This window comes from Pleurodeles waltl, chromosome 9 (genome assembly GCF_031143425.1).
Source record: "Pleurodeles waltl isolate 20211129_DDA chromosome 9, aPleWal1.hap1.20221129, whole genome shotgun sequence".
Taxonomy (NCBI): Eukaryota; Metazoa; Chordata; class Amphibia; order Caudata; family Salamandridae; genus Pleurodeles; species Pleurodeles waltl.
Genome location: NC_090448.1, coordinates 1,181,522,457 through 1,182,675,889, shown reverse-complemented (window position 1 = coordinate 1,182,675,889; position 1,153,433 = coordinate 1,181,522,457). Strand labels below are relative to the sequence as shown.

Genomic DNA, 1,153,433 nt, shown 5'->3' with positions numbered 1-1,153,433 from the left:
GTAGGGAAAAATAGAGGGTCTCTTGAGTTGATTACAGTAGAAGGTATGCAGACACAAGTTCTATTTGATTCTGGGGCGAAAATCACTATAGTCTCCTGTGATTTTTTTTCTCGTTGTTTGAGAGAGAAGGTTACCCTTTAAAAACCTGATATAAAACCCTGTGCATATGGGGGTGAGGTAATACCTTTACTTGGCTACTTCATAGGTTTAATTGAATTCAGAGGCTGTTTTACATCAGGGAAAATTTATATCTCAAAAAAGGGCGATAGCATCATTAGTTGGTGGCATCAGAAAGACCTTGGAGTCATGTTGGACCCCAATAGTATGGACCCCATCTTATTAAAAGACATTTCCCAAGTTGAGTCAGTGCCCTCACAGCATTCCGATGTGGGCCTTCATCAGACACTGTTTCAAGAATTCCCGAGGGTTTTCAGAAGTGAGGTGGGTTGTTTAAAAGATTATTGCCATGACATTAAAATTGCTCCAGGTTCTGTCCCTTTTTGTAGCAAAGTTAGGAACGTTCCAGTCAATGCCAGAGAGGACTTGCTGAATGAATTAAATAAATTAAAGTCACAAGGCATCATTGAAGAAGTAGCAGGCACCCCTTGGTTGGCCCCAGTAGTCATCGTTAGGAAGCCCAATGGATCTATCAGGCTATGTGTGGACCTCAGACAGCTGAACAAATGTGTCATTGTGGACAGATACCCGTTACCAAATATTAATCAATTGTTAATGATGATAGGAGATGCAAAAGTCTTTAGCACTATTGATCTGGCTTCAGCCTACCACCAAATCCGACTCACGGAAGTGTCCATGGATCTCACTGCTTTTATTACACCTTATGGCACTTTCAGATACACCATAATTACTTTTGGTCTAATCTCAGCGGCATCCGTGTTCCAGAGGTTCATAGAAAAAATTCTGAATGATCTAGATTGTGTCTGTGTGTATCAAGATGATGTACTGGTCTATGGAAAAGATCATGCAGAACATGGCTACAGAGTCAGGCAAGTACTAAGGAGGATAGATGATCATAATCTGACAGTCAAGCTAGAAAAATGTAAATTTGGCACTAAAACAATTGAGTATCTAGGGCACACCATTACAGGTGAAGGGGTATCTCCAAACGCCGATCTTGTTAGTACAATTCAGACAATGGTTTCGCCTTCCACAAAAGAAGAACTTTTGAGGTTCTTAGGAATGGTTGAATAATACCATAAGTTCATCAAATATTTTCCTGATATTACCTACAATATGAGAGGTCTTCTCAGAAAGGGAGTTGACTTTGTATGGAATGAGATGTGTGAAAGAGAATTCAAGGTGATCAAAGAAAACTTAACATTGGCCCCATGTCTTAAGAACTTTGATCCCAACAAAAGTTCCATTGTCACAACCGATGCCAGTTTAAAGGGATTGGGTGCTGTATTACAACAGGGAGGATGTTGTCCCCAGAACACCATGATGTTTCTTTTCGAGGAGCCTAAAAGGGGCTGAAAGCAAGCATTCTGTGATAGAGAGGGAGGCACTAGCAGTCCACTGAGCCTTAAAGAAATTGAGGAATTTATTGTGGGGATCCTCATTCTTGGTAAGAACAGATCATAAACCTTTATGTGAGGTATTCAATAAGAAAGGGGTCAATGCCATTTCTTCCAGGATATCTAGATGGGTGATTGACCTTCAAGAGTTCAATTTCGAGGTGAGCTATGTCCCTGGAGTTGAAAATGTTATAGCAGACACATTATCCAGGTTGGTTACAGAAGACTCCTCGGATTCAGTTAAGGAGGATGAGGAGACGTTAGATTTGGTGTGTGAGATTAATCAGGCATCAATATCAGAAGAAAAATGGCGGTAAGAGCTAGCAGAAGATTCCACCCTGCAAAAGGTAATTGACCTCATCACAACTGGCTGGAAATTTAAACAGCAAGGTGGTGAGTTATGCAAGGATTATTGGCTAGTAAAAGACCAGTTAGCTACCAGGATCGGGCTGTTATTACGAGGTACAAGACTGGTGCCCCCAACCAATTTGAGAAAAGAGCTGTTGAAAATTGCACATGAAGGACACTCAGGGATTTCTAAGACCAAAGAAAGGTTGAGGTCTAATTACTGGTGGCCTGGCTTAGACATCCAAGGTGAACGTGTAGTGAGAGAGTGTGTGCAGTGTTCTGTTAGTGAAAAGTGCAACAAACTACAAATCCAGCCCATGTTAGTAAGGAATCAACCAGAGAAGCTGTGGAAATACATTGCATTAGACATTCTTGGTCCCTTACATGGCAGTGGTCATCAATGGTTTATCATGGTTGTTATTGATATGTTTTCACAATGGCCAGAAATGTATTTCTCTAAAGGTGTTGAAACTGCTTCAGTAATACACTTTCTCAAAGATTTAATTTTGAGGGAGGTTTTACCTGAAACACTGCTCACAGACAATGGCTTTCAATTAGTTTCTAAAGAGATGGAAGATTTCCTCCAGTTATGTGGTATCAAGCACAAAAAATGTGCCTTGTATCATCCAGAGGCCAATGGTATGGTTGAAAGGTTTAATAGAACATTGAAGGAAACCATAGCATTGGCCAAGAATGATAATAAGGATTGGAAGGAGGAAGTTATTAAAAGAGTGGGTATATATAGATTGACACCACCCACAACCACCGCGGTATCTCCTTTTGCTTTATTTCGTGGTAGATGTCCCAATTCCATTCTTGATCCTGGCTGGGTAAACCAATTCCTGGAGAATACAATGAGTGCTAAGAAGGATGCTTATGAGAAAGTGAGAGAGCTGTCCAAGGTAAGGAAGAGCAAGATTCAGTTTGATTGCAATCACGCCGTTAAGGTGACTAAGGTTAAGGTTGGAGATTTGGTCATGATAAAACGCCCAAGTTTGTCCTTTGCTGGCATTAAGCTGTCTAAACCATTGAGAGTTATCAAGATTTTCACCAATGCTGTCAAAACCTGTGATCATCAGGTGTGGAATCTCAGTAGAGTAGATCTATATAAGGGAAGTGCTGTACAGGAACATCAGTGTAACAATGAGAAGTTCTCTGGCAATGTGGGAGACAATGTGGTGACTCGTAACTTGGCTAAAGATGGAGACGACTGCAAGCACAGAGAGGATGGTAACGACATGTTGCGGAGGAAATCCACCAGGAAGACAGAGTCCAGCCTACCTTCAGGATTTTGTATAGACCTTCTCCCTCTTACCAATAGTTGTTATGTTTGTTCTTGTTTATATTCTTTCTTTCCCATAGGTAATGCAGGAGTTCCTTTTTGTTTCGTATACATGCATATATTTTTTTTATTGTTGTTGTTTTGTTGTAAAGGGGAAGATGTGTTGTATTCATTCTGGAATGGAGAATTTAGAATTCTGGGGAGGAGTGTGAATTGCGCAGTTGAGGTGAGAGCCGGACGGAGAGGACACTGCTGTGTGGATGGGTGCTATCCTTACAACTGTAACTTATTTAAATAAAGGAGTTTTGCTTGAGAAAACCAGAAGCGTGCTTTGTAACAAGTGCTTCTTTTATGAATCACCTACAAGTCCCTGCTCTGGTCCAGGGTAGCCTCCCCCCTCCTCTCGCGAACCCCCACCCCCAGTGCCAGCTCCCTGCGCCTGCTGTCAATCAAGGCCCATAATGTCCTCTGGAGCGGAGCTTGTCTCTCGGAGACACCGCTCGGGAGGTGATCTCAGCACTTAAGGACGCGTCCCGAGGATGCTGGGAATGCAGGTACCCGGGGACTTCAAAGGGGAGCCCGAGGAGCCACGAAGTGGTGTTCAAAGAAAAGATGTTTACTCGCACAAACAGGGAGGTCATTGACAAGATGAGGGGAGCTCTAGAAAACTAACAAAGCACCGAGCATGCGTGCAGGGTCTGCGCAAGCACGCGCACACACACACACACACACCCCCTGACCTATAAACACATACACACTGACCTATAAACACAACACACACACGGACCTACACAGACACACACACACACACACAAACACGCACTGACCTATATATACACACACACTGACCTATATACACACACAATGACTTACACACACCTACACACACACACACTGACCTACACACACACTGACCTATAAACACAACACACACACTGACCTATGCACACACACACCGACCTACAGACACACACCGACCTAGACACACACACACTGACCTACACACACACACACACGGACCTAAACACACACACACACACTGACCTATATACACAAACACACACACACATACACACACTGACCTATAAACACAACACACACACGGACCTACACACACACACACAAACACGCACTGACCTATATACACACACACACACACCGACCTATAGACACACACACTGACCTACACACACACCCACACACACACACACTGACCTACACACACACTGACCTATACGCACAACACATACACACACACACTGACCTATATACACACACACACACACACACACACACACACTGACCTATATACACACACACACCGCCCTATAGACACACACACTGACCTACACACACACCCACACACACACTGACCTACAAACACACACTGACCTATATACACACACACTGACCAACACGCACACACAAACACACACTGACCTATATACACACACACACACACTGACCTATACACACACACACACTGACCTATGAACACAACACAAACAGACCTACACACACACACACACAAACACACACTGACCTAAATATACACAAACACACACACACACACACTGACCTATATACACACACACACTGACCTATAAACACAACACACACACAGACCTACACATACATACACACACACACACACAAATACACACTGACCTATATACACACACACACACACTGACCTATATACACACACACACACGAACCTACACACACACACACACACAAACACACACTGGCCTATGTACACACACACACACACACACAGACCTACACACACACACACACACACACTGACCTACACACACACACAAACACAAACTGACCTATATACACACACACACCCACACACAAACTGACCTACACACAAACACACACTGACCTATGCATACACACACACACACACTGACCTATATACACACACACACACTGACCTATAAACACAACACACACGGACCTACACACACACACACAAACACACACTGACCTATATACACACACACACTGACCTATAAACACAACACACACACACGGACCAACACATACACACACACACACACAAACACACACTGACTTATACACACACACACACACACACACACTGACCTATATATACACACACACAGACCTACACACACACAAACACACACTGGCCTATATACACACACACAAACACGGACCTACACACACACACACAAACCCACACTGGCCTATATACACACACACTGACCTACACACACACCCACTCACACTGACCTACACACACACTGACATACACTGACCTATAAACACAACACACACTGACCTACAGGCACACACTGACCTAGACACACACACACACACTGACCTACACACACAAACACACACACACACTGACCTATAAGCACAACACACACATGGACCTACACACACACACACACACAAACATGCACTGACCTATATATACACACACACACACACACACACACCGACCTATAGACACACACACTGACCTACACACACACCCACACACACACACTGACCTACACACACACTGACCTATACGCACAACACATACACACACACACAAACACACACTGACCTATATACACACACACACACACACACGCACACTGACCTATATACACACACACCGACCTATAGACACACACACTGACCTACACACACACCCACGCACACACTGACCTTTATACAGACACACACACTGACCAACACGCACACACAAACACACACTGACCTATATACACACACACACACACACACACTGACCTATACACACACACACACACACACACACAGAGACCTATAAACACAACACAAACAGACCTACACACACACACACACAAACACACACTGACCTAAATACACACAAACACACGCACACACACTGACCTATATACACACACACACACGCACACACACACTGACCTACAAACACAACACACACACGGACCTACACATACATACACACACACACACAAATACACACTGACCTATATACACACACACACACACACTGACCTATATACACACACACACACGAACCTACACACACACACACACACACACAAACGCACACTGGCCTATGTACACACACACAGACACACACAGACCCACACACACACACACACTGACCTACACACACACACAAACACAAACTGACCTATATACACACACACACAAACACACAAACTGAGCTACACACACACACAAACACACACTGACCTATGCATACACACACACACTGACCTATATACACACACACACTGACCTATAAACACAACACACACGGACCTACACACACACACAAACACACACTGACCTATATACACACACACACACACACACTGACCTATAAAAACAACACACACACGGACCTACACATACACACACACAAACACACACTGACCTATATACACACACACACACACACTGACCTATATATACACACACACAGACCTACACACACACACACACACACACACACACAAACACACACTGGCCTATATACACACACACTGACCTACACACACACACACACACACTGACCTACACACACACTGACATACACTGACCTATAAACACAACACACACTGACCTACAGGCACACACTGACCTAGACACACACACTGACCTACAGGCACACACTGACCTAGACACACACACTGACCTACACACACAAACACACACACACACTGACCTATAAGCACAACACACACATGGACCTACACACACACACACACAAACATGCACTGACCTATATACACACACACACACACAGCAATCTATAGACACACACACTGACCTACACAAACACCCACACACACACACACTAACCTACACACCCACCCACACACACACACTGACCCACACACACACTGACCTATAAACACAACACACACATTGACCTATGCACACACACACTGACCTACAGACACACACTGACCTAGACACACACACACTGACCTATAAACACACACAAACACACTGACCTATAAACACAACACACACTGACCTATACACACACACAAGGACCTACACACACACACATACACACACACACTGACATATAAACACAGCACACACACACTGACCTATACACACACACACACACACACTGATATACAAACACACACACTGACCTACACACACACACACACACTGACCTACACACACACACACTGACCTATACACACACACCAACCTACAGACACACACACTGATCTACACACACACACACAAACACATACACACACTGACCTATAAACACAAGACACACACACACACTCTGACCTATAGACACACACACCGACCTACACACACACACACACACACAAACACAAACTGACCTATACACACACCGACCTATAGACACACACACGGACCTACACCCACATCCACAGACACACTGACCTACACACACACACACACACACACACACACTGACCTACACTGACCTATAAACACACACACACTGACCTATATGCACACACCGACCTAGACACATACTGACCTATACACACACACACTGACATACACACACACACACCAGCCTGCACACACACACTGACCTACACACACACTGACTGTAGGAGGCTGGACTGGCTTGTAGTGAGTACCAAGGGGTACTTACACTTTGCACCAGGCCCAGGTATCCCTTACTAGTGTATAGGGGTGTCTAGCAGCTTAGGCTGATAGAAAAGGTAGCTTAGCAGAGCAGCTTAGGCTGAACTAGGAGACGAGTGAAGCTCCTACAGTACCACTAGTGTCATATGCACAATATCATAAGAAAACACAATACACAGATATACTAAAAATAAAGGTACTTTATTTTTATGACAATATGCCAAAGTATCTCAGTGAGTACCCTCAGTATGAGGATAGCAAATATTCACAAGATATATGTACAAACTACCAAAATATGCAGTAATAGCAATAGAAAACAGTGCAAACAATGTATAGTCAAAATAGAATGCAATGGGGGCACATAGGGATAGGGGCAATACAAACCATATACTCTAGAAGTGGAATGCGAACCACGAATGGACCCCAAACCTATGTGACCTCGTACAGGGTCGCTGGGACTGTAAGAAAACAGTGAGGGTTAGAAAAATAGCCCACCCCAAGACCCTGAAATGTGGGTGCAAAGTGCACCTAAGTTCCCCAAAGAGCACAGAAGTCGTGATAGGGGAGTTCTGCAGGAAAGACCAACACCAGCAATGCAACAATGATGGATTTCCAGACGAGAGTACCTGTGGAACAAGGGGACCAAGTCCAAAAGTCACGATCAAGTCGGGAGTGGGCAGATGCCCAGGAAATGCCAGCTGTGGGTGCAAAGAAGCTGCCACCGGATGGTAGAAGCTGAGGATTCTGCACGAACGACAAGGGCTAGAAACATCCCCTTTGGAGGATGGATGTCCCACGTCGTGAAGAGTCATGCAGAAGTGTTTTCCCGCAGAAAGATCGCAAACAAGCCTTGCTAGCTGCAAGGGTCGCGGTCAGGGTTTTTGGATGCTGCTGTGGCCCAGGAGGGACCAGGATGTCGCCAACTGCGTGAGGAGACAGAGGGGGCGCCCAGCAAGACAAGGAGCTCACTCAGAAGCAAGCAACACCCGCAGAAGTGCCAGAACAGGCACTACGAAGTGGAGTGAATCGGTGCTCACCCGAAGTTGCACAAGAGAGTCCCACGCCGCTGGAGGACAACTCAGGAGGTTGTGCAATGCAGGTTAGAGTGCCGGGGACCCAGGCTTGGCTGTGCACAAAGGAAATCCTCGGTGAGTGCACAGGAGCCGGAGTAGCTGCAAAACACGCGGTTCTCAGCAATGCAGTCTGGCGTGGGGAGGCAAGGACTTACCTCCACCAAACTTGGACTGAAGAGTCACTGGACTGTGGGAGTCACTTGGACAGAGTTGCTGAGTTCAAGGGACCTCGCTTGTCGTGCTGAGAGGAGACCCAGAGGACCGGTGATGCAGTTCTTTGGTGCCTGCGGTTGCAGGGGGAAGATTCCTTCGACCCACGGGAGATTTCTTCGGAGCTTCTAGTGCAGAGAGGAGGCAGACTACCCCCACAGCATGCACCACCAGGAAAACAGTCGAGAAGGCGGCTGGATCAGCGTTACAGTGTCGCAGTAGTCGTCGTTGCTACTTTGTTGCAGTTTTGCAGGCTTCCAGCGCGGTCAGCAGTCGATTCCTTGGTAGAAGGTGAAGAGAGAGATGCAGAGGAACTCTGATGAGCTCTTTCATTCGTTATCTAAGGAATTCCCCAAAGCAGAGACCCTAAATAGCCAGAAAATGAGGTTTGGCTACTTAGGAGAGAGGATAGGCTAGCAAACACCTGAAGGAGCCTATCAGAAGGAGTCTCTGACGTCACCTGCTGGCCCTGGCCACTCAGAGCAGTCCAGTGTGCCAGCAGCACCTCTGTTTCCAAGATGGCAAAGGTCTGGAGCACACTGGAGGAGCTCTGGGCACCTCCCAGGGGAGGTGCAGGTCAGGGGAGTGGTCACTCCCCTTTCCTTTGTCCAGTTTCACGCCAGAGCAGGGCTAAGGGGTCCCTGAACCGGTGTAGACTGGCTTATGCAGAGATGGGCACCATCTGTGCCCATCAAAGCATTTCCAGAGGCTGGGGGAGGCTACTCCTCCCTAGCCCTGACACCTTATTCCAAAGGGAGAGGGTGTAACACCCTCTCTCTGAGGAAGTCCTTTGTTCTACCTTCCTGGGCCAAGCCTGGCTGGACCCCAGGAGGGCAGAAACCTGTCTGAGGGGTTGGCAGCAGCAGCTGCAGTGAAACCCCGGGAAAGGCAGTTTGGCAGTACCCGGGTCTGTGCTAGAGACTCGGGGGATCATGGAATTGTCTCCCCAATACCAGGATGGCATTGGTGGGGCAATTCCATGATCTTAGACATGTTACATGGCCATATTTGGAGTTACCATTGTGAAGCTACACATAGGTAGTGACCTATATGTAGTGCACGCGTGCAATGGTGTCCCCGCACTCACAAAGTCCGGGAAATTGGCCCTGAACAATGTGGGGGCACCTTGGCTAGTGCCAGGGTGCCCACACACTAAGTAACTTAGCACCCAACCTTTACCAGGTAGACATATAGGTGGCTTATAAGTTACTTAAGTGCAGTGAAAAATGTCTGTGAAATAACGTGGACGTTATTTCACTCAGGCTGCAGTGGCAGGCCTGTGTAAGAATTGTCAGAGCTCCCTATGGGTGGCAAACGAAATGCTGCAGCCCATAGGGATCTCCTGGAACCCCAATACCCTGGGTACCTCAGTACCGTATACTAGGGAATTATAAGGGTGTTCCAGTAAGCCAATGTAAATTGGTAAAATTGGTCACTAGCCTGTTAGTGACAATTTGAAAGAAATGAGAGAGCATAGCCACTGAGGTTCTGATTAGCAGAGCCTCAGTGAGACAGTTAGTCACTACACAGGTAACACATTCAGGCACACTTATGAGCACTGGGGCCCTGGGTGACAGGGTCCTAGTGACACATACAACTAAAACAACATATATACAGTGAAAAATGGGGGTAACATGCCAGGCAAGATGGTACTTTCCTACAACGAGCCATTGTCTCTTACAGACCGAGGTCACAGCAGCACTTGCAGTGTAGGTCCTCTCCTGTTGAAAATCAGGTATCGAGTGATTGAACAGCTAATAAGTGGCAGTCATGTCTGCGGCGGTGCGTAGCATCACCGCCGGCGTATATCGTCATTGGCTCCTGGGACCCATAGGGTCTAATGTTAACCAATGCAGCATTGCGCTGCGGTCTTCGACCGCCTATCGCAACGGTGTACAACGCCAGCGCAGTTACCTCACATCCCATTGTCCCGCTTTAGAGGTCAGGCAGCCGCCATTTCAGGGGCCCACATGGCCTAATTACCAACTGCGTCACACATACCTAGGCCTAGTCTCAACACACATACAGGCTACATTTTGTGTATGAATGGTGTTCTGTGTAGACTGTGGGTACATACCTCTGAGTTGTTTGACTCTGTGGTCGCTGTTGTCCTTCCTAGGCACCGTCCGCTGAGGTTCTGGATAGCAGAGCCTCAGTGAGACAGTTAGTCATAACACAGGTAACACATACAGGGCACACTTATGAGCACTGGGGCCCTGGCTGGCAGGGTCCCAGTGACACATACAACTAAAACAACATATATACAGTGAAATATGGGGGTAACATGCCAGGCAAGATGGTACTTTCCTACACTGACCTATACACAAACACACACTGACTTACAGACACACACCCACACATACATACTACACACTGACCTACACTAACCAATAAACACACACACACACACACTGACCTACACTGACCTATAAACACACACACACCACACCGACCTATAAACCCACACACAACACAAACTGACCTACACTGACCTATAAATACACACTACATACACCGACCTACAGACAGACGCACACACACACTGACCTACACACACACACCGACAGACAGACAGACACACACAGGCATTGACCTACACACACACACACCGACCTATAGACACACACACTGACCTACACATACACCCACACACACTGACATACACTGACCTATAAACACAACATACACACTGACCTATGCACACACACACCGACCTAGACACATACTGACCCATACACACACACACTGACATACACACACACTGAACTACACACACACAGCAACCTGCACACACACACTGACCTACACACACCCTGACCTATACACAAACACACACTGACCTACAGACACAGACCCACACACTGGCCTATAAACACAACATGCACACACACACACTGACCTATACACACACACTGACCTACACACACACACACACACACACAACCCTACACTGACCTATAAACACACACACACACACTGACCTATATGCACACACCGACCTAGACACATACTGACCTATACATACACACACTGACATACACACACACACACCAACCTGCACACACACACTGACCTATACACAAACACACACTGTCCTACAGGCATACACCCACACATACATACTGCACACTGACCAACACTGACCTATAAACACACACACACATACACTGACCTACACTGACCTATAAACACACACACACTGACCTATACACACACACACACCAACCTACAGACACACACAATGATCTACACACACACACACACTGACCTATAAACACAAGACACACACACACACTGACCTATAGACACACACCGACCTACACACACACACACACAAACACAAACTGACCTATACACACACACCGACCTATAGACACACACACGGACCTACACCCACAGACACACTGACCTACACACACACACACACACACACACTGACCTACACTGACCTATAAACACACACACACACACTGACCTATATGCACACACCGACCTAGACACATACTGACCTATACACACACACACTGACATACACACACACACACCAACCTGCACACACACACTGACCTACACACACACACACTGACCTATACACAAACACACACTGACCTACAGACACACACCCACACATACATACTACACACTGACCTATAAACACACACACACACTGACCTACACTGACCTATAAACACACACACACCACACTGACCTATAAACCCACACACAACACACACTGACCTACACTGACCTATAAGTACACACACTACATACACCGACCTACAGACAGACGCACGCACACACTGACCTACACACACACACCGACAGACAGACAGACAGACACACACAGGCATTGACCTACACACCTACACACACGGACCTATAGACACACACACTGACCTACACACACACCCACACACACTGACATACACTGACCTATAAACACAACACACACACTGACCTATGCACACACACACCGACCTAGACACATACTGACCCATACACACACACACTGACATACACACACACACACTGAACTACACACACACACAGCAACCTTCACACACACCCACTGACCTACACACACCCTGACCTATGCACAAACACACACTGACCTACACACACACACACACACACTGGCCTATAATCACAACACGCACACACACACTGACCTATACACACACACCGACCTACAGACACACACACTGACCTACACACACACCTACAGACACACTGACCTACACACACACACACACTGACCTACACTGACCTATAAACCCACCACACACACACTGACGTATATGCACACACCAACCTAGACACATACTGACCCATACACACACACACACTGAACTACACACACCAACCTGCGCACACACACTGACCTATACACAAACACACACTGACCTACAGACACACACCCACACATACATACTACACACTGACCTATAAACACACACACACACTGACCTATAAACACAACACACCACACTGACCTATAAACCCACACACTGACCTATAAATACACACACTACATACACAGACCTACAGACAGACGCACACACTGACCTACACACACACACACACACCGACAGACAGACAGACACACACAGGCATTGACCTATACACACACACACACACACACACACCGACCTATAGACACACACACTGACCTACACACACATCCCCACGCACACTGACCTACACACACACTGACATACAGTGACCTATAAACACAACACACACACTGACCTATGCACACACCGACCTACAGACACACACTGACCTAGACACACACACACTCTGACCTACACACACACACTGACCTATAAACACACACAAACACACACACACTGACCTATAAACACAACACACACTGACCTATACACACACACACACACAGACCTACACACACACACACACACACACTGACCTACACACACACCCACAGACACACTGACCTACACACACACACACTGACCTACACTGACCTATAAACACACACACACACACTGATCTAAATGCACACACTGACCTAGACACATACTGACCCATACACACACACACTGACATACACACACACTGAACTACACACGCACACAGCAACCTGCACACACACACTGACCTACACACACACACTGACCTATACACAAACACACACTAACCTACACACACACTGACCACACATACATACTACACACTGACCTACACTGACCTGTAAACACACACACACACTGATCTAGACTGACCTATAAACACACACACCACACTGACCTATAAACCCACATACAACACACACTGACCTATAAACACACACACTACATACACCGCCCTTCAGACAGACGCACACACACACACCGACAGACAGAGACACACACACAGGCATACACACCCACCTACACACACACTGACCTACATGCATCAGTGTACAACCTACACACACACACACACTGACCTACAAACACACACACACTGACCTATACACAGAGAAACACACACACACTAACCTACAGACACACACACTGACCTATACACTTAGACACACACACACCAACAGGCACACAACGACCTACAGACACACACACTGACCTACACACACCAACGCACACACACATGCACACCAACACACACACACTGGCCTTCACACACACACACTGACCTACACACATCTGTGCATTACCTACACACACACCAACCTACACAGACACTGACCTACAGACACACACACACACAGATCAATACACCCACGCACACACTGACCTACACACACAACCCTACAGACACAGACACACTGAGCTACAGACACACACACACACTCACTGACCTATACACACACACACACAGACGCTGACACGTGCCCAGGGCCCTGCACTCATCCCACCAACCTCGGGCCCCACACCCCTTCCTGTGGTTCAGTGTCACCAGCAGTCATGTATGTTGTGTCCCCTGTCCCAATGTCCCTTCAAAGGCCTAATGTCCCACATTTTGGGCCAGATTCAGATTTCAGGGGAGGGTTACTCTGTCAGAACGGTGACCGATGTCCCACCCGCCCAGATATAGATCCCACAGGCACAGGGAATAACTGGATTTATATTTCAGCGGATTGGGTATCCGTCCCGTTGTGACTGTGTAACCCATCCGCCGAAATCGAAATCAGGCCCTATGACTTTCCAGCTGATTGTACCTTGTCAGAGGACAAGCAAGTCTCATACTTTCAGCCTTTTATGAGCTGTTGAAGAGTTGCTCATCAGCGGCTGGAAGGTAGGGGCAACATAGGAGGCACTCTGCACAAACCAGCTTCAGGCAGTGGCATAACATTAGCTCCCGCAGCCCCGAGGACCCCTTCAGCCAAGTACCCTGTTCTGAGAAGTCCTGACGGAGTCTGGGAGGGGCCTCTCCATGTACTTTGCAGAGGGCGCCCTCAGTTTCGGCCAGACTCTTAGCAAAGGCCCACAGTGGCACGAGGCATGGGGGCCCACCCTTCATAAAGCAGTGGAGTACCCTGCCCATCAAACGCTCGGTCTGCACTTCAGGGAGACCCCTATGGGCAAACTTGAATGTATCTAAGCCAGTGCTTGGTTTGTACTTGTTGTTTCTGGTGCAGCACTTACTTTTGAGGCCCGGGGCTTATTCTTCTGCCTCAAGCATTTGTTGTGAACAAAAGACACATATGGGAACGACGGAGGAAGGGAAAAACGAAAAAGTGTCACAAAGGGAGAAAGCAGAAAGCTGCAAGAGTGAGCTGAAGGGGCAGGGAGTGGCTTTATAAGGATTGAAGAGGCCCGAAATGGCTTCGGGATTACACTGCCTCAGTATTCCATGCTTGCACATTTAAATGCAGCAGCTGTGTGTTTAAGTGGAGGGCTTTGGGCACCGGCACGTTTTTATTTACAAATTAAGCACTGATCTAAGCTTTAGGGACACCTCGTCACAGTGTGCAGGGGGCCATCATCTTGACTTATGCCACTGCCTTCACCAAAACAGCCCTAATGATCACCTAGTATGCCCTAGCGGATATTTCTTCCATTCTGCCCCCTTCAGAGAGGTGACATTCTCAGATTGGTAGACAGAGGCCCCGAGCTGGTATTATTTGCCCAGGATCAAGCAGTTTGTTAAATTAGCAGCACACTACTACTTGCTGTAAAACCTGCACATTTAGCGCCATATTGCATGTAGGTGAACAAACCCTGTGCACTGTTCCCATTTCCAGGTAATATCGTAGGGTGCGCAAAATTTGTATACTTTACTTTCATGCAATCATGTGAATTATCTCCAAAAACATAAAATTATGCATAATTACGCAAATGTAAATCTACCATTAAACGCTATCTTTTAGCGCAAAATGCACTCTTGCATACATTTTTGATGTCAGGACTCATTTCATGTAAAAAAAAAAGTGCAAAAAACCAAAAGGATCGCAAAAGTAATTGTTCCTGGGCAACTGCAGTAAATTTTGACCGCAAATGTCGTGTCCACTGTTCCGTTTCACCATGAATTGTTTAAGATTAAACAAAGTATCATCATTTTGGGAATTCTGCGTAACTCGAAATCCCTGAAATTCTATAAATCACTCTGGCATAATTTACATTTAACCAAGGCCTAGTAACATTAAGCCCAGTTTTAAATACACTTCGTCTTACCTTTTCCGTTGTTTACAGATACTCTCAGGCTTTCCAAGAGGGAGCAGTGAAGACGGTCACAAAAGTGATTGCCCAAGTGCACACAGTTCATCCAAATGTGAGGCTGAGATTGAAAACTCACCCCTGGCTCAGCGTTTCCTGGTTCCGCTTTAGTGAGCCGGGCTTGGGGCATCATTTATTCACATTCTGACGTGTGCTTTCCAGGTACACTGCAGAACTGGGATGAAGGGGGATTTACCTGAAGATTGTTGGCTGAATCTGCACTTTACCAATTTGCAAAAGGAAACGTGCTCTGGGCCCTCCAAAGCCTGGACGAACAACCAGTGCCAGGAATGTTAAAAGCAGTAGGCACAATTGTAGGGCTTCGTGGCCTTGGCTGAGGGCACGTGGCATTACCCTCAGCTCACACCTCAGTGCACTCGAGTACTTCCTAGGTGTTTGCAATGACTTGAGTGCTGTGTCGTGCCTTCGGTGAAAGTTGAGTTATTTTAAACTCTTTTGCTCAAACATCTTGTGCCCCACTCCCCTTGTCTTGCGCGGGAATGTGGGAAACCATCTTGGAATTGTAATCCACAGGGGTCCTTCTTAACGACCTCATTAGGGAATACCTAGGTAGGACCACATCACTCCGCCCTGGTGGAGCTCCACGGGGCACACTCGCCAGTGCCACCATCTTCCAAACCAGTCGTTTTGTCGATAAAGCCATCGTGGATGCTTGTCACAATGTGCTAAGAGGCCACAAACGCCAGTTCCTCTCTCACTCACTGATGGTACGCGCACTGAGCTGCTCTTGGCCAGCATCGATATAGAATCAGCAGATGCATGGAATGCCCCCCGCCGCCCTCCGGGAGAACAAGCTCTTCACCGCTGGTGGTGGTCTCTGTACCCCCGCAGCAAGGCCACCTTCAGATGGAAGACGAAGTGCAAAAGAGGGCACAAAACAAGGGAAAAGGGGAGGTCCCATCTGTGCACCAAGGATCTGGAACAATATCCCCATATCCATGTGGACATTCCCAACCCAGCGCCAATTTAGGAAGCAACTGAACCCTCTGCTGTTTAAACAGCAGGTAGGGCCTGAATTAGATATTGATGGCTGAGGCCCTTCGTCACCACGGTGGCAGATATCTTGTCTGCTGACATCTAAATCCCATTTCTGCTGAAATCTAAATCCCATTTCTGCCGAAATCTAAATCCCATTTCTGCCGAAATCTAAATCCCACTATGTCCTGTGGGATTTAGGTTTGGCGGATGGGATATCCGGCACCGTCGTGACGCAGTAACTCGGGCGCCAACATTCAAGTCAGGCCCCGGTCATGATCCAGTAACAGTTACCTAGCCAGCGACGTCTCCTAACACACGTTGTCTCGGTGTTTGGCTTTGACCCTGCACGGCTCTCCACTGCCTGTCAGCGGGGTCTATGGTATATTAGCACCATATATATACAGACATAGGTGGTCATTACAAACCTGGCGGACGGTTTCAAAGGGAAAACGCTCACCTCTACACACTCCACGAGGAAGGAGGGCACCATGGAGCCTGAACTCCATATTCTTCCTGCACTAGTCTTCCTGCTCCTATACGACGATCATCAACGCCGGCGCCGAAGACAACAGTGAGTACTGCACCTACGACATAGGGGAGGGGGAGGCAAAAGACAGAGACACACACATGCAACACCCCCACCCCTACCCCCACCCTCACCCACTACAACACACACACCAATGCATATCCAAACATTACAGTAACAACCCCCAACCCCCCCCCGGAAGAATGCAAAGACAAAAGGAAATGATTGGAACCATTGTAATATATCAAAATACAGTAACCAAATATATACATATATATATATATATATATGCACATTAAACAAAATATACACCACGATTAGTAGTGCAGGTAATGCACAAGTCATTGTCCGTGGACCACTAGGCCCAAAATGCATGGGCGAGGCCCACACTAGATATCTGATCAAAACGGAGAGAACACCACAGGGGCATCAGATAGAAATACAACAGGTACCTCAGGGGGAAGGGAACGGGGGGCACCTCAGCCGGATGAGTGCACTACGCCAGATCCACGAGGGGGCTCCATGCCCATTGATGTATCCTGGGGAGTGCAAAGCCACAGTCTCTCAAGTCTCACAAGTGGGTGGTTTGCCCATTGCTGCATCCTGGGGAGTGCAAAGCCACAGTCTCTCAAGTGGATAACAGTCTCCACTGGTTCTGGAGGGAGACTGGTGCCCAGAGTGCTTCATCCTGTCAAGGACAGACGGAGTGGATGCAGGTCTCCACTGGTTCTGGAGGGGGAATGGTGCCCAGAATGCTTCATCCTGTCAAGGACAGAGGTAGTGGATGCATGTCTCCACTGGTTCTGGAGGGGGACTGGTGCCCAGAGTGCTTCATCCTGCCAAGGACTGAGGTAGTGGATGCATGTCTCCACTGGTTCTGGAGGGGGAATGGTGCCCAGAGTGCATCACTCACCCCGTGACGGTCCCAGTTGCGTCACTGCCCCTGCCACTCATGGGCTAGCGGTGCTTGAGTTGGCGGTCCTTGCCCTGTTCAGCGGTGCTTGTCCTGTTCAGCGGTGCTTGACTTGGCGGTGCTTGCTCTGTTCAGCGGTGCTTGCCCTGTTCAGCGGTGCTTGACATGGCGGTCCTTGCCCTGTTCAGCGGTGCTTGAGTTGGCGGTCCTTGCCCTGTTCGGCGGTGCTTGACTTGGCGGTGCTTGCTCTGTTCAGCGGTGCTTGCCCTGTTCAGCGGTGCTTGACTTGGCGGTCCTTGCCCTGTTCAGCGGTGCTTGCCCTGTTCATCGGTGCTTGAGTTGGTGGTCCTTGCCCTGTTCAGCGGTGCTTGACTTGGCGGTGCTTGCCCTGTTCAGCAGTGCTTGCCCTGTTCAGCGGTGGTTGACTTGGCGGTCCTTGCCCTGTTCAGCGGTGCTTGCCCTGTTCAGCGGAGCTTGCCATGGCGGTCTTTGCCCTGTTCAGCGGTGCATGAGTTTGCAGTTTCTGACCTGTTCAGCGGTGCTTGCCCTGTTCAGCGGTGCTTGCCATCGCGGTCTTTGCCCTGTTCAGCGGAGCTTGAGTTTGCAGTTTCTGACCTGTTCAGCGGTGTTTGCCCGGTTCAGCGGTGCTTGCCATCGCGGTCTTTTCCCTGTTCAGTGGAGCTTGCCATGGCGGTCCTTCATTGCCCTGCTGGGCTGGGGCTGGCGGTCCTTCATTGGGCAGCTGGGCTGTGGCTGCCGGGGCCCTCCTGGGCAGCTGGGCTGTGGCTGGCGGTGGCCTCCTGGGCATTGACTCTGGCGGTGGCCTCCTGGCCAGTGACGATCGGGCTGCCCTCCTGAGCACTGACTCTGGCGGTGGCCTCCTGGCCAGTGACGATTGGGCTGCCCTCGTGGGCAGTGACTCTGGCGGTGGCCTCCTGGCCAGTGACGATCGGGCTGCCCTCCTGGGCACTGACTCTGGCGGTGGCCTCCTGGCCAGTGACGATCGGGCTGCCCTCCTGGGCACTGACTCTGGCCAGTGACGATTGGGCTGGCGGTGGCCTCCTGGGCAGCGGGGATGATGGTGGTCTTCTCCACCGTGCTGCTCCTCCCAAACTTTGGGGATTTCTTCTGCCCGTTCTCCACCTTGGGAGGAGTCACAGCTGAGTCGACACTCTCCCCGGGACCCTTGTGAGCGGCTTTGCTGGCTGGAGTCTTCCCCCTCTCCTGCCGGGCACTGTCCAACTTCTGGTGCTTCACAGGGGGGGGGACTGGCTCTGCTGTGGCTCCGTGTCACACTGGCTGCCCTGGTGCCCGGTGCACTTCACATACCTGTAACAACAAGCACCACTGGTCCCGGAGATTTTTTGGCTGAGGTGCTAGTACGGGACCTATGAATTGGAGGTGGTGGAGGGGTGGGAAAGAGGTCAAGCTTGGTCAGGAAAAGTTTCTTAGGAACACTGGGACGGGTGGCTGGAGGGGGTTTGGGAGTGGAGAAAGAGGAGGTGGTTGTAGGAGGTGTAACTTTTGTGGCTTTGGGTGCAGGTGCAGGTGCATGCGCTGGAGGCTGTCGTGAGGTGGATGGCTGTTGGGTGGGTGTGTGCCTGCGTTTGTGTACTTTGGGACGGGGTGTCACAGACACACTGGGAGAGGACACAGGGGATGTGTAAATGGTAGTGGGGGTGGTGAGTGCAGGTGAGCGGGTGTGGTGGTGGGTGTGCTGGTGCGGGACCTAGTGGCTGTAGTGATAGTGCATGCAGGTGAGAGTGTAGACGACACTGGGAGGGAGGAGGGAGACGACGAGGAGGGGGACACAGTGGAGGCAGTGGATGTTGCTGTGTCTGTATGTGTGTGATGCTTGCGTGAGTGCCTGTGGGTTGTGTGGTGCTTATGTTTGCCTGAGCTTCCCTTGTGTGGTGAGGTGTGTGCATGCTGGTCTGATGGTTTGCTTGGGATAGGCTGGGGTACAGGGGATTGGGTCTGGGTGGAGGAAGTTGGAGGGGGGAGGCTAGACACAGGGACAATGGCTGCCATCAGTGCTGAGGCCAGAGTTTGCAGGGTTCGATGAATGGCAGCCTGACCAGAATGAATGCCCTCCAGGAATGCATTTGTGTGTTGCAATTCCCTTTCTACACCCTGGATGGCATTCAAAATGGTAGACTGCCCAACAGTGAGGGACCTGAGGAGGTCAATGGCCTCCTCACTGAGGGCAGCAGAGGTGACAGGGGCAGGGGCTGAGGTGCCTGGGGCGAAGGTGATGCCCACCCTTCTGGGTGAGCGGGCACGGGGCGAAGGCTAAGGGGCTGCTGGGAGGACGGTGCTGGTAGGGGGGGGTGGCGGCTGTACCTGTAGCAGTGGGGGGAACAGATTTTGCCACCGCCACAAGGGAGCTCCCATCGGAGGACGAGTCTGTGTCGCTGGTTGCAGATCCTGTGACCGCCGTCAAGCTCCCTTCGCCCTCCGTCCCACTGGTGTATTCCGAGTCCGTGGTGTGGCCCTCCATGGCCATGTGGGATGTAGCTCCCTCGTGCTCCGGTGCCACTGAAGCTCCACCTGATGATGCTGATGCACACAAGAACAGGGAGACCACAAAAAGGGGGGGGGACGACAGAAGAAAGACAGGTTGAGTGCATGGCTTACCACTACCGTTGGCGGACAAAACAGACACAGCAGCCCCCTGCACTACGCCGCATTGTTGGGCTCTACAGATGCAGTTCCTGGGATATGGCCTAGATGTCTATGGTCGACATCTGCACACATAGATGACACAGGGGCATGTATACCTGTACTTGGCACTCTACAGAGGTGGGGTGGAGTGCCACATGGCCTGCATTACTGAGGGGCCTAGCCTACGGAACTCGCCCTGGCCTAGGGAAACCCACAGCCCTCCTCCCCCACCCGGAAACCTTCACTACGCGCAAAGTCCGCAGAATGATGTTGTACTCACCCCCTTGTGTCTGCTGTGATGCCCTCAAGCGCCCATCCAACTCAGGGTAGGCCACCGTCAGGATCCGGAACATCAGGGGTCATTGGTTCGACGGGCCCCCCTCCCACATTGGGAGGCCATCCCCAGCTGAGCCTCCGCCGTCTTCTTGCTCCAGCGGCGAATGTCCTCCCATCTTTTATGGCAGTGGGTGCTCCGTCTGTGGTGGACACCCAGGGTCCGGACGTCCTTGGCGATGGCACGCCAAATATTCTTCTTCTGGTGGGCGCTGACCTACATGAAATGTACAGGGGAAGAAGAGAAGTCATTAGCAACTGCACTGTCGAAGTGAGTGGCCCACATCCCTAGGCTTGCCATGTGGCACATGCATTCACAGTCCTTCATGCACGCAGAACTGTGCCCCCTTCCTTCTTACAACCAGCCCTCTCCACACAGGCATAGCCCATACAACGTGCTCCCTGTGTACTTACCTGTTGGTCTGGAGGACCGTAGAATAGCGTGTACTGGGGGAGGACCCCGTCCACGAGCTTCTCCAACTCCTCTGCAGTGAAGGCAGGGGCCCTTTCCCCAGACGCACGAGTGTAGGAGGCTGGACTGGCTTGTAGTGAGTACCTAGGGGTACTTGCACCTTGCACCAGGCCCAGTTATCCCTTATTAGTGTATAGGGTGTCTAGCAGCATAGGCTGATAGATAATGGTAGCTTAGCAGAGCAGCTTAGGCTGAACTAGGAGACGAGTGAAGCTCCTACAGTACCACTTAGTGTCATATGCACAATATCATAAGAAAACACAATACACAGTTATACTAAAAATAAAGGTACTTTATTTTTATGACAATATGCCAAAGTATCTTAGAGTGTACCCTCTGTGAGAGGATAGGAAATATACACAAGATATATATACACAATACCAAAATATGCAGTAATAGTCTTAGAAAACAGTGTAAACAATGTATAGTTACAATAGGATGCAATGGGGACACATAGGGGCAACACAAACCATATACTCCAAAAGTGGAATGCGAACCACGAATGGACCCCAAACCTATGTGACCTTGTAGAGGGTCGCTGGGACTATTAGAAAATAGTGAGGGTTAGAAAAATAGCCCACCCCAAGACCCTGAAAAGTGAGTGCAAAGTGCACTAAAGTGCCCCAAAGGACAAAGAAGTCGTGATAGGGGAATAATGCAGGAAAGACACAAACCAACAATGCAACAACGATGGATTTCCAATCTAGGGTACCTGTGGAACAAGGGGACCAAGTCCAAAAGTCACAAGCAAGTCGGAGATGGGCAGATGCCCAGGAAATGCCAGCTGTGGGTGCAAAGAAGCTTCTACTAGACAGAAGAAGCTGAGGTTTCTGCAGGAACGCAAAGGGCTAGAGACTTCCCCTTTGGAGGACGGATCCCACTCACCTTGGAGAGTTGTGCAGAAGTGTTTTCCTGCCGAAACAATGCCAACAAGCCTTGCTAGCTGCAAATTGTGCGGTAAGCGTTTTTGGATGCTGCTGTGGGCCAGGAAGGACCAGGATGTCACAAATTGCGTCAGGAGAGAGAGGGGACGTCGAGCAAGACAAGGAGCCCTCTCAGCAGCAGGTAGCACCTGGAGAAGTGCCAGAAACAGGCACTACGAGGATGCGTGAAACGGTGCTCACCCGAAGTCACACAAAGAAGTCCCACGTCGCCGGAGAACAACTTAGGAGGTCGTGCAATGCAGGTTAGAGTGCTGTGGACCCAGGCTGGACTGTGCACAAAGGATTTCCGCCGGAAGTGCACGGAGGCTGGAGTAGCTGCAAAAGTCGCGGTTTCCAACAATGCAGTCTGGCGTGGGGAGGCAAGGACTTACCTCCACCAAACTTGGACTGAAGAGTCACTGGACTGTGGGAGTCACTTGGACAGAGTTGCTGGATTCAAGGGACCTCGCTCGTCGTGCTGAGAGGAGACCCAAGGTACCGGTGATGCAGTTCTTTGGTGCCTGCGGTTGCAGGGGGACGATTCCGTCGACCCACGGGAGATTTCTTCGGAGCTTCTAGTGCAGAGAGGAGGCAGACTACCCCCACAGCATGCACCACCAGGAAAACAGTCGAGAAGGCGGCAGGATCAGCGTTACAGAGTTGCAGTAGTCGTCTTTGCTACTATGTTGCAGTTTTGCAGGCTTCCAGCACGGTCAGCAGTCGATTCCTTGGCAGAAGGTGAAGAGAGAGATGCAGAGGAACTCGGATGAGCTCTTGCATTCGTTATCTAAGGAATCCCAAGAGACAGAGACCCTAAATAGCCAGAAAAGAGGGTTTGGCTACCTAGGAGAGAGGATAGGCTAGCAACACCTGAAGGAGCCTATCACAAGGAGTCTCTGACGTCACCTGGTGGCACTGGCCACTCAGAGCAGTCCAGTGTGCCAGCAGCACCTCTGTTTCCAAGATGGCAGAGGTCTGGAGCACACTGGAGGAGCTCTGGGCACCTCCCAGGGCAGGTACAGGTCAGGGGAGTGGTTACGCCCCTTTCCTTTGTCAAGTTTCGCGCCAGAGCAGGGCTAAGGGGTCCCTGAACCGGTGTAGACTGGCTTATGCAGAAATGGGCACCAAATGTGCCCATGAAAGCATTTCCTGAGGCTGGGGGAGGCTACTCCTCCCCTGTCTTCACACCATTTTCCAAAGGGGGAGGGTGTAACACCCTCTCTCAGAGGAAGTCCTTTGTTCTGCCATCCTGGGCCAGGCCTGGCTGGACCCCAGGAGGGAGGGCAGATGCCTGTCTGAGGGGTTGGCAGCAGCAGCAGCTGCAGTGAAACCCCGGGAAAGGCAGTTTGGCAGTACCAGGGTCTGTGCTACAGACCACTGGGATCATGGGATTGTGCCAACTATGCCAGGATGGTATAGAGGGGGCAATTCCATGATCATAGACATATTACATGGCCATATTCGGAGTTACCATTGTGAAGCTACATATAGGTAGTGACCTATATGTAGTGCACGCATGTAATGGTGTCCCCGCACTCACAAAGTCCTGGGAATTGGCCCTGAACAATGTGGGGGCACCTTGGCTAGTGCCAGGGTGCCCTCACACTAAGTAACTTAGCACCTAACCTTTACCAGGTAAAGGTTAGACATATAGGTGACTTATAAGTTACTTAAGTGCAGTGTAAAATGGCTGTGAAATAACGTGGACGTTATTTCACTCAGGCTGCAGTGGCAGGCCTGTGTAAGAATTGTCAGAGCTCCCTATGGGTGGCAAAAGAAATGCTGCAGCCCATAGGGATCTCCTGGAACCCCAATACCCTGGGTACCTCAGTACCATATACTAGGGAATTATAAGGGTGTTCCAGTAAGCCAATGTAAATTGGTAAAATTGGTCACTAGCCTGTTAGTGACAATTTGAAAGAAATGAGAGAGCATAACCACTGAGGTTCTGATTAGCAGAGCCTCAGTGAGACAGTTAGTCACTACACAGGTAACACATTCAGGCACACTTATGAGCACTGGGGCCCTGGGTGACAGGGTCCCAGTGACACATACAACTAAAACAACATATATACAGTGAAAAATGGGGGTAACATGCCAGGCAAGATGGTACTTTCCTACACAACCCCCCCCCCCCCAAACGAAGGACAATAAGACTAGCCATGACCTCATGAGTCTTCATTGTCTAAGTGGAAATATCTGGAGAGTCCATCTGCATTGGAGTGGCTACTCCCAGGTCTATGTTCCACTGTATAGTCCATTCCCTGTAGGGATATGGACCACCTCAACAATTTAGGATTTTCACCTTTCATTTGTTTTAGCCAAAGTAGAGGTTTGTGGTCTGTCTGAACAATGAAGTGAGTGCCAAACAGGTATGGCCTCAACTTCTTCAGAGCCCAGACCACAGCAAAGGCCTCCCTCTCTATGGCAGACCAACGCTTTTCTCTAGGGGTCAACCTCCTACTAATAAAAGCAACAGGTTGATCCTGGCCCTCAGAATTAGGTTGTGATAGGACTGCCCCTACTCCTAATTCAGATGCATCAGTTTGGACATAGAGGTGGTCATTCCGACCTAGGCGGGCGGCGGTTGCCGCCCGCCCGTCGGAAGCTGCCTGAATACCGCCCCGCGGTCAATAGACCGCGAGGGGTATTCTGACTTTCCCGCTGGGCCGGCGGGCGATCTGATTCAGATCGCCCGCCGGCCCAGCGGGAAAGCGCCTTCCACAAGGAAGCCGGCTCGGAATCGAGCCGGCGGAGTGGAAGGCGTGCGACGGGTGCAGCAGCACCCGTCGCGCTTTTCAGTGTCTGCATCGCAGACACTGAAAAGCCTAGTTGGGCCCTGTTAGGGGGCCCCTGCCGTGCCCATGCCATGGGCATGGGCACGGCAGGGGCCCCCAGGGGCCCGCGACCCCCCCTACCGCCATCCTGTTCATGGCGGCTTTCCCGCCATGAACAGGATGGCGGTAGGGGGGGTCAGAATCCCCTCGGCGGCGCAGCGAGCTGCGCCGCCTTGGAGGATTCTAAGGGGCAGTGGAAAACCGGCGGGAGACCACCGGTTTTCCCGTTCTGACCGCGGCCAAAGCGCCGCGGTCAGAATGACCAAGGGAGCACCGCCGGCCTGTCGGCGGTGCTCCCGCCCCCGTTGGCCCTGGCAGTAGAGAACCGCCAGGGTCAGAATGAGGGCCAGAATGTTTTAGAGTAACAAGGTCTTTTCAGGACAGGTGCAGAGCACATGGCCTGCTTCAGCTCCTCAAAAGCTTTCTGACAGCTAGCTGTCCACAATACCTTTTTAGGCATCTTTTTGGATGTGAGGTCATTAAGAGGGGCTGCAATGGAGCCATAGTTCTTAATGAACCTCCTGTAATACCCAGTGAGGCCTAGGAAGGCTCTCACCTGAGTCTGAGTAGTAGGGGGAACCCAATCTATAATAGTTTGGATTTTCCCCTGTAGTGGTGCAATTTGTTCCCCACCAACAAGGTGTCCCAGATAAACCACCTTCCCCTGCCCTATCTGGCACTTTGAAGCCTTGATAGTGAGGCCTGCCTTTTGCAGGGCCTCTAAAACTTTCCATAGGTGGACCAGGTGATCATCCCTACTGGAGCTAAAGACAGCTATATCGTCCAAATATGCTGCACTAAAAGCTTCCAGCCCTTGCAGGACTGTGTTCACCAACCTCTGAAAAGTGGCAGGTGCATTTTTCAATCCAAAAGGCATTACTGTGAATTGGTAATGTCCTCCAATGGTTGAAAATGCAGTTTTAGGTTTAGCATCTTCTGATAATTTGATCTGCCAATACCCTGCAGTCAAATCAAAAGTGCTTAGATACTTGGCAGATGCCAGTGTATCTATGAGCTCATCTGCCCTGGGCATAGGGTGAGCATCAGTTTTGGTTACCAGGTTGAGACCTCTGTAGTCTACACAAAACCGCATTTCTTTCTTTCCATCTTTAGAATGGGGTTTTGGTACAAGTACCACAGGAGAAGCCCATGGACTTTCAGAGTGTTCAACCACTCCTAGTTCTAACATTTTCTGCACCTCTTGCTTTATGCAGTCCCTGACATGGTCAGGCTGCCTATAGATCTTACTTTTGACAGGCAAGCTGTCTCCAGTATCTATAGTGTGCTCACGCCAAGAAGTGGTACCTGGCACAGTAGAGAAGAGTTCAGAGAATTGATCTAGGAGATTTATGCAATGGTCTTTCTGCTCAGCAGTAAGACAATCAGCCAAAACTACACCTTCCACAAGAGCATCTTGTTCTGTGGAAGAGAAGAGATCAGGTAGAGGATCACTGTCTTCTTCCTGTCCCTCATCAGTTGCCATGAGCAGGGTGAGATCAGCCCTGTCATAGTAGGGTTTTAGGCGATTGACATGGAGCACCCTAAGGGGACTCTTGGCAGTGCCTAAGTCAACTAAGTAGGTGACTTCACCCTTCTTTTCAACAATTATGTGGGGTCCACTCCATTTATCTTGGAGTGCTCTTGGGGCCACAGGCTCCAAGACCCACACTTTCTGCCCTGGTTTGTACTGAACCAAAACAGCCTTCTGATCATGCCTTTGCTTCTGGAGCTCTTGGCTGGCCTGAAGGTTTTTACTGGCCTTTTTCATATACTCAGCCATCCTTGATCTGAGGCCAAGTACATAATCCACAATATCTTGCTTTGGAGCTTTTAAAGGTTGTTCCCAACCCTCCTTGACAAGTGTTAGTGGACCCCTAACAGGGTGTCCAAAGAGGAGTTCAAAGGGGCTGACGCCCACTCCTTTCTGGGGTACTTCCCTGTAGGCAAAAAGGAGGCATGGTAAAAGGATATCCCATCTCCTGCGGAGTTTTTCTGGGAGTCCCATAATCATGCCTTTGAGAGTTTTGTTAAATCTCTCCACCAGTCCATTTGTTTGTGGATGATAGGGTGTAGTGAACTTGTAAGTCACACCACACTCCTTCCACATGGCATTTAAGTAAGCAGACATGAAATTGCTTCCCCTGTCTGATACTACTTCCTTTGGGAAGCCCAACCTGGAAAATATTCCCAGGAGGACCTTTGCCACTGCAGGTGCTGTAGTGGTCCTTAAAGGAATAGCTTCAGGATATCTTGTGGCATGGTCCACTACCACCAAGATAAACCTATTGCCTGAAGCAGTAGTAGAGTCAAGGGGGCCAACTATGTCAACCCCTACCCTTTCAAAGGGAACCCCAACCACAGGCAGTGGAATAAGGGGAGCCTTTGGAGTGCCACCTGTTTTGCCACTGGCTTGACAGGTTTCACAGGACTTACAAAGTTCCTTTGTGTCCTCAGACATCCTAGGCCAATGAAACAGGGGAACAAGTCTGTCCCAAGTTTTCATTTGCCCCAGATGTCCAGCTAAGGGAATGTTGTGGGCTAGAGTTAGGAGGAACTTTCTGTACTCCTGAGGAATCACTAACCTCCTGGCAGTTCCAGGTTTTGGATCCCTTGCTTCAGTGTACAAGAGGTTGTCCTCCCAGTAAACTCTGTGAGAGTCACTGACATCCCCATTAGCCTGTTTGACAGCTTGCTGTCTTAGACCCTCTAGTGTGGGACAGGTATGCTGTGCCACACTCAGCTCCTCCCTGGCAGGCCCCCCTTCACCCAAAAGCTCAGCAGTGTCTGCTTCCAGCTCCTCTGGTGTAGGTTCTGCACAGGGTGGAAATTCTTCTTCCTCAGAAGTAGAATCCACTGTAGAGGGAGGGATAGTAGGAAGTGGTTTGCTTCTACTAGCCCTAGCTTTAGGGAGCACTTGGTCCATTGTTCCAGGATCCAAGCTTCCCTGTCCTTTTTGCTTTTTGGCCTGAGCCCTGGTTAAAGCAAAAATATGCCCTGGGATGCCCAGCATTGCTGCATGGACCTCCAACTCCACATCTGACCAAGCTGATGTTTCCAAATCATTTCCTAGTAGACAGTCTACAGGTAAATCTGTGGCTACCACAACTTTCTTTGGACCAGTAACCCCCCCCAGTTGAGATTTACAACAGCCATGGGGTGGCTTAGTGTGTTGTTGTGAGCATCGGTTACTTGGTACTGGTGACCAAGTAGGTGTTGTTCAGGGTGGACAAGTTTCTCTATGACCATAGTCACACTGGCTCCAGTGTCCCTGTAGGCCTGAACCTCAACACCATTTATTAGGGGTAGCTGCTTGTACTTATCCATATTAAGGGGACAAGCAACTAAGGTGGCTAAATCAATAGCCCCCTCAGAGACTAATATAGCCTCTGTGGTCTCCCTAACCAGACCAACCCGAACTAAGTTACCAATAGTGAGCCCAGCTACTCCCTTGGATTGGTTATTAGTAGGTTTGCTCCCACCACCACTGCTATTAGTAGGGACACTAGGTGTAGCAGTAGGGGTTGTAGTGGTAGGAGGTTTGGTGCTTTTCTTTGGACAACTGGGATCTGTAGTCCAATGGCCTTTTATTTTACATAAATAGCACCATGGTTTCTTTTCCTTGTTTTGATTAGAAGAGGATTTGGGCCCACCACCCCCACCAGAGTGTTTTTGTGGGCCTGATGAAGACTCATTTTTAGATTTGTCCCCACCCTTGTCAGAAGACTTACCATCCTTCTTCTTGTTGCCATCTTTGTCACCCCCTGTATGAACCTTTCTGTTCACCCTTGTTCTGACCCATTTGTCTGCCTTCTTTCCCAATTCTTGGGGAGAGGTCAGACCAGAGTCCACCAAGTACTGGTGCAACAAACCAGACACACAATTATTAAGAATATGCTCTCTCAGGATCAAGTTATACAGGCTGTCATAATCAGTAACTTTACTGCCATGTAACCACCCCTCCAAGGCCTTCACTGAATGGTCAATGAAATCAACCCAGTCTTGTGAAGACTCCTTTTTGGTCTCTCTGAACTTTATCCTGTATTGTTCAGTGGTTAAGCCATAACCATCCAGGAGTGCATTCTTAAGAACTTTGTAATCATTAGCTTCATTTTCTTTTACAGTAAGGAGCCTATCCCTACCTTTTCCACTAAATGATAGCCATAGGATAGCAGCCCACTGCCTTTGAGGGACATCCTGTACAGCACAGGCCCTCTCAAGTGCAGCAAACCACTTGTTAATGTCATCCCCCTCCTTATAAGGGGGAACTATCTTGTGCAGATTCCTGGAATCATGCTCTTTTGCAGGATGACTATGGGGAATACTGCTGCTGCCACCATGGGTTTCTAAACCCAGTTTCTGTCTCTCCTTCTCTACTTCTAAAGTCTGTCTATCCAAATCCAGCTGTTGCTTCTTGAGCTTCAGTCTGGTTTGTTCCACTCTCAATCTATTGAGCTCCCTTTCTAACAATCTGTCATCAGGGTGGGTGGGAGGGACATGTCTTGAAACAGAAGTATGATGAGAATGGACAGAAGGAGACCTGTCCCTTACAGAGGGCAGCCTAACAGCTTGGCTAACAGAAACATCATTTCTACTGTGATGAGAATGAATGCTCTTGCTATGATGTGAGACAACACTATCTGTATGGTGTGACTCAACATCAGTACCAACTATGCTAGACTGTCTAGTAATGGGCAGGCTTGGAAGTTTCTTTCCTGAATCTTTTCCTGGGGGAGTCCCTGGATCAGATTGGGAACCATTAGCTACTTTTTCAACAGATGGGGCACTTTTAGCCTTATCTTGTTCTCTAAGCATGTTAAGTAACAATTCCAAGGAAGGATTCTTCCCTACACTCAAACCTCTTTCTACACAGAGACTCCTTGCTCCTTTCCAGCTAAGGTGGTCATATGCAAGTTTGGACAGATCAACATTTTGGCCTGTGCCAGACATTTTTAGAAAGAGTTAAAGTGATAGAAAAAGGATAAAAAGTTTGTCAGAGCTTTTAGAAAGACAGAGAAAAAAAACTTTAAAAACTTTTTAGAACTTTTAAGAAAGTTAGAAGTACTTTTCAGCACTTAGAAAAGAGTGAAAAGAGGAAATGCAAAACTTTTTGGCTATGTGTATATACACTGAACTTGTTTTGAATATTTTTCTCTTATGAAAAGTAGCAAAAAGTTTTCAGAACTTTTTAGAAAGACAGAAAAAAACTTTTAAAACTTTTTAGAACTTTTTAGAAAGTTAGAAGTACTTTTCAGCACTTAGAAAAGAGTGAAGAGAGGAAATGCAAAACTTTTTGGCTATGTGTACATACACTGAACTTGTTTTGTATATTTTTCTCTTATGAAAAGTACAATGACAAGAGTGGTAAGTAGTCTCAAAGCACTTATCCCACCGCTGCACAACCAATGTAGGAGGCTGGACTGGCTTGTAGTGAGTACCTAGGGGTACTTGCACCTTGCACCAGGCCCAGTTATCCCTTATTAGTGTATAGGGTGTCTAGCAGCATAGGCTGATAGATAATGGTAGCTTAGCAGAGCAGCTTAGGCTGAACTAGGAGACGAGTGAAGCTCCTACAGTACCACTTAGTGTCATATGCACAATATCATAAGAAAACACAATACACAGTTATACTAAAAATAAAGGTACTTTATTTTTATGACAATATGCCAAAGTATCTCAGAGTGTACCCTCAGTGAGAGGATAGGAAATATACACAAGATATATATACACAATACCAAAAATATGCAGTATAGTCTTAGAAAACAGTGCAAACAATGTATAGTTACAATAGGATGCAATGGGGACACATAGGGATAGGGGCAACACAAACCATATACTCCAAAAGTGGAATGCGAACCACGAATGGACCCCAAACCTATGTGACCTTGTAGAGCATGGGTACTCACAAACTTTTTCTCGGGGGCCAAAATTGCAGTATGGTTTGCGGCCGAGGGCCGCACTGAAGTGACAGCGGGGGGCGGGGCTTAGAGGGGGAACAACCACCCCACCCCCTTTTTCAAAACAATGCCCCTACCCCAGTAACACACACAGCGCGCACACATACAGCGCCATCTGCTCTCACCCCTACCCCAGTAACACACACAGCGCGCACACATACAGCGCCATCTGCTCTCACCCCTACCCCAGTAACACACACAGCGCCATCTGCTCTCACCCCTACCCCAGTAACACACACAGCGCCATCTGCTCTCACCCCTACCAAAGTAACACACACAGCGCCATCTGCTCTCACCCCTACCCCAGTAACACACACAGCGCCATCTGCTCCCACCCCTACCCCAGTAACACACACAGCGCAATCTGCTCTCACCCCTACCCCAGTAACACACACAGCGCCATCTGCTCTCACCCCTACCCCAGTAACACACACAGCGCCATCTGCTCTCACCCCTACCCCAGTAACACACACAGCGCCATCTGCTCTCACCCCTACCCCAGTAACACACACTGCGCCATCTGCACACAGCGCCATCTGCTCTCACCCCACCCCAGTAACACACACACACAGCACACACACACAGCGCCATCTGCTCTCACCCCTACCCCAGTAACACACAGCGCGCACACACACAGCGCCATCTGCTCTCACCCCTACCCCAGTAACACACACACACAGCGCACACACACAGCGCAATCTGCTCTCACCCCTACCCCAGTAACACACACTACATTAAAAACAAATAAATAAATAACCAAAGAGCCTTACCTGACTCAAAGCACTGTAAAGATGCCACAAATGTGGAACAGCAGGCAGGCAGGCGGGCAGCAGACGTGGAGCCGGTGACAGGAAGCAGACGACCAAAGCCCCATAAAAGTTAGCTGCAAGCACTGACTTTTATGGGGCTTTGGCTTCCAGGATCGTCAGGGCAACGCCATAAACAATGGCCGCAGTATGTAAACATAGAGGAGGGCCGCGGGAGCATGCTCCCGCGGCCCTCTTCTATGTTTACATACTGCTGCCATTATGATGTGGCGTTTGGTGTGCGTCTCGCGGGCCGCCAAGCTAGGTCCGTGGGGCCGCTGGCGGCCCGCGGGCCGTACTTTGAGTACCGTTGTTGTAGAGGGTCGCTGGGACTATTAGAAAATAATGAGAGTTAGAAAAATAACCCTCCCCAAGACCCTGAAAAGTGAGTGCAAAGTGGACTAAAGTTCCCTTAAGGACAAAGAAGTCGTGTTAGAGGAATAATGCAAGAAAGACACAAACCAACAATGCAACAACGATGGATTTCCAATCTTGGGTACCTGTGGAACAAGGGGACCAAGTCCAAAAGTCACAAGCAAGTCGGAGATGGGCAGATGCCCAGGAAATGCCAGCTGTGGGTGCAAAGAAGCTTCTACTGGACAGAAGAAGCTGAGGTTTCTGCAGGAACAAAAAGGGCTAGAGACTTCCCCTTTGGTGGACGGATCCCTCTCGCCGTGGAGAGTCGTCCAGAAGTGTTTTCCCGCCGAAAGAACGCCAACAAGCCTTGCTAGCTGCAAATCGTGCGGTTAGCGTTTTTGGATGCTACTGTAGCCCAGGAGGGACCAGGAGGTAGAGGGGTCGCAAATTGGACCAGGAGGCAGCAGCAGTATTCCCCATAGTCATCCTGCAAAAGAGCATGATTCCAGGAATCTGCACAAGATAGTTCCCCCTTATAAGGAGGGGGATGACAGTAACAAGTGGTTTGCTGCACTTGAGAGGGCCTGTGTTGTACAGGATGTCCCTCAAAGGCAGTGGGCTGCTATCCTATGGCTATCATTTAGTGGAAAAGGTAGGGATAGGCTCCTTACTGTGAAAGGAAATGATGCTAATAATTTCCTAGTTCTTAAGAATGCACTCCTGGATGGTTATGGCTTAACCACTGAACAATACAGGATAAAGTTCAGAGAGACCAAAAAGGAGTCTTCACAAGACTGGGTTGATTTCATTGACCATTCAGTGAAGGTCTTCGAGGGGTGGTTACATGGCAGTAAAGTTACTGATTATGACAGCCTGTATAACTTGATCCTGAGAGAGCATATTCTTAATAATTGTGTGTCTGATTTGTTGCACCAGTACTTGGTGGACTCTGATCTGACCTCTCCCCAAGAATTGGGAAAGAAGGCAGACAAATGGGTCAGAACAAGGGTGAACAGAAAAGTTCATACAGGGGGTGACAAAGATGGCAACAAAAAGAAGGATGGTAAGTCTTCTGACAAGGGTGGGGACAAATCTAAAAATGAGTCTTCATCAGGCCCTCAAAAACACTCTGGTGGGGGTGGTGGGCCCAAATCCTCTTTTAATCAGAACAAGGAAAAGAAACCATGGTGCTATTTATGTAAAATAAAAGGCCATTGGACAACAGATCCCAGTTGTCCAAAGAAAGGCACCAAGCCTCCTACCACTACAACCCCTACTGCTACACCTAGTGTCCCTACTAATAGCAGTGGTGGTGGGAGCAAACCTACTAATAGCCAATCCAAGGGAGTAGCTGGGCTCACTATTGGTAACTTAGTTGGGGTTGGCCTTGTTAGGGAGGCCACAGAGGCTGTGTTAGTCTCTGAGGGGGCTCTTGATTTAGCCACCTTAGTTGCTTGTCCCCTTAATATGGATAAGTACAAGCAGCTACCCCTAATAAATGGTGTTGAGGTTCAGGCCTACCGGGACACCGGTGCCAGTGTGACTATGGTCATAGAGAAACTGGTCCACCCTGAACAACACCTACTTGGTCACCAGTACCAAGTAACCGATGCTCACAACAACACACTTAGCCACCCCATGGCTGTTGTAAATCTCAACTGGGGGGGGGGTTACTGGTCCAGAGAAAGTTGTGGTAGCTTCAGATTTACCTGTAGACTGTCTATTAGGGAATGATTTGGAGACATCAGCTTGGTCAGATGTGGAGTTGGAGGCCCATGCAGCAATGCTGGGCATCCCAGGGCATATTTTTGCTTTGACAAGGGCTCAGGCCAAAAAGCAAAAAGGACAGGGAAGCTTGGATCCTGGAACAATGGACCAAGTGCTCCCTAAAGCTAGGGCTAGTAGAAGCAAACCACTTCCTACTATCCCTCCCTCTACAGTGGATTCAACTTCTGAGGAAGAAGAATTCCCTCCCTGTGCAGAACCTACACCAGAGGAGCTGGAAGCAGACACTGCTGAGCTTTTGGGTGAAGGGGGGCCTGCCAGAGAGGAGCTGAGTGTGGCACAGCAAACCTGTCCCACATTAGAGGGTCTCAGACAGCAAGCTGTCAAACAGGCTAATGGGGATGTCAGTGACTCACACAGAGTTTACTGGGAGGACAACCTCTTGTACACTGAGCATAGGGATCCTAAACCTGGAGCTGCCAGGAGATTAGTGATTCCTCAGGAGTACAGAAAGTTCCTCCTAACCCTGGCACATGACATTCCCCTAGCTGGGCACCTGGGTCAAATGAAAACTTGGGACAGACTGGTTCCATTGTTTCATTGGCCTAGGATGTCTGAGGACACAAAGGAATTTTGTAAGTCCTGTGAAACCTGTCAAGCCAGTGGCAAGGCAGGTGGCACACCAAAGGCACCCCTTATTCCACTGCCTGTGGTTGGGGTTCCCTTTGAAAGGGTAGGGGTTGACATAGTTGGCCCCCTTGACCCTCCTACTGCTTCAGGCAATAGATTCATCTTAGTGGTAGTGGACCATGCCACAAGATATCCTGAAGCTATTCCTTTAAGGACCACTACAGCTCCTGCAGTGGCAAAGGCCCTCATGGGAATATTTTCCAGGGTGGGCTTCCCAAAGGAAGTAGTATCAGACAGGGGAAGAAATTTCATGTCTGCATACTTAAAGGCCATGTGGAAGGAGTGTGGTGTAACTTACAAGTTCACAACACCCTATCATCCACAAACAAATGGACTGGTGGAGAGATTTAATAAAACTCTCAAAGGCATGATTATGGGTCTCCCTGAAAAACTCCGCAGGAGATGGGATATCCTTCTACCATGCCTCCTTTTTGCCTACAGGGAGGTACCCCAGAAAGGAGTGGGCTTCAGCCCCTTTGAACTTCTTTTTGGACACCCTGTTAGGGGTCCACTCACACTTGTAAAGGAGGGTTGGGAACAACCTTTAAAAGCTCCTAAGCAGGATATTGTGGATTATGTACTTGGCCTCAGATCAAGGATGGCTGAGTACATGAAAAAGGCCAGTAAAAACCTTCAGGCCAGCCAAGAGCTCCAGAAGCAATGGCATGATCAGAAGGCTGTTTTGGTTCAGTACCAACCAGGGCAGAAAGTGTGGGTCTTGGAGCCTGTGGCCCCAAGAGCACTCCAAGATAAATGGAGTGGTCCCCACACAATTGTTGAAAAGAAGGGGGAAGTCACCTTTTTAGTTGACTTAGGCACTGCCAGGAGTCCCCTTAGGGTGCTCCATGTCAACCGCCTGAAACCCTACTATGACAGGGCTGATCTCACCCTGCTCATGGCAACTGATGAGGGACAGGAAGAAGACAGTGATCCTCTACCTGATCTCTTCTCTTCCACAGAACAAGATGCTCTTGTGGAAGGTGTAGTTTTGGCTGATTGTCTTACTGCTGAGCAGAAAGATAATTGCATAAATCTCCTAGATCAATTCTCTGAACTCTTCTCTACTGTGCCAGGTACCACTTCTTGGTGTGAGCACACTATAGATACTGGAGACAGTTTACCTGCAAAAGTAAGATCTATAGGCAGCCTGACCATGTCAGGGACTGCATAAAGCAAGAGGTCCAGAAAATGTTAGAACTAGGAGTAGTTGAGCACTCTGACAGTCCATGGGCTTCTCCTGTGGTACTGGTACCAAAACCCCATTCCAAAGATGGAAAGAAGGAAATGCGGTTTTGTGTAGACTATAGAGGTCTCAACTTGGTAACCAAAACTGATGCTCACCCTATACCCAGGGCAGATGAGCTCATAGATACACTGGCATCTGCCAAGTATCTAAGCACTTTTGATTTGACTGCAGGGTATTGGCAGATCAAATTGTCAGAAGATGCTAAACCTAAGACTGCATTTTCTACCATTGGAGGCCATTACCAGTTTACTGTAATGCCTTTTGGTTTAAAAAATGCACCTGCCACTTTTCAAAGGTTGGTGAACACAGTCCTGCAAGGGCTGGAAGCTTTCAGTGCAGCTTTTTGGACGATATAGCTGTCTTTAGCTCCAGCTGGGATGATCACCTGGTCCACCTATGGAAAGTTTTGGAGGCCCTGCAAAAGGCAGGCCTCACTATCAAGGCTTCAAAGTGCCAGATAGGGCAGGGTAAGGTGGTTTATCTGGGACACCTTGTTGGTGGGGAACAGATTGCACCACTTCAGGGGAAAATCCAAACAATTATTGATTGGATTCCCCCTACCACTCAGACTCAGGTGAGAGCCTTCCTAGGCCTCACTGGGTATTACAGGAGGTTCATTAAGAACTATGGCTCCATTGCAGCCCCTCTTAATGACCTCACATCCAAGAAAATGCCTAAAAAGGTATTATGGACAGCAAACTGTCAGAAAGCTTTTGAGGAGCTGAAGCAGGCCATGTGCTCTGCACCTGTCCTGAAAAGCCCTTGTTACTCTAAAAAATTCTATGTCCAAACTGATGCATCTGAATTAGGAGTAGGGGCAGTCCTATCACAACTTAATTCTGAGGGCCATGATCAACCTGTTGCTTTTATTAGTAGGAGGTTGACCCCTAGAGAAAAGCGTTGGTCTGCCATAGAGAGGGAGGCCTTTGCTGTGGTCTGGGCTCTGAAGAAGTTGAGGCCATACCTGTTTGGCACTCACTTCATTGTTCAGACAGACCACAAACCTCTACTTTGGCTAAAACAAATGAAAGGTGAAAATCCTAAATTGTTGAGGTGGTCCATATCCCTACAGGGAATGGACTATACAGTGGAACATAGACCTGGGAGTAGCCACTCCAATGCAGATGGACTCTCCAGATATTTCCACTTAGACAATGAAGACTCATCAGGTCATGGCTAGTCTTATTGTCCTTCGTTTGGGGGGGGGGTTGTGTAGGAAAGTACCATCTTGCCTGGCATGTTACCCCCATTTTTCACTGTATATATGTTGTTTTAGTTGTATGTGTCACTGGGACCCTGGTAACCCAGGGCCCCAGTGCCCATAAGTGTGCCTGAATGTGTTACCTGTGTAGTGACTAACTGTCTCACTGAGGCTCTGCTAATCAGAACCTCAGTGGTTATGCTCTTTCATTTCTTTCCAAATTGTCACTAACAGGCTAGTGACCATTTTTACCAATTTACATTGGCTTACTGGAACACCCTTATAATTCCCTAGTATATGGTACTGAGGTACCCAGGGTATTGGGGTTCCAGGAGATCCCTATGGGCTGCAGCATTTCTTTTGCCACCCATAGGGAGCTCTGACAATTCTTACACAGGCCTGCCACTGCAGCCTGAGTGAAATAACGTCCACGTTATTTCACAGCCATTTTTCACTGCACTTAAGTAACTTATAAGTCACCTATATGTCTAACCTTTACCTGGTAAAGGTTAGGTGCAAAGTTACTTAGTGTGAGGGCACCCTGGCACTAGCCAAGGTGCCCCCACATTGTTCAGAGCCAATTCCCTGAACTTTGTGAGTGCGGGGACACCATTACACGCGTGCACTACATATAGGTCACTACCTATATGTAGCTTCACAAAGGTAACTCCGAATATGGCCATGTAACATGTCTATGATCATGGAATTGCCCCCTCTATGCCATCCTGGCATAGTTGGCACAATCCCATGATCCCAGTGGTCTGTAGCACAGACCCTGGTACTGCCAAACTGCCCTTCCTGGGGTTTCACTGCAGCTGCTGCTGCTGCCAACCCCTCAGACAGGCATCTGCCCTCCTGGGGTCCAGCCAGGCCTGGCCCAGGATGGCAGAACAAAGAACTTCCTCTGAGAGAGGGTGTGACACCCTCTACCTTTGGAAAATGGTGTGAAGGCAGGGGAGGAGTAGCCTCCCCCAGCCTCTGGAAATGCTTTGTTGGGCACAGAGGTGCCCAATTCTGCATAAGCCAGTCTACACCGGTTCAGGGGACCCCTTAGCCCTACTCTGGCGCGAAACTGGACAAAGGAAAGGGGAGTGACCACTCCCCTGACCTGCACCTCCCCTGGGAGGTGTCCAGAGCTCCTCCAGTGTGCTCCAGACCTCTGCCATCTTGGAAACAGAGCTGCTGCTGGCACACTGGACTGCTCTGAGTGGCCAGTGCCACCAGGTGACGTCAGAGACTCCTTGTGATAGGCTCCTTCAGGTGTTGCTAGCCTATCCTCTCTCCTAGGTAGCCAAACCCTCTTTTCTGGCTATTTAGGGTCTCTGTCTCTGGGGAAACTTTAGATAACGAATGCAAGAGCTCATCCGAGTTCCTCTGCATCTCTCTCTTCACCTTCTGCCAAGGAATCGACTGCTGACCGCGCTGGAAGCCTGCAAACCTGCAACATAGTAGCAAAGACGACTACTGCAACTCTGTAACGCTGATCCTGCCGCCTTCTCGACTGTTTTCCTGCTTGTGCATGCTGTGGGGGTAGTCTGCCTCCTCTCTGCACCAGAAGCTCCGAAGAAATCTCCCGTGGGTCGACGGAATCTTCCCCCTGCAACCGCAGGCACCAAAAAGCTGCATTACCGGTCCCTTGGGTCTCCTCTCAGCACGACGAGCGAGGTCCCTCGAATCCAGCGACTCTGTCCAAGTGACCCCCACAGTCCAGTGACTCTTCAGTCCAAGTTTGGTGGAGGTAAGTCCTTGCCTCACCTCGCTGGGCTGCATTGCTGGGAACCGCGACTTTTGCAGCTACTCCGGCCCCTGTGCACTTCCGGTGGAAATCCTTTGTGCAAAGCCAAGCCTGGGTCCACGGCACTCTAACCTGCATTGCACGATTTTCTAAGTTGGTCTCCGGCGACGTGGGACTCCTTTGTGCGACTTCGGGTGAGCACCGTTTCACGCATCCTTGTAGTGCCTGTTTCTGGCACTTCTCCGGGTGCTACCTGCTGCTGAGAGGGCTCCTTGTCTTGCTCGACGTCCCTACTCTCTCCTGGTCCAATTTGCGACCTCCTGGTCCCTTCAGGGCCACAGCAGCGTCCAAAAATGCTAACCGCACGATTTGCTGCTAGCAAGGCTTGTTGGCGTTCTTTCGGCGGGAAAACACTTCTGCACGACTCTCCACGGCGAGAGGGATCCGTCCACCGAAGGGGAAGTCCGTAGCCCTTTTCGTTCCTGCAGAAACCTCAGCTTCTTCTGTCCAGTGGAAGCTTCTTTGCACCCGCAGCTGGCATTTCCTGGGCATCTGCCCATCTCCGACTTGCTTGTGACTTTTGGACTTGGTCCCCTTGTTCCACAGGTACCCTAGATTGGAAATCCACAGTTGTTGCATTGTTGGTTTGTGTCTTTCCTGCATTATTCCTCTAACACGACTTCTTTGTCCTTAGGGGAACTTAGGTGCACTTGGCACCCACATTTCAGGGTCTTGGGGTGGGCTATTTTTCTAACCCTCACTATTTTCTAATAGTCCCAGCGACCCTCTACGAGGTCACATAGGTTTGGGGTCCATTCGTGGTTCGCATTCCACTTTTGGAGTATATGGTTTGTGTTGCCCCTATCCCTATGTGCCCCCATTGCATTCTATTGTGACTATACATTGTTTGCACTGTTTTCTATTGCTATTACTGCATATTTTGGTATTGTGTACATATATCTTGTGTATATTTGCTATCCTCATACTGAGGGTACTCACTGAGATACTTTGGCATATTGTCATAAAAATAAAGTACCTTTATTTTTAGTATATCTGTGTATTGTGTTTTCTTATGATATTGTGCATATGACACTAAGTGGTACTGTAGTAGCTTCACACGTCTCCTAGTTCAGCCTAAGCTGCTCTGCTAAGCTACCATTATCTATCAGCCTAAGCTGCTAGACACCCTATACACTAATAAGGGATAACTGGGCCTGGTGCAAGGTGCAAGTACCCCTAGGTACTCACTACAAGCCAGTCCAACCTCCTACACATAGGGATAGGGGCAACACAAACCATATACGCTAGAAGTGGAATGCGAACCACGAATGGACCCCAAACCTATGTGACCTCATAGAGGGTCGCTGGGACTGTAAGGAAACAGTGAGGGTTAGAAAAATAGCCCACCCCAGGACCCTGAAAAGTGGGTGCCAAGTGCACCTAAGTTCCCCAAAGAGCACAGAAGTCGTGATAGGGGAATTCTACAGGAAAGACCAACACCAGCAATACAACAACAATGGATTTCCAGACGAGAGTACCTGTGGAACAAGGGGACCAAGTCCAAAAGTCACGATCAAGTCGGGAGTGGGCAGATGCCCAGGAAATGCCAGCTGTGGATGCAAAGAAGCTGCCACCGGATGGTAGAAGCTGAGGATTCTGCACGAACGACAAGGGCTAGAAACTTCCCCTTTGGAGGATGGATGTCCCACGTCGTGAAGAGTTGTGCAGAAGTGTTTTCCCGCAGAAAGACCGCAAACAAACCTTGCTAGCTGCAAGGGTCGCGGTTAGGGTTTTTGGATGCTGCTGTGGCCCAGGAGGAATCAGGATGTCACCAATTGCGTCAGGGGACAGAAGGGGCGCCCAGCAAGACAAAGTGCCCTCTCAGAAGCAGGCAGCACCCGCAGAAGTGCCAGAACAGGCACTACAAAGTGGAGTGAAACAGTGCTCACCCGAAGTTGCACAAGAGAGTCCCACGCTGCCGGAGGACAACTCAGGAGGTCGTGCAATGCAGGTTAGAGTGCCGGGGACCCAGGCCTGGCTGTGCACAAAGGAAATCTTTGTGGAGTGCACAGGAGCCGGAGTAGCTGCAAAACACGCGGTTCCCAGCAATGCAGTCTGGCGTGGGGAGGCAAGGACTTACCTCCACCAAACTTGGACTGAAGAGTCACTGGACTATGGGAGTCACTTGGACAGAGTTGCTGAGTTCAAGGGACCTCGCTCGTCGTGCTGAGAGGAGACCCAGAGGACCGGTGATGCAGTTCTTTGGTGCCTGCGGTTTCAGGGGGAAGATTCCGTCGACCCACGGGAGATTTCTTCGGAGCTTCTAGTGCAGAGAGGAGGCAGACTACCCCCACAGCATGCACCACCAGGAAAACAGTCGAGAAGGCGGCTGGATCAGCGTTACAGTGTTGCAGTAGTCGTCGTTGCTACTTTGTTGCAGTTTTGCAGGCTTCCAGTGTGGTCAGTAGTCAATTCCTTGGCAGAAGGTGAAGAGAGAGATGCAGAGGAACTCTGATGAGCTCTTGCATTCGTTATCTAAGGAATTCCCCAAAGCAGAGACCCTAAATAGCCAGAAAAGGAGGTTTGGCTACTTAGGATAGAGGATAGGCTAGCAACACCTGAAGGAGCCTATCAGAAGGAGTCTCTGACGTCACCTGCTGGCACTGGCCACTCAGAGCAGTCCAGTGTGCCAGCAGCACCTCTGTTTCCAAGATGGCAGAGGTCTTTAGCACACTGGAGGAGCTCTGGGCACCTCCCAGGGGAGGTGCAGGTCAGGGGAGTGGTCACTCCCCTTTCCTTTGTCCAGTTTCGCGCCAGAGCAGGGCTGAGGGATCCCTGAACCGGTGTAGACTGGCTTATGCAGAGATGGGCACCATCTGTGCCCATCAAAGCATTTCCAGAGGCTAGGGGAGGCTACTCCTCCCCAGCCCTGACACCTTATTCCAAAGGGAGAGGGTGTAACACCCTCTCTCTGAGGAAGTTCTTTGTTCTGCCTTCCTGGGCCAAGCCTGGCTGGACCCCAGGAGGGCAGAAACCTGTCTGAGGGGTTGGCAGCAGCAGCAGCTGCAGTGAAACCCCGGGAAAGGCAGTTTGGCAGTACCCGGGTCTGTGCTAGAGACCCGGGGAATCATGGGATTGTCTCCCCAATACCAGGATGGCATTGGGGGGGCAATTCCATGATCTTAGACATGTTACATGGCCATGTGCGGAGTTACCATTGTGAAGCTACACATAGGTAGTGACCTATGTGTAGTGCACGCGTGTAATGGTGTCCCCGCACTCACAAAGTCCGGGGAATTTGCCCTGAACAATGTGGGAGCACCTTGGCTAGTGCCAGGGTGCCCACACACTAAGTAACTTAGCACCCAACCTTTACCAGGTAAAGGTTAGACATATAGGTGACTTATAAGTTACTTAAGTGCAGTGGTAAATGGCTGTGAAATAACGTGGACGTTATTTCACTCAGGCTGCAGTGGCAGGCCTGTGTAAGAATTGTCAGATCTCCCTGTGGGTGGCACAAGAAATGCTGCAGCCCATAGGGATCTCCTGGAACCCCAATATCCTGGGTACCTCAGTACCACATACTAGGGAATTATAAGGGTGTTCCAGTATGCCAATGTAAATTGGTAAAATTGGTCACTAGCCTGTTAGTGACAATTTGTACAGAGAAAGCATAACCACTGAGGTTCTGGTTAGCAGAGCCTCGGTGAGACAGTTAGGCACCATACAGGGAACACATACATATAGGCCACAAACTTATGAGCACTGGGGTCCTGGTTAGCAGGGTCCCAGTGACACATAACAAACATACTGAAAACATAGGGTTTTCACTATGAGCACTTGGCCCTGGCTAGCAGGATCCCAGTGAGACAGTGAAAACACCCTGACATACACTCACAAACAGGCCAAAAGTGGGGGTAACAAGGCTAGAAAGAGGCTACTTTCTCAGAACTCCACTCTACACCACTCCATTCTGTGACACTATTCAATTCTACGCCACTCTATGCCACTACACTCCTGCAACTTTATGCCACTCCACTCTATGCCACTCAACTCCACTCTATTCCACTGTATACTACTCCACTCTAAGCTACTCTACTCCACTCTATAATGCTCTTCAACACTCCATTCTATAATGCTCCACTTTACACCACTGTATGGCACTTCACTCTAAGCCACTCTACTACACTCTACTACACTCTACACTGGTCTACCCCATGACACTCTACTCCCCATAATGCACTCTGCTCCACTCTACACCAGTCCATGACACTCTACAACAATCCACTCTATAATCTCCACTCTACTCCACTGCATGCCACTTCACTATAAGCCACTCTAATCCACCCTGCAACAGTTAACTCCACGCCACTCTACACCACTCCGTTCTGTGACACTATTCCATTCTACACCACTCTATTCCACTACATTCTATACCACTTTATGCCACTCCACTCTATGCCACTCAAGTCCACTTTACTCCACTGTATGCACCTCCACTCTAAGCTACTCTACTCCACTCTACAACACTCTTCACCACTCCACCCCATGACACTCTACTCCCCCACTTCACTCTACTCCACTCTACACCACTCCATTCTGTGACACTATTCCATTCTACACCACTCTATGCCACTTCACTCCATGCCACTCTACTCCACTCAGTGCCACTCAACTCCTCTCTATACCACTCCACTCTATGCCACTCCACTTTATAATACTCCACTCTATGCCACTCTACTTTATAATACTCCACTCCACTCTATGCCACTCCACTCTATGCCACTCTACTTTATAATACTCCACTCCACTGTATGCCACTCTACTCTATGCCACTCTATTCCACTCTATGTCAATCAACTCCACTCTACGCCACTCCACTCTATGCCACACCGCTCTACACCACTCCACTCTATGACATTCGGCTTCACTCTACGCAGCACTACTTCACTCCACTCTATGCCACTCCATGATACTCTACTCCCCTCCTCGAATCGCTATGTCGCTCTGTCACATCACTCCACACCACTTTTACTCCACTCTACTCCTCCCCATGACACTCTATGAGTCTCCACTCTACAATGCTCCACTGTACTGTACTGTATATGACTCTCCTCCAACCACTCTACTCCCCTCTACAACACTCCACACCAGTCCACTCCACCTAACTCCACTCTACGCCACTCCATTCTATGACACTATTTTATCCTACATCACGGTATGCCACTCTATGCCACTCTACACCACTTCACTCTAAGACACTCTGCCCCACTTTACTCTGCAGCACTCTACTCCACTTCATGCCACTCCACTCTACACCACTCGACTCTATGCTACTCCGTGCCATTCTACACCACTCTACTTCAGTGTATGCCACCCCGCTGTGCGCTACTCTACTCTACGGCACTACCCTCTACTCCATGACTCTGCACTCCATGCCACTTTCCTCTGCACCACTAACTTTTAGCCAGCAGTGATGCTGGTTTTTTGACATGGCTAAAATACATTGCCAAACCTAATAGCTCTCCCATTGGCGAGACCTATTGGCTTTGCCAATGCTTGTAAATTGGGTCACATAATGAATATCACTAACTATCAGGAACCGAGTTGCTATCATTACAATTTCTGTATAATGGAGATAAAAGCTGTGTCAGTGTAGGGATGCTGGCCTTGGATACTGCTGTCAGAGTTTCATGTGGTCCCAACCTCTATCACTACAGATGGATGCCTGTGCCATATGTAGCTTTACTCCTGCACCAACTGCGGTTCTCTCGATAGAGGTGTTCATTTCAAATACCCACCTGTACCCTGGAAGACTATCTGTCCCCTATATGCAGGGCCATGGGAATTTTGTGCAGGAGAGGGCCAAATTATGTGCAGGGTTGAGTAAATGATGTGGCAAGAAAAGCAAATTACGCGGTATACTGCGGCACATTTTGTGACAGTATTACTTCATTCGTTTGTCATTGTTAGAGTTGGTAACACTGGCTGGCCATCGATTGCCCCTTGTTAGCAGCAGTTTTACTCACACACATACTAATAAGCAACAGAAAGGTGAGCAGTCCAGCTTTGCAAAGGGCCTTCCAATGAGTGGCAACACGTGTCGCTGCATTTTTAGTAACTTTTGAACCTTTTGAACTAAACACATTTGTTTTTGTTAAAATCTGCAGATTATGCAGGTGCTCCTGGATTATGTGGCAAATGCAGCCAAATTGAAATAATGCACAAATTGCCTTGGCCACACAATCGCATAATTTTAGTGGCACGCGATAGAGTTTTTTTATGTGGTTAGATCACTGTAGAGGGGGAACGCAGTTCGCACCACCTCTCTTGGCTTCAGATAGAGTTTGATTTTACAACTCTCTAACATTTTGGGGTATCTCTAGATTTGCTGCTTCGTACAATATAACCAAGCTTTGCTACTCCCTTGCGCGCTTTGCATTTGCTAATTCGGGAGGTCAATCCTTTTCTTACTTGGGATTTAAATACTGGAACACTCCAGGCCTCTGAAACTGAGGACCACGAAGAACCAGACTTCTTTCAGGAAACAGCTTAAAACATGGATGCTCCAACCAGTGACCTAGGGTCTGGATGGGAAACGTGTCATCAGAAGGTATTTCATGTTTTTTTAAAAGCATCATTTTTATTGTGCGGGTGTCTGCTCATTGCCTTGTTGAGTTGTTGAGTTTGAGCTTTAAATCCCTCCTAAGCTTTGCATGTGGTATCTCAGTTCTGGTCCCAAGGGAGAGGTCCTTTCAGTTCTACCACTGATGGCCATGTCTGCACATTCTTCATTATTTGTGGATTTCTAATTTGACTTCCTACGTCTAGGGTAGACCATGGGTGATTAGTTAAAGTACTTGATTTCCTTATTTCCTCTTTCACTCCCTGAGACGTTCTTTGACCCTACCTGCAGGGCACAAGTCGAGGGTACAAGATGGGTAAACACCGTCTACCCTGCCAAGTGATTGGGCCCCACAGAAAGACGCTAAACTTGTCCCCCTGTCATTATCAGATAACAAAGGCCGACGCTAAGGGGCCACCAGCCCAGAATAATGTGGCTGGGAGCTAACAGGAGCCTCACACCTCGTCCACTTTTAAACTTGGTACCACAAACCTGTCATTCAAAAACAAAAGCACACACCTCATCACTTCACACCTACTTACAAGAGGCTGCTTTTGACTTTATTCAGTCCCTTCATATAAAAGATGGCCACGCGGTTTAGGAATGTCAGAAGTGCTGGTCTGTCCCAGTATTTACAAAAACAACAAGTTAAACACCACTATTTTGTTTTTATTTCTTTTATAGCGCTATAGCGCTCCTCATCTCAATGAGGATGTCAGAGCGCTTTACAGCACATGTGCACATTAAACATTGACAATTGTGTATATCAGTGTGCAGGAGGTGTTACACGAGGCAGTGACGATTCATGAACTGCAAGTAACAAAACAACCTCTGTGTTAACAGTAACCCACTGACATCAAATACAAATCTGTCCTCTGGTTCATACACAATGTGCTGTGCAAGAGACGTATTAACCCTCAATGGTGCTCTGATTCAAAACTGGGGCAGACAAAACACAGATCTCTCCAGCAGAAATGTGACCCTCCAGAGTTAACTCACCATTATTATTACTCCCTGAGATTTTTTTGGGCACACAAAGATCTCTTCAGCAGGTGACAACACCATAGGATGTTTTAAAATGCTGAGTTTGCAACCAGTTAAGCAGAACAGATTTACCGCTGTGTTTCTCCTTGCTGCCAAAATCTTTGTGTCTGGGTTTCAAAAAGTAATTGCATAAGTTGAGGCCCAGTTTTTGAGTCACTTTTTTGGCAGAACCCAAATGCAAAATCTGCTCCAATGTACTCATGATAGACCTGCTAAACATACGTGTGAGGTCTTAAGATCCGTCACCTTTTGTAATGTGGAGTGGAGTGGAGTGGAGTCGTGTGTCAGACTAAAGTGGAGTAAAGTGGTATGGAGTGACACAGAGGGAGCTGAGTGGAGGGGAGTAGTGTAGAGTGGAGTGGCATAGAGGAGTAGAGTGGAGTGTTATAGAGTGAAGTGGCATGGAGTAGTGTCATAGAGTGGCATGGCATTGAGTGTTGTAGAGTGGAGTGGCATAGAGTAAAGTGGCGTAGTGGAGTAGAGTGGAGTCGTGTGTCAGAATCAAGTGGAGTGACATAGAGGGAGTTGCATAGAGTGAGTATTGTAGAGTGGAGAAGAGTAAAGTGTTGTAGAGTGACGTGGAGTAGTGTCATAGAGTGGCACGGCATCGAGTGTTGTAGAGTGGAGTGACATAGAGGGAGATGCATGGAGTGGAGGGGAGTAGTGTAGAGTGGAGTGACATAGAGGGAGTTGCGTGGAGGGGAGTAGTGCAGAGTGGAGTGACATAGAGGGTGTTGCATGGAGTGTAGGGGAGTAGTGTAGAGTGGAGTGACATAGAGGGAGTTGCATGGAGTGGAGGGGAGTAGTGTAGAGTGGAGTGACATAGAGGGAGTTGCATGGAATGGAGGGGAGTAGTGTAGAGGTGAGTGACATAGAGTGAGTTGCATGGAGTGGAGGGGAGTAGTGTAGAGTGGAGTGACATAGAGGGAGTTGCATGGAGTGGAGGGGAGTAGTGTAGGGTGGAGTGACATAGAGGGTGTTGCATGGAGTGGAGGGGAGTAGTGCAGAGTGGAGTGACATAGAGGGAGTTGCATGGAGTGGAGGGGAGTAGTGCAGAGTGGAGTGGCATAGAGGGAGTTGCATGGAGTGGAGGGGAGTAGTGCAGAGTGGAGTGACATAGAGGGAGTTGCATGGAGTGGAGTGGAGTAGTGTAGGGTGGAGTGACATAGAGGGTGTTGCATGGAGTGGAGGGGAGTAGTGTAGAGTGGAGTGACATAGAGGGAGTTGCATGGAGTGTAGGGGAGTAGTGTAGGGTGGAGTGACATAGAGGGAGCTGCATGGAGTGTGGGGGAGTAGTGCATACTGGAGTGACAAAGAGGGTGTTGCAAGGAGTGGAGGGGAGCAGTGTAGAGTGGAGTGACATAGAGGGAGTTGCATGGAGTGGAGGGGAGTAGTGCAGAGTGGAGTGGCATAGAGGGAGTTGCATGGAGTGGAGGGGAGTAGTGTAGAGTGGAGTCACATAGAGGGAGTTGCATGGAGTGGGGGGAGAAGTGTAGAATGGAGTGACATAGAGAGAGTTGCATGGAGTGGAGGGGAATAGTGTAGAGTGGAGTGACATAGAGGGTGTTGCATGGAGTGAAGGGGAGTAGTGTAGAGTGGAGTGACATAGAGGGAGTTGCATGGAGTGAGTAGTGTAGAGTGGAGTGACATAGAGGGAGTTGCATGGAGTGAGTAGTGTAGAGTGGAGTGGCATAGAGTAGAGTGGAGTGTTGAAGGATGAAGGGACACAGAGTGTCGTAGAGTAGAGCAGTAAAGCATAAAGTGCAGTGGTGCGGCATGTCATAGAGTGGAGTTGTGTGTAGTAGAGTGTAGTGGAATGTTTTAGAATGGAGTGGCGTGTCATAGAGTGTTGTCAAATGGGGGGCACAGGATGGAGTAGAGTGGGGTTGTGTAGAGTGGAACGGCGTTGTGTGGCATATGCATGGTGTGGTAACACGCTGCCAGTACAGACAACATATTTCTAATTGAAATCACCATTACATTTTCACATACAGTTTTACTGATAAAAGTACACACCACACAAACAATAATGTGTGCAATAGGCATCACCCCACGTATTGATTTCTTTTGTATTAAAATATTTATTTCCACCACACTTCAGAATTACAAAAAAATGAGCTTCATTTGTGTGTTTCAAATTCAGATATATTTTAAAATATCTGCACAGTTGAATTACAGGCATCTAAAATTGTAGGTGCTAAAAAAACATTTCCTTTCACAGCAAGAGTGTCACATAAATCCTCTCACTTTGAAGTCAGTGAATGGAAGGTAAACACCAAGCTCCAAAGACAGAGCCTGACATTTGACCACTGTCTTTGAATGCACAGCAATGTGACAAGATAAGAACAAGATTTAAAGGCCTGTTTACAGAAAGGGAGCACTTGTAAAAGGATACAGTAAACAGGGTTGCTTCACAGGTGGGAGAAACAGCCTAAAACAAATAAAGCGATCAAATAGAAAACAAGCAAATGTGAGTTAAAGCCAATGGTAAACAATGGGGAGAATGTATTCTCAGGGAAGTTTTCCGAGTGTCCCCAGGATGTCTTTAGCAAACCAGACAGCAGTGCTGTCTGGTAGGCTTCGACCTAAACACAGCAGTGGCAGAGACGTGCATGTGTGTGCATGCACTTAAACGCACAGTCTCAAAGGTAAAGAACGAGACAGAGATGTACACATGCATGCACGCACTCACACACAGACTGAAAGGTAAATAGAGAGACAGAGGCATACATGTGCGTGCACACTCACATGCACAGTCTCAGAGATAAACATAAAGAGAGACCTATACCTAAGTGCAGGCACACACATGCACAGTCTCAAAGATCCACACAGACACGTGCACACACTCACTTGCCCAGTCTCAGAGGTAAACACAGAGACGTGCACGCTCTCACGCGCACAGTCTCAGCAGTAAACAGAGTCGTACAAGGGGAAGCTGGGACCGGAGGCACACACTGCACGGAGGCGCTGGCGCCTCACTCGTGAAGTCTTGAGAGGGTGCCTGGAGATGGAGAGTGCGGTGAGAGTGCAGTGAGAGCGGGGGCCTGCCCCACCCCCACCCTCTCATCCCTGCCCTTTCTCCAGCCGGATCAGGCCTGGTTGCTATGGCTCCTCTAAGAGGCCCTTCACTCAGCTCTCTGGCTGTTGCTGCACCTCTGCCGGCAGGCTGAGGGAGGGGGAGGGGTGCACCTGGCTTTACCCCCTCCCGGCTGCTGAGAGCCCCCCCTCCTACCAGCACAAGTGCTCAGCAGTTCCTACCCATCTCTGGGTTTTGGGTCAGGTTTCCTGATGTGACTGTCCACCCTGGCCAGGTCTGTGTATGTGTGTTTGCCTGAGTGTTAGAGTGACCAGATCTTGAGAAACAAAAACTGAGACATTTTGCAAAAATAGAAGGAGTACAATTTTACATCAAGGCAGCAGCACAGAATGACAGCCCTCATCAACATAAGAACACCGAATGTAATTTTTAAAACCAGCATCATATCTATTTTTTAATGTGCAGAGACTGCGCGCTCGTAAAGATACTACTCGTAAATCCCTTTGTGAATAGCAAACAATCGTAAACTTACACAAAAGTGTACATTAACCTTAGTGAATCAGGCCCTCCGGTCCCCCTGCAGGAAGGGTGCATGAGACATGCGTTCTCGGGTTGCGCAACAAGGCCTTGGCGCGCCCGCTCACCAGCCCTTCGCACCACGCCTTCTCTGCTCACATTCAGAGGGGAGCTCAAACCCCTCTGACTTGAGTGACTATGGTTAAGGGGGAGATCACTCTTCACATGTTGTCCTCTGATGAGGTGATCTGTCTATCCTCTTACAAGGTTTGTGCTGTCTCATCTACCAGGGTTCATTATGGTTGTTAAGGAACTGTTTGTTCTTTTGTTTTCCTGATGCAAATATGTTGTTTTACGACATTGGTCAAGGAGAACATACCTCCTCCTCTCTTGTAAAGCACTTTAAAGCCTTTGGGCTACATCCGCCCATATCAAATCACAAATAAATGGCTAAAGATAAATGAATTAATAAACGTGCCCCATGTATAAGGTATCTACGGGAAGTGAATAAGTGTCTGGTGTATAAACTGCTTAACGGCTGTGAGCAGTCAGTACATGGGCAGTCAGTCTCGCTGCGTATGGTTCTCTCTTTGAGGTGGTGAGTAGTCTGTATACAGGAGTGTAGCTTTGGGGTGGGGGGTATTCGGGGTGTTACACCCCCCTAATTGTGAATGGTCGGGCGCAGGTGCTTTCAGTCGGCTAATTTCAGTTGTCTGTGAGATTTCACCTGGGATTTTTGCATGCACACAGACTGTCTCTATATAGGGGCAGTCTCTGTGGTGTATTCCACTGGCAGGAGGTGAGCTGTCTCTATATATAGGGGCAGTCTCTGTGGTGTATTCCACTTGCAGGGGGTGAGCTGTCTCTCTATGTAGGGGCAGTCTCTGTGGTGTATTCCACTAGTAGGCAGTGAGCTGTCTCTATATATAGGGGCAGTCTCTGTGGTGTATTCCACTTGCAGGAGGTGAGCTGTCTCTATATATTGGGACAGTCTCTGTGGTGTGTTACACTTGCAGGAGGTGAGCTGTCTCTATATATAGGGGCAGTCTCTGTGGTGTATCCTACTTTCAGGCGGTGAGCTGTCTCTATATATAGGTACAGGCTCTGTTGTGTATTCCACTTGCAGGAGGTGAGCTGTCTCTATATATAGGGGCAGTCTCAGTGGTGTATTCCACTTGCAGGAGGTGAGCTGTCTATATAGGGGCAGTCTCTGTGGTGTGTTACACTTGCAGGCGGTGAGCTGTCTCTATATATAGGGGCAGTCTCAGTGGTGTATTCCACTTGCAGGAGGTGAGCTGTCTATATAGGGGCAGTCTCTGTGGTGTGTTACACTTGCAGGCGGTGAGCTGTCTCTATATATTGGGGCAGTCTCTGTGGTGTATTCCACTTGCAGGAGGTGAGCTGTCTCTATATATAGGGGCAGTCTCTGTGGTGTATTCCACTTGCAGGTGGTGAGCTGTCTCTATATATAGGGGCAGTCTCTGTGGTGTATTCCATTTACAGTGGTAGAGCTGTCTCCATATATAGGTACAGGCTCTGTTGTGTATTCCACTTGCAGGAGGTGAGTTGTCTCTATATAGGGGCAGTCTCTGTGGTGTATTCCACTTGCAGGCGGTGAGCTGTCTCTATATATAGGGGCAGTCTCTGTGGTGCTTTCCACTGGCAGGCAGTGAGCTGTGTCTATATATACTGTAGGGGCAGTCTCTGTGGTGTATTCCACTAGCAGTGGTAGAGCTGTGTCTATATATAGGGGCAGTCCCTGTAGTGTATTCCACTAGCAGGCAGTGAGCTGTCTCTATATATAGGGGCAGTCTCTGCGGTGTATTCCACTTGCAGGAGGTGAGCTGTCTATATAGGGGCAGTCTCTGTGGTGTATCCTACTTTCAGGCGGTGAGCTGTCTCTATATATAGGGGCAGTCTCTGTGGTGTATCCTACTTTCAGGCGGTGAGCTGTCTCTATATATAGGGGCAGTCTCTGTGGTGTATCCTACTTTCAGGCGGTGAGCTGTCTCTATATATAGGGGCAGTCTCTGTGGTGTATTCCACTTGCAGGAGGTGAGCTGTCTCTATATATAGGGGCAGTCTATGTGGTGCTTTCCACTGGCAGGGGTGAGCTGTCTCTATATATAGGGGCAGTCTATGTGGTGTATTCCACTTGCAGGAGGTGAGCTGTCTCTATATATAGGGGCAGTCTCTGTGGTGCTTTCCACTGGCAAGGGTGAGCTGTCTCTATATATAGGGGCAGTCTCTGTGGTGTATCCTACTTTCAGGCGGTGAGCTGTCTCTATATATAGGGGCAGTCTCTGTGGTGTATTCCACTTGCAGGAGGTGAGCTGTCTCTATATATAGGGGCAGTCTCTGTGGTGCGTTCCACTGGCAGGGGGTGAGCTGTCTCTTATGGACAGCCCTGAAAGCCGCCTTACTCTTCCCTTCGCTGCCAAGGCTTGGAAAGACTTCTGCTTTAATTTAATTTCCGAGGTTGATCAACGTGCCACGGTTTCCCTCTGCCGGTCAGTTCGGGCATTGCGCTCTTGCCTGTGAGAGCCGGAAGTCCATCTGTAGAGTGGAGGCAGCACAGAACCTACAGGGCGAGCCGAGCCAAGAGTCGGGCCAGGCTCTGAGAGCCGGGACACGAGCTATAGAAAGATGGGGCATGGAAAGGACACCAAAAGGCGATAAAGATTCCTTCAAATGAAAACATTTTTTATTTCTTAATCGCTTGTGTTTCGCTTTAATATACAAGTGACATTTATACACCTTACGATCCCCGCAAAACAAGCATTGGTAAATCTAATGGACCGCGGCTATAAGAGATCTATTGGCTTTGTCAACTTTTTTTTTTTTAACTCATTTTATTAGGTATTATAATGAAGAAAGCAGATCGACACAGTGTTACTCGTCCAACACAACACTTACATGGATACCAAGGTTATCATGATACGGCATCTCCAGGCACCTAAGTAACAGGCACCCCCAAGATAATTGCAAATGCAAGGCGATTACAAGCCATAACTTTCCTAAATGTAGCCAACTTTTCCACTGTGCTGTTAATTAAATGTTTATATTTATTTCATAAATGTTTAACGAACAGAATATAGAGGTTTAAAATGTTAAACGTATACTGTATTTTGTGTTAAACATTGCAATGATGTTAATCTGCAATAAAGAATTACCAACTTACTTACACGTTTTACATGCACAATATCATTATCCGTTTAAGTGCCCCGGCAGCTGTGCCAGTTGGCCCACACCTTTCCCTCTTTTTGAGGGCAGCCACCGCTGAGGTACACGGGGAGCCCCGCCCGCTGACGCCCATCAAGGGCTGTTTTCCAATCTTCCATGCGGGGCGGGGGGGGGGAGGTGGTTGGGGGGGGCTCAGTGCTTATTTTGTGCTTGTTGTTTCCGGTGCTGAGCACCGGCACTTATTTTTGAGGGCCGGGGCTTATTCTTCTGCCTCAAGCACTTGCTGCGAGCAAAAGACACATATGGGAAAGACGGAAGAAGGAAAAACTAAAAAGCGTCATAAAGGGAGAAAGTAGAAAGTTGCAGGATGAGCTGAAGGGGCAGGGAGTGGCTGTAAATGGATTGAAGAGGCCCGAGGTGGCTTCAAGATTACACTGCCTCAGTATTCAGTGCTGGCAGTTTTAATTACAGCAGTCTCGTGTTTAAGAGAAGGGCTTTGAGCACCGGCACCTCTTTATTTACAAATTAAGCACGGGGGGTGGGGGGCTGCCCCGCACGTCCGCGCAATATCGCGTTTGGCAGCTGCCAGTGCCAGCCAGATCCTATGATACCCGGCCCATCTCCGGTAATGCTGAGTAGGTGCCATGTGGCCACCACTGGGATCTCTAGTTCTGTGACTGGGCCATTCTTCAGTCACGCCCGCCTCGAAGCGCTGGATTATGGGGCAGCTCCATAGTACGTGGACGAAGATTCCCTCTCCCCACAATCCCTCGGGCAGAGAGAAGTTTCAGACCTCCCCTTCAGAGTAATAATGTTCTAGAGAAGTTTGTCCTGTGTGATACCTTCAGCTGCACTGAGCAAAAGCGGGTTTGTAGCGCCTCTCCCCGGGGCTCTGTGTGGCCCCAGCCCAGTCCTCATCTGAGGGCTCATATCCTGTTCCCATGCTGCTCTCGGCGCTATCTGAGGGGCTGGGGGTTACATATCATCTTTCTGTGGGTATTTGAGATGACTTTCTCAGCGGGTCTAATAGGAGACAGTTTTCCAAAGGTGCCGCCTCGGGCAATTGCCCCCCCTGCAAGATATGGCCTCGCAGAGCGGGTCTCAACTGCAAATATCAGAATCCCCCATTTCATACTCTTGTTGTAGAACCTACGACACTGACGCCTGTCCTCCCCACACACCACCCAAATGTTGTAGCACGACCACTGCCCACTTTGTGAAGCCTTCAAGGCCACCCACTTGAGACTAGCGCTTTGAGACCCAAATGGGTGATTAGCCGTGCTCTAGAAGAACGCATTGATTCATTGATTGACCCACTTCACACAAAAGTTCACTGTCCCATAATGGGGTCCTGCCCGTCAGCCACCCTCCCATCCCAAGAGCTTGGTGGCCCCTCTCCATATTCTCATCACAGTTTGAGTATGGGTAGGCAAGTACCGTTCTAGCCTTGTGACACCAGCAAATAAATATTCTCCTCCCTTCCATACAAAACCACGATAGGCCATACTGTACCGTACCATACTGTACCGTACCATACCAGCCTGTACAATACCATACCGTACCACACCAGCCCATACCACACCAGCCCATACCTTACCATACCAGCCCATACCATACGTTACCATACCATTCCATACCATACCAGCCTATACCATACCATATCATACCATACCATTCCATAGCTTACCAGCCCATACCATACCAGCTGATACCATACCGTACCATACCATACCAGCCCTTACCATACTATACCAGCCCGTACAAATACCATACCATACCATCCCATCCCATACCATACCATACCATACCATACAATACCATACCACACCAGCCCATACCTTACCATACCAGTCCATACCATACGTTACCATACCATTCCATACCATACCAGCCTATACCATACCATATCATACCATACATACCATTCCATAGCTTACCAGCCCATACCATACCATACCAGCTGATACCATACCGTACCATACCGTACCATACCAGCCCGAACCATACCAGCCCTTACCATGCCATACCCTACCGTACCATACTGTACCGTACCATACAGTACCATACCATACCAGCCCATACCATACCATATCATACCATACCAGCCCTTACCATACCATACTGTACCGTACCATACCAGCCAGTAAAATACCATACCGTACCTTATCATGCCATTCCATAGCTTACCAGCCCATACCATACCAGCCCGTACCACACCAGCCCATACCATACCAGCCCATACCATACCTAACCATACCAGCCCATACCATACCTTACCATACCATTCCATACCATACCAGCCTATACCATACCATATCATACCATACCATTCCATAGCTTACCAACCCTTACCTACCATACCAGCCCGTACAATACCATATCGTACCTTACCATACCATTCCATAGCTTACCAGCCCATACCATACCGTACCATACCAGCCCATGCCATACCATACCAGCCTAGCCCTTACCATACCATACCAGCCCTTACCATACCATACCCTACCATGCCAGCCCATACCATACCGTACCATACCATACCATATCATAACATACCAGCCCTTACCTACCATACCCTACCATACCAGCCCATACCATACTGTACCATACCATACCAGCCCATACCATACCATATCATACCATATCAGCCCTTACCTACCATACCCTACCATACCAGCCCATTCCATACCGTACCATACCATACCAGCCCATACCATACCATACCATACCATACCAGCCCTTACCTACCATACCAGCCTGCACAATACCATACCATACCGAACCATACCTTACCTTACCATACAATACCATACATACCAGCCCATACCTTACCACACCTTACCACACCATACCATACCATACCGTACCATACCATACCATACCAGCCCTTACCATACCGTACTTTACTATTCCATACCATACCGGACCTTACTATACCATACCAGCCCATACCGTACCATACAATACCATACATACCAGCCCATACCATTGCATACCATACCATACCATACAATACCATACATACCAACCCATACCATACCATACCATACCAAACCAGCCCATACAGTACCTTACCTTACCATACCATACCATACCCACCTATACCATACCTTACCATACCATTCCACACCATACCAGCCTATACCATACCAGCCCATACCATACCATATAAACATACCATACCAGCCCATACCACACCATACCATACCATACCAGCCGATACCATACCATACCAGGCCTTACCATACCAAACCCTACCATACCGTACCATACCTTACCAGCCCATACCATACCATATCATACCATACCATACCATACCATACCATACCAGCCCTTACCATACTATACCAGCCTGTACAAATATCATACCATACCATACCATACCATCCCATCCCATACCATACCTTACCATACAATACCATACATACCAGCCCATACCATACCATACCTCACCATACCATACCATACCATACCGTACCATACCAGCCCTTACCATATCATACCATACCATACCAGCCCATATCATACCATACCATACCAGCCCTTACCATACCATACCATACCGTACCTTACTATACCATACCATACCATACCAGCCCATACCATACCATACCACACCTTACCATACAATACCATACATACCAGCCCATACCATACCTTACCATACCAAACCAGCCCATACAGTAACTTACCTTACCATACCATACCAGCCCATACCATACCATTCCATACCATACCAGCCTTTACCATACCATACCCTACCAGCCCATATCATACCATATCATACCATACCATACCAGCCCATATCATACCATACCATACCATACCAGCCCGTACCATACCATACCTTACCATACCATACCCACCCATACCATATCATACCATACAATACCAGCCCTTAGCACACTGTGCCATACCAGCCCATACTGTACCATATCATACCATACCGTGCCATACCAGCCCATACTGTACCATACATACCATACCAAACCAGCTTATACCATACCAGCCCATACCATACCTTACCATCCCATACCATACTGTGCCATACCAGCCCATACTGTACCATATCATACAATACCATGATACCATGCTATACCAGCCCATACCGTACCATACCAGCCCGTACCATACCATACCCACCCATACCATATCATACCATACTATACCAGCCATTACCGTACCATACCATACCTTACCATACCAAACCAGCCCATACAGTACCTTACTTTACCATAGCATACCATACCATACCATACCAGGCCATACCATACCATACCTTACCATACCATTCCATACCATACCAGCCTATACCATACCATACCATACCAGCCTATATCATACCATATCATACCATACCATACCATACCTTACCATGCCTTACCATACCATTCCATACCATTCCATACCATACCCACCCATAGCATATCATACCATACCAGCCCTTAGCATATTGTGCCATACCAGCCCATACTGTACCATATCGATCAATCAATCAATCAAAAAAATTTATAGAGCGTGCTACTCACCCGTGAGAGTCTCAAGGCGCTATTGGGGGGGGGGGTTACTGTTCGAACAGCCATGTTTTGAGTTTTTTTCTGAAGAGCAGGAGGTCTTTGGTTTTGCGGAGGTTGGTGGGGAAGGAGCTCCAGGTTGTGGTGGCGAGGTAGGAGAAGGCCCTGCCTCCTGTGGTGGTGCGTTGGATGCGGGGGACTGCAGCTAGTGCAAGGTTGGCTAATCGGAGGTTGCGGGTGGGAGTGTGGAAGTTCACTTTTTCATTGAGATAGGCCGGGCCGGTGTTGTGGAGGGATTTGTGTGTGTGGATGAGGATCTTGAAAATGATTCTCTTGTCTATGGGGAGCCAGTGAAGAGATTTGAGATGTGGTGAGATTCGTTCGTGGCGGGGGAGGCCAAGGACGAGGCGTGCGGCTGTGTTCTGGATTCTCTGGAGTTTGCGTTTATCATACCATACCGTGCCATACCAGCCCATACTGTACCATACATACCATACCAGCTCATACCATACCAGCCCATACCATACCTTACCATACCATACCAGCCTATACCACACTGTGCCACACCAGCCTATACGGTACCATATCATAACATACCATGCCATACCAGCCCATACTGTACCATACATACCATACCATACCAGCCCATACCGTACCTTACCATACCAGCCCATACTGTACCATAGCTAACCGTACCATACCGTACCACACCAGTCCATACCATATCATACCATACCATGCTATACCAGCCCATACTGTACCTTACACACCATACCATAGCAGCTCATACCATACCAGCCCATACCATACCTTACCATACCATACCAGCCTATACTGTCCTATATCATAACATACCATACCATACCAGCCCATACCGTACCTTAACATACCAGCCCATACTGTTCCATAGCTTACCGTACCATTCCGTATCACACCAGTCCATACCATATCATACCATACCATGCTATACCAGCCCATACTGTACCATACACACCATACCAGCCCATACCATACCATACCATACCATACCATACCATACTTTACCATACCATTCCATACAATACCATACCAGCCCGTACCATAGCATTCCATACCATATCATACCATACCAGCCCTTACCATACTGTGCCATACCAGCCCATACCCTACCTTACCATACCAGCTCATACTGTACCATACCAGTCCATATCATATCATACCATACCATACCAGCTCATACTGTACCATACCAGTCCATATCATATCATACCATACCATACCAGCTCATACTGTACCATACCAGTCCATACCATATCATACCATACCCTACCAGCCCTTACCATACTGTGCCATACCAGCCTATACTGTACCATATCATACCATACCGTACCATACATACCAAAACATACCATACCATACCATACCAGCCCATACAGTACCATACCTTACCGTACCATAACGGGGGCTCCAAATGATCCCGGGAGGGGGGGCGTCAGGCTCTAGCCAAAATAAGCATCATGCTGATAACAGGGCTTTGTTTAACCTAAAAAAATGAGCAGCAGTAAATCGCTGTGTAAGGGGCCATCACTAATATGTTTTGTCATTTATATCCAAGCTGAGGGTGTGTGTCAAAAGAGGGAAGACTCCCAGTACTCTTCAAACCCCCCCCCCCCCCACTCCTAATAATCTCACTGTGGAGTAAAATATTTTAACTGCAATGTTTAAACACGTCTAGATATAATTAAACATTGCCAATTTATTAGATTCATTGTGAAAAATTCAGAGGGGGGCGATTATTTTTTTTTCCTACTGGGGGGGCGCAGCAATAAAAAGTTTGAAGACCATTGCCATAGACACATCTCATCTGTACCTTCCCCTTTTTTACATAGGAGGGCTCTAGAATAACATTCTCTATGTAATATTTTAAATTGTATCATGCGATAAGGGGCCTTGATCGCCACTTTTCTGGGCCATTGCCAGTGGCGGCCGGGAATTTTAGGAGGGAGGGGGTGGGAGGGAAGCACACTCACACTCATTCATTCACACATGGACACACGCACATCCATTCACAACACGCATCAACATTCAAACATACACGCATGCACTAAACATTAATTTAGAAAACACACACTTACCCTCAGCTCGGAGATCCCAGGAGGGTTGGGACTGCTGCCTTCCCTCTCTGGCTGACCTTAGGTCAGCCAATGAGGAAAGGCAGCAGACCCAACTTCATCACAGAGTGGGATGGGCTCAGTGAGAGTTCTGACCCCATCCCACTCTGTGACGAGGTGTCACTGATTGACACTCGCCTTGGGTGCTTCAGGGCTTAAACCTGAAGTACCCAGGTTGAAGTCAATCAGTGACTCTTCCCCTTGTCACCGAGGGGAAGGGCCTTGAGGCACCTTTACTGAGCTGAGGAGGTCACGGCCACAGGAGCTGTGACCTCTTCAGCCCAGCAAAGTTCAGCTCATGGAGCCAGGTGTCTGCACAAATGCCTGATCTGAACATGAAGAGTGTCTGTGAGGCTGACCTTTGCTCAGCCTGACGGACACTCTTCATGTGAGGCAAAAGGTGGGGGCGTGGCCCCTCCACCCTAAAGGACGGGCTGCGGCTGGTCATTGCAATGCTTCCTCCCAATCCTCGTCCTCTGTTACTCCCATGTACTTTAGCTATCAAAGTTTTCATTACCCTTGGTCTCTTTGTGTGTTCTTTGCAACATTTGGTACGTGAGGGACATCGCCCGGGTGGTGATATGGCCGTCCAGTAGTGTGTTCTTCAGGGGACGTCCTCTGTCATCTCCTGGCCCTGCCGCACCACCACTCTCCGCGCATGGCACAGTTGCAGGTACTTAAACTTTGGAGGTCCGCGTGTTGTATTCTGTCCTGAGATGGCCAAACAATACCATTCGTGTCCCATCCCTTGTCCAGGGTGGAGATACCACTATTGTCTCACTTTTGAAATCCAGGTAATCTCATTACTGTGCCAAGCTTTGTGCCCAGCCATGGAGGGAGCTTTGTGTGAGCCGCCTGTGCCATCCCAGTTCTCTGTTCAGGGCATGCCAGGCAGTAAGTATGGTGATTATTGTTGGAGGGGCATCTGTGGACCATCTCCCTCGGTATATTACATGTATGCTCCCTTTTTTCCCCAGATTCACCCGATCGAGTCAGAAAGCTGGATCTTCTAACGGGGCATATGTCCGTTCCTTAGTTACGCCAACCTGCGCTGCCTCGTAATACTTTTGTATATTCAGGAGTGCTATGCCCCCTCAGAATATGAGCACCGAAGAATTGATAGTGCTATCCTCGGTGGGCCTTTGTGCCAATGTAGTTTTCTTAAGGATACATTTATGGGCTGAAAGAACAACTTAGGTACGACGGGCTGTTTTGGAGTATATACATAAATCTTGGTAGGGCAAACATTTTTTAAATTGCAGCTCTTCCCTTCAAAGGGTGTGGCATCATCTTCCAATGGTTTACATCTGTCTCCAGCCTCTGACATAACAAGAGTAAGTTGTCTTCATAGTGGGATTTCTCCCCTCTGGAGATCCTCAGTCCCAGATGTTTGCCGTGCTAGGGTTTGACCCTTACTCGTACGGGGAGTCGTGAGTTTGCCTTCCATGTGCCCACCAGGAATATCAATGACTTCTCCCTATTCATTTTCAACCCCGTGTACCTTCCAAAGATCACCAACTGTTTCCCCTAGTCGTACCAGGCATTGGTCAGGGTTTGTTAAGTACAAGACATCATCTGCATATAGCGCTATGCGGTCTTCCCATGTGGGGCCCCATCTCAGTCTTCTATTTGGGCATTCAGTGAGCTGTTTTATCGCCAACACAAACGACATTGGCGATAGACGGCAGCCCTCTCTCATTCCTCACTGTATTGGGAAGTCTGAGGAGAGAGTCCTGTTTACTTTGAACCTCACTCAGGATTGGACAGTAATTGGCAGACCCAGGCTAGGAATTTTGACCTGAATCCATTTTCTCTAAGATTGCGAACAGGAAGGGCCCCTCCACTGCATCAAAAGCCTTATGGCTGCCGCAGTAGACCATGGCCAACGGCACCTCCAGCCCTTTCGACGCTGCTATATTATTATAGAGTCTACGAAGATTGAGCCTTGTTCACCTTCAAGACATAAACCCATTTTGGTCTGGGTGGACCACGTCCAGTCTCACACCCCTCAGTCTGTTAGGCAGAGCCTTAGCTAGGATGTTGGTGTCTATATTTAGCAGGGAGATGGGCCTATATGAGTTCCATCTGTTGTAGGAGGCTGGACTGGCTTGTAGTGAGTACCAAGGGGTACTTGCACCTTGCACCAGGCCCAGTTATCCCTTATTAGTGTATAGGGTGTCTAGCAGCTTAGGCTGATAGATAATGGTAGCTTAGCAGAGCAGCTTAGGCTGAACTAGGAGACGTGTGAAGCTACTACAGTACCACTTAGTGTCATATGCACAATATCATAAGAAAACACAATACACAGTTATACTAAAAATAAAGGTACTTTATTTTTATGACAATATGCCAAAGTATCTTAGAGTGTACCCTCAGTGAGAGGATAGGAAATATACACAAGATATATATACACAATAGCAAAAATATGCAGTATAGTCTTAGAAAACAGTGCAAACAATGTATAGTTACAATAGGATGCAATGGGGAAACATAGGGATAGGGGCAACACAAACCATATACTCCAAAAGTGGAATGCGAACCACGAATGGACCCCAAACCTATGTGACCTTGTAGAGGGTCGCTGGGACTATTAGAAAATAGTGAGAGTTAGAAAAATAACCCTCCCCAAGACCCTGAAAAGTGAGTGCAAAGTGCACCAAAGTTCCCCTAAGGACAAAATAGTCGTGTTAGAGGGAAAATGCAAGGAAAACACAAATCAGCAATGCAACAACGATGGATTCCTGACTGAGGGTACCTGTGGAACAAGGGGACCAAGTCCAAAAGTCACAAGCAGCTCGGAGATGGGCAGATGCCCAAGAAATGCCAGCGGTTGGTGCAAAGAAGCTCTTACTAGGCTGAAGAACTGTGAATACTGCAGGAACGACAAGGGCTAGAGACTTCCCCTTTGGAGGATGGATCCCCCACGCCTTGGAGAGTCGTGCAGAAGTGTTTTCCCGCCGGATGGACGCCAACAAGCCTTGCTACACGCAAATCGTGCGTTTGGCGTTTTTGGACGCTGCTGGGGCCCAGGAGGGATCAGGAGGTCGCAAATTGGACCTGCAGAGAGAGGGGACGTCGAGCAAGACAAAGAGCCCTCACTGAAGCAGGTAGCACCCGGAGAAGTGCCAGAAACAGGCACTACGGGGATGCGTGAAACGGTGCTCGCCGAAGTTGCACAAAGGAGTCCCACATCGCCGGAGACCAACTTAGAAAGTCGTGCAATGCAGGTTAGAGTGCCGTGGACCCAGGCTTGGCTGTGCACACAGGATTTCCGCCGGAAGTGCACAGGGGCCGGAGAAGCTTGCAAAGTCGCGGTTCCCAGCAATGCAGCCCAGCGAGGTGAGGCAAGGACTTACCTCCACCAAACTTGGGCTGAAGAGTCACTGGACTGTGGGGGTCACTTGGACGGTGTCGCTGGATTCGAGGGACCTCGCTCGTCGTGCTGAGAGGAGACCCAAGGGACCGGAGATGCAGCTTTTTGGTGCCTGCGGTTGCAGGGGGAAGATTCCGTCGACCCACGGGAGATTTCTTCGGAGCTTCTGGTGCAGAGAGGAGGCAGACTACCCCCACAGCATGCACAAGCAGGAAAACAGTCGAGAAGGCGGCAGGATCAGCGTTACAGAGTTGCAGTAGTCGTCTTTGCTACTATGTTGCAGGTTTGCAGGCTTCCAGCGCGGTCAGCGGTCGATTCCTTATCAGAAGGTGAAGAGGGAGATGCAGAGGAACTCGGCTGAGCTCATGCATTCGTTATCTGAAGTTTCCCCAGAGACAGAGACCCTAAATAGCCAGAAAAGAGGGTTTGGCTACCTAGGAGAGAGGAAAGGCTACTAACACCTGAAGGAGCCTATCACAAGGAGTCTCTGACGTCACCTGGTGGCACTGGCCACTCAGAGCAGTCCAGTGTGCCAGCAGCACCTCTGTTTCCAAGATGGCAGAGGTCTGGAGCACACTGGAGGAGCTCTGGACACCTCCCAGGGGAGGTGCAGGTCAGGGGAGTGGTCACTCCCCTTTCCTTTGTCCAGTTTCGCGCCAGAGCAGGGGCTAAGGGGTCCCTGAACCGGTGTAGACTGGCTTATGCAGAATTGGGCACATCTGTGCCCAACAAAGCATTTCCAGAGGCTGGGGGAGGCTACTCCTCCCCTGCCTTCACACCATTTTCCAAAGGGAGAGGGTGTCACACCCTCTCTCAGAGGAAGTTCTTTGTTCTGCCATCCTGGGCCAGGCCTGGCTGGACCCCAGGAGGGCAGCTGCCTGTCTGAGGGGTTGGCAGCAGCAGCAGCTGCAGAGAAACCCCAGGAAGGGCAGTCTGGCAGTACCAGGGTCTGTGCTACAGACCACTGGGATCATGGAATTGTACCAACAATGCCAGGATGGCATAGAGGGGGCAATTCCATGATCATAGACATGTTACATGGCCATATTCGGAGTTACCATGGTGAAGCTACATATAGGTAGTGACCTATATGTAGTGCACGCGTGTAATGGTGTCCCCGCACTCACAAAGTTCAGTGAATTGGCTCTGAACAATGTGGGGGCACCTTGGCTAGTGCCAGGGTGCCCACACACTAAGTAACTTTGCACCTAACCTTTACCAGGTAAAGGTTAGACATATAGGTGACTTATAAGTTACTTAAGTGCAGTGTAAAATGGCTGTGAAATAACGTGGACGTTATTTCACTCAGGCTGCAGTGGCAGGCCTGTGTAAGAATTGTCAGAGCTCCCTATGGGTGGCAAAAGAAATGCTGCAGCCCATAGGGATCTCCTGGAACCCCAATACCCTGGGTACCTCAGTACCATATACTAGGGAATTATAAGGGTGTTCCAGTAAGCCAATGTAAATTGGTAAAATTGGTCACTAGCCTGTTAGTGACAATTTGAAAGTAATGAGAGAGCATAACCACTGAGGTTCTGGTTAGCAGAGCCTCAGTGAGACAGTTAGGCACCACACAGGGAACATATACATGCACACCTATGAGCACTGGGGCCCTGTGTGACAGGGTCCCAGTGACACATACATATAGGCCACAAACCTATGAGCACTGGGGTCCTGACTAGCAGGATCCCAGTGACACATAACAACCATACTGAAAACATGGTGTTTTCACTATGAGCACTGAGGCCTGGCTATCAGGATCCCAGTGAGACAGTGAAAACAGTGACAAACACCCTGACATACACTCACAAACAGGCCAAAAGTGGAGGTAACAAGGCTAGAAAGATGCTACCTTATCACACAACCCCCCCCCAAACGAAGGACAATAAGGCTAACCTTGGCCAGTTGAGACTTTATTGTCTAAGTGGTGATAAGTAGAGAGTAGCTCTGCAATAGACTGGTTACTCCCTTTATCATCCACTATATGGTTACTTCCCTGTGGGGATGTAAACCACCCTGTTTGAAGTTTTTTAGCTAACCAACAATGTGAAGATGTATTTTCAGAGTTTCTATCAGTAAGTTTTAGTTTAGAGCAGTGGGAATTATCCACTGAACCTATTTGTAATGATGGAAATGGCAGACAGGGATGCTGTCTCAGTAAAGCCATAGCTGGGCAAAAACTTTGTCCATTTGGCTGGAAGAGGGAACAGGGATGCTGTTTCTCTTGAGTTGGAGCAGGGCAGGGATGCTGTCCTATGAGCTCCACACTAGGGCAGGGATGCTGTCCTAAGTGTTGTGAGGCAGTACAGGGTTTCTGCACTAAAGTTTCTCTGGGAGGGTTGGAGGGATGCTCCATGTTAACTAAAATGGTGTTCTTTTTGTCACCAATGTTAGTTATCCCACAGAGAGGTACTTCTACCTCAGGGAGTCCAGCTATGCCAGCTGATGATTCCCTTGGAACAGGTGCCACCCCAGGAGAGGTTTCTCCCACCACAGGAATGGTATCCTGAATGGTAGGGTGGTTAGGGGATACTGTGATACCCTTTTTACCTGTTGATGGAGAGGGATCCTGAGTTTTCAGGCCTTCTCTCCTTTGCTTTTTCATTTCAGTAGAAATGAGAGGGAACAATTCCTCAGGGATGCCCAGCATGGCTGCATGGGCATAAAACTCTACATCAGCCCAACCTGAGGCCTCTAGGTCATTACCTAAGAGACAGTCTACAGGTAAGCTAGGTGATACCACCACCTGCTTAGGGCCAGTAACTCCACCCCAACTAAACTGAATTATAGCTAAGGGAAGAAACTTAGTGGAGTTATGGACATCAATAATCTTATACTGTTGTCCAATGATGTGTTGTTCAGGAGGCACTAGGTTTTCAGTCACCAAAGTGAAACTGGCACCTGTGTCCCTGTAGGCCAAGGCCTCAACACCATTTATTGCAACTGTCTGCCTGTACTTATCCATTGTAAGGGGACAAGCAGCCAGTGTGGCAAGGCCAGTGCCACTAGGTGTGACAGAAACTGTCTTGGGACTGATTACATCAGTTTCCACTATGGACCCATAAGTGAACCCAACTACACCCTTTGCTTGACTGTTGCCAGCAGTCCCACCACTAGTACCACTACTGCTAGGGGCACTAGAGCTTGATGTATTAGTGGTGGTAGGCTCAGGGGGTTTACCTGGACAGGACTTATCCCCTGGCCTATGGCCTCTGTTTTTACACACAAAGCACCAAGGCTTTTTAATGTGTGCAGGTTGGGAAGAAGAGGAAGACTTTGTTTTATCCCCACCCTCTGAAGAGTGTTTAAGATTTGAAGTGGGATCTTTGGTTTTACCCTTATCCCCATGCTTATCTTGAGATTTTTCACCATCTTTCTTCTTATTGCCATCTTTGTCACCCCCTGTATGAACTTTTCTGTTCACTCTTGTTCTGACCCATTTGTCTGCCTTCTTTCCCAATTCTTGGGGAGAGGTCAGATCAGAGTCCACCAAGTACTGGTGCAACAAATCAGACACACAATTATTAAGAATATGCTCTCTCAGGATCAAGTTATACAGGCTGTCATAATCAGTAACTTTACTGCCATGTAACCACCCCTCCAAGGCCTTCACTGCCTGGTCAATGAAATCAACCCAGTCTTGTGAAGACTCCTTTTTGGTATCTCTGAACTTTATCCTGTACTGTTCAGTGGTTAAGCCATAACCATCCAGGAGTGCATTCTTAAGAACTTGGAAATTGTTAGCATCATTTTCTTTTACAGTAAGGAGCCTATCCCTACCTTTTCCAGTAAATGATAGCCATAGGATAGCAGCCCACTGCTTTTGAGGGACATCCTGTACAACACAGGCCCTCTCAAGTGCAGCAAACCACTTGTTAATGTCATCCCCCTCCTTGTAAGGGGGAACTATCTTATGCAGATTCCTGGAATCATGCTCTTTTGCAGGATGACTATGGGGAATACTGCTGCTGCCACCATGGGTATCTAAACCCATTTTCTGTCTTTCCCTCTCTATTTCTAAAGACTGTCTATCCAAATCCAGCTGTTGCTTCTTGAGCTTCAGTCTGGTTTGCTCCACTCTCAATCTATTGAGCTCCCTTTCTAACAATCTGTCATCAGGGTGGGTGGGAGGGACATTTCTAGATACAGAGGTATGATGGGAATGAACAGAAGGAGACCTGTCCCTTACAGAGGGCACCCTAACAGCTTGGCTACCAGTATAATGTGAGAGCACACCATCAGTATGGTGTGATTCAACCTCTGTACCAACTATGCTAGACTGTCTAGTAATGGGCAGGCTGAGAAGTTTCTTTCCTGAACCTTTTCCTGGGGGAGTCCCTGGATCAGATTGAGAACCATTAGCTACTTTTTCTACAGATTGGGCACTTATGGCCTTATCCTGTACTCTAAGCATATTAATTAACAGTTCTAAGGAAGGATTCTTCCCTACACTCAAACCTCTCTCTATGCAGAGACTCCTTGCTCCTTTCCAGCTAAGGTGATCATATGCAAGTTTGGACAGTTCAACTTTTTGGCCTGTGCCAGACATTTTTTAGAGAGAGTTAAAGTGATAGACAAAGAGAAAAAAAGTTTTCAGAACTTTTTGGAAAGACAGAAAAAACTTTTTAAACTTTTAAGAACTTTTTGAAAGTTTAGTAGTACTTTTCAGCACTTAGAAAAGAGTGAAAAGAGGAAATGCAAAACTTTTTGGCTATGTGTATATACACTGACCTTGTTTTGTATATTTTTCTCTTATGAAAAGTACAATGACAAGAGTGGTAAGTAGTCTCAAAGCACCTATCCCACCACTGCACAACCAATGTAGGAGGCTGGACTGGCTTGTAGTGAGTACCAAGGGGTACTTGCACCTTGCACCAGGCCCAGTTATCCCTTATTAGTGTATAGGGTGTCTAGCAGCTTAGGCTGATAGATAATGGTAGCTTAGCAGAGCAGCTTAGGCTGAACTAGGAGACGTGTGAAGCTACTACAGTACCACTTAGTGTCATATGCACAATATCATAAGAAAACACAATACACAGTTATACTAAAAATAAAGGTACTTTATTTTTATGACAATATGCCAAAGTATCTTAGAGTGTACCCTCAGTGAGAGGATAGGAAATATACACAAGATATATATACACAATAGCAAAAATATGCAGTATAGTCTTAGAAAACAGTGCAAACAATGTATAGTTACAATAGGATGCAATGGGGAAACATAGGGATAGGGGCAACACAAACCATATACTCCAAAAGTGGAATGCGAACCACGAATGGACCCCAAACCTATGTGACCTTGTAGAGGGTCGCTGGGACTATTAGAAAATAGTGAGAGTTAGAAAAATAACCCTCCCCAAGACCCTGAAAAGTGAGTGCAAAGTGCACCAAAGTTCCCCTAAGGACAAAATAGTCGTGTTAGAGGGAAAATGCAAGGAAAACACAAATCAGCAATGCAACAACGATGGATTCCTGACTGAGGGTACCTGTGGAACAAGGGGACCAAGTCCAAAAGTCACAAGCAGCTCGGAGATGGGCAGATGCCCAAGAAATGCCAGCGGTTGGTGCAAAGAAGCTCTTACTAGGCTGAAGAACTGTGAATACTGCAGGAACGACAAGGGCTAGAGACTTCCCCTTTGGAGGATGGATCCCCCACGCCTTGGAGAGTCGTGCAGAAGTGTTTTCCCGCCGGATGGACGCCAACAAGCCTTGCTACACGCAAATCGTGCGTTTGGCGTTTTTGGACGCTGCTGGGGCCCAGGAGGGATCAGGAGGTCGCAAATTGGACCTGCAGAGAGAGGGGACGTCGAGCAAGACAAAGAGGCCTCACTGAAGCAGGTAGCACCCGGAGAAGTGCCAGAAACAGGCACTACGGGGATGCGTGAAACGGTGCTCGCCGAAGTTGCACAAAGGAGTCCCACGTCGCCGGAGACCAACTTAGAAAGTCGTGCAATGCAGGTTAGAGTGCCGTGGACCCAGGCTTGGCTGTGCACACAGGATTTCCGCCGGAAGTGCACAGGGGCCGGAGAAGCTTGCAAAGTCGCGGTTCCCAGCAATGCAGCCCAGCGAGGTGAGGCAAGGACTTACCTCCACCAAACTTGGGCTGAAGAGTCACTGGACTGTGGGGGTCACTTGGACGGTGTCGCTGGATTCGAGGGACCTCGCTCGTCGTGCTGAGAGGAGACCCAAGGGACCGGAGATGCAGCTTTTTGGTGCCTGCGGTTGCAGGGGGAAGATTCCGTCGACCCACGGGAGATTTCTTCGGAGCTTCTGGTGCAGAGAGGAGGCAGACTACCCCCACAGCATGCACAAGCAGGAAAACAGTCGAGAAGGCGGCAGGATCAGCGTTACAGAGTTGCAGTAGTCGTCTTTGCTACTATGTTGCAGGTTTGCAGGCTTCCAGCGCGGTCAGCGGTCGATTCCTTATCAGAAGGTGAAGAGGGAGATGCAGAGGAACTCGGCTGAGCTCATGCATTCGTTATCTGAAGTTTCCCCAGAGACAGAGACCCTAAATAGCCAGAAAAGAGGGTTTGGCTACCTAGGAGAGAGGAAAGGCTACTAACACCTGAAGGAGCCTATCACAAGGAGTCTCTGACATCACCTGGTGGCACTGGCCACTCAGAGCAGTCCAGTGTGCCAGCAGCACCTCTGTTTCCAAGATGGCAGAGGTCTGGAGCACACTGGAGGAGCTCTGGACACCTCCCAGGGGAGGTGCAGGTCAGGGGAGTGGTCACTCCCCTTTCCTTTGTCCAGTTTCGCGCCAGAGCAGGGGCTAAGGGGTCCCTGAACCGGTGTAGACTGGCTTATGCAGAATTGGGCACATCTGTGCCCAACAAAGCATTTCCAGAGGCTGGGGGAGGCTACTCCTCCCCTGCCTTCACACCATTTTCCAAAGGGAGAGGGTGTCACACCCTCTCTCAGAGGAAGTTCTTTGTTCTGCCATCCTGGGCCAGGCCTGGCTGGACCCCAGGAGGGCAGCTGCCTGTCTGAGGGGTTGGCAGCAGCAGCAGCTGCAGAGAAACCCCAGGAAGGGCAGTCTGGCAGTACCAGGGTCTGTGCTACAGACCACTGGGATCATGGAATTGTACCAACAATGCCAGGATGGCATAGAGGGGGCAATTCCATGATCATAGACATGTTACATGGCCATATTCGGAGTTACCATGGTGAAGCTACATATAGGTAGTGACCTATATGTAGTGCACGCGTGTAATGGTGTCCCCGCACTCACAAAGTTCAGTGAATTGGCTCTGAACAATGTGGGGGCACCTTGGCTAGTGCCAGGGTGCCCACACACTAAGTAACTTTGCACCTAACCTTTACCAGGTAAAGGTTAGACATATAGGTGACTTATAAGTTACTTAAGTGCAGTGTAAAATGGCTGTGAAATAACGTGGACGTTATTTCACTCAGGCTGCAGTGGCAGGCCTGTGTAAGAATTGTCAGAGCTCCCTATGGGTGGCAAAAGAAATGCTGCAGCCCATAGGGATCTCCTGGAACCCCAATACCCTGGGTACCTCAGTACCATATACTAGGGAATTATAAGGGTGTTCCAGTAAGCCAATGTAAATTGGTAAAATTGGTCACTAGCCTGTTAGTGACAATTTGAAAGTAATGAGAGAGCATAACCACTGAGGTTCTGGTTAGCAGAGCCTCAGTGAGACAGTTCGGCACCACACAGGGAACACATACATGCACACCTATGAGCACTGGGGCCCTGTGTGACAGGGTCCCAGTGACACATACATATAGGCCACAAACCTATGAGCACTGGGGTCCTGACTAGCAGGATCCCAGTGACACATAACAACCATACTGAAAACATGGTGTTTTCACTATGAGCACTGAGGCCTGGCTATCAGGATCCCAGTGAGACAGTGAAAACAGTGACAAACACCCTGACATACACTCACAAACAGGCCAAAAGTGGGGGTAACAAGGCTAGAAAGAGGCTACCTTCTCACATCTGTCCACCGGTTTCCCTTACTCAAGTATTGGTACGACAGTCGCCATTCTTAAATCTCTGGGGGCTTCACCTGTCCAGTGGTCCTCCACATATAACTTGTGTAGTGGGGCCACAATTGTGTTGGCCAGTTTCTACATGAGTCCCACTGGGAAACCAGTTGAATGACGAGCTTTCACGGCTTGCAGCTGAGAGAGCGCAATCTGTATTTCGCACTCGGTCACATCTCCTTCCAGCTCTAGCACCTTCTGGGACTCCAGCTGTCTGCATGAGCAGTCTCAGGCAAAGTCCCTGATAAAACACATTATAGACTGACACTTCCTTTGAGGCGCAAGGGGGCCATCGACCCTAATAAAAAGTTTAGAGTCATAAGCATAGTTGTGAGTTCTTGAGTTGAAGAGATCGAAAGCCTGAATAAAAGGTGTAATATAAATATTGAACCTGTGGGGAGAAAGAGAAGAACCCTGGGGGACCCCACACTCCAGCCCAGAGCCATGAGATTCAAAAGGAGCCAGACAGACGGATAGCCTTCAGTCACTCAAAAAAGATTCATTCAGTCAAGAGCAAACCCCTGAAGCCTGCAGCTTCCATCCTGTCTGTCGGCAACTCATGATTGGCCATATCGAAGGCTGCGGACAGACCTCCAGCACGGTGCCCCTGCATAGCACCCACTACTGCCAGCAGAACAGACTCGGCGCTGGATGCACGGGAAAGAACTGCCAGGTTTCAAGGGGGCACAGACAGCTTGTGCCACATGGGGGGGTAATAACGTAGCCTGAAAAGGCAGCACAGAGATTGGACTGTAGTCTTTAGCAGGGGCCATACCCTTGTTTTCTCTGCAGAGGGATTACCACAGCTTCTTTAAAGGTATGTTTCCCTGCAAGAGAGAGGATCTTAATAGGGACAGAAACGGGCCAGAGAATTCAAAGGTAAAATGTTTCAACATTTTGGGGGGCAGGGGTCATTAGATGGGCTCAATTCTACTCTGGACATAACCTACGGAAATGGCTCTTCAGTAATAACAGGAAAGCTTTAAAGTGAACAAGAATTCCTGTCCAAAGCAGAGGACAACTCCCTATAATCTGGCACAACATTGTCTCTGATAATCTTTGTTTTGTTGCTAAAAAAAACTGTTAAGCGTATTACAAAATTCTTGTGAAGGGGCAATATTCAGAGATAGAGCCTCGTTACAAGTTCGCTGGACGGGTCTTCCCGTCCGCCAAACTTTCAACAGGGAGGTTGGCGCCACACTGGTACCTGCCCGCGGGACCCATTACGAGTTTCCCGCTCAGCTGATGGGGGAAGCCTCGCCTAGCGGGAAAGTGGCGGCAGCATTGTCTCCGGCTCCTAAGCAAGCCGACAGCAGTGCTGTCGCCTGCAGGGAGCACCAGCGCCCTCGCAATGTTCACTGTCTGACAGTGAACATTGCGAGGGTGCTGGGCATGGGGACCACTGCACTGCCCATGCCAAATGCATGGGCAGTGCAGGTGCCTCTCTGTGGCCCCCTGAATCTGTTTTCCACCAACCTTTTCATGGCGGTAAAACCACCATGAAAAGGCTGGCGGAGCACCTGCCTGTAATCAGCAGGGCCGCACTGCATGCAGCATCGCCCGGCTGATTCCGATCTGCACCCGCCGTCAGCCCGTCAGGATCACCAATCCTGGCGGAGACGGCAGAACCCTGGCGGTCTGACCGCCGGGGTCATAATGTGGTGGTCGGACCGACACAGCAGCGGCGGTCCTGACTCAAGACCGCCGGGGTCGTAATGAGGCACAGTCTTGTAGGTCTAGATAGCTCAATCACTATTTTAAAAAGATCCCTAGGATTATTACCAGATTGTAAAGTGTTATGGGTGAAAGAATGTGTTTTAGTGTTGAGCACTGAGGCTTTATAACCCCTCGGAGGTTCCTTATAGAGGATTCTCTTATCAGGAGAATAACTTCTGCACCGTAGATCCGTAGATGGTCCCTCTGCCCGCTCAGGGAGTCCCGCCATCTGGATGTTGTTGCATCATTGACCTCTATCAATGCGATCATCTCTTTCAATGCGATCATCTCTTTCAATGCGATCATCTCTATCAATGCGATCATCTCTTTCAATGCGATCATCTCTATCAATGCGATCATCTCTTTCAATGCGATCATCTCTTTCAATGCGATCATCTCTTTCAATGCGATCATCTCTATCAATGCGATCATCTCTATCAATGCGATCATCTCTATCAATGCGATCATCTCTTTCAATGCGATCATCTCTTTCAATGCGATCATCTCTTTCAATGCGATCATCTCTATCTCTTTCAATGCGATCATCTCTTTCAATGCGATCATCTCTTTCAATGCGATCATCTCTATCTCTTTCAATGCGATCATCTCTATCTCTTTCAATGCGATAATCTCTATCAATGTGATCATCTCTTTCAATGCGATCATCTCTATCTCTTTCAATGCGATCATCTCTTTCAATGCGATCATCTCTTTCAATGCGATCATCTCTATCAATGCGATCATCTCTATCAATGCGATCATCTCTTTCAATGCGATCATCTCTTTTTGCAGCAGTTATGCCGATCTTGTGCTCCAGTTCTGTTGACCAGGTTTGAGGCAGGGTGGATTGTGTGTTTGTTACCCTGTTGTGAGAAAGTAGCCTCTTTCTAGCCTTGTTACCCCCAGCTTTGGCCTGCTTGCCAGGGCCCAGTGCTCATAGTGAAAACCCTATGTTTTCAGTATGTTTGTTATGTGTCACTGGGACCCTGCTAGTCAGGGCCCCAGTGCTCATAAGTTTGTGGCCTATATGTATGTGTTACCTGTGTAGTGACTAACTGTCTCACTGAGGCTCTGCTAACCAGAACCTCAGTGGTTATGCTCTCTCATTTCTTTCAAATTGTCACTAACAGGCTAGTGACCAATTTTACCAATTTACATTGGCTTACTGGAACACCCTTATAATTCCCTAGTATATGGTACTAAGGTACCCAGGGTTTGGGGTTCCAGGAGAACCCTATGGGCTGCAGCATTTCTTTTGCCACCCATAGGGAGCTCTGACAATTCTTACACAGGCCTGCCACTGCAGCCTGAGTAAAATAACGTCCACGTTATTTCACAGCCATTTTACACTGCACTTAAGTAACTTATAAGTCACCTATATGTCTAACCTTCACCTAGTGAAGGTTGGGTGCAAAGTTACTTAGTGTGTGGGCACCCTGGCACTATCCAAGGTGCCCCGACATCGTTCAGGGCAAATTCCCCGGACTTTGTGAGTGCAGGGACACCATTACACTTGTGCACTATACATAGGTCACTACCTATGTATGGCGTCACAATGGTAACTCCGAACATGGCCATGTAACCTGTCTAAGATCATGGAATTGTCACCCCAAGGCCATTCTGGCATAGTTGGCACAATCCCATGATCCCAGTGGTCTGTAGCACAGACCCTGGTACTGCCAAACTGCCTTTCCTGGGGTTTCACTGCAGATGCTGCTGCTGCCAACCCCTCAGACAGGTTTCTGCCCCCCTGGGGTCCAGCCAGGCTTGTCCCAGGATGGCAGAACAAAGGACTTCCTCTGAGAGAGGGTGTTACACCCTCTCTCTTTGGAAAATGGTGTGAAGGCAGAGGAGGAGTAGCCTCCCCCAGCCTCTGGAAATGCTTTCATGGGCACACATGGTGCCCATTTCTGCATAAGCCAGTCTACACCGGTTCAGGGACCCCTTAGCCCTGCTCTGGCGCGAAACTGGACAAAGGAAAGGGGAGTGACCACTCCCCTGACCTGCACCTCCCCTGGGAGGTGTCCAGAGCTCCTCCAGTGTGCTCCAGACCTCTGCCATCTTGGAAACAGAGGTGCTGCCGGCACACTGGACTGCTCTGAGTGGCCAGTGCCACCAGGTGACGTCAGAGACTCCTTCTGATAGGCTCCTTCAGGTGTTGCTAGCCTATCCTCTCTCCTAGGTAGCCAAGCCCTCTTTTCTGGCTATTTAGGGTCTCTGTCTCTGGGGAAACTTTAGATAACGAATGCAAGAGCTCATCCGAGTTCCTCTGCATCTCTCTCTTCACCTTCTGCCAAGGAATCGACTGCTGACCGCGCTGGAAGCCTGCAAAACTGCAACATAGTAGCAAAGATGACTACTGCAACTCTGTAACGCTGATCCTGCCGCCTTCTCGACTGTTTTCCTGGTGGTGCATGCTGTGGGGGTAGTCTGCCTCCTCTCTGCACTAGAAGCTCCGAAGAAATCTCCGTGGGCCGACGGAATCGTCCCCCTGCAACCGCAGGCACCAAAGAACTGCATCACCGGTACCCTGGGTTTCCTCTCAGCACGACGAGCGAGGTCCCTTGAATCCAGCAACTCTGTCCAAGTGACTCCCACAGTCCAGTGACTCTTCAGTCCAAGTTTGGTGGAGGTAAGTCCTTGCCTCCCCACGCCAGACTGCATTGCTGGGAACCGCGACTTTTGCAGCTACTCCGGCCTCCGTGCACTTCCGGCGGAAATCCTTTGTGCACAGTCCAGCCTGGGTCCACGGCACTCTAACCTGCATTGCACGACCTCCTAAGTTGTTCTCTGGCGACGTGGGACTCCTTTGTGCGACTTCGGGTGAGCCCTGTTTCACGCATCCTTGTAGTGCCTGTTTCTGGCACTTCTCCGGGTGCTACCTGCTGCTGAGAGGGCTCCTTGTCTTGCTTGACGTCCCCTCTGTCTCCTGACGCAATTTGCGACATCCTGGTCCCTCCTGGGCCACAGCAGCATCCAAAAACGCTTACCGCAGGATTTGCAGCTAGCAAGGCTTGTTGGCGGTCTTTCGGCGGGAAAACACTTCTGCACAACTCTCCACGGCGTGAGGGATCCGTCCTCCAAAGGGGAAGTCTCTACCCCTTGTCGTTCCTGCAGAAACCTAAGCTTCTTCTGTCCAGTAGAAGCTTCTTTGCACCCACAGCTGGCATTTCCTGGGCATCTGCCCATCTCCGACTTGCTTGTGACTTTTGGACTTGGTCCCCTTGTCTCACAGGTACCCTCGACTGGAAATCCATTGTTGTAGCATTGCTGGTTTGTGTCGTTCCTGCAGAATTCCCCTATCACGACTTCTATGTCCTTTGGGGAACTTTAGTGCACTTTGCACTCACTTTTCAGGGTCTTGGGGTGGGCTATTTTTCTAACCCTTACTATTTTCTAATAGTCCCAGCGACCCTCTACAAGGTCACATAGGTTTGGGGTCCATTCGTGGTTCGCATTCCACTTTTGGAGTATATGGTTTGTGTTGCCCCTATCCCTATGTGTCCCCATTGCATCCTATTGTAACTATACATTGTTTGCACTGTTTTCTAAGACTATACTGCATATTTTTGGTATTGTGTACATATATCTTGTGTATATTTCCTATCCTCTCACTGAGGGTACACTCTAAGATACTTTGGCATATTGTCATAAAAATAAAGTACCTTTATTTTTAGTATAACTGTGTATTGTGTTTTCTTATGATATTGTGCATATGACACTAAGTGGTACTGTAGGAGCTTCACTCGTCTCCTAGTTCAGCCTAAGCTGCTCTGCTAAGCTACCATTATCTATCAGCCTATGCTGCTAGACACCCTATACACTAATAAGGGATAACTGGGCCTGGTGCAAGGTGTAAGTACCCCTTGGTACTCACTACAAGCCAGTCCAGCCTCCTACACCTGTCCACAAGTTTCCTGTGGTCATCCCACAGGTTCACATCATGTGTCAATGCTTCAGTCATTTGTTCCAGTGCCACTTTGGGGTCTTTAATGTCCACTAGTATAGTCGCCGTGTGTGATTCCGATCCGTGGTCCATTGTCATTGGCGGTTGTAGAGCAGTTGCCGCACTGTGCGCAGCGTGATGTCCATTTTTTTCCGCTTGACTGGTTTACTGCACACATCACAGCCTCCCCGAACATTGTGCATATCTTTTTCCTCAGTTGGCCCCACTGGGTAGTGGGGAGGGGGAGAATGGTGCCCTTTCAGACAATCTGCCCTTTTTGTTGTCTGGGCACAGCCAAAGGATGTGTGCAGCGTGGGGTTAACTGCCCCAAGGAGTTGAAAGTATGACCTGTCTGCAAAACAGACCCTGCAGCTAACCCCATGCTGCACATGACCAAAGGCCGCGTGTGGTGTGGGGTTGGCTGCCTCCAGATGGCTGCCTGCAGGGAGTTGGACGCCTGGCCTGGCTGCAAGCCAGGCACTGTGGCCAACCCCAGGCTGCGGGTGACAAAAGGCTGTTCGTATTGTTTGCACTTTGAGTTATGAGTCATGTTCAGTGATCTGGATTTATACCTCCTCCTATAGGAGCCTTGACTGCTCAACCACAGCTACCACTGAGAGTCAGGTGCAGGAGGGTACATGGCCCAGCTGAGTGGGCTCCATACTATGTCGGGCTCTGGGACATCAGGAGTAAAAGCCCCCAACTCCCACGGTTGGGCCCAGTAACTCCTGCCTGTCTCTGGCAGTCTGAAAGGGGTTCAGGCAGCATTATTTAGTTTGATTAATTGTTCTGATTTCAGAGTTTACTGTGGGTGTTCTTGCTGGAGGGTTTGCTCACTTAAAGGATTCACTGACTACCTTCATGCACAGCCTGGGTGCTGAGTATTTCCCCTGATACAATGAAAGGGGTGATCTGTATATTCCTGATATACAGTGGCACATGGCTTCCATGCTTGACCACCAGCATTCCCAGTGTGGGGTAAATGTATCCCTTTGAGCCCTTGCCTTCCCCAGGACATTGCCATGTCAGTGTCTGTGGCGGTGAGGGGTCTCCTGAAACCATAAACAGGTGACTCCTGCTCCTCGAAGCACTTCCTAGAAAGGGGAGAGGAATATGTGCGCCATGAGGCTCCAGTACCATGGCGGCTGCACGGCTTCTCCCATCCCAAGCAGGCGCTGAGGATGCCTGACGCCAGGCACTTGGAGGATTGCAGACTTCAGTGATAGTGCGCATACACACAACCTCACCCACCCTCCGAGGAGGCCGACAACCCATCCTGTGGGGACCTTTAGCTTTACATTATTTGAAAAACAAACCACTGCTTTGCAAGTTTGTTTTTGAGAAATGTTCAACTTTTGAAAAGTTTGAGTGGCGTGCGTCATGTTTGACACCACCGTGACGGAGGTTCCTGCCAATGTGTAGAGATGCCCACAGGGCCAGCGGACATTTCTCAGTTTGGTTGACGGTACTTCTGTCAGACCGACGGACACAGAGTGTGCGCCAAGATCTAAACCGGGCCCTCTGCGTCCTCTTCCTGCCTGAGCGCGAAGCGGGAACAGGATTGAAGCCGGGATGACCAGGGAGATGTGAAAAAGAGCAGGGGCAGCAGAACCTCCGTGGTTTATGGCCTGTGTGTGGTAGAGATTGGTGGACTGTACTTTTCTCATTTAAAGGTAGTGTTCATGGGAAATGTAGTTTAAATGGCGTTACGGTTATGACTTGGTGACCCGCTGCGGAGCAAATAAGACAATGCGTGATGCCCCACCACCACCACCACCACCACCACCACCACCACCACAGTGCTGTTAATAGAACTGAACATTTCCTTCTCAGTAGCTAGCAAGTCTTACCTTTGTTAGACCTGAGCCGGTGATGTCACAACCGTGTGACCTTGAGCGGAAGCAGATGAGAGGCGGAAGCCACTGCAGGGCCCTTCATGTAGAAATGCGCTTCACTTCTGTTTTCTAATAATGCTAGAGACAATGTCGCTAATTAGTGTTGTTGAGGCTCTCTCTACAGTGCAGTGCTTTATTCACCAGCCTCAGTGCAGAGCGGGCACTTTCCCTGAGCTGTAGAAGTGTTTGTTGTGTTTGTCAGTTGCAGAGTTGCACAGCATTAGATTGGGACACATTGCTTCCAGCAGTGTTTAACACACCAGACACTCATCTAATGTAACTGCAGTAATCATTTGGAGCCATTTACAATTCTTTACAAGCTTCTTTAAGTTAATAATTAGCAACAACATAGCACAAATTCACAAAATATGCTCACACAAGTGATACTGCCACAAGGGATGACCAATTTACCTGGAGTAATTTGTGCCAAGCTCATGCGTGATAACGAAGTGCGTTTTATGCCCATATGTAGGAGCTGGAAATGCATAATGCATGCAATAAATGCACAACGTTTGCATATGTGATTCATGACGTGTTGGATGCTTCCAATGGAGGGCCCAGGGAGTGACCAGACACTGCTGAACACAAACCGAGGGGCAAATTCCACAAAAGAACCCACATGGTTAGCAGTGCAGCACAAGGAACCTGTTTTAGGTCTCGCCTAAGATAGCGCACGCGCTGTCTGTTGCAAGAGACATTGTTGGCTCACAGCGGGTTTAGACCCCGCCCATTGCATGGCTTTATTTTCACTCTCATTTGCTTGCTTCTTATTCATCAGCTTCCATAAGCTTTCCATCTTACTCTGGTGTTTGTCTCTCCCCTGGTGCACGCACCTTAGGTGCTTTCTCCCACTGCTCCCTTTTCAGGCGCTATGCTTTACTTTTTGGTGAAGCACTCCAGGAGAATACGTGTTCCTCAGTTGTCTCCGTAGTGTACTTTGTGTACCTCGTGCTCGCCAATGTGTTTCTCTCCTCGCCCTCCCTCATCAGTTGTTATTCTTGCTTCCTCCCTACCCAACCTGCTTCTATTGCTGTTCTTGCTTCCCCAACTTCCTCTGTTGGGTGTGTGCGTCCCATCCCCAACTGTCCATCCTCTGTTGTCCATGTGCGTCCCACCCCCAACCGTCCACCCTCTGTTGTCCATGTGCGTCCCACCCCCAACCATCCACCCTCTGTTGTCCATGTGCGTCCCACACCCAACCATCCACCCTCTGTTGTGCCTGTGCTTTCCCACCCCAACCATCCACCTTCTGTTGTCCATGTGCGTCCCACCCCCAACCGTCCACCCTCTGTTGTCCATGTGCTTCCCACCCCAAACCGTCCACCCTCTGTTGTGCATGTGCTTCCCACCCCCAACCATCCACCCTCAATTGACCATGTGCGTCCCACCCCAACCATCCACCCTCTGTTGTCCATGTGCTTCCCCAAACCCTGCCTGACCACCCTCTCTTGACCATGTGCTTCCCACCCCCAACTGTCCACCCTCTGTTGTCCATGTGCTTCCCATCCCCAACCATCCACCCTCTGTTGTCCATGTGCTTCCCCACCTCCAACCGTCCACCCTCTGTTGTCCATGTGCTTCCCATCCCCAACCGTCCACCCTTTGTTGTCCATGTGCGTCCCATCCCCAACCGTCCACCCTCTGTTGTCCATGTGCTTCCCCACCTCCAACCATCCACCCTCTGTTGCCCATGTGCTTCCCCACCCCCAACCGTCCACCTTCTGTTGTCCATGTGCTTCCAATCCTTGCCTGACCACACTCTGTTGACGGCGTGAGTCCCACCTCCAACCGTCCACCCTCTGTTGTCCATGTGCTTCCCCACCCTTGCCTCACCACACTCTATTGCCATGTGTTTCCCCACCCCTTCCCTCCCGTATCTGTGTGCTTCGCCCTTGTTCTCTCTAATTCATCTTTCTCTTCCTCAACCCACATCCTTCTCTCCTGCCTTCTGTGTTGCCCCAACTCCTGCCTGGTCCCCACCCCAAACTAATCCTTCATTTTTTTAAATGCATAAGTGCTATATTTAGAAAGTACAATGTGCAAAATTAGGGCCATATTTATGACCCCCAGTTGCGTCACACTTGCATGACATGACGTGGTGGATGTGAAATGCAACTTAAAATTGAGATTTATGAAGCCGCACAAGGGCAGCTTGCATGGCCCTGAGTGGCTTCATAAACCTCGAATAAAGCAACGCGGCGCAAATCGATGTGTTGTATTACACTGTCCCAAGAAGGCATTCCATGGGTGTTGCATCGGTGTTCTTACACAAGATCCATGCTTTTTGATGCATCCCAGACTTACCAGAAGTGGTAGTCCTGGGAATGCACCAAAAGCCTACGCCTCTCCTGGTAGGAAATATCTTTATTTCTCCTTGTTTTTTCCTCTTTCTATGTGCCCTGCGTTCTGAAGCACACAATCAAAGAAGAAAAAGACTCAGTGGATTGTTTTTGTGCAGGAAAGTGCCCCTTCCCACATAAAAACAATCCTGCATGCAATGGGGGCGCCCTTACACAGCAGCGGCTCGGGGCCGCGGAAGGGGTGGGGAGGCGTTGGTGGGAGCCTATGCCAGCTGTCTCCAGCCCAGCAGCTGGGTTGCTGGGCTGGAGAGAGCACAGTGCGCATGTGTGATTGGCCAGCCCCAGACAGCCGGCCAAACACACACGCGCTGTGAAGGGGGAGTGCTGAGGTTTTGCCGCTGCTGGTGGGGGGGGGAGGTGACACTCCTTTGCCCAAACGGAGGAGTCACCACAGCCCTTACGCCGTGGTACAATGGTACCAGTGTTGGCGCTAGGCAGCCCATTGTGCACCTACACTGGGCAAAGGACATGTCTGTGGACTTGCTGCACCACGTGGCCATAAATAAGGCACTTTGTGTTTGTTGTCTATCATGGATTGATAAATAAAAGGAAACAATATCCGCCTATTGTGTGGGAGCGCACATCCCTGTTGGCACACGCCTACAAAATTGTGCAATGGCCTCGTGTGAGAAAGTACCATCCTGCCTGGCATGTTACCCCCATATTTCACTGTACATATGTTGTTTTAGTCTATGTGTTACTGGGACCCTGCCAGCCAGGGCCCCAGTGCTCATAAGTGTGCCCTATATGTGTTCCCTGTGTGATGACTAACTGTCTCACTGAGGCTCTGCTAATCAGAACCTCAGTGGTTATGCTCTCTTTGCTTTCCGAATTGTCACTAACAGGCTAGTGACCAATTTCACCAATTCACATTGGCATACTGGAACACCCTTATAATCCCCTAGTGTGAGAAAGTAGCCTCTTTCTAGCCTTGTTACCCCCACTTTTGGCCTGTTTGTGAGTATATGTCAGGGTGTTTTCACTGTCTCACTGGGATCCTGCTAGCCAGGGCCCAGTGCTCATAGTGAAAACCCTATGTTTTCAGTATGTTTGTTATGTGTCACTGGGACCCTGCTAGCCAGGACCCCAGTGCTCATAAGTTTGTGGCCTATATGTATGTGTTCCCTGTGTGATGCCTAACTGTCTCACTGAGGCTCTGCTAACCAGAACCTCAGTGGTTATGCTCTCTCTGCTTTCTAAATTGTCACTAACAGGCTAGTAACCAATTTCACCAATTCACATTGGCATACTGGAACACCCTTATAATTCCCTAGTATGTGGTACTGAGGTACCCAGGGTATGGGGTTCCAGGAGATCCCTATGGGCTGCAGCATTTCTTTTGCCACCCATAGGGAGCTCTGACAATTCTTACACAGGCCTGCCACTGCAGCCTGAGTGAAATAACGTCCACGTTATTTCACAGCCATTTACCACTGCACTTAAGTAACTTATAAGTCACCTATATGTCTAATCTTTACCTGGTAAAGGTTGGGTGCTAAGTTACTTAGTGTGTGGGCACCCTGGCACTAGCCAAGGTGCCCCCACATCGTTCAGGGCAAATTCCCCAGACTTTGTGAGTGCGGGGACACCATTACACGTGTGCACTGGACATAGGTCACTACCTATGTACAACGTCACAATGGTAACTCCGAACATGGCCATGTAACATGTCTAAGATCATGGAATTGTCACCCCAATGCCATCCTGGCATTGGGGAGACAATTCCATGATCCCATGGGTCTCTAGCACAGACCTGGGTACTGCCAAACTACCTTTCCTGGGGTTTCACTGCAGCTGCTGCTGCTGCCAACCCCTCAGACAGGTTTCTGCCCTCCTGGGGTCCAGCCAGGCTTGGCCCAGGAAGGCAGAACAAAGGACTTCCTCAGAGAGAGGGTGTTACACCCTCTCCCTTTGGAAAAAGGTGTCAGGGCTGGGGAGGAGTAGCCTCCCCCAGCCTCTGGAAATGCTTTGATGTGCACAAATGGTGCCCATCTCTGCATAGGCCAGTCTACACCGGTTCAGGGATCCCGCAGCCCTGCTCTGGCGCGAAACTGGACAAAGGAAAGGGGAGTGACCACTCCCCTGACCTGCACCTCCCAGGGGAGGTGCCCAGAGCTCCTCCAGTGTGCTCCAGACCTCTGCCATCTTGGAAACAGAGGTGCTGCTGGCACACTGGACTGCTCTGAGTGGCCAGTGCCAGCAGGTGACGTCAGAGACTTCTTCTGATAGGCTCTTACCTGTGTTGCTAGCCTATCCTCCTTCCTAGGTAGCCAAACCTCCTTTTCTGGCTATTTAGGGTCTCTGCTGTGGGGAATTCTTTAGATAACGAATGCAAGAGCTCATCAGAGTTCCTCTGCATCTCTCTCTTCACCTTCTGCCAAGGAATTGACCGCTGACTGCTCAGGACTCCTGCAAAACCGCAACAAAGTAGCAAAGACGACTACTGCAACCTTGTATCGCTGATCCTGCCGCCTTCTCGACTGTTTTCCTGGTGGTGCATGCTGTGGGGGTAGTCTGCCTCCTCTCTGCACTAGAAGCTCTGAAGAAATCTCCTGTGGGTCGACGGAATCTTCCTCCTGCAACCGCAGGTAAAAAAAAGACTGCATCACCGGTCCTCTGGGTCCCCTCTCAGCACAACAAGCGTGGTCCCTGGAACTCAGCAACTCTGTCCAAGTGACTCCCACAGTCCAGTGACTCTTCAGTCCAAGTTTGGTGGAGGTAAGTCCTTGCCTCCCCACGCTAGACTGCATTGCTGGGTACCTCGTGATTTGCAGCTGCTCCGGCTCCTGTGCACTCTTCCAGGATTTCCTTTGTGCACAGCCAAGCCTGGGTCCCCGACACTCTAACCTGCAGTGCACAACCCCCTGAGTTGTCCTCCGGCGTCGTGGGATCTCCTTTTGTGACTTCGGGTGAGCTCCGGTTCACTCCTCTTCGTAGTGCCTGTTTCGGCACCTCTGCGGGGGCTGCCTGCTTCTGTGAGGGCTCCCTGTCTTGCTGGGCTCCTGTCTGTCTCCTCACGCAATTGGCGACATCCTGGTCCCTCCTGGGCCACAGCAGCATCCAAAAACCCTAACCGCGACCCTTGCAGCTAGCAAGGCTTGTTTGCGGTCTTTCTGCGTGGGAACACCTCTGCAAGCTTCTTCACGACGTGGGACATCCATCCTCCAAAGGGGAAGTTCCTAGTCCTCTTTGTTCTTGCATAATCCACAGCTTCTACCATCCGGTGGCAGCTTCTTTGCACCCTCAGCTGGTATTTCTTGGGCGTCTGCCCAATCTCGACTTTGTCGCGACTCTTGGACTTGGTCCCCTTGTTCCACAGGTACTCTCGTCCGGAAATCCACTTTGGTTGCATTGCTGGTGTTGTTCTTTCTTGCAGAATTCCCCTATCATGACTTCTGTGCTCTCTGGGGAACATAGGTGCACTTTACACCTACTTTTCAGGGTCTTGGGGTGGGCTATTTTTCTAACCCTCACTGTTTTCTTACAGTCCCAGCAACCCTCTACAAGCTCACATAGGTTTGGGGTCCATACGTTATTCGCATTCCACTTTTGGAGTATATGGTTTGTGTTGCCCCTATACCTATGTGCTCTCATTGCAATCTATTGTGACTATACATTGCTTGCATTACTTCCTTTTGCTATTACTGCATATTTTTGGTATTGTGTACATATATCTTGTGTATATTTGGCATCCTCATACTGAGGGTACTCACTGAGATACTTTTGGCATATTGTCATAAAAATAAAGTACCTTTATTTTTAGTATATCTGTGTATTGTGTTTTCTTATGATATTGTGCATGTGACACCAGTGGTATAGTAGGATCTTTGCATGTCTCCTAGTTCAGCCTAAGCTGCTCTGCTATAGCTACCTTCTATCAGCCTAAGCTGCTAGAAACACCTCTTCTACACTAATAAGGGATAACTGGACCTGGTACAGAGTGTAAGTACCCCTTGGTACCCACTACAAGCCAGGCCAGCCTCCTACACCTAGTATATGGTACTGAGGTACCCAGGGTATTGGGGTTCCAGGAGATCCCTCTGGGCTGCAGCATTTCTTTTGCCACCCATAGGGAGCTCTGACAATTCTTACACAGGCCTGCCACTACAGCCTGAGTGAAATAACGTCCACGTTATTTCACAGCCATTTACCACTGCACTTAAGTAACTTATAAGTCACCTATATGTCTAAGCTTTACCTGGTAAAGGTTGGGTGCTAAGTTACATAGTGTGTGGGCACCCTGGCACTAGCCAAGGTGCCCCCACATTGTTCAGGGCAAATTCCCTGGACTTTGTGAGTGCGGGGACACCATTACACGCGTGCACTATACATAGGTCACTACCTATGTATAGCGTCACAATGGTAACTCCGAACATGGCCATGTAACATGTCTAAGATCATGGAATTGTCACCCCAATGCCATTCTGGCATTGGGGAGACAATTCCATGATCCCCCGAGTCTCTAGCACAGACCCGGGTACTGCCAAACTGCTTTTGCTGGGGTTTCACTGCAGCTGCTGCTGCTGCCAACCCCTCAGACAGGTTTCTGCCCTCCTGGGGTCCAGCCAGGCTTGGCCCAGGATGGCAGAACAAAGGACTTCCTCAGAGAGAGGGTGTTACACCCTCTCCCTTTGGAAAAAGATGTCAGGGCTGGGGAGGAGTAGCCTCCCCCAGCCTCTGGAAATGCTTTGATGGGCACAGATGGTGCCCATCTCTGCATAAGCCAGTCTACACCGGTTCAGGGATCCCCCAGCCCTGCTCTGGCGAGAAACTGGACGAAGGAAAGGGGAGTGACCACTCCCCTGACCTGCACCTCCCAGGGGAGGTGCCCAGAGCTCCTCCAGTGTGCTCCAGACCTCTGCCATCTTGGAAACAGAGGTGCTGCTGGCACACTGGACTGCTCTGAGTGGCCAGTGCCAGCAGGTGACGTCAGACACTCCTTCTGATAGGCTCTTACCTGTGTTGCTAGCCTATCCTCCTTCCTAGGTAGCCAAACCTCCTTTTCTGGCTATTTAGGGTCTCTGCTTTGGGGAATTCTTTAGATAACGAATGCAAGAGCTCATCAGAGTTCCTCTGCATCTCTCTCTTCACTTTCTGCCAAGGAATCGACTGCTGACTGCTCAGGACGTCTGCAAAACCGCAACAAAGTAGCAAAGACGACTACTGCAACTTTGTATCGCTGATCCTGCCGCCTTCTCGACTGTTTTCCTGGTGGTGCATGCTGTGGTGGTAGTCTGCCTCCTCTCTGCACTATAAGCTCCGAAGAAATCTCCCGTGGGTCGACGGAATCTTCCCCCTGCAACCGCAGGCAACAAAAGACTGCATCACCGGTCCTCTGGGTCCCCTCTCAGCACGACGAGCGTGGTCCCTGGAACTCAGCAACTCTGTCCAAGTGACTCCCACAGTCCAGTGACTCTTCAGTCCAAGTTTGGTGGAGGTAAGTCCTTGCCTCCCCACGCTAGACTGCATTGCTGGGTACCGCGTGATTTGCAGCTGCTCCTGCTCCTGTGCACACTTCCAGGATTTCCTTTGTGCACAGCCAAGCCTGGGTCCCCGACACTCTAACCTGTAGTGCACAACCTCCTGAGTTGTCCTCCGGCGTCGTGGGATCTCCTTTTGTGACTTCGGGTGAGCTCCGGTTCACTCCTCTTTGTAGTGCCTGTTCCGGCACTTCTGCGGGTGCTGCCTGCTTCTGTGAGGGCTCTCTATCTTGCTGGGCGCCCCCTCTGTCTCCTCACACAGTTGGCGACATCCTGGTCCCTCCTGGGCCACAGCAGCATCCAAAAACCCTAACTACAACTCTTGCAGCTAGAAAGGCTTGTTTGCGGTCTTTCTGCGTGGGAACACCTCTGCAAGCTTCTTCACGACGTGGGACATCCATCCTCCAAAGGGGAAGTTTCTAGCCCTCTTCGTTCTTGCAGAATCTACAGCTTCTACCATCCGGTGGCAGCTTCTTTGCACCCTCAGCTGGCATTTCCTGGGCATCTGCCCAATCTTGACTTTGTCGCGACTCTTGGACTTGGTCCCCTTGTTCCACAGGTACTCTCATCCGGAAATCCACTTTGGTTGCATTGCTGGTGTTGGTCTTCCTTGCAGAATTCCCCTATCACGACTTCTGTGCTCTCTGGGGAATATAGGTGCACTTTACACCTACTTTTCAGGGTCTTGGGGTGGGCTATTTTTCTAACCCCCACTGTTTCTTACAGTCCCAGCGACCCTCTACGAGCTCACAAAGGTTTGGGGTCCATACGTTATTCGCATTCCACTTTTGGAGTATATGGTTTGTGTTGCCCCTATACCTATGTGCTCCTATTGCAATCTATTGTAACTATACACTGCTTGCATTACTTCCTTTTGCTATTACTGCATATTTTTGGTATTGTGTACATATATCTTGTGTATATTTGGCATCCTCATACTGAGGGTACTCACTGAGATGCTTTTGGCATATTGACATAAAAATAAAGTACCTTTATTTTTAGTATATCTGTGTATTGTGTTTTCTTATGATATTGTGCATATGACACCAGTGGTATAGTAGGAGCTTTGCATGTCTCCTAGTTCAGCTTCAGCTGCTCTGTTATAGCTACCTTCTATCAGCCCAAGCTGCTAGAAACACCTCTTCTACACTAATAAGGGATAACTGGACCTGGTACAGAGTGTAAGTACCTCTGGTACCCACTACAAGCCAGGCCAGCCTCCTACACCTCGTTACACCACTTTATTTCTTTTTTTTTAACATATTTTCAGCCATGCTACTGTACAGCATGGCTAAACATTCAGTGCCAAAGCCAATAGGTCTCATAGGTGCTTTGCCAAAGCTTGTTTACATTTGCAGTGTTTAAGACACAGAATAATTTTTCAATTTCTGTAGGTGAATGTATGAACTGCAGACAGTCTAAGCATTAGGTTGGAGAACTTCGGAGTTATACGAATGTGCTTTAGAGAGCCAGGTTCATGAAAACAGGCCCCTGCCCTCTCTGGGGTTGGTATAATGATGGGCACCACGAGGGGCCCTCAGTCTCACATATCTCATCAGGCCCTGCCCTCTCTGCCCTCAGTCTCACATATCTCACCAGGCCCTGCCCTCTCTGGGGTTGGTATAATGATGGGCCCCACGAGGGGCCCTCAGTCTGACATATCTCACCAGCCCCTGCCCTCTGTGGGCCCTCAGTCTCACATATCTCACCAGCCCCTGCCCTCTCTGGGGTGTGGTATAATGATGGGCACCACGAGGGGCCCTCAGTCTCACATATCTCACAAGCCCCTGCCCTCTGTGGGCCCTCAGTCTCACATATCTCACCAGCCCCTGCCCTCTGTGGGGTTGGTATAATGATGGGCACCACGAGAGGCCCTCAGTCTGACATATCTCACCAGCCCCTGCCCTCTGTGGGGTGTGGTATAATGATGGGCACCACGAGGGGCCCTCAGTCTGACATATCTCACCAGCCCCTGCCCTCTGTGGGGTTGGTATAATGATGGGCACCACGAGGGGCCCTCAGTCTCACATATCTCACCAGCCCCTGCCCTCTGTGGGGTTGGTATAATGATGGGGCACCACGAGGGGCCCTCAGTCTCACATATCTCACCAGGCCCTGCCCTCTCTGGGGTGTGGTATAATGATGGGCACCACGAGGGGCCCTCAGTCTCACATATCTCACAAGCCCCTGCCCTCTGTGGGCCCTCAGTCTCACATATCTCACCAGCCCCTGCCCTCTGTGGGGTTGGTATAATGATGGGCACCACGAGAGGCCCTCAGTCTGACATATCTCACCAGCCCCTGCCCTCTGTGGGGTGTGGTATAATGATGGGCACCACGAGGGGCCCTCAGTCTGACATATCTCACCAGCCCCTGCCCTCTCTGGGGTTGGTATAATGATGGGCACCACGAGGGGCCCTCAGTCTCACATATCTCACCAGCCCCTGCCCTCTGTGGGGTTGGTATAATGATGGGGCACCACGAGGGGCCCTCAGTCTCACATATCTCACCAGCCCCTGCCCTCTCTGGGGTTGGTATAATGATGGGGCACCGCGAGGGGCCCTCAGTCTGACATATCTCACCAGCCCCTGCCCTCTCTGGGCCCTCAGCCTCACATATCTCACCAGGCCCTGCCCTCTCTGGGGTGTGGTATAATGATGGGGCACCACGAGGGGCCCTCAGTCTCACATATCTCACCAGCCCCTGCCCTCTCTGGGGTTGGTATAATGATGGGGCACCGCGAGGGGCCCTCAGTCTGACATATCTCACCAGCCCCTGCCCTCTCTGGGCCCTCAGCCTCACATATCTCACCAGGCCCTGCCCTCTCTGGGGTGTGGTATAATGATGGGGCACCACGAGGGGCCCTCAGTCTCACATATCTCACCAGGCCCTGCCCTCTCTGCCCTCAGTCTCACATATCTCACCAGGCCCTGCCCTCTCTGCCCTCAGTCTCACATGCCTCACATGTATTATTTGGTCTTGGGAGCAATGGGGGCCCCGTGAAGGGTTGGGGCCCTCTAATGGTTTAGGGCCCGCAGGGGTATGTGTTATGGCTCTGACTACCCCGGTTGGCTCAGTGGTTACTTTCTGAATAAAAAGGTGCCGGTGCCCAAAGCCCTCCTCTGAAACTCGCGGCTGCTGCAGTTAAATGTGGGCGCAGCGAACACTGAGGCCGCGGGACCCTGAAGCCATCTCGGGCCCCTTTAATCCATTTACAGCCAAGTGAAAAAATTAAGTTGCAGCAGGAGAAATAGATGGAACTAAATTCACGAGGAGAGGAGTGGGTGTTCATAGACGGACATTTACCATCATTTGTAATATATTGATTACCGCTGCTCACAAAAGGGATGTTTTGTAATATTGCCTTCACATAGGCAAAATCTGGGGCTGACTCCCAGCATGCATGGGGTGCCCTGTCCTTGAGGTGACTGGAATACTGCGCCATGGAAATATATGCACAATGTCCACAATGAAACACCAAGAAGCAACTCCATTCTGAAGACAGAAAGATGGGCATCTCACAAACCCCACCCCCTGGACCGTGTGCCACCCCCCCCCCCCCCCCCCCCCCCCCAGCGGAGGGCTGACCCAGACCGCGAGGATGGAGACCCTCCAAGGGAAAGAGACATTTCACAAAGATGGTCTCATGTCCAACACTTGCCGCATGCACCGGTCCAAGGGATAGAGACAGCAAACATCCTTGGGGGGCCCAGGCCCCCTCACTGAGCCAGGAAGGTGTAGATCCGGGCTGCACACAGTAAATGTTCTTTTAAAACACCCTTGAGGGGCCCAGGCCCCCTCCCTGAGCCAAGAAGGGGTGCATCCGGGCTACACACAGTAAATGTGCTTTACAAACACCCTTGAGGGGCCCAGGCCCCCTCCCTGAGCCAAGAAGGGGTGCATCCGGGCTACACACAGTAAATGTGCTTTACAAACACCCTTGAGGGGCCCAGGCCCTCACTGAGCCAGGACGGTGTAGGTAGGGGTTACACACAGTAAATGTGCTTTACAAACACCCTTGAGGGGCCCAGGCCCCCTCCCTGAGCCAAGAAGGGGTGCATCCGGGCTACACACAGTAAATGTGCTTTACAAACACCCTTGAGGGGCCCAGGCCCTCACTGAGCCAGGACGGTGTAGGTAGGGGTTACACACAGTAAATGTGCTTTACAAACACCCTTGAGGGGCCCAGGCCCCCTCCCTGAGCCAAGAAGGGGTGCATCCGGGCTACACACAGTAAATGTGCTTTACAAACACCCTTGAGGGGCCCAGGCCCCTCACTGAGCCAGGACGGTGTAGGTAGGGGTTGCACACAGTAAAAGTGGTTTCCAAACTCCTTGGGGGGGGCAGGCCCCGTCACTGACCAGGAAGGTATAGATCCGGGCTGCACACAGTAAATGTTCTTTTAAAACACCCTTGAGGGGCCCAGGCCCCTCACTGAGCCAGGACGGTGTAGGTAGGGGTTACACACAGTAAATGTGCTTTACAAACTCCTTGGGGGGCCCAGGCCCCCTCACTGAGCCAGGACGGTGTAGGTAGGGGTTACACACAGTAAATGTGCTTTACAAACTCCTTGGGGGGCCCAGGCCCCCTCACTGAGCCAGGACGGTGTAGGTAGGCGTTGCACACAGTAAAAGTGCTTTAAGAACATCCTTGGGGTGGGGGGTAGCCCCCTCCCTGAGCCAGGATGGGGTAGATCAGAGCTAGAACCAATATCAAAATACTGTGACACATCACTCAGGCTCTTCGTTCCGGAAGCAAAACCCTCCACTCAGGACCCCACGGATGTCATCAGCGGCGCTGCCGGCAGCTCTACGCAAACAGCGGAAGCACTGGACCTCACAGCGCTTTACACGAATATTCCTAGGAGGAAGAATTAGCAGCGCTGAACTCTATTTGGATAGATTCCCAAGATCACACCGGCAACAAACTGAATCTATAGTCGCCCTGACCACCTGCGCTCTCTAAAATACTTGTTCCTCTTTGAGGATGAAAGCTGTTGGCAGGTACAAGCAACGGCATAAGTGTTTCCTTGCCCCAAAGGCAGCCATCCCCTTTATACAAAGACACATTCACAAACACACAGTGATCGCTTTGCTGACAATATCAACTGATGGCTGAGATCCATCAACAATGTTTTTTTTGCATATAGTGAGGGACAAAGGAAGAACTCAAATCTTGTAGGAATGGTGAACTGGGCCAGACTGGGAGTTTAAAACAGCCCTGGCAAAAATGATACATTCAGCCCCCATGTGCAGACGTGCTAATGTGCTGCTGGGATGGTGTAACGGGCAACAACACTCCTGGAGGCCGACACCGGTCTCCAAGGGTCAAACCCGGCCTCCTGGAGCTCCAGCGCCCTGGGCCGCTCGCCCGGCTGCCGGTCTCGCCATGTTGGTGAACAATTAAAAAATTTCTAGCTATCGCGTCAAGAATTTTAGATTCTATTAAGGACACGGAGGCGAGGATGATGCTTCTCTTAACTTTACTGACAAACACAGCAGCCAATAAAATGTAACAATTTCCAAAAACTACAAGTCCCATGAGCCCCAGTCCACCAATCATGGCTCAATACTGTCCATAAATAGCCTGAACGCTATAGTCCTTCCTCTTTCTTTGCGAAAACAGTTCATACATGCATTAACTTGCAAAACTTGGTAGCGAACTCTCTCCGGGTCCTTTGAAACGATCCCAAGACGGTGGAGAATTTATCTGCACCAGCGGTGATCCATTGGAGAATTTCACAAAGTCGTGTTGGATGTTCCTGAGTGAGACAAAAAATCTAACTAATATCGAGGTATACCATGGGAGGGTATTTCATCCACATTTTATGTTATAACAATTTAACATTTATAACACCATTGCAATAAAATGTGCATAATGGGTGGGATAATGCTCGCCTCCGTGTCCTTAATAGAATCTAAAATTCTTGACGCGATAGCTAGAAATTTTTTAATTCTATGTCAGGACCGGAGGCTTCGGATTATGCTAGTTTAAAGTCTATTTACCACTTCTGACACTACATCAACAATGGGTTTGTGATAAAAAACCTTGAACGTGGAATAATTTGACCAGTCTGCTGCTGCCATGATGTCCTCTAGCCTGGCTCCAGTAGCAAAGGCTTTCGAGGCCATGGCTCCTCTAACCGAGTGGGCTCCAAAAACACTTATATCAATACCAGCTTCGGCCAATAACCACTTGACCCAACGGGCCAATGTTGCTGCAGTGACTGGACTAAAAGGTTTTTGTAACTAAATCAATAATTGCCCAGAAACATTCTCTCTGAATTCTCTTGTGACATCTTCATAACTTTTCAAACACTGAACAACACACAGTTTCTTATTGTGCGGGAAAGAGGGGTATGAAATGTATTTAGATGAGGTTTTTGTATGTCTAGAAATGGAAAAGGATACTCCATTTGGAGTAAATACTCTACCTGATAAATCCAGAGCTTTAACATCTGAGACTCTTCTGCAGGAAAGCAGACATAATAGTATTGTCAATTTTGCAGATAGTTGTTTGCGAGATAAGCCTTCATTATCCGGCCAGTTTCTAAGGAAACGTAAGATAATGTTGACGTCCCATAAGGAGGTATATTTCGGTTGAGGGGGTTTTACCATACGGATACCCCTAAGCAATTTGCAAATCAAGGGGTGCTCCCCTACCGGTTTCCCTTGGATATGAGGATGACCCGCAGAAAGAGCTGAGCGACAATTATTAATTGTCCTATATGCCAAACCCTGGGAGGCCAACTCCGAAAGAAAATTGGCTATGACATGAATCTCTGACCCCAGGGGATTCACACTCCTTGTATCGCACCAACGTACCCACCTCCCCCAGGCTTGCTCGTATCTTTTCTGAGTGGAGGGGGCCCAAGATTGGGATAAGAAAAACATTGCCGAGTCCGAAACTCCAGGCACTTGCCATCGTCGCCTGAAAGTCTCCAGGCCATCAGGGTTAACAGTCCCTGCAGAATTAGAGGGTGAAAACTGTTCAACGGGTCTGAGAGAAGATCCACAGACCATGGAATCTTCACCGGAAAGTCGCATGACTGGTTCATTGCGGAAGGGAACCAGGGTTGAGCACTCCACAAGGGAGTTACTAGAATGATTTCCGAGCGTTGGCGACGCACTTGTGCCAGGACGCGAGGAATAATCACAAAAGGAGGGAAGGCATAAAGAAGTTTCTTCGGCCAGAACTGTAGGAAGGCATCCGTCCCTTTTGCCTGAGGGTCCGGCCTCCAACTGAAGAAACAAGGAACCTGACTGTTCAATCGGGAGGCAAATAAATCCATCAGACATGTCCCCCAACGAAGTTGGAGAGCTTGAAAAATGTTCGGATTGACCTTCCAGTCTCTGCCATCTCGAAGGAATCAAGAGTTCCAATCCGCTGTTGTATTGGTAATGCCCGGAATGTATTCCGCCACCACCGAAATCTTCTGACTGAGGCAAAAGTGCCAGAATTCCTTCGCTATCTCTGCTAGGAGACGAGACCTGGTCCCCCCTAGGCGACTGATGTACCTGACTGCAGAGACATTGTCCATCCGCAGAAGGATACAACAATGAGCCCGTCGAGGAGCAAGGGATTTGATGGCAAACGATCCTGCAAGGAGTTCCAGGCAGTTGATGTGGTAGGATAGTTCCCCCGGGGACCAACGACCCCCGGTCTCCACAGGGCCGCAACATGCCCCCCAGCCGCAACGGCTGGCATCTGACTCTATCACCACACATCTGAATTGGAAGGAAAAATCGCTCTGCCATTCCATGCATCCAAGTGGTCTAGCCACCATGATATCTCTGTCTTGGCTTCTTCCAACAGGGGAATTAGCTCTGAGTATTGAAGGCCTTTCTGAAGGTGAAGAATCTTCAATCTCTGAAGGTCTCTGTAATGTAGGGGGCCCGGGAAAATCGCCTGAATGGACGATGCTAGGAGGCCGACAAGGCAAGCTAATGTCCTCAATGATAAAGTCGGAGAGGCAAGCGCTCTCCTCAACTCTTTCTTGATCAAGTTCCGCTTGTTGATCGGAAGAATTAGTAAGGATGGCAAGGAGTCCATCTGGAACCCCAGGAAGTCTACATTCTGTGATGGGGTTAGGCAGGACTTCTTGGAGTTTATGATAAACCCGAGGTCTTGGAGTAACTGCATTGTCCAATTTAGGTGAGTCAGAACAAGATCTCTGTCTTGGGCCATAATAAGAATGTCGTCCAAGTAAATAATTAGGCGCACTCCTCGTTCTCTTAAAAGCTGTCCCACTGGGCGTAAGAGTTTGGTGAAACACCAGGGCGCTGAGGAGAGGCCGAAGGGAAGAACCTTGAACTCGAACCACTGGGAACCCCATTGGAATTGTAGGAAACGTCTGTGAGGTGCAAAAATTGGAACTGAGAGGTTGAGGTCCAGACGTACCATCCAGTCCTTGTCTCTTAAAAGATCTCTGAGGAGGTGGATGCCCTCCATCTTGAAGTGGCGAGACACCATCCAAGAGTTGAAATGCTTGAGATTTAGGACCAATCTGGAGCCGCCGCCGTTCTTTTGGACTAAGAAGATAGTGCTGGCGAAACCTCGAGGATGAGGAGAGGATTTTACCACTGCTCCCTTTTGAATGAGGGAGAGAATCTCTTCTTCTATAAATTTGCGATCTGCGAGGAAAAAAAGGAGAGGCATAGGGGGGTTCATTTGCCTCGGAGGGGCGTAAAACTCTAGTTGGAAGCCCTGGACTGATTGAAGAACCCAAGGGTCCTGAGTAATTGACTTCCAGGCCGGAAGAAAGTGCTGTATCCTGCCCCCCAATATGACCTCCGAAGGAGGAATAATCCTCACCTGAGTTTGCGTTGTCTTGGTTGGAGTTACCTCCACGATATCCTCTGGAGGCTCGACCACGTCCCCTGTAGCGATTGGGGTAGAAATTGCTTTGGTTTGAATAACTCCCACGGTTACCCTGAGAGGCGTATCTGGGAGCCTGGTATCTTCGGCCTGGCGCTCGGCCCCTGAAATGTCCGGCCCGGATAAAAAGAGCGTTGTTGAATACCTTTTTGATGTTGGACTGGGCTTTGTCGAGGGCTGTAAAGGTAGCAACGTATTTGCTCAAATTGGAAATAAATTTATCTGCAAAGAGCATACCATTGGCTGATGATCCTGCCTCATTAGTGGCCAACTCCGCGAGTTTTGGATACAATAGAATGAGAAATGATCGTCTGCGCTCCGTTGACATGGCGCAGTTTGCATTGCCAAGCAGGCAGATTGCTCTCTGAGCCCATTGAAGTATCGCCTCCGTATCCAACGGGGTCTCTGTTTCTTTAGATTGTATGGCTAAATCTAATATTTTTGTTAGAGGACAGGACACGTCCAATAACTTGTCCTGGCATCTTCTCCAGGCAAGGTCTAGACCCTTCTTCGGGTCTTTGGCGAATTTCCGGAGAAAGGTCGCTATGATAGGGTCTAATTCAGGCGTGTCTGCCACTTTGCCGAGGAGGGAGGGGTGAGGGCATTCTGACCTAAGGGTGTTGCGTACCTCCTTTTCAAAACTTCTGCGCAGCCTATCCTGGACGTAATTGGCAACCTCCTGGTTAGGAATCCACTCAGTGGAGCGAGGGTGGATAATATCTTCTGGTGAGAATAAAAGATTCTTGCCTTGAGGGGGGTTACCCTCAGGCATATTATGCTGCGTCTTGCGCTGCTTTTTGCACGGTTGGGGATCAGCCTGCGAATCCTCTGAATCCGATTTTGAGGAGGAAGGATCATGATAACTGGAATGAGAGGATTGCAGAAGGTTAGATGATGAATCTTGAGGAGGGGGAAAACCTCCATATGCATGGTCACGCAACATGGAGGTTGCCATCTGCGACAAAATTTTTGCAGAAGAACTGCCACCTGAACGTTGCAGGTTGAAGCCCACCGTTTCGCCGGGGTCCCCGGACTGTAAGCGAGGTTGTTGACTACTCTCGCCCAAAAATTCCCTTTTGGCGAAGTTAGATAGAGGTTGGGTAAAGGGTTTGAGGGCCTGAATTAGCGCCCAATTCACGGAGTCTTGCACGTGATAACCAAGTGCTTCCACCAGTCTTTCCGCCATTTGATGCTCTGAGGGCATCTCCTGCAGTTCGCCATACTGCTCATCATCATTGGCGTAGTACGCCATCTTAAAGTATCTGGCAATGGAGGAGTTAACAGGGGGGGGGGCAAAGACACTGCACAGGTGAGTACCATTTATAGAACAGCTATAGCTGAACAGCCGGTAATTTTTTACTGTGAAGTCCAGTTCACTGACCAGCCACTGACCAACGAACCAGACAAAGCAGCCTGACCAAATTCCACACGATGGACCCGGAGGACAACCCCTGCCAGTGTGCCAAGTTTGGTGGCACTGCGACCTCCAGTGGCTGAGATGTGCCATGGCCCGGGGCACTGGACTCCCAACGTCAGACACCCAGAAGAAAAGTCCACTCCAGACTCTTCGAAGACAAGAAGCAAACTCCAGTCAAGGGACTTCAGGACACCCAAGACCCATTCCCCCAAGAGTGGCCCTGCTGACCTGCAATCCACCCTCAAAGTGACCTCCACCTGGCTCCAAGGACCTTAGGATGCATGACCTTTGGCTGACATATCTGCACTGCACCCACTCTCCCTAGCCCCTGCATCAGAAAAAACAGCTGTGCTCTAGGGGTCCCCAACCCCATGTGACCTCTACACTCCAAGGGGATCTACCGGACTTACCCTGAAGTCCACCTGTGCAGTGTGTTTCCAAGTAGTCCCCATCTCCATTCTGCACCAGCTCTGAGACTTTCAGCCGCTGCTCCCCCTTGAACAGGAAACCACCCAACTTTCTGCAGCTGGCCCACAGGAGATCTCGATGACCTCGACCTAAAAATAGAAGATGACCCTTGCTAGTGTATTGCTTGATTTTATGTGCATTTTAAAATGTTTTCCAATTGATTTAAATGGTGGGAAATTATGCACAAAAAGAATATTTTTGCTTAACTTTGAAAAATCATAACTTCAGAAGTACTCACCAGATTTTGCTGATCTTGCTCTTAATAATTTTATAAAATTCTGAATTCTTTTTGTAAATTGGTCTTGAGTTATTCTTTTGAGTGTGTGTCCACTTTTATTGATACTGTGAGTACAACAAGTGCTTAGCACATCTCCAAGAGTAGCCTAACTGCTCGACCAAGCGACCACAAGAAACAGAGCATTAGTTGGTCTAATAATACCTCGGGATACCACGGTGGCGTTGCATGGACCCTCTGCACAGTTTTGTACACTATGTAGAGAGGCATCCTCCTACAGAATGAGGCATGAGGAGTGAGTGATGTTGCATGAGGAGAGAGGGTTAGTCAAGAGGAATGAGAAGGAACATGAGCGAGGGATGAGGAGTGAGTGATGAGGAACAAGGACTGAGGGATGAGGCTTGAAGAGTGAGTGATGTGGAACAAGGGATGAGGCTTTAGGAGTGAAGTTGCATGAGGACTGAGCGGTTACTCAAGAGGAATGAGGAGGAACATGAGCGAGGAACGAGGAGTGAGTGATGAGGAACAAGGACTGAGGGATGACGCACGAGGAGTGAGTGATGAGGAACAAGGACTGAGTGATAAGGAACAAGGAGTGAGGAGTGAGTAATGAGTAACAAGGAGTGGGGCATGAGGAGAGAGTAATAAGGAACAAAGAGTGAGGGACAATGCATGAGGAGAGAGTGAGGAGGAACAAGGACTGAGGGATGAGGCTTGAGGAGTGAGTGATGAGGAACAAGGAGTGAGGCACAAGGTGTGAGTAATGAGAAACAAGGCGTGAGGGCTGAAAAGTGAGATATGAGTAATGGGGATTGAGGGATGAGGTATGGGTGACAATGAGTGAGAGAAGAGGAATAAACAATGAAGAGTGGGGGATGAGGAGTGAGTCAATAAATGATGCTGTGTTTATTTTGAGCTGGTGGTTTCCGGTGCTCGGCACCAGGATTTAATTGTCCAACACCGGCACTTATGACAGTCTGCCACCTGGTGGCGATGTCTGTCCAAGTTAGAGACGTGCACAACAAGTACTGTTTATTCATTCTGACGAGGGCCCGGCAACTATTTTTTTTTTTACAAATTAAGCACTAATGAAGAGTGAGGGATAAGGAATGAGTGTGGAAGGAGGAGTGATGGATGAGGAACAAGGAATGTGGATGAGGAATGACCAACGAGGCAGTGGTGTGAGTTGTGAGGAATGAGTTACAGGGAGTTATGGATGAGGAACAAGAAGAGAAGTGAGAGATAGGGACTAAGAAGTGAGGCATGATGAAGAGGAGTGAGGACTGAGGGACAGTGCCGCATGTGGAATAAAGAGCAAGGGATGAGGTCTGAGGACTGAGGCATGAGGATGTCCTGAGTACAGAACAGTCCATGAGGGAGAGTGCACTGAGCTCTGTTGCCGACCAGTGAGGGGATCCAGGGACCCCCCAGCGCAGGCTCCGGGGGCAGGGGAAGTATCTCACTCCTCCCACAGCCCTGTGAGGGGATCCAGGGACCCCCCAGCACAGGCTCCAGAAGACAGCCAGGGGAGTATCTCACTCCTCCCACAGCCCTGTGAGGGGATCCAGGGACCCTCCAGCGCAGGCTCCAGAAGACTGCAGGGGGGGTGGGGGGAATCTCACTCCTCCCACAGCCCTGTGAGGGGATCCAGGGATCCCCAGCGCCGGCTCCGGGGGTGGTACCTCACTCCTCCCACAGCCTTGTGAGGGGATCCAGGGACGCCCCAGCGCAGACTCCAGAAGTCTGCAGGGGGGGGAGGTATCTCATTCCCCCCCCCAACAGCCCTGTGAGGGGATCCAGGGACCCCCATTGCAGGCTGCAGGGGCGGGGGTGGTACCTCACTCCTCCCACAGCCCTGTGAGGGGATCCAGGGACCCCCAGTGCAGGCTCCGGGGGCGGGGGTTGGTACCTCACTCCTCCCACAGCCCTCTGAGGGGATCCAGATGCCTCCCTAGTGCAGGCTGCCGGGGGGGGTATCTCACTCCTCCCACAGCCCTGTGAGGGGATCCAGGACCCCCAGTGCAGGCTCCGGGGGTGGGGGTTGGTACCTCACTCCTCCCACAGCCCTGTGAGGGGATTCAGGGACCCCCCAGCGCAGGCTCCAGAAGTCTGCCCGGGGGGGGGGGTATCTCACTCCCCCCACAGCCCTGTGAGGGGATCCAGGGACCCCCCCAGTGCAGGTTCCGGGGGCGAGGGGTGGTACCTCACTCCTCCCACAAACCTGTGAGGGGATCCAGGTACCCTCCAGTGTAGGCTCCTGGGAGTGGGGGGGTACCTCACTACTCCTACAGCCCTGTGAGGGGATCTAGGGACCCCCATTGCAGGCTCCGGGGGCAGGGGGTGGTACCTCACTCCTCCACACAGCCATGTTAGGGGATCCAGGTACCATCCAGTGTAGGCTCTTGGGAGTGTGGGGGGGGGTGTGGTATCTCACTCCCCCCACAGCCCTGTGAGGGGATCCAGGGACCCCCCCAGTGCAGGCTCCGGGGGCGGGGGTGGTACCTCACTCCTCCCACAAACCTGTGAGGGGATCCAGGTACCCTCCAGTGTAGGCTCCTGGGAGTGGGGGGGGGGGGTACCTCACTACTCCTACAGCCCTGTGAGGGGATCTAGGGACCCCCATTGCAGGCTCCGGGGGCGGGGGGTGGTACCTCACTCCTCCACACAGCCATGTTAGGGGATCCAGGTACCATCCAGTGTAGGCTCTTGGGAGTGTGGGGGGGGGGTGGTACCTCACTCCTCCCGCAGCCCTGTGAGGGGATCCAGGTACCCTCCTCCCCCCCACCAGTGCAGATACCAAGTGTAGACTCCGGGGGAAGGGGGTACTTCACTCATCCTACAGCGCTGTGAGAGGATCCTTTTAACAACCGCCCCACCCTCCTCCCAGTGAAGGCTCCGGGGGGGGGGAGGGAGGATCCAGGTACCTCCCAGTGTAGGCTCCAGGGGGGGACCTCATTCCTCCCAAAGTCCTGTTAGGGGATCAAGGTACACCCAGTGCAGGCTCCTGGTGGGGTGGGGGTACCTCAGACATCACACAGCCCTATGAGGGGATCCAGGTACCCCCAGTGCAGACTCCTTGGGGGGGGGGGGTATCTCACAACTCCCACAGCCCTCTGAGGGGATCCAGGGACCCTCCAGCGCAGGCTCCAGAAGATTGCCGGGGGGAGGTATCTCACTCCTCCCACAGTCCTATGAGGGGATCCAGGTACCCCCCAGTGTAGGCTCCTGGGGTGGTACCTCACTCCTCCCACAGCCCTGTGAGGGGATCCAGGGACTCCCAGTGCAGGCTCCTGGGGCGGGGGGTGGTACCTCACTCCTCCCACAGCCCTGTGAGGGGATCCAGGGACCCCCATTGCAGGCTCCAGGGGCGGGGGTGGTACCTTACTCCTCCCACAGCCCTGTGAGGGGATCCAGGGACCCTCCAGTGCAGGCTCCTGGGAGTGGGGGTGGGGGGGACCTCACTCCTCCCACATCCCTGTGAGGGGATCCAGGGACCCCCATTGCAGGCTCCAGGGGCGGGGGGTGGTACCTCACTCCTCCCACAGCCCTGTGAGAGGATCCAGGGACCCTCCAGCGCAGGCTCCAGAAGATTGCCGGGGGGGAGGTATCTCACTCCTCCCACAGCCCTATGAGGGGATCCAGGTACCCCCCAGTGTAGGCTCCAGAAGACTGCTGGGGGGGAGGTATCTCACTCCTCCCACAGCCCTCTGAGGGGATCCAGGGACTCCCAGTGCAGGCTCCTGGGGTGGGGGGTGGTACCTCACTCCTCCCACAGCCCTCTGAGGGGATCCAGGGACCCTCCAGTGCAGGCTCCTGGGAGTGGGGGGGGACCTCACTCCTCCCACATCCCTGTGAGGGGATCCAGGGACCCCCATTTTTATTTATTTAATGCATTTTTATATAGCGCGGACTTTACCCGAAGGTGTCAGAGCGCTTCACAATAGGCAAAGTAAAGATACAAGAGGAGAGGAATTACAAGTGAGCCTGTTACAAACGCAAACGTTACATTACATGAGGCAATACGAAAGGAGAAAGTGACGTGTGCAGGTTACAAGAGCAAATAAAGTACGAGAAGAGGAAAAAAAAAAAAAAAAAAAATAGCAATAAATGGTAGACACTCAAAACACTAAAACAATAGTTACGTTACATGAGGCAGTGGTGGCCGTTGTGCATGTATCAAAAGCAAACAAGATAAAAGAGGTAGCAAATGATACGTTGTAAAAGGAAAGGTGCTGTGTGCATGATACAAAAGAGTACAAAATACATGTAGAGGTATAAAACTGCACTAAATGGCAGACACTCAAAACACAAAAACACCCTGGGAAGGCACTTCTATAGGCATGGAGAACAGAATTTCCTATAATGGAAGGACTTCCTTCAGAAAATAGAGGGCTTGAATTAAATTTGGAAGTGTCTTTGAAGGAGGAGAGCTTTGAGGTCAGTTTTGAAGGCCTGGGAAGAGGTGGTGGTCCGAAGCTGAGGCGGAAGTGAGTTCCAGATTCTCACCGCGTTACCTGAAAAGGATTGGGCCATCGATCTTTCCTTCTTGAAAATGGGAGGTTCAAGCAGTAACTTTTCTGCATTACATGATGGTCTGGAGCCCCCAGAGAGTTTCAGTTTATTCACCAGGTAGCGAGGGGAGGAGGAGTGTAAGGCTTTGTGGGTGATACATGCAGTTTTGTAGATAGATCTTGCCTCTATGGGAAGCCAACGGAGGGTGGATAAAATGGGTGTAATGTGGTCGCTTCTTTTGGCCCCATATATGAAACGAGCTGCTGAATGGAGAATACACTTCAGGGGGGAAAGGTGGGATTTGGGAAGGCCAGTAAGAAGAGAATTGCAGTAGTCCAATCTGGAGAGAACCAGCGATTTGACCAGGGTTTGAAGGTCGTGCTCCGGGAAGAAGCGACGAATCCCCCAAAGAAGGCGCAGTTGGTGTCGAGCAGACTTTGCAATGGAGTCGATGTGGGAGAGTAGATTGAGTTTTTTGTCGAGTATGACACCAAGGGATTTTGCGCTCTCGACAATGATGGGCTTATTGTTCATTAGATTGATCTGATCCATCCATGATTGCACTGGGGGATGAGAAAGTGAGGAGGAGAGGAGGAGGAATTCTGTTTTGGAGGGATTCAGGATCAGTTGATGAGTTAACATCCAGTTTTGAATGGAGTCGAGAGTAGAGCTAAGGAAGGAGAGATCGTGATTGGAGGCCACCTTAAGGTAAATCTGAGTGTCATCCGCATATAGATGATAGTGGATCCCGGATTTACTCAGGAGATTTCCCAACGGTTCTAAATAGAGATTGAACAGTGTGGGTGCAAGTATGGAGCCTTGAGGAACACCTTGACTGACCGCTAAAGGAGCTGAGAGACTGTTCGCTATTTTGATCATTTGGGATCTATCAGAGAGGAAGGAGGCAAACCATTTGAGCACAGTGCCCTCCATGCCCATTCTCTGTTGAAGAGTGTTAAGGAGAGTGTTGTGATTGACAGTGTCAAAGGCTGCAGAAAGGTCAAGAAGAATTAGAAGACAAGACTCCCCTGAATCGAGTATCCGCAGCGCGTCATCAATCACTAGCAGCAGGGCTGTTTCAGTGCTGCAGTTTTGAATGAAGCCGGACTAGAAATTGTCAAGAAGATTATTATCCTTGATATGGCGAGAAAGTTGTTTCGCGACACATTTTTCTGTGATTTTCGCAAGAAAGGGTAGGTTAGTGATGGGATGGTAGTTGTTGAGGTCGTTCGCATCAGCGGTGGGCTTTTTAAGCAGAGGGGTGACCTGTCCAGTTTTGAAGGAAACAGGAAGGGAGCCTTGACTGAGGGAGAGGTTGACCAAAGTGGTCCAATAGGAAAGAGAGTTAGTATAGAAGTCAATGGCAATGGCACTAGGGATGGGGTCAAGAGAATGGTTAGAGGGCTTTGTATCGAGGATGCATTTAAGGAGAGCATCGTCAGAGATGGGGTCAAAGTTTTGCCAAATGGTTAAGGATTTGCGCTCCTCTGTATGGGTAGGATGAATGACCTGATCTACAAGTGATTTTACCTTTTCGTCAAAGAATACAACGAATTTCGCTGCTTTCTTTGTGGAATCTTCCAATTTGGAGGTTGGGGGAGAGCTGCTTGGGTTCTTGATGAGGTCAAATAGTTTTTTGGGTCTATTTTTGGCTGAGTCAAGGAGGGATTTGTAGTGTGACGCTTTTCCAAGGAAGATGAGCTTGTGGTACTTGGATCTTGCTGAACGAAGCGTGGCCAAATTTTCAGTGGAGGGCGCTTGTCTCCATTGTTTCTCAAGGGCTCTTAGGAACTTCCTTTCTTCATAGAGGGATTTGTTGAACCAAGGTGCTGAGGGAGTGGGCCTTTTCTTTTTGCTTTGGAGAGGAGCGACATTATTGATTTCGACTGCAAGGACTGTGAGGCATTGGGAGGTGAGTTCGTTAACATCTAGGTCCGGGTCTAGCCTTGGAAGTGATAGCAAAGCAGAATCACAGAGGGTACTGAGGTCAATATTTTTCGTGTCACAGAACCAGGAAGTAGCCCTCTTAGGCTGGCCAAGAGTTATAGAGTGTGATAGGTGAAGAGAGAATGGGATGAGGAGGTGGTCCGACCAGTCTACATGAATAGGGGTAGCAATAGTCAGCAAGCCTGCTTTAGAAATAACAAGGTCCAGGATTGCAGGCTCCAGGGGCGGGGGGTGGTACCTCACTCCTCCCACAGCCCTGTGAGGGGATCCAGGGACCCTCCAGTGCAGACTCATTGGGGGGGTAATCTCACTCATCCCACAGCCTTGTATTGTACGCCCCCCACTAACAGCGCCATTAACCTGAGCCCGCGCCCCACCCACGAGGGACAGCCTTTTAATTGAGTTAACTCTGCTTATAGCCCGTGTGTGTGGGGGGGAGGAGCCCCCCCTTGTTTCCGCGGCTTCTTTAATTGGTGGGTTTTCCTCTGCCCTTGTTGTTCTCTCAGACAGTTTATCTCATTAGAGCTGGTGTCTCGCTCCCTTTCATTGCTGCGTTACAGACGGCACCGGCTCATTATAATCAACCCTGAGGGGGAGGGGCTGAGGAGCGGGAAACGGGGAACGCTGCCTCGCACCCCTTATTACAGTGGAGTCACTGGTCTCATGCAGTGCAGTCCCGTACACTCCCATCACACATCATATACTTCAATAGTCTCACACACTCCCCATCACACCTCATATACTTCAATACAGTCTCACACACTCCCCATCACACCTCATATACTTCAATACAGTCTCACACACTCCCCATCCGTCTCCTGTACTTCAATGCAGTCTCACACACTCCCCATCCATCTCATGTACATCAGTGAAGTCTCGCACACTCCCCATCAGTCTCACACACTCCCCATCACACCTCCTATACTTAGAGTCTCACACACTCCCCATCACACCTCATATACTTCAATACAGTCTCACACACACCCCCATCCGTCTCTTGTACTTCAGTGTAGTCTCACACACAACCCCATCCGTCTCTTGTACTTCAGTGTAGTCTCACACACTTCCCATCACACCTCATATACTTCAATACAGTCTCACACACTATCCCAACCGTCTCCTGTACTTCAGTGCAGTCTCACACACTCCCCATCCATCTCTTGTACTTCAGTGCAGTCTCACACACTCCCCATCCGTCTCTTGTACTTCAGTGCAGTCTCACACACTCCCCATCACACCTCATATACTTCAATAGAGTCTCACACACTCCCCATCCGTCTCCTGAACGTCAGTGCAGTCTCACACACTCCCCATCCGTCTCCTGTACTTCAGTGCAGTCTCACACACTCCCCATCACACCTCATATAATTCACTACAGTCTCACACACTCCACATCTTTCTCCTGTGCTTCAATGCAGTCTCACACACTCCTCATCTGTCTCATATACTTCAATAGAGTCTCAAACACTCCCCATCACACCTCATATACTTCAATACAGTCTCACACACTCACACCTCATATACTTCAAGAGTCCCACACACTCCCCATCACACCTCATATACTTCAATACAGTCTCACACACTCCCCATCACACCTCATGTACTTCAATACAGTCTCACACACTCCCCATCTGTCTCATATACTTCAATAGAGTCTAGTGTCTCACACACTCCCCATCACACCTCATATACTTCAATAGAGTCTCATACACTCCCCATCACACCTCATATACTTCAATAGAGTCTAGTGTCTCACACACTCCCCATCACGCCTCATATACTTCAACAGAGTCTCACACACTCCCCATCACACCTCATATACTTCAATAGTCTCACACACTCCCCATCATATACTTCAATACAGTCTCTCACACTCCACATCCGTCTCCTGTACTTCAGTGTAGTCTCACAAACTCCCCATCACACCACACATACTTCAATAGAGTCTCACACACTCCCCACCCCTCTCCTGTACTTCAGTGCAGTCTCACACACTCCCCATAACACCTAATATACTTCAATAGAGCAGGTGTCTCCAACGAGTAGCTCGTGAGCTACCAGTAGCTCTCAGCTACCTGTAAGTAGCTCTCCTGTGGTCAGCCCAGCCCACTAATATAGAAGCATTTGCTAGGTTGAATTAATATGTGTAAGGCAAAATTAAATACTGGATATATGAGACAGAAATGTGTGTATTTTTTAGAACTCAAAAACTGATGTTTGGAGAAGAATGGTTGAATGTTCAAAATGTATTCAAGTTATTATTTGAGTGATAAATCATGTGGTGTTGGAGAAACACATCGTTTCTATAATTACTTTGGGGTGCTACTCGGATTACAGCTATGGCTGTTATGTATTACCCATGTAGAGGCATTTCAAATTGCTAATTCTTTTGTTACTTTAGTGCTGACAACCCTGCCAGATGCACTAATGTGATCACCACTGACAATCTGGGATGGGGTGGTCACTATCAAATCACCAATAGTAGTAGCTCTGTGTGATTTTCATTGAACATAAGTTTCTCTTATAGCAGAAAAGGTTGGAGACCCCTGCAATTGAGTCTCAAACACTCCTCATCCGTCTCCTGTGCTTCAATAGAGACTCACACACTCCCCATCTGTCTCATATACTTCAATACAGTCTCACACACTCCCCATTCGTCTCATATACTTCAATACAGTCTCACACACTCCCCAACCGTCTCCTGTACTTCAGTGCAGTCTTACATACTTCCCATCCCTCTCCTGTGCTTCAATAGAGTCTCACACACTCCCCATCCCTCTCCTGTGCTTCAATAGAGTCTCACACACTCCCCATCCTTCTCCTGTGCTTTAATAGAGTCTCACACACTCCCTATGCATCTCCTGTACTTCAATAGAGTCTCACGCACTCCCCATCCCTCTCCTGTGCTTCAATAGAGTCTCACACACTCCCCATCCCTCTCCTGTGCTTCAATAGAGTCTCATGCACTCCCCATCCCTCTCCTGTGCTTCAATAGAGTCTCACACACTCCCCATCCGTCTCCTGTACTTCAATAGTCTCACACACTCCCCATCTGTCTCCCAAACTTCAATACAGTCTCACGCACTCCCCATCGCTCTCCTGTGCTTCAATAGAGTCTCACGCACTCCTGTACTTCAATACAGTCTCACGCACTCCCCATCCCTCTCCTGTACTTCAATACAGTCTCACACACTTCTGTACTTCAATACAGTCTCACGCACTCCCCAACCCCCTCTCCTGTGCGTCAATAGAGTCTCACACACTGCCCATCCCTCTCTTATGCTTCAATACAGTCTCACACACTCCCCATCTGTCTCCTGTGCTTCCATAGAGACTCACACACTCCCTATCCGTCTCCTGTACTTCAATACAGTCTCACGCACTCCCCATCTTTCTCCTGTGCTTCAATACAGTCTCACACACTCCCCATCCGTCTCCTGTGCTTCAATACAGTCTCACACACTCCGGTACTTCAAGACAGTCTCACGCACTCCCCGTCCCTCTCATGTGCTTCAATACAGTCTCACACACTCCCCATCACACCTCATACACTTCAATAGAGCCTCACACACACCCTGTCTCATATACTTCACTGGATTCATACACTTCAGTGCAGTCTCACACACTCCTCTTCTATGTCATGCTCTCTTATACAGTCTCACATACTCCCCATCCAGCTCCTGCTGGCCTTACACACTTCAGTGGTGTCTCACACACTCCCCATCCCTCTCATGTACTTCAGTGAAGTTTCACACACTCCCCATCCCTCTCATGTACTTCAGTGAAGTTTCACACACTCTCCATCCCTCTCAAGTACTTCAGTGAAGTTTCACACACTCTCCATCCCTCTCAAGTGAAGTTTCACACACTCCCCATTCCTTTCATGTACTTCAGTGGAGTTTCACACACTCCCCATCCCTCTCATGTACCTCAGTGCAGTCTTGCACACTCCTCATCTATGTCATGCTCTCTTATACAGTCTCACATACTCCCCATCCAGCTCATGCTGGCCTTACACACTTCAGTGGAGTCTCACACACTCCCCATCCCTCTCATGTACTTCAGTGAAGTTTCACACACTCCCCATCCCTCTCATGTACTTCAGTGGAGTCTCACACACTCTCCATCACTGGCTTCATACTCTTCAGTACAGTCTCACACACTCCTCACCTGTGTCATGCCCTCTCATACAGTCTCACATACTCCCCATCCAGCTCCTGCTGGCCTTACACACTTCAGTGGTGTCTCACACACTCCCCATCCCTCTCATGTACTTCAGTGAAGTTTCACACACTCTCCATCCCTCTCAAGTGAAGTTTCACACACTCCCCATTCCTTTCATGTACTTCAGTGGAGTTCCACACACTCCCCATCCCTCTCATGTACCTCAGTGCAGTCTCGCACACTCCTCATCTATGTCATGCTCTCTTATACAGTCTCACACACTCCCCATCCAGCTCATGCTGGCCTTGCACACTTCAGTGGAGTCTCACACACTCTCCTTCACTGGCTTCATACTCTTCAGTACAGTCTCACACACTCCTCATCTGTGCCATGCCCTCTCATAAACTCTCACTTGTTTGCAGTCAACGTCTCATGCACTTACATTGTATCACACATCTCATCGAGGTGTCAAGCAATTCAATGGAGTCTCACTGGCCCTATACACCTCACTGGAGGGTCACACACTTCCCACCACTTCATGCACGTCAGTACAGTCTCACCACCCAGCCACTCCTTGCACTCCAGTCCCACACCTCCTTTGCAGGCCTCATACACCTCAGTGGAAGCACATTCAAGCCTGTTATTGGCTCGCGTACGCTTCGGACAAACCCCGGGCTTAATTTGAGCCGGTGGTTCACTGCCACTCATTACTGGGGACTGGCACTTATTTTTCAGCATCAGACGTTGCCCAAGACCCAGCAGGAAAGGAGACGGAAGAGAAAGAACAACAAAGGGAGAAAACATGGACGAAAGGGAACCTGTAAGAGTGAGCTAAAGCCGCCGGGGTGTCCGGGGGGGGAGGGGGCGGGCTACAAAAAAGCACCCCCGCAGAAGACCGTGCTGCAGGCCTGCCCCACTTATCATCATAGAGTGAGCTAAAGCGGGGGGGACTATCCGGGGTTGTGTACAAAGAAACATCACCCCACTGAAGACTGTGCTGCAGGCCGGCCCCACTTATCATCACAGAGTGAGCTAAAGTGAGGGGGGGGGGGGAGGTGTCCGGTCGGGTGTACAGAGAAGCATCTCCACACAATACTGCTGCAGGCCGGCCCCAGTTAATATCATACCTGCTTACCCTGAGAAACTGTAGGAGGCACAGCTCTCTCGGTAACAGCTGCCACACTCTGGAACTCACTAGGAGCCAGCATTAGAGGCACCCAGCAGCATGTACACTTGAAAACATGGCTAGTTCTTAGGTAATTGCACCACCCCACATCCTGGCAACAGAGCCCAGAAAACAGTGGCACCTTCAAGATCAGCCCTGATCTTACAGCCCACAAATTGCAAACTCAACCATGGCATTATATAGGTATGCACTTCCACATATAACAGTTATGCCCACAATAATACTAAAACCATAAAATGCAGCCTTTAACCAAAACAATGATCTTGTACCTCTTATATTCGCATGACATTTCTGCTACAAGGGCTGTCCGTCACCAGCACTGTGCAGCCAAAAAAGCAAACACCACCAAATGAACAGGCATGGAGCGGATGAAGACATCTGTCACACATCACTGGACAGGTTTGTAGGACTTCAATATAGTCCATTCACTGCAGGACCCAAATAGCTATATAATCTGATCTCTTCCTTACATCTCATGTAGACACTCAGATATTGGATGAGAATAAAACTATCCATCCCAACAGAGCTACTCTCTGCCCTGAACCATGCCCACTAAGAACCACAACTGGACACAGACATCAGCCTGGACAACCCCGTGCAGTAACAAGATATGCAGACTATGGCGGTCATTATGAACATGGCGGGAAAGGCCGCCGACCGCCGTGTCGGCGGTGAACAGAATCCCGCTGGTGGCGGCGAATGGAAACCCGCCATATAATGACTGAAAAACCCAACCCCGCCAAAAAATCCCAGACCACCACTCCCGCCAGGACCCTGTCGACGGGAATCCCGGCCCACCCTAACCCGCCACCACCAATCACACCCACATCCCGCCCTCCAAATAATGATGCGCAAATCACCTCGGCGGACAGTGGAGGCCGGACGACCATTGGCGGCTGCAACCGCCACGGGCGGCAAGTGGACTCAAAAGCAACAAGTGCACACATTGGCTAGGCCTATCACCCACACACCTGACACATATCCAGAACCCCATAAAACACACCCAGACACACCCCACAATCCCTTGCAACGAAACCAGAAGACGGAGAGCACCAGAGCCAGACAGCAAACACCAGAATACAGGACACGCATATCGACCCACACAGGAACACCCATACCCTGTCCCCAGTCCCGACGCCATCCACCACCCTCACCATGTCCCACCTAAAAAATCCACAATTCACCGAAAGGGAGCTAAGGACCATGGTGGACGAAATCCTGAAGGTGGACCCACAAATATTTGGGTCCGAGGTGCAGCACACACCCATCGCGTGGAAATTGGAGCTGTGGCAGACCATTGTCAACAGGGTGAATGCAGTGAGACGACATCCACGCACCAGGGACGACATCCGCAAAGGATGGAACGACATGCGGGGGAAGGTCCGTGGCATGGCATCCAGGCACCACATCGCAGTGCAGAAGACTGGGGGAGGACTGCCACCAACACCACCCGACTACACCGACTGGGAGGAGAAGGTACTCGCCATCCTGCACCCAGAGGGACTCACTGGACTCACTGGAGGAATGGACTCGGGTAAGTCACCTACAATTACCCCATATACAACACATCTGCAATGCATGCACCACCCCACCCACACCCACCTCGAGCCACACCCCACCCAGCCATTACCCACCACATCCACTATCCTGCATTACCCACAACTCACTACCAGGCCCACATTACTCCCGCTGTGCACAGCCACCCACCCCTGCACGTACCCACAATGGAATAATATCCCCCACCACAATGTAACCCCACCACTGCCACTAAATGCAATATCCATCCCACAAAGGCACCCTGGAAGGCCACTGAAAGGCACACCAGCACAAAACTGCACAGTTCAGTACACCTCAAACCCTCAGGCATATGTAACAGACATGTCTATGTCCCCCAACAGGCACCACCACCCATGCAACTCTAATGGTGGGGACAAGGAGTGCCACAGCACTCCAGGGAGACAGAGGCACATCACATGGTGCCCTTCCTCGCCACAAGGGTTGCTACCTATGAGGGGTTACAAAAAGGAGTGATGTGCACACATACATTGGCATATTTGCTATATACATGCAGTGCATTGTTCATAGTATTGTCTGTACAATAACTGCAATCTGACAGATGTACATGTACATCACTAGGAGGGAATAGAGTAAATCATGTGTGCTACTATACGCAATGGATAGAGACTTAGGTGCTTCATGTGGCTAGTAGGCCCTGCATTGTGAGTAGAATGAATTTCAAGACGCGTAGGTAATGGCAAAATGTCTGCCCACTGTAGTTCTGTCCCTTCGTTGTGGAAGTGACCTAATACCGCTAGCGGTTGACGTCACAGCGTACGGCGGTGTTGACCGCTGTTCGCACCCTCATTGGCTAACATGGATGCCAATGGGGAATCCTGGCGTATCATGATCGCCGCTAGCGGTGACGGTGCATACCGCCGCGGAACGTACGTGCATTCGTCATCGTTTGATCACTTGACTCCCTGATCTCGTGCGGACAGGTACTCCACTGTGTGTACTGCTGTCGCCTGCCTCTGGCTATGGATGTTCCACATGGTGCAGGGGAAAGGGCCCCGGCCTTCACCCAGGAAGAACTGGAGAAGCTAGTGGAAGGGGTCCTGCCCCTATATGACAGACTACGGACGGCCAGAGGTACAGCTGAGTCCGGGTTTGGGGGGCACTGTGTGAGTAATGGATGGAGTGGATTGCACATATGTGTGCTCCCGTGAGCCTGGATGGGCCATGGTGCATGGAATGCTGCGTGCCACTGTCCTGCATGTCTGGGAGTACTGTCAGTCCTATATTTGACAATCTGCCAGCTGTTCCCATCGTGCAAGTGCCTGACCTCTGTGTTCCATTCTGTGTCACCCTACTAGGTCAGCGCCCACCAGAAGAGGGCACATTGGCATGCCATCTCCAAGGAGGTACGGACCGTGGGGGTCTACAACCGGCAGAGCACCCACTGTCGAAAGAGGTGGGAGGACCTGCGGCGCTGGGCGCGAAAGATCACTGAGGCCCAGCTGGGGAAGTCCTCCCAACGTGGAAGGGGTGCCCGTCGGCCATTGTGTATCAGCATTCAGCTATTTACAACTGATCTCTTGTGTTGGTATGGTACAGCATCAACATCAGGCGAGGGAGATGAGGCATCGGCAAGTAGGGAGGTAGCGGCCCACGGATCCTCCGAGGAAGAGACAACGGACGCCCAGGGGACCAGTGGGTGGGAGGGCGAGGGGACTTCCACGGGGGAGGCTACTACCACAGGAGGTGTTGACTCTGAGACCTCCTCCGATGGGGGTCCTCGGGCAGTGGCGGACCCTAGTGGACATACCATCACCGCCCTCCCTTCTGCTCCCCACTGAGGTGCCTGTGCCCGCCCACCTAGAAAGGTGGGCGTCTCCTTCGCCCCAGGCACCTTCTCGCCTGCCCCAGTCAGCCCTGCTGCCCTCACAGAGGAAGCTATTGACCTCCTGAGAAGCATCTCTGCAGACAACCATCGTCAATGCCATGCAGGGTCTGGCATCAGAGGTGCAGCAGACCAATGCCTATCTGGATGACATTCATGGTGCCGTGTCTGCCCTACAGAGATCTTCTCAGGCCCTGGCCTCCTCTTGGACAGCAGCCAGTTTCCCTGGCCATTCCGTCCCCCCACCCGCCTCCTCTACCCCTTCCAGCACCCCACTCCCTTCACCCATCGAAAGCACACAATCAGACCGCTTACCGGCACATCAACACACAAGAAGCACACTTCCAAACACAAGCACCACACCTCCCACCACAAGCATTCACACAGCCAACAGACACCTGCAAACAAAACAACGTCCACTTCCCCCAGTGTGCCCGCCTCTTCCGCCTCCCTGTCTGTCCCCTCTACATCCACACCCTCATGCACCGCACCTTGACTCACTGTTGCTGCTCCTCTTCCTGCATTCACCACGATAGCAGGCAGCCATACATGCACCTCACACCACACCTGCACTTACCACCTCTACTGTAGTTGACACATGCAGCACACTCACCAGACTTGCAGACTCCCACACAACATACATCCACACTAGCTGTCTGTCTTCTCCCACTGTGTCCACCCCCCACCTCCCAAAACACACCAACGCACTAAGACACCCACCCATCAGACATCCACCACAGCATACTGAGCAGTCACCTGCACCCACTACACGCACCCCTATACCCCATACATCCACTCCCTCTGCCTCCACTCCCATGCCCTCATCCACACCCACCCCAATTGCTCCCAAGAAACATTTCCTCTCCCGTGCAGACCTGTTCCAACCCACTGGCCCACCCCGTCTTGTCCCCAAACGTGCCCACCTCCTTGCCCTTTCCACTCCTTCCACATCACAGCCCACTCTGGTCCAGCCTTCCCATTCCCGTGCCTCTTCCCCGGTGAAGAAGAAGGCCCGCTCAGAGCCTAGGCCATCCAGCTCCACCCAAGCCAAACAGCCCCCACCCCGTTCAAAGGAGAAGCCCGGCCCCCCCCCCAACCTCCTCACGCAAGTCAAAGTCCCACCCCCATCGAAATTCCCCACCCCACCACCCCCCTTCTGTGAGGTGCTTGGATCCCCATATGGTGCCCCGTTCTGTGGAGTACCCAGCACTTGTGGGAGTCATGTGTGGCCAGTTGTGGCCAAGGGCAATGTGAATTTTATGGACTGGCCATTGGCTCTGTTGGCACTGTTTAGCTCAGTGAGCTACTAATTAAAGTTTCTGTGTGGCCTGTGTTTGGGCTGCACGCAGTTCCACCCTGGTGTTTGTTTTAATTTTTTATGGGTGTGGGGCTATTGTATGTATTATGGTCAAGTTGCAGTGGCCTTCGGTCGGGTACATACCTCTTGGTGTGGGGTGTATGACTTGTGCTGCTGGGAAGGGTTGGGGGGCATTGCAGAGTGGGTGGGTATGTAACTGTGCCCTTTCCTCCCTTGTGTCGTAGGTTGCGGTACTTACCGTCGTCGTCTTCGTCGGCAGTCTCGGTCGTGTAGGTATATGGCAAGGGGCAAGGCTGGCATGATCATCAGCTCTTTGTCCATGGCTGCCGCTGCACGTTTTGGGGAACTCCAGTGAGTCTTTCCTTCTATTTGTTTCATTTCTGCCTGGCTTTGTGTAGTGGGGGTTCCCGCCCCGGAACTGGCGGCGCAATGGTGGTTCATAATTTGATGGGCGGGTTGGGCCTTTCCGACGGCCTGTGGGCGAACTCTGCCTTCGTCAGCGGGACTTCTTTCCTGGCAGTGGGTGTTGCGCAGGATGCATGTGTTTTGTTTGGATCATTATTTGGCAGTCCGGCCCGCTCATCTGTTGGCGGAGCGGAACGGACCGCCATGTTCATAATGAGGGCCCATATCATATGAAATACCATAAAGGGACCTGCAGAGCTGTTCAATGGTGCCAGCTAACTGAAAACCAGAAAAACTTGTGTCTGCCTCTTACACTTCAACATCCAACACACTGCTATGCGCTGAGTTCAATCACACCGATAATCGATAACCGCACTTTGGTGGCCGTCACGTACAACATGGAAACACTTCCCACATAGGATGAAAGCAAAGAAGGATCCACCTGACCTCACACCCTACACGGATTAGCATGCTACTCATGTAGGCAAGCGCTTCAGCACCCCGCAAAGGGATAGCACGCGCTATATAAATGCTGCCAGATAATACATTACAGTGCAATTAGCCTCACATTTTCCCTTTGGCATGTTTTCGATTTCCAGTACTTCTGTGCTTGGAGAAAATGGAAGAGCACGGAGGTGTGTTCCCTTCCAGATGTGTGGCTCCACGCCCTGATTCTCCTACTCCCAGCTGTGGGCTCTGCATGGGCGGGGGCTCCGGCAGGGGTCTCTTCTTCTTTTCATCTGTGCAGCTCCTTTTTTTAGCCCTGTTGTACAACAAGCAGCTGCTGAGCAGCATGGCGGAAAGTAAAAATAAAAGTGTTATGATGTGGTCAGCGCTTTTTGTTTTTTAAACATGAATAGCTAAATGGCTAAAAAAACACATTGACAAAGCCAAATAGCTGTCAAGTACGCAAGAACCTTTTTGCCTTGTTGGTGGTTTTTTGTGGTAGGATGAGAGAGGAAAGCAACATGGCTAATAAACCACTGACAAAGCCACATTGGTGTCACAAGAGGTATTTTGCTTTGTCAAGTGTTTTTTGTGGTGGGATGGGAGGGGCAAGCAATCTGGGTCGAGGCAAGAGCATTAGAGTGGGCATGCAACAATGAAGGACAGGGCAGGATGGGGCAAGCAACAACTTGACAGAGCACCACATCTTAAAAAATAAAAAACAAACCTAAAAGTTTGGGGTAAAAAAAGCTATGATGTGTCATAGTGCTGTTTTAGTTATGACAGGTGGGTGTGGGCCAGCACAAGCAGTGGGGGGACAAAGCAAGCAACCCTAGGTACAGCTGGAGGAGGTTGGAAGTGGGCTAGGAACATGGGAAAAGGAGCAGGAGGTGGGAAAGATGAGAGAAGCAACGCAACACGGGGTTGAGAGGGATGGGGGAGCAACACAATGCGGAAAGGAGAGGGCGAAATGGGGAAACAGCAAAAACTCAGGTTCAGGGAAAGGAATGATGACAGGACAATCAACAATGGGGCAAGCAATGACGACGGCAAGCAACCCCGGGGCAACCAACAACAACAGCAAGCAACAACAACAGGGCAAGCAACAATGACAGCAAGCAACAACGGGGCAAGCAATGATGACAGCAAGCAACAATGGGGCAAGCAATGATGACAGCAAGCAACAACAACGGGGCAAGCAAGGATGATGGCAAGCAACAACGGGGCAAGCAACAGCAAGCAACAACAATGGGGCAACCAACGACAACAGCAAGCAACAACAACGGGGCAAGCAACAACGACAGCAAGCATCAACAATGGGGCAAGCAATGACAACTGCAAGCAACAACAACAGGGCAAGCAACAACGATGGTAAGCAACAACAATGGGGCAAGCAACAACAACGGCAAACAACAACAACAGGGCAAGCAACGACGACGGCAAGCAACAACAACGAGGCAAACAACGACGACGGCAAGCAACAACAATGGGGCAAGCAACGATGATGGCAAGCAACAACAACGGGGCAAGCAACGACGATGGCAAGCAACAACAACGAGGCAAGCAAAGACGACGGCAAGCAACAACAATGGGGCAAGCAACGATGATGGCAAGCAACAACAACGGGGCAAGCAACGACGAAGGCAAGCAACAAAAACGAGGCAAGCAACGATGACTGGGCAAGCGACTGAAAAAAAGCACAAGCACATGAAGAGAAAGTATAGCCGGCACCAGCTGACTTCAAAGCAGCAAAGAAATGAGAGTTACTGTGAAGCCAACCAATGGTATGCAGTGGGTGGGCTCTCAGCCCCCTGTAGGCTAACAAAATGCCTCGCAAGCAACAGTGCATGCACTGTCTCAAGCAAGGCCTAAAAAAAAACCTCAGGTCTGCTCATCAAAAAAACTGAGAGCTCATTGGTCCACATCCTCTGTTTTCTTCTCAGGGAAACTGTATCTAAGAAAACCACAAAATGACTTAGCTACTAGGGATTCTGAACTGATGTATTGTAACGGACATAACAGCAGACAAAAATATGCAAAAAGTAGTGACTATCCACAGAAAAACAAGATAGTTTGTTGCAAAAGTTCCATTTTTATGCTGCAACATTACCAGTTTCATATGGCACTATCCTGGGGGTGTGGTCGTCAACGGAGTCTCACACACTTCCCATAGCTAGCTTTGTACACATGAATGACGTCTCACACACCCCTACACTACACTCATACACTTCAGTGTTGTCTCACACACTCCCCATCACTGTGCTTAGACATTGTAATGGGGTCTCACACATACCTACACTACCCTCATACACTTGAGTAGAGTATCATACAGTCCTCTTCACTGTGCTTAGACATTGTAATGGAGTCTCACACACCCCTACACTACCCTCATACACCTCAGTGTTGTCTCACACGCTCCCCATCACTGTGCTTAGTCATTGTAATGGGGTCTCACACATACCTACACTACCCTCATACACTTGAGTAGAGTATCATACAGTCCTCTTCACTGTGCTTAGACATTGTAATGGAGTCTCACACACCCCTACACTACCCTCATACACTTCAGTGTTGTCTCACACACTCCCCATCACTGTGCTAAGACATTGTAATGGGGTCTCACACACCCCTACACTACCCTCATACACTTCAGTGTTGTCTCACACACTCCCCATCACTGTGCTTAGACATTGTAATGAGGTCTCACACACCCCTACACTACCCTCATACACCTCAGTGTTGTCTCACACGCTCCCCATCACTGTGCTTAGACATTGTAATGAGGTCTCACACACCCCTACACTACCCTCATACACCTCAGTGTTGTCTCACACGCTCCCCATCACTGTGCTTAGTCATTGTAATGGGGTCTCACACATACCTACACTACCCTCATACACTTGAGTAGAGTATCATACAGTCCTCTTCACTGTGCTTAGACATTGTAATGGAGTCTCACACACCCCTACACTACCCTCATACACCTCAGTGTTGTCTCACACGCTCCCCATCACTGTGCTTAGTCATTGTAATGGGGTCTCACACATACCTACACTACCCTCATACACTTGAGTAGAGTATCATACAGTCCTCTTCACTGTGCTTAGACATTGTAATGGAGTCTCACACACCCCTACACTACCCTCATACACTTCAGTGTTGTCTCACACACTCCCCATCACTGTGCTAAGACATTGTAATGGGGTCTCACACACCCCTACACTACCCTCATACACTTCAGTGTTGTCTCACACGCTCCCCATCACTGTGCTTAGACATTGTAATGAGGTCTCACACACCCCTACACTACCCTCATACACCTCAGTGTTGTCTCACACGCTCCCCATCACTGTGCTTAGACATTGTAATGAGGTCTCACACACCCCTACACTACCCTCATACACCTCAGTGTTGTCTCACACGCTCCCCATCACTGTGCTTAGTCATTGTAATGGGGTCTCACACACACCTACACTACCCTCATACACCTCAGTGTTGTCTCACACGCTCCCCATCACTGTGCTTAGACATTGTAATGAGGTCTCACACACCCCTACACTACCCTCATACACTTGAGTAGAGTCTCACACAGTCCCCATCACCAGCCTCAGACATTTCACTGGAACCTTCTACTCTCTATCATTGGCCTAAAGGCACTAATATGGAGTCTCACACTGCCCATCACTGGACTTATATACTTAAGTGGAGTCTAACACACCCGCCCAACATCACCTCAGACATTTCAATAGAATCTCACAAACTCTGCATCACTGGCCCCAGACATTTCAATGGAGTTCTACACGTTCCCCATCATTGGCCCCAGACATTTCAGTGGAGTCTCACACACTCCCCATCATTGGCACTAGACATTTCTAAGGACTCTCATACACTCCCCATCACTGGCATCAGACATTTCAATGGAGTCCTACACACCCCTCATCATTGGGTCTCACCCCGCCCTCCCATCATTGGCCCCAGACATTTCAATGGAGTCCTACACATTCCCCATCATTGGCCCCAGACATTTCAATGGAGTCTCATACACTCCCCATTACTGGCACCAGACATTTCGATAGAGCCTGACACACCCTCCATCATTGGCCCCAGACATTTCAATGTAATCTCACAAACTCTGCATCATTGGCCCCAGACATTTCAAAGGAGTCTCACACACTCCCCATCATTGGCATCAGACATTTCAATGGAGTCTCACACACTCCCCATCATTGGCCCCAGATATTTCAATGGAGTCTCACACACTCCCCATAATTGGCCCCAGACATTTCAAAGGAGTTTCACACACCACCCATCATTGGCCCCAGACATTTGAAAGGAGTCTCATACACTCCCCATCATTGGTCCTAGGCATTTCAATGGAGTATTACACACTCCCCATCACTGGCATCAGACATTTCAATGGAGTATTACACACTCCCCATCACTGGCATCAGACATTTCAATTGAGTCTTACCCACTCCCCATCAGTGGCCCCAGACATTTCAATAGAGCCTCATACACTCCACATTACTGGCACCAGACATTTCGATAGAGCCTGACACACACCCCATCATTAGCACCAGGCATTTCAGTGGAGTCTCACACACTCCCCATCATTGGCACTAGACATTTCTAAGGACTCTCATACACTCCCCATCACTGGCATCAGACATTTCAATGGAGTCCTACACACCCCTCATCATTGGGTCTCACCCCGCCCTCCCATCATTGGCCCCAGACATTTCAATTGAGTCCTACACATTCCCCATCATTGGCCCCAGACATTTCAATGGAGTCTCATACACTCCCCATTACTGGCACCAGACATTTCGATAGAGCCTAACACACCCTCCATCATTGGCCCCAGACATTTCAATGTAATCTCACAAACTCTGCATCATTGGCCCCAGACATTTCAAAGGAGTCTCACACACTCCCCATCATTGGCCCCAGATATTTCAATGGAGTCTCACACACTCCCCATCATTGGACCTAGACATTTCAAAGGAGTTTCACACACCACCCATCATTGGCCCCAGACATTTGAAAGGAGTCTCATACACTCCCCATCATTGGTCCTAGGCATTTCAAAGGAGTCTCACACGCTCCCCATCATTGGCCCTAGGCATTTCAAAGGAGTCTCACACACCACCCATTATTGGCCCCAGACATTTCAAAGGAGTTTCACACACCACCCATCATTGGCCCCAGACATTTCAAAGGAGTCTCATACACTCGCCATCACTGGCCCCAGACATTTCAATGGAGTCTTACCCACTCCCCATCATTGGCCCCAGACATTTCAATAGAGCCTCATACACTCCACATTACTGGCACCAGACATTTCGATAGAGCCTGACACACACCCCATCATTGGCCCCAGATATTTTTATGGAGTCTCACACACAACCCATCATTGGCCCCAGACATTTCAAAGGAGTCTCATACGCTCGCCATCACTGGCACCAGACATTTCAATGGAGTCTCACACACTCCCCATCATTGGCACTAGACATTTCTAAGGACTCTCATACACTCCCCATCACTGGCATCAGACATTTCAATGGAGTCCTACACACCCCTCATCATTGGGTCTCACCCCGCCCTCCCATCATTGGCCCCAGACATTTCAAAGGAGTCTCACACTCTCCCCATCATTAGCACCAGGCATCTCAGTGGAGTCTCACACACTCCCCATCATTGGCACTAGACATTTCTAAGGACTCTCATACACTCCCCATCACTGGCATCAGACATTTCAATGGAGTCCTACACACCCCTCATCATTGGGTCTCACCCCGCCCTCCCATCATTGGCCCCAGACATTTCAATGGAGTCTCACACACTCCCCATCATTGGCCCCAGATATTTCAATGGAGTCTCACACACTCCCCATAATTGGCCCCAGACATTTCAAAGGAGTTTCACACACCACCCATCATTGGCCCCAGACATTTGAAAGGAGTCTCATACACTCCCCATCATTGGTCCTAGGCATTTCAATGGAGTATTACACACTCCCCATCACTGGCATCAGACATTTCAATGGAGTATTACACACTCCCCATCACTGGCATCAGACATTTCAATTGAGTCTTACCCACTCCCCATCATTGGCCCCAGACATTTCAATAGAGCCTCATACACTCCACATTACTGGCACCAGACATTTCGATAGAGCCTGACACACACCCCATCATTGGCCCCAGATATTTTTATGGAGTCTCACACACCACCCATCATTGGCACCATACATTTCAAAGGAGTCTCACACTCTCCCCATCATTAGCACCAGGCATTTCAGTGGAGTCTCACACACTCCCCATCATTGGCACTAGACATTTCTAAGGACTCTCATACACTCCCCATCACTGGCATCAGACATTTCAATGGAGTCCTACACACCCCTCATCATTGGGTCTCACCCCGCCCTCCCATCATTGGCCCCAGACATTTCAATGGAGTCCTACACATTCCCCATCATTGGCCCCAGACATTTCAATGGAGTCTCATACACTCCCCATTACTGGCACCAGACATTTCGATAGAGCCTGACACACCCTCCATCATTGGCCCCAGACATTTCAATGTAATCTCACAAACTCTGCATCATTGGCCCCAGACATTTCAAAGGAGTCTCACACACTCCCCATCATTGGCATCAGACATTTCAATGGAGTCTCACACACTCCCCATCATTGGCCCCAGATATTTCAATGGAGTCTCACACACTCCCCATAATTGGCCCCAGACATTTCAAAGGAGTTTCACACACCACCCATCATTGGCCCCAGACATTTGAAAGGAGTCTCATACACTCCCCATCATTGGTCCTAGGCATTTCAATGGAGTATTACACACTCCCCATCACTGGCATCAGACATTTCAATTGAGTCTTACCCACTCCCCATCATTGGCCCCAGACATTTCAATAGAGCCTCATACACTCCACATTACTGGCACCAGACATTTCGATAGAGCCTGACACACACCCCATCATTGGCCCCAGATATTTTTATGGAGTCTCACACACCACCCATCATTGGCACCATACATTTCAAAGGAGTCTCACACTCTCCCCATCATTAGCACCAGGCATTTCAGTGGAGTCTCACACACTCCCCATCATTGGCACTAGACATTTCTAAGGACTCTCATACACTCCCCATCACTGGCATCAGACATTTCAATGGAGTCCTACACGCCCCTCATCATTGGGTCTCACCCCGCCCTCCCATCATTGGCCCCAGACATTTCAATTGAGTCCTACACATTCCCCATCATTGGCCCCAGACATTTCAATGGAGTCTCATACACTCCCCATTACTGGCACCAGACATTTCGATAGAGCCTGACACACCCTCCATCATTGGCCCCAGACATTTCAATGTAATCTCACAAACTCTGCATCATTGGCCCCAGACATTTCAAAGGAGTCTCACACACTCCCCATCATTGGCCCCAGATATTTCAATGGAGTCTCACACACTCCCCATCATTGGACCTAGACATTTCAAAGGAGTTTCACACACCACCCATCATTGGCCCCAGACATTTGAAAGGAGTCTCATACACTCCCCATCATTGGTCCTAGGCATTTCAAAGGAGTCTCACACGCTCCCCATCATTGGCCCTAGGCATTTCAAAGGAGTCTCACACACCACCCATTATTGGCCCCAGACATTTCAAAGGAGTTTCACACACCACCCATCATTGGCCCCAGACATTTCAAAGGAGTCTCATACACTCGCCATCACTGGCCCCAGACATTTCAATGGAGTCTTACCCACTCCCCATCATTGGCCCCAGACATTTCAATAGAGCCTCATACACTCCACATTACTGGCACCAGACATTTCGATAGAGCCTGACACACACCCCATCATTGGCCCCAGATATTTTTATGGAGTCTCACACACCACCCATCATTGGCCCCAGACATTTCAAAGGAGTCTCATACGCTCGCCATCACTGGCACCAGACATTTCAATGGAGTCTCACACACTCCCCATCATTGGCACTAGACATTTCTAAGGACTCTCATACACTCCCCATCACTGGCATCAGACATTTCAATGGAGTCCTACACACCCCTCATCATTGGGTCTCACCCCGCCCTCCCATCATTGGCCCCAGACATTTCAAAGGAGTCTCACACTCTCCCCATCATTAGCACCAGGCATTTCAGTGGAGTCTCACACACTCCCCATCATTGGCACTAGACATTTCTAAGGACTCTCATACACTCCCCATCACTGGCATCAGACATTTCAATGGAGTCCTACACACCCCTCATCATTGGGTCTCACCCCGCCCTCCCATCATTGGCCCCAGACATTTCAATTGAGTCTCAGTCACACCAATCACTGGTCTCACACACTCCCCATCACTGACCTCAAATGCTTCAATGGGTCTCATACGGTCTCCATCACCAGTCTCTTACTCTTCAAGGGTCCCTGGGCAAGTCATATTACAGAGCCCTGCATAGAAAAGTTTAATTTATCACCTATTTTCAGACAATTTTGAATTATGTATTACCATTTTCAGTAACGGGGCAGGCAAAAAAGGCAAACGCTCAGGCTGCCTGATGTCTGCCAGCCAAATAGTTCCAAATGGAAGCTTGAACAAGCATTGATAAACAATTAGTTTTGAACATGGATTTGCATGAACAAAGTTTTACTGGGAATTCATGGTCTGATTTAGAACTCAGCAGATGGGTTACTCCATCTCTACGGTGATGGATATCCCGTCCGCCAAAATCAAAATCCCATTATTTTCTATGGGATTTAGATTTCGTCAGACGGGATATCTGTCTCCATTATGACAGAGTAACCCACCCGCTGAGTTCTAAATCAAACCTTAAGTGGCTAACCGGCCTGTTCCTCCTATTGTAATATAATATCAAAACAAGACATAAGCATGTGGTGCTTGAAATTCTAACTTTAGTTGCAGGATATTTGTAATCACAGATAAATCCCCTTTTACTTCTGGCATTGTTGCTGCAACAGTGAGAATGGGAGCACTGCTCTAAGGTGAGGAGCACCGCTCTAAGATGACGAGCACCGCTCTAAGGTGAGGAGCACCGCTCTAAGGTGAGGAGCACTTCTCTAAGGTGAGGAGCACCGCCCTAAGATGACGAGCACCGCTCTAAGGTGAGGAGCACTGCTCTAAGGTGAGGAGCACCGCTCTAAGGTGAGGAGCACCGCTCTAAGATGAGGAGCACCGCTCTAAGATGACGAGCACCGCTCTAAGGTGAGGAGCACCGCTCTAAGGTGAGGAGCACCGCTCTAAGGTGAGGAGCACCGCTCTAAGATGACGAGCACCGCTCTAAGGTGAGGAGCACCGCTCTAAGGTGAGGAGCACCGCTCTAAGATGACGAGCACCGCTCTAAGGTGAGGAGCACTGCTCTAAGGTGAGGAGCACCGCTCTAAGGTGAGGAGCACTGCTCTAAGGTGAGGAGCACCGCTCTAAGGTGACGAGCACTTCTCTAAGGTGAGGAGCACCGCTCTAAGATGACGAGCACCGCTCTAAGGTGAGGAGCACCGCTCTAAGGTGAGGAGCACCGCTCTAAGGTGAGGAGCACCGCTCTAAGATGACGAGCACCGCTCTAAAGTGAGGAGCACCGCTCTAAGGTGAGGAGCACCGCTCTAAGGTGAGGAGCACCGCTCTAAGGTGAGGAGCACCGCTCTAAGATGACGAGCACCGCTCTAAGGTGAGGAGCACCGCTCTAAGGTGAGGAGCACCGCTCTAAGGTGACGAGCACCGCTCTAAGGTGAGGAGCACCGCTCTAAGGTGAGGAGCACCGCTCTAAGGTGAGGAGCACCTCTCTAAGGTGAGGAGCACCGCTCTAAGGTGAGGAGCACCGCTCTAAGGTGAGGAGCACCGCTCTAAGGTGAGGAGCACCGCTCTAAGGTGAGGAGCACCGCTCTAAGGTGTGGAGCACCGCTCTAAGGTGAGGAGCACCGCTCTAAGGTGAGGAGCACCGCTCTAAGGTGTGGAGCACCGCTCTAAGGTGAGGAGCACCGCTCTAAGGTGAGGAGCACCGCTCTAAGGTGAGGAGCACTTCTCTAAGGTGAGGAGCACTGCTCTAAGGTGAGGAGCACCGCTCTAAGGTGAAATCTGGGTTTGTTTTCATTATTTCTCTTCCCGGCCATGTCCCTCTTCTCTTTCTATGAATAGTACTTTCTGGCTAGAGATTTACTTCCGTCTCTGGTGAGCCCCTCGGGACCTCTGGAGTGGCATTTAGAGATTCACAGAGTGTTAGTAAGATGCCCACCAGGGTCTACCCAGGATCAGTTGCCACTGATCAGCTGGGCAGTTGCAGGAGAAATATCCTTTGTAACTTGTTGCATCCATGTGGCTTTAACAGGAGGTCAGCCTTATGACCCTTGGAGTCTACGTCCTTTTTCCTAGTTACAAGAGGAAGATCAGGTCCAGTTTTTTAGGCTCTTCTTAGGTCTCAGACAGCAGGTCCAGTCCTCATCTGATCTCCGACAGGTCCAGCAGTGTTCTGAGGTGGGTGCCTGAAGATGCAACATTTGCCTGACACGAGATAGTGGGTGGGAATGACCCCGGGGATGCCCTAACTTATGGCCATAAGGTTCCCATGGCTAACCCTACCCACTTTGGTCATTTTGAAGATGGCCAATTAAACTGAGGGCTGGGGGTGTTTGCGGGGAGTGTACTATAGTAATTCCAGTGTCCTCCCACATCTAACACTAAAATCCAGGTTTCAGCAGTCCCTAACGCCCTCCCCAACAGTCTCAGAGATAGAAGTTTGATAGGTCAACGTTGAGCTTTTATCAAACAGACAGTGAATACAGACAAGTTGCTTTGGCATTCTGTTTCACTCCTTTGAAGGCACCTCTAATGCCATATAAAAAAATCCAGCAAAGCTCTCCAGGGAGTCTTGACACTTCAGCAAGATCTGACACTGTGATGTCAACAAGAGGGACACTGTGATGAGGCTGGTCTGGCTGGAGGGCAAACGAAGGTGTAGGCCTGGGTGTTAGCTACATCTGCTCGTGACAGGATAGGCCTCTTAGGAGGGATTCAAGTCCTTGAATCCATCCTGCAAGCCATCCAGTGAAGAGCACAACACCTCCCCACACCCAAGGCCCTTTGTCCTGTCCTCGGAATGAGTTCACATCTCATTCATGTCTGTTGAAATGCTAATTAATGGCTGGTAGACGGGAGAGAGCAACATGCAGATTTAGCTATCTGGGACTTCAGACAGGGCAAAGGTGACTTTTTAAAAGTCACCTTTCCAAAATATTTATTACAAATCCAACTACGCCAGTGAATTGAGCTTGTAACAGATATTTCAGAAACTCCAAATATTTAAGTTGTAGATGTTTCCTAGGCAGAGATAACATTTATTAAACTTAATATTGTATCCCAATACACAATATTCCATATCCTGTCACAGCCCTGGAGGATTGGGCTGCTGGGGCCCTTTTAGGCTCAGGGAGGGTGGGGGGCATGCCCCCTCCACTTAAATTGTTTTATGGCCCTGGGAGATGGGATCCCCGTGGCCTTTTTAATAAACTATCAGGAAGGGGTCCCCTGGCATCTTATAGGCTTGGGAAGGAGGGCCATCTGCTCCCCTCCCTCCAACATATGCACCGCACCTCCTGAGCCCTGGCCCACCCTGGGGTGTATTTAATGGAAACACTTGTGCCCGATGGTAACTATAATGCACAACCCTGCCATACACAGACTTGTTATCAATGATGTCATTTCAAATGTTTTCCATGATGCCACTTGACCTGGACTTTATTTTGCTTGGAAGCTTATGCTTACCTGTGTATGCTGAGTTGCAATTATCATTTGGTACAGGCACACAATTTTGGATCCCAATTGTTAAGTTGGGGCAGACGTTTTTTATGCTGCGCTTTTAAATCTGGCTGATGCATTTGTATTATTGTGACTAGCACGTAGGCATGGGAACAGAATTGGCTGCCCCCCCAGCCTACAGCTGGCAGCCCACTACCCCTTAATCAGCAAGTGTATCTGCTACTATTTCCCTGCCCTCTTGGTGGCTAATTTTAAGTTCCCACTAGCACTTTACTATAGACATTAGCACTGTCTGAGGTTTTGGCATGATTATATAATTTTATCTATTGACATTTGAAATGTTTTTTAGTTATTCTACAAATATGGATTTTATAAAAAAGGTCTTTAATTGTTATGGCATATTTGCTGACACAATAAAGTGATTGATTGATTGATTGATTGGTTGATTGATTGATTGAATGTTATGTCAAGCTCTTAAGGCCGGCTTTTGGTACTGCAACAAGCTCTGGAGTATTATCTGGAAAGTTGTGATTAATTTTTTCGGTCGCCCCTGTAGTAGTGTGTTCAGCCCCTCACTATAGCCAAACACATTCTGGCACCCTGAACTATTAATGACATAGTAAAAGGACTATGATGGGATACTTGTTTCCGCTCCCTTTGCAAGTCATGGGGTTCCTGGTTTAACAGGCAGCCTTGATTTCCCTAAAACGGGATCACTACACCATGCTTACATCTATCTGCAATGCCAGATGATCCTCAGCAACAAACACACACTACCGGCAGTTAGCAAACAGGATGTACGCCAGGTTTCTCCAACGAGTAGCTTGTGAGCTACTGGTATCTCTCCATCTACCGACGAGTAGCTCTCCTCCGCGGAGCCGAGCATACTAAGTTCCAAGCTTTTGCTTGGTTGAAATAATATACACATAAAACATAGAGTGTATATTGCAGAAAAAAAATAGGTTTATTTTCAGAACTCATAAGCGGATATTTGGAGAAAAATTGATAAATTTCCAAAATATATATGAATCTGATATTTGAGTGACACATCATGTGGCAGTGGGGAGACGTGCTACAAATGTTATTAACTTGGTACCAGAGGCATTGCTGCTACGGCTGTTATGTATTACCCATTTTGAGGCACTCCTTACTGGCAAAGGTGGACAATAACATTGGGCCTGATTTAGATATTGATGAAGGGGTTACTCCATCAGAACGGTGACGGATATCTCGGCCACCAAATATCTAAATCCCATTATATCCAATGGGGTTTAGATTTCAGCGGACGGGATATCTGTCACCTTTGTGACAGAATAACCCGTCCACTAATATCTCATTTGTGTCTGGCTTGATGTGGTCACTATTTAAACACTAATATTAGTAGCTCTCAATGAGTTTCATTGAACAGAAGTAGCTCGTATTCCAGAAATGGTTTGAGACCCCTGGCGTATGCTGCCATACTGGCATAGTGCCCACTTTTGTGATATTAATGTCAATGTTTTCTCCCGAGTGGCTCTCACCACTACTATTCTAAGAACCACAAAAATTAATAGCAATTGTGATTGTAAATTGTTTTTATGTAGCACTTACTACCCTGGATGAGGCATGGAAGGGATGTTGCATCAGGCGATGGCCAGGCCTGTAACAGGAATTAAAAATGAGTCTAGACAATTTGGGCCTGATTTAGATATTGGCGGACAGCTTACTCCGTCATAACGTTGACGGATAACCCGTCCGCCAAAATCTCAATCTAAATCCCATACTACATAATCGAAGTTATGTTTCGGCGGACGGGATATCCACCACAGTTGTGATTGAGTAATCCATCCGCCATTATCTAAATCAGGCCCTAAACTGCTCTGAGGGGAGAGTAGGAAAGGCAACATGGGAGAGCTGTTGCAGAACCAGTGTCTTCTACAGAGAGGGGAAGTGTTCATTACAGGGCAGTGTCCCCCAGGGGCAGTCACTCCCTGATGCTGTGAGACATGGCCTTCTGATGGAATGTTCCACCTGCAGGCTGCAGCTCTGCAGAGATGCTCTTACCTCTGAATGTTCTCATAACAGGAATTATGAAACACTAAGGATGAAGGGCTAATGGCAGAGGAGGAGTAACAAAGGGCAAACGTGGAGAGTCATTACTGAGCCAGTGCTTGTCGCAGTCAAGTGCAGAGCCAGGAACTCACTGTCCTCAGCAGAAACCTGCACTTTCCAAAGAGAGTGAAGTGACTGAGCTGAGCACATACAAAGGCCCTGTGAGGGAGAGGAGAGGAGGGAAGGGGAGGGGAGGGGATGAGAGGAGAGGAGGTGGGGAAGGGAGAGGAAAGGAGAGAGAGGGAAGGAGAGGGGAGAGGAGGAGGGAGGGGAGGGGATGAGAGGAGAGGAGAGGAGAAAAGAGGAGAGAAGAGGAGAGGAGGTGGTGAAGGGAAGGGAAGGGAAGGGAGGGGAGAGGAGAGGAAAGGAGAGAGAGGGGAGGAGAGGAGAGGGGAGGAGGGAAGGGGGAGGGGAAGAGAGGAGAAGAAGGAAGGGGAGGATGGGAGAGGTGAGGAGATGAAGGGAGGAGAGGAGAAGGGAAAGGAGGAGAGGGGAGGAGTGGAGGGGAGCGGGATGGGGAGGAGAGGAGACAAGTTGAGAGGAGACAATAGAGTGGCGGAGAGAAGAAGAGAGGAGAGAAGAGGAGGAGGGAGAAGGAGAGGAGGGGGGTGGGAGGGGAGGGGGCAGGGGTGAGGGAGAGTGACCCTTCTTCTACTCTTGGATGTTGTCATACTGGAGCACACTTGGTTTGGGTGAAAAGTGCTTTTTGAATTGTCTGTATAATGTTTGTGTTGCTGCCCACGCCCTCATGAGCGCCTTGTGAGAGAGGCCTGTGTGTTAGGATACCCGCAGGCAGGTTGACAGAATGCAAACTTTGCTAACAAGTCCCAGGATGAGTTTAACACAAGGGCCCTTCCATGACAGCTCTTGTTCCGCGGTGATGTGGCCGCGCTCCTTCGGAGCCGCCCTGCGGGAGTAGCCCTGTCCTCGGGCTGCATGGAGCTGGATTACCGTCGGCTTCTGGAGGTCACTCATACAGGCCAGGCTCCAGGCTGGATCGTGGGAGTCCATTGGCACCCGTTGTACCACCTCTAATATATGTTTATTAAACAGACTTCAGAATCACCCTTAAGTGTTTCCTGAAGGCGATCTTTGCGTCCTTTGAGAGATGCATCTTTGGGGTTTGGGCTGATGCTGGTCTGCGTGGAGCTCATTTAGGCTTCTGCTGGGGTAGCTCTGGACTAGGGATGGACGCAGAAGGGGGAAGGCTGGCACTCTGACGCCGCCCGGTGGATGGTGACCAGAGGTGCACACACTGCTTGATCTGGGCCGCTCTCTGTGCACCGGAAGATCCCAATGTCAGTGCCGAGCCAACCTGTGTCTGGGGTCAGCACAGATACAACACGAGCTGGAGACACTCCAGTGACTCGGATTAAAGCACGCATTCCAGCCTTTCTTTACTGTGAGTTCAGCTCATACCCTAAGAGAGGTGTGCCAGGATCACTGCCCCACAAGGAGTCGCACTGCACCGCCCCGTGGGGACCAGCGAGGCCGAGACACCCTGCCCTTGTCTGCTCCCATTCAAGGTATGTGACCTAGCAGTCAGGGTTGGACGCCCCCTGGTGCCGGACCACTGTTCATTTGCATGGATTGCACCCCTCTGTAATGGCACGGACAAGCTAAAAATGAATGGAATGGAATTCTACTTTCAGCCTGTCCCAGGGATGGATATGCATTCCCTCTATTTGCCTACGTAAGGAGCAATGCTAGGCCACAGCCATAGTTCACGGCGCCTTCGATACTTAAGGTAATGTGAAATGCGTCTGGACCAATTCATCGACATATTGTCTGTTGTCGAGAGACCTGTTTTGGACAATCCCAATAATTTCTTGTCAATCTTATTTGATTGCTTCTTACTCAATGACTTTGTTTCCTCTTTAGGTCTCACCTTCTACACGGTGCATGCACTGGTCTTTGCAATGCGTATTGTTCGCTTACAGTTGGCCTAGAGCCCGCATGTTGTATACTATTGGTTGGCTTCATTGTCACTTTCCTTTGATTAAATCTTATTGGTTAGTGTGTGAACTTTCCTTCCTCTTCTGTTTGTCCCTACTCTGCTACTTTTTTCTTTTTGCTTAAACACTCTATGAGAATGCATGTGTTTTCCAGCTGTCTCTCTACGGATACCTGACAGGGTATCCAGGTGCTTGGAGGGTTTGATGTGTTGAGGGACGTAGTTCCATGTCTTGGGTGTGTTGTAGGAGAATGAGCGGCCTCCAGTTTTGGAATGTGCAACTGAGAGTGAACCAGAGCATACGTGTCTGGTGGGTTGGTGAAAGTGTATGTGGCTGTTAAGATATTCTGGTCCTGTGGTGTGTCAGGCTTTGTATGAGTGCGTGAGAAGTTTGAGCTGGCTGCGCTTGTAGATGGGGAGCCGGTGAAGCGTCCTGAGGTGCGTATGATGTGGGTGCGTAATGGAAGGTCGAGTATGAGTCTTGCAGAGGTGTTCTGGATGGGTCTGGTAGGAGCTTTTTAGAGATTCCAGTGTAGAGTGTTAGTCCATCCTGCCGGTGATGAGTGTTTGTGTGACAGTCTGTGGGGTGTTCTGAGGCAGCCATTTAAACATCGTCCGTCGCATGCATAGGATGGGGAAGCAGGAGGTTCGCACGGCGTTGACTTGAGCCATCATGTTGAGTTTGCCATCTAGGATAATCCCCAGATTTCTTGCGTGGTCTGTGGGTGTTGGTCTTAGCTCCGACTGTCGCTGGGGGAGTTTCATGGGGAGTTCTGGTTGCTGAAGCTCAGTACTTTTGTCTAGTCGTTGTTGTCCTGCAGGCACTTGGTTCCCATCCGGTTTGCTTCCGTGGTCATGAGGCTCGTGAAGTTGGCCCTGGTGGCGATTGTCTTGTCCGTCATGGTGGGGAGTTGGGACTTAGGAGATAGCGGTGATGTCTTGTGATCGGAAGATGGTGCCGAGCGTGTCATGTATATATTTGGAAAAGGGCGGTGCTGAGGGGCGATCCCTGTACCACTCTGCATATCAGTCTCTTGGCCTCTGAGGTGAAGGGTGGCAGCCTGGCCCTTTGGGTTCTGCCTGTTCCTCTGGGTTCCAGTTTACAATAGCATAGAAGCACTAAAAATGATGCAATTGAATCCCAAATGGTTTACAGTGGTTATGGCTGTCTGAGTTATCTACATTTTTCATTTTTCACTTGACTAGTTAAGTTTACTAAGGTCATGTTCACATATCCTTTGACTCTCAGGGCCTGACCCTCAGTGTCAGGTGTGCTTCCTATCTTCATGCACGTTAGCTCTCAGGGTCTGCCCTCAGTCTCAGGTGTGCTACCTATCTTCATGCACGTTAGTTCTAAGGGTCTGACCCTCAGTGTCAGGTGTGCTTCCTATCTTCATGCACGTTAGCTCTCAGGGTCTGCCCTCAGTCTCAGGTGTGCTTCCTATCTTCATGCACGTTAGTTCTAAGGGTCTGACCCTCAGTGTCAGGTGTGCTTCCTATCTTCATGCACGTTAGCTCTCAGGGTCTGACCCTCAGTCTCAGGTGTGCTTCCTATCTTCATGCACGTTAGCTCCCAGGGTCTGACCTCAGTCTCAGGTGTGCTTTCCTATCTTCCTGCACGTTAGCTCTCAGGGTCTGCCCTCAGTCTCAGGTGCGCTTTCCTATCTTCATGCACGTTAGCTCTCAGGGTCTGCCCTCAGTTTTAGGTATTCTTTCCTATCTTCATGCATGTTAGCTCTCAGGGTCTGACCCTCAGTCTCAGGTGTGCTTCCTATCTTCATGCATGTTACCTCTCAGGGTCTGACCCTCCTTCTCAGGTGTGCTTCCTATCTTCATGCATGTTAACTTTCAGGGTCTCACCCTTGACCACAAAGTGTGATTTCCTACCGTCATGCATGTTACCTCTTAGGGTCTGCCCTCAGTCTTAGGTGTGCTTTCCTACCTTCATGCATCTTAGCTCTCAGGGTCTGCCCTCAGTCTCAGGGCGCAGCCATAGTTCATGGCGCCATTTAATATGTAAGAACAAACAAGAAAAGTTTTTTACATACATTTTATAGTGCAAGGCACAAAACAATATTTATATACAGTTGTGATTTATGTCCCAATGGAAAGAAACAATTTTTTATATTTGCCATAATTCCATGTAAAAGTCAAACTCGAGTTATAAGTATAGAAAAGAACCGGCAAGGACCATAAGAACTGTGGTAAGTAGAATAATTTAGTGAACCCTAAACGAAAAAGTGCCAGCATTACCATACCAGTGTGTTTAGAGAATATCATTGTGCATGCAATAATGAAAAGCCCTAAAAGAGAGCTGAAAAGTAAGATATTTTAAGTGAAACTAAAGTGAGACAGAAGTAGGATAAATGAAAAAATATATAAATTGGTATAACCAACAAACCACCTACCAAATGGTAAGTTCCAAACTGTATTGAAAAGTTGTTTGCAAAATATGATTGAGCACAACCAAGTTTCAGAGTGCTAAAAATAAATAAGAGAAGACAAAAAGAAAAATGATTCATATATCCACTTAAAATATCTTACTTTTCAGCTCTCTTTTAGGGCTTTTCATTATTGCATGCACAATGATATTCTCTAAACACACTGGTATGGTAATGCTGGCACTTTTTCGTTTAGGGTTCACTAAATTATTCTACTTACCACAGTTCTTATGGTCCTTGCCGGTTCTTTTCTATACTTATAACTCGAGTTTGACTTTTACACGGAATTATGGCAAATATAAAAAATCGTTTCTTTCCATTGGGACATAAATCACAACTGTATATAAATATTGTTTTGTGCCTTGCACTATAAAATTTATGTAAAAAACTTTTCTTGTTTGTTCTTACATATTAAATGATATCAGGAATACCACTATCATTCAACTTTTTTTATGGTTATATGTTACTCTTGCAGCCCTAAAGAAGCCCAAGTGTATAGGGCGAAACACGTTGGCTGCTTGCTTTCATCAACTTACTGTTATAAAAAGTATTCTTGATCAAATAAAAATAATTTTTGGAAGAAAAAGAACAGAAACCGTGTATCATCACCTGTTTAATTATCTGGGACTCTTCTACAATTAGTATATAAAGAATATGTCTACAACTTAAAGTGGTGCACCACCCAATCTTTTCTTCTTTAACAATTGGGGTGTTTTTTTCACCCCTGTGGTTCCTTAGTGCAGCAGGAATTTTTGTGGAGGTGCACACTACATTCTACTTTTTAATATTATTTGTGTTTATTGTGATTACTTGGAAACTATTAGGGATTGATGCGTCTCTTTATGAGCTTGCTGCACTCTGTTTAATTAATATAGTTCATGGCGCCTTCGATACATAAGGTAATGTGAATGGTCTGGCCCTCTTTCCTTTTATTAGAAGTATTATTGGTATTGTGGCCAGAGCGGCCTAGTAGGGATCAGGAGCACCAGGTTGGAGACGGCTACCTGGCAGTGCTTTAAGCAATGCGCGCCTGCATCTCCAAACCTGCTGGGCGGGGCCTCCATCAGGGCAACAGAGGAATTGTGCCATAGAAAAATGCAAGTGTCCTTGTGTAACGTAACTGGCGCTACAAACCCTCCTGGGTGAGTTTGCACTATATAAACTGCGGTAAATAGGCCCCATGGTACCCTTGCTCGGCTGCTGCCACCAGCAAGCCTTTGAGCCTGAATGACATCTTGGCAGACAAGTCCATCCATCACAGCGGTGACGGGTATCCCGTCCCTAGAGGTATAAATCCCATAGGATACAATAAGATGTAGATTTCGGCAGACGGGATCTCCGTCACCATTGCGACAGACGGACTCATCCGCCCAGAACCGCGATCATGCCCTTTCTGGCACATCTACAGATGCATCCATGGAGTTTCCCACATACTTCATTCAATCATTCATGTATTTACACATTCATCCTTCCAGGAAGAGCTGCACAGCGGTAATACTCAGGTGGAAGATGTCGATAGTACAGGGTCTTACTAGAGAGACGCCCCCCCCAGTCAGAGGGGGGGTTGAGCTGCATGGAGCTAATGCAAGGAAATGGAGGTCAGCAATGTTTAGCTCCCTGGCCCACAGAGCCCCCAGGCTCCTCATTTACACCAATGCAGGGGCACTTGTGTGGTGTTACACACCCAGGTGCCCCCACTGCCACAGATGAGCCCCCCCCCCACCCCAGTCTCTGTCTTCTCTTCCAGCTCTGAGCACACACAGCCTCCTGCAAATAACGTTCTCCCTTAAGTGCTTCAAGGAGCTTTGTTACCCCCACAAGCCCTCCTGGGCGTGGGTGGTGCTCTACCTTCAGAATCTGAGTGCAGGTGGAAAAAACCCCACCCTCCAAGCCTGGGGAGCTCTCCAAAACCATCAGCAGGCCCTGGGACAGCCCCTTCTTGGGAAGGGAACAGTATAGACTCACAGTGCAGTCCTCGGTCCCTCTTCAGCCTAACATCTGAGGAACATCCACCCCAATATTCGCTCTGGGAGCTCCTCCTGCCCCCAGGGGCGTAGCTTAGGCAGTGAGATTATTAGAGGGGGTAAAGCTTGAGGGCTGGCTTCATGTTTGATGGAGCTGTCTGTCAAACGTTTCCTACACTGGCAGGAACTGGCATGCGGGTGGTTCCTCTCACTGTAAGGAGATAGCAGCGGGCTAGTGGGCATCTCGACATTTGTTGGCAGAGTAAGGCATGGTGGCAGATGTAAAGTCCTGTGCCACCCTGCCAAACTCTTAACAAGGCCCTCTGCCCACTGTGGCACTGTTGGTGGAAAGCGGTGCAACGCTGCCCAGCGAGAGTGCCAGTGGTTAGACCATTGGGAAGTATTCAGCCTATCGCCCTTGGGTGTCTGATTGCCAGCGGTGCCTGGAAACCTTACACTGGCCCAGCTTTCCAAGCCTACCACTGCCCATGCTTGTGAATTCCAATTCAGAAAATTAACTGAATCCGTCCATTCAACCAGAATAGCTACAGGTGCAGATCCCAAAAATGAACAAGTTCAAACCTTTTAGTGAAATCACGACAACAAGAAAAAACAACAGACATAGCAGACCCGCCTCAGTGCCCCCAGAACCAACTATCAAGCTAAGAAAGCAGGTATTTGGGGGGTTTCACACTCCAAACACTTCCTGAAGCTAGCCTCTGCCTGCGTCTGGGACCAGGGGTGTAGCATGGACTCCTGGGCCATGGAGTAACCAAGGGCAAAGGGCCTCCCCGCCACTGGATACTAAAATAGAGACATCATTTGGGTGACGTATGCCCCTAGCACCCCTGGGCACCAGTGCCACTGCACCTGTGGCACCACTGACAACTACACCCCTGCTGGGGACCCCCTCCCTCCATACTAACTCTCCTCTGCATATCTGGGGGCTCTCCATCCATTGCATGAATTCCATGCAGCTCTCTCTCTGTCTGGGGGATCCACCCTCTGCACCTCCAGAGATCACCTTAACCCCAGTGTTACCTATATGCAACTTCCCTCATGTCTAGTGAACCCGCTCCCCAATCTTAACTCTATGCAGCTCTCCCAGTATTTGGGGGTCCCCTTCCCTCAGTCGTAACTCTATGCTGCTCTCCCAGTATTTGGGAGTCCCCCTTCTCTCAGTCATAACTCTATGCTGCTCTCCCAGTATTTGGGGGTCCCCTTCTCCCAATCTTAACTCTATGCAGCTCTCCCAGTATTTGGGGGTCCCCCTTCCCTCAGTCGTAACTCTATGCAGCTCTCCCAGTATTTGGGGGTCCCTCTTCTCTCAGTCGTAACTCTATGCTGGTCTCCCAGTTTCCCCCCCGCCATCTCCCAGTCTTAAGTCTATGCAGCTCCCTCAATGTTTGGGGTTCGCCCTTCCCCCAATCTTAACTCTATGTAGTTCTCCAGATTTGAGGGGTCCGCTCTTCCCGCAGTCTTAACTCTATGCAGCTCCCTCAGTGTTGGGGGTCCCCGTTTCCTCAGTCTTAACTCTACGTAGCTCACCCAGTGTTTGGGGGTCCTCCCTTCCCGCAGCCTTAACTCTATGTAGCTCTCCCAGTGTATGGGGGTCCACCCTTCCCTCAGGCTTAACTCTATGCAGCCCCCACTTTGTCGGAGGACTCCCTCCCAGTATTCACTCTGCTCAGCTTCTCCTGTGCCTCCCGTACCCCCAGTATTCACTCTATGTAGCACTTCCCATATCTGGGGGCCCCTCTGAGTGAATCTTTGGCACTGTCCCCCCAACCACTACCTCATCAGCCTTTACCTCTTCAGCATCACTGCACGGGGTAGTGACACATCATCTAACAACACCCTCACCTCATTCCTAATGTTCGCTCATCTAATGTGTTCTCCTATCCCTTACCTCTATCTTAATTACCTTCCCAATTTTACCCTAAACCTAAACCTATCCCTTAACCCTATCAACTATTACCCTAATCTACAAATATCCCGTAACCCTGTTCACTTTTACCCTAATCCGAAACCTACCCCTTAACCCTGTTCACCCTTACCCTAATCCGAAATCTAGCCCTTAACCCTGTTCACCCTTACCCTAATCTGAAGTCTATCCCTTAACCCTATCAACTATTACCCTAATCCTAAAAATAACCCTTAACCCTGTTTACTTTTACCCTAATCCGAAACCTATCCCTTAACCCTGTTCACCTTTACCCTAATCCGAACTCTATCCCTTAACCCTGTTCACCCTTACCCTAATCCCAAACCTATCCCTTAACCCTGTTCACCCTTACCCTAATCCCAAACCTATCCCTTAACCCTATCAACTATTACCCTAGTCCCAAACCTATCTCTTAACCCTATCCACTTTTATCCTAATCCCAAACCTATCCCTTAAATGTATCCACTTTTATCCTAATCCGAAACCTATCCCTTAACCCTGTTCACTTTTACCCTAATCCCAAACCTATCTCTTAACCCTATCAACTATTACCCAAATCCTAAACCTATCTCTTAACCCTATCCACTTTTATCCTAATCCGAAACCTATCCCTTAACCATATCCCTTTTATCCTAATCCGAAACCTATCCCTTAACCCTGTTCACTGTTACCCTAATCCAAAATCTATCCCATAACCCTGTTCATCCTTACCCTAATCCCAAACCTATCCCTTAACCCTGTTCACCCTTACCCTAATCCCAAACCTATCCCTTAACCCTATCCACTTTCACCCTAATCCCAAACCTATCCCTTAACCCTATCTACTTCTATGCTAATCCAAAACCTATCCCTTAACCTTATCAATTTTTACCCTAATCCCAAACCTATCCCTTAACCCCGGTCACTTTTACCCTAATCCCAAACCTATCCCTTAACTCTATCCACTTTTGCTCTAATCCCAAACGCATCCCTTAATCTTAATCCTAAACCTATCCCTTAACTCTATTCACTTTTTCTCTAATCCCAAATGCATCCCTTAACCCTGTTCACCTTTACCCTAATCCGAACTCTATCCCTTAACCCTGTTCACCCTTACCCTAATCCCAAACCTATCCCTTAACCCTGTTCACCCTTACCCTAATCCCAAACCTATCCCTTAACCCTATCAACTATTACCCTAGTCCCAAACCTATCTCTTAACCCTATCCACTTTTATCCTAATCCCAAACCTATCCCTTAAATTTATCCACTTTTATCCTAATCCGAAACCTATCCCTTAACCCTGTTCACTTTTACCCTAATCCCAAACCTATCTCTTAACCCTATCAACTATTACCCAAATCCTAAACCTATCTCTTAACCCTATCCACTTTTATCCTAATCCGAAACCTATCCCTTAACCATATCCATTTTATCCTAATCCGAAACCTATCCCTTAACCCTGTTCACTGTTACCCTAATCCAAAATCTATCCCATAACCCTGTTCATCCTTACCCTAATCCCAAACCTATCCCTTAACCCTGTTCACCCTTACCCTAATCCCAAACCTATCCCTTAACCCTATCCACTTTCACCCTAATCCCAAACCTATCCCTTAACCCTATCCACTTCTATCCTAATCCAAAACCTATCCCTTAACCCTATCCATTTTTACCCTAATCCCAAACCTATCCCTTAACCCCGGTCACTTTTACCCTAATCCCAAACCTATCCCTTAACTCTATCCACTTTTGCTCTAATCCCAAACGCATCCCTTAATCCTAATCCTAAACCTATCCCTTAACTCTATTCACTTTTTCTCTAATCCCAAATGCATCCATTAACCCTGTTCACTCTTACCCTAATCCTAGACCTATCACTTAACCCTATCCACTATTGCCCTAACCCCAAACATATCGGTTAACCCTGTTCACCTCTACATGAATCCTGTCACTCTTTTATCATAATCTCAAACCTATCCCTTAACCCTGTTCACTCTTACCCTAATCCGAAATCTATACCTTAACCCTGTTCACCCTTACCCTAATCCAAAACCTATCCCTTAACCCTATCCACTTTTATCCTACTCGGAAACCTATCCATCAAACCTATCCACTTTTACCCTAATCCCAAACGTATCCCTCAACCCTGTTCACTTTTACCATAATCCTAAACCTATCCCTTAACCCTATCAACTATTACCCTAATCCTAAACCTATCCCTTAACCCTATCAACTATTACCCTAATCCCAAACCTATCCCTTAACTCTATCAACTATTACCCTAATCCTAAAAATATCCCTTGATCATATTTACTCTCACCCTAATCTGAAACCTATCCCATAACCCTATCCACGTTTACCCTAATCCTAGCCCTATCCCTTAACCATGTTCACTTATACCCTAATCCTAACCCTATCCCTTAACCCTATCTCCATTTTTATCGTAATCCTAACCCTAACACTTAGCCGTGTTCACTCTTACCCTAATCCTAAACCTATCACTTAAACCTATCTCCACTTTTACCCTAATCCTAACCCTATCACTTAACCCTATCCACTATTGCCCTAATCCCAAACGCATCCCTTAACCCAGTTCACTTTTACCCTAATCCTAAATCTATCACTTAACTCTATCTACTTTTATCCTAATCCTAACCCTATCTCTTAACCCTGTTCATTTTTACCCTAATCCTAAACCTGTCACTTAACCCTATCACCACTTCTACCCTAATCCCAAACCTATCACTTAACCCTATCCACTATTACCCTAATCCCAAACATATCCGTTAATCCTGTTCACCTTTCCCTTAATCCTGTCCTCTTTTACCCTAATCCCAAACCTACCCCTTAACCCTATCCACTTTTACTCTAATCCTAGCCCTATCACTTAACCCTGTTCACTCTTACCCTAATCCTAACCCTATCCCTTAACCCTATCTACTTTTACCCTAATCCAAAACCTACTCCTTAACCCTATCCACTTTTACCCTAATCCGAAACCTATCCCTGAACCCTATCTCCAATGTTACCCTAATCCTAAACCTATCCCTTAACCCTATCCACTTTTACCCTAATCCTAAACCTATCCCTTAACCCTGTATATGCTTACACTAATCCTAACCTATCCCTAAACCCTGTTGACTCTTACCCTAATCCTAAACCTATTCCTTAACCCTAGCTCCAATTTTTACCCTAATCCTAACCCTATCCCTTAACCCTATCCCTTAACCCTATCTCCACTTTTACCCTAATCCTAAACCTATCCCTCAACCCTGTTAACTTTTACCCAAATCCTAAACCTATCCCTTAAAATCTGGAAAGGGCCAGCGCCAGGAAGAATGCTCCAGGTGGGTTGGTTCCAGACAGCATAGTCTGGAACCAACCCACTCCAGGTAAAATGATCTGGAAAGGACCAGTTCCAGGCAACATAATCTGGAACAACCTCACTCTAGCCAGAATAATCCAAAAAGGTTTGGCTCAAGGTAAAATAGTCTGGAAACAACCATAAAGAATGATCGAAAACTTGCCATGTATAGAAAGCGTGACCTTCCAGGCAGAATGATCTAGAACTGGAGAACACCTGGCACTGTGAGGTGGGATGAGCCCGCTCCAGGCAGAATGATCTGGAAATCGTTGTCTCTGGAAGAATCATCTGGAATTGTCTGACTACAGGCAGAATGATCCTGCACCTTCAGACACAGGAAGAATATTCTGGAAACAGCCAACTCCAAGCAGAATGATCTGGAACAGGGTTGTTGGAGGAAAACTTATCCGGAAATGGGAAACTCCAGTAAGAATGCTCTAGAATGAGCTAGCTCTAGGCAAAATGATCTGGAAGGAGCCTGCTTCAGGCAAAATGGTTTAGAAATGGCAGGATCCAACCAAAATAATCTAGAATGGGCTAACTTTAGGCAGAATAATCTGGAAAGGGCTGGCTCAAGGCAGAATTGTCTGAAAACAGCTATTTCCATTAAGAAAGATCTGGAACCTGACAGTTCTAGAAAGCATGACCTGGAATGAGACATATCCAGGAAGCATGATCTGGAACTGTCAGTGACAAGCAGAAAAATCGAGAAGGGCCAGCTCCTCAAAGATTGGTCAGGGTGCGCTGGTTCCAGACAGGATGGTCTAGAAAACAACCCGCTCCAATCAAAATGATCTGGAAAGGACCAGTTCCAGGTAAAATAATCTGGAACAGCCTCACTCTAGACCGAATAATCCAAAAAGGTTTGGCTCAAGGCAGAATAGTCTGAATACCACTATAAAGAATGGTCTGAAACTCTCCATCTTCAAGACAGAATGATCTAGAACTGGAGTACACCTGGCACTGTGACGTAGGATGAGCCAGCTCCAGGCAGAATTATCTGGAACTCATTGGCTCAGGAAGAATCACGTGGACTCATCTACATACAGGCAGAATGGTCTGAAACATTAGGGTCCAGGAACCATTCTCTGGAATGGGCCAGCTCCAAGTAGAATGATCTAGAACAGGTCAGTTACAGGCAAAATGATCTGGAAAGTTCCAGATTAGGAAAGAAAGCTCTGGAACAGATTCACTCGAGGCAGAACCATTTCAAAAGGCCTGGTTCAAGGCAGAAAAGTGTGGAACAAGCCAGCTCCACAAACAATTATCTGGAACCTCCTGACTCTAGAAAGCATTATCTGCAGCCGGCCAGATCCGAGCACAATAAACTGCAATGGTTGTCTCTGGGGGCATCATCTGTAAATGGCCAACTCCAGGAGGAATGCTCAGAAACCAGCCAGCTCCGTGCAGAATAACCTGGTACCGGCCAGCTCCAGAAAGAATCCTCTAGAAAGTGAGGCTGCAGGCAGAATGATCTGGATCTGCCGTACTCTACAGAGAAGGACCAGGAACTGTCAATGCAGAGAATGCACTGGAATGAGTCAGCTCCAGGCAGAAGTGTCTCGAATGAGTCAGCTCCTGACAGAATATCCTAGAATGCTCTAGAACGAGTCAGCTCCTGGCAGAATACCCTAGAATGCTCTCGAACCAGTCAGTTCCTGAAAGAATCCTCTAGAATTAGTCATCTCCTGACAGAATGCCCTAGCATGCTCTAGAAAGAGTAGACCCTGACAGAATCCTCTAGAATGAGTCAGCCCCTCACAGAATGATCTTGGATGCTCTAGAACGAGCCAACTCTTGAGATGATACCCTAGAATGCTGTAGAACAAGTCAGCTCCAGGAAAAAGAATCTGGAATAAGTCAGCTCCTGACAGAATGCTCTAGAATGAGTCAGCTCCTGCGAGAATGCTCTAGAACGAGTCGGTTCCTGATAGAATGCCATAGAATGTTCTAGAAAGAGTGGGCTCCTGACAAAATGGTCTAGAACGAGTCAGCACATGATACTTTAGGACGACTCAGCTTCTGCCAGAATGATCTAGGATGCTGTAGAATGAGTCAGCTCCTGACAGAATGATCTAGACTGGCCGGCTGCAGACAGCATGCTCTGGAATGAGTCACCTCCAGGCACAATAATCTAGAATAGTCAGCTTCTATGAGAAGGCTCTGGCACGAGCCTTTCAAGAACTAATGCCCTGGCTGAATGCTGTAGAACGAGTCCGTTCCTTACAGAATGTTCTAGGATGTGCTAGAACGAGTCAGCTCCTGTCAGAATGTTTCTAAATTCTGGTTAGAAAATTATCACTTTGAAAAAATATATTTCTTCAATGCAGTGATATAACCTGGTGTACTAAGGTGAAGTTTCTGTGTGTTAATGAAATACAGTTTTTGAATTTTGAGCAGACTTGATCATGCTTTTACATTTTTGCTTCGAATATGTCTTTAAAAATGAAGGTGTTTCTGATATTACGTTGTACAGAACACCCTCTATTATCTCTTTTCTTTACCTTCAACTCACATTAAATAAATGCTTGCCTGTTCATTTACATTTTTTAAATGTTAGTGCTGATTCTATTTAAGAGCAGCCCAGTGCCGCTGGGCCGCATGTAAAGGTCAGGAGGGCCGCATGCGGCCCCCGGGCCGTACTATGAGTATCACTGAACAAGTCGGCTTCTGACAGAATGCCCTAGAATGCTCCAGAACGAGTCAGCTCCTGGGAGAATGCCCTAGGGTACTCTAGAGCGAGTCACCTCATGATAGATTGTTCTAGAACGAATCAGCTATAAAGTGTGCACTACGGTGCTCTATAACGAGTCAGCTCCTGATAAAATCCTCCAGAACGAGTCAGCTTCTGACAAAATGCTCTTGAATGCGCTAGAACCAGTCAACTCCTGGCAGAATCCTCTAGGATGCTCTATAAGGAATCGGCTTCTGAGAGAATGCCATAGAACGCCCTAGAACGAGTCAGTTCCTGATAGAATGCCCTAGAAGGCTCTATAACAAGTCAGCTCCTAACAGAATGTTGTAAAACGAGTCAGCTCGTGCCAGAATGTTCTAGAACGAGTCACCTCTTGACAGAATGTACTAGAACGCGTCAGCCCCTGGCAATGCCCTAGAATGCTCTAGAATGCGTCAGCTCCTGTCAATGCTCTTCCTGACAGAAGGCCTAGGATGCTCTAGAACGCGTCAGCTCCTGGCAGAAGGCCCAGGGTGCTCTAGGACGCGTCAGCTCCAGACAGAACGTCTATGATGCTCTAGAACGCGTCAGCTCCAGACAGAACGGCTATGATGCTCTAGAACGTGTCAGCTCCTGGCAATGCCCTAGAATGCGTCAGCTCCTGACAATGCTCTTCCTAACAGAAGGCCTAGGATGCTCTAGAATGCGTCAGCTCCAGACAACGCTCTAGAACGCGTCAGCTCCAGACAGAACGCCTATGATTGCTCTAGAACGCGTCAGCTCCAGACAGAACGCCTATGATGCTCTAGAATGCGTCAGCTCCAGACAGAACGCTCTAGAACGCGTCAGCTCCAGACAGAACGCCTATGATGCTCTAGAATGCGTCAGTTCCAGACAGAACGCTCTAGAATGCGTCAGCTCGAGACAGGAAGCTCTAGAAAGCGTCAGCTCAGACAGAAGGCCCAGGATGCTCTAGAACGCGTCAGCTCCAGACAGAAGGCCCAGGATGCTATAGAACGCGTCAGCTCCAGACAGAACGCTCTAGAACGCGTCAGCTCCAGACAGAACGCCTATGATGCTCTAGAACGTGACAGCTCCAGACAGAACGCCTATGATGCTCTAGAAGGCGTCAGCTCCAGACAGAACGCTCTAGAACGCGTCAGCTCCAGACAGAACGCTCTAGAACGCGTCAGCTCAGACAGAAGGCCCAGGATGCTCTAGAACGCGCCAGCTACAGACAGAACGCCTATGATGCTCTAGAACGCGTCAGCTACAGACAGAACGCTCTAGAACGCGCCAGCTCCAGACAGAACGCTCTAGAACGCGTCAGCTCCAGACAGAACACTCTAGAACGCGCCAGGTCCAGACAGAACGCTCTAGAATGCGTCAGCTCGAGACAGGAAGCTCTAGAAAGCGTCAGCTCAGACAGAAGGCCCAGGATGCTCTAGAACGCGTCAGCTACAGACAGAACGCCTATGATGCTCTAGAAAGCGTCAGCTCAGACAGAAGGCCCAGGATGCTCTAGAACGCGTCAGCTCCTGACAGAAGGCCCAGGATGCTCTAGAACGCGTCAGCTCCAGACAGAACGCTCTACAACGCGCCAGCTCCAGACAGAACGCTCTAGAACGCGCCAGCTCCAGACAGAACGCTCTAGAAGGCGTCAGCTCCAGACAGAACGCTCTAGAACGCGTCAGCTCCAGACAGAACGCTCTAGAACGCGCCAGCTCCAGACAGAACGCTCTAGAACGCGCCAGCTCCAGACAGAACGCTCTAGAACGCGCCAGCTCCAGACAGAACGCCCCGGAACGCACCGGGTCCAGACAGAACGCACGCCCCGGAACGCACCGGGTCCGGGCCCTTCAGCTTTCCCCCGGCGTCAGGCCCGCCCTCCCGTCCCTCTCTGCAGCCTGTATAATCGAAAAGCGCTGGGCGGGTCCGGCCGCCGCTCGCCCAGGTAATTGCCACCTTGGCCGGGAGCTGGGATGAGATGCCGGGCTCCATTAATTCCTCGGACGCACGAGGCGCCCAGACCCCTAATCTGCAGCCGCCGTGTCTGATTGAGATGCAGGAGGCATGGGCCGGCATCAGAGCAGGCAATCTGGGCAGGACTGAGCAGAACGGATCGGGCCCGGCCAGGAGAGGGGTCTGAGGGCCCTGGGGACTCGGGGGCGCCCTGAGAGGTCTCAGAGAGAGACTGTGAGGGGCCCTGGGAGGGGCTGGAGAGACTCTGTGAGGTCTCAGAGAGAGACTGTGAGGGGCCCTGGGAGGGGCTGGAGAGACTCTGTGAGGTCTCAGAGAGAGACTGTGAGGGGCCCTGGGAGGGGCTGGAGAGACTCTGTGAGGTCTCAGAGAGAGACTGCGAGGGGCCCTGGTAGGGGCTGGAGAGACTCTGTGAGGTCTCAGAGAGAGACTGCGAGGGGCCCTGGGAGGGGCTGGAGAGACTCTGTGAGGTCTCAGAGAGAGACTGCGAGGGGCCCTGGGAGGGGCTGGAGAGACTCTGTGAGGTCTCAGAGAGAGACTGCGAGGGGCCCTGGGAGGGGCTGGAGAGACTCTGTGAGGTCTCAGAGAGAGACTGCGAGGGGCCCTGGGAGGGGCTGGAGAGACTCTGTGAGGTCTCAGAGAGAGACTGCGAGGGGCCCTGGGAGGGGCTGGAGAGACTCTGTGAGGTCTCAGAGAGAGACTGCGAGGGGCCCTGGGAGGGGCTGGAGAGACTCTGTGAGGTCTCAGAGAGAGACTGCGAGGGGCCCTGGGAGGGGCTGGAGAGACTCTGTGAGGTCTCAGAGAGAGACTGCGAGGGGCCCTGAGAGGGGCTGGAGAGACTCTGTGAGGGCCTCTGAGAGGAGCTGGAGACTGACTGTGAGGGTCTCTGAGAAGGGCTGGAGAGACTCTGTTAGGTCTCCGAGTGGTACTGAAGGCTGTGAGGGCCCCTGAGAGGGGCTGTAGGCTGTAGGAGGGCATCTGAGATGGACTGGAGAATGTGAGGGCCCCTGAGAGGGGCTGGGGACTCTGTGAGGTCCCTGAGAGGGGCTGGAGAATGTGAGAGGCCATGGGCCTTTGAGAGGGGCTGGAGGGTCTGTGAGGGCCTGTGGAGGGGCTAGAGACTGTGAGGGCCTCTGAGAGGGGCTGGAGTCGGGGAGGGTCCTTGAGAGGGGCTGGAGACTGTGAGAGGCCATGGGCCTTTGAGAGGGGCTGGAGGGTCTGTGAGGGCCTCTGGAGGGGCTAGAGACTGTGAGGGCCTCTGAGAGGGGCTGGAGTCGGGGAGGGTCCCTGAGAGGGGCTGGAGAATGTGAGAGGCCATGGGCCTTTGAGAGGGGCTGGGGGGTCTGTGAGGGCCTCTGGAGGGGCTAGAGACTGTGAGGGCCTCTGAGAGGGGCTGGAGTCGGGGAGGGTCCCTGGGAGGGGCTGGAGACTGTGAGAGGCCATAGGCCTTTGAGAGGGGCTGTGAGGGCCTCTGGAGGGGCTAGACACTGTGAGGGCCTCTGAGAGGGGCTGGAGTCGGGGAGGGTCCCTGAGAAGGGCAGGAGACTGTGAGAGGCCATGGGCCTTTGAGAGGGGCTGGAGGGGCTGTGAGGGCCTCTGGAGGGGCTAGAGACTGTGAGGGCCCCCGAGAGGGGCTGGAGTCGGGGAGGGTCCCTGGGACGGGCTGGAGACTGTGAGAGGCCATGGGCTTTTGAGAGGGGCTGGAGGGTCTGTGAGGGCCTCTGGAGGGGCTAGAGACTGTGAGGGCCTCCGAGAGGGGCTGGAGTCGGGGATGGTCCCTGAGAGGGGCTGGAGACTGTGAGAGGCCATGGGTCTTTGAGAGGGGCTGGAGGGTCTGTGAGGGCCTGTGGAGGGGCTAGAGACTGTGAGGGCCTCCGAGAGGGGCTGGAGTCGGGGAGGATCCCTGAGAGGGGCTGGAGAATGTGAGAGGCCATGGGCCTTTGAGAGGGGCTGGAGGGTCTGTGAGGGCCTCTGGAGGGGCTAGAGACTGTGAGGGCCTCCGAGAGGGGCTGGAGTCGGGGAGGGTCCCTGAGAGGGGCTGGTGACTGTGAGAGGCCATGGGCCTTTGAGAGGGGCTGGAAGGTCTGTGAGGGCCTCTGGAGGGGCTAGAGACTGTGAGGGCCTCCGAGAGGGGATGGAGTCGGGGAGGGTCCCTGAGAGGGGCTGGAGACTGTGAGAGGCCATGAGCCTTTGAGAGGGGCTGGAGGGGCTGTGAGGGCCTCTGGAGGGGCTAGAGACTGTGAGGGCCCCCGAGAGGGGCTGGAGTCGGGGAGGGTCCCTGGGACGGGCTGGAGACTGTGAGAGGCCATGGGCTTTTGAGAGGGGCTGGAGGGTCTGTGAGGGCCTGTGGAGGGGCTAGAGACTGTGAGGGCCTCCGAGAGGGGCTGGAGTCGGGGATGGTCCCTGAGAGGGGCTGGAGACTGTGAGAGGCCATGGGTCTTTGAGAGGGGCTGGAGGGTCTGTGAGGGCCTGTGGAGGGGCTAGAGACTGTGAGGGCCTCCGAGAGGGGCTGGAGTCGGGGAGGATCCCTGAGAGGGGCTGGAGAATGTGAGAGGCCATGGGCCTTTGAGAGGGGCTGGAGGGTCTGTGAGGGCCTCTGGAGGGGCTAGAGACTGTGAGGGCCTCTGGAGGGGCTAGAGACTGTGAGAGGCCATGGGCCTTTGAGAGGAGCTGGAGACTCTGTGAGGACTGCTGCCTTCTTTCCTCCCTTCCCTTCCTCTCTCTTCCCTGCACCTCTCATTCTCTCCTCCCCTCGTCCCTCTTTCCTCGATGCACCTCTCATTCTCTCCGCCCTTCCCTCCCTCTCTCTTCCCTACACCTCTCCTCTCCCCACCTCTTTCTTGCACCTAACCTTCTCCCCTCCTTCTCTCTTCCCTGCAGCTCTCCTCCTCTCTTCTCTCCTCCCTTCCCTCCCTCTCTTCCCTGCAGCTCACCTCCTCTCTTCTCTCCTCCCTTCCCTCCCTCTCTCTTCCCTGCACCTCTCCCCTCCCCGTCCCTCCCTCTCTCTTCCCTGCACCTCTCCCCTCCCCGTCCCTCGCTCCCTCTTCCCTGCACCTCTCCTCCCTCCCTTCCCTCCCTCTCTCTTCCCTGTACCACTCCTCTCCTTCCTCCCTTCCCTCCCTCTCTCTTCCCTGCACCTCTCCTCTCCTCCCTCCCTTCCCTCTCTCTTCCCTGTACCTCTCCTCTCCTCCCTCTCTTCCCTCCCTCTCTTCCCTGCACCTCTCCTCCCTCCCTTCCCTCACTCTCTCTTCCCTGCACCTCTCCTCCCTCCCTCCCTCTCTTCCCTCCCTCTCTCTTCCCTGCACCTCTCCTCCCTCCCTTCCTTCCCTCCACCTCTCTTCCCTGCACCTCTCCTCTCCTCCCCCTTCCCTCTCTCTTCCCTGCACCTCTCCCCTCCTCCCTCCCTCCCTCTTTCTTCCCTGCACCTCTCCTGCCCTCCCTCTCTCTTCCCTGCACCTACCTCTTCTCTCCTCCCTTCCCTCCCTCTCTCTTCCCTGCACCTACCTCTTCTCTCCTCCCTTCCCTCCCTCTCTCCTCCCTACACCTCTACTCTCCTCCCTCCCTTCCTTCCCTCCCTTTCTCTTCCTTGCACCTCTCCTCTCCTCCCTTCCCTCCCTCTCTCCGTCATGCAGCTCTCCCGGTCACTCCTCTCCCCCTCTCCACCATTACCTCTGTATCCTCTTCTCACCTGTGGCCGGCCCTTGGCGCACCTCTCCCCAGACACACCTTAACCACCTTTCCCTTCTCGGCTGGAACAAAGCCATAATCCATAAAAAAAAAGTAAAGGAGCCCCCCCTAAACCCCGCCCACCTCCTCTGCAGGGGTCCCCAGAGCCCCAGCAACATTCTCTTTTGCCTTTTGGGGTCTCTCTAATCTGGCGCCAGCGGACAGGCCCACCTTGGGCTATTTGTTGCAGTGGGGCGCCCTCTCGTGGCCCGCTGTGGTAGCACTGCTCGTCCTCGCTTTAGTGTGGTGCCTACTCTTGGTCACAGACATGGCAGCCATGGGCCTCAACCTCCCTGAGATACCAGCCCGCCTGGCGATGCTTCCACTTCTCACCTTATCACTTCCGGTCCCACAGTGGGGCACCCCCGGGGGGCAGCAGCCACCCTGGCAGCAAGTGGGTGCGCCTCCAGCCTGCCACACAGCGCACCCTCCTGTTTCTAGGACCTGCTTCAGTGCAGGTGGCACCTGGGGCGACAATCTTGTTGGCAACCCCCACCTCCCAACCCCCATTACCTGCTCATCGGATTCCCTCACTGCCACCCAGCAAACAAGCCCTTCGTCTCTCCATAGCCTCTCTCTCACATACAGTGGTGGTAAAGGCTGCCTTTACTAATCCACTCAGCTACCCACATAAAATACAGATCTCCTCTTTGCAGCAGGCACATTAACCCTCGGAGCTACTTTATGGTGAGTCACAACTGCAACTAGATACACTCTGATCTCTCTCTCTCTAGCAGGAACATTAATCCCAAGAGTTTTCCTAATATTTTTATTGCTGCATGAGAGCTGGACACACAAGCACCTCTGCAGCAGGTGCCTTTAAATCTTGTTATTGCAAAACACAGCCACCACCCCCAGTCGGTGTCCAGTGGGGCCGCATAAATCAGACACCCCTAAAGCCTGCCCTGCCTATTTCAATATTATGTTCTGTATTAGGACTTACCAATTCCCTCAGTCCTGAAAGGGAGCACGCTTGTAATTGTACCCCAGGAGTCTGGCTTACAGCTCTCCCAGTACACCCCAGCTCTGTCCTGAAGCACCCCAAGATACTCCCTCGCTGAAAGCCTCATGCGGTTCTCCCAATTCACCCCAGCTCTGTCCTGAAGCACCCCAAGCTATTCCTTTCTGAAACCCTCACGTGGCTCTCCCAATGCACTTCAGCTCTGTCCTGAAGCTCTCCCAATGCACCTCAGCTCTGTCCTGAAGCTCTCCCAATGCACCTCAGCTCTGTCCTGAAGCACCCCAAGATACTCCTTTCCTGAAACCCTCACAAAGCTCTCCCAATCCACCTCAACTGTGTTCTGAAGCACCCCAAGCTACTACTTTCTGAAACCCTCACTCGGCTCTCCCAATGCACCTTAGCTCTGTCCTGAATTTCCCCAGGATACTCCTTTCCTGATACCCTCACCCGGCTCTCCCAGTGCACCTCAGCTCTGTCCTGAAGCACCCCAAGATACTCTTTCCTGAAACCCTCACTCTGCTTTCCCTGTGAACCTCAGCTCTGACCGGAAGCACCCCCAGATACTCTCTCCCTGAAACTCTCACTAAACTCTCCCAGTTCACCTCAGCTGTGTCCTGAAGCACCCCAAGGTACTCCTTCCCTGAAACTCTCACGCAGCTTTCCCAATGCACCTCAGCTCTGTCCTGAAGCAACCCAAGGTACATCTTTACTGAGATCCTCACACGGCTCTGGCAATGCACCTCAGCTCTGACCTGAAGCAACCCAAGGTACTCCCTCGCTGAAAGCCTCACGCGGCTCTCCCAATGCACTTCAACTCTGTCCTGAAGCACCCCCAGGTACTCCCTCCCTGAAAGCCTCACCCAGCTCTCCCAATGCACCTCAGCTCTGACCTGAAGCACCCCAAGGTACTCTTCCCTGAAACCCTAATGTGGCTCTCCCAATGCATCTCAGCTCTGTCCTGAAGAACCCCAAGCTACTCCTTTCCTGAAACCCTCACAAAACTCTCCCAATTCACCTCAGCTCTGTTTTGACGCACCCAAAGCTACTCCTTTACTGAACCCTCATGCAGCTCTCCCAATGCACCTCAGACCTGTCCTGAAGCAACCCAAGGTACTCCCTCGCTGAAAGCCTCGCGTGGCTCTCCCAATGCACCTCAGCTCTGTCCTGAAGCAACCCAAGGTACTCCCTCGCTGAAAGCCTCACGCGGCTCTCCCAATGCACCTCAGCCCTGTCCTGAAGCAACCCAAGGTACTCCCTCGCTGAAAGCCTCACGCGGCTCTCCCAATGCATCTCAGCTCTGTCCTGAAGAACCCCAAGCTACTCCTAACCTGAAACCCTCACGAAACTCTCCCAATTCACCTCAGCTCTGTCCTGAAGCAACCCAAGCTACATCTTCACTGGGACCCTCACATGGCTCTGCCAATGCACCTCAGCCCTGTCCTGAAGCAACCCCAAGCTATGTCTTCACTAAAACCCTTGCATGATTCTCCCAATGCACCTCAGCTCTGTCCTGAAGCACCCCAAGGTACTCCCTCGCTGAAAGCCTCAAGCGGCTCTCCCAATGCACTTCAACTCTGTCCTGAAGCACCCCAAGGTACTCCCTCGCTGAAAGCCTCAAGCGGCTCTCCCAATGCACTTCAATTCTGTCCTGAAGCACCACTGTTGTGAGAAACCACTCCAAATGCACATCAGCAATTTTTGTTTCAAGTTTATTTGGAAAAACACAACCTGGCGTCAAACCATCCCAGAGGTTACTGACCAACTGCCCCCTCTGGAATGGTGAACGCTTTACATTCTAGATTACATTACGTTCACACCATAACACATCCTCCCCTGTTCATCAACAAAACAACTAAGGAAAACAAAATGAAACAAACAAGAAAATAGAAATCAGCAATATTAACCAATAAAATAAAATTTGCTACAACAAGTACATCATCTAACATAAGTTCTCAAATAAATAATAAGTACATTATCTGACATAATCTCTCAAATAAGAAGGTGGCTTCCTAATCCTCCTTCCTGAAACAGGACCATTCCCATACTCATTCCCACACACACCGCTCTGATCCTCAAAATCTGTATGCGAAGCACCGCTACACATCCTACTAACCACTTCATCATCACTCATAAACATCAACTCTGAACAACTGTCCTCAACACTCTCCTCTGACATACCTCCCTTTTGATACAAAGCTACATTCCGAAAATTCCACCTTTCCACATTCACCAAAACCACAAAAAACTTACCAACCCGCTGAACCCTAAAAGAGCCCCTGAACTTGGCCAAACCACCTTGGATCCTTCCCAATTTCATCTTGACCCAGTCCCCCACTCGTATCTTGGAATGAACATCCACTTCATTAAGAGATAGAACACCACCATGTCTGTCTGTGAACTTCTGCATGAGCATTCAACACACCCTTCAACCAAGCTGGAACTAAGTACCCGGTAATTGTCCCCGCATAGACACAAACTGAATTTTATTTGTGACACTATGTGGTGTGGTACAATGCACCCACACCATAATAGAAATGATTTCCTTGACATCATAGCGATTAGCTAAGGCAAGTTGAATGGTTCCCATAAGGAGTCTAACGGCTCTTTCAGCCATCCCATTGCCTCTAAGATTATACAGTGAGGTGCAAGAATGTTTAACTCCCCACGCCTGCAAACATTTTACCACCTCATGTGATGTAAGCTGCATCCCGTTATCCATGATAAGCACAACCGGAGCCCCCTCTTTTTTGAAAATATCCTTCAAGACTGCAATCGTGCTTCTTGTAGTGATATCCCTCAAAAACTCCACTACCAACCACTTTAGTGCACACCCACCACCACCACGGCAAATCTCATATCAAATGACAATTCATTCAACGGTCCAACAAAATCCAGACAAACCGAGTGCGAAGGCCTCCCCGGATCCTCTAAGTGTCCCCCCACACTCTTCTCAAGGACCAACCTCTTCTCACTTGCTTTACACAATTCACAATTTTGTACCCATTCTCTGATTTGATTACTCATCCCCGGCCACCAAAATTTTTCCCTCACTCTTTTGGTGGTCCAACCTTGCCCCAGATGTCCCTCATGTGCTAACTGAAAAATCTGGAACCTCAACCCTACCGGGGGTATAAAACAATCACCCTTCATAATCACACCATCACTGCAAACAGACAACTCATCAAGCACCTTCAAATAAGGTCTCACTGGCGAGAGTGCTCTCTCTCATCTTCCCATACTGTATTAATCTAAGCACATCTTTCATGACCACATCCCCATCCTTTTTATCCCTCCATTGCATCAACGAGAAGGAACCGGTCCTACTGTTCACTGCATCACAAACAGTGGCAACAGCACCCTCCTTGTCAGCATCTCTCACCCCAACACCATCAACCTCTTCCCAATCCAATGACAACCTCGACAAGCAATCAGCGTGAACATTCTTCCAACCCTGCAAAAATTCAACAGTATAATTATACTCCTGAAGCCTAGCCGCTAGTCTGGCCAATCTAGCCGATCCTTTTCATGTTCCTCATGCAGACAAGATTTTTATCAGTGGTTTGTGATCCATCCGTATGACAAAAGGCAACCCCCAAAAATACACCCGAAAATACTCAACACCCCATGCTGCTGTAGCTTCATGCTCAATGACCGAGTGATTTCTTTCAGCCGGCGTTAGAGTACGAGAGGCAAATGCTACCATCTTTTCTTCTCCATCATGATACTGTGAAAGAACTACACCCAAACCAGATGCACTGGCGTCCACTGTGAGTGCAGACTTCAAATCCTTATCAAACACTCCAGCTCGACATATCTCCTTTTTAAAGCCTTCAAAACACAATTGTTGTTCCTCCTCCCACTCAAACCTACTGCCCTTACGGAACAATTTTTTAAGATTCTCTGTCTTCTCTGCAAATGTTTCCACAAACTTAGCATAGTTCTCCGCCAGCCCCAAAAACAACCTCAACTGAACCCTATCCCTCGGAACGGGAGCCTTTCTCATAGCATTTAACAAGGAGCATTTAGGCCTAACAGACTCCATAGCCCAAATACTCTACTTGCTCAGTTAAAAAAACACATTTCTCCTGATTCAGTGTAAGATCAAACTCTTCCAATTTCTTTAACACCAACCTCAGAGTAACATTGTGATCAGTCACTGTCTTTCCCATGACTAAGATGTCATCTTGGAAATAGATCACATCATCTACACCGTCCAAAACCTTGGCCATTGCCCTTTGAAAAACACTTGCGGCAGAGGCCAATCCAAACGGTAAACGTTTAATTGAAACGTCCCTTCTGTAGTGACGAAAGCTGTGAGTGATTTGGAGTTCTTAGGCAATCTGATCTGATGATAGGCACTCCTCAAATCGAGTTTGGAAAAATACCTCTGGTCTTTCACCAGAATCAACAACTCATTAATGTTGGGAAGAGGGAACATATCCACTACTATATTCTGATTCACTGAGCACAAATCAACACAAAATCTCAAACGTCAATCCGCCTTCTGAGTAATCACCACTGGTGAAACCCACTCCGAAGCCTCAACAGGCTCAATAACTCCTTCTTCCAACATCTCCCCCAATAAACACTTCAATCCATCACGAACCTCAATCTATGTTGAGTAGGAATGGCATTCAGTTTCACTCGCACCCTATGAACGTAACCCCTGGACATCCTAACTTTTTAATCAAACACATTCCTCGCACCCGCCAACACATCATCCAAAGTGGGATCTTCTACAACTAACACCTGATTGGGGTCCCTAGGGTGTATCATAATGTTCAGATCAAATTGATGCATCCACCCCAGAATTGCCAGTCCATCTGTTGAAACATAAACCTTGCCCCTGACACACCTGGAGCCATATTGAATGTCACCTTCCGTGTACCCTAATATGTCTATAGACTCACCCTGGTACCCACCCGGATTGATATCTTTAGGTAAAAGTTTAACACTCATCCAATGCTTCTTAACTAGTTGTTGCAGAATAATAGTGTACATGGATCCAGAGTTGATCATAAGTTCCACATTCTTCCCACACACGGTAAAGGTGGCAGAAGGTCTAAACATTCTACCCCTATGCTCAGAAATGCCCGTACCCAAGGATTTGGAATCGTCATTCACTACAAGAACTCTGTCCTCACACAAATCTGCAACTGTATCCCCAACCACCCCCACACTAGAATATTTATTCCCTTTGCTGGGTTCTTTACAAACTCTTGCATAGTGGTCCTTGCTCACCGGCTGTCTGGGACGTTGCTGCGGTGTTCCCTGGAGAAGCTGAAGAGGCCGTGTGCGCTACTTTCGGTACGCTGCACTTGTTGCTATAGTGTCCGAGTGCTGCTTTGTACCCCGCAGCATCTTGGAGTGAGGGGAGTGTGTGCGCTACCTTTGGGGACCGCTGCTCGCAGTTGGACTGCTCCCGTTTAGTGACTCTGTAGGAGGGAAGTCGCTCTGAAGCGGGGGCTCCTGCTCACGGCTTCGGTGAGTGACGTGTGCCTCCCAAACAGGTACGCACCGGGCGTGTGTTTGGGCAGAATCCCGGGAGGTGAAGGGGCCCTCCCGCTGTTTGCCTTGGCACATGCATGTGCTCGTGTGCTTCTCGCGCACATGTGCTTGTGCGCAGCAGCTGGCTGTTCTTCTCCGGATTTTCTCTGACCGGCATCTCGTCATAGTCGACACTTCCTCGTTGGAAGAAGAAAAGAGTAGACCGCTCGCTTTGGGGAGTCGCAGCCATCTTTGGACATCGCTTCACACTCAACACTTCCTCGTTGGAAGAGGAAAAGACTAGACTGCTCGCTTTGTCAATTTTAACCCTTTGTAGTGTTCAACAGAAGCGAAGGTCTGGACTGTTTCTTTTTTTTTTTGTTGGTTTTGTGTGTCTGTCATGGCTGCATTGGCAAACATTATTACACCACCCTTCTTTTTACAACAGGCTGGTCAACCAGATATTTGTTGGGAGGATTGGATAGAGATTTTAGAAAACTACATTATAGCTTTGGATGGGCAACATTTTTCTCCAGCTAGGAAAAAGGACATTTTGCTAAGTGCCCTTGGGAATGAAGGCCAAAGGTAACTCGTCGCCAAAATGTGAGAAACCACTCTAAATGCACATCAGCAATCTCCGTTTCAAGTTTATTTGGAGAAACACAACCTGGCGTCCAACCATCCCAGAGATTACTGACCAACTGCCTCCTCTGGAATGGTGAACGCTTTACATTCTAGATTATGTTCACATCATAACACACCCCAAGCTACTCTTTCCCTGAAACCCTCACAAAACTCTCCCAGTGCACCTCAGCCCTGTCCTGAAGCAACCCAAGGTACTCCCTCGCTGAAAGCCTCGCGCGGCTCTCCCAATGCACCTCAGCCCTGTCCTGAAGCAACCCAAGGTACTCCCTCGCTGAAAGCCTCGCGCGGCTCTCCCAATGCACCTCAGCCCTGTCCTGAAGCAACCCAAGGTACTCCCTCGCTGAAAGCCTCGCGCGGCTCTCCCAATGCACCTCAGCTCTGTCCTGAAGCAACCCAAGGTACTCCCTCGCTGAAAGCCTCGCGCGGCTCTCCCAATGCATCTCAGCCCTGTCCTGAAGCAACCCAAGGTACTCCCTCGCTGAAAGCCTCGCGCGGCTCTCCCAATGCATCTCAGCCCTGTCCTGAAGCAACCCAAGGTACTCCCTCGCTGAAAGCCTCGCGCGGCTCTCCCAATGCATCTCAGCCCTGTCCTGAAGCAACCCAAGGTACTCCCTCGCTGAAAGCCTCGCGCGGCTCTCCCAATGCATCTCAGCCCTGTCCTGAAGCAACCCAAGGTACTCCCTCGCTGAAAGCCTCACGCGGCTCTCCCAATGCACCTCAGCTCTGTCCTGAAGCAACCCAAGCTACATCTTTACTGCGACCCTCACACGGCTCTGGCAATACACATCAATTCCGACCTGATATACAATATTTACATTTATAACAATCTCAAACTGTAACCTTTTACACTGTAGATTGATAATGCACATTTTGCAGTGATAAACACCATTTTAAGCCTTCTCTCTCCTCCTCCCCTGACACACCTGTCCTGCACCCCTCCTGCCAGCGGCCTCCTGTGCATCTTGTCTAGGGCACACCTCCCTTCCGGGCTCCTGCTAAGCTCCTGCAGTCCTTGCACACAGCAGGTCTCCAGGAGGCAGGATGCCGTGCTTTGATTAGAGGAAGCGGTGAGACCGCAGCAGCCTGTAAACTGTGCTCATTCTACAGAGAGGGCTCTGCAAGCCCTGGGCGAGGACCTGCAGTGACTAAAGGGCTCTTTGATGATGATGTGAGGTTGGTGGTCAGCGAGCTGAGACTGAAAATATAGCGCCTTGGGGGGCAACAAGGACTGACATACTTGGCCAGTGCCCCGAAGGCAGTAAGAACTCTGACTCTCTGTCAGTGCATGGGGGCAGTAAGATTCTCTGTCATTGGCTGGGGGACAGTAACAGATGCTCTGTCAGTGCAAGGGGACATTAAAAGATTCTCTGTAATTCCCTGGGGGCAGTAAGAGATTCTCTGTCATTGGCTGGGGGACAGTAACAGATGCTCTGTCAGTGCAAGGGGACATTAAAAGATTCTCTGTAATTCCCTGGGGGCAGTATGAGATTCTCTGTCATTGCCTGGGGGAGGTAAGAGATTCTCTGTCATTGCCTGGGGGCAGTAAGAGATTCTCTGTCATTTCCTGGGGGCGGTAAGAGATTCTCTGTCAGTGCTTGGGGGCAGTAAGAGATTCTCTGTCATTGCCTGGGGCAGTAAGAGATTCTCTGTCAGTGCTTGGGGGCAGTAAGAGATTCTCTGTCATTGCCTGGTGGCGGTAAGAGATTCTCTGTCATTGCCTGGGGGCAATAAGAGATTCCCTGTCATTGCCTGGGGGCGGTAAGAGATTCTGTGTCATTGCCTGGGGGGCAGTAAGAGATTCTCTGTCATTGCCTGGGGGCGGTAAGAGATTCTCTGTCATTGCCTGGGGGCAGTAAGAGATTCTGTGTCATTGCCTGGGGGCAGTAAGAGATTCTGTGTCATTGCCTGGGGGGCAGTAAGAGATTCTCTGTCAGTGCCTGGGGGCGGTAAGAGGTTCTCTGTCAGTGCCGGGAGGCAGTCATAACCTGGGGGCAGTAAGAGATTATCTGTCATTTCCTGGGGGCAGTAAGAGATTCTCTGTCGGTGCCTGGCGGCAGTAAGAGATTCTATGTCAGTGCCTGGGGGCAGTAAGAGCTTCTCTGTCATTTCCTGGAGGTAGTAAGAGATTCTCTGTCATTGCCTGGGGGCAGTAAGAGATTCTCTGTCATTGCCTGGGGGCAGTAAAAGATTCTCTGTCATTGCCTGGGGCAGTAAGAGATTCTCTGTCAGTGCCTGGGGGCAGTAAGAGATTCTCTGTCATTTCCTGGGGGCAGTAAGAGATTCTGTGTCATTGCCTAGGGGGCAGTAAGAGATTCTCTGTCAGTGCCTGGGGGCGGTAAGAGATTCTCTGTCAGTGCCTGTGGGGCAGTAAGATTCTCTGTCATTGCCTGGGGGGGGGCAGTAAGAGATTCTCTGTCAGTGCCTGGGGGCAGTAAAAGATTATCTGTCATTTCCTGGGGGCAGTAAGATTCTCTGTCATTTCCTGGGGGCAGTAAGATTCTCTGTCATTGCCTGGGGGCGGTAAGAGATTCTCTGTCAGTGCCTATGGGGCAGTAAGATTTCTTGTCAGTGCCTGGGGGCAGTAAAAGATTCTCTGTCATTTCCTGGGGGCGGTAAGATTCTCTGTCATTGTCTGGGGCCGGTAAGAGATTCTCTGTCAGTGCCTGGGGGCAGGAAGAGATTCTCTTTCGGTGCCTGGGGGTAGTAAGAGCTGTTCTGCCATTGCGTGTGGGACAGTAAGAGAACATCTGTCAGTGCCTGGGGGGCAGTTAAAGATTCCTTGCCAGTGCCTGGGGGACAGTGAGGAAAACACTAAACATAAATCCCAGGTCACTGGTGTGAGGATTTCTCCTTAATCGTGTTCAGGGAACACACACCAGGGTCTCGAAGAAGATTTCTGAATGTCAAGGCTGGTGCACTTGTCATGCAGGGAAGACATGAACATGAAGTCCTGCACCCTGTCATAAGTGCTATCTGAATATATAGTGAAGGGAGTGGGGAACCCCCCACCCCCCCCATGTTGTGCAGAAGTGGGTACCGGAAGTGCCCCTGCAAAATTAAGTTGTCTAGAAGAGAGACTCCAAAGGCCAGCTGCCTGGCGCGAGGAGCTGTGCTGGAAGGAATAGAAATCTACAGCACCAGGCAGTGTGTATAGCCCAGAGGAAGGATGGCCCTGCCTGGAGTTGTAGTAAGCCCCCTTCGTCCCTGATCCCTCATCCTTGCATGGTTGGTCACATTGGCACCATTAAAGTCCAGGTTCCTCTTCTGCCATGAAGGTGTGTCGCTGAGGAGCCAAGAGTTGGTTCAGCACAGTAGTCATGACGGAATTACTAATGGAGGCCCATATTTATGGATGGTTAGCGTTGATTTAACGCCATTAATTTTGGCACTAAAACTGCGCTAACCTAACTCCATATTTATATTCTGACCCCAGACCCATCTAGCGTCAAAGTATTGCAGCTAGCGCCATGTTTAGGATGTGCAAAACCGCCTTGCGTCAATGAGATGCAAAGTAGGCGTTCCCATCCTAAATACGATGCTAACCCCTAGCGCCATATTTATCTCCAGGCACAGAAACGATGCGCAAGGAGGAGGCGGACCTTATTAATGGTGCTAAGACCAGTTAGCGCCATTATTTAGTGCCTGGGTCAGATCAGGCGTTAGGGTGCAGGTAGGCCCATTTCCATGGTGCAACACCATGGAATGGGCACAAAGATGCCATCCGAAGCCCCAGGAACACCACCACCCACAGGGGCACTACAGGAGGGGGACCCCATCCCAGGAAAGTATACATTGTTTTTTTTAAGTACCATTGGGGGCCCCTTACATGGGGCCCCCTGCCTGGCACAGAGTATGTTGAGCCTGCCCATGGGACACTATTCCCCTGTGGTGGTAATGACTCCTGTCTACACTTAGACAGGAGTCATTTTTTGGCTCCTGGGCATCATAAGATGACGCTAGGCCGGTTAGCAGCATATTTTTTGCCGCTAACCAGTTTAACATCATTTCAGACCCTCTAGTGCCATTTTCCCTAACACCATCCCTGACCGGCTAGTATTTTTTTTAGACGCTAGCCATTTCTTCGCGCCATCTTGCGTCATTTACTAAATATGGAGCTAAGATGGCTGTAAGGAATGGCATTAGCCGGCATTGAGAAAAATGACGCAAAACTGCGTTTGCACAGTTTTGCGTCATTTTTCATAAATATGCCCCTGAATTTTGAGTGCAAGTCCTGGTAAGTTCCCCTGTGCCACGTTTGATAAAAGGGGGTTGGGGCCACATGAGTCTTCGAGCTGGTGACACACCTTCTTCCCACACAGGAGCAGATGTTGTGAACAAAAAGTAGGTGACCTAGAAACAGGAACCTCTGAAACAGACATGGACTACACTCCCCATGATACACTGGGGCACTTATTTGTGCTCCAGTGACCAACACAGTAGGAAAGTCCCACACAATTAGCAGGATTAACAGAGAAGGTCAGGACCTTGGTGCTATGAAGTGTTGATGGGGATTTTCTCATGTCATATTGATAGGTGGAGACTGAACACAGGCAGGCCTGATTTCCTCGGATTTTCACAAGGAATAGATATAGGGCCTGATTCACAAAGGTAAACTTAGACCTGGAGTCTAAGTTAGACCTGAAGTCTTTTAGATCTGAAGTTTAAGTTAGACCTGAAGTCTAACTTTATACCTGAAGTAAATTAGACCTGAAGTCTTTTAGATCTGAAGTCTAAGATAGACCTGAAGTCTAACTTTAGATCTGAAGTCTAAGTTAGACCTGAAGTCTTAACTTAGGGCTCAATTCACAAAGGTAAACTTAGACGTTTGGTCTAAACTTAGACAAAAAGTGTAAGTGTATGATTTGGGAATTCACAAAGGGCATTTACGAGTGCTATCTTTAAGTGTGCACTCAGTGCAGATCTCCGCCCCCAGTGCGGGCCTAAAGATAATACTTGTTAATGTCCTTTGTGAATTCCCAAAGTCGTAAACTTACACTTTTGGTCTCAGTTTAGACCAAACGTCTAAGTTTACCTTTGTGAATCGAGCCCTAAATGTACTTTCAGGAACATATAGAAACAAGCAATGGTTTTCAGTGATGGTTTCCCTGCTGCCAAGAATGAAATAGTGTGGAACTAAGGAGGAGTTCACGTCCCCTTTGGTACTGTCACGGTTACAAAACTCAGATGATGTGAGGCAGGATGGCCCAATATCCAAGTGACTGACACTAAAGGTAATCAACATCCTTGGAACACAACAACCTGCTAAACCCAGAGTCTCATATAGCCCTGAAGGGCAGGGCCTCCTTGTTTTCAAGGGTTTAACACCATCTTCTCGGTCAAGTACAACAGTAATTGGGGTCACATCAAGCGATATTATCTGAAGGGTGGTGACAACCACAACCCCATCAGGTGTGGGATGCCACAGAAAGAGGAAGAATCAGAGATCCCCAGACTCAACAAGTTGCCCTAGAAATCTGCAACATCAGAAAGTGGAGATGGGAAAGAGTCAACTATGCATATCTCAGGGCATGGCTAGGAGGTGAAGAGGTGGTCCCGCCTAAGAACACACTCCTGACCCACGTGGCAACTGGAAACTTCATGGATGAGCCAGGCTGCATTGTCCACCTCGAAGCAGTAGAGTCAAGTGGAGGGACATCAGGGGCTGGCAAAAAAAGCAAAACTGTGTAGAAAGGAAAGAAAAAAAAACAAAGAAAAGAAAGAAAGAAAGCATCTCCTATAGACAAGGTTCACTGAGGAGTGTGTACATGTGAAAAACATACTAACATAACCTATAGAAAAGAGCACTGGGAAGGAAGGTGGTGGTAGAGATGACAAGAGGAGCCTATGAAATCCTCTTAAGGAGGAGGAGAGAGCGTGGTGAAACCTACTGAGCAGGGAAGAGGATTTAAAGAGTTTCTGGTGATCACAGCTGATGGCTAAAGTCCATCCAGAACAGCCCTATAAATATAATTGTAGACTGGGTGGCATCTTACAGGGGTCTTCTTCGGTGCCACCTTTTCAAGAGGGTAGCCCTTGGAGAGAAACTGACCTGGAACTCAAGAAGAGATGGAGTCCTCCTCAAAACTGCACAGAAACAAATGTTCCTTTCCCTGAAGAGCTCAGGAATGAAAGGGCTCTGCTACACCATCCCCTCAACTGTACAAAAGAAAGTGCCAACTGATGGGCAACTTCAGGAGAGCTGTAGGACATGGTTTATGCTCATAACCCACCTTCAGTGTGGAACAATCCAGCCGGGGTCCCCTTTATAAAAAGAATAGGACACACCCAGAAGGAAATAATCTACAGACCGCTCAAGGAAGAAAAAACATTTGAAAATACTGCTAACAAAGTAAATAACAAGCTAAAAGCTGAGGCAGTAGCCCCCTTCAAACCCCTTTCAAGGAGAATTCTCACTCAACTTAGGTGCAATAAAAACGCCAAAGGCCGGAGATCCTTCAGTGACCCGAGAGTCTGGAGGAGCTTTAGGAGAGCCTCTAGGAACTAGGGTTGAGCTGGAGCCTCAGGTAAGTAAGAGTGAGGCTGGATCCTTAGGGACCCAAACGTAAGCCGTAGCCTTGAGGGCCTACATTGAGCAGGGCCTTGGCCTGGGACGTAAGAGTGAGAAGGAGTCTGTGGGACTTGGAAGCTTCAGAAATCTGTTGGTGAGCGGAAACCTCAGGGCCATGGTGCATGCAAAGCACCAGGAGAGTAAAGGAAGCCTCAGGGAACCTCAGGGTGAAAATGATCTTCACTGACCTGGGGTGGGGAGAGCAGGAGTCTGTGGGAACCTCAGGGTGAGCAGGTGCCTCAGGGATCTGAGCCTGAGAAGTTTAAAGATACCTCAGGGCCATGGTGTGTGCAAAGCACCTGGAGAGTAAAGGAAGCCTCAGGGAACCTCAGGGTGAAAATGATCTTCCTGACCTGGGGTGGGGAGAGCAGGAGCTGTGGGAACCTCAGTGTAAGCAAGTGCCTCAGGGATGTGAGTCTGAGAAGCCTCGGAGAACCAGGGAGCAGAGCAGCGTATGCGTCCTGAGGGTGAGAGGATGGTCTTAGGGTCACTGATGATTAGCAGGAGCCACACTGTCATAGGGTGAGAGGTGCTTGAGAGTTAATATAGAAGCCACAAGTAAGGGTAAGCATGAGCCTCTGAGGACTGATGGTCAGTGGAAACTGAGGATCCATACAAATGAGCGGGAGCTTTAAGGCCTGCTGTCAGTGATGGACTCAGGGACATTCGTGGACCTGGACACGGCATCAGGAGACCAGTGGAAGAGCTGAGGTAGAATAATGTAGTTACCAGTCTCGACCAATGTTACTGGCCTCAAAGTTCTTCCAAAATTATCACCCTCATACTCAACAACCAATACCTCATTAAAGGTCACAATCCACTAACCTGGGCCTCTTCTTTTCATGCCCGAGACTATTTTTGGTTCCAGTCTGACTCCAAAAGAGATGAGCGTCGCAAAGTACCTTGATACTGGAGACACTGACATCAAGAGGGAGGCAGAAAAGGTCAGCATCCCCAGACCTTGTCACCCCTACATCTAAAATCAGCAGCCCCGGTGTCGGAAAGTGCCTCTTTTTGGCATGGTTAGCCCCTACTTTTTGCCTGGTATCTGATGTAATTTCGACTGAAAGTGCACTGGGTCCCTGCTAACCAGACCCCCAGTGCTAGATCTCTTTCCCCAAAACTGCACAGTTTTGCCAATTGGCAAAACCTTTAGCACACTCTGTAAGTCCCTACTAAATGTATCCCTGGTACCTAGGGCCTGGGATACTAAAGAGGGTCGCTAAGGGCTGCAGCGTGAATTGTGCCACCCTGAGGAACCCCTCACCAAGCACATGACAGGCTGCCACTGCAGGCTGTATGTCTTGGTGCAGACAAAAGTTAAAACATGACATGTCATACAGCCTGTGTGCCATGTCCCCTAAACACTGCAAACAATATAGCAAGCCTTCTAGCAGGCCTTACAAACCTAAGGCAGCATGCATTACATTACATGTGAGGGCATATCTGCACAAGCAGTTATGCCCTTTGTCGGTTCTCAGACATAGTATGTGACCAGGGAAGCCATTTTAAATACATGTGCTGGACACTGGTCACTGTCACTGTAAGTTCCCCAGCTACATGATGGTTTCACGAAAGATAAGGATTTGTGGTATCAAGCATCTTGTATTGTTGAACCCACACTGATGCCAGTGTTGGATTTACCAATACATGCACCCAGAAGGCACCTTAGAGGTGCCCCCTGAAAACTACCACTACTAGTGTGTTAACTGACTGGCCCTGGCCATCTTAGCCACCTTAGCCATGTGTTTGACCCCCAAAAGTGAGAGCCAGCACTCTCAGGGGCCAGAGACAAAAGCCTGCACTGGGTGGGGGTGTTAACACCTCCTCCAGGCAGGATGGACATTTCAGGGCGGGAAGTTTTAAAGGCCTGGCTGCCTTTGTAATGTGACCCAGGTCTCTCCAAATGGCGGGGATGACCAACCCCCCTGTCCTGACCCCACTTTTTGGCAGCAAGACAGGTGGGAAAATTAGTCAGATTAGGAGGTGTGCCCACTTCATGCCAGTCCCACCCATAAGGTGGATGAGCTGGAGGGGACACCTCTTGTTTTTGGTGGAATGAGACTTCTATGGTCAGGGTTATGCCCACATCCCAACGGAAGTGGTCATAAAGAGGGTACAGTCACCCTAAAGGTAGACAACCCATTAGCTGCCACCTGGCACTCCCTGTAACACCCCTAAATTGAGTATTTAGGTGGCACCTCTGAACCCCAGAACTCAGATCCTGATGATCTAAGAAGACCAAGGACAAAGAAGAGTCTGACCTGCAGAGCACGAGAAGTCAAGCAGCTGACCTGGTACCAACCCCGCCGGCCTGTCTGCAACCCTCAATGGAGTCTGCATCAAAAGGCGGCTCACCCTACAGTTGAACCTTCAGAAATCTGGAAGGACTGCCTGCTTTTGAAAGACTCAAGTCTCCCATGAACAGAGGACCTGCTCCCCAACCAACTCTAACAAAAAAGGACTCAGCAGCCTCTGGAACTGCAAGGACCCGACACCGGAAATCACCACTGCACCCACTGTCACCTACCTTAGTGGGAGTGGAGCTCCGGTGCCAAGAAGGTTCCCCAGCTCCACAGGGTCTAAGTCTATCATGGTTTTACCCCTCCTGGACTCCCCAAAGTCACTTGCAGCCTCTACACGCAGAGCCCCTCTCCTGCAGCCTTTGTGGTACGAGAAGCCCAACACCTAAAGCAACCACTGCACCCATCGCCACTGATCCGAGTTGAAGTGCTCCCCTGGTGTCAACGACTTCCCCCAGCTCTCCTGAGCTCGAGCCTACTGTTGTTTCACCCCCCTAGACTCCACGACGATGCCTGCAGCCTCAGACAATGGAACCCCCAACTGCAAGTGCTCCTAGACAAGGAAACCTGGCGCCAAAGGACCCTCCTGCATCTGTCGCCCCTGGGACCAAAGGTGCACCTACGTCCCCGAGGACCCCACGTTTGCGGCCTACCAGTTGGTTGTCCCCAACTGGCCTCCCAGCCAGAGCCTGCAGCCTAAATCCATGGAGACCAATCCCCATCAAAATACATTGGGCTTCCAATGCCGTACTACACCTCTGACCTCAGCCGCCCAAGTGCTGCACGCAGTGACCTGTTGGTGTGGTCCTGACCCTTGTCCAGTACTCACCTTAAGTCTACAAGATTGGTCCTGTGAGTCATCGTAAAGTGCTTGTTTCTGAATGTGTTTTCCTTCCATAGGTTAACATTAAAGAACTCTGAAAAGTGCACTGTCGATTTTTGCAAGTGAAAAGAATTTATGCTTAAAAACTTACTTACCTTGTAACAAAAGGCTTGGTTTCAAAGTATCTATAAAAAAAAAGTGTTGTTTTCCTAAATTGGTCTCGGGTTTATTCTTTAAATGTATGTCTTATTTATTGCCTCTCTGACTACAACAAATGCTTAGCACTGCCCTCGGATAAGCCCAACTGCTCGCCCACACTACCACAAAATAGAGCGTTAGTACTATCTACTTTAGCCTCTGCAAACCAATTGGGGGTCCACTAGACTTTCTGCATGGTGTACTACATTTTAGTGCACCATATAGAGAGTCAGTATCCTACCCCTGGGTACCTCGTCACCCCTACATCTGACACCAGCATCCCGGAGGGCCTCGTCACCTCTACATCTGACATCAACATCCGAGGGACCTCGTCACCCCTACATCTGAAACCAGCATCCCTGAGGGCCTTGTCACCCGTACATGACATCAGCATCCCTGAGGGCCTTGTCACCCCTACATCTGACATCAGCATCCCCAGGGACCTTGTCACACCTACATCTGACATCAACATCCAAGGGATCTCGTCACCCCTACATGTGACACCAGCATCCCTGAGGGCCTTGTCACCTCTGCATATGACATCAACATCCGAGGGACCACGTCACCTCTACATCTGACATCAGCATCCCTGAGGGCCTTGTCACCCGTACATGACATCAACATACGAGGGACCTCGTCACCCCTACATCTGAAACCAGCATCCCTGAGGGCCTTGTCACCCCTACATCTGACATCAGCATCCCCAGGGACCTTGTCACACCTACATCTGACATCAAGATCCAAGGGATCTCGTCACCCCTACATCTGACACCAGCATCCCTGAGGGCCTTGTCACCCCTACATCTGACACCAGCATCCCCGAGGGCCTCATCACCCCTACATCTGACACCAGCATCCCCAGGGACCTTGTCACCCCTACATCTGACACCAGCATCCCTGAGGGCCTTGTCACCTCTACATCTGACATCAACATCCGAGGGACCTCGTCACCCCTACATCTGACACCAGCATCCCTGAGGGCCTTGTCACCGCTACATCTGACATCAACATACGAGGGACCTCGTCACCCCTACATCTGAAACCAACATCCCTGAGGGCCTTGTCACCCCTACATCTGACATCAGCATCCCCAGGGACCTTGTCACACCTACATCTGACATCAACATCCAAGGGATCTAGTCACCCCTACATATGACACCAGCATCCCTGAGGGCCTTGTCACCTCTGCATATGACATCAACATCCGAGGGACCACATCACCCCTACATCTGACATCAGAATCCCTGAGGGCCTTGTCGCCCCTACATCTGACACCAGCATCCCGGAGGGCCTCGTCACCTCTGCATATGACATCAACATCCGAGGGACCACGTCACCTCTACATCTGACACCAGCATCCCTGAGGGCCTTGTCACCTCTGCATATGACATCAACATCCGAGGGACCACATCACCCCTACATCTGACATCAGAATCCCTGAGGGCCTTGTCGCCCCTACATCTGACACCAGCATCCCGGAGGGCCTCGTCACCTCTGCATATGACATCAACATCCGAGGGACCACGTCACCTCTACATCTGACATCAGCATCCCGGAGGGCCTTGTCGCCCCTACATCTGACACCAGCATCCCTGAGGGCCTTTTCACCCCTACATGACATCAGCATCCCCAGGGACCTCGTCACCCCTACATCTGACACCAGCATTCCTGAGGACCTCGTCACCTCTGCATATGACATCAACATCCGAGGGACCACGTCACCCCTACATCTGACACCAGCATCCCTGAGGGCCTTGTCACCCGTACATGACATCAGCATCCCTGAGGGCCTTGTCACCTCTACATCTGACATCAACATCCGAGGGACCTCGTCACCCCTACATCTGAAATCTGTTTCCCCAGGGAATTTGTCACCCCTACATCTGACATCAGCATTCTCAATGAACTTGCCACCCCTACATCTGACACCAGCATCCCCAGGGACCTCGTCACCCCTACATCTGAAATCAGTATCCCAAAGGACCTTGTCACCCCTACACCTGGCACAAAGAGGGAGTAAAAAAAGGTCAAGAGAAGTCCAGGATACCCGGGGACGTGGTCACTGTACCATGACATAAGATGGAAGCAGAGGTCAGCATCGAAGGGACCTTGTCACCACACCTGCTGACAGCATGAGGGAAGGTTAGGAAAATAGCTCCCAAGGACCACATCATCGTCTGACATCAAGAGAGGATCAGAGGAGGTCAGCATCCCAAGGCATCTTGTCACTTCACCAGCTGACATACATTGCGAATCAGAGAAGGTCAGCATCCATGGGACCACATCACTGCTACATCTGACATCAAGAGGGAGCAGAGAAGGTCCTGTGCTAGGCATGGGCCTGCTAATAAGTGAGCAGCTTCACACCTCCTGTTAAAAAACCTTGAAAGTGTTGAGGCTCAGGGAGCAGCAGTGGTTCAGCCCTGGGAGGCCCAAAGGAGGAGGCCCCTGGGCCTCACAGTCATGGGCCGAAAGGGCATCAGAAATCTAATGGCTGCACCTGCATAACAACAGCCATTAGATGGGCCCTTGGGCGTGACGTCAGCCCTGCCCTTGCGTGAATGAAAAGCAAAGTGTCTGGCAGGGCTCACAACTAAAGAAATACAAATGTCCAATTACTTAGGATGGAGGGAAGTCCAGCATTGTCAAATTAAAAAAAACACACACTTTAACACACAGAAGCATTTTCCCTTGGTTAATGGGACTATATCACTGTGTTGAGGTGTATTTAGTAAAAGTGGAGCCGCCGTCAATACCTCTGTGCAGCGGGTGCAGCTGCACCCATTGTGCAGATCACTGCCGGTAAATCGGGCAGTGACCTGCGCGATGAGGCACTGCACACGGTGCCCTGCACTGCCCATGCCAAGTGCATGGGCAGTGCAGGGGCGCCCCAAATCGCCCCAAGATACCCATTCCGCCAGCCTTTCCCTGGCAGTGTGAACCACCGGGAAAAGGCTGGCAGAATTGGTATCATTATCCGGAGGGCAGCGCTGCTTGCAGCGCTGCCCTGTCGGATAGGAATGCACCGCCCCCGGCAGAATTGCCACTGGCAGTGTCTTCCGCCGTGGGGTTTAGGGCGGGTCATTATATGGCGGTCCGGGCCGCCATGCCGGATGGTGGTATTTACCGCCACCGCCGGCATGGCAGCCCAGACCGCCATGTACATAATGAGCCCCTAAGTGTTGTTCAGCACATACCCTGACTGCATGTATTTCAATGTGTTCTGCTGTCTGGTAATGAACCGAAATAGAGATTGGTGAAATAAAGCATTTGCCTGGGATCACACAATTTGGTCAAGCAGAGAAGCCGGGATTGATTGTAGATTTTCTAGATTCTCAATGTGCAATTCAGCCACCACATAGGCTTCTGTTTATGGCATTAAAACTTAACGTTTCATCTTTAATTCTTAAAGGGTGAGACTAGAGTCTGGATGACAGGAAGAGTCGACAGTCTTACGGAGCACAAACATTGGCAATGGACATAAGAACACTTCACAACAGACACAGACTACAGTAACAGTTTTCCAGCACAGAGATTTGCCTGAATTCACAGGATGCTGAACTGTGACAGGGACTGAAGCCTTGCCCCCGTGATGCAGGGTGGGCAGCTGTGGGCACTAGGCCATATCGCCTCCTGTGAAAGCTCAGCTCATTTTGGGTTCGGGTTACAAGAGGACAGTGAACTGGGCAGAGCCAGGCCTCTTGCTCGAGTTTTCAGTGGCTTGCCCACCTATAATAGCATGCAAAAGAAATTAATGTTAAGGGGGGCAGAATACATGCAAAAATGTAAAACAAGCATTCAGAGAGTGTGAGGGTGGAATGGGAGAGATCAGCTGAAGTACGGTAAGATGCGAGCGGGAGAAGAGTGGCAAACAGCAGCACGTGGGGACAAGATGGGGATGTAAAGGGGGCAGAACCAGCAAAAAAGTTGAGGCAAGAGAAGATGAAAGGTTTGGTGAAAAGATGAGAGGAAACGAGTAGAGCAGAGAGGGGAAAGATGAATGCAAGAGAGTCAGAATTAGAGTGAATGCAAGATGCTTGTGGAGAGCTACGTGAACAGGAGATAATGCAGGGGTGAAGTGGATCTGAGAGGGCTGAAGCATCAAGAGTAGGAAACATGCTGAGCAAGAGATGAGTGAAAAGTAGAGCATGGAGGGCTGAAAAAATGTAAAGAACAATAATGTATTCGTTTTGAGAGGCGAGTGATGTCCTTCACGAAGGGTTGTGATCTTGAACCATCCTGAGTGTGTCTTCTGAAGTCCAGCCGCTCTTCGTCTACTCTATTACTGCTCTTGACCTTTCTATTAAATCTCACTCCCAAGGCCTCATTTACAAGAATGTGACGCATCGGCTCCGATGTGTCAGATTTCTTGTGCTGCCCGACACCCTAAAAACGCCATGGATGCGCTGTATTTAAAATACAGAGCTCCTTGGTGCACACTTTCACAGATGCATCAGAAATCCTGACAATCTGTGCTGCTAAACTGACGCATTGCTGGATTAGTGTTAAAAAAAATGACACTACTCCAGCATTTCCAGGAGGTGCCCATGGAGAAAAGCCCTGCATCAGTTTTACGCCTGCTCTGAGCAGGCAATACAGTTCTGATGCAGTGAAGTCGCAGAATGACGCAGTAAAATGTAAATTTCACTGCATCAGTTCTACGTGGCTTTTCCCATTAGCCTGCCTACCTTGCATACATTATACCTTACACAGGTATAATGTGACGCAAGGCTTTACAAATTGACGCATTGGTCCCAATGCGTCAGTTTGTAAATGTGAAGCAGTATAGAGCACTGCTTGTGCCACCATTGCAAAAAAAAAAAAAATGACGCAACGGTGACGTAAAGGCCTTGTAAATGAGGCCCCCAGTATGAGCCTTTCCTCTACATGTCCTGACCGGAGATCTAGAAATCATAGTTCCTGCCGTCACCTCCCCATGCAATAACTTGATACCTTGTCATACGTTCTTACCAACGTAAAAACTAAACAAGCTGTGGTTGTTTCTCTGCTCAAAAAGCCTTCAGCTGGCTCAAAACGTATCCACCTTGTCTAACATTTCTTTGGTACTTTTTTCTCAAATGTCCCACAATATTGTTCTGTAAAAGTAAAAAAGCTGAAGCATATTGTGAGACCTTTTCTTTACGTCAGGGGTAATAGGTGATTCCTTTGCAGCATCTGTGCTGGATACTGTTGTTTGTGACTGCTGTTTTAGAACCTGAGACTATTTCATTTCAAATGTTTACGTTATTCCTTTTGGAAACTTGTCTCTTCAACGGTGGCAATAGCGAGCAGTCAAAGCTCACTCCAAGATGTGATGATGATATTGGAACTCAAATATGTACGTCATATTTATCGTACTAGCTAGATTAGCACCTTACCCAGCCAGCCTAGCTATGTCTCTTAAAAGGGACTGATTTAGACCAGTTGATAATGGAATAAAACAACAAAGATTGTGTTCTATGACTAAGAGTCCCCAAGTACCAAACAACCATCTTACAATATCTCTATGTGTGCGCAGTGTCCTGCAAAGTGATAATGGACAGCTGTCACCCTACAAGACTTAAGTGCTGTGAGGCCCAAAAAAGGTGCTAGATTCAAGTAGTAAAGGCAGAGAATCAACAGTTGACTATCGGGCCTATGACCAGATGTTTTTATTACTGTGGATAAACTCCTTCCTTGGGCTAACGTAGCTGCTGGTGCACAGAGTCAGTCTGACTATGCTCACAAGGACACCTGGCTCATTGTAATGTGCAAAATGGGTCTGGGCAAGCATATTATGATGTGAGCCTCTTCCCACAACAAATAATCCCAAAATTCAAGGAGTGACAGCGAGGCTTGCAGAAGTGACTGCTTTTCAGGAACACAGTTCGAATTGGCCTCCTGTGGGAGGTGAGGGGAAGAAAGAGCAGAGTACCGGAGATGGGGGCTGTGGAGGAGGAGAGCAGCTGAAAAATGAGGGGCATTCCAAGGACTACATCATTACACACTGAGGTGGTCATTATGACATTGGCGGTGAGTGATAAAGTGGCAGTAATACCGCCAACAGACTGGCGGTAATTACTGCCAAATTATGACCATGGCGGTAATAACTCCCATTGACAGCCAATGTACCACACCAACCGCCAGGGTGTAAACACCCTTGACCACGGCGGTAGACATCAACAGTCAGGCGGAAACAAAACACAGAAGACGAAATACTCACCCTCTGAGACACAGAGAAGATCAAGGCTGCCATGCTCCACCTGGAACCCCAACGCCGAAGAGGATGACAATGGTGAGTACAGCCGCCTAGCACACAAGGGAGGGAGGAGGAAAAGGAGAGTGACACACACACACACAACACACACACCATGCACACAACCAGCTGCAGTGGAAAAACAATGTCACTGGACCCACGTAATAATAATGCAAGGACTACAGCATTCCAGAACTGAAAGTGTAATTGGATGAAAACAGCCACCATATTGTCCATGTGACAAGATACACGAGTCACTGTGCAGAAAGGGCCAATGGCCAATCCAAAGTACAAAAGGCTCACATGGCCACAGGGCACAGTCCAAGCCTCAATTCTTTCCCTGATGTAATCCTTACTACACTGTTCAGGGGCATCATGGTGGGAATGGCCAGGCACCTCAGGGGGAAGGGAGGTGGGGGGCACTGCAGCTGAAGTGGGGAACTTGCCTACTGGTTCTGGAGGGGGCTCCTTGCCCATTTCACTTTGCTCGGGAGTGCAAGGTCACAGTCTCTGAAGTGGGGAACTGCCACTGGTTCTGAAGGGGGCCCATTGCACTTTGCTGTGGAGCGCAAGGTCACAGTCTCTGAAGTGGGGAACATGCCCACTGATCCTGGAGGGGGCTCCTTGCCCATTGCACTTTGCTGGGGAGTGCAAGGTCACAGTCTCTGAAGTGGGGAACTTGCCCACTGGTTATGGAGGGGGATCCTTGCCCATTTCCCAGTGCTGGGGAGTGCAAGGTCACAGTCTCTGAGGTGGGGAACGTACCCACTGATCTTGGAGGGGGTTCCATGCCCATTTTCCTATGCTGGGAAGTGCAAGGTCACAGTCTCTGGAGTGGGTGACTTACCCACTGATCCTGGAGGGGGCTCCATGCCCATTTCTCTATGCTGGGAAGTGCACGGTCATAGTCTCTGAAGTGGGGAACTTGCCCACTGGTTCTGGAGGGGGCTCCTTGCCCATTTCCCAGTGCTGGGGAGTGCAAGGTCACAGTCGCTGAGGTGGGGAACGTGCCCACTGATCTTGGAGGGGGCTCCATGCCCATTTTCATTTGCTGGGGAGCGCAAGGTCACAGTCTCTGAAGTGGGGAACCTGACCACTGGTTCTGGAGGGGGCTCCCTGTACAACAGTCCCAGAGGGTGACCTACATGTCCTCTGCTGGCGGTGAGGGCTGGTGTGTCCCAGCTGGCGGTGAGGGCTGGTGTGTCCCAGCTGGCGGTGAGGGCTGGTGTGTCCCAGCCTGAGGTGAGGGCTGCTGTGTCCCAGCTGGGGGTGAGGGCTGCAGTGTCCCAGCCTGGGGTGAGGGCTGCTGTGTCCCAGCCTGAGGCGAGGGCTGCTGTGTCCCACCCTGAGGCGAGGGCTGCTGTGTCCCAGCTAAAGGTGAGGGGTGCTGTGTCCCAGCTAAAGGTGAGGGGTGCTGTGTCCTAGCCTGAGGTGGGGACTGCTGTGTCCCAGCTGGAGGTGAGGGCACCTTGACCACTACTGTTGGGGGGGGGCTCTTGCCCCTCTTAATTGGTGGAGTGGGAGCCTTCCCTTTCCTAGGTGGTGGAGTAGGATCCTTCCCTCTCTTGGGTGGTGGAGTGGGATCCTTCCCTCGCTTGCCTCCACGACTAGGAGGTGCCTATACTGTCCCTGTGGAATGTTTGGCTGAGGTGCTGGGCTGGGTCGTTGGGACCCTGCTCATATGTGCAGGACGGGGGGGGAAGGGGGAGGGAAGAGGTCAAGATGTGCAAGAAAAAGCATTTTAGCGATGATGGGGCTGGATGAGGGAGGAGGGATGCGAGTGGAGGTTGAGGGAGTGGTTGTTGGAGGTGTACGTCTGCTGGACTTTGGTGCAGGTTCATGGGCAGTGTGCGGATGTGAGGAGGATGGCTGTTGGGTGTCTGTGTGTGTGCATTCGTGTCTCTTAGGAGGTGGGGACAAACAGGGTGGGAGCAAACAGGGTGGGAGAGGACACAGGGGACGCGTGGATGGATGTTGTGAAGGTGTCTGCAAGTGAGGTATGTGTGCTGCTTGGTGTGGTGATGGTGGTGGTGGCTGTTGATGTAGTGCATGCAGGTGTGAGTGTGGATGTGACAGTGAGGGAGGAAGAGGAGGAGGAGGTTGGAGACAGTGGAGGCAGTGGATGTTTTTGTGTGTGCAACTGTCTGTTGTTTGTGTGAGTGCTTGTGGACTGAAGTGTGTTGCTTGTGTTTGTCTGTGCCACTCTTGTGTGATGGTTTGTGTGCATGCGTGTCTGTATGTGTGCATGGGATGGGTTGGGGTTGAGGAGAGTGGGACTGGGAAGTGGTAGATGGAGGGGGGACGGTAGGTACAGGGACAATGGCTGCCATCAGAGAGGAGGTCAGAGCCTGGAACGATCTCTGTTGGGCCGCCAATACACAGTGAATGCCCTCCAGGAATGCATTGCATTGCTGCATCTGATATCCCAGCCCCTGGATGGCATTCACAATGGTTGACTGCCCAACAGAGATGGTTCTCAGGAGGTCAATAGCCTCCTCACTGAGGGCAGCAGGGCTGACTGGGGCAGGGCATGAGGTGCCTGGGGTGAAGGAGATGTTCACCCTCCTGAGTGAGCGGGCACGGGCAACTCAGTGAGGGACTACTGGGAGGGCGGTGCTAGTACGGGAGTGGCAGCTGTACCTGTAGCTGGGGTGGTCCCAGAGGTGTCCGCCACCACCAGGGAGGGTCCATCGGAGGAGGTATCAGAGTCAGTGTTGTCACCTCCTGTCTCTGCCGTGGTGCTCCTCTCGCCCTCTGTCCCTCTGGTCCCTTCGGCATCGGTGGACTCTGCCTCCTGGGTCCTCTGGGATGCAGCTCCCTCTGTCACCAGTGCCCCTGCTCCTCCGTCAAATGATGCTAATGCACTCATGGACAGGATGACAGAAGAAAAAAGGGGGGTAGAGAGAAAGGGAGCACTGGGTCAATTACAGCACCAACACCACATATGGCATACAAATTACCGTCACACACAGGCATCAGGATTGTGTCCCATGCATCGCACTGGCATTACACTGGCTAGGTACCACAGCAAGATGAGAGCCAAACACCGCCAACTGCACCCCGCCTGGGACACCCTACGCCCTGTCTGACATGGTATGCAACCTAGCTATGTTACTAGCTATGTTACCAGATATAGCAATACACCCATTACCCTTGAGCTGGATCACGCTGCGTTCTCTGAGCTGGCATTAAGGGGCACCCACTAACTGACACCCACCACCACGTTCCCATGCCACCTACCAATCATAGTTGTAACGCACACTGTACTCACCCCCTTGTGGCTGCTGTGATGCCCTCAAGTGCCCATCCAGCTCTGGGTAGGCCACCACCAGTATGTGGGCCATCACAGGGGGTCAGGCTCCAACGGGCACCCCGCCATCGTTGGGAGGCCATCCCCAGCTGGGCCGCCGTGGTCTTCCAGGCCCAGCATCTCTGGTCCTCCCACTTCTTCCTACAGTGGGTGCTCCGCCTGCTGTAGACCCCCAGGGTCCGCACGTCCTTGGTGATGGCACGCCACAATCCCTTCTTTTGATGGGCGCTGACCTGCAGAGAAAACACAGACATGAGGACACCATTACACATACAATCCAACCTGTCACACACATGGCCCACAAATCCCCTTCCATCCCTATTGGCGCACACATTACTCAGCGCCCACCATGTACACTACCACCAGACATACGACCCCCCCAAACGACTCAATGCTTGCACACACATCTCCATGCAACCCTGTCACATGCCTCGTGCCCAAGGTATACTCACCTGTTGGTCTGGAGGCCTATACAGCTGCCCATACTGGGGTAGGACCCCATCCACCAAATGCTCCAACTCCTCCGAAGTGAAGGCAGGGACCCTTTCCCCGGTCACACGGGCCATGGCAGGATCCAGACACAGGTCACAGCAGCACACACAGTGTAGGTGTTGTCCAGTGGGAAGGAATCGAGTGAGGTTATGGACCGAAAATGGCGGTCACGTCTGCGGCGGTGTACACCGTCATGCCGCTGGTGATCCCCATTGGCCACTGTACTCCATAGAGTCCTATGTTATCCAATGAGGAATAGCACGGCGGTGCAAGACCGCCTTCCGCCATGATGCGCAACGCTGGCGGAGTTACCTTACTTCCACCTGTCCCTACATACAGGACAGGCGGTCGACATTTTATGGTGGTGGACAATATTCAGATAATCGAGAAAAGCGTTGTTTCCATTTTTTGCACATACACTGCCATTCCCAATGTCCCATCACGTTCTTGCTCTATGTACACTGGAGTGGTGGATCCATTGTTTAAATTTTGACAGCCTACTCACTCTTGTGTCCTTTAGAAACCTACCGCTGCGGAGGAATCGGAGGACGAGACAAGCCCCTGTGTACAGACCCCATGTGGACTTGTCTACTCTGGAGGAGAGGCACATAATACTCACCTGTAGACTGGACAGGGCCACAATCACAGAGCTATGTGCTCAGTTGGAGCCTGATCTGATATCAGCTATCCGTCATCCCACTGGGATCCCCCCTCTAGTGCAGGTTCTATCAGTGCTCCATTTCCTGGCAACTGGTTCATTCCAAGTGACAGTGGGCTTGGCAGCTGGAATGTCACAGCCAATGTTCTCAATCGTGCTGGCAAGGGTTTTGTCTGCCCTGGTCAAACACGTGCAGCTACATTGCTTTCCCCCAGGTGGAAGATTTGTCCACTGTGAAGGCAGGATTCCATGCAATGCGACATATACCCAACATAATTGGGGCGATTGATGGTACACATGTTGCGTTTGTCCCTTCCCCCCTGCCAGAATGAACAGGTGTTCAGGAATCAGAAGAGTGTCTCACTCACTCAATGTGCAAATGGTGTGCCTGGCTGACCAGTACATCTCCCACGTCACTGCCAAGTATCCTGGGGCGGTGCATGATGCCTTCGTCCTGCGGAATAGCAGCATTCCACATGTGATGGAACAACTACAGAGGCACAGGGTGTGGCTAATTGGTGAGGCTGAGTCCCCACCCAATGTATGTCAGTGTATGCCTTCTGGTGTTGACCCCATACCATTGTGTAAGGCTAATGTTTGTCCCTCAATACTTGCAGGTGGTTCTGGCTACCCAAACCTACTGTGGGTCCAGACCCCTTTGAGGAATGCCAGGACAGGGGCTGAGAATTGTTATAATGATGCACATGGGCGAACCAGGAGAATTATTGAGAGGACCTTCGGCCTCCTGAAAGGGCAGGTTCAGATGCCTCCATCTAACCGGTGGATCCCTGTGCTGCTCACCCGAGGAGGTCTGCCAGACAGCAGTGGCATGCTGCATGTTGCACAACCTGGCCCTCAGATGACATGTGCCTTATCTGCAGGAGGAGGAGACTGGAAACAGAGGATGAGGATGTGGACAACAGAACATCAGTTATACGTCAATACTCCCAATGACACAGGTGAGACAGTGGAACTGATTACTGATGCGTTCTGTGTGGCTGTAGCAGGATGGCATTCGCAACCTTTGCATCTCTACTTACTGTCAACTATGACTTCTCATTTTGCGGATATGACAACAGTGTACTGATGTGATGACTACAGACAGATACAGGTCTTAAAATGTATGTTATCACAGAGTACAGATCATTTGCACAAGATGTAACTGTTTCCATATGTGCACATGTTCATCACATAAAACACTTTCACTTAGATTTTGTTCAAGGGTGTTTATTGTAGTGCAAATAATTGACTGAATAATTGACTGAAAAGTGCAATGGAATTGGGTGATGGAGAGTCCAGGGTATTGTTCCAGTCTCTTTGTAGCACAGGTCCAGTGTCCAAGGGGCCGTGGGAAGGGGAGCAAAGGCAGTTCAAAGTGGACAAGGTGACAGGGTGGGACACAAGGGGGACATTCAGGAGGGTCTCATTCCCTGGCAGTGGTCTTGGTCTTGGCAAGGTGTCTCTGGCTTCTGTCTGGGTAGTAGGGAATGTTTGCAGGGTGGTTCACCTTCTACAGGAGGGGTGCTGGTGGCCTGTGGGTCCTGTGGCAGGGCTTACTGCCCACTAGCTACAAAGGAAGTGGTGGGCTGGTCAGTAGACTGGCTAGTTGTGGCGGCCCACTGGTGTGCTGTCTATTCCCTCATGATGTTGGCCATATCTGCCAGCACCCCTGCTATGGAGACCATGGTGGTGTTGAAGGCCTCCCTGATCTCCTGATGGTGTACCTCCTGCAGCTGTTTGTTCTTCTGCATGTGGGTAAGGATCTGGCCCATCTTGTGCTGGGATTGTTGGTAAGCCCCTAGGACATTAGTGAGTGCCTCCTGAAGAGTCAGTTCCCTGGCCCTGTCCTCCCCCTGGCGCACAGCGGTACTCCCAGTGTCCCTGTTCCCCTGTGCCTCTGTCCCCTGAATGGTGTGCCCACTGCCACTGTCCCCAGGTCCCAGATTGTCTTGGGTGTGAGGTGTGGACTGGGGTCCCTGTACAGGTGGGCACACATTGACGTGTCCTGGGGACAGAGGTCCGAGGGCGTTCGGTGGCTGCTGTGGTGTTGGATACTGATGGGGGAAGCTCTGTGGTGGACTGTGAGTGGGCTGGGGTGGCCGACTGACCAGTGGTCCCTGATGGGCCAGGTAGTTCATTCAGATCCTGAAGTCCAGAGTTACTGTCATCACTGGGGGCGTCTTCTGTTGGGGAACTGGTCTGTCGTGGCACCTCCTCGCCGCTGAGATGGTCTGGGGCACCTGTTGGGATGTAAGTGATGCATTATGCTTTATGTCTGTGACATATTGTACATCCCTGGCTTCCCCTCTATTGTTGCTGTTGCCCTGCCACCTTTGTTTGTGTATGGTGATGGATTGTGGGACTGTTAGTTCTCTGTGCTGTGAAAGCTTTGGTGAGGGCTGTCCATGCATTGGTATAGCATGCAGGGCTTGGCATTGGGGTTAGTTAGATGTGTAGGGGCAGTGGAGTGATGGGAGTGAGGGTGAGGGGGTGTGATGGCATGCAGGTATAAAGGGTGATGAGTAGTTAATATTGACTTACCAGTGTCCAGTCCTCCGGCTACTCCAGTGAGTCCCTCAGGATGCAGTATTGCCAAGACTTGCTCCTCCCATGCTGTGAGCTGTGGGGGAGGGTAGAGTCCACCACCAGTCCTCTTGATGGCGAGCTGGTGCCTTGCTGCCATGGGACGTACCTTCCCCCTTAGGTCGTTCCACCTCTTCCTAATGTCGTCCCTTGTTCTTGGATGCTGTCCCACGGCGTTCACCCTGTCCATGAATCTCCTCCATAACTCCATCTTCCTGGCAATGGATATTTACTGAACCTGTGCTCCAAACAGCTGTGGCTCTACCCTGACTATTTCCTCTACCATCACCCGCAACTCCTCATCTGTGAAAAGGGGGTGCCTTTGTGGGGACATGGGTGTTGTATGGTGTGTGTTGTGCAGAGGGTGTTAAGTGATGTGGTGGGGTGTGGGATGTGGGGAGCGTGACGGATGTATGGGTGTTTATGGTGTGTGTCTGTAGTTGTCTCAGTGGTCTTCGTGTTAGTCTTGTGGCACTTATTGGTATACATAAAGGGTGGTGTGTGATGTGGGTGTGTGTTTTATAGTGCTATGGGTGGCTGTGGTGCCTGAATGAGTGTCAGGTGTATGTGTTTAGTTTTGGCCAATGTTGTTTTATTTTGTATTAGGGTGGCCATTCTGAGCGCGCTGGTGTGCACCGCCAATGGTTTACCGCCACTGAATGTCTGCTATGGTGATTCGTGGGTCATAATATGGTGGGTGTTTTTTTGTTGGCGTAAGGGTATGGGTGTTCGTATCACCACTTTAGCACTGACCTTTGGGCCGGCGGATTTGTGTTTGTGGCAGTATTCTGTCGGTTTAGTGTGTGTGGTTTAATATGGCTAACGGATATTTGCCACCGCGGCGGTATATTGGCGGCCGTCACGACGGCGGTAAGAGTGATCTTCTAAACACTGAACCTATGCAAGCAGTTAGTCAGTAGTTTCAGGGAGAGATATTTTGCGTTAGAGGTTGGAATACCAACAGTGTTTTGATTAGATACCTGGGAGTGATTTCTGGATAATGGGAATGGTCTTGCATTCAGTTATCTCTTTAACCAAGATTCCCTGGAGGTACCTGAGGGCAGCACAATTTTGTTATTCCTTCTAAGGCTAAATATGAATCGAATGGCGTGGTTCTTTCCCTTTGGATTTGCCAAATTAAGGAGATTTATGGCCAGATTTAAGAAAAGTGGCGCTCCATTACATGTAGCTCCACTTTTCTTGCGGCCCCCTGCCACCATGTGTGCGCTGTATTTAAAATACGACACACCATGGCAGAAAGTAGGGGGCAATAGTGTCAGAATTTCGGACACTATTGATGTACTGTTCAGGGTTAGCACCAAAATTATGGGGCTAACCCTGAACAGTACATAGGGGCCCATCGAAAACAATGGCATGCCCCCTTTTAATGCCTGCTCTGAGCAGGCGTTAAAAATGACGAAAAAAATAATGCAAGGGAATCTTTTAGAATTCTTTGCACCATTTTTTAGGTCACCCCTAACGGGGGAACGCCCCCATTGCATATTTGATGACTGGCGTAGTCATAATGTGGCGCAAGGGGTTACAAAGTTGCGCAATGCATGCATTGCGCCACTTTGTAAGTTTAGCGTGGCGATTTTGGCCTCGTTGAGCCCCATTAGCGTAAAAAACGCTAATGTGGCGCAAGGAGGACCTAGGGGCTCTTAAATATGCCCCTTAATTTGTTTTAAACTGTAAGGCCCATATTTATACTTGCTTTGCGCAGAATTTGCATCATTGTTTTACGCAAATTCAGCGCAAACCTAACTCCATATTTATACTTTGGCGCTAGACCCTTCCAGCGCCAAAGTTTTGGAGTTAGCGTCATTTTTGCTTGCGGGAAACTACCTTGCGTCAATCAGATGCAAGGTAGGTGTTCCCGTGCAAAAAATGACAATATGGCCTTAGCTCCATATTTATCCCCCGTGCTAAAATCATGCACGGGGGAAGGGGGTCTTAAATAATGGTACTAAGCTTGCTTAGCACCATTATTTAACGCCTGAGTTAGGGCAGGCGTTAGGGGACATGTGGGCCTATTTCCATGCCCTTCCCTAGCCCCAGGGATACCCCCACCCACACCAGAGGGACACCACAGGATGGGGGGACCCCATCCCAAGTAAGTAAGATAAGTACAGGTAAGTATTTTATGTATTTTTTTAAAGTGCCATAGGTGGGCCTAACTTGGGCCTTCCTACATGGCACTGAGCTCAATGGCCATGCCCAGGGCCCAGGGGCATGGCCATTGGGATGGTGGGCATGACTCCTGTCTTTACTAAGACAGGAGTCATGTCCTTGGGGGGTTTACGTCAAAAAGTGACACTTTTCTGGTTAGAGGCATTTTTATGCGTCTGACCATACTAGCGCCATCCTTTGACGCACAACCCCCTGTTCCCCCTACGTTTCCCCCACCCAGCTAGCGTCCTTTTTCAAGACGCTAGCCGGGCCTTACCGCCTGCTACCGTCATTCCATAAATATGATGCCTGTGCGGCATCTTGGAATGGTGCTAGCCAGCGGTATACTTTTTCACACAAAACTGCGTTAGCGCAGTTTTGCATGAAAAAGTATAAATCTGGGCCTAAGTCTCTGGTATTACTTTGGCGCTAGTCTGCAAGTCACACACCACCTCCTCCAATCTCCCTATTTTACGCTGCTACATTTCCTTTCCAACTGTATAAAGTCTACTTCAGTAGGCCCTTTTTGTTTTGCTGCTTTAATGTACCTCTTTAGTGACTGGCTTCCACTATAGCTTTAGAAGTCTTTTTATCTCAGGTCACAAACTGTTTTCCCTTTAAGCCATCCATTATATATATATTGTTATTTCAGTTCTTTGCATTTTTTAAAAATGGAGGACCTCATTTACAAGTCCCTTGTGGTGCTGCTGCGTCATTTTTTTATTGACGCAGCGGTGGCGTTAGCAGTACACTGCACTGCTCCATATTTCCAAACTGACGCATTGCTCCCAATGCGTCCGTTTGTAAAACCATGCATCATATTATACCTGCACCAGTTACAACGTATGCAGGGTAGCGGTGCCCATGGAAAAAGACACATAGAACTGATGCATTGAAACTTACAACTTTTCACTGCGTCACCGTAAGAAAATGCCTTCCTTGGCAGGGTTACCCTCTAACTTTTTGCCTTTTGTTGATGCCAGTTATGATTGAAAGTGTACAGTTAAGTCCCTTGTAAAAGGTACCCCTGGTACCAAGAGCCCTGTGGCCAGGGAAGGTCCTTACTGGCTGCAGCATGTATTGTGGCACCCTGGGGACCCCTCACTCAGCACATGCACACTGCCTCACAGCTTGTGTGTGCTGGTGGGGAGAAAATGACTAAGTCGACATGGAACTCCCCTCAGAGTGCCATGCCAACCTCACGCTGCTTGTGGCATAGGTAAGTCACCCCTCTAGCAGGCCTTACAGCCCTAAGGCAGGGTGCACTATACCACAGGTGAGGGCATATGTGCAAGAGCACTATGCCCCTACAGTGTCTAAGCAAAACCTTAGACAAGTGCAGGGTAGCCATAAGAGTATATGGTCTGGGAGTTTGTCAAACATGAACTCCACAGTTCCATAATGGCTACACTGAAATCTGGTAAGTTTGGTATCAAACATATCAGCACAATAAATGCACACTGATGTCAGTGTGGGCTTTACTGAAAAATGCACACAGAGGGCATCTTAGAGATGCCCCCTGTATTCCAGTCAAACTACTAGCGTTAGGCTGACCAGTTTCTGCCAGCCTGCCACATCTAGACATGTTGCTGGCCACATGGGGAGAGTGCCCTTGTCACTCTGTGGCTAGGAACAAAGCCTGCACTGGGTGGAGGTGCTTCTCACCCCCCCCTGCAGGAACTGTAACACCTGGTGGTGAGCCTCAAAGACTCCTGCCTGTGGTTACAGCACCCCAGGGCATCCCAGCTAGTGGAGATGTCTGCCCCTACGGACACAGCTCCACTTTTGGCGGCAAGTCCGGAGGAGATAATGAGAAAAATAGCCCCTGAGGTGCCCTGAGCTGAGGTGACCCCTTCCTTTAGAAATCCTTCATCTTGAGTTTGGAGGATCCCCCCAATAGGAGTAGGGATGTGCCCCCCTCCCCTCAGGGAGGAGGCACAAGGAGGGTGTAGCCACCCTCAAGGACAGTAGTCATTGGCTACTGCCCCCCCAGACCTAAACACACCCCTAAATTTAGTATTTAAGGGCAACCCTGAACCCAGGAAATCAGATTCCTGCAACCTGAAGAAAGACGAAGGACTGCTGATCTGAAAGCCCCGCAGAAACGACGGAGAGACACACGTACTTGGCCCCAGCCCTACTGGCCTGTCTCCAGACTCAATGAACCTGCACAGCGAAGAATCCAATGGGACCAGCGACCTCTGAGGACTTAGAGGACTGACCTGCACACAAAGGATCAAGAAACTCCCGAGAACAGCGGCACTGTTCAGAAACTGCAACAACTTTCCAACTTTGAAACAACTTTAAAGAGACTCTCACTTCCAGCCAGAAGCGTGAGTCTTCCCACTCTGCACCAGATGCCACCGGCTCGAGTACAGAACAACAAACACCGCAGAGAGGACTCCCAGGCGACTCCAACGACGTGGACACCCTGAGTCGACCCCCCGCAACCCCACAGCGACGCCTGCAGAGAGGATCCAGAGGCTCCCCCTGACCGCGACTGCCTGGTAACAAAGGAACCCGATGCCTGGTCCAAGCACTGCACCCGCAGCCCCCAGGACCGATAGGAACCATCTACCAGTGTAGGAGTGGCCCGCAGGTGGCCTTCATCCTAGCCCAGTTAGTGGCTGGCCCGAGAAGCCCCCCTGTGCCCTGCCTGCATCGCCAGAGTGACCCCCAGTTCCCTCCATTGTTTTCTATAGCAAACCAGACGCCTGCTTTGCACACTGCACCCAGCCGCCCCTGTGCTGCTGAGGGTGTGTTTTGCAGGCTTGTGTGTGCCCCACCCAGTGCTCTACAAAACCCCCCTCGTCTGTCCTCCCAAGACGCAGGTACTTACCTGTTGGCAGACCGGAACCGGAGCACCCCTGTTCTCCATAGGCACCTATGTGTTTTGGGCCCTCCTTTGACCTCTGCACCTGACCAGCCCTGTGTTGCTGGTGCGGTGGCTTTGGGGTTGCCTTGAACCCCCAACGGTGGGCTGCCTATGCCCAGGAGACTGTGTAAGTGTTTTACTTACCTGAGAATCCTAACCAAACTTACCTCCCCCAGAAACTGTTGATTTTTGCAGTGTCCACTTTTAAAATAGCTTATTGCCATTTTAACCAAAACTGTGTGTACTACTGCTTTAATTCAAAGTTCTATACTTACCTGTGTGAAGTACCTTGCATTTTATGTTCTTACCTCAAATCTTGAGTCTTGTGGTTCTAAAATAAATTAAGAAAAGTAATTTTTCTATATAAAACCTATTGGCCTGGAGTTAAGTCTTTGAGTGTGTGTTCTCATTTACTACCCACTGATAAGCCTACTGCTCGACCACACTACCACAAAATAGAGCATTAGTATTATCTTATTTTGCCACTATCACCCTTTAAGGGGAACCCTTGGACTCTGTGCACACTATCCCTCACTTTGAGATAGTATATACAGAGCCAAATTCCTACAGTCACTCTATGATTTCACTGCATCAAAATGTTAACATGTGCTCAGATGTAAAACTGACGCAGGGCTTTATCCAATAGGACTCCCCTTGTATTGCTGGAGTTGCATTTGTTTAATGACGCTACTTCAGCAATGCATCACTTTAGGACCAACAGATGCATCGGAATGTTTGATGCATCTGTGAAAACGTGCGCCATGGGGCTCTGTATTGTAAATACAGCACATTCGTGGTATCATTAGGGGACGTGCGGCAGACACAAGAAATCTGACGCACCCATGACAATGCATCTGTTTCTTCTGAGGCCCGGAGTCTGAAAGTACTTGCTATGTTTAAGTGCTCTGTGAGCAGCCGTGGGGCAGCGTTTGGTGCTTCTGCCCGCCAGTATATATTAGCTACCCCACCTGGGTATGACATTTTTGCACTTTCCTCTCCTTATATTCTTTCTGCTGCAGTTCTTGCAGGTCATTTACCCCATCCAGCATGCAGCTGTTTGTGTTGATCCCTCAAAGCCTTACCTGGAACTTCTTTAGCATAAAGTGGGGCTGGGGAGTCACTTGAAGTCCCGCTGTGTGGTTCTGGGACAGTCTGACTTGAAATTCTGATCACGCCCTAATGTGGAAGCAATTAGTGAACACTGTAGCAATCATATCAGTTTCGGAGAGACCGAGGCCTGGCTTTTTCAGCCCATTTGATGAATGTTATGTATTTCCATGTGACACAGCTATAAAAACTGAATACATTTTTTAATTAGGCTTAGTATTTAAATTTTAGCCATTTTAGGGATACCCGCTCTAGGTAGGTAGTTTCTTGCAAAGCTGCTTCAACAATTCCAGTTGTAATGTTCAGTTGAAGTGCCTTCCTGTGATGTGGCATCTGGCAGGGGTCTCGCATGTTCCTATCCTGCCCGGGACCCCACAAACCCTAGGACCGGCACTGAGGAGGTCAGCATCTGCAGAACCATGTCACTGCTACCTCTGATGTCAAGAAGTGGGCAGAGGAAGTCAGGATTTGAGGACATCTGACGTCAAGAGAGAAACGTGTCCAGCATCTGAGGGACCTTATACCTCTAAAAAGCCAGAGTACGCATGCGTCTGTGTCTGGGCGTCTCTATAGGCCCGGAGCAGCGATTTGCTGCAGGGTGTCTCGAAAAGTCACGGATAAGATGCCAAGAGCAGGCTGTTTCCATTGGGGGGTGGGGGGTTCTCTAAAAGTCTGAGATAAGCCCGTGTCTATATCTAGGGACCTCATACCAGGCCTGGAGCAGCCTATTTCCATACAGGGGGGTCTTTAAAAGTCTGTGATAAACTTGTGTGTATATCTGGGGGTCTCTAACTGGCCTGGAGCAGTCTGTTTCCAAAGGGGGGTGGTCTCTAAAAGTCTGCAATAAGCTTGTGTGTATATCTGGGGTCTATAACAGGCCTGGAACAGTCTGTTTCCATGGGGGGGGGGGGGGCTTTAAAAGTCTGTGAAAAGCCTGCATGTATATCTGGGGCATCTCTCAGGCCTGGAGCTGTCTGTTTACAATGGAGGGTCTTTAAAAGTCTGTGATAAGCCTGTGTTTCCGGGGGGCTCTCACAGGCCTGGTGCTGTCTGTTTACGATATCTGGGGGTCTCTAACAGTCTTGGAGATGTTTGTTTCCATTGGAGAGGGGGGTCTCTAAAAGTATGCGATAAGCCTGTGTGTCTATTTGGGGATCTCTAAGAGGCCTCGACCCGTCTGCTTCCATTGGGGGGGGGGGTCTCTAAAAGTCTGAGATAAGCCTGTATGTTTATCTGGGGGTCTCTAACACGCCTTGAGCAGCCTGTTTCCATTGGGGGGGTTGGGGGGGGCTTTAAAAGTCTGCGATAAGCCTGTGTGTATATCTGGGGGTCTCTCAGAGGCCCAGAGCTGTCCGTTTCCATTGAGGGGGGTCTCTAACAGTCTGAGATAAGCCTGTGTGTATATCTTGGGGTCTCTCACAGTCCTGGAGCTGGCTGTTTCCATTGGGGGGGGGGGGTCATAAAAGTCTGGGATAAGCTTGTGTGTGTGTATGTGGGGGCCTCTAACAGGCCTGGAGCTGTCTGTTTCCATCTTTAAAACTCTGCCATAAGCCTGTTTCTATGCCTAGGGGTCTCTAACAGGCCTTGAGCTGTGTGTTCCATGGGGGGAGGGGAGGTCTTTAAAAGACTGCGATAAGCCAGTGTGTGTATCTGGGATCTCTAACAGGTCTGGAGATGTCTATTTCCATTGGGGGGTCTTTAACAGTCTGTAATTAGCTCGTGTGTATATCTGGGGTCTCTAACAGGCCTGGAGCTGTCTGTTTCCATTTGGGGGTGTTTAATAGTCTGCAATACGCCTGTGTCTATATCTGAGGGTCTGTAACAGGCCTGGAGCTGTCTGTTTCCATTTGGGGGTGTCTTTAAAAGTCTGAGATAAGCCTGTGTCTATATCTGGGGGTCTGTCACAGGCCCGGAGATGTCTGTTTCCATTGGAGGGTCTCTTAAAGTCTGCGATAAGCCTGTGTCTGTGCCTGGAGGTCTGTCACAGGCCCGGAGATGTCTGTTTCCATTGGTGGGTCTCTTAAAGTCTGCGATAAGCCTGTGTCTGTGCCTGGGGGTCTGTCACAGGCCCGGAGATGTCTGTTTCCATTGGAGGGTCTCTTAAAGTCTGCGATAAGCCTGTGTCTGTGCCTGGGGGTCTCTCACAGGCCCGGAGATGTCTGTTTCCATTGGAGGGTCTCTTAAAGTCTGCGATAAGCCTGTGTCTGTGCCTGGGGGTCTGTCACAGGCCCAGAGATGTCTGTTTCCATTGGAGGGTCTTTACAAGTCTGCCATAAGCCTGTGTCTGTGCCTGGGGGTCTCACACAGGCTTGGAGATGTCTGTTTCCATTGGAGGGTCTCTTAAAGTCTGCGATAAGCCTGTGTCTGTGGGTCTGTCACAGGCCTGGAGATGTCTGTTTCCATTGGAGGGTCTTTTAAAGCCTGCCATAAGCCTATGTCTGTGCCTGGGGGTCTCTCATAGGCCCGGGGATGTCTGTCTCCTTTGGAGGGTCTCTTAAAGCCTGCCATAAGCCTGTGTCTGTGCCTGGGTGTCTGTCACAAGCCCGGAGATGTCTGTCTCCTTTGGAGGGTCTCTTAAAGCCTGCCATAAGCCTGTGTCTGTTCCTGGGGTCCCTAGCAGGCCCGAGGCAGCCGGTTCCACGGGGGTCTCGGTAAGCTGGGGGCGGGGGGCTCTGCACAGCTGAACGCAGGGATCACATAATGAGGGCATTATTGTGCATTTCATGCGCCGACTCTGACGATAATTGTAGCCGCTCAATCTATTAAAGTTAAGTGAATATAAGAGGATAAGGGACTGGGGGCGGGGGTGGAAGGGAGAGGGGGTGAGAAGCCCGTGAAAAGAGAGAGGGAGGGTAGGGGAGACGGTAGAGGAGAAGAGAGGAAGAGTGAACACAACCCACCAGGGAAAGACATTACCAAGTACTTCCTGCTTCACCAGCCTGGAGTCTGTGCCTTACCAGCACCCCTGGGTGTCCACACATTCCCAGAAGTGGGGGACCTGCGAATGCGCCAAAACCTTACGCCTCCCCCGGTGAGGCGTAACAAGGAGAAATGTGTTTAGTTTCCCAATTTTTCATTTTTCCATGGAGTAGAACACATTCCCAGAATTACCAGAAGCGGTGGACATGCGAATGCGCAAAACCTTACGCCTCCGGCGTAACAAGGAGAAATAACTTGATTACTCCACTTCTTTCCTCTTTCTGTGTGTGCTGCGTTCTGCAGTACACATTGAAAGAGAAAAAAGCCTCCGGGAATTGTTTTAATGCAGGAAAGTGCTCCTTCCTGCACAAAAACAATCCTGCCTGCAACATAGCGCCCTGGTGCCAGGGGCCTGTGTTGGCGCTAGGCAGCTCATTGTGCACCAGCGCTGGGAAATAACAGGGATGCGCCATATATTGTTAAGTAGGGCACATTCCTATCTGTTCCTATCACTTCCGGCTCTGCAAGACAATTTCATAAATAAGCCCCTCAATTCCCTGACCAAAATCAGCCCCCCCAGCCCCTCACTTCACTCACACTGGGGTGTTTTCAAAAAGCCTGGGATGGGGAGTTTCCTTCTAAGAATGAGATTGGGCGGCGCCCCCATGGGTTCCCCGGGCCACTGCCTGCTGTCCCCCAGGCCTCCCACCACAGTCACCATGAGTGCCCCGGACCACTGCTTGCTGTCCCCCAGACCTCCCACCACAGTCACCATGAGTTCCCCGGGCCACTGCCTGCTGTCCCCCAGACCTCCCACCACAGTCACCATGAGTGCCCCGGACCACTGCCTGCTGTCCCCCAGACCTCCCACCACAGTCACCATGAGTGCCCCGGACCACTGCTTGCTGTCCCCCAGACCTCCCACCACAGTCACCAGGAGTTCCACGGACCACTGCCTGCTGACCCCCAGACCTCCCACCACAGTCACCAGGAGTGCCCCGGACCACTGCTTGCTGACACCAGGGCCTCTCACCACAATCACCATGAGTGCCCCGGACCACTGCTTGCTGTCCCACAGACCTCCCACCACAGTCACCATGAGTGCCCTGGACCACTGCCTGCTGACACCAGGGCCTCTCACCACAATCACCATGAGTTCCCTGAGTGACCATGAGTTCCCCGGGCCACTGCGTGCTGTCCCTGAGGCCTCTCACCATAGTCACCATGAGTTCCCCGGACCACTGCCTGCTATGCCCCAGACTTTCCCCCACAGTCACCATGAGTTCCCCGGACCACTACTTGCTGTCCCACAGACCTCCCATCACAGTCACCATGAGTGCCCCGGACCACTGCCTGCTGTCCCCCAGGCCTCCCACCACAGTCACCATGAGTTCCCCGGACCACTGCCTGCTGTCCCACAGACCTCCCACCACAGTCACCATGAGTGCCCCGGACCACTGCCTGCTGTCCCCCAGACCTCCCACCACAGTCACCATGAGTTCCCCGGACCACTGCCTGCTGTCCCACAGACCTCCCACCACAGTCACCATGAGTGCCCCGGACCACTGCCTGCTGTCCCCCAGGCCTCTCACCACAGTCACCATGAGTTCCCCGGACCACTGCCTGCTGTCCCCCAGGCCTCTCACCACAGTCACCATGAGTTCCCCGGACCACTGCCTGCTGTCCCACAGACCTCCCACCACAGTCACCATGAGTGTCCCGGACCACTGCCTGCTGACACCAGGGCCTCTCACCACAATCACCATGAGTTCCCCGGACCACTGCCTGCTGTCCCACAGACCTCCCACCACAGTCACCATGAGTGCCCCGGACCACTGCCTGCTGACACCAGGGCCTCTCACCACAATCACCATGAGTTCCCTGAGTGACCATGAGTTCCCGGGCCACTACGTGCTGTCCCTGAGGCCTCTCACCACAGTCACAATGAGCGCCCAGGACCACTGCTTGCTGTCCCACAGACCTCCCACCACAGTCACCATGAGTTCCCCGGACCACTGCCTGCTGTCCCCCAGGCCTCCCACCACAGTCACCATGAGTGCCCCGGACCACTGCCTGCTCCGCCCCAGGCCTCCCACCACAGTCACCATGAGTGCCCCGGACCACTCCCTGCTGTCCCCCAGGCCTCTCACCACAGTCACCATGAGTTCCCCGGACCACTGCCTGCTGTCCCCCAGGCCTCCCACCACAGTCACCATGAGTGCCCCGGACCACTGCCTGCTCCGCCCCAGGCCTCCCACCACAGTCACAATGAGCGCCCAGGACCACTGCTTGCTGTCCCACAGACCTCCCACCACAGTCACCATGAGTTCCCCGGACCACTGCCTGCTGTCCCCCAGGCCTCCCACCACAGTCACCATGAGTGCCCCGGACCACTGCCTGCTCCGCCCCAGGCCTCCCACCACAGTCACCATGAGTGCCCCGGACCACTCCCTGCTGTCCCCCAGGCCTCTCACCACAGTCACCATGAGTTCCCCGGACCACTGCCTGCTGTCCCCCAGACCTTTTACCCCAGTCACCATGAGTGTCCCGGACCACTGCCTGCTGACACCAGGGCCTCTCACCACAATCACCATGAGTTCCCTGAGTGACCATGAGTTCCCCGGGCCACTGCGTGCTGTCCCTGAGGCCTCTCACCACAGTCACCATGAGTGTCCCGGACCACTGCCTGCTGTCCCCCAGGCCTCCCACCACAGTCACCATGAGTTCCCCGGACCACTGCCTGCTGTCCCCCAGGCCTCCCACCACAGTCACCATGAGTGCCCCGGACCACTACCTGCTGTCCCCCAGACCTTTCACCACAGTCACCATGAGTGCCCCGGACCACTGCCTGCTGTCCCCCAGGCCTCCCACCACAGTCACCAGGAGTTCCCCGGACCACTGCCTTCTGTCCCACAGACCCCCCACCACAGTCACCATGAGTGCCCCGGACCACTGCCTGCTGTTCCCCAGACCTTTTACCCCAGTCACCATGAGTGTCCCGGACCACTGCCTGCTGACACCAGGGCCTCTCACCACAATCACCATGAGTTCCCTGAGTGACCATGAGTTCCCCGGGCCACTGCGTGCTGTCCCTGAGGCCTCTCACCACAGTCACCATGAGTGTCCCGGACCACTGCCTGCTGTCCCCCAGGCCTCCCACCACAGTCACCATGAGTTCCCCGGACCACTGCCTGCTGTCCCCCAGGCCTCCCACCACAGTCACCATGAGTGCCCCGGACCACTGCCTGCTGTCCCCCAGGCCTCCCACCACAGTCACCATGAGTTCCCCGGGCCACTGCCTGCTGTCCCCCAGACCTCTCACCACACTCACCATAAGTTCCCTGAGTGACCATGAGTTCCCCGGGCCACTGCGTGCTGTCCCTGAGGCCTCTCACCACAGTCACCATGAGTTCCCCAGACCACTGCCTGCTATGCCCCAGACCTTTCACCACAGTCACCATGAGGGCCCCGGGCCACTGCTTGCTGTCCCTGAGGCCTCTCACCACAGTCACCATGAGTTCCCCGGACCACTGCCTGCTATGCCCCAGACCTTTCACCACAGTCACCATGAGGGCCCCGGACCACTGCTTGCTGTCCCCCAGGCCTCTCGCCACAGTCACCATGAGTTCCCTGGGCCACTGCCTGCTGACACCAGGGCCTCTCATCACAATCACCATGAGTTCCCTGAGTGACCATGAGTTCCCCGGGCCACTGCGTGCTGTCCCTGAGGCCTCTCACCACAGTCACCATGAGTTCCCCGGACCACTGCCTGCTATGTCCCAGACCTTTCACCACAGTCACCATGAGTGCCCCAGACCACGGCCTGCTGTCCCCCAGACCTTTTACCCCAGTCACCATGAGTGTCCCGGACCACTGCCTTCTGTCCCCCAGACCTCTCGCCACAGTCACCATGAGTTCCCTGGGCCACTGCCGGCTATCCCCCACACCTTCCACCACTATTCACCATAAGTTCCACGGACCACTGCCTGCTCTGCCCCAGACCTCTCACCACAGTCACCATGAGTGCCCCGGACCACTGCCTGCTGTCCTCGAGACCTCTCACCACAGTCACCATGAGTTCCCCAGACCACTGCCTGCTGTCCTCGAGACCTCTCACCACAGTCACCATGAGTTGCCCGGACCACTGCCTGCTGTCCTCGAGACCTTCCACCACAGTCACCATAAGTTCCCCGAACCACTGCCTGCTATCCTCCAGTCCTCTCACAACAGTCACTATGAGTTCCCCGGACCACTGCCTGCTATCCCCCAGACCTCTCACCACAGTCACCATGAGTTCCCCAGTCCACTGCCTGCTCCGCCCCAGGCCTCCCACCACAGTGACCATAAGTGCCCCGAACCACTGCCTGCTGTCCCCCAGGCTTCTCACCACAGTTACCATGAGTTCCCTGGGCCACTGCCTACTGTCCCCCAGGCTTCTCACCACAGTTACCATGAGTTCCCTGGGCCACTGCCTGCTGTCTCCCAGACCTCCCACCACAGTCACCAAGAGTGCCCCGGACCACTGCCTGCTGTCCCCCAGACCTCTCACCATCAGTCACCAGGAGTTCCCTGAGTCACCATGAGTTCCTTGAGTCACCATGAGTTCCCTAGGCCATTCCCTGCTGTCCCAGAGCTCTTACCACAGTCACCATGAGTTCCACGGGCCAATCCCTTCTGTCCCCCAGACCTCTCACCACAGTCACCATGAGTGCCCCGGACCACTGCCTGCTGTCCCCCAGGCCTCTCACCGCAGTCACCATGAGTTCCCCAGGCCACTCCCTGCTGTCCCCCAGGCCTCTCACCACAGTCACCATGAGTGCCCCATACCACTGCCTGCTGTCCCCTAGGCCTCCCACCACAGTCATCATGAGTTCCCCATACCACTGCCTGCTGTCCCCCAGGCCTCCCACCACAGTCACCATGAGTGCCCAGGACCACTGCCTGCTGTCACCCAGGCCTCTCACCACAGTCACCATGAGTGTCCAGGACCACTGCCTGCTGTCCCCCAGACCTCTCACCACAGTCATCATGTGTGCCCCGGACCACTGCCTGCTGTCCCCCAGACCTTTCACCACAGTCACCATGAGTTCCCCAGGCCACTGCCTGCTCCGCCCCAGGCCTCCCACCACAGTCACCATGAGTTCCCTGGACCACTGCCTGCTGTCCCCCAGGCCTCTCACCACAGTCACCATGAGTTCCCTGGACCACTGCCTGCTGTCCCCATGAGTGCCCCGGACCACTGCCTGCTGTCCCCCAGGCCTCTCACCACAGTGCTGAGTGGCCTAGAGTGGTGCAGAGTGGAGTGGTGTAGAGTGCACTGGCACTGAATTTAGTGGCATACAATACAGCACCGTAAAATGGGGTAGATTAGAGTGGTGCACAGGAGACTGCATTGGTGCACAGTGCAGTGGTGCAGAGTGCAGTGGCACAGAGTAGAGTGGTACATAGTAGAGTATTGTAGAGTGTAGTGGCATGGTGTAGAGTGGTGCAGAGTGCAGTGGCATAGAGTTGAGTGATGCAGAGGGCAATGGCATAGAGTGCAGAGTAGAGTAGCAAAGTGGTGCAGAGTAGAGTGCTGTGGCATAGAGTGCTGTGGTACAGAGTGGTGCAGAGTAGAGTATTGTGCCACAAAGTGCTGTGGCATTGAGTGCTGTGGTGTGGAGTAGAGTGGTGCAGAGTGGAGTGGCACAGAGTAGAGTAGTGTAGCACAGAATGCAGTTGCGTGGGGTGGCGTAGAGTGGAGTGGCGTAGAGTGGAGTGGCGTAGAGTTGAGTGATGCAGAGTGCAGTGGCACAGAGTAGAGTAGAGTGGCTCAGAATACAGTGGCATAGAGTAGTATAGAGTTGTGCAGAATAGAGTGTAGTGGCATACAGTGCTGTGATGTAGAGTGCAGTGGTGCAGAGTGGAGTGGCGTAGAGTGGTGCAGAGTGGAGTGGCGTAGAGTGGTGCAGAGTGGAGTGGCATAGAGTTGAGTGATGCAGAGGACAGTGGCACAGAGTAGAGATGAGTGGCACAGAGTGCAGTGGCATAGAGTGCAGAGTAGAGTAGCAAAGAGTGGTGCAGAGTAGAGTGCTGAGGCATAGAGTGCAGTGGTGCAGACTGGAGTGGTGCAGAGTAGAGTGTTGTGCCATAGAGTGCTGTGGTATGGAGTGCAGTGGTGTAGAGTAGAGCGGTGCAGAGCGGAGTGGCGTAGAGTTGAATGATGCAGAGGGCAGTGGCGCAGAGTAGAGTTGAGTGGCACAGAGTGCAGTGGCATAGAGTGCTGTGGCATAGAGAGCAGTGGCATAGAGAGCAGTGGTGCAGAGTAGAGTGTTGTGGCATAGAGTGCTGTGGCGTAGAGTGGAGTAGCGTAGAGTGGAGTGGCGTAGAGTTGAGTGATGCAGAGTGCAGTGGCACAGAGTAGAGTAGAGTTGCACAGAATGCAGTGGCGAAGAGTAGCATAGAGTTGTACAGAGTAGAATGTTGTGGCATAGAGTGCAGTAGTGCAGAGTGGAGTGGCGTAGAGTGGAGTAGCGTAAAGTTTAGTGATGCAGAGTGCAGTGGCAAGGAGTAGAGTAGAGTGACAGAATGCAGTGGCAGAGAGTGCAGAGTAGAGTAGCAAAGAGTGGTGCAGAGTAGAGTGCTGTGGCATAGAGTGCAGTGGTGCAGACTGGAGTGGAGCATAGTAGAGTATCGTAAAATGATGCAGAGTACAGTATAGTGCCATAGAGTGCTGTGGCATAGAGTGCTGTGCCATAGACTAGATTGGTGTAGATTAGAGTGCCATATAGTTCAGTGATGGAGAGTGCAGTGTTGCACAGCAGTGTCAGAGTGCAGTGGTGTAGAGTAGATTGCAGTGGAGTAGAGTACAGTGATGCAGAGTTGAGTGCAGTGGCAAAGAGTGCTGGGACAGAGTGCTGTTGTACAGAGTGTAGTGGTGTAGAGTGCAGTGGTTAAGAGTAGAGTGGCATAGAGTGCAGTGGCATAGACTGGAGTGGCGCAAAGTGGAGCAGATTGCATTAGAGTGAAGTGGAGTAGAGTAGATTGCTTCAAAGTAGAGTGAAGTGATATAGAGTGGAGAGATGCAGAGTGGAGAGCAGTTGCATAAAGTGGTGTAGAATGTAATGCCATAGAGTAAAGTATAGAATGTAGATATATGTGGTATAGAATGCAATGATGTAGAGTGTAGTGGTGCAGAGTAGATTAGAGTGCAGTGCATAGAGTGGAGTGGTGCAAAGTACAGTGGCGTGGTGCAGAAGGAGTGGAGTGGCATAGAGTGGTGCAGAGAAGAGTGGAGTGGTGTAGTGTGGTGCAGAGTAGAGTGCAGTGGTGTGGAGTGGTGTAGTGTGGAGTGGTGCAATGTACAGTGGCGTGGTGCAGAAGGAGTGGAGTGGCATAGAGTGGTGCAGAGAAGAGTGGAGTGCCGTAGAGTGGTGCAGAGTAGAGTGCAGTGGTGTGGAGTGGTGCAGAGTAGAGTGCAGTGGTGTGGAGTGGTGTAGTGTGGAGTGGTGCAATGTACAGTGGCGTGGTGCAGAAGGAGTGGAGTGGCATAGAGTGGTGCAGAGAAGAGTGGAGTGCCGTAGAGTGGTGCAGAGTAGAGTGCAGTGGTGTGGAGTGGTGCAGAGTAGAGTGCAGTGGTGTGGAGTGGTGTAGTGTGGAGTGGTGCAATGTACAGTGGCGTGGTGCAGAAGGAGTGGAGTGGCATAGAGTGGTGCAGAGAAGAGTGGAGTGGCGTAGAGAAGTGCAGAGTAGAGTGCAGTGGTGTGGAGTGGTGCTGAGTGCAGTGGTGTGGAGTGGTGCAGAGTAGAGTGCAGTGGTGTGGAGTGGTGTAGAGTGGAGTGGCGTGGAGTGGTGCAGAAAAGAGTGGAGCGGCGTAGAGTGGTGAAGAGAAGAGTGCTGTAGATTGGTGCAGAGTAGAGTGCAGTGGTGCACAGTGGCATAGAGTGGAGTGGTGCAGTGTGGAGTGGCATAAAGTGGTGCAGAGAAGAGTGGAGTGCTGTAGAGTGGTTCAGGGTAGAGTGCAGTGGTATGGAGTGGTGTAGAATGTAGTGGCGTGGAGCGGTACAGAGTAGAGTGGAGTGGCGTGGAGTAGTGCAGAGTAGAGTGGAGCGGCGTAGAGTGGTGCAGAGTAGCGTGGAGTGGTGCAGAGTAGAGTGGAGTGGCGTGGAGTGGTGCAGAGTAGAGTGGAGTGGCGTGGAGTGGTGCAGAGTAGAGTGGAGCGGCCTAGAGTGGTACAGAGTAGAGTGGAGTGGCGTGGAGTGGTGCAGAGTAGAGTGCAGTGGCGTGGAGCGGTACAGAGCAGAGTGGAGTGGCGTGGAGCGGTACAGAGCAGAGTGGAGTGACGTGGAGCGGTACAGAGTAGAGTGGAGTGGTGCAGAGTAGAGTGCAGTGGTGTGGAGTAGTGCAGTGGTGTGGAGTGGCGTGGAGCGGTACAGAGTAGAGTGCAGTGTCGTAGAGTGGTGCAGAGTAGAGTGGAGCGGCGTAGAGTGTAATATGCAAGGTGTGGTAACACACTGCCATTACAGACAACACATCAATTGAAATTACCATATCATTTTCATAGACATACAGTTCTACGAGTAAAACAGTGTACAGATGAAAATGTGTCGAAATTGCATCACCTAGTTTAATGATTTGTTCCGATTATATTCATGTACTTGTTCCCAAAACACTTCAGAAATAACTAAAAATGTGCTTCATTTTGTGCATTCTTAAATCTACTATATTCTGAAATACTTACACAGTTCATTTAAATTCTGTCATGTCCTAGAAAAATAATTATTCCCTTCCCCCAGTATCCAGCAGGATTGTCACATAAATCCCCTCACTTTGAAGTCAGAGTATGAAAAGTAAACTAGAGCACTTGAAAGGTAGAGCCTGACATTTGACCTCAGAATCTGAATGCACAGCACATGTGACGAGATAAGAACACGATTTAAAAGGCCTGCTAACAGAAAGCGAGTTTGTTGAAGGATACAGAAAACATGGTTTAGGCAATGGGAGGGACAAATTGAACTTCGAGAACCCAAAGGAAATAAAGCCAGAAAATGTGTTTCAGACCACAAATCCAATGGTAATCAACGAGCGGAATGCATACCGAGGTCAACTTTCTGAAAGTCCCCAAGATGTATTTAGCAACCCAGACAGCTTCTCACTCTGCCTGGTAGGCTGCTACCTAGATAGTGGCCTTTAGGTCAGCCTCTTGCTTGTGATTGGATGGCTTTCCTGTCAGTCTCAGTTTTCTGCTTCTTACCTGATGGCTTCCTCTCTGGTCTTGTGTTTGCCCCACCCCTGGAGCACTGCTTCCCTACAGTGTTTCTAATTACACGAGGTGTGTCCTTTTATGGGGAGATTTGTTTTGACAGTTTTCGTACCCCACCCTTCTTCTGAGAGCACAGCTCTGCCTTTAGGAACCTGTTTTATGGAAACACATTTCTGGCCTCATTTTGTTTTGTTTTGTGCTTTATGAGAGTAGATCTCAAGACCAGAGAGCAGCCTCAAAGGACGTGTGTGCTGAATGCACTTTATTCAACTCTTCCACTCCCTGCTCCGTACTTTCTTGGGTGTTCCCTCCCCCACCGCTCTCTCCTCCTGCCCTCTTCTCTCCCCCCTTGCTACTCCATGCACTTCTGCAACTTTAAAATGTTATATGTATATATGTGTGTGTGCATGGGTGTGTCTGCAATATGTATATATGTAAAACACGAATAGGGAACCATGGGTAGATCCCAGTATTTAGGCGGTGAGATGGTTCTTTAAAAGGGAAACTCTACAGCTAGACACTGTTGTCCTAGCTGTGCCACGCTCTTCTGGTACCCGCGGCAATGCACTCTCTGCCACACCCTCCAGCTGCACACTGCAATGCCCTTCAGTTTATTGTTGTCCTGCATGCTCCATCACTCTGCCATGCCCTGCACATTCTACCATGGTCTGCACACTCTGCCATGCCCTACACACTCTGCCATGCCCTGCACACTCTGCCATGCCCTGCACACTCCGCCATGCCCTGCACACTCCGCCATGCCCTGCACACTCTGCCATGCTCTACACACTCTGCCATTCTCTGCACACTCTGCCATGCCCTGGACACTTTGCCATGCTCTACACACTCTGCCATGCCCTACACACTCTGCAATGCCCTACACACTCTGCCATGCCCTGCACACTCTGCCATGCCCTGCACACTCTGTCATGCTCTACACACTCTGCCATGCCCTGCACACTCTGCCATGCTCTACACACTCCGCCATGCTCTACACACTCTGCCATGCCCTACACACTCTGCCATGCCCTGCACACTCTGCCATGCCCTACACAGTCAGCCATGCACAACACACTCTGCCATGCTCTGCACACTCTGCCATGCTCTACACACTCTGCCATGCCCTACACACTCTGCCATGCCCTGCACACTCTGCCATGCCCTACACACTCTGCCAAGCCCTACACACTTTGCCATGCCCTGGACTCTCTGCCATGCCCTACACACTCTGACATGCCCTGCACACTCTGCCATGCCCTGCACAGTCTGCCATGCCCTGGACACTCTGCCATGCCATGGACACTCTGCCATGCTCAGCACACTCTGCCATGCCCTGCACAGTCAGCCATGCACAACACACTCTGCCATGCCATGGACACTCTGCCATGCCCTGCAAACCCTGCCATGCCCTACACACTCTGCCATGCCCTGCACACTCTGCCATGCTCTACACACTCCGCCATGCTCTACACACTCTGCCATGCTCTGCACACTCTGCCATGCCCTACACACTCTGACATGCCCTGCACACTCTGCCATGCCCTGCACAGTCTGCCATGCCCTGGACACTCTGCCATGCCCTACATACTCTGCCATGCCCTGCACACTCTGCCATGCCCTGCACAGTCAGCCATGCACAACACACTCTGCCAATCCCTACACACTTTGCCATGCCCTGGACTCTCTGCCATGCCCTTCACACTCTGCCATGCCATGGACACTCTGCCATGCCCTGCACACTCTGCCATGCCCTGCACAGTCAGCCATGCACAACACACTCTGCCAAGCCCTACACACTTTGCCTTGCCCTGGACTCTCTGCCATGCCCTTCACACTCTGCCATGCCCTGCACACTCTGCCATGCTCTACACAGTCTGCCATGCCCTACACTCTCTGCCATGCCCTGCACACTCTGCCATGCCCTACACACTCTGCCATGCTCTGCACACTCTGCCATGCTCTACACACTCTGCCATGCCCTGCACACTCTGCCATGCCCTGCACACTCTGCCTTGCCCTGGACACTGTGTCATGCCCATCACACTCTGCCAAGTCCTACACACTCTGCCATGCTCTGCACACTCTGCCATGCCTTGCACACTCTGCCATGCGCTGCACACTCTGCCATGCCCTGCAAACCCTGCCATGCCCTGCACACTCTGCCATGCCCTGCACACTCTGCCATGCTCTACACACTCTGCCATGCTCTACACACTCTGCCATGCCATGGACACTCTGCCATGCCCTGCACACTCTGCCATGTCCTGCACATTCTGCCATGCCCGGCACACTCTGCCATGCTCTACACAGTCTGCCATGCTCTACACAGTCTGCCATGCCCTGCACACTGTACCATGCCCTCCTGGCACCAGCTATCCGCAACTTCTGCCATCCCTGCATACTCTGTCTTATCCTTCTGGCACCAGCTCTTCTGCACCCTCTGCCATCTGTGTACCCTCTGGCATGCCCTCGTGGCACCAGCTGTCCCGCACACTCTGCCATCCCTGCACTCTCTACTGTGACTGTGCCCTTCTAGCACCAGCTGACCTGCACCATCTGTCATTCCTACTTACTGTGTCATGCCTCCCTGGCACCAGCTTCCCCGCAACGTCTGCTACCCGTGCACACTCTGCCACGACCTACTGGCCCCAGCTGCTCTGGTCCCTCTGCCATCCCTGCGCAAACTTCCAAGCCCTCCTGGCACCACCTGTCCCGCACACACTGCCATCCCTGCACTCTCTGCTGTGGGTGTGCCCTTCTGGCACCAGCTGGCCTGCGCTCTTTGCACCCTCTCACTGCCATGCCAAGCTAGTGCCCACTGCTCTGCACCCCCTCTATGCCAGCCTCTTCTTGGTAACGCTGCGATGCCTCTGTGCCGCCCTCCTGTGTATTTCACCCCCTGCCAAGCACTCCAGGTGCAGGCGAGCCCCATTCCAAAGTTATCACAAGATGACTAATCGGCGATTTATGAAACACGCCAATGAATAAATCCCTGGTCCCTGTGCTTCATGGGGATGCGGTTGCCATGGCGACGCGGTTCGGGGATAACTCGGTCCTCCACTTTGTTCTGAACAGAGGGAGATTGAGCCAACGAGCCGCTGCCAAAGGTGACAGCGTTAAATTCGAAAATGAAAATATTTCTCCCAGGGTTCAAGGGGTGCCCTGTGACTGCCGAGATAGCGGCTAGAGGCGGGAGGGAGCACATGGATGTGACCCAGAATCCTATCAGCATCCCTGGCGGGCCTTCCCTGCGGCACTGTGGAGTGTGCTTGTCTGTGGTAACACTACAGCCTGGGGCACTGAGCCTTGGGGAGTAGATGGGAACAGCATCCGATGCCTTGTCCCTTTACTGCCCAGCTCCCCTGCTCACAACCACTGCTCTGCCCCTCTGTGCCCTCTCCCGTCCTGCTCTTCCCTGCCCTCCCTTGACCCTCGGTGCTGTCCCTTTACTGCCCAGCTCCCCTACTCACAACCACTGCTCTGCCCCTCTGTGCCCTCTCCCGTCCTGCTCTTCCCTGCCCTCCCTTGACCCCCTGCGCTGTCCCTTTACTGCCCAGCTCCCCTACTCACAACCACTGCTCTGCCCCTCTGTGCCCTCTCCCGTCCTGCTCTTCCCTGCCCTCCCTTGACCCCCTGTGCTGTCCCTTTACTGCCCAGCTCCCCTACTCACAACCACTGCTCTGCCCCTCTGTGCCCTCTCCCGTCCTGCTCTTCCCTGCCCTCCCTTGACCCCCTGTGCTGTCCCTTTACTGCCCAGCTCCCCTACTCACAACCACTGCTCTGCCCCTCTGTGCCCTCTCCTGCTCCTCTGTGCCCTCTCCTGCTCCCCTGTGCCCTCTCCTGCTCCCCTGTGCCCTCTCCTGCTCCCCTGTGCTATCTCCTCTCCTGCTCCCCTGTGCCCTCTGCTGCCCCTCTGTGTCCTCTCCCGTCCTGCTCTTCTCTGCCCTCGATTGACCCCCTGTGCTGTCCCTTTACTGCCCAGCTCCCCTACTCACAACCACTGCTCTGCCCCTCTGTGCCCTCTCCTGCTCCTCTGTGCCCTCTCCTGCTCTCCTGTGCCCTCTCCTACTCCTCTGTGCCCTCTCCTGCTCCCCTGTGCCCTCTGCTGCCCCTCTGTGCCCTCTCCTGCTCCTCTGTGCCCTCTCCCGTCCTGCTCTTCTCTGCCCTCCCTTGACCCTCTGTGCTGTCCCTTTACTGCCCAGCTCCCCTACTCACAACCACTGCTCTGCCCCTCTGTGCCCTCTCCTGCTCCTCTGTGCCCTCTCCTGCTCCCCTGTGCTATCTCCTCTCCTGCTCCCCTGTGCCCTCTGCTGCCCCTCTGTGTCCTCTCCTACTCCTCTGTGCCCTCTCCCGTCCTGCTCTTTCCTGCCCTCCCTTGACCCCCTGTGCTGTCCCTTTACTGCCCAGCTCCCCTACTCAAAACCACTGCTCTGCCCCTCTGTGCCCTCTCCCGTCCTGATCTTCCCTGCCCTCCCTTGACCCTCTGTGCTGTCCCTTTACTGCCCAGCTCCCCTACTCACAACCACTGCTCTGCCCCTCTGTGCCCTCTCCCGTCCTGCTCTTCCCTGCCCTCCCTTGACCCCCTGTGCTGTCCCTTTACTGCCCAGCTCCCCTACTCACAACCACTGCTCTGCCCCTCTGTGCCCTCTCCTGCTCCTCTGTGCCCTCTCCTGCTCCTCTGTGCCCTCTCCACCTCCCCTGTGCCCTCTGCTGCTCCTCTGTGCCCTCTCCCGTCCTGCTCTTCCCTGCCCTCCCTTGACCCTCTGTGCTGTCCCTTTACTGCCCAGCTCCCCTACTCACAACCACTGCTCTGCCCCTCTGTGCCCTCTCCCGTCCTGCTCTTCCCTGCCCTCCCTTGACCCTCTGTGCTGTCCCTTTACTGCCCAGCTCCCCTACTCACAACCACTGCTCTGCCCCTCTGTGCCCTCTCCCGTCCTGCTCTTCCCTGCCCTCCCTTGACCCTCTGTGCTGTCCCTTTACTGCCCAGCTCCCCTACTCACAACCACTGCTCTGCCCCTCTGTGCCCTCTCCCGTCCTGCTCTTCTCTGCCCTCCCTTGACCCCCTGTGCCGTCCCTTTACTGCCCAGCTCCCCTACTCACAACCACTGCTCTGCCCCTCTGTGCCCTCTCCCGTCCTGCTCTTCCCTGCCCTCCCTTGACCCCCTGTGCTGTCCCTTTACTGCCCAGCTCCCCTACTCACAACCACTGCTCTGCCCCTCTGTGCCCTCTCCCGTCCTGCTCTTCCCTGCCCTCCCTTGACCCCCTGTGCTGTCCCTTTACTGCCCAGCTCCCCTACTCACAACCACTGCTCTGCCCCTCTGTGCCCTCTACCGTCCTGCTCTTCCCTGCCCTCCCTTGACCCTCTGTGCTGTCCCTTTACTGCCCAGCTCCCCTACTCACAACCACTGCTCTGCCCCTCTGTGCCCTCTACCGTCCTGCTCTTCCCTGCCCTCCCTTGACCCTGTGCTGTACCTTTACTGCCCAGCTCCCCTACTCACAACCACTGCTCTGCCCCTCTGTGCCCTCTCCCGTCCTGCTCTTCCCTGCCCTCCCTTGACCCCCTGTGCTGTACCTTTACTGCCCAGCTCCCCTACTCACAACCACTGCTCTGCCCCTCTGTGCCCTCTCCCGTCCTGCTCTTCCCTGCCCTCCCTTGACCCCCTGTGCTGTACCTTTACTGCCCAGCTCCCCTACTCACAACCACTGCTCCGCCCCTCTGTGCCCTCTCCCGTCCTGCTCTTCCCTGCCCTCCCTTGACCCCCTGTGCTGTACTTTTACTGCCCAGCTCCCCTACTCACAACCACTGCTCTGCCCCTCTGTGCCCTCTCCCGCCCTGCTCTTCCCTGCCCTCCCTTGACCCCCTGTGCTGTCCCTTTACTGCCCAGCTCCCCTACTCACAACCACTGCTCTGCCCCTCTGTGCCCTCTCCCGTCCTGCTCTTCCCTGCCCTCCCTTGACCCCCTGTGCTGTCCCTTTACTGCCCAGCTCCCCTACTCACAACCACTGCTCTGCCCCTCTGTGCCCTCTCCCGCCCTGCTCTTCCCTGCCCTCCCTTGACCCCCTGTGCTGTCCCTTTACTGCCCAGCTCCCCTACTCACAACCACTGCTCTGCCCCTCTGTGCCCTCTCCCGCCCTGCTCTTCCCTGCCCTCCCTTGACCCCCTGTGCTGTCCCTTTACTGCCCAGCTCCCCTACTCACAACCACTGCTCTGCCCCTCTGTGCCCTCTCCCGTCCTGCTCTTCCCTGCCCTCCCTTGACCCCCTGTGCTGTCCCTTTACTGCCCAGCTCCCCTACTCACAACCACTGCTCTGCCCCTCTGTGCCCTCTCCCGTCCTGCTCTTCCCTGCCCTCCCTTGACCCCCTGTGCTGTCCCTTTACTGCCCAGCTCCCCTACTCACACCACTGCTCTGCCCCTCTGTGCCCTCTCCCGTCCTGCTCTTCCCTGCCCTCCCTTGACCCCCTGTGCTGTCCCTTTACTGCCCAGCTCCCCTACTCACAACCACTGCTCTGCCCCTCTGTGCCCTCTCCCGTCCTGCTCTTCCCTGCCCTCCCTTGACCCTCTGTGCTGTCCCTTTACTGCCCAGCTCCCCTACTCACAACCACTGCTCTGCCCCTCTGTGCCCTCTCCCGTACTGCTCCTCCCTGCCCTCCCTTGACCCCCTGTGCTGTCCCTTTACTGCCCAGCTCCCCTACTCACAAACCACTGCTCTGCCCCTCTGTGCCCTCTCCCGTACTGCTCTTCTCTGCCCTCCCTTGACCCTCTGTGCTGTCCCTTTACTGCCCAGCTCCCCTACTCACAACCACTGCTCTGCCCCTCTGTGTCCTCTCCGTACTGCTCTTCCCTGAACTCCCTTGACCCCCGGTGCTGTCCCTTTACTGCCCAGCTCCCCTACTCACAACCACTGCTCTGCCCCTCTGTGCCCTCTCCCGTCCTGCTCTTCCCTGCCCTCCCTTGACCCCCTGCGCTGTCCCTTTACTGCCCAGCTCCCCTACTCACAACCACTGCTCTGCCCCTCTGTGCCCTCTCCCGTCCTGCTCTTCCCTGCCCCCCCTTGACCCCCTGCGCTGTCCCTTTACTGCCCAGCTCCCCTACTCACAACCACTGCTCTGCCCCTCTGTGCCCTCTCCCGTCCTGCTCTTCCCTGCCCTCCCTTGACCCCCTGCGCTGTCCCTTTACTGCCCAGCTCCCCTACTCACAACCACTGCTCTGCCCCTCTGTGCCCTCTCCCGTCCTGCTCTTCCCTGCCCTCCCTTGACCCCCTGTGCTGTCCCTTTACTGCCCAGCTCCCCTACTCACAACCACTGCTCTGCCCCTCTGTGCCCTCTCCCGTCCTGCTCTTCCCTGCCCTCCCTTGACCCCCTGTGCTGTCCCTTTACTGCCCAGCTCCCCTACTCACAACCACTGCTCTGCCCCTCTGTGCCCTCTCCCGTCCTGCTCTTCCCTGCCCTCCCTTGACCCCCTGTGCTGTCCCTTTACTGCCCAGCTCCCCTACTCACAACCACTGCTCTGCCCCTCTGTGCCCTCTCCCGTCCTGCTCTTCCCTGCCCTCCCTTGACCCCCTGTGCTGTCCCTTTACTGCCCTGCTCCCCTACTCACAACCACTGCTCTGCCCCTCTGTGCCCTCTCCCGTCCTGCTCTTCCCTGCCCTCCCTTGACCCCCTGTGCTGTCCCTTTACTGCCCTGCTCCCCTACTCACAACCACTGCTCTGCCCCTCTGTGCCTTCTCCCGTCCTGCTCTTCCCTGCCTTCCCTTGACCCCCTGTGCTGTCCCTTTACTGCCCAGCTCCCCTACTCACAACCACTGCTCTGCCCCTCTGTGCCCTCTCCCGTCCTGCTCTTCCCTGCCCTCCCTTGACCCTGTGCTGTCCCTTTACTGCCCAGCTCCCCTACTCACAACCACTGCTCTGCCCCTCTGTGCCCTCTCCCGTCCTGCTCTTCCCTGCCCTCCCTTGACCCTGTGCTGTACCTTTACTGCCCAGCTCCCCTACTCACAACCACTGCTGTGCCCCTCTGTGCCCTCTCCCGTCCTGCTCTTCCCTGCCCTCCCTTGACCCCCTGTGCTGTACTTTTACTGCCCAGCTCCCCTACTCACAACCACTGCTCTGCCCCTCTGTGCCCTCTCCCGCCCTGCTCTTCCCTGCCCTCCCTTGACCCCCTGTGCTGTACTTTTACTGCCCAGCTCCCCTACTCACAACCACTGCTCTGCCCCTCTGTGCCCTCTCCCGCCCTGCTCTTCCCTGCCCTCCCTTGACCCCCTGTGCTGTCCCTTTACTGCCCAGCTCCCCTACTCACAACCACTGCTCTGCCCCTCTGTGCCCTCTCACGCCCTGCTCTTCCCTGCCCTCCCTTGACCCCCTGTGCTGTCCCTTTACTGCCCAGCTCCCCTACTCACAACCACTGCTCTGCCCCTCTGTGCCCTCTCACGCCCTGCTCTTCCCTGCCCTCCCTTGACCCCCTGTGCTGTCCCTTTACTGCCCAGCTCCCCTACTCACAACCACTGCTCTGCCCCTCTGTGCCCTCTCCCGTCCTGCTCTTCCCTGCCCTCCCTTGACCCCCTGTGCTGTCCCTTTACTGCCCAGCTCCCCTACTCACAACCACTGCTCTGCCCCTCTGTGCCCTCTCCCGTCCTGCTCTTCCCTGCCCTCCCTTGACCCCCTGTGCAGTCCCTTTACTGCCCAGCTCCCCTACTCACAACCACTGCTCTGCCCCTCTGTGCCCTCTCCCGTCCTGCTCTTCCCTGCCCTCCCTTGACCCCCTGTGCTGTCCCTTTACTGCCCAGCTCCCCTACTCACAACCACTGCTCTGCCCCTCTGTGCCCTCTCCCGTCCTGCTCTTCCCTGCCCTCCCTTGACCCTCTGTGCTGTCCCTTTACTGCCCAGCTCCCCTACTCACAACCACTGCTCTGCCCCTCTGTGCCCTCTCCCGTCCTGCTCCTCCCTGCCCTCCCTTGACCCCCTGTGCTGTCCCTTTACTGCCCAGCTCCCCTACTCACAAACCACTGCTCTGCCCCTCTGTGCCCTCTCCCGTACTGCTCTTCTCTGCCCTCCCTTGACCCTCTGTGCTGTCCCTTTACTGCCCAGCTCCCCTACTCACAACCACTGCTCTGCCCCTCTGTGTCCTCTCCCGTACTGCTCTTCCCTGAACTCCCTTGACCCCCGGTGCTGTCCCTTTACTGCCCAGCTCCCCTACTCACAACCACTGCTCTGCCCCTCTGTGCCCTCTCCCGTCCTGCTCTTCCCTGCCCTCCCTTGACCCCCTGCGCTGTCCCTTTACTGCCCAGCTCCCCTACTCACAACCACTGCTCTGCCCCTCTGTGCCCTCTCCCGTCCTGCTCTTCCCTGCCCCCCCTTGACCCCCTGCGCTGTCCCTTTACTGCCCAGCTCCCCTACTCACAACCACTGCTCTGCCCCTCTGTGCCCTCTCCCGTCCTGCTCTTCCCTGCCCTCCCTTGACCCCCTGCGCTGTCCCTTTACTGCCCAGCTCCCCTACTCACAACCACTGCTCTGCCCCTCTGTGCCCTCTCCCGTCCTGCTCTTCCCTGCCCTCCCTTGACCCCCTGTGCTGTCCCTTTACTGCCCTGCTCCCCTACTCACAACCACTGCTCTGCCCCTCTGTGCCCTCTCCCGTCCTGCTCTTCCCTGCCCTCCCTTGACCCCCTGTGCTGTCCCTTTACTGCCCTGCTCCCCTACTCACAACCACTGCTCTGCCCCTCTGTGCCCTCTCCCGTCCTGCTCTTCCCTGCCCTCCCTTGACCCCCTGTGCTGTCCCTTTACTGCCCTGCTCCCCTACTCACAACCACTGCTCTGCCCCTCTGTGCCCTCTCCCGTCCTGCTCTTCCCTGCCCTCCCTTGACCCCCTGTGCTGTCCCTTTACTGCCCTGCTCCCCTACTCACAACCACTGCTCTGCCCCTCTGTGCCCTCTCCCGTCCTGCTCTTCCCTGCCCTCCCTTGACCCCCTGTGCTGTCCCTTTACTGCCCTGCTCCCCTACTCACAACCACTGCTCTGCCCCTCTGTGCCCTCTACCGTCCTGCTCTTCCCTGCCTTCCCTTGACCCCCTGTGCTGTCCCTTTACTGCCCAGCTCCCCTACTCACAACCACTGCTCTGCCCCTCTGTGCCCTCTACCGTCCTGCTCTTCCCTGCCCTCCCTTGACCCTCTGTGCTGTCCCTTTACTGCCCAGCTCCCCTACTCACAACCACTGCTCTGCCCCTCTGTGCCCTCTACCGTCCTGCTCTTCCCTGCCCTCCCTTGACCCAGTGCTGTCCCTTTACTGCCTAGCTCCCCTACTCACAACCAATGCTCTGCCCCTCTGTGCCCTCTCCCGTCCTGCTCTTCCCTGCCCTCCCTTGACCCCCTGTGCTGTCCCTTTACTGCCCAGCTCCCCTACTCACAACCACTGCTCTGCCCCTCTGTGCCCTCTCCCGTCCTGCTCTTCCCTGCCCTCCCTTGACCCCCTGTGCTGTCCCTTTACTGCCCAGCTCCCCTACTCACAACCACTGCTCTGCCCCTCTGTGCCCTCTACCGTCCTGCTCTTCCCTGCCCTCCCTTGACCCTCTGTGCTGTCCCTTTACTGCCCAGCTCCCCTACTCACAACCACTGCTCTGCCCCTCTGTGCCCTCTCCCGTCCTGCTCTTCCCTGCCCTCCCTTGACCCCCTGTGCTGTACCTTTACTGCCCAGCTCCCCTACTCACAACCACTGCTCTGCCCCTCTGTGCCCTCTCCCGTCCTGCTCTTCCCTGCCCTCCCTTGACCCCCTGTGCTGTACCTTTACTGCCCAGCTCCCCTACTCACAACCACTGCTCCGCCCCTCTGTGCCCTCTCCCGTCCTGCTCTTCCCTGCCCTCCCTTGACCCCCTGTGCTGTACTTTTACTGCCCAGCTCCCCTACTCACAACCACTGCTCTGCCCCTCTGTGCCCTCTCCCGCCCTGCTCTTCCCTGCCCTCCCTTGACCCCCTGTGCTGTCCCTTTACTGCCCAGCTCCCCTACTCACAACCACTGCTCTGCCCCTCTGTGCCCTCTCCCGTCCTGCTCTTCCCTGCCCTCCCTTGACCCCCTGTGCTGTCCCTTTACTGCCCAGCTCCCCTACTCACAACCACTGCTCTGCCCCTCTGTGCCCTCTCCCGCCCTGCTCTTCCCTGCCCTCCCTTGACCCCCTGTGCTGTCCCTTTACTGCCCAGCTCCCCTACTCACAACCACTGCTCTGCCCCTCTGTGCCCTCTCCCGCCCTGCTCTTCCCTGCCCTCCCTTGACCCCCTGTGCTGTCCCTTTACTGCCCAGCTCCCCTACTCACAACCACTGCTCTGCCCCTCTGTGCCCTCTCCCGTCCTGCTCTTCCCTGCCCTCCCTTGACCCCCTGTGCTGTCCCTTTACTGCCCAGCTCCCCTACTCACAAACCACTGCTCTGCCCCTCTGTGCCCTCTCCCGTACTGCTCTTCTCTGCCCTCCCTTGACCCTCTGTGCTGTCCCTTTACTGCCCAGCTCCCCTACTCACAACCACTGCTCTGCCCCTCTGTGTCCTCTCCCGTACTGCTCTTCCCTGAACTCCCTTGACCCCCGGTGCTGTCCCTTTACTGCCCAGCTCCCCTACTCACAACCACTGCTCTGCCCCTCTGTGCCCTCTCCCGTCCTGCTCTTCCCTGCCCTCCCTTGACCCCCTGCGCTGTCCCTTTACTGCCCAGCTCCCCTACTCACAACCACTGCTCTGCCCCTCTGTGCCCTCTCCCGTCCTGCTCTTCCCTGCCCCCCCTTGACCCCCTGCGCTGTCCCTTTACTGCCCAGCTCCCCTACTCACAACCACTGCTCTGCCCCTCTGTGCCCTCTCCCGTCCTGCTCTTCCCTGCCCTCCCTTGACCCCCTGCGCTGTCCCTTTACTGCCCAGCTCCCCTACTCACAACCACTGCTCTGCCCCTCTGTGCCCTCTCCCGTCCTGCTCTTCCCTGCCCTCCCTTGACCCCCTGCGCTGTCCCTTTACTGCCCAGCTCCCCTACTCACAACCACTGCTCTGCCCCTCTGTGCCCTCTCCCGTCCTGCTCTTCCCTGCCCTCCCTTGACCCCCTGTGCTGTCCCTTTACTGCCCAGCTCCCCTACTCACAACCACTGCTCTGCCCCTCTGTGCCCTCTCCCGTCCTGCTCTTCCCTGCCCTCCCTTGACCCCCTGTGCTGTCCCTTTACTGCCCAGCTCCCCTACTCACAACCACTGCTCTGCCCCTCTGTGCCCTCTCCCGTCCTGCTCTTCCCTGCCCTCCCTTGACCCCCTGTGCTGTCCCTTTACTGCCCAGCTCCCCTACTCACAACCACTGCTCTGCCCCTCTGTGCCCTCTCCCGTACTGCTCTTCCCTGCCCTCCCTTGACCCCCTGTGCTGTCCCTTTACTGCCCAGCTCCCCTACTCACAACCACTGCTCTGCCCCTCTGTGCCCTCTCCCGTACTGCTCTTCCCTGCCCTTCCTTGACCCCCTGTGCTGTCCCTTTACTGCCCAGCTCCCCTACTCACAACCACTGCTCTGCCCCTCTGTGCCCTCTCCCGTACTGCTCTTCCCTGCCCTCCCTTGACCCCCTGTGCTGTCCCTTTACTGCCCAGCTCCCCTACTCACAACCCACTGCTCTGCCCCTCTGTGCCCTCTCCCGTACTGCTCTTCTCTGCCCTCCCTTGACCCCCTGTGCTGTCCCTTTACTGCCCAGCTCCCCTACTCACAACCACTGCTCTGCCCCTCTGTAACCTCTCCCGTACTGCTCTTCTCTGCCCTCCCTTGACCCCCTGCGCTGTCCCTTTACTGCCCAGCTCCCCTACTCACAACCACTGCTCTGCCCCTCTGTAACCTCTCCCGTACTGCTCTTCCCTGCCCTCCCTTGACCCTCTGCGCTGTACCTTTACTGCCCAGCTCCCCTACTCACAACCACTGCTCTGCCCCTCTGTGCCCTCTCCCGTACTGCTCTTCCCTGCCCTCCCTTGACCCTCTGCGCTGTACCTTTACTGCCCAGCTCCCCTACTCACAACCACTGCTCTGCCCCTCTGTGCCCTCTCCCGTCCTGCTCTTCCCTGCCCTCCCTTGACCCCCGGTGCTGTACCTTTACTGCCCAGCTCCCCTACTCACAAACCACTGCTCTGCCCCTCTGTGCCCTCTCCCGTACTGCTCTTCCCTGCCCTCCCTTGACCCCCTGTGCTGTCCCTTTACTGCCCAGCTCCCCTACTCACAAACCACTGCTCTGCCCCTCTGTGTCCTCTCCCGTACTGCTCTTCTCTGCCCTCCCTTGACCCTCTGTGCTGTCCCTTTACTGCCCAGCTCCCCTACTCACAACCACTGCTCTGCCCCTCTGTGTCCTCTCCCGTACTGCTCTTCCCTGAACTCCCTTGACCCCCGGTGCTGTCCCTTTACTGCCCAGCTCCCCTACTCACAACCACTGCTCTGCCCCTCTGTGCCCTCTCCCGTCCTGCTCTTCCCTGCCCTCCCTTGACCCCCTGCGCTGTCCCTTTACTGCCCAGCTCCCCTACTCACAACCACTGCTCTGCCCCTCTGTGCCCTCTCCCGTCCTGCTCTTCCCTGCCCCCCCTTGACCCCCTGCGCTGTCCCTTTACTGCCCAGCTCCCCTACTCACAACCACTGCTCTGCCCCTCTGTGCCCTCTCCCGTCCTGCTCTTCCCTGCCCTCCCTTGACCCCCTGCGCTGTCCCTTTACTGCCCAGCTCCCCTACTCACAACCACTGCTCTGCCCCTCTGTGCCCTCTCCCGTCCTGCTCTTCCCTGCCCTCCCTTGACCCCCTGTGCTGTCCCTTTACTGCCCAGCTCCCCTACTCACAACCACTGCTCTGCCCCTCTGTGCCCTCTCCCGTCCTGCTCTTCCCTGCCCTCCCTTGACCCCCTGTGCTGTCCCTTTACTGCCCAGCTCCCCTACTCACAACCACTGCTCTGCCCCTCTGTGCCCTCTCCCGTCCTGCTCTTCCCTGCCCTCCCTTGACCCCCTGTGCTGTCCCTTTACGGCCCAGCTCCCCTACTCACAACCACTGCTCTGCCCCTCTGTGCCCTCTCCCGTCCTGCTCTTCCCTGCCCTCCCTTGACCCCCTGTGCTGTCCCTTTACTGCCCTGCTCCCCTACTCACAACCACTGCTCTGCCCCTCTGTGCCCTCTCCCGTCCTGCTCTTCCCTGCCCTCCCTTGACCCCCTGTGCTGTCCCTTTACTGCCCTGCTCCCCTACTCACAACCACTGCTCTGCCCCTCTGTGCCCTCTCCCGTCCTGCTCTTCCCTGCCTTCCCTTGACCCCCTGTGCTGTCCCTTTACTGCCCTGCTCCCCTACTCACAACCACTGCTCTGCCCCTCTGTGCCCTCTCCCGTCCTGCTCTTCCCTGCCCTCCCTTGACCCCCTGTGCTGTCCCTTTACTGCCCAGCTCCCCTACTCACAACCACTGCTCTGCCCCTCTGTGCCCTCTCCCGTCCTGCTCTTCCCTGCCCTCCCTTGACCCCCTGTGCTGTCCCTTTACTGCCCAGCTCCCCTACTCACAACCCACTGCTCTGCCCCTCTGTGCCCTCTCCCGTCCTGCTCTTCTCTGCCCTCCCTTGACCCCCTGTGCTGTCCCTTTACTGCCCAGCTCCCCTACTCACAACCACTGCTCTGCCCCTCTGTGCCCTCTCCCGTACTGCTCTTCTCTGCCCTCCCTTGACCCCCTGCGCTGTCCCTTTACTGCCCAGATCCCCTACTCACAACCACTGCTCTGCCCCTCTGTGCCCTCTCCCGTACTGCTCTTCTCTGCCCTCCCTTGACCCCCTGCGCTGTCCCTTTACTGCCCAGATCCCCTACTCACAACCACTGCTCTGCCCCTCTGTGCCCTCTCCCGTACTGCTCTTCCCTGCCCTCCCTTGACCCTCTGCGCTGTCCCTTTACTGCCCAGATCCCCTACTCACAACCACTGCTCTGCCCCTCTGTGCCCTCTCCCGTCCTGCTCTTCCCTGCCCTCCCTTGACGCCCGGTGCTGTACCTTTACTGCCCAGCTCCCCTACTCACAACCACTGCTCTGCCCCTCTGTGCCCTCTCCCGTCCTGCTCTTCCCTGCCCTCCCTTGACCCCCTGTGCTGTACCTTTACTGCCCAGCTCCCCTACTCACAACCACTGCTCTGCCCCTCTGTGCCCTCTCCCGTCCTGCTCTTGCCTGCCCTCCCTTGACCCCCTGTGCTGTCCCTTTACTGCCCAGCTCCCCTACTCACAACCACTGCTCTGCCCCTCTGTGCCCTCTCCCGTCCTGCTCTTGCCTGCCCTCCCTTGACCCTCTGTGCTGTCCCTTTACTGCCCAGCTCCCCTACTCACAACCACTGCTCTGCCCCTCTGTGCCCTCTCCCGTCCTGCTCTTCCCTGAACTCCCTTGACCCCCGGTGCTGTCCCTTTACTGCCCAGCTCCCCTACTCACAACCACTGCTCTGCCCCTCTGTGCCCTCTCCCGTCCTGCTCTTCCCTGCCCTCCCTTGACCCCCTGCGCTGTCCCTTTACTGCCCAGCTCCCCTACTCACAACCACTGCTCTGCCCCTCTGTGCCCTCTCCCGTCCTGCTCTTCCCTGCCCCCCCTTGACCCCCTGCGCTGTCCCTTTACTGCCCAGCTCCCCTACTCACAACCACTGCTCTGCCCCTCTGTGCCCTCTCCCGTCCTGCTCTTCCCTGCCCTCCCTTGACCCCCTGCGCTGTCCCTTTACTGCCCAGCTCCCCTACTCACAACCACTGCTCTGCCCCTCTGTGCCCTCCCCCGTCCTGCTCTTCCCTGCCCTCCCTTGACCCCCTGCGCTGTCCCTTTACTGCCCAGCTCCCCTACTCACAACCACTGCTCTGCCCCTCTGTGCCCTCCCCCGTCCTGCTCTTCCCTGCCCTCCCTTGACCCCCTGTGCTGTCCCTTTACTGCCCAGCTCCCCTACTCACAACCACTGCTCTGCCCCTCTGTGCCCTCTCCCGTCCTGCTCTTCCCTGCCCTCCCTTGACCCCCTGTGCTGTCCCTTTACTGCCCAGCTCCCCTACTCACAACCACTGCTCTGCCCCTCTGTGCCCTCTCCCGTCCTGCTCTTCCCTGCCCTCCCTTGACCCCCTGTGCTGTCCCTTTACTGCCCTGCTCCCCTACTCACAACCACTGCTCTGCCCCTCTGTGCCCTCTCCCGTCCTGCTCTTCCCTGCCTTCCCTTGACCCCCTGTGCTGTCCCTTTACTGCCCTGCTCCCCTACTCACAACCACTGCTCTGCCCCTCTGTGCCCTCTCCCGTCCTGCTCTTCCCTGCCTTCCCTTGACCCCCTGTGCTGTCCCTTTACTGCCCTGCTCCCCTACTCACAACCACTGCTCTGCCCCTCTGTGCCCTCTCCCGTCCTGCTCTTCCCTGCCCTCCCTTGACCCCCTGTGCTGTCCCTTTACTGCCCAGCTCCCCTACTCACAACCACTGCTCTGCCCCTCTGTGCCCTCTCCCGTCCTGCTCTTCCCTGCCCTTCCTTGACCCCCTGTGCTGTCCCTTTACTGCCCAGCTCCCCTACTCACAACCACTGCTCTGCCCCTCTGTGCCCTCTCCCGTCCTGCTCTTCCCTGCCCTCCCTTGACCCCCTGTGCTGTCCCTTTACTGCCCAGCTCCCCTACTCACAACCCACTGCTCTGCCCCTCTGTGCCCTCTCCCGTACTGCTCTTCTCTGCCCTCCCTTGACCCCCTGTGCTGTCCCTTTACTGCCCAGCTCCCCTACTCACAACCACTGCTCTGCCCCTCTGTAACCTCTCCCGTACTGCTCTTCTCTGCCCTCCCTTGACCCCCTGCGCTGTCCCTTTACTGCCCAGCTCCCCTACTCACAACCACTGCTCTGCCCCTCTGTAACCTCTCCCGTACTGCTCTTCTCTGCCCTCCCTTGACCCTCTGCGCTGTCCCTTTACTGCCCAGATCCCCTACTCACAACCACTGCTCTGCCCCTCTGTGCCCTCTCCCGTACTGCTCTTCCCTGCCCTCCCTTGACCCTCTGCGCTGTCCCTTTACTGCCCAGATCCCCTACTCACAACCACTGCTCTGCCCCTCTGTGCCCTCTCCCGTCCTGCTCTTCCCTGCCCTCCCTTGACGCCCGGTGCTGTACCTTTACTGCCCAGATCCCCTACTCACAACCACTGCTCTGCCCCTCTGTGCCCTCTCCCGTCCTGCTCTTCCCTGCCCTCCCTTGACCCCCTGTGCTGTACCTTTACTGCCCAGCTCCCCTACTCACAACCACTGCTCTGCCCCTCTGTGCCCTCTCCCGTCCTGCTCTTCCCTGCCCTCCCTTGACCCCCTGTGCTGTACCTTTACTGCCCAGCTCCCCTACTCACAACCACTGCTCTGCCCCTCTGTGCCCTCTCCTGTCCTGACCTTCCCTGCCCTCCCTTGACCCTCTGTGCTGTCCCTTTACTGCCCAGCTCCCCTACTCACAACCACTGCTCTGCCCCTCTGTGCCCTCTCCCGTCCTGCTCTTGCCTGCCCTCCCTTGACCCTCTGCGCTGTCCCTTTACTGCCCAGCTCCCCTACTCACAACCACTGCTCTGCCCCTCTGTGCCCTCTCCCGTCCTGCTCTTCCCTGCCCTCCCTTGACCCCCTGCGCTGTCCCTTTACTGCCCAGCTCCTGCTCTTCCCTGCCCTCCCTTGACCCCCTGCGCTGTCCCTTTACTGCCCAGCTCCCCTACTCACAACCACTGCTCTGCCCTCTGTGTCCTATCCCGTCCTGCTCTTCCCTGCCCTCCCTTGACCCCCTGTGCTGTCCCTTTACTGCCCAGCTCCCCCACTCACAACCACTGCTCTGCCCCTCTGTGCCCTCTCCCGTCCTGCTCTTCCCTGCGCTCCCTTGACCCCCTGTGCTGTCCCTTTACTGCCCAGCTCCCCTACTCACAACCACTGCTCTGCCCCTCTGTGCCCTCTCCCGTCCTCCTCTTCCCTGCCCTCCCTTGACCCCCTGTGCTGTCCCTTTACTGCCGAGCTCCCCTACTCACAACCACTGCTCTGCCCCTCTGTGCCCTCTCCCGTCCTGCTCTTCTCTGCCCTCCCTTGACCCCCTGTGCTGTCCCTTTACTGCCCAGCTCCCCTACTCACAACCACTGCTCTGCCCCTCTGTGCCCTCTCCCGTCCTGCTCTTCCCTGCCCTCCCTTGACCCCCTGTGCTGTCCCTTTACTGCCCAGCTCCCCTACTCACAACCACTGCTCTGCCCCTCTGTGCCCTCTCCCGTCCTGCTCTTCCCTGCCCTCCCTTGACCCCCTGTGCTGTCCCTTTGCTGCCCAGCTCCACTACTCACAACCACTGCTCTGCCCCTCTGTGCCCTCTCCCGTCCTGCTCTTCTCTGCCCTCCCTTGACCCCCTGTGCTGTCCCTTTGCTGCCCAGCTCCCCTACTCACAACCACTGCTCTGCCCCTCTGTGCCCTCTCCCGTCCTGCTCTTCCCTGCCCTCCCTTGACCCCCTGTGCTGTCCCTTTGCTGCCCAGCTCCCCTACTCACAACCACTGCTCTGCCCCTCTGTGCCCTCTCCCGTCCTGCTCTTCCCTGCCCTCCCTTGACCCCCTGTGCTGTCCCTTTGCTGCCCAGCTCCCCTACTCACAACCACTGCTCTGCCCCTCTGTGCCCTCTCCCGTCCTGCTCTTCCCTGCCCTCCCTTGACCCCCTGTGCTGTCCCTTTGCTGCCCAGCTCCCCTACTCACAACCACTGCTCTGCCCCTCTGTGCCCTCTCCCGTCCTGCTCTTCCCTGCCCTCCCTTGACCCTCTGTGCTGTCCCTTTGCTGCCCAGCTCCCCTACTCACAACCACTGCTCTGCCCCTCTGTGCCCTCTCCCGTCCTGCTCTTCCCTGCCCTCCCTTGACCCCCTGCGCTGTCCCTTTACTGCCCAGCTCCCCTACTCACAACCACTGCTCTGCCCCTCTGTGCCCTCTCCTGCTCCTCTGTGCCCTCTCCTGCTCCTCTGTGCCCTCTCCTGCTCCCCTGTGCCCTCTGCTGCCCCTCTGTGCCCTCTCCCGTCCTGCTCTTCCCTGCCCTCCCTTGACCCTCTGTGCTCTCCCTTTACTGCCCAGCTCCCCTACTCACAACCACTGCTCTGCCCCTCTGTGCCCTCTCCCGTCCTGCTCTTCCCTGCCCTCCCTTGACCCTCTGTGCTGTCCCTTTACTGCCCAGCTCCCCTACTCACAACCACTGCTCTGCCCCTCTGTGCCCTCTCCTGCTCCTCTGTGCCCTCTCCTGCTCCCCTGTGCTATCTCCTCTCCTGCTCCCCTGTGCCCTCTGCTGCCCCTCTGTGCCCTCTGTGCCCTCTCCCGTCCTGCTCTTCCCTGCCCTCCCTTGACCCTCTGTGCTGTCCCTTTACTGCCCAGCTCCCCTACTCACAACCACTGCTCTGCCCCTCTGTGCCCTCTCCCGTCCTGCTCTTCCCTGCCCTCCCTTGACCCTCTGTGCTGTCCCTTTACTGCCCAGCTCCCCTACTCACAACCACTGCTCTGCCCCTCTGTGCCCTCTCCCGTCCTGCTCTTCCCTGCCCTCCCTTGACCCCCTGTGCTGTCCCTTTACTGCCCAGCTCCCCTACTCACAACCACTGCTCTGCCCCTCTGTGCCCTCTCCCGTCCTGCTCTTCCCTGCCCTCCCTTGACCCCCTGAGCTGTCCCTTTACTGCCCAGCTCCCCTACTCACAACCACTGCTCTGCCCCTCTGTGCCCTCTACCGTCCTGCTCTTCCCTGCCCTCCCTTGACCCTCTGTGCTGTCCCTTTACTGCCCAGCTCCCCTACTCACAACCACTGCTCTGCCCCTCTGTGCCCTCTACCGTCCTGCTCTTCCCTGCCCTCCCTTGACCCCCTGTGCTGTCCCTTTACTGCCCAGCTCCCCTACTCACAACCACTGCTCTGCCCCTCTGTGCCCTCTCCCGTCCTGCTCTTCCCTGCCCTCCCTTGACCCCCTGTGCTGTCCCTTTACTGCCCAGCTCCCCTACTCACAACCACTGCTCTGCCCCTCTGTGCCCTCTCCCGTACTGCTCTTCCCTGCCCTCCCTTGACCCCCTGTGCTGTACCTTTACTGCCCAGCTCCCCTACTCACAACCACTGCTCCGCCCCTCTGTGCCCTCTCCCGTACTGCTCTTCCCTGCCCTCCCTTGACCCCCTGTGCTGTACCTTTACTGCCCAGCTCCCCTACTCACAACCACTGCTCCGCCCCTCTGTGCCCTCTCCCGTACTGCTCTTCCCTGCCCTCCCTTGACCCCCTGTGCTGTACCTTTACTGCCCAGCTCCCCTACTCACAACCACTGCTCCGCCCCTCTGTGCCCTCTCCCGTACTGCTCTTCCCTGCCCTCCCTTGACCCCCTGTGCTGTACCTTTACTGCCCAGCTCCCCTACTCACAACCAATGTCCTGCTCCTCTGTGCCCTCTCCTCTCCTGCTCCCCTGTGCCCTCTGCTGCCCCTCTGTGTCCTCTCCTGCTCCTCTGTGCCCTCTCCTGCTCCCCTGTGCCCTCTCCTTTCCTGTCCAAGTGCCCTCTCCTGTCCTGATCCCGTGCCCTCTCCTGTACTGCTCCCCTGTGCTATCTCCTCTCCTGCTCCCCTGTGCCCTCTGCTGCCCCTCTGGGTCCTCTCCTGCTCCGCTGTGCCCTCTCCTCTCCTGCTCCCCTGTGCCCTCTGCTGCCCTCTCCTGCTCCTCTGTGCCCTCTCCGTCTCCCCTGTGCCCTCTCCTGTCCTGCTTCTCTGTGCCCTCTCCTCTCCTGCTCCCTTGTGCCCTCTGCTGCCCCTCTGTGTCCTCTCCTGCTCCTCTGCGCCCTCTCCTGCTCCTCTGTGCCCTCTCCTCTCCTGCTCCCCTGTGCCCTCTGCTGCCCCTCTGTGCCCTCTGCTGCCCCTCTGTGCCCTCTCCTCTCCTGCTCCCCTGTGCCCTCTGCTGCCCCTCTGTGCCCTCTGCTGCCCCTCTGTGCCCTCTCCTGTACTGCTCCCCTGTGCCCTCTCTTCTCCTGTTCCTGTGCCCTCTCCTGCTCCGCTGTGCCCTCTCCTCTCCTGCTCTCCTGTGCCCTCTCCTGCTCCTCTATGCCCTCTCCTGTCCTGCTCCCCTGTGCCCTCTCCTGCTCTCCTGTGCCCTCTCCTGTCCTGCTACCCTGTGCCCTCTCCTCTCCTGCTCCTCTATGCCCTCTCCTGTTCTGCTCCCCTGTGCCCTCTCCTGCTCTCCTGTGCCCTGTCCTGCTCCTCTGTGCCCTCTGCTGTCCTGCTCCTCTATGCTACCTCCAGTCCTGCTCCTCTAAGCCCTCTCCTGTCCTGCTCCCCTGTGCCCTCTCCTGCTCCTCTGTGCCCTCTCCTGTCCTGCTCCTCTATGCTCCCTCCAGTCCTGCTCCTCTATGCCCTCTCCTGTCCTGCTCCCCTGTGCCCTCTCCTGCTCCTCTGTGCCCTCTCCTGTCCTGCTCCTCTATGCTCCCTCCAGTCCTGCTCCTCTGTGCCCTCTCCTGTACTGCTCCCCTGTGCCCTCTCCTGTCCTGCTCCTCTGTGCCCTCTCCTGTACTGCTCCCCTGTGCCCTCTCCTGTCCTGCTCCTCTGTGCCCTCTCCTGTCCTGCTCCCCTGTGCCCTATGCTGCCCCTCTGTGCCCTCTGCTGCCCCTCTGTGCCCTCTCCTGTACTGCTCCCCTGTGCCCTCTCTTCTCCTGTTCCTGTGCCCTCTCCTGCTCCGCTGTGCCCTCTCCTCTCCTGCTCTCCTGTGCCCTCTCCTGCTCCTCTATGCCCTCTCCTGTCCTGCTCCCCTGTGCCCTCTCCTGCTCTCCTGTGCCCTCTCCTGTCCTGCTACCCTGTGCCCTCTCCTCTCCTGCTCCTCTATGCCCTCTCCTGTTCTGCTCCCCTGTGCCCTCTCCTGCTCTCCTGTGCCCTGTCCTGCTCCTCTGTGCCCTCTGCTGTCCTGCTCCTCTATGCTCCCTCCAGTCCTGCTCCTCTAAGCCCTCTCCTGTCCTGCTCCCCTGTGCCCTCTCCTGCTCCTCTGTGCCCTCTCCTGACCTGCTCCTCTATGCTCCCTCCAGTCCTGCTCCTCTATGCCCTCTCCTGTCCTGCTCCCCTGTGCCCTCTCCTGCTCCTCTGTGCCCTCTCCTGTCCTGCTCCTCTATGCTCCCTCCAGTCCTGCTCCTCTGTGCCCTCTCCTGTACTGCTCCCCTGTGCCCTCTCCTGTCCTGCTCCTCTGTGCCCTCTCCTGTACTGCTCCCCTGTGCCCTCTCCTGTCCTGCTCCTCTGTGCCCTCTCCTGTCCTGCTCCCCTGTGCCCTCTCCTCTCCTGCTCCTCTATGCCCTCTCCTGCTCCTCTATGCCCTCTTCTGTTCTGCTCCCCTGTGCCCTCTCCTCTCCTGCTCCTCTATGCCCTCTCCTGCTCCTCTATGCCCTCTCCTGCTCCTCTGTGCCCTCCCCTCTCCTGCTCTCCTGTGCCCTCTGCTGTCCTGCTCCTCTATGCTCCCTCCTGTCCTGCTCCTCTATGCTCCCTCCTGTCCTGCTCCTCTATGCCCTCTCCTGCTCGCCTATGCCCTCTCCTGCTCCTCTGTGCCCTCTCCTCTCCTGCTTTCCTTTGCCCTATCCTATCCAGTGCCCTCTCCTGTCCTGCTCCTCTGTGCCCTCTCCTGTCCTGCTTCCCTGTGCCCTCTCCTGTCCAGCTCCCCTGTGCCATCTCCTCTCCTGCTCTCCTGTGCCATCTCCTGCTCCTCTGTGCCCTCTGCTGTCCTGCTCCTCTATGCTCCCTCCTGTCCTGCTCCTCTATGCCCTCTCCTGTCCTGATCGCCTATGCCCTCTCCTCCTCTGTGCCCTCTCCTCTCCTGCTCTCCTTTGCCCTCACCTGTCCAGTGCCCTCTCCTCTCCAGCTTCTCTGTGCCCTCTACTCTCCTGCTCTCCTGTGCCCTCCCCTGTCCTGCTCCTCTGTGCCCTCTCCAGTCCTGCTCCCCTTTGCCCTCCCCTGTCCTGCTCCTCTGTGCCCTCTCCAGTCCTGCTCCCCTTTGCCCTCTCCTGTCCTGCTCTCCTGTGCACTATCCTGTCCAGTGCCCTCTCCTGTCCTGCTCCTCTGTGCCCTCCCCTCTCCTGCTCTCCTGTGCCCTCGCCTGTCCTGCTCCTCTGTGCCCTCTCCAGTCCTGCTCCCTCTGCAGTCCTGCTCCCCCTGCCCTCTTCTGTCCTCCTCCTCTGTGCCCCTTCCTAGTCCTGCTCCCCTTCTGTGCCCTCTCCTCTCCTGCTCCTCTGTGCCCTCTCCTGCTCCTCTGTGCCCTCTCCAGTCCTGCTCCCTCTCCAGTCCTGCTCCCCCTGCCCTCTTCTGTCCTCCTCCTCTGTGCCCCTTCCTAGTCCTGCTCCCCTTCTGTGCCCTCTCCTCTCCTGCTCCTCTGTGCCCTCTCCTGCTCCTCTGTGCCCTCTCCTGTCCTGCTCCCCTGTGCCCTCTCCTGTCCTGCTCCCCTGTGCCCTCTCCTCTCCTGCTCCCCTGTGCCTTCTCCTGTCCTGCTCCCCTGTGCCTTCTCCTGTCCTGCTCCCCTGTGCCTTCTTCTTTCCTGCTCCTCTGTGCCCTCTCCTGCGCCCTCTCTACTGCTCCCGTGCCCCCTCCTGTCCTACTCCCCTGTGCCCTCTCCTGTCCTTCGCCCCTGTGCCCCCACATGTCCTGCTCCTCTGTGCCCTCTCCTGCGCCCTCTCCTCTACTGCTCCCCTGTGCCATCTCCTCTCCTGCTCCCCTGTGCCCTCTCCTGTCCTGCTCCCCTGTGCCCTCTCCTCTCCTCTGTGCCCTCTCCTCTCCTGCTCCTCTGTGCCCTCTCCTCTACTTCTCCCCTGTGCCCTCTCCTGTCCTCTGTGCCCTCTACTGCTCCACTGTGCCCTCTCCTGTCCTCTGTGCCCTCTACTGCTCCACTGTGCCCTCGCCTGCGCCCTCTCCTCTACTGCTCCCCAGTAATACAGAGAACTCAAGATTGTTGCGTAAGTTCATTCATAAGCAGTGGCATATTTTGTCACAAGATGATACTTTGAAAGGTATTATTGGCACCAAACCTGAAATCACGCACCGGAGATGTAAATCCCTGAAATGCATTTTCAGTCCGAGTTATCCCTCAAATCATAATAAGGAGGATTGGCTTTCTGCCCTTACAATTGGCTTTTGCAATTGTGGACATTGTGGACTATGTAAATGGGCAAGTCGAAAATGAATGGAATTCACAGACAACTCGGGCAAGATATTCAAGATTAGAACAAACACTAATTGTGGTACCTCCTATGTGGTATATATTGTCTCTTGCAAATGTAATCGTTATTATGTTGGGAGTACAATCCGTCCATTAAGAATAAGGATTGGAGAGCATGCGAGGGCACTTGCACATGAAGATTACAGATACCCACTGGTAGCACACATGATGTCGTGTGAGTTGCAAGGACCTCGTAAATCCTTTGAATTTTTTGGCATTGACCATAGAGGAATGGATCCAAGGGGGGGTAACAGAGAGTTGGCCTTAAGAAGAAAAGAGGCATTATGGATATTACACTTGAGAGCGGTAGAAACAGGTCTTAATACGGACAGGGAACTTGAATATTTTCTAGGTGACTAGGATGAGTAATGCAGAATATTAGCTGTTGTATGGACAGGAGCACTTTTGGTGTTTCTAAACTATTCAATATTCATTGCATTGATTGGATGGGTCTACGTTCATTTTATGTAGATAGTATTTGTATAATGACTTAACATGTATTACATGATTATGATGAATATGGACTAATGTGTTACTAATGCTTATAAGTACTTGCTTAAATGGATAACTGGCACATGAAAACAATATGTAAAAAACTTATATTTTTTGAAGTTCTGTACAAAATGCCAGATGATATGTTTGCTGCGCATGACAACTATGGTTTAATTTTCGTTTCCTTCAATTTTGGCATGTCTATTCTTTTGTCATTTTTCTAAGCAAATAACCCATCTTTATCCACACGGAGGTTCTATATTTTAAACTCTTGGATTCAGGATTATCAGTGTACACTACTAATCTTTTGATATTATAAAATAACATTTAACATTTAATATTATAGTAAGAAAGAAGAATGGAGCACACTATTACTAATTTACTTCAAAATAATAATTGAAACCCTGGATCCTTTAGTTCTATTTAGACTTCAATAGACAACCATAGTACAGTTCAAATAAATAATAGTTCTACATACTGGCTACACTATTTGAAATTCACATTTAATGCAAACAAAAATACACATATATATATATACAGATAAAACTAATAATCAAAATAGCAACATAAGATTAAAGAAATGAATGTCACAAATTTGACACAACTCGTCTGGAAAGTCCATATCATTGAACTCCAGAGACTCAAAAGTCAAAAAACACCCAAGTCCAAATAGTCCATGGCAAGGGTGTATGCTGTCCAATATGTTGACTTGAGGCAATGCAGTTTCTTAGTATCCAATACGAAACAATTCGCTGCAGAATCCGAACCAAATTCAGCCGACACGTGTTTCGTCCCCGAAGGGACTTTCTCAAGGCTCGTCCCTTTGTATTTGGTATGAACTGTTCAGGTTCTGTTTATCCAGTAGGGTGCAGGGGTACTACACATCTGTGCTTATTTCATTCCCAGTGGAGAAATTCCAGATGAAACGCAATTTATTAACATGGCAAGAAATGACATACATTCTAAAGAGGTCGCTCTGTAATCCAGACACTGTTTGATCTTACTACAGGCAATCCCATCATGGAAAAGCGTCTTATCGTGGCACGAGTCTCTGGAGTTCAATGATATGGACTTTCCAGACGAGTTGTGTCAAATTTGTGACATTCATTTCTTTAATCTTATGTTGCTATTTTGATTATTAGTTTTATCTGTATATATATATATGTGTATTTTTGTTTGCATTAAATGTGAATTTCAAATAGTGTAGCCAGTATGTAGAACTATTATTTATTTGAACTGTACTATGGTTGTCTATTGAAGTCTAAATAGAACTAAAGGATCCAGGGTTTCAATTATTATTTTGAAGTAAATTAGTAATAGTGTGCTCCATTCTTCTTTCTTACTATAATATTAAATGTTAAATGTTATTTTATAATATCAAAAGATTAGTAGTGTACACTGATAATCCTGAATCCAAGAGTTTAAAATATAGAACCTCAGTGTGCTCCATTCTTCTTTCTTACTATAGTTTGTTGGTGCAAGTTTCTTGCCCCGCAATACATGTTTGACAACGGGCATGTTTAGGATGTACTGAGCACCTTTGTTTACACTCTATATCAAAGGAAAGTGCGGCCTTTCTGTAGGGTTTTCTGTTGTCAAACATTTAATATTAACCTGTATCTGGTTTTTTTTCTCGTTGTTAATTAACTTTTTCTATAATATTCTTACTCAATAACCATCACGATTCAGTGACCCTTTCCTTTCTGGGCACCTGGCATCTGTACTTTGATTATTTTTCTTAGGGGGTTTTCCCCTTAGTGAGATCGCATAACTTTTACTCTTAAAATGGCCGCCGTCAACATAGTCCTTTGTTTATTTTTATGGTAAACATACTCCTAAGTAGCGCGATATTTATTAGAACCAGACGAGCGTTCAGCCTGTCTTCTATTTGCAATTTGTGGAGATACTGCCTAAGGCGAAAGGACAGCCAGGAGTCCAACGCGTACTCGCGCTCGGGACGCTATATTTTAAATTTGAACTCCTTAACCGTGTTTACAATCGGGTGAGTCATTGGGGCAAATGCTGCAATGTAGCGATGCGCATACAATTCTTCGAGTATCATAGATAACTTGATTGGTGTTCTTAATATAGTATAAACTGAACACTCATATTGGAAGCAAGTGTTTTAGTCAGTTTGAAACACGTGTTATAGATAATTGTAGTGCTTTGTGATTATCATATGTGTGGTCTCAGGAGTCTAGTGTGGTTAGAGTTAGATGATATATAATGGCAAAGCCACTTAGCTTACATTGTTGTACTTCTTTGACAGAAGTTATCAATATCAGGACGGGCGTGCTTAGGAAGCAGAATATGTTTGGCCTTAGTAATAAAGTATTCATTCTCAACATTTTGAATTACCGCAAAAGTACGGCAATTGCAACATACAGGTAAGATTCTGGGTTTGGTTTTTAAATATCAGGGAATATAAGATTGCACACAGTTAGGGCTCAGGGGTGGGGTCCTTCAAGAGTGCACCGTTTGAGGATATTGTCTCCATTTGAAATTCACCTCATTGCCTCAAGCGCCAATTTTCTCTCACTAGAGTAGACCTGCACGGAGATAGAGTACAGGTTGGTGCATATGCTGGGCCTTAGAGATCCTCCCCGAGTCCCACACTTCTACAGGTTGTGACGTATGCTGGCCCACAGAGATCCTCCCCGAGTCCCACACTTCTACAGGTTGGTGCGTATGCAGGCCCTCAGAGATCCTCCCCGAGTCCCACACTTCTACAGGTTGGTGCGTATGCAGGCCCTCAGAGATCCTCCCTGAGTCCCACACTTCTACAGGTTGGTGCGTATGCTGGCCCACAGAGATCCTCCCAGAGTCCCACACTTCTACTGGTTGGTGCGTATGCTGGCCCTCAGAGATCCTCCCCGAGTCCCACACTTCTACAGGTTGGGGCGTATGCTGGCCCACAGAGATCCTCCCAGAGGCCCACACTTCTAGAGGTTGGTGCAGATGCTGACCCTCAGAGATCCTCCCAGAGTCCCACAATTCTACTGGTTGGTGCATATGCTGGCCCTCAGAGATCCTCCCCGAGTCCCACACTTCTACAGGTTGTGACGTATGCTGGCTCTCAGAGATCCTCCCCGAGTCCCACACTTCTACAGGTTGTGACATGTGATTGCCTTCCCGAGTCCCACACTTCTACAGGATGGTGCGTATGCTGGCCCTCAGGAAACATCCTCCACAAGTCCCACACTTCTACCGGTTGTGACGTATGCTGGCCCTCAGAGATCCTCCCCGAGTCCCACACTTCTACAGGTTGTGACGTATGCTGGCCCTCAGAGATCCTCCCAGATTCCCACACTTCTACAGGTTGTGACATGTGCTTGCCTCCCCAAGTCCCACACTTCTACCGGTTGTGACGTATGCTGGCCCTCAGGGATCCTCCCCGAGTCCCAAACTTCTACAGGTTGTTACGTATGCTGGCCCTCAGAGATCCTCCCCGAGTCCCACACTTCTACAGGTTGTGGCATGTGCTGGCCCTTAGCGATCCTCCGAGTTCCACACTTCTACAGGTTGTGACATATGCTGACCCTCAGACATCCTCCCCGAGTCCCAGAGATCCTCCCCGAGTCCCACACTTCTACAGGTTGTGACGTATGCTGGCCCTCAGAGATCTACCCCGAGTCCCAAACTTCTACAGGTCGGCGCGTATGCTGGCTGTAGGAGGCTGGACTGGCTTGTAGTGAGTACCTAGGGGTACTTGCACCTTGCACCAGGCCCAGTTATCCCTTATTAGTGTATAGGGTGTCTAGCAGCTTAGGCTGATAGATAATGGTAGCTTAGCAGAGCAGCTTAGGCTGAACTAGGAGACGAGTGAAGCTCCTACAGTACCACTAGTGTCATATGCACAATATCATAAGAAAACACAATACACAGATATACTAAAAATAAAGGTACTTTATTTTTATGACAATATGCCAAAAGTATCTCAGTGAGTACCCTCAGTATGAGGATAGCAAATATACACAAGATATATGTACACAATACCAAAATATGCAGTAATAGTATTAGAAAACAGTGCACACAATGTATAGTTACAATAGGATGCAATGGGGACACATAGGGATAGGGGCAACACAAACCATATACTCCAAAAGTGGAATGCGAACCACGAATGGACCCCAAACCTATGTGACCTTGTAGAGGGTCGCTGGGACTATTAGACAATAGTAAGGGTTAGAAAAATAGCCCACCCCAAGACCCTGAAAAGTGAGTGCAAAGTGCACTAAAGTTCCCCAAAGGACATAGAAGTCGTGATAGGGGAATTCTGCAGGAAAGACACAAACCAGCAATGCAACAACAATGGATTTCCAGTCGAGGGTACCTGTGGAACAAGGGGACCAAGTCCAAAAGTCACAAGCAAGTCGGAGATGGGCAGATGCCCAGGAAATGCCAGCTGTGGGTGCAAAGAAGCTGCTACTGGACAGTAGAAGCTGAGGTTTCTGCAGGAACGGGAAGGGCTAGGAACTTCCCCTTTGGAGGACGGATCCCTCACGCCGTGGAGAGTCGTGCAGAAGTGTTTTCCTGAAGAAAGACCGCCAACAAGCCTTGCTAGCTGCAAGTCGTGCGGTTAGGGTTTTTGGATGCTGCTGTGGCCCAGGAGGGACCAGGATGTCGCCAATTGCTTCTGGGGACAGAGGGGGCGTCGAGCAAGACAAGGAGCCCTCTCAGCAGCAGGCAGCACCCGCAGAAATGCCGGAACAGGCACTACAAAGATGCGTGAAACAGTGCTCACCCGAAGTCGCACAAAGGAGTCGCCGGAGGACAACTTAGGAAGTCGTGCAATGCAGGTTAGAGTGCCGTGGACCCAGGCTGGACTGTGCACAAAGGATTTCCGCCGGAAGTGCACGGAGGCCGGAGTAGCTGCAAAAGTCGCGGTTCCCAGCAATGCAGTCTGGCGTGGGGAGGCAAGGACTTACCTCCACCAAACTTGGACTGAAGAGTCACTGGACTGTGGGAGTCACTTGGACAGAGTTGCTGGATTCAAGGGACCTCGCTCGTCGTGCTGAGAGGAGACCCAGGGTACGGGTGATGCAGTTCTTTGGTGCCTGCGGTTGCAGGGGAACGATTCCGTCGACCCATGGGAGATTTCTTCAGAGCTTCTAGTGCAGAGAGGAGGCAGACTACCCCCACAGCATGCACCACCAGGAAAGCAGTCGAGAAGGCGTCAGGATCAGCGTTACAGAGTTGCAGTAGTCGTCTTTGCTACTTTGTTGCAGTTTTGCAGGCTTCCAGCGCGGTCAGCAGTCGATTCCTTGGCAGAAGGTGAAGAGAGAGATGCAGAGGAACTCGGATGAGCTCTTGCATTCGTTATCTAAGGAAATCCCCAAAGCAGAGACCCTAAATAGCCAGAAAAGAGGGTTTGGCTACTTAGGAGAGAAGATAGGCTAGCAACACCTGAAGGAGCCTATCAGAAGGAGTCTCTGACGTCACCTGCTGGCCCTGGCCACTCAGAGCAGTCCAGTGTGCCAGCAGCACCTCTGTTTGCAAGATGGCAGAGGTCTGGAGCACACTGGAGGAGCTCTGGGCACCTCCCAGGGGAGGTGCAGGTCAGGGGAGTGGTCACTCCCCTTCCCTTTGTCTAGTTTCACGCCAGAGCAGGGCTGAGGGGTCCCTGAACCGGTGTAGACTGGCTTATGCAGAAATGGGCACCATGTGTGCCCATGAAAGCATTTCCAGAGGCTGGGGGAGGCTACTCCTCCCCTGCCTTCACACCATTTTCCAAAGGGAGAGGGTGTAACACCCTCTCTCAGAGGAAGTCCTTTGTTCTGCCATCCTGGGCCAGGCCTGGCTGGACCCCAGGAGGGCAGAAGCCTGTCTGAGGGGTTGGCAGCAGCAGCAGCTGCAGTGAAACCCCGGGAAAGGCAGTTTGGCAGTGCCAGGGTCTGTGCTAGAGACCCGTGGGATCATGGGATTGCACCAACAATGCCAGGATGGCATAGAGGGGGCAATTCCATGATCTTAGACATGTTACATGGCCATATTCGGAGTTACCATTGTGAAGCTACACATAGGTAGTGACCTATATGTAGTGCACACGTGTAATGGTGTCCCCGCACTCACAAAGTCTGGGGAATTGGCCCTGAACAATGTGGGGGCACCTTGGCTAGTGCCAGGGTGCCCACACACTAAGTAACTAAGCACCCAACCTTTACCAGGTAAAGGTTAGACATATAGGTGACTTATAAGTTACTTAAGTGCAGTGAAAAATGGCTGTGAAATAACGTGGACGTTATTTCACTCAGGCTGCAGTGGCAGGCCTGTGTAAGAATTGTCATAGCTCCCTATGGGTGGCAAAAGAAATGCTGCAGCCCATAGGGATCTCCTGGAACCCCAATACCCTGGGTACCTCAGTACCATGTACTAGGGAATTATAAGGGTGTTCCAGTAAGCCAATGTAAATTGGTAAAATTGGTCCCTAGCCTGTTAGTGACAATTTGAAAGAAATGAGAGAGCATAACCACTGAGGTTCTGATTAGCAGAGCCTCAGTGAGACAGTTAGTCATAACACAGGTAACACATTCAGGCACACTTATGAGCACTGGGGCGCTGGCTGGCAGGGTCCCAGTGACACATACAACTAAAACAACATATATACAGTGAAAAATGGGGGTAACATGCCAGGCAAGATGGTACTTTCCTACACAACCCCCCCCCAAACGAAGGACAATAAGACTAGCCATGACCTGATGAGTCTTCATTGTCTAAGTGGAAATATCTGGAGAGTCCATCTGCATTGGAGTGGCTACTCCCAGGTCTATGTTCCACTGTATAGTCAATTCCCTGTAGGGATATGGACACCTCAATAATTTAGGATTTTCACCTTTCATTTGTTTTAGCCAAAGTAGAGGTTTGTGGTCTGTCTGAACAATGAAGTGAGTGCCAAACAAGTATGGCCTCAACTTCTTCAGTGCCCAGACCACAGCAAAGGCCTCCCTCTCAATGGCAGACCAACGCTTTTCTCTAGGGGTCAACCTCCTACTAATAAAAGCAACAGGTTGATCCTGGCCCTCAGAATTAAGTTGTGATAGGACTGCCCCTACTCCTAATTCAGATGCATCAGTTTGGACATAGAATGTTTTAGAGTAACAAGGGCTTTTCAGGACAGGTGCAGAGCACATGGCCTGCTTCAGCTCCTCAAAAGCTTTCTGACAGCTAGCTGTCCACAATACCTTCTTAGGCATTTTCTTGGATGTGAGGTCATTAAGAGGGGCTGCAATGGAGCCATAGTTCTTAATGGACCTCCTGTAATACCCAGTGAGGCCTAAAAAGGCTCTCACCTGGGTCTGAGTAGTAGGGGGAACCCAATCTATAATAGCTTGGATTTTCCCCTGAAGTGGTGCAATCCGGTCTCCACCAACCAGGTGTCCCAGATAAACCACTTTCCCCTGCCCTATCTGGCACTTTGGTAGCCTTGATAGTGAGGCCTGCCTTTTGCAGGGCCTCCAAAACTTTCCATAGGTGGACCAGGTGATCATCCCAACTGGAGCTAAAGACAGCTATATCGTCCAGATATGCTGCACTAAAAGATTCCAGCCCTTGCAGGACTGTATTCACCAACCTCTGAAAAGTGGCAGGTGCATTTTTCAATCCAAAAGGCATTACTGTGAATTGGTAATGGCCTCCAATGGTTGAAAATGCACTTTTAGCTTTTGCATCTTCTGATAATTTGATCTGCCAATACCCTGCAGTCAAGTCAAAAGTGCTTAGATGCTTGGCAGATGCCAGTGTATCTATGAGCTCATCTGCCCTGGGTATAGGGTGAGCATCAGTTTTGGTTACCTGGTTGAGACCTCTGTAGTCAACACAAAACCGCATTTCCTTCTTTCCATCTTTGGAATGAGGTTTTGGTACAAGTACCACAGGAGAAGCCCATGGACTTTCAGAGTGCTCAACCACTCCCAGTTCCAACATTTTCTGCACCTCTTGCTTTATGCAGTCTCTGACATGGTCAGGCTGCCTATAGATCTTCCTTTTGACAGGCAAGCTGTCTCCAGTATTTATAGTGTGCTCACACCAAGAAGTGGTACCTGGCACAGTAGAGAAGAGTTCAGAAAACTGACCCAGGAGATTTTTGCAATGGTCTCTGCTCAGCAGTGAGACAATCAGCCAAAACTACACCTTCCACTAGAGCATCTTGCTCTGTGGAAGAGAAGAGATCAGGGAGAGGGTCACTCTCTTCTTCCTGTCCCTCATCAGTTGCCATGAGCAGGGTGAGATCCGCCCTGTCATAGTAGGGTTTCAGGCAATTGACATGGAGCACCCTAAGGGGACTCCTGGCAGTGCCTAAGTCAACTAAGTAGGTGACTTCACCCTTCTTTTCAACAATTATGTGGGGTCCACTCCATTTATCTTGGAGTGCTCTTGGGGCCACAGGCTCCAAGACCCACACTTTCTGCCCTGGTTGGTACTGAACCAAAACAGCCTTCTGGTCATGCCATTGCTTTTGGAGCTCTTGGCTGGCCTGAAGGTTTTTACTGGCCTTTTTCATGTACTCAGCCATCCTTGATCTGAGGCCAAGTACATAATCCACAATATCTTGCTTTGGAGCTTTTAAAGGTTGTTCCCAACCCTCCTTGACAAGTGTTAGTGGACCCCTAACAGGGTGTCCAAAGAGGAGTTCAAAGGGGCTGAAGCCCACTCCTTTCTGGGGTACCTCCCTGTAGGCAAAAAGGAGGCATGGTAACAGGATATCCCATCTCCTGCGGAGTTTTTCAGGGAGTCCCATAATCATGCCTTTGAGAGTTTTGTTAAATCTCTCTACCAGTCCATTTGTTTGTGGATGTTAGGGTGTAGTGAACTTGTATGTCACACCACACTCCTTCCACATGGCCTTTAAGTAAGCAGACATGAAATTGCTTCCCCTGTCTGATACAACCTCTTTTGGGAAGCCCACCCTGGAAAATATTCCCAGGAGGGCCTTTGCCACTGCAGGTGCTGTAGTGGTCCTTAGAGGAATAGCTTCAGGATATCTTGTGGCATGGTCCACTACCACCAAGATAAACCTATTGCCTGAAGCAGTAGGAGGGTCAAGGGGGCCAACTATGTCAACCCCTACCCTTTCAAAGGGAACCCCAACCACAGGCAGTGGAATAAGGGGTGCCTTTGGGGTGCCACCTGTCTTGCCACTGGCTTGACAGGTTTCACAGGACTTACAAAATTCTTTTGTGTCTTCAGACATTCTAGGCCAATGAAACAAGGGAACAAGCCTAGCCCAAGTTTTCATTTGTCCCAGATGTCCAGCTAAGGGAATGTCGTGGGCTAGAGTTAGGAGGAACTTTCTGTACTCCTGAGGAATCACTAACCTCCTGGCAGTTCCAGGTTTAGGATCCCTTGCTTCAGTGTACAAGAGGTTGTCCTCCCAGTAAACTCTGTGAGAGTCACTGACATCCCCATTAGCTTGTTTGACAGCTTGCTGTCTTAGACCCTCTAGTGTGGGACAGGTATGCTGTGCCACACTCAGCTCCTCCCTGGCAGGCCCCCCTTCACCCAAAAGCTCAGCAGTGTCTGCTTCCAGCTCCTCTGGTGTAGGTTCTGCACAGGGTGGAAATTCTTCTTCCTCAGAAGTAGAATCCACTGTAGAGGGAGGGGTAGTAGGAAGTGCTTTACTTCTACTAGCCCTAGCTTTAGGGAGCACTTGGTCCATTGTTCCAGGATCCAAGTCACCCTGTCCTTTTTGCTTTTTGACCTGAGCCCTGGTTAAAGCAAAAATATGCCCTGGGATGCCCAGCATTGCTGCATGGGCCTCCAACTCCACATCCGACCAAGCTGATGTCTCCAAATCATTTCCTAGTAGACAGTCTACAGGTAAATCTGAGGCTACCACAACTTTCTTTGGACCAGTAACCCCCCCCCCCAGTTGAGATTTACAACAGCTATGGGGTGGCTAAGTGTGTTGTTGTGAGCATCGGTTACTTGGTACTGGTGACCAAGTAGGTGTTGTTCAGGGTGGACCAGTTTCTCTATTACCATAGTAACACTGGCACCAGTGTCCCTGTAGGCCTGAACCTCAACACCATTTATTAGGGGTAGTTGCTTGTACTTATCCAGGTTAAGGGGACAAGCAACCAAGGTGGCTAAATCAATAGCCCCCTCAGAGACTAACACAGCCTCTGTGGTCTCCCTAATCAGACCAACTCCAACTAAGTTACCAAAAGTGAGCCCAGCTACTCCCTTGGATTGGCTCTTAGTAGGTTTGCTCCCACCACCACTGCTATTAGTAGGGACACTAGGTGTAGCAGTAGGGGTTGTAGTGGTAGGAGGCTTGGTGCTTTTCTTTGGACAACTGGGATCTGTTGTCCAATGGCCTTTTATTTTACATAAATAGCACCATGGTTTCTTTTCTTTGTTTTGATTAGAAGAGGATTTGGGCCCACCACCCCCACCAGAGTGTTTTTGTGGGCCTGATGAAGACTCATTTTTAGATTTGTCCCCACCCTTGTCAGAAGACTTACCATCCTTCTTCTTGTTGCCATCTTTGTCACCCCCTGTATGAACATTTCTGTTCACCCTTGTTCTGACCCATTTGTCTGCCTTCTTTCCCTATTCTTGGGGAGAGGTCAGATCAGAGTCCACCAGGTACTGGTGCAACAAATCAGACACACAGTTATTAAGTATATGCTCTCTCAGGATCAAGTTATACAGGCTGTCATAATCAGTAACTTTACTGCCATGTAACCACCCCTCCAAGGCCTTCACTGAATGGTCAATGAAATCAACCCAGTCTTGTGAAGACTCCTTTTTGGTTTCTCTGAACTTTATCCTGTACTGTTCAGTGGTTAGGCCATAACCATCCAGGAGTGCATTCTTAAGAACTGTAAATTTATTGGCATCACTTTCTTTCACAGTAATGAGCCTATCCCTACCCTTTCCACTAAATGATAGCCATAGGATAGCAGCCCACTGCCTTTGAGGGACATCCTGTACAACACAGGCCCTCTCAAGTGCAGCAAACCACTTGTTAATGTCATCCCCCTCCTTATAAGGGGGAACTATCTTGTGCAGATTCCTGGAATCATGCTCTTTTGCAGGATGACTATGGGGAATACTGCTGCTGCCACCATGGGTTTCAAAACCCAACTTCTGTCTTTCCTTCTCTAGTTCTAAGGACTGTCTATCCAAATCCAGCTGTTGCTTCTTAAGCTTCAGTCTGGTTTGTTCCACTCTCAACTTATTGAGCTCCCTTTCTAACAATCTGTCATCAGGGTGGGTGGGAGGGACCTGTCTTGAAACAGAGGTATGATGAGAATTGACAGAAGGAGACGTATCCCTTACAGAAGGCACCCTAACAGCTTGGTTAACAGAAACATCACTTCTACTGTGGTGAGAAACAATACTCTTGCTATGATGTGAGATAACACTATCTGTATGGTGTACCTCTACATCAGTACCAACTATGCTAGACTGTCTACTAATGGGCAGGCTCAGAAGTTTCTTTCCTGAATCTTTTCCTAGGGGAGTCCCTGGATCAGATTGGGAACCATTAGCTACTTTTTCAACAGATGGGGCCCTTCTGGCCTTATCTTGTTCATTAAGCATGTTAAGCAATAATTCCAAGGAAGGATTCTTCCCTACACTCAAACCTCTTTCTATGCAGAGACTCCTTGCTCCTTTCCAGCTAAGGTGATCATATGCAAGTTTGGACAGATCAACATTTTGGCCTGTGCCAGACATTTTTAGAAAGAGTTTAAGTGACAGACAAAGAGAAAAAAGTTTTCAGAACTTTTAGAAAGACAGAAACGTTTTTTTAAAAAACTTTTAAGAACTTTTTAGAAAGTTAGAGGTAATTTTCAGCACTTTAGAAAAGAGGTGAGAAAAGAAATGCAAAACTTTTTGGTTAGGTGTACATACACTGAACTTGTTTTGTATATTTTTCTCTTATGAAAAGTACAATGACAAAAGTGGTAAGTAGTTACAGAGCACTTATCCCACCACTGCACAACCAATGTAAGAGGCTGGACTGGCTTGTAGTGAGTACCTAGGGGTACTTGCACCTTGCACCAGGCCCAGTTATCCCTTATTAGCGTATAGGGTGTCTAGCAGCTTAGGCTGATAGATAATGGTAGCTTAGCAAAGCAGCTTAGGCTGAACTAGGAGACGAGTGAAGCTCCTACAGTATCACTAGTGTCATATGCGCAATATCATAAGAAAACACAATACACAGATATACTAAAAATAAAGGTACTTTATTTTTATGACAATATGCCAAAAGTATCTCAGTGAGTACCCTCAGTATGAGGATAGCAAATATACACAAGATATATGTACACAATACCAAAATATGCAGTAATAGTATTAGAAAACAGTGCAAACAATGTATAGTTACAATAGGATGCAATGGGGACACATAGGGATAGGAGCAACACAAACCATATACTCCAAAAGTGGAATGCGAACCACGAATAGACCCCAAACCTATGTGACCTTGTAGAGGGTCGCTGGGACTATTAGAAAATAGTAAGGGTTAGAAAAATAGCCCACCCCAAGAAGGACATAGAAGTCGTGATAGGGGAATTCTGCAGGAAAGACACAAACCAGCAATGCAACAACAATGGATTTCCAGTCGAGGGTACCTGTGGAACAAGGGGACCAAGTCCAAAAGTCACAAGCAAGTCGGAGATGGGCAGATGCCCAGGAAATGCCAGCAGTGGGTGCAAAGAAGCTGCTACTGGACAGTAGAAGCTGAGGTTTCTGCAGGAACGACAAGGGCTAGGAACTTCCCCTTTGGAGGACGGATCCCTCACGCCGTGGAGAATCGTGCAGAAGTGTTTTCCTGAAGAAAAACCGCCAACAAGCCTTGCTAGCTGCAAGTCGTGCGGTTAGGGTTTTTGGATGCTGCTGTGGCCCAGGAGGGACCAGGATGTCGCCAATTGCGTCTGGGGACAGAGGGGGCGTCGAGCAAGACAAGGAGCCCTCTCAGCAGCAGGCAGCACCCGCAGAAGTGCCGGAACAGGCACTACGAAGATGCGTGAAACGGTGCTCACCCGAAGTCGCACAAAGGAGTCCCACGTCGCCGGAGGACAACTTAGGAAGTCGTGCAATGCAGGTTAGAGTGCCGTGGACCCAGGCTGGACTGTGCACAAAGGATTTCCGCCGGAAGTGCACGGAGGCCGGAGTAGCTGCAAAAGTCGTGGTTCCCAGCAATGCATTCTGGCGTGGGGAGGCAAGGACTTACCTCCATCAAACTTGGACTGAAGAGTCACTGGACTGTGGGAGTCACTTGGACAGAGTTGCTGGATTCAAGGGACCTCGCTCGTCGTGCTGAGAGGAGACATAGGGTACCGGTGATGCAGTTGTTTGGTGCCTGCGGTTGCAGGGGGACGATTCCGTCGACCCACGGGAGATTTCTTTGGAGCTTCTAGTGCAGAGAGGAGGCAGACTACCCCCACAGCATGCACCACCAGGAAAGCAGTCGAGAAGGCGACAGGATCAGCGTTTACAGAGTTGCAGTAGTCGTCTTTGCTACTTTGTTGCAGTTTTGCAGGCTTCCAGCGCGGTCAGCAGTCGATTCCTTGGCAGAAGGTGAAGAGAGAGATGCAGAGGAACTCGGATGAGCTCTTGCATTCGTTATCTAAGTAAACCCCCAAAGCAGAGACCCTAAATAGCCAGAAAAGAGGGTTTGGCTACTTAGGAGAGAAGATAGGCTAGCAACACCTGAAGGAGCCTATCAGAAGGACTCTCTGACGTCACCTGCTGGCCCTGGCCACTCAGAGCAGTCCAGTGTGCCAGCAGCACCTCTGTTTGCAAGATGGCAGACGTCTGGAGCACCCTGGAGGAGCTCTGGGCACCTCCCAGGGGAGGTGCAGTTCAGGGGAGTGGTCACTCCCCTTCCCTTTGTCCAGTTTCGCGCCAGAGCAGGGCTGAGGGGTCCCTGAACGGGTGTAGACTGGCTTATGCAGAAATGGGCACCATGTGTGCCCATGAAAGCATTTCCAGAGGCTGGGGGAGGCTACTCCTCCCCTGCCTTCACACCATTTTCCAAAGGGAGAGGGTGTAACACCCTCTCTCAGAGGAAGTCCTTTGTTCTGCCATCCTGGGCCAGGCCTGGCTGGACCCCAAGAGGGCAGAAGCCTGTCTGAGGGGTTGGCAGCAGCAGCAGCTGCAGTGAAACCCGGGGAAAGGCAGTTTGGCAGTGCCAGGGTCTGTGCTAGAGACCCGTGGGATCATGGGATTGCACCAACAATGCCAGGATGGCATAGAGGGGGCAATTCCATGATCTTAAGACATGTTACATGGAAATATTCGGAGTTACCATTGTGAAGCTACACATAGGTAGTGAGCTATATGTAGTGCACACGTGTAATGGTGTCCCGCACTCACAAAGTCCGGGGAATTGGCCCTGAACAATGTGGGGGCACCTTGGCTAGTGCCAGGGTGCCCACACACTAAGTAACTTAGCACCCAACCTTTACCAGGTAAAGGTTAGACATATAGGTGACTTATAAGTTACTTAAGTGCAGTGAAAAATGGCTGTGAAATAACGTGGACGTTATTTCACTCAGGCTGCAGTGGCAGGCCTGTGTAATAATTGTCATAGCTCCCTATGGGTGGCAAAAGAAATGCTGCAGCCCATAGGGATCTCCTGGAACCCCAATACCCTGGGTACCTCAGTACCATATACTAGGGAATTATAAGGGTGTTCCAGTAAGCCAATGTAAATTTGTAAAATTGGTCACTAGCCTGTTAGTGACAATTTGAAAGAAATGAGAGAGCATAACCACTGAGGTTCTGATTAGCAGAGCCTCAGTGAGACAGTTAGTCATAACACAGGTAACACATTCAGGCACACTTATGAGCACTGGGGTCCTGGATGGCAGGGTCCCAGTGGCACATACAACTAAAATAACATATATACAGTGAAAAATGGGGGTAACATGCCAGGCAAGATGGTACTTTCCTACACTGGCCCTCAGCGATCCTCCCCGAGTCCCACACTTCTACAGGTTGTGACATATGCTGGCCCTCAGAGATCCTCCCTGAGTCCCACACTTCTACAGGTTGTGGTAGTATGCTGGCCCTCAGAGATCATCCCCGAGTCCCACACTTCGACAGGTTGTGTCGTACGCTGGCCCACAGACATCATCCCCGATTCCCACACTTCTACAGGTTGATGCGTATGCTGGCCCTCTGAGATCCTCCCCGAGTCCCACAGTTCTACAGGTTGGTGCGTATGCTCACCCTCAGAGATCCTCCGAGTCCCACACTTCTACAGGTTGTGACATGTGCTGGCCCTCAGAGATCCTCCCCGAGTTCCACACTTCTACAGGTTGTGACATGTGTAGGACCTCAGCGATCCTCCAAGTCCCACAGTTCTACAGGTTGTGACGTATGCTGGCCCTCAGAGATCCTCCCCGAGTCTCAGAGATGCTCCCTGAGTCCCACACTTCTACAGGTTGTGGCATGTGCTGGCCCTTAGCGATCCTCCGAGTTCCACACTTCTACAGGTTGTGACGTATGCTGACCCTCAGACATCCTCCCCGAGTCCCAGAGATCCTCCCTGAGTCCCACACTTCTACAGGTTGTGACGTATGCTGGCCCTCAGAGATCCACCCCGAGTCCCACACTTCTACAGGTCGGCGCGTATGCTGGCCCTCAGCGATCCTCCCCGAGTCCCACACTTCTACAGGTTGTGACATATGCTGGCCATCAGAGATCCTCCCTGAGTCCCACACTTCTACAGGTTGTGACATGTGCTGGCCCTTAGCGATCCTCCGAGTCCCACACTTCTACAGGTTGTGATGTATGCTGACCCTCAGAGATCCTCCCCGAGTCTCACACATCCTCCCCGGGTCCCACACTTCTACAGGTTGTGACGTATGCTGGCCCTCAAGAGATCCATCCCGAGTCCCACACTTCTACAGGTCAGCGCATATGCTGGCCCTCAGCAATCCTCCCCGAGTCCCACACTTCTACAGGTTGTGGCATGTGCTGGCCCTTAGCGATCCTCAGAGTTCCACACTTCTACAGGTTGTGACGTATGCTGACCCTCAGAGATCCTCCCCGAGTCCCACACTTCTACAGGTTGTGACGTATGCTGGCCCTCAGAGATCCACCCAGAGTCCCACACTTCTACAGGTCGGCGCGTATGCTGGCCCCCAGCGATCCTTCCCGAGTCCCACACTTCTACAGGTTGTGACATATGCTGGCCCTCAGAGATGCTCCCTGAGTCCCACACTTCTACAGGATGTAGTAGTATGCTGGCCCTCAGAGATCATCCCCGAGTCCCACACTTCCACAGGTTGTGTCGTACGCTGGCCCACAGACATCATCCCCGATTCCCACACTTCTACAGGTTGGTGCGTATGCTGGCCCTCTGAGATCCTCCCAGAATCCCACAGTTCTACAGGTTTGTGCGCATGCTCACCCTCAGAGATCCTCCAAGTCCCACTCTTCTACAGGTTGTGACATGTGCTGGCCCTCGGAGATCCTCCCCGAGTCCCACATTTCTACAGGTTGTGACATGTGTGGGACCTCAGCGATCCTTCAAGTCCCACAGTTCTACAGGTTGTGACGTATGCTGGCCCTCAGAGATCCTCCCTGAGTCTCAGAGATGCTCCCTGAATCCCACACTTCTACAGGTTGGTGCATATACTGGCCCTCAAGAGATCCTCCCTGAGTCCCACACTTCTACAGGTTGTGACATGTGCTGGCCCTTAGCGATCCTCCGAGTCCAACACTTCTACAGGTTGTGACGTATGCTGACCCTCAGAGATCCTCCCCGAGTCCTACACTTCTACAGGTTGTGATGTATGCTGGCCCTCAGAGATCCATACCGAGTCCCACACTTCTACAGGTCGGCGCATATGCTGGCCTTCAGCGATCCTCCCCGAGTCCCACACTTCTACAGGTTGGTGCGTATGCTGGCCCTCTGAGATCATCCCCGAGTCCCACACTTCTACAGGTTGGTGCGTATGCTGACCCTCAGAGATCCTCTGAGACCCACACTTCTACAGGTTGTGACATTTGCTGGCCCTCAGAGATCCTCCCTGAGTCCCACACTTCTACTGGTTGGTGCGTATGTTGGCCCTCAGAGATTCTCCCCGAGTCCCACACTTCTACAGGTTGTGACATGTGCGGGACCTCAGCGATCCTACAAGTCCCACAGTTCTACAGGTTGTGACGAATGCTGGCCCCCAGAGATCCTCCCTGAGTCTCAGAGATGCTCCCCGAGTCCCATACTTCTACAGGTTGGTGCGTATGCTGGCCCTCAAGAGATCCTCCCCGAGTCCCACACTTCTACAGGTTGTGCAGTATGCTGGCCCTCAGATATCCTCCCCGAGTCCCACACTTCTACAGGTTGGTGCGAACGCTGGCCCACAGAGATCCTCCCCGAGTCTCACACTTATACAGGTTGTGACGTATGCTGGCCCTCAGAGATCCTCCGAGTCCCATACTTCTACAGGTTGGTGGGTATGCTGACCCTCAGAGAGCCTCCCCGAGTGCCACACTTTTACAGGTTGTGACATATGCTGGCCCTCAGAGATCCTCCCCGAGTCCCATACTTCCACAGGTTGTGAAGTATGCTGGCCCTCAGAGATCCTCCCCGAGTCCCACACATCTACTGGTTGTATAGTATGCTGGCCCTCAGAGATCCTCCCCGAGTCCTACATTTCTACAGGATGTGACGTGTGCTGACCCTCAGAGATCCTCCCCAAGGCCCACACTTCTACAGGTTGTGACGTGCTGGCCCTCAGAGATCCTCCCGAGTGCCACACTTCTACAGGTTGTGTCGTAGGCTGGCCCTCAGAGATCCTTCCCAAGTCACACACTTCTACAGGTTGTGACGTATGCTGGCCCTCAGAGATCCTACCTGAGTCCCTCACTTCTACAGGTTGTGCCGTGGACCCAGGCTGGACTGTGCAGAAAGGATTTCCGCCGGAAGTGCACGGAGGCCGGAGTAGCTGCAAAAGTTGCGGTTCCCAGCAATGCATTCTGGCGTGGGGAGGCAAGGACTTACCTCCATCAAACTTGGACTGAAGAGTCACTGGACTGTGGGAGTCACTTGGACAGAGTTGCTGGATTCAAGGGACCTCGCTCGTCGTGCTGAGAGGAGACATAGGGTACCGGTGATGCAGTTCTTTGGTGCCTGCGGTTGCAGGGGGACGATTCCGTCGACCCACGGGAGATTTCTTTGGAGCTTCTAGTGCAGAGAGGAGGCAGACTACCCCCACAGCATGCACCACCAGGAAAGCAGTCGAGAAGGCGGCAGGATCAGCGTTTACAGAGTTGCAGTAGTCGTCTTTGCTACTTTGTTGCAGTTTTGCAGGCTTCCAGCGCGGTCAGCAGTCGATTCCTTGGCAGAAGGTGAAGAGAGAGATGCAGAGGAACTCGGATGAGCTCTTGCATTCGTTATCTAAGTAAACCCCCAAAGCAGAGACCCTAAATAGCCAGAAAAGAGGGTTTGGCTACTTAGGAGAGAAGATAGGCTAGCAACACCTGAAGGAGCCTATCAGAAGGAGTTTCTGACGTCACCTGCTGGCCTTGGCCACTCAGAGCAGTCCAGTGCGCCAGCAGCACCTCTGTTTGCAAGATGGCAGACGTCTGGAGCACCCTGGAGGAGCTCTGGGCACCTCCCAGGGGAGGTGCAGTTCAGGGGAGTGGTCACTCCCCTTCCCTTTGTCCAGTTTCGCGCCAGAGCAGGGCTGAGGGGTCCCTGAACCGGTGTAGACTGGCTTATGCAGAAATGGGCACCATGTGTGCCCATGAAAGCATTTCCAGAGGCTGGGGGAGGCTACTCCTCCCCTGCCTTCACACCATTTTCCAAAGGGAGAGGGTGTAACACCCTCTCTCAGAGGAAGTCCTTTGTTCTGCCATCCTGGGCCAGGCCTGGCTGGACCCCAGGAGGGCAGAAGCCTGTCTGAGGGGTTGGCAGCAGCAGCAGCTGCAGTGAAACCCCGGGAAAGGCAGTTTGGCAGTGCCAGGGTCTGTGCTAGAGACCCGTGGGATCATGGGATTGCACCAACAATGCCAGGATGGCATAGAGGGGGCAATTCCATGATCTTAAGACATGTTACATGGAAATATTCGGAGTTACCATTGTGAAGCTACACATAGGTAGTGACCTATATGTAGTGCACACGTGTAATGGTGTCCCGCACTCACAAAGTCCGGGGAATTGGCCCTGAACAATGTGGGGGCACCTTGGCTAGTGCCAGGGTGCCCACACACTAAGTAACTTAGCACCCAACCTTTACCAGGTAAAGGTTAGACATATAGGTGACTTATAAGTTACGTAAGTGCAGTGAAAAATGGCTGTGAAATAACGTGGACGTTATTTCACTCAGGCAGCAGTGGCAGGCCTGTGTAATAATTGTCATAGCTCCCTATGGTTGGCAAAAGAAATGCTGCAGCCCATAGGGATCTCCTGGAACCCCAATACCCTGGGTACCTCAGTACCATATACTAGGGAATTATAAGGGTGTTCCAGTAAGCCAATGTAAATTTGTAAAATTGGTCACTAGCCTGTTAGTGACAATTTGAAAGAAATGAGAGAGCATAACCACTGAGGTTCTGATTAGCAGAGCCTCAGTGAGACAGTTAGTCATAACACAGGTAACACATTCAGGCACACTTATGAGCACTGGGGTCCTGGATGGCAGGGTCCCAGTGGCACATACAACTAAAATAACATATATACAGTGAAAAATGGGGGTAACATGCCAGGCAAGATGGTACTTTCCTACACTGGCCCTCAGCGATCCTCCCCGAGTCCCACACTTCTACAGGTTGTGACATATGCTGGCCCTCAGAGATCCTCCCTGAGTCCCACACTTCTACAGGTTGTGGTAGTATGCTGGCCCTCAGAGATCATCCCCGAGTCCCACACTTCGACAGGTTGTGTCGTACGCTGGCCCACAGACATCCTCCCCGATTCCTTCTACAGGTTGGTGCGTATGCTGGCCCTCTGAGATCCTCCCCGAGTCCCACAGTTCTACAGGTTGGTGCGTATGCTCACCCTCAGAGATCCTCCGAGTCCCACACTTCTACAGGTTGTGACATGTGCTGGCCCTCAGAGATCCTCCCCGAGTTCCACACTTCTACAGGTTGTGACATGTGTAGGACCTCAGCGATCCTCCAAGTCCCACAGTTCTACAGGTTGTGACGTATGCTGGCCCTCAGAGATCCTCCCCGAGTCTCAGAGATGCTCCCTGAGTCCCACACTTCTACAGGTTGTGGCATGTGCTGGCCCTTAGCGATCCTCCGAGTTCCACACTTCTACAGGTTGTGACGTATGCTGACCCTCAGACATCCTCCCCGAGTCCCAGAGATCCTCCCTGAGTCCAACACTTCTACAGGTTGTGACGTATGCTGGCCCTCAGAGATCCACCCCGAGTCCCACACTTCTACAGGTCGGCGCGTATGCTGGCCCTCAGCGATCCTCCCCGAGTCCCACACTTCTACAGGTTGTGACATATGCTGGCCATCAGAGATCCTCCCTGAGTCCCACACTTCTACAGGTTGTGACATGTGCTGGCCCTTAGCGATCCTCCGAGTCCCACACTTCTACAGGTTGTGATGTATGCTGACCCTCAGAGATCCTCCCCGAGTCTCACAGATCCTCCCCGGGTCCCACACTTCTACAGGTTGTGACGTATGCTGGCCCTCAAGAGATCCATCCCGAGTCCCACACTTCTACAGGTCAGCGCATATGCTGGCCCTCAGCAATCCTCCCCGAGTCCCACACTTCTACAGGTTGGTGCGTATGCTGGCCCTCTGAGATCCTCCCGGAGTACCACACTTCTACAGGTTATGACATGTGCTGGCCCTTAGCGATCCTCCGAGTCCCACACTTCTACAGGTTGTGACGTATGCTGGCCCTCAGAGATCCATCCCGAGTCCCACACTTCTACAGGTCGGTGCATATGCTGGCCCTCAGCGATCCTCCTCGAGTCCCACACTTCTACATGTTGGGTCATATGCTGGCCCACAGAGATCCTCCCAGAGGCCCACACTTCTAGAGGTTGGTGCAGATGCTGACCTACAGAGATCCTCCCAGAGTCCCACACTTCTACTGGTTGGTGCATATGCTGGCCCTCAGAGATCCTCCCCGAGTCCCACACTTCTACAGGTTGTGACGTATGCTGGCCCTCAGAGATCCTCCCCGAGTCCCACACTTCTACAGGTTGTGACATGTGCTTGCCTTCCCGAGTCCCACACTTCTACAGGATGGTGCGTATGCTGGCCCTCAGACATCCTCCCCGAGTCCCACACTTCTACAGGTTGTGACGTATGCTGGCCCTCAGAGATCCTCCCAGATTCCCACACTTCTACAGGTTGTGACATGTGCTTGCCTCCCCAAGTCCCACACTTCTACCGGTTGTGACGTATGCTGGCCCTCAGAGATCCTCCCCGAGTCCCACACTTCTATAGGTTGTGACGTATGCTGGCCCTCAGGGATCCTCCCAGAGTCCCAAACTTCTACAGGTTATTACGTATGCTGGCCCTCAGAGATCCTCCCCGAGTCCCACACTTCTACAGGTTGTGGCATGTGCTGGCCCTTAGCGATCCTCCGAGTTCCACACTTCTACAGGTTGTGACGTATGCTGACCCTCAGAGATCCTCCCAGAGTCCCACACTTCTACAGGTTGTGACGTATGCTGGCCCTCAGAGATCCACCCCGAGTCCCACACTTCTACAGGTCGGCGCGTATGCTGGCCCCCAGCGATCCTTCCCGAGTCCCACACTTCTACAGGTTGTGACATATGCTGGCCCTCAGAGATGCTCCCTGAGTCCCACACTTCTACAGGATGTAGTAGTATGCTGGCCCTCAGAGATCATCCCCGAGTCCCACACTTCCACAGGTTGTGTCATACGCTGGCCCACAGACATCATCCCCGATTCCCACACTTCTACAGGTTGGTGCGTATGCTGGCCCTCTGAGATCCTCCCAGAATCCCACAGTTCTACAGGTTGGTGCGCATGCTCACCCTCAGAGATCCTCCAAGTCCCACTCTTCTACAGGTTGTGACATGTGCTGGCCCTCGGAGATCCTCCCCGAGTCCCACATTTCTACAGGTTGTGACATGTGTGGGACCTCAGCGATCCTTCAAGTCCCACAGTTCTACAGGTTGTGACGTATGCTGGCCCTCAGAGATCCTCCCTGAGTCTCAGAGATGCCTGAATCCCACACTTCTACAGGTTGGTGCATATACTGGCCCTCAAGAGATCCTCCCCGAGTCCCACACTTCTACAGGTTGTGACATGTGCTGGCCCTTAGCGATCCTCCGAGTCCAACACTTCTACAGGTTGTGACGTATGCTGACCCTCAGAGATCCTCCCCGAGTCCTACACTTCTACAGGTTGTGACGTATGCTGGCCCTCAGAGATCCATCCCGAGTCCCACACTTCTACAGGTCGGCGAATATGCTGGCCTTCAGCGATCCTCCCCGAGTCCCACACTTCTACAGGTTGGTGCGTATGCTGGCCCTCTGAGATCATCCCCGAGTCCCACACTTCTACAGGTTGGTGCGTATGCTGACCCTCAGAGATCCTCTGAGACCCACACTTCTACAGGTTGTGACATTTGCTGGCCCTCAGAGATCCTCCCTGAGTCCCACACTTCTACTGGTTGGTGCGTATGTTGGCCCTGAGAGATCCTCCCCGAGTCCCACACTTCTACAGGTTGTGACATGTGCGGGACCTCAGCGATCCTCCAAGTCCCACAGTTCTACAGGTTGTGACGAATGCTGGCCCCCAGAGATCCTCCCTGAGTCTCAGAGATGCTCCCCGAGTCCCATACTTCTACAGGTTGGTGCGTATGCTGGCCCTCAAGAGATCCTCCCCGAGTCCCACACTTCTACAGGTTGTGCAGTATGCTGGCCCTCAGATATCCTCCCCGAGTCCCACACTTCTACAGGTTGGTGCGAACGCTGGCCCACAGAGATCCTCCCCGAGTCTCACACTTATACAGGTTGTGACGTATGCTGGCACTCAGAGATCCTCCGAGTCCCATACTTCTACAGGTTGGTGGGTATGCTGACCCTCAGAGAGCCTCCCCGAGTGCCACACTTTTACAGGTTGTGACATATGCTGGCCCTCAGAGATCCTCCCCGAGTCCCATACTTCCACAGGTTGTGAAGTATGCTGGCCCTCAGAGATCCTCCCCGAGTCCCACACATCTACTGGTTGTATAGTATGCTGGCCCTCAGAGATCCTCCCCGAGTCCTACATTTCTACAGGATGTGACGTGTGCTGACCCTCAGAGATCCTCCCCAAGGCCCACACTTCTACAGGTTGTGACGTGCTGGCCCTCAGAGATCCTCCCGAGTGCCACACTTCTACAGGTTGTGTCGTAGGCTGGCCCTCAGAGATCCTTCCCAAGTCACACACTTCTACAGGTTGTGACGTATGCTGGCCCTCAGAGATCCTACCTGAGTCCCACACTTCTACAGGTTGTGACGTATGTTGGCCCTCAGCGATCCTCCACAAGTCCCACCGTTCTACAGGTTGTGACATATGCTGGCCCTCAGAGATTGTCCCCGAGTCCCACACTTCTACAGGTTGTGACATCTGCTGGACCTCAGAGATCCTTCCCGAGTGCCACACTTCTACAGGTTGTGACATGTGCTGGCCCTCAGAGATCCTCCCCGAGTCCCACACTTCTACAAGTTGTGATGTATGCTGGCCCTCAGGGATCCTCCCCGAGTCCCAAACTTCTACAGGTTATTACGTATGCTGGCCCTCAGAGATCCTCCCCGAGTCCCACACTTCTACAGGTTGTGGCATGTGCTGGCCCTTAGCGATCCTCCGAGTTCCACACTTCAACAGGTTGTGACGTATGCTGACCCTCAGAGATCCTCCCTGAGTCCCACACTTCTATAGGTTGTGACGTATGCTGGCCCTCAGAGATCCACTCGAGTCCCACAATTCTACAGGTCGGCGTGTATGCTGGCCCTCAGAGATCCTTCCCGAGTCCCACACTTCTACAGATTGTGACATATGCTGGCCCTCAGAGATCATCCCCGAGTCCCACACTTCCACCGGTTGTGTCGTACGCTGGCCCACAGCCATCATCCCCGATTCCCACACTTCTACAGGTTGGTGCGTATGCTGGCCCTCTGAGATCCTCCCAGAGTCCCACAGTTCTACAGGTTGGTGCGCATGCTCACCCTCAGAGATCCTCCGAGTCCCACACTTCTACAGGTTGTGACATGTGCTGGCCCTCAGAGATCCTCCCCGAGTCCCACATTTCTACAGGTTGTGACATGTGTGGGACCTCAGCGATCCTCCAAGTCCAGCAGTTCTACAGGTTAGTGCATATGCTGGCCCTCAAGAGATCCTCCCCGAGTCCCACACTTCTACAGGTTGTGACGTATGCTGGCCCTCAGAGATCCTCCCCGAGTCCCACACTTCTACAGGTTGTGACATGTGCTTGCCTTCCCGAGTCCCACACTTCTACAGGATGGTGCGTATGCTGGCCCTCAGACATCCTCCCCGAGTCCCACACTTCTACAGGTTGTGACGTATGCTGGCCCTCAGAGATCCTCCCAGATTCCCACACTTCTACAGGTTGTGACATGTGCTTGCCTCCCCAAGTCCCACACTTCTACCGGTTGTGACATATGCTGGCCCTCAGAGATCCTCCCCGAGTCCCACACTTCTATAGGTTGTGACGTATGCTGGCCCTCAGGGATCCTCCCCGAGTCCCAAACTTCTACAGGTTATTATGTATGCTGGCCCTCAGAGATCCTCCCCGAGTCCCACACTTCTACAGGTTGTGGCATGTGCTGGCCCTTAGCGATCCTCCGAGTTCCACACTTCTACAGGTCGGCGCGTATGCTGACCCTCAGAGATCCTCCCCGAGTCCCACACTTCTACAGGTTGTGACATATGCTGGCCCTCAGAGATGCTCCCTGAGTCCCACACTTCTACAGGATGTAGTAGTATGCTGGCCCTCAGAGATCATCCCCGAGTCCCACACTTCCACAGGTTGTGTCGTACGCTGGCCCACAGACATCATCCCCGATTCCCACACTTCTACAGGTTGGTGCGTATGCTGGCCCTCTGAGATCCTCCCAGAGTCCCACAGTTCTACAGGTTGGTGCGCATGCTCACCCTCAGAGATCCTCCAAGTCCCACACTTCTACAGGTTGTGACATGTGCTGGCCCTCGGAGATCCTACCCGAGTCCCACATTTCTACAGGTTGTGACATGTGTGGGACCTCAGCGATCCTCCAAGTCCCACAGTTCTACAGGTTGTGACGTATGCTGGCCCTCAGAGATCCTCCCTGAGTCTCAGAGATGCTCCCTGAATCCCACACTTCTACAGGTTGGTGCATATACTGGCCCTCAAGAGATCCTCCCAGAGTCCCACACTTCTACAGGTTGTGACATGTGCTGGCCCTTAGCGATCCTCCGAGTCCAACACTTCTACAGGTTGTGACGTATGCTGACCCTCAGAGATCCTCCCCGTGTCCTACACTTCTACAGGTTGTGACGTATGCTGGCCCTCAGAGATCCATCCCGAGTCCCACACTTCTACAGGTCGGCGCATATGCTGGCCTTCAGCGATCCTCCCCGAGTCCCACACTTCTACAGGTTGGTGCATATGCTGGCCCTCTGAGGTCATCCCCGAGTCCCACACTTCTACAGGTTGGTGCGTATGCTGACCCTCAGAGATCCTCTGAGACCCACACTCCTACAGGTTGTGACATTTGCTGGCCCTCAGAGATCCTCCCTGAGTCCCACACTTCTACTGGTTGGTGCGTATGTTGGCCCTCAGAGATCCTCCCCGAGTCCCACACTTCTACAGGTTGTGACATGTGCGGGATCTCAGCGATCCTCCAAGTCCCACAGTTCTACAGGTTGTGACGAATGCTGGCCCCCAGAGATCCTCCCTGAGTCTCAGAGATGCTCCCCGAGTCCCATACTTCTACAGGTTGGTGCGTATGCTGGCCCTCAAGAGATCCTCCCCGAGTCCCACACTTCTACAGGTTGTGCAGTATGCTGGCCCTCAGATATCCTCCCCGAGTCCCACACTTCTACAGGTTGGTGCGAACGCTGGCCCACAGAGATCCTCCCCGAGTCTCACACTTCTACAGGTTGTGACGTATGCTGGCCCTCAGAGATCCTCCCTGAGTCTCAGAGAGCCTCCCCGAGTGCCACACATTTACAGGTTGTGACATATGCTGGCCCTCAGAGATCCTCCCCGAGTCCCATACTTCCACAGGTTGTGAAGTATGCTGGCCCTCAGAGATCCTCCCCAAGTCCCACACATCTACTGGTTGTATAGTATGCTGGCCCTCAGAGATCCTCCCCGAGTCCTACATTTCTACAGGATGTGACGTGTGCTGACCCTCAGAGATCCTCCCCAAGGCCCACACTTCTACAGGTTGTGACGTGCTGGCCCTCAGAGATCCTCCCGAGTGCCACACTTCTACAGGTTGTGTCGTAGGCTGGCCCTCAGAGATCCTTCCCAAGTCACACACTTCTACAGGTTGTGACGAATGCTGGCCCTCAGAGATCCTACCCGAGTCCCACACTTCTACAGGTTGTGACGTATGTTGGCCCTCAGCGATCCTCCACAAGTCCCACCGTTCTACAGGCTGTGACATATGCTGGCCCTCAGAGATTGTCCCCGAGTCCCACACTTCTACAGGTTGTGACATGTGCTGGCCCTCAGAGATCCTTCCCGAGTGCCACACTTCTACAGGTTGTGACATGTGCTGGCCCTCTGAGATCCTCCCCGAGTCCCACACTTCTACAAGTTGTGATGTATGCTGGCCCTCAGGGATCCTCCCCGAGTCCCAAACTTCTACAGGTTATTACGTATGCTGGCCCTCAGAGATCCTCCCCGAGTCCCACACTTCTACAGGTTGTGGCATGTGCTGGCCCTTAGCGATCCTCCGAGTTCCACACTTCAACAGGTTGTGACGTATGCTGACCCTCAGAGATCCTCCCTGAGTCCCACACTTCTATAGGTTGTGACGTATGCTGGCCCTCAGAGATCCACCCGAGTCCCACAATTCTACAGGTCGGCGTGTATGCTGGCCCTCAGAGATCCTTCCCGAGTCCCACACTTCTACAGATTGTGACATATGCTGGCCCTCAGAGATCATCCCCGAGTCCCACACTTCCACCGGTTGTGTCGTACGCTGGCCCACAGCCATCATCCCCGATTCCCACACTTCTACAGGTTGGTGCGTATGCTGGCCCTCTGAGATCCTCCCAGAGTCCCACAGTTCTACAGGTTGGTGCGCATGCTCACCCTCAGAGATCCTCCGAGTCCCACACTTCTACAGGTTGTGACATGTGCTGGCCCTCAGAGATCCTCCCCGAGTCCCACATTTCTACAGGTTGTGACATGTGTGGGACCTCAGCGATCCTCCAAGTCCAGCAGTTCTACAGGTTGGTGCATATGCTGGCCCTCAAGAGATCCTCCCCGAGTACCACACTTCTACAGGTTGTGACATGTGCTGGCCCTTAGCGATCCTCAGAGTCCCACACTTCTATAGGTTGTGACGTATGCTGACCCTCAGAGATCCTCCCCGAGTCTCAGAAATCCTCCCTGAGTCCTACACTTCTACAGGTTGTGTCGTATGCTGGCCCTCAGAGATCCATCCCGAGTCCCACACTTCTACAGGTCGGCGCATATGCTGGCCTTCAGCGATCCTCCCCGAGTCCCACACTTCTACAGGTTGGTGCGTATGCTGGCCCTCTGAGATCATCCCCGAGTCCCACACTTCTACAGGTTGTGCAGTATGCTGGCCCTCAGATATCCTCCCCTAGTCCCACACTTCTACAGGTTGGTGCGAACGCTGGCCCTCAGAGATCCTCCCCGAGTCTCACACTTCTACAGGTTGTGACGTATGCTGGCCCTCAGAGATCCTCCGAGTCCCATACTTCTACAGGTTGGTGCGTATGCTGACCCTCAGAGAGCCTCCCCGAGTGCCACACTTTTACAGGTTGTATAGTATGCTGGCCTTCAGAGATCCTCCCCGAGTCCTACATTTCTACAGGATGTGACGTGTGCTGACCCTCAGAGATCCTCCCCAAGGCCCACACTTCTACAGGTTGTGACGTTCTGGCCCTCAGAGATCCTCCCGAGTGCCACACTTCTACAGGTTGTGTCGTAGGCTGGCCCTCAGAGATCCTTCCCAAGTCACACACTTCTACAGGTTGTGACGTATGCTGGCCCTCAGAGATCCTACCTGAGTCCCACACTTCTACAGGTTGTGACATGTGCTGGCCCTCAGAGATCCTTCCCGAGTCCCACACTTCTACAGGTTGTGACATGTGCTGGCCCTCAGAGATCCTTCCCGAGTGCCACACTTCTACAGGTTGTGACATGTGCTGGCCCTCATAGAACCTCCCCGAGTCCCACAGTTCCACAGGTTGTGATGTATGCTGGCCCTCAGGGATGCTCCCTGAGTACCACACTTCTAATGGTTGGTGCGTATGCTGGCCCTCAGACATCCTCCCAGAGTCCTACATTTCTACAGGTTGTGACGTGTGCTGACCCTCAGAGATCCTCCCTGAGACCCACACTTCTACAGGTTGTGACATGTGTGGGACCTCAGCGATCCTCCGAGTCCCACACTTCTATAGGTTGTGACGTATGCTGACCCTCAGAGATCCTCCCCGAGTCTCAGAAATCCTCCCTGAGTCCTACACTTCTACAGGTTGTGACGTATGCTGGCCCTCAGAGATCCATCCCGAGTCCCACACTTCTACAGGTCGGCGCATATGCTGGCTGTGAGAAGGTAGCCTCTTTCTAGCCTTGTTACCCCCACTTTTGGCCTGTTTGTGAGTGTATGTCAGGGTGTTTGTCACTGTTTTCACTGTCTCACTGGGATCCTGATAGCCAGGCCTCAGTGCTCATAGTGAAAACACTATGTTTTCAGTATGTTTGTTATGTGTCACTGGGATCCTGCTGGTCAGGACCCCAGTGCTCATAAGTTTGTGGCCTATATGTATGTGTCACTGGGACCCTGTCACACAGGGCCCCAGTGCTCATAGGTGTGCATGTATATGTTCCCTGTGTGGTGCCTAACTGTCTCACTGAGGCTCTGCTAACCAGAACCTCAGTGGTTGTGCTCTCTCATTACTTTCAAATTGTCACTAACAGGCTAGTGACCAATTTTACCAATTTACATTGGCTTACTGGAACACCCTTATAATTCCCTAGTATATGGTACTGAGGTACCCAGGGTATTGGGGTTCCAGGAGATCCCTATGGGCTGCAGCATTTCTTTTGCCACCCATAGGGAGCTCTGACAATCCTTACACAGGCCTGCCACTGCAGCCTGAGTGAAATAACGTCCACGTTATTTCACAGCCATTTTACACTGCACTTAAGTAACTTATAAGTCACCTATATGTCTAACCTTTACCTGGTAAAGCTTAGGTGCAAAGTTACTTAGTGTGAGGGCACCCTGGCACTAGCCAAGGTGCCCCCACATTGTTCAGAGCCAATTCCCTGAACTTTGTGAGTGCGGGGACACCATTACACGCGTGCACTACATATAGGTCACTACCTATATGTGGCTTCACAATGGTAACTCCGAATATGGCCATGTAACATGTCTATGATCATGGAATTGCCCCCTCTATGCCATCCTGGCATAGTTGGCACAATCCCATGATCCCAGTGGTCTGTAGCACAGACCCTGGTACTGCCAAACTGCCCTTCCTGGGGTTTCACTGCAGCTGCTGCTGCTGCCAACCCCTCAGACAGGCATCTGCCCTCCTGGGGTCCAGCCAGGCCTGGCCCAGGATGGCAGAACAAAGAACTTCCTCTGAGAGAGGGTGTGACACCCTCTCCCTTTGGAAAATGGTGTGAAGGCAGGGGAGGAGTAGCCTCCCCCAGCCTCTGGAAATGCTTTCTTGGGCACAGATGTGCCCAATTCTGCATAAGCCAGTCTACACCGGTTCAGGGACCCCTTAGCCCCTGCTCTGGCGCGAAACTGGACAAAGGAAAGGGGAGTGACCACTCCCCTGACCTGCACCTCCCCTGGGAGGTGTCCAGAGCTCCTCCAGTGTGCTCCAGACCTCTGCCATCTTGGAAACAGAGGTGCTGCTGGCACACTGGACTGCTCTGAGTGGCCAGTGCCACCAGGTGACGTCAGAGACTCCTGCTGATAGGCTCCTTCAGGTGTTAGTAGCCTATCCTCTCTCCTAGGTAGCCAAACCCTCTTTTCTGGCTATTTAGGGTCTCTGTCTCTGGGGAAACTTCAGATAACGAATGTGTTAGAAATGGGGTCTTTGGTTGACAGTCAGGTTACCCCCTGTTCAAGCAAGGACCCTCACTCTAGTTAGGATAAAAGAGAATCACCCTCAGCTAACCCCTGCTTACCCCCTTGGTAGCTTGGCAGAGCAGTAGGCTTAACCTCAGAGTGCTGGGCGTAAAGTATTTGTACCAACACACACAGTAACTTAATGAAAACACTACAAAATGACACAACACCAGTTTAGAAAAATAGGAAATATTTATCTAGACAAAACAAGACCAAAACGACAAAAATCCAACATACACAAGTCAAGTTATGATTTTTTAAAGGTTTAAAATAAAAAGAGTCTTTAGGTAGTTGTAACACCACACTAGCGCTGCTAGCGTGAAAATGTACCTGGTTTGCGGCAAAAATAACCCCGCACGGGCGGTGTGCGTCGAAAATAACCCTGCACGGGTATATGCGTCGAAAACAGCTCGGCACGGCGAGGCGCGTCGAAAAAGCCAGCCACGCGACGGTCCGAAAGTCCCGCGGCGCTGGTTGCGATCTCTCAGCCTTCGTCAGCGATGCTGCGCGTCGTTTCTCCTGCTCCGGGCGTCGATTCTCCGGTCGCGTTTCCTGCGGCGTCGTTTCTCAGCTGCGGAGTCGGCGTCGCGTCGTTTTCTCAGCCGCGATCGGGTTCGCGTCGATCTTTTCTCCGCACGGCGCTCGGTGCGTGTATTTTTGTCCTTAGGCTGCCAGCCTCTCCTTTCAGGGTCCCAGGAACTGGAAGGGCACCACAGAGCAGAGTAGGGGTCTCTCCAGAGACTCCAGGTGCTGGCAGGAAGAAGTCTTTGCTATCCCTGAGACTTCAACAACAGGAGGCAAGCTCTACATCAAGCCCTTGGAGATTTCTTCTTCAAGATGGAAGGCACACAAAGTCCAGTCTTTGCCCTCTTACTCAGGCAGAAGCAGCACTGCAGGAAAGCTCCACAAAGCACAGTCACAGGCAGGGCAGCACTTGTTCCTCAGCGATCAGCTCTTCTCCAGGCAGAGGTTCCTCTTGATTCCAGAAGTGTTTCTAAAGTTTGTAAGTTTGGGTGCCCTTCTTATACCCATTTTAGTCTTTGAAGTCACCTTTCTTCAAAGGGGACTCACACCTTCTTGTGAAATCCTGCCTTGCCCAGGCAAGGCCTCAGACACACACCAGGGGGCTGGAGACAGCATTGTCAGAGGCAGGCACAGTCCTTTCAGATGAGAGTGACCACTCCACCCCTCCCTCCTAGCAGAGATGGCTAATCAGGAAATGCAGATCACACCCCAGCTCCCTTTGTGTCACTGTCTGGTGTGAGGTGAAAAACAACCCAACTGTCAAACTGACCCAGACAGGGAATCCACAAACCAGGCAGAGTCACAGAATGGTTTAAGCAAGAAAATGCTCACTTTCTAAAAGTGGCATTCCCAAACGCACAATCTTAAAATCAACTTTACTAAAAGATGTATTTTTAAATTGTGAGTTCAGGGATCCCAAACTCCACATGTCCATCTACTCTCTAGGGGAATCTACACTTTAATCATATTTAAAGGTAGCCCCCATATTATCCTATGAGAGAGAGACAGACCTTGCAACAGTGAAAACGAAATTGGCAGTATTTCACTGTCAGGACATATAAACCACATTACTATATGTCCTACCTTATCCATACACTGCACCCTGCCCTTGGGGCTACCTAGGGCCTACCTTAGGGGTGCCTTACATGTAAGGAAAGGGAAGGTTTAGGCCTGGCAAGTGGGTACACTTGCCAAGTCGAATTTACAGTGTAAAAATACACATACAGACACTGCAGGGGCAGGTCTGAGACATGATTACAGAGCTACTTATGTGGGTGGCACAACCAGTGCTGCAGGCCCACTAGTAGCATTTGATTTACAGGCCCTGGCACCTCTAGTGCACATTACTAGGGACTTACTAGTAATTCAAATATGCCAATCATGGATGAACCACTTACATACAATTTAAACAGGAGAGCATATGCACTTTAGCACTGGTTAGCAGTGGTAAAGTGCTCAGAGTTGAAAAGCCAACAGCAACATGTCAGAAAAATATGGGAGGCAGGAGGCAAAAAAGTCTGGGGATGACCCTGCATAAGCAAAAGTCCAACAGAATGCATGAGCTCAGCCGAGTTCCTCTGCATCTCTCTCTTCACCTTCTGATAAGGAATCGACTGCTGACCGCGCTGGAAGCCTGCAAACCTGCAACATAGTAGCAAAGACGACTACTGCAACTCTGTAACGCTGATCCTGCCGCCTTCTCGACTGTTTTCCTGCTTGTGCATGCTGTGGGGGTAGTCTGCCTCCTCTCTGCACCAGAAGCTCCGAAGAAATCTCCCGTGGGTCGACGGAATCTTCCCCCTGCAACCGCAGGCACCAAAAAGCTGCATTACCGGTCCCTTGGGTCTCCTCTCAGCAGGACGAGCGAGGTCCCTCGAATCCAGCGACTCTGTCCAAGTGACCCCCACAGTCCAGTGACTCTTCAGTCCAAGTTTGGTGGAGGTAAGTCCTTGCCTCACCTCGCTGGGCTGCATTGCTGGGAACCGCGACTTTGCAGCTACTCCGGCCCCTGTGCACTTCCGGCGGAAATCCTTTGTGCACAGCCAAGCCTGGGTCCACGGCACTCTAACCTGCATTGCACGACTTTCTAAGTTGGTCTCCGGCGACGTGGGACTCCTTTGTGCAACTTCGGCGAGCACCGTTTCACGCATCCCCGTAGTGCCTGTTTCTGGCACTTCTCCGGATGCTACCTGCTTCAGTGAGGGCTCTTTGTCTTGATCGACGTCCCCTCTCTCTTCAGGTCCAAAAATGCCAAACGCACGATTTGCGACTAGCAAGGCTTGTTGGCGTCCTTTCAGCGGGAAAACACTTCTGCACGACTCTCCAAGGCGAGAGGGATCCGTCCACCAAAGGGGAAGTCTCTAGCCCTTTTCGTTCCTGCAGACACCTCAGCTTCTTCTGTCCAGTAGAAGCTTCTTTGCACCCGCAGCTGGCATTTCCTGGGCATCTGCCGATCTCCGACTTGCTTGTGACTTTTGGACTTGGTCCCCTTGTTCCACAGGTACCCTAGATTGGAAATCCACAGTTGTTGCATTGCTGGTTTGTGTCTTTCCTGCATTATTCCTCTAACACGACTTCTTTGTCCTTAGGGGAACTTTAGTGCACTTTGCACTCACTTTTCAGGGTCTTGGGGAGGGTTATTTTTCTAACTCTCACTATTTTCTAATAGTCCCAGCGACCCTCTACAAGGTCACATAGGTTTGGGGTCCATTCGTGGTTCGCATTCCACTTTTGGAGTATATGGTTTGTGTTGCCCCTATCCCTATGTTTCCCCATTGCATCCTATTGTAACTATACATTGTTTGCACTGTTTTCTAAGACTATACTGCATATTTTTGCTATTGTGTATATATATCTTGTGTATATTTCCTATCCTCTCACTGAGGGTACACTCTAAGATACTTTGGCATATTGTCATAAAAATAAAGTACCTTTATTTTTAGTATAACTGTGTATTGTGTTTTCTTATGATATTGTGCATATGACACTAGGTGGTACTGTGGTAGCTTCACACGTCTCCTAGTTCAGCCTAAGCTGCTCTGCTAAGCTACCATTATCTATCAGCCTAAGCTGCTAGACACCCTATACACTAATAAGGGATAACTGGGCCTGGTGCAAGGTGCAAGTACCCCTTGGTACTCACTACAAGCCAGTCCAGCCCCCTACACTGGCCTTCAGCGATCCTCCCCGAGTCCCACACTTCTACAGGTTGGTGCGTATGCTGGCCCTCTGAGATCATCCCCGAGTCCCACACTTCTACAGGTTGGTGCGTATGCTGACCCTCAGAGATCCTCTGAGACCCACACTTCTACAGGTTGTGACATGTGCTGGCCCTCTGAGATCCTCCCTGAGTCCCACACTTCTACAGGTTGGTGCGTATGTTGGCCCTCAGAGATCCTCCCCGAGTCCCACACTTCTACAGGTTGTGCATGTACGGGACCTCAGCGATCCTCCAAGTCCCACACTTCTACAGGTTGTGACGTATGCTGCCCCCAGAGATCCTTCCCGAGTCTCAGAGATGCTCCCCGAGTCCCATACTTCTACAGGTTGGTGCGTATGCTGGCCCTCAAGAGATCCTCCCCGAGTCCCACACTTCTACAGATTGTGCAGTATGCTGGCCCTCAGATATCCTCCCCTAGTCCCACACTTCTACAGGTTGGTGCGAACGCTGGCCCTCAGAGATCCTCCCCGAGTCTCACACTTCTACAGGTTGTGACGTATGCTGGCCCTCAGAGATCCTCCGAGTCCCATACTTCTACAGGTTGGTGCGTATGCTGACCCTCAGAGAGCCTCCCCGAGTGCCACACTTTTACAGGTTGTATAGTATGCTGGCCCTCAGAGATCCTCCCCGAGTCCTACATTTCTACAGGATGTGACGTGTGCTGACCCTCAGAGATCCTCCCCAAGGCCCACACTTCTACAGGTTGTGACGTTCTGGCCCTCAGAGATCCTCCCGAGTGCCACACTTCTACAGGTTGTGTCGTAGGCTGGCCCTCAGAGATCCTTCCAAGTCACACACTTCTACAGGTTGTGACGTATGCTGGCCCTCAGAGATCCTACCCGAGTCCCACACTTCTACAGGTTGTGACGTAAGTTGGCCCTCAGCGATCCTCCGAGTCCCACACTTCTATAGGTTGTGACGTATGCTGACCCTCAGAGATCCTCCCCGAGTCTCAGAAATCCTCCCTGAGTCCTACACTTCTACAGGTTGTGACGTATGCTGGCCCTCAGAGATCCATCCCGAGTCCCACACTTCTACAGGTCGGCGCATATGCTGGCTGTGAGAAGGTAGCCTCTTTCTAGCCTTGTTACCCCCACTTTTGGCCTGTTTGTGAGTGTATGTCAGGGTGTGTGTCACTGTTTTCACTGTCTCACTGGGATCCTGATAGCCAGGCCTCAGTGCTCATAGTGAAAACACTATGTTTTCAGTATGTTTGTTATGTGTCACTGGGATCCTGCTGGTCAGGACCCCAGTGCTCATAAGTTTGTGGCCTATATGTATGTGTCACTGGGACCCTGTCACACAGGGCCCCAGTGCTCATAGGTGTGCATGTATATGTTCCCTGTGTGGTGCCTAACTGTCTCACTGAGGCTCTGCTAACCAGAACCTCAGTGGTTGTGCTCTCTCATTACTTTCAAATTGTCACTAACAGGCTAGTGACCAATTTTACCAATTTACATTGGCTTACTGGAACACCCTTATAATTCCCTAGTATATGGTACTGAGGTACCCAGGGTATTGGGGTTCCAGGAGATCCCTATGGGCTGCAGCATTTCTTTTGCCACCCATAGGGAGCTCTGACAATCCTTACACAGGCCTGCCACTGCAGCCTGAGTGAAATAACGTCCACGTTATTTCACAGCCATTTTACACTGCACTTAAGTAACTTATAAGTCACCTATATGTCTAACCTTTACCTGGTAAAGCTTAGGTGCAAAGTTACTTAGTGTGAGGGCACCCTGGCACTAGCCAAGGTGCCCCCACATTGTTCAGAGCCAATTCCCTGAACTTTGTGAGTGCGGGGACACCATTACACGCGTGCACTACATATAGGTCACTACCTATATGTGGCTTCACAATGGTAACTCCGAATATGGCCATGTAACATGTCTATGATCATGGAATTGCCCCCTCTATGCCATCCTGGCATAGTTGGCACAATCCCATGATCCCAGTGGTCTGTAGCACAGACCCTGGTACTGCCAAACTGCCCTTCCTGGGGTTTCACTGCAGCTGCTGCTGCTGCCAACCCCTCAGACAGGCATCTGCCCTCCTGGGGTCCAGCCAGGCCTGGCCCAGGATGGCAGAACAAAGAACTTCCTCTGAGAGAGGGTGTGACACCCTCTCCCTTTGGAAAATGGTGTGAAGGCAGGGGAGGAGTAGCCTCCCCCAGCCTGTGGAAATGCTTTCTTGGGCACAGATGTGCCCAATTCTGCATAAGCCAGTCTACACCGGTTCAGGGACCCCTTAGCCCCTGCTCTGGCGCGAAACTGGACAAAGGAAAGGGGAGTGACCACTCCCCTGACCTGCACCTCCCCTGGGAGGTGTCCAGAGCTCCTCCAGTGTGCTCCAGACCTCTGCCATCTTGGAAACAGAGGTGCTGCTGGCACACTGGACTGCTCTGAGTGGCCAGTGCCACCAGGTGACGTCAGAGACTCCTGCTGATAGGCTCCTTCAGGTGTTAGTAGCCTATCCTCTCTCCTAGGTAGCCAAACCCTCTTTTCTGGCTATTTAGGGTCTCTGTCTCTGGGGAAACTTCAGATAACGAATGCATGAGCTCAGCCGAGTTCCTCTGCATCTCTCTCTTCACCTTCTGATAAGGAATCGACTGCTGACCGCGCTGGAAGCCTGCAAACCTGCAACATAGTAGCAAAGACGACTACTGCAACTCTGTAACGCTGATCCTGCCGCCTTCTCGACTGTTTTCCTGCTTGTGCATGCTGTGGGGGTAGTCTGCCTCCTCTCTGCACCAGAAGCTCCGAAGAAATCTCCCGTGGGTCGACGGAATCTTCCCCCTGCAACCGCAGGCACCAAAAAGCTGCATTACCGGTCCCTTGGGTCTCCTCTCAGCACGACGAGCGAGGTCCCTCGAATCCAGCGACTCTGTCCAAGTGACCCCCACAGTCCAGTGACTCTTCAGTCCAAGTTTGGTGGAGGTAAGTCCTTGCCTCACCTCGCTGGGCTGCATTGCTGGGAACCGCGACTTTGCAGCTACTCCGGCCCCTGTGCACTTCCGGCGGAAATCCTTTGTGCACAGCCAAGCCTGGGTCCACGGCACTCTAACCTGCAATGCACGACTTTCTAAGTTGGTCTCCGGCGACGTGGGACTCCTTTGTGCAACTTCGGCGAGCACCGTTTCACGCATCCCCGTAGTGCCTGTTTCTGGCACTTCTCCGGGTGCTACCTGCTTCAGTGAGGGCTCTTTGTCTTGATCGACGTCCCCTCTCTCTTCAGGTCCAAAAATGCCAAACGCACGATTTGCGACTAGCAAGGCTTGTTGGCGTCCTTTCAGCGGGAAAACACTTCTGCACGACTCTCCAAGGCGAGAGGGATCCGTCCACCAAAGGGGAAGTCTCTAGCCCTTTTCGTTCCTGCAGACACCTCAGCTTCTTTTGTCCAGTAGAAGCTTCTTTGCACCCGCAGCTGGCATTTCCTGGGCATCTGCCGATCTCCGACTTGCTTGTGACTTTTGGACTTGGTCCCCTTGTTCCACAGGTACCCTAGATTGGAAATCCACAGTTGTTGCATTGCTGGTTTGTGTCTTTCCTGCATTATTCCTCTAACACGACTTCTTTGTCCTTAGGGGAACTTTAGTGCACTTTGCACTCACTTTTCAGGGTCTTGGGGAGGGTTATTTTTCTAACTCTCACTATTTTCTAATAGTCCCAGCGACCCTCTACAAGGTCACATAGGTTTGGGGTCCATTCGTGGTTCGCATTCCACTTTTGGAGTATATGGTTTGTGTTGCCCCTATCCCTATGTTTCCCCATTGCATCCTATTGTAACTATACATTGTTTGCACTGTTTTCTAAGACTATACTGCATATTTTTGCTATTGTGTATATATATCTTGTGTATATTTCCTATCCTCTCACTGAGGGTACACTCTAAGATACTTTGGCATATTGTCATAAAAATAAAGTACCTTTGTTTTTAGTATAACTGTGTATTGTGTTTTCTTATGATATTGTGCATATGACACTAGGTGGTACTGTGGTAGCTTCACACGTCTCCTAGTTCAGCCTAAGCTGCTCTGCTAAGCTACCATTATCTATCAGCCTAAGCTGCTAGACACCCTATACACTAATAAGGGATAACTGGGCCTGGTGCAAGGTGCAAGTACCCCTTGGTACTCACTACAAGCCAGTCCAGCCCCCTACACTGGCCTTCAGCGATCCTCCCCGAGTCCCACACTTCTACAGGTTGGTGCGTATGCTGGCCCTCTGAGATCATCCCCGAGTCCCACACTTCTACAGGTTGGTGCGTATGCTGACCCTCAGAGATCCTCTGAGACCCACACTTCTACAGGTTGTGACATGTGCTGGCCCTCAGAGATCCTCCCTGAGTCCCACACTTCTACAGGTTGGTGCGTATGTTGGCCCTCAGAGATCCTCCCCGAGTCCCACACTTCTACAGGTTGTGCATGTACGGGACCTCAGCGATCCTCCAAGTCCCACACTTCTACAGGTTGTGACGTATGCTGCCCCCAGAGATCCTTACCGAGTCTCAGAGATGCTCCCCGAGTCCCATACTTCTACAGGTTGGTGCGTATGCTGGCCCTCAAGAGATCCTCCCCGAGTCCCACACTTCTACAGATTGTGCAGTATGCTGGCCCTCAGATATCCTCCCCTAGTCCCACACTTCTACAGGTTGGTGCGAACGCTGGCCCTCAGAGATCCTCCCCGAGTCTCACACTTCTACAGGTTGTGACGTATGCTGGCCCTCAGAGATCCTCCGAGTCCCATACTTCTACAGGTTGGTGCGTATGCTGACCCTCAGAGAGCCTCCCCGAGTGCCACACTTTTACAGGTTGTATAGTATGCTGGCCCTCAGAGATCCTCCCCGAGTCCTACATTTCTACAGGATGTGACGTGTGCTGACCCTCAGAGATCCTCCCCAAGGCCCACACTTCTACAGGTTGTGACGTTCTGGCCCTCAGAGATCCTCCCGAGTGCCACACTTCTACAGGTTGTGTCGTAGGCTGGCCCTCAGAGATCCTTCCAAGTCACACACTTCTACAGGTTGTGACGTATGCTGGCCCTCAGAGATCCTACCCGAGTCCCACACTTCTACAGGTTGTGACGTAAGTTGGCCCTCAGCGATCCTCCGAGTCCCACACTTCTATAGGTTGTGACGTATGCTGACCCTCAGAGATCCTCCCCGAGTCTCAGAAATCCTCCCTGAGTCCTACACTTCTACAGGTTGTGACGTATGCTGGCCCTCAGAGATCCATCCCGAGTCCCACACTTCTACAGGTCGGCGCATATGCTGGCTGTGAGAAGGTAGCCTCTTTCTAGCCTTGTTACCCCCACTTTTGGCCTGTTTGTGAGTGTATGTCAGGGTGTGTGTCACTGTTTTCACTGTCTCACTGGGATCCTGATAGCCAGGCCTCAGTGCTCATAGTGAAAACACTATGTTTTCAGTATGTTTGTTATGTGTCACTGGGATCCTGCTGGTCAGGACCCCAGTGCTCATAAGTTTGTGGCCTATATGTATGTGTCACTGGGACCCTGTCACACAGGGCCCCAGTGCTCATAGGTGTGCATGTATATGTTCCCTGTGTGGTGCCTAACTGTCTCACTGAGGCTCTGCTAACCAGAACCTCAGTGGTTGTGCTCTCTCATTACTTTCAAATTGTCACTAACAGGCTAGTGACCAATTTTACCAATTTACATTGGCTTACTGGAACACCCTTATAATTCCCTAGTATATGGTACTGAGGTACCCAGGGTATTGGGGTTCCAGGAGATCCCTATGGGCTGCAGCATTTCTTTTGCCACCCATAGGGAGCTCTGACAATCCTTACACAGGCCTGCCACTGCAGCCTGAGTGAAATAACGTCCACGTTATTTCACAGCCATTTTACACTGCACTTAAGTAACTTATAAGTCACCTATATGTCTAACCTTTACCTGGTAAAGCTTAGGTGCAAAGTTACTTAGTGTGAGGGCACCCTGGCACTAGCCAAGGTGCCCCCACATTGTTCAGAGCCAATTCCCTGAACTTTGTGAGTGCGGGGACACCATTACACGCGTGCACTACATATAGGTCACTACCTATATGTGGCTTCACAATGGTAACTCCGAATATGGCCATGTAACATGTCTATGATCATGGAATTGCCCCCTCTATGCCATCCTGGCATAGTTGGCACAATCCCATGATCCCAGTGGTCTGTAGCACAGACCCTGGTACTGCCAAACTGCCCTTCCTGGGGTTTCACTGCAGCTGCTGCTGCTGCCAACCCCTCAGACAGGCATCTGCCCTCCTGGGGTCCAGCCAGGCCTGGCCCAGGATGGCAGAACAAAGAACTTCCTCTGAGAGAGGGTGTGACACCCTCTCCCTTTGGAAAATGGTGTGAAGGCAGGGGAGGAGTAGCCTCCCCCAGCCTGTGGAAATGCTTTCTTGGGCACAGATGTGCCCAATTCTGCATAAGCCAGTCTACACCGGTTCAGGGACCCCTTAGCCCCTGCTCTGGCGCGAAACTGGACAAAGGAAAGGGGAGTGACCACTCCCCTGACCTGCACCTCCCCTGGGAGGTGTCCAGAGCTCCTCCAGTGTGCTCCAGACCTCTGCCATCTTGGAAACAGAGGTGCTGCTGGCACACTGGACTGCTCTGAGTGGCCAGTGCCACCAGGTGACGTCAGAGACTCCTGCTGATAGGCTCCTTCAGGTGTTAGTAGCCTATCCTCTCTCCTAGGTAGCCAAACCCTCTTTTCTGGCTATTTAGGGTCTCTGTCTCTGGGGAAACTTCAGATAACGAATGCATGAGCTCAGCCGAGTTCCTCTGCATCTCTCTCTTCACCTTCTGATAAGGAATCGACTGCTGACCGCGCTGGAAGCCTGCAAACCTGCAACATAGTAGCAAAGACGACTACTGCAACTCTGTAACGCTGATCCTGCCGCCTTCTCGACTGTTTTCCTGCTTGTGCATGCTGTGGGGGTAGTCTGCCTCCTCTCTGCACCAGAAGCTCCGAAGAAATCTCCCGTGGGTCGACGGAATCTTCCCCCTGCAACCGCAGGCACCAAAAAGCTGCATTACCGGTCCCTTGGGTCTCCTCTCAGCACGACGAGCGAGGTCCCTCGAATCCAGCGACTCTGTCCAAGTGACCCCCACAGTCCAGTGACTCTTCAGTCCAAGTTTGGTGGAGGTAAGTCCTTGCCTCACCTCGCTGGGCTGCATTGCTGGGAACCGCGACTTTGCAGCTACTCCGGCCCCTGTGCACTTCCGGCGGAAATCCTTTGTGCACAGCCAAGCCTGGGTCCACGGCACTCTAACCTGCAATGCACGACTTTCTAAGTTGGTCTCCGGCGACGTGGGACTCCTTTGTGCAACTTCGGCGAGCACCGTTTCACGCATCCCCGTAGTGCCTGTTTCTGGCACTTCTCCGGGTGCTACCTGCTTCAGTGAGGGCTCTTTGTCTTGATCGACGTCCCCTCTCTCTTCAGGTCCAAAAATGCCAAACGCACGATTTGCGACTAGCAAGGCTTGTTGGCGTCCTTTCAGCGGGAAAACACTTCTGCACGACTCTCCAAGGCGAGAGGGATCCGTCCACCAAAGGGGAAGTCTCTAGCCCTTTTCGTTCCTGCAGACACCTCAGCTTCTTTTGTCCAGTAGAAGCTTCTTTGCACCCGCAGCTGGCATTTCCTGGGCATCTGCCGATCTCCGACTTGCTTGTGACTTTTGGACTTGGTCCCCTTGTTCCACAGGTACCCTAGATTGGAAATCCACAGTTGTTGCATTGCTGGTTTGTGTCTTTCCTGCATTATTCCTCTAACACGACTTCTTTGTCCTTAGGGGAACTTTAGTGCACTTTGCACTCACTTTTCAGGGTCTTGGGGAGGGTTATTTTTCTAACTCTCACTATTTTCTAATAGTCCCAGCGACCCTCTACAAGGTCACATAGGTTTGGGGTCCATTCGTGGTTCGCATTCCACTTTTGGAGTATATGGTTTGTGTTGCCCCTATCCCTATGTTTCCCCATTGCATCCTATTGTAACTATACATTGTTTGCACTGTTTTCTAAGACTATACTGCATATTTTTGCTATTGTGTATATATATCTTGTGTATATTTCCTATCCTCTCACTGAGGGTACACTCTAAGATACTTTGGCATATTGTCATAAAAATAAAGTACCTTTGTTTTTAGTATAACTGTGTATTGTGTTTTCTTATGATATTGTGCATATGACACTAGGTGGTACTGTGGTAGCTTCACACGTCTCCTAGTTCAGCCTAAGCTGCTCTGCTAAGCTACCATTATCTATCAGCCTAAGCTGCTAGACACCCTATACACTAATAAGGGATAACTGGGCCTGGTGCAAGGTGCAAGTACCCCTTGGTACTCACTACAAGCCAGTCCAGCCCCCTACACTGGCCTTCAGCGATCCTCCCCGAGTCCCACACTTCTACAGGTTGGTGCGTATGCTGGCCCTCTGAGATCATCCCCGAGTCCCACACTTCTACAGGTTGGTGCGTATGCTGACCCTCAGAGATCCTCTGAGACCCACACTTCTACAGGTTGTGACATGTGCTGGCCCTCAGAGATCCTCCCTGAGTCCCACACTTCTACAGGTTGGTGCGTATGTTGGCCCTCAGAGATCCTCCCCGAGTCCCACACTTCTACAGGTTGTGCATGTACGGGACCTCAGCGATCCTCCAAGTCCCACACTTCTACAGGTTGTGACGTATGCTGCCCCCAGAGATCCTTACCGAGTCTCAGAGATGCTCCCCGAGTCCCATACTTCTACAGGTTGGTGCGTATGCTGGCCCTCAAGAGATCCTCCCCGAGTCCCACACTTCTACAGATTGTGCAGTATGCTGGCCCTCAGATATCCTCCCCTAGTCCCACACTTCTACAGGTTGGTGCGAATGCTGGCCCTCAGAGATCCTCCCCGAGTCTCACACTTCTACAGGTTGTGACGTATGCTGGCCCTCAGAGATCCTCCGAGTCCCATACTTCTACAGGTTGGTGCGTATGCTGACCCTCAGAGAGCCTCCCCGAGTGCCACACTTTTACAGGTTGTATAGTATGCTGGCCCTCAGAGATCCTCCCCGAGTCCTACATTTCTACAGGATGTGACGTGTGCTGACCCTCAGAGATCCTCCCCAAGGCCCACACTTCTACAGGTTGTGACGTTCTGGCCCTCAGAGATCCTCCCGAGTGCCACACTTCTACAGGTTGTGTCGTAGGCTGGCCCTCAGAGATCCTTCCAAGTCACACACTTCTACAGGTTGTGACGTATGCTGGCCCTCAGAGATCCTACCCGAGTCCCACACTTCTACAGGTTGTGACGTAAGTTGGCCCTCAGCGATCCTCCGAGTCCCACACTTCTATAGGTTGTGACGTATGCTGACCCTCAGAGATCCTCCCCGAGTCTCAGAAATCCTCCCTGAGTCCTACACTTCTACAGGTTGTGACGTATGCTGGCCCTCAGAGATCCATCCCGAGTCCCACACTTCTACAGGTCGGCGCATATGCTGGCTGTGAGAAGGTAGCCTCTTTCTAGCCTTGTTACCCCCACTTTTGGCCTGTTTGTGAGTGTATGTCAGGGTGTTTGTCACTGTTTTCACTGTCTCACTGGGATCCTGATAGCCAGGCCTCAGTGCTCATAGTGAAAACACTATGGTGGTCATTCTGACCTCGGCGGTAAAAGGCGCCTACCGCCGGTCAGAAATCCTCCATAATCCCGCCGCGGTCGCGGAAACCCGCCACGGTCATTCTGACCCGCAGAAGGCAAACCTCCGAAAATCCGACCGCCACAACAGACCGCCAGACCAGCGGTCGGCGGAAAGGTGGAGGTGACCAAACCTCCACCGCCACGCCACCAGAAATACGCCCATCCCATTACGACCCACGAATCCACGCGGCGGTCATTCAAACGCGGTATTCCATTGGCGGGACACACCGGCGCGGTCAGAATACCCACCAACGAACAAAACTCACCCACATTGGACGATTTGAATCCCACACACCTGATACACATACACACACCACTCCCACACACACAATACAATATAAAACACCCACCCACATCACCCACAAACCCCTACGCTTACAAAATCGTAAAGAAGGCAAGAGCGAGACACCAGCATCCAAAACATAACAGCCACAGCCACTCAACACCATCACCCACACACTATCCACACACAAAACAACACACACCACCACACTCAACTCACTTAAATACACATACTCCACCCCACACATCATACACACCACCCCATGGCACCCCAAAGACAACCCCGCTTCACAGACGAAGAACTCAGGGTTATGGTGGAGGAAATCGTTCGTGTAGAGCCCCAGCTGTTCGGCACACAGGTCCAATACACCAGCATTGCCCGGAGGACGGAGCTATGGCAGAGGATTGTCGACAGGGTGAACGCAGTAGACAGCACCCCAGAAATCGGGAAGACATCAGGAAGCGATGGAACGACCTACGGGGGACGGTGCGTTCCATGGTATCCAGGCACAACATCGCCGTGCAGAAGACTGGCGGAGGACCCCCACCTCAACCCCCACAATTCACATCATGGGAGGAGGAAGTCTTGAACATCCTGCATCCTGACGGCCTCGCAGGAGTCGGCGGAGGAATGGATACTGGTAAGTTGAAGCTTCAATACTGCTTCCCCCCCACCTGCATGCCAAATCAGACCCCAACCCTCACCCCCATCCTCGAACCCCACCCTCACCCCCACCCCCATCCTCACCCCCACCCTCACCCCCACCACCATCCTCACCCCCACCCTCACCCCCACCACCATCCTCACCCCCACCACCATCCTCACCCCCACCCCCAGCACACCTATTCCCCGCCAATGTCTCACCATCACAACCCACACATCCCAAAACCTAGGCCTGCATGCGTCCACTAAGCATGGACACCCATCACCAAAGCATGCCCAATGCATATACACATCCCCCCCACAAGCCACCCTCACCAAAGCCCCCACACACGAATGCCAGCACTTGGGGACACGGGAACCCACAGATACACCCATATGCCACACATTGAAACTATAACCATACCTCTATACCCCTGCAGGACCCGACCGTCAACACACCGCGGCGGAGGGGCCAGAATTATCCACACCCCCCACCCAAGAGGCCGTCAGCGATGACAGCAGCTCTGTCGATCTGGACACCGATGACCAGCCCGGACCATCGGGGACCTCTGGACAGTCGGTTCCCCTCACACAGGCACAGGCCACTATAGACCCTAACCCCTCTGGGAACACCAGCACAGCTCCCACCCAGCGGGCCCATGCCTCTGTCTCCAGGGCGCGTCAATCTGCGGTGTGTCTACCACTACAGGGCACCCAGGATAACCCACCACCCCAACAACAACAGGGACCTGGGGGCAGTGGTAGTGGGCACACCGGCCAGGGGGCAGAGGCCCAGGGAAACAGGGCAACTCGGCGGGCAGCTGTGCGACAGGGGGGGGAGGAGAGGCCCAGGGAACCCACTCTCCACGAGGTCCTCACCACCATCATGGGAGCATACAACCGCTCCCAGGAGACGATGGCGACGGTACTGGCCCGGTTCCAGGAGATCCAGGTGCTGCAGGAGGAACACTATCGGGGGTACAGGGAGGACATCCGAGCCATCAACACCACCCTGGTTACCATGGTAGGGCTGCTGCAGGACCTCGTAAACAGCAGGGCGGACACTGAACAACACCCAAGGGCCCCTGCCACTAGCCGGGACCAAGAACAGCCATCCACCTCCGCCGGCGCTAGTGGACAGGAGGCCCCCGCACAGCAGCAGCCCACCAGACCCCCACCTCCTGCAGGAGAAGAACCACCCCGCAAGAGGGCCCTGAGATCTCGCAAGACAGAGTAGGATGTCAAGACCCCCGCCAGCAATGGATACCACCTGATGTCATCCCACTGTCCCACATTGTCACCCTGTCCATCCTCGAACTGCCCATGCTCCATCTCTCCACAGGCCTCTGGACAATGCACCTGTGTGACTGTTACTCTGGACTCTGCCATGGACATTCCTTCACCATAGCCCCCACCCACTTGAAACCACCCATCCCATTTTGAGCACTTCAATAAACACCTATTTTGCACCAAAATATCAGGAGTCTGGCTGTGATTTCAATAGATTGTAATTGACATGACAGTGCAAATATGTCCTTGTACATGGTGAAGTCAACAAACAGCTGCCACAAAGCTGTAGTCCATGGGGAAACGAAGCACAGGACTCGTAGTGGGGACCCCAGATCTGAAATAGGGAGGGAAAAGCCAAAACTCAGTCATCATACACTGGGGCAAATAGACAGGCAGCAGAGATGCTGCAGAGTAGTTAACTTTTACTAAATTATCTTTGAAATGTTACCTGTGTCCTATTGGAAGTACTGTTCAATGATTCTGTCCCTGTTGTCTGTTTCAGCCCCGTCGTCTTCCTCCTCGTCACTCTCCTCAGGTTCCACCGCTGCCACAACACCACCGTCTCGACCATCCTCCTGCAGGAAAGGCACCTGGCGGCGCAAAGCCAGGTTGTGAAGCATGCAGCAGGCCACGATGATGTGACACACCTTCTTAGGTGAGTACATTAGGGATCCACCGGTCATATGCAGGCAGCGAAACCTGGCCTTTAGGAGGCCAAAGGTGCGTTCGATCACCCTCCTAGTACGCCCATGGGCCTCATTGTACCGTTCCTCTGCCCTGGTCCGGGGATTCCTTACTGGGGTCAGTAGCCACGACAGGTTGGGGTACCCAGAGTCCCCCACTAGCCATACACGGTGTCTCTGTAGCTGTTCCATCACGTAAGGGATGCTGCTATTCCTGAGGATGTAGGCGTCATGCACTGACCCTGGGAATTTGGCATTTACATGCGAGATGTACTGGTCAGCCAAACACACCACCTGGATGTTCATTGAATGGTAACTTTTTCTGTTCCTGTACACCTGCTCCCTGTCTCTTGGGGGAACCAAAGCCACATGGGTCCCATCAATGGCACCAATTACGTTGGGAATATGTCCAAGGGCGTAGAAATCACCCTTCACTGTAGCCAGTTCGCCCACCTCAGGGAAAATGATGTAGTTCCTCACGGATTTCATCAGGGCAGACAACACTCTGGATAACACCTTTGAAAACATGGTCTGAGACATCCCAGAAGCAATTCCCACGGTTGTCTGAAATGACCCACTTGCCAAGAAATGGAGTACTGACATGACCTGCACCAGAGGGGGAATCCCTGTGGGTTGGCGGATGGGGGACATCAGGTCGGGCTCCAGCCGGGCACACAGTTCATGGATAGTGGCACGGTTAAGACGGTAGGTCAGGATAATGTGGCGTTCTTCCATTGTCGACAGGTCCACCAGCGGTCGGTACACGGGAGGATTCATCCGTCTCCTCGCCCAACCCAGCGGACGGTGCCTAGGAAGGACAACATGGAGCACACAGTCAGGCAACCCACAGGTACGTACTCACAGCTAGCACAGTATACGATTCTCTATGCAGTGAATGGCGTGTATGAGTGGCTATGCAAGGCCTAGGCCTGTGTGACGCAGTTGAAATTGAGCCATGTGGGCCCTGGAAATGGCGGCTGCCTGACCTGTGAAGTGTGACAATGGGATGTGAGGTCAATGCGCTGGCGTGGCACACCGCGGCGGGCGGCGGGCCAAGACCGCGGCGCAAAGCCGCATTGGTTAACATTGAAGCCTATGGGTTTCAGGAGCCAATGGCGAAGGGCGCCGGCGGTGGCGGGACGCACCGCCGCGGTACGCACCGCCGCGGACGTGACCGCCATTTTCTATCTACTTATCCACTTGCGACTTGAACTTTCACAGGAGAGGACCTATACTGCAAGTGTTGCTGTGACCTCGGTCTGGAAGGGACAATGGCTGCTGCGACTGGGGAAAGGGCCCCTGCCTTCACTGGAGAGGAGTTGGAGAAACTTGTGGATGGGGTCCTCCCCCAGTATGCGCTACTCTACGGTCCTCCAGACCAACAAGTGAGTTTAATTCTATCTGGATTTGGGGCCACTGGCTGGCTTGGGGGCCTGGCGGGGATGGGGGGCATGTTGGGGCTGGCGGGGGGCCTGGCGGGGATGGGGTGCATGTTGGGCATGGCGGGGGGCCTGGCGGGGGGCCTGGCGGGGATGGGGTGCATGTTGGGCATGGCGGGGGGCCTGGCGGGGGGCCTGGCGGGGATGGGGGGCATGTTGGGCATGGCAGGGGGCCTGGCGGGGGGCCTGGCGGGGATGGGGGGCATGTTGGGCATGGCGGGGGGCCTGGCGGGGGGCCTGGCGGGGATGGGGTGCATGTTGGGGCTGGCGGGGGGCCTGGCGTGGGGCCTGGCGGGGATGGGGGGCATGTTGGGCATGGCGGGGGGCCTGGCGGGGGGCCTGGCGGGGATGGGGTGCATGTTGGGGCTGGCGGGGGGCCTGGCGGGGATGGGGTGCATGTTGGGGCTGGCGGGGGGCCTGGCGGGGGGCCTGGCGGGGATGGGGGGCATGTTGGGCATGGCGGGGGGCCTGGCGGGGGGCCTGGCGGGGATGGGGTGCATGTTGGGGCTGGCGGGGGGCCTGGCGGGGATGGGGTGCATGTTGGGCATGGCGGGGGGCCTGGCGGGGGGCCTGGCGGGGATGGGGGGCATGTTGGGCATGGCGGGGGGCCTGGCGGGGATGGGGGGCATGTTGGGCATGGCGGGGGGCCTGGCGGGGATGGGGTGCATGTTGGGGCTGGCGGGGGGCCTGGCGGGGATGGGGGGCATGTTGGGCATGGCGGGGGGCCTGGCGGGGGGCCTGGCGGGGATGGGGGGCGTTGGGCCACTGGAAAGGAAAATGCTGAGTAACTTGAACGTGGTATTTCTCCCTCCCTGTACGTGTCACATAGGTCCGCGCCCATGAGAAGATCGGGATTTGGCGTGCCATCGCCAAGGAAGTCCGGGGCCTGGGGGTCCACCATCGACGGGGCACCCACTGCCGCAAGAGGTGGGAGGACATCCGCCGCGGGACCAAGAAGACCGCCGAGTCTCTGCTGGGGATGGCCTCCCAACGTAGGCGGGGTGCCTGCCGTCAACTGAGCCCCCTGATGTTCCGGATCCTGGCGGTGGCCTACCCTGATTTGGATGGGCGCGTGAGGGCAGCACAGCAGACACAAGGGGGTGAGTACAAGCATCATCTACTCTGTTGTCGTGCAGTGGAGGTGTCTGGGTGGGGGAGGAGGGCTGTGGGTCCCCCTAGGCCAGGGCGATATCTGTAGGCTGGGCACCCCCGTAAGCCCCTGTGTCCCCAGCCACCACCCTCAGTAGTGTGTCAGTACAGCCATCCCTGGGCCGTGTCATCCATGGGTGCAGTTGACAACTCTAGGCGTGTAGGGCATGTTCCACGGAATGCGTAGCGTACCCCAAGTGCGCAACTTAGTGCAGGGGGCATCTGTGTCTGTCATGTCCGCTAACTGTACCGGAGATCCATGTACTCAATATCCCTTTATTTCTCTCTCCCCCCCCCTTTTTGTTTGTCTTTCTGTGCTTGTGTGCATCAGCATCATCAGGCGGAGGAGAAGTGGCATCGGGGCAGGAGGGAGCTGTATCTCACATGGCCCAGGAGGGCCATGCCACAGAGTCAGACTGGACCAGTGAGACGGAGGGCGAGGGGAGCTCCACGACGGGGACGACTGGAGCCTGCAGCGACACGGACACGTCCTCGGAAGGGGGCTCCCTTGCGGGGGTGGCACCATCCGTGCCCCCCGCCATTACAGGTACAGCCGCCACCCAGCGCACCATCTCCGCCCTCCCAGCAGCCCCTCCGCGTTCGCCCCGTGCCCGCTCTGCCAGGAAGCCGGGCATCTCCTTCGCCCCAGGCACCTCAGGCCCTGCCCCTGTTACCCCTGCTGCCCTCAGTGAGGAGGTCATTGACCTCCTCCGAACGCTCATTGTTGGGCAGACTACCCTTTTGAATGCCATCCAGGGGGTGGAGAGGGAGGTTCATCGCAGCAATGCGTACCTGGAGGGCATTCATTCGGGTCAGGCTGCCCATCAGCGATCGTTCCAGGCTCTGGCCTCAGCACTGACGGCAGCCATTGTCCCTGTCTCCTGCCTGCCTCTACTAACTCCCTCCTCCCAGTCTCCTGTTCCTCTGCCTGTCCCACCCACACCATCAGACCAGCCTGCACACACCTCAACACCCAAGAGAAGCTCATCCAAACATAAGCACCACAGATCACCCAGACATTCACACACGCAAGATTCCGATGCAGACATGCCAACAGTCACTACCACCTCTGTGACCCCCACCTCCTCGTCTCCCTCCTCCCTCCCTGTGACGTCTACACTCACACCTCCATTCACCTCACCATCAGCCAGTGTTTCCATCACCAGCACACCCTCCACTCCAGTCCGCACACGTGCAGTCACCATCCCCACTGCCATTTACACGTCCCCTGTGTCCTCTCCCACTGTGTCTGTCACCCCCTCTTCCACACCACACAAACGCAGCCACCCACCCACCCAACAGCCATCCACCTCACGACAGCCTATCCCTCCTGCACCTGCACCCAAAGACAGCAAACGTGACTCACCTACAACCACATCCTCTCCCTCCACTCCCATTCCCACTGTACCTACCACTCTCCATTGTCCCAAGAAGCTCTTCCTCGCCACTACTAACTTCTTTCCTGACCCTGAGCCCCCCCCTCCTTCTCGTCGGGGTAAGAAGAGCACCTCAGCCACCACCAGCCCTGCAGCCCCCTTGACAAGGGTGCAGGGGTATTGGAGCCCGCCAGCCCGCATGTCTGGATCTTCGCCCAGCAGCAAGGGGACAGCCAGCCCACCCCCTGGGAAGAGGAGCAGAAGGCGGAAGGGGCGCCGCAGGAGCCCGCCTTCTACATCCCCCCCGGACACCACCCAGAGACAGTCACCAGCCACAGCTCCAAAGGGAGGCAAGGGCCACAGGCCGACGACTAAGGAGGGCAAGGGCAGCAAGTTGGAGAGATCAGGCAGCAGGCCTGCTGCCCAGGAGGAGCCCACAACCCCCATAGCCGCTGCCCCGGGAGGAACCGGCACAGCTGCCCCGGGAGAGCCCACCACCCCCATAGCCGCTGCCCAGGGAGGACCCAGCCCAGCTGGCCAGGAGGGCCCCACCACCCACAGCCCAGGTGGGCAGTGAAGGAGCACCATCCCCGCTGCCCAGGAGGGCACCACCAGGCAATTAGCAGTTGGCCATAGACCGTCCGCCGTCTCAAGAACCGCTGAACTGGGCCCCGCCGTCTCAAGAACCGCTGAACTGGGCCCTTCAAGGCAAGAAGCGCTGAACTGGGCCCCGCCGTCTCAAGAACCGCTGAACTGGGCCCTTCAAGGCAAGAACCGCTGAACTGGGCCCTTCAAGGCAAGAAGCGCTGAACTGGGCCCCGCCGTCTCAAGAACCGCTGAACTGGGCCCTTCAAGGCAAGAAGCGCTGAACTGGGCCCCGCCGTCTCAAGAACCGCTGAACTGGGCCCCGCCGTCTCCAGAACCGCTGAACTGGGCCCCGCCGTCTCAAGAACCGCTGAACTGGGCCCTTCAAGGCAAGAAGCGCTGAACTGGGCCCCGCCGTCTCAAGAACCGCTGAACTGGGCCCCGCCGTCTCAAGAACCGCTGAACTGGGCCCCGCCGTCTCAAGAACCGCTGAACTGGGCCCTTCAAGGCAAGAAGCGCTGAACTGGGCCCCGCCGTCTCAAGAACCGCTGAACTGGGCCCGCCGTCTCCAGAACCGCTGAACTGGGCCCCGCCGTCTCAAGAACCGCTGAACTGGGCCCTTCAAGGCAAGAACCGCTGAACTGGGCCCCGCCGTCTCAAGAACCGCTGAACTGGGCCCTTCAAGGCAAGAACCGCTGAACTGGGCCCTTCAAGGCAAGAAGCGCTGAACTGGGCCCCGCCGTCTCAAGAACCGCTGAACTGGGCCCCGCCGTCTCCAGAACCGCTGAACTGGGCCCCGCCGTCTCAAGAACCGCTGAACTGGGCCCTTCAAGGCAAGAAGCGCTGAACTGGGCCCCGCCGTCTCAAGAACCGCTGAACTGGGCCCCGCCGTCTCAAGAACCGCTGAACTGGGCCCCGCCGTCTCAAGAACCGCTGAACTGGGCCCTTCAAGGCAAGAAGCGCTGAACTGGGCCCCGCCGTCTCAAGAACCGCTGAACTGGGCCCCGCCGTCTCCAGAACCGCTGAACTGGGCCCCGCCGTCTCAAGAACCGCTGAACTGGGCCCTTCAAGGCAAGAACCGCTGAACTGGGCCCCGCCGTCTCAAGAACCGCTGAACTGGGCCCTTCAAGGCAAGAACCGCTGAACTGGGCCCTTCAAGGCAAGAAGCGCTGAACTGGGCCCCGCCGTCTCAAGAACCGCTGAACTGGGCCCTTCAAGGCAAGAAGCGCTGAACTGGGCCCCGCCGTCTCAAGAACCGCTGAACTGGGCCCCGCCGTCTCCAGAACCGCTGAACTGGGCCCCGCCGTCTCAAGAACCGCTGAACTGGGCCCTTCAAGGCAAGAACCGCTGAACTGGGCCCCGCCGTCTCAAGAACCGCTGAACTGGGCCCTTCAAGGCAAGAACCGCTGAACTGGGCCCTTCAAGGCAAGAACCGCTGAACTGGGCCCCGCCGTCTCAAGAACCGCTGAACTGGGCCCTTCAAGGCAAGAAGCGCTGAACTGGGCCCCGCCGTCTCAAGAACCGCTGAACTGGGCCCCGCCGTCTCAAGAACCGCTGAACTGGGCCCCGCCGTCTCCAGAACCGCTGAACTGGGCCCCGCCGTCTCAAGAACCGCTGAACTGGGCCCTTCAGGGCAAGAACCGCTGGCCCTTTGGCAGACGTGGCAGGGCAGGATCTATCTCGGGCAGGGCTGCAGGATGTCCTCTGGCCAACTTGCCTCCTCCAGTGGCAGTGGGGTCTGTTATGGACTGTATGGACTGTGGCTTTGCTCTCCCCAGGATGGCCCAGTGGGCAGGCCACCCACTGTATGGACTGTATGGACTGTGGCTTTGCTCTCCCCAGGATGGCCCAGTGGGCAGGCCACCCACTGTATGGACTGTATGGACTGTGGCTTTGCACTCCCCAGGATGGCCCAGTGGGCAGGCCACCCACTGTATGGACTGTATGGACTGTGGCTTTGCACTCCCCAGGATGGCCCAGTGGGCAGGCCACCCACTGTATGGACTGTATGGACTGTGGCTTTGCACTCCCCAGGATGGCCCAGTGGGCAGGCCACCCACTGTATGGACTGTATGGACTGTGGCTTTGCACTCCCCAGGATGGCCCAGTGGGCAGGCCACCCACTGTATGGACTGTATGGACTGTGGCTTTGCTCTCCCCAGGATGGGCCAGTGGGCAGGCCACCCACTGTATGGACTGTATGGACTGTGGCTTTGCTCTCCCCAGGATGGCCCAGTGGGCAGGCCACCCACTGTATGGACTGTTTGGACTGTGGCTTTGCTCTCCCCAGGATGGCCCAGTGGGCAGGCCACCCACTGTATGGACTGTATGGACTGTGGCTTTGCTCTCCCCAGGATGGCCCAGTGGGCAGGCCACCCACTGTATGGACTGTATGGACTGTGGCTTTGCACTCCCCAGGATGGCCCAGTGGGCAGGCCACCCACTGTATGGACTGTATGGACTGTGGCTTTGCACTCCCCAGGATGGGCCAGTGGTCATGGAGTCCCCTCGTGGATCTGGCGTCGTGTACTCAAGTGGCTGAGGTGCCCCCCCTTCCCTTCCCCCTGAGGTGCCTGTCCTATTTTCTTTCTGATGCCCCTGCAGTGTTCTCTCCGTGGAGTTCTTGTCGTGGGACTGGGCCTTGCCCCTTTGCACAGGACCCCTGTGATCCACGGACAGTGGTTGGACTACATTTAGTAGCTGTATATATTTTGTACATAGTTTATTTATTTATTTGGATTACTGGTGTCCATATTTCAATATATCTGGCCGTTTATGATCTCTTCTTTTGGTCTTTGCATTATTTCGGAGGGGGGTGGTTTGTGGGTTGTGACAGTGATCTGTGGGAATGCATTGATGTGTGTGTTGTAGTGGGTGTGGGTGGGTGGGTGTGTGCCGGTAATCTTTTCCCTCCCCTGTGTCGTAGGTGCAGTACTCACCGATGTCTTCCGCGCCGCCGGGCGTGCTCCTGGTATATGAGGAGGAATAGGAGTGCGGGGATGACCTGTAACTCTGGCTCCATACTGCCGGAATCTCGCGTGGAGTGCGTAGAGGTGAGCGTTTTCCCGTTCGTAGTCTGTTTCCGCCGTGTTCTTATCGGCGGTGCTCCCGCCCCGGAAAAGGTGGCAGATTGGTGGGTCGTAATAGGGTGGGCGGTACTTTGTCTGCCGCCGGGCTGTTGGCGGGAACCGCCGCGCTGTTTGTTTGTACCGCTGTGGCGGTCGGAGTGTTAAGTTGGCGGGCTGTGTTGGCGGTTCCCGCCAGGGTCAGAATGCCATTTTTAATACCGCCGGTCTGTTCGCGGTCCGACCGCCGCCTCTCCGCCGACCGCCAAGGTCAGAATGAGGGCCTATGTTTTCAGTATGTTTGTTATGTGTCACTGGGATCCTGCTGGTCAGGACCCCAGTGCTCATAAGTTTGTGGCCTATATGTATGTGTCACTGGGACCCTGTCACACAGGGCCCCAGTGCTCATAGGTGTGCATGTATATGTTCCCTGTGTGGTGCCTAACTGTCTCACTGAGGCTCTGCTAACCAGAACCTCAGTGGTTGTGCTCTCTCATTACTTTCAAATTGTCACTAACAGGCTAGTGACCAATTTTACCAATTTACATTGGCTTACTGGAACACCCTTATAATTCCCTAGTATATGGTACTGAGGTACCCAGGGTATTGGGGTTCCAGGAGATCCCTATGGGCTGCAGCATTTCTTTTGCCACCCATAGGGAGCTCTGACAATCCTTACACAGGCCTGCCACTGCAGCCTGAGTGAAATAACGTCCACGTTATTTCACAGCCATTTTACACTGCACTTAAGTAACTTATAAGTCACCTATATGTCTAACCTTTACCTGGTAAAGCTTAGGTGCAAAGTTACTTAGTGTGAGGGCACCCTGGCACTAGCCAAGGTGCCCCCACATTGTTCAGAGCCAATTCCCTGAACTTTGTGAGTGCGGGGACACCATTACACGCGTGCACTACATATAGGTCACTACCTATATGTGGCTTCACAATGGTAACTCCGAAAATAGCCATGTAACATGTCTATGATCATGGAATTGCCCCCTCTATGCCATCCTGGCATAGTTGGCACAATCCCATGATCCCAGTGGTCTGTAGCACAGACCCTGGTACTGCCAAACTGCCCTTCCTGGGGTTTCACTGCAGCTGCTGCTGCTGCCAACCCCTCAGACAGGCATCTGCCCTCCTGGGGTCCAGCCAGGCCTGGCCCAGGATGGCAGAACAAAGAACTTCCTCTGAGAGAGGGTGTGACAACCTCTCCCTTTGGAAAATGGTGTGAAGGCAGGGGAGGAGTAGCCTCCCCCAGCCTCTGGAAATGCTTTCTTGGGCACAGATGTGCCCAATTCTGCATAAGCCAGTCTACACCGGTTCAGGGACCCCTTAGCCCCTGCTCTGGCGCGAAACTGGACAAAGGAAAGGGGAGTGACCACTCCCCTGACCTGCACCTCCCCTGGGAGGTGTCCAGAGCTCCTCCAGTGTGCTCCAGACCTCTGCCATCTTGGAAACAGAGGTGCTGCTGGCACACTGGACTGCTCTGAGTGGCCAGTGCCACCAGGTGACGTCAGAGACTCCTGCTGATAGGCTCCTTCAGGTGTTAGTAGCCTATCCTCTCTCCTAGGTAGCCAAACCCTCTTTTTCTGGCTATTTAGGGTCTCTGTCTCTGGGGAAACTTCAGATAACGAATGCATGAGCTCAGCCGAGTTCCTCTGCATCTCTCTCTTCACCTTCTGATAAGGAATCGACTGCTGACCGCGCTGGAAGCCTGCAAACCTGCAACATAGTAGCAAAGACGACTACTGCAACTCTGTAACGCTGATCCTGCCGCCTTCTCGACTGTTTTCCTGCTTGTGCATGCTGTGGGGGTAGTCTGCCTCCTCTCTGCACCAGAAGCTCCGAAGAAATCTCCCGTGGGTCGACGGAATCTTCCCCCTGCAACCGCAGGCACCAAAAAGCTGCATTACCGGTCCCTTGGGTCTCCTCTCAGCACGACGAGTGAGGTCCCTCGAATCCAGCGACTCTGTCCAAGTGACCCCCACAGTCCAGTGACTCTTCAGTCCAAGTTTGGTGGAGGTAAGTCCTTGCCTCACCTCGCTGGGCTGCATTGCTGGGAACCGCGACTTTGCAGCTACTCCGGCCCCTGTGCACTTCCGGCGGAAATCCTTTGTGCACAGCCAAGCCTGGGTCCACGGCACTCTAACCTGCATTGCACGACTTTCTAAGTTGGTCTCCGGCGACGTGGGACTCCTTTGTGCAACTTCGGCGAGCACCGTTTCACGCATCCCCGTAGTGCCTGTTTCTGGCACTTCTCCGGGTGCTACCTGCTTCAGTGAGGGCTCTTTGTCTTGATCGACGTCCCCTCTCTCTTCAGGTCCAAAAATGCCAAACGCACGATTTGCGACTAGCAAGGCTTGTTGGCGTCCTTTCAGCGGGAAAACACTTCTGCACGACTCTCCAAGGCGAGAGGGATCCGTCCACCAAAGGGGAAGTCTCTAGCCCTTTTCGTTCCTGCAGAAACCTCAGCTTCTTCTGTCCAGTAGAAGCTTCTTTGCACCCGCAGCTGGCATTTCCTGGGCATCTGCCGATCTCCGACTTGCTTGTGACTTTTGGACTTGGTCCCCTTGTTCCACAGGTACCCTAGATTGGAAATCCACAGTTGTTGCATTGCTGGTTTGTGTCTTTCCTGCATTATTCCTCTAACACGACTTCTTTGTCCTTAGGGGAACTTTAGTGCACTTTGCACTCACTTTTCAGGGTCTTGGGGAGGGTTATTTTTCTAACTCTCACTATTTTCTAATAGTCCCAGCGACCCTCTACAAGGTCACATAGGTTTGGGGTCCATTCGTGGTTCGCATTCCACTTTTGGAGTATATGGTTTGTGTTGCCCCTATCCCTATGTTTCCCCATTGCATCCTATTGTAACTATACATTGTTTGCACTGTTTTCTAAGACTATACTGCATATTTTTGCTATTGTGTATATATATCTTGTGTATATTTCCTATCCTCTCACTGAGGGTACACTCTAAGATACTTTGGCATATTGTCATAAAAATAAAGTACCTTTATTTTTAGTATAACTGTGTATTGTGTTTTCTTATGATATTGTGCATATGACACTAGGTGGTACTGTGGTAGCTTCACACATCTCCTAGTTCAGCCTAAGCTGCTCTGCTAAGCTACCATTATCTATCAGCCTAAGCTGCTAGACACCCTATACACTAATAAGGGATAACTGGGCCTGGTGCAAGGTGCAAGTACCCCTTGGTACTCACTACAAGCCAGTCCAGCCCCCTACACTGGCCTTCAGCGATCCTCCCCGAGTCCCACACTTCTACAGGTTGGTGCGTATGCTGGCCCTCTGAGATCATCCCCGAGTCCCACACTTCTACAGGTTGGTGCGTATGCTGACCCTCAGAGATCCTCTGAGACCCACACTTCTACAGGTTGTGACATGTGCTGGCCCTCAGAGATCCTCCCTGAGTCCCACACTTCTACAGGTTGGTGCGTATGTTGGCCCTCAGAGATCCTCCCCGAGTCCCACACTTCTACAGGTTGTGCATGTACGGGACCTCAGCGATCCTCCAAGTCCCACACTTCTACAGGTTGTGACGTATGCTGCCCCCAGAGATCCTTCCCGAGTCTCAGAGATGCTCCCCGAGTCCCATACTTCTACAGGTTGGTGCGTATGCTGGCCCTCAAGAGATGCTCCCCGAGTCCCACACTTCTACAGATTGTGCAGTATGCTGGCCCTCAGATATCCTCCCCTAGTCCCACACTTCTACAGGTTGGTGCGAACGCTGGCCCTCAGAGATCCTCCCCGAGTCTCACACTTCTACAGGTTGTGACGTATGCTGGCCCTCAGAGATCCTCCGAGTCCCATACTTCTACAGGTTGGTGCGTATGCTGACCCTCAGAGAGCCTCCCCGAGTGCCACACTTTTACAGGTTGTATAGTATGCTGGCCCTCAGATATCCTCCCCGAGTCCTACATTTCTACAGGATGTGACGTGTGCTGACCCTCAGAGATCCTCCCCAAGGCCCACACTTCTACAGGTTGTGACGTTCTGGCCCTCAGAGATCCTCCCGAGTGCCACACTTCTACAGGTTGTGTCGTAGGCTGGCCCTCAGACATCCTTCCAAGTCACACACTTCTACAGGTTGTGACGTATGCTGGCCCTCCGAGATCCTACCCGAGTCCCACACTTCTACAGGTTGTGACGTAAGTTGGCCCTCAGCAATCCTCCACGAGTCCCACCGTTCTACAGGTTGTGACATATGCTGGCCCTCAGAGATCGTCCCTGAGTCCCACACTTCTACAGGTTGTGACATGTGCTGGCCCTCAGAGATCCTTCCCGAATCCCACACTTCTACAGGTTGTGACATGTGCTGGCCCTCAGAGATCCTTCCCGAGTGCCACACTTCTACAGGTTGTGACATGTGCTGGCCCTCATAGAACCTCCCCGAGTCCCACAGTTCTACAGGTTGTGATGTATGCTGGCCCTCAGGAATGCTCCCTGAGTACCACACTTCTACTGGTTGGTGCGTATGCTGGCCCTCAGACATCCTCCCAGAGTCCTACATTTCTACAGGTTGTGACGTGTGCTGACCCTCAGAGATCCTCCCTGAGACCCACACTTCTACAGGTTGTGACATGTGCTGGCCCTCATAGAACCTCCCCGAGTCCCACACTTCTACAGGTTGTGACGTATGCTGGCCCTCAGAGATCCTCCCCGAGTACCACACTTCTACAGGTTGGATGGAGCGTATGCTGGCCCTCAGCGATCCTCCCCGAATCCCACACTTATACAGGTTGCGATGTATGCTGGCCCTCAGAGATCCTTCCTGAGTCCCACACTTCTACAGGTTGGTGCATTTGCTGGCCCTCAGAGATCCTCCCCGAGTGCCACACTTCTACAGATTTGTGCGTATGCGGGCCCTCAGCGATCCTCCCCGAGTCCCACACTTCTACAGGTTGGTGCATTTGCTGGCCCTCAGAGATCCTCCCCGAGTGCCACACTTCTACAGATTGGTGCGTATGCGGGCCCTCAGCGATCCTCCCCGAGTCCCACACTTCTACAGGTTGTGATGTATGCTGGCCCTCAGAGATCCTACCCAAGTCCCACACTTCTACAGGTTGGTGCGTATGCTCGCCCTCAGAGATCCTCCCCGAGTTCCACACTGATCCCCACACTTCTACATGTTGTGACATATGCTGGCCCTCAGATTTCCTCCCCGAGGCCCACACTTCTACAGGTTGTGACGTGCTGGCCCTCAGAGATCCTCCCTGAGTCCCACACTTCTACAGGTTGTGACGCAGGCTGGCCGAGATCCTTCCCGAGTCCTACACTTCTACAGGTTGGTGCGTATGCTGGCCCTTAGAGATCCTCCCCGAGTCCCATACTTCTACAGGTTGTGACGTTTGCTGGCCCTCAAAGATCCTATGTGAGTCCCACACTTTTACAGGTTGTAACGTATGCTGGCCCTCAGAGATCCTCCCCGACTGCCACACTTCTACAGGTTGTGACGTATGCTGGCCCTCAGAGATCCTCCCCGAGTCCCACACTTCTACAGATTGGTGCGTATGCTGGCCCTCAGAGATCCTCCCCGAGTCCCACACTTCTACAGGTTGTGACGTATGCTTGCCCTCAGAGATCCTCCCGAGTACCACACTTATACAGGGTGTGACATAGGTTGGCCCTCAGAGATCCTCCCCGAGTCCCACACCTCTACAGGTTGTGACATGCGCTGGACCTCAGAGATCCTCCCCGAGTCCCACACATCTACAGGTTGTGACGTATGCTGGCCCTCAGAGATCCTCCCCGAGTCCCACACTTCTACAGGTTGGTGCGTATGCTGGCCCTCAGAGATCCTCCCCGAGTCCTACACTTCTACAGGTTGTGACGTATGCTGGCCCTCAGCGATCCTATCCCGAGTTCCACACTTCTACAGGTTGGTGCGTAGGCTGGCCCTCAGAGATCCTCCCTGAGCCCCACACTTCTACAGGTTGTGACGTATGCTGGCCCTCAGAGATCCTCCCTGAGTCCCACACTTCCACAGGTTGGTGCATAGGCTGGCCCTCAGAAATCCTCCCCGAGTCCCACACTTCTACAGGTTGTGACATATGCTGGACCTCAGAGAGCCTCCCCGAGTCTCAGACATCCTCCCCAAGTCCCACACTTCTACAGGTTGGTGCATATGCTGGCCCTCAGAGATCCTCCCCGAGTCCCACACTTCTACAAGTTGGTGCGCAGGCTGGCCCTCAGAGGTCCTCCCTGAGTCCTACACCTCTACAGGTTGTGACGTATGCTTGCCCTCAGAGATCCTCCCCGAGTTCCACACTTCTACAGGTTGTGACGTATGCTGGCCCTCAGAGATCCTCCCCGAGTCCCACACTTCTATAGGTTGTGACATGTGCTGGCCCTCAGAGATCCTTCCTGAGTCCCACACTTCTACAGGTTGGTGCGTATGCTGGCCCTTAGAGATCCTCCCCGAGTCCCATACTTCTACAGGTTGTGACGTTTGCTGGCCCTCAAAGATCCTATGTGAGTCCCACACTTTTACAGGTTGTAACGTATGCTGGCCCTCAGAGATCCTCCCCGACTGCCACACTTCTACAGGTTGTGACATATGCTGGCCCTCAGAGATCCTCCCCGAGTCCCACACTTCTACAGATTGGTGCGTATGCTGGCCCTCAGAGATCCTCCCTGAGTCCCACACTTCTACAGGTTGTGACGTATGCTTGCCCTCAGAGATCCTCCCGAGTACCACACTTATACAGGGTGTGACGTAGGTTGGCCCTCAGAGATCCTCCCCGAGTCCCACACCTCTACAGGTTGTGACATGCGCTGGACCTCAGAGATCCTCCCCGAGTCCCACACATCTACAGGTTGTGATGTATGCTGGCCCTCAGAGATCCTTCCTGAGTCCCACACTTCTACAGGTTGGTGCATTTGCTGGCCCTCAGAGATCCTCCCCGAGTGCCACACTTCTACAGATTTGTGCGTATGCGGGCCCTCAGCGATCCTCCCCGAGTCCCACACTTCTACAGGTTGGTGCATTTGCTGGCCCTCAGAGATCCTCCCCGAGTGCCACACTTCTACAGATTGGTGCGTATGCGGGCCCTCAGCGATCCTCCCCGAGTCCCACACTTCTACAGGTTGTGATGTATGCTGGCCCTCAGAGATCCTACCCAAGTCCCACACTTCTACAGGTTGGTGCGTATGCTCGCCCTCAGAGATCCTCCCCGAGTTCCACACTGATCCCCACACTTCTACATGTTGTGACATATGCTGGCCCTCAGATTTCCTCCCCGAGGCCCACACTTCTACAGGTTGTGACGTGCTGGCCCTCAGAGATCCTCCCTGAGTCCCACACTTCTACAGGTTGTGACGCAGGCTGGCCGAGATCCTTCCCGAGTCCTACACTTCTACAGGTTGGTGCGTATGCTGGCCCTTAGAGATCCTCCCCGAGTCCCATACTTCTACAGGTTGTGACGTTTGCTGGCCCTCAAAGATCCTATGTGAGTCCCACACTTTTACAGGTTGTAACGTATGCTGGCCCTCAGAGATCCTCCCCGACTGCCACACTTCTACAGGTTGTGACGTATGCTGGCCCTCAGAGATCCTCCCCGAGTCCCACACTTCTACAGATTGGTGCGTATGCTGGCCCTCAGAGATCCTCCCCGAGTCCCACACTTCTACAGGTTGTGACGTATGCTTGCCCTCAGAGATCCTCCCGAGTACCACACTTATACAGGGTGTGACATAGGTTGGCCCTCAGAGATCCTGCCCGAGTCCCACACCTCTACAGGTTGTGACATGCGCTGGACCTCAGAGATCCTCCCCGAGTCCCACACATCTACAGGTTGTGACGTATGCTGGCCCTCAGAGATCCTCCCCGAGTCCCACACTTCTACAGGTTGGTGCGTATGCTGGCCCTCAGAGATCCTCCCCGAGTCCTACACTTCTACAGGTTGTGACGTATGCTGGCCCTCAGCGATCCTATCCCGAGTTCCACACTTCTACAGGTTGGTGCGTAGGCTGGCCCTCAGAGATCCTCCCTGAGCCCCACACTTCTACAGGTTGTGACGTATGCTGGCCCTCAGAGATCCTCCCTGAGTCCCACACTTCCACAGGTTGGTGCATAGGCTGGCCCTCAGAAATCCTCCCCGAGTCCCACACTTCTACAGGTTGTGACATATGCTGGACCTCAGAGAGCCTCCCCGAGTCTCAGACATCCTCCCCAAGTCCCACACTTCTACAGGTTGGTGCATATGCTGGCCCTCAGAGATCCTCCCCGAGTCCCACACTTCTACAAGTTGGTGCGCAGGCTGGCCCTCAGAGGTCCTCCCTGAGTCCTACACCTCTACAGGTTGTGACGTATGCTTGCCCTCAGAGATCCTCCCCGAGTTCCACACTTCTACAGGTTGTGACGTATGCTGGCCCTCAGAGATCCTCCCCGAGTCCCACACTTCTATAGGTTGTGACATGTGCTGGCCCTCAGAGATCCTTCCTGAGTCCCACACTTCTACAGGTTGGTGCGTATGCTGGCCCTTAGAGATCCTCCCCGAGTCCCATACTTCTACAGGTTGTGACGTTTGCTGGCCCTCAAAGATCCTATGTGAGTCCCACACTTTTACAGGTTGTAACGTATGCTGGCCCTCAGAGATCCTCCCCGACTGCCACACTTCTACAGGTTGTGACATATGCTGGCCCTCAGAGATCCTCCACGAGTCCCACACTTCTACAGATTGGTGCGTATGCTGGCCCTCAGAGATCCTCCCTGAGTCCCACACTTCTACAGGTTGTGACGTATGCTTGCCCTCAGAGATCCTCCCGAGTACCACACTTATACAGGGTGTGACGTAGGTTGGCCCTCAGAGATCCTCCCCGAGTCCCACACCTCTACAGGTTGTGACATGCGCTGGACCTCAGAGATCCTCCCCGAGTCCCACACATCTACAGGTTGTGACGTATGCTGGCCCTCAGAGATCCTCCCCGAGTCCCACACTTCTACAGGTTGGTGCGTATGCTGGCCCTCAGAGATCCTCCCCGAGTCCTACACTTCTACAGGTTGTGACGTATGCTGGCCCTCAGCGATCCTCCCCGAGTTCCACACTTCTACAGGTTGGTGCGTAGGCTGGCCCTCAGAGATCCTCCCAGAGCCCCACACTACTACAGGTTGTGACGTATGCTGGCCCTCAGAGATCCTCCCTGAGTCCCACACTTCCACAGGTTGGTGCATAGGCTGGCCCTCAGAAATCCTCCCCGAGTCCCACACTTCTACAGGTTGTGACATATGCTGGACCTCAGAGAGCCTCCCCGAGTCTCAGACATCCTCCCCAAGTCCCACACTTCTACAGGTTGGTGCATATGCTGGCCCTCAGAGATCCTCCCCGAGTCCCACACTTCTACAAGTTGGTGCGCAGGCTGGCCCTCAGAGGTCCTCCCTGAGTCCTACACTTCTACAGGTTGTGACGTATGCTTGCCCTCAGAGGTCCTCCCCGAGTTCCACACTTCTACAGGTTGTGACGTATGCTGGCCCTCAGAGATCCTCCCCGAGTCCCACACTTCTATAGGTTGTGACATGTGCTGGCCCTCAGAGATCCTTCCTGAGTCCCACACTTCTACAGGTTGGTGCGTATGCTGGCCCTCAGAGATCCTCCCAAGCCCCACGCTTCTACAGGTTGTGACATATGCTGACCCTCAGAGATCCTTCCAGAATCCCACACTTCTACAGGTTGGTGCGTTTGCTTGCCCTCAGAGATCCTCCCAGAGTGCCACACTTCTACAGGTTGTGACGTATGCTGCCCCTCAGAGATCCTCCACGAGTCCCATACTTCTACAGGTTGTGACGTATGCTGGCCCTCAGAGATCCTCCCCGAGTCCCGCACTTCTACAGGTTGGTGTGTATGCTGGCCCTCAGCGATCCTCCCTGAGTCCCACACTTCTACAGGTTGTGACGTATGCTGGCCCTCAGAGATCCTCCCCGAGTCCCACCCTTCTACAGGTTGGTGCGTATGCTCGCCCTCAGAGATCCTCCCCGAGTTCCACACTTCTACAGGTTGTGACGTATGCTGGCCCTCAGAGATCCTTCCCGAGTGCCACACTTCTACACATGGTGCGTTTGCTGGCCCTCAGAGATCCTCCCTGTGTCCCACACTTCTACAGGTTGTGACATATGCTGGCCCTCAGAGATCCTCCCCAAGTCCCACACCTCTACAGGTTGTGACATGTGCTGGCCCTCAGAGATCCTCCCCGAGTCCCACACTTCTACAGGATGTGACGTATGCTGGCCCTCAGAGATCCTCCCCGAGTCCCACACTTCTACAGGTTGGTGCGTATGCTGGCCCTCCGAGATCCTCCCCGAGTCCTACACTTCTACAAGTTGGTGCGCAGGCTGGCCCTCAGAGGTCCTCCCTGAGTCCTACACTTCTAGAGGTTGTGACGTATGCTTGCCCTCAGAGATCCTCCCAGAGTTCCACACTTCTACAGGTTGTGACGTATGCTGGCCCTCAGAGATCCTCCCCGAGTCCCACACTTCTATAGGTTGTGACAGGTGCTGGCCCTCAGAGATCCTTCCCGAGTCCCACACTTCTACAGGTTGGTGCGTATGCTGGCCCTCAGAGATCCTCCCAAGTCCCACATTTCTACAGGTTGTGACATATGCTGACCCTCAGAGATCCTTTCAGAATCCCACACTTCTACAGGTTGGTGCGTTTGCTGGCCCTCAGAGATCCTCCCCGAGTCCCACACTTCTACAGATTGTGACGTATGCTGGCCCTCAGCGATCCTCCCCGAGTTCCACACTTCTACAAGTTGGTGCGCAGGCTGGCCCTTAGAGGTCCTCCCTGAGTCCTACACTTCTACAGGTTGTGACGTATGCTTGCCCTCAGAGATCCTCCCCGAGTTCCACACTTCTACAGGTTGTGACGTATGCTGGCCCTCAGCGATCCTCCCCGAGTTCCACACTTCTACAAGTTGGTGCGCAGGCTGGCCCTCAGAGGTCCTCCCTGAGTCCTACACTTCTACAGGTTGTGACGTATGCTTGCCCTCAGAGATCCTCCCCGAGTTCCACACTTCTACAGGTTGTGACGTATGCTGGCCCTCAGAGATCCTCCCCGAGTCCCACACTTGTATAGGTTGTGACCAATGTTCCCTCAAATTTTTTTCCACTGTGTGCGGCAGTGTAAGATCTCTGTGCGCTGCAGCCAAGGATATGTGCGCCAAGAAATTGACAATTCACGCGAGCGCAGCGCATAACTACCAAGATCTTTGGCATTTGCCGCTCCATTGCTTTGTTTTACCACTAAAGCAAAAAGGGGATATTTGTATGAACATTGCTCCATATAATAGGCCATTAAGTTAGTATGGTGACCTGATGGCACACCCCAAGGACATGACCTGTTATGTGCCACCTACACCCCAGTTAGAGAAAACAGAGATTGAACCATTGTGAAACTTTAATGAATACTCTCAGGGTGCTTCAGGGGGCCATGCACATCAAATAAAGGATGTTGTACAATTAGTTAACATTTACAGTTTGATGAACACACTACTGATGAATGCCATGAAGCCCCTGCCTAGAGACAGGATGAGAAATGTTCTTACCCAACCCACACATGGACTGTAGGAGAAGCTGCATCAAAGTTTAGACAAGTAAGGTGCCAAGATTAGATGTCTGACATGTTTGTTTTTCTCGCCGGTCCTTGCCATTCTTCCAGTGCTGATAAACTCGTTCTAAGTCAACTTTCCCATTTGAGAGGTAGGCCTTTGTCCTCATGAGCATATCTAGGTGACTCTCTTCAAGTCTGTTTCTTAATTTGTTCTTCATTGAGTTCATGAGGCTGAATCCTCGTTCACTGTCTGCACTTGAAGCCTGGAAAGTTGCACAGACATCAATAAGCTGAGATACAACACTATACTGTGCAGCATTCCGCAGAGTGAAATTCACCATGTCTTGAAAGGTCCTAAACAATCCGCTTTTTATATGTTCTGCCACCACATATTTATAATCTCGGTATTGCTGAACAACATCATCAGGGGTGTCACAATCACCCAGGACCAAGACCTTCTTATACTTTTCAACAAGTCTTTGTACATTCTCAGTCCCAAAATCAAACTGTGATTGTGTTGTTACTGCATGGAAATCAAAGCTTGTCCATTCCTTCAACTCATCTTCTGGGAACCTTCTTTCCATGTGCTCACAAAGGAGTTTAATGAAAGATAACATCGGCTCACTATCATACTCTCTGTCCTCACTGTACAAAGCCATCAGATCTCTTACTGTGTTGCTCCAAAAGACAGTGTTGCCCAAGTACTGTCCCTTTACTTGGCCAAGTTTTGCTCTTGCATACTGTACAGCTTCAACAGTGGTCAAAGAGCTTTTTTGAAACAACTTGCACAAAGATGCAAGTTCACCCAGAATGTCGTTCAGTGCTGCAAAGGAAATATGGTAGTTTGAGTCAGATAGTTTTTTGTAGCAATATTTAGCAATTGGGTCATTCTCCTCAACTCTTTCATGATCAAAGTATTTGAGAGCAACCTCATAGTTACGCAAGAGTGCACCAACAGCAAAATGCCTTGAAAGCCACCGCACTTCATTGAGTGGCCGAAAGGAGACCGCTTCACATTCAGTGACCAAAGCAAGTTCGTCCAGCTTGGACTTCTTTACAGGTGAGCGGGAGAACACAGTGTAGATAGTCCTCAGTAATGTTTCCATTTCCCTGATCATCGGCACTTTTTTCCAGGCATCATCAACTCACAAATCTTCTCTGTGTGCAACACAGTGCTGCTCAACTAGATGGGGAATGGATTGTTTGAGGCGGGTAGCAACACCATTGTTCTTTCCCAGCATCACTGATGCACCATCTGTTTGTGAACATTAACATTTTCATAAGGTCCAGTTTATTGGCAGTGTAGAACTCTTTTACAGCTATAGTGATAGCCTCCGCATTGCATGCACTCAGAGTTACAATTCCCCCAAACACTGTTTTGTGCTCTGTTGATGTTACAGATCGGAACTTGAAGTATAGGATGAGCATTTTTGTAACTGAAATATCTGTGCTCTCATCAATTATCAATGTGTGATACCGAGCACCGCGAAGTTCTGCCATGAAGTCAGAGCGTATCACACTGTTGATGGCCTCTAAAAACTCAAAGGCATACTTCTTGCTCCTCCAGCTGTCTGGTATCTTCACATACAATGCGACGTGGTCATTGATGTCTGGAACAGATAACATTGACGTGTTCATTTTGACTGCTAGCAACACATTGTTGATGAGAATCTTTATCTCCTCAGGCTGGGATCTTTGCCGTTCAACCACTTCTAGTCTGTTTGCTCTGTCACTGGCGGTTTCCGTTAGCATGGTGCGCACTCCAAAACCCAGCCTGGAAGCAGCACTTTTATTTCTCAGTGTCACCAAAGCAGATTCATGAACTTTGCTACATAGATGGCGTTTCAAGTAGTCCAGCTTCCATCCATCACTCCATTTCTTCCCAGTCGAAAAGTCTCCTGCAATCTTTGCTTCTGCACATACTTTGCAGATCAGGCCTACTTCTGGATTGTATAGAAATAGCTCTCCCAGTTGTATGCGAACCTTGCTCCGGGACTTCTGTGTCTCAGTCTCCACAATTTCTTTCAGCCATTCTTCTTTGAACACAAGACTGCATTTCTTCCTTTGTGGTGAAGCACTGCTCTCTGCAGAAGTCAATGCTTTGCGCTTGAACATTTTGGTGGTAGTCAGTCTGAGCCTTCTGTGCCGCAAAACCTGCAAAAAAAGACGGACATTATTTAAAGTGAGGAACATTACTTAAAGTTGTTTTTTATGATATTGAATGCAGTCTTCCAGACAAGACTGAGCTATCTCTTGGAAAATGTTGCAACTAGCGATAGTAGCGACTAGCGAGTAATTACCTGGGGTTTTCTCTTTGATCTCACACCTGCCTGTATATGTAACACTGTCTAAGATCCCTGCAATAGAAGAACAAAATGGTTACAGAACATGCTTGTGTTCCAGTATTTCAGATGTACTACAAGGACAAACTACTAAATAATTACCTGGTCTTTCTGCTTGTAGTCACGTCTGCCTTTTCCAACCAATGTTAGCACTGTCTGAGATGCCTGCAGCAAAAGAAAAGATGGTTAACAGTTGGTTACAACATGTTGTCATATTATAATGTGCCAGGTGACCCAGATGGGGTACCTACCAAATAATTACCTGGTCCTTATGCTTCTACACATGTCGGTCCATTCAAATCTATTACTTGCTCGCTCCGACAAACCTGTAATAGAAGCAAAGGTGTGGATTATGAACGTGATTTATGTAGAGACCCTTAATCCCGCCTGGAACGTCTACAGAATTACCTGGTCTTCTTTGGTACTCACGCCTGCCCGTTCAAATCCAAATGTTGGCCGGCTGTAATTGGAAAGAAGATATTTAGCATAGGTTGTAAAAACATTATAGGAGTTGCAAAAACATTATGCATGACAGTTTCAGAGCAAGTGAGTAGTTACCTTGGCTTTCAGTTTAGATGAACTCTGGTTCCATATTATCATCCATTTGGAAACCTGCATCACACGTTAGACATTCGATGATGCAGCCTTTACAGGGCTCAAGTTATCTGCTTGGCCACTCGCTATGACTAATCGGATTTTTAAGGGTGAGACATTTTTAGGCCTACTGGCTCGTTCTGGCAAGCTGACAAAAGAAAAGTGTTCTGTTCATTCGGACAGTGAATGAGCAATGAAGGTGCCTTTAAGTCTTGTTGTCTTGTCATGTTTGCTGTGGGTTCAACGACAGAAGTCCAGTGCCAGCTTATGTCTCCATACAATTTGCTGCTTATTTTATCCTGAAGATTAATGGTTACTTTTATGCTCTGACTGCAAAGTTAGAGGATTTAATAAAGTGTGCTGTGGAGTTCAGTTTGCAAGGGGGCAAATTAGGCAGAGCATTACACCATAAAAAGGACTGTAAAACTATTCCTGAAGATAGCTTTTGAATGCATCAACATGCTAATACTATGTGTAAAACAGTTTTCCTGCTTTCCATTTGCTGGTTGTTTTAGGCTGTCCACTTGCAGTTTGTACCCTCCCCAAACCTTATTTGAATCCACCTTCTGAGTCCTTTCTGTAAACAGACCGGTAGATCGTGTTCTTATCGCATCACATTTGCTGTGCAATGAATGGTCTTTCAAGGTTGCTTGTTTACTTCTCTCTTTGGCTTCAAAGTGAGGATTTACACTGCCAATCTTGCTAGATAGTTGCATACAAAAGTTTTTTTTAGCACAGCAACTTTTAAAATGAACCATGCAAGTATTTTACAATACTTGCATTAGGAACACAAATGTAGCACATGGTTATTTCTGAAGTGCAGTGAAAAAACTTGATCAAAACAAGGCATTATACTGGGTGAGGCAGGTTACACTTCACTGTGAAGATTTAAAAAATGGGCTAATAGACTGAAAGCATGTTGACTATTGGCGCTTCACACCACTGCACTCAAGTGCACACCACTACATGCTACACCTGTGCCAATGCTCTCTTCACCACTACATCAGTCCCGGCCACACAACTCTGCACAACTCCACTACACCCCTGCACTATACACCATTCCACTGTGCTCCACTCTAATATACTGACACTGAATTCTACAACACTGCATTGTACTCCACTTAATTCAACACCATACTCTACAAAAGTGGTGTCACAGACTCTGGTAGATGTTGCCCAGGGAGAAAATGGTCAGCACCCTCTCGAGGAGTCCCGCACCTCTGCCCAAGAACTATGGAAATGTTATTATGTTATTTGTCAGAGGGTGTCCTTGCAATAGTGCACCCAAGATGGAGCTCTTTCCAAGTTTTTGCCTGAAATTAGAGACTTATTTGGTGCAGAAGTACAGGATATACGCTAACTGTAATTTGAGAGCTTGAAGTAGCAGTTGTTCATGGGACTGGGGGTCGGTCAGGATTGGTTCGGCCAAACTCCAGAAAAAACTGCAACGCATACAGAACGCCTCCGCACGCCTCATCCTGAACATCTCTCATCACTACCACCTCACAGCCTACCCAAGAGATCGACACTGGCTCCCCGTCAACAAGAAAATCACGTTCAAACTCCTCAGCCACGCTCACAAGGCACTGCACAACACTGGACCAGAATACCTCAACAGACGGCTCTCCTTCTACACCCCGCCCCAACAGCTTCCTCCGCCGACCTTGCCCTCGCCACCGTCCCACGCATCCACAGAACGACCGCCAGCGGCAGATCGTTCTCCCACCTCACTGCCAAGACGTGGAACATTCTTCCTACCCACCTGCGTCAGACACTGGACCTAGGGCTGTTCGACCAGTAGCAGCCCCCCCTCCCCTCAGCGCCTTGAGACCCTCACAGGTGAGTAATGCGCTATACAAATACTCAGATTGATTGATTGATGGGGGTTGGTAGTTTCTAGGTTCCTCCCTTTTTTCTGTGTAAACCGTGGTGTTTGTTGCACATAGTTCACATGCTGTGATGTTTACATGTTTCTTTCCTTTACGGATAAAAGATGAATAAAACTTATTTGGATTAAAAATATAATGCATAACACTAGCAAACTACACTTTTGCTATAAGCCTAATTATGCGAAACTTTCAGAGGGGAAGTTACGCATATTCGCGCACACCCACGTGCTTCAACTGAGGAGCTCTGTAGGCTTTCGCATGTGTTCTTCCCCTGCCAGGGATCGGGCTTAAACTGACATCCGTGCTGTAGCTAACCGCGTTATAATGCCGTTTTACAGACGGTAATAAGATATGGAGCTCATTATGAGCGTGCATGTGGCGCCGAGAACTCTGCCTGCTATTTGTCTCGCGCGCGCGTGCTGGCGTAGTTAAAGTATACCGCATGTCTCCCATTTCATGTGAGAGCCAGGCTTCGTGACGCAGCTGAGACAGCCGCAGTCCCGGCGTGACCGCGGCGAAAGTGAGGAATCCGTCGTTTGACGTCACAGATGAAACCATTACGCAAACTGCGTGAAACCGTGCTCGGCTGCAGAATTGAGGTTACCAGAGGACACCAGTGAAGTAGCAAGGGCATCGCAAGCCCTAATGCAAGCCAGCACAAGAACTGGCAATGACGGGTGTAGTTTTTAACTAAAAGTGCCTCTTCATTGATTGATAAGCTTATGCATTCAATCACTCATCACCCTGTCACTCGTCCTTGAATTTATAGATCCGTTCATCCGCCCATACACTCTCATTAAGAGTTTCATATTACTTAAACTACTTTAACTGTGCAACAATATACCTATACCGTTGACTCGATCACACCTGATAACACTTGCCTAGGCGGTTGGGAGGGTAAAACCTAACACTACATTACAAAAGAGGGGACCTTGCGACCCCCGATTTTGAACTCGACTATCTGGATGTGCAGGCGCACTTCACATATTTCTGGCATATCTAAAAAAAAATTAAAGAAAATACACGTACCTGTTGAATGGAAGAAGCCAGCTTTGTCCGTCCTGCTCGCGAAGTGACCCTGTTTTCACGCTGCTTCAGTTTTTTAAACGCAGCGCTGACGTCCTCTCCCGCATATGCAAGCAGCGACGTAACGTTGCATAAACGTTGCATAAACGTGCGCGCTTTAAAAAGCGGCCTGCGCGGTGGGGGAATGAAGGGTGCGCGCGCGCCCACGCGCGCACCTTATGGGGAACATTGGTTGTGACATGTGCTGGCCCTCAGAGATCCTTCCCGAGTCCCACACTTCTACAGGTTGGTGCGTATGCTGGCCCTCAGAGATCCTCCCAAGTCCCACATTTCTACAGGTTGTGACATATGCTGACCCTCAGGGATCCTTTCAGAATCCCACACTTCTACAGGTTGGTGCGTTTGCTGGCCCTCAGAGATCCTCCCCAAGTGCCACACTTCTACAGGTTGGTGCGTATGCTGGCCCTCAGTAATCCTCTCCGAGTCCCACACTTCTACAGGTTGTGATGTATGCTGGCCCTCTGAGATCCTCCCTGATCCCCACACTTCTACACGTTGTGACATATGTTGGCCCTCAGAGATCCTCCCCGAGTCCCACACTTCTACAGGTTGTGACGTGCTGGCCCTCAGAGATCCTCCCCAAGTGCCACACTTCTACAGGTTGGTGCGTATGCTGGCCCTCAGTAATCCTCTCCGAGTCCCACACTTCTACAGGTTGTGATGTATGCTGGCCCTCTGAGATCCTCCCTGATCCCCACACTTCTACACGTTGTGACATATGTTGGCCCTCAGAGATCCTCCCCGAGTCCCACACTTCTACAGGTTGTGACGTGCTGGCCCTCAGAGATCCTCCCAGAGTGCCACACTTCTACAGGTTGTGACGTATGCTGCCCCTCAGAGATCCTCCACGAGTCCCATACTTCTTCAGGTTGTGACGTATGCTGGCCCTCAGAGATCCTACCTGAGTCCCACACTTCTACAGGTTGTGACGTATGCTGGCCCTCAGAGATCCTCCACGAGTCCCACACTTCTACAGGTTGTGACGTATGCTGGCCCTCAGAGATCCTCCCCGACTCCCACACTTCTACAGCTTGTGACGTGCTGGCCCTCAGAGATCCTTCCCGAGTGCCACACTTCTACAGGTTGTGACGTAGGCTGGCCCTCTAAGATCCTCCCTAAGTCCCACACTTCTACAGGTTGTGACGTATGCTTGCCCTCAGAGATCCTCCGAGTCCAACACTTCTATAGGTTGTGACGTAGGCTAGCCCTCAGAGATCCTCCCTGAGTCCCCACACTTCTACAGGTTGGTGCGTATGCTCGCCCTCAGAGATCCTCCCCGAGTCCCACACTTCTACAGGTTGTGACGTATGCTGGCCCTCAGAGATCCTTCCCGAGTGCCACACTTCTACAGGTTGGTGCGTAGGCTGGCCCTCAGAGATCCTCCCTGAGCCCCACACTTCTACAGGTTGTGACGTATGCTGGCCCTCAGAGATCCTCCCCGAGTCTCAGAGATCCTCCCCGACTCCCACACTTCTACAGGTTGGTGCGTATGCTGGCCGTCAGAGATCCTCCCCGAGTCCCACACTTCTACAGGTTGCGACGTATGCTGGCCCTCAGAGATCCTCTTTGAGTCCCACACTTCTACAGGTTGTGACGTATGCTGGCCCTCAGAGATCCTCCCCGAGTCCAGCACTTCTACAGGTTGGTGAGTATGCTGGCCCTCAGCGATCCTCCCCGAGTCCCACACTTCTACAGGTTGTGACGTATGCTGGCCCTCAGAGATCCTCCCCGAGTCCCGCACTTCTACAGGTTGGTGTGTATGCTGGCCCTCAGCGATCCTCACTGAGTCCCACACTTCTCCAGGTTGTGACGCATGCTGGCCCTCAGAGATCCTCCCCGAGTCCCACACTTCTACAGGTTGGTGCATATGCTCGCCCTCAGAGATCCTCCACGAGTCCCACACTTCTACAGGTTGTGACGTATGCTGGCCCTCAGAGATCCTTCCTGAGTGCCACACTTCTACACATGGTGCGTTTGCTGGCCCTCAGAGATCCTCCCTGAGTCCCACACTTCTACAGGTTGTGACGTATGCTGGCCCTCAGAGATCCTTCCGAGTCCCACACTTCTACAGGTTGGTGCGTATGCTCGCCCTCAGAGATCCTCCCCGAGTCCCACACTTCTACAGGTTGTGACGTATGCTGGCCCTCAGAGATCCTTCCCGAGTGCCACACTTCTACAGGTTGGTGCGTAGGCTGGCACTCAGAGATCCTCCCTGAGCCCCACACTTCTACAGGTTGTGACGTATGCTGGCCCTCAGAGATCCTCCCCGAGTCTCAGAGATCCTCCCCGAGTCCCACACTTCTAGAGGTTGGTGCGTATGCTGGCCCTCAGAGATCCTCCCCGAGTCCCACACTTCTACAGGTTGCGACGTATGTTGGCCCTCAGAGATCCTCCTTGAGTCCCACACTTCTACAGGTTGTGACGTATGCTGGCCCTCAGAGATCCTCCCCGAGTCCAGCACTTCTACAGGTTGGTGAGTATGCTGGCCCTCAGCAATCCTCCCCGAGTCCCACACTTCTACAGATTGTGACGTATGCTGGCCCTCAGAGATCCTCCCCGAGTCCCACATTTCTACAGGTTGTGACATATGCTGACCCTCAGAGATCCTTCCAGAATCCCACACTTCTACAGGTTGGTGCGTATGCTGGCCCTCAGTAATCCTCTCCGAGTACCACACTTCTACAGGTTGTGATGTATGCTGGCCCTCTGAGATCCTCCCTGATCCCCACACTTCTAAACGTTGTGACATATGCTGGCCCTCAGAGATCCTCCCCGACTCCCACACTTCTACAGGTTGGTGCGTATGCTGGCCCTCAGAGATCCTCCCAAGCCCCACACTTCTACAGGTTGTGACATATGCTGACCCTCAGAGATCCTTCCAGAATCCCACACTTCTACAGGTTGGTGCGTTTGCTTGCCCTCAGAGATCCTCCCAGAGTGCCACACCTCTACAGGTTGTGACGTATGCTGACCCTCAGATATCCTCCACGAGTCCCATACTTCTACAGGTTGTGACGTATGCTGGCCCTCAGAGATCCTCCCCGAGTCCCGCACTTCTACAGGTTGGAGTGTATGCTGGCCCTCAGCGATCCTCCCTGAGTCCCACACTTCTACAGGTTGTGACGTATGCTGGCCCTCAGAGATCCTCCCCGAGTCCCACCCTTCTACAGGTTGGTGCGTATGCTCGCCCTCAGAGATCCTCCCCGAGTTCCACACTTCTACAGGTTGTGACGTATGCTGGCCCTCAGAGATCCTTCCCGAGTGCCACACTTCTACACATGGTGCGTTTGCTGGCCCTGAGAGATCCTCCCTGAGTCCCACACTTCTACAGGTTGTGACATATGCTGGCCCTCAGAGATCCTCCCCAAGTCCCACACCTCTACAGGTTGTGACATGTGCTGGCCCTCAGAGATCCTCCCCGAGTCCCACACTTCTACAGGTTGTGACGTATGCTGGCCCTCAGAGATCCTCCCCGAGTCCCACACTTCTACAGGTTGGTGCGTATGCTGGCCCTCAGAGATCCTCCCCGAGTCCTACACTTCTACAGGTTGTGACGTATACTGGCCCTCAGCGATCCTCCCCGAGTTCCACACTTCTACAAGTTGGTGCGCAGGCTGGCCCTCAGAGGTCCTCCCTGAGTCCTACACTTCTACAGGTTGTGACTTATGCTTGCCCTCAGAGATCCTCCCCGAGTTCCACACTTCTACAGGTTGTGACGTATGCTGGCCCTCAGAGATCCTCCCCGAGTCCCACACTTCTATAGGTTGTGACATGTGCTGGCCCTCAGAGATCCTTCCCGAGTCCCACACTTCTACAGGTTGGTGCGTATGCTGGCCCTCAGAGATCCTCCCAAGTCCCACATTTCTACAGGTTGTGACATATGCTGACCCTCAGAGATCCTTCCAGAATCCCACACTTCTACAGGTTGGTGCGTTTGCTGGCCCTCAGAGATCCTCCCCGAGTGCCACACTTCTACAGGTTGGTGCGTATGCTGGCCCTCAGTAATCCTCTCCGAGTCCCACACTTCTACAGGTTGTGAAGTATGCTGGCCCACTGAGATCCTCCCTGATCCCCACACTTCTACACGTTGTGACATATGCTGGCCCTCAGAGATCCTCCCCGAGTCCCACACTTCTACAGGTTGTGACGTGCTGGCCCTCAGAGATCCTCCCAGAGTGCCACACTTCTACAGGTTGTGACGTATGCTGCCCCTCAGAGATCCTCCACGAGTCCCATACTTCTTCAGGTTGTGACGTATGCTGGCCCTCAGAGATCCTACCTGAGTCCCACACTTCTACAGGTTGTGACGTATGCTGGCCCTCAGAGGTCCTCCACGAGTCCCACACTTCTACAGGTTGTGACGTATGCTGGCCCTCAGAGATCCTCCCGGACTCCCACACTTCTACAGCTTGTGACGTGCTGGCCCTCAGAGATCCTTCCCGAGTGCCACACTTCTACAGGTTGTGACGTAAGCTGGCCCTCTGAGATCCTCCCCAAGTCCCACACTTCTACAGGTTGTGACGTATGCTTGCCCTCAGAGATCCTCCGAGTCCAACACTTCTATAGGTTGTGACGTAGGCTAGCCCTCAGAGATCCTCCCTGAGTCCCCACACTTCTACAGGTTGGTGCGTATGCTCGCCCTCAGAGATCCTCCCCGAGTCCCACACTTCTACAGGTTGGTGTGTATGCTGGCCCTCAGAGATCCATTCCCGAGTGCCACACTTCTACAGGTTGGTGCGTAGGCTGGCCCTCAGAGATCCTCCCTGAGCCCCACACTTCTACAGGTTGTGACGTATGCTGGCCCTCAGAGATCCTCCCCGAGTCTCAGAGATCTTCCCCAAGTCCCACACTTCACGAGTATGGGACTCGTGGAGGATATCTGAGGGTCAGCATACGTCACAACCTGTAGAGGTGTTTGGGGTCCATTCGTGGTTCGCATTCCACTTTTGGAGTATATGGTTTGTGTTGCCCCTATCCCTATGTGTCCCCATTGCATCCTATTGTAACTATACATTGTTTGCACTGTTTTCTAAGACTATACTGCATATTTCTGGTATTATGTATATATATCTTGTGTATATTTCCTATCCTCTCACTGAGGGTACACTCTGAGATACTTTGGCATATTGTCATAAAAATAAAGTACCTTTATTTTTAGTATAACTGTGTATTGTGTTTTCTTATGATATTGTGCATATGACACTAAGTGGTACTGTAGGAGCTTCACTCGTCTCCTAGTTCAGCCTAAGCTGCTCTGCTAAGCTACCATTATCTATCAGCCTATGCTGCTAGACACCCTATACACTAATAAGGGATAACTGGGCCTGGTGCAAGGTGCAAGGTGCAAGTACCCCTAGGTACTCACTACAAGCCAATCCAGCCTCCTACAATGCCTCAGTGTGAGGTGCACTTGGTGTCAGTTTCTAGGAGGATGCCTCAGTGTGAGGTGCACTTGGCGTCAGTTTCTAGGAGGATGTCTCAGTGTGAGTTGCACTTGGCGTCAGTTTCTAGGAGGATGCCTCAGTGTGAGGTGCACTTGGCGTCAGTTTCTAGGAGGATGCGAGCATACGCTTCTACAGGTTGTGACGTGCTGGCCCTCAGAGATCCTCCCACAGTGCCACACTTCTACAGGTTGTGACGTATGCTGCCCCTCAGAGATCCTCCACGAGTCCCATACTTCTTCAGGTTGTGACGTATGCTGGCCCTCAGAGATCCTACCTGAGTCCCACACTTCTACAGGTTGTGACGTATGCTGGCCCTCAGAGATCCTCCACGAGTCCCACACTTCTACAGGTTGTGACGTATGCTGGCCCTCAGAGATCCTCCCGGACTCCCACACTTCTACAGCTTGTGACGTGCTGGCCCTCAGAGATCCTTCCCGAGTGCCACACTTCTACAGGTTGTGACGTAAGCTGGCCCTCTGAGATCCTCCCCAAGTCCCACACTTCTACAGGTTGTGACGTATGCTTGCCCTCAGAGATCCTCCGAGTCCAACACTTCTATAGGTTGTGACGTAGGCTAGCCCTCAGAGATCCTCCCTGAGTCCCCACACTTCTACAGGTTGGTGCGTATGCTCGCCCTCAGAGATCCTCCCCGAGTCCCACACTTCTACAGGTTGAGAAGTATGCTGGCCCTCAGAGATCCTTCCCGAGTGCCACACTTCTACAGGTTGGTGCATAGGCTGGCCCTCAGAGATCCTCCCTGAGCCCCACACTTCTACAGGTTGTGACGTATGCTGGCCCTCAGAGATCCTCCCCGAGTCTCAGAGATCCTCCCCGAGTCCCACACTTCTACAGGTTGGGGCGTATGCTGGCCCTCAGAGATCCTCCCTGAGTCCCACACTTCTACAGGTTGCGACGTATGCTGGCCCTCAGAGATCCTCCTTGAGTCCCACACTTCTACAGGTTGTGACGTATGCTGGCCCTCAGAGATCCTCCCCGAGTCCAGCACTTCTACAGGTTGGTGAGAATGCTGGCCCTCAGCGATCCTCCCCGAGTCCCACACTTCTACAGGTTGTGACGTATGCTGGCCCTCAGAGATCCTCCCCGAGTCCCGCACTTCTACAGGTTGGTGTGTATGCTGGCCCTCAGCGATCCTCCCTGAGTCCCACACTTCTACAGGTTGTGACGTATGCTGGCCCTCAGAGATCCTCCCCGAGTCCCACACTTCTACAGGTTGGTGCGTATGCTCGCCCTCAGAGATCCTCCCCGAGTCCCACACTTCTACAGGTTGTGACGTATGCTGGCCCTCAGAGATCCTTCCTGAGTGCCACACTTCTACACATGGTGCGTTTGCTGGCCCTCAGAGATCCTCCCTGAGTCCCACACTTCTACAGGTTGTGACGTATGCTGGCCCTCTGAGATCCTTCCCGAGTCCCACACTTCTACAGGTTGGTGCGTATGCTCGCCCTCAGAGATCCTCCCCGAGTCCCACACTTCTACAGGTTGTGACGTATGCTGGCCCTCAGAGATCCTTCCCGAGTGCCACACTTCTACAGGTTGGGACGTAGGCTGGCCCTCTGAGATCCTCCCCAAGTCCCACACTTCTACAGGTTGTGACGTATGCTTGCCCTCAGAGATCCTTCCCGAGTGCCACACTTCTACAGGTTGTGACGTAGGCTGGCCCTCTGAGATCCTCCCCAAGTCCCACACTTCTACAGGTTGTGACGTATGCTTGCCCTCAGAGATCCTCCGAGTCCAACACTTCTATAGGTTGTGACGTAGGCTAGCCCTCAGAGATCCTCCCTGAGTCCCCACACTTCTACAGGTTGGTGCGTATGCTCGCCCTCAGAGATCCTCCCCGAGTCCCACACTTCTACAGGTTGAGACGTATGCTGGCCCTCAGAGATCCTTCCCGAGTGCCACACTTCTACAGGTTGGTGCGTAGGCTGGCCCTCAGAGATCCTCCCTGAGCCCCACACTTCTACAGGTTGTGACGTTTGCTGGCCCTCAGAGATCCTCCCCGAGTCTCAGAGATCCTCCCCGAGTCCCACACTTCTACAGGTTGGTGCGTATGCTGGCCCTCAGAGATCCTCCCCGAGTCCCACACTTCTACAGGTTGCGACGTATGCTGGCCCTCAGAGATCCTCCTTGAGTCCCACACTTCTACAGGTTGTGACGTATGCTGGCCCTCAGAGATCCTCCCAGAGTCCAGCACTTCTACAAGTTGGTGAGAATGCTGGCCCTCAGCGATCCTCCCCGAGTCCCACACTTCTACAGGTTGTGACGTATGCTGGCCCTCAGAGATCCTCCCCGAGTCCCGCACTTCTACAGGTTGGTGTGTATGCTGGCCCTCAGCGATCCTCCCTGAGTCACACACTTCTACAGGTTGTGACGTATGCTGGCCCTCAGAGATCCTTCCCGAGTCCCACACTTCTACAGGTTGGTGCGTATGCTCGCCCTCAGAGATCCTCCCAGAGTCCCACACTTCTACAGGTTGTGACATATGCTGGCCCTCAGAGATCCTTCCAGAGTGCCACACTTCTACAGGTTGGTGCGTAGGCTGGCACTCAGAGATCCTCCCTGAGCCCCACACTTCTACAGGTTGTGAGGTATGCTGGCCCTCAGAGATCCTTCCTGAGTGCCACACTTCTACACATGGTGTGTTTGCTGGCCCTCAGAGATCCTCCCCGAGTCCCACACTTCTACAGGTTGTGACGTATGCTGAGCCTCAGAGATCCTCCCCGAGTCCCACACTTCTACAGGTTGTGACGTATGCTGGCCCTCAGAGATCCTCCCCGAGTCCCACACTTCTACAGGTTGTGACATGTGCTGACCCTCAGAGATCCTCCCCGAGTCCCACACTTCTACAGGTTGGTGCGTATGCTGGCCCTCAGAGTTCCTCCCCAAGTCCCACACTTCTACAGGTTGGTGCGTTTGCTGGCCCTCAGAGATCCTCCCCGAGAGCCACATTTCTACAGGTTGGTGCGTATGCTGGCCCTTAGTAATCCTCTCCGAGTCCCACACTTCTACAGGTCGTGATGTATGCTGGCCCTCTGAGATCCTCCCTGATCTCCACACTTCTACACGTTGTGACATATGCTGGCCCTCAGAGATCCTCCCCGAGTCCCACACTTCTACAGGTTGTGACGTATGCTGCCCCTCAGAGATCCTCCACGAATCCCATACTTCTTCAGGTTGTGACGTATGCTGGCCCTCAGAGATCCTCCACCAGTCCCACACTATTACAGGTTGTGACGTATGCTGGCCCTCAGAGATCCTCCCCGAGTCCCACACTTCTACAGCTTGTGACATGTGCTGGCCCTCAGAGATCCTTCCCGAGTGCCACACTTCTACAGGTTGTGACGTAGGCTGGCCCTCTGAGATCCTCCCCAAGTCCCACACTTCTACAGGTTGTGACGTATGCTTGCCCTCAGAGATCCTCCGAGTCCAACACTTCTATAGGTTGTGACGTAGGCTAGCACTCAGAGATCCTCCCTGAGTCCCCACACTTCTACAGGTTGTGACGTATGCTTGCCTTCAGAGATCCTCCCCGATTTCCACACTTCTATAGGTTGGTGCGTATGCTGGCCCTCAGAGATCCTCCCCGAGTCTTACACTTCTACAGGTTGTGACGTAGGCTGGCCCTCATCGATCCTCCCCGAGTCCCATACTTCTACAGGTTGGTGCGTAGGCTGGCCCTCAGAGATCCTTCCTGAGTGCCACACTTCTACACATGGTGTGTTTGCTGGCCCTCAGAGATCCTCCCTGAGTCCCACACTTCTACAGGTTGTGACGTATGCTGGCCCTCAGAGATCCTCCCCGAGTCCCACACTTCTACAGGTTGTGACATGTGCTGACCCTCAGAGATCCTCCCCGAGTCCCACACTTCTACAGGTTGGTGCGTAGGCTGGCCCTCAGAGATCCTCCCTGAGTCCCACACTTCTACAGGTTGTGACGTATGCTGGCCCTCAGAGATCCTCCCCGAGTCCCACACTTCTACAGGTTGTGACATGTGCTGACCCTCAGAGATCCTCCCCGAGTCCCACACTTCTACAGGTTGGTGCGTATGCTGGCCCTCAGAGTTCCTCCCCGAGTCCCACACTTCTACAGGTTGTGACGTATGCTGGCCCTCAGAGATCCTCCCCGAGTCGCACACTTCTACAGGTTGGTGCGTATGCTGGCCCTCAGAGATCCTCCCCGAGTCCCACACTTCTACAGGTTGTGACGTATGTTGGCCCTCAGCAATCCTTCCAGAGTCCCACACTTCTACAGGTTTGACGTATGCTGACCCTCAGAGATCCTCCCCGAGTCCCACACTTCTACAGGTTGGTGCGTATGCTGGCCCTCAGAGATCCTCCCCGAGTCCCACACTTCTACAGGTTGTGATGTATGCTCGCCCTCAGAGATGCTCCCCGAGTCCCGCACTTCTACAGGTTGGTGCGTATGCTGATCCTCAGCGATCCTCCGAGTCCCACACTTCTACAGGTTGTGACGTATGCTGGCCCTCAGAGATCCTCCCCGAGTCCCACACTTCTACAGGTTGTGACATGTGCTGGCCCTCAGAGATCCTTCCTGAGTCCCACACTTCTACAGGTTGGTGCGTATGCTCGCCCTCAGAGATCCTCCCCGAGTCCCACACTTCTACAGGTTGTGATGTATGCTGGCCCTCAGAGATCCTTCCGAGTGCCACACTTCTACAGGTTGGTGCGTAGGCTGGCCCTCAGAGATCCTCCCTGAGCCCCACACTTCTACAGGTTGGTGCGTATGCTGGCCCTCAGAGATCCTCCCCGAGTCCCACACTTCTACAGGTTGCGACGTATGCTGGCCCTCAGAGATCCTCCTTGAGTCCCACACTTATACAGGTTGTGACGTATGCTGGCCCTCAGAGATCCTCCCCGAGTTCAGCACTTCTACAGGTTGGTGAGTATGCTGGCCCTCAGAGATCCTCCCCGAGTTCAGCACTTCTACAGGTTGGTGAGTATGCTGGCCCTCAGCGATCCTCCCCGAGTCCCACACTTCTACAGGTTGTGACGTATGCTGGCCCTCAAAGATCCTCCCCGAGTCCCGCACTTCTACAAGTTGGTGTGTATGCTGGCCCTCAGCAATCCTCCCTGAGTCCCACACTTCTACAGGTTGTGACGTATGCTGGCCCTCAGAGATCCTCCCCGAGTCCCACACTTCTACAGGTTGGTACGTATGCTCGCCCTCAGAGATCCTCCCCGAGTCTCACACTTCTACAGGTTGTGACGTATGCTGGCCCTCAGAGATCCTTCCTGAGTGCCACACTTCTACACATTGGTGCGTAGGCTGGCCCTCAGCGATCCTCCCCGAGTCCCACACTTCTACAGGTTGGTGCATATGCTGGCCCTCAGAGATCCTCCCCGAGTCCCACACTTCTACAGGTTGTGACATGTGCTGGCCCTCTGAGATCCTTGCCGAGTGCCACACTTCTACAGGTTGTGATGTATGCTGGCCCTCAGGGATCCTCCCCGAGTCCCAAACTTCTACAGGTTATTACGTATGCTGGCCCTCAGAGATCCTCCCCGAGTCCCACACTTCTACAGGTTGTGACATGTGCTGGCCCTCAGAGATCCTCCCCGAGTCCCACACTTCTACAGGTTGTGACATGTGCTGGCCCTCAGAGATCCTCCCCGAGTCCCACACTTCTACAGGTTGTGATGTATGCTGGCCCTCAGGGATCCTCCCCGAGTCCCAAACTTCTACAGGTTATTACGTATGCTGGCCCTCAGAGATCCTCCCCGAGTCCCACACTTCTACAGGTTGTGACGTTTGCTGGCCCTTAGAGATCCTCCCCGAGTCCTGCACTTCTACAGGTTGTGACGTATGCTGGCCCTCAGAGATCCTCCCCGAGTCCCGCACTTCTACAGGTTGTGACGTATGCTGGCCCTCAGCGTTCCTCCCAGAGTCCCACACTTCTACAGGTTGTGACGTATGCTGGCCCTCAGAGATCCTCCCCGAGTCCCACACTTCTACAGGTTGTGACGTATGCTGGCCCTTAGAGGTCCTCCCCGAGTCCCGCACTTCTACAAGTTGGTGCGTATGCTGGCCCTCAGCGATCCTCCCCGAGTCCCACACTTCTACAGGTTGTGACGTATGCTGGCCCTTAGAGATCCTCCCCGAGTCCTGCACTTCTACAGGTTGGTGCGTATGCTGGCCCTCAGCGATCCTCCCCGAGTCCCACACTTCTACAGGTTGTGAGGTATGGTGGCCAAGCTTGCAGACATCCCCAAATGTAAGTCAGTCTCTAAAGGAGTGTGTGAACTCCACTGGCTCCCTGTACAATAGAGGGTCACCTTCAAGGCAATGTGCAGTGTTCACAAAGCACTTTACAGTGCTAGCTTGTTGGGTGGAGGTGAGGGGGGGGGGAATGAAATCCATGTTTCGATGAAGACTTCTCTGATCGGCAGCGCACGACATAGTGGTTATCCCCAGGGTGCGGGGAGGCAGAGCGTTCTCAGTGGCGGCTGCCACGCTCTGGAATACCCTCCCTCTCCACCTGACCAGTAAGAAGTTGCATATGCCCTTTAAAGAGGCCTTAGAACCTGCCTCTTCTCCTTGTAATATTGCTGTTTCATTCTTTGTGATTTGTTCTTGGGAGGGTTACTCTTGGAATTGGCTTTCAGCACCTTGACGCCGTTGGGCAAATTTCTGTGCTGCATAAATTGATATCATTCATTCAAGAAAATAGAGTGATAGACTGTGCATAAGAAACGTATTGATCAAATCTCTAACAAACAAGGTTTAGTGGATCTGACAATGTATAGAGGCTACAGACCTCCGAGATCTTTAAAAACGGGAATCAGTTTTTGCAATGTTATTCCAAGATGACAACCCTTTGTGCCAACTCTCCTGCATGGTGTTGATAAAAGGTGCATTTCTCTCTCTGCTCTTGAGGACACTGCAGCTTAAGCTTGTTTGAGGCCACTCGGGCACAGATCTCAGAATATTCAGCTTAGTGGGTTAACACTTAATTTTGGGATGTGTCACTGGCAAGACTGGAGTTTGATTCTTGACGCATTTTACATTCCTCTTGAGATGGAATAAGTGAGTGGCAATCTATTGGCAATATTCCACCTGTTCATTACTCTGAGAGGATTCTGTGCTGCTCTAAATCAAAACCAAATAGATGTTGGCATTGAGCAGGTCCCATATGAGATGACTGACTCCACCCATGGAGGAAACCACCAGCCTCGAGGCACTGGCCTAAAAGGAAGCAGGCTTGAAATAACTTTGTAACAAAAGGAGTCCTGGCATGCAAAGGCCACAAATAAACTTGTGAGCTGCAGAACACAAGCGATGCGTGGCTGATGCGCAGTGTCCTGCATTGCAGCCAGTGCACCGCAGACACGCAGAGTGAAACTTAATGAGACATGTTATAGCAGCAAGCATGCTTCCAACTTTCTTCAAAGCCCCTGTGCATACAAGGTGAAATTCGCTAAAACTGTAATGTTTTTTTAAAATCCTACAGGGCTAATTTGCATTATACACATTTATGAATTTCCCCAAAGTTCCTTTGAGCACAATGACCATATTTGCTACAAGGGCCACCCCAAAATGTCTGCACCGATGCAGCTTTTCGCTGGCTTGGGTGGAGGACGCACAACGTTCAATGCACAACGAGGCACAACACAAAGACACAGTGACCAGTTTGTGACGGCAACACTGAATCAAGGCGCGCACAAACCAGTGTTTTCATTCTGAACTGTGTGGGTGACCATTTATATGCAATATCAGAAGATGCTGCTGCCTTTGACAGAACCAGGCTTAGCTTCACAGCAGAATAGTGTTTCCCACTCACCTTGCTGCACAAGTACACTAGTGTGAAGAGACAGGTGAGAGTGGTAAAAAGCCCACACAAGGAGAGTGCTGGGGACCACATGTGCTCAATGGGACTGTACATCTGTGAAACTGATCATGCATGTGCCTCGGGTGTGCCTCTGGGTACTCCTGCATTACATGTTCGGCTTCACATAACCGGGCCGTCTCTCAGACTCCCTGTAGCTCAGGTGACCCGCACCTGAGCTATCCCTCTGGCTCCAAAGGATGATCCATCGTCTGTGCCTCGTCTTCCAAGATGTCTGCAGTTAATGTGGGAGGACACTCACAAAATATTTTGAATATCAATGCCTTTAAGAGTTGAGCTGATTTGTTACTTATACAAATCAGGAAATGCCGTCAGCCGTCTTAGCATCCAAGTAACATCAGAAACGCTATGAACATATTAATTAAAAAATGACTTTTAAGAGCCTTCCTAAACATAGAAAACTCCTCTATGTTATGCGGACCAAGGCTGCGCGCATCCCAAATAAAGGAAAAACCGAAAGAGAAGTAACACCCCCTCAACCTACCCGTGAAGTCTTTTCTAAATAGGGGGGCTGGTAGCAGCAGGGAAGAGCCAAGACGAGGGGATCACTCATACAGACAGGGGGAGCCCGGGGCCTCTTTCTGCATAGGCCCTGAGGGAAAGCAGAGCACCTTACAATGCACCCTCCTAGAAACTGACGCCAAGTGCACCTCACACTGACACATCCTCCTAGAAACTGACGCCAAGTGCAACTCACACTGAGGCATCCTCCTAGAAACTGACGCCAAGTGCACCTCACACTGAGGCATCCTCCTAGAAACTGACGCCAAGTGCACCTCACACTGAGGCATTATAGGAGGCTGGATTGGCTTGTAGTGAGTACCTAGGGGTACTTGCACCTTGCACCAGGCCCAGTTATCCCTTATTAGTGTATAGGGTGTCTAGCAGCATAGGCTGATAGATAATGGTAGCTTAGCAGAGAAGCTTAGGCTGAACTAGGAGACGAGTGAAGCTACTACAGTACCACTTAGTGTCATATGCACAATATCATAAGAAAACACAATACACAGTTATACTAAAAATAAAAGTACTTTATTTTTATGACAATATGCCAAAGTATCTCAGAGTGTACCCTCAGTGAGAGGATAGGAAATATACACAAGATATATATACACAATAGTAAAAATATGCAGTATAGTCTTAGAAAACAGTGCAAACAATGTATAATTACAATAGGATGCAATGGGGAAACATAGGGATAGGGGCAACACAAACCATATACTCCAGAAGTGGAATGCGAACCACGAATGGACCCCAAACCTATGTGACCTTGTAGAGGGTCGCTGGGACTATTAGAAAACAGTGAGAGTTAGAAAAATAACCCTCCCCAAGACCCTGAAAAGTGAGTGCAAAGTGCACTAAAGTTCCCCTAAGGACAAAATAGTCGTGTTAGAGGGAAAATGCAAGGAAAACACAAATCAGCAATGCAACAACGATGGATTCCTGACTGAGGGTACCTGTGGAACAAGGGGACCAAGTCCAAAAGTCACAAGCAACTCGGAGATGGGCAGATGCCCAAGAAATGCCAGCGGTTGGTGCAAAGAAGCTCTTACTAGGCTGAAGAACTGTAAATACTGCAGGAACGACAAGGGCTAGAGACTTCCCCTTTGGAGAATGGATCCCCCACGCCTTGGAGAGTCGTGCAGAAGTGTTTTCCCGCCGGATGGACGCCAACAAGCCTTGCTACACGCAAATCGTGCGTTTGGCGTTTTTGGACGCTGCTGGGGCCCAGGAGGGACCAGGAGGTCGCAAATTGGACCTGCAGAGAGAGGGGACGTCGAGCAAGACAAAGAGCCCTCACTGAAGCAGGTAGCACCCGGAGAAGTGCCAGAAACAGGCACTACGAGGATGCGTGAAACGGTGCTCGCCGAAGTTGCACAAAGGAGTCCCACGTCGCCGGAGACCAACTTAGAAAGTCGTGCAATGCAGGTTAGAGTGCCGTGGACCCAAGCTTGGCTGTGCACGAAGGATTTCCGCCGGAAGTGCACAGGGGCCGGAGTAGCTTGCAAAGTCGCGGTTCCCAGCAATGCAGCCCAGCGAGGTGAGGCAAGGACTTACCTCCACCAAACTTGGGCTGAAGAGTCACTGGACTGTGGGGGTCACTTGGACAGTGTCGCTGGATTCGAGGGACCTCGCTCGTCGTGCTGAGAGGAGACCCAAGGGACCGGTAATGCAGCTTTTTGGTGCCTGCGGTTGCAGGGGGAAGATTCCGTCGACCCACGGGAGATTTCTTCGGAGCTTCTGGTGCAGAGAGGAGGCAGACTACCCCCACAGCATGCACAAGCAGGAAAACAGTCGAGAAGGCGGCAGGATCAGCGTTACAGAGTTGCAGTAGTCGTCTTTGCTACTATGTTGCAGGTTTGCAGGCTTCCAGCGCGGTCAGCGGTCGATTCCTTATCAGAAGGTGAAGAGGGAGATGCAGAGGAACTCGGCTGAGCTCATGCATTCGTTATCTAAAGTTTCCCCAGAGACAGAGACCCTAAATAGCCAGAAAAGAGGGTTTGGCTACCTAGGAGAGAGGAAAGGCTACTAACACCTGAAGGAGCCTATCAGCAGGAGTCTCTGACGTCACCTGGTGGCACTGGCCACTCAGAGAAGTCCAGTGTGCCAGCAGCACCTCTGTTTCCAAGATGGCAGAGGTCTGGAGCACACTGGAGGAGCTCTGGACACCTCCCAGGGGAGGTGCAGGTCAGGGGAGTGGTCACTCCCCTTTCCTTTGTCCAGTTTCGCGCCAGAGCAGGGGCTAAGGGGTCCCTGAACCGGTGTAGACTGGCTTATGCAGAATTGGGCACATCTGTGCCCAACAAAGCATTTCCAGAGGCTGGGGGAGGCTACTCCTCCCCTGCCTTCACACCATTTTCCAAAGGGAGAGGGTGTCACACCCTCTCTCAGAGGAAGTTCTTTGTTCTGCCATCCTGGGCCAGGCCTGGCTGGACCCCAGGAGGGCAGCTGCCTGTCTGAGGGGTTGGCAGCAGCAGCAGCTGCAGTGAAACCCCAGGAAGGGCAGTCTGGCAGTACCAGGGTCTGTGCTACAGACCACTGGGATCATGGAATTGTACCAACAATGCCAGGATGGCATAGAGGGGGCAATTCCATGATCATAGACATGTTACATGGCCATATTCGGAGTTACCATGGTGAAGCTACATATAGGTAGTGACCTATATGTACTGCACGCGTGTAATGGTGTCCCCGCACTCACAAAGTTCAGTGAATTGGCTCTGAACAATGTGGGGGCACCTTGGCTAGTGCCAGGGTGCCCTCACACTAAGTAACTTTGCACCTAACCTTTACCAGGTAAAGGTTAGACATATAGGTGACTTATAAGTTACTTAAGTGCAGTGTAAAATGGCTGTGAAATAACGTGGACGTTATTTCACTCAGGCTGCAGTGGCAGGCCTGTGTAAGAATTGTCAGAGCTCCCTATGGGTGGCAAAAGAATTGCTGCAGCCCATAGGGATCTCCTGGAACCCCAATACCCTGGGTACCTCAGTACCATATACTAGGGAATTATAAGGGTGTTCCAGTAAGCCAATGTAAATTGGTAAAATTGGTCACTAGCCTGTTAGTGACAATTTGAAAGTAACGAGAGAGCATAACCACTGAGGTTCTGGTTAGCAGAGCCTCAGTGAGACAGTTAGGCACCACACAGGGAACATATACATGCACACCTATGAGCACTGGGGCCCTGTGTGACAGGGTCCCAGTGACACATACATATAGGCCACAAACCTATGAGCACTGGGGTCCTGACCAGCAGGATCCCAGTGACACATAACAAACATACTGAAAACATAGTGTTTTCACTATGAGCACTGAGGCCTGGCTATCAGGATCCCAGTGAGACAGTGAAAACAGTGACAAACACCCTGACATACACTCACAAACAGGCCAAAAGTGGGGGTAACAAGGCTAGAAAGAGGCTACCTTCTCACACAACCCCCCCCCAAACGAAGGACAATAAGGCTAACCTTGGCCAGTTGAGACTTTATTGTCTAAGTGGTGATAAGTAGAGAGTAGCTCTGCAATAGACTGGTTACTCCCTTTATCATCCACTATATGGTTACTTCCCTGTGGGGATGTAAACCACCCTGTTTGAAGTTTTTTAGCTAAGCAACAATGTGAAGATGTATTTTCAGAGTTTCTATCAGTAAGTTTTAGTTTAGAGCAGTGGGAATTGTCCACTGAACCTATTTGTAGTGATGGAAATGCCAGACAGGGATGCTGTCTCAGAAAAGCCATAGCTGGGCAAAAACTTTGTCCATCTGGCTGGAAGAGAGAACAGGGATGCTGTTTCTCTTGAGTTGGAGCAGGGCAGGGATGCTGTCCTATGAGCTCCACACTAGGGCAGGGATGCTGTCCTAAGTGTTGTGAGGTAGTGCAGGGTTTCTGCCCTAAAGTTTCTCTGGGAGGGCTGGAGGGATACTCCATGTTAACTAAAATGGTGCTGTTTTTCTCACCAATGTTAGTTATCCCACAGAGAGGTACTTCCACCTCAGGGAGTCCAGCTTTGCCAGCTGATGATTCCCTTGGAACAGGTGCCACCCCAGGAGAGGTTTCTCCCACCACAGGAATAGTATCCTGAATGGTAGGGTGGTTAGGGGATACTGTGATACCCTTTTTACCTGTTGATGGAGAGGGATCCTGAGTTTTCAGGCCTTCTCTCCTTTGCTTTTTCATTTCACTTGAAATGAGAGGGAACAATTCCTCAGGGATGCCCAGCATGGCTGCATGGGCATAAAACTCTACATCAGCCCAACCTGAGGCCTCTAGGTCATTACCTAAGAGACAGTCTACAGGTAAGCTAGGTGATACCACCACCTGCTTAGGGCCAGTAACTCCACCCCAACTAAACTGAATTATAGCTAAGGGAAGAAACTTAGTGGAGTTATGGACATCAATAATCTTATACTGTTGTCCAATGATGTGTTGTTCAGAAGGCACTAGGTTTTCAGTCACCAAAGTGAAACTGGCACCTGTGTCCCTGTAGGCCAAGGCCTCAACACCATTTATTGAAACTGTCTGCCTGTACTTATCCATTGTAAGGGGACAAGCAGCCAGTGTGGCAAGGCCAATGCCACTAGGTGTGACAGAAACTGTCTTGGGACTGATTACATCAGTTTCCACTATGGACCCATAAGTGAACCCAACTACACCCTTTGCTTGACTGTTGCCAGCAGTCCCACCACTAGTACCACTACTGCTAGGGGCACTAGAGCTTGATGTATTAGTGGTGGTAGGCTCAGGGGGTTTACCTGGACAGGACTTATCCCCTGGCCTATGGCCTCTGTTTTTACACACAAAGCACCAAGGCTTTTTAATGTGTGCAGGTTTGGAAGAAGAGGAAGAATTTGTTTTATCCCCACCCTCTGAAGAGTGTTTAAGATTTGAAGTGGGATCTTTGGTTTTACCCTTATCCCCATGCTTATCTTGAGATTTTTCACCATCTTTCTTCTTATTGCCATCTTTGTCACCCCCTGTATGAACTTTTCTGTTCACCCTTGTTCTGACCCATTTGTCTGCCTTCTTTCCCAATTCTTGGGGAGAGGTCAGATCAGAGTCTACCAGGTACTGGTGCAACAAATCAGACACACAATTATTAAGTATATGCTCTCTCAGGATTGTGTTATACAGGCTTTCATAATCAGTAACTTTACTGCCATGTAACCACCCCTCCAAGGCCTTCACTGAATGGTCAATGAAATCAACCCAGTCTTGTGAAGACTCCTTTTTGGTCTCTCTGAACTTTATCCTGTACTGTTCAGTGGTTAAGCCATAACCATCCAGGAGTGCATTCTTAAGAACTGTAAAATTATTGGCATCATTTTCTTTCACAGTAAGGAGCCTATCCCTACCTTTTCCACTAAATGATAGCCATAGGATAGCAGCCCACTGCCTTTGAGGGACATCCTGTACAACACAGGCCCTCTCAAGTGCAGCAAACCACTTGTTAATGTCATCCCCCTCCTTATAAGGGGGAACTATCTTGTGCAGATTCCTGGAATCATGCTCTTTTGCAGGATGACTATGGGGAATACTACTGCTGCCACCATGGGTATGTAAACCCAACTTCTGTCTTTCCCTCTCTACTTCTAAAGACTGTCTATCCAAATCCAGCTGTTGCTTCTTGAGCTTCAGTCTGGTTTGTTCCACTCTCAATCTATTGAGCTCCCTTTCTAACAATCTGTCATCAGGGTGGGTGGGAGGGACATTTCTAGATACAGAGGTATGATGGGAATGAACAGAAGGAGACCTGTCCCTTACAGAGGGCACCCTAACAGCTTGGCTACCAGTATAATGTGAGAGCACACCATTAGTATGGTGTGATTCAACCTCTGTACCAACTATGCTAGACTGTCTAGTAATGGGCAGGCTGAGAAGTTTATTTCCTGAACCTTTTCCTGGGGGAGTCCCTGGATCAGATTGAGAACCATTAGCTACTTTTTCTACAGATTGGGCACTTATGGCCTTATCCTGTACTCTAAGCATATTAATTAACAGTTCTAAGGAAGGATTCTTCCCTACACTCAAACCTCTCTCTATGCAGAGACTCCTTGCTCCTTTCCAGCTAAGGTGATCATATGCAAGTTTGGACAGTTCAACATTTTTTCCTGTGCCAGACATTTTTTTGAGAGAGTTAAAGTGATAGAAAAAGAGAAAAAAGTTTCCAGAACTTTTTGGAAAGACAGAAAAAAACTTTTTAAACTTTTAAGAACTTTTTGAAAGTTTAGAAGTACTTTTCAGCACTTAGAAAAGAGTGAAAAGAGGAAATGCAAAACTTTTTGGCTATGTGTATATACACTGACCTTGTTTTGTATATTTTTCTCTTATGAAAAGTACAATGACAAGAGTGGTAAGTAGTCTCAAGCACTTATCCCACCGCTGCACAACCAATGTAGGAGGCTGGACTGGCTTGTAGTGAGTACCAAGGGGTACTTGCACCTTGCACCAGGCCCAGTTATCCCTTATTAGTGTATAGGGTGTCTAGCAGCTTAGGCTGATAGATAATGGTAGCTTAGCAGAGCAGCTTAGGTTGAACTAGGAGACGTGTGAAGCTACTACAGTACCACTTAGTGTCATATGCACAATATCATAAGAAAACACTATACACAGTTATACTAAAAATAAAGGTACTTTATTTTTATGACAATATGCCAAAGTATCTTAGAGTGTACCCTCAGTGAGAGGATAGGAAATATACACAAGATATATATACACAATAGTAAAAATATGCAGTATAGTCTTAGAAAACAGTGCAAACAATGTATAATTACAATAGGATGCAATGGGGAAACATAGGGATAGGGGCAACACAAACCATATACTCCAGAAGTGGAATGCGAACCACGAATGGACCCCAAACCTATGTGACCTTGTAGAGGGTCGCTGGGACTATTAGAAAACAGTGAGAGTTAGAAAAATAACCCTCCCCAAGACCCTGAAAAGTGAGTGCAAAGTGCACTAAAGTTCCCCTAAGGACAAAATAGTCGTGTTAGAGGGAAAATGCAAGGAAAACACAAATCAGCAATGCAACAACGATGGATTCCTGACTGAGGGTACCTGTGGAACAAGAGGACCAAGTCCAAAAGTCACAAGCAACTCGGAGATGGGCAGATGCCCAAGAAATGCCAGCGGTTGGTGCAAAGAAGCTCTTACTAGGCTGAAGAACTGTAAATACTGCAGGAACGACAAGGGCTAGAGACTTCCCCTTTGGAGAATGGATCCCCCACGCCTTGGAGAGTCGTGCAGAAGTGTTTTCCCGCCGGATGGACGCCAACAAGCCTTGCTACACGCAAATCGTGCGTTTGGCGTTTTTGGACGCTGCTGGGGCCCAGGAGGGACCAGGAGGTCGCAAATTGGACCTGCAGAGAGAGGGGACGTCGAGCAAGACAAAGAGCCCTCACTGAAGCAGGTAGCACCCGGAGAAGTGCCAGAAACAGGCACTACGAGGATGCGTGAAACGGTGCTCGCCGAAGTTGCACAAAGGAGTCCCACGTCGCCGGAGACCAACTTAGAAAGTCGTGCAATGCAGGTTAGAGTGCCGTGGACCCAGGCTTGGCTGTGCACAAAGGATTTCCGCCGGAAGTGCACAGGGGCCGGAGTAGCTTGCAAAGTCGCGGTTCCCAGCAATGCAGCCCAGCGAGGTGAGGCAAGGACTTACCTCCACCAAACTTGGGCTGAAGAGTCACTGGACTGTGGGGGTCACTTGGACAGTGTCGCTGGATTCGAGGGACCTCGCTCGTCGTGCTGAGAGGAGACCCAAGGGACCGGTAATGCAGCTTTTTGGTGCCTGCGGTTGCAGGGGGAAGATTCCGTCGACCCACGGGAGATTTCTTCGGAGCTTCTGGTGCAGAGAGGAGGCAGACTACCCCCACAGCATGCACAAGCAGGAAAACAGTCGAGAAGGCGGCAGGATCAGCGTTACAGAGTTGCAGTAGTCGTCTTTGCTACTATGTTGCAGGTTTGCAGGCTTCCAGCGCGGTCAGCGGTCGATTCCTTATCAGAAGGTGAAGAGGGAGATGCAGAGGAACTCGGCTGAGCTCATGCATTCGTTATCTAAAGTTTCCCCAGAGACAGAGACCCTAAATAGCCAGAAAAGAGGGTTTGGCTACCTAGGAGAGAGGAAAGGCTACTAACACCTGAAGGAGCCTATCAGCAGGAGTCTCTGACGTCACCTGGTGGCACTGGCCACTCAGAGCAGTCCAGTGTGCCAGCAGCACCTCTGTTTCCAAGATGGCAGAGGTCTGGAGCACACTGGAGGAGCTCTGGACACCTCCCAGGGGAGGTGCAGGTCAGGGGAGTGGTCACTCCCCTTTCCTTTGTCCAGTTTCACGCCAGAGCAGGGGCTAAGGGGTCCCTGAACCGGTGTAGACTGGCTTATGCAGAATTGGGCACATCTGTGCCCAACAAAGCATTTCCAGAGGCTGGGGGAGGCTACTCCTCCCCTGCCTTCACACCATTTTCCAAAGGGAGAGGGTGTCACACCCTCTCTCAGAGGAAGTTCTTTGTTCTGCCATCCTGGGCCAGGCCTGGCTGGACCCCAGGAGGGCAGCTGCCTGTCTGAGGGGTTGGCAGCAGCAGCAGCAGCTGCAGTGAAACCCCAGGAAGGGCAGTCTGGCAGTACCAGGGTCTGTGCTACAGACCACTGGGATCATGGAATTGTACCAACAATGCCAGGATGGCATAGAGGGGGCAATTCCATGATCATAGACATGTTACATGGCCATATTCGGAGTTACCATGGTGAAGCTACATATAGGTAGTGACCTATATGTAGTGCACACGTGTAATGGTGTCCCCGCACTCACAAAGTTCAGTGAATTGGCTCTGAACAATGTGGGGGCACCTTGGCTAGTGCCAGGGTGCCCTCACACTAAGTAACTTTGCACCTAACCTTTACCAGGTAAAGGTTAGACATATAGGTGACTTATAAGTTACTTAAGTGCAGTGTAAAATGGCTGTGAAATAACGTGGACGTTATTTCACTCAGGCTGCAGTGGCAGGCCTGTGTAAGAATTGTCAGAGCTCCCTATGGGTGGCAAAAGAATTGCTGCAGCCCATAGGGATCTCCTGGAACCCCAATACCCTGGGTACCTCAGTACCATATACTAGGGAATTATAAGGGTGTTCCAGTAAGCCAATGTAAATTGGTAAAATTGGTCACTAGCCTGTTAGTGACAATTTGAAAGTAACGAGAGAGCATAACCACTGAGGTTCTGGTTAGCAGAGCCTCAGTGAGACAGTTAGGCACCACACAGGGAACATATACATGCACACCTATGAGCACTGGGGCCCTGTGTGACAGGGTCCCAGTGACACATACATATAGGCCACAAACCTATGAGCACTGGGGTCCTGACCAGCAGGATCCCAGTGACACATAACAAACATACTGAAAACATAGTGTTTTCACTATGAGCACTGAGGCCTGGCTATCAGGATCCCAGTGAGACAGTGAAAACAGTGACAAACACCCTGACATACACTCACAAACAGGCCAAAAGTGGGGGTAACAAGGCTAGAAAGAGGCTACCTTCTCACACCGAGGCATCCTCCTAGAAACTGACGCCAAGTGCATCTCACACTGAGACATCCTCCTAGAAACTGACGCCAAAGGCACCTCACACTGAGGCACCCTCCTAGAAACTGACGCCAAGTGCACCTCACACCGAGGCATCCTCCTAGAAACTGACGCTAAGTGCACCTCACACTGAGGCATCCTCCTAGAAACTGACGCCAAGTGCACCTCACACTGAGACATCCTCCTAGAAACTGACGCCAAAGGCAACTCACACTGAGACATCCTTCTAGAAACTGACGCCAAGGGCACCTCACACTGAGGCATCCTCCTAGAAACTGACGCCAAGGACACCTCACACTGAGGCATTCTCCTAGAAACGGACGCCAAGTGCACCTCACACTGAGGCATCCTCCTAGAAACTGACGCCAAGTGCACCTCACACTGAGACATCCTCCTAGAAACTGACGCCAAAGGCAACTCACACTGAGACATCCTCCTAGAAACTGACGCCAAGTGCACCTCACACTGAGACATCCTTCTAGAAACTGACGCCAAGTGCACCTCACACTGAGACATCCTCCTAGAAACTGACGCCAAAGGCAACTCACACTGAGACATCCTTCTAGAAACTGACGCCAAGTGCACCTCACACTGAGACATCCTTCTAGAAACTGACGCCAAGTGCACCTCACACTGAGCCATCCTCCTAGAAACTGACGCCAAGTGCACCTCACACTGAGGCATCCTCCTAGAAACTGACGCCAAAGGCAACTCACACTGAGACATCCTCCTAGAAACTGACGCCAAAGGCACCTCACACTGAGGCACCCTCCTAGAAACTGACGCCAAGTGCACCTTACACTGAGGCATCCTCCTAAAAACTGACGCCAAGTGCACCTCACACCGAGGCATCCTCCTAGAAACTGACGCCAAGTGCAACTCACACCGAGGCATCCTCCTAGAAACTGACGCCAAGTGCACCTCACACAGAGGCATCCTCCTAGAAACTGACGCCAAAGGCAACTCACACGGAGACATCCTCCTAGAAACTGACGCCAAAGGCACCTCACACTGAGGCACCCTCCTAGAAACTGATGCCAAGTGCACCTTACACTGAGGCATCCTCCTAGAAACTGACGCCAAGTGCACCTCACACCGAGGCATCCTCCTAGAAACTGACGCCAAGTGCACCTCACACCAAGGCATCCTCCTAGAAACTGACGCGAAGTGCACCTCACACTGAGGCATCCTCCTAGAAACTGACGCCAAGTGCAACTCACACTGAGACATCCTTCTAGAAACTGACGCCAAGTGCACCTCACACTGAGACATCCTTCTAGAAACTGACGGCAAGTGCACCTCACACTGAGCCATCCTCCTAGAAACTGACGCCAAGTGCACCTCACACTGAGCCATCCTCCTAGAAACTGACGCCAAGTGCACCTCACACTGAGGAATCCTCCTAGAAACTGACGCCAAGTGCACCTCACACTGAGGCATCCTCCTAGAAACTGACGCCAAGTGCACCTCACACTGAGGCATCCTCCTAGAAACTGACGCCAAGTGCACCTCACACTGAGACATCCTTCTAGAAACAGACGCCAAGTGCACCTCACACTGAGGCATCCTCCTAGAAACTGACGCCAAGTGCACCTCACACTGAGGCATCCTCCTAGAAACTGACGCCAAGTGCACCTCACACTGAGACATCCTCCTAGAAACTGACGCCAAGTGCACCTTACACTGAGACATCCTCCTAGAAACTGACGCCAAGTGCACCTTACACTGAGACATCCTCCTAGAAACTGACGCCAAAGGCAACTCACACTGAGACATCCTCCTAGAAACTGACGCCAAGTGCACCTTACACTGAGACATCCTTCTAGAAACTGACGCCAAGTGCAACTCACACTGAGACATCCTCCTAGAAACTGACGCCAAGTGCACCTTACACTGAGACATCCTCCTAGAAACTGACGCCAAGTGCACCTTACACTGAGACATCCTTCTAGAAACTGACGCCAAGTGTAACTCACACTGAGACATCCTCCTAGAAACTGACGCCAAGTGCACCTTACACTGAGACATCCTTCTAGAAACTGACGCCAAGTGCAACTCACACTGAGACATCCTCCTAGAAACTGACGCCAAGTGCACCTTACACTGAGACATCCTCCTAGAAACTGACGCCAAGTGCACCTTACACTGAGACATCCTCCTAGAAACTGACGCCAAAGGCAACTCACACTGAGACATCCTCCTAGAAACTGACGCCAAAGGCAACTCACACTGAGACATCCTTCTAGAAATGGACTCCAAGTGCACATTACACTGAGACTCCCAGATGATTCCCTTCTAGAAACTGACGCCAAGTGCACATTATGCTGAGACTTGGAGAAGATTCCCTTCTAGCAACTGACACCAAGTGTACATTACACTGAGACATCCTTCTAGAAACTGACGCCAAGTGCACATTACACTGAGACTCCCAGATGATTCCCTTCTAGAAACTGACGCCAAGTGCACATTTCACTGAGACTCAGAGATGATTTCCTGAAAATTCATGACAACTCACACCACCATATTCTCAACACTCTGGCGCTTGTCTCCAGCAGACTCAGGAAGACCAACATAACAAGCACTGGCATAGTTTAGTCTAAAATTATGGTGATGGCAGCATTAACAATACAAGCTTTCAGTGGCTCGAAAAGAAGGTTTTTCTTCAATATCCATTGCGATGGAATCTTGCAATCTATGTTTGTTTGTCTGATATTAGAGTGTCGTCAAGTGCCCCTCCTGGGTATTTGGAGATGTGCTGGAATGTAATAACCAGGCCATTCATCCACCCTTATCTATCCTCAGGCACCTTAAGCAGCCCACCATGGCTTCCATTACAAGCTTAACAGTACTGGCAGGGGGCAAACTACACAACAGTAATTACCAGTCCCATGTGAACATTCCACAGGTACCGTGCAATTACAAGCCAAACCCCACAGATAGGGGATTACTGTAGACTCACTCGACTCTGAAACAATCTACTGTACGTCACTGAACTCTACACCACTGTACTCCGTTCTGCACAGCACCACTCTGTCACTGCACTCTACTCTTAACCACTGCACTACACCACTGGGCTCTATGGTACTCTACACTACTGTACTCCATCTGCACAACTCCACTCTATGTCACTGCACTCTACACCACTCTACTCTTAACCACTACACTCTACACAACGGCACTCTATGTCACTGCCCTCTACGCCACCACACTGAACTCTACACCACTGTACTCCGTTCTGCACAGCACCACTCTGTCACTGCACTCTACTCTTAACCACTACACTCTACACCACCACACTGAACTCTACACCACTGTACTCCATCTGCACAACGGCACTCTATGTCACTGCACTCTACACCACTCTACTCTTAACCACTACACTCTATACAACGGCACTCTATGTCACTGCTCTCTACGCCACCACAGTGAACTCTACGCCACTGTACTCCATTCTGCACAACACCACTCTGTCACTGCACTCTACTCTTAACCACTACACTACACCACTGGGCTCTATGGTACTCTACACTACTGTACTCCATCTGCACAACTCCACTCTATGTCACTGCACTCTACACTACTCTACTCTTAACCACTACACTCTACACAACGGCACTATGTCACTGCCCTCTACGCCACCACACTGAACTCTACACCACTGTACTCCATTCTGCACAACCAACTACACTCTACTCAACGGCACTCTATGTCACTGCTCTCTACGCCACCACACTGAACTCTACGCCACTGTGCTTTATGGCACTCTACACCACTGTACTCCATTCTGCACAACTCCACTCTATGTCACTGCACTCTACTCTTAACCACTGCACTCTACACCACCACACTGTACTCTACGCCACTGGGCTCTATGGTACTCTACACTACTGTACTCCATCTGCACAACTCCACTCTATGTCACTGCACTCTACACCACTCTACTCTTAACCACTACACTTTACACAACAGCACTCTACGCCACTGTGCTTTATGGCACTCTACACCACTGTACTCCATTCTGCACAACCCACTACACTCTACTCAACAGCACTCTATGTCACTGCTCTCTACGCCACAACACTGAACTCTACACCACTGTGCTTTATGGCACTCTACACCACTGCACTGACACTCTACTCTGCAACACTTCACTCTCCACCAGTGAACTCTATGCCACTCTAATCTGCAATACTCCACTCTACACCACCACTCTCTATGCACCTCAGCTATACTCTGCACCACTGCAGTCTATGCACCTCAGCTATACTCTGCACCACCGCACTCTATGCACCTCAGCTATACCCTGCATCACCGCACTCTATGCACCTCAGCTATACCCTGCATCACCGCACTCTATGCACCACAGCTAGACCCTGCACCACCGCACTCTATGCACCACAGCTAGACCCTGCACCACCGCACTCTATGCACCTCAGCTAGACCCTGCACCACCGCACTCTATGCACCTCAGCTATACCCTGCACCACCGCACTCTATGCACCTCAGCTATACCCTGCACCACCGCACTCTATGTACCTCAGCTATACCCTGCAACACCGCACTCTATGTACCACAGCTATACTCTGCACCACCGCACTCCATGCACCACAGCTATACTCTGCACCACCGCACTCCATGCACCACAGCTATACTCTGCACCACCGCACTCTATGCACCTCAGCTATACTCTGCACCACCGCACTCTATGCACCTCAGCTAGACCCTGCACCACCGCACTCTATGCACCACAGCTATACCCTGCACCACCGCACTCTATGCACCTCAGCTATACTCTGCACCACCGCACTCTATGCACCACAGCTAGACCCTGCACCACCGCACTCTATGCACCTCAGCTAGACCCTGCACCACCGCACTCTATGCACCACAGCTATACCCTGCACCACCGCACTCTATGCACCACAGCTATACCCTGCACCACCGCACTCTATGCACCACAGCTATACCCTGCACCACCGCACTCTATGCACCATAGCTATACCCTGCACCACCGCACTCTATGCACCTCAGCTATACCCTGCACCACCACACTCTATGCACCTCAGCTATACCCTGCACCACCGCACTCTATGTACCTCAGCTATACCCTGCACCACCGCACTCTATGCACCACAGCTAGACCCTGCACCACCGCACTCTATGCACCACAGCTATACCCTGCACCACCGCACTCTATGCACCTCAGCTATACTCTGCACCACCGCACTCTATGCACCACAGCTAGACCCTGCACCACCGCACTCTATGCACCTCAGCTAGACCCTGCACCACCGCACTCTATGCACCACAGCTATACCCTGCACCACCGCACTCTATGCACCACAGCTATACCCTGCACCACCGCACTCTATGCACCACAGCTATACCCTGCACCACCGCACTCTATGCACCATAGCTATACCCTGCACCAACGCACTCTATGCACCACAGCTATACCCTGCACCACCGCACTCTATCCACCTCAGCTATACCCTGCACCACCGCACTCTATCCACCTCAGCTATACCCTGCACCACCGCACTCCATGCACCTCAGCTATACCCTGCACCACCGCACTCCATGCACCTCAGCTATACCCTGCACCACCGCACTCTATGCACCTCAGCTATACTCTGCACCACCGCACTCTATGCACCTCAGCTATACTCTGCACCACTGCACTCTATGCACCTCAGCTATACTCTGCACCACCGCATTCTATGCACCTCAGCTATACTCTGCACCACCGCACTCTATGCACATTGCGCTCTATGGCACTATACTCTGCACTACTTCACTCTACGCTGCTGCAGTCTGCAGCCTATGACACTATACTCTGTACTACTCCACTCTACACTGCTGCAGTCTGCGCCACTGCGCTCTGTGGCACTATACTCTGCACTACTCCACTCTACACTGCTGCACTCTGTGCCACTGCACTCTATGGCATTGTACTCTGCACTACTCCGCTCTACCCCGCTGCAGTCTGGACTGCACTATATGGCAGTGCACTCTGCACGACTCCACTCTACACTGCTGCAGTCTGTGCCACTGCACTCTATGGCATTGTACTCTGCACTACTCCGCTCTACTGCACTGCAGTCTGGACGACTGCACTATATGGCAGTGCACTCTGCATTACTCCACTCTACACTGCTGCAGTCTGAGGCACTGCATTCTGTGGCACTATAATCTGCAGTACTCCAGTCTTGGTCACTGCAGTCTGTGCCATTGCGCTCTATGGCACTATACTCTGCAGTACTCCAGACTATGTCACTGCTGTTTGCGCCACTGCGCTCTATGGCACTATACTCTGCACTACTCCACTCTACACTGCTTCAGTCTGTGCCACTGCACTCTATGGCATTGTACTCTGCACTACTCCGCTCTACCGCGCTGCAGTCTGGACGACTGCACTATATGGCAGTGCACTCTGCATTACTCCACTCTACACTGCTGCAGTCTGTGCCATTGCACTATACTCTGCATTACTCCACTCTACACTGCTGCAGTCTGCGCCACTGCGCTCTGTGGCACTATACTCTGCACTACTCCACTCTAGACTGCTGCAGTCTGTGCCACTGCACTCTATGGCATTGTACTCTGCACTACTCCGCTCTACCCCGCTGCAGTCTGGACTGCACTATATGGCAGTGCACTCTGCATTACTCCACTCTACACTGCTGCAGTCTGTGCCATTGCACTATACTCTGCATTACTCCACTCTACACTGCTGCAGTCTGCGCCACTGCGCTCTGTGGCACTATACTCTGCACGACTCCACTCTACACTGCCACTGCATTCTGTGGCATTGTACTCTGCACTACTCCGCTCTACCGCACTGCAGTCTGGATGACTGCACTATATGGCAGTGCACTCTGCATTACTCCACTCTACACTGCTGCAGTCTGTGCCATTGCACTATACTCTGCATTACTCCACTCTACACTGCTGCAGTCTGCACCACTGCACTCTGTGGTACTATACTCTGCACTACTCCACTCTACACTGCTTCAGTCTGCGCCACTGCGCTCTGTGGCACTATACTCTGCACTACTCCACTCTACACTGCTGCAGTCTGCGCCACTGCACTCTGTGGCACGATACTCTGCACTACTCCACTCTATGCTGCTTCAGTCTGCGCAACTGCAATCTATGGCACTATACACTGCATTACTCCACTCTACGCATCTAAATTTACTTGCTAGGCATGGAACTCTCCTTTTACCACATATAAGTCACCCCTAAGCTAAGTGGTCTTCCTGGGCAAGGGAAAAGTAGAGGCGGGGCACACTATCTGTAAAGGCTGTGCCCTGGCCTCACACAAAGGGCTTGCTTACCCCCACTAATGTCTGGAGCCACTGTTGGAGAAGGGGACATTCCTGGAACTGGTTAGAATTGGTTGAAGCCCCCTCACCCCCTTTGCGGAAACTGTGCAAAAAGATTAAAAGTACAGGGGGTTGTCCCCCACATTTTTAGACACTGCGTGGACCTGCCAGAGAAACCTGTTATGCTATGAGGAACCGCCCTCAGAACTGACCTGTGGCCTGCTGGGTCACAAGGACCTTCCCCGTGATCTCCAGGGAATGGGTGGTGTGCTCCTCTTCTCTCCTGTTTTATTACTTCAATGCGTAAGGAGGGCTTCGGATGCTCCTTGCTTCAGCGCATGAAGACTGCTTTGTGTTTTCCTGCCCCTGCCCCAGCACAAGCAGAGCGCTTGGTGTTTCCCTGCTTCAGCGCATGAGTGCTTTGTGTTTCCCTGCTTCAGCGCATGAGCGTTTTGTTTCCCCTTGCTTCAGCGGGTGAACACCGATTTGTGTTTCCCTGCTTCAGCACAAAAGCACTTTGTGTTTCTCTGCTTCAGCGCATGAACTCCACATTGTGTTTTCCTGCTTCAGTGCAAGAGTGCTTTGTGTTTCCCTGCTTCAGCGCGAGGAGAGCGTTTTGTGTTTCCCTGCTTCAGTGTGAGGAGAGCGCTTTGTTTCCCTGCTTCAGCCCGAGGAAAGCTCTTTGTGTTTCCCTGCTTCAGCGCAAGAGCGCTTTGTGTTTCCTCGCTTCAGCGGGTGAACACTGATTTGTGTTTCCCTGCTTCAGCGTGAGCTTTGTTTCACTGCTTCAGCACAAAAGTACTTTGTGTTTCTCTGCTTCAGCGCATGAACTCCACTTTGTGTTTTCCTGCTTCAGTGCAAGAGCGCTTTGTGTTTCCCTGCTTCAGCGCGAGGAGAGTGCTTTGTGTTTCCCTGCTTCAGCGCTAGACCGCTTTTTTTCCCTGTCTCAGCGTAAGATCGCTTTGTGTTTCCCTGCTTCCGTGCAAGGAGAGTGCTTTGTGTTTCCCTGCTTCAGCGCGAAGAGAGTGCTTTGTGTTTCCCTGCTTCAGCACAAGTGTTTTGTTTCCCTGCATCGACGCACGAACTCCGCTTTGTTTCCCTGCTTCAACATGTGAACTCCGCTTTGTGTTTCCCTGCTTCAGCATGAGCCGAGCGCTTTGTTTCCCTGCCTCAGCGCCAGAGCGCTTTGTGTTTCCCTGCTTCAGCGCGTGAACTCCGCTTTGTGTTTCCCTGCTTCAGCGCGAGGAGAGCGCTTGGTTTCCCTGCTTCAGCGCAACAAGAGTGCTTTGTTTCCCTGCTTCAGCGCGAGGAGAGCGCTTTATGTTTCCCTGCTTCAGTGCGTGAACTCTGCTTTGTATGTCTCTGCTTCAGTGCGAGAAGAGCGCTTTGTGTTTTCCCTGCTTCCGCATGAGGAGAGCGTTTTGTGTTTTGCAGCTCTAGCGCGAATGAGGTGTTCGCGCTCTGTGGTACCCCGGGGGCACAAGCAGGCCCCTGCTCTGAAGGCTGTTCCCCCCAGGTCCGGGAGCAGAGAGGACATGTGGCCTGCTTTGGGTGAGCAGTGGTGCGCCGATCTAGCCTCAGGAGAGGGGGAGAGACACAACTCTGCCTCCAGGCCCTGCAAGGGTCAGGGAAGGAATCCAGAGGCCGGCAGTGGCTGCGGACAGCTGCCTTGTACTTTCCCCACCAGGAGAGGAGGATGCGGGACCTGATGCAGCATCAGGGCATCGCCAAAGGGTGAGAGCCACCCTAGTCAGTGACTGCCCCGTGAACTCTGGGGTAGCCGCCTTCTGTTCGTTTCACACGGGACACCCAGCGAGGGTGTCCTGGGCTTCTCTGCAGGGAGTTCCCTTACCTCCCCCCACATCCATCACTGCACAACTAAGGCACAAGGCAGTGGTTCTAGGCAAAAGTACAGAAAGGGGAGCATGTATCCAACCTGGCAGAAGTCGGCACCAGGAATGTGTTCGGAGAACGCAGTGGAGGGTAAAGTGGCTTAAGGACTAAGGACACAAATGCCCTCTGGAGCATCTTTCTTTGCTAAATCATCACTGATCTAGAAACAGAGGATAATCCGGTGTGAAATGGTGCTCTTGGTCATTGAGTAGCCATTCTCCGCTCCAGAGAAGACATAAAGGACCACTGCACATCAGCTCAAATGGGGATAACATCAATTAAGTCAAAATGAAATTCAAATCCCATTAAGGAAGAATAAACAAACAGATTAGGAAGGAACACACACAGCAAACCCTTTAGAAAACACTCCACTAATGAAGATCTAAACAGGGAAGGTTGATGAAGACGACGGAGGGTCTCCAGGTGGCCCTTAACCGTAACCACCGCCAGACCCTTCTGTGTAAGGGAACAATGCAAATCAAAAGCGGTCAGAAAGGTGAGATTTTAATGTTAGCGGCTCCTAATTCATACAAATGAATGATCTGATGCCCTCGACCTGAGAGAAGGATCTGGTAGCCGGGCAGACGGCTACAAACTGAAGAGTGGCAGTTCGCTCTTTTGTGCTTAATCTACACATGGGTAGCCACATTTAGAGATTGGAGAGAGGACCAGACCACCCCGCTGCAGCAGCAAGTAGTTCTCAGACTGGAGGAAGGGGCAGATTTAGGCTAAGTGTCAAAACATTGGCTTACCAATGTAACAGACTCCTGGTGCTCAATTCTCCAGCACCTTCTGGAGTACTTGTAACGGAACTGAGATCAGCAGAAGTGCGTAAGTAGGTCTTGAGCCCAGCTGAATTTGAAAGCATCCCCAGGACACCATTCACAGGAAATGTATGGCACTAACCTTCCTGTATTGGGCCGCGGCTAAGAGATCCATATACAGACACGCCAAGATCACCTATGATGCTTATTTTACCACTCGTGATCTTCCAGTGAGAGGCAACAGAGAATCCACTCTCACATTGAGGGATCTTGCAATAACAGCCACTAGGTTTTGACACAGTAGAGCCAGCACTAGATGGCAGAGACTGCATCAGCAGTTATTTCACTCCCCTAGATTTGGCCCTGTCACACAATTGTAAAGATGTAGCTGCTTGGGTGTCCAGGGAGGCTGAGTTGGACTCTCCTAGGATTGTTCCAGCCTATAGGAGCTTCACAACCTGTAGACTGATCATGGAAATGTAGGGGAATGCAAGCTTGGCCCAAGCGTGAGCTTTAGCTCAGTTTTTGAAGTACTCCAGCATGAAGCCCACTGTCTCTCTTAACACTTAATCGCCATTGAACGGCATGTCCATGAGCACGGCTAGCACATCACCAGACAAGCCAGTGAAATGCATCCAACAGAACCAACGCTCATCATTGAGTGCCCACAGAAAAAGCAATGGTGTCCGAATAGCCCAGGTCATTCTTTAACATCTGCTGGAATTCATCCAATCTTTGACCAGATCCTTAAACAGATGTTTTGTGTGTTATGGCTATCCTATTACATTTTGCCAATTCTCACAAGGCATGAACAAATCAACGAATACCGATGGCATTACCAAAGAAGGGGGCCCAGGCTGCTGGAAGCAAAGACTTTTCAGCCAAGAAGGCTTCATCTCTCTCTCACGAGTGACCATACAGAAGGCTTCCAGGTTGGGCATCCAAGAGGTTATTCCAATGTGACAGGTGGGGCACAAAACTTTAAGGTGGGGAAATCACCTACAGCCAGCTTATGACTTCTGCCAGTCTACGGACTGCCAGATCTGAGATGGGTATCTCCCACGGAGCCATGACAAGATGTAATATGGCTTGACTTTATGGAAGCAAAGGCTGCACCAATGAGAAGGTTTACAAAATCTGACTGAAGATGTTACCTTCTTTTTGAAGTCCAGATATAAGCCAGAATCAGTATTACAATGTGACAGTCAATCCTCAGCCTCCAAATCATCACCCTTTGTACAGCCATAGTCTTTACCAAGCACTGCAAGGGCTTGGAATCTGAGCTGAAAACTGCCTCTATCGGGACAAACCTAAGCCCTAAGGAGGTGCTCTGCTAAGGAGACATCATTAAATGCACCTTAATCTATTCCATCTCCACACAGGTAACAGTCTTACACAGATGGCTTCAATACAAGACCTCCTGACAGCTCCATGGGTGGAGTCCGTCAGTGCTGAAGGTGGCTTCAATGGCTAAGGTCTCAGACCTCATGGAGGTGCAGTTTTGGGAGGCTTTAAAGTCGGCCATCAGAGTCACCAAGCCCACAGGAACGTGCTCCACGAAGGGGCAGCACAGAGGGAGGAGGAACAAATCCATCATAGCCGTCATTAGACCACAACGTGCACAGGATCAGCCAATGGACCTGGGAACTTTGGTCTCATCTTCTTCAATATCAGGTTCTTATGCAAGTCTGGCGTAGGGAATGGTGTTGAAATAAAAAAATAAATAAAAAAAACAATGAAGGTTTTGAATTTGTGGCCGTTTTTTAGGGAAAATCCCTAAGGAGATAATTCCCTTACAGGTGATTTAGCTGTGAGTGAAGGAGATCACTTGATCTTCTAGCTGCAGACATTAACCAGAAGAAAGAAAAAAACATGGCTTCCCACTCACTGATGACCTTTGGGTGCAAGAACTGCCCCCCACAACTTTAAAATCTGATCACAAGCACCACAAGAAGTTGTTAAGTAGATCCAGAAAGGCATGTTATCTTGCAGCATCTGTGACCAGGCTGGAGACCTTAACGTTTTGGAGGAGACACTGGGCGTACTCACTTTCTAAATGCAAATGAATTTCACAAGTGAGACTAAGAGTTCTGGATCTATGATAAGGCACAGAGAAACAGAAACTGATGCAAGTGGACATGGTGGGGTATACCTAATCTGGGCCATGGCACCACCTGGAAGCTCTAGAGAGTTACTGCTGGAGAAAAGCGTTTTCAGACCAGTCTGAATCCTGGAAGCATAATTCATGCTGTTAGGAATCTACAGGAAAATGTATCCATCACAAGAACAAATTACTTACCTTCAGTAGCACTCTTTCTAGAACAGCCTATATAGTCGCAGACTAAATTTGATGCCAGGAAAATATTCAGAGTAGATCCAGAAAGATTTTAGCAGTACGTCTGCATGCCAGTAGGTGGCGCGATGCAGCTCCACATCAATACCATTTTACTCCAGAAATTACAGGCAAAGGCTATGTAAGCACCACTCCTCCCACAAGCTGATGTCAGGTGCTTTCAAGACTGTCTGAGCCCCCAGATGCAAAGCCTCAAAAGTGAACTGGGAGATCAGTGTGCAGATTCCTACACTTCGGGATCTTAATATTTGATTGAGTCCAGTCACAGAACAAAGAAAATGTGAGGGTCAGTGGAGAACCTGCAGCTAGAGTTTCTACCAGAAAGAGCGTAACTGAAGGTACATAACTTGTTTTTCTGATACACATGTCCAACACAGACTTCTCACCTTTTGAAAATATATCAGGGCAATACCTAACTGAAGGTAAGTTGTGAACGGCCTCAAACCAGAAAGTCCTATAAAACTGAGCAGGCAAACTGTCCTTCTCAGATACCAGACTGTGTACACAATAGTACTTCTTGAATGTATGGTCACCAAGGCACCCGCCTGGCACGTCTGGGCCAGGACTATCAGGTGCTAACGCATTGATAGTAGCTTTGTCCCCAGTAGAACGAGCATGCGGTTATTCCAGAGGCTGCTTTTCAGCCTGAGTGTAGCAGATCTTAATATGGAGCACAAAGCAGCAGAAGCTAGTTCTCTTCTGCACATCCTCACCTTTTTTTCGCTCTAGTGAATCTTACAATGAGCCGATCGTCCACCCAGTGGTCTTTGGTATGATCTATGCAGAAGGCCAGCGCACTCTTGGGATCCAAGCAATGGAGACTCTCCTCAGAGGCATGAGGTGGAACATAGAACTCTGGCAGGACGATGTTTTGACAGACGTGAAATGGCATCGCAACTTTTGGCAAAAAGCATGCCAGAGTCTGCAGAACCTGTTTGTCTGGAAAGAAGGTGTTTATGGCTGGTTGACAGAGCTAAAAGTTCACTCACGTGCACTATTATGGCAACGAGGAATACTGTCTTGAGGGTTAGGAGCCGCAATGGACAGCTGCAAAGTCACTTAAATGGAGTGCACATTACAAAGGTGAGGACCAAGTCAAGGTCCCTTTCTGCTATGACAAAGGGGAGGGAGGAAGCAAATGTTGCAACCCTTTCGATAGTCTCATAAAAAGAGCTTAAACAAGGAGGGCTGATCTGGCAAACACCCTTTAAATGTGCCTCAGGCAATGCCTTGCAGATATAGGGATAATAAACTTTTAAAAAAAAGAAAAAAAAGAAAAAATAAAATAAAAATAAAAACTATAAAACATAATTAACTTGGCCTGAAGAGGATCAATCTGTCAGGTATCCCACCAAGCCACAAAATTGTCCCCAAAGGCATAGATTTTAGTTGAGGGACTCCTGCCAAGATGACAACCACCACCTCTGGAGGAAGGCCAAAGGTGTTCATCTCTCACTCAATCACCACGCAAGAAGATGAATATTGTGAAGGTCCAGCTGCAGAATCCTGCACTGCCCAGCTGCGACAGCAGGGCTCCCAAAGGAGCAGCCTGATGAGAGGACAGATAATCAAGCCCGGGAGTTCTAGATTACATACGGTCTGTGCCCAATCCTGGGCCACTAGGATTACTTGCACCCAGTCAGTTCTGATCTACTTGAGAACTCCAGGCAGGAGTGGTATTGGCATAAAGGCATATAGAAGTCGAGATGCCTACTTGATGCACCTTGGAAAGCCCAACAATCAAGTGCTGACATTGTGTGTTCTCGGTGGTGGCAAATAGATCGAGCCAAGTTTCTCCCCATGTGCGGAAGAGACCCTGAACCATCTCCTGTTGCAAGTGCCATTCGTGATCTACTAGGCACCAACAGCAGAGCTCATCTGCACCAGCATTCAATGATCCTGCCACATAGTAAACTTCCTTGGTGGCCCACCCACTTCCAGAGGTGCGCACAGCTTCCTGGCACAGGGTCAGTGACCCCATCCTAGCCTGTACCACATGGCGGTGGTGTTGAACGTGAACGTGTGTTCGGGCCTCCCATTGATGGATGGAAGGGCTTTCAGTGTCAAGCGGATGGCACTCTACTCCAGAAGGTTGATATGGAGCCAGGTCTCACCCAGAGAGGAGATGCCTATGATTTCCACCTCCCCAGGTGAGCACCCTAGCCCAGAAGTGAAACATTGGTCACCACTGTCAGCTCTAGGTGGGAAAGGGGGCCGCTGCTGACCCAGTTGTGGTCCAACAATCACCACTGCTGATCTTTTGCAATTTCTGATGAAATCAGAACATGGTCAGAGAGCTCCCCTTTGTTGTTGGACCAACTAGGACTTCAGATCCCACTGCAGAGCCCACATATGGCACGTGGTGTGCTCGACCAGCAGGATGCAAAAGACATCCAGTGTCAATAGCCTCAGAGTCAATATCACTGACATCCAGGGCCGAAGGTGAAAGATGGGGATCACAGTTTGAATGTACTAGACACCCTTTCAGGGTGGAAAGGCACAAAACCAAACCGTTTCTAGGATGGCTCAGATGAAGGGGAGAGGAGGCAGGTGTGAGTTTTGCTAATTGATAGTGATCCCAAAAATTAGGTTTGTCATAGTTTGAAGGTGGTTGACGACTACCAGGGGTGAGCCCTCCTTCAACAACCAGCTGATGAGGTGGGGAAGACTAGCATACCTAACCTCCAAAGATGTGCTGTCATCACCAGTAACAATTTTGTGAACACTAGAGGGGTATTGGTGAGACCAAAGGGGAGTACAGCAAATAAAACACGCTCCTGTTCCACCACAAACCGCAGGCAACGCAGGTAAGCGGTCAGGGCAGGTATATGGAAATAGGAGTCCTGCAGGTCTAACACTACCATCCAGTCTCCAGGGACTAAGGCAGACAAGACCTGGGCTAAGGTGAGCATTCTGAATTTGTCCCTTCCGGAGGAATGGGTTGAGGGCAGAGGTCTAACAAAGGCTAGGGGCTTCAGTCCTTTTAGGGCACTTGGAAGTAGCAGGAGTAACAACCACGTCCTACCTCTGGCGCAGGCACCCTCGCGATAGCCACACTGGACAAAAGGGCTTGCAGCTCCTGATGCAAAATGGAAAGACTGTCCTCAGTCATTGGGTAGACAGCGGAAGGTGCAGCGTAGCAGAAAGGAGGGGGCGGGCATAGCCCTTTCAAACAGTTTGCAGGACCCACCTGTGTGATGTTATGGCCTGCCAACCCGGCAAGATTTATCAGATCCTGCCTCCCATCAGGTGTCAGTGCTCCACTAAGGGCTGCAGGGGCTAGTGGACTGGGCAACCCATTGACCTTGGCTGCAGGGATGGTGGGCACTACTGCTGGACGCCATGCTGGGGTTTGATTGGCTGATGGTATGGGGTACCTCTGCCGAAACCCCTAAAGCGGTAGTAGTGCTGATGCAGCTATCAAGATGGGGCAGCTCGTCACCAGGAGCGTGCCGAGGCCCTGCTCTCCTTGAACTAGTCGAAAGTCATGTCTGCCTTGTTCCCAAACAGTCAAGTCCCACTGAGCATCACATCCATGCGGGAAACAAGCATCATGTATATGAGGGAAACGGGGCATTGTCTCAAAAAACGGTGGACCGCAGCCAGGTGTGGTGGCGAATGGCAACACTGGTGCTGATGGCCCACCCGAAGGTACCTGTGGTGTCCAAGCCACAATGAATCAGGAAATAGGCAGCATCCCAGCCATACTGAATAGCTTGGGCAAGGACAGGTCAGATATCTTCAGTCACACCTGGGAGGAATTGAGCAGAGTCCCAAAAGGCATTGAAGTAGCACCCCAGCAGGCAGCTGGCATTCACTGACCCGAGCACCAGGCTGGTAGATGAAAATACAGGTTTGCCTAAGGTACTGACACATTTTGACTGTCTGGAGTAGTTCGGAACATGTTGCAATTGGTCTCACTTGCAGACACCAGCATCACTTAGCTTTCAAGGTTGGGTGATGACTCTGTGATGTTTGCTGGCTGACTGGTGGACCAGAGCAAGGTTTGTCCCATGTCCCATTAAGGTGTCCGTGAAGGCCTTGTTAAATGGCAGCGGGAGCTCAGAAGATGTTTGCCCCTGCTGGAGAACTTCTGGCAAGGCGGGAAGATGGAGGTTAAGTACTACACATTAGCATGGCTTAGGAAGAGGACTCCTCTGTGGCAGGGAGATAGACCACTGCCCCCTGCAAGTCACAATACCAACAGTCTTCTTGATAGGACTGAACGAACTCATCACCTGCAGCAATCACTGTCCAAGTCTGTGCCAAAAAGCGAAGGTATGGTGCGTTTCCCTGTGGAGGCGGCGGAGCAAGCAGCAGCCCAGCTGTTCTTGTGCACGGACGTGGGGGCAGACCAGCGCAGTCTTGGGATCTGACTGGACTACAGGAAGCTCCTTTTCTAGTGCTGATGAATTTGGTGTTAAGGCCTCTGGACCGATATGGACCGCAGTGCAGAAGAAGGGCCCAGACTGGGGCCAGTGGCATCTGAATGGAGTCAGAGGGTCCAGCTGGCACAGAGGGCATCTCGGCTCCTTTGGGTCCAAAGGCACGCCAGAAGGAGTCTGCAAAGAGCCAGAGCAAGGCTGTGCAGAGCTATTCAAGGAGTTACTTCCTGCAAGACTGCCCCAGAAACTCAGGTTGTGCCAGAACCAGTTACGCGATTGGCTCTGAAATCAGCTGACTCCGGGAGCGAGATCTAAACCAATGGAGACACCCCTGCGACTGCTTAGGCATATGTGAGTGGGGGTTTAAAGTCCCACTTTGATTTCTTATATTTCTCAGACTTGCTGGACAGCTTGTATTACGGCGAAGACAGGCCTCATGAGCTGCTTTGGTGACTCTCTCAGCAAGAATAGGACCAGTGCGAACCTTGGACTTGGGTTGCGACGTACTGCAGTCTCAGCAAGGAGCTACTTTATGCTTGCAGATGTAAAGCTTTGCCTTGCGGTCCTGGATGGCCTTGGGGTTCATCAACGTGCAGCCACTGTAGGCCTTGGAGTCGTGGTTGGACCCTAGACCCCATAGGCACACCTGATGGGGATCTAGCAAACATTTGCTAGCAGCAGTACCTACAGTGCTTAAAACCGGTCATATTTTGGAGGGCGGGTGGGATCTAGACATCCCCTGCTCACTGCAGCAATCTGGAAAAAATAAATGTTGTGGTAAAGTGTCTGAGATGAGAGGGTGTTTCAGATTCACATCAAGATGTGAGGACAGAAAGGAACTGACAGCGCATGGGAGTGGCAACTATACAGGTTTCGCATGCCACCTCTGGATTGGAACTGTAACACTGTGGATTTGCAGGGTGCTACCTATTGGCGCACAGAAGTACTGCTGAAAAGTTTCCAGATCCAGTCTGACACTTGAAGAATATTCAAAAGGCAAAAAATCTGCAGGTATTAGAAATGCTTGGCTTGGAATATGTTGCAAAATTAAGAGAGAGCTAGTGAGGAGTTTGTCTTTCACAAACTTTAGGTGTTGCTGTTTTAGTGCTTTGCTGCCATTGCTTGGTTTTGAACACTAAAAAACAGACCGATTGGTTCTCGGTAGTGGACTAGCAATGGATACAGGAGGTCTGGACTGAGGTGCACTGTCAGCTGTATGATGTGCGTCTTCGCATTGGAACACTGGTTACATGGTGCAAAGGTCTCTGTACCAGACTAAGCAGCACAAACCGGTGAGGTGATCCCACTAAATTGAACATTTAATAACATCTACTGCTTGTTGTTCTGTTAATTCCATATGTTTAGCCAGCTCTCTTCACATAAACTCAAGGAAGTATTTAAAAAACAAACAAAATAGACTCAGGGGCACAAAGAGCAAATATTTATTCCAAACATGGTACAGTTTTGCGGATTGATGTGCAAGACACTTTGGGGGGGGGAGGGGGGTTGTGGTTGATGAAACAAACCAATGTGAAGTGCCCCCCCCCCCTTCAAGGGATTGTAGAAACATTTCAACTAAACACCATTCTACATCCTGCAAAAACCACCAGGCAACGGGAGCAAAAGTGGTTAGACAAAAAAAGGTCTGCCCCACAGAAATCAGAATCACTTTTACCAGAAAAAACAAACAGTCAACAAACACAAGAGATCTTCCACCCAAGTCTATTCCCAAAGGACACTGCATCTTAAATCTTAAATGAATAACTCGCATTATTTCACGTCCTACTTCAACATCGATATAGTGTTCAACACTTGGTTAGAGAGATGATCCAACCAAGAGAGGCTGTAGAAAGGTGATCGGCTTTCACGCCCACAAGGGAACAGATTCTGGTGGTGTAACCAGCCAACTGGCCCTATGTCACCGACCTGACTGCTCAGACTTACCAAGGCAACTGCTTTAAAACGGAAGTCACTAGCCACCCCACCTTCACCAAGACCTATCCGGGCATCAGTCTGCACCCCCCCCAGGGCCCCCGCTACGTGACAGGATACCTGAAACTAAGCGTCAATCCCAGGCTTCAGTTTAGGTTTGAAAATGGTGACAGAAAACACTACTTCTTGAATGAGGGAGCCCTTAAACCCCATTTACTGAAATGCAGTTGTTTTTTTCCAAGTCCACAACTGAGGGTTCGAGGACTCTTCAGTGTTTTACATTACTTGAGCAGATGATAAAGCCGTTCTACAAGCCTTTCACTGATCGGGCTCTCGTGTAGTAGATGTACATTATGGAGATCTAGGAGATGCACGTTCCCTGGATCTGCAACCACAAGAGTGAAACCATATCCGTGAACAACTGGAATACTGTGAATATATACTTGTTATATGCTTATTTCATAGCCTGATGGCAAGGAAGCTGGGTAGGAAAATGCAGTTCAGTCTGAAACGCTTTCTCCAACCAGCTCTCCATCCAAACCCCAGCGAAGAGTCCGATTCCAACCCTCCCAAAATACTTAAAGGCAATACTCCCGCTTGATTCACAGATTAAGAAACAGCCCTCGCACTATTAGTAAGAGGGGCGCACCACTTGAAATGTAACTCTCCACCAAAGATGCTCAACAACCAATCCTACAAAAATGTTGCTGCAAGCAACCCGCCTCCCCTGCACAAAGTCTCCCCACTTTCACTAGCACCCAAGGGGAATTTGGTTTCGATTGTTGCTGGGGTTCCTCTGTAGGGTCTCCGTTTCAAACCAGCGAACTCTGACAGGGCAACCCTGACCTCTAAGGCTGATGCTCCTGAAGTCAACAATCAGTCACAATCCCAAGAAAAAGGGCTTCCTTTTTTAGCTTAATATTTTAATTCAGCCGTGCAGAGATATCAGTTAAGCTAGAATGTAAATTATGCCCCACTGCACCAGCAGGCAATGACTGAAGAATCTTTATTCACCAAACACCTGAAATGTGAAGCCACTGGGACATCAAGGAAAGAAGACACTCTATAGTTTCATGTTAAAACGACAACAGATGCATAAACGTCTCGCAGAAGACAGATTTGAAGCACTTTTTTTTAGTAAGATGCAGACAAAATGTAAATCTCTTTATAAAGCAGCAGACAGTGGGTAAACATTTGTTCACACTAGCAACTGTCTTCCAATACTTAATCACTGGCACCAACCAGAACACCTACCACATTTCCAGCAAGTCTCCAGCACCTTTTTGAAGTAAAGCATGAAGCCAGACGCTGCTTAGGTCAGGCTGAAGACCTGTGCCCACTTCGGCCTACGGTAGAGGGAAATACTGCCAACCCCAATGACTGGACATACCAGAAATGTACATGCCTTAGGCACAGAATCAATGCAGGGCAGTCAGTGCTGTGCCACACTGCCCCATGTCTACTTTCAGGGCCGCACTAGCATTTCTTACCCATTGGACTGGGGGTGGTTCATGTTTTGCCAACATTTTCCAGTAGAGACCCACGCTCTGCGGGCCAGGTGGTCTAACTGCTGTAGCCCCACTCACCGTCAAAGGCATCTTGGGCGCTCTCTAAGTTGGCTATGGGACTAATATGTTGGAAACTGACTAGGTTTAGGGGCACACCGCCCAGTTGTGAACCTACCAGGCTTCTATGACAGGACCCTTATTTCATCCAAGTTGAGGGAAGGGTGAGGACCAGATGGGAATTTATTATGTATAGCTGAAAGAACAATAGGGAATAGTGTCCATGAGACTGCAAAGGCCTGATCAAGTCTCCAGTCCAGCAACAGTATCCATGACCCCTCCCCTTCGGTCTGTGTGGCATTGGAGGAGCAGACAGGGCGCGTCCGTCAGCCTCAACTTGGAATGATCAGAATAAATCTGCAAAAGCCTGAGGTGGAAGTCTACAAAGATTCACTTGACTGGGTTTAGACTGGAAAACCCACCAGTATCCCCATAAAGGAAACACTTCTCCCAAGGCATTAACTCAAACATCAAGTCGATGTGAAAGTTTGCCAGATGTTTCCAAGGCTTTGGACAGGCCTTAGGCGGTTGAAAAAGCTCTGCTCCTGTGATCTGACCTGGAAAATACGGCGTCTGGAATGGCCAGCATGAAGAGCTGGACTTTTTCACAATGACCAACAGTAAGGTCCTATAAACTGAAATGCACACGAAGGTCATCTCAGGAAGCGAGTAACCCAGGTCACAAGAACACTGACTCAGCTGGCCAGAATCATCTTAATTGTCTCTACAGACCTGCAGGGTTTGAACCAAGACTTCAAACAAGGTGAGGCTGCATCACCCTACATCTTGCTTTTAGAAAAGAGCAACTTGACCTATCTCAGTAAAAGAGCAGACAGAGGGCCTTACTTTTCACCCTTTGTCTTAAGGTGATGTTCCTGCTGGCAAAGGTCAGCCTCATCACCCTACATCTTAAAGTTATGCTCCTGCTTGCAGAAGACAGTCCACAGCACATTATGCTCTACGATGATTTTCATAGTGCCTGAGATCAGATCTCAGAAACCTACATCTAGGGCTTATGATCCTGCTGGCTGAGGACAGTCCGCACAACACTACACCCAACAATGATTCTGGTAGTGGATGTCAGTCTGCACAAATCTACAGCTTAGGGTGATGCTCCTGCTGGCTGAGGTCAGTCACTACCATAAGACCAGAGTGTAATCTTTCCCCTTTCCTTAGCGCTTGAAAAGCAATGTGTATAAAGCCCACACTCATTCAGCCCTAAACCACTACTATGATTTTTTGGTGCTGGTCTGGTGCATTTAATCCTACAGCAGGTCACAGGCCTACCTGTGCTGGAATCACCCAATCACTACACGAAGAGCCATGTGCTTCCCAGGAATCTGCAGAAGAAATAACAGCTTAAAGAATCAAATGTCTGTAACAAGTTCCCCAGCTTAAGTCAGCCTGTAAACAATCTGGCCCTTGAGAGAGCCCTTAGAAGACCTCTCTGAACCAGGCCTGTAAGTAAGATTACCCAAGTCACCCAATAAAACATTACCCATGCCCGCCGAGGGGTCAAGCCTGAAGGGAAGCTTTGTGCGAGCTCTGAAACTCGCCAGTCGCAGTCTGGCTGCAGGGGCAGCAATGAAAAGTAAGGCAATGAAACCCAGCAAGGAGTGCCCATACAATTGTTAGTGCTAATAATGCACACTGCTCTGAGCCAGGTGTTACACGTGTGAGGTTTACTTTAACAAATGTTGGTGATCTTCAACTGGATTGTTCGATTGACAAGGCAAAGAAATGCTGTTCACCAACCCAACAAATCCCCCCCCCCCCCCCCCCCCCCCAACAACAACCTGTCAAACTGGTTGCAGGAGCTGCTACACAGTCCACATTTCATTACCCCTTGGGCACACTGCACACATTTACCTAAAAATATTTTTTAAATTGCTAAATTTCCCAGACTTATGGAAGTAAATTACAGCGGACGACCACCCAACCCCACACCTATTCCCAAGGTAAAGAAAAAGTCAGTCAGTGTTGGGCACAGTAAACAATGGTGTTTCTTATCCATTCATCACATCACAGCTATACTGAAAACAAAGATGAACATTTCACGATAGCAGCAAGTACAACATGTGTGGGTGCTTTAAATACACAACTGCACCCGCTGGTCAAGAAACGAGGAAGCTCCAGAAATTGGCACACTGATGTAGAGCCACGACCGCTCCACTAGTGGACATAGCAGCTCAGGGGTGAGCAGATGCTCGGAGACTGACAGGCCCAGTTATCTGCAGAACTGGCTGATCAGGCAGAATCAATTGGCACAGAGTAGACAGACTTTCACCTCAGGATTGGCACACAGAGAGCCGTACACATCTAGGACTGTATGCCACAAGGGACTGAGACGGACGGGCATAAGGGGCTTGTCTCCTCTAGGACTGGATGGGCTCATAAATACAGAACACACAATCCAGGGACTGAAGTAAAAAAAACTCAGGCGGGGAGTTACTAGGTGCCTGGTACTAAGTTAGCAGGGTATTAAGTCAATCAACTCAAAGGAATAACCAGAACAATGAAGGATGTTGAACATGGGATGCGAAGACGACACTGGGTAGCAAAGCTGTGCCGACAACATTGATACAAAAAATATAAATTATAGCAGCATGCGTAGCAGCAGTCAGAAATGCACCCAGTGATCAAGAAATATGGAAACTGAAAATTGGCAACAGCTGGACCCAGAAGCTCATTCCCTGCCCTTCAGGACTAAGCAGCTCAAAAGGGATCGGATAGGTCAGGCGGAAACGTAGCAACTCCTGGGAGATGGGGCTGCTTAGGGAATAGCGACGAGCCAAGCAATTTTAAGAATGCAAGGAAGGATTCAGATCTTTGCTTCCAGTCCAGGACTGGGGATAGGGCAGGAATGGGACAGTCAGTCACCGCCAGTGGATGTTTACTCCAAGGATCTCACTTTCAGGGGATTGGAACAGTCATCTCTTGGGGCAATTTACTCCAAACCTGTTACTTCAAGGAGACTTGGAAGTGGAACGCATAGTCCATCATGGCAAAAGAGAGCGGGCGATCCATTTCAGACAGACTATGTTAATTACTCATTTTTATTAAATCATATGTAAAACTCATGTGTCTATTCTAAAAATCTTCCCCGTGTCTCTGTCCCCAGCACCCCCCTAGTCTACTGTTAGAAACCCTACCCTACGAGTGACCCTAATGATAAAAACTCACGACCTGCCGAGAGGGCATGCCGGGGCAGAAGAGGCCTCTTTTAAAACACTGCCCCAAAGTCCATAAACTGCTGGCGGAGCTGCCTAGGCCATGCCCTCCTGGTGAAATCACGTTTTCTTGCACAGCTGACCTAACAAGGACAGAGGTAGACAAGCTGCTGCCAGCTCACAGGAATGGAACTTAATCTCAAGTCTAGACCACAAAACAGATTTTGCTATCCAGGCGCTATGTTGAAGCACTTCGGGTAGTGTTGCTTTTCTATGTAGCTCCCACACGGGATGGAAAAATGCTGGGTTTTGGAATACAAAGAGATTATCTTTAACGGAAGGGCGATTGTATGAGGCAACAAATTCTCCAATGTCCATACTTTCCATTGAAGAAGCCACTGTTAAAACGGAAAGACAATGAACCATAGACTGAGGTGGGTCTCTACTGGGGAGGATAGGGCCTGGAGGCTGAGAAGACAGTGGAAAGAAATTAATGCCACCAACCACATGCCACTTCATTCAAGACTGAACTATACAGTTCACAGGGTCACTTAGTGCCTTTCAGAAACATTAAAATTGTTAGAAACCAATTTATGTACAAAAGAGCATTAAATAATACAAAACATAATACAAGACAACTTAAGAAAAAGAACACAGGCAATGCAATAACCAGGGATAGAACAGTGAAACGGAAGCAGAGGTAGAAAGACTTCTTGTGATCAAAACACTCCCCATAGCCTCTGCGCCATCCGGACACTGCGGCAGCCACCCCATCGCCAACCCTCCCACCCCCTTGCAACACTTACAATACCAGGCACTGTGCCACCGCAAGGAATACTGTGTGACGGGCACTGCTGTTTAACAGCTTCATAAACTACTTGAGATCACAGAAAGCAGATTACGGTGCCCCTGTGAAATCCATTTCTCAGCCAGTGCCTCTCGCAGTACGTACCTTGCCACTTAAGCTGTGCCATACTGCACATGCTCTGCTAGGACATCACCCACAGACAATGAATTCTACAAACCAAGAATCACTATTGAAAACAGGCGCTTGGCGAGAGCTTCCTTACAAGAGTGGTACCGTCCCAACCTTGCAGAGAACGCCCAGTAAGAGAGCCGTCTAGGAGGCTTTACAGGAGCCCGTAGAGTGCGCAACACCAGTAAGAGAGCCGTCTAGGAGGCTTTACAGGAGCCCGTAGAGTGCGCAACACCAGTAAGAGAGCCGTCTAGGAGGCTTTACAGGAGCCCGTAGAGGGCGCACGCCAGTAAGGGAGCAGTCTAGGAGGCTTTACAGGAGCCCGCAGAGTGCGCAACACCAGTAAGAGAGCCGTCTAGGAGGCTTTACAGGAGCCCGTAGAGTGCGCAACACCAGTAAGGGAGCAGTCTAGGAGGCTTTACAGGAGCCCGTAGAGGGCGCAACACCAGTAAGGGAGCCGTCTAGGAGGCTTTACAGGAGCCCGTAGAGGGCGCAACGCCAGTAAGGGAGCAGTCTAGGAGGCTTTACAGGAGCCCGTAGAGGGCGCAACGCCAGTAAGGGAGCAGTCTAGGAGGCTTTACAGGAGCCCGTAGAGGGCGCAACGCCAGTAAGGGAGCAGTCTAGGAGGCTTTACAGGAGCCCGTAGAGGGCGCAACGCCAGTAAGGGAGCAGTCTAGGAGGCTTTACAGGAGCCCGTAGAGGGCGCAACGCCAGTAAGGGAGCAGTCTAGGAGGCTTTACAGGAGCCCGTAGAGGGCGCAACGCCAGTAAGGGAGCAGTCTAGGAGGCTTTACAGGAGCCCGTAGAGGGCGCAACGCCAGTAAGGAAGCAGTCTAGGAGGCTTTACAGGAGCCCGCAGATGCGCAACGCCAGTAAGGAAGCAGTCTAGGAGGCTTTACAGGAGCCCGTAGAGTGCGCAACGCCAGTAAGGGAGCAGTCTAGGAGGCTTTACAGGAGCCTGTAGAGTGCGCAACGCCAGTAAGGGAGCAGTCTAGGAGGCTTTACAGGAGCCCGTAGAGTGCGCAACACCCAACAGTGTGGAGTACAACTGGTGATCCCCTTGCTCAGCACCTGGCACTCTGGAGCCCAGTTTCAGAGGAAGAGACTGAATCAGGCAGGTCTCTCACCAGGTAGTACTTCCCTTTACATGCAGTTTATTTAATCTAAACCCAGCCCATGTTAAATCAACAGTCACCTTACGGCAAGAGACCAAGAGCAATCGCAATGGAGCAGAACCAGCTGCGGTGAGATCACGACAGACCCTGGGACTGGCAATCAAGACATCAGTCCCTGCACCTCACAGGCCACTCACTATGAAGAGAGACTCCTCAGGCTCACCCGCAATACAATCCTGGCTTCTGTTCCTGGCTCTCTGGTAAATGGACCATTTAACACCATAAAATTCAACGTTAAGTAGAGGATAAAACATCCCCTTACTGCAGCAGCAAACCCAACGCAGCACCAACCATCCTCCCAGGGGGTTTACGATTAACAAGGAATCCACATGCCTGTTTAGGGCAAAGCTGTTAAGACAGATATTTACAAGATGACTTGGCACAGGGAAACCTTGGCAGCGTTACAAGTATACACGAGCTGCAGTCCGTGGTTAATAGCAGCAATCCTTCTCGGGCAGAGCGCGTGCAGGTTCCTTGTTCAAGTTGCTTGTTCACTAGTCCCATTCACTCAGACGCCTGCGGCTAAACACATCCAGGAGGGACTGAGTACCCACTTTCAAAGTCCTTCTACCAGGATTAAAGTCTGGTCATTTATCTGAATTGTCCTCTGCTTCCTGCATAGTGGCCATCTGCCAGGGGCTGCAATACCATGCTGCACACCAACAGCTAGCGCTCAGCGATGAATTTAAGAAACCATGAGAGGTCTTTCAACAGGAGGGAGGATGCGGCCGTTTAAAAGGAGAAGTGACTCATCCGCACCTTCCAAGGAGTGAGCATCTAGCGTTGTTGGGCTGGCGTGACATTGAACCAAATGCAGTGTTCCAACAGGATTTTCCCTGATTTCACATTGAAAAGAAGTCCTTCGGTGAGGTGTGACCCCTCGAAAGGAGTGGTAAACACAGTCTTTCCATAGGACGGTAGTGGAGGGAATGGTTGCTCCAGCAACAGCTTCCCTGAAAGACTTGTTCAAGCCATGAGATGTTCAGAGGGCGCTACCGAACAACTCACACAATATATACCGACACACAGGGATCTGCACATAACAAGGACAATCATGGCACAAGCCGTGCAGCATGTAACAGTGAAGGGAAGCCGCGTGTCTGGGGCATGTTCTGCAGCCAAGACCTCATCGATCCGCCAAGAGCAGGCAACTGATCCAGTAGCCACCAGATGGCTATCACATGTGCTTGATCGTGTACTTCCCCTTCTGCAGCTGTGAGATGTACAGCTTCGATTTGCTCCCATCCTGCCTCTTGAACCAAACCTCGTCATGGTTGATGGTGGTGATGACGGCACTGCATGGAGAAGAATTGTGTTAAAAGAATCCAGCAACACAAACACAAAAGAAGAAATAGATTTAATATGCATATTTCCAAGAACAGTCTGTCCCTTAGGGGAGTAGTTCGGAGTCGTGATCACGGCCCTGTAAACCCCCAATGTACAATGGAGCAGTGTTTGCTAATGTCGGTCATCAGACTTCATGAGTTTGAAGTGAACTTCCATCACCTGAAGTGCAACATGACAACAGAAGGAGGAGAGGAAAGGATCACAACAGCAACAGATTCCACCCTCCCCAGTGTCATGAGCAAAACATGGTACCCAAAGGAGGATAGAAAAATGCCTAAATGGAACCTTAGCAAAAGGCAGAGTTCAAAGACCATAGGTAAAACCAACATTTCAGCTCAACATTCAGCAAAGGGGCTTGAAAAGAGGCTTAGGCAAATAGAACACGTGATAGGGAAGGAGACTATGTCAAGAAGAGGAAAATGTTACTTGTCCTGTGACCATCTGTTCACAGTGTGTAGTGCTGAAGATTCACATGTTCTGCATACTCCTGCCATCTAGTACTGGGCCCGGAGGTTGGCAGCTTTCTTTGCTTTGAAGTTGAGTAACAGAACTCCTACGCTTGGCAGACAATGCCCCCGGACAAGGGCTGCCCTTCAGATTATTTTGCACTCGGTAGGTGGGTACTGTACGTGGAATATCGAAGAAAAGTGCACTGTGAACTGCAAGCAGAAGAGAGGTAAAGATCTGATCATCGCCAGCCTCCACGGAGGAGGGGGTGTGAATGTGAATCTACAGCACTACACACTACCAACAGATATTACTTACAGGGTAAACTTTTTCACTCATTCAAGAGCATGTGCTGCCGTAAGTACAAATTATCTGCAAAGACTGTAAAGCAGTTATGCTCTAAAGCAGTGGCTAGTGAGCAGACGATGCAGATGTTCTTGAAGTTTTTAAACACACCGTGATCACATACAGAAAGTAGTGTGTAGTGAACGCATGTGCACTGACCAGGTGGCAGCTTTACAGATGTTTGCTAAAGCGATACTACTTAAGAATGCCCTGAGGCTCCCTTTATGTGCATAGAATGCGTTTTACGAGGCACAGACAGCGAGTGTTTGGCATAACTGGTTTGTATGCATTTAACAATTTATCTTGCAATGCCCGACTTGCAGAAAGAGAACGTCAACTGAAATATTAGTAAAGACTAACAAGAAAAAAAGTTTTGTCTTACCAGAAGATTTAGGCCCTCATTATGAACTCGGAGGGAAAACCCGCAGAGATCGGCGCTGGTGGTCAACAAAAGACCACCAGCGCACAGAACCCTCCGCGGTCCACATAATGATCATTCAACTGGGCCAATGGGCAGAAACAGTGTTTCCGCCAGCCGGCCCAGCTGAATGAAGGGCCTGAACATTGACGCCGGCTCCAAAAGGAGCCGGCAGCAATGTAGTAGTGCAGCGGGCTCAGCAGCACCCGTCAAGCATTTCACTGCCCGTAAATCGCCGTGACGGGGCTGTGCTTGGGGGCCCTGAGGGACTCATTCCGCCAGCCTTTCCTTGGTGGGGTAAACCGCCAGGGAAAGGCTGGTGGAACCTGACTCATTATCCGGTGGGCAGCGTTGCTTGCAGCGCTGCCTTGTCAGACAGGTAACTCTGCCATCGCCAGGCTGCCTGGTGGCGGAAGCCTGGCGGAGTTACAAAAGTGGCAGTCATGCCATGAACATTATATGGCGGTCTGGACCGCCATGCGAGTGGCAGTAATTACCGCCACCACCAGCATGGCGGTCCGGATCGCCATGTTCATAATGACCGCCTTAGTTCTGTCAATGAATTAACATGTATGTCCATTTAACATCTCGTATGTGTAAAGCCCTTTGCAGAACAGTGTCTGGGTGTGGGGAGAGGACAGACAACTAGGCAGTCTGATAACCCTGAAGAGAAGCGACTAGCTTCAGACAGGAATTTTGGATTGGTGGTAAGGACCACCCTGACCTAATGAGCCTCGATGAAATATATTTCTGTGGTTAAAGCCTATAACTCAATGATGCTTTTGAAGGAGGTGACTGCTATCGGGAAGTCCCCTTCCAAGACAAGCACTCCAGCCCTGCCAACGGAGTGAAATGGTTCAAAGGGTGGACCATCAGCTGCGAGAGCTACATTTAAGTTCCACAAAGGGCTGGAGGCGTAACTTGAGGCTCTCCATAAAAGATGGAAAAAGAGGGATTTTTAAAAGGGATGTATGTTTCCTATTTTGCATGCAAGTTGCAACTTCAGCTAGGTATAGACTGATGAAGGTGCATACCAACACAGACGTTTGGAAATGGAAGCAGATGTTTGCAGAGACTTTGGGGGGTGTTTTTACATAGCAGTAGTGGACAAACCTTTTCCACTCTGCTGCTTAGCAGGAGTGTGTAGTCAAGCATGGGCACTTCATGCAGAATGAGCATACAGTCCTCTCATGCTTGAGATACCCAAACATTAGTTGGAGCTTTTTGGGGTCTGAGCTGACCCTAATGCCTGGAACAATAAAAGGCGCAGATGTTGTGCAACTGGCTCACTTTTGCTTCTGCTGTTGCACCGATCCAAACTCAAGACATTGGGAATCTGTGCTGAACAGTATAGATGAGACGCTGAACTGTATGATTCTGATTTCCAGGGTACCTAGTTCTAGGAGATGACAAGTCATTCACCCTCTAAAGTCCCCTTAGAGGAACCTTATTAAGACCGGTGTGCAGCCAAGCAGGTGACTGTGGCAGTGTGGGGGACAAACAGGTCACTCGACCTCAATCAGAGGCCACATACAGTAAGGGAGATAACAGGCGTGGAAAAGATCGCATTGACATTAGAGCACAAAGCACTTTGAAAAGCTCCATGGCCCATGTCTTGTTCTTGTCGAGGAGTTCAAGGCGCTTACACGTTGCCCTAGGTGTCTCAGAGAGCTGCGTGTCACTGGGCCATACTCGGAAACTGCAGAACTTTAGGGGAAGGCTGTGTCGGAAACGAGCCTCCGTCAATGTCCAGGTCACACGGTACACATCTTTGCATATTTTCCAGGGTAATGAACCGGACCTGGTCGAGGTGGGTAGGGGTGGGGAAGGGTGCAGAATTAATTTCCCTGTTCGTTGTGTCTAGCTTTTTCTTTTTTTTTTAAACTTTTTATTATTATATCATTAATATACTGAAAAGCTTTGCACCAGAAACAGAGCATCAACAGGTGACGAGATGGTATATTTGGCAGTTACCCTTTCCATCTCCTGGGCTCACAACAATCAGGAAAGAGGAGACAAGGAAGCAAAGAACAGATCGTTTACTTGGATCCCCATATTGGGTAAGAGACGCGTCACGTCCTTGTGCCTGAAGGAGACAAATACCCAATCTTTCTTAAATATCCCTTCTCTCCCCCAGGTTTCCTTCTCATGGGCAGTTTTTGGTTCGCCTCACCATTAATAGCAACGGCCATCCTCTCTCTACAGGTTCTGCATTTCCCAGGCGCCCCATATTCTCTTAAATTTGTTCAGGCATCCCCTTCCCATTATACATCTTTTCCCAATATTTTACTACGCTCCACCCCAGTCTCCAATTTATCATATTTGAGAGGCGCACAAAGCGCCTTCTGCTCATTTTTCAAAAACCCCGGAGCAATGTACAATCGGTGATCTGGACTGTTTGATGCACATTTCTAGAGTCATTAGCACTAATGCACTCCAATACCACACGCCGCTTCTCATACCGCACCACTACTTCAGGAATACACCTGCCTTATGGCACGAGCACCTAGGAAGAGGGAAGTGAACTGCAGGAGGATGCAAATATTCTCCGAAAAGCAGATGGACAACATAAAACTTGAGCTTAACTTGATTCATGCAGAATGAAACAAGAACAGCGCAAGGCACTACATGTCAGTACTGCATTGTACTCAGGTCTATAAAGATGAGCTCAGCCCTTGGAAAGGCCATGGATAAATTATTTAGTCCAAATAAAGAGCCTGCAGGGAGTTCATCCACAGGAAAGCCATGTGCTTCAAACGGCAAAGAAACAAGTGGGAAAAGCATTTTTCACAATGGAGCCTGAACGGTTACCTTACACAGATGGCCAACGAAATCAGCTTCCTGCTCAGTACAGGACTGGAGAGGGCATCTTTGTCATTAATGAACCTTGAGCTCTTTCCACAATGACATGGTCACCTGTGTCGCCACCTGTCATGAATAAGCCACTAGCTCTGGGTTTCAACCGTATTCCAATAGTGAAAATGGCTTTTAATAACCCTGGATTCCAGACTGTCGAAGCTCAATGGACCTGCTTGTGCCGTGTAATTGTACTGGCTCGCATGAATATACAAGCATTTCAATGTACCGCGGTCCATGACTCGGACAGTCCACAGAGCCTGGCCTGCATAGTTCCTTTCACCAAGTAACCAGAACCTGTGTAGTTCAGGACACACATCAGTGCTCCTCCAGCATTGGCATGAAGGCTCCAGGAGCCGACAGCCAACCCTGCCAAGTGCCACACATCTTCAATTCAGTTAACACATTTCAGAACCTCCCGCACCTCCCGAGACTGTCACACAAATAGCATTCGGTCTCAGAGTGTGGGGTACCAATCCGGTCTCATTCACTGCGCAACCTTGAGAGTGCAGCTGTCTCAGGAGGCCGCTGCTGACGCCATGGGTTCTCGAGCACCAACAAGGTACTATTTTGTACTCCTTAATGAAGTTACGCCACTAGGCTCCTATCCAGTCTGAGATGTAGAGCATACTTGGTCTGAGACAGATGAGATGCCAGCCAACAGGCGGGCAGCCGCCCAGGGAATAACAGCCCTGTCTGCAATTGTATTACAATAAGCTTTATAAGGAAAAGATTGCATACCCTGTAAGCATCTGTTTGTAAAGTGTAGTGCTGTAGATTCACATGCTCTGCATATCCTGCCATCTAGTGTTTGGCTCGGATTTTTTCAAACTGTTTTTCTTCAAAATGTCTGTTTAGTCACAAGAAGCAGTGGGTCCTCCCTCAATTGGCAAACCGCATGGGCACCAACTGCATTATTTTTCATACAGAGGGTGAGAGTAGTATGGGGTGGTGAATAACAAACATATGAGTCACATGCTTCCAAGGAGGTTGGGTGCCTTTGGATCCACAACACTACATGCTACGAGTAGAGGCTTACAGGGTAAGTGGCCCTTTATGCTTGCAGCATGTTACTGTAAAAGCAGAACCCTTCTACACGCAATGCTAAGTGTGTGGTTGATGTAGATGTCTGAAAGAGGCCTGGCTAAGACATCCACACAATGTTCAGCCGAGGTGTGTAGGGTGGACCAAGTAGCTGCTCTGCAAACATTAGCCAATCAACACTGGGCAGAAAGGCCATGGTTGCTGCCTTTTTGCATCTAGCCTGGAGGGATTGCGGGGGTAACAGGTCTTTTAGCTTTATGATCACAAGTCTGGAAACATCGGACAATCCACCTGGTGAAACCAGATTTGGAAATGGCTTGGCCCTTGAGGGGGTTTAGTGAAGTCTACAAACAATTGGGCAGCTTTGCAAAAGGGCTTCGTCCAGTCACAAGAGAGCCTGTCTAAGGTATAGAGTGTGAAGGGCTCTTTCTGCTACAGAGTCTGGCAGAGGGAAAAAGACTGGGAGTTCTATGGAAACCATCTTCGGAAGGAACTTTGGGTTAGTGCAGAGTATCACTATCTTTATGAGCCTGAATACAAGTTTCCTGTAGCATGAATCTTGCAATTCACCAATGCGTCTAAGATGTTTTGGCCACTAAAATGCAATCTTCAATGAACCGTACTGGAGAGTGCAAGAGGCTTAAACGAGGCCCAGTGAGTCTAATGACGACTTTATTAAGATTCCACACCAGTGCATGGGGAATTCTCAGAGGGAGGATGAAGACTAACTACTGATATGTGGAAAAGAGAGAATGGTTTCCTGTTTTGCATGCAAGCGGCTATGGCTGCGAAATGGAGCTGTTTAGAAGTGTAAGCAAGAGCTGACATTTACAGGTGAAGCAAGTTGCAGGTAATGTGCTGGACTGTGCTTTTCAGGAGTCCAAGTGACGAGGATGCAGTAATGGACAAATCTTTTCTACTTTGCTGCGTAACAGGCTTGTGTATTAGGCTTGCAAGAATCTTAAGATGTCCATCCATTCTTGTAACAGACGCAGGTAGCCAAACTCTAGGAACGAACAAAGGTGCCAAATTGCTAGATTAAGCTTTTTTTGCAGTTTGATATAACGCAAACAGGATCCAAAGTTATCGGAGTGCATTACATAAGTACTAGTAACATTACATACACGAGGACACATCCATTTTTTGTAGGCACACAGATTAAGTGATTTGCCCAGAACCACAGGATGCGGAGTCAATGCAGACTCAAACCTGGTTCCCCAGCTCCAAAGTCAGCAGCTCTGGCTGTTATATCACATTCTATGGGGTCTGGCTGTATGGTGTGGCCTGGACATCTGATGAGAAGGTCCAGTCTGTTGAGAGTATCTTGTGGGGGCTGACTCGCATCTCGAGGAGTGCTGAGTACCAGGGTTGTCTAGTGCAGGTTGGGTCTACGAGGATGAGACTAAGATGTCAGACATCTTCCGGACCACAAATGGAAAGTGTGCGAGAGGAGTCCCTGATAAGTCCATCCACAGTGCATTGCCCATAGACCGAGTATGAGCACTTGGAAGCAAGATTTGGGCATTTTGGAGGATGGCAAAAATGTCTGTGGAGTGCCCCAGCACTGGAGGTAATGAGTAGGTCTTGCAAGTTCTGCTCTCACTCATGCAGAGGTTGTCATCTGCTGAGGTCAGCCAGGTTGTTGTCCACTCCTGGAAGGTTCTCAGACATAAGGTGAATGTGGTGTCAGTGTCCAATGCAATCTATGTCTTTGGTGCCAGCAGGGACAGGGGAAGAGAGTGATTATTGCTCTGTTTTTGGAGATGGTACACGGCTGACTTGTTGGTTTTGAGTAGTACTACCTTGCTCTAAATGAGCAGCAAGATGTTTGGCAAGGAGCTTGAGGTAATTCATGTAGTGCCCCTGGTGAGGAGAAGCCCACACGGTTTATATTGCCATGTGGTCTACAGGCAAACTCCCTCCCAGCTGGTTTGAGAGATGTCCATGGTGATTTGCAGATAGGGGTTTAGGACAGACTTTCCCTGCAACTGATTGTCGCTGTTCCACCACTGCAGAAGGTGATGGGCGCTGATGTTTACCAACACTAGATCCTTCACCTGACCCTCCACTTGTGACCAGGGAGGCGACAGGCACTGTTGTAGGGGCTGCATGTGGAGCTGGCCCTCGGGAACCACAGGGACGCAGGAAGCCATAATGCACAGTAGGCGCATAAAGGTTCTGACAGAGCTGATGACGTGGCTGTAAAAGAGGTAATAGCTGCTGGGAAGCAAACAGGCTGGAAGGGCGCAGGCTTAGCCTTTGACTCAGTTGAGCATCTCCCCGAAGGCTGCACTCATAAGGGCTGGAGTGGAGGGGGCTGTATCCTTTTTAACTGTACCTAGTATCTGATCAACCTGCGGGACAAACAGATGTTCTCCTTAAAATGGCAGACTGAGCAGATGCCGCTAGACCTCCGACTTGAACCCTGAGGTACAAAGTGAAGCAGGTCGTCTGATACGGATACTGAAGTTGAGGCCTGAGATGTGGTGTCCGCGACATTAAGGGACCAGCAGATGGTGGCACCAAAGATACTTTCCCCTCTGCTAATATCTTTTCCCCCTCCTCTCTCTGAACCCGTCTGGGAGAGGCTTGACTAGCTCTTGCAACTCATTCCAGTGAACCCGGTCATAGCAGAATAGGAGTCCGACTGAGTTAGCCATCCTCTAGTGGGTATTGGTTCCTACTGGTACCCTCCTTCTGGCAGCACACAGCCTTTTACTCTCCTTATTGGGGATGAGAGCATCACACATGGCCTGGGACACAAATCCTTATGTAGGCTGTGCCATTAATAGAAGGTTTGCATTCGATCAGTGGTGTTACCACCAAGGCCTTGATGGGCTCCTTAAAAGGTACTGGGTGGACTTTAGCATATGGAGGACTTGTACTGGTCTCTCAGACTGTCTCTGAACAAGGAAACAGATTTCCACATGGAGGACATGCATGTCTACTCTGTGAAAAGTGGCCGTCTATTAAATCAAGTCCTGGTATGCCATGGTGTTGTCCAGGGGAGATGCCCTTACTAGAGTATTATCCAAACCTGGATCACCAAGGGGAAAATCAAAGTTGCAGTAATCCCACGGGTCACCTGTGGGCGCTGGTTCAATTGGTGCTTCATAATGGTCAAGAAGGCTGGAGGGGCTTCCGTCCCCATAAAGGATTGGGGGATGACTCCGGCAAGTATAAAGGCAACAGAGGTGGTGATGCGGGTGGTAGTTGTGGTGGGCGGGGTGGAGGAGAGGTGGAAGTGATAGCTATGGAGGAAGAGGAAGTTAAACGTAGGGGAGAGTAATTGTAACCCTGTGTTTTTGAGGCATGAGAGTTGGACGAGGCTCCAAAGCCAACAGTTGCTTGAATATTAGTTGCAGTGTTCTGACGCAAAGTCTCATAAGCTGCTGCTGAAGGAAGCTTGGTTGAGATGGGTCCTGTTTGGAGATGGACGAAAATTCGTTTTTACTTGGCATCCAACCCCACCCGCACTCTCTGCAGGACAGGTTGCTCCGAATCAGCGCCAGCTCACAATGGAATCCACGGAGCCGATAGGGGCTTTGAAGCCAATGACGGCCACTCGGTCACCAGAGACCTCTGGATCAAGGTTGGTCTCGGTGTCTTAGGCTTCAAAGGACCTCAGGGCTTATGTGGGATCTTAGGGCTCGATGACCTAACAGGGTCAGTGCCTGAGTGGAGCACTGTTGGCTCCAGAGCCTTTGATCAGTGCCAACCGGAGCCAGAATGCAGTGGAGGACCCAAAGTCTGCGTGGAAGTCACAGGGCTTGATGCCCGACCCCTTTGGAGTGGTGTTCTGCTTTCGGAGGCTGTGATGCAAGTGTTGGTGCCGACCTCACTTGCAACCCTTGCAGAGGTCTTCACTCGAGAGCTGGAGGACTCTGTGGTGAAGGTACCTCTTCTTGTTTTTCCTCCTGGTCTGAGAAGGAGGGAAAAAAAAAAAAAAAAAAAACACCTGTGAGCTGGGCACTAGTTGATGGGGTGGAAAGCCTGCAGGTCAGGCGCCTAACCTTAGACATCAAGGGGTCTGCTCTACAAAGGTATTGGAAGGATCCCCAGAGGGCCGTCCTTCCATCTTCGGATGTGTCCACCTTCTCACTCGCCCACAATGGAAGGTCGTCTTTGAGCGGAAGGTAAGGCAGGCCTGACTCGCAGTGCTGATATGGTTGGGGGAGACACCAATGTCAAGATCTCATGGTGGTCGGAATACAAATAACTGGTGTAGCAGCGGAGACAATGTGGGAATAGTGTCCGTTCCATGACCCTGCACGCAATCCTTGCAGAGAAACAGATGGTGGGGAAGGTTAAAAAACAATCTAACATGAAGTCTGTGCCCACTGCGGAAGGGGTTAGACCATCTGCAATACATACTACTAACAGTTATGATATCCCTGGCCCCCAACCTTTGCCTCCAAGGACACCCCACAGCAAATCCTCGACTTCCAACTATACTAGGTGCTACATGCACGCCCCAGAGCACAGACTGAAGAGGTAAAGCCAGCCCTGCTCAACAACCACATGTGCACCCCTGGCACGCAGACTGGCAAGGCCACCTAAGGGCTTAGGGGCCCAGTCTTGAGAAGGGGTGGGCGGCCCATACACAAGAGGCCTAGCTGTCTGGGGTTGAAACGCAACAGCCATTTGTCTGTAGTTGTCAAACACCTAATGATGGAGGAAGCACCATAAGTTGTACTGCAGTTTCTGGCTTTCAAGTAGTTTTTCAAAGGTTGAATTTTAAACATTCAGAGTAAGATTAGAAAGATTTGGGACCACATGAGACAGAGGGCGTTACATGTGTCTAAACACATGCTTCATCCAGACACACGTCATGAAAAGACGGGAAGGAGATAGTGTCTCTCTCTCTCTCTAAGTGGCAAAGACGAAGGGAGAGAGCACAGGAGGAATGGAAGGAAACCTAGATAAGTAGATAAAGGAGGGGACAAAGGAAGGAAGAGAACAATAAATTGGAAAAGAGAGAGAGAGAGAGAGAGAGAGAGATCAGGGTGGAAAGTGAAATTCCAGATCAGGGAATTAAGAAAGCAATAGAAAAGCTGATACAAAAGGAAGGCAAGGGAGAGAGACCACTGAGCCTGTGGGGCAGGCGACATCTGCAGTCGCTGGGCTCCACCGCAGGACAGTTAGGGGCCGACGCTATTCAGCTTGTTCTGCTCACGACGGTCACACGCAGTCTATCCTGGTCCAAAATCTTCCATTAACAAAGGGCCAAGGATTTACAGGGCCCTCTGTCGAGACAGAAAAGGGGTGATTTAGAGACCCTCCGTTAGGAATCCAGGGGCGATGCAGCTGTTTTAAGGCACTGTCTAGATCATTACAGACCATTAAAGGGATCAATTGTGATCTCTCCCTAAATCACTTTGTTCTACTCGTCCTAAAGAGTGACAAGTGTCACACAAACATCGAAAAGTCAAGTTCCGCTGGTGACACGGAAATGTCGCAGGTAAGCTAGGTACAGCGATTGACGTAATTGACTTTGAAAAGTGCTTTAATAATACAGAACAGGATTTCTTAAATTTGCCAGCCTCCACTGCATGAACTTAGGGCCTCTCTTTAAGGTTTATGCTTACGTATCATGCCTAGGGCCCTTTCCCCATCTGGCATGATACTGAACAGGGCTGGCCCCTCTAACCGGTTGTGTGTGCCTGCACCTCTAGCACAGAGGATTCACATGGAACAGGATCTTCAATGGGAATCCCAATCAGAATTCTTTCGGTACTTACAAATCAGAGCTCTACTGTTGCCATACCCGAGGGACACAGACTGATTCAACGCTGTCAGAGCAGGCATACGCCAGACATTTCCCGCTTGAGGGAGACCTGGGAGTCCGAGTTACATCATTCTGTCCACAGGCCCTCATGGCGCTGCAATCTCTTTCAGGACACAGGCTCATAAAATGCATCTATCTAGATGTTAACTGCTTTGGCAGAACTAAGTTCAAACTCTCTACTAGGTCTGTAATGTGTGATAAAGAAGAGGAATTTCCTTCTTGTGGTGTGGGGCTTCCGGGTCAGCTACCCGCTTTAAAGATTTAGATGTGCAGGAGCGCCATATCACTCGACTTCCCCCCACCACCACCCGCCCCTCAAATAAAATAACAAAACAAAAAAAAAGAAACACACACCTGAATATACGGAAAGAATAAGATACCAGCAACGATGGACAGACGTTCACTGGACTGGGTCAGGTAATAGCCCAGAATTGCAGCTCTACTGCGTTGCGGCATATGGCCACATCACGCCATAATGCTGGCACTGTTTATTGAAGAGGCAAAGGTGCGCCTTGAAAGCTTAAGATGGCACCGGGAGCTCCCATGCATCCTGCAACAAGTCTGCTGTCTTTCTGTAATGCTGGGCAGATTCACACTTCGCAATGGAATGCTTGAATAGCTTGTGTTTTCATGCTCCAAGAAGCACCACTCTTTAGTTGCTTGCTGTCATAGTCTTAGAAAATGGCAATAAATGGTTGTATAAAACAAATAAAAGGAGGATCTGACATCACACTGCCAAGAGAGTTAATGGAAACGAGACAGGAAAATAATGTCACTGAAGTGAGAAGCAATGCAGACCCGGGAGTCATGAGAGGCGGTGCACAGCTCAGACTGAAGGCTTGAATATCACTCCCCTCCAGGAGGATGCAAGGAGCAGAAATGTTTCTATCGCTGCACATGGGGCGTGCATGTTTCGGCAACAAGGACAGCTAAAACCAGGCTGAGATCCATGTGTGGCAGAGTCAGACGGTGAGGAGTGAGTGCATCAGCCCTTGGAAGCGGAATCTTGTACCATCAGTGGATAAGGCCATCGATTGCCACCAGATCTGTGCCCATCCAACAGACGGACGTCTCTTCTCTAGCAACTCGCCCTCAGTGTCACGTGCAGCATGCTTGGCACATCCAGTGAGCCCTCAGTTATCCCACGCAGCCCACTTTGTTAATCAGCATTTGCCATCTCATCTACCCATAGAAAGGCCAACCTCCTACCACTAACAGGTCACTTTCCACGGTGAAGGACTCACCTGGTAGGGTACTCGTCCTTTTTATCGATACAGATGGTGTGTCCTCGGCCGTACCACTCTCCATCATAGTGCAGGCGTCCGTCCTCCGACCGGGCACTGTGCGGGAATTTCTCCAGCTTCGCAGGAACTATAGGAAACAAAGAATGAGCAGCTGCTGCAAGGAATTACTACTCACCCCAGTAAACCAAAGAGGTCCAGAAAGCAGGGACAGGCTCTCTGCGCTAATGCGTCTTAGCTCGTCTCGTCTGATTACGTGCGCTCTCTTACCAAGAGGGAGGATTTCAGTCATGTGCAGATGCTCATGTGTGTAAAAGGTGTGCGCCTGGCTGCTTACACTGCGAACAGTCACAGATGGCCTCACATGATCACATGTATGAGGATACTCACAGATCCGAGACGTTCCGTCTGAGTGGCGGCTCCTGAACTGCCCCTTAGGGATGCTCAGATTAGACAGGGCTGTTCTCACACGGCCTAGTGAGATTACACTAAACGTGAAGCTGCACTACTGTGAATAAAACCGCCGTTCTAAGATATCCGGGGGTGAATTACACGGCGGCTGCTCCGAGTGCCTGAACGGGGGGCACTGATGAGAAGCAGGTGCTCAATGCGGATACGGATCGTCACTTAAGCCTGATTACTACACAGAAGTGGGCTCAACTGCAGGCCATCAGGGCCACCAAAGGGTGGTTGAAGGAAAAGGTTAGATTCACATGCTCTGCATACTTCTGCCATCTAGTGTTGGCTAGGACGATTGCATGCTTTTTTTCTTCAGAGAAAGGCTTTGGAGTTACAGTAGGAACTGGGACTCATCACCCCCTCCCCCATCTCCGGTTAGGATCATACGGCATCAACTTCATGTTATAGACTTTTTCACACAGCAAATAAAAGTTGCATTGAGTAGTGACAGTTTCAAGTTTAGTTATTTAAAACATTTGCACTTAAAATATTAAAACAGATACATTCATTTAAAAACGTTCAAATGATAGAAGTTGATTTTGCAAAGTAGAAATGATTAAAATGTGCAATATTCTGTATAAAACAAGATATAATTACAAATTCAATACTGTATCGGTTTTAGTGCAAAAGGTTATAAATAACTTAAAATAAACTTGATAAGTGAGCAACGTAGAACACAGTGCTGTGCACATGTGTATTATGAAAGGAAGTTCATAAATCAGGAAGATATCTGCAAGTAAAGCTACTCATTCTTGGGAAGGAGGGCACAAGTGAATCTACAGCATTACGAACAAATTCTTACAGGCTAAGAAAACGTTTACGTTCATAGCACGTGTTGCTGTAGGTAGACATGCTCTGCATAGACTGTAAAGCAGTACTCCCCTTCAGGCGGTGGTTCCTTGTGGATGATGTACACGTCTAAAACAGAGTCCTTAGGGCGGTTTGGCCAAGCATCACCTGTTGGCAGGTTAAGGTATCTACAAAGTAGTGCTTAGTGGAGGAGTGTGGGGTCGAGCAAGTGGCTGCTTTACATGTGTCAGCTGCAAAGACATTATTAAGGAAGGCTATGGTTGCTCTTTCTTACGTGTAGAGTTCGCCCCGGGGGTGACCGGAATGGCTCTTTTGACTTTATGACAGCAACTTTGGATGCACTTGACGACCTACGTGACATTACCACCCTTACAAACAGGTTGATTGTGGGGTCTGCCACAATCGACCTGTTTGCCACAGGCTACTAACTGCTCAGCTTTTGCGGAAGGACTTGGTCCCGTCGATGTAATAAATGAAAGCCGGTTTGACATCTGGGATGGGGAGGGCTCTCTTTGCTAGAGTCTGGGTGAGGGAAGAACACTGGTAGTGCTACAGTTTGGCTGAAGTGGAAACGTGAAGCTACTTGGGGGAGGAACTTTGGATTGGTTCTGAGAATGACCCTGTCTTTGTGGACGCAAATGAAAGGTTCTTGTATCGCAAGGGCATGCAAGGGCATGCCACTCATGGCTACGAGGAAAACTACTTTCAGGAAAGGAACTGCAGAACGCAAGGGATTATATGCGAGGCCTAATCTCTTCAGATGAAGAAATTTTAAATGTTCTGGGCAGTAGGCAGGGGTGGGGCCCCAGATATTTGGAGATGCAACAGCAGACAAATCTCTTCTATTATGATGCATAATCGGCTCATGTGGTAAACCTGAGAACTCACACAAGATGCCCATGCACCTCAGGTGCCAGGTTACTAGAGCGAGGTGTCTGAATTCACCCTGGTTCTGCATGAGAAGGCTGGGCCTAAATGGTGAGCTTCTCATGGGGCCTTAATGCCACTTCAATGAGTGTTGAATACCAGGGCTCTCCAACCAAATTGGCTGGCTACCAGGATTAGGGTTTGGGATGTGTCCCACATCTGCTGAACCAACGATGGAATGAGTTTAAGAGACAAAGATTCCCTGGCCAATGCACTGCCCTTGGGCTGTGGGCATGGATATCTGGAGGCGTTGTTTCGCCATCTTGAATGTGAGGCGCTGTAAGTGATGGAGTAGGTAGAGTTCCCACTCATGGACTTGTTGATGCCTCCAGCTGAGCTGGTCTGCCAAGTCGTCATTCACCCCTGGAAAGTAGACCATCAGAGGTGCATGCACTGGCAGAGCGCCCACTGCCAGATCTGCTGCACTAGTGATGAAAGTTAAGAAAAGTTAGTGACTTTGTTTTTGGGGATAACATATGGAGGTCATGCAGTCTGTTTTGAGAAAGACCACTTTGCTTTGACTGAAAGGAAATCTTTGAAAGCAAGGCGTACAGCAAGTAGCTTAAGACACTTGATGGTACGCCGGTGATGAGGAGACAAGATCCCCTGCATGTTCATATGAGGGGTGCGCACCAGCAGATGAGGGCGGTGTCTGTGGTGTTGGTGACTTGTGGAATGGAGTCTGGGAAACGCTTGCCCTGCAACAGGTTTTTGCCATTTCATCACTGCAGAGAGCGATGGGATGCTGGCCTTCAACACCAGATCTTCCCACTGACCCTGCTGCTTCAGATCATTGAGCCAAAAGGCATTCTTGCAGCAAACACATGTGGAGCTGCACATGGGGTACCATAATGATGCAGGAGGTCATCATGCCTAGCAGGCGCATGAAAGTTATGACTGCGAGTTTTGGACCTGCTGGGATGACAACACCCTCTGCGGACTGAGGAAGGCTTTCCCTGAAACCGCGCTGAGTATACACGTATACACCATAGGAAGGTTTAAATTTGGTGGGGTTGGATTTCGTGGCATTTATCGTGCACCCTAGGTTGTGGACCAAGGAAATGATAATCTCCGAATGTGCTAGATATTGGAGCTTGCACTCGATCTGGATCACCCAATCGCAGAGGTAGAAGAAAGTGTGGATGACTAGGTGTAGGAAGCTGACCCTTTATGTGGTATGTTAATACTGTGTAAAAGGTCCAGGGGTTCACCAGGCTTGGAAACAGTCCCACAGTGCTCTATTTAGGGGTAGTGCGGTCGAGCAGCCTTTGGCTTAACACAGAGGAGTGCAAGACATCCACACAATTGTCAATAAATGAGACACCCGACTCAAAAAGGACATACACACCAATTTATAGCAAGTATCTTAATATAGGTTTAGGCAGCAGAGAAAATCTCTCAGGTAATTACACATTTAAATAGGAATTCTTTTCACAGTGAAAAAATGGACAGTGCAACTTCTGAATTCTGCAAAGTTATCCTATGGGAGGAAAAACAAGTTCTGCAAAGAGGTAGAGTACAGCCACTTACAAGACCAATCTCTAGGAGTTAAGGTGAGTGATGGGCAAGGTCCGAGGCAGCACCAGCAGTACATCACCAGCGGCATGGGGGCAGCCGAGTGCATGGTGCAAAACAGTGTCAGGTGCCCGATACGTTTCAACAGAGATCAGTCGCTGCGAACAGTGGCTGCAGGCTCCGGCCAAGAGGCCATTCGGACTGAACCAACAGCAGGGTTCGGGCCTCACGATGCTAGGCCCAGGTGGGCACCTTTGGTCTTCTTCTCGACGGCTCAGGGGCGATGGGTGCATAGGCATCAGGTTTTTCTGACCGGAGCAGTCGCAGTAGAGTGGGGCTGCATGCAGAGGGGGCAGGCATTGGTGGGGGGTCCAGGAGGGGTGAAACCACAACGGACTCGGACTCTGGAGGGCTGGAGAGCCTTGTTGGCACCGGTCGACCACTTCAACTCGGGTCAGAGACAGCAGGTGCAATGGTGACTTCAGGTGTTGGGTTTTGGTGGTTCCAGAGGATTCAGAGTCCCTTCTTTGGAGTTTGCTGGAGAACAGGCCCTCTGTTCACAGGAGGTCTGGAGTCTTTTTCAAAGGCAGACAGTCCTCCCATGTTTCTGGAGTCATAGATGCAGGACGAGTGAACTTTGGTGCAGATTTTGACGAGAGATGCAGACAGGCTGGCGGGGTTGGTACCAGGTTCCTCTCCTGTGAGGGGAGCCAGATTTGCATTCCAAAGGCGGCAGCTTCTTTGAAGCTCACTGGCCCAAGGAGGCTATTCAGCAGGTCTTCCTGTGGGCGGGTGTGTTACAATCTCTTCCCAGACAGGCTTTTGTTCTGGGCCTTCTGAGAGCAAAGGGTTCTCACAATAAGAGGACAGACTCTTGTTTGGTGGTGGAAGGCTGGCTCCAAGTGGTCAGCAAGCACACCAGAGGCTGGTAGGTTTTCATGGGGCACCCCTAAGGCGCCCTCTGGGTACATGCATTGATAAATCAATCACTGGCATCAGTGTGGATTTATCAATACAAGATGTTTGATATCAAACATCCCGATCTTCAGTGAGGCCATCATGCAGCTGGGGAAACTCGTATTGACCAGTGTCCAGCACATCGATTTAAAATGGCTTCCCTGCACCCTTAGCAAGCCTAAGAATCGACAAACCAGAGGCATATCTGTTCTTGCAGTTATGCCCTTACATGTAAAATAATGCGCCCAGCCTTCGGGCTGTAAGGCCTGCTGCAGGGGTGACTTACATAGACTGCATGCAGTGTTAGGAGACATGACACACCGGGATGTCTGCCATGTCGTGTTTTCACTTTTGCCTGCAGTGGTAGCTTGGTATGTGCTTGGTGAGGGGTCTCTTAAGATTGCACAATTCGTTCTGCAGCCCTTGGTGACCCTCCTCAGTAACCCAAGCAACAGGGGCACCATTTACTAGGGACTTGCAGAGGGTGCTAATAGATTTGCCAATTGGACAGTTCTGGAGGAAAGAACACTGGTACTGAGGAGCTGGTTGGCAGCGACCCAGAGCACTTCAGAAAGTTCCATCATACCGTGCAAAAAGTGTGTTTGTGGGGGTGCTATTGAAACAAAAACCCAGCTCCCTACACTAACTCCTTAAGGGAGTGGTCACAAAAGTCTGACGCTTTCTGACAAACAGTGGTAACCTCGGGAAAAAAAATATGCTGCTTTGTGGTGAGTGGCCTTCATTACCAAGTGAAAGGTAGCACTGATGGGTTGGATGAATGGGGGATATGAAAGGAGGTCTCCTTCAGGTCTAGCACAGTCATACAATCACCTTGTTGAAGTAAGAGGGCATGACATCCTGTGGCGTTGCCATGTGGAAATGTTCCGAAATGATGTGGCGATTGAGGTGTCCAAAGTCCAGGGCTGGCCTGAGGGAGACGTCCTTCTTGGGAATGAGACAGTAAAGAATAAACTCCATTGCGCTCCCACTGGGGAGGGGATACTGGTTCTTTGGCCCCTTTTTGAAAGAACACTTGCACCTCCTCCTCCAGAAGGTAGAGATATTCTTTGCTGAGGGTTGGGAGCTCTGGGCAGTAGCCGTGGCAAAGCACTGCTAGTACCCATCAAGTTGATGAGATCAAATTCCTTCCAGTGAGACAGAAACGGCTACAGTCTTCTGCACTGTGCCTGGGGTGGAAGGCGGGAGAGTCAGTGCTTGGAGGTGGAAGTCTCCTTGCTAGAGCACCTCTATCCATGGCTTTATCATTGCCCTTGTCGCCTGGTGTACCCTCTTCCTGCCAGCAGGTAAAAAGGCTACTGCGAGTCCCATCCCGTCGTCCATGGGGTCTTAGACATCAACTGCGTCCTGGGCATTGGCGTCAAAGGGGCCTTTGGCTTAAAGTCGAATCTAGGTGCATGCAGGAACAATTGCGACATTTCAATGCTCTTAGGCGGGAGCTTTGTCGACTCAGAGGCCTACAGGAGACTGAAGGTGGTGGCGGCCCTCAAAACTGAGGATTTTGGCACAGAGCTGGACTCCCCAACCCCCCTCCGGCACAGTGTTCTACCTGTGTGAGGCATCTTAACAGGCTAAGCATATGTATCAGCCATACTCACAACTCTGATAAAGGATTTTGTTTGAGGGCTGCTGTTTGTGGTTTGGGAAACCTTTTCCTCCTGGTCTGAGCAGCTGAAGACTGCTTCTGGACATGGTGGTATTTGGTGGGGCAGAGTGTCCTGCAAAAATGTGAGGTGTCTTACCAGGGGATTGCTGGTGCACCCAAAATCTCTCCATTTCTCTATCAGAACATGTTTTTGACTGAAAGGGGAGGCAAGGCAGTTTTCATACACAACACTGTTGTGGTTAGGTAAGAGGCAGAGGTTACAGACCTGGTGACGGTCGGACCATGGATACTTGGCACTGGGGACAGTATAGGAAGGGAGACCATTCCAACACTCTGTGTGCATTCTCTTTGCAGAAGACAAAACGGCACACAGCTCTCGAATTACCAGAGGCCCTGGCAGTTGTGAAACTATTTAATGGCGTCAGTCTCTGAAAGCTGTTGTGGAGAAGAGCGCAGACAAAGAGGTTCTCCAGTTCCGGGTGTTGAGTTTAACTGAAACTCCACATCCAGGCCTATGAAAATGAGGACACACGCAGTCTCAGAGCCCATCCGTACACTTCCTGACGCAGTGGTGGGGGAAAAAAAATAAAATCTAACCAGGAGTCCCTGACCATGCACATTCCCAACTAGACAACCGGCAAACATCTGAGACCAACACTAGATGGCAGAAGTATGCAGAGCATGCTACATCAACACAGGTTACAAAAAAGTTATGCCATTAGAATTCTACTCCCAATGAAGCACCAATACACCCATGTTCACACCTCTGGTACTGTAAATGCAACAATCCTCCCTCAGCCAGTATTCTCACCTACAGATACAGCAAGGCCACGCACGGAACAGTGACGTGGTGAAGCACCTGGGGAGCGGAGTGAAGCTTCTACCAGATCTGAGGAAAGAAGAGATAATTATCAGGTTATTATTGCCAACAGCCCTCCCCAAACCGCTCCTAGAAAACATACCAGCTACAATACTGAGAAGCTGTGACGTGCACCCTGTCCCAAGTGGCGTTAAACTACAGCACAATGTCTGCTCTTCCCAGGGACTCCAAACTCCCATCTCTTTTCCCTCCCAAAACACACACCAAGTCACACATCTCTCTCCGCTCCTGAAACACATCTGCCATGCCTACCTCTACGCCTGCAAGACCATGCACCAAGACCCCTATTACAAGCCTCCACTTCCACTAACTACCACAACTGCAGTGCCAAGGAAATTAGGAAATAGGTTATGTTCCTCTATACCACTGCTACAAGCTGTTCTAATTAGGGTCATATTGGCACCCTTTGGCCCTCGGAAGGAGCAGATATCGTCTCAACACTGCAGTTGTGGCATGTGGGGCTGAAGCAATCCTGACAAAATGTTGTCTTGACAAGAAGTTATTAGAAAGTCAAAATACTGACACAGAAAAGTTTAATGTCTGCAGGTCCAGTTGGGATTTTAACTCACAAGCAGTAGGTGAAACCAGATGTAAGCAGCGAGAACTCAACTCGCAGCCATCTTGTAAGCAGCAATATGAAAAGGATGGCTACTGGCTCTAAAACAAGACTTATCATAGCAGAAATCAGCTCTGGCATGGCAAACTGACACAGGGAACGTGGGCTATGATGGGGAGGGGGCGGTTTAAAAAAGGCCTTTGTTAAAAGTGGTGTTGTGTCCAAATGTATGGCTGAACAGGACAAAATCTCCATGGCTACGAATGCATGCATAGAGGGAAGCCTGAAGAGTATTTGTAAGGGAGTGAGAATGACAATTTTACAAACCACTGGCAGATATGTTCTCATCTCAGACCTGCAGTACAAAAATGCCTTAAGACTGACAGAAGGGAGTGGATGAGCAGACCAAAGATAGCAGGACAAAGATTGCATGCCAATTATCATGTTTGCACTTCCTTGTAATTGCAGCATTGTCTCTGCCCTCCACGGGTATATCACCAGCTTTAGAAGCTCCAGCAAACAGTTCGACTAGCTGCTGTACTGAGAGACCTGCCTCCACCCCATCTTTAATGCTGCAGTACTCTACTCCATGGCTGAATATCTGAAAGGATTCTTGGTGACTTACCTTCTGCCTTTACTCTGTGAGGTCCAAGTGTCGCCATTGCCTGAGAGGAGAACAGAGTTTGGAAACATCTGTTAGGGCACCAGACAAGGAGGCCAGAGAACAATCATGCAGCAGTACTAGAGCGGAGCACCTCTTTCTCACCAACACCCCTTCTACACCACGTACAAAAGCAGATGCTGAACCCTTCAAAGGTTCCAATGTTGCAGGACAGAAGCAGAACACTCTCCAGTGGTTTCTTGTGCTATAGCCAGTTGCTCCAGACACCCCCATCCCCAAGCTGGCACACTCAATGCTCCAAGCAATGCCCAGTGCTGCCTTCCAGTATCCTTTACTGCTGAGATGTAAAATGGGCTAAGCCCAGTGGAACGAAAGGGCTCTAAGAAGCAGTATAGGAGCAGGTCTTCTCCTACAGATGCAACCACATCCTGTCACAGCACGGCAGGATATTCAGTGTCTGCTTGTACAAGGTCAGATTGCTTCCTTCCATTCCACCCTTCCGACACACTTCATGAAACGAGAGCTGCCCGTCTAATCTAGGGTGCACAACATTAGACTTCCTAAATTTCAAGTGCTCTTCGTGGCCAGCATTTACAGGAAGTTGCAAAGAGCTGCGGCCTAAAACAGCAGTTCTGAACCTTTTGACTTTTGCCCCCACCCCCGAATCATTACTGGAATCTGGGGGATCTAAACCCAGTCATTACTGGAAGCCGGGATCAACCACCCTAGGAAGTTTGTATGATTTGGACCTCAAACCAAACACAAAAAAGTATACACCATACAAATGCTCACATATTAAAATATTTTGTATAATTCACAATCAAATATGGTAAAAGTTTTCAAATGTTCATTGTTTTATTGCTAAATATTTATTAATTTTAAAGTTATTCGATTTAATATAACAGTTGTGGACCCTCAAGGGGTCCTCAGACCATAGGTTACGAACCCCTTGTTAAAAGTAGAAAAAACAGCAGCACTGTTCAGCTTTCACGCAACTCAAAGGCAGAGCACGACAAACTCATAAGAATGGAGTCTGGATACAAGTGACGTCTGAATTTATTCACTAGTAGGTTTGTGAAGGGATAAGGTTTTGTGAATAATAAAGGGTGCCATGAACTGAAATTCCTTGCCTGTAGGTAGCCACTGAGGATACTCCAAGAGGGTGCGAGGTGGAAGAGATCACTCGGAACAGAAGACACACTGGTGTGAAATGCAGCTGACCAAGTTAGCCAAACTCAGGTACTGCCATCATCTCCTACTCATCTCAAGTCGGAGAAACCAGACAGACACCAGCAGCAGCAGCCGCTGGTCTCTAGTGGGAGAAAAAGGAATGACGCTGCCCCAGCAACACCTGCTGCTAGCCTCAGGTAGAAGAAAGCAGAGTGACACCACCATCCCTGCTGCTAGTATGTGCGAAAACCACAGTGATGTTGGTAGCAGGGGCTGTAGGGATGGTCCAGCTAGCAGGCCTGCTACGGACTCCCAGATCCTGAGGAATCAGTCAGCAAGGAGCGAGCGTTTTAAGGGAACCTCAATACGTGAATTGTTCAGAGATTCTCCAAAGCAGGTGGAGGGATAATGAAAATTATAGGCGCGTAGGAGAGGGTCACCAGAGACTTGAGATGTTCGAGGCTTTATTCCCTCACTGCTATCTTGTGGTTGGTAAAGTCTGCTGCCAGTGATGCTTTAAATGCACATATTTAGGACTTATGAGGGTGTACTAATACACTGTGTGTGCACAGTGGAGCTAATTCAATGGCGGCCAGCTCAGAAAGTATGTTCGCTTTCATCCTTCTTACCACGTCACAGGCTTGTGACACAGGAAAAGCAATTGCAGTACATGAGCTGGAAGGGATGACTGCCTCCCAGCCCTCATGCAGCAGGACAACTAGCAGTGTTGTGTGACTGCTGAGAGAACTTCAAAGTGCTGAGCAGTCCAGCAGCCATGGGCTTCACAGAAGAAACGAGAAACAGCACTGCAGCTAAGGGATACAGTCCTGATACACAAGTACAAAGCAGCTGTACAATGAGGCCACCATCAGAAGCCGACAGTAACATAATTAAAACAAGCAATAGAATTAAAATTCACTCAAGTAGACACACATTTCCCGCACTCCTGTGCCAGATTTTCAATATCATCAGTTTGCACTCACAAATGCAGCATTAGGCGGGCCACAACGCAAAGTCAGACTCTAGAAGTCAGAAGACGCTGAACATCTCAATCTAGACATGCGACCATGTGAGGAACAGATAAACAACGTTCAGATATGGGGCACTGTCGACAGGGACTAGCTGGAAATCTGTGTGAGTAGTAGACTCGGGTTCAGTTAGTCTTCCTAATCACGCAAAGCACAACAACCGTACAAAAAATAATTCCCGCAAGGGATTGAACTATTTATTCCATGAGTGCTTTACTATGGAGCATAGAAGTTCCTACCTTCCTGATCGACGTCCAGTCCTCAAGTATGTCCAGGTCCTGCAGCATGTACACTATATATGGGCGTTTGAAAGTTAAGGACACTTGGATTTACACATTTTTTCTGAACAGAAATTAATTATAGCCTGCACCCTCATCCTTTTAAGTTCAGATTTCCTTTGCCTCTTGTGCCCTGTCTCCTTCCTCACCCCCCTCCCCCAGCGCCACAACATTCAGCACTGCCCCCTCCCCTGCTCAAACAACGGATTAACTTTTTTTAAAGGCCGCACCTGCCCAACTTAACATACACACAGTTAAATGCTTAAATCAGACATGGTACAACGAATGGGAGTAGACAGGCCTGCTAAACTTACTTTAAAGTGATGGAAATTAGCAAAGGGTACAAGACTCCCCACCCCACTGCTGTTCTAGTCATTTAAACGTTCCAGGAACCCAGGGAGAAACTTGAAAAAACAGCTAATTTGCCACCCTCAAGCCATCTGAAAATGTGATTAATTCCTTGGATGTAATGTCTGGGATAAAGCAAGCACTGCAAAAAGCCCCCACCCCCACTGCTAAGCTCCCTTCCCTGGCAAAGGGAAAGAGCCTCAAACGAATAAGGTGGCATGGCACCTCATCTGGGCTCAAGAGAAGTCTCTACAGAGAAGTGTAAAAGCAGGTTTCCAAGCCTAGAAGCCAGGTCTGTGACCAGTCAATGAGTGGATGGATCTTAAAATGTGGGTCTAAAAGCCGTTTTTCTACAGACTAAACTTAGCAGGTGGGTCTTAGCAGAGGGCAAACATTTGACTGTCGGACCAATTAATGCTTCTGTTTCAGAATGGGTGTCAACACCGTAATGGTTTATGAACAGGCCCATGAAATGTCCCTACACAGCCTATCTGCAAGGGCATAAGAAACGGGACTTCATCTGGCTATGCCTCCCTTGGAAATGGGTTTCCAAAAGCGTGGCTGCAAACAAGACAACTGCTTTACACAAAGGTCTAGCCCATGCAGTACATGAGAGCTGGTTCACGTCAAATGTCCTGCTTAAAGGATCTGGAAAGTATGCTGGAAGCTCAAGGTGATGACATCTTAAAAAGACAGCATGCATGTGTGCTTACGTCGACTTTGTCCTTGTCGACCTGCATGAATGGTTCCCCTCCTGACAGCTAGAGTTCATTTGGGCAAGAAGTAACTACTACCAGAGAGAAGCAACATTCCACGACAACACCTAAAACAAGCAGGAGTGCAGTAGCTCAGACGGCGATCCTACAACCCGGGTTAGTGCAGGCATGCATAGAGGGTAACCTAGGTGAATAAGTCTTCCCAGCCATTCCATTAAGGCTGTGGTAACAAAACAGAAATGAATTACTCGTTTCGAAAGTAGGTAGCCACTCCTGACAAAACAATTACAACAGAATTGATTTCTAGACCAGCTTCCTTTAGGGAGAAAGATATCAGACTATGTGCTGTGGTAAGTGCTTTGTTCTACTGAGCTGCACAGCGAGTCCATGCTTTCCCTGTGACCAGGGCAGTGGATATCTGAACGCAGACAGTGGGCATATTCTGTGATGAGCAGTGGCACCTGGTGTGTACTGTGTCCGCCACTTTGAATTGAAAATATTGCGATTCATCTCACACTGGTGCATTTCCTGACTGTAGTGATGCAAAGACCTGTGCCTGGCTCGTGCTTTACCAAAAGATGCATGTGGTGGCGTTTGAGAACCCTGTGGCCTATCTTGTGTTCAATCTGCAAGACTTGTGGAGCGTGTTCCTCACAGTTACCAATTATAGTACATAGTGGGTACATATATTCTCAGCTAGTGGCTCTGGAATGCTTTGAATGCAGTAAACCTACTGGTTTGAATGAAAAGTGTACAGAGTACAGCCTGGCCAAAGTTAGCTTGTTGGCTTGGTAAGACATACACACAGCAATGCTTTGTGAACGTGTGTTGAGTGGACAAGGTAGCTGCCTTGAAAATGGCAGCTATAGGGATGTTACCCAAGAAAGCCCTAGAGGTTTTCTTTTTTGCAGGTAGAGGCGAGTCTGGGAGGGGTTGGCAAAGGCCTCTTGACTTCTGCTCAACAGGTTTTAATTCACCCAACAGGCTTTGCCCGCTATAAGAGAGTGGGTGTCCCTTGTGTGGTTTGGCGAAAGAGAAAAATAGTTGTGGTTTACAGAAAGGTTTTGTCCTACCAAACAAGAGGGCTCTCAACATTTAATGTGCAAAGAGCCCCCTCTTCTACTGAATCTGGTTGTGGAACAAGCACCAGAAGCTCAATCGTTGGAGTTGAAAGAGAACCACTTTAGGGAGAAATCTGGGGTTTGTTCTAAGGACTACCGTATCTTTATGAACCTGAAACAACGGTTCCTCCAAGGTCAGAGCTTGAAGCTCGCTTTCAGGCCCGCGTGAGGTGATGGCTACTAGGAAGGCTACTTTGCAGGAAAGAAACTATAAAGGGCGCAAGTGAAGTGGCTCGAAAGGAGGACCAATGAGCCTTGTGATAATGTTGAGGTTCCGTACGGGGCACGTGGTACCCTAGGTGGAATAACCCTATATTCCTTTGAGAAGGCCTTAAAGGCTTGAACTCTGAAAAGGGAAGCGTGCTCATTATTCTGAACATAAAAAGCAACTGCAGCTAGAAGAAGTCTGATGGGTGTATAAGTGAGATCTGACTTCTGCAAGTGACACAGACAGACAATGCCTTGGAGGAGCTGCCTTGAGAGGGTTGATGTGCTTTGGAAGGTAGTAGTGGACAAACCTCTTCCATTTGGCTGCATAGAGGCCCGCACTGTAGGTGTCTCCTTTGGTCTTGCACTCCAGAGGAAGGTTGAGGTATCCAAACCCTAGGACTATAGCAGCCAAATTGCAAGATTGAACTGTTTGGGGTTCAGGTGCACGACTGTACCCTGGTTCTGCGCCAGAAGATCTGGTCAGATGGGCAGTTTCTTGTGTGGGATTAGAGATCGCTTGAGAAGGGTGGTGAACCATGGCAGTCGTCTGCCCAGGCGGGAGCCACCAGCATGAGACTGAGTGATGTTTGCCAAAGCTTCAGAACCACAAACAGAGTAAGTGGGAAAGGCAAAAAAGCACAGAGGGACATCCTTGACCAGTTTTCTATAGTTCATTCCCAGGGAATGTGGATCTCTTTAGGCAAAGTTTAGTCATTTGGCATTCCTACTGGCATCTACGTCAGGAGACCCCAATAGCGGCTGGGGCTCCCACTTTTAGACTTGTTGCTGCATCCAGCTGAGCAGGTCTGCAGAGTTGTTGTCCGCTCCCAGTAAGTACTCCGCCAGAAGATGGACACTATGAGAGTTTCACTCACCAAACGCGCTGTGCTAACACTGATAACTGGAGTGTGTGTTCTGCCCTGTTTATGAAGGCAGCAAAGGGCAGTCATTGTCTGTACGGATAAGGACTTCTTTGTGCTGAATGTAGCAGAAGGAGGCCACATTCACCACAAGGAAGGAACAGACAAACTCCAGGTGGTTTATGTGGAGACCCAGGTGGCGCAGTGTCCACGTGCCCTGAACAGTCAGATTCTGCAAATGTGCCCACCACGTGGTTAAGGAACATCTGTGGTCACTTGCAGTACTGGGTCACTAAGGGGCCAGCCCTCTAACAGATTGGTGCTGTTCCCCCACTGCAGCGAGCGATGAGTGCGGACCCGAATAAACACGAGCTCTTCCTAGTGACTCTCTGCTTGTGACCACTGTGCCGCTAGGCACTCATGAAGGAGCTGTGTGTCATCTGGCACTGTAGGAGGCCATCATGCTGAGGAGGTGCATGAACCTTCCAGACCATTATTCAGTGATCGGGCTGAAACAGGGTCAGTAATGAACCGAAGGCTTGGATGTTTGCTGGCCTGGAACAAGCTCTTCTGGTGACTGAACTGAGAACTGGCCCTAGAAAGGGCTGGACCTGAAAGAGCTGAAGGTGCACTTCGCTGTGTTGATGGTGAACACGAAACTGTACAAGAGGTCTATGGTGACTTGGGTATGAGCGAGGCATTGGCGCTCTCGATCAACCAGCTGTCTAAGTAAGGGGATTTGTGGATGCTGCTCCTACTCCTTAGGTGGGTGGCTATCAACCATGGCAAGACACTGTAAGCATCCTTGGGGCCATGGTGAACCCACAATGAAAGCCCCTTGAATTTAAAATGACAGCCACTTACCATGAACTGGGGGTACCAGCAATGTACAGGGTGGAGCAGGATGTGAAAGTCGGCCTTCTTCAGGTCAACAGACCCATACAGTCACCCTGCTGTAGTGCGGGGATGACATCCTGAAGCGTGACCATGTGGAAGTGCTCTGACAATGTATTTGTTGAGGGGCCGGAAAAAGATAGGGCAAAGGGCCAAGTCCTTTTCTGAGGATTAGGAAGAATAGGGAGTACAGCCCTTTAATGTATTGATTTGGCGGCAGGGGTTCTATAGCCCCTTTCCCAATGAGGGCATTTACTTTTTTCTGAAGGAGACACTGATGTTCTAGGGAAAGGGTGTGTCTGCATGGGGAAATGTGACGAGAGGATGCAGCGCGTTCTAGACGCAGTCTTACAGCAAGATGGAGAGAACTCACCGGTCAGAGGTAATGTGCGGCCACCGTCCAGGAACCCCCTGGAATCTTCCGCTAACAGGTGAAGTGTGATATGGGGAGGGGGAGGAAACGTGAGTCACAGCTTGCCACACCTTCTCTCTTCCCTTGGAATTGTTCCCCCTTTAGCCTCCCCTTGAATACCATTATGAAGGTGTTTGTTAGGCTGTGGCCTCTGATGGGAGAGAAGGGGGTGGGGGTTGATTTTGGAGCCTCCTCTAAATTGAGGCCTGCAAAAGCCACCCTGGAGAGAAGCAGCCTAAAGGGCCCGCATGATTTTTTGCTGTGTCTGTTCCCTTCATTTTTTGAAGCATCTTGTGGTCCAAAGAAGCTCCCATGGAAGGGCATGTTGAGCAGATACTGCTGTACTTCTGGGATGAAGCCAGGCACATGCAGCCAGGCGTAGCACTGTATGAGGACACTGGAATGCTGCACACTGCAGGGTCAGCAGCATCCAGGGCACACACCTAATGGCGGTATTGGATTTTACTTTCCTCTCCGCAACAAGCTCTTGGAGATTTTGGAGGAGCGCCTCCATTCCATACCAGTGTGCCCAATCCTACCTGGAGAGCAGGCTGGCCGAGTGGGTGACGAGTTGGTGAGCCACTGACTGAGCAGCGACCCACTTACTTCACTTCTCTCTCTTCCTGCTCTCTCTTTCTGACGGAGGTGCATCACCGGTGTCCGGGGCGCTGGCACACTCCCAGACCATGGATTACCAGTGTGTCTGAAGAGACTTGTTCCCTAATGTATGTGGGGGATCTAAGGGTGAGGCTTTGGATTGTTTGTCCACCCTCGGGGTGAGTGCCCTGGCCTTGAACCGCTCCTTACTTCAGGAGTGGCTTTCAGCATTCTCTTAAACACAGGGAGGAATATTCCAGTCATGGCTGCCGTGGGACGAACACCATTCCACTGACAGCTTCGCTGATCCGGACATCGACTCTAACACCCCAAAGGGACTGGCATTCAGACAACAGGCAGATCCTTGACAACCTCTGAGTATAGGGTCAGGATCCTGCTCTTAGATCGGGACAGGCAGAAGTGTTACCACCGCTACACACTCAAATTTTAGACACAGGGTGGAGGGAGGACTCTTTAGGATCGTACCAAGACTGTGGGGTTGTTTATCTTCTTCACACTGGTTGTAACGATGATCACTGTATTATGATCCAGGTGCCTAATTATCGCAGCTCCTGCTTTTTATAATAGGATGCAACTGTTTCAACAAATGCATTGAAATCTATTCTGCATCTCTTAATCTGCCTTGGCATGTGTGAGTAACTCAGTGTAAGGAAATGCCTCCTTGGCATGGTTGCCCCCTGACTTTTTGCCTTTGCTGATGCTATGTTTACAATTGAAAGTGTGCTGAGGCCTGCTAACCAGGCCCCAGCACCAGTGTTCTTTCCCTAACCTGTACTTTTGTATCCACAATTGGCAGACCCTGGCATCCAGATAAGTCCCTTGTAACTGGTACTTCTAGTACCAAGGGCCCTGATGCCAAGGAAGGTCTCTAAGGGCTGCAGCATGTCTTATGCCACCCTAGAGACCTCTCACTCAGCACAGACACACTGCTTGCCAGCTTGTGTGTGCTAGTGAGGACAAAACGAGTAAGTCGACATGGCACTCCCCTCAGGGTGCCATGCCAGCCTCTCACTGCCTATGCAGTATAGGTAAGACACCCCTCTAGCAGGCCTTACAGCCCTAAGGCAGGGTGCACTATACCATAGGTGAGGGTACCAGTGCATGAGCATGGTACCCCTACAGTGTCTAAACAAAATCTTAGACATTGTAAGTGCAGGGTAGCCATAAGAGTATATGGTCTGGGAGTTTGTCAAACACGAACTCCACAGCCCCATAATGGCTACACTGAAAACTGGGAAGTTTGGTATCAAACTTCTCAGCACAATAAATGCACACTGATGCCAGTGTACATTTTATTGTAAAATACACCACAGAGGGCACCTTAGAGGTGCCCCCTGAAACTTAACCGACTATCTGTGTAGGCTGACTAGTTTTAGCAGCCTGCCACAAACCGAGACATGTTGCTGGCCCCATGGGGAGAGTGCCTTTGTCACTCTGAGGCCAGTAACAAAGCCTGCACTGGGTGGAGATGCTAACACCTCTCCCAGGCAGGAATTGTCACACCTGGCGGTGAGCCTCAAAGGCTCACCTCCTTTGTGCCAACCCAGCAGGACACTCCAGCTAGTGGAGTTGCCCGCCCCCTCCGGCCAGGCCCCACTTTTGGCGGCAAGGCCGGAGAAAATAATGAGAATAACAAGGAGGAGTCACTGGCCAGGCAGGACAGCCCCTAAGGTGTCCTGAGCTGAGGTGACTAACTTTTAGAAATCCTCCATCTTGCAGATGGAGGATTCCCCCAATAGGGTTAGGATTGTGACCCCCTCCCCTTGGGAGGAGGCACAAAGAGGGTGTACCCACCCTCAGGGCTAGTAGCCATTGGCTACTAACCCCCCAGACCTAAACACGCCCTTAAATTTAGTATTTAAGGGCTGCCCTGAACCCTAGAAAATTAGATTCCTGCAACTACAAGAAGAAGGACTGCCTAGCTGAAAACCCCTGCAGAGGAAGACCAGAAGACGACAACTGCCTTGGCTCCAGAAACTCACCGGCCTGTCTCCTGCCTTCCAAAGATCCTGCTCCAGCGACGCCTTCCAAAGGGACCAGCGACCTCGACATCCTCTGAGGACTGCCCCTGCTTCGAAAAGACAAGAAACTCCCGAGGACAGCGGACCTGCTCCAAGACAAGCTGCAACTGTGTTTCCAGCAGCTTTAAAGAACCCTGCAAGCTCCCCGCAAGAAGCGTGAGACTTGCAACACTGCACCCGGCGACCCCGACTCGGCTGGTGGCGATCCAACACCTCAGGAGGGACCCCAGGACTACTCTGATACTGTGAGTACCAAAACCTGTCCCCCCTGAGCCCCCACAGCGCCGCCTGCAGAGGGAATCCCGAGGCTTCCCCTGACCGCGACTCTTTGAACCTAAAGTCCCGACGCCTGGGAGAGACCCTGCACCCGCAGCCCCCAGGACCTGAAGGACCGGACTTTCACTGGAGAAGTGACCCCCAGGAGTCCCTCGCCCTTGCCCAAGTGGAGGTTTCCCCGAGGAATCCCCCCCTTGCCTGCCTGCAGCGCTGAAGAGATCCCGAGATCTCTCATAGACTAACATTGCGAACCCGACGCCTGTTCCTACACTGCACCCGGCCGCCCCCGCGCTGCTGAGGGTGACATTTCTGTGTGGACTTGTGTCCCCCCCCGGTGCCCTACAAAACCCCCCTGGTCTGCCCTCCGAAAACGCGGGTACTTACCTGCAAGCAGACCGGAACCGGGGCACCCCCTTCTCTCCATTCTAGCCTATGTGTTTTGGGCACCACTTTGAACTCTGCACCTGACCGGCCCGGAGCTGCTGGTGTGGTGACTTTGGGGTTGCTCTGAACCCCCAACGGTGGGCTACCTTGGACCAAGAACTAAGCCCTGTAAGTGTCTTACTTACCTGGTTAACCTAACAAATACTTACCTCCCCTAGGAACTGTGAAAATTGCACTAAGTGTCCACTTTTAAAACAGCTATTTGCGAATAACTTGAAAAGTATACATGCAATTTTGATGATTTGAAGTTCCTAAAGTACTTACCTGCAATACCTTTCGAATGAGATATTACATGTAGAATTTGAACCTGTGGTTCTTAAAATAAACTAAGAAAAGATATTTTTCTATATAAAAACCTATTGGCTGGATTTGTCTCTGAGTGTGTGTACCTCATTTATTGTCTATGTGTATGTACAACAAATGCTTAACACTACTCCTTGGATAAGCCTACTGCTCGACCACACTACCACAAAATAGAGCATTAGTATTATCTATTTTTACCACTACTTTACCTCTAAGGGGAACCCTTGGACTCTGTGCATGCTATTCCTTACTTTGAAATAGCACATACAGAGCCAACTTCCTACACTCAGCGACTGTGTGGGACCGACTCAGTCACTCACACTTGGTGCTGCTGCCACCCTACAATACACAGACTTATTATCATAATAGGAACCCACAACAGGAGAAGCAGAGGACTCTTTATTTTGGCTGGTAGCTCATGCCGCAGCTCAACAGTGGCCTCAAAAGTCAACTTTTCTTTTAGGAGGAACTGGGTCTTAGGGAATGAGGATCCTGCCCAATTGTGGATAGACCAGGATTCGCTTTTACTCAAAGTGTTGCAGGAAAGATTGGTACCAGAGTCATCGACATCTAGGGTGCTGTTGGCACCAGGAGAGGCTTCAGTATATGCCTTCACGTGGAAGCTGGCTTGGCACCAAATCCAAAGTGTTTTTTTTTGGTGCAGACCAGGGCCTTCAGGCCGTGGTGGACCAGAAGCCTGACACTGGGCTTCAGAGCTCAATGCCTGACCAACTCGAGGACAGTGCTCATCCTTCCATTTGATTACAGCAGGGCTGGGACAGGAAGGGGTGTCACACTCACTGCAGATGTTTTCCTTGTCAGATCCATGAATGAATTGGGGGCCTTCAGTTTTAGAGTCCAAGTGGGAGCTAGCCTCAGGACTGAAATGCAGACAGGTTTGGCCAGAGACGGGGCCTGTAGTTCTTGTTCTACCTCCTGGTACAAAAAAAATACAAATAATAACTACTACAGGAGTGACCCCCCCCCCCCGTTTGTTGCAGCACCATGGGCAGTCGAGCTAAGGGGTCTCAGTAATAATGCAGTGCCTTTTTTTAACAGAAGGCAAGACAGGTGGAACAGAAGGCCTTGCTATGGTCAGGCGACAAAGAGATTACACACCAGGCAGCAGTCTGTCCAGGGATATCGGGCTCGACACTGGAGAGTTCTGAAATGAAGTCCTTTCCATTATGGATTAGACATTCTCTGTGCAGAAGGCAATGGAGTAGGCCCCAACGGCATCAAAGAGTGCCGGTTGCCGAGACAGAATGGAGCGACAACTCCGAAAGGGCAGTATGTGTGATGATTGCTTTACCAATGGGTCTGGAGAATAAGAACGGGCCCAAAGACGATCCAGACAGCTGAGGAAAAACAATCTAACATTGGAGCCGATGCCCAGGCACAGTACCAGCAATAGGTGGAGTCACTATATCTCACATATCCAAGGTTTCTTCAAAGAAAAACAAGGTGCACACGTCCAAACCCAACACTAGATGACAGGAGTATGTTCAGCATGTGTATCTACAGCTACACGTGCCACAAAAAATAATTTTTGTTTCAACTTCAGACTATCCTTTGTATCCACGTATGCAAGTGGGTACATGTTCCGCCGTGTCAAATATGTTTTCATTTTACAGATTTTGTTACTTCCAAAGCATCACCTGGTGTGGTGCCTTCTATAATACCCTTGTGAAGTCGATTTGCCACTATATATTTGCAGTAGGCCAGAGTGGGGGTCCTGGTGGGTCTGCTCTATTCTTCATTCGAGGCATATGGTCTTAACGCCCCGCTTCCAGCAGCAGCAGTTCTGTAACATGAGGTCGAGTCTCGGCACTTCGGTCATTGTATTGTGACAACTTCTACTTTCCTTCCTTCTTCAGGGTCACTAACCCTGAATGACTTCAATACCTCGTCAGCACCAATATTCTCATATACCCTCCTAAAACAACTGCATCATTCAACTTCATAGCGGCCACCCTATGATCATGCCAGTTAGGGGCGTTTTTTTTTTTACACTTCAAATGCTGACCTGCCAAACAGCTATCTTCATCATGGTCAAGGGAGACACAGATTACAAGCCTGATGCCAATCAGATTGTGCCCACCGCCTAGGACAGAGGACAGAACAGAAATTGTACATTCCGTATACCTCACCCTCTCAACTACACCCAAAGGAGGCATTCTCACACAGGAAAGTGAGCATGCAGGATTCGACTGATATCGAGCGAGTGTTCAATCAATCTTTATAAAACACGGCTTATCACCCATGGGGTCTTAAAGCGCTAGTATTTTATGACCAGTGCGTGGTAGATGAAGATAATCTTTGGTACAGCCTACTTTCTATTGTGGTGCACAAAACCCAGTTTTTCTGGTCACAATACAGCTTCAAGCAACAACTTTAGCGGTCTCTGGTAAAGAGTAGAATACATTATGGATATCAACTGTGTTTACTGGGGATATCAATTGTGTTGAAATTATGGATTAATGCATTATGGCTATCAACTGTGTGGTCACAAGTCATTTTCGAAACAAACTTAAATTTTGAAGTAAGCAACCTGTAGTGTTCTAAACCTAGATGGCAGGTTCGTGCAGCTCATGTGGCCTTCGGCGTATGCGGAAAACATTCTCTCATGGTAAAGCTAGCAGACCCGCTTCTATTAGAAAGAGTACAGAAGTAATGCACCCGAGTGATAGCAGCAACATATCTTTTGCTCTCACCTCCTCTCTGAAACATACGTAAGAGCAGCACACCTGGTCAAGACATTCCTTTTCTACCTCTGTGCACTCAGTAGTAGAGCTTAAAGACGACAAAGTATGGTGGCATTAAGAAACCTCAAGCAAAATGGGCATCAATACCAAGATACGTAAAGTAATTGGGTATTGCCATCAGTCATTTTATACGCAATACACACACCCCTCACTGGAGGCATATGCATTCCTAGGCCATTTTAACAATTAAGTAGGAAGTTGCAAAATTTTTCTTGATGTAACTCCATATTCTTTTAGCACCCCAAGTGTGAAGTCCTGAAGCCACTTTCACAATTTTCAGCATCATAATGTTTACTTTAAATGAATGATTCACCGCTATACCACCACGAAACACTACAATCCTGGCATCCATGAACAGACATTCCTCTAGCCGAATGTCACTAAACTTTTAAAGGGATATTAAACTAAAAGTGTCTACGAGTGGAAGACTGCTGTGGTATTGTAAGGTATGTGGTCCTCTGCCTGGCAACAGAGGACATTCAGTGCATCTATAGAAGAAATAGGCGTGTAATTTACATTACAGGGTGGTGATGCAGCTCTTGAAAAATCCACTTGACACTCGCATTGGCGAGTCTTATTTGATCAGGTTGAGCTATTTTTAATACTTCTTGTCCCTTCTGGCGAGTTGACACTGAACAGATGTTCTGTTCAGTTGAAAAGTGGAGGGACAATAAAAGATGCCTTTAAATCTTGTTCTTATGTCACATTTGCTCTGTGTTCACAGACAGAGGTCAAAAGTCAGTTTTTCTTACAATTAATTCTACTTCTGACTGCCGAGTCCCAGGACTTCGTAAGGTGAACTGTGTGACCTGCTGCTTAGAATGTAAAATAAAAGGATATAGTGTCAGGTTTTTCCTAACACAACATTTAAATGACTAAGTCAACTGTGCAAACATTTCAAAATATATTTCAGTAGTTGTGAAAGCCCTTTTTTTATTTATTTCTGTGTGATGAAAAAATATTTTAATAGGATAAAAACAAATCAGAATACTTTACATGTTGATGTGCAAAGCATATTTGTTCTGAAACCCAATTTTCACAGATTGTTAATTCACTATATAGTTTGTCAGTAAAGTTGCAAGTTAGTGGAGAGGTTTTTGGACTTTTTTTGGAAAGTTACTGTGTGTAAATGACAATTTGTTACCTCTTCATGGTTTAGTAATATATTTATTGAAACTGAGTGTTTAAACAAACTGAGGAACACTCCTGCCCGAATGGCAATGTTGTTAGTAAACTAAAAGAATTTGTAGGTTATGTGGGCTAGATCTCATGGGTATGTGGGCTAGATTCTTGGGATGCATGCAGCAAACTTTAGTCTACTTAATCAAACAAAAGAGGTTTTTTGTACTGCAGAAATGCTGAGCTCAATTATATGCGAGAATGAAGACAAAGGCGACTAAACTATTTGCCTAGGATCGCACAATTTGAGACCTGTTTTCGGGTCAAGTACATTTGAGTTAGGTCGAGTAGATTATTTAAGTTATTCGACCTGCAGGACTAGTAACATTTTTATGATTTCTGAGCCCTGTGATGGGGTGGATATTTTTTGTTGCAAGAAGAGATGCCCTTCATTGCTGAGGAAGAAAAGAAAGAAGTGATTAACTGCTGGTCGACGAAAGAGATTACAACAGATTTTACCCAAACAAATTTTAAGGATGGCTTGATCAATTAGTAATGTCTAAAGGGGGTGTTAAATGATCACCACTGAGCTAGTTCCGTTCTTAGCAAGAGAGATGGCACCAAAAGATCTTACTGCGTCAGCCTTGCCTCATACGGAGCAGCCCGGGGACACAGCCAATCGTACAGTTAGGGTTTCCTCCAGCAGAAGAGCCCACATGCGGAAGAAGGATCAGGCAGTAAGCAAATAGGAGCGGAAACACGTTTCACATGTTAGTTCGGATCCATTCATTACAGCGAAAGGTGGATGAAGTGTCAGGATTCAAACTTATGCGCTTCAGATCACACATCAATCTCAGCTGCTAGCTCTATTCAACCATTCATCTTACAAGCAGCAATGAACCCTTCACACTGCAAGGTTAGTCAATGTGATCAAGAAAGCATAACGGCTAAAGTTAGAGCTGTCAGGAACATGTTTCAGCTCCACAAGGTGACGGCAGGGTGAGTGCAGCCCACACACTGCCTGTGCTCACAGTCCCCTCCGAGAGAGAAGGGCTCGCCACCTTCTACCGGGAGGGATCCAGCACACTGTAGGACAAAGGATATCAGACACAACCATCGGCTTCTTCTTCTTGTCGGGGCTGAAAGGATCCCGCCGCTTCTTCCTCGACTGGATCTCATCATTCCACAATTCTAAGGCAGCCAAAGGCAAGAGAAGAGCTGTCAATGCTGAATGCTGTGCACGTGGCGTGAAATGCACTAGGAACAGAAAGTGGGGGTGGAGCTCACTTCCTAGGTCTGGGATGGGGTGCAAGTATTAAGACAAGAGTCCTTTGTAAGAAGAGCTTTAAGAGACGCGAGAAAGGAAAGGATGGAGGGTGCACGGCTTGTGCCACAATGCAAGAGCGGACAGATCTGTAAACTAGACTGCGGTAAACATTTGTATACCTACATGGGTCTCTGGGCAGAAAGCACACCGTCAGACCTGACCTGACAGGCAATGCTGCCAACCCGGTTAAGGCTGAAGGCAAAAGAGCTAGCCTCTTGTGAGAATGGGGATGAACAACAGAATCATCATGCCATCAATACCTATGTGGGGATGTACCCCTCAGCCTACCGTTTCACCTAGTAATTAAGACAGTATTCACCACGTTTTCTAAACGGGGCCCAACACCAGTACAGTTAGCGCACGGTCTGAGTAACAGTGGGCACAAGTCCTAGAACCACGCTTACTTACCAGAGGTGATGTCTATGCTGTGGCGATCCTCCTCCAGCCTCCGGATCTTCTCCTCCAGCTCACTCTGTACTGTGTCGAAGAGAAGCAGCTTCTCACTCTGGAGGTAAGGAGCACAGAAGTTAATCATGTGCATAGCGAGGGTGAGTAGGGTATGTGGAAACAAAGAGAAACAGGTCTAAACTCAATTACATCTACCCTCACTGTCTTTACGCCTAGGTGCTCCCAAAGTGGTCATTCATAAAATACATGTTGTGCAGAATGCAGCTGCGTGTATGCTGTTGGATATTCCCAGACACGAATCTGCCAGACAAGGCCTGGTGGACCTCCACTGGCTACCAGTGGCCCAAAGAAATAACCGTAAAGCCTTGTGCATAGCTCACAGAGCATTACATGCACGGGTCTGCCCATTCCACGCAGCTGGGTACCACCTCTACCCCCAAAACTTACTCAGATGTACCTACTCACACTTGGCCACTGTTCCCATCATCAGAAGAGCCAGAAGCGGAGGGCGGCTTTCTGCCTTAACAAGGCCAAACTTTGGAACCGCCTCCCTTTACTATCTGATCCATAGACACTGAGCTGCGCTTCCGTAAACAACTTAAGATCTGATCTACTAGGTGCACCTCTCGCCTGAGCGGTTTGCCCGCTCTCCATAAGTGCTGGGATGTATACGGTTCGCCATTCGCGTTATAAATCCCATAGGACAGCATAACAATTAGTCTTATTATGGTACCAACTACAGAGCACAAAAAAAAGACTTCACTGGGAAAGGTTTGTTTAGCTGTGGTCAAATACTTCAGTCAGAGGGAGCACCCACTGAGGACCCTGAGAAATGAAATCTTAGTAACGGAACAGAGGGATTAGGGTGGTTTACAAATTGGAGTACAACAGCAGTAATTCCTGTAACGAGAAGGGGTAAGGGCAAATGTTGCGTACCTCACAGTGCTGACGAGCAGCCTGTATCTCACAGTCATACTTGTTCTTCACGGACTCCAGACACAGCTCTCTGTAGATTCCTGCAGAGAGAGGGAGGCGTGAAACCGGCACCATCACTTGAAACTTCAGCCAGGTACTTAAACATTTCATATTGTTCCTCACGTTTCATAGACAAGAACAGCACAGACCCACAGTGCCACCCAACCCCCTCTTCAGAAGTCCACACAAAGTGAACTGAACGCTTTCCTTCAGCCATATCCACAACTTTGCATCTCTTTATCAGAACAGGAATAGCTCTGTCCACTCCTTAGGTCACACAAACAGGAATCTGACAGAATCAATGGCAAAGAACCAGAGAAAACCGATTGCAAAGTGTTCATTCTTCCCTAACATTGAGCAATGGAAGCCTGCACTGCCCTCACTGTGACCTTGCAGAATAAGCAGTGCTTAATTTGCAACACTTCTTCCCATGAAAACTAGAACCACGGCTTGCCACTGAGCAGCCCTCACCACTCGCAGCAAAAATCTATGAAGTTCCACTGCAGGCATTGCACCATCAGGGTCAACAACATCTGACAGCACCTGCCCAATTCACCTTAGAACAAGCATGTGTGCCCTCCTGCTGCAGGCAGTATGGGATACATACACGAGATCCCACAAACTCCCCCCTTCAGAGCAATCAGGTATGCTCTCCCACCACAGGCGGTGTGCTCTACTTGCAATGAGGACCCCCCCCCCAACACAGTGGCCTCTCTGCCGGTTACACGGAACAGTCATGCCTTCCCACTACAGATGCTCTGGTCCCCCCTCACAAAGAGCAGGAACAATCACAAGCTCTAAAAGTATCTCAACACTTTCACAGCTGGTTTTATGGCTGCTACTGCAGCGACCTCCGTCCAACTAGCACCATAGCCCCAGTGCATCTGCATTAAAAAGAGCACGTTGGAGACCTACTGCAGGCAGTGCCCTTTCCTCTGACACGCGCACTCAACTTCCTGTCACAGAAGCCCCTCCCTTCCGTCCAATGAGCTCCACAACATCCAGCCACAGCAGTCTTAGCAGCTACGACTTCCAGATACAACAAAGGGCCCCCCACAAGCTCCTGCCACAACCAACGTGCCCCACTTCCCAGGCAGAGCCTCTTCTCCTGGTCAAAAGCCACTTGGTGCCTCGTATCAGAACCCAGCAAACGGACACCATGGACCTCATGGTCTTGTAATGTGGGCAAACAGATGGAACCCAGAGCGGAAAACGTGGTTATTCTTTTCATGGAAGGCCTGCTCCGCACTCCTAATTAACACCCTACGTCTTCACCACAGCACCCAGTTCCCAACATTAGACAGAAGCATGCCCCGAGCAAACCTGTTCTTCTCCATACCTGCAACTTTTGTTCGGATTTGCATGTTGTCCTGTAGTGTGGCCAGTGGTTCCAGGTACTCCGGACCCTTCCCAGCGCTCACCTCCTGAAGCTTGAAGTCCACCTGGTTCAGGCGCTCCTTGTAAAGTCTAACAGAGACGAGAGTGCATTACCAGCCGTCCTTCTAAACTCCAGGCAGAGCAACTGAGGCACAAAAAAAGTAACAATGGACCCAACTCAGGGTACAAGTGCACCAACACAGGAGATGTGAGAAGGTTGTAAGAGGATCCCAATGAATTTGGAACGCTGGCATCTGGCAGCTGTTTGGGAGATGCTTGGGTGCAGTATAGGAGACCAGCAGAAGGCTGGCAATTTCAACAGGTCCGAGGGCACAGGAAGAATGCACACCTGGCCAAGAATAGGCACAAGACTTCATGCCAGAATGCCACATTCAATGTAACAGTGCTGCAAAACTACCCTCTTAAGATAGTTTGTTAAAGTAACTTTTCACCATGCCCATGGTTTTATCGAACATATTTTCCAATTTATTTAGCTAAAAAAAAAAAAAAAAAATTTTTTTTTTTTTTTAAACATAGGTATCTGAGAGGCATGGTTAAGCGATATCTCACAATGTGACTGAAAAATAAATAAAGACTGCAAGTTTAGCCATATACACTTCATGGTGTCAACTTGCAGTGAATACTCCCATTTAGGTGTTACATTTTTACACAAATATTTGTGGGTTCAGGAAGACTGTGCTCACCTGTATGGATCCTAGGTCAGCTGTAGAGGATTGTGTTTAGCTCTAAAGGTGTTGGGACTGGTCTGTATTGCAAAAGGTAGCTGCTAGGTCCTCATTTCACATGGGGATATGTCAGCACCCAATTATTGACTAAGATGACCTGTGACACCAGGGAACAGGGAACGCCAAAAGGAAAAAGACCAACTCAACCTGAAGATTGCATAGTCGATCTCTGTATTACATACTTCCGGCTGTAGTACACCCAAGAGAGGACACAAAGCAACATCTACCACCTACTTCCCATTATTTAAAGCTACGCTAGAGTGGGGAGCAGCCACCCTCCCACCCAAACACCATTTGGGACCTTCACCCTCAACCAAGCTTTCGGAGCGCATTGGAACAGATGCAGGGCAGATTCATGAAAGTGGGTTAAGTGTGAAGGCACCATGTGGTGGTGTGCAGACTTACCCGACAGCCCGTTCTTCAGACTGGGTCGCCTCTGCACTACAAGGAGAATATAAACGGAAAGCCTTAGAGAACGAACACATGCTCCAGAGAGGTCACCCTAGATCTGCAAAAAGGTTCAAAATGGGAGCACTGGTCAAAATCAAGAACCCCCACCAACCCGCCCACAGGGAAACTTAAAGACCACCAGGGTATCAAATTCTCAGAATTCATGAGCACTTACAAAAAGGATAGATTCTAGTCTAAAGAAACCAGCTATGTGCCCATCACAATCCGCCCTGCCACATACACACACCCTTTAAGCCCAGTGTATTGTGAAAGTTTTGCTCAAAAAAAAAAAAAATACACACAGGGTCTTAACGTTAAAAATGACAGATACATGTTCATTATCAACAAGGAGTATTACCCCAGAGACTTTAATGCTTTCTATCGAAATAATTTCACTGTCAAAAGACCAATTTGGGGAAAAAAGGACTTTCAGTTTAATATCTGCGTACAAAAGGGCAAGAGGGAAATAAACTGACCTTTTGTGCTCATGAAAAAGCTGCATGCAGAGGCCTTTCTGTAAGAGACCTTCTGTGACTTACCACTCCAAAAGGCAGCCGAAGGGGTGGGTTATAAATTATTTAAACTATGAAACCGAGAAGGGATGGCCAATATTTAAAATGCATACAGTGAAGCAAGAGAAAGTACTCCATCTTAAGATTCCATTGTTTTACGTCTAATAACGTATACGAAAGTCCATCTAGTCCTCACCACAGCAAGACTTTAGGCACACGAATTCAGGTGATAAACTATTCAGACAAGATTGCCCTCTTTATGGTATGTGGGTGTGTTCTCCTGCTCTATGTGACCGACTGCAAGAGTATCTGGTATCCTGGCTTTTATGTTGGCTCTGGCTTCATACTAGTCTAGCGTGTGCATAGAGAGAGAGATAGTTCCCTCACTAAAAAGATCTTGTGATCTGTGTGGAGATTGTTTTACCAGTCCTTTTTTAACCTTTTATCTGTGTCAATGAGAGCAGGACCTACTGACCCTTTCGTGTAAAGATCCACTGTTACGTGAATACCCTGGACCGTGCTTTGCTATCCTATCTTCATGGCAGGTGCATGTAATGTGCGGGTGGCGCATGTGCGGTCGTAGGACTGTTCGTAGTGTTTTAAGACAATGGCACTGTATTGCCTCAAATCCTCGAGTGGAGATTCAGAGACTAAAGTTAAGTCTGTTAGCAAGGGTTGCAGTTTAGTTGTTCCTGAAGAGTAGGACTACAATTTCTGTTGTTTAATGTAAGAAGAGTTGAGCCAGGCCCACCTTTTTGTTTATAACGGATTACTGCATCAGAGAGACTGATAGCCGGATGCAGACACCTCATACTTCGCTGTGCCCCATGTTGCAGGTGCTCCAATCTCGTGAAAGCCCTGGTGCTTCATGCTGCGAGAAGCATCACTTTACACAAAGCCAGTGTTGGGAGAGCAGCCTGAAAAAGGAGACGTCAATATGAACCATCCCAAACTGATTCTAAAGTTTGAGAAAGTAGATGCACATCCAATGTCAAGAATGTGTATAAATACGGGACTTAGACACCAAACTTTGCCCCATTTCCAAGTTCTTAAAGACTAAGCAAATGTGAAGTGCAGAGTAGTAGAAGGGCTGATGCGAGACATGGGCTGGTGTCCGCTCTGCAGGCACTCTCACATGCTTGACAGGACACCCTCTGAAGTCTGCACTTTCTGCTGGAGGATCCTTGGGTCTGCCTAGTGCATTAACGTCTGCCTCCTCAGAGAGGGAAGGAGCCGGGCTGGCCCTAAAGGAGGAGAAACTGTCCAGTAGAAGTCCAGTGTGTTCCTGGTAGAAGAAACACCCAGAAAAAGCACACTGCCCGAGCGGATCCAGGGGTGACTCACGCTGCAGAGGGTCTCCCATTCCTGATGTGGTTCCAGGCAAGAACCACAAGGTGTATTCGCTTATGCACATCTACCCAGTCATTACAGCAACTGCCTTGGGGTTCGCATCAGTTCAGTTGGGGCACAATCTGCTTTGGTGTTCACTTTGGCCTAGTTAGGGCTACAACATTGCGCCAGCCGGGACTGTGACTCCCATGGTGTTCCCATCATCCTAGTTAGGAGATGGGCCAGCCATGATGTGCCACGGCTGCGTGTTGCCGGGACGACCAACGTCACCAAAATAATCAGGAAACATTGTATCGACAAGTGTGGACTGTGCTGAGCCTCCTCAGCAGCCTCTGAGTAATTGTACCCGATAACCGCTACTGAGTTTGTACTAGTCTAGAGGGAAAGACTTGGAGACTGAATTCCTACTGATTCACTTCCAGGGGTATTAAGATGAGCAAAGAATTGAAATGACCACAGAGAGGACTTGTGGGGCAATAAATCCGCACCTGTGCCTTATTGATGCTTACAGGGTAACAAGCTCATCTAGAGTCACAGGGGTGAAGGAAAGGGGTCCGATGCAATAAAAGTCGTCCTCAGGCTCTCTATGCTGTGCAATTCACGGAGTTGCTTAATATTGAGCACGGCTGGTACAAAGCACTTTCCTTTCTAAAAAGACCAGCACTAGGCTGGGCACTGGAGTTACTGCGTCTCTTGGTTGATTACCGAGTTCTGAGTTTGTGCTCCCCTCCCCACACTATGTCCCCGAGATGCCTGTACTGCGAACACTCATGACCCTGCGCCAAGTGCAGAAAGAGGTGTACTTGGCCCAGTTTGCAGAGACCCAGGACACCAGTGGCACACTACTTCAAACACCAAAGTTCAGTCCCAGTAGCCCCTGAATGGAGTCAGGCAGAAAACCACCACTGAGAAGTGCAACTTAACTGCCTCGATGTCAGCTAAGGCGGCAATTAGAATCAGGTGTTGCTATACAAATGCAACATATTACTTGATTGGGAAGTGCTACAACCTTTCTACTAAAATAAGAATCTACGCCAGTTGGGTCTGGGGCATTCAGGTTTGTGCTAGCATGTGGCCTGGATCGAAGGGCAGCTGCGAGGGACTCCGAGAAAGAATAGTTTTTGCTCATCAGTGTGGGAGGTGTCAAAGAAATGTCTAAGCAACATTAATTCCATCACTCCAGAGTCAGAACTCTTTACAGATGGTGAAACTTCACAACTGCTGACAATTTATCCAGTTGGCAATACATCAAAATGCCAGTCTACCCGGGTGTGGAGGCATCACAAAAATTCACATAACGGCTTAACTTTAAGATGCTTGTAGACATCATAAGGAACCCCAAATCTAAAGCTGGACAGTCCTGGGTCAACATTGTAAATGTTAAAGTTTAAGATTCTACCATGGCCGCCATTAGGTGATTGAATAAGTACAGCTTTCACAGAAGGGCACCCATGTGAAAACCATTAAGGATTACAAAAAGCATCCAAGTGAACAAAAAGATTTGCGGAACAATGTCCTCTGAAAAGAGGAGACAGCAGTGGAGTTTTCTGGCTGGAACACAAATGTACATTTGGCGAACATCAAACACTGTACCACCACAATAACCTCACACCAACTGCCAAGCACGGGGGTGGAGGGGGCGATATTAAGGTCCACTTTACAGCCATGGGATTAGGACATCTCACAATCATTGAGGGCACCTTGACCACCTCTCTCTCTACCAGAGCCTGCAATACTTCAAGCTTAGCCAAAATTGGATCAAGCAACAATCCAAAACACACCGGAAATCTACCATCAACTGGCTGAAAAATAAAAGAATCGGCGTTCTGGAATGACCAAGTCAAAGTCCAGATCTCAACTTCACTGAGATATTGCGGTGGCAAGTAAAGAGTTTAATACATAAACGAATGCCCTCGAACAACAGCAGCTTAAGTAGTTTTCTAAGCCACAACGGGTCACAGTTTCTCTCAGGTGATGTGACATATTGATAAACTCTGTTAATTCAAATCAACAGAAGGTTTATAGTTCACGGGGTGTTCTCCTGCCCCAAGTGCCGAACTGCATCTAAATCTGGCATCCGGACGTTTACTCTGGTCCTGGTGTCACAGAAGGTAGGACGTTTTTACTTAATCAATGAAAAAGGGAATTGTGCGCATTATGTTACATGAGATTAGGACTTGGTGAGAGCCAGATGGTCACATATCTCTTAATAATAAAACAACGGAATCTTAAACGCACATGTTTTCACTTTTAGTTCATTAAAGCAAGAATAAAACAAACGGATAAACGCTACAGCGGGCTGCAGGTGGAAGGAAACTTCTTCTAGACCCACAAGTCACAGTATGATAGAGAGGGTCAGCAGTGACAGCAGTATTTTCACTGCAGTTTCATAAAGTCACCTCTCAGCAGGTGTTGTGGAAATAAAAAAAAGAGTAACAGCAACAAGGAGTAAAGCCGATTACCACGTCAAGTCTACTTCAAGTCTGCAGTAAAGGAGCACAGCTTCCTTTTACACAACTTCTGTATGTAAACCATTTCAACAACTGCAGGACTAAGCATGTGACCAATTTTATATTTACACGTGGGTTAACCCTTTTTTATTTTTTTTATAAGTACCAGCAAGAAAGGGCTGATCAGAAGTCAACAACATGACCTTTAAAGGTGACAAAAGGGATTTTCAGCAACCGCTTACAACATTACTGGGAATGTAAATACAGTTTTTTCTAAAGGGGTGAATGCAAAAGCCCTCCTCACAACACCTTTCCAACCAAAGCCTGAAAAGCTGCACCATGATAACACCCGTCTGGCTGTTCACCTGCAAATACTCAAACTCCGTTCCCACCACCAGCCCCCCACCCCCCGCCGCCACCACCAACACCACCACCACCACCACCACCCATCCACATCAGCTACATCCGGCCAGGACTCACTGATCTTTGAGGTCTGTGAACTGCTTCTCAAGGTTGGACATTTCATCCAAGCATTCCATCCTCCGCCTCTCACAGTCTTCATCATCCATCTCTGTTGGGAAAGATGTTCAAATCAGCAAAGTGCGCAGAAGCATTCATCATAAAATCAACTAAAGGACCCCACCCCCCACACACAAAAAAAGGGACACTGAGGGACACAGGAAAATAAGGCAGTGCATAACGAGACTGGGTGCCAGCAGCTAGGGCAGAGTAAGAGAAGAAGGCCCAGTAAACTAAAACCTTAGGCTAGTGAAGGGAGACAGGTAAAGGGTGGGAAGATATAGGAAAACCAGGGAGAGGTAAGAGGATGAATTTCCAGGAAAAGGAGGGCTTGGGAGCATTGAACATGGAGAACACTGCAATCATTCTCCAGGATGATAAATGGATGGGAGGAGAGTCCAAGAATATTGGGCAAGATAAATGAGACAATATGTCAAAAACTAGACCAAGCTGAGAAATGTCAGAGCATCTGGGAAAGCTACAGTAAAGGAAGGGGCACTGGTACCAAACAAAGAAGCCTGGGTGGGCCTGTAGGTGTGCTAAAAACAGTGTATGCCAAACAAGATTGTTTGAGACTAGGGCGAGACAAGTGGATAAGTGTGGCACAATGGTTAGAGCGGCAGACCCTGATGCAGAGATCTGGCCCGGGACGGGTGAGTAGTGCGCTATACAAGTGCAAAGTTTACAGTTTTTACAAGGGAAACAGGGTGCATTAAGCAATGGTAAAACTGAGTGCCAACCTCTTGACTCAACATTGTGGGTGACCCTGTTAAAGTCTGTAGAGTCATTTTTATTGGTCAGGTGGGTGAATCCCAGAAAAAAAAACAGGTTAACATCCACAAAATGTGGCTGACTTGACAGATATCCCGTGTGTCCAACATGTGGTTAAAGTTTATGTCCACCACGTGACTGGTAATAAAATGCTGGCCACAGATGCAGTGTTGAATTACTTTAAGTCCACAAACCCTATAGGGCCCTGTCACAATCACAATGATTGGATGAAGTCGGTGAGGTCATCAATAATATTATTTAACGCCATGGGTAATGTGTGAGGTCATAAGCAATGCACAGCAGGGGGACAAGTTATAGTTAGCTCAGTATATTACAACTTGTGAGTTTCAGTTTTCTTAAATTTTAGTTTTTGTCTCTCTTCAAACCCAAGCTACGTTTCTAACCTTCATATTAGTGAGTTTTTTGTTGTTGTTAAAAAGTAAGGTAAATGCTCATTGCCATACCCAACTATATCATCATGGTAACCTTAAGTTTTTTTATCCACCAAAATAGTTTGTTTTTATTATCATATTCAAGTTGAGCGTGAACACAAGTGTCTCGGGCACCCTGCAGCCAGCGCACACATGCTCCTCAGGCTTTCACTTGTCATTGTTTCGCCACCATGGTATTTCCATAGTACTCGCCACGCAGGCTTCCACCCCATGCTATGGCGCTGCTGTGCAAGCTTCTTCGGGGTATGGATGGTACCCCGGGATGAAGGTTGTGCCGCTGCTCTAGCTGGAGTATCCCAATACCTTCTGGGAGGGACGCGCTGAGTTCTGGGAGAGCATATGGTACCCACAGCTTAAAATCCCTACTTCATTTTAATGAAATTCCCTCACTACCCCCTTTCAACTCCCCGCTCCTTCTCCCACCCATGACAAGGGCTGGGGCGGGGTCAAGATGTCCCTACCTGCCCCAAATGACCATTTTCTAAAACTTTTCACTGACACAGGAATCAAGTCTGTCAGTTCTGTAATCTTGGCCACAACTTCTGGTTCCGAATGCAGCCAACGAATCAGATCCCCTGATGCTGGCACTGAAATGACTGAGGCAGAAAAAGCTACCTTGACCAACCATCAGGCCATTTCTGTCTTTTTTTGTTTTTTCTTTTTTCAGTACCGCTGGAATACGGTAGCAGGAACCTTCAACCTATACCTAAACTATTTCTGAGCGTTACACCCTTCATGCCCCACCCAAGCCCCTCTTTAAATGCTAAGCACGGTGAAATAAAGCGATTGTAGAAGAACTCTGGGATTGGACAACACAAAACATAGATGAAGCATGAACTGGATTTTAGGTATAAAATCACCCTCAATGTCCTCGCAGGGCAAATGAGCGTACCCGACCTCACCTCTTCTCACCATCTCTACCCTCACCTCAAGGTGCCTGTTCCCTCTTCTCTCCCTACAACACTGCCAGACCCGCAGCTGGTAACTCGCTCCCTACAAATGTGACTGTCAGAAGCCGCTGCTCGTCCCCCAAAGGCGTTGTCTAAACTGGCACTTACAGGCCAATCTCTACAGGGGGCAGCGGAACCACTGGGCCTAGTGCTGGGAAAACCTCCAGTGACATGAAGACTTGTGCAAGCTCTGCTCACCCACCTCACTTTCAAGTCTCAATTCCTATTAGCTCCTCCACCCTTTCTCACTAATGCCCCCTCTCAGCCCATGCCACCCCCTTATCCCAGCACCGTGAACCATGGGGGGCTTATGTTCCAGCAGGGAGGGGCCTGACCTGCAGCTCAGGCTCCACTGCTCACAATGCAGCAGGATGAAGGTTCAGGCTAGAGCAGCATGATTCAAACATCCTTTGTTGCCTATGAGTGGCCCATCCATGACCACCCCCCACTCTCCCTCTTAAACCTCCCCATAGAAGTACCTGAGGGCCGTCAATCTCCCACGCCTACTTCATCTGTGCTTCCAGCTGCCCTTTAACTCTCTCTGTCCCACCGACTACACCCGTGCCCCCCTCTATCCCTCCCCTCCTGGTCCAGAGTCACCCTGTGCCTTCCCTTTGGTTCCTACCAACATACCAGCCTCTCACCGACTGTGATATGCCTCCTCTACTCTCACTGTGTCCACCCTCTAACCCCCTCACTGTCACTAACTCACCCCAGCTTCATCCTCTACCTGCCCCACCCTCCCCTACTCCCTCTCCTGACTCTTACCCCTCACTGTCACTACCTCATCCTCTACCTGCTCCACCCTCACCTACCCTCCTCCCGGCTCTTACCCCTTACTGTCACTAACTCATCCCTGCTTCATCCTCTACCTGCCCCCACCCTCCCCTACCCTCCTCCCTCTCCTGGCTCTTACCCCTCACTGTCACTACCTCATCCCAGCTTAATCCTCTACCTGCCCCCACCCTCGCCTACCCTCCTCCCTCTCCTGGCTCTTACCCCTCACTGTCACTACCTCATCCCTGCTTCATCCTCTACCAGCCCCACCCTCCCCTACCCTCCTCCCTCTCCTGGCTCTTACCCCTCACAGTCACTACCTCATCCCTGCTTCATACTCTACCTGCCCCACCCTCACCTACCCTCCTCCCTCTCCTGGCTCTTACCCCTCAGTGTCACTACCTCATCCCTGCTTCATACTCTACCAGCCCCACCCTCCCCTACCCTCCTCCCTCTCCTGGCTCTTACACCTCACTGTCACTACCTCATCCCTGCTTCATCCTCTACCAGCCCTACCCTCCTCCCTCTCCTGGCTCTTACCCCTCACTGTCACTACCTCATCCCAGCTTCATCCTCCTCCTGGCCCCACCCTCCCCTACCCTCCTCCCTCTCCTGGCTCTTACCCCTCACTGTCACTACCTCATCCCTGCTTCATCCTCTACCTGCCCCCACCCTCACCTACCCTCCTCCCTCTCCTGGCTCTTACCCCTCACTGTCACTACCACATCCCTGCTTAATCCTCTACCTGCCCCACCCTCACCTACCCTCCTCCCTCTCCTGGCTCTTACCCCTCACTGTCACTACCTCATCCCTGCTTCATCCTCTACTGCCCCCACCCTCCCCTACCCTCCTCCCTCTCCTGGCTCTTACCCCTCACTGTCACTACCTCATCCCTGCTTCATCCTCTACCTGCCCCCACCCTCACCTACCCTCCTCCCTCTCCTGGCTCTTACCTCTCACTGTCACTACCTCATCCCTGCTTCATCCTCTACCAGCCCCACCCTCCCCTACCCTCCTCCCTCTCCTGGCTCTTACCCCTCACTGTCACTACTTCATCCCTGCTTCATCCTCTACCTGCCCCACCCTCCCCTACCCTCCTACCTCTCCTGGCTCTTACCCCTCACTGTCACTACCTCATCCCTGCTTCATCCTCCTCCTGTCCCCATCCTCACCTACCCTCCTCCCTCTCCTAGCTCTTACCCCTCACTGTCACTACCTCATCCCTGCTTCATGCTCTACCTGCCCCCACCCTCACCTACCCTCCTCCCTCTCCTGGCTCTTACCTCTCACTGTCACTACCTCATCCCTGCTTCATCCTCTACCAGCCCCACCCTCCCCTACCCTCCTCCCTCTCCTGGCTCTTACCCCTCACTGTCACTACCTCATCCCTGCTTCATGCTCTACCTGCCCCCACCCTCACCTACCCTCCTCCCTCTCCTGGCTCTTACCCCTCACTGTCACTACCTCATCCCTGCTTCATCCTCTACCTGCCCCACCCTCCCCTACCCTCCTCCCTCTCCTGGCTCTTACCCCTCACTGTCACTACTTCATCCCTGCTTCATCCTCTACCTGCCCCACCCTCCCCTACCCTCCTCCCTCTCCTGGCTCTTACCCCTCACTGTCACTATCTCATCCCTGCTTCATCCTCCTCCTGCCCCCATCCTCACCTACCCTCCTCCCTCTCCTAGCTCTTACCCCTCACTGTCACTACCTCATCCTTGCTTAATCCTCTACCTGCCCCCACCCTCACCTACCCTCCTCCCTCTCCTGGCTCTTACCCCTCACTGTCACTACCTCATCCCTGCTTCATCCTCTACCTGCCCCACCCTCCCCTACCCTCCTCCCTCTCCTGGCTCTTACCTCTCACTGTCACTACCTCATCCCTGCTTCATCCTCTACCAGCCCCCACCCTCTCCTACCCTCCTCCCTCTCCTGGCTCTTACCCCTCACTGTCACTACCTCATCCCTGCTTCATCCTCTACCTGCCCCCACCCTCACCTACCCTCCTCCCTCTCCTGGCTCTTACCCCTCACTGTCACTACCTCATCCCTGCTTCATACTCTACCTGCCCCACCCTCACCTACCCTCCTCCCTCTCCTAGCTCTTACCCCTCACTGTCACTACCTCATCCCTGCTTAATCCTCTACCTGCCCCACCCTCACCTACCCTCCTCCCTCTCCTGGCTCTTACACCTCACTGTCACTACCTCATCCCTGCTTCATCCTCTACCAGCCCCACCCTCCCCTACCCTCCTCCCTCTCCTGGCTCTTACCCCTCACTGTCACTACCTCATCCCTGCTTCATCCTTCTCCTGCCCCACCCTCGCCTACCCTCCTCCCTATCCTGGCTCTTACCCCTCACTGTCACTACCTCATCCCTGCTTCATCCTCTACCTGCCCCACCCTCCCCTACCCTCCTCCCTCTCCTGGCTCTTACCCCTCACTGTCACTACTTCATCCCTGCTTCATCCTCTACCTGCCCCACCCTCCCCTACCCTCCTCCCTCTCCTGGCTCTTACCCCTCACTGTCACTATCTCATCCCTGCTTCATCCTCCTCCTGCCCCCATCCTCACCTACCCTCTTCCCTCTCCTAGCTCTTACCCCTCACTGTCACTACCTCATCCTTGCTTAATCCTCTACCTGCCCCCACCCTCACCTACCCTCCTCCCTTTCCTGGCTCTTACCCCTCACTGTCACTACCTCATCCCTGCTTCATCCTCTACCTGCCCCACCCTCCCCCACCCTCCTCCCTCTCCTGGCTCTTACCCCTCACTGTCACTACCTCATCCCTGCTTCATCCTCTACCAGCCCCCACCCTCACCTACCCTCCTCCCTCTCCTGGCTCTTACCCCTCACTGTCACTACCTCATCCCTGCTTCATCCTCTACCTGCCCCCACCCTCACCTACCCTCCTCCCTCTCCTGGCTCTTACCCCTCACTGTCACTACCTCATCCCTGCTTCATACTCTACCTGCCCCACCCTCACCTACCCTCCTCCCTCTCCTAGCTCTTACCCCTCACTGTCACTACCTCATCCCTGCTTCATGCTCTACCTGCCCCCACCCTCACCTACCCTCCTCCCTCTCCTGGCTCTTACCCCTCACTGTCACTACCTCATCCCTGCTTAATCCTCTACCTGCCCCACCCTCACCTACCCTCCTCCCTCTCCTGGCTCTTACACCTCACTGTCACTACCTCATCCCTGCTTCATCCTCTACCAGCCCCACCCTCCCCTACCCTCCTCCCTCTCCTGGCTCTTACCCCTCACTGTCACTACCTCATCCCTGCTTCATCCTCCTCCTGCCCCACCCTCCTCCCTCTCCTGGCTCTTACCCCTCACTGTCACTACCTCATCCCTGCTTCATCCTCCTCCTGCCCCACCCTCCCCTACCCTCCTCCCTCTCCTGGCTCTTACCCCTCACTGTCACTACCTCATCCCTGCTTCATCCTCTACCTGCCCCCACCCTCACCTACCCTCCTCCCTCTCCTGGCTCTTACCCCTCACAGTCACTACCTCATCCCTGCTCCATCCTCTACCTGCCCCACCCTCCCCTACCCTCCTCCCTCTCCTGGCTCTTACCCCTCACTGTCACTACCTCATCCCTGCTTCATCCTCTACCAGCCCCCACCCTCCCCTACCCTCCTCCCTCTCCTGGCTCTTACCCCTCACTGTCACTACCTCATCCCTGCTTCATGCTCTACCTGCCCCACCCTCCCCTACCCTCCTCCCTCTCCTGGCTCTTACCCCTCACTGTCACTACCTCATCCCTGCTTCATGCTCTACCTGCCCCCACCATCACCTACCCTCCTCCCTCTCCTGGCTCTTACCCCTCACTGTCACTACCTCATCCCTGCTTAATCCTCTACCTGCCCCACCCTCACCTACCCTCCTCCCTCTCCTGGCTGTTACCCCTCACTGTCACTACCTCATCCCTGCTTCATCCTCTACCAGCCCCATCCTCACCTACCCTCCTCCCTCTCCTGGCTCTTACCCCTCACTGTCACTACCTCATCCCTGCTTCATCCTCCTCCTGCCCCCATCCTCACCTACCCTCCTCCCTCTCCTAGCTCTTACCCCTCACTGTCACTACCTCATCCCTGCTTCATGCTCTACCTGCCCCACCCTCCCCTACCCTCCTCCCTCTCCTGGCTCTTACCCCTCACTGTCACTACCTCATCCCTGCTTCATCCTCTACCAGCCCCACCCTCCCCTACCCTCCTCCCTCTCCTGGCTCTTACCCCTCACAGTCACTACCTCATCCCTGCTTCATCCTCTACCTGCCCCACCCTCCCCTACCCTCCTCCCTCTCCTGGCTCTTACCCCTCACTGTCACTATCTCATCCCTGCTTCATCCTCCTCCTGCCCCCATCCTCACCTACCCTCCTCCCTCTCCTAGCGCTTACCCCTCACTGTCACTACCTCATCCTTGCTTAATCCTCTACCTGCCCCCACCCTCACCTACCCTCCTCCCTCTCCTGGCTCTTACCCCTCACTGTCACTACCTCATCCCTGCTTCATCCTCTACCTGCCCCACCCTCCCCTACCCTCCTCCCTCTCCTGGCTCTTACCTCTCACTGTCACTACCTCATCCCTGCTTCATCCTCTACCAGCCCCCACCCTCTCCTACCCTCCTCCCTCTCCTGGCTCTTACCCCTCACTGTCACTACCTCATCCCTGCTTCATCCTCTACCTGCCCCCACCCTCACCTACCCTCCTCCCTCTCCTGGCTCTTACCCCTCACTGTCACTACCTCATCCCTGCTTCATACTCTACCTGCCCCACCCTCACCTACCCTCCTCCCTCTCCTAGCTCTTACCCCTCACTGTCACTACCTCATCCCTGCTTAATCCTCTACCTGCCCCACCCTCACCTACCCTCCTCCCTCTCCTGGCTCTTACACCTCACTGTCACTACCTCATCCCTGCTTCATCCTCTACCAGCCCCACCCTCCCCTACCCTCCTCCCTCTCCTGGCTCTTACCCCTCACTGTCACTACCTCATCCCTGCTTCATCCTCCACCTGCCCCCACCCTCACCTACCCTCCTCCCTCTCCTGGCTCTTACCCCTCACTGTCACTACCTCATCCCTGCTTAATCCTCTACCTGCCCCCACCCTCCCCTACCCTCCTCCCTCTCCTAGCTCTTACCCCTCACTGTCACTACCTCATCCCTGCTTCATCCTCCTCCTGCCCCCACCCTCCCCTACCCTCCTCCCTCTCCTAGCTCTTACCCCTCACTGTCACTACCTCATCCCTGCTTCATCCTCCACCTGCCCCCACCCTCACCTACCCTCCTCCCTCTCCTGGCTCTTACCCCTCACTGTCACTACCTCATCCCTGCTTAATCCTCTACCTGCCCCCACCCTCCCCTACCCTCCTCCCTCTCCTAGCTCTTACCCCTCACAGTCACTACCTCATCCCTGCTTCATCCTCCTCCTGCCCCACCCTCCCCTACCCTCCTCCCTCTCCTAGCTCTTACCCCTCACTGTCACTACCTCATCCCTGCTTCATCCTCCTCCTGCCCCACCCTCACCTACCCTCCTCCCTCTCCTAGCTCTTACCCCTCACTGTCACTACCTCATCCCTGCTTCATCCTCCTCCTGCCCCCACCCTCCCTACCCTCCTCCCTCTCCTGACTCTTACCCCTCACTGTCACTACCTCATCCCTGCTTCATCCTCTACCTGCCCCCACCCTCCCCTACCCTCCTCCCTCTCCTGGCTCTTATCCCTCACTGTCACTACCTCATCCCTGCTTCATCCTCCTCCTGCCCCCACCCTCCCCTACCCTCCTCCCTCTCCTAGCTCTTACCCCTCACTGTCACTACCTCATCCCTGCTTCATCCTCCTCCTGCCCCCACCCTCCCCTACCCTCCTCCCTCTCCTGGCTCTTACCCCTCACCGTCACTACCTCATCCCTGCTTCATACTCTACCTGCTCCACCCTCACCTACCCTCCTCCCGGCTCTTACCCCTTACTGTCACTACCTCATCCCTGCTTCATACTCTACCAGCCCCACCCTCACCTACCCTCCTCCCTCTCCTGGCTCTTACCCCTCACTGTCACTACCTCATCCCAGCTTCATCCTCCTCCTGCCCCCACCCTCACCTACCCTCCTCCCTCTCCTGGCTCTTACCCCTCACTGTCACTACCTCATCCCTGCTTCATCCTCTACCTGCCCCACCCTCCCCTACCCTCCTCTCTCTCCTGGCTCTCACCCCTCACTGTCACAACCTCATCCCTGCTTCATCCTCTACCTGCCCCACCCTCCCCTACCCTCCTCCCTCTCCTGGCTCTTACCCATCACTGTCACTACCTCATCCCTGCTTCATCCTCTACCAGCCCCCACCCTCACCTACCCTCCTCCCTCTCCTGGCTCTTACCCCTCACTGTCACTACCTCATCCCTGCTTCATCCTCCTCCTGCCCCCACCCTCCCCTACCCTCCTCCCTCTCCTAGCTCTTACCCCTCACTGTCACTACCTCATCCCTGCTTCATCCTCCTCCTGCCCCACCCTCACCTACCCTCCTCCCTCTCCTGGCTCTTCCACCTCACTGTCACTACCTCATCCCTGCTTCATCCTCTACCTGCCCCACCCTCCCCTACCCTCCTCCCTCTCCTGGCTCTTACCCCTCACTGTCACTACCTCATCCCTGCTTCATCCTCCTCCTGCCCCACCCTCCCCTACTCTCCTCCCTCTCCTAGCTCTTACCCCTCACTGTCACTACCTCATCCCTGCTTCATGCTCTACCAGCCCCACCCTCACCTACCCTCCTCCCTCTCCTGGCTCTTACCCCTCACTGTCACTACCTCATCCCTGCTTCATCCTCCTCCTGCCCCACCCTCCCCTACCCTCCTCCCTCTCCTGGCTCTTACCCCTCACTGTCACTACTTCATCCCTGCTTCATCCTCTACCTGCCCCCACCCTCCCCTACCCTCCTCCCTCTCCTGGCTCTTACCCCTCACTGTCACTACCTCATCCCTGCTTCATCCTCTACCTGCCCAACCCTGCCCTACCCTCCTCCCTCTCCTGGCTCTTACCCCTCACTGTCACTACCTCATCCCTGCTTCATCCCCTACCTGCCCCCACCCTCCCCTACCCTCCTCCCTCTCCTGGCTCTTACCCCTCACAGTCACTACCTCATCCCTGCTTCATCCTCCTCCTGCCCCACCCTCCCCTACCCTCCTCCCTCTCCTGGCTCTTACCCCTCACTGTCACTACCTCATCCCTGCTTCATCCTCTACCTGCCCCCACCCTCCCCTACCCTCCTCCCTCTCCTGGCTCTTACCCCTCACTGTCACTACCTCATCCCTGCTTCATCCTCTACCTGCCCCCACCCTCCCCTACCCTCCTCCCTCTCCTGGCTCTTACCCCTCACTGTCACTACCTCATCCCTGCTTCATCCTCTACCTGCCCCCACCCTCCCCTACCCTCCTCCCTCTCCTGGCTCTTACCCCTCACTGTCACTACCTCATCCCTGCTTCATCCTCTACCTGCCCCCACCCTCCCCTACCCTCCTCCCTCTCCTGGCTCTTACCCCTCACAGTCACTACCTCATCCCTGCTTCATCCTCCTCCTGCCCCACCCTCACCTACCCTCCTCCCTCTCCTGGCTCTTACCCCTCACTGTCACTACCTCATCCCTGCTTCATGCTCTACCTGCCCCACCCTCCCCTACCCTCCTCCCTCTCCTGGCTCTTACCCCTCACTGTCACTACCTCATCCCTGCTTCATCCTCTACCTGCCCCACCCTCCCCTACCCTCCTCCCTCTCCTGGCTCTTACCCCTCACTGTCACTACCTCATCCCTGCTTCATCCTCTACCAGCCCCCACCCTCCCCTACCCTCCTCCCTCTCCTGGCTCTTACCCCTCACCGTCACTACCTCATCCCTGCTTCATACTCTACCTGCTCCACCCTCACCTACCCTCCTCCCGGCTCTTACCCCTTACTGTCACTACCTCATCCCTGCTTCATGCTCTACCTGCCCCACCCTCCCCTACCCTCCTCCCTCTCCTGGCTCTTACCCCTCACTGTCACTACCTCATCCCTGCTTCATCCTCTACCTGCCCCACCCTCCCCTACCCTCCTCCCTCTCCTGGCTCTTACCCCTCACTGTCACTACCTCATCCCTGCTTCATCCTCTACCTGCCCCACCCTCCCCTACCCTCCTCCCTCTCCTGGCTCTTACCCCTCACTGTCACTACCTCATCCCTGCTTCATCCTCCTCCTGCCCCACCCTCCCCTACCCTCCTCCCTCTCCTGGCTCTTACCCCTCACTGTCACTACTTCATCCCTGCTTCATCCTCTACCTGCCCCCACCCTCCCCTACCCTCCTCCCTCTCCTGGCTCTTACCCCTCACTGTCACTACCTCATCCCTGCTTCATCCTCTACCTGCACCCACTCTCCCCTACCCTCCTCCCTCTCCTGGCTCTTATCCCTCACTGTCACTACTTCATCCCTGCTTCATCCTCTACCTGCCCCACCCTCCCCTACCCTCCTCCCTCTCCTGGCTCTTACCCCTCACTGTCACTACCTCATCCCTGCTTCATCCTCTACCTGCACCCACTCTCCCCTACCCTCCTCCCTCTCCTGGCTCTTACCCCTCACTGTCACTACTTCATCCCTGCTTCATCCTCTACCTGCCCCCACCCTCCCCTACCCTCCTCCCTCTCCTGGCTCTTACCCCTCACTGTCACTACCTCATCCCTGCTTCATCCTCTACCTGCACCCACTCTCCCCTACCCTCCTCCCTCTCCTGGCTCTTATCCCTCACTGTCACTACCTCATCCCTGCTTCATCCTCTACCTGCCCCACCCTCCCCTACCCTCCTCCCTCTCCTGGCTCTTACCCCTCACTGTCACTATCTCATCCCTGCTTCATCCTCTACCAGCCCCACTCTCCCCTACCCTCCTCCCTCTCCTGGCTCTTACCCCTCACCGTCACTACCTCATCCCTGCTTCATGCTCTACCAGCCCCACTCTCCCCTACCCTCCTCCCTCTCCTGGCTCTTACCCCTCACTGTCACTACCTCATCCCTGCTTCATGCTCTACCTGCCCCCACCCTCCCCTACCCTCCTCCCTCTCCTGGCTCTCACCCCTCACTGTCACAACCTCATCCCTGCTTCATCCTCTACCAGCCCCCACCCTCCCCTACCCTCCTCCCTCTCCTGGCTCTTACCCCTCACTGTCACTACCTCATCCCTGCTTCATCCTCTACCTGCCCCACCCTCCCCTACCCTCCTCCCTCTCCTGGCTCTTACCCCTCACTGTCACTACCTCATCCCTGCTTCATCCTCTACCAGCCCCCACTCTCCCCTACCCTCCTCCCTCTCCTGGCTCTTACCCCTCAGTGTCACTACCTCATCCCTGCTTCATCCTCTACCTGCCCCACCCTCCCCTACCCTCCTCCCTCTCCTGGCTCTTACCCCTCACTGTCACTACCTCATCCCTGCTTCATCCTCTACCTGCCCCACCCTCCCCTACCCTCCTCCCTCTCCTGGCTCTTACCCCTCACTGTCACTACCTCATCCCTGCTTCATCCTCCTCCTGCCCCACCCTCCCCTACCCTCCTCCCTCTCCTGGCTCTTACCCCTCACTGTCACTACTTCATCCCTGCTTCATCCTCTACCTGCCCCCACCCTCCCCTACCCTCCTCCCTCTCCTGGCTCTTACCCCTCACTGTCACTACCTCATCCCTGCTTCATCCTCTACCTGCACCCACTCTCCCCTACCCTCCTCCCTCTCCTGGCTCTTATCCCTCACTGTCACTACTTCATCCCTGCTTCATCCTCTACCTGCCCCACCCTCCCCTACCCTCCTCCCTCTCCTGGCTCTTACCCCTCACTGTCACTACCTCATCCCTGCTTCATCCTCTACCTGCACCCACTCTCCCCTACCCTCCTCCCTCTCCTGGCTCTTACCCCTCACTGTCACTACTTCATCCCTGCTTCATCCTCTACCTGCCCCCACCCTCCCCTACCCTCCTCCCTCTCCTGGCTCTTACCCCTCACTGTCACTACCTCATCCCTGCTTCATCCTCTACCTGCACCCACTCTCCCCTACCCTCCTCCCTCTCCTGGCTCTTATCCCTCACTGTCACTACCTCATCCCTGCTTCATCCTCTACCTGCCCCACCCTCCCCTACCCTCCTCCCTCTCCTGGCTCTTACCCCTCACTGTCACTATCTCATCCCTGCTTCATCCTCTACCAGCCCCACTCTCCCCTACCCTCCTCCCTCTCCTGGCTCTTACCCCTCACCGTCACTACCTCATCCCTGCTTCATGCTCTACCAGCCCCACTCTCCCCTACCCTCCTCCCTCTCCTGGCTCTTACCCCTCACTGTCACTACCTCATCCCTGCTTCATGCTCTACCTGCCCCCACCCTCCCCTACCCTCCTCCCTCTCCTGGCTCTCACCCCTCACTGTCACAACCTCATCCCTGCTTCATCCTCTACCAGCCCCCACCCTCCCCTACCCTCCTCCCTCTCCTGGCTCTTACCCCTCACTGTCACTACCTCATCCCTGCTTCATCCTCTACCTGCCCCACCCTCCCCTACCCTCCTCCCTCTCCTGGCTCTTACCCCTCACTGTCACTACCTCATCCCTGCTTCATCCTCTACCAGCCCCCACTCTCCCCTACCCTCCTCCCTCTCCTGGCTCTTACCCCTCAGTGTCACTACCTCATCCCTGCTTCATCCTCTACCTGCCCCACCCTCCCCTACCCTCCTCCCTCTCCTGGCTCTTACCCCTCACTGTCACTACCTCATCCCTGCTTCATCCTCTACCTGCCCCACCCTCCCCTACCCTCCTCCCTCTCCTGGCTCTTACCCCTCACTGTCACTACCTCATCCCTGCTTCATCCTCTACCAGCCCCCACTCTCCCCTACCCTCCTCCCTCTCCTGGCTCTTACACCTCACTGTCACTACCTCATCCCTGCTTCATGCTCTACCTGCCCCACCCTCCCCTACCCTCCTCCCTCTCCTGGCTCTTACCCCTCACAGTCACTACCTCATCCCTGCTTCATCCTCTACCTGCCCCACCCTCCCCTACCCTCCTCCCTCTCCTGGCTCTTACCCCTCACTGTCACTACCTCATCCCTGCTTCATCCTCTACCAGCCCCCACCCTCCCCTACCCTCCTCCCTCTCCTGGCTCTTACCCCTCACAGTCACTACCTCATCCCTGCTTCATGCTCTACCTGCCCCACCCTCCCCTACCCTCCTCCCTCTCCTGGCTCTTTCCGCCGCACTCTCCATTGTCACCCTCGTGTCCTTAGGCTACCCCTAGTTCTGACCCCACTCCCTTCCCAGCCTCCCCGTCACTGCTCCAGCCCCGTGACCCGCATCCATCCACCTGTTCAGCACCCCAGCCCCTTCCTCAAGCCCTTCTGACCTCTGACCCCCCCAACCTGTCTCCGCCCTGACCCTCCCTCTATCCCGGGGTGGGTAACAAGGACACCGTCCGCATCCTCTCTAGAGCCTGGGGGGGGGCAGAAGGGTCCAGCCCCCCCCTCCAGGGCCGCGCCCCCTGACGCCCCGCCCCCTCCCGGGCCACGCCCCCTACAGCCCCACCTCCCCCCCTCCCCCGGGACACGCCCCATAACGCCCCCCAGAGCCCCCCTCCCCCGGCCAGTCCCCCCCCGGGGCCTCTCACCCTCGCTCTCCCCCCCGTCGCTGCCGCTGCTCCCCGGGCTCTCCTCGTCCTCATCTTCCTCCTCCTCGCTGCCGCTGCTGCCCTCGGGCTCCCCGAACTCCAGCTCCATGTCCTCCCGCCCCGGGGGGCCGCCGCCCGCCTCCTTCTTGTCCCGCGCGTGGACCGGCATCGCGCCCGGAGCCCGCACCGCGGCACACTGCGCCCGCCCAGCGCGCCGCCCACCGGAAGCGCCTATTGGACGGCCAGCACCCGGGCCGAGCGCCCATTGGGCAGCACCCTACGCCTAATGCCCTATGCCAGGGTCCGATTGGACAGATCACTTCTCATTCTTTATCCTGCGGCCGCACATTGGTAATCTGATGGACTTCATGGTTGGTCACTCCTCACTTCTGTCACGAGTTCTCCTTCTGTCTCATTGGTTACTTTTCTCCGCCTTTTCTACGTACGACCTATCCGATGATAAAAGTGTAGAAACGAACTGAGAGGCCATATTGGAAGTACAGAGGTACCCCACAGAGGTGACATGGACATCAAAGAAGGACTTGCAAGCTAACTGACTCACAGCTGTCATTCACGAATGAGAACACTACTGACTGACAGCTGTCATTCAGGATTAAGAAACACTGTGGCATTTACTGGGGCAGGGATAGGACTGAAGCTCTACCAGCTGTCCCATACACTGCTCATTGCATCAATGCACATGCTTCTATCGTCTAAAAACAACTGAGTTCTGGAATGCACCCTTTAGCAAATATTATTAATTTCCACCGCTGTCCTTTTTTGTGGGTACCATTGGTCCCTGCCTGAATCCTAAGCTCTCCTTAGGTTTACAGAAGGACAAATCCATTCTCAGATGAACCGTAGGGAAATACATGGTCCATATTTCACATAAACCAGTATCTTTTCAGAAATAACATTCCCATTACTCCAAGGGCTTACAATAAGGTTGATAAGTCCTTGTACTACTTTTCAAACACTCTCTTATTTACACAGAATAGACACAGTTTACTAAAGCAAGAATTATATTTTTTGACATTTCTTCCAGTTAAACCCCCCTTTTCAATGCAAGTAAATGGGAAATTAAGTTCCCCATTTTTTCATCTCCCTCTTATCTATTCCCAAATGTTGGCATGTATGTATTAAGAATTTAAACAATGCTCGTAAGCCAAAAAATGAAACTACAAACAACATGACTGACATAAGCTGGCAACAATCAGAGACTTTTTTTGAATTAAATGTTTGGATTAACACAATATTGACAACTAGACGTTCTAGTGGTATTTCTAAAGAGGAATTATGTTAAATCACGTTTAGATTGACTATAGTTAATGTAGGCTTGAATTTTAAATTGGCTAACAATGGTTGCCGCCTTTGCTCTGTGACACTTGAATATTTTATTTCTAGGCAAGCTGGAGCTCTAATTGTTGACTGTGATGTTCTTTTTCCTTCTTTCCCATGTGAAAAAATGTTTAATTTTCTTTGAGATATTCATGGATTTTTTCATGAATAGCACATTCAACAAGACACAAGCAGTGTGCAGCCTAATCCATCTGTCTAATCCTGTTACAGATAGTTTGAAGGAAGCAGAGAGAAGCTTGCACTGTGAGAAAATTTCTGAATGTAACAAGTTTGTAACAGTACCATCTTGCTTTAACCTGAATGACAGTTTTATGGGAATTGCGTGTGTATGAAGCTGGCCTGGCTTATAGTGGGTACCTGATGGTACTTACACCTTGTGCCAGGTCCAGTTATCCTTTATTAGTAGATTAGTAGTGTTCTAGCAGTTTAGGCTGATAGAGGTAGCTATACCGGAGAAGCTTAGGCTGAACTAGGAGACATGCAAAGCTCCTACTATACCACTTATATCATATAGCACTATGGTGGTCATTACAACCCTGGCGTACGATGTTAAAGCGGCGGTAAAACCGGCAACAGGCCGGCGGTAAAAAAATTGCAATTACGACCGTGGCGGAAACCGCCAGCAAAGACAGCCACTTTAACACTCCGACCGCCACGGCGGTACAAACAAACAGTGCGGCGGTCACCGCCAACAGACAGGCGGGAGACAATATACCGCCCACACTATTATGACAGGCCAATCCGCCACCTTTTCCGGGGCGGATTCACCACGGATAAAAACACGGCGGAAACAGGAATTTCGAAGGGAAAACGCTCACCTCTACACACCCCACGAGGAACGAGGACACCATGGACCCGGAACTCCAAATTCTCCCTGCGATAGTCTTCCTGCACCTCTACCAGGAGCACCAACGCCGGCGGCAAAGACCACAGTGAGTACTGCACCTACAACACAGGGGAGGGGGGAGGCAAAAAACAGGGACACACACACGCAACACCCCCACCCTCACCCACTACAACACACACAAATGCATATCAATACATCACAGTAACACCCCCCAAGCCCCCTGGAAGAATGCAAAGACAATAGAAAATTAGTGTAACCATTGTAATATATTAAAAACAAGTAGGCAGAAATATATATATACACCATGTACAAAATAAATACCAAGCATAGTAGTCCAGGTTGTGCACTAAGATAGTCCGTGGAACACTGGGACCACACAGTATGGGCGAGGCCCACACAAGATCCCCAACCATGACGGAGAGAACACTGCAGGGGCATCAGATACCAAGAAAACAGGCACCTCAGGGTGAGGGAAAGGGGGGGCACCTCAGCCACTTGAGTGCACGACGCCAAATCCACGAGGGGGCCACATGCCCACTGTTCCATCCTGGGGAGTGCAAAGCCACAGTCACTCAAGTCTCTACAGTGGGTGGTCTGCCCACTGTTCAATCCTGGGGAGTGCAAAGCCACAGTCTCTCAAGTCTCTACAGTGGGTGGTCTGCCCACTGTTCAATCCTGGGGAGTGCAAAGCCACAGTCTCATAAGTCTCTACAGTGGGTGGTCTGCCCACTGTTCAATCCTTGGGAGTGTAAAGCCACAGTCTCTCAAGTGGATGTCAGTCTCCACTGGTTCTGGAGGGGGCATGGTGCCCAGAGTGCTTCATCCTGTTAAGGACAGAGGTAGTGGATGTCAGTCTCCACTGGTTCTGGAGGGGGCATGGTGCCCAGAGTGCTTCATCCTGTTAAGGACAGAGGTAGTGGATGACAGTCTCCACTGGTTCTGGAGGGGGCATGATGCCCAGAGTGCATCATTCACCCCGTGACGGACTCAGTTGCGTCAGTGCCCCTGCCGCTCATGGGCTAGCGGTGCTTCAGATGGCGGTGCCCAGTTCAGCGGTGCTTCAGATGGCGGTGCCCTGTTCAGCGGTGCTTGAGATGGCGGTGCCCTGTTCAGCGGTGCTTGAGATGGTGGTGCCCTGTTCAGCGGTGCTTGAGATTGCGGTGCCCTGTTCAGCGGTGCTTCAGATGGCGGTGCCCTGTTCAGTGGTGCTTCAGATGGCGGTCTCCATTGCAGGGTCTCTGCTGCTGGCGGTCCTTCATGGCCCAACAGGCCTTTTGCTGGCGGTCCTTCATGGCCCAGCAGGCCTTTTGCTGGCGGTCCTTCATGGCCCAGCTGGGCTTGTGCTGGCGGTGGCCTCCTGGGCAGCTGGGCTTGTGCTGGCGGTGGCCTCCTGGGCAGCTGGGCTGGTGCTGGCCTCCTGGGCAGCTGGGCTGGTGCTGGCGGTGGCCTCCTGGGCAGCTGGGCTGGTGCTGGCCTCCTGGGAAGCAGGGATGATGGCGGTCTTCTCCGCCGTGCAGCTCTTCCCAGACTTGCCGGGTTTCTTGTGGCCCTTCCCCACCTTGGAAGGTGTCACAGCTGACTCCACACTCCCAACGGGACCCCTGGGAGCGGCTTTGGTGGCTGGAGTCTTCACCCTCTCCCGCCGGGCACTGGCCAACTTCTGATGCTTCACAGGTGGGGGACTGTCTGTGCTGTGGCTCCGTGCCACACTGGCTGCCCTGGTGGCCGGTGCACTCCAGATTCCGGTGACTACAGGCACCACTGGTCCCGGAGATGTTGTGGCTGAGGTGCTAGTTTGGGACCTAGGAGACGGACGGGGTGGGGGAGGTGTGGGAAAGAGGTCAAGGTTGGACAGGAAAACCTTTTGGGACACACTGGGACGGATAGCTGGAGGGGGCTTGGGAGTGGAGGAAGAGGTGGTGGTTGTAGGAGGTGTACGTTTGGTGACTTTGGGTGAAGGTGCATGCGCTGGAGGCTGTTGTGAGGTGGATGACTGTTGGGTGGGTGTGTGCCTGCGTTTGTGTATCTTGGCAGGGGGCGTCACAGACACACTGGGAGAGGACACAGGGGACGTGTGAATGGTAGTGGGGGTGGTGACTGCACGTGAGCGGGGTGTGATGGTGGGTGTGCTGGAGAGGGACATAGTGGCTGTAGAGGTAGTGCATGCAGGTGTGAGTGTAGACGAGACTGGGAGGGAGGAGGGAGACGAGCAGGAGGGGGACACAGTGGAGGCAGTGGATGTTGGTGTGTCTGCATGTGTGTGATGCTTGCGTGAGTGCCTGTGGGATGTGTGGTGCTTATGTTTGCCTGAGCTTCCCTTGGGTGTGGACGTGTGTGCATGTTGGTCTGTAGGTGTGCTTGGGATAGGCTGAGGTACAGGGGATTGGGTCGGGGTTGAGGAAGTTGGAGGGAGGAGGGAGGAGGCTAGAAACGGGGACAATGGCTGCCATCAGTGCTGAGGCCAGAGTCTGAAAAGCTCGGTGAAGGGCCGCCTGACCAGAATGAATGCCCTCCAGGAATGCATTGGTTTGTTGCAACTGCCTCTCTACACCCTGGATGGCATTCAAAATGGTAGACTGCCCAACAGTGAGGGACCTGAGGAGGTCAATGGCCTCCTTACTGAGGGCAGCAGGGGTGACTGGGGCAGGGGCTGAGGTGCCTGGGGCAAAGGTGATGCCCACCCTCCTGGGTGAGCGGGCACGGGGCAAAGGCTGAGGGGCTGCTGGGAGGGCGGTGCTGGTGGTGGGGGTGGCGGCTGTACCTGTAGATGCAGGGGGCACAAATGTTGCCGCCACCACAAGGGAGCTCCCATCAGAGGACGAGTCCGTGTCGCTGGTGTCAGCTCCTGTCCCCGCCGTGGAGCTCCCCTCGCCCTCCGTCCCACTGGTGAATTCAGACTCCGTAGTGTCGTCCTCCAGGGCCATATGGGATGCAGCTCCCTCATGCTCTGTTGCCACTGCTCCTCCGCCTGATGATGCTAATGCACACAAGAACAGGGAGACCACAAAAAGGGGGGGGAACGACAGAAGAAATACTTGTTGAGTGCATGCATTACCGCTACAGTTGGTGGACACGACAGACACAGAAGCCCCCTGCACTACGCCGCGCTCTTGGGCTCCACTGTTCAATTTATGGGAAATGGCCTACAAGGCTATGGACGACATCTGCACACATAGATGACACAGGGGCATGACTAGCTGTACTTGGCACTCTACAGAGGTGGGCTGGGGTGCCACATGGCCTGACATACGGAGGGGCCTTGCCTATGGAACTCGCCCTGGCCTAGGGAAACCCACAGCCCTCCTCCCCCACCCAGACACCTCCTATGCGCGCAAAGTCAGCAGAATGAGAGTGTACTCACCCCCTTGTGGCTGCTGTGATGCCCTCAAGCCCCCATCCAACTCCGGGTAGGCCACTGCCAGGATCCTGAACATCAGGGGTGTCATGGTGCGACGGGCACCCCTCCCACGTTGGGAGGCCATCCCCTGCTGAGCCTCAGCCGTCTTCTTGCTCCAGCGGCGAATGTCCTCCCATCTTTTCCGGCAGTGGGTTCTCCGTCTGTGGTAGACCCCCCAGGGTCCGGACGTCCTTGGCGATGGCATGCCAAATATCTTTCTTCTGGTGGACGCTGACCTACACGAAATGTACAGGGGAAAAAGAGAAGTTATTACCAACTGCACCGTCAAAGTGATTGGCCCCCATCCCTATCCTTGCCATGTGGCACATGCATTCACTGTCTTTCATGCACGCAGCACTCTCCCCCCTTCCTTCTTACATCCAGCCCTCTCCACACAGGCATAGCCCATACAGCATGCTCCCAGTGTACTTACCTGTTTGTCTGGAGGACCGTAGAGTAGTGTGTACTGGGGGAGGACCCCATCCACGAGTTTCTCCAACTCCTCCGATGTGAAGGCAGGGGCCCTTTCCCCAGACACTCGAGCCATTGTCTTCTCCAGACCGAGGTCACAGCAACACTTGCAGTGTAGGTCCTCTCCTGTCGAAGATCAGATATCGAGTGATTGAAGTGATAGAAAATGGCGGTCACGTCCGCGGCGGTGCGTACCGTCACCGCCGGCGTACATCGCCATTGGCTCCTGGGATCCATAGGGTCCAATGTTAACCAATGCAGAATTGCGCCGCGGTCTTCGACCGCCTACCGCGACGGTGTACAACGCCAGCGCAGTTACCTCACATCCCATTGTCCCACTTTACAGGTCAGGCAGCCGCCATTTCAGGGGCCCACATGGCTTCATTTCCAACTGTGTCACTCATACCTGGGCCTAGACTCAACACACATACAGGCCACTTTTTAGATTATGATTGGTGTTCTGTGTAAGCTGTGGGTACGTACCTCTGAGTTGTTTGACTCTGTGCTCGCTGTTGTCCTTCATAGGCACCGTCCACTGGGACATGTGAGGAGATGGCGGCATCCTCCGGTGTACAGACCGCTGGTGGACCTGTCGACAATGGAGGAGCGACATGTAATTATCACATACAGGCTTGACCGTGCCACAATCCAGGAACTATGTACCCAGTTGGAGCCAGACCTGATGTCAGCAATCCGCCATCCCACCGGAATCCCCCCTCAAGTGCAGGTACTGTCAGTGCTCCATTTCCTTGAAAGTCGTTCCTTTCAGACAACAGTGGCCATAGCATCAGGGATGTCCCAGCCTATGTTTTCCAACGTATTGTCCAGAGTGTTGTCTGCCCTGCTGAAACACATGCAGAGCTACATCGTTTTCCCTCAGGTGGAGGATTTGCCTACAGTGAAAGGGGATGTGGCTTTGGTCCCCCCCCACAGGAGTGAACAGGTGTACAGAAACCGGAAGAGTTATCATTCGATGAATGTACAGATGGTATGTTTGGCAGACCAGTACATCTCCCATGTGAATGCCATGTTCCCTGGCTCTGTGCATGACGCCTACATCCTGCGGAATAGCAGCATCCCTTATGTGATGGGTCAACTCCAGAGGCACCATGTGTGGCTATTAGGTGAGCACCTGGAAGCAAGACAGTGGGAATGGTTGTCTGGGTCTGGGGTTATCCCTCCAGGTTAGTGTGTGTCTAACAGTTGTCCCTCACCATTTGCAGGTGAATCTGGTTACCCCAACCTGCCATGGCTACTGACCCCAGTGAGGAATCCCAGGACAAGGGCAGAGGAACGCTACAATGAGGCCCATGGGCGAACTCAGCGGATAATAGAGCGGACCTTCGGCCTCCTGAAGGCCAGGTTCAGGTGCCTCCATATGACAGGTGGATCCCTATTCTACTCACCAAAGAAGGTGTGCCAGATCATCGTGGCCTGCTGTATGCTTCATAACTTGGCTTTGCGACAACAGGTGCCTTTTCTGCAGGAGGATGGTCCAGATGGCAGTGTTGTTGCAGCTGTGGAGCCTGTGGACAGTGAAGACGAGGAAGCAGGGGAAGAAGACATGCACAACAGGGACTCAGTGATCCAGCAATATTTCCAGTGAGACACAGGTAAGAATACAAACCTGCCTACTACATGTACTTTAACACTACTACCTCTCTACTGTGTGTCGTTTTCACCTAGTGTATGGTCACTGAGTTGTCACTTTCCCTTACGATTTCACAGATGTGGGTCCCACTGTGTGACATCTGCTTAGATTCCTCATGGACTAGAGCTGTGTGACATAGGTATGTTGACATTAAACTTTAAAGAGCATTTTGTCACTGTAATTGCTAATACACTATTTCGAAATCACAGACAGACTCCAGATTGTTTTGTGCTTTAAGTGTGTTTATTTAAGTGCTCAATATTGGAGGGGGTAGTGAAATGATGAGGGGTGATGGCGAAGGAATGTCCATGGCAGAGTCCAGTCTATTAGTCTCACAGGTACATTGCCCATATGGGCATAGGAAGTGGAGCTGGGGCAGTTTCAGTATGGACAGGGTGACAAAGTGGGACAGTAGGATGACAATCAGGGTGGTCTCATTTCTTGGTGGGGGTCTTGGCATCGTGCTCTGTCTTTGTCCTGGATCTCAAGGACCGTTTGTGGGGTGGTTCTCCCTCTGCAGGGGGTGGGGTGCTGGTGTGGTGGTCCTGTGGCGGGGCGTCCTGTCCACTAGCGCCGGCAGAGGTGGTGGGCAGTTCATCGTCCATGCTAGTGTCAGGGGCCCCTTGTAGTGCCACAGTGTCCCTCCTGGTGTTCACAAGTTCCTTCAGCACCCCTACGATGGTGCCCAGGGTGGAGCTGATGGTTCTGAGTTCCTCCCTGAAGCCCATATACTGTTCCTCCTGCAGGCGCTGGGTCTCCTGAAACTTGGCCTGTACCGTTGCCATCGTCTCCTGGGAGTGGTGGTAGGCTCCCATGATGGAGGAGAGGGCCTCGTGGAGAGTGGGTTCCCTTGGCCTGTCCGCCCCCTGTCGCACATTAGCCCTCCCAGTTCCCCTGTGTTCCTGGGCCTCCGTCCCCTGGACCGTGTGCCCATTGCCACTGCCCCCAGGTCCCTGTTGTTGTTGGGGTGGTGGGTTATCCTGGGTTCCCTGTAGTGGTGGACACACTGCTGATTGACATGTCCTGGGGACGGAGGTATGGGCCCACTGGGTGGGTGCTGTGCTGGTGTTTCCAGAGGGTGGAAGGTCTGTAGTGGCCTGTGACTGGGTGAAGGGAACCGACTGTCCCGAGGTCCCCGATGGGCCGGGCTGGTCATCTAGATCCAGTTGGACAGAGGTGCTCTCATCACTGTGGGCCTCTTCTGTTGGTGGTGTGGACATGTGTGGACCCTCCTGTCCGGTGACGTTGGGTAGGGGTCCTGCAGGGGTATAAAAGAATGGTTATTACATCTGTGTGTGTCATGGTGTGCAATGGGTGGGTGACCGTGTACCGCAGTGCTTGCATTCCTGTGTGAGACCTTGTGTGAGGATGGTTAAGGGGGTTGTATGGGTATGTGCAGTGGCCATGCTTTAGTGATGGGTGTCCATGCTTTGTTGTTGCATGCAGGGCTTGGTGTTGGGATGGGTGGTTTGTGATATTGGGACATATGTGAGGAGTTGGGGTGCTGGGGGTGAGGGTGAGGGTAGGGGTATGTGATAGCATGCAGGTAGGGTGGGGGTTGTAATAGTTAAGATTTGACTTACCAGAGTCCATTCCTCCACCTACTCCTGCGAGGCCCTCACGATGCAGAATCTCCAAGACCTGCTCCTCCCATGTAGTTAGTTGTGGGGGAGGAGGTGGGGGTCCGCCGCCAGTCCGCTGAACCGCCAGGTGGTGTCTTGAGACCACGGAACGCACCTTCCCCCGTAGGTCGTTCCACCTCTTCCTGATGTCCTCCCGATTTCTTGGGTGCTGTCTCACTGCGTTGACCCTGTCCACTATTCTTCGCCATAGCTCCATCTTCCTTGCAATGGAGGTGTGCTGCACCTGTGATCCGAATAGCTGTGGCTCTACCCGGACGATTTCCTCCACCATGACCCTGAGCTCCTCCTCCGAGAACCTAGGGTGTCTTTTCCGTGCCATGGGGTGGTGTAGGTGATATGTGGGGTGGAGTGTGTGGTGATATATGTGCTGATATGTAGTGGTGTGTTGTGTGAGGTGCGTGGAAGTTCTGTGGGTAATGGTGTTGTGTGCCTGTGGTTGCTGTTGTTCTTGCTGGTGCTCTCTCTCTGGCCTTCTTTCGGAATTTTTTGTCGTGGGGGTTTGTGGGTGTGTGTTTTATATTGTATTGGGTGTGTGGGAGTGGTGTGTGTATGTGTATCAGGTGTGTGTATTTGGAATTGTCCAATGTGGTAGTGTTTTGTAAATGTGTGTGTATTTTGAGCGCGGCGGTGTGTACCGCCAATGGAATACCGCGGTTGAAAGACCGCCGCGTGGATTAGTGTGTCGTGATAGTGTGGGCGTATTTTTGTTAGCGTGACGGTGGAGGTTTTGTTTTCGCCAGTTTATCACTGACCTTTGGTGTGGCGGACTTGTGTGGGTGTCTGAATTTTGGCGGATTCTGAACTGTGGGTCATAATAGCTGTGGCGGAATTCCGCAGCCACGGTGGTGTGTTGGCGGTCTTCTGCACGGCGGTAAGCGGCTTTTACCGCCAATGTTGTAATGACCGCCTATATCATAAGAATCATAATACTCAGAGTTACTAAAAATAAAGGTACTTTATTTTAGTGACAATGGCGGTGATTCTAACCGCCAAATGACCGCACCGCGGTCACAAGACCGCAGCGGCCATTCTGTCTTTCCCGCTGTGCTGGCGGGCGACCGCCAAAAGGCCGCCCGCCAGCACAGCGGGAAAGACCCAGCAACGATGAAGCCGGCTCCGAATGGAGCCGGCGGAGTTGCTGGAGTGCGACGGGTGCAGTAGCACCCGTCGCGAATTTCAGTGTCTGCTAGGCAGACACTGAAATTCTTTTTGGGGCCCTCTTACGGGGGCCCCGCGGCACCCCCTACCGCCATCCTGTTCCTGGCGGGAGACCCGCCAGGAACAGGATGGCGGTAGGGGGTGTCAGAATCCCCATGGCGGCGGAGCGCGCTCCGCCGCCATGGAGGATTCTGTAGGGCAGCGGAAAACCGGCGGGAGACCGCCGGTTTTCCTAGTCTGACCGCGGCTGAACCGCTGCGGTCAGAATGCCCTGCGGGGCACCGCCGGACTGTCGGCGGTGCTCCCGCCGACCCTGGCCCCGGCGGTCTCAATGACCCCCAATGTGCCAAAAATATCTCAGAGGATATACTCCCTTAGGAGGTAAGTAAAATACACAAAATATACATACAAATCAAAATCAGGTAAGTAAACAGTTAGAAAAGTAGTGCAAACACTGTAGAATACAATAGGATGCAATAGGCCTAGGCCTAGGGGCAACACAAACCACATGCTAAGAAAGTGGAATGCGAACCACTTAAGGACCCCAGGCCTAGTGTAGTGTGTAGAGGGTCGCTGGGAGTGTAAGAAAACACTAAGGGTGTCCAAGATACCCCACCCCAAGACCCTTAAAAGTAGGAGTAAAGTTACCCTACTTCCCCAGAAACACACTAAAGTCGTGATAGGAGATTCTGCAAAGACCACAACTGACTGCAAAGCACTGAAGACTGATTCCTGGACCTGACGACCTGTAAAGGAAGAGGACCAATTCCAAGAGTCACGAAAGTGTCCAGGTGGGGCAGAAGCCCACTAAACCCCAGATGAAGGTGCAAAATGTCTGCCTCTGGGTGGAAGAAGCTGAAGATTCTGCAACAACGGAAGATACCAGGAACTTTTCCTTGGCACAAAAGATGTCCCACGGCATGCTGGAGGATGCAGAGTTGTTTCTATGCAGAAAGACCGCAAACAAGCCTTGCTAGCTGCAAAGGCGGCGGTTGAAGAAAAAGGGTGCTGCTCGGGCCCAGGAAGGACCAGGAGGTCACCACTTGGAAGAGGAGACAGAGGGGGGCCTCTGCAACACAGAGAGCCCACGCACAAGAAGGCAGCACCCACAGAAGTACTTGAACACAGGTTCAAGAAAACTGAGCACGGCGGTCATCTCAACACTACAAAGGAGGGTCATACGAAGCCGGTGGTCAACTCAGCGAGTTGAGCAATGCAGGACGGAGTGCTGAGGACCTGGGCTGTGCTGTGTATGAAGGATTCCTTGCAAAAGTGCACAGAAGCCCGAGCAGCTGCAGTTCACGTGGTACACAGGATTACTGTCTGGCATGGGGAGGCAAGGACTTACCTCCACCAAATTTGGACAGATGGACCACTGGACTGTCGGGATCACTTGGATCCAGCTCCTGTGTTCCAGGGACCCCGCTCGTCACGCTGAGAGGGGACCCAGAGGACCGGTGAAGCAGAAGTTTGGTGCCTGCGTTAGCAGGGGGAAGATTCAGTCGACCCAACGGAGATTTCTTCTTGGCTTCCAGTGCAGGGTGAAGGCAGACAGCCCCCAGACCATGCACCACCAGGAAACAGTGAAAAAGCTGGCAGGATTAGGTGCTACAATGTCACTGGTAGGCTTCTTGCTACTTTGTTGCAGTTTTGAAGGTGTCCTGGAGCAGTCAGCGGTCGATCCTTGGCAGAAGTTGAGGCGGGAGATCTGGTGAGCTCTTGCATTTGTTATCTGAAGAGAAGCCCACAGGAGAGACCCTAATTAGCCCTCAGAGGAGGATTGGCCATCTAGTCAGGTAAGCACCTATTAGAAGGGGTCTCTGACGTCACCTGCTGACACTGGCCACTTAGAGGCCTCCATTGTGCCCTCATACCTCTGGATTCAAGATGGCAGAGGTCTGGGACAAACTGGAGGAGCTCTGGACACCACCCCTGGGGTGGTGATGGACAGGGGAGTGGTCACTCCCCTTTCCTTTATCCAGTTTCGCGCCAGAGCAGGGGATGGGGGATCCCTGAACCGGAGTAGACTGGCTTATGCAAGGAGGGCACCATCTGTGCCTTTCAAAGCATTTCCAGAGGCTGGGGGAGGCTACTCCACCCCAGCCCTTAACATCTATTTCCAAAGGGAATCCTTTGTTCTGCCTTCCTGGGACTGAGCTGCCCAGACCCCTGGAGGGCAGAAGCCTGTCTGCGGGTTGGCAGCAGCGGTAGCTGCAGTGAAAACCCCAGAGAGCTGGTTTGGCAGTACCCGGGATCCATGCTGGAGCCCCGGGGATGCATGGGATTGGCACCCCAATACCAGATTTGGCAAGGGGGGACAATTCCATGATCTTAGACATGTTACATGGCCATATTCGGAGTTACCATTGTGAAGCTGCATATAGGTATTGACATATATGTAGTGCACGTGTGTAATGGTGTCCCCGCACTCACAAAGTCTGGGGAAATTGCCCTGAACTATGTGGAGGCACCTTGGCTAGTGCCAGGGTGCCCTCACACTTAGTAACTTTGCACCTAACCTTAACTAATTGAGGGTTAGACATATAGGTGACTTATACGTTACTTCAGTGCAGTGTAAAATGGCTGTGAAATAACATGGATGTTATTTCACTCAGGCTGCAGTGGCAGTCCTGTGTAAGAATTGTCTGAGCTCCCTATGGGTGGCAAAAGAAATGCTGCAGCCCAAAGGGAGCTCCTGGAACCCCAATACCCTGGGTACCTAGGTACCATATACTAGGGAATTATAAGGGTGTTCCAGTGTGCCAATCAGAATTGGTAAAAATGGTCACTAGCCTACAGTGACAATTTTAACGACAGAGAGAGCATAAGCACTGAGGTTCTGGTTAGCAAAGCCTCAGTGGCACAGTTAGGCACCACACAAGGAACACATTCAGGCCACAAACTATGAGCACTGGCCTCCTGGCTAGCAGGATCCCAGTGAGACAGGCAAAAACAACATGACACACAAGTAAAAATGGGGGTAACATGCCAGGCAAGATGGTACTTTCCTACAGTGTGTAGGTGTGAAAAATGTTACAGATTGTGTATTTCCGTTTTAGGCTAGAGCAGAGTAGAGTGGGAGATTTAGAGTACACTTTCATAGAGAGGGTTAATTTTCCTTTGTTTTTCCTTTTTGAGGTGATCCATGCTGGTTTCTCCTCTGATTTATGTGATTTTGATTTCATTTGTATTGTATATTATTCAAAGCATATTCATTTTCATTAATAATTTTTGCTAAGCTGATTTTTACTTTCTGTAAACTATTAACTTTAATATACCATCATGGCTTGACAACAAGCTACTCTCAGTCTTTCTTGTGGAGACTAATATGCTTCACATGCTATTGCATGTACTGATGTGTTGATTAGACCCAAGCATGGAGCATCAAATTTCCTAGGGGATTAACACCGCTCTTGGTCCATCTGATAGCGCTTTATGGTCCCAGAATGTGTCACTCAGAAAAGAGCTAATACAATCATGTCTGCACAACACAATGCATGACAACACAATGCATGTCCTCTTGTCTGTTAAACTTTTTCTTTGTACAAAATGAAGTCAATTCTGTCACTCTCTTGATCCCCCCACAAGCTGCTGTCAAGCTTATTTCTTCTCCGACACTGCAAATCCAACAAAATATGATAGACTTCTTCAACCCTCCCAAGAGGTCACATTCTGCATTTAGCGTCATTCCAATTATTTGTAGTCAATATATGTTTAAATAATTCCAGTGTAACACATATTAAGAACAAATTAAAATGTCATACTAAATCACTGACTACACAGGTGGATAAGCTCCATCTCCTTGTCCTTAATACAACTAAAACTTTCCCTTCACACTAACTAGGAAATTGTCCATTCTGCGTCTGGACGGAAGGATCTGATTATGCTCTGTCTAAGCATCTCTACAACCAGTGCTGCAAAATCTGAGGCTAGTGTGAATTAAAACCTTTTAAATGTTGAGTCTGCTGGTTTTAAAATAGCCTCTACTCTTGATCCGAAGGAGAATGCCTTAGAAGCCGTCTCACCTCCAGGCAAGTGTGCTCCAAAACTGGACACCTCAATGGTTGCTTCCTGCATAATCCATTTGGCCCAATGTGCCAAAGTGCCAAAGTGGGAAAGGAAACTGTGTTGAAGAGTTTATTGAAATATAAACAACACCCTTCTAGGTTTCATTTTCATACTTCTGCAGGCATCAGCTCACACAATTTAGGATTTAAGTAATGTTGTTTAGGACACAATCTGAGTGCTGGACTTGTTCCTCTGAAGACTGTGAACAGTACTTCATCAGGGGTAAGTGACTGTTCAATCGAATCCAATATTCACACATCAGAAACTCTCTTACACAAAATAAGGTGTAGTGACATGGTCAGCTTTGCAAACATTTGCTCCCTTGACAGGTGCAAGGAAATGAGTTGTATTTTATGGTGTGATTGTGCAACCTCACTATGTAATACACTTACCAACCTCATTAGGACCAGTGGATTTCATCTGGAAAACCCTCAACTCAACCTTGGGTAACGTGGCACTGAGCATCAAGGCTTACACAGAGGAACAAGTGTTAAGTATTTAAACAACACCAAAACAATTGAAAAGAAATTGACACAACACTCAAGAAATCCAACATCAGTTTATTACAATAGAATGTATTTTTGTAGGAGTTTAGGCACTAGAACGAAAAAGATCCACCAGAGAGATCCGGAGATATTGATTTTGCAAACAATAATTAATCAAAGCAATTTTACTCAACTGCAACTAAGCCTTGCCAAAATCAATGAATTGGACACTTCTTCAAGGAAAAATTAGATAAGTGTCAATGTGGTCAGTTAGAACCACTTGAGGCAACCAACTATCAGAGAGCTAGTCAGGGGGACCAGCAAGGTCCTCAAGAACAGTCACCTTCAAAGGAGAAGCAGTCTTTCAGCATTTCCAGGCTTTATCCTCATTGCAATGGATTCCAATGCACTGGTCCGGATGCAAGGGATGAAGGATGCTGAAGAAGCTCTAAGGATTGTGTGGATGCGATGTGGTCAACAGAGGTCCTCCTGCAGGGATTCTTCTGTCCACGAAGATAGCGAAGGTGTCCTGATTACAGTGTCGACATCCTATGAAGTCCTCTTTGGTCTGGTTGCTTGTCTCCCATTCTTGTGTGGTCACAGGCCAATACTTCCTAGGTATAACTTCCCTTCTGTGAGTCCCAACAACTCCCTGACAGCACTCCTGGGCTCAGCGAACTAGGGTGCAATTCTGTGCATCTGGTCTTGGTCCTCGGTGCTGCAGGAGGGGAGGGTAATTGCAAAAATCTTCAAAGAAAACAAAAGGTCAGTTTTCTCACATAAAACTTCCAGGAAGTGAATGCCTAACATTCTCTCTGGAATTCTCAGCTACTTTTACCTTCTCAGGAATTTTACTATATCTTTCCCCAGGCCCCGCCACTATATTTAGCTCAGCATTCCTCAAATAAACTGCAAAACTTAGGGCCCGATTACGACTTCGGCGGAGGGGCTCACTCCATCCCAAATGTGACGGATATCCCGCCCGCCGAATTACGAGTCTGTTATATCCTATGGAAGTCGTAATACGGCGGGAGGGATATCTGTCACATTTGGGACAGAGTAATCCCCTCCGCCAAAGTTGTAATCAGGGCCTTAGTTTGGAAAAATCTAATTTTACAATATTAGGTGAACTGAACATCCATATTGATAAGGATAACATCGAAAGTATAAAGAACTTGATACAAGATATGGCAGCAATCTTGATGACTCAAGTAGTAAAACATCCCACCCATAAACGTGGTCATATACTGGATCCTATCATCTCCAATATTAAAGATCTCATTATAGATACTCTGATCCCTATGTGCTGGTCCAATCACTACCTAGCACCCTTCTCCCTTAACATCACTAGGGAAACAATTGTATTCAGCAAAATTAAAGCAATGTTGGTCTAGATTAGATGATAAAAGCTGGGAAAATGCCTTAGTAAAGTCAACATTAACAAGAGAAGACGGAGTGGGTGAGAGACACGAAAAGTTTGAGAGCTGGCTTAGAGGCTCTCTGGATGCTGTGATCCCTATGAAAATTACAGGAGTAGGCCGCCATACAAACCGCGTGTAATCCACCAACCTTAGTGAATTAAAGAGAGAAGCAAAAAAAGCTGAAAAGCAGTCGAGAAAAAGGTATGATGGGCCAAGTAAGTCATCATACAAAAGAACAACAAAAAAATATCAGAATGCCATCAGAGAAGCAAGGATAACATACTTTAGCAATAAAATGGAAAATGCCCCAAGCACTTCAAAGGAACTGTTTAAATTAGTGAACAGTTTTATGAAGCCAGCAAAAACTCAAAGTGGACCCACACCCTCAGTCAAGTAACACACTAGCTGAATTATTTTTAGGAAAGGTGAATAACATCCCGCTTACCCTTCCTACAAACACTAAATACCATCCTACATGCTATCCACCCAGCGGGTGCTTCAGCCAGTCATACATTTAAGGCTAAATGACTAAACAACTAAAGAGATCATCAACACAATTAAATCAGGATCTTCTCTGGTTACTGCTCCTCCTGACATCCTAAGAAAAGGAGGGAACATAATACTACATGAACTGACACATCTCATCTACTCACTAGAAAGTGGCATGGATCTTTGAGCATGGAAACATGCAGTAGTAAAACCTCTCTTGAAAAAGCCTACCGCCAGTCCTTTGATGGTGGAAAACTATTGTCCCATATCTCCTCTCCTTGGCATAATTAAGGTTCTCGAAAAATATGTAAACAAACTCCTCTCCTCCCACCTGGAAACTCATTCAATGCTGCACCCTTCCCAAAGAGGGTTCAGACCAGGTAATAGTACTGAAACAGCCCTTTTAGTCACAACTGAAGAATTAAGATCAGTCTTGTATCAAGGGGGCTCAGCAGCATTGATCTTGATGGATCTGAGTGCCGCCTTTGATACACTCTCCCACCCAGTCCTCATTCAGAGAATGAAGAAGGCAGGAATAAATGGAAATGCCCTCAAATGGCTGACCAACTTTTTGTTTGAAATCTCTTTATTGGTATAAACATCACATAGGGAGACACAGCTATACGCTGAGGACAAACAGCACTGTACATCGGGAGAGTTTTCGATTTTGACACTTAAGAAAATGTGAACAGTAATCAATTGGTATGTTCATAGGCGAGTACAAAAGCAATGCAAGGATCATTGAACAAAGCAGTGAGTCATCCCATGCATTCAGAGAGAGGCGGGGGAGTGGAAGAGAAGTAGGTTTAGGTGTAGGGAGTGTATCAACTTTAAATAACCAACCATAATAGTCTGCTCAGGCCTAAAATCAGTGACTGCGGGATGGTAGTGATCAAGAAGGCAATGCACTGTTGTGGGGGCGGTCATACACTGCTGGGGGCTCAAAGCCATAAATGGGCAAGGGACCCCTTGTTAGGATATTAGAGGAATAATTGCAGCGCTCGCAGTTTCGGTGCATGGAAGCAGGTAAATTCAATGCAGACCAATAATGTATCGGTGGTTGCCAAGTTGCCTGAAATTTGGCGTTAGTGAAAGCTAAGTTGTGGGCGATCTGTTCCACTACCATCACGTGCAGCAGGCGAGTAAACCATTGAGCCATGGAGGGTACAGGTTTCTGTTTCCAAGATATTAACTGCCTGACTGTGCGCATCATGTAACTGATGAGGGTCCATTCACCAATGGCATAGCTTTCAGGTTCAGGGGCCGTAACCCAAGGATTACTGTGTGGTATGTTGCTGGAAGTGGGCATCCGACCATGGCTTTTAAATGGCTGACGACTTCCTTACAAAAGTTAGTGATTAGCGTTCAGGACCACCATATGTGGTGGAAGTCCCCATGGTCTAGGCTGCAGTGCCAGCAGAGGTCAGTGGTACCAGGTACATAACAGACAAGCAGGAGGGTGTATAGTACCACTGATACATGAGTTTTTATGCAGTTTCCCTAAGGGAGAGACTGCAATAGATTTTGGGCATGTCTTGCCAAAGCTTCTCCGATTGATTGGGCATTATGGCCCTCATTACAACCCTGGCGGTCGGTGTTAAATCGGCGGCAACACCGCCAACAGGCTGGTGGTAAAAAAAATGGGATCACGACCACGGCCGAAACCACCATCATAGACAGACACTTTAACACTGCGACCGCCAAGGCGGGAGCAACCAACACCGCGGCGGTCACCGCCAACAGACAGGCGGTAGACAATGTACCGTCCACTGTATTATGACAGGCCAATCGCCAGCTTTTCCGGGGCGATACCAACAACATCAAAAGCCTGGCGGAAACACTACCCGAAGGGGAAGCACTCACCTTTCGACACTCCACAAAGAACCAGCACGCCATGGAGCCCGAACTTCAGGTCCTCCCCATGTTGGTGTATTTACTAATACACCAGGAATTTGAAAGAAGGCGGCGGCGACAACGACGGTGAGTACTGCACCTAGCACACAGGGGAGGGGGGGAGGCAAAAGAGAGTTACACACACACGTGTCACGCAACACCCCCACTCCCCACTCTCACCCACAACACCATACACACCAACACATCCAACAACATTACAGATACACCCCGTCACCCACTGGAAGAACGCAAAGACAAAAGGAAATGAGTTTAACCAGTGATATATTGGAACATTTAGATATAGCAATATAATTTAATGTAACCAGTATATACAAATATTTACATCATGTACAGAAGGCTGTACACTGTTCCTTGTAAAGTCCGTGGACCAGTGGTCCCAAAAATCATGGGTGAAGACCAAACATGACACCTGCCTCAAAACGGAGAGAACACTGCAGGGGCATCAGGTCAAAAAAACACAGGCACCTTAGGGGGAAGGGGAGGGGGGCACCTCAGCCGGAAAATGGTACAACACCACTGCTCCTGGAGGGGGCTCCATGCCCACAGCGATGTCCTGGGGAGTGCAAGACCACAGTCTCTCAAGTCTCTCAAGTGGGTGGTGTGCCCACTGCTTGGTCCTGGGGAGTGCAAAGCCACAGTCTCTCAAGTCTCTCAAGTGGGTAGTGTGCCCACTGCTTGGTCCGGGGGAGTGCAAGGCCACAGTCTCTCAAGTGGGTGCTCTGCCCACTGCTTCGTCCTGGGGAGTGCAAGGCCACAGTCTCTCAAGTGGGTGGTTTGCCCACTGCTTGGTCCAGGGGAGTGCAAGGCCACAGTCTCTGTAGTGGATGGCTTCTTCCACTGGTTCTGGAGGGGGCTTTGTGCCCAGTGTGCTTCATCCTGCCAAGGATTGGGTGAGTGGATGCATCTCTCCACTGGTTCTGGAGGGGGAATTGTGCCCAGTGTGCTTCATCCTGCCAAGGATTGGGTGAGTGGATGCATCTCTCCACTGGTTTTGGAGGGTGCATTGTGCCTAGTGTGCTTCATCCTGCCAAGGATTGGGTGAGTGGATGCATCTCTCCACTGGTTCTGGAGGGAGCATTGTGCCCAGTGTGCTTCATCCTGCCAACGATTGGGTGTGCTTCATCCTGCCAAGGATTGGGTGAGTGGATGCATCTCTCCACTGGTTCTGGAGTGGGCATTGTGCCCAGTGTGCTTCATCCTGCCAAGGATTGGGTGAGTGGATGCATCTCTCCACTGGTTCTGGAGGGGGCATTGTGCCCAGTGATGCTGCACCGGTGGTGTGGCAGTTCACATTCTCTTACCTGGGTGTCTGCGGACCGAGATGTTCACAGAACAGGTAGCATGATACTCCATGGAGGCAGAGCCACACTCCATCCTGCGGCGACTTAGGCTGCAAACTGCTGGTAGTGTCAGTGCTGGTGGTGGTGCCTCATGTGGTGTGTCCTGGGTCCAGGACGTCATCTGCAGCCTTGGAAGGCTGCCCACTGGGGATGCTGCTGGTGTCCGATGTAGTGGCACCGGCTGGGCACGTGGCAGTGCAGGTGGCGGTGGCTGCGACGGAGATGCTGCCGGTGCTGGCCGCGGTGCAGGTGTCTGTAGTGGTGGAGGGAGACACCAGACCGTCTCCCGCAACCTCGGACGGCTGATCACTGGGGAGGATGCTGCTGACTGACGTTGTGGCAGCAGCGGTGCAGGTGGTGTGCAGGTGACGGTCGTTGTGGCGGTGGTGACCGTGGTACAGGTCGCTGGCATGTCTGGGAAAATGGTTGTCACCAGCCCCTCATCAGGAGGCCTCGTTCCCAGAGGTGACTTGGCCTTGCTCTTGTGTCCCTTCCCCACCTTGGTAGTCGCTGCTGTGACCATGGCACTGTCCTCTTTGGGTTTGGATGAGGCCTTGCTGGGTGGGGATTGCGACTTTCCCCTGCTGCATGCCCCCCTTCTTGATCTTGGCAGGTGGCGCAATCGGGTGGTCCTTCCCATCTGTAGGTGGCACACTGACAGCTCTGACGGGTGCCCCCTTCGATCCACGCCGACTTGCAGGGACCAAAGCGGATGCAGATTTGGTGGCTGAGGTGCTGGCCTGGGATCTAGACATCCTGGCCCCTCTGGAAGGTTGGGGGGTGGGGAGGTGTAGGGAAGAGGTTGATGTTAGTTAGGAAAAGTTTCTAGGGTGTGGGAGTGGAGGAAGAGGTAATGGTTGTAGGAGGTGTACGTCTGCTTGCTGAGTTTGGGTGAAGGTGCATGGGCTGGAGGCTGTTGTGAGGTGGATGGCTGTTGAGTGGGTGTGTGCTGCGTTTGTGTACTTTGGGAGGAGGGCCCACAGGCACACTGGGAGAGGACACAGGGGACGTGTGAATGGTTGTGGGGGTGGTGATTGCTCGTGAGCGGTGTGTTGTGATGGGCGTGCTGGTGATGGAGGCAGTGGCTGATGATGAGGTGCATGCAGGTGTGAGTGGAGACGAGACAGGGAGGGAGGTGGAGGAGGAGGGGGACACAGTGGAGGCAGTGGATGTTGGTATGTGTGCATGGGTATGGTGCTTGTGTGAGTGCCTTTGTGATGATGTGTTGTGCTTATGTTTTCCTGAGCCACTTTTGTGTGCATGCTGGTCTGAAGGTGTGCTTGGGATAGGCTGAGGTTGAGGGGATTGGGTCTGGGTAGTGGAAGTTGGAGGGGGGAGGCTGGACACAGGGACAATGACTGCCATCAGTGCTGAGGCCAGAGCCTGAAATGCTCTCTGTTGGGCCGCCACGCCAGAATGAATGCCCTCCAGGTATGCATTTGTTTGTTGCAAATGCCACTCGACACCCTGGATGGCATTCAGAATGGTTGACTGCTCAACAGTGAGGGATCTCAGAAGGTCAATAGCCTCCTCACTGAGGGCAGCAGGGCTGACTGGGGCAGGGCCTGAGGGGCTTGAGTCGAAGGGGATGCCCACCCTCCTGGTTGAGCGAGCACAGGAAACACGCTGAGGGGCTGCTGGGAGGGTGGTGCTGATAGGGGGGGTGGCGGCTGTACTTGTTGTTGGGGTGGGCACAGACGTGTCCGCCACTGCCAGGGAGCTTCTATCAGAGGAGGAGTCGCTGTCACTGGTATCTCCTCCTGTCCCCGCCGTAGAGCTCCCCTCGCCCTCTGTCTCACTGGTGCCTTTACCCTCCGTTGGATTCACCCTCATGGGCCATGTGGGATGCAGCTCCCTCCGTCGCTGGTGCCTCTGCTCCTCCGCCAGATGATGCTAATGCACACAAGGACAGGGTGACAAAACAAAAAGGGGGGGGGAAGACAGAGGACACACATGGTCAATGTCAGCAACACCACTACTGTTGGCGTACACAACACACACTGAGCTGCCCTATGCACTAGGCCATGCCCAACCATTTACAAAGACAGTCATCAGCCCATGGGGTACAATGCCTAACGCCAGCATCTGCACACCTGACACCCACAGGACCCTGCCCAGTAGTAGTTGGCCACTTGTACCATTGGGGGAGGAGTGCTTCAGAGCCTGCAAACAAGGGACCTACCCTGCCATGATCGCCCTGGCCTCAGAGCACCCACAGCCCACATCCCCCACCCAGCTAGTTCCTAAAGCGCGCAAAGTCAGCTTTCTGAATCTGTACTCACCCTGTTGTGGCTTGTGTGATGCCCTCAAGAGCCCATCCAATTCCGGATAGGCCACCACAAGGATGCTGAATATCAGGAGGGTCTTGGTGCGACGGGCACCTCTTCCACGTTGGGAGGCCAGCCCCAGCTGGGCCTCCGCCGTCTTCTTGGTCCAGTGACGCAGGTCCTCCCATCTCTTGCGGCAGTGGGTGCCCCACCTGTGATAGACCCCCGGGGTCCGCACCTCCTTGGTGATGGCATGCCAAATACCCTTTTTCTGGTGGGCGCTGACCTGCAGGGAATAGACAGCAGAAAAGGGAATTAGTCACCCGTCCGGACAATCATACCCATTGCCCACCAGTTACCAGCCATGCCCTGACGCACATACACTGACCACCTCACATGCAGCACTCAGGCCACTCCCCAACATGTGGCTTACATCCACACCACTCCAAACAGGCATCGCCCATGTATCATGCTCGCAGTGTACTCACCTGTTTGTCTGGAGGACCGTAGAGTAGCGTGTACTGGGGGAGGACCCCATCCTCCAGTTTCCCCAACTCCTCTGCAGTGAAGGCAGGGGCCGTTTCCCCAGACACTCTAGCCATTGTCGCTTCCAGACTCAGATCACTGCAGCACTCCTGTTGATGATCAGGTATCAAGTGAGTGAATGGGTAGAAAATGGCGGTGACGTCTGTGGTGGTGCGTACCGTCACCGCGGGCGTACATTGCCATTGGCTCCTAGGACCCATAGGGCACAATGATAAACAATGCGGAGTTGCAGGGCGGTCTTCGACCACCTACCGCGATGCTGCACAACACCAGCGCAGTTACCTCATTTCCCCTTGTCCCTCCTCACAAGTTAGGCAGCCGCCTTTTCAGGGGGGCACATGGCATGGCAGTTAACTGAGTCACAGCACATATTGGCACATATACAGACTCATGCTTTAACACACGGCTTCTGTAACATTCATTCGGACACAGTTGTGCATTCTATGTGGAAATATGACCTTCTGCTCAGCGTTCTCCTCCATAGGCTACAACCGCTGAGGAAGATAATGAGATGGTGTCATCCTCCAATGTACAGACCCCTGGTGGACCTGCCGACAATGGAGGACAGACATATTATAATCACATACAGACTTGATCGTGCCACAATCCAAGAACTGTGTGCCCAATTGGAGCCCGACCTGATGTCAGCTATCCGCCAGCCCACAGGAATCCCCCCTCTAGTGCAGGTCCTGTTAATGTTCCATTTCCTGGCAAGTGGCTCCTTCCAAACTACAGTGGCCATGGCATCAGGGATGCCTCAGCCAATGTTCTCAAATGTGTTGAGCAGGGTGTTGTCTACCCTGCTGAAACATAAGTGCAGCTACATAGTTTTCCCCCAGGTAGAGGATATGGCCACAGTGAAAGCTGACTTCTATGCCCTGGGACATATCCCCAACATCATTGGTGCCATTGATGGGACACATGTGGCATTTGTCTCCCTCGCAGAAATGAACAGGTGTACAGAAATAGAAAACGCTACCACTCGATGAATTTTCAAATGGTGTGTTTGGCAGATCAGTACATCTCCCATGTGAATGCCAAGTATCCTGGCTCTGTGCATGACGCCTATATCTTGCGCAATAGCAGTATCCCTTATGTGATGGGCCAACTCCAGAGGCACCGGGTGTGGCTAAAAGGTGAGCCCAAGGTCCCCACAGTGTATGAGTAGGTGTCTGGGTATAGGGTTGTCCCTAAGGGTAAGTGTGTGTCTCACTATTGTCCCTCGATATTTGCAGGTGACTCTGGTTACCCCAACCTCTCATGGCTACTGACCCAAGTGCAGAATCCCAGGACAAGGGCAGAGGAACGTTACAATGAGGCACATGGGCAGACTAGGCGGATCATTGAGAGGACATTCGGCCTCCTGAAAGCCAGATTCCGGTGCCTCCATCTGACAGGTGGCACCCTGTACTACTCACCGAAGAAGGTGTGCCAGATCATCGTGGCATGTTGTATGTTGCACAACCTGGCATTGAGATGCCAGGTGCCTTTTCTGCTGGAGGATGAGCCTGGTGATGGTCTTGTGGCAGCGGTGGAGCCTCTGGACAATGAGGCAGAGGAAGAAGATGTTGACAACAGAACAAACATTATCCTGCAGTACTTCCAGTGACACACAGGTAAGACACTGTAACTCCTCTTGACATTTCAGTTTACTTTGGACATTGTACATGGCAGCCTCTTACCTCCTGTTTATGGACACTGACTGTTCCCTTTGGATTCCCTTTTTTCAGATCTGCGTACCCCATTCTGGCTTCTGCTATGTGTACTGCTGCCCAACAACTGTCACATATACGTTGCAATGCTTTGCTAAATACATTTGTGAATCATCAGACTGACTCCAGATTGGTATTTGTTTCAAGGGTGTTAATTTAGGTGCCAATAAGTATAGGGGTATGTGCGAAGAGCTGGGGTGATGGTGGAGGAAGGTCCATGGTAGAGTCCAGTTTCATGGCATCACAGGTGCATTGTCCAAGGGGGCATAGGAAGTGGAGCAATGGCAGTTCAAGGTGGACAGGGTAACAGAGTGGGACAGGAGGGTGACTATCAAGAGGGTCCTATTTCCTATCGGGGGTCTTGGCAATGTTCTCTGTCTTATGCCTGGATCGCAGGGACTGTTCGCGGGGTGGTTCTCCTTCTGCAGGGGGTGGGGTGCTGGTGGCCTGATGTTCGTGTTGCGGGGTCTCCTGTCCACTAGCACCGGCGGAGGTGGAAGGCTGTTCCTCGGTGTGGCTAGTGTCAGGGGCCCTTTGTTGAGCCACTGCCTCCCTCATGGTCTTGCCCATATCAGCCTGCACCCCTGCTATGGTGACCAAGATGGTGTAGATTTTGGTGTGGTACTCCCTGAACCCCACGTACTGTCCCTCCTGCAGCCGCTGGGTCTCCTGAAACGTGGCCAGTACCGTGCCCATGGTCTCCTGAGAATGATGGTATGCTCCCATGATGTTGGAGAGTGCCTCGTGGAGGGTCGGTTCCCTGGGCCTGTCCTCCCCATGTCGCACAGCAATCCTCCCAGTTTCCCTGTTGTCCTGTGCCTCTGTCCCCTGAACCGAGTGCCCACGGCCACTGACCCCAGGTCCCTGATCGTCCTGTGTTAGTGGGGTTGTCTGGGGTCCCTGTTGTGGTAGACACACTGCTGATTGACGTGTCCTGGGGACAGTGGCATGGGCCCACTGGGTGGGTGCTGTGGTGGTGTATTCTGAGGGGGGAGGCTCTGGGGTGGGTTGGGACTGTGGCAGGGTAACCGACTGTCCAGAGGTCCCTGATGGGCCAGGTTGGCCATCGTGATCCAGGCGTGCAGAGCTGCTGTCATCACTGTGTGCCTCTTCTGTAGGGAGACTGGATGTAGCTGGCATCTCCTGTCCGGTGACGTTGGGTAGGGGTCCTGTTGGGATGCAAATGCATTGTTATTGTATCTGTGTGTGCCATCTTGTGCAATGGGTGTGTTTCCCTTATAGAATTGTGCTTTCCCTATCGACTTGGACTTGTGTGATTGCTGATTGTGTGGGCTGGGTGAGTCTCTCTACTGGGAATGGTGTGATGATGGGTGTCCATGCAGATCTGCGATGGGTGTCCATGCACTGGTGTTGCATGCAGGGCTTGGTATTGGGATGGGTGGGTTGTGATAGTGGGGTATATGTGAGGTGTTGGAGTGATGGGGTTCAGGGTAAGGGTAGGGGTATGTGATGGCATGCAGGTAGGGGGGTGATATTAGTAAAGATTTGACTTACCAGAGTCCAGTCCCCCTGCTACTCCTGCGAGGCCCTCAGTATGTATTAATGCCAAGACTTGCTCCTCCCATGTTGTTAGTTGCAGGGGAGGAGGGGGGGGTCCACCGCCAGTCCTCTGTACAGCAATCTGGTGTCCTGATACCACGGAACGCACCTTCCCCCGTAGGTCGTTCCACTTCTTCCTGATATCATCCCTGGTTCTTGGATGCTGTCCCACGGCGTTGACCCTGTCGACAATTCTCCGCCATAGCTCCATCTTCCTAGCAATGGATGTCTGCTGCCCCTGTGATCCAAATAGCTGTGGCTCTACCCGGATGATTTCCTCCACCATGACCCTTAGCTCCTCCTCAGAAAAACTGGGGTGTTTTTGAGGTGCCATGATGTGGTGTGAGTGATATGTGTGAGGTGATGTGTGGGGTGATGTGTTGTGATGTTTTATGTGATGTGCATGGATGGTGTATGAGTGATGGTGTTCTGTGCCTCTGAGTGTATGTGTGCTCTTTGCTTGTCTCTCTGTGCTTGTTCAATTTTTTTAGTTGTAAGGGGTTGTGGGTAATGTGGGTGTGTGTTTTATAGTGTTGTGAGTGTGTGGGTTTAGTGTATGTATGTGTGTCAGGTGTGTGCAGTTTGAATTGTCCAATGTGGTGTAGTATTGTAAGTGTGTGTGCATTTTCAGCACGGCGGTGTGTACTGCCAATGGTTTACCGTGGTTGAAAGACCGCTGCGTTGATTCGTCGGTCGTGATACTGTGGGCGTATTCCTGTTGCAGTAACGTTGTGGGTTTTGGTACTGCCAGTTTATCACTGACCTTGATGTGGCGGACTTGTGTGGGTGTCTGTATAGTGGTGGTATTCTCTGTGTGGGTCATAATACCTGTGGCGGATTACCGCCGCGGTCACGGTATGTTGGCGTCCGTCAGCACGGCGGTAGGCGCCATTTACTGCCAAGGTTGTAATGAGGGCCTATGTCTACTTCAGGTGTGGTCTCTCAATGAGGTTGGTATGGATGTGTGTAAGGGGTGTGGAATGTTGGAGGGTACGATACGTGTTTGAGATAAGCCCTAGTGAGCCATTGTAGGCTCGGACCAGTGCCTCAAAGTGAGTGTGCAGGCAGACAACTTCAGGATATACAGAGGGGTGAAGTGCCCAATGATGCAACTGAAGGTATTCCAATCAGGCAGTTTCAGGTAAGTGGTATTCTGTCTTGCACTGGTCAAATGTTTTTATGTTATTCCCCTGGGAAAGATCTCGCAATGTTCTACAGTCTTTGTTCGTCCAGTCGTTAAAGACCTGCGGAGACATTGCAGGTGCAAAGGCAGGGTTGCGGGCTGTTGGAGTATTCAGTGAGGGGAAGGTAGTTAAACCCTTCGTCAGTGCCAACCTATCCCATATATCCAGGACCGCCTTGGTCAGCGTGGCGAGGTAAGCACTACGCAGCCTATCATGGCAGAGGAACCAGGCCAGATCACACATAGGATGGCACACCACTGCCATGTCCATATAGAACCAGTGCCTTTCACTCTCCCTCGCAACCCACGCCAAAATGTACCTTGAGTATGCAGCCCAGTATTATTCCAAGAGATTGGGGCAACCCAGACCACCCCTATCTTGGAGCTGCATTAGAATAGTGGTAGAGAGGCAAGGTATCTTTCCATTCCAAATTAAGGTTCAAAGATCCTGTTGCAGGCACACAATGTCGTTGGGATCAGCGTAGGGAGGGACTGAAACAGGTAAACAACTTGCGGGAAGGTATTCATTTTGATTACATTTAGCCGTTCCAGCCATGAAAGGTGAAGAGATCTCCATCTCTGTATGTCTTCTAGAAGCGCACGCCAGAGTGCCGGCCAATATGCAGTCTTCTAGGTTTCCAATGTGGGCGTGAGATTAAGGTCCAAGTATATGATGGCTTTGGGGGCCCATTGGAAGAGTGCCCGGACCTGTAGGGCAGGGACCTCTAACATTGGTATCAAAATATTAAGGACGTTTGATGTGGACATATTCACTTTAAAGCCTGAGACAGCAGCAAAAGCATCAAGACAAGAGACCACTGCCGGAATAGAGGTAGAGGGGTGTGGCAAAGTAAGGAGCAGGTTATCTCCGAACAGGTTGATGTCTAGCCTCCGAAGAGTATGCTCTCGATCTGCTTGGAACTGTGAACAATGATGGCAAGTGGCTCCAGTGCCAGGGCAAATAAAAGAGGTGACAGGGGGCAGCCCTGTCTTGTACCATGGCTAATGGTGATAGAATCCGTGAGATGTCTGTTAACCCAGACTGAGGCCCCAGGGGACACATGGGGGGCCATTATTTAAGATATCATGTTGGGGCCTAGCCCTATTTCGGCTAAGACAGAGCGGAGAAAGAGCCAATCGACCCTGTCAAACGCCTTCTCCGCATCTAGCGAGAGAAAGCATGCTGGAATGTTGTAAAGGTGGTCCTTTTCAATCAGGTGAGCTACTTTGTGTATATTATCAGCTCCCTGTTGATTATGAATAAATCCCACTTTGTCTCGGTCTATGAGGCCCGGAAGGTAGTGGTGGAGCCTGGACCCAGTATCTTGGTGTAGATCTTAGTGTCAGTATTCAGCAGGGCGATGGGGCGGTAGGAAGAGCAGAGAGTTGGGTCTTTGCCCGGTTTGGGGATGAGGGAGATTTCTGCCTTTGCCATCAATGGAGTGAGCCCTGCAGTATTGGGGAAGAGTTAAACAGGTTGAGCAGGTGGATTCCCAGAAACAATCAGGGAGAAATATTGTGTAGAAGCCAACCGGAAGGCCATCTGGCCCAGGTGTCTTGCCAAGAGGGAGTGCGCAAATTGCAAGGTGGATTTCATCTAAAGAGATGGGTGACTCTAACTTTTCCATGGAGAGAGTGGCAGCGGGCCCCTGTCGCAGGCATTTTGATATGCATCAATGTTTGCTTGCAATGTCTCTTCACAGCTATAGCACGCCTGATAATGGGTGTGGAATTCCTTCTGCTTGTCTCGTTCTATGATTGCCTAGGTCCCATCTGATCTCTGGATCCTGTGGATGTGTGCTTTAGCCTGCTGTTGGCTCAGTTTGTGAGCCAGTAGCGTGCTCACCTTATTTTCATAATAATGTTGTTTAAGTGCTAAGAGGGCTTGCACGGCTCTGTTTGACCTATGAACTCACAACTGTCTCAAAATAGCTAGTTGTTTTTTAGTATGCCATGTGGGGTTCACCTTGTCCTGCTGCTCTAAGGTTTTAATCTCAGTTGTCAGATTGGTATCTATTATCAGTGCCTCTCGAATTTGCGCAATAGCAGTAGAGGAAATCACCCCGTGAATGGTGGCCTTAAAGCCAACCCACAGAGAGTGCAGGAGTACATCTCATTCTGTGTCATGGGCGAATTAGTCAGTGATTCCTTTACGGATTGCTGCCACATCAACCGGGTTGCGAAGAAGCCAAGGGGGTTGTCCCCATCGGGGTATATCGCCCGATGCTGCGCTGGTGGGGAGCCATGTAGACTCGATACGGGCATGATCTGAGATGGAGATGTCTGATATCTCAGTCCTATCAAGAGTATGGAGAAGAGTGTGTGATATAAAGAAATAGTTAATTCGAGGGTGGCATGGACGTGGGAATCAGAAGAAGAATCCTGGGAGTCCGGATGTTTATAGCACCAAGCATCAGTGAGGCCTGTGTCTAGTATTCCCTGCTTCAGCTGCACCAACATGGCCCCTGGACCCTGATATTTGGAAGTGTGCCTATCTAATGCAGGGTCCCACACCAAGTTTAGGTCTCCCCCCCACTACGACGTCCCCCTCAATCCCATACAGTGGGTCCCTCAGTGTGCGTCAGATATATGTATCCTGTGCATAATTGGGGGCATAAAGGTTTAGCAGGATAAGATGGTGTTTGCCACTCTGCAGGTGGAGAGCCAGATATCGTCCCTCTATCTCTAACCACTCTGGAAATGAGCAGGCCAAATCATGGTTTGCATAGCATTCCAACCACTAGGGTTTTGGAGTAAGTGTAAGCCCAATGTGTAAGGCATCCTATGCCTATATACCCCACAGAGGTGGGTTTCTTGAAGAAACACGATATCGGGGTTATGACGTATAATGTATCCCAAAACATGTTTTTGTTTATTTAGAGAGTTAAGGCTGGCTTTTAGTGAGAGTGTAAATCGCCCACCCAAATTTACAAATAGCAGGTCTGTTATTATTGTCCGCTTGTGACCCTCATGGCCCATGGCATTCAGGGCAGACCTGGAAGGAAAAAAATGAGCACACAACTAGGAACAATTACAGGCCAACAGGGCTAAACTTGTGTTTCTGTCATCTTCAGAGATCGGTATCGAAGCACCTGCAACTGAGCAGAGGAGCTACCCTCCCAGAGGACACCACAAGGGCCAGGTTGGCAGGTGTGATCATCGTTGCATCTTCAAACAAGTCCAGGGGAGCCTCAGCAGGCCCCTGAGCCTTGGCGCCATTGCCAAGGCCGGCATCATCAGAATGAGTCACAGTGATATAGAAGAAATTAGCACAAAATTGTCGTTATATCAATCATTGCAAGTGGAGCCAGTGGACGGTGCTGGTGATATGCGCTTATCCATATTACAAAAGTGTTGAATAATGTCCCGCTTTGTCTCCTGGGATGATGGGATGATGTAGTCAACGTTTCGGGTGTGTCTTATTGTGGCCAAGTGGGTTTCAGAGCAGCCCTGAGGGGGGGGTTACTAGGTGGGGAGGATCTCTCAGGCTTGACAGATGTGACAAAGCAGGTGTTTTGCTTCAATCAGAGAGCGTAGCAATGGTCGTCTGCCCTCCCAGTCAAATAACAGGGCAAATGGGTATTCCCACTGGTATTTAATGTCAATTGTATGCAGCTTACCCATTATTGGTTTGAATTCCCTTCTTCCTCTCAGAGTGATTGCCAAGTTATCTTGCTATAGCTGGATCTTCATCGCGCTGCCCGGAGGATAGCTTCCTTCTCCGTGAAGAAATTGACATGAGTCAAGATGTCTGGGGTGCGTTCGGGCAGCCAGGGGCTGCTGTTACTCAGCGTGCCCTGTCAAGGACTGGTGGCGTTTGATCAACAGCTCCCCTGGTGGACTGTAGAAGTGGAACAGTAAAGGTCATAATATCATGACCTTCTGCTCCCCTGGGGATCCCCCTGAGTATGAATGTTATTTCGGCAACTTCGGTTTTCAAGGTCTTCCTGCTTGGTTTGTAGTTGGAAATGTTGTTCTGTCAGAGCTGTCATACATCTCCAAAGCATTACTGGGTCTTCTGACCTCACCTCGACAGTACACTCGAGATCATCCACCCGCTAACCAATTTCAGTCACCTCTTTCTGGACATCTTGGATGCAGGTCTTAAGATCCCTTTAGAGGAAGTTGAGTTCAGTATGTATTTCTTGGAGGAATTGATTTGTGTAGTCCTGTGTAATAGGGACGGAGAGGCTTGCATTCTCTGGCTGTTGTTGGTGCTGTTCATTCTTGTCCATTGTCTTACCAGGGGATTTGGCCCACAGGGAGGTTACAGTGGCTTCCTTCGAGTATTTGTTGCATGGCATAGCCGAAGTGAGGGGTCAGAAGGCAGTGCTTGGCCCCCATGCTGGAGTCAAAATTCCCTCTGATTTATTATTGTGGGCTAGCTCTCAACTAGCGGCCTAATGGACTCCCTCAGCAAGATCGATAGCATGCAGGGCACACTGTCAGGGGGTCGCGGGGTGGTCTCCAGTTGTGCGCAGTGGAAGGTATCACCGGTTGATGTGACTAGGCGGAGAGTGAGGGCCAATGCAGTCGGCTCCGGTAAAGGCAAGTATTTTTCAAAGTCTCCAACAGGCAGGGGGCAACTTGTTGCATGAAGGTCCTCAGTGATGGCAGGCAAGGGGAACATTCATTCAGAGTGTCTAATAATGTCCAGAGAGTGTTAGGGGAGTCTTGGGGCACCAACCATCATAGTATGCTCTTCCAGGTGCCAAATAGCCAGCCGTCTTGCTTTTAGCGTAAGCTGGTGTCCAGTCACCAGTTGGTCGCAACGTCCCAAGGGAGTCTCTCCACTCCCAGTGTTGTAATTTAGCAGTGATTAGATTAAGCATTAGCAGAAGACATCTTGTATTTAGTAACTATTGTGAACATTTTGCGGAATCCATTTTGTATTCATGGCAGCCATTTTCTCTGCTACATGCTGCCATGTGCTCACCATGTGCTCTGTACTACCTTTCTGTTAACTGCTCTTGAAATCTGCCTAGTGAGAAGTTATATTTAGCATCTCTTACTTTCGCACATGCTCAGTAAGGTCTGCAGCTGTTAGTCCTTGGAAACTGTTAGCTCCTCCTACCTGTCGACTGTGCATTTTCCACATGACCTTACATGTATACAAGTCTTGTTTCCATAATTGTACCATCTCCTTTTAGCCCCTGTGTGGGTATAAAAGGACCATGCTCTCTCAGTTCAGTGTGCTACTTCAGACATTACCCAAGGGTGCTGTCTGAACTGTAGTACCACCTCATGAGGTTAATAAACTTTTGTCTTTTATTCCAGTTTCTGTGCCAACTTCTTCCTACATGGTCTGAGGACTTTGTGCAGAGAAAAGTGAACCCCTTGCACTAGTAGGCCTTGCTGAGGCTTACTACAACAAATTGGCGCCCGAACAGGGACTCATCGGCGACTCGGATGCCCAACGGATTGGTCGCGACAAAGGATTGGAATCTCGCTGCGGACGATCAATGCCTGAGGAGACCTGAGTCTTGGCAACCACAGCGTTTTTCCCTTCTTTCTGATTTGACCATCCAGGTGGCGCCGGTCCTCGACTGAGATCCTTTTTGTTCATTCGTCATGCAGTGACCATTTGGTCGATTTTAGAACTTGGCAGTTGGAACCTGGACACCCTGTGATTGGTAAGAGCCGTTTTACGGCACTTACTGTGGGTTTTGATGCCTGTGTTTGGTAATGTAGTTTAGCACTACTTACTGTGGCTCTCGTGATTTGGGTGACTAGTCAATTTGTATTCTTTGGATTTGATATATAAATTGCAATTTATATAGGCAGGTAATGAGGAGAATTTTCTCCAATTTAATTTTGATTTGAACGGCACCTTAAGTGCTACTTTGATTATAATATTGCATATTCTGCACTATTTTTGGCATGCCTGTTTTTAGCACACTTCGTAGGATGTGTTGCTTTTGTAATGGTACCAATTTGAGATTGGAAGAATCGCAACCGGCACCCCCAGAGGGGACGCCAAATAGAGATATGTATGTTAAACATGGTCTTTCTTCTATAATGTACAGCACATTATGGAATAAATACACCCGCGCGGATCCTGAGTTACGTTGGCCTATGCATGGGTCATTTGATTTGCGAAAGATTGAGTATGTGGAACAGTGTATGTGTAAGTGAAAGTCTAGGCAAGATATGTTTGACTGTGTACGAATGTGGGAGAAAGAAGCGCGTGGACGAGTGAAGCGTGAGCAAGCCTTGCTTGAGAAAGAGCAGCGGAAGAATGTATATGTGAAAGCATTGGAAATAAGAAAGAAAGAAAGAAATGACTTAAAGGAGCTAGAAGAGAAAGAACGTAAGCTACAGGTAACTGGCCAATATACTGTTAGGCAACCTCTCTATCCTATCCTTAATAAACCACATGATGATTTATTCTTACTAGATCGCCCTCCACCTCCGTATGTCGTCCCTTCTGCCCCTCATGAGTTACCTAAAGTCTCCAGTTCGGAGCAACAGAAGATGCGGGACAGTCGCTCTATGCTGCCTGCTGACCGTGCGTCTGAGCTTAGATCTATTGCTGGTAAAACAATTTGTAGCGTTGTTTCTGCTTCTGAACTTTTAGACAACATGAAAGGGTGGACGGAAAAGGAGCAGCTATATTTTACTGAGGCATTTGGCTCAAAAGTTATTGAACTATATCGGAAATATTCTGATGAGTTAGAGCCCGATGACTTAGCAGCTGATCATAAGCAAATGCGTGATAATCTTTTTGTTTTCTCCCAGGTGGCTGATGCAATCAGGCGTTTAATGAAATTACGTATTGTGGCAGTCCGTTTGCAAGAAGAGAAAACGGCTGCGGACGCAGTTGCACGAGCATCTCAGACCGAAGGGGCGCAAGCTTCCATCTTTGAAACAGATAAGACTATGATAGTTCACGCGAAACCAATTCGGGAGGCCGCGCCTTTGTATGTTCCTCCTAAAGGATTGGGTACAAATGATGATAAAACTTCTGTTGATGCTAAGGGTTATTTTATTTATAATTGGGTGTATACTCCTTGGAATAGGGCAGATGTAATGGCACTTAAAACAGCATTACCTGACCCGCGGAAAAATCCAGCCGCCTTTTATGAGGAAGTTGAGGGAGCAATTAGTTCTTGTACTATGACTTTGGCTGACATTGATTTATTTTTCGGATTGATATTATCGCCAGATATGTGGAGAACTGTTCGTAAAATTGATGATCGTATAGTTTTTGGGGCATCATGGAAAGAAATAGAACAGATGGACGGGGATAGGGAACCTGCGAAAAAGCCATATCAGTTGATTCTAGATCTTCCTGCAGCCATATTAGTTAAGTTGAAAATGATTATTCCCCCTAAAAAGATAGATTGGACTGTTTTAGCGTCTTGTAAACAAAAGGCAGATGAATCGGTCTCTGATTTCTTTACACGCTTTGAAGAAGCATTTCATGATTTTAGCGGTCAGTCATTGTCAGATGATACGGGCAGACATTTGTTCGTCGATAAATATGTTGCAAATCTGTTACCAGGAATAGCTAGTCGTCTAAAAGCTAGTGAAAGTTCATGGACTACCTCTACTCCGGTTTCTCTTTTGACTATGGCTCAGTATTATGAACGACAGGAATTAGAAGCAAAAGGTAGCGAGGAGAAAAAGATTAAAGAATTAAAGACGAAGGTTATGTTGGCTCAAGCTTATGGTCCGCCTTTTAGAGGTAGTGATAGAGGTGGACGTGGATCTTATGGTTCTTCTTACACTCGTTCGAATTTGTCTGATGATCAGTGTGCGTATTGTAAGAAATTTGGGCACTGGGCTGCCGATTGTCTAGCACTACATGTTCAGCAGTGTTCACGTGGTCGGGGACAAATGAGAAATCGCTCAGGATATTCAGGACCTAGAAGAAGCACAAATGATCATGCTAGGGTTGATACTAATACACGAGGGCAGGATGGGTTTAACACTTTTGATAGACGGAACCAATACCAGATGTCTGATCATGTGCAGCCTGATTTCCAAGATTCTGCTTATGCATAGGATTGCCTAGGATGGGGTAAGGAATCAGTTGAAGTTCCAGTAGATCAGAGGGGTCCCTATGTTACAGCACATGTTTTGGGTCTTACTAATCAGTTTCTGGTTGATACAGGAGCTACTCGTAGCGCCTTGTCTAAACAATTGATTCCAAGGGCTCCCCTGTCTGGCTTAACCATTACATCGATAGGTTTCGATGGAACACCTTCCCCTAGCCCATTGTCACAACCACTTGCATTCCATGTTGATAAATTTACTGCTCCATGTCCATTTTTGCTTTCTCCAAATACACCAGACAATGTTGTGGGTCTTGATATGCTCAAGTATTTCAGGGCTACAATACGATGCTCTCCTGAAGGGGTGCGTGTTATTTTAAATGATAATCATCCTGTGATGGAAAGAGTTTGTCTTGTTAAAGAGGATGTTGCATTAGCTTCACTCCCTAGTACTTTGTGGGCTACTTCAGATACTGATGTGGGACAAATGATTATTCCACCGGTACATATTAGTGTCAAGGAGGGAGCTGTATTGCCACGTTTGCCTCAATACAAAATTTCACAGGAGGGCGAAGAAGCACTCACACGAATTGTGCATGATCTTATTGCAGTTGGAGTTGTTGAGGAAGTTCTGTATAATGTTTGTAACAGTCCGATTCTTCCTATTCTGAAAAAGGATACTGATACTAGGATTTACCGATTCATTATTGATTTACGAGAAGTCAATAAGATTGTGATACCACAATATCCTGTGGTATCTGACATCACGACACTCCTTACTTTGGTTCCCCGGACAGCAACTACGTTCTCTGTGATAGACTTGAAGAATGCTTTCTTTTTGATCCCTATTCATCCTGACAGCCGATATTTGTTTGGTTTTACTTTGAATAAACGATCATATAGATTTTGCAGAGTTCCTCAAGGCTATACGGAGAGTCCAAGTATTTATAGTCAGGCGTTAAAACGACAACTTGATTCTTTTGTTTTGCCTGAAGGTGTGGCTCTCATATAATATGCTGATGATATTTTGTTGGCAGCTGATAGCCGGGAGCAATGTGAAAAGTGCACTTTGTCCTTACTTTCTTTTCTTGCTTCACACCATCATAAAGTGTCACGAAAGAAATTGCAATATTGTAGACCAAAGGTAACCTATTTAGGTCACCTTTTGTCTAAGGAGGGCCGTGCACTTACATCAGATCGTATTCAAGCAATTTTAGACACACCAGTACCCTCTACTCAGAAAGATGTTCGTGCATTCCTTGGTCTTTCTTCTTTTTGTAGGCAATGGATATTAGGGTTTTCACACATTGCCAAACCTTTGCTAGCACTTTTGACTAAAGATACTCCAATGCCCCTCCCATGGACAGATGAATGTGAGACTGCTTTCCGGCAGCTGCAACAAGCCCTTTGTTCTGCACCAGTGTTAGGTACTCCAGATTACATGAAGCCTTTTGCACTTTACGTACACGAGAAAGATGGATGTGCATTGTCAGTTTTAGTACAGACACATGGCGATAAGCAGCGTCCCTGTGCATATTTTTCAGCAGTACTTGATCCTGTCGCTCGAGCGTTGCCCGGGTGTTTTCGTTCAGTTGCCGCAACAGCTGTCTCAATACGTCAGAGTGAAGGGATAGTTTTGTCACATAAGCTGTTGGTGCTAGTACCCCATGCGGTTGATGCTCTTTTAAATCAAACAAAGACACAACATTTAACTAGTGCCCGTATGACAGGTTATGAGTTGACATTGTTGGCTCCTCACATTACACTGAAGAGATGTGCAACACTAAATCCAGCTACTTTGTTGCCATATCCGGTGACTCAGCCTCAGTCACAAGAAACACATGATTGTATATTCCTTACCGAAGAACAGACAAAGGGTTGTGTTGATTTACAAGATACGCCCCTTTTAGATGTAGACGGGGAACTGTGGGTTGATGGGTCTTGTTTGAAGTTGCCAGATGGTACGACCTCAGCTGAATATGCAATCACCACAATACACACGGTAGTGGAGGCAGCTCGTATACCACAGAAGTCAGCTCAAGCAGCTGAACTAATAGCTTTGACACAAGCATGTGAGCTTAGTACTGATTTAAGTGTGAACATTTACACAGACAGCCGCTATGCTTTTGGAGTGGCTCATGATTTTGGTTTGCTTTGGAAGGAGAGAGGTTTTCTCACATCCCACGGGATGCAGATAATGCACGGAGAATTAGTGCATAACCTCTTGACTGCATTGACATATCCAAATAAACTAGCTATTGTGAAATGTAGTGCACATAAGAAAGTGACCGATAAGATAGGGCAAGGTAATGCTCTTGCAGACCGTGTAGCACGTGAGACTGCGATGCAGCGAAGTACTACTTCTATGTATGTAGTGAAGTCACAAGCTGAACGTTGGCATAATGCTAGACAAGACGTATTAGATATACAGAAATCTGCTTCTGTGAAAGAATGTGAGCAATGGTCTAAAGATGGAGAATTGGATGATGAGGGCTGTTGGTGGAATAAGCAGATGGATAAATGGAAATTGCCTATAGCTTTTGTACAACCTATGGTTCAGATGTCACATGGGCTGGCACATGTTGGAGCTTCAACAATAACAAAGTTGCTTACGAAAGTTTGGGAGCATCCAGAAATTTCCAGTACAGCTAAGAGAGTAGTACAGTCTTGTTTGATCTGCTTACAATACAATCCTGGAAAAGGGACACGTACTCCTGCAGGAGGGTTTGCTACACCAACTGCACCTTTTGAAGTTCTACAAATGGATTATATTCAGCTTGAACGCTGCAACAATTTAAAGTATGTCTTGGTGGTGGTTTGTGCCTTCAGTAAATGGATAGAGGCGTACCCCACAAACGATAATACTGCCATTACCACAACAAAGGTGCTTTTGAAAGAATTTTTCCCTAGGTTTGGTGTTTGCAGACTTTTATGGAGTGATAACGGACCTCATTTTGTTGGGGAAGTTATTAAGTATGTCCTGAAAGGATTAGGGATCAAACAGAAGTTCCATGCGGTTTTCCACCCACAATCAGCAGGGTTGGTGGAAAGGTATAATGCTACATTGAAGCTGAAATTAGCGAAGATACAGGCTTCCACATCCTTAACTTGGCCGGATGCATTACCATTGGCATTATTGTCTATTAGGTCAGTGCCACACTCCCGACTTGGCCTTAGCCCCTATGAAGTAGTATTTGGGAGACCAATTAATATTTGGGGAGTTCCTAAACCAAAATCTGTATATGATGTACCTTGTGTCCTGATGAATGATTATTTGGCACAGTTAACCGACAATTTGGTTTCTATTCATCAACAGGTTCGAGAAGCACTTCCTGACAGATCTACAGGTGAAGGCCATGAACTCCGACCTGGTGACCAGGTGATGATTAAGTCTTTTGAAAGATCAAGCAGCTTGGAACCAAGGTGGCGAGGCCCAGAACAGGTGCTCCTTGCGACAAGGACAGCAGTTCGAGTGACGAACCGAAAGAATTGGGTCCATAGTACTCACTGCAAGAGAGTGCTACCTACCTTGGTGGAACCTGCTGTGCTGACCGATCATCGAGAGATTTTAACTATGGAGAAAGGCCGTGCTATATCACCTGACGAATCTGCAGAGGTCTTCCCGGACCATACGACTTCTGGAGTGTCGCGATATAATTTGAGACCAAGGAAAGAATCTGAAAATTGTTTTGAAAAGACTGGTTGAGCTACCGCCCAGGGTTAGTGAAACGGAGAGCCAATGTGGCAAGGGGGGTGGATCAGCCATGCATTAGAGTAGTGACACCCGTCTTGGCCCGTGGTGAAGAAATCAGCGGCTGCCCAGGGATAAGAGCTCCAACGATTGTTTTTAATTCATTTCTGAAAGGGTCGATTATCACTGTTGCTAAAATGAATAACAAATTGATCATTAGTATTATGGGGTTTGTTGTTGTTTTGGTGGTTACAGCAACAATCACCTGGTTTATTGAAAAGAAGTCTCCTGCTCGTGAGTTTTTTGTTGCCACTACTCCAGTACCAGAGGATCACTATTACTTTACGCTTCCCTATCAGGAGCAGAAGCACCGTCAATCGTACTTCAATAATACTTTCATTCAGATGTTGCATCATACTCATAATGCTACAAATACTACTAACTGTTGGGTATGTGGAATGATACCTGCGCATCAAAAGAAAGGAGGAACACCTTTCATTCCTCTTCCTTTTTCACACAATGGTTCTTGTCAAGCTTGGTACATGCTTTTGTTTGCATCTGGAAAACGTACAGAGGGCGGACTTCTTTTTCGCCTTAATAAAGTATGCTACCAAGACAAAGATGGGTATCCCCAAGCTAAAGGAACTAAATGGGAATCGGAAGAGTATCAACCGGACAATGTTTCAATACCATATGTCTTCACAAATATACGAGACTCAGACAAGAAAGAACAATTTGTGATTTCTGTTATAAAAACTAAAGCAGATTTATGTATACGAAGCATTGGACGAATTCCAGTAGGGATAAGCGATTGTACCTTGATTTTAACTATTGAGAGTGTAAATAATAGTAGTTTTACAGCTTCACATAATACATATTTTGTTTGTGCTAACTATGGATATTACCAACTACCTGTTGGGTGGTCAGGTGTGTGTTATGTATCTTTTCTATTACCCCCTGTGTTTTTGGCTCCTGCATCATATCACCGAGATTTAAAACTGTTCAATGACATCATTAACAATAGATATAAAAGGGAAATAAGTACAAATGAGGTAGACCAAACGGATACTAGCCTGCAACAATATGTTGATTGTAATTTAGGATTGTTCCCCTTTGTAGGTGTTGCGTTAAACAGTAGGAAAGTGAGACAATTGACTAGGGTTGTGGAAGCTGTTACCAATCAGGCAGCTCTGGCACTTGGGAATATTACTGAGGAGCTCCAAGTTGCGAGGATTGTAGCGCTCCAAAATCGTATGGTACTAGATGTGATATTAGCTGATCGAGGTGGTGCATGTCGAATCATCGGTAGTAGTTGTTGTGTTTTTATCCCAGATCACTCACCTTCAGTATATGATGCAATATCTAAATTGCATAAAATTGCTGCAGAAATCCATACAGAGACTGGTACTTGGACTTTTTCTGGATGGTTTTGGGCTCTTGTTTCCGCCTGGGGCTGGAAACTACTGACTATCCTGTGTGTAATAATTGCAATATTTTTTACATGCTGTATCTGTATTCAGTGTGGTCCAATGTTCTGCTCCATGTGTATTACTGCTTGTATGCCTACCAAAAGAAATATTACAGAAATTAAGTCACAACATATGTTAGATAAGGAAATAGCTGAAATGATGAGCATAAATATACAGGATGAATATTTAGATTATCCCAGAAAGACGAATGTCTTCAGCTAATGCTGAAAGGGTCGTCTGTTGTAATTTAGCAGTGATTAGATTAAGCATTAGCAGAAGACATCTTGTATTTCGTAACTATTGTGAACATTTTGCGGAATCCATTTTGTATTCATGGCAGCCATTTTCTCTGCTACATGCTGCCATGTGCTCACCATGTGCTCTGTCCTACCTTTCTGTTAACTGCTCTTGAAATCTGCCTAGTGACAAGTTATATTTAGCATCTCTTACTTTCGCACATGCTCAGTAAGGTCTGCAGCTGTTAGTCCTTGGAAACTGTTAGCTCCTCCTACCTGTCGACTGTGCATTTTCCACATGACCTTACATGTATACAAGTCTTGTTTCCATAATTGTACCATCTCCTTTTAGCCCCTGTGTGGGTATAAAAGGACCATGCTCTCTCAGTTCAGTGGGCTACTTCAGACATTACCCAAGGGTGCTGTCTGAACTGTAGTACCACCTCATGAGGTTAATAAACTTTTGTCTTTTATTCCAGTTTCTGTGCCAACTTCTTCCTACATGGTCTGAGGACTTTGTGCAGAGAAAGGTGAACCCCTTGCACTAGTATGCCTTGCTGAGGCTTACTACAACACCAGGTCCCCACTTTATTCCTCTGTGTATGCTTGTTAGATAAAAAGAAGGGTGGAGAAGGTAAGAAGAAATCCAGATCCCCCAAGGCCACTTGTAGTTTCAAGAGGCCAATAGGGGGTCACACGTGGGCCTGCCAAAACACCCCAGTCCCGCTGTAGTGTTGGGTATTATTTCAAGGGGCCCCCAAGTGAAGCTCATGAAAGAACGGGCAGGGGTGCCACTCCCCAGCAGCGTGCGTATAGCAACAGTCTCAGTGTAGGCCCTAGGCACGCTCTGCTCACCTCTACAATGGGCCCCCCTCAGCAGTACCATCACACTCCGTCCAGTCTGTGATAGGCCCAGGCAAGATCTCCTCAAGGTCGGGGGTCACGTAGTGAATGGCACTTTGTCAGTGTCTGGAAGCAGTCCCAGCCCCCACAGGCAATCCCAGCTCATGCTGCATGGAGGCTGCAGTGGGAGGGGTGAGTTCTTAGGATGGCAGCTCCAGATGTCCCAGTCCGCTGTGGTAAACACTGCAGTTCAGCCGGTGTTATAGCGGGGTCCCAGTTAGGAAGCAGCGTAAATAGCAGCAGCAGTCTTAGTGTTGGCCCCAGGAGTGCCCTGCTCACCTCTACGATGGGCCTCCCCCAGTAGCGCCACTGCCATCCATCCTTGCAGCTGGCGTACTCCTCCGGACCACAGTAGGACCAGACAAGATCTCCTTGGGGCCAGGGGATGCGCATAAGTTTGCAGCAGTCGATGGGGGAGAGGCACCTGCTCCAGTGTCAGTATCTGGAGGCAGGCACAGCCCTTGCGGGTAGCCCAGGCTCACGCTGCAGAGAGGCCGCAGTGGGAGAGCATACAAGATGACGGCTACAGGTGGCCTTGGTCGCGATGGTGAAACACTGTGGCTCCCCCGATGTTGCAATGGGGCCCCAGCTAGGAAGCGGCTCAGATGCTGGGGAATAAGTCGCTGGGCTGCTGTAGGTCCCATCCTGGCACCGATGCACTGGATGGCACCAAGCAAGATATATGATAGAGGACCGGAGCTCCCCCGGGACATGTCTTACTCCATGCTCGTTCTGGCCACACCCTCCTGACCAACTTTTTAAAGTCGCAAAGCTTCCAAGTCCAGGTAGACACCTTCTTATCTACAACCTTTGCATTAAACTGTAGAGTTGCCGAAGGATCTTCGTTGAGTCCCACCCTTTTTACCCTTTATGTACACCCTCTGGCACAAATTGTGCAAGCATATGGGTTCACACTTTTTTTTGTATGCAGACAACACTCAGGTTGTTGTTTCGCTTTCTACAGATATTAAGAACATCTTGCAGCAGATAAACGCTTGTCTCAAGCATGTTACTAGCTGGATGTGGGATAGTCATCTAAAATTGAATGGAGACAAAACAGAGGTGTTGGTGGTAGGAAACAACCCCTCCCTATGGAATTAACTTAGCTGGCCGAATGTGCTAGGGATGCCTTTGGTACCTGCTTCATCTGTGAGGAGTTTAGGTTTCTGGGTTGATGAAAGGCTCACTATAGAAATCCAGGCGAAAAATTGGCAGCATGATGCTTTGGACTTCTTTGTGGCTTAAGAAAGTTCTTGAGCTGGCTTCCGCTCAACCCGCGCAGATAGTAGTTCAGGGCCTTATCACCTCGCATTTGGACTATGGGAACCCCCTCTACTTAGGCAGCCTAAAAGATGTTACCAACCGACTGCAGATAACACAGAATGCAGCACCCTGCCCGCTTTTTAGAATCCACGAGCACACCTCAGCTGCCTCACTGGCTGCCAGTCCGGAAAATAAGACAATTCAAGTCCTTGTGTCTGGTCCATCGAGCCGTACAGAGAAAAGGACCCTTACCCATTCAACGTCTAACTTCTCCCTATGTCCCCAAACAGACCTTACACTCCAAGGGTCAAAGCATTCTCTGGGTGAATATGATCATGAAGGAAAGGAGGGGTGGAAGCGCGTTTAGACTACTGGCTCTCAAGCTCTGGAACAAGCTCCCTTCCCACATCAGACAGGAGAAATAAGACATCTCTTTTAGGAGACTACTGAAAGCCTATTTATTTTAGTGGCTCATAGATATTTTTATCCAGAGCGAATGTCTTGCCAGCGCTGGGAGGCCGGTTGGGTAGCCAGGCGCTATATAAATTCTGGAAAATAGAAACAGAATCTATGAACGCAATTGGTCCATAACAACCAGATTGTAATCTATTGCTCTTCTTAAAAATAGGAACTATGATTGCTGACAACCGTGACCTCAGTATCTCATATGTCTAATTCTGTTAAAAATATTAGGAAATAAGGTTGCCCATAATTCAGTGTTATATTTAAATAAATCTATGGGCAACCCATCAGGCCCAGGCGCCGTACCAGAGGGACTTTCTTGCGGAGCACATATTACCTCCCAGAGCTCAACTGACAAGCTGTTATTAGAGTGATGAGAATTAAAACCATACCTGCTGCCCTCCAGACGAGGACTAAAGCAAAAGATATTTGAAAAGTGAGCAACCCACTGTTCTGATGTACTATGCATACTAAAAGTAGGCAGGGTACTGTCACTAGCTCTGAAATCTCTAACTAAGCAACAAAAAACTTTAGAATCCTTCTTTGCACAGGCAAACATTAATTGATCCCATTTTTGCTTTTTAGTTGAATTCTCACCTGTTTTTAATAGATGCTTTGTCATGCTTTCAATCTCTTTCCTAATTCTTTTTTTTTTTCAAATATATTTTTATTAACAATTCGCTGTCTTACACTTGCAAGTCAATTTATGGCAACATCTTGTTCTCATCATATACATCGTTTAAGAGATACGTATTGAATCTAAACGTTACAAATACTTTGTTTCTCAACTTATTATTCATTATGACTGCTATGTAGTATTCGCCAATCACATAATGTGGTACACTAACGTTTCTGCATTAGGGAGTCATGCACTCGGTGGTTCTGTGTTACCATTTTGGGTTTTGTGGCCACATAACAGACTTAACTCAACTTTAAACTATATTTAATCATGATGGCATTGTGTGGGTGGGTCTTTGCGGCTGTTGGGGGAAGTCTCTCCTGGGGCACTCCATTGTTTGGGGGATAGCTAGCCACCTCCTCTCCCCGTCTTCCAACAAATATGTGACAATTCGTGCCCGACCCGTCCCTGTCCGTTGTAACTCGGTGTGGTCTGTTAGTGCATTCGTCCCTATCACACCTCTGGTTTCAGGGTCTTTCCCTAGGGCCCTGTTCTGTTAGGCGTATTGTCGGCCATCTCATCCTTATGAACTCTCAGGGTTCTATTACTGCTGGTTCCACATTGGCAGCTACCGGCCCCTTTATCAGGTCGTCCCAGTTTGTCACTAAGTCCTCCCACTCTGGGGCAATAGGGGTTTGACAGATGCCTCTGGCCTCTTTGGCCTTCAGGACCTGTAGTTCAGCCCTGGTCCATCTCGTAACGTTGCTTCTCCATTCAGTCAGCGAGGGGTGGTTTGGGGCCTTCCAACCCCTCGTAATCAATCGTCTATAAAGGGCCAGGGCCAGGTCTAGGAAGCGACCCCTAACTTTCCCCTGCAGGGAACCAGTCTTGAGGCCCAGTACGCATATAGCGGGGGCTGGCGGCAGTTCCGTCCTAAATAGTCTTGACAGGACCGCCATCATCGCCCCCCAGCCAGCCTGGAGCACTGGGCATCTCCAATCTCTTTCCTAATTCTTGGTTTAGTTTTCAAAGCTGCCCACAAGCGTCTCTTCGTAGAGGAACAAGCGGCGTCAAACCACATAGGAGAGGAATGTTCTAAATTACATACTGGTTTATGCAGCTAGAAATGAATTACTCTAAACAGATCAACAAAAGTAGCTACTGTTAGATCATCATTATCACTCTCAGATAAACAAAGATCAAATATATCTATATGACGAGGAATGAATGACTTGCGAAAACCACATGGGTCATATAGGGCCAGATGTGCAACAAGTTTAGCAGTCGCAAACAGAGATTCAGCCAGTCTGCAACCACTAAAACAGCCTCTGGCATGTACAAACCCTATTTTGCGAGTCGGTAACCTATTACTGACTCCCAAACTAGGGTTTGCGAGTCACTATTAGGATGGGGCGTGCCAAAGGCACCCCTTCCTAATGGCGAATCGCAGGGGGATGTACAATTGTTTTACACCCGGAATGTGGTTGCAAAACAATTGCAGTTTACCGCCTACTTCAAGAAGTTAGTAAGCCAGTTGCAAACGGTAAGGGGTCCCATGGGGACTCCTTCCCTTTTGTGAATGGTAGCAAAAATGTTTTTTAAGAGCAGGCAGTGGTCCCACGGACCACTTTCGATCCTTAAAAAATGAAACAGAAACATTTCATTTTTCTTTTTGAAATGCATCCCATTTTCTTTTCAGAAAAACTGGATGCATTAAAAAAAAAGGTTTTTTTATTTAAAAGCAAGCACAGACATGGTGGTCTGCTGTCCCCAGCAGGCCACCATCCCTGCGGTATTGTCCATTCCCAGTGGGTAACAAATTGCAACCTGCCTCATGAATACTGATGAGGTAGGTCAATAGCGGCCCCATTAGGAATCGCTAAATGTGTCTATGACATTTCCATTTCCTTTTGTGACTCGCAAATTGTGAGTCGCACTAATTCGCAATATGCGAGTCGCAAAAGGAAATGGTCGTATATCTGACTATTGGCTCCATACCAGTCTTTGACCAGCATTGGTTGCTGCATAAGAAAGATTATCACTCTGTGAATAGTGCACATTTGACATTCAACACAGAAAATAGATAATACAAAGACATTTTCAAGCACGGGCATTTTTACTTTTTAATTTTACAACCCCAGGAATTCCATTCTCTTCTTGGGGATCAGATCTGATTACTCCTGGTTTATCAGAAATGCCACATCCTACAGCAGCCAAATGGCCGTCTGTACCTGGGAGAAAAGAGCGTATCTGTCCTGGGCCATAAGGAGGTCCACCCCAGCTATATAATTCATCCTATTCTGCAGCTCAGTAACTAGGTGTCTACAGGATTGAGCAGCTTGAAGATAATTAGGGGTGCACGAAGTTTGTGGGAATTCTATGAAGAATTACACATAATTATATGAAATGCAAATCCGTCACTTAGCGCTATATTTTCAATGAAAATACTTCCTTACGTCAATTTTTGATGCAAGGGCACATTTTTGCACAAACAAAGCATGAAAAAAACAATTGCTATGAAGGGCAGTCACTTGTGTTCTGGCTGCTCTTGCTATTTCCGCACTCCTGCGCTATATGTGTGACCTCAAGTAGCAGTGTAATTACGCTGCCCACCTAACAGAGTGATTTCAGGTGTTTCACCTAACGAGAAATTCCCAAAATTAAGCAAATTTCACTGACATAATTAAAAGAAAACCTGGGCCTAAACTTAATCTGAACAGAAAAACCCTTAGCTATTCTCCCCACTGGAACTGCAGGAAACAGTGGTGGGGACAGGATGGCCACTGATTGTAGGCATCCTTTAGCTGTAGCCAGACAACCCTCAGTAGGTCCCTCAGAAGAAGTATCTCCCCCTCCCATCCTGAAATGTCTGCAGACCAGCCAGCTGTTTGTTGAATTTATTTAAATTTATGACTTGGTCTGACACCCCCTCCCTTTTTGTTTTTAACCAGGAAGAGGTTTGCTGAGAAATACCCTCGCGTATAAGAACGACCGCTGGATCGACTCTTTGGCCTCCAAACTCTGAGGCATCTGGTCCATTGGAGACTTCAAGTCCTACAGAAACATAATGGGGTGTGGTCATACCATCTGTACTGGGGTGCTCCAAAATTATTTTCTGAACCCCATGAACAGTCCTGAGAACCCAGGTTTCTGTAGGTATCCCTTACCGCTTGTCCAGGCACTCTGCTATTCTGTCCCCCATCCTTGGAAGGGAAGACAACAGAAACCTGACATGCATCTTTTGTTGCCTTTGCTGCCAACTCCATAAACTCTGCCAGTGGTGTAGACAAACCAAGCAGTTTGCAGTGGGTTGCCTGCAGGATCTGTCTATTTCCCTCTTCGTGTCCATTGAACTAAGAGGGTCACCATTCTAGTCTGGAGTGCCTGGCACCTTTCCATCTATGGGCGGGGGGATCTTCAGGGTTTTGTCCTCAGGCAGCTACGCACCTCCCTCTCCAAAGGTTGTCTCAGCCTGTGCTAGACTTAGAGGCTACTTTGGGACAGGTACCCACTCCAGCGAGCAGGAGTTTCAGTAATCTTTGGGATTAAAGTGGCCACATGAGAGATCCTGGCCTTAAGAGAGGTTTGCTGGCTCCTTTTGAGCTTTCTATCAGCCTCTGAGAAGGAGGACAATCTTTCACCCTCTCGGACCCAAGGCCCACATCTTCGGGCATTGCTCACCCGTGTTTCGTGGGTCTTGGGCTGAGTCCCAATCCTGTCCGTTGTTGTTCCAGGGAGAAAGAACACTGCTGTGTCCAGCCCTCTCCTCCACAAACTGCTTGCCAGTCCAGGGAAGGAACTCTTTACAGACTTTCTCAAAGGGCCCACCTTTCGGTTCGGCTCCTTGGACCCATGGTACAGCGAGGGACTCACTGCACTGCCAGGGTGCATGTTTTCAGGACCACCTTCCATATCCTGGGGGATGGTACAGGAACGTTCTGCATGTTCTTTAGAGCCGTAGCCCTGGCTGTCTTCAATGACCTTCTGAAAGCCATGTCTGGCATGACTCCATAATCGGGGTCCCTTCCATAGTTCTCCTCGCACCTCCCGCCTGCACACACTAACTATGAACTTCAGTCACTGCACAATGTAATCCACCTGCTCCTGGTTTGGATTACTGAAGAGGGAGTAGAAAATCTATCTGTATGCACCTTCCCTGTCATAGTGCTCTGGGTCACCCAGGAAACAAAACACAATCTAAATATTGCAGGATTTACAAAAAAAAGTTCAGGAGTATGAGAATGCGCTCTGTTGCACCCTCATCTGAAAAGCGTGTCATGCGTAACGGAACATGGCCGGTGCGCATGAGCGGGGAGGCACAGGGAAGAGGAATGGAAGAGGATTGCTAGATGTAGGAGGCTGGACTGGCTTGTAGTGAGTACCAAGGGGTACTTGCACCTTGCACCAGGCCCAGTTATCCCTTATTAGTGTATAGGGTGTCTAGCAGCTTAGGCTGATAGATAATGGTAGCTTAGCAGAGCAGCTTAGGCTGAACTAGGAGACGTGTGAAGCTACTACAGTACCACTTAGTATCATATGCACAATATCATAAGAAAACACAATACACAGTTCTACTAAAAATAAAGGTACTTTATTTTTATGACAATATGCCAAAGTATCTTAGAGTGTACCCTCAGTGAGAGGATAGGAAATATACACAAGATATATATACACAATAGCAAAAATATGCAGTATAATCTTAGAAAACAGTGCAAACAATGTATAGTTACAATAGGATGCAATGGGGAAACATAGGGATAGGGGCAACACAAACCATATACTCCAAAAGTGGAATGCGAACCACGAATGGACCCCAAACCTATGTGACATTGTAGAGGGTCGCTGGGACTATTAGAAAATAGTGAGAGTTAGAAAAATAACCCTCCCCAAGACCCTGAAAAGTGAGTGCAAAGTGCACTAAAGTTCCCCTAAGGACAAAGAAGTCGTGTTAGAGGAATAATGCAGGAAAGACACAAACCAGCAATGCAACAACTGTGGATTTCCAATCTAGGGTACCTGTGGAACAAGGGGACCAAGTCCAAAAGTCACAAGCAAGTCGGAGATGGGCAGATGCCCAGGAAATGCCAGCTGCGGGTGCAAAGAAGCTTCTACTGGACAGAAGAAGCTGAGGTTTCTGCAGGAACGAAAAGGGCTAGAGACTTCCCCTTTGGTGGACGGATCCCTCTCGCCGTGGAGAATCGTGCAGAAGTGTTTTTCCGCCGAAAGAATGCCAACAAGCCTTGCTAGCTGCAAATCGTGCAGTTAGCGTTTTTGGACGCTGCTGAGGCCCAGGAGGGACCAGGAGGTCGCAAATTGGACCAGCAGAGAGAGGGGACGTCGAGCAAGACAAGGAGCCCTCTCTGAAGCAGGTAGCACCCGGAGAAGTGCCAGAAGCAGGCACTACGAGGATGCGTGAAACGGTGCTCGCCGAAGTTGCACAAAGGAGTCCCACGTCGCCGGAGACCAACTTAGAAAGTCGTGCAATGCAGGTTAGAGTGCCGTGGACCCAGGCTTGGCTGTGCACAAAGGATTTCCGCCGGAAGTGCACAGGGGCCGGAGTAGCTGCGAAGTCGCGGTTCCCAGCAATGCAGCCCAGCGAGGTGAGGCAAGGACTTACCTCCACCAAACTTGGACTGAAGAGTCACTGGACTGTGGGGGTCACTTGGACAGAGTCGCTGGATTCGAGGGACCTCGCTCGTTGTGCTGAGAGGAGACCCAAGGGACCGGTAATGCAGCTTTTTGGTGCCTGCGGTTGCAGGGGGAAGATTCCGTCGACCCACTGGAGATTTCTTCGGAGCTTCTGGTGCAGAGAGGAGGCAGGCTACCCCCACAGCATGCACAAGCAGGAAAACAGTCGAGAAGGCGGCAGGATCAGCGTTACAGAGTTGCAGTAGTCGTCTTTGCTACTATGTTGCAGGTTTGCAGGCTTCCAGCGCGGTCAGCAGTCGATTCCTTATCAGAAGGTGAAGAGAGAGATGCAGAGGAACTCGGATGAGCTCTTGCATTCGTTATCTAAAGTTTCCCCAGAGACAGAGACCCTAAATAGCCAGAAAAGAGGGTTTGGCTACCTAGGAGAGAGGATAGGCTACTAACACCTGAAGGAGCCTATCAGCAGGAGTCTCTGACGTCACCTGGTGGCACTGGCCAATCAGAGCAGTCCAGTGTGCCAGCAGCACCTCTGTTTCCAAGATGGCAGAGGTCTGGAGCACACTGGAGGAGCTCTGGACACCTCCCAGGGGAGGTGCAGGTCAGGGGAGTGGTCACTCCCCTTTCCTTTGTCCAGTTTCGCGCCAGAGCAGGGGCTAAGGGGTCCCTGAACCGGTGTAGACTGGCTTATGCAGAATTGGGCACATCTGTGCCCAAGAAAGCATTTCCAGAGGCTGGGGGAGGCTACTCCTCCCCTGCCTTCACACCATTTTCCAAAGGGAGAGGGTGTCACACCCTCTCTCAGAGGAAGTTCTTTGTTCTGCCATCCTGGGCCAGGCCTGGCTGGACCCCAGGAGGGCAGATGCCTGTCTGAGGGGTTGGCAGCAGCAGCAGCTGCAGTGAAACCCCAGGAAGGGCAGTTTGGCAGTACCAGGGTCTGTGCTACAGACCACTGGGATCATGGAATTGACCAACAATGCCAGGATGGCATAGAGGGGGCAATTCCATGATCATAGACATGTTACATGGCCATATTCGGAGTTACCATGGTGAAGCTACATGTAGGTAGTGACCTATATGTAGTGCACGCGTGTAATGGTGTCCCCGCACTCACAAAGTTCAGGGAATTGGCTCTGAACAATGTGGGGGCACCTTGGCTAGTGCCAGGGTGCCCTCACACTAAGTAACTTTGCACCTAACCTTTACCAGGTAAAGGTTAGACATATAGGTGACTTATAAGTTACTTAAGTGCAGTGTAAAATGGCTGTGAAATAACATGGACGTTATTTCACTCAGGCTGCAGTGGCAGGCCTGTGTAAGAATTGTCAGAGCTCCCTATGGGTGGCAAAAGAAATGCTGCAGCCCATAGGGATCTCCTGGAACCCCAATACCCTGGGTACCTCAGTACCATATACTAGGGAATTATAAGGGTGTTCCAGTAAGCCAATGTAAATTGGTAAAAATGGTCACTAGCCTGTCAGTGACAATTTGGAAAGAAATGAGAGAGCATAACCACTGAGGTTCTGATTAGCAGAGCCTCAGTGAGACAGTTAGTCACTACACAGGTAACACATTCAGGCACACTTATGAGCACTGGGGCCCTGGGTTACCAGGGTCCCAGTGACACATACAACTAAAACAACATATATACAGTGAAAAATGGGGGTAACATGCCAGGCAAGATGGTACTTTCCTACACAACCCCCCCCCCCCACACGAAGGACAATAAGACTAGCCATGACCTGATGAGTCTTCATTGTCTAAGTGGAAATATCTGGAGAGTCCATCTGCATTGGAGTGGCTACTCCCAGGTCTATGTTGCACTGTATAGTCCATTCCCTGTAGGGATATGGACCACCTCAACAATTTAGGATTTTCACCTTTCATTTGTTTTAGCCAAAGTAGAGGTTTGTGGTCTGTCTGAACAATGAAGTGAGTGCCAAACAGGTATGGCCTCAACTTCTTCAGAGCCCAGACCACAGCAAAGGCCTCCCTCTCAATGGCAGACCAACGCTTTTCTCTAGGGGTCAACCTTCTACTAATAAAAGCAACAGGTTGATCCTGGCCCTCAGAATTAAGTTGTGATAGGACTGCCCCTACTCCTAATTCAGATGCATCAGTTTGGACATAGAATTTTTTAGAGTAACAAGGGCTTTTCAGGACAGGTGCAGAGCACATGGCCTGCTTCAGCTCCTCAAAAGCTTTCTGACAGTTTGCTGTCCATAATACCTTTTTAGGCATTTTCTTGGATGTGAGGTCATTAAGAGGGGCTGCAATGGAGCCATAGTTCTTAATGAACCTCCTGTAATACCCAGTGAGGCCTAGGAAGGCTCTCACCTGAGTCTGAGTGGTAGGGGGAACCCAATCAATGATTGTTTGGATTTTCCCCTGAAGTGGTGCAATCTGTTCCCCACCAACAAGGTGTCCCAGATAAACCACCTTACCCTGCCCTATCTGGCACTTTGAAGCCTTGATAGTGAGGCCTGCCTTTTGCAGGGCCTCCAAAACTTTCCATAGGTGGACCAGGTGATCATCCCAGCTGGAGCTAAAGACAGCTATATCGTCCAAATATGCTGCACTGAAAGCTTCCAGCCCTTGCAGGACTGTGTTCACCAACCTCTGAAAAGTGGCAGGTGCATTTTTCAAACCAAAAGGCATTACAGTAAACTGGTAATGTCCTCCAATGGTAGAAAATGCAGTCTTAGGTTTAGCATCTTCTGATAATTTGATCTGCCAATACCCTGCAGTCAAATCAAAAGTGCTTAGATACTTGGCAGATGCCAGTGTATCTATAAGCTCATCTGCCCTGGGTATAGGGTGAGCATCAGTTTTGGTTACCAAGTTGAGACCTCTATAGTCTACACAAAACCGCATTTCCTTCTTTCCATCTTTGGAATGGGGTTTTGGTACCAGTACCACAGGAGAAGCCCATGGACTGTCAGAGTGCTCAACCACTCCTAGTTCTAACATTTTCTGGACCTCTTGCTTTATGCAGTCCCTGACATGGTCAGGCTGCCTATAGATCTTACTTTTGACAGGTAAACTGTCTCCAGTATCTATAGTGTGCTCACACCAAGAAGTGGTACCTGGCACAGTAGAGAAGAGTTCAGAGAATTGATCTAGGAGATTTATGCAATTATCTTTCTGCTCAGCAGTAAGACAATCAGCCAAAACTACACCTTCCACAAGAGCATCTTGTTCTGTGGAAGAGAAGAGATCAGGTAGAGGATCACTATCTTCTTCCTGTCCCTCATCTGTTGCCATGAGCAGGGTGAGATCAGCCCTGTCATAGTAGGGTTTCAGGCGGTTGACATGGAGCACCCTAAGGGGACTCCTGGCAGTGCCTAAGTCAACTAAATAGGTGACTTCTCCCTTCTTTTCAACAATTGTGTGGGGACCACTCCATTTATCTTGGAGTGCTCTTGGGGCCACAGGCTCCAAGACCCACACTTTCTGCCCTGGTTGGTACTGAACCAAAACAGCCTTCTAATCATGCCATTGCTTCTGGAGTTCTTGGCTGGCCTGAAGGTTTTTACTGGCCTTTTTCATGTACTCAGCCATCCTTGATCTGAGGCCAAGTACATAATCCACAATATCCTGCTTAGGAGCTTTTAAAGGTTGTTCCCAACCCTCCTTTACAAGTGTGAGTGGACCCCTAACAGGGTGTCCAAAAAGAAGTTCAAAGGGGCTGAAGCCCACTCCTTTCTGGGGTACCTCCCTGTAGGCAAAAAGGAGGCATGGTAGAAGGATATCCCATCTCCTGCGGAGTTTTTCAGGGAGACCCATAATCATGCCTTTGAGAGTTTTATTAAATCTCTCCACCAGTCCATTTGTTTGTGGATGATAGGGTGTTGTGAACTTGTACGTTACACCACACTCCTTCCACATGGCCTTTAAGTATGCAGACATGAAATTGCTTCCTCTGTCTGATACTACTTCCTTTGGGAAGCCCACCCTGGAAAATATTCCCAGGAGGGCCTTTGCCACTGCAGGTGCTGTAGTGGTCCTTAAAGGAAGAGCTTCAGGATATCTTGTGGCATGGTCCACTACCACTAAGATAAACCTATTGCCTGAAGCAGTAGGAGGGTCAAGGGGGCCAACTATGTCAACCCCTACCCTTTCAAAGGGAACCCCAACCACAGGCAGTGGGATAAGGGGTGCCTTTGGGGTGCCACCTGTCTTGCCACTGGCTTGACAGGTTTCACAGGACTTACAAAATTCCTTTGTGTCCTCAGACATCCTAGGCCAATGAAACAGGGGAACAAGCCTGTCCCAAGTTTTCATTTGTCCTAGATGCCCAGCTAAGGGAATGTCATGTGCCAGTGTTAGGAGGAACTTTCTGTACTCCTGAGGAATCACTAATCTCCTGGCAGCTCCAGGTTTAGGATCCCTATGCTCAGTGTACAAGAGGTTGTCCTCCCAGTAAACTCTGTGAGAGTCACTGACATCCCCATTAGCCTGTTTGACAGCTTGCTGTCTGAGACCCTCTAATGTGGGACAGGTTTGCTGTGCCACACTCAGCTCCTCTCTGGCAGGCCCCCCTTCACCCAAAAGCTCAGCAGTGTCTGCTTCCAGCTCCTCTGGTGTAGGTTCTGCACAGGGAGGGAATTATTCTTCCTCAGAAGTAGAATCCACTGTAGAGGGAGGGATAGTAGGAAGTGGTTTGCTTCTACTAGCCCTAGCTTTAGGGAGCACTTGGTCCATTGTTCCAGGATCCAAGCTTCCCTGTCCTTTTTGCTTTTTGGCCTGAGCCCTTGTCAAAGCAAAAATATGCCCTGGGATGCCCAGCATTGCTGCATGGGCCTCCAACTCCACATCTGACCAAGCTGATGTCTCCAAATCATTCCCTAATAGACAGTCTACAGGTAAATCTGAAGCTACCACAACTTTCTTTGGACCAGTTACCCCCCCCCAGTTGAGATTTACAACAGCCATGGGGTGGCTTTGTGTTATGTTGTGAGCATCGGTTACTTGGTACTGGTGTCCAAGTATGTGTTGTTCAGGGTGCACCAGTTTCTCAATCACCATTGTGACACTGGCACCTGTGTCCCTGTAGGCCTGGACCTCAACACCATTTATTAGGGTTAGTTGCTTGTACTTCTCCAAGTTATGGGGGAAAGCAACCAAAGTGGCTAAATCAATAGCCCCTTCAGAGACTAAAGTAGCCTCTGTGGTCTCCCTAATCAGACCAACCCCAACTAAATTACCAAAAGTGAGCCTTGGATTGGCTATTAGTAGGTTTGCTCCCACCACCACTGCTATTAGTAGGGACACTAGGTGTAGCAGTAGGGGTTGTAGTGGTAGGAGCTGTGGTGCCTTTCTTTGGACAACTGGGATCTGTTGTCCAATGGCCTTTTATTTTACATAAATAGCACCATGGTTTCTTTTCCTTGTTCTGATTAAAGGAGGATTTGGACCCACCACCCCCACCAGAGTGTTTTTGTGGGCCTGATGAAGACTCATTTTTAGATTTGTCCCCACCCTTGTCAGAAGACTTACCATACTTCTTTTTGTTGCCATCTTTGTCACCCCCTGTATGAACTTTTCTGTTCACTCTTGTTCTGACCCATTTGTCTGCCTTCTTTCCCAATTCTTGGGGAGAGGTCAGATCAGAGTCCACCAAGTACTGGTGCAACAAATCAGACACACAATTATTAAGAATATGCTCTCTCAGGATCAAGTTATACAGGCTGTCATAATCAGTAACTTTACTGCCATGTAACCACCCCTCCAAGGCCTTCACTGAATGGTCAATGAAATCAACCCAGTCTTGTGAAGACTCCTTTTTGGTCTCTCTGAACTTTATCCTGTACTGTTCAGTGGTTAAGCCATAACCATCCAGGAGTGCATTCTTAAGAACTTGGAAATTATTAGCATCATTTTCTTTCACAGTAAGGAGCCTATCCCTACCTTTTCCACTAAATGATAGCCATAGGATAGCAGCCCACTGCCGTTGAGGGACATCCTGTACAACACAGGCCCTCTCAAGTGCAGCAAACCACTTGTTAATGTCATCCCCCTCCTTATAAGGGGGAACTATCTTGTGAAGATTCCTGGAATCATGCTCTTTTGCAGGATGACTATGGGGAATACTGCTGCTGCCACCATGGGTATCTAAACCCAACTTCTGTCTTTCCTTCTCTAATTCAAAAGACTGTCTATCCAAATCCAGCTGTTGCTTTTTAAGCTTCAGTCTGGTTTGTTCCACCCTCAACTTATTGAGTTCCCTCTCTAACATTCTGTCATCAGGGTTGGTGGGAGGGGCATTTCTAGAAACAGAGCTATGATGGGAATGAACAGAAGGAGACCTGTCCCTTACAGAAGGCACCCTAACAGCTTGGTTTACAGAAACATTACTACCAGTATGGTGAGAATAAATGCTTTTGCTATGATGTGAGACAACACTATTTATTTGGTGTGGCTCATCATCATTACCATCTATGCTAGATTGTCTAGTAATGGGCAGGCTAGGAAGTTCCTTTCCTGAATCTTTTCCTGGGGGAGTCCCTGAATCAGATTGAGAACTATTAGGTACTTTTTCAACAGATGGGGCACCTATGGCCTTATCCTGTTCTCTAAGCATGTTAAGTAACAGTTCCAAGGAAGGATTCTTCCCTACACTCAAACCTCTCTCTATACAGAGACTCCTTGCTCTTTTCCAGCTAAGGTTGTCATATGCAAGTTTGGACAGATCAACACTTTGGCCTGTGCCAGACATTTTTTAGAGAGAGTTAAAGTGATAGAAAAAGAGAAAAAAGTTTTCAGAACTTTTTGGAAAGACAGAAAAAACTTTTTTAAACTTTTAAGAACTTTTTGAAAGTTTAGAGGTACTTTTCAGCACTTAGAAAAGAGTGAAAAGAGGAAATGCAAAACTTTTTGGCTATGTGTATATACACTGACCTTGTTTTGTATATTTTTCTCTTATGAAAAGTACAATGACAAGAGTGGTAAGTAGTCTCAAGCACTTATCCCACCACTGCACAACCAATGTAGGAGGCTGGACTGGCTTGTAGTGAGTACCAAGGGGTACTTGCACCTTGCACCAGGCCCAGTTATCCCTTATTAGTGTATAGGGTGTCTAGCAGCTTAGGCTGATAGATAATGGTAGCTTAGCAGAGCAGCTTAGGCTGAACTAGGAGACGTGTGAAGCTACTACAGTACCACTTAGTGTCATATGCACAATATCATAAGAAAACACGATACACAGTTCTACTAAAAATAAAGGTACTTTATTTTTATGACAATATGCCAAAGTATCTTAGAGTGTACCCTCAGTGAGAGGATAGGAAATATACACAAGATATATATACACAATAGCAAAAATATGCAGTATAGTCTTAGAAAACAGTGCAAACAATGTATAGTTACAATAGGATGCAATGGGGAAACATAGGGATAGGGGCAACACAAACCATATACTCCAAAAGTGGAATGCGAACCACGAATGGACCCCAAACCTATGTGACCTTGTAGAGGGTCGCTGGGACTATTAGAAAATAGTTAGAGTTAGAAAAATAACCCTCCCCAAGACCCTGAAAAGTGAGTGCAAAGTGCACTAAAGTTCCCCTAAGGACAAAGAAGTCGTGTTAGAGGAATAATGCAGGAAAGACACAAACCAGCAATGCAACAACTGTGGATTTCCAATCTAGGGTACCTGTGGAACAAGGGGACCAAGTCCAAAAGTCACAAGCAAGTCGGAGATGGGCAGATGCCCAGGAAATGCCAGCTGCGGGTGCAAAGAAGCTTCTACTGGACAGAAGAAGCTGAGGTTTCTGCAGGAACGAAAAGGGCTAGAGACTTCCCCTTTGGTGGACGGATCCCTCTCGCCGTGGAGAGTCATGCAGAAGTGTTTTCCCGCCGAAAGAACGCCAACAAGCCTTGCTAGCTGCAAATCGTGCAGTTAGCGTTTTTGGATGCTGCTGAGGCCCAGGAGGGACCAGGAGGTCGCAAATTGGACCAGCAGAGAGAGGGGACGTCGAGCAAGACAAGGAGCCCTCTCTGAAGCAGGTAGCACCCGGGGAAGTGCCAGAAACAGGCACTACGAGGATGCGTGAAACGGTGCTCGCCGAAGTTGCACAAAGGAGTCCCACGTCGCCGGAGACCAACTTAGAAAGTCGTGCAATGCAGGTTAGAGTGCCGTGGACCCAGGCTTGGCTGTGCACAAAGGATTTCCGCCGGAAGTGCACAGGGGCCGGAGTAGCTGCGAAGTCGCGGTTCCCAGCAATGCAGCCCAGCGAGGTGAGGCAAGGACTTACCTCCACCAAACTTGGACTGAAGAGTCACTGGACTGTGGGGGTCACTTGGACAGAGTCGCTGGATTCGAGGGACCTCGCTCGTCGTGCTGAGAGGAGACCCAAGGGACCGGTAATGCAGCTTTTTGGTGCCTGCGGTTGCAGGGGGAAGATTCCGTCGACCCACGGGAGATTTCTTCGGAGCTTCTGGTGCAGAGAGGAGGCAGGCTACCCCCACAGCATGCACAAGCAGGAAAACAGTCGAGAAGGCGGCAGGATCAGCGTTACAGAGTTGCAGTAGTCGTCTTTGCTACTATGTTGCAGGTTTGCAGGCTTCCAGCGCGGTCAGCAGTCGATTCCTTATCAGAAGGTGAAGAGAGAGATGCAGAGGAACTCGGATGAGCTCTTGCATTCGTTATCTAAAGTTTCCCCAGAGACAGAGACCCTAAATAGCCAGAAAAGAGGGTTTGGCTACCTAGGAGAGAGGATAGGCTACTAACACCTGAAGGAGCCTATCAGCAGGAGTCTCTGACGTCACCTGGTGGCACTGGCCTCTCAGAGCAGTCCAGTGTGCCAGCAGCACCTCTGTTTCCAAGATGGCAGAGGTCTGGAGCACACTGGAGGAGCTCTGGACACCTCCCAGGGGAGGTGCAGGTCAGGGGAGTGGTCACTCCCCTTTCATTTGTCCAGTTTCGCGCCAGAGCAGGGGCTAAGGGGTCCCTGAACTGGTGTAGACTGGCTTATGCAGAATTGGGCACATCTGTGCCCAAGAAAGCATTTCCAGAGGCTGGGGGAGGCTACTCCTCCCCTGCCTTCACACCATTTTCCAAAGGGAGAGGGTGTCACACCCTCTGTCAGAGGAAGTTCTTTGTTCTGCCATCCTGGGCCAGGCCTGGCTGGACCCCAGGAGGGCAGATGCCTGTCTGAGGGGTTGGCAGCAGCAGCAGCTGCAGTGAAACCCCAGGAAGGGCAGTTTGGCAGTACCAGGGTCTGTGCTACAGACCACTGGGATCATGGAATTGTACCAACAATGCCAGGATGGCATAGAGGGGGCAATTCCATGATCATAGACATGTTACATGGCCATATTCGGAGTTACCATGGTGAAGCTACATGTAGGTAGTGACCTATATGTAGTGCACGCGTGTAATGGTGTCCCCGCACTCACAAAGTTCAGGGAATTGGCTCTGAACAATGTGGGGGCACCTTGGCTAGTGCCAGGGTGCCCTCACACTAAGTAACTTTGCACCTAACCTTTACCAGGTAAAGGTTAGACATATAGGTGACTTATAAGTTACTTAAGTGCAGTGTAAAATGGCTGTGAAATAACGTGGACGTTATTTCACTCATGCTGCAGTGGCAGGCCTGTGTAAGAATTGTCAGAGCTCCCTATGGGTGGCAAAAGAAATGCTGCAGCCCATAGGGATCTCCTGGAACCCCAATACCCTGGGTACCTCAGTACCATATACTAGGGAATTATAAGGGTGTTGCAGTAAGCCAATGTAAATTGGTAAAAATGGTCACTAGCCTGTCAGTGACAATTTGGAAAGAAATGAGAGAGCATAACCACTGAGGTTCTGATTAGCAGAGCCTCAGTGAGACAGTTAGTCACTACACAGGTAACACATTCAGGCACACTTATGAGCACTGGGGCCCTGGGTTACCAGGGTCCCAGTGACACATACAACTAAAACAACATATATACAGTGAAAAATGGGGGTAACATGCCAGGCAAGATGGTACTTTCCTACACTAGAGTGCATTGCTGGATTCCATGGCAGCAGCCCTCTCCAGAGGCAGTGCCATGCTGCCTTAGTGGTGGTCCCTCGGGGTTAGTGGCTTCTTTTTCTCTACTGAGAAGCGGGGGCGTTGGGAAGGGCGGCCTAGGCTCTTGGGGTTTGGCATCTACCTAAGGGACCTCCAGCAGCTGCCAGGTGAAACCTTTACCTCCTGCTATTTGAAGGATGGTACATTACAATTTAATCATGACATAAAGAAAGGGAATAAGGAGAGATTACCTATCTTGGGTGCCACAAGCAGCGAAGACACAGGAGTGGAGGTATTATATTCTGCAGGCATGATTTGTTGGTTTACGTGAACCATGTGTCAGGATTCTGCCATCCTCCCATCTGGTGGTGCTCACCAGAGCTCTGTGGGATCTAGAATATCACTCAGTACTTTCAACACCTTGCATTCCTAGCCCCACATTACGCGCCGGTCCAGGATTCTGGAGCATCTTCATGATGCATCACGGCCCCCGTGGTCCTTTCTCCCTCCAGACCCTGCCCTGCTCACGTCATGGTGCATTCCTAGCCCCACATTACGCGCCGGTCCAGGATTCTGGAGCATCTTCATGATGCATCACGGCCCCCGTGGTCCTTTCTCCCTCCAGACCCTGCCCTGCTCACGTCATGGTGCATTCCTAGCCCCACATTACGCGCCGGTCCAGGATTCTGGAGCATCTTCATGATGCATCACGGCCCCCGTGGTCCTTTCTCCCTCCAGACCCTGCCCTGCTCACGTCATGGTGGTGGTGCTCTGATTCCTGGATCCTATGGCCTTCCCGACCTCTGTATAATTGCCTTCTGGAGCTCTCAGTCTCTTGTGTCTGGTGCTTGTCGTGATCCTGGCTTCTGCATTCTGGTTTTGCTGCTCTTCCCTCGTCCAGGTGCCAGTCTTGCCCCCCTTCATCGGTGGCTCCCTGGTTGCACCTGGTGTATTCCCTGCACCTCTTCCCCTCCCCTGGGGGTCCAGCTATTTCAGCCCCAAGAGCTCAGCGTGCAGGGCTCGCACTGACCTTGGTGCTGAATCTCTTGGCGCTCTGCTGTGACCCCACTGCGAACATGCCAACACTTTACAACACCAAAGTGGGACTTTTACAAAAGATAATCAGGAGAATGTATGTGTAGGAGGCTGGACTGGCTTGTAGTGAGTACCAAGGGGTACTTGCACCTTGCACCAGGCCCAGTTATCCCTTATTAGTGTATAGGGTGTCTAGCAGCTTAGGCTGATAGATAATGGTAGCTTAGCAGAGCAGCTTAGGCTGAACTAGGAGACGTGTGAAGCTACTACAGTACCACTTAGTGTCATATGCACAATATCATAAGAAAACACAATACACAGTTATACTAAAAATAAAGGTACTTTATTTTTATGACAATATGCCAAAGTATCTTAGAGTGTACCCTCAGTGAGAGGATAGGAAATATACACAAGATATATATACACAATAGCAAAAATATGCAGTATAGTCTTAGAAAACAGTGCAAACAATGTATAGTTACAATAGGATGCAATGGGGAAACATAGGGATAGGGGCAACACAAACCATATACTCCAGAAGTGGAATGCGAACCACGAATGGACCCCAAACCTATGTGACCTTGTAGAGGGTCGCTGGGACTATTAGGAAATAGTGAGAGTTAGAAAAATAACCCTCCCCAAGACCCTGAAAAGTGAGTGCAAAGTGCACTAAAGTTCCCCTAAGGACAAAATAGTCGTGTTAGAGGGAAAATGCAAGGAAAACACAAATCAGCAATGCAACAACGATGGATTCCTGACTGAGGGTACCTGTGGAACAAGGGGACCAAGTCCAAAAGTCACAAGCAGCTCGGAGATGGGCAGATGCCCAAGAAATGCCAGCGATTGGTGCAAAGAAGCTCTTACTAGGCTGAAGAACTGTGAATACTGCAGGAACGACAAGGGCTAGAGACTTCCCCTTTGGAGGATGGATCCCCCACGCCTCGGAGAGTCGTGCAGAAGTGTTTTCCCGCCGGATGGACGCCAACAAGCCTTGCTACACGCAAATCGTGCGTTTGGCGTTTTTGGACGCTGCTGGGGCCCAGGAGGGACCAGGAGGTCGCAAATTGGACCTGCAGGGGGAGGGGACGTCGAGCAAGACAAAGAGCCCTCACTGAAGCAGGTAGCACCCGGAGAAGTGCCAGAAACAGGCACTACGAGGATGCGTGAAACGGTGCTCGCCGAAGTTGCACAAAGGAGTCCCACGTCGCCGGAGACCAACTTAGAAAGTCGTGCAATGCAGGTTAGAGTGCCGTGGACCCAGGCTTGGCTGTGCACAAAGGATTTCCGCCGGAAGTGCACAGGGGCCGGAGTAGCTTGCAAAGTCGCGGTTCCCAGCAATGCAGCCCAGCGAGGTGAGGCAAGGACTTACCTCCACCAAACTTGGGCTGAAGAGTCACTGGACTGTGGGGGTCACTTGGACGGTGTCGCTGGATTCGAGGGACCTCGCTCGTCGTGCTGAGAGGAGACCCAAGGGACCGGTAATGCAGCTTTTTGGTGCCTGCGGTTGCAGGGGGAAGATTCCGTCGACCCACGGGAGATTTCTTCGGAGCTTCTGGTGCAGAGAGGAGGCAGACTACCCCCACAGCATGCACAAGCAGGAAAACAGTCGAGAAGGCGGCAGGATCAGCGTTACAGAGTTGCAGTAGTCGTCTTTGCTACTATGTTGCAGGTTTGCAGGCTTCCAGCGCGGTCAGCGGTCGATTCCTTATCAGAAGGTAAAGAGGGAGATGCAGAGGAACTCGGCTGAGCTCATGCATTCGTTATCTCAAGTTTCCCCAGAGACAGAGACCCTAAATAGCCAGAAAAGAGGGTTTGGCTACCTAGGAGAGAGGAAAGGCTACTAACACCTGAAGGAGCCTATCACAAGGAGTCTCTGACGTCACCTGGTGGCACTGGCCACTCAGAGCAGTCCAGTGTGCCAGCAGCACCTCTGTTTCCAAGATGGCAGAGGTCTGGAGCACACTGGAGGAGCTCTGGACACCTCCCAGGGGAGGTGCAGGTCAGGGGAGTGGTCACTCCCCTTTCCTTTGTCCAGTTTCGCGCCAGAGCAGGGGCTAAGGGGTCCCTGAACCGGTGTAGACTGGCTTATGCAGAATTGGGCACATCTGTGCCCAACAAAGCATTTCCAGAGGCTGGGGGAGGCTACTCCTCCCCTGCCTTCACACCATTTTCCAAAGGGAGAGGGTGTCACACCCTCTCTCAGAGGAAGTTCTTTGTTCTGCCATCCTGGGCCAGGCCTGGCTGGACCCCAGGAGGGCAGCTGCCTGTCTGAGGGGTTGGCAGCAGCAGCAGCTGCAGAGAAACCCCAGGAAGGGCAGTCTGGCAGTACCAGGGTCTGTGCTACAGACCACTGGGATCATGGAATTGTACCAACAATGCCAGGATGGCATAGAGGGGGCAATTCCATGATCATAGACATGTTACATGGCCATATTCGGAGTTACCATGGTGAAGCTACATATAGGTAGTGACCTATATGTAGTGCACGCGTGTAATGGTGTCCCCGCACTCACAAAGTTCAGTGAATTGGCTCTGAACAATGTGGGGGCACCTTGGCCAGTGCCAGGGTGCCCTCACACTAAGTAACTTTGCACCTAACCTTTACCAGGTAAAGGTTAGACATATAGGTGACTTATAAGTTACTTAAGTGCAGTGTAAAATGGCTGTGAAATAACGTGGACGTTATTTCACTCAGGCTGCAGTGGCAGGCCTGTGTAAGAATTGTCAGAGCTCCCTATGGGTGGCAAAAGAAATGCTGCAGCCCATAGGGATCTCCTGGAACCCCAATACCCTGGGTACCTCAGTACCATATACTAGGGAATTATAAGGGTGTTCCAGTAAGCCAATGTAAATTGGTAAAAATGGTCACTAGCCTGTTAGTGACAATTTAGAAAGAAATGAGAGAGCATAACCACTGAGGTTCTGATTAGCAGAGCCTCAGTGAGACAGTTAGTCACTACACAGGTAACACATTCAGGCACACTTATGAGCACTGGGGCCCTGGGTTACCAGGGTCCCAGTGACACATACAACTAAAACAACATATATACAGTGAAAAATGGGGGTAACATGCCAGGCAAGATGGTACTTTCCTACACAACCCCCCCCCAAACGAAGGACAATAAGACTAGCCATTACCTGATGAGTCTTCATTGTCTAAGTGGAAATATCTGGAGAGTCCATCTGCATTGGAGTGGCTACTCCCAGGTCTATGTTCCACTGTATAGTCCATTCCCTGTAGGGATATGGACCACCTCAACAATTTAGGATTTTCACCTTTCATTTGTTTTAGCCAAAGTAGAGGTTTGTGGTCTGTCTGAACAATGAAGTGAGTGCCAAACAGGTATGGCCTCAACTTCTTCAGAGCCCAGACCACAGCAAAGGCCTCCCTCTCAATGGCAGACCAACGCTTTTCTCTAGGGGTCAACCTTCTACTAATAAAAGCAACAGGTTGATCCTGGCCCTCAGAATTAAGTTGTGATAGGACTGCCCCTACTCCTAATTCAGATGCATCAGTTTGGACATAGAATTTTTTAGAGTAACAAGGGCTTTTCAGGACAGGTGCAGAGCACATGGCCTGCTTCAGCTCCTCAAAAGCTTTCTGACAGTTTGCTGTCCATAATACCTTTTTAGGCATTTTCTTGGATGTGAGGTCATTAAGAGGGGCTGCAATGGAGCCATAGTTCTTAATGAACCTCCTGTAGTACCCAGTGAGGCCTAGGAAGGCTCTCACCTGAGTCTGAGTGGTAGGGGGAACCCAATCAATAATAGTTTGGATTTTCCCCTGAAGTGGTGCAATCTGTTCCCCACCAACAAGGTGTCCCAGATAAACCACCTTACCCTGCCCTATCTGGCACTTTGAAGCCTTGATAGTGAGGCCTGCCTTTTGCAGGGCCTCCAAAACTTTCCAAAGGTGGACCAGGTGATCATCCCAGCTGGAGCTAAAGACAGCTATATCATCCAAATATGCTGCACTGAAAGCTTCCAGCCCTTGCAGGACTGTGTTCACCAACCTCTGAAAAGTGGCAGGTGCATTTTTCAGACCAAAAGGCATTACAGTAAACTGGTAATGTCCTCCAATGGTAGAAAATGCAGTCTTAGATTTAGCATCTTCTGACAATTTGATCTGCCAATACCCTGCAGTCAAATCAAAAGTGCTTAGATACTTGGCAGATGCCAGTGTATCTATGAGCTCATCTGCCCTGGGTATAGGGTGAGCATCAGTTTTGGTTACCAAGTTGAGACCTCTATAGTCGACACAAAACCTCATTTCCTTCTTTCCATCTTTAGAATTGGGTTTTGGTACCAGTACCACAGGAGAAGCCCATGGACTGTCAGAGTGCTCAACCACTCCTAGTTCCAACATCTTCTGAACTTCTTGCTTTATGCAGTCCCTGACATGGTCAGGCTGCCTATAGATCTTACTTTTGACAGGTAAACTGTCTCCAGTATCTATAGTGTGCTCACACCAAGAAGTGGTGCCTGGCACAATGGAGAAGAGTTCTGAAAATTGTCCTAGGAGATTTATGCAATTATCTTTCTGCTCAGCAGTAAGACAATCAGCCAAAACTACACCTTCCACAAGAGCATCTTGTTCTGTGGAAGAGAAGAGATCAGGTAGAGGATCACTGTCTTCTTCCTGTCCCTCATCTGTTGCCATGAGCAGGGTGAGATCAGCCCTGTCATAGTAGGGTTTCAGGCGGTTGACATGGAGCACCCTAAGGGGACTCCTGGCAGTGCCTAAGTCAACCAAGTAGGTGACTTCACCCTTCTTTTCAACAATTGTGTGGGGTCCACTCCATTTATCTTGGAGTGCTCTTGGGGCCACAGGCTCCAAGACCCACACTTTCTGCCCTGGTTGGTACTGAACCAAAACAGCCTTCTGATCATGCCATTGCTTCTGGAGCTCTTGGCTGGCCTGAAGGTTTTTACTGGCCTTTTTCATGTACTCAGCCATCCTTGATCTGAGGCCAAGTACATAATCCACAATATCCTGCTTAGGAGCTTTTAAAGGTTGTTCCCAACCCTCCTTTACAAGTGTGAGTGGACCCCTAACAGGGTGTCCAAAAAGAAGTTCAAAGGGGCTGAAGCCCACTCCTTTCTGGGGTACCTCCCTGTAGGCAAAAAGGAGGCATGGTAGAAGGATATCCCATCTCCTGCGGAGTTTTTCAGGGAGTCCCATAATCATGCCTTTGAGAGTTTTATTAAATCTCTCCACCAGTCCATTTGTTTGTGGATGATAGGGTGTTGTGAACTTGTAAGTTACACCACACTCCTTCCACATGGCCTTTAAGTATGCAGACATGAAATTGCTTCCTCTGTCTGATACTACTTCCTTTGGGAAGCCCACCCTGGAAAATATTCCCAGGAGGGCCATTGCCACTGCAGGAGCTGTAGTGGTCCTTAAAGGAATAGCTTCAGGATATCTTGTGGCATGGTCCACTACCACCAAGATAAACCTATTGCCTGAAGCAGTAGGAGGGTCAAGGGGGCCAACTATGTCAACCCCTACCCTTTCAAAGGGAACCCCAACCACAGGCAGTGGGATAAGGGGTGCCTTTGGGGTGCCACCTGTCTTGCCACTGGCTTGACAGGTTTCACAGGACTTGCAAAATTCTTTTGTGTCCTCAGACATCCTAGGCCAATGAAACAATGGTACCAATCTGTCCCAAGTTTTCATTTGACCAAGGTGCCCAGCTAAGGGAATGTCATGTGCCAGTGTTAGGAGGAACTTTCTGTACTCCTGAGGAATCACTAATCTCCTGGCAGCTCCAGGTTTAGGATCCCTATGCTCAGTGTACAAGAGGTTGTCCTCCCAGTAAACTCTGTGTGAGTCACTGACATCCCCATTAGCCTGTTTGACAGCTTGCTGTCTGAGACCCTCTAATGTGGGACAGGTTTGCTGTGCCACACTCAGCTCCTCTCTGGCAGGCCCCCCTTCACCCAAAAGCTCAGCAGTGTCTGCTTCCAGCTCCTCTGGTGTAGGTTCTGCACAGGGAGGGAATTCTTCTTCCTCAGAAGTAGAATCCACTGTAGAGGGAGGGATAGTAGGAAGTGGTTTGCTTCTACTAGCCCTAGCTTTAGGGAGCACTTGGTCCATTGTTCCAGGATCCAAGCTTCCCTGTCCTTTTTGCTTTTTGGCCTGAGCCCTTGTCAAAGCAAAAATATGCCCTGGGATGCCCAGCATTGCTGCATGGGCCTCCAACTCCACATCTGACCAAGCTGATGTCTCCAAATCGTTCCCTAATAGACAGTCTACAGGTAAATCTGAAGCTACCACAACTTTCTTTGGACCAGATACCCCCCCCCAGTTGAGATTTACAACAGCCATGGGGTGGCTTTGTGTTATGTTGTGAGCATCGGTTACTTGGTACTGGTGTCCAAGTATGTGTTGTTCAGGGTGCACCAGTTTCTCAATCACCATTGTGACACTGGCACCTGTGTCCCTGTAGGCCTGGACCTCAACACCATTTATTAGGGTTAGTTGCTTGTACTTCTCCAAGTTATGGGGGCAAGCAACCAAAGTGGCTAAGTCAATAGCCCCTTCAGAGACTAAAGTAGCCTCTGTGGTCTCCCTAATTAGACCAACCCCAACTAAATTACCAAAAGTGAGCCCAGCTACTCCCTTGGATTGGCTATTAGTAGGTTTGCTCCCACCACCACTGCTATTAGTAGGGACACTAGGTGTAGCAGTAGGGGTTGTAGTGGTAGGAGCTGTGGTGCCTTTCTTTGGACAACTGGGATCTGTTGTCCAATGGCCTTTTATTTTACATAAATAGCACCATGGTTTCTTTTCCTTGTTCTGATTAAAGGAGGATTTGGGCCCACCACCCCCACCAGAGTGTTTTTGTGGGCCTGATGAAGACTCATTTTTAGATTTGTCCCCACCCTTGTCAGAAGACTTACCATCCTTCTTTTTGTTGCCATCTTTGTCACCCCCTGTATGAACTTTTCTGTTCACTCTTGTTCTGACCCATTTGTCTGCCTTCTTTCCCAATTCTTGGGGAGAGGTCAGATCAGAGTCCACCAAGTACTGGTGCAACAAATCAGACACACAATTATTAAGAATATGCTCTCTCAGGATCAAGTTATACAGGCTGTCATAATCAGTAACTTTACTGCCATGTAACCACCCCTCCAAGGCCTTCACTGCCTGGTCAATGAAATCAACCCAGTCTTGTGAAGACTCCTTTTTGGTATCTCTGAACTTTATCCTGTACTGTTCAGTGGTTAAGCCATAACCATCCAGGAGTGCATTCTTAAGAACTTGGAAATTGTTAGCATCATTTTCTTTTACAGTAAGGAGCCTATCCCTACCTTTTCCAGTAAATGATAGCCATAGGATAGCAACCCACTGCTTTTGAGGGACATCCTGTACAGCACAGGCCCTCTCAAGTGCAGCAAACCACTTGTTAATGTCATCCCCCTCCTTGTAAGGGGGAACTATCTTATGCAGATTCCTGGAATCATGCTCTTTTGCAGGATGACTATGGGGAATACTGCTGCTGCCACCATGGGTATCTAAACCCATCTTCTGTCTTTCCCTCTCTATTTCTAAAGACTGTCTATCCAAATCCAGCTGTTGCTTCTTGAGCTTCAGTCTGGTTTGCTCCACTCTCAATCTATTGAGCTCCCTTTCTAACAATCTGTCATCAGGGTGGGTGGGAGGGACATTTCTAGATACAGAGGTATGATGGGAATGAACAGAAGGAGACCTGTCCCTTACAAGGGGCACCCTAACAGCTTGGCTACCAGCATAATGTGAGAGCACATCATCAGTATGATGTGATTCAACCTCTGTACCAACTATGCTAGACTGTCTAGTAATGGGCAGGCTGAGAAGTTTCTTTCCTGAACCTTTTCCTGGGGGAGTCCCTGGATCAGATTGAGAACCATTAGCTACTTTTTCTACAGATTGGGCACTTATGGCCTTATCCTGTACTCTAAGCATATTAATTAACAGTTCTAAGGAAGGATTCTTCCCTACACTCAAACCTCTCTCTATGCAGAGACTCCTTGCTCCTTTCCAGCTAAGGTGATCATATGCAAGTTTGGACAGTTCAACTTTTTGGCCTGTGCCAGACATTTTTAGAGAGAGTTAAAGTGATAGACAAAGAGAAAAAAGTTTTCAGAACTTTTTGGAAAGACAGAAAAAAACTTTTTAAACTTTTAAGAACTTTTTGAAAGTTTAGAAGTACTTTTCAGCACTTAGAAAAGAGTGAAAAGAGGAAATGCAAAACTTTTTGGCTATGTGTATATACACTGACCTTGTTTTGTATATTTTTCTCTTATGAAAAGTACAATGACAAGAGTGGTAAGTAGTCTCAAAGCACTTATCCCACCGCTGCACAACCAATGTAGGAGGCTGGACTGGCTTGTAGTGAGTACCAAGGGGTACTTGCACCTTGCACCAGGCCCAGTTATCCCTTATTAGTGTATAGGGTGTCTAGCAGCTTAGGCTGATAGATAATGGTAGCTTAGCAGAGCAGCTTAGGCTGAACTAGGAGACGTGTGAAGCTACTACAGTACCACTTAGTGTCATATGCACAATATCATAAGAAAACACAATACACAGTTATACTAAAAATAAAGGTACTTTATTTTTATGACAATATGCCAAAGTATCTTAGAGTGTACCCTCAGTGAGAGGATAGGAAATATACACAAGATATATATACACAATAGCAAAAATATGCAGTATAGTCTTAGAAAACAGTGCAAACAATGTATAGTTACAATAGGATGCAATGGGGAAACATAGGGATAGGGGCAACACAAACCATATACTCCAGAAGTGGAATGCGAACCACGAATGGACCCCAAACCTATGTGACCTTGTAGAGGGTTGCTGGGACTATTAGGAAATAGTGAGAGTTAGAAAAATAACCCTCCCCAAGACCCTGAAAAGTGAGTGCAAAGTGCACTAAAGTTCCCCTAAGGACAAAATAGTCGTGTTAGAGGGAAATTGCAAGGAAAACACAAATCAGCAATGCAACAACGATGGATTCCTGACTGAGGGTACCTGTGGAACAAGGGGACCAAGTCCAAAAGTCACAAGCAGCTCGGAGATGGGCAGATGCCCAAGAAATGCCAGCGGTTGGTGCAAAGAAGCTCTTACTAGGCTGAAGAACTGTGAATACTGCAGGAACGACAAGGGCTAGAGACTTCCCCTTTGGAGGATGGATCCCCCACGCCTTGGAGAGTCGTGCAGAAGTGTTTTCCCGCCGGATGGACGCCAACAAGCCTTGCTACACGCAAATCGTGCGTTTGGCGTTTTTGGACGCTGCTGGGGCCCAGGAGGGACCAGGAGGTCGCAAATTGGACCTGCAGGGGGAGGGGACGTCGAGCAAGACAAAGAGCCCTCACTGAAGCAGGTAGCACCCGGAGAAGTGCCAGAAACAGGCACTACGAGGATGCGTGAAACGGTGCTCGCCGAAGTTGCACAAAGGAGTCCCACGTCGCCGGAGACCAACTTAGAAAGTCGTGCAATGCAGGTTAGAGTGCCGTGGACCCAGGCTTGGCTGTGCACGAAGGATTTCCGCCGGAAGTGCACAGGGGCCGGAGTAGCTTGCAAAGTCGCGGTTCCCAGCAATGCAGCCCAGCGAGGTGAGGCAAGGACTTACCTCCACCAAACTTGGGCTGAAGAGTCACTGGACTGTGGGGGTCACTTGGACGGTGTCGCTGGATTCGAGGGACCTCGCTCGTCGTGCTGAGAGGAGACCCAAGGGACCGGTAATGCAGCTTTTTGGTGCCTGCGGTTGCAGGGGGAAGATTCCGTCGACCCACGGGAGATTTCTTCGGAGCTTCTGGTGCAGAGAGGAGGCAGACTACCCCCACAGCATGCACAAGCAGGAAAACAGTCGAGAAGGCGGCAGGATCAGCGTTACAGAGTTGCAGTAGTCGTCTTTGCTACTATGTTGCAGGTTTGCAGGCTTCCAGCGCGGTCAGCGGTCGATTCCTTATCAGAAGGTGAAGAGGGAGATGCAGAGGAACTCGGCTGAGCTCATGCATTCGTTATCTCAAGTTTCCCCAGAGACAGAGACCCTAAATAGCCAGAAAAGAGGGTTTGGCTACCTAGGAGAGAGGAAAGGCTACTAACACCTGAAGGAGCCTATCAGCAGGAGTCTCTGACGTCACCTGGTGGCACTGGCCACTCAGAGCAGTCCAGTGTGCCAGCAGCACCTCTGTTTCCAAGATGGCAGAGGTCTGGAGCACACTGGAGGAGCTCTGGACACCTCCCAGGGGAGGTGCAGGTCAGGGGAGTGGTCACTCCCCTTTCCTTTGTCCAGTTTCGCGCCAGAGCAGGGGCTAAGGGGTCCCTGAACCGGTGTAGACTGGCTTATGCAGAATTGGGCACATCTGTGCCCAACAAAGCATTTCCAGAGGCTGGGGGAGGCTACTCCTCCCCTGCCTTCACACCATTTTCCAAAGGGAGAGGGTGTCACACCCTCTCTCAGAGGAAGTTCTTTGTTCTGCCATCCTGGGCCAGGCCTGGCTGGACCCCAGGAGGGCAGCTGCCTGTCTGAGGGGTTGGCAGCAGCAGCAGCTGCAGAGAAACCCCAGGAAGGGCAGTCTGGCAGTACCAGGGTCTGTGCTACAGACCACTGGGATCATGGAATTGTACCAACAATGCCAGGATGGCATAGAGGGGGCAATTCCATGATCATAGACATGTTACATGGCCATATTCGGAGTTACCATGGTGAAGCTACATATAGGTAGTGACCTATATGTAGTGCACGCGTGTAATGGTGTCCCCGCACTCACAAAGTTCAGGGAATTGGCTCTGAACAATGTGGGGGCACCTTGGCTAGTGCCAGGGTGCCCTCACACTAAGTAACTTTGCACCTAACCTTTACCAGGTAAAGGTTAGACATATAGGTGACTTATAAGTTACTTAAGTGCAGTGTAAAATGGCTGTGAAATAGCGTGGACGTTATTTCACTCAGGCTGCAGTGGCAGGCCTGTGTAAGAATTGTCAGAGCTCCCTATGTATGGTAAAAGAAATGCTGCAGCCCATAGGGATCTCCTGGAACCCCAATACCCTGGGTACCTCAGTACCATATACTAGGGAATTATAAGGGTGTTCCAGTAAGCCAATGTAAATTGGTAAAAATGGTCACTAGCCTGTCAGTGACAATTTAGAAAGAAATGAGAGAGCATAACCACTGAGGTTCTGATTAGCAGAGCCTCAGTGAGACAGTTAGTCACTACACAGGTAACACATTCAGGCACACTTATGAGCACTGGGGCCCTGGGTTACCAGGGTCCCAGTGACACATACAACTAAAACAACATATATACAGTGAAAAATGGGGGTAACATGCCAGGCAAGATGGTACTTTCCTACAGTATGTCTCCCATTGACTTCCATTGAAAAAGAGGCAATTTCAGGCGGGAGACACCCAAAACAAGTAAAGCTGAGTGGGGTCTCTTGGCATGCCTGCCACCGCCGTATTCCTGCCTGCTCCACAATTTCTATTCCCATTGTTTGTATTTGATTCCATGTTCCTCTTCTGACTAGTTATTGTGCCGGTTGCCTGTCTCCTGTTGATCCGTGTCTCTGTTGCCGGGGTTGCCGTGCTCCTAGTTTTGGCTGCTCTGTCTGCTACATGCAGGCTGCTTGCCTCGTGTCCGGTGTCCCCTGTGTGTCTGCACATTTCTGTCCTGTCCGGTTAGGACTCGGAGGTTCTCTCCTCTCGTTTCCAGGTGTCACAGCTCTCTGTATTTCAGTTCTGTTCCTTGACCTTGACTCTGCCTGCTGTCCCTGAGCCCAGCTCCTGTTCCGGTTGTTCCTTGTTCTGTTATCTGTTGTCCTATCTTCTGTTTATATTATAATCTTGATTCTCATTCTTACCAAGGGCGCCAGCGTGTTTCTGAGGCTTTGTGCCAGTCTCCTTGTGCAATAAGAGCTGTGGGTGTGTCCCTGCCTGTGAGATTTATCTGCTCCTGGCCTTTGTGGAGGGCGCTTTTCACCTCAGAGAGAGATCACCTTCGGGAAGCAGACACACTATCATTTATGATAGTTTGTCTGTTCTTCCCACGGTGCCTCTTTGTTGAAGTATCTCTATTATCTTATACTTGGCTTAGCAGACGTTCAGTTTCCTGATCACAACCTGCTGCAGTTCCTGGCACCTGTCCTCAGTGCCTGTCCAGTTTCCAGGCATTTGGTTCTACATGTTTGCCCCTTCTCTGGAAATCCCTGTCTCTGCAGACAGCACCACCCCTGTCACCCAGCCTCGTCCCAAACTCACCCGCTAGTCTGCTGATACTATGTCATTTGTAGTCTTATTCACGAGACCTATGGGTATTGTAGTTTTTTGTATGTTCGGTTGCTGTCAGTTTAAGCAAAGAAAGACTAAACATGAGCAGAACCTCCGGTTCCGACACAGAATCTAACACAGTTTCATACCATCAGCAAGAAGTATAGACCCTAGTGATGCTCCAGTAGTTACGGAAGAAGTATCCAATAAATATCCGAGACTCCATAACTCGACTGCCATTGGCTGCTCCGAGTGGTGATGCTCTGTGCGTTCTTTCCCTGTTTGATTTCCAAGATGCTGCAGAACTTGCCCACGCACTCACAGACCCACACTAGAAGAAACACTGCTGTGAGCTCTTAAGTTGTTTTTTTCTTAGAAGTGAGAATTAAATAGCATGTTGATGATCTCACAGAAAGTGATGTCACATTACCTCTGACACTGACATCAGTAAAATTATGAACATTTTGTAATTAAAACAACACCAAACCTCACAAAACAGATACACAAGTGAAAGTCACACTTAATGAATAATGTGTGCAGATGTCCAGGTGGCGTCCAGAAAAAATGACCACGAGGAGCCTGTCTGCTGTGTGGAGCAGCTGCTGTGGGAAAAGCCCCTCCCTTTGTGGGAAGACTTACTACAGCCTTCCTGGCTTTCAGGGGCTCTTCTAACCACAGCAGAGGTCTGATCAAAGTCACATTTGTGTTGGAGCAACAGCTCTCCTAACCAGGGATCGGATTCAGCCTCTTGTGAGTGAGCGCTTAAACCGACCGCTTCATGTGTGAGTCTCACTCGTGATGAGTTAGACTTTAGGTCTCTGGTGTTTTAACGCCAGTAGTAGCTTACACTGGCCATACTGTAACGCATTGCTTTCACTGTAATGCGTATCGCTTGAGGTTGTCCAATTAGGTTTGACCTTGCTGCTGTTTTCCAGTGCTTTTTATCAGTCTTCCACTGACTTTGCTCCTTCGTCCCTGATCCTGTTAGAATCTTTCCGTTCTCACATTGCACGCCTATCTTACTCTAACTAGACCAGATTTAGGAACAGGAGTGAGATATACAAAATTAAATTGGGGATAATATTGAGGTGGGTGAAGTTTGAAGCAGCGAAAATAAATATGTTTTTCGCTTAAGCAATGGCATGTCTCCTCCTTGAAGCGCGAGTGTTGCCTATATCCTTACCTATGATCTATGTGTACATAAGAGGCAATGCCCCATGTGGCCGAACATGCCTTCTATAGAGCATAGGTGTACGGACTCATAACAGAAGTCCTGCTTTTACGTGAAAAGGAGTTTTCAAGACTTATTTTCAGATTTTGTATGAGGGGCTAATCTAATTTCTTTTACGACTGTGTTCCGGATCCTGCAGTGTTTTCTGGTAAGAAAGAGTCGGTGGTGGGTTTCTTCATGAAAGAGGCTGTTTCTGGGCACCAAGAGTCTTTACGTCTCAGTGATCTTGAACCACTCTGAGGGTTAGTTTTTCCGAGAGACAGTCTAGTGTGTTATGGTGTGTGATCTTGTAGACAAAGCAGGAGGTTATGCATTGACAGGGGTCTTTTGTAAGGAGCTGGCTGAGAGCGTCTAGGTTTAGGCTTATATGATCATATTTTCTACCCTTTGAAGTTAGTCTTATCATACCTCTTAACCTTTTAAATCTTCAAGGAGGCTGAGAGAAAGAGATTTTAGGGAGTGGCTAGATTGAACTCCATGGTAATGAAAATTTCTTTGGGTGGCGCTCTAAATACATAACTACCCGACCCCCCACCCACCCTAGAAACATATCTAAACCGACACCTCCACCCACCTTAAATACATATCTTCCCCACCTGCCCTAAAAACATAACTACCCCGACACCCCCACCTGCGCTAAAAACATAACTACCCCGACACCTCCACCTGCACTAAAAAAAAACTACCCTGACACCCTCACCCGCCCTAAAAACATATCTACCCCAACAACGCCCACCTGCCCTAAAAACATATCTACCCGCCCCCCACCTGCCCTAAAAACATAACTCCCCTGACTCCCCTACCTACCTTAAAAACATAACTACCCCGACTCCCACCATCCGTCCTAAAAACATAACTAGCCCAACCCCCCACCCAACCTAAAAGCATAACTACTCCAACTCCTTCCCCGCCCATCCTAAAAACATAACTACCCCGATCCCCCACCACCTGCTCTAAAAACATAACTACCCCGATCCCCCCACCACCTGCTCTAAAAACACAACTACCCCGACCCACCCACCCACCCTAAAACATAACTACCCCACCTCCACCCCCCCTAAAAACACAAATACTGACCACCCCCATCTGCCCTAAAAACACTACTACCCCACCCCCACCTGCCCTAAATACTAAAAGTACCCTGACCACCCCATCCACCCTAAAAACACTACTACCCGCACCCTCACCGTCCCTAAAAAAATCTATCCCGACCACCCCACCCGCCCTAAAAAAAATAACTACCCAACCCCCCACCATCACCCTAAAAACATAAGTACCCCGACCCCCCACCCATCCTACAAACCACCACCCTGCCCCTTAAAAAAACAACTATAGCTCCCCCACCCCCCCCTAAAAACTACTCCCCAGCCCCACTTACCTAACCGCGGCCTCTACTGATGCACTCTCCCTATCCCGACCACCCGCCCTGAAAACATATTTACCCGAACCCCCACCCGCCCCTTAATAAAAATTTAAAAAAAACTACCTCCCCCACCCACCCACACCTAAAAACTAACCCCAAGCCCTACTTACCTGACCGTGTCCTCTCCCGAAGCACTCTCTCTTTTTCTCTGCTTTAACCACGCATGTGCGTTGTTCAGTACATGCATGGTTAAGGCAGAGAAAGAGGGAGTCCTTGTTCCGGCAAGCGTGGTGACGGTATCGCAGCAAATGCGTCTTGTTGCATTTGCTGTATAGTAAGTTACAAAGGCAGGTTCAGGTCACGATCTGAGAGAGAGGTTGTAGGAGGCTGGCCCTCTATGTAGTGTGCAAAACTAGGTACACTGTGCAGGGGTCCAAGCAACCACACATTGGCTTACAGAGGCAAAAATCAGACCACCTAATTCTCCAATTTTTTAGGTAGCTGGTCGAGCAGTTAGGCTAATCCAGGAGATGTGCTAAGCATTTGTTGTACTCACAGTATCAATCATGCACCACACACATTCAATGAATAACTCAAGACCAAATTTATTTTAAAAAACTTCAGATTTTTTATAGAATTTTTTAAGACCAACATGGTTAAGATGCGTTAAGTACCTCTTGAGTTATGATTTTTCAAAGTTTTAATAAAATTAGTCTTTCTGTGCGTATTACGTACCATAGGAATCATGGCCATGTATAAAAATGTGTATAAAATCATGCAAGTGAGTCACCAGTCTCTTCTTTTGCAGGATGGTGGGCACCCCGTGCCAGCTGGAGAGTCTCGAGCGGCTCCCAGTTCCGGCGGGAGCAGTACTGGAAAGTCTCTTGGCACAGGCATAGAGCCACTTGGAGGGGCCACCTGGAAAAGGAGGTGGTTTGCAGGTTTAAAGGTTGTGCCTTAGGGTCTCAAGGAGTTATGGACCCATGGCACACAGCTGGTTCCGTGATGCAGGGCTCAGGGCGGCCGGATGCCGGGCGAGTTGGAGGTCTTGGAGGCTGTGAGCAATGGACCCCTTTGGACCTGGAGGTAAGTCTTCTTCCAGTGGCCTTGGAGGACGACGAGGGTGCTCTGGTGGGAGGTCCAGGGTGTTTTTTGAAGTCCCCCGACTGGAGCTTCCACCTGGTCCAGTTGCAGCTCTGGGAGAGCTGTTTTTGCTGTGGTATGATGTGCCCTGACCAGTACCTGGGGTATTGGCACAACTCAGCCACAGGACGGCACAGTGTCACCAAAGTTGGCACACTTGTAGGTCTCGTCCGGGCTGTCATTGGTGTGTCGTCGAGTCCAGCTGCAACTCCGGGTTGTGGAGATATTGGCTGGTCTGTGAAGTGACCCTCACCGGTTTTCTGGTTTCTTTTGCTTCTTAAGTGGTGCCTCCACTCAGGAGGGATATCTTGGGCTATTTGCAAAGTCTGGAGGTCTGATAGGTCTTTTGAGGTCAGTCCATTGGTCAGCTCCTCCGCAGCAGCGATTGTCAGGACTCTGGTGCAGCAAGCAAGGGTCTTGGAGCCTCTTCTGGTACAGCAGGTCCTCTATTCTCGGATTCTTTGATGCTGTCTTCTTTTCTTCTTGATGAATCTGATTTACTGGTCTAGGGGAGCCCCCTAAATAATGAATTTAGTGGGCGTTTTAGGGGGAACCTGGTAGTGTCCAATGGGACACTTACCTTTGGGTTGGAACACCCACTATAGTGACCAGTTCCTGTGGGAAGGGTCACTAACCTAAACCTCCTTGGCTATTTTCCTGCCGTCCAACATGGAGGAAAATAAAATGGAGGGTCGACTTTGTCTGCAAGCCCCTAGGGGTGGTGCATGCTCAGTGAGACCCCTCCTCCAACCCTTTGTGTGGTTTCCCGCCTTTGCTCCCGCCAAAAGTGTGGGTTGACAAAGGGGGAAGCCATCTGCTGCGTGCAGCAGGCCTGGGGCTCGAGTTTCAAGGGCAGTAGTCCTTTGAAGCTCACCGCCAGGGGAATGCACATTCCTGAGGGAAGGGGGTGTTAGCTCCTCCACCCAGGAAGGGCATTGTCTGACAAATCAGAGAGACAGGGCTCTCCCGAAGGTTTATATATTGGCCGTCTGGAGGTGGCATGCTGGATGGAACCAGTCAACAACCATGCCAGTTGGGTTAGCTTGTGCAAGGGGCACCTCTAAGGTGACCCGAGTACATTTATGGATAAATCCAATACTGGTACCAGTTTGGATTTATCATCCTGAGTTGTTTGATACCAAACAACCAAGGGAGCAGAGTGGCCATCATGTAGCTGGGGAACTCGTGTTTGACCAGTGTCCAGCACATGCATGTAATATGGCTGCTCTGTTCACTCACTGTGTCCCAGGTTTGTCAAGGACACAGTGGGGACATATTGATCATGCATCTATGCCTCACATATAGTATAGTGCACCCTGCAAGGCCTGGTAGAGGGGTGAAATACCCATAACATATGCAGTGTAGGGTGGACAGGGCACACACAGAGTGTGCCATGTCGAATTTGTCTTTTTAGGTTTGCCCCAGAACATTTAGCCTGCAATGGCAGTGCTGGGTGCATCTGGGTGCAGGGTCCTAGAGGATGGCACAATCAGTGCTACTCTCATAGGCCTACTCCAATATCCCATGCCCTGGGTCCTGGGTACCCATTTACTAGGGACTTACAGTGACATTTAAGAGTGTATCCAATTGTGCCAAGCATCATAAAAGATTTAGGGAAAGAGCTCTGGCCCAGAGAACCTGGTTCGTAGTGGCCCTGGGCACTACAACTTCTAGGACAAATCAACATCAGGCAAAAAGTGGCCTCCTCTCACACTCCCTGCCGCCCACCCCACCCCTAAAAAATAAAAATGAAAGAGAATGAGACTACTCTTTCCCTATTGAGTCTTCGTCTTCTAAGTGGAAGAACCTGGAGAGGCCATCTGCATTGGCCTGGGCAGTCCCAGGTCTGTGTTCAACTTTAAAGTCCATCCACTGTAGGGCTGAGAGGCCAGAGGTCAGTCTGAACAGTGAAGTGAAAGCCAAACAAGTATAGCCTCAACTTTTTCAGAGCCCAAATGTGAAAAAGTAGCCTCTTTCTAGCATGGTTACCCCCACTTTTAGCCTGTTTGTGAGTGTGTCAGTGTGTTTTTACTGTGTCATTGGGATCCTGCTAGCCAGAACCCCAGTGCTCATAGTGAAACCCCTATATGTCAGTGTGTTTTGCCTGTCTCACTGGGATTCTGCTAGCCAGGACCCAAGTGCTCATAGTTTGTGGCCTAATGTGTGTGTTGTCAGTAGTGCTTGACTGTGTCACTGAGGCTCTGATAACCAGAACCTCAGTGCTTATGCTCTCTCTGCTTTTAAATTTGTCACTGTAGGCTAGTGACTTAATTTACCAATTTCAATTGGCACACTGGTTCCACCCCCCCCCCTTATAAGTCCCTGGTATATGGTACCTAGGTACCCAGGGCATTGGGGTTCCAGGAGATCCTTAGGGGCTGCAGCATTTCTTTTGCCACCCATAAGGAGCTCAGACAAACCCTTTCACAAGACTGCCACTGCAGATTGCATGAAATAACGCACACGTTATTTCACAGCCATTTTCACTGCACCTAAGTAACTTATAAGTCACCTATATGTCAAACCTTCACTTGCTAAAGGTTAGGTGCAAAGTTACTAAGTGTGAGGGCACCCTGCACTAGCAAAAGGTGCCCCCACATAGTTCAGGGCCATTTCCCAGGACTTTGTGAGTGCGGGGACGCCATTACACACGTGCACTACATATAGGTCAATACCTATATGTATCTTCACAATGGTAACTCTGAATATGGCCATGTAAGGTGTCTAAGATCGTGGAATTGTCCCCCCCATTCCAAATCTGGTATTGGGGAGCCAATTCCATGCATCCTGGGGGCTCCACTATGGACCCCCAGTACTGCCAAACCAGCTCTCTGAGGCTTGCACTGCAGCTACAGCTGCTGCCACCTCTCAGATAGGGTTCCGCCCTCCTGGGGTCTGAGAAGCTCAGTCCCAGGAAGGCAGAATAAAGCATTTCCTCTGGGAGCAGGGTGTTACGCCCTTTCCCTCTGGAAATAGGTGTTACAAGCTGGGGAGGGGTAGCCTCCCCCAGCCTCTGGAAATGCTTTGAAGGGCACAGATGGTGCCATCCTTGCATAAGCCAGTCTACATCGGTTCAGAGACCCTTTGTCCCCTGCTCTGGCACGAAACTGGACAAAGGGAAGGAGAGTGACCACTCCCCTGTCCATCACCACCCTAGGGTTGGTGCCCAGAGCTCCTCCAGTGTGTCCCAGACTTCAGCCATCTTGCTTTGCAAGGCGTGGGGGCACTCTGGAGGGCTCTGAGTGGCCAGTGCCAGCAGGTGACATCAGAAACCCCTCCTGATAGGTCCTTACCTGATAAGGTAGCCAATCACCCTCTCAGGGCTATTTAGGGTCTCTCCTGTGAGTTCGCTTCAGATTCTACTTGCAAGTTTCCAGCAGGAATCTTCTGCAACTACTACTTCATCCTCTGAACTCAGATCAACCGCAGACTGCTCCAGGACCCGCTGTAACAGCAACAAAGTATCCAGAAAGGATACTTTTCCTCTGCAACGTCAGCTCCAGCCAGCAACTGCAACAGTTTCCACGGTGTGCATGCTCTGAGGACTCCCTGTATTCACCCTGCACCAGAAGGACCGAAGAAATCTCCTGTGGGGTGACGGAGTCACTCCCCCTCTCACACAGACTGTCCTGAGGTCCTGCTGTCGCAATTTGGAGGAGGTAAGACCTCGCCTTCCCCCAGAACGACAGTACCCCTGCGCACAGCGTCTTCTTCACCTCCTGAGGCCTCTGTGCACTATTTGCAAAATTTCTTCGTGTACAGCCTGGCACATGTCCCCGGCACTCTATCCTGCAACGCTCAACTAGCTGAGTTCTCCGGTGGCGTGGGACCTTCCTTTGTAGTGCTGCACCAACCGCATTTTGCACCTCCTTTGTCCCCGTGTCCTGGGACACCCGTGGGTGCTATCTGGTGCTCTGACGGCCCCCCTAAGTGCCGAGAGCCCCTTCTTCCTCCTTGCACAGAGTTGAGGCCCCCAGGTCCTTCCTGGGTCCAGATAGCGCCTAGTTGACGCAAAATGCGACTTTGCCGGAACCAAGGCTTCTTGTAGGAATCCAGCGCCAAAACTCGCCTGCATCCAACTTCATGATATGGGACATCCTTTGCATCATGCAGGAACCCGCTGGCATCTTCCTAAGGTGTATTTCTGCAGTCTTCGTTCAACCGGGGACTCTTCTTTTGCACCCTCTTCTGGGTCGGAAGGGGCTCCTGTCCTTCCTGGAACTTCTTTCGACTTCTGGACTTGGTCCAGGAAGCCACTGTTTGTTGTTTGCAGACTTGTTGGTTGGTTTTTGCAATAACTCCAATCATGTGGTGTAGTGTGTCCTAAGGAAACTTGCAGTACTTTACTCCTTCTTTTCTGGGCTCTGAGGTGGAGTAATTTACTTACCTTTACTTTATTCATACTCTCCCACCAATTCTGCACACACTACACTTGTCTAGGGTGGAATTCGTGATTCGCATTCCACTTTCTTCGTATATGGTTTGTGTTGCCCCTAGACCTATTTTCTCCCATTGCATTTTATAGCATTTCCTATTGTTTGCACTATCTTATGTCTAATTACTTACCTTATTTTGGTGTATAGTGTATATATTGTGTATAATACTTACCTCCAGAAGGAGTATTGCCTCTAAGATATTTTTGGTACTGTGTCACCCAAATAAACTACCTTTATTTTTGGTAACACTGAGTATTGTCTTTACTTGTGTATAAGTACTGCGTAACTATAAGTGGTATTGCATGAGCTTTGCATGTCTCCTAGTTCAGCCTAAACTGCTCTGCTATAGCTACCTCTATTAGCCTAAGCTGTTAGAACACTACTACTTCACTAACAAGGGATAAATGGACCTGGTATAAGGTGTAAGTACCCAAGGTACCCACTAGAAACCAGGCCAGCCTCCTACACCAAACCACAGCAAAGACTTCCCTCTCTATGGCACTCCATTTGTATTCCTTAGAGAGTAGCTTTTTGCTAATAAAAGCAACAGGCTGGTCATGTCCATCATCATTCCTTTGGGAAAGGACCACCCCTATCCCCATTTCTGAAGCATCTGTCTGGACTTTGAATTCCCTGGAGTAGTCTGGTGCCTGTAGAACTGGAGCAGAGCACATAGCTTTCTTCAGAGTGTCAAAGGTCTTTTCACAACTCACTGTCCAGTTGATTTTTCTGGGCATCTTCTTGGGGGTAAGCTTTGTGAGAGGGGCAACTATTGTGCGGTAATCCTTCACAAACCTCTTGTAATATCCAGTTAAGCCAAGGAGTGCCCTGACTTGTGTCTAGGTTGCGGGAGCTTCCCAAGCCAGGATAGTCTGAATCTTGGGTTGGAGGGGTTGCACTTTGCCTCCACCAACCAGGTGGCAAAAGTAAACAATGTTTCCCTGCCCTGTCTGGCATTTACTGGCCTTGATAGTGAGGCCTGCCTTTTGCAGATCCTCAAGGACCTTTCCAGGGTGGATCAGGTGATCCTGCCAGTTGGAACTATAGACAGCTCTGTCATCAAGGTAAGCTGCACTAAAAGTTTCCAGTCCAGCAAGGACTTGATTCACCAACCTCAGTAAGGTGGCAGGTGCATTTTTTAATCCAAAGAGCATAAGAGTGAACTGATAATGCCCACTGGGAGTACAAAATGCTGACCTCTCTTTTGCTCCTGGGGTCAGACCAATCTGCCAGTACCCCGATGTTAAATCAAAAGAACTCAAATTAGTGGCTGCCCCTAATCTGTCAATGAGCTCATCAGCTCTTGGGATTGGGTGTGTATCAGTTTTGGTTACTGAGTTGAGGCTCCTGTAAACCACACAAAACCTAATTTCTTCCATGTCACTCTTGGAGTGAGGTTTGGGAACTAACACTACGGAGCTAGCCCTGGGGCTCTCTCAGGGTTCAATGACACCCAAATACAACATTTTCTTTAGTTCAGCTTCTATGCTTTCTCTGATATGGTCAGACAGTCTGTAAGTTTTGTTCTTGACAGGCGGGCTGTCACCAGTATCCACATAATGGGTACGTCAGTTTGTCTTCCCAGGGGTCAGAGAAAATACCCCGGCATACTGGTTGAGGACTTGCCTGCAAGCAGTCTGCTGTTGTTCTGAGAGGGTGTCTGACAAGACCACTCCGTCTACAGAACCATCTTAGGGATTGTAGGAGAGGAGATCAGGGAGAGGCTCCCTCTCATCTTCCTGGCCCTCATCTGTGACCATGAGCATGGTCACATCAGCTCTGTCAAAGAAGGGTTTTAGGCGGTTGACATGTATGATTCTTGCAACTGCCTAGTTCCACTAGATAAATGTCCTCCCCCTTTTTTCTCAAGAATGGGATAGGGCCCAGATCATTTGTCTTTGAGGGCCCTTGGAGCAACAAGCTCCAACACCCAAACTTTCATAACTCTAGTCCCCCTTACTGGAGTTTTGACATTTTGGTGTCATTACATTTTACTGTATTTTTCTAATTTTGTTTGCCATTTCTATTCTTTTTTTCCATTTCAATTATTACTGTTTTGTGCTGCATAAGTACCTTACATGCTGCCCAAGGTTAAGCCTACCTGCTGTGTGCCACAGCTACAAGGGGGTTGAGCTCAGATTAATTTACTGACTTTGAGGGTTCCCCCAGACAAGGGTTGTGATGGTTCCTTGAGGTGGGCAGCCACCCCCCAAATCAATATCTTACATTGGTGTTCATCGATGGGTTCAAGGACTTGTGTTCTGCAGTACCACTTAGTGATGTAAGTTAAGGTAGACTTTTATAAATTTAATTTTTAAATTTTAATTTTTCCCAAATGTAATTCTTTCCATCCTAATTTGAACCTGGTATTTTTTAAAACAATAGAAGTGGATTTCAGCAGCAATGACAGCCTCACCATGACAGATATGATGAGGATGTTGAAGGAGAGAGGGCTGAGTATAGTGAAGGAGTCCAAGAACAAGAATGAGAGTCAGAGGTGAGGATAGGACTTGCATTTGCACTTGACCTACAGTGATTGGTGTGCCTGCAGAGGCGGACCCCCTAAATGCTTTGCTTGTGACCAGGTGGGTCACATGAAGGGGGATCCCAAATGTCTCAAGTGGACACTCCCACCCACCGGTGGGCAGCCCAAAGGGTTGGCATGAGTAGCGCTTAGGGAGGAGTTGGTCCCAGGTGGGTGTGGCGTACCAACCGAGTTGACCCTTGTCTCACTAGGGGACGATGAGATGGTCCAGAGAAACCTAATGCCTGATAACACTATAAAATACAGGCAGTGGGTGACCATCAATGGGCAGAGGGTAGAGGCTCTAAAAGATACTGGAACCAGTGTGACCATGGTCCGGTGTCACCTGGTGTCTGAGGTGCGTATAGTTCCTGTTGTATTCCACCAAGTAGCTGCAGTAGACAACTCAGAGCACCAGTGAAAGGTGGTGTAGGTTCCCTTTGAGTGGGGGTGAGGGGAAAAGGGGTGTCTCAGGTTCCTTGAGGGTAGCTGTGAGTCCCACGATGCCTTTTCACTGTCTGCTGGGCAACGACCTGGAGACTTCCGCTTGGAAGGAGGTGGAGCTCAGGACACATTTGGGGCTGTTGAGGTTGCCAGAGTGGAGTTGTGTGACCACTCGGTCAATGGCAGTCAGTCAGGGTGATCAGAAGGACCTGAAACAGTGGGCCAAGTGCTTGCCAAGAGAACGGGCAAGAGAAACCCGCTCCTGAAGTTTCCACGGTCCGGGAGGAGGCTGACCTCGAGGGGGATGCCCCGGCACCTACAGGGGAACAAGTGGCTGAATTGGGAGACCTAACTGAGCTGACCCGTTGGCAGCAAGAGGGAGGTCCCACCAAGGAAGAGTTCTGTGCGGAGAAGAAGGTGTGGCCTACTCTCATAGGTCTTAGGCAGCAGGCCAAGGACTAGGAAGCTGGCGCTGAGCCCAAGAATCACCTGATCTATTGTGAGAATGGTCTCCTGTATAGCGAGCCAAAATCTGCTGAGCCTGGGGCAGCCTGTGTGCTGGTGGTACCTCAGCGCTTCAGAGCCTTTCTACTGGGTTTGGCTCATGATGTGTCTCAGGCGGGACATTTGGGCAGGGCAAGACCTTTGACAGGCTTGTCACCCACTCCTACTGGCCTCAAATGAGAAAAAATACAGATGCTTTCTGTAGGACCTGTCAGACTTGCCAAGCAAGTGGCAAAAGTAGGGGGAAATGTAAAGCTCCCTGTAGGAAAGTAGCCTCTTTCTAGCATGGTTACCCCCACGTTTCACCTGTTTGTCAGTGTGTTTGACTGTGTCTACTGGGATCCTCCTAATCAGGACCCCGGTAGTTATGCTCTCTCCCTTAAATTATGGTTATAGGATACTGATAATCAATCAATCAATCAATTGAGGATTTATAGAGCGCACTAATCACCCGTTAGGGTCTCAAGGCGCTGGGGGGGAGCTATTGGTTGTAGAGCCATGTCTTGAGGTGTTTCCTGAATGTCAAGAGGTCTTGGGTCTGGCGAAGGTGGAGCGGTAGGGAGTTCCAGGTCTTGGCGGCTAGGTGAGAGAAGGATCTTCCTCCGGCGGTGGTGCTGCGGATGCGGGGGATGGAGGCGAGGGCGAGGCTGGAGGAGTGAAGATTGCGGGTGAGGGTGTGGAAGGTGAGTCTGTCGTTGAGGTAGGCTGGGCCTGTGTCGTGGAGTGCCTTGTGTGCGTGGATGAGGAGTTTGAAGGTGATCCTCTTTGATACTGGTAGCCAGTGAAGGTCTCTGAGGTGGGGGGAAATGTGGTTGCGGCGTGGGATGTCCAGAATGAGGCGGGCGGTTGCGTTCTGGATTCTTTGCAGCTTTGTTAGGAGTTTGGTTGTTATTCCTGCATATAGGGCGTTTCCGTAGTCCAATCAGCTGCTTACCAGGGCGTTTGTGACAGTTTTCCTGGTTTCGACGGGAATCAACTTGAAGATTTTGCGGAGCATGCAGAGAGTGTTGTAGCAGGAAGGGGAGATGGCATTGACCTGCTGAGTCATGTTGATTGTGGAGTCCAAGATGAAGCCTAGGTTGCGTGCGTAGGGAGGTGGGCCTCAAGGAGTCATTCCAAGCTGAGGGGTTGGTGCCTAAGATGAGGATTTCTGTCTTGTCTGTGTTTAACTTGCGGTGGCTTGATTCCATCCAGCTGGCGATGGCGTGAAGTCCGTTGTGGAGGTTGTTCTTTGCAGTTGAAGGGTCTTTCGTTAGGGAGAGGATGAGCTGAGTGTCGTCTGCGTAGGAAACTATGTTGATGTGGTGGGTTCATGCGATGTTGGCGAGGGGGGGCATGTAAACGTTGAAGAGCGTGGGGCTGAGCGAAGATCCTTGGGGGATGTCACAGATGATTCGGTAGGGTTCTGACAGGAACTGTGGGAGGCGGACTCTCTGGGTTCTGCCTGAGAGAAATGACGAGATCCAGTCGAGTGCCTTGTCGCGGATTCCATCGTTGTGGAGGCGTGTGCGGAGAGTGTGATGACATACTGTGTCGAAAGCTGCGGAGAGGTCCAGGAGGATGAGTGCTGCTGTTTCTCCTTCGTCGAGCATGGTCCTAATGTCGTCTGTGGCAGCAATGAGTGCAGTCTCTGTGCTGTGGTTTCTGCGGAATCCGGATTGGGAGGTGTCGAGTACCTTGCAGTCTTCTAGGAACCGGGATAGTTGGCTGTTTACGATTTTTTCGATGACCTTGGCTGGGAAGGGGAGGAGGGAAATCGGCCGGTAGTTCATGGGGTCGTCTGGGTCTGCCTTTGGTTTCTTCAGCAGGGGGTTGATTTCTGCGTGCTTCCATCTTTCTGGGAAGGTGGCTGACTCGAAGGAGCTGTTGATGGTTTTGCAGAGGTGGGGGGCGATGATGATGTTTGCCTTATTGAAGATATGGTGTGGGCAGGGGTCCGATGGTGATCCGGAGTGGATGGAGGCCATGGTGGTTGCGGTGTCCTCTATGTTGACGGGGGTCCAGGTGTGGAGGAGGTGGGTGTTGCTTGGAGCGTTGGGTTCTTGGTTGTTTGTAGTCAGCTGGTGGGTCTGGGGTTTGAAGCTATTGTGGATTTCTTCTATCTTTTGACGGAAGTGGGTTGACAGTGAGTTGCAGAACACCTGTGATGGCAGGGGTTCGTTGGAGCAGGTCCTGGGGGTGGAGAGCTCATTGATGATGCCGAAGAGCTCTTTACTGTTGTGAGCGTTGGCGTCGATGCGGTTTTTGAAGTGGGTCCTTTTGGTGGTGGGGATCAGTCGGTGATGTTTGCATAGGGCATCCTTGAAAGTGATGTGGTTGGATTTGGTAGGGTCAAGGTGCCAGGTTTTTTCCATTCTGCGACATAGCCATTTGGATTCCTGTAGTTCTGGGGTGAACCAGCTGGCCTTGATTCTGTGGGAGGTGTTTGGGGGATTTTTGAGCGGTGCAAGGGTGTTGGCGCAATCTTCTATCCAGCGATGCAGGTTGGTGGTGGCTGTGTTGGGGTCTGGGGTTCCAGGGGGTGGGGCCCGGGCGAGAGTGGAGATCAGTTGATCCGTTGATATTTTGCTCCAGTTGCGTCGGGGGGGTTGTGTGCGGTGGTGGTGAGTGACTGGTTTCTGGTGGGAGAAGTAGATGCAGCGGTGGTCTGTCCAGCTGAGTTCGGTGGTGTGGCTGAAAGAGACGTGGTTGCTGGCTGAGAAGATGGGATCGAGTGTGTGGCCTGCGGAGTGGGTGGGTGAAGTGACGAGTTGCTTGAGGCCGAAGTTGGCATGGTTGTCGTTTAGGTTGGTGGTGTTGATATCGTTGTTATTTTCTAGGTGGACGTTTAGGTCACCAAGGATGATGTAGTCTGTTGAGGCGAGGGCTTGGGAGCTGATGGCGTCGGCGATGTCGTCGCAGAACTGCGGTCTGGGTCCAGGGTGTCTGTAGACCAGTATTCTTCTGAGTGTGCTGTTCGCGTTTGGATTTTGAAGTGGAGGTGCTCGGCGGAGTTGATGGTGTCGTGGGAGTTGGTGGAGACTCTTATGGTGTTTTTGTGGACTATGGCGATTCCTCCTCCTGGTCTGTTGATTCGGTCTCTTCTGGTGATCTTGTAGTTTTCTGGTATGGCTATGGCTACGTCTGGTTCCGAGGCCAAATTCATCCAGGTTTCAGTGAGGAATGCGACGTCGGGCGAGTATGTGGTCAGGAGGGCCCAGAATTCAATTGCATGTTTGTGGACGGAGCGGGTGTTAAGTAGGATGCATCTTAGGCGGTTGTCTGTTTTGATTTGGAGTTTGGAGGTTAGGTTGCAGGTGAAATTGCAGGCTTTGCAGGAGAAGGGTCCTTTGGTGCGCATCGGTGTGGACTGGAAGCAGATGGAAGAGCGTCCAGGATTAAGGGCGTGGAGTTCGTTAGCAGTATAAAGGTGTTCTTGGCATGGATGGGCGCAGACGGGCTTGCCTTTGGCACGCCCACTGCCCGTATCCGATGCGCGTCCGCGCATTCCTCCCACAATTGGCATACTAGTGCCCCCTTATAAGTCCCTAGTAGATAGTACCTAGGTACCCAGGGCATTGGGATTCCAAGGAACCCCTATGGGCTGCAGTATTTCTTTTGCCACCCATTGGGAGCCCATGCAAAGTGTTCTACAGGACTGCATGCATCCTTTCACTGCCATTCACACTGCACTAGGTCACTTATAAGTCACCCATATGTCAGGCCTTCCAACCCTGAAGGCTGGGTGCAGAGTACTAGCAAAGGTGCCCCCACGACCTCCAGGACCATTTTCCCAGACTTGGTGGGTGCGGGGATGCCATTTTACGCGTGCACTGTACATAGATCACTAGTAACTCCGAATATGGCCATGTTTGGTATCGAACATGTTGGAATCACACTCCAAGGCTTTTGCAAGCATTGGTTGTATGATTCCATGCACTTTTGAGGCTCCTTGGAGGACCCCCAGTACTGCCATTAAAGCCTTCTTAGGTTTTCCAGGCACCCCCAGCTGCTGGCACCTCACAGACAGGTTTCTGCCCTCCTGTTGCTTGAGCAGCTCAAGCCCAGGAAGGCAGAACAAAGGATTTTCTTTGCGAGAGAGATGTTACACCCTCTCCCTTTGGAAATAGGTGTTACAGGCATGGGAGGGGTAGCCTCCCAGAGCCGCTGGAAATGCTTTGAAGAGCATAGATGGTGCCCTCCTTGCATAATCCAGTCTACACCGGTGCAGGAACCCCCAGTCCCTGCTCTGGCACGAAACTGGACAAAGGAAAGGGGAGTGACCACTCCCCTGTCCATCACCACCCCAGGGGTGGTGCTCAGAGCTCCTTCAGAGGGTCCCTGGATTTTGCCATCTTGGATTCCAAGGTGGTAGGGAACTCTGGGAGCATCTGAGTGGCCTGTGCCAGCAGGTGACGTCAGATCCCTTCCCTGATAGGCGCTTACCTGTGTAGCTGACCAATCCCCTTTTCAGGGCTATTTAAGGTCTCTCCTTTGGGTGTTTCCTCAGATTTGGATTGCAAGACTCCAGCAGGAATCCTCTGCATACTTTACTTCACCTTATAACCGAAGAAACTGCATCTGGACCCTCCAGGAACTCTACAATTGCAACAATGAAGCAAAGACGACTTCTGCAACATTGTATCTTGAGCTCCTGCCAGCAACTGCAACTGTTTCCTGGTCGTGCATCCTCAGAGGTCAGCCTGCACCAGAAGAACAAAGGAATCTCCCTTGAAGTGAAGGAGTCTCTTCCCTGCTTCAGCAGGCACCCCTTTGCAGCAACGACTGGTGCCTTGGGTCCCCTCTCCTGAAGAAGTGCATGGATCCAGTAACATGGGTGGTAGACTGACTAGACTTGACTAGGCACTACACTTGCCTAGGTGGGAAACCGACTTTCACATTCCACTTTCTTAGTATATGGTTTGCGTTCCCCAGGCCCATTTCTAACTATTGTGATTTTCAGTAATTGCACTGTTTTTTAACTGTTTTTACAGCTATTTCTGCCTACTAGTGTATATAATTTGTATATCACTTACCTCCTAAGGGAGTATAGTCTCTATGGTATTTTTGGCACTTATGTCACCAAAATAAAGTACCTTTATTTATGTAACACTGAGTATTTTCTTTTATGGGTGTGAGTACTGTGTGACTACAGTGGTATTGCATGAGCTTTGTATGTCTCCTAGTTAGGCCTTGGCTGCACATCGACACTACCATTAGAGAGCCTGGCTTCTGGACACTGACTACATTTCACTAATAAGGGATAATTGGCCCTGTTATAAGGTGTAAGTACCTTAGGTGCCCACTACAAACCAGGCTAGTCTCCTATACTTCCCTCCAACCCTTTCCTGTCGTGATCACCCCTTTCGAGCATGTGCGCATTGACATACTCGGGCCTCTGGACCCCAAGACAGCCCTGGGCAACAGGTTCATCCTGATCTTGGTGGACCATGCCACCCGGTACCCTGAGGCTATCCCTCTGAGGATAATGATGGCACCCGCTGTGGCTCGGGTACTGAGGGGGATGTCCTGGTACATAAAGGCCATGTGGAAGGAATGTAGGGTCAACTATAAGTTCACCACTCCTTACCACCCCCAAAGTAAAAGGTTGGTTGAGCGATTCAACAGGACCCTGAAAGACATGATTGGGGGTCTGTCAGACTCCATGAGGCATAATTAGGAAGTCCTCTTGCCATGCCTTCTTTTTTCCTACTGGGAAGTACCACAGGAGGGGGTTGGCTTTAGCCCCTTTGAGCTGTTGTATGGGCACCCGGTCAGAGGACCTCTTAGTCTGGTGAAAGAGGAGTGGGAGCAAGCTCCTAGGAAGTTACCCCAGGATATAGTTAGCTACATGCTGGCCTTCAGAAACCAGACTGCCCGCTTCAGGAGGCTTGCTCAGGAGAACCTAGAGGCAAGCCAAGAGGACATGAAGTGCTGGTATGACCAGAAAACCACTCAGGTTGAGTTTCAGCCTGGCCAGAAAGTGTGGTTCATGGCCCCAGTAGAGCCTTGTGTCCTATAGGAAAAGTGGACAGGGCCATTTGAGGTGAAGGAGTGCAAGAGTGATGTCACCTATTTGGTGGACTTACAGACTCCAAGGAACCCCTTGAGGGTCTTACATGTGAACCGCCTGAAACCGCACTTTGTGAGGTATGAGTTAACCATGCTTCTGGCTACAGGTGATGGGATAGAAGAGGAGAGTAAACCTCTCCCTGACCTCCTGTCTGCCAGGGAGCAGCATGGGTCAGTAGAAGGTGTGGTTCTCTCCCATTCTCTGACTCTAGAGCAGCAGAGTGTCTGTCACCAGTTACTGGGACAATTTTCAACTCTGTTCTCACTCGCTCCAGGGGTCACCCATCTATGCACGCATGATGTGGACACTGGGGACAGCCTGCCTGTGGAACACAAGATTTACAGGTTAGCTGACAGAGTGAAGGCCAGCATCAGGGAGGAGGTATCCAAGATGTTGGCTTTAGGGGTGATTGAGCACTTCAGCAGCCCTTGGTCCAGCCCAGTGGTTTTGGTACCTAAGGCTGTTGCACCTGGTGCCACATCAGACTGATGTCCACCACATCCCCAGAGCTCATTGATCAGTTGGGGGCTGCCAAGTTCCTTAGCACGTTTGATTTAACGCCTGGGTACTCTCAGATTGCCTTAACTGATGGGACCAAGGATAGGTCGGCATTCTCAACACCAGAGGGGAACTTCCAGTTCCGAGTCATGCCCTTTGGGTTGAAGAATGCCCCTGCCACTTTCCGGAGGTTTGTCGATCAGGTCCTGGCTGGGTTTGAAAACTTCACTGTTGCCTACCTTGACGACATAGCTGTTTTCAGCTCAGTTGGGAGGACCACTTGCACCACCTCTGGGAAGTGTTGAAGGCGTTGCAAACCACAGGCCTCACTAGCAAGGCCAAAGTGCCAGATAGGGCAGGGGTCAGTGGTGTACTTGGGACACCACGTAGTAAGCGGCCGGGTGGCGCCCCTACAACCCAAGATTGATGCCATTCAGGCTTGGGCACCCCCAAGACCCAGACAGAGGTCAGAGCATTCTTAGGCATCACCGGGTTCTAAAGGAGATTTGTCAAGGGGTACTGCACCATGTAGGAGGTTGGCCTGGTTTGTAGTGGGTACCTATGGTACTTATACCTTATAGCAAGTCCAGTTGTCCCTTATTAGTGTAGTGTAGGCAGTGTTTAGAAGCCAGGCTCTCTAGAGGTAACTGTGGATGAGCAGCCAAGGCTTATCTAGGAGACATGCAAAGCTCATGCAATACCACTGTAGTCACACATTGCTCACACAAAAATAAAGGTACTTGGGGGGTCATTCTGACCCTGGCGGCCGGTGACCGCCAGGGCCACCGACCACGGGAGCACCGCCAACAGGCTGGCGGTGCTCCCACGAGCATTCTGACCGCGGCGGTTCAGCCGCGGTCAGAAGCGTAAAGTCGGCGGTCTCCCGCCGACTTCCCGCTGCTCGGGGGAATCCTCCATGGCGGCGGAGCGCGCTCCGCCGCCATGGGGATTCTGACACCCCCTACCGCCATCCTGTTCCTGGCAGGTCTCCCACCAGGAACAGGATGGCGGTAGGGGGTGCCGCGGGGCCCCTGGGGGCCCCTGCAGTGCCCATGCCAATAAGAGGCCCGTAAGAGGGCCCCACTGTGTATTTCAGTGTCTGCAATGCAGACACTGAAATACGCGACGGGTGCAAACTGCACCCGTCGCACATACCCACTCCGCCGGCTCCATTCAGAGCCGGCTTCCTCGTGGGTTGGGGTTTCCCGCTGGGCTGGCGGGCGGCCTCCTGGCGGTCGCCCGCCAGCCCAGCGGGAAAGCCTGAATGGCCTCCGCGGTCTACCGCCGCCCGCCTCAATGAGAATCACCCCCTTAATTTGGTGACACAAATACCATAGAGACTATACTCCCTTAGGAGGTAATTAATGCACAAATTATATACACTAGTATGCAAAAAGAGGTGTAAAAACAGTTAGAAAACAGTGCAATTCGTGAAAATCACAATAGTTAGAAATGGGCCTAGGGGGAACCCAAACCATATACTAAGAAAGTGGAACGCAAATGTCGGTTTCCCACCTAGGCAAGTGTAGTATATAGAGGGGAGCTGGGAGTACTAGAAAACCCCAAAGGTTAGTACTAAAACCCACCGCAGTGCCCAGGAATGCAAGAGTAAAACACAGTAACTTTCCCACAACACACACAGAAACGAAAAGCAGGATTATGCAAGAACCAGAAGAGACTGCAAGACACCAACAGTGGATTCCTGGACCTGAGGAACTGTGGAAGAAGGAGACCAAGTCCAAGAAGCACAGAAGAGTCCAGGAAGAACAGGAGCTCCTGCTAACCCGGATGAAAGTGCAAAAGAAGAACCATTGGTGAGGAAGAACAGTCAGTATTGTACCCAAGAAGACTGAGTCGGGTTCATGGTTGGTGATGTCCCACGCTGGATGGAGGACTGCAGTCTGGTTTAGGTAGCTGGAGTCTGACAACAAGCCTTGGCACATGCAAAGCTTGCGGTTAGCAGAAAATGGCGCTGCCAGGGACCAGGAAAGACCAGGTGGACTCTACCCAGGAGGGGGAGTCAGAGGGGCCTCTCAGCAACTCAGAGAGTCCACAGAAGACCAGGCAGCGCACACAGGAGTCTGACAGCATGGAGACAAAGGAAGGTGCACAAGAGGCCCACGCAGCACGACGACAAAGACTCTCACACCTCCGGAAAACCAATCAAGAAGCTGTGTGTCGCAGGATAGAGTGCTGGGGGCTGGAGCTGCAAGGTGCATGAAGAACTTCGTGGAGGGATGCCAACAAGCCTTGGCAACTGCAAAACACACAGTGCACAGGGGTACTGTCTTGAGTGGGGAGGCAAGCTTTTACCTCCACCAAAGTTGGACAGTAGGACATCAGGACCGTCGGGACCACTTCAGTCCACTACCCGTGATGCAGGATCTATGCAGCACAGCAGGAGAGGGGATCCACGCAGCCGATCGTCGTTGCAGTAGTTGCCTGCTGAAGCAGTGGAGTGACTCCTTCACTCCAATGGAGATTCCTTCGCTCTTCTGGTGCAGGCTGAAGACAGCCTGTCCTCAGAGGATGCATCACTGGGAACCAGTTGCAGTTGCTGGCAGGAGCTGAAGGTACAGTGTTGCAGGAGACGTCTTGCTTTTTTGTTGCAGTTTGTAGAGTTCCTGGAGGATCCAGATGCAGTTTCTTCGATAAGAAGGTGAAGTAAACGATGCAGAGGATTCTTGCTGGAGTCTTGCAATCTGAATCTGCAGAGCCACCGAAAGGAGAGACCCTAAATAGACCTAAAAGGGGGATTGGTCAGCTAAACAGGCAAGCACCTAACAGAGGAGGGCTCTGACGTCACCTGCTGGCACTGGCCACTCAGATGCTCTCAGAGGTCCCTGCCAACTTGGAATCAAAGATGGCAAAACCCAGGGACCCTCTGGAGGAGCTCTGAGCACCACCCCTGGGGAGGTGATGGACAGGGGAGAGGTCACTCCCCTTTCCTTTGACCAGTTTTGCGCCAGAGCAGGGACTGGGGGACCCTGAACCGGTGTAGACTGGATTATACAGGGAGGGCACCAAATGTGCCCTTCAAAGCAATTCCAGTGGCTTGGGGAAGCTACCCCTTGTAGGAGGCTGGCCTAGTTTGTAGTGGGTACCTTGGGTAGGTACACCGTATATCAGGTCTAGTTATCCCTTATTAGTGAAGTAGTAGTGTTCTAGCAGCTTAGGCTGATAGAGGTAGCTATAGCAGAGCAGCATAGGCTGAACTAGGAGACATGCAAAGCTCATGCAATATCACTTATAGTTACACAGTACTTATACACAAGCAAAGACAATACTCAGTGTTACCAAAAATAAAGGTAGTTTATTTGGGTGACACAGTCCCAAAACTATCTTAGAGGCAATACTCCTTCTGGAGGTAAGTATTACACACAAAATATACACTAGACACCAAAATAAGGCAAGTAATCAGGCATAGGATATTGCAAACAATAGTAAATGCTATATAATGCAATGGGAGAAAATAGATATGAGCAATACAAACCATATACTAAGAAAGTGGAATGCGAATCACGAATTCCCCCCTAGACAAGTGTAGTGTGTGCAGAATCGCTGGGGGAGTAAGAATACAGTAAAGGTAAGTAAATTACTTCACCCCAGAGCACAGAAAAGCAGGAGTAAAGTACTGCAAGTTTCCTTAGGACACACTACACCTCGTGATATGGATTATTGCAGTAACCAACTAAGTCTGCAAACAACCACTGCTGGATTCCTGGACCTGAAGACCTGCAAACGAAGGGGACCAAGTCCAGAAGTCGAAAGAGGTTCCAGGAAGGACAGGAGCCCCTGCCAACCCAGAAGAGGGTGCAAAAGAAGAGTCCCCGGTTGGATGAGGACTGCAGGAATGTACCCTAGGAAGATGCCAGTGGGATCCTGCATGATGCAAAAGATGTCCCATGACATAAAGATGGATGCAGACATGATTTAGTGTTGGAAGTCGCCAACAAGCCTTGGTTATGACAAATTTGCGTTTTGCATCAAAATGGCACTGGCTGGACCCAAGAGGGACCTGGGGGCCTCCACTCTGTGTGAGGAAGAAGAGGGGGCTCTCAGCACTTTAGAGAGCCCTCCGGACGCCAGACAGCATCCACGGGAGTCGAACGACACAGGGACAAAGAAGATGCAAAATGAGGTTGCTGCAGCACTACAAAGAAGGGTCCCACACCGTCAGAGGTCAACTCAGCGAGTTGAGCGTCGCAGGGTAGAGTGCTGGGGACCTGGGCCAGGCTGTGCGCAAACAAATTTTTCAAATTCCACAGAGGCCTCAGGAGGTGAAGAAGACGTGGTGCACATGGGTACTGTAGCTCTCAGGGAAGGCAAGGTCTTACCTCCTCCAAATCGCGTCAGCAGGACCTCAGGACATTCTGTGTCGATGGGGTCCACCCTCTGTGTTTCTAGGAGCACGCTCGTCGCTGTGAGAGGAGTCCAGGAGTACTGGTCGTTGACTTGGAAGGTGCCTGCATGAGCAGGGGAGTGACTCCGTCACCTCACAGGAGATTTCTTTAGCCCTTCTGGTGCAGGGTGAAGACAGGAAGTCCTCATAGCGTGCACGCCGTGGAAACTGTTGCAGTTGCTGGCTGGAGCTCAAGTTGCAGAAGAAAAGTATCCCTTGTGGATACTTTGTTGCTGTTACAGCGGTTCCTGGAGCAGGCTGCGGTTGATCCGAGGTCAGAGGATGAAGTAGTAGTTGCAGAGGATTCCTGCTGGAAACTTGCAAGTAGAATCTGAAGAGAACCCACAGGAGAGACCCTAAATAGCCCTGAAAGGGGGATTGGCTACCTTATCAGGTAAGGACCTATCAGGAGGGGTCTCTGATGTCACCTGCTTGCACTGGCCTCTCAGAACTCCAGAGTGCCCCCACACCTTGTAAAGCAAGATGGCTGAAGTCTGGGACACATTGGAGGAGCTCTGGGCACCACCCCTTGGGTGGTGATGGACAGGGGAGTGGTCACTCCCCTTTCCTTTGTCCAGTTTCGCGCCAGAGCAGGGGACAAAGGGTCTCTGAACCGGTGTAGACTGGCTTATGCAAGGAGGGCACCATCTGTGCCCTTCAAAGCATTTCCAGAGGCTGGGAATGGGCACCCTTCCTGGGTGCCCTGTCCACCTTACACTGCATATGATATGGGTAAGTCACCCCTCTGGTAGGCCTTACAGCCCTAAAGCAGGGTGTACCATACTATATGTGAGGGCATAATTGCATGAGCAATATGCCCCCACTGTGTTCTTGCCAAACCTGGGACATAGTGAGTAAAGAGAGCAGCCATTTTAAGTACATGTACTGGACACTGGTCAAACACGAGTTCCCCAGTTGCATGATGGCCACTCTGTATGCTGGGTTGTTTGGTATCAAACAACTCAGAATACATAATCGAAACAGGTGCCAGTGTTGGATTTAACCCTAAATGTACCCAGGGGCCACTTTAGAGGTGCCCCCTGCAAAAGCTAACCTAACTGGCATAGTTGCTGACTGGTTCCAGCCAGCCTGCCATTTCCAGGCGGCCAATATACAAACCTGGGGAGAGTCATGGCTCTCTGGTTTCTAAAACAGTGCCCTTCCTGGGTGGAGGAGCTAACACCCCCTCCCTCAGGAATGTGCAACACCCTGGCGGTGAGCTTCAAGGGCTACTGCCCCTGAAACTCGAGCCCCCAGGTCTGCTGCTAGCAGCAGATGGCTTGCCCCTTTGCAAACCCCTAATTCTGGCGGGAGCAAAGGCGGGAAACCAGACAAAGGGTAGGTGGAGTGGCCTCACTGAGCATGCACCACCCCCTAGGGGCTTACAGGGGAAGTGGACCCTCCATCTCATTTTCCTCCATGTTGGATGGCAGGAAAATATCCAATAGGGTTTAGGGACCGTGACCCTTCCCACAGGAAGTGGTCATTGTAGTGTATGTAGTCGCCCAAGGGTAATTATCCAATTGGACACTACCAGGTTCCCCTTAAAACGCCCACTAACTTCAGTATTTAGTGGGCTCCCCTAGACCAAGAATTTAGATTCACCTGGAAGAAAAGAAGACAGCACCAAAGAACCCGCCAAGACGAGAACAGAGGACCTGCTGCGTCACAAGAGGCTCCAAGCCCCCTGCTTGCTGCACCAGTGCCCAGACAATCGCTGTTGCGGAGGAGCTGACCACTGGATCGACCTCAAAAGAACCCGAGGACCTCCAGGCTTCGCAAATAGCCCAAGATCTCCCTCCTGAATGGAGGCACCACTCAAGAAACCAAAGGAACCTGTAAACCGGTAAGGGACACTTCACCGACCAGACGATATCTCCACAACCGGAAGTCACAGCCGGACCCGACGACACATCAACGACAGCCCGGACGAGACCTGCAATTGTGCAGAGTTTGGTGGTACAGTGCCCTCCCGTGGCAGAGTTGTGGCAATACGCCAGGTACTGACTAGTGCATGTTGGACATCATCAAAAACAGCTCTCCCAGAGCTGCAACTGGACCAGGAGGAAGCCCCAGTCGAAGGACTTCAGTGACACCCCGGACCTCCCACCAGAGCACCCGCAACATCCTGCAAAATCCCAAGAAGCAGACTTACCTCCAGCTTCAAAGGGTCAATTTGCGCACAGCATCCAAGACCTCCAAAATGCCCTGCACCTGGCCACCTTGAGCCTTGCGGGATCTGCTGTGTGCCCCGGGCCCCCAGACCCTTGCCACCTCAACACCACAATGGGACAGCTGGCATAAGAGGGGAGGTGGGAGGGAGTGGCAGCTGGGAGGAGGGGGGAAATCGAACAATGGAAGGGTAGGGGGGTGGGGCAGCAGGGCTCTTGGGCGGGAAACAACAGGGAAAGGGAAAACGGATCGAAGAAACGAGGTGGAGGGAGGGGGGCGGGCCGTGGGGATGCAGCAGCGATGCAGAGACGAGTAAACAGGGGAAAAATAGAATTACCAATTCAGGAAGGCAGCTGGGTGTAGCGGAGGTGAGGAGGAAGCGACCTGCCTGCCAGAAGCAGGGTCAGAGGTCGCTACCTTCACCGCGCTGCGACCGGCATAAGAGGGGAGGTGGGTAATCGACCAATGGAAGGACAGGGGGGTGGGCAGCAGGGCTCTGGTGTGGGAAACAACAGGGAAAGGGAAAACGGATCGAAGAAACGAGGTGGAGGGAGGGGGGTGGGGGGTGGAGCCGCGGGGATGCAGCAGCGATGCAGAGACGAGTAAACGGGGGAAAAATAGAATTCCCAATTCAGGAAGGCAGCTGGGTGTAGCGGAGGTGAGGAGGAAGCGACCTGTCTGACAGAAGCAGGGCCCTGAATTGGTAATTCTATTTTTTCCGCCCCAAAGCCCTGCTGCCCCGCCCCCCTGTCCTTCCACTGGTCGATCCCCCCCTCCTCCCAGCTGCCACTCCCTCCCACCTCCCCTCTTATGCCAGAGGCAAGCCCGTCTGCTCCCATCCGCGCCAAGACCGCGCCCAGCGCCAGACCCCCTGGCCTACACGCCCCCGTACCACCAATCACCACTACACTGCCTATGACCTCCACACCGTCAATCCAGGACGCTCCTCCATCTGCTTCCAGTCCACCCCGACCCGCAGCAAAGGACCCTTCTCCTGCAAAGCCTGCAATTTCACCTGCAACCTAACCTCCAAGCTCCAACTCAAAGCCTCAGACAGCCGCCTAAGATGTATCCTGCTTAACATCCGCTCCGTCCACTGGCATGCAATCAAACTCTGGGACCTACTGACCACATCCTCGCCCGACGTCGCATTCCTCACAGATACTTGGATGAATTCGGCCTCGGAACCAGACATAGCCATACCAGAAAACTACAAGATCACCAGAAGAGACCGCAGCAACAAACCAGGAGGAGGAATCACCATAGTCCACAAAAACACCATAAGAGTCTCCACCAGCTCCCACGACACCATCAAATCCGCCCAGCACCTCCATTTCAAAATCCACATCAACGCCAACACCAACCTCAGAGGAACACTGGTCTATAGACCCCCAGGCCTCAGAGCGCAGTTCTGCGATGACATCGCCAACACCATCAGCTCCCAAGCCCTCACCTCAACGGACTACATCCTCCTCGGCGACCTGAACTTCCACCTAGAAAACAACGATATCAACACCACCAACCTAATCGACAACCTAGCCAACCTCGGCCTCAAGCAACTCGTCATGTCACCCACACACACCGCAGGACACACACTCTACCCCATCTTCTCAGCCAGCAACCACGTCTCCTTCAGCCACACCACCGAACTCCTATGGACCGACCATCTCTGCATCCATTTCTCCTTTCACAAGACGGTCACTCACCACCTCACCACAAAACCACCCGCCGCTACTGGAACAGAATCTCAACAGAACAGCTGATCTCCACCCTCACCCAGGCACCCCTCCCAGGACCCGGAACCCCAGCACAGCTGCCACCTACCTGCACAAATGGCTAGAAGACTGCGCCAACACCCTCACACCAGTCAAACAACCCTCCAACTCCCACCACAGACCCAAGGCCAGCTGGTTCACCCCCGACCTGCAGGCCTCCAAACGGGAATGTCGAAGAATGGAGAAGACCTGGCGCCTTGCAATCACCGAATCCAACCACACCGCCCTCTAGACTGCCATTCGCAAACATCACCACCTGATCCGCACTACCAAAAGAACCAACTACAAAAGCTGAATGGACAACAACGCCAACAACAACAAAGAGCTCTTTGGCATCATCAAAGAACTCTCCAACCCAAGGACCTGCTCCCACGAACCCTCGCCATCACAGGAACTCTGCAACTCCCTCGCCACTCACTTCCGTCGAAAGATCGAAGACATCCACAACAGCTTCGAACCCCAGACCCATCAGCCAACCACAAACAACCAAGAACCCGACGCATCAAACAACACCAACCCTCTATGCTCCTGTACCCACGTCAATAATGAAGACACCATCAACACCATGGCCTCCATCAACTCCGGCTCCCCCTCCGACCCCTGCCCGCACCAGATCTTCGACAAAGCCAGCAACATCATCGCACCCCACCTCTGTGCAATCATCAACAGTTCCTTCGAGACAGCCACCTTCCAGGAGAGATGGAAACACGCTGACGTCAACGCCCTGTTGAAGAAACCCAAAGCAGATCCAGAGAACCCCATTAACTACCGACCTATCTCCCTCCTGCCCTTCCCAGTGGTCATCAAAAAAATCGTGAACAGCCAACTGTCCCGCTACCTGGAAGACAGCAAAGCGCTCGATACCTCCCAATCCGGATTTCGCAAGAACCACAGCACAGAGACCGCACACATTGCTGCCACAGATGACATCAGGACCATGCTCGACAAAGGCGAAACCGCAGCGCTCATCCTCCTGGACCCTTCCGCCGCTTTCGACACAGTCTGTCACCACACCCTTCGAACACGCCTCCACAACACCGGGATCTGCGGCAAGGCCTTCGACTGGATCTCCTCTTTCCTCTCCAACAGAACCCAGAGAGTCCGCCTTACCTGTCCGAATCGTCCAAAATCGTCTGTGGCGTCCCTCAAGGATCCTCCCTCAGCCCAACACTTTTCAACGTTTACATGGCCCCCCTCGCCAACATCGCTCGATCCCACAACATCAACATAGTATCCGACGCAGACGACACCCAGCTGATCATCTCCCTCACAAAAGACCCCACAACAGCAAGAAACAACCTCCACAAGGGACTTCACGCTATCGCCGACTGGATGGAATCAAGCCGCCTCAAGCTAAACACATACAAAACAGAGGTCCTCATCCTTGGCAGCAACCTCTCCGCCTGGAACGACTCCTGGTGGCCTACCTCCCTCGGAGCCACCCCGACCCCACCACCCAAGTACGGAACCTGGGAATTATCCTTGACTCAGCACTCAGCATGACTCAACAGGTCAACGCAGTCTCCTCTTCCTGCTATAACACCCTCTGAATGCTCTGCAAGATATTCAAGTGGATTCCCGTCAAAACCAGAGAAACAGTCACCCACGTCCTAGTCAGCAGCCGACTGGACTTCGGCAACGCGCTCTATGCAGGAACCACGGCCAAACTACAAAAGAAAATGCAACGTATCCAAAATGCCTCTGCCTGACTCATCCTTGACGTCCCACGCCGCAACCACATCTCAGCCCATCTCAGAGAGCTACACTGGCTACCGATCGAAGAGGATCACCTTCAAACTACTCACCCACGCACACAAAGCCCTCCACAACACAGGTGTGAGAAAGTAGCCTCTTTCTAGCCTTGTTACCCCCCCTTTGGGCCTGTTTGTGAGTGTATGTCAGGGTGTTTTCACTGTATCACTGGTATCCTGCTTGCCAGGGCCCAGTGCTCATAGTGAAAACCCTATGTTTTCAGTATGTTTGTTATGTGTCACTGGGACCCTGCTAGTCAGGACCCCAGTGCTCATAAGTTTGTGACCTATAGGTATGTGTTCCCTGTGTGATGCCTAACTGTCTCACTGAGGCTCTGCTAACCAGAACCTCAGTGGTTATGCTCTCTCATTTCTTTCAAATTGTCACTAACAGGCTAGTGACCAATTTTAACAATTTACATTGGCTTACTGCAGTGGTTCCCAAACTGTGCGCCGCGGCTCCTTGGTGCGCCGTCAAAATTAGCCAGGGGCGCCGCACACAGTCTGGAAACCACTCGGAGGTGCTTTTAATCGGTAGCTTTTCACCGTGGTTTTGGAAACAAAACCACCTGCATTAATTATTGTGACCAGCGGAGGGCGCCAGAGTACCATTAATAATATCCCTATGACAAAAGAAAAGAAATAGTTTAAAATAAATGGTTTTCAGGAACCTGAACGAGAGAATTAAGAAGTCAAACTGTAAATAGTGTAGGTACAGGCTGGGATTACGTTCCCCCACCCGCCAAAAAAAAGTGACATAATGGGGAGCCGTGGCCAACACGGCCAATAGGTCAAAGGAGCCGGGGATCGAAAAAGTTTGGGAACCACTGGCTTACTGGAACACCCTTATAATTCCCTAGTATATGGTACTGAGGTACCCAGGGTATTGGGGTTCCAGGAGATCCCTATGGGCTGCAGCATTTCTTTTGCCACCCATAGGGAGCTCTGACAATTCTTACACAGGCCTGCCACTGCAGCCTGAGTGAAATAACGTCCACGTTATTTCACAGCCATTTTACACTGCACTTAAGTAACTTATAAGTCACCTATATGTCTAACCTTTACCTGGTAAAGGTTGGGTGCTACGTTACTTAGTGTGTGGGCACCCTGGCACTAGCCAAGGTGCCCCCACATTGTTCAGGGCCAATTCCCCGGACTTTGTGAGTGCGGGGACACCATTACACGCGTGCACTACATATAGGTCACTACCTATATGTAACTTCACAATGGTAACTCCAAATATGGCCATGTAATATGTCTATGATCATGGAATTGCCCCCTCTATACCATCCTGGCATAGTTGGCACAATCCCATGATCCCAGTGGCCTGTAGCACAGACCCTGGTACTGCCAAACTGCCTTTCCCGGGGTTTCACTGCAGCTGCTGCTGCTGCCAACCCCTCAGACAGGCATCTGCCCTCCTGGGGTCCAGCCAGGCCTGGCCCAGGATGGCAGAACAAAGGACTTCCTCTGAGAGAGGGTGTTACACCCTCTCCCTTTGGAAAATGGTGTGAAGGCAGGGGAGGAGTAGCTTCCCCCAGCCTCTGGAAATGCTTTCATGGGCACAGTTGGTGCCCATTTCTGCATAAGCCAGTCTACACCGGTTCAGGGACCCCTTAGCCCTGCTCTGGTGCGAAACTGGACAAAGGAAAGGGGAGTGACCACTCCCCTGACCTGTACCTCCCCTGGGAGGTGCCCAGAGCTCCTCCAGTGTGCTCCAGACCTCTGCCATCTTGGAAACAGAGGTGCTGCTGGCACACTGGACTGCTCTGAGTGGCCAGTGCCACCAGGTGACGTCAGAGACTCCTTGTGATAGGCTCCTTCAGGTGTTGCTAGCCTATCCTCTCTCCTAGGTAGCCAAACCCTCTTTTCTGGCTATTTAGGGTCTCTGTCTTTTGGGATTCCTTAGATAACGAATGCAAGAGCTCATCCGAGTTCCTCTGCATCTCTCTCTTCACCTTCTGCCAAGGAATCGACTGCTGACCGCACTGGAAGCCTGCAAAACTGCAACATAGTAGCAAAGACGACTACTGCAACTCTGTAACGCTGATCCTGCCGCCTTCTCGACTGTTTTCCTGGTGGTGCATGCTGTGGGGGTAGTCTGCCTCCTCTCTGCACTAGAAGCTCCGAAGAAATCTCCCGTGGGTCGACGGAATCGTCCCCCTGCAACCGCAGGCACCAAAAGGCTGCATTACCGGTCCCTTGGGTCTCCTCTCAGCACGACGAGCGAGGTCCCTCGAATCCAGCAACTCTGTCCAAGTGACTCCCACAGTCCAGTGACTCTTCAGTCCAAGTTTGGTGGAGGTAAGTCCTTGCCTCACCTCGCTAGACTGCATTGCTGGGAACCGCGACTTTTGCAGCTACTCCGGCCCCTGTGCACTTCCGGCGGAAATCCTTCGTGCACAGCCAAGCCTGGGTCCACGGCACTCTAACCTGCATTGCACGACTTTCTAAGTTGGTCTCCGGCGACGTGGGACTCCTTTGTGTAACTTCGGGTGAGCACCGTTTCACGCATCCTCGTAGTGCCTGTTTCTGGCACTTTTCCGGGTGCTACCTGCTGCTAAGAGGGCTCCTTGTCTTGCTCGACGTCCCCTCTACCTCCTGGGCCACAGCAGCATCCAAAAACGCTTACCGCACGATTTGCAGCTAGCAAGGCTTGTTGGCGTTCTTTCGGCGGGAAAACACTTCTGCACGACTCTACAAGGCGAGAGGGATCCGTCCTCCAAAGGGGAAGTCTCTAGCCCTTTGTGTTCCTGCAGAAACCGCAGCTTCTTCTGTCCAGTAGAAGCTTCCTTGCACCCGCAGCTGGCATTTCCTGGGCATCTGCCCATCTCCGACTTGCTTGTGACTTTTGGACTTGGTCCCCTTGTTCCACAGGTACCCCAGATTGGAAATCCAGCGTTGTTGCATTGTTGGTTTGTGTCTTTCCTGCCTTATTCCCCTATCACGACTTCTTTGTCCTTTGGGAAACTTTAGTGCACTTTGCACTCACTTTTCAGGGTCTTGGGGTGGGCTATTTTTCTAACCCTCACTATTTTCTAATAGTCCCAGCGACCCTCTACAAGGTCACATAGGTTTGGGGTCCATTCGTGGTTCGCATTCCACTTTTGGAGTATATGGTTTGTGTTGCCCCTATCCCTATGTGTCCCCATTGCATCCTATTGTAACTATACATTGTTTGCACTGTTTTCTAAGACTATACTGCATATTTCTGGTATTGTGTATATATATCTTGTGTATATTTCCTATCCTCTCACTGAGGGTATACTCTGAGATACTTTGGCATATTGTCATAAAAATTAAGTACCTTTATTTTTAGTATAACTGTGTATTGTGTTTTCTTATGATATTGTGCATATGACACTAAGTGGTACTGTAGTAGCTTCACACGTCTCCTAGTTCAGCCTAAGCTGCTTTGCTAAGCTACCATTATCTATCAGCCTAAGCTGCTAGACACCCTATACACTAATAAGGGATAACTGGGCCTGGTGCAAGGTGCAAGTACCCCTTGGTACTCACTACAAGCCAGTCCAGCCTCCTACATTGGTTGTGCAGCGGTGGGATAAGTGCTTTGAGACTACTTACCACTCTTGTCATTGTACTTTTCATAAGAGAAAAATATACAAAACAAGTTCAGTGTATATACACATAGCCAAAAAGTTTTGCATTTCCTCTTTTCACTCTTTTCTAAGTGCTGAAAAGTACTTCTAACTTTCTAAAAAGTTCTAAAAAGTTTTAAAAGTTTTTTTTCCAGTCTTTCTAAAAGCTCTGACAAACTTTTTTTTTCTTTTTCTATCACTTTAACTCTCTCTAAAAAATGTCTGGCACAGGCCAAAATGTTGATCTGTCCAAACTTGCATATGATCACCTTAGCTGGAAAGGAGCAAGGAGTCTCTGTATAGAGAGAGGTTTGAGTGTAGGGAAGAATCCTTCCTTGGAATTATTGCTTAACATGCTTAGAGAACAAAATAAGGCTAAAAGTGCCCCATCTGTAGAAAAAGCAGCTAATGGTTCCCAATCTGATCCAGGGACTCCCCCAGGAAAAGATTCAGGAAAGAAACTTCCTAGCCTGCCCATTACTAGACAGTCTAGCATAGTTGGTAATAATGAAGAGCCACACCATACAAATAGTGTTGTCTCACATCATAGCAAAAGCATTAATTCTCACCACAGTGGTACTGATGTTTCTGTTAGCCAAGCTGTTAGGGTGCCCTCTGTAAGGGACAGGTCTCCTTCTGTCCATTCTCACCATACTTCTGTTTCAAGGCATGTCCCTCCCACCCACCCTGATGACAGATTGTTACAAAGGGAGCTCAATAGATTGAGAGTGGAACAAACCAGACTGAAGCTCAAGAAGCAACAGCTGGATTTGGATAGACAGACTTTAGAAGTAGAGAAGGAGAGACAGAAACTGGGTTTAGAAACCCATGGTGGCAGCAGCAGTATTCCCCATAGTCATCCTGCAAAAGAGCATGATTCCAGGAATCTGCATAAGATAGTTCCCCCTTATAAGGAGGGGGATTACATTAACAAGTGGTTTGCTGCACTTGAGAGGGCCTGTGTTGTACAGGATGTCCCTCAAAGGCAGTGGGCTGCTATCCTATGGCTATCATTTAGTGGAAAAGGTAGGGATAGGCTCCTTACTGTGAAAGAAAGTGATGCCAATAATTTTACAGTTCTTAAGAATGCACTCCTGGATGGTTATGGCTTAACCACTGAACAATACAGGATAAAGTTCAGAGAGACCAAAAAGGAGTCTTCACAAGACTGGGTTGATTTCATTGACCATTCAGTGAAGGCCTTGGAGGGGTGGTTACATGGCAGTAAAGTTACTGATTATGAAAGCCTGTATAACACAATCCTGAGAGAGCATATACTTAATAATTGTGTGTCTGATTTGTTGCACCAGTACCTGGTAGACTCTGATCTGACCTCTCCCCAAGAATTGGGAAAGAAGGCAGACAAATGGGTCAGAACAAGGGTGAACAGAAAAGTTCATACAGGGGGTGACAAAGATGGCAATAAGAAGAAAGATGGTGAAAAATCTCAAGATAAGCATGGGGATAAGGGTAAAACCAAAGATCCCACTTCAAATCTTAAACACTCTTCAGAGGGTGGGGATAAAACAAATTCTTCCTCTTCTTCTCAACCTGCACACATTAAAAAGCCTTGGTGCTTTGTGTGTAAAAACAGAGGCCATAGGCCAGGGGATAAGTCCTGTCCAGGTAAACCCCCTGAGCCTACCACCACTAATACATCAAGCTCTAGTGCCCCTAGCAGTAGTGGTACTAGTGGTGGGACTGCTGGCAACAGTCAAGTTAAGGGTGTAGTTGGGTTCACTTATGGGTCCATAGTAGAAACTGGGGTAGTCAGTCCCAAGACAGTTTCTGTCACACCTAGTGGCATTGGCCTTGCCACACTGGCTGCTTGTCCCCTTACAATGGATAAGTACAGGCAGACAGTTTCAATAAATGGTGTTGAGGCCTTGGCCTACAGGGACACAGGTGCCAGTATCACTTTGGTGACTGAAAACCTAGTGCACCCTGATCAACACATCATTGGACAACAGTATAAGATTATTGATGTCCATAATTCCACTAAGTTTCTTCCCTTAGCTATAATTCAGTTTAGTTGGGGTGGAGTTACTGGCCCTAAGCAGGTGGTGGTATTACCTAGCTTACCTGTAGACTGTCTCTTAGGTAATGACCTAGAGGCCTCAGGTTGGGCTGATGTAGAGTTTTATGCCCATGCAGCCATGCTGGGCATCCCAGAGGAATTGTTCCCTCTCATTTCTACTGAAATGAAAAAGCAAAGGAGAGAAGGCCTGAAAACTCAGGATCCCTCTCCATCAACAGGTAAAAAGGGTATCACAGTATCCCCTAACCACCCTGCCATTTAGGATACCATTCCTGTGGTGGGAGAAACCTCTCCTGGGGTGGCACCTGTTCCAAGGGAAGCATCAGCTGGCAAAGCTGTACTCCCTGAGGTAGAAGTACCTCTCTGTGGGATAACTAACATTGGTGACAAAAAGAGCACCATTTTAGTTAACATGGAGCATCCCTCCAACCCTCCCAGAGAAACTTTAGTGAAGAAACCCTGCACTGCCTCACAACACTTAGGACAGCATCCCTGCCCTAGTGTGGAGCTCATAGGACAGCATCCCTGCCCTGCTCCAACTCAAGAGAAACAGCATCCCTGTTCTCTCTTCCAGCCATATGGACAAAGTTTTTGCCCAGCCATGGCTTTTCTGAGACAGCATCCCTGTCTGGCATTTCCATCACTACAAATAGGTTCAGTGGACAATTCCCACTGCTCTAAACTAAAACTTACTAATAGAAACTCTGAAAATACATCTTCACATTGTTGCTTAGCTAGAAAACTTCAAACAGGGTGGTTTACATCCCCACAGGGAAGTAACCATATAGTGGATGATAAAGGGAGTAACCAGTCTATTGCAGAGCTACTCTCTACTTATCACCACTTAGACAATAAAGTCTCAACTGGCCAAGGTTAGCCTTATTGTCCTTCGTTTGGGGGGGGGGTTTGTGTGAGAAAGTAGCCTCTTTCTAGCCTTGTTACCCCCACTTTGGGCCTGTTTGTGAGTGTATGTCAGGGTGTTTTCACTGTATCACTGGTATCCTGCTTGCCAGGGCCCAGTGCTCATAGTGAAAACCCTATGTTTTCAGTATGTTTGTTATGTGTCACTGGGACCCTGCTAGTCAGGACCCCAGTGCTCATAAGTTTGTGACCTATAGGTATGTGTTCCCTGTGTGATGCCTAACTGTCTCACTGAGGCTCTGCTAACCAGAACCTCAGTGGTTATGCTCTCTCATTTCTTTCAAATTGTCACTAACAGGCTAGTGACCAATTTTACCAATTTACATTGGCTTACTGGAACACCCTTATAATTCCCTAGTATATGGTACTGAGGTACCCAGGGTATTGGGGTTCCAGGAGATCCCTATGGGCTGCAGCATTTCTTTTGCCACCCATAGGGAGCTCTGACAATTCTTACACAGGCCTGCCACTGCAGCCTGAGTGAAATAACGTCCACGTTATTTCACAGCCATTTTACACTGCACTTAAGTAACTTATAAGTCACCTATATGTCTAACCTTTACCTGGTAAAGGTTGGGTGCTAAGTTACTTAGTGTGAGGGCACCCTGGCACTAGCCAAGGTGCCCCCACATTGTTCAGGGCCAATTCCCCGGACTTTGTGAGTGCGGGACACCATTACACGCGTGCACTACATATAGGTCACTACCTATATGTAACTTCACAATGGTAACTCCGAATATGGCCATGTAATATGTCTATGATCATGGAATTGCCCCCTCTATACCATCCTGACATAGTTGGCACAATCCCATGATCCCAGTGGCCTGTAGCACAGACCCTGGTACTGCCAAACTGCCTTTCCCGGGGTTTCACTTCAGCTGCTGCTGCTGCCAACCCCTCAGACAGGCATCTTCCCTCCTGGGGTCCAGCCAGGCCTGGCCCAGGATGGCAGAACAAAGGACTTCCTCTGAGAGAGGGTGTTACACCCTCTCCCTTTGGAAAATGGTGTGAAGGCAGGGGAGGAGTAGCCTCCCCCAGCCTCTGGAAATGCTTTCATGGGCACATTTGGTGCCCATTTCTGCATAAGCCAGTCTACACCGGTTCAGGGACCCCTTAGCCCTGCTCTGGCGCGAAACTGGACAAAGGAAAGGGGAGTGACCACTCCCCTGACCTGTACCTCCCCTGGGAGGTGCCCAGAGCTCCTCCAGTGTGCTCCAGACCTCTGCCATCTTGGAAACAGAGGTGCTGCTGGCACACTGGACTGCTCTGAGTGGCCAGTGCCACCAGGTGACGTCAGAGACTCCTTGTGATAGGCTCCTTCAGGTGTTGCTAGCCTATCCTCTCTCCTAGGTAGCCAAACCCTCTTTTCTGGCTATTTAGGGTCTCTGCCTCTTGGGATTCCTTAGATAACGAATGCAAGAGCTCATCCGAGTTCCTCTGCATCACTCTCTTCACCTTCTGCCAAGGAATCGACTGCTGACCGCGCTGGAAGCCTGCAAAACTGCAACATAGTAGCAAAGACGACTACTGCAACTCTGTAACGCTGATCCTGCCGCCTTCTCGACTGTTTTCCTGGTGGTGCATGCTGTGGGGGTAGTCTGCCTCCTCTCTGCACTAGAAGCTCCGAAGAAATCTCCCGTGGGTCGACGGAATCGTCCCCCTGCAACCGCAGGCACCAAAAAGCTGCATTACCGATCCCTTGGGTCTCCTCTCAGCACGACGAGCGAGGTCCCTCGAATCCAGCAACTCTGTCCAAGTGACTCCCACAGTCCAGTGACTCTTCAGTCCAAGTTTGGTGGAGGTAAGTCCTTGCCTCACCTCGCTAGACTGCATTGCTGGGAACCGCGACTTTTGCAGCTACTCCGGCCCCTGTGGACTTCCGGCGGAAATCCTTCGTGCACAGCCAAGCCTGGGTCCACGGCACTCTAACCTGCATTGCACGACTTTCTAAGTTGGTCTCCGGCGACGTGGGACTCCTTTGTGTAACTTCGGGTGAGCACCATTTCACACATCCTCGTAGTGCCTGTTTCTGGCACTTCTCCGGGTGCTACCTGCTGCTAAGAGGACTCCTTGTCTTGCTCGACGTCCCCTCTACCTCCTGGTCCAATTTGCGACCTCCTGGGGCCAGATGTAGCAACCCTTTTGCGAGTCGCAAACGGCGAAAATCGCCGTTTGCGACTCGCAAACGTGGGTTTGCAATGCACAAATGCATATTGCGAGTCGTTACCGACTCGCAATATGCATTTGCGACTCGCAAATAGGAAGGGGTGTTCCCTTCCTATTTGCGAGTCAGAGTGGTATGCAACTCCATTTGCGACCGCGTACGCAAATGGAGTCGCAGTTACCATCCACTTGAAGTGGATGGTAACCCACTCGCAAACGGGAAGGGGTCCCCATGGGACCCCTTCCCCTTTGTGACTGGACCCCAAATTATTTTTTCAGGGCAGGGAGTGGTCCAAGGGACCACTCCCTGCCCTGAAAAAAACGAAACAAAAGGTTTCGGATTTTTTTTAAATGCAGCTCGTTTTCCCTTAGGGAAAACGGGCTACATTTAAAAAAAAAAAAATGCTTTATTGAAAAGGCAGGTCGCTAACATGGAGGCCTGCTGACGTCAGCAGGCCTCCATGTTAGCGAGTGCCTATACTCGCAATGGGGCCGCAATTTGCGACCCACCTCATGAATATTCATGAGGTGGGTCATTGCGACCCCATTGCGAGTTGCAGACGGTGTCTGAGACACCGTACTGCATAGCAATTTGCGACTTGCAAATTGCGAGTCGCAAGGACTCGCAATTTGCAAGTCGCAAATTGCTTTTTTGCTACATCTGGCCCCTGGTCCCTCCTGGGCCACAGCAGCATCCAAAAACGCTTACCGCACGATTTGCAGCTAGCAAGGCTTGTTGGCGTTCTTTCGGCGGGAAAACACTTCTGCACGACTCTACAAGGCGAGAGGGATCCGTCCTCCAAAGGGGAAGTCTCTAGCCCTTTGCGTTCCTGCAGAAACCGCAGCTTCTTCTGTCCAGTAGAAGCTTCCTTGCACCCGCAGCTGGCATTTCCTGGGCATCTGCCCCTCTCCGACTTGCTTGTGACTTTTGGACTTGGTCCCCTTGTTCCACAGGTACCCCAGATTGAAAATCCAGCGTTGTTGCATTGTTGGTTTGTGTCTTTCCTGCCTTATTCCCCTATCACGACTTCTTTGTCCTTTGGGGAACTTTAGTGCACTTTGCACTCACTTTTCAGGGTCTTGGGGTGGGCTATTTTTCTAACCCTCACTATTTTCTAATAGTCCCAGCGACCCTCTACAAGGTCACATAGGTTTGGGGTCCATTCGTGGTTCGCATTCCACTTTTGGAGTATATGGTTTGTGTTGCCCCTATCCCTATGTGTCCCCACTGCATCCTATTGTAACTATACATTGTTTGCACTGTTTTCTAAGACTATACTGCATATTTCTGGTATTGTGTATATATATCTTGTGTATATTTCCTATCCTCTCACTGAGGGTACACTCTGAGATACTTTGGCATATTGTCATAAAAATAAAGTACCTTTATTTTTAGTATAACTGTGTATTGTGTTTTCTTATGATATTGTGCATATGACACTAAGTGGTACTGTAGTAGCTTCACACGTCTCCTAGTTCAGCCTAAGCTGCTCTGCTAAGCTACCATTATCTATCAGCCTAAGCTGCTAGACACCCTATACACTAATAAGGGATAACTGGGCCTGGTGCAAGGTGCAAGTACCCCTTGGTACTCACTACAAGCCAGTCCAGCCTCCTACGGTCCGGCCTACCTCAACGACAGACTCACCTTCCACACCCCCGCCCGCCAGCTCTGCTCCAGCAGCCTCGCCCTCATCTACGTCCCCCCGCATTCACCGCACCACTACCGGAGGAAGATCCTTCTCTTACCTCGCCGCCAAGACCTGGAACTCCCTACCGCTCCAACTACGCCAGACCCAAGACCTCCTGGCCTTCAGAAAACGCCTCAAGACATGGCTATTTGACCAATAGCTCCCCCCCCCCAGTGCCTTGAAACCCTAACGGGTGAGTAGCACGCTTTATAAATTGTTTGACTGATTGATTGACCCCAAGGCACCAACTTTAGATCTGCACAGCAACTCCTTTTCCAAGGGACCCCTCCAGGCGGTCCTGTGCTTGTGCCAAGAGGTTTTCCAATGCTGCTCCCGCCGGAACTGGTAGCCGCTTGAGGCTCTTCAGCTGGCACACGGTGCCCACCGACTACCTCGACCATCCTGCAAAAGAAGAGAGTGCTAACTCAACTGTACGATTTAGAATGCATTTTTAAAAGTGACTGCCTATTGATTCCTATGGTGCGTAATTATGCACAGAAAGACTAACTTTATTAAAATTTTGAAAAGTCATAGCTCAAAAAGTACTTAACGTATCTTAAAGATCTTGGCCTTAAAATGTATATACAAGTCTGAAGTATTTTTATAAATTCTGGTCTTGAGTTATTCATTGAGTGTGGGTGGTACATAATTGGATTTGTGAAAGAAAGAAGACTTACCTCCAGCTCCAAAGGACTCATTGCGCACAGCATCCAAGCGTCCACTGCTGGTATCCTGCCCCCTCCACCCCACAGCATCCACTGCTGGTATCCTGCCCCCTCCACCCCACAGAGTCCACTGCTGGTATCCTCCCCCCTCCACCCCACAGCATCCACTGCTGGTCTCCTGCCCCCTCCACCGCACATCGTCCACTGCTGGTCTCCTGCCCCCTCCACCGCACAGCATGCACTGCTGGTCTCCCACCCCCACAGCGTCCACTGCTGATATCCTGCCCCCTCCACCTCACAGCATCCACTGCTGGTCTCCCGCCCCTCCATCCCACAGCATCCACTGCTGCCTCCCGCCCCCTCCACCCCACAGCATCCACTGCTGCCTCCCGCCCCCTCCACCCCACAGCATCCACTGCTGCCTCCCGCCCCTTCCACCCCACAGCATCCACTGCTGGTCTCCCGCCCCCTCCACCACACAGCGTCCACTGCTGGTCTCCCGCCCCCTCCAACACACAGCGTCCACTGCTGGTCTCCCGCCCCCTCCAACACACAGCCTCCACTGCTGGTCTCCCGCCCCCTCCAACACACAGCATCCACTGCTGGTCTCCCGCCCCCTCCAACACACAGCATCCACTGCTGGTCTCCCGTCCCCTCCACCCCCAGCATCCACTGCTGGTTTACTGCCCCCTCCACCGTCCACTGCTGGTCTTCTGCCCCCTCCACTGCTGGTCTCCTGCCCCCTCCACTGCTGGTCTCCTGCCCCCTACACCCCACAGCGTCCACTGCTGGTCTCCTGCATTAAAAATTGTACAGTTGAGTTACCAGTCTCTTCTCTTGCAGGGTGGTCGAAGAAGTAAGGTGGGGCACGCTGTCCAGCTGGAGAGCCTCGGGTAGCCCCCGGTTCTGGTGGGAGCAGAGCTGGAAAGTCTCTTGGCACAGGGCTACTTGGAGGGGCCACCTGGAAAAAGAGCTGGTTTGCAGAGTTAAAGATGGTGCCTTGGGGTCCCCTTGGGCTGTCCAGGTTGCAAGGAGTTAGGGGCCCAGGGCACAAAGCAGATTCATTGATGCAGCACCCAGGGCGGCCGGATGCAGGGTGAGTTGGAGGTCTTGGATGCTATGCGCAATGAGCCCTTTGGAGCTGGATGTAAGTCTTCTTTTGGGGGGCCTTGCAGAATGATGAGGGTGGTCTGGTGGGAGGTCCGGGGTGTGTCTGAAGTCCCTCAACTAGAGCTTCGTCCTGGTCCAGTTGCAGCTCTGGGTGAGCTGTTTTTGGTGGTGTCCGATGTGCACTGATCAGTACCCAGGATATTAGCACAACTCGGCCATGGGAGGGCGCAGTGCCACCAAAGTTGGGACACTTGCTGGTCTCATCCGGGCTGTCATTGGTGTGTCGTTGGGTCCAGCTGCGACTTCCGGTTGCGGAGATATTGTCTGTAGGAGGCTGGCCTGGCTTATAGTGGATACCATGTGGTACTTACACCCTGTGCCAGGTCCAGTTATCCCTTTTTAGTAGAATAGAGGTGTTTCTAGCAGCTTAGGCTGATAGAAGGTAGCTATAGCAAAGCAGCTTAGGCTGAACTAGGAGACATGCAAAGCTCCTACTATACCACTTATATCATATGCACAATATCATAAGAAAACACAATACTCAGAGTTACTAAAAATAAAGGTACTTTATTTTGATGACAATATGCCACAAGTATCTCAGTGAGTACCTTCAGTAAGAAGGTAGGTAATATACACAAGTTATAAGTACACAAACCCAAAACTGGTAAGTAAGAGTAAGAAAAAGTAATGCAAACAGTGTAGAATTACAATAGGATGCAATAGGCAAACATAGGTCTAGGGGCAACACAAACCATATACTCCAAAAGTGGAATGCGAATCACGAATGGACCCCAGACCTATGGGAGTTTGTAGTGGGTCGCTGGGACTGTAAGAAAACAGTCATGGTGTCCAAGATACCCCACCCCAAGACCCTGAAAAGTAGGAGTAAAGTACACCTACTACCCCAAAAGAACACAATAGTCGTGATAGGGGGATTCTGCAAGAACCACAAACACCAGCAAAGCACTGAAGACGGATTCCTGGACCTGAGGACCTGCAAGGCAAGGGGACCAAGTCCAAGAGTCGCGATAGTGTCCGGGGGGGGCAGGAGACCAGAAAACCCTGGATGAAGGTGCAAGGAAGCTGCCTCCGGATGGAAGAAGCTTGGAGTTCTGCAACAACGAAGAGGACTAGGAACTTCTCGTTTGGAAGGAAGATGTCCCACGTCGCGATGAATGTTACAGAAGTGTTCCCACGCAGAAATACCGCAAACAAGCCTTGCTAGCTGCAAGGGTCAGGGTAGAGGTTTTTGGGTGCTGCTGGGGACCAGGAAGGACCAGGATGTCGCCCCTTGGTGGAGGAGACAGAGGGGGCGCTCAGCAACTCAGAGAGCTCCCACAGAAGCAGGCAGCACCCGCAGAAGTACCCGAACAGGCACTTAGAAGATTTGTGAACCGGAGCTGGCTCAGTGTCACAAAGTAGGGTCCCACAACGCTGGAGGCCAACTCAGAGGGTTGAGCACTGTAGGACGGAGTGCTGAGGACTCAGGCTAGGCTGTGCACAAAGGAAATCCTGGAAGAGTGCACAGGAGCCGGAGCAGCTGCAAATCACGCAGTACACAGGTTTGCAGTCTAGCGTGGGGAGGCAAGGACTTACCTCCACCAAACTTGGACTGAAGGATCACTGGACTGTGGGAGTCACTTGGATAGAGTTCCTGTGTTCCAGGGACCACACTCGTCAGGATGAGAGGGGACCCAGAAGACCGGTGATGCAGTCTTTTGGCACCTGCGTTATCAGGGGGAAGATTCCGTCGACCCACTGGAGATTTCTTCTTGGCTTCCAGTGCAGGGTGAAGGCAGGTGACCCCCAGAGCATGCACCACCAGGAAACAGTTGAGAAAGCCGGCAGGATGAGGCGCTACAATGTTGCTGGTAGTCGTCTTGCTACTTTGTTGTGGTTTTGCAGGCGTCCTAGAGCAGTCAGCGGTTGATCCTTGGCAGAAGTCGAAGAGGGAAGTGCAGAGGAACTCTGGTGAGCTCTTGCATTCGTTATCTGAAGAATACCCCAGAGTAGAGACCCTAAATAGCCAGAAAAGGAGGTTTGGCTACCAAGAAAGGAGGTTTGGCTACCAAGAGAGGTAAGAGCCTATCAGAGAGGGTCTCTGACGTCACCTGCTGGCACTGGCCACTCAGAGCAGTCCAGTGTGCCCCCAACACCTCTGAATCCAAGATGGCAGAGGTCTGGGACACACTGGAGGAGCTCTGGGCACCTCCCCTGGGAGGTACTGGTCAGGGGAGTGGTCACTCCCCTTTCATTTGTCCAGTTTCTCACCAGAGCAGGGCTGGGGGATCCCTGAACCGGTGTAGATTGGCTTATGCAGAGATGGGCACCATCTGTGCCCATCAAAGCATTTCCAGAGGCTGGAGGAGGCTACTCCTCCCCAGCCCTTCACACCTATTTCCAAAGGGAGAGGGTGTAACACCCTCTCAGAGGAAATCCTTTGTTCTGCCTTCCTGGGCCAGGCTGCCTGGACCCCAGGAGGGCAGAATCCTGTCTGAGGGGTTGGCAGCAACAGCAGCTGCAGTGGAAAGCCCAGAAAGGCAGTTTGGCAGTACCCGGATTCTGTGCTAGAGACCCGGGGGATCATGGAATTGTCACAATGATCTTAGACATGTTACATGGCCATGTTCGGAGTTACCATTGTGACGCTATACATGGGTAGTGACCTATGTATAGTGCACGTGTGTAATGGTGTCCCCGCACTCACAAAGTCCAGGGAATTTGCCCTGAACGATGTGGGGGCACCTTAGCTAGTGCCAGGGTGCCCACACACTAAGTAACTTGGCACCAAACGTTCACCAGGTGAAGGTTAGACATATAGGTGACTTATAAGTTACTTATGTGCAGTGAAAAATGGCTGTGAAATAACTTGGACATTATTTCACTCAGGCTGCAGTGGCAGGCCTGTGTAAGAATTGTCTGAGCTCCCTATGGGTGGCAAAAGAAATGCTGCAGCCCATAGGGATCTCCTGGAACCCCAATACTTAAGTACCATATAAAAGGGAATTATATGGGGGTACCAGTGTGCCAATGAGAATTGGTAAATTTAGTCACTAGCCTGCAGTGACAAATTTAGAAAGCAGAGAGAGCATAAACACTGAGGTTCTGGTTAGCAGAGCCTCAGTGATACAGTTAGGCACCACACAGGGAACACATACAGGGCACATACTATGAGCACTGGGGTCCTGCCTAGCAGGATCCCAATGACACATGGGCTAAAACATACATACATACAGTGAAAATGGGGGTAACATGCCAGGGAAGATGGTACTTTACTACATTGTCCGGTCGGTGAAGTGACCCCCACCGGTTTGCTGGTTCCTTGTAGGTTTCTTTGATTTCTTGAGTGGTGCCTCCACTCAGGAGGGAGTTCTCTGGATATTTTCGAAGCCTGGAGGTCCTCAGGGTCTTTGAGGTCTGTCCAGTGGTGAGCTTCTCCACCGCTGTGATTGTCGGGACTCTGGTGCAGCAAGTAGGGGTATTGGAGAATCTTCTGGTGCACCAGTTCCTCTGTTCTCATCCTGTTGGGTTATTTGGTGTGGTCTTATTTTATTCCTGATGAATCTAGTTTCTTGGTCTAGGGGAGCCCAGTAAATACTGAATTTAGTGGGCATTTTAGGGGGAACCTGGTAGTATCCAATGGGACACTTACCCTTGTTGGCTATACCCACTATAGTAACCACATCCTGTGGTAAGGGTCACTACCCTAAACCTCACTGGCTATTTTCCTGCCATCCAACATGGAGGAAAATGAAATGGAGGGTCCACTTCACCTGCAAGCCCCTAGGGGTGGTGGATGTGCAGTGGGACCCCTCCTCCTACCCTTCGCTCCTGCCAAAAGTGAGGGTTTACAAAGGGGGAGCCTATCTGCTAGCAGCAGGCCTGGGGGCTCGAGTTTCAGGGGCAGTAGCCCTTTGAAGCTCACCGCCAGGGTGTTGCACATTCCTGAGGGAGGGGGTGTTAGCTCCTCCACCCAGGAAGGGCATTGTTTTACAAACCAGAGAGCCATGACTCTACCTCAGGTTTGTATATTGGGCATCTAGAAGTAGCAGGCTCGATGGAACCAGTCAGCAAGCATTCCAGTTCGGTTAGCTTTTGCAAAGGGCACCTCTAAGGTGACCCCTGGGTACATTTAGTGTTAAATCCAACACTGGCACCAGGTTCTATTAAATATTCTGAGTTGTTTGATACCAAACAACCCAGAGTAAAGAGTAGCCATCATGTAACTGGGGAACTCCTGTTTGACCAGTGTCCAGCACATGTATCAAAATGGGGGCATATTGCTCATGCAACTATACCCCCACATGTAGTATGGTGCACCCTGCCTTATGGCTTTAAGGCCTACCAGAGGGGTGACTTACCCATATCATATACAGTGTAGGGTGGACAGGGCACACACAGAGAGTGTGCCATGTTCAGTTTATCCTTTTAGGGTTGCCCCAGTACACTCAGCCTGCTATGGCAATGCTGGGTACATCTGGGTGCAGGGCCCTTGGGGGTGGCACAATCAATGCTGCTGCCCCGGGGGGCCTACTCTTACTATCTCTTACCCCGGGTAATGGGTTACCCATTTACTAGGGACGTATAGGGGTATTGAAGAGTATAACCAATTTTGCCAAGCATCACAGTAGTTTTAGGGAAAGAGCTCTGGGCCAGGGAACCTGGCTAGCGGACACTGGGCACTACAACTTCTAGACACATCAACATCAGGCAAAAAGTGGGGGCTACCATGCAAAAAAGAGGCCTCCTCTCACACTAACACCCCACTTTCCTCACCCTAACCCATGAGTTCCTCTCCCCCAGTCCCTCCATCACCCTCCCCAGGGGTACCCGGGCCCTCCATCACCCGCCTCCCCGGGTCCTCCGCTCCAGCCGCACCTAGGAGAGCGGCTCACGTCCGGCTGGGCTGTCACTTCCGGGTGCAGGGGCGGAAACTTCCGGGAAGCTCCGGCCTTCTTTTCCGGGTGGGTCATTCCGTTGCAGCCAATCGCAGGGTTTAGGAGGCCGCCCTGCCCCGCCCTGCCCCGCCCCCGAGCCCGTCCGTCAGGATAATCCCGCTCTCCCATTGGTCACCGCCGCCTGCGCTGCTGGAGTCGGGGAGAGTGAAGCGGAGCGGCACTGGGGGCTCTCGGGTCCTCTTAGGGGAGGCGGGAGGTCAGGCCCGAGCTCGGGAACCTCCCGCCCGGCGAGCATGGCCTGTGCGCCGCGGACCTAGTCCGGGCATCGGCAGCCAGAGGGTGCGACGCAGCAGGACTTCAGGAAGAGCCGGGGTACCCTGCTGACCTCTGACCCCTGGGGCCCCCGGCCCCACCCAAGTCATCCTTGTGCGCCCCGCTGCACCCAAGGCACACCCAGTCCTCTTAACTGCCGCACCCGAGGAGGCACCCCTGCTGTGCCCCCCAGAGATACCTCAAGCACCCTGACCCTACCACCCCCAGGAGACCCCCAACCTCACACAGAGGATCACCCCCTTCCCTGACCCTACAACCCCTCCCCAGGAGACCCCCAACATCACACAGAGGACCACCCCCTTCCCTGACCCTACAACCCCTCCCCAGGAGACCCCCAACATCACACCGAGGATCACCCCCTTCCCTGACCCTACAACCCCTCCCCAGGAGACCCCCACCCTCACACAGAGGATCACCCCCTTCCCTGACCCTACAACCCCCAGGAGACCCCCAACCTCACACAGAGGATCACCCCCTTCCCTGACCCTACAACCCCTCCCCAGGAGACCCCCAACATCACACAGAGGACCACCCCCTTCCCTGACCCTACAACCCCTCCCCAGGAGACCCCCAACATCACACCGAGGATCACCCCCTTCCCTGACCCTACAACCCCTCCCCAGGAGACCCCCACCCTCACACAGAGGATCACCCCCTTCCCTGACCCTACAACCCCCAGGAGACCCCCAACCTCACACAGAGGATCACCCCCTTCCCTGACCCTACAACCCCTCCCCAGGAGACCCCCAACATCACACAGAGGACCACCCCCTTCCCTGACCCTACAACCCCTCCCCAGGAGACCCCCAACATCACACCGAGGATCACCCCCTTCCCTGACCCTACAACCCCTCCCCAGGAGACCCCCACCCTCACACAGAGGATCACCCCCTTCCCTGACCCTACAACCCCCAGGAGACCCCCAACCTCACACAGAGGATCACCCCCTTCCCTGACCCTACAACCCCTCCCCAGGAGACCCCCAACATCACACCGAGGATCACCCCCTTCCCTGACCCTACCACCCCCAGGAGACCCCCAACCTCACACAGAGGATCACCCCCTTCCCTGACCCTACCACCCCCAGGAGACCCCCAACCTCACACAGAGGATCACCCCCTTCCCTGACCCTACCACCCCCAGGAGACCCCCAACATCACACAGAGGATCACCCCCTTCCCTGACCCTACAACCCCTCCCCAGGAGACCCCCAACCTCACACAGAGGATCACCCCCTTCCCTGACCCTACAACCCCTCCCCAGGAGACCCCCAACATCACACCGAGGATCACCCCCTTCCCTGACCCTACAACCCCTCCCCAGGAGACCCCCAACATCACACCGAGGATCACCCCCTTCCCTGACCCTACAACCCCTCCCCAGGAGACCCCCAACATCACACAGAGGACCACCCCCTTCCCTGACCCTACAACCCCTCCCCAGGAGACCCCCAACATCACACCGAGGATCACCCCCTTCCCTGACCCTACAACCCCTCCCCAGGAGACCCCCACCCTCACACAGAGGATCACCCCCTTCCCTGACCCTACAACCCCCAGGAGACCCCCAACCTCACACAGAGGATCACCCCCTTCCCTGACCCTACAACCCCTCCCCAGGAGACCCCCAACATCACACCGAGGATCACCCCCTTCCCTGACCCTACCACCCCCAGGAGACCCCCAACCTCACACAGAGGATCACCCCCTTCCCTGACCCTACCACCCCCAGGAGACCCCCAACCTCACACAGAGGATCACCCCCTTCCCTGACCCTACCACCCCCAGGAGACCCCCAACATCACACAGAGGATCACCCCCTTCCCTGACCCTACAACCCCTCCCCAGGAGACCCCCAACCTCACACAGAGGATCACCCCCTTCCCTGACCCTACAACCCCTCCCCAGGAGACCCCCAACATCACACCGAGGATCACCCCCTTCCCTGACCCTACAACCCCTCCCCAGGAGACCCCCAACATCACACCGAGGATCACCCCCTTCCCTGACCCTACAACCCCTCCCCAGGAGACCCCCAACATCACACAGAGGATCACCCCCTTCCCTGACCCTACCACCCCCAGGAGACCCCCAACCTCACACAGAGGATCACCCCCTTCCCTGACCCTACAACCCCTCCCCAGGAGACCCCCAACATCACACAGAGGATCACCCCCCTCCCTGACTCTACCACCCCCAGGAGACCCCCAACCTCACACAGAGGATCACCCCCAAACCCTGTACCCCTGGTCCTACCCCCAACCTCACCCAGAGGATCACCCCCTTCCCTGACCCTACCAGCCCCCAGGAGACCCCCCAACCTCACCCAGAGGATCACCCCCTTCCCTGACCCTACCACCCCCCCAGGAGACCCCCAACCACACCCAGAGGACCACCCTCAAACCCTGTACCCCTGGTCCTACCCCCAACCTCACCCATAGGATCACCCCCTTCCCTGACCCTACCAGCCCACAGGAGACCCCCCAGGATCACCCCCTTCCCTGACCCTACCACCCCCCCAGGAGACCCCCAACCACACTCAGAGGACCACCGTCTCCCCTGATCCCCCCCCCGAGACCCCCAACCTCACCCAGAGGATCCCTATACCCCCTCCAGTGACACTGCCACTCCCCCAGAGCCTCCCCAAACCTCATCCAGAGGACCAACCCCCGTACCCTCTCCCCTGACACTACCACACCCCAGGAGTACCCCAGCCTCATCCAGAGGATCACCCCGACCCCTGTACCCCCTTCCCTGACACTACTACACCCAGGAGCCCCCAACCTCATCCAGGTGACCCCTGTCCCTAACCCATCAGTCACCTGCCACACCGCAGGAGCCCTCTACCCTCACTACTGTACCCGCCTTGCCCTTACCCAACCAGTTTTCTGCCAGGAGCTGACACCTGCAGGTAAGCGCTGGTACCTGACATCCCAGTGTCTCCACCCATTCCCCAAGCCCCTCCATGCACCAGAGTGAGTGCCTACTCCATAGCTCCTATTGCTCCCATAAAACTAGCAGAATATCCTCATAGACCCCGAGTACCGTGCCCCTGGAATAGGGGGAACCCGTTTGGGACCGTCCGTGGGCACTAGCAGGGGGCGCACATCTCTTCGAGGTTCTGCAACTCTTCTCCAAGGCACAGGTCGCATCATGCCTATTCAGGGGTCTTCCTGGAAACACCCCTGAGGTTGTGACATTGGGTTCATATATTTTTCTAAAGAATAAAATAAGAGGCAACACCCTCAAGAAGAAACAGACTCGGGGTCACCATCCTTGCCTCAAGGCGGTGTTATTGGATAGCTTGCTTTCCTCCCAGCTTGGAGTTATTTGTGCCGGGCACAATAGTTTTGTGCACATAACTTGGAATAGACTCATGCCTTCCCGGAAAGGTGCAAACTAGACCTGAACTCTCTGGCTAGCCTTCGCACTACAGGGACGTAGATCCAGGAGCGGGATGTTTTCCAAAAAAGCTCATGGCGATGTCAAGAAATCAACATTGAAGGTGCTGGATTCCAAGAAGGATGTCCTAACTCGACTGAAGCATCTGCGCATTGTTATTGGTGAGATCCGCATGTACGATTAGACAAAAAGGGTTCGATCCCAAAATGTTCTGCTAAATGTCAATTCTCATTTCAGTCCATATCAATCAACGAGTACTTATTCAATGGCCTAAGCCGTTTATTAAATCTACAGAGAACTGCTTTTGTGCATAAACTGCTCCAAAGCAGTACTTTGAAATATGTACAACCCATGAGCATATACCACATTTGGTACGTTGTTCAATGGATTGTAAACCAGACCAGCAGTTCATCTTTTGGAGTATTGTGAAAACGGCTGGAAGCATGCCTCACTTTGAAAAAAAGGTGTCCCCTGACGTTATAACATTTTGCCAGCCAAATCGGGATATCCATGAGCTTTCCCATAAGGGTTGCCCTGCGCCTCCCTCTGTCCTGAATGGCTCTTAGCATTTTGTCCAGTTAGAGTAGTCACAGTTCTGCCTATGTAATTGCCGGCACCATCCTGAACTGGGGATCAGAGGATAAAGCATGCATTAGAATAGATGGAGGGTTGCAGAACCAGGAATTCCAAACATTCCTGTCACGGGAGGTCAGGATGCAATTCATTCACTCTGCACGTTTTTACTTCTAGGCCACACGTTTGCCAGTACCAGCAGCACTGTTATCTTATGTTTTCTATAACTGCCACTTTCACGTTGTGCTAGGTGGTTAATAAGAAATTACACTGGACAGTGGCTGATGTTTTGTTGAGTAACTTTCTTCTCGGATAGTGACCAGCTAGATCTGTCATGGTTCGATAGAGTGTATTATGAATATGTCTCCCTATGGTGAAGGGCTTTGACATTTATTTCACTATAGTGTAACGCATGATTGTCTATTACTTGTCTTAGAGTTTCTGTTCACAGGTAACCACCTTCTGCTACAACGCATGCGCACCGCATTTGTTTGGGGTTCCTCGTGTGTGTTTGTCGGCCGTGTGCATATGGGCCACGGTTTGTGTTATGGTAGTGTCCCATCAGTCACTTGTCGGTATTCTTGGTAACATGTGGGCTGTTTTTGCATCACAATGTTCTATATCTGATGTTAAGACTTTGGCAACATTCTGTCAAATTTTTGCACAGTAGTTGCCCTATCCTTGAAACATTGTGTAATTTCTGACCGTTTTCGGGCGGCTGTCGATGGCATAGTAGTGGGCCATCTGTGGCAGACTGTAAGTGTTCTTTACATAATTGTGTCTAATATTTGCACAGTGGTGGAAGGGGCAAAACAGTGACCATCCTGGACATATCGGTACCATTCTTGACATCATTATGGCTTTCCCTGACACACCATGATCTAATTTCCTGCCAGATAATGGGCATGCTTAGGATTTGATGATAATGATAATATATGAACGTGAAAGGAAGAATCTATTTACGTGTGAGATAGTGCACGTGAGTGTTTTGTGAAAATGACACGGTGGTGTTGGGGGAGTAAAAGGATTTACTGAAAGTGGAAATCTGACATGGATCACAGTATTTATTTTCATGAAAGAAAATAACACATTTCTGCCTGTGGGGATTGAGCTTGTTTATGCAAAATAAAAACACTGTACCTCATGTTGAAATGCCTGTATTTTCAGAAACTAGCAAAGAGGTTTTCATTTCAGAACCATATTTAGAGCTGACATTTGAGCGATAGTGTATATTGAAATTGGAAGGTTTTTTTTTTTTCTTTATTTCTCTGAGGTCTGTTAGTGCTCAGGCTGTTATTTCTTGACTTATGTGGAGGCATTTCTGTGATACAGCCTACTGCCGCCAGGAACCCGTGCCAGAAAGATAGAAATCATTTGCCTGCTGCCTGATCCTGTAAGGGCGATGTACTTGAGTACACGCATTGCAGTTTGAGCCCGAAGGCTTTTTCTGGCTCTGCTGCCTCTTCCAAATAGATTCTCAGTCATAAAATACGACTTGAAGGGAGCACGATAAAAATATTGAATGTAGAAAGTTTTCTGCGTAAAGTTTTAGAAACAATGGGCCATGTTGCAATGCATGATCTGATGATTTTTTAACTGCTTGTATTACATATAGCTAACTCATAACCCATTTGTATGAAAAGTATGTTGACAAACCCACTGTTTTACCCCTATTTGTTACAAAGTTTTTTCGGGGGCTTGAGCCAGGTCACCCAAGGCAAGGGTAGGGCTTTCCTGTACAGCCACAAACATATTGGAATATTTAATTATTAATCGCTATTCAGAATCTCAGGACCTTAAGCTAATAATATGAAAATTGTTATGTAATATGCTCCTTTCAGTCCTGTTTTTTTTTTGTTTGTTAAATATTATATTGGAGTGAGGAGCCGGGGGTTTGTGGGGGGGAGATGGGGTTCAGAATCCTACTACACCCAAAATGCCATAAAGGAAGTTTGGGTTGTTCAGTCTAGTTCAAGTCAATTATTTATGCCACATCACTTTTATGGATCAAATCTGTTTATTAAATTCTTCAATTATAAAGCATCGCACATGTGCTACATCACAGTATTGCCAAAAGGCACATAGTTAGCTTATTCCATGCGAAACAATAAAAAAAGAAGAATAAATGCTTAACACAACAATGTTTCCCCCCTGCTGGTTGACAATACATTAATCAAACGATCTCAGGCTCTATTACAATATAGTTCTAGTCCAGAATAGACATCCCCTCGTAGGAAACCTCCCCGGCGATCAATTCAAATTCAGAACCCTCAGATAACTTGGACATGTCAGCTCTGAAAACTCCCCAGATAGAATACGTAAAAACGGTTGCCAGAGTTCCCTAAAGTCCCCACTCCGCATCTGTGAAGTCAGGGTAAGCTTTTCCATAGCGAGGATAAACCAGAGCTTGTGCAGCCAAGAGACTGTTGACGGGATCTGCTCTGTCCCCCACACTGATAGCAACAGCTGTACAGCAGCATTCAAAGCTAAGGCCATCTGCCGACCCTTCAAAGATCTTAGTGGAAAGGTGAGCGGGTTGGGGAGACCCAGCAAAGTATATGCAGGAAATCTAGGGATCTGAGTGTCAAAGGCCCTGTCCACAAGGTCTATTTTGTCCTTCCAGTACCAGTGTAATTTGGGACAATGCCATAGTAACTGCACAAGCGAGCCCCCACCCCACACCCCCTCCAGCAAAGGCTAGATTTGTCATGATTCCAAGCATGGATCCTGTTTGGGGTGTAATACCAGGAGGAGGCTACTTTATAGGCTGTCTCTGTACCTGCTGAGTTATAAGCTGTGTGGTGCGCCCTATAAAAAACACTCTTCCACTCATCTTTCGATAGGTCCCTCTCTAGTTTCTTCTCCCATCTCAATTGACCCTTAGTCTTGGTTGAACGGGCCTCCCCGCAAGAGGACATAGAGTTCAGAAACCACACGCTTATCACCCTTTTTCATTAGAATCCATTTTTCAAACGGGGTTAACGGCCTATCAATTAATATCCTATTGGCTGGAAGTAGGGCCCAGTGTCTTATTTGGTAGTACATCATCCTGTCGGCCTCAGTTAGGCCATATTGCTCCCTCAGCTGGTCGAAGGGGATAACCCCCTGCTCATCAAATAAGTATCCCACCCTTTTGCAGCCCCTCTCATACCACCGACGCAGTGCTTCCGGCTGTAGGCCAGGGCCACAGTCGGGGTTCGCACCCAGTGGAGTCATTGGGGACGGGAACCAGATCCCACGCTCTCATCGTAACCTCCGTAACCGGTGATATATACAACCCCTGCGCCCTGTGACTGCGTCTAAGCCAGGGTTCCTTCCATATGTGAGAGCCAGCCACTGCCTGGTCCATGAAGCACCAATGCTTCTCAGAAGACGGTCGGCTCCATTCCAAAAGGAAACGCAACTGTGCTGCCTGAAAGTATCGAAGGAGGCAGGGGACCGCCAGCCCCCCCTCCCTCTTAGGACGATAAAGAACCTGCCGTGATATCCGCGCCGCCTTCCCTTCCCATATAAATCTTAAGACCGCCGTTTGGAGGGATGCTATCGTTCGCGCGGGGGGGGGGTTCCAGCGGGAGCACCTGGAACAGATAAAGTATACGTGGTAGGATGGTCATTTTCACCGCCGCAGCCCTGCCTAGCCAGGACAATTTAAGCCTCCCATGACTCCAAGTCGCGCTGCACCTCTCGCGTTAGTTTCGAATAGTTCAACTTCGCTGTACTGGCGACTGTGGAGCCCAGCCCAATCCCCAAATATGGGAGCCCCGAAGAGGTCCAGGTAAAGTGGAATCGGGCCTTAAGGTCCCTTTCATGCTCCGCAGTGATAAACTTGCCCAGAGCCTGCGATTTAAGCATGTTCATTCGGAACCCCGAAACCTGCCCAAATTTCTCTATAACACCCATTAGCGCCGGTAGTGAGGTCATGGGCTCTGCCAAAGTAAGGATGACGTCGTCCGCGTATAGCGAAATGAGATGCTCATCCCCCCAAACCTCATACCCGTGATCTGAGGGTTGTCCCGGAGCCTCTGCGCCAGTGGCTCCATGTAAAGCGCGAACAGGAGGGGCGAAAGCGGACAGCCCTGCCTGGTACCTCTTTGGACGGCGAATGGCAAAGAGAGCATCCCATTAACCCATCGAATCCATGTCATAAAGCCTGAGCCCAGTCCAAAGCGTTCGAGCACCCTGAACAGGTATGGCCAGTGAACCCTATCAAAGGCTTTCTCAGCGTCAATAGACAGGAAGAGTGCCGCCCTACGGGAACGTTCAGTTTTGTCCAAGAGATGGAGCAATCGCTTGGTATTATCGCTGCACGGTCTATGAGGTATAAATCCCGACTGGTCGGGGTCCACAAGCCCCGGCATATAATAGTTGAGACGGTGTGCCAAAATGCCAGTGAACAGTTTGGCATCGATATTCAGGAGGGAGATCGGCCTGTCCGAGGAGCATTCCTCAGGGTCCTTCCCCGGTTTCGGGATAACAACGATAGTAGCATCTAACATACTAGGCGAAAGCACACCCGTTTGACGAAAGAAGTTAAAAAGTCGCACAGGAACGGGAACAAGTTCCGCACAGAAGGATTTATAAAAAAGCGCAGAAAAACCATCGGGCCAGGTGACTTCCCGGTCTGCAACCGAGCAATCGCAGATATAACCTCCTCAGCCCTTATAGGTTGGTCTAACGAGGCTGATTCTGTCACAGACAAAGGAGTGATTGCTATGTCCTCTAAGAAGGATTCTGGGACTAAGTCACCGGGCTTCTCAGCCATGTACAGATTTTGATAGAATTCCGCAAAAGCCTGCGCTATTTGGTCGCTCGTGCGCGCCTCTGCCCCAGAGGGGAATCGTAGCATTTTTATCAGTGACGCTGCACGCTGTGTTCTCAACCTATGCGCCAGTAGCTTGCCGCATTTATTACTTTCTACATAATACTTTTGTTTGAGGCGGACTACCGCATACTCTGCCCTGTCCCAATCCAACCTCCTCAGCTGCTTTCGGACCTTCTCGAGCTCTCGCCATATTCTAGGAGTACCAGTGTGTTTATGTGAGCGCTCTAACACCCTCACTCGCTGCTCTAATTCCCCCCTGAGTCGAGTCCTCGCCTTATTGTCCCTAGAAGAAAGCGACATCACCTCACCCCTCAAGACAGCCTTCAGTGCCTCCCACAGTGTTGCAATGCTTGTTGTCCCATTGTCGTTAAAGCTAAGGTAATCTATTATTGCCCTTCGGATCGCCTCTACTGTTGCACCGTTCTGAAGCATCGAGTCCCTAAATCGCCATCCCGATGGACTGACCCTCTCCATGTCCGTGTGAATCTCAACTGTTACCGGAGCATGATCCGACAAAGCCCGCGGCTCAATCGCCGAGTCTCTAACCCTGGGGAGAAGCTCCTGGGATGCCAGAAACAGGTCCAATCTAGCGTATGTTTTGGTTGCCGATGAGTAAAAGGAGTAGTCCCTCAACGTGGGGTGCACACTCCTCCACACATCCACCAGACCACACTCACTCAGCCACTGCCGCCCTGCATCCGACAAAGACCCCGTCTGACCATACCGTTGGCCTGAGCGATCCAGGTCCCCATCCATCACCAAATTAAAATCACCCCCCAGCAATACAGCACCATCGGGATTGGAGCAGCGGAGTCAAAGACGGTCTCAAGAAGGCTTCTTGTTGGGAATTGGGTGCATATAGGGAAACGATCGTGAAGGAGAAACCCCCCAATGGGATCCTCATGGCCAAGAGCCTCCCCGGAACCTCATGCAATTTGGATATCACTTCCCCCGGGAATGAGCGTGATAAAAGTATCGCCACCCCTGCATGCTTTGACGGTAGTGAGGATCAGAACTGCCTGGGGAACCACCTAGAGCGCATGCAATAGGTATCTTTAAGGACAAGGTGCGTCTCCTGCAGGAGACATACATGACTCCCAGATCTCTCTAAAGCTGAGAGGATGGCTAGCCTCTTAGTAGGGTTATTTAGCCCCCTAACATTTAAGCTTATACATTTGATGGTCATAGCCTATACTGAAGAAAGCAAGCAGAGTAGACAAGAGCACAACATAGGACTACCACCCACAATATTATCTAGACCGCCTAGAGTACTCAGGCCTGAGGATGCCTTCTCAAAGGACCAGCATCGCAGGGAAAACCAACAGCAAACAACCAAAAAGCACAACAGGTGCATATGACACAAAAGTCCTCGATCGTCCATCATCGCGAGGTAAAATCTCCACAGGGCAGTATATCCCACCATGTCAGTGACTCGGTCCATTGCCCCCGCCGCCTCGACCCTCTGCGACAATCAACATATTATTACGACTGCGGTCTGTAGTAATCCCGGGCGCCCCCTGGTTTCCAAACTTGGCTGAAGTACCGGCGGCCACGCTGTCCAAAGCGGCCTCCCTCTCCGATCTCCGCTCCGAGGCCGTCTGGTGCTCCAGCTTCCTTTTCTTCTCTTTTCTCTGCCACCGAGGAGGGCCCTCCGCCGATAGAACCGCCCCCTCGCTCGCCTCCCGGCCTATATCCTCAAGGCCCTGGACGCGGGCAGCCTCCGTAACAGATTTCACCTGCCGAAGCTGTTCCTCCCAGCGGAAGACCAGGCGGAACGGATGGCCCCAAGAATAGGACACATTGTGCACCCTCAAGTGATCCGTGATCGGCCTGAACTCTCTCTGTCTCTGCAAAGTCCGCACAGATAAATCATGAAAGAGCTGGAGTTCATGCCCTCGAAAGCGTACACTCTGGAGGTTACGGGCCCGCTGTAGAATCTTTTCTTTAAGGACAAAATTGTGGAGACAGGCTAAAATGTCTGGGGGCGTTCTCCAGGGGCCCTAGCACGCCCAACTCGGTGCACCTGGTCCAGGACTACCTCCTGTGTCTCTTCTGTGCCAAGCACAGAGCGAAACAAATCCACCACGTAGCCCCCAATGTCCTCTTTTTCAGCGCCAACCGGGGCCCCTCGTATACGAATATTTTGTCTCCTCAAGCGATTTTCCAAGTCCTCGACCGCCATCTGAAGAAGGTCCTGTTGCTCTCGGAGGCGGACTACTTCCTGTTGCAGGCCCGCGACCTCTTCACCGCGAGGGATCTCACTGTCCTCTAGCTGCGATACCCGTTCACCCAAGGAGGTAACCTCTCCTCGTATCGCCTTCACCTCCCGTGAGATGTCCCTACGCAGCTCTTGGATATCGCCCCGGAGCGACTCAAACAGGGAGGTCAGAAAGCCCCTCGTAACGGAAGAGCTCTCCTCTGGATCCATCTCAACCCGACTCTCCAAGGCCATCGTCTCAGGTAAGTCCTCCGTCACAGTCCCAGGTGCAAAGCGCGACCCTGCCAACATATCCTTCACTGTGCGCTCGCGTTTGGCCTTTGATGTTGCCATGGCGCGCCGGCCTAATCACACCTCACCGGCTCAGTTCCGCAGGTCCTCCAAGGTCACTTTCCGAGGCCGGTCAGTATGCGCTGCTCTGTCCGGAACCGCGCCCAGGTCCAGCAGCCACCACCTACAACGGTCCGCTCCTTGCGCCTTTTCGCAAGACTGCAGGGCCAGGCTTCGTAAAAGTTCAAATGCTGGGGCCACGCCACCCGGAGGCCAGGCAGCTGGGCCCCCACTCTCCACTGGGGCCCTGCACCTTACCGACCCCGCTCCATGGCACCCGGGCGAGGAAGCCCGTCAGCATCCGCCGGTCCAACAGGGCATGTGGGAGCACCTCTCTCCATTCAGGCGCTCCAACCACCAGGCGCTGGGTCCCGCGGCGATCTCCAGTTATTAAGGGGCCCCGGGTGAGCCCCTCGGCCCTCAATCCCCAGCGCCTCGTCTGCAAGGGCCGCCGAGGGAAGGCCCGTCCCGTGGCCGCCCCCGACTCCTGGGCCGAGCCCCTCTCCTCCCACGGGAGCGGCACAACTTGGCCTGACTGGAGCCGAGGAGCCCAGAACATCCGGGGGAGCCTCGCAATGTAGGGAAAGCCTCCAGGCTTCCCCCGAGCTGGCCGCAGGGCACTTTCTCGGGTCGAGGCGGTGGAGCGCTAGCAGGAACGCCTTAGCGCTCCGCCATCTTGGACACTCCCCCCACATCACTTTTAAAGTCCTGCGCGCACCATTGATAGCATCAGTGAACGCGCTTTTAACGCACTTTTACCCTTTTAATTGTTTGTCCCTTACCAAGTCGTCAGAAGCCTCTTGACCACTTGTTGACGTGGTGTGTGTGTGTGTGTGTGTGTATATATATATATATGTGTGTGTGTGTGTGTGTATATGTGTATATATATATATATATATATATATATAAATCTCTCAATGCCCAAGGCTCAGCCCTCTGGGGTTCACTACCTCTGCAACTTAGTCTGGAAAACCACTACCTAAAATTGTTGATGACTCATTTGTTGACGCTGGGACCTGGACAATCCTATGTGTCTCAACAGCTGGATCCTTAAGTCCCTTCCTGGTCAGGTTCCTAAGACTGCCATGGCCTCTTACCACCCAGGCTCCCTGTTGACCTGGCCCTTTGCAGTCAGCTTTAAGTAGCTCACTGCGCTTTTTACAGGACCTTTCAGCTGTTGCCCACTTCGGAGCGCACCCTACCAGCCTCATGTTTTTTTTAATCGTGCCAGTCCCTGCAACTGTGTTCTAAACCCATCCATGTGGGGGGGTTGGATCTGTTGAGTGTGTATGTCACACTTACATGTGTAAAGGATGCATATGGAGACCATGACACGTGGATCCATTTTGTATTGGCCATACTTTGGTGCAGCATTGGAAGGAAAGCCCAGACAGATGTGACTCCTAAGGCTCCCACACTGATCTTTGCTGGGTACTTTTAATAGAAAAGTGTCAAGATGCACTAACCTTGCAATCCAGATCCGATGGGGCGCTGTTGATTTGCACATGCCTTCGAGTCCACTGCCAAACGTACCTGAACAATATGGAAATTAAAAGTAGAACTGAGGTAAGGGGAGTGGAACAAGGGAGAGAAACAGGCACCCTAGATTTTATGCCACTGCCTAGCTGCACAGCTGGGCTCGAGTTGTACTGCTTGAACCTTTGTGTCTAAAAACAAAGTAAGCCTCTATAGTGTGGCTCTGGTATTGGCATCTAACATCTGAGACTGTTTTTAATAAACCGGTTGACACTCTCTGTATTTCAACCTCTCAGTTCTGGAATGAAACTCAGTTTCTTCCTTGAACCGAAGTGTACTCAAAGCTGATATCATAACTTCGGATGACACTCGTTGAATTATTATACATTGTTTGCTAAAGAGAGCTGTGTGATAGCCTTCCGTGTTTCTGATTACATTTAATGTAACTGGTTGATAACTACTATGTAAAGCCTTCAGTAACATTTTATAGTTCACCTACAGTCATTTACTTGTTTAGGTTAATGCATACGTGTTTTAATAACGGCATAAAGTCTGTGCAAGATGAAACCCCTTGCCTTCTCTTGTAGAAGCAGTGCAAGTGAATGTTGAGTACTTAGTCCTAAAACATGACTCCTTGTGTAATAAACAAGAGGTAAATAAGAGTTTTAATTCTAATGGAGACTGATTTCTGAGAAATAAACAGGTATGCCTGAAATGATATTCAAGTGCAAGACTATATAGCCTCCTTCGAGTATTTGCACTAGAATACTTCTGTGTTTCAAGAGATGTCTTTTGGTGATTTCCAAAAATAACAAGTTACAAGAATTCCGAACTTCTAAATAGCAAGTCCCAACTGAGGCAACCATTAATCACAATTACCTAGCAAGGGTGCTATGGCCAACAATACATTTTTATGCTTAGCAGTCAAGATGGCTGCCACTGTTTGCAAGTCTTGTGAGGGTCCTGTGGATCCAAAGAGGATGTAGTCCTGAGGTTGCAATACGGATGCTCGTAGCTGGAAGCACAACCCGTTGGTTTGGCTGGAGCAAGGATAGCTTAATCTCTGCCAGGTGGGCTATATGGAATGCACACCAACAGTAGTAGGTCTGCTCCCGTCCACAGCAAAGGCGGCAGGCACTGCATGCTCTAAATGGACTTCAGGAACTCTTGATTTGAGGGCAGACCGGTATTCATGCGGGAGATGATTAGCATTGATGTGGTTTTGGAGTTGAACATAGACTGCTTTTTCAATGATCTTGCTGTAGGCCAGTAGTAGGTAAGGTCATTAGAGCTTACTACAGGTTTTTTTTTTGGGTGGTTTTTTTTGGGGTGGGGGGGGGGGGGGCGAGTGGGGGTGAGAATCTTGCTTGTCTTGTGAGCTTCCAGGAAGATTCTTTGAGTGACGGTGGCATTTCAACGGTGAAAAAGGGTGGGGCTCTCGTTGATGAGGTTAAGCCATCTTTATAAGACTCTTCACAGAGTAGAGGTATGGATACATTCTACCCAAGGTGGGTGTGACAAGTGCACATCAAGCTGTGGGCTGATACTTAGATCATGAGAGAGAAGGGGCCCTGCCATATGTACTCCTAGTAGGCCCACTGAAAGCCCTACCTAGAGCCAAGGGCCAATGCACGTTATCACACAAGACTGTCCCCACTTCACAGTGGGTACTGTTTTTCATTAGTACCCTAGCTAAATGCCCTCTGTTTTTGTAAAGTTTGTGTGTTCCTATTAAAGTAACTTTCTTCGTAAAACTGAAGTACTGGCTGGAGCTTTATTTATCGTTTGGTTCTGAATGCATATTCAGTGCTGAGTCTCTGTCCCCACATGTCCCTGTGTAAGCCTTGGACTGCTCATCTTCGCTACACTGAGGGTCAAGTGCTGAATGATGTACTTAGTGATCAGCTTTGAGCTTAAGAGTAGGTTCTAGAACCCAAAGTGTAAACAGCTCTGATTGTATCCACTGACTGCCTGGGACTCCTGAAAAATGTTCCCATACCCTGTGTGCTGCAGGGGTTTGGTTTCTATCGAGCTCTGACCGTGATCATCCGATAATCGATGTATTCAGGGTTAGATCATAATCAGTATTTCTACCTCTTCTCCTCCCCCCCCAAATGCCTTGAAAATACATAAGATTGTCATGAAACTTGTTGCAAAGCGTCAGTTTATTTAGGGAGTTCACCACCGAGGAAGCCCCACCTCAGTCCTCTGCCTCCCTCCCAGCTGCAGCTGGATAGGAGTGTACATTGTTTAGATTTCACTTTATTTGAACTAAGCCACTACAGCATCCAAGTTCCTGTTTCCTGGCTGCTGGATGAATTGTTTTATAGTGTCTCGGCTCGCTCTCAACGGCCTCAATCTCCTCTCATTTAGCCCATGTGTCTCAAGCTATCAGAGGGCCTCTTCACCTTCATTCCATGTGTCTCCTGCTAGCCACGGGCCTCAGGCTCCTCTGATTCAGCCCATGTGCCTCAGGCTCCCCAAAGGGCTCAAACTCACACTTCCACTTCATGGGCCTCAAACTCCTCTTGCTTTCCATGGGCTTCAATCTTCTTACATTCAGTCCATGTGCCTTAAGCTCCCCACAGTGAGTCCGTGTGCCTCATGCTGTACACATTTAGTCCTCTTGCCCCACGCTTCTCTTTCTTTCCATGGGTCTCAAGCTTCTCGCTCCCATCCCTGTGGCTAAAGCTCATTGTGCTATCAATGGGTCTCAACCTCCTCATATGTAGTCTATATGCCTTAAGCTGTTCATGGGTCGCAAGCTCCCCACATTCACTTTATGTGCCTCACAGTCTAGAGATTCAATTGTTGTACCTCAGTCTCCTTTTGTTTTCCCTGGACCAAAAACTCCTCATTCAGTTCATGGACCCCCAAGCTCCTATTACCTTCTGTGAGCCTCAGGCTCCTCCTATTTGTTCCTTCCTCCCCAAGCTATCTACATGGACTGATAGCTACAGTGTGAAGCACGTGGACAGAAGAGGCAGAGCTCGAGGATCTTGAGGCCCGGGCTCTGCTCGCATTCAACTGGCCTCTAGATAATACTCCACTTGCTTCATGTGGGCCTCTAGCTCAGCACATCTAAGGCCTGATTACGACCCTGGCGGATGGGATACTCCGGGAGGTTGTGGGGCATTTACCAGCTCGGGTTGGATTCTCATGGAGTCCTCATTTCTCAGTGAAATAAATGTCTGTTTTGTATGCCGTGTAAAGAATATCACATGGAAGCACCAGTCTGCGACCATAGTGTTCTCTCGTGCGGGCCTTACTGTTGCCCGCCGGCTGGCATTATTGTATAAGACCAATGTTGGGGAATCACACTATGTGTTGGATGTGGCCAGGCAGTAAAAAACACTGCATTGTGGTCCCCTTAATTGCCTTGTTCAACAGGCCATAGTTACTACAATTACTCTCTGGTGCAAGGAGGGATATCAGTGGTTTCAACTCTGTGGCGTGAACCACTGATTTGCTCATGTGCGAAGCCACTTTCCTCCTAAGAGAAACAAAACAGACAACTAAAAAAAGGATAAACAAAACAAAATCCAACATTATCAGTGTCGTCTTTCAGAAGACAAAGTTTTCTTGCTTCTGAAATGGTTTAGGGTTCTTCCTGACATCATATCTGATGGAGTTTCTCTTGTGAGTGTTCCCTTCTGCCCCCTTTGACTGTGGGTCCGCTTTGCTGAGTCATTGAACTGGCTAGAGCCACCATTAAGTTGACTGGATTTCTTGTTTCCTGCTGATCTGGAGGAAATGTGGACACTTCTTCTCTGTTTGCCTCCAGCGCTTCTACCTTTTGGTTTCTTGGCCCAGCTGCCCTTCTGAGTCCACTGCCATCTTACTGCTGAAAGAAACAATTTGGGCTATAGTGCTTACTTCTTGGTTCGTTGTTACTTGAGTGCTCTGTGTCCAGGGTATCTTCTGCTTCCAGAGGTGCTACTAGCTAAGGGCTTTGTGGCAGAAAGTCAGCTGGCTTTCTGAAGCCAGGTCTTTACACTATCCTGGATAAATATTGCCGGAGTTTAAGTATCCACTTTTTTAATCCTCAGTGGAAGTTTAGAGGATGACCCTCCGAATGAGGCTGTTAGAGGCTTGTTGTCTATGGCTACTTGAGAAGGGGTGTACCTTGTACCGCTATGAATTCCTTCTCAATGTTGGAGTAACGTTGCTCCGTGGGAATCAGTGCTCTACTCATGTAGGCTGCTGGGGCCTATTCTTCTCACGGTTGAAACATTGAGAGAATGGCACCGAGCCCTAGGGTCTGGCGTTAATGGCTAACTCAGTTTTGTTTTCTTGTCCTAGTATTTTAAGGTTGTACCTTCTGACAGTGCCAGTGTCAGTGACAGTGCTTGTAGTGTGAGTTGTTGCTCGGGCCTCACTGCTGTGGGACTGGTGAGGTCTCTGAGGGGGTTTGTGATGGTTGTAAGGGTGGTTATGAACATGCTGCAGTAGTTCACCTTACGCAAGAAGCTTCTCACTTCAGATGGAGGGGATGTAGCCTATCCTTTATGTTGAAGTTGATTAACATTTATTCCTATTCAGGTTGAGCCTCTTTTAACTGATCCAGTTAAGGAGAGCTCTTAGGCAGTCTTCAGCCAAGATGGTATGATCCAAGATATCATCACTGAGTGAGCGCCTCCTGGGTGGTAATTTGAAATACTTCAACAGCGCTAGATATTCCGAAATTGATTCTTTGTAGCGATATAGCCCTAGGTGGGTCAAGAGTGTTATGTATCTCGACTGGAGGACTTCTTTGGGGGACCTAGTGTGAACCTCTTACTTTGGACACAAGTTTGTCCATGGTGGGGTTGAGGTGCCACTCCTGCAAGATGACAGCATCTGGCAGTCGCATGTCAACACTAATGCACACCACATCTGGCTGTTGCTGCTTCAAAGTGACCAGTATTGGTGAGACCCAGCAGGGATGTCGAATTCCTATTGCCCGATGCCTGGGACATATTGTTTGGGGTCAAGGGAAACACGGTTTCATGTTTATTTTGTCCTTGGGACAAGTAGGCCAAACCCCTTGCAGCACAAACCCTTTGGCTGCCAGTTTACAGAGAAGTGAATTGTCTGCCGTTGAGGTAATACGTGGGCCCAGAAGTTAATGCTGCTCGAACTTGTATTTATGGTTCATTAATTAAAAGCCTTCATTATTAGGGAGAGCACTGTAAATAAATGTTTAAAGGTCACACTGCACTACTGACAGTGGCTACAGTAAAAAAAAAAAAAAGTATACACACTTGTTTGAAAAGTTTAACAGTATGAGACTGAGTATAACGCTCCCAGAATGCTCTCTGATTAGATGCAACTGTTTGCAGAAGCTTGTAAGCAAGAGTGATTTTTTGCTTTCAAAATTCAATGTTCTGAAAAAAATGCAAGTAGGAAAAAAAAACGTTTCGTTTCTATGAAAGATGCTATTTCTTTGAAGAGTCGTGTAGTAAAATGTGTTAATGCATGCTAGTATTTCCAAAAAATATTCCTAATGGAAAGTCAGCTTAACCATTCTCAACAAGATTATAAAAAGCATACAAATAAACAAGCACTGGCAAAGCCAACCGATCGGACATTGTTTTTTGTGACTCTTTTGGTTTTGTCAATGCGGGCTTTGTTTTGAAATGACTTTTTTTAACACTTTATGGTTGTGGGGGCTGCCATGCCCATACAATTGTTACAAACACTAGCAAATAGAAAAAAAAGATTTTGGTCTCAAAAAGCACACATTGCCACTAGTGGCGTAACAAAGGCCCTGCAGCCCCCTTCCAGGGGGCCCTCTTGGCACAGCACCTGCCCTGAGTTAGTCTGGAGGGCGAGGCCCTCCATATTCTTTGCAGGGGGGCCCCTCCACTTTCATTACGACACTGATTGCCACAGTGGTTCCTGGCACTGCACAAAACTACTTTGTGTGCCAATATGCTCCTTGTGGAAGAGCAGATTACCATCACTCAGTAAATCCAGCCAATAGAGAAATAGATGTTTATTAAAAACAAAGGCCCAAGTTTAAGGATGGCCTTGCGCCATCTAACGCCACATTAGCGTCATTTTTCTGACGTTAATGTGGCATTAGTTTGCCAAAAACGCTGCACCATATCTACAAAGTGGCACCATGCATGCACTGACCATTTGTGCCACTTTATGCATTCGCCATGCATAATGTATGCAAAGGGGTGTTCTGGCACAAGGAGGCCCGCAAAAAATGGTGCAATGAAGTCTACAAGATTTAATTGTGCCATTTTTGGTGTCATTTTTAACACCTGCTTAAAGCAGGCGCTAAAGAACGCACCCTTTGGAATCAATAGGTCTCCTTGCAATTTGCTCCACTAGTGTCAGAAGTTTTGACGCTAGTGGAGCAAAGCACCACGATAGCATAAAAAGTCCACTACTGACAGTGGTTCAAGTTTAAAAAAAAAAAAAAAAAAAAAAAAATAAAAAAAAAAGTGTATATTCATTTAACACGTTTCACAATATGAGGCTAAATACAATGCTCCCGGAATGCTCTCTGATTAGATGCAAATGTTTGCAGAATCTTGTAAGCAAGAGTAATGAGTCTTTGCTTTCAAAATAAAATGTTCGGAAAAAAATGCAGGTAGGAAAAAAAGTTCCTCTACTATGAAATTTTAGGTGCTATTTCTTTGAAGAGTCATTTAGTAATATGTGTTGATGCATGCTAGTATTTCCAAAAAGTAATCCTAATGGAAAATTAGTGTAATCATTTTCAACAAGATTATGGGAAGGATGAAAATAAACAAGCACTGGCAAAGCCAACCGATCCAACATTTTTTGTGAGTCTCTTGGTTTTGTCAATGTGTGTCTTGTTTTGACATGGCTTTTGTCACCCTTTATTGTTGTGAGAGCTGCCAGGCCCTCACCATTGTAACAAACATTGGCAAAAGCAAAAAATTCGTTCTTTTTGTTCTAAAAAAGCACACATTGCCACCAGCGGCATAACAAGGGCCCGCAGCCCCCCCTCCAGGGGTCCCGCACAGCACCTAAGCTGATGGAGTCTTGGGAGGGGGGGAAATAGGTTATTTGCAGGGGGGCCACCTCCAGTTTCATTACACCACTGATTAGCACAGTCGTTCCTGGCACTGAATAAAACTAATTTGTGTGCCAGTATGCTCCTTGTGGAAAAGCTGAATGTGATTATTCACAGTAAAGCCAGCCTATAGATAGATAAATAGAAGTTTAATAAAAACAAAATGTCTTTGTTAATTCCAGACCTAATTAGGGACCCAATTCTTAAAGAAAGTCGCAAAAGTGCACCCATGGTATATGTATTTGAACTAGTGGCTTTCATGAATTCACAAGAACTTACAGAAGTAGCTCAGGAAATGGTACTCCCACAAAATATTTGTGAATTATATTTTAGCACGAGCAAATATGCATGTGTAAGTTTGCTCATGTGAAAATCTATTGAGTGTTCACTTTCCCTCCAGCCACTTTTTCACAATCCTGGAAGAACTTCTACTTCTGCCATTGTCAGGAGTACATTTCCAGCCTTTCTCTTTATGGGAAAAGATTAGAGAAGACCTGGTGAAAATCCTTAAAACATGCAAATTAGTAGGTTTGCAGACTCAATGGCATTCCAGCCCTGGAACTATTGCTTACTGCTTCCTCCAGCCCCAGTATGTAGATCTGCGGAAAGGTGGCAAAATAAGGAAATTGCTATAGTAGGGATTGAAAGTGTTCAAGCCCTACTATAGTAGAAGCCCTGGCATAATCGGAGAGGCTATTATCAGAGCTCTTACATCATGAGATTGCTCCCATAATTTTTCACCGCACGACATGGCACCAAAGGGACAAGTAGATTTTTTTACAGGACAAGTAGATTTAAGAAGAAACCTGTCCCATGGACAAGTAGATATTTTATTAAATTTCACACCCCTGCCATTGGTCTGTCGTGTGGGCCTTGCTTTCGGCCAACAGCTGGTCTTGTTGGATAACCACTTCATGAGGTCAGATGGCCCCTTTATTGCCTCACTCACTACGTCATAGATGCTGCCATTACTCTCTACTACTAAGGGGGAAATATTGGGGTTCTTGACTCGGCGGTGTGTACTACTGAGTCGTGAATGCACAATACACACATTGGAATTTGCCTCCTTGGCAGATCCTTCAGGGAGACTCAGTGTAGGTTCCTTTATTTCCGCTCCATACTCAGCATGATAAGACTTTGAGAGGATACGTAGTAGTAGCACCTTTTGGTCCGCAGGCACATTATCAGGGTTTGCAATGGGGCCTCATGGAAAGCTTTGCATTGATTTTGCAGTACAAACGCCCCAATTCCAAGTTTGCAGCAGCAACAATTTTTTGGGTCAAGAATGTGGCCATATAGGGAAGCACATCAGCTCCCCCTGTAAGAGGTGGTTATTATATAAATATTACAATATAATCCAATACCAATCTCATTTTACGAGTCTGTATATTTTTATCAGCTAATATGGGATTACAACTGAATACATATTAGGCATTTGGAAGGGGGTGTGTAGTGTCGGGAGCCGCCGTTCTCGAATGCCTCGCGCTGTAAATTCTGTGCGCGCACAGAGGCATTCGAGAACGGTGTGGAGAAGGACGGTTATTGAGACGGACTGGGCAGCTGCACTTCTCCCTTCTGCGATATAACTTAAACGAAATAAAGTAATTAGAAAGTCTAGCAGATTCTTACAGGGTGTTGTGGATGTCCTTGCCAAATACCAAATTCTTACCAGATGTGGCCATGATTTGCAACTCGGACACTGGTCGCAAACCATTGAAGTTAGTAACTTCCAAATTGGGGCAATAACTCATTTGCCGAGGGGAGGGATCTCGTTGAACCTATTCCCCTCTGGGGGTTGTGGAAAATTTGCAAGTGAAGTAGGCAGTGGTCGACCCAGCCACCGCCAGCTCTAAAAAAAACCATTAAAAAAAAGCATTTGCAATGCAATGGGTCTCGCATTTCTCCAAGTTAGAGCTATTAGCAGTTGTAAATTCCCAGCTGGACTTTTCACGCCTCATTAAATGGAAAAAAATGAGCGTGATCGCCCTGCTAAACAAGCGAGATCGGGCTGCGAAAAAAGAGAAAAAGTAGTCCACAAACCGGACGGAAAACAGTGAGCCTCGTATGTTTTCAGTAGTTGGTCGCTGCACTCTAGGAGGGCTAACCACCGGAAAATGCATGATGTATGCATGCCTTCCATTAATGAAAGCAAGCAGATTTTAAAAAGCAAGCCCACGAACCAATGAAAGACACTGACATGACATGGGCGGGGCTCCGAGCCCTTTTCTAACTACTGCAGCGTCTCGCAAGTGATAGCGCATGCTATCGCAGACTCGACCCTAAAAAAAGTTGTTATTTTAAGCAGCCCTGTTTTAATTAAGGAAATCTGGCTGCTTCAAAAATGTATATTTCTTAATTAAAAAGCAAACACCGACATGGTGGTCTCCTGAACCTTCCAGTACGCCAATTCTCTGATTACCACCAAGAAGAGGGAGTTCCAAATTGCAACTCATTTATGAATACTGATGACGTCGGCCGAACTGCAACCCATATACCATTTGGAATTTTACGAACTGACCTTTTAGTACATAGTTCTGTGCACAAAATTCAAAACGTGTGGCAGAGAGCCGTTATCCGTTTCTACGACTGGCATATTGCAACAATCTCACGGAAAACGTTTATTTTTATTATTATTTTTTTTCTTCACAGTGCCACTCTGCAAGTTATCTTTTCCATAGTTCTTCTAAGCACACACAGCTCCTGCACGTGTTTGTCACTGTGCATGGAAAGTCTTCTCCGAGGTGAAGATGCAAGGGAATGTTCATCTGGAAGAATGAAGATGATCTCACAATGCAGAAACCCTTCCCTCTGGCAGAGATAAGGCGGGGCTCCAAAACCTGCCAGGGCAGCGACGGTGCCATGCCCTTCCATGGGCGGCTAGTACTGGAGTCTTGTTATTGGAAAGACGCTGGTGTGTACGTGGCCTCTGCTCTCATCTCTGGTTTGCTGCTACACGCTGGAGGTTGGGGCTGGCCCTCTATTCTATTAATCTGGGCGGTGCGAGTGGAAACCAGACACTGGTGAACACACATTTTTCTTGCTTTCTGCCTTTGCTCACACCTACTCCATTAATGAGTCGTTCACTGGCTCAGATGGCTACTGCCTTGTCCCAGTGACTAAAGCAGCTAGTCCCGATGCATTGTTCCCGGCTCCTGGTGCCCAGAGTGGATATCCTTGACTGTGGCATCTTAGACCCCTACCACCAGCGCCTTATTCCCCTGGTTCCACTTATTGCTCTGGAAAACTGTGCAGTTTTTGTCCAGACCATCAGTGGGCCCCATTCAGCCCTATATCCCGTGCCTCATTGCCCTGTGCCTCATTGCCCTGGAGCCCTGTGCCTCATTGCCCTAGATCCTAGCATGTGTTTGCCCTGTGTCTTAGTCCCTTGGTCCTAGGGCCTCATTTCCCTACGTCCTAGCGCCTCATTGCCCTGGAGCTCTGTGCCTCATTGCCCTGGAGCTCTGTGCCTCATTGCCCTGGAGCTCTGTGCCTCATTGCCCTGGAGCCCTGTGCCTCACTGCCCTGGAGCCCTGTGCCTCACTGCCCTGGAGCCCTGTGCCTCACTGCCCTGGAGCCCTGTGCCTCACTGCCCTGGAGCCCTGTGCCTCACTGCCCTGGAGCCCTGTGCCTCACTGCCCTGGAGCCCTGTGCCTCACTGCCCTGGAGCCCTGTGCCTCACTGCCCTGGAGCCCTGTGCCTCACTGCCCTGGAGCCCTGTGCCTCATTGCCCTGGAGCCCTGTGCCTCATTGCCCTGGAGCTCTGTGCCTCATTGCCCTACATCCTAGCGCCTCATTGCCCTGGAGTCCTGTGCCTCATTGCCCTAGATCCTAGCACCTCATTGCCCTGTAGCCCTGTGTCTTAGTCCCTTGGTCCTAGGGCCTCATTTCCCTACATCCCAGCTCCTCATTGCCCTGGAGCTCTGTGCCTCATTGCCCTAGATCCTGGCGCCTCACTGCCCTAGATCCTGGTGCCTCACTGCCCTAGATCCTGGTGCCTCACTGCCCTAGATCCTGGTGCCTCATTGCCCTAGATCCTGGTGCCTCATTGCCCTGGAGCCCTGTGCCTCATTGCCCTGGAGCCCTGTGCCTCATTGCCCTGGAGCCCTGTGCCTCATTGCCCTGGAGCTCTGTGCCTCATTGCCCTACATCCTAGCGCCTCATTGCCCTGGAGCCCTGTGCCTCATTGCCCTTGATCCTAGCGCCTCATTGCCCTGGAGCCCTGTGCCTCATTGCCCTAGATCCTAGCGCCTCATTGCCCTGTAGCCCTGTGTCTTAGTCCCTTGGTCCTAGGGCCTCATTTCCCTACGTCCTAGCGCCTCATTGCCCTGGAGCTCTGTCCCTCATTGCCCTAGATCCTGGCACCTCATTGCCCTGTAGCCCTGTGTCTTAGTCCCTTGGTCCTAGGGCCTCATTTCCCTACATCCCAGCTCCTCATTGCCCTGGAGCTCTGTGCCTCATTGCCCTGGAGCTCTGTGCCTCATTGCCCTAGATCCTGGCGCCTCATTGCCCTGGAGCCGGTGTCTTATTCCCTTGGCCCTGCTGCCGCCTTTCCCAGGGATCCTCTGACCCAGTGGTTGACTCTGGGATCCGACCTCCCTGCTGCTGCAGTTTTGCACCTTGTAGTCCCCAGTCCCAGCCCCTGTAGGTGGGTGTGGTGTGGACCACTGCCCTCCCCAACCCCTCAGGCTCGCTCATTCCATGCACAGAGGGATGTGACCCCCGCCCCCTGCTTGTCCTTGTGTCGGTTTATGTCTGCCCCTCGCCTCTTGGCGCCAGCTCTAAGCACCCTCTTGTGTTTTGGCCTCCTGACTGTTCCGATGTTTTGCACACACATCTCATCTCCTTCCCTTGCTGACAGTCGCGCCCTCAAGTGTGGGACGGAAATAGGCACTTGTTTGGGTTTGAAAACCTGCCTGTTCTGGTCCGTGGGGGGACCTACCCCTGTGTAATGTGGGCTGACTGTTCTCAGCTTTCGGATCGGAGGTGCTGGCATCCCCGGTGTCTGAGGGCACAGAACATGGAGCTGTAATATCAGCGTGTTTGTTGACGGAAAAGTTACGTCAGACACCTGGGGTTTGATGTATTTATTATGAAAATCCATGACAAAGACAGTGGACCTGCCCTGTTTATTGTGAAGGACCTTCTAAAGTCCATAGGCTTTCCTGTGGGTGTTAACACATGCTGTTAAAGATTGCAGCGGGTACTTTGTTACAGGGAATCTCGCAGATTACAGATCACAATCGGAGGTAAGAGCAGAGATGTTGGTCGCCCCTCTGAAAAACCTTGGGGGGGTGAAAGGTTTGCTCTATTATAATTCATACAAAAGATCATGAAGAGAGTTTTTTTTTAAATCCTGATTTGCCACTGTAATTTTGTATATATTTGGATTTTATCACTGTGTGCTTTTCAGTTGCTGTGTGGTAAAGCAACCGAAAAGTTTGTTTCAGTTACAAGCCAGCGATGAAGGCTCGAGGTCTGATTGGTTCTTTACGAGGTTATGTTGGGTGGCATAGGTTTGGTCTGTTTATTATGAAAGTTACGACAAAGGCAGTAGGCCTGACGTATGTATTGTGGAAATAATGTGCCAGACTCCGCAGCCTTTAAGAGTTGCTGGTTATTACCGTGTGTTAAAGCCTGTAGGCAGGTATTGTATTAATTAATATCACATCACAGATTATTCTAGTAGGCAAGAGTTTGGTCACACCTTCTGACAAAGCCTGAAAGTACAAGATTATCACTTTGCCAGTCCTACCTAAACCTTTTTGAATGGGTTTGATGGTCTTTTGCCAACACAGTTTTTTTCCCCTAGAATTGTCATTTTATGACTGGATGACTGATGACTGCCTTGTGGGAAGAGATATGCGCATTACAGTAGCCTTGAGTTGGTTCTCATGTTAGGTCAGTGATCACGCTTTAGCTCTGATTGGCTCATTGGGAAAAGTTATGCCCAGTGCCATAAGTCTCAACAGTTTATTACAAAAAGTTAACAACAAAGGCTTTGGGCCATGACCTATTTATTGTGAAAAGCTTACTTTATGGGCAGTAGGCCTTTAAAGTTGAGGTATGGCTGTTGTTGGCCCCATGACGTTGAAAAGATGCTCAAACTTCCGTTCCATTGAAATGCACTGGTGCAGCTTAGTATTTAACAGAATGCGTACAGCTTGGATAGCTGGAAGCTTATATGATACCCTGTATGGTAGAAGGGCATTGCTACCATATATGTGAATGTGTGTGTGTTTACACGCCCCCAGCGCCTGGAGGGTTATCAATGTGAAGCGACCAGAAGACTAGGAGCAGCAGAGTTACTACATTGACTATCTTGACCTCGGTTTTCTCCAGTCCATGATACTCTTGGCACTGTAGTTTCCTACCTCAAATGATCTTTAGACTGGTTTCATCACCAGACCATTGTGTCTGGAGTGAATGTCCAGGAAGCACTGCCTGTCTGGAGAGCAATTTAGTGGCAGTCCAGAGCTAATCCCCCCTAACACGTGTTGCAAAAGATGTGGAGCACGGCTGCCATAAATTCTGGAGTCACACAAGCTGTCATAAGTGCATTTAAGGTGATATGTGGTCGTCTGTAAGAGTGCTATCGTGGCTGCTAGATGTGCACCATTGGCACTAAGAGCAGCTGTCTTTAAGAGAACTGCGCACCAGAACTGTTTGTTCCGTCTCTCTTTCAGCCACAGTGTGAGTTTCATTGTTCTGCATATTAGGGTTACAAATCTGGAGGGCGTTCTATGCCTTGGATTATCTGACTGTATAACGGCTTGTTCTCCTTTTGGTAACGGCCCATGGTGTCTGACACCAAGGATAGAAAGCCTTTTAAGAAGCAAATGTCTTTGGGGTTGTTGGTTCTTTGAGGCTTCTTTTAATGAAAACTCCTTGACACTGGGCATGAATGAAGACCTGGCTTCTACCGGGCTATTCATTATTCCTCTTTATGAATGATGCCGTGCTTTGCTACTGTCCTGCGGGTCCTCTCATGGTCCTGTGTTATGTTCCCAGGTATGAAATACTTAAAGCGTTACATGTCACAGTGGGTTGATCAGGGAGTGGAGATGGTCTATGCAATGAATTATACGATGGGTGCCCTTTGTAAGACAAGAGCCATATCAATGGTATTTTCATGATGACCACAGACTATATAAATGAGCTTCAATGAGAGTCAGTAGATGTAGAATTATCATTGGTGGATAGCATGAAAATCTGGCCTGGATTCAGCTCTCCTGGACCTTTGTTGGAAACCCCTTGTCCTTTCAGCATAAGGTCTCTTCCAATGTCTTTTTTTTGTTTTTAACAATGTTTTATTAGCATTTAAAAAATACAAACCAGTGTATGGTGTAGGATCTCAGGAACTATACCAGAGGCTCAGGCCCACAGGGTGTGGATTTTAATAAAAGATCTACTTGTCCATAGGACATGTTCCTTCATAAATCTATGTGTCCTGTAAAAAATCTACTTGTCCCTTTGGTGCCATGTAGAGAGATGACACTTTATGGGAGCAATCTCATTATATAAGAGCTCTGATAATAGCCTCTATGATTCTGCCAGAGCTAATACTATGGTAGAGCTTGAATACTAGAAATTTCCTTATTTTGCTGTCTTTCGGCAGATCTACATACTGGGGCTGGAGGCAGCAGTAAGCATAAGTTCCAGGTTTGGAATGCCCCTTTGAGTCTGTGCACACCTACTCACTTTTATGTTTATAGGGTTTCACAAGCTCTTCCATAATCTTTTCCTATACTGAGAAAGGTTGGGAATTTACTCCTGATAAGGGCAGTAGTAAAATGTCTTCCAGGGATAGGAATAAAGTGGTTGGAGTGAAAGTGAGCTTGAAACACTCAACATATCTTCGCTTGAGCAAATATACACATGCATATTTGCTCATGCTAAAATGCAGTTAACATTTTTTTTAGGAGTATATTTCCTGGTCTACTTCTGTATACTCTGGTGAATTCATGAAATATGTAAATCTGCAGTAATGCAAAGGCAAATACCATGGGTGCACTTTTGTGACTTTCTTTAACCAAGACCTTTTGTTTTTATTAAAATTCTCTTTTCTCTCTATCCATCTATAAGCTGGCTTCACTGTGAGTGTCAGCAATCTACTCTTTTAACAAGGAACCTGACGGCACCCTGAGTAGTTTTATTAGGTGCCAGAAGCTGCTGAGGCAATGTGTGCTTATTCGAGACCAAAACATATTTTTGCCAATGTTTGTTAAAACGGTGAGGGCCCAGCAGCTCCCACAACAATAAAGTTTTACAAACGCCATGTCAAAATAAGACACACATTGATAAAACCAAAAGATGACCACGAGTGTCGAACCTTAAAGGCTTTGCTTGTTTATCTTCATGTTTCTCATAATGTTGTTGAAAATGTTTTTACTGATTTTTCCATGAAGAATATTGTTTAGAGATACTAGCATGCATCAAAACATTTTACTGAGTGACGCTTCAAAGAAATGGTCCCTAAAATTTCACCGTAATTTAGCGAAACATTTTTTTTCTCCTAGTTTCATTTTTTTGTGAACATTTCATTTTGAAAGCAAAGAATAGTCCATTTTCTTTCAAGCTTCTGCAATTATTTGCATGTAAAAAGAGAGCATTCTGGGAGGATTACATATAGCCTCATATTATTAGCTTTGCAAACATGTACGTTTTTATTTTATTTATTTTTTTACTGGAAACATTGTCAGTACTGCAGTATGAGATTACAACATGTATTTAGAGCGCTCAGCCTAATAATTAAGGGTTTGCATTAATGAACTATAAATTTAAGCCCAACCAGCTTTAGCATGTGGAAACAAATATCACCTCAACTGCAGACAATGCCCTTCCCTGCTCCATCATCTTGTACTGTAAACTGACAGCCAAAGGGTTTCTGCTGCAAGTGGTTGGGCCTAAGTAATGCTATCTGTATTTAACCACCAACTCCATCTTGACCACTGACTCCATTTTGTGCTTAGCTTCAAACGCTGTCACATTGGTGGCGCAGGTATTTTTCCACACACAGCTTGTTAACGTGTTTGCGCTTTTCTCACCAGGGAAGGGAACATAATGTAGGGGATGAAACCATGATAAGACTGTGCAAGGCTGAGAATGTTTATGGTAGAGCAGGGTACAGCTTGGTCTTGGAAATACACCTTGCGATCTGGCCAGCCTGATGCGTGTTTTTTCAACACTGACCTGCTACGGCCAACTCTTGAATTTCACAACTTACTCAAAGGGAGGGGGGGTTTCTACAACCTTCCTCTTAAGTTTGTTTAAAGTATATAAGGTGGGGAAGCTTGACACTGAGGGAGCAGGAACTCATCTGAGAGTGGACGCATTGCTCAGAGTAATACTATTGGGGTTGTTCTCTTTTGTCTCAGTTGTCACGGGTTCTACAGCTTGACGTTGGCAGACAAAGGATGATGTTAGATTCGAGCCCCATGGTGATACATTTTTTATTCATAATATCTAGCTTTTCTGTGTGCATGCATAAATATACGTAGTCACTACATAAATATATGAATTGTTTGATTTTCTGCATTTTCTTTGGTTATTATTCCACTGCTGTGATTATTTTAAGAGTTGCATGTTTGTTGCTGCATTCACATTAAGTGATCACGCTATCATCTTTGTGTAACCTGGAAAGTGCCTTAATAAATTAATTACTCATACTAAGAGCCCTGCATTCCTTTATCTCCATTCCCTCTCAGTCTGAAGCAAAGCAGAACAGTACTTGTCCCAAGGACAAAATAAACCCCCAAACAAAATGTTCTGGACGTTGGGCTGTAGGAATTCCACACACCTGTGGGTCAGTACCATAAATCGCATAGACAATTAATAGAGTCAATGTGACTTTCAAAGCAACAAGGAAGATTTGTTCTTGACGTGAAGCGAGTGAGACTGCCTTAGCTGTGTTGTTTTGCAACTCTTTGTTCTTATACAATGGTTTAGGGTAGTGCTTTTGTTGAGAAGTACTGTGGTTGATCCTATAATGGCACTTGCAGTTGATTCCATACATCCTTCAGTCACATAGTGCTGGGTGAGGTACTGAAACATAATCTAGTACCTTGAGCATGTGATGAGTGAATTAATTTTGATGAAGGGCTTTAAAGATCCAGTGATCTTTGATTCCATTCTCAGCGATACAACCTTGTCTGCAGTCGGAATTTGGAAGCCCAGTGGGGAGATGGTTTTATAATTATTCCTTGTTTTTGGTAGTCCTTAACAAATAAGAGTGCGGAGTGAAGCATGTAGGAGGCTGGACTGGCTTGTAGTGGGTACCAAGAGGTACTTACACCTTGCACCAGGCCCAGGTATCCCTTATTAGTGTAGAGGGGTGTCTAGCAGCTTAGGCTGATAGAAAAGGTAGCTTAGCAGAGCAGCTTAGGCTGAACTAGGAGACGAGTGAAGCTCCTACAGTATCACTAGTGTCATATGCACAATATCATAAGAAAACACAATACACAGATATACTAAAAATAAAGGTACTTTATTTTTATGACAATATGCCAAAGTATCTCATTGAGTACCCTCAGTATGAGGATAGCAAATATACACAAGATATATGTACACAATACCAAAATATGCAGTAATAGCAATAGAAAACAGTGCAAACAATGTATAGTCACAATAGAATGCAATGGGGGCACATAGGGAGAGGGGCAACACAAACCATATACTCTAGAAGTGGAATGCGAACCACTAATGGACCCCAAACCTATGTGACCTTGTAGAGGGTCGCTGGGACTGTAAAGAAACAGTGAGTTTTAGAAAAATAGCCCACCCCAAGACCCTGAAAAGTGGGTGCAAAGTGCACCTAAGTTCCCCAGAGAGCACAGAAGTCGTGATAGGGGAATTCTGCATGGAAAACCAACACCAGCAATGCAACAACGATGGATTTCCTGACGAGAGTACCTGTGGAACAAGGGGACCAAGTCCAAGAGTCACGATCAAGTCGGGAGTGGGCAGATGCTCAGGAAATGCCAGCTGTGGGTGCAAAGAAGCTGCCACCGGATGGTAGAAGCTGTGGATTCTGCAAGAACGACAAGGCCTAGAAACTTCCCCTTTGGAGGATGGATGTCCCACGTCGTGAAGAGTCGTGCAGAGGTGTTTCCGTGCAGAAAGACCGCAAACAAGCCTTGCTAGCTACAAGGGTCGCGGTTAGGGTTTTTGGATGCTGCTGCGGCTCAGGAGGGACCAGGATGTCGCCAATTGCGTGAGGAGACAGAGGGGGCGTCCAGCAATACAAAGAGCCCACTCAGAAGCAAGCAGCACCCACTGAAGTGCCGGAACAGGCACTACGAAGTGGAGTGAACCGGAGCTCACCCGAAGTCACGAAAGAGGGTCCCACGACGCCGGAGGACAACTCAGGAGGTCGTGCACTGCAGGGTGGAGTGCCGGGGACCCAGGCTTGGCTGTGCACAAAGGAAATCCTGGAAGAGTGCACAGGAGCCGGAGTAGCTGCAAAACACGCGGTTCCCAGCAATGCAGTCTAGCGTGGGGAGGCAAGGACTTACCTCCACCAAACTTGGACTGAAGAGTCACTGGACTGTGGGAGTCACTTGGACAGAGTTGCTGAGTTCAAGGGACCTCGCTCGTCGTGCTGAGAGGAGGCACAGAGAACCGGTGATGCAATTCTTTGGTGCCTGCGGTTGCAGGGGGAAGATTCCGTCGACCCACAGGAGATTTCTTCGGAGCTTCTAGTGCAGAGAGGAGGCAGACTACCCCCACAGCATGCACCACCAGGAAAGCAGTCGAGAAGGCGGCTGGATCTGCGTTACAGTGTCGCAGTAGTCGTCGTTGCTACTTTGTTGCAGTTTTGCAGGCTTCCAGCGCGGTCAGCAGTCGATTCCTTGGCAGAAGGTAAAGAGAGAGATGCAGAGGAACTCTGATGAGCTCTTGCATTCGTTATCTAAGAAATTCCCCAAAGCAGAGACCCTAAATAGCCAGAAAAGGAGGTTTGGCTACTTAGGAGAGAGGATAGGCTAGCAATACCTGAAGGAGCCTATCAGAAGGAGTCTCTGACGTCACCTGCTGGCACTGGCCACTCGGAGCAGTCCAGTGTGCCAGCAGCACCTCTGTTTCCAAGATGGCAGAGGTCTGGAGCACACTGGAGGAGCTCTGGGCACCTCACAGGGGAGGTGCAGGTCAGGGGAGTGGTCACTCCCCTTTCCTTTGTCCAGTTTCGCGCCAGAGCAGGGCTGAGGGATCCCTGAACCGGTGTAGACTGGCTTATGCAGAGATGGGCACCATCTATGCCCATCAAAGCATTTCCAGAGGCTGGGGGAGGCTACTCCTCCCCAGCCCTGACACCTTTTTCCAAAGGGAGAGGGTGTAACACCCTCTATCTGAGGAAGTCCTTTATTCTGCCTTCCTGGGCCAAGCCTGGCTGGACCCCAGGAGGGCAGAAACCTGTCTGAGGGGTTGGCAGCAGCTGCAGTGAAACCCCCGGAAAGGTAGTTTGGCAGTACCCGGGTCTGAGCTGTAGACTCGGGGGATCATGGAAATGTCTCCCCAATGCCAGAATGGCATTGGGGAGACAATTCCATGATCTTAGACATGTTACATGGCCATGTTCGGAGTTACCATTGTGACGCTATACATATGTCGTGACATATGTATAGTGCACGCGTGTAATGGTGTCCCCGCACTCACAAAGTCCGGGGAATTTGCCCTGAACAATGTGGGAGCACCTTGGCTAGTGCCAGGGTGCCCACACACTAAGTAACTTAGCACCCAACCTTTACCAGGTAAAGGTTAGACATATAGGTGACTTATAAGTTACTTAAGTGCAGTGGTAAATGGCTGTGAAATAACGTGGACGTTATTTCACTCGGGCTGCAGTGGCAGGCCTGTGTAAGAATTGTCAGAGCTCCCTATGGGTGGCAAAAGAAATGCTGCAGCCCATAGGGATCTCCTGGAACCCCAATACCCTGGGTACCTCAGTACCATATACTAGGGAATTATAAGGGTGTTCCAGTATGCCAATGTAAATTGGTGAAATTGGTCACTAGCCTGTTAGTGACAATTTGTACAGAGAGAGCATAACCACTGAGGTTCTGGTTAGCAGAGCCTCAGTGAGACAATTAGGCATCTCACAGGGAACACATACATATAGGTCACAAACGTATGAGCACTGGGGTCCTGACTAGCAGGGTCCCAGTGACACATAACAAACATACTGAAACATAGGGTTTTCACTATGAGCACTGGGCCCTGGCTAGCAGGATCCCAGTGAGACAGTGAAAACACCTGACACATACTCACAAACAGGCTAAAAGTGGGGGTAACAAGGCTAGAAAGAGGCTACTTTCTCACAAAGCACTGAGCTGGATGTCTGCGCTTTCTGGTACGCTCTGTATGCTTCCCATTCTGGCTGATTCCGTGTCTGGACATCAGAGTGCCAAGGAGCAATTGATAGTGCAGCAGAAGGAGATGCTAAGGTGATGGGTGAGGTCTTTAGTTGTGCTGGCATCATGTAAGATGATAACACAGTGAGGGGGGATGAAGCTCCTACCTGTGCAGACATTGACCTAAGATGATGGGTGCAGAACAGCAGAGGTTCCTGTTGGTGGAGGGTTGCCACTGAGAGCAGAGTGGAACGCACAAGTGGTGTGAGAAATGCTTGCAAAACCACTGGGAGTTGCTCTGGGTAGTATTCCACTAGTTTCCTTTTTACTCACTGTGCCACTCTAGAAGGAGGACCTGTCTTATGCAAATGAGAGCTGTCCATGCTTTTAGGAGAACAGCCTGGCAGGTCTGGTGGTCGTTCCCCAGGAGGAGCAGGGTCTGATTTACAGCTTCGGTCTAGAGTGGTGCAGTGGGGAAGGAAGTATAGTGTGGAGTGTTTACCAAGAGTCCTTGCCAGTGGTTTTGACTGTTTTCAAACATTCCATCCATCAACTCTTGTGAGTTTCACAGAGCTGCATGGAAGCCAAGTGACCAGTGGGGGTAGTGGTGAAGATGGGAGAGAAAGCCTTACCTCATTTGGAGCAACAACAGAAAAGGCTCAGGTGAGGGCATGGGGGCAGAAGGAATGCTTCACTGATTTCTTTTTAAAAAAAAAAAGATTTTCTTTACTTTTTGTTTTGGAAGACTTCAGCATTTCTGAGAAGCCCAAGGAAAGAAACAGGTGAGGCTTCTTCCAGCTCCATGCAAGGGGGGAGGATAGGGACTGATGAGGAAGATGATCTTCTAAAAGGACAGGAAGTAATGATGTGGCCTCTGGAATTTATAATGGAGGCATAAAGAACTTCCAAAGCACGAAACACGTTGCTGGGAAAAATTGGACTAGGTGTAGAGCTGCTTGAACATGATGCAAAGTCGCATCTTTTTGACAGTGGTAGGGTATCTGAGTTTCGTTTCATGTAGTATTTAATTGGGCTGTAGACTTCCCCCTGAAAACTCAGTTTTCCTTTATCCCCTTATTTTTTAGGTCTGGTCAGAAACAGAATTAGCTGGTATGCCAGTTTTGTGTTTTCCAAAACATTCATATACATATAAATAGGGGCTTTTGGTCAGCCCTTTTCACACATTGGACTGTTCAAGTGTAATTCACATTTTGCTTCTGCCAGTCTCAGCATACAGCATGGGAGGATGGGTTGTGCCTCTTCCTCCATTGGCTATCTTATACTGTGAGTGACAGTATTTTGTCCCTGCACGTGTGCACAGTGACCTGAAAAGGAGTGGAATGTATTGCCAGGGTTCGTCTGCCTTGCTTTCAAAGTCAGTCCTTAATATAACATCTTTCACATTTATTTTATTTTTAGTATTGCATATGTTTGCAAAATAGGTAAATACAAATAACTGCATGCTTGTTTTTTTTCCTAGCGCTCCTTTTTTTTTTTTTAAGCTTTTATTTGTTATTGAGGCATGTTTTAACGCTATCTTCAATGTAAATAATTAGAGAGCACACCGTTTGTTTTAGATTTACAGACCAGTTGAGGTAGAAGAATAAACATTATATTGTTTTTCTTAGGAATCATTTTCTTGCCTCTTGTAATGCGTATGGGTGAACTGAAATTTAACAATTGCGGCTGATCAAGGTTCTTTTGAAAGCCATGCATGCAACATGCAGTCATAGCTATTTCCATCAGCCTTTGAATATATATCTACAGATTACAACATTGTAAACAAAGAGGCACAACTGTCATAGTCTTGAGTGTAGCCATTCTAGAGATAATGCAAAATGTATCTTTTAGTGTAAGATCCCCTCCTTGGTTCACTGACCTCATTGGGTTCTTTTGGGCAATTACGGCATTTCTTTGGATTAGCACTGATGGGGGGGAACCCGCCAATCGGGACTCTCCAGATGGTGGGATTGTGTTGCCCCAGCCCTATTGCTAACAGAACACATCAGCAATAGTCCTCCATTTAGTGGGAGTGTTTCTGGTGGATGGTGAGTGTTTACATTTTAAAGTGGTTCCAACCAGTGTTGGACTGGCCTGGAGGACAATAATGCAATGCCCAATGGGCTGGTCTCACAAATGAGTGTGTTGAGTGGTTTGTAGCTGATTGTGGGCCTGTTTTATGGCCAGGAGAGCTGGATTTTACTGTTATTTTCTCTGATTTTAAAGCAAACATCACCAGCAGCAAACACAAATGCATGCAGTCTCCCATAACTAGCAAAATACTCATACAGTGTGTCTTTACAAGTTCCCAACTGGCCTGATTTACAAATGTGGGCTTCTTTTTTTAGCTATCTGGTTCGCTAACATGGGTCATTTTTATTTCAGTGCCCTCCCTTATTTTTTTGGTCCCAATCCAATCCTGGTTCCTACCACAAATATCAATCTTGAAATCCCAGCTCAGGTTGGCAAAAATCACACAAGATATTTTGCAGTGCTCAGCCTAGCTGTGAATCCCAGGTTGCAAGGACTGTAGGCATGCTGAACCTGTGCAGTAACTGTGGGACACCCCTTTAGCACCCAGGATAAAGGCTGTTGGGAACCTTGCTCAAGGCATGTGGGTCAGAGGCTCTGTAATACTGCAGTCATTACTTGGTCATTTAGACTTGAGGGCTAATGTGCAAAATTATACTTGCAGTTGCCACCCCTTTTTTGAATACCACTTCTTACGGTGTGAGTGTTAAACAGTGCTGTCGTCCTTTTTTTTTTTTTTTTTTTTTTTTTTTTTGTTTTTTTTTTTTAAAAATTTTTTTATTGCATTATAAACACAGCAGTACACTACAAAACCAAGGGGGGGGGTCAAGGTCCCGACGTTTATAAACAATTGTACATCAAGGAATAGGAAAGAACAGATGAAATAATAGGATAATGACCTTTGTGCTACGAGAACATGATATACTGATATACTGTTCAAGTCGTACGTGCAGTGGGAGAAGGGGAATAAAAGAAATATAGATAGGGGTGAGAAAGAGGAAGTAAACAAATAGGCGGACATACAAAATTTTGTATTGGCGGTCACTCAGGGCGTGAACAAAAAGGATAAGGGAAGGAGACAAATGGACAAGCTAATCGTGCAGCAGGGATTTGAGGGCAAAAGCACCTGGTTTCCCAGGGGCACAAAATAGGTTTATTGCTGTGCCGATAATTGGAATCGGAACAGGTCAGGGAGCGCCGGTGCCACGGGGCGCTCAACCTGACATCTTAACCTTAAGGGTCGCGACGCGTATATATTAATATACTCTAGGGTTGTAGATTGTCAGGGGAACAGCAAGGTGAAAATAATAGGATACGGGTCTCCTGTTGCTCTTGGATAGTTCAGGCTGGTGCCATGTATTCTACTCATGGCCCTTGTTGGGGGATCTACGAAAAAGGTCACCTGAGGATGATGGGAAGAATCAATCAATATGGTAGCCTCTAGTGAGGTTAAGAAAGAGAAAGGAAAAAAGAGGGAATCGGAATAGAGAAGAAAAGAAAAGAGAGGAATAAGAATAATAAGGAGGAGAGAGAAAAAGAATACTAGACAGGGGAGGAAAAGGGGGATAGGAAGAAGGTAGGGAGGGTTTCCTAGCGCTCTTAAATGTAGAGGTAGATATTCCTCTGTTGACGTAAAACATCATATTAAGGTACAGCTTGGACAGGGTGTAACATTTTTGCATTTCTTACCAGTCTGTCTTTCCTACTTGTAATAATAAAAAGCATTGGTAAATCCAATTGTTCCCTTGTTTGAGAACTATTGACCTTGTCAGTGTTTTTTTTGCCATGGTGTACAGCATCTTTGATACTGTGCCGTATGGCTAAATAAGAAAAAAGTGTATGACGTCAGCACTTTTTTTTTTTTACATCAAAAGGGCTAATTGATGGATCAGAAATACGTATGAGTCTTTTAACGATTAGAGCCCTAGACACAGATTACAGTAAAACCCAAACAATCCCATGTAAGAGAATGCACGGAAGAAAATCTACACTGGATAATCCACACGCAGCAATATTCAAAGTACAAGCCAGCAAGGTTCATTTAAAGTTTAAGACTGATTACAGAAGGCAAAAAATAATGGTCAGTCAATTCAGAATACCCAATAAGCAAATAAATGTGAATCAGAATAGACCCTGAAAACAGAGCGCTAATCTAGTAACTAGCCAGAACCACTTATGGTTTCGCCTAAATCTGTAATGATTCAAAGAGCAGTTGTCGTAAGGGCTGGTCAGTTTAGGCAAGAGTGAGAACTAGAAACCTTTTTCAAGCTATTGTAGTAATAAGAGGTTTGGCACGAAGTGTGCTCTAAGCAGAACAAGCGAAAATCATCTTGTCCCTCAAATGCAGAGTTTTTATAGTCACTGTGGTATGAAGCAAGAGGTTGCATGAAACTATCCAATAGTACAACAGAAAACCCATCATATGGTAGAATGACTTGCTCACCATTCCTTGAATATCTCTGGATTATGCCCACAACAGAACACCAAAGCACATTCACAGTATAAACAAAACCTCGGTTGGCCCAAAGTTAATGCAGTTGCACTTTGCTTCCTTCAGGGACATTATGAGTACACGTAGAAAACAGTTTAATATGATACTGAGCAAGGAGGACTGTGAAGCGAACTCAATTTTATATAATTTATAACACAGAGAAGGTCACATTTGAAGCTATCCGGTGAACAGGCAGGGAGACAAAAACAAGTTAGTTCCTGATACTGCACCTCTCACACATTTTAAATTTGCAATTGAAAACACGACTAGGCCAAACGTTTGTTGACTAATTTGCGTCATGTTGTGGGGAGGGAAAACACAAGATTGACAAAATGGACAAATGAGTGACAGAAAAGTCAACTGCTGCTAAGCAGTGAGTGGTCTCCAAACCATTTCTGTTCTTAGTAAGCCCATAACATGTCTCTAGCAAAAAGACTCAGGCAAAAATAATATTGCACAAGAGTCCGTAACCCACAATTCAGTTTTTTCAATAGTAAGGCTGCCAGTTCTCTTTCGTCCATTTCTAGATGTTTCTAAAATCATTTTGGATATTAGACTGCTCAGCTCTACAATTGTTAGTACGTCATGAAATTATACACAATTGTGTTGAAAGTGATGGAGTGGTTGTCTGTAAATGTTCAGTAGCAGAGGCAGCAAGTGAGAACAGTTTGGAACCTCCTGGGCAACTGGAAATGGCTGAGTCAGAGCTCCATGTATGAACGCTGGTTACTCGGTTGTTAAAATTAGTTAAACCATTTCTTAACTCAACTTTGATAGAGTCGGTTGAAGCCTGCATATACACCTAGTAACGCAAGGAGCGCTGGGACACTCTTTGAAGGCTGCAGATAGACCCAGTAACAGAAGGAGTGCTGGGACCGCTTGGAAGCCTGTAGATAGAACCAGGGTATGTACCCAGGGTATTGGAACGGTCCGGCCACTGGATGGTGCAGTGGCACCAAACCGGACACACTTGCAGGGTTTGTCCTTGTGGTCGTCGGTGTGTCGTTGGGTCTGGCTGCTACTTCAGGTTCGGGAGTTAACGGCCGGTCAGTGAAGTGACCCTCACTGGGTTGTTAGTTTCTTTGTTGTTGCAGAGTGGTACCTCACATCTGGAGGGAGTTTCTTGGACGATTGGTGAAGCCTGGAGGTCAGCTATGGTTCTTGAGCTTAGTCCATTGTCCAACTTCTCCGCCTCAGTGATTGTCGGGTCCTGGGTGCAGTAGGCAGGGTTTGGCGCCTTTTCTTGATGCAGCAGGTCCACAGTTCTCATGTCCTGGCTCTTCTTTGTGCTGGTTTTCTTTTTGTCCTTCAAATCTAGTTTTTTGGTCTGAGGATGTCTACTGAATTTTAATGGGCGTTTTAGAGAGAACCTGGTAGTGTCTAATGGGACACTTACATTTGGGTGGCTACACCCACTATATTGACCACTTCCTGTGGGAAAGGTCACCTCCCTAAACCTGACTGGCTATTTTCCTTCCACCTAAGATGGAGGAAAACTAAATGAGTGTCCACCTCGCAGGCAATGCCTGAGGTGCTGTGCATGGCAGGTGGGGCCACTCCTCCTACCCTTTGTGTGGTTTCCCACCTTTGCTCCTGCCAAAAGTGGGAGTTTGCAAAGGGAGAGGCTATCTGCTGCTAGCAGCAGTCCTGGGGGTTGAGATTCAAGGGCGGTAAGCCCTTTGAAGCTCACCGCCAGGGCTGTGCACATTCCTGAGCGAGGGGGTTGTTAGGTCCTCCACGCACAAAGGGCATTGATTTGCAAACCAGACAGAAAGGGCTTTCCCCCAAGGTTTGTATATTGGCTGCCTGGAGGTGGCAGCTGGATAGCACCAGTCTGCAACCATCCCAGGATAGTTAGCATTTGCTGGGGGCACTTCTAAGGTGACCCCTGGGTACAGTTAGGAATAAATCCAGTACTGGTACCAGTTTGGGTTTTTTGGTATCAAACAACTCGAAATGATAGATCAAGAGTCCAGAGTGGCTATCGTGTAGCTGGGAAATTCGTGTTGACCAGTATCCAGCACATGTATTAAAATGGCTGCTCTGTTCACTCACTATGTCCCAGGATTGGAAAGGACAAGGTGGGGGCATATTGCTCATCCAGCTAGACCCTCACATATAATATGGAGCAGCCTGCATTAGGGATGTAAGGTCTACCAGAGGGGTGTCTTACCCATAGTAAATGCAGTGTATGGTGGGCAGGGCACACATGCAGTGTGCCATGTCAAGCTTGTGTTTTAGGTTTGTATCAGGACACTCAGCCTGCAATGGCAGTACTGGGCGCATCTGGATGTGTGGCCCTAGAGGGTGGCACAATCAGTGCTGCTGCCCTCAGGGGCCTACCCATAGTACCCTATGCTCTGGGCACATAGGTACCCATTTACTAGGGACTTATAGTGGTAGTTAAGGGTGTATCCAGTTGTGCCAATGCATCACAACAGTTTTAGGGAAAGGGCCCTGGCCCAGGGAATCTGGTTAGCGTGGGCCCTGGGCACTTGGGCACTCCAACATCTAGGCTGCATCAAACATCAGACAAAAAGTGGGGGCTAACCATCTCAAAAGAGGCCTTTTCTCACACCAATAGACTCACTAATGGAAGGCGTGCTGGTGCCATCTTGGAAGCCTGCAGATAAACCCAGTAACACAAGGTATGGCAGAAACCCTCTATGAAGCAGACAGAGAACACCAGTAACACAAGGAGCGCTGGGATCCTCTTGGAAGGCTGCAGGTAGACCCAGTAATGCAAGGAGTGCTCAAGACCCTTTTGGAAGCCTGCAGAGAGATCCTGTAGCACAGAGTGCTTGAGATCTTCTTGGAAGCCTGCAGATAGACCCAGTAACACAAGCAGTGCCGGAGACCCTCTAGGAAGCCTGTAGAAAACATCAGTAACAAAAGGAGTGCTGGGATCCTCGTGGAAGGCTGCAGCTACCCCCAGTAATTTGAGGAGCGCTGGGACCCTCTTGGAAGCCTGTAGATAGACCCAGTAACGCAAGGAGTGCTGGAACCCCCTTGGAAGCCTACAGAGTACACCAGTAACACAAGGGGTGCTGGGACCCCTTGGAAGCCTACAGAGTACACTAGTAACACAAGGACTGCTGGGACCCTCTTGGAAGCTTGCAGATAGACCCGGTGATGTAAGATGTGCCTAGGACCCTCTTGGAAGCCTGTAACAGAAGGAGTGCTGGGACCCTCTTGGAAGCTTGCAGATAGACCCAGTAATATGAGATGTGCCTAGGACCCTCTTGGAAAGCCTGTAACACAAGGAGTGCTGGGATCCTCTTGGAAGGCTGCATATAGACCCAGTAATGAAAAGAGTGATGGGAACCTCTTGGAAGCCTGCAGATAGTCCCAGAGATGTAAGATGTGCCTATGACCCTCTTGGAAGCCTGTAACATAAGGAGTGCTGGGACTCTCTTGGAAGCCTACAGAGTACACCAGTAACAAAAGGAGTGTCTGGACCCTTGTCAAAGCCTACAGATAGACCAAGTAAAGCAAGGAGTGCTTGAGACCTTCTTACAAGGCTGCAGATAGACCCAGTAACACAAGGAGTACTGGGACCCTCTTGGAAGCCTACAGAGTACACCAGTAACACAAGGGGTGCCAGGACCCTCTTGGAAGCCTACATAGTACACCAGTAATACAAGGGGTGCTCGGACCCTTTTCAAAGCCTACAGATAGAGTAAAGCAAGGAGTGCTGGGACCCTCTTGGAAGCTTGCAGATAGACCCAGTGATGTAAGATGTGCCTAGGACCCCCTTGGAAGCCTGTAACACGAGGAGTGCTGGGACTCTCTTGGAAGGCTGCATATAGACCCAGTAATGAAAAGAGTGATGGGAACCTCTTAGAAGCCTGCAGATAGTCCCAGTAAAGCAAGGAGTGCTTGGTACCCTCTTGGAAGGCTGCACATAGACCCAGTAATGCAGGATGTGCTGGAGACTCTTTTGGAAGCCAGCAGAGCGCACCAGTAACACAAGGAGTGCTGGGACCCTCGTGGAAGCCTACAGAGTACACCAGTAACACAAGGAGTACTGGGACCCTCTTGGAAGCCTACAGAGCACACCAGTAACACAAGGGGTGCTTGGACCCTTTTCATATCCTACAGATAGACCCAGTGATGTAAGATGTGCCTAGGACCCTCTTGGAAGGCTGCCCATAGACCCAGTAACGCAAGAAGATCTGGGGACTCTCTTGGAAGCCTGCAGATAGACCCAGTAAAGCAAAGAGTGCCAGAGACCTTCTTGGAAGGCTGCAAGTAAACCAGGCACTGCAAGGTCTTCTAGGGACCCTCTGGAAGCCTGCAGAGAGCCTCAGTAATTCAAGGTGTGATAAGGACCCTCTTGGTAGTATGGAATAAATAAATGATTAGGAACTGCTGCTTTTGTAACCTCTTAGTTCAACGCCTGTCCGTCTGTCTCCCAGGAAAGTGCTTGATGTACATATTCTTCAGTTTGTATTGTACATTAGTTTCCGCTGTAACATCACCAGAAATACAGGAACATTAGAAAGGGTTTATAGTTATTGCTAGACTGACCAAGAATACAAAATTGGGTTCTATAAAATGGATGTAACCCATGACTATTTAAGCAACAGGACTGCCCCATAACTTATTAAAGTGTTAACAGGATCTGTAATCAGCGACATCCATTCCTCGTATCATTCTTGGAATTTATGAGCTTGGAAGATTGTTGCCGCTCTGTTGAAGCTCCGAAGGTCTGGAATTGGCATCCTCTCGTCAACTCTACCTTTTTCCCTAAGGAAGGCCTCCCAAACGCATCTTCTTAAACTAGTAACAGTGCACACCGAGGTAGTTTGGTTCCTGGTGTGCACATTCAGGTTCTAAAAATTGTGTAGATGTTTTATTTACTTTCATTCAGCTGCACCCACTTTCAAAGAAACCAAAATACCGAAAGTTGACCAGTCCTTTGCTCGCCGGTTGTCTTCACGTTTCTGCCTTCCCAGCATGCACAGGGTGAGGTTGGTTCATTCTTCACCTCTCAGAGCTTCCAGAGGATGCTCGCATAATTCATATTAAGGGGCTTCTGGGAAATGGTTAGGCGACGGTTGAAAAAGATTAGTGTATTGAAAAGCTCATGACTGTAAACGTACCGTACCGGTTTCAGAAACTGTAAAGTTGGGTGCAAGAAAAATGCACTATTTTGAAAGTGGAAACTGTAATGTTTGGTTAATCTGTAATTGTTCCTTCCTTTTGTTTTCTTGCTTACATTTGCTCTCCTTTACTCTTCTCTTTCAATACCCATAATCTCCTTGCAACCATGGTCTCCTTGAACCCTTGCTCCCTTTGTTTCTTCTCCTGCTCTCTGTCTTGTTTCTTCCTAACCTCAGTATAAAACCCCTCACCTTCTTCTTTTCTCCTTCCACAGAGAATGCAGAGACCATTGACCTGAAGCAATTCTTCGAACAAAACTACTCCCATATTTATTACGTCTTCTTTGAAAATTTTGTGATTATTGAAACCAGCCTCAAGCAAAAAGGTAAGAAGAGAGGCTTATGATTGTTTTCGCCAGCGAGCAGTGCCTGAGATAGGAGCATACCAGGGACCTTGTGCACCATCCTAGTCAGGACATGCACCTTCGCAGAGCATGGACCTATACAGGACTGGCAACAACATAGGTATATCTGGCTAAGGCATAAGGGAGATTGCCAGTTCACTGATGGATGGGCATGGTTCAGAGGCAGAACTGGGCTGATGTCATGTGCGCTTATCTGGGATCAGAGATACATACTTATTTAGAAGAGGCAGGAATAGAGCTGCTGTGAAAGAGGCATGTTCAGATGAACACATATGTATAGTGATCTAGCCATAGGTCCATGTTGAAGCCGGGAAGAGTGGGGATTGGATTTGGTTGGTCTCCTGACAATTGGAGTTGTTACCAGTGAAGTAAAATCCCCATCATATTGGTGATTTGATGCTGGTTGTCTTAAACCATACCTGTGGGGTGGGTAGAAGGAACCTGAGGTGTGAGAGATACCTGTCACACGTGAGATGGCAATAAACTGAGGTCATCATATCGTGATTCTAAACTAGTATCCTGAGTTAGCAGAAAAATCCTCAAAAGATTGGGAGGTGGGAAGGGGCAAACAGAACAAGCAGTGAGGAAGAAACAGTGCATTGTTGCTGAGATTGTTAGCTGTAGACCTAAAATATGAGTATGGCAATAGATTGCTGCAATGCGCTGGGTACGTTTCACAGGATAAATATCTATCATAAATTAAATGTCGAAAGACTTCTTTTTGTTGAATTCAGGTCACAAGTCTCAGAGGGAAGAGCTGGACGCCATCCTGTTCATCTTTGAGGTAGGGCCAATAATAAACATCTGTCTGTGTTCTGTAGAGGCTTCTTTGTGGCTTGCGGCTCTGGGGACACTAGAGGTAGGTGGTCAGAAGCCAGGATCAGCCAGTAGCACATATTAACTTTAGAAGGGTAAGAGTTTTAATTAGCAGGAGTTGTGCAATAATGCAGCTCACGGGCTCCCTTATTGGCAGAGTGGTCTTTTGAGAGCTGTCTCACTCATGCACTACCCTGATGGCTCTATTATTAGCATTGTTTGTACATCAGTATAGTGCTTTCACCTGAGCTTTTTCAGCAGAATGCTTCTTTGAATGTTTGCTCATTATCTTAGTACTCAACAGAGCTCTCCAGAAATTGGCTATTTGCTTCCCTGTGGGTCTCAGGTCTGTTTATTGGTATGTACATACACCCCAAGATGGTCCTTACTATTTGGAGGGACTGCCAAAACTAGGCCTGACTCTGTGCAGACTCACTTGGAGCTGGCCAGACTCCGTCAATGTATTAAGAGCTGAACCAGGATCTACCCAGGCTCATCTAGGGCAGTCTGGCTGACGGCAGGCTAACTGGGAGCTGTACCTATCTGCAGGGTTGCTAAAGCTGACTCTGTACAGACTCGCCTGGAGCTGGGCAGACTACAACAGATTAAGAGCTGAACCTCATTTCATCCAGACTTGTTCAGAGCTGAGTTTAGCTCATGGCAGGCTTACAGTGAGTTGGGCATGATCTTGCCAAAGTACTCAAAGCTGAGCCTGGCTCTGTTTAGACCTGGCCTGCAGCTCAGGACAGACTCAAATGTGGTTGGGCTTCATTCTGCTGACAAATGCAGTACTGAACCTGTCCAAAGCTGAGCCTAGTTTACGATAAATTCACCTGGAACTGGGCCAGATTCACTGCCAATTCACCCATAGATGTGTGTGTGACTCTGAGGACCCCCCTACAACTGACTGTGACTCAGTTGAGTTAGTGTGGTGTGGAGCGAGTTCTCACATGCACCATATACACCACAGTTCGATGTTTTATTCACTTTGTTCTCCCTTCTAGGCCTCCCTCAGACACTTCAGTCAAGTAGACCCCGTGTGCACTTTAATGTATATGCTCACTATCTAGCATATTCAGCTAGCCCCATATTCATTAGGGATCTTAGACCCTGACAAATGCCCCTGACTGTTTTCTGCTATAGGAGATGGCAGAAACATGTTGGTCATAGATTTCTGTCAGACACCTTGAACCATTATATTCGAGTCCGTCATATACTGCTTTTAAACTTACCAACAAACACCTTCATTAAAGTATTATATCATATAGGTGATTTGTGTGGTAATTTTAGTGTCTATTTTCCCTTCAACTGGATCCCCGTTTTATCCAGAAAGATAAAATTTCAGCACTCCCTCAGAGTTCATTTAACAATGAGGTTGAGTCTTCCCAGGTGGTACTATCTTTCCTGGGTGAGGCTAGGTGGTCAGATGATGAAGCATAACACTATAATGTGTGTGAGACCGCCTAGTACATAAAGGGAACTCCCCCACTCGCCCCTCAACACTCGAATGTCACTACTGTTTTCCATGTCTACGAAGTAGACCACCTAACCGGTGACCTACTCACCTCTGGAACAGGCCAGAGAGACCTGTCCTTAATATCCCCCACACTTGTGCTATAGTTTCATGGGTATGGGAGTTTGTGTGGGGTTAATATACTCCTAGTACTCTCTTTTTGTGTATCAGTTGACTTACCCCCATAGCTGAGCTTGACAGGACACCTACAGCTAAAACTAGCCCGGCCTTGTTCCGATCTCTGTGTACTCCTACATTTTGGGACCTAACAATTTTATGCTTTGCTTATGGCTTATCTGGTGCCCGATCCTTTTCAGATTCGCATGTGTGTTCACCGTCCCTGCAGATTAGGACCTGGAGGCTTGTCTAAGTCCCTGCAGTTGAATACTACCAGAGGCTTCTCTATCCCTACGGATTAGGATTCACAGCCCCGCCCACATCCTTACAGATGGACATTCACAGCCCCATCCTTGTCCATGCAGATGAGGGTGCACAGGTCTGTCCATGTCCTTGTAGAAGAGGATTCATACCTGCACTGTCTATGCAGAGGAGTGCCTTCTTGTCTTCCCATGTCCCTGCAGATAAGGACTCCCAGGCTTGTCCAGTCCCCGGCAGTTGAGTACCTTCAGGCCTGTCCATGCTCCTGCAGACGAGAACCTGTTTATATTCCCCATAGGGAGGATGACGACCTTCCTCCAGATCATTATTGAGAGGTAACAGATTGCCAATGAACTAATGCATTCACCTTGTTTTGTTCCCTTATGACTAATTCGATTAATACACCTTAAAACTATGATTTGTAGATGAAACGTTCATGACTGGAGGCAGTGTAAGTAATGACCTGATGTGAAATGACCATACAGCCCGCTGGCCCATCCACGACCCCAGGAACGTGCGTGTGTCCCTGCAGAAGAGAACTCCAAGTTCCTCTATTTCCTAGCAGATTAAAACTACCAGACCCATCACTTTCCCTGCAGTTTTGGACTCCTGCATGTCCACGTTTGTCAGATGAGGTCCCCCTCCGATTCCTGTCCATGCCTTTATATATGACTCCCTCCAGCCCTACCCATGTCATCTGCAGATGGGAACCCTCAGGTGTGTGCATGTCCCTGAAGATGAGGGCCCTCAGGTGTGTACATGTCCCTGCAGATGAGGAACCTCAAGTGTGCACATGTCCCCTCAGGTAAGGACCCTCTGATGCTTACATGTCCCTGCAGGTGAGGACCCTCTGGTGTGTATATGTCCCTGCAGATGAGGACCCTTTTTCCTATCCATTACCTTCAGAAGAGGACTTGCAGACATTTCGTGACCCCCTGCAAGTTCATCTGTGTCTAGCCAGATGTGACCCACAGGATCTGTCCATGTTCTTGCAGAAGAGGACCCCTCGGCCTGTCTCTCAGATGAGAACCACCATACATGTATAAGACCCAGCCGATGAAGAAATCCAGGCCCTTTCATGTATGTGCATATGAAGTCCGCCAGGCCTGTTCATGCCCCTGCAGATATGCAGTCTCATGCATGCTCTTTCAAATGAGGACCTTGTAGCCCATGTACTTCCAATTAGAAGAGCACCTCCAGGCCCGTACATGTCCTTCCAGGTGGGCTCCTCCAGGACATGTGTACTTCCTTCCAACATGGGACCTCCAGGCTCCTACATGGCCCTGTAGTTTGGTAACTCCAGGCCCGTCCAGGACCCTGTATTTGAGAACACATAGGAGAACATACAGGTCTGCACATGTCCCATTAGAAGTGGACCCCAGGCCTGTGCATGTCCCTGCAGACGTGCAGTCTTGTGCACTTTCTTCCATATGATGACCTCAAAGTTCATGTATTTCAAACCAGATGGGCAACTCCAGATATGTCCTTGCAGATAGGGTCATCCTGGCCATGTGCACGTCCTTCCATTAGGGGACTTCCAGGCCCCTGCATCTTCCTGTAGATGAGGGAGTCTGGGCCTGTCCAGATCGGTACATTTAAGGACCTCTAGGTCTGCACATGGCATATCATAGGAGGCCTATCTGAGCACCTGCAGATAAGGACCCACAGACCAGTCTATGTCCCTGCATGTGGGGACCCCCAGACCATTTCCCTTAGGATGGATATTTTCAGGTATATTTATATTACCTTAGCTGAGGACCTCCAGTCCCGTTCATGGCCTTGAAGATGGGAATCCAGAGACTTGTTTGTATCTCCATCAGATGAGGACATCTAGGCTTGTCCATGCCCCTGCAGGTGAGTTCCTCCAGGCCCATCCGTGTCACTCCATCTGTTCATTGTTAAGTAGATGGGGACCTCCAGGCCTGTGCTCGTCTCTGCAGATGATGAGAACCAGCCTGTGCATGTCCTTTGAGATCAGGAACTCCAGGCCTGTTCTTATCTCTGCAGATGACAACTTCCAGGCCTCTGCATGTCTGCGGATGATGACCACCAGGGGTGCACGTCCTTCATGACGAGGACAGTAGGCCTATGTACCGCCTTGCATATGAGGACACCCAGGCTCGTGCATGTCCCCAGAGGCTTGCCTGTATCTCTAGAAGATGAGGACATCTAGGGCTGTCCAGGTCCCTGCAGATGAGGACCTCCAGGCCTGTGAATGTCCTTCTAGATGAGGTGCGCAGTCCTGGGATTCCTCCTATGCAAGGAGATACATAAGCCTGAGGCCCTCATCTTGAAGAACTGGAAGAACTTGCACATGCTGGTGGTTATCACCTGCAGAGACATGCACAGGCCTGGGTTGTTCATCTTGAAAGACATGCCAAGGCCTACATGTCTTCAGGTCTTTGCTGATGATACCCTCAGGCTTATGTACCTCCCTGCATATGAGGACACCCAGGCCTGTACATGGCCCTGCAGATGAGAATGCTGAGGCTTGTCTGTATCTCCAGCAGGTGACAACATCTAGGCCTGTCCATGCCACTGCAAATGAGGAGCTCCGAGTCAGTCCATGTGCCTGCAGAGGAGAACTTACTGACCTCCACATGTCCCTCTACTTTAGGACACCCATGCGTTTCAATGTCCTTACAGATGAGGACAGACTTGTCCATGTACAGTGCATTTAAGGACAACAAGATGTGTAAATGTATCTGTCCATGACGCCCATCTGAGGACCTGCTAATGATCACGTTCAAGTCAGTGCCATCACCCTTTCGTTGCAAAGAAGGACTTTCGATTTTTTAGTCCATTTCACTGTTGATAAGTGTGACTGGAAGCATCTGGCTATGCCTCTACCTCTGTAGTACCTCCCTTTGAGTCTCTCCTTCCTGCTCCTTGCGTGTCTGGTCTATGACTGGTCCAATCCTTGTTTCTTCTGACCTTTTCATTTCTGCTGCTGTTTCAATCCCTCCTGGGTCTATTAGGAGGAATGGTATGTCATGTTAGAGGGGGGAGTTGCATGGTAAGATGGTAAAGGGAATGCCATGCATGAAGCCCACACATTCACCTTCTGATTTCACATCTAGTCCTCTCCAGTTCCACTGCTTGCCATTCTGGCACTTGCCACCCGGTGCATTCACCATACTCCAGAGCTCTGCTGCAAACCCCCACTCTCTCACTCTCCATATGTTCATTAGCATCAAAATCGTTGTGTTTATTGTTGCAAAATATTGTGCATCCCATGATATATAACATTCTTTCTGGGTTTCCTCTGTGGGATTCACAGCTCTATGCGAATTGGTGAACAGACACCTAAGGGTTTTCTCTGGGCGGCCGGACCTGCTAATAGCAAGCTTCAGACTTTCCACTGTGTCCTCCTATCTACAGTTAATTCTTATATACATTTATGTGTGCAGACTATATAAGTACACATTTTTTTCATGTTTGATGATTGTATTTTTTCCTTTCCTTTTTACATTATTCATTTGCTAGCTTTGTCTTCCCTCAAATTTTAGACATTTTTGTCTCTTTGCTTCACCTCTTTTCTGGACCTGGCATGAACGTGTTACCTTTGTACCACCATTAACAAATAACTGTTGTTCATCTTTGGCGTTTGCAGAAGATCTTGCAGCTGCTTCCTGAGAGGCTCCACCAGCGATGGCAGTACCACAGTATTGGTAAGTATTGCTGCCCGGTGGCTGTGTAGAGTTACTCTCCATAGAAGGAGGACATGGAGTATTTTCTACAGTGTGACCCTCCGAGGCTCGGTCACATTTTTCATCTTCCTAAGCAGCCCCTGCTCCAGTCAAGGTTAGGATGTGGAATGGGAATCTCTTCTTCCCATCATACAAGAGCAGCGGCTGACTCTTCTGTGGATGTAAATACTCGCTGATTGTCTTTAGTGTGCCCTACATATTGGGATTCTTTGGATAAAAGTATTCTAGAAACAGAAGTAAAAGGTTGAAATACATTGCTAACTTAGAATTTGAGTGACTAGAAGTTGGGCCTTCGTGATAGGCTGAATGTAACGGCAAGTGTCATTAAGTCACTTCACCTTTGGAACTATTGGAATTTTCAAACAAAAATAATAATTCAGTAAACATTTACTGAAATCTCATCAAGCCAACTTGCTTTCTAGTTTTTTTTAATCAGGAGGTCGGAGTTAAGGCCTGGTAGACATGTTCCAGGTAAAAATGAATGCATATTTCTGCCCAGCAATTGGCTTGATTAAAGGTGAAGTTTTGGAGCTAGGCAAAGACCCAAGAAAGCAACTAAAGCTCTTCTGGTTGCTGATTGTGTAGTGTGAACTTGGCTACAAAACATTTGGACAAAAGCAGGAAAAAGAAACAAGCATCTGAGAGGTATGGGGGTACACAATAGGCCTTTGGAAGTTGTGGGGTGCAGAGATGGTGCTGGGTAGTAAGGAGGGAAAGACGCAAAGGGTCAAGGAGGGATGATGTGTTGTCTCACCAAGGAACTGACCTTAGGGAAGTGGAGTAGGTTGAGTGCTTGTCCGGTCTGTGTTGTCTTGTTGTTCCCACTTCTCTCAGGATGTAGGTGGAGACGGCTTGCCTGCTTGTCTTGTACTTCTTCCACTACTTGATCTTGATCCCAGCAATGGTGCAGTGTGGAAGTTGCATGACCAGCCAGATGTGTGGTGTTTTGGTTCAGTGTGGTATTATCAGGGACTGCCTTTTAGACGATATATCAGGTCTTTGAAACTAATTTAGGCTGCTGAGGGAGCCAGCGGATTTTATTTTAAAGAAAGATTGAATTTCCAAAGTCTGTTGAAGAGGTGAGCTGCGGCGTGGAGCACCCTCTTCATGGGGGATGAAAGGAGTGTTTGGTAAATCAGTCAGGTGGGCTTTGCCTCTGTCGGAGTGAGAAAGAAACCAAAGCTGACGATTGTACTAAAGTGGATATGTAATAAGGAGGCATTTATTTTACTGTGCATGGAATATTAATTGCTGCTAACATCCACCCCATCCAGTCTTTTACTGAAAGCCATTTCCGGACAGGAAGTCTACACTTTCAGTGCCTTCTTTCTGCCTCTGTAAGGAACCCAGCTCTCACAATCCCATCACTGATTGAGGGGCAGAGGATCAGCCGGCTGTACCGACCATCAGAACTAAGTTCAGGTCAGAGATTCAAGATTGTCTTAGCAGTCGACCTGTGGCTCTGAAATCTCTGCAAGGTGTGCAGTTTGGGTGTGCTGTACCTCTCCATTGCCTTTTAATCGTGGATGATGCGTTGTGATGAAACATTCACTCTGTACGATGTTAAAATAAATAAATAAATGCTCTCCTTTAAGAAGAGCTCACAATGTGGCTGTCGGCATTGACCGCCACCATCATTTTCCATTCCTGTCCACACCCTGGACTTCCAGGTGTCATGGCTGATGTAAAAGGTGACCCTGCGCCTGCGCGCAGAACAGGATGAGACGTTGTCCTGATTTAGAGTTTGGTGGACAGGATTACTCCGTAACAAACGTGACTGATATCCGGTCCGCCATATTAGGATTCCATTATAACCTGTGGAAATCATATTATGGCCGATGGGATATCAGTCACATTTGTGGCTGAGTAACCCGTGTGCCAAACTCTAAATCTGGCTCAGGCCCATAGTCCTTACCCATTGGCTGTCAGTGTCCCAGGAGAGTCTGCCTGGAACAAACTGCTAGCTCCCCAGTTGGATCTCATGGGCAGCGTCCTTCTTGTAGCCTCAACGCAGAAAACGACTCTGTTCATGATAAAGAGCAGGCTGTTAGCACTTCACAGTACATAAAGGCGTTTGGAGGGTCAGGACTGGTTGCCTTTGGAAGACCACGGGACTCAGCAATTGGACTAGCAACTTTAAAGCAGAATAATTCTGACTTATCATGAGAAGAACAAACAGGTTTCACTCTTTCACAAAACAGATACTTACTTTGAGTTCACCCCCTAGCAAGCAAAAGGACTACAAGTTCAGGAAATGCCCTTAAAAGGGAATATTTAGATTCTTTGTTAAGGTTTCGACATGAAGCTTTCAGGAGGCAAAGGGGCTACTCTACTACAGTGTCCTAAGAGTGATCCATGAGACTGCTCAAAAGTCACACAACTTCCCAAAAGACTGAGAAAGCAATAAACAGATATGTTACATAGTTGTACATAGTATGGGCTATTATTAGTGAGCTATAGAGTTTCACTCTGTCTTCAGTGAAAAAGCGGGGATCTAGTTTGTATAGTTACTCATTAAATTCAGCTTGCTGATCCTACATAAAAAATGACTTCTCTCACATAAAAACCTTCTATTGACTTGACTTCATAATATTTGAAAATATAAGTGGGGGACTATTTCCAACAGTAATATATTTCTGCTTCATTAACCGTTTTTCTTGTTATTATTTTACATATTACATTTTCATGAGTTGTGTAACATTTGTCTCTTCAGTCATGCTTATTTTATTTTTAATTATATTTGGAGTTTTTCCAAAGTGCTACAAACCACCACATAGTGGCCCCATAGTGCCTGTTTGAGGGGGTTACAATATGTCTTGATGGTGACCTTCTCTATTCTACCTTCTGGCACTAAGACCATTGCCAGAGGGACTCAAAGATCACCAAGAACAAACTGGAGGGTGCCAAAGATCTGGTCCAGAGATGTAGCCGTATCCGACCGAGAGCTCCAACACTGTCGTGAGTGAGAATCCCTTTTGAACAGGATCTCATGTGTTCTCTGTCTCTTTCTAGGTTCCATCTTGAAGAAGCTGCTTCACACTGGCAACTCCTTAAAGGTAAACAAGGCAAACATTCTGCATATTCGGAGTCAAATTCGGGCATTTCATATAAAAATCTTGAAGTTCAGTTCTGCTGTAATGTGGTCCAGTGCCATGAGAAAAACAATTACGCAAACCCACCAGACACTGTGCATCGGTTCTGTTTGATTTGACATTTGATGTCTTTTTCAGTCTGTCTCTATTGGGCTCTTCGTGGTAGGCTTGCTTAGCATCACCCTGTAGGGAGCTGGCTCTGTATATTTTATGCGAAAGTAAGGTATAGTGTGCACAGAGTCCAGGGGTTCCCCAAGAGGCTAGACAGAGGCTAATGCAGAGAATACTAATGCTCTATTTATGGTAATGTTGTTGAGCATTTAAGCTTATCAGAGGGCAGTGCAAAGCATTTGTTGTACATACACACTCAACGACTAACTCCAGGCCAATGTTATATGCATCAAAAAATATACTTTGTTACTTTATTTCTAGAACTTAAAGGAGTTTTGTTGCAGGTAAGTACAGCTTCAAGAATGTATCACTTTCAAGTATCAAATGTACTTTGTTTACAATTCACAGGTAAAACAGTTTACAGGTAAGTAATACTTTTCAATTTTCAAAAGTAGACAGTGCAAGTTTCATAGAAAGCAATGCAGTCCTAGGGGATGAAAAGTATCAACACAGTTTCCAGGTAACTACTCGATTCCCAGTCTTCAGGGTTAGGGTGTCCACAGGGCAAAATTTAGGAAGTCACCATGGGTGCACCACCGGCAACACGGGCCGGCTGGGTGCAGGGGTCAAAGGTGTCGGGTGCCCTACGGAATCCTAGGGAGACCGGGGGCTCGTAGAAAGAAACAGCTTGCATGTAAGTACCTGAGACATCAGGGCACAGACCTGGGGTGAGGTGGGGGTTAGATCAGCACAGGGGGGGCACAGGTCGACACCAAACACACACCTTCAGTGGCACAGGAGCAGCCGGGTGTAGGCTGCAAACACAGCGTTGGGTGCCTAATGGTTTTCAATGGAGAAACACTGGATGATCGCAAAGAGGCTGCAGGCATGGTCCAGGGACTCGGCTGAAGAAGACAAACGGCTGGACAGGTAAGTAGAGAGCCCACTGGATGCTGTTGGACCGTCGGTGGGGTTCACCAACCCAGGGGCTGTGGTTGCAGGGGTACCTTTGGAAATCGGAAATCTTTACCGGAGATGGCTGGGGGTGTGTCCTCTGGATTTAGGCTGCAGGCGTTGTTGTGTTGATCAGGAGGGTTCACCCCAGGGTGGACTCAAGGTCAGAATCGCCTGGGGACCTTCTCTGGACCGGTGGGCCACCTTGATTTGGGCCATGGATGTCTGGTGCAGAGTTGGCAGGACCCGCTGATCAAGAAGGGTCTGGAGTACATCTTGGAGGTCCCTTTGTGGAAAGGGCCTCTGTCCTCGAGAAATCTTGCTCTTTAGGGAAGGCAGGCAGTCCTCTGTTTTTTTTTTTAGAGGTTCTGGTCCTGCAGGAATGGACTTAAACACTATAGGGGCATATTGCTCATGCAGCTATGCCCTCACCTGTGGTATAGTGCATTCTGCCTTGGGCTGTAAGGTCTGCTAGAGGGGTGACTTACCTATGCCACAGGCAGTGATTTTTGGGCATGGCACCCACGGAGGGATACCATGTCGGCTTCACCGACCCACACAATCTGCAATGGCAGTGTTTATGTGTCTGGTGAGGGGTCCCTTAGGGTGGCACAATACATGCTGCAGCCCTCCTTGGCCACAGGGCCCTTGGTACCACTGGTAACTTTTTCAAGGGACGTAGCTGTGTGCCAGAGGTGGAAGCAATTGCACCATTTAGGGAAAGAACACAGGTGCTTGGTCCTGGTTGGCAGGGTCCCAGCACATACTCAGTCTGTTAGCATCAGATATCAGGCAAAAAGTGTGTGTTTTGGGGGGGGGAGAGGGAGTTAGCATGCCAAAAAGGGTACTTTTCTAAACTCCTATGTAGTCCTTCATGGTATCCACTATCTATCTATCAATCAATAGATTTGTAGAGCGCTTCTTGTCACCTGTGAGGGTATCCAGGCACTGGCAGTGTCTAGTTGATTAGCTGCATAGCCGGGTCTTCAGTGACTTTCAGAACTCTGAAAGAGCTGGGGCGGTCTGGAGATGAGAGTAGCTCAATCCATCTTCAAGCTAGGTAGGAGAAGGAGCGATCTCTGCATCTGATACATTGGATGCAGAGGGTGAGGGTTAGAGAAAGGGTAGCAAAGGTGTCTGGTGGGCCAATGGAAGTAGAAGGGTCTGCGGTTGTGTAGGGCTTTGTATGCGTAGGTCAGGAGCTTGAACTGGCATCTTATCTGTACAGAGGGCTAATGGAGTTCCCTGAGATGGGGGTGATGTGGCTTCTTCTAGGTGAGATCCTGGACAAGTCTGTGGCATTCTGTATGGTCTGTGGTCATCCGAGTAGGGGAGCTGTGATCCCTGCGCAGAGAGCATTGGCGTAGTCCAGTCAGCTGGAGGTGAGGGCATGGGTGATGGCGCAGCTCTGGGTAGTCATTTACATATCTTATGAAGCATGCAGAGAACAAAGAAGCAGGAGGAGGAGACGGAGGTGACCTGATTCGTCGCCAGAATGATGACTAGGTTCCTTGCGTAGATAGTTGGGGTGGGGGGTAGGTCTGAGTTTTGAGAGCCACCAGAATGGGTCCAATGGAGGTCTTTTGTTTCTGAAGATCAGTACCTCTGTCATGTCCATGTTGAGCTTCATGCAGTTGTGGAAGTTGGTCTTTGTGGTGTCTTCGGAGAGGGAGAGGATGAGTTTGGTGTTGTCAGCATATGATATGATGTTGAGTCCGTGGGTTTTAACTATTCTGGCCAGAGGTGTCATATAAGAGTTGAAGAGGGTGGGTTAGAGTAAGGGTCTGCAGGGTACTATACAGATGATTTCCTTGGGGTAGGAAGGTGGACTTTTTGTGTACTTTGGTGGGAAAGAGGCAATCCACCTGAGCGTTCCTTCTTGGATGCCTATGTTGTGCAACCTTGTGAGGAGTGTGTGGTGGGATACCGCATCGAAGGCTGCCAAGAGATCCATGGGAATCAGAGCTGCAGTCTCTTAGGTCGAGTAGGGCTAGGATGTCTTCAATAGCAGCGATGAGGGCTGTCTCAGTGCTGTGGTTGCTGCGGAATCTGGTTTGGGAGGATTCGAGTAGGAGGTTCCATTCCATATGTGAAGAGAGCTGTTGGTTGATTGTGTTTTTTATAATACTTTGTCAGGAAACGGAACCAGAGAGATAGGTCGGTAGTTGTTCAGTTCACTGGGGTCTGCCAATGGTTTCTTTAGTAGGGTGTTGCCTTCTGCAGGTTTCCAGTCCTTGGGGAAGGTGTTTGTGACCATTGAAGTTTCGAACAAGGTGTTAAGTACGGACTGATTCTGGCTACGCTTAAGTTGAAGATGTAGGGAGGGCATGGTTCGATTGGGGCCCCTGAGTTAATCGAGTTCATGATTGAGGCGGTGTCCTATGGGGTGAGCTGTCTCAATTAGGTTAGTCAGATGTCTGTGGTGGTAGCAGGTCATTGTGTTGCTTGAAGAAGTTGATGACCTTGGAGTGGGGTTAGAAGTTTCTCTAGATGTTGGCGATCCTGTTGTGGAAGTAGTTTACAAGGTTGTCACATAGTTTCTATGAGGGTGTAATAGTTGTTGCAGCTGAGGGTTTTTGAGAATTCTTTGATGATGTTGAAGAGTTCTTTGCTGTTATTACCGCTTGATTCAGTGTCTGAAGCCAAGGCCTTTTTCTTCGATTCTCTCAACTGTCTGTGGTAGAGGTTGAAGGCTGTTTTGTTGGCTGTTTCCTTCCTGTTGCGCCATCTCCTTTCTAGTTGTTTATAGTGTTGTTTAGCAGTTCTGACGTCTTCAGTCTACCAGCTAGCCTGCTTGGTGGACCTTCTATGGATGTTGTTGTTGGTAGGAGTCACGCTGTCAACGCAGTTGGTGATTCAGTTGTTGAAGTTCCTGACATTCTGGTCTAAGTTGTTGGAGGAGATGAGGTAGGTTGTTTTGAACTTTGATCCATGTGCCTTTGAGACTTTGCTCTGCTGTGGTGGGGGGCAATGGGCGGACCTGGGATGGAGATCCATGAGCTAGTGATGTTGAAGTGAACGATAGAGTGGTCAGTCTAGGTGAGTTCCATGGTGTGGCTGTACCCAATGTGTCGCTGGAGATGCAAATGAGGTTTTGTGTGTGGCTTGCAGTGTGCATGGTGTCGTTGACGAGTTGGGTGATTCCGATGTTCAAGTTGCTGAAGAGTTTGGTAGTGTAGATGTCATTGTGGTCATTGAGATGGAAGTTGAGTTTGCAGAGGAAAATTTAGATGTTGTAGTCTATGACAAAGGGGGAGATGGAGTTGCAAAAGGCTGGAAGTAGTCATGAAGGACGGTATGCGAGGATCCCCTGATGATGGTTTTGCTCTCTGTTTGGAGTCGGAAGATAAGGTGTTCCATGGGTGAGATGATGTTGCCATTGGTGGTGGTGCACTGGATGGATTCCTTGTTCGTGATGGCGATCGATCCTCCAGGCTTGGTGATGCGGTCGTGGTTGGTGATCCGGTCTCCTTTGATCATTGCGTTGGTGATGTCTGCCACGGAAGTGGGGTTGAGCCAGTTCTTAGTGAGGAAGAGGACGTTGGGTGTGAGGGTGGACATGAGGTCCCAAATCTCAGTGGTGCGTTTGCATAGTGAGCACATGCTGAGAATAGTGCATACGAGTTGGTGTTTTTGTTCAGGTGATGTCTCTGGTGTGTTCCAGGTAGGGGGCCAGTCAGTGGGTTGGTGTGTGTGCTGTGGCAGGTGAAGTGGAAGTGGGTGCAGGTGTAAGTTCCTACTGTGGAGCGTGGGTTGGCGCTGTGCCAGTGTTTGTTGTGGTGTCCGGATTTGAGGGTATAGAGCTCAGCAATGGTGTATCTGTGGAGAGCGGAGAGCCAGGGGTTGTGCCGCTGGATGTGTTCCAGGCATGGACGAGTGCAGATGAGGTTGCCTTTAGAGCATCAGTGGTGCAGTTCTGCTGTGGGCTACATTAAGTAGGCCTTGGGGTGGGCGGGACTTCTGTTGGCAGGAAGAAAAGTGAGTGGGAAAACCCGGGCAGGAAAGCTCGGGCAGAGGCGGTGTCACTTGATCAAATGGTGGCAACTGGATCAGGCCGAAACAAGCAGGAGCTGGAGGCCACAGCCACGTGGCAGTCTGGGTGCCTCTCTCCCTTTCCATAAGACTCTTTATGGCAACCTCCCCTGTGGGACCTTCACATCGGCAAAGCCAACATTCGCCTTTTATGGCATTCCTCCTGTGTTCTAGCATCCCCCATCCGTAGGAAGCTGGCACCTTATTTGGTATACCAAAAGGAGATATACCGTGCAAAGAGTCCAGGGGAACCCTTACCAGTGGATATGGGCTTGCCGTAGCAGTCCCAAGGTGCTCTTTTAGAGGGTAGTGTGGTTGAGCTGCATTAGGCTTATCAGTGAGGAGTGTAAGACATCTACAGTTACACACATTCAATAAATGAGACACATGAATCAAGTAGGAGATCCACACCAGTTAACAAAAATAACAAGTATCTTTGTTTTTTTCACCAGAATCAGTGTGATCAGATAGGTATGTTTTGCAAGAAAAATCTTTACAGTTTAGAAAAGTCGGCACAGTGCAATTCTTGAAAGCTGCAATGTTATCCTGTGGAGGCAAAACAAATACTACTTAGAAATATAGTACAGCGACTTAGGGGACCAATCTCCAGGACCTAAGGTAAGTATGGTGCAAAGCTACACCAACGGGTCTCACTGGACGGCACTGAGTGCAGAGGAACAGTACAGCGTTGGGTCCCCGATGTTAGTAATTGGGTTTTGGTCCAGTTGGAAAGAGGCTGCAGGTTAGGACTGGGCATCCAGTCAAGGATTCAGCCAAGTGGGCTTAGTTCTTGCGATGCTCAGGGACGTAAGGACACCAGTGGTCCTCTTCTCCTGGGTCCAGGGCATCTGGGTGCTGAGGGGTTTTGGACCATTGGGTTTCAGTCACCGGTCGCGGTTGAGGGTGGCCCACAGAAACAAGCTGCAGGCGTGGACTGGGGGATAGTCTGGCAGAACCAACATGTGGACTAAAGTCTCATGATCCTGGGGGACACAGGGACACCAGTTGTCCTCTTCTCTGCGGTCTGGGGCATCGAGGTGCAGTGTTGCAGTGGACTTTCGGAGTCCTTCATTGGAGGTGGTCGCAGTTGAGGGGGAGGCCTGCACAAAGAGGCGGCAGGCGACCGTGTGAAGGTCGCAGTGAGGAGACCCAAATGGACTTTGTCTCTGGAGAGGCTGGTGATCGCGCCGGCATCTTCAGCCCACTTAAACTCTGGCTAGGGGGCATGAGTGCAGTGGTTCTGTCCGGCGTTTGGTTTTGGCAGTCTGGAGTCCTTTTCAGTGTTTCTTTGGTGCTTGCAAAGGATGGAGGGGAGCAGCTCTGCTACTCTTTGGAGTTCCTTGTGCTGAGGCGAAGTCTGGCGGTCTTCCCGGGTTTGTGAAAGTTTCAGCAGTTGGAGGACAAGCCGTCCTTCTCAAAGTGGTCAAAGTCATTAGGCAGGGTAGCCAGGTTGGCACTCAGTCAATGATCTTCAGTTCTTGCCTTTTGAGTCTGTGGAGTGCCCTTCATCAGGTCAGCAGGGATCTGATTTCCTGGTGCCAGGGGCTCCCCTAAATACTGAACTTAAAGGTGTTTAAGGGAGTGTAGGGTAGTAGCTAATGGGCTACTTACCTCTGGGTTCACTACACCTCATATATGACCACTTCCTGGGGGAAGTGGGCATAACCCTGTCCCAGAGTTCCTAATTTTGCCAACACCAAGATGGCAGAGTTCTAAATGTTGTGTCCACATCTGGCTGTCCACCTTAATGGTGGAACTGTTAGGGAAAGAGATCTGTCACTGTCGACCTGGGTAGCAGGAACCCAGTGCACTTTCAGTCAAAATTGCATGAAATACCTGGGAAAAAGTGAGGGTGACCATGTCAAAAAAGGGCACTTTCCCACACCATTTTACTTTCCATGGAAGCCTCTCACGGCAACCACCTCTATTGGGCCTTCTTAGCTTCTCTTTGGCCTCTGACATTCCTCCAGTCCAGGCTTTTTTTGTTGCATGCTTTGTATTTTGCTGTTTTGCCATCCCTGCGTTCAAGTTTTTCAGTACACTGTCCTCCGCCAGCTTTGTCGTGCATTTCACAGAGGCCTCTCCTTGAGTCGCTCAGTGCAGCCTCCCCAATCAGTTACTTCTCTGCACTGCGGTGTCTCTCCCCTGGCCTAGTCAGTGATAGACAGTGTTTGTCTTTATCTGTCTGTAGGCCTGACGCATGTGAAGTCAATTACTCTTTCATTTCGTACAGTGTTGGCCTGGGCTCTTTTCACCAATGTGTGGCCTCTGGACCGGTGTCCCCTTCTCGTTGTCTTTTTTTGTAGGCCTTACTGTACTAACTCATGTTCATTGCCTCGCTGGATATCTGTTCCTTGTGTGACATAGCCTGCTGACCAGTGTTAATTGTGTCTGTGTGTTTTACATTCAAGGGATCAGCACTGTATATTCTTCTGCTCTCTGTACTGTAGATAGCTACATCATGTGTGTGAGGAAATGCCTCCTTGGCATGGTTACCCCCTAACGTTTTGCCTTTGCTGATGCTAAGTTATGATTTGAAATTGTGCTGGGACCCTGCTAACCAGGCCTCAGCACCAGTGTTCTTTCCCTAAACTGTACCTTTGTCTCCACAATTGGCACAACCCTGGCACTCAGGTAAGTCCCTTGTAACTGGTACCCCTGGTACCAAGGGCCCTGATGCCAGGGAAGGTCTCCAAGGGCTGCAGCATGCCTTATGCCACCCTGGGGACCCCTCACTCAGCCCAGGCACACTGCCACACAGCTTGTGTGTGCTGGTGGGGATAAAATGACTAAGTCGACATGGCACTCCCCTCAGAGTGCCATGCCATCCTCACACTGCAGTGGCATAGGTAAGTCACCCCTCTAGCAGGCCTTACAGCCCTAAGGCAGGGTGCACTAAACCACAGGTGAGGGCATAAGTGCATGAGCACTATGCTACTACAGTGCCTAAGCAAAACCTTAGACATTGTAAGTGCAGGGTAGCCATAAGAGTATATGGTCTGGGAGTTTGTCAAACATGAACTCCACAGTTCCATAATGGCTACACTGAAAAATTGGGAAGTTTGGTATCAAACTTCTCAGCACAATAAATGCACACTGAAGCCAGTGTGCAATTTATTGTAACATACACCCAGAGGGCATCTTAGAGATGCTCCCTGAATACCTACCCGACTTCTAGTGTAGGCTGACCAGTTCCTGCCAGCCTGCCACACACCAGACATGTTGCTGGCCACATGGGGAGAGTGCCTTTGTCACTCTGTGGCCAGGAACAAAGCCTGTACTGGGTGGAGGTGTTTCTCACCTCCCCCTGCAGGAACTGTAACACCTGGTGGTGAGCCTCAAAGGCTCACCCCTTTTGTTACAGCGCCCTAGGGCATACCAGCTAGTGGAGATGCCCGCTCCTCCAGCCACTGCCCCCACTTTTGGCGGCAAGGCTGGAGAAGATAATGAGAAAAACAAGGAGGAGTCACCCACCAGTCAGGACAGCCCCTAAGGTGTCCTGAGCTGAGGTGACCCCTGCTTTTAGAAATCCTCCATCTTAGTTTTGGAGGATTCCCCCAATAGGAATAGGGATGAGCCCCCCCTCCCCTCAGGGAGGAGGCACAAAGAGGGTGTAGCCCTCCCAGACCTAAACGCACCCTTACATTCAGTATTTATGGGCTTCCCAGATCCCAGGAAATCAGATTCCTGCAACCTGAAGAAAGAAGGACTGCTGACCTACAAGCCTGCAGAGAAGGAGGAAGACGACAACTTATTTGGCCCCAGCCCTACCGGCCTGTCTCCAACTTCGAAAACCTGTTCCAGCGACGCATCTGACAGGGACCAGCGACCTCTGAAGCTTCAGAGGACTGCCCTGGACTACAGGACCAAGAAACTCCTGTGAACAGCGACCCTGTTCAAAACCAGCTACTTCTTTGCAACAAAGAAGCAACTTCCAAGGACTTCACGTTTCCCGCTGGAAGCGTGAGAATCTACACTCTGCACCCGACGCCCCCGGCTCGACCTGCAGAAAACCAACACCTCAGGGAGGACTCCCCGGCGACTGCAAGCCCGTGAGTAACCAGAGATGACCCCCCTGGGTCCTCACAGCGACACCTGCATAGAGAATCCAGAGGCTCCCCCTGACTGCGACTGCCTGTAACAAGGGACCCGACGCCTGGAACCAACACTGCACCCGCAGCCCCAGGACCTGAAGGAACCGAACTTCGACGCAGGAGTGACCCCTAGGCGACCCTCTGCTTGCCCAGGTGGTGGCTGTCCCGAGAAGCCCCCCCTGTGCCTGCCTGCACCGCTAGAGTAACCCCCGGGTCCCTCCATTGAAACCTATACAAAACCCGACGCCTGCTTTGCACACTGCACCCGGCCGCCCGTGTGCCGCTGAGGGTGTGTTTTGTGTGCCTACTTGTGTCCCCCAAGTGCTCTACAAACCCCCCCTGGTCTGCCCCCGAGGACGCAGGCACTTACCTGCTGGCAGACCGGAACCGGAGCACCCCTGTTCTCCATAGGCGCCTATGTGTTTTGGGCACCTCTTTGACCTCTGCACCTGACCGGCCCTGAGCTGCTGGTGTGGTAACTTTGGGGTTGCCTTGAGCCCCCAGCAGTGGGCTGCCTATGCCCCAGGACTGAGACAGAGTGTTTTTCTTACCTCCTAATCTAACCTTTACTTACCTCCCCCAGGAACTGTTGATTTTTGCACTGTCTACTTTGAAAATAGCTTATTTCCATTTTTACAAAGACTGTACATGGTATTGTTTTCATTCAAAGTTCCTAAAGTATCTAAGTAAAGTACCTTACATTTAAAGTATGAACTGTAAATCTTGAACCTGTGGTTCTTAAAATAATCTAAGAAAATATATTTTTCAATATAAAAACCTACTGGCCTGGAGTAAGTCTTTGAGTGTGTGTTCCTCATTTATTGCCTGTGTGTGTACAACAAATGCTTAACACTACCCTCTGATAAGCCTACTGCTCGACCACACTACCACAAAATAGAGCATTAGAATTATCTACTTTTGCCACTATCTTACCTCTAAGGGGAACCCTTGGACTCTGTGCACACTACCTCTTACTTTGAAATAGTATATACAGAGCCAGATTCCTACAATGTGCATTGCCCAAAGTATGATGTCCCAATAATTGATGCTTCCTAGCCGTCTGCTGGACATGTCAGAGGGTGCTGGACTGTTCTCATTGATCCTGTGTGTCAGATGACATTGAGGGGTCTCTCCTCTCCTCTGCAGTGTCATAAAGTAATTTTCTCTGTTAATTTTGCAGTGTGTGAGATTGCATTTAGGGGATAGATGGGTGAACCCCAGTGCTCGGTCTCAAACTTTACAATGATGTTCTGTGTTCATTATGTCTCATGCACTTTTGCTAGATCCGGCTTGAAGGCCTGCGCCTCTTCCTTCTGTGGTTGCAGGCCCTCCAGTATCACTGCAGCCAGGAACAGATGGCAATGTTCGCCTGCATCATCCCGGGCTTCCCCTCTCCTCAGTGGGAGCACGGACACCGCACCCTGGAAAACCTGATTAATCCACCATTGAACCTGAGTGATGGTACGTAAAGCACACAGTGATTCTATGTAAGCCACTAACTCCACACAGCTAGCCTGGAACACCGCCGGATGGTGCTCTAACCCACAGCCTTCAGCACCATGTATGATGTAGTAACTCCACTCTGCCATGCAGCTGTTCAAGAAGCACAGCTGTACCATACACTGCCCCACACTGTCAACAGCCTGAAAACTGTCTGGTTCACTGACTCCTTACTGCCATGTAGCCTGAACACTGTTGTGCCATGCACTAACTCCACACTGCCATGTATCCCTTCCAGAAACACTGTTGTATGATACACTAAGCCACTCTGCCATGCAGCCCTGAACACTGCTGTATCATGCACTAACTCCACACTGACACGCAGCCCTGAACACTGCTGTATCATGCACTAACTCCACACTGACACGCAGCCCTGAACACTGCTGTATGATACACTAACCCACACTGACACGCAGCCCTGAACACTGTTGTATCATGCACTAACTCTACACTGACACGCAGCCCTGAACACTGTTGTATCATGCACTAACTCTACACTGACACGCAGCCCTGAACACTGCTGTATGATACACTAACCCACACTGACACGCAGCCCTGAACACTGCTGTATCATGCACTAACTCCACACTGACACGCAGCCCTGAACACTGTTGTATCATGCACTAACTCTACACTGACACGCAGCCCTGAACACTGCTGTATCATGCACTAACTCCACACTGCCATGTATCCCTTCCAGAAACACTGCTGAATGATACACTAACCCACACTGACACGCAGCCCTGAACACTGTTGTATCATGCACTAACTCTACACTGACACGCAGCCCTGCACACTGCTGTATGATACACTAACCCACACTGACACGCAGCCCTGAACACTGCTGTATGATACACTAACCCACACTGACACGCAGCCCTGAACACTGCTGTATCATGCACTAACTCCACACTGACACGCAGCCCTGAACACTGTTGTGTCATGCACTAACTCTACACTGCCATGTATCCCTTCCAGAAACACTGCTTTATGACACACTAACCCACAATGACACGCAGCCCTGAACACTGTTGTATCATGCACTAACTCTACACTCACACGCAGCCCTGAACACTGCTGTATCATGCACTAACTCCACACTGACACGCAGCCCTGAACACTGCTCTATCATGCACTAACTCACACTAACACGCAGCCTTGAACACTGTTGTATCATGCACTAACTCCACACTGCCATGTATCCCTTCCAGAAACGCTGCTGTATGACACACTAACCCACACTGACACGCAGCCCTGAACACTGTTGTATCATGCACTAACTCTACACTGACACGCAGCCCTGAACACTGTTGTATCATGCACTAACTCTACACTGACACGCAGCCCTGCACACTGCTGTATGATACACTAACCCACACTCACACGCAGCCCTGAACACTGTTGTATTATGCTCTAACTCCACACTGCCATGTATCCCTTCCAGAAATAGTGCTGTATGACACACTAACCCACACTGACACACAGCCCTGAACACTGTTGTATCATGCACTAACTCTACACTGACACGCAGCCCTGAACAATGCTGTATCATGCACTAACTCCACACTGACACGCAGCCCTGAACACTGCTGTATCATGCACTAACTCCACACTGCCATGTATCCCTTCCAGAAACACTGCTGTATGACACACTAACCCACACTGACACGCAGCCCTGAACACTGTTGTCATGCACTAACTCACACTGACACGCAGCCCTGAACACTGTTGTATCATGCACTAACTCCACACTGCCATGTATCCCTTCCAGAAACACTGCTGTATGACACACTAACCCACACTGACACGCAGCCCTGAACACTGCTGTATCATGCACTAACTCTACACTGCCATGTATCCCTTCCTGAAACACTGCTGTATGACACACTAACCCACACTGACACACAGCCCTGAACACTGTTGTATCATGCACTAACTCCACACTGACACGCAGCCCTGAACACTGTTGTATCATGCACTAACTCTACACTGACACGCAGCCCTGAACACTGTTGTATGATACACTAACTCCACACTGACACGCAGCCCTGAACACTGCTGTATGATACACTAACCCACACTGACACGCAGCCCTGAACACTGCTGTATCATGCACTAACTCTACACTGACACGCAGCCCTGAACACTGCTGTACCATGCACTAACTCCACACTGACACGCAGCCCTGAACACTGCTGTATCATGCACTAACTCCACACTGACACGCAGCCTTGAACACTGCTGTATCATGCACTAACTCCACACTGACACGCAGCCCTGAACACTGCTGTATCATGCACTAACTCCACACTGACACGCAGCCCTAAACACTGTTATATCATGCACTAACTCCACACTGACACGCAGCCCTGAACACTGCTGTATCATGCACTAACTCCACACTGACACGCAGCCCTGAACACTGCTGTATCATGCACTAACTCCACACTGACACGCAGCCCTGAACACTGTTGTATCATGCACTAACTCTACACTGACACGCAGCCCTGAACACTGTTGTATCATGCACTAACTCTACACTGACACGTATCCCTTCCAGAAACACTGCTGTATGACACACTAACCCACACTGACACGCAGCCCTGAACACTGTTGTCCTGAACACTGTTGTATCATGCACTAACTCACACTGACACGCAGCCCTGAACACTGCTGTATCATGCACTAACTCCACACTGACACGCAGCCCTGAACACTGCTGTATCATGCACTAACTCCACACTGACACGCAGCCCTGAACACTGTTGTATCATGCACTAACTCTACACTGCCATGTATCCCTTCCTGAAACACTGCTGTATGATACACTAACCCACACTGACACGCAGCCCTGAACACTGTTGTGTCATGCACTAACTCCACACTGCCATGTATCCCTTCCAGAAACACTGCTGTATGACACACTAACCCACACTGACACGCAGCCCTGAACACTGCTGTACCATGCACTAACTCCACACTGACACGCAGCCCTGAACACTGTTGTATCATGCACTAACTCCACACTGACATGCAGCCCTGAACACTGCTGTACCATGCACTAACTCCACACTGACACGCAGCCCTGAACACTGTTGTATCATGCACTAACTCTACACTGACACGCAGCCCTGAACACTGCTGTACCATGCACTAACTACACACTGACACGCAGCCCTGAACACTGCTGTATGATACACTAACCCACACTGACACGCAGCCCTGAACACAGCTGTATCATGCACTAACTCCACACTGACACGCAGCCCTGAACACTGCTGTATCATGCACTAACTCCACACTGACACGCAGCCCTGAACACTGTTGTATCATGCACTAACTCTACACTGCCATGTATCCCTTCCAGAAACACTGCTGTATGATACACTAACCCACACTGACACGCAGCCCTGAACACTGTTGTGTCATGCACTAACTCCACACTGCCATGTATCCCTTCCAGAAACACTGCTGTATGACACACTAACCCACACTGACACGCAGCCCTGAACACTGCTGTACCATGCACTAACTCCACACTGACACGCAGCCCTGAACACTGCTGTACCATGCACTAACTCCACACTGACACGCAGCCCTGAACACTGTTGTATCATGCACTAACTCCACACTGACACGCAGCCCTGAACACTGCTGTACCATGCACTAACTCCACACTGACACGCAGCCCTGAACACTGCTGTACCATGCACTAACTCCACACTGACACGCAGCCCTGAACACTGTTGTATCATGCACTAACTCTACACTGACACGCAGCCCTGAACACTGCTGTACCATGCACTAACTACACACTGACACGCAGCCCTGAACATTGCTGTATGATACACTAACCCACACTGACACGCAGCCCTGAACACAGCTATATCATGCACTAACTCCACACTGACACGCAGCCCTGAACACTGTTGTATCATGCACTAACTCCACACTGACACGCAGCCCTGAACACTGCTGTATCATGCACTAACTCCACACTGCCATGTATCCCTTCCAGAAACACTGCTGAATGATACACTAACCCACACTGACACGCAGCCCTGAACACTGTTGTATCATGCACTAACTCTACACTGACACGCAGCCCTGCACACTGCTGTATGATACACTAACCCACACTGACACGCAGCCCTGAACACTGCTGTATGATACACTAACCCACACTGACACGCAGCCCTGAACACTGCTGTATCATGCACTAACTCCACACTGACACGCAGCCCTGAACACTGTTGTGTCATGCACTAACTCTACACTGCCATGTATCCCTTCCAGAAACACTGCTTTATGACACACTAACCCACAATGACACGCAGCCCTGAACACTGTTGTATCATGCACTAACTCTACACTCACACGCAGCCCTGAACACTGCTGTATCATGCACTAACTCCACACTGACACGCAGCCCTGAACACTGCTCTATCATGCACTAACCCACACTGACACGCAGCCCTGAACACTGTTGTATCATGCACTAACTCTACACTGACACGCAGCCCTGAACACTGTTGTATCATGCACTAACTCTACACTGACACGCAGCCCTGCACACTGCTGTATGATACACTAACCCACACTCACACGCAGCCCTGAACACTGTTGTATTATGCTCTAACTCCACACTGCCATGTATCCCTTCCAGAAATAGTGCTGTATGACACACTAACCCACACTGACACACAGCCCTGAACACTGTTGTATCATGCACTAACTCTACACTGACACGCAGCCCTGAACAATGCTGTATCATGCACTAACTCCACACTGACACGCAGCCCTGAACACTGCTGTATCATGCACTAACTCCACACTGCCATGTATCCCTTCCAGAAACACTGCTGTATGACACACTAACCCACACTGACACGCAGCCCTGAACACTGTTGTCATGCACTAACTCACACTGACACGCAGCCCTGAACACTGTTGTATCATGCACTAACTCCACACTGCCATGTATCCCTTCCAGAAACACTGCTGTATGACACACTAACCCACACTGACACGCAGCCCTGAACACTGCTGTATCATGCACTAACTCTACACTGCCATGTATCCCTTCCTGAAACACTGCTGTATGACACACTAACCCACACTGACACACAGCCCTGAACACTGTTGTATCATGCACTAACTCCACACTGACACGCAGCCCTGAACACTGTTGTATCATGCACTAACTCTACACTGACACGCAGCCCTGAACACTGTTGTATGATACACTAACTCCACACTGACACGCAGCCCTGAACACTGCTGTATGATACACTAACCCACACTGACACGCAGCCCTGAACACTGCTGTATCATGCACTAACTCTACACTGACACGCAGCCCTGAACACTGCTGTACCATGCACTAACTCCACACTGACACGCAGCCCTGAACACTGCTGTATCATGCACTAACTCCACACTGACACGCAGCCTTGAACACTGCTGTATCATGCACTAACTCCACACTGACACGCAGCCCTGAACACTGCTGTATCATGCACTAACTCCACACTGACACGCAGCCCTAAACACTGTTATATCATGCACTAACTCCACACTGACACGCAGCCCTGAACACTGCTGTATCATGCACTAACTCCACACTGACACGCAGCCCTGAACACTGCTGTATCATGCACTAACTCCACACTGACACGCAGCCCTGAACACTGTTGTATCATGCACTAACTCTACACTGACACGCAGCCCTGAACACTGTTGTATCATGCACTAACTCTACACTGACACGTATCCCTTCCAGAAACACTGCTGTATGACACACTAACCCACACTGACACGCAGCCCTGAACACTGTTGTCCTGAACACTGTTGTATCATGCACTAACTCACACTGACACGCAGCCCTGAACACTGCTGTATCATGCACTAACTCCACACTGACACGCAGCCCTGAACACTGCTGTATCATGCACTAACTCCACACTGACACGCAGCCCTGAACACTGTTGTATCATGCACTAACTCTACACTGCCATGTATCCCTTCCTGAAACACTGCTGTATGATACACTAATCCACACTGACACGCAGCCCTGAACACTGTTGTGTCATGCACTAACTCCACACTGCCATGTATCCCTTCCAGAAACACTGCTGTATGACACACTAACCCACACTGACACGCAGCCCTGAACACTGCTGTACCATGCACTAACTCCACACTGACACGCAGCCCTGAACACTGTTGTATCATGCACTAACTCCACACTGACATGCAGCCCTGAACACTGCTGTACCATGCACTAACTCCACACTGACACGCAGCCCTGAACACTGTTGTATCATGCACTAACTCTACACTGACACGCAGCCCTGAACACTGCTGTACCATGCACTAACTACACACTGACACGCAGCCCTGAACACTGCTGTATGATACACTAACCCACACTGACACGCAGCCCTGAACACAGCTGTATCATGCACTAACTCCACACTGACACGCAGCCCTGAACACTGCTGTATCATGCACTAACTCCACACTGACACGCAGCCCTGAACACTGTTGTATCATGCACTAACTCTACACTGCCATGTATCCCTTCCAGAAACACTGCTGTATGATACACTAACCCACACTGACACGCAGCCCTGAACACTGTTGTGTCATGCACTAACTCCACACTGCCATGTATCCCTTCCAGAAACACTGCTGTATGACACACTAACCCACACTGACACGCAGCCCTGAACACTGCTGTACCATGCACTAACTCCACACTGACACGCAGCCCTGAACACTGCTGTACCATGCACTAACTCCACACTGACACGCAGCCCTGAACACTGTTGTATCATGCACTAACTCCACACTGACACGCAGCCCTGAACACTGCTGTACCATGCACTAACTCCACACTGACACGCAGCCCTGAACACTGCTGTACCATGCACTAACTCCACACTGACACGCAGCCCTGAACACTGTTGTATCATGCACTAACTCTACACTGACACGCAGCCCTGAACACTGCTGTACCATGCACTAACTACACACTGACACGCAGCCCTGAACACTGCTGTATGATACACTAACCCACACTGACACGCAGCCCTGAACACAGCTGTATCATGCACTAACTCCACACTGACACGCAGCCCTGAACACTGTTGTATCATGCACTAACTCCACACTGACACGCAGCCCTGAACACTGCTGTATCATGCACTAACTCCACACTGCCATGTATCCCTTCCAGAAACACTGCTGTATGACACACTAACCCATACTGACACGCAGCCCTGAACACTGCTGTATGATACACTAACTCTACACTGACACGCAGCCCTGAACACTGCTGTATCATGCACTAACTCCACACTGACACGCAGCCCTGACCACTGCTGTATCATGCACTAACTCCACACTGACACGCAGCCCTGAACACTGCTGTATCATGCACTAACTCCACACTGACACGCAGCCCTGAACACTGCTGTATCATGCACTAACTCCACACTGACACGCAGCCCTGAACACTGCTGTATCATGCACTAACTCCACACTGACACGCAGCCCTGAACACTGCTGTATCATGCACTAACTCCACACTGACACGCAGCCCTGAACACTGTTGTATCATGCACTAACTCTACACTGCCATGTATCCCTTCCAGAAACACTGCGGTATGACACACTAACCCACACTGACATGCAGCCCTGAACACTGTTGTATCATGAACTAACTCTACACTGACACGCAGCCCTGAACACTGCTGTATCATGCACTAACTCACACTGACACGCAGCCCTGAACACTGTTGTATCATGCACTAACTCCACAGTGCCATGTATCCCTTCCAGAAACACTGCTGTATGACTCACTAACCCACACTGACACGCAGCCCTGAACACTGCTCTATGATACACTAACCCACACTGACACGCAGCCCTGAACACTGTTGTATCATGCACTAACTCTACACTGACACGCAGCCCTGAACACTGCTGTATCATGCACTAACTCACACTGACACGCAGCCCTGAACACTGTTGTATCATGCACTAACTCCACACTGCCATGTATCCCTTCCAGAAACACTGCTGTATGACTCACTGACACTCAGCCCTGAACACTGCTGTATGATACACTAACCCACACTGACACGCAGCCCTGAACACTGCTGTATCATGCACTAACTCCACACTGACACGCAGCCCTGAACACTGTTGTGTCATGCACTAACTCCACACTGACACGCAGCCCTGAACACTGTTGTGTCATGCACTAACTCCACACTGACACGCAGCCCTGAACACTGTTGTATCATGCACTAACTCCACACTGACACGCAACCCTGAACACTTGTATCATGCACTAACTCCACACTGACACGCAGCCCTGAACACTGCTGTATCATGCACTAACTCTACACTGACACGCAGCCCTGAACACTGTTGTATCATGCACTAACTCTACACTGCCATGTATCCCTTCCAGAAATAGTGCTGTATGACACACTAACCCACACTGACACGCAGCCCTGAACACTGTTGTCATGCACTAACTCCACACTGCCATGTATCCCTTCCAGAAACACTGCTGTATGATACACTAACCCACACTGACACGCAGCCCTGAATACTGCTGTATCATGCACTAACTCCACACTGACACGCAGCCCTGAATACTGCTGTATCATGCACTAACTCCACACTGACACGCAGCCCTGAACACTTGTATCATGCACTAACTCCACACTGACACGCAGCCCTGAACACTGCTGTATCATGCACTAACTCTACACTGACATGCAGCCCTGAACACTGTTGTATCATGCACTAACTCTACACTGACACGCAGCCCTGAACACTGCTGTATCATGTACTAACTCCACACTGACACGCAGCCCTGAACACTGTTGTATCATGCACTAACTCCACACTGCCATGTATCCCTTCCAGAAACACTGCTGTATGACTCACTGACACTCAGCCCTGAACACTGCTGTATGATACACTAACCCACACTGACACGCAGCCCTGAACACTGCTGTATCATGCACTAACTCCACACTGACACGCAGCCCTGAACACTGTTGTGTCATGCACTAACTCCACACTGACACGCAGCCCTGAACACTGTTGTGTCATGCACTAACTCCACACTGACACGCAGCCCTGAACACTGTTGTATCATGCACTAACTCCACACTGACACGCAACCCTGAACACTTGTATCATGCACTAACTCCACACTGACACGCAGCCCTGAACACTGCTGTATCATGCACTAACTCTACACTGACACGCAGCCCTGAACACTGTTGTATCATGCACTAACTCTACACTGCCATGTATCCCTTCCAGAAATAGTGCTGTATGACACACTAACCCACACTGACACGCAGCCCTGAACACTGTTGTCATGCACTAACTCCACACTGCCATGTATCCCTGAACACTGCTGTACCATGCACTAACTCCACACTGACACGCAGCCCTGAACACTGCTGTATCATGCACTAACTCCACACTGCCATGTATCCCTTCCAGAAACACTGCTGTATGACACACTAACCCACACTGACACGCAGCCCTGAACACTGTTGTCATGCACTAACTCACACTGACACGCAGCCCTGAACACTGCTGTATCATGCACTAACTCTACACTGACATGCAGCCCTGAACACTGTTGTATCATGCACTAACTCTACACTGACACGCAGCCCTGAACACTGCTGTATCATGTACTAACTCCACACTGACACGCAGCCCTGAACACTGTTGTATCATGCACTAACTCCACACTGCCATGTATCCCTTCCAGAAACACTGCTGTATGATACACTAACCCACACTGACACGCAGCCCTGAACACTGCTGTATCATGCACTAACTCTACACTGACACGCAGCCCTGAACACTGCTGTATCATGCACTAACTCCACACTGACACGCAGCCCTGAACACTGTTGTATCATGCACTAACTCCACACTGCCATGTATCCCTTCCAGAAACACTGCTGTATGACACACTTACAAACACTGACACGCAGCCCTGAACACTGCTGTATGATACAGTAACCCACACTGACACGCAGCCCTGAACACTGCTGTACCATGCACTAACTCCACACTGCCATGTATCCCTTCCAGAAACACTGCTGTATGATACACTAACCCACACTGACACGCAGCCCTGAATACTGCTGTATCATGCACTAACTCTACACTGACATGCAGCCCTGAACACTGTTGTATCATGCACTAACTCCACACTGACACGCAGCCCTGAATACTGCTGTATCATGCACTAACTCCACACTGACACGCAGCCCTGAACACTTGTATCATGCACTAACTCCACACTGACACGCAGCCCTGAACACTGCTGTATCATGCACTAACTCTACACTGACATGCAGCCCTGAACACTGTTGTATCATGCACTAACTCTACACTGACACGCAGCCCTGAACACTGCTGTATCATGTACTAACTCCACACTGACACGCAGCCCTGAACACTGTTGTATCATGCACTAACTCCACACTGCCATGTATCCCTTCCAGAAACACTGCTGTATGACTCACTGACACTCAGCCCTGAACACTGCTGTATGATACACTAACCCACACTGACACGCAGCCCTGAACACTGCTGTATCATGCACTAACTCCACACTGACACGCAGCCCTGAACACTGTTGTGTCATGCACTAACTCCACACTGACACGCAGCCCTGAACACTGTTGTGTCATGCACTAACTCCACACTGACACGCAGCCCTGAACACTGTTGTATCATGCACTAACTCCACACTGACACGCAACCCTGAACACTTGTATCATGCACTAACTCCACACTGACACGCAGCCCTGAACACTGCTGTATCATGCACTAACTCTACACTGACACGCAGCCCTGAACACTGTTGTATCATGCACTAACTCTACACTGCCATGTATCCCTTCCAGAAACACTGCTGTATGATACACTAACCCACACTGACACGCAGCCCTGAATACTGCTGTATCATGCACTAACTCTACACTGACATGCAGCCCTGAACACTGTTGTATCATGCACTAACTCCACACTGACACGCAGCCCTGAATACTGCTGTATCATGCACTAACTCCACACTGACACGCAGCCCTGAACACTTGTATCATGCACTAACTCCACACTGACACGCAGCCCTGAACACTGCTGTATCATGCACTAACTCTACACTGACATGCAGCCCTGAACACTGTTGTATCATGCACTAACTCTACACTGACACGCAGCCCTGAACACTGCTGTATCATGTACTAACTCCACACTGACACGCAGCCCTGAACACTGTTGTATCATGCACTAACTCCACACTGCCATGTATCCCTTCCAGAAACACTGCTGTATGACTCACTGACACTCAGCCCTGAACACTGCTGTATGATACACTAACCCACACTGACACGCAGCCCTGAACACTGCTGTATCATGCACTAACTCCACACTGACACGCAGCCCTGAACACTGTTGTGTCATGCACTAACTCCACACTGACACGCAGCCCTGAACACTGTTGTGTCATGCACTAACTCCACACTGACACGCAGCCCTGAACACTGTTGTATCATGCACTAACTCCACACTGACACGCAACCCTGAACACTTGTATCATGCACTAACTCCACACTGACACGCAGCCCTGAACACTGCTGTATCATGCACTAACTCTACACTGACACGCAGCCCTGAACACTGTTGTATCATGCACTAACTCTACACTGCCATGTATCCCTTCCAGAAATAGTGCTGTATGACACACTAACCCACACTGACACGCAGCCCTGAACACTGTTGTCATGCACTAACTCCACACTGCCATGTATCCCTGAACACTGCTGTACCATGCACTAACTCCACACTGACACGCAGCCCTGAACACTGCTGTATCATGCACTAACTCCACACTGCCATGTATCCCTTCCAGAAACACTGCTGTATGACACACTAACCCACACTGACACGCAGCCCTGAACACTGTTGTCATGCACTAACTCCACACTGACACGCAGCCCTGAACACTGCTGTATCATGCACTAACTCTACACTGACATGCAGCCCTGAACACTGTTGTATCATGCACTAACTCTACACTGACACGCAGCCCTGAACACTGCTGTATCATGTACTAACTCCACACTGACACGCAGCCCTGAACACTGTTGTATCATGCACTAACTCCACACTGCCATGTATCCCTTCCAGAAACACTGCTGTATGATACACTAACCCACACTGACACGCAGCCCTGAACACTGCTGTATCATGCACTAACTCTACACTGACACGCAGCCCTGAACACTGCTGTATCATGCACTAACTCCACACTGACACGCAGCCCTGAACACTGTTGTATCATGCACTAACTCCACACTGCCATGTATCCCTTCCAGAAACACTGCTGTATGACACACTTACAAACACTGACACGCAGCCCTGAACACTGCTGTATGATACAGTAACCCACACTGACACGCAGCCCTGAACACTGCTGTACCATGCACTAACTCCACACTGCCATGTATCCCTTCCAGAAACACTGCTGTATGATACACTAACCCACACTGACACGCAGCCCTGAACACTGCTGTACCATGCACTAACTCCACACTGCCATGTATCCCTTCCAGAAACACTGCTGTATGACACACTAACCCATTCTGACACGCAGCCCTGAACACTGTTGTATCATGCACTAACTCTACACTGACACGAAGCCCTGAACACTGTTGTATCATGCACTAACTCCACACTGCCATGTATCCCTTCCAGAAACACTGCTGTATGATACACTAACCCACACTGACACGCAGCCCTGAACACTGTTGTGTGATTCACCAACTCCACACTGACATGCATCTATAGGCTCTGCTGTACGATACACTAACTCCACACTGCCATGCAACTATGACTTCTGTTGTATGATCCACAGACTCCACACTGGCATGCAACCATGTTGTCTGTTGTATAATTCTCTTACTCCACACTGGCATTCAACCATGTTGTCTGTTGTATAATTCTCTTACTCCACACTGGCATGCAACCAAGACTTCTATTGTATGATTCACAGACTCCACACTGCCATGCAACCATGAGCACCTCTGTACGATACACTAACTCCAGACCGCCATGCATTCTAGGTGCACTGCATAGGGTAGTACATTAACTCTAGACTGCCACAGGCTCTTGCCATCTTCCAAGGCACAGGCACACATCTTTTTTCGTGGCTGGTTTCTGAACTCCATTGTTAAGTGCTCTCTGTTTTATGGCACAACAGTGTTTTCAGCATTTTCTTTCTTTTGAAGAACACATGGCTCAGGTGACTGCTTACAGAAGACACCACATCCCAGCAGAGGAAGCAGATAGACTGCATAGCTTTAGAAGTTAGTTGTCAATCATGGATGTGGCATTGTGAGGTTCCGGGAGGGAAATATAGTCTCACCTAACACAGCTGTCACTTTGTCTGTCTCAACAACAGTAAAGTAGAACAGAGGGTGAGAGCAAGTGAAACATGGTCTGTCTATCCATAAACCTCACTGTGAATAGGGACCCTGATTAGAATTTTTAGGTTGAGCGTAAGCATTCGACCTCTTGTATACTTAAGTAAACTTCTGTGGGCTCAAAACGATTTAATTTGCTTGACTCAGTGCCATTTAGGAGTCCTTCTTTGCTAGTGGTCAGTCATGCCTCTCTGTCCTGCCTTTTTCTCTTTGGGAGCAGGGACCAACTTCTGTTTAATTACACTTTGTCCGGTTTATCTCTTCTCTAGGGAACTTCTTTTTTTTTTTGCCTGCTCCTCTTTCTCTGTGGGTGTGTGTTCCAGCCGCTTCCTCTGGCATCTCCTCCAGCAGGTCCCCCTCTCCCCCAAGCTCCCTCTACAAACATAAAACCAACAGCAGAGAGGGGTGTTTCCAGGGCAAGCTTGGCCTGGCTCTCTTTGTCTAAAACTTCTTCCCAACTTCCTCCTCCCTTGTCCCCATGCTCAGGAAAAACAAACACTTGTATCATTTTCTTTTTAAACGGATACTTTAAGAGCGAGTACTGTGCTGGTCTTACATGAACCCTGTCCCTTTGAAAAGAAACGTTTCCCAAGTCCTGTTTAGTGTCAATTTATTGTATCCTTACTAAACTGTGACCCCGAGATCTGCTTCAAAAGGACTCAAAGTTGCTGCTCTTTTGGTTATCTTGGCTTTTGCTCAGCTGCACGAGAAAATAAATCGTCCCTCTTTCTTCCCCGGAACTAAGTAATCGCGCTCACTGCAGCCTACTGGGCGTAGGTGGAAGTGATGAGGGCGAACGCTGTCAGTCGTGGGAGCAGAGCGAGGGGGTTTGTGGGCTTATCCGTTCCAGGTTTTTCTTTGCAATATGGGGTTTGTAGTTCTGATGTTATGAGCAAGACTGCAAGTCCAAGACGGCGAAGTGAAAAGCCTGGACTAGAAGAACTGCTCATGCGTGTATGGTCCTAGGAATCTTGAGAACTGTGGTGTTTGATGTACACATTGCCCTTATTCCCACATCCGTAATGACCTGGGCTGTTTAGGAGCCCCATACCTAAAACACTAGAAAAGGTTAATTGATGATTTAAAAGAAAAATAGACATATGTTAAATATCCAGTAGTGCCAAATAGCATTATCTATTCAGCTTTTTCCATTCTGCATAACAGTGTTCAAATATCATACAAGTCCATGCTGTAAACAGTTCAAAAAATGCATTAAAACTTGTCAAAGTCTTGTTATGTAATAAGTTGACTAGTCGGGCGACATTTGTTATTTAAGCTCTAACTACTGATCCAGAAATCACACCAAACCCTCCCGTTGATTGCACTAAGGGTGAAATATCATGCAAGCCTATTTGAGGCTAAAAATGTGCCTTCTGTAAATTTCCAGAGAGACTGTGGGCGTCCTGTTTACTAACGGTAAAGGACAGTTTTACTAATTCTGCCAGCATTTTTACAGAACCTTTACGAATATAAATAGACTGACTTTTCCTCCTTTTCACTAATCCTGCCTCTTCCGTCTGCCCCCTTAGCACCTGTGTATCTACACTGGGGCTTGCCCGGTGCTGCGCTCCATTGCTAGCCCGCTGTGTTCGTGCTTTAGAAATACCAAAACATACGTACCTTTCTACATGCACTGCTTTTACTTTGATTCAAACGCCATCACTCAATAAAATTAAAATCCTGACTGGGCATCGTCAAGCAAGGCCACTAGGACATACTGCCTCAAATTCTTTATGCCAGGATTGTCATTTGTGAAACATACAAAGAAAGCATTGCACATCAAATTATTTTGGCTAACAACTATGCAACCAAAATGCCACGCAATGGTCTAGCCTAAAAATAATTTTGAAGAACTCTTTTGGACCTTTTGCTGGGGGACAACCACTGAATATTCTTGAATTTGAGTTTGTACTAGGGGCGTTTCTGGTTCGTGCAGTACCCATGACAGCCATAATGTATTCCAGAGGCGTTTTATGTTGCTGCTATAACTTTGAATTTGTATAATGCATTACTTCCACTTTGAACACGTCTGTTTTGCTGTGCATACATAGGCCACACTTGTAGTCTGGACTGTGGGGTAAGAGCTTCGTGTGGTGCATGAAGTTCGTGGAATGCTCCAAATTATGCACATGATGTACTTTGCTCAAAAGTTAGCAAGAGTTTGAGGATAATCGCACATTAATTAATACATAGCTTGCTCTGAAACATTTTTCGGTCGAGTGCACAAGCGCTCTGACCTGTTGTAAGCTATCTGTGGGCTTTTAACCTCGCCCACTCTATGCCCATCACTATCACTAGTTCCTGGGCTTGCCTTTCAAAAATCCTTTGTTATCATTTGTCCCTCATTGGGGCAGTTTTGTTACCTCCTTGGCCATCGACCCTGTACATTGGATAATTGCACGTTTGCCGATACATTTGACTATGAGCGAAGTTCTTTTTCCTTTTGTGTCTCTCCTTCACGCTCATGGCGGCTGTGGTGCTTTGAATCAGCTCGCTTATGTCAGCTGTTTTACTTTTCATTTTCAGTTTATGTGGCACGAAAAGTCCAGTTAGAAATTTACAAAGCTAATCGCTCTAACTTGAGCAAACACGAGACCCATTGCATTGCAAATGCTTGTTCTGAATCATCAAGAGTTTTGCTTTTACTGTCCTTTGCAGGGTCTACAACAAAGATTTTCTCTACATTTTTGGCTTTTAGAAGCTTGGAAGTTTTGGAGGTTTTGAAAGAATCTGGGGAAGTAGAAAAACGGTTGATTTTTATACACAAAATACTTGTTAAGTGATTGACCTATTGTTTCTTGATCTTAAATGTCCTCCTTTTCACTTCCTCTGCAGCCCAAGTTATGACAGAAGAAATCACGCCCCTTGTGCCCCCGCAGTCGGGGGACAAAGGGCAGGAAGACCTCACCTGTTACTTCCTCGATGCTCTTTTAAAATACATTGTGATCCAGGTAAGAGGTAGACTACTGATCCATCACTGCTTTGGGCTTCCCAAAATGTACCCTTTTTTAAAATGTATTTATTTATTTATTATTATTTTTTCAATTCAACATGATTTGGTTTTGAAAGAGATGTATTCCATGTGGGAGCGTTGCAGTTCGCAAAGCTATTTTTACATATTCAGAAGTCTTGCAGAGGGCATTTTTCAACTAATGCACTGTTCCTGGAAAGGTATGGTATGTTCTTTTGTGTGATGGAATAGGGTGGCGCTCACTATGAAATGGCCTGAACTTGCAGAAAGATTGCTGACATCCCATTTTGTTCTTCCAGATTATTTGGTGGAACGTTAGTCTTAAAACTGCAGGAGGTTTTGACATTTACTTTCCGGCTCACTTAAGTACTGGAAAACAGTACTTGTTTTCCAGACTATGGACATTGATTAATCCCCTGTTCTTCATGTAGGTGACATGTCAGACAATTTCACCCTGGCTTGTTTTTGAGTCAGACAGTTTGTCTTCGGGAGATATTCAACCATTTAAAGTTTAGGACAAGATCATTCAGTGTATGTTTTCAGGCCAACATTGGTACATCAGTACCATAGTGTCAATAATGCAATATCCATGCATAGATGGTATTCATTTCTCATTCTAAAAAGTAAGTGTTAATGATGGACCTGCCATGCTGAGAATCAAATGTAATCCTCCCTTTTGTGTCATACTTTTCAGTTCTAAATGCAATTAAATCCAAATGGCCATTTAGGATTTGCCACTAAAAATGGCCATCAGAACCAGTGAAGTTCAACTTGAAACAGACACAGCACATGTCTTTTTCAAAGCCCGATTTTTAAAATGTTTTTCTAACAGCAAATGTTAATTTTAAGTACCCAAGCCAACGTTTAATCCCAGCAGTATTAGAGGACAGAATTGTAGTTACATTTATGTGCCCAATTATCAATTACATTTACACTGTGCAGGATGTCATAATTCATTGATGGATTGGAGGTGCTTTAATACGTCTGTCTAGACTGGGGGTCTTCAACTTTTCACTAACAAGCACAACTTATTTCAGTGAAAATCATAGTGAGCTCCTTCTAATAGTGATTTACACATCCGACAAGATTGCATTAGTGTCCGCCCTGTGCTTTCCCAGCTGTGATCAGGTTGCCAGCAGTAATGTAACCATGACAGGGTCAATCTGTGATGCCTCTACAAGGGTAGCACAGAAAACACAGCAGCGCCTCCTGGCACCAGGGTAATCATACTAATATCACGTCTCCAAATGCTGCATGATTTATCATTCAAATGCCAGCTTTAAATAGGTTTTGGAAATGATGGGTGCTCATATAAGATGCACACTTTTCAATGCTGGCTTGCAGATATGAATTCAACCACACAAAAGCTTTTAACCTAGTATGCTGGGCTGCACAGAGAAGAGCTACTCACAGGTTGATGGAGAGCTACCAGTAGCTCATAAGCTACTCACTGGGGAAGCCTGATATAGACCCTGCATTCTGAACATCAGCTTGTAACAGTGCAGCAGTAACCAGATCCGCCGAAAAGCGCTTTAATGCCTTGTCAGGGGTAGTAAGCACTATATAAATATAAGTTCGATGGCATGTGTAGCTGCAGATACACATGCTGTGCACAGTCCGCCGTCTGGTGTTGGGCTCGGAGTGTTACAAGTTGTTTTTCTTCGAAGAAGTCTTTTCGAGTCACGAGACCGAGGGACTCCTCCCCTTTCAGTTCCATTGCGCATGGGCGTCGACTCCATCTTAGATTGTTTTTTTTCCGCCATTGGGTTCGGACGTGTTCCTTTTCGCTCCGTGTTTCGGGGCAGAAAGTTAGTTAGAATCTCGGAAAAAATCGTCGGTATTGTTTCGTTCGGTATCGGGTTAGTTAGCACACATCGACACCGATTCTTGAAGAGCTCCGGTGGCCCTTCGGGGTAATTTCGATCCCCCGTCGGGGCCTGGTCGGCCCGACTGCGTGCGACTTCAAGACTGATGGAACGGACCCCGTTCCGATTCTGTCCTAAATGCCATAATAAATATCCTTATACGGATCAACATTTGGTCTGTAACTTGTGCCTGTCCCCCGAGCACAAGGAGAATACGTGCGAGGCCTTTCGCGCGTTTCGGTCGAGGAAAACGCTCAGAGACCGAAGAGCCAGGAGATTGCAGATGGCGTCCACGCCGACAGGACAACACCGGTTCGAGGAGGAAGAAGAAGAAACTTTCTCCATCCAAGAGTCGGATTCCGAAGAACTCGACGCCGAAGAAACGTCAACCGTGAGTAAGACGTCGAAACAAAAAGCTCACAAAAAGACTGACAAATCCCAAGGGACGCCAACGCCAACAGGCCATGGCTTAACCCAAAAAGTAGGTGACCGTCCATCGGCACCGAAAAAGGGCGGGCTGGTGCCGAAGTCATCCGACTCCGGTCGAGATACAGGCATGCAGCACTCTCGAGCCCGAGAGAGTAGCGCAGACAACATTCGGCACCGAGACAGCGGCACCGAGATTGGTCGCACCGAGAGGGCACGACGCAGAAAAGAAAAAAGAATTTTGTCGGAGCCGAAAAAATCAGGAGAAAAGGTTTCGGTGCTGAAACAACCGGCATCCGAACCGAGAAGCAGTTCCTACTCAGAGGAACAAGGACTGTCCTCTCAAATGAAAAAACACAGATTTGAAGAGGAATTACAAACAATAGAGCCAGATCACACGCAAAAGCGGATCTTTATTCAAAAGGATACTGGAAGAATCAGCACTCTTCCCCCAATCACACTCAAAAGGAAACTTGCCTTCCAACAAGGAGACAAGCAACCACAAGCAAAGGTGGTGAAGAAAGTAACTCCACCACCTTCTCCACCACCATCAACTCATGCATCACCGGCGCAAACTCCACCATTAACACACTCGCCAGCTCATACCACAATGAGCCAGGATGATCCAGATGCATGGGACCTCTACGACGCCCCAGTATCAGACAATAGCCCAGAGTCGTACCCAACTAAACCGTCACCATCTGAGGACAGTACCTCATATGCACAGGTGGTCGCTAGGGCAGCCGAATTCCATAATGTATCACTACATTCGGAGCCTATTGAGGATGACTTCCTCTTTAACACCCTGTCCTCCACCCATAGCCATTATCAAAGCCTTCCCATGCTCCCGGGAATGCTAAGGCACTCAAAACAAATATTTCAGGAGCCAGTTAAAAGCAGACCTATAACTCCAAGGGTGGAGAAAAAATATAAGGCGCCTCCCACAGACCCTATATTTATAACGACCCAACTGACACCGGACTCAGTAGTTGTGGGGGCAGCTCGTAAGAGAGCCAACTCGCATACATCGGGCGACACACCACCTCCAGACAAGGAGAGCCGCAAATTTGATGCAGCGGGAAAGAGGGTTGCAGCACAAGCAGCAAATCAGTGGCGTATCGCCAACTCGCAAGCACTCTTGGCGAGATACGACAGGGCTCATTGGGATGAAATGCAACATCTCATCGAACACCTACCCAAAGAGCTCCACAAAAGAGCGCAACAGGTGGTGGAAGAGGGACAAAGTATCTCGAACAATCAGATACGGTCCTCCATGGACGCAGCGGATACAGCTGCACGGACAATAAACACTGCAGTCACAATAAGGAGACACGCATGGCTGCGCACATCTGGGTTCAAACCTGAAATACAACAGGCTGTGCTCAATATGCCGTTTAATGAACAGCAATTGTTTGGGCCAGAGGTGGACACTGCCATTGAAAAACTAAAAAAGGACACCGATACAGCCAAAGCCATGGGCACACTCTACTCCCCGCAGAGCAGAGGCACATTTCGGAAAACACCTTTTAGGGGAGGGTTTCGAGGTCAACCCACAGAAACCAACACCTCACAAACAAGACCACCTACCTACCAGGGACAATAACAAAGGGGAGGTTTTCGGGGACAATACAGAGGAGGCCAATTCCCAAGAAATCGGGGAAAATTTCAAGGTCCCAAAACCCCTCAAAATAAACAGTGACTCACAAGTCACACAACCCCTTCACACAACACTAGTGGGGGGAAGACTAAGCCAGTTCTACAAACATTGGGAGGAAATAACAACAGACACTTGGGTCTTAGCAATTATCCAGCATGGTTATTGCATAGAATTTCTCCAATTCCCTCCAAACGTCCCACTGAAAACACACAATATGTCAAAACAGCATATAGATCTTCTAGGACTAGAAGTTCAAGCATTACTGCAAAAGGACGCAATAGAATTAGTACCAAGTCCACAGAAAAACACAGGAGTTTACTCACTGTACTTTCTAATACCAAAAAAGGACAAAACTCTGAGACCAATACTAGATCTCAGAACACTAAATACCTACATCAAATCAGACCACTTTCACATGGTCACATTACAAGACGTGATCCCACTGCTCAAACAACAAGACTACATGACAACATTAGACCTAAAAGATGCTTATTTCCATATACCGATACATCCTTCACACAGGAAATACCTAAGGTTCGTATTCAAAGGAATACATTACCAATTCAAAGTGTTGCCATTCGGAATAACAACCGCGCCAAGAGTCTTTACAAAATGCCTAGCAGTAGTAGCTGCACATATCAGAAGGCAGCAAATACACGTGTTCCCTTACTTAGACGACTGGTTAATCAAAACCAACACGCTAACAAAGTGTTCAGATCACACAAAGTATGTCATACAGACCCTTCACAAGCTAGGTTTCTCCATCAACTATGCAAAGTCACACCTTTTGCCGTGCCAAACACAGCAATACTTAGGAGCGACAATCAACACAACAGAAGGGATAGCCACTCCAAGTCCACAAAGGGTTCAAACATTTCACAAGGTAATACAGGCCATGTATCCAACACAAAAGATACAAGCAAAAATGGTATTAAAACTCCTAGGCATGATGTCTTCATGCATAGCCATTGTCCCAAACGCAAGGTTACACATGCGGCCCCTTACAACAGTGCCTAGCATCACAATGGTCACATGCACAGGGTCAACTTCTAGATCTGGTGTTGATAGACCGCCAAACATACATCTTGCTTCTATGTGGAACAGTACAAATTTAAACAAAGGGCGGCCTTTCCAAGACCCAGTGCCACAATACGTCATAAAAACCGATGCTTCCATGACAGGGTGGGGAGCACACCTCAATCAACACAGCATTCAAGGACAATGGGACATACATCAAACACAGTTTCACATAAATCACCTAGAACTGTTAGCAGTATTTCTAGCGCTGAAAGCATTTCAGCCCATGATAACCCACAAATACATTCTTGTCAAAACAGACAACATAACAACAATGTATTACTTAAACAAACAGGGGGGGACACACTCAACACAGTTGTGTCTCCTAACACAAAAAATATGGCATTGGGCGATTCACAACCACATTCGCCTAATAACACAATTTATTCCAGGGATCCAAAACCAGCTAGCAGACAATCTCTCTCGAGATCACCAACAAATCCACGAATGGGAAATTCACCCCCAAATACTGAACACTTACTTTCAGATTTGGGGAACACCCCAAATAGACCTATTTGCAACAGAAGAAAACTCAAAATGCCAAAACTTCGCATCCAGGTACCCACACCAGCGATCCCAAGGCAATGCTCTATGGATGAACTGGTCAGGGATATTTGCGTACGCTTTTCCCCCTCTCCCTCTCCTTCCATATCTAGTAAACCGATTGAGTCAAAACAAACTCAAACTCATACTAATAGCACCAACATGGGCAAGACAACCTTGGTACACAACACTACTAGACCTGTCAGTAGTACCTCATGTCAAGCTACCCAACAGACCAGATCTGTTAACACAACACAAACAACAGATCAGGCATCCAAACCCAGCATCGCTGAATCTAGCAATTTGGCTCCTGAAATCCTAGAATTCGGACACTTAGACCTCACACAAGAGTGTATGGAGGTCATAAAACAAGCTAGAAAACCTTCCACTAGACACTGCTATGCAAATAAATGGAAAAGATTTGTTTGTTACTGCCATGATAATCAAATTCAACCATTGCACGCATCTCCAAAAAATGTAGTAGGATATTTACTACATTTGCAAAAATCAAATCTAGCTTTCTCTTCCATAAAGATACATCTCACCGCAATATCTGCTTACCTGCAGACTACTCATTCAACTTCCCTATTTAAAATACCTGTCATTAAAGCATTTATGGAAGGCCTAAAGAGAATTATACCACCAAGGACACCACCTGTTCCTTCATGGAACCTCAACATTGTGTTAACAAGGCTCATGGGTCCACCTTTCGAACCCATGCATTCCTGTGAAATGCAATACTTAACGTGGAAAGTTGCATTTCTCATTGTCATCACATCTCTAAGAAGAGTGAGTGAGATTCAGGCATTTACCATACAAGAACCATTTATTCAAATACACAAGAATAAGGTAGTTCTAAGAACAAATCCAAAATTCTTACCAAAGGTTATCTCACCGTTCCACTTGAATCAAACAGTAGAATTACCAGTGTTCTTCCCACAGCCAGATTCGGTAGCTGAAAGAGCACTACATACATTAGACATCAAAAGAGCACTAATGTACTACATTGACAGAACAAAACAAATTAGGAAGACAAAACAACTATTTATTGCCTTTCAAAAACCTCATACAGGGAATCCAATTTCAAAACAAGGCATTGCTAGGTGGATAGTTAAGTGTATTCAAACCTGCTATCTTAAGGCAAAAAGAGAGCTGCCTATTACACCAAAGGCACACTCAACCAGAAAGAAAGGAGCTACCATGGCCTTTCTAGGGAATATTACAATGAATGAAATATGTAAGGCAGCAACATGGTCTACGCCTCATACATTTACCAAGCACTACTGTGTAGATGTGTTCACTGCACAACAAGCCACAGTAGGGCAGGCTGTACTAAGAACATTATTTCAAACTACTTCAACTCCTACAGGCTGAACCACCGCTTTTGGGGAGATAACTGCTTACTAGTCTCTGCACAGCATGTGTATCTGCAGCTACACATGCCATCGAACGGAAAATGTCACTTACCCAGTGTACATCTGTTCGTGGCATGAGTCGCTGCAGATTCACATGCGCCCACCCGCCTCCCCGGGAGCCTGTAGCCGTTTAGAAGTAGATCTTAAACAATTGGACATTTGTAAATATATTACTTTAAACCTTTATTATGTACATAAGTATTCATTCCATTGCATGGGCGCACTATTACTAATATACACAACTCCTACCTCACCCTCTGCGGGGAAAACAATCTAAAATGGAGTCGATGCCCATGCGCAATGGAACCGAAAGGGGAGGAGTCCCTCGGTCTCGTGACTCGAAAAGACTTCTTCGAAGAAAAACAACTTGTAACACTCCGAGCCCAACACCAGACGGCGGACTGTGCACAGCATGTGAATCTGCAGCGACTCATGCCACGAACAGATGTACACTGGGTAAGTGACATTTTCCTTACAGTACAAATCTATGATGTTTTACTTGCTGGTTTATCATTGATTGCATTGAAGGAGTTATAAAGGTAGAACACAACAGTCCAGGTTTCCCAGCTGTATGTAAATTGGTGCAATCCTGGGTATCGCCTTCATGATTGACGGTTGCTTTTGATACTGGTTTTTAGAAGCTGCGTTGGTCTGTTCTCACTGTGCAACGGCTTACATTTTCTACCCCTTAATACTCTCAATAGCAGCTAAATATCTATTTGTTCTCTCCGTATTTTATATTGTAAACCAAGATTCATAATTAAAGCATTTCCTGATCTTATGATCTTTGAAGTGTTGATGTCTTGGGTTACAGAGGCAGTTTGTATCAGTCCTAGTCTGGATTTTGTACCATCTTGGAATTACCATAGCAACAAGTGTTTACACCTTTATTACGTTTTCATAATAACACCTCTTGTTTGCATCATTTACTAAGATAACTAATTATCTGTGTGTGTGTGTGTGTGCGTATGTGTGTGTGTGTGTATATATATATATATATATATATATATATATATATATGTTCGATGGCATGTGTAGCTGCAGATACACATGCTGTGCACATCCTGCCATCTGGTGTTGGGCTCGGAGTGTTACAAGTTGTTTTTCTTCGAAGAAGTCTTTTCGAGTCACGAGACCGAGGGACTCCTCCCATTTCGACTCCATTGCGCATGGGCGTCGACTCCATGTTAGATTGTTTTTTTTTCCGCCATCGGGTTCGGACGTGTTCCTTTTCGCTCCGTGTTTCGGGTCAGAAAGTTAGTTAGAATCTCGGAAAAAACATTGGTATTGTTTGCGTTCAGTATCGGGTTAGTTACAACAGATCGACACCGAATTTAGAAGAGTTCCGGTGGCCCTTCGGGTTTTTTTTTATCTCCGTCGGGGCCTGGTCGGCCCGGCCACGTGTGAATTCAAGGCTGATGGAACGGACCCCATTCCGCTTCTGTCCAAAATGCCATAACAAGTATCCGTATACGGATCAGCATCTGGTCTGTAACTTGTGCTTGTCCCCAGAGCACAAGGAAGATACTTGTGAGGCCTGTCGAGCGTTTCGGTCCAGAAAGACGTTAAGAGACCGAAGAGCCAGAAGACTGCAGATGGCGTCGACGCCGACAGAACAAGAGCGTTTCGAGGAAGAAGAGGAAGCTTTCTCTATCCACGAATCGGACTCGGAAGAGCTTGAGGCCGAAGAAACGCCGAAAACCGTGAGTAAGACGTCGAAACATAAGACTCACGAGAAGTCAACAAAAGCCCAGGGGACGCCACCGCCAACAGGCCATGGCTTAACCCAAAAAAGCAGTAACCGAGCCAAGGCACCGAAAAAGGGCACGCTGGTGTCGAAGTCATCCGACTCCGGTCGAGATACCGCCACACAGCAATCTCAGACCCGAGACATCGGCTCTGAGAAATTTCGGCACCGTGACAGCGGCACCGAACAAATTCGGCACCGAGACACCAACACGCCGAAAATTACAAAGGTTTCTTCGGAGCCTAAAAAGACCTCCAAAAAAGTTTCGGTTCCGAAACATCCAGCCTCGGAGCCGAAAACAGGTTCCTATACAGAGGAACAAGGATTGGCCTCCCAAATGAAAAAACATAGATTTGGAGAGGAACTTCAAGCTGTAGAGCCAGACTATACTCAAAGGAGGCTCCACATTCATCAAGACACAGGGAAGATAACCACTCTTCCCCCAATTAAAATAAAAAGAAAACTTGCCTTTCACGAAAAGGACAAGGAGCCACAGGCAAAGGTGGCAAAGAAAACAACTCCACCACCTTCTCCACCACCATCAGTGCACACATCACCAGTAGCAACTCCTCCACTGATGCACTCCCCGACTCCTACTGCCATGAGTCAAGATGATCCCGATGCATGGGACCTTTACGATGCTCCAGTATCGGACAACAGCCCAGACTCGTACCCTGCCAGGCCGTCCCCTCCTGAGGACAGTACATCTTACACACAGGTGATCGCAAGGGCAGCTGCTTTCCATAACGTCACCTTGCATTCAGAACCAATTGAGGATGACTTCTTGTTTAACACGCTAACCTCCACTCATAGCCAGTATCAAAGACTACCTATGCTCCCAGGAATGCTAAAACATTCAAAACAAATCTTTCAGGATCCTGTTAAAGGCCGAGCCATAACTCCAAGGGTGGAGAAAAAGTACAAGCCACCGCCAACAGATCCTGTTTGTTACAACGCAGTTAACTCCAGACTCAGTAGTTGTCGGGGCAGCTCGTAAGAGAGCAAACTCTCATACCTCGGGAGACGCACCACCTCCAGACAAAGAGTCGCAAATTTGATGCTGCGGGCAAAAGGGTTGCAGCACAAGCAGCAAACCAATGGCGCATTGCCAATTCACAAGCGCTTTTGGCAAGATATGACAGAGCTCACTGGGATGAGATGCAACATTTAATAGAACACTTACCCAAGGAGTTCCAAAAAAGAGCACAACAAGTGGTGGAAGAAGGACAAAGTATCTCTAATAATCAGATACGGTCTTCAATGGATGCAGCAGATACGGCTGCAAGGACAGTAAATACGGCAATAACAATAAGAAGGCACGCATGGCTCCGCACGTCAGGTTTCAAGCCGGAAATTCAACAAGCCGTGCTAAATATGCCATTTAATGAACAGCAGTTGTTTGGGCCGGAAGTCGACACTGCTATTGAGAAACTCAAGAAGGACACTGATACGGCAAAAGCCATGGGCGCACTCTACTCCCCGTAGAGCAGAGGCACCTTTCGCAAAACACCTTTTAGGGGAGGGTTTCGAGGACAACCTACAGAAACCACAACATCACAAACAAGGCCCACTTACCAAAGCCAATATCAGCGGGGAAGTTTTCGGGGACAATATAGAGGGGGACAATTCCAAAGAAGTAGAGGAAAATTCCAAAGCCCCAAAAGTCCTCAAAATAAGCAGTGACTCACAAGTCACACATCCCCATCACATAACACCTGTGGGGGGAAGATTAAGCCAATTTTACAAACATTGGCAGGAGATACAACAGATACTTGGGTACTAGCAATTATCCAGCATGGTTATTGCATAGAATTTCGTGAATTCCCTCCAACAGTCCCACCAAAAACACACAGTATGTCGAAACAACATATAAATCTTCTAGGATTAGAAGTTCAAGCATTGCTCCAAAAAGAGGCAATAGAATTAGTACCAAAACAAGAACTAAACACAGGAGTTTACTCACTGTACTTTCTGATACCCAAAAAAGACAAAACTCTAAGACCTATACTAGATCTCAGAATATTGAATACATACATCAAATCAGACCACTTTCACATGGTTACATTACAAGAAGTAATCCCACTGCTCAAACAACAAGACTACATGACAACACTGGATCTAAAGGATGCATATTTCCATATACCAATACATCCTTCACACAGAAAGTACCTAAGGTTTGTATTCCAAGGGATACATTACCAATTCAAAGTGTTGCCATTCGGAATAACAACTGCGCCAAGAGTTTTTACAAAATGTCTAGCAGTAGTAGCTGCACATATCAGAAGGCAGCAAATACATGTGTTCCCGTACCTAGACGATTGGTTAATCAAAACCAACACGCAAAAACAGTGTTCACAACACACAAATTACGTCATAGAAACCCTACACAAACTAGGTTTCTCAATCAATTACTCAAAGTCACACCTTCTGTCGTTTCAAACACAGCAATACCTAGGAGCAACAATCAACACAGTAAAAGGAATTGCCACTCCAAGTCCACAAAGAGTCCAAACATTCCAAAATGTAATACAAGCCATGTATCCAAACCAAAAGATACAGGTCAAATTAGTAATGAAACTCCTAGGCATGATGTCCTCATGCATAGCCATTGTCCCAAACGCAAGGTTGCACATGCGGCCCTTACAACAGTGCCTAGCATCACAGTGGTCACAGGCACAGGGTCAACTTCTAGATCTGGTGTTGATAGACCGCCAAACATACATCTCGCTTCAATGGTGGAACAGTATAAATTTAAACCAAGGGCAACCTTTCCAAGACCCAGTGCCACAATACGTGATAACAACAGATGCCTCCATGATAGGGTGGGGAGCACACCTCAATCAGCACAGCATCCAAGGACAATGGGACATTCAGCAAAAACCGTTTCATATAAACCACTTAGAACTGTTAGTGGTGTTTCTAGCTCTGAAAGCATTTCAACCCATAATAACCCACAAATACACTCTTGTCAAAACAGACAACATGACGACAATGTATTACCTAAACAAACAGGGAGGAACACACTCGACACAGTTGTGTCTCCTAACACAAAAAATATGGCATTGGGCGATTCACAACCACATTCGCCTAATAGCACAATTTATTCCAGGGATTCAGAATCAGTTAGCAGACAATCTCTCTCGGGATCACCAACAGATCCACGAATGGGAAATTCACCCCCAAATACTGAACACTTACTTCAGAATGTGGGGAACGCCACAAATAGATCTATTTGCAACAAAAGAAAACTCAAAATGCCAAAACTTCGCATCCAGGTACCCACAACATCAGTCTCAGGGCAATGCACTATGGATGAACTGGTCAGGGATATTTGCGTACGCTTTTCCCCCTCTCCCACTTCTTCCATATCTAGTAAACAATTTGAGTCAAAACAAACTCAAACTCATACTAATAGCATCAACATGGGCAAGGCAACCTTGGTACACAACACTACTAGACCTTTCAGTAGTACCTCATATCAAACTACCAAACAGACCAGATCTGTTAACACAACACAAACAACAGATCAGACATCCAAATTCAGCATCGCTGAATCTAGCAATTTGGCTCCTGAAATCCTAGAATTCGGGCACTTAGACCTCACACAGGAATGTATGGAGGTCATAAAACAGGCTAGAAAACCTACCACTAGACACTGTTATGCAAATAAGTGGAAAAGATTTGTTTATTACTGCCATAATAATCAAATTCAACCTTTACACGCATCTGCAAAAGAGATAGTAGGATACTTACTACATTTGCAGAAATCTAAACTAGCTTTCTCTTCCATTAAAATACATCTTACGGCAATTTCAGCTTACCTGCAAATTACGCACTCAACTTCATTATTTAGGATACCAGTCATAAAAGCGTTTATGGAAGGCCTAAAGAGAATTATACCACCAAGAACACCACCAGTTCCTTCATGGAACCTCAACATTGTCTTAACACGACTCATGGGTCCACCGTTTGAGCCCATGCACTCTTGTGAAATGCAATACTTAACGTGGAAAGTTGCATTTTTAATTGCCATCACATCTCTAAGAAGAGTGAGTGAAATTCAAGCATTTACCATTCAAGAACCATTTATTCAAATACACAAAAATAAAGTTGTTCTACGGACCAATCCTAAATTTTTACCAAAAGTAATCTCACCGTTCCACTTGAATCAAACGGTAGAATTACCAGTGTTCTTCCCACAGCCAGATTCTGTAGCTGAAAGAGCACTACATACATTAGACATCAAAAGAGCACTAATGTACTACATTGACAGAACAAAACTAATTCGAAAGACAAAACAACTATTTATCGCCTTTCAAAAACCTCATACAGGAAATCCAATTTCAAAACAAGGCATTGCTAGATGGATAGTTAAGTGCATTCAAACCTGCTATCTTAAAGCTAAAAGAGAACTGCCTATTACACCAAAGGCACACTCAACCAGAAAGAAAGGTGCTACCATGGCCTTTCTAGGAAATATTCCAATGAACGAAATATGTAAGGCAGCAACATGGTCTACGCCTCATACATTTACCAAGCACTACTGTGTAGATGTGTTAACTGCACAACAGGCAACAGTAGGTCAAGCTTTACTAAGAACATTATTTCAAACTACTTCAACTCCTACAGGCTGAACCACCGCTTTTGGGGAGATAACTGCTTATTAGTCTATGCACAGCATGTGTATCTGCAGCTACACATGCCATCGAACGGAAAATGTCACTTACCCAGTGTACATCTGTTCGTGGCATTAGTCGCTGCAGATTCACATGCGCCCACCCGCCTCCCCGGGAGCCTGTAGCCGTTCAGAAGTAGATCTTAAACATTTGTACATTTGTAAATATATTACTTTAAACTTCATTATGTACAGACGCATTCACTCCATTGCATGGGCACTATTACTAGCATACACAACTCCTACCTCACCCTCTGCGGGGAAAACAATCTAAAATGGAGTCGGCCCCCATGCGCAATGGAGTCGAAATGGGAGGAGTCCCTCGGTCTCGTGACTCAAAGACTTCTTCGAAGAAAAACAACTTGTAACACTCCGAGCCCAACACCAGATGGCGGGATGTGCACAGCATGTGAATCTGCAGCGACTAATGCCACGAACAGATGTACACTGGGTAAGTGACATTTTCCATATATATATATATATATGTATATATATATATATATTCATATTCGATGGCATGTGTATCTGCAGATACACATGCTTTGCATAAGTCCACCATCTAGTGTTGGGCTTGGAGTGTTACAAGTTATTTTTCTTCAAAGAAGGTTTTCAGGTCACGAGATTGAGTAACTCCTCTTCTTGTTGATAGTGCGCATGGGCATTGAGTTCTTTGTTAGATTGTTTTCTTTCTGCCGCCAAGTTCAGAAGGGTTTCCTCTTGTTCCGGTAGATCTCGGTTCGGTACTATCTGAACTTCTTTCTTCTTTTCTATAAACCACTGTATAGTTCTCAACCGGGTTTTCCAATCTTGCATTCGATCTGATTGTAATCGTCGGGGTTGATTACATGCCTCATAGGGGCGACCTCGCCCTTCTTGAGCCTACTTCGACGCGTGGTAGTCGAACAATGTGAGGCTGATGGAATGGACTCCATTTCGCTTTTGAGCTCTGTGTCACGCCAAGTTTACATACACCGATTAGCACTCTGTATGCAATCTCTGTCTCTCTCTCCGGATCATAGAGAAGAGAATTGTGATGCTTGTCGATCCTTTTGTTCGAAGAAGACTCTTAGAGATCGAAGAGCACGTCAGTTAGAGATGGAGTTAAACTTGTCAGAACAAATGCCTGACATCTTCGGAGAAGAACACACAGAAGAGGAATTGTCACATCACGTGTCCGTTTCCGTTGCAGACTCCAATTCGGATCGAGATTCCGATGTTGACAGCCAATCCATCCCACAGGCTCAGTACGTGAGTACATCAGCCCCTTCCCATCGCCCAGAGACAACCAAAAAGACTTCAGCACTGGCCTTGGGTCCCCCACTGCTTGCCAGCCATGGTCGAACCCTACAAATACAATCGGGTGACCAGCCCTCGGGTTTGGCTCCGAAACAAAAGGCCAAAGTGCTTTCGCCACCAACCAAACAGTTTTCCACACCTGTTTCGGGATCTAGCCGAAAATCAGAGACTTCCAACTCGTAGCCAAAAAAACTAACAACACTTATGGAGCCAACAGTTTTGCTCCGACTCCCATTCGGTATTCAGACTTTCGGAGCTGAAACCTCTGGGTGGAAAACATGCTCCAGTTACTGAGGAGTCTTCTGAAATAAGGCGTATATTGGAAGTAATGGATGCTAAACAGCTAAAAATCCATATACATAAGGACACAGGAAGAATCATAGCCTCTCCTCCTCCAACAATCAAAAGAAAATTGACTTTCTAAGAAACGTTAGAAACTGGGCCCTCACCTGCTACGATATTTAAATAAAAGGAGAAACCAAAGGCACTACAACAGCCTTCACCACCACATTCTCCTTTACTTCCTGCTTCTCCACCACCAGATACTCCATCACCACCTTCACCTACACATTTGTCTCCACAACCTGCTGTGTCAACACAGAGGGGTGATTTATATAACACTCAACCGGATATAGATCCATGGGACCTAAATGATACAGATCCCATCCCTCCTAATGATTTTGATTTATACCCCGCAAGACCATCTCCTCCTGAAGATACCACTGCTTACAATCAGATTATAGCTAGGACAGCTGTGTATTATTCTAATATACAATTACATAAAGATCCCATTGAGGATGATTTTATATTTGATACCCTAACATCTACTCATAAGGAGTATTAGTGTCTCCCTATGCTCCCAGGCATGCTCAAACATGCAGAAGACATTTTCAAGGAACCGGTAAAATCTAGAATTATTACAACAAGTGGGGATAAAAAATATAAACCTACACTCTCTGATCCGGTTTTTATTAGAGCTCAATTACCACCTGATATAGTCTGTGCTACAAGAAAGAGAGCAAATAGCCAATCTACAGGGTATGCTCCTCCTCCAGACAAGAAAAGTCGTAAATGTGACGCAGCGAGAAAAAGAGTAGCAACTCAAGCTGCGAACCATTGGAGGATTGCAAACTCTCAAGCACTGTTGGCAAGATACGATAGAGCTCATTGGGACCAAATGGAAGACTTATTACAGTACCTTACCCCAGAGAAGGGCACAACAGATAGTAGCGGAAGGGCAGGCTATTTCCAATAATCAAATCAGATCTGCTATTGATGCAGCAGATGAAGCAGCAAGAGGTATCAAGACCAGTGTCATCATCAGAAAGCACGCATGGTTAAGGGTTCCAGGTTTAAGCCAGAAATACAACAGGCAGTGTTGAATATGCCCTTTGATGAGCAGCACCTATTGGGCCGTAGGTTGATACAATAGAAAAGCTGACAAAGGACTCTGATACAGCTGAAGCTATGGGTGCCCTTTACCCTACACCTACTCGGGGAACGTTTCGCAGGCCGCAGTTTAGGGGTAGTTTCAAATCATCAACCTCAGAACCATCCACACCCCAACAAAAACAAGGGCCACATTTTACAACAGAGGCTCCTTCAGAGGGAATAATTCTAGAGGAAAAGTTAAATCAACTGCTCGACGAGGTTCTTCCACCTCAACCAAACAGTGACTTTTTAGAGATCTCCCCACAGCATACACCTCCTGTGGTAGGAAGACTGGAAAAATGTTACTCACAATGGCACAACATTACTACAGCTCAATGGGTTCTATCAATTATTCAACATGGTTATGGACTAGAACTTATCTCTACTCCACCAAACATGCTCTCTCGCTCGCACAAACGTACTCTGGAACATCTCAGTTTATTAAAACAAGAGGTACAATTACTACTACTCAGAGGTGCCATAGAGATGGTTCCTATATCCCAGCAAGGGTCGGGAGTGTGTACAATATACTTCCTCATACCAAAGAAAGATGGTACTCCCAGACCAATCTTAGATTTCAGACCCCTCAATCAGTACATTCTGTCTGAACACTTTCACATGGTCACTCTACAAGACATCATTCCCCTGCTACAAAACACGATTACATGACAGCATTAGATCTAAAAGAAGCTTATTACCACATTCCCATGCATCCAGCACATCAGAAATTTCTAAAATTTGTTATAGCAGGGAAGCACTACCAATTCAAAATACTACCCTTTGGATTAACAGCAGCACCAAGGGTATTCACCAAATGCCTGGCAGTGGTTGCAACATTCCTCAGAAGACAACACATACATGTCTTTCCGTATCTGGACGACTGGCTCATAAAAGCCAATACAATTCAAACCTGTCAACAGCATACACAGTAGACAGTGGACACCCTACACAACCTAGGATTCTCGATTATCAAACATCTCACCTGCAGCCAGCCCAGATTAAACTGTATCTAGAGGCAGTTCTGAACACTCAGTTAGCATTAGCATACCCAAACCCAGTGAGAATTCAAGCTTTTCACCATCTCCTATCTCAACCGCAATACAACCACCCTTACACTGTGAAATTGATGATGAAACTATTGGGAGTGATGGCATCATGCATAGCAATAGTACCCAATGCACACCTACAAAAGAGACCACTACAGCAGTGTCTTTTGCAACAATGGTCTCAGGCACCGGGTCATATTCAGGATCTAGTGTTGTTGGACCGCCAGATTTATCATTCTCTGCAATGGTGGAATTACACCAACTTATTGAAAGGGCGGCCCTTTCAGGACCCTGTGCCACAGACCATAATCACAACAGACGCATCAATGATAGGTTGGGGAGCCCATCTCAACAACCTCACCATACAAGGGGAATGGGACTCAATTCAACAAACTTATCACATGAACCATTTGGAATTACTGGCAGTGTTCCTAGCACTCAAAGCTCTTCAAACACAAATCACACACAAGACAGTGTTAATAAGGACAGACAGCATGACCGCAATGTATTATCTTCAAAAACAGGGGGGGCACTTGTCTCAATTCTCCCTTCTAGCACAGACAATTTGGAAATGGGCGATTCACTATCACATTCAACTACTAGCAGAGTATATTCCACTGATAGACAATCAACTAGCAGACCTCTTAAGAGGACGCAGCAAGTAGTACACAAATGGGAGATTCACCCACAAGTCATTCAACAATGCTTCCAAATGTGGGGAACCCCAGACCTAGACCTCTTCGCCACAAGTGAAAACGCAAAATGCTCAGACTTCGCATCCCAGTACCCACACCCTCGATCCAAGGGCAGTGCTCTATGGATCAACTGGTCAGGGATATTTGCTCACGCTTTTCAGCTGCTCCTACTGATTCCATTTCTGGTCAACAAGATCCATCACACTTCCCTCACTATGACACTCGCAGCTCTCACCTGGGCACGTCAACACTGGTACACAGCACTCTTGGATCTGTCTGTAGTACCACATCACAAGCTTCCAAACAGACCAGACCTATTGACCCAGAACAAAGGTCAAATCAGGCATCCCAGTATGCTCAACCTGGCGATTTGGCTCCGGAGGTCATAGAATGTGGCTATTTATAGCTTCCATCTGAATGTATGGATATTCTAAAGGAAGCACGCAAACCTACGACTAGAGAGTGTTATGCAGCTGAATGGAAACACTTTGTACATTAATATTAGCCTAAAACATTAACCCACTTAGAGTCTGTACAAGATATTGTCTGTTATTTGGTTCATTTACCAAAAGCAAATCTTGCATATTCCTCTATTAAAATCCATTTCACAGCAATACCATATTCTCTGTTTAGGCTTCCTGTAGCCGTTGTAGTACTTTATTTGTAAAAGTAAAAAAAAAAAAAAAAAAAGAAGAATAAATATATATATATATATATATATATATATATATATATATATATATATATATATATATATATATGTTCGATGGCATGTGTAGCTGCAGATTCACATGCTGTGCACATCCCGCCATCTGGTGTTGGGCTCGGAGTGTTACAAATTGTTTTTCTTCGAAGAAGTCTTTTCAAGTCACGAGATCGAGGGACTCCTCCCATTTTGACTCCATTGCGCATGGGCGTCGACTCCATCTTAGATTGTTTTTTTTCCGCCATCGGGTTCGGACGTGTTCCTTTTCGGTCCGTGTTTCGGGTCGGAAAGTTAGTTAGAATCTCGGAAAAATAGTCGGTATTGTTTGCGTTCGGTATCGGGTTAGTTACAACAGATCGACACCGACTTTTGAAGAGCTCCGGTGGCCCTTTGGGGTTTTTTCGATCCCCCGTCGGGGCCTGGTCGGGCCCGGCCACGTGTCTCTTCAAGGCTGATGGAACGGACCCCATTCCGCTTCTGCACAAAATGACATAACAAGTATCCATATACAGATCAGCATCTGGTCTGTAACTTGTGTTTGTCACCAGAACACAAGGAAGATACTTGTGAAGCCTGTCGAGCGTTTCGGTCCAGGAAGACACTAAGGGGGTTATTCCAACTTTGGAGGAGGTGGTAATCCGTCCCAAATGTGACGGATTTACCACCAGCCGTATTACGAGTTCCATAGGATATAATGGACTCGTAATACGGCTGGTGGTATATCCGTCACTTTACCGTCACTTTTGGGACAGATTACCACTTCCTCCAAAGTTGGAATAACCCCCTAAGAGACCGAAGAGCAAGGAGACTGCAAATGGCGTCGGTGCCGACAGGACAAGAGCGTTTCGAGGAGGAAGAAGAAACCTTCTCCATCCAGGAATCGGACTCGGATGAGATCGATCCAGAAGAATCGCCGAAAACCGTGAGTAAGACGTCGAAACACAAAACTCACAAAAAAACCAGTAAAGCCCAGGGGACGCCACCGCCAACAGGCCATGGCTTAACCCGAAAAATAGGTGACCGATCATCGGCACCGAAAAAAAAGGGCACGCTGGTTGCGAAGTCATCCGACTCCGGTCGAGATACCGCCACACAGCAATCTCGGGCTCGAGATAGTGGCTCCGAGCAGGTTCGGCACCGAGATAGCAGCACCGAAATGGTGCGGCACCGAGAGACCACGACGCCGAAAGTAAAGAAGGTTTCGTCGAAACCGAAAAAAAGCAGCCGAAAAGGTTTCGATACCGAAACATCCGGCCTCGGAACCGAAAACAAGTTCCTACACTGAGGAACAAGGACTGTCCACACAAATGAAGACACATAGATTTGGACAGGAATTAGAAACAATAGAGCCAGACTATACACAAAGAAGGCTCCATATCCAAAAAGAGACAGGGAAGATCAGTACTCTCCCTCCAATTAAAATGAAACGCAAACTTGCCTTTCAGGAAAAAGACAAGCAGCCACAGGCAAAGGTGGCTAAACAAGTAACCCCGCCACCATCTCCACAATGCTCTCCACAACCATCACCGGTAGCCACTCCACCATTGATGCAATCCCCAACTCATACAAGAATGAGTCAAGATGACCCTGACGCATGGGACCTTTATGACGCACCAGTGTCAGATAATAGTCCTGAATGTTATCCAGCTAGACCGTCGCCACCAGAGGATAGTACAGCCTACGCACAGGTGGTGTCGAGAGCAGCGGCATTTCATAATGTCAGCCTGCATGCTGAGCCCATTGAAGACGACTTTCTTTTTAACACACTGTCGTCCACACACAGCCACTATCAAAGTCTTCCTATGCTACCCGGAATGCTAAAACACTCCAAACAAGTGTTTGAAGAGCCTGTAAAAGGAAGGGCCATTACTCCAAGAGTGGAGAAAAAATATAAACCGCCACCAACAGACCCCGTGTACATCACACAACAGCTAACACCGGACTCAGTTGTAGTAGGGGCAGCGCGCAAAAGAGCGAACTCACATACTTCAGTAGATGCACCACCTCCAGATAAAGAAAGTAGAAAATTTGACACAGCAGGCAAGAGGGTGGCGGCACAGGCAGCAAACCAGTGGCGTATTGCCAATTCACAGGCTTTGTTGGCCAGATACGATAGGGCCCATTGGGACGAAATGCTACACTTTATAGAACATTTGCCCAAGGAGTTCCAAAAGAGAGCACAGCAGGTAGTAGTAGAAGGACAGAGTATCTCCAACAATCAGATAAGGTCAGCAATGGATGCTGCAGACACAGCTGCTAGAACTGTCAACACAGCAGTAACAATAAGGAGACATGCATGGCTGCGTACATCAGGATTTAAACCAGAAATACAGCAGGCTGTGCTGAATATGCCATTCAACGGACAGCAGTTGTTTGGGCCGGAGGTGGACACTGCGATCGAAAAACTTAAAAAAGACACTGACACGGCCAAAGCCAAGGGCGCACTCTACTCCCCACAGAGCAGAGGCACATTTCGGAAAACACAGTTTAGAGGGGGGTTTCGAGGCACAACAAGCCACAGTAGGCCAAGCAGTACTACAAACATTGTTTCAAACAACTCCTACAGGCTGAACCACCGCTTTTGGGGAGATAACTGCTTACTAGTCTATGCACAGCATGTGTATCTGCAGCTACACATGCCATCGAACGGAAAATGTCACTTACCCAGTGTACATCTGTTCGTGGCATTAGTTGCTGCAGATTCACATGCGCCCACCCGCCTCCCCAGGAGCCTGTAGCCGTTTAGAAGTTGATCTTGAACATTTGTAAATTTGTAAATATATTACCTTAAACTACATTATGTACATACGTATTCACTCCATTGCATGGGCACTATTACTAGCATACACAACTCCTACCTCACCCTCTGCGGGGAAAACAATCTAAGATGGAGTCGACGCCCATGCGCAATGGAGTCGAAATGGGAGGAGTCCCTCGATCTCGTGACTCGAAAAGACTTCTTCGAAGAAAAACAACTTGTAACACTCCGAGCCTAACACCAGATGGCGGGATGTGCACAGCATGTGAATCTGCAGCGACTAATGCCACGGACAGATGTACACTGGGTAAGTGACATTTTCCATATATATATATATATATATATATATATACACATTTCTACACTCTTTACTTCACCCTACTGCGGGAAAACAATCTAATAAAAGGACTAGATGCCCATGCGCACTATCACAGAGAGAAGGAGTCACTCGATCTCGTGACTCAAAAACCTTCTTTGAAGAAAAACAAATTGTAACACTCAGAGCCCAACACTAGATGGCAGACTTATGCAAAGCATGTGAACCTGCAGCACTACATGCCACGAAGAGATGTCTGCTGGGTAAGTAACAGTTTATATATGTGTGTGTGTATATGTGTGTGTGTGTATATATATATGTTCGATGGCATGTGTAGCTGCAGATACACATGCTGTGCACATCCCGCCATCTGGTGTTGGGCTCGGAGTGTTACAGGTTGTTTTTTTTCGAAGAAGTCTTTTCGAGTCACGAGACCGAGGGACTCCTCCCATTTCGACTCCATTGCGCATGGGCGTCGACTCCATCTTAGATTTTTTTTTTTCCGCCATCGGGTTCGGACGTGTTCCTTTTCGCTCCGTGTTTCGGGTCGGAAAGTTAGTTAGAATCTCGGAAAAATCGTCGGTATTGTTTGCGTTCGGTATCGGGTTAGTTACAACAGATCGACACCGAATTAAGAAGAGCTCCGGTGGCCCTTCGGGGTTTTTTCAATCTCCGGGGCCTGGTCGGCCCGGCCACGTGTCTCTTCAAGGCTGATGGAACGGACCCCATTCCGCTTCTGTCCAAAATGCCATAACAAGTATCCATATACAGATCAACCTCTGGTCTGTAACTTGTGTTTGTCACCAGAACACAAGGAGGATACTTGTGAGGCCTGTCGAGCGTTTCGGTCCAGGAAGACACTCTGGGACCGAAGAGCAAGAAGACTGCAAATGGCGTCGGCGCCGACAGTACAAGGGCGTTTCGAGGAGGAGGAAGAAACATTCTCCACCCAGGATTCGGACTCTGAGGAGATCGATCTCGAGGAAACGCCGAAAACCGTGAGTAAGACGTCGAAACAAAGAACTCACGAGAAGACCGCTAAAGCCAAGGGGACGCCACCGCCAACAGGCCAAGGCTTAGCCCGAAAAATAGGTGACCGTTCATCGGCACCGAAAAAGGGCGAGCTGGTGTCGAAGTCATCCGACTCCGGTCGAGATACCGGCACACAGCAATCTCGGGCCCGAGATAGTGGCTCAGAGAAGATTCGGCACCGAGACAGCGGCGCCGAAACGGGTCGCACCGAGAGAGCACGACGCCGAAAGTAAAGAAGGTTTCGTCGGAGCCGAAAAAAGCAGCCGAAAAGGTTTCGGTACCGAAACAGCCGGCCTCGGAACCGAAAACAAGTTCCTACACTGAGGAACAAGGACTGTCCACACAAATGAAGACACATAGATTTGGACAGGAATTAGAGACAATAGAGCCAGATCACACACAAAGACGGCTCTTTATTCAAAAAGATACAGGGAAGATCAGCACTCTTCCTCCAGTCAAAATGAAACGCAAGCTTGCCTTCCAAGACAAGGACAAACAGCCACACGCAAAGGTGGCTAAACAAGTAACACCGCCACCATCCCCACATCACTCTCCGCAACCATCACCGGTAGCCACTCCACCAATGATGCAATCCCCACCTCATACAGGAATGAGTCAAGATGACCCTGACGCATGGGACCTTTATGACGCACCAGTGTCAGATAATAGTCCGGAATGCTATCCAGCTAGACCATCGCCACCAGAGGATAGTACAGGCTACGCACAGGTGGTGTCAAGGGCAGCGGCATTTCATAATGTCAGCCTTCATTCAGAGCCCATTGAAGAAGACTTTCTTTTTAATACACTGTCGTCCACACACAGCCAATATCAGAGTCTTCCTATGCTACCCGGAATGCTAAAACACTCCAAACAAGTGTTTGAGGAGCCTGTTAAAGGGAGAGCCATTACTCCAAGAGTAGATAAAAAATATAAACCGCCACCAACAGACCCACTGTACATTACACAACAGCTAACACCAGACTGTTGTAGTGGGAGCAGCGCGCAAAAGAGCCAACTCTCATACTTCAGGAGATGCACCACCTCCAGATAAAGAGAGTCGAAAATTCGATGCTGCAGGCAAAAGGGTGGCGGCACAGGCAGCAAACCAGTGGCGTATTGCCATAAATTCGCAAGCTTTGTTAGCCAGATATGATAGGGCCCATTGGGATGAGATGCAACACTTTATTGAACATTTACCCAAGGAGTTCCAAAAGAGAGCGCAGCAAGTAGTAGAAGGACAGAGAATCTCCAATAATCAGATACGGTCATCAATGAATGCTGCAGACACAGCTGCTAGAACTGTCAACACAGTAGTAACAATAAGGAGACATGCATGGCTGCGTACATCAGGATTTAAACCAGAGATACAGCAAGTTGTGCTGAATATGCCATTCAACGGACAGCAGTTGTTTGGGCCGGAGGTGGACACTGCGATCGAAAAACTTAAGAAAGACACTGACACGGCCAAAGCCATGGGCGCACTCTACTCCCCACAGAGCAGAGGCACATTTCGAAAGACACAATTTCGAGGGGGGTTTCGAGGGCAAACCACAGAAGCCACAACCTCACAAACAAAGCCCACTTACCAGAGCCAGTATCAGCGGAGAGGTTTTCAGGGACTATTTAGAGGGGGACAATTTCAAAGGAATCGAGGAAAGTTCCAAAGTCCCAAAACTCCTCCAAACAAACAGTGACTTCAAGGTCACAAATCCCAAACACAACACCTGTGGGGGGGAGACTAACCAAGTTTTACAAACATTGGGAGGAAATAACAGACACTTGGGTCTTAGCAATTATCCAGCATGGTTATTGCATAGAATTTCTCAAATTCCCTCCAAACGTCCCACCGAAAACACACAATATGTCAAAACAACATATAGATCTTCTAGGACTAGAAGTTCAGGCATTGCTACAGAAAGAAGCAATAGAATTAGTACCAAAACAACAAATAAACACAGGAGTTTACTCCCTGTACTTTCTGATACCCAAAAAAGACAACAGTCTGAGACCTACACTAGATCTCAGAACATTAAATACCTACATCAAATCAGATCACTTTCACATGGTGACATTACAAGACGTAATCCCACTGCTCAAACAACAAGACTACATGACAACACTAGACCTAAAGGATGCATATTTCCATATACCGATACATCCTTCACACATAAAGTACTTAAGGTTTGTATTCCAAGGGGTACATTACCAATTCAAGGTGTTGCCATTCGGATCAACAACTGCACCAAGAGTTTTTACAAAATGCCTAGCAGTAGTAGCTGCATATATCAGAAGGCAGCAAATACATGTGTTCCCGTACCTAGACGATTGGTTAATCAAAACCAACACGCTAAGACGGTGTTCACAACACACAAGATATGTCATAGAAATCCTCCACAAACTAGGTTTCTCAATCAACTACACAAAGTCACACCTTCTGCCGTGTCAAACACAGCAATACTTAGGAGCGACAATCAACACAGCAAAAGGGATTGCCACTCCAAGTCCACAAAGAGTTCACACATTTCACAATGTAATACAGACCATGTATCCAAAACAAAAGATACAAGTCAAACTGGTGATGAAACTACTAGGCATGATGTCCTCATGCATAGCCATTGTCCCAAACGCAAGGTTGCACATGCAGCCCTTACAACAGTGCCTAGCATGACAATTGTCACAAGCACAGGGTCAGCTTCTAGATCTGGTGTTGATAGACCGCCAAACATACATCTCGCTTCAATGGTGGAACAGTATAAATTTAAACCAAGGGCGGCCTTTCCAAGACCCAGTGCCACAATACGTAATAACAAAAGATGCCTTCATGATAGGGTGGGGAGCACACCTCAATCAACACAGCATCCAAGGACAATGGGACATACAGCAAAAACAGTTTCACATAAATCACTTAGAACTGTTAGCGGTATTTCTAGCGCTCAAAGCATTTCAACCCATAATAAGCCACAAACACATTCTTGTCAAAACAGACAACATGACTACAATGTATTACCTAAACAAACAGGGAGGGACACACTCGACACAGTTGTGTCTCCTAACTCAGAAAATATGGCATTGGGCGATTCACAACCACATTCGCCTAATAGCACAATTTATTCCAAGAATTCAGAACCAGTTAGCAGACAATCTCTCTCGGGATCACCAAAAGATCCACGAATGGGAGATTCACCCCCAAATACTAAACACTTACTTCCAAATTTGGGGAACACCACAAATAGATCTATTTGCAACAAAGGAAAACTCAAAATGCCAAAACTTCGCATCCAGGTACCCACAAGATCAGTCTCAGGGCAATGCGTTATGGATGAGCTGGTCAGGGATATTTGCTTACGCTTTTCCCCCTCTCCCACTCCTTCCATATCTAGTAAACAGTTATCTCCCCCAAAAGCGGTGGTTTAGCCTGTAGGAGTTATATCTAGTAAACAAATTGAGTCAAAACAAACTCAAACTCATACTAATAGCACCGACATGGGCAAGACAACCTAGGTACACAACACTACTAGACCTCTCAGTAGTACCTCATGTCAAACTACCAAACAGACCAGATCTGTTAACACAACATAAACAACAGATCAGACATCCAAATCCAGCATCGCTGAATCTAGCAATTTGGCTCCTGAAATCCTAGAATTCGGGCACTTAGACCTCACACAGGAATGTATGGAGGTCATAAAACAGGCTAGAAAAACTACCACTAGACACTGTTATGCAAATAAGTGGAAAAGATTTGTTTATTACTGCCATAATAATCAAATTCAACCTTTACACGCATCTGCAAAAGAGATAGTAGGATACTTACTACATTTGCAGAAATCTAAACTAGCTTTCTCTTCCATTAAAATACATCTTACGGCAATTTCAGCTTACCTGCAAATTACGCACTCAACTTCATTATTTAGGATACCAGTCATAAAAGCGTTTATGGAAGGCCTAAAGAGAAGTTCGATGGCATCTGTCGCTGTAGATACGCATGTTCTGCAATAGCTCGCCATCTGGTGTTGGGCCGGAGTGTTACAAGTTGTTTTTCTTCGAAGAAGTCTTTCGAGTCACGGGACCGAGTGACTCCTCCTTTTGTCTCCATTGCGCATGGGCGTCGACTCCATCTTCGATTGTTTTTTTTCCGCCATCGGGTTCGGACGTGTTCCTGTCGCTCCGAGTTTCGGAACGGAAAATTAGCTAATTTCGGAAGATTTTCGTCGGTATTGTTGCGTTCGGGATCGGCGTACTTAGATTCCACACCGCATCGAAGATCGAAGAGCTCCGGTGCCCTTCGGGGTAGTTTTTCGATCCTCCGTCGGGGCCTGGTCGGCCCGACCGCGTGCTGAAGAACGCCGATGGAACGGACCCCGTTCCGCTTCTGCCCCAAATGCCACAATAAATACCCCTACACAGACCAACATTTGGTCTGCAACCTGTGCCTGTCACCTGAGCACAGCGAAGACACCTGCGAGGCCTGTCGTGCGTTCCGGTCCCGAAAAACACTCCAAGACCGTCGAGCCAGAAGACTTCAAATGGCGTCCGCACCGACAGCCCAACGGGAGTTCGAGGAACAGGAAGAAGAAGGTACCTTCTCGATCCAAGACTCAGACTCCGAAGGATTCGACGATACACAAACCGTGAGTAAGACGTCGAAAACCACACAAAGAAACATTTACAAGGCCCAGGGGACGCCACTGCCAACAGGCCATGGCTCAACCCATAAATTCGGTGACCGACCGTCGGCACCGAAAAAGGCCCAAACAGTGCCGAGATCGTCCGACTCCGGTCGAGACACCGGCACGCAGCCTTCTCGGGACCGAGAAAGTGCTGGAGACAAGCCTCGACACCGAGATGCCGCTGTGGACACGGCTCGCCGCCGAGACAGCGGCACCGAAACAGATCGACGCCGAGAGGTTTCGGCCCCGAAAAGGAAAAAAGTCACATCGGAGCCGAAAAAACACGCAGACAAAGTTTTGACGCCGAAACAAACTGCAAGCGACCCAGCTTCAGGCTCTTATACAGAAGAGCACTCGCTAACCTCCCAAATGCAAAAGCATAGGTTTGAGGAAGAGCTACAAGCAACTGATGTGGACCATACGCAAAAGCGTATCTTCATTCAGCAGGGGACAGGAAAAATAAGCACCCTTCCCCCCATTAGGAGAAAGAGAAGGTTGGAGTTCCAGACGGAACAAGCACCACAACCAAAAGTGGTGAAAAGAGTTACACCACCACCCTCTCCTCCGCCCGTGATTAACGTTTCACCAGCACAAACTCCATCTCACTCCCCAGCTCACACCACCATGAGCCAGGGTGACCAAGATCAGGACGCATGGGACCTATACGACGCCCCAGTGTCAGATAACAGCCCGGAGGCATACCCTACAAAGCCATCTCCACCAGAAGACAGCACCGCGTACTCTCAGGTGGTGGCTAGAGCAGCACAATTTCATAACGTAAGCCTCCACTCAGAACAGGTCGAGGATGATTTCCTGTTCAACACACTCTCCTCCACCCACAGCTCCTACCAAAGCCTGCCTATGCTCCCTGGTATGCTCCGGCACGCAAAAGACATATTTAAGGAGCCGGTCAAAAGTAGGGCAATCACACCAAGGGTGGAAAAAAAGTATAAGCCGCCTCCTACGGACCCGGTTTTCATCACTACACAGCTGCCACCAGACTCTGTCGTTGTAGGAGCAGCTAGGAAAAGGGCCAACTCTCACACATCTGGAGATGCACCACCCCCAGATAAAGAAAGCCGCAAGTTCGATGCAGCTGGTAAGAGAGTCGCAGCACAAGCTGCAAACCAGTGGCGCATCGCGAACTCCCAGGCACTACTTGCGCGCTATGACAGAGCCCACTGGGACGAGATGCAACATCTCATTGAACATCTGCCCAAGGACTTCCAAAATAGGGCAAAACAAGTGGTTGAGGAGGGACAGACCATCTCCAACAACCAGATACGTTCCTCCATGGACGCTGCAGATACAGCTGCACGGACAATTAATACATCTGTAACTATCAGAAGGCATGCGTGGCTCCGAACGTCTGGATTTAAACCAGAGATTCAACAAGCAGTTCTCAATATGCCTTTTAATGAAAAAGAACTGTTCGGTCCAGAAGTGGACACAGCGATTGAGAAACTCAAAAAAGATACGGACACTGCCAAAGCCATGGGCGCACTCTACTCCCCGCAGAGCAGAGGGAATTACAGCACATTCCGTAAAACGCCCTTTCGAGGGGGGTTTCGGGGTCAAAGCACACAAGCCAGCACCTCACAGGCAACACCGTCCACTTACCAGGGACAGTATAGAGGAGGTTTTCGGGGACAATATAGAGGAGGGCAATTCCCTAGAAATAGAGGGAGATTTCAAAGCCCCAAAACCCCTACTACTAAACAATGACTCACATGTCACTCACCCCCTCCACACAACACCAGTGGGGGGAAGAATAGGTCATTATTACAAAGCATGGGAGGAAATCACTACAGACACTTGGGTTCTAGCAATTATCCAACATGGTTATTGCATAGAATTTCTACAATTCCCTCCAAACATACCACCAAAAGCACAAAATTTAACAACACACCATTCCAATCTCCTGGAGATAGAAGTGCAGGCACTATTGCAAAAGAATGCAATCGAATTAGTGCCAAACACACAAATAAACACAGGAGTTTACTCACTGTACTTTCTGATACCAAAGAAGGACAAAACGCTGAGACCAATCCTAGACCTCAGAGTAGTGAACACTTTCATCAAATCAGACCACTTCCACATGGTCACACTACAAGAAGTATTGCCATTGCTAAAACTACACGACTACATGGCAACTTTAGACCTCAAGGATGCTTATTTCCATATACCAATACACCCATCGCACAGGAAATACCTAAGGTTTGTATTCAAAGGAATACATTACCAATTCAAGGTACTGCCTTTCGGATTAACAACCGCACCAAGAGTCTTTACCAAATGTCTAGCGGTAGTCGCTGCACACATAAGAAGGCAGCAAATACATGTGTTCCCATATTTGGACGACTGGCTAATCAAGGCCCATTCGTTCATACAGTGCTCAAATCACACAAATCACATCATACAAACCCTCTTCAAACTCGGGTTCACCGTCAATTTCACAAAATCCAAAATTCTGCCACGCAAGGTACAACAATACCTGGGAGCCATAATAGACACATCAAAGGGAGTAGCCACTCCAAGTCCACAAAGAATTCAAAATTTCAACACCATCATACAACGCATGTATCCAACACAAAAGATACAGGCAAAGATGGTATTACAACTCCTAGGCATGATGTCATCATGCATAGCCATTGTCCCAAACGCAAGACTGCACATGAGGCCCTTACAACAATGCCTAGCATCACAGTGGTCTCAAGCACAGGGTCACCTTCTAGATCTGGTGTTAATAGACCGCCAAACTTACCTCTCGCTTCTGTGGTGGAACAACATAAATTTAAACAAGGGGCGGCCTTTCCAAGACCCAGTGCCACAATACGTAATAACAACAGATGCTTCCATGACAGGGTGGGGAGCACACCTCGATCAACACAGCATACAAGGACAATGGAACGTACACCAAACAAAACTGCATATCAATCACCTAGAACTTCTAGCAGTTTTTCAAGCACTAAAAGCTTTCCAACCAATAATAGTTCACAAATACATTCTCGTCAAAACAGACAACATGACAACAATGTATTATCTAAACAAGCAGGGAGGGACGCACTCCACGCAGTTAAGCCTGCTAGCACAAAAAATTTGGCATTGGGCAATTCACAACCAAATTCGCCTAATTGCACAGTTTATACCAGGGATACAAAATCAACTCGCAGACAATCTCTCTCGAGATCACCAACAGGTCCACGAATGGGAAATTCACCCCCAAATTCTGAACACTTATTTCAAACTCTGGGGAACACCTCAGATAGACTTGTTTGCGACAAGGGAGAACGCAAAATGCCAAAACTTCGCATCCAGGTACCCACACAAACAATCCCAAGGCAATGCCCTATGGATGAACTGGTCAGGGATATTTGCTTACGCTTTTCCTCCTCTCCCTCTCCTTCCTTACCTGGTAAACAAACTCAGTCAAAGCAAACTCAAACTCATATTGATAGCACCAACTTGGGCAAGGCAACCCTGGTACACAACGCTGCTAGACCTATCAGTGGTACCCTGCATCAAATTGCCCAACAGGCCAGATCTGTTAACACAGCACAACCAAAAGATCAGACACCCAGATCCAGCATCGCTGAATCTAGCAATCTGGCTCCTGAAATCCTAGAATTCGGGCACTTACAACTTACCCAAGAATGTATGGAAGTCATAAAACAAGCAAGAAGGCCATCCACCAGGCACTGCTATGCAAGTAAATGGAAGAGGTTTGTTTGCTACTGCCATATTAATCAAATACAACCATTACACACAACTCCAGAACATGTAGTGGGTTACTTGCTTCACTTACAAAAATCTAACCTAGCTTTCTCTTCCATTAAGATTCACCTTGCAGCAATATCTGCATACCTGCAGACTACCTATTCAACTTCCCTATATAGAATACCAGTCATTAAAGCATTCATGGAGGGCCTTAGGAGAATTATACCACCAAGAACACTACCTGTTCCTTCATGGAACCTAAATGTTGTCCTAACTAGACTTATGGGTCCACCTTTTGAACCCATGCACTCCTGCGATATACAGTTCCTAACCTGGAAGGTGGCATTTCTCATCGCCATTACTTCCCTGAGAAGAGTAAGCGAGATTCAGGCGTTTACTATACAGGAACCTTTTATACAACTACACAAAAATAAAGTTGTCCTAAGGACCAATCCTAAATTTTTGCCAAAGGTTATTTCACCGTTCCATCTAAATCAAACAGTGGAACTTCCAGTGTTCTTTCCACAGCCAGATACCGTAGCTGAAAGGGCACTACACACATTAGATGTCAAAAGAGCATTAATGTATTACATTGACAGAACAAAGAACATCAGAAAGACTAAACAACTCTTTATTGCATTTCAAAAACCTCATGCAGGAAACCCAATTTCAAAACAAGGTATAGCCAGATGGATAGTTAAATGCATCCAAATCTGCTACCTTAAAGCTAAACGACAGCTGCCCATTACACCAAGGGCACACTCAACCAGAAAGAAAGGTGCTACCATGGCCTTTCTAGGAAACATCCCAATGCAAGAAATATGTAAGGCAGCCACATGGTCTACGCCTCACACATTCACCAAGCACTACTGTGTAGACGTGTTATCCGCACAACAAGCCACAGTAGGTCAAGCCGTATTAAGGACATTATTTCAAACTACTTCCACTCCTACAGGCTGATCCACCGCTTTTGGGGAAATAACTGCTTACTAGTCTATGCAGAACATGCGTATCTACAGCGACAGATGCCATCGAACTGAAAATGTCACTTACCCAGTGTACATCTGTTCGTGGCATCAGTCGCAGTAGATTCGCATGTGCCCACCCGCCTCCCCGGGAGCCTGTAGCAGTTTGGAAGTTACCTTCAATTATTTATATATGTATCATCTCAACCTTAAATAGGTGCATACTTAGTCACTCCATTGCATGGGCACTATTACTACAATTCAACTCCTACCTCACCCTCTGCGTGGAAAAACAATCGAAGATGGAGTCGACGCCCATGCGCAATGGAGACAAAAGGAGGAGTCACTCGGTCCCGTGACTCGAAAGACTTCTTCGAAGAAAAACAACTTGTAACACTCCGGCCCAACACCAGATGGCGAGCTATTGCAGAACATGCGAATCTACTGCGACTGATGCCACGAACAGATGTACACTGGGTAAGTGACATTTTCATTATACCACCAAGAACACCACCAGTTCCTTCATGGAACCTCAACATTGTCTTAACACGACTCATGGGTCCACCGTTTGAGCCCATGCACTCTTGTGAAATGCAATACTTAACATGGAAAGTTGCATTTTTAATTGCCATCACATCTCTAAGAAGAGTGAGTGAAATTCAAGCATTTACCATTCAAGAACCATTTATTCAAATACACAAAAATAAAGTAGTTCTACTGACAAATCCAAAATTTTTACCAAAAGTAATCTCACCGTTCCACTTGAATCAAACGGTAGAATTACCAGTGTTCTTCCCACAGCCAGATTCTGTAGCTGAAAGAGCACTGCATACATTAGACATCAAAAGAGCGCTAATGTACTACATTGACAGGACAAAACTAATTCGAAAAACAAAACAACTCTTTATTGCTTTCCAAAAACCTCATACAGGAAATCCAATTTCTAAACAAGGCATTGCTAGATGGATAGTTAGGTGCATTCAAACCTGTTATCTTAAAGCTAAAAGAGAACTGCCTATTACACCAAAGGCACACTCAACCAGAAAGAAAGGTGCTACCATGGCCTTTCTAGGAAATATTCCAATGACCGAAATATGTAAGGCAGCCACATGGTCTACGCCTCATACATTTACCAAGCACTACTGTGTAGATGTGTTAACGGCACAACAGGCCACAGTAGGTCAAGCTGTACTACGAACATTGTTTCAAACTACTTCAACTCCTACAGGCTGAACCACCGCTTTTGGGGAGATAACTGCTTACTAGTCTATGCACAGCATGTGTATCTGCAGCTACACATGCCATCGAACGGAAAATGTCACTTACCCAGTGTACATCTGTTCGTGGCATTAGTCGCTGCAGATTCACATGCGCCCACCCGCCTCCCCGGGAGCCTGTAGCCGTTTAGAAGTTGATCTTGAACATTTGTAAATTTGTAAATATATTACTTTAAACTTCATTATGTACATACGTATTCACTCCATTGCATGGGCACTATTACTAGCATACACAACTCCTACCTCACCCTCTGCGGGGAAAACAATCTAAGATGGAGTCGACGCCCATGCGCAATGGAGACAAAATGGGAGGAGTCCCTCGGTCTCGTGACTCAAAAAGACTTCTTCGAAGAAAAACAACTTGTAACACTCCGAGCCCAACACCAGATGGAGGGATGTGCACAGCATGTGAATCTGCAGCGACTAATGCCACGAACAGATGTACACTGGGTAAGTGACATTTTCCATATGTTTGATGGCATGTGTAGCTGCAGATGCACATGCTGTGCACATCCCGCCATCTAGTGTTGGGCTCGGAGTGTTACAAGTTGTTTTCCTTCGAAGAAGTCTTTTATATATATTCACTAAAAAAAACAACAACAAAGGTTATGGGGACTTTATAGTTCGGCTCATATTCTAAACCTACAAAACCATAGAAATGTACCTACTACAGTTAGTTATCTCAAGTAACTATAGCTCGTGCCCTAAGGTAACTAGAAATTGCGCCCCCGCCATGCACAGTTTTGTCATCAAAAATGCTACTGCAAGTATTACATTGATATTATCAAAGCTATCATGTGTGCCTTAAGTTGTGGGGTAATTAGCAGTTGTCGGCCGTGCACAGTATGTGTTGGCCAGAAGCCTCGGCCTCCAGCCATGCTTTGCAGCCATCCACCTGCAGACACAAAGCCCCCCTGCTTCTGCGCATGGCGTGTGGCTGTGGGACCTGGGGTGGGCCAGGACCTGCATCTAATCCTCTGTGAACAAAGCCTCACAACCCGCATTTCATTAGCTATTATTTTTACTTTTACATTTTCAGATATAACAAGGTACTCTTGTGGTATCAGTGCTCAAACACCACTGCGGTACCGGAAGAACTGCGGAAGCTTCTCCTGAAGAAGCTTGCACGGTACCGTAGCGCCGGCTGTGCTGGGCCCCGTAAGAGTACTGCAGTATGAGAATAAGAACATTGGGCCCATGTAGCGGGTGGGCGTATGGGTCCATCTCTGCCAAAATGTGATAGGGGCTCGAGGTATCCATACTCTGCCCTCTAGTACTACTTTTTCAAACAAGTTCTGTCCTATAATGGAGACTCCGATATTTTTCTTTGGGCTGTGGCCAGCCACTCAGAGCTCTTGGTCCAATGGTACCGAAATGACAGACAAAGGAAAAAGCTCCCTTGGCCAATCAGATTACATTCTCAGTGCTGCTGAACTTCTGGGGACCAACCGGCCAGATATGCCTAGTTTTTGTTTTTTAACCCATTCATGATTACCCAGAGAACCTCTTTGAATGCCGATTTCTTAAAAATGTCTGAACTGATTTACATCAAATAACGCTTTTGAGTAAAGTTCTAACTTTCTGCCAAATTTGGTGTAATTGTATTCAGCTGTTTTTTGTTTAGTTTTTTTGTTTATCAAAGAGCAAAGTTTCCTTTGAGAAATAACATGAGAAATGAATGTTTTGGGATTCACCCCTCTTCATCCCCCCACTCCCATGTTTCTTGCCCCTACTTGAGGGATCGCCCTGAATCTTTCCATGAAGGAGCGGAGGGGAATGAACATTTTTTTGGGGACAAATTTGTGCCGATTCATCACATGTGCCCGTTCTGTGAAAACTGTCACTTAACTATAACTCCACAGTGGAGACTGCTCCTTGTGGTAAGGTAGCTACGAGAGCTCAGGCTTGTTGTCGTCTAACATTCTCTCATTGTCACTGTAATCTCCTTCGCAAGTAAGATGCTTGCCTTCTAGCTAGTAGCCACAAACCCAAGTACACACACAGCGATTATTCACTTCCCTATTATTTCACGTAAAACAAGCACAATCCCTTCTGCACCAGTGGAACTTGGGCCCAGTTTGGTTTGATGCAGTCTTGAGCTGCCACCTGATAAATGATCATCTTTTCTCTTTGCAGCGCTTGTTCTTTGAATAGTTGTCTCTCACTTGGCGTAGCTGTGACTTGCGCCTAGGTTTGCAGGAGTAGGACGCGTAAAGAACACTTTGCGGACCAGGGCCAGTAATCTACACTTTGACTAGTCTCTGATAAAGACATTTTTTATTTAATACAGATTGAATACAAGACTGTAGAAAAGAAAAATAAATACACAAATTAAATTAAATTTTTATTAATGGTAATTGGGAAAGGACATTAACTTCTAGACCTTCATTCTGTTCTGAAATGCTAAGGAGCCAGGTTTTGTGGAGCTCCCTGAGGTAGGGAAGAGCAGACTCTGCACTCATTACTTGTCGGTTACTAATTGACTTTATAGGTAGAGGTCTTGCTCTCAGAGGCAAATGAAGAAAGTAACTGCACCTTCTGTTTCAGGTGAGGAGCTTGGAGTGGAGGAACAAGGATAAGCAGGAGAACGGCTTTTCATTCCTCTTCTCGCAGTTTAAGAAATATTACTTGCCTTACATTTTCTCCACCATCTGCAAAGAGACCAGTCTGTATAGCCCTGTGCTAGGTAAGTCTGCTCCGCCCTTCAAACCTGAACAGCCTGTGTGAGCTCGTGCTTGGGATGTGGACTCGCTTTACCCTGTGCGACTGTTTGATAAGCATAATCCACCTTTTTAAGCCTGTATAATACTTTGTTAGTGAAGCAGACCCCGCCATCTTTGCCTGGATAACTGTGCACTCGACCACTTTCAGGCCCTTTAACACTCTTCAGGTAAGCGCAGCCCATCACTTTCACCTTGTAGAGCCATGGGTCTGGTAAGGACAAGCCGCGGCCTGTCCAACGTCTGCAATCTGTGTGTCCCTGAGCACGCCGCACATGTGAGAAAGTGACTAAGACAGTGGCATAGGAGGAAATATGTTCATTGTTGGTATAGTGCATAGATCGGAGGGTAACAGGATGGGGGGACCAGGGGAGAGGGAAGGAGAATCTGGGGGAGAGGGAGGTATATAGGTGATCTCCATAGTGCTTATGTCACCTTTCACCTGCCTTAAAGCACTGAAGCAGGAGAGTAAAGTAAATGACCTAAGCGGTTAGGAAGGAACAAAGAGAATGACTATAGGCGAGAGCCATGTAAAAGGACCTGAAATCATGTCCCCTTCCCTCGATAAGAGTGGTTTGAGGCACAGCATGCCTAAGAGTGGACGCGGCTCCCTTAGCATGGCCCTAACAATTGTTCAACACTGAGTATGAATGAGCACCGAGATGTGATTCACCCGTGTCTAGTAGGTTCCTGATTGTGAATGAGATGTAGGATTGTTGCATCCGGCCCTGCACATGAAGAGGACTTCTGCAGATTGCAATGAGATCCCTTTGGTGTGAGGAGAGGCATTCATGCTGCACCATAGCAGCTTGTCGGTGAAAGGATATGAGACAGAGAATGTAGCGGAGGGTTGGCATGCCTGTTGGGTATCTAGCATGACAGTGAGAGACCACGTGGCTCAGTGGGCGGGCACACTACCAGTCTACTTTGTGAGCAAGTTTGATGCATTGCATGATAGAGTAGACATGAATATTACTGCATGTGACTAGAATGTCTGAGTACATGCAAGATACTGCATGGTTGAGGGTGGGCAAATGTTACTTACACATCATGCCCTACGCCTTCATTGGCGTCACTTTTCAAGGATTTGGAGGAAATAAGAGAATAGGCTGAATTGATTCCTGGCCAGGTCTCTGAAGCAACCACTTGCCTTCCGTAGACAGTGGTGATGTCCTTTGAGGCAAATGTCCACATCAGGTGTCCCACACATGTAGACGTGTGTGCAGTGATCACTCCCTGGTTGCTTAGCAATGGATGGTGCATCTCAGGTTATGGTCCATGAAAGGCTTTCTTTACAGTCAGTGCACCCCCCAGGCTAGCGAAGGGCTAAAGGGGAGAGGGAAAAGCCCGACCCTTGGATGTTCCTCGGAATAGCCGGCCCTGTAATTGCTTCTCTGGTCCTTTTTCACCTGTTCTTTCAAAGAGAGTGGTTGGGTAATCGGGAGGATTGTTTGTTCTAACATTTGAATGATTTGTGGTCACCAGCGGAGATGCGTGTTTCTTCAGGAGCATGTGGTGCTCTTTCCCTTCACCCCTGTTTGTTTTCCTGCAGAGATTCCTCAGATGAGGCCGAAGCCCCATTACGTGATGATCAGGAAGGATGCAGAGACCAACGAGGCTGTGTACTGTACCAAAGAGCCCTTCCTGAGCAGTCGCGTTATCTTCATCCGATGGCTCGCGTCCTTCTGGCTGGAGCCCAAGCCACACATTGGCGCCCACATCCCGGGTACCGAAGGAGAGAATGTGCCAAAGAATATCCAGGTATGCTTGGGAAGTAGAAGCCTCCGGTGTGGAGCGGCCGGAGCCACAACCTCCATGTATGCTGGTCTTGAAATAGATTTCATACGCATGAACATATGCAGAGCTGCATAGATTGCGACACTGCAAATACAAACAAAGATGGTTAAGGACAATCTTCTACACAGCCCGTTAGAGCTTCTTCGCCGGTGCTTATACGTCGCAGACATGCACACCATCACTCAGAAGCAGGCGCAGTGTCTCTCTCCCCATCACTCTCTTCCCCTGGACTAGAAGATGCACAAGCAAAATGTAGGAGGCCTTGTGTCCACTTAAGCTGTCTTTTTGTGTTTATTATCTGCTCATTTCATTCAGTCAAAGGTCAGGTAGAACACCTAATAATTGAGCGGCTTTCTTCATGGTCATTACTAATGGCTAATGCAAAATTTAGTTTACTTTTTAAAACCCATTTCTTTAAACACAGTATTATCAAATAGTACAGTAAATCAGTGTAGCAGTTCTTAATTTCATTTCTTCAGTATCATTGACAGTTATGGAAGGCCAACTGCTATTTCCAGTGAAGACATTTGTGGTAAACGTTGCATTGCTTCACCTGATTACTAAATGTCACACTTTGATAACAATGGACACAGAGAAGCTCTATGCGAAAGCATAAAAGGAGGCAGTCTAATGAAACATGACCGATGTCTTCTCATACATTTAATCCTCTGGTGTGCTGACCATTAATTACTTTGACACTTAGTGATGTTTCTGGGAAATACCAAAGTGGATTTAAAAGACCCCCTAAAGGAAGGGTCACGAGCCAGCTACCTATCTGGGCGACCTGGCATATAGTGGAAAGTTTCTAAAATACCACACCATCTTTAGAATAGTTATCTGAAAAAAAAAACATGTTCACAGTTGGTTGTTGCTCAGCAGCTCTGAAATAAATCATTAATTCAGCTAGTGAAATAATGAAGACAATTTGCGGGACATGATATCGATTCGTCCCACAAGCTGAATAACAATTAATTTGAATGGTGTGATCTAATGCACCAGTCTCAGAGCCCGGCATCAAGTGTAGGAACTGTTGTTTGATTCAGTGGCCATAATTTGGGTAAAATATTTCCCGAATCAGGATTTTGCCAACAAATCCAATGACTTCAAACCCAGTTCTGGGCCGAGCACCTGTATCACTGGGTGAGTTGTCATAATTTTTTAAGATGTCAACCCCAGTTGGCTCAGTTCACTTGTGAACCTAATGGCAATAATTCAACCCTATTTAGTGCCTGTGGCATAACTTTCCCCAAACGCCCCACAGCAAGCATCGAAGAAGGGTGTTGACTGATGTTCGAGCGCTTGTTTTAATAAATGGAAAAAAATCATCCTTGTTCATTGAAGAAGAGAGCATCACATCTATTAATGTGCAAGTATCAACCTGTTCTGATTTCTCCCATTCTAACCTCCTCTATAATGTTTCCGTTTTAGGTGCAAGAATTATACTTTTGATGTTCACATTTCCAGTTCCAGCTCGCTTTTTAAGTATTTACCCAAAGCAACTAATTTACGTTGCAGACCTCTGAGCGTAGTTCCAAATCATTGTTGGCAGCATTGCGATTACAACATACTTCACTTGAAGGCATTTTATGTGACAAATTAGTGAGTTTTCTAAAAAGACGGAAGGGAGGTTGACGGGTATAAACTGAAGAGTTCACACTAATACGGCTTAAGCCCAATTACCGTTCTGCAGCCATTCGAATATTGACTACTCAGGAGGAATGCCCATAGTTCTCTTCTTTCCAACAAATCTATTCTGTGGAGATAGATATATGATCAAAAGCTTCCCAAAAATGTATAAAACTGAAATAAAGCTGCACTATCGATTGGATAGCAATTCAGGTTAAAGACCATAGTGTAACACAGTTATAGATTGTTGAGGAATTTTGTTGAAATCCTGCTTTTTCCTGTGGAACTATTGCATATTCCTCTAGCGGAGAGACTTCTCAAAGCCAATTTTACAATTCAGTTGAAATAGCATCTAAAATGGAGCTAAAGCAGTAATTGCTGGGGCTCCTCTATCCCCCTTTTTGAAGATCTATTTTACTATAGGCATATTCATAGAAACAGCTCAACTAACAATGTTTCTCAAAAGGACCTCCGGTAAAATGCTGGTCCCCATTGCAGAGGTCACTTTCGTTGCCCTAATGGCCATTAACATAGAGGTAGGTTTCATCAGAGAGGTGAGCTCCATCAATTACAAACTCCTCTTGGAGTGGCACCTCCAAACGTCTGTGATCATCTCTACTGCAGAGAGAAGAAAGGTAATCTATCCTGTAGCAATACAGTCAAAATTTGACAAGTTAGATTTGCTACTAAACTCCAGTGCACTAATCTTCAAAATGCTTGAATATTTCAGAGAGGCACTTACCTCAGTCAACTCTTCCCGCTTGCTTAAGAAAAAGAGATGTTTTATACTTAAGTGAGTTTGTGTTTTGAGTTCTAATGGTCTCTTCTTAGCTTTCAGTTCTGCTTCAAGCGCTCTACACTTAAAAGAAACCAAGAATTAGAAACTTTGAGCTACCAATCACTGCTTTTCTGCATAAAATCCAGCATTTTTATACCCAGTGCCACCTCGGTAATTAATACTATATACTATTCCAGAGAGACTTCTTGAATAAAATCCTCAGATGTTGTTAAGTTTAATTGCACCTTGGGCAGGTTCCCTAGAGCTTCATCTGAAAGTCTTGTATGAAGTCTGTGGATAACATACCTGGAGACCGGGAACAGAGGACGGTCCAGCTCTGGACACTGTCTGGATTTCTTTTTATAAATCAGAATAAATAAAGCGAACCGATTCTTTAACTATAAAGTTGGAGAAAAGACCACAATGATCATTAGGCACAATAATTTAATAAATTGGGGCCACATTTGCACCACATTGAAAGGTTTTCAAAGGGTAGGAATACTATTTTGGGTGCCTACGACTCAAGCATGTCATCCCCTATTGCTTTAACAATGAGCTCGGAGCTTCTGTCGTAGACACCAGTGGAAAAACATTGAAACGTGGCTCTGGTGATGATATATTTGCTTATGCCCCTTCAGCCCCTCCTCAGACTGAGCATGATATAGGTTCATAATACAAACCCCAGCTAACACAGCTACTGAAAAAGGGTTCTCTGCAGGAAGGGTGCTTAGATCTTTCTCCATCAGCGATAGTTGTGGCATCACGTTAGGAGAAATGGTTAACAAATACACATTTGTAAAAATACTGATCCTACCCTTGTTCTTGCTTCCACCTTACAAGTCAGTAGCCATCCCCACTCACATTTTATTCACTTTATATTTTTTGGCAGGTCTTTACCATTTCTATTGTTGACATTTTTAGCTGACCATCAGATGGTCTACCTTAGTTACGTCAAGAGGGTTACTTGTCTTCCACCATACATCTATCGATGTCTGAGCACACCTGCAATCAAGTATCCAGGAACATTACAAAATCTGTACATATGCATAACTGGTTAAAATCCTGTTTTGCTGTCCTGTCATTAAGCTAGAACCATGAATATTCCTGGGTAGGAGAGTGCACCCCTCTATGTATTAAAGGTAAATTCTGCTGTTTTATGATTAGTGCCAGATGGGAGTGAAAGGTTGTATGATAAACATTTTCAATGCATTCCAAGTGAGGGGTGGTATCCCCCAAATTAGAAACAACTATTCTTATGGAATCTCCATCCACAAAAACGAGAAACTAATGCGTGACAACTGCTATTACCTTCTCTCCATGGCACTTTCTAATGGTGAGCTACCAGATCTGCATGAAAGTTTAGAACCACCTTCTTAAGATGGGCCACAACAGCAGATTGAAGGATCAAACCAATTTTTTATAATGTTGCTTCTGTCAACTTAAGAATATCACAGATCAGTCCTGAGTCATAAAAGCTTTTGTTTGTTCATTCGTCTGGCCATTAAAAAAAAACCTTCTAGCTGTAGGTAAAAATACGCAGTGCCTGAGAGTTCTAGAATATTTTTAAAAAACTCTTAAATTTCAATTTATTAGGAGGCAGATCTTTTTTGAAAATTTTCCCTGATGGCTTCTAACCAAAATATACTATATCTCGTTCACCCCTTGGATGAACTTGGCTGGGCAAACTTTTTGTCAGCAAGGAAGTCTTTTGAATGATTTTGCCTTTTCCTTTCTGCTTGCTGGCTTGTCAAACTTCCACCTGTTAGGGAGAAAATGTTATCTTGTCATTGTCAGTGCTGCAAAATTTCATAATGCTTTAAATACTTTTTCGACAAAAGTTATAATTGGTGCAATTCAGATGTTTTTGCATTTGTTTCCATTGGGATGGTGAGAAATGGAAGGAAGAGCATTAGATTTCATCCATCTCCCTTTCCTTCATGTCTAGCCCAGGGAGAGCATTAATAGATAATTAAATATGACCTGGGTGTTGCTTAAAAATGAGTAGTTTTAATGCTCCTCCTCCACCTTCTAAGATCGAAAAACAAACCTCCTGTTAAAGTTCAGTACACAAGTAATAAGCAATTCTTTCTCCTTCAGAAAACAGGTTCCACAAGAGGGTTTTGCAAGTGTTAATGCCCCCATATGTAATAGTAATTATTATAACTGCTTCCTCCTCCCTTGCTGCTTACCAGAATTTAAAAATCCAAGGCTCTGGGAGACTTGAACCAGTGAGATCCCTGACACTCTTGTAAGCTGCACCACCAACAGTTGGCCTCCAGTTGCAACCACGTCCTCCTGCCAGTGGCCCCTTAGTACTACTCCTGGGTCGACTGAGTGAGAAGGCAACGCATATCAGTGCAGTTTCAGCGCCGTGTGGCTACAGACCTCCCCGCCTCACCACCAGTGCCAATCAAAGCCCCCACCTCCTACTCCGCTGGCCACACCCTATGAAACCCCCAAAAAATAGTGCCTGTGAAGGGAGAGGAGAGTGCATTGACTGGCCGCTTGGCGGTTGTAAGGAAATACCTCCTTGGCATGGTTACCCCCTGACTTTTTGCCTTTGCTGATGCCAAGTTATGATTTGAAAGTGTGCTGAGGCCTGCTAACCAGGCCCCAGCACCAGTGTTCTTTCCCTAACCTGTACCTTTGTCTCCACAATAGGCACAACCCTGGCATCCAGGTAAGTCCCTTGATGCCAGGGAAGGTCTCTAAGGGCTGCAGCATGTCTTATGCCACCCTGGGGACCCCTCACTCAGCACAGACACACTGCTTGCCAGCTTGTGTGTGCTGGTGGGGAGAAAATGACTAAGTCGACATGGCACTCCCCTCAGGGTGCCATGCCAACCTCACACTGCCTACAGGTATAGATAAGTCACCCCTCTAGCAGGCCTTACAGCCCTAAGGCAGGGTGCACTATACCATAGGTGAGGGTATAAGTGCATGAGCACTATGCCCCTACAGTGTCTAAGCAAAACCTTAGAGATTGTAAGTGCAGGGTAGCCATAAGAGTATATGGTCTGGGAGTCTGTCATGCACGAACACCACAGCACCATAATGGCTACACTGAAAACTGGGAAGTTTGGTATCAAACTTCTCAGTACAATAAATGCACAGTGATGCCAGTGTACATTTTATTGTAAAATACACCCCAGAGGGCATCTTAGAGGTGCCCCCTGAAACCTTAACCGACTACCCGTGTAGGCTGACTGATTTTAGCAGCCTGCCACACACCAGACATGTTGCTGGCGACATGGGGAGAGTGCCTTTGTCACTCTGTGGCTAGTAACAAAGCCTGTACTGGGTGGAGATGCTTCTCACCTCCCCCTGCAGGAACTGTAACACCTGGCGGTGAGCCTCAAAGGCTCACCCCCTTTGTTACAGCACCCAAGGGCACTCCAGCTAGTGGAGTTGCCCGCCCCCTCCAGCCACGGCCCCACTTTTGGCGGAAAGGCCGGAGGAGATAATGAGAAAAACAAGGAGCGGTCACTGGCCAGTCAGGACAGCCCCTAAGGTGTCCTGAGCTGAGGTGACTCTGACTTTTAGAAATCCTCCATCTTGCAGATGGAGGATTCCCCCAATAGGGATAGGAATGTGCCCCACTCCCCTCAGGGAGGAGGCACAAAGAGGGTGTAGCCACCCTCAGGGCTAGTAGCCATTGGCTACTAACCCCCAGACCTAAACACACCCCTAAATTGAGTATTTAGGGGCTCCCAGAACACAGCAAGATAGATTCCTGCAACCTAAGAAGAAGAGGACTGCTGAACTGAAAACCTGCAGAGAAGACGGAGACACCAACTGCTTTGGCCCCAGCTCTACCGGCCTGTCTCCCCACTTCTAAAGACACTGTTCCAGCGACGCGTTCCACAGGGACCAGCGCCCTCTGAAGCCTCAGAGAACTGCCCTGCATCTAGAAGGACCAAGAACTCCAGAGGACAGCGGCTCTGTTCCACAAAGACTGCAACTTTGCAACAAAGAAGCAACTTTGAAACAACACACGTTTCCCGCCGGAAGCGTGAGACTTTGCACTCTGCACCCGATGCCCCCGGCTCAACTTGCGAAGAACAAACACCACAGGGAAGACTCCCCGGCGACTACGAGACCGTGAGTAGCCAGAGTTGACCCCCATGAGCCCCCACAGCGACGCCTGCAGAGGGAATCCCGTGGCTCCCCCTGACCGCGACTGCCTGGTTCAAAGACCCAACACCTGGTAAAGACTCTGCATCCGCAGCCCCCAGGACCTGAAGGATCTGACCTCCAGTGCAGGAGCGACCCCCAGGTGGCCCTCTCCCTTGCCCAGGTGGTGGCTACCCCGAGGAGCCCCCCCCCCCTTGCCTGCCTGCATCGCTGAAGAGACCCCTTGGTCTCCCATTGAATCCTATTGCGAACCCGACGCTTGTTTGCACACTGCACCCGGCCGCCCCCGTGCCGCTGAGGGTGTACTTTTTGTGTGGACTTGTGTCCCCCCGGTGTCCTACAAAACCCCCCTGGACTGTCCTCCGAAGACGCGGGTACTTACCTGCTGGCAGACTGGAACCGGGGCACCCCCTTCTCCATTGAAGCCTATGCGTTTTGGGCACCACTTTGACCTCTGCACCTGACTGGCCCGGAGCTGCTGGTGTGGTAACTTTGGGGTTGGCCTGAACCCCCAACGGTGGGCTACCTTGGACCCAACTTTGAACCCCGTAGGTGGTTTACTTACCTGCAAAAACTAACAAAAACTTACCTCCACCAGGAACTGTTGAAAATTGCACTGTCTAGTTTTAAAATAGCTATATGTCATTTATATGAAAACTTTATATGCTATTTTGCTAATTCAAAGTTCCTAAGTGAAGTACCTTTCATTTAAAGCATTACTTGTAAATCTTGAACCTGTGGTTCTTAAAATAAACTATGAAAATATATTTTTCTATACAAAACCTATTGGCCTGGAATTGTCTCTGAGTGTGTGTTCCTCATTTATTGCCTGTGTGTGTACAACAAATGCTTAACACTACCCTCTGATAATCCTACTGCTCGACCACACTACCACAAAATAGAGCATTGGAATTATCTCTTTTTGCCACTATCTTACCTCTAAGGGGAACCCTTGGACTCTGTGCATACTATTCCTTACTTTGAAATAGTGCATACATAGCCAACTTCCTACAGCAGTGAACACCAGGTTAAGGTTACTGGGGCACACACTGCCACCTCCATATGTTTGGGTCCAAAATTCCATAAAATGTGAGATGAATCCAGTGCAAATTGAAATAGAAATCAGGAAATCTAGGTGTATTCTTTGTGTCTCGCTGAGGCAACACGTGCTGTCTCTTCGAGACATGCTGTAACTACAATGTGGGCTTCAAGCATCTCCCATCTTTCTGATTGGTGTCTGTTAGTGCCCTGCATTTGTTTGGTGAATTGCTTAAATAGTCCCTCCTTTTGGTGTTTTGAAGCCTCCCAAGGAGACTGCCCGTTTCATGTGGCATACTCGTTTTGTTACTTTATGTGCACTTTTTTTTTTGTTTTTGTTTACGACTACACCGGGCTTATGTGGTGGCCTTTGTACTTTTCACATGCGAGCATTTTTTGAGTTGTTACGTGCATGCAAGCCTTTATTGTCTTTGTTTTCTCCCTTGGGCTCTGTGACTCCTCATTGAAGGAGGGGGCGGGGAAGAGCTTAGGCTGCTCTGTGGGCTTGCTCATATCTGTGTTTGTCTCCTTTGCGCTCGGAGATCCAATGTGCCTACCTTCTATCTTTGGAGCCCTAACTCGGGGTAGAGGCGAGGCTGCTCTGCAGGCTTGTTTTTTGCCCTCCTTAAGACAAAACTGACATAGTGAATTCAAAGATGGACCTGAGCTGTTCAGATTACAGACAAGAAAGGGATACAGCGACGGGTACATTCCTTTATTGGGTAGTGACTACTACTTATCAAGCAGTTGTGCATACTTTTGTGTTTTCCGAGCGAAGTCTTATGCCATCGCATTACAATTATTTTTAGCACCTGAAACTGTTGTGCATTGAACTATGCCTTTGAACGTTCTCAATGTGTTGGTTTGGGTAATTTGAAACTGTGTGAATTGAGTATCTCTTCAACTAATTTCTCGTACAAGTTAAACAACGTTACCTCTGTATAATGACAGCTTCCGGGCTGGAATGACAGTCTGTTTTATCACTCTCTTTCTGGCTCCTTCTGAGGGCGGGAGGCTGGAATAGCTACTCTGTAATTGGTATCTGCGAGCGACCGTGGAGCTGCACACCAGGAGGCATGAAAGGATCCCCACTGGCATGAACCTGAGGTGGCGCATCGTGTACCAGTACCATAACCCCTGTCTTGTCCCCGTTTAGTTTTTGAGAGTTGGAACTCATCCAGGAGGACACAAGACCAGGGCAGGAGTTTAAAACTCCACAGTTGTGTCCCTCCTCTGACTACAGAGAGAAAATGATTTGTGTGTCATCAGCATATGAAAACAAGGTGAGACCACAGCTTTCCACCAGATCTGCTAATGGGCAGCTATATATATTGAACAACATAGAGCTGAGAACTGACCCCTGGGGGCTCCCCGGAGGAGAGGGCGAAAGGGATGGACACAGCGTTAGCTGAGAAGACCTGAAAGTAATGGGCAGTCAACCAAACAAGCACTGTCCCTTGGAGACCTAACTGAGCCAGTCTTTTCAGCAAGGATGTCATGTGACACAGTATCAGAGTGGCTGTACCACCCAAATCTAGGAGCCGTCTGAGATGTTCTGTGATTCCCAGAAGGGCAGATTTGGTGCTGTGTCCTGATCTGAAAACAGACTGTGAAGGGTGTAGAGCGTCTTGGGCCTCCACTAAGGTGCTAAGTTGAGCGTTAACCTGTTTCTCCAGCACCTTTGCAAGAATGGACAGCATAGAAATGGGTCTAAAATTGGACCAGTTAGAGGGGACCAGACTATTATCATCATCATTATTATTATTATTATTATTATTATTTTAGTAAAGGTAGGATCATTGCATGCTTTCATGCTTTAGGTATAGGCCCCTTCTGAAGGGAGTAGTTCAGGCGTCCTACCAGAAGTTGTACTAAGTCTGGGCGCAGAGTTCATCCAGGGGGGAGAGGATCTAGAGGCGAGCTTGTCTTTATTGATTGCAAAAAAGTCAAAAGGAGAGAAGAATCCAGTGGGGCCCATTATTGTGTTCCTGCAGGAAAGTAACCCAAATCCTGGGTATTTCCCTCTCTTGGATGGGGTGATGCGGAATTGTTGTTCTGGCTATCACTCTCTGATTGTTGTTTAGCTGTCTGACCTGTGGTTAGGGCAAGCTGGGTATCCGTCACCTTCTTAATAACTTTAAAAAAACTACAAGTCCCTCACACTGAAATTGTGATAACAAGAGGGGAAGTGCAATATTGCTGGGGTTGGATAATTCTTGGACCACTTTAAAGGCTCTTTGGAGAGTTTTGTGCTTCAGAGATTGTCGCTGAATAACATGAGCCCCAAGCTTGTCTGCAGTGCACATGATATTGATCTAGGGCTGTTTTATATTTGAGTTTTAGATCCCCATTGTACCAATTCTGTCGGGCCCTTTCCAATCTCTTACAGAGTTTTTTTCTCTTCAAGTAAAGCCTTGGTAATCCACCAGCCAGTGGGGTGAATCCTGGATGACAGTGAGTTTAGCAGGGAAGATTTCATCTAGAGTTACACGTCCAGTTGTCCACTGATGGCTGGTCTAAATAAACATTCTGGGTAAACTGAGGGCATTTATTTGACTATTGTTAGACCTGGTCATTTTGGCAGGTTCATCCCCTGACTTTTTGCTTCCTTCCTCCTATTTTTTCCGACCTCTCGCTGTTGGCTCTAGGACTGCTGATCAGTGCTAAAGTGCAGGTGCTCTCCCTTCTAAAGTTGGTATGATTGGCGTGTACCTAATTGACATATTTAATTTACCTGTAAGTCCTTTGTACAGTGGTATCTCTATACCTAGGGCCTGTAAATTAAATGCTACTAGTGGGCCTGCAGCGCTGCTTGCGCCACCTACTGAAGTAGTCTTTCAAACCTGTCTCGGGCCTCCCACCGCAGGGCCTGCGTGCGCAGTTTTCTGCCACAGGGACCTGGAATCTAAATGTACTTGCCAGGCCAAGATCTTCCCTTTTACTACATATGTAACCCCTAATGTAGGCCCTAGCTAGCCCTGTGAGCAGGGTGTTATCTATGTAGAAGGCAGGTCATGTGCCTAGTAATGTGGCCTGTCCTGATAATGACAAACAGCCTATATGGCCTCTCACTGCTGTGAGTGCTGCCTTGTCATAGGATTGCATTGGAAATGCTCTGCCTTATGTCTTGGGGTATTGTCTAATTTATGAGGGGTAGCGTAGGCATGATTGGTATGGTTGTAATGGTAGTGAAAAATGCTGCTTACTGGTGTAAGTGGATTTTTATTATTATTACAGAAGTGCCACTTCTAGAAAGTGAGTGTTTCTCTGTGCTCATGACTCTGGTGTTTTGCAGCTTGACTCCAGTGCACGTCTGGGCAGAGTTACAGAATGGCTTTGTGCACTCTTTTCAGACAGCCTGTACACAGGGAGGGCGGAGGTGTCACAGAGGGGCATCTGTATACTGAATAGTCTTCCTGGCCTGAGAGAAGGGGGAGGCGGGACACACATGCATTAGCAAAGGCTGTGCCCTGGCCTCACACAAAGGGGTCGTTTACCCCCCACTGATGTTTGGAGCCTGTGCTGGAGGAGAGAGGGGGCACTCCCAGAACCAGTTGTGACTGGTTGGAACCTCCTCTCCCCTTTCTTTGTGAACACACTGTAACACTGAGTATAGGTACAGGGGAGTTTTCCCCACAATTTAGTGACATCTTGGAACTGGACACAGAATGCTGCTGGAGGGACTCACCGGGAACCGCCATGGACTGCTGCTGCTGCGCTGACCTGTGACCTGCCGGGTCACTGCACGGAACTGCCCCTTGCCTACATCCACTTTGCGCTGGGCCCGGCTGCCCTGTGCTCCATGGAACTTTGTCCCCCAGGGGCAGGGTGCTGTGGCCCCTGACCCTGCAACTGCTCAAAACCATGGAGTGCTTCAGTCCAGTCCTTGTCCAGTGCCTGGAGAGCGCTTTGACCTCTTTTCCTAAAGCGCTTTGAATACACTTCCCTTGTGGTGCCTTTTGCGCTTGAGAGCGCTCCGTGAACTGTGCCCCCCAGCGCTTTGAAGAGCGCCTCGCTGTGCCCATTTCACAGCCGCAACCCAGGCTTGACTGAATTCCAAGTGCCTGTGCCCCCGGGGCCACTGAAAGTAAATATAGAAGCGCGCGCGCCTACTGTGCCCCTGGGGTGAAGCACGCTCTGAGGACCGCCCCAGGATCGGGCAGGAAGGAAGCCTTATCGGAGGCTCCCCCTGCCCCTTGGAGCCCCGTGTGTGTGGTCAGGACGTGCAGGGGGGAAGGAAACCTCAACAGAGGTTCCCCCCGGGCTCACCAAAGCCCTGATTATCCTTTTGGGAGACCGCTGGTGGGGTGGAAGCTTCGCCGGAGGCCCCCCGCACTGCCAGTCCCACGTGGTGGCCCCTCAATTGTTGTGCGCTTTGGCCCTTCCCCCCCCTCTGGAGGGCCAGTTGAGGGGGGGAATGCCTGGGGGGGAGGGGGTCAGAGATAGCGGGCCCCAGGAGGGGCCTGTTATAAAAACCAGAGGGGGTGCGTGTCACCCCCCTCCCCCAAAATCATCTCAAGGTCCCCGTTTTCGCACAGTGGAGCGCCCGGGGCCCCCTTTGTTCTCTTCTTGGGACTGGAAGTGCCTTTCACGATAAAACAGGTAGTTTCGAAAGAACATACATATTTCTTATGTTGGACATTAATGGTTTATTTGTTAACCTTCCCATTTTATGAGTTGTTTCATATATGTTTGCTAATGTTCCTTTTATAGGCATTCTATGCTGATATGTTTTATGACTTGCCATGTGTTTTATAATGCTCTTGCTATAGGCATTCATGATACTTTAATGACAAGTGCATTCCTTTTGTAATGTGATTCCTGACTACTGCTCATGTTGCATAATAAGTAACCTGTGTGTTATATGTGACTACTGATGGTTCTGCGGAGTAACTATTGTGTCACGTTCTGACAACTGCTTGGGCAGCAGGATATTACTGACATGTTGTGTTTGGTCTAATAATCACGCTGTGTACAATACAGTTTATTTTCATATAACTTGGTATTGTGTTTCCTTTGTGGTGGGGATAGTGTGTCATGTGTGTTGTGTGTGTTGTGCAAACACTTTACACATTACCTCCGGGTTAGGCCTCACTGCTCGTGCCAGGCTATCAAGTGGGTGAGCAGGGGTTATCTTGGACGTGTAACTCCCCTGCCCTGACTAGAGTGGGTGGTTCTGACTGGCTTAGGTGCATACCCTAGCCAACCAGAAACCCCATTTCTAACAACAGGCATGTGTTCTGAGAAGGTATATCTAGTTTAGACCAATTTATAGTCATAACTTGGGGACTTGCTACCCTCAAAGGGGGTAAGGAGTGGAAGGGTATGAGAAAAGACACTGCAAAGTGATCTGTCCAGAGCAGTGACGCAGGAGGCTCCATAGCAGGCCCGTAATATTGGAGATTATTGGTTCAAGGAGATGGCCCTCCTTGTCGGTAGGGGCAGAGTGGTGAGGTTGAGATTCAGGGCGTCCAGGTCCTGAGTGAGCGTCTGGCTGAGCCTACAGGTAGGGTCCGCCAAATGAATATTTAGATCCCCCATTAGGCTAAAAATGGTGCTCTTGAATGTGTAGGGAGCAATCAAATCAGGGGCTGTCGAACACCAAAGCCCAGCATATCCAGGAGGACAGTACATTAACACACCTGAGACTGTATAACTAGGAGTGAGACAGAGTGAGAAGAATAGAGCTTCACAAGCAGGGAAGGGAAGCTCATCAGTTTTACACTGGAAAATGTCTTTAAATAGAAATTCCAAATTCAAGCAACATTAGAGAGTGGTTAGGTAGAGCTTTCATGTCAGAAGAAAATATATCAGTGAATTCCTCTTTCCTGGAAGCAGAAATTCTGATTAGAGTAGCCTTTCCTACCTTGCCAGTAAATTGCAATGCTGAGGTTAGTGAGCGCTTGCATTCCATTATGATGCCTGGGCAAATCCTAGGGTGTACAAACGTAAGCATGAAAATAGAATTTCCCTGCAGTTTACGCTTAACACCAATATATCTTTCACCTGATACTGCCAAAAGAAAACATTGAGTCAAAGCTGATGGTCAGTGACAGGTGCTGCTCTTCTTAGTGACAAGTAGCAAAAATAACGATAATCGTCTGCCTCTTCCTCGACTGATACAAACCCTGGGCAGGTGAATCTTTACCATTGCAGTGCACCGATGTACTGGGTCAACAGACAGCACTTACTATCCAAGTTTCTCCCTTTCTGTTGAAAATAAGGTAGGATGAAAGATTTTGGGTTGGAAATTCTTCTAGGTAGAGGCAAAATGAAACCACTATGACGAGAATATTGTAAACAAGGTTGGGAACACTAGTCCATGGATCTGAGATGTATTACTCTAGCCATGTTTAAGTACCAACCCAGGGGTGGAAGATAGGATTTGTTAACAAGGTTATCCAACCTGAAAATGTGGAGAAGAAAAGCAGATGTGAATTTGCCACGGACATGCCCATGTGGGTTGCCAATTGAGGAGGATATAGTTCACCTCTCTTCTTTTGTTTGTAGTATGTGGAATTCAGGAAAGGTTTGGTAAATCAAGAACAAACTATGTCCAACATAATGGTGTATAATTACATTTCTAATATGTGAGTGTATAAGTGAGTTTTAAGATTGAGATTAATTCATACCAGTTATTTATTATTTTTAGTGTAGCCTCATCCCATCATGCGGGCTGTGCTATGCTGCATTAAAATCTTTATTTAAAGGAATTATTTTCAGGTAATTGTGTAGCATTTAGCAATTTATATTGGCATCCAAAGTCTAGAACATAATATGGTGGTCGAAGGAGCAAATGGAAATGGTAAATTATAAATTGTATTAAGGCACCCTGATATAATAACTCTGAATTATATATGTACTATTGTCAATCTGTTTTTTCTCCAAGCAGCTTTGTATTTTTGTATTCTATGCTTTGGTACACCTGTACATTTTAAAGTTGTTGTAAATTTGTGATTGTTGGGGAATTTTATGGTTCTGGAACTAAAATAAATGACTAATGGTTCTAACGTGAAAAACTGAGAAAAAACATGGTAATATTGAAGAAAGTGATGTCCCCTTTCTGTGTTATGGGGAATGGGTGCTCCGAATAAGGTGGATTCAGGTGTTTGTACATTTTTAATTTTGCTGTGGCGAAGCCAGTCTTCCTTCTTGTCAGCAGGACCGGTGCTTATTGCAAAAGAGAAAAGGCTGTCACTGCAGCATTCTAGAATGACATTTCCTCCCCCATGTTTGGAAAGCGGCTGTGTGGAAGTCGCTTGATGCTGTTGCTCATATTTCCCAGGCTGGCCACCCTGCCCTTATAAAAGCTGGTTTGGTGAACTGGATTCCAATTCCATCCCCAGTAGAGTTAGTGCAGCAGTAGTTTATCAGGTTATTCAGCGGTATAGAGGACAACACGCTCCAGAAGGAAGATAGTTGTGCAAATGTCCCCTGCACGGGTTCGCTGTCGAGTCTCACATGCAGCCGTCCTACCCTTTACTATCTATAGTAAGAATGTTTGAGTTCCTGTTACTGAATGGTGATTACGATGACAGCCAAAGCCTTTTCTTGATCATGTTTCTAAGCCACCTTTCAAAGATTTATATGCTAGAATAATTCCCGTCATCGAGATGGGAGTCCTGCTGTAACATCTCAGTTGCAGTCATGATTTATCGAATGCTTAAGGTGAAACGGACTGTTTCACAGCCTAGTCACATCATGTGAAAAGACTTGAACTTCAACTCTTCCATGGCAAATGGCTTGATGACCTCACCCTGTGAGACCTTCGGATTTCCACTGCATTTCGTGTGTAAAGGAAGTTCTCTGAGCTTTTTTCATTTCTTCACATATAAGTGACATTTCTTTCATTGTTTGATTTTTGATAGTCAGTGAATTGTCCTTCAAATTTCTCAGGCATTGCCATCTGAGAGCAGACAATGTCTGACACTTCTCATACTTTGTGCAAGAAAAGGTTACACTTTGAAGCCCTTATCAGAATTGCATCCATCGTCACTACCTTAACCATATAGCTAAGGAGTACAAAATATGCCACACCTTCTCAACTAAAACCGTAAAAGATAGAGAAAGACTTTAATTTTGTTTCAGGACATCAGATCTAAAGAAGATGCATCCTCTGAAGAAGACTCTGTTGATATCTCAGAAAAGCCTAAAAATACCATAAAAGTTTACGTTTGGAGGGGAGATGTTCTAAATCCTCGAGGTTTGAATCATCTACCTCAAAAGAACCTTCAAAAAGGTTCAGAGGAGATCAAGAGACCAAAGTCACATTTCTGAGGAGATAATTCACATTGGTAAGTCACTGGACTGAACACCTGACGCTGAAGTAAAGCACTCCTCAGATTCTCACTAAAGTTTCATCAATTACAAGAACATCTTCTTCAGAACCATCACCAATGGCCGTCAACTAATGCATCGTCAACAGAATCATCATAGTCGACAAGGAGGCATGACAGAACTAGAGTAGTAAGGTCAGTGTCCACGAAAAGAACTACTACATATTTGTAGATGACCACTTCTTCTACTGTAGCGTCGACAGTTGCTCTACCATCATCTATCCCATTGACGTGGCCACTGTTGTCGATGAAACAGTTGTCAAAACTTAAACCACCATTATTGACGTTACTGTTGACAAACAAAAGGTTTGTCTCAAAGAATCATCTGAAACCTAAAATCCTTCTTATAAGTGAGAAAGACTCTACAAATACTCTGCTTCCAGGACAAACATTGGCATCGCCAAAACCTCCACAGTACCTTTTGAATCTGAAGCCCAAAGATCAGGGTATATTTGGGCCCAATAAGATTGACACTACAGTGAAGAACTTTTTGAAAGAGGTACACAGGTGTCTGAGCAACCTACGATGCAGGTTCAGTTAACTCTTGTTAAAGGCCTACATTCAATGTTTGCCAACACCGGTTCACACTCTAACAGCGCCCATGTTCTGTAGCCAAGGCAGCCTGGTGACGATGATGGCTACACGGATGATGCCTAAGAGGAAGGTGAGCTTTTACCCTTTTCCCTACTGATACTGGTGCTAAATGGGTTCATTATATCTCTACCGTGAAAACTGAGGCTACGCCAACTCTGTGAGAATCCCCCGGATGACGTAGATGGTCTCCCCAGCCTCATAGAAAGGACATCTAAAAGATTCGACCTTCCCCTGCCAGGTAAAGAAGCAGATTGCTTTTTGTAGAATTTCAAAGAGCAAACCAGATAGATGGTGTAGGAGGCTGGACTGGCTTGTAGTGAGTACCAAGGGGTACTTGCACCTTGCACCAGGCCCAGTTATCCCTTATTAGTGTATAGGGTGTCTAGCAGCTTAGGCTGATAGATAATGGTAGCTTAGCAGAGCAGCTTAGGCTGAACTAGGAGACGTGTGAAGCTACTACAGTACCACTTAGTGTCATATGCACAATATCATAAGAAAACACAATACACAGTTATACTAAAAATAAAGGTACTTTATTTTTATGACAATATGCCAAAGTATCTTAGAGTGTACCCTCAGTGAGAGGATAGGAAATATACACAAGATATATATACACAATAGCAAAAATATGCAGTATAGTCTTAGAAAACAGTGCAAACAATGTATAGTTACAATAGGATGCAATGGGGAAACATAGGGATAGGGGCAACACAAACCATATACTCCAAAAGTGGAATGCGAACCACGAATGGACCCCAAACCTATGTGACCTTGTAGAGGGTCGCTGGGACTATTAGAAAATAGTGAGAGTTAGAAAAATAACCCTCCCCAAGACCCTGAAAAGTGAGTGCAAAGTGCACTAAAGTTCCCCTAAGGACAAAAGAGTTGTGTTAGAGGAATAATGCAGGAAAGACACAAACCAGCAATGCAACAACTGTGGATTTCCAATCTAGGGTACCTGTGGAACAAGGGGACCAAGTCCAAAAGTCACAAGCAAGTCGGAGATGGGCAGATGCCCAGGAAATGCCAGCTGCGGGTGCAAAGAAGCTTCGACTGGACAGAAGAAGCTGAGGTTTCTGCAGGAACGAAAAGGGCTAGAGACTTCCCCTTTGGTGGACGGATCCCTCTCGCCTTGGAGAGTCGTGCAGAAGTGTTTTCCCGCCGAAAGAACGCCAACAAGCCTTGCTAGCTGCAAATCGTGCGTTTGGCGTTTTTGGACGCTGCTGGGGCCCAGGAGGGACCAGGAGGTCGCAAATTGGACCTGAAGAGAGAGGGGACGTCGAGCAAGACAAAGAGCCCTCACTGAAGCAGGTAGCACCCGGAGAAGTGCCAGAAACAGGCACTACAAGGATGCGTGAAACGGTGCTCGCCGAAGTTGCACAAAGGAGTCCCACGTCGCTGGAGACCAACTTAGAAAGTCGTGCAATGCAGGTTAGAGTGCCGTGGACCCAGGCTTGGCTGTGCACGAAGGATTTCCGCCGGAAGTGCACAGGGGCCGGAGTAGCTGCAAAGTCGCGGTTCCCAGCAATGCAGCCCAGCGAGGTGAGGCAAGGACTTACCTCCACCAAACTTGGGCTGAAGAGTCACTGGACTGTGGGGGTCACTTGGACAGAGTCGCTGGATTCGAGGGACCTCGCTCGTCGTGCTGAGAGGAGACCCAAGGGACCGGTAATGCAGCTTTTTGGTGCCTGCGGTTGCAGGGGGAAGATTCCGTCGACCCACGGGAGATTTCTTCGGAGCTTCTGGTGCAGAGAGGAGGCAGGCTACCCCCACAGCATGCACAAGCAGGAAAACAGTCGAGAAGGCGGCAGGATCAGCGTTACAGAGTTGCAGTAGTCGTCTTTGCTACTATGTTGCAGGTTTGCAGGCTTCCAGCGCGGTCAGCGGTCGATTCCTTATCAGAAGGTGAAGAGAGAGATGCAGAGGAACTCGGCTGAGCTCATGCATTCGTTATCTAAAGTTTCCCCAGAGACAGAGACCCTAAATAGCCAGAAAAGAGGGTTTGGCTACCTAGGAGAGAGGATAGGCTACTAACACCTGAAGGAGCCTGTCAGCAGGAGTCTCTGATGTCACCTGGTGGCACTGGCCACTCAGAGCAGTCCAGTGTGCCAGCAGCACCTCTGTTTCCAAGATGGCAGAGGTCTGGAGCACACTGGAGGAGCTCTGGACACCTCCCAGGGGAGGTGCAGGTCAGGGGAGTGGTCACTCCCCTTTCCTTTGTCCAGGTTCGCGCCAAAGCAAGGGGCTAAGGGGTCCCTGAACCGGTGTAGACTGGCTTATGCAGAATTGGGCACCTCTGTGCCCAACAAAGCATTTCCAGAGGCTGGGGGAGGCTACTCCTCCCCTGCCTTCACACCATTTTCCAAAGGGAGAGGGTGTCACACCCTCTCTCAGAGGAAGTTCTTTGTTCTGCCATCCTGGGCCAGGCCTGGCTGGACCCCAGGAGGGCAGATGCCTGTCTGAGGGGTTGGCAGCAGCAGCAGCTGCAGTGAAACCCCAGGAAGGGCAGTTTGGCAGTACCAGGGTCTGTGCTACAGACCACTGGGATCATGGGATTGTGCCAACTATGCCAGGATGGCATAGAGGGGGCAATTCCATGATCATAGACATGTTACATGGCCATATTCGGAGTTACCATTGTGAAGCTACATATAGGTAGTGACCTATATGTACTGCACGCGTGTAATGGTGTCCCCGCACTCACAAAGTTCAGGGAATTGGCTCTGAACAATGTGGGGGCACCTTGGCTAGTGCCAGGGTGCCCTCACTCTAAGTAACTGTGCACCTAACCTTTACCAGGTAAAGGTTAGACATATAGGTGACTTATAAGTTACTTAAGTGCAGTGTAAAATGGCTGTGAAATAACGTGGACGTTATTTCACTCGGGCTGCAGTGGCAGGCCTGTGTAAGAATTGTCAGAGCTCCCTATGGGTGGCAAAAGAAATGCTGCAGCCCATAGGGATCTCCTGGAACCCCAATACCCTGGGTACCTCAGTACCATATACTAGGGAATTATAAGGGTGTTCCAGTAAGCCAATGTAAATTGGTAAATTTGGTCACTAGCCTGTTAGTGACAATTTGAAAGTAATGAGAGAGCATAACCACTGAGGTTCTGGTTAGCAGAGCCTCAGTGAGACAGTTAGGCACCACACAGGGAACATATACATGCACACCTATGAGCACTGGGGCCCTGTGTGACAGGGTCCCAGTGACACATACATATAGGCCACAAACCTATGAGCACTGGGGTCCTGACCAGCAGGATCCCAGTGACACATAACAACCATACTGAAACCATAGTGTTTTCACTATGAGCACTGAGGCCTGGCTATCAGGATCCCAGTGAGACAGTGAAAACAGTGACAAACACCCTGACATACACTCACAAACAGGCCAAAAGTGGGGGTAACAAGGCTAGAAAGAGGCTACCTTCTCACAGATGGTCAAAGGAATCCCAATAATAATGAATAACTCTGCAACAGTATGAACTGTTGTCTTAAGACCAGATAAAAAATATAAAGTCCCTGATGGTAGGCCATTCTGCATTACTTGGACACCCATGGGTGTATTCGGTAATATCTAAGACCACTGGAATTGTTCAATTTTTGCGGCTGTGGCTTTATTTCCATAATTATATTTTTGCAGCATTTGACACATAATTCATCTGTTGCATAATGTGCAGAGTTTAACAAAAAAATTGCTTCTAGTACAAACAGATGAAAAGTTACTAAAAACATGGCAACATGTGTCCAAGCGCAGTGGAAGGCTCGTCTCAAAGGTTAACTGGTCATCTTTCAGTTGCTTATTTCTGTGTTTGGTTGGTGAGCTGGTACTAATGAGGGTAAGTCAATTGGTCAGACAATATTAACATTTGCCTGCAGTATAATTCCAGTGACCCTGGTAATAATGCATGAAGCACATGCCAATGACAGCCCGTTGTCCCTCTCGGTCAGGGAGGAAGAACCGTAGATAGTATTGGCATGATATGGTCCGCAATGACAGCCAAAACGATCAGTATTAGCTCGCTACAGAAGGCGTATGTCTCATATTGCAATGTACTTAGATACGCTGCCCAAGATAAAGTCTGAGGCAAAAACCAGGTTGCATAAAAATAAGAACTTCCTCTGCTATTGTTGATGCTTCCATGTACGATGCCACAACTGACTTTAGGCGATTGTCAGGTGCAGCGGTATTAAGAAGTTTAGTGTGGTTAATGCAGCGTGAGTTCAATCTCAAATGAAGAGTTGAATTTTGGACATGTCTCACAATGGCAACTCACTGTTTGGCAAGCATGTTGACGATGCACGTCAAGCAATTAAGACATGCATGGCACGATCTATAGGATTGTTCTAGCGGTGGAGAACGCAGCTCTATCGAGGAGCTAGCAGCAGAAGCCAGTTCAATTTTAGCAGTAGCTATAGGTACGGACCCTTTCAGACACAACAGCCATGACGCCAGCCATACGGTCCACAGTATAGATCACCACCTGTGTCTCTTTAAAGACTAACTCCTCACTACAGACCTGGTCATCGAGGTAAAGCTCAAGACGACTCCAGACGCGAGTGACAGGTTTCTGGAGGCTACCGCATCATGCCGCCCTGTTTCTGGAGGCAGAAAATTCTCTTCTTGAATCCACCACTGGAAAACAGCAACAGACCACTGGGTCTTCGGTCTTATTAGTCTAAGGGCTATGTTGGAATTCATATAACAAACTCCTTCATTCTATCCAAATGAAACACATCAACATCAATGGATAATACATGCAGAAATGTGTATAATGGTAAAGAAAGGAGCCATAGAGCCAGTCCTTGAAACGCTGCAAAGAAAATCAGGAAAATGCAGAAAAGTCTGTGAGATCAACATGAGATAAGAAAAAGAAGGAGACGTTTGACATGATTACGCTACAAGAAATCCTACATCTATTACAGGAAGAAGGAGATTGAGCCCAGTCTGGACCTACAGTAAGAATACTCTGTATCCTCCATATCCCTGTCCACCCCAAGCACGGAAAGTAGCTCAGATTTGTAGTGACATGCCTCCACTATCTAGTCAAAGCTTTTCCATTCTGTTGCAGCACACTTAAGTAAATAGGGCTTCATGTGTTTCCCTACCTCGATGATTGGTTAGTCCAGTGAAAAACATTCAAGGTGAAGTCTACCCTGCAACTTCTCCAAGAATTAGATTAGTTCAAGAATATTCAATTCCTTGGAGCATTCTTTTTTTAATTTGATTTTGCATATGAAACAAATACAAATGAACTTCATGGGGTACATTTATTAAATTATCAAAACATGCTTGTTGACTTCTAACACCATTACATGCTTGCAGTTGCCAATAAAACATGCTGCACAGGGTCCGTTTAACAGGCCATGATCTTTATTACATTATCACTGTAGCTGGTAGATCAATCAATCAATCAATCAGTGCTTGTAAAGCGCAGCTACTCACCTGTTAGGGTCTCAAGGTGCTTGGGGGTGGGGGGACTGTAGCACATACCGGTGAGGTGGTTTAAAAAAGCCATGTCTTCAGTTCCTTCATGAAGTTGGGGAGGGAGGTGGTTTGTCTGATGTGGATGGGTAGGGTGTTCCAGGTCGTGGCTGCGAGGTAGGAGAAGGAGCATCCTCCTGTTCTGGTTTTCCTGATGCGGGTACTTCTGCAAGAGAGCTGGGCTGAGCGTAGGGCCCTTTAGGGTACGTGGAAGTTTATTTGCTGGTTCAGGTATGCTGGTCTGGTGTTGTGGAGGGCTTTGCGTGAGAGGATCTTGAAAGTGATTCTTTTCTCTGTGGGGAGCCAATGCAGTGTATGTAGGTGTTGCAAGATGTGGCAGTGTCTGGGTAGGCCGAGGACCAGTCTGGCGGCGGCGGCGTTCTGGATGTTTTGCAATTTGTGGGTGAGTTTTTTGCTGATTGCGGCGTAGAGTGAGTTGCCGTAGTCCAGTCTGCTGGTGATGAGGGCGTGTGTGACGGTCTTTCTATGCTCGAGGGGGATCCATTTGAAGGTCTTGCATAGGAGCCGGAGGGTGCGGAAGCAGGTGGAAGTTGACTGAGTTGATTTGATAATTCTTGCTGAGGTCAGGGTCCAGGATGATTCCGAGGTTGCGGGGGTGGGCGGGTTTCCGAGGGTGGGTGGCCATCAGGAGTCACTCCATGCGTTGGTTTGAGGGCCCATGATGAGTACTTCTGTCTTGTTTGTGTTGAGTTGAATGCAGCTGTTTCTCACCCAGTTTGCGACTGCTTTCATGCCTTCGTGGAAGTTGTGTCTGGCCTTGTCTGGTTCGTTGGAGAGGATGAGTTGGGTGTCAGCGTAGGAGATGATGTTTAGTCCGTAGCTTCTGATGAGGGTGGCTAGCAGGGCCATGTAGACGCTGAACAGCGTGGGGCTGAGGGAGGATCCCTGGGGTACTCCGCAGGTGGAGGATGTGGGATCTGCCAGGAAGCGGGCGAGATCGGACCTAGATGTTGCGTACCTATCATTCGTGCTTTTCTTAAGGTGCAACAGTATGCAGGATTGAGGGTAGTGTTTCAAATCTTTAGGGATTGTATCTGGAGTGGGTGGTTATCGTTGTACTCCCAGCTGCCCATCCCACTGTCGATGAGGTGGTGTTGGGTGCTGCGGCTGTGGGGGATTTGGGTATGTTGTGAGTGTATAGGAATGAACAGAAGGGGCCCCATATATCCCTGGGTCGGGAGCGTGTCGGCATTAAGTCCCAGTATGCGTCTAGTTGCTCCTGGCAACACATGATGTTACGTATAGGAGATAGATAGCGCGTACAACAGAGATAGTCCGGTCCCATGCCCAAGGGACACTAGCGGCAGTGTCTACCGTGGAGCATCCTTGGATACAGATGCATGCAAAACATTCCCATCCAAAGATAGAATAGCACAGATAACTAGCTAACACAACAACTGTGAAAAGAAAGCAAAATCACAGGGAGAACGCACACGTCTCTTCTGAATGAATTTATTCCAAAACTGCGGCCCTGCACATATGTCCATTCTAGGAAAAGTTGGACTAACAATGGTTAGAAACGTAGCTGTCGTTTGACAACTCCATCAGTGTGACCGAGGATAAAGCAAGCTGTGCCAAGGTAGTTTCAACACAAACGCTCCAGTCGGATTGACTTTTCTTTATCAAAGGTCCGAATTTGTCATGACATCAGATGCATCCCTTATGGTTGGGTGGCACATCTTCAAGATCTGGCAGTGAGCAACATATGGTCAGTGGACGAGATTCTTCTCTGTATCAGCAGTCTAGAGATGAGAGCCATTTTCCTGGTTCTGCACTCTTTTCTTCCAAGAATAAAGCGAAGTTCTGTAGTGATCTGCATGGACAATTCAACATTAATGTACCACCTGAGCAAACAAAGAGGAACTCAGTCTTGCCCCCTTTTAGAAGAATCCCATTGTGATTAGGCCATCAAAAACCAGTTCAAATTAACCAGCAGACAATTTCTGAGAGCAGACAACGCATGAGTGGACTCCCTGAGCAGAACATGCCGATGTCTTGATCGGGAGCTATGTTAGACCCAGTTGAATAAGATCTTCAAGTGCCGGGGAAGAACACAGTTGGACCTATTTACGACAGATCAAAACAGGAAATGTTGTTTCGGTGCCAGCAGGCATGCTGTACTGGCCTCATTGGGGAATGTGTTTTCAATAGCCTAGTAAGTACCTTTTCTTGCATTTTTCCCCCACTCTTCCTAATTATTAAGGTCCTCTGCAAAATAAAGACGGAACCATCCTGGGTGATACTAAGAGCCCTGTTGTGACCAAGACAGTACTGGTTCACAGAGCTGCTTCTCCTTTCAGAACAACCACGCACAGTTAACACCACTTCTGAATTTTCTTTCCTGCAGTAACTGCCAAGTATTCCATCTGAACCCATCTCCTCTAGGATTATCAGCATGGCACCTGAACACAATAAGTATTACTGCTTAGAAATTTCAGATGACTGTAAAGAAATTCCAGCTAAAGCTAGAGCCATTTCCATAATAAGTCCTACTTTGCCAGATGTAAATGTTTCTGTTTTTACTGTACCCAACAACATTTACACCCAATCTCCTCGGCTCTGCATCAGAGCCTTCCATACCTTCTGCAGTTGTCACATGCAGGTCCTACTCATTCATCATTTGGAGTCCACTTGGCAGCCATCTCGCAGTACAGAAAAACAGAAGTTCAGCCTTTTGTTTGGTATACTAGGATTATAAATGAGTTCCTTAAAGAAGGTGTCAAGTTTTCCCACCGGTCAAACAATCGCCAACTCTTTGCCAACTTAACACAATACTTTTTCAACATGTGAAAAGCCAATTCGAATTGATACATAAAGGGGACATATAAAAAATATGAAATTTTGTCAACAGAACAAGCAGTTCAGAAAGTATGATCAACTTCATATAACCTGTGATCATGCTAGAAGATGACAATCAATATCAAAACAAACTATAGTTCTCTAGGTGTCTGCTGCCCTATGTACTGTCACAGTATGACTGCTTTCAGCACATTCAACAAGACGTATGTAAACATCAACAGCTTTATTTGCTGGGGTGTTATTGGCAGACATTTGCCGCAGAGCAACCTGAAGGAGCACGCACACATTTACTCCATATTATTGCTATGTCGACCACAAAAACTATGCGGTTGGACTATTGCTTCTGCACCTGTTTCAAGTAGATTAGCCTTCTTTAATCAATGTCCCACCTTCTCCAAGTATCTAATATTTCTGAGTGCTGCTCTGATTCAAGCATGTGAATCTATGAGTGATGCAGTTCTGGAGAATACAAACATTACTTACCTGTAATTGTAGCTGTCAAGGGTTGGTATCTTTTATAGATTCACATACAACCATACTACCCCCCCCCCTTTCAGAGGTTCACCTAATGCTGATATTATGATACACTGGTGCTACACGAACCCTGAAAAATGGTGGCGTCTCAGGGTGTCGTCCATCCAACTGATTCTCTGATTGGTTCAAGTTTTTCTCTTTTCAAATGATGTGACTTGGCTACTAAACAGTCTTTGTTTCACCCTTAGGGTTACATTAACACAGAACTGCTATTGAGATGCTACTGTGGGACTCCCAGCTCAACAGTTGGGATGAAAGATGCCAATTTTGGAGAACTACAATTACACAAGAGCTTTAAAAAAAAAATAAAGTATTAAAAATGAAAAAAGAAGAAAACAAAAAAAAGAAAACACGTGTTTCAGAATGCTTCCTCTAGCTTAAGTAAGATGTGACAGCTTGAGACTGTGCAGGATACCACAGCACACCATTGAATTCTTGTGCCAGCCGAGTGACTCCTTCCCTGTAGTGTCTAAGTCATGCTGAACACCACAGAGAACAACATTTCCCTTGCAGTGCGCAGTCATTTTCCTCTGTAGTGCATGCTTGATTCAGACGCTGGAGCGGGTGTTGGGATTGTAAGACTTGTCTTGCCATTTGATGAGGTCTCATGGTCACTGTTTCTAGAGTCTCCTTGATAGCCTTCATTCTCTCATGAACCTTGTGCTTTTTCCCCCACCAGAGGGCAGCTGCAAACCTAGCAGCTCGCGAGGACAGTAAAAATGAGAGCAGTGAGCGAGCTGCTGAGCCAGAGCAGTCTCACTCGAACACCAGCACGCTGACTGAGCGAGAGCCAAGTGTGTCCAGCCTGTGCAGCATCGATGAAGAGCACGTCACGGACTACGAGATTGTGCGCAGGGTGCTCTCCTCCACGCGGAGCAGTGTGAACTTTGTCATTGAGATCTTCCGGCAGGTTAGTTTCAGGAGCTGGCTACAGGATTACAGCCTGGGGAAGGTTGTTGAGGACATCTATCCATTAAAGGTGAATCTTAAAATTTCCTAACATATTGACCAATCACATGGGCCTCTTTTTGTTTGCCTATTGGCTTGTTTTCCGGTTTCCAGTCTCATAGGTTGTTCTGCTGCCAAGTTGCATCAGCTATCCACTTACCCAGTCTCATTACCTGCCTCGTCGTAAATGTACATGGTCTGTCTGGTCACGTCGTTCATTCTGCTGTCCATTTACAACCGCAATTTTATAATCTAATGAGCTAGGGAGTCTATTCATAGAGTCGCTTGTCCTGCCCCTCTCGTCACAAATGTCTCTGTTCCTGTCCCACATGTTCTGTTTTCTTTATTCACCGGTCTCTTGCCTTGTCCATTCACGTAGATTGTCCTCTTCTTTAGTCATATGTCCATCCTCTTTTCCAGGGCTGGTGTTGCGGGTTTCTGCAGTCCTTTTGCTGTCCCCACACACCTCATTGTACAATCTCCCTGACTGTCCCTTTATCCAGTCTCATGGGTTTCTGTCTTGTTCATTTGTATTGGCTGCTTAGCAGGGCGGTTGCAGAAGACTTCCCTATGTCCAGTTGCATGAATGTCACCCACTTTGTTAAGCAGGAAATCCTGTCTCCCTGTCGAGTCACATGGTTGTCACTCTGTCAGGTCAGCCAGTCCATAGCCTCCTCTGAGTGAGTGAAGAGTAAGGGGTTGTCAGTGCTCACATATTGAAGAGCCTCGAGGCATTGGTGAAACGCTTGTGTTCTTCTCCTCTTGCAGGCATTCCTGCTGCCCATCTGTGAGGCAGCGACCATGCGCAAGGTCCTAAAGGTATATGAGCAGTGGATTAAGCAGAAGGACAAACCTTTGTTCATGCGCGAGAACGAGGACCTGGGGCCCGTGGTGGACCTCGGGCACACTGCAGTGGAGATCCAGGGAAAGCTTGAGGCCTCTGTCGATAAAGAGCGAGAGGAGGTGAGGGCACTTGGTGATGTGCAAGTTTCACCCTGCATGCGAGTGAGATTGGGTGCTCCGTTGATGTGCACAGCATATGCACACAGGACATGCAGGTTGTGTTCAGGGATGAGCACTGCACGTGAGAGGGGCGGTAGGGGCACTGGGGATGTGCAAGGAGCAGCCCTGCATGTGCCTTAGAGATGAAGATGCTGGTGTTGTGCAGGGAACACTATGTGAGAGGGTTTCTAGGGAGCGCTGGTGATATGTGGGTAGCAGCAGTGTTTGTGATCCGGAGGGAAGGGGGGCACTGGCATGCAGTAAGCAGCACTGCACGTGAGCTGGAGATGAGGGTGCTGCTGGTAGGCAGATAGCTGCCACCTAGATACAGGGAGTTTGACTGAATGTGAGCTGGAGGTGAGAATACCTCTGGTCATGTGCAGGATTAGCACTGCTAGTACTTGGGTGATGAGGCTACCCCCAAGTGATGTGCACAGCCCTGTATGTGAGCTGATGGTGTGCCGGAGGCAGAGCTGCAGATGAATTTGGTGTGCTTCATCAGCAGTAGTGTTTCAGGCCATCACCTGCAGCGATCTGCACAAACCAAGGCTCTTGTGTCTTTTGCAGACACCCGTTGCCTCGAGTCACGTGCGGAACCCCAGCTGGACCAGAAATTCTTCTTACCAGGACGCCATTGATAAAATGTCTGATGATGATGTGATAGAACGCAACATACGAGCCGGGGCGCAGGCCGTATACCAGGTGAGCCCCTCTGACTGGGTGTTCCAGAGGTCAAGGTGGTAACAAAAGGACAAGTGTGGACAATTATATTGCAGAACCAGGCATCAGCATCTTAGGGTGTCATTTGGGATATCTGTACAGCTGTAAGGTCCAAACCAGCAGAGCACTGAAATACTCATTATTAATTGAGGGTAGCAATGTGCTCTTCAGAGAGTTCAATGATACACAAAAACAGGAGCCTGGGAGGTGTACTGTGGGTTTACAGCAGCCTGATGGTGTAGTGTACGAGCATGAAAGCACAAACATGTCATGGGGGGTCTGCACTATTAGCTTTAGTCTCGGTACGTTCATTAATTTGAGTTTTGTGGCCCCCTTTTCTTTCTATGTCCGTAGGTGTTCATCGTCAACGCTGCAAACATTATCCTGTTGGAGCCCGTGAATGAGAACAGAAGCCTTCTGAATGAGCACACGGACATGTGCAAGCGTGTGCTGAACATCTATCGCTTCATGGTAGTGCAGGTGTCTATGGACAAGAAGACATGGTGAGCTCCTGCTCTATTCTGGCAGTGTTTCTACCTCTAAAATTCAGGCTGTGGACTCCCATCTAAATAGGAGGCTGCAGATCCAGCTGTGACACTTCTACTGGTGCTACCTCATTTCATTTTATTTCTAAAAATTGTTTTTATATTCAACTTTTATACGCAATATAGTATCTATTAAGATGCTATATTGCATATAAATGTCTTACCTAATAAGGTGATGTTAAATTGTTTTTATATATTATGACAATTTCTAAACCGTGCGAATGCCTGTAGGTGTCTTTGCGCTAGCAGTTTTATGAAGAAAATCATATACACCATAGCAAAGGGTATAAAAATCTATAGATACAATGGAAACAGCCAGGATTTTGGATGTTTCCGAACAGTAGGGACATTATGCTGACACTTAAGGTATCGAGAATGATCTGTTTTGCGGAGGGGCTGTGGCCAGCGCACATGCAAGATGGCCTCCTGAGCGCCAACCGGGAAATGATGTTGTAGATGCCAAGATCAAAACGCTAATGATGATGTAATCTCGGCTACAGAGCCTGGGCGGACTACTGTGTTATTCCTGGAACCTTTCTGCCACATTTTAGGATTGACCTAGCAGCGAAGAGCAAGCTGAACCCCAGCACCCCTACCTTACAAAATGGCACTGATGTAATAGACGCTGAAGTAACAGAAGTAATCCTGGAAAACCCTGTGATTGATACAGTGTTGAAGATCTCCGGTTCGCCACACATCAACCTTCATTCTTGGAACTTGCATTGCTAAATCTGTAAATAGCTCTGTTGATGTAAAAGACCCCTCGCCATTTGACCATAGTTCCTGCCATCGCAACAACTCGCCGCCCCTGATGTAGTGCTAGGCTGTGACCAGCTCATGATTAGTGCTTCGGTCAGCAGCAGCGAGCAGATGTCGTGGTGCCCGGCTTGATTGAACTGATCTACACTGTACTGCTCTGAGCAGCGCTGCTGTGTGCTGAGCTCGGAGCCGCTCTGCGCTTAATTGAACCAAGTTGTACCCACAAGAGTTAATTGTCCTCATCCTTGCTCTGTTCCGCTCTTAATTGAATCAACCTTTACTGAACAGCATAGACTGGCCAAGCCACCAAGCCTCCCTAAGCGTATTTCTTCTAAGTGACATTCAGCAGCGCTACTTGCTCCCCAGTACAACTCTGCTCGATGAGCTCCTGCTTTAACTTCTGCCTCCAGCTGCTGCAATGGGCTACATCTTTGTAAAATAACCTCCAGGGGATGAGGACAGATGCAGGTAATGCCACGGAACACAGACCCAGTCTGCTAATGACATCAGTGCTTGGGAAAATACATTTCTTATTAACCTGAACTAAAGAACAGCACAATGAAAGATCAGAATCGCAGGCCCTGCTCACATGATGCGCCAAACGGATGCTTGTCGCACCAAATAACTTACAAATCTGGTGTTTCTGGTCACCGCATGGGCATGAAGCAGAGAGAGAGCTCTCCTCATCCTGGTATCGTGTGCAGAACAAATTACACTTAACATTGGCATCACCGCTATCTGCTCGAGCTCTTTACCTATGAGTGTGTTGGAATCTTACAAACGCTTGGAGGACATACGACCAGAAACAAATGTTTGAAGCTTATTCACCCAATTGTACTTAATTTTCCTGCCATTTCGAACATCTCCCTTACATTGTCCTAGAGTTCTCCAACATCACTTTTCCACACCAGCTCAACCTTACAAGCGTTTGTTCACTGGAGCCTGAACACAAATTACTACCCTAGCTAGTGTGTATCATGGCAGGTACCAAAGTAAAACATTTCAAGGAAAACAAAGACCAGAAAGTGGGCCTAAAAAGACCAAATTAGAAACCCAGACTTTCCTCTTGAAAAGAAGTCAGATGCTAAAGTTTGTATGGATCTAATACTGTCCCGCTGGTCTTCCCTCCTTGATCTTCCATCAAGACCAACATGGATCTGCTAAAATCCGAGAATCAGGGTTTGGGGAAAGACTTAAAAGATTTCTCAACCAGATTGGCATCAGCTGAATCTAGAATTAGCAAGTTTAGAGATGACGAAAAAGCCTTTTAGACGAAAACCAAACTTTATTTTAAGGACATTTTACTTCCTGGAGAACAGAAATAGAAGAGAAAACCTATGGATTTTTGGCCTGCTGGAGATTTCTGAGAACACTCCTTCTTCCACAAAACATGGATATCAAGGGTGTTGGGAACATCCTTCCTGGATAAATCAGGAGGACGCACAAAGTCCCAACCAGAATTAGCAGCTCCCAAGACCAGTGATTCTAAAACTTCTGTGCTATCCACACATGGAACAGATACTGGACCAAATGAAGAAACTTAAAGCAAGAATGACTGTTCGAGGCCCACAGGGTCTCTCTCCATGCGCTAGGGGGGCCAAGGAGTATGAGGATGAGAGAGCTTGAGCTGTGCTTTTGGGACTATTTGTATTTCACATTATATTTTTCTCTATTTCTATCTCTTACCTTATCACATCGACCCATGGACGTTCTGCCATCACCAACAGACGCCTTTTATAGGTCATGCAAGACTAACGTACTCCTCCAGTATTTTGCCAAAATAATCTGGTCAATCCTAATGCCTTGTCAGATTGTGGCTATGGCCAACAAGACAGCTACATGTCTGTGCTATGCCCAGAACATACCATAATAATGAGAACTGGGCTTTGAAAGTCCTCTCTCTTAATTTTAAAGGCCTCAAGCATCTTGTGAAGCCGGAAAAGATTTTAGACTATTGCCATAAATTAAAAATAAATATTATCCTACTTCAAGAAAGTAAACTTGACAACAGAGAGCTCATTATCATAAAGAATAACTGGATTCATCATTCATTTTGTTCACCAGCAAAAACCAAAAAGAATGAAATGAGTGCATTAATTTCAAAGTCAGCTAGCGTATCGCCTGTTGCATACGACACAAGGGAAGATGGTTTATCATAAAACTCCAGAAAAAAGATTAAGGTTTTTACATAACAAACATTTATGTTGGAGATTGGCCTATTTTTGGGGTGAAATTAAATAAGAAAATAAAGCGAGGTACCACGTGATGCAGTTGTAAACCTTGGCACTAATTTTAATATCCGTTGGCGTACCTCTGTAGAGAGGATTTGGTCTTGCAAGCACAGACTCCACAAACCGCACGCCCACATGATAAACTTGTGTAAACAGAATAACCTAAATGATATCTGGCGATTAGTCACCCTAAGAAGAAGCAACAATACTTTCTACTTGCGTCCCAATTACACCTTTAGTAGAGTAAACTATATCTTAGTTGATAACTCACTAAGTTCATAAATAGTTAACCCTAGAGTGGAACCCATAAATATATCAGACCATGTGCATCTCCATAGAATTCAAAATACCCTGTTGCTACTGGTGCACTACAAATATGACAGATGAATTAGGAGCTACTAAGTGATCATGTTGAGAAAGAGTGAGCTTTAGAATACATCCCAAACTCTTTTACGGATAATGGAGATGGAAACCCTTACATAGAACTAATTTGGGATGTAATGACATGACAGGTAAAACTGAATCCAAGAATGTAAAATTAGCCCTCCTTGAAAGAGACTAAATCACTTGAGCACAAATGAGCCATGAAAAAGGATCTCTCACACTCAACAAATTAAGATCTATAAAATACGAATATAATACCATAATGAGCGAAAGGGCACACTTTTGGTCTGCAAGGGGCAAAGGACAAAAACCTTTGTGAAAGCAATAAAACAAGGTGAGTGCTTTATTGATAGTAAATCCAGCATCACAAGAATGAAAAGAAATCCAGCATCACAAGAATGAAAAGAAATTCAGCATCACAACAATCAAAGACAAGTCAGACACACTCATCCACTAACGGGATCGTGTGTGCCTTTAACAAATTATACACCATGTAATAACATTTTTATGTCTGTGTGTCTTTCATGAATTTTACACCATGTAAGAGAATTGGAATATGTACTCATGGAGCTTGCTAGGAATACCAGGACAGACCTGTTTCCGATTGATGACTCAATAAAGATTCTAGTCAACAAACAGATTAGTAGAACCAAGATAACCACGGTGACTAGTTCCCTAAAGTCAGGGAAAGCCCTACGCCAAGGCAGGTAACCAACGAGATTCTGAAAATCCTGTTATGATAAACTAATAGGCCTTTTAGGATTCCTAGTCCACTACTTTTCAAAGTACAGGTTAACAAAGCAGCGCACACGTAACCGTCGAGAAACCTTCGAATCAAAAGTATCTATACACACTTTTATATAGAGGCACGACCTTGCACTACAAGAATAATTAAATGCACCTACACATAGCCCAATTCAAATGATAAAACCTAAATAGCTAAACAACATTACAATGCATCACATGTACTAATCTACATCCTTTTCCACACATTAGAAGCTTTTAGAATAACTGAACTCACCGCAGAGTCCAAACTCGTATTTTCCCATTAAAGATATAGCAGTACAATTGAAGAAGTACTTGGCTGTCAAGGAACAACACTGAAAAAGAGCAGGGAGTCTTGGTCATGGGATCTTATATGGTATTTAGTTTTCTATTTTGGAATTTTGCTCATGGGATTTGTTTGCTTTGAACAGGATGCACTGGAGTGGCAAGAACAAAGTATGTGTTCTGGTAGCTTCCGGTCTTGACCTAAAATCCTCATCCCCGTTATAGAGAGTATTCATAATCCTTCATCTCTCCCAAAGGTTATTAAGTCGCATATCTAGAAATATCTAGAAGTTCCTTTTATGTTTATAGTATGTTGTATGTCTCTTGCGCTCTTCCTCCTGCCATGATTTCTCTTTCTCTTAGCCTTGTTGACAAACATTTTCCTTTTACCAACTACCATGCATGTTGTTGGGCCAGAATAGTTCTTCATTGTTTGTTTGTGGACCATTGTTTGTGGGATAAAGTGTCAGTTCTTATTTCCTAGTTATTTGAACGGGAACAGACTGGGATAGTCAGAGAAGGTTTTAAAGAGACTTGCATTACAGAACCAGCAGTCTTGCCATGATAGCTGTCAAAACTTTCTTGACTTTCCCATTTGTGGTCTTCCACCTTTGAGAGCTGTTGCCACAGTTTGCCTCCAGCATGTTTTCCTGTCTTTCTATGCCTTTCGCTTGACCATGTTGAGTGAGCGTGCTTTGCCCCTTTCGCAAGACATGTAGTTTGATTCAGTTAAGTACTTCAGTTCATGCATGTCTAATTTGCTGTTTCTCCGTTTTTGTTGTTTTGACTTAAATACTGTTCATCATGGTTCCTTCCAAAGTTCTGAATAAGATATGTGCCTTAACATGCGTATACGTTTATATTGTGCTCTCGATGGCTCATTCTCCTATGGGCCCGTACAAGCCCAGCTATGAGAGGTTGGTGGCTTCAAAACGTTACTTCGTTCATAGTTGAGACGCGTCTGAAGCACACGGTTGTTCTCACAACCCGAGAAAGGGGAGGAAGTGTTAGTAACACTTCCCTCCTCCATCCACTTACAGTGGCCTTTATCATGCTAAATAAATGAAAATAATGCCTGTGCTGGCTACCTATGTCGCCTATAGCATAGCACCTTCCACCCTTTGGTTGGCTCTTAGTGTCTCCTGTTGTCTGATGCAGCAGGTAGTTTTATTCGGAATGTTTGCCCCAATAGACTTGTCACAAAGATCCCTTGGGTGTGGCCTCTGGTGTTCTAGAAGAACCCCATGTCTACTAGCAGTCTGCAATGTTCTGACAGTCAGCAGCTAAGATTGCTTCTTTCTCCGACAGGCTGCAGTTGCCTGCTGAATGTGCACTACTGGTCTGTCATACAGGCCCGCTTTTTCTTTTTCAGTTGCATTCGTTCTCTGATGAATACATCCCAGTTATTTGGCTAAGACGCTCACATTTTTTCAGCACTAAGTTTGATTCACTACATGGATATGTAGCCATTCCTTCTGTATGTGTTGATGTTCTGTTTCTTTCTGTTGATTTGGAAGTTTAATCTCTTTTGCAGTTTGGTAATGGGTTCCCTTGTGTCCATTTGTGTAACCCTCTTGTCTCTCATTGAATTCTTTCCTTTGCAGGATCCAGTTGCTGCTCGTGATGCTTCGTGTCACAGAATCTGTGCTGAAAGTTACTCCTCAAGTTCTACTTCAGTACCAAGGAAGGAAGAACCAGATCCTGGCCGGCAGACTAGCAGGCCCACTATTCCAGGCAAAAACACACCTTTATTTATATCATTGCTTCTGTCTAGCAGCCGCTATGGGGCTTGTTAGGGGGTTTTCAGCAGGAGGGCGCAGGAGGGATCCCAATAGGCAGAGTTGCTGTTCCACGTTTGTTCACCTTCCTGCAGCCTGGGAGCTGTCACTGTCCCTTGCTGCGTGACATCTTGGACGCCTGTTTAGCCTTCGTGACTCTGCGAAGGGGCCTGCAGATTGAGTGCTGGTGGTCCTAGGGGGTGGGTGGCAGGGGAGGCTGTTGCCTGGTGTCTCCCGGGTTCAGTACTGAAGCCCTCTTTGTGTTTGTTATCTATGTTGCTGTTTTGTCTGTATCACCTGATGGGGAGTCAATCATGTTTGGAGTCTCTAAAGAAGTTATCTTGACACCTACGATTCTTGCTATATCTCCTCTCACTTTAGTAGCAGCCGTCTCTTCATTCATCTTCTCTAAGCCTCTAAATCCTGATGATGTCCAAATATGGCTCTTTCATCTCCTCCTCCCCTCCCCAGTTAATTCCAAGATCTCTCACTGTCTTTCACTAGATGTCCATGCCTCATGAATACTAACTCCACAAGGAGTGAAATCACGCTCATCACTGCCTGTCCCAAGCTCCTCCTTTCTCTTACTCATTCTCCCAGACACCCTCAGAGTTGTGCTTCATCCTTCACCTTCAGACACCTACGAGTACTCTCTTATTCCTGATTGGTGCCAGACGTCTTCATCTTCTCTGCAGCCTCAGCTGCATGGTGTCAACTTGTCAACATACAAATAATTTCGTATTACCTACCTTTGTAAACTGCTAAAAACCTCATTAAGGCTCTTGTCCTTGTCATACTAGATCACTGCAGAAACTTGCTCAGAAAATGTCCACGGTTTGCAATCTCTTCCAATGACAAGTTTATTTATTGAAGCCTTTATTCTGTCTTCTCCTGGTTTAAAGACACTTTGGCCCTCATTACAACCCTGGCGGTCAAAGACCGCTAGGGCTTTTTTGTCGGATTGCACCACCAACAGGCTGGCGGTGCAATCCTGGGTATTACGACCGCGGCGGAAGAGCCGCAGTCGCACCGCCGGGACCGGCGGTTTACCGCCACGTTTGTCCCGGCGGTTGTAACCGATTACGAGTCCCCCTCCCGCCAGCCTTTTCATGGCGGTAGGAATCGCCATGAAAAGGCTGGCGGAAAGGGGAGTCGTGGGCATGGGCAGTGCAGGGGCTCCCTGCCACGGCCCCATGGAGCTTTTCACTGTCTGCATGTCAGACAGTGAAAAGCACGATGGGTGCAACTGCACCCGTCGCACCTTCGCCGGCTCCATTTGGAGCCGGCTCCCGTGTTGCGGCCGACATCCCCGCTGGGCCGGCTTCCTCCACATTGCCTTGTTGCTCACATTGCTGACACATCACCTGTGCCCTCCCAGTTGAGATCTGACTTCCTGTCACATTGAACACATCCTTTGATTCATAAACTTTATTCAGTCACTCTTCAAAAACCTCTTGAACCCGCTCAAGAGGGATCAGCACCACTTGCTCCATGCAGGTGTCATGCACGTTTACTCTGTCCCTCCTGTTCAGTTAGTGTGAGAAGTGTCTACTGGTTACAAGCTTATCTTCTCTCTCGGTGCTACTCATTCTGCACATGCGGCTGAGACCCCAGCCTCAGACAAATGTCCCCTTCTCTTCCCTTTCAGAGTGTTCCACCATAGAGAGCCAGCAGAGAGGTTGTCATGCCTCACCCACTGTCGCCAACATTATGGTGCTGATGGCGGCTCCGAGTGATTGCAAATGTATTGTCTTTCAGACTCTCATTGTAGCCTGGATTAAGTCAAGTTTGCACGTGAGTGTTTCACGGGACCTGTGGGATGAGCTGCTTGCTGTGATGTCTTCCTTGACCTACTGGGAGGAGCTGGCCACCGAGTGGGCGCACACCATGGAGACCCTGACCAAGGTGCTGGCCAAGAATGTCTACCACCTGGACCTGAACGACCTGCCGTTGGACAAGCTCAGTGAGCAGAAGCAGAAGAAGCGCAAAGGTAAGATGTTCCGTCCACTATGTGCCATCTCGCCATGTGCCCTGCAGGAGATCTTGCTGCCCAGCCCCTGAGAAAATCTCAGTTGTCCTTGGTTTGAGCCAGAAATATTTGTGTTACTCGAGAATTCGCTCTGCTCTCTGGATTCTGAGCCCAGGGGATAGTTTTGGAGTCTAGAGCCGGGCAGTTTCAGATGCATCTCTCTGCTCATTTATTCAGCCTGCCCTTATTTGTTACCCAATGTTTTTCTTCATTGTTAATTTGTTTTTGAGTTCCCAGAGTGCATGCGTGTTTTTGACTCATTTTGTATGTAAGTTACATGTTTGGTGCATGTGTAGCGGTGGATCCCATGCTTGCATAATCTTCTATCTAGTATTGGACACGAACATTGCAAGTTTTTCTTCAGAGTATAAGTTTTGATTTTGAGAAAACTTGTCATCCCTCCATGAGACACACAACACACCAGGACAAAGACTGCACCTCTGATTATTTTTTTTTCCACCTCACGTTGGACCATACTTTTGGAGGTGCAAGACCGCCAAGCTACAAACATTCATTTGACACTAGTGCCAGGAACCACCCCAAATTACTTCAGAAGCCCACCTTCAACTGATGACTACTAGAATTTGACCACAGACAGAATTAGCACCAGGTCATATGAGAATGACTTGTGGAGATGTGGGTTATGAAGAACACACTTCCAGTTTTGCCTCAAGTGCAACAGTAAGTTCCTGTGTTGGAACAATCATTGGGTTTGCAATCTTTGCTTGCCCAGAGACCATGGGGGCTCAAGCTGCTGGACCTTCAAAAATAAAAAGCCAGTCCGATATAAAATGGTACATTGGTGAGAGAATTGCATGATGCAGCACCAGGACCCGAAGAGATGGAAAAAGTCTATTCAGGAGGCAAATTTCCTTTAGGTATCACAGAGGCCAACCAGAACAAAGTCCAGAAGCCCTCTTCACAGAGGACTCGGGTTATTACGAGAAGCAGCCTTCAGAATGCAGGACACAGACTTCTGTGCCAATACCAGATTCAATGTCGGCCTCGACGTGGAGTGACACCATCATTGAGCAGCAAGAACAACATGTCAGGCGGAAAACAATTTACATCATCCTCAATATGGGAAGATTCTGACTCACCCTCTACAAGAGGCAGACCCGGAAATCATGAAGAAGAGTTAACTATTACTGGAAGAGGCTGTCTTGGACGAGTCACACAAATTGCCTATACCAAAGAAATATAGGCAGAAGGATTCTAGGCCAGTTCCTCGTCCTCCAACAAACACTGTTCCTCCAAAACCACTGCAGTAACCACAGCTTCACCGCAGCACTCGACACACAGTGCTTAAATCAGGTTATTGAGTTTGACCAACAAAACCATTACTTTGAACCTGCCTCTGCAGTGTGGACCCTCAGAATGTAAACTTCAAGCCCTACCAGGGAAGGCCTAACCACCAGATGACACAGTAGCGTATCGTGTGGGTATGCAGAGGGCAGCACGTCACCCCAGGGTGAAGCAGCACGTCATTGAGGAAGATGACGACTTCCTGGTAGAGAGCCTACTGAAAACAGAGGCATCTGGTCAGTTCCTGCCGCTGCTTAACGGCATGATGAAATGTTCAGCAAAGAACTTTAAAGAGACAGTCAAAGCCAGGGCAGTCGCTCCCAGGATAGAAAAAAATAAAAACAGGCAACAGATGACCCACTTTGCATCAGGCATCATGTACCTCCTGACTCCCTAGCATTGCATATTACCAGGAAGATAGCCAGGGACTGGCGATGTACCACCTCCAGATAAGGAAAGCCACAAATATCGATACAGCAGGACAGAGAGTTGTGTTGAGAGCAGCAGTTTGGTGGTGCATGTATCAAAGTATGACCAGTACCAGTGGGAGGGAATGGTGCAAATGGGCAAACATCTGAAAGAGGCATACCATAAGCGTAGCGAAGAGTTGGTGCAGAAGTGACAAATTATATCTAATGCAAGCATCCGCTGTTGCATTGGATGCATCAGACACCGCTCCTAAATTTAGAAATAGAACACATTTTTATATATTGTTTGAAGCCGAGAACTTTGTTATTGGGGAACTACTTTTTAAGTTAGCACTTTGAACTCCAAAACTACCAACGTTTCTCTTGACGTTCAGGTCAGTATAATTAATCTGCATTTCAATAGGACGCAGTTGTTTGGCAGTAAAGCTGATTCAGCTGTGGAGCACATCACACCAGAAAAGCTACAGCCTGCTGTCTAGGACTGCAGCTCCCATCCTGCACGAGAAATATTGCAGCTTTTCGAAGAGATTCTCATTTTGCTAGCAATACCAGCCTCAGCCGCCTCTAGCCTGCTGGTTAGTCGTTACCATGTCACAGCCAGACGAAAGTGCTGTGAATCTGTCCAACATCCCTCCTCCTCTTCCTTCACCTCTTCTCCTGCACCATCAGGAGAGCAGGCCCTGTTTGCTCCCCCAATACCACTTGGAGCTTGTGGGAGGGTGAGTGTCCTGCTTTCTGCCGGCCTGGATGGTCATCACTTCAGGCCAGTAGGGCCTTTAAATTTTAAGAAGCGGTTACACGCTTCCCTTCCTTCAGGCACAGCCCCTCATCACCCTCCTCCATTCTTCCACCTTCCAGACTGCCTAACCATACTACTGCAGGAGATGGTGGCACTCCTACAGAAAGGAACAAGGGAGTTAGTGCCAGAACAGAAAAAGGGTCAGGGATATTACACAACCTACTTCCTGGTGGCCAAGATGGATGGCAGTCTGCATCCGATACTGGGCCTCAGGGAAATGAACTTGTCCTTAAAAGAATTTTGACCTGGACTTTCAATCAGTGAGTCCAAATCCCACCTGTGGCCCTTCCAATGACTTCAGTTCATAGGGTCACTGCTGAACTCCACCCTTCTCCATGCTTTCCCTCCGCCCAAGAAGATCTTCGACACCCAGCAAATGGTTCCACCTTTCCAGCAGGGCACGCAAGACTCATTCCTGAAAGTACTCTGATTCCTTGGTCTGCTGGTCTCCCTGCCTTCTCTTAGTCACACATACACTTTGGCACAGCTGCCGTGGTGTTCCCATAGGTAGTGGCTACAGTACAGAGGAGACCTATCAGTCTTCATCCTAATCTTCCCCAGCGCTGCAGTAGAAGTGATTTGGTAGGGCAATGAGGCAAACGTAATATGCAGGATGGCCCTCAGTCCCCCTCTGACCGCGCTACGCTAGTAACAGATGCTTACCTTCAGCTGGAGAACCAACTTGGGGGATCTGGAGATCAGAGGCCTCTGCTGTCCGGAAGAACAGGTTCTTCACATCAACCTGTTGAAACTGCAAGTGATTCGGCTGTTGCGCAAGGCATTCCCCACCTCCCTGCTCCTTCCAATCCAAGTTGGTCCATCCAGACACTGTAAGAGAGAATAAAGTCTCACCTCCTTTTCCTGGAAGCTTTGAGACTTTTTTTTTTTTTAAAGCATAGCGTTGAGCATCTAGCTCACAGGCAATCATCTAGCTGGATCTCTGAATGTTAGAACCGACATCCCGACCTGGCCTTACCTTGCCGACCAGAAGTGATGTCTTCTGCTGGAGGTAGTCCAGGACTACTTCAATCAGTGGGATACTTCCAGATCAACTTATTCCCCTTCTCAGAAATAGCTCAATGCCAGCAGTTTTGTACCCTCCAGTATATGTTGAGGGGAGCCTTGGGGGATACTTTTCAGTTCAGATGGAACTTTCAGCTGCATTACACATTTCTCCCCCATACCCTTGATTTCTTGGGTTCTGGAGATTATCCACCAATACCTGGCACAAGTCACTCTCATCGCACTGGGTTGGCAGAGGAGGGTGTGGTATGCATAACTTCTTTGTTTCTATACATGTTGTCATTTGAAACCACCATTCAGAGCACATCTTCTCTCCCAGTTGAGGCAAATGGTTGGAGATTGAACGAGAACATTTTAGTCCTTTTCAGCTGTCAACGGAGGTGGTGGATGCCATCTTGTTAGAGCTTAACCCCTACACTAAATCTGTTCACTTTGGCAGATGGAGAAATTTTGTTACCTGGTGTGTGGACAATGATTTGGACCCCTTACAGACCAGTCTGTCACATATAATGCAATATGCTCTTACCTTTGCACAGAGGGCATTTCTCTGCCTGCCAGATCAGCCATCCATTTTTTATTCCCCAATTGTTATGCTTTTTCTGAAAGGGTGATAAGGGTGACTAATATGTCCTCTAACCCCATTTTTTTGTATCCCAGTAGCACCATAAATTGATTTTGACTTTTCTTACGGGGGCTCCGTTGCAGCCCCTCCATAATTGTCCCTTAAGGGTGTTGAGCCTCAAAACTGTATGTTCAATGATATGCGTAGCTGTAGATACACATGCTATGCATAAGCTCATCATCTAGTGTTTGGTTCGGAGTAGTGCAACTTGTTACTCCAGTATCGGAATCTTTCATAGATTCACATGCTTGAATCATTCCCCGCCGTTGAGATGGGAGTCCCCGATACCTTAGAAAAAATAATGTCTCCATAGACACAGTAATAAAGGCTTACTGCCTTACTCTTAAGTAATCTATCCAAATCATTATGTAAAAAAGGACTAAACTCTAGAGTCCACCAGTCAGATGATCCCACCCTCTAGAACCCGCCTGAGAGAAGCTCCAGTACCTCAGATTTTCTACCGCACGTCGTGCTAGGGAGTCTCCACTGAGCTCTGCTCACTTTTTTCCCGTTTGAAATAGATTTTACCACTACAACTTAGATTCTTATTTGTCCTAGAGTGTTTTTTCGCACTCAGAACATCTCTGGACTAACATTATTTTCATAATGTCTGACAAAGAGGGAAGGTCTCTTCAGAGCCTGCAGTACATGTGGGAAGAAAAGACTTCACTCTGAGGATCCACATAGAGAGTTTATATATTGCCTCTATCCTGATCATTCTGCTAAGCAATGTAAGGTATGTCGTACCTTTTCTTCCAAAGCTCTGAAGGATACAGAGGTAAGACTGTTCTTATGGCTGCAAAAGCGTAAAACAAGAAAAAAAAACGTGTCTCAGATTGAGACAACGATGAATCTTCCTGGTCTTCCAAAAAGTCTAAGAAAAGACAAAGATCACCTCATTCTGAAAAGGGCTCAGAGGCAGTCCTCTGAAGTTTTTAAAAATACCTCACCAGGGGTTTGGTAAAGGCCACAGCCTATCAACATCACCTCATGAAAGGAAGTCTTCCTCATCAAAATCAGAGGAAAAACACCGGCCTTCAACTTCAAAAAAGGTTTCTAAACCTTCTTCAGAGCCATCCACACCTCCACTGAAGGTAATTGCTAGAGGGCAGACCGTAGACGACGATTCCACCGTCGACGAAGTCATCGCAGTCGACACCATCGTCGACGAGGACATATACGGCAGCTGTATCAGCGACGACAACATCCACTGTTTCCAGTCTTTCTACTATTGCTTCCTCCTCGTCGACCAGACAGTCGACGATGAAGATAAAACTGTAGTCGATGACGACAGCTCCGACACCATCGTCGACGACCATTGCAGTGACCTCGTCGCCGACTAAAAGGGGGGAGCCCTTGCATACAGAGATGACTTAGTCGATGACCGCACCGGTGCCGAGGAGAAAAATTCAGGCTTCAAGTAGAAAAGTGGAGTTAACGCCACACACCATGTCTCCAAGTAAGATCACACCCTTACTCTCAGCCCATCTGTTGGAGGAAGATTCGGATGATGATGGGCCATTTGGGGCGGCTCATAGTCTTTCTCAGCTCCAGGCCAAGTATCAAGAGGAAGAAGATGAATATGACCAAGAGTATGACAAACAATATTATTCTCCTCAGAGATACCAATGAGGTGTGCAAGAGGATATGGTGTGTATTCCAAGTTCCCTTATTACTGATCTCTAACTTGCATTGTCAGACTTTAAAAAGAGGTTTCCGTCAACACCACAGTTAGAAAAAAGTTCCAACCAAACCTCCACCGTCCCTTCCTCATCCTTCCACCCCAGTACCGAGACCTACGTCTTCGCCCAGATCAGCGAGGAGTACCCCGCAGAGAACATTTCTACAGGCTACAGACTCCTCTGAGGAGGAGAGGAAAGAAGGAGAGCTTCAGAACACACAATCTGAATGGGATAACTACTTAATATCAACCCCATCATCTCCATCACCTACCCCTGTGGATTCATCCCAAGGAGACATTGGGAGTTTCCATAATCTGCTTGAAAGGGCAGAGAAAAGATTTGTGCTACCCATGCCATCTAAACAAATGGACTGCTTCCTCTATGATTTTAATGAGCCGTTTCAAAAGAGTGTAAGGTCCATGCCCATAGTGAGTTACATCTGGGAGGAAGGTTTAAAGGTGATGAAGAACCCAACCACTGTAACTGATGTCTTATCGAGATTTGACAAAGCATAAAGCCCCAGAATACGCTCCAGCATGTCTAATTGGGCATCCGAAACACTCAGTGATAACTCAGGCAGCGCAGAGGCGTTCAAAGAATCTGTCTACGCCAATTACAGCACCTCCAGACAAGGAAGGAAGAAGGCTAGACAACATTGGGAAGAGGTTTTCCTCCATGTCCGGGCTTATAGTGAGAGCAGCAAACGCCTTAGCTGTTTTGGGCAGATATGACAGGCAATTATGGGCAGAGATCGCTCCATATCAGGACCTGCTTCAGGAACATTCAAAGGTGGAAGCAAAGAAGATCTTGTTGGAGGGAGAGCACACCTCCGCGGAAGATCATTGACTGCGCAATGGATATTGCTACCACTGCTTTTAGACATCTAGCAGGTGGGGACAGTGCTCCGTAGACAAGGCTGGCTTAGGGCTACTACTTTTCGACCAGAGGTGTAGATTAAGATATTGGACTTTCCATTTGATGAGGAGGCTCTCTTTGGCAAATAAGTAGATGAAGACCTACAAGCGATTAAAACGGACACGGCCAGATCACTGGGTATCCTACAGTTTAAGAAGTTGCCTTTTTGTGGCTCTAGAGGGCGAGGATTACCATCTTATAGAGGGAGTTTTCAAAACCTTTGTTACCCCTCGTATGCAACTCTGCAGTTTCGGACACAGTATTCACAAAGGCAACAACCCCATGAGTCCTATGCTAGACCTCCTCCTAGGGGTAGAGCACATCAAGGGAAAGAGACAGGTTGTCGCCATTGACTGGTTTCAGGCTCCCGCTACCTCAACACCACTGATTAAAAAAGAAAAAAAAATAGGGGGAAGAATATCCCACTTCCTTAAAAAATGGCAAGAAATAACATCGGACCAGTTGGTATTAAAATTAGTTCAATACGGCCGCACCTTAAAATTCACCCAAATTCCACCATCACTCTCCACATACCTTCATTCAAAAACATCTAAAACAGCTCCGGTTGGAGGTCAAGACCATGCTAAAGAAGGGAGCAATAGAAAGAGTCCCTTCTTCGGAGAAGGGGAGATGATTCTACCCCTGTTTCTTTCTAATACGCAAGAACTGGAAAGAATGGCGTCCCATCCTCAACCTCAGAGACCTCAACAAATACCTCAGGCGTCAACCCTTTTCCATGGTCACTTTACAGAACAGTCTCCTCCGTATGAACCATGGAGACTTTATGGCAACCCTGGATCTACAGGACGCATACTTTCATATCCCAACTTTGCCTGCCCAGAGAAAATTCCTTTGCTTTACAGTAGCCGGCAGCCATTTCCAGTTCTGAGTTCTTCCGTTTGGCCTGAAATCTGCCCCCAGAATCTTTACTAAGTGTCTGGGTCCATAAGCACAATCGAATCGAGTGATTCTGGAATTATTTGACAAACTCGGTCTCACTCTAAATTGGAACAAATCAAAGATTTTGCCAGCAAGAGTAACTACTTTCTTAGGAGCAACAATAGACACGGTCAGAGACAAGGCCTTCTCTACTTTGGAAAGACAAACCAAAGTCATGTCCTTAGCAACCAGAGTTCAAAGAAATTTTTTCCTTTCAGCACACAGTTACAAATCTCTATTGGGGATGATGCCATATTGCATTCCGTTAATTCCATTTTGCCGCCTAAAGAATGCACCCTCTATAAGAAGAATTGGATCTTCAATGGGTACAAAAGGAGGGGCCATTCAATGACAATGTCACAGTGACTCCACGCATGATCGAAGCTCTCCACTGGTGGCCAAAACAATCAAACATTGCGATAGGTCTTACTTTTCTGGTCCATCGAAAGGAAGTGGGGGCTTAACAACAAGACTACAGGTCAGCGGAAGGAGGATGAGCTCTCTTCGAAAACATCACATCAATTTCTTAGCGCTAAGAGCAGTTTTTCTGGCTCTGCAGGCTTTCCTCCCCAGAATAAAATAGTCTGTTGTTCTCATAACAGTGGTCAATACAACAACAATGCATTACCTAAAGAAGCAGGGAACAACAACGTCTCTTCTCCCGTTTCGAGAATCTCAAAGTATTTGGAATTAGGCTATTCAAAATGGGGGTTAGTTAAAGAGCAGAACACCTACCAGGCAGGCAGAACAAGACAGCAGACACCCTCAGCAGACTAACCTCATCCTGTCCCCAATGGGAATCAAAAAGCTCTCGACCAGGTCTTCAAGAAATGGGACAAGCCCATCCTAGATCTCGTCGTGACCCCGCAGAACACCAAATGCCGCTTCCATGCAAGCTGGGATCACTATCCAGGGTAGTGGGGGAATGCCTTTTTGATGGCATGGCACGGAATATTTGCCTACACTTTTCCACCCATTCCTCTGATTTCAAGAGCGCACACAAAAATCAAGAGAGAACGTTGCAGACTAATTTTGATAGCCCCATATTGGCCTCGCCAACACTGGTTCTCGGAACTGCATTCTGCTGAAGATCTCACCAGATCTGCTAACGATGAACGAGGGTCAAGTCCTGCACCCGGACCCCAAATCACTGAAATTATCAGCTTGGCTCCTGAACACAATGAGTTTGCCCACTTAAATATTCACCCAGAATGTAGGAGAATACTCTCAAAGGCCAGGGCAGATAGCACAAACAAAACATACTCTCTGAAGTGGAAAAGGTTTTGTTCATGGTGTCAGAAAGAACAGATAAATCCACTATTGCCACCACCACAAGAAATATTGCCTTATCTCCTCCATCTGACATCTTCAGGATTAGCTCATGCATCCATTGAGTGCACCTGGCGGCCATATCTCGTTTCAGACGTTCCTCAACAGCTCCATATTTATGGTCCTCCAGGTTAATAAAACATTTTCTGAAAGGACTCTTTAGAGTTTTTCCGCCAGTAAGACCTCCCCCACCTTCCTGGCAACTCAACACGGTTCTACCTCAGCTCATGAGACATCCATTTGAACCCATTCACAAAGCGAAATTGAAACACTTTTTGTGGATAGTTGCTCTTCTAGTGGCTCTTACTTCTGCTAGATGCATCAGTGAGATCCAGGCTCTTACCATTCAAGAGCCTTTCCTTCAATTTAAAGACGACAGAGTAATCCTTCGCACAAACCTGAAGTTTGTTCCCAAAGTACCGTCGGACTTCCACATTAACCAACATTTGATCTTAAAGACTTTCTTCCCAAATCCGTCATCTCCAGCAGAAAGGGCTCTTCACTCGCTAGACTTCAAAAGATGTATTAAGTTTTATTTGGAGAAAACCAAACATTTTCACAACTCAAAACAGTTATTTGCCGCTTATTGTGCCCTGCGAAAGGGCATAGCACAATGGATAGTAGCTGCTCTAAAGTTTTGTCACCAGGCAGCTGGAAGACCTTTGCAAACTTCAGTATGGGCCCATTCCACGAGATCTGTCTCAACATCAATGGTATTGTTCGCAGGTGGCCCCCTACAAGACATTTGCAGAGCGGCCACGTAGAAGAGTACACCCAAGTTTACAAGACATTACTGTCTGAATAGGAAACCTCAAGGTGATGTGACTGTAGGACAGGTGGTCCTGCGGCATCTTTTCCAGTATTGGTGAGCTAACTCTACCTCCCCACCATCCTTCTTTTCTGGTAATGCACATTACATATTTTGATAGTTGATTTTGCCTCCATGTTTTTTATATGTAGGCATAATTGTTTACGAACATGACTAATTGTGCTTATAAGTGACAGCATCTTTACATATTAGAATACCTATATGTTTTATCAGATAAAATAAGTATCTTTCAACAATTCTAATGATTTATTGTCAATGCAATGTGCCTTAAGTACTGCTTTATAGTCTGATTCAGGCATGTGAATCTGACAGTTCCAATACTGGAGTAAGAAAATAAGTGCCTTAAACCTGTAACTCTAGTTCTCCAGTATTGGAATCTTTCGTCGACTGTATTGGATCCGAACGCGTATTCCTTAATATTCAATTCTCGGTTTCTTTTTCTACACTCGGAATAAATATTTTCAGACCTTTCGGGGCAGAAAGGCCCAGTCGGGCCCTCACCGAGCCTACCACTTCCACGTGGTGTCGAATAATGCAGCTCTGATTGTACATACTCCATTTCTGTTCTGCCCTCGATGCCATTCGAAATTTCCACACATCGACCAACACCAGGTGTGTAGTTTGTGTCTGTCACTGGACCACAATGACTAGACCTGCGAGGTGTGCCATTCTTCTCGATCGAAGAAAACGCTTAGACACCAAAGGGCCGTCTAATAGAAATAGCGTCTTGACAAACAGAAGGTACACTGGCATCTTCGGAGAAGAGCATGCGCAAGAGGATGTAGAACAAGAGTGGGTCTTCTCTGTCCAAGATTCGGACTCCGTTGTGCAATCGGACATCGAGAGTCAACCTTTACAGCCAGCACAAAATGTAAGTAAAAAGCACCCTTTCCCTTTGGATAAAACAAGAGGTCACCGGTCCGCCACTGCATTTCAGCCATGGTCAGAGCCAAGAAAGTTATTCGGATGCACTGCATACTAGCTCGTCACTGAAAAAAGACAAGACTTCAACATCGACCTCCAGTAGCTCCACTTCGGCACTGACAAAACAAAACCTGTATGCTATTTTGGTACCGACTGCTTCAACACCGAAAAAAAAACACCAAACGGGTACAATTTCGGCACCAAACATTTTCCATCCGAAAAAAGCTTCAGAACTGAAAAAACTCCAAAAGACTCAAACTGACTCTGGACAGTCTGTAACATCACGTTCGGTGGCATGTGTAGCTGCAGATACACATGCTGTGCAAAGTCCGCCGTCTGGTGTTGGGCTCGGAGTGTTACAAGTTGTTTTTCTTCGAAGAAGTCTTTTCGAGTCACGAGACCGAGGGACTCCTCCCACCTCGGTTCCATTGCGCATGGGCGTCGACTCCATCTTAGATTGTTTTCTTTCCGCCATCGGGTTCGGACGTGTTCCTTTTCGCTCCGTGTTTCGGGTCGGAAAGTTAGTCAGAATCTCGGAAACTACGTCGGTATTGTTTTGTTCGGTATCTGGGTAGTTAGAACCAATCGACACCGAATCTTGAAGAGCTTCGGGAGCCCTTCGGGGTAATTTCGAGCATCAGTCGGGGCCTGGTCGGCCCGACCGCGTGCAACATCGAGACTGATGGAACGGACCCCGTTCCGATTCTGTCCTAAATGCCATAATAAGTATCCTTATACGGATCAACATTTGGTCTGTAACTTGTGCCTGTCCCCCGAGCACAAGGAGGATACGTGCGAAGCCTGTCTCGCGTTTCGGTCGAGGAAAACGCTCAGAGACCGAAGAGCCAGGAGGTTGCAGATGGCGTCCACGCCGACAGGACAACAACGGTTCGAGGAGGAGGAAGAAGAATCTTTCTCCAGCCACGAGTCGGATTCCGAAGAATTCGACGTCGAAGAACAACCAACCGTGAGTAAGACGTCGAAACACGCATCACACGAAAAGACTGACAAAGCCCAGGGGACGCCACCGCCAACAGGCCATGGCTTAACCCGGAAAGTAGGTGACCGTCCAACGGCACCGAAAAAGGGCGAGCTGCTGTCGAAGTCATCCGACTCCGGTCGAGATACAGGCACGCAGCACTCTCGGGACCGAGAGAGTGACGCAGACAAAATTCGGCACAGACACAGCGGCTCCGAAGTTGGTCGGCACCGAGAGGGCACGACGCCGAAAAGACAAAAGATCTCGTCGGAGCTGAAAAAATCAAGGGACACGGTTTCGGTGCCGAAACGCCCGGCAACTGAACCGAAAACTGGTTCCTACTCTGAGGAACAGGGACTGTCCTCTCAACTAAAAAAACACAGATTTGAGGAGGAATTACAACCAATTCAGCCAGATCACACGCAAAAGCGGATCTTTATTCAAAAGGATACAGGGAAGATTGGCACTCTTCCCCCAATCAAAAGGAAAAGGAAACTTGACTTCCAGCAAGGAGACCAGCAACCACAAGCGAAGGTGGTAAAGAAGGTAACTCCAGCACCCTCTCCACCACCATCAACTCATGCATCACCGGCACAAACTCCACCATTAACACACTCACCAGCTCATACCACAATGAGCCAGGATGATCAGGATGCATGGGACCTCTACGACGCTACAGTATCGGACAATAGCCCAGAGTCGTACCCAACTAAACCGTCACCACCTGAGGACAGTACATCATATGCACAGGTGGTAGCTAGGGCAGCCGAATTCCATAATGTCTCGCTACATTCGGAGCCTATTGAGGATGACTTCCTCTTTAACACCCTGTCCTCCACCCATAGCCATTATCAAAGCCTTCCCATGCTTCCAGGAATGCTAAGGCACTCGAAACAAATATTTCAAGAGCCAGTTAAAAGCAGAGCCATAACTCCAAGGGTGGAGAAAAAATACAAGGCTCCGCCCACAGACCCTGTCTTTCTTACATCACAACTGACACCAGACTCAGTAGTTGTGGGGTCAGCTCGTAAAAGAGCCAACTCGCATACATCAGGCGACGCACCACTTCCGGACAAGGAGAGCTGCAAATTTGATGCAGCGGGAAAAAGGGTTGCAGCACAAGCGGCAAATCAGTGGCGCATCGCCAACTCGCAAGCACTCCTGGCGAGATACGACAGGGCTCATTGGGATGAGATGCAACATCTCATCGAACACCTCCCCAAAGAGTTCCTGAAACGAGCGCAACAGGTGGTGGAAGAAGGGCAAAGTATCTCGAACAATCAGATACGATCTTCCATGGATGCAGCGGATACAGCTGCAAGGACAATAAATACTTCAGTCACCATAAGGAGGCACGCATGGCTGCGCACATCTGGGTTCAAACCCGTAATACAACAGGCTGTGCTCAATATGCCGTTTAATGAACAGCAATTGTTTGGGCCGGAGGTCGACGCTGCAATTGAAAAATTAAAAAAGGACACCGATACAGCCAAAGCCATGGGCGCACTCTACTCCCCGCAGGGCAGAGGCACGTTTGGCACATTTCGTAAAACAACTTTTAGGGGAGGGTTTCGAGGTCAACCCACAGAAACCAGCACCTCACAAACAAGACCACCAACCTACCAGGGACAATATCAAAGGGGAGGTTTTCAGGGACAATACAGAGGGGGCCAATTCCCAAGAAACCGGGGAAAATTTCAAGGTCCCAAAACCCCTCAAAATAAACAGTGACTCACAAGTCACACAACCCCTTCACACAACACCAGTGGGGGGAAGACTAAGCCAGTTCTACACATCTTGGGAGGAAATAACAACAGACACTTGGGTCTTAGCAATTATCCAACATAGTTATTGCATAGAATTTCTCCAACTTCCTCCAAACGTCCCACCGAAAACACACAATATGTCAAAACAGCATATAGACCTTCTAGGACTAGAAGTTCAGGCATTGCTGCAAAAGGACGCAATAGAACTGGTACCACGTCATCAAAAGAACACAGGAGTTTACTCACTGTACTTTCTAATACCAAAAAAAGACAAAACTCTAAGACCAATACTAGATCTCAGAACACTAAACACCTACATCAAATCAGACCACTTTCACATGGTCACATTACAAGACGTAATCCCACTGCTCAAACAGCAAGACTACATGACAACATTAGATCTAAAAGATGCGTATTTCCATATACCGATACATCCTTCGCACAGGAAATACCTAAGGTTCGTATTCAAAGGAATACATTACCAGTTCAAAGTGTTGCCATTCAGAATAACAACTGCGCCAAGAGTCTTTACAAAATGCCTGGCAGTAGTAGCTGCACATATCAGAAGGCAGCAAATACATGTGTTCCCATACCTAGACGATTGGTTAATCAAAACCAATACGCTAAAACGGTGTTCACAACACACAAAATATGTCTTAGAAACCCTACACAACCTAGGTTTCTCAATCAACTACGCAAAGTCACACCTGCAGCCGTGTCAAAGTAACACAGCAATACTTAGGAGCAACAATCAACACAGCAAAAAGGATTGCTACTCCAAGTCCACAAAGAGTACAAACATTTCACAATGTAATACAAACCTTGTATCCAAAACAAAGAGTACAAGTCAAAATAATACTGAAACTACTAGGCATGATGTCTTCATGCATAGCCATTGTCCCAAACGCAAGATTGCACATGCGGCCCTTACAACAGTGCCTAGCATCACAGTGGTCACAGGCACAGGGTCAACTTCTAGATCTGGTGTTGGTAGACCGCCAAACATACATCTCGCTTCTATGGTGGAACAGTACAAATTTAAACAAAGGGCGGCCTTTCCAAGACCCAGTGCCAACATACGTTATAACAACGGATGCTTCCATGACAGGGTGGGGAGCACACCTCAATCAACACAGCATCCAAGGACAATGGGACATACATCAAAGAAATTTTCACATAAATCACTTAGAACTGTTAGCAGTATTTCTAGCGTTGAAAGCATTCCAACCCATGATAACCCGCAAATACATTCTTGTCAAAACAGACAACATGACGACAATGTATTATTTAAACAAACAGGGGGGGACACATTCGACACAGTTGTGTCTCCTAACACAAAAAATATGGCATTGGGCAATTCACAACCATATTCGCCTAATAGCACAATTTATTCCAGGGATCTAGAACCAACTAGCAGACAATCTCTCTCGGGATCACCAACAAATCCACGAATGGGAAATTCACCCCCTAATACTGAACACTTACTTTCAAATTTGGGGAACACCTCAAATAGATCTCTTTGCAACAAAAGAAAACGCAAAATGTCAAAACTTCGCATCCAGGTACCCACACAGGTACTCCCAAGGCAATGCTCTATGGATGAATTGGTCAGGGATATTTGCGTACGCTTTTCCCCCTCTCCCTCTCCTTCCATATCTAGTAAACAGATTGAGTCAAAACAAACTCAAACTTATACTAATAGCACCAACATGGGCAAGACAACCTTGGTATACAACACTACTAGACCTGTCAGTAGTACCTCATGTCAAACTACCCAACAGACCAGATCTGTTAACACAACACAAACAACAGATCAGGCATCCAAACCCAGCATCGCTGAATCTAGCAATTTGGCTCCTGAAATCCCAGAATTTGGACACTTAGACCTCACACAAGAATGTATGGAGGTCATAAAACAAGCTAGAAAACCATCCACTAGACACTGCTATGCAAGTAAATGGAAAAGATTTGTTTATTACTGCCATAATGAGCAAATTCATCCGTTGCATGCGTCTCCAAAAGATGTAGTAGGATATTTACTACATTTGCAAAATCCAATATAGCTTTCTCTTCCATAAAGATACATCTCGCCGCAATTTCTGCTTACCTGCAGATTACTCATTCAACTTCCCTGTTTAGAATACCTGTCATTAAAGCGTTTATGGAAGGCCTAAAGAGAATTATACCACCAAGAACACCACCTGTTCCTTCATGGAACCTCAACATTGTCTTAACAAGGCTCATGGGTCCACCTTTCGAACCCATGCATTCTTCTGAAATGCAATACTTAACGTGGAAAGTTGCATTTCTCATTGCCATCACATCTCTAAGAAGAGTAAGTGAAATACAGGTGTTTACCATACAAGAACCATTTATTCAAATACACAAGAATAAAGTAGTTCTAAGAACAAATCCAAAATTCTTACCAAAGGTTATCTCACCATTCCACTTAAATCAAACAGTAGAATTACCAGTGTTCTTCCCACAGCCAGATTCAATAGCTGAAAGAGCACTACATACATTAGACATCAAAAGAGCACTAATGTACTACATTGACAGAACAAAAGTAATTAGAAAGACAAAACAACTATTTATTGCCTTTCAAAAACCTCATACAGGAAATCCAATTTCAAAACAAGGTATTGCCAGATGGATAGTTAGGTGCATCCAAACCTGCTATCTTAAAGCAAAGAGAGAGCTGCCTATTACACCAAAGGCACACTCAACCAGAAAAAAAAGGTGCTACTATGGCCTTTCTAGGAAATATTCCAATGAACGAAATATGTAAGGCAGCAACATGGTCTACGCCTCATACATTTACTAAACACTACTGTGTAGATGTGTTATCTGCACAACAAGCCACAGTAGGACAAGCCGTACTAAGAACTTTATTTCAAACTACTTCCACTCCTACAGGCTGAACCACCGCTTTTGGGGAGATAACTGCTTACTAGTCTATGCACAGCATGTGTATCTGCAGCTACACATGCCATCGAACGGAAAATGTCACTTACCCAGTGTACATCTGTTCGTGGCATTAGTCGCTGCAGATTCACATGCGCCCACCCGCCTCCCCGGGAGCCTGTAGCCGTTCAGAAGTAGATCTTAAACATTTGTACATTTGTAAATATATTACTTTAACCTTCATTTGGTACATACGTATTCATTCCATTGCATGGGCACTATTACTAGCATACACAACTCCTACCCCACCCTCTGCGGGGAAAACAATCTAAGATGGAGTCGACGCCCATGCGCAATGGAACCGAGGTGGGAGGAGTCCCCTCGGTCTCGTGACTCGAAAAGACTTCTTCGAAGAAAAACAACTTGTAACACTCCGAGCCCAACACCAGACGGCAGACTGTGCACAGCATGTGAATCTGCAGCGACTAATGCCACGAACAGATGTACACTGGGTAAGTGACATTTTCCTTACACCACAGGTGGAACCAATTTTGGAAATTATGGACGCTAGACAGTGCCTACATGAGATTCAGCAAGGAACAGGGCGGTAGCATCACCTCCGCCACCTCTAAAGAGGAAATTAACTCTTGAAGAAGGTCTTGATTCCTCTGCACCTCAGAAGAAGACTGCTAAAGAAAATACTTTTTCTCATACTTCCACATCTCCACCTTTACCTACCTCTCCACAACATACTCCTCCAACATCTCCCACTCATTTAGGGTTCACACCACCTAGTTCACCACCTGGTGGGTCGCAGGATATATGGGATTCATTAGAAGAGCAAGACCCATGGGATGAGAACGACCCAGATCCTATTACACCCAATGATCCGGATCTTTACCCAGCCAGACCCTCACCTCCTGAGGATTCTCCTTCATATCAACAAGTGATAGCATGAGCAGCAGCATAGCACAATGTAAGTATGTACACTGACCCCATAGAGGAAGACTTTTTATTTGACACCCTTGGTGCAACACACAAAGCAAGCCAATTTCTTTCAATGTTACCGGGAATGATTAGACACACATGAAACATTTAAAGAGCATGTTAGAGCGAGGATTATCACTCCTAGAGGTGATAAAATAGTACAAAGCTGCTCCCACTGATCCTCTACATATAATGGCACAAATTCCTCCAGACTCTATTGTGGCATCTACTGCAAGGAAAAGAGCTAATAGCCAATCAGCAGGAGACACACCTACTCCCGACAAAGAAAGTAAAACATTAGATGCTGCAGGGAAGAGAGTAGCAGCTCAAGCAGCTAACCATTGGCGAATTGCCAGTGCTCGAGCTCTGCTCTCTAGATATGACAGAGCTCGCTGGGATGCTATGGAGGAACTTTTATAATACCTTCCAGAAGAACATCGTAAAAGAAGGGTAGAAATCGTAAATGAGGGACAAACATTATCTAAGAACCTTCGATAAGGAACATTTATTTGGTCCACAAGTGGATACCACACTTGAAAGGACAATCAAACTGCTAGAGCCATGGGAGCCTTGCACGCCAGCACACACAGAAGTAATTTCCGTCGTGCAGGGTTTGGTAGAGGATTCAGGTCATCATTCCAGGAACCAACCACAAGTCAAACTAAACCCACCTCCCAGTACACCAGAGGGTATTTCAGAGGGTCATATAGAGGAAACAATAACAAAGGAAGAGGAAAACCATCTTCCTCTAGAAGTTCCTCCTCAGTCTCTAAACAATGACTCAGCACTAAACCACAGCACTCCTGTAGGGGGAAGGTTACAACTCTTACCCCCAATGGACTCAAATCACCACCGATCAATGGGTACTTCAAGTAATCCAAAATGGTTACTGTCTGGAGCTCATTTCCACTCCACCAAGTATACCCCCTCGTGCACACAAACTCTCACAAGATCGTCTAACCCCTCTCAAAGAAGAAGTAAAATCCCTTCTTTAAAAAGGGGCTATAGAACCAGTACCATTACAAAACCAAGGGACAGGAGTTTACTCCCTGTATTTTCTAATTCCCCAAAAATATGGGCCTCACAGACCAATATTAGATCTCAGACCCTTAAATCACTACATTGTATCAGAACATTTTCCCATGGTCACTCTTCAGGATGTTATTCCTCTATTACAAATAGGAGACTTCTTGACAGCCTTAGGTTTAAAGGACACTTACTTTCACATTCCCATTCATCCTGCACACAGAAAATACCTAAGATTGGTGTAGAGGTCAAAGAGGTGCCCAAAACACATAGGTGCCTATGGAGAACAGGGGTGCTCCGGTTCCAGTCTGCCAGCAGGTAAGTACCTGTGTCCTCAGGGGGCAGACCAGGGGGGTTTTGTAGAGCACTGGGGGGACACAAGTAGGCACACAAAACACACCCTCAGCGGCCGGGTGCAGTGTGCAAAGCAGGTGTCGGGTTTCAGGTAGGAAATAATGGAGGGACCCAGGTGTCACTCCAGCGGTGCAGGCAGCCACAGGGGGGGCTGCTCGGGACAGCAACCACCTGGGCTAGGCAGAGGGTCACCTGGGGGTCACTCCTGCGTCGAAGTTCTGTTCCTTCAGGTCCTGGGGCTGCGGGTGCAGTGTTGGTTCCAGGCGTCTGGTCCCTTGTTACAGGCAGTCGCGGTCAGGGGGAGCCTCTGGATTCTCTCTGCAGGCGTCGCTGTGGGGGCCCAGGAGGGTCGTCTCTGGTTACTCACGGGCTCGCAGTCACCGGGGAGTCCTCCTTGAGGGGCTTGTTTTCTGCAGGTCGAGCTGGGGGCGTCTGGTGCAGAGTGTAGAGTCTCACGCTTCCGGCGGGAAATGTGAAGTCCTTGGAAGTTGCTTCTTTGTTGCAAAGAAGTAGCTGGTTTTGAACAGGGCCACTGTTCACAGGAGTTTCTTGGTCCTGTAGTCCAGGGCAGTCCTCTGAGGCTTCAGAGGTTGCTGGTCTCTGTCGGATGCGTCGCTGGAGCAGGTTTTCGAAGTTGGAGACAGGCTGGTAGGGCTGGGGGAAGCAGTTGTCTTCCTCCTTCTCTGCAGGCTGGTAGGTCAGCAGTCCTTCTTCTTTCTTCAGGTTGCAGGAATCTGCTTTCCTCGGATCTGGGGACCCCCTAAATACTGAATTTAGGGGTGTGTTTAGGTCAGGAGGGCAGTAGCCAATGGCTACTGTCCTTGAGGGTGGCTACACCCTCTTTGTGCCTCCACCCTGTGGTAAGGGGGGCACATCCCTAATCCTGTTGGGGGAATCCTCCAAACTAAGATGGAGGATTTCAAAAGACAGGGGTCACCTCAGCTCAGGACACCTTAGGGGCGGTCCTGACTGGTGGGTGGTGACTCCTTGTTTTTCTCATTATCTCCTCCAGTCTTGCCGCCAAAAGTGGGGGCAGTGGCCGGAGGGGCGGGCATCTCCACCAGCTGGGATGCCCTGGGGTGATGTAACAAAAGGGGTGAGCCTTTGAGTCTCACCGCCAGGTGTTAAAGTTTCTGCAGGGGGAGGTGAGAAGCCCCTCCACCCAGTACAGGCTTTGTTCCTGGCCACAGAGTGACAAAGGCACTCTCCCCATGTGGCCAGCAACATGTCTGGTGTGTGGCAGGCTGGCAGGAACTGGTCAGCCTACACTAGAAGTCGGGTAGGTATTCATGGGGCATCTCTAAGATGCCCTCTGGGTGTATGTTACAATAAATTGCACACTGGCATCAATGTGCATTTATTGTGCTGCGAAGTTTGATACCAAACTTCCCAGATTTCAGTCTAGCCATTATGGAACTGTGGAGTTTGTGTTTGACAAACTCCCAGACCATATACTCTTATGGTTATCCTGCACTTACAATGTCTAAGGTTTTGCTTAGGCACTGTAGGGGCATAGTGCTCATGCACATATGCCCTCACCTGTGGTATATTGCACTCTGCCTTAGGGCTGTAAGGCCTGCTAGAGGGGTGACTTACCTATGCCACAGGCAGTGTGAGGTTGGCATGGTACTCTGAGGGGAGTGTCATGTCGACTTAGTCATTTTCTCCCCACCAGCACACACAGGCTGTGAGGCAGTGTGCATGTGCTGAGTGAGGGGTCCCCAGGGTGGCATAAGACATGCTGCAGCCCTTAGAGACCTTCCCTGGCATCAGGGCCCTTGGTACCAGGGATACCAGTTACAAGGGACTTACCTGAGTGCCCGGGTTGTGCCAATTGTGGAGACAAAGATACAGTTTAGGGAAAGAACACTGGTGCTGGGGCCTGATTAGCAGGGTCCCAGCACACTTTCAAATGATAACTTAGCACCAGCAAAGGCAAAATGCTAGGGAGTAACCATGCCAAGGATACATTTCCTCACACAAAACCATACTGAAACTACAATACGCCTCCTACATTCTCTAGGATTCACCATAAACTACCTCAAGTCCCACCTTCAACCTCTGCAAACGCAACCATACCTAGGAGCTATCCTAAATACACAATTAGGTATAGCGTGTTCGATGGCATCTGTCGCTGTAGATACACATGTTGTGCATAGCCCGCCATCTGGTGTTGGGTCGGAGTGTTACAAGTTGTTTTTCTTCGAAGATGTCTTTCGAGTCACGGGACCGAGTGACTCCTCCTTTTGTCTCCATTGCGCATGGGCGTCGACTCCATGTTCGATTGTTTTCTTTCCGCCATCGGGTTCGGACGTGTTCCTGTCGCTCTGAGTTTCGGAACAGAAAGTTAGCTAACTATCGGAAGATTACGTCGGTATTGTTGCGTTCGGGATCGGCTTAGATAGAATCGACACCGCATCGAAGTTTGAAGAGCTCCGGTGCCCTTCGGGGTAGCTTTCGATCCCCCGTCGGGGCCTGGTCGGCCCGACCGCGTGTCAAACGACGCAGATGGAACGGACCCCGTTTCGTTTCTGTTCCAAATGCCACAACAAATACCCGTAATCAGACCAACATTTGGTCTGTAACCTGTGCCTGTCGCCTGAGCACAGTGAAGAGACTTGCGAGGCCTGTCGTGCGTTCCGGTCCCGAAAGACACTCCGTGACCGTCGAGCCAGAAGACTTCAGATGGCGTCCACGCCGACAGCACACCGAGAGTTCGAGGAACAAGAGGAGGAAGAAGCCTTCTCGATCCACGAATCGGACTCCGAGGAATTCGACGATCAAAGAACTGTGAGTAAGACGTCGAAGACAACACACAAGAAAAGTGACAAGGCCCAGGGGACGCCACTGCCACCAGGCCATGGCTCGACCCATAAATTCGGTGACCGACCGTCGGCACCGAAAAAGGCCGAAACAGTGCCGAGATCGTCCGACTCCGGTCGAGACAGTGCTGCTGAAAAAGATCGACGCCGAGATAGCGGTGCCGAAACGGCTCGACGCCGAGACAGTGGCACCGAGGAAGATCGACGCCGAGAGGTTTCGACTCCAAAAAAGAAAAAAGTCACCTCGGAGCCGAAAAAGAGTACAGACAGGGTTTCGGTGCCAAAACGAGCCGCAACCGACCCAGTTACCGGTTCCTATTCAGAGGAGCAATCACTGTCCTCTCAGATGCGAAAGCATAGATTTGAGGAAGAGTTGCAATCCACCGAAGTGGACCATACGCAGAAACGTATTTTCATACAGGAAGGAACAGGGAAAATAAGCACCCTTCCCCCTATTAGGAGAAAAAGGAGACTGGAGTTTCAAACAGACCAAGCACCACAAACAAAAATGGTGAAAAAGGTAACTCCGCCACCCTCTCCTCCACCTGTAACTAACGTTTCACCAGCACAAACTCCATCACATTCCCCGGCTCACACCACCGCGAGCCAAGGTGACCAGGACCAAGACGCTTGGGACTTATACGACGCCCCAGTGTCGGACAACAGTCCAGAGGCGTATCCCACAAAGCCCTCACCACCAGAAGACAGCACAGCTTATTCACAAGTGGTAGCTAGAGCGGCAGAGTTCCACAACGTAAACCTCCACTCAGAACCAGTCGAGGATGACTTCTTATTCAACACCCTCTCCTCCACCCACAGCTCCTACCAAAGCTTGCCTATGCTCCCAGGAATGCTTCGGCACGCAAAGGAAATCTTCAAGGAGCCGGTCAAGAGTAGGGCAATAACACCAAGGGTGGAAAAGAAATATAAAGCACCTCCCACAGACCCTGCTTTCATCACCACTCAGCTGCCACCAGATTCCGTCGTAGTAGGAGCAGCTCGCAAGAGAGCCAACTCCCACACATCTGGGGATGCACCACCCCCAGATAAAGAGAGCCGCAAGTTCGATGCAGCCGGAAAGAGAGTCGCAGTACAGGCTGCAAACCAGTGGCGCATCGCTAACTCTCAAGCACTACTTGCGCGCTATGAGCGAGCCCATTGGGACGAGATGCAACACCTCATTGAGCATCTACCCAAGGAACTGCAAAAGAGGGCGAAGCAGGTGGTTGAGGAAGGACAGAACATATCTAATAATCAGATACGCTCCTCTATGGACGCAGCGGACACAGCTGCGAGAACAATTAACACAGCAGTGACTATAAGAAGGCACGCATGGCTACGAACGTCTGGTTTTAAACCAGAGATACAGCAGGCAGTGCTCAATATGCCATTCAACGAAAAACAACTGTTTGGACCAGAGGTGGACACGGCAATTGAGAAACTGAAAAAAGACACTGACACTGCTAAAGCCATGGGCGCACTCTAATCCCCGCAGAGCAGAGGAACCTACAGCACCTTCCGCAAGACACCCTTTAGAGGGGGGTTTCGGGGTCAGGCCACACAAGCCAGCACCTCGCAGGCAACACCGTCCAGCTACCAGGGACAGTACAGGGGAGGCTTTCGGGGCCAATACAGAGGACAATTCCCTAGGAATAGGGGAAAATTTCAAAGCCCCAAAACCCCTACAACCAAGCAGTGACTCAGATGTCACTCACCCCCTCCACACAACACCAGTGGGGGGAAGAATAGGTCATTATTACCAAGCATGGGAGGAAATAACTACAGACACTTGGGTCTTAGCAATTATCCAACATGGTTATTGCATAGAATTCCTACAATTCCCTCCAAACATACCACCAAAAGCACAGAATTTATCAAAACAACATTCCGACCTTCTGGAAACAGAAGTTCAAGCATTATTGCAAAAGAACGCAATAGAACTAGTACCAGAAACACAAATAAACACAGGAGTTTATTCACTGTACTTCCTAATACCAAAAAAGGACAAAACACTGAGACCAATCCTAGACCTCAGAACACTAAACACATACATCAAATCAGAACACTTTCACATGGTCACGCTACAAGAAGTGTTACCATTGCTAAAGCAACAGGACTACATGACAACCTTAGATCTCAAAGACGCGTATTTCCACATACCAATACATCCGTCGCACAGGAAATACCTAAGGTTCGTATTCAAAGGAATACATTACCAATTCAAAGTATTGCCGTTTGGTTTAACAACTGCACCAAGAGTCTTCACAAAGTGCCTAGCAGTAGTGGCTGCACACATCAGAAGGCAGCAAATACACGTATTCCTGTATCTAGACGACTGGCTAATCAAGACCGACTCACTGACAAGGTGCTCACACCACACAGATCAGGTCATACAAAACCTCTACAAACTCGGTTTCACCATCAACTATGCAAAATCACACATTCTGCCGTGCAAAGTACAACAATACCTAGGAGCCATAATAGACACAACAAAAGGATTAGCCACTCCAAGTCCACAGAGAATTCAAAATTTCAACAAGATCATACAACGCATGTACCCAACACAGAGAATACAAGCAAAAATGATATTACAACTCCTAGGCATGATGTCCTCATGCATAGCCATTGTCCCGAACGCAAGACTGCACATGAGGCCCTTACAACAGTGCCTAGCATCACAATGGTCACAAGCACAGGGTCACCTTCTAGATCTGGTGTTGATAGACCGCCAAACATACCTCTCGCTTCTATGGTGGAACAGTATAAATTTAAACAAAGGGCGGCCTTTCCAAGACCCAGTGCCACAATACGTAATAACGACAGATACTTCCATGACGGGGTGGGGAGCACACCGCGATCAACACAGCATACAAGGACAATGGGACGTACATCAAACAAAACTGCACATAAATCACCTGGAACTGCTAGCAGTTTTTCAAGCACTAAAAGTATTCCAACCAATCATAACTTACAAGTACATTCTTGTCAAAACAGACAACATGACAACAATGTATTATCTAAACAAACAGGGGGGGACACACTCACCGCAGCTGAGCCTTCTAGCACAAAAAATATGGCGCTGGGCAATTTACAACCACGTTCGCCTAATAGCACAGTTTATTCCAGGGATCCAGAATCAACTTGCAGACAATCTCTCTCGAGATCACCAACAGGTCCAGGAATGGGAAATTCACCCCCAAATTCTAAACACTTACTTCAAACTTTGGGGAACACCTCAAATAGACTTATTTGCAACAAAGGAGAACGCAAAATGCCAAAACTTCGCATCCAGATACCCACACAGGCAGTCTCAAGGCAATGCCCTATGGATGAACTGGTCAGGGATATTTGCGTACGCTTTTCCCCCTCTCCCTCTCCTTCCATATCTAGTACACAAATTGAGTCAAAACAAACTCAAACTCATACTGATAGCACCAACATGGGCAAGGCAACCTTGGTACACAACACTGCTAGACCTATCAGTAGTACCACACGTCAAGTTGCCCAACAGGCCAGATCTGTTAACACAACACAAACAACAGATCAGGCATCCAAACCCAGCATCGCTGAATCTAGCAATCTGGCTCCTGAAATCCTAGAATTCGGACACTTAAACCTCACACAAGAATGTATGGAAGTCATAAAGCAAGCTAGAAGACCATCCACTAGACACTGCTATGCAAGCAAATGGAAAAGGTTTGTTTGCTACTGCCATCAGAATCAAATTCAACCATTACATGCATCTCCAAAGGATGTAGTGGGCTACTTACTACACTTACAAAAATCGAACCTGGCCTTCTCTTCCATTAAAATACACCTCGCAGCAATATCTGCATACCTGCAGATTACCCATTCAACTTCACTATTTAGGATACCTGTCATTAAAGCGTTTATGGAAGGCCTCAAAAGAATTATACCACCAAGGACACCACCCGTTCCTTCATGGAACCTCAACATCGTCTTAACAAGACTCATGGGTCCACCCTTTGAACCTATGCATTCTTGCGAACTACAATTCCTAACCTGGAAAGTTGCATTTCTCATCGCCATCACATCTCTAAGAAGAGTAAGTGAAATTCAGGCGTTTACAATACAAGAACCTTTTATCCAACTACACAAAAATAAAGTAGTCCTAAGGACTAATCCTAAATTTTTACCGAAGGTTATTTCACCATTCCACCTAAATCAAACGGTAGAACTACCAGTATTCTTCCCACAGCCAGATTCCGTAGCTGAGAGGGCACTACATACATTAGATGTCAAAAGAGCATTAATGTACTACATTGACAGAACAAAGAACATCAGAAAAACTAAACAGCTATTTATTGCATTCCAAAAACCTCATGCAGGAAACCCAATATCAAAACAAGGTATAGCCAGATGGATAGTTAAGTGCATCCAAATCTGCTACCTTAAAGCAAAACGACAGCTGCCCATTACACCAAGGGCACACTCAACCAGAAAGAAAGGTGCCACCATGGCCTTTCTAGGAAATATTCCAATGCACGAAATATGTAAGGCAGCCACATGGTCTACGCCTCACACGTTCACCAAGCACTACTGTGTAGACGTGCTGTAAAGAAATGGCTCCCTGTTGCAGTTACCCCCCCACTTTTTGCCTGATACTGATGCTGACTTGACTGAGAAGTGTGCTGGGACCCTGCTAACCAGGCCCCAGCACCAGTGTTCCTTCACCTAAAATGTACCATTGTATCCACAATTGGCACACCCTGGCCTTCAGATAAGTCCCTTGTAAACTGGTACTTCTAGTACCAAGGGCCCTGATGCCAAGGAAAGGTCTCTAAGGGCTGCAGCATGTCTTATGCCACCCTAGAGACCCCTCACTCAGCACAGACACACTGCTTACAAGCCTGTGTGTGCTAGTGAGAACAAAATGAGTAAGTCGACATGGCACTCCCCTCAGGGTGCCATGCCAGCCTCTCACTGCCTATGCAGTATAGGTAAGACACCCCTCTAGCAGGCCTTACAGCCCTAAGGCAGGGTGCACTATACCATAGGTGAGGGTACCAGTGCATGAGCATGGTACCCCTACAGTGTCTAAACAAAACCTTAGACATTGTAAGTGCAGGGTAGCCATAAGAGTATATGGTCTGGGAGTCTGTCAAACACGAACTCCACAGCACCATAATGGCTACGCTGAAAACTGGGAAGTTTGGTATCAAACTTCTCAGCACAATAAATGCACACTGATGCCAGTGTACATTTCATTGTAAAATACACCCCAGAGGGCACCTTAGAGGTGCCCCCTGAAACTTAACCAACTATCTGTGTAGGCTGACTGGTTCCAGCAGCCTGCCACACTAGAGACATGTTGCTGGCCCCATGGGGAGAGTGCCTTTGTCACTCTGAGGCCAGTAACAAAGCCTGCACTGGGTGGAGATGCTAACACCTCCCCCAGGCAGAAGCTGTGACACCTGGCGGTGAGCCTCAAAGGCTCACCCCTTTGTCACAGCCCAGCAGGGCACTCCAGCTTAGTGGAGTTGCCCGCCCCCTCCGGCCACGGCCCCCACTTTTGGCGGCAAGGCTGGAGGGAACAAAGAAAGCAACAAGGAGGAGTCACTGGCCAGTCAGGACAGCCCCTAAGGTGTCCTGAGCTGAAGTGACTCTAACTTTTAGAAATCCTCCATCTTGCAGATGGAGGATTCCCCCAATAGGGTTAGGATTGTGACCCCCTCCCCTTGGGAGGAGGCACAAAGAGGGTGTACCCACCCTCAGGGCTAGTAGCCATTGGCTACTAACCCCCCAGACCTAAACACGCCCTTAAATTTAGTATTTAAGGGCTACCCTGAACCCTAGAAAATTAGATTCCTGCAACTACAAGAAGAAGGACTGCCCAGCTGAAAACCCCTGCAGCGGAAGACCAGAAGACGACAACTGCCTTGGCTCCAGAAACTCACCGGCCTGTCTCCTGCCTTCCAAAGATCCTGCTCCAGCGACGCCTTCCAAAGGGACCAGCGACCTCGACATCCTCTGAGGACTGCCCCTGCTTCGAAAAGACAAGAAACTCCCGAGGACAGCGGACCTGCTCCAAGAAAAGCTGCAACTTTGTTTCCAGCAGCTTTAAAGAACCCTGCAAGCTCCCCGCAAGAAGCGTGAGACTTGCAACACTGCACCCGGCGACCCCGACTCGGCTGGTGGAGATCCGACACCTCAGGAGGGACCCCAGGACTACTCTGATACTGTGAGTACCAAAACCTGTCCCCCCTGAGCCCCCACAGCACCGCCTGCAGAGGGAATCCCGAGGCTTCCCCTGACCGCGACTCTTTGAACCTAAAGTCCCGACGCCTGGGAGAGACCCTGCACCCGCAGCCCCCAGGACCTGAAGGACCGGACTTTCACTGGAGAAGTGACCCCCAGGAGTCCCTCTCCCTTGCCCAAGTGGAGGTTTCCCCGAGGAATCCCCCCCTTGCCTGCCTGCAGCGCTGAAGAGATCCCGAGATCTCTCATAGACTAACATTGAAAACCCGACGCTTGTTTCTACACTGCACCCGGCCACCCCCGCGCTGCTGAGGGTGAAATTTCTGTGTGGACTTGTGTCCCCCCCGGTGCCCTACAAAACCCCCCTGGTCTGCCCTCCGAAGACGCGGGTACTTACCTGCAAGCAGACCGGAACCGGGGCACCCACTTCTCTCCATTCTAGCCTATGTGTTTTGGGCACCACTTTGAACTCTGCACCTGACCGGCCCTGAGCTACTGGTGTGGTGACTTTGGGGTTGCTCTGAACCCCCAACGGTGGGCTACCTTGGACCAAGAACTAAGCCCTGTAAGTGTCTTACTTACCTGGTTAACCTAACAAATACTTACCTCCCCTAGGAACTGTGAAAATTGCACTAAGTGTCCACTTTTAAAACAGCTATTTGTGAATAACTTGAAAAGTATACATGCAATTTTGATGATTTGAAGTTCCTAAAGTACTTACCTGCAATACCTTTCGAATGAGATATTACATGTAGAATTTGAACCTGTGGTTCTTAAAATAAACTAAGAAAAGATATTTTTCTATACAAAAACCTATTGGCTGGATTTGTCTCTGAGTGTGTGTACCTCATTTATTGCCTATGTGTATGTACAACAAATGCTTAACACTACTCCTTGGATAAGCCTACTGCTCGACCACACTACCACAAAATAGAGCATTAGTATTATCTATTTTTACCACTATTTTACCTCTAAGGGGAACCCTTGGACTCTGTGCATGCTACTCCTTACTTTGAAATAGCACATACAGAGCCAACTTCCTACATTGGTGGATCAGCGGTGGGGTACAAGACTTTGCATTTGCTGGACTACTCAGCCAATACCTGATCACACGACAAATTCCAAAATTGTCATTAGAAATTCATTTTTGCAATTTGAAATTTTTCTAAATTCTTAAAAGTCCTGCTAGGGCCTTGTGTGTTAAGTCCCTGTTTAGCATTGTCTTTTAGAGTTTAAAAGTTTGTTAAAGGTTTGAAATTAGATTCTAGAAACAGTTTTAGATTCTTTAAAAAGTCTTCCAACTTTTAGCAAAATAATGTCTGATACAGAGATGAATGTGGTGGAACTCGACACCACACCTTACCTCCATCTTAAGATGAGGGAGCTAAGGTCTCTCTGTAATATAAAGAAAATAACCATTGGCTCCAGACCTACCAAAATTCAGCTCCAGGAGCTGTTGGCAGAGTTTGAAAAAGCCAACCCCTCTGAGGATGACTTCACAGAGGAAGAAATTAGTGACTTGGAGGGCAATTCCCCCCTTCCAGTCCTAAATAGGGAGACCAGGGCCTCTCAAGCCCTGTCTCCAAAAATGATAGTCAGAAATGTTGCTTCCCTCACAGGAGGGTCCAGCATTTCTGAAATCACTGAGGATGCTCTCAGTGAAGATGACCCCCTGTTAGCCAGGATGGTCAAAAGATTGGCTTTGGAAAAGCAGCTCCTAGCCATAGAAAGGGAAAGAAAAGAGATGGGCCTAGGTCCCATCGATGGTGGCAGCAACTTAAATAGGGTCAGAGATTCTCCTGACATCCTAAAAATCCCCAAAGGGATTGTAACAAAATATGAAGCTGGTGATGACATCACCAAATGGTTCACAGCTTTTGAGAGGGCTTGTGTAACCAGAAAAGTGAACAGATCTCACTGGGGTGCTCTCCTTTGGGAAATGTTCACTGGAAAGTGTAGGGATAGACTCCTCACACTCTCTGGAAAAGATGCAGAATCTTATGACCTCATGAAGGGTACCCTGATTGAGGGCTTTGGATTCTCCACTGAGGAGTATAGAATTAGATTCAGGGGGGCTCAAAAATCCTCGAGCCAGACCTGGGTTGATTTTGTAGACTACTCAGTAAAAACACTAGATGGTTGGTTAACTGGAAATGAAGTGTGTGACTATGTTGGGCTTTATAATTTGTTTATGAAAGAACACATTTTAAGTAACTGCTTCAATGAAAAGTTGCATCAGTATCTGGTAGACCTAGGTCCAATTTCTCCCCAAGAATTGGGAAAGAAGGCAGACCACTGGGTCAAGACTAGGGTAACCAAAACTTCCACTGGGGGTGACCAAAAGAAAGGGGTTACAAAAACTCCCCAGGAGAAAGTGGGTGACACTAGAAACAAAGAAAAAGAGTCCTCTGTAGGCCCCCAAAAACCAGAACAGGTGGGTGGGCCCCAAGACACAACCCAAAACAAAGGTGGGTACCAGGGTAAGAACTGGGATGCCACTAAGGCATGGTGCCACAACTGTAAACAGTCTGGGCACCACACCAAGGACACTTCTTGTCCCAAAAACAAACCCCAGAACAAAATTCCTGGGGTAACCAGTGTAGCCATGGGAGATGACTCCTCAGATGAGGAGGTCTTCCTAGCCTTCAACTGGAAACAGGGCCCAACAGGTGAGTTGGAGATTCCAGAGGGAAGTAGACACTTCCACCACCTACTGGTGAATGGAATCCCAACCACTGCCCTTAGAGACACTTGTGCCAGTCACACTATTGTGCATGACAGGCTGGTGCTCTCAAACCAGTACATCCCAGGTGAGACTGCCAGGGTAAGAGTTAGCCTAGACAGGGTCACTAAGAGGCCTGTGGCTTTAGTACCCATAGAAGTGGGTGGCACTCTTAGCTGGAGAAGGGTAGTAGTCAGTACAGACCTCCCCCTTGATTGTCTCCTTGGAAATGACTACCCAGAGGTTAGTCAGAGCCCAAGAGAGGAACTGGTCCAGTGCCAGTCCTCTCCCAAGGATTCTGGAAGTCCTGCCTCTGCAGTAAATGCAAGCAGGCCCCAGAAGAAGAAGAAAAGAAAACAGAGTAGGAAGGGTGGACAACCTTTAGCCAAGGTTACAGCAAGCCAAGGAGATTCTGCTCCAGTAGGGGAGAACTCCAAAAATGGCCCTGATAAAGTCCAACCTGACCCACAAGAAGTCCTGGCTAGTCAGGCAACTGTTAAACCTGAGTGGGTGGCTCCTCAGCTAACAGAAGAAAGAGTGGAAGAAGGGTGTTTACTACAAGATGTGGTAACCCCCCACTCCAATACAGCAGACAGGCAACCTGAACCCAAAGAAGCCTGTAACTTAGCCCCTTCCCTTTTAGGTGAAGAGCTAAAGGTGTGGTTCTGGGCACTGACAGCTGTCAGTGGCCTCTGCTGGGTGTTAGCCTTTATGGCTGCACTATCCTTAGCATGGTGGTCTGACCCCATGCCAAATAGCAAGTTAGGCCCCCTGACCCTATTGGTCATGGTGGGGTTACTCCAGCTCTGGGTAACCTCTCTGGGTAAGCTAGGGGTGACCCTGGCCAAGATAAGGTTAGCAGAGGTGGACACCTCTAAGACCAAAATAGAAAGAATGGGTGGAGACATTGAAGAGGCAGACAAGAGGCAATTCAGACTAGGTCCTATCACTGTGGAAGTGGGTCAGTTCCCCAAAGGGAATGACCTGAACAGAAGGATGTAAGGCAGAGTAGGCCCTGCAACTAACCAGCCTATTTCTCCTACTCTTCCTCGCCTGACAGACTAGGAAGACTCTCCCAGCTTGGGCTGAGTCTCCTGGCCTGTAGGCTGGGGGGGGCTTGTGTAAAGAAATGGCTCCCTGTTGCAGTTACCCCCCCACTTTTTGCCTGATACTGATGCTGACTTGACTGAGAAGTGTGCTGGGACCCTGCTAACCAGGCCCCAGCACCAGTGTTCCTTCACCTAAAATGTACCATTGTATCCACAATTGGCACACCCTGGCCTTCAGATAAGTCCCTTGTAAACTGGTACTTCTAGTACCAAGGGCCCTGATGCCAAGGAAAGGTCTCTAAGGGCTGCAGCATGTCTTATGCCACCCTAGAGACCCCTCACTCAGCACAGACACACTGCTTACAAGCCTGTGTGTGCTAGTGAGAACAAAATGAGTAAGTCGACATGGCACTCCCCTCAGGGTGCCATGCCAGCCTCTCACTGCCTATGCAGTATAGGTAAGACACCCCTCTAGCAGGCCTTACAGCCCTAAGGCAGGGTGCACTATACCATAGGTGAGGGTACCAGTGCATGAGCATGGTACCCCTACAGTGTCTAAACAAAACCTTAGACATTGTAAGTGCAGGGTAGCCATAAGAGTATATGGTCTGGGAGTCTGTCAAACACGAACTCCACAGCACCATAATGGCTACGCTGAAAACTGGGAAGTTTGGTATCAAACTTCTCAGCACAATAAATGCACACTGATGCCAGTGTACATTTCATTGTAAAATACACCCCAGAGGGCACCTTAGAGGTGCCCCCTGAAACTTAACCAACTATCTGTGTAGGCTGACTGGTTCCAGCAGCCTGCCACACTAGAGACATGTTGCTGGCCCCATGGGGAGAGTGCCTTTGTCACTCTGAGGCCAGTAACAAAGCCTGCACTGGGTGGAGATGCTAACACCTCCCCCAGGCAGAAGCTGTGACACCTGGCGGTGAGCCTCAAAGGCTCACCCCTTTGTCACAGCCCAGCAGGGCACTCCAGCTTAGTGGAGTTGCCCGCCCCCTCCGGCCACGGCCCCCACTTTTGGCGGCAAGGCTGGAGGGAACAAAGAAAGCAACAAGGAGGAGTCACTGGCCAGTCAGGACAGCCCCTAAGGTGTCCTGAGCTGAAGTGACTCTAACTTTTAGAAATCCTCCATCTTGCAGATGGAGGATTCCCCCAATAGGGTTAGGATTGTGACCCCCTCCCCTTGGGAGGAGGCACAAAGAGGGTGTACCCACCCTCAGGGCTAGTAGCCATTGGCTACTAACCCCCCAGACCTAAACACGCCCTTAAATTTAGTATTTAAGGGCTACCCTGAACCCTAGAAAATTAGATTCCTGCAACTACAAGAAGAAGGACTGCCCAGCTGAAAACCCCTGCAGCGGAAGACCAGAAGACGACAACTGCCTTGGCTCCAGAAACTCACCGGCCTGTCTCCTGCCTTCCAAAGATCCTGCTCCAGCGACGCCTTCCAAAGGGACCAGCGACCTCGACATCCTCTGAGGACTGCCCCTGCTTCGAAAAGACAAGAAACTCCCGAGGACAGCGGACCTGCTCCAAGAAAAGCTGCAACTTTGTTTCCAGCAGCTTTAAAGAACCCTGCAAGCTCCCCGCAAGAAGCGTGAGACTTGCAACACTGCACCCGGCGACCCCGACTCGGCTGGTGGAGATCCGACACCTCAGGAGGGACCCCAGGACTACTCTGATACTGTGAGTACCAAAACCTGTCCCCCCTGAGCCCCCACAGCGCCGCCTGCAGAGGGAATCCCGAGGCTTCCCCTGACCGCGACTCTTTGAACCTAAAGTCCCGACGCCTGGGAGAGACCCTGCACCCGCAGCCCCCAGGACCTGAAGGACCGGACTTTCACTGGAGAAGTGACCCCCAGGAGTCCCTCTCCCTTGCCCAAGTGGAGGTTTCCCCGAGGAATCCCCCCCTTGCCTGCCTGCAGCGCTGAAGAGATCCCGAGATCTCTCATAGACTAACATTGAAAACCCGACGCTTGTTTCTACACTGCACCCGGCCACCCCCGCGCTGCTGAGGGTGAAATTTCTGTGTGGACTTGTGTCCCCCCCGGTGCCCTACAAAACCCCCCTGGTCTGCCCTCCGAAGACGCGGGTACTTACCTGCAAGCAGACCGGAACCGGGGCACCCACTTCTCTCCATTCTAGCCTATGTGTTTTGGGCACCACTTTGAACTCTGCACCTGACCGGCCCTGAGCTACTGGTGTGGTGACTTTGGGGTTGCTCTGAACCCCCAACGGTGGGCTACCTTGGACCAAGAACTAAGCCCTGTAAGTGTCTTACTTACCTGGTTAACCTAACAAATACTTACCTCCCCTAGGAACTGTGAAAATTGCACTAAGTGTCCACTTTTAAAACAGCTATTTGTGAATAACTTGAAAAGTATACATGCAATTTTGATGATTTGAAGTTCCTAAAGTACTTACCTGCAATACCTTTCGAATGAGATATTACATGTAGAATTTGAACCTGTGGTTCTTAAAATAAACTAAGAAAAGATATTTTTCTATACAAAAACCTATTGGCTGGATTTGTCTCTGAGTGTGTGTACCTCATTTATTGCCTATGTGTATGTACAACAAATGCTTAACACTACTCCTTGGATAAGCCTACTGCTCGACCACACTACCACAAAATAGAGCATTAGTATTATCTATTTTTACCACTATTTTACCTCTAAGGGGAACCCTTGGACTCTGTGCATGCTACTCCTTACTTTGAAATAGCACATACAGAGCCAACTTCCTACATTGGTGGATCAGCGGTGGGGTACAAGACTTTGCATTTGCTGGACTACTCAGCCAATACCTGATCACACGACAAATTCCAAAATTGTCATTAGAAATTCATTTTTGCAATTTGAAATTTTTCTAAATTCTTAAAAGTCCTGCTAGGGCCTTGTGTGTTAAGTCCCTGTTTAGCATTGTCTTTTAGAGTTTAAAAGTTTGTTAAAGGTTTGAAATTAGATTCTAGAAACAGTTTTAGATTCTTTAAAAAGTCTTCCAACTTTTAGCAAAATAATGTCTGATACAGAGATGAATGTGGTGGAACTCGACACCACACCTTACCTCCATCTTAAGATGAGGGAGCTAAGGTCTCTCTGTAATATAAAGAAAATAACCATTGGCTCCAGACCTACCAAAATTCAGCTCCAGGAGCTGTTGGCAGAGTTTGAAAAAGCCAACCCCTCTGAGGATGACTTCACAGAGGAAGAAATTAGTGACTTGGAGGGCAATTCCCCCCTTCCAGTCCTAAATAGGGAGACCAGGGCCTCTCAAGCCCTGTCTCCAAAAATGATAGTCAGAAATGTTGCTTCCCTCACAGGAGGGTCCAGCATTTCTGAAATCACTGAGGATGCTCTCAGTGAAGATGACCCCCTGTTAGCCAGGATGGTCAAAAGATTGGCTTTGGAAAAGCAGCTCCTAGCCATAGAAAGGGAAAGAAAAGAGATGGGCCTAGGTCCCATCGATGGTGGCAGCAACTTAAATAGGGTCAGAGATTCTCCTGACATCCTAAAAATCCCCAAAGGGATTGTAACAAAATATGAAGCTGGTGATGACATCACCAAATGGTTCACAGCTTTTGAGAGGGCTTGTGTAACCAGAAAAGTGAACAGATCTCACTGGGGTGCTCTCCTTTGGGAAATGTTCACTGGAAAGTGTAGGGATAGACTCCTCACACTCTCTGGAAAAGATGCAGAATCTTATGACCTCATGAAGGGTACCCTGATTGAGGGCTTTGGATTCTCCACTGAGGAGTATAGAATTAGATTCAGGGGGGCTCAAAAATCCTCGAGCCAGACCTGGGTTGATTTTGTAGACTACTCAGTAAAAACACTAGATGGTTGGTTAACTGGAAATGAAGTGTGTGACTATGTTGGGCTTTATAATTTGTTTATGAAAGAACACATTTTAAGTAACTGCTTCAATGAAAAGTTGCATCAGTATCTGGTAGACCTAGGTCCAATTTCTCCCCAAGAATTGGGAAAGAAGGCAGACCACTGGGTCAAGACTAGGGTAACCAAAACTTCCACTGGGGGTGACCAAAAGAAAGGGGTTACAAAAACTCCCCAGGAGAAAGTGGGTGACACTAGAAACAAAGAAAAAGAGTCCTCTGTAGGCCCCCAAAAACCAGAACAGGTGGGTGGGCCCCAAGACACAACCCAAAACAAAGGTGGGTACCAGGGTAAGAACTGGGATGCCACTAAGGCATGGTGCCACAACTGTAAACAGTCTGGGCACCACACCAAGGACACTTCTTGTCCCAAAAACAAACCCCAGAACAAAATTCCTGGGGTAACCAGTGTAGCCATGGGAGATGACTCCTCAGATGAGGAGGTCTTCCTAGCCTTCAACTGGAAACAGGGCCCAACAGGTGAGTTGGAGATTCCAGAGGGAAGTAGACACTTCCACCACCTACTGGTGAATGGAATCCCAGCCACTGCCCTTAGAGACACTTGTGCCAGTCACACTATTGTGCATGACAGGCTGGTGCTCTCAAACCAGTACATCCCAGGTGAGACTGCCAGGGTAAGAGTTAGCCTAGACAGGGTCACTAAGAGGCCTGTGGCTTTAGTACCCATAGAAGTGGGTGGCACTCTTAGCTGGAGAAGGGTAGTAGTCAGTACAGACCTCCCCCTTGATTGTCTCCTTGGAAATGACTACCCAGAGGTTAGTCAGAGCCCAAGAGAGGAACTGGTCCAGTGCCAGTCCTCTCCCAAGGATTCTGGAAGTCCTGCCTCTGCAGTAAATGCAAGCAGGCCCCAGAAGAAGAAGAAAAGAAAACAGAGTAGGAAGGGTGGACAACCTTTAGCCAAGGTTACAGCAAGCCAAGGAGATTCTGCTCCAGTAGGGGAGAACTCCAAAAATGGCCCTGATAAAGTCCAACCTGACCCACAAGAAGTCCTGGCTAGTCAGGCAACTGTTAAACCTGAGTGGGTGGCTCCTCAGCTAACAGAAGAAAGAGTGGAAGAAGGGTGTTTACTACAAGATGTGGTAACCCCCCACTCCAATACAGCAGACAGGCAACCTGAACCCAAAGAAGCCTGTAACTTAGCCCCTTCCCTTTTAGGTGAAGAGCTAAAGGTGTGGTTCTGGGCACTGACAGCTGTCAGTGGCCTCTGCTGGGTGTTAGCCTTTATGGCTGCACTATCCTTAGCATGGTGGTCTGACCCCATGCCAAATAGCAAGTTAGGCCCCCTGACCCTATTGGTCATGGTGGGGTTACTCCAGCTCTGGGTAACCTCTCTGGGTAAGCTAGGGGTGACCCTGGCCAAGATAAGGTTAGCAGAGGTGGACACCTCTAAGACCAAAATAGAAAGAATGGGTGGAGACATTGAAGAGGCAGACAAGAGGCAATTCAGACTAGGTCCTATCACTGTGGAAGTGGGTCAGTTCCCCAAAGGGAATGACCTGAACAGAAGGATGTAAGGCAGAGTAGGCCCTGCAACTAACCAGCCTATTTCTCCTACTCTTCCTCGCCTGACAGACTAGGAAGACTCTCCCAGCTTGGGCTGAGTCTCCTGGCCTGTAGGCTGGGGGGGGCTTGTGTAAAGAAATGGCTCCCTGTTGCAGTTACCCCCCCACTTTTTGCCTGATACTGATGCTGACTTGACTGAGAAGTGTGCTGGGACCCTGCTAACCAGGCCCCAGCACCAGTGTTCCTTCACCTAAAATGTACCATTGTATCCACAATTGGCACACCCTGGCCTTCAGATAAGTCCCTTGTAAACTGGTACTTCTAGTACCAAGGGCCCTGATGCCAAGGAAAGGTCTCTAAGGGCTGCAGCATGTCTTATGCCACCCTAGAGACCCCTCACTCAGCACAGACACACTGCTTACAAGCCTGTGTGTGCTAGTGAGAACAAAATGAGTAAGTCGACATGGCACTCCCCTCAGGGTGCCATGCCAGCCTCTCACTGCCTATGCAGTATAGGTAAGACACCCCTCTAGCAGGCCTTACAGCCCTAAGGCAGGGTGCACTATACCATAGGTGAGGGTACCAGTGCATGAGCATGGTACCCCTACAGTGTCTAAACAAAACCTTAGACATTGTAAGTGCAGGGTAGCCATAAGAGTATATGGTCTGGGAGTCTGTCAAACACGAACTCCACAGCACCATAATGGCTACGCTGAAAACTGGGAAGTTTGGTATCAAACTTCTCAGCACAATAAATGCACACTGATGCCAGTGTACATTTCATTGTAAAATACACCCCAGAGGGCACCTTAGAGGTGCCCCCTGAAACTTAACCAACTATCTGTGTAGGCTGACTGGTTCCAGCAGCCTGCCACACTAGAGACATGTTGCTGGCCCCATGGGGAGAGTGCCTTTGTCACTCTGAGGCCAGTAACAAAGCCTGCACTGGGTGGAGATGCTAACACCTCCCCCAGGCAGAAGCTGTGACACCTGGCGGTGAGCCTCAAAGGCTCACCCCTTTGTCACAGCCCAGCAGGGCACTCCAGCTTAGTGGAGTTGCCCGCCCCCTCCGGCCACGGCCCCCACTTTTGGCGGCAAGGCTGGAGGGAACAAAGAAAGCAACAAGGAGGAGTCACTGGCCAGTCAGGACAGCCCCTAAGGTGTCCTGAGCTGAAGTGACTCTAACTTTTAGAAATCCTCCATCTTGCAGATGGAGGATTCCCCCAATAGGGTTAGGATTGTGACCCCCTCCCCTTGGGAGGAGGCACAAAGAGGGTGTACCCACCCTCAGGGCTAGTAGCCATTGGCTACTAACCCCCCAGACCTAAACACGCCCTTAAATTTAGTATTTAAGGGCTACCCTGAACCCTAGAAAATTAGATTCCTGCAACTACAAGAAGAAGGACTGCCCAGCTGAAAACCCCTGCAGCGGAAGACCAGAAGACGACAACTGCCTTGGCTCCAGAAACTCACCGGCCTGTCTCCTGCCTTCCAAAGATCCTGCTCCAGCGACGCCTTCCAAAGGGACCAGCGACCTCGACATCCTCTGAGGACTGCCCCTGCTTCGAAAAGACAAGAAACTCCCGAGGACAGCGGACCTGCTCCAAGAAAAGCTGCAACTTTGTTTCCAGCAGCTTTAAAGAACCCTGCAAGCTCCCCGCAAGAAGCGTGAGACTTGCAACACTGCACCCGGCGACCCCGACTCGGCTGGTGGAGATCCGACACCTCAGGAGGGACCCCAGGACTACTCTGATACTGTGAGTACCAAAACCTGTCCCCCCTGAGCCCCCACAGCGCCGCCTGCAGAGGGAATCCCGAGGCTTCCCCTGACCGCGACTCTTTGAACCTAAAGTCCCGACGCCTGGGAGAGACCCTGCACCCGCAGCCCCCAGGACCTGAAGGACCGGACTTTCACTGGAGAAGTGACCCCCAGGAGTCCCTCTCCCTTGCCCAAGTGGAGGTTTCCCCGAGGAATCCCCCCCTTGCCTGCCTGCAGCGCTGAAGAGATCCCGAGATCTCTCATAGACTAACATTGAAAACCCGACGCTTGTTTCTACACTGCACCCGGCCACCCCCGTGCTGCTGAGGGTGAAATTTCTGTGTGGACTTGTGTCCCCCCCGGTGCCCTACAAAACCCCCCTGGTCTGCCCTCCGAAGACGCGGGTACTTACCTGCAAGCAGACCGGAACCGGGGCACCCACTTCTCTCCATTCTAGCCTATGTGTTTTGGGCACCACTTTGAACTCTGCACCTGACCGGCCCTGAGCTACTGGTGTGGTGACTTTGGGGTTGCTCTGAACCCCCAACGGTGGGCTACCTTGGACCAAGAACTAAGCCCTGTAAGTGTCTTACTTACCTGGTTAACCTAACAAATACTTACCTCCCCTAGGAACTGTGAAAATTGCACTAAGTGTCCACTTTTAAAACAGCTATTTGTGAATAACTTGAAAAGTATACATGCAATTTTGATGATTTGAAGTTCCTAAAGTACTTACCTGCAATACCTTTCGAATGAGATATTACATGTAGAATTTGAACCTGTGGTTCTTAAAATAAACTAAGAAAAGATATTTTTCTGTACAAAAACCTATTGGCTGGATTTGTCTCTGAGTGTGTGTACCTCATTTATTGCCTATGTGTATGTACAACAAATGCTTAACACTACTCCTTGGATAAGCCTACTGCTCGACCACACTACCACAAAATAGAGCATTAGTATTATCTATTTTTACCACTATTTTACCTCTAAGGGGAACCCTTGGACTCTGTGCATGCTACTCCTTACTTTGAAATAGCACATACAGAGCCAACTTCCTACACGTGCTATCCGCACAACAAGCCACAGTAGGTCAAGCCGTGTTAAGAACCTTATTTTAAACTACTTCCACTCCTACAGGCTGAGCCACCGCTTTTGGGGAGATAACTGCTTACTAGTCTATGCACAACATGTGTATCTACAGCGACAGATGCCATCGAACTGAAAATGTCACTTACCCAGTGTACATCTGTTCGTGGCATCAGTCGCTGAAGATTCACATGTGCCCACCCGCCTCCCCGGGAGCCTGTAGCAGTTCGGAAGTTAGCTTAAGCTTTGTACATTTGTAAATATATTATTTAAACCTTAAATAGGTACATACTTAGTCACTCCATTGCATGGGCACTGTTACTACAACACAACTCCTACCTCACCTTCTGCGGGGAAAACAATCGAAGATGGAGTCGACGCCCATGCGCAATGGAGACAAAAGGAGGAGTCACTCGGTCCCGTGACTCGAAAGACTTCTTCGAAGAAAAACAACTTGTAACACTCCGACCCAACACCAGATGGCGGGCTATGCACAACATGTGAATCTTCAGCGACTGATGCCACGAACAGATGTACACTGGGTAAGTGACATTTTCATTCCCAACCAAAACAGGATCCAAGCTTTTCAAACATTAATTGCAACATTAAAACAGAACCAAACATACACAGTAAGAACTGTGATGAAACTGTTGGGTATGATGGCATCTTGTATTGCCACAGTGCCTCATGCCAGACTTCATATGCGTCCTCTTCAACAGGGTCTCTCTCGTCAATGGTCTCAGGGTCAAATGGAAGATCTAGTGTTGTTAGACCACAAGACTTATCTCTCTCTACATTGGTGGAATATCACAGACCTTATGGAAGGACGGCCCGTTGTAGACCCTGTGCCTCAGGTTACTCTCACAAAATATGCCTCAAACAACGGGCGGGTGCTCATCTCCTCAACCTAACAGTTCAGGGAATATGGGACGACACTCACCGGTCTCTTCATATCAATTACCCCGACCTGCAAGCGATATTCTTGGCAATGAAAGCATTCCTTCCACAATTGCGACACAAAACAGTGTTGATACATACAAACAAAATGACTGCCATGTACTATCTTCAGAAACGGGGGGGGACACAGTCTCAACAGCTGTCCCAGCTAGCACAAGCACTGTGGAAATGGGCGATTCGTCACCACATTCACATAGTGGCACAATATCTCCCGGGGACAGACGACCGCTTAGCAGACCTGCTAAGCAGGGCGCACAACAAACACACGAGAGGGAACTCCACCCACAAGTCCTTCAACAGTACTTCACAAAATGGAGACAGCTTCCACTAGAGTCACCCAAGGGGTCCATGTGCACCTGTTTGGGCCCGGCCAGTTCACATGATCCATGACCCATATGATGATCCCTTAGATCGAGGGCCAACTGCGGACTCCAGGTAAGACTGCACTGTTGACCCCACCCCCGCCCCATCATGCCCAATGAAACTACTGTCATGGTGTCATTAAGAAGGCGGCTGCAAACCATAAAGAGGACATGCATGTCATCAGAAACTCTAAAGAGAACATCCACAGCACACGTGACCTCCTCCCAGTCTCTTGCCACATACCACAAGAAGGTACTAGATGCTTCTGTATATTAAGATGGTTTCTCTGATCCGGTCTGATTGCCGATACATATTTAGAAGTGTCCAGCATTTGCAAGTCTCCGCTTCTTGGCTTCGTGTTCTGCACCTGAATCCCAGGGTCCTCATCAGAAGTGGCGATAGTATGTTCCACACGCTCCAGGTGTCTGGACAGAGTGGACCTCTTGTTCTTATAGGTGCTCCCTCCTCGTAGAAGTGCATTTCTTCATCTGTCTTCTCTATCACACTCTTCTTTCTCTTTTCCCCGGAGAATTCCTACGCTTGCTCTCCATTTTGCTATGCCTTGCTGCTCAAGGGACATGGTACGTTCACGTTGAAGTCTATTGTGGCACCATAAGATACTGAATCCGTATCAGTATGGTTGCCTCCTTTCTCCTCTTTTCATAAGGCCTTGCTCAGCTCTCCCTTCTCTAGCTCAGCCCTCCCTTCTCTAGCTCTAGTTCTTTACCGTGCTGTATGAAATTTCTCACATGAGCTCCACCGAGAAGACAAGGAAGAGGCCAGTTACTCTCTTGAATCCTTACTTTTGTACCATGTGTGTTATAGAGCCAGGACAAGGCTCCAGGGTCCTAAGGATACATGTTTTACTTGTTCCTAAGTCATTTATTCTTTGTAATCTGTGTTCTTTGTGACTTACATGGATATGTGCAGACTGTATTATCACAGTCTAAGGTTCTGCTTTGGCGCTGATGGTGGCCTCTTTCTGCACAGGTTCTGAGAACTGACTGCAGTTTGGCCCCTGAATTGCATAAAAGGCCCTTTGTTTTGCCTACTTGTTTTCAAGATCCTTGAATGAACTCTACAGAACCCTGACCCCGAAGGCTAGCTCCAAGTTGAATCCAACCACTGTTTTGGAAAGCGGTTGTCATCAGGGAGCCCCATTGCCTGACATTTCTTTGCTGCTTCCCAACCTCATGGTTTAAAAAGCAACCTGAAGTGGATATAGCTGCCAAGTTTCCCATGGCCATGAGTGATGTGCTGCTCCAGTCTAGATTTTTTTCTTGAATTGTGGGACTTGTAGTCCTGATTTATAATGGAATACCCAAAGATATAAGTCCCTGAATTAAAAGAAAAGACCTGAACTGGAGCAGCACTTATCGCATGGAACTGGGAAACTTGGCTGGGCTGATGTGGACATCTCCAGTGTGGGGTGTCATGGGGTTCCTGGGTTGCAAACACTTCAAGCCCCTCAATTGAAAACCCAGTAAACAAGGTGGTATTTGTTGTCCAACAACTCGCTTAATTCACAGCATGTAAAATCTAGAATAGCCTTAAGCTCAAAACTAAACGAGAAAGGTTATTATCCTATAACATTAAACACAGTCTTGTTCACGCAGAGCTTTGACTGCCAAGACCTGTAACTGATTAATGCCTCTAGCAAATTTCTCTCGTGTGTCTGGACTCGAGCTGTGCGCATCCACTGTTTACACCTGTTCCGCCATTTCAGATCACTGCATCGTTCCAGCGAATCCCATTCATCTGCTCTCTTTCTATGAAACCTGACGTGTTTACAGTAACATGATTTAGAATGGCCAAAAGCTGACATGTTTGGAGCGACATAGCTGAAGCAAGTATTGAATATCAATGAGTTATTTGCTAATACACTTTGTTTCCTAAGGAACTGGGCCCGAGTTCCCCAAAGCATCCGTTGACAAGTCTTTCTCGCGGGGCTGGAGTCGAGACCAACCGGGGCAGGTGCCAATGAGGCAGCGGAGTGCTACCACCACGGGGTCCCCAGGCACAGAGAAGGCGCGGAATATTGTGCGGCAGAAAACAATTGGTATGTACCCATGGGATATATGATAGTGGAAAGGGGCAGTGAAGTGTTCTTGGAACTTGGAGGCTGTGGCCTGAGGCTTAGATGAGGAAAATCACCCCTTCTGGAGTCCAGGGTCCTGTTTGTTTTACTGTTTCTGTTCAGCACTTGCATATCACTGCTTAGTGTCCTTTCCGCCCGCCACACTTTACTGACTGGGTGTGACTTCTCTGTTCGTTAGGTTAGATCTGTTTAATCTCCCCACCCTGTATATTCTGCCTGATCGAATCCTCTCCCACCTTTGCAATGCACACCAGAGTAAAAAGTATCTTTCATTTTTTTCTGTCACAGAATACTGCTTTGTTACCCTTTAGCTACTGCTATTTCCATGGCAGACTGACTGCAGACTTTTATTTTTCTTTTAAGTCGAGATGATGCAAGGGCTGACATAGAGGTTGATGCCCCGTCACTGGACACAGTCTAATAAAAAGAGAGGCAGAGTAAACTCTTTAAATCTAGGTGATTGTGTCCCTTCCACCGTCCATGCAGAGCTATGTAGACATGCCATTAACTCCTGCTTGTTAGCGAATGGCCTACCACAGACCATGCCCGCATAAGCAGGCATTGCATTAACCTCTGCTTGTCAGCGCATGGCCTACCGCAGACCATGCACGGGTAAGCATGCGTTGCATTAACCTCTGCTTGTCAGTTCATGGCCTTCCACAGATCATGCACAGGTAAGCGGGCATTGCATTGACCTCTGCTTGTTAGCGAATGGCCTACCGCAGACCATGCACGGGTAAGCATGCGTTGCATTAACCTCTGCTTGTCAGTTCATGGCCTTCCACAGATCATGCACAGGCAAGCAGACATTCCATTAACCTCTGCTTGTCAGCGCATGGCCTACCACAGATCATGCACAGGTAAGCGGGCATTGCATTGACCTCTGCTTGTCAGCGCATGGCCTTTCCGCAGACCACGCACAGGTATACAAGGCATTGCATTAACCTCTGCTTGTCAGTTCATGGCCTTCCACAGATCATCCATAGGTAAGCAGACATTTCATTAACCTCTGCTTGTCAGTTCATGGCCTTCCACAGACCATACACAGGTAAGCAGACAGTGCATTGACCTCTGCTTGTCCGCTCTTGGCCTTTCCACAGACCATGCACAGGTAAGCAGGCAGAGCATTAACCTCGGCTTGTCCGCGCATGGCCTTCCACAGACCATACACAGGTAAGCAGACTTTGCCTTGATCTGCTTGTCAGTGCAACTTAATATGGTTCTCTGTCCTTGTTCTACTAACTAAATATACACTCCTGGAAGAGCTGCTTTCTCAGAGGTGATGCCACATTCCATAACTCCCTATAATCCCTAAACAGGTTATGATCCTTTCAGGCAGCTTGAAAGCCCTTACAAGAAAATAATACAACAGGAGATGGGCCTGCTTTTGTTAATGGGCTTTGATGAGAAGCAGGGGTACTCTAGCCTGCTCCCTCCTCATTTCTCAACTTTGTTCCTTACCAGCCAATTTCAGGCATTGTTATTGAATCTTGCATAGCTTCCATAGTTCTGTTAATCGTCCACATTGCCTTTTTCAGAATCTTGCTTATTAGATCCATTTGAATCAAGGGATGTCTTTGCCAACCTCTTTTTTTTTATTTTATTTTTTTATGGACAAAACGTTTCTCTGGAGGCAGAACATCTCCAGTGTAGAGAGCGCGCTCTCATTCTAATAATATAGATCTAAGTGACCGCTTTTTAATCACTTTTCACCTTTGGGTGGTGGGAACTTTCCCAGGCAAGGAAGGATCCAAGGATTGTAAAGCCCTATGGACGTCCTCTCTCATGCCTGTGCAGATCTCTTCAGGGAGTCCTGCTCGAGTAGAAATCTATGAACATGCTGCCTGTGCGGAAAGAGCTGCCACTGCCTTCCTCGTGCTTGGAAATCTGCAGGATCTGTCGATCTTGCATCCTGGCTGCTCCTCACGCCTTCTGCAAATGCTTGCATTGGTTGCTAGTGCCAGGGACTGTGCCTCCTTGAATTGGGCCTGGCTGAGGAATATTTTTGGCTAGACCCGTTTCTTCAGGATGCTGTTTCTTCCTCCCACCTGCATTCTGTACTCTAGAATCCACCCTCTTTCCACCACCCTCGTCCATTTCCTTGACAATATTTTTTGTGGTGGTGGGTTTTGGAGAGCTTATCTTTTGGCATAGGCAGGGTTGTGTATCCTTCTGAGCATAAACTATGGAAAGATAACTTTCTGCTGAACAGAGTGCTTTGTTTGGTGGTGACGTTTCATGAATCTACAGGGAGCGTAGGAGATTTGTGGGTTTAGACATACACCAGAGCAGAGTACTGTGTCCTGGCCGGGGTGGAGGGCAGAGGGTGGAACTCCTTTGTGTTGTTTGTGGTTGCTTTTCTGTGTCCGCCTCGCTGTTCACTGGTGTTGTGGCACAAAAGTCTCTCATTGTCACTCTTCTTTCTCTCCCTCCTGGCTCCCACCTTCTCTCTTTCTCTCCTTCCTTGAAGCTATGAGAAGCAGATCCATTGGCGAATGTGCTCTGCCATCAGCCTCAATTCGCAGCGCTAAAAGTGTTCCTGTGCTGCTCCATCCTTGCAAACCCTCTCTGCCCGCTCTCACTGCCCTCTCTGGCCAGCTTACAGGTAGTGCCACCTCTGCTACGTCTGCGCCACCCATGCCTCCTCTCGCACTCTGCTCTGCTCTCCTTTCAATGCCATTTCACAGCTGCAAACTCTGACAGCCATGATGTTGGGGAGGGCGGGCAGTGGGTCAAATGGACAGGGGGTCGGGAGGGCGCTGTTTAGAAACTCACATGAATAACTTATCCACCCCACCTCTTACTCATGTCATTTCATATCCACAGCCAGAAGTGGAAACATCAGAGTTAGTCCTGTGCCAATGTGTTAAAACCAAAGTGACTGCAAGTTTGACTTGTACGCTACACTGAAAGCATATTTTGCAGCCCACTGTTTTATGCATTTCAGACTTTGATTTATTCTCTGCTTATGGCCCGGTAATTAAACCAGAGGTGCTTCAGGTTTTACAAATTATGCCTTTGGTGTTTGCCGCATGAACATGACCAGGGACAAGATGATGCTCCCTCCTGTTCTGCTCAGCTGAGCTCTGCTGGTTACTCCTGTCCCCTAAAACAGTGCATTCCCCAAATCTCGATGCACAAATGTCTGTAATTTTCACTTCCATCTTGCTTATTGTGAAGGATCCTCCTTTAATCAATTGTAGTTCAACCAGTTCTTGTTTCCCAACCTTCGAAAGCCTGGCCCATTCTCCTTCGGCTCCCATCTCACAAGAAATCTTTCTCCCTACATTTTATACCCGGTTCTAGTGTCCCCATTTAATATTTCACTTCTTCTACCTAATGGATTACTTAGCCTGAATGGGCACTGGCTCTCAATGGCCCTCAAGCAGTGGTCTGTACTGGAGGATGAAAATGAGAAAATCAGTTTTGGTAGAGCCACCTCTCAGACTGTGGTATTTGTCTGCTTGAAGATGTGCAAGGTTTGTGACTCAAGGTTGTACTTGATGATTTTTTTAAATTCTTTAAATAGCCGAGTACAAAACCATGTGTGCTGTATTATTTCTTGCATCGCGGAGCAGTGTTTTGTGGCAAAGGTTTCTCTACCTGCGATTGCTCCCTTTAGTAGTCGGGGAGATCAGGATGCGAGATTAGCAGCAGAAGAGGGAGAGTCCAGTGGGTACTGTCACCTAGTTTTGGAAAGAAGTATAAAAGGAAGTATTCCCCACAGATAGTGAATTATCCACTGTAGGTGGAAAAAAAGCAACTTTTAAAAAGAGCAGCTACCAAATTGCAATGGCCACAAAAAATAAAATAACTAAATCTATAAACATCAACTGAGAGTAGTCAAAGGTTGAAAAAGTGGAAAGTGAAGGATGGTGACCAATGTCGCCATAATCCAGCAAGAGGGCACTGTAGCTCTCGAGCAGTACTTCATAAAGCTGAAAGAATACCGGGGATGGCAACAATCATCCGCAAGTCCAAATTGTCCATTTAGATGGTAGTCATGCAAGATGTAGCCGTTCCTACTGACAAATAACTTAAGTTTCCCTGTCGTATCACATGCTTTGGGCTGGAGAGGTGATATCAATGACCGAGAATTTCCATTTAGGGCTAGTGGCAATACTTTAGCAATATGAAAGGTTTACAAATGTCAAATGCATTTAGTAATTTCCCACTGAACAGTGTTGTAGATTGGGACATGTTATGAGTCAGTGTAGTGTCATCAGCACATGCCGAACAGAGGGGCTGAATCAGAAGTGAAATTTGCTTAGCTGAGTGTGCAGTGGAGCTTGCAGTTACCATCAGATTGTAGGTCGCAGGCAGATGTTTTAACAACGTGGTTATTTGAAAAAGGCATAGCGTCTGGCCTGTTGCCCTACTGCTGGCACTGCAGGCCCAGACATAGAGCTGCCTGTAACTCATTTGAGATAGCTTGGACGACAGTCGGACTGAGGGGAGGGAATGAATATACTGGGTGCTCGGGGTCTTTGGAAGGAGGTCATAACAAACCTCCACCTGGCTCTTCTGTTCAGATTGGCACAGTACTAGCTTGAGCTGCATTTCCAACCTCCTGTACTCTCACCGTCCATCCATGCATGGGAGGACATGGATTCCGTGTGCTTGAATGTGCCATTCCTTAATGCTTCATTTCCTATTGGTTGTCTGGGGAGAGTTTAAAATGTCTTCTTTTTGCCCTTCTGTGGCTAAGTTGGATTGTTTTCTCTGTTTTGTAATTTAGGTTCCCTTTGTTACTAATGAAACTCACATAAAATACAATGTCCTTAAGAAATCGATTGAGGAGTTAGTTGGGTTTGGGGGGGTAGAAGCGAGGAGAACAGGCACTGTCGGAAAGCAAGAGGAGCTGATCTTGTGAGGGCCAAATGAGACCGAGGGGAGCGGAGGGACTGGGAGTGGAGGCAGTGACAGGAAGAACAGGAAGTAAGATGGGAAGAAGTGGCACTGCTCAGGTTGGAATGGAGAGGACGGATGAGCAGGAACTCTGAGTGCATGGGGAAGTATGTGCAAGAAATGAGGAGGAACTCCTGCAGGGACATCACTAAAGACTGGCTGAGCTAGAGTTGTTTCAGAAAGAGAGTGAGAAAAAGAACGCTGCTGTAGACCGAGAGCGGGCAAAGGCAGGGCGACCAGTTGTCCATGACGCTGCACACAACAGAGGTGGAGAGAACATTTATTGAAGAGAACAGGTAAGCACACGTGGTAAGGCTCGCTGTCACGGAACAACACCTTTATTCAAACACACACAACTCTTGTTTGACTGTCCGTTCTCAAGGGGAAAAAGCAGAGAAACATCCTCCGAGGGATCAGTGTAGTAAGAAAGACAAACTAGAACCTGCTTCTACATAGGTGCACCCCCCACACACTCTACAGTGTTTATCCACAGACTTTGCAAACGTATTCATGGAAACACATACACAGCTTGAATACAGCAAAACACGTCCTCGGATTAAGTAAAATTTCATTTGGAAGGGAGAGGAGTGTTTGTCATTAAAGATGGGATTTTCATTTGTGTTGCTTTGTACTCCAGATGGGGACGGTTTACTGTTCTATTGCTGTGGTTCCAATAAACATTCTCAAATATTAGGTGACTTTTCTAGAGGAGAATGCGGGTATTTAAGAACGCTAGAGTGCTGCTCCACTGTTGCTGGGCTCTCACTGATTTGGTCTTTGTTGAGATTGTTGCCTTTCTTGCGTACGACTCCTGCTCCATGGTTTGTGTTAAGTATGTTGAGCCTTGACATTAGTTCTTGAAGGATCTGCACTGCAACAACAGAATGCTGAGTCAATCCAGCCTCACAATGTAACCGATTAGCTTTGCTGTCTGGAAGGTAGGACTCTTTAGCAGGATTTCTTATGGAGATGTTGTATTTTTAAAGTTGTTTGATGTGGTTGCAAGCAGAGCGTTCCAGGACAGAGTTCTGATTTAGATCAAATCTCCTGACAAAGTTGTTCTGAAAAAGGCCAGCTCTTGAGTGTCCTCATTGGCATAAAAAACATGTCGTAAAACAAGCCTTTTCAGAGACGCATATGGTCAGTGGTGGATATGACACTTATATTTCATGCAAAGCACTCCCATAGCTCTGCAAGGAGAAGGTTGTGGTTTCTAGTGGCTTCTCTAATGGATTTGCAGTTGGGCAGTCTAAAGCTGTTCTCAGCCTTGTTTTGTTCAGAGAGGTTCCCTTAGGGTGTATTTTTCAAAAAGGCAAAATCTTTTTCAGGTAAATTTCTCCCACCCTTTCTGTGGTAGCACTCTTCTGTGTATTCTGTGTTTATGAATCCTCTTTTCCACTTCTACAAATGAAGGGGCTTGTCTCTGGCATGCAGTTCTGGTGTTTTGCAATATTTGTTCTAGGGCCAGAACTCGGGCTCTTTATGTGGTAAAGGACATCAGTGAGATGTGTACTTCCTGATGGATTGAAATATTTGGTGTATGTGTAAACTCTTTTTCTTGGTGAATTAAAATACTGGATTTATGAGCAAGTCTCCTCTCACTTTGTGCACTGATAAAGGATCACTATCGGGTGTAAATTATCTGGTGGTTAAAAACTTTTTATTAATACTTCTAATTGCAGCTTTGTCACATTTAGAATATTCCCAGGTGCCAGACTGGATCTGGAGAATTCTCCAGATCCAGTCTGCCTCCTGGGACTGGTGGAGTTTTATGGCTCCGCTGTGACTCAGTGCTGCTCCACAACCTATGTTGCATAGCCACATAAAAGTTCCATCCCAGCCTTTTGACATCTGTGCCTTTCTTTCCATGCTCTTTATTGTGGATCTGGGGTTCCGGATGTTGAGACAATTTCCAAATTCTCTCGTAATGTGTCTGGGGTTCTGTGTTCGCACCAAAAATATCAGGATTCAAGATGCGGCGAGACTGCAGGAAGGAGATGTCAGTCATGGACATGGAGGAGCTCTCCCTCTGGTGCTTGGGCTCTGCGCACAAACCTTATGTTTTGCAACAAGTTTTCCTTGAGTCACCAGAAAGCCATCAGAGAATGGGAGAAAACAACTCTGTTGCCAAAAGACTTCTCAGTTGAAGCACAGGCTGCGGTTGCATCCTGTTGGTGGTTTCTGATACAAGTTCACTTACTGCTCAAAGTCTTCTGGTTAAGTCGGTCTAAACATAAGCAAGAAAAGAAACCGCCACTTGAAGCCAGATGAGAAGATGTGAGGGTGTCAAGATAAGGTCTTCACATTCACAGTCCCTGAAATCCGAACTGGTGCAGCAGCTGGTGCCAGTGCGCCCCAAGTTTCCCGGCCATCGGTGACCCTGCAGCAGGCAGGTGCCTGCCTAGTGAAGCGGTGCTGCAGATTGTTGGTGAACGTCTGTGTCCGCCTGGTGCACCGTTCTAAGAAGCCGCTGGAGTCTGCAGTTGGACCACCACTAATAAGTCAGATCCTGGACGTAGTTTGCCCGCTATGGAGCAGGCTACCGAGCCAGTACGGACTCTGGTGCAGGCCTCTGCACCACTACCTAGGTCCATGCTGGTTCCTTCTATGCAGGCACTGGCACCAACTGTGCCGTTGATGATCGATTACATCTGGTCCTGAGCCAATGTCAGCCTGAGCTCGACCGATGTTGTGGTATGCGATCACAAAAGTTCAACCAGTTGTGTCTCATCTGGATTCTGATTCAAGACCTTTTCCTCGACACTGTCACCAGCGTAGGGTTAGCAAAGTCTCTAGCTCTGACTCTTGACCCAGTTCGAGGTGCCCTATGTCCCTCAGGACACTGATTGAGAGGGGGACGGATTGCCTCCCCTCCACTTTACTGATGATACTGCACACATCCCTGCTAGATTCGCCAGCTGGGCCACCTACTGAATTGAGGAAAGCTCCTAGTTTGCACTGGTGGTTTGAGGCCCTTACTTATGCTCTCATGGGTGCATGGGCTAAGTGATGTTCATGTCCAGCAGTCAGTTGACCTGTAGCTGTCCGGCGTCGGCTGTCCCTGTTGTTGCAGGCTTCCTAACAAAGCATTCAACTCTGGAGAGCCTGATTGCCTAAGTCTCAACGTTTCAGGTTGGTTGATTTTAGTTTTAAAAGGATTACAATTGACTCAGATAGGCGTTTCCTTGCGCTGATGTTAAAGATTGAAAATTCAGTCCCATATCTTTGCAAAAAGTAAAAAAGAAATGGGTTTTTAGCATTTTCTTCAATGTGCTCAGACACCTTTTGGCACATAGACTAAGGGGGGTGGTTCCAAGCCTTAGCTGTAACCTCAGCAAAGGAGCATTCTACCAGCTGGAACCTCCACAACCAAGGAATAGTTACTAACCATAGTGAACTTGAATGAAGGATGCTAAATGGTTTATAGAGAGAAAAAAAGAAAAGATGTAGTTGCTGGAAGGAACTTTGCGAGAAAAACTGTAAAGACCTTTAAAAAGACTGTGGACCCAACATAGATTTCAGCGGAAGGGTTACTCAGTCACAACAATGATGGATAGCCTGTCTGTCGAAATACAAATCCCAATCTATCCTATGAGATTTATATTTTGGCGGACGGGATATCCTTCACCGTTGTGACAGAGTAACCCATCAACCAAAATCTAAATCGGGCCCTCTGCTTTGTATGGACAAATGAGAATAAACAATGAAGATGGGTTGAGTGTGAGGAAATATGCAAGTCTTTGTTTAGACCCACGACCAGGTGATCTTACGCGTTCTAAACCGGTTGAGGTCTGTTCGTCAAGTTGTTGGGAAGGCCTAGGAACAGGGAGTTAAAATAATCCAGCCTCAGCTTTTTCAGTGCATACACCAAAGTTTTGCTAGAGGATTTGGGTGGAAACAGCAGAAACTTCCTGATGACTTTCAGCAGAAGGCAGTGCGTGGATGTCAGTTTGTTAATTTGCTTGTCTCAGATTTTGCCTGTAGGTTGTGGACGGACAAAGAGAGGGTCGGAGGAGAAAGTCCGAGAAGAGGAGCTGCCTGAGAACAAATGCTCCCCTACTATTGGAAACCGCCCTCCCAGGCCGGCCTCAGGCTGCTTTTGTAGAGATGAAGATCAGCACAAAGGAGTCGACCGGTTCAGCCAGCAGAGTGACAGACAGATTAACAAGTGTGGGACCTAAGACACAACTTTGGGGTGCGCCAGACCTGATTTATTTAAAAGAGGAACGGATGTTGGCAAGAGTCACATCCTGTGCACAGTTCACAAGAGAAAAGGAAAACCAGTCATGTACTGAACTACTGACACTGATATCCAAGAGCAAAATCTGGGTTCCCTTTGACCAATCCGCTGTAGAGGGAATGCAGAAGAATGGATGCCTTGGGAACAGGCTGTTCCTTTCCCCAAGTCCAGCACATGTCTAGCAATGCCGCTTGCTTGCTAGGCCGGTACAGTCAGACCTTGTGGGACATGGCCAGTGATTTTTTTTTTTTTTTTTTCCAGTGGTCCCACAGGATCTCAAAGGCTTCATTAGCCAGAAAATTTGTGATGGCCAGCATGCTTCAAAATACTTACTCCGGGCAAACCTGGGCACCACTGACTTTACTGGCAGGGCTATTGTGTCCAGTGTATGGCTTAGAAGGCACTCATTAGTGACGTCAGATGGGTTTTCTGGTGACGTGCAAACATCTCTCTTGGATAAGCCCTTCATGTCTCCAGGCTATTCAGGGAGAATGCTGTTTTGGCCCTGGAACCAGTTGAAGGAGAGCTGCACCATGCCACAATGCTTTGACTTTTCACACCATTGAAACAGTTTTCCGACAGGTTCATGAGCTTCAGATGCTACTGCAGAGGGCCATCTGATAGACCGTTATCCCCTCATAGCCGGTTGTTCAGAAGCCAACCTGCTCTTTTCAAGGGTGTGGCACCAGCAGGATTCAAGCGGCTCAGCATTGGCAGCATTCCTTCAGCAACTGCTCCCCTGCTGTGTTTGTTTCTGAGCTGCTTTAGTTTGACTTCAGAGATGCCTGCCGGCCAGTAGAAGGTAGTATCCAACATCTCCCCACCCTTCTTAGGGAGGAGAAGTAACACGTCAGACAGATAGGTCATACTAATTGTCCAAAAGGATTATGTACTGCCTTTTACTTGTACCTCTCACCAGCTTCCCCTCACACCAGAAAGTATTCAGAAGAACACTCCTGATTCCTGATGCAGCAAGTTCACCTTTTAGTCTCCTAGGGTGCCATCAAACAGGTACCAGTTTTCGAGAGAGGCATGTCTGTTACTCTCACTATTTCATCATCCTGAGAGAGGATGGAGGCTTCAGACCTGTTTGAGTGCTTTGCCATTCAGTATCTTTCTAGGAAATGACAAATTCAAGTTGCTCCTTTTGACTCTGGAACCAGGAAGTAAGATGATGTCCTTGCAGTCCAGACACACAATTCTATCATGCGGTCCCACAGGCATTATCTGCGGTTCAAGGTGGGCAAGACCTCTTTCAGTTCATTTCCTCTCCTTTGGCCCTACCTGGGCCCCTCGGATGTGCTAAAACATGACACCAGTGGTCGCTGCCATATGTATTCCGATATCTCGCCCTAGTGAGCCATTGACTACCTCCAGGTGACAGCTGAACTCCTAAAGTTGTTGGCATTCACTATCAAGGAGCTGTAGTCAGGCCTCTGAGCGCCATCCAAATGAGCCCATTTATCGATGCAGTCCTGGACGTTGTGGCATTCAAGGTCTTTCCTCCACCAACTCTATCCAGATCTCAAAGAAGGGCACGTGATCGGAAGTGGTAGTTGGTGGATGCCAATTTACTGCTGGCAGGCCACTTCCCTATCCAGGGCTTACTTTGGTGACAGATGCATTGCTGCTCAGTTGGTAAAATCACCTGGGAGATGTGGAGATCAGATCTGTAAAGGAGTAACTCCTTCAGTTGTAGCTTTGGACAATCCTCCTGGCCGTGAAACCTTCCCGCCAATGCATCAAAGGGAGGATGTTGCACTTCCTCAAGGACAACACAACTGTTCTGTGGTACTGCAATAAGCAGGATGGAGCGGGGTCCTCGATCCTGTTGTTTGGAGATGTTGAAGCCTTTGTAGGTATCTGAGCAGCAGAATATTTCTCTGGTCGTCAGCCACCTAGTAGGATCCCTGAACACCAGAGCGGAGGAGCTGATCATGCATCGTCTGCCAGACCACTCATGGCATCTCTATCCGGTGGTTCGGGGAATTTTCTGTCATTAGGTTAGGCACTGGCTAGATCTATTTGCAACCATTGAACACGCATTGTCAAAAGTTCTGTGAGTTGGAGTATCCTCCAAGTTGCTTGTTAGGCAAAGCATTCCAGCTGGGATGGAACAACAAACACTGTAAGCCTAACTTTCTTGACTCACGTTCTGGGAAAAATCAATTTAATCTGGGGCCAAGATGTTTTCATTACCCAGCCCTCAGTCAGGAGATTGTGGTGCCTGAGGCTTTGTCCTCCAGTCAGGCTTGCACTTTTAGAGGAACTTCTGTCTCAACCACAGGACAGGGTCCTGCATCTGAGTCTCCACACCTTACACCATCATACGTTGAGTTTGATTGGTGGCAGCTACATGCATTTGGCCACAAGCATGACATCGGCCAACTCTGTCAAGAAGTCAAACACCCTTCAATAAAGTCTGTTATGTTGGGTGCAGAGACAATCGTAACACTAGGGGTGGTGCCCGAACACACAGTTTCCTTATTAGCTAAACTTTCTGATGTCCATTTGTTTGTTCTTTCGTTAGCCCAGCCAGGACCTTGTGGTGGGCACAGTGAGAGGTTACTTGTCTGCCTTCTGGTGTTTGTGATTCACCAATATTCATCTTTTAAATCATCACTTGTAATGCATTTTCTAAAATGTTTGACACGTTTCCCCCATCTTTGGTGTAAGGGGTGGCTTCTGCTGGGTGAAAAGTCTATCCGTTCAAGGGGAGCTCCTTCTATATTATGTAGTAGATTTACGAGGACCCCTCTGGTGTGGGGTCTCACGAGGAAGAATCCTGGCTTTTCAGTAAAATGAAGCATACATTTTGCAGGTGTTTGTCAGCTGGGATAGATGAATTTGCGACTGATTCTCTTCTAGCACGCTGTACTATCGGCATATTTCTCTCCAGATAAGATTTTTCACATTCACGAAAAGCCCAATATTCTTATTAAGGCTCCTTTTAAACATCATGTTTTGAGCGTTCACTACCGATTTCACTACAGACCGGCTGATCTATTGAATTGTCCCCTTTCCACACTGTGCATCAAAAGGGGTTCTTTCCAATGTGAGTACACTATTTTCTGAGAAGTTTATTTCAGATAAAGTTCTTATACCCTCTCCGTGCATAAGAGTTACTCTACAATGTGGCTTGAAAAATGGACTTAAAGATGTATGGACTTAAAGATGTATTCTACATTTTTTCCACTGGGACTCTGTTTAGTGTGTGGTGAATAAGAAGCAGTTTCTACCGCTGACCGTATTTGTTTTAACATATGCAGGAAAATGGTCTGGCATCGCTTGTTGAAGTGCTTCTCAGGCATTTTGTGGTGAGAGTGTCTTTCTTCAATGTGGATTCTTCTCTCCGCTCTGATGTTTCATTTCTGATTACAACTCATTGCGGGTCTTTCTCTGGTGCTGGTTCTTTGGTGTCTTAGAAGGCTTTCCTCTTCAGTAAAGCTCTTTTCACTCAAAGTGCAGGAAACATCTGTTACACATTCTCTGGTGAATGACCGGTTGTGTTTTGTAATTTAAAAACTAGTGTATATATTTAGTGTATTACTTACCTCCTATTGGGAGGTTGCCCTTCTAGTAATTTGTGGTAGTGTGTTCCAAAAATAAAGTACCTTTAATTTTGTACCACTGAGTGTTTTCTTTCATGTGTGTGACTATAGTGGTATTGCATAAGCTTTGCAGGTCTCCTAGATAAGCCTTGGCTGCTCATCCACAGCTACCTCTAGAGAGCCCTGGCTTCTAGACACTGCCTAGGGGATATCTGGACCTGGTATAAGGTGTAAGTACCCTAGGTACCCACCAGGCCAGCTTCCTACACTCCTCTTACCCAGAGCATGTATCTTTAAATTATTCCTTTGTCATATAACTCTGCATGGAGGTGTAGTGGTGGTATCAAGCGTTGGAGAGATGGTGCGGCTGTAGAAGCGTTGTCATAGAGAAGATGCTGGGCAGATGATGCCTTGGAAGTGGCACCACAGAGCTGTTGTGTGACCAGAAGAGGTGGGCCTGCACGTTTCTGGTGCAAAATCACAGGGCATCATATGTGCGAATTCTAGAGCAGAAGAGGACCATACATGTATTCCTTTGGCTCTCTGGAGCTGGTTGGGGGTGAGGATTTAACGAAAACAGTGTTACATGGTGAAGAGCTGGCAGTGCTTGGGGGATGATAGATCGGATGAGGGAGAATGTCTGCAGCCAGAGGAAGGGGCAGAGGGACAGCAAAGGCAGGTGAGAGACGAGCAGCAGCAGAAACTGTTGATGGCAGAGAGGAGTGCCTGAGAAATGGAAACCGCTGAGGGTAAGGAAAAGAGGTCGGGCAAGGAAGACCTGATGGGAGAGCAGGATAGCCAGAAAAAAGGCAGGTTCTTCTGAAGGAAGAGGAACCTTTGCAGTTCAATAACACTTCCTTTGAGCAGAGAAGATCTTGACAAATGTAAATGTGAAGCTGTTTGAAAGCTAAACTAGATTTCCTATCACCTTGGTTATATTTGAATGCTTTCATGGCCGCATGCCTCTAGTTCTGCCCCCCTCATCCTTTTCTGGATCTACTTCATAGCAATAACATTAACGTAATGTTTGAATCTCTTTCTCTTCCACAGACATGGATGACGCTCAGATTCTTCCGCCTCGTGTAAGGCATTTCTCACACAGTGAAGACGGCCCCAGTGAAGTCTTTGGAGCGGCGGGTGAGGATCACCCTCCGCTGCCCCGGAGCAGCAGTACATCCGACCTCATGGAACCTCTCACTGCTGAGCGTGCCAAAGGTGCAGAACCCGTCCAAGCCTCTCCACCCCATCACACGCCAGGCCCTCTGAGCACCACAGAGGCCTTGCCACCCTGTAGAGCCACTGAGGGTCCAAGTGCCGCTCCCTCTGCCGATACTAACACCGGGGACCACACCACGGAGGGTGGGGAAAGCATATACGATCATCTTTGTGGCTCAGCAGACCTCACAGATGCAGAGCTGGCCTGGTACACCGATTGTGAGGGAGAAGATCTCCTGGCCTCGCTGAAAGAATTTCTGGGGGAGGGAAATTACACTGGCAGCCCTGGGGTAGAGACGCCACAGTCCAGCCCCCACAAGGCAGACAGTATGCTGGAGCAGGCAGACGCGCCGTGTGCCCTGCAGGCGGTTGCTGAGAGTCATGCAGGCACAGGGAAGCCTGGTGTCCTTGATCACTCTCTAGATCATGTCCTAGATCCCGGGGAGGTAGGGACAGATCCCGATGGTTTGGGCCCAGAGATTCAGCTTGATATTGAAGAAGCCATTGATGGTAGCCTGCCCATTGCAGAGGAGTCAGGCAGGGGGAAAGGTGACGAGTACAGGCAGGAGGTTCTGCAAACCCCAGACAGTACTCTGGGGGAGAAGTGTGAGAGTGGGGAGGGTTACCAGACTCAGGCTCTTTCAGTCCTCAGGCACTCGGCCACTAGCTCTGTTCCTGCTGAGCCTCCTCACTCAGCAGGACCTGGGCTACCATCTCAAGCCAAAAGACGACCCCCAGAAGTGGTCACTCACAGGGGCAAGATGTCAAAAATAGCAGGCAAGAAGCGAAACGGTGTTCAGGTTAGTTTCAGACCGGCTACAGAGTCTGTTCTCTTCTATAACCCACTGGAGATTAAGGGGGCCCCATGGAAGACCCGACTGCGCCGGTTCAGTGCTTTCAGTAGTGGTGGGGCCACGAGCAGCCATAGTTCATCTTCTGCGGTGGAGCCTTTAAAATCTGGGTTTTCTGGACCCGCTGACCTGTTGAGAGTAGCGTCTAGTCCTCGCAGCATTTCCCCAGATCCGAGCCGTGATCTGAAGCATGCTTCCCAGAAGGAAGGTGGGCCCCAGTCTTCCAGTCTCAGCACCTCAAGGTCATCTAGTCAGGAAGCAGGTCATCCGCAGAGCTCCCTGGGTGGCGTGTATAAAACTGTTGTCCATGCTCTTTCCAAGCCGAAGGCCAATGTTTCCCCCCAGAGGCCGCACCGGACCCAGGCCGAGGCTCCGCTGAGGGACCTGTATGGCCATGTAATGGGCTATTTTGGAAAGAAAGCATCAGGTGAGCAGTGGCTGAGACCCAGGGCCAAGTGACTCCCTTCTGGCTTGAATGCAGCTGAAACGAGCTACCTGTGAATCAAGCGGCTTTGGGGTGACAGGCCGCTCCCCCTTCCTCCTTCCTTTTGGGTTTTGCATGTGGCTTCTGCAGCTTGTCAAAGCACAGCGCATGCATATGTTGTGCCCTGCCCGCTCCACTGCACTAACCCTCTTTCTGGCACATTGTTTTCCTTTTCACCCCTTCGCAGCTGAGCCTGATTTGAGAATGTCTGAGCTGGAAAGTGGGAGCTTGCAAGAATTTACCCTGATATTTCCTGCAGAAATGTTAGCAGTTTGGGTTATCCAGAATGGCACAGTTCCAAATTAACATTTCTGCACATATAAAATACAGCCCCTGTTTAATTTAGGACAATAGATGTGTTTTTAAGGAAATCTGAAAATTCCAGTTGAAGTACTGAAGGTGAGTCTATCCTGCCCAGAAGAAAGTGTGTCGTTTTCCATATATGATGTCAGATTTGCTGCTGAACCATCCACAGGCAGATTATAATGACCCCATTAGCGTAGGCCTTGACCTCTCTGGCAGCACTGCACGAGCATCTCGTGCACAATGAAGAGTACCGTAGGAAGGAGTATTCCAGCTTGTTAGCAGGATATGTTTGGTGTGCAGCATTTGAAACTGCAGTTCTCTAGTGAGGAAGTGGATGGTACCGATGTGACCATATAGTTAGTCCCATTCGCCAAAATAATGATCTGGCAGAAAGGTTCAGAACCTCAACCGTGGAGACAGAAAACATAAGTTTGTAAGACTTTCCTGATAGAAGATCAGGTTGAGTTCTTATTTGCTTTGACAGAGTTCTATGCAGTTGTTGCAGCTCTCATAAATATCTGGTTTATGGAATCAAAGATATTGACTCTCAGTCTTTTCAGACCAGAGTTCTTGCTTTTTAGACCTTTTTGTGCAACAGATATGGGAAGCAACCTGCGTAGTAAATACTGAGGTGAAGAGTGAAAATTGCTCCTGGCTATAATACAAAGCCAGTGTACATTACTCAAGATTGGGGAAATGTTGGCGAAGATTCTTAGGAGGATACGAGTCTTGTGTAAATGTAAGTCAGCTGTAGGAGGAACATGAAGCATGAGGGACGCCTGCTGGCACAGTGTTCTCCATGGCCTGCTGTTAGTCGTTTGATCGTCATCAGTTAATGAAGGTAAAGCTTTAAAGATTGAGATGATCTGTTGATTTGCAAGAGAGTGTCCAAGCCCAGCAGCTTCAGAGGGAGACGACATCAAACCTGAGTTCATCGAAATGTTGAGTCTCCTAATGGTTCTGCATCGAGGTTGTCCTGCGCTGACGTATTGTGAGACTGGAGTGAAGACTGAGGATATGCTTAGTGTGCAAGAGATATAAATCAAATGCTTTTCATATGTTTATTGATGGTTTGGGAACTCCTGAACACTCGAACAGTGAGCTAACACTACAAGTTTAACAAAGATAGTGTAGGTAATGTTCCCTAAAAGGACTGGACACAGTTGTGATGTGTGCTTTCTAACCTTTACTAATTGAAATCAGTTGAATAAAAAAGGGTCATTTAATGTAAGTGTTGGTTGTGAAAGCTCATGCGGTGCTCAGCAGTTCAGATTAGTCTCCTGTGGTCGGCAGTCTCGAAGGACACGGATAGACTAAAAAGAATGAGGATAAGGAAGAATCCTCTTCATGCAAAGTGCTGTGCGCATCATCCGCTGTTTCTGTGCTAGAGTGTGAACCAGACTGATAATCTGCGAACAAGTGGAATGTCATCCATGAGAGACCAGTTAACTGGAGGCACATCTCTGAATTGTTCTCCTCACCCTGGCTAAATTGAAATGGTCTAAATGTGGGTAATATTTTGAGATGAAGTTTTTTTTTAAATTTTATTTTGTGGCAGGAGTAAATCGATTAGTTTTTAGTCGTCCGATGAAGAGTGTTTGGACAAGTGAGGCGTAGATAAACAAACACAATGCTCTGTTGTTCTGTTGTGCGGAGTCCTTACTCTCCTTCAACAGCTATCCATTTTAGCATGTTAAGTGACTTTTGGCCTGATTTAGAACTTGGTGGACAGGTTACTCTGTCACAACGGTGACGGATATCCTGTCCGTCATCTAAATCCTATTCTATCCTATGGGACTTAGATTTCAGAGGACAGGATATCTGTCACCATTATGGAGTTACTTGTCCACCCTCTGTTTTCCACATGTGGACTTGAACATCTTTTATTGACTGGAGATGTTCTGATTCATGATCACAAGCAGAATTCAGGCCTGTGCAGAGCTTGTGGTGCACCAGAAGTGTGTCCCTGCCAGTAGTAGAGAGTATTTACTTGCTTCTCATCCTGAGCTGAGAGCTTCTCCACTGAGACAAGTTACCACATATCCCTTTTTAATGTGCCATCAGTGGCCTATACCTAGGGTCCCTTTCTTCACGATGTGGTGTGCTGGAAGACCGTATGCAGCACGAATGATGTCTTCTGCAAAGATACAACTTATGCAGCACAAGACAGTGAGCTCTGCACTTTGCAGTGCCATTCTAGCTGCAGCAGCCTGGAGCTGTCCCTGAGACACCTCATACCAGTTTTACCCTGCTCCCATGCCTCGCTACTAAACTTCCGTAGTGATATGTTGAAAGAATGGTATTCATGGATTTGTAAGCAAAACGTTACTGATATAAAACAAAAAAATCAAATTTTTACTAAAATAGGAAAAAGACGCTACAAACATATGAAAATTAGGAAGTAGCAAAACTTGCTAACAATGGGGGAAACTGTTGTGCTTTTGGTCACAGGTAGTTCCGTGAAGCCCTATTTGGCCACCCATGCGCTTTAGAAACGACAATAACTAGACTAGATACAGGAGAATGAAGTAAATGAACCCTCAGTGATAAAGTGGCATACCAGCCCCTTCTTAGTAGAACAGTTTTAGAAATGATACCGCTAGTCTTAACTAGGTGAAAGAAAAGGTATTATTACTACGAATTAACACGGGAACGTCATTGATCTGGGTGACCTACAGGAAGCCGATTGTTAGAAATAGGGTCTTTGGTTGGCAGTCAGGTTACCCTCTATCTAGTCAGGGTAAAGGAGAATCACTCTCAGCTAACACCTGCTCACACCCTTGGTAGCTTGGCACGAGCAGGCAGGCTTAACTTCAGAGTGCCAGGTGTAAAGTATTTGTATCAACACACACATTAACTTAATGAAAACACTTCAAAATGACACAACACAGGTTTAGAAAAATAGAAAATATTTATCTAAACAAAACAAGACCAAAAAGAGTCATGTGATTTTAAACACAACGCTAATGCTGTTATCGTGGAAATGTACCTGGGCGCGTCAAAAATAACCCCGCACGGGCGGGTGTGCATCAAAAGGGGCTTGCGATGCGTCGATATCACTCACGAGCGAGACCGTGCGTCGTTTCTCCTTCAGTCGGGTTAGCATGCGTTGTTTCTTCTCTCCGCAGGAGAGCGATGCGTCGAACAGCACTCTCGAGTCCAGGCAGGGCCTTGCGTTGTTTTTACACGCCCAGCGATGTTTGCGTCAAAAATCCTGTGGCACAGTGGTTCGAAAACCACGCAGCGCGGGTTGCAATCTCACCCTCCTCTGTCAGCGAGCTATGTGTCGTTTCTTCAGCCGCGTGCATCTATCTTACATCCGCACTGCAGGGAAGCGTCTATTTCAGATGCGAAGCTGGTGGTGCGTAGATTTTTCAGCCACGTCTCGGAGTTGCGTCGATCTTTTCCCCGCACAGCGGTCTGTGTGTGGGTTTCTTACTCTTGTTCTGCCAGCTTCTCCTCTCAGGGTCCCAGGAACTGGATGGGCACCACATGGCAGGGTAGGAGTCGCAGCTGAGGCTCCAAGTGCTGGCAGGGAGAAGTCTTTGCTATCCCCGAGATTTCAACAACAGGAGGCAAGCTCAGTTTCAAGCCCTTGGAGAGTTCATCACAAGAAGGAAGGCACACAAAGTCCAGTCTTTGTCCTCTTGCACAGGCAGAAGCAGCAACTGCAGGATAGCTCCACAAAGCACATTCACAGGCAGGGCAGCTCCTCTTCCTCATCTCTTCAGCTCTTCTTCAGACAGAGGTTCCTCTTGGTTTCCAAAAATGATCTAAAATCTGTGGGTTTGGGTGCCCTTCTTATACCCATTTTGCACTTTGAAGTAGGCTTACTTCAAAGAAAAGTCCCTCTTGTTTGTGAAATCCTGCCTTGCCCAGGCCAGGCCCCAGGCACACACCAAGGGGTTGGAGACTGCATTGTGTGAGGGCAGGCACAGCCCTTTCAGGTGTGAGTGACCACTCCTCCCCTCCCTCCTACCACAGATGGCTCATCAGGATGTGCAGGCTACACCCCACCTCCTTTTGTGTCACTGTTTAGAGAGAGGTGCAAACAGCCCAACTGCTAAACTGACCCAGACAGGGAAGCCACAAACAGGCAGAGTCACAGAAATGGTTTATGCAAGAAAATGCTCACTTTCTAAAAGTGGCATTTTCAAACACACAATCTTAAAATCAACTTTACTAAAAGATGTATTTTTAAATTGTGAGCTCAGAGACCCCAAACTCCACATGTCTATCCACTCCCAAAGGGAATCTACACTTTAATCATTTTTAAAGGTAGCCCCCCATGTTAACCTATGAGAGAGAGGTAGGCCTTGCAACAGTGAAAAACGAATTTGGCAGTATTTCACTGTCAGGACATATAAATGTCCTACCTTAAACATACACTGCACCCTGCCAATGGGGCTACATAGGGGCTACCTTAGGGGTGTCTTACATGTAAGAAAAGGGAAGATTTATGCCTGACAAGTGGGTACACTTTCTAAGTCAAATTGGCAGTTTAAAACTGCACACAGAGACACTGCAGTGGCAGGTCTGAGCCATGTTTCTAGAGCTACTATTGTGGGTGGCACAATCAGTGCTGCAAGACCACTAGTAGCATTTGATTTACAGGCCCTGGGCACCTCTAGTGCACTGTACTAGGGACTTACCAGTAAATCAAATATGCCAATCATGGATGAACCAATTGCATACTCATTTTGTATAGGATCAGTTGCACTTTAGCACTGGTTAGCAGTGGTAAAGTGCCCAGAGTAACCAAAACCGAGTGAACAACCTGGGAAACAGAGGCAAAAAGTTAAGGGAGACCACGCCAAGGATGAAAAGTTCAACACCGGTGAAATCTCCTTTTCAGCGCATCGTGCCGGGCATTATTGGAATATTTTTGGTAGAGCCTTTGTTAAATGAATGAACATTTGAATGTTAGATCCTCAGGTTCAAACTCTGGCGTTTTACTGAATGGATGTTATGAGTCTGCACACATCTGTCCTTCATAAAAGGGCATAGAGAGTACAGTGACTCACTTTGAAAAGGGATGATCAGTGCTAATTAAGTATTCGTAATACAACTACTATATACATCATTCTGTATTAAGTGTTTCCAATAGACCATATAATTGTCTTTACAAACTTTGGGAACACCAATATCTTCAGTCTCTACAACAACTTGTACAAATATTCCATCTAAAATTATGACACTACCCAATCCTTTTGAAGATTTGCAAACACGTAGAATCCTTAAAATGTGGATGAGGTACATAGATGACACGTTTCTTGTGTGGTCAAGACCTGAAGACCTGCAGCTGGATTGAATTAAGGCTGTGAACAGTAGCCACAACATCATTTACTTAATGTGTGAAATGAAGAAAACATAATTCCTCATTTATTTATGCAGGCACTCAGTTGAAAGCACATTGTTCACAAAATGTACAGATACAAATCTCACAGGCATCAAGTTTTCACCTAGAAGGATTAAGCCGAGGTCTCCCACAGGATCAGATTAATATTTGAAACTAATTATATCAAGGAAGATGTTTAGTAAAGGAACAAATCTGTTATTCAAGCAAGAGACCTTGTTTGACTTGATTGCAGTGGAAAAAGAAAGTAGGCCGTCATACAGGTAACAGAAGCCCTTGTGGATGTTCTCGCGTGGACAGGAGCCTGGAGCTCCTTGGCTCTCAGCGGATTAGAAGGGACCGGAACATAGAAGAAGGTGAAGAGCACTGTGGTGCAATCCTGGACTCTGAGCGTGGTGAGACCTGCCCAGATGAATCCCTGTCTGTGTGATGGCCTGCAAAAACTCTTCTTCAGAGAGAAGGAAGAGTTCTGCTATTTCAGTCGTGGTCTTGGGAGAGTGCCCTGTTTGCTGGTTGTGGTTGTCCTCATTCTTTCTAGCCCCTCGTGGTCATGGTTTAAAGTTGTGACTAGGTGCTATACATGAGGCACAGTTTAGCAGTTGCTTTTGGAAACTGTTGCGTGAAATGGGAGTCTGTATTCTCCAGTCCATGCTGCACCCAGAAATCTTATCACAAACTAGCTGTTCATGTGATAAGGACGCTAAAGCTTGGTGCTGTCCGCTTGGGGTGATCTGTGCAGTGCCATGATGGTCACATGGAGCTAGCGCCTGCTGGCCCTCTTACCCGGCACAAAAACTGTGGCTGTGGATGAGTTTTTTTGGCAGAATGCAACCATTATGTTGTTGCAACCTAGTTCTTTCACCATTATTATCTTGATGGGACTAGTAACTACTTCTGCAGCGGTTACTTCTGTGCCTTGGCTAACTCTTCTGCATACGAGACATGGCCCCTTCCCTGTTGGATTTTACACCCTCGCAAGACCTTTTTTTTGCCACCAAACAGTAAGGATTCATGCTTCCAAGATTTAATTGTTTGATTAACCTTTTGATCGTTTTGAATCCTGTGCTGTTTGAGCCTTGTTCTTTGTTCTTAGGCATGGGCCGCTTATGCTGACGCGTTTCAGTCATTAGCCTTGTGCGTTGTAGCTGTCTGCTTGCAGCCGCTGATTTGCATGGTTTCTGGTCCCCGCATTTGCGCTCAGTCGTCCAGCTCTGTGTGAGCTTCCATTGTACAGGGTCACCCCAGAAGCACCTGGCTGGCAGTCAGCGTCAGGGTGACCTGAGCCCATACGAGGCGGTGGATTTCATCCTTACATAGAAGAGCTTGGAGTAGAGCACAAGCTGCGGTGTTAAGTACCATTTCTGCCTCCAAGTATTATCTCCCTCAAGCCTGTTCTCCAGTTTTCATATTCAGGTCACCGTCCCCAGCCCTGGGAAGACGATCTGACTTACTCCTAGAAAGGTAAAACTACCTTGTCTTCCCCAGGGCTGAAATAAGTTTTTTCCCCGCAGTAACCAGAGTGTTCCAGGGAGTTCTACTCCCCAGCCCTGTACTTGGCGGTGTCTGCTCCGATTCCAGAGTTGGAATGGATTGCTGCTACAGGTTGTCTGTGAGGCATGTGTATTACACACTCCCTGTTTTACAATGACAGAGGACGCTGACTTACACTAATGTCCAATAATGCTGTAATGCACTAATACTGTATTCCACTCCAGAAAACAGATTGGACCTCAAGCAACGCTGTTGTGCCCTCAGTGCTAGTCTAGGTCAATTGAAAATAAGGTGCCCTATGAACGACACGCGTGGTTAGCGACAACAGTCATTAGATAGACAGGTATGCTATGCTCAGCACCGCAATAATGCTCTATTCACAGACAGGTGGCAGACAGTTACCCAAATGTTGAAATTTCTGCCCTTTCACCTGCTAGCTGGCATGGCTCATGGATGAGGAAAACGCTTCATGGAGGACACATTTCTTCGGGGGAGAAGGGAGTGTTTTCCTCCTCTCCTTTTCTTCAAGCAATTTCCCTTCTAATCCTTTTGTTGATTCTGACAACTCTGGTTTCTCTTCGTCAGGTATGATTTTTCTAAAAAACTCAGATGCCAGAGTGGCCTTAACTACTCCTCTAAAACCTGCTCCCACGTTTGGAAGTGGCCAATCACATTTTACACTTGTTCCCTCCATTGACGACCCTGAGTTCCTGGTGTGTGACCTCAATTCAGGTCTGTCTTTCCAGAAGAACACTTCCAGCATCCATGCAGCCGGGAGTCTACCAGCCTGTATGAGATCATATGAAAGCAAAGCTGATGCGTCGTGCCCTCTCTCGTGTGCTGATTCTGTGTCGCTGGTTCCATGCTATCCTTGAAGGGTTCTGTATAAAGCTGTTGAGATCAGAAGATGTGTACTCTGTCAGTGAGTCTCTGATATCTTGGAGGGGCTCTGAACACAGCCCACGGACTGCAGGCTTTCCCTGAGCGTTGGCTGCTCTGCAGTGAATGTTGGATGCTCATTCCCTTGTGTTTACTTGGATCTAGGGGCTTCACTTTTGGTTGGCTCTTAGTCTGACCGACCTTAGTTAAACCTGGGACTTCCTTACGTCATTGGATGAGACGTTGTTGCATGCTTCAGAGTAATGTGGAAATGTCTAGACACTGGTGGTGTAACTGTACGTAATGGGCATTGTGGCTTTGTATCCAAGGAGGAGGATGCCACAGACCAATGGATACAAGGTGTAGGCTGTGGCAGGGAGACTGGGCCAAACCAATGATCAATTCAAAAGAGTTTGTCAGCCTGGGCGCAAGATTGATGCCTAGCGTAGAGTAACTGTCTTGTGTCGTGTGCGGTGAAGGAGGCGTGTGAGGTGCAGCACCAGCGACCACATGTCCTGGGCCTACGATAGCCAATAATGAACAGTCAAACACTCCATCGTGTGCTTTTTGGGATGGGCAGGAGAGTGCACGGAATGGTCGGTAGTAGCAGGTATTTGTCCTTTGTATCCAGTTGGTACAGAAGCAGAGGGCAGAGGTAGTCTGTGGTACGCATAAGATTATCAGCCCTCATTCCGTTCCCACTGCACAGCTGAAGTGCTCCGAGAAGACGTGACACTTTTGAGGTTTCCACTGAGTCAGTATAAAACCTTTTGTTGCTCTATAATTGGAAAAGGTAGAGCAAGGGAAGTGTTGGCTCCCATCGTTCCCTCAGACCCCTTTGCAGATCTTGGTGCTGGAATGCAGACTAAACAAAATTAACCTATTTTAATCCTGTGTCCCCAGCTATCAAATTGATTAATTCCTAGCACTAATTTTTTTTGCCTCAGCATTCATCCTTAGCTGCATGCATAGCGAGGAGATTGGCTCAGTGGAGATCCCACATTTGCATTTTTAAAATATTTTAATTCAATGTGTTTTTGAACCAAACGTGTGCTTTAAATGTTGTTTCTGATTTGATTGTAGCCAATAAAGAAGGTCTATCCCATGGTGCGGGTGAAATGGGCAGCAGTACTTCCAATGTGCCTGACCTCATGGATGAATTTATACAGGAGAGGCTGCGCTCCGGCACTGCCCCAGTAAGTACTCTACCGGCTGGGCCCAGAGGTCGCCTCTGCTCTTCCTCCAGCCATCCCCTTGTGGACAGGGAATTACCTTCCTCAGTTTGCCTCCTAGGATTATTTCAGGCTTCTCTTTGATTGGGTTCCAAGGCAAACCATTTTTGTCACATTGAAATGAGCTTCACCTGACCAGCTGCTTTTGCAAGTCCTTCCTTGTCCTCTTTTGTCCATAGATTTTAACCAGGAGAGGAAGCAGTCCAGGCAGCCTGGAAGTCCCCAGGGACCTGCCTGACATACTGAACAAGCCGATCGGGACCCGCCCAGCAGATGACCCCGGTGTGCCCTCCGAATGGACATCTCCTGCTAGTGCAGGTAGCAGTGACCTGGTCAGCTCCGACAGCCACTCGGACTCGTTCAACGCCTTCCAGTATGACAGCCGCAAATTTGAAAGTAAATATATTACCTTCTTTGCTGTTACTTGATAAGTTTAGAGTTGTACTGGGTGCGGCTTCTGAAACATCTCAGGTCCCTATTTGCATGGTTCAGGGATGGGTGCTGTTGTCTTATCTGGGGTTTCAGAGGCTTCAGAGTTGCATAAGGTCCCCTTGTTCATCAGGCCACTCCACGTGCATGCGTTATCTGCAGTGACTCAATTCATGAGTTGACTGTGGAGTTGGCAGACCGGAGTCCTAACTGCACACACCCTTTTGACTCGTCTCGTCTGCTTTGCATTTAGGAGCAGACGGTAGTCTTGTAGCTTACCATGTTCTCCCCATACCCTCTGTTTCTTCCAGTGCTGGACTTTCCAGTTCAGGTCTGTACTCGGATTGTAGCCCAGGAAGGGAGCAAGGTGGAGTGTGACGAATTGGGACTGGGAGAAAGATTGAATGACTCTGCAGTTTTTTCTGCAGTTCAGTGAAGGTCAACCGCTCAGTCTCATAGTGAATTCTAGTGGTGGATCATAGTTACCTAGTTAAATGTATCTGCTCCACAGAAGAGACTGAATCAAGAAGCTGATTTAAAAAGGAGGGGGAGTATATGTGTCTAGAGACTTGTTCCGGTGTGAAAAGGTGTCAGCATGTAATTTTGGTTTGTTGCTGTAAGTGGAGAGGGAAGTCCCTGCAACATCTGTGCTAGCTACAGTCTTTAAGTTAGAAAAACTACTCAAAACCTGTAGAAAATGTGCATGTAAGACAGGTCTGAAGGGCAAGTGAACCAGGGAAGTGCAATGTCTTGCCAAGCAGCTTAACTGCAAATGAGAACAAAGAGGCAGGTAAGGAGTTCATGTTTGGTAGCGTTAGTAGTCTTGGGCCCAGGTTCACACAGTCCTGCCTAGGGAGCTGTTTATGCCTAATTCACTGTGCCTGGAAGCCCACAGAGGGGGCCTCTAGGGGGACCTCTGGATCTGCGTCACGAGCGAACAAAGTAGGCTTTATGGTGCTGGACTGCACCAAGGCATATCTTCTCTTCATAATTCAGATGGAGGTTGCAGCTGAGACGCTTAGGAGAGCGCAAGCAGCAGGACAAAAATAGGCAGCCTTGAAACAGGACTAGTTTTTAAACTATTATTTCTATAGTTAAAGGAAACCCTCAAGTAAGTGCCGTACACATGAGTGCAACAACTCATCCCGTATCAAGGAATTGACAAATCAAGTAACAGCTAGTAGTTGGAAATTTCTGATCTCAATAACAATTCTCGTTACACCTTGGCCTTGAAGATTACTTGTTAGCACATGGAGTCCCTGTCCGATGAGGCATTTTCCAACTTTCCCTGAAGCTTCAGAAAGATGGAGAGCACAAATTTCAAGGGAGTGGTCCCAAATCAGGTCATTCTTTTGTGTTGCCTTGTTCTTTCGTATCAGCTGTGTTATTTATCTGTTGTGAATTCGTTTTTCGTATCTCTCTCAGCCTTTGAATTACGGTGTTCGTGTACTCTTCCACTTCTTAGGAACACAGTGTTTGACAACCGATTTTAGAGCTAACAGCTTCAAGCTTCATGTACACAATGTGATGATAGGAGTATTTTATTGTGAACAATCCCCCGTGAGAGTGTCCTGGTGCTTTGGAAGGTGCGTGAGGCCGGCTTCTACGGACTTAAGATAAGAGCCAGGTCTTCAGCTACTTCTGGCACTCAAGAAGAGAGGGGGAGGTTCTGATGTGGAGTAGGAGGTCGTACCACATTTAAGGAGTTCTGTGTAAGAATGCACAACCTCATGATCTGCTTTTGTGTGTGTGGGATGTGTGCTACTTAGAGTTCGGCTGAGCGGAGGTGCCTGAATGGTTGATGGAACTTAACATAGGTAAGAAGCGCTGGGTTCTATTTAATGCTTTTGTTTTTGTGTGAAGAGCTTGAATTGTGCATGCTTATGTATTGGGAGCCATTGGAGTTCCTCGAGGTGTGGTGTGACATGAAACTAATTTGAGAGATTGTGGACTTGTGTAGGAAGCTGGCTCTTTATGTGATATATCAGTAACTGTATGTTCGATGGCATCTGTCGCTGTAGATACACATGTTGTGCATAGCCCGCCATCTGGTGTTGGGTCGGAGTGTTACAAGTTGTTTTTCTTCGAAGAAGTCTTTCGAGTCACGGGACCGAGGGACTCCTCCTCTTTGTCTCCATTGCGCATGGGCGTCGACTCCATCTTCGACGCCGAGACAGTGGCACCGAGGAAGATCGACGCCGAGAGGTTTCGACTCCAAAAAAGAAAAAAGTCACCTCGGAGCCGAAAAAGAGTACAGACAGGGTTTCGGTGCCAAAACGAGCCGCAACCGACCCAGTTACCGGTTCCTATTCAGACGAGCAATCACTGTCCTCTCAGATGCGAAAGCATAGATTTCAGGAAGAGTTGCAATCCACCGAAGTGGACCATACGCAGAAACGTATTTTCATACAGGAAGGAACAGGGAAAATAAGCACCCTTCCCCCAATTAGGAGAAAAAGGAGACTGGAGTTTCAAACAGACCAAGCACCACAAGCAAAAATGGTGAAAAAGGTAACTCCGCCACCCTCTCCTCCACCTGTAACTAACGTTTCACCAGCACAAACTCCATCACATTCCCCGGCTCACACCACCGCGAGCCAAGGTGACCAGGACCAAGACGCTTGGGACTTATACGACGCCCCAGTGTCGGACAACAGTCCTGAGGCGTATCCCACAAAGCCCTCACCACCAGAAGACAGCACGGCTTATTCACAAGTGGTGGCTAGAGAGGCAGAGTTCCACAACGTAAACCTCCACTCAGAACCAGTTGAGGATTACTTCTTATTCAACACCCTCTCCTCCACCCACAGCTCCTACCAAAGCTTGCCTATGCTCCCAGGAATGCTTCGGCACGCAAAGGAAATCTTCAAGGAGCCGGTCAAGAGTAGGGCAATAACACCAAGGGTGGAAAAGAAATATAAAGCACCTCCCACAGACCCTGCTTTCATCACCACTCAGCTGCCACCAGATTCCGTCGTAGTAGGAGCAGCTCGCAAGAGAGCCAACTCCCACACATCTGGGGATGCACCACCCCCAGATAAAGAGAGCCGCAAGTTCGATGCAGCCGGAAAGAGAGTCGCAGTACAGGCTGCAAACCAGTGGCGCATCGCTAACTCCCAAGCACTACTTGCGCGCTATGACAGAGCCCATTGGGACGAGATGCAACACCTCATTGAGCATCTACCCAAGGAACTGCAAAAGAGGGCGAAGCAGGTGGTTGAGGAAGGACAGAACATATCTAATAATCCGATACGCTCCTCTATGGATGCAGCGGACACAGCTGCAAGAACAATTAACACATCTGTGACTATAAGAAGGTACGCATGGCTACGAACGTCTGGTTTTAAACCAGAGATACAGCAGGCAGTGCTCAATATGCCATTCAATGAGAAACAACTGTTCGGACCAGAGGTGGACACGGTGTAGGAGGCTGGACTGGCTTGTAGTGAGTACCAAGGGGTACTTGCACCTTGCACCAGGCCCAGTTATCCCTTATTAGTGTATAGGGTGTCTAGCAGCTTAGGCTGATAGATAATGGTAGCTTAGCAGAGCAGCTTAGGCTGAACTAGGAGACGTGTGAAGCTACTACAGTACCACTTAGTGTCATATGCACAATATCATAAGAAAACACAATACACAAGTTAAACTAAAAATAAAGGTACTTTATTTTTATGACAATATGCCAAAGTATCTTAGAGTGTACCCTCAGTGAGAGGATAGGAAATATACACAAGATATATATACACAATAGCAAAAATATGCTGTATAGTCTTAGAAAACAGTGCAAACAATGTATAGTTACAATATGATGCAATGGGGAAACATAGGGATAGGGGCAACACAAACCATATACTCCAAAAGTGGAATGCGAACCACGAATGGACCCCAAACCTATGTGACCTTGTAGAGGGTCGCTGGGACTATTAGAAAATAGTGAGAGTTAGAAAAATAACCCTCCCCAAGACCCTGAAAAGTGAGTGCAAAGTGCACTAAAGTTCCCCTAAGGACAAAGAAGTTGTGTTAGAGGAATAATGCAGGAAAGACACAAACCAACAATGCAACAACTGTGGATTTCCAATCTGGGGTACCTGTGAAACAAGGGGACCAAGTCCAAAAGTCACAAGCAAGTCGGAGATGGGCAGATGCCCAGGAAATGCCAGCTGCGGGTGCAAAGAAGCTTCTACTGGACAGAAGAAGCTGCGGTTTCTGCAGGAACGAAAAGGGCTAGAGACTTCCCCTTTGGTGGACGGATCCCTCTCGCCGTGGAGAGTCGTGCAGAAGTGTTTTCCCGCCGAAAGAACGCCAACAAGCCTTGCTAGCTGCAAATCGTGCGGTTAGCGTTTTTGGACGCTGCTGTGGCCCTGGAGGGACCAGGAGGTCGCAAATTGGACCAGGAGAGAGAGTGGACGGCGAGCAAGACCAGGAGCCCTCTCAGCAGCAGGTAGCACCCGGAGAAGTGCCAGAAACAGGCACTACGAGGATGCGTGAAACGGTGCTCACCCGAAGTCGCACAAAGAAGTCCCACGTCGCCGGAGAACAACTTAGGAGGTCGTGCAATGCAGGTTAGAGTGCCGTGGACCCAGGCTGGACTGTGCACAAAGGATTTCCGCCGGAAGTGCACGGAGGCCGGAGTAGCTGCAAAAGTCGCGGTTCCCAGCAAGGCAGTCTAGCGAGGTGAGGCAAGGACTTACCTCCACCAAACTTGGACTGAAGAGTCACTGGACTGTGGGGGCCACTTGGACAGAGTTGCTGGATTCGAGGGACCTCGCTCGTCGTGCTGAGAGGAGACCCAAGGGACCGGTAATGCAGCTTTTTGGTGCCTGCGGTTGCATGGGGAAGATTCCGTCGACCCACGGAAGATTTCTTCGGAGCTTCTGGTGCAGAGAGGAGGCAGACTACCCCCACAGCATGCACAAGCAGGAAAACAGTCGAGAAGGCGGCAGGATCAGCGTTACAGAGTTGCAGTAGTTGTCTTTGCTACTATGTTGCAGGTGTGCAGGCTTCCAGCGCGGTCAGCAGTCGATTCCTTGGCAGAAGGTGAAGAGAGAGATGCAGAGGAACTCGGATGAGCTCTTGCATTCGTTATCTAAAGTTTCCCCAGAGACAGAGACCCTAAATAGCCAGAAAAGAGGGTTTGGCTACCTAGGAGAGAGGATAGGCTACTAACACCTGAAGGAGCCTATCAGCAGGAGTCTCTGACGTCACCTGGTGGCACTGGCCACTCAGAGCAGTCCAGTGTGCCAGCAGCACCTCTGTTTCCAAGATGGCAGAGGTCTGGAGCACACTGGAGGAGCTCTGGACACCTCCCAGGGGAGGTGCAGGTCAGGGGAGTGGTCACTCCCCTTTCCTTTGTCCAGTTTCGCGCCAGAGCAGGGCTAAGGGGTCCCCTGAACTGGTGTAGACTGGCTTATGCAGAATTGGGCACATCTGTGCCCAAGAAAGCATTTCCAGAGGCTGGGGGAGGCTACTCCTCTCCTGCCTTCACACCATTTTCCAAAGGGAGAGGGTGTCACACCCTCTCTCAGAGGAAGTTCTTTGTTCTGCCATCCTGGGCCAGGCCTGGCTGGACCCCAGGAGGGCAGATGCCTGTCTGAGGGGTTGGCAGCAGCAGCAGCTGCAGTGAAACCCCAGGAAGGGCAGTTTGGCAGTACCAGGGTCTGTGCTACAGGCCACTGGGATCATGGGATTTTGCCAACTATGCCAGGATGGCATAGAGGGGGCAATTCCATGATTATAGACATGTTACATGGCCATAGTCGGAGTTACCATTGTGAAGCTACATATAGGTAGTGACCTATATGTAGTGCACGCGTGTAATGGTGTCCCCGCACTCACAAAGTTCAGGGAATTGGCTCTGAACAATGTGGGGGCACCTTGGCTAGTGCCAGGGTGCCCTCACACTAAGTAACTTTGCACCTAACCTTTACCAGGTAAAGGTTAGACATATAGGTGACTTATAAGTTACTTAAGTGCAGTGTAAAATGGCTGTGAAATAACGTGGACGTTATTTCACTCAGGCTGCAGTGGCAGGCCTGTGTAAGAATTGTCAGAGCTCCCTATGGGTGGCAAAAGAAATGCTGCAGCCCATAGGGATCTCCTGGAACCCCAATACCCTGGGTACCTCAGTACCATATACTAGGGAATTATAAGGGTGTTCCAGTAAGCCAATGTAAATTGGTAAAAATGGTCACTAGCCTGTTAGTGACAATTTGAAAGAAATGAGAGAGCATAACCACTGAGGTTCTGATTAGCAGAGCCTCAGTGAGACAGTTAGTCACTACACAGGTAACACATTCAGGCACACTTATGAGCACTGGGGCCCTGGGTTACCAGGGTCCCAGTGACACATGCAACTAAAACAACATATATACAGTGAAAAATGGGGGTAACATGCCAGGCAAGATGGTACTTTCCTACACACGGCAATTGAGAAACTGAAAAAGGACACTGACACTGCTAAAGCCATGGGCGCACTCTACTCCCCGCAGAGCAGAGGCACTTACAGCACCTTCTGCAAGACAACCTTTAGAGGGGGGTTTCGGGGTCAGGCCACACAAGCCAGCACCTCACCGACAACACCGTCCAGCTACCAGGGACAGTACCAAAGGGGAGGCTTTCGGGGCCAATACAGAGGACAATTCCCTAGGAATAGGGGAAAATTTCAAAGCCCCAAAACCCCTACAACCAAGCAGTGACTCACATGTCACTCATCCCCTCCACACAACACCAGTGGGGGGAAGAATAGGTCAGTATTACCAAGCATGGGAGGAAATAACTACAGACACTTGGGTCTTAGCAATTATCCAACATGGTTATTGCATAGAATTTCTACAAATCCCTCCAAACATACCACCAAAAGCACAGAATTTATCAAAACAACATTCAGACCTTCTGGAAACAGAAGTTCAAGCATTATTGCAAAAGAACGCAATAGAACTAGTACCAGAAACACAAATAAACACAGGAGTTTATTCACTGTACTTCCTAATACCAAAAAAGTAAAAAAACACTGACACCAATCCTAGACCTCAGAACACTTAACACCTACATCAAATCAGAACACTTTCACATGGTCACGCTACGAGAGGTGTTACCATTGCTAAAACAACAGGACTACATGACAACCTTAGATCTCAAAGACGCGTATTTCCACATACCCATACATCAGTCGCACAGGAAATACCTCAGGTTTGTATTCAAAGGAATACATTACCAATTCAAAGTATTGCCGTTTGGTTTAACAACCGCGCCAAGAGTCTTTACAAAATGTCTAGCAGTAGTGGCTGCACACATCAGAAGGCAGCAGATACACGTATTCCCGTATCTAGACGACTGGCTAATCAAGACCAACTCACTGACAAAGTGCTCACACCACACAAATTAGGTCATACAAACCCTCTACAAACTCGGTTTCACCATCAACTATGCAAAATCACACATTCTGCCGTGCAAAGTACAACAATACCTAGGAGCCATAATAGACACAACAAAAGGATTAGCCACTCCAAGTCCACAGAGAATTCAAAATTTCAACAAGATCATACAACGCATGTATCCAACACAAAGAATACAAGCAAAAATGATTTACAACTCCTAGGCATGATGTCCTCATGCATAGCCATTGTCCCGAACGCAAGACTGCACATGAGGCCCTTACAACAGTGCCTAGCATCACAATGGTCACAAGCACAGGGTCACCTTCTAGATCTGGTGTTGATAGACCGCCAAACATACCTCTCGCTTCTATGGTGAAACAGTATAAATTTAAACAAAGGGCGGCCTTTCCAAGACCCAGTGCCACAATACGTAATAACGACAGATGCTTCCATGACGGGGTGGGGAGCACACCTCGATCAACACAGCATACAAGGACAATGGGACGCACATCAAACAAAACTGCACATAAATCACCTGGAACTGCTAGCAGTTTTTCAAGCACTAAAAGTATTCCAACCAATCATAACTCACAAGTACATTCTTGTCAAAACAGACAACATGACAACAATGTATTATCTAAACAAACAGGGGGGGACACACTCACCGCAGCTGAGCCTTCTAGCACAAAAGATATGGCGCTGGGCAATTCACAACCACGTTCGCCTAATAGCACAGTTTATTCCAGGGATCCAGAATCAACTTGCAGACAATCTCTCTCGAGATCACCAACAGGTACACGAATGGGAAATTCACCCCCAAATTCTAAACACTTACTTCAAACTTTGGGGAACACCTCAAATAGACTTATTTGAAACAAAGGAGAACGCAAAATGCCAAAACTTCGCATCCAGATACCCACACAGGCAGTCTCAAGACAATGCCCTATGGATGAACTGGTCAGGGATATTTGCGTACGCTTTTCCCCCTCTCCCTCTCCTTCCATATCTAGTAAACAAATTGAGTCAAAACAAACTCAAACTCATACTGATAGCACCAACATGGGCAAGGCAACCTTGGTACACAACACTGCTAGACCTATCAGTAGTACCACACGTCAAGTTGCCCAACAGGCCAGATCTGTTAACACAACACAAACAACAGATCAGGCATCCAAACCCAGCATCGCTGAATCTAGCAATCTGGCTCCTGAAATCCTAGAATTCGGACACTTAAACCTCACACAAGAATGTATGGAAGTCATAAAGCAAGCTAGAAGACCATCCACTAGACACTGCTATGCAAGCAAATGGAAAAGGTTTGTTTGCTACTGCCATCAGAATCAAATTCAACCATTACACGCATCTCCAAAGGATGTAGTGGGCTACTTACTACACTTACAAAAATCGAACCTGGCCTTCTCTTCCATTAAAATACACCTCGCAGCAATATCTGCATACCTGCAGATTACCCATTCAACTTCACTATTTCGGATACCTGTCATTAAAGCGTTTATGGAAGGCCTCAAAAGAATTATACCACCAAGGACACCACCCGTTCCTTCATGGAACCTCAACATCGTCTTAACAAGACTCATGGGTCCACCCTTTGAACCTATGCATTCTTGCGAACTACAATTCCTAACCTGGAAAGTTGCATTTCTCATCGCCATCACATCTCTAAGAAGAGTAAGTGAAATTCAGGCGTTTACAATACAAGAACCTTTTATCCAACTACACAAAAATAAGGTAGTCCTAAGGACTAATCCTAAATTTTTACCGAAGGTTATTTCACCATTCCACCTAAATCAAACGGTAGAACTACCAGTATTCTTCCCACAGCCAGATTCCGTAGCTGAGAGGGCACTACATACATTAGATGTCAAAAGAGCATTAATGTACTACATTGACAGAACATAGAACATCAGAAAAACTAAACAGCTATTTATTGCATTCCAGAAACCTCATGCAGGAAACCCAATATCAAAACAAGGTATAGCCAGATGGATAGTTAAGTGCATCCAAATCTGCTACCTTAAAGCAAAACGACAGCTGCCCATTACACCAAGGGCACACTCAACCAGAAAGAAAGGTGCCACCATGGCCTTTCTAGGAAATATTCCAATGCACGAAATATGTAAGGCAGCCTCATGGTCTATGCCTCACACGTTCACCAAGCACTACTGTGTAGACGTGCTATCCGCACAACAAGCCACAGTAGGTCAAGCCGTGTTAAGAACCTTATTTCAAACTACTTCCACTCCTACAGGCTGAGCCACCGCTTTTGGGGAGATAACTGCTTACTAGTCTATGCACAACATGTGTATCTGCAGCTACACATGCCATCGAACTGAAAATGTCACTTACCCAGTGTACATCTGTTCGTGGCATCAGTCGCTGAAGATTCACATGTGCCCACCCGCCTCCCCGGGAGCCTGTAGCAGTTCGGAAGTTAGCTTAAGCTTTGTACATTTGTAAATATATTATTTAAACCTTAAATAGGTACATACTTAGTCACTCCATTGCATGGGCACTGTTACTACAACACAACTCCTACCTCACCTTCTGCGGGGAAAACAATCGAAGATGGAGTCGACGCCCATGCGCAATGGAGACAAAAGGAGGAGTCACTCGGTCCCGTGACTCGAAAGCCTTCTTCGAAGAAAAACAACTTGTAACACTCCGACCCAACACCAGATGGCGGGCTATGCACAACATGTGAATCTTCAGCGACTGATGCCACGAACAGATGTGCACTGGGTAAGTGACATTTTCATTACCATACAAGAACCATTTATTCAAATACACAACAATAAGGTAGTTCTAAGAACAAATCCAAAATTCTTACCAAAGGTTATCTCACTGTTCCACTTGAATCAAACAGTAGAATTACCAGTGTTCTTCCCACAGCCAGATTCGGTAGCTGAAAGAGCACTACATACATTAGACATCAAAAGAGCACTAATGTACTACATTGACAGAACAAAACAAATTAGGAAGACAAAACAACTATTTATTGCCTTTCAAAAACCTCATACAGGAAATCCAATTTCAAAACAAGGCATTGCCAGGTGGATAGTTAAGTGTATTCAAGCCTGCTATCTTAAAGCTAAAAGAGAACTGCCTATTACACCAAATGCACACTCCACCAGAAAGAAAGGAGCTACCATGGCCTTTCTAGGAAATATTCCAATGAACGAAATATGTAAGGCAGCAACATGGTCTACGCCTCATACATTTACCAAGCACTACTGTGTAGATGTGTTAACGGCACAACAAGCCACAGTAGGTCAGGCTGTACTAAGAACATTATTTCAAACTACTTCAACTCCTACAGGCTGAACCACCGCTTTTGGGGAGATAACTGCTTACTAGTCTATGCACAGCATGTGTATCTGCAGCTACACATGCCATCGAACGGAAAATGTCACTTACCCAGTGTACATCTGTTCGTGGCATGAGTCGCTGCAGATTCACATGCGCCCACCCGCCTCCCCTGGAGCCTGTAGCCGTTTAGAAGTAGATCTTAAACAATTGTACATTTGTAAATATATTACTTTAACGTTTATTATGTACATACGTATTCATTCCATTGCATGGGCACTATGACTATAATACACAACTCCTACCTCACCCTCTGCGGGGAAAACAATCTAAGATGGAGTCGACGCCCATGCGCAATGGAACCGAAATGGGAGGAGTCCCTCGGTCTCGTGACTCGAAAAGACTTCTTCGAAGAAAAACAACTTGTAACACTCCGAGCCCAACACCAGACGGCGGACTGTGCACAGCATGTGAATCTGCAGCGACTCATGCCACGAACAGATGTACACTGGGTAAGTGACATTTTCCATATAATAATCATGAGGATTAAATAACTTGGATTATACCATGCAGGCAATAGCACCACCACCTACATTTTTATCTGTCCCGGGCGAACCATGTATGTCTTGGGAGGATTGGCAAGAGGCTTTCGAAAAGTACTTAGAAGCATTGAGTGGAGCTATTTTCACAACTAAAAGAAAGCTAGCTTTGTTGAAGCATAACTTAGGGGTGGAAGGGAGGAAAGTTTTGAAAACATTGCCCTTTTGAATATTGTTGGTGGGTTGGATGAAGAAGGCGATGAGGAGGATATGTACGTTAAAGCAATGATGGCGTTGGGAAACCATTTTGGTCGTAAGTGGAACATCATAATTGTTTTTTCGAGGGCACAAGCGCCGCATGAGTCAATTGATCGATTTGTTAGTGCCCTGCGAACGCTAGCAAATACATGCAAGTTTAGAGATTTTCATGAGGAAATAATTAGGAATCAACTGAAAAGTCGGCGAAAAGTCTGCGTATTCAAGAAAAATTATTAAGCTTGAAGGATTCATCTTTAGATGAGGCTATAGCAGTGGCAAAAAGGGTAGAGGATGCATTGAGATATGTTAAGGAGTTAGGAAAAAATTATACAGATGATTTGTTGGTACAATCGGTTAATGCTGTGAAACACAAAACAAGCAGTAAAGAGGATGGGAAGAAAAAATGTTTTAGATGTGGAAGTGCAAAACATTTGGCTTTTTCAATGAACTGTCTTGCAAAGGATGCCACGTGTTTTCTGTGTGACAAAGTGGGACATTTCTCAAAAGTATGTAGCCAAAAGAAAAGTTTGTACAAGAAAAGAAGTGTGAATTGTATACACGATAAAGTTCAGGAACAAAATCCCTCCGAGGAGGATGGGGATGTTGACGACTTTATAGAGGTGTTTATGCTTAATGACATCTCCGCATGTGTGCAAATACAGGAAAACAAAATTTGTAAACTAGAGCACGATCAGTATAGACCCCCGAAGTGTGAAATCAACTTAAATGGGGTGTTGGTGAATATGTGTGCAGATTCGTGTTCCCCTTATACACTCATTAATAAAATAACATGGCTCAAGTTAGGACAGTGTGATTTATCCTATTCTGATGTAGAATTGGTGGGGTATGGAGGCAACAAAATTTCCATTATAGGTTATTTCCGTGGGAAAGTGGTTTTCAAACAAAGAGAAACCGAGTGTTTGGTGTATGTAGTGGAGAATGGTGGTTGTTTGTTAGGATGGAAGGAACAAAAGGCGTTAAAAATATTGTTCGATCCCAATGATGAGGAACAAGTTTTGACCGTAGGGCAAAAGGAGGCAGAAAGATGAGAGTTCCCTACCTTATTCAATAATAAATTGGGTTGTTTAAAAAAAAATTCAGCATAAAATTGTGTTGAAGGAAGGTGCGGTACCAAAAGTACATAAAGTAAGGAAAGTACCTGTGGTGTTGAAAGATTTCTTGAAAGAGGAACTGACAAGATTACTGGGATTAGGTGTAATAGAGAAAATTGAATCTTCGTAATGGTTAAGTCCAGTAGTTCTAGCTCATAAACCGAATGGCAAGATTAGAATGTGTGTGGACTTGAGGGATTTGAATGACAACATATGGGTGGACAGGCACCCCACCCCCAATATAAATGAATTGCAACCATCAAATTTTATTACACCCGGAATCTAAACATTTGACATCTTTTATCACACCAGAAGGAGCGTTTCGATTTATGCGTATGCCATTCGGTTTGGCATCTTCTTCAGCAGTTTTCCAGAGAGTTATGCAGAATTTATTAGGTGATTGTAAGTAAATGCCTCCTTGGCATGGTTACGGCCTGACTATTTGCCTTTTGTTGATGCCAGTTATGATTGAAAGTGTGCTGGGACCCTGCTAACCAGGCCCCAGCACCAGTGTTCTTTCCCCAAACTGTACCTTTGTTCCCACAATTGGCACAGCCCTGGCACACAGATAAGTCCCTTGTAAATGGTACCCCTGGTACCAAGGGCCCTGTTGCCAGGGAAGGTCTCTAAGGGCTGCGGCATGTTCTATGCTACTCTGGGGACCCCTCACTCAGCACATGCACACTGCCTCACAGCTTGTGTGTGCTGGTGGGGAGAAAAAGACTAAGTCAACATGGCACTCCCCTCAGAGTTCCATGCCCACCTCACACTGCCTGTGGCATAGGTAAGTCACCCTTACAGCCCTAAGGCAGGGTGCACTATACCACAGGTGAGGGCATATGTGCATGAGCACTATGCTTCTACAGTGTCTAAGCAAAACCTTAGACATTGTAAGTGCAGTTTAGCCATAAAGAGTATATGGTCTGTGAGTTTGTTAAACACAAACTCCACAGTTCCATAATGGCTACACTGAAATCTGGGAAGTTTGGTGTCAAACTTCTCAGCACAATAAATGCACACTGATGCCAGTGTGGAAATTATTGTAAAATGTACTCAGAGGGCATCTTAGAGCTGCCCCCTGAATACCAATCCGACTCCTAGTGCTAGGCTGACCAGTTTCTGCCAGCCTGCCACAACCAGACGAGTTTCTGGCCACATGGGGAGAGTGCCTTTGTCACACTGTGGCCAGGAACAAAGCCTGTACTGGGTGGAGGTGTTTCTCACCTCCCCCTGCCGGAACTGTAGCACCTGGTGATGAGCCTCAAAGGCTCATGCCTTTTGTTACAGCACCCCATGGCATCCCAGCTAGTGGAGATGCCCGCACCTCCGGCCACTGCCCCACTTTTGGCGGCAAGGCTGGAGGAGATAATGAGAAAAACAAGGAGGGATCACCCACCAGTCAGGACTGCCCCTAAGGTGCCCTGAGCTGAGGTGACCCCTGCCTTTAGAAATCCTCCATCTTGAGATTGTAGGATTCCCCCAATAGGATTAGGAATGTGGCCCCCTCCCCTCAGGGAGGAGGCACAAAGAGGGTGTAGCCACCCTCCAGAGGACAGTAGCCATTGGCTACTGCCCTCCTGACCTAAACACACCCCTAAATTCAATATTTAGGGGCAACCCAGAACCCAGGAAATCAGATTCCTGCTACCTACACAAAGAAGGACTGCTGACCTGAAAGCCCTGCAGAGGCGACGGAGACGACAACTGACTTGACCCCAGCCCTACCAGCCTGTCTCCAGACTCAAAGAACCTGCACAGCGACGCATTCGACAGGGGCTGGCGACCTCTGAGGACTCAGAGGACTGCCCTGAAACCAAAGGACCAAGAAACTCCCGAGAACAGCGGCACTGTTCACCAACATCAACATCTTTGCAACTAAGAAGCAACTTTTAAAGAACTCACTCTTCCCGCCGGAAGCGTGAGACTTCACCCTCTGCACCCGACGCCCCCGGCTTGAGCTCCAGAGAACCAACACTGCAGAGAGGACTCCCAGGCGACTGCGAACTCGTGAATAAGCTGAGACGACCCCCGCACCCACAGCGACGCCTGCAGAGAGGATCCAGAGGCTCCCTGCGACTGGCTGGAACAAAGTACCCGACACCTGGACCATGCACTGCACCCGCAGCCCCCAGGACCAAAATGAACTGAACTCCAGTGCAGGAGTGACCTCTGCCTAGCCCAGTCGGTGGCTGGCCTGAGAAGCCCCTCTGTGCCCTGCCTGCATCGCTAGAGTGACCCCCAGGTCCCTCTATTGATTTCTACAGAAAACCCAACACCTACTAAGCACATTGCACCCGGCCGCCCCCTGTGCCGCTGAAGGTGTGTTTTGTGTGCCTGTTTGTGACTTTGGGGTTGCCTTGAACCCCCAGCGGTGGACTGCCTATGGCCAGGAAACTGAACTTGTAAGTGCTTTACTTACCTCACAAACTTAACCTTACTTACCTCCCCAAGGAACTGTTGATTTTTGCAGTGTGTTCATTTTTAAAATTGCTCATTGCCATTTTAACCTATCCTGTGTATGTTACTGCTCTAATTCAAAGTTCTTTACTTACCTGTGTGGAGTACCTTGCATTTTCTGTATTTACTTCAAATCTTGAATCTTGTGGTTCTAAAATAAATTAAGAAAATATATTTTTCTATATAAAAACTATTGGCCTGGAGTAAGTCTTTGAGTGTGTGTTCCTCATTTATTGCCTGTGTGTGTACAACAAATGCTTAACACTACCCTCTGATAAGCCTACTGCTCGACCACACTACCACAAAATAGAGCATTAGTATTATCTAATTTTTCCACTATCAACCTCTAAGGGGAACCCTTGGACTCTGTGTACACTCTCTCTCACTTTGAGATAGTATATACAGAGCCAACTTCCTACAGTGATCTTAAGCATGTGAGATGTTTTCAGGATGATGTGTTGGTGTGGGGTGAAAATGTGGATGAACATAACTGTATATTGAAAAGGGTGTGCCAGATCTTGGAGGGAGCGGGTTTGATGGTCGAAGTAAACAAATGTAAGTTTGCACGTCAAAGTGTGGAATATTTAGGTCACACAATATCTTGGGATGGCATAAAACCTAAAGCAATTTTAATGGAGGCCATTGAAAAGGCACCTAGTCCGGTGAATAAGGATCAGTTGAGGTGATTTCTAGGTTTGGCGGAGAATTATGCCAAATTTGTTAAAAGTTTTGCAGATATGGCACAACCGTTACACATTTTGATGAAGAAAAATCAGCAGTATGTTTGGTCGAATGAGTGTCAAGCTTTTCTCAAGCTCAAAAAATGCGTTGTTGATGCGGTCGAATTTAAACCGTACTGTAATTTAGACTGATGCAAGTATGTATTGATTGGGGGCAGTGTTGATGCAAATTCATAAAGGGACATGTGATAGCATTTGAGTCGCAAACTTTGAAGGGAGCGAATGCGACATGTTCTGTGATTGAAAAGAAAGCTTGGCTTGCTGGTGAGGAATTCAGTAGTTTAGAAACTATGTATGAGGAAGAAGATTCGAGCTACGCACAGATCATAAACCATTAGTGGATTTGTGCACTACAAAGGGTGCCAGCCGTGCATCTTCAAGGATTGCGAAATGGTTGTATAGACTGCAGGAGTACACATTTACTGTGACTTACGTACCCGGCGTAGCAAATGTAAATGCTGATTGTTTATCGAAGTTACCAGTTGAGGTGAAGTTTGTTGAAGAAGATGAGGAATGGTTGGTGGCAGACTTACAGTACAAAAATACAAAGGCCATAAGTAAAGAATTATGGAAAATAGCATTGCAAGAAGATAATGAAATGCAGATTTTGAAAAAGAATTTGAACAAGAAATGGTTGGATTTAGGAGAGAAGGCCAGATTGGTAGTAAATTATAAGAATGTGTTGTCAGAATTATCAGTGCAGGATGAAATGATGAGAGGAGATAAATTGATTGTACCGTAAGAAATGAGACTGAATGTTTTGGAAATTTTGCATTATGGACATGGCATGTCTGGCCTGAAGAGGAAAGCGAGAGAGTATTTTTGGTGGCCAGGTATAGATAAGGATGTTGAAAGGTATGTGAGAAATTGTTTGTGTTGTGCGCGTAGTGACAACACGCATGTGAGTGAGGGAACACCAGTTGTTCCTGTTCCTTTCCCGTCTAACCCGTGGCAGAAGGAGGGAATGGATGTGTGTGGTCCATTTGAATTGGGTGGAAGTGGAACGAATTTTGCGATTGTTATGGTGCACTATCATTCCAAATGGCCGGAAGTTAGCATAGTGACGGACATCAAGACAGCCATGATCATTGCATTCTGTGAAGAGGTATGGAGGAGGGAAGGTTATCCTAAAGAGGTGGTGACAGATGACGGTCCTCAGTTCACCTCGTGCGAATGTGAAGAGTATTTAGTAGGATGTGGTGTTAAGCATGTCAGATCTGCCATAGCACATCCCAGAGAGAATGGTTTGGTGGAAAGTTTCAATAGGGTGCTTGAAGAAAATATTCAGCTGTCACTCCAAAATGGTTTAGATTGGAAGAGAGAGATCAAGAATCTTTTGTGGAATTATTGGACAACTCCACATTCATTGACGTTGGAGACGCCGTTCATGTTGTTGAAAGGCAGGAAGCTGTCTACTAAGGTTGTACCAGGTTGGATGGGTAGAGCAGGTAGGAAGGGAGTGGATGGTAAAAGTTTGTTATGTCGAGTGGAAAGAATACAACGGAAGTATGATGGAAAGATTAAAGGTAAGGTAAAGGAGTGCAAGATAATGGTTGGAGACTGGATGCGTACCAGATTAATGCATGGTACAAAAAAGGGTTTGTCCTAGTGGTCGGAGCCCAAACGCGTGGTTGGATGAAGGAGATACAGTGTAGACTTGGAAGATGGTAGGAGGTGGAATATGGCGAGCGTGGTTAGATGTAATGAACAGGAAGTAAGAGTGTGGATGGAAACCCAGTATGGGAAGTCAGAAACAATGAATAAGACATTGTTAGAAAGAATGAACGTAGGCAAAAGAGCGGGCGAGAGGCCGGGGTATCTAAGGGATTATTACACAGAGTAATGTAGCGGTATAGAGGATGCAACTGCAAGTAGGAGTAAATATAGTTTTATTACCTATTGAATTAATGTATATGGTTTTTGTTAGTTAGCTTATTGTTTTTTTTCTTTCAGGGGCGTTTCAGCATCACTTATTTTTTAAATGTTGTTATAGGGAGGGAGATATGTTATATTCAGAGATTATATATGGAGAATGTTTGGGTAGTTGCTTGGCAACTAGGAATTGAATTCAGAATGATGAAAACAGATTGTAAGGTGGACTCAATTGCTGCTGTGATCTGCCAGGGTTTGGATGCATACATCTTGTTAACTAAATAAATGAAGAAATAAAAGCAAATTGAGGAACTGTGCTTTCTTTACTAACAGCAGCGTTAGCCAGCCATACAGCCACCGCTTCTCAGCTCTGAACAGCTCCCTCTCAATGTCAGATCTGTGCCTCACAGATCCAAGAGAGGGGCTTAGGATCGTACACGCGATCACCCAACAGTCATTTTCAAACTTTTTAATGCTTCGCCCCCCCTAGGAGCGAAAAGAAAATTGGGCCCCCTCAGAATTTTTCACAACTATTCTGATACGCTGGCAGTGTTTAAGTATGTCTAGGCTTATTTAAATGTTGCAGTTAAGTTCTGTTACGTTTTTAAAAATGCAATAAATTCTTCTCTGTTTAAAACAAAAACACTGTTATCTGCATAATGCTTTTTTGGCCAGAGCCTGGCTCCCCTCCTAGCATCACTTGAGGTCCCCCTAGGGGGCCCGCCCCCCATTTGGAAGACCCCTGCTACAGAGGAACCATTCATGACTATTTGACAGCTGTTCCGATCCTCTGGACACTCAAAAGACAAATGAGCAAGGTAAGCCCCCACAATTACTGCCGGGGAATACCGGTGTCGACTAACATGTAGAAGGTACTTCCACAGAAGTGGAATATTGAGCCCTTCAGGGCCGCCTCCTCTCAAGGTGGTTTGTAACCCTGCAGTGGTCAGAATGATGACAGGTATTGTAGCGTCCTTTTCCCTCTCTGGAGGCTAGATCCTACATTCTTACTCAGGTTCTCAAGCCATATGCCTGGACACCAGAGCTCCACTGACCATTCAATGATGCCCTTTCAGATCCAGTCTTATCTGCTTGGGAGAGGCCTTCCATCTCTCTGGCAGTGAACAGAATAATAATAGCCGGTCCTTCCTGTTCTTAGCGGTAGTGTTGGACACAGCATCCCTTCAAGCCTTTCCGCCTAATCAAAGGATTCAGGATGCTCAATCCATGATTCTCTTGTTATAATGAATGGCTCAGATTCCAATCCTGGTGCTCTTACGCCTGCTAGGTCTTCTGACTAGTGGCCTCCTCCTGGTGATGCACACATGCTGCTCATGAGGCCGTTCCAGTGGTGCCTTTGCAGCAGTGATTGGCGCATGGGGGATACTTGTCGGGCACCATCACAATCTCCTGGGACACTGCACTGGGATCTAGCTTGGTGAGGTTTAGAGGAGATCCTTGATGCAGGGATGTTCCTGCCCACGCTGGATCTGGTTACTTTTATGACTTTGCCTTCAGCATAGGGTGGGGAGACCGGAGGCCTTGGTTTTAGGGAGAGCAGATTCTGCACATCAGCCTGCTTGAACTTACTTTCCTTTCCAATCAGTTGGTCCTGATGTTACAATACAACCTGGTATATCAGCAACCATGGAGGGAGTGGGGTTGCAGCTTCTCAGTCAGGAAGCCCTGAAACTTTACTTGGGCTCACCGGCATGGAGTTTGACTGGTAGCGAGCCATCTGGCAGGTTCCTTGAAAACTGCCTCAGTCTGCAGCATCTTGCTGACCAGGAGTGGCAACTCCACCCAGTGGTAGTTCTGGACGTGTATGCCCAGTGGGGTACTCTTCAGATGGACTTGTTATTCGTTCAAAGCATGACATTTAGCCTGAAGTTTGGTGCCATCCAGTATCTTGTGGAAGGAGTTTTGGGGAACGCATTTCAATTGATTCTTCGGGGTCAGAGGAAGATTTGCCCAGAGCGGGCACAAGGTATCTTCGTCGGGCTGGATTGACAAGTCTGTGGTACGCACACCTCCTGCAACTCTTCCTATGCCTTCTGCTCCATCTCCCACTCAGGGCAAGCTCTGTATCTTAGCCTCCAGACTATCCACTTTCATGCCTTCAGATTGAGCAGAGCAATTTAGGTACTTTCCAACTGCCAGTGAAAGTGGCAGGTGTCATTGTGTCTGTTTGCTGTCATTCCTTCAAGACGGTGTACTCCAGAAGGTGGAGTAGGTTTGCCACCTGTTGCGCTGAGAATAAAGTGGATCCTTCGGTCCTTTTTTCATACATCTGGAGTTAGCACTTTCTCTCGCACAGCTGTGTTGTGAGGACCAGCTCAAAATATCCAGCAGCCTTGTCAGCCTTTCTCTGCCTTCCTGTTCAACCACCCTTTTCAAATCACTCATCATTCTATGTTTTCCGATGACATGATGAATATGTTTCTCTCACTCCTTTTGTTATGTCACATGGGTACATTACTTTGGCTCTAACATTCCTGACTGAGGTCCCTCTTCAAGCACCGTCACAGTTGCAAGTTGTGGCTGTTGACCTTTAACACTCCTTATGTAGTAGTTGGTAGTTTGGTGGGACATGTCAGTGAGTTGGAAGCACTCAATGTAATCCTGCCTTTTACAACCTATTTTTCCCAACGAGTTGGTTCTTCGAACCAAAACTCCTTCAGGGCTCGAAAAATCCCCTTGACCACTCACATTGGCGAGTCTTATTTGATCAGGTCGAGCTCAATACTTACTCGTCCCTTCTGGCGAGTTGACACTGAACAGATGATGTTCTGTTCAGTTGAAAAGTGGAGGGACAATAAAAGATGCCTTTAAATCTTGTTCTTATGTTACATTTGCTCTGTGTTCAGACACAGAGGTCAAAAGTCAGTTTTTCTGAAAAAAACTTTTCCTTCTAACTGCAGAGTCCCAGGACTTCGTAAGGTGAACTGTGTGACCTGCTGCTTAGAATGTAAAATAAAAGGATATAGGATCTCATTCCGACATTGGCCGGCGGCGGTCGCCGCCGGCCTGTCGGGGGCCGCCAGAATACCGTTCCGCGGTCGAAAGACCGCGGCGGTGATTCTGACTTTCCCGCTGGGCTGGCGGGCGGCCGCCTTCAGGCCGCCCGCCAGCCCAGCGGGAAAGAGGCTTCCACGATGAAGCCGGCTCGGAATCGAGCCGGCGGAGTGGAAGCTGTGCGACGGGTGCAGTTGCACCCATCGCGTATTTCACTGTCTGCGAAGCAGACAGTGAAATACATTTAGGGGCCCTCTTACGGGGGCCCCTGCAGTGCCCATGCCAGTGGCATGGGCACTGCAGGGGCCCCCAGGGGCCCCGCGACCCCCTCTACCGCCATCCGGTTCCCGGCGGGCGGACCGCCGGGAACTGGATGGCGGTAGGGGGGGTCGGAATCCCCTCGGCGGCGCAGCAAGCTGCGCCGCCTTGGAGGATTCCAACGGGCAGCGGAAAACCGGCGGGAGACCGCTGGTTTTCCTGCACTGACCGCGGCCAAAGCGCCGCGGTCAGAATGCCCTGCGGGGCACCGCCGGGCTGTCGGCGGTGCTCCCGCCAACCGCGAGACCGCCAGGCTCGTAATGAGGGCCATAGTGTCAGGTTTTTCCTAACACACAATGTTTAAATGACTAAGTCAACTGTGCAAACATTTAATAATATATATTTCAGTAGTTGTGAAAGCCCTTTTTTTATTTCTGTGTGATGAAAAAATATTTTAATAGGATGAAAACAAATCAGAACACTTTACATGTTGATGTGCAAAGAATATGTTTTCTGAAACCCAATTTTCACAGATTGCTAATTCACTATATACTTTTGTCAGTGAAGCTGCAAGTTAGTGGAGAGGGTTTGGAGTTTTCTTGGAAAGTTACTGTGTGTAGATGACAATATGTGAGCACATCATGGCTTAGTAATATATTTATTAAAATTTAGTGTTTTAGCAAAGTGAGAAACACTCCTGCCCTGATGTCAGTGTTGTTAGTAAACTAAAATAAGTCGTAGTTGATGTGGGCTAGACCTCATGGGCATGTGGGCTAGATTCTTGGGATGCATGCAGAAAACTTTAGTCTACTTAATCAAACAAAATATGTTTTTAGTACTGCAGAAATGCTGAGCTCACATATTTGAAGGTGCAATCATATGTGAGAATTAAGAAAAAGGCAACTCTTTAAACTATTTGCCTAGGATCACACAATTTGAGACCCGTTTATGGGTCAAGTACATTACAGTTAGGTCGAGTAGATTACTTAAGATACTCGACCTGCAGGACTAGTAACATTTTTATGATTTTTCGAGCCCTGTCCTTTCTTTCCCATGCTTGTGTCCTCATTCCATCCAGACAAAGAAAATGGTCACCAAGTAACCCATTGCAACTTGGGTATAAACCAAAAATAAGGGTACTATGGTAGCAGGGGAATCATTCACTTGAGTTTACACAGGCTAAAGTAAGTTATATGTTCTTCTTGATTGATTCAGAGTGTAGGAAGTTGGCTCTGTATGCACTATTTCAAAGTAAGGAATAGTATGCACAGAGTCCAAGGGTTCCCCTTAGAGGTAAGATAGAGGCAAAAAGAGATAATACTAATGCTCTATTTTGTGGTAGTGTGGTCGAGCAGTAGGCTTATCAAAGGAGTAGTGTTAAGCATTTGTTGTACATACACACAGGCAATAAATGAGGAACACACACTCAGAGACAATTCCAGGCCAATAGGTTTTTGTATAGAAAAAATATATTTTCTTAGTTTATTTTAAGAACCGCAGGTTCAAATTTTACATGTAATATCTCAAATGAAAGGTATTGCAGGTAAGTACTTTAGGAACTTTGAATAATCACAATAGCATATATACTTTTCAAATAAAACACATATAGCTATTTTAAAACTAGACAGTGCAATTTTCACAGTTCCTAGGGGAGGTAAGTAATTGTTAGTTCTTGCAGGTAAGTAAACCACCTACGGGGTTCAAGTTTGGGTCCAAGGTAGCCCACCGTTGGGGGTTCAGAGCAACCCCAAAGTTACCACACCAGCAGCTCAGGGCCGGTCAGGTGCAGAGTTCAAAGTGGTGCCCAAAACGCATAGGCTTCAAAGGAGAAGGGGGTGCCCCGGTTCCAGTCTGCCAGCAGGTAAGTACCCGCGTCTTCGGAGGGCAGACCAGGGGGGTTTTGTAGGGCACCGGGGGGACTCAAGTTAGCACAGAAAGTACACACTCAGCAGCGCGGGGCGGCCGTGTGCAGTGTGCAAACACACGTCGGGTTTTCAATTGGAATCAATGGGAGACCAAGGGGTCTCTTCAGCGATGCAGGCAAGGGGGGGCTCCTCGGGGTAGCCACCACCTGGGCAAGGGAGAGGGCCTCCTGGGGGTCACTCCTGCACTGGAGTTCCGATCTTTCAGGTCCTGGGGGCTGCGGGTGCAGAGTCTTTTCCAGGCGTCGGGATCTGGGAGTCAAGCAGTCGCTGTCAGGGGGAGCCTCGGGATTCCCTCTGCAGGCGTTGGCTCAGGGCGGGCAACTCTGGCTACTCACGGTCTCGTAGTCGCCAGGGAGTCCTCCCTGAAGTGTTGTTTCTCCACAAGTCGAGCCGGGGGCGTCGGGTGCAGAGTTGCAAGTCTCACGCTTCTGGCGGGAAACGCAGTTTGTCTTTAAGTTGCTCCTTTGGAAACAAAGTTGCAGTCTAGGGTGAACAGGGCCGCTGTTCTCAGGAGTTTCTTGGTCCTTTTAGAGCAGGGCAGTCCTCTGAGGATTCAGAGGTCGCTGGTCCTGGGGAAAGTGTTGCTGGAGCAGTTTCTTCAGAAGGGGGGGAGACAGGCCGGTAGAGCTGGGGCCAAAGCAGTTGGTGTCTCCCTCTTCTCTGCAGGGTTTTTCAGCTCAGCAGTCCTCTTCTTCTTAGGTTGCAGGAATCTGAGTTCCTAGGTTCTGGGGAGCCCCTAAATACAGAATTTAGGGGTGTGTTTAGGTCAGGGAGGGCAGTAGCCAATGGCTACTAGCCCTGAGGGTGGCTACACCCTCTTTGTGCCTCCTCCCAAGGGGAGGGGGTCACATTCCTATCCCTATTGGGGGGATCCTCCATCTGCAAGATGGAGGATTCCTAAAAGTCAGAGTCACTTCAGCTCAGGTTGCCTTAGGAGCTGTCCTGACTGGCCAGGGACTCCTCCTTGTTTTTCTCATTATCTCCTCCGGCCTTGCCGCCAAAAGTGGGGCCGTGGCCGGAGGGGGCGGGCAACTCCACTAGCTGGAATGCCCTGTGGTGCTGTAACAAAGGGGGTGAGCCTTTGAGGCTCACCGCCAGGTGTTACAGCTCCTGCAAGGGGGAGGTGATAAGCATCTCCACCCAGTGCAGGCTTTGTTACTAGCCACAGAGTGACAAAGGCACTCTCCCCATGTGGCCAGCAACATGTCTCGAGTGTGGCAGGCTGCTAAAACCAGTCAGCCTACACAGGTAGTTGGTTAAGGTTTCAGGGGGCACCTCTAAGGTGCCCTCTGGGGTGTATTTTACAATAAAATGTACACTGGCATCAGTGTGCTTTTATTGTGCTGAGAAGTTTGATACCAAACTTCCCAGTTTTCAGTGTAGCCATTATGGTGCTGTGGAGTCCGTGTTTGACAGACTCCCAGACCATATACTCTTATGGCTACCCTGCACTCACAATGTCTAGGGTTTTGCTTAGACACTGTAGGGGCACAGTGCTCATGCACTGGTGCCCTCACCTATGGTATAGTGCACCCTGCCTTAGGGCTGTAAGGCCTGCTAGAGGGGTGACTTATCTATACTGCATAGGCAGTGTGAGGTTGGCATGGTACCCTGAGGGGAGTGCCATGTCGACTTACTCGTTTTGTCCTCACCAGCACACACAAGCTGGCAAGCAGTGTGTTTGTGCTGAGTGAGGGGTCCCCAGGGTGGCGTAAGATATGCTGCAGCCCTTAGAGTCCTTCCCTGGCATCAGGGCCCTTGGTACCAGGGGTACCAGTTACAAGGGACTTACCTGGATGCCAGGGTGTGCCAATTGTGTAAACAAAAGTACAGGTTAGGGAAACAACACTGGTGCTGGGGCCTGGTTAGCAGGCCTCAGCACACTTTCAATTCAAAACATAGCATCAGCAAAGGCAAAACGTCAGGGGGTAACCATGCCAAGGAGGCATTTCCTTACACAGAGTCTCACCCTTGTTCTTGGGAGCATATAACTTAATTTATTCTGTGTGTACTCATGTGAATGGTCCCCTTGCTAGCATAGTACTTTTATTTTTCCCATTTCATCTGGCCCACTCATCACCCTTCCTTCTTTCTGCCCCCTCTGCATCCCTACAAGGAGGAGCAGGGGCTGCGCAGGCTAGATTTGAAAATGGCGGTCAGTTTCTATAATGACTGCATCAAGTATTTCAGAACCGAAGACCAGCTCCTTGTAGGGTATGTGCATCAGCGTGTTATGCCTTTGCATGAAAAGAACCACTTGAGGGCATAAAGGCCATGTCTTCCACCACTGCCTTGGCAAGAGAGGTTCCTGCGGCTGAGATCTGCAGATTGGCAACATGGGTGCCCCTTCACACTCTTGCTAAGCACTACGCTTACTTATGTATGTGAGTCGGTGGCCATTTTACCAACTCTGGCCTCTGAACTTCCTAGTCTCACCATTCAATCAAGTTCTCCCTCCAAGTGGTGCACTGCTCTGCTATCTATTCGAAGGGGAGAAATCTGCAAGTTTCCATTAGAAGAAAAAGTTATTTGCCTTTGTAACAATCTGAAGATACTCTTATCCACAGTTTTTCACCGCTCTTGAAGTATGGTATAGGCCATTTTAATAAGGTTCCAAATAGTTTATTGGACTCCACCTCTACCTATATGATGTCTTTCTCGTCTTCCTGCTTCCCTGGTGTGGGAAAAATGAATGGCAAACTGGCGTCTACAAGCTAGGGCGGGTACTTCCCAGAGTGACTCTGAAACTCCTCATAAGGTTCTTTGATATCAACAAAGTGTTGTAGTTTGACTCTTGCTCTAGGCAAGACTGCTGTTTTAAGGAAGTACTTATGTTTGTGGGCGACTATGCAGGTCCTACAACAAGTTGCAACTGTCGTCCCAACCCTCCCGGCTCACAAGCAGCACCTCCCCAAAAACCCAAACAGTAAAAGATGATTTGTGGCAGCCTTTACGCATGGGCACGAGTGTGACATCTCACGGAGTGTCATGGTTAAACGGAGATCACCCCTTTCTCACATTAACAACATTTCTCAGTCACACACAGGCAATGAAGGAGATGCAATAAAGTTTCAGTAGGTTTTATTTAACAAAACTGCAATCTGCGATAGGTTGCATGGGCTGCAATGATTAGGATAATGAAGAGTGCAAGAAACAGAATGGTAAAGACAAGAGTCATTAATACAAAGACACCCACCATCTTGAAATGACATGATATGTGAAATATGTCCTAATACCCTAATAATGTTAACCTAATCTCTAACCTAAAGAGAGCTGGGTATGTTAGACCTAATCTGCCAATGCCCTGTCCATGAGAAGAGCCCCCAACCCTCGTTACCATGGAATGAGGTCTCTAGCTCAGACCTCGTAAGGACACGAAGACTGGGTCAGCGTCAAGACGACGTGCGTCATCGATAGCAGCGATGGCATCTGGTCGGAATCCCTCTGACTATCTGTCTAAGTGAGGTACATTTATACAGATTTGCTCGGACCCCTGACGTAGATGTGTTCTAAAAACAATAGATAACAAGACATGCTTGTGACGGCAATTTATGTAAACAATTCCCTCAAAGATGTGATAGGGAAAGTACCTAATGTGAACACCTACAGTTTATTTATCTTTGTCGCTTGGTATTGGCGCCTTAATGCGGTGGCACTGATAACGCAAAACTAAAATATGGGCCTAACTAAAAACAAAGCATCCATCTTAAAAGATTTAATTAAATAAATGCGCAAAAACAGAGCAAGCTAAGTAGGGTGAAAGTCACTAGGTGACGGGGCACGAGTCTGCAAGCCAAAGGTTGAGCTAACTCCTGTTTCCCATTAAAACAAACTAGGATTCACTACAAAAGTGAGAAGTGAACGATATACCTACATCGTACAACAGTCTAAGCTGTGTAACATGGTCCGACAGTCGAGAGTACCTTGGTTTAGGTCACCATATATATCAAGCTGCTTAGTATGCACCATTAAATGCCATTTAACCTGTAACAGCAGTCCTCCAACTTTGATATGTTTCGTACATCCACACACCACAAGTCACCAGGCTTGAAATCCCAAGTAAAATGTCTATAAACCCCAATTTGTAAACAGATACCTGTGATATAGTAGTCTTTGTAAGCCTTCCACCTCATTGTTTTGGTCTGTTGTGCAGAGTATGTGATGTAGAGGATTAGAGCCACTAGTGAGGTCATTTACTTTGGATTTTCATAGCAAATATGCGGAAGAAACTTAATGAAAATAGGGAAATTATGGGAAACGGGTGTATAAGGTCTATGTATGGGTGGGGTTCTGCATCCGGTGCTGATGCATGGACCCAGGTGGCACCTGTGAAAGGAAAGCTCTGACCCCCCCATCTCATATGAACAAAGGGAGGCTCAAAAGGTAACTGTCTGGGAGTTACCCCGGTGCCCAGCTCTCTTTTTTAATGTTTGTTTCATTGAAAGATGTTTACAAGGAGTAACGATGCAAGGGGACTTTCTGACTCATGGAGTGACACCACCTGCTTCCTTATCCTTTCAGGTTTTGGCTTCGGCGCTGATGGCAACGTGCCCTTCTCCACTGAGATGGACGGCGGCTCTGGGTACTCGCTCACTGGCGAGGAACAAGAGGTTGCAAGTCTAACCCTGCTCCATATTGATTCTGAGACCAGCAGCTTGAACCAGCAGCCCTTGTCTGCCGAGGCAGCAGTCTTCGCAGGTACAGTTTCAACACCTCTAGACCCACCAGTAGCATACCGGGCGTCTGCCATGGTGCCCATAGATTGTAGCGTCATGACAAAAATACATCCTCCTCCTCCTCCACACACACTGACAGATGCCAGTGGCGGCCACAGACCCTGCTGACACTTTCTGTCCAGAGCAGTGGCAGCGGTTGTGTGAGAATGCGAGAAACAAATTGTCTCTCACAACCACAGATGCAAACTGGTGCACCAATTTCCAACTCACAGATCCGCCCACTCCCAGTGCATAGATACCAACTCCCAATGGAGGCAGCCTGTTGTGAACCTGCCCATTCTCCAACAGTCTAGATGGTTTTACAGTACAGATGATTCAGTGTATGTGCCCTTTGAACATTGTATTCTCTGAATGAATGGATCATTTAGGAAATTATTAAGTTGGTACTGAGTTGGTTGCCACCCAACTCGCCCATCTCAAGCTTAGGGCCCTATATGTGCTTGGTGTACATCCCCCCTACCCCCCCCCCACCCCATTTCATGCACTCAGGAGCCAAGGCATGGGTAGTGTGCTTTATAATATGGCCAGCAAGTCTGTTACTTCATTTACATCCGTTTTAGACATGCTGATGACGACATGTGGGCTGCAAGTGGTCCACTGCACAGTGCCTAGCTGTCAGTTGTGTTGGCCTATGATCTTTCCTCAGGGCCTACATGTTTGATGCCCCTCATTCTTCTTTTACCAACAGTATTCGAGGAGTGAGTCATTCACCGCTGTCCATCCCTAGCTCAGTGATTTAGCGTATGCCGTGTCCTGCGGCTTGCCCTGTTGTGTCTATCACCAGCTCAGGCCCAGTAAGTCCCAGCCACTTGTCTTGGTAACCACAGCCACTCGTTGAGACATCTCCCTCAGGCCTCTCATCATAGAGACCCGCAAGCCCCCAGTATCTGTTGTAGGAAACCAGGCTTCTTTGCAGCTCACCCGCTCCTCCTCCCCCCCTCCCCCTCCCCCTCCCACACTCACTTTTTGTCCCTTTTTAGAACTACTAGATGTTGGTTTTCGACTTGGACGGTGCAGCGAGTCCTACTAATCAGACCTCGGTGCCAGCGCTCTTTCCTTAAGAACAAGACATGTGCAATTGCTTGCAGTTGGCACAAGACTTTAGCACCCCTGTAAGTCCCTAGTCAATGGTACCCTTGGTACCTAGGGAATGGGTATTAAAGAGAGTCCCTAAGGACTCCAGCATACCCTAAGCCACCCTAGGGGACCAAAACACAAATGGCACACAGCCTGCCGTCCCAGACTGCGTGCCAGGGTGCAGACTCTGGGTGAAAACACGACATGGCACACTCATTGTGTGCCATGCCAAAGTCACTGCATGCATTATACGTCACCCCCTACAGCAGGCCTAAAGAGCCCTAAGGCAGGGTACATTATAATAGATGTTAGGGCATATCTGCATGAGCAGACATGCTCCTGTGATGTCTAGTTCCATTCCTGGATATTGCAAGTGACCGGTCAGCCATCCTAAAGCATGTACTGGACACTGCTCAGCACAAGTGGCACAGCTACATGATGGCTGCACGGAAAATAGTGGTGTATGGTATCAAACACCTTGCCTTAATAAATCCATACTAATGCCAGTGTTGTATTTATTATGACATGCACCCAGAGGGCACCTTAGTGGTGCCCCCTGAAACCTAGTAGTTATCATCTCTGCTAACAGAATGGCTAGTGAATCTGCATACCAAGGCCATGGACTTCAAAGTCCCTGCCTCCTTTGGTATGCAACCCCTCCAGCTTCCACCAGACCTGGAAGAGGCAGCCCCCTGGCCTGAGGCCCATTTGGAGCTATGAAAGGTGGCAAAATTAGCTGTGTAGGAGGCGCATTGCACTACCAGGCTGGACACACCTCTGGGGTGACTAACATGAAGTGAACACAAAGTTAGGAATTCCACCATCTTGTGTGTGATGAAATTAGGAATTCTTGGACAGTGTGATGTCCACTGTGCACAGGAAGTGGTAATCTAGGTGGTGTAGTGACCCCAGGGGTAAGTAGCCCATTGGTTATTAGCCTTCAGTCCCTGTAATGCCCCTAAATGGAGTATTTAGGGGTCCCTGTGATATAAGGCATTCAAATTGGCTGGACTAAATAAGGACCTGAAGAGGTGCGAAAAGCAAGAATTGAGGAGCATCAACTGACTTGTTCCCAATCCCGCCGGCCTTCCCGCTGTTCTTGACAATTGTGCTAGAGACGACTCACCCTGCCGCTGTTCTGCCTATAAAAGCCTGGGAGGACTGCCAGCACTTCGAGAAGTAACCAGGATCTCCTGTGGAGCAGCGGAGCTGCTTCCCTGCACCCTGCAGGCACCAAAGAAGACTCACAAGGGCTCCGGACCGCCAAAACCCGACACTGGACAGCACCACTGCACCTGTGCCCCCTAGTCCAAGTTGAAGTGGGGCAATTGTGCCAGCATGGTCCCCAGGCCTTCAAGAGACAAAGCCCACCTCAGACTTGCCCACTGTGGACTCACTGACCAAAGCCTCAGCCCACAAGCCCCTCTCAACCGCAAGTGCTCTGGTGGAGAAAACCTGACTTCTCAAGGCACCTCAGGACCCGTTGCCTTTGGCCTGTGTAGAGGAGGACCTAAGGTGTCCCCACATCCCGAGCATCTCAAGGTTTGAACCCACTTGTTGGTTCACCTCGGCTGGAGTCCTAGTCCAAACCTAGAGACTCTTTTCAACTGGACCAATCTCTTTTGACTAACATTGGGCACCTGATGCCGCACTAAACCACTGCACCTGGCTGCCCCAGTGCTGCTCGGTGTGATCTGTTGGTGTGGCCTGGACCATTGCCAAGTACTCACCTTAAGTCCAGGCGATTGTTCCCATAAGTTGCTGTGCTATGCCTGTATGCAGTATTTGTTTTTCCTCTATAGGATAACATTGCCGTATCTGAAATAGGGTTGACTTTTGAAACCGGAAAGTATTTTTCTTGCAAAATGAACTTACCTGATCATATTGAATCTGGTGCCTAAACATATAAGATACTTCTTATTTTTGTAAATTGGTGTGGATCCCCTTCTTGAGTCGTGTGTCTGATTTATTGGCTCTGTGTGTATATGCAAGTGTCTCACACTCCCCTCTGATAAGCCGAAGGTTGGTCAACCACACTGCCCCCTAAAAGAGCACCTTGGATTGCTAGTGCAAGCCCCTCTCCACTGCTGAGGGAACTTCTTGACCCTTTGAATGACACATATCGTTTTGATAGATCACATAGAGCCAGCTTCCTACAGGTCCCTAGTCATGTATTTTGTGAAATGCTTCATCACCTCTCAAGGTATCCAAGAATGTTTATTGCCTGTACCACACAGTACGTGCCTTGAGTCCTGGGCATGTTTGGTGCCCCGTGGGGCGGCAATTGCCCGAATGAGTCTGCGGTCCTTTTAATCTGCTAGGGGTTAAAAATGTTTACTGTCTACCGGAACTTTCATCTGACCACCTTCCTAAACGTGTGGTGGCTTTTGGCCCAATTTTCCCTTGTCTGGGAGTCTAAACATTGAACATGTCCCTCGGACAACTTGTTATGTGCATGGAAGCCTATGTATTATGGGTTTCTCCCAGATGCTGTGATTTTTGTAGGCTCACTCATGCCTCCACATTATTCATACACTGTACGCTGCCCAGAGCTCTTCACACATTTAGGCTGCACCATACACTGACTGTTCTGGTGTCTACGTGTTTGGGTGTCCTTTGTAAAGTACAAATCAGCGCTGCCCTGAGCTCTCAATAACCCTTCTTCTGTTTGTTTATTACAGGCTCTGAAAGTGGTTCTCCAGCTCTCTCTGCCACTGGCTCCAGATCTCACAGTGCCTCGCCAGCCACCCTCAGTGCCGATCACTTGAGCCAGAGGGATTTCCATCTAGAGGAGAAACTGCAGACCCCTGTCCTGCAGACACCAGATGACCTAGGTAAGGAGTTACAAGAACATCTCCTGTCCAGTTAAGGCAGAATATCTATTTTTGAGTCGTATCTTGCGGTCAGAAGCATTTACTGTGCTGCAAATCTGTTAATGTTCATCTCATTTGTGAGTTTAAAACAAGGCATGTCTCTCTGGGATCTTAATCACAACTGTCTTCATCTGAGGTATAACTGTGCACAACATAGGAACCCTGTGAGTGGTGAGTTCATAATGTGACCCACATACGCGTGCACATGGAGGTATTCCCTAGAACGCCTTTTCTCAATGTCGTGTTTATTTCCATGCTTTTCAGGCACGCCACAAATGCATTTGTTTCCAGTAAAGGGGCATTCCTGGGTTTTTCTGTGACCTTAGTGCTACCTATTGAGCAGTAAGAAAGTTATATGCTTTGGGGATTAACTTTTTAACATTCCAGGAGTAAAGGAGGGTTCGTTGATGGCTTGGGGCTTGATTTAGATTTCAGCAGACAGGTACTCCATCACAACGGTGACGGATGGCCCATCTGACTGAAATATAAATCCCATTATATTCAGTGGGATTTATATTTCGACGGACAGGCTATCCATCACCGTTGTGACGGAGTACCTGTCCGCTGAAACCTAGATAAAGCCCTTAGCTGCAATGGCAGGGTTTGTTGTTACCCTCATGAGGTCTGCACATGACTAGCAAAGGAGAGACCAAGACTTTCAGGTTTCTGAGGCTGCAAAAGGTGCCTCAGAGGCGCAAATGGCAGCGGTCTGAAGGAACCGTGGTAAACACTGCAGTGAATGGACAGATTTAGGCGTTTGCTGTTTAGGTTTTGTCTGTGCTCCTGGTTTTTTATTTCTCTGGTGGTATAAGAGGCTCGGAAGAGGGAATGGAGGGCTCCAGAGGGACGCTGGTGAGTAATGCAGGTAATGAACTGGAGGTTAGCTGATCACTTTGTCCCATGCTTTTGCTCTTTGAGAAAGGGTTTGACCCCATGCATTGTGGGGTCCGAGACGCAGGTGTCAGATTGCATCTTTCGTGGAGGGTTTCCGGGGCTGCATAGAGAGCGTTGTTTGCTTAATAGATTAAGTCCTTGCTTATGTCAAGGAGGGTGGTTTCCACTCCTTGTTTGTGCAAGAAACCTGTTGGTCAGTGTGTGGCTGACATTGCTGTCCAGGATCTACAGCTCTGCTCCACACATCAAAAGCCACTTGCTGCCTGTTCCTCATCCAGACCTGGATATCCAGCAGCTATCTGAAGCTCAACCCCACTGTAGCATGATTCCTGCTAATTGCCAAGAACAACAAGCAAGAAACAGTCCAAATGTGGCCTAACAATATGTAACTTGAATGTTTAAAGCCCCACCTTTCACCCAACGTCAAGTTAACTTTATTGATTCTGGACGTTCACCTCACCCTCCCAGAACACTTTGCCCGAAAGCAAAGACCGCTTGGTGCCACCTCTCTCTCTGTAAAGAGGGTCTGAAATGGGCACACCTCCTAATCTGCCTAATTTTCCCACCTGTGCTGCCGCCACAAGTGGAGTCAAGACAAGGGGGTTGGTCATCCCTGCCATTTGGATAGACCTGGGTTGCATTTCAAAGGCGGCAAGGTCTTTGAAGCTCCCCGCCCTGGAATGTCCATCCTCCTCTGGATGAGGTGTGATCACCTCTGTCCAGAGCAGGCCCTAGTTCTGGGCCTTCAAGAGCATAGGCCCTCACTTCAGGGGGTCAGAACTCGGTCTAGGGGGGCTGCATTGGTTTGGACTAGTCAGCAAACATACTAATAGCTGGGTAGGTTTTCTTGAGGCACCACTAAGGTGCCTTCTGCGTGCATTTTCTAATAACTCCATCAGTGAGGGTTTGTTATTCTGAGATGTTTGATACCAAACATCCCAGGATTTAGAGAAGCCATCATGCAACTGGGGAACTTGTAATGACCTGTGTCAAGCACATGTATTTAAAGTGGCTTCCCTGTGCACTTACTATGTCTCAGAAGCAACAGAGACATAGCAGGGGCACACCTGCCCATGCACACATGCCCTCACATGTGTCTGGATACACCCTGCCACACATGCACTGATAGGGGACCTGGCACACAATGGTGTGAGACAGGTTATGTTTTCAATTTGGCCTTGAACAACACACGCAGTATGCAATGGCAGCACTGTGTGGGTTTGGTGAGGGGTCCCTGAGGGTGGCACAATTGGTGCTGCAGCCGTCAGAGACCTTCCTTACTATGCCAGGCCGTGGGTGCCAGGGGTACCATTTACTAAGGACTTATAGAGGTAGCTAAAGAGTTTGCCAATTGTGAAAAACATTTGTGCAGTTTTGTGGAAAGAGATCTGGCCATAGTGACCTGCTTAGCAGGGACCCAGTGCACTAACAGTCAAAATCACACCGGAAACCAGGCGAAAAGTGAAATGGTAACCATGTCAAAAGAGGCACTTTCCTACAGTGACATATAATAAAATGTTGACATAACTATGGTTGGGTCTTCCTGAAACGGGAGGCTCCACTTCCCTTAATGTTATCTTTAAATGAACAGGAACGGACCAGAGCAGTTATTGGGTATAAATCGAGACCTGTTGGGCTATCTGGCATTCTCTATAAAAGACCGCCTAGCACAGCTCAAGTAGGGAACATAGATGTTCGATGGCATATGTTGCTGCAGATACACATGTGTGGCACAGTCCGCTGCCTGGTGTTGGGCTCGGAGTATTACAAGTTGTTTTTCTTCGAAGAAGTCTTTTTTGGTCACGGGACCGAAGGACTCCTCCCTCCTCGGCTCCATTGCGCATGGGCGTCGACTCCATCTTAGATTGTTTTTTTCCGCTGTCGGGTTCGGACGTATTCCTTTTCGCTCCGTGTTTCGGTTCGGAAAGTTAGTCAGAATCTCGGAAGAAAGCGTCGGTATTGTTCCGTTCGGTATCGGGATAGTTAGGTACATCGACACCGATCATCGGAAGACTTTGGGGTAGTTTCGATCCCCCACCGGGGCCTGGTCGGCCCGACCGTGTGCGACATCGAAGCCGATGGAACGGACCCCGTTTCGTTTCTGCCCAAAATGTCACAGTAAGTATCCTTATACAGATCAGCACTTGGTCTGTAACTTGTGCTTGTCCCCCGAGCACAAGGAGGATACCTGTGAAGCCTGTGGAGCCTTCCGGTCCAGAAAAACACTCCGGGACCGAAGAGCCAGGCGTCAACAAATGGCGTCCACGTCGACAAAACAACGTTTCGACGAGGAAGAGGAAACATTCTCGGTTCCGGAATCAGAATCCGGAGACTCCGACGTCGAACAACAGCAACAAACTGTGAGTAAGACGTCGAAAAGTAAATCCATCGACAAACCGAAAGCCCAGGGGACGCCACTGCCAACAGGCCATGGCTCGACCCATAAAACAGGCGACCCGTCGAAGGCGCCGAAAAAGGGCACGCCCATAGCGAAGACACCCGACTCCGGTCGAGGGACCGCCATGGAGCAACCTCGGAGCCGAGAAAGCGGCTCCGAGAGACAAAAACAAGATACCGGCACCGAAAAACATCGGCACCGAGAATCCATGCCGAAAGGAACAAAAATTCTGTCGGTGCCGAAACCGAAAAAAGATTCTCTCTCGGCGCCGAAAAATACCACACCTTCATCCTACTCAGAGGAACAAGGAATAAGTGGCCAAATGCACAGATTTGGACAAGAGCTCCAAAGTGTAGAATCGGACTACACACAAAAGAGACTGTACATCCAGCACGACACAGGGAAGATATCAACCCTTCCCCCAATCATGAGGAAAAGAAGGATCGAACTTCCAAAGGATGACGCACAACCACAAGCCAAAGTGGTTAAAAAAGTCACGCCTCCGCCCTCTCCACCACAGGCATCGCCGGCACAAACACCGCCACAAATGCACTCACCAGCGCAAACTACCATAAGTCATGACGATCAGGATCAAGACGCTTGGGACCTGTATGACACCCCAGTGCCGGACAATGATCCCGAGTCATACCCCACAAAGCCGTCACCGCCAGAGGACAGTACCTCATACTCGCAACTGGTGGCTAGGGCAGCAGAATTCCACAATGTCCAACTGCATTCCGATCCTATAGAGGATGATTTTTTATTTAACACCCTCTCGGCTACACACAGCCAATATCAATGTCTCCCAATGCTACCAGGGATGTTACGGCACGCAAAACAAATTTTTGAAGAGCCCGTAAAATCAAGAGCCATCACCCCAAGGGTGGATAAGAAATACAAACCACCACCCACAGACCCAGTGTTTATTACTTCGCAGTTACCACCTGACTCCGTGGTAGTAGGGGCAGCTCGCAAGAGAGCAAATTCACATACATCTGGCGACGCCCCACCTCCGGACAAAGAAAGCCGAAAATTTGATGCGGCAGGGAAAAGAGTAGCATCACAGGCAGCCAACCAGTGGCGCATCGCAAATTCACAAGCGCTGCTGGCCAGATATGACCGAGCACACTGGGACGAGATGCAACTTCTCGTAGACCATCTTCCCCAGGAATACCAAAAAAGGGCGCAGCAAATAGTGGAAGAGGGACAAACGATCTCAAACAATCAAATCCGCTCTTCACTAGACGCAGCCGATACTGCAACAAGAACAGTCAACACTGCTGTCACCATAAGGAGACACGCTTGGCTACGCACTTCAGGCTTCAAACCTGAAATCCAGCAGGCTGTCCTTAATATGCCCTTCAACGAGAAACAACTTTTTGGCTCTGAAGTGGATACAGCCATTGAAAAACTTAAAAAGGACACAGACACGGCCAAGGCCATGGGCGCACTCTACTCCCCGCAGAGCAGAGGCTCTTTCAGAAAAACTCAATTTAGAGGGGGGTTTCGTGGCCAACCCACAGACACCACCAGCCAACAAACAAGAACCACACCATATCAGGGTTCCTTCCAAAGGGGAGGTTTCAGGGGATATCGGGGGGGTCAATTCCCAAGGAGTAGGGGAAGATTCCAGACTCCAAAAACACCTCCACCTAAACAGTGACTTTCAAGTCACGCAACCCCTTCACTCAACACCAGTGGGGGGAAGACTAAGCCAATTCTACCAATCTTGGCAACAGATTACAACAGACAATTGGGTATTAGCAATAATCCAACATGGCTATTGCATAGAATTCCACAACTTCCCACCAAACATCCCCCCCAAAACACGCAAAATGTCACCACAACATTTAGAACTTTTAGGACTAGAAGTTCAAGCACTACTGCAAAAGGATGCAATAGAGTTAGTACCAGTACAACAAAAAAACACAGGAGTTTACTCCCTGTACTTTCTAATTCCAAAAAAAGACAAAACATTAAGACCAATATTAGATCTCAGGACACTAAATACCTACATCATATCGGACCATTTTCACATGGTCACACTACAAGACATCATTCCACTGCTCAAACAGCAAGATTACATGACCACATTAGACCTAAAGGATGCGTACTTTCATATACCAATACACCCTTCTCACAGAAAGTACCTACGGTTCGTATTCAAAGGAATACATTACCAATTCAAGGTGTTGCCATTCGGAATAACAACTGCACCAAGAGTGTTCACAAAATGTCTAGCAGTAGTAGCAGCACACATCAGGAGACAACAGATACATGTGTTCCCTTACCTAGACGATTGGCTAATCAAGACCAACACAGTAAAGAAATGCGCAAACGACACCACATTTGTCATACAAACCCTTCACAAACTGGGGTTTTCCATCAACTATACAAAATCACACCTAGAACTGTGTCAAACACAACAATATCTAGGAGCAACCATCAACACATCAAAAGGAATTGCCACTCCAAGTCCACAAAGAGTGCAGGCATTCCACAAGGTAATAAGTGCTATGTTTCCAAACCAAAAGATACAAGCAAAACATGTGCTAAAACTTCTAGGCATGATGTCATCATGCATAGCCATTGTCCCAAACGCAAGACTACACATGCGACCCTTACAACAGTGTCTAGCATCACAATGGTCACAGGGTCAACTTCAAAATCTGGTGTTGGTAGACCGCCAAACATACCTCTCGCTTCTATGGTGGAACAGCAAAAATTTAAACAAAGGGCGGACATTTCAGGACCCAGTGCCTCAATACGTTATAACAACAGATGCTTCCATGACAGGGTGGGGAGCACACCTCAATCACCACAGCATTCAAGGACAATGGGATATACACGAAACAAAATTTCATATCAATTACCTAGAACTGTTAGCAGTATTTCTAGCGTTAAAAGCCTTCCAACCCATAATAACACACAAATACATTCTTGTCAAAACAGACAACATGACAACAATGTATTATTTAAACAAACAAGGAGGAACACACTCAACCCAATTGTGCCTCCTAACACAAAGAATTTGGCCGGTGGCGATTCACAACAACATTCGCCTAATAGCACAATTTATTCCAGGAATACAAAACCAACTAGCAGACAACCTTTCGCGAGACCACCAACAAGTCCATGAATGGGAAATTCACCCCCAAGTTCTGAACAAGTACTTTCAAATTTGGGGAACACCCCACATAGATTTGTTCGCAACAAAAGAAAACTCAAAATGCCAAAACTTCGCATCCAGGTACCCACACCGCGAATCACAAGGCAATGCTCTATGGATGAGTTGGTCAGGGATATTTGCGTATGCTTTTCCCCCTCTCCCTCTCCTTCCATATCTAGTAAACAAGTTGAGTCAAAACCAACTCAAACTCATACTGATAGCACCCACATGGGCAAGACAACCTTGGTATACAACTCTACTAGACCTTTCACTAGTACCGCATGTCAAACTACCCAACAGGCCAGATCTGTTAACACAACACAAACAACAGATCAGGCATCCAAACCCAGCATCATTGAATCTGGCAATTTGGCTCCTGAAATCCTAGAATTCGGACACTTAGACCTCACACAAGAATGCATGGAGGTCATAAAACAAGCTAGAAAACCTTCCACTAGACACTGCTATGCATCTAAGTGGAAAGGATTTGTTTACTACTGCCATTCCAATCAAATACAACCATTACATGCCTCTACTAAAGACATAGTAGGATACTTACTACATTTGCAAAAAGCAAATCTCGCTTTTTCATCTATAAAAATACACCTCGCAGCAATATCTGCTTACCTACAAACTACTCATTCATCGTCTCTATTTAGAATACCAGTTATTAAAGCATTCATGGAAGGGCTAAAAAGAATTATACCACCAAGAACACCACCAGTTCCTTCATGGAATCTTAACATCGTCTTAACAAGACTCATGGGTCCACCTTTCGAACCCATGCATTCCTGTGAAATGCAATATCTAACCTGGAAGGTCGCATTTCTCATTGCAATCACATCCCTCAGAAGAGTAAGTGAAATACAGGCATTTACCATACAAGAACCATTTATTCAAATACACAACAATAAAATAGTTCTAAGAACAAATCCAAAATTTCTGCCAAAAGTAATCTCACCATTCCATTTAAATCAAACAGTAGAATTGCCAGTGTTCTTCCCACAACCAAATTCTGTGGCTGAAAGGGCACTACATACATTAGACATCAAAAGAGCACTAATGTATTACATTGACAGAACAAAGCTAATCAGGAAAACAAAACAACTGTTCATAGCTTTTCAAAGACCACACATAGGAAATCCAATCTCTAAACAAGGCATTGCTAGATGGATAGTCAGATGCATTCAAACATGCTATCTTAAAGCCAAAAGAGAATTGCCTATTACACCAAAGGCACACTCAACCAGAAAGAAAGGTGCTACAATGGCCTTTCTAGGAAACATTCCTATGAGCGAAATATGTAAGGCTGCAACCTGGTCTACGCCTCATACGTTTACTAAACACTACTGTGTAGACGTACTAAATGCACAACAAGCTACAGTGGGCCAAGCTGTACTAAGAACATTATTCCAAACTACTTCAACTCCTACAGGCTAAACCACCGCATTTAGGGGAGGTAACTGCTTTATAGTCTATGCCACACATGTGTATCTGCAGCAACATATGCCATCGAACTGAAAATGTCACTTACCCAGTGTACATCTGTTCGTGGCATTAGTCGCTGCAGATTCACATGTACCCTCCCACCTCCCCGGGAAGCCTGTAGCCGTTTAGAAGTAGATCATAAATCTTAAACATCTGAACATTTGTAAATAATTATTAGAAACTCTTAACGTACATACATATTCACTCCATTGCATGGGCACTATTTATACCAAACAACTCCATCCTCACCCTCTGCGGGGAAAACAATCTAAGATGGAGTCGACGCCCATGCGCAATGGAGCCGAGGAGGGAGGAGTCCTTCGGTCCCGTGACCAAAAAAGACTTCTTCGAAGAAAAACAACTTGTAATACTCCGAGCCCAACACCAGGCAGCGGACTGTGCCACACATGTGAATCTGCAGCGACTAATGCCACGAACAGATGTACACTGGGTAAGTGACATTTTCATTTCTGACCGACCTCCCCATGTCCAGACTCTCAACAGCAGACAGGGCAGGGCTGGAAATGCAGCTCGCACACGCAGAGATGTTGGCTGCTATCAATGGCCTGGCCATGGGATAAGACTATCCATCCGACTTATATTAGGCTTATGCTGACATCCTCACAGACAAACTCTTTGAGGTATACCTGGAAGCCTTTGGCAGTGGCAGTCTCCCTGCAACCATGCGGAAAGCCATAATTATTACGGTCCCCAAGCCAAATAAGGATCCTGGGAAAATTGCCTCACACAGGTCCCTCCCCATGCTAAATGGGACCGCCATCAGGCTTTTGCTCAGGATGGGGGCACTTGTCTATGAAGATCAATGTGGGTTTATCCCAGGGGGCGAACACCATGATGTACCTGTGGCATCTCGTACATGTCCTGACCTCCATGCAAGATGTTCATTGGGTTGGATGGCAGGCTTATAGACAATTTACATGGACTCCCATGGGTGGCATGCTCCAGCTTATGTGGGACCCCTGGTGTACCAATGCCCTGGGTACCACAGTACCATATTCTAGGGACGTACATGGGGGCACCAGTATGCTAAGTGTGGGTGTAGAAAGCTTACCAGCAACCAAGTTTAGAGGAGGCAACAGAGTCACTGAGGTCCTGGCTAGCAGGATCGCAGTGAGCTACAGTCTAAACACTCTGACACCATGCAAAATGTGGGGGTAACTATTGTAAGGAAATGCCTCCTTGGCATGGTTACCCCCTGACTTTTTGCCTTTGCTGATGCTAAGTTTTGATTTGAAAGTGTGCTGAGGCCTGCTAACCAGCCCCCAGCACCAGTGTTGTTTCCCTAATCTGTACTTTTGTTTACACAATTGGCACACCCTGGCATCCAGGTAAGTCCCTTGTAACTGGTACCCCTGGTACCAAGGGCCCTGATGCCAGGGAAGGTCTTTAAGGGATGCAGCACGTCTTATGCCACCCTGGGGACCCCTCACTCAGCACAGACATACTGCTTACCAGCCTGTGTGTGCTAGTGAGGACAAAACGAGTAAGTCGACATGGCACTCCCCTCAGGGTGCCATGCCAACCTTACACTGCCTATGCAGTATAGATAAGTCACCCCTCTAGCAGGCCTTACAGCCCTAAGGCAGGGTGCACTATACCATAGGTGAGGGCACACGTGCATGAGCACTGTGCCCCTACAGTGTCTAAGCAAAACCTTAGATATTGTAAGTGCAGGGTAGCCATAAGAGTATATGGTCTGGGAGTCTGTCATGCACGAACTCCACAGCAACATAATGGCTACACTGAAAACTGTGAAGTTTGGTATCAAAATTCTCAGCACAATAAATGCACACTGATGCCAGTGTACATTTTATTGTAACTTACACCCCAGAGGGCACCTTAGAGGTGCCCCCTGAAACCTAAACCGACTATCCGCGTAGGCTGACTAGTTCTAGCAGCCTTCCACACACCAGACATGTTGCTGGCCACATGGGGAGAGTGCCTTTGTCACTCTGTGGCTAGTAACAAAGCCTGTACTGGGTGGAGGTGCTTCACACCTCCCCCTGCAGGAACTGTAACACCTGGCGGTGAGCCTCAAATGCTCAACCCCTTTGTTACAGCACCACAGGGCACTCCAGCTAGTGGAGTTGCCCGCCCCCTCCGGCCACGGCCCCACTTTTGGCGGCAAGGCCGGAGGAAATAATGAGAAAAACAAGGAGTCGTCACTGGCCAGTCAGGACAGCCCCTAAGGTGTCCTGAGCTGAGGTGACTCTGACTTTTTGAAATCCTCCATCTTGCAGATGGAGGATTCCCCCAATAGGATTAGGGATGTGCCCCCTCCCCTCAGGGAGGAGGCACAAAGAGGGTGTACCCACCCTCAGGGCTAGTAGCCATTGGCTACTAACCCCCCGGACCTAAACACGCCCTTAAATTTAGTATTTAAGGGCTCCCCAGAACCTTAGGTTGCAGGAATCTGAGTTCCTAGAAGAAGAGGACTGCTAAGCTGAAAAACCCTGCAGAGAAGACGGAGACACCAGCTGCTTTGGCCCCAGCTCTACCGGCCTGTCTCCCCCCCTTCTAAAGACACTGCTCCAGCGACGGTTTCCCGAGGGACCAGCGACCTCTGAATCTTCAGAGGACTGCCCTGCTCTAGAAGGACCAAGAACTCCTGAGGACAGCGGCCCTGTTCACCAAAGACTGCAACTTTGAAACAAAGAAGCAACTTTGAAACAACGTGCGTTTCCCGCCTGAAGCGTGAGACTTGGCACTCTGCACCCGACGCCCCCGGCTCGACTTGTGGAGAACAATCACTTCAGGGAGGACTCCCCGGCGACTGTGAGACCGTGAGTAACCAGAGTTGACCCCCCTGAATCCCCACAGCGACGCCTGCAGAGGGAATCCCGAGGCTCTCCCTGACCGGGACTGCCTGCTTCCAAAAACCCGACGCCTGGTAGGGACACTGCACCCGCAGCCCCCAGGACCTGAAGGATCCGACCTCCAGTGCAGGAGCGACCCCCAGGTGGCCCTCTCCCTTGCCCAGGTGGTGGCTACCCCGAGGAGCCCCCCCTTGCCTGCCTGCATCGCTGAAGAGACCCCTTGGTCTCCCATTGCTTTCTATTACAAACCCGACGCTTGTTTGCACACTGCATCCGGCCGCCCCCGTGCCGCTGAGGGTGTACTTTCTGTGTGGACTTGTGTCCCCCCCCGGTGCCCTACAAAACCCCCCTGGTCTGCCCTCCGAAGACGCGGGTACTTACCTGCTGGCAGACTGGAACCGGGGCACCCCCTTCCCCATTGAAGCCTATGCGTTTTGGGCCCCACTTTGACCTCTGCACCTGACCGGCCCTGAGCTGCTGGTGTGGTAACTTTGGGGTTGCTCTGAACCCCCAACGGTGGGCTACCTTGGACCCAAACTTGAACCCCGTAGGTGGTTTACTTACCTGCAAAAACTAACAAACTCTTACTTCCCCAGGAACTGTTGAAAATTGCACCGTCTAGTTTTAAAATAGCTATGTGTGATTTATGTGAAAACTGTATATGCTATTTTGCTAATTCAAAGTTCCTAAAGTACCTACCTGCAATACCTTTCATTTGAAGTATTACATGTAAATCTTGAACCTGTGGTTCTTAAAATAAACTAAGAAAATATATTTTTCTATACAAAAACCTATTGGCCTGGAATTGTCTTTGAGTGTGTGTTCCTCATTTATTGCCTGTGTATGTACAACAAATGCTCAACACTACTCCTTTGATAAGCCTACTGCTCGACCACACTACCACAAAATAGAGCATTAGTATTATCCCTTTTTGCCACTATCGTACCTCTAAGGGGAACCCTTGGACTCTGTGCATACTATTCCTTACTTTGAAATAGTGCATACAGAGCCAACTTCCTACAACTATTCTACACCAAACTAAAATTAAAACATGACATGGCACACAGCCTGTGTGCTCTATCCCCTTTACACTACATGCAATGTATATAAGTCACTCCTCTAGCAGGTCTTCCAGCCCTAAAGGCAGGGTGCATTATATTACATGTGAGGGCATACCTGCATGAGCAGATATGCCCCTGCTATGCCTTTGTCAATTCTCAGACACAGTAATTGAACAGTGAAGCCATTTTAAGTACATGTGCTGGACACTAGTCATCACGAGTTCCCCGTCTACATGATGGCTTCGCTGACAACAGGGATGTTTGATATTGAACGTCTCGTATTAATAAACCCTCACTGACCCCAGTGAATGAACGTGGGCACTGACTGGTCAAAACCAGTGCAGCCATCTTGGACCAGCACTGCCACCGTAGACAGAGCTTGGTCCCTGCTGAGGTGAGAGCCAATGCTCTCGAGGGCTCAGAACAAAGGCCTGCTCTGGACAGAGGTGTGACTTCCTCTCCCAGGCAGGATGGACATTCCAGAGCAGGGAGCTTCAAAGGCCTTGCCACCTTTGAAATGCGACCCAGACCTCTTTCAATTGTAAAGAAGGCAGACGCCCAGTTCCTGACCCCACTTTTGGCAGCAGGACTGGCAAGGAAATTAGTTAAATTATGTGGAGCTCCCACTTAATGACAGTCCCACCCCAAGGTGGATGAGCTGAAGTGGACACTACTTTTTAAAATCCTCCATCTTGTGTGGAAGGAATTAGGCCAATACAGTTAGGGCTATGCCCACTTCCAAAAGGAAGGCATCCTAGGAAGGGTGTAGTCATCCTAAAGGTGAGTAGCCCATTGGCTACCACCTGCACACCTTCCAACAGCTCTAAATTCAGTATTTAGGTGGCACCCCTGAACCCCGGAACTCTGATTCCTGCCGACCTAAGAGGAGCCAGACACCACAGAAGTCACACCAGCAGTGAAAACTGAAGACACAAACTGATTGGTCCCAGCCCTACCGGCATGTCTGCAGCCCTCAAAGCACCTGCTCCAAAAGATGACTTGTAGCCCAGTGGCCTTCAAAGCCTTCCTTCGATAAAGAACAAGATCTCCCATGAACACGGACCTGTCCAAAAGAAACCAACTTCAAAGAAGAAGTCGTCTGTCTGAGGAACTGCGAAACCGCCTCTAGAACCACCTCTACACCTTATGCCCCGGCTCCCCAGGTTCCCCAGCACTTCTGAGCAAGAGTCCAGTGTGAGCTGGCCCCTGCCGGACTCCACAACGACGCCTACAGCTTCAATCCGAGGACTTCCCCTGACCGTGACCTGCTCTGCAAGCTTCTTCCACCACCAAAACACCCCCCTGCACCAGGAGCCCCTGGACCATGAGAAGCTGGACCGTCTGTATCCCTGGCATCTGTGCGTACCTGTTCAGCTGTGGGTTGTCCTCACCCAGCCTCCTGGCTAGAGGCTGAAGGCTGTTTCTGAACCTGGTCTCCTTTGGATAACATTAGGCGCCCGACGCTGTGTTGTCACTCGTCACCCGGCCACCCCTGTGCCGCTGAGGGAACAAGTTTGGTGCTGCCTTGTGCACCCCCGTGCCTATCTCAACCCTAGGAGACCAACCTCAGACACAGGTTTTACTTACCTGTGAGCAGCACATCTTCATTCACCCCCAGTCTCCATCAGATAACATTGGGCACACGAGTTTGACCTTTGCACCCGGCTGCTCCTGTGCCCCTGTGGGTACACTCCTGGGGTAACTTGAACCTTGCCTGGTGTTGACCTAAAACCCTGAAGACTGGATTTGTAAATTGTAGTTACCTGAAAAACTCCATTCTTATTTTTCTTCTTTAGGTTAACATTGAAGACTCTGAAAATTGCACTGTTGATTTTTGAAACTCAAAAGTATTTTTAATGTAAAAACTGCTTACCTTGTAATGAAGTTCTTTAGTTCAAAGCATATATAAAAGCAACTGTTATTTTTCTAAATTGGTGTCGGATTTATTCTTTGAGTGTGTCTGATTTATTGCCTCTGTGAGTACAACAAATGCTCAACACGACTCCTTGATATGCCTAGTTGCTCGCCCACACTACCACGAATAGAGCACTAGACCCATCTATTTCTGCCTCTGGGGATCCACTGGACACTCTGCACAGTGTACTTCGTCTTAGTGCCCTATATAGAGAGCCAGCGTCTTACATCCACCCACCTCTTTGGGGTCTTTTTCTAAGTCATTTATTCTTTTTTTTTTCGCCTCTCTGAGGTTTTAAAACTCCAGCATGGCTGCCACCTCCGCACATTGTATTTCTACAATGAGACATTCTCATACCAACATCATTTTTGTTGCTCCTCTCTGTGGAGTTCTCCAATCACTTTCAGACATGTATTCTCGTGCCCCTTAAGGTATTTGTTTATCACTTGACAATGATGACTTCATCCTCTTTACGTTCTCTTGCCATCTATATGTATCTAACCATCCCTTTTTCTCTCCCCTCTTTCTCTCCCCTCTTGTAGAGACCAGTGACTTCCAGTTAGAGTGCTGTAGTGTGATGGCGGGGGGCAGCCTGACCGGCTGGCACGCTGATGTCTCCACCGTTATGTGGCGCAGGATGCTTGGAATCTTGGGAGATGTGAATAACATTGCCAACCCAGAGATCCATGCACAGGTGTTTGATTACCTGTGTGAGCTGTGGCAAAATCTGGCAAAGGTGAGGCAACATCCGATGTCCAAAACGTGCAAATGGTGATTCCATGGATTGGAACAAGCCTCTTTCCACACAAGTTGGAGCATGGGGTGCTCACACTAGGGTAGGCAGCCTGGTGGTCCCCCAACGGGGAGGAGCCCAGAGGTCTTTTACCCAGGAAGGGCTTGGAAGCCACTTGCTGGTGGAGAAGTGGGCCGAAGTAGTAAACACTTAATGTACTGCACCGGTGCCACATCTCGGTACATCTTAACTCGCAGACTGTGAAAAACGAATACGCATATGGTAGCCCTGGCACACCATTGTGGTCAAGCAGAGGAGATGAAGGCTGGAGCATTGCACACGATAATTGACTGTAACTTTGTGTAAAACTATGTCCGTTGACAGAGTTGACGAATGTAATGCTCAGACAGAAGGTGGGCAACCAGCAGCATTGTAGAACTAGAATGTAGATGTTTGGAAACAAGAATGCGTCGACGATGGTCATGGGTGCAGGGCTTTGGTCCTGCAGCCAATGGCAGATCTTAGTCCTGTCAATTGAAGTTATCTGAGGTCTTATGTAGAGTTTGGTAGGCAGGGCACTCTCAAAATATGCCTGCTATTGTAGTACAGGTAGCATTGCCTATAATACACTTATAACTTGGCAGACCACATGTCTGTGACTGCCAGCCTTGTCTGCGAAACTGTAAGTAAGGTCTTCTATCAGCATTGATGTTCTTATGGACAGTAGCTTAGGGTATCTGCTTATTCTGTGTTTTTGTATTTCCAAAAATGTATAGAGCTCATTATGCTCCAGGGTGTTAAAGCACTAGCAAAGAGGAAGAGTGACCACACAAGAGGAGACCAGACCCATCCATCACGGAAGGGAGAAAAGTCAGGTTTTCAGCTGCTTATGAAAGGCAGCATGGGAGGTTAGACCCGCAACAGGACTCCTGCCCCCCCTGGCTTTTCGAAATCTAGGTATTTCTTCCTTCTTCAGAGAGGCAGACCTCAGATGTCTATTGAAATTATGCCAGTGGAAGGCCGTTCTCAGGGGCAGTTGTCCCTGGCGATGAAGGGCAGTGTATACCAGACAGAGGGCTTCGGAGGTCATATGCTTCTTGACTGGCAGCCAATGCAGACCACATTCTGCATAGTCTGAAGTCTATTCAGAGTTGACTTTATTAATATTTGAGTACAGAGAATTTCAGTAGTCAAGGCGCGATGTAATGAGTGTGATGACCACTGCAGCTCTGAGCTCGGCTGGTATGAGGGGAAATACCTCTTTTAAAGTTTTGATAATGAAGAAAACAGGAGCTCACAATCCTCTTGGCCTGAATATCAAAGGGAAGTGTCAAAAATCACCCCTAAATTTTTAGACTCCATGACCGGAAGAGATAGGGGGTGCAAAACTCTGGTAACCACAGTTTGGACTACACCAACATTTGCTATCCAAAAATAAGGATCTCTGTCTTGTCGGCATTCAGTTTCAACCAGTTCTCTTTCATCCAATTGTTCGTAAGTCATAGAGCATTGAACATTTCATCAACCTCAGGTATGTCCTCTGATATTAAAACAGTGATGCAGGTATCGTCTGTGTAGTATAGTACTTGAAAGCCGAGAGAGGAACCCCACAAGGTAGCTGTAAAAAATGCGCCCTAAAGTGCTCACAACTCAGTGTGAGACCTGTTAGCAAGAAAGGACTCCATAAGGACCAGGACTGTGTCCTTCAATCCTGCCTGGCGCAGTCTATGAACCAGGCGGGAGGGGGACACATTGTCAAACGCCACTGAAAGATCCAACAGCACCAAGATGGCAGAACCTCCCTAATCTACCTGACAAGCGATGGCATCAATACCAGCTAGCAAAGCAGCTTCAGTGCAGGGGCCGCTCCAGAAGCCACTCTGCAAAGGATCCAAAAAGTATCCTCATTCAAATTAAAACAGGAGCAATTTTCAAAATCTTGTCCCTAAAGTAAGCCTAACATACTTTTAGAAAGCTGGGTTCTAGTTGCTGTATCCCCCACTTTTTGCATGTTTTTTTTTGTTTTTTTGGCACAACTTTGAATGCCACTGGAATCCTGCTAACCAGGGCCCCAGTGCCAGTGGTGCTTGCCCAAAACAAGACACCTGTTCACTTGATCCCCAAATAGCCAGGCCCTTTAGTACCTGTGTAATTCCCTAGTAAATGATATCCCTGGTACCCAAGGCATGGGTACTGAAGAGGGGCCATGAGAGTGCAGCACAACTTGTGACAGTCTCAGTGGCCCATCACCAGACTCATGCAGACTGCCATTGCAGGCTGCGTGACAAGCTGCTCCCTAAAATGAAAGCACAGCATGGTGCACACACTGTGTACCATGTCCGCTAAACACTGCATGTAATATTTGCAAGTCACCCCTACAACAGGCCTTGCAGCCCTAGGGCAGGGTGCATTATATTACATGTGTGGGCATATCTGCAAAAGCAGATATGCCCCTGCTATGTCGTTGTTGATTCTTAAACATAGTAAGTGAACAGGGAAGCCATTTTAAATAGATGTGCTGGACTCTGGTCAATACGAGTTCTTAAACTGGTATCAAACATCTCGTCTTAATAAACCCTCACGGATTCCAGTGATGGATTCATTAATACATGTTATGTTATATTATTCCATTTTATATAGCGCCAAACTACCCGGAGGCTTCGTGGCGCTGAAAAGGACACTAGCCTCATAGCAAGCAGGAAAATACTGGTACATAAAGAATTATAATTACAATTTTTTTTAAAAAGCCATGTTTTAATGGCTTTCCGAAATTCCAACTCCTGCCTAATCACCCGGATGTTGAGGGGAAGTGAGTTCCACAGTTTGGCTCCCTGGTATTTCAGCGATCTACCACCCCATCTTGCTTTTTTTACTTTAAGAAGCACAACTAAGGCTTTGGAAGAAGATCTTAGAGCTCTAGTAGGGGCATAGAATGAAACTAGAGTTTTCAATTGATGTGGGCCTCTATTATATAGGGCTCTGTGAAAGATGCACAAAGATTTAAACTTAATTATTTTCCCTACTGGCAGCCAATGCTGGGTGGTCAAAGCTTGCTTGGCCGATGTATGCTTTGGCATGTTAAACAGTAGCCGAGCAGCCGCATTTTGTACTGTTTGCAATTTCTTAATCACATATTCCGGTGAGCCCTGAAAGACTATTACCATAGTCAGGCCTAGATAAAATAAGGGCCTGTACCGTAAGTCTTCTGGCCAGGGGAGGAAGCAAACCAATACCCTTTCGAAGTAACCTTAATAATCCTAAACAGGAGGCGGAGAGCTTCCTAGCTTGGTACTCTAGTGTTAGTTTGGAATCTAACCAAATTCCTAGAGCTTTAATATGATCTTTCGGAGGGGGTAAATGTTCCAGCTGGATAGCCGGCAGAATATTATTCGCCGGATTGGAAAGCTTTCCCAGGAACATTATGTCTGTCTTTTCTTTGTGGAGTTGGAGCCTGCTGTCAGTCATCCAACTCGAAACAGCTTGCATGCAAGCTGGCAAAGCCAAATTATCTGCAACCTTCACCGAGGAAAAAGACACCACCAACTGCGTGTCATCGGCATAGGATATCAGGGACAAACCAAAAGGTTCCACTAAATCTGCAAGAGGAGCCATATAAATAATAAAAAGATGAGCCCTGGGGTACCCCACAATGTGATCTAAACTGTTCAGACAAAAAAGAACGATCTAAGGCCTGGAAGGATCTATTTTGAAGAAAAGACCTCATCCATTTAAGTGCCTGGCCTTTAATTCCAGCTTTTTCCATTCTTTGGATCAGGAGACCATGATTAACCATATCAAATGCGGCACTTAAATCCAGCATTATGATAGCTGTTGCCAGTCCCTGATCCATCCGTTTTCTAGCCTCTTCTGTAACAGTTATCATAGCTGATTCTGGGCTGTGGGCTGGTCTAAAGCCCATTTGCATGGGATGCAGGATGTTATGATCTTCAAGAAAGCTGGAAATTTGCGTATTGACATATTTGTCAATTATTTTTGCCATAGCTGGAAGAAGTGATATCGGCCTATAGTTCTTGAATTCGGCCCCATCTAGATTTAGTTGCATCCACATGCACACAGAGGGCACCTTAGAGGTGCCCCCTGAAAACCTACCAGCTGCTGGTGAGGTCATTGACCAGTTCTGGCCAGTCTGCCGTCCACAGACGAGAATCTGACCTATCAGAGTGAGAGCCTACGCTCTCTAGAGGTCAGAAAAAAAGCCAGTCTGACTGGGGTGTTTATTCACCCCTTCCAACAGGATGACCCGCAAATGTGCATTCCAATGAAGGTAGTCCAAAGCCTTTGGTATGCAGAACTTGCTTTCATCAGAGGAGGATTCTGACTTTCCCCGGCCCATGTGGCACCAGGACAGGGGGAAAAATTAGCTATGTGGGAGGCGTCACCCTTCCAGCTGGAGATACCCCTAGGGTGACCAGCCTGAAGTGGACACTACTTAGGAAATGTTGCCATCTTGTGTGTGGTGGGATTTAGGAATTCTGGACAGGGTGATGCCCACTCCCCGCAGGAGGTGGTCATCTGGGGGACGGGGAAATGTAGTGAGCCCAAAGGTAATTACCCCATTGGCTACTACCCTTCACCCCCTTAACATTCCCTAAATTGAGGATTTAGGGGACACCTGAGACCAGGAAAAAAGACCTTTATTGGACACAAAAGGAGGAGTGGGCAAGAATTCTGCTGAACCTGAGAACTAAGGAGCACAACTGACTTGGCACCAACCCTGCCTGCCTGCTGCACCCGACCCTTGAGGAGCAACTGACCTGTCCTGCTGCCGCAGCCTCCAAGAAATTGGGAGAGCTGCCAGTACTTCGCAAATCACCAAGAAGACTCCCTTGGAGTAGAGGAGCTGCTCCCCTGTATCCGCATTCACCCAAGAAAGAATTGAGAGCACCGGGACTGCCACAAACGAGATGGTGGACATTGCCACTGCACCGAGCTGCCTAACCCATGTTGAAGTGGGCCAGTGGTGTTCGTGTGGTCCACAAGCCCTCCAGAGACGAAGCCCTTGCGCCCACTGTGGTCTTCCTGACAGCATCTGCAGCCAGTTTCTGCAGAACCCTCTGCAACTGTGAATGACCAGGAGACAAAGATTTACTGAGGTCCTGGTTAGCAGGATTCCAATTAAAATAGTCTAAGCTCACTGACAACAGGCAAAGAGTGGGGGTAACCCTGCCAGCAAGAGATACCAAGAAGGACTGAGGCCTTCACCTCATCCTAGATCTTCACCCTTTGAACTTCCTCCTAGGGGAAGACAAGTATAAGATGCTCACCCTGACCAAACTTCGGCTGCTATAGGACCTGGAGACTGGATTGTAGCCTGGGTTTGCTTGTGAGACACACATGTCCTTATACCTGTGGTTATACATGGGTCAGGAGCATTTTTTACTTCTCGGTGGTCCCTTCTGGCCATAACAGTGCACTTTCGAGTGTGCACAACAGTATTGGTGGTCTGGGCACATCTGTGGAGATTGGGAATACCAATATTCCCATACCTTGGCCACTGGCTACTGAAGACTGGCTCACCTCAGCAGTGGCAGGCCACCTCCAGATGATGGCTGACATATTGACATCACCGGAATTTTCCATCAACATGCCAAAGTCACACCGGACTCCTTCACAGCAGCTCCTCTACGTCGGAGCCGTCCTGAATATTGTGCTCTTCAGAGCCATCCCTCCACTTCAGCGAGTCCAGGATATTCAGGCTATGATTCCGATGTTTCATCCTGCAGCCTGAGTCTCAGTGAGAGCAGATCTGACACTTCTGGCCCTTTTGACCTCTTGCATTCTGCTTGTGGACCACACCAGGTGGAACATGAAGGCTCTACAATGTGATCCGATGTCTCGGTGATCTCTGCACCAAGGATATCTGTCAGATTCCATCAAGAAGTCGGAGGTGATTGCAAAGATTTGCAGCGGTAGTTGCTGAACTGCAGTTGGACAGGTGGCCGACCTCTCATCCTACCCCATCCAGAGATAACGGTCTTGATGAATGCATTGTTACTGGGTTGGGGTGGTTATGTAGGAGAGATGGAGATTAGAGGACTCTGGTCTCCAGAGAAGCTTCCACATCAACCAGCTGGATTTGCTTGGCACGAAGCCGTTCCTCCCACCTATCAAGGTAGAATGGGTGCAGCTTGTCAAAGACAACAGGACTGCCATCGTATTGCAACAAACTGGATATAGTGAGGTTGGGGGCCCTTTTACTGGAGGCTCTTTGCCTCTGGAAGTGGCCGAATATTCAGGGAATATCCCTGGTTGTCTAGCACCTGGCAGAATCTTGAAATGCCTTGGTGGACAATCGCAGTTGACGTTTCCTTAGAGGATCACAAGTAGCAGTTACGCTTGGAGGTGATGCAGGAAGTCTTCCATCAATGTGAGAACGCAGACTTGAATTGTTTGCCACCGTAGAGAGTGCAGTGTCAAAGCTTTTGCTCTTTGGAGTTCACAAGGCAGTCCTTCTTCCGAGGCACCTTCCTTCAACATTGGGAGTCGGGAATCCTGTGTCTTTTTGTCTCTCCTTCTACTGCCCAGAGTGCTGAAAAAGATGGATACAGACCAGGCCCGGGACATCCTAGAGGCGCTGGATGGGTCAAGGACAGTGTAGTACCTGGAACTTCTGGCCATGAGCACCTTGGCCAGAAGCTGCCTCTTCTGGAAGATCTCCTATCGCAGCAGCAGAGCAGCCTCCTTCATCCAAATCTGTGCAACCTGCACCTCCACGCGCGCAGAATGAGCAGCAGCATTTAATGGCTCTTCATCTTCAACCTGACGTGATTAGTGCCATTCTGGCAGCTAGGTGTCCTTCTACGAAGATTGTCTATGCAGGATGCTGGAGAAGGTTGTTGTCTGATGTTGTTCTTGTCACACATCAGACTTGGAAGGGTTGGAAATTGCTGTTTTGTTTATCATTGGGCCAGCAAGACCTTGTTGTGACTATTGTTTGAGGTTAGTTTTCCGCAGTTTCGGCTCTGTTACATTTACTGGATCAGCCGTCACTCTTCAGATCACCTGTTTTGATGGATTTTTGAAGGGGCTGAACCATATGTTTCCACCTGATCCTTCATAATGCTGCAGTCCTTTACACCTACTTATGCTTCTAACTGTGGTCCTCGTTGCCCTAACGTCTGCCAGGCAGGTGATTGAACTTCAAACCGTGTCTTCTCTTCCAGCATTGGTTGACATTGTTCCAGGCAAAATAGTCCTTTGAACAAAGGCAGCATTCCTGTCCACAATAGTCACCCTCTTCAATGCCGGGTAGCACACTACCTTACCAACATTTTACGCACGCCTCATACATTGAAGGAGGGAAGGCTGCATCGCCCGATCCTTAGCTTTTACCTTGAGAGGACCAGGGAATTTCAGCAGAATGACCATCTGTCTGTCACGTTTTCTGGAACAAAGAAGGTCAACGAAATACAGAGAAGAACCATCTGTAGTGAGTTAAGATCTGTGTGGACTAACCAAAAAGCAGCCCCTAGAGGTTTTGTGTGTTCATTCCACCAGAGCAAAGGCTGCTACCTCTGCCCTGGAGCACGGTATGCTAGTCTCGGACATTTCGCCAGCCTGCTACATGGACGAACCTCCACACGGTCACCAAGCACTACTGCCTGGATAGCCACGTCTAGTGGGACACACCTTTCGCCTGATCAGTTCTGCAGGCTTTCCTTGTCTGGGACATTCCACAGACCCACCACCTGGGAGCGTCTGCTTTGGTATCTATTCAAAAGTTGAGGAATCTGCAGATAAAAGTCCCTATTAGAATAGTAACTTACTTACCTTTGGCAACTCCTTTCCTGGCAGAGACTCTATTCATCCGCAGAAACGTCACTTGCCCTCAATCCTCCCCAATCTGTGGAATTGTCTCATTCAGTCCAGCCTTAGTAAGATTTCATCTCAAAAACGTTTTGTACAATTTTTCATATTGATTTCTATGGGCTCCCTATATATTGACATGACCAGAGTTCAGAAAGAAACTGACGCTAGCGTGAGCAGGTGGTGACTTTGTACTGGTTCTGATGTCATATCCGCGGCATGACATAGAATGATGACAATGCACAATAGCACCTGTGGGCGCGAAAGAGAATTGTTATGCAAGTTTCTGGATCCAGTCTGATACCTGGGGTTTTTCAAAATGTGAGGAATCCACAGAAGGATGAACTTTTTACCACGAAAGGTGTTACTGAAGGTAAGTAACTTGTTATTGAAGGCTTTAGAATTCTTTCTGAGAGGTCCCAAGCTTAGAGGCGAGGTAGGAAATCTGCTGATCTCTTGGCAGTTTTTACATTCTGGGCTTTGAATTAGCTTTTGGGACATCTTCTCTCTCTTCCCACAGCACTGCCAGAAGGTCATTAGGATGGTTTTAGACATGGGTCAAGGGAAGACTTTCTCCCATCAAAGGCAAGACTCCTATGAGTGTAATTGTACTGTTTCCGCCTGGGGCATGCCTGCGTTCTTCTTGTGGCTCATTTACAGACATGGGCAGGAAATCGCAGTCACCTGAACAGATAATTGGCATTTGTGAAATCGAATGAATATAAATAGACCTGCTGACACCCAGGGATGCAGACCCCTAGACACACCCAGGTATTTAGATATGCAGCTGGTACATACACGCTACTACAGACTGTCCCAAATTAATAGAAGGTCTCTTTCTGCTAAAGTGATGCTCCCTGTGGACAGAGACCTCGCGTTCTGACTCTTACATGTTACTCAATGATAGTAGATGTCCAACATCCTTTCTTGTAGTTGTACATGAACATGCATATTGCAGTCTCTCCTATGTCACCCCCCCCCCATGCCTTACACCCGTCCTTGTCACAACACCTGTGCATATCACTCCAGGTGATGCCCTCTTTGCATCAGTGGCTGGTGCTCATCCTGTGCATATTAAAACACCTTAGACATTGCAGCCTCTGAACATGTTATTGCCCAGGATCTCCATGCGCCCTGCTGCCAGGAGTGTCCACAGTGGTTCTATATGAATAATGAGTTAGGTGAAGTGTGACCATAGAAGGTGAACTCTGCTTTGAGGACATTGTGGTACATGCCCTAGGATAGTTTCACATATGTAGGCCCGCTGTCCTAATACACGTGATCTGCAGATCTCTGCCCCATCCCCCACCCACCTTAGTCCTATAGAAGTGGAGACCAGTTTATAAAGTGTTTTGCGCTTTGTTGCAGATCCGGGATAATCTTGGCATATCTCTGGACAACCAAACGTCTCCACCTCCCCCGGTGCTCATCCCACCGCTGCGAATCCTGACACCGTGGCTATTCCAGGTAAGAGGAGTGCAAAGTAAGTGATGTCACTGGGATCAACCCCCGATGACCTGAACCCCCCCCCCCCCCCCCTCCCCCACCCACAAGGAGTTCCGATCTGTGACTCTGAACTCATACATTGAGGTCTGATTAGTGACTCTGAACTCGTACATTGAGGTCTGATCAGTGACTCTGAACTTGTACATTGAGGTCTGATCAGTGACTCTGAACTCGTACATTGAGGTCTGATCAGAGACTCTGAACTCGTACATTGAGCTCTAATCAGTAACTCTGAACTCGTACATTGAAGTTTGATCAGTGACTCTGAACTCGTACATTGAGGTATGATGTTCTGTGCCACATCAGAAGGCCTTCCCTCCCCTGTGCCTTATATGAAATCCCTACTTCTTTCCCTGAAGACTCTGAACTGCTGCCTCTTTTTGTTGATCGATTCAACCCAATGTCTGAACCTTAACCTGTTGTCTGTTTTTGTGCATTATCTGTGCCTTCTGCCTCTTTGACCCAGTTCCCTGCCTCTGCTGGTAAAGTGAGCAGGCTGTTACTCTGAGTGCATGGTAGGAGCATCCTGCCTCATTGTTTTCATGACCCCAGCTTTTTTTTCTATATTCCTTTGCCTTTTTCTGCACCCCCTGGACTTCCTGCCTTCTCACTATCATCAAACATAGTTTACTGATTAACATAGACTTAATAAGCCTATTCAGCATCCTGGAGTACCTTTACAAAGAGATGGTGCCCCTTAGAAAGGTAACATTAACTGAATTTAGTTATCTTCTCTTTTTAAATAATCTAGTTTAAATTAAAAATAAAGTAAAATTATAAAATGCTGAATGTTATATTAATGTTTTTTCATTTTATCTACTTGCCTCATTTTGGTCAAATTTTCTTGGTGCACTGGAGGGTTACTCTAAATCATGCAAAATCTAGGAGATGCACGGAAAAGAAAAGATCCAGACAATCTGTCGAAACTAAATAGTATTCAAAATATTGTTGTTATAAAGCAATGTATTTATTTGCTCCTAAAACGTAGGAGAGTTTTTTCTGCTCCCAGGGAAGGTGGGAGAGCTTCCTGCAGCTCAGCTGCCTTGACTGAAAATGCTCTGTCTGCCTGTGTTACTGCTCCTGGTCTCCCAGCTGATCAGCAGTATGTTGGGAAGACATTTGTTGAACAGGAGGTTTGCACGACTGTCTTGTTTTACCTTCTGAAGTGTGGTCAGGGCTTTGAACTTTCGTCTGGCTCGAATGGGTAATCCTCATAAAGCCCTCCGAACGAGGGACGCGATGCATATGTATGTCAGGTGAAGCTCGTGTATGCACAGACTGTGTCTCTACTGAATAAGCACGTTTACAGTGTGGATCCGATGTTTTTTGTAGCTGTAAGGAAGGATGTTTGGAAGTATTCATTATAAATAAAATACGAGACAGGAACTGTAGAGATCTGTGGAGCCTTGATAAAGCACTGGGTCCAAATGGGTGCTTAGACACTAGACTATTTCAGTTGCAACTGGGGTGAAGCCCGTAGTGGGTTGGGGGCGGCGGGCACCAGTGCCTCAATTTACCTGAGAGGGTGATGTAAAATGTCTGTTTTCATAGAAATTAGTTTGAGAAAGTTTATTGCAATCCACCATTGCATGATGGAAAGACAGTGCAACATCGTGTTAGGGCCTTGCAGCTGGCATCAGTTGGTTGATGGAAAGGGAAGCATATCTTCAACGTGTATGGAAAATGCAGCCCTTGTCTGGTGAAGTCATGATGCTAGGGCTCACGTGTAGAGATTGCACAGAACATTTGAAGGAAAGAAATCTGGAACTGAGTAGCACAATTTCTGGAGTTCCACGAAAAGTGATGACCTGGCCACCACTCGTGTTCTGCCTAAGGATGAGATCCATTTAGAACAATTCCCAGAGGCATTTAAGCTTGCAGTAAACGATGTTATGGTTGATGCTGTTGAAAGATGCTGAAAGTCTAGCAGGGCAAAGATTCGGCACCACACCTTCCACTAGCCTCTGAGGGTGAATAGGGTCATTTATTCCATTCTGAAACCTGTCAATCCCCCCCTTCCCCCCCACACACACACCCCTGTCAGATTCAGAAGACCTTTTTTTAACCTAATCGCACAAAAAGAACAAGAGGTTAAACAGAAGTTGTTTTAGTTTTGTGGATCCTAGGGGATCTTTTTCAAGAATGGTTTCAAAGGTGCTGTTTCCCAAGTCCTGGAAAAGATTCTCTGGGCTGAAGAATGGTTATAAACAGCAAGAAGACCTTTTGCGCACAAAGGCAGCACTGCTTTTATAGTTTGGACTAGAACTTGTTGGTCACACATTGGTACGGAGTCACTCATTTGTTCTTCAGGGAAGGGCTGGCATTTCTGTGAAGGATCATAAGTCATACTCTTTGGCTGACTGTTTACCTCTGAAGGAGAAGAAATATTCTGTGCCTCTATTTCAGTTCCAAGTCTAAATATCTTACCTTGCAAAAAGGATGAGATTTGGTCGCAGAGTGATTGAAATGGCGGAGACTGAGGCCCTCATTACGATCATGGGAGTTTGGCCCGCCATGCCGGCAGTGGCGGCTGAAGCCGCCAGCCGGCATGGCGAGCCAAACCGCCATATAATGGACATGGTGATGCCGCCAGCGGCAGGTGTCACCCCACCGCCAGGCTCCCGCTGTCAGGCAGCCTGGTGGTGGGTTGAAACACCATCCGCCAGGGTAGCTGCGCTACATTGGGAAAAGGATGGCGGAAGGGGGGGCCCCAGGGGCACCCCCGGGGGCCCCTGCACTGCCCATGGGCAATTTGCGACCCCCTTGCGAGTGGTGGCCCTCACAGGGATGGTGGCCTGCTGGAGACAGCAGACCACCATGTCTGTGACTGCTTTTTAATAAAGCTGTTTTTTTTTTGTTTTTTTTAATGCAGTCCGTTTTCCTTAAAGGAAAACGAGATGCATTACAAAAACGAAAAATGAAACGTTTTCGTTTCATTTTTTCAGAGCAGGCAGTGTTCCGCAGGACCACTGCCTGCTCTGAAAAAATGTTTACAGTGACATTCACAATGGGTGAAAACTGCGACTGGTTTGCGCCCGCGTTCGCGGTCACAAAACAATCCTACATTGCACTGCGAGTTGCAGTTAGGAAAGGAACACCCCTTCCTAATTGCGAGTCGCTAACCCGTTTTGCGATTCGGTAACCAGGTTACCGAATGGCAAAACTGGGTGTTCGATGGCATATGTTGCTGCAGATACACATGTGTGGCACAGTCCGCTGCCTGGTGTTGGGCTCGGAGTATTACAAGTTGTTTTTCTTCGAAGAAGTCTTTTTTGGTCACGGGACCGAAGGACTCCTCCCTCCTCGGCTCCATTGTGCATGGGCGTCGACTCCATCTTAGATTGTTTTTTTCCGCTGTCGGGTTCGGACGTATTCCTTTTCGCTCCGTGTTTCGGTTCGGAAAGTTAGTCAGAATCTCGGAAGAAAGCGTTGGTATTGTTCCGTTCGGTATCGGGATAGTTAGGTACATCGACACCGATCATCGGAAGACTTTGGGGTAGTTTCGATCCCCCACCGGGGCCTGGTCGGCCCGACCGCGTGCGACATCGAAGCCGATGGAACGGACCCCGTTTCGTTTCTGCCCAAAATGTCACAGTAAGTATCCTTATACAGATCAGCACTTGGTCTGTAACTTGTGCTTGTCCCCCGAGCACAAGGAGGATACCTGTGAAGCCTGTCGAGCCTTCCGGTCCAGAAAAACACTCCGGGACCGAAGAGCCAGGCGTCAACAAATGGCGTCCACGTCGACAAAACAACGTTTCGACGAGGAAGAGGAAACATTCTCGGTTCCGGAATCAGAATCCGGAGACTCCGACGTCGAACAACAGCAACAAACTGTGAGTAAGACGTCGAAAAGTAAATCCATCGACAAACCGAAAGCCCAGGGGACGCCACTGCCAACAGGCCATGGCTCGACCCATAAAACAGGCGACCCGTCGAAAGCGCCGAAAAAGGGCACGCCCATAGCGAAGACACCCGACTCCGGTCGAGGGACCGCCATGGAGCAACCTCGGAGCCGAGAAAGCGGCTCCGAGAGACAAAAACAAGATACCGGCACCGAAAAACATCGGCACCGAGAATCCATGCCGAAAGGAACAAAAATTCTGTCGGTGCCGAAACCGAAAAAAGATTCTCTCTCGGCGCCGAAAAATACCACACCTTCATCCTACTCAGAGGAACAAGGAATAAGTGGCCAAATGCACAGATTTGGACAAGAGCTCCAAAGTGTAGAATTGGACTACACACAAAAGAGACTGTACATCCAGCACGACACAGGGAAGATATCAACCCTTCCCCCAATCATGAGGAAAAGAAGGATCGAACTTCCAAAGGATGACGCACAACCACAAGCCAAAGTGATTAAAAAAGTCACGCCTCCGCCCTCTCCACCACAGGCATCGCCGGCACAAACACCGCCACAAATGCACTCACCAGCGCAAACTACCATAAGTCATGACGATCAGGATCAAGACGCTTGGGACCTGTATGACACCCCAGTGCCGGACAATGATCCCGAGTCATACCCCACAAAGCCGTCACCGCCAGAGGACAGTACCTCATACTCGCAACTGGTGGCTAGGGCAGCAGAATTCCACAATGTCCAACTGCATTCCGATCCTATAGAGGATGATTTTTTATTTAACACCCTCTCGGCTACACACAGCCAATATCAATGTCTCCCAATGCTACCAGGGATGTTACGGCACGCAAAACAAATTTTTGAAGAGCCCGTAAAATCAAGAGCCATCACCCCAAGGGTGGATAAGAAATACAAACCACCACCCACAGACCCAGTGTTTATTACTTCGCAGTTACCACCTGACTCCGTGGTAGTAGGGGCAGCTCACAAGAGAGCAAATTCACATACATCTGGCGACGCCCCACCTCCGGACAAAGAAAGCCGCAAATTTGATGCGGCAGGGAAAAGAGTAGCATCACAGGCAGCCAACCAGTGGCGCATCGCAAATTCACAAGCGCTGCTGGCCAGATATGACCGAGCACACTGGGACGAGATGCAACTTCTCGTAGACCATCTTCCCCAGGAATACCAAAAAAGGGCGCAGCAAATAGTGGAAGAGGGACAAACGATCTCAAACAATCAAATCCGCTCTTCACTAGACGCAGCCGATACTGCAGCAAGAACAGTCAACACTGCTGTCACCATAAGGAGACACGCTTGGCTACGCACTTCAGGCTTCAAACCTGAAATCCAGCAGGCTGTCCTTAATATGCCCTTCAACGAGAAACAACTTTTTGGCTCTGAAGTGGATACAGCCATTGAAAAACTTAAAAAGGACACAGACACGGCCAAGGCCATGGGCGCACTCTACTCCCCGCAGAGCAGAGGCTCTTTCAGAAAAACTCCATTTAGAGGGGGGTTTCGTGGCCAACCCACAGACACCACCAGCCAACAAACAAGAACCACACCATATCAGGGTTCCTTCCAAAGGGGAGGTTTCAGGGGATATCGGGGGGGTCAATTCCCAAGGAGTAGGGGAAGATTCCAGACTCCAAAAACACCTCCACCTAAACAGTGACTTTCAAGTCACGCAACCCCTTCACTCAACACCAGTGGGGGGAAGACTAAGCCAATTCTACCAATCTTGGCAACAGATTACAACAGACAATTGGGTATTAGCAATAATCCAACATGGCTATTGCATAGAATTCCACAACTTCCCACCAAACATCCCCCCCAAAACACGCAAAATGTCACCACAACATTTAGAACTTTTAGGACTAGAAGTTCAAGCACTACTGCAAAAGGATGCAATAGAGTTAGTACCAGTACAACAAAAAAACACAGTAGTTTACTCCCTGTACTTTCTAATTCCAAAAAAAGACAAAACATTAAGACCAATATTAGATCTCAGGACACTAAATACCTACATCATATCGGACCATTTTCACATGGTCACACTACAAGACATCATTCCACTGCTCAAACAGCAAGATTACATGACCACATTAGACCTAAAGGATGCGTACTTTCATATACCAATACACCCTTCTCACAGAAAGTACCTACGGTTCGTATTCAAAGGAATACATTACCAATTCAAGGTGTTGCCATTCGGAATAACAACTGCACCAAGAGTGTTCACAAAATGTCTAGCAGTAGTAGCAGCACACATCAGGAGACAACAGATACATGTGTTCCCTTACCTAGACGATTGGCTAATCAAGACCAACACAGTAAAAAAATGCGCAAACGACACCACATTCGTCATACAAACCCTTCACAAACTGGGGTTTTCCATCAACTATACAAAATCACACCTAGAACCGTGTCAAACACAACAATATCTAGGAGCAACCATCAACACATCAAAAGGAATTGCCACTCCAAGTCCACAAAGAGTGCAGGCATTCCACAAGGTAATAAGTGCTATGTTTCCAAACCAAAAGATACAAGCAAAACATGTGCTAAAACTTCTAGGCATGATGTCATCATGCATAGCCATTGTCCCAAACGCAAGACTACACATGCGACCCTTACAACAGTGTCTAGCATCACAATGGTCACAGGCACAGGGTCAACTTCAAAATCTGGTGTTGGTAGACCGCCAAACATACCTCTCGCTTCTATGGTGGAACAGCAAAAATTTAAACAAAGGGCGGACATTTCAGGACCCAGTGCCTCAATACGTTATAACAACAGATGCTTCCATGACAGGGTGGGGAGCACACCTCAATCACCACAGCATTCAAGGACAATGGGATATACACGAAACAAAATTTCATATCAATTACCTAGAACTGTTAGCAGTATTTCTAGCGTTAAAAGCCTTCCAACCCATAATAACACACAAATACATTCTTGTCAAAACAGACAACATGACAACAATGTATTATTTAAACAAACAAGGAGGAACACACTCAACACAATTGTGCCTCCTAACACAAAGAATTTGGCCGGTGGCGATTCACAACAACATTCGCCTAATAGCACAATTTATTCCAGGAATACAAAACCAACTAGCAGACAACCTTTCGCGAGACCACCAACAAGTCCACGAATGGGAAATTCACCCCCAAGTTCTGAACAAGTACTTTCAAATTTGGGGAACACCCCACATAGATTTGTTCGCAACAAAAGAAAACTCAAAATGCCAAAACTTCGCATCCAGGTACCCACACCGCGAATCACAAGGCAATGCTCTATGGATGAGTTGGTCAGGGATATTTGCGTACGCTTTTCCCCCTCTCCCTCTCCTTCCATATCTAGTAAACAAGTTGAGTCAAAACCAACTCAAACTCATACTGATAGCACCCACATGGGCAAGACAACCTTGGTATACAACTCTACTAGACCTTTCACTAGTACCGCATGTCAAACTACCCAACAGGCCAGATCTGTTAACACAACACAAACAACAGATCAGGCATCCAAACCCAGCATCATTGAATCTGGCAATTTGGCTCCTGAAATCCTAGAATTCGGACACTTAGACCTCACACAAGAATGCATGGAGGTCATAAAACAAGCTAGAAAACCTTCCACTAGACACTGCTATGCATCTAAGTGGAAAAGATTTGTTTACTACTGCCATTCCAATCAAATACAACCATTACATGCCTCTACTAAAGACATAGTAGGATACTTACTACATTTGCAAAAAGCAAATCTCGCTTTTTCATCTATAAAAATACACCTCGCAGCAATATCTGCTTACCTACAAACTACTCATTCATCGTCTCTATTTAGAATACCAGTTATTAAAGCATTCATGGAAGGGCTAAAAAGAATTATACCACCAAGAACACCACCAGTTCCTTCATGGAATCTTAACATCGTCTTAACAAGACTCATGGGTCCACCTTTCGAACCCATGCATTCCTGTGAAATGCAATATCTAACCTGGAAGGTCGCATTTCTCATTGCAATCACATCCCTCAGAAGAGTAAGTGAAATACAGGCATTTACCATACAAGAACCATTTATTCAAATACACAACAATAAAATAGTTCTAAGAACAAATCCAAAATTTCTGCCAAAAGTAATCTCACCATTCCATTTAAATCAAACAGTAGAATTGCCAGTGTTCTTCCCACAACCAAATTCTGTGGCTGAAAGGGCACTACATACATTAGACATCAAAAGAGCACTAATGATTACATTGACAGAACAAAGCTAATCAGGAAAACAAAACAACTGTTCATAGCTTTTCAAAGACCACACATAGGAAATCCAATCTCTAAACAAGGCATTGCTAGATGGATAGTCAGATGCATTCAAACATGCTATCTTAAAGCCAAAAGAGAATTGCCTATTACACCAAAGGCACACTCAACCAGAAAGAAAGGTGCTACAATGGCCTTTCTAGGAAACATTCCTATGAGCGAAATATGTAAGGCTGCAACCTGGTCTACGCCTCATACGTTTACTAAACACTACTGTGTAGACGTACTAAATGCACAACAAGCTACAGTGGGCCAAGCTGTACTAAGAACATTATTCCAAACTACTTCAACTCCTACAGGCTAAACCACCGCATTTAGGGGAGGTAACTGCTTTATAGTCTATGCCACACATGTGTATCTGCAGCAACATATGCCATCGAACTGAAAATGTCACTTACCCAGTGTACATCTGTTCGTGGCATTAGTCGCTGCAGATTCACATGTACCCTCCCACCTCCCCGGGAAGCCTGTAGCCGTTTAGAAGTAGATCATAAATCTTAAACATCTGAACATTTGTAAATAATTATTAGAAACTCTTAACGTACATACATATTCACTCCATTGCATGGGCACTATTTATACCAAACAACTCCATCCTCACCCTCTGCGGGGAAAACAATCTAAGATGGAGTCGACGTCCATGCGCAATGGAGCCGAGGAGGGAGGAGTCCTTCGGTCCCGTGACCAAAAAAGACTTCTTCGAAGAAAAACAACTTGTAATACTCCGAGCCCAACACCAGGCAGCGGACTGTGCCACACATGTGAATCTGCAGCGACTAATGCCACGAACAGATGTACACTGGGTAAGTGACATTTTCATTGTGCATCGCAATGTGCTTTTTGCACGCCGCAAACAGCGAAAGTTGCTGTTTGCGACATGCAAAAAGCTACCTACATGTGGGTCTTGGTTCCTAATTAGGTCTGGTGTTAACAAAACATTTTGTTTTTATTAAACTTCTACTTCTCTCTCTTTCGGCTGGCTTTACTGTGAGCGATCGCATTCTGCTCTTCTACAAGGAGCATATTGGCACATAAAGTAGTTTTGTTCTGTGTCAGGAACTACAGTGGCAATCATTGACGTAACGAAACTGGAGGGTGCCCCTTTGCAAAGAACATGGAGGAGCCCCCTCTCCAGACTCACTCAGGCCAGGTGCTGTGCTGAAGGGGCCCCCTGGAGGGGGGCTGCGGGGCCTTTGTTATGCCACTGGTGGCAACGTGTGCTTTTAGAGTTCAAAAACGTTTTTTTTTTTTTTCCAGTGTTTGTTACAGTGTTGAGGGCCTGATAGCTCCCACAACAATAAAGTGTTACAAAAGCCATGTCAAAACAAGACACGCATTGATGAAACTAAAAGACTTATAAAAATATGTCAGATCAGTTGGCTTTGTCAGTGTTTGTTTATTTTCATGCTTGCCATAATCGTGTTGAAAATGGTTACACTGATTTTCCATTCGAAATATTTTTGGGAAATACTAGCATGCACCAACACATTTTACTAAATGACACTTCATTTGCATCTAATCAGAGAGCATTCTAGGAGCATTATACTTAGCCTCATAGCCTAAACTTTTCAAACGTGTATACACGTTTTATTTTTTTTTGTACTGGAACCAACATCAGTAGTGAAGTGTGACCTTAAAACATTTATTTACAGCACTCACCCTAATAATGAAGGATTTCAAATAATGAACCATAAATACAAGTTCGAACAGCATTATCTTTTGGAAACACATTACCTCAACTGCAGAGAGTTCCACTCTCTGTAAACAGGCAGCCAAAGGGTTTGTGCTGCAGAGGGTTGGGCCTACTTGTCCCAAGGACAAAGTAAACATAAAAACTTGTTGCCCTTGACCCCAAACAAGATGTCCCGGGTGTCGGGCGATAGGAATTCCACATCCCTGTAGCTGCAGCAGCAGATGCTCTTCTCATTGCCGAACACATCACCAGGAAGGACTGGAGCTTAGTGTGACTGACGTGCAGTGTCTGACGCTGCGCCTTGCATGGCAGAGGGAGTATCAGCCCGTGCTTCAGTCCTGACGCTGCAAACAACTGCTTGCAACCTCTAGAGTATTCCAGCCTCCTTTGCAGTCTGATTCACCCACAAGCTTCTCAAAGTGCTAATGCACATGCTTTTCCATCGGAGATTCTTGAACGTAAGACACAACTTACGAGGTTCTTTTTTTAATTTCATTTCGTCCTCCCACAAGAGGGACACTTCACAAACAGTGATGGCTTCATGTCACAACCCAGACAACGAAGACGGTATATCTGAATAAGATGAGGAAACTACAAATGAAAAAGGCAACTGAAAGGTCACCAGAGACCCTACTATGTGGTGTGAAAACCAAATGGTTTGAAACATATGAGATTTCCTTGATAGGAAAATGTATGAGAAGGGCAGAACTCACTGCTCAAGTAGAAGCAGAAAAGTGAACTGGAGTCTCGCCTACTACAGGCGAGCAGTGCAGCATCCGAGGTTTTTAATCCCTTGGGGAGACAAGGTTCCTTCACAGCTTTGTGAAGCTGTTGCCCATCTGTCCCTTTCTTTTTGTCTAAAACTAAGTTACACAAGCCTCAATCTATATTCATCCAGCAGCACACAGCATCATTTAGAATCGGAATTCCAGGCTACTCAGCTGCTCAAACTCAGGTGGTCATTATGAACACGGCGGAAACAACGGCCGTGTTCATGCTGGCGGTCAAAACACTGACCGCCAGCGACCCCGGAACCTCGCCGGCCAGATAATGAACCTTTCTGTGAGCCGGCAGGCGGAAACCTTGTTTCCGTCCGCTGGCTCACAGAAAGGCTTGGCCGGGACATTGACGGGTCAATGCCTCTGTGCAGCAGGTGCAGTTGCATCCGTCGTGCAGATCACTGCCCGAAAATCAGGCAGTGACTTGCGCAATGGGGCTCTGCACAGGGGGCCCTGCACTGCCCAGGAGTAAATGTCCAACCTTTCTTATTATGGGAAAATATTAGAGAGAAGCTGGTGAAAATCTTTAAAACATGCAGGTTAGTAGGTTTGCAGACTCAAAGGCATTTCAGCCCTGGAACTATTGCTTACTGCTTCCTCCAGCCCCAGTATGCAGATCTGCAGAAAGGTGGAAAAATAAGGAAATTGTTACAGTAGGGATTGAAACTGCAAGTATTCAAGCCCTACTAAGGTAGTAGCCCTGGCATAATCAGAGAGGCTATTATCAGAGCTCTTACATAATGAGATTGCTGCCATAATTTGTCGCCACACTACATGGCACCAAAGGGACAAGTAGATCTTTTTACAGGACAAGTAGATTTGAGAAGCAACCTGTCCCCTGGACAAGTAGATATTTTAATAAATTCCACACCTCTGAGCTAACACAAGGGACTCCGCATAGAAGCCTTTCACCTTCAAATCGCAATCAAAACGTAAACTAAAAACATCAAACTGTGCAGCGCCTTTGACGCTACCAGGGATTCACTTTTATATCCACACACTATTTGTGAACATCTCTTTCGCGGCACAAGTCTTCTAGATTCTTATGCGGTGCACTATTTGCCATCTATTGGTGCGGTCCAGAAGTGTTTTATTCTGCAAACTTTTTTCTGTTGAACCTCGACCCAGAAGTAATCAGTCTGACTCACTATGACGTTGATTGGAAGCCCAAAATGTACCCTGAGTTTTTCTCAATTTTAGATAATTTTTTTCCTTGCTCCGGTGGGTTTGGCGGCACATCGGGAGAGCTTTCGAAAAAGAATAAGTGAAAAAAGAATAGTTGAGGGTGTCATTGAGCTGTTGAGGGGGCATTGGGCAATCACTTTTGATTTATGCAGAATCAAAGATTCAGGTCTTCACCACAGGTTTAGAGTGTTTCATATTAAAAGTGGTGCCCCTCGGAGTCCACTATACTATGTTGTAATGTGAACAGACTTTTCATGTCCTGTCCTAATTGAAACCGAACGTTCACCCTTAACCTGTGCATATTTACTTTCAGATCATTGTTATGCATGTTCGCTTTTCAAACCAGCTCTCAAAAATCAGAGGAAAAACTTTCCTGAATGAAGGAATTGGGTTTTCCAGCAAAGAAGTAGTTAAGGGTTTCCAAAGAGGCTTTGGAGTAACATCACTCAGATCTCAAAATGGCTTTCTCTTATAAAATCAAAGCTCATGGATCTACTCCTAAAAAGAAGTCAGACTTGAAGTCTGCAGCAAAGCAGAGCAAATCAAGTTTGGATCCATTCAGAGAAAAGTCATCCATATCAACAGTTAAACCGCCAACAGCGCAAAATGGAATATGAAGGGACAAACACTCTACACTGAAGAAAGGGTCCATTGTGGAGGTTGTCCCTACCGGGTTTGAGGAGAAGGCCCGAGGGAAGATTTTGCAGAAAGGCACTGACTTTACTTCCGAGGATGATCAAGCTCCAAAAGGATAAAAGGACCTAGAAGAATAGATACGTGGAATCAAAAATATCCGACGCTTGGTGCCGACGGTAGAGTTCCTAAAGACGAAACAACAACGGTGTTGAACCGGAGCAGAGGAGCACACCTCCTAATCCAATGGCGGAGAAAAAACAACCTAACAATGGAGCATTACCAGCAAGAGTCGTCGTCACTCTGCAACACGACTTGAAAGATTTATTTAGGAGGACTGCTTATTGAGGAGCACTGCTTATTGAGGAGGACTGCTTTTTAGCATGTGCTAAGCATGTGCATCTACTGCCACACATGCCTCAAACGCAAAAAGTAACTTACTCAACAAGCATCTGTTTCTGGCTTGTAATGCTGTAGATTCACGTGCCCACCCTCCTTCCAGAAGCCTGGATGTGTTAATTACTTCTATAAGTTATCACACATTCTTTAGCATGGACATCTTACTATTCTATGCTATACCTCACGTTCCATCTTCACCTGCCTTGCGGGAAAACAATCTAACAATGGAGTCGATGTCCATGCGCATTACCAGCAAGAGGAGGAGTCACTCTACTGCGTAACTCAAAAGTTTTTCTGTGATAAAAAAAAAAAAAAAAAATACACCATTAGATGGCGGGATTATGCTAAGCATGTGAATCTACTGCAGTACATGCCACAGACAGATGCTTCCTGAATAAGTAACATTTTCTTTTTAGGAGACCATTGCTGCACATAAAGTGCGAACGTCACTTGCCTTCAAATGACCAAAAGAAGAGGCAGAACATATCAGAGAAAGGGAAACTCACTGCTACTCCAGGGAATGTACAGGAAGGAAAAGAGACGGGTACAGAGTTTTAACCAGACCCTAGGGATGCAGACACAACACACAATATACAGGAAAAGGACAAGGTAAGGCGTTGATGCTAATGCTCCCAAGGGAAGGTAAACATGTGCCCCTCCAGACTGTTCCTTCCAGAGGAGATTTCTGCCCATTACAGAGCGGTTAAAAGAGCAGCTGGCAAGAGGATTCTAGTTTCCTACATGGAAACTCGAAGCTCTTTCCATAGAACTAATTCAGGTCACACCCAATGTCACCAAGTATGGTACAGCAGCTACCCCCGCGCATTGAGAAGAAATATAAACCATCCCACAGGATCCATAGAACATAGACTTGTGTCGAGCCAGGATCGCCAGAGGTCTCAACAGTACGGAAGAGAGTGCAGCCCTTCGCTTTTTAAGGCCCACTGTCAGACACAGGTAGCACTGCACTGGGGCGTGGCGAGAGCTGCTGCTAACTAGGGGCGTATGGCTAATACGCGACTCAGTAGACGTGCACACCGACAGGGTGACATGGAGGATTCAACAAGACACCTCCCTGAATCGTTATATTCTAATCTATCTTTCTGATGGACACTTCTTACAGAAGGTTCCTCGGCTTGTGGGTGTTCCCCAGGTGTTAAACTGTATCCGGAAACTTATGAGCAGTACCGCTGCATGTCGGTAGATGGTGCCTTGTGGCTCTGCGCCAACACGGTTCTGCTCCAGGAGTGATGTGCGGAGCCACATATAAGTGCCACCCATGTACGATGAGGTCATTTTCTTTCTTTCAGGGCCACTAGTTCCTGAGCTACCCTCTTGTGTCTGACATTTCTCTCCAAAAAATAAAAAATCTACCACTCTGCAAGGGCAATCTCATCCCTTGTGACTACGGGATTCATGCCTTGCAGGGACTATGGCAACCCGATCCCCATCAGGTATGCCTTTGATGCTTGGGATTGGAACATGGCTCCAAGGACTTTGGCGCTTGCATCCAGATGAGCCCTAATGGCATACGGGACCGTGAGGTGAAGCTTTATGTTGCCAAATATCAAAATACTCCATGCTGTGACCAGTGAAGGTCAAAAGAGAGGTCCTATTCCCATCTCCAAAGTCTTTCCTGTGGCAGATCATTGTCATAATCGAAGTAAAAAAAGAAGCTCACGAAATCCAAGCAGGACTTTGTCCTTTCCTGTCACTCTCAAACTCCCGAGAAGTCGCAAGAGCATCAACATGCCTCTAGGTCTTGCTACCTTCAAAGCTAATTACAAATCCTGTCCCAAAACCCAGAGCCACCGTCTTGGACTTTGTGAGTGTGAGGATGCCATTTTACATGTGTACTGGACATGGGTCACTACCTATGTCCAGCTACATAATGGTAACTCCGAACCTGGGCATGTTTGCTATCAAACATGTCAGAATCATACCCTAACATTGTTGCAAGTATTGGAAATATGAGTCCATGCATCCTGGGGGCTCCTTAGAGGACCCCCAACATTGCTACCACCAGTCTTGCAGGGTTTTCCAGGCAGCCCAGCTGGTACCACCTCTCAGACAGGTTTCTGCCCTCCTGCCGCTTAATCTGATCAAGCCCAGGAAGGCAGAACAAAGGATTTCCTTTGGGAGGGGAGGTAACACCCCCTCTCCCTTTGGAAATAGGTGTGACTGGCTTGGGAGGAGTAGCCTCCCCAGGCCACTGGTTTGCTTTGAAGGGCACTTTTGGTGCCTTCTGTGCATAAACCAGTCCACACCGGTTCAGGGACCCCCAGTCCCTGCTCTGGTGTGAAACTGGACAATGGAAAGGGGAGTGACCACTCCCCTGTCCATCACCACCCCACGGGTGGTGCTCAGAGCACCTACAGAGGGTCCCTGGGTTCTGCCATCTTGTTTCAAAGGTTGACAGGGAACTCTGGGAGCATCTGAGTGGCCAGGCCAGCCAGGTGATGTCAGAGACCCCTCCTGATAAGTGCTTACCTAGTTAGATGACCAGTCCCCCTTTCAGGGCTGTTTAGGGTTTCTCTTGTGGGTGGATCCTCAGATTCAGCTTGCAAGATTCCAGCAGGACTCCTCTGCAACTTCTGCTTTGACTTCTGGCCTCCGGGACTAGGACTGGAACCTCTAGGACCCTACAAGCTGCTTCCAAGAAGAAAGGACTCTTCTGCAACAGTGTTTCCAGGGCTCGTGCCAGCTTTGCAACAGTTCCCTCGCCGTGCATCCTCAGAAGACTGAAACTCTTCAGCCTGCACAAGAAGAAGAAGGAATCTTCCTTGGAGTGAAGGAGTCACTCCCCTGCAACTGCAGGCACCTACAGCAAGCGATGAATGGCTGCGTGGATCCCCCCTCATGTTGATCTGCATAGATCCTGCATCACTGGTGGTGGTCCAGAGTAGTCCTTTTTATCTTCTCTGCCAGCTGTCCAACTTTGATGGAGGTAAGCCCTTGCCTTCCTAATGCAGGACAGTACCACACTGCGTCTCTTGCAGCTGCCAAGGCTTGTTTGCATCCCCTCTAAGGGATCTTCATGTGATGTACAGCTCCAGTCCCCAGCACTCCTTCCTGCAAAGCCCAACCTCCAGCGTGGGTCTTCGGCGGTGTGGGATCCTCTTTTGTAGTGCTGTGTGGGTCTGTTCTGCGACTCCTCTGTCCCCATCCTGTGAGACTCCTGTGGGTGCTGCCCTTGCTTCTGTGGACTCTGCGACATTGAGGGTTCCCTGTGACTCCCCCTCCTGGGTTGAGTCCTCCTGGGTCTTGCTGGTCCCTGGCAGCACCACTTTTCCACTAACCCGGAGTTTGCCTTTGCCAAGGGTTGTTGGTGGAAGTACTGCACCAACACCTGTCTGCAATTTTCCTTCAAGCGTGGGGCTTCATCTGCATCCATCAGGATCTCTTCTCCAGGGCTGCAGTGCTGACCTGTTCTTTATCACCGTTGACCAACTCTAGCAAGTACAGCTAGGTGGGTAGTAGCCTCTACTCCTCCTGGACTCTACTGTGACTCTTGAACCTGGTCCCCTCTCTCCACAGGTCTTCTGTCCTCATGAATCCACTACTTGTTTTCTTGAAATCTTGACTGGGTGTTTTTTCTTCTTTTCCTCCTTTTAGGTGGTTTGGGGAAAATCCAGTGTTTTACTCCTGCATTCCTGGTCGCTGGGGGTACTGTGTTACTTATCTCTGTGGTTTTCTGGTACCCCCAGCTCCCCTCTACACGTTTTACTTACCTAGGTGGGGTACCTTGTTGGCATTCCAGTGTTTTTGTATATGGTTTGTGCTCCCCCTAGGGTCACTATTGGTTATTGCTATTTGCCCTGTTTTCTATCCTTTTCTATGCCTGTTCCTGATTACCAGTGTATATATTTAGTATATTACTTACCTCCTAAGGGTAGGTTACCTGTCTAGTATTTTATGGTGTTTTGTTCCAAAAATAAAGTATCTTTATTTTTGTACCACTGAGTGTTTTCTTTCATGTGTGTAAGTGCTGTGTGACTAGGGGAGTATTGTATGAGCTTCACAAGTCTCCTAGATAAGTCTTGGCTGCTCGTCAACAGCTACCTCTAGATAGCCGGCTTCTAGACACTGCCTACACGTCACTAAGAGGGGATACCTGGACCTGGTATAAGGTGGGAGTACCATAGGTACCCACCACACAGCAGGCCAGCTTCCTACACTGCCTGTCTCTATGCTTTATCTGACCCTGTTGCCCCCTTCTGTGCATTAATTGAATCTGCTGTCCCACCTCTGCTTCATCTGACCCCCTCCTGCTTCTCTGCATTATCTGAGCCCCTACCCACCTGTGCATTATCTAACCCCCTGCCCCCTTCTGTGCTTTATCTGCCCCCTCTGTGCATTATCTGCCCCCCTGTTCCCTCCTGTGCATTATCTGAACCCTCTGCCCCTTTCTGTGCATTATCTGCCCCCCTGTTCCCTCCTGCGCATTATCTGAACCCTCTGCCCCTTTCTGTGCATTATCTGAATCCTCTGCCCCCTCCTGTGCAGTCGCCCCCCCCGCCCCCTCCTGTGCATTATCTGAACCCTCTTCCCCCTCCTGTGCAGTCTGCCCTTCCTGTGCATTATCTGCCCCCCGCCCCCTCCTGTGCATTATCTGAACCCTCTGCCCCCTTCTGTGCATTATCTGAACCCCCTGCCCCCTTCTGTGCATTATCTGCCCCCCTGCCCCCTTCTGTGCATTATCTGCCCCCCTGCCCCCTTCTGTGCATTATCTGACCCCCCTGCCCCCTTCTGTGCATTATCTGACCCCCCCCTGCCCCCTTCTGTGCATTATCTGACCCACCTGCCCCCTTCTGTGCATTATCTGACCCCCTGCCCCCTCCTGTGCATTATCTGAACCCCCTGCCCCCTCCTGTGCATTATCTGAACCCCCTGCCCTCTTCTGTGCATTATATGAACCCTCTGCCCCCTTCTGTGCATTATATGAACCCTCTGACCCCTTCTGTGCATTATATGAACCCTCTGACCCCTTCTGTGCATTATCTGAACCCCCTGCCCCCTCCTGTGCATTATCTGCCCCCTGCCCCCTCCTGTGCATTATCTGAACCCTCTGCCCCCTCCTGTGCATTATCTGAACCCTCTGCCCCCTCCTGTGCATTGTCTGCCCCCCTGCCCCCTTCTGTGCATTATCTGAAACCTCTGCCCCCTTCTGTGCATTATCTGAACCCTCTGCCCCCTTCTTTGCATTATCTGAACCCCCTGCCCCCTCCTGTGCATTATCGGAACCCCCTGCCCCCTTCTGTGCATTATCTGAACCCACTGCCCCCTTATGTGCATTATCTGAACCCACTGCCCCCTTATGTGCATTATCTGAACCCTCTGCCCCCTTCTGTGCATTATCTGAACCCTCTGCCCCCTTCTGTGCATTATCTGAACCCTCTGCCCCCTTCTGGGCATTATCTGAACCCTCTGCCCCCTTCTTTGCATTATCTGAACCCCATGCCCCCTCCTGTGCATTATCTGACCCCCTGCCCACTTATGTGCATCATCTGAGCCCACTGCCCCCTTATGTGAATTATCTGAGCCCACTGCCCCCTTATGTGAATTATCTGAACCCACTGCCCCCTTATGTGAATTATCTGAACCCACTGCCCCCTTATGTGCATTATCTGAACCCCCATCCCCTTCTGTGCATTATCTGAACCCACTGCCCCCTTATGTGCATTATCTGAACCCACTGCTCCCTCCTGTGCATTATCTGAACCCCCTGCCACCTCCTGTGCATTATCTGAACCCCCTGCCCCCTCCTGTGCATTATCTGAACCCCCTGCCCCCTCCTGTGCATTATCTGAACCCTTTGCCCCTTTCTGTGCATTATCTGCCCCCCTGCCCCTTTCTGTGCATTATCTGCCCCCCTGCCCCCTTCTGTGCATTATCTGAACCCTCTGCCCCCTTCTGTGCATTATCTGAACCCTCTGCCCCCTCCTGTGCATTATCTGAACCCTCTGCCCCCTCCTGTGCTTTATCTGAACCCTCTGCCCCCTTCTGTGCATTATCTGAACACCCTGCCCTTTCTGTGCATTATCTGAACACCCTGCCCTTTCTGTGCATTATCTGAGCCCTCTGCCTCCTCCTGTGCATTATCTGAACCCACTGCCCCCTCCTGTGCATTATCTGAACCCACTGCCCCCTCCTGTGCATTATCTGAACCCTCTGCCCCCTCCTGTGCATTATCTGATCCCCCACCCCCTTCTGTGCATTATCTGAACCCACTGCCCCCTCCTGTGCATTATCTGAACCCTCTGCCCCCTCCTGTGCATTATCTGAACCCTCTGCCCCCTCCTGTGCATTATCTGAACCCTCTGCCCCCTCCTGTGCATTATCTGAACCCTCTGCCCCCTCCTGTGCATTATCTGAACCCCTGCCCCCTCCTGTGCATTATCTGCACCCCCTGCCCCCTTCTGTGCATTATCTGCACCCCCTGCTTCCTTCTGTGCATTATCTGACCCCCTGCCCCTTTCTGTGCATTATCTGCCCCCTTCTGTGCATTATCTGAACTCTCTGCCCCCTTCTGTGCATTATCTGAACCCTCTGCCCTCTTCTATGCATTATCTGAACCCTCTGCCCCCTCCTGTGCATTATCTGAACCCCCTGCCACTCCTGTGCATCATCTGAACCCCCTGCCCCTCCTGTGCATCATCTGAGCCCACTGCCCCCTTCTGTGCATTATCTGAACCCACTGCCCCCTTCTGTGCATTATCTGAACCCACTGCCCCCTTCTGTGCATTATCTGACCCCCTTCCCCCTTCTGTGCATTATCTGACCCCCTGCCCCCTTCTGTGCATTATCTGCCACCCTGCCCCCTTCTGTGCATTATCTGCCCCCCTGCCCCCTTCTGTGCATTATCTGCCCCCCTGCCCCCTTCTGTGCATTATCTGAACCCCCTGCCCCCTCCTGTGCATTATCTGAACCCCCTGCCCCCTCCTGTGCATTATCTGACCCCCCCTGCCCCCTTCTGTGCATTATCTGAACCCTCTGACCCCTCCTGTGCATTATCTGCCCCCTGCCCCCTCCTGTGCATTATCTGCCCCCTGCCCCCTCCTGTGCATTATCTGAACCCTCTGCCCCCTCCTGTGCATTGTCTGCCCCCCTGCCCCCTTCTGTGCATTATCTGAAACCTCTGCCCTCTTCTGTGCATTATATGAACCCTCTGACCCCTTCTGTGCATTATCTGAACCCCCTGCCCCCTCCTGTGCATTATCTGCCCCCTGCCCCCTCCTGTGCATTATCTGAACCCTCTGCCCCCTCCTGTGCATTATCTGAACCCTCTGCCCCCTCCTGTGCATTGTCTGCCCCCCTGCCCCCTCCTGTGCATTGTCTGCCCCCCTGCCCCCTTCTGTGCATTATCTGAAACCTCTGCCCCCTTCTGTGCATTATCTGAACCCTCTGCCCCCTTCTTTGCATTATCTGAACCCCCTGCCCCCTCCTGTGCATTATCGGAACCCCCTGCCCCCTTCTGTGCATTATCTGAACCCACTGCCCCCTTATGTGCATTATCTGAACCCACTGCCCCCTTATGTGCATTATCTGAACCCCCCACCCCCTTCTGTGCATTATCTGAATCCTCTGCCCCCTCCTGGTCATTATCTGAACCCTCTGCCCCCTTCTGTGCATTATCTGAACCCTCTGCCCCCTTCTGTGAATTATCTGAACCCTCTGCCCCCTTCTTTGCATTATCTGAACCCCCTGCCCCCTCCTGTGCATTATCTGACCCCCTGCCCCCTTATGTGAATTATCTGAGCCCACTGCCCCCTTATGTGAATTATCTGAGCCCACTGCCCCCTTATGTGAATTATCTGAACCCACTGCCCCCTTCTGTGCATTATCTGAACCCCCACCCCCTTCTGTGCATTATCTGAACCCACTGCCCCCTTATGTGCATTATCTGAACCCACTGCTCCCTCCTGTGCATTATCTGAACCCCCTGCCACCTCCTGTGCATTATCTGAACCCTCTGCCCCCTCCTGTGCATTATCTGAACCCTCTGCCCCCTCCTGTGCATTGTCTGCCCCCCTGCCCCCTCCTGTGCATTGTCTGCCCCCCTGCCCCCTTCTGTGCATTATCTGAAACCTCTGCCCCCTTCTGTGCATTATCTGAACCCTCTGCCCCCTTCTGTGCATTATCTGAACCCTCTGCCCCCTTCTTTGCATTATCTGAACCCCCTGCCCCCTCCTGTGCATTATCGGAACCCCCTGCCCCCTTCTGTGCATTATCTGAACCCACTGCCCCCTTATGTGCATTATCTGAACCCACTGCCCCCTTCTGTGCATTATCTGAACCCTCTGCCCCTTCTGTGCATTATCTGAACCCTCTGCCCCCTTCTGTGAATTATCTGAACCCTCTGCCCCCTTCTTTGCATTATCTGAACCCCCTGCCCCCTCCTGTGCATTATCTGACCCCCTGCCCCCTTATGTGAATTATCTGAGCCCACTGCCCCCTTATGTGAATTATCTGAGCCCACTGCCCCCTTATGTGAATTATCTGAGCCCACTGCCCCCTTATGTGCATTATCTGAACCCACTGCCCCCTTCTGTGCATTATCTGAACCCCCACCCCCTTCTGTGCATTATCTGAACCCACTGCCCCCTTATGTGCATTATCTGAACCCCCTGCCACCTCCTGTGCATTATCTGAACCCCCTGCCCCCTCTTGTGCATTATCTGAACCCCCTGCCCCCTCCTGTGCATTATCTGAACCCCCTGCCCCCTCCTGTGCATTATCTGAACCCTTTGCCCCTTTCTGTGCATTATCTGCCCCCCTGCCCCCTTCTGTGCATTATCTGCCCCCCTGCCCCCTTCTGTGCATTATCTGCCCCCCTGCCCCCTTCTGTGCATTATCTGCCCCCCTGCCCCCTTCTGTGCATTATCTGAACCCTCTGCCCCCTCCTGGGCATTATCTGAACCCTCTGCCCCCTCCTGTGCATTATCTGAACCCTCTGCCCCCTCCTGTGCATTATCTGAACACCCTGCCCTTTCTGTGCATTATCTGAGCCCTCTGCCTCCTCCTGTGCATTATCTGAACCCACTGCCCCCTCCTGTGCATTATCTGAACCCACTGCCCCCTCCTGTGCATTATCTGAACCCTCTGCCCCCTCCTGTGCATTATCTGATCCCCCACCCCCTTCTGTGCATTATCTGAACCCACTGCCCCCTCCTGTGCATTATCTGAACCCTCTGCCCCCTCCTGTGCATTATCTGAACCCTCTGCCCCCTCCTGTGCATTATCTGAACCCTCTGCCCCCTCGTGTGCATTATCTGCACCCCCTGCCCCCTCCTGTGCATTATCTGCACCCCCTGCCCCCTTCTGTGCATTATCTGCACCCCCTGCCCCCTTCTGTGCATTATCTGACCCCCTGCCCCTTTCTGTGCATTATCTGCCCCCTTCTGTGCATTATCTGAACTCTCTGCCCCCTTCTGTGCATTATCTGAACCCTCTGCCCCCCTCCTGTGCATTATCTGAACCCTCTGCCCCCTCCTGTGCATTATCTGAACCCCCTGCCACTCCTGTGCATTATCTGAACCCCCTGCCACTCCTGTGCATTATCTGAACCCCCTGCCACTCCTGTGCATCATCTGAACCCCCTGCCCCTCCTGTGCATCATCTGAGCCCACTGCCCTCTTCTGTGCATTATCTGAACCCACTGCCCCCTTCTGTGCATTATCTGAACCCACTGCCCCCTTCTGTGCATTATCTGACCCCCTTCCCCCTTCTGTGCATTATCTGACCCCCCTGCCCCCTTCTGTGCATTATCTGCCCCCCTGCCCCCTTCTGTGCATTATCTGCCCCCCTGCCCCCTCCTGTGCATTATCTGAACCCCCTGCCCCCTCCTGTGCATTATCTGAACCCCCTGCCCCCTCCTGTGCATTATCTGAACCCCCTGCCCCCTCCTGTGCATTATCTGAACCCCCTGCCCCCTCCTGTGCATTATCTGAACACCCTGCCCCCTCCTGTGCATTATCTGAACCCCCTGCCCCCTCCTGTGCATTATCTGAACCCTCTGCCCCTTTCTGTGCATTATCTGAACCCCCACCCCCTTCTGTGCATTATCTGAACCCTCTGCCCCCTCCTGTGCATTATCTGAACCCTCTGCCCCTCCTGTGCATTATCTGAACCCTCTGCCCCTCCTGTGCATTATCCGAACCCTCTGCCCCCTCCTGTGCATTACCTGAACCCTCTGCCCCCTCCTGTGCAGTCTGCCCCCCGGCCCCCTTCTGTGCATTATCTGAACCCCCTTCCCCCTTCTGTGCATTATATGACCCCCCTGGCTCCCTTCTGTGCATTATCTGACCCCCATACCCCCCTTCTGTGCATTATCTGAACCCCCTTCCCCCTTCTGTGCATTATCTGAACCCCCTTCCCCCTTCTGTGCATTATATGACCCCCCTGGCTCCCTTCTGTGCATTATCTGACCCCCATACCCCCCTTCTGTGCATTATCTGACCCCCCGCCCCCTCCTGTGCATTATCTGCTCCCCCTATCTGAACTCCCTGCCCCCTTATGTGCATTATCTGAACCCTCTGCCCCCTTCCTTTGTATTATCTGCCCCCTCCTGTGCATTATCTGAACCCCCTGCCCCCTTCTGTGCATTATCTGAACCCCCTGCCCCCTTCTGTGCATTATCTGAACCCCCACCCCCTTCTGTGCATTATCTGAACCCCCACCCCCTTCTGTGCATTATCTGAACCCCCCACCCCCTTCTGTGCATTATCTGAACCCCCACCCCCTTTTGTGCATTATCTGAACACCCTGCCCCTTCTGTGCATTTGGCTGTCCTCTTTCGGTGACCCCTGACACTGCTGCCTCTTCTGTACTTTATCTGAACCTTGCTACAGGCTGCTTCTCTCACTGCTGCTTGAGCCCCTTGCCTGCATTATCTGAACTGTGTTTATGTGACACAGTCTCTTTCTCATGCAACAGGCCACCATGCTGCCAGAGAAGTACAAACAGGGGAAGCTGCATGCCTACAAGCTGATCTGCAAGATAATGAAGAGGAGGCAGGATGTCTCCCCCAACAGGGACTTTTTGACTCACTTCTACAACATTATGCACTGTGGCCTGCTGCACACTGACCAGGTAAGAACAGAGCATAGCTGACGTCACACACCGCTGCACACTGACCAGGTAAGACCAGAGCCATAGGTGACATCACACACCGCTGCACACTGACCAGGTAAGACCAGAGCCATAGGTGACATCACACACCGCTGCACACTGACCAGGTAAGAAGAGAGCATAGCTGACGTCACACACCGCTGCACACTGACCAGGTAAGACCAGAGCCATAGGTGACATCACACACCGCTGCACACTGACCAGGTAAGACCAGAGCCATAGGTGACATCACACACCGCTGCACACTGACCAGGTAAGACCAGAGCCATAGGTGACATTACGCACGCTGCACACTGACCAGGTAAGACCATAGGTGACATTACGCACCGCTGCACACTGACCAGGTAAGACCAGAGCCATAGGTGACATTACGCACGCTGCACACTGACCAGGTAAGACCATAGGTGACATTACGCACCGCTGCACACTGACCAGGTAAGACCAGAACCATAGGTGACATCACACACTGCTGCACACTGACCAGGTAAGACCAGAGCCATAGGTGACATCACACACTGCTGCACACTGACCAGGTAAGACCAGAGCCATAGGTGACATTACGCACGCTGCACACTGACCAGGTAAGACCATAGGTGACATCACACACTGCTGCACACTGACCAGGTAAGACCAGAGCCATAGGTGACATTACGCACGCTGCACACTGACCAGGTAAGACCATAGCCATAGGTGACATTACACACTGCTGCACACTGACCAGGTAAGACCAGAGCCATAGGTGACATTACACACTGCTGCACACTGACCAGGTAAGACCAGAGCCATAGGTGACATTACGCACGCTGCACACTGACCAGGTAAGACCATAGGTGACATTACGCACGCTGCACACTGACCAGGTAAGACCAGAGCCATAGGTGACATTACGCACGCTGCACACTGACCAGGTAAGACCATAGGTGACATTACGCACCGCTGCACACTGACCAGGTAAGACCAGAACCATAGGTGACATTACACACCGCTGCACACTGACCAGGTAAGACCAGAGCCATAGGTGACATCACACACCGCTGCACACTGACCAGGTAAGAACAGAGAATAGCTGACGCCACACACCGCTGCACACTGACCAGGTAAGACCAGAGCCATAGGTGACATCACACACCGCTGCACACTGACCAGGTAAGACCAGAGCCATAGGTGACATTACGCACGCTGCACACTGACCAGGTAAGACCATAGGTGACATTACGCACGCTGCACACTGACCAGGTAAGACCAGAGCCATAGGTGACATTACGCACGCTGCACACTGACCAGGTAAGACCATAGGTGACAGTTCGATGGCATATGTTGCTGCAGATACACATGTGTGGCACAGTCCGCTGCATGGTGTTGGGCTCGGAGTATTACAAGTTGTTTTTCTTCGAAGAAGTCTTTTTGGTCACGGGACCGAAGGACTCCTCCCTCCTCGGCTCCATTGCGCATGGGCGTCGACTCCATCTTAGATTGTTTTTTTTCCGCTGTCGGGTTCGGACGTATTCCTTTTCGCTCCGTGTTTCGGTTCGGAAAGTTAGTCAGAATCTCGGAAGAAAGCGTTGGTATTGTTCCGTTCGGTATCGGGATAGTTAGGTACATCGACACCGATCATCGGAAGACTTTGGGGTAGTTTCGATCCCCCACCGGGGCCTGGTCGGCCCGACCGCGTGCGACATCGAAGCCGATGGAACGGACCCCGTTTCGTTTCTGCCCAAAATGTCACAGTAAGTATCCTTATACAGATCAGCACTTGGTCTGTAACTTGTGCTTGTCCCCCGAGCACAAGGAGGATACCTGTGAAGCCTGTCGAGCCTTCCGGTCCAGAAAAACACTCTGGGACCGAAGAGCCAGGCGTCAACAAATGGCGTCCACGTCGACAAAACAACGTTTCGACGAGGAAGAGGAAACATTCTCGGTTCCGGAATCAGAATCCGGAGACTCCGATGTCGAACAACAGCAACAAACTGTGAGTAAGACGTCGAAAAGTAAATCCATCGACAAACCGAAAGCCCAGGGGACGCCACTGCCAACAGGCCATGGCTCGACCCATAAAACAGGCGACCCGTCGAAGGCGCCGAAAAAGGGCACGCCCATAGCGAAGACACCCGACTCCGGTCGAGGGACCGCCATGGAGCAACCTCGGAGCCGAGAAAGCGGCTCCGAGAGACAAAAACAAGATACCGGCACCGAAAAACATCGGCACCGAGAATCCATGCCGAAAGGAACAAAAATTCTGTCGGTGCCGAAACCGAAAAAAGATTCTCTCTCGGCGCCGAAAAATACCACACCTTCATCCTACTCAGAGGAACAAGGAATAAGTGGCCAAATGCACAGATTTGGACAAGAGCTCCAAAGTGTAGAATCGGACTACACACAAAAGAGACTGTACATCCAGCACGACACAGGGAAGATATCAACCCTTCCCCCAATCATGAGGAAAAGAAGGATCGAACTTCCAAAGGATGACGCACAACCACAAGCCAAAGTGGTTAAAAAAGTCACGCCTCCGCCCTCTCCACCACAGGCATCGCCGGCACAAATACCGCCACAAATGCACTCACCAGCGCAAACTACCATAAGTCATAACGATCAGGATCAAGACGCTTGGGACCTGTATGACACCCCAGTGCCGGACAATGATCCCGAGTCATACCCCACAAAGCCGTCACCGCCAGAGGACAGTACCTCATACTCGCAACTGGTGGCTAGGGCAGCAGAATTCCACAATGTCCAACTGCATTCCGATCCTATAGAGGATGATTTTTTATTTAACACCCTCTCGGCTACACACAGCCAATATCAATGTCTCCCAATGCTACCAGGAATGTTACGGCACGCAAAACAAATTTTTGAAGAGCCCGTAAAATCAAGAGCCATCACCCCAAGGGTGGATAAGAAATACAAACCACCACCCACAGACCCAGTGTTTATTACTTCGCAGTTACCACCTGACTCCGTGGTAGTAGGGGCAGCTCGCAAGAGAGCAAATTCACATACATCTGGCGACGCCCCACCTCCGGACAAAGAAAGCCGAAAATTTGATGCGGCAGGGAAAAGAGTAGCATCACAGGCAGCCAACCAGTGGCGCATCGCAAATTCACAAGCGCTGCTGGCCAGATATGACCGAGCACACTGGGACGAGATGCAACTTCTCGTAGAACATCTTCCCCAGGAATACCAAAAAAGGGCGCAGCAAATAGTGGAAGAGGGACAAACGATCTCAAACAATCAAATCCGCTCTTCCCTAGACGCAGCCGATACTGCAGCAAGAACAGTCAACACTGCTGTCACCATAAGGAGACACGCTTGGCTACGCACTTCAGGCTTCAAACCTGAAATCCAGCAGGCTGTCCTTAATATGCCCTTCAACGAGAAACAACTTTTTGGCTCTGAAGTGGATACAGCCATTGAAAAACTTAAAAAGGACACAGACACGGCCAAGGCCATGGGCGCACTCTACTCCCCGCAGAGCAGAGGCTCCTTCAGAAAAACTCCATTTAGAGGGGGGTTTCGTGGCCAACCCACAGACACCACCAGCCAACAAACAAGAACCACACCATATCAGGGTTCCTTCCAAAGGGGAGGTTTCAGGGGATATCGGGGGGGTCAATTCCCAAGGAGTAGGGGAAGATTCCAGACTCCAAAAACACCTCCACCTAAACAGTGACTTTCAAGTCACGCAACCCCTTCACTCAACACCAGTGGGGGGAAGACTAAGCCAATTCTACCAATCTTGGCAACAGATTACAACAGACAATTGGGTATTAGCAATAATCCAACATGGCTATTGCATAGAATTCCACAACTTCCCACCAAACATCCCCCCCAAAACACGCAAAATGTCACCACAACATTTAGAACTTTTAGGACTAGAAGTTCAAGCACTACTGCAAAAGGATGCAATAGAGTTAGTACCAGTACAACAAAAAAACACAGGAGTTTACTCCCTGTACTTTCTAATTCCAAAAAAAGACAAAACATTAAGACCAATATTAGATCTCCGGACACTAAATACCTACATCATATCGGACCATTTTCACATGGTCACACTACAAGACATCATTCCACTGCTCAAACAGCAAGATTACATGACCACATTAGACCTAAAGGATGCGTACTTTCATATACCAATACACCCTTCTCACAGAAAGTACCTACGGTTCGTATTCAAAGGAATACATTACCAATTCAAGGTGTTGCCATTCGGAATAACAACTGCACCAAGAGTGTTCACAAAATGTCTAGCAGTAGTAGCAGCACACATCAGGAGACAACAGATACATGTGTTCCCTTACCTAGACGATTGGCTAATCAAGACCAACACAGTAAAAAAATGCGCAAACGACACCACATTTGTCATACAAACCCTTCACAAACTGGGGTTTTCCATCAACTATACAAAATCACACCTAGAACCGTGTCAAACACAACAATATCTAGGAGCAACCATCAACACATCAAAAGGAATTGCCACTCCAAGTCCACAAAGAGTGCAGGCATTCCACAAGGTAATAAGTGCTATGTTTCCAAACCAAAAGATACAAGCAAAACATGTGCTAAAACTTCTAGGCATGATGTCATCATGCATAGCCATTGTCCCAAACGCAAGACTACACATGCGACCCTTACAACAGTGTCTAGCATCACAATGGTCACAGGCACAGGGTCAACTTCAAAATCTGGTGTTGGTAGACCGCTAAACATACCTCTCGCTTCTATGGTGGAACAGCAAAAATTTAAACAAAGGGCGGACATTTCAGGACCCAGTGCCTCAATACGTTATAACAACAGATGCTTCCATGACAGGGTGGGGAGCACACCTCAATCACCACAGCATTCAAGGACAATGGGATATACACGAAACAAAATTTCATATCAATTACCTAGAACTGTTAGCAGTATTTCTAGCGTTAAAAGCCTTCCAACCCATAATAACACACAAATACATTCTTGTCAAAACAGACAACATGACAACAATGTATTATTTAAACAAACAAGGAGGAACACACTCAACACAATTGTGCCTCCTAACACAAAGAATTTGGCAGTGGGCGATTCACAACAACATTCGCCTAATAGCACAATTTATTCCAGGAATACAAAACCAACTAGCAGACAACCTTTCGCGAGACCACCAACAAGTCCACGAATGGGAAATTCACCCCCAAGTTCTGAACAAGTACTTTCAAATTTGGGGAACACCCCAGATAGATTTGTTCGCAACAAAAGAAAACTCAAAATGCCAAAACTTCGCATCCAGGTACCCACACCGCGAATCACAAGGCAATGCTCTATGGATGAGTTGGTCAGGGATATTTGCGTACGCTTTTCCCCCTCTCCCTCTCCTTCCATATCTAGTAAACAAGTTGAGTCAAAACCAACTCAAACTCATACTGATAGCACCCACATGGGCAAGACAACCTTGGTATACAACTCTACTAGACCTTTCACTAGTACCGCATGTCAAACTACCCAACAGGCCAGATCTGTTAACACAACACAAACAACAGATCAGGCATCCAAACCCAGCATCATTGAATCTGGCAATTTGGCTCCTGAAATCCTAGAATTCGGACACTTAGACCTCACACAAGAATGCATGGAGGTCATAAAACAAGCTAGAAAACCTTCCACTAGACACTGCTATGCATCTAAGTGGAAAAGATTTGTTTACTACTGCCATTCCAATCAAATACAACCATTACATGCCTCTAATAAAGACATAGTAGGATACTTACTACATTTGCAAAAAGCAAATCTCGCTTTTTCATCTATAAAAATACACCTCGCAGCAATATCTGCTTACCTACAAACTACTCATTCATCGTCTCTATTTAGAATACCAGTTATTAAAGCATTCATGGAAGGGCTAAAAAGAATTATACCACCAAGAACACCACCAGTTCCTTCATGGAATCTTAACATCGTCTTAACAAGACTCATGGGTCCACCTTTCGAACCCATGCATTCCTGTGAAATGCAATATCTAACCTGGAAGGTCGCATTTCTCATTGCAATCACATCCCTCAGAAGAGTAAGTGAAATACAGGCATTTACCATACAAGAACCATTTATTCAAATACACAACAATAAAATAGTTCTAAGAACAAATCCAAAATTTCTGCCAAAAGTAATCTCACCATTCCATTTAAATCAAACAGTAGAATTGCCAGTGTTCTTCCCACAACCAAATTCTGTGGCTGAAAGGGCACTACATACATTAGACATCAAAAGAGCACTAATGTATTACATTGACAGAACAAAGCTAATCAGGAAAACAAAACAACTGTTCATAGCTTTTCAAAAACCACACATAGGAAATCCAATCTCTAAACAAGGCATTGCTAGATGGATAGTCAGATGCATTCAAACATGCTATCTTAAAGCCAAAAGAGAATTGCCTATTACACCAAAGGCACACTCAACCAGAAAGAAAGGTGCTACAATGGCCTTTCTAGGAAACATTCCTATGAGCGAAATATGTAAGGCTGCAACCTGGTCTACGCCTCATACGTTTACTAAACACTACTGTGTAGACGTACTAAATGCACAACAAGCTACAGTGGGCCAAGCTGTACTAAGAACATTATTCCAAACTACTTCAACTCCTACAGGCTAAACCACCGCTTTTAGGGGAGGTAACTGCTTTATAGTCTATGCCACACATGTGTATCTGCAGCAACATATGCCATCGAACTGAAAATGTCACTTACCCAGTGTACATCTGTTCGTGGCATTAGTCGCTGCAGATTCACATGTACCCTCCCACCTCCCCGGGAAGCCTGTAGCCGTTTAGAAGTAGATCATAAATCTTAAACATCTGAACATTTGTAAATAATTATTAGAAACTCTTAACGTACATACATATTCACTCCATTGCATGGGCACTATTTATACCAAACAACTCCATCCTCACCCTCTGCGGGGAAAACAATCTAAGATGGAGTCGACGCCCATGCGCAATGGAGCCGAGGAGGGAGGAGTCCTTCGGTCCCGTGACCAAAAAGACTTCTTCGAAGAAAAACAACTTGTAATACTCCGAGCCCAACACCAGGCAGCGGACTGTGCCACACATGTGAATCTGCAGCGACTAATGCCACGAACAGATGTACACTGGGTAAGTGACATTTTCATTACGCACGCTGCACACTGACCAGGTAAGACCAGAACCATAGGTGACATTACGCACGCTGCACACTGACCAGGTAAGACCAGAGCCATAGGTGACATTACGCACGCTGCACACTGACCAGGTAAGACCAGAGCCATAGGTGACATTACGCACGCTGCACACTGACCAGGTAAGACCATAGGTGACATTACGCACGCTGCACACTGACCAGGTAAGACCAGAACCATAGGTGACATTACGCACGCTGCACACTGACCAGGTAAGACCAGAGCCATAGGTGACATTACGCACGCTGCACACTGACCAGGTAAGACCATAGGTGACATTACGCACGCTGCACACTGACCAGGTAAGACCAGAGCCATAGGTGACATTACGCACGCTGCACACTGACCAGATAAGACCAGAGCCATAGGTGACATTACGCACGCTGCACACTGACCAGGTAAGACCAGAGCCATAGGTGACATTACACACTGCTGCACACTGACCAGGTAAGAACAGAGCATAGCTGACGTCACACACTGCTGCACACTGACCAGGTAAGACCAGAGCCATAGGTGACATTACACACTGCTGCACGCTCGCCGGTAAGACCTAGTCCTTGGTCACGATGTCTTACTGCACACTAACCAAGTGTACTGCCTGCTGCTCAGTCATCAGGTAATCCTGTGCACTGTCCATCCTAAACTCTCTTCTCCCTCCTTACAAGTAGATCTTGTTGCACACTAACCAAGTAACACCTCACAGGGGCCAAAAGTCACATCACGCAGTGCAACACACAGCCCAGGCAGGCCCCGGTGTGCTGCTCTTTTTATCATTCGCTCCAGTTGCTCAGAGTTCCCTCATGAGGCGTTTGATTACATCTTGGTCATTACAGCTGTCGATCCCTCTGTGCTGTGTATCACACCCTCCGGTTCGTGGGCGCTCGCGGTGCTCTGTGCCTCATGCTGCACTACAGTTTGAGTCTGGACTCCCCTTGCTTTCATTGTGCTGCGTGTCACACCACCACAGGTTCCTTGACTCTTGGCACTATATATCTGACATTCTACCCTGTCGCTTGTCTTTCCTCAGGATATTGTGAACACAATCATCAAACACTGCTCGCCCCAGTTCTTTTCGCTGGGTCTGCCTGGAGCCACCATCCTCATCATCGACTTCATCGTTGCAGCCGGCAGGGTGGCTGCCTCATCCTCGCTTAATGTGAGTGTGATCACTTCTTCCTCTTTTCTGCGCCTCCCTATAGAGAAGGGGGTGGATTCCCAGGACCTGTGTCCCTTGGACAAAGCTATAAGTTACTTGCGCTCCAGAGCACCCTATCGTGCCTCCAATCCCATAAAACACAGTTTAGCAACATGAACAAGGGTGTAGGGTAGTCAAGTCCTATAATTAAAGACACTTTTGACAACAATCAGTATTGTTCTTTGAACTTCATAGAAATATTCTTCTCTAGTTGTTGGTGAATTTTCTATTCTTACAATTGGTGAGTTTCACAATTTTACATTGATAGTTCAAAATAAAACATTTTGTGGAGTATGACACCAAAAGCAGCCAATGCACCATTTTGATAAGCAGGGCTGAGGCTTTGGCAAGACTGTACGTTGTATGATTGGTAGGAAAAAATGAAAATTGTTAAGGAGAGAGAAACAGAATGAATAGAAGGCATACATGATAAAATAAGAGACAAAAAATGAGCTGTGTTTGCAGTTATTAATTGAACACATTACATACATGTAGTTTATACATCCAGTAAAAGTATGTGAGTACTGCACATGAATGCACAACAGTGAGATGAGCACACTGGATGAAGTGACTTTACAGACTGAGCGGCTCATGGACCTGACCGGTATCCTTCATGGGATCACTCGAACTGAAGTGCCGGTGAGAACAAGGTGCTGTGCAAAGAATGTAGCAATCGGAAAACTGTTGTTTATTGATGCTTGGTCTGTGATCACTATGCCTTCCTCTAATCCTGCATGTAGTGAGGGTTTTCATTGGCACCGGGGCATGGCATCAGGGATGTGCATCGGTCTGGGGTTAGGGCAGGTACTTAGCACTAAATGAACCTCAGGCTCTCTCCCTGCAGCCTTCCTGCGCCACCTTCCTCCCAGACAAATTAGTGCTGAGGATCTGGGCTCAGCGTTCTTGCCTAAAATTGTCACTCCTTTTCATATTGACCGATCTATCACTCTGCCAACATTTTTTGCGGCACCTCACTTTTGAAAAGAGAAAGGGGCTCCCATCAGCTTACCAAAAAGAGATTTGAATTTCTACATCAGGAGTATGAAGGAATACTCTGCGGGTGATCAGCTCTCAGTCCTCTGCATCAACAATCTTGTGTGCCGGCCAATAGACACTTCCCTGAGGCCTGCAAGCTCGTTGCATGAGGGCTAAGCCCACTATAATGGCAGCTGCACGGGGAAGTGCCAGATCTGGACATCTGCCAGGCTGCTGTGTGGGTGCCTGTGCACATGTCCACAAAGCACTACTCCCTTCACAGACAGATGCGAGCCGAGGGCCACTTTACCCACTCTGTCCTGCAAGAGCTCCTAGACTGAGACCACTTCTCCAACACCCCACCATCCGAAGATACTGCGGTGGTATTCTTGTAAAAGTGAGAAATCTGCAGTTGGATGTGTCCATCAGAAGAGCCCCCCAGCGCTGCCAACCGGAACTCTGGAGGATTACTGTAAAAATCTCCTAAATCCAAACTAAGTCCCACAGATATTCCAAAGGTGATGTTTCTGTGGTTTAAACAAGAGTATCCACCAGAAAGAGTGTTACCAAGGGGTAGTAATTTGTTCGTTCACAAAGTCTACCTGTTTTGAGACTGGGCTGGCCAGTGAGCCTTGAGTTAATAGGTGAATGATGTGAAGGGTTTCCCCTATGCTGCATGTTTCTGTGCGAACAGTGACCCTTTCAGCCAGGGTCACGCTATGAATTAATCATGTTTCTCCACTTTTTTTTTTAAGCAGGCCCCACGTGTGGAAGCTCAGGTCCTGCTGGGATCTCTGGTCTGCTTCCCCAACCTGTACAAAGCGCTCCCATCCCTCCACCCCAACGTGTCCGACATCGCGGTGTCTCAGTTTAGTGATGTCAAGGTAAGTGTGTGTGACTGTCTGGCCTCTCCACATGTCACTGTCTGCAGAGCGCGCCTCTGTCTGGTGTCTCTATAGTGCATGTGCTCATGTAAGGATATGCTGCTATTGTTTAGCATGAACCACCATGAGCCGCGGGATACTGTTTGTGATCATGTGCTGGGAGGGCAGCTTCTTATTTCATCTTTGATTTGGAGTATGTTGGGACAAAGGTCCACTGCATGGCTGTGAGAACCTGGACTGTCACATGAGCCCACTATGCTCTTTTTTTTCTTTAAACTGACTGAGGCAGAAGAGCTCTGCTCTGATGTGGAGGGGTGCCCCCTTATTTATTCTTAGACTCTCTATTCCCCTCTCTACACAAGCAGAGACTGACAGTGGTGGATTCTTAATCTCAAGTCTGGAGTACAGGCTTTTTTGTCTCCTGTGTCCCAGGGCGGATTGCCTACCGGCTATAGTATATGGCAGATCTGGGCAGTCTCACATGCCCGGGGTTGTGTGACTTTCATGATGTCTGGGACGTGCTTGTTTCACTTTGCGAAGCTGAGCTGGGAGAGTCCCTGGGACTCTGCATCCTTTCTGTAAACGTGGATGTTGCCCTGATGGATATTTCAGCCTGCAGGCACACCTCTCGCCCCATTCTAGCTGAAGGTTGGCAGGTTGGGGAAAGAAGCTTTGTGTGCACTACCCTGTATGTACAGGGCGGTCCTTTGAAACAGCACATGTTCTTACTGACACTTCTGCTGATTTATGACCAGTACCCCTTTCCAAATTGTTCATTGTTTATTAGTCCCCAAGTAGTCTTGGGAGATGCATTAGAGCTGTTTTACTGGTGCATAAAGTGATCATGCAGAAAGCATGCCATCCAGGACTGGACAGGCACCGAACTCTTAAAGACTGCAGCACCTCTGAGTGCACACGCATGCAGAGGAGGCTACTTACTGCCCTCGCGCTTGGTCACCTTATGACCCAACAGCCAAAGTCACATTACTATTCAGATAGGAACCTAACAAAATTGAGAGAGGGAGTACTGCTGCCCTTGCCTCTGTCCTGTAAGGACAAGGTATAAAGTCAGAGAAGCTTGAGGAGAAGAGACCTGCCTGGGAAAGGAGCTACACTCTCACCTGCATCGAGGAGCAGGGCCCGCGTCTGGGAGGACCTGCCTGCATCGAGGAGCTACACTCTCTTTGGCATCGAGGAGCAGGGCCCGCAGCTGGAAGGAATTCTCTGGGAGAGGAGCTAGACTCTATCCTGCATCGAGCAGGGCCCGTGGCTGGAAGGACCTGCCTGGGAGAGGACTTAGACTCTCACCCTGTCGAGGAGCAGGGCCCACGGCTGGAAGGTTGTACCTGCATTGAGGAGCTAGGCGCTTGCACACATCGAGGAGCAGGGCCCGTGGCTGGAAGGACCAGCCTGGGAGAGAAACTAGACTCTCTCCTGCATTGCAGAGAAGGGCCCACGGCTGGAAGGTTGTACCTGCATTGAGGAGCTAGGCGCTTGCACAGACTAGGCGCTTGCACACATCGAGGAGCACGGCCTGCGGCTGGAAGGACCTGCCTGGGAGAGGAGATAGACTCTCTCACGCATCGAGGAGCAGGGCCCGTGCCTGGAAGGACCGGCTTGCATCGAGGAGCTAGACTCTCTCCCGCATGGAGGAGCAGGACCTGCGGCTGGAAGAGTCTGCCTGGGAGAGGAGATAGACTCTCTCACGCATCGAGGAGCAGGGCCTGCGCCTGGAAGGACCGGCTTGCATCGAGGAGCTAGACCGTCTCCTGCATCGAGGAGCAGGGCCCACGGCTGGAGGAGTCTGCCTGGGAGAGGAGCTAGACTCTCTCCTGCATCGAGGAGCAGGGCCCGCGCCTGGAAGGACCGGCTTGCATCGAGGAGCTAGACCGTCTCCTGCATCGAGGAGCAGGGCCCACGGCTGGAGGAGTCTGCCTGGGAGAGGAGCTAGACTCTCTCCTGCATCGAAGAGCAGGGCCCGCGCCTGGAAGGACTTGCCTGCACCGAGGAGCTAACCTCTTTTCTGCATCGAGGTGCAGGGACTGCAGCTGCAAGGACCTGCCTGGGACAGCCTCAAAGGAGAGTGCAGAAGAGCCACAAGGTCACCCGGTCACCTGTCCAGGAAAAGCAACACAACAGGACGACGTATGGATCGCGGTTAGGTTCCAGTGGTAATGGTGAGCCTTCTTCATCCTGTCTTTCCCCGTGTTCATTTGGTGGTGTTGCATACCTCTGTAACAGCTCTTGGAAACTCTGGAATATGGCTCCCTGGCATGAGATGCACACTCCGGTTACAGTAATCTGTGTTTGGTGTCAACTACATAACTGTTTTACTTATCTTTAAAATAAACTTAGCTCCACTTGTAACAACGCATCGCCATCCTCAAGAGATCATTTGACTGCTCAGCCCCACCACCCCAAAAGTCAAGCACAGAAAGGGAGTATTTGATCATTCAGTTGGCTTTCAACAGTGCTATGACCCAGGACGTCAGTGATAAAATACATTAATTGTTACTGTAGGTTTCCGTAAACCTCTGACCCAAAGAAATTGACTCGCTGATTATTTCTAAAACTAGGACTACCTTTGGGACACAGTTCTGTGCTGTACATGAAGAGCTAGAAAGGGTAATCATTCTGCAAAAAAATGATGAGGTGCTTACTGGGTCACATTGGAATGGTTTTGGCAGATGGTGCTTAAGTGACCACTTACACTGCGATGCTGTTTAGCACGGACTCTGTGTTGTGCAGCTTAGCTTCATGCTTGTAGATGAACACATCTCCAGGCAGAAAATAGGGTGATATGAAGGCATCCTGCAGAGAAGGAGAAATGGCAAACAGCTAAGTCCCTTGTTAAAGGTACCAGTGGTACCAAGGGCCCTGTGAACAGGGAGGGTCCCTAACGGCTACAGCATGTATTGTGCCACCCTATGGGACCCCTCACCAAGCAGATGCACACTGCCTTTGCAAAAAAAAAGGTAAAGTAAACTTGGCATCCCTCTCAGGGTGCCATGCCCACTAACCACTGCCTGTGGCATAGGTAAGTCACACCTCTAGCAGGCCTTACAGCCCCAAGGCAGGGTGTACTATACCACAGGTGAGGGCATAGCTGCATGAGTATTATGCCCCTACAGTGTCTAAGTCCATTCTTAGACACTGTAAGTACAGTGTGGCCATATTAAGTACATGGGTTGGGAGTTTGTCAAAACGAACTCCACAGCTCCATAATGGCTACACTGAATACTGGGAAGTTTGGTGTCACATTTCTCAGCACAATAAACCCACACTGATGCCTGTGTTGGATTTATTGTACAATGCACACACATGGCACCTTAGAGATGCCCTTGGTACCCCACCCTCTAATGTAGGGCTGACCGGTCTATGCCAACCTGCCACTAACTGACAAGTTTCTGACCCTAGGGGATGAGAGCCTTTGTGCTCTCTGGTGTCGGACACAAAGCCTGCCCTGGGGGGAGGTGCTTCACACCTCCCCCCCTGCAGGAACTGTAACACTTGGCGGTGAGCCTCAGAGGCTCAGGCCTCCTGTTACAGTGCCCCAGGGCACTCTAACTAGTGGAGATGCCTTGCTCCCGGACCAAGCCCCACTTGTGGCAGCAGGTCTGGCGGGAAAATTAGGAAAAACAAGGAGTGACCACTTCAGATGGGACCACCACCAAGGTGTCCAGAGCTGAAGTGACACCCTCCTTGCAGAATCCTCCATCTTAGTTTGGAGGCAAGGGACCAATAGATAGGAATGTGCCCCCCCCCCCATAGGGAGTGGACACAGGAAGGGGTAGCCACCCTTAGGGACAGTAGCCATTGGCTACTGCCCTCTGACCCCTGTAATGCCCTTGGGACACCCCTGAACCTTACTCACCAGATTCCTGGTGACCTCAAGAAGAAAGGAGGACTGCCAAGCCGACCCCAGCAGTGAAGACTCCAGACGACAACTGACTTGGCCCCAGCCCGACAGGCCTATCTGCAGCTTCAAAGACCCCTGCTCCAGGAAGGCGACAGATCCTGCAGGACCAGCAACCTCTACAAACCCAGAGAGGACTGCCTGCCCAGCAGAGGACCAAGAACTCCTGAGGACAGCGGCCCTGTCCAGAAGAAACCTCCAAAAAGGACTCCAGAACTGCACCGGATCCGTGAGCCCTGCCCACTCTGCACCAACTCCCTCAGCCCGAATCCAGGTGTCCCATTGTTTCCAATCTCAAGTCCATTCTGGGTTGACCCCTCCTGGCCAACACAATGACTCCTGCAGTCTGAATCTAGAGGACTTCCCTGACCGTGACCGGATCCGACAAAGATACCTGATGCCCAAGGAGACCCCTGCACCTGCAGCCCCCTGGCTTTGAGGAATCTGACCGATGGTCCAGCAACATCCAGCAGGCACCTCCCCTACCTGTCCAGGCTTTGGTTTCCCGGGAACCGACCCCCTGGATCCGGCCTGCAGCATCTTTTGTGACCCCTGGAGACCCCCGTTTGAAAGCATTGGGCACCCAGCTCTATTTTTGCACCCTGCATCCGGCCGCCCCTGTGCCGCTGAGGGTGTGTTTGGTGTGAACCTGTGGCCCCGGTGCTAATCCAGACCTCCCAGGCCTGTGTCCTGGAACGGCAGGTGCTTACCTGCAGTCTGTTTTTTACTGATCACCCCCAGTTCTCATAGGGTTACGTTGTAAACCCAACGCCAACTTTGACCTCTGCACCCACCCAGCGCCGTGTTGCTGGCGGTGCTCTTTTGGGGTCAGCCTAAACTTTGGCCACTGGACATCCTAAACCTGAGGACTGGAATTGTAAGTTGTGTACTTCCCTGTTAACTATGCTAACACTTTTACCCCCCAGGACTCCATTGACTCCTGTGAAAAATTGCAGTCAACTTTTGAAATTAAAAAGTGTTAACTGTAAACTGCTTTGTCCGTAAAACCAACCAAAGTATGTTTGATACATATACTTGATACCTGCTGACAACTGTACTTACCTGCAACAAAAAGCTTCCGGTTCTAGAAATAAAGCAACAAAATATTATTTTGCTATATAAAACAATAGGCCTGGAGTTAGTCGTTGAGTGTGTGCCTCATTTCTTGACTGTGTGTGCAGAACAAATGCTTTACACTACTCTCTGATAAGTCTGACTGCTCGACCACACTATTACAAAAAGAGAGCATTAGTATCATCTATTATTGCCTGTCAATCGTCTTGGTGAACCCCTGGACTCTGTGCCCACTATATCTGATTTTGATAAGGTATATACAGAGCCAGCTTCCTACAGACCACATAAGAGGGAATTGTCCCAAGTGAGAGAAGCAGTCTGTTCCACAACCCACACGTAAGAAATTAAAAGGAGCTCCCTCACGATCTATTCTTATTAATTTGCAGGATCTTTATGCAGGAAGAAGATCTCAAAATGTGCACATGAATACAGCTTAAAAACATGACCGCAGTGTACTTATGGCCTTGATCGATCGAGGCCTCAAAGCAAAAACAAAGCTCTTTAAACTTGCATCTCTTGTTGGCTGGGAACCATCGAAGAAGCCGGAGATGATTGGAGATAGGTTCAAACTTATTAACTCACAAAAGAAGGCAGGCAGCCACATTTTTAATTGCCTGCAGTTGAGCCAACTGTTTGAGTTAGTCCTAAATGGATCAAATTACAATAATCAAGCCTCAAAATAAGGGAGGCTTGTATTCTAGTCTTGCAACACTTTTGGAGAAGTGGCAATGCTTTAAGGACTTTTATGAATGAACATACGAGAAGAAACCCCTCTCCTTCCCAGTTACTGCAGCTCTTTCTTGCGCTCCTCCTCCTCCACTTTGGTAGTTCCATCCCCATCTGTCTTCTCCCAATCCCTCTGTTCTTGCCCCAATCCTCCCCTCGTTGATCCCTTTCTTTGTTCACATGTTAAATTCATGTCCCTTTTGTTACTCTCTATGTCTCAGTGGTACCTCTTGGTGCTCACGCGCTCTATAAAACTGCTAAAAAGTAACTAATAAGTTATTGCACGTGAGGTGTGAGTTCCATGATCTTGTAAAACCACCCTGCAGCCTCTCTGTGGTCCTAATAATCCTTGGTGAGATGCAGAGTGCGCTGAGAATTCTACAGTGATGCGAAGGACGAACTGTCAATCCAATGTGCCAAGCACCTGTCGACTAAAGGAGGTTAAATAAAAGGACAAAAACAAACCTGCTGTCTTGGGATGGTTGCATGATGGAACCACATATGCACAAACAATGCTTGCCTTAACAACGCGGTCGGAACCATAACCGCATTGTTTCCATGCATGCCTTTACTACGCATGCAACAAATTTTGTTGTAAAAGCATGCCTACTAAAGACGTGTGGAAATGGCATGCATGGTTCTATCATACCATAAGGCCCAAAACAACCTCCACCCCTAATACCTAACCTACCCAGACCCCCACCCACCCTGAACCCTAAAGAAAAATACTATCCCGCACCCCCTTCTTACAACACATTGTTCAGGATGTTTCCCTCTTGGGATCATTTGGTTTGTGCCCCAGTGTTTACTATGTGGATTACTACTTTGAGAGCTAATAGTAGTGTGTGTGAGCAGTGCATGGAAGTCATTAAGGATCAACCGTGGTCTGAGTTGATGGGTTAGGCCCCGGCAGTACCTTACCCAGTTGCAGTACGGGGACAAGACATTTAAATAGTGGAAATGAGTAAGCGTTGGTGAAGATGCAGCCCTCTGTCCTTTCGCCCATCCCTCGTATCCTGTACACTTCTTCTGCGCTTCTGTAAACTCAGCTAAAGTCCTGCCCTTTACTCTTCGTCTTTAGCATCCTATTAGCGGGTCATGCTCATCACTGAAGGTGCTGTTTTTTTCTCTTTCCTTTTAGGAGTTAATCGTCAAAACTCTGTTGAGCTGTGCCAGGGAGGAGCCGTCTGGACCTGCACGGTAGGTTAAGCAGTGATTACACAAGGATTGCCGCACATTATCTGCTGGGTAGTTCGTGAATTGGCGTTAATGAGTTCTTGATCACGATGGTGAACCACCCAAATGCATTTTGTAGCAGCAGTGGGGCACTTTGTGTCACTTGTCTCTGCGGTTCTCAGTTCAAAGTATGTTTGTAAGTCAGCCACTAAAGTGGAAACCTTTGGTAGTTTATGTAGGGGTGACGGCATTCTTTTAGCTCTGTGAACAGGTAGTTTGAGGAGAGAACATTGTACTCTGTCCTGGATTCATCACTTTTGGTTCCTCCCATGTGGCCCTTTGAGTATCCAGAGCCCACAGTGGTGTATTGATCTAATTTCTTCTCTTTCTGCAGCTGTGTCGCCCTCTGTAACCTGGGCATCTGGCTCTGTGAGGAGCTGGTACAGGGGTCCGGGCATCCCCAGATCAAGGAAGCCCTGAATGTCATTTGTGTCTCCTTGAAGGTGAGTGGCTCATTCAGAAGTTCTGGTCATTGGTTGGTGGTGTAAAAAGGTTGTTGTAGACAAGGCAATGAGTCGAGTCCGTACACGAGCAGCAGGTGGGAGGTTCGACACATAGTCGTTCATTTGGTGCACAACGCCTTTACCCGACTATTGATGGTCTATGTATGGAACATCTATTGCTTCTCTGCAAGGCAGATTTAACCACAAGACTTCTACGGGCAGTGTTTTTCTCTACTGACTCTCCAGCATATCTTTGTTGCTTTGTCTGGTACACAGTGTGGTGCTGTTTATTCAGGAGATGTATGTGCAGTTCGTCTCAGAATGATTTCTTTTTGTACGAATCTGAAATGTTTGTCGTCTGCTGGTGTGTTATCAAATGCTCTCTAAGACGTAGACCTCAAGGCCATAAAACCCCTTGATGCAGACTCCATCTTCAGATTATTCTTACAACCACCGGGCTTGGAAGCACGTAGGGGAAAAAAAAGTGAATCTAGAAACACTTGGTGACCTGTTATTTTCCCTGACCGGGAAATTCAAACCCCAGCACAAACTCATAGGAAAAAACATAAACTCTTTGGATTTTTTTAAAATCTGTTTTTGTAGTTTTTCGGTTTTTGGATGTAGGTGTCTTTAGCAACACCATGATGAGACTCTGTGTCAGGCTTGTGTGTGTTTTCTGCAAACAACTCTGAAATTATGGAAATAATAAGCATTAGTAAAGCCAATCGGTCTGTGTAGGAAAATGCCTCTCATGGCATTGTTACCCGCTAACTTTTTGCCTTTCGTTGATGCCAGTTATGATTGAAAGTGTGCTGGGATCCTGCTAACCAGGCCCTAGCACCAGTGTTCTTTCCCTAAACTGTACCTTTGTTCCCACAATTGCCACAGCCCTGACACACAGATAAGCAACTTGTAACTGGTACCCCTGGTACCAAGGGCCCCGTGGCCAGGGAAGGTCTTGAAGGGCTGCAGCATGTATTATAACTGGTACCCCTGGTACCAAGGGTCCTGATGCCAGGGAAGGTCTCTAAGGGCTGCAGCATGTCTTATGCCACCCTGGGGACCCCTCTCTCAGCACATGCACACTGCCTCACAGCTTGTGTGTGCTGGTGGGAAGAAAATGACCAAGTCGACATGGCACTCTCCTCAGGGTGCCATGCCCACAACCCACTGCCTGTGGCATAGGTAAGTCACCCCTCTAGCAGGCCTAACAGCCCTAAGGCAGGGTGCACTATACCACAGGTGACGGCACAGCTGCATGAGCACTATGCCCCTACAGTGTCTAAGCCAAATCTTAGACATTGTAAGTGCAGGGTAGCGATAAGGAGTGTGAAAAATGGATTTCTTAACTTGGCGTGAGGGCTCCATTTTGTTCATTTGCTCTATGCTACGAATAAAATTGTATGCCTTTATCACCTGTTTAATTTCATTTGTTGCAGATGTGAAACTTTGTAGATGTGTTCTAGAAATATTATCTCTGTGTTGGAACATCCTGTTCTTGTGCTTTAAAGGTGCTTTAGGAAATGTTTGCTTGAAGGCGTCTGGAAATTGTGACGCATGTATAGTGTGGTAAAGTGTTTTTTTGTTTGACCGCTGCAGCCAATAAAATGCTATCTTGAAGCATAATCCGAATCCTTGTATTCTATCTTGTACAAAGTCAGCCTCTTACAAGAAGAGACTCGTAAATTTATTTCACAGGCGTATATGGTCTGGAAGTCTGTCAAACACGAACTCCACAGCACCATAATGGCTACACTGAAATCTGAGAAGTTTGATATCAAACATCTCAGCACAATAAATCCACACTGATGCCAGTGTGGGATTTATTGAAAAATACACACAGAGGTCATCTTAGAGATGCCCCCTGTATACCAGTCCAATTCCTACTGTTAGGCTGACCAGTACCTGCCAGCCTGCTACAATCAGACGAGTTTCTAGCCACATGGGGAGAGTGCCTTTGTCACTCTGTGGCCAGGAACAAAGTCTGCACCGGGTGGAGGTGCTTCTCACCTCCCCCTGCAGGAACTGTAACGCCTGACGGTGAGCCTCAAAAACTCTAGCCTGGTGTTTCAGCGCCCCAGGGCATCCCAGCTAGTGGAGATGCCCACCCCTCCGGACACAGCCCCCACTTTTGGCGGCAAGTCCACAGGAGGTAATGAGAAAAACAAGTAGGAGTCACCCATCAGTCAGGACAAGCCCCTGAAGTGTCCTGAGCTGAGGTGACCCCTGCCTTTAGAAATCCTCCCATCTTGTTTTGGAGGATTCCCCCAATAGGAATAGGGATGTGCCCCCCTCCCCTCAGGGGGGAGGCACAAAGAGGGTGTAGCACCTTCAAGGACAGTAGCGATTGGCTACTGCCCCCAGACCTAAACACACCCCTAAATTGAGTATTTAGGGGCGACCCTGAACCCAGGAAATCAGATTCCTGCAGCCTGAAGAAAGAAGGACTGCTGACCTGAAAGCCTTGCAGAGACGACTGAGATGACAACTGACTTGGCCCCAGCCCTACTGGCCTGTCTCCAGACTCAAAGAACCTGCATAGCGACGCATCCAGCGGGACCAGTGACCTCTGAGGACTCACAGGACTGACCTGCACCTAAAGGACCAAGAACCTCCTGAGAACAGTGGCTCTGTCCAGAAACAGCAACAAGAAACCAACTTTAAAGAGACTCTCGCCTCACCCCGGAAGCGTGAGTCTTCACACTCTGCACCCAACACCCCCGGCTCGAGTTCAGGAGAACCAACACCGCAGAGAGGACCCCCAGGTGACTCCAATGATGTGGACCCTGTGTTGACTCCCCTGGACCTCCCCAGTGGCTCCAGCGGTCCCCCATGACCGCGACTGCCTGGTAACAAAGGAACCCAATACCTGGACAAGCACTGCACCTGCACCCCCCAGGCCCGAAAGAAACCAACTACCGGTGCAGGAGTGACCAGCAGGCGGCCCTCATCCTTGCCCAGTCAGCTGGCCCGAGAATCCCCCCAGTGCCCTGCCTGCATCGCCAGAGTGACCCCCAGGTCTCTCCATTGATTTCTATCTGCAACCCGACACCTACATTGCACACTGCTCCCAGCCGCCCCTGTGCATCTGAGGGTGTATTTTGTGTGCCTGTTTGTGACACCCCCCCCCTCCCCCCCAGTGCTCTACAACACCCCCTGGTCTGCTCTCCCGAACGCAGGTACGTACCTGCTAGCAGACTGGAACCGGAGCACCCCTGTTCTCCATAGGAGCCTACGCTATTTGGGCTCTACCTTGACCTCTGCATCTGACCGGCCCTGTGTTGCTGGGTGTTTGGGGTTAACTTGAACCCCCAACGGTGGGCTGCCTATGCCCCAGAGACTGAACTTGTAAGTGCTTTACTTACCAGAGAAACTAACTAATACTTACCTACCCCAGGAACTGTTGATTTTTGCACTATGTCCACTGTTAAAATAGCTTATTGCCACTCTTGCCAAAACTGTGTACATTACTGTTTTAATTGAAAGTTCCATATTTACCTATGTCAAGTACCTTACAATTTATGTACTTACTTGAATTCTGAATCTTGTGGTTCTAAAATAAATTTTAAAAATAATGTTTTTCTATATAAAAACATATTGGCCTGAAGTAAGTCATTGAGTGTGTGTTCTCATTTTATTGCCTGGGTGTGTACAGCAAATGCTTAACACTACCCTCCGATAAGCCTACTGCTCGACAACGCTACCACAAAATAGAGCATTAGAATGATCTAATTTTGCCACTATCAACCTCTAAGGGGAACCCTTGGACTCTGTGCACACTATCTCTCACTTTGAGATAGTTTATACTGAGCCAACTTCCTACAGTGGTACTTCGTGCGAAATTTGCATTGCGATGCAAGCCCTTCATTGGATGGTAAATACTGTGTCAAGAGGTCAGTAACACAAGGTGATGGAGTACTGCGCTGGCGAAGCCAAAGCCCTCTTTGTATATTCTAAACAGTTGTTAAAAATAGGTTACGACTGTTGCGTTGTCATCCAGACCTAGAGAGGCTTGGCCGCTTGTGCCTTGCTGTTGGGGCTGTGACTGGCTGTTTGGTTGACTCGGGGAGTGTTTTCTGCAAATACGAGCCCGAACGTTCAACTGATAATGCACAGTTGACTGCACGCGCTACTAAATGCCATTTCAAGTTACAGAGACTGAAACAGTTTGACAAGTCCATGTGTTTACAAAAATACGTTTCTGAGGTCATGTTACCCTGAAAAAAGCAACAGACGCCTTAAAATACTCTGAGACTTAAGGGGAAGGGTCAGTAGCGATAACAACCCAGAGCCCTAGTGATTCTTTCGGCCTCGAGGCCCTCAGATATCTAGGCGCTACCACACTCAGAAGAACACCATTTTAGTTTTGTTCTAGTATTAGCGCCAGGACACCGAAGGTAACAGTATGCTCTATAAAACATCATGAGTTGACAAAGCTGGTGAACACCAGATTGAAGAAAGTTCTTGAGCCATAAATCAAGTAACCGCCCTCCTTCTCGGTCTAGTTTTGGAGTCCAAAAACGACCTTGACAAGTTGACAAGGATGCCTTGGAAACAGGTGCGAAGATCTACTTTCCTGAGGTGTACAAGGAAAAACGAAGGCATTTGTGGATGAATTTAACTTTTTTGCTAATGCATGAGTTCAGTTGTCACTAGATACTGCTTATACAGCAAGTGGTTGCCAAGATGCCTTCTCCATGGATGTTACTTTGGGGACGATTGTAAGGGTTCTGACCACAGGTTTAAACCCAAGTCTGTTTTTTCATAGCGAACAGCTCTTTCGAAAAAACAAAGAATTGTGACAACATGAATGACTTAAGTGAATACCCTTGATTCTGTAAAGTACCTTTCCCACTGAACCTTTAGAAATGGCATCATTAGATGGGGCAATCCATCCCGATACAGTCATCTGTGACATAGCCCCAGCTTGATTCTGTGTAGATGAGCCTGAAGTAAAGATAACTTTATCCGTGTCCAGAATATGGCTAAGTGCGTGTGATTCCACACATTCTACTGTGCTGCTAGCTCTCCCGCTCAAAAGGCCTCTCCATCAGTAGAGGACTTTCTGGGATCCTGACCGCAGTTGGCAGAACAAGTAGGCTTATGACTCAAAAAGGCCCATACTGCATAACTAGTGTTGAGTAATTCCTCCTCCATTGTCAGTGGATAGTTTGAAGTTTCTATATCTAGGGAGATTCAGGAACTAGAGACCAAAGTAATGTTATATAGTAGTTTAAATAAAATATGTATTATCGTAAATGCATTAGCTGTCTTTGGTTTTGTGGCTATTCTTGCATTCCTTCTGAAGGTGTGTTTTGTACCTTCCTGGTGTTTTCTGTTGATCAGTATTTTCACAGCCTTAATGTTGGGTTACATGATGTAGGCTGAAGGTCTGCATCTGGGATTTGAAACGCCGGAGCTGTCCGGGGGTAAGGAGACAGCCACGTAACCTTTTGGGGGAGTGTATCACAGCACATTCTTGTCACCAAGAGCCATAGGGTGGTGGCAGCTTTTATATTCGGTTCACTGGTTAGAGGGAGGATTGTAGCCTAACAGTAGGTTTGAGACTTGGTGTACTGTGTGGCAGACAAGAGATTCACTGGCAGAAATAGCATTACATGGTTATATGAAAACCTGGAACGAGTTCACGTCACATGAATTGTTACAGAGCACGTAATGATCGGATGATGTGTACTGCCATGTCCTCCAATGTTGGATCATCTGGGATAAAATCATTCCTTAATCATTAAATCTTAAATCATTCCTCTTCGTTGTGAGTGGATCTGTGGTGAGAGAAGCAGCAGTGTGTCGAAGTACAGGGTCTGCCATTCTCTCTGTTTGCGGATCATGTGGTCTGGGGTATTGTGCATGTTTTGTCTGGCGCGTTCATGTGCATGCCTGTTTCTTCACATCTGATAATGACTTCTAGTTGCAGATTCCTTACCTTAGAATTTCCCCCAGGCGTCAGTCTGGATCCGGAGATTTTCTTTGAGCAGTACCCCCTTCCGTGCCCTGTCGGCACCACGTCCGTCGTCAGTGTTGTGAGCGCTGCATATGACATCACGGGACCTTTGGTGGCCCCACCCTGGCGTGCTGATGGCAGTTATTTTCTTTCCACCCCAGCCAATACATATCTGAAGAGCTACCCCCGGTCACTTTTTTAGTAGTTCATAGATGAGCTGGATGGCAAGGCTCTAGAGGTATTAGAGCAGGAACAGAAGCTCTTCTGTGCATCACAGGTTAGTCTGAGAGAGCACCAAGGATGGCGGTTTGTGATGGTTTGTTCACTGTGGTACCATGTCCGAATGCAGATATTGTAATCTTTGCTGTACTTATCCAAGGTGTTCATTGATTTCTTTTTTCTACCCTCTTTTCATTGATATTTTTCGTAAACCTGATTTGTCTTCTGTCCTCCTTTCAGTTTCCCAATAAAATGGTAGCACATGTGGCTTGCAGTGTCCTCGGCACACTAATCACCTATGTAGACCAGCTGCAGCTCTACCAGCCTGACCTGCCGCTGAAGATCATTGAGGTACGTCTGAGCATGTGTCCATATCTCAACAAGCGGTCACCGGTGGACAGGACACACTGGGAGGTGGGGGAGGTAGAGAGAGGGAATGGGGCGAGGCTGTGGGTGCATGTGGATAATGTACCAGCTGTCAGTTCGGGGCACTATAGGGCTGACTGGGACACTGCCAGCTTCTAGCTCAGGGTGACAGAGGCATACAGAGAAAGTACAGTCATCCAGCTCAGGGTATCAGTCATACAGTGAAATTACTGTCATGCAGCTCAGGGTAACAGAGTCATACAGAGAAAGTACAGTCATCCAGCTCAGGGTAACAGAGGCATACAGAGAAAGTACTGTCATCCAGTTCAGGGTAACAGAGGCATACAGAGAAAGTACCGTCATCCAGCTCTGGGTAACAGAGGCATACAGAGAAAGTACAGTCATCCAGCTCAGGGTAACAGAGGCATACAGAGAAAGTACTGTCATTCAGCTCAGGGTAACAGAGCCATACAGAGAAAGTACTGTCATCCAGCTCAGGGTAACAGAGGCATACAGAGAAAGTATTGTCATCCAGCTCAGGGTAACAGAGGCATACAGAGAAAGTATTGTCATCCAGCTCAAGGTAACAGAGTCATACAGAGAAAGTACAGTCATCCAGCTCAGGGGATAACAGAGGCATACAGAGAAAGTACCGTCATCCAGCTCAGGGTAACAGAGTCATACAGAGAAAGTACTGTCATCCAGCTCAGAGTAAGGGAGTCATACAGAGAAAGTACCATCATCCAGCTCAGGGTAACAGAGGCATACAGAGAAAGTACCATCATTCAGCTCAGGGTAACAGAGGCATACAGAGAAAGTATTGTCATCCAGCTCAAGGTAACAGAGTCATACAGAGAAAGTACAGTCATCCAGCTCAGGGGATAACAGAGGCATACAGAGAAAGTACCGTCATCCAGCTCAGGGTAACAGAGTCATACAGAGAAAGTACTGTCATCCAGCTCAGAGTAAGGGAGTCATACAGAGAAAGTACCATCATCCAGCTCAGGGTAACAGAGGCATACAGAGAAAGTATTGTCATCCAGCTCAGGGTAACAGAGGCATACAGAGAAAGTATGGTCATCCAGCTCAAGGTAACAGAGTCATACAGAGAAAGTACAGTCATCCAGCTCAGGGGATAACAGAGGCATACAGAGAAAGTACTGTCATCCAGCTCAGGGTAACAGAGTCATACAGAGAAAGTACTGTCATCCAGCTCAGAGTAAGGGAGTCATACAGAGAAAGTACCATCATCCAGCTCAGGGTAACAGAGGCATACAGAGAAAGTACTGTCATTCAGCTCAGGGTAACAGAGCCATACAGAGAAAGTACTGTCATCCAGCTCAGGGTAACAGAGGCATACAGAGAAAGTATTGTCATCCAGCTCAGGGTAACAGAGGCATACAGAGAAAGTATTGTCATCCAGCTCAAGGTAACAGAGTCATACAGAGAAAGTACAGTCATCCAGCTCAGGGAATAACAGAGGCATACAGAGAAAGTACCGTCATCCAGCTCAGGGTAACAGAGGCATACAGAGAAAGTACAGTCATCCAGCTCAGGGTAACATAGGCATACAGAGAAAGAACTGTCATCCAGCTCAGGGTATCAGTCATACAGTGAAATTACTGTCATGCAGCACAGAGTAACAGAGACATACACAGAAAGTACTGTCATCCAGCTCAGGGTAAGAGAGGCATACAGAGAAAGTATTGTCATCCAGCTGAGGATAACAGTCATACAGAGAAAGTACTGTCACCCAGCTCAGGGTAACAGAGGCATACAGAGAAAGTATTGTCATCCAGCTCAGGGTAACAGAGTCATACAGAGAAAGTACAGTCATCCAGCTCAGGGTAACAGTCATACAGAGAAAGAACCGTCATCCAGCTCAGGGTATCAGTCATACAGTGAAATTACTGTCATGCAGCACAGAGTAACAGAGACATACACAGAAAGTACTTTCATCCATCTCAGGGTAAGAGAGGCATTCAGAGAAAGTATTGTCATACAGCTGAGGATAACAGTCATACAGAGAAAGTACTGTCATCCAGCTCAGGGTAACAGAGGCATACAGAGAAAGTACTGTCATCCAGCTCAGGGTAACAGAGTCATACAGAGAAAGTACAGTCATCCAGCTCAGGGTAACAGTCATACAGAGAAAGTACTGTCATCCAGTTCAGGGTAACAGGGGCATACAGAAAAAGTACTGTCATCCAGCGAAGGGTAACCGAGGCATACAGAGAAAGTATTGTCATCCAGCTGAGAATAACAGAGTCATACAGAGAAAGTACTGTCATCCAGCTAAGGGTAACAGAGGCATACAGAGAATGTCTTGTCATCCAGCTCTGGGTAACAGAGTCATACAGCTAAAGTACCGTCATCCAGCTCTGGGCATCAGTCATACAGTGAAATTACTGTCATCCAGCTCAGAGTAACAGACACATACAGAGAAAGTACTGTCATTCAGCTCAGGGTAACAGAGGCATACAGAGAAAGTATTGTCATCCAGCTCAGGGTAACAGAGACATACAGAGAAAGTACTGTCATCCAGCTAAGGGTAACAGAGGCATACAGTGGAAGTATTGTCATCCAGCTCAGGGTAACAGAGGCATACAGAGAAAGTACCGTCATCCAGCTCAGGGTAACAGAGGCATACAGAGAAAGTACCATCATCCAGCTCAGGGTAACAGAGGCATACAGAGAACGTACTGTCATACAGCTCAGGGTAACAGAGGCATACAGAGAAAGTACCATCATCCAGCTCAGGGTAAGAGAGGCATACAGAGAAAATACCGTCATCCAGCTCAGGGTAACAGAGGCATACAGAGAAAGTACCGTCATCCAGCTCAGGGTAACAGAGTCATACAGAGAAAGTATTGTCACCCAGCTCAGGGGATAACAGAGTCATACAGAGAAAATATTGTCATCCAGCTCAGGGGATAACAGAGGAATACAGAGAAAGTACTGTCATCCAGCTCAGGGTATCAGTCATACAGTGAAATTACTGTCATGCAGCTCAGAGTAACAGAGGCATAGAGAGAAAGTACCATCATCCAGCTCAGGGTAACAGAGGCATACAGAGAAAGTACCATCATCCAGCTCAGGGTAACAGAGGCATACAGAGAAAGTACCGTCATCCAGCTCAGGGTAAGAGAGGCATACAGAGAAAGTACAGTCACCCAGCTCAGGGGATAACAGAGGCATACAGAGAAAGTACCGTCATCCAGCTCAGGGGATAACAGAGGCATACAGAGAAAGTACCGTCATCCAGCTCAGGGTAACAGAGTCATACAGAGAAAGTACTGTCATCCAGCTCAGAGTAAGGGAGTCATACAGAGAAAGTACCATCATCCAGCTCAGAATAACAGAGTCATACAGAGAAGGTACCATCATCCAGCTCAGGGTAACAGAGGCATACAGAGAAAGTACCGTCATCAAGCTCAGGGTAACAGAGGCATACAGACAAAGTACCGTCATCCAGCTCAGGGTAACAGAGGCATACAGAGAAAGTACAGTCATCCAGCTTAGGGTAACATAGGCATACAGAGAAAGAACTGTCATCCAGCTCAGGGTATCAGTCATACAGTGAAATTACTGTCATGCAGCACAGAGTAACAGAGACATACACAGAAAGTACTGTCATCCAGCTCAGGGTAAGAGAGGCATACAGAGAAAGTATTGTCATCCAGCTGAGGATAACAGTCATACAGAGAAAGTACTGTCACCCAGCTCAGGGTAACAGAGGCATACAGAGAAAGTACTGTCATCCAGCTCAGGGTAACAGAGTCATACAGAGAAAGTACAGTCATCCAGCTCAGGGTAACAGTCAGACAGAGAAAGAACCGTCATCCAGCTCAGGGTATCAGTCATACAGTGAAATTACTGTCATGCAGCACAGAGTAACAGAGACATACACAGAAAGTATTTCATCCAGCTAAGGGTAAGAGAGGCATACAGAGAAAGTATTGTCATACAGCTGAGGATAACAGTCATACAGAAAAAGTACTGTCATCCAGCTCAGGGTAACCGAGGCATACAGAGAAAGTACTGTCATCCAGCTCAGGGTAACAGAGTCATACAGAGAAAGTACAGTCATCCAGCTCAGGGTAACAGTCATACAGAGAAAGTACTGTCATCCAGTTCAGGGTAACAGGGGCATACAGAGAAAGTACTGTCATCCAGCTCAAGGTAACAGAGTCATACAGAAAAAGTACTGTCATCCAGCGAAGGGTAACCGAGGCATACAGAGAAAGTATTGTCATCCAGCTGAGAATAACAGAGTCATACAGAGAAAGTACTGTCATCCAGCTAAGGGTAACAGAGGCATACAGAGAATGTCTTGTCATCCAGCTCTGGGTAACAGAGTCATACAGCTAAAGTACCGTCATCCAGCTCTGGGCATCAGGCATACAGTGAAATTACTGTCATCCAGCTCAGAGTAACAGACACATACAGAGAAAGTACTGTCATTCAGCTCAGGGTAACAGAGGCATACAGAGAAAGTATTGTCATCCAGCTCAGGGTAACAGAGACATACAGAGAAAGTACTGTCATCCAGCTAAGGGTAACAGAGGCATATAGTGGAAGTATTGTCATCCAGCTCAGGGTAACAGAGGCATACAGAGAAAGTACCATCATCCAGCTCAGGGTAACAGAGGCATACAGAGAACGTACTGTCATCCAGCTCAGGGTAACAGAGGCATACAGAGAAAGTACCATCATCCAGCTCAGGGTAAGAGAGGCATACAGAGAAAATACTGTCATCCAGCTCAGGGTAACGGAGGCATACAGAGAAAGTACCGTCATCCAGCTCAGGGTAACAGAGTCATACATAGAAAATATTGTCATCCAGCTCAGGGGATAACAGAGGAATACAGAGAAAGTACCGTCATCCAGCTCAGGGTATCAGTCATACAGTGAAATTACTGTCATGCAGCTCAGAGTAACAGAGGCATAGAGAGAAAGTACCATCATCCAGCTCAGGGTAACAGAGGCATACAGAGAAAGTACCATCATCCAGCTCAGGGTAACAGAGGCATACAGAGAAAGTACCGTCATCCAGCTCAGGGGATAACAGAGGCATACAGAGAAAGTACCGTCATCCAGCTAAGGGTAACAGAGGCATACAGAGAAAGTACCATCATCCAGCTCAGGGTAACAGAGGCATACAGAGAAAGTACCGTCACCCAGCTCAGGGGATAACAGAGGCATACAGAGAAAGTACCGTCATCCAGCTAAGGGTAACAGAGGCATACAGAGAAAGTACCGTCATCCAGCTCAGGGGATAACAGAGGCATACAGAGAAAGTACCGCCATCCAGCTAAGGGTAACAGAGGCATACAGAGAAAGTACCGTCATCCAGCTCAGGGGATAACAGAGGCATACAGAGAAAGTACCGTCATCCAGCTCAGGGGAAGAGAGGCATACAGAGAAAGTACCGTCATCCAGCTAAGGGTAACAGAGTCATACGGAGAAAGAACCGTCATCCAGCTCAGGGTATCAGTCATACAGTGAAATTACTGTCATGCAGCACAGGGTAACAGAGGCATACAGAGAAAGTACCGTCACACAGCTCAGGGGATCACAGAGGCATACAGAGAAAGTACTGTCACCCAGCTCAGGGTAACAGAGGCATACAGAGAAAGTACAGTCATCCAGCTCAGGGTAACAGAGGCATACAGAGAAAGTACCATCATCCAGCTCAGGGTAAGAGAGGCATACAGAGAAAGTACCGTCATCCAGCTCAGGGTATCAGTCATACAGTGAAATTACTGTCATCCAGCTCAGAGTAACAGAGGCATACAGAGAAAGAACCGTCATCCAGCTCAGGGGATAACACAGGCATACAGAGAAATTACCGTCATCCAGCTCAGGGTAACAGAGGCATACAGAGAAAGTACCATCATGCAGCTCAGGGTAACAGAGTTATACAGAGAAAGTACTGTCATCCAGCTCAGGGTAACAGAGGCATACAGAGAAAGAACCGTCATCCAGCTAAGGGTAACAGAGGCATACAGAGAAAGTACTGTCACCCAGCTCAGGGGATAACAGAGGCATACAGAGAAAGTACTGTCATCCAGCTCAGGGTAAGAGAGGCATACAAAGTACTGTCATCCAGCTCAGGGTAACAGAGGCATACAGAGAAAGTACCATCATGCAGCTCAGGGGATAATAGAAGAGAAAGTATTGTCATCCAGCTCAGGGTAAGAGAGGCATACAGAGAAAGTACTGTCATCCAGCTCAGGGTAACAGAGGCATACACAGAAAGTATTGTCATCCAGCTCAGGGTAACAGAGGCATACACAGAAAGTACCGTCATCCAGCTCAGAATAACAGTCATACAGAGAAAGTATTGTCATCCAGCTCAGGGTAACAGAGCCATACAGAGAAAGTATTGTCATCCAGCTCAAGGTAACAGAGTCATACAGAGAAAGTACAGTCACCCACCTCAGGGTAACCGAGGCATACAGAGAATGTACCGTCATCCAGCTCTGGGTAACAGAGGGCTTGTAGTAATAGTGCCAGCTCGTTGCTCAGGTTTGCAGAAGCAGATGGAAAGAGTACCCGCTCTTGGTTCAGGGGTAGGGAGGAGAGACGAGTACACTGCTGATGCCCAGCTCCTTGTCATAGATGCTGATAGAGGAAGTGCTCGCTGTGCCAACGCACAACAATAAAATCGCACAAGAATAATGCCAGCTTAGAGGAGTATGGGCTACCAGTGGGTACCATCAGCTTGGCAAGTGGAGATACGAGGAGAAGTTGTTGGCAAGGCATGAGGGATACAGAGAGAAGTGGCAGCACAGAGGACACCAGGAGAATGTGACCGCTTAGAGAATAAGGGAAAGACAGGGAAAGTAGCAACTTAGTAGGGACTAAGGGGCGGGGGGGGGAATTACCAGCTCTGTGAGAATAGGACCACATGGGGAAAGTGCCAGTTCCAGTGGCATGAAGGACACAAGGCTAGTGAGCATCTTGTAGGCCAGGTGAGCATGGGCCATGGGCAGAAATTGCCAACTCCCCAGCTCGGGGACTAAGACACCGCGGCAGAGTGCCAGCTCAGGGGAAGAAGGGGCACAGAGGCAAAATGCCAGCGTAGGGGAGTGAGGACATAGAGGCAACCTGCCAGCTCGAAGGAGGGATTGACTCATGAGAACAGGGTCTGCTCCAGGGCATACGATGCATATGGTAACGTTCCGCAGCCAAATAAGGAGAGTACCTGCGAGTACTTCTCATCCTCATTCAGTGGATCTGCTTCTTCACAGATACTGATCGCCACGGTGACCCATCTGTTACCGAGCACCGAGGCCTCTCCTTATGAGCTGGATAAACGGGTAAGCCAGGGGTCTGCCGGGGGCCTGGGGGCATGCAAGGCTGTGGTCTGTGCAGAAAGAGAGCAGGTATTGAATGGGCAGGAGTGAGAGTGTCGGTCAGTCCGTCATGTCAGTCCAGCAGAAGCATGTTTGTGAGTCAGTGCAAGCTTCTGGTTGGACATGTAAGGATGGCAGAGTCTTTGAACACCGTGAACCAGCGGTTTGAGGAGTGAGCATTGTCATGTCCTTGATTCTTCACTTTTGGTTTGTCTGGCGCTTGTTTTTTAGTTGCCAGAGCCCCATAGTAGTTTATAAATCATCCTTTGTTTTGTTTCTGTAGCTCTCTCTCTCACTCTGTCTCCCACATCCCACAACGAGGTCTATACAGTTATTCCGGAAACAGATTAATGGAGTGAGGTTGGCGCAGTACCTCCCTCGGCAGGAGGGGCCAGTTGTGTCTTCACTCGCAGCTCAGGAGAGCATTGATCTGCAAAGTGCTGCTCTTTCATCTCAGGCTCTTGCATCAGGCATTTCCGAGAGGAATGGAACAGGAATCCAGATCATACCATGACCCAGTCCTGAAAGAGCCGCCCTGCACTTGAGACAATCTTTAGGAAGCTGTGTATTTAAGTATTGCAAACTCTCCCATTTGCAAACTGTGCTGAATGCTGCTGTCATGATCCAAAGGTGCTGTTGCAAACTCACGTCAGCTGCCACTACTTTTAGGAAACTGTTGTGGTCACCGGTTGAGGCTGGAGTAACACTCTAGGCCATTTGTGAAGTGCATTGTCAGATCGATAGAATAGCTCTGACATTCATAATAAACTAAAATATTACATCCCCCCCAACACCCTCGCACTCAGGAAACTTCAAAGGCTCTGGGTAAGACAGAAAGGGAAAGGGAGCCCAGATGTTATCTGTCTTGGCCCTGTCAAACTGTTTAAGAACCATCCCCAGGCTAACCACCTAGGCAAAAAAAAAAAAAAAAACCGTTTTGGAAACAGAATCTGTAGATAATCATGACTATATTCCTGTTCTGCCATTCCATTTCACCTGGTGTCAGTGAAGCAATCACGTTGTCGCTGGACAAACTATATTTGATTACAAATATTTATTTCCCACTTCTCCTACTCTTCCTCTTCCTCCAAGAACCACCACAGCAGACGTTTCTCTTGGGCTTCCGGCCAGTGAGATGACTATGGGCAAACTCATCCATCTTGCCTTTTGCGCTTAGCTCAGACTGGTCATCCTGCACTTGTGAATAGTAGAAGACCGCTCAACGATCAGGATCCCTTTTTCAATTTTTACTGATCTTTACAACCAAATACAGACAGAAAACCATTTATTGTCTGTGTTTTTAAATGTGAATAAAACATAAATTGGGTGGCTTTTTGAGTGATTCTTAATGCTCTCTTCCATGAGTGTCGGGCCAATAGCTTTGTGGATTAATGGGTAAAGGAGTTAAAAAAGGAAGGACTTTTACTACAGAGGCTTGAACAGCAGTAGATACTGCACAAGGTTGATAATGAAATGTCCTTATTTTCATATAAGTGCATTGATTTATCTTCTGCAGGTGTCCATATCACTGAAACGTGGAGGGCATTCAAATCAAAGTGCATATTTATCAGATAGATAAATGTGAAAATATACCTGAATCAGCTTCATTTTTTTCACAACCTAAAATAAAAATGGATAAATTAAGCAAAACAATGAACATGTATAAATACAGATAGAAATGTCAAATGAAGAAATAAAAACAAAAGCGGGAGCGCTAGTCGTAGACCACCTTTCTGCGGTTGATCTCTAGAACCATCCACAGAACATCCCGAGTGCCATAGATTGGGGAACACACAGCCTCCATAGGAGCCGTCTGCGGTTGTTATGAGTCTTCTTAAGCTCACAATTATCCGAACTGTGGTTGGAAATCTTAGGGGAGGGTGAAGGACAGGAACATGCCAAGCCCTCTAACTGCCATATTCATCTCAGTCACTCTCAATTCTTGGTTTTTGTTTGCTTTCCTCACTTGGTACTAATGGCACCAACAGAGACACAGCTTTTAACTGCATCAAGGCTGAATACTGTTAAAGATTGAGTACGAGCTACTTATGATTAAAACATTTTGATGAACATGTAATACTGAATTGTTTTTAGAATGAGTGTTGCAAAGTGACACCTTTTTGGGCTGTCATCTCCAGTTTTTTCATCTTGGATTTTGAGAGGGAGGACAGTGTGGGATTGTTTGCAGGTGGGCAAACAGGAACAGCTGCAAAAGTGGGTAGGGTTGTCACCTTGAACTTTTACCCAATTGATTAGAGAGTGCCCAGGAGTCACCCTCACCCACTAGCTAGTGCCAGGCGTAAATTCCACACCCCAGGACACCACCTCAGAACACTTACTGGACCTGCAGAAAATCATAAGTGGACTGAACCTTGTGCCTGTGAGCTGAGAAGAGCCCTGAAGGACTGGACCTCTTCCTTTTTGTACCCAGGACAAAGTAGTGAACTCCAAGAGTCAGTCGGCTGATCTCCTATATGGCTACGAGGACACAGCAAGCTGCAAGAGACCTTTTCTTGGAAGTGGCCAGCTTAACAGTGACAGTTGACCTGGACTTGCTCTTTTGCCTCTTGCTGACATATTGAGAGTCTCTAAGTGTCTTCCTTGAGGTTCTACAGGGCTATAGAAGTGTACTCCTTTGGTTGTTTGGTCACCGGAAGAAAGCTTGGAAACTTTGAAACATTTACTCAAGAGCTTCTTGGGACATGTGAGAAAAAGTATCCAACCACCAGTTTCACTAAGTTTGATTAAATGTCAGCTTGGCCCGTCAAGGCTTCCCTCACTTCTGAAAAAAGACTAAGGGCCTGATATAGATTTTGGCAGAGGGGTTACGCCTTTGCAACGGTGACAGATATCCTGTCTGCCGAAATACCATTGTTTTCTATGGTATTTAGATATTGGCGGTTGAGATATCCGTCACTATTGCGACGGGCTAACACATCTGCTAAGATCTAGATAAGGCCCTAAGTCCATTTCCGCTTTTGGACTTAAAAATGTTCTGTGAGAAATCTCCTAAATACCAGGGTGCCCACCCTGCTTTAAGTATCCAACCTTTGGTTCCACACCGGCGACTACAGTTTTAGAAGCGGTGTTCCCATGGAGGATTTTTCTTCTAAAAAAGAAAATGACAAAAATCCCTTTTTGCGTTAGGACGGTATAGACTTCTTCAAACTGTTTGAGTTCAAGATTTTCTCCAGGACCATTCCACTTGTATCTGATTGCAGTCAGCCTCAAATTGCACCTAACCCCCGAGCTACCTCTTCCATAGACCATCATTGGTGTTACTCCAGTATTGGAACTTTCATAGATTCACATGCTTGAATCATTCCCCGTCGTTGAGATGGGAGCCCTGGTACATTTAATTATGTAGTATTAACAGAGGCTTAAACCTAAAGGCCCTTAGGCCTCCCAGTTTAGCAATCTATCAGAGTTATTTTAAGAAAAAAGGCCCAAACATCAGGGCCCACCAATCAGGTGACACCACCCTTTAGTACCTTCATAAGAGAAGTTCCAAATCCTCAGATTTTCTACCACACGTCATGCTAGGGACTCTCCTCTGAGATCTGATCTTCACACCTTTTGGAAAAAATTCAAGGTTATACCCTTCACAACTAATTCTGACTGATTGCTGATAAGGCCTCCACCATGTCTGATGAGGAAAAGAAAGGCTTGTTCAGATCCTGCAAGACCTGTGGGGAAAAAGAGATTACACTCTGAAGACCCTCAGAACTGCGTATGCTACCTTTACCCAGACCCCTCTGCCCAGGACTGCAAGGCATGTCTCACCTTGTCTTCTAACACCCTGAAGGACAGAGAGGGCAGATTATTAATGTGGCTGCAAAAACTTAAATCTAGAGACAACCCAGTCTCTGATTCCGACAGCGATGATTCTTCCAGAAAGTCATCTAAAAGACCTAGATCTCCTCGCTCAAGGTCTTCCTCATAGGAGCCAAGGAAGGCCTACAAAAAGGCCACCTCAGGGTCTTACAAAGGCCGCACCCCTTCCTCATCACCTCCCAATTCTCCACAAAAGGGGAAAGAGGACATGTCAGCAGTTCAGAAAGCCCTACAAAATAGTAATCTGTGCCTCCTCCTAAGTCTGCTGAACCATTTAAAAGGCCTTCCTCTGCTCCTACAGTTGACAGACCACTGGCCGAAACTCCACAGTCGACGACATCCTCATCGACGATGGCAGCAGCGAGGCCCATTGACGACAGTTTCTGGATTAATACCGTCAATGGTGAGTCATCCACCGTCGACAAGGACAACGGCACCAACTTCGTCGACAAAGACCTACACTTTGTCATTGTCTGACTGTAACCTCGGTCTCCTCAGTGCTGTCTTCATCATCGACGGTAGCTTCCACCACGAAACCATAGGCGGTTAAGATTTCAATGTGGACAACATTGACGACTGCTCAGGTCACGCCGTTGACAAAGGCGTCTACAACTCTGTCGACGAGGGAAAAATTGAGCAGGATTCAGGAACCAGCAAGAATTACTCCGAAGCATACTTCTTCTAGTAAGATAACCCCTCTAATTCCAATACGTCTCTTGGAGGGTGACGACAAATCTGATGATAAGGGTCCATTTGGGACAGCTCACAGACCCTCACAGTTAAACGTAAAGTACCAGTAGACGACGAGGAGTACAGCGAAGCTTATGATCAGTACACTACTACGCAGGTGATCAAGCATATCAAGAGGATTTGTATATGCCAAACTCTGTAATATCTGACCTCAGAGCGATGCTAGCTGACTACAGTAGGCTCTTTCCTGCTACAGAACACATGCAACATCATCCTCCTTCATCGCCTGTTTCTCGGGTAGCCACCCTGCATCAGAGACCAACCACTCTACCGCTGTCGAATGTGGCCACACACCGGATGTGACCCTACCTCAGGAGACTGACATATCGGAAGGAGAACACGAGGAAGGTGAGCTCCTTGACAACTATTCGGAGAGGGATGAGTATATTATTCCAGCTCCTCCTTCTCCTCCACCTTCAAAAGTAGATTCACCTCCAGAGGACATCGGAGGATTTCACAATCTTATGGAAAGGGCAGCTAAGCGTTTTGCACTTCCAATGCCGTCCAAAGAAACTGATTGTTTTTAATGACTTTAAGGAACCATTTCAGAAGTCAGTACGCTCCTTGCCACTAGTCAGTTACATATCGGAGGAGGGTTAGAGGGTTATGCAAAACCCAGCTACAGTCACAGCAGTGCTTCCACGCTTGGATAAAAAGCACAAAGCACCGGAAGAGGCCTCTGCATGCTTGACTGGTCACTCCCACCCAGGTTCGGTGGTAACGCAAGCAGCCCAAAGATCCAAAAATCTCTCTGCATCTCCCGACAAAGAGGGTAGACGTTTAGACAATATTGGTAAAAGATTTTCCTCAATGTCTAGTCTCACTATAAGAGTGGCTAACTCCCTGGCAGTGTTAGGCAGATATGATGGGCAATTATGGGCTGACATCGCCCCCATATCTTGATTAGTTGCCGGAGGACATTAGATCAGAGGCTAGAAAGACATTGCATGAGGGAGAACTCACATCGGCGGAGATAATAGATTGTGCGATAGACATAACCACTACTGCGTTTCGTCAGCTTGCAGGTGCTGCTGTCCTCCGAAGACAAGGTTGGCTGAAGGCCACATCATTCCGTCTGGAAGTGCAGAATAAGATACTAGATGTAGGAAGCTGGCCCTTTTGATGGTCAAGCACTGTTCGGCAAACATATTGACAAGGCATTGCAGTCGATTAAATCTGACATAGAGACGGCAAAAGCTTTGGGAACACTTCAGTTTTGTAAGCCTTCCTTTCGAGCCACAAGAGAGCGTGGAATGCCTTCATTTAGGGGAGGCTACCAGCAATTCAGATATCCGTTGTTTGCATTCTCCTCCCAGCAATTTTGACAGCATTACACCCAAAGACAGCCTCCGCAAGCGGTGTACAGTAGGTCTACCACCAGGGAATGCTCAGCTCGTCCAACTAAAGACTCTGCTCGCAGAGCATGATGTGTCCAGGGCTCCAGCTGCCCCCAGCTACCTGCCCCCAAATCTAGGCAGAAAGATATCATTTTTTTCTCCAGCAATGGCAAACCATAACATCGGACAAGTGGGTCCTACAGCTGGTAAAGTGTGGGCATACACTGGAATTGGTCCAAATGCTTCCTCCCAATCCTCCTCGCAGAACGTCACCAAAGTATCTACAACAACTCGAGAGAGATCAACAAAATGCTTCTCAACGGCGCATAAGAAAGGGTGCCCCTGTCACAGCGAGGAAATGGATTCTACTTCAGATTCTTCCTCATTCGCAAAAAGTGGAAAGACTGGGGACCGATCCTCAATCTCAGAGAATTAAACACCTACTTGAGAAAACAGTTGTGCTGCTTGATCACCCTGCAGGACGTCCTTCTTCAGTTGGACCAGGGAGACTTTGTCTACCCTAGACCTGAAGAATGCATATATCCACATCCCAATTCACCCAGCCCACAGACAGCACCTAAGATTCATGGTAGCGGGAGGCCATTTTCAATTTCGAGTCGTTCCGTTTGGTCTAAAGTCAGCTCCCAAGATATTCACGAAGTGCCTAGCTCCTATTTCAGCCTTTCTCAGGAGAAGGAAGCATCAAGTATTCCCATACTTAGACGACTGGCTGATAAAAGCAGACACCTTATCAGCAGCATGCAGGTCAACAAGAAAGTGCATTGCCTTACTCAACAGCTTAGGCCTGACCTATAAACTGGGAGAAATCCAAACCACGGACATCACGCACAATAACTCTTTTAGGGGCAAACCAGGACACTCAATCCATCATGGCCTGCCCCACTGTAGAAAGACAACAAAAACTTATATCTCTGGCAAAGTCAGTACAAAGAAAAGAATACTTTTCAGTATGCCTTTACAAATTCTTATTGGGGATGATGTCTTCATGCATACCTCTAGTTCCTCTCTGCAGACTCAAAATGTGCCCCCTGCAAGAACCGCTCAATCTGCAATGGATCCAGGTCTCCGGAAGCTTTGAAGATTACATGAAAATCACTCCGGCCATCACCAAGGCTCTGCTGTGGTGGTCTCAGAAACATCATCTTTCCATTGGCCTAACTCCTTGGAGGGTTAGGGAGTGGTTCTACATGACCTTTAGATAAGAGGCAAATGGCCTCTGTAGTTACAAAAAATGCACATCAATCTGCTAGAGCTAAAAGCAGTCCGCCTAGCCTTGCAGGCTTTCCTCCTGAAGATAGCCTATTCAGAAGTGGTAATAAGAACAGACAATACCACTACAATGCATTACATCAACAAGCAGGGAGGCACAAGATCTCTTCCTCTCTCCAAGGAAGCTCAGGAGATTGGGAACTGGGCTGTGCAGCATGGTATACTCCTAGCAGCAGTTCACCTTCCAGGCTGCAAGAACAAGGTAGGAGACTCGCTCAGCAGACTAAAATCTGTCTGTCACGAATGGGAACTAGACCAATCCATGGTCAACCACATTTTTTCCCAGTGGGATCACCCAACCTCGACCTCTTCACCAGCAGGTCAAACACCAAATGCCTATACTACGCAACCTGGCCTCACCAGAGGGGATCATGGGGGAATGCATTTTCCATAGCATGGTCAGGAATCTTTGCCTACGCTTTTCTGCCCATTCCCTTGATCCCGAGAGTCTTATCGAAAATTAAGAGAGAACCATGCATGCTAATATTAATAGCCCTGTACTGGCCTCGCCAGCATTGGTTCACGAATATTCTTCTCCTGTCAGTGAAGCCTTGCATCCCACGAGAATATCTCCACATCTGCTAACAATAAACAATGGACAAATCTTTCATCCGAATCCTTAATCAAGGCAGTTATCAGCATGGCTCCTGAGCACCTTGAGTCTGCACATCTAAACATTCGGCCGGAGTGCAGAGAAATACTGTCCAAAGTCAGATTAATTAGCACCAACAAGACTTATTTATGTAAGCAGAAGAAATGTTGTTTGTGGTGCCAACAACAACAAATTGATCCTCTTTCCTCATAACCGGAACAAATATTGCCTTATTTGCTACATTTAGAGCACTCAGGTCTTGCCCATTCCTTCATAAAGGTTCACTTGGCGGTGATTGCGTCTTATAGACGGTCAGGCTCTTCACCTCCATTATGGTCCTCTAGGTTAATTAAGCGATTTCTAAAAGGGATTTTTAGAGTTTTTCCACCCTTCAGACCTCCTCCTCCCTCCTGGTATTTAAATGTTGTTCTTGCGCAACTCATGAAGCAGCCATTTGAACTAATTCATAGAGCTCCTACGATATTCCTTTCCTGGAAAGTGTCTCTCCAGATTGCTCTAACATCAGCCAGGCGTGTCAGTGAGATACAAGCACTATCCATACAGGATCCGTTCTTACAGATTAAACAAGATAGAATAATCTTGGGCATCAACCCACGTTTCATTCCAAAAGTCTCCTCAGACTTTCATTTAAATGAGCCTTTAGTTTTCAGGACATTCTTTCCAAATCCTACAACTCCAGCGGAGAAAGCGTTACACTCTTTAGACATTAAGGGCCATATGTACGAACACTTTTTCCCATAGACACAGAATGGGTAAAAACCTTTGCTACATCTGGCCCTAAAAGATGTATTAAATTCTATCTGGACAGGACTAAAGCATTTCGCAAAACCAACCATTTGTGGCTTTCAGCCCACCCAGACGGGCTCAGCCGCTCTCTAAACAGAGCATCGCTAGATGGATTTCTTCAGCAATCCGATTTTGCCATCAGGCAGCGGGCAAACCACTGCCAACCTCTGTCCGTGCACATTCAACTCGGGCAGTTTCCTCATCAGCAGCACTGTTTGCAGATGTACCGTTCCAAGACATTTGTAGGGCACCAACTTGGAAAAGCTGCCATACTTTTACCAGGCATTACTGCTTGGATGCATTATCTCAAGTAGAGGTAGCGTTGGGCCAGGCGGTCCTAAAATCTTTTCCAGTAAAGATGAGCTATATCTTTCATCCAACCATCCTGATGTCAGGTATGCACAGTGCCTACAAAAAAAAGGTTTGAAGTACATGGTAAATTCTCATTAAAAGTTTAGCCTATAATGTTTAGAATTTTAAATTATGTATATGTTTATTTAAACATGTGATTAATGTATATAGTGAACAGACAGATGTGTAATACAATGTGCAGCAATACTGCTTACTACTCTGATTCAAGCATGTGAATCTATGAAAGATCCAATACTGGAGTAAGAAAATTAGTTACTTACCTGTAACTTGAGTTCTCCAGAATTGGAATCTTTCACAGATTCACATGCTACCCGCCCGCCTCCCTGGAGAAGCTCACTTCACCTCTATTATATCCTATATACACTTGTGTTTAGAAAATCTGAGGCACTGGAGCTTCCCTCAGGAAGGTTCTAGAGGGTGGTGTCGGCTGATTGGTGGGCACTGAAGTTTGGTCCTTTTTTCTTAAAATGACTCTGATCGAGTGCTAAACTGAGAGGCCTAAGGGCCTTTAGGTTTAAGCCTAGGTTAACACTACTTTACTTAATTAAAGGTACTGGGGGCTCTCGATGACTGGGAATGATTGGAGCATGTGAATCTATTAACAATTCCAATACTGGAGAACTAAAGTTACAGGTAAGTAACTAATCTTCTTCTGTGCTTTTTGGTGCTATTTTCACCTAACAGTAACAATGAATCTCTCTGACTTCCCTTATTGGGTTTTGTTATTTTGGTCATATTTTAAACATAAAATTGGTTGTGGGATTTTGTTTTCTTGTGACTTTCCTTACTGTGTATACATTGCTTAAATACTTTACGTGCGGCCTTAAATTTATGCCGGAAAGCTCTGTGTCACATTACCAGGGATTGAGCACAGATTTATTTTATTTAAATTGTGTGACATCTAGCAAGTAGTGACCCTATGCTGTGATACGAGCACTTGTCTACCCCAAATAGCAATCAGCGTTCCTAGAATGAAGAGAACAAAGCTGTGTGATGGCTGAATGCTTGAATTAGCTTCAGCCACCAGTAATTATTTGGGACCGTGACCCAGCCAACCTTTTTTGTCCTGTATTCTACTCTAGATCGACACCAGAAAGATGCAAATCAGCCTTCTTGTGCGCCAGTAGTAAGAGTCTAGCGTGTAATGCCAGGCCAGGTTCCCTCCAAAAGAGAACAAACAGCCCCAGACCAGGTTTGGCCATTTCAAACCTCATGTAGTCACTTAGAAAAACATTTGACTCGTGCTGCATCATTCTGACCAGGGCCAAATAGACAGACCAGTCTGGGGCTGCTAGTGGACCTGGCCCAGCAGTTCATGCTGAGCATTTGCTACAGTAGCAGCATCTGGCATATTGCTGGTTCCCATCTCTGTTTACATGGTGGGCAAAAAAATGATGGACTGGAATATGGACTAATTACCAGTGGCTGAGATTAAGTCTTATATTCCACCGCCTCTTTTTATGTTTTGTGCTTTTAATGGATGTGTAACATTTCCTTGTTTTTTATGCAAAAGTTAGTCTTGGATAAAAAGTCCCTGCTTGACAAATTGATAATGCGATGTGTGTGATCCAGTGCCAAATATAAGGCAGAGTGCTGCCGAGTCCCAGCTGTGAAGGGCTGTCTCTCGCTCTGCACAATGAACCGCTGTCCTTGGCACTGGAGGAAGTCTCTCCGAGTTGAAAATATCCAGTGGTGTGTGATTGATTGAATAGAAACAGAGCCTCGGCTCCCTGTGCGTGTGGTACTCTCGCTCTGCGTGTCTCCAGGCTGCCTCAGTGCGTGTAGCTCTCCTCCATTGTGGCTCTAGGCTCCTACTCCCCGTTCCCTTAGGGCGGTCAATTTTGGCAATCTCCGAGCGCAGTTTGGCCAACCTCTAGTGCCTCCTTATTGGTCGTGTTGTCCATGTGTAGTAAACATGACAACTCCTCATGGCACCGAAGCTAGTCCTCCGAGCATGAACCCGGTCCCTCTGCCTGGGCTCCAAGCAGGGCTAGGGATGCAAACTGGCCATTCACTGAATGGAGGCTAATTGAGCGCGTGTCCCTTTTTATTGGATGTGCTTCCCGTACAGAGGAACGCTACCGTGGTGTCTGACACTGTGTTCTTCAGTTGGCATGGGAATGTCTGTGTGTGCTGCAGGAGCTGGCCTTGGAGTCTGTGTGTGTGCTTCCTGGTCTGCTCTAGGAGTCTGTGTGTGCGCTTCCTGGTCTGCTCTAGGAGTCTGTGTGTGCGCTTCCTGGCCTGCTCTAGGAGTCTGTGTGTGCGCTTCCTGGCCTGCTCTAGGAGTCTGTGTGTGCGCTTCCTGGTCTGCTCTAGGAGTCTGTGTGTGCGCTTCCTGGTCTGCTCTAGGAGTCTCTGTGTGCGCTTCCTGGTCTGCTCTAGGAGTCTCTGTGTGCGCTTCCTGGCCTGCTCTAGGAGTCTGTGTGTTCGCTTCCTGGTCTGCTCTAGGAGTCTGTGTGCACGCTTCCTGGTCTGCTCTAGGAGTCTGTGTGCACGCTTCCTGGTCTGCTCTAGGAGTCTGTGTGTGTGCTTCCTGGTCTGCTCTAGGAGTCTGTGTGTGCGCTTCCTGGTCTGCTCTAGGAGTCTGTGTGTGCGCTTCCTGGCCTGCTCTAGGAGTCTGTGTGTGCGCTTCCTGGCCTGCTCTAGGAGTCTGTGTGTGCGCTTCCTGGTCTGCTCTAGGAGTCTGTGTGTGCGCTTCCTGGTCTGCTCTAGGAGTCTCTGTGTGCGCTTCCTGGTCTGCTCTAGGAGTCTCTGTGTGCGCTTCCTGGCCTGCTCTAGGAGTCTGTGTGTTCGCTTCCTGGTCTGCTCTAGGAGTCTGTGTGCACGCTTCCTGGTCTGCTCTAGGAGTCTGTGTGCACGCTTCCTGGTCTGCTCTAGGAGTCTGTGTGTGCGCTTCCTGGCCTGCTCTAGGAGTCTGTGTGTGCGCTTCCTGGCCTGCTCTAGGAGTCTGTGTGTGTGCTTCCTGGCCTGCTCTAGGAGTCTGTGTGCGCGCTTCCTGGTCTGCTCTAGGAGTCTGTGTGTGCGCTTCCTGGTCTGCTCTAGGAGTCTGTGTGTGCGCTTCCTGGTCTGCTCTAGGAGTCTGTGTGTGCGCTTCCTGGCCTGCTCTAGGAGTCTGTGTGTGCGCTTCCTGGTCTGCTCTAGGAGTCTGTGTGCGCGCTTCCTGGTCTGCTCTAGGAGTCTGTGTGCGCGCTTCCTGGCCTGCTCTAGGAGTCTGTGTGTGCGCTTCCTGGCCTGCTCTAGGAGTCTGTGTGTGTGCTTCCTGGCCTGCTCTAGGAGTCTGTGTGTGTGCTTCCTGGCCTGCTCTAGGAGTCTGTGTGTGCGCTTCCTGGTCTGCTCTAGGAGTCTCTGTGTGCGCTTCCTGGTCTGCTTTAGGAGTCTGTGTGTGATGCAGGAGCTGGCCTTGGAGTCTCTGTGTGCGCTTCCTGGTCTGCTCTAGGAGTCTGTGTGTGCGCTTCCTGGTCTGCTCTAGGAGTCTCTGTGTGCGCTTCCTGGCCTGCTCTAGGAGTCTGTGTGTGCGCTTCCTGGCCTGCTCTAGGAGTCTGTGTGTGCGCTTCCTGGCCTGCTCTAGGAGTCTCTGTGTGCGCTTCCTGGTCTGCTCTAGGAGTCTGTGTGTGCGCTTCCTGGTCTGCTCTAGGAGTCTGTGTGTGCGCTTCCTGGTCTGCTCTAGGAGTCTCTGTGTGCGCTTCCTGGCCTGCTCTAGGAGTCTGTGTGTGAGCTTCCTGGTCTGCTCTAGGAGTCTGTGTGCGCGCTTCCTGGTCTGCTCTAGGAGTCTGTGTGTGCGCTTCCTGGCCTGCTCTAGGAGTCTGTGTGTGAGCTTCCTGGTCTGCTCTAGGAGTCTCTGTGTGCGCTTCCTGGTCTGCTCTAGGAGTCTGTGTGTGCGCTTCCTGGCCTGCTCTAGGAGTCTGTGTGTGTGCTTCCTGGCCTGCTCTAGGAGTCTGTGTGTGTGCTTCCTGGCCTGCTCTAGGAGTCTGTGTGTGTGCTTCCTGGCCTGCTCTAGGAGTCTGTGTGTGCGCTTCCTGGTCTGCTCTAGGAGTCTGTGTGTGCGCTTCCTGGTCTGCTCTAGGAGTCTGTGTGTGCGCTTCCTGGTCTGCTCTAGGAGTCTCTGTGTGTGCTTCCTGGCCTGCTCTAGGAGTCTGTGTGTTCGCTTCCTGGCCTGCTCTAGGAGTCTGTGTGTGCGCTTCCTGGTCTGCTCTAGGAGTCTGTGTGTGCGCTTCCTGGTCTGCTCTAGGAGTCTGTGTGTGCGCTTCCTGGTCTGCTCTAGGAGTCTCTGTGTGCGCTTCCTGGTCTGCTCTAGGAGTCTGTGTGTGCGCTTCCTGGTCTGCTCTAGGAGTCTGTGTGCGCGCTTCCTGGTCTGCTCTAGGAGTCTGTGTGTGCGCTTCCTGGCCTGCTCTAGGAGTCTCTGTGTGCGCTTCCTGGTCTGCTCTAGGAGTCTGTGTGTGCGCTTCCTGGCCTGCTCTAGGAGTCTGTGTGTGCGCTTCCTGGTCTGCTCTAGGAGTCTGTGTGTGCGCTTCCTGGTCTGCTCTAGGAGTCTGTGTGTGCGCTTCCTGGCCTGCTCTAGGAGTCTGTGTGTGCGCTTCCTGGCCTGCTCTAGGAGTCTGTGTGTGTGCTTCCTGGCCTGCTCTAGGAGTCTGTGTGTGTGCTTCCTGGCCTGCTCTAGGAGTCTGTGTGTGCGCTTCCTGGTCTGCTCTAGGAGTCTCTGTGTGCGCTTCCTGGACTGCTCTAGGAGTCTGTGTGTGCGCTTCCTGGCCTGCTCTAGGAGTCTGTGTGCGCTTCCTGGTCTGCTCTAGGAGTCTGTGTGTGATGCAGGAGCTGGCCTTGGAGTCTCTGTGTGCACTTCCTGGTCTGCTCTAGGAGTCTGTGTGCGCGCTTCCTGGTCTGCTCTAGGAGTCTGTGTGTGCGCTTCCTGGCCTGCTCTAGGAGTCTCTGTGTGCGCTTCCTGGTCTGCTCTAGGAGTCTGTGTGCGCGCTTCCTGGTCTGCTCTAGGAGTCTGTGTGTGCGCTTCCTGGTCTGCTCTAGGAGTCTGTGTGCGCGCTTCCTGGTCTGCTCTAGGAGTCTGTGTGTGCGCTTCCTGGCCTGCTCTAGGAGTCTCTGTGTGCGCTTCCTGGTCTGCTCTAGGAGTCTGTGTGCGCGCTTCCTGGTCTGCTCTAGGAGTCTGTGTGTGCGCTTCCTGGTCTGCTCTAGGAGTCTGTGTGTGCGCTTCCTGGTCTGCTCTAGGAGTCTGTGTGTGCGCTTCCTGGTCTGCTCTAGGAGTCTGTGTGTGTGCTTCCTGGTCTGCTCTAGGAGTCTGTGTGTGCGCTTCCTGGTCTGCTCTAGGAGTCTGTGTGTGTGCTTCCTGGTCTGCTCTAGGAGTCTCTGTGTGCGCTTCCTGGTCTGCTCTAGGAGTCTGTGTGTGCGCTTCCTGGTCTGCTCTAGGAGTCTGTGTGTGTGCTTCCTGGTCTGCTCTAGGAGTCTCTGTGTGCGCTTCCTGGTCTGCTCTAGGAGTCTGTGTGTGCGCTTCCTGGCCTGCTCTAGGAGTCTGTGTGTGCGCTTCCTGGCCTGCTCTAGGAGTCTGTGTGTGCGCTTCCTGGTCTGCTCTAGGAGTCTGTGTGTGCGCTTCCTGGTCTGCTCTAGGAGTCTGTGTGTGCGCTTCCTGGCCTGCTCTAGGAGTCTGTGTGTGCGCGTCCTGGTCTGCTCTAGGAGTCTCTGTGTGCGCTTCCTGGTCTGCTCTAGGAGTCTCTGTGTGCGCTTCCTGGTCTGCTCTAGGAGTCTCTGTGTGCGCTTCCTGGTCTGCTCTAGGAGTCTGTGTGTGCGCTTCCTGGTCTGCTCTAGGAGTCTCTGGGTGCTGGCTGGGTTGGTCTGGCAGTATCTGTGTGTCTTGTTCATGTTTTTTTTTTTTGGCATAGGGTGTCGTGTGCTGCGTGAACTGCCATTGGCTGTCAGTTTGTGCCCCATGGCCTGGCCTATTGTGTCCGTGTCCCATGTGTCAGCCGGGCATCAGTTGTTGCCCATGGACTGCTTGAGTGGTGAAGCTCCCCTGGGTGGTGTCTTATGATTCCATCTATTTCAGTTAGTCGTCTCGTTGCTGCTCTGTCTTCTGGACTGGATCATGGCGCTGCCCCTGAAGACCCTTCTGAAGCCGGTGCGTATCGCTGGAGCCGAGAATGACAAGCGTGACAATTCGGTGCTCAACTGTGCATACAAGGTAATCTTGTTTGAACATCGGTCCTCTGACTGGCACTAAGGGTAATTTCTTCTTCACAATCTTACTATACCCCTGCCCTCATCACCAGCAGTCACATCTTCTAAGCTCAAAATCTGTGCCCTCCTCATGCTCACCAGCTTAACCTGCTGGCTCATGTCTCCCCCACTCGTACTCTTTAACCCCTACGTTCATGGGTATTATCTTCTATTATCTTCTGAATTCAGGTTCTGAGCTCTACTCACCAAGAAGTATACCTCCCCCACTGGCTTTCTGGGCCACACCTCAGCCCATGTCTCCTCATCTAGCATCCTTTACATCCTTCAACCCTGGGCTCATGTCTCCTCCGCTGGCACCCTCTTCACACGTGGCCCCGCATTATGTGCCCTGTGCCCTTCTTCTCCCCATGGTGCATGTCTCTTCCTCTGGTGCTGGGTGCCCTGTAACCCGTACGCTTATGTCCATTAAACTCTGATTTATACCCTCCCCAAGAATATGCCCTCGCTGGCTTCTTGCCCTCTTACCACCATAGCTTGTTTCCCCTGCACTTGCACCCTGTGCCCCTTCACCACCTTGATCGTACATGTCTCTTACTGGTGTTCTGTCCCATCTTTTAACTTCATAGGAGATCATGTTCCTTTATCTGCTCCTTTAAACCTCTGCCCTTATGGCCTATGTTCCCTGGGCTGTTCCTCATCTATCTCACGTTTCTTTCACTTGCACTCTGCTCCCTCATCCGTGCAATCATGTCCTTTAAACTCAACTCAGTGTGTCATCCTTCCAAGACCCAGGTCTCTTTCACCGACACTCTCTGCTCCCTCATCCGTGCAATCATGTCCCTTAAACTCAAGCTCAGTGTGTCATCCTTCCAAGACCCAGGTCTCTTTCACCGACACTCTCTGCTCCCTCATCCGTGCAATCATGTCCTTTAAACTCAACTCAGTGTGTCATCCTTCCAAGATCCAGGTCTCTTTCACCGACACTCTCTGCTCCCTCATCCGTGCAATCATGTCCCTTAAACTCAAGCTCAGTGTGTCATCCTTCCAAGATCCAGGTCTCTTTCACCGACACTCTCTGCTCCCTCATCCGTGCAATCATGTCCCTTAAACTCAAGCTCAGTGTGTCATCCTTCCAAGACCCAGGTCTCTTTCACCGACACTCTCTGCTCCCTCATCCGTGCAATCATGTCCCTTAAACTCAAGCTCAGTGTGTCATCCTTCCAAGATCCAGGTCTCTTTCACCGACACTCTCTGCTCCCTCATCCGTGCAATCATGTCCCTTAAACTCAAGCTCAGTGTGTCATCCTTCCAAGATCCAGGTCTCTTTCACCGACACTCTCTGCTCCCTCATCCGTGCAATCATGTCCTTTAAACTCAACTCAGTGTGTCATCCTTCCAAGATCCAGGTCTCTTTCACCGACACTCTCTGCTCCCTCATCCGTGCGATCATGTCCTTTAAACTCAACTCAGTGTGTCATCCTTCCAAGACCCAGGTCTCTTTCACCGACACTCTCTGCTCCCTCATCCGTGCAATCATGTCCTTTAAACTCAACTCAGTGTGTCATCCTTCCAAGACCCAGGTCTCTTTCACCGACACTCTCTGCTCCCTCATCCGTGCAATCATGTCCTTTAAACTCAACTCAGTGTGTCATCCTTCCAAGACCCAGGTCTCTTTCACCGACACTCTCTGCTCCCTCATCCGTGCGATCATGTCCTTTAAACTCAAGCTCAGTGTGTCATCCTTCCAAGACCCAGGTCTCTTTCACCGACACTCTCTGCTCCCTCATCCGTGCAATCATGTCCTTTAAACTCAACTCAGTGTGTCATCCTTCCAAGACCCAGGTCTCTTTCACCGACACTCTCTGCTCCCTCATCCGTGCAATCATGTCCTTTAAACTCAACTCAGTGTGTCATCCTTCCAAGACCCAGGTCGCTTTCACCGACACTCTCTGCTCCCTCATCCGTGCGATCATGTCCTTTAAACTCAAGCTCAGTGTGTCATCCTTCCAAGACCCAGGTCTCTTTCACCGACACTCTCTGCTCCCTCATCCGTGCAATCATGTCCTTTAAACTCAAGCTCAGTGTGTCATCCTTCCAAGACCCAGGTCTCTTTCACCGACACTCTCTGCTCCCTCATCCGTGCAATCATGTCCTTTAAACTCAACTCAGTGTGTCATCCTTCCAAGACCCAGGTCTCTTTCACCGACACTCTCTGCTCCCTCATCCGTGCAATCATGTCCCTTAAACTCAAGCTCAGTGTGTCATCCTTCCAAGATCCAGGTCTCTTTCACCGACACTCTCTGCTCCCTCATCCGTGCAATCATGTCCTTTAAACTCAACTCAGTGTGTCATCCTTCCAAGACCCAGGTCTCTTTCACCGACACTCTCTGCTCCCTCATCCGTGCAATCATGTCCCTTAAACTCAAGCTCAGTGTGTCATCCTTCCAAGATCCAGGTCTCTTTCACCGACACTCTCTGCTCCCTCATCCGTGCAATCATGTCCTTTAAACTCAACTCAGTGTGTCATCCTTCCAAGACCCAGGTCTCTTTCACCGACACTCTCTGCTCCCTCATCCGTGCAATCATGTCCCTTAAACTCAAGCTCAGTGTGTCATCCTTCCAAGACCCAGGTCTCTTTCACCGACACTCTCTGCTCCCTCATCCGTGCAATCATGTCCCTTAAACTCAAGCTCAGTGTGTCATCCTTCCAAGACCCAGGTCGCTTTCACTTACACTCTGCCCCCCCTCATCCATGCGATCATATTCTTAAAACTGATGCTCAGTGTTTCGTCTTTTCTAAGACTCGCGTCTTTCACTGGCGGTCTGTGCCCACTTTGCCACCTGGCTCTCATGTCCCTGCTCTGATGCCTATATCCCCACTCCCACGGCTCATGTTCCCTTCTTGTTTATGGCCATTTCTTCCTAAAGTTTCAGACACCTTTTTCTGTGTCTTCCTCTCCCAGCAGATCGTCCCTTCTTCCTAAAGGCCGATCTACTTTTTTCTGTTGTTCTGTTCCTCTCTCTCCGATCTGGTTCCTTCCTGAGGGCTCTTTCTCTGTTGTTCAATGCCTTCTTCTCCTGGCTGACGGTCTTAACCTAAAAGCTGATATATCTTTCTCTTTGTTCCCTGCCTTAGCTGACGGTTCTTTATTCCTAAAGGCTCAAATACCTTTCTCTGGTGTTCTCTGCCTTCCTCTCCCAGCTGCTGGTCCCTTCTTACTAAAGGATTTTTTACCTTTCTCTGGTGTTCTCTGCCTTCCTCTCCCAGCTACTGGACCCTTCTTACGAAATACTTTTATACCTTTCACTGGTGTTCTCTGCCCTCCTTTCCCAGCTGCTGGTCCCTTCTTATGAAAGGATTTTATACCTTTCACTGATGTTCTCTGCCTTCCTCTCCCAGCTGCTGGTCCCTTCTTACTAAAGGATTCTTTCTCTGGTGTTCTCTGCCTTCCTCTCCCAGCTGCTGGTCCCTTCTTACTAAAGGATTTTATACCTTTCTCTGGTGTTCTCTGCCTTCCTCTCCCAGCTGCTGGTCCTTTCTTACTAAAGGCTTTTTTACCTTTCTCTGGTGTTCTCTGCCCTCCTTTCCCAGCCCAGCTGCTGGTCCCTTCTTATGAAATGATTTTATACCTTTCACTGATGTTCTCTGCCTTCCTCTCCCAGCTGCTGGTCCCTTCTTACTAAAGGATTTTTTTACCTTTCACTGGTGTTCTCTGCCTTCCTAACCCAGCTGCTGGTCCCTTCTCACTAAAGAATTTTATACCTTTCTCTGGTGTTCTCTGCCTTCCTCTCCCAGCTGACGTCCCTTCTTACTAAAGGCTTTTTTACCTTTCACTGGTGTTCTCTGCTTTCCTCTCCCAGCTGATGGTCCCTTCTTACTAAATAATTTTATACCTTTCTCTGGTGTTCTCTGCCTTCCTCTCCCAGCTGACGTCCCTTCTTACTAAAGGCTTTTTTACCTTTCACTGGTGTTCTCTGCTTTCCTCTCCCAGCTGATGGTCCCTTCTTACTAAAGGATTTTATACCTTTCTCTGGTGTTCTCTGCCTTCCTCTCCCAGATGCTGGTCCTTTCTTACTAAAGGCTTTTTTACCTTTCTCGGGTGTTCTCTGCCTTCCTCTCCCAGCTGCTGGTCCCTTCTTACTAAAGGCTTTATTTTTTTTACCTTTGTCTGGTGTTCTCTGCCCTCCTCTCCCAGCTGCTGGTCCCTTCTTACTAAAGGCGTTTTTACCTTTCTCATGTGTTCTCTGTCTTCTTCTCCCAGCTGCTGGTCCCTTCTTACGAAATACTTTTATACCTTTCACTGGTGTTCTCTGCTTTCCTCTGCCAGCTGCTGGTCCCTTCTTACTAAAGGATTTTATAGCTTTCACTGGTGTTCTCTGCCTTCCTCTCCCAGCTGCTGGTCCTTTCTTACTAAAGGCTTTTTTACCTTTCTCTGGTGTTCTCGCCCTCCTTTCCCAGCTGCTGGTCCCTTCTTATGAAAGGATTTTATACCTTTCACTGATGTTCTCTGCCTTCCTCTCCCAGCTGCTGGTCCCTTCTTACTAAAGGATTTGTTTACCTTTCACTGGTGTTCTCTGCCTTCCTCTCCCAGCTGCTAGTCCCTTCTCACTAAAGAATTTTATACCTTTCTCTGGTGTTCTCTGCCTTCCTCTCCCAGCTGACGTCCCTTCTTACTAAAGGCTTTTTTACCTTTCACTGGTGTTCTCTGCTTTCCTCTCCCAGCTGATGGTCCCTTCTTACTAAAGGATTTTATACCTTTCTCTGGTGTTCTCTGCCTTCCTCTGCCAGCTGCTGGTCCCTTCTTATGAAAGGATTTTATACCTTTCTCTGGTGTTCTCTGCCTTCCACTCCCAGCTGCTGGTCCTTTCTTACTAAAGGCTTTTTTACCTTTCTCGGGTGTTCTCTGCCTTCCTCTCCCAGCTGCTGGTCCCTTCTTACTAAAGGCTTTTTTTTACCTTTCTCTGGTATTCTCTGCCCTCCTCTCCCAGCTGCTGGTCCCTTCTTACTAAAGGCTTTTTTACCTTTCTCTCAGGTGTTCTCTGTCTATCTCTCCCAGCTGCTGGTCCCTTCTTACGAAATACTTTTATACCTTTCACTGGTGTTCTCTGCTTTCCTCTCCCAGCTGATTGTCCCTTCTTACTAAAGGATTTTATACCTTTCACTGGTGTTCTCTGCCTTCCTCTGCCAGCTGCTGGTCCCTTCTTACTAAAGGATTTTATAGCTTTCACTGGTGTTCTCTGCCTTCCTCTCCCAGCTGCTGGTCCCTTCTTACTAAAGGCTTTTTTTTACCTTTCTCTGGTGTTCTCTGCCTTCCTCTCCCAGCTGACTTCCCTTCTTACTAAAGGATTTTATTCCTTTCTCTGGTGTTCTCTGCTTTCCTCTCCCAGCTGCTGGTCCCTTCTCACGAAAGAATTTTATACCTTTCACTGGTGTTCTCTCCCTTCCTCTCCCAGCAGCTGGTCCCTTCTTACTAAAGGATTTTATTCCTTTCTCTGGTGTTCTCTGCCTTCCTCTCCCAGCTGCTGGTCCCTTCTTACTAAAGGATTTTATAGCTTTCACTGGTGTTCTCTGCCTTCCTCTCCCAGCTTCTGGTCCCTTCTTACTAAAGGCTTTTTTTTACCTTTCTCTGGTGTTCTCTGCCTTCCTCTCCCAGCTGACTTCCCTTCTTACTAAAGGATTTTATTCCTTTCTCTGGTGTTCTCTGCTTTCCTCTCCCAGCTGCTGGTCCCTTCTCACGAAAGGATTTTATACCTTTCACTGGTGTTCTCTGCCTTCCTCTCCCAGCAGCTGGTCCCTTCTTACTAAAGGATTTTATTCCTTTCTCTGGTGTTCTCTGCCTTCCTCTCCCAGCTGCTGGCCACTTCTTACTAAAGGATTTTATTCCTTTCTCTGGTGTTCTCTGCCTTCCTCTCCTAGTTGTTGGTGCCTTCTTTCTAAAGGCTTTTATAAGTTTTGCTTGTGTTCTCTGCCTTCCTCGCTAAGCTGATCGTCCCTTCGAAAAGGTTCATATGTCTCTTTTGTTCCCTGCCTTCCTCTCTCAGCTGACACTCCCTTGTGAAAGATTGATATATTTTCCTCTGATGTTCTGTGCTTTTCTTTCCCAGCTTGACGGTTACTTATTCCTAAAGGGTCCTGTGCCTGTGCCTTCCTCTTGTAGCAGATGGTCCCTTATTCCTTAAGGTCCATATACCTTTCCCTTTTGTTCGCTGCCTTCCTCTCTCAGTTAATGGCCCATTCCTTAGTGCTGTTTGACTTCACCTGTCCCAGTAGAGTTGGTTCTTTTCTCTCCATGGTTCCCTCACTAACTCAGTGATTTGACTCACCTTGGTAGTTGTCTGCTGACTGTTTCGTTTCACTACCCCCTTTTCACTCTGTTGCCTTTCACTGGTGATCAGTGCCTTAAGGGCTAATGTTTACTTCCCCTTATAGCTTTGTTTGACACTTTGGTGTAACTCCCACCAACCCCTTGAAATCCTGCCTGGATAAGTGGTCTCTTAGCTGGTGTTCCCTGCCTCCTCCTCCCCTCACATAATCCCTTCAGGGCTCTGGTCCCCTTTGCTGGTTCCCAGTGGCCCACTGCTCCTGCTGATAGCTGTGTGCCACCTGGCATCAATGTTCCTACTTCGACGTGCCTTCTAAATGGAATTCTGTGCTGCTTGTCCATTAATGCCTGCGATTACTGTCCCCTTCGCTGTTGCTTTTTTGTCTATGCTCCACTTGTTAGAGCTCTTTGTTTCTTAGCGTTGACTGTTTACTCATTCCTTGCTTTCACTCTGTAGTACCCTTCGAGTTCACCCCCAGAATCACGGTTTGTCTTGCAGGTTCTTCACGGGTGTGTGTACGGGGCGCAGCACTTCAGTAACCCCCGCTACTTCCCGCTCAGCCTGTCGGACCTGGCCTCAGTGGACTACGACCCGTTCATGCACCTGGAGAGCCTGAAGGAGCCCGAGCCGCTCCACTCGCCCGACTCTGAGCGCTCATCCAAGCTGCAGCCTGTCACTGAGGGTGAGTACAGGAAGTGACTGATGGACTGGTGATGGCGTGTGGAGGGGGTCACTGAGGGTGAGAACAGGAAGTGACTGATGGACTGGTGATGGCGTGTGGCGGGGGTCACTGAGGGTGAGAACAGGAAGTGACTGATGGACTGGTGATGGCGTGTGGAGGGGGGTCACTGAGGGTGAGTACAGGAAGTGACTGATGGACTGGTGATGGAATATGGAGGTGGTCACTAAAGGTGAGTACAGGAAGTGACTGATGGGCTATTCATGGAATGTGGCAGTGTCACTGAGGTTGAGAGAAAGTTACTAGTGGACTGTTGAGTGTGCCCGAGAGGGTGGAGGGGTTTGTTGATGGAATGAGGAGGTGGGCACTGAGGGTGAGGGCTGATGCAGTCACAAATGGACAGTGCAAAGGTAATATGTCAGGAGGTAACGTATAGGTGGTCAGTGAACTGTAGAGGCTGTCACTGAGGGTAGACGGAGGCTGTGACTTCCAGTAAGTAGAGGCCATCACTGAGACTGTGCAGCTGCATCACTCCGGGTAGCGGAGGCCATTGCTGTGGGTAGCGGAGGCCATTGCTGTGGGTAGCGGAGGCCATTGCTGTGGGTAGCGGAGGCCATTGCTGTGGGTAGCGGAGGCCATTGCTGTGGGCAGCGGAGGCCATCGCTGTGGGCAGCGGAGGCCATCGCTGTGGGCAGCGGAGGCCATCGCTGATAGGAGGGAAGAGGCTGTCAGTGACAAGCGGGAGCAGCTGTCCCCAGGGATGGGCAGAGGATGCTACTTGAGAGTGAGTATAGGCTGTCACTGGGGTATGTAGAAGTGGTTACTTCGAGTAGAAAGATGTGGCCGCCCGGGGTGAACAGAGGCAGTCACTGCGAGTGGAGGGAGGTAGAGGCAGTCACTGTGCTAGGCTGACACTGAGGTGGGAAAAGTGTCACCTTTAAGGGTGGCAAGAGGGAACGACAGTTGGTAGATAGAGCAGCCACTGGGGCTGAGATTTGATACTCCGTTTCAGTGTCTATATTTGTTTTTAGTGCTGACTTCTGTTTTCCTTCCAGCAGTTCTTTACTTTTATACTCTGGGTGACATTATCTGCGTCTTGGTCTCTGGCAGGAAGGTTGTACGTCTAGACTGGAAATCTCTGATTTCTGTGTGCCTTATCCCTTTATTGCTGTTAATCTTTTAGTCAAGTTATGGCATCTATACTGGACATATAGGCTTGCTGTCTTTATGTATAGTTAGGGGGGGGCCTTGTCCACCTCCCGAAAGCTGCCAGACCGATATGAAACTACCCCCCAGAGCTGTGAGGGTAGCAGCATTTTCTAAAGGGCCTAAACCTTTGTGTTAGATTCTGAGGAAGGAGGCACCTTTGATCAGCAAGAGCACTCAGGCTGCAGCAAGACCTGGTTTGTGGAACTTGGGAATGTGAGGGTCCCCTCAAAGTTTCTTTTGTCGCACTTGACAAAAAGACCAAGATCACCAGTAAATACCTGATGTACTGGCATGCCAGTTTGATTAAGCCTTACCATCATATCACCTCTTGGAAGCTCGGGTTGTAGTCAGTGCATGGCCTCTGGGGCTGACTGAGACCTGTCATTTCCCCCAGGGCAGTAGGCGTCCTTACACTGAGACTGCAGTGGTCCATGACCTTCCCGCTGCTTAGTGTCCCACCTATGAGAGCGGCGGGATCCTTGCTGTGGTCTTCTCCATCCAGGTTGCACCTTCCTGACTCCTGAGCCTCGGGCGGGCGTGGGAGGTCTGGGTCTTATCCCAGTAATGCTTGAATCCTTCTGCTTTGCCAGCACCAGTCCTCAGTGAGTACCCGCCTGCTAGCTTCGACCTCAATGCACGAGGCTGCACGGATGGTGGAAATACGCCATCAAATGACATTACCAACTGGCTCCTGTTTGCTGTGCTTTCACATTTATGTGTGAAGAAACCAGTTGAGATGATCCGATTATGTGCCAAACACTGCCCCACATGCCGCTCTCTGCAAGCATTTGCTTCTATGACTGATGTTAGGCTGTAGCCAAGTAAGGTGCGTACTTGGGCCACTGGTTCAGCATCTTGTAGATATGAACATTAGCAGACAGTTCTTCCGTCGTCCTTACGATCCGACCGCAAGCAGTCAAACCGATATTGAATGTGTACATTTTTTAGAGCTTTTCATAACTGTTGGAGTTCCAAGAGGACATGGAACGTGTAAAGCCGTAGCCTGTTTGACGCATATTCCGTCCTTCATATTACAATTCCATTATAGCCTATGGAGATCGTCATACAGTGCACAGGATGTCCGTGATGGAGTGACCTGTCCACTAAACCGTAAACCAGGGCCTTATTCTCCTAGATGTGGAGTCAAAGCAACAAGTGGCCCCTGCGGTGTGGTTCTGCTGCACAGGACAGAAGGGCCCTGCCCTCTGGGCTTTGTCTCAGGGCACTGGAAGTACCAGCAGGTAAAGCTTCCTCTTCAAGTATCAGAAAGTAAAATGGGGTTTGGAACTCCAATAGTCAACACTTTTAATACTGCACAGTAATCTGAATGCGCTGTTCCTGCTGCGTCCTTGGGATCGGGCGGCGTGTGCAGAAGGTCTGGTCACATACGCGCACTCCGCCTAGTTCACGGATCTGCATGTTATCAAGTGCTGTCCTTTCTAGGTGCACGCGCACGCGCAGTACTTGAGTGTCGGACACATTGCAGCGACTGGGCTGTGTTCGACCATTAACCCGCAGTGTTGCTGCTCTGGTGCAGTTGGTGATCACAGTCTCAACCGTGACGGGTGTCTGGCACACAGCTTAGCGTTGCTCAGCCTGCAATAGCATCTTCTGCACTCAGGTCTTTGAGAAATGTAATGTCACCACACACGCGACAGTTCAACCCACACAAGTTATTTGTTGAGGAGGGTCACCTGTGTTTACACTGCTTACAACAAAAAAGCACTAGTTTTTCCTGATGTTTCTTTAACTTTTTCCTGTGGTTGGGCCTGCAGCCTGTCTGGTTACAACGAGCTGTCTCCCAGGGGTGACATGGAGAGATGATACAGGATGTTGCTCTGTGCAGTGCAAGTGTCTTATTCTGGCTAGCCAGCGAGAGCCAGCCTGTCCATGCCTGCATCTCAAAGGCAGTGGCTCAGACAGCAGTTTTGTTTCAGAGCTGTGCTGTTCTCATGCTGTCTGGGTCAATATTCCAGCCTTGTGCAGTCGCCTCACTTTGCAGCAATAGCAGGCTCGTTCTCAATCCTAGAGTGTGCGCTTTGCTCAAGGAGGACAGCGACACAGAATCCTCTCTCTGGCCTAATCCATTCCCTGCCTTTTTGCAGAGTTTCCAAGAAGGCAGCATTGCTGGTCTGGCTCCAAGTGCCAGCTCACATCCCAGAATCTGGCAGCTGATGACAGCCCATCCTGCCAGGCCCATCTTCAGCGGACTCCCAAATCTAAGTGCACCCTTGCCCGTGCGCGGACTAGTCAGCGGTGGCAAGGCACCCTGAGATATTCTCTCAGAATCAGCAGCAAGGGAGCACGTCCTGCAAAGCTTGCAGGGAATCTTAATTCACCCCAGACTGCCTTCAGCCTGCTAGAGGTTTCTGCTGATCCACATGCTGCATGCAGGTGGTGGGTGCAGTGGTTCTTGTGCACTTGGGCCACAACCTTGGCCTTTCTTTTGTCTGACACATTCAGGCCACAGGGTTATATATCTGGTGTATTTTCAAACTGGTGAGGTAAACACAAATATCATCTCTGCTCCATTGTAGAGTTTGTGTATCCGCATATCCTTTGTGTGTGCTTTTCTGCATGAATGTTGAAATGAGCGGCGGTGCACGATCCACCCAACCGCTTTAATCCATCAGGTAAATTCAGCTGGTGTCGCGACTGGGTCTGGAAGCCCTTCCTCAGGAATGCTACCGCCTTTAACGTGGAGAGCCTCCTGGTCTGTGCTAAGGTAGGACATTCTGCAGTGTATTCATAAACGGAGCATCTCCTGCACTGTCCATGCTGCACATTTCACACCTCAGTTAAGGTCCACTTCACTGACGTTGCCGAATCCCTTCGTTGGTGCTCTCGACCTGCTCATCTTCCCACCGTTGTGAAGCCAGAACAGTGCCCGCTCCTCTCCTGGATTGCAATTCAGTTATATCCACCAAAGATGGACATCACTTCTGCAAGGAACACTAGTCCTGCCAAGAGCTGAGAAGTCAAAGGCCGCACCAGAAGGTTCCTTGTGCATAAGAGGCTTTGTATCACTAGATTGCTGGCACAGCTAGGAAGAGGGCCTTCACCAGGGCACTGGCAGTGCCACACCACTGTAGAAAGAGAGCTGGAAAAATAATGCAGCTGGTGAGAGAGTAGCTCGTACCACAGCTGCACAAAGGGGCAGCGCTAATTCCCTGGGTGTTGTCCAGACATGATGGGTACTACTGGAACGAGGTAGAACAGCTGGTCGTGGGAAGGTTCATTGTAGGAGGCTGGCTCAGTTTATGGTGGACGCCTATTGTGTGGCGCCCTGTACTGAGTCCAGGCACCCTTAGTGATAGTGAATAGGTGTCCAGATAGCAGAAGCGCTCTACGGGTAGCCGAGTCGAGGAGCTAAAGCTTGTCCAGGAGGAATGGAAAGCACTTGCAATACCACAGTAGTCGGGCAATAACTTAGTATGAAGAAAGAACCGCACAAATGTTACAAAAGTAAAGGATACCTTATTACAGCACTACTACTAAACTGGCGTTGGTGTATCTCCCTTTGGAGATACCTACACACAAAAGACACACACAGTAACCATCAGAAGTAGCATAGGAATACACAGGGCCCTTGGCCGTATACTACAAGTGGATGTGAGACCGTGACTCCAGCCAAGGTAAGCTGCAGTGGTTACCTAGGGGCTGGGGGTAGTTAGGAACCCCAGAGGTAAGTTCAGTAGGTGACACCCGTAGCCAGGAGTAAGTTAGTTACCCGCCCAGTTGCCCCATAGACTAACACAGAGCAGTGGTAGCAGTTTGTGGAATTCAGGGCCCTTCACAGTGGACCCAGAGGAAACCCCACACCAGCATAGCCAAAAGACAGGCGTACCTACTCCAGGGACCCGGATGCAGAGGGGAGAAGGACCTCTCTCTGAAGTCAGTGGATGCCTCGGATTGTCCAGCGGCTGTCACGACCCGTGGATCAGGCCGGTGGAACCCAGGGACAGATTCCGGACGTGGAGGACCTGCTAAGGAAGGGGACAGTCTAGCCCCCTTGGAGGAGCCCAGGTGGTGCAGGTGGAAGTGCCCACCCTCCAGAAAGCGAAGTCCCTGCAAGTCGGTGGAGGAAGAAGTCCGGCTGCGGGGTCTGAACATTCACGTCCGTACTTAACCTCAGGTCGCTGAACTGCTCCAGTATGTCGTAGCGCTTCAAGGTGACAACTGTACAAGACGTCATTCAGCTGCTGTACATTGAGGGTCACATGGCAGCCCTTGATGTTAGGCTCGACTTTTTAAACTTCCTCGTTCGTCCAGTGTACCCACCAGTACCTCTGGTTTGTTGTAAGTGGACTGCACTATCGTTCAATGTACTAACTGTGCGGATCCCAACAGCTCCAGCATTTCTTACCAAGTGCCTAGCGGTAGTTGCAGCGCCATCCACCGCAGCGCCATCCATCCACCGCAGCGCCATCCATCCATTGCAGCGCCATCCATTGCAGCGCCATCCATCCATTGCAGCGCCATCCATTGCAGCGCCATCCATCCATTGCAGCGCCATCCATCCATTGCAGCGCCATCCATCCACCGCAGCGCCATCCACCGCAGCGCCATCCACCGCAGCGCCATCCACCGCAGCGCCATCCACCGCAGCGCCATCCATCCATTGCAGCGCCATCCATCCATTGCAGCGCCATCCATCGCAGCGCCATCCATCCATTGCAGCGCCATCCATTGCAGCGCCATCCATTGCAGCGCCATCCATCCATTGCAGCGCCATCCATCCATTGCAGCGCCATGCACCGCAGCACCATCCACCGCAGCACCATGCACCGCAGCGCCATGCACCGCAGCGCCATCCACCGCAGCACCATCCATTGCAGCGCCATCCATTGCAGCGCCATCCATCCATTGCAGCGCCATCCATCCATTGCAGCGCCATCCATCCATTGCAGCGCCATGCACCGCAGCGCCATGCACCGCAGCGCCATCCACCGCAGCACCATCCACCGCAGCACCATCCACCGCAGCACCATCCACCGCAGCGACATCCACCGCAGCGCCATCCACCGCAGCGCCATCCATTGCAGCGCCATCCATCCATTGCAGCGCCATCCATCCATTGCAGCGCCATCCATCCATTGCAGCGCCATGCACCGCAGCGCCATCCAGGCCTTTCCGTATCTGGATGACTGGCTGCTAAGAGCAGCAGCGGCAGCTATGCCTGGCAGACAGTAGTGTCTCTTCTGCGCAGACTGTGCTCTGTCATCAGTGCCCAGAGGTCCCAGCACTCCCTCCAGCATAGGCAGTGTTTGCGTGTTTGCCATGATGCCGTCTGTACAGTGTTGGTTACATGCCACCTGCTGCAAGGCCTTCTCTCGTGGTCCTGGGGCTGTCCTGAGTTTTACTGCGCGTAATCCTGTCCGTGAGGTTGTTTACCACCCGTGTCCCAGGTCCACGCCCTTGGTGCACGCCACTTGGGTGGCCACAGGACTTCTTTTCGTAGTCTCTCCAGGCTCTGACGGTGAGTAGTGAAGACTTACGCCAAGAGTTAGAGGTTTGCGAACTGAGAGTGCAGTGTCACATGACAGATACATTCTGTAACTCCAGTCAGCATGTTACTTTCTGAAAAGAAGAGGAGTTTAATAACTGCTAAGTGTAGAAAATGTAATAAACCAAGAAAAGCAGAAGGTGGTATCTTCGTCTGGACCCGGGCAACGATCCGAAATGCCCTTTTTTCTGCCCTGCTCTAGGAGCTAGATTCCAGGCACCAGTGAACCCTGACGCCCATGTGGCCCTCTGTGGATGCTGTGTGGACCTTGGCTTTGTCAGGATGGTCCCTTAGAAGATCGTGGCAGGACCTCAGGTCTGGTGTAGCCCTAGGTCCCTCAGGGCAGCCCCCCTGGCGGAGGTCTCCGGTGCTTTCAGGGGAGAGGCTGCCACGGTGGCCCTCCGAAGAGCTCAGTGCTCCCAGAGCAGACACTCAGTACACTCCCTTCTTCTCCAAAAGCAAACTCCAGAGCCGGCGTTTCTCAGGACAACAAAGACCAGATGACCCAGGAGCTCGGGCGGTGGTGGGCTCCACTGAGGGCCCAAGAGCGGTTCCTGCGGGCAGAGTGAGGCCGAAACCCCGCGGTCTGCTCCGCTCTGGGCACCGCGGCTGCACTCGGGTGGGTGGCAGGGAGCCTCTCCATGTTTGTGCCAGGCTGTAAAGCCCCTGTGGTTACTGTGAGCAAGTGCTCCTAGGGTTGTGGACGGCAGGGGGCGCTGCAGCACTGTGCACAGGTAGTGAGCGCGCACTTCCAGGGATGCCCACGGGGTGGCAGCGTTGCTGCACTTTGGCATCCTAGTGAAGCTTCCGAGGCCTCCCAGCGCTATACACAAGGTGGATGCACTGTAGCAATGTGGAACTGTGGTGGGACCGTGGACGGACAGACGGAGACAGGCACGCTCCACCCGCCCCACACACCAGCTTCATCCCCGACATTCACACACCAGCTTTACCCCCCCACACAGCAGCTCCATCCGCCCCACACACACACACCAGCTTTACCCCACATTCACACAGCAGCTTTAACACCCCTACACTCACCAGCTTTACCCCTCATTCACACACCAGCTTTACCCCCACATTCACACACCAGCTTTACCCCCACATTCACACACCAGCTTTACCCCCACATTCACACACCAGCTTTACCCCCACATATACCAGCTGTACCCCCACACACCAGCTGTACCCCCACACACCAGCTGTACCCCTCCACACACCCGCTTTACCCCCAAAGCAGCTTTAACACCCCCACACTCACCAGCTTTACCCCCACATTCACACACCAGCTTTACCCCCACATTCACACACTAGCTTTACCCCCACATTCACACACCAGCTTTACCCCCTCACACACACCAGCTTTACCCCCACATTCACACACCAGCTTTACCCCCACATTCACACACCAGTGTTACACCCACACAGCAGCTTTACCCCCACATACACCAGCTTTACCTCCACATTCACACACCAGCGTTACCCCACACACACCATCTTTACCCCTCCTCACACACCATCTTTACCCCTCCACACACACCAGCTTCACACCCCGACATTCACACAGCAGCTTTAACCCCCCCACACTCTCAAAACTTTAGCCTCAGACACACCAGCTTTACCCTCACATACACACACCAGCTTTACCCTCACATACACACACCAGCGTTACCCCAACACCAGCTTTACCCCAACACAAACCAGCTTTACCCCCACTTTCACACACCAGCGTTACCCCCACACACACCAGCTTTACCCCCACATTCACACACCAGCGTTACCCCCACACACACCATCTTTACCCCTCCACACACCAGCTTTGCCCCCACACAGCTTTGCCCCATACACATCCCCCATACCCCATACACACACCAGCTTTACCCCGACACACCAGCTTTACCCCGCAACCCCACACACACACAGCTTTGCCCTTGCTAGTTCGGTGGTCGTGCTGCCCTGTCCCTCTCAGACAGCTCTCTGAATTAAGGCGCTATTTTTCACGAATGCAGTTCTTAGCTGTGCGCTGTTGGTCGCTTAAAGGCACTTGACAGTGGTATAGCCCGAAAGTTTCGATGTTCTTCCATTTTTAAAATTTTATTGTGAGCTCTTCTCGCACCATAGCGATCCCCGGCATCCTTCTTCTTGGGTTGAGCATTGTCCTGACCCTCCTCAGGGGCGACCGCTGGAAGCCTGGCTTATTCCCCCTTCTCACGGGCCACCGCTTGAAGCCTTACTTGCCCCCCCCCCCCCCCCAACCCCCAGGGGCCACCGCTGGAAACCTGGAATGCCCCTCTCCTCGTGCCACCACTGGAAACCTGACATGTCCTCCCTCCTCATGGGCCACCACTGGAAGCCTGGCGTGCCCCCTCCTCATGGGCCACCACTGGGAGCCTGGCGTGCCCCCTCCTCATGGGCCACCACTGGGAGCCTGGCGTGCCCCCTCCTCATGGGCCACCACTGGGAGCCTGGCGTGCCCCCTCCTCATGGGCCACCACTGGGAGCCTGGCATGCCCCCTCATGCCACCGCTAGAAACCTGCTGTGTTTCCCCCCCCCTCCTCATGAGCCACCGCTGGAAGCCTGGTGTCCGCCCCCACCCCCTCCAGAGCCACCACTGAAAGCCTGGCATGTCCCCCTCCTCATAAGTTGCAGCTTGAAGCCTGGCATGCCCCCTCTTGTGCCACCGCTAGAAGCCTGGCGTGTCCTTCCTCCTCATGAGCTACCGCTGGAACCCTGGCGTGTCCTCTCTCCTCATGAGCTACCGATGGAAGCCTGGCGTGTCCTCTCTCCTCATGAGCTACCGCTGGAAGCCTGGCGTGTCCTCTCTCCTCATGAGCTACCGATGGAAGCCTGGCGTGTCCTCTCTCCTCATGAGCTACCGATGGAAGCCTGGCGTGTCCTCTCTCCTCATGAGCTACCGCTGGAAGCCTGGCGTGTCCTCTCTCCTCATGAGCTACCACTGGAAGCCTGGCGTGTCCTCTCTCCTCATGAGCTACCGCTGGAAGCCTGGCGTGTCCTCTCTCCTCATGAGCTACCGCTGGAAGCCTGGCGTGTCCTCTCTCCTCATGAGCTACCACTGGAAGCCTGGCGTGTCCTCTCTCCTCATGGGCCACCACTGGGAGCCTGGCGTGCCCCCTCCTCATGGGCCACCACTGGGAGCCTGGCGTGCCCCCTCCTCATGGGCCACCACTGGGAGCCTGGCATGCCCCCTCATGCCACCGCTAGAAACCTGCCGTGTTTCCCCCCCCCTCCTCATGAGCCACCGCTGGAAGCCTGGTGTCCGCCCCCACCCCCTCTAGAGCCACCACTGAAAGCCTGGCATGTCCCCCTCCTCATAAGTTGCAGCTGGAAGCCTGGCATGCCCCCTCTTGTGCCACCGCTAGAAGCCTGGCGTGTCCTTCCTCCTCATGAGCTACCGCTGGAAGCCTGGCGTGTCCTCTCTCCTCATGAGCTACCGATGGAAGCCTGGCGTGTCCTCTCTCCTCATGAGCTACCGCTGGAAGCCTGGCGTGTCCTCTCTCCTCATGAGCTACCATTGGAAGCCTGGTGTGCCCCCCCTCTTGATGGGCCACCGTGGAAGCCAGGTGTGTCCTCACCCCCCCCCCCCCCCCACCCCCCCCCCCTCATCGGTCACCACTGGAATCCTTGTGCCCTCATGTGCCACCGCTGGAAGCCTGGCATGTCCTCCCTCCTCATGGGCCACCGTGGAAGCCTCCAAACTCCTCCCCCCCCCCCCCCCACACGCCCACCGACCAGCCCACACGCACACATCTCTGCCTTTTCTCTCTCATTCTCCAAGTGAGTGACCTTTAGAACTGGACCAGTCCAGGAGGCGTGGCCTCTGTAACTCTCTTCATAGCCCAGTAGGTAACTAAAAAAGGACACAGTATTTATTAATCAGTACTCCTCAAAATGACCTCTTGAACTGGGCCTAGTACTTAAGGAGGAAGGCGCTTGGACGCTGCGCAGTAGTTCAGGTGTGGCTGAGTTAACTGAGTACCTCATTCAAGATCAAGGCCCTAGAGATGGACACGGTGCTCCAGTTCTGACTGGTCACGGTACTCCAGATGTGACCTTTAGAGCCTGGAACAACCCCTCCGAGGAAGCCTTTAGAGCTGAACATAGTATCCCAGGCCTCAAGAGGTGGACATGAAACTCCAGGTGTGACCTCTAGAGCTGGGCGCAGTACCCCGGATGTTCCCTCCAGAGCTGACGCGGTGCGGTAGATGAGGCCTCCTGAGCTGGACACAGTGCCTCAGGTGAGGCCTCCTGTGCTGGTCACAGTGCCTCAGGTGAGGCCTCCTGAGCTGGACACGGTACACCTGATGAGGCCTCCTGAGCTGGACACGGTGCCCCAGGTGAGGCCTCCTGAGCTGGACACGGTGCCCCAGGTGAGGCCTCCTGAGCTGGACACGGTGCCCCAGGTGAGGCCTCCTGTGCTGGACACGGTGCCCCAGGTGAGGCCTCCTGTGCTGGACACGGTGCCCCAGGTGAGGCCTCCTGTGCTGGACACGGTGCCCCAGGTGAGGCCTCCTGTGCTGGACACGGTGCCCCAGGCGAGGCCTCCTGTGCTGGACACGGTGCCCCAGGTGAGGCCTCCTGTGCTGGACACGGTGCCCCAGGCGAGGCCTCCTGTGCTGGACACGGTGCCCCAGGCGAGGCCTCCTGTGCTGGACACGGTGCCCCAGGCGAGGCCTCCTGAGCTGGACACGGTGCCCCAGGCGAGGCCTCCTGAGCTGGACACGGTGCCCCAGGTGAGGCCTCCTGAGCTGGACACGGTGCCCCAGGCGAGGCCTCCTGAGCTGGACACGGTGCCCCAGGTGAGGCCTCCTGAGCTGGACACGGTGCCCCAGGCGAGGCCTTCTGTGCTGGACACGGTGCCCCAGGTGAGGCCTCCTGAGCTGGACACGGTGCCCCAGGTGAGGCCTTCTGTGCTGGACACGGTGCCCCAGGTGAGGCCTCCTGAGCTGGACACGGTGCCCCAGGTGAGGCCTCCTGAGCTGGAGGCCTCCTGAGCTGGACACGGTGCCCCAGGTGAGGCCTCCTGAGCTGGACACGGTGCCCCAGGTGAGGCCTCCTGAGCTGGACACGGTGCCCCAGGTGAGGCCTCCTGAGCTGGACACGGTGCCCCAGGTGAGGCTTCCTGAGCTGGACACGGTGCCCCAGGTGAGGCTTCCTGTGCTGGACACGGTGCCCCAGGTGAGGCCTCCTGTGCTGGACACGGTGCCCCAGGTGAGGCCTCCTGTGAGGCCTCCTGAGCTGGACACGGTGCCCCAGGTGAGACCTCCTGAGCTGGACACGGTGCCCCAGATGAGGCCTCCTGAGCTGGACACGGTTCCCCAGGTGAGGCCTCCTGAGCTGGACACGGTGCCCCAGGTGAGGCCTCCTGAGCTGGACACGGTGCCCCAGGTGAGGCCTCCTGAGCTGGACACGGTGCCCCAGGCGAGGCCTCCTGAGCTGGACACGGTGGCCCAGGCGAGGCCTCCTGAGCTGGACACGGTGCCCCAGGCGAGGCCTCCTGAGCTGGACACGGTGCCCCAGGCGAGGCCTCCTGAGCTGGACACGGTGCCCCAGACGAGGCCTCCTGAGCTGGACACGGTGCCCCAGGCGAGGCCTCCTGAGCTGGACACGGTGCCCCAGGCGAGGCCTCCTGAGCTGGACACGGTGCCCCAGGCGAGGCCTCCTGAGCTGGACACGGTGCCCCAGGCGAGGCCTCCTGAGCTGGACACGGTGCCCCAGGCGAGGCTTCCTGTGCTGGACACGGTGCCCCAGGTGAGGCCTCCTGTGAGGCCTCCTGTGCTGGACACGGTGCCCCAGGTGAGGCCTCCTGTGCTGGACACGGTGCCCCAGGTGAGGCCTCCTGTGAGGCCTCCTGAGCTGGACACGGTGCCCCAGGTGAGGCCTCCTGTGCTGGACACGGTGCCCCAGGTGAGGCCTCCTGTGCTGGACACGGTTCCCCAGGTGAGGCCTCCTGAGCTGGACACGGTGCCCCAGGTGAGGCCTCCTGAGCTGGACACGGTGCCCCAGGCGAGGCCTCCTGAGCTGGACACGGTGCCCCAGGCGAGGCCTCCTGAGCTGGACACGGTGCCCCAGGCGAGGCCTCCTGAGCTGGACACGGTGCCCCAGGCGAGGCCTCCTGAGCTGGACACGGTGCCCCAGGCGAGGCCTCCTGAGCTGGACACGGTGCCCCAGGCGAGGCCTCCTGAGCTGGACACGGTGCCCCAGGCGAGGCCTCCTGAGCTGGACACGGTGCCCCAGGCGAGGCCTCCTGAGCTGGACACGGTGCCCCAGGCGAGGCCTCCTGAGCTGGACACGGTGCCCCAGGCGAGGCCTCCTGAGCTGGACACGGTGCCCCAGGCGAGGCCTCCTGTGCTGGACACGGTGCCCCAGGCGAGGCCTCCTGAGCTGGACACGGTGCCCCAGGCGAGGCCTCCTGAGCTGGACACGGTGCCCCAGGCGAGGCCTCCTGTGCTGGACACGGTGCCCCAGGCGAGGCCTCCTGAGCTGGACACGGTGCCCCAGGCGAGGCCTCCTGAGCTGGACACGGTGCCCCAGGCGAGGCCTCCTGAGCTGGACACGGTGCCCCAGGCGAGGCCTCCTGAGCTGGACACGGTGCCCCAGGCGAGGCCTCCTGTGCTGGACACGGTGCCCCAGGCGAGGCCTCCTGAGCTGGACACGGTGCCCCAGGCGAGGCCTCCTGTGCTGGACACGGTGCCCCAGGCGAGGCCTCCAGAGCTGGACACGGTGCCCCAGGCGAGGCCTCCAGAGCTGGACACGGTGCCCCAGGCGAGGCCTCCAGAGCTGGACACGGTGCCCCAGGTGAGGCCTCCTGAGCTGGACACGGTGCCCCAGGCGAGGCCTCCTGAGCTGGACACGGTGCCCCAGGTGAGGCCTCCTGAGCTGGACACGGTGCCCCAGGTGAGGCCTCCTGAGCTGGACACGGTGCCCCAGGTGAGGCCTCCTGTGCTGGACACGGTGCCCCAGATGAGGCCTCCTGTGCTGGACACGGTGCCCCAGATGAGGCCTCTCGAGCTGGACAGCAAAGATGGTGTACAAGAGAGCTGGTGAGCGAAGAGCAAGTGGTGGTCGGTGGTGGTTCCTGAAAAGTCTGAGCACATGACAGTCTGGTGGGGGCCACGGATTAACCTTGAGGCCCTGACATCACAGGATGGGTTGTGAGTAGAGAAGCCCCCCTCCCCCAAAGAAGATTGCAGGTCTATGCCAGGGTGGTCTGTGAGCTGAGAGGGTCTGATCCGCCAGAGCTCCAGAGGGTCTGTGAATCCATGGGGGGTTGGTGTGAGAAGAGCGAGGGATGTTGTATTACAGCCCCCAAGACACCTGCACACTCACTCCACAGCCCCCCCCCCCTCACCCACGGGGGCGGGGCTTGTGAGGAGAGAGAGGGGGGATGTTTTACAGCCCCTAAGACACCTGCACACTCACTCCACAGACCCCCTCACCCACCCACAGGGGGGCTTGTGTGAGGAGAGCGAGGGATGTTGTATTACAGCCCCCAAGACACTGCTGCTCACTCACTCCACAGACCCCCTCACCCTTCCACAGGGGGGATGGTGTGAGAAGAGCCAGGGATGTTGCATTACAGCCCCCAAGACACTGCTGCTCACTCACTCCACAGACCCCCTCACCCTTCCACAGGGGGGATGGTGTGAGAAGAGCGAGGGATGTTGCATTACAGCCCCCAAGACACTGCTGCTCACTCACTCCACAGACCCCCTCGCCCACCCACAGGAGGGGCTTGTATGAGGAGAGCGAGGGATGTTGTATTACAGCCCCAAGACACTACTGCGCACTCACTCCACAGACCCCCTCGTCCACCCACGGGGGGGCTGGTGTGAGAAGAGTGAGGGATGTTGCATTACAGCCCCCAAGACACTGCTGCACACTCACTCCACAGACCCCCACCCACGGGGGGGCTTGTGTGAGGAGAGCGAGGGATGTTGCATTACAGCCCCAAGACACTGCTGCTCACTCACTCCACAACCCCCCCTCACCCACCCACAGGAGGGGCTTGTGTGAGGAGAGCGAGGGATGTTGCATTACAGCCCCAAGACACTGCTGCTCACTCACTCCACAGACCCCCCCCCTCACCCACCCACGGGGGGGCTTGTGTGAGAAGAGCGAGGGATGTTGTATTACAGCCCCCAGGACACTGCTACGCACTCACTCCACAGACCCCCCCTCACCCGCCCACGGGGGGGCTGGTGTGAGAAGAGCGAGGGATGTTGTATTACAGCCCCCAGGACACTGCTACGCACTCACTCCACAGACCCCCCCTCACCCGCCCACGGGGGGGCTGGTGTGAGAAGAGCGAGGGATGTTGCATTACAGCCCCAAGACACTGCTGCTCACTCACTCCACAGACCCCCCCCCCCTCACCCACCCACGTGGGGGCTTGTGTGAGAAGAGCGAGGGATGTTGTATTACAGCCCCCAGGACACTGCTACGCACTCACTCCACAGACCCCCCCTCACCCGCCCACGGGGGGGCTGGTGTGAGAAGAGCGAGGGATGTTGTATTACAGCCCCAAGACACTGCTGCTCACTCACTCCACAGACCCCCTCGCCCACCCACCGGAGGGAAGGTTTATTTAGGTACCCCATTTTAACGTGAGGTTTGTGCCCCCGTGCAGCCCGAACCCTGGAAGCCCGGGAGTGACCTGTGCGCGGCCGACCCCCCCGGGGGCTCCCCAGTGCCCCTCATCACCATCTCTCTGCATGAACGTCACCTTCCTGCCATTAATTAAACAAATCAGAATGAATGGTCCTTTGGCCAGTGATTCTAATAACCTGGTAGCCCGGGGGCTCCTGCGCCCCCACCTGCCCCGCGAGGGTCAGCAGATGTGAGACACGAGGGGCTAGAATCGGGGTGCAGCAGACGGCACCCCAAAGCTGCAGGGTCGCAGGCTATTGTCCAGTCCCTTGCACCGAGGGCCCCTGGACGTCGGTGGTGTATAGTGGGGTTCTTTCTACATGTGGGGGTTCAGTCCGTGGATTCCGACTCCGGTCCGTCTTTTGCCTCTCTTTGGTGGTGGTGTTTTAGGGGGGTCGGGGTCTCCGGCCTTGAGGCTGGGCCTGTCTTTTTACCTCCTTTTAGAAGAGGGCTCGGTAGTCCTGGGGTGCAGCCCGAGTTTGGTCTCTTTTCTGGGGTGTGTATATATTTGGGATGGTGTCTATTCTCACCTCTCCTAGTCGAGTCTCCGTAGGTTTGAGGTTTTGTTCTGTTTTCTTATCTCCTTCTGTGGGGTGCAGTAAAATTTCTTCTTTGGGGGGGTGGGGGGAGGGAAGGAGGGAGGGGTCTCTAGATTTGTGTCCTGCATTGTATGGGTCTCGCTAGATTTGAGATGCAGTCCGGTTTTCATCTGCTGTGGGGAGGGGGGGGCTTCTGTAGATTTGGGGTGTCTTGCAGTCTCCCTCCCTTCCCCCTTGACCTCATGTTATGGCAGTGAACTGGTTTGCAATGTGAGTCTCTTTCACTGCCGTCTCTTCCGCCCTCTTCCTGTGAAGAGCTCTCCAGCTTGTGTCCTTCTGTATACCTCTCACCGTGTGCTCGCTCTCTCCAGCTTGTGTCCTTCTGTATACCTCTCACCGTGTGCTCGCTCTCTCCAGCTTGTGTCCTTCTGTATACCTCTCACCGTGTGCTCGCTCTCTCCAGCTTCTGTCCTTCTGTATACCTCTCACCGTGTGCTCGCTCTCTCCAGCTTCTGTCTTTCTGTATACCTCTCCCCGTGTGCTCGCTCTCTCCAGCTTCTGTCTTTCTGTATACCTCTCACCGTGTGCTCGCTCTCTCCAGCTTGTGTCCTTCTGTATACCTCTCACCGTGTGCTCGCTCTCTCCAGCTTCTGTCCTTCTGTATACCTCTCACCGTGTGCGCTCTCTCGCTCTCTCCAGCTTCTGTCTTTCTGTATACCTCTCCCCGTGTGCTCGCTCTCTCTCTCGCTCTCTCCAGCTTCTGTCCTTCTGTATACCTCTCACCGTGTGCGCTCTCTCTCTCCAACTTCTGTCCTTCTGTATACCTCTCACCGTGTGCTCGCTCTCTCTCTCGCTCTCTCCAGCTTGTTTCCTTCTGTATACCTCTCACTGTGTGCGCTCTCTCTCTCTCTTCAACGTCTGTCCTTCTGTATACCTCTCACCGTGTGCTCGCTCTCTCTCTCTCTCCAGCTTCTTTCCTTCTGTGTACCTCTCACCATGTGCTCGCTCTCTCTCTCGCTTTCTCCAGCTTCTGTCCTTCTGTATACCTCTCACCGTGTGCTCGCTCTCTCTCTCTCCAGCTTCTGTCCTTCTGTATACCTCTCACCGTGTGCTCGCTCTCTCTCTCTCCAGCTTCTGTCCTTCTGTATACCTCTCACCGTGTGCGCTCTCTCCAGCTTCTGTCTTTCTGTATACCTCTCACCGTGTGCTCGCTCTCTCCAGCTTCTGTCTTTCTGTATACCTCTCACCGTGTGCTCGCTCTCTCCAGCTTCTGTCTTTCTGTATACCTCTCACCGTGTGCTCGCTCTCTCCAGCTTCTGTCTTTCTGTATACCTCTCACTGTGTGCTCGCTCTCACCAGCTTCTGTCCTTCTGTATACCTCTCCCCGTGTGCTCGCTCTCTCGCTCTCTCCAGCTTGTGTCCTTCTGTATACCTCTCACCGTGTGCGCTCTCTCCCTCCAACTGCTGTCCTTCTGTATACCTCTCACCGTGTGCTCGCTCTCTCTCTCGCTCTCTCCAGCTTCTTTCCTTCTGTATACCTCTCACTGTGTGCGCTCTCTCTCTCTCTTCAACGTCTGTCCTTCTGTATACCTCTCACCGTGTGCTCGCTCTCTCTCTCGCTCTCTCCAGCTTCTTTCCTTCTGTGTACCTCTCACCATGTGCTCGCTCTCTCTCTCGCTTTCTCCAGCTTCTGTCCTTCTGTATACCTCTCACCGTGTGCTCGCTCTCTCTCTCTCCAGCTTCTGTCCTTCTGTATACCTCTCACCGTGTGCGCTCTCTCCAGCTTCTGTCTTTCTGTATACCTCTCACCGTGTGCTCGCTCTCTCCAGCTTCTGTCTTTCTGTATACCTCTCACCGTGTGCTCGCTCTCTCCAGCTTCTGTCTTTCTGTATACCTCTCACCGTGTGCTCGCTCTCTCCAGCTTCTGTCTTTCTGTATACCTCTCACTGTGTGCTCGCTCTCACCAGCTTCTGTCCTTCTGTATACCTCTCCCCGTGTGCTCGCTCTCTCGCTCTCTCCAGCTTGTGTCCTTCTGTATACCTCTCACCGTGTGCGCTCTCTCTCTCCAACTTCTGTCCTTCTGTATACCTCTCACCGTGTGCTCGCTCTCTCTCTCGCTCTCTCCAGCTTCTTTCCTTCTGTATACCTCTCACTGTGTGCGCTCTCTCTCTCTCTTCAACGTCTGTCCTTCTGTATACCTCTCACCGTGTGCTCGCTCTCTCTCTCGCTCTCTCCAGCTTCTTTCCTTCTGTGTACCTCTCACCATGTGCTCGCTCTCTCTCTCGCTTTCTCCAGCTTCTGTCCTTCTGTATACCTCTCACCGTGTGCTCGCTCTCTCTCTCTCCAGCTTCTGTCCTTCTGTATACCTCTCACTGTGTGCTCGCTCTCTCTCTCTCCAGCTTCTGTCCTTCTGTATACCTCTCACCGTGTGCGCTCTCTCTCGCTCTCTCCAGCTTCTATCCTTCTGTATACCTCTCACCGTGTGCTCGCTCTCTCTCTCGCTTTCTCCAGCTTCTGTCCTTCTGTATACCTCTCACTGTGTGCGCTCTCTCTCTCCAACTTCTGTCCTTCTGTATACCTCTCACCGTGTGCTCGCTCTCTCTCTCGCTCTCTCCAGCTTCTTTCCTTCTGTATACCTCTCACTGTGTGCGCTTTCTCTCTCTCTTCAACGTCTGTCCTTCTGTATACCTCTCACCGTGTGCTCGCTCTCTCCAGCTTGTGTCCTTCTGTATACCTCTCACCAGCTTCTGTCCTTCTGTATACCTCTCAACGTGTGCTCGCTCTCTCCAGCTTGTGTCCTTCTGTATACCTCTCACCGTGTGCTCGCTCTCTCTCTCTCTCTCCAACTTGTGTCCTTCTGTATACCTCTCACCGTGTGCTCGCTCTCTCCAGCTTGTGTCCTTATGTATACCTCTCACCAGCTTCTGTCCTTCTGTATACCTCTCCCCGTGTGCTCGCTCTCTCTCTCGCTCTCTCCAGCTTGTGTCCTTCTGTATACCTCTCACCGTGTACTCGCTCTCTCCAGCTTCTGTCCTTCTGTATACCTCTCACCGGGTGCTCGCTCTCTCTCTCTCCCTCCAACTTCTGTCCTTCTGTATACCTCTCACCGTGTGCGCTCTCTCTCTCCAACTTCTGTCCTTCTGTATACCTCTCAGCGTGTGCTCGCTCTCTCTCTCGCTCTCTCCAGCTTCTTTCCTTCTGTATACCTCTCACTGTGTGCTCGCTCTCTCTCTCTCTCCAGCTTCTTTCCTTATGTATACCTCTCACCGTGTGCGCTCTCTCTCTCTCTTCGTCTGTCCTTCTGTATACCTCTCACCGTGTGCTCTCTCTCTCCAGCTTCTGTCCTTCTGTATACCTCTCACCGTGTGCTCGTGCTCTCTCTATCTCGCTCTCTCCAGCTTCTGTCCTTCTGTATACCTCTCACTGTGTGCTCGCGCTCTCTCTCTCTCGCTCTCCAGCTTCTGTCCTTCTGTGTACCTCTCACCGTGTGCTCGCTCTCTCTCTCTCGCTCTCTCCAGCTTCTGTCCTTCTGTATACCTCTCACCATGTGCTCGCTCTCTCTCTCCAGCTTCTGTCCTTCTGTATACCTCTCACCGTGTGCTCGTACTCTGTCTCTCGCTCTCTCCAGCTTCTGTCCTTCTGTATACCTCTCACCGTGTGCGCTCTCTCTCTCCAACTTCTGTCCTTCTGTATACCTCTCACCGTGTGCTCGCTCTCTCTCCAACTTCTTTCCTTCTGTGTACCTCTCACCGTGTGCTCGCTCTCTCTCGCTCTCTCCAGCTTCTGTCCTTCTGTATACCTCTCACCGTGTGCTCGCTCTCTCTCTCTCCAGCTTCTGTCCTTCTGTATACCTCTCACCGTGTGCTCGCTCTCTCTCTCCAGCTTCTGTCCTTCTGTATACCTCTCACCGTGTGCGCTCTCTCTCGCTCTCTCCAGCTTCTTTCCTTCTGTGTACCTCTCACCATGTGCTCGCTCTCTCTCTTGCTTTCTCCAGCTTCTGTCCTTCTGTATACCTCTCACTGTGTGCTCGCTCTCTCTCTCCAGCTTCTGTCCTTCTGTATACCTCTCACCGGGTGCGCTCTCTCTCTCCAACTTCTGTCCTTCTGTATACCTCTCACCGTGTGCTCGCTCTCTCTCTCGCTCTCTCCAGCTTCTTTCCTTCTGTATACCTCTCACTGTGTGCTCGCTCTCTCTCTCTCCAACTTCTGTCCTTCTGTATACCTCTCACCGTGTGCTCGCTCTCTCTCTCTCTCTCTCCAGCTTCTGTCCTTCTGTATACCTCTCACCGTGTGCTCGCTCTCTCTCTCCAGCTTCTGTCCTTCTGTATACCTCTCACCGTGTGCGCGCTCTCTCGCTCTCTCCAGCTTCTATCCTTCTGTATACCTCTCACCGTGTGCTCGCTCTCTCTCTCGCTTTCTCCAGCTTCTGTCCTTCTGTATACCTCTCACTGTGTGCTCGCTCTTTCTCTCTCTCGCTCTCTCCAGCTTCTGTCCTTCTGTATACCTCTGACCGTGTGCGCTCTCTCTAGCTCTCTCGCTTCTGTCCTCCTTCTGTATACCTCTCACAGTGTGAGCTCTCTCTCTCTAGCTTCTGTCCTCCTTCTGTATACCTCTCACGGTGTGCGCGCTCTCTCTTCAGCTTCTGTCCTCCTTCTGTATACCTATCACCATGTGCGCTCTCTCTCTCCAACTTCTGTATGCCTCACCGTGTGCGCTCTCTCTCTCTCTCTCTCTCCAGCTACTGTCCTCCTTCTGTATACCTCTAACCGTGTGCGCGCTCTCTATCTCTCTCCAGCTTCTTTCCTCATTCTGTATACCTCTCACCGTGTGTGCGCGCGCTCTCTCTCTCCAGCTTCTGTCCTCCTTCTGTGTACCTCTCACCGTGTGCTCTTCTGGTCTCGCTCTCTCTCTCCCTCCTCTCCCTCGTCTCTCTCCAGCTTCTGTTCTCCTTCTGTATACCTCTCACAGTGTGCTCTTCTCTCTCTCACTCTCTTTCTCGCTTCTGTCCTTCTGTATACCTCTCACCGTGTGCTCTTCTGGTCTCTCTCTCCAGCTTCTGTATACCTCTCACCGTGTGTGCGCACTCTCCCTCTCTCTCCCCAGCTTCTGTATACCTCTCACCGTGTGTGCGTGCGCTCTCTCTCTCTCTCTCCAGCTCCTGTCCTCCTTCTGTGTACCTCTCACCGTGTGCGCGTGCGCTCTCTCTCCAGCTCAGTTTTCCGTTCAGTCATATTACAGGCTCCTCTGTTCTCCACTGGTCCTGTCTGTGTTCCGTGCACTCATATTACAGGCTCCTCTGTTTTCCAACGCCCCTGTCTGTATTCAGTGCAGTCATATGACAGGCTCCTCTGTTCTCCACTGCCCCTTTCTGTGTTTTTTGCACTCATATTACAGGGTGGAGAATATCCAGCTCCAATGCTCTGCTGTGCACTTCCACTCCCATCAGTGCAGGAACTAGAAGAGGTTGGGAAACACCTCTAAGGAGCGCAGCTGGTCATAGAGGTAAAGGTCAGTGCCACCACTTGCCTAAGGTGCACCCTGGGTGCTGCAGACAGCTGTGCACAGACACTGTCTTGAGACGGCACAGCTGGTGATAGAGGGAGAGGCCAGTGCTAGCACTCGCCTAAGGTGCACCCTGGTGTAGGAAGTTGGCTCTGTACATCTCAAAGTAAGAGATAGTGTGCACAGAGTCTAAGGGTTCCCCTTCGAGGTAAGATACGGGCAAAAGTAGATAATTCTAAGGCTCTATTTTGTGGTAGTGTGGTCGAGCAGTAGGCTTATCAGAGGGTAGTGTAAAGCATTTTTTGTACACACATAGGCAATAAATGAGGAACACACACTCAAAGACTTATCTCCAGGCCAATAGTTTTTATATAGAAAAATATATTTTCTTAATTTATTTTTAGAACCACAAGTTCAAGATTTGAAGTACATACATAAAATGCAAGGTACTCCACACAGGTAAGTAAAGAACTTTGAATTAGAGCAGTAACATATACAGTTTTTGTTAAAATGGCAATAAGCTATTTTAAAAGTAGACACTGTGCAAAAATCAACAGTTTCTGGGGGAGGTAAGTATTGGTTAGATTGGGAGGTAAATAAGACACTTACAAGTCTCAGTTCCTGGGCATAAGCAGCCTACCGTTGGGGGTTCAAGGCAACCCCAAAGTTACCAGACTAGCAGCTCAGGGCCGGTCAGGTGCAGAGGTCAAAGAGGTGCCCAAAACACATTGGTGCCTATGGAGAACAGGGGTGCTCCGGTTCCAGTCTGCCAGCAGGTAAGTAGCCTCGTCCTCGGAGGGCAGACCAGGGGGTTTTGTAAAGCAATGGGGGGACACACAAGTAGGCACACAAAACACACCCTCAGCTGCACAGGGGCGGCCGGGTGCAGTGTGCAAAACAGGCGTCAGGTTTTGTATAGGAAACAATGGAGGGACCAGGGGGGTCACTCTAGCGGTGTAGACAGGGCTCAGGGGGGGCTTCTCGTGCCAGCCACCAACTGGGCTAGGCAGAGGGTCGCCTGGGGGTCACTCCTGCACTGAGGTTCGGTTCCTTCTGGTCCTGGGGGCTGCGGGTGCAGTGCTTGGTCCAGGCGTCGGGTCCCTTGTTACAGGCAGTCACGGTCAGGGGGAGCCTCTGGATTCTCTCTGCATGCGTCGATGTGGAGGCTCAGGGGGGTCGTCTCTGGTTACTTACGGGCTCGCAGTCGCCGGGGAGTCCTCCCTGAGGTGTTGGTTCTCTGGAGCTCGAGCCGGGGTTGTCGGGTGCAGAGGGTGAAGTCTCCCGCTTCTGGCGGGAAGAGTGAAGTCCTTTAAAAGTTGCAAGAAAGTTGCAAAGTTGTTGCTGGTGTTGAGCAGAGCCGCTGCTCACGGGAGTTTCTTGGTCCTTTGGTTCAGGGCAGTCCTCTGAGGCTTCAGAGGTCGCTGGTCCCTGTTGGATGCGTCGCTGTTGCAGGTTTTCGAGTCAGGAGACAGGCCGGTAGGGCTGGGGCCAAAGCAGTTGTCGTCTCCGTCGTCTCTGCAGGGCTTTCAGGTCAGCAGTCCTTCTTCTTAGTTCAGGTTGCAGGAATCTGCTTTCCTGGGTTCTGGGGTGCCCCTAAATACTAAATTTAGGGGGGTGTTTAGGTCCGGGGCAGTAGCCAATGGCTACTGTCCTGGAGGGTGGCTACACCCTCTTTGTGCCTCCTCCCTGACGGGAGGGAGGGGGGCACATCCCTAATCCTATTGGGGGAATCCTCCAAATCTAAGATGTAGGATTTCTAAAGGCAGGGGTCACCTCAGCTCAGGGCACCTTAGGGGCTATCCTGACTGCTGGGTGACTCCTCCTTGTTTTCCTCATTATCTCTTCCAGCCTTGCCGCCAAAAGTGGGGGCAGGGGCGGGCATCTCCACTAGCTGGGATGCCCTGTGGCACTGTAACAGAGGGCGTGAGCCTTTGAGGCTCACCGCAAGGTGTTACATTTCCTTGAGGGGGAGGTGAGAAGCACCTCCACCCAGTATAGGCTTTGTTCCTGGCCACAGAATGACAAAGGCACTCTCCCCATGTAGCCAGCAACTCGGCTGGTTGTGGCAGGCTGGCAGAAACTGGTCAGCCCCACACTAGACGTCGGATTGGTATTCGGGGGGCATCTCTAAGATGCCCTCTGGGTGCATTTTACAATAAATTCCACACTGGCCTCAGTGTGCATTTATTGTGCCGAGAAGTTTGATACCAAACTTCCCAGATTTCAGTGCAGCCATTATGGAACTGTGGAGTTCGTGTTTGACAAACTCCCAAACCATATACTCTTATGGCTACCCTGCACTTACAATGTCTAAGATTTTGCTTAGACACTGTAGGGGCATAGTGCTCATGCACATATGCCCTCAACTGTGGTATAGTGCACCCTGCCTTAGGGCTGTAAGGCCTTCTAGAGGGGTGACTTACCTATGCCACAGGCAGTGTGAGGTTGGCATGGCACTCTGAGGGGAGTCATGTCGACTTAGTCATTTTCTCCCCATCAGCGCACACAAGCTGTGAGGCAGTGTACATGTGCTGAGTGAGGGGTCTCCAGGGTGGCATAAGACATGCTGCAGCCCTTAGAGACCTTCCCTGGCATCAGGGCCCTTGGTACCAGGGGTACCATTTACAAGGGACTTATCTGTGTGCCAGGGCTGTGCCAATTGTGTAGACAAAGGTACAGTTTAGGGAAAGAACACTGGTGCTGGGGCCTGGTTAGCAGGGTCCCAGTACACTTTCAATCATAACTTGGCATCGGCAAAAGGCAAAACGTCAGGGGGTAACCATGCCAAGGAGGTCTTTCCTTACACCTGAGTGCTGCAGTCAGCTATGTGTCAGCTGTGCACAGACACTATCTTGAGAAAGCACAGCTGGCGATAGAGGGAGAGGCCAGTGCCAGCACTCGCCTAAGGTGCACCCTGGGTGCTGCAGTCAGCTGTGCACAGACACTGTCTTGAGAAGGCACAGCTGGTCGTAGAGGGAGAGGCCAGCGCCATCACTCGCCTAAGGTGCACTCTGGGTCTGGCCTAATATCAGAAGTGCAGGCTGCAATCCGAAGCACTCTGGGCACTGGAGAGAACCTTTGTGGTGCTGCTGTAGATGAATGTGTATAGCAAATGACAAGAGAAGGAGATGAGCCATGGGACGCCTACAATCCTTGAAAGAGGGGCCCCATAGTACAGCGTGGGGTGCAGCGTCCACTTTCCCACGGCAGTGATGCTCAGCACTGCAGAGAACTTCAAGTCACTGGCAGGTGCCAGACAGCGAAGGCACTCCTTCCAAACCAGAGCAAAGGAATCAAACAGAGCCCACAGCGTTCAGGCTCAGGGCAGCCAACAAAAGGACCCGAGCACAAGCCCCAAGAAGTAGAGGACTTAGAATGAGTACAGGCAGGGCATTTACTCACACACTTCCCAAGGACAGGCGTAAGGTTAGGACCAATCAAGGATCTGAGATTTCTTAGCAAACTCCTAACAACAGATACATTCAAGATCACAACACTTCAGGAGGGATTCCAGTGCTGGAACAAGCAGACTACATGGCAGCCATGATTTAAAAAGCTCCTGCTCCACATCCTGACTATAAGAAACACAACAAATATCTCCTGTGTGTCTTGTCAGAAACACATTAACAGTTGAGTGTTAGCCCTTGGACTCAGTAGGTACCAGGAGTGTTTACAGAAATTCCGTCAGTATTTCCAGCACACCTGAGGATGCAGGGGATAGACCTCGTCCTCAGCCTAGACTGGTGGGTAAAGACAAACTCGTTATGCCGGGAAAGCACTCAACAGGTGGCAAAAGCACTGTTCACCCCAATTTTCTTCATCACCTGGGAGAAATCTACATTCAGCCCTGCCCACCAGAGACCTGTCCTCAGAGCAGACCTGAGTTCTTGAAGCGCCCAGGCTTTCCATTACAGAAGAAGATACTGGCGCCGGAGAAGGAAGATTGCCATTGCTAGCCATCAGTCTGGCAGTGAGAGCTGTGATGGATTATATGAGAGGCAATGGCATCTTACATCCTGGGCATTCTCTTGCCCAGGGTATATATAAGACTAATACGGGAGTGGCCCAGGTTCTATATAAGACTAATACGGGAGTGGCCCAGGTTATATATAAGACTAATACGGGTGTGGCCCAGGTTATGTATAAGACTAATACGGGTGTGACCCAGTGTAGGAGGCTGGCCTGGCTTGGCTTGTAGTGGGTACCAAGGGGTACTTACACTCTGTACCAGGTCCAGTTATCCTTTATTAGTGTAGAAGAGGTGTTTCTAGCAGCTTAGGCTGATAGAAGGTAGCTATAGCAGAGCAGCTTAGGCTGAACTAGGAGACATGCAAAGCTCCTACTATACCACTGGTGTCATATGCACAATATCATAAGAAAACGCAATATACAGATATACTAAAAATAAAGGTACTTTATTTTTATGACAATATGCCAAAAGTATCTCAGTGAGTACCCTCAGTATGAGGATGCCAAATATACACAAGATATATGTACACAATACCAAACATATACAGTAATAGCAAAAGGAAGTAATGCAAGCAGTGTAAAGTTACAGTAGATTGCAATAGGAGCACATAGGTATAGGGGCAACACAAACCATATACTCCAAAAGTGGAATGCGAACCACGAATGGACCCCAAACCTATGTGAGCTTGTAGAGGGTCGCTGGGACTGTAAGAAAACAGTGAGGGTTAGAAAAATAGCCCACCCCAAGACCCTGTAAGGTAGGTGTAAAGTGCACCTACAACCCCCAGAGAGCACAGAAGTCATGATAGGGGTATTCTGCAAGGAAAACCAACACCAGCAAAGCAACAACAGTGGATTTCCGGACCTGAGTACCTGTGAAACAAGGGGACCAAGTCCAAGAGTTGCGACAGTGTCGAGAGTGGGCAGATGCCCAGGAAATGCCAGCTGAGGGTGCAAAGGAGCTGCCACCGGATGGAAGAAGCTTGGTGTTTTGCAAGAACGAAGAGGACTAGGAACTTCCCCTTTGGAGGATGGATGTCCCACGTCGTGGAGAAGCTTGCAGAGGTGTTCCGACGCAGGAAGACCGCAAACAAGCCTTGCTAGCTGCAAGGGTCGCGGTTAGGGTTTTTGGATGCTGCTGTGGCCCAGGAGGGACCAGGATGTCGCCACTTGGATGAGGAGATAGAGGGGGCGCCCAGCAAGTCAGGGAGCCCTCACAGAAGCAGGCAGCACCTGCAGAAGTACCGGAACAGGCACTTAGAAGAGGAGTGAACCAGAGTCCACCCAAAGTCAGAAAAGGGAGTCCCACGACGCCGGAGGACAACTCAGAAGGTTGTGCACTGCAGGTTAGAGTGTCGGGGACCCAGGCTTGGCTGTGCACAAAGGAAATCCTGGAAGAGTGCACAGGAGCAGCTGCAAATCATGCAGTACCCAGCAATGCAGTCTAGCGTGGGGAGGCAAGGACTTACCTCCACCAAACTTGGACTGAAGAGTCACTGGACTGTGGGAGTCACTTGAACAGAGTTGCTGAGTTCCAGGGACCACGCTCGTCTTGCTGAGAGGGGACCCAGAGGACCGGTGATGCAGTCTTTTGTTGCATGCGGTTGCAGGGGAAAGATTCCGTCGACCCACGGGAGATTTCTTCAGAGCTCCTGGTGCAAGAAGGAGGCAGGCTACCCCCAGAGCATGCACCACCAGGAAACCGGCGAGAAAGCCGGCAGGATGAAGCGATACAAGGTTGCAGTAGTCGTCTTTGCTACTTTGTTGCGGTTTTGCAGGCGTCCTGAGCAGTCAGCGGTCGATCCTTTGGCAGAAGGTGAAGAGGGAGATGCAGAGGAACTCTGGTGAGCTCTTGCATTCGGTATCTAAAGAATTCCCCAAAGCAGAGACCCTAAATAGCCAGAAAAGGAGGTTTGGCTACCTAGGAAGGAGGATAGGCTAGAAACACAAGTAAGAGCCTATCAGAAGGAGTCTCTGACGTCACCTGCTGGCCCTGGCCACTCAGAGCAGTCCAGTGTGCCAGCACACCTCTGAATCCAAGATGGCAGAGGTCTGGGGCACGCCGGAGGAGCTCTGGGCACCTCCCCTGGGAGGTGCAGGTCAGGGGAGTGGTCACTCCCCTTTCCTTTGTCCAGTTTCGCGCCAGAGCAGGGCTGGGGGATCCCTGAACCGGTGTAGACTGGCTTATGCAGAGATGGGCACCATCTGTGCCCATCAAAGCATTTCCAGAGGCTGGGGGAGGCTACTCCTCCCCAGCCCTGACACCTTTTTCCAAAGGGAGAGGGTGTAACACCCTCTCTCTGAGGAAGTCCTTTGTTCTGCCTTCCTGGGCCAGGCCTGGCTGGACCCCAGGAGGGCAGAAACCTGTCTGAGGGGTTGGCAGCAGCTGCAGTGAAACCCTGGGAAAGGCAGTTTGGCAGTACCCGGGTCTGTGCTAGAGACTCGGGGGATCATGGAATTGTCTCCCCAATGCCAGAATGGCATTGGGGTGACAATTCCATGATCGTAGACATGTTACATGGCCATGTTCTGAGTTACCATTGTGACGCTATACATAGGTAGTGACCTATGTATAGTGCACGCGTGAAATGGTGTCCCCGCACTCACAAAGTCCGGGGAATTTGCCCTGAACAATGTGGGGGCACCTTGGCTAGTGCCAGGGTGCCCACACACAAAGTAACTTTGCACCCAACCTTCACCAGGTGAAGGTTAGACATATAGGTGACTTATAAGTTACTTAAGTGCAGTGGTAAATGGCTGTGAAATAACGTGGACGTTATTTCACTCAGGCTGCAGTGGCAGGCCTGTGTAAGAATTGTCAGAGCTCCCAATGGGTGGCAAAAGAAATGCTGCAGCCCATAGGGATCTCCTGGAACCCCAATACCCTGGGTACCTCAGTACCATATACTGGGGAATTATAAGGGTGTTCCAGTATGCCAATGTGAATTGGTGAAATTGGTCACTAGCCTGTTAGTGACAATTTGGAAAGCAGAGAGAGCATAACCACTGAGGTTCTGGTTAGCAGAGCCTCAGTGAGACAGTTAGTCATCACACAGGGAACACATACAGGGCACACTTATGAGCACTGGGACCCTGGCTGGCAGGGTCCCAGTGATACATACACTAAAACAACATATATACAGTGAAATATGGGGGTAACATGCCAGGCAAGATGGTACTTTCCTACACCCAGGGTATATATAAGACTAATACAGGAGTGGCCCAGGTTATGTATAAGACTAATACGGGTGTGGCCCAGGGTGTATATATAAGACTAATACGGGAGTGGCCCAGGGTATATATATAAGACTAATACGGGTGTGGCGCAGGGTATATATAAGACTAATACGGGTGTGGCCCAGGTTATGTATAAGACTAATACGGGTGTGGTGCAGGGTATATATAAGACTAATACGGGAGTGGCCCAGGGTATATTTAAGACTAATACGGGAGTGGCCCAGGGTATATATAAGACTAATACGGGAGTGGCCCAGGGTATATTTAAGACTAATACGGGAGTGGCCCAGGGTATATATAAGACTAATACGGGAGTGGCCCAGGGTGTATATATAAGAGTAATACGGGAGTGGCCCAGGGTATATATAAGACTAATACAGGAGTGGCCCAGGTTATGTATAAGACTAATACGGGAGTGGCCCTGGTTATGTATAAGACTAATACGGGTGTTGCCCAGGGTATATATAAGACTAATACGGGAGTGGCCCAGGTTATATATAAGACTAATACGGGAGTGGCCCGGTTATATATAAGACTAATACGGGAGTGGCCCAGGTTATATATAAGACTAATACGGGAGTGGCCCAGGGTATATATAAGACTAATACGGGAGTGGCCCAGGGTATAGATAAGACTAATACGGGAGTGGCCCAGGGTATATATGACTAATACGGGAGTAGCACAGGGTATATATAAGACTAATACAGGAGTAGCCCAGGGTATATATAAGACTAATACGGGAGTGGCCCAGGTTATATATAAGACTAATACGGGAGTGGCCCAGGTTATATAAAAGACTAATACAGGAGTGGCCCAGGTTATATATGAGTAATACGGGAGTGGCCCAGGGTATATATGAGACTAATACAGGAGTGGCCCAGGTTATATATAAGACTAATACGGGAGTAGCCTGGTTATATATAAGACTAATACGGGAGTGGCCCAGGTTATATATAAGACTAATACGGGAGTGGCCCAGGTTATATATAAGACTAATACGGGAGTGGCCCAGGTTATATATAAGACTAATACGGGAGTGGCCCAGGGTATATATAAGACTAATACGGGAGTGGCCCAGGGTATATATAAGACTAATACGGGAGTGGCCCAGGGTATAGATAAGACTAATACCGGAGAGGCCCAGGGTATAGATAAGACTAATACCGGAGTGGCCCAGGGTATATATAAGACTAATACGGGAGTGGCCCAGGTTATATATAAGACTAATACGGGAGTGGCCCAGGTTATATATGAGTAATACAGGAGTGGCCCAGGTTATATATAAGACTAATACGGGTGTGGGCCAGGTTATATATGAGTAATACGGGAGTGGCCCAGGGTATATATGAGACTAATACGGGAGTGGCCCAGGGTGTATATGAGTAATACAGGAGTGGCCCAGGGTATATATGAGTAATACGGGAGTGGCCCAGGGTATATATGAGTAATACGGGAGTGGACCAGGGTATATATGAGACTAATACGGGAGTGGCCCAGGGTATATATGAGTAATACAGGAGTGGCCCAGGGTATATATGAGTAATACGGGAGTGGCCCAGGGTATATATGAGTAATACGGGAGTGGCCCAGGGTATATATGAGTAATACAGGAGTGGCCCAGGGTATATATGAGTAATACGGGAGTGGCCCAGGTTATATATGAGTAATACGGGAGTGGCCCAGGGTGTATATGAGTAATACAGGAGTGGCCCAGGGTGTATATGAGTAATACAGGAGTGGCCCAGGGTATATATGAGTAATACGGGAGTGGCCCAGGGTGTATATGAGTAATACAGGAGTGGCCCAGGGTGTATATGAGTAATACGGGAGTGGCCCAGGGTATATATGAGTAATACGGGAGTGGCCCAGGGTGTATATGAGTAATACAGGAGTGGCCCAGGGTGTATATGAGTAATACGGGAGTGGCCCAGGGTGTATATGAGTAATACGGGAGTGGCCCAGGGTATATATGAGTAATACGGGAGTGGCCCAGGGTATATATGAGTAATACGGGAGTGGCCCAGGGTATCTACAAGTCTAATACGTGGGTGGCTCTCAAATCCTGGGTGACAGGTGTTAAGGGGCGGTTGGGAAATCCTGGGGTTGTCAGAAACAAACGGAGGCAGCTGTTGAGATGGGGGATGAATCAGAACATGACAAAGCAGAGGGACTTCAGTTACCCAACTCTATTTTTCAAACTATATGCACCACCCTTGGGGAGCTGTGCTCACTTAGCAAAGCCAAGGAAGAGGCGGGCAAGGACATCGATGTATTGGGACTGAAGACAGTGTTTCTGGCACTAAAGACCTGTACTCTGATAATAGGAAACGTAGAGCTAACACAAACAGGCCAAACCATGTTCTCCGTCAACAAACTGGGGGCACAATTACGCCTGTACTATCAAAGCTGCTGAGGGACTACGGTGATTCAAAGAAACAGTGCATCTCACCTGGGAACAAAATATAGAAGCGGGCAGACTCAGCAGGCAGGAGGCAAGCTCACACAAACGGCAGCTGGACCAGAGAGTGGTAGGCACAAACCTTGGGAACATTCGACTTAGACCTATTTGCATCACATACAAAGGCAAAATGCCAAAGCCTCCCATTCAGCTTTTCACACCACCTGTTGCAGGCAAATGCTTTGTCGAACTGACGAGAGATCTTTGCGTACACTTTCCACTGTTTCCACAAGTAACCAGCAAGTGCAGCGACTTAAACGTGACACTTATACTGATAGCCCTGCAGTGGTACTACAAACATGGTCTCACGGTTGAATAGGAGGTTAGTAAATATACCAGCGTCACACAATTTACTTACACTGCAGGGAGGAAAGATATGCCATGCAAAACTGAACATACTAAAACTTCCGATGTGGCTCCTGAGGAATTAGAATTGGGGCTCTTGGGTTACCACAGAGATACTTAGGGGTAACTAGAGAGACAAGGAAACCTACCCACAAGGAAGCGTTGTGCAGCCAAGTGCTCAGGATTGGTACAGTGATGCAAAAAGAGAATGTCCTAGACCTTTATACAAATTACTCAACAATCAGGTCCTTAAAACCCCTGCGGGACTGCAAACCCTCTTCTCCATCTGTGCGGGGTACACCTATCCCCTGTAGTAATGTGGTGACTCTACTTGGTCCTAGTGCAGCTCACGGAGCAGCCCTTTCAGCTGATGCAAAAAATTGAGCTAAAACAGCTTATGCCAAAAAACAAAACTAAAAAAAAAAGCTTGCCTCATTGCAAAGAGCTTGTTAAGGTTTAGCAAACTACAGACTCTATCCAAGAATCCCATCACCAGATACGCAAGGACAGAGTAGTCATGAGAACAAATCCAAACCTCATTGGTAAGTTGGACCTCACCTCCACGTCATTCAGGCTGTACAAGTCCCAGACTTTCTGTAAAATCCAAGAACACAAGCAGAAAGATCTGTGCACGCCCTTGATGTGAGAAGAGCACTAGGTGCTGCATGCAAGAAATTAGGTCTGAGGAAAACCAGACAATCCGTTGTGGCCCACTCAGCTCAAAACAAGGGATTACCAGGATCAAAAGGCCCAATCTCAAGACATCCAGCTCAGACAAACCAAACCTGCTGTATATTGGCAAGGGAAGGCCTAGAGCATAGGCCAAGGGCACAGTCTACAAGAAGGGAAGGGGCATCTGTAGGGAGGCACTCGGCTATCACTGCACACATTCACTAAGCACTGTTAAGTTGCCTAAACAAAGGCGGCGGCACAGGTTTTAAGGCACCTGTTTGCAACCTCCGATCCTTCATGCCCTGTCTCCTCAGCTGAGTAAAACATCTACAAAATCGGTCTAGAAGAGATCCATGCTGCAAAAGAAAAACGTGCCCGTTACAGTACTTCTGCAACTTGAAGCGCGTCTGGATTCACACACAACCCGTTCTCTTCTCCGGTGGAGGCATAGAGTTTACAAAGCAAACATGGAGTTTCAAGAGTATGTGTAGGACGTTGGCTCTGTATATGCTATCTCAAAGTGAGCGATAGTGTGCACAGAGTCCAAGGGTTCCCCTTAGAGGTAAGATAGTGGCAAAAGTAGATCATTCCAATGCTCTATTTTGTGGTAGTGTGATCGAGCAGTAGGCTTATCCAAGGAGTAGTTTTAAGCATTTGTTGTACATACACAGGCAATAAATGAGAACACACTCTCAAAGACTTAACTCCAAGCCAGTAGGTTTTTATATAGAAAAATAGTACTTTCTTAATTTATTTTAGAACCACAAGATTCAGAATTTAGGTAAGTACATAAATTGTAAGGTACTTCACACAGGTAAGTATGGAACTTTGATATAAAACAGTAGTACACACAGATTTTTGTAAAAATGGCAATAGGCTATTTAAAAAGTGGACACAGTGCAAAAATCAACAGTTCCTGGGGGAGGTAAGTAATAGTTAGTTTCTCAGATAACTAAAGCAATTACAAGTTCAGTCTCCTGGGCATAGGCAGCCCACCGTTAGGGGTTCAAGGCATCCCCAAAGCCACCGCACCAGCAACACAGGGCTGGTCAGGTGCAGAGGTCAAAGGAGGGCCCAAGTAAAATAGGCTCCTATGGAGAACAGGGGTGCTCCGGTTCCAGTCTGCTAGCATGTTAAGTACCTGCGTCCTCGGGGAGCAGACCATGGGGGGTTTGTAGAGCACTGGGGGACACACACACAGGCACACAAAACACACCCTCACTGGCACAGGGACGGCCGGGTGCAGTGTACAAAGGAGATGTGGGTTTGCTATTGAAAGCAATGGACGGACCTGGGGCTCACTCTGATGATGCAGGCTGTGGGGGGGGTGGGGGGGCTTCTCGAGCCAGCCACCGACTGGGCTAGGATGAGGGCCATCTGCTGTTCACTCCTGCACTGGTAGGTGGTTCCTCTCGGTCCTGGCGGCTACGGGAGCAGTGCTTGGTCCAGGCGTCGGGTTCCTTTGTTACCAGGCAGTCGTGGTCAGGGGGAGCCTCTGGATCCTCTCTGCAGGCGTCGCTGTGGTGGGTGCAGGGAGGTCGACTCAGGGTGTCTGTCGTTAGAGTCGCCTGAGAGTCCTCTCTGTGTTGTTTGTTGTCCTGAACCCCAGCCGGGGGCGTCAGGTGCAGAGTGGGAAGACTCACGCTTCTCGTGGGAAGTTGGAGTCTATTTAAAGTTGCTTTCTTTGTTGTTGTTTCTGGGCAGAACCGCTGTTCTCAGGAGGTTCTTGGTCCTCAGAGGTCGGTGGTCCCATTGGATGCATCGCTGTGCAGGTTCTTTGAGTCTGGAGACAGGCCGGTAGGGCTGGGGCCAAGTAATTTGTTGTCTCCGTCATCTCTGTGGGGCTTTCAGTTCAGCGGTCCTTCTTCTTCCTTCAGGTTGCAAGAAACTGATTTCCTGGGTTCAGGGTCACCCCTAAATATTCAATTTAGGGGTATGTTTAGGTCTGTGAGGCAGTAGCCAATGGCTACTGTCCTGGAGGGTGGCTACACCCTATTTGTGCCTCCTTCCTGAGGAGAGGGGGGCATATCCCTTCCCTATTCCTATTGGGGGAATCCTCCAAAACCAAGATGGAGGATTTCTTAAGGCAGGGGTCAACTCAGGGCGCCTTAGGGGCTCTCCTGACTGGTGGGTGACTCCTCCTTGTTTTTCTCATTATCTCCTCCGGACTTGCTGCCAAAAGTGGGGGCTGTGTCCGGAGGGGCGGGCATCTCCACTAGCTGGGATGCTCTGGGGCACTGTACCAGGCATGAGCCTTTGAGGCTCACCGCCAGGTGGTACAGTTCCTGCAGGGGGAGGTGAGAAGCACCTCCACCCAGTGCAGGCTTTGTTCCTGGCCACAGAGTGACAAAGGCACTCACCCCATGTGGCCAGAAACCCGTCTGGTTGTGGAGGCTGGCAGGAACTGGTCAGCCTAACACTGGTGTTTGGACTGGTATACAGGGGGTATCTCTAAGATGCCCTCTGTGTGCATTTTTCAATAAATCCCACACTGGTGTGTGGATTTATTGTGCTGAGAAGTTTGAAACCAAACTTCCCAGTTTTCAGTGTAGCCATTATGGAACTGTGGAGTTTGTGTTGACAAACTCCCAGACCATATACTCTTATGGCTACCCTGCACTTACAATGTCTAAGGTTTTGCTTAGACACTGTAGGGGCACAGTGATCATGCAACTATGCCCTCACCTGTGGTATAGTGCACCCTGCCTTAGGGCTGTAAGGCCTGCTAGAGAGGTGACTTACCTGTGCCACAGGCAGTGGGTTGAGGGCATGGCACTCTGAGGGGAGTGCCATGTTAACTTAGTCATTTTCTCCCCACCAGCACACACAAGCTGTGAGGCAGTGTGCATGTGCTGAGTGAGGGGTCCCCAGGGTGGCAAATACATGCTGCAGCCCTTAGAGACCTTCCCTGGCATCAGGGCCCTTGGTACCAGTTACAAGGGACTTATCTGTGTGCCAGGGCTGTGCCAATTGTCAGAACAAAGGTACCGTTTAGGGAAAGAACACTGGTGCTGGGGCCTGGTTAACAGGATCTTAGCACATTTTCAATGATAACTAGCATCAACAAAAGGCAAAAAGTTAGGGTGTAACCATGCCAAGGAGGCATTTTCCTACAGTATGTGAAACAAAATCTGAAATGGTGACCATAGACTGGGGTGTGTGGGCTCAAGACCCAACCCCTCTGAGGGAGAAAATATTCTGGACCCAAGCATGAGATAGCTAAGAATCTAGAAGAGCTCCATGATGTAAACATATTGGGAGTAACTTGTTCCTTTCTCAAAGTGCTTTTATCCCACTTCTCCTGTCTGTTTTCCGTGTCCATCATCCTCTTCAATTCATGACCATTGCTATGCTGTAAGTATTCGCTATACCCATCACACCACTCCAGCCCTCCTGCCTGTGCTCTAAAACTATTAACTTCTTGAATTCACGTTTCCCAGCGCCAATCTCCTACCCTTCAGCTTTCATTCAGCTCTCATTCAGCTCTCCTGGGTTTCTGTTGCTCTGACAGGTTACTGTAGGATCACAATGCTGCACACTGATGCTCCTTGTTACTTGTGTATTTAGAGCTGCTGGTAAATCTGTATCTCCCCTCCCTTATGTATTCCTCTCTCATTTACTGTCCCATACTTCCTACATATTCCAGTCCTCTCCACCAGTGTCATACTGTAAACAGTCTGCTCTGGTATGTTACCTGTCGGCACATGCTAACAGTCTGTGTAGTGCTTTACCTTCCTTCTGTACAGTGCTTTGAGATCCAGTTTGGTGAAATTTGTGCTTGATTAAGAAACAAAGGAAACCCAGCTCTTTGCGCTGCCCTCCTCTCACTTCGCGCCCTCCCTGTGCACTGTCTGGACCTTGCCTTTCTCCTTCTGCATCTGAGCCCAAGGCCACCACCATGTGGTGTTCACTTGACATATTGTGACAGGTGAATCCTTTTCCTTAGTCTGAGATTGTGACCTGACACCCCCAGTGCAGAGACCAACATGTTTGGGAGAAAGGGGTGCTCTCGACTTTATCCTATGCATGGTTCCCTTGACACCTCTAGTTTTATAAGAAAGAGGCAGCACTCTCTCCATAGCCTGAGACCAATGACCCTTCCACCTCCAACTGTGCCGGTGGGTCAGATACGTCTTGGGGGCGGGACACCCACGTTCTCTGCTTATGTAGCCCCTGTTCTTCTTCACCATCTGACATGTCCTCTTTCCCTCTACAGTGAAGCCTCACATGCAACAAGGCCTGATCTCGGTGGCTGCTCGAACCGTCATCACTCACCTGGTCAACCACTTGGGCCATTATCCGATGAGTGGTGACCCCGCCATGCTCACCAGCCAGATCTGTGAGAACCACGACAACCCCTACAGTGAAAGTGGCGACTTGACCCCTGAACTCTTCCAGAGCCCCAACCTGCAACTCTTCGTGCTCAATGGCACCACCCTCATTTCTTGCTTGCAGATCCGGGCTGAGGAACCTGGGCCTGGTGGGGGTCTGGCGTCTGGCCTCTCTTCCTCCAACTCCATTGTCAGGATTATCATGCGGGACCTATCCGGCAAGTACTCTTGGGAGGCAGCCATCTTGTATGGGACGCCACCTGCAAGTGGCCCTCGGAAGCAGGCCTCTCTCTTGCCAGTGCACACTGAGGTTGCACAGGCTGAGCCGGCAGCCATTGTCAGTTCAGAGGACGTGCCCCTTGTGGACAGTGGAGCCTCCCAGCTGAGGAGGAGAACCCGGGATGTAGTTCCGACATGGGACACGTTGTCTGATGAGGATGATGCACTTGACGTCCTACTCCAATACGTGGGCACCACAGGGCCAGAGTGCCTGCAAAGAACTGGGGTCCCCTTAAATGTGCCTGCTCCTCCACCAGCTTGCTTTTCAGAAAAGTTGGAAAATGACGTCATCAATGCTATTCTAAAGCAGGACGCTGAAGAGAGAGACTTTGTGGATAAGTGCTCTTGGGACCTGAACATGAGTGCGATGGAACAGGAGGAGCCGATGCCACAGAAACCACAGTCAGCCTTCTACTACTCCCGACTACTGCTCAGCATCCTGGGAATGAACTCCTGGGACAAGAGGTGAGGTTTAGGAAGAGGGGATGTACGGGTCAGAGGTGGGATTGTTGGACGGATTCTACATCCTGTGGTCAGGGATGAAGACTGTAAGCTTCTACATTCTGGGGTCAGTGATGAGGAATATGTCATGGAGTCCATGGTGAGGAATGTGGGAAAACTTCGGCACCATGGTTCTAGGTTCTGAGGGCGTTGGTGGGAGTGTGGGAGAGCTTCTACATCCAAGGATCAAATGTAACAAAGGTGCAGAGGGTCTGAATCCTGTGGTCAAAGGTGAGGAATTGAAGAACTTCTGCATAAGACTCGTGGGTTCTGAGCTAGTTGGTGAGAAGTAGGAAAGAGCTTCTGGCTTCTAGTATCATCGGTGATGAATATGAGCTGAGGCATCCATGAACGGAAGATGAGAACCCTGGGGACAGGTTCTGAAGTCAATGGTGAGAAAAACGTGAGCTTCTGCAATCTGTGGTTGGGTTCTGAGGACACAGGTGAGGAATGTGTGAGAGCTTCTGCAATCTGTGGTTGGGTTCTGAGGACACAGGTCAGGAATGTGTGAGAGCTTCTACAATCTGTGGTTGGGTTCTGACGACACAGGTGAGGAATGTGTGAGAGCTTCTGCAATCTGTGGTTGGGTTCTGAGGACACAGGTCAGGAATGTGTGAGAGCTTCTACAATCTGTGGTTGGGTTCTGAGGACAGGTGAGGATAGTATGAGAGCTTCTACAATCTGAGCTTGGTTTCTTAGGACAGAGGTGAGGAATGGTGAGAGCTTCTAAAGTCTGAGCTCGGGTTCTGAGGACACAGGTGAGGAATGTGTGAACGCTTCTAAAGTCTGAGCTTGGTTTCTTAGGACAGAGGTGAGGAATGGTGCGAGCTTCTGCAATCTGTGCTTGGTTTTTTAGGACAGGTGAGGATAGTGTGAGAGCTTCTACAATCTGAGTTTGGGTTCTGAGGACACAGATGAGGAATGTGTGAGAGCTTCTACAATCTGCTCGGGTTCTGAGGACACAGGAGAGGAATGTGTGAGAGCTTCTGCAATCTGGTTGGGTTCTGAGGACACAGGTGAGGAATGTGTGAGGGCTTCTATAGTCTGAGCTTGGTTTCTTAGGACACAGGTGAGGAATGTGTGAGAGCTTCTACAATCTGCTTGGGTTCTGAGGGCAAGTGGGGATAGTGTGAGAGATTCTACAATCTGTGCTCGGGTTCTGAGGACACAGGTGAGGAATGTGTGAGAGCTTCTACAATCTGCTTGGGTTCTGAGGACACAGGTGAGGAATGTGTGAGAGCTTCTGCAATCTGGTTGGGTTCTGAGGGCAGGTGTGGATAGTGTTAGAGCTTCTACAATCTGTGCTTGGGTTCTGAGGACAGAGGTGAGGAATGTGTGAGATTGTGCAATCTGTGCTTGGGTTCTGAGAGCAGGTGAGGATAGTGTGAGAGATTCTGCAGTCTGAGCTTGGTTTCTTAGGACAGAGGTGAGGAATGGTGAGAGCTTCTAAAGTCTGAGCTTGGGTTCTGAGGACAGGTGAGGATAGTGTGAGAGCTTCTACAGTCTGAGCTTGGTTTCTTAGGACAGAGGTGAGGAATGGTGAGAGCTTCTACAATCTGTGCTTGGGTTCCGAGGACAGAGGTGAGGAATGTGTGAGGGTCTCTACAATCTATTCTTGATTTCCGAGGACAGAGGTGAGGAATGTATGAGAGCATGTACATTATTGATATGGATCCTGCAGTCAGATGAGCAACGTGGGTGTGCATCTACGCCCTGGGCATGGTTTCTGCTTTCAGTGGTGATACGTGTGAGAACTTCTACATCCTGTGTTCAGAGGGGAATTCTGCGCTTGATGAACAGTGTAGCTTTGAAAAGGGGTTGTATATCCCCGGATGAGAGGTCAGGAATATGGAAGAACCTCTAAACTCTGGAGTCATAAGTGAGCAATGTAAGCTTGTACGTCCTGAGATCAGAGGTGATGAATGTTTAAGAATGTCTACTTATTGGGCATAGGTCGTCCAAGTCAGAGATGAGAAATGTAAGCTTCTGCATCCTGAGCTTGAACTCTAGGGAGAAGAAGTGAGGCTTGGGAGAGATGCTGTGCATCCTTAGTTCAAAGGTGATTATTGTGGGAGAGCTTCTGCTTCCTTGGGTCAGAGGTCAGCAGCGTAAGCTTCTACATCCTACACATAGGTCCTAAAGTCAGAGGTGAGGAAGCAGGAGAGTTTGTACCTTATTGGCATAGGTCCTTTGGTCAGAGGAACGAATGTAAGATATTTAATTCTGGGTATGAACTCTTGAGATAAAAGGTTAGGTGCTTTACCGGCTGGTGAAGTGAAGTCTGGAGCCATGCTTACATGGTCACCCTACAGGATGTTATCCCCCTGCTGCAACAAGGCACCTCCATGACTACACAAGACCTAAGGATGCCTATTACCACATCCCAACCCATCCAGCGCTACCTGCACTGAAATGTAATGGCCCTTCTAGGTATGATGGCCTCATGCACAGTCATAGTCCCTCTTGTGAGGCTCCATATGTACCCACTCCAAGAATACCTTTCAGATTAATGGTCACGATCCAGTGATGTTCACAACAGCACCACAGGGCAGATGATGGTGCCACACTCAGAGAGGTTATTTGCGCTGCACATTGATCTTAGAGGCAAAAGATAGGGTCGAAACCTGTGTTGATGAATAACCTTCTTCTAGGGCCCCAAATGTTTGCAGCTGCAGGAATTATTTGGATCCTGACTCTGAGCCCGTAACAATGGCTCATAAAGCTTGGGGCGACACAGAAGATGAAGATTCTGAAGCCGCCAGTCTGCTTCCTCCTCCTTACGCTGACACTGGCCTTCAGCTTCACTTGCAAAATGGCAGTGGTCACGCTACATCTTTAAAAGGGACGTTCCTTACTCCTCCAGGCCCGCGGCAGTGGATGTATCCTCCTTTGCCACAGTCGTGCGTAAAGCTGCAGAAACCCGTGAACTAAGTTTGCCTTCCAAGGAGCTAAAGTATAATATTTTGATGGAAAGGTGCTTCTTCAGTGTAGGAAGCTGGCTCTCTATATAGTGCACTAAAGTGCAGTGCACCGTGCAGAGAGTCCAGTGGATCCCCAGATGGTTTGCAGCGGCAAAAGTAGATAGGACTGATGCTCTATTTGTGGTAGTGTGGGGGGGCACTTCGGCTTATCGGAGGGTAGTGCTAAGCATTTGTTGTACTCACAGAGGCAATAAATGACACACACACACTCAAATAATAAATCCGAGACCAATTTAGAAAAATAACTTTTCTTTTTATATATGTTTTATACCCAAGAACTTGGTAATCAGGCAAGTAGATTTTCAAGCATAAATACTTAGCAGTTTCGAAAATCAACACTTAGTGCAATGTTTCAGTTCAGCAATGTTAACCTGTGGGAGGGAAACAATTATGCAGTTTTGCAGATAAGTACACAACTTACAAATCCAGTCTTTGGAATTTTAGGTCAACACCAGGCAAGGTTCAAATCAGTACCAAGAGTACACACACAGCGGCGCAGGGGCAGCCCGGTGCAGAGGTCAAACTCTGATTTGGGTGCCCAATGTCAACCAATGGAGGGGTTAACAAAGATGCGCTGCTCATGGGTGAGTAAAGCGGTGTCACGAGTCGATCTTTTGGGGTTGAGGTAACCACAGGAGGGGCCACAAGGCAGTACCAAACTTAAACCCTCAGCGGTACAGGGGCGGCCAGATGCAGAGTGCCAACACAGCGTCAGGCACCCAGTGCGAGTCAACGGGGAGATCCATTTTGGAAAAAGGCTGCAGGCTCAGGCCAGGAGGGTGAAGGAAGAAACCCCACAGCTGCCCAGGAAAGTTGCGATGCTAGAGGATGTGGGGAAACATACGGTCCAGCTCCCCAAGGCCCAGGGGTTGTAGATGCAGGGGTGTACTTTGGCATCGGAAACAGCTTACTAGGTAGGTTGCGGCTGGGGAAGTCTTTGGTTTGAGTCTGCAGGCTTTGCAGCAGGGTCCAGCAGGGGTCAGCCCATGGTGGACTCAGAATCACTAGGGAACCTTTACAAGACCGAAAGACCATTTGGACTTGAGTGCAGAGTTTGGTCCGGAGGCAGTTTTGCAGTTCCTCAAGACAAAGGTCTTTTCTTTTAAAGTTGGTTTCTTCTTGAACAGGTCAGCTGTTCTCGGGAGATCTTGAACTCTGTCGAAGGCAGACAGATCTCTCAAAACTTTGAGGTCGCTGGGCTGCAGGACAGGTCGTCTTTTAGCACAGGATCGTCGAGTGCTGCAGACATGCCGGATGGGCTTAAGCCTTGTCAGTTGATGTCTAGTCTTCTCTGCTGGTGCGACTCTATAGTGTCTGGCTCTTCTTAGGTCATCAGGAATCTGAGTTCTAGGGTTCAGGGGTGCCCTCTAAATACTCAATTTAGGGGTGTTACAGGGAGTGCCAGGCAGTAGCCAATGGGCTGTCCACCTTTAGGTTGACTATACTCTTCTTATGACCACTTCCGCTGGGAAGTGAGAAAAACCCTAACCCTCGTGGCTTAATTCCTTCCAAACAAGATGGAGAAATTTAAAAAGTAGAATTCACTTCAGCTCATCCACCTTAGGGGTGGGACTGGCATGAAGTGGGCGCTCCTCCTAATCTGCCTAATTTTCCCACCTGTGCTGTTGCCAAAAGTGGGGTCAGGACAGGGGGTTGATCATCTCCACCATCTGGAGAGACCTGGGTCGCATTACACAGGTGGCAAGGCTTTTGTAGCTCCGTTCCCTGGTATGTCCATCCTGCCTGGGAGAGTAGGTCACACCTCTGCCCAGAGCAGGCCTTTGTTTCCGGCCTTCAAGAGCACTTGCTTTTTCCTGGGTGGTGGAGTGTGGGGGGGGGGGGGGGCAGAAATGCATCTGTGGTGGCTGAACTGGTCGGGACCAGTCAGTCAGCACACTAGTAGCTGGTAGGTTTTCAGGCTGCACCTTTTAAGGTGCCCTCTATGTACTTGTATTAATAAATCGTTCTCTGGGGTCAGTGAGCAATTATTATTCTGAGATGTTTGATACCAAACCCGTCCGGATTCAGAGAAGCCATCATGTAGCTAGGAAAGTTGTGTGACAAGTGTCCAGCGCATGCATTTAAAATGGCTTCCCGATGCACTTGCTATGTCTCAGAATCGACAAAGGCATAGCAGGGGCATATCTGCTCATGCATATATGTCCTCACTTGTAATATAATGCACCCTCCTTTAGGGCTGTAAGGGCTGCTAGAGGGGTGATTTGCATATATTGCACGCAGTGTTCGTGGACCTGGCACACATGCTGTGTGAAGGACACTGAAAACTGGTCATTTGACAGCCTGCTCTAAAGTGGGCAAACAATTAAGTTGCCAAAATTCCAAGGACCTATACTCCACTGGATTATCAGAGCACTATCTTGGTGACAGAGCCGTAGGCTCTGTCGTAGAGATACTGAAGTACACCTCAGAGAGGTTGGTTTGGGACTCACTCTTAAGGTGAAGAATTTGCAGGAAGGTGTATGCATCAATTGATCAATCAATCATAGCATTTGTAAAGCGTAGCACTGTCACCCCTAGGGATATCTGGGTGTTGAGGGTGCCGTGTGTCCGTCAATGTGAGGATTTTGAATTGGCATCTCTTCTGGATGGGAGTCGGAGCGTAGTTGTATTGCTGGGACGCAGAAGCTCAGTCGATGGTTGATGTAGGGCGGCCCTAGGTTGTGGAGAGCCTTGTATGTGAGTGTTAAGGTTTAAAGCACATTGGTTATTTGTAACCTTCAGGTTATGGGATTCCCTTAGAGGCACAAGCACACCCCCTGCTTTCTTGTCCGTAGCCGCTGTAGGAAAGTGCCCCTTTTGGCCTGGTTACCCCCCACGTTTTGACTGATATTAATGCTGACTTGACTGAGAGTGTGCTGGGACCCTGCTAACCAGGTCCCAGCACCAGTGTTCTTTCCCTAAACTGTACCATTGTTTCCATAATTGGCACAGCCCTGGCACACAGCTAAGTTCCTTGTAAAAGGTACCAGTGGTACCAAGGGCCCTGTGATCAGGGAGGGTCCCTAAGGACTGCAGCATGTATTGTGCCACCCTAAGGGACCCCTCACCAAGCACATGCACACTGACATTGGGGCTTGTGTGTGCTGTTCGGGGGGAAAAAAAGGCAAAGTCGACATGGCATCCCTCTCTGGGTGCCATGCCAACCAACCACTGCCTATGGCATAGGTATGTCACCTCTCTAGCAGGCCTTACAGCCCCAAAGGCAGGGTGCACTATACCACAGGTGAGGGCATAGCTGCATGAGCAATATGCCCCTACAGTGTCTAAGTCCATTCTTAGACATTGTAAGTGCAGTGTGGCCATATTATGTATATGGGTTGGGAGTTTGTCATTATGAACTCCACTGCTCCATGATGGCTTCATTGAAGACTGGGACGTTTGGGATCAAACTTCTCAGAATAATAAACCCACACTGATGCCAGTATGGAATTTATTGTACAATGCACACAGACAGCATCTTAGAGGTGCCCCCTGTATTTTCATCGAGTCATCGAGAAAGCCATCAACAGCCAACTCGCCACTTTTATCGAAGCCCACAACATCCTTGACGCCTCCCAATCCGGTTTCAGAAAAAACCATAGCACCGAAACAGCCCTCCTGGCCGCAACAGACAATATCCGCTCCCTGCTGGACAAGGGAGAAACGATGGCACTCATCCTGCTAGACCTCTCGGTGGCCTTCGACACAGTCTTCCACCCCACCCTGATACGCAGACTTCACGAAGCTGGCATCTGAGACAAGGCCCTCGACTGGATCCAATCCTTCCTCTACGGCAGAACTCAGAGTGAGACTCACCCCCTTCCTCTCGGACCCCACACCTACCACCTGCGGAGTTCCCCAGGGATCCTCCCTCAGCCCCACACTGTTTAACATCAACGTGGCCTCGCTGGCCGCCATCGTCAGAAGCTATGGAATCAACCGTCTTCTACGCCGATGACACCCAACTCATCCTCTCCCTATCCAACGAACCCAACACAGCCAGACACAACTTCCGCGAAGGCATGGGAGCAGTCGCCAACTGGATGAAAAACAGCTGCTGTCAACTCCACGCAAACAAGACAGAAGTACTCATCATGGTCCCCCAACCCGACGAGTGTAACGAATCCTGATGGCCACCCACCCTCAGAAACCCGCCCACCCCCACTAACCAAGCTCGCAACCTCGGGATCATCCTGGACCCCAAACTCAACTTGGACCACCAAATCAACTCAGTCACTTCCACCTGCTTCCACACCCTTCGCCTCCTACGCAAGACCTTCAAATGGATCCCCCTTGAACACAGAAAGACCGCCACACTCGCTCTCATTACCAGCAGACTGGACTACGGCAACGCGCTCTACGCCAGGATCAACAAGAAACTCACCCGCAAACTACAGAACATCCAGAACGCCGTCGCCAGACTAGTCCTCGACCTGCGTCGACACTGCCACATCTGTCAGCACCTGCGCACACTACATTGGCTTCCCATAGAGAAAAGAATCACCTTCAAGATGCTCACACACACACAAAGCCCTCCATGACACCAGACCAGCCTACCTGAACAGGCGACTCAACTTCCACGTACCCTACAGGGCCCTCTGCTCAGCCCAGCTCTCTTGCCGAAGTACCCTGTGTCAGGAAAACAAAAACAGGGGGACACTCTTTCTCCCACCTCGCAGCCACCACCTGGAACGCCCTTCCACTCCACATCAGACAGACTGCCCCCCCCCCCCCCCCTCAACTTCACGAAGGAGCTAAAGACATAGCTTTTTGAAGAACCACCTCACTGTTGGACGCTACAACACTCACCCACCCCCCACCCTCCATCAGTGTCTTGAGACCCTTGCTGGTGAGTAGTTCTGCTTAATAAATACTGATTGATTTTATCTAACCCTCTAAAGTAGGACTGACCGGTCTGTGCCGGGCAGCCACTAACCAACAAGTTTCTGACCCAATGGGGTGAGAGCCTTTGTGAAAACAAGGAGGAGTGACTACTTCAGCTGGGACCACCCCAAGAATCTCCAGAGTTGAAGTGGACCCCCTCCTTTCAGAATCCCCCGTCTTGCTTTAAAGGAGAGTAACCAATAAGGATAAGAATGTGCCCCCTGCCCCACTGGGAGTGGGCACAGGAAGGGTGTAGCCACCCTTAGGGACAGTAGTTATTGGCTACTGCCCTCTGACCCCTGTAACGCTCCTAAGTCTTGTATTTAGGGGCACCCCTGAACCTTGCTCTTCACATTCCTGGCGACCTCAAGAAGAAGGACAGAAGAGCAAACCCCAGCAGTGAAGATTCCAGATGACAACTGACTTGGCCCCAGTCCTACCAGCCTTCCTGCAGCTTCAAGACTCCTGTTACAAAAAGACGACACATCCTGCAAGACCGGCGATCTCTACAAACCTCCAGAGCAGCCCTGTCCACAAAAGAACCTTCCAAGAAGGACTTCAGAACTGCCCTGGATCCGTGAGCCCTGTCCACTCTGCACCTGACGCCCACGGCCCATGTCGAGGTGGCCCACTGGTCTAGAGGAGGTCCCCAGGCTATTCCGACCTCCAGTCCACCCTGGGTTGAACCCTCCTGGCCAACATGATGACGCCTGCAGCCTGAATCCAGAGGACCCCCCTGACCGCTACCGGATCTGATGAAGATTTCCGACACCCAAAGGTAGCCCTGCACCTGCAACCCCTTGGCCTTGAGGAATCCGACCGGTCCAGCAAACTCCACAGGGCTCCTCTGCTACCTGTCTAGCCTTTGGTTTTCCGCAACCGACTACCTGGCCCCAGCCTGCAGCATCTCTGTGACCCCCAGGGTTCCCTCATTTGAAAAGCATTGGGCACCCAATGCTGTGTTTGCACCCTGCACCCGACCGCCCCTGTGCAGCTGAGGGTGTGTATTTGGTGCTGACCTATGGCCCCCCTGGTGTTTACCTAAACCCCCCAGGTCTGTGCCCTGAAGTTGCAGGTACTTACCTGCAACCTGTTTCTTTCCGAGTGCCCCTAGTCTCCATAGGATTCCATTAAAACCCCAACCCCAACTTTGACCTCTGCACCTTTGACCTCGGCCCTGTGTTGCTAGTGGTGCGTTTTTGGGGTCAACTTGAACCTTGACCTGTGGATATCCTAACCCCCGATGACTGGGATTGTAAATCGTGTACTTACCTGTATACTGTGCTAACCCTTTTCTCCCCTAGGACTGCATTGCTTCCTATGAGAAATTGCACTTTGTCTACTTTTGAAATTGAAAAGTGTTACTTGTAAACTGTTTTATCTTCAAAACCTAAACAAAGTACATTTGATATATAACATTGATACAGACTTACAACTGTACTTACCTGCAACAAAGATCCTTTTGGTTCTAGCAATAAAGTGACAAAGTATATTTTTGCTATATAAAAACATTGGCCTGGAGTTAGTCATTGAGTGCTTGCCTCATTTTTTGACTATGTGTGTACGCCAAATGCTTTGCACTACCCTCTGATAAACCTAACTGCTCGACCACACAACCACAAAAGAGACCTTTAGTATTATCTACTTTAGCCTCTATTAAGCCTCTGGGCATCCACTGGACTCTGTACACCCTATACCTCATTTTGGTATAGTATATAAGTGGTATACTCGCTGTAGACCCCAGAGCCAGCTTCCTACTTTGGATAAGTGGTGGGGTCTATGACTTTGCATTTTCTGGACTACTCAGCCAGCATCTGATCACACAGATAAGTTCTAAAATTGCCTTTAGATTCAGTTGATTTTTGAATTGACAAGTCCTGCTAGGGCTTTGGTTAAGTCCTCTTTAGCATTTCTTTTTAAGTTTTAAAATGTTACCATAGTTGGAGGTAAGTAGCTAGAAGTAGTTTTAGTTCCTAAAAGAAATCCCCAACCTTAGTAACGTAATGAGCAGCTCAAAGGACATGGTTGTGGAACTCAACCTCACCCCTTACCTCCATCTCAAGATGAGAGAGCCTCTCTCTGTGGCCTCAAAAAAGATTAAAAATGGTTCCAACCCTACCAAGATTCAGCTCCAGGAGCTCTTGACAGAATATGAAAAGGAGCCCCCTACTGAGGAGGATAATGCCCTCTCAGATGGGGGAGAAGTTAGGGATCAGGAGGATGACCCCTCCCCCTCCTAACCTAACTAGGGAGAACAGTGCTGACTCCAAGGAGAGTGCTCACATGATCTGGGTCTCCCACAGGGGAGTCTGGTTCCTCTGGGAACACTGTGGGCAACATCAGTGAAGAGGAGGGGGGGGGGGGGTCTCACAAAACCTTGAGCCAGTCCTTGGTTGATTTTGTAGACTACTCAGTAAAAAAAAACTAGATGGTTGGATAACTGGTAGTGAAGTGCATTACTATGATGGGCTTTATAACTGGTTTATGAAAGAACACATTTTAAGTAACTGCTTCAATTAAAAATGGAATCAATATCTGATGGACCTAGGTCCAATTTCTCCCCAATAATTGGGAAAGAAGGCAGACCACTGGGTCAAGACTAGGGTGACCAAGACTTCCACTGGAGGTGACCAAAAGAAAGGGGTCACAAAAGAATCCCCCTAGTACTGTACCAGCTAGCTCTGGTATAGTCTCCAGGTGGGGCTAACAGTGTGCCCAGAGCAAATAAGGTTTCACTCTGAAGCTACTTTAGTTTCTGAGGGTGGGGTAGATGTTGCCACTCTTGCTGTCTGCCCCCTAATATGAACACAGACAGCATATCTTCATTAATGGAACTACAGTAGAAGCCCTAAAGGGATAGAGGTGCCAGTGTCACCATGGTGACAGGAAAACTGGTTTCCCCAGGACAGTACTTAGCTGGACAAACATATACATTTATTTACCAATGCTGATAATGCAACTAAGGTCCATCCCATGGCTATGGTGATCTTATAATGGGGAGGGGTTAGTGGCCTGAAACATGTAGTGGTCTCTTCTGCAATCCCAGTTGAATGTCTGCTAGGGCATGACCTGGAGTCCTCAGCCTGGGCTGAGGTAGAGCTCAAAAAGCCATGCTGGGAATCCCTTAGATGGTATGTGTAAAGACTGGAGCACAAAGCCGAGCCCAGGGTGAAAAAGAAGTGTTGAAGCCTGGAATAATGGCCCGACCTTCCAAGAGAAAGGGCAAGAAGACTGGGGGACCAGCTTCTGTACAGAAAAAACACAAGACTCCTCTTCCCAGGAAGAAATCTTAACATCCTCAGAGAGAACTGAGCCCATGGAACTTGACCCTTACCAGTTAGAGCTCTTGGGCCCTGGGGAATCTAAAACATGTGGAATGAGTGTGGGATGGACTTACATGTTCACCATACCATCCACAAACCAATGGACTTGTTGAGAAGTTCAGCAAAACATTGAAGGACATGATCATGGGACTCCCTGAAAAATTCCTAAGGAATTGGGATGTCCTTTTGCCATGCTTACTTTTCGCCTACAGAGAGGTGCCTTAGAAGGGAGTAGGATTTTCCCCCTTTGAATGTCTGTTTGGCCACCCTGTCAGGGGACCACTAGCACTTGTAAAGGAGGGTTGGGCGAAACCTCTCCACAAACTTAAGCAAGATGTGGTGAACTATGTACTAGGCCTCCGCTCTAGGATGGCAGAGTACATGGAAAAAAGCATCCAAAAACCTTGAGACCAGCCAATAGCTCCAGAAGCTATGATATGATCAAAAGGCTGCACTGATGGAGATTAAACCTGGGCAGAAGCTGTGGGTTCTGGAACCTGTGGCTCCTAGGGCACTTCAGGACAAGGCGAGTGGCCCCTACCCTGTCCTAGAAAAGAAAAGTGAGGTCACCTACTTGGTAGATCTGGGCACTAGCAGAACACCCAAAAGGGTGATCCATGTGAACCGCCTCAAGCTTTTCTGTGACTGGGCTGATGTAACCATGCTGATGGTTACTGATGAGAATCAGGAAGCAGAGAGTGAACCTCTCCCTGACCTCCTACCTCACAACCCTAAAGATGGCTCAGTAGATGGAGTTGTCTACTCAGACACCTTCTCTGCCCAACAGCAGGCTGACTGCAGGCAAGTCTTTCAGCAGTATGCAGATCTCTTTTCCTTAACCCCTGGACAGACACACCTGTGTACCCATGATGTGGACACGGGAGACAGTTTCCTGTCAAATCCAATATCCATCGGCAGTTTGACCAAGTTAAGGAGAGCATCAAAGTTGAAGTCAACAAGATGCTGGATTTAGGGGATATTGAACCCTGTGGAAGCCCCTGGGCTAGCCCAGTGGCTTTAGTCTCCAAGCCTCATCCCCAGGGTGGAAAGAAAGAAATAAGGTTTTGTGTGGACTACAGAGGTCTCAGCTCTGTCACTAAGACAGATTCTCACCCCATCCCCAGGGTTGATGAGCTGATAGACAGATTAGGTGCAGCAAGGTTTCTCAATAGCTTTGATCTGACCGCAGGATACTCACAAATTCGCGTGGCACCAGGAGCAAAAGAAAATACTGCATTGTGTACACTTGATGGGCATTATCAGTTCACTGCTATGCCCTTTGGTTTAAAGAATGTCCCTGCCACCTTCCAAAGGTTGGTGAATCAAGTCCTTGCTGGCTTGGAGTCCTTCAGTGCATCATATCTAGATGACATTGCTGTCTTTAGCTCCTCCTGGCATGATCACCTAGTCCTGGGGAAGGTTTTGCAGGCCCTGCAATCTGCAGGCCTCACTATCAAGGCTTCCAAATGTCACATAGGGCAGGGCACTGTTGTATACTTGGGCCATCTTGTAGGTGGATGCCAAGTGCAACCCTTGCAGCCCAAGATCCAGACTATTCTGGACTGGGAAGCTCCTACCACCCAGACTCGAGTCAAGGCATTCCTTGGGTATTACAGGAGAGTTGTGAAGGGGTATGGACCCATTGTGACCCCCCTCACAGAACTGACCGCTAAGAAGATGCACAAGAAAGTAAACTGGCCAGTTGGTTGTCAAAAGGCCTTTGACACCCTGAAAGAGGCAATGTGCTCATCACCAGTTCTCAAAGCTCCAGACTACTCTAAGCAGTTAATTGTGCAGTACCTCTGACCATGGGATAGGAGTAGTCCTGTCCCAAACCAACAATGATGGCCATGACCAGCCTGTTGCTTTTATTAGCAGGAGGTCACTCCCCAGGAAACAGCTTTTGAGTGCCATTGAGAGGGAGGTCTTTGCTGTGGATTGGTCCCTGAAGAAGATGAGACCATACTAGTTTGGTGCTCAATTGTTCAAACTGACCACAGAACTCTCAGATGGATGATGCAAATGAAAGGTGAGAACCCTAAACTTTTGAGGTGGTTCATCTCCGTATAGGGAATAGACTTTACAGTGGAACATAGACCTGGGACTGCCCATGCCAGTGCAGATAGTTTCCAGATTTTCCAGAGTGATGTTGAGGGCCACTGCCAAGTGTTGCAGTTCCCGCAGGGAAGCACCTCCACCCAGAGCAGCCTTTGTTTCTGACCCCAGAGAGCAGAAAGATGCTCACCCGTGGGCTCAGAAACTTGTCTGTTAGTGGCAGGCTGGCACAGACCGGTCAGCCCAACACTAGAGGGTTGGATAAAATACAGAGGACGTCTCTAAGATGCCCTGTCTCTGCATTTTACAATAGATCTAACACTGGCATCAGTGTGGGTTTATTGTGCTGAGAAGTTGGATATCAAACTTCCCAGTCTTCAGTGAAGCCATCATAGAGCTCTCGAGTTCGTAATGACAAACTCCCAGCCCATGTACTTAATATGTCAACACTGCACTTACAATGTCTACGAATGAACTTAGACACTGTAGGGGCATAGTGCGCATGCAGCTATGCCCTCACCTGTGGTATAGTGCACCCTGCCTTAGGGCTGTAAGGCCTGCTAGAGGGGTGACTTATATATGCCACAGGCAGTGTTTTGTGGGCATTGCACCCAGAGAGGAATGCCATGTCGACTTTACCTTCACCCCCACCCGCCAGCGCCCATAAACCCTAATGGCAGTGTTCATGTGTTTGATGAGGGGACCCTTAGGGTGGCACAATACATGCTGCAGCCCTTAGGGACCCTCCCTGGCCACAGGGCCCTTGGTACCAGGGGTACCACTTACAAGGGACTTAGCTGTGTGCCAGGGGTGTACAAATTGTGGAAACAATGGTACATTTTAGGGAAAGAACACTGGTGCTGGGACCTGGTTAGTAGGATCCCAGCACACAGTCAAGTCGGCATCAATATCAAGCAAAAATTGTAGTGGGAAGGGGGTGGTAGCCAGGCTAAAAGGTGCACTTTCCTATACAACCCTCTTCCAAACAAAAGAGGATGAGACTAACCTTTCCCAAAAGAGTTGAACTTACAAGGGATTAGATTCCTGTTGCCACTCAAACACAGGCAAATTCTCAAACAGGCAAATTCAGGGAAAGTGCTCAGCTTTGGAAGGGTTAAACTCTCTATTTTCACTCCAGTCAAACCAAATTGTTGGACTCTGAAGGGATTGCATTCACTATTCCTACTCCAAAGTAAGCAAAAGCATGGAACATGTTGAACTTTGGAGGAGTTGGATATACTATTCCCATCAATAAACTTTTTAGATTTTTTTTTAAATATGTAAAAGAAAATATTGAAAATAAAAATGTATGCATTATTGATAAATAAGATAAAATGTAATAGAAACATAATGTAAAATTAACATATATACAACATATGCATATTTTGAATAATTATCTCCTTACTACCAAAAAAAAGCCAAAAAGCAAACTCATTAATAATATTAAAGTTGCCATTAATTTAAACAAATAAAATGAAAACAAATAAATATACAAAAAAAGTCAAGATATTATTTATAAATACACTGATCAACTAATTAGCAATTAAAAAATAAAATAATCATAACTGCCTACAAAATATTTTAACATAACAAATTAATTGTAATTAAAAACATTTATATTTTACAAATCTTCCCACCCTAATTCGCTGCAAATTCCACAACCCAGTACTTAAAGAAAAAATACAAATTAAACTTTAGAATATTTAAATTATGCATTAGAAATCACAAACTATCCTAAAATAATTAAAATACCAATCAGTTAATTTACATAATTACTTATGAATTCATTATAAAACATACAAATTCATTTAAAAATAAGATATTTTAAATAACTCAACAGCCTGCTATGGATTGAAAATGACGAATTAAATGTAATAAAATAAAAATGACAAACAGTACTAAAGATGATTATCACAATACTAATACCAAAAATAAGAATGAATTAAATCAATAAAAAACCATATTTAATATAGCTATTTAAAAAAATATTATATACCTAATAAAAAGATGGTCTTACTTTCTACATTCGTCAATCTTTTTGACTTGACAATATTTTCTACGCAATATTTTTGTACCACAATATTTTTTCCATGATACTTTGGTCATTCACCAATTGATTTATCTTTATCTCGCCAGATGGAGAGCATCCAAAGAAGCGAGTTAGTTAACTGCTCGATCATACAGATTGGAACCAGTAAATGTCAGATTGATGTTCTAGTATAGGGTTTGAATGCCACATCCCTCTTCTGAAGTTGTCCACGTGTAGAGAAAATGACTCAACTCACCCGTCATAGCTATTACACATACCGATGGGTTGCAAATTAATGTTTTTCTTATTCCGCACTCTTAGCTCTCATTTTCATTGGATGCCATTTTCCTAATTAAGGGATACTTGATTATGTCTCCCTCGACCATGATACATTTTCATCATGTCTTCCAGACCCTGCCCAAGATGTCTAAATGGTTTTCTAGGGCAGTGGTTCCCAACCTTTTGACTTTTGTGGACCCCCACTTTATCATTACTTGAACCCAGGGACCCCCACAGAATCATTATTGGAATCTGGGGACCCCCCTACTGAGTCACTAGTGGAGCTGGGGACCTAATCTGTTAATATTATTTCCTTTTCTAAGCAGTCGCGGACCCCCTGATGGAGCTCTGCGGACCCCCAGGGGTCCCCGGACCACAGGTTGGGAACCACTGTTCTAGGGGATTGGAGACACATGATTTTGAATTCCCTCTTTTAGAGGGGAATTGAGAAAATAATCTTAGTTGTCTAAGCAAACAATTGAAGCTAAAATTGATGCCATCACCAAAATACTCTTATTTTATGGTTCTGATGGAAATATTCAAACAAACTCAATTTATCTGTGTTTTTATGGCTATTTAGATTGCCCAGTCTCTAAAAACTTTGTGGAAATTTCTGTTCTCCCTGACTTATGATTCAAGGTGCAGTAAAACGTGCAAGGTTACTAAATAGAAGTGAGCTCTATTCCATTGCAGTCTGGAGTATTTGTATGCCAAATTATGGTGTTTCCTGTCCTAAAGTGTAATAGTTATTTGATGCACATTTGTGTGGTCTTTCTTCTCATGTGTATTCTGTAAATGTTGGCTTTGTTCCTTTTTAAAGTGGGAGAATTCGATTCCCTGTGAGGGTTTCTAGCCCCCTTCAGTCTGAATATGCCTCCTAGGCCCTCTGCTGTCTTACTACCAGGACTTTTGAATCTTTCTCTTCTAGGAGGAGTTTTCACCTCCTAAAGAAGAACGAGAAGCTGCTCCGGGAGCTGAGGAACCTCGATTCCAGGCAGTGGTGAGAGCTATTGGTTGTTATACTGAGCTGTGAAGAATGGAATTGGTACCTGTCCATAAAACGTATTCACACATTGACATGTATGATATATCTGTGCATCAGTGAACCCTTTAAAGGGCATCAGTGTTCCAGGCTGTGTAGTGAATTGGCATGCAAGTACCTTTGTGGTGCCAGCTCTCCTAAAGCCTTTGTTAGACACAGTTGCTGTCTGTTAGCCTGGGCCCAGGCCATCTTAGCGCTATATTACTAGTCATTAAGCACTAACTGCGAGCAGAGTAATATCAGATTCTCATGCCTTCACTGCGGTGGAGTAGTGTCCGAGCTAGCCATCCATGCTCTTGGCGCTTTAATGATGCTTGTCTGTTTTACAGCAGGGAGACGCATAAAATTGCAGTGTTCTATGTGGGTCCAGGACAAGAAGACAAGCTGTCCATCCTTTCAAACACTGCTGGCAGTAAGGCCTATGAGGACTTTGTGGCCGGCCTTGGCTGGGAGGTGAGTGAATAATCCATTGCCAAGTGCAAGTGGCATTTATGCTGAACGTGTGAGATGTGCCGCCCTGTCATTAGTGAGTGACGTGTATGTGGGTGCCGTGTTGTGCCACCCTGCTAATAGGGGCTGATGTATGTAGGTGCAGAGTCCTGACACCCTGCCAATAGGGGCCGATGTATGTATGTAGGTGCTTGTCGTGCCACCCTGCCAATAGGGGCTGATGTATGTCGGTGCAATGTCGTGCCACCCTGCCAGTATATGTAGGTGCAGTGTCGTGCCATCCTGGCGATAGGGGCTGATGTATGTAGGTGCAATGTTGTGCCACCCTGTCAATAGGGACCAATATATGTAGGTGCAGTGCCGTGCCACCCTGCTAATAGCGGCTGATGTATGTAGGTGCAGCATCACGTGCTCTGCCATTAAGGCAGATGTATGTAGGTACAGTGTCGTGCCACCCGGCCAGTAAATTCCGATGTATGTAGGGGCAGTGTTGTGCCACCCTGCCAATAGGGGCCGATGTATGTAGGTGCAGTGTCATGTGCCCTGTCATTAGGGGAAGATGTATGGAGGTGCAGTGCCATGCTGCCTGTCATTAGATACAGATGTATGGAGGTGCAGTGTCATGTGCTCTGTCATTAGGGGCAGATGTATGTAGGTGCAGTGTTGTGCCCTGTCATTAGAGGCAGATGTATGGAGGTGCAGTGCCCTGTCATTAGAGGCAGATGTATGGAGGTGCAGGGTCATGTGCCCTGGCATTAGAGGCAGATGTATGGAGGTGCAGTGTCATGTGTCCTATCATTAGAGGCGATGTACGTAGGTACAGTGTCATGCTCCCTGTCATTAGATACAGATGTATGGAGGTGCAGTGTCATGTGTCCTGTCAGAGACAGATGTACGTAGGTGCAGTGTCATGCTCCCTGTCATTAGATACAGATGTATGGAGGTGCAGTGTCATGTGTCCTTTCAGAGGCAGATGTACGTAGGTGCAGTGTCATGTTCCCTGTCATTAGATACAGATGTATGGAGGTGCAGTGTCATGCTCCCTGTCATTAGATACAGATGTATGGAGGTGCAGTGTCATGCTCCCGGTCATTAGATACAAATGTATGTAGGTGCAGTGTCGTGCCCTGTCATTAGGGGCAGATGTATGTAGGTGCAGTGTCATGTGCCCTGTCATTAGGGGCAGATGTATGGAGGTGCAGTGCCATGTGCCCTGTCATTAGATACAGATGTATGGAGGTGCAGTGCCATGTGCCCTGTCATCAGGGGCAGATGTATGTAGGTGCAGTGTCATGTGCTCTGCCATTAAGGCAGATGTATGTAGGTACAGTGTCGTGCCACCCGGCCAGCAAATTCCGATGTATGTAGGGGCAGTGTTGTGCCACCCTGCCAATAGGGGCCGATGTATGTAGGTGCAGTGTCATGTGCCCTGTCATTAGGGGAAGATGTATGGAGGTGCAGTGCCATGCTGCCTGTCATTAGATACAGATGTATGGAGGTGCAGTGTCATGTGCTCTGTCATTAGGGGCAGATGTATGTAGGTGCAGTGTTGTGCCCTGTCATTAGAGGCAGATGTATGGAGGTGCAGGGTCATGTGCCCTGGCATTAGAGGCAGATGTATGGAGGTGCAGTGTCATGTGTCCTATCATTAGAGGCGATGTACGTAGGTGCAGTGTCATGCTCCCTGTCATTAGATACAGATGTATGGAGGTGCAGTGTCATGTGTCCTGTCAGAGGCAGATGTACGTAGGTGCAGTGTCATGCTCCCTGTCATTAGATACAGATGTATGGAGGTGCAGTGTCATGTGTCCTGTCAGAGGCAGATGTACGTAGGTGCAGTGTCATGCTCCCTGTCATTAGATACAGATGTATGTAGGTGCAGTGTCGTGCCCTGTCATTAGGGGAAGATGTATGGAGGTGCAGTGCCATGCTGCCTGTCATTAGATACAGATGTATGGAGGTGCAGTGTCATGTGCTCTGTCATTAGGGGCAGATGTATGTAGGTGCAGTGTTGTGCCCTGTCATTAGAGGCAGATGTATGGAGGTGCAGGGTCATGTGCCCTGGCATTAGAGGCAGATGTATGGAGGTGCAGTGTCATGTGTCCTATCATTAGAGGCGATGTACGTAGGTGCAGTGTCATGCTCCCTGTCATTAGATACAGATGTATGGAGGTGCAGTGTCATGTGCCCTGTCATTAGATACAGATGTATGGAGGTGCAGTGCCCTGTCATTAGAAGCAGGTGTATTGAGGTGCAGTGCCATGTGCCCTGTCATTAGAAGCAGATGTACGTAGGTGCAGTGTCATGTGCCCTGTTATTAGGGGCAGATGTATGGAGGTGCAGTGTCATGCGCCCTGTTAATAGAGGCAGATGTACGTAGGTGCAGTGTCATGTGCCCTGTCATTAGATACAGATGTATGGAGGTGCAGTGTCATGTGCCCTGTCATTAGGGGCAGATGTTTGGAGGTGCAGTGTCATGGGCCCTGTCATTAGAAGCAGATGTATGGAGGTGCAGTGTCATGTGTCCTGTCAGAGGCAGATGTACGTAGGTGCAGTGTCATGCTCCCTGTCATTAGATACAGATGTATGGAGGTGCAGTGTCATGTGTCCTGTCAGAGGCAGATGTACGTAGGTGCAGTGTCATGCTCCCTGTCATTAGATACAGATGTATGGAGGTGCAGTGTCATGCTCCCTGTCATTAGATACAGATGTATGGAGGTGCAGTGTCATGCTCCCTGTCATTAGATACAAATGTATGTAGGTGCAGTGTCATGTGCCCTGTCATTAGGGGCAGATGTATGTAGGTGCAGTGTCATGTGCCCTGTCATTAGGGGCAGATGTATGGAGGTGCAGTGCCATGTGCCTGTCATTAGGGGCAGATGTATGTAGGTGCAGTGTCATGTGCCCTGTCATTAGAGGCAGATGTATGGAGGTGCAGTGCCATGTTCCCTGTCATTAGAGGCAGATGTATGGAGGTGCAGTGCCATGTGCCCTGTCATTAGAGGCAGACGTATGGAGGTGCAGTGCCATGTGCCCTGTCATTAGGGGTGGATGTATGGAGGTGCAGGGTCATGCGCCCTGTCATTAGGGGCAGATGTATGTAGGTGCAGTGCCCTGTCATTATAGGGAGATGTATGGAGGTGCAGTGTCATGTGCCCTGTCATTAGGGGCAGATGTATGTAGGTGCAGTGTCATGTGCCCTGTCATTAGATACAGATGTATGGAGGTGCAGTGCCCTGTCATTAGAAGCAGGTGTATTGAGGTGCAGTGCCATGTGCCCTGTCATTAGAAGCAGATGTACGTAGGTGCAGTGTCATGTGCCCTGTTATTAGGGGCAGATGTATGGAGGTGCAGTGTCATGCGCCCTGTTAATAGAGGCAGATGTACGTAGGTGCAGTGTCATGTGCCCTGTCATTAGGGGCAGATGTTTGGAGGTGCAGTGTCATGGGCCCTGTCATTAGAAGCAGATGTATGGAAGTGCAGTGCCATGTGCCCTGTCATTAGAGGCAGATGTATGGAGGTGCAGTGTCATGTGCCCTGTCATTAGAGGCAGATGTATGGAGGGTCAGTGTCCTGTGCCCTATCATTAGCTACAGGTGTATGGAGGTGTATTGTCATGTGCCCTGTCATTAGATACAGATGTATGGAGGTGCAGTGTCATGTGCCCTGTCATTAGGGGCAGATGTATGTAGGTGCAGTGCCATGTGCCCTGTCATTAGAGGCAGATGTATGGAGGTGCAGTGCCATGTGCCCTGTCATTAGAGGCAGATGTATGGAGGTGCAGTGCCATGTGCCCTGTCATTAGGGGTGGATGTATGGAGGTGCAGGGTCATGCGCCCTGTCATTAGGGGCAGATGTATGTAGGTGCAGTGCCATGTGCCCTGTCATTATAGGGAGATGTATGGAGGTGCAGTGTCATGTGCCCGGTCATTAGATACAGATGTATGGAGGTGCAGTGCCCTGTCATTAGAAGCAGGTGTATTGAGGTGCAGTGCCATGGCCCTGCCATTAGGGGCAGATGTACGTAGGGGCAGTGTCATGTGCCCTGTCATTAGATACAGATGTATGGAGGTGCAGTGCCCTGTCATTAGAAGCAGGTGTATTGAGGTGCAGTGCCATGTGCCCTGTCATTAGAAGCAGATGTACGTAGGTGCAGTGTCATGTGCCCTGTTATTAGGGGCAGATGTATGGAGGTGCAGTGTCATGCGCCCTGTTAATAGAGGCAGATGTACGTAGGTGCAGTGTCATGTGCCCTGTCATTAGATACAGATGTATGGATGTGCAGTGTCATGTGCCCTGTCATTAGGGGCAGATGTTTGGAGGTGCAGTGTCATGGGCCCTGTCATTAGAAGCAGATGTATGGAGGTGCAGTGCCATGTGCCCTGTCATTAGAGGCAGATGTATGGAGGTGCAGTGTCATGTGCCCTGTCATTAGAGGCAGATGTATGGAGGGTCAGTGTCCTGTGCCCTATCATTAGATACAGGTGTATGGAGGTGTATTGTCATGTGCCCTGTCATTAGATACAGATGTATGGAGGTGCAGTATCATGTGCCCTGTCATTAGGGGCAGATGTATGTAGGTGCAGTGTCATGTGCCCTGTCATTAGGGGCAGATGTATGTAGGTGCAGTGTCATGTGCCCTGTCATTAGAGGCAGATGTATGTAGGTGCAGTGTCATGTGCCCTGTCATTAGAGGCAGATGTATGGAGGTGCAGTGCCATGTTCCCTGTCATTAGAGGCAGATGTATGGAGGTGCAGTGCCATGTGCCCTGTCATTAGGGGCAGATGTATGTAGGTGCAGTGTCATGTGCTCTGCCATGAAGGCAGATGTATGTAGGTACAGTGTCGTGCCACCCGGCCAGTAAATTCCGATGTATGTAGGGGCAGTGTTGTGCCACCCTGCCAATAGGGGCCGATGTATGTAGGTGCAGTGTCATGTGCCCTGTCATTAGGGGAAGATGTATGGAGGTGCAGTGCCATGCTGCCTGTCATTAGATACAGATGTATGGAGGTGCAGTGTCATGTGCTCTGTCATTAGGGGCAGATGTATGTAGGTGCAGTGTTGTGCCCTGTCATTAGAGGCAGATGTATGGAGGTGCAGGGTCATGTGCCCTGGCATTAGAGGCAGATGTATGGAGGTGCAGTGTCATGTGTCCTATCATTAGAGGCGATGTACGTAGGTGAAGTGTCATGCTCCCTGTCATTAGATACAGATGTATGGAGGTGCAGTGTCATGTGTCCTGTCAGAGGCAGATGTACGTAGGTGCAGTGTCATGCTCCCTGTCATTAGATACAGATGTATGGAGGTGCAGTGTCATGCTCCCTGTCATTAGATACAGATGTATGGAGGTGCAGTGTCATGCTCCCTGTCATTAGATACAAATGTATGTAGGTGTAGTGTCATGTGCCCTGTTATTAGGGGCAGATGTATGTAGGTGCAGTGTCATGTGCCATGTCATTAGGGGCAGATGTATGGAGGTGCAGTGCCATGTGCCCTGTCATTAGATACAGATGTATGGAGGTGCAGTGCCATGTGCCCTGTCATTAGGGGCAGATGTATGTAGGTGCAGTGTCATGTGCCCTGTCATTAGAGGCAGATGTATGTAGGTGCAGTGTCATGTGCCCTGTCATTAGAGGCAGATGTATGGAGGTGCAGTGCCATGTGCCCTGTCATTAGAGGCAGATGTATGGAGGTGCAGTGCCATGTGCCCTGTCATTAGAGGCAGACGTATGGAGGTGCAGTGCCATGTGCCCTGTCATTAGGGGTGGATGTATGGAGGTGCAGGGTCATGCGCCCTGTCATTAGGGGCAGATGTATGTAGGTGCAGTGCCATGTGCCCTGTCATTATAGGGAGATGTATGGAGGTGCAGTGTCATGTGCCCTGTCATTAGATACAGATGTATGGAGGTGCAGTGCCATGGCCCTGTCATTAGGGGCAGATGTACGTAGGGGCAGTGTCATGTGCCCTGTCATTAGATACAGATGTATGGAGGTGCAGTGCCCTGTCATTAGAAGCAGGTGTATTGAGGTGCAGTGCCATGTGCCCTGTCATTAGAAGCAGATGTACGTAGGTGCAGTGTCATGTGCCCTGTTATTAGGGGCAGATGTATGGAGGTGCAGTGTCATGCGCCCTGTTAATAGAGGCAGATGTACGTAGGTGCAGTGTCATGTGCCCTGTCATTAGATACAGATGTATGGAGGTGCAGTGTCATGTGCCCTGTCATTAGGGGCAGATGTTTGGAGGTGCAGTGTCATAGGCCCTGTCATTAGAAGCAGATGTATGGAGGTGCAGTGCCATGTGCCCTGTCATTAGAGGCAGATGTATGGAGGTGCAGTGTCATGTGCCCTGTCATTAGAGGCAGATGTATGGAGGGTCAGTGTCCTGTGCCCTATCATTAGATACAGGTGTATGGAGGTGTATTGTCATGTGCCCTGTCATTAGATACAGATGTATGGAGGTGCAGTGTCATGTGCCCTGTCATTAGAGGCAGATGTATGAAGGGTCAGTGTTGTGTGCCCTGTCATTAGAAGCAGATGTATGGAGGTGCAGTGTCCTGTGCCCTGTCAATAGAGGCAGATGTAGGTAGGTGCAGTGTCATGTGCCCTGTCATTAGAGGCAGATGTATGGAGGTGCAGTGGCATGTGCCCTGTTAACAGAGGGAGATGTATGGAGGTGCAGTGTCATGTGTCCTGTCGTTTGATACAGATGTATGGAGGTGCAGTGTCATGCGCCCTGTCATTAGGGGTGGATGTATGGAGGTGCAGTGGCATGTGCCCTGTTAACAGAGGGAAATGTATGGAGGTGCAGTGTCATGTGTCCTGTCGTTTGATACAGATGTATGGAGGTGCAGTGTCATGCTGCCTGTCATTAGATACAGATGTATGGAGGTGCAATGCCATGTGCCCTGTCATTAAGGACAGATGTATGGAGGTGCAGGGTCATGTGCCCTGTCATTAGGGGTGGATGTATGGAGGTGCAGTGTCATGTGTCCTGTCATTAGGGCCGGATGTATGGAGGTGCAGTGTCATGCTGCCTGTCATTAGATACAGATGTATGGAGGTGCAGTGTATGGAGGTGCAGTGCTATGTGCCCTGTCATTAGATACAGATGTATGGAGGTGCAGTGTTGTGCCCTGTCATTAGAGGATGATGTAAGGAGGTGCAGTGCCATGTGCCCTTTCATTGGAGGTAGATGTATGGAGGTGTAGTGTCGTACCCTGTCATTAGAGGTATGGAGGTGCAGTGCCATGTGCCCTGTCATTAGAGGTAGATGTATGGAGGTGCAGTGTCGTGCCCTGTCATTAGAGGTATGGAGGTGCAGTGCCTTGTGCCCTGTCATTAGAGGTAGATGTATGGAGGTGCAGTGTCATGTGCCCTCTCATTATAGGCAGCTGTATGGAGGTGCAGTGTCATGTGCCCTCTCATTAGAGGCAGCTGTACGGAGGTGCAGTGTCATGTGCCCTCTCATTAGAGGCAGCTGTATGGAGGTGGAGTGTCATGCTGCCTGTCATTAGATACAGATGTATGGAGGTGCAGTGGCATGTGCCCTGTTAACAGAGGGAAATGTATGGAGGTGCAGTGTCATGTGTCCTGTCGTTTGATACAGATGTATGGAGGTGCAGTGTCATGCTGCCTGTCATTAGATACAGATGTATGGAGGTGCAATGCCATGTGCCCTGTCATTAAGGACAGATGTATGGAGGTGCAGGGTCATGTGCCCTGTCATTAGGGGTGGATGTATGGAGGTGCAGTGTCATGTGTCCTGTCATTAGGGCCGGATGTATGGAGGTGCAGTGTCATGCTGCCTGTCATTAGATACAGATGTATGGAGGTGCAGTGTATGGAGGTGCAGTGCTATGTGCCCTGTCATTAGATACAGATGTATGGAGGTGCAGTGTTGTGCCCTGTCATTAGAGGATGATGTATGGAGGTGCAGTGCCATGTGCCCTGTCATTAGAGGCAGATGTATGGAGGTGCAATGCCATGTTCCCTGTCATTAGAGGTAGATGTATGGAGGTGCAGTGTCGTGCCCTGTCATTAGAGGCAGATGTATGGAGGTGCAGTGCCATGGCCCTGTCATCAAGGGTGGATGTATGGAGGTGCAGTGTCATGTGCCCTGTCATCAGGGGTGGATGTATGGAGGTGCAGTGCCATGTGCCCTGTCATTAGAGGCAGATGTATAGCGGTGCAGTGTCATGCGCCCTGTCATTATAGGCAGATATATGGAGGTAAAGTGTCATGTGCCCTGTCATTAGAAGCAGATGAATGTAGGTGCAGTGCCATGTGATCTGTCATTAGAGGCTGATGTATGGAGGTGGAGTGTCATGCGCCCTGTCATTAGAGGCAGATGTATGGAGGTGGAGTGTCATGCGCCCTGTCATTAGAGGCAGATGTATAGCGGTGCAGTGTCATGCGCCCTGTCATTAGAAGCAGATGTATGGAGGTGCAGTGTCATGTGTCCTGTCATTAGGGTCAGATGTATGGCGGTGCAGTGTCATGTGCCCTGTCATTAGAAGCAGATGTGTGGAGGTGCAGTGTCATGTGCCCTGTCATTAGATACAGATGTATGGAGGTGCATTGCCATGGCCCTGTCAATAGGGGTGGATGTATGAAGGTGCAGTGCCATGCGCCCTGTCATTAGGGGTGGATGTATGGAGATGCAGTGTCATGCGCCCTGTCATTAGAGGCAGATGTATGGAGGTGCAGTGTCATGTGCCCTGTCATTAGGGGCAGATGTACGTAGGTGCAGTGTCATGTGCCCTGTCATTAGATACAGATGTATGGAGGTGCGGTGTCATGTGCCCTGTCATTAGAAGCAGATGTATGGAGGTGCAGTGTCATGTGCCCTGTCATTAGAAGCAGATGTATGGAGGTGCAGTGTCATGTGCCCTGTCATTAGAGGCAGATGTATGGAGGTGCAGTGCCATGTGCCCTGTCATTAGAAGCAGATGTATGGAGGTGCAGTGTCATGCGCCCTGTCATTAGGGGTGGATGTATGGAGGTGCAGTGTCATGTGTCCTGTCATTAGAGGCAGATGTATGGAGGTGCAGTGTCATGTGCCCTGTCAATAGGGGCGGATGCATGGAGGTGCAGTGTCATGCGCCCTGTCATTAGAGGCAGATGTATGGCGGTGCAGTGTCATGTGCCTTGTCATTAGGGGCAGATGTATGTATGTGCAGTGCCATGCGCCCTGTCATTAAAGGCAGATGTATGGAGGTGCAGTGTCATGTGCCCTGTCATTAGAGGCAGCTGTATGGAGGTGGAGTGTCATGTGCCCTGTCATTAGATACAGATGTACGTATGTGCAGGGTCATGTGCCCTGTCATTAGGGGCAGATGTAGGTAGGTGCAGTGACATGTGCCTTGTCATTAGGGTCATATGTATGGAGGTGCAGTGTCATGTGCCCTGTCAATAGGGGCGGATGTATGGAGGTGCAGTGTCATGCGCCCTGTCATTAGAGGCAGATGTATGTAGGTGAAGTGTCATGTGCCCTGTCAGGGGCAGATGTATGGAGGTTCATTGTCATGTGCCCTGTCAGGGGCAGGTGTATGGCGGTGTAGTGTCATGTGCCCTGTCATTAGATGCAGATGTATGGAGGTGCAGTGTCATGTGCCCTGTCATTAGATACAGATGAATGGAGGTGCAGTGCCATGTGCCCTGTCATTAGAGGCAGCTGTATGGAGGTGGAGTGCCATGTGCCCTGTCAATAGGGGTGGATGCATGGAGGTGCAGTGTCATGTGCCCTGTCATTAGGGGCAGATGTAGGTAGGTGCAGTGTCATGTGCCTGGTCATTAGGGGCAGATGTAGGTAGGTGCAGTGTCATGTGCCCTGTCATTAGGGACAGATGTAGGTAGGTGCAGTGTCATGTGCCCTGTCATTAGAGGCAGATGTTTTGAGGTGCAGTGTCATGTGCCCTGTCATTAGAAGCAGATGTATGTAGGTGCAGTGCCATGTGCCCTGTCATTAGAGGCAGATGTATGGAGGTGCAGTGTGATGTGCCCTGTCATTAGAGGCAGATGTATGGAGGTGCAGTGGCATGTGTCCGGTCATTAGAAGCAGATGTATGGAGGTGCAGTGGCATGTGCCCTGTCATTAGAGGCAGATGTATGGAGGTGCAGTGCCATGTGCCCTGTCATTAGATGCAGATGTAGGTAGGTGCAGTGTCATGTGCCCTATCATTAGAAACAAGTGTATGGAGGTGCATTGTCATGCGCCCTGTCATTAGAGGCAGATGTATGTAGGTGGAGTGTCATGCGCCCTGTCATTAGAGGCAGATGTATGGAGGTGGAGTGTCATGCGCCCTGTCAGAGGCAGATGTATGGAGGCGCAGTGTCATGCGCCCTGTCATTAGAAGCAGATGTATGGAGGTGCAGTGCCCTGTCATTAGAGGCAGATGTATGGAGGTGCAGGGTCATGTGCCCTGGCATTAGAGGCAGATGTATGGAGGTGCAGTGTCATGTGCCCTGTAATTAGGGGCAGATGTATGGAGGTGCAGTGTCATGTGCCCTGTCATTAGGGGCAGATGTATGGAGGTGGAGTGTCATGCGCCCTGTCATTAGAGGCAGATGTATGGAGGTGGAGTGTCATGCGCCCTGTCATTAGAGGCAGATGTATAGCGATGCAGTGTCATGCGCCCTGTCATTAGAAGCAGATGTATGGAGGTGCAGTGTCATGTGTCCTGTCATTAGGGTCAGATGTATGGCGGTGCAGTGTCATGTGCCCTGTCATTAGAAGCAGATGTGTGGAGGTGCAGTGTCATGTGCCCTGTCATTAGATACAGATGTATGGAGGTGCATTGCCATGGCCCTGTCAATAGGGGTGGATGTATGAAGGTGCAGTGCCATGCGCCCTGTCATTAGGGGTGGATGTATGGAGATGCAGTGTCATGCGCCCTGTCATTAGAGGCAGATGTATGGAGGTGCAGTGTCATGTGCCCTGTCATTAGGGGCAGATGTACGTAGGTGCAGTGTCATGTGCCCTGTCATTAGATACAGATGTATGGAGGTGCGGTGTCATGTGCCCTGTCATTAGAAGCAGATGTATGGAGGTGCAGTGTCATGTGCCCTGTCATTAGAGGCAGATGTATGGAGGTGCAGTGCCATGTGCCCTGTCATTAGAAGCAGATGTATGGAGGTGCAGTGTCATGCGCCCTGTCATTAGGGGTGGATGTATGGAGGTGCAGTGTCATGTGTCCTGTCATTAGAGGCAGATGTATGGAGGTGCAGTGCCATGTGCCCTGTCAATAGGGGCGGATGCATGGAGGTGCAGTGTCATGCGCCCTGTCATTAGGGTCAGATGTATGGAGGTGCAGTGTCATGTGCCCTGTCAATAGGGGCGGATGCATGGAGGTGCAGTGTCATGCGCCCTGTCATTAGAGGCAGATGTATGGCGGTGCAGTGTCATGTGCCTTGTCATTAGGGGCAGATGTATGTATGTGCAGTGCCATGCGCCCTGTCATTAAAGGCAGATGTATGGAGGTGCAGTGTCATGTGCCCTGTCATTAGAGGCAGCTGTATGGAGGTGGAGTGTCATGTGCCCTGTCATTAGATACAGATGTACGTATGTGCAGGGTCATGTGCCCTGTCATTAGGGGCAGATGTAGGTAGGTGCAGTGACATGTGCCTTGTCATTAGGGTCATATGTATGGAGGTGCAGTGTCATGTGCCCTGTCAATAGGGGCGGATGTATGGAGGTGCAGTGTCATGCGCCCTGTCATTAGAGGCAGATGTATGTAGGTGAAGTGTCATGTGCCCTGTCAGGGGCAGATGTATGGAGGTTCATTGTCATGTGCCCTGTCAGGGGCAGGTGTATGGCGGTGTAGTGTCATGTGCCCTGTCATTAGATGCAGATGTATGGAGGTGCAGTGTCATGTGCCCTGTCATTAGATACAGATGAATGGAGGTGCAGTGCCATGTGCCCTGTCATTAGAGGCAGCTGTATGGAGGTGGAGTGCCATGTGCCCTGTCAATAGGGGTGGATGCATGGAGGTGCAGTGTCATGTGCCCTGTCATTAGGGGCAGATGTAGGTAGGTGCAGTGTCATGTGCCTGGTCATTAGGGGCAGATGTAGGTAGGTGCAGTGTCATGTGCCCTGTCATTAGGGACAGATGTAGGTAGGTGCAGTGTCATGTGCCCTGTCATTAGAGGCAGATGTTTTGAGGTGCAGTGTCATGTGCCCTGTCATTAGAAGCAGATGTATGTAGGTGCAGTGCCATGTGCCCTGTCATTAGAGGCAGATGTATGGAGGTGCAGTGTGATGTGCCCTGTCATTAGAGGCAGATGTATGGAGGTGCAGTGGCATGTGTCCGGTCATTAGAAGCAGATGTATGGAGGTGCAGTGGCATGTGCCCTGTCATTAGAGGCAGATGTATGGAGGTGCAGTGCCATGTGCCCTGTCATTAGATGCAGATGTAGGTAGGTGCAGTGTCATGTGCCCTATCATTAGAAACAAGTGTATGGAGGTGCATTGTCATGCGCCCTGTCATTAGAGGCAGATGTATGTAGGTGGAGTGTCATGCGCCCTGTCATTAGAGGCAGATGTATGGAGGTGGAGTGTCATGCGCCCTGTCAGAGGCAGATGTATGGAGGCGCAGTGTCATGCGCCCTGTCATTAGAAGCAGATGTATGGAGGTGCAGTGCCCTGTCATTAGAGGCAGATGTATGGAGGTGCAGGGTCATGTGCCCTGGCATTAGAGGCAGATGTATGGAGGTGCAGTGTCATGTGCCCTGTAATTAGGGGCAGATATATGGAGGTGCAGTGTCATGTGCCCTGTCATTAGGGGCAGATGTATGGAGGTGCAGTGTCATGTGCCCTGTCATTAGAGGCAGATGTATGGAGGTGAAGTGCCATGTGCCATGTCATTAGAGGCAGATGTATGGAGGTGCTGTGTCATGTGCCCTGTCATTAGAGGCAGATGTATGGAGGTGCAGTGCCATGTCATTAGAGGCAGATGTATGGAGGTGCAGTGTCATGCGCCCTGTCATTAGAAGCAGATGTATGGAGGTGCAGTGCCCTGTCATTAGAGGCAGATGTATGGAGGTGCAGTGCCATGTGCCCTGTCATTAGGGGCAGATGTATGGAGGTGCAGTGTCATGTGCTGTACCTTTATATACTGATATTTGTAGCTACAGAGTGTCAAGGATACCATCATGCGGATGCTGCTGTGAATGGGTTGTTGGCAAGGAGGATGGGGTTGTGAATGGGTTGTTGGTCTGGGCGATGGGGTTGTGAATGGGTTGTTGGTCTGGGCGATGGGGTTGTGAATGGTTTGCTGGTCAGGAGGATGGGGTTGTGAATGGTTTGCTGGTCAGGGGGATGGGGTTGTGAATGGGGCTGTTGGTCAGGAGAATGGGGTTGTAAATGGGTTGTTGGTCAGGAGGATGGGGTAGTGAATGGGAGGTTGGTTATGAGGATGGGGTTGTGAATGGCATGCTGGTCAGGAGGATGGAGTTGTTGAATGGATTGTTGGTCTGGACGATGGGGTTGTTGGTCAGGAGGATGGGGTTGTGAATGGGTTGTTGTTCAGGGGGATGGGGTTGTGAGTGGGTTGCTGGTCTGAAGGATGGAGTTGTTGAATGGATTGTTGGTCAGGACAGTGGGGTTGTGGGTGGGTTGTTGGTCTTTATGATTGGGTTGAGAGTGGGTTGCTGTTCTGGAGGATGGGGTTGTGAATGGGTTGTTTGTCTGGAGGATGGGGTTGTGAGTGGGTTGCTGGTCTGAAGGATGGAGTTGTGAATGGGTTGTTGGTCTGGACGATGGGGTTGTGAATGGGTTGTTGGTCTGGACGATGGTGTTGTGAATGGGTTGTTGGTCTGGACGATGGGGTTGTGACTGGGTTGTTGTTCAGGAGGATGGGGTTGTGAATAGGTTGTTGGTCAGGACAGTGGGGTTGTGAGTGGGTTGCTGTTCTGGAGGATGGAGTTGTGAATGGGTTGTTGGTCTGAAGGATGGGGTTGAGAGTGGGTTTCTCGTCTGAAGGATAGGATTGTTAAGGGGTTGTTTGTCAGGAGGATGGGGTTGTGAGTGGGTTGTTGGTCAGGAGGATGGGGTTGTGAATGGGTTGTTGATGACAATGATGGGGTTATGAATGGGTTGTTGGTCAGGAGGATGGGATTGTGGGTGGGTTGCTGGTCACAATGATGGGGTTGTGAATGGGTTGTTGGTCAGGAGGATGGGATTGTAAATGGGATGGTAGTCACAATGATGGGTTGTGAATGGGTTGTTAGTAGGATGGGGTTGTGGATGCTTTATTGATCACAATGATGGGGTTATGAATGGGTTGTTGGTCAGGAGGATGGGATTGTGGGTGGGTTGCTGGTCACAATGATGGGTTGTGAATGGGTTGTTGGTCTGGACGATGGGATTGTGAATGGGATGTTGGTCAGGAGGATGGGGTTGTGAATGGGTTGTTGTTCAGGAGGATTGGGTTGTGAACGGGTTGTTGGTCTGTAGGATGGGGTTGTGAATGTGTTGTTGTTCAGGAGGATGGGGTTGTGAACGGGTTGTTGGTCTGTAGGATGGGGTTGTGAACGGGTTGTTGGTCTGTAGGATGGGGTTGTGAATGTGTTGTTGGTCTGGAGGATGGGGTTGTGAATGGGTTGTTGCTCAGGAGGATAGAATTGTGAATGGGTTGTTGGTCAGGGGAATGTGATTGTGATGGGTTGTTTGTCAGGAGGATGATGTTATGAATGGGTTATTCTGGAGGATGAGGTTGTGAGTGGGTTGCTGTTCTGGAGGATGGAGTTGTGAATGGGTTGTTGGTCTGAAGGATGGGGTTGAGAGTGGGTTTCTGGTCTGAAGGATGGGGTTGTGAGTGGGTTGTTGGTCAGGAGGATGGGGTTGTGAATGGGTTGTTGATGACTGATGGGGTTATGAATGGGTTGTTGGTCAGGAGGATGGGATTGTGGGTGGGTTGCTGGTCACAATGATGGGGTTGTGAATGGGTTGTTGGTCAGGAGGATGGGATTGTAAATGGGATGGTAGTGACAATGATGGGTTGTGAATGGGTTGTTAGGAGGGTGGGGTTATGAGTGGGTTGTTGGTCAGGAGGATGGGGTTGTGAATGGGTTGTTGATCATAATGATGGGGTTATGAATGGGTTGTTGGTCAGGAGGATGGGATTGTGGGTGGGTTGCTGGTCACAATGATGGGGTTGTGAATGGGTTGCTGGTCAGGAGGATGGGGTTGTGAATGGGTTGCTGGTCAGGAGGATGGGGTTGTGAATGGGTTGCTGGTCAGGAGGATGGGGTTATGAATGGGTTGTTGGTCAGGAGGATGGGGTTGTGAATGGGTTGTTGCTCAGGAGGATAGAGTTGTGAATGGGTTGTTGGTCAGGGGAATGTGATTGTGATGGGTTGTTTGTCAGGAGGATGATGTTATGAATGGGTTAATCTGGAGGATGAAGTTGTGAATGGGTTGTTGATCTGGAGGATGGGGTTGTGAATGGGTTGTTGGTCAGGAGGATCGGTTCAGAGTGGATTGTATGTGAGGGCTGTACTTGTCAGTTGGATATGATTGGTTGTGAGCCTTTTAAGTGATGGTGAACTTTTTTCAGCAATAAATTGGGAGTGAAAAACCCTTTGGGCAGAAATGTGGGTCTCTAAAATCATTGAAGGCGATTACATCAGAGTTGGGTAAAAATATGTTGAAAATTAAGACATTTTGTATAATTGTGTGTTGTTTGTATTGTTTTAGACGTTTTGTGATAATAAAAGAAATGTAAAGGTTTCCTTTTTGGTTGTTAAAGGTAGGTTTCATGGTGTGATTAAGGCGAGGAGCTGGATGGGTTCATGTTAAGTGTTTGCGTTACGGGACGTGTTCTGACAAGGGTTTGTTTTAGGCACCGGATTAGGGCTAGTGTTAGGGATCCATAAAGTAAAGGTTGAGTTACAGGTACCTGGATGGGTCTTGGGAGAAGTGTAGGGCTCGGTAAGGGTTACAGTAAACTAAGGATTATGATGGGAGACAAAGGATTAGGGATAGAGTAAGGGATCGACCTTAAGGTAGAAATTGGGTTTGGGCTAGAGATGCAACTAGGGTACAGTGTGAAACAGGTTTAGGGTGAGGTCCAAGAAAAAAATAGAACACAATAAGGTAAAAATAGGAAATCCAATGATTATCTTTCATTTCCTAAAAGTAAGGGTGTCAGACTCTGGAAAATTGTCATTGAGCCCACTTTGGCGTTCATCCTCCAGTGCTTCCCTGAAAACCATTTTGTTCTTGAGACAAAATCTTGGACATCCTATGACTGGTTATCAGCGTCACTGTGCTTGTCACTGAATTGTCTTTGATTATTTCTGTGCTTTTCCTGTAGGTAAATCTGACCAATCACTGTGGATTCCTTGGGGGGCTGCAGAAGAACCGAAGCTCAGGCCTCAGCAGCCCATACTTCGCAACCTCCACGGTCGAGGTCATGTTCCACGTCTCCACCAGAATGCCATCCGACTCAGACGACTCACTCACCAAGAAGGTACCGTAAAGCTCAGAGACTTGTAGGCACTGAAGAAGGGAGGGACCTTTAACTACTGATGGAAGCATTGAGTGAGAGATACTGGGACATGGTCGCAGGGGCAGATGAGTGTGGTCGGGCACGGGTTCAGGCCGCCCCATGAGGGCCTCTGAAAACCAATCCAGGCAGTGTATTGTAGGCTTTCTGATGCGTGATGGACTCTTCTGAGGACCGATGTATGAGACTGGAGTCTTGTTGTACCAAGAAAGTGTGCAAAGACGAAGGGGTGAAGTTGTGTTGGATAGTGTGTAGAACCCTTCCCATATGGTGTTTAGACATTGTGTGCTCATTGGCGAGGCATTCAGTGTGGTTATGGGTGGGTTGGCATAGCCTGGAATCCAGGTGGGTAGGCATTCACTCTGGATATGGACAGGTTAGAAAAGCTGGACATTCAGTATTCACATAGGAGGTCTGAGTGGCCTGGCTTCACTGGGTGGTCATGAGTTGACTTAGCTGGAGTTTCTGTGGAATAGTGAGTGATCCTGTTTAGCTGCACGTACACAATGGTCCTGGGTTGATGTGGGTGCCATGGCATTCATGTACCCAAGAGAGCAGTATGAGAGTACTTTACAGACTTATAGCATCTGTGATATTGGTACAGATCAACAAATCTTTGTCCTGCCAATAAACCACTTGGGAGTTTTACATAGAAACCTGAAACAAAACGTGAGAGCAAACAAACTATTCGTGTTAGCTAAGGTTGAAGCACACATTCCCACCAAAGGTACATTCCATTGTAATTTTGACTCGAGTCACCTCAAGTACTTCTCTAGCAGAGAGAGTTTTGCCCATCGCTCTCCTGCCTCCGTACATTAGATTCAACCAGCCCCTAATTTAATGCATTGTTATTCACCTTTCGGCTTCAAGTATAGGTACTCCACTCATGTTTCTTATGCTGTTGCATTCGGGAGTGTACCCTGCCCTGAGTACCCTAGCTGATAGGATGTCTGCATCCCTGGTGCAAATTTTTGTTGCCTAAGGCGTACACGGATCATGCATGTGCACCATGACATAGGTCAGTCTCATGGTTTGCGGTCTTATTGGACCAGGAGGGGTGCTGAAAGCGCTACCCTCATAGTGGTGGGAGCCTACCGCCTTTGCTAGGAGTTAGGCTGCACAAGTGCCATGGTCGCAGCATAGTGTGTAGTATTTGTATTTGGTATTTATAAAGCGCGTCCTGGCCGTAGCTTCGAAGCGCTGAGTCTGAGACGAGTAAGTAACTGAGGGCCAAAAAGAGCTCAATACAACAGAAGCTTAACAAGGGAAGAGCCGGGTTTGGTTGAGCTGCTTTGTGCTTCACTCAGCCTTGACCTACGTCCAGTTAGTGTGTGGCGCTGTGCAGCACGTGTGTTGCATGCATGTGGTGGATGTATGTGTCAATGGCACAATACATTATTCTATTTTGTGAGACCCACGGCTGACTGGAGGATGATGGGGAATCCTCTGCCTCCCTCTAAATATTTGGGGATCGCTGCAATCCTGTGAGCTGGGGTGGGGGGGCCATACTGGAGAAAGGAAGTGCGGCTCTTCATTACACGGCAAACAGTGCCCTTTGTTACAAAGAGCTGTCTGTGGAAGGGGCTTTTGCACGTGTCAGGAGGGAGATGAGGGCTAATTAGAGAATCATCAAGAGGAGGGCTAGGGCTCTGGGGTAACCTTTTGATGCACATATCACTGTGGCTGACATCCAGGTGTGAACTCTAGTCACTCCCAGGCCTGTGTGCTGTGGCTGTTAGATTTAGTGTTCTTTCTGCTGTGACAGACTGCCTTCTGGACGAATTACAGGGTAGAGGAGTGGGCACATCAAAAGGAAGCTGACTTGCAACACAAATGTCAAGGACTCCGACCCTATATCACATTTGGTGTCTGGTGATGAGTAAGGACCGATCCACACTGCCTGATTCCTATTCCCTAAAAAAAAAAAAAAAGATAAAATTCAGACCAGCACCTGAAACCCAACTCCAATATCTGTCCAACTTTGTAAAAGAATGACCTGGGGCGTATTGTCAAATGCTGGCCATTGATCCAGTAAAAATCAAGGTGGCATATTAACCTTCGTGTAAGCTCAGCTTGATGGAGCCAGTCACCTCCAGGAATGTAGTCCCTTTTCTGCAATGGGCCCGGAAGCCTGATTGCAAAGGGTGCAACAGCCCAAATGGCTCAAGGAATTGTGATAGTTGAGTATTAATCAGCATTTCCAGAATTTCATGGCTGCTGGTAGGAGCGAGATTGGACTAAAATTGACCAGCGGCGCCTGATCTGCTGTAGTTTTTTTTTTTTTTTTTTTTAATTAAACTTTTGCCTGTTCCCAGCATTCTCGAACCATCGCAACTGGAGAGATGAGCTAAACAATTTGTTGAAAACCGGGCTTACAACTTTAACTGCAGAAGCTAAAGTTGAGTGGGACAGGGATCCTCAGCAGGAAACTCATCTGATTTTGCTTCCATTTTTTGCACAAAGATGTCTTGTAATGTGCATTTTGCTCCCCTTCCTTTGCACTTTAAGGTCTGGACAAAGAGTCAATTTCAGCAAAGGCCTATCTTTTCAGCTACTTCAGCCAGCAAGTCAGTGTTGTGGCAAAGGAAGCCTCCCACCCCGCACTAATAATGTCTTCACCATTGCTTCGTAAAAGTCATCAGGCCCAGCAGACATGGCAATGGCTGCTGTGACTGTCAAGTCAGCAACACATCCTAGTGTTTCTGTCCAAAACTGAGTTGTTACTGCACACTGCTACCGTAAGGTAAAAATCCGCTTCTGCCTTTGCACATCTAGGGCACCGAGTGCATGGAACCCATCCGTCTTGGAGACGGACATGTGTGTTGTAGATGGTTAAACAGAGTATATTTCAGCGTAACATTCCTTGAGATTGGTTTCTAATAGCTCAGGTTTCTCTTCCAATACTTGTCGCTTTCCCACCTTTAAGTCCCCCTAGTTGGGTGCTTTGTTTCCAAAGTAGTGCACCATATATACTTGCTTCCTTCAGGCCTGTGGCAACTTATCACAAGAGAATTAGACATCAGATATTGTCCAGCTCCCCGCCCATGTCCTTCTTATAGATTGTCAAAGGGCCTCAATAAATCGTCCTCAAACATGTCATCCCAAAAAAACAGCCTAGCCTCCATCCACACTCGTATATTATGTGAGACAGCCAAAAGTGCAAACTCGGGCAGCACACACCCCCCAAATGCCCTTTGGCTACCACCTGGCACTCCCTGCAACACCCCTAAATTGAGTATTTAGGTGCCACCCCTGCACATTAGAACTTAGATCCTGATGACATAAGAAGACGAGGACAAAGAAGAGTTGCATCCAGAAGTGGAGAAGAGGGAGCAGCTGACCACGCCTGCCTGCCTGCCGAACTCAAAGCACTCTGCCCAAAAAGCCAACTTATCCTGCCTTCAGTAAAGACTCAAATCTCCCATGAGAGCAGACCTGCTCTGCAACAAATACTTCAAGGTAATGACTCTGCAGCTGCTTGAACCGCAAAGACACAACACCTGAAGTGACCACTGCACCTGACGTCCATGACGCGAGGTGAAGCATACCAACAGTGCCAACACGGTTCTCCAGAGACCGAGTATAGTGTGGTCTTACCCGAGACACCTGCAGCCTCTGTACGCAGGCCCCCCTCTCCTCCACCTTGTGGTGAGAGAAACCCGACACCTCCAGCAACCACTGCACCCATCATCTCTGACCCCATCTGAGGTGGGTAACTGGTGCCAATGACGTCCCCTGGCTCCTAAGAGCTCGAGTCCACCCTGGGTCCACCCCTACAGGACTCCCCAACTACGCCTGCAGCCTCAACATGCAGGACCCTCCTGCATCTGTTGCCCCTGGGCCCTGGAGAAAAGGACCAAAGGTGTACTCATGTCCCCAAGCACTACCTACCTGCTTCTTGTCCCTGACTGGCTTCCTATCAAGAGCCTGCAGCCTGTTAGTCACGAGTCCCAAATCCCATAGAGCACCATTGGGCACCCGATGCCTTACTACACCCCTGCAGCCGGCCACCCCAGTGCTGCCCGGTGTGATCCGTTGGTGTGGTTCTGATCAGTGCCCAGTACTTACCTTTGCTTCCCGAGCTTGACCTCATAAGTTGTTGTTAACCCTCTGTTTGCTGAACATTGTTTTCCCTCCATAGGATAACATTGAGAGAACTCTGATAATTGCACTGTGTTGATATCTGACACTGCAGAGTATTTATGCTTAAAAGTCCGCTCACCTGATTACAAAGCTTTTGGGTTTGAAACGTATATAAAAAGAATTGTTATTTTTCTAAATTGCTCTTGGATTTATTCTTTGAGTGCATGTGTCATGTATTGCCTCTGTGAGTACAACAAATGCTTAGCACTACCCTCTGATAAGCCTACTGCTCGACCACACTACCACAAATAGAGCCTTAGGCCTATCTCCCTCTGCCTCCGCAATACCAATTGGAGAGTCACTGGACTCTCTGCACGTGTTTCTTTTTAGTGCACCATATGGAAAGCCAGTTTTCTACACTGATTGAGTATGTCTTGTGTTATCCCCGAATAGCCATCCCAATATTGAGACCCCACCTAACTCTGAAATTACATTTTCTCTTTCCGGACAAAGGTATTGCTTAGCCATCGCACGGGCAATTCACTTGAGCCGCCACATAAGTCATTAGCTTAGGGCTCCCAGCCTGCCCACCAACTGGAGGGCATAAGGTTTATGCATGACCTCCCTTCGTCAAGGAACACTCTCACCCAAGCCAATTAGCAACAGTAGGGGTGTGTTTCAGAAAGTCACTGCTGCCAAGTCACAGCCATCTCGCTAGGCAGGTTACCTACTATGTCATGGTGGTAAATATTCACCCTCCTCCCCCAAATATTTAATAGTATCGGATTTTGAGCCAAATCTGGTGTTGGATAGAAACCTGCACTGTTTGTCAGATGCCCTTTAAGTGGGAACATGCACATTTAGTCCCAATTTATCTAAAAGCCACCTCTGTAGGAAAGTAGGCTCTTTTTAGCATGGTTACTCCCACTTTCTGCCTGCCAGTGTGTTTGGCTGTGTTCACTGGGATCCTGCTAACCAGGACTCCAGTGATTATGCTCTCTCCCTTCCAACTTGGTAACTTGCACCATGTCCACGCCAGATTTGGCAAACTGGTGTCCCCATGTAAGTCCCTAGTATATGGTACCCAGGGAATTGGGGTACCAGGGGATCTCCATGGGCTGCAGCATGTATTATGCCTCCCATAGGAGCCCATGCAAAGGGTTCAGCAAGCCTGCCATTGCAGCCTGCGTGAAAGGGTGCATGCACCCTCTCACTACAGGTCATTGCACCCGGTCACTGTACGTCACCCCTCTGGCAGCCCCTCCTAGCCCAGAGTGCAGGGTGCAAGTAGCTGTGTGTGAGGGCATCCCTGCGCTAGCAGAGGTACTCCCACAAACTTCAGTTCGATTCCTGGACTTCGTGAGTGCGGGATGCCATTTTATGCGTGTACTGGACATAGGTCACTACGTATGTCCAGCTACATAATGGTAACTCCGAACCTAGGCATGTTTGGTATCAAACATGTTGGAATCATACCCCAATACTGTTGCAACTATGTTTCCATGCACCCTGGGGGCTCCTTAGAGGACTCCCAGCATTGCTCCTACCATCCTTCTAGGGTTTTCTAGGTAGCCCACGCTGCTGCCACCCCTCAGGCAGGTTCCTGCTGTCCTGCTGCTTGAACAGCTCAAGCCCAGGAAGGCAGAAAAAAGGATTTCCCTTTGGGAATAGGTGTGACTGGCTTTGGAGGAGTAGCCTCCCCATGCCACTGGTTTGCTTTGAAGGGCACATTTGGTGCCCTCTGTGCATAAACCAGTGTTCGATGGCATCTGTCGCTGTAGATACACATGTTGTGCATAGCCCGCCATCTGGTGTTGGGTCGGAGTGTTACAAGTTGTTTTTCTTCGAAGAAGTCTTTCGAGTCACAGGACCGAGAGACTCCTCCTCTTTGTCTCCATTGCGCATGGGCGTCGACTCCATCTTCGATTGTTTTCTTTCCGCCATCGGGTTCGGACGTGTTCCTTTCGCTCCGGGTTTCGGAACGGAAAGTTAGCTTAAAATCGGAAAATTACGTCGGTATTGTTGCGTTCGGGATCGGATTAGATAGCATCGACATCGAATCGATACGATAACATCTCCGTTGCCCTTCGGGGTAGTTTTCGATCCCCCGTCGGGGCCTGGTCGGCCCGACCGCGTGTGACATCGACGCTGATGGAACGGACCCCGTTCCGATTCTGTCCTAAATGCCACAACAAATACCCATATACAGACCAACATTCGGTCTGTAACCTGTGCCTGTCGCCCGAGCACAGGGAAGAAACTTGTGAGGCCTGTCGTGCGTTCCGGTCCAGAAAAACTCTCCGTGACCGCCGAGCCAGAAGACTGCAAATGGCGTCCACGCCGACAGGACACCGAGAATTCGAGGAGCAAGAAGAAGTAGAAGCCTTCTCGATCCATGAATCGGACTTGGACGAATTTGACGACCATGAAACAGTGAGTAAGACGTCAAAGATAGCACATAAGAAAACTGACAAGGCCCAGGGGACGCCACTGCCATCAGGCCATGGCTCAACCCATAAAATCGGTGACCGACCATCGGCACCGAAGAAGGCCGAAATAGTGCCGAGATCGTCCGACTCGGGTCGAGACACAGGCACCCAGCCATCTCGGGACCGAGATAGTGCTGCCGGCAAAGATCGACGCCGAGATAGCGGAGCCGAAGCTGCTCGACGCAGAGACAGCGGCACCGAGGAGGATCGACGCCGAGAGGGTTCGACTCCAAAAAAGAGAAAAGTCGCCTCGGAGCCGAAAAAGAGCGTGGACATAGTTTCGGTGCCAAAACGACCCGCAACCGAGCCAACTACCGGTTCCTATTCAGAGGAACAATCACTGTCCTCTCAAATGCGAAAGCATAGATTCGAGGAGGAATTACAATCCACTGAGGTGGACCACACTCAAAAACGGATTTTTATACAGAGTGGAACAGGGAAAATAAGCACCCTTCCCCCTATTAGGAGGAAGAGGAGACTTGAATTCCAACAAGAACAAGCACCACAAACAAAACTGGTGAAGAAGGTAACTCCGCCACCCTCTCCTCCACCTGTAGCTCACATTTCACTGGCACAGACTCCGTCACATTCACCGGCTCACACCACCTTAAGCCAAGGTGACCAGGACCAAGATGCTTGGGACTTATATGACGCCCCAGTGTCGGACAACAGTCCAGAGGCGTATCCTACAAAGCCCTCACCACCAGAAGACAGCACAGCCTATTCACAAGTGGTGGCTAGAGCAGCAGAGTTCCACAACGTGTCTCTACACTCGGAGCCTGTCGAGGATGACTTCCTCTTCAACACCCTCTCTTCCACACATAGCACCTACCAAAGCCTGCCTATGCTCCCAGGAATGCTAAGGCACGCAAAGGACATATTCAAAGAGCCTGTCAAGAGTAGGGCAATAACACCGAGGGTGGAAAAGAAATATAAAGCACCTCCCACAGACCCAGCTTTCATCACCTCACAACTGCCACCAGATTCGGTTGTGGTAGGGGCAGCTCGCAAGAGAGCAAACTCTCACACATCGGGCGATGCACCACCCCCAGATAAGGAGAGCCGCAAGTTCGATGCAGCCGGTAAAAGGGTCGCAGTACAGGCTGCAAACCAGTGGCGCATCGCTAACTCTCAAGCGCTCCTAGCGCGATATGACAGAGCCCACTGGGACGAGATGCAACACCTCATTGAGCATCTACCCACAGAACTGCAAAAGAGGGCGAAACAAGTGGTTGAGGAGGGCCAAAACATCTCCAATAACCAGATACGCTCCTCTATGGACGCAAGAACAATTAACACGGCAGTAACCATACGAAGGCACGAGTGGCTACGAACATCTGGTTTTAAACCAGAGATACAGCAGGCGGTGCTCAATATGCCATTCAATGAGCAACAATTGTTCGGACCTGAAGTGGACACGGCAATTGAGAAGCTAAAAAAGGACACTGACACTGCAAAAGCCATGGGCGCGCTCTACTCCCCGCAGAGCAGAGGCACTTTCAACACCTTCCGCAAGTCAACCTTTGGAGGGGGGTTTCGGGGTCAAGCCACACAAGCCAGTACCTCACATTTAACACCGTCCACCTACCAGGGACAGTACCAAAGGGGAGGCTTTCGGGGCCAATACAGAGGAGGAGAATTCCCTAGAAGCAGGGGAAAATTTAAAAGCCCCAAAACACCTACAACCAAACAGTGACTCACACGTCACTCATCCCCTCCACACAACACCAGTGGGGGGAAGAATAAGTCAGTATTACCAAGCGTGGGAGAAAATAACAACAGACACTTGGGTCTTAGCAATTATCCAACATGGTTATTGCATAGAATTTCTACAAATCCCTCCAAACATACCACCAAAAACACAGAATATATCAAAACTACATTCGGACCTCCTAGAAATAGAAGTTCAGGCATTACTGCAAAAGAACGCAATAGAACTGGTACCAGATACTCAAACAAATACAGGGGTTTACTCACTGTACTTTCTAATACCAAAGAAGGACAAAACACTGAGACCAATCCTAGACTTCAGAACACTAAACACATACATCAAATCAGAACACTTTCACATGGTCACGCTACAGGAAGTGTTACCATTGCTAAAGCAGCAAGATTACATGACAACCTTAGATCTCAAAGACGCGTATTTCCACATACCAATACATCCGTCGCACAGAAAATACCTAAGGTTCGTATTCAAAGGAATACATTACCAATTCAAAGTATTGCCGTTCGGTTTAACAACTGCACCAAGAGTCTTCACAAAATGCCTAGTAGTAGTGGCTGCACACATCAGAAGGCAGCAAATACACGTATTCCCGTATCTAGACGACTGGCTAATCAAGACCGACTCACTGACAAGGTGCTCACACCACACAGATCAGGTCATAGAAACCCTCTACAAACTCGGTTTCACCATCAACTATGCGAAATCACACATTCTGCCGTGCAAGGTACAACAATACCTAGGAGCGACAATAGACACAACAAGGGGAATAGCCACTCCAAGTCCACAAAGGGTTCAAAATTTCCAAAAGATTATACAACGCATGTATCCAACACAAAAAATACAAGCGAAGATGATATTACAACTCCTAGGCATGATGTCCTCATGCATAGCCATTGTCCCAAACGCAAGGTTGCACATGCGGCCCTTACAACAGTGCCTAGCATCACAATGGTCACAAGCACAGGGTCAGCTTCTAGATCTGGTGTTGATAGACCGCCTAACATACCTCTCGCTTCTATGGTGGAACAATATAAATTTAAACAAAGGGCGGCCTTTCCAAGACCCAGTGCCACAATACGTAATAACGACAGATGGTTCCATGACGGGGTGGGGAGCACACCGCGATCAACACAGCATACAAGGACAATGGGACGTACATCAAAGAAAGCTGCATATAAATCACCTCGAACTACTAGCAGTTTTCCAAGCATTAAAAGCATTTCAACCAATCATAACTCACAAATACATTCTTGTCAAAACGGACAACATGACAACAATGTATTATCTAAACAAACAGGGGGGGACACACTCGACACAGCTGTGCCTTCTGGCACAAAAAATATGGCAATGGGCAATTCACAACCACATTCGCCTAATAGCACAGTTTATTCCAGGGATCCAGAATCAACTTGCAGACAATCTCTCTCGAGATCACCAACAGGTCCACGAGTGGGAAATTCACCCCCAAATTCTAAACACTTACTTCAAACGTTGGGGAACACCTCAAATAGACTTATTTGCAACAAAGGAGAACGCAAAATGCCAAAACTTCGCATCCAGATACCCACACAGACAGTCTCAAGGCAATGCCCTATGGATGAACTGGTCAGGGATATTTGCGTATGCTTTTCCCCCTCTCCCTCTCCTTCCATATCTAGTAAACAAATTGAGTGAAAACAAACTCAAACTCATACTGATAGCACCAACATGGGCAAGGCAACCATGGTACACAACACTGCTAGACCTATCAGTAGTACCCCACGTCAAGTTGCCCAACAGGCCAGATCTGTTAACACAACACAAACAACAGGTCAGGCATCCAAACCCAGCATCGCTGAATCTAGCAATCTGGCTCCTGAAATCCTAGAATTCGGACACTTAAACCTCACACAAGAATGTATGGAAGTCATAAAGCAAGCTAGAAGACCATCCACTAGACACTGCTATGCAAGCAAATGGAAAAGGTTTGTTTGCTACTGCCATCATAATCAAATTCAACCATTACACGCATCTCCAAAGGATGTAGTGGGTTACTTACTACACTTACAAAAATCGAACCTGGCCTTCTCTTCCATTAAAATACACCTCGCAGCAATATCTGCATACCTGCAGATTACCCATTCAACTTCACTATTTAGGATACCTGTCATTAAAGCGTTTATGGAAGGCCTCAAAAGAATTATACCACCAAGGACACCACCTGTTCCTTCATGGAACCTCAACATCGTCTTAACAAGACTCATGGGTCCACCCTTTGAACCTATGCATTCTTGCGAAATACAATTCCTAACCTGGAAAGTTGCATTTCTCATCGCCATCACATCTCTAAGAAGAGTAAGTGAAATTCAGGCGTTTACAATACAAGAACCTTTTATCCAACTACACAAAAATAAAGTAGTCCTAAGGACCAATCCTAAATTTTTGCCAAAGGTTATTTCACCGTTCCACCTAAATCAAACGGTAGAGCTACCAGTGTTCTTCCCACAGCCAGATTCCATAGCTGAAAGGGCACTACATACATTAGACGTCAAAAGAGCACTAATGTACTACATCGACAGAACTAAAAACATCAGAAAAACTAAACAACTGTTTATTGCATTTCAAAAACCTCACGCAGGAAACCCAATATCGAAACAGGGTATAGCCAGATGGATAGTTAAGTGCATCCAAATCTGCTACCTTAAAGCAAAAAGACAACTGCCCATTACACCAAGGGCACACTCAACCAGAAAGAAAGGCGCTACCATGGCCTTCCTAGGGAATATTCCAATGCACGAAATATGTAAGGCAGCCACATGGTCTACGCCTCACACATTTACCAAGCACTACTGTGTAGACGTGCTATCAGCACAACAAGCCACAGTAGGTCAAGCCGTACTAAGAACCTTATTTCAGACTACTTCCACTCCTACAGGCTGAGCCACCGCTTTTGGGGAGATAACTGCTTACTAGTCTATGCAAAACATGCGTATCTACAGCGACAGATGCCATCGAACTGAAAATGTCACTTACCCAGTGTACATCTGTTCGTGGCATCAGTCGCTGAAGATTCACATGTGCCCACCCACCTCCCCGGGAGCCTGTAGCAGTTTGGAAGTTAGCTTCAACTTTGTACATTTGTAAATATATTAAATCTTAAATAGGTACATACTTATTCCCTCCATTGCATGGGCACTATTACTAACAAACAACTCCTACCTCACCCTCTGCGGGGAAAACAATCGAAGATGGAGTCGACGCCCATGCGCAATGGAGACAAAGAGGAGGAGTCCCTCGCTCCCGTGACTCGAAAGACTTCTTCGAAGAAAAACAACTTGTAACACTCCGACCCAACACCAGATGGCGGGCTATGCACAACATGTGAATCTTCAGCGACTGATGCCACGAACAGATGTACACTGGGTAAGTGATATTTTCATTACACCGGTTCAGGTAACCCAAGTCCCTGCTCTGGCTCGAAACTGGACAATGGAGAGGAGAGTGACCACTCCCCTGTCCATCACCACCCTAGGGGTGGTGCCCAGAGCTCCTCCAGAGGGTCCCTGGCTTCTGCCATCTTGAATCCAAGGTTGGCAGGGACCTCTGGGAGCATCGGAGTGGCCAGTGCCAGCAGGTGACATCAGAGCCCCTGTTTTGCTTTCACTAATGACTGAGCTGACAAAAATCTCTGGAATGCACTTCTCATTTCAAAGAAGACATTTATTATTATTTCTCCACGAGGTTCCTAAAAAGGAGATTAGCATGTTGAAACCACACATTTAAAAATAATCCCAGCAATGTAAGGAAAACATACCAAAATGATTCTCAATGTACACAGCGGATATATGTATTTATAATTACATTATGCAAAGCAAATAGTGAAGTAAAAATTCATCACCGTAGGGCCTTCGTCTTCATCTTTTTTATCCCAGCAAGACGATGACCCCATTTGACTGCGAGAAAGAGATGTCCACTCTCACTGGACAGATATCAGGCATCCAACGTCAAGAATCCTGATTGAGGCCACTCTCACTCTCACACTGGGTCTTGAGATGGCGCTTTCTGGAACAAACCCTCATTTAGCAATTCAAACATGCTGGCTAGTTTAGGTCTGCTTTGAAAATAACACGTTGTGATTTGGCCACAGTCCCAAGATGCTAAATCAAAACAAGGCCGTTCTCTGCCGTCTGAGTACATCCTTATCAACCAAAGCCCTTGGTGACAAAAAGCACAAAAACAAGCACAGTTTACAATGTGGAAAAATACGAAAAGATTTAACATGGCAGTGTCTGACACTACGATTAAGTCAATAGGCAGCTAAACTGAATACAAAATGGAGTCTGCAACTGGTGAACACTGGACAGCTAATCCAGTGCAAAGTGGTGCAACACAGTCAGTGGTCAAAACACATATTTCACTACAGCCCCCTCCTGATAGGTTGTCACCTGGCTAGGTGACCAATCCCCCTTCCAGGGCTATTTAGGGTCTCCCTCTTGGGTGGGTCCTCAGATTCAGCTTGCAAGATTCCAGCAGGACTCCTCTGCAACCTTACTTCGACTTCTAGCCACTGGAACCGCACTGGACCCTCCAGGAACCGAAAATCTGCATCCACGAAGAGGACTTTTCTTGCAACATTGTTTCCACGGCTCCTTCCAGCTTCTGCAACATTTCCATGGCTGTGCATCCTCTGAGAGCGGCAAGTCTTCAGTCTGCACGAGAAGGATGACGGAATCTCCCTTGGAGTGAAGGAGTTACTCCCCTGCATCCGCAGGCACCTACTGCAACAATGACCGGCTGCGTGGATCTCCTCTTATCCTGAGCTGCGTGGATCCTGCATCACGGGTGGTGTTCTGGAGTAGTCCTCTTGGTCCTCTCTGCCAGCTGTCCAACTTTGGTGGAGGTAAGACCTTGCCGTCCTACTCAGGACAGTACCCCCGTGCACTGCATCTGTTGCAGCTGCCTAGGCTTGTTTGCATTTCCTGCAAGGGATCTTCAGGCTACATGTAGCTCCACTCCCCAGCACTCTTTCCTGTGATGCACAGCCCTCTGCATGGTTTTCCTGCGGCGTGGGATCCTTCTCCAGTTGTGCTGCATGGGCTCTTTTGCAACTCCTGTATCCCCATCCTGTGGTACTCTTGTGGGTGCTGCCTCTGCTGCTGTGGGCACTCTGTGTCACTGAGGGTACCCTTGGACTCCCCCTCCTGGGTTGAGTCCTCCTGGGCCTTGCTGGTCCTGGGCAGCTCCACTTTCCACCAACCGGGTCATTTGCCTTTCCCAAGGCTTGTTGGTAGAATTGCTGCACCAACACTCGACTGCAATTCCTCTTTCAACGTGGGATGTGGTCTACATCCCTCAGGAACTCTTCACCGACTCCAGGGCTGCAGTGCTGACCTTCACATCACCATCGACCAACTCCTGCATCCACAGCTGGGTGGGTAGAAGCTCCTACTCCCCCTGGACTCTTCGGTGACTCCTGGACTTGGTCCCCTTCTTCCACAGATCTCCTTCAGGAAATCAGTGCTGGTTTCTTGCAGTCGTGTCTGGGTGTTGCATTTCTTTCTTTTCCTTCCTTTTGGGTGGTTTGGGGAAAATCCAGTAACTTACTCCTTTCTTCCTGATCTCTAGGGGGCACTGTGGTGCTTACCTTTGGGGTTTCCTAGTACACCCAGCTCCCTTCTACACATTCCACTTACCTGGGTGGGGGTCCTGCATTCGCATTCCATTTTTTTTTTTAGTATATGGTTTGGGCTCCCCCTAGGGTCACTATTGTCTAACTGCATGTGCATGGTTTTCTATCAATTTCTATGTGTATTTCTGGTAACTAGTGTATATATTTAGTGTGTTACTTACCTCCTATTGGAGGGTTGCCTTTCTAGTACTTTTTGGTATTGTGTCACTAAAATAAAGCACCTTTATTTTTGTAACACTGAGTGTTTTCTTTCATGTGTGTAAGTGCTGTGTGACTACAGTGGTATTGCAAGCGCATTACATGTCTCTTAGATAAGCCTTGGCTGCTCATTCACAGCTCCCCCGAGACAGCCTAGCTTCTAGACACTGACTACCCCTCACTAATAGGGGATATCTGGACCTAGTATAAGGTGTAAGTACCTTAGGTAACCACCACACACCAGACCAGCTTCCTACCACCTCGAACTTGTTTGATAGTTCCATCAGTGTTGTTATGGTGTTGTGAATCTGCTGGAGTTACATAAGTGCATTATCGGTATATAGAGATGACCATTCACATCTGTTCCCCAATTGGGTCCCTTGTTCTCCGGAGGCATGCCGGCGGTGTCCATGGCAAGCTCAGACTATGGCTGACAATGGGCTCCTCTGTCTGGTACCCCCATACCTATGCGTGTCCGCTCTGAGTTCACCCTCCCTGTGTGCAATCTAGCTGCTGGCTGTAGGACAGCAGTTGTACCCACTTCAGAAAATCTGCCACCAGCCCTACTTTGCATTCTGCGGAACACCTCTGTGAGATGAGGCCAACTTAGGGTGTCAAAGGCCTTCTCTTTAGCTAATGACACTACCCAGTGCGTGGAGTCTCTCCCGCTTGTCCATTCCAAAATCTGAAATAGCCATCTTAGTATAAGGAATGTGTTCCTACCCGATATAACCAAAAACAGCAACAAAAGAAAACATCTTGATCTGGGTGAATGATATTCTGTCCTGTAACTACCAAGTTATGAGCCAGCACGTGCCCTAGAATCTTGTAATTGAATCCATTAAAGATGGGGGGTGTTGTGAGCTCACATTGAAGTGGCCTCTTCCCTCTTTAGAGAGAACCACTATTGATGATTCTCTCGCTGAGGACAGCGGCATCCATTCCTTGTTGCCGTCTCATACACCACGTGTAGTCGGGGCACCAGCTGCACCCATATGTATAGTCGGAGCGCCAGCTGTACCCGTATGTGTAGTCGGGGCACAAGCTGTACCCATATGTGTAGCTGGGCGCCAGCTGTACCCGTATGTGTAGTCGGGCGCCAGCTGTACCCGTATGTGTAGCTAGGCGCCAGCTGTGCCCGTATGTGTAGTCGGGGGCCAGCTGTACCCTTATGTGTAGTCGGAGCGCCAGCTGTACCCTTATGTGTAGTCGGGCGCCAGCTGTACCTGTATGTGTAGTCGGGCGCCAGCTGTACCCATATGTGTAGTCGGGCGCCAGCTGTACCTGTATGTGTAGTCGGGCGCCAGCTGTGCCCATATGTGTAGTCGGGGGCCAGCTGTACCCATATGTGTAGTCGGGCGCCAGCTGTACCCATATGTGTAGTCGGGCGCCAGCTGTACCCATATGTGTAGTCGGAGCGCCAGCTGTACCCATATGTGTAGTCGGAGCGCCAGCTGTACCCGTATGTGTAGTCGGGGGACCAGCTGTACCCGTATGTGTAGTCGGGGACCAGCTGTCCCATATGTGTAGTCGGGGGCCATCCATTCCTTGTTGCCGTCTCATACACCGCGTGTAGCTGGGCGCCAGCTGCACCCATATGTATAGTCGGAGCGCCAGCTGTACCCGTATGTGTAGTCGGGGCACAAGCTGTACCCATATGTGTAGTCGGGGCCAGCTGTACCCATATGTGTAGTCGGGCGCCAGCTGTGCCCGTATGTGTAGTCGGGCGCCAGCTGTGCCCATATGTGTAGTCGGGCGCCAGCTGTGCCCATATGTGTAGTCGGGCGCCAGCTGTGCCCATATGTGTAGTCGCGCGCCAGCTGTGCCCATATGTGTAGTCGGAGCGCCAGCTGTACCCGTATGTGTAGTCGGGGGACCAGCTGTACCCGTATGTGTAGCTGGGCGCCAGCTGTACCCGTATGTGTAGTCGGAGCGCCAGCTGTACCTATATGTGTAGTCGGGAGCCAGCTGTATGTGTAGTCGGGTGCCAGCCGTACCCGTATGTGTAGTCGGAGCGCCAGCTGTACCCGTATGTGTAGTCGGGGGGCCAGCTGTACCCGTATGTGTAGCTGGGCGCCAGCTGTACCCATATGTGTAGTCAGGGGCCAGCTGTACCCATATGTGTAGTCGGGCGCCAGCTGTACCCGTATGTGTAGCTGGGCGCCAGCTGTACCCATATGTGTAGTCGGGGGCCAGCTGTATGTGTAGTCGGGGGCCAGCTGTATGTGTAGTCGGGGGCCAGCTGTACCCGTATGTGTAGTCGGGCGCCAGCTGTACCCGTATGTGTAGCTGGGCGCCAGTTGTACCCATATGTGTAGTCGGGGGCCAGCTGTACCCGTATGTGTAGTCAGAGCGCCAGCTGTACCCGTATGTGTAGTCGGGGGCCAGCTGTACCCGTATGTGTAGCTGGGCGCCAGCTGTACCCATATGTGTAGTCGGGGGCCAGCTGTATGTGTAGTCGGGGGCCAGCTGTACCCGTATGTGTAGTCGGAGTGCCAGCTGTACCCATATGTGTAGTCGGGGTGCCAGCTGTACCCGTATGTGTAGTCGGGGCGCCAGCTGTACCCATATGTGTAGTCGGGGCGCCAGCTGTACCCATATGTGTAGTCGGGCGCCAGCTGTACCCGTATGTGTAGTTGGGGCGCCAGCTGTACCCGTATGTGTAGTCGGTGCGCCAGCTGTACCCGTTTGTGTAGTCGGGGCGCCAGCTGTACCTGTTTGTGTAGTCTGGGTGCCAGCTGTACCCATGCGTTGTACAGACCTCGATGGGTAGCAGAGCCGTCCTGTGTTTTCCCTCTCGTTGTCGGTTCAGTCTACACCTGTCTTTTGTTTCTGGTTCCTCTCCAGTAAGGGGCGGAGTTGGGTGCCGCCCCAGGGCCTCGGAGTCTCCTCTAGGATTCCTGCCTCTGCTATCCCAGGTAAAGGTGGGTGAGGCCACACTTCATGTCCACGGTATACACAAATCAAGGAACACAACGCGTTGTAGCCACAGTGCCCTTGGCACCTGTCTCCCGTGGCGGCTCTCGCCGTAAGGGTTCAGGGTGAGTCCCATCCTCCGCCACGTTACTTTCCATCCCGGCAGTGGCGGTGTCCTGTGTCCCACGCCGTGTAACCTGCGGGCGGGGACCGCTTCATCGGGCCCGCCTGTTACTGCCCTGGCTCCAGGCGCGCACCCTATGGGTTCAGGGTGCCCCCCTGTTTCCAGGGTGTGCCACGTCCCTCTGCCCCCCGGCTGCTGGCGATCTCAGCAGTGGCATCCTATGTAGGGTGACCACCTGGCACTGAGGCAAATTCTGGACAGGACTGTAAAAAATTCAGGACAAAGGTTCAAACTTCAGGACAAAAATTCTGGACAAAGGATCAAAATTCAGGACAAAAATTCAAGAACAAACGTCAGTTTTACAGACACACGCAAGAGAGGCCATGCCTCACTATGTTGTCAGTGCATTTATGTACTCTTTTTCAACATAGCACTATTTATTCACTGTGGACCTTTTGTGATTGCCTCCTGGTGTGCTACATTCAGGTGTCACATTACGTCCTTGTTCAGTAGTAAATTAATGCCCTTCACGGCAAGGCCATCACCCCTACCCAAATCTACCCGATCTTTCCTGAAGAGAAAGTAACAGCAACATTTTGATTAAGTTTCTGAACATTTCAAAACCCCTGGCAAACAGTTTGGGAAACATTAAGGTAATTAACCTTATGCTAGTTTAAACAAATTGAACAAAAACATCTGGCTTACCCCAACCGCCCTTGGACTTTCAGCCTAATTTTTTTTAAAGAGGTAGGGCAGATGGTGTGGGTGACAGTCTCACATCTAATGACAGGATGTGATGTACCCATAACTTGTCTGTAGTCTCACTGCACTAGAGTGTATGTTTGGGACTCTACATTTATCTCAGAAATTGGAGCCCGGACTACCAATCAAAGATAACAAAAGAGTAGGATGAAATCAAGATCAAATGGGAGATCCGCAGCAAGTAATTTAAAGGGTTGTTGCTAACAACTGGATAAATAAAGAAGAGAAGAACAAGGTGGGACAATTCCTAAAATCAGTCAAGATGGGTCCACCAAGACTATTTGAAGGTATTGGGTACCTGGGGAGTTGTCTGCACACAGGAGCGAAACAGAAGGGGCACTGTCAAGTGGTTGAACAAGCAACACCCATCCACCTTGGCAAACTCTTCTGGTGCAATGGTCCGCAGTTCGTGCTTGTGAAGGGTGAGCAGGGGCCAGACCCCTTGCAAGGTTGTGCAAGGCAATTGCCCGCTTAGTCCATGTCTTTATATGGTTTTGAAATTGAGCAAAAGCCAAACTAGAGATCTGGGTTATCCCTAAGTGTCAAGTACACATAGAATCTTCAAAATATTTGGGATGTAAATTGCACAAACAAAATTTACAAATTTTAAAATTTAATTAGTGTTTCTTTAACATATGGCACTGTTTTCGCCTTCATACACAATTAGATCTCAGATTAAACTGGGAACCAGTTACCTTTTGATACCTAGTGATTAATATCTACCATTCTTACACTGATTTCCAGGATGAAAATCTCGGCAGAGCGAATGGTCCCTCCAAGCCCAGTTTGCTTTTTGGTCTTCTCTTCTGCTTTCTGTAGAGGCCACGTGGCACTAGTGAAGATGGTGTGCTACCCCAATGATAGTATTATTTTGCAAACCTTCCCCTGATTGTCCTTCATTCCTTCTTCAGACAGGCCACACGTCTGATTTGGTCACTGCAGCGCCATCGGGAGCTCTTTCCACTCTAAAGCTAACTGTGACTGCGGGTGGATTAGGTCTTCTGGACTTAGAATGCTTTTATTCAGCTGCACAGGTCCAATGGGTGGCTCACTGGCTTTCTGCCCACCTCCCTGCATGAGATGGGGTTTACCAGTAAAGACTTTTAAGGAAGGCTTAATGCACTGCTCATCGTTTCCTACTGACCATTCTATGGATCACCATCTGGGGTTATCATGCGCGGCTTTCTCTTGCCTGGCCAGAACCTGTAAACTCACTTTCACGAAGAAACCCTATGCTCCTGCACTACCTTTGCTAAGCCTTCCCACTCGCACAGGACAGCTGTGCTCAGAGCAACTCCATCAGTGGCATGCTGCAGGTGTCTTAAAATTGGGGACTTTGTTTCTGAACAGTGAGCTACTAAATTTCCAAACCCTTGTTGCAGACTACCATCTTCACCACGGTCAACTCCTTACTTACAACCACCTTAAATAATCATTAAATGCCCTATTTCATGTCTGCCACCTAGCACTAACCCTACAAGAGGTGTGCCAGAAGCTCTGTACCATAGGAAATGGTGGCAAACTGATAGAATGGGTGTACAGACCTATCCTGCAACATGGAAACCACTCCAGGTCTTCTTGTCATACTACCTGGGTGATTGATGTAGCCAAACCTCTGCAAGATATGGACTAAAATACTGGACTTTCCCCACAAAGTGCCCACAGCTGTCACTTTAAGTAAATTCATAGTGCTTCCTTGTGAATGCATTCTGCCCGTTGCTTGCCATTGGCCTTGTGGTTTGTAACTCACAATTTGTTGCTTTCAATTTGCTGGCTTTATTTGTTTTAGGCTATGCAGCTTGAATCCGTCCCTTCCCTTGCCAAAACCTTATTTACAGTATCCTGCTGAGTGCTCCCTTTCTGTAAACAGGCCTGTAAATCTTGTTCTTTTCTTATCATATTTGCTGTGCATTCAAAGAACAAAGTCAAATGTTAGGCTCTGTCTTCGGTGGGACCTTAGTGTTTACTTTCCTTTCTCTGACTTCAAAGTGAGAGGATTTATGCAACAATCTTGCTGGATACTGGGGTTAGGAAAGAGTTTTTTCTATCACATGACAACATTTAAATAGACTTCAGAATATATCAGAATTTCACCCTACTCTGTATCACTCCACTTTACGCCACTCCATGCCACTGTTCTCTTCTCCATTCGGAACCACTTCACATTATGCCACTGCACTCTATGCTCCTTCACACTATGCCTCTCTACTCTACTCTGTACTACTCTACTCTAAGCCACCGCACTTTGCGCCTCTCTACACCACTGCGCTCTGCTCGTCTGCACGCCATACCACTCCAGTCTAGGCAACACCAATCTAATCCGCACAACTCCACTCTCTGCCTCTCTGCAACGCTGCACTGTACGCCACTGCACTCTAAGCTAATACACTCTATGCTAATGCACTTTACTCTGTAACACTCAACTCTATGCCCCTGCACTCTACATCAATACACTGTACATCATTCTAATCTACTCTGCACCTCTGCACTCTATGCCACGGCACTCTACACTACTTTACTCTATGCCATCACACTCTATGCCACTTTATGCAACTCCACTCTAACCTGCACTTCTCCACTCTAAGCCCCCTCACTCTACTGTGAAATAATCTACTTTATGCCACTGCACTCTGTGCCACTGCACTCTACCCTGCACCTCTCCACTCTATGCAACTGCACTCTACTCTGAAACAATCTATTCTACGCCACTGTACTCTATACCACTCTGACCACTGCACTCTAGTTCAGTGCACTCTACACCACTGCAAGCTGACACTCTGCAACACTGCTCTGGCCGCCACTATACTCTACACCACTCTGCCCTGTACTACTGCATTTTGCACCAATATACTCTATTCCACTGCATTCTATGCCACTCTACTCTGCCCAATGCCACTCTATGCAACTGCACTCTACACCAGTGCACTCTAAACTGCACTGCCCTTTACTCTGCACCACTGTACTCTGTCACTGTTCTCTGTACCACTCTACACCACTGCACTGACACTCTACTCTGCAACTCTGCACTCTACACCACTCTACTCAATGCCACTGCACTCTAGGCACTATACTCAACTCTACAATACTCCACTCTACACCACTACACTCTATGCCACATGAGTCTACTCTGCACTCTATGACACTGCACCACTCTGCATTACTGCACTCTCTGCTACTCTATTGTATGCCACTCTACTCAACTGCACTCTATATAACTCTACCCCATGCCACTCTATGCCACTGCACTCTGCGCCAATGCACTCCAAACAACTGCACTGTACGCCGCTGCCCTCTACTCTGTACCACTGTACTCTACGCCACTGCTCTGTGCAACTCTACTCCACATCACTGCACTGACACTCTACTCTGCAGCGTTGCACTCTCCACCACCGTACTATACACCAATGTACTATGTACTACTGCATTCTATGCCACTGCACTCTATGCCACTCTACTCTGCATCACTCCACTCTACAGCACTTTGCCCTACTCTGCACCACTCTACACTACGCCACTGCACTCCCTGCAACGTGAGTCTACTCTGCACTCTATGCCACTGCACCACTCTACACTACTGCTCTCTCTGCCACTCTATTGTATGCCACTCTACTCCACTGCACTCTATGCCACTCTACTCTGTCCCATGCCACTGCACTCTAAACCACTGCACTCTACGCTAATGCATTCTAAACAACTGCAATGTACCCCACTGCACTGTACTTTGCACCACTGGGCTCTACACCACTGCTCCTATGCTACTCTACTCCACTCCACACCACTATGCCACTAACTTTAAGCCATGCTGAACAGCAGCTACTCTGGTGTATAACATGGCTAATGGCTAAAACACATTAGCAAAGCCAATAACTCTTTTGTAGATGAGACCTATTGGCTTTGCCAATGTTTGTTAGTACTATGAGGTACCGAGGTACCTGAAAGAACTGTGAAAAATACAATTACATTATAATAAAGGCTGCTACAAAATGCGCAAATACATTTCGGTTAAATTTAAAAAAAGTGCTTCTCAAATACAGATTTGAATAATATACAGTTTATACCTAGTGATAAAAAAATGTATAACACTCCATTAAAACCACACACTCCACAGCTCACCTTGGAACACCATTACAACACCTCTCTAAAAGAAATATCTTTGCCACCAGAAAACTTCAAGTGACTCCTTTTAGTAAAGTCAATGCAGGTTTTCAAGCCCTTTTGTATTTGCAGATTTACCAGTTGGGCACATTTGCATGTCTTTAGGGAAGGAGACCCCCTGGCAAGAAGGCCTTTTCTTATCTGTCTGCCCCTCCCTCGGAGCACAGGAGACCCCCTGCCTTCCAGTCCAGCTGGGGAAACTCCTCTGCCCGTAATTTCGCCCTGCCTCCTTTGCCCTTTATGTGAAAGGCTAAAATTACGGACAAATGCCGTCCGTTAAAGCTTTCATCACGGACAACGGACAGCAGGGCGAAATTACTGACAGGCCGTGAAATTTACAGACGGGTGGTCATTTTATGTCCCACGCCATATAGGGCACAGGCCTGGAAGTGGAACCACGCTTAGGCCTGCCAGGTGATCCTTGCAGGATGCCCGGCTGTGGTCGTAAACTGGACCCACCCACATGTAAATCAGTCTTGCCCTGCTCCAGTGGGCACAGGCCAGGTCAGCTCCTCCCTGAACCAGGGCACAAGCAGCCCAGGACGACTTTCACACCTATTAGGGCTGACCGGTGAGAGTGCCCGGGACCCACGCCTGGGCACACCCGTCCACCCTGGGCGTCACACTCACCGACTGCTTATTACTCGGTTCAGGAGAGACCCTGCACTCCAGGCTGGACCGTTGTGTCCAAACTAAGGTGGCGTGGTGCGTACAATAATGACAGCCTAGTAATCACCAGGGGCTGAGATTAAGTCAAGCATTCATCCTTCACTTTTTTTCTATGCTTAAGTGGGACGTACCGGTCTGACGCACCGACCCTGGTGTTAGCCCCCTGCCCCACACTCTGCACCCCCCTCGCAGGGCAGAGCGCGCTCCTGCCCGGCAGAGCCAATGACGAGCGTTGGCTTGACGAGTAGCTCCTGCTGGGCGCCTTGAAGCCGCCCCCTCGTCTGCCGAGGTGTTAATCCGTTCAGGGAGCTGCTAATGAGCAGGGAAGTGGGCCTGCCGGACCCCAGCCTGCAGGTTAATGGCTGTAATGAAAGAAGTGTGGGGGGCTCCCGGCAAAGTGATGCACATTAATTAGAGGACTTCAGGTGCCCCCCCTGACCTGTCACCTGCGGGCCCTTGGCTCTCTTTAGTGTTGCTAGTGCCTGGACGGGGGTGGTCCTGAGGGCCCCGGAGCAGCCCCCTCACACAGCGCCCAGACTGTGGGGCAGAGGCTTCCAAGCGCCTCGAAGAGCCGCCAGGGCTTCTGGGCGCAGTAGCCTCGGAGCTGCCCCCCACACAGCGCCCAGTCTGTGGGGCAGAGGCTTCCAAGCGCCTCCAAGAGCCGCCAGGGCTTCTGGGCGCAGTAGCTCCGCAGCTGCCCCGTCACACAGCCCCTCAGTCTGTGGGGCAGAGATTTTTAAAGCGCTTCCAAGAGCCGCCGGGACTTCTGGGCGCCGGATGTGGTCTTTAATGGGCCACCGCAGCCCCAGAAGCCGTGTCAGCTGCCCCATGTGCCGGAGTGCACTCGGAATGTTTGAGGTTTGTTTTTGTGACACGTACATAAAGTACCAGCAGGATACAGACTTTTCTGTCTTTTATAAGCTCGTCACTAACAGCAGGAAGTGTTGGTGGTGTGTACCAGCAGCAGGAAGTGTTGGTGGTGTGTACCAGCAGCAGGAAGTGGTGGTGGTGTGTACCAGCAGCAGAAAGTGGTGGTGGTGTGTACCAACAAGAAGTGGTGATGGGTTGTACCATCGGCAGGAAGTGGCGTGCACCAGCAGCAGGAAGTGGTGGTGGCGTGCACCAGCAGCAGGAAGTGGTGGTGGCGTGCAACAGTAAGTGGTGGTGGTGTGTACCAGCAACAGGAAGTGGTGGTGGTGTGTACCAGCAACAGAAAGGGGTGGTGGTGTGTACCAGCAGCAGGAAGTGGTGGTGGTGTGTACCAGCAGCAGCAAGTGGTGGTGGTGTGTACCAGCAGCAGGAAGTGGTGGTGGTGTGTACCAGCAGCAGAAAGTGGTGGTGGTGTACTAGCAGCAGGAAGTGGTGGTGGTGTGTACTAACAGCAGGAAGTGGTGGTGGTGTGTACTAACAGCAGGAAGTGGTGGTGGTGGTGTGTACTAACAGCAGGAAGTGGTGGTGGTGTGTACCAGCAGCAGAAAGTGGTGGTTGTGGTGTGTATCAGCAACAGGAAGTGGTGGTGGTGTGTACCAGCAGCAGGAAGTGGTGGTGGTGTGTACTAACAGCAGGAAGTGGTGGTGGTGTACTAGCAGCAGGAAGTGGTGGTGGTGTGTACCAGCAGCAGGAAGTGGTGGTGGTGTGTACCAGCAGCAGAAAGTGGTGGTGGTTTGTACCAACAGCAGGAAGTGGTGGTGGTGTACTAGCAGCAGAAAGTGGTAGTGGTGTGTACCAGCAGCAGAAAGTGCTGGTGGTGTGTCCTAACAGGAAGTGGTGGTTGTGGGTACCAGCAGCAGGAAATGGTGGTGGTGTGTACCAGCAGCAGGAAGTGGTGGTGGTGTGTACTAACAGGAAGTGGTGGTGGTGTGTACTAATAGGAAGTGGTGGTGGTGTACTAGCAGCAGGAAGTGGTGGGGGTGTGTACCAGCAGCAGGAAGTGGTGGGGGTGTGTACCAGCAGCAGGAAGTGGTGTGTACTAGCAGCAGGAAGTGGTGGTGTGCACCAGCAGCAGGAAGTACCAGCAGCAGAAAGTGGTGGTGGTGTGTACTAACAGCAGGAAGTGGTGGTGGTGGGTACCAGCAGCAGGAAGTGGTGGTGGTGTGTACCAGCAGCAGAAAGTGCTGGTGGTTTGTAGTAACAGGAAGTGGTGGTTGTGGGTACCAGCAGCAGGAAGTGGTGGTGGTGTGTACCAGCAGCAGGAAGGGGTGGTGGTGTGTACTAATAGGAAGTGGTGGTGGTGTGTACCAGCAGCAGGAAGTGGTGGTGGTGTACTAGCAGCAGGAAGTGGTGGTGGTGTGTACCTGCAGCAGGAAGTGGTCGTAGTGTGTACTAACAGCGGGAAGTGGTGGTGGTGTGTACCAGCGGCAGGAAGTGGTGGTGGTGTGTACCCGCAGCGGGAAGTGGTGGTGGTGTGTACCCACAGCGGGAAGTGGTGGTGGTGTGTACCCGCAGCAGGAAGTGGTGGTGGTGTGTACCCGCAGCAGGAAGTGGTGGTAGTGTGTACTAACAGCGGGAAGTGGTGGTGGTGTGTACCAGCAGCAGGAAGTGGTGGTGGTGTGTACCTGCAGCAGGAAGTACCAGCAGCAGGAAGTGGTGGTGGTGTGTACTAACAGCAGGAAGTGGTGGTGGTGGTGTGTACCAGCAGCAGAAAGTGCTGGTGGTGCGTATTAACAGGAAGTGGTGGTTGTGGGTACCAGCAGCAGGAAGTGGTGGTGGTGTGTACTAACAGGAAGTGGTGGTGGTGTGTACCAGCAGCAGGAAGTGGTGGTGGTGTGTACTAACAAAGTGGTGGTGGTGTGTACTAACAGCAGGAAGTGGTGGTGGTGTACTAGCAACAGGAAGTGGTGGTGGTGTTTACCAGCCGCAGAAAGTGGTGGTGGTGTGTACTAACAGTAGGAAGTGGTGGTGGTGTGTACTAACAGCAGGAAGTGGTGGTGGTGTGTACTAACAGCAGGAAGTGTTGGTGGTGTGTACCAGCAGCAGGAAGTGGTGGTGGTGTGTACCAGCAGCAGAAAGTGGTGGTGGTGTGTACCAGCAGCAGGAAGTGGTGGTGGTGTGTACTAACAGCAGGAAGTGGTGGTGGTGTACTAGCAGCAGGAAGTGGTGGTGGTGGTGTGTACCAGCAGCAGGAAGTGGTGGTGGTGTGTACCAGCAGCAGAAAGTGGTGGTGGTGTGTACCAGCAGCAGAAAGTGGTGGTGGTGTGTACTAAAGCAGGACGTGGTGGTGTACTAGCAGCAGGAAGTGGTGGTGGTGGTGTGTACGAACAGGAAGTGGTGGTGGTGTGTACCAGCAGCAGGAAGTGGTGGGGGTTTGTACCAGCAGCAGGAAGAACCAGCAGCAGGAAGTGGTGTGTACCAGCAGCAGGAAGTACCAGCAGCAGGAAGTGGTGGTGGTGTGTACTAACAGCAGGAAGTGGTGGTGGTGTTTACTAGCAGCAGGAAGTGGTGGTGGTGTGTACCAGCAGCAGAAAGTGCTGGTGGTGTGTACTAAAAGGAAGTGGTGGTTGTGGGTACCAGCAGCAGGAAGTGGTGGTGGGGTGTACTAACAGGAAGTGGTGGTGGGGTGTACTAACAGGAAGTGGTGGTGGTGTGTACCAGCAGCAGGAAGTGGTGGTGGTGTGTACCAGCAGCAGGAAGTGGTGGTGGTGTACCAGCAGCAGGAAGTGGTGGTGGTGTGTACTAACAGCGGGAAGTGGTGGTGGTGTGTACTAACAGCGGGAAGTGGTGGTGGTGTGTACCCGCAGCAGGAAGTGGTGGTAGTGTGTACTAACAGCAGGAAGTGGTGGTGGTGTGTACCAGCAGCAGGAAGTGTTGGTGGTGTGTCCCTGCAGCAGGAAGTACCAGCAGCAGGAAGTGGTGGTGGTGTGTACTAACAGCAGGAAGTGGTGGTGGTGGTGGGTACCAGCAGCAGAAAGTGCTGGTGGTGCGTATTAACAGGAAGTGGTGGTTGTGGGTACCAGCAGCAGGAAGTGGTGGTGGTGTGTACTAACAGGAAGTGGGGGTGGTGTGTACCAGCAGCAGGAAGTGGTGGTGGTGTGTACCCGCAGCAGGAAGTGGTGGTAGTGTGTACTAACAGCGGGAAGTGGTGGTGGTGTGTACCAGCAGCAGGAAGTGGTGGTGGTGTGTACCTGCAGCAGGAAGTACCAGCAGCAGGAAGTGGTGGTGGTGTGTACTAACAGCAGGAAGTGGTGGTGGTGGTGTGTACCAGCAGCAGAAAGTGCTGGTGGTGCGTATTAACAGGAAGTGGTGGTTGTGGGTACCAGCAGCAGGAAGTGGTGGTGGTGTGTACTAACAGGAAGTGGTGGTGGTGTGTACCAGCAGCAGGAAGTGGTGGTGGTGTGTACTAACAAAGTGGTGGTGGTGTGTACTAACAGCAGGAAGTGGTGGTGGTGTACTAGCAACAGGAAGTGGTGGTGGTGTGTACTAACAGGAAGTGGTGGTGGTGTGTACCAGCAGCAGGAAGTGGTGGTGGTGTGTACTAACAAAGTGGTGGTGGTGTGTACTAACAGCAGGAAGTGGTGGTGGTGTACTAGCAACAGGAAGTGGTGGTGGTGTTTACCAGCCGCAGAAAGTGGTGGTGGTGTGTACTAACAGTAGGAAGTGGTGGTGGTGTGTACTAACAGCAGGAAGTGGTGGTGGTGTGTACTAACAGCAGGAAGTGGTGGTGGTGTGTACCAGCAGCAGGAAGTGGTGGTGGTGTGTACTAACAGCAGGAAGTGGTGGTGGTGTACTAGCAGCAGGAAGTGGTGGTGGTGGTGTGTACTAGCAGCAGGAAGTGGTGGTGGTGGTGTGTACCAGCAGCAGGAAGTGGTGGTGGTGTGTACCAGCAGCAGAAAGTGGTGGTGGTGTGTACCAGCAGCAGAAAGTGGTGGTGGTGTGTACTAAAGCAGGACGTGGTGGTGTACTAGCAGCAGGAAGTGGTGGTGGTGGTGTGTACGAACAGGAAGTGGTGGTGGTGTGTACCAGCAGCAGGAAGTGGTGGGGGTTTGTACCAGCAGCAGGAAGAACCAGCAGCAGGAAGTGGTGTGTACCAGCAGCAGGAAGTACCAGCAGCAGGAAGTGGTGGTGGTGTGTACTAACAGCAGGAAGTGGTGGTGGTGTGTACTAACAGCAGGAAGTGGTGGTGGTGTTTACTAGCAGCAGGAAGTGGTGGTGGTGTGTACCAGCAGCAGAAAGTGCTGGTGGTGTGTACTAACAGGAAGTGGTGGTTGTGGGTACCAGCAGCAGGAAGTGGTGGTGGGGTGTACTAACAGGAAGTGGTGGTGGTGTGTACCAGCAGCAGGAAGTGGTGGTGGTGTGTACCAGCAGCAGGAAGTGGTGGTGGTGTACCAGCAGCAGGAAGTGGTGGTGGTGTGTACTAACAGCGGGAAGTGGTGGTGGTGTGTACTAACAGCGGGAAGTGGTGGTGGTGTGTACCCGCAGCAGGAAGTGGTGGTAGTGTGTACTAACAGCAGGAAGTGGTGGTGGTGTGTACCAGCAGCTGGAAGTGGTGGTGGTGTGTCCCTGCAGCAGGAAGTACCAGCAGCAGGAAGTGGTGGTGGTGTGTACTAACAGCAGGAAGTGGTGGTGGGTACCAGCAGCAGAAAGTGCTGGTGGTGCGTATTAACAGGAAGTGGTGGTTGTGGGTACCAGCAGCAGGAAGTGGTGGTGGTGTGTACTAACAGGAAGTGGGGGTGGTGTGTACCAGCAGCAGGAAGTGGTGGTGGTGTGTACTAACAAAGTAGTGGTGGTGTGTACCAGCTGTAGGAAGTGGTAGTGGTGTGTACCAGCAGCAGAAAGTGCTGGTGGTGCGTATTAACAGGAAGTGGTGGTTGTGGGTACCAGCAGCAGGAAGTGGTGGTGGTGTGTACTAACAGGAAGTGGTGGTGGTGTGTACCAGCAGCAGGAAGTGGTGGTGGTGTGTACTAACAGCAGGAAGTGGTGGTGGTGTACTAGCAACAGGAAGTGGTGGTGGTGTGTACTAACAGGAAGTGGTGGTGGTGTGTACCAGCAGCAGGAAGTGGTGGTGGTGTGTACTAACAAAGTGGTGGTGGTGTGTACTAACAGCAGGAAGTGGTGGTGGTGTACTAGCAACAGGAAGTGGTGGTGGTGTTTACCAGCCGCAGAAAGTGGTGGTGGTGTGTACTAACAGTAGGAAGTGGTGGTGGTGTGTACTAACAGCAGGAAGTGGTGGTGGTGTGTACTAACAGCAGGAAGTGGTGGTGGTGTGTACCAGCAGCAGGAAGTGGTGGTGGTGTGTACCAGCAGCAGAAAGTGGTGGTGGTGTGTACTAACAGCAGGAAGTGGTGGTGGTGTACTAGCAGCAGGAAGTGGTGGTGTGTACTAGCAGCAGGAAGTGGTGGTGGTGGTGTGTACCAGCAGCAGGAAGTGGTGGTGGTGTGTACCAGCAGCAGAAAGTGGTGGTGGTGTGTACCAGCAGCAGAAAGTGGTGGTGGTGTGTACTAAAGCAGGACGTGGTGGTGTACTAGCAGCAGGAAGTGGTGGTGGTGGTGTGTACGAACAGGAAGTGGTGGTGGTGTGTACCAGCAGCAGGAAGTGGTGGGGGTTTGTACCAGCAGCAGGAAGAACCAGCAGCAGGAAGTGGTGTGTACCAGCAGCAGGAAGTACCAGCAGCAGGAAGTGGTGGTGGTGTGTACTAACAGCAGGAAGTGGTGGTGGTGTGTACTAACAGCAGGAAGTGGTGGTGGTGTTTACTAGCAGCAGGAAGTGGTGGTGGTGTGTACCAGCAGCAGAAAGTGCTGGTGGTGTGTACTAACAGGAAGTGGTGGTTGTGGGTACCAGCAGCAGGAAGTGGTGGTGGGGTGTACTAACAGGAAGTGGTGGTGGTGTGTACCAGCAGCAGGAAGTGGTGGTGGTGTGTACCAGCAGCAGGAAGTGGTGGTGGTGTACCAGCAGCAGGAAGTGGTGGTGGTGTGTACTAACAGCGGGAAGTGGTGGTGGTGTGTACTAACAGCGGGAAGTGGTGGTGGTGTGTACCCGCAGCAGGAAGTGGTGGTAGTGTGTACTAACAGCAGGAAGTGGTGGTGGTGTGTACCAGCAGCAGGAAGTGGTGGTGGTGTGTCCCTGCAGCAGGAAGTACCAGCAGCAGGAAGTGGTGGTGGTGTGTACTAACAGCAGGAAGTGGTGGTGGGTACCAGCAGCAGAAAGTGCTGGTGGTGCGTATTAACAGGAAGTGGTGGTTGTGGGTACCAGCAGCAGGAAGTGGTGGTGGTGTGTACTAACAGGAAGTGGGGGTGGTGTGTACCAGCAGCAGGAAGTGGTGGTGGTGTGTACTAACAAAGTAGTGGTGGTGTGTACCAGCTGTAGGAAGTGGTAGTGGTGTGTACTAACAGCAGCAAGTGGTGGTGGTGTACTAGCAACAGGAAGTGGTGGTGGTGTTTACCAGCAGCAGAAATTGGTGGTGGTGTGTACTAACAGCAGGAAGTGGTGGTGGTGTGTACCAGCAGCAGGAAGTGGTGGTGGTGTGTACCAGCAGCAGAAAGTGGTGGTGGTGTGTACCAGCAGCAGGAAGTAGTAGTGGTGGTGTGTACTAACAGCAGGAAGTGGTGGTGGTGTACTAGCAGCAGGAAGTGGTGGTGTGTACCAGCAGCAGGAAGTGGTGGTGGTGTGTACCAGCAGCAGAACGTGGTGGTGGTGTGTACCAGCATCAGGAAGTGGTGGTGGTGTGTACCAGCAGCAGAAAGTGGTGGTGGTGTGTACTAAAGCAGGAAGTGGTGGTGTACTAGCAGCAGGAAGTGGTGGTGGTGTGTACTAACAGGAAGTGGTGGTGGTGTGTACCAGCAGCAGGAAGTGGTGGGGGTGTGTACCAGCAGCAGGAAGAACCAGCAGCAGGAAGTGGTGTGTACCAGCAGCAGGAAGTGGTGGTGTGTACCAGCAGCCGGAAGTACCAGCAGCAGGAAGTGGTGGTGGTGTGTACTAACAGCAGGAAGTGGTGGTGGTGTACCAGCAGCAGGAAGTGGTGGTGGGGTGTACTGACAGGAAGTGGTGGTGTACTGACAGGAAGTGGTGGTGGGGTGTACTGACAGGAAGTGGTGGTGGTGTGTACCAGCAGCAGGAAGTGGTGGCGGTGTGTACTAACAGCAGGAAGTGGTGGTGGTGTTTACCGGCAGAAGAAAGTGGTGGTGGTGTTTACTAACAGCAGGAAGTGGTGGTGTGTCTACCAGCAGCAGGAAGTGGTGGTTGTGTACCAGCAGCAGAAAGTGGTGGTGGTGTGTACCAGCAGCAGGAAGTGGTGGTGGTGGTGTGTACCTGCAGAAGGAAGTACCAGCAGCAGGAAGTGGTGGTGGTGTGTACCAGCAGCAGGAAGTGGTGGTGGTGTGTACTAGCAGCAGGAAGTGGTGGTGGTGTACTAGCAGCAGGAAGTGGTGGTGGTGTTTACTAAAGCAGGAAGTGGTGGTGTACTAGCAGCAGGAAGTGGTGGTGGTGTGTACCAGCAGCAGGAAGTGGTGGTGTGTACTAACAGGAAGTGGTGGTGTGTACCAGCAGCAGGAAGTGGTGGGGGTGTGTACCAGCAGCAGGAAGTACCAGCAGCAGGAAGTGGTGGTGGTGTGTACCAGCAGCAGGAAGTGGTGGTGGTGTGTACCAGCAGCAGAAAGTGCAGGAAGTGGTGGTGGTGTGTACCAGCAGCAGAAAGTGCTGGTGGTGTGTACTAACAGGAATTGGTGGTTGTGGGTACCAGCAGCAGGAAGTGGTGGTGGTTTGTACTAACAGGAAGTGGTGGTGGTGGTGTGTACCAGCAGCAGGAAGTGGTGGTGGTGTGTACCAGCAGCAGAAAGTGGTGGTGGTGTGTACTAACAGCAGGAAGTGGTGGTGGTGGTGTACTAGCAGCAGGAAGTGGTGGTGGTGTGTACCAGCAGCAGGAAGTGGTGGTGGTGTGTACTAACAGGAAGTGGTGGTGGTGTGTACCAGCAGCAGGAAGTGGTGGTGGGGTGTACTAACAGGAAGTGGTGGTGGTGTGTACCAGCAGCAGGAAGTGGTGTGTACCAGCAGCAGGAAGTGGTGGTGGTGTGTACTAACAGCAGGAAGTGGTGGTGTTGTGTACCAGCAGCAGGAAGTGGTGGTGGTGTGTACCAGCAGCAGAAAGTGGTGGTGCTGTGTACTAACAGGAAGTGGTGGTTGTGGGTACCAGCAGCAGGAAGTGGTGGTGGGGTGTACTAACAGGAAGTGGTGGTGGTGTGTACCAGCAGCAGGAAGTGGTGGTGGTGTACCAGCAGCAGGAAGTGGTGGTGGTGTGTACTAACAGCAGGAAGTGGTGGTGGTGTACTAGCAGCAGGAAGTGGTGGTGGTGTTTACCATCAGCAGAAAGTGTTGGTGGTGTGTACTAAGAGCAGGAAGTGGTGGTGGTGTGTACCCGCAGCAGGAAGTGGTGGTGGTGTGTACCAGCAGCAGGAAGTGGTGGTGGTGTGTACCAGCAGCAGGAAGTGGTGGTGGTGTGTACTAACAGGAAGTGGTGCTGGTGTGTACTAGTAGCAGGAAGTGGTGGTGGTGTGTACCAGCAGCAGGAAGTACCAGCAGCAGGAAGTGGTGGTGGTGTGTACTAACAGCAGGAAGTGGTGGTGGTGTACTAGCAGCAGGAAGTGGTGGTGGTGTGTACCAGCAGCAGGAAGTGGTGGTGTGTACCAGCAGCAGAACGTGGTGGTGGTGTGTACCAACAGCAGGAAGTGGTGGTGGTGTACTAGCAGCAGGAAGTGGTGGTGGTGTGTACCAGCAGCAGGAAGTGGTGGTGGTGTGTACCAGCAGCAGGATGTGGGGGGGGGGGTGTGTGTACCAGCAGCAGGAAGTGGTGTGTAGTAACAGGAAGCGGTGGTGGTGTGTACTAGCAGCAGGACATGGTGGTGGGGTGTATCAGCAACAGGAAGTGGTGGTGGGTTGTACCAGCAGCAGGAAGTGGTGGTGGTGTGTACTAACAGGAAGTGGTGGTGGTGTGTACCAGCAGCAGGAAGTCGTTGTGTTCCAGCAGCAGGAAGTGGTGGTGGTGTGTGCTAACAGGAAGTGATGGTGGTGTGTACTAACAGCAGGACATGGTGGTGGTGTGTACTAACAGGAAGTGGCGATGGGTTGTACCAGCAGCAGGAAGTGGTGGTGGTGTGTACTAACAGGAAGTGGTGGCAGTGCACCAGCAGCAGGGTACACAAGAGATTGTGTGCAAACAATCCCTTCCTGGAAGAAACAGTATTCCCAGAAGAGTAGAGTGAGCAGCAGAGACTGTGGGAGGGGTGGGCGGTGTCGGGGAGGGCCCTGATGCACACAGCTTGTGACCATGAACATGAAACGAGGTTCTGGCTGCACGCAATAGAGCTCTTGTTAACCTGTGAGGACTGCTCCAGAGTTGGTGCAGTGTCAGAGGTGGACGCATGCAGAGGCTGTCCGCTTTGTAGGCGTGTCCCTCAAGTGGAACCTTGGGCCCTGTGCGGTGGAAAAAAGTGCACCCTGCAACCATGTGTAAGGATAATCCTCTGAAAAAAAGAAACTGCACAGGACAGCTGCACACGTGTGTGGTCTGTGGATTTCACCAGGGGTTGTTTTCACCTGTTGTCTGCCTGAAAGTAAAGGATCACATTTGTAGAGCATGCGGTGCTCCCCGTCCCCCAAAACCACTGGCTGCTTTTTCTCGAAGCCACATGCCAGCACTCACAAGAGGAAGCTGTCCCCCTCGCTCCAACCTTTCTGTGGTTTGTTACCACTGATACACACCATTGCAACTCACAAATCAGAGGGGAGCGCCCTTGTATTTGCAAGGCGGAATTTGTCCCAAAAGCTATTCTGCAAGTTAAAGATTTTTCTCTTTCACAGAACCACTTTTGTTCATTGCAACCAGGCTTTGCAGTCAGAGGAGCACTTCATACACAGGCCCCTGACCTTTGTGGTACAAAAGACTGGCAGGGACTGGGGCATCTTCCTCTTGCCGCATGGCCGGGGCGGCTTCCTCTATCTTTCTGCATGGCCCAGGCCGTCTATCTCTCTCACCGCATGGACCGGGGTGTCTTCCTCTCTCTCGCTGCATGGACCTGGGCATCTTCCTCTCTCTTGTCTCATGGACCCGGGCTTCTACCTCTTTCCACATGGACCGGAGCTTCTTCCTCTCTCTTGCTGCATGGCCCGGGGCGTCTTAATCTCTCTCACCACATGTACTGGGGCATCTTCTTTCTCTTCTCCTGGACCGGGACGTCTTCCTCTTTTCGCATGGACCGGGGCGTCTTCCTCTTTCCGCATAGACCGGGGAATCTTCCTCTCTCTTGGTGCATGGACTGGGGAATCTTCCTCTCGCTTGCTGCATGGACTGCGGCATCTTCCTCTCTCTGGCTGCATGGACCATGGTGTCTTCCTCTCTCCCACCGCATGGACCGGGGCATCTTCCACTCTCTCGCCACATGGATCGGGGTGTCTTCCTCTCTCTCGTCACATGGACCGGGGTGTCTTCCTCTCTTGCTGCATGGACTGGGCCATCTTCCTCTCTCTCGCTGCATGGACTGGGTGGGGCATCTTCATCTCTCTCTGGCTGCATGGACCAGGGTGGTTTCCCCTCTCTCACCACATGGACCGGGGCATCTTCCACTCTCTCGCCACAAGAATCGGGGTGTCTTCCGCTCTCTCACCCCATGGACCGGGGTGTCTTCCTCTCTCTCGCCACATGAATCGGGGTGTCTTCTGCTCTCTCACCCCATGGACCGGGGTGTCTTCCTCTCTCTCGCCCATGGACTGGGGTGTCTTCCTCTCTTGCCGCACGGACCGGGACGTCTTCCTCTAGCCGTATGAACCACGGCTGCTTCTTCCCTTGCCATATGGACCATGACATCTTCCTCTCTCTTGCTGCATGGACGGGGGCATTTTCCTCTCTCTTGCCGCATGGACCGGGAAGGCTTCCTCTAGCCGCATGAACCGCGGCTTCTTCTCTTGCCATATGGACCATGACGTCTTCATCTCTCTTACTGCATGGACCGGGACGTCGTCTTCTAGCCTCATGGACCGTGGCTTCTTCCTCCCTTGCCATATGGACTGTGACATCTTCCTCTCTCTTGCTGCATGGGCGTCTTCCTCTCTTTTGCCACATGGACCGGGGCTTCTTCCTCTCTCTTGCCACATAGACCGGGGCTTCTTCTTCTCTTTTGCCACATGGACTGGGGCTTCTTCCTCTCTTTTGCCACATGGACCGGGGCTTCTTCCTCTCTCTTGCCACGTGGACCGGGGCTTCTTCCTCTCTTGCCACATGGACCGGGGCTTCTTCCTTTCTCTTGCCACATGGACTCGGGCATCTTCCTCTCGCTTGCCACATGGACCGGGGCTTCTTCCTCGCGCATGCCGCATGGAACGGGGCATCTTCCTTTCTTTTGCCACATGGACCGGGGCATCTTCCTTTCTTTTGCCACATGGACCGGGGTATCTTCTTCTCTCTTGCTGCATGGACAGGGCTTCTTCCTCTCTCTTGCCATATTTACGGGGGCGTCTTCCTCTCTCTTGCTGTATTGACCAGGGCGTCTTCCTCTCTTGGCGCATGAACCGGGGCGTCTTCCTGTAGCTGCATGGACTGTGACTTCTTCCTTCCTTGTCACATGGACCGCAATGTCTTCCTCTCTCCTGCTGCATGCACTGGGGAGTCTTCCTCTCTTTTGCAACATGGACTGGGCATCTTCCTCTCTCTCGCTGCATGGACGGGGGGGGCGTCTTCCTTTCTCTTGCCGCCTGGACCGGGACGTCTTCTTCTAGCCGCATGGACCTTGGCTTCTTCCTCCCTTGCCATATGGACCGGGACGTCTTCCTCTCTCTTGCCGCATGGACTGGGGCATCTTCCTCAGGCTTGCTACATGGTCCGCGGCACCTTTCTTTCTCCTACCGCATGGACTGGGGTGTCTTCCTCTCTCTTGCCACATGGACTGGGGCGTCTTCCTCTCTCTTGCCACATGGACTGGGGTGTCTTCCTCTCTCTTGCCACATGGACCAGGGTGTTTTCCTTTTTCCTCACCACATGGACCGGGACATCTTCCACTCTCGCCACATGAATCAGGGACGTCTTCCTCTCTCTCGCCCCATGGACCTAAGTGTCTTCCTCTCTTTCGCCCCATGGACCGGGGTGTCTTCCTCTCTTGCCGCATGGACCGGGGCGTCTTCCTCTCTCTTGCCGCATGGACTGGGATGTCTTCCTCTAGCCGCATGAACCACAGCTTCTTCTTCCCTTGCCAAATGGACCATGACGTCTTCCTCTCTCTTGCTGCATGGACCGGGGCATCTTCCTCTCTCTTGCCGCATGGACTGGGACGTCTTCCTCTAGCCGCATGAACCGCAGCTGCTTCTTTCCTTGCCATATGGACCATGACGCCTTCCTCTCTCTTGCTGCTTGGACCGGGGCGTCTTCCTCTCTTTTGCCACATGGACCCGGGCGTCTTCCTCTCTCTAGCCGCCTGGACCGGGACGTCGTCTTCTAGCCGCATGGACCATTGCTGCTTCTTCCCTTGCCATATGGACTGTGCCACCTTCCTCTCTCTTGCTGCATAGACCGAGGCATCTTCCTCTCTCTCGCTACATGGACCGGGGCTTCTTCCTCTCTCTCGCCACATGGACCGGGGCTTCTTCCTCTCTCTTGCTGCATGGCCCAAGGCATCCTAATCTCTCTCACCACATGTACTAGGGCATCTTCTTTCTCATCTCATAGACTGGGGTGTCTTCCTCTTTCCGCATGGACCGGGGCATCTTCCTCTCTCTTGCTGCATGGACTGGGGCATATTCCTCTCGCTCGCTGCATGGACTGGGGCATCTTCCTCTCTCTGGCTGCATGGACCAGGGTGTCTTCCTCTCTCAAACCGCATGGACCGGGGCATCTTCCACACTCTCGCCCAATGAATCGGGGTGTCTTCCTCTCTCTCGCCACATGGACCGGGGTGTCTTCCTCTCTCTTGCTGCATGGACTGTGGCATCTTCCTCTCTCTCGCTGCATGAACTGGGGCATCTTCAGCTCTCTGGCTGCATGGACCAGGGTGTTTTCCTCTCTGTCACCACATGGACCGGGTCATCTTCCACTCTCTCACCACATGAATCGGGGTGTCTTCCTCTCTCTCGCCCCATGGACCGGAGTGTCTTCCTCTCTCTTGCCACATGGACTGGGGTGTCTTCCTCTCTCTTGCCACATGGACTGGGGTGTCTTCCTCTCTCTGGCTGCATGGACCAGGGTGTCTTCCTCTCTCTCACCCCATGGACTGGGGTGTCTTCCTCTCTCTTGCCGCATGGACCGGGGCATCTTCCTCTCTCTTGCTGCATGGACCGGGATGTCTTCCTCTAGCCGCATGAACCACGGCTGCTTCTCCCCATGCCATATGGACCACGACGTCGTCTTCTCTCTTGCTGCATGGACTGGGGCATCTTCCTCTCTCTTGCCGCATGGACCGGGACGTCTTCCTCTAGCCACATGAACCGCGGCTTCTTCTTGCCTTGCCATATGGACCATGACGTCTTCATCTCTCTTGCTGCATGGACCGGCGCATCTTCCTCTCTTTTGCCACATGGACCGGGGCATCTTCCCCTCTTTCTAGCCGCCTGGACCGGGACGTCGTCTTCTAGCCACATAGACCGTGGCTTCTTCCTCCCTTGCCATATTGACTGTGACGTCTTCCTCTCTCGTGCTGCATGAACCGGGGAGTCTTCCTTTCTTTTGCCACATGGACCGGGGCTTCTTCCTCTCTCTTGCCGCATGGACCGGGGCTTCTTCCTCTCTCTTGCCGCATGGACCGGGGCATCTTCCTCTCTCTTGCCGCATGGACCGGGGCATCTTCCTCTCTCTTGCCGCATGGACCGGGGCATCTTCCTCTCTTTTGCCACATGGACGAGGTTTCTTCCTCTCTCTTGCCACATGGACCGGGGCATCTTCCTTTCTTTTGCCACATGTCCCGGGTATCTTCTTCTCTCTTGCTGCATGGACAGGGCTTCTTCCTCTTTCTTGCCGCATTGACCGGGGTGTCTTCCTCTCTCTTGCCGTATTGACCAGGGCGTCTTCCTCTCTCTTGGCGCATGAACTAGGACGTCTTCCTCTAGCCGCATGGACTGTGACTTCTTCCTCCCTTGCCGCATGGACCGCAATGTTTTCCTCTCTCCTGCTGCATGCACAGGGGCGTCTTCCTCTCTTTTGCCACATGGACAGGGCATCTTCCTCTCTCTCGCTTCATGGACGGGGGGCGTCTTCCTTTCTCTTGCTGCCTGTACTGGGACGTCTTCCTCTAGCCGCATGGACTGTGGCTTTTTCCTCCCTTGGCACATGGACTGGGACGTCTTCCTCTCTCGTGCCGCATGGACCGGGGCATCTTCCTCACGCTTGCTTCATGGACCGTGGCATCTTTCTTTCTCCCGCTGCATGGACCGGGGCATCTTCCTCTCTCTTGCCACATGGATTGGGGCGTCTTCCTCTCTCTTGCCACATGGATTGGGGAGTCGTCTTCTCTCTTGCCACATGGACTGGGGAGTCTTCCTCTCTCTTGCCACATGGACTGAGGCGTCTTCCTCTCTCCTGCTACATGGACTGGGGCGTCTTCCTCTCTCCTGCTACATGGACTGGGGCGTCTTCCTCTCTCCTGCTACATGGACTGGGGCGTCTTCCTCCCTGCTACATGGACTGGGGCGTCTTCCTCTCTCCTGCTACATGGACCGGGGCGTCTTCCTCTCTCTTGCAGCATGGACCGAGGCATCTTTCTTTCTCCTGCAGCATGGACCAAGGCATCTTTCTCTCTCTCTCGCCGCATGGCCCGGGACGTCTTCCTCTCTCTTGCTGTATGGACGAGGGCGTCTTCCTCTCTTCACCAGTACCCTCCAGCAAGTGAGTCTATATCTGTAACTCTGGAGTTGTCCCATGACTTTAGGCCATTCCCAGGAGACCTTTGAGCCTCGTCAGCGTTTGCCGATACTAGTGGCAGTTTGGATCTGTGTCCCAGCACTGTCCCCTTCTAAAGGCTCTACTGTGTCTCGGCACCAGGAGGTACAACCTTCAGGCCTGATCTGTTCCTCATCACTTCCAGTGCCCTCTAGCCCCAGTGCAGACAGAAACCATCATACTTCCTGTACTAGAGCTCTGGTGGACCTTGGCTGTTATGGATTATTTGATTGTGTCCCATTGTCTGAGTTCTCTGCTCAGTACCCTGGCAAAGGAGCCTTTGACGTGCTCGAGAGGCCAGTACAGCAGGTCCTGGAGCCCGCACCTACTTCCTTGAGAGCTGCCCAGGACCATTCACTCTCAGAAATGCCCAACAGCAGGGTCCCTGGAAGAACAAGGTTGTATATCTGCGGGTTGCGAAGAGATTTTCTGCCCAGTTGACCCACCGGTTGAATTCATCTCGCAGTTATTCATGTGTTTAGGGCCGAGGGTGGGAATCAGTTAAGAAAGTTGACAAAGAGCCTTGTGCAGTCTCTGCTTAGACAGTGTGATGCACATTAAAGGAGTGCAGGGCCCAGTTCCAGGCACCTCCTCGTTTGCAGGCAGGGATGACACAATCACTCACATGAGTATCACGAGAAGCATCAGGCAGCAAGGATGTCACTTGGGGCTGAGCGCTGGCCCTGCACCATCTCAGCTCTGGATACTAATGGCTCCCAATTAGATTTCAAATACTCCTGCTCGCCCTTGTCCCACATTTCTTCTGTATTCACTTAGCAAGCCAGCCTTCAGGAGCGAGCGACAGCATGTCATAGGCACTGGTGGCCCGTGGCCTTGGAGCCAATAACTGATAAATGCTGTAGATGTTGGCGCGCTTACTCTGGAGACAGCAAACTGTGAGTGTAACGAAATGCCTCAGGTTTTTCGACTCCGTGAGAGTGCGCGGAGGTCTCCGTGCTAGTGCCCGACCCCTTAAGCGTGTATGTTTGATTGGCATGTACTCAATTGCCATAAATTACCTTATCTCTAAGTCCCTAGTATATGGTACAAAGGGTTCCCAGGGCCTGTCAGAGTGTCTCCTGAGGGACTGCAGAACTTGTTGTGCCACCCTGAGTGGGACAAGGTAAAACGTGTCTCCTGTCTGCCACTGCCGACTGGTAGAGCAGTTTAAAATGTCTCAATTGGCTTTGCCGTTCAAAGCAGTGGCAAAGTCCAAACTTCATTTTTAATATATGGAAGTCACCGCTACATCAGGCCTAAGGCAAAATGCAGCATACCAAAAGTAGAAAATGTGTTTAACATGTTCTGACTTTAAAAACCTGCAGTTGTATTTACTGTGAGGGAGAATGGTAGCCCATTGGCGAGTACAGAGTTACACGCTGATATCTGTTTTGCCAGCTTCTGAATGTGACTACCAAAGTTTGTACTTTAAGGTATCAAACAACTCATTACATTAAACCCAACTTTATGCCCAAGTCAAAATTACTGTAACTGGTTGCCACATGCAACTTTTAGAAGGTTGTCAACCTGTTGCCCAAGTTTTCCAGTGGGCATTTGCCAAGACTGGCCATTAGACCGGTTTCCGACCACAGTGGGAAACTTGTCATCGGCTCCCAGGCTAGGTGACAGTGAAGGCCTGCCACTAGAGGAGGTGTTATCTCCTCCTGGAAGGAAGCCACACAGGGTGTTAGAAGGCAAATGGTAACCACACTAAAGAAGAGAAGAGGGGCTGATTTTTTGTCTGGGTAGACAGGTTGGTATTGGGGAGTGAGAGGGGTAAACACTGGCCAAACCTGGTCTTCCATGGGCATGTAGCCCCAAGGTATACACACCTCTAGGGCGGGCTACAGAGCTCTACACACCAAGACGGGTTGTGCCATCTTAGGTGGCAGAATAGAGCACTCTGGGATAGCTAGGGAAGTTGTCATCTGACAGGAGGGATCGGAATAGTCAATTGGCCAGTGACTGGGATCTCACCTATGGCCACTTTCTGAGCATAAAAGGGGCAGCCTGGCACCCAGAACTCATCTCGTCTGAACTGGAGAAGAGGACCAAAGGAGGACTGCACTGCTGACCCTGGAACCGGCAAAGTAGAGGCTACACCGAGACGTACTGCACCAGCTGCTCCTTGGGCTGGCGAAGTAAAGGACTCTGCCTGCAGTGCCCGACTCATGGAAAAGGCATCCCCGGAGCCCAGCAAGACGCAGAGACTCCCAAGTATCTATTGACTGACTTCCTGTTAGCAGCACACAAAACCTGAAGAAACCATGGCTGGGCGAGTTGGTAGCCCAGATGACAGGATTGTCACTCCTCGGCGCAGTGCAGCCCGGGAGAACATGATCTGATGCTCAAAAGTTACATCCAATTCTGCTGGACGCGGGAGGGTCGTCAGAGTGCAGTTTGGTCACCTAGAAGGAGAGTTATTGACAAAAGGTTTGTTGTGCCGACTTTTCCTCGACTTAGCTTCCTTCTCACACCAGTGATAACATCATGGACAGCAGCTGTGCAAGCTTCCATCACACCAGTGATAACATCATGGACAGCAGCTGTGCAAGCTTCCATCACACCAGTGATACATCATGGACAGCAGCTGTGCAAGCTTCCATCACACCAGTGATGCATCATTGACAGCGGCTGTGCAAGCTTCCTTCACAAACCATTGATACTGCGTCAGCCGCATCAGAGTGAGCTTCCTTCACACACCAGTAATACGGCGTGGACAGCACCTGAGCAAGCTTTGTTCACACACCTGTGATAGTGTGGACAACACATTAGCAAGCTTCATTAACACACCAGCAATACAGCATGGACAGCACCAAAGAAAGTTTCCTTCACACACAGCATGGACAGCAATCAAGCAAGCTTCCTTCACACACCAATGATACAGGGTGGACAGCACCTGAGCAAGCTTCCTTTACACACTATTGATACAGCGTAGATAGCACCTGAGCATACTCCCTTCACACACCAGTGATACAGCATGGAAAGCAACTGTGCAAGCTTCCTTCACACACCAGTGATACAACATGGACAACACCAGAGCAAGCTTCCTTCACACACCAGTGATACAGCGTGGTCAGCACCTGTGCAAGCTTCCGTCACACACCAACGATACATTGTGGACAACACTCAAGGAAGCTCCCTTCACACACCAGTGAACAGTGTGGACAGCACCTGAGCACGCTTCCTTTACACACTATTGATACCACGTAGATAGCACCTGAGCATACTCCCTTCACACACCAGTGATACAGCATGGAAAGCAACTGTGAAAGCTTCCTTCACACACCAGTGATACAACATGGACAACACCAGAGCAAACCTCCTTCACACACCCGTGATACATCGTGGTCAGCACCTGTGGAAACTTCATTCACACACCAATGATGATAGCATCTGTGCAAGCTTCCTTCACACACCAGTAATACAGCTTGGATAGCAACTGTTAAGCTTCCTTCACCCACCAGTGATACAGCGTGGACAGCACCTAGGCACGCTTACTTCACACACCAGTGATACAGCATGGACAGCAGATATGCAAGCTTCCTTCACACACCAGTGATGCAGCGTGGACACCACCTGTGCAAGCTTCCTTCACACACCAGTGATATAGCGTGGACAGCACCTGCGCACGCTTACTTCACACGCCAGTGATACAGCATGGACAACAGAAATGCAAGCTTCCGTCATACACCAGTGATGCAGCGTGGTCAGCACCTGTGGAAACTTCCTTCACACACTAGTGATGACAGCACCTGTGCAAGCTTCCTTCACACACATCAGATATACAGTGTGGATAGTAACCGAGCAAGCTTCCTTCACACACCATGATAGTGTGGACAGCGCCTGCACAAGCTTCCTTCACACACCAGTAATACAGCGTGGATAGTAACTGTGCAAGCTTCCTTCACACACCAGTGATACAGGGTGGACAGCACCTATGCAAGATTCCATTACACACCTGCAATACAGGGTGGAGAGCAGCAGTGCAAACTTCCTTCACACACCAGTGATACAGCGTGGATAGTAACTGTGCAAGCTTCCTTCACCCACCAGTGATACAGCGCGGACAGCACCTGCGCACGCTTACTTCACACACCAGTGATACAGCATGGACAGCAGATATGCAAGCTTCCTTCACACACCAGTGATACAGGATGGACAGGACCTATGCAAGATTCCGTTACACACCTGCAATACAGGGTGGAGAGCAGCTGTGCAAGCTTCCTTCACACACCAGTGATACAGCGTGGACAGCATCTGAGCAAGCTTTATTCTTAGAACAGTGATACAGCATGGACAGCACCTGAGCCAAGGTTACCTCACACACGAGTGATACAGCATGGAAAGTAACTGCTTCAGCTTCCTTCACACACAAGTGATACAGCATGGAAAGTAACTGCTTAAGCTTCCTTCACACACCAGTGATACAGCATGGAAAGCACCTGTGCCAGCTTCCTTCACATACTAGTGATACTGCGTGGACAACACCTGAGCAAGCTTCCATCACACACTGGTGATACAGCATGGGAAGCAACTTTGCAAGCTTCCTTCACATACCAGTGATGCAGCATGGACCAAGGGTGGTTTCTCTTTTAGGACTGAGGGGCTATGCCCCTCTAAAATTCCTACACGTTCACATAAAAAATATTAAATAGATTGATTTGTTTGGAGATAGAATCGTATCTCTAAACAAATCAATGCATCTAAGTCTGGGCTGTCTTTCCCAGGCTGCCAGCCTGTCTTGCTTTGAAGTAGGAGACGGAAGCCTGGCATTAAATCAACTTTTTACACTATGATGCACGGTTGACTGCTCTAAAGCCCTTCATTTCCATTGTGGCCTAATGCAGTATCCACTATATGCCATGACGCTTTTAGCATCATGGTTTTGTACATCAGTCTTCATCCCTGCATGAGGTCAGCCATCTGTCATTCACAGGCATAGATCCCACCCTTTCCCATTCGTCACGCAGTAGGAGTGGATGCAAGCACGTGTGATTTAGTGCCTTGCCTTCAGTAATGGTCAGTGTTATAATGCTAATCTTAAGTTATTTTTATTGTACTGAGACCCCTTGTCACTCTTGCCTCCCCGTGTGACACCGCAGGCCCTGGCTGCAGATCGGCGGCTCCTTTAGAAGTGGAGTTGCTGTATTTGTTCCTTGTGAAACTTTTCCATACAACGAACAGGGTTCTTGATCCCTTGCGAAATTAGATCAAAATATCTGAGTCAAGCGCAAGGGGAGAAATACGTGCTTACAGTAAAGGCAGTTATCTGCTGTATGGTGTTAAAACCGTCTGCATCTTCATGCCCTTAACATTAATGCCACAAACATGGCTTGATATGCCAACAGTGAATGTTAAGATGTGTGTAATGTGTGTCAGCCATGTAGTTCCTCTTCTTTCACGTTTTACTTAATGTTGCAGTACCCAAAAGAGTTAGTTGTTTCATCGTGCTGTTTCTGTGCATTTTATTACTCTTGGATAGTGCATAATGTGATTTGTGACAGGTATTTATGAAAGGCTTTAAGGGCGCTGAGGCTGAAGGCAAAGCAAGGTGACTGACAGTGGGTTGGTCTTTGCAGAGCGCACAGAACAATGGTCATGAATTCCAATTGCAAATGAAATTCAGTGTAAATGTTTCTGAAGGGGTGCACAGGGGTCAAGATATTTAGAAAGCAAAATGAAATAAAGTGCTCAAATGTGAATGAGTGCAGTGTATGTTTGGGGTGGTAAAACGAGGGAGATGCGAGGAAGTGCATTCAGGGGAGCGTGAAAAGAGGGTGCGGAAGAGGAAAGAGAAGAGATTGAAAATGTGCAGATGGATGAGATGTGAAGAGAAAGATGGCAAACATATCTAACATAAAACCCACATAACCGAAGGCCCTACTCCTTCCACAGGCCTCAATATTATTTAATTCACAGTCTCGCAATTTCAGAATTGAAACATTTCCAATGTTAATTATTTATAACTAATCATTAAAGGCAATAGTACTGACAACTTTTAGGTGTATTTCAGTTGTTGTGTTATGTTTCTGTATGCAATAACATCTAAGACAGAAACCAAGATACAGGCCAGATGGCACACTATGAGAATCACAGAAATTTATATTACATGTTCCTTTTTAGAGAGCTTCCACTTTTTCATCCCACTTAAAGACCTGTCTGCACATATTTCTGTATGACTGATTGCAGCCAGTGGCTGTGGCTGCTTCCTGATGCCTGGTTAGAGCATTTTCTTACAAAGTTAATGCCCCTTGCAGTGCAAGACACTGGGCAACCACACACTTTAAAGGGCCTGAAGTTGTCTCACTGTACAATTTGCACATTAAAGTAACTGTTGAATGTATTAATGCACTAAGATATGGGGCAGTTTTTAATGTGTTTAGTATTTCAAGACTGTGGGGGTCATTATGACCCTAGTGGTCTTCTGACCGCCATGGCAAAGGTGGCGGTTTCACAGCCAACAGGCTGGCAGTGAAGACCGCCATATTGTGAGTGTGGCGGGTTGGCCTCTGCCAATCCGCCACATCGCCAATCATACCACCAGGGCGGTCAGACCCACTAGGCTGGAGATGAGCATCTCTGACCGGGTGGTCCACGGAAGACCGCAGCGGTATTAGGAGCCGCCTTTACACCAGGGTTGCCGCTGCTGTAGCACCACCACGAAAACCCTGGCGGAAAGGCTACCGGTGACAGGGAATCTCTTCCCTGTCACCGGCGGACAACTCCCCCAACCTCCCATCCCGCCCTCACAAGTACAATCCTCTCCCCACCCCCCCACCCCTTCCATGTAAATCACCTGGCAAAAGGTAGATCACCCCCCTGCATACATGCACAGACACCCACACGCCCCACTCATACTCATTCACCAACAGTGACATGCATGCATTCACTCACATGCATCCATACTCGTATTTACCACAACACTCATACTCGCATACACACATGCATACACTTACATGCATACACACACTTCTACATTCACACACGCAGACAACACACATTCACAAATGCACACACAAGACTCCCCACCCTACCACTGCCCCGTCGGACGATCAACTTACCTGGTGCGGGGAGGAGGTAGTCCGGCAGGGAACTGGCGTTTCCACCTCTGGCAGCGCCCCACCAACAGGACGCTGCTAGGCCGTATTATTGCACATAATATGGCGGGCGGGGCCGTTTGTAGAACCGCCCCAGCACCTCTGACCGCCACTACGACTACTGCTCGATTTCCACCCAAAACGTGGCAGAAATCCAGCAGTACCCGTAATGTGGTGCTTGGAAGACCTCCAGCACTGACGGTCTTCTGGCGTCCGTGGCTTTGGCGGTCTTGCTCAAAAACCGCCAGAGTCCTAATGATCACCTATATGTTCCCACTGCTTTAAAAACCTTGCTTTCTCACTAAATTCATTTGCTTTCAAATGCACCATTTGTCAATTTTTTTAAAACAAAAATTCTTGGGATGCTGACTCACCTTGGGACCCCATGCTTGTTCATTTAGCTTGCTTGCTTCACTCGGTACGTAAAAGTCATACCCAGCTTTTACGCCCCACCACTTTCAAATGTCTCCAGCCACCACTGACGTGACAACAGCTTCCTTCACACACTAGCGATCGAGCGCAGACGGCACCTGTGCAAGCTTCCTTCACACACCAGAGATGGAGCGTGGAAAGCAGCTGTGCAAGCTTACTTCTCACACTAGAGCTAGAGCATGGGAAGCAACTGCAAGCGTCTTTCACACACCAGCTCTAGAGTGTGGAAAACACCTGTGCAAGCTTCTTTCACACACTAGCGATACAACGTGGAAAGCACCTGTGCAAGCTCTCACCTCCCTCCTCCAGCTAATATTGTCGGGGCACCTCCCTAATGCCCTTCTACTTAGTCTGAAAACAGAATAAAAAGCCACCCTAATTGGTATTACTCAAGTCTTGATTATTAAAGTACACATGGAATCAAAACACATTGCAGTCATAAGATACTTTCTATTGTTTCAGAAGTGAGTTACTAAGCACTCCACGGACTGTAAACACGAATGGACATAAAAACACAACTTATAAAAAAAATAAGACAAAATGCATCAAATAAAACTTTAAATCAGTACAAACATGAGATCAAGATGTCCAATTAGTTAGCACAGATATTTGTTCAGCCCTTGTCAGAGTTTGCCTTCTTTTCAACAAATGAAGTCCCAGAGGGGTCATGCTTACCACCCTGTGGTCCCCAGGAGAGTGCATAAAAGTGATGGGCCGTTGATTTAGGAATTGGGGAAATGTTCTGTTTTGATCATACACACCTCTACTCTGACCCCCCTACCTCTCTTGTAGCTGTGGCAGCCAGTCCCCTAACCCCCTAGCTCCCTTTTAGCCTGGGTCGACAGTCTCCTAACCTCTGCCTCTCTTGTAGCTGTGGCAGACCGTCTCCTAACCACCTACTTCTCTTGTAGCTGTGGCGGAAAGTCTCCTACCCTCCACCTCTCTTGTAGCCTGGGCGGACTGTCTCCTAACCCCCTACATCTCTTTTAGCCCAAGTGGACAGTCTCTTAATCCCTGCCTGTCTTGTAGCCTAGGTGTACAGTCTCCTAACCCCCTACCTCTCTTGCAGCTGAGGCGGACTGTCTCCTAACCCCCTACCTTTCTTGTAGCCTAGGTGGACAGTCTCCTAACGTCCTACCTCTCTTGCAGCTGGGGCGGAATGTCTCCTAACCTTCTACCCCTCTTGTAGCCTGGGTGGACAGTCTTCTAACCCCCTGCCTCTCTTGTAGCTGAGGCGGACAGTCTCCTAACCCCCTGCCTCTCTTGTAGCTGAGGCGGACAGTCTCCTAACCTTCTACCTCTCTTGTAGCCTGGGTGGACAGTCTCCTAACCCCCTACCTCTCTTGTAGCTGAGGCGGACAGTCTCCTAACCCCCTACCTCTCTTGTAGCCTGGGTGGATAGTCTCCTAACCTCCTACCTCTGTTGTAGCCTGGGTGGACAGTCTCCTAGCCTCCTACCTCTGTTGTAGCCTAGGTGGACAGTCTCCTAGCCTCCTACCTCTGTTGTAGCCTGGGCGGACAGTCTCCTAACCCCCTACATCTCTTGTAGCCTGGGCAGACAGTCTCCTAACCCCCTACATCTCTTGTAGCCTAGGTAGACAGTCTCCTAACCTCGTACCTCTCTTGCAGCTGGGGCGGAACGTCTCCTAACCTTCTACCTCTCTTGTAGCCTGGGTGGACAGTCTTCTAACCCCCTGCCTCTCTTGTAGCTGAGGCGGACAGTCTCCTAACCCCCTGCCTCTCTTGTAGCTGAGGCGGACAGTCTCCTAACCTTCTACACCTCTTGTAGCCTGGGTGGACAGTCTTCTAACCCCCTACCTCTCTTGTAGCTGAGGCGGACAGTCTCCTAACCCCCTACCTCTCTTGTAGCCTGGGTGGACAGTCTCCTAACTTCCTACCTCTGTTGTAGCCTGGGTGGACAGTCTCCTAGCCTCCTACCTCTGTTGTAGCCTGGGTGGACAGTCTCCTAACTCTTACCTCTCTTGTAGCCTGGGCAGATAGTCTCCTAACCCCCTACATCTCTTGTAGCCTGGGTGGACAGTCTCCTAACCCCGACCTCTCTTGTAGCCTGGGCAGACAGACTCCTAACTTCAACCTCTCTTGTAACCTGGGTGGACAGTCTCCTAACCCCTACTTTTGTTGTAGTCTGGGTGAACAGTCTCCTAACCCCCTGCATCTCTTGTAGCCTGGGAGGACAGTCTCCTAACCCCCTACAACTCGTAGCTGAGGCGCACAGTCTCCCTCTCGGTACCTCTCTTGTAGGTGAGGCGGACAGACTCCTAATCCCTTACCTCTTTTGTAGCTGTGGCGGACAGTCTCCTAACCCCCTATATCTGTCATATAGCTGTGGCAGACAGTCTCCTAACCCCCTACTTCTCTTGTAGCTGAGGCGGAATGTCTACTAACCCCCTGCCTCCCTTGTAGCCCAGGTGGACAGTCTCCTAACCCCCTACCTCTCTTGCAGCTGAGGCGGAACGTCTCCTAACCCCTACCTCTCTTGTAGCCTGGGTGGACAGTCCCCTAATCCCGACCTCTCTTGTGGCCTGGGTGGACAGTCTCCTAACCCCTACCTCTGTTGTAGTCTGGGCGAACAGTCTCCTAACCCCCTAACTCTCTTTTAGCTGAGGTGGACAGTCTTCTACCCCCTACCTCTCTTGTATCTGTAGCGGACAGCCTCCTACCCCCCTACTTCTCTTGTGGTCTGGGCGGACAGTCTCCTAACCCCCTGTCTCTCTCGTAGCTGGGGCGGACAGTCTCCTAACCCCCACCCTCTCTCGTAGCTGGGACGGACAGTCTCCTAACCCCCTACCTCTGTTGTAGCCAAGGCAGACAGTCTCCTAACCCCTACCTCTCTTGTAGCTGAGGTGAACAGTCTCCTACCCCTTACCTCTCTTGTAGCTGAGGCTGACAGTCTCCTATCCCCCTAACTCTCTTGTAGCTGGAGCTGACAGTCTCCTATCCCCTACCTCTCGAGTAGCTTGGGCGGACAGTCTCCTAACCCCCTGCATCAATCTTGTAGCTGAGGCAGACGGTCTCCTAACCCCCTGCATCAATCTTGTAGCTGAGGCGGACAGTCTCCCAACCCCCTGCATCAATCTTGTAGCTGAGGCAGACAGTCTCCCAACCCCCTGCATCAATCTTGTAGCTGAGGCAGACGGTCTCCTAACCCCCTGTAAGCACTTCTCTCACCCCCCTCTTTTCATGTAGCTCAGCCGAGCTCCCTGTAGGCACTTTTCTCACCTCACTCTTTTCTTGTAGCTCAGCTGGCCGGCCTGTACGCACTTCTCTAACCCCTGCTTCTCTTCTAGCTCAGCCGGGTTCTCTGTAGGTTCTTCTCTACCCGCCCTGCTTCTCTTGCAGCTCAGCCGGGCTCCCTGTAGGCACGTCTCTAACCCCAGCTTCTCCTGTAGCTCATTCGGCCCCCTGTAGGCACTTACCTAACCCCCTTCGTCTCTTGTAGCTCAGCTGGACTCCCTGTGGGCACTTCTCTAACCCCTTGCTTCTCTTGTAACTCAGCCGGGCTCCCTGTAGGCACTTCTCTAACCCCCTGCTTCTCTTGTAACTCAGCCGGGCTCCCTGTAGGCAGTTTTCGAATCCTCTGCTTCTCTTGTAGCTCATCCGACTCCCTGTAAGCACTTCTCTAACCCCATGTGTCTCTTGTAGCTCAGCCGGTCGGCCTGTACGCATTTCTCTAACCTCTGCTTCTCTTCTAGCTCAGCTGGGCTCTGTAGGTTCTTCTCTACCCCCCTCCTTCTCTTGCAGCTCAGCCGGGCTCCCTGAAGGCACTTCTGAAACCCTCTGCTTCTCTTGTAGCTCAGCTGTGCCTCCTGTAGGCACTTCTCTACCCCCCTGCTTCTCTTGCAGCTCAGCCGGGCTCCCTGTAGGCACTTCTGTAACCCTCTGCTTCTCTTGTAGCTCAGCTGTGCCTCCTGTAGGCACTTCTCTACCCCCCTGCTTCTCTTGCAGCTCAGCCGGGCTCCCTGTAGGCACTTCTGTAACCCTCTGCTTCTCTTGCAGCTCAGCCGGGCTCCCTGTAGGCACTTCTGTAACCCTCTGCTTCTCTTGTAGCTCAGCCGGGCTCCTTTAGGCACTTCTCTAACCCCCTGCTTCTCTTTTAGCTCAGGCAGCTCCCTGTAGGCCCTTGTCTCACCCACTGCTTCTCTTCTAGCTCCGCCGGGCTCCCTATAGGTGCTTCTGTAATCCCCGCTTCTCTTGTATTTCAGCCGTGCTCCCTGCAGGCACATCTCTAACCCCCTGCTTCTCTTGCAAGTCATCCAGGCTCCCTGTAGGCACTTCTCTGACCCCCTGCTTCTCTTGTAGCTTAGGCAGCTCCCTGTAGGCCCTTCTCTCACCCACTGCTTCTCTTCTAGCTCCACCGGGCTCCTTGTAGACACTTCTCTAAGCCCCTGCTTCTCTTGCAAGTCAGCCAGGCTCCCTGCAGGCACTTCTCTAACCCCCTGCTTCTCTTGTAGCTCAGCTGTGCCTCCTGTAGGCACTTCTCTAATCCCCTGCTTCTCTTGTAGCTCAGGCATCTCCCTGTAGGCCCTTCTCTACCCCACTGCTTCTCTTGCAGCTCAGCCGGGCTCCCTGTAGGCACTTCTGTAACCCTCTGCTTCTCTTGTAGCTCAGCTTTGCCTCCTGTAGGCACTTCTCTACCCCCCTGCTTCCCTTGCAGCTCAGCCGGGCTCCCTGTGGGCACTTCTATAACCCCATTCTTCTATTCTAGCTCAGCTGGGCTCACTATAGGCACTTCTCTACCCCCCCTGCTTCTCTTCTAGCTCAGCCGGGCTCCATGTAGGCACTTCTCTAACCCCCTGCTTCTCTTGTAGCTTAGCCGGGCTCCCTATAGGCACTTCTCTAACCTCCTTCTTCTCTTCTAGCTCAGCCGGGCTCCCTGTAGGCACTTCTCTCACCCCTTGCTTCTCCTACAGATCAGCTGGGCTCCCTGTGGGCACTTCTCCAACCCCCCTTTCTCTCTTGTAGCTCAGCCGGGCTCCCTGTAGGCACTTCTCTGATCCCCTGCTTCTCTTGTAGCTCAGCCGGGCTCACTCTAGGCACTTCTCTAACCCCCTTCTTCTCTTCTAGCTCAGCCGGGCTCCCTATAGGCACTTCTCCAACCCCCTGCTTCTCTTCTAGCTCAGCCAGGCTCACTCTAGGCACTTCTCTAACCCCCTTCTTCTCTTCTAGCTCAGCCGGGCTCCCTGTAGGCACTTCTGTAACCCTCTGCTTCTCTTGTAGCCCAGCTGTGCCTCCTGTAGGCACTTCTCTACCCCCCTGCTTCTCTTGCAGCTCAGCCGGGCTCCCTGTAGGCACTTCTGTAACCCTCTACTTCTCTTGTAGCTCAGCCAGGCTCCTTTAGGCACTTCTCTAACCCCCTGCTTCTCTTTTAGCTCAGGCAGCTCCCTGTAGGCCCTTCTCTCACCCACTGCTTCTCTTCTAGCTCCACCGGGCTCCTTGTAGGCACTTCTCAAAGCCCCTGCTTCTCTTGCAAGTCAGCCAGGCTCCCTGTAGGCACTTCTCTAACCCCCTGCTTCTCTTGTAGCTCAGCTGTGCCTCCTGTAGGCACTTCTCTAATCCCCTGCTTCTCTTGTAGCTCAGGCATCTCCCTGTAGGCCCTTCTCTCACTCCCTGCTTCTCTTGTAGCTCAGCCGGGCTCCCTGTAGGCACTTCTATAACCCCATTCTTCTCTTCTAGCTCAGCCGGGCTCCATATAGGCACTTCTCTAACCCCCTGCTTCTCTTCTAGCTCAGCCAGGCTCACTCTAGGCACTTCTCTAACCTCCTTCTTCTCTTCTAGCTCAGCCGGGCTCCCTGTAGGCACTTCTCTCACCCCTTGCTTCTCCTACAGATCAGCTGGGCTCCCTGTGGGCACTTCTCCAACCCCCCTTTCTCTCTTTTAGCTCAGCCGGGCTCCCTGTAGGCACTTCTCTGATCCCCTGCTTCTCTTGTAGCTTAGCCGGGCTCCCTATAGGCACTTCTCTAACCTCCTTCTTCTCTTCTAGCTCAGCTGGGCTCCCTGTAGGCACTTCTCTCACCCCCTGCTTCTCCTACAGATCAGCTGGGCTCCCTGTGGGCACTTCTCCAACCCCCCTTTCTCTCTTTTAGCTCAGCCGGGCTCCCTGTAGGCACTTCTCTAACCCCCTGCTTCTCTTGTAGCTCAGCCGGGCTCACTCTAGGCACTTCTCTAACCCCCTTCTTCTCTTCTAGCTCAGCCGGGCTCCCTATAGGCACTTCTCCAACCCCCTGCTTCTCTTCTAGCTCAGCCAAGCTCACTCTAGGCACTTCTCTAACCCCCTTCTTCTCTTCTAGCTCAGCCGGGCTCCCTATAGGCACTTCTCTAACCCTCTGCTTCTCTTCTAGCTCAGCCGAGCTCACTCTAGGCACTTCTCTAACCCCCTTCTTCTCTTCTAGCTCAGCCGGGCTCTCTGTAGGCACTTCTCTAACCCCCTGCTTCTCTTCTAGCTCAGCCGAGCTCACTCTAGGCACTTCTCTAACCCCCTTCTTCTCTTCTAGCTCAGCCGGGCTCCCTGTAGGCACTTCTGTAACCCTCTGCTTCTCTTGTAGCTCAGCTGTGCCTCCTGTAGGCACTTCTCTACCCCCCTGCTTCTCTTGCAGCTCAGCCGGGCTCCCTGTAGGCACTTCTCTAACCCCCTGCTTCTCTTTTAGCTCAGGCAGCTCCCTGTAGGCCCTTCTCTCACCCACTGCTTCTCTTCTAGCTCCGCCGGGCTCCCTATAGGTGCTTCTGTAATCCCTGCTTCTCTTGTTTTTCAGCCGTGCTCCCTGCAGGCACATCTCTAACCCCCTTCTTCTCTTACAAGTCAGCCAGGCTCCCTGTAGGCACTTCTCTGACCCCCTGCTTCTCTTGTAGCTCAGTCAGGTTCCCTTTAGGCCCTTTTCTGACCCTCTGCTTGTCTTGTAGCTTAGGCAGCTCCCTGTAGGCCCTTCTCTCACCCACTGCTTCTCTTCTAGCTCCCCTGGGCTCCTTGTAGGCACTTCTCAAAGCCCCTGCTTCTCTTGCAAGTCAGCCAGGCTCCCTGCAGGCACTTCTCTAACCCCCTGCTTCTCTTCTAGCTCAGCCGAGCTCACTCTAGGCACTTCTCTAACCCCCTTCTTCTCTTCTAGCTCAGACGGGCTCCCTATAGGCACTACTCTAACCCCCTGCTTCTCTTCTAGCTCAGCCAGGCTCACTCTAGGCACTTCTCTAACCTCCTTCTTCTCTTCTAGCTCAGCCGGGCTCCCTGTAGGCACTTCTCTCACCCCTTGCTTCTCCTACAGATCAGCTGGGCTCCCTGTGGGCACTTCTCCAACCCCCCTTTCTCTCTTGTAGCTCAGCCGGGCTCCCTGTAGGCACTTCTCTGATCCCCGGCTTCTCTTGTAGCTCAGCCGGGCTCACTCTAGGCACTTCTCTAACCCCCTTCTTCTCTTCTAGCTCAGCCGGGCTCCCTATAGGCACTTCTCCAACCCCCTGCTTCTCTTCTAGCTCAGCCAAGCTCACTCTAGGCACTTCTCTAACCCCCTTCTTCTCTTCTAGCTCAGCCGGGCTCCCTATAGGCACTTCTCTAACCCTCTGCTTCTCTTCTAGCTCAGCCGAGCTCACTCTAGGCACTTCTCTAACCCCCTTCTTCTCTTCTAGCTCAGCCGGGCTCCCTGTAGGCACTTCTCTAACCCCCTGCTTCTCTTCTAGCTCAGCCGAGCTCACTCTAGGCACTTCTCTAACCCCCTTCTTCTCTTCTAGCTCAGCCGGGCTCCCTGTAGGCACTTCTGTAACCCTCTGCTTCTCTTGTAGCTCAGCTGTGCCTCCTGTAGGCACTTCTCAACCCCCCTGCTTCTCTTGCAGCTCAGCCGGGCTCCCTGTAGGCACTTCTCTAACCCCCTGCTTCTCTTTTAGCTCAGGCAGCTCCCTGTAGGCCCTTCTCTCACCCACTGCTTCTCTTCTAGCTCCGCCGGGCTCCCTGTAGGCACTTCTCTAACCCCCTTCTTCTCTTCTAGCTCAGACGGGCTCCCTATAGGCACTTCTCTCACCCCCTGCTTCTCTTGTAGCTCAGCCGGGCTCCCTCTAGGCACTTCTCTCACCCCCTGCTTCTCTTGTAGCTCAGCCGGGCTCCCTGTGTGCACGTTTGTCACCCCTTGCTTCTCCTACAGGTAAGCCGGGCTCCCTGTAGGCACTTCTCTGACCCCCCTGTAGGCACTTCTCTGACCCCCCTGTAGGCACTTCTCTGACCCCCCTGTAGGCACTTCTCTGACCCCCTGTATGCTCTGCTTTAATCCCCTGCTTCTCTTACAGCTGCGGCACCTGGGAAATGACGAGGTTCACATTGTGTGGTCGGAGCACAGCCGGGATTACCGACGAGGCATCATCCCCACCGAGTTCGGAGATGTGCTGATTGTCATCTACCCAATGAAGAACCGAATGCTGAGCGTCCAGATCCTGAGGAAGCCTGAGGTGAGAGCCCCCGCTGCCCCCCAGGTGAGAGAAGACCCTCTCCTGTGATGATGGCACCCACAAGCCCCACCCCTCCTCAGGTGCAAGACCCCTCCCCCTCCTGAGGTGTGATACCACTCCTTCTGAGGCCAGAGACTCCTCCCAAGTCACCACTCTTCTGTGAGGAGATATTCCCCCTTCCCCCCAGGATGAGGGAGGAGAACCTCTCCTGTGATGGTACCTACCCCCTTCTAAGGTGCAAGACTCCTCCCCCTTCTGAGGTGTGATACCACTCCAACTGAAGCCACAGACTCGTCCCAAGTCACCCCCCCCCCCTTCTTTGAGGAGATCCCCCTCCCCCCCAAGGTGAGGGAGGGGAACCTCTCCTGTGATGGTACCTACCCCCTCCTAAGGTGCAAGACCCCTCCCCCTCCTGAGGTGTGATACCACTCCTGAGTCCAGAGATTCCTCCCAAGTGACCCCTCTTCTGTGAGGAGATACCCCCACCCCCCAAGATGAGGGAGGAGAACCTCTCCTGTGATGGCACCTACCCCCTTCTAAGGTGCAAGACTCCTCCCCCTCCTGAGGTGTGATACCACTCCAACTGAGGCCAGAAACTCCTCCCAAGTCACCCCCTTCTGTGAGGAGATTCTCCCCCCCAAGATGAGGGAGGGGAACCTCTCCTGTGACGGTACCTACCCCCTCCTGAGGTGCAAGACTTCTCCCCTTCTGAGGTCTGATACCACTCCATCTCAGGCAAGAGGTGGCTCCTGTCGACGTGTGACACCCCTATTCTAGTGAGGAGCCCCCCCAAGGTGAAGTGGGGAGAGGAGAGGACAACCTCTCCTTTGATGATGGAACCCACCCCCCTTCTTAGGTGTCAGACCCCTCCCCCTCTTGAGGCGTGATACCACTCCATCTCAGGCAAGAGACTCCTCCCGCAAAGTCACATTCGTGCTTGGATATCTCTGATGGCTCCTGTCCGATCTCGGGTCCCACCATGGTTTGTAGGGAGCTGCAGATGCACTGCCGCTCTAGAGCAGTTTGAAGCTCTCTTCATACCCTGTTCTAGACCCACAGGTAGACAGCGAACATGAAGCCCATCTTACAGAAAATGGCAGGCAGGAACATGCCAGTCTGCCTACAATATATTGATGAGTAACTGAGGTTCATGTGGGTTTGAGTGCTGTGCAGGTTGGATGCATGAGCTGGAGTTGTAGCGTAGGGCTATGTGTATGGCTCCTGAGTATAGTTTATGTGCGGATGCGTGGTTCTCCCGGTTACAGAGAAGGTGTACCAGTATAGCTTCCATTTTCGCATGCTTGCATGCGTTGTTTTCTGCTGCAGTGCAGGTACCTAGTCTTGAGATGCTACTTTAGCTGCACTCCAGATTCATGGCTCCCAGTGGAGGGGATGCAGGCTGTGCTCTTTCATTCTCAGTGCAGATCTGACTGCATTATTCCCAACAGTTGAGGTGCAGGTTTGGATGCCTGGCATCCACCGGCAGTGGCAGCGTGAATGCATTGTTTAAGCTGAGGTGCAGGTTTGGATGCCTGGCCTCCACCTGCAGTGATAGCGTGGATGCATGGTTCCATACGAGGTGCAGGTTTGGATGCATGGCCTCCACCCACAGTGCCAGCGTGGATGCATTGTTCCATGTGAGGTGCAGGTTTGGATGCCTGGCCTCCACCTGCAGTGGTAGCGTGGGTGCATTGTTCCATGTGAGGTGCAGGTTTGGATGCCTGGCCTCCACCGGCAGTGGCAGCATGAATGCATTGTTCCATGTGAGGTGCAGGTTTGGATGCCTGGCCTCCACCTGCAGTGGTAGCGTGGTTGCATTGTTTAAGCTGAGGTGCAGGTTTGGATGCCTGGCCTCCACCCACAGTGCCAGCGTGGATGCATTGTTCCATGTGAGGTGCAGGTTTGGATGCCTGGCCTCCACCTGCAGTGATAGCGTGGATGCATTGTTCCATGTGAGGTGCAGGTTTGGATGCCTGGCCTCCACCTGCAGTGGTAGCGTGGGTGCATTGTTCCATGTGAGGTGCAGGTTTGGATGCCTGGTCTCCACCGGCAGTGGCAGCGTGGATGCATTGTTCCATGTGAGGTGCAGGTTTGGATGCCTGGCCTCCACCGGCAGTGGCAGCATGAATGCATTGTTCCATGTGAGGTGCAGGTTTGGATGCCTGGCCTCCACCTGCAGTGGTAGCGTGGTTGCATTGTTTAAGCTGAGGTGCAGGTTTGGATGCCTGGCCTCCACCCACAGTGCCAGCGTGGATGCATTGTTCCATGTGAGGTGCAGGTTTGGATGCCTGGCCTCCACCTGCAGTGATAGCGTGGATGCATTGTTCCATGTGAGGTGCAGGTTTGGATGCCTGGCCTCCACCTGCAGTGGTAGCGTGGGTGCATTGTTCCATGTGAGGTGCAGGTTTGGATGCCTGGTCTCCACCGGCAGTGGCAGCGTGGATGCATTGTTCCATGTGAGGTGCAGGTTTGGATGCCTGGCCTCCACCTGCAGTGATAGCGTGGATGCATTGTTCCATGTGAGGTGCAGGTTTGGATGCATGGCCTCCACCTGCAGTGATAGCCTGGATGCATTGTTCCATGTGAGGTGCAGGTTGTTTGGATGCCTGGCCTCCACCCAGAGTGGTAGCGTGGATGCATTGTTCCCAGTTGAGATGCTGGTTTGGATGCATGCCTTCCAACCACTTTGGCAGTGTGGATGCTTTGTTCCCTATTGAGGCTCAAATTTGGATTCCTGCTTTGTAGTAAAGTGCATATTGGAATAGATGTTTTTCACTTAAGGTGCGGGTGTTAACGCATGGCCCCCATCACAGTGCATGTTTGCATAGATGATGCTGTGTTGCTAGCCGAATTACAGATATGCATTCATTGACCACAGTTGATGTACTTGTTTGAAAGCATTGTATCCACTTGGGGTTCAGGTCTTGACACTTTGTGTCCAGCTGAGGTACAGGTGTTGATGTAATGTTCGCATCTGAGATAGATGTCTTGTGATTCATTGTTTCCACGTGAGGTGCAGGTGTTTGTATTCTTCCCTCAGCTGAGGTGCATGGGTTTATGTATTGTTCTCTCAGCTATGTGTAGGTGTTGTGATGTATTGTTTCCACTTGAGGTGGAGATGTTTATGTATGGTTCTCTCAGCTGAGGTGAAGGCGTTTGTATTGTTTGCTGAGGTGCAGGTGTTGTGGTGCATTGTTTCCACTTGAGTTGGAGATTTTTATGTATGGTTCTCTCAGCTGAGGTGAAGGTGTTTGTATTGTTTGCTGAGGTGCAGGTGTTGTGGTGCATTGTTTCCACTTGAGTTGGAGATTTTTATGTATGGTTCTCTCAGCTGAGGTGAAGGTGTTTGTATTGTTTGCTGAGGTGCAGGTGTTGTGGTGCATTGTTTCCACTTGAGGTGCATGTGTTTATATATTGTTCTCTCAGCTGAAGTGCAGGTGTTGTGGTGCATTTTTTCCACTTGAGGTGTGCAGTTGTTTATGTATTGTTCGCTGAGGTGCAGGTGTTGTGGTGCATTGATTCCACTTGAGGTGCATGTGTTTATATATTCTCTCAGCTGAGGTGCAGGTGTTGTGCATTGTGTCCACTAGAAGTGCAGGTATTTATGTATTGTGTTCTCTCATCTGAGGTGCAGGTGTTGTGGTGCATTGTGTCCACTAGAAGTGCAGGTATTTATGTATTGTTCTCTCATCTGAGGTGCAGGTGTTGTGCATTGTGTCCACTAGAAGTGCAGGTATTTATGTATTGTTCTTTCATCTGAGGTGCAGGTGTTGTGGTGCATTGTGTCTACTAGAAGTGCAGGTATTTATGTATTGTGTTCTCATCTGAGGTGCAGGTGTTGTGGTGCATTGATTCCACTTGAGGTGTGCAGTTGTTTATGTATTGTTCGCTGAGGTGCAGGTGTTGTGGTGCATTGATTCCACTTGAGGTGTGCAGTTGTTTATGTATTGTTTGCTGAGGTGCAGGTGTTGTGGTGCATTGATTCCACTTGAGGTGCATGTGTTTATATATTCTCTCAGCTGAGGTGCAGATGTTGTGCTGCATTGGCTCTACTGGATGTGCAGGTATTTATGTATTGTTCTCTCATCTGAGGTGCAGGTGTTGTGCATTGTGTCCACTAGAAGTGCAGGTATTTATGTATTGTGTTCTCATCTGAGGTGCAGGTGTTGTGGTGCATTGTGTCCACTAGAAGTGCAGGTATTTATGTATTGCTCTCTCAGCTGAGGTGCACGTGTTGTGATGCATTGTGTCCACTAGAAGTGCAGGTATTTATGTATTGTGTTCTCATCTGAGGTGCAGGTGTTGTGCATTGTGTCCACTAGAAGTGCAGGTATTTATGTATTGTGTTCTCATCTGAGGTGCAGGTGTTGTGGTGCATTGTGTCCACTAGAAGTGCAGGTATTTATGTATTGTGTTCTCATCTGAGGTGCAGGTGTTGTGGTGCATTGTGTCCACTAGAAGTGCAGGTATTTATGTATTGCTCTCTCAGCTGAGGTGCACGTGTTGTGATGCATTGTTTTCCACTTGAGGTACAGGTTTTATGTATTGTTCGTTGACGTGCAGGTTTTGTGGTGCATTGTTTCTACTTGAGGTGCAGGTATTTATGTATTGTTCTTTCATCTGAGGTGCAGGTGTTGTGGTGCATTGTGTCCACTAGAGGTGCAGGTGTCGGTGTCTTCTTCCCAGCTGAAGTGCAGATGTTGTGCTGCATTGTTTCTACTTGACGTGCAGGTATTTACATATTGTTCTCTCAGCTGAGGGGCAGATGCTGTGCTGCATTGTTTCTACTTGAGGTGCAGGTGTTTATTGTTCTCTCAGCTGAGGTGCAGGTGTTGTGGTGCATTGTCTCCACTTGAGGTGCAGGCGTTGATGTCTTCTTCCCAGCTGACGTGCACATGCTGTAGTACATTGTTTACACTTGAGGTGTAGGGTTTGATGAATTGTTCCCAGTCGCAGTGCATGCATTGCTCTCAGTATACTCACAGGTAATGTGAGCTGTATCCTTGGCTGCATGACCCCCTGTGTCAGAGGTGTCGATCTATTGTGCTAGCAGTGCTGTGAGTTCTATCCTTGGCTGCATGGCCCCCAGTCACAGTAGTCCTAGCAGCGCTGTGATCCGTTTACTTTGCTGCTTGGCCTCCCAGACACATCATAGGTGTGGATGCATTGTCTCATCGGTACTATAATCTGTATCCTTTGCTGCATGGTCTCCAAGTGACATTACAGGTGTGGATGCATGGTCTCATCAGTACTATGAGCTGTCCCCTTGGCTGCATGGCCCGTAGTCACATTACAGGTGTGGATGTATTGTCTCATCAGTACTATGAGCTGTATCCTTGGCTGTGTGGCCCCCAGTCACATTACAGGTGTGGATGCATTGTCCTAGCAGAGATGTACCCTGGGGTGCATGGTCTCTCAGTCACATTACAGGTGTGGATACATAGTCTCATCTGTGCTGTGAGCTGTATCCTTGGCTGTGTGGCCCCTAGTCACATTACAGGTGTGGATACATTGTCTGATCAGTGCAGTGAGCTGTATCCTTGGCTGCATGGCCTCAGGCACATTACATGTGTGGATGCATTGTCCCATCAGTACTGTGAGCTGTATCCTTGGCTTTTTGGACCCCCGTCACATTACAGGTGTGGATGCATTGTCTCATCAGTACTATGAGCTGTATCCTTAGCTGCATGGCCTCAGTCACATTACAGGTGTGGATGCACGGTCCTAGCAGTGCTGTGAGCTGTATCCTTGGCTGCATGGACCCTAGTCACATTACAGGTGTGGATGCATTGTTTCATCAGTACTTAGAGCTGTATACTTGGCTGCGTGGTCGCCCAGTCACATCACAGGTGTAGATGCACTGTCCTAGCAGTGCTGTGAGCTGCGTCCTTGGCTGCATGCCCACCAGGCACATTACAGGTGTAGATGCACTGTCCTAGCAGTGCTGTGAGCTGCATCCTTGGCTGCATGCCCCCAGGCACATTACAGGTGTAGATGCACTGTCCTAGCAGAGCTGTACCCTGGGGTGCACGATCCCTCAGTCACATGACATGTGTGGATGCATTGTCTCATCAGTGCTGTGAGCTGTATCCTTGGCTGCGTGGCCCCCGTCACATTACAGGTGTAGATGCACTGTCCTAGCAGAGCTGTACCCTGGGGTGCACGATCCCTCAGTCACATGACGTGTGGATGCATTGTCTCATCAGTGCTGTGAGCTGTATCCTTGGCTGCGTGGCCCCCGTCACATTACAGGTGTGGATGCACTGTCCTAGCAGTGCTGTGAGCTGTATCCTTGGCTGCATGCCCCCCAGGCACACTACAGGTGTAGATGCACTGTCCTAGCAGAGCTGTACCCTGGGGTGCATGGTCTCTCAGTCACATGACATGTGTGGATGCGTTGTCTCATCAGTACTTTGAGCTGTATTCTTGGCTGTGTGGTCCCCCATCACACCACAGGTGTGGATGCACTGTCCTAGCAGTACTGTGAGCTGCATCCTTGGCTGCATGGTCCCTAGTCACATTACAGGTGTGGATGCATTGTCTCATCAGTGCTGTGAGCTGTATCCTTGGCTGTGTGGTCCCTAGTCACATTACAGGTGTGGATGCACTGTCCTAGCAGTACTGTGAGCTGCATCCTTGGCTGCATGGCCTCAGTCACATTACAGGTGTGGATGCACGGCCCTAGCAGTGCTGTGAGCTGTATCCTTGGCTACATGGCCCCCTGTCACAGAGGTATAGATGCATGGTCTGATCAGTGCTGTGAGCTGTATCATTGGCTGCATTGCCCCCAGTCACATTACAGATGTGGATGCATTGTCCTAGCAGTGCCGTGAGCTGTATCCTTGGCTGTGTGGCCCCCATCACACTACAGGTGTAGATGCACTGTCCTAGCAGAGCTGTACCCTGGGGTGCATGGTCTCTCAGTCACATGACACGTGTGGATGCATTGTCTCATCATTACTGTGAGCTGTATCATTGGCTGCATGGTCCCTAATCACATTACAGGTGTGGATGCAGTGTCCTAGCAGTGCTGTGAGCTGTATTCTTGGCTGCATGGTCCCTCAGCCACATCACAGGTGTGGATGTATTGTCTCATCAGTGCTGAGAGCTGTATTCTTGGCTGCGTGCCCCCCGTCACATTACAGGTGTGGATGCATTGTCTGATCAGTGCTGTGAGCTGTATCCTTTGCTGCATGGCCCCAGGCACATTACAGGTGTGGATGCACTGTCCTAGCAATACTGTGAGCTGCATCCTTGGCTGCATGGCCCCTAGTCACATTACAGGTGTGGCTACACTGTCCTAGCAGTGCTGTGAGCTGTATCCTTGGCTGTGTGGCCCCTAGTCGCATTACAGGTGTAGATGGACTGTCCTAGCAGTGCTGTGAGCTGTATCCTTGGCTGCATGGCCTCAGTCACATTACAGGTGTGGATGCACAGTCCTAGCAGTGCTGTGAGCTGTATCGTTGGCTGCATGGCCTCAGTCACATTACAGGTGTAGATGCACTGTCCTAGCAGAGCTGTACCCTGGGGTGCATGGTCTCTGTCACACTACAGGTGTGGATGCATTGTCTCATCAGTACTGTGAGCTGTATCCTTTGCTGCATGGCCCCTAGTCACATTACTGGTGTGGATGCACAGTCCTAGCAGTGCTGTGAGCTGTATCCTTGGCTGCATGGCCTCAGTCACATTACAGGTGTGGATGCACTGTCCTAGCAGTACTGTGAGCTGTATCCTTGGCTGCATGGCCCCAGGCACATTACAGGTGTAGATGCACTGTCCTAGCAGAGCTGTACCCTGGGGTGCATGGTCTCTGTCACACTACAGGTGTGGATGCATTGTCTCATCAGTACTGTGAGCTGTATCCTTTGCTGCATGGCCCCTAGTCACATTACTGGTGTGGATGCACAGTCCTAGCAGTGCTGTGAGCTGTATCCTTGGCTGCATGGCCTCAGTCACATTACAGGTGTGGATGCACTGTCCTAGCAGTACTGTGAGCTGTATCCTTGGCTGCATGGCCCCAGGCACATTACAGGTGTGGATGCACTGTCCTAGCAGTACTGTGAGCTGTATCCTTGGCTGCATGGCCCCAGGCACATTACAGGTGTGGATGCACGGTCCTAGCAGTGCTGTGAGCTGTATCCTTGGCTGCACGGTCCCCAGGCACATTACAGGTGTGGATGCACTGTCCTAGCAGAGCTGTGAGCTATATCCTTTGCTGCATGGCCCCTAGTCACATTACAGGTGTGGATGCACGGTCCTAGCAGTGCTGTGAGCTGTATCCTTGCTGCATGGCCTCAGTCACATTACAGGTGTGAATGCACAGTCCTACCAGTGCTGTGGGCTGTATCCTTGGCTGCATGGCCTCAGTCACATTACAGGTGTAGATGCACTGTCCTAGCGTCCTAGCAGAGCTGTGAGCTGTATCCTGGGCTGCATGGCCCCCAGTCACATTACAGGTGTAGATGCACTGTCCTAGCAGAGCTGTACCCTGGGGTGCATGGTCTCTCAGTCACATTACATGTGTGGATGCACTGTCCTAGCAGTACTATTAGCTGTATCCTTGGCTGCATGGCTCCAGGCACATTACAGGTGTGGATGCACTGTCCTAGCAGTACTGTGAGCTGTATCCTTGGCTGCATGGCCCCAGGCACATTACAGGTGTGGATGCACGGTCCTAGCAGTGCTGTGAGCTGTATCCTTTGCTGCATGGCCCCAGTCCCATTACAGGTGTGGATGCTCTGTCCTAGCAGTGCTGTGAGCTGTATCCTTGGCTGCATGGCCCCCAGGCACATTACAGGTGTGGATGCACTGTCCTAGCAGAGCTGTGAGCTGTATCCTTGGCTGCATGCCCCCCAGGCACATTACAGGTGTGGATGCACTGTCCAAGCAGAGCTGTACACTGGGGTGCATGGCCTCAGTCACACTACAGGTGTAGATGCACTGTCCTAGCAGTGCTGTGAGCTGTATCCTTGGCTGCATGGTCCCTAGTCACATTACAGGTGTAGATGCACTGTCCTAGCAGTGCTGTGAGCTGTATCCTTGGCTGCATGGTCCCTAGTCACATTACAGGTGTGGATGCATTGTCTCATAAGTGCTGAGAGCTGTATCCTTGGCTGCCTGGCACCAGGGACATTACAGGTGTGGATGCACTGTCATAGCAGTGCTGAGAGCTGTATCCTTGGCTGCATGGTCCCTAGTCACATTACAGGTGTGGATGCATTGTCTCATCAGTGCTGTGAGCTGTATCCTTGGCTGCATGGCACCAGGGATATTACAGGTGTGGATGTATTGTCTCATCAGTGCTGAGAGCTGTATCCTTGGCTGCATGGTCCCTAGTCACATTACAGGTATGGATGCATTGTCTCATCAGTGCTGTGAGCTATATCCTTGGCTGCATGGTCCCTAGTCACATTACAGGTGTGGATGCATTGTCTCATCAGTGCTGAGAGCTGTATTCTTGGCTGCATGGCACCAGGCACATTACAGGTGTGGATGCATTGTCTCATCAGTGCTGTGAGCTGTATTCTTGGCTGCATGGCACCAGGCACATTACAGGTGTGGATGCATTGTCTCATCAGTGCTGAGAGCTGTATCCTTTGCTGCATGGTCCCTAGTCACATTACAGGTGTGGGTGCATTGTCTCATCAGTGCTGTGAGCTGTGTTCTTGGCTGCATGGCACCAGGCACATTACAGGTGTGGATGCACTGTCCTAGCAGAGCTGTGAGCTGTATCCTTGGCTGCATGGTCCCTAATCACATTACAGGTGTGGATGCACTGTCCTAGCAGAGCTGTGAGCTGTATCCTTGGCTGCATGGTCCCTAGTCACATTACAGGTGTGGATGCATTGTCTCATCAGTGCTGTGAGCTGTATCCTTGGCTGCATGGCACCCCGTCACGATAGATGTGGATGCAATTCCCCTTTTGAGACGCAGGTCTGCATCCATAGCCCTATGTACACTAACTGGTCTCTTTCCTTGTTCTTTGTTCAGGTTCCTTTTTTTGGACCACTCTTCGATGGTGCCATTGTCAACGACCGGATACTCCCGGGATTGGTTCGCGCCACAGCAATCAATGCGAGTCGAGCTCTCAAGTCATTGATTCCTCTTTACCAGAACTTGTATCCTTCAAAGTAGTGTTATCCCCTGCCTCCTACCCCCAGGCTCCCCGGAGGCTCCCCGTCCTACGAGCACTCATGGGGATAGACTTGAGGGAGGAGAGGAATGATAGCGTCATCCAAGCAGCAGCAGATGATGGCAATAAAGGTAAGTTTAAAACATGTTCCTGCCTCTTTTTGTGGACAGATGTCTGTGTTTGAGAGTTATTTGTATGTGTGCGTTCATCTATGATTGTGTGAATGCTCACAAATGAATCTCTTTATGCCCGCATGAAGTGCACATGTTTTGCCCTCTCCCACCCATGAAATGCTGGAAGTGGCACAATTGTGGTACTTCCTCAAAATCTGCTGGTGCTGGCACAGTGGTGGTGTTTCCTGGCTCATGCTGCATCTGGCGCAATGATGGTAATGCCTGACGCCAGGCCATCTTGACACTGTGATGGCCATAGGGTTATCCCGCCTGGTCTCATTACACGTGCAAAAAGATTTAATTCTGCCATTTGGCTTTTAGAAAAACAAATATTCATGATTCATGCTCAGGGATGATGTTGCTGCTTTGCTTGCCACTTGGATGAATCCGTTGTGGAAAAGGACCCTGTAGGAAGCTGGATCCGTCTATACTATATGAAAATGAGAGATAGTGTGCACAGAGCCCAGGGGTTCCCCAGAGGCTTGACAGAGGCAATAATAGATAATACTAATGCTCTATTTGTGGTAGTGTGGTCGAGCAGTAGGCTTATCAGAGGGTGGTGTTAAGCATTTGTTGTACACACACAGGCAATAAGTGAGAACACATGCTCAATGGCTTAACTCCTGATCAGTAGGCTTTTATATAGGAAAATACATTTTTGTTAATTTTACTAGAACCCCAAGACTCAGTTCAGAAGTAAATACTGTTGCAGGTAAGTACTTAGCGTAGACATCAATGGAACTTTGTTTCACTTTAGTCAGGTAAACAGTTTCTAAGAAAACAGAGAATATCTATTTTAAAAGTGGATACAGTGCATTTTCCGAACAGTTCCTGTGGAAAGAAAATAAAGTAAAATTTTAGTGGTAAGAACACGACTTACAGTTCCAGTCTCTGGGTTGTAGGTAGTCCACCGTTGGGGGTTCAAGTCAACCCAAAACACCCAACACCAGCAACACGGGCCGGCTGGGTGCAGAGGTCAAAGTTGAGCGATTTTTAACGTGGGCTCCTATAGCGACCGGGGGTGCACGGAATTCGGTCTACCAGCAGGTAAGTACCCGCGGCTAGGAGGGCAGACCAGGGGGGGGTTAGAGGAGCACTGGAAGGGCCCAAAGTAGGCATCAATCCCACACCCTCAGCGGCACTGGGGCGGCTGGGTGCAGGGTGCAAACAGGGTGTCTGGTTTCCAGTGAAACTCTGAGGGGACCCCGGGGGGCCCGAGGTGCCTCACTCAGGCACTGCAGGCGAGGTCCAGGGGGGTGTCTCTGGCACACCACCGGTCGGACAGGGAAGAGGGCCGCCTGTTGATCGTGGCTGCACCGGGTGTTGATTTTTCCAGGGTCTGGGGGCTGCAGGTGCAATGGGTCCTTTGGTGTTGGTTATCTTCGTCCAGGGCAGTCGCAGTCAGGGGGTCCTCGGGATTCCACCTGCAGGCGTCGTCGTGGAGGGGTGGAGAGGTCAACCCTGGGTGGGCACTTTGTCGCCATCGCCTGGGGGTCCTCTGGTTGGTTGGGCCACCTGGACTCGGGCCGTGGGCGTCGGGTGCAGTGTGGTTAGGACTCCTGCTTCTGGAGTGAGGTCGGAGTCCTTCAGAAGAGGTTTCTTCTTCTGTTCTTCTTTGGACAGGGACGGTGTCCACTGGAGTTCTTGATCCTCTGTGATGCAGGCAGTCCTCTGGAGGTTTTTCACAGGTCGCTGGACCTGCAGGATGCGTCGCCTTTCCTCGGCAGGTTCTTTGAACCAGGAGATAGGCAGGTAGGGCTGCGGCCAAGTTAGTTGTTGTCTCCTTTACTTCTCTGTTGGGGTTTCTAATAAGCAGTCCTTCTTCTTGTGAGGTCGCCAGGAATCTGACTAGCTTGGTTGAGGGAGCCCTTAAACACAAGATTTAGGGGTGTTTTAGGTGTCAGAGGGCAATGGCTACTGTCTCTGAGAGTGGCTACACCCTCCTTGTGCTCACTCCCTTTGGGGAGGGGGGCACATTCCTATCCCTATTGGCCCTGATCCTCCAAACCAAGATAGAGGATTCTGCATGCAGGGGGTCACTTCAGCTCTGGACACCTTAGGGGTGGTCCTGGCTGAGGTGGTGACTCCTTGTTTTTCCTAATTATCCCTCTGGACTTGCTGCCAAAAGTGAGGCTTTGTCCGGGGGCTGGACATCTGCACTAGCTGGAGTTCACTGGGGCACTGTAACATGAATCCTGAGCCTTTGAGGCTCACCACTAGGTGTTACAGTTCCTGCAGTACGGCGATGTGAAGCACCCCCACCCAGTGCAGGCCTTGTTTCTGGCCTCAGAGAGCACAAATGGAATCAGAAACTCTTCTCTCAGTGGCAGGCTGGCACAGACCAGTCAGTTCTGCACTGAAGGGTTGGGTATTTTTATTTTTTTTAATAAATCCAACACTGGCATCAGTGTGGGTTTATTACTCTGAGAAGTTTGATACCAAACTTCCCAGTATTCAGTGTAGCCATTATGGAACTGTGGTGTTCGTTTTGACAGACTCCCAGACTGTAGGAGGCTGGCCTGGCTTATAGTGGGTACCTTGTGGTACCTGCACCTTGTGCCAGGTCCAGTTATCCCTTATTAGTAGATTCATAGTGTTCTAGCAGCTTAGGCTGATAGAGGTAGCTATAGCAGAGCAGCTTAGGCTGAACTAGGAGACATGCAAAGCTCCTACCATACCACTTATATCACTTAGCACTATATCATAAGAAAACACAATACTCAGTTACCAAAAATAAAGGTACTTTTTTTTTAGTGACAATATGCCAAAAGTATCTCAGAGGATATACTCCCTTAGGAGGTAAGTAATATACACAAAATATACACACAAATCAAAAATCAGGTAAGTAAACAGTTAGAAAAGTAGTGCAAACACTATAGATCACAATAGAATGCAATAGGAGACAATAGGCCTAGTGGCAACACAAACCATATACTCCAAAAGTGGAATGCGAACCACGAATGGACCCCAGGCCTTCTGTAGTGTGTAGAGGGTCGCTCGGAGTGTAAGAAAAGACTAAGGGTGTCCAAGATACCCCACCCCAAGACCCTGAAAAGTAGGAGTAAAGTTACCCTACTACCCTAGAAAGACAGTGAAGTCGAGATAGGGGATTCTGCAAAGACAACAACTGACTGCAAAGCACTGAAGACGGATTCCTAGACCTGAGGACCTTCAAAGGAAGGGGACCAAGTCCAAGAGTCACACAAGTGTCCAGGGGAGGGGCAGGAGCCCACTAAACCCTGGATGAAGGTGCAAAAGGGCTGCCTCGGGGTAGCAGAAGCCAAAGATTCTGCAACAACGGAAGGTGCCAGGAACTTCTTCTTTGGTCAGAGGATGTCCCACGGCGTGCTGGAGGATGCAGCGTTGTTTCCATGCAGAAAGACCGCAAACAAGCCTTGCTAGCTGCAAGAGTCGCGGTTGAGGATTTTGGGTGCTGCCAGGGCCCAGGAAGGACCAAGAGGTCGCCCCTTGGAGGAGGAGACAAAGGGGGTGCTCAGCAACACAGAGAGCCCACACAGAAGCAGTCAGCACCCGCAGAAGCACCTGAACAGGCATTCAGAATATCTGAGCACGACAGTCGACTCAGCACAACAAAAGAGGGTACCACGAAGTCGGAGTCCAACTCAGCGAGTTGGGCAATGCAGAAAGGAGTGCTGGGGACCTGGGCTAGGCTGTGCACAAAGGAAGTCTTGCAAAAGTGCACAGAAGCCCTAGCAGCTGCAGTTCACGCAGTACACAGAATTACTGTCTGGTGTGGGGAGGCAAGGACTTACCTCCACCCAATTTGGACAGAATGGCCACTGGACTTTCGGGGACACTTGGATCCAGCTCCTGTGTTCCAGGGACCATGCTCGTCAATATGAGGGGACCCAGAGGACCGGTGATGCAGAAGTTTGGTGCCTGCGTTGGCATGGGGAAGACTCCGTCGACCCACAAGAGATTTCTTCTTGGCTTCCAGTGCAGGGTGAAGGCAGACAGCCGTCAGAGCATGCACCACCAGGAAACAGTTGAGAAAGCCGGCAGGATGAGGCGCTACAATGTTGCTGGTAGTCTTCTTGCTACTTTGTTGCGGTTTTGCAGGCGTCCTGGATCTGTCAGCGGTCGATCCTTGGCAGAAGTCGAAGAGAGAAGTGCAGAGGAACTCTGGTGAGCTCTTGCATTCATTATCCGAAGAGAAACCCACAGGATTAACCCTAAATAGCCCTCAGAGGAGGATTGGCTACAGAGAGAGGTAAGCACCTATCAGGAGGGGTCTCCGACGTCACCTGCTGGCCTGGCCACTCAGAGGTGTCCATTGTGCCCTCACACCTCTGCATCCAAGATGGCAGAGGTCTGGGACACACTGGAGGAGCTCTGGGCACCTCCCCTTGGGAGGTGCTGGTCAGGGGAGTGGTCACTCCCCTTTGCTTTGTCCAGTTTCGCGCCAGAGCAGGGCTGGGGGGGATCCCTGAACCGATGTAGACTGGTTTATGCAAGGAGGGCACCATCTGTGCCCATCAAAGCATTTCCAGAGGCTGGGGGAGGCTACTCCTCTCAGGCCCTTAACACCTATTTCCAAAAAGAGGGGGTGTAACACCCTCTCTCAGAGGAAATCCTTTGTTCTGCCTTCCTGGGACTGGGCTGCCCAGACCCCAGGAGGGCAGAAACCTGTCTGAGGGTTGGCAGCAGCAGCTGCAGAGAAAACCCCAGAGAGCTGGTTTGGCAGTACCCGGGTCTGTGCTAGAGACTCGGGGGATGCATGGGATTGGCACCCCAATACCAGAATGGTATTGGGGGTGACAATTACATGATCCTAGACATGTTACATGGCCATGTTCGGAGTTACCATTGTGGCGCTACATATAGGTATTGACCTATATGTAGTGCACGCGTGTAATGGTGTCCCCTCACTCACAAAGTCCGGGGAATTTGCCCTGAACATTGTGAGGGCACCTTGGCTAGTGCCAGGGTGCCCTCACACTAAGTAACTTTGCACCTAACCTTCACTAAGTGAGGGTTAGACATATAGGTGACTTATAAGTTACTTAAGTGCAGTGTAAAATGGCTGTGAAATAACGTGGATGTTATTTCACTCAGGCTGCAGTGGTAGGCCTGGTAAGAATTGTCTGAGCTCCCTATGGGTGGCAAAAGATTTGCTGCAGCCCCTTAGGGATCTACTGGAACCCCAATACCCTGGGTACCTCAGTACCATATACTAGGGAATTATAATGGTGTTCCAGTGTGCCAATCAGAATTGGTAAAATTAGTCACTAGCCTGCAGTGACAATTTTAAAAGCAGAGAGAGCATAAGCACTGGGGTTCTGGTTAGCAGAGCCTCAGTGATACAGTTAGGCACCACACAGGGAACACATACAGGCCGCAAACTTATGAGCCCTGGGGTCCTGGCTAGCAGGATCCCAGTGACACATATCAAACACACTGACAACATAGGGTTTCCACTATGAGCACTGGGGTCCTGGCTAGCAGGATCCCAGTGAGACAGTAAAAACACCCTGATATATACTCACAAACAGGCCAAAAGTGGGGGTAACAAGGCTAGAAAGAGGCTACCTTCCTACACAGACCATATACTTAATATGGCCACACTCTACTTACAATGTCTAAGAATAGACTTAGACACTGTAGGGGCATAGTACCCATGCAGCTATGCCCTCACCTGTGGTATAGTGCACCCTGCCTTAGGGCTGTAAGGCTTGTTAGAGGGGTGACTTACCTATGCCACGGGCAGGATTTTGTGTGCATGGCACCCTGAGGGCATGCCATGTCGACTTTGTTTGTGTTGGTGGGGAGAAAAAGGCAATCTGCAATGGCAGTGTGCATGTGTTAGGTGAGGGGTCCCTTAGGGTGGCACAACACATGATGCAGCCCTTAGGGACCTTCCCTGGCATCAGGGCCCTTGGAACCACTGGTACCTTTTACAAGGGACTTATCTGTGTGCCAGGGGTGTGCCAATTGTGGGAACAATGGCACATTTTTAGTGAAAACTCTGGTACTGGGGTGGCGGAGCAGGGGTGTAACTGAAACCAGGAGCCATTTTCCTACAGCACCAGTGAACTCTCCTAGCAGTCAGAGGGGCTCTTTGGAGTGGGCCGGGGTAGTTCTTTCCCACAGCTATTCAGGTTGTCAAGACACCAGACGGCTCTGATGCAGCCTTTTCTTAGAGATGCCCCAGAGGCCTTTGGGACCTTGACCTGGTTGTAGCCAGACAGTGTGTAATCTTCTGAGCCAGTGGTCTTGTGTGATCTTAAGCTCCTACCACAAAGACTTCTCTCTTGGTACCCTAACATCAGACGCTTCATGTGGAATCGCCCTTTGTGCCACAGAACCATTGTATATTCCACCAGTGCAAGGAGCGTGTAGGCACCAACCCAATTTAATCTCAAATCGTCTGGAAGTATTCTGTGGCAATGATGCTGCCCTCCTGACCCCTTGTCCACTAGCTTGAGGTCCTATAACATTCGGGTGCTCCTGGCGCTATAATATGAACACTCGGTGCTCCAAGCACTATAACATGAACACTCCGGTGCTCCTGGCACTATAACAACACTCTGGTGCTCCTGGCACTATAATATGAGCACTCGGTGCTCCTGGCACTATAATATGAACACTCCGGTGCTCCTGGCGCTATAATAACACTCTGGTGCTCCTGGCACTATAACAACACTCTGGTGCTCCTGGCACTATAATATGAACACCCGGGTGCTCCTGGCACTATAATATGAACACTCCGGTGCTCCTGGCACTATAATATGAACACTCCGGTGCTCCTGGCACTATAATATGAACACTCGGGTGCTCCTGGCACTATAATATGAACACGCAGGTGCTCCTGGCACTATAATATGAACACTCCGGTGCTCCTGGCACTATAATATGAACACTCCAGTGCTCCTGGCACTATAATATGAACACTCTGGGGCTCCTGGCACTATAATATGAACACTCTGTTCTCCTGGCACTATAATATGAACGCTCGGTGCTCCTGGCACTATAATATGAACACCCGGGTGCTCCTGGCACTATAATATGAACGCTCTGTGCTCCTGGCACTATAATATGAACACCCGGGTGCTCCTGGCACTATAATATGAACACTCTATTGCTCCTGGCACTATAATATGAACACTCTGGGCTCCTGGCACTATAATATGAACACTCTGGTGCTCCTGGCACTATAATATGAACACTCGGGTGCTCCTGGCACTATAATATGAACACTCCAGTGCTCCTGGCACTATATTATGAACACACCGGTGCTCTTGGCACTATATTATGAACACACCGGTGCTCCTGGCACTATAATATGAACACTTGGTGCTCCTGGCACTATAATATGGACACTCTGATGCTCCTGGCACTATAATATGAACACTCGGGTGCTCCTGGCACTATAATATGAACACTTGGGTGCTCCTGGCACTATAATATGAACACTTGGGTGCTCCTGGCACTATAATATGAACACTCCGTGCTCCTGGCACCATAATATGAACACTCGGGTGCTCCTGGCACCATAATATGAACACTCGGGTGCTCCTGGCACCATAATATGAACACTCGGGTGCTCCTGGCACTATAATATGAACACTAGTGCTCCTGGCACTATAATATGAACACTCTAGTGCTCCTGGCACTATAATATGAACACTCTAGTGCTCCTGGCACTATAATATGAACACTAGTGCTCCTGGCACTATAATATGAACACTCCCGTGCTCCTGGCACTATAATATGAACACTCGGGTGCTCCTGGCACTATAATATGAACACTCTAGTGCTCCTGGTGCTATAATAACACTCGGGTGCTCCTGGCACTATAATATTAACACTCTAGTGCTCCTGGCACTATATTATAAACACTTGCTGCTCCTGGCTCTATAATAACACTTGGGTGCTCCTGGCACTATAATATGAACACTCCGGTGCTCCTGGCATTATAATATGAACACTCCAGTGCTCTTGGCACTATAATATGAACACTCAGGTGCTCCTGGCACTATAATATGAACACTCCGGTGCTCCTGGCATTATAATATGAACACTCCAGTGCTCTTGGCACTATAATATGAACACTCAGGTGCTCCTGGCACTATAATATGAACACTCGGGTGCTCCTGGCACTATAATATGAACACTCCAGTGCTCTTGGCACTATAATATGAACACTCGGTGCTCCTGGCACTATAATATGAACACTCCAGTGCTCTTGGCACTATAATATGAACACTTCAGTGCTCCTGGCACTATAATATGAACACTTCAGTGCTCCTGGCACTATAATATGAACACTCGGGTGTTCCTGGCACTCTAATATGAACACTCGGGTGCTCCTGGCACTCTAATATGAACACTCGGGTGCTCCTGGCACTATAATATTAACACTCTAGTGCACCTGGCACTATAATATGAACACTCGGGTGCTCCTGGCACTATAATATGAACACTCGGTGGTCCTGGCACTATAATATGAACACTCAGTGCTCCTGGCACTATAATATGTACACTCCAGTGCTCCTGGCACTATAATATGTACACTCCAGTGCTCTTGGCACTATAATATGAACACTCGGGTGCTCCTGGCACTATAATATGAACACTCAGGTGCTCCTGGCACTATAATAACACTGGTGCTCCTGGTACTCTAATATGAACACTCCGTGCTCCTGGCAGAATAATATAAACACTCGGTGCTCCTGGCACTATAATATGAACACTCTGTGCTCCTGGCACCATAATATGAACACTCGGGTGCTCCTGGCACCATAATATGAACACTCGGGTGCTCCTGGCACTATAATATGAACACTCCAGTGCTCCTGGCACTATAATATGAACACTCGGGTGCTCCTGGCACTATAATATGAACACTCTAGTGCTCCTGGCACTATATTATAAACACTTGGTGCTCCTGGCTCTATAATAACACTCGGGTGCTCCTGGCACTATAATATGAACACTCAGTGCTCCTGGCACTATAATATGTACACTCCAGTGCCCCTGGCACTATAATATGTACACTCCAGTGCTCCTGGCACTATAATATGAACACTCGGTGCTCCTGGCACTATAATATGAACACTCTGTGCTCCTGGCACCATAATATGAACACTCGGGTGCTCCTGGCACCATAATATGAACACTCGGGTGCTCCTGGCACCATAATATGAACACTCGGGTGCTCCTGGCACCATAATATGAACACTCGGGTGCTCCTGGCACTATAATATGAACACTCCAGTGCTCCTGGCACTATAATATGAACACTCGGGTGCTCCTGGCACTATAATATGAACACTCTAGTGCTCCTGGCACTATATTATAAACACTTGGTGCTCCTGGCTCTATAATAACACTCGGGTGCTCCTGGCACTATAATATGAACACTCAGTGCTCCTGGCACTATAATATGTACACTCCAGTGCCCCTGGCACTATAATATGTACACTCCAGTGCTCCTGGCACTATAATATGAACACTCGGGTGCTCCTGGCACTATAATATGAACACTAGTGCACCTGGAAACTATAATATGAACACTTAGTGCTCCTGGCACTATAATATGAACACTCCAGTGCTCCTGGCACTATAATATGAACACTCCAGTGCTTCTGCCGCTATAATATGAACACACCAGTGCTCCTGGCTCTATAATATAAGCACTCCGGTGCTACAGGTGCTATGATGTGAACACTCGGGTGCTCCAGGCGCTATAATATGAACACTCGGGTGCTCCTGGCACTATAATATGAACACTCTGGTGCTCCTGGCACTATAATATCAACACTCGGGTGCTCCTGGCACTATAATATGAACACATCGGTGCTCCTGGCACTATAATATGAACACTTCAGTGCTCCAGGTGCTATGATATGAACACTCAGGTGCTCCAGGTGCTGTAATATGAACACTCAGTGCTCCTGGCACTATAATATGAACACTCTGTGCTCCTGGCACTGTAATATCAACACTCTGTGCTCCTGGCACTGTAATATTAGCACTCCATGCAGCTCCTCCGTGCTCGTGCAGCTCCTCTGTCCTCGTGCAGCACCTCAGTGCTAATGAAGCTCCTCGGCGCTCCTGCAGTTCCGCTCTGCTTGTGCAGCTCTTCCATTCTTGTCCGGTTCTTCTGTTTCTGCCCTCTGAACCATCCAAACTTAAGTGGGAGAATCTAGTTACCCCTATATTTGTCCTAAAGGGAGAGTGTAGGTAGCTGGGCTGGTGTTTGGTGGGTACCTAAAGTACATAGACCTTACACCAGGTCCAAGTATCCCCTATTAGTGTAGTCAGTGCCTAGAAGCCAAGCTCTCTAGAGGTAGCTGTGGATGAGCAGCGAAGGCTTACCTAGGAGACATGCAAAGCCACTGTAGTCACACAGTACTCACACATGAAAGAAAATACTCAGTGTTAGAAAAAGAAAGGTACTTTATTTTTGGTCACACAGTACCACAAAGTACCCTAGGAGCAACCCTCCAATAGGAGGTAAGTAATACACTAATTATCTACACTGGTGAGCAGCAATAGGTATACAACAGGTTAGAAAACAGTGCAGTAGCAAATAAACAATAGTGACCCTAGGGGGAGTCCAAACCATATACTTACAAATTGGAATGCGAATAAAATACCCCCACCTCGGTAAGTAAGATGTGTAGAGGGGAGCTGGGAGTACTAGGAAACCACAGAGTTAAGTAACACAGTACCTCCCCAACGACCTAAAAAGCAGGAGTAAATCTCTGGAAATTCCCCAAACCACCCAAAAGGAGGAAAAGAAGAAAAAGAAGACACTCAGAGAAGACTGCAAGAAACCAGCGGTGGATTCCTGGAGAGCGAGATCTGTGGAGAGAGGGGACCAAGTCCAAGAGTCACAGTGGAGTCCAGGAGGAGTAGGAGCTACTACCCACCCAGCTGTGGATGCAGGAGTTGGTCGATGGTGATGAAGAACAGGTCAGCACTGGAGCCGGAGAAGAGTTCTGAAGGATGCAGAAGATGTCCGAGGCTGGAATGAAGATTGCAGACGGTTGTCGGTGCAGGAATTCCACCAACAAGCCTTGGCAAAGGCAAACTCTTGGTTAGTGGAAAAGGGGTGCTGTCGTGGACCAGCAAGGCACACCAGGAGGGGGAGTCACAGGGGACCCTCAGCTACACATAGGGCCCACAGAAGCAGAGGCAGCACCCACAGGAGTCCCACAGGACGGGGACATAGGAGGAGCCCATGCAGCACTACTGAGAAGGATCCCACATCGCAGGAGAACCACGCAGAGGGCTGTGTGTTGCAGGAAGGAGTTCTAGGGGCTGGCGCTGCACGTAGCCTGAAGTTCAGTTGGAGGAGAGGCAAACGAGCCTTGGCAGCTGCAAGAGACGTGGTGCACGGGGGTACTGTCCTGCGTGGGAAGGCAAGGGCTTACCTCTACCAAAGTTGAACAGCTGACAGAGAGGACCAAGAGGACTACTCCGGATCACCACCCGTGTTGGAGGATCCACGCAGCTCAGGATGAGAGGAGATCCACGCAGCCGGTCATTGTTGCAGTAGGTGCCTGCGGATACAGGGGAGTGACTCCTTCACTCCCGGGGAAATTCCTTCTTCCTTTTTGTGCAGGCTGAAGACTTGCTGCCCTCAGAGGATTCACAGCTGGGGAAATGTTGCAGAAGCTGGAAGAAGCCGTGGAAACAATGTTGCAGGAAGAGTCGTCTTTGTGGATGCAGATTGTCAGTTCCTGGAGGGTCCAGCTGCAGATCCAGTGGCCAGAAGTTGAAGTTGAGGTTGCAGAGGAGTCCTGCTGGAATCTTGCAAGCCAAATCTGAGGACCCACCCAAGAGACAGACCCTAAATATCCCTAAGAGTGGGCTTAGTCACCTAGCCAGGTGACCACCTGTCAGAAGGTGCCTCTGACGTCACCTTTCTGGTCCGGCCACTCAGATGCTTCCAGAGTTCCCTGCGAGCCTTGGAAACAAGATGGCTGAACCCAGGGACCTTCTGGAGGAGCTCTGAGCACCACCCCCGGGGTGGTGATGGACAGGGGAGGGGTCACTCCCCTTTCCATTGTCCAGTTTAGCGCCAGCGCAGGGGCTGGGGGTCCCTGAACCGGTGTGGACTGGTTTATACATGGAGGGCACCAAATGTGGCCTTCAAAGCAAACCAGTGGCTTGGGGAATCTACCCCTCCCAAGCCAGGTAACACCTATTACCAAAGGGAGAGGGTGTTGCCGCCTTCTCCCACAGGAAATCCTTTGTTCTGCCTTCCTGGGCTTGATCAGCTCAAGCAGCAGGAGGGCAGAAACCCGTCTGAGGGGGGGCAGCAGCGCAGGCTGCCCAGAAACCCCTGTAAGACTTGTAGCAATCCTGGGGGCCTCTAAGGAGCCCCCAGAGTGCATGGAATCATACTTCCAATACTTAAAACAGTACTGGGGTATGAGTCCGACATGTGTAATACCAAACATGCCCAGGTTCGGAGTTACCATTATGTAGCTGGAGATAGGTAGTGACCTATGTCCAGTACACGCATAAAATGGCGTCCCCGCACTCACGAAGTCCAGGAAAATGGAACTGGAGTTCGTGGGGGCACCTCTGCTAGTGCAGTGGTGCCCTCACTCACAGCTACCTGCACCCTGCCCTGTGGGCTGAGAGGGCCTACCATAGGGGTGGCTTATCAATCAACCAATCAGTATTTGTAAAGCGTGGCTACTCACCAGTGAGGGTCTCAAGGCGCTGGGAGGGCGGGGCCTCATCCGAAGAGCCATGTCTTGAGGTTCTTACTGAAGATGGTGAGCGATGGGCTTTGTCTGAGGTGCAGGGGGAGGTTGTTCCAGCTCTTTGCTGCAGTGTAGGTAAAAGATCATCCTCCGGCGGTAGTTTTGCGGATGCAAGGGACGGTGGCCATGGCCATCTAGGTGGAGTGGAGGGGATCTGGCGGGGAATGGAAGGAGACATGGTGGTTCAGGTAGACTGGTCCTGCAATGTATGGCCTTGTATGTGTGGGTGAGAAGCTTGAAGTGATTCGCTTCTCGTCCGGTAGCCAGGGGAGGGTCCTCCGGTGTTGGGAGTTGTGCTCTTGGCAAGAGAGGTCCAGAATAAGCCTGGCGGTGACGTTCTGGATGAGTTGAATTTTTGTTGATGTTTCTCTTTGAGGTGCGGGCGTACAGGGCGTTGCTGTAGTCGAGCTTGCTCATGACTAAGGCGTTGGTGACTGTCCTGCGACAGTCTGCTGGGATCCATCTGAAGATCTTCCGGAGTTTGCGGAGTGTGTGCCAGCAGGACCTGATGCAGTGACGTGTAGTGATAACGGGTGCATGCACCCGTACCACGCAGACTGCAATGGGAGGCCTGCAGAGCACTTTGCATGGGCTCCTTATGGGTGGCAGAATAACTGCTGCAGCCCATAGGGATCCCTTGGTATCCCAATGCTCTGGGAACCTTGGTACCATATACTAGGGACTTGCATGGGAGGGACCAGTATGCCCAATGTGTGAAGAAAAAGGTACAGTTACCAAAATTTACAGAAGAGAGCATAACCACTGGAGTCCTGGTTAGCAGAATCCCAGTGGACACTGTCAAACACACTGGCAACAGGCAGAAAATGGGGGGGGACCATGCCAAGAAAGAGGGTACTTTCCTACACGGAGAGATGCATTATATCCACTTACAAGTGCTAGTAGGCCGTCCACTTCTAGAGGTGACACTGTCTGTGTCCGTCTGCATGTTCCAGGAGCCACCCTGCCACAAAGTGGCTTCCAAGAATTTCTGTGCCAGACCCATGAGCCCCCTAGCCCCCACTCCTAATCACAAGGCGTTATGCCTTGGAGGGGCAAGCACGGTATTGCTGTGGTACACCCAAGAGACACCGGCCTGACAGCCTCTGTTTCCTTCTGCCAGTTGTATGCAATATTGGCTCCTACAGGTGGCGGACTGTGTATCGTGTGTGCCGATCTACTCCTAGTGGTGATCAACTGTGTATTTTTGTGCCTGTTTCATGAGACAGTCCACCCCTAGCTGTGACCTACTGCATGTCTCTGCTTATTCAATGAGATGATCCACCCCTGGTTGTGATTGCCTGTGTAGCTCTGTGCCTATTTCACAAGACAATGCCTCCTAGTGGTAACAAGCTATGTATCTCAGTGCCTATTTCTTGGGACGATCCACCAGTAGTGGTGACTGGCTGTGTATCTTTGTGCCGATTCCATGAGAGGATCCACCTCTAGTGGTAAGCAGCTGTTTCTCTCTGCCTGTCTCACAAGCTGATCCACTCCTAATGGTGACAGGCTGTGTCTGTGCCTATTTCATGAGACAGTGCACCCCACGTGGTGACCGGCTGTGTATCTGTGTGCCTGTTTCATAAGATGACCCATTTCTAGTGGTGACTCGCAGTGTATCTGTGTGCCTGTTTCATGAGAGCAACCCCCCTATGGTGGCTGGTTGTGTATCTTTGTGCCCGTTTCATGAGACAATCCACCCCTAGTGGTGACCGGCTGTGGTCTGTGCCTATTTCATGAGATGATCCATCACTGGTGGTAAACGGCTTTGTATCTGTGTGCCTATTTCATGAGATGATCCACTCCTGTTGGTGTTGACTGTGTAGCTCTGCCCATTTCATGAGATGAACCACCCCTAGTAGTGACTGGCTGTGTATCCCTGTGCCTATTTCATGAGATGATCCACCTCTAACGGTGACCAGCTGAATATCTTTCTGTCTGATTGAGACAATATTTGTAGTAGTTATTGTGCCCCTGCCCTTCTGTGACAGTTTCAGATCATTTAGAAGGATTGCAAACTGTCCCGGACCATAGTCAAGGCCATTTAGTAAACATGTGTAAAGTGCCTAAACTTCCAACAAACACTTCTGAAAACAGCATGTCACTAAAAAGCAAGGTCACACATTTGATAAGGCATATAAGATAATGTCGATCAATTGTTCACTCAGATATATTATTTGTAAAGCGCCACTCAGAGAGGGCAGAACAATGGGACATGATAGAAATGAAGTTAGCAAGCCTGGATTTGGTGGAAGGTTTGTAATATATGGATGCTCGCTCTCTGCCCCCAAATGGATCGAACATTGTTTTCAAAAGACGATGGCCCGAATATCGGCCTCTTGATAAGAGGGACCAACCAATAACCAACATAGGGATGGCCCGAAAAGGAGAGGTTAGAAGCTCAACGCAGATTTCCAGCTTACGCAATAACAGGCTGTCGGTGTAGATTGACTGTCCAAAGTGCCCATTCCACATGAGAAAGTGAATGCACCAGTTCGATCTGCAAATGTGCTGGCTCAGTCTACTGGGTTTGTTACCTACTGTGTGTGATACGGAGCCTTATCGTTCCATTGCTGCAACTGATGCAAAGGGAAGTTGATCTACGTAGGCCTGATGTTTTGTTCCATTCTGCAACTTCTAGGAACTGTGGCCCTTTTAAATCGCCCAAAGGAAAGCACCTTCTTCCCTTATTTCATGGAATATTGCAGGCACAAGGAGCAAGGTTGATGATGTGGATTGGGGCTTGTACATTGATTACTTTGACGTATATTTATTTCAGGAGACTTGGGCCATGACAGACGTGTTTAGATAGGGCTTTACTTCCTATAGCAAAGAGGCTATTCCTTCCAATTTGGGGAGGGCGACAGGGGGCCTTATCATATGGGTAAAAATGTATTTGGTCTATACTATAAAGGAAATATTTATTGATTCGTCTGACATCTTAGCACGTAATATTAGCCCAAAACATGGGCCCCCGTTTCTGCTTGTTAATCTTTATAATAGATATTGTCCCTTCCGCCAAACTTCTGAATCCTTCAGTCTTTTAAATACATTCTTGGCAGAGCTATCTTTTAAGTATTCTGTTATTATTGCAGGAGAGTTTAATACATTGCTCGATGCATATCCTCCTTACTTTTGATTTTATACAGGAGGAAGATCGATTGTGGGAATCCCCCCCCTCCCCCAATACAACTTGTAAGTCGCCCAGAATCAGTGACACCGCGTGCCAGATTATAGAATTCATGTTTATGTATGGCCTGAGACCAGGGAATGGACGCTTTCCTTCTGATAACCCTGCCAAGCCCACCTTTACTCGAGGAAATTATAGCAGTTTTACTGACTAAGTTCTCATTGATTTGAGGATATGACACGAGAAAATTGACCTGAGGATAGGCAATCGTCAGGATAGCGACCATTTCCCCATTATGGTAAACTGCGACATTTCGTCCTTCAGAGAGAGGGGGAGGGAGGATGGGGGTTGAGTGAGTCAGATGTCACACGCCTGGTAGTGGTGTCCAGTAATCAGCACTGTATTAAATGAGATAAATATGTGAAGTCTAAGGATTTAGTAGCAAAATCTCATAGTATGGTTACCAGCCAACTCTTAGAATTTGCCTCAATTGGCCTCTCTCCTGTTGAAATAGTTGCTAAGCATGATTTTTTTTTTTTTGCCTGAAGTTGTTGTTTGTTAAGGAATCAAAAGGAAGAAAGCGGCCGAGTTTAGGGGAGGGCAGTAAGTGGTCTGACAATAGCTGCAGAAAAGCTAGGAACAGCCTCTTACAGGCAATAAAACAGAAGAATGGCTTGCAGTGGTCCACGCTAGGCGAACCTATGTAGATGCTATGTAGGCGAGTAAGGCAGATTGGGAGGAGGCCACATGGAAAAAGCTATTAATAGCCTTGAGAGAAAAAGATAGCAAGCGTTTTGGCGTTTGGTATCTCAAAATGGAGAAATAAGACCCCAGACCAGATTCTCATATTTCAGCTGAGGACTGGGTCCTTCATTTTGGTGCCCTGTACAGAGCTGAGTTTCTACAAACAGATGCTGCCGGTGTGGTAACTGTGTTTTGTAATAAATGGAAGGAGGAAAGGCCTATTGCTGCCGTGGCTGCCTTCACGCTTAAGGAAACTGAGGTGGCTATTTTGGCGCAGAAACCAGGGAAAGCCTCTGGATTAGACAAGATCCCCATAGATTTGTAAAGATCTGACTTGAAGATTTGGGGTTGTTATATAAATTTGGTGTCCAATGCTGTGTTGGCAGGAAGTGATCTTCCTAGTTCTTGGAAAGGTGCAATAACAGTCCCTATTTATAAAAGGGAGACACGTTGGTCCCTGGTAACTACAGACCCATCCGTCTGATAGATATCCAGAAAAAAGTTTACTATCAGATACTAATCAGACTTAGGAACTGGTTTTTGGAAGGTATTGTTCCGCCCTTCCTGCAAGCAGGGTTTAGGCAGAAGATAAGTACAGTGGATCAAATCTTCCGCTTCCTTGCGATAAAGTAGAAATCTGCTGACTTGGATGCTGGGAGACTGTAAGTTGCCTTCATACACCTTAACTCTGCTTTTGATCTAGTCCCACGTGCTAAACTGTGGGAGACCTTGTCTAGAATTGGTAGACCTAGAGGCTTCTTGAGTTTGATACAGATATTGTACTCTGGCAATTTTGTGAGAGTTAGTTGGGGCACGGATGGTGAACTATCAGAATAAATTCCGATTCAAAAGAGGGTTTGCCAAGGGTGTGTTCTGGCTCCCACATTCTTTCCTGATTACATTAATGCTTCTATACCGTACTTGTATGATTGCGAAAATGTTTCCCCAAAAATAGATGAAACTATAACACCAAGTTTATTATTTGCCGATGCCACATTATTAGCTAAAACAGTGTCTGGTTTATCCAAGCTCTTGGAAAACTTTTTGGTGTTCGGTAGAATATACGGCCTCCAGGTAGATAGCTCAAAGGCAAAATACTTGGTGTTTGGAGACACTAAACTTAAAGTGAAAAAATCTATACTTTCAGACGGAGAGGGAATGGCTTATGGGAGGGCCCATATGTTGGTAAAATCCCTTGGTGTCTATATGTAAAGAAGTGTTTTTTCAAGCTAGGCTTGGGAATAAACTGACCAGACCCTTTAAATCTTCTAAGCGGTGCACTGCAAAAACTTAAAGATGGTTATTGGAGTTGTGTGCAAAGTGAGAAATGATCAAATGTGCCTCCGGGTAGTTTGACCGACAGTTTTCTGTCTGTCAAATGCTCTTTTAAATTTGAGCTCTTTTTTTGACGCTCTCCTGCAGCCATTTGCACAAGCACTTTGTTAGAGTTAGAATAGGGTCTTTACCCTTGAATGCCTTTACTACCAAATGGAAAGAGAATTCTGGAGTGTCAGACCCAAGAGAATCTTGAGCATGGTTTTTTTGTGTAGTTTATAAGGAACAGCAGGCACGTTGGATTAAACCCCTTTGCAAATTGCTGGGACTTAACGATCGCCACTCTGGCCGGGGATAAGTAGAACCAGTACCATGGTCCTCTTATTTCTTCGTTAGCTGTGTTTTTAACTGCTTTTTGGTATATTAGGGTGAAGAGAAAAGCGCTCATCCTGATGAAGATTGTGTTGATGTGAAAGTTTGAGTTCACATGTTTTTAAACTTTTACTGTTGTTGTATGTGTATATAACTAATTCTTATTTAGTTTTATTTGTTGATCTGTTTTATATTTTTGCTTTTTTATATGCATCTTTTTACTTGCTATGTTTGTACCTTTTATGATTCATATGAATCGAAATATAGGAAATGAAAATGAAATGAGACGGTCCACCTCTAGTGGTGAGCGGCTATGTATCTGTGTGCCCATTCCTTGAGACGATCGACCCCTAGTGATGACTGCCAGGGTACCTCTGTCTTTTCCATGAGACGGTCCACCTCTAGTGGTGAGCGGCTATGTATCTGTGTGCCCATTCCTTGAGACAATCGACCCCTAGTGATGACTGCCAGGGTACCTCTGTCTTTTCCATGAGACTGTCCACCTCTAGTGGTGAGCGGCTTTGTATCTGTGTGCCCATTCCTTGAGACGATCGACCCCTAGTGATGACTGCCAGGGTACCTCTGTCTTTTCCATGAGACGGTCCACCTCTAGTGGTGAGCGGCTATGTATCTGTGTGCCCATTCCTTGAGACGATCGACCCCTAGTGATGACTGCCAGGGTACCTCTGTCTTTTCCATGAGACTGTCCACCTCTAGTGGTGAGCGGCTTTGTATCTGTGTGCCCATTCCTTGAGACGATCGACCCCTAGTGATGACTGCCAGGGTACCTCTGTCTTTTCCATGAGACGGTCCACCTCTAGTGGTGAGCGGCTATGTATCTGTGTGCCCATTCCTTGAGACGATCGACCCCTAGTGATGACTGCCAGGGTACCTCTGTCTTTTCCATGAGACGGTCCACCTCTAGTGGTGAGCGGCTTTGTATCTGTGTGCCCATTCCTTGAGACAATCGACCCCTAGTGATGACTGCCGGGGTACCTCTGTCTTTTCCATGAGACTGTCCACCTCTAGTGGTGAGCGGCTATGTATCTGTGTGCCCATTCCTTGAGACGATCGACCCCTAGTGATGACTGCCAGGGTACCTCTGTCTTTTCCATGAGACTGTCCACCTCTAGTGGTGAGCGGCTATGTATCTGTGTGCCCATTCCTTGAGACGATCGACCCCTAGTGATGACTGCCAGGGTACCTCTGTCTTTTCCATGAGACGGTCCACCTCTAGTGGTGAGCGGCTATGTATCTGTGTGCCCATTCCTTGAGACAATCGACCCCTAGTGATGACTGCCAGGGTACCTCTGTCTTTTCCATGAGACGGTCCACCTCTAGTGGTGAGCGGCTATGTATCTGTGTGCCCATTCCTTGAGACGATCGACCCCTAGTGATGACTGCCAGGGTACCTCTGTCTTTTCCATGAGACTGTCCACCTCTAGTGGTGAGCGGCTATGTATCTGTGTGCCCATTCCTTGAGACGATCGACCCCTAGTGATGACTGCCAGGGTACCTCTGTCTTTTCCATGAGACTGTCCACCTCTAGTGGTGAGCGGCTATGTATCTGTGTGCCCATTCCTTGAGACAATCGACCCCTAGTGATGACTGCCAGGGTACCTCTGTCTTTTCCATGAGACTGTCCACCTCTAGTGGTGAGCGGCTATGTATCTGTGTGCCCATTCCTTGAGACGATCGACCCCTAGTGATGACTGCCAGGGTACCTCTGTCTTTTCCATGAGACTGTCCACCTCTAGTGGTGAGCGGCTATGTATCTGTGTGCCCATTCCTTGAGACGATCGACCCCTAGTGATGACTGCCAGGGTACCTCTGTCTTTTCCATGAGACGGTCCACCTCTAGTGGTGAGCGGCTATGTATCTGTGTGCCCATTCCTTGAGACGATCGACCCCTAGTGATGACTGCCAGGGTACCTCTGTCTTTTCCATGAGACGGTCCACCTCTAGTGGTGAGCGGCTTTGTATCTGTGTGCCCATTCCTTGAGACGATCGACCCCTAGTGATGACTGCCAGGGTACCTCTGTCTTTTCCATGAGACGGTCCACCTCTAGTGGTGAGCGGCTTTGTATCTGTGTGCCCATTCCTTGAGACGATCGACCCCTAGTGATGACTGCCAGGGTACCTCTGTCTTTTCCATGAGACGGTCCACCTCTAGTGGTGAGCGGCTATGTATCTGTGTGCCCATTCCTTGAGACAATCGACCCCTAGTGATGACTGCCAGGGTACCTCTGTCTTTTCCATGAGACGGTCCACCTCTAGTGGTGAGCGGCTTTGTATCTGTGTGCCCATTCCTTGAGACGATCGACCCCTAGTGATGACTGCCAGGGTACCTCTGTCTTTTCCATGAGACTGTCCACCTCTAGTGGTGAGCGGCTATGTATCTGTGTGCCCATTCCTTGAGACGATCGACCCCTAGTGATGACTGCCAGGGTACCTCTGTCTTTTCCATGAGACTGTCCACCTCTAGTGGTGAGCGGCTATGTATCTGTGTGCCCATTCCTTGAGACGATCGACCCCTAGTGATGACTGCCAGGGTACCTCTGTCTTTTCCATGAGACGGTCCACCTCTAGTGGTGAGCGGCTTTGTATCTGTGTGCCCATTCCTTGAGACGATCGACCCCTAGTGATGACTGCCAGGGTACCTCTGTCTTTTCCATGAGACTGTCCACCTCTAGTGGTGAGCGGCTATGTATCTGTGTGCCCATTCCTTGAGACGATCGACCCCTAGTGATGACTGCCAGGGTACCTCTGTCTTTTCCATGAGACTGTCCACCTCTAGTGGTGAGCGGCTATGTATCTGTGTGCCCATTCCTTGAGACGATCGACCCCTAGTGATGACTGCCAGGGTACCTCTGTCTTTTCCATGAGACTGTCCACCTCTAGTGGTGAGCGGCTATGTATCTGTGTGCCCATTCCTTGAGACGATCGACCCCTAGTGATGACTGCCAGGGTACCTCTGTCTTTTCCATGAGACTGTCCACCTCTAGTGGTGAGCGGCTATGTATCTGTGTGCCCATTCCTTGAGACGATCGACCCCTAGTGATGACTGCCAGGGTACCTCTGTCTTTTCCATGAGACTGTCCACCTCTAGTGGTGAGCGGCTATGTATCTGTGTGCCCATTCCTTGAGACGATCGACCCCTAGTGATGACTGCCAGGGTACCTCGGTCTTTTCCATGAGACTGTCCACCTCTAGTGGTGAGCGGCTATGTATCTGTGTGCCCATTCCTTGAGACGATCGACCCCTAGTGATGACTGCCAGGGTACCTCTGTCTTTTCCATGAGATGGTCCACCCCTAGTGGGGATCAGCCGTGTGTCTCTGCCATTTCTTCATCAAGATCAGAAACTGAGTCCAGTGCTGTCCCAGACAATTGAAACGCAGCAGATTTTTTAGCCCTGGGTAATTTCTTGAGAATTCCAAGCCTCGTCCACTGTGCAAGACTCTAGAGCAACTAGCTATGTAGAGGAAATGATCTGTACCCCTGTTCCAGACCCCTTAAAATGCCCTGGCATCTCATCTTGAGGGACAGACTGTGTCTCCCTTGGATACTCACCCCCCCCCCCCCCCCCCCCCCATGCAGGTCTTGAGTGGACCTGCTCATCGCCGGGTAGATCGGCTGAGTCGTTCAGGCCTAGATGTCTGTATCTATGTACTAGTCCCCCATATGTCCCAGCTGGTCCCAAGCATGACATTCACCTTTCACAGCTTGAGAAATGCATTGGAAGACATCTCGTCAGTTATAGGCGCTCCCTGGCTGGCTGGGGCTGCTGTGTCAGTGTGTCATCTGTCTTTATAAACTGACTGTCTGGTCTTGTCTACAAGATGAAGCGCAGTCCCTGCTCTGTAGTGTCTGGGGTGCGTCTGCCTGGAAAGCACATCTGTTTTCATGTCCTTTTCAAGGCTTTAGGCTGTCCCTCTCGTGCAGGATTTTTTCCTCTGCCCTTCCATTGTCTCTTCTTGTTGCACTGGGTTTGTTTGTGGGACTATCCTACTCGCTCATCAGTGGTGCCTTTTGGAGCTTACAATAGTTTGTTCTTATGTGGAACTCAAGATATTAACTGTAGCAAAGGTGCTTAGAAAGACTCTAGAGTGCCATCAGTACCAGTTCCAGAAGTACTGCGCCTGTGTTGCGTTGTCTGTGCCCGCTTTGAAAGTATTGTACGTACTGTGATGAAATGGGGTGTATTATATGGTGTAGTTGTGGGACCTCACAGGGCAGTACACTTACCAATCCCTGAGGTTTCGTCTGTCAACCCCTCAGCTCTATCATGGATACCTGTAGCACTGAGCAGCAAGTCTTACACAGAAACAAGTGCAAAGCATTAACCAGCTTCTAAACAATTGAAGAAGAAATCAACACGACACCCAAGAAATCCAGTAATTTATAAAAATATACTGTATTTTTTAAGAATTTAGAAAATAGAACAAAAAAGCTCAACTGGAGGGAGATATAGATTTTATAAGCAATAAGAAATCAAAGCAACGTTACTCAACCGTAAACGAGCCTTAGCAAAGTCAACAAATTGGACACAAACTTTTTCAAGGAAAACTTAGATAATTGCTAATGCAGTTGGTTATAAGTACTTTGGGCAACTAACTCTGGCAGGGAGTTGGTCAGGGGGACCACAGAGGTCCTCAAGGACAGTTACCTTCACAGAAGAAGTAATGTTTCAGCAGTTCCATGTACTTTATCCGTGTCAGAGTGGATTCCTATGGAGTGGTCCTGATGCAAGGGATGTAGGATGCTTCAGATGCTCGAAGGATGCTGTGGATGTGATGTGGTCAACAAGCGTCTTCCTGCAGGGATTCCTTTGTCCACGAAGATGGTGAGAGGTCCTGGTTGCAGGGTCAACGTCCCATGAAGTCCTCTCCTGTCTGGCCAAAGTTCAGTCGCCACGGGACTATCAGTTGCCTATTGTAGTAGTCACAGGCCAATCCTTCCTTCCTGGGTCAATAACTTGCCTTCTTAGGGTGTTGTTAATTATTTGACAGCACTCCCGTGCTCAGCGAAGTCGGGTTAAACTCTGTGCATCGGGTCTTGGTCCTTGGTGCTTCACGGGGACGATGGTAGCAACAAGAAGACTTTAGGCTACAAACTTGCCCCAGCAAGCTTCTTTAGCTGCTGTGTCCTTGTGCTGCAGTCAGGAGACCATTTAACTGGTCATTGGAGTTCTCTTGACTTGACTGGGCTCTGGAGACAACATGTTCTTGAGCAGGATACAGGAGGCAAAGACCTTCTCTTCACTAGCCAGAAGTTCCAGAGCTTGTTGGTGCAGTCTCTCTTAGCTCGTCCCTCTGTGCAGTCCCTCTTTGTTCCTTCTTCAGAGACAGTTGAGATCTGAGGTTTGGGTGCCTTCTTTATGCTCTGAAAGTGCCCTTGGGCAATATCTGGTTGGTAACCACTCCCTGTGGAGTGTGGCATATGACTATCCCAGGGTCCACCATTCTGACAACTCCCAAGATGGCGAGGCCCCCCTCGGTGTTCAAACCACAATAGCCCACCCTGGGGTGTGGCTACCTCAGGTCTTCACGCCCCTGGGTAAACTGGTTTGGCAACTTGATTCCTCTCTCTGCTTCCTGTGGCGGCCTGTCTGCAATGAGGCAGCCCGACCCCCGGTGTTACCCATCTGCCCTAAAAGGCAGCTTCACCTTTGAAGCCTGCCTTTTGGGGCTAACACCCAAGTGGCTTCCTGCAGGAGGGAGGTGACACCTCCCAGGCCTGAAATACAATCCCTCATTGTTCTCCTTCCTGAGAGTCGTTTTGCACATCTTTCCAGGAGGTGTGCCCGAGAAGTCACAGGACTTTTAAAAGCAACAATGTGGCAGCTTCGCTAAACCGTCACACTGCAACAAGTTACATTATTTCAACTTGAGAATCAAGTTGGGCTTAATGTAATGAGTTGTTGGATACCTTGGAGAGCCTACTTTTGTTGCAGGAGTTAGCACAGCTGAGGGGATCAGTACTCACCAGTTGGGCGACCAAATCTTTCCACAGTACAAACAGTGTTTTTTCATGTTTTACTGTCAGGACATGCACAGAACATGTTCTGCCTGTCTCGTATGCTGCAGCCTTCCTTTAGGGCTCGGTAGGCCTTCCAGAAGGGTGACTTACACACATGTCCAGGATATGTGGTGGCTTTGCCATGGCTTTCATTGGGAGAGCCGGGCTAGCAACGCCCGACTGCTCCACCAGTCTGCAGATGCGGACTGGGAAACTTGTTTTACTTGGGGGACCTCCAGTGTGGCACAGTCAGTGCTGCAAACCCTGTGAAACCCCTCTAACGTACATGCCCTGGCACCAGGGTACAATTGCCTAGGGAGTTACAGGTGAGTTTGCTGTTTCCAATTGGGTACAGCCAGTTGACATACACTGTAGGGTCAGGACCCTGGCGCTGAGGTCTGCCTGTTTACACTGCCTGTTTTGTGTTGTCTGTGTATTCTCTTGAGGTACAATGCCTCTTTTGCATGTTGGTACTTCCTTTCGTTTACAGTACGGTTTGCACTGCCTTCATATGCTCTTGAGGTACGGTGAGGCCTTTCGTTTGCCAGTGGTCCCTTTAGTTTGCAGTGCCTGTTTTGCATTGTCTGCGTGTATGGTCGTGAGGTACAGTGCTGTTCGTGCATTGTGTTATATGATCTTGGGGTGCAGTGACTCCTTCATGTTGCCAGTGCCTGTTTTGTATTGTCTGTGTGTATGCTCCTGAGTTACAGTGCGAGTCCTTTAGGTTGCCAGTGGTCCCTTTAGTTTGCAGTGCCTGTTTTGCATTGTCTGCGTGTAAGGTCCTGTGGTACCGTGCCGCTCGTGCATTGTCTTTATATGATCCTGGTTGCAGTGACTCCTTCAGGTTGCCAGTGCCTGTTTTGCATTGTCTGTGTGTATGGTCGTGAGGTACAGTGCCGTTCTTGCATTGTCTTTATATGATCCTGGGGTGCAGTGACTCCTTCAGGTTGCCAGTGCCTGTTTTGCATTGTCTGTGTGTATGGTCGTGAGGTACAGTGCCGTTCTTGCATTGTCTTTATATGGTCTTGGTTGCAGTGACTCCTTCAGGTTGCCAGTGCCTGTTTTGCATTGTCTGTGTGTATGCTCCTGAGTTACAGTGCGTGAGTCCTTTAGGTTGCCAGTGGTTCCTTTAGTTTGCAGTGCCTGGTTTCCATTGGATGCATGTGTTTTGGGGTACCATGCTTCTGTGACTCTACAGTGCCAGTTTTGCGTTGCATTGTGATCCTCGGCAGTTGTTGTGTTCCACTTCGCCTCCCTTATCACATATAAGAAAGAGGATGCGATATACAGGCCTTCAGGGCTCGCGCTGTTGGAAACTTCCTCCCGTTTGGTTTAATGAACGATAGTGCTGTTCATGTGTAATTACAACCCAGACCACTCAAAGGGCCGCACAACAACTGACCTGCCTCCTGCTGCACTGTTGGCATTGGTGAAGGAAGAACAAATGTTATCAAATTCTCTTCTAAAAGATTATCACTTAAAAAAAAAAAAGCTTCTGGATGCACTGATTTCATCTGATTTACTCAGGTGAAGCGGTTCTGTATGGTAATGAAATGGACCTTTTGAATTCTGAAGGGACCGTCATCTTGTTACGCTTTTGCTGCAAGGTGTCTTTAAGAATGAAAGTGTTCCTTAAGGTAAGTGGTGCAGGACAACTTAGTTACATCATTTACTTCTCTAACTTCAGGCAACCTGTACATAATTGCTAGCTTGTTTAGTTAAAAATGATTTATTGTTAGTTCCGAGTCCAGTAAAACGCAGCCGTTGCTGCTGGTGACCAGGGGTGCACGTGTAAAAGTCAGGAAGGCCGCATGGGTCATGTCATGCGGCCCCCGGGACCTACTTTGAGTATCAGTAGATTAGACCATTTACTTAACTTTCCGTCTATGAAACAATGCATACAACCCGCCAGGGGGTGTGGTTCCGCCTCAGTACCGGCTACGGCTTCATGCCACTGGCACCCGCTGATCCTGGACAGAAGTGCCACCCTAGCCATGTAAGATGTCCATCCTGTGCCCACAGAAGGAGTGCACTGGCTCCTGTGGTGATGTCATTGTGCACCTTAAGGATGAGAGTGCACACAGCACCGGGACTCTGGTGACACTGCTTGCTTCCTTGGGTCACACCCTCATGCATGTAGATTCACAGGTGTGGGGGGTGTCTGTCCCTCCAGTCCGTGCCCTCCTGTAGGAAGCTGGCTCTCTAAATAGTACACTAAAGTGAAGTACACTCTGCAGAGAGTCCAGTGGATCCCCAATTGGTTTGCGGCGGCAAAAGAGATAGGACTGATGCTCTATTTGTGGTGGTGTGGGGGGGCACTTAGGCTTATCGGAGGGTAGTGCTAAGCATTTGTTGTACTCACAGAGGCAATAAATGAGACACATACTCAAAGAATAAATCCAAGACAAATTTAGAAAAATGGCTTTTCTTTTCATGTTTAAAACCCTAGAACTTCGTTATCAGGTAAATAGATTTTCAAGAATAAATACTTTACATTTTCTATAAAAATCAACACAGTGCACTTTTTCCTTTCAGCAATGTTAACCTATGGGAGGAAAATAAGACTGCAGTTTTGCAGGTAACACAACTTACAAGCCCAGTGTTCAGGGGTATATGTATTTATTTTGTGTTTTTTGTTTTTTGTTTTTTTAGATTGGGTTGCTTTGGGTCTGGCATAGCCCTTTGCCAATCTTTGGGAAACATTTAGACCACTAGGGTAGGGTAGATACACATACACTACACTAGTACCATGACTTCAGTTGAGGAATTTAGACAGACTCCGGAGTCTTGATATGGCATCCTTAAGTTCCAGGAACTTAGGACTCTATGTAGGTCTAGAAAACTAAAGACCGGGAGTAACCCTACTAATCCCCAGTTCCTAGAACTGCTCATTCAATATGTCCTTCAGCATCCTGAAGGGCAGGGAGAGCAAACTGGGAGGGATGACTCCTCAGCTGTAGGCCAGGAAGTACCCTTTACCACAGGCTCTGCCTCTGACCATGTCCTAGAGGACTCAGAGTAGGCATCCCTGGGACTGGAGAGGGACGTACTCACGGTACAGAAAAAGACCACCTAGACAAGTCCACTTTTACTCCCCCTGGGAGGATCCAAAGGGTCCCCAACTTCATCCTCACTCTCCTCATCATCCTGTGTTGAGTCCACCTACTCTGATCACTCAGAAGAGTTGGTGTTAGATAGTGGCTACCATCTACTCAAGCTTAAGAAAGCTAACTCAGGCTGAAAAGGGAGCAGCTGTTCTCTGGAAAGGGAAGCCCTAGAGGTGGAGAGGGAGCATTTGGGGTTAGAACACCAAGGTGGCAGCACAAGGTATTCCAGAGTCAGAGGGGTACACTTTAATTCTAGGAATCGCAGCAGGATAGTTCCCCCTTACAAATCTGGGGTTGACATCCACAAATGGGTAACTTCTCTGGAAATGGCCTGTAAAGTCCAAAAGGTCCCCCAGAGGCAATGGATATCTATCCTGTGGCTCTCCTTTGCAGGTAAAGGAAGAGGAAAAACTTTTGGCAGTTAGGGAAGAGGGTGCAGACAGCTACCAAGGTTTGAAAGAGGCACTGAGTGATGGGTTTGGGCTTACTACTGAGGACTACAGGATTAAGTTCAGGGAAACACAGAAGGAGTTCTCTAAAGACTGGGTTTCTTTTGTAGACACTGCAGTTACATGATAGGACGGGTTATACAATTTGATCATACGAGAGCTCAACCTTAATAACTGTGTGTCTGAAAAACTGCACCAATACCTGGTGGACTCAGAGCTGCCCTCTCTCCGGGAATTGGGAAATAAGGCAGACAAATGGGTCCACACCAGGGTGAGTAAGAAAACTAATGATGGGGGTGATCAGAAGAAATAAAATACTTCTAATTCCCAAGAGAAGGATGGGGAGAAACCTAAAGAGAAATGGAAAGTCTTCTTCAGGTCCACAAACTTCTTCTGGGTGTTGGTTCCAAATCCCCTCTTCCTCTAATAAGAAACACTGGTGCTTTCATATCTGATCCCAGGTGTCTTAAGAAAGGCTCCAAGAGTACTACTTCCCCTAGTGCCTCTAGCAGTAGCACTGGTAGTAGTACCACATCCAAGGGTGTAGCTGGGTTCACTTTGAGTACTGCAGTGTACTCTAGCCCAATCAGAGAAATGACTGAGGCTGTCCTGGTATCAGAGGTTGGCATTGACCTTGTCACTTTGGCTGCCTGGCCTCCTAATATGAGGAAATAAAGGCAGCACCCTCTCATTAATTATATTGAAGCAGAAGCTTACAGGGACATCAGACAGCAAGCTGCTGCAGAAGAGGCGGGGGATGTCAGTGGATCCCACAGGACCTACTGGGAAAATGGTCTCCTTTATTCTGAAGTTAGTGACCCCAAGACTGATGCTGCCAGGAGGTTAGTCATACCTCAGAAGTTTAGGGAGTTCTTATTGACCCTGGCACATGACATTCCCCTTGCAGGGCATCTTGGACAAAGCAAGACTTGGGACAGGCCTTTCCCACACGTTCACTGGCCCCACATGTCTGAAGACACAAAGGAGTTTTGTTGCTCCTGTTTCACCTGGCAAGCCAGTGGCAAGACAGATGGCACTACAAAGGACCCCTTAATTCCACTACCAGTGGTCAGGGTTCCCTTTGAGAGGGTAGGGATTGACATTGCTGGTCCCCTTGACCCTTCTAAAGTCTCTCGGAACAGATTCATTCTGGTGGTGGTGGACCATGCAACCAGAAGCTATTCTCCTTAGGACCACTACAGCACCTGCAGTGTCCAAAGCCCTTCTGGAAATCTTTTCCAGAGTGGGTTTCCCTAAGGAGGTGGTGCCAGACAGGGGTGCAAACGTCATGTATGGCTACCTGAAAGCAATAAGGAAGGAGTGTGGTGTAACTTATAAATTCACCACCCCTTACCATCAACAAGAAAACGGGTTAGTTGAAAGTTTCAACAAACCCCCTAAAGGTATCACCATGTGACTCTCTGAAAAACTGGGGAGATGTCATACTACCTTGTTTTCTTTTTGCCTACAGAGAGGTTCCACAGAAGGGAGTGGGTTACAGCTCATTTGAGATTCTGTTTTGACATCCACCTAGGGGTCCTCTTTGTCTTGTGAAGGAGGGATAGGAGCAACCTCTCAACCTTCCCCCAACAACCCAACCCCCCACCAGGACATTGTATATTATGTACTAGGCCTATGGTCACATATGGCTGAGTTTATTAAGAAGGCCACTAAAATCTTGAGGCCAGCCACGAGCTGCAGAAGCAGTGAGCTGACCAAAAGGCTGTGCTGACTATTTACCAGCAAGGTCAGAAAGCGTGGGTTTTGGAACCTGTGGCCCCAAGAGCACCAAAGACAAGTGGAGTGGCCCCCACACAGTTGTGGAAAGGAAGGGTAAGGTCACACATCTGATTGACCTGGGCACTCTACGAAGCCCCCACAGGGTGCTTCATGTGAATCACCTAAAGCATTATTTTGACAGGGATGACATGAGCTTGCTCATGGCCACTGATGAAGGACAGAAAAAAGAAAGTGAATCTTTCCCTGACCTTCTCTCCCACTACTGTGTTGATGGTTCAGTAGATGGAGTAGCCTTTGCTGATTGTCTCACTGAACAGCAACAAGCTGGCTGCAGACAAGTTCTCAGTCAGTTTTCTGAAATATTTTCCCTGGCACCCAGTCATACCACCTGGTGTGCCCATGATGTGGACACAGGTGATATTCTGCCTCTCAAGAGCAGACTATACAGGCAGCCTGCCCATGTCAAAGATTGCTTCAGGGCCGTGGTCGAAAAGATGCTTGAGTTGGGGGTTATTGAGCCTTCAGACAGCCCATGGGCTGGTCCTCTAGTACTTCTGCCCATACCTCATTCCTTTGGCAGAAAGAAAGGAAGGATGTTTTATGTAGACTTCAAAACACAGTCACTTAGACTGATGTCCATCCTATCCCCAGGGCAGATGAGTTGATTGACTCTGGCTGCAGTGAAGTGTTTCAGCACTTTTGATTAGACTGCAGGCTATCGACAGATCAAATTAACTGATGCTGCTAACCCTGAAACAACATGTTCGATGGCATCTGTCGCTGTAGATACACATGTTGTGCATAGCCCGCCATCTGGTGTTGGGTCGGAGTGTTACAAGTTGTTTTTCTTCGAAGAAGTCTTTCGAGTCACGGGACCGAGGGACTCCTCCTCTTTGTCTCCATTGCGCATGGGCGTCGACTCCATCTTCGATTGTTTTCTTTCCGCCATCGGGTTCGGACGTGTTCCTTTCGCTCCGGGTTTCGGAACGGAAAGTTAGCTCAAAATCGGAAAATTACGTCGGTATTGTTGCGTTCGGGATCGGGTTAGATAGCATCGACATCGCATCGATACGATAACATCTCCGTTGCCCTTCGGGGTAGTTTTCGATCCCCCGTCGGGGCCTGGTGTGACATCGACGCTGATGGAACGGACCCCGTTCCGTTTCTGTCCTAAATGCCACAACAAATACCCATATACAGACCAACATTCGGTCTGTAACCTGTGCCTGTCGCCCGAGCACAGGGAAGAAACTTGTGAGGCCTGTCGTGCGTTCCGGTCCCGAAAAACGCTCCGTGACCGCCGAGCCAGAAGACTGCAAATGGCGTCCACGCCGACAGGACACCGAGATTTCGAGGAACAAGAAGAAGTAGAAGCCTTCTCGATCCATGAATCGGACTCGGACGAATTCGACGACCATGAAACAGTGAGTAAGACGTCGAAGATAGCACATAAGAAAACTGACAAGGCCCAGGGGACGCCACTGCCATCAGGCCATGGCTCAACCCATAAACTCGGTGACCGACCATCGGCACCGAAGAAGGCCGAAATAGTGCCGAGATCGTCCGACTCAGGTCGAAACACAGGCACCCAGCCATCTCGGGACCGAGATAGTGCTGCCGGCAAAGATCGACGCCGAGATAGCGGAGCCGAAGCTGCTCGACGCAGAGACAGCGGCACCGAGGAGGATCGACGCCGAAAAAGAGGAAAGTCGCCTCGGAGCCGAAAAAGAGCGTGGACATGGTTTCGGTGCCAAAACGACCCGCAACCGAGCCAACTACCGGTTCCTATTCAGAGGAACAATCATTGTCCTCTCAAATGCGAAAGCTTAGATTCGGTGAGGAATTACAATCCACCGAGGTGGACCACTCTCAAAAAAGGATTTTTATACAGAGTGGAACAGGGAAAATAAGCACCCTTCCCCCTATTAGGAGGAAGATGAGACTGGAATTCCAACAAGAACAAACACCACAAACAAAACTGGTGAAGAAGGTAACTCCACCACCCTCTCCTCCACCTGTGGCTCCCATTTCACCGGCACAGACTCCGTCACATTCACCGGCTCACACCACCTTAAGCCAAGGTGACCAGGACCAAGATGCTTGGGACTTATACGACGCCCCAGTGTCGGACAACAGTCCTGAGGCGTATCCTACAAAGCCCTCACCACCAGAAGACAGCACAGCATATTCACAAGTGGTGGCTAGAGCAGCAGAGTTCCACAACGTGTCTCTACACTCGGAGCCTGTCGAAGATGACTTCCTCTTCAACACCCTCTCTTCCACACATAGCACCTACCAAAGCCTGCCTATGCTCCCAGGAATGCTAAGGCACGCAAAGGACATATTCAAAGAGCCTGTCAAAAGTAGGGCAATAACACCGAGGGTGGAAAAAATATATAAAGCACCTCCCACAGACCCAGCTTTCATCACCTCACAACAGCCACCAGATTCGGTTGTGGTAGGGGCGGCTCGCAAGAGAGCAAACTCCCACACATCGGGCGATGCACCACCCCCAGATAAGGAGAGCCGAAAGTTCGATGCAGCCGGTAAAAGGGTCGCAGTACAGGCTGCAAACCAGTGGCGCATCGCAAACTCTCAAGCGCTCCTAGCGCGATATGACAGAGCCCACTGGGATGAGATACAACACCTCATTGAGCATCTACCCACAGAACTACAAAAGACGGCGAAACAAGTGGTTGAGGAGGGCCAAAACATCTCCAATAACCAGATACGCTCCTCTATGGACGCAGCGGACACAGCAGCAAGAACGGTTAACACGGCAGTAACCATCCGAAGGCACGCGTGGCTACGAACATCTGGTTTTAAACCAGAGATACAGCAGGCGGTGCTCAAAATGCCATTCAATGAGCAACAATTGTTCGGACCTGAAGTGGACACGGCAATTGAGAAGCTAAAAAAGGACACTGACACTGCAAAAGCCATGGGCGCGCTCTACTCCCCGCAGAGCAGAGGCACTTTCAACACCTTCCGCAAGACAACCTTTAGAGGGGGGTTTCGGGGTCAATCCACACAACCCAGTACCTCACAGTCAACACCGTCCACCTACCAGGGACAGTACCAAAGGGGAGGCTTTCGGGGCCAATACAGAGGGGGACAATTCCCTAGAAGCAGGGGAAAATTTCAAGGCCCCAAAACACCTACAAACAAACAGTGACTCACACGTCACTCATCCCCTCCACACAACACCAGTGGGGGGAAGAATAAGTCAGTATTACCAAGAGTGGGAGAACATAACAACAGACACTTGGGTCTTAGCAATTATCCAACATGGTTATTGCATAGAATTTCTACAAATCCCTCCAAACATACCACCAAAAACACAAAATATATCAAAACAACATTCGGACCTCCTAGAAATAGAAGTTCAAGCATTACTGCAAAAGAACGCAATAGAACTGGTACCAGATACACAAACAAATACAGGGGTTTACTCACTGTACTTTCTAATACCAAAGAAGGACAAAACACTGAGACCAATCCTAGACCTCAGAACACTAAACACATACATCAAATCAGAACACTTTCACATGGTCACGCTACAGGAAGTGTTACCATTGCTAAAGCAACAAGATTACATGACAACCTTAGATCTCAAAGACACGTATTTCCACATACCAATACATCCGTCGCACAGAAAATACCTAAGGTTCGTATTCAAAGGAATACATTACCAATTCAAAGTATTGCCGTTCGGTTTAACAACTGCACCAAGAGTCTTCACAAAATGCCTAGCAGTAGTGGCTGCACACATCAGAAGGCAGCAAATACACGTATTCCCGTATCTAGACGACTGGCTAATCAAGACCGACTCACTGACAAGGTGCTCACACCACACAGATCAGGTCATGCAAACCCTCTACAAACTCGGTTTCACCATCAACTATGCGAAATCACACATTCTGCCGTGCAAGGTACAACAATACCTAGGAGCGACAATAGATACAACAAGGGGAATAGCCACTCCAAGTCCACAAAGGGTTCAAAATTTCCAAAAGATTATACAACGCATGTATCCAACACAAAGAATACAGGCGAAGATGATATTACAACTCCTAGGCATGATGTCCTCATGCATAGCCATTGTCCCAAACGCAAGGTTGCACATGCGGCCCTTACAACAGTGCCTAGCATCACAATGGTCACAAGCACAGGGTCAGCTTCTAGATCTGGTGTTGATAGACCGCCTAACATACCTCTCGCTTCTATGGTGGAACAATATAAATTTAAACAAAGGGCGGCCTTTCCAAGACCCAGTGCCACAATACGTGATAACAACAGATGCTTCCATGACAGGGTGGGGAGCACACCTCAATCAACACAGCATAAAAGGACAATGGGACGTACATCAAAGAAAGCTGCATATAAATCACCTCGAACTACTAGCAGTTTTCCAAGCATTAAAAGCATTTCAACCAATCATAACTCACAAATACATTCTTGTCAAAACTGACAACATGACAACAATGTATTATCTAAACAAACAGGGGGGGACACACTCGACACAGCTGTGCCTTCTGGCACAAAAAATATGGCAATGGGCAATTCACAACCACATTCGCCTAATAGCACAGTTTATTCCAGGGATCCAGAATCAACTTGCAGACAATCTCTCTCGAGATCACCAACAGATCCACGAGTGGGAAATTCACCCCCAAATTCTAAACACTTACTTCAAACGTTGGGGAACACCTCAAATAGACTTATTTGCAACAAAGGAGAACGCAAAATGCCAAAACTTGGCATCCAGATACCCACACAGGCAGTCTCAAGGCAATGCCCTATGGATGAACTGGTCAGGGATATTTGCGTACGCTTTTCCCCCTCTCCCTCTCCTTCCATATCTAGTAAACAAATTGAGTCAAAACAAACTCAAACTCATACTGATAGCACCAACATGGGCAAGGCAACCATGGTACACAACACTGCTAGACCTATCAGTAGTACCCCACGTCAAGTTGCCCAACAGGCCAGATCTGTTAACACAACACAAACAACAGATCAGGCATCCAAACCCAGCATCGCTGAATCTAGCAATCTGGCTCCTGAAATCCTAGAATTCGGACACTTAAACCTCACACAAGAATGTATGGAAGTCATAAAGCAAGCTAGAAGACCACCCACTAGACACTGCTATGCAAGCAAATGGAAAAGGTTTGTTTGCTACTGCCATCATAATCAAATTCAACCATTACACGCATCTCCAAAGGATGTAGTGGGTTACTTACTACACTTACAAAAATCGAACCTGGCCTTCTCTTCCATTAAAATACACCTAGCAGCAATATCTGCATACCTGCAGATTAGCCATTCAACTTCACTATTTAGGATACCTGTCATTAAAGCGTTTATGGAAGGCCTCAAAAGAATTACACCACCAAGGACACCACCCGTTCCTTCATGAACCTCAACATCGTCTTAACAAGACTCCTGGGTCCACCCTTTGAACCTATGCACTCTTGCGAAATACAATTTCTAACCTGGAAAGTTGCATTTCTCATCGCCATCACATCTCTAAGAAGAGTAAGTGAAATTCAGGCGTTTACAATACAAGAACCTTTTATCCAACTACACAAAAATAAAGTAGTCCTAAGGACCAATCCTAAATTTTTGCCAACATTTTTCCTAAAGGTTATTTCACCGTTCCACCTAAATCAAACGGTAGAGCTACCAGTGTTCTTCCCACAGCCAGATTCCATAGCTGAAAGGGCACTACATACATTAGACGTCAAAAGAGCACTAATGTACTACATCGACAGAACTAAACACATCAGAAAAACTAAACAACTGTTTATTGCATTTCAAAAACCTCACGCAGGAAACCCAATATCGAAACAGGGTATAGCCAGATGGATAGTTAAGTGCATCCAAATCTGCTACCTTAAAGCAAAGAGAGAGCTGCCCATTACACCAAGGGCACACTCAACCAGAAAGAAAGGCGCTACCATGGCCTTCCTAGGGAATATTCCAATGCAAGAAATATGTAAGGCAGCCACATGGTCTACGCCTCACACATTTACCAAGCACTACTGTGTAGACGTGCTATCCGCACAACAAGCCACAGTAGGTCAAGCCGTACTAAGAACATTATTTCAGACTACTTCCACTCCTACAGGCTAAACCACCGCTTTTGGGGAGATAACTGCTTACTAGTCTATGCACAGCATGTGTATCTGCAGCTACACATGCCACCGAACGGAAAATGTCACTTACCCAGTGTACATCTGTTCGTGGCATTAGTCGCTGCAGATTCACATGCGCCCACCCGCCTCCCCGGGAGCCGGTAGCCGTTTGGAAGTTAGCTTCAACTTTGTACATTTGTAAATATATTAAATCTTAAATAGGTACATACTTATTCACTCCATTGCATGGGCACTATTAATAACAAACAACTCCTACCTCACCCTCTGCGGGGAAAACAATCGAAGATGGAGTCGACGCCCATGCGCAATGGAGACAAAGAGGAGGAGTCCCTCGGTCCCGTGACTCGAAAGACTTCTTCGAAGAAAAACAACTTCTAACACTCCGACCCAACACCAGATGCCGGGCTATGCACAACATGTGAATCTTCAGCGACTGATGCCACGAATAGATGTACACTGGGTAAGTGACATTTTCATTCCACTCCTGGCGGGCATTGTCACCTCACTGTGATGCCCTTTGGTTTGGAAAATGCACCTGCCACATTCCAGAGGTTGGTGAATCAAGTTCTTGGTGGCCTGGGAGACTTTAGATAGATGATATTGCTGCCTTTAGCTCCACCTGGCAGGATCACCTGGTCCACCTCATGAGTGTACTTGAGGACTTAAAAAGGCAGGTCTCACTATCAAGGCTACCAAATGCTTGATAGGGCAGAGCAAAGTTGTTTACTTGGGGCACCTGGTAGGTGGAGGCAAAGCTCAACCTTTACAGAGCAAAATCCAAACCATTGTGGATTGCTGCAACTACTCACTCAGGTCAGAGCTTTTCTGGGCCTGACTGGGTACTATAGGAGATTTGTAAAAGGGTATGGCTTCATTGTGACCCTCTTCAACAATTTCACATCCAAGAAGATGCCTAAAAAGGTACAATGGACAGATAGCTGTCAAGAGGCCTTTGATTACCTTAAAAAGGCCATGCGCTCAGCTCCAATTCTTAAATGCCCAGACTACTCCGAACAATTCATTTTGCAGACAGATGTTTCAGAAATAGAAATAGGAGCAGTACTATCTCACCTTAATGAAGAGGTCCAGGATCAGCTAGTAGCATTTAGCAGCAGAAGGTTGACCCCCATAGAGAAACGTTGGTCAGCTGTATAGAGGGAGGTGTTTGCTGTGGTCTGGGCCCTGAAGACGTTGAGGCCATACCTGTTTGGCACTGACTTCATTGTTCAGACAGACCACAAGTCCCTCTTCTGCATTAGACAGATGAAAGGGGAAAATCCAAAACTTTTTGAGGTGGTCCATTTCCCTTCAGGGGATGGACCTTTCAGTGGAACTTAGACCTGGGAGTAACCATGCCAACGCAGTTGGACTTTCCAGATATTTTCACTTAGGCAATGAAGACTCACCTGGGTAAGGCTGGTCTTATTCTCTTTCGTTTGGGGAGGGTTATGTAGGAAAGAAACATCGTTTTTACCTGGTGTCAGTGTGTTTAGACTTTTGTACACTGGGATTCTGCTAACCAGGGTCCAGTATGTCATTACTCGCTCCCCTAAATTCAGTTGTCAGGTAATTTTTCCACCCCACAATTGGCATACTGTTGCTCCCATGTAAGTCCCTAGTATATGGCACTTAGGTACACCAGGGGTCCCCCATGGGCTGCAGCATGTATTGTGCCACCCATGGGGGCCCATGCGAACTGGGACTACAGGCCTGCATTCACTTCAGATATAAGGTTTGACTTAAGTCATGGTCACTGCACTCTGACCCTGTAAGTCAACCCCAAGGAAGGTCCTTTAGCCCAAGGGAATGGTGCATGGTTCTAAGTGTGAGGCTACCCCTGAATCAGTAGAGGTGCCCCTACAAGCCCCAGACTCCCATTCCGTAGGCGTTGTTAGTGCGGGGAAGCCTTCTTAAGGTATGTACTGGGCACTGGTCAACACGAGTGGTCCAACTACATAATGGCTTCCCTGAACATAGGCATGATTGGTATCAAACATGTTGGCATCATGCAAGTACACCGATTCCAATGCTAGTTGCATGTACTCTGGAGGTTCCCAAGGGGATGCTTCAAGGTCTGCTTGTACAGGTTTGCATGCCAGCCCATGCTGCTGCAGACCCCAGACGATGTTCTGCCCTCCTGCTGATGAGCCTAACTCAAGCAGGGGAAGGCAGACAAAGGATTTCCTGTAGGACAGAGGTGTGACCACCTCTTCCTTAGAAATAGGTGTCTCTAGGATGAGGTGGGGGTGCCTCTGAGCTCCACCAGACTGCTTTGAAGGGCCTATTTGGTGCCCTCCTTGCATTAACCTGTTTACACCAGTGGAGGAACCCCCATTTCCCCCTCTGGCGCGAAACCACACAGAGGACAGAGGAGTGACCATCTCCCTATCCAGCTCCTCCCCTAGGGAGGTGCACAGAGCTCTGCCAGGTGGCCACTTGATTCTGCCATTTTGGAAATAAGATGAGCAGAGGCCCCTGGGAGCATCTGACTGGTTAGTCCAGCTGGGTGATGTCCCTGACCACCTCTCATAGGTGGGTCATTGAAGTTAGTGTCCAACCCCCTCCCGGAGTTACTTAAGATCTCCCCTAGGAGTGGGATAAGTCTCCTCTGCAAGACACTTTTGTAACCTGGACACCGGAACTGCTGCTGTTCTCTGCTGGAACCAGAAGCAAGACAGTATCTAGTCTCCTACTGAAACTTTCTTTCCAAGTTTTGCAAAGACTTCTCCACCCCTGTGGCCGTGCTTCCTTCAGAGTCACTGGGACTCTGCCTGCACTAGGAAAGCAAGAAGGAATAGTCCCTGGAGTGAAGGAGTCAGTCCCCTGCATCCGCAGGCAACTCAACGACAACGACCATCTTGTGGATCCTGCTGTCCCCCGGACTCTCCAACGGTCTGCAACACAGGTGGTGGTTCTGAGGCTCTCCAGAGGTCTGACCTATCTTCCTTGCAACTGTGAAGTTTGTGGTCCCTCGCTGGAGCTGTTTGGCTGGAACCTCTGTGCACTGCGTCTGCTTGTCGTTCCCAAGGCTTATTGGCTCTCTATTCCAGAGACCTCATAGCTCCAAGAAGCCCCTGCCTCCAGCACTTTCTAGATCCAAGAATCACATCCTCGCTGCAACTCCTGCGATGTGGGCATCCCTCTTTGCTGTGCTGCTGAGACCTGGTCCATGGGTCGCAACAGCAGCTGGACAACCGAGAACCCCATTGACTTCAGCAGGAGGTTCCGACACAACTTCACCCCTATGCACCTGGGCCCCCTTGTAAAGGTACTGCACTGTGCTGGGTATCCATGGGAGGGGCAATATCCAACCTCCCTTATCCCAACGTGTTTCCTCTGGGAAGGGTCCTGAAATGCAAAAACTCCAACCACAACTTCCCCATATTAGCCTATGGTCACTGACCCGAGATTGTACTCTGCACCCTGGCACCTGGGGAATCCTACCTATTTGCGTTTGGGGTTTTAGTAGTTCCCCAGTCCTAAGAGTCCCTGGGTGGTAGGGTTGGGAGTGAGTTTTGCATTCCACTTGTTTAGTATATGGTTTGCTCCCCACCCCCCAATAGGGGCCATGTTATTCAATGCCTCAACTTACCTGTTAAGTATATTTTTGTATGTTCATATCTCTTATTATGAGATATACCAAAGTTAGTTCTAGAGTGTGTTATAATAAATAGTACATATTTTCTAACACTGGTGTGGTTCTTTCCTGTGTGTACTTTACTGACTGACCTGTGTGGTAATTGCAACCGCTTTACACCCTCCTGGATAAGCCCTAGCTGCTCTCCACAGCTACTACTAACTCTGTTTATCTAGAGCTGTCTACACTACCATTAAGGGTTGCCTGGACTCAGTACAGGGTGCCGCACCTATAGGCGTACATCATATCCTCAGCCAGCCTCCTACAGCCATTCTCTCCTGGTGAGTGCCAGAGGTGTAGCATGTCACAGCCATTCTCCCCTGGTGAGTGCCAAATGTGTAGCATGTTACAGCCATTCTCACCTGGTGAGTGCCAAATGTGTAGCATGCCAGCTATCTCCCCTGGTGAGTGCCAAAAGTATAGCATATCACAGCCATTCTCCCCCAGTGAGTGCAAGAGGTGCAGCATGTCACAGCCATTCTCCCCCTGTGAGTGCCAGAGGTGTAGCATGTCACAGCCATTCTCCCCTGGTGAGTGCCATAGGTGTAGCATGTCACAGCTATTCCCACCTGGTGAGTGCTAAATGTGTAGCATATCACAGCTATTCTCCCCCGGTGAGTGCCATAGGTGTAGCATGTCACAGCCATTCTCACCTGGTGAGTGCCAAATGTGTAGCATGCCAGCTATCTCCCCTGGTGAGTGCCAAAAGTATAGCATATCACAGCCATTCTACCCTGGTGAGTGCCAAATGTGTAGCATATCACAGCCATTCTCCCCTGGTGAGTGCCAAAAGTATAGCATATCACAGCTGTTCTCCCCCGATGAGTGCCAGAGGTTTAGCATGCCACAGCCATTCTCCCCTGATGAGTGCCAAATTTGTAGCATGTTACAGCCATTCTCCTTTCATGAGTGCTAGAGGTGTAGCATGTCACAGCCATTCTCCCCTTGTAAGTGTCAGACGTGTAGCATGTTCAGGCCATCTCCCCTGGGAGCTGGCCTACAGCGCACCGTATCACACCGGTCTCCCCCTGCACATGGCTGGGGGACACCTCATCGCACACTTTGCAGGGGTATTGAAGGATGTGTAATGCAACACTTCACATCCATCTCCTCTGGAAGTTGACATGTAGGGCTGACATGTCACAACATTCTCCCTTCGCGGCTCATGGGTTGCGGGTGCATAACCCTTCATTTTTCCCTTTTGTATGCCACCTGTGTATATAACATCCAACCGTCCATGTGGGATTACTGGGTATGTGCCAACCTGTGGAGCAAGGAGCAGTTTGTCACACCTCCAGTGGCGTAACATAAGCCCCTGCAGCCCCCGCGGTGCTGGGGCCCCTGAGCTCAAGGGGGTGGGGGTGGCCCTCAGCAAAACTGCTAGATGGTGGGCCAGGGAGGAGAGGGCCCCTTCATGTACTTTGCAGGGGAAACCCCTCAAGTTTCAGTACGCCACTGCACACCTCTTTGTTCAGGTAGCAAGTGGAAGCACAAATATACCACCTGTGTCCTTTGTTGGTGGATGAGCGAGATTTACCCAGTCCCCACTTGTAGGTGGGTGAGAGTGGCACGTTGCATGAGGCGCTCTGGTATTCTGGAGGGCATTGCAGGTAGGCAGGACCGCATATCACTCCGATTCTAACATGTGGGAGATGGTGGAGATATTTAGTATGTTATCCCTTTCTGTACCAGTTACCTGGGGGAGGGGGAGTTGTGTGACACTTTCACAGCACTTTACACTTCTGGCTTTTCAGGATAAGGAAGGGAGTATAATAAAGCGCCCCACTGGGGGCCGGCGAGGGGTGTGACATCTGTATAGTGCACTTCTCTAAGTAGTTGAAGAGGGCAAGTTAGTAGACCTGCATTTCCTAATGGTTGATGGAGGATGTTGAGTGTGGATGTGTAGAGAGAAAATGAGTTTGTACTCTGTCACCATTGGCTGGGTGAGGAGAGAGGGGTGTCTGTAGTCTTTCACCATTGGTTGGGTAAAGGGGTGTTTGTAGTCTGTAGTCATTGGCTGGGTGAGGAGAGAAGGGGTGTTTGTAGTCTCAAAGGCTTCTGCCTCCTGTTACACGGCCCCAGAGAACTCCAGCTAGTGGAGATGCCTTCCCCTGGACCAGGTCCCACTTATGGCTGCAGGTCCAGCTTGAAAATTGGTAACACCAGGAGGAGTGTCCACCCCAGCTGGGACCCCCCCTAGGGTGCCCATAGCTGAGGTGAACCTCTCCTGGCAGAACCCTCCATCTTGCTTTGGAGAGTGTTAGCCAGTAGGGTTAGGAATGTGCCCTTCTCCCCAAAAGGAGAGGGCACAGGAAGGGTGTAGCCACCCTCCGGGACAGTAGCCATTGGCTACTGCCCTCTGACACCTGTACCACCCCTCAATCTGGTAGTTAGGAGCTCCGCTGAACTTTGCTCTTCAGATTCCTGGCGCCCAAACAAGAAGGACCGAAGAGTTGCACTAGCAGAGAAGACTCCAGATGACAACTGACTTGGCTCTAGCCTTACCGGCTTGTCTGCAGCTTCAAGAATCCTGCTACAGGAAGACAACTTGTCCTGCAGGACCAGCGACCTCTACAAACCCCCAGAGGACTGCCTGACTACCCAAGGGCCAAGATCTCCAGAGTACAGCGGCCCTGTCCACAAAGAAACCTCAAAGGAGGACTCCAAAGCCGCCCTGGTCCACGAGTCCTGCCCAGTCTGCACCCAACTCCCACGGCCCGTGTCCAGGTGGCCCATTAGCCCAGAGAAGGTCCCCCCAGGCGATTCAGACCTCGAGTCCACCCTGGGTTGACCCAACACAAGAACGCTTGCAGCCTAAATCCGGAGGACCCCTCTGACCGTGACCGACCCGATAAAGATTTCCTGACGCCTAAAGGTATCCCTGCACCCGCAGCCTCTTGGCCATGGCGAACCCAACCAACGGTCCAGCAGCGTCTAGTGACCTCTCTACTTACATGTCCAGCAGTTGGTTTCTTCAGTTGACTCCCTGGACAATGCCTGCATCATGTTTGTGACCCCCCTGGGTTCCGTCATTGAAAGGCATTAGGCACCCAACGCTGTTTGCGCACCCTGCACCAGGACACCTATGTGCCGCTGAGGATGTGTGTTTGGTGCTGAGCTGTGATTATTCACCCCCCCCCCCATGCTGATCTAAACCCCCCAGGTCTGTGCCCTGAAGTTGCGGGTACTTACCTGCAAGCTGTTTCTTTCTGAGCGCCCCCTGTCGCCATAAGATTCCTTTGGGGCGCCCAACACCAGCTTTGACCTTTGTGCCTGGTCAGCCCCTTCGTGTCTTCGTAAACGTTGCCCTGTGGACAGCTTAACCCCCGAAGACTGGGTTCGTAAGTCAAATACTTACCTGTGAATTGTGTTGTTTTTCTTCCCCTAGGACTGCACTGCTTTCTGAGAGAAATTGCACCGCGTCCACTTTTGAAACTGAAAAGTATTACTTACCGGTAAATTGTTTTATCTGTGAATTCTAAACAAAGTACATTTGATACTTGAAAGTGATACCTTCTTGAAACTGTACTTACCTGCACCAAAGATCCTTTTGGTTCTAGAAATAAATTAACAAAGTATATATTTTGTATACATAAAACAATTAGCCTGGAGTTAGTCTTTGAGTGTGTGTTCCTCATTTATTGCTTGTGTGTGTACAACAAATGCTTAACACTACCCTCTGATAAGCCTACTGCTCGACCACAAATAGAGCATTAGTATTATCTAATTTTGCCTCTGTAAAGCCTTACGTTGGTATAGTGTATACAGAGCCAGCTTCCTACAGTACTGTTGAAGGGGGTTGGGGGGGGGGGGGGGGGGGGCACTAAATAACCCTCTACGTCCCCCACTCATCTCTGATAAAGTCTTACACTGTGGCAACTTGTACACTTTAGGGAGACCAGGATGCTCCTAGCATGTTAAATAAATACATCCAGGATGTGTAAAACACTGCAAATCACCCCGGAGGGTCTCAAAGCGCTGAATTGTAGGCACAGGGGGTACTTGGGGCCTGATTTAGTTCTCGTCAGAGGGGAATACTCTGTTTCAAACGTGACGGATATCCCGTCCGCCGTATTATGATCCCATTATATCCTATGGAGAGCGCAACACAGAGGACGGGAAATCCGTTACGTTTGTGACAGAGTTTTCCCTCTGCCCGGATCTAAACCCGTCTCTAAGTGGTTTTCCCAGAATCACAGGATGTTGAGCCGATGCCAAGACTTAAACCTGATTCCCCAGCTCTGGATTTGGCAGCTCGGGCCTTATGCCACTTCTTGTATTTGCTTGCATTCCTAGAAGGGATAACTGAACATACCTGCAGTGTTTTAACTGTTAGGTATGTGTAGAGAGCTGCTAATTTTAGATAATAGTGACACTGTGGCTGCCAGGAAGGGGGCATCGGGTCTTCCCTCCACGTGCCCCCCTCTAGATCCAGCTCTGATGGCCAGTAAGGCTAGGACCCCCCCACACACCAGATTCCAAAGCACACTGGGCCTGTTGCTGCTGTGTGAAGCCCTGCTCAGACACGTCCTCTTCATCCCTGCCTCATCATCCTCTCTAAACGGGGCCGTATTGATTGGCACCTGCTGCTTTAATCAATCAAGCCGACAGGCAGAATTACAGCAATCTGTCATTATTGATGAGTGTTTTCGAAGCCTCTGTGTCTCTGCTTCGACTTTCATTTCTCTGCAGCCGGTATGTTTTTGGCGGGAGCCACGTCGAGGGCTTTCTTGTCCTCAGAGCGCCATGCCTGGCCCTGATCGTGCTATTACAGACCTAAGTGCCCCTCTGGGGACTGGGATTAGGCAGTGCTCGCTGTAGCCGTCGCTCCATCGGGGCAGCAAGCAGCTCGAGAGATGCCATTATTCATCCAGCGACGATGCAGAAAATCGGGCTCATTGCCCAGCAGATAATTCAGCAGCTTCGCTTTAAAAGCCCTTCACATGGTCACCCATGGGGACGACTGTTCCTAGCTGCGTCCAGGGATTCTTGTTTAAACTCTTTTTGATACTAGCAAACCTGCAGTAAACTGCCTCTGTGTGCAACAGGTGTCTGATGGTGACTTCTAACTGTATATTCCTCCCATTGGGAAAGTCCCCAGCCACCTTTCTGGATCCAGAACCTACGCTAAAAGCCCTCCGGACCCATACCACCGATAGGTAGGACCATGGACCTCCATTGTGAGACTGTCCTGTTTCCAGATATCATGGCAAGGAGCTGCAATGCACTGCCTCAGTGTTCAGCAGGTTTCTGGTGGGGACTTTTAGCTGCAGATTCCTCACCTTGGGAATCTTCCCAGGTGCCTTTCTGGAACCAGAACCTCTGAAACGACCTCTGCACTGATAGCTCCAATAGTTGGCACCATTGACCACCATTGTGACTCTGTCCTGCCGTATGATGACAACTGCAATGCACTGCCCCAGTTTTCAACAGGTTTCTGATGGCAACTTCCAGCTGCAGGTTCCTCACCTTGGGAATTTTCCCAACCGCCTTTCTGGATCTATTACGGCTGGTACAGAGCTCTGCACCGAAAGCAGCAATAGATGGGACCATTGGCCTCTATTGTAACTCTGTTCTACCTCCAAATATGACGACACAGAGCTGCAGTGCTTTGCCCCCCGTTTCAACAGATTTCTGATGGTGACTTTTAGCTGCAGATTCCTCATCCTGAGAATCTCCCCAGGTACCTTTTTGGATCCTGATGCTCTGGTACACAGCCCTCCGCACCAGTAAGTGGGGCCATCGACCTTCATTGTGACTCTGTCCTGCCATACGATGCAGCTGCAATGCACTGCCTCTGTGTGAAACATGTTTCTGATGGTGAATTCTAGCTGCAGATTCATCTCTTGGGGAATCTTCCCAGGCGTCTTTCTAGATGCAGAAGCTCTGGTAAGAGCCCTCCACACCGATAGGTGGCACCATCGGCCTCCACTGTGGCTCCGTCCTGCCACCATGCAACGTAATACCAGCAGACACATTATGTAACCACAGACATCAGATGCCGTAACCAGAGCAGATACGCGCGGTTACTCATTGAATAGCTGACAGCTCCTCGGAGTCACCACTGCAAGCTACTTGTGACAAGACAGGGAAGAACAATCCAGCCCTCTCAACTTATTGTGCCACTCTGGCCAGTGCAAACGGTTTAGTGTATTGTTTTCCTCAAGTAAGTATTCAAAGAGATCAAAGGAATAGTGGTAGCGATGCCACAGGTTACCGTGACACCTGCATGGCAGTATGCAGCGTGGCATGCCGATAATTGCGCTCACACAAGTAAAGACAAAGCTCCACAGTTACTGCTGATGACTGGATGTTGAACGCATGATACCACCAACCACCAGAATTAGAAATAACTGGGGTGGAGATTAGGCAGTAGCCATAGTTAGACACCAAGATCAAAGCGGTATTAAGGGCTGAATTGTTGCAATACATGTGCCTAAGCGCACTTATCTGCAGGAAAATGGTAGACTGGCTGAGCGTAGCGGTCCTTGTTTGCAGCTAAGTGGGCGGGCTAGATGTGCTTGGGGAGGGTTCTTATCTTCATAGACTAAACTCACTGGATGGGAAGTGAGGGCAGAATCCACATCTGTCCTGAGACTGTAGACTTCCAGATCTTCTCAAACTGTTCTTCCAGCTGATCCAGTGGGTTTAGCACTCAGTAAATGAACAGATCCACTGACTAGTGATTATAGTTGATGATTGATGTGCTTTGTTTGTTTGGGGTGTGACTGTTGTGTGTAGTTACCTTAATGGTCGTGATGTAGGCTGTTTGTTGGTGGCTCTTCAGTGTTTGGTGGTGATGGTGTTTTCTGATGGATACTTCTAACCGCATGATCTTCACCTTGCAAATTTATCCAGGCGTCAGACTAGACCTGAAAACTTTTCAGCAGTAACACTCCAGAAGTGACGCACATATACGCATAAAACCATCACCCATGCGTGCTGACGTCAGTTCCTTTCTTTCTGCACCTTCATATGCACATCCAAAGCTTCTCCTTGTTCTTGGACCAGCCTTTATTTCAAAATGTATCCAGTATACAAGGGAAATGTCCCCCCACTAAAACCAGAGGGTTCAAACTGTGCAGTGACTGTTGCAAACATGTCTGTGACAGACCCACTCGAAGTCTGTTTGTGATGCGTAGGGTTAAACCATGACTGCAATGCCTGTTGCAACTGCACCCAGATAAACCCGAAAGCTATATAGGAACACAAAGGCAAACTCTACATCACCAAACACTATAAACTCTGTGCCGTGTCCGGTCGAAGTTGAAAGGAAGGTCCTGTTCCCACAGCAGGTCCTCTTTGCTTTCGAATCATAAGAAATCCAAGAGCGAAGTGGTCTCTTCCCACCACTATCAAACTCCAGAGTGTGTGCAAGAGTATACCTCCTGGTCTCGCTCCCAATCTCCATTGTAGCCAATCCCGTCCCTGGTCCTGACTTTCCAGGTCCGTCTGCGGCATTATAGCTACTAGAAGCATCCTGGGAGGCTAATATTTGACTGTTCTGAATTTTACTGACTCCCTCTTATGCGCATTTGAGTGCCAAGGAGCTGCAGGGGGCTCCAGTCATACTTCTGCCTCTGAGTCCGCTCTCGGTGTTGTTTATGCCACTTGAACCCACATCTAGTCCAGCAGCAGCTTTGGTGCCTGCTTCAGCGCCATCCCGTGTGTGGGTCCCACTTTGAGGATACACAGCCTCTATGGTGCTTTCCGACTCCAAACTGACACAGCCACAACCTTGACCGAAGTCGTGACCTGTGTGCAACTTCTTGACAATTACAGTGACAGGGATACCTTGCCCTTGCCTCATGGTAGGGCCCACATTTACCTAATTTATTTGGCACTGATTCTGAAAACGAAACTATGGTGACTGGATAATTACGTTCCCCAGTGCGATGAGGACAGCTGGTATGAAGAGCTTCAGTATGCCAGTGGGCTTGACACTTAGCCTGATCCTGGTTTTGTATCTTCCACAGGTCCTGCTATTGAGGAATGTCCCTCTTACGCTGTTGTGATGGGAAGGGCGTGATGCGAAGGGCAGCGGTACAATTACCAGCATTGAAAGAGAAAACCAATGTTTTGACTGGGGTTTTTCAACCTAGCCCAACTTCAACTAAGCCACTCTTACCATTCAAGAAGACGCTTATTAACACCCTTTTGGGGTACCTGGGCCAGGCCCTCTATAGGGCCACCCGACAATAGACAGGATGCCGTCTCCACTGCCCTCCGCCTGGTGACCCTGTCTTCTTCCTCAACAGCCCACTCCTGAGAGCCTGGTGATTCAAGCTTCCACTAGCAGGATCAATCCAGATGCTTTTCCTACCATCCTTCCTGACCAAACTTGAGACTTTTTGTCTTTCGTAAGCCTTATCTTAGGATCGGTCAGTGCCAGATGTCTTCTTGGTTGCTATTCCCAGGCCCTTTGGGATACACTGAGTCAGATTTTAGTGACCGTTCTGCAAGACCTGAGTCACTCAGGCTACTCTGGATGAAAGCAATGTGTCAATATTTGTAATACATTTAGGACTGGACATTACTGATTGCCTAGGATGTGCTATGGGTACCTGTATTGTTCTCTGCTGCCATACCTGGATGATGTCCACAGGCTTCTCCAGGGATGTCCATGCATCTTCAATGGATATGTTTTTGGATGGGTCTCGTTTTTTGGGAATAGAGCAGACTCCGCCTTAGAGCGCTTTAAGGAGAGCAGAGCCCTGGTGCATTCCTTAGGCCTGTCTGCTGGCTCAAGGCAATTTCATCAGCAATTTAAACCTCTTCGGGCTGTGGCTGAGGTTTCCCCTTCTTCCAGTGACAGACCTCTCCTCCACCACAATAAGATTTTCAGCTGTTTCGGGGCTGAGGCCGTGGTTCCTGGAGATGACAAGGACAGCAGGGACAACATGCATCTCATTCCACCTCCCCTCCAGCGGCTGCAACCACAAAACCGCTTTAGTATGTCCTTATCAGCACACAGCCACCCTGTTGGAAGCAGGATCCGATATTTTCCCCAGGGGTGGCAGGCCAACACGACGGACAAGTGGGTCCTACAGATTGTCCGCCAAGGCTAGGCCCTTGCATTTCTTTATACCCTGCCTCACCTTCCTCCGTCTTTGGGCTGCTGATGGAGGATCATCTGGCCATTTAACAACAGGACATGCAGGCCCTTTTGGCAAAATAGGCCACAGAGAGGGTTCCAGCCCAGGAAGTAGGAACCAGATCTTGGTCCTGCTACTTCCTTGCACTGAAGTAGGTGGGAGGCCTTTGTCCTATTTTAGATTGTCGCCCTCTCAACGTCTTCCTACGGAAGGGCAATTCAGGACACTCATGTCCTGGATCCCGGAGACTGGATGGTGGCACTGAACCTGCAGGATGCTTTTTTCACATCCCTGTCCTGCAGGCCCACAGGCGCAACCTGCAGTTCAGTAGTGCACAGCTTCTCAGCTTGCAGTGCTCCCCTTTGGGGCTCACCAGCGCCCCTCGGATGTTCATGAAGATAATGGCGGTGCTCGCAGGAGGTCCGGGATACCAGTCTTCCTCTACCTCGATGATTGGCTGTTGAAGGTGAGCTTGCCCCATCCGTCATAAACCACCTCCGAACGACAGTGAACATCCTAACATCGTTGAGGTTCACTATTGATAAGCGAAGACACACTTGACTCCTTTGCAGCCGCTCCCTTTCATCTGAGCTGATGTGGATACTGTAAGGTTTTGTGCTTTCCCCTGGAAAGAAGAGTCCAGGGCATTCAGTCTATGAGCCTGATGTTTCATCCTCTGCCCTAGATCTCAGTGCAGGTGACTCTGAGGCTGGGATTATTGGCCTCCTGAATCCTGCTGATGTTGCATGCCAGATGGCACATGCAGGCTCTGCTGTGGGACCTGAAATTCCAGTGTCTAATTATAGCCAGATTTCGGAGGAGGCTGCAGCAGATCTGCTGTGGTGGTCATTGGACCATGGTTGGGTCTGTCCCTCTCTCTACCCCACTCAGAGTTGACGGTGAACATGAATGCATTGCCTCTGGGTTGGGGAGGCCCGTGGGGTATTGTGGCGATCAGAGGCCTCTGACATCAAGCGCATCACCCTCACCTCCACTAGAGACAAACACCTTCCTACCCTCTATGAAAGGAAGAATGGTGCAGGTGCTCATGAACAGTACCACTGCCCTGTGGTACTGAAACAAGCAGGGTGGAGTCCGAGACCCTGTGCCAGGAGGCATTGCACCTTTGGAAATGACTAGACTGGCAAGAGATTTCTCTGGTGGTGAACTACATAGTGGGATCTTAAAATGCGAGGGAGGACGAACTCAGCCCGCAGGTACCTAGCGGATCACGAATAGCAGTTACACCCAAAGATGGCACAAGCAGTATTCCGTCTGTTGGGAGAACCCTGGCTCAGTCTTTTTGCTACCGCCAAGCACTTATGTGCACTGGAGTTTCCAAAGCACCCCTCCCTTGGAGACGCCTACTATCTATAGTGGAGCTGAAGACTTCTCTGTGCCTTCCTGCCACTGCCTCTTCTGCCAAGAGTTTTGAAGATGAGGAACAAATGGCCCCAAGTCATCCTAGTGGCATTGAATTGGGCCAAGAGAGTGTGGTACCCAAAATTCTTGGGCTTGAGCATCTGTCCTCTGGTCAGACTGCTGCTTCTGTCACAACAGCAGGGCTGAGTGTTCCACCCGGGCCTGCACACCTTGTATGTCCATGCTTGGAGATTGAGTGGCAGCAGTTGACCTGCTTTGACCATACCACAAGGTTGTTGATGTCATCTTGGCAGTAAATCCGTGTATGATATGCCGTAACAATGGATTGATGTGTGAGGGAACTTCAGGATGTCTATGTAAATCAGACTTACTCCACCACTTTCTTCCTTGATGTGTTGGTTTTGAGGACTAGACCTTCCTTTCTTCCGACAGTAGTCACTCCCTTTCATGTCACTCAGGCTAACACCCTTCAAGCATTGTTTTCTCCATCTCATCATTCTAAAGAGGAAGATAGACTTCATTGTTTGGCTCTTACAAGAGCATTGATTTTCTGTGTCCATCGTTCCAAGGAACACCAGTTGAACGATCTACTCTTAGTAGGGTTTTCTAGAGCTGAAAAAGGTAAGGCAGTGCCAAAATAAACCATCTCCAGATGGATTGTTCTGGGTGTAGAGATCTGCTCTGCACTAAGAAGCAGCCATCAGAGGGCTTACAGGCTCCTTCCACCAGGACCAAATCTGCTACTACTGCATTAGTATGCGGTGTGCCTTTCCTGTACATCTGTCTAGCAGCCAAGTGAGCTTCTGTATACATGTTCACAAATCACTATTGCCTGACAGTCCAGTCCGTCGAGAGGTGCATTTTTGCCCTCTCAATCCTGCAGGACTTTTTGATCTGAGCCAGTTCACAGACCCATCGCCTGAGGAGATACTACTTTGGTATCTATTCACAAGATGAGGATTCTGCACTTAAGACTTATCTTTCAGAAGAACAAGTTACTTACCTTTGGTAGCAATCTTTCTGGTGGATACTCTTAACTGCAGATTCCTCACTGACACTTCCACTGATCTGTGAACTGGACTCTTACATCCAAAGAGGTGCCAGTCTAGAGATCTATACATTGGTCATACCAATTTGCCAATAATTTGTGTCTGATGGTGCAGACAGCCTAGTGGTGATGCTAATATGCAGCTCTGCACGTCACATTCAGAGCGGACACAACTTTGGTGTGGACCTGCGTGTAGCCACCTACCGGCTCACAGAGGTACTACTGACTAGTTTCCAGATCCAGCCTGACACCTTGGGAAATATTCACAAGGTGAGTTATCTGCGGTTAGAGTATCCACCAGAAAGATCATTACCGAAGACAAGTAACTTTGTCTTCAGCAGGTTATTTTGTGGTAATGATGTAAGCAGTTTGGAGGCGATGGCTGTCGTACAATATTTCTTTTCAGGTGAGGACCTTGTATGCTGTTTGTTTGGCGGGATGTTGCTGTACACGATTTGTCTAGTGGTGGGTTTGCTGCATGCTTGATTGACAAGCTCTGTTTATTTGTTTGATTTGGAAGCTTGTGGTTTTGGTGCTGTGTAGCGCTTACACTTGCTGAATTGGCACTGCATAGCCATACCAGTGGCAGAGTGGTGCCCTATAAATGTGTATGATATTTGATGGGGGTTGTAATCTGTTTGGTGGTGATTAGTGGGGTAAGCTATTTGAGGGTGAGCTTTGTTCTCGTGTTGTCGGAACATGGTGTGATGCTTTATGGTGATGGATGTTGGAAGCTGCTTAGTGTTGTTGGGTGTTATCTTCTGATGAGATGGTCTTGGAATATCATATGTTTGCGTGATGGTGGTGATGCGTCCTGTACGATGTGAAGCATTTTTTAGTATATGAGTTTGATGTTGCTGGTTATTGTAATCTGGTGCTGGAATGCTCTACAAAGTCTGTGTGGTGTTTCTGAGACTTGTATGTTGTTTGGTGGTGATTGTTATTTAAACTCCTGGTTTGGTGTTGGAGTGCTGCATGATGTTTAGTGGTGATTTCTGACTACTGTTGGGTTTGTTGGGTGTTGTAAACGGTTGTTCTGGTGCTGGAATGCTGTATAAAAGTGGTTTCCAACCTGTGGTCTGGGGCCCTTGGGGTTCTGCGTAGCCTCTTCAGGGGGTCTATGGCTACTTAGAAAATTAAAGAATATTAAATGATTAGTAAAGTGAATATACATAAAGTGGCTAAATGTACAATTGAAATTCTGAAAACATACTGTAAGTGTCAAGGAATTTGATATTGGAGGCCAAAAATTAAATTAGTGTCCTTGGATTGATTTCTGGGAGCCGCGCAGGTGCATTAAACAGAATATAATATGGACAATGTGTGGCTTCAAATGAATTTTAAAAAGCTCCAACTATTAAAATTGTGTTTTTATTTATATTTGTTTGCATGGGTGTAGGGGTTTGATGAATACTTGTTTCTGTATTGTTTTGCGGTTCAAATCATCAACAGTGTTTACGCTGAGGTCCTCGACTTCAGTAAAGACTCAAGGGGAGAGGGGTGTCCCAGATTCCAATAATGATTCAGTGGGGATCCCCAGGCTCCAGTAATGATAAAGTGGGGGTCCACAGAAGCCAAAAGGTTGCGAACTACTGCTGTATGATGTTAGTGTTATGTTGGTGAGAGTTGCATGTTGTTTGGTGGTGATTGTTATTTAAGCTGTTGGTTTGGTGCTGGAGTGTTGTATGATGTTTAGTGGTGATTTCTGCATGCTGTTTGTGTTTGTTGGGTGTTGTAAGTTGTTGGTGTGGTGCTGGAATGCTGTATGATGTACGTGTAGCTTTGGTGAGAGTTGCATGTTGTTTGGTGGTGATTGTTATTTAAGTTGTTGGTTTGGTGCTGGAGTGTTGTATGATGTTTAGTGGTGATTTTTGCCTACTGTATGGGTTTGCTCTGTGTTCAAAGCTGTTCTGGTGTTGGACTGCCGTATGATGTTAGTATGATTTGCTGACAGTTACACGTTTACTGCTTGTTTTTTAAGCTGAGAATGGCTTCTGTGAAAGGGGAGGGTCCAGACGGATTACTTCCTGTAAAGAATGCCGTTTTATGAGGGCTGTGGGAACTAAAAACCGGAGGGCCTGGACCCCAGTCCTCCTACTAGCATAAGTACTGTATTATTGAATGGTAAGATCCCACAACTGAAGTATCTTCTAGTTGAAAGCACTGAATGCGCAATACATGACATAAGTCAAATTCAGCAGTCTTTAATTTTAAAGTAAGTAGAATTGAAAGGACATCAAAAAGGCAGTATCTCAATTGGTACGTTTTGAGTTAAGAGGAGATTAAGTTCCAATGTTCAACGATTTTGCTGCCCAATTGGCACAATTTTTAGTTCAGGGGAAATTGAGTTCCAATGTTCAACGGAGTTGCAGCCAACACGTGTTTCGCCCTTTATTGCAAGTACGCCAGGGCTTTCTCAAGGCACGTTACATAGAATAGAAGAATCTTCTGACAAAATTGTCTCAATTGTTGATACAGATCGAAATAGACGAAAAACGTCCCAACGAGTCCTGCGGTTAATCACAGGACGCGTCGGGACGTTTTTCGTCTATTTCGATCTCATTCAGTGCTTTCAACTAGAAGATACTTCAGTTGTGGGATCTTACCATTCAATAATACAGTACTTGTTTTTTAAGCTGTTTGTCTGGTGCTGGAGTGTTGTATGTTTAGTGGAGATTGTCGCATTCTGTTTGGGTTTGTTAGGTGTTGTAAGCTGTTGGCCTGGTGTTGCTGAGAGTTGCGTGTTGTTTGGAGGTGATTGTTATTTAAGCTGTTGGTTTGTTGGAGTTTTGTGTGATTGTTTAGTGGTGATTTTTGCATACTGTGCAGGGCTGTAAGCTGTTGGTCTGGTCCTGGAATGCTGTATGGTGTTTCCGTGATGGTAATGAGTGTTGTGTGTCATTTGTTGTTGTAAGCAGTAGAGTTGTGTGTTGTATGTTGGGTTCTGTTGTTAGGATGTTTGTTGGGTGGTGATGAGTTCTGTATCCTTTCTGGTGGTGAAGAGTGTTGTGTGTGATTTGGTGTTGTAAGGAGTAGAGGTGTGTGTTGGTTGGTGGAATGGTTGTTTGTGATTTGGTGTTGTAAGTAGTAGTGTAGAGCTGTGTGTTTGTTGGTTGGTGGTGATGAGTTCTGTATCTTTGCTGGTGTTGATGAGTGGTGTGTGTGATTTCGTGTTGTAAGCCGTAGAGTAGAGTTGTATGTTGGTTTGTGTTGTTGGGATGTTTGTTAGGTGGTGATGAGTTCTGTGTCCTTTCTGGTGGTGAAGAGTGGTGTGTGTGATTTGGTGCTGTAAGGAGTAGAGGTGTGTGTTGGTTGGTGGAATGGTTGTGTGTGATTTGGTGTTGTGAGTAGTAGAGTATAGCTGTGTGTTTGTTGGTTGGTGGTGATGAGTTCTGTACCTTTGCGTGGTGGTGGTGAGTGTTGTGTGTGATTTGGTGCTGTAAGGAGTAGAGCTGTGTGTTTGTTGGTTGGTGGTGATGAGTTCTGTATCCTTGCTGGTGGTGAAGAGTGGTGTGTGTGATTTGGTGTTGTAAGGGGTAGAGGTGTGTGTTGGTTGGTGGAATGGTTGTGTGTGATTTGGTGTTGTGAGTAGTAGAGTTGAGCTGTGTGTTGTATGTTGGTTGGTGGTGATGAGTTCTGTGTTCTTGCTGGTGGTGAAGAGTGGTGTGTGTGATTTGGTGCTGTAAGGAGTAGAGGTGTGTGTTGGTTGGTGGAATGGTTGTGTGTGATTTGGTGTTATAAGCAGTGGAGTAGAGCTGTGTGTTTGTTGGTTGGTGGTGTTGGAATGTTTGGTGATGAGTTCTGTACCTTTGCGTGGTGGTGGTGAGTGTTGTGTGTGATTTGGTGTTGTAAGCAGTAGAGTAAAGCTCTGTGTTTGTTGGTTGGTGGTGTTAGAATGTTTGGTGGTGATGAGTTCTGTATCTTTGCTGGTGTTGATGAGTGGTGTGTGTTAGTTTGTGTTGTAAGCAGTAGAGTAGAGTTGTATGTTGGTTTGTGTTGTATGTTGGTTTGTGTTGTTGGGATGTTTGTTAGGTGATGAGTTATGTATCCTTTCTGGTGGTGAAGAGTGTTGTGTGTGATTTGGTGCTGTAAGGAGTAGAGGTGTATGTTGGTTGGTGGAATGGTTGTGTGTGATTTGGTGTTGTAAGTAGTAGAGCAGAGCTGTGTGTTTGTTGGTTGGTGGTGATGAGTTCTGTATCCTTGCTGGTGGTGAATAGTGGTGTGTGTGATTTGGTGTTGTAAGTAGTAGAGTAGAGCTGTGTGTTGTATGTTGGTTGGTGGTGACGAGTTCTGTACCTTTGCCTGGTGGTGGTGAGTGTTGTGTGTGATTTGGTGCTGTAAGGAGTAGAGGTGTGTGTTGGTTGGTGGAATGGTTGTGTGTGATTTGGTGTTGTAAGTAGTAGAGTAGAGCTCTGTGTTGTATATTGGTTGGTGGTGATGAGTTATTTATCCTTTCTGGTGGTGAAGAGTGTTGTGTGTCATTTGGTGCTGTAAGTAGTAGAGTAGAGCTGTGTGTTTGTTGGTTGGTGGTGATGAGTTCTGTATCCTTGCTGGTGGTGAAGAGTGGTGTGTGTCATTTGGTGCTGTGAGGAGTAGAGCTGTGTGTTGGTTGGTTGGTGGTGATGAGTTCTGTATCCTTGCTGGTGGTGAAGAGTGTTGTGTGTCATTTGGTGCTGTAAGGAGTAGAGCTGTGTGTTGGTTGGTTGGTGGTGATGAGTTCTGTATCCTTGCTGGTGGTGAAGAGTGGTGTGTGTCATTTGGTGCTGTGAGGAGTAGAGCTGTGTGTTGGTTGGTTGGTGGTGATGAGTTCTGGATCCTTGCTGGTGGTGAAGAGTGGTGTGTGTCATTTGGTGCTGTAAGGAGTAGAGCTGTGTGTTGGTTGGATGGTGGTGATGAGTTCTGGATCCTTGCTGGTGGTGAAGAGTGTTGTGTGTCATTTGGTGCTGTGAGGAGTAGAGCTGTGTGTTGGTTGGTTGGTGGTGATGAGTTCTGGATCCTTGCTGGTGGTGAAGAGTGGTGTGTGTCATTTGGTGCTGTAAGGAGTAGAGCTGTGTGTTGGTTGGTTGGTGGTGATGAGTTCTGTATCCTTGCTGGTGGTGAAGATTGGTGTGTGTGATTTGGTGCTGTAAGGAGTAGAGGTGTGTGTTGGTTGGTGGAATGGTTGTGTGTGATTTGGTGTTGTAAGTGGTAGAGTAGAGCTCTGTGTTGTATATTGGTTGGTGGTGATGAGTTATTTATCCTTTCTGGTGGTGAAGAGTGTTGTGTGTCATTTGGTGCTGTGAGGAGTAGAGCTGTGTGTTGGTTGGTTGGTGGTGATGAGTTCTGTATCCTTGCTGGTGGTGAAGAGTGGTGTGTGTCATTTGGTGCTGTAAGGAGTAGAGCTGTGTGTTGGTTGGTTGGTTGGTGGTGATGAGTTCTGTATCCTTGCTGGTGGTGAAGAGTGGTGTGTGTCATTTGGTGCTGTAAGGAGTAGAGCTGTGTGTTGGTTGGTTGGTTGGTGGTGATGAGTTCTGTATCCTTGCTGGTGGTGAAGATTGGTGTGTGTGATTTGGTGCTGTAAGGAGTAGAGGTGTGTGTTGGTTGGTGGAATGGTTGTGTGTGATTTGGTGTTGTAAGTAGTAGAGTAGAGCTCTGTGTTGTATATTGGTTGGTGGTGATGAGTTCGGTATCCATGCTGGTGGTGAAGAGTGTTGTGTGTCATTTGGTGCTGTGAGGAGTAGAGCTGTGTGTTGGTTGGTTGGTGGTGATGAGTTCTGGATCCTTGCTGGTGGTGAAGAGTGTTGTGTGTCATTTGGTGCTGTAAGGAGTAGAGCTGTGTGTTGGTTGGTTGGTGGTGATGAGTTCTGGATCCTTGCTGGTGGTGAAGAGTGTTGTGTGTCATTTGGTGCTGTAAGGAGTAGAGCTGTGTGTTGGTTGGTTGGTGGTGATGAGTTCTGTATCCTTGCTGGTGGTGAAGAGTGGTGTGTGTCATTTGGTGCTGTAAGGAGTAGAGCTGTGTGTTGGTTGGTTGGTGGTGATGAGTTCTGTATCCTTGCTGGTGGTGAAGATTGGTGTGTGTGATTTGGTGCTGTAAGGAGTAGAGGTGTGTGTTGGTTGGTGGAATGGTTGTGTGTGATTTGGTGTTGTAAGTAGTAGAGTAGAGCTCTGTGTTGTATATTGGTTGGTGGTGATGAGTTCGGTATCCATGCTGGTGGTGAAGAGTGTTGTGTGTCATTTGGTGCTGTGAGGAGTAGAGCTGTGTGTTGGTTGGTTGGTGGTGATGAGTTCTGGATCCTTGCTGGTGGTGAAGAGTGGTGTGTGTCATTTGGTGCTGTGAGGAGTAGAGCTGTGTGTTGGTTGGTTGGTGGTGATGAGTTCTGGATCCTTGCTGGTGGTGAAGAGTGTTGTGTGTCATTTGGTGCTGTGAGGAGTAGAGCTGTGTGTTGGTTGGTTGGTGGTGATGAGTTCTGGATCCTTGCTGGTGGTGTGGGTGCAGTTCTATCCACGGGGTCTCGTACTGATGCTGCAACAGCCCGGATTACTTGGGTGCATTTCTTCTTTGCAGGTTTCCTGCTGCGGGGGAATGAGGGGGTGTGAACACTCTGTAACTCACAGGTGGTCAAGCAGACCCGCCTGGGTGCCCGGGGAGCCACCGTGCAGCTGCCCAAGAATGCCAGGGACGCGGCACTGAAGTCGGATCACTGCTGGCACCGGACAGGGCGATTGACCCAGATTTGTTGGGACAAAAGGGGGCGCCTGCTGATATTCGGAGATTAGCGCCGTGAATGGGACAGGGCGGGCCTCGGCGTTATCTCCCCCTCCATCTGTGCCCATCAGTGGCGGGGGAGGGGGGAGGACGGCCCTGGAGTCCCTCCTGCCCCCATCTGTTGCTGCCAGGCACATTCCCAGGCTCGTAAGCAGTGCCGCCCCCCATGGCCCAGCCTGATAGCTGGGGGTCCGCCCGGGCCCCGCCCCCAGATGGCCCAGCCTGATAGCGAGCGTGGGGTCTTGGCTTCTCCGCGCTAGGGGCCACCTCGCATTTCAGACCTCCATCTGGTTTGTGCCCGTGAGCTCCAGACGCCGCGCCCCCTCCCAGCCCCCATATGGTCCAGCCTTGGAGATGGCTTGGGGCCCGGCTTCATGCCTCGGCTGGGATCAGAGGCGGCCCCCAGTGCCCAAGGAAGCCTCCATGGGAAGGCAGCAGATCCCTGGGGGGTGGTCGCTGGAGGAATTATACAGGGGCTACAACAGATCATTAGGGGAGGGCTGCAGACGGCTGGTTGGAATGTGGAATCAGAGGGTAAAGGAGAGTGTGCAGGAGAAGGGTAGAGGGCTGCACAGCACTAGCAGGGAGTGTGCAGGAGGGTGGAGGGCTGAACTGCAATAGTGGGGAGTGTGCAGGAGGGCGGACGGCTGCACAGCACTAGGGGGAGTTGAGCAGGAGAAGGGTGGAGGGCTGCACAGAACTAGCAGGGAGTGTGCCGGAGGCTGGAGGGATGAACTGCACTAGGGGGGAGTGTGCAGGAGGGCGGAATGCTGCACAGCACTAGGGGGAGTTGAGCAGTAGAAGGGTGGAGGGCTGCACAGAACTAGCAGGGAGTGTGCAGGAGAAGGGTGGAGGGCTGCACAGCACTAGCAGGGAGTGTGCAGGAGGGTGGAGGGCTGCACAGCACTAGCAGGGAGTGTGCAGGAGGGTGGAGGGCTACACAACACTAGCAGGGAGTGTGCAGGAGGGTGAAGGGCTGAACAGCACTAGGGGGGAGTTTGCAGGAGGGTGGAGGGCTACACAGCACTAGCAGGGAGTGTGCAGAAGGGTGGAGGGCTGCACAGCACTAGCAGGGATTGTGCAGAAGTGTGGAGGGCTGCACAGCACTAGAGGGAGTGGATGCCGGAGAATGGTGGAGGGCTGCACAGCACTAGCAGGGAGTGTGCAGGAGGGTGGAGGGCTGAACAGCACTAGAGGGAGTGTGCAGGAGGGTGGAGGGCTGCACAGCTCTAGCAGGGAGTGTGCAGGAGGGTGGAAGGCTGCACCGCACTAGCAGGGAGTGTGCAGAAGTGTGGAGGGCTGCACAGCACTAGTAGAGAGTGTGCAGGAGGTCGGAGGGCTGTACAGCACTAGCAGGGAGTGTGCAGGAGGGTGAAGGGCTGAACAGCACTGGGGGGACTGTGCAGGAGGGTGGAGGGCTGCACAGCACTAGGGGGAGTTGAGCAGGAGAAGGGTGGAGGAGCTGCACATCACTAGGGGGAGTGGATGCAGGAGAAGGGTGGAGGGCTGCACAGCACTAGGGGGAGTGGATTCAGGAGAAGGGTGGAGGAGCTGCACATCACTAGGGGGAGTGGATGCAGGAGAAGGGTGGAGGGCTGCACAACACTAGGGAGAGTGGATGCAGGAGAAGGGTGGAGGGCTACACAACACTAGGGGGAGTGGATGCAGGAGAAGGGTGGAGGGCTGTACAGCACTAGGGGGAGTGGATGCAGGAGAAGGGTGGCGGATTACAGAACACTACGGGGTGTGGATGCAGGAGAAGGGAGGAGGAGCTACACAGCACTAGAGGGAGTGGGTGCAGGAGAAGGGTGGAGGACCTACAGAACACTAGCGGGGAGTGGATGCAGGAGAAGGGAGGAGGAGCTGCACAGCACTTGGGGGAGTGGGTGCAGGAGAAGGGTGGAGGACCCACAGAACACTAGCGGGGAGTGGATGCAGGAGAAGGGAGGAGGAGCTGCACAGGACCAGGGGGAGTGGATACTGGAGAAGGGTGGAGGGCTCCACAACACTAGCGGGGAATGGATGCAGGAGAAGGGTGGAGGGCTGCACAACACTAGGGGGGTGCGGATGCAGGAGAAGGGTGAAGGGCTGCACAACACTAGGGAGGTGCGGATGCTGGAGAAGGTTTATGGATTACAGAACACTAGGAGGTGTGGATGCAGGAGAAGGGTGGAGGGCTGCACAACACTAGCGGGGAGTGGATGCAGGTGAGCAGTGGAGGGCCTGCAGGGGACTAGTGGGGAGAAAAGGGTGGAGGGCCTGCAGGAGACTTCTAGGAATTGGGTGCAGGCGAGGATGGAGAGTTGCAGGAGAGGGTGGAGGCCTACAGAACAGTTGTGGGGAGTGGGGAAAAGAGAGGTGAAGGTTCTGCAGACAAAGAATTAACTGCTTCCAGGAGAGCAGGGAATGTGCACGGGAACGGAGGTGGGCCTTTAAAAGCTAACATGGGTGTAGGAGATCAATGAGAGGTGTGGGGGGTCTATAAACCCAGAAAGTGGTGGAGTGTGCAGGCAGGTGTGGAGGGGCTGCAGATGTAGAGAGTGGTGGGATGTACAGGCAGATGTAGAGAGTGGTTGCAGGTGTAGAGAGTGGTGGGATGTACAGGCAGGTGTGGAGGGGCTGTAGATGTAGAGAGTGGTGGGATGTACAGGCAGGTGTGGAGGGGCTGCAGATGTAGAGAGTGGTGGGATGTACAGGCAGATGTAGAGAGTGGTTGCAGATGTAGAGAGTGGTGGGATGTACAGGCAGGTGTGGAGGGGCTGCAGATGTAGAGTGGTGGGATGTACAGGCAGATGTAGAGAGTGGTTGCAGATGTAGAGAGTGGTGCGATGTACAGGCAGGTGTGGAGGGGCTGCAGATGTAGAGTGGTGGGATGTACAGGCAGGTGTGGAGGGGCTGCAGATGTAGAGAGTGGTGGGATGTACAGGCAGGTGTGGAGGGGCTGCAGACGTAGAGAGTGGTGGGATGTACAGGAAGGTGTGGAGGGGCTGCAGACGTACAGAGTGGTGGGATGTACAGGCAGGTGTGGAGGAGCTGCAGACGTAGAGAGTGGTGGGATGTACAGGAAGGTGTGGAGGGGCTGCAGACTTACAGAGTGGTGGGATGTACAGGCAGGTGTGGAGGGGCTGCAGACGCAGAGTGGTGGGATGTACAGGCACGTGTGGAGGGGCTGCAGTCGTAGAGAGTGGTGGGATGTACAGGCAGGTGTGGAGGGGTTGCAGGACAGGTGTGGAGGACAGCAGACCTATAGAGTGGTGGATGTTCATCCAGGTGTGGAGGGGCTGCAGCACAGGTGTGGAGGGGCAGTAGACCTATAGAGGGGTGGATGTATGACCAGGTGTAGAGGGGCTGCAGGACAGGTGTGGGGGACAGCAGACCTAGAGAGTGGTTGGGTGTGGAGGGACTGCAAGACGGGTGTCGAGGGACAACAGACGTATAGAGTGGTGGCATGTGAAGGTAGGTGTGGAGGGGCTGCAGAGGAGGAGTGGAGGGACTGCAGACCTTTAGAGTGGTGGATGTAACAGGAAAGGCATGTAGGGGTTTCAGGACAGGTGTGGAAGGACAGCAGACCTATAGTAGTGTGGTGGGATGTAAAGGCAGGGCATGGGTGGCTGCAGGACAGGTGTGGAGGGACAGCAAGCCTAGAGAGTGGTGGGGTGTACAGGCAGGTGTGGAGGGGCTGCAGGAGAGGTGTGGAGGGACACCAGACCTGTAGAGTGGTGGATGTACAGGCAGGTATGGAGGGGCTGCAGGAGAGGTGTGGAGGAACTGCAGGACAGATGTGGAGGGCCACCAGACCTGTAGAGTGGTGGATGTACAGGCAGGTGTGGAGGAACTGCAGGACAGGTGTGGAGGGGCACCAGACCTGTAGAGTGGTGGATGTAAAGGCAGGTGTGGAGGGACAGAAAGCCTAGAGAGTGGTGGGGTGTGCAGGTAGATGTGGAGGGGCTGCAGGACAGGTGTGGCGGGGCTGCAGGAGAGGTGTGGAGGGACACCAGACCTGTAGAGTGGTGGATGTACAGGCAGGTGTGGAGGGGCTGCAGGGCAGGTGTGGAGGGACACCAGACCTGTAGAGTGGTGGATGTACAGGCAGGTGTGGAGGGGCTGCAGGAGAGGTGTGAAGGAACACCAGACCTGTAGAGTGGAGGATGTACAGGCAGGTGTGGAGGGGCTGCAGGACAGATGTGGAGAAACTGCAGGATAGGTGTGGAGGGGCACCAGGCCTGTGGAGTGGTGGATGTACAGGCAGGTGTGGAGGGGCTGCAGGACAGGTGTGAATGAGCTGCAGGACAGGTGTGTAGGGACACCAGACCTGTAGAGGTGATGGATGTACATGCAGGTGTGGAGGGGCTGCAGGACAGGTGTGAAGGAGCTGCAGGATAGGTGTGGACGGGCACCAGACCTGTAGAGTGGTGGATGTAAAGGCAGATGAGGAGGGACAACCAACTTAGAGAGTGGTGGGATGCACAGGCAGGTGGCGAGGGGCTGCAGGACAGGTGTGGAGGGACAGCAGACCTAGAGAGTGGTTGATGTACAGGCAGGACTGGAGGGTGAGCAAACCTAGAGAATGGTGGGATGTCTAGGAGAGGTGTGGTGGGATGCGCAGCCGGGTGTGAAAGGGCTACAGAGTAGGTGTGGAGGGACAGAAAACCTAGATAGTGATGGAATGCACAGCGGTCTGTTGAGGGGGCTGCAGGGCAAGTGTGGAGGGACAGCAGACCTATCAAGTGGTGGAATTTCCAGGAGGGGCGTAGAGGGGCTGCAGGACCGGTGTGGAGAAAACCTAGAGATTGGTAGGATGTACAGGCAGGTGTGGAGGGGCTGCAGGGCAGGGGTGCAGGGAATGCAGGACTGGTGAGATGTGAACAGCAGACTTATAGAGTAGTGGGATGTACAGATGGGGCGTGGAGGAGGCTGCAGGACGGCCAAACCTATAGAGTGGTGGGATGTACAAGTGGGGTGTGGAGGGGCTGCACGAGAGGTGTAGAGGGACAGCAGACCTATAGAGTGGTTGAATGTATAGGCAGAGTGTGAAGGGGCTGCAGGACAGGTGTGGCGGGACAGCAGACCTATGGAGTGGTTGGATGTATAGGCAGAGTGTGAAGGGGCTGCAGGACAGGTGTGGAGGGACAGCAGACCTATAGAGTGGTTGGATGTACAGGCGGGTGGGGACAGCAAACTTAGAGAGTGGTGAGATATAGGTGGGGTGTGGAGGGGCTGCAGGACGGGTGTGGAGGGACAACAGACCTAGAGAGTGGTGGGATGTACAGGCGGGGCATGGATAGACAGCAAAGCTAGACACCTAGTATACAAGACAGATCCAACCAACATTGGGTGGAAGGTAGACAGAAAATGTAATCAAACATACCCCATCTGTTGGAAATGGCCCTTTTTGCATGGTCATCCCCAGTCTTTTTGTCTACTTCCTCCTATTTTTCTGAACTGTTTTTGTTGGCTTTAGGACTCTGGGCACTTTACCACTGCTAACCACTGCTAAAGTGCAGATGCTCTCTGTGTAAAGTGTGCGATTGATTGGTTTATCCATGATTGACATATTTTATTTACTGGTAACTCCCTAGTAAAGTGCACTAGAGGTGCCCAGGGCCTGTAAATCAAATGCTATTAGTGGGCCTCCAGGACTGATTGTGCCACCCACATTAGTAGCCCTGTAAACATGGCTCAGACCTGCCACTGCAGTGTCCGTGTGTGCTGTATTAAACTGCCAATTTGACTTGGCAAGTTTACCCACTTTCCAGTCCTCAACCTTCCCTTTAACTACATGTAAGTCACCCCTAAGTTAGGCCGTAGGTAGCCCCATGGGCAGGGTGCAGTGTATGTTTAAGGTAGGACATATACTAGTGTGTTTTATATGTCCTAACAGTGAAATACTGCCAAATTCGGTTTTCACTGTGCAAGGCCTATCTCTCTCATAGGTTAACATGGGGGCTGCCTTTAAATATCCTTAAAGCTCAGATTCTCTTTGAGAGCAGATAAAAATATGGAGTTTAGGGTCTCTGAGCTCACAATTTAAAAATACATCTTTTAGTGAAGTTGGTTTTTAGATTGTTAGTTTGAAAATGCCACTTTTAGAAAGTAGGCATTTTCTTGCTTAATCCATTCTGTGACTGCCTGTTTGTGGATTCCTCTTCTGGGTCAGTTTGACAGTTGGGCTGTTCACACCTCTCCTCTAGACAGTGACACAAAGGGGGCTGGGTTGTAGCCTGGATATCTTGATTAGCCATCTGTGCTGGAGGGGAGGTAAGGGGCAGGGAGGAGTGGTCACTCACACCTGAAAGGACTGTGACTGCCCTCACACAATGCCGTCTCCGACTCCCTGGTGAGTGTCTGGGGCCTGGCCTGGACAAGGAAGGATCTTGCAAACTCTTGAGACTTTGGTTTGAAGTTTGCCAACTTCAAAGGCAGAACTGGGTACAAGAAGAAGACCCAAAACCCCAGACTTTTAGAATCTTTCTGGAATCAAGAGGAACCTCTGCAAGGAGAAGAGCTGAAGGAGGAGTACTGTCCCTTTGCTGTGCTGCTTTGCTGGACTGGCCTGCAGTTGCTGCTTCTGCCTGAAAAGAGTGCGAAGTGTGAAATTTGCTGTGTATCCTGCTTGAGAAAATTCTCCAAGGGCTTGGAGTAGAGCTTGCCACCTGTTGGAAGTCTCAGGGACACCAAAGACTTCAGTTTCCTCGACCTGCAGCACTGGGAACTGTGTGTTTTTTGCTGTTCAAGAGGAGAAACCACTGGAACGCCAGCAACGACTCCGCTGGCCTGCACCGCGACCTGCCGACACCACACGGAGTCGCATTGCCCCGCTTTGCACCGTGACCCTGGTCTCCCCGACGCTGTCATCGGACTACTTCACCGAGCTGCCGCTCGCACCGCGACCTGTGGGCCCGCACTCCGGCATTCCCTAATCACACCGCAGCCTGGGCATCCCCGGGGACGCTGCTCTTGCTGACACCGGACTTCCACATTGGAACAAATGTTGCTCTTCAATTAAGCCCTCACTCATGTCCTCCTAGGGACGTGATCCAAACCCAGCACAGGGGCAACCATCAGTTGGGGGCCACCATCGCCTGGCGCCGGGTGACCCTAGTTTCCTCACACAACACCCCCATCCCAGAGAGCTTGGTAGTCCAAACATCTACTTCCCATGGCGCTTTCCCTTCGGCACCTCTGGATAGGGAATCCAACTGGCTGAATCAGCTTGGGAGAAGAGGTTTTCTTTCAACAGCCTGCATTGAGTTTGGTAAACACCTCATGCCTATTGGGCTGTTGTTCCCACACTTTGTGGGATACTGTGGCACAGGTGATGCATCAGGTCACGGAGGACGCGTGTGCCATTCTTTCCCAAGCAGTTAAGGATGGGAGAGATGATGCAAAGTTTACCATAAGGTGTGGTTTGAACACGACTGACTCGCTGGGTAGAGCGATTTTCGTCGACAGTGGCCCTTCAACACCTGGCTTTGTACATCCGGCTTTGCGGGCGATAACAAGGCAAACCTCATGGACATGCCTTTTGATGGTTCACCCCTATTTGGCGAAAAGGCAGCCTCGGCGCTGGAGCGCTTTAAGGACTCCCGGGCTACAGCAAGTTCTTGGGCCTCACGTGACCCCTCGCCCACAGTCTATCACCCCTTTCGTGACTTGGGAAGGGGCGTGGCACAATGCCATCCACAGACCTGCCACCGTCCTGCGCTAGGCCACTATCTTGTGCGGGGACGAGGTCATGTACCTTCAGACCCAGAAGGTCTGGCCAGAAGTCGTCCACCACCCAGCCCCCCCACCTCTACAGCGTCCATGCCCTCTTAGTGTGATTCAGCAAGACCATGTATGTCCAGTTGGAGGGAGGATTCAGTTTCATCCCCCTCACTGGCAGTCCATAACATCGGACAAATGGATCTTGCAGATCATACAGAAGGGCAATTCCCTCCCCTTCCAGACTTTCCTCCCTCAATGCCTCCCTCAAAAGAACGGTTGATGGAGGATCACTTAGTTGTGCTCCGCGAGGAAGTTGCGGCTCTTTGGCCAACGGAGCCATAGTCTAGTCTCCGGTCTTGTCTGCCATAGACCAAGAAGACTGGATGGTAGCGTTGGACTTTCAGGATGCTTATTTCCACATCCCCATCATAACTGCCCACAGGTGTTACTTGCGGTTCAAGGTAGGCCACAAGCACTTTCACTTTACCACGCTACCGTTCAGCCTTACCAGTGTCCCTCGGGTGTTCAAGAAAGTGATGGAGGTGTTCAAAGCTCAAATGCGCAGATTAGGGGTTTCAGTCTTCCACTACCTCGATAGCTGGCTGCTGAAGGCTCCTTTGCCCCAGGCTGTCGTCACCCACCTTCAGACCACAGTGAACCTCCTGCATTCGCTGGGGTTCACTATAAAAGTGCCGAAGTTACACCTGACTCCTTGTCAGATGCTCCCCTTAATCGGAGCTGTTCTGGACACAGTGCAGTTTCGTGCCTATACTCCTGAGCAGCGACTCCAGGATATTCAGGTTATGATTCCGATGTTTCGGCCTCTATCCTGGATTTCGGTGAGACAAACTCTGAGGCTGCTGGGCCTCATGGCCTCCTGCATCCTGTTAGTAAAACGTGCCATATGGCATATGAGGGCTCTGTAGTGGGACCTGAAGTTCCAGTGGGCGCGTCATCAGAGACATCTCTCACATGGTTCAGGTCTTGGAGGTAACTGAAAAAGATCTGCAGTGGTGGTTAAAAAAAAACGTGATTGGGTCAGAGGCAGACTTCTATGACAAATGCGTCACTTCTGGGATGGGCAGCCATATGGGAGAGGTGGAGATCAGACGTCTCTGGTCTCTGGTGGAATCCAGACTCCATATCAACTTCCTGGAGCTCTGGGCGATCTGGCTAGCATTGAAGGCATTTCTTTCAGTTGCCAAAGGGAAGATAGTGCAGGTGTTTATGACAACACCACCACTGCAATGTGGTACTGCCACAAGCAGGTTGGTGTGGGGTTATGGACCCTATTTCAAGGGGCCTTGCTACTCTGGACATGGCTAGAACAAAAGGGCATAACTGTGGTGGTTTAACACATGGCAGGTTCTCTAAATGCCAGGGCGGACGAAGTCATCCATCGATGCCTAGCGGATCACGAGTGGCATCTCCATCCGGAGGTAGCACAAGGACTCTTTCAGCAGTAGGGAGAGCCTGTTTGCCTCCCATGAGAACGTGCAATGTCCGCAGTATTGCACATTGGAGCTTCCAAAGTGGCACACGCTCGGCGATGCTTTTCGTCGCGAGTGGAGTTCAGGCCTCCTGTATGCCTTTCCACCCATACCACTTCTGCCCAGAGTTCTCAAGAAGATCAGGAACGACTGGGCACGGAGAGTCTGGTATCTCACACTGTTAAAGATGAGCATCGATCCTCCGATTAGGCTGCCCCTTTGGGAAGATCTTCTGTCGCAGCAGCAGGGCAAGGTTCTCCTCGCGAACCCGTCAACTCTGCACTTTCATGCGTGGAGACTGAGCGGCAGCAGCTGGCAGCCTTCAACCTTCCTCCCGAAGTATGTAGTTATTCTGGCAGCCAGATGTCCTTCCATCATGACGGTATACGCCTGCCGTTGGAAACACTCTGTATATTATTGTACAGAAAGGTCTATTGATCTTCTTTTTGCTTCTCTCTCTGACATTCTTATCTTTATCTTGTCCCTTGCTCAGCAGGGCTCTGCATTGGGCACTCTGAAGGGCTATCTTTCCGCCTTATTCCCTTTTCTTCGGCTGCCCGATCAGCCTTCATTATTCAAATCTCTTATTGTAAATAGATTCCTTAAAGGGTTTGTATATATGTAACCTCCTACGCCCTTTGTCATGTCTCGGTGGGACTTAAATTTGGTTCTAACTTTCCAAATGTGTGCTCTCTTTGAGCTTTTAAACAATTGTCCCCTCTGTCTGCTCGCTATCAAGACAACCTTCTTAGTGGCAATAATATCTGCCAGGAGGGTGAGTGAGATGCAGGCCCTCTCCTCAAAACCTCCATTTCTCACTATATTTTCGACAGGGTAGTGCTTCGCACTCGTGCCTCTTTCCTCCTTAAGGTGGTGACCCAATTTCATCTGGGTCAGACCTTCACCATGCCCACCTTCTTTGCTCCACATCTCTCTAAGGAAGAGGAGCGACTCCATCGACTGGACCCAAGAAGAGCGTTGTCGTTCTACCTTGACCACACAAAATGGTCCTGGGTGGATGACCAACTCTTGTGGGGTACGTGAGAGCAGAGAAAGGTTGGGCAGTGCAGAATCAAACCATTTCGCGCTGGGTCATTCTTTGCTAAAAGGCAAATCTGCTATGCTCTGGTCATCAAGCAGCCTTCTGAGAGCTTGATGGTTCATTCCACCAGGGGCAAAGCTGCCACCACTGCGTTAGCAAGAGCTGTAGCAGTCCCGGACATCTGTCAGGGTGCAACGTGGGCGTCCCTGCACATGTTTGCTAAACACTATTGCCTGGACATTCTGGTTCTCAGAGATGGGCACTTTGCCCTTTTGACCCTGCAGGACTTTTTAGTTTGAAGACAATTTGTCTGCAGCCCACCAATCTAGTCCATTTTATTTATACTTATGCTCGATATGGATTACTTTTATGATTTTTTTGGGCGGGGGAAACCTATCTTATGGTGCATTTTAATGCGTACCGGGCCAGGAACATAGCCTAAAACAATAGAATTTAGGCACAATTTCACATAGGGCTTGTAGTTTCTCTCCAAGAATCTCTTAAAAGAAGAAATGTATTTAACGCATCCAGGGCAGTGGCAGTGATCAGGGGATGCTGAGGATTGAGGATAAAAGCACAATGGGATTACTATCGGAGGCTGGAGGCCTTGTTTGGCTCTGGCTTTGACCAGTTCAGGGTATGCAGAATGCTCCTTGTGACACTGATGACTATCAGAGGGCAGATAGCCGCTCCCCTCTCATTCTGCTGACGACGGTCTATATCTGGTTTGACAGAATGGCAGTGGTCCAGGTACTGAGCTGGACTCATCACGTGTGCCACCAATGGAAGGAAGTTCACTCTTCGCAGTAGCAGTGGGAAGGGCCGCAGAAGTGCTTGGTTTACATGTTCCTGCTGTTACACTAATGCAAACCTATTGACTGGGATTCTCTAACCAGTTCCGGCCTCACATGAGCCACTTATGCCATCCAACTGGGCTGTCGGACACCCTCAAGGTGACTTAGTCAAAGCCGTGCTTGGGCCCTCCGATTAGTTGCTGTGTAGCCAGGCTACATAGTAAATACAAAATTAAGGGGTACCCCCACATAAAACAATTTTTAGGTCAAGGGGATGCTGGAACTAAACACCAGGCATAAAAAAATCACCCACTTAACCAAAATAACCTAATCATATGTGGACCTAATACGTTTTCTTAATTAGTTTAATTTATTTCAAAACAATGGATTCATCACAATATTATATAAACTGCTGTTCTTTATAACATCACTCAGTACGTATTTCCATTTTCAGTAAATTAGGTATCTCCCAATTTTATCCAAAATGACATAAATATACACAAATTCATACCATATTCACACGCTCATTTCTTTCCATTGGAGGTAGCTAAACCAACATTTTGAAATCTCCCAGCGAGTGATCTATTTCTCCCTATGAGAGAAACATGCCCTCCCCTATGTGAATACATCTTGATCCTGAAGAATGTGCTCCAAAATCTAGTCCTTCACCGACTCGTTTATTGACCAAATAGATTGTAGTAGTATGAGATAATAGGGAGGTTTATATAGCATTTTGTATAATAAGTTATATAACGAGGTAAAAAGAATTTACAGTTTGATATGTTTTAAATACATCATATGATGGTTTCTGTATTATGAATGTTTGTGAATGAGGTATGACTGAGTATACTTTGTGTTTTTAGATCTAATTTACTGAAAATGGAAATAAATATTGTGTCAAGTGAGGTAGGCCAGTCCCTGGTGGTCTTAATTTTCTGATAAGCCATCCTATAACTGAAAGCCTGGTGGTAAAAGCATTGATGAGTAATTTGACTCCTGATGCCTTCCCGATCAGTCCTCCGGTTCATGAGTCAAAACATACTGATTCCTTCGTGAAGAGAATGTTATCTCAACTAGTTTAGGCTCAAAGTCTTGAACGCAGTGCGCTGGTGGACCTCGGGACTTTGATGGCTCAACCAGTACCTGTTGGCCACAACCGGGGGAAGAATGTCGTTCCTACTGGTTTGGGCAGCTCAGGCTGAACTGGGAGATCTCCTGGCACCAGGGTAGTAATTAGAAGGCATGCCTGGAGGTGGTGAACCAAGTTTTCAGAAGCTGTCTGAGAGTTCCTCGTGGACATGCCATGTTTACTCGAGATTGTTTTGAGGGAAGGCTCATTCGGTGCTGGCATGATTTAGGGACAGTCGAGCCACTAAACAGACTTTGAGACTCTTGTCTTCCGCCAACAGTTCTATCGACAGTACAGGAAGCTTAGGGTCCATTCCAGGGAGAAAGGATCCAGAAAACCCCAACCCTCCCAACCTGTGGCACCAGCAGGACCAGTCGTTTTGGGGCATAGGTCATGGTGATAGCAGAGGTCGATCACTCCAGCAGAAACAGCTCTTCTCAAACTCGTTTTCCATTTTTGCCAACGTCTTGAGCGTGCTCTCGGAGGGCTATTCTCAGCAATAGGAGCAGGATATGACATTCCTTCCCCGTCAGGAGATCCACCACTTCAGAAAGATAGGTCTTGCTCATAATTCAGAGGAGCTACACCCTACCTCTCTGTCCCCGCCACATTTCCCTCCAACTTGAGAGTGAGCGTCCCACTGCCGCAGAGTCCAGGACACTCAGTATAAGCGCTGTCTTGTGGAGTCAGCACTGGGTCTGAATGAGTGTCTCGTGGCTTCTTGGTCTCCTAACTTCCTACGTCCGCCTCATAGCAGTGCCAGCTGGCATATGTGGGCCCTGCAGTGGAACCTTGGGTGTCAGTGGCCCATCATCAGGGCTCCATTCAGACCTTGGGGACGACTCTGGATCGCCTGTTCTAACCGTGAAGGGCCAACCTGACCTGCGGCAGGCCACTCTCCGATCCCCTCCCAGACTTCACGGTAGTGTCAGATACATTGCTGCGGGTCACCTTCGAGGGAAGTGGACATCAAAGGCCTCTGGTCTTCGGTGGCGAGCCAGCTCTACATCATTCTTTCTAGAATTGTGAGTGATCCGTCTGCCTCCGAGGAGATGTCTAGTGGAAGGTAGCAGACACGGCCGATGTTGTCAAGTGTTTGAGAGAAGTAAGGTTGCCAGAAACCTGGTGGTCATGTGAGAGGTCGAAAAGCAAGCAAAGAATCTGGTTAGCCGCAAGAGAGCACTCCGGTAAGGGCGGTGTCTTGCCATAAACCGTATGAGAGCACAGAGGACACTAAACATGGGTGGCCCATGAAATGACGGAAAGCCCTTGTGGCTGATGAGTGCTTAGCAGGAGAATGTTCCTTGAAGTACAAGGCCCTGTGATGGGCAGGAGTATGCTTCTCAGACATTAGTCCAAGATATGAGCCCAGCGTAAGCTTACTAGGATATCTTGGGTTTGTTGTAAGTCGTAACCCAAGAAGGGCAGCTTCAGAGAGCGCTCACACATGGAGGGACATTGAATGTTCTGGCAGCTGATTTCATGGCCTGAGGACTTATAGAGTTTGATCGAGCGTCAGGTGAGTTGGCTGTTTTCATTAAAGGAGTGACTTACTTTGGTTCTTGTGATCAGTACGAACTGTAGTTGTCTTTCGTGGGGATGTCGTGGGCATGTGCAGTGCGTGCTGGAGCAGTCAACAGTGTGACCCAAATCTTTCTGTTGGTGTTGATTTCCAGTGCGAACTGTGTGGCAAAATCATCAGCTAACAAGTGTGGGTCATTTAAAAGTGGGCTTGGTGGAGTCGGTTGTTGGTCATTCATGTGGCACTGAGGGTAAGCCTGCTGTGAGTGATGGGGGTCTGGGTGCTTGGGGTGTGTTTGTATTTGTCAGCGTTGGGAGGGTTCTTGTTACATTGACACAGGAGTGTTTTCATTCTGGATTGGAGATATCCATGTTTGTGGTTAGCACGCAGTGTGGTGAAGCATCAGTTGTCACAGGCGCCTTCTGGTCCCCAGCAGTGTTTCATGGGTGCATCCTGTGCTTTTATTGAAGCATGCGGCTGCAACACTTGTTCTCCGGGTCCATTGCACATTTCACATTTGTTTCAAGTAGTCCTTGCCTACCTGTGATGTGGTGCCCGGCTGCCACTGCATCAGTTGGTCTTCAGGCACAATGTGTAGTCCCTGAGTATTGGTGCTTTGTGGCAGTGTTGTGGTGCCCGGCTGCCACTGCATCAGGCAGTCTTCGGGCACAATGTGTAGTCCCTGACTATTGGTGCTTTGTGGCAGTGTTGTGGTGCCCGGCTGCCACTGCATCAGTTGGTCTTCAGGCACAATGTGTAGTCACTGACTAATGGTGTTTTGTGGCATTGTTGTAGGGCCTGGTGCCACTGCATCAGGTAGTGTTCCCGCACAATGTGAAGTCCCTGACTATTGGTGCTTTGTGGCAGTGTTGTGGTGCCCGGCTGCCACTGCATCAGTTGGTCTTCAGGCACAATGTGTAGTCCCTGAGTATTGGTGCTTTGTGGCAGTGTTGTGGTGCCCGGCTGCCACTGCATCAGGCAGTCTTCGGGCACAATGTGTAGTCCCTGACTATTGGTGCTTTGTGGCAGTGTTGTGGTGCCCGGCTGCCACTGCATCAGTTGGTCTTCAGGCACAATGTGTAGTCACTGACTAATGGTGTTTTGTGGCATTGTTGTAGGGCCTGGTGCCACTGCATCAGGTAGTGTTCCCGCACAATGTGAAGTCCCTGACTATTGGTGCTTTGTGGCAGTGTTGTGGTTCCCGGCAGCCACTGCATCCGGTAGTCTTTGGGCACAATGTGGAGTCCCTGACTATTGGTGCTTTGTGGCAGTGTTGTGGTTCCCGGCAGCCACTGCATCCGGTAGTCTACGGGCACAATGTGAAGTCCCTGACTATTGATGCTTTGTGGCAGTGTTGTGGTTCCCGGCAGCCACTGCATCCGGTAGTCTTTGGGCACAATGTGTAGTCCCTGAGTATTGGTGCTTTGTGGCAGTGTTGTGGTGCCCGGCTGCCACTGCATCAGGCAGTCTTCAAGCACAATGTGTAGTCCCTGAGTATTGGTGCTTTGTGGCAGTGTTGTGGTTCCCGGCTGCCACTGCATCCAGTAGTCTTTGGGCACAATGTGAAGTCCCTGACTATTGGTGCTTTGTGGCAGTGTTGTGGTGCCCGGCTGCCACTGCATCCGGTAGTCTACGGGCACAATGTGTAGTCCCTGACTATTGGTGCTTTGTGGCAGTGTTGTGGTGCCCGGCTGCCACTGCATCAGGTAGTCTACGGGCACAATGTGAAGTCCCTGACTATTGGTGCTTTGTGGCAGTGTTGTGGTGCATCAGGCAGTCTTCGGGCACAATGTGTAGTCCCTGAGTATTGGTGCTTTGTGGCAGTATTGTGGTGGCCGGCTGCCACTGCATCAGGTAGTCTACGGGCACAATGTGTAGTCCCTGACTATTGGTGCTTTGTGGCAGTGTTGTGGGGCCCGGCTGCCACTGCATCAGGCAGTCTTCGGGCACAATGTGTAGTCCCTGACTATTGGTGCTGTGTGGCAGTGTTGTGGTGCCCGGCTGGCACCGCATCAGTTGGTCTTCGGGCACAGTGTGTAGTCCCTGACTATTGGTGCTTTGTGGCAGTGTTGTGGTGCCCGGCTGCCACTGCATCAGGTAGTCTACGGGCACACTGTGAAGTCCCTGACTATTGGTGCTTTGTGGAAGTGTTGTGGTGTCCGGCTGCCACTGCATCAGGTAGTTTTCAGGCACAATGTGTAGTCCCTGACTACTGGTGCTTTGTGGCAGTATTGTGGTGTCCGGCTGCCACTGCATCAGGCAGTCTTCAAGCACAATGTGTAGTCCCTGAGTATTGGTGATTTGATGCAGTGTTGTGGTGTCCAGCTGCCACTGTATCAGGCAGACTTAAGTTACAATGTGTGGTCTTTGTTTGGTTTATTTCTGCATTGTGTGGTCTTGCTGACTGTGTTGTGTGGTCCCTTGGTTGTGCACAACACTGGCTTCTTCTTGAACACTGTTTGCTGCTTCAGGCAATGCTTTGTCTGCGTGGAGTCCCTCGGCTTTGGCCTGAAGTTTCTGCCGGCATCATGTGCTTTATTGTAGTATTTGTTGTGTGGCAGCTTATTGCATCATTTGAGCTCTAGCTGCGGGGCGTGTCTTGCCGTTCCTGGGCAAGTGGTATGGTGACTGGTTGTGCTCGGTGGTCGCTTGTTGTACAGTGCGGGTCCTTGGCTACAGATTACAGCCCCTGCCTCGAACGGCCCCTGGCTGCGTCCCGCAGTGATCTCTTCCATATTGTACGGTGTCCGGTTGTCTTCTGTGCGCTCTTATTAGCTGGTCTGTTCGGTCTCTGGCTGATTTGCACTGCAGACTCTGGTTCGAGGTCCTGGAACCTGACTGCATCGTGCCGTGGACTCCGGTTATGTCTTCTGCACCTGGGTGCATCTTGTTGTGGACTCTCATTACGGGTTGGATCGCGCTGTGGATCCAGATTACAGATTCTGTGGCTGCCTTGTGTGGGCCCTTGGATGTGGTATGCGTTTTGGGACTGCCTTGTGTGTGCGAGGCTCTACCAGGCGTCTCGTGCTCGCCTCGTGGGGACCCTCGGCTGTGCTATGCGTCTTGTGCTCGCCTCGTGTGGCCCCTCGGCTGTGCTATGCGTCTCGTGTTCGCTTGGTGTGGCACCTCGGTTGTGCGTCCTAACCGCCTTTTGTGTGGACCCTGGCTGTGCCGTGCGTCTTGTACCTGCCTCGTGTGGCCCTTTGGCTTAACGTCCTGCCCGTCTTGCGTGGCTCTTGCCTGTGCCGTGCGTCTTGTGGCTGCCTCGTGTGGCCCTTTGGCTTAACGTCCTGCCCGTCTTGTGTGGCCCCTGACTGTGCCGTGCGTCTTCTGGCTGCCTCGTGTGGCCCTTTGGCTGTGCCGTCTTGTGTGGCCCCTGACTGTGCCGTGCGTCTTGTGGCTGCCTCGTGTGGCCCATCAACTGTGCCATGCGTCTCATGGCTGCCTTGTGCGGCCCCTTGGCTGTGCGTCCTGTCCGCCTTTTGTGGCCCCACTCTGTGCCGTGCGTCTTGCGGCTGCTTCGTTTGGCTCCTTGACTGTGCCGTGCGTCCTGTGCCGTCTTGTGTGGCCCCTGACTGTGCCGTGCGTCTTCTGGCTGCCTCGTGTGGCCCTTTGGCTGTGCCGTCTTGTGTGGCCCCTGACTGTGCCGTGCGTCTTCTGGCTGCCTCGTGTGGCCCCTTGGCTGTGCCGTCTTGTGTGGCCCCTGACTGTGCCGTGCGTCTTCTGGCTGCCTCGTGTGGCCCCTTGGCTGTGCCGTCTTGTGTGGCCCCTGACTGTGCCGTGCGTCTTCTGGCTGCCTCGTGTGGCCCCTTGACTGTGCCGTCTTGTGTGGCCCCTGACTGTGCCGTGCGTCTGATGGCTGCCTCGTGTGGCCCTTTGGCTGTGCCGTCTTGTGTGGCCCCTGACTGTGCCGTGCGTCTTCTGGCTGGCTCACGTCCCCTTTGGCTGTACCGTGCCCTCTGTTTGCACCTCCCTGGCCCCACCATCGCTGCAGTTTAAGATTAAGTGATATATGGGCCGTGCTCCTGCTCCATGTCAGAGATAACTCATGATGCACTTGCGCAGATTGTATTTACGTCGGAATTAATGGGCAGATAGTGATGTTACAGCGCAGGCTCCCGTCTGTGCGCCCTCGGGGCGCACAGTGCATTAACGTCGGCCATGCCGTGCCCAGGGGTGTGTGCTGCGCTCCCGCCCCGATAAAATCATTCCGTTCTGTCTTTGATAATTGCCGTATTTATTTGACGTGTAACACGATTAGCTCAGCTCTAGATGCAGATAGCTTGTAAGTAATTGGGTTGCAGTAAAGGCGATAATCCACGCCCGTGTTTCTCTGGCAAGCAGCTCCTGTCAGTCAAAAGACAGGTTTACGGGGGGCCGTGGCCCTTGAACACTTCCAGTCATTGTGAAACAGAAGCACACAAAACATGCTGAGAAATTCCATATCGTCGCAGTACCTTAAAATCAGCAATTCTGTCACTACGTCAAATACACACAGCCGGGCAATGAAAACCCTACATTTTTCTTGTCAGTTAGTTGTAAACATTTTGCAACTACGCCTCCTAGCGCCAGTGAGCGCGCACTGCTTCGAGGCACAGCTTTCAGGCCCCCGAATCTTCTCCTCCGTGTGCTTGAGGTGAAAGGCCAGGGCACCAGTTTGATTATGTTATTTCTTCCACCATCTATGCCTGAGAAAGACTTGAGTCTTCTCAGACATTGTCCTTCCGGCCCAGTTCAGTCTCATATACAAAAAAACCCCGAACCGTAGAGTTTTTGTTTTCACCACCGCCGTAGACGCTTGTGACCTCCTGTCTGTCTGTCTGTCTGTCTGTGTCACCGTGGAATTCAGGTGGGCTGCATGGCCCTGTCTGCTCCTCCCCACAGCCCGGGTCCCGCTGCTTGTCGAGCATTGGCACCTTCTGCAAGCCTGACAGGGTGGGTCAGCTGCCCGAGCACCCTGCGCCCCCCTCTACTGGGCAGTACCCGCCTTCAAGCAGTCGGCATTTGTAAAGCGCAGCTAATCACCCGTCAGGGCATCTAGGCCCTTGCAGATCCCGGAGGCTCATTCGATCAGCCAAGTCTTGAGGGTCCTACGGAATTCACGAAGAGAGGTGATGGTCCGGAGTTTCAATGGGGGGCTGCACAGAATCGGTTGGGAAAGCTGTAACACGTGGATCCGTAAAGAGCCGCCTGTCACACCGGGGTCAGTGTGGAGCCAGGTGTAACATGTGGATCCATACATAGCCGTCTGTCACACCGGGATCAGTGTGGAGCCAGGTGTAACATGTGGATCCATACATAGCTTCCCGTCACACCGGAGTCAGTGTGGAGCAAGCTGTAACATGTGGATCCATACATAGCCTCCCGTCACACCGGGGTCAGTGTGGAGCCAGCTGTAACATGTGGATCCATACATAGCCTCCCGTCACACGGGGTCAGTGTGGAGCCAGCTGTAACATGTGGATCCATACATAGCCTCCTGTGACACCGGGTTCAGTGTGAAGCTAGCTGTAACATGTGGATCCATACGTAGCCGTCCGTCACACCGGGGTCAGTGTGGAGCCAGGTGTAACATGTGGATCCATACATAGCCGTCCGTCACACCGGGGTCAGTGTGGAGCCAGCTGTAACATGTGGATCCATACATACCCGTCCGTCACACCGGGGTCAGTGTGGAGCCAGGTGTAACATGTGGATCCATACATAGCCTCCCGTCACACGGGGTCAGTGTGGAGCCAGCTGTAACATGTGGATCCATACATAGCCGTCCGTCACACCGGGGTCAGTGTGGAGCTAGCTGTGACATGTGGATCCATACATAGCCGTCCGTCACACCGGGGTCAGTGTGGAGCCAGCTGTAACATGTGGATCCATACATAGCCTCCCGTCACACCGGGGTCAGTGTGGAGCCAGCTGTAACATGTGGATCCATACATAGCCGTCCGTCACACCGGGGTCAGTGTGGAGCCAGCTGTAAGATGTGGATCCATACATAGCCGTCCGTCACACCGGGGTCAGTGTGGAGCCAGCTGTAACATATTGATCCATACATAGCCGTCCGTCACACCGGGTTCAGTGTGGAGCCAGGTGTAACATGTGGATCCATACATAGCCGCCCGTGACACCGGGGTCAGTGTGGAGCCTGCTGTAACATGTGGATCCATACATAGCCGCCCGTCACACCGGGGTCAGTGTGGAGCCAGGTGTAACATGTGGATCCATACATAGCCGCCCGTGACACCGGGGTCAGTGTGGAGCCTGCTGTAACATGTGGATCCATACATAGCCGTCCGTCACACCGGGTTCAGTGTGGAGCCAGCTGTAACATGTGGATCCATACATAGCCTCTCGTGACACCGGGGTCAGTGTGAAGCTAGCTGTAACATGTGGATCCATACATACCCGTCCGTCACACCGGGGTCAGTGTGGAGCCAGGTGTAACATGTGGATCCATACATAGCCGTCCGTCACCCGGGGTCAGTGTGGAGCCAGCTGTAACATGTGGATCCATACATAGCCGTCCATCACACCGGGGTCAGTGTGGAGCCAGCTGTAACATGTGGAGCCATACATAGCCGTCCGTCACACCGGGGTCAGTGTGGAGCCAGCTGTAACATGTGGATCCATACATAGCTGTCAGTCACACCGGGGTCAGTGTGGAGCCTGCTGTAACATGTGGATCCATACATAGTGGAGCCAGCTGTAACATGTGGATCCATACATAGCCGTCCGTCACCCGGGGTCAGTGTGGAGTCAGGTGTAACATGTGGATCCATACATAGCCGTCCGTCACACCGGGGTCAGTGTGGAGCCAGCTGTAACATGTGGATCCATACATAGCCGTCCGTCACACCGGGGTCAGTGTGGAGCTAGCTGTAACATGTGGATCCATACATAGCCTCCCGTGACACCGGGGTCAGTGTGGAGCCAGGTGTAACATGTGGATCCATACATAGCCGTCCGTCACCCGGGGTCAGTGTGGAGCCAGCTGTAACATGTGGATCCATACATAGCCGCCCGTGACACCGGGGTCAGTGTGGAGCCAAGTGTAACATGTGGATCCATACATAGCCGTCCGTCACCCGGGGTCAGTGTGGAGTCAGGTGTAACATGTGGATCCATACATAGCCTCCCGTGACACCAGGGTCAGTGTAGAGCCAGGTGTAACATGTAGATCCATACATAGCCGTCCGTCACACCGGGGTCGCCAGCTGTAACATGTGGATCCATACAGAGCCGTCCGTCACACCGGGGTCGCCAGCTGTAACATGTGGATCCATACAGAGCCGTCCGTCACACCGGGGTCAGTGTGGAGCCAGCTGTAACATGTGGATCCATACATAGCCGTCTGTCACACCGGGGTCAGTGTGGAGCTAGCTTTAACATGTGGATCCATACATAGCCGTCCGTCACACCGGGGTCAGTGTGGAGCCAGCTCTAACATGTGGATCCATACATAGCCGTCCTTCGCACCGGGGTCAGTGTGGAGCCAGCTGTAACATGTGGATCCATACATAGCCTCCCGTGACACCGGGGTCAGTGTGGAGTCAGGTGTAACATGTGGATCCATACATAGCCGTCCGTCACACTGGGGTCAGTGTGGAGCCAGCTGTAACATGTGGATCCATACAAAGCCGCCGGTGACACCAGGGTCAGTGTGGAGCCAGCTGTAACATGTGGATCCATACATAGCCGTCCGTCACACCGGGGTCAGTGTGGAGCCATCTGTAACATGTGGATCTATACATAGCCGTCCGTCACACCGGGGTCAGTGTGGAGCCAGCTGTAACATGTGGATCCATACATAGCCTCCCATGACACCGGGGTCAGTGTGGAGCCAGCTGTAACATGTGGATCCATACATAGCCGTCCGTCACACCGGGGTCAGTGTGGAGCCAGGTGTAACATGTGGATCCATACATAGCCATCCGTCACACCGGGGTCAGTGTGGAGCCAGCTGTAACATGTGGATCCATACATAGCCGTCCGTCACACCGGGGTCAGTGTGGAGCCAGGTGTAACATGTGGATCCATACATAGCCGTCCGTCACACCGGGGTCATTGTGGAGCCTGCTGTAACATGTGGATCCATACATAGCCGCCCGTCACACCGGGATCAGTGTGGAGCCAGCTGTAACATGTGGATCCATACATAGCCTCCCATGACACCGGGGTCAGTGTGGAGCCAGCTGTAACATGTGGATCCATACATAGCCGTCCGTCACACCGGGGTCAGTGTGGAGCCAGCTGTAACATGTGGATCCATACATAGCCGTCCGTCACACCGGAGTCAGTGTGGAGCCAGGTGTAACATGTGGATCCATACATAGCCGTCCGTCACACCGGGATCAGTGTGGAGCGAGCTGTAACCTGTGGATCCATACATAGCCGTCCGTCACACCGGGGTCAGTGTGGAGCCAGGTGTAACATGTGGATCCATACATAGCCGTCCGTCACACTGGGGTCAGTGTGGAGCCAGCTGTAACATGTGGATCCATACATAGCCGTCCGTCACACCGGAGTCAGTGTGGAGCTAGCTGTAACATGTGTATCCATACATAGCCGTCCGTCACACCGGGGTCAGTGTGGAGCCAGGTGTAACATGTGGATCCATACATAGCCTCCCGTCACACCGGGGTCAGTGTGGAGCCAGGTGTAACATGTGGATCCATACATAGCCGTCAGTCACACCGGGGTCAGTGTGGAGCCAGGTGTAACATGTGGATCCATACATAACTGTCAGTCACACCGGGATCAGTGTGGAGCCAGCTGTAACATGTGGATCCATACATAGCCTCCTGTGACACCGGGTTCAGTGTGGAGCCAGCTGTAACATGTGGATCCATACATAGCCGTCCGTCACACCGGGGTCAGTGTGGAGCTAGCTGTAACATGTGGATCCATACATAGCCGTCCGTCACACCGGGATCAGTGTGGAGCCAGCTGTAACATGTGGATCCATACATAGCCTCCTGTGACACCGGGTTCAGTGTGGAGCTAGCTGTAACATGTGGATCCATACATAGCCTCCCGTCACACCGGGGTCAGTGTGAAGCCAGGTGTAACATGTGGATCCATACATAGCCGTCCGTCACACCGGGGTCAGTGTGGAGCCAGCTGTAACATGTGGATCCATACATAGTGGAGCCAGGTGTAACATGTGGATCCATACATAGCCGTCCGTCACACCGGGGTCAGTGTGGAGCCAGCTGTAACATGTGGATCCATACATAGCCTACCGTGACACCGGGGTCAGTGTGGAGCCTGCTGTAACATGAGGGTCCATACATAGCCTCCCGTCACACCGGGGTCAGTGTGGAGCCTGCTGTAACATGTGGGTCCATACATAGCCTCCCGTCACACCGGGGTCAGTGTGGAGCCTGCTGTAACATGTGGATCCATACATAGCCGCCCGTGGACACCGGGGTCAGTGTGGAGCCAGCTGTAACATGTGGATCCATACATAGCTGTCCGTCACACCGGGGTCAGTGTGGAGCCAGCTGTAACATGTGGATCCATACATAGCCGTCCGTCACACCGGGGTCAGTGTGGAGCCTGCTGTAACATGTGGATCCATACATAGCTGTCCGTCACACCGGGGTCAGTGTGGAGCCAGCTGTAGCATGTGGATCCATACATAGCCTCCCGTCACACCGGGGTCTGTGTGGAGCCAGGTGTAACATGTGGATCCATACAGAGCCTCCCGTGACACCGGGGTCAGTGTGGAGCCAGCTGTAACATGTGGATCCATACGTAGCCGTCCGTCACACCGGGATCAGTGTGGAGCCAGCTGTAACATGTGGATCCATACATAGCCGTCCGTCACACCGGGGTCAGTGTGGAGCCAGCTGTAACATGTGGATCCATACATAGCCGTCCGTCACACCGGGGTCAGTGTGGAGCCAGCTGTAACATGTGGATCCATACATAGCCTCCCGTGACACCGGGGTCAGTGTGGAGTCAGGTGTAACATGTGGATCCATACATAGCCGTCCGTCACACCGGGGTCAGTGTAGAGCCAGCTGTAACATGTGGATCCATACATAGCCTCCCGTCACACCGGGGTCAGTGTGGAGAAAGCTGTAACATGTGGATCCATACATAGCCATCCGTCACACCGGGGTCAGTGTGGAGCCAGGTGTAACATGTGGATCCATACATAGCCTCCCGTCACATGGGGTCAGTGTGGAGCCTGCTGTAACATGTGGATCCATACATAGCCGTCTGTCACACCGGGGTCAGTGTGGAGCCTGCTGTAACATGTGGATCCATACATAGCCTCCCGTGACACCGGGGTCAGTGTGGAGCCTGCTGTAACATGTGGATCCACGCATAGCCTCCCGTCACACCGGGGTCAGTGTGGAGCCAGCTGTAACATGTGGATCCATACATAGCTGACTGTCACACCGGGGTCAGTGTGGAGCCTGCTGTAACATGTGGATCCATACAGAGCCTTCCGTCACACCGGGGTCAGTGTGGAGCCAGCTGTGACATGTGGATCTATACATAGCCGTCCGTCACACCGGGGTCAGTGTGGAGCCAGGTGTAACATGTGGATCCATACATAGCCGACCGTCTCACCGGGGTCAGTGTGGAGCCAGGTGTAACATGTGGATCCATACAGAGCCTCCCGTGACACCGGGGTCAGTGTGGAGCCAGCTGTAACATGTGGATCCATACATAGCCGCCCGTGACACCGGGGTCAGTGTGGATCCATACATAGCCGCCCATGACACCGGGGTCAGTTTGGAGAAAGCTGTAATGTGGATCCATACAGAGCCTCCCGTGACACCGGGGTCAGTGTGGAGCCAGGTGTAGCATGTGGATCCATACATAGCTGTCCGTCACACCGGGGTCAGTGTGGAGCCAGCTGTAACATGTGGATCCATACATAGCCGCCCGTGACACCGGGGTCAGTATGGATCCATACATAGCCGCCCATGACACCGCGGTCAGTTTGGAGAAAGCTGTAACGTGGATCCATACCGAGCCGCCCGTCACATGGGGTCAGTGTGGGGCCACCTGTAACATATGGATTCATACAGAGCCGTCCGTCACATGGGGTCAGTGTGGAGCTAGCTGTAACATGTGGATCCATGCAGAGCTGCCCGTCAGATGGGTCAGTGTGGAGCCAGCTGTAACATGTGGATCCATACATAGCCGCCCGTGACACCGGGGTCAGTTTGGAGAAAGCTGTAACGTGGATCCATGCAGAGCCGCCCGTCACATGGGGTCAGTGTGGGGCCACCTGTAACATATGGATCCATACAGAGCCGTCCGTCACATGGGGTCAGTGTGGCGCTAGCTGTAACATGTGGATCCATGCAGAGCTGCCCGTCAGATGGGTCAGTGTGGGGCCAGCTGTAACACGTGGATCCATACAGAGCTATCCATCCCACCAGAGTCAGGATGAAGGTGTCTATTTTTATTAGAGCTCCCCTAGCAGACAGCCGAAGCTGTCGGGTAGTGAATGACCTATTGTGAACTTGCAGCCATCCAGTGGTTGGCTTTTATTGTCACTCTCTTGTGCTCATTTGTTATTTGAAGGCTTGCCTTCCTCTTTTTGTGTTTGTCCCTCTCCTGGAGAGGCGTGGTTTGTAATCGGATTGTTTGGCTGACTTTTATCCTTGTATCCCCTCCAATACCCCCCACTCCCACACACTGTTGCTTCCCATCCTTCCACCTTATCGGCAAGAAGCACAGCAACAGGGATATTTAAGCTGCCGTATGGCTGAAGAGCAGAATTTAAGGATTGTTTTTGTTTGATATTCTGCATTCCACAAATTGCATGAAAGCACAAACTTTGGCATACACAGACATTTAAGACGCTGGGGGAAAGGTCGTCTGCTGCACTCAGCTGGCGTCTGAGGCAGAAGGTGTACTTAGTATAGCACTTCTCCTGGAGTCCCATAAATCTGTTCCTTGTGCTGCTAGAGAGGACTAAATGTCTGGATAATGTGGACAGTAAATTAGGCCTTGGCAAATGTCTGTCTGACATTCTGACACTTACTTTTTTAAAAATTCTGTTTGGTGTTTCTGGAGGTTAAAAGTATTTGAAAAATAAACCGTGCCATTTAGGAATATTGAAACCATTGAATTCAGTGTGCGGTTTTGAGATACTAAAAGACAACTGCTTGTTTTTCTTCCAGTATTTGAAAATGTTCTTTCTTTTACTTTTTTAATCAATAATTTACAGACCTTGTCAAAGCCAGTACCGCAGCACTCATGTTATAAAGGCAAGACCTGTTTACATTTCCAATGCTTGTTTATCAAACCTGCTGAGTGTAGAAATACCTGTCAAGGTGTTCTGGTGCTTAGCGTCTCCGGTGAACGATTCTAGGAAATAATCAGATTCTCAAGTGCCGGAGTCCGCGTGTTCGACTCCAGATATTTCAGCCACTGTAGCTCTCCAGTCCTCATCCTGGATAAAACAATCCTCCACCCCCGGCTGGGTTTTTATTGACTACATTTCTTGATGTGTTTTTATTCACCCGTTTCCCTATTTTCGTTTGGTTTTGCACCCATGTTCCCTTATTGTTTTCGTTTTTAATCCCCTCTTCCATATTTCTGTTAGTTTTTTTATCCTCTTCCGTTAATTTTGTCCAATTTTAGTCCCTCTTTGACCTTTTTGGTTTTATCCCCTCGTTGACCTTTTTGGTTTTATCCCCTTCCCTTTCTTGCTTTGGTTTTATCCTCTTCCCTTTCTTGCTTTGGTTTTATCCCCTTCCCTTTCTTGCTTTGGTTTTATCCCCTTCCCTTTCTTGCTTTGGTTTTATCCTCTTCCCTTTCTTGCTTTGGTTTTATCCCCTTCCCTTTCTTGCTTTGGTTTTATCCCCTTACCTTTCTTGCTTTGGTTTTATCCCCTTCCCTTTCTTGCTTTGGTTTTATCCCCTTCCCTTTCTTGCTTTGGTTTTCTCTCTTTCCTGCTTTGGTTTTCTCCCCTTCCCTTTCTTGCTTTGGTTTTATCCCCTTACTTTTCTTGCTTTGGTTTTATCCCCTTCCCTTTCTTGCTTTGGTTGTATCCCCTTACCTTTCTTGCTTTGGTTGTATCCCCTTACCTTTCTTGCTTTGGTTTTATCCCCTTCCCTTTCTTGCTGTGGTTTTATCCTCTTCCCTTTCTTGCTTTGGTTTTTTCCTCTTCCCTTTCTTGCTTTGGTTTTATCCCCTTCCCTTTCTTGCTTTGGTTTTACACCATTTTCACTTTTTCTTCCTGGTTTTCATCCTGTCCCATCTTTAAATTGTTTTTGGGCCCGCTTCCCTCTGCTTCTTAGTTTTGACCCACTCGTCCCTCTTTCTTCCTCTACTTTAATCTTTCTCCCCTCTTTCTTCCTCTACTTTAATCACATGTGTTCTAATCCCTCTCACCTCGTTAACCCTCTCTTTTTGTTTGCTATAAGCCTTCTTGTTTTTTCCACTGGTTTTAACTCGTTTCCTCTTTTCCCTTCATTAACGGTTTCCCTTTCTTCACATTTTAATTCTCACTTTCAACCTTTGTTTATAATCCCGCCTCCTTTCTTTTAACCCCCCTTCTCTGTTCCTTAAATCTCCCTCCGTTGCCCCTCTTACCTCTTCTACATAACACCTCTTTCTTTAAATGTGCCAAGTCTTCTCCCCATCTCTTCTCCTTCTTGCCTGCTCTCTTCGCCTCTTTCAATCCAGTTTCTCTTGCTCCCGTCTTTTATGTCCCCTCTTCCCATGTGACTGTTTTCCCTCTTCTCCATCCTCTTTATAACTCCTCTTCCCTCCTCTTCCCCTTTATTTCACTTATTCCTTGTTTTTATCTCTTTCCTTTCTTCCTTCCTCTGTTTTGCACATCACCCTCTCTCTCTTTCTCGCTTTCTCTCTCTCTCTCCCTCCCCTCATCTTTTATTCCTTCCTTGCAGCTCCTCTTCCCTGCTTTTCTTCTCGTGTCCATGTGTCATGTAGGTCACCAAATCTTGAGCACCCAAAAGCTCAACATCTCACCCAGGATTAGAGCTCCTCTTGTTGGGTGGTTAACATTCAAGGGGTCAGCAACACATAACAAGGATTGGCTAAACCAATATGTCTCGCCTATGCAGGAGTCGTTGACTTCACCAATGTGTTAGCCTTGGTGTACACCAATGTGGCTGCTGTTTAGCATCACTAAAAGTTAGTGGCGTTGAGAAAAGTCACGTGTCGTAGAGTGGAATGGCAAAGCGTGTTAAGTGGAGTGACCAGAGAGTCATGTATTAGAGCGGCATAGTGTGGAGACGCTCAGCGTGACATACACTGGAGTGGCATGGAGAAGAGTGGACTGGTGTAGAGTGCATTGGTGTAAAATATTGCAGAGTAGAGTGCAGTGACGCAGAATGCAGGTGCACAGAGTGGTGTAGAGTGCAGTAGCAGTGAGTGCAGTGGCACCTAATTCAGCGGCATGGTAATGCAACATCGTGGAATGCAGTGGCGTAGATTAGAGTGGTGCATGGTAGAGTGTAGTGACGCAGAATGCAGTGGCACAGTGGCATGGAGTGCAGTGAGGTGGAGTGGTGCAGAGTAGTCTCAAGTGATATAGAGTGCAGAGTAGAGCAGAGTGCAGTGGTGTAGAGTAGAATAGAATAGTACAGAGTAGAGTATAGAGTCATAGTCTGCAGTGCCATAGAGTGCAGTGGCTTAAAGTGAAGTAGCGTAGAGTAGTGCAGAGTGGCATAAAGTGCAGTGGCAGAGAGTAGAATATCAGTGCAGAGGTGTAGAGTTCAGTAGGGTAGAGTGCAGTGGTTAAGAGTAGAGTGGTGTAGAGAAGATGGTTTCAGAATAGAGTGAAGAGGCATAGAGTGGAGTGCTACAGGGTAGAGTGCAGTGGTGTAGTGTGCAGTGGCTTAGAGTAGATTAGAGTGGTGAACAATGCATTGGCATAGAGTGCAGTGGAGTAGAGTACAGTGGCAAACAATGGAGATGTGCAGAGTAGATTGGTGTGTAAGCTGGACTGGTGTGGCGTAGAGTGCAGTGATGTAGAGTAGAGTGGTACAGGGTAGAGTAGAGAGGTAGAATGATGTGCCATAAACTGGAGTGGTGTAGATTAGTTCAGCCAAGTGGTGTAAAGTGGCATAGGCTGCAGTGGCATAGAGTATGGTGATGCAGAGTAGAGTGCAAGTTTGTGGAGTGGCGTGGAGCGGTACAGAGTAGAGTAGAGTAGAGTGGAGCGGCTTAGAGTGGAGTATTCATGGTGCGGCAGCACACTGCCATTACAGACAACACATTCTCAATTGGAATGATCATTACATTGTGACAGACATACAGTTTCACTAATAAAGCTATACAGTGCACAAACGAAAATGTGTGGAAATTGCATCACCTAGTGTAATGATTTGTTTTGATCATATTAAAGTATTAGTTTCAAACACACTTCAGAAATAAAGTATTTTTATAATTATTATGTGCATATTGTTATGGCTTTTAGCTGAAAAGGATGTTTGTCTTAGCACTGCAGATAGTTTGTGTAGCCCTGAGACCCAAACTGAAGGGTCAAGCCTTTAGAGTGGGCAGCCTCGAACTGTCACCAGGCTCAGGGAAACAGGGCTGTCTTTAAAAGCTTTCTAAAGGCCGTGCAATTTTCCTGGCTGGGGAAAGCTGCAGCTAAGTTGTTCCTTCACCTGGCAGTGACAAAGGCCCCTGCTTGCCGCCTCTCTCATGCCATTGATTTTGGGCACAGATAGAAGCTTGTTATCACTTGAAGAGAGTGCCCCAGAGGGCATCTGAAGCGGTAAATGATTTCTTGCTAGCATGTCTCTTTGCCTCAAATGGCCTTTTGGGCTCTTACAATAGCTTAAATTTGATCTACTGCTTTACGAGTGCTCGTGCAGTCTCTGGAGGCCGGGACATATATGTGCATTTATGACTGTTCTTGGCTTCTTTGCCACCTGAATGACCTCATGTGATAAAGAAGTTTTTACCTGGAACCACAATACACAGAATTACATTCCACTTTAAGAGCAGTGATGGAGCAGCTGCGGGAGAGCCTCTGTTGGCGTAAGCTGTGGTAGAGCCATTAACTGTATAAGCCGAGCTGGAGCCCGCAAGCAAGGGAGGGTTGGCACAAGATGTGGCCAATGGTGCTGATGCTGTTGACGACTGCGGCAGACGAGCAGTGATGCACAAACTCTTTCATTGCCACTGAACCTCTTTCCATCTTGCGGAACGAAGGGCCAGCATACATCAACAAATGAATGACTTTTCACCAACCAACCAGGCACCTGCAATCCAGCTCCCTTCTCCTTGCAGCTACCCCCTGGATCTGCTGATCTAACAGTGGAGGAGGCTTCTTCTTCTCATCTGGCGTCCAAAGCGTGGAACAATCTTCCCATGCACCTCAGGAATGCCTCATCACTCTGGGAATTCTGAAAAGGACTACATACATGGTTGTTTGAATAAACAGAGCACTGCAAAGCAGCTACCAAATTCAGCGCCTTGAGACCCTTATGGGTGATATGCCGCGCTTTATAAATCCTGATTGATTGATTGAATGATGCCTGTGCACTCATCAATGTCTCCGGCACTGCATCATTCTTGGGTTTGTGTGCTTTTAATGTTTTTCAGCACTTGGGAATCTTCTCTACAATTGAAGGCTTAGCAGCTTTACCTCTTAGAAACTTTAACCCATCAACCTCGTTTGTGCCTTTTCACCAGCACTGAACCAGCCACTGGCCTCACACTTCATCCTGGTGGCTATCATGGTTTCTTTTGCCACAAGTCAAGCGAGCAGTTGTCACTTTCAGCTTCTGTATAATTTGACTTTTGCAGTCCAAATTTTAGAAAATGACTTAACTTCTTTGTCAAAACTGTTGATATTGTGTCTTTTAGACACCAGCTACCCCTTTAACTCCAAGGGTGACTGTGTCTTTGCTTTGGGCCCTGTCCAGCCCTCCACTGACTTCCGTCTTGGATCAGAAAATGCTCCTAGTCTGCAGAACAAGAAGGAATGAACATAAATGCCTTTTAAATTTGTTATACCAAAGCATCACCAACTGTGTAAGCTCCAAAGTCCATACCAGGCGTCTCTAATGAGTAGCTTGTGACCTATGGGTAGCTCTCCAGCTGCCTAGAGGTAGCTTTTCTGTGTCAAGTCCAGCCTACTAAATTAGAAGCTTTTGCTTGGCTAAATTAATATGTTTGTACCAAAATTGAAACTTGTTTATTCGAAATGAGAATGTGTATAACCAAGACTGATAAGCTGATGGTTGAATGTTCTAAATATATTTAAAGCTTCTGTTTGAGTGATAAATTATGTGGCTTCGGGGATGTTATTTCTAATACTATTACCTTGGTGCCAGGAACATTTAAGCTATGGCTGTTATGTACTAACCATGTAAAGGCATTTCAGATTGCCAAAGCACTTTTTTTTTTTTTACATTACTCCTGGCTACCTTGCGTGATGCAGAGCTGATCGCTATGGATAATTGTGTAGGGGGGGAACTAAAAACCTAGTCTGAAGTAATCACTATTACGATACTAATGATAGCAGCTTGGGGTGGTTTTATTAACCATAAGTAATTCTCATAACAAAAAAGGTTGGAGACCCCCAATCCTGCTCCATACCATATGAGAGGAGATACGAGAGGTATGGCCAGACAATTCACTCTAGATATGTTCATTGCTGTCGCAGTGTAGATGCAAGATATTGTCAGGTCCCTGGGAGTATCGACCTGTTATATGATTGTGGCCTGGGGAGCACTGGCCCAAGTTGCTGTCAGGTGTATGGGATCATTGAACCAAGATGATTTTGTGAAAGCATTGACCAAGGTATGGCCATGGCCTTGGGATCATTGACTCGGGGTATGGCACGACCATTGGAGCATGAGGCCAAGATATGGTCATAGCCCCCAAAGCATTCACCCAGATATTGTGAAGAGCATTAGGGCTTTCACCTGCGATGCAGTCAAAGCAGTACCATCCGTCTCACTTCTAGTAAGAGCGCTAGGATCCCATATATGGTCAGAGCTGTGGAAACACCGACCCAAGATACAGTAAATGCCTTGGGAACAATCACCTGAGATATGGTGAGAGTATTGTGAACACAGAATCAAGGTCCTGCAGAGGTCATGCCAGCATTGATCCTGGTGTAGGAATGATTACAGTCATGGACCAAAGATTTGCTAAGGCTGTGGCAGCGCTGGTTCAGTATAATCCAAAAACCGTAGGAACACTGACAATACGCCACGTAAAGAGGATCAGAATATTGAAACAACTGCACTGCTGGGCTCAACACACCGGGTTGACACAACCCTAGAAAAACAACCCTGGTGCCAAAAGTTCATGAACCGCTGTATCTGATAGAGACTTCTAGTTGCAGATTCCTTACATTAGAATTTCCAGAGGCGCCTCAGACTGGATTCTGAGACTTTTCTTTCAGCAGTATCCTTGCGTGCCGTCAGGGGGCGTCGGGCAACTCTGCGTCCGTCGTTGGTGTTGTGGTCACTGTGATCATGCTGTGTTCGTATATAGGCACCACCCCGGCGTGCTGACGTCTGTTCTTTTCTTTCATCACCAGCCTACGCGCATATCTGGATAAGTGCTACCCTCAGTTGCTTTTTGACTGAGTTTTTGACGTTTTGTTGAACTTTTTTGACCTCCTGGTGCATCAACATGTGGTCCCGGAAGACCGGATTCAAGCCGTGTGACTCCTGTCACCACATGATGACGGTGACTGATCCGCACCTCGTGTGCTTGTGGTACCTGGAGCATGACCACAGCCCTAAGTCGTGCTCCAAGTGCTGGGCTATGAACCCGAAAGCTTTGAGGGAGCAGTGCCTAAAGCTTATGGCGGCCCCGGTGCTCAGCTCCATGTCACTCCTGGTCATGCTCGAGAGGAAGGTCGTGAGACTGCTCGCTGAGCCATCACCACTCATCCTCCTCCCACTCCAAGTCCTTGGGGCATTCGGGACACAAGAAGAAGTCAAAGAAGGACAAACGTTCTTCGACTTCACCCTGTAACTTGGACAGTATGACGCAAGAGGAGCGTCTTCGTTCTAGGCCTCCATCCTCAGAGCCTGCCTCTGGGTGGCCTCTGCGCTTCCCATAGTTTCCGGGAGCCAGAGCCACCCCTGCCCAACTCAGAGCTTTATGAGGCCATGCGCCACATTTTTGGGCAATCCAACCCTCCTGTGACGGCTTCAGCTCCTGAGGGCACCACAGAATCCATTCCCAGATCCGAGCTGACGCCGGTTGTGCCATTGCGACCTTCCACGGCACAGAAGTTGACACTCCAGACTACGGATGGCTTCACGATCGACATCGACCCCCACACTCTTTCTCGACTCAAACACGGAGCCGGAACAACATCGCCTGGCACAGATTCTGACTTCGACTGAGACCTCCTTCCCCAGGTTGGATCCTGACCCTTATGCCTATGGGTACAGGTACAGGGAGAGTATTGAGGGGTCACTGGTCCTTTGGAATACCAGTTAAATGACCCTGATGTAGACTGGGCTCAGGGATTGGGTGAAGCCAGTGGTTTAGACACTGACTCTGGCATGCTTCTCCCTCTACCATGGCTAATGGAGTCTATGGAGGAGGGAGCCTTATATTCAGTGGTGGTGAGGAGGGCAGCTGAGGTCCTCAGACTCGAGTTGTCTTCCATGGCTGTCTGGACTAATTTCCTGACAGAGGTGCTTTAGCCCGGGACTTCGAAGTTTGAACCCCTTTTGCCCTTCAATTAAGCCCTCACTGATGTCCTGCTGCGGACGTGGTCTAATCCCAGCTCGGGGGCTCCTGTCAGCAGGACAATTGTCCGCCGCCAATGGCCTGCCCCTAAATTCCCGACCCAACACCCTACAGCTGAGAGTTTGGTCATCCAGGCTTCTTCCTCTTCTAACGCATTCCCTTACGCACCACCGGACAGGGAATCAAAAAGACTGGACCAACTTGGGAAGAAAATGTTCTCTTCCTCCAGTCTGGCATTGCAGTCCGTGAACACTGCATGCCTACTCCCATACTTTATGGGATATGGTTGCGCAGGTGCTGCCACAGGTCCCGGGGGGCCTGGGACATTCTTTCCCAAGCTGTTGCTGACTTGAGGGATGCAGCCAAGTTCATGATTCGTTGTGGGCTGGAAACGACCGACTCACTAAGCAGATCAGTGGTGTTGACGGTGGCCTTACGGCGCTACACTTGGTTGAGGGTGTCTGGCTTTTCGAGGGATGTCCAGCAATCTTTTATGTACATGCCCTTCGAATGCACCCATCTCTTTGGAGACAGAGCGGACTGCGCACTCAAGTACTTTAAGGAGTCCTGGGCTACATCTCAATCCCTTCGCTTCTCAGCTGCTCCTCGCCCCGCAGCTTTTTGCCCCTTTTGTTGCTACGGAAGGGGCACCCAACCACATCCATTTCCCTCCAGCCACCGTGCCATGCATGCTGTCCAGCCTCTGCAGGGACGTGGGATCCAACATTCCTGTGGATGAGGGAGCCAGCAGTTGACCCAGTTCACAATCAGACAGGTAGGTTTTGCAAATTGTCAGAAGGGGCTGCGCCCTCCCCTTTGAGACTACCCCTCCGGCCATGCCACCATCCTACAATTCAGATGACGGAGGATCACTTGGCACTTCTCTGCAAGGAAGTTACAGCCCTCTTGGCCAAGGGAGCCATAGAGAGGGTCCCTGTGCAAGACTTAGATCGTGGTTGTTATTCCCCCTTCTTTCTGATGCCCACAAAGGACAAAGGCCTTTGCCCTATCCTAGACCTCTGGTCCCTCAATCTCTTCCTCAGGAAGGAGAAGTTCAGAATGTTCACTCTGGCTCAGGTCCTATCTCCCCCGGAGACTGGATAATAGCATTGGACTTGCAGGGTGCCTACTTTCATATTCTGTTCCTGCCTGCCCACAGGCGTTGCTTGCGGTTCGTGGTAGGTCACAAGCACTTTCAGTTTACCGTGCTCCCCTTTGGCCTTACCAGCACCCCTCGAATGTTCACAAACATGATGGCAGCGGTCTCAGCTCATCTACACCAGCTAGGGGCTTCAGACTTCCCCCTACCTTGATGACTGGCTGTTGAAGGAGGGCTTGCCCCAGGCTGTCGTCTCCCACCTCCAGACTACGGCGAACCTCCTGCATATGCTGGGGTTCACTATAAACGTGCCGAAGTCACACCTGACTCCTTCTCAGACTCTCCTTTTCATCTGAGCCTTTCTGCACACAGTGCAGTTTGGGGCCTATCCTCCTGAGCAGTTTGTCTGCAATCTTGGCTTTCCTCAGACTACCTGATCAGCCCTCCTTGTTCAAATCTTCCATTGTTGGGAATTTTCTCAAAGGTCTTACCCATGTGTATCCACTTACCCCGTTCATAGTGCCCCAGTGGGATTTGAACCTGGTATTCACGTTCCTTATATGTGCTCCTTTTGAGCCCCTTCATAATTGTTCTTTTTGGCTTCTCACTTTAAAAACAGTCTTCCTTGTAGCCATTACCTCTGCACGTAGAGAACGTGAGCTTCAAACTTTTTCTTCAAAGCCACTCTTCATCTCTGCCCATCCTGACAAAGTGGTGCTTCGTACCAGGGCCTCTTTCCTACATAAAGTGGTCACACCCTTTCATGTAGACTTATCCATCACCTTGCCAAAACTTTTTACGCACCCCAAATCCTTCTCATGAAGAGGAGGGACTCCACCGCCTGGATCCTAAAAGAGCGCTGGTGTTCTACCTTAATCATACCAAGACTTCTGGCTGGACGATTAACTCTTTGTTGGTTATGTGGGTGCGAAAAAAGGATGGATGGTGCAGAAAAGGACCATCTCTAGATGGGTTGTTCTCTGTAACAAACTGTGCTATGCTTTGGCTAAGAAGCAACCCCCTGAGGGTTTGCACACTTATTGTACAAGAGCAACTGCTACAACCACTACATTAGCACTCAGAGTTTCAGGCCTGGACATCTGTGAGGCAGCAACGTGGGCGTCCCTGCATATGTTCACTAAACACTACTGCCTGGACAGTCAGAGCCGCAGGGACGGCTACTTTGGCCGTTCGGTCCTGCAGGACTTTTTAGTATGATCTTAGTTAACAGACCCTCCTCCGAGGATGATATTTCTTGGGTATGTATTCTAGGATAAGGAATCTGGAACTACAAGTCTCTATCAGATGAACAAGTTACCTTCAGTAATGAATTATCTGGTAAAGACATATTCTAGTTGCAGATTCCTTGCTGACCCACCCATCCTCCCTGCTCTGCAAACTGATTTCTAGGCACAGGGACTTCTTTCTTTTTAGGGCCCTAGTTCTTGCGCACTGGGATCAGTGTTCTTCATAGCTCTGCGCTTCTGGCGTGAAAAGTCATGAAAAGAAATTGACGCCAGTACCCATGGGTGTCGCCGATATACAACTGCAACGTCATCACAGCAACCACGATGCCAACGCCGAATGCAGAGCCGGCCGAATGCGTGCAAGGTTACTGCTCGAAGAAAAATCTCCGGATCCAGCCTGATGCCTGGAAATTCTAAGGTAAGGAATCTGCAACTAGAGTATGTCTCTACCAGATAATTTTCTACCGAAGGCAAGTAACTTGTTCAACAATACAAATTGGTGGCCAGTCCAGAAAATAAAAACATAACACTTCTTAAATTTCATCAGTTTTTCATTTTTATTTTGCAAGTTCATATCCTTATGTACGTAACATTACTTCCAAAATTCAGTGTTGTTTGTTAAATGTTATTGAAGTAGTAGAGCCAAACCGCTTCAAATGTCAGTGCCTTCCCTTTCCATTCACATCAAGTGCAATAATTGGTTTTGTTGATATTGTACGGCCATCACGTTTCCTGGCACAACGTGAACTGCTGCTGCTTCTGGGGTATATCCTCAGGAGCTAATACATCAGAATATCCTTCCAAAAGCTGCAGAGCTCCCACCATCACAATAATGCTTGCAAAATGATCTTAAAAAGACCCTCTATACCCCTTCTAAGGAGATCTTTTGCTTTTTCAAAGCTTGATTCACCAATTATCCTAAAGATGCAACATTCACTAATTAATGATCCTGATTTTCACCGCTCTTGTGAGCGGCTGGAGGGACGGTGAACGTGTGGTGGTGATCTGGAAGGTCAATAGAATGAATTATTAGTTCATGAAGAGAAACGGGACATCTAACCTGATATTGACATAGAGGAGCATGAAATGGTGAATTTTTTATTTTGTTTTTAAATAATTGAATATAGCTCTTAATAATTTTAATTAATTATAAAATGTCAGAAATAAATATAAAAATGATAGTGAAAATACAGTTTAAATTATTTTTAGATAATATCAATTAAATTAATCTACTTTATTTGTTAAACATTGAATCAGTTGTTTAAATATGCTGTAAATATTGTATTTTTTCAGATATAGCTTACAAATTATTTTAGTTGAATTTACATGTGTATTTTACATTAATATATTTTTAAGCTTTTATTAAACGTCCTAATTTTTCCTTATACTTTCCCACAAAAAGATCTCTGCCCCCTGATGGAAGAGTCTCCGCTCATATCTAACATGTTGCTGGTGGTAAATTTACAAATGTAAATCCTGTCGTAGCAGGCACCGCCCCCTTTTTGAGAGGTTGGAGACATGCAAATCTGCACCTAGTAGTACATTTGCACTCTAAAGTGGTGTAGGAAGTTGGCTCTGTATATACTATATCAAAATGAGATATAGTGTGCACAGAGTCCAGGGGTTCCCCAGGAGGCTTGACAGAGGCAATAATAGATAATACTGATGCTCTGTTTGTGGTAGTGTGGTCGAGCAGTTAGGCTTATCAGAGGGTAGTGTTAAGCATTTGTTATACACAGGCAATAAATGAGGAACACACACTCAGACGTAACTCCAGGCCAATAGGATCTTATAGAGAAAAATGTATTTTTGTTACTTTATTACTAGAACCGCAAGACTCAGTTCAGAAGTAAATACTGTTGCAGGTAAGTACTTAGCATAGACATCAATGTAACTTTGTTTCACTTTAGTCAACTAAACAGTTTTTAAGAAAACAGAGAATATCTGTTTTAAAAGTGGACACTGCACTGTCAGAACAGTTCATGGGGGAAGAAAATAAAGTACAGTTTTAGAGGTAAGTACACGACTTACAGTTCCAGTTTCCAGGTTATAGGTAGTCCACCGTTGGGGGTTCAAGTCAACCCCAAACACCCACCACCAGCAACACGAGTCCGGCTGGGTGCAGAGATCAAAGTTGAGCAATTTTAATGTGGGCTCCTATGGAGACTCGGGTACTCAGAATTTGGTCTACCAGCAGCTAAGCACCCACGGTTCGGAGGGCAGACCAGGAGGGATTAGAGGAGCACTGGAGGGGCCCCATGTAGGCACCAATCCCACACCCTCAGCGGCACTGGGGCGGCCAAGTGCAGGGTGCAAACCGAGCATCGGGTTTCCAATGAAACTCTATGAAGGGACCCCGTGGGTCACTCTGGCGCTGCAGGCGAGGTCCAGGGGGAATATCTCGGGCACACCACCGGTCGGACAGGGAAGAGGGCCGCCTGTTGATCGTTGCTGCACCAGGTGACGATTTCTCGAAGGCCTGGGAGCTACGGGTGCAGTGGGTCCTTTGGCGTTGGTTATCGTCATCCAGGTCAGTCGGGGTCCTTGGGATTCCCTCTGCAGGTGTCATCATGGAGGGGTGGAGAGGTCAACCCAGGGAGGGCACTTGGTCACCGTCGCCTGAGGGTCCTCTCTGGGCGGTTGGGCCACCTCGACTCGGGCCGTGGGCGTCAAGTGCAGTGTGGTTATGACTCACGCTTCTGGAGTGAGGTGAAAGTCCTTCAGGAGATGTTTCTTCTTCCGCTGATGGCCACTGTCCACTGGAGTTCTTGATCCTCTGTGATGCAGGCAGTCCTCTGGAGGTTTTTCAGAGGTCCCTGGACCTGCAGGATGCGTTGCTTTGCTTCTGCAGGTTCTTTGAAACAGGAGATAGGCCGGTAGGGCTGGGGCCAAGTTAGTTGTTGTCTTCTTTCCTTCTCTGCTTGGGTTTCCGCTAAGCAGTCCTTCTTGTGAGGTTGTCAGGAATCTGACCAGCTTGGTTCAGGGAGCTCTTAAATACAAGATTTAGGGGCGTTTTAGGGGTCAGAGGGCAGTAGTCAATGGCTACTGTTCCTGAGGGTGGCTACACCCTCCTTGTGTCCACTCCCTTTGGGGAGGGGGGCACATTCCTATCCCTATTGGTCCCTGTCCTCCAAACCAAGATGGAGGATTCTGCAAGGAGGGAGGTCGCTTCAGCTCTGGTCACTTTAGGGGTGGTCCTGGCTGAGGTGGTGACTCCTCTTTGTTTTTCCTAACTATCCCTCTGGACATGCCGCCAAAAGTGGGGCTTTGTCTGGGGGCTGGGCATCTGCACTAGCTGGAGTGCCCTGAGGCATTGTAACACGAAGCCTGACCCTTTGAGGCTCACTGCTAGGTGTTACAGTTCCTGCAGTACGCACCTCCACCCAGTGCAGGCCTTGTTTCTGTCCTCAGAGAGCACAAAGGCCCTCACCACATGGGGTCAGAAACTCGTCTCTCAGCAGCAGGCTTGCACCGACCAGTCAGTCCTGCACTGAACAATTGGGTAAAATACAGGGGGCATCTCTAAGATTCCCTCTGCATGCATTTTATTTATAAATCCCACACTGGCATCAGTGGGGGTTCATTGTGCTGAGAAGTTTGATACCAAACTTCCCAGTATTCAGTGTAGCCATTATGAATCTGAGGAGTTCGTTTTTACAAACTCCCAGACCATATACTTAATATGGCCACACTGCACTTCCAATGTCTAAGAATGAACTTAGACACTGTAGGGGCATATTGCTCTTGCAGCTATGCCCTCACCTGTGGTATAGTGCACCCTGCCTTAGGGCTTTAAGGCCTGCTAGAGGGGTGACTTACCTATGCCACAGGCAGCATGTGTGTGCATGGCATCCTGAGGGGGATGCCATGTCGACTTTGCCTTTTTCTCCCCACCAACACGCACAATCTACAATGGCAGTGTGCATGTGTTAGGTGAGGGGTCCTTTAGGGTGGCACAACACATACCGCAGCCCTTAGGGACATTCCCTGGTCACAGGGCCCTTGGTAACACTGGTACCTTTTACAAGGGACTTATCTGTGTGCCAGGGGTGTGCCAATTGTGGACACAATGGTACATTTTAGGTGAAGGAACACTGGTGCTGGGGCCTGGTTCGCAGGGTCCAGCACACTTCTCAGTCAAGTCAACATCAATATCAGGCAAAAAGTAGTGGGGAGCCATTTTCCTACAAGTGGCAAATCCCAAAAAGTGTCAAGTTACTGCTAGGTGCAATTGTAAATCTACACCTTTGTGAATAAGCCCTTAAAGGTTTGGGGTTGTTCCTGGAGGCCGTGTATACAGACCCTTCCTCTGCATCCAGGTGTTGAGGGGGTGTATTTGTCTTTTTCACACAGCTGTAGGGCATCTATGGGTTACCTCAGATACAACTGAAGATGCTGTGGCCAGCGTACAGTTGAATCGTGGTGATTCCTACTCTAGGCCGTCCTGTCGAGCTGAGGAAGATGGATGGCGAGGCCTAAACGCAACGAAAACATCTTTCATGGGGTTTCGCTACTTAGAGGATTCGCTTCCACCCAGCCACCCCCTTGTTTTTCACAATCTCTATGACTGGATGTAAAACCCTTGAGAATTGGATTTTAAACGCTGGTGATTATGGGAAGGGGTCGGAGTTGGGGGTGAGGCTGTTTCCGAATATAAAGCTTCAGCGTGTGTGTGCAGTAACCGAAGAGCTGTTTCTACATCCTTCTGGACGCCTCCCGACAGGGGGCGAGCGTGTGAAGCACCTTAATGGCAGGGTTTCTCAATGTCCATCTTTATCACCATGCACTCCCTGTGGGAGGATGGGGCTGGTGTGTGTGTTGTGTTACTTTAATGAGAGCCGCCTCTCCTGGGCTCTGATCTCTTCCAGATACCCAAAGGGACCACGGTCACCCTGAGGCTGCCTCTAAGACTATGGTTACTTTGTAGTTACTAACCTTTATCTCCAGTCTTCTAGGTGGGGGTTGAGGGGAGCGCGTACACAGTGAAGCCAGCAGTGTTAAAGTTTGTAATCGTCCCCTCCCTGCCCTCCATGGGTTGTGTGCACTGAAGCTACTTATTCATCCAGCAGTGTTAATGTTTATAATCGTCCCTCTCTGTCCTCCATGGGTTGTGTGCACTGAAACCACCTATTCATCCAGCAGTGTTAAAGTTTCTAATCGTCCCTTCCCTGTCCTCCGTGGGTTGTGTGCACTGAAACCAGCTATTCATCCAGCAGTGTTAAAGTTTGTAATCGTCCCTTCCCTGTTCTGCATGGGTTGCGTGCGCGCGCATGCACTGAAGCCACCTGTTCATCCAGCAGTGTTAGTTTGTAATCATTCCCTCCCTGTCCTGCATGGGTTGTGTGCGCGCGCGCATGCACTGAAGCAGTGTTCCAGTTCCTCCTTGACTTGTAACCCAGCTACGAGGAGCGCGCACGCTACCTGGACTCCATCATCCAGCACCACCTGGAGCCCACCATGTTCGAGGACTATGCGGCACAGGTCTTCTGCCCGGCACCCAGCAACCACCTGCCTCCGGACTCGGGTAAGCCCCCTGACCCTGTTCCATTGTGACCTGCCAGCTATGGTGTGCTGCAGTCTGAGCATCTGCTGTGAGTGGTGAGAGTGGCCATTCCTCCCAGTGAGGCAGTGCACAGATACCCTCGTAGGACCACACTGCACTGCACTGCACACAGCTGGGAAAAGGCTGGAGGGGTCACTAATCCCTGTGGTCCAGCAGCCTGCAGGGGTCGGGGCTCGCCGGTGGCGGCTTCAGGAGACCAGTGGCCCCACCGTAGGCTCGCTTCGGTCACGAAGGGCTGCCCTAGCAGATGCCCTCTGCCTGCCGTTCTCTTAGAAGAGTAATAAACTGGGGTCCAGGGATCCTGGCAACTATTTCAAGGTGGTCCCATCCTGAGAAGTGGTCAATAAATTCTTACTCGAACCTGGACCTCCAGCACAATATAATGTACACTGCTCCCATCCCAGTGATGATCTGCACCACTCTGCACTCATTGTGAGACATGCGCCTCCCTTCTCTGATAGCACACACCACTCCTATCTCACCGATGAGACGTGCTTCTCCCATCCAATAAAACACTGATCCCATCTCACTGATGAGACATGCGTCTCCCTTCTGTGATAGCACACACCACTCCTATCACACTGATGAGACGTGCGTCTCCCATCCAATAATACACACTGCTCCCATCCCAGCGATGAGACATGGGTCTTCCTTCTCTGATAGCACACACCACTCCTATCACACTGATGAGACATGCGTCTCCCTTCTCTGATAGCACACACCACTTGTATCACACCGATGAGACGTGTTTCTCCCATCCAGTAATACACACTGCTCCCATCCCAGTGATGATCTGCACCACTCTGCACTCACTGATGAGACATGCGCCTCCCTTCTCTGATAGCACACACCACTCCTATCTCACCGATGAGACATGCTTCTCCCATCCAATAAAACACTGATCCCATCTCACTGATGAGACATTCGTCTCCCTTCTGTGATAGCACACACCACTCCTATCACACTGATGAGACGTGCCTCTCCCATCCAATAATACACACTGATCCCATCTCATGATGAGACGTGCTTCTGCCATCCAATAATACACACTGATCCCATCTCACTGATGAGACGTGCTTCTCCCATCCAATAATACACACTGCTCCCATCCCAGTGATGACATGGGTCTCCCTTCTCTGATAGCATACACCACTCCTATCACACTGATGAGACATGCTTCTCCCTTCTCTGAAAATACACACTGATCCCATCTCACTGATGAGACATGCTTTTCCCATCCAATAATACACACTGCTCCCATCTCACTGATGAGACATGCGTCTCCCTTCTCTGAAAATACACACTGATCCCATATCACTAATGAGACATGCTTCTCCCATCCAATAATACACACTGATCCCATCTCACTGATGAGACGTGCTTCTCCCTTCTCTGAAAATACACACTGATCCCATCTCACTGATGAGACATGCTTCTCCCATCCAATAATACACACTGATCCCATCCCAGGGATGATCTGCACCACTCTGCACTCACTGAAGAGACATGCACCTCCCTTCTGTGATAGCACACACCACTCCTATCACACTGATGAGACATGCTTCTCCCATCCAATAATACACACTGATCCCATCTCACTGGTGAGACATGCTTCTTCGTTCTCTGAAAATACACACCGATCCCATCTCACTGATGCAACATGCTTCTCACACTTCTCCCATCTCAATGATAAAACATGCACCCCCATCTCTGATAATACACACTGCTCCCATCCCAGTGATGACATGTGTCTCCCTTCTCTGATAGCACACACCACTCCTATCACACTGATGAGACATGCTTCTCCCATCCAATAATACACACTGATCCCATCTCACTGATGAGACGTGCTTCTCCCATCCAATAATACACACTGATCCCATCTCACTGATGAGACGTTCTTCTCCCATCCAATAATGCACACTGCTCCCATCCCAGTGATGAGACATGGGTCTCCCTTCTCTGATAGCACACACCACTCCTATCACACTGATGAGACATGCTTCTCCCTTCTCTGAAAATACACACTGATCCCATCTCACTGATGAGACATGCTTTTCCCATCCAATAATACACACTGATCCCATCTCACTGATAAGACCTGCTTCTACCATCCAATAATACACACTGATCCCATCTCACTGATGAGACGTGCTTCTCCCTTCTCTGAAAATACACACTGATCCCATCTCACTGATGACATGCTTCTCCCATCCAATAATACACACTGATCCCATCCCAGGGATGATCTGCACCACTCTGCACTCACTGATGAGACATGCACCTCCCTTCTGTGATAGCACACACCACTCCTCACTGATGAGACATGCTTCTCCCATCCAATAATACACACTGATCCCATCTCACTGGTGAGACATGCTTCTTCGTTCTCTGAAAATACACACCGATCCCATCTCACTGATGCAACATGCTTCTCACTTCTCCCATCTCAATGATAAAACATGCATCTCCATCTCTGATAATACACACTGCTCCCATCCCAGTGATAAGACATGCTTCTCCCATCTCTGATAATACACACTGATCCCATCTCACTGATGAGAAAGGCTTCTCCCTTCTCTGATAATACATCTTGCTCCCATCACGATGATCAGACCTGCATCTCCCATCTCTGATAATTCACACTGCTCCCATCTCATTGATGAGACATGATTCGAACATCTCTTATGATGGTCAGAGCTCCCATTTCAGTGATCACACTCATCCTATGATAGTTCAATCTGCCCCCACATCACACTTCGTCCTATGATAGTACACACTGCTCCCACATCACACTTCATCCTATGATAGTACACACTGCTCCCACATCACACTTTATCCTATGATAGTATACAATGTCCCCACATCATCCTTTGATAATACACACTTCTCCCAGATCACACTTCATCCTCTGATAGTACACACTACTACCGCAGCACACTTTATCCTTTGATAGTACACACTGCTGCCGCAGCACACTTTATCCTTTGATAGTACACACTGCTCCCACATCACACTTTATCCTTTGATAGTACACACTGCTCCCAGATCACACTTCATCCTTTGATGGTACAAACTGCTCCCACATCCCATTTCATCCTATGATGGTACACACTGCTCCCACATCACACTTCATCCTTTGATAGTAGACACTGCTCCCACATCATCCTATGATAGTACACACTGCTCCCGCATCATCCTATGATAGTACACACTGCTCCCGCATCATCCTATGATAGTACACACTGCTCCCGCATCATCCTATGATAGTACACACTGCTCCCGCATCATCCTTTGATGGTACACACTGCTCCCACATCACACTTCATCCTTTGATAGTAGACACTGCTCCCACATCATCCTATGATAGTACACACTGCTCCCGCATCATCCTATGATAGTACACACTGCTCCCGCATCATCCTATGATAGTACACACTGCTCCCGCATCATCCTATGATAATACACACTGCTCCCACATCACATTTCATCCTTTGATAGTACACACTGCTACCACATCACATTTCATCCTTTGATAGTACACACTGCTCCCACATCACAATTCATCCTTTGATAGTAGACACTGCTCCCACATCATCCTATGATAGTACACACTGCTCCCACATCACATTTCATCCTTTGATAGTACACACTCATACCACATCACATTTCATCCTATGGTGGTACACACTGCTCCCACATCACATTTCATCATATGATGGTACACACTGCTCCTACATCACATCATCCTACGACAGGACACACTGCTCACACATCATCCTATGATAGTACACACTGCTCCCACATCATCCTATGATAGTACACACTGCTCACAAATTATCCTATGATAGTTCACACTGCTCACACATCATCCTATGATAGTACACACTGCTCCCACATCACATTTCATCCTTTGATAGTACACACTGCTACCACATCACATTTCATCCTTTGATAGTACACACTGCTCCCACATCACACTTCATCCTTTGATAGTACACACTGCTCCCAGATCACATTTCATCCTTTGATAGCACACACTGCTCCCAGATCACACTGCCTCCTATGGTAGTACACACTGCTCCCACATCACACTGCCTCCTATGGTAGTACACACTGCTCCCACATCACACTTCCTCCTATGATAGTACACACTGCTCCCACATCACACTTCATCCTATGATAGTATACAATGTCCCCGCATCACACTTCATCCTTTGATAGTGCACACTGCTCCCAGATCACACTTCATCCTTTGATAGTACACACTGCTCCCAGATCACACTTCATCCTATGATAGTACACACTGCTCCCACATCACATTTCCTCCTATGATAGTACACACTGCTCCCACATCACACTTCCTCCTATGATAGTACACACTGGTCCCACATCACACTTCATCTTATGATAGTACACACTATCACACTTCATCCTATGATAGTGCACACTGCTCCCACATCACATTTCATCCTTTGATAGTACACACTGCTACCACATCACATTTCATCCTTTTATAGTACACACTGCTCCCACATCACACTTCATCCTTTGATAGTACACACTGCTCCCACATCACATTTTATCCTTGGATAGTACACACTGCTCCCAGATCACACTGCCTTCTATGGTAGTACACACTGCTCCCACATCACACTTCATCCCATGATAGTATACAATGTCCCCACATCACACTTCATCCTTTGATAGTACACACTGCTCCCACTATCAGACTTCATCCTATGATAGTGCCCACTGTCCCCGCATCACACTTCATCCTTTGATAGTGCACACTGCTCCCAGATCACACTTCATCCTTTGATAGTACACACTGCTCCCATATCACACTTCATCCTATGATAGTACACACTGCTCCCACATCCTCCTATGATAGTACACACTGCTCCCACATCACACTTCCACCTATGATAGTACACACTGGTCCCACATCACACTTCATCTTATGATAGTACACACTGCTCCCAATATCACACTTCATCCTATGATAGTGCACACTGCTCCCAGATCACACTGCATCCTTTGATAGTACACACTGCTCCCACATCACACGTCATCCTTTTATGGTACACACTGCTCCGACATAACACGTCATCCTTTAATAGTACACACTGCTCCCAGATCACACTACATCCTTTGATAGTACACACTGCTCCCACATCACACGTCATCCTTTGATGGTACACACTGCTCCGACATCACACGTCATCCTTTGATGGTATACACTGCTCCCAGATCACACTTCATCCTTTGATAGTACACACTGCTCGCAGATCAGTCTACTGCGTCTAATATCACACACGGTTACTAGTCCTTCCCCAGCTTTGGATCTTTCATATAGCCACATGCTTGAGTCACACTGCTGCCACATCACACTTCATCCTTTGATAGTACACACTGCTCCCACATCACACGTCATCCTTTGATAGTGCACACTGCTCCCACATCACGCTTCATCCTGTGATAGTACACACTGCTCCCACATCACCCTTCATTCTATGATAGTACACACTGCTGCCACATCACACGTCATCCTTTGATAGTACACACTGCTCCCACATCGCTCTTCATTCTGATAGTACACACTGCTCCCACATCACACTTCATCCTATGATAGTGCACACTGTTGCCACATCACACTTCATCCGTTGATAGTACACACTGCTACCACATCACACTGCATCCTTTGATAGTACACACTGCTCCCAGATCACACGTCATCCTTTGATGGTACACACTGCTCCGACATCACACGTCAGCCTTTAATAGTACACACTGCTCCGACATCACACTTCATCCTTTGATAGTACACACTGCTCCCACAACACATTTCATCCTTTGATAGTACACATTGCTCCTAGATCACATATCATCCTTTGATAGTACACACTGTCCCCACATCACACGATATCCTGTGATAGTGCACACTGTCCCCACATCACACTTCATCCTATGATAGTACACACTGTCCCCACATCACACTACATCCTTTAATAGTGCGCACTGCTCCCAGATCACACTTCATGCTCTGATAGTACACACTGCTCCCAGATCACACTTCATGCTCTGATAGTACACACTGCTCCCAGATCACACTTCATCCTCTGATAGTACACACTGTCCCCACATCATACTACATCCTTTGATAGTGCACACTGTTGCCACATCACACTTCATCCTTTGATAATACACACTGCTCCCACATCACACTTCATCCTTTGATAGTACACACTGCTCCCACATCACACTTCATCCTTTGATAGTACACACTGCTCCCACATCACACTACATCCTTTGATGGTACCCACTGCTCCCACATCACACTTCATCCTTTGATGGTACACACTGCTCCCAGATCACACTTCCTCCTATGATAGTATACAATGTCCCCACATCACACTTCATCCTCTGATAGTGCACACTGCTCCCACATCACAATTCATCCGTTGATAGTACACACTGTCCCCACATCACACTACATCCTTTGATGGTACATACTGCTCCCATATCACACTTCACCCTTTGATAGTACACACTGCTCCCACATCACACTTCATCCTTTGATGGAACACACTGCTCCCACATCACACTTCATCCTTTGATGGTACACACTGCTCCCACATCACACTTCATCCTTTGATGGTACACACTGCTCCCACATCACACTTCATCCTTTGATAGTACACACTGCTCCCACATCACACTTCATCCTTTGATAGTACACACTGCTCCCACATCACACTACATCCTTTGATGGTACCCACTGCTCCCACGTCACACTTCATCCTTTGATGGTACACACTGCTCCCACATCACACTTCATCCTTTGATAGTACACACTGTCCCCACATCACACTACATCCTTTGATAGTGCACACTGCTGCCACATCACACTTCATCCTATGATAGTACACACTGCTCACACAACACTTCATCCTATGATAGTACACTCTGCTCCCACATCACACTTCATCCTTTGATGGTACACACTGCTCCCAGATCACACTTCATCCTTTGATGGTACACACTGCTCCCACATCACACTTCATCCTTTGATGGTACACACTGCTGCCACATCACACTTCATCCTATGATAGTACTCACTGTCCCCACATCACACTTCATCCTATGATGGTACACACTGCTCCCACATCACACTAAATCCTTTGATAGTACATACTGCACCCAAGTCACACTTCCTCCTATGAAAGTATACAATGTCCCCACATCACACTTCATCCTCTGATAGTGCCCACTGCTCCCACATCACACTTCATCCATTGATAGTACACACTGCTGCCACAGCACACTTCATCCTATGATAATACACACTGCTCCCACATCATACTTCATCCTTTGATAGTACACACTGTCCCCACATCACACTACATCCTTTGATGGTACATACTGCTCCCACATCACACTTCAACCTTTGATGGTACACACTGCTCCCACATCAAACTTCATCCTTTGATAGTACGCACTGCTCCCACATCACACTTCATCCTTTGATAGTACACACTGCTCCCAGATCACATTTCATCCTTTGATAGTACACACTGCTCCCAGATCACACTGCCTCCTATGGTAGTACACACTGCTCCCACATCACACTTCCTCCTATGATAGTACACACTGCTCCCACATCACACTTCATCCTATGATAGTACACACTGCTCCCACATCACACTTCATCCTTTGATAGTACACACTGCTCCCACATCACACTTCATCCTTTGATAGTACACACTGCTCCCACATCACCCTTTGATAGTAGACACTGCTCCAACATCATCCTATGATAGTACACACTGCTCACAAATCATCCTATGATAGTACACACTGCTCCCACATCACATTTCATCCTTTGATAGTACACACTGCTCCCACATCACACTACATCCTTTGATGGTACCCACTGCTCCCACATCACACTTCATCCTTTGATGGTACACACTGCTCCCACATCACACTTCATCCTTTGATGGTACACACTGCTCCCACATCACACTTCATCCTTTGATAGTACACACTGTTCCCACATCACACTACATCCTTTGATAGTGCACACTGCTCCCACTATCACACTTCATCCTATGATAGTACACACTGCTCCCACATCACACTTCATCCTTTGATAGTACACACGGCTCGCAGATCACTCTACTGCGTCTAATATCACGCACGGTTACTAGTCCTTCCCCAGCTGTGGATCTGTCATATATTCACATGCTTGAGTCATTCCCTGCCATCAGGCCGGGATTCCCCGGTAATCTGAAATAGTAGTAAAGAGTGCTAGAAAAGCTAGAGACCTTAACAGTGCTTGTTTAGAAGCACATCCACCTAATGTGAAGCCGCCCAAACTTCAGCCCATTTGGTGGAGGTGCCAGCTATCCTGCTCCCCTAGAGGGCGCCATAGCCCAGATGTCAGCCTCACATATGCGAGGGAATCTCCAGGCAGAGCCCTGCTCCGAGCTCTCAGTCATCCTTTTAACATCTCTGGCCCGGCCTGGGAGTGAACCAGCCTTACCTTCAGCTTCCAAGGCACTGAGAGCTGTTGTTAAGGTAAAATTCCCTTTTGTCTGGGCCAGGGAGATCTTCTTTCTCTGTCTCCGACTGTCACCATGACTGACGGAGGAAACAAATCTGTATTCACTTTCCTGTTCTACCTGTAGAGAGAGAAGGATTTATATTGATGAACTACCAGGTCAATGCATTTCCTGCCTATATTCCAGTCACAAGGCTTCACTATGTGATATTTGTTTGTCGTTTTCTTCTAAAACTCTGAAGGGCAGGGAGAGTAGCTGACAGTATGTCTACTAGAAAGTAATAAGTATTCTCCTTCTAAGGGGGGTGGCCCCTCAAAGTGCCCGCCAGGCAGTGCCACAGGGCAACGCAAGAAAAGGAGGCGTGCACTGCTCCCTTAGCTGGACTTCTTCCACAAAGAGCCAGCAGCCGCCTCTTAACAGAAAGTGCCTAGGGAAGAGCACTCCTGGAGAGGCGACCGCTTCTCTGCGCACACAACTGAGCACCAATGTCACCCCCCTGCGAGGAACAACCATCAGTGGAGAGGAAAAGACCTTCTCCATCGTCAGAAACCCCTTCGTCCACAACCATAAAGAAAATCCCATGGACGACAACTGCACCATCTACGACTGCTCTCCTCGGCCGTCATTGCTGGTACCACCCACAGCTCCCATGATCACAACACCCTCCACAGCAACACTTTCCACGTTGAGGATACAATTGACAACAGTTTTTACTGCAACCACGTTTTCACCCACAAAACCTGACAGCAAGTGTGTCCACCCAAGTACTGGAGACGGAATTTGAGAAGGTACCTGTGACCTCGCCTGAGAGACTGCTTACAGCCCTCATGATTGGATGTCCAATACATCCTGGATTGTGTGGGTGTAATGCATGAGGAGAAACCTTACCAAGCGTTAGAATATCGACAGGATTTTACACCAGATAGTCCATAGTCCTGGATGCTTCCTTGTTACATCAGGGACCCAGAAGTCTTTTAGGTGCCTGTAGCATTCTCATCTACCCCACAGCAGATGGTGGGCAGGTTTCAGAGATTACTGCCTCAGCACTCTGTCTGTCCGCCTGCTGTTCCTGCTTTATCTATTTTACCGTCTCCTCCACCTCCTCCTCTGCCAGCTACACCTCGTTGGCTGCCTACTCCTCACTGCCTCACTACCTCACTACCTCACTCACTTCCAGAGGAACCATCTCCCAGAACAGTCAACAAATTACTCAACCGATCAACTCCTGAGGACATGGGAGACTCATCTGACTCTGTTCAGATGGGGTTGATGGAGAATGTGAACGTCCACCAGGACATGACGGGAGGTAATGATGGTGGGGAGGACTACATCATACCCAAGGAGGATGATAGCCAACCACCCTTAGATGATATAGCCCGCGTTCACTGATGAAGAGATTAGCTAGTAAGTTTAGTTCACCAATGTCTGTGGTAGAGCCACAGTGCTTCCTTCATAAGTTTAGGAACCGAACGCAAGACCATAAAATCCATTCCTATAGTGGATTATGCCTGTTAGGAAGGACTGAAACCGAAGAAGACGACAGCAGCAGTCCCAGCAGTAATACCACGACTGGAGAAGTACAGGGACCCAGATTCGACCACACCCTGTCTTACCGGCCATCCAAAGTGGGCCTTGTTATAATATCAGCAGCCCAATGAAGAACAAAGAACACCATCACAACATCGCCCGCTCCTCTTGGTAGAGATGATCAATAATTTTAGCTGCAGAATTAGTTCTGAGGCAACATCATCCCTTAAAGTTGCTGATGCTGTAGGGATTTTAGGATGGTATGGTTGCCAGAAGTGGCATGACGTCTCACCCTTCCTTACCTCCTAGAGGACAAACAAGAGGGTGTTAAGGCAATCCTCAAAGGAGGAGAAACAGCACTGACAGGCATCATTGATGCAGCAGTGAACAAAAGCAGGCTTCCCTCAGCTGGCAGGGGCTCCTCGCAGGCACGGCTGGGCTCAGGTTCCAAGCCTTCTGTCCAGCAGTACCATCAGACATCCTTGACTTTCGTTTGATGGCCTGACCCTGTTTGAGAAACATCTGGAAGAGTCCCTCCAGAGTAACAGACACGCATACAGCAAAATCACTTGGACTATTGCAATACCGACTCCCCAACTCAGCAACTTTCATTGGCTCATGCGGATCCCAAGCCTAAAGGGGAGGGTTCACTCAGGATGGAGGTCAAGGAGAACCATACTACTCCCAGCGGCAAACTGGTTGCGATCAAGGAGATACCAGAAGCTCAACCACCGTCCGGGATATGGAAGATCGGGGCAGAATAAGAGCTCCTCCCAGTCACGCTCCAACGAGAACCAAAAGAGAGTTCGACTCTTCACAGCTATCCCTCTTACATCAACCCCAGAAGATAGGTTGGGGATAATCTCCCGTTTGCCCCCTCTAGGGAGTCTATAACATCGGACGGCAGGTGCGGCAGCTGGACATACCTTCCAGTTTGTACAAATACCATCCGTCTGCCCACTCGAGAGCAGAAAGGACATTCACCACTTATCCTCAGACCAGGGAACGAAAACAGGACAACGGAGACCGATTGTGGACCTCAGACAAACGAAGACGTTTCTGAAAAAGCAGTCTCTCCGGATGGTTACGCTTCAGGAGCCCCTCCTGATGATCCTGGGAGATCATCACTTGACAACCCTCGACCGTCAGGACAAATATTTCCATATTCATATCTGCGGAAAGCACAGGAAGGACCTCTTCTCTTCTGTAGCAGGGCAGCACCACCAATCCAAGTTGATCACATTCAGCCTTAGATCAGCAAATCGGATTTCCACCGATTGCCTAGCACCAGCTGCCGTGCTCCGCGGGCGACAGGATTGCCAAGTATACCCCTGTTTGGATGACGGGCTCATCCAGGCTCCATTGAAGGAAAAACCAAAGGCTTATACCGCTGTCTGCATCAGCCTCTCTTGGAGGTTTAGTCTTTCTCTACACAAAGAGAAATCTTCTTTTGAGCTGCAGATGAACATTAAGTTCTTGGAAGCAATACTCAATACACAGCTGAGGAAGGCATTCCGATCACTGGAAAGAGTAAAACAGCTTCAGCCACGGCAAAAAAAAACTATCTACTAGGTCACAGTCATACAGTAAAGTCTCTTCTGGTCCTAATGTCATCCTGCATAGACCTCCTTCCCTTTTACAGGCTTAAAATGAGACCTGTCCAACAAGAACTGGACACCCAGTGAAAACAATTTGACGATTCATGGGACAACACAGTCCGAGTCACTAGATGACTGAAACACGCACTGTTGTAGTGAAGATTCCCTGCAAGCAGGTCTCACTTTCCAGCCTTTATCAGACAGGGTCATGCTAACAATGGATACCACCGTGCATGGCTGGGGAACTGGAGCCCCTACCCCTAAGACTGGGCTTACAGGCATTCCTACCAAGAATAGCAGATGAAGCAGTCCTAATCGGGCCATACAACATCTGTGAATTACATAGCCAAGCAAAGGGGGGACCTGATCCTGGGACTGGGTCATTTCTCACAAAGACAACAAATGATCAGGCGGATGGTCTCAGTCAATAGCTTTCAGACTGCCACGAGTAGGAGCTCCACCTGAACAAAGTTTAATACATCTTCCGACAATGGGTTCAGCCCACGATTAATCCGTTCACCACTCAGAGGAGCAAGAAATGCAGAGCTTCGCCAGGTGGTTTGACAACCTGGGACCTTGGCCAATGCCCTTTCAATTAGATAATCCAGCATCTTTGCTTATGCCTTTCTTCCATGTGCCCTGATCCACAGGGTTTTGAGGAAGGCGAAGACAGATCACTGCACTCAAATCCTTGTTGCACCGGCGTGGTCACACCAGCATTGTTACAGCGAACTACTTCAGCTATCTGCAGATCCAGCAACACCACTGAACCCGCACTACAGGCTCCTCTCCAGATACCAAGGAGAGATGCTCCATGATGACCCCAAGTCACTGAACCCGGCAGCATGGTACCTGGAGTTTGGCCACTTGGATTTACCAACAGAATTTAGGGACATCCTAGCAGGAGCTCCGTCAGCTGCAAAGACTTCAAAAGACAAATGGAAGCATGTAGGTGTTCAGTGGAAAGGCCAAGGTTTCATCGTATATACATACCCACCAAATACTCCCATACTTGTTGTAGCTAGCGAAATAGTTTAAAGTATTAAAAATCCATCTTTGCGAGTCCATCTGGTGCTATATCAAGTTTTAGAAGAACTGAAGTCATCTCAGCCGCATTGTTCTATTAGAGAACCATAAAACAATTTGTGAAGGGACTCTTTCGAGTGCATCCATCTACACGGCCCCTCCGGTGTCATGGGAGCTTAATTTTGTCCTGAGTCAATGGTAGCCTCCCTTTGAACTGATTTACAAAGGCATCTAAAGTTCATATCTTGAAAAACCAAAACCTTCTCCTAGCGCGTCAGTCAGCACGTAGGGTAGGAGAGATGCCAGCATTCATTGTCAGGGAACTGATTTTGCGATTCACAAGAGAGAAAGCCATCCTGAGGACCAACCCAGGGTTCCTACTGACTTTCCCTTGAATTAGCTTTCCATATTACGATCATTCTTTTCAAACCCAACATCAGCAGAAAGATCATTGTATTCCTTAGATATCTTCATAGAAGCATATAACTTTACATCAATACAGCAAAGAACATACCTTCATCAGACCAGCGGTTTGTGTCTTTGCCCAACTAGGTAGGGGTCAACGCCTGTCCAAATGGGATAGCACCTTGGCGATCAGCCTGCATCACCTTTTGCCACAACAAAGCCAAGCGTCCGGTCCAGGGAAGAGTGAGGACACATTCCACAGGGGCATGGCTCCCGTCGCTGCACTCTCCGCGCACCAGAGGAGCAGGCACTTGCTCAGCACCACTCCCGGGTGATAGAGCTCTCTACGAATCTGAATAACAGAACACAAAGCACTACCGCCTCGATGCGATTGCAGAAGCGGACAGCAGTGATGGCAGTCCTTCGAAACCTCTTTCAGTAAAGGTGTGTTTGCTACCCGCGTTCTTATATTTATCATCCTTATGTACTGCTTGCTATTCTGATTCAAGCATGTGAATACATGACAGATCCAGTGCTGGAGAAGAAATGAGCTCCATAGCTGGAACTCCAGTTCTCCAGCTTTGGTATGTTTTATATGCGCCCCTGCCCCCTGTTAAAGGCTCATTCTTTGCCTACTCTTTTCAGACTTGTGCTTTGCAATCTGAGCAGCCCTGACCTCTAGGGGGAGTAGGAGAGCCGGCACTTCACCTCATTGCTTCAAATGAGGTGACTATGCTACTAAAGGAACACTGTCAGGGCATGTGCCCATTCTAACACTCTTTGCTGCTATTCAAGGTTACCGGGGATTCCTAGCTTGACAACGGGACGTGATTTAATCATGTGGCTGTGCGATGCATCGCACAGTATAACTGGAGTTGCAGGTAAGTAACTGATTTCCTATGATACACAGTCCTCCCACCTCACACTTCTCCCTCTGGCAGCACATGGACCGATGCTCCTTTTTACAATTACAATTACAATCTACTTCTGTGGTTCTGCAATATTGGGCATTTCCTTCTGACCATTGAAGTCTGAAAGGGGACGCAGCTTTAGCCAGTCTGTCATTTGCATTGTGTGATCTTGCTCTGTATTTTATCATTTTCCCTCTCTAGATCACTAAGTCCCTGTTCTGAAGGTAAGTTCAAGAGTGCTGGCTTCCTTGCCTCCTCTCCTGTCTTTCTGTGGGGGTACTAAATTCTGTAACTCGCCCTCCTTTACTCTACTAAAGTCTCAGGCACGGTCACGCGAGCCGCACTCACTGTTTCACTTTCACGTTAGTCTTCACTAACCCAGACCTGCATGAAGTGCTAACATGGTGACCTTTGGTCACACTAACCGTAGAGACAGTTCTACTGTTGTCTTGCGATGAGCCAGTCTCTCATGTTTTGTCATGCACTTAACATCTTAATCGTTATGGATTTAGGCCACTTAGAATGTATGTTGATTGGACAGTTGAATGTTCTAACTACTGAAATAAAAAGGCAACCCAGAGAATTCCAGCTGCCTCAAAGTGAGTGCGAGAGGTTTGTATTTCTGACCACCATTGAGCGCAATATAATTATTTCCAGAATTAAACCATGTGCACACCAAGAACCGAGCAGGATTGAGCCAGGCCTGCGGTGGACTCCGGAGTTGGGGGCTAATGAGCAGTTCTGTGACCTTACTGCGTCTGTACCATGGTTTTTGAACCCCCTTTCTTAGCTTCCCACACAGTGTCAGAATCATTGGTTTCTGCCTAGCAAGGAAACCATTCCACCCTTTGGGAACAGTGCTAAGTGAATCTAAACATCAGAAAAGGGATAAGTAAATGTTGTGTATCACAGGTGAAAGCCAGTTGTTTATATCCCTGGATACTCCGATGAAAATTCCAATTCCATGATGGCCTCCACCTGTATCCAACCTGCAGTGTCCCAACACACCTGCCTGATCAAACCCAAGAGAACTGAGAGTTCAGCTCAAGAGGTGGATTTATGGAAGGGTTTTTCTGTCTGTTAGAAATGGGGTCTCTAGTTAGCAGTGATTTGCACCTTGTCCAAGTAGGGACCCTCATTCTAGTCCAGGATAAGGGAGTCACACAGCTAAGATAACCCCTGCTCACCCCCTTGGTAGCTTGGCACGAGCAGTCAGGCTTATCTCAGAGGCAATGTGCAAAGCACTTATACACACACAGAGTAAGACAGTGAAAACACCCCAAAAGTACTCCACTATATTAGAAAAATAGCCAATATTTATCTGAGTAAAACAAGACCAAATCAACCAAAATCGAACATACACAACTAAAGATACGAATTATCAAAGATGAAATCTTAGTAAAGTGCTGAGAAATACAATAGCTCCAACTGGGGCTATCACAACATCTTGACGGAGTCATTCCCAACAGTCTGACACCACCTGTGAGGGGGAGTGGGCCGGTCATGGAGTCACACGGACCCTGGGTACAGTACCTTCAAAAACAATGAGGAAACAGATGTTGCTGGAGCCAGTGCTGTGTCGGTTCCTTACTGCTAACGGGGAGGTGAGGCATTGGTTCCTTATGGTTGCAGGGAAGGTCGCAATCTGGTTGGGTCGATGAAACCAGTCAGTCAAGACACGAGGCACCAACCTCGCTGTGTTGTGATCACACCACAGGTGCAGCGTGGAGTCTGAGCCGTTGCCACGGACGTCGGTGACACGGTGCTCTGGACTTACACTGTGGTGGAACTTTTGAGGCGATGCGGCGACAGGCCTGCGGCATCTGTCACGATTGTTGCACTCAGTGGGGACCGCCGCTCTAGTGCATGCAGCGGTGCGGAGTCGGACAGTGGTGCCAGTTCCGAAATCGCTCTTAAGTCGATATGCTTGCTTTCTTCTTGGTTGCACCAGAACTCATTCCCAAGGGTCAAGGAATTGGATGTGGCAGCACTTGGCAAGTCTGGACTTTCAGCAAGAGAACCCAGGTGCTGGCAGATGAAGTATTTGATGCCTCTGAGACTTAACGGGAGGCAAGCTCAATCCAAGACCTTGAAGAACCTTTGAAAGCAGGATGTAGAAAGCAAAGTCCAGTCCTTGCACTCCCAGGATAGAAGCAGCAATCAGCAGGCCAGCACAGCAAAGCGACAGGCTGAGTGGCGGTCCGTCCTACAGCATCCAGCTGTGTGAGGGGTGCGGGGGAGAGTGGGCCAGAGTTGCTCCCTCTGCAGAAGGTGAGATCTTGTATTCGTAAGATCTAGTATCCCTCATAGGGAACTTGTAATGTTAACAATTCCATAGAAGTGTTAGTATATTATTTAAGAAATGGGGTTGTTGTGAAGAAGTTCTTCTGCTTCATCTAATTGTTAATGGGCAACCTTAGGGTTCTGTATAAGGATTATGCGGCACTAAGAGTGGCTGAGTCTTTCTTGAACTGTCAGATAAGGTTGCTGTTGTTCTGCACGATTTGTTTTGTATGTTGTACTTTACCAGTGATTTGGTAGTATCAGTTTTCTACTTTTGGTAGATTTGATACATTGGAAACCAGAGATTCATCTTGTGGACTTTTAAGACTTTTTGTTGTGGTCCTAAAGGTTTTATATTAGAGAGCCATCATAGTTGGTTGGATTTTCTACACTTTGGTGTAGATATTTGTATGTTCGTGATCTTTGAACATTCTTCTTCTTTTTCCTGGCTTATGTCTGGCCCTCATGGGTCTTCATTGAGAAGTGTCTCTCTGTAGATTCTGTTCACTCTCTTGTATATAATATGTAATATTAGTGACACTTAGGAGTTGCTCTGCGCTTTTGTGTTTCCATTCAAAGATTTACTACTTTTCTGAAGGGTTTTACCTTCTTCAGGGTATTTTTCTTCCCTATAAAGATAGTTATATCTGTTGTGTATTTAGGTGTTACTGTCTCTTCTGGGTACAGCTGTTTTCAGTGTGACCGGACTCTACTTGTTGTAGGTTGGGTTCTCAATTTAATAAGTGTTGTCATAAGACGGAATATACAAAATTGTATGGATTCTTTTTATTTAAGAATCTTGTAAATGTTTTAAGTTTTTGATAATAATTAACTTTTCAAGTTCATCTGTAGATGGGTCTTAAGCAGCATAAGAGTTGCATATTCACCTTGGCTTATGCCACTTTCCCAAGGTCCCTATATATGTGTGTGTATATATATATATGTTCGATGGCATGTGTAGCTGCAGATACACATGCTGTGCACAGTCCGCCATCTGGTGTTGGGCTCGGAGTGTTACAAGTTGTTTTTCTTCGAAGAAGTCTTTTCGAGTCACGAGACCGAGGGACTCCTCCCATTTCGACTCCATTGCGCATGGGCGTCGACTCCATCTTAGATTGTTTTTTTTCCGCCATCGGGTTCGGACGTGTTCCTTTTCGCTCCGTGTTTCGGGTCGGAAAGTTATTTAGAATCTCGGAAAAAATTGTCGGTATTGTTTGCCTTCGGTATCGGGTTAGTTAGAACTAATCGACACTGAATTGTGAAGAGCTCCGGTGGCCCTTCGGGGTTTTTTCGATCCCCCGTCGGGGCCTGGTCGGCCCGGCCACGTGCGACTTCAAGGCTGATGGAACGGACCCCTATCCGCTTCTGCCCAAAATGCCATAACAAGTATCCATATACGGATCAGCATCTGGTCTGTAACTTGTGCTTGTCCCCCGAGCACAAGGAGGATACTTGTGAAGCCTGTCGAACGTTTCGGTCGAGGAAGACGCTGAGAGACCGAAGAGCCAGGAGACTACAAATGGCGTCCACGCCGACAGGTCAAGAACGTTTCGAGGAGGAAGAAGAAGCTTTCTCCATCCACGAGTCAGATTCGGAAGAACTCGACGCCGAAGAAACACCCCAAACCGTGAGTAAGACGTCGAAAATCAAGACTCACGAGAAGTCCACAAAAGCCCAGGGGACGCCACCGCCAACAGGCCATGGCTTAACCCGAAAACTAGGTGACCGATCCAAGGCACCGAAAAAGGGCATGCTGGTGTCGAGGTCGTCCGACTCCGGTCGAGATACCGCCACACAGCAACCTCGGAGCCGAGACAGCGGCTCCGAGAAAATTCGGCAGAGACAGCGGCACCGAAGAATTTCGGCACCGAGACACCACGCCGAAAACAAAGAAGGTTTCTTCGGAACCTAAAAAGACTTCCGAAAAGGTTTCGGTTCCGAAACATCCAGCCTCGGAGCCGAAAACTAGTTCCTATACAGAGGAACAAGGATTAACCTCCCAATTACATAGATTTGGAGAGGAGCTTCAAGCTGTAGAGCCTGACTACACGCAAAGAAGGCTTCATATTCATGAGGACACAGGGAAGATAACCACTCTTCCCCCAATCAAAATAAAAAGGAAACTTGCCTTTCAACAAAAGGACAAGCAACCACAGGCAAAAGTGGCTAGGAAAACAACCCCACCACCGTCTCCACCACCATCAATACATGCATCACCAGCAACAACTCCACCACTGATGCACTCACCAGCTCATACTACAATGAGTCAGGATGATCCCGATGCATGGGACCTTTACGATGCTCCAGTGTCTGACAACAGCCCAGACTCCTATCCCACAAAACCGTCACCACCTGAGGACAGTACATCCTACACACAGGTGGTCGCAAGGGCAGCCGAATTTCACAACGTCACCTTACATTCTGAACCAATTGAGGATGACTTTCTGTTTAACACCCTATCCTCCACCCATAGCCAGTACCAAAGCCTTCCCATGCTCCCAGGAATGCTAAGACATTCAAAACAAATATTTCAGGATCCAGTTAAAGGCAGAGCCATAACTCCAAGGGTGGAGAAAAAGTACAAGCCACCGCCAACAGATCCAATCTATATTACAACACAACTAACACCAGACTCAGTAGTTGTCGGGGCAGCTCGTAAGAGAGCCAACTCTCATACCTCAGGAGACGCACCACCTCCAGAAAAAGAGAGCTGCAAATTTGATGCTGCAGGAAAAAGGGTTGCAGCACAAGCAGCAAATCAATGGCGTATTGCCAATTCACAAGCACTTTTGGCAAGATACGACAGAGCTCATTGGGATGAAATGCAACATTTCATCGAACACTTACCCAAGGAGTTCCAAAAAAGAGCGCAACAGGTGGTAGAAGAGGGACAAAGTATCTCAAATAATCAGATACGGTCTTCCATGGATGCAGCAGATACAGCTGCAAGGACAATAAACACTGCAATCACGATACGAAGGCACACATGGCTGCGCCCTTCAGGGTTCAAGCCGGAAATCCAACAAGCTGTGCTCAATATGCCATTTAATGAACAGCAATTGTTTGGGCCGGAGGTTGACACTGCCATTGAGAAACTCAAAAAAGAGACCGATACAGCCAAAGCCATGGGCGCACTCTACTCCCCGCAGAGCAGAGGCACATTTCGAAAAACACCTTTTAGGGGAGGGTTTCGAGGTCAACCCACAGAAACCACAACCTCACAAACAAGGCCTACTTACCAGGGTCAATATCAGAGGGGAGGTTTTCGGGGGCAATATAGAGAGGGCCAATTCCCAAGAAATCAAGGAAAATTCCAAGGCCCCAAAACTCCTCAAAATAAACAGTGACTCACAAGTCACACCACCCCATCACATAACACCTGTGGGGGGAAGACTAAGCCAATTTTACAAACTTTGGGAGGAAATAACAACAGACACTTGGGTCTTAGCAATTATCCAGCATGGTTATTGCATAGAATTTCTCCAATTCCCTCCAAACGTCCCACCGAAAACACACAATATGTCAAAACAACATATAGATCTTCTAGGACTAGAAGTTCAAGCATTGCTACAAAAGGACGCAATAGAATTAGTACCAAATCTACAAAAAAACACAGGAGTTTACTCACTGTACTTTCTAATACCCAAAAAGGACAAAACTCTGAGACCAATACTAGATCTCAGAACACTAAATACCTACATCAAATCAGACCACTTTCACATGGTCACGTTACAAGACGTAATCCCACTGCTCATACAGCAAGATTACATGACAACATTAGACCTAAAAGATGCGTATTTCCATATACCAATACATCCTTCACACAGGAAATACCTAAGGTTCGTATTCCAAGGAATACATTACCAATTCAAAGTGTTGCTATTCGGAATAACAACTGCGCCAAGAGTTTATACAAAATGCCTGGCAGTAGTAGCTGCACATATCAGAAGGCAGCAAATACATGTGTTCCCGTACTTAGACGACTGGTTAATCAAAACCAACACGCTAAGACAGTGTTCAAAACACACAGAATATGTCATACAGACCCTTCACAGGCTAGGTTTCTCCATCAACTACGCGAAGTCACACCTTTTGCCGTGTCAAAAACAGCAATACTTAGGAGCGACAATCAACACAGAAAAAGGGATTGCCACTCCAAGTCCACAAAGGGTTCAAACATTTCATAAGATAATACAGGCCATGTATCCAACACAAAAGATACAAGTCAAAATGGTAATGAAACTCCTAGGCATGATGTCCTCATGCATAGCCATTGTCCCAAACGCAAGATTGCACATGCGGCCCTTACAACAGTGCCTAGCATCACAATGGTCACAAGCACAGGGTCAACTTCTAGATCTGGTGTTGATAGACCGCCAAACATACATCTCGCTTCTATGGTGGAACAGTACAAATTTAAACCGAGGGCGGCCTTTCCAAGACCCAGTGCCACAATACGTCATAACGACGGATGCTTCCATGACAGGGTGGGGAGCACACCTCAATCAACACAGCATCCAAGGACAATGGGACATACATCAGAGGCAGTTTCACATAAATCATTCATAATAACCCACAAATACATTCTTGTCAAAACAGACAATATGACAACAATGTATTATCTAAACAAACAAGGAGGGACACACTCGACACAGTTGTGCCTCCTAACACAAAAAATATGGCATTGGGCGATTCACAACCACATTCGCCTAATAGCACAATTTATTCCAGGGATTCAGAACCAGTTGGCAGACAATCTCTCTCGAGATCACCAACAAACCCACGAATGGGAAATTCACCCCAAAATACTAAACAATTACTTTCAAATTTGGGGAACACCTCAAATAGATCTGTTTGCAACAAAAGAAAACTCAAAATGCCAAAACTTCGCATCCAGGTACCCACAAGATCAATCCCAAGGCAATGCTCTATGGATGAACTGGTCAGGGATATTTGCGTACGCTTTTCCCCCCTCTCCCTCTCCTTCCATATCTAGTAAACAGGTTGAGTCAAAACAAACTCAAACTCATACTAATAGCACCAACATGGGCAAGGCAACCTTGGTACACAACACTACTAGACCTGTCAGTAGTACCTCATGTCAAACTACCCAGCAGACCAGATCTGTTAACACAACTCAAACAACAGATCAGACATCCAAATCCAGCATCGTTGAATCTAGCTCCTGAAATCCTAGAATTCGGGCACTTAGACCTCACACAGGAATGTATGGAGGTCATAAAACAAGCTAGAAAACCTACCACTAGACACTGCTATGCAAATAAGTGGAAAAGATTTGTTTATTACTGCCATAATAATCAAATTCAACCTTTACACGCATCTGCAAAAGAAATAGTAGGATACTTACTACATTTGCAAAAATCTAACCTAGCTTTCTCTTCAATAAAGATACATCTTACCGCAATTTCTGCTTACCTACAAATTACGCACTCAATTTCATTGTTTAGGATACCAGTCATAAAGGCGTTTATGGAAGGCCTAAAGAGAGTTATACCACCAAGAACACCACCAGTTCCTTCATGGAACCTCAACATTGTCCTAACACGACTCATGGGTCCACCTTTTGAGTCCATGCACTCTTGTGAAATGCAATACTTAACGTGGAAAGTTGCATTTTTAATTGCCATCACATCTCTAAGAAGAGTGAGTGAAATTCAAGCATTTACCATTCAAGAACCATTTATTCAAATACACAAAAATAAAGTTGTTCTACGGACCAATCCTAAATGTTTACCAAAAGTAATCTCACCGTTCCACTTAAATCAAACGGTAGAATTACCAGTGTTCTTCCCACAGCCAGATTCTGTAGCCGAAAGAGCACTACATACATTAGACATCAAAAGAGCACTAATGTACTACATTGACAGGACAAAACTAATTCGAAAGACAAAACAACTATTTATCGCCTTTCAAAAACCTCATACAGGAAATCCAATTTCAAAACAAGGCATTGCTAGATGGATAGTCAGGTGCATTCAAACCTGCTATCTTAAAGCTAAAAGAGAACTGCCTATTACACCAAAGGCACACTCAACCAGAAAGAAAGGTGCTACCATGGCCTTTCTAGGAAATATTCCAATGAACGAAATATGTAAGGCAGCAACATGGTCTACGCCTCATACATTTACCAAGCACTACTGTGTAGATGTGTTAACTGCACAACAAGCCACAGTAGGGCAGGCTGTACTAAGAACATTATTTCAAACTACTTCAACTCCTACAGGCTGAACCACCGCTTTTGGGGAGATAACTGCTTACTAGTCTATGCACAGCATGTGTATCTGCAGCTACACATGCCATCGAACGGAAAATGTCACTTACCCAGTGTACATCTGTTCGTGGCATCAGTCGCTGCAGATTCACATGCGCCCACCCGCCTCCCCGGGAGCCTGTAGCCGTTTAGAAGTAGATCTTGAACATCTGTATATTTGTAAATATATTACTTAAAACTTTATTATGTACATACGCATTCACTCCATTGCATGGGCACTATTATTAGCATACACAACTCCTACCTCACCCTCTGCGGGCAAAACAATCTAAGATGGAGTCGACGCCCATGCGCAATGGAGTCGAAATGGGAGGAGTCCCTCGGTCTCGTGACTCGAAAAGAGTTCTTCGAAGAAAAACAACTTGTAACACTCCGAGCCCAACACCAGATGGCGGACTGTGCACAGCATGTGAATCTGCAGCGACTAATGCCACGAACAGATGTACACTGGGTAAGTGACATTTTCCATATATATATATATATATATATATATATATATATATATATATATATATATAATCATTTGTTACTGCATAGGTATATGTGTATTATATGCCTATGACAGGAGGTATATATTGATATTACCTTGAAAATGTTTTATCATCTCTACCTACCTGTCCTGGGAGAAAGTATATTTATATGCCAAATGTTGCTATTTGTTGTCTTTTAACTCCTTGCTAAAGAGGACAATGGTTTGCTTTTTCTGCAAGAGATAAACACTCTACCTGTGTCTTACCATGTAGGTCTGGTAGGATGTACCTTTATATGGTAAGAGGTATTACTCAATGACAGGTTATGCTGCTCTGTGTTCCAACAGGGCAGAGCATGCAGTTTCGATTCACATTGAAGAACATATACGTTTATATTCATTACCTGATTTGGCAATACTGTCCTGCGGTCGTGAGTAGAGTTTTTAACTCATATTTTCTTTATCTTTGTAATATCATTGCCGTGGTCCTGATACGGTGTTCATGCATGGGTTCCTATCCTCAATAGAGTGAGTATTTTAATATCCACCCTGTTAGTTCGCCTCTAGCACAGATTGGTCATGTTAAGATGGCTTCTCCTTCTTCCATGTTTTTGAATGTTCCCGACTCCTTGTATGCAGTCCCTTCCATGGGTCTTCGCTCACTAAATATCTTAAGGCTCGCCTACATTATTATGAATGCCCAGTCTGTTGGCTTTACTCTGGCCCAGTTTTGTTTTAGGGACACATTTTTAATAGTATCGATGTGGGCGATACTATCTCCATGCTATCAACGTTTTCATGACTCTTTGTTACTGTGGTCCTTTACGCAGTTCTTTTACTAACGAGGGTGTAGTTCCTCATAGGTATTCTTCAATGCATGCTCTATTCCTCTTGTTCCAGACCATTTTCCTTCTGGTTACAAACTTTAAATGTTGTTGGGTCACTTCTGACACACATTTGACATACTAACATGGATCAGCTTATTCCCATGCTTTTCATGTGGTATGGTTTTATTCACGTGGTTCCTTCCACAGGGTTTTGATGTAGTTGAGTATATTATTACTCACCTTAATTATTATGATAATCCAGTCTTTTTCTCTTGTTCTAGACCATTTTTGTGATTTTTAGAGACTTTTTGAAGGTCTCAGTTCGCATTCTCTGTTACAGGTTACTATGCTTTGGTGTCTGATTTTAAAGTAAGGAATCTGATGTCTCTGTCAGATGAAGAAGGTAATTACCTTCGGTAACACATTATCTGGTAGAGATCGGATCTAGCCACGGATTCCCTCATGACCCTCCTATGCTCCCCACTCTGCAACTGAGTCCTCTTTTGTCTCAGAAGATTTAATTATGGAAATAAACACCTAGAATTAAGAATTCCACAATTTGTTTTTTGTTGAGGGGACACAAGGGTGTCTTTTGTTCAAAGCACACTGTTCCGATAGGCACTTTCTATGTGTGGCTCCATGGTTTGAGCGTGGAAAATAGTCACGGAAGTAACTGACGTCTGCAAGGGGGTTACATGGACTCCGCTGACGTCACATCCGGTGAACAACGTTGATACAGAGTCGGGTGGCGCCCTCTACAGACGTACTATGGGAAAAAAAAATCTGGATCCAGGCTTGCACCCGGGGAAGATTCTAAAGTAAGAAACCTGCGGCTGGACCCTGTCTCTACCAGATAATGCATTACCAAAGGTAAGTAACTTCTTCTTTTGGTTCAAAGATCTAAATTCACATAGGTGAAATGCAAGCCTCGCCAAATGAGTTGTGCTGACATTACTTTCACTCAGAGGTGGTTTATTTTAAAGTTTCATTGTATGGTGTGAATCGTGGAAGATCTATTTCATGTACTGTTTGTGGAGGCGCACTGTTGAAAGAGAAGTGACATTCCCGCTCTGGCTATAATCTGGATTTGTAGCGTTTATTCATGAACGCTGCGGTTTGGTTTGGTTTTTTGGTGGCAGAACTGCCAGTTAGAAGGTCACAGTGGGACTGATTTTCAACACAAGGACAGGATTGCAGAAGTGCTTAAGTGCTCAGTGAGCTTCTTCCCTCTATATGCTTATTGCATAGAAACTAGTTATGTTTGAAATGGTTCTGTTAGTCTATTTTTGCATAGTTGGAGAGTTGCAATCTTTGGTTGGTTTTGGGTTGAGATTTGGAGCTCTGGGCTTGTGAGGGATGTCGAAATCTGGCAACAATGTCTGTCATTAGCTTTACGTGTTTACCTAAAATGGTGAGAGTTCACGGGGGGGGGGCTCTACAGTCCATCCTCAGCTTCTAAAACACCAGGCTCAGCTACTGATAAGATGGCCCCTTTATTGTCACTTCCATCACAGCTACACTCACAGCTGTGATACTTGATTGTTTCGCACACATTTACACGCAGTACTTTACCCTTCATTGCCTTGGGGCATTTCTTCAAATGTTTACACTCCAGGGCTAAGTGTCCTACCCACCCACACTTTTTACACTTCTGTGGCTGGTGAACATATTGATGCCACACTTCTATGGAATGAGAATGGCACTGCCTGAAGCTCTGTGGCAGGTGAACATATTGATGCCATACATATTTGGAAAGAAAATTGTTTGTTTAAAGATATTTATTAAGCACATTAACACCCGCAGGTAGCTTAGTGCTGAGCACATCAAAGCTAATGTCCTTGAGTTGCAAGACATTTGCAGATACAGCGCTAAGGCATAAAGCTGAGCACAGTGGAAATGGCCAGGGTTTTAGCAGCTTCCTAGACTTTACCAGCACAGGTTCTTCCCTCAGTTTAAGCAAAAGACTTCCACAACTTTGCTGCAGCAATAGAAAAGGTGCCTAAAGCTCTGTGGCTTACGTTGGGGGACATACTGACGTCATATGTATATGAAAGGAGAATGCTGAGGCCCAAAGGGCTGATCGTAATGATGTCTTAGGTTGTTTCCTTCATCTTTCGTGGGTTGATCATGAGCTGCCAGAGAACTCTTGTGTGGAGATTAAAAACAAGATGTCAACAATATGGAGTGGGCGATATGGTAAATTCAGTGACCATCTGTTAGAAATGGGGCTCCTGGTTGGCTAGGGTAGGCACCTAAGCCAGGCAGGGACCACCACTCTAGTCAGGGCGAGGGAGCTAAACACCCAAGATAACCCTTGCTCACCTCCTTGGTAGCTTGGCACAGAGCAGTCAGGCCTGTCCCAGTGGCAATGTGTAAAGTGTTTGCACAATACACATAATGCATGTGACACAATAAATACACCACAAACGAAACCCAAGTTATTTAAAAAAAAAACTGTATTGCATAAAACATCATTGGACCCAACACGTCATGTATCAGTATTGCAAATGTCTGGAAGACCTACTGACATAGACTCCCAGAGCAACGCCTGAGATTTGCTTATTATCCTGGTTATGCAAGACACAATGGCATAATTGGAAATCATTGGTGGTCACTGCGGGGGTTTCCCTTCAGGTTGCGCGAACCCCAGCAGCATATCCAGAACCCTGTAGGCCCTCCAGAGCCTCGACTAGGTCACAGTCGCTCCAGCAGATATGCCAGGTGCCTCCTTGCTGCCTGGCGATGCGGTCCTGGGGCCGCTCCTGCTCCCTCGACCAGCACACCCACACCCAAAACAATGCGCAACCCCAGCACGCCAACTACTGTCCTGGGCTGCAGCAGTGATTGCTTGGCAAACAGGTGAGCGCTTCGCTCGAGCTCACCTAGAGGCAGCTGGCAGCTCCTCTTTGTTCTACCTACAGCAGGGGGGGAGGGAGGTAGGGGTGGGAACAGCCCACACGGGGACACGGAGGTGCTTTCCGGTGCCCAAGATAGACAAAAACAAAGTGCTGTTCACGCGCTGATTCAGAAGGCCATGAAGCGCTCTTCACTCGCTGAGAATAGTAAAACCAGGAGCACTCTCATCACACACTCCTCTGCACCAGGGCCGGAAATGAAGAGCTCCTCAGGCGTTATGTCTGTAGAAACCAGGAGCAAAACCAGCACCCTTCATGTAGTGGGCTTCCTGGGAAAACACTGGGGCACACAAGGTCAGGCAGGTTGCAGGCAAAATAGGCCCGCACCTAAAGGCAGGTAAGGGTGCTTCCTCCTGTCAGTCCTGCAGTGGTCAGGGGAACCCAAGTCAGGGAGAAGCTGGCAGACAGGGCAACACGCAGAAAAGCAATCCAGATGAGTCCTTTGTGCCACCCAGTAAATACCAGGCAGCAGGGCAACAAACAGAATAGCTGTCCAGATGAGTCCTTTGGAGCTATCCAGGAGTCCTTCTGACAGAGGTTCAGTCCCAGTTCCAAAGGTTCTCTAAACTTGTGGGGGACAGCCCTTTGTACCTGTACTAATTTTGCACAGCCTCCACAAAGGGGAGGTGGGGCTTCCAACCAGCACTAACTGGTTCCAGGAATGTCCCTTTCTCCTTCAGCACTGTCTCCAGACATCAGCAGGGGTAAACGAGCCCTTTGTGTGAGGCCAAGGCACAGCCTTAACAGGTGCAGGTGTGTCCTACCTCTACCTCTCCCAGCCCAGAAAGACCATTTAATATGCAGATGCCCTCTTGTGACACCTCCACCCTCCCTGTGTACAGGCTGTCTGAAAAGTATGCACAAAGTCCGGCTGTCACTCTGCCCCAGATGTGGATAGGAGTCAAGCTGCTAAACATCATAGTCGTAAGCACAGAGAAATGCTCACTTTCTAAGCGTAGTGTAATAAAAAAAAATCCACCTACACCAGTGAGCAGTATTACTCATTACCATTACAACTATACCAAACATGCCTGCACTACCCCTCATAGATCAGACAATGCCACTTAGACATATGTTAGGGCATTTCCAATGCAGTCCTATGAGAGGAGCAGCGCTCACAGTAGTGAGAAACTAAATAGACTGCTTGTCGTTACCAGGACATGTAGTACATCAAGACATATGTCCTACCTTTTACATACACAGCACCCTGCGCTGTGGGCTAGCTAGGGCCTACCTTAGGGGTGACATATGTAGTAAAAGGGGAGTTCTAGGCCTGGCAAGTGAATTTTGATGCCAGGTCCCTGTGGCAGTAAACTTGAAAGGCTACTTCTGTGTGTGGCGCAAGCAGCGCTGCAGGCCCACTAGTAGCATTTAATTTACAGGCCCTGGGTATAAAGATACCACTGTACAAGGGACTTACAGGTACATTTAATGAGCCAGTTAGGTTTAAGCCAATTATACCAAGTTTAGAAGTGAGAGCACATGCACTGTAGCACTGGTCAGCAGTGATAAAGTGCCCAGAGTCCTAACCTCAACAAAAAGGGGTCAGACAAAATAGAAGGAGGAAGGCAAAAAGTTTGGGGATGACCCTGTAAAAAGGGCCAGGTCCAACACCATTGATGTTCGAACGTGACTCCTGTAGACACATCTAGCTTGGTTTCATGAGCTGTGCATAGTAAGCCTAGTTCATAGAACTTCAGAAAAGGGTGGACTGTGTCAGCACCCTGGGCTCTGTACCCATTTGTGTCAGGATAGTAAAGCCAAGGAGACCGCAAACAAAAATAACTAGGCCACACTGTATCTGTGTGCCTTTCTGTAGTACAGTATCTGCAGAGCACAAGACCATCTTCTTCGCTGCACCAAGTCTCCGTCACCGAGAGCACACGTAGGGCAAAGTGAGACATGAAATCATAGACTTCCAGTGTGTTTCACAATAAGCTTTATTCGGCCAGCAGACCATCAAAGCAATACAATACAAAGATAAGCAATCATCATAAATAAAACAGTACAAAGCTACCATCAACCAAGTTTAAAAATAGAATAAAATAAAATAGAATCCCTGATTGTCCAACTTAAAATCAATTAACATCATTGTTTGTATGAAAGTTACGTATACGCCAAGCCGCTGCTAAAAACTTGCTTACTGCGTATATTAACACATTGGAGTTGTGACTTTTTTAAATCCTCAAGGCTAGGTCACATTTTCTTATCTTCAGTTCCCGACAGATTTTACAGATCCATTTGGACCTTGGGACTAAGTAAGCAGGGCAGAAAAACATAAAATGTTCTACTGTTTCAGGGGAATTACCACACACAGGGCAAATGTCAGAAGTGGTATTGGATCCCCATCTGCTCGTCAGGGTCATCAATGGTAATGTTCCAAAACGTAGTCTGGCATACAGTCCTTTGCCTAGTAGGTCAGGAATTAAATCTAGGTATAGTTCGAACTCTGGGTACCATTTAAAATCAATAAAGAGATTAGTTAAACGACCATTAAGTTTATGAGAGATATAGTTGTTCCGTATATGGGGCCAGTAAGCACGCTTCAATGCTTTTACTTGGGACTTCTCAAGTTGGTGGGGGTTCTCCCATAAGTCTCTCAATCCTAATGTACAAAACCAGCTAGATACGTGTTTGATCCATGGGATGGAGGTAGAATTAGAACATTTTAACAATTCTAGAAGTGAGGACTTATATACGACCAATTCTGGGACTATCCATAGCCTCACCCAGTACAGCAAAGGTCGTAAAGTGATTAGGTCGGCCATTCGTTTAAACCCCAAGTCTAGAAACAAGGGGGTTAATGGGGTGCTAATGGGGCATGCACATAGGGCCCGTGCAAAACTATTCTCGATTTTAGTTATTCTACTACTATCGGAGAAGCCCCAAATCTCTGCACCGTAGGCAGACTTCCAGTATTGTCACAAGCTTCTCTGTGGACTTTGCGCTCTGTAAACCCATTTAATCTAACCTAGCCTGTTTGTCTCTGCGTATAATCCTGAAACTGCTTTGTTATGAAGAGTCCACCAATGTCCATTACAATTGTGGTCATTTTTCCAATGTAATGGTGGTGTCTTGACCTGAGAGGTAGGAGGTTGGCTGGTCTTTAGGTTAAGGTTGGCTGTGGCCTCAATGAGTCAGCTGTCAAATGTCACTTCCTAGACTCTGCCGCAACATACACAAGCACATGCAGTCTTCTCTTTAGCATCAGTGTGCTACAAAGCACCTTTTTATGACACTTCGTAAAGCCTCAGAAGTCACAGGACACTAAAGGCACAGGTGACCTTGCCCCATGATGCCAGTTAAGGGTGTGCAAGAGCCATTGTTAAGTAAACAGAGACAAAGGGCCTGGTTTAGAGTTTGGCGGATGAGTTACTGCATCACAACGGTGACGGGTAGCCCTTCCACTGAAATAAAAATCCCATAGGGTATAACGGAATTTATATTTCAGCGACAGGATATCTGTCATCGTAGTGACGGAGTTAACCGTCCGCCAAGTTCTAAATAATGAAATGTGGTAAATCGAATCCAAACCTCCAGGAACAGCCTAGTAAAGGTTGTGCATGTAAGGCTGATGCAAAGATCCTTGGCCCTGTGTAAACCCTGTTGGTGGACCCTGGATTATGTCCCCAGTGCTGGTTGTGTGACCTCTGGCACTGGTTATACCCTTAGCAAACTTTACAGAAACTCTTGCTTTTGGTTGAAGCCGCCTGAAAGCAGTGGGTACACGACCCAGGCATGCGTCTCAGGCTAGAACAGTGACCATGCACCCCTGCTTATGCTCCCGAGGGCTGCACAGCTACTATGGTTCACTTTGTGTATTTTCCTTCTTGCAGGCTCCTTCACTGAGGCCCAGCATGGTGAGATGTCAGCAGCCCAAGGAGACAACTCGGACTTGGCCTCACCAATGTCTCCCCGTGCCAGCAAGAGCCGGATGTCCATGAAGCTGCGTCGATCTTCTGGCTCTGCCAACAAGTCCTGAGGGTCCGCCAGTTACAGCAGCTGTCGTGGTCCTGCCTGTGTAGCACTGACTCCTGCAGCCCCCGCCCGCAAGGTGTGCCACCACACACGCTTCCACTGCTGCCACTACGAGTCATAACGTATGAACCTTATCAATCGCACTGGGAGTTTTTATACTGTCATATTTTAGAAGGTTTCTTTGTTTTAAATGCACTCAGAAGCTCATTTCTCATTGCTGAATAAATGATTGCATAGGAAGAAGCCGCTTGTGTTGGCGGTTCGTCCCAGTGAACTTGACACACCGCCTCTCAGGACTTTACTTGCCCTCACGGTTGCCTGTCACTTGCTTGATCAGAGTCCCGCTGCACCCGGAGACCTGAAAAAGATGGTGTCCATCTGTTTTTTTTTTTTTATTATTTGTAAATGTCGTGTCTTGGAGGGTGTATGGCCATTTTTGTGGATGTCAACCAAGAAGGCAACGACGTGTGTATGGATGGACCTACAGAGCGGACATGGCCGTAGCAGCGTCTCACGCACTGATCCTGTAGCCCTCTGCCAACGTGTTGGTCACTTCCTGCCTCACCACCAGAGCCTTGGTGTGAGAGCTTCCAGACACTACCCTACCAGAGAGATGCTGCTGCCACCTAACCCCGGCATGGATTATATGCAAGTTCTGCTGGATCCTTATGTGTTTCTAAAGCCCCATCACCTTCCTCTGTCGCGCAACCCTGCTATAGTCATGTACTTGTTGTCTTCGTCTAGTACATCCCCTCTGGGCAGAGCACTGTCACCTCTGTGTCCTGGATCCCAGTGCAGTGGGAGTATCGTAGAACTCCACTGTTGTCTCTGGTAAGACATCCTGCCATCCAAGCATCTTGTGTCCTCCTTCGTGTCTCACGCATTCTGAGTGTCCTTTGCGTCCCTCACTTCCCAGGCTCAAAGATCCTGCCCATTCTCCACACACTGACCCAATGTTCAGTCTCGGCCAAGACGGTGCATACCTTGAGGTCTTCTGCGTCCCCCTCATCCCAGTGTGGGTAGTGCCTAACACATTCAGTGTAGTCTCACCCATCTCAGCGGTCCTCCATTCTTACTGTCACCGATCCCTTGCACTTCCCTACTGTTCTCTCTGCGGCCCGCTGCCTACACGGCGTGCACTCCCGCTCTGTCCTCGTCTCACACATGCCTGCTGCTTCGCAGTCCTGTTACATTTCAGACCCCCATCCCCTGGCTCTTCTCCATGATTCCTCCAAGCTCTTATAATTTAATTTTATGTTTTTAGATATTTCATTTTCTTTTTTAAAGTGATATTCCAAAGCGCATTCCAGTGTCTGACCACCAGGCATTGATTTGATTGTGTGACGACATGTCCGGCCCTTGTTCCGTAGAGTAAGCGACTCAGTTTGCCTCTGACACGCATGATTGTATCCGTCTTCGACTGCCTTGCTGCTTGTACATTTTCCGTTCTTCATTGGAAGAGGGGGGAATGTGTGTGTCTGTGTCGGTGTGGGTGGGGAGCAGGGTCCTGCCTGCTCTACGTGGGCGCATGCATCTTTTCCCTGTGCATGTGAGTGTGTGTCTGTCTGACCAGTGAGCTCTCTGAGAGAGGTCTGCTGTATGCCTGAGTCTATCATCTGCCTTTTGTTTGTCTGGGGCGTGTGGAGGTCACGCTTAAGCAGGCTGTCTATGGTTGGCTCTCCATACATGGATTTGTTTGTCTTTGGCATCTGCTTAGTGTGTCTGTGGTGCCCGGTACGTGTGTCCTGGCATCACTGATGTTATTTCTGCCCATGGAAAGGAGCCTGTTGCGCTCTGCTGCTTGCAGCTCATTACACAGCATTAGCGACCTGTCAGTACATTTAATGAGGTATGGCGTGGCAGTGATGTCTGGTACATGGTGCCGGAAGCAGTGCTCACTACGTGAGGTCTGATGTCGGTGACCTGTCAGTGTTTGAAAGCCCTTCTGTGGTATATGTGGTCTGGCACTGGAACCTGGGACATGTGGCATGGCTTCGGTGTCATGGAATTGTCACACGTCGCATGTGTAAACATACCCTCTTGGGTCAACTTTGGACTGTAAATCTCTGTTGTCTACTCATGTGGTATCTACAGGTGTGTAAGTGGATACACCATATTATTTAATATCCAATAAAAGTGTTCCCACATCCCTGCTGTTCTGCTTACTAATGTGCATGTAGGCCAAGTTTCTCTTCAGCTCAGACTCTGCAGCCCTGGGTTCTGCCCACATTTTATTTACACGTCTGTCTAGACTGTCTCCCATTTTGGTATCTGATATAGAAGGGAGATGCCTGGGCTCTCCTCAGACGCAGGGGTGGTCAGCAATCAGGTGAATGCTTGTCTTCTAACCTGTTACTAAAGCAGTCTCCTTAGTAAAAGAGGTGTTAGTTTGAAGTTGCTCTGGAACCCTTCCTTGCCCTCCTTGGTGCCCACATGCTGGTGCCTCAGTACAGCGGTCACAAAACCAATTGAAAGAGGATGCCTTGGTTACCACGCCTTCAGCCACTCAGGGCCCCTTTTGTTCATTCAAACTAGTCTGATCAATTAGTTCAGTCCACTACCGGAAAGAACAGCTTTGTTACCTAAAGTGGGCTATTTATTTTAGGTACATCAGGTGATAAACCTGTGAGAGGAATAAGAAGGGAGAAACGTACCCTTCCAAGAGGTCCATGCCCAGAGAACAGACTTGGTTTTGGGAAATCACTTCCAGGATTAGACTGGAAGAGTGGACCCAGAACAGATGGAAATCGAGGAAGAGAAATGTCGGAGAAGGTGGCGAGGGCCCTATAGAAGAGAACTGAATGAGCTACTGGAAGGAGCCACGACCGGGAAAGATGGCCACCTCCTTAGGGTGCCGGAGAGGAAGGAACCCCAGCTCCAGGCACGTGCACAGGCTGCACTAGCCCCCCAAGCCCCAGCAGGGCTGAAAGGGAGGAGGCGAAGCATACTTTCCAAAATTAGGCGCCCCCTTTCCGGATCCAACCAAAGATGATGATGGTGCATCCCTCTTAATCTAATTTAGACCCACTTTCTTTTTTGTTTATCTTTTGGAGGTGCCATTCCAGAGAAACAGGCTTGACAAGGGACACCCTCAAGAGAAGGAAGCAATAAGGAACAAATGCACCTGCGTTCAAGGATGTGACACATTAAGGTGGACTAGTGGGAAAAAGAGAGCCAACTTGGCTGAAGTTTTGTTTTTCCTTTTGGACAGATGTTTTAGCTTAAATTAAAATTAAGAAAAGCTCTTGCCCCCTCCCCTTATTAAGTTTTCTCAAAGTAACTGGCGTACAATAAAACCAAAATAGGCAAGTTGTCTGTTTCAAATTATTAAATTCTACTGTGTTTTGACACATATTCTAATTAAAATGAGGGCGCATACATTACTATTGAGTTGAAATAAGGTATCTCCTAACATGAAGAAGAACAACACAGGACAAACAGTAGGCTTTCAGAATGCCTTCCCTGTGCAGTGTTTTGTCAAGACACCAAACCAATGAAAACCACCCTCACCCTTGACTGCCCCGACCATTCTGTCATCCATATCTCCCTGCTCAGTGTACCACCAACACACCAAGGTCAACAACGAAGAGAAGACCAAACTTTCAAAGACTTGTACATAAACATTATGCTTCAGCTCATCTCTCACCCCATCAACTCCATGTTTGATTCCAGCACCCTTCTAAACAACTTCAGCAGCTTTTTGGAAAGCTTCGTGAATGTCCATGTCTTAATTATAACACGCAACTTCGGCCAAAATCTTCAACACCCTAGTATCTAAAGACTTGCTGACAATAAACGATCATCACAAGAGCCAAAGCAAAGTACTATACCACCACCATCAATGAAGCCTTCAGCAGAAACAGAACACTTCAAGACAATCAAGCACTGCGTCAACCCCTTGCCAGACACACAACTTCCTCACCCCACAGAAAAGTGAACGCTATCAACCCCTTCTTCAGTGAAAACACACAGAAGATCCAACGGTGCATTGGTGATTCCAAGCCTCATCTATCACACCCACCCATGCCCATAGAATCCCACAATGGTCAGCCCTCAAAGCCTTAGCTCTCCCAGACCTGACTGACACTCTCAATCCCTAAAAGCCACTTCAGACTAGGATGATTTTTTTTTTTCCATCATCCTTCATCAAGGCTCGCTGGAGATGCTCTTTTACCCCTACTTACCTTTATCAATGTCATCCTCACTCAAGGCGTCTTCCCAGATGGCCAGATCCTCCCACTCCTAATGAAACCTACTCCAGACCCTGATGACCTCGCCCACTACTGGTCGTCGCTCACCTGTCATCCATTGGTAAGGTCATTAAAATAGCAGTCTGGGTTCAACTCCAAGATGACATAAATGCTGCACGACTACCAGTCCTCAGATCACATTGCAGCTTGGAGCCCATCACCTTACACAACATAGACAATGCTGTACGTATAGTGAAAGGATGCATTTGCAACTTTAACAAAAAGATCAAGCATATATGTTCTCAAGAAAATCGTGAAATACATAATATAAACAACATATGCAAGAATTAAAGATCAGAAACTAAGTTTTATAATATATATTTTGACTTCATATGCATGCTTTGTTGCAAACAGGTGTTGGCTCGTACTTTGTTACAGCGAGTCAGTCAATACACGTTTCGCCTTATGTTGGCGCACAGGCCTATTGCTATTTCCTGCCTATGGCAGACTGTCCTTGTTTTCCATTAGTGTACACTTTGAGGTACGCCCCTCTGTCCTTAGGGGGTTTCTGTTAGGCAAAGCAGTAGGCTTGTTGGCCCTGACCATGCTCCTCCCTTAAAAAGAAAACCCTTCTTTCTCTCTTGCATTCCGCTCTATATATCCATGATGCCTCTGATTGGCGTTCCACCTCCTCTGTTCCTCTTAATCCCTGGATAAAAAAACAGTAAGGGCAAGTAAAAGGGAGAATCTGGCTACTCCAGTCTGTCTTCTAGCAGTCCCACTAGTGAAGCTGTTTCATCCAGCATCGCCTCCTTGGTTTTAGGCATGCAAGTATCAGGTTTATCCGCTAGAGACTTCTAGCTGCAGATTTCTTACCTTTGAATATTGGAATATTCCCCAGGTGTCAGACTGCCCCCAAACTTTTTCGAGCAGTATCTCTGTGTACCTATAGGTGGTGTCCTCAGAGATGGGAGTGACAAGCGTGGTGCCTACATAGGCACCACCCTGCGCGCTGACATCACTTTCCATGCAGGTCATCGCTGATCTGTAGAGAGCTACTCCACTCATGTTTTGACTGACTTTTTTCGACATTCTGTTGAGCCCTTTTTAAAAAAGAAATTGTCTAACAGTGTTGTAGGAAGTCCCATGAAAAAATGGTGGGGTTTAAGCCCCCTGGTTCCTGTGACAGACGGATGCCTGTGACAGACCCCCATCTGTTTTGCCTTTGGTGCTTGGAGCCGGACCACAATTCCAAGACTTGTGAGGACTGTCACACCATGAACAACAAGGTGCTGAGATAGCACTCTTTGAAGCTCCTTTTCGCCCGACACAGTCACCTCCACAACGCTCCAGGTCCCAGTCGCGAGGAAGGCCTCTGGCCCTTTCACAGAGTCGTAAGAGATACTTGTCATCACGTTCAAAGTTGTCAGCTAAGTCTGACAAGAAGTAAAAAGTTGAAGCGCTTTTCCACTTCACAGCACCAGTCCAAATCTTTGGATGATGTGCTAGAATGACGTTGCTGCAGGCTGCGTACGTACGCAGAGCTTGCTTTTGGGTCTGCTCTGTGCCTCCCAAAGTATCCCAGTGCTGGTGCGATCCCCTACCAACTCCATGAATTTTATGAGGCCATGCCCCTCATTTTTGTGTGGACTGACCCCTCCATAGCGCCTTTCAGCCCCTTAGGTGTGGTGGATGCCCCACTGGATTTCCAGTTGTGGGTCACCCTTTGTGCCAGTCTGGTCCTATGGAACCAGAGCAATTCTGATGGGGAGACTGAACCTTCCACAGAGCTTGTTTCAGGGACATCGTTCCCTTTGGTGCCAAAGATCCACGGCAGTGCCAACATCATCATCATACCTGAATCCGATAGGGAGCCAGATCAGAGTCGCCCAACGTCGTCTTCTGTGCCTTCCAGAACTCGACCTTCTGAGCCAGGGCATTCTTTTTTCATCAGGACAAAAGCTTGATTTGGGAGGTACTGAGGATCCTTATGGTTACTCCTTGTTACAGCAAGCTCCTTGATAAAGCCAAAGATAACTGGTACTCCCCAGACATTGGCTTGGACTCTCCTCCTTGTGTGGCTACGAAGTAAAAGGCTGCTTTTGCTATGGTGGTGAGAAGGGTGGCAGCGGTCCTGGACTTTACATAGTCCTCTGTGGCAGTCAAGACGGATGTCTTGACACAGGTGCTTCAACGAGGAGTTGTCCCCGGAGAACCTCTCCTCCTTTTCTACAAAGCCCTCACTGAGATCCTGCTTAGAACCTGGGCCAAGCCCAGCACAGTGGCGCCTGTACACTGTACAACTGCCACCAATACTCCCTGCTCCTGAGTACCCAGCTTTCCACACCCAGCATCCCACTCCAGAGAGCCTGGTTGCCCAAATATCCAAGATTAACCCTGGTGCATTACCTGCCGCTCCACTGGGTGGGGAATCCAAGAGCCTTGAAACCTTTGTCAAGAGAATGTTCTGTTCCTCAAGCCAAGCACTGCGGCTGATGAACATTGCATGCTTTTAGCACCGATAAACTCACATGATTTGGTATTCAGATGTGCAAGTGCTGCCCATGGTCTTGGAGGACGCCCAAGCCATACAGATACTGGCTATTGCTGATAGCAGAGACACAGCAAAGTTCACCATTCTCTGTGGACTTGATACAACCAATTCGCTAGGCATCATCAGTGGCTCTCTGAAACCACACCTGGCTGAGATCTGTTTTTTGGGGGGATGTCCAGGCATCCCTTATGAATTATACCCTTCGATGGCACTCGCCTCTTCGGCAACAAGGCAGATTGATTACTGGAGTGCTTTAAGGACAGCTGGGTCACTGCCAGGGCCTTGGGCCTCTCCATGGCCGCATGCCAACCCCAGTCTGACTTTTTTCCCTTCTGTCACTATGGTAGAGGCTTCCAACCATTTCCACTCCTGTCCGGCCACCAAGGCCAACAGGCTCCCCACTCCTTTCATAGCTGCAAATGCAGTTCCCACAAGCCTGGTGGGACACATAGCCAGAGGTCTACCAAGTCCACCATTCCCACACACCCCAGCACAGCTGTAGCCTCAAAACTACTTTAGTTTGCCCTCCTACCATCACAGGCAACCATTGGCAGGATTTGACATCACCTGCCCCGCTGGCAGTCCATAATATCGAACAAGTGGGTACTACAAATTGTTCAGCTGGATTCCTCCATCCGTTTACAAGAAACCCCACCATCCATGCCACCATCTTCAGACCGGCTCACGCAGGACCACCTCTCCCTCTCTGTCAGGAAGTTTAGGATGCCAACTTCAGGAAGAGAATGCCAGCTTCAGAAGTAGGCTGTGGTTGTTATGTCCGCAACTTTCTGGGGCCCAAGAAGGGCAGAGGCCTCCGCCCTCTTTTGGACCTGTTCCCATTCAAGTAGTTTCTGAAAAAGGAGAAATTCAAGATGCTCATGATAGCTCAGGTTTTGTCTTGCCTCGAGTCTGGATGGTAGCACTCGACTTGCAGGATGCCTACTTTCATATTTCTGACTTGCCTGCCCACAGTTGTTACCTTTGGTTCACGGTGGGCCACAAACAATTATCAGTTTGCTGTGTTGTTATATGGCTTTACCAGCACCCCTCGGATGTTTGCCAAAGTGTTGATGGTGGTTGCAGCTCACCTGCAAAGGTCAAGGATTCCAGTCTTTCCCTCCCTCGACAATTGGCTGTTAAAGGTGGGCTCACTACAGGCAAAATCAAAATAAAATGATGTACGGAATGTTGAATCTTTTCAAGCACTCATCCCCAGTCACAGATTTGGGTTTAATCCATTGTTATTTTGCTTGCCACATCACCCCAGTTTAGACCCAGCCATATGCAAATCAGTCTTGACCCTGCCCCCCATGGAAACAGTCCAG

General features: G+C 49.6%; 2 protein-coding genes across 13 annotated transcripts; one reads left to right on the top strand and one right to left on the bottom strand.

Moving 5' to 3' along the window:
- Positions 1-336,703: 336,703 nt before the first annotated feature.
- BRMS1L (BRMS1 like transcriptional repressor) lies at positions 336,704-405,498 on the bottom strand. 6 transcript variants are annotated; one of them, XM_069209131.1, is made up of 12 exons: positions 405,227-405,496; positions 390,589-390,679; positions 385,752-385,787; positions 384,563-384,690; positions 383,185-383,264; positions 382,249-382,345; positions 381,618-381,704; positions 368,368-368,432; positions 365,934-365,973; positions 364,684-364,761; positions 357,584-357,710; positions 336,704-345,389 (listed from the first exon to the last, which is right to left on the bottom strand). In XM_069209131.1, exons 1-12 carry the CDS (start codon positions 405,393-405,395, stop codon positions 345,272-345,274), a joined length of 1,116 nt encoding a protein of 371 aa, XP_069065232.1. In that variant the 5' UTR covers positions 405,396-405,496; the 3' UTR covers positions 336,704-345,271. The 6 variants fall into 6 exon arrangements, with proteins under 6 accessions (XP_069065232.1, XP_069065233.1, XP_069065230.1 ...); XM_069209132.1 differs by lacking the exon at positions 385,752-385,787 and having other exon boundaries at positions 405,227-405,492; XM_069209129.1 differs by lacking the exon at positions 357,584-357,710 and having other exon boundaries at positions 340,760-345,389; positions 405,227-405,498.
- Positions 405,499-523,880: 118,382 nt separating this feature from the next.
- Positions 523,881-1,147,511, top strand: RALGAPA1 (Ral GTPase activating protein catalytic subunit alpha 1). Of its 7 annotated transcripts, none has more exons than XM_069209128.1 (41): positions 523,881-527,594; positions 567,134-567,244; positions 568,018-568,067; positions 573,604-573,661; positions 576,713-576,756; positions 587,267-587,444; positions 603,863-603,978; positions 639,860-639,998; positions 641,585-641,793; positions 667,856-668,086; positions 668,893-669,087; positions 669,694-669,828; positions 670,201-670,349; positions 676,420-676,549; positions 678,352-678,583; positions 721,737-721,898; positions 724,408-724,542; positions 735,687-737,129; positions 746,302-746,414; positions 746,630-746,846; positions 774,274-774,450; positions 778,247-778,399; positions 792,743-792,936; positions 802,129-802,227; positions 826,075-826,230; positions 834,479-834,607; positions 836,380-836,505; positions 843,363-843,421; positions 843,792-843,900; positions 850,322-850,432; positions 857,704-857,772; positions 872,837-872,971; positions 879,790-879,973; positions 916,291-917,149; positions 933,665-933,736; positions 934,108-934,231; positions 950,543-950,698; positions 1,005,184-1,005,342; positions 1,015,333-1,015,460; positions 1,114,403-1,114,527; positions 1,145,223-1,147,511. In XM_069209128.1, the coding sequence occupies exons 1-41, from the start codon at positions 527,489-527,491 to the stop codon at positions 1,145,366-1,145,368; spliced, it is 7,623 nt and encodes a 2,540-aa protein (XP_069065229.1). In that variant the 5' UTR covers positions 523,881-527,488; the 3' UTR covers positions 1,145,369-1,147,511. The 7 variants fall into 7 exon arrangements, with proteins under 7 accessions (XP_069065229.1, XP_069065225.1, XP_069065228.1 ...); XM_069209124.1 differs by lacking the exon at positions 724,408-724,542 and adding an exon at positions 1,128,802-1,128,824 and having other exon boundaries at positions 567,997-568,067; XM_069209127.1 differs by lacking the exon at positions 724,408-724,542 and having other exon boundaries at positions 735,687-735,851.
- Positions 1,147,512-1,153,433: the final 5,922 nt, after the last annotated feature.

Bases quoted from the DNA above. Each gene is read 5' to 3' on its own strand.
- BRMS1L (XM_069209129.1), bottom strand. From the start codon at position 405,395: ATGCCGGTCCACGCGCGGGACAAGAAGGAGGCGGGCGGCGGCCCCCCG. The intron at 384,691-385,751 runs GTAAGTCTGCAC...CGTCTCTGTTAG, and splicing joins TCTGAAGAACGGGCTGTCGG to ACTTTACAAGGAGCGCCTGA. The intron at 364,762-365,933 runs GTAAGTCACCAA...TTCTTTCCTCAG, and splicing joins TCACAGAGTAAAGGCAGAAG to ATCTGGTAGAAGCTTCACTC.
- RALGAPA1 (XM_069209128.1), top strand. From the start codon at position 527,489: ATGTTTTCCAAAAAAGCTCATGGCGATGTCAAGAAATCAACATTGAAG. The intron at 567,245-568,017 runs GTAAGAAGAGAG...TGTTGAATTCAG, and splicing joins AACCAGCCTCAAGCAAAAAG to GTCACAAGTCTCAGAGGGAA. The intron at 792,937-802,128 runs GTGAGGCAACAT...GCTTTGTTGCAG, and splicing joins TGTGGCAAAATCTGGCAAAG to ATCCGGGATAATCTTGGCAT.